We start from the raw sequence: 1,153,433 nt of genomic DNA, 5'->3' as shown, positions 1-1,153,433 counted from the left end.
TAGTAGAGAGTAGTAGAGAGTGAGTAGTAGAGAGTAGTAGAGTGATTAGCAGAGAGAGAGTATTAGAGAGTAGTAGAGAGTGAGTTGCAGAGTGAGTAGTAGAGAGAGAGTAGTAGAGAGTGAGTAGTAGAGAGTAGTAGAGAGTGAGTAGTAGAGAGTGAGTAGTAGAGAGTAGTAGAGAGTGGGTAGTAGAGAGTAGTAGAGTAGTAGAGAGTGAGTAGTAGAGAGTAATTGAGTAGAAGAGAGTGAGTAGTAGAGAGTGAGTAGTAGAGTGAGTAGTAGAGAGTAGTAGAGAGCGAGTAGCAGAGAGCAAGTAGTGGAGAGTGAGTAGTGGAGAGTGAGTAGTAGTGGAGAGTGAGTAGTAGTGGAGAGTGAGTAGTGGAGAGTGAGTAGTAGAGAGTAGTAGAGAGAGAGCAGTAGAGAGTGAGTAGTAGAGTAGTAGAGAGTAGGAGAGAGTAGTAGAGTGAGTAGCAGAGAATAATAGAGAGTGAGTAGTAGAGTAGTAGAGAGTGAATCGTAGAGAGTGAGTAGCAGATAGAGTAGTAGAGAGTAGTAGAGAGCGAGTAGTAGAGAGTAGTGGAGAGCGAGTAGTGGAGAGCGAGTAGTGGAGAGTGAGTAGTGGAGAGTGAGTAGTAGAGAGTAGTAAAGAGTAAGTAGTAGAGAGAGAGCAGTAGAGAGTGAGTAGTAGAGTAGTAGAGAGTAGGAGAGAGTAGTAGAGTGAGTAGTAGAGAATAGTAGAGAGTGAGTAGTATAGCGAGTAGTAGAATAGTGGAGAGTGAGTAGTGGAGAGTGAGTAGTGGAGAGTGAGTAATGGAGAGTGAGTAGTAGAGAGTGAGTAGTAGAGTAGTAGAGAGTGAGTGGTAGAGAGCAGCAGAGAGTAGTAGAGAGAGAGTAGTAGAGAGTGAGTAGTAGAAAGTAGTAGTGAGTGATTAGCAGAGAGAGAGTAGTAGAGAGTGAGTAGCAGAGTGAGTAGCAGAGTGAGTAGCAGAGTGAGTAGCAGAGTGAGTAGTAGAGAGTGAGTAGTAGAGAGTAGTAGAGAGAGAGTAGTAGAGAGAGAGTAGTAGAGAGTGAGTAGTAGAGAGTAGTAGAGAGTAGTAGAGTAGTAGAGAGTGAGTAGTAAAGAGTAGTGGAGTAGTAGAGAGTGAGTAGTAGAGAGTGAGTAGTAGAGTGAGTAGTAGAGAGGAGAGTAGTAGAGAGCGAGTAGCAGAGAGCAAGTGGTAGAGAGTGTGTAGTAGAGAGTGATTAGTAGAGAGTAGTAGAGAGTGATTAGTAGAGAGTAGTAGAGAGTGAGTAGTAGAGCGAGTAGTAGAGTAGTAGAGAGTGAGTAGTAGAGAGTGAGTAGCAGAGAGAGTAGTAGAGAGTAGTAGAGAGTGAGTAGTAGAGAGTAGTGGAGAGCGAGTAGTGGAGAGCGAGTAGTGGAGAGTGAGTAGTGGAGAGCGAGTAGTGGAGAGTGAGTAGTGGAGAGCGAGTAGTGGAGAGTGAGTAGTGGAGAGTAGTAGAGAGTGATTAGTAGAGACAGAGTAGTAGAGTAGTAGAGAGTAGGAGAGAGTAGTTGAGTGAGTAGTAGAGAGTGAGTAGCAGAGAGAGTAGTAGAGAGTAGTAGAGAGTGAGCAGTAGAGAGTGAGTAGTAGAGAGTAGTGGAGAGTGAGTAGTGGAGAGTGAGTAGTGGAGAGTGAGTAGTGGAGAGTAGTAGAGAGTGAGTAGTAGAGAGTGTAGTAGAGAGTGAGTAGTAGAGAGTGTAGTAGAGAGTGAGTAGTAGAGAGTGTAGTAGAGAGTGAGTAGTAGAGTAGTAGAGAGTGAGTGGTAGAGAGCAGCAGAGAGTAGTAGAGTGAGTAGTAGAGAGTAGTAGAGAGAGAGAGTAGTAGAGAGTGTAGTCGAGAGTGAGTAGTAGAGTAGTAGCGAGTGAGTAGTAGAGAGTGAGTGGGAGAGAGTAGTAGAAAGTAGTAGAGTGAGTAGTTGAGAGTGAGTAGTAGAGAGAGTAGTAGTAGAGCGTGAGTAGTGGAGCGTGAGTAGTGGAGCGTGAGTAGTGGAGCATGAGTAGTAGAGCGTGAGTAGTAGAGAGTAGAAGCGAGTGAGTTGTAGAGAGTGAGTAGTAGAGAGTGAGTAGTAGAGAGTGAGTAGTAGAGAGTGAGTAGTTGAGAGTGAGTAGTAGAGAGTAGTAGAGAATGAGTAGTGGAGAGTGAGTAGTAGAGAGTGAGTAGTAGAGAGTGAGTAGTAGAGAGTAGTAGAGTGAGTAGTAGAGAGAGAGTAGTAGAGAGTGAGTAGTAGAGTAGTAGAGAGTGAGTGGTAGAGTGAGTAGTAGAGAGTAGTTGAGAGTGAGTAGTAGAGAATGAGTAGTGGAGAGTGAGCAGTAGAGAGTGAGTAGTAGAGAGTGAGTAGTACAGAGTGAGTAGTAGAGAGTGAGTAGTAGAGAGTAGTAGAGTGAGTAGTAGAGAGTGAGCAGTAGAGAGTGAGTAGTAGAGAGTGAGTAGTAGAGTGAGTAGTAGAGTGAGTAGTAGAGAGTGAGTAGTAGAGAGTAGTAGAGTGAGTAGTAGAGAGTGAGTAGTAGAGAGTGAGTAGTAGAGAGTAGTAGAGAGTAGTGGAGAGTGAGTAGTGGAGAGTGAGTAGTGGAGAGTGAATAGTAGAGAGAGAGTAGTAGAGAGTGAGTAGTAGAGAGTGAGTAGTACAGAGTGAGTAGTAGAGAGTAGTAGAGAGTGAGTAGTAGACAGTAGTAGAGTGAGTAGTGGAGAGCGAGTAGTGGAGAGCGAGTAGTAGAGAGTGAGTAGTAGAGTGAATAGTAGAGAGTGAATAGTAGAGAGTGAATAGTAGAGAGTGAATATTAGAGAGTGAGTAGTAGAGAGTAGTAGAGAGTGAGTAGTAGAGAGTGAGTAGTAGAGAGTAGTAGAGAGAGAGTAGTAGAGAGTGAGTAGTAGAGAGAGAGTAGTAGAGTAGTAGAGAGTGAGTGGTACAGAGCAGCAGAGAGTAGTAGAGTGAGTATTAGAGAGTAGTAGAGAGTGAGTAGTAGAGAGTGAATAGTAGAGAGTAGTAGTAGAGAGTAGTAGAGAGAGAGTGTAGTAGAGAGTGTAGTAGAGAGTGAGTAGTAGCTAGTGAGTAGTAGAGAGTGAGTGGTAGAGAGTAGTAGAAAATAGTAGAGAGTGAGTAGTAGAGAGTGAGTAGTAGAGAGTGAATAGTAGAGAGTAGTAGAGTGGATAGTAGAGAGAGTAGTAGACAGTGAGTAGTAGAGAGTAGTAGGGAGTGAGTAGTTGAGAGTGAGTAGTAAAGAGTGAGTAGTAGAGTAGTAGAGAGTGAGTAGTAGAGAGTAGTAGAGAGTGAGTAGTAGAAAGTGAGTAGTAGAGAGAGTATTAGAGAGTCAGTAGTAGAGAGTAGTCAGTCAGTGTCAGTCAGTCAGTCAATCAGTGTCAGTCAGTGTCAGTCAATCAGTGTCAGTCAGTGTCAGTCAGTCAGTGTCAGTCAATCAGTGTCAGTCAGTGTCAGTCAATCTGTGTCAGTCAGTGTCAGTCAGTCAGTGTCAGTCAGTCATTGTCAGTCAGTCAGTGTCAGCTAGAGCAGCTCTGCTGACCTAGTTCTCAGGCTCTAAAGCAGCTCTGCTGACCTGGTTCTCTCTCTCTAAAGCAGCTCTGCTGACCTGGTTTCTCTGGCTCTACAGCAGGTCTGCTGACCTAGTTCTTATGCTACAGAGCAGCTCTGCTGATCTAGTTCACTGGCTCTAAAGCAGCTCCGCTGACCCAGTTCTATGGCTCTGAAGCAGTTCTGCTGACATGGTTCTCTGGCTCTACAGCAGCTCTGCTGACCTGGTTTACTGCACTCACGATGCACGCACCCGACTACGCGTAAATATATTTAAAAATATTATAAGTTTATTATAAGTACAAATATATTATTTTGATGAATATCTTACATAATCTATTGCCTTAATATGTATATTAAAGACACATACATATCATTTTGGAACATAATTTTTTTTTGCGGGAGTCGCGCACCCAGCGCGCCCCAGCACGTATATGATGTCACGCGGGACCCGCAGCCGCGCAAACATCTTATACTGTAATGCGCATGTGTCGCAAATGCGCGGGATCAGGAGTTGCAGACTGGTCGCATACCAATCGCGCATATCACGTGACATTAAAGTATGATGTAACTGAAAAACACGCAGCCGTCTCACACCATACGCGGATCCTTCATGACTTTTCTAAAATGGCGGCTAGAATGCGCGCACCCACCGTGATGTGTTCACTTTGAGTGCGCGACTCCGAAAAAAATTGGAATTTTTTTTTAAAGATAAGAATATAAATATATTAAAATAAAAAACGAAAACAAGAAAATTAATCAATATTTCAGTTTTAATAAAAACATATTTTTTTGTTGCAATTTTCAGAAAAATATATAATGTTATTTAATGAATAAAATATTTATAAATAAAATCAGTACAAAAAAATAGATATAACTACTATCACACTTAAAAGTTAGCATTTAAAAAACCTTTGAAATTCACTGAAAAAAACATAGGTTTCAGAGACGTTATTGTAGAAATTAGCATTTAAAAAACCTTAGAAATTCACAGAAAAAAACATAGGTTTCAGGGGTGTTATAGTTAGCTGCCCATTTCACTCCTACAAAACCATAGAAATTCCTCCGTTATAGTTAGTTCTGCTAACTATAACTCACGCGCCCGCAATGTACTGCTGATGATGTCACATATTGCATCATGCATGACATGGTCAGTGACATCACTGATGACATCACTGATGACATATCAAATGACATCACTGATGACATCATCCACTTGACAATCTTATACACCTCAACATACACTAGTATAACCTTTCATCACTCACTATAAAATACAGAGTACCATATTTGAAACCATTGACACACCAATACCAGTTACTACATACCCACTCACTGATTCCTAAGTCTACACACACAACTACCCATTCAACAACAGAATCATCTATACATGCAGTCATTAATTAATCGAACACTATCAAATGCACTTATACACATATATAGACATTAACACATCAGCAGTCATCTTAGTCGGTTATGCAGTCTTCCTACTCACTCATGAAAAAAATGTATTGCACTTAAATTTACTCACTCCAACAACACCTCATTTATTCAAACACATAGTAACTCATCGTTAATATGTTAAAAAAGCACCATTACAATTATACACTCATTCATATAGTTACTCTCACAATCACTTACTCTTACACATACTTATTTATATACACCAACTCTCACATACAATGCCTTTTATTTTTTTACTTTGTTGAGGATGTACAACTAAAACATATATTCGCTCACCAACACACAAATAAATACACTCAGTCACCCGAACAACTGTTTCCACATGCACTCTTAAACCCATACACCTAGTCAATCAACCATTCACACATCTATGCATAGAGTTACACACACCCCATCCAACCACACACAAACTCAGTGTCCCATACTCACCCAACTAATCAATAACTAATATACACACTCATATAGTTAGTGACCAACTGATGCAGCATGTTATACAACAACAGAGACAGTGCTGCACACATTCACATAGTTTAGTTACTAATCCATGTATTAAGTGAGACACTTTTAATTACTCACTTAAAAACACAGTCAGACAGCTACTAAATCCTCCATCCACTCAATCTTCAATACAGATTGGTATATATATAATACATATTTAAATTAAACTAAACCACATTCAGTGGATGATGTCATCAGTGATGTCATTTGAGATGTCATCAGTGATGTCATCAGTGATGTCACTGACCATGTCATGAAGTATGCAATATGTGACATCATCAGCAGTGCATTGCGGGCGCGTGAGTTATAGTTAGCAGAACTAACTATAATGGAGGAATTTAAATGGTTTTGTATGAGTGAAAAGGGCAGCTAACTATAACACCTCTGAAACCTATGGTCTTTTTCTGTGAATATATATATATATATATATATATATATATATATATATATATATATATATATATATATATATATATATATATATATATAACCTCCTTGCGGTTGCCAGTAGATAGTTATAGTTAGGACCTTGTTTCTATTCAATAAGTGTTTTTTCTTTTGCCAATATCTTTGGTGCAGTGTGAAGAATCTTCGTGAAATTTTCAAAACTAATGGCCCTCTCACTTCAGCTCCTGTCTCGAAAGTTTTGGGGTGATTGGTCATGTGGCGGCAGAGAAAAAAAGGGGGTCCCAAAACACATTTTCTCCATGTTAATTTCAATAGGAAACTTTAGACAAGGCTACAGCCTGAACTGCTGAAAAGCAGTACACCAAATTTGGCAAAAAGGTAGCTCTAGGATCAGAAATCAACCTTTTTTTTTTAAAATGGTGTAAATCCATTCAGTAGTTCCTGAGGAATTCATATATTTAGAAATATTAGTATCTGGTGACCACAAGGGATCCGCAAACCCTCTCGAACACGACCACGATCACGAGCTTGACTCTGATTGGCTGCCAACACTTCATACAATAAAAAAGGTAAAACAAGAAAAGGGGGCAGGGTGGAAACACCCTAAACCCCTAGATCTACTCACCTGAGGGCCACATCCCCAATTTTAAATAAAATGCACAGGGGGCTCCTGCCTGCCCCCCCCCGCAGCCCCGGGGCCCGCCACCTCCCAGGAGCTTTTTTTAATTAATAAATTGGGGGCTTCTGCCCCCTGCCACCCATGCTGCGCTGGGGACCACTACCTCCCCAGGCATTGATTAGTTAACATACGGGGGTCCATAGCGACTCCTGGCCCAGGATCTACCACCTCCCATTGCTTTAAACCTGTTGGGAGGGGGGCCTCGCGGCCCCCCTCCAGGAGCCTTCCATGGCCCTTGGGACCAGCACCTCCCAGGCCTGGCACCAGCAATGTCCTAGAGTGCCCACCCCCGGGACATTGCAGTTTGCTATGGCAGGGTGGGAGCACCGCTCCCGCCCTGCCATAGCAAACATCTGCTTCATGAAAGTGAGTGACGGAAAACTGCTCTTGCATCCATGAAGCAAAGCAGAATTGTTTTTGGGCAAAGGGAGCTGCATGTTTGCAGATCCTTTTGCCCAAAAGCAATACCAGCTCCTCAGGAGGTGGGGAGCTGGCAGGGACCATGGGGGCATTGGGACTCCCCCCACAGTACCCAACGTGAGGCCATTATTATAAAAAAAAGGAAAGATAAGGGCTGGTCCTGGGGGATGGGGTCCCCAGAGCCAAAATTGGCCTAAGGAGGGGGGCCCCCCTCCAAAATATTTTTCAAACGCAAGACAGGCCCCAAAGTTTGGGGATCCCGGGGCCAACAGTGGCCCCCCTTCCATAAAAAAGTTTTTGCCAGGCCCCGGGGCAGGAATTGGCCTGGGGAGGGGGGCACCCCCACTCCTTTTTCACTAATTATTATATTTTTAAATGTCTTAGGTCTCGGGAATGGGTTCCCCAGGGCCCAAAAGGTTCAAGGAAAGGGGTCACACAGCCCCCCTTACTAAAAGAAAAAGGAAAATAGAAACCGGCAACTCCCCGGAGGCCCTGCCCCCTCCCTGCACCACTCGGCAAATGCTTCTCCTGGCGCGTTCTGGGTTGGGGGATGAAGCTCCATTCGCTGGTGAGAGTCCTTAGAGGCCAACTAGCCCACTAGGTACCTCCAGTAAGCCCCACACAGTGGGATTGTTGAGAGGTGGTAGGAGGCCATGTCCCTTTTTACACCACTCTGCAAACGTGCCTCTTGGTGCACAGCTGGTGAGGTGATGAGGTCCCCTTGTGTCCTGAGGACCTCAGGACTGAAGTGGACTTCATCCACCAAGCAGCACTGCACCAGGAGGAGTGTTTACACAATGGTATGAAGTGAGGGCGTGGTCTCTGACTACTCTCAGCAATCCAGCTATGTAGGGCTTACTAGAGGTACCAGGAGGGCTAGTTAGCCCTCAGGAGGCAAGGGGACTCATCCCCCAACTAAGAGTGTGCCAGGAGGTGAGTTTGCAGAGTGGTGGAGAAAGGGGGCATGGCTTGTGTCCACCTCTCAGCTATCCCACTGTGTGGGGCTTACTGGAGGTAACAGGTAGGCTTGTTAGTGGGGCAAAGGGGGCGTGGCCTGCTATGAGAACTTAGCAATCCCACTGTGTGGGACTTACTGGAGATAGTAGGAGGGGTAGTGGCCCCCAAAGATGTCCTTGGAGACCAACTACCCCTCCATTTACCTCCAGTAAGTCCCATACAGTGGAATTGCTAAGAGGTCTTCAGAGGCCATTCCCCCCTTTCTCCACCACTCTGCAAACGTGCCTCCTGGCACACTACTGGTTGGGGGATGAAGTCCACTTTAGTCCTAAGGGACTTTGGTGGCCAAGAAACCCTCCTGGTACCTCCTGTCAGTCCTACGCAGCAGAATCCCTGAGTGCTGGTTGGAGGTCCAGTGTCCTTTTTCTACCACTTTACAAATGCGACTACTGGTTAAAGAAGCATTTGCAATGTAATAGGTTTCACTTTTGCAAGAGTTAGAGCTATTGGCGTCGGAAATGTAAAAGTTTTTTACAATTTTTTTTGGAGTGGAGTGGATGTATATTGTGTGTAGTGGAATTATGTGGCTTTTGTGCAGTGAAATTATGTGGATAGAAAGTATGTGGTATTTAGTGTTTATTAATTATGTAGAGTGGGATTATGTGTTATGGAGAGTAATTATATGGTATAGTAGTCTGTGTTATAGAGTGGTAAACTAGGCTTTAGTCTTCCTCGTTTCCATAGAAGCTAAACTATGAACTTAATGAAACAAAAAAAGAAGGAATCACTGAGGAGCACTTCTGGACCTAGTCAGAAGTATGAACAGGGCCATTGGATTTATGCGACTGTTCGGCTCCACCGATTTTCATATAATTATACATTTGCCACAAAGTCCATAATCTGCTGCATAATCTGGAGATTTGAACAAAAAATCCTTGTTTCTAGCTCAAATGGCTCAAACGTTACTAAAAATGCAGCGACAAGTGTTACAGCGTGATGGAAGGCCCTTTGCAAAGCTAGAATGGTCACCTGTTACTTATTGCTAAATGTGGGTGTTAAATTGTTACTAATCAGACCCCCCAGGATATTACCGCATGGATTAGCAAATTTAGCGGCACAAATATGGAAATTTAGCTGCACAAATATGGAAATTTAGCGGCATTTTTGTAGCACTTTATTTTACTCATAATCATCCATTTTCAGCTTTAAAACAATGGAAACTCTTTTAGCAGAGTATTCCACTTTGAAATAGGCAACCTGGGATATGGAACAGAGGAAGCAGCCCACAGGTGAAGGCTGCTATCCCTTGGAAATGCAATCCTCCATTTGCTTAGCCCATTCCTGTAATCGGCACACCAAGGGAGACATTTGAAAGACTGCATCCCGCTTCTTGAACCTGTGACTGGGCCTGAAGCTTCAAATGAGTCCTCATTGGGACCACCAGGGCAGCTTGTAATTCTGAACACTGAGTGAAGCAAATGTGTTTTGTTTCTGAATTGCAAGTACCAAACGTCACCAGTGGCTTGGCATGGCACATTTTGCACTACCCAAACCATCATGCGCCGTGAAGGGAGTGCACTACCACTCCTCTCAGTGCCTGTCAGCCTCCAGGCCCGTCCCCTAGACTCAGCAGGAAAGGAAAAATAAAATGAGTTTTTATTATTGTTTTATTTTCCTTTCCTGCCATTTTTTGGGGTGGAAGGCGAAGCTCCTCCGCCATAGCGGAAGAGCCGCCGCTGATCTTATCGCTGCCTGGATGTTTTGTAGTCAACCCTGATGCGTAGTCTATACCTCTATTATTTGGTAATTCCAATGGCCCTGAGTTTATCCAACATACTATCTCCTTCACTGTAACACAGTCTGTGCACATAATAGCGAAGCACTGACAGTGATTTAGTCAGTAAATGTAACACATTATCTGTCACACTATCACCGTGTTGGTGAATCTGGTGCAGCCACTATTTCACAGTAGCTAATGGCAAATATATAAGAGTTTTATATAGTGCTAGCTAGACCCAAAGGTATCCGAGCGCTTCACAACAGTAAATGTTCACATCAAAGATAACAAATATAAAATCAGTGTTGAGCAGGAGGGAGGAAGAATAATGAAGACGGTCAACTTGACGGCCTGAATGAAGGACGACCCGCTAGTTGAGATGTCGGTTTAGGAGGACGTCCTTCAGTTGAGTAGGATGGTTAACTTCAATTATATTAAACGTAAAGCCTCCAATCTCTCCTCTTCAATCCTGCAGCAACTGCCAACTCTCTCTGCCTCATGCCAACATTCTAAGTGAGCGTCGGTGTTCCCCCAACCTTCTAGAGGACAATAACGGGTGGATGGGGGAAAACACAGGAAACACGTTTCCAATTTGTGTACATTCCATCACCTCTGCTCTCTACTGTATGTGAGGTTTCATTCATGTGTTTTTTCCAGATCATTTTTACATCACTTCCTTCGTGTATGCTTAATAGTGTGAGACTCTGTCCCAGGTTTTCCTCGGTACGGTCTCTGGACCCAGCCAGTGCAATGTTTAACATGATTCTCTGTCGCTCTCTCAGCCTCTCACTGTGTCTGCCACCAGGAATTCTCGCATCCTATTGCGGAAAGCACCAGCCTTTTCGGTGCAGCCGCATGTGAAGCAAAAGTGCGTGCTGGTTCTGCCCTGTGCACAATCTCCACACACATCCACAACGCATCCCCATGGGCTGACAGTGACCGCTCGCAACCTCAGACGGAGCCAGCTTGCCACGGCAGTCAGTGCCTGTGAACCAAGGCTCGCAGCGCATCACAGAGCGTGGATCAGCATATTTCACAATTCATTGCACCAATAGCACTTATGTAAAAATCGTGGCATTTTTACAAATTGCGGACTTCGCGGGCATTTTTGTAAAAATCGCGGCATTTTTACAAAAATGCTGATTTCGCAGGCACTTTTGTAAAAATCGCAGCATTTTTACATAAGTGACGATTTCGCGGCAAACTGCGAAATCGGGAAATCCTGGAGGGTCTAACTAATGGTGCGCAAAATACTCTTGCTTCTTTCTGTGCCTTTCTTGCCTCTTTCCGCAGTTCTCTTGCTTCTTTCTGCAGCTTTCTTCCTTTGTCTGCACTTCTCTTGCCTCTTTCTACACATCTCTTCAGCTTTCTGCACCTCCCTGCTTTCTGCACCTCTCTTGCTTCTTTCTGCACCTCTCTTGCCTCTTTCTGCACCTCGCTTGATTCTTTCTGAACCTCTCTTGACTCTTTCTGCACATCTCTTGACTCTTTCTGCACATCTCTTGCCTCTTTCTGCACATCTCTTGCCTCTTTCTGCAACTCTCTTGCCACTTTCTGCACTTCTCTTGCTATTTTCTACACCTCTCTTGTTTCTTTCTGTAACTCTCTTGTCTCTTTTATCCCTTCTCTTGCTTCCTTCTGCACCCCTGTTACCTCTTCTGCACCTCTCTTGCCTCTTGCTGCACCTCTCTTGCCTCTTTCTGCACCCCTCTTGTCTATTTCTGCATCCCTCTTGCCTCGTTCTGTACCCTTCTTTCCTCTTTCTACACCTCTCTTGCCTCTTTCTGCACCCCTGTTACATCTTTCTGCACCTCTCTTGCCTGTTTCTGCACGTCTCTAGCATCTTTCTGCACTTCTCTTAGCTGTTTCTGCACCTCTGTTGCTTCTTTCTGCACTTCTCTAGCCTCTTTCTGCAACCCTTTTGCCTCTTTCTGTACCTCTGTTGCTTCTTTCTGTACATCTCTTGCTTCTTTGTGCACCTCTCCTGTTTCTTTCTGCACCTCTCTTGCTTCCTTCTGCACTCCTGTTGCCTCTTTCTGCACCTCTATTGCTTCTTTCTGCACTCGTCTTCCCTCTTTCTGCACCTCTTGTGTGTCTTTGTGTACCTCTTGTGTCTCTTTCTGTACCTCTCTTGCCTCTTTCTGTACTTATGTTGCCTCTTTCTGCACCTCTGTTACTTCTTTCTGCACTTCTGTTGCCTCCTTCTATATTTCTGTTGCTTCTTTCTGCACGTCTGTTGCCTCTTTCTTCCTTTCTGTTGCTTTTTTCTGCACCTCCCTTGCCTCTTTCTGCACCTCTCTTGCTTCTTTCTGCACCCCTGTTGCCTCTTTCTGCACTCATCTTCCCTCTTTCTTTACCTTTCTTGTCTTTGTGCACCTCTCTTTCCTCTTTCTGCACCCCTGTTCCCTCATTCTGCACCCTGTTCCCTCATTCCGCACCTCTCTTGCCTGTTTCTGCAACTCTCTTGCCTCTTTCTGCAGTTCTCGTGCCTCGTTCTGCACCTCTGTTGCTTCTTTCTGCACCCCTTGTGCATGTTTCTGCACCTCCCTTGCCTCTTTCTGCACATCTCTTGCCACTTTCTGCACCTCTCTTGCCTCTTCATGTACCTGTCTTGCCTCTTTCTGCACCTCCCTTGCTTCTTTCTCCACTCCTCTTCCCTCTTTCTGCACCTCTTTCATTTTTCTGCAGTTATTTTGCCTCTTTCTGCACATCTGTTGCTTCTGTCTACACTTTACTTGCTTTTTTCTGCACCGCTCTTGCTTCTTTCTGCAACCCTCTTCACTCTTTCCTCAACCCCTTCCCTCTTTTTGCACTTCTCTAACCTCTTTCTGCTCCTCTCTTGCCTCTTTCTGCACTTCTCTTGCCTCTTTCTGCACATTTGTTACTCTTTATACACCTCTCTTGTTTTTTCTGCACTTCTCTTGCTTCTTTCTGAACTTCTCATGCCTCTTTCTGTACCCAGATGGGTATTGCAAGCTGTCAAGTTTAAAGGTCTGCATTCTCTCATGACTGAAGTATATGTCTACTTGTACATGTATTCTTACATGTGTTATGCATCATAAGATGGTAGCTTAAAAAGCGGGTAACTTCTCCTATAAGTGGTCAAATCTTCTCAGTTCTGCTTGTCATTCGGTTGCACAGATAGACATGTCTTATGTATATAGGTGTTATAGAGCCCCTCAAATATACTATTGAATACCCATGTTACCTGTATTATGAGCAGAAAGAAATGCATACACTTTTTTGTACACAAATTTACAGAGTATGCTGTTTGAAACAGGTATTCAAGTATCATGTTTATTTTTATGTAACATGTCACTAGGTAAAAGCAGAGACACACACATGCATACCTTCACAAACTTGGTGAGACTTACAACAGTGAAATGGTTAGGATTGCTGTTTTGCATTTGGTAGGCCTAACATTCTGAGCAGTCGGTGAATAGTGAACCTTCAAGAGAAAAGTGAGGTTTAAAACATCTTGGGAGAAGGATTAGTGATTAGTCTACTTTGTATGAGTCTGTGGAAAGGTACAATCAAAGTAGGCCTCTTTCTGCACATCTGTTGCTTCTTTCTGCATTGCTCTTGCTTCTTTATGCACCTTACTTCCTCTTTCTGAACTTCTGTTACCTTTTTCTGCATTTTTCTTGCTTCTTTATGCACCTTTCTTCATCTTTCTGTACATGTCCTACCTATATAGGCATAGCTAGAAATTAGCATTTAAAAAACCTTAGAAATTCACTGAAAAAAACACAGGTTTTAGGGACGTTATATTTATTTATTTATTTATTTTAGTGTTTTATAGAGCGCGAACATGACCCATGAGGGTATCAGAGCGCTTTACATGGTTAACAGGAAAGAAAAAAACATCATAGAGAAACAGTGCAAACAGTAAAGTATCAAAAGCAAAGAAATATAGCATAAAGGGGGGGGATGAGGTAGCATGGGGGCAAAGGGAGCACACATGAGAACTAAAATTCAAGCTAGGGTTGGCAGAGACCATGGCCCCCTTGGGTCTCGATGGAGTCCGGTTATAGGGTTGCGGAAGGCGCAATAGTCATGGTATCAGGCAGCAAGTCATATCTGCTTAGAGGAGGACTTAGTACAGGAATTTACCCATGAGGAAGGTTTTGGCTTCCTTCTTGAAGCGAGCAAGAGTGGGGATTCTTCTGATAGCGGGCGGGAAGGAGTTCCAAATTCTTGGTGCTGCCCCGGTGAATGCCCTATTGTAGGTTCTTTTTTTGCGAAAGTGGGCGGGTCGGAGCAGGAGACTGTTAGTGGATCGAGATTTCCTGTTTCCTCCCGATAGCACCAGCTTCTGTGAAAGGTATGCAGGGGAGTTTGCGTATAAGGCCTTGTGTGTAATGCACTCCAGTTTCAGCTGTATTCTGGCCTCTAGAGGGAGCCAGTTTAGGGCTTTCAGATGTGGAGAGATGTGGTCGAATTTCCTGGTGCCGGTGAGTAGTCTGGCAGCCGCGTTGAGACAGGCTTTTAGCGGTGCCAAGGAGCGCTTGGGTAGGCCTGTGAGGGTGGAGCATCCAAATTCCAGTCTGGATATGACTAGAGCTTGGACTGCCATTTTCAAATCTGGAGCATCGATGAAGGGTTTTAATTTCCAGAGGTAGCTCAGGTGGAATCTGGCTGCCTTGGCCATTGAATTAATGTGGTCACGCATGTTCAGGTTGCAGTCAAGAAATATGCCCAGTGATTTGGCGGAGTCCACGATGGTCGGGGGACAATTTAGGGCTGTGATGGCCTTGAACCACACCTGTAGCTCCGGGTTGGCTTTGGATGGGGAGATCAGGAGAAATTCAGTTTTCTTGGCGTTGAGTTTTAGTTGGTTAGTAGCAAGCCACTGAACGGTTAGTTTCAGGGTTTCGTTCAGGGCGAGGACCTCCTTGAGTGAGGAGATATTGATGTAAATTTGGGTGTCATCCGCGTACATGTGGTAGGAGATATTGGCGGAGCGTAGAATTTCAGTGAGAGGCTCCAAGTAAAGATTAAAGAGGGTAGGAGACAGGGTTGAGCCTTGAGGGACTCCAACCGTGACCGGGGTGGGAGCGGATAGTTTGCCGTCAATGAGGAATCTTTGAGATCGGTTATGGAGGAAGGACCTGAACCATTCAAGGACAACGCCATCCAGACCCATCCTGTGTTTAAGGCGTTCAAGTAGTTTTTCATGATTGACCGTGTCGAAGGCGGAAGATAGATCTAAAAGGATTAGGAGGCATGTTTTGCCTTGGTCCAGGGCTTGGAGGGCGTCGTCCACAATGTGGAACATGGTTGTTTCAGTGCTGTGCCCTGGTCTGAATCCCGATTGGAAGTCGTCCAGCAGGTGGAAGTTGTCGATGTGTTGACTAAGCTGGTATTGTACGCATTTCTCTAACACTTTGGCTAGTAGGGGTATATTAGAGATGGGTCTGAAATTGTCTGGTGCGGCGGGGTCAAGCGTTGGTTTTTTTAGAATAGGAAGGACTTGGCCGGCTTTCAGGGGGTCCGGAATCGATCCCTGCTGGAGGGAGGCGTTGATCATCGCGGTCCAGCAAGGAACAATGGCACGGGAGGCCGCAGCGAGGCAGTTGGATGGTAGCGGGTCATTGAAGTGGTTGTTAGGTTTTAATGTAGAGAGGATTTTAGCAATGGAGTCTTCGTCGTAGATTTTGAAGTCAGTCCAGCAAGCTTCGTTTTTGGGTAAGGTCGAGGATGAGGGTGCATGGGGAGGCAGTTGGTCATGAGGGGGTTGAGCGCAAGAGGCGGTACTAAGTTCGATTCCTAGGGAGGCAGTTTTTTCGGCGAAGAAGGAGGAGAATTCATCCGACGATATAAGAGATTTCGGTGATTCTTTAGGGGTTTTGGCCAGCTTGTTTGATTGAAGTTTAACCAGTTCGAAGAGCTTGCGGGGCCTATTCGTGGCATTCCCCAGTTCGGATCTGAAATAATCTTTTTTTGAGTTGAGGATGTGTCTGTTGTAGGAGTTTCTTGCCTGCCGGAGAAGTTTGAGGTGCTCGGTAGATGGGTGCTGCCTCCATATTCTTTCGGCTTGACGTAGGGATCTTCTCTCTGAGTTGAGGGAGGCGGAGAACCAGGGGTTTCTGTCTTTGATTTGTGTTCTCTTTAGTTTCAGGGGGGCAAGGTCGTCTAGAATGTTCGACATAGACGCCGAATAATGGTCATAGAGGACATTGATTGTGGTAGTGTTCGAGGTCGGGTAGAGCTCAAGTTTGCAGCGAGCCTCCAGCTTCGTAAGGTCCAGATTTTTGGTGTCCCTGATCCAGCGTTTGGGAATCATCGGTTGTGGGGGCTTAGTCTTGATTGATCCGGGTAGGATGAAGGAGATGGTGTGGTGGTCGGACCAGTCACAAGGGTCGATAGAGATGAGTTTGACTACGGAGTCCTTGGATATGATCCAGTCCAGGGTGGCTCCTTTTGAGTGAGTTGGTAGGGAGCAGGATTGAGTCAGGGCTTGGTCATTTAGGAGGTCTTTGATGGTATTGACGTGAGGGTCATTGGGGTCATTCCAGTGGAGATTGAAATCACCGAGGAAGATCTCTTTGGAATTAGAGGAAATTTTTGAGGTGATGACTTCCAGTAGATGATCGGTGAAAGAGTCATTAGAGCCAGGGGGGTGGTAAAAAATGTGCAAGTTACAAAGGTGAAGGGCGTTGTTGGTGAGGGAGAGTGAGAGATACTCGCAGGAGTCGGTAGTGAGCGTTCCGAGTTCCTTGACCAGGAGGGAGGATCTGTAGATGCAGGCTAGGCCTCCGCCCTTTCTGTTCGACTGCCTGTCTAGCCTAGCAATGTTGTAATTAGGAGGGACTAATAAGTCCAGACAAGGGGAGGAGTATTCATTTAGCCAGGTTTCCGTAAGAATAGCTAAGTCCAGGTTTTTGTGCAGGATGAGGTCAGCGATATCGGCTGCATGTTTAACTGCTGAACGACAGTTGATTAGGAGACCTGATAGTGGGGGGTCTGGGGAAGTGTCAAGTGTCTGGGAGGATGGAAGAATTGGCGCAAGATTGCTTTTAACCACATTTCTGTTACGTCGTGTGGTTGGCCTGTTGGGGTTGATGGTGACCGTGCTGATGGGGTGTGCATGACCTGTGACTGGGGGGCAGGGGTTGGCAAGGGCAGTATTGTAATCTTGGAGGATAGCAAGGATTTCGTCTTCAGTGAGGTCAGCTGGGGTAGGGGAGGTGGGTGGGGAATTGTAGGAGAGTGCCAGAGCTCGGGATTCCGCTTCAGAGATGCGGCAGGGGTGCTTGCGCGGGCGAAGGTGTCTTAAGGGAAGCGGGAGAGGGAGCATGGGGGGCGCATTTGACTGAGGGGGGGGGTGGATGAGGTTTGAGGTTCGCGAGGGAGAGTTCAGCGAGGTGCAAGAGGTTCGTAAGGTCCAGAATGGAGCAGTGGATGCTCTGAGTTAGGGTGGATGCTCTAGAGTGCAAAGCTTCTAGGTCGATGAGGGCTGGGGGTGTTGGCAGGGAGGGGGGCGAGGGTTCAGGAGCCGATATTAGGGTAGGGGGGGTCCATGGTAAGGATCGCAGAGTATGCTGGGAGGGGAAGGAGGAACTATGGTGAGGGCTGTAGTGGGGGTATGCAGGTTGCTAGGCATAGTGGGCGGGTAGGACGGAGGGCTGCTGGTGATGGAGTCAGTTCTCCTGTCCGTATCGTGAACGTGGTTTCTGAGGAGGGTGAACCGGTCAGCGAATTTGTTAAGGTTATTAGGTGTGGCTTGGACCAGGACTATGCCGCTTTTGTAGAGGGTGATAGTAAGGTCTGCTCTGAGGGTAGGAGAGGGAGTAATAGTAAGTTTGGTGCCATAGGGAATGTTTTTAGATGAGTGAACATTCAGAAGGTGTGTTAGGGTTTTTCGCCAGGCAGCGGGTTTTTTCGAGTAGAAGATAAGGTCGTTTATGCAGGTGCCACTGCCCGAGTTGACGCGGAGGTCTGATATCAATGTCTCTGGGTGGTTTTTTAGGGTGGTGTGTTTGAAAGATTTAGCAATTTTAAAAGAACTTAGAAATTCACTGAAAAAATCACAGGTTTCAGGGACGTTATAGTTAGGAATTAGCATTTAAAATACCTTAGATATTCACTGAAAAAACACAGGTTTCAGGGACGTTATAGTTAGGCTGGCATTTCACTCGTACATAACCAGAGAAATTCAGTGGTTATAGTTAGCTTAGCTAAATATAACTCGTGTCCCCGCAATGCACTGCTGATGACGTCACATATTACATCACTCATTACATGGTCAATGACATCACTGTCCTGAATTTTCCTATGGAACAAAAGACAATAGTAATTTGACTGGCCATTGTAATTTTGAAGGTCCACTAATGGTAATAAAAATTAATGTGAATTTTGTTTTTACACAGATCCTACTTAAGGACTCAATTTGAGGCAAAGGTACTACATTCTCCAGCATACAACACAAGTTGGTTATGCAAGGAGCATTACTTTTTCTTCAGTACAGTGTACTAACAAGTATGCCTGTGATCAAGGAGCTGGAGCTCTGAAACGCATAAGGCAAAGGAATGACTCCAAAATGCAAGAATGCCAGTTTTGTCTGAAATAAAGAATTCTTGTAATTAGTCTTTTGTGGAGTGCATTTTCAACCAGGGACAATTTGATGAGATATATATATAATCTTCATTTTAATACTCAAAAACGTGTGCGTGTGTGTGTGTGTGTGTGTGTGTGTGTGTGTGTTAGTTATTATCCCTATTGGGACTAGGTTGTGATAACACACACACGCTATGGAGACTTCATTACACTGTGGAGACCTGAAACCACGTCCCCACAAGGTAATATCCTTCAAACGACAGAAAATGACTTCAGATACACACTTGCTAATCTTTACAACTTTTTAAAATATTACCTTGTGGGGATCTGTGTTTACCCTTGTGTGTTTATTTTTTTATGCTCAGCTCTGCCCCTGTGGACAAGAGCCAGTACTGCAGTGTTAAACCTACCAAGGTATCTAAACACACTTCAGTAATCTGATCCCTATATTAACTGAAGTGAAGAGAATCATGTTAAAAGGAGGATAGTGAAGCCATCTGAAAATATTTTACCCAACAATCTTTTCAACTCATAACATAGTGGCTCTTTTTAATAAATCCAAATATCAATCAAATCCTGTTAAAATTGGCTTTCATGTTCTAATTACTTTATTAGTGCTGCCTGATAAAGTGGTATAACTGGTGGAATGTGTAACACATAACATGTATTTGTATAGCGCTCATTCACCCGTAGGTATGTTGGCACTGAATAACTCGTCTGTAAGGTGACTTAACATTTAGGCTAAATATGAAAATCCCCAACCAAGTCTGCTGACCCACTAGGACAATGAGTAGCATCCACCCTTCCCAATTTAGATGCATCTACATGAAGTCTTACGATACGGTGCATGTCTTGAGGGTACTAGAAAATGACAAAATCCAAAAAGCTAGTTGGGCACATCTAAGGGAAAACACAGTTTGTTAAATTTGATTCCCTGATTTTTGACAGTACAATATATTGACTATTGAATCAGACAATGTTTTCCATTGCGAATAGGAAAATATTATATACACTTAAAATTAAATCTATTACAAAGTCATAATGTAGTAAATTAGCTAAGTTTGGCAAAGTCTTTATATCTATTTCTAATTCTTGAGAATTTCTTCAACATCCCTGCTCACTTTGCATGCATTTTTCACTTGCATATACCATCTATTTCACCAACATTTGAAAATCTGGTGGTTTGTTTGACTTCCAGTAAATAGTGTGTGTTGACCTGGATATTAATAGTTCAATAAATCACCACTGCCATGCACCAATTGGTGCAACCCCAAGATGTTGAAAACAGGCTAATAATATTGATATCTCATCAGGTAATATTTCCATTTGTAAGCAGTTCTTTATACAAGCAATTACATTTCCCCGAACATCTTGCAGTTGAGCAGTTCCACATAATATGCTGCAAATTCCCAATTGCTTACATCTGGATAGTGACTTGGTATATTTTTGTTATTACTATGTAGACCTACTGGTGCATAGTAGACCAGGCATTGGACATAAATTTGCATTCTTCTGTTATTAGTTCCATGTACCACAGTCATATTGAGGCTTGATACTTCTTCTCACCTCTTATTATTCCTGTTTCTTTTTGCCACTTTGTCCATATTAACTGAAACTTTGTATTGAATCCTTTTTTGATTTTAGGCAGATGTTCTGTCCAGCGGCTGATCCCCCACCTCTTGTTGTCACATGGCTTGAAAATAATTCATTGACTATGCATCTTGGATACTCTATCCAAGGCATCTCCGAGGAGTAGCTGGTAGCTCTCCAGATACCTTAAAGTATACCTGGGCGTAGTTCGCTCTGTTCTGCTATGCTGAACTCCGTGATGTGCAAAAAATCTCTGCGAAGAGCAGAATGCGCTAGACCAAGTCCAGTTCGCAGTTATTTTCAGTGCCAGGTGCTTGTCCGCGCTGCGCAATCATCACGAACGGCACCATGCACAGCGCAAGTGGGCGCTGTCTCCTTTCTGCCACTCAAGTGGATTTTTCCTCGAGCAGCAGCTTTCTCAATGCGAACGGACGGTTTCTCAACGTGAGCGGTCGGGAGCATACGCGACCACTCGCAATGAGAAGTTTGACCACCTGGGTTGAGAAATCTCGCCGAAGGTTGATTTTCCACGCTCGCCAACTTGATGTTGATGATCGCGGATGAGGAAAAATCTCAGCAGGTGGGGTATTTTCCTCGCTCGTGCTCGCCAACTTGACGTTGACGAGTGTGAGTAAGGAAAAAAACTCTTCTCCGCAATGCGAAGCAGAGTTTTTCAGAACTCGGAAGCTCCGTGTAACGTGGAGTGCGGAAAACTCTGCAAACTCTGCAAGCAGAGTGGAGTTCACCGCTCAGACTTACCTTTAAGTAGATCTCGTGTATGCAGCCAAGCCCACTAAATTAGAAGATTTTGCTTGGTTGAATTAACATGCACAGGCCAAAATTGAACATTGTGCATACGAGACAAAAATGTGTGCATTTTCAGAGCGAGAGAGAGAATGATTGAATTCCCACAGTATATCTAATGCTGATATTTGAGTGGTAAATCACTCAGTGTTGGGGAAACATATTACTAAAATTATTTCCTTCATGCCAAGGGCGTCATTGCTATGGCTATTATGTGTCAACCATGGTACACTAATGTGACCAACGCTGGTAATCTTTTGCTCTGGTCACCAATGATGTAATCTTATTTGGTGTGTTTACAATTACAATACTAATATTATGGGTAGCTCGAGATGATTTTCAAAGAATATTATTAACTCTTAGTAAACAAAATGTTGCTGCCCCATGCTCTATCTCATTTTTTTTTTTTTTGATAACTTTTATTAACCATAGTTGCATCAATTGGCAATGTACAATTCTGCGACAGAGCATCAGGTCAGCAATGTTCGAGTACATACTGTCAAATGCTTAAACACAGCCGTTTAGCCGACAACCCGGAGGTCCGGCGGCGGAGCTCAGTTGTACCTAGATAGAGGATTCAGGTGTGTACATTGCGTGTAAGCGAATCGGTGGTGCTTTTCTGATATGTGTCGCGTTGTTTCTCAGCTAAAGCGCATTGTCCGCGTGTGAGAGGGGCGCTTCGCATCCGCCCGTTGCGTAGCGTTGTCAGCTAGCTCCTGGGCTCACATAAGGATGTGTGCTGGGTGCTTGGTTGCCCGCCAAGTGCCCTGCTTTGTAGGCATCGGAGTCCCAGTGGCCCGCGTGCAGCGTGGGGTGGAGCGCATCAAGGAGGTTGCAGCGTAGTTCGCAAGGGTGCGCGTGGCGACCGTTGCTATGATGGAACACATTCTCTGCTAGGGAGTGTAGTCAGTCGCCGAATTGTGCCCCGGGTGTGCAACGTAAACTTTAGGGATCAAGGTCAGGGTTGAGAACTCGGGTAGGGGCCAGAAGAAGAAGGGTGAGGGGGGGGGGGGGAAAGTGGAGATCCGCGTGCAGCAATGTATGAGGAGATAGGGGCTGTCCAGCAGGGCGTAGCCGGCCGCCCGGGGAGCGCGTCGAGTGGCCGGCCGTGAGGGGGGGGGGGGGAGAAGAGGAGGGGGGGGTTCGTCAGTGTGCGCGCCTTCTCGGGTAGCAGCGGCGGTAAGTCCCGCGCGTGCGCCAGAGCACAGCGCAAGAAGTATCCGACAGTAGTAGCCTGTCGCGTGGCATGGGAGATGTGTCAGGGGAATATGCAGGTCGAGGGGGCCAGGAGCTAACCGCACCAGGGTCTCAGACATGTCGCCAGCGATCTAGTAGTGTATCAGTGTCCGCCTGATGTTTAGGTTATCCCACGGGTTCGGCAGGCCGTCTGAAAGGTGGCGAGGAGGCCATCCCAAAGGTGAGCGATGGGGTACTGCCTGAGTCCCGCAGTTTCCTCACGGAGGAGCACTGCACTTTCCGCCTGCGCCCAGTTGACGAAGGACGCCCTCCAGTGCCTGATGTGCGGAGGGGCCGTCGCCTTCCAGTGCTTGGTGAGCAAGCGTTTGGCTGTAACAAGTCCCATGTCCCAAAAGCGCGCCTGTACTCTATTCGCCCCATGCTCTATCTCATGTAGTGAAAATTTGGCCATCAACCTTGAAATCTGATTATAGGAGACTTCACATACCATCTTATTGATGACCTATGTTCACTCTTTACAAATTCCCAAGGCATGATTTTATTATTCATATTAAACCAGTAACTGGTTTTACCCAGCGTAACCTTTTCCCATCTCTGAATCTTCAGCTGTGAGAATTGGTTAGGGATTGTCTTTAATATCATTTCTGCATAATGTATTGGAATTTTAATGAACTACCAAAGCTGTTATTGCTTGCTTTTGAAAGAGATCATTGTAAAATGGTGTTCCAACATGGTATTTAGTGTCTTTTGAACTAGGGGACTTAGACACAGGACTTGTTTTCATCTTGTACATTCCACATAATAATCATGAAATATTTCAGCTTCCAAAGGTTGAGCTCCGGTTTAAATTATTAGGACCTAACTGGAACTAATACAGAATTGTGACATTGATACTTGGCGAGGACTCCCATCCCCTCCAACTAATAATCCACATTCTCAAAATGCCTCTGAATTGCAAAGAGATGAAACAGTAAATATTTTATACATAATGAAACTGTTTGATCATATATTAGGTACATGTGGAATGTCAATGCATACCTTCTTTGAATCTATTGTTCAGCTCTAAAGGGTACTCTTCTGAGGTTTTCACCCTTGCACATGCAACTACAGGGTGCTGGCCATGTTGAATTACACAGCCTTACATTTTTTGTACTCTTACTCTCCTTACTACTCTAACAGGAATGGGACACTTACAATTAGACAGTCTGCAGTATTTTTATTTATCACAAAGGCAATGTTCCTCTGATGAATCTTCCTCTCCTGATAGGAGGGGTGACCAAAATAACATGTTAGCTGTCGAATGAGGACCATAAATTGACAGTCTAAAGCACAAATTTGCAATCAAGTTTAAGTTCACCACTTCCAAGTCCATGCTGTAGAAGTGAAGAATTACAATAGGAAGACACAACCTAATAAATAAGTTAATTTGGACTAGAATTATGCAAACCAAAGGGTCTGATGCAGCTACACAGAATAAAAGAACAGAACTTGATGTTCTGTAAAAGCTTGCTGATTCTCCCTACAAAACATTTTATCATTGAAGAACTAGCACAGATTCAATGAAAGAATCAACAAGACTAAATATTAGATTCAAAGAGACATTAAATTAATTTGGGTTTTGTAATAAAGATGAAAAATTCTTAGCAATAAGTACTCTTTTAAGTAATCCAGGTAGAAATATCACAGCTTGCAATATGATGCCAAACATTTAGGCCAAGTTTCAAAGGATAATTATGGCATTAATCAATTTACAGGGTCCTACTACCATAAAAGGCAGAAGGATAGCTCATACATCTAACAGCTCGCATTCCTAAAGAAGAAGGGAGATGGATTCAAATTTAAAGTCCACTAAGGACGAATGCATTAGCATGGGACAAAAAAGAAATAAAGAAAATAAAAATGGTTTGACAAAGATGGGGTTCCGTTCATCTGCTACTGACTGTAACATCTGCAAAGGCAGTCCACAAGTAAAAGCCAAAGAGGATAGGTTACAAAATCATAAAAAATCAATCCGCATAGCGTTCTGCTCTAAAGGTAGGAAAAATATGAATGGTGTTCATTAAGAGGCAAACATCAAGTGGTGTTGCCCCTCCTTTGGTGTTTATTCTTATGATGTCTCTGTGGTGAGGCTATTGATGTGCCATCACACAGTTCTGGTTCGATTTGTCATGTGGTTAAGTTCACATAATATCACCTTATTTCATTTGCAAATATGGGATGATTTCCCATGCTTGTCCTGAGAAACAAATGACTTGCAGTCCTCATAGGCCCAACAAAAGTGAGGAAGAATACATTGTTCCGGGCCTAAGATAGCAACTGAAATGCTGATGCCCACAGGAAAATTTCAGTGCGAATGTTAAAGAAACATTTAAGAATATCAAATGTTTGACATCTATTTGAACAAATAAAGTATCATTTACTATGCTGCAATGGACCATTGTATTAGACTTAGGAATAAGGCAGCTTTAAAGAAAGAATACATTCAGAAAAGGCCTTGCGTTTACATCTACATGTTAAATAAAATAAACTCTAAATCTATATCAAATATAATGCACTATAATCATTTCATATAGGAAATAAAGTAGAACTTTCACCAAGTATTATCACATGAAAATAACTAATGTTAAAAATAGCCCACTACCAAAATTTATCTCACCTTTCACATGAGTATATAATTTTCTAAGTTCATGTAACAAAAATCATTTATAACTTTTAATAAAGTATAGAATCTCTAGTATTATCAGTTTAAATTTCAAGTTCTTATCTATTTCTTTCACAATTTTATACTAACTTTTCTACATGGTATATTCTAATGGAAAAAAATAGAAACACTAGGCCATTTTATGAACAGCACATTGTTTCATCGGTAAATGTCAATAAAAACATTTTCATTAATGCAACTCATTTGTAAGAATTAGCCTTGTTTTGTATATATGTTTCTTCATCTTTCATGTCAAAGCTCACTTTTACGGCGCTTCTACTACACCTCTCTCAGTTTTATGCGTTACTGTGTCTAACATGTGCAAGGTGCACTTTCAGCTTTTTGTGTCTTAAATCAGTATATGTGCTGTGTATTAAGATTTTTGAAATCTGCATCATTGCATCACTCTAGCAAACACTGTGCGAGTGTACATTTATGCCATCAATACATATCTAAGAGCTTGTTCTTTCCTTTCTGTGTGTGGTTGCGGTTGTTCCAAAGGCTTAATCGAGCCAAGATATTTGAGAATGGTGTACCATGCTTCGTGTGATTAAAGTTCACTTGTACTATACTCTCGGAGCTGCTCTAAGGGCATGCTCAGGGTTGTAATGGGGACAAAATGCATCAGATCTCTGGCTCTGTTCAAATTACATGCTCCTTTGTGCACTCGGTCTTCTTTTACCAATGACATATTATGATGATTCAAATGGACGTTGAGTTGTCACTTATGAAAGATAGAAGAAAATCACCTTAAAAGCAGATATGAATAACCATACAACATCATACTAGAATTTCCTCTAAAGCAAGGAGGCAAATTAATATTTCCAGAACGTACTCTTTCCCAAGTCATCCTATTCCCACACAGGAATTTCAAATGCATAACAGCCAGCTCACACAATGCCACCGTATGACACACAATATCAGCTCCCATCACACAGTCACCTGGTAAGGAGTCGATATCACACAGCATCCGAGAATATGAGCTGAAAACAACTTTCAGTAGTGATTTTTCAGCTCTCTTTCTGAGGCTTTGAACTGCTGATGTCCATCAAGGGCATTAAAACACCCCAGGACATCAGCCTCAGCAATCTTCTGTTTTTTGGGAGGATCAGGTTTGGGGGCTGGGTGGAGTTCAAAAGTGCCTCGTGTGTACTTTTCAGCACAAGGCCCTGCCCCCTCACCACATGGTGAGATTGCTCTTCAAGTTGGCAGGTATGCAAATGTCATCAATGGACAGGGGAAACATCTATTCAACCTAGGTTAAAACAGAGGGCTGCATAATTTTTAATAGGAAAGTGAAAGTGCCGGTCAGGAAGTAAACAAGAGAAATTATGTACCAGAGGGGCAGAATCAGGCGCAACTGGGAAGGGTTCACACAAAGTAGGGACTGCAATGATTTAAGGAATGACACAGAAACCATGTAAACAGAAAAGGGACAAGAACAAGAAACTATAAAAAAACAATAAACTACACTTGAAAAAGAAACCAGAATGAAATACTACACAAAGAGAAACCAGATTAGAAGGCGCAAAAGGATAAAGTAAAGACAGACTCTCATTCACCTAAGGAAGAGAGAGGACGCCTGTGATCCGCCATCAGAGGACCCTGAAAAGTCAAGGGGTAGTTAGCAGGCAGAAGCATTAGTGGGGCAGGGAAGCAACATCAAGGACTGTCAGGAGGACCTAAGGAGATTCAGTGAGTTCCTGAATAGGCCAGGAGACACAAACTTCAAGGACAAGGCGCAGTCAACTATAGAGCTCGAAAATGATGCTTAAGAGAATGGAAAGGAGGAGGACTGGTGGCACCCATACCTTCACTGAGAAAAGATTCCCAACCCTGTACCACAACTTGAGAATGAGTTGTGTTCCAGGCAAAGGCAGAGGATAAACAATGGAGGGCAAAGGGCTCCAAGTAATATAAGGACAGAGTTAAAAGGTTCTAATATACTATGTAAGGAGACTGTAGGCTCCTTACCCTGTAATTTGAAGCAAATTATAGAATGGTTTAATCAGCAACCCAGGGAATGTTTGAACAAGGGGACAATGATCAATTAAACCTGCCAAGAACAAGTAAAAAAAGCAGGACAATAAACACAGGATAGAAAGTAAATCAGTTTCCCGGTACTGATAAAGAAGAAGCAAACATACCTAAGTTTCTTCCCAAAGACCGCGTCCTGCTGGAGGGGTAGACAGTGCGTGAGAGTCATTTGCAGAATATGTTTTCCATTCGAAAGAGTTTCATAATCTTGATATATTTTCAGAGCACTATGTTATCATGACCTCTCCTCCAGCAGTCAGCACTGAATCTGAAATATATAGGTACTGACAGTTCCGAAGTTAGGAATCACTAGTTTCCTTGGAGTTAATTTTCTATTCCGAGGCTGATCCGTGCAAATGCTTTGAACACGGTAATGAGACTCGGCCTTTTTTACGTTCAAGGACACATTACAACCTTTTAAAATTTGGTCACATTACAATCACATATTTCTCTGCTTGAACTACACTAGCATATATAAAATATTTCATTTTGCTTCTTAAACGGAATCCATTGGTTTTGCTTTTTCATCTGACAGAAGTATGTGTGTGAGTTATATTTTGTGACTGTGGAATAATTAACTTTAATTTAGCCATGTTTTCTAACCTGCCTTTTCCTTTGCTAAAAAAAAGATACTGTCCCTGGGATATGTAGGTAGCCCGTGCAGGAAAATGAATCGTTTTGCTTGAGCCTCTTCTCACACTTACTTCTATTTGTCTCCTTCAGTGGTAATGCAATTAAAGTTCATTGGCCAGTGCTCCAGTTCATGGGAACCTTTAAGATATTAAGTTGTGTGAGTGGTTATATAAAAATTGAAAGGAACTAACCTTCTTAAACCAAAATACAATCCCTCACATTTCTATTTCAATTCATAAAATGATTAAATGAAGATTTCAAATCCTTCAAAAAATAACAGGCCTAGAGCAAAGGAGATCTGGGAATGTACAGGTATTCCCATACCTCCCCCTACCCATCATTGAATGTCTTTCAATACGAGCTACGTAGGTGCAATCGCGGATGAAGGATTCATTTACCTGGACCCCGTCACAAGAGTAATGGTGAGGAAAAGTAGCATGGGAATTTTCAGATTCCAGATGTTGGAAGTAAAACATTGGTCATTGTTTGACTGGGGTGTGAGTCTTGGTCAAGCAGCAACCACAATCCTTGTCAGGTTAAGGCACAAGCAAACCACAAATGAACCTGTGCTCACTACCTGGTAAGGTGGTACAGAGCAGTCAAGTTTAACTTAGAGGCAATGTGTAAAGTATTTGTGCAGCACTTCAAACAGTAAAACAGTGAAAACACACCACAAAATGAACCCACAATAAGATTTGAATAATAGAGTGATTTTTAATAAATATACCACAACCTAAATAGCAGAACTCCAATTATAAGAAAAAAAAATATTGAATTTTAAAGTTTTTAGAAAAAGTAGTGTCAAAAGGCATAAAGCGCTAACTGTAGATTTCTGGTAATGCCGGACCAGAACAAAGTCACAAGTTCAGGCTGAATGTGATGGAGCACATGATGCGATGGAGCACAATGAACTGCTATAGATCAGGGACCCAGTTAGGCCCAATGAACGCTGAACCCTTCTGCCAACTAGGCATGTAAGTGCCACCAATTCAAGTACTGGGCTGAGTCACTCACCAAATGTAGAAGTGCTTTTGTGTTCAGCTGGTATGCTATAATCTGACCTCGGCATGTGATTTTCCCCAAGTGGTCTTGTCAAGTGCCAGAAAAAGCACATTCTTTTCAAAACTCTTTAGAGCCAAAAGTTGTAAAGGAATCTTAAAAGATTAGAAGAACACTGAAACTATTTGAGTGAGAGGTATCAACTGTTCAATTGAGAAAAAACTATTACAGTTTAACAATCCTAAATCACAGAAGACACATGTCGACGACACAGAGATTGAAGTTGTAAGCTAGGAATTATCATTCTGCCTTCACAGAATATTGACTCAACAAAACCTAAGTCAGACGTATAAGATAATAACAAGGTATTTTGTATAAACCTTTTCCTCAAAACACCTCTGAACATTAGGAACTTTTAGCAATCACTTGGGGTTCGTCTAGGATATTAGTTGAATGATGATATGAGAGAAATGTCATAGGTAGAGAAAACCTTGAGGCATGATCTCTAATTGGAAAGAGACAGCAAGCAGATAATGGATAATTTTAACATTGTTAGAATATTCCTTCAGTTTGGTAATCAAGGTAGCACGGTGCAAAAAATAATGAATAAACACTGGCCTATTTTGTTGTGTGATCTACATCTCTTCTCACACAAAGTCTACAATAACCTTCAAAAGAGAATTGAACCTCCATGGTAAAATAACTTCTAGTGTTTTTTTTTAAGAAAGGAAGAATGTTCAAAGACTTGGTGAGAAATATTGGAAAGGGCTGTTAATACAGTTTGGGCCAATCCAATTCCTGGCATTCATAGCATTATTTTGGCAAGCAAAGAAACAGAAGTTTGACATTTAGATTGTACACTGGATTCTACTGTCCCATTGCACTGTAATAGGTTCTACGTTCCGAGTGACTCATGGAACTCCCATGGAACTGACCTTGAGAGTGAACATGTCAGAACAAACCTGGATCAGATCTTGACAATAGAAATCTAATAACATAAAATGAATTTAGCAAACTAATACTTAGTTTGGAGTGCCCTTGATCATATATCATCCATCATTTGCATTTTTCAAGATGGTATCTTATTTCTACTTGTAGATGGACCCAATCCATTATTTTGGGTAGCCCGACCCTGGTATTTCCTTGTGTTCTTTGGGACAAGATACCTCAAGAGATGTAAATTGAGAGTTTTCACCATATGTAATATCTGCTAATTTGGGTAAGGAAATATGAAATATATATGTATGGGAATTGGAGAGAGTCTTTATTCTGTTTATCTGGAAATACTTAATACATTGAAACGTTAAGGGATGCAATAAAATCCGAACTTAGTGTGGACTGCCAGAGCACTGTTTTGTGAAGGAGTTGTAACATCTGAATTAATGAAAAGGGATGTGATAATTATTAAGTACATTATACATTTGAGGAGTTCTTTAATGTAAACTCTTTATATCATAATGTATTCACTAAAGAGACTAGTGGGGTTTTCTCCAAAGCATGGAAGGATGATTATTTGTGATTGCTTTCATGTCCTTTCCTCTTCCAAGCCAATCCCTACTTAAGATGAAGTTGTATCCGCTTTTTGGAGATATTCCTTGAAAAGTACGATACCCCTCACTTGCACTTGCAGGAAATCACATTCAAATTTTCTTAAATGATGAGGGTACAAGCTGCAGGGCTTATTTACATCAGACATTAATGCAGATGTATAAAGACAAATGTGCATGCATGTCTGGTGGTCTTGGAAGGGAATCACTATTAAATGAAACCTATTCCACAATGGCTGTCATGAATACTTGCCTATACACCTTAATGTGTACATGATGCATATGCCTCTGTGCATCATGACGCATGTATGCAAATACATCAGGATACATGCATGCACATTTCAATAAGCAACTAGTATGTGCTTGTTTTTCTTTTTACTTTACCATTCCAAGATTGCAAACACCTATCTTGGACTGGGAAATTTCAACAGAGAAAAAAATGAAATGTGTGTAAAGTGTATTTTGAGAAAGAAACAGTCTAGCTGCTAATTGCAGATGCTGGGCCCTTGGAAAAAATGTACTACCCACCCTTACAGCCCTACAAACCTAGAAACCCACATTTGAAATATAAGTAAAATAAATGAGTATTCCATGAATTACATAATCACAATCAATCAAATAATTGACAATTAATAATTATTTGGAAATTAATCATTATTTAACTTCCTACTGAGTAACCCTATAAACCTAACAGCTCATAAATAACATACAGTGAAATTAATCAATGTTACATAATTTACATAATAAATAGCAATCATATATTCAAATAGAACTTACTAGATAAATCATAATTATTTTTAACTAATTACGTCCCACCCAATACCCCTATAAAACCAACAGCCCACTATGACAATTTACATAAGCTATATTTAAAGAAAATGACCTTTATATAAACAAGTCAAATATAGAATTAATATATTAACTAAAGCACATTCAAATTAAAAAACAATATTTTAACCACTGTATTATTCAAAACGATATAAAAACATCAATATTATTTAAAACAATATTACTCACCTCAAAAAATGATATTCTTGTCAACGATATTTGTGCATCACGATATTTGTGTAACAATATTTATTTTTCAATATTTGTGTCTGTTGATATATTCACATCAATTTTTTGTCCAAATATCAGTCTACTGGAGATGTCCTGTTTCCAGAATGAACAGCAAATCGGCACACAGGACTACACTGTGCACTCGGTTCCCTTGAGTACTTGTTTAGTATTAAAAAGTGAATGCAAATAATCTAGTTAATTTGGATGCGGGGTAACCTGAGGTACAACACTGTAAATAAAGTCTACTTAACGTGAGGTGAAAGATTACTTATCAAGAGTCATTGTGTATTTACCTCACTAGTAAAAAAAATCCAAGAGAAAATGCAATAACCTCCTCTGGCCATGTAAACTGATTTATATAAAACAATTTAAATCAACTACATCTAATTTTTTAGATAATCAGCTTGTAAAACAGAATATTATTATGAGCTTGCAACCTATAACAAAAATGAAACAGGCAAATAAATACAAATGATTACAGTTTACTATATTTCAAAATAACATTAGTGAGAAAGCTTAGTGTGAACATTAGGCAAAGGCTCCAACAACATTTTGTTTTCTGAAATTACATTCCAAATCGTTTTCTCACTTTCCATTGCTCCCTTTATGAGCATCTTTGCTAGCACGTTGCAAATGCATCAAACATCATGAGATTTTAATCTATTTAGAGTGCTACAATCCATTTCGGAGAAGTACGTACCATAGAGAGACAGGAGGTGCCTGAAAGTTATTCGATATATGCCATTTTTACAGTGCAAGCTATGTGTATGAGTTTTATCGGGCTTGAATAAATAACATATAATAGCAGATTAATAAGAGCTCAAATATTAGAGGGTTAAAGATTATGGGCCATATGTGGGTAACATAACATTTACCGATTCATAAATACCGAATTTTACCGATTCGGTATTTATGAATCGGTAAGTAGTATGTAGGTAATTAATCGGTAATCATTACCGATTCGGTAAATATCGGTATTTATGAATCGGTATTTACCGAATCGGTAATAATGCATCCCTTTCCATTGATTCCTATGGGCCTGGAGGCCCATAGGAATGAATGGGAAGCCAGTTACTATTACCGATTCAGTAAATACCGAATCGGTAATAGGGGACGCATTATCATGGGTGGCAGGGTGTCACATTGACACCCTGTTGCACCCCTGATTCGTGCATGTGTGCACATGTGGCGCACATACATGCCCTAAGGGCATGTATGTCTGCCACATAGCACTTCACATATTGCACAAAAATGATTTTTTAAAGGTATTCGTCATTTACCATCAACTTGTAGTTGGTGGTAAATAACGAATACAGACACCAATAATGCACTCACTTGAGTGCCCCCTACATAGCATTTCTGGATTCGGTACTTACCGAATCGGTATTTTACCGATTTCTTAAAATTCCGATTCGGTAAATACCGAATCCAGAAATCAGCCACCTACATCTCAAGGGCCTCAATACCGGTCGGTAACGGGATACTTACCGAATTTCGGCCGTTACCGACCGGTATTTGGCTTCCTACATATGACCCTATGTGAGGGTTACACCACCTGTAAGAATGACAATAACGGTGCCATATCCCACCAAACATTTCTAGCTCTCTTGTGTCTCTCATTGTCTGACCCACCAGATAGCAGCCTGAGAGTATCCTACTGCAGCTTGTCACTGCACGCATTAAAACAGATTGTTCTGTTGACCATACCTAACATTTTCCGTGGTGCTAAAAAAAAAAATTGTTTCGATGCCATAGTAATATTCATTGTGTTTTGCCTGGTTGATGTCTTTACAATTGCAAATAGTTTTCTTCAGTCGATGTTTAATCTTTTTCCATTTCTGTTTTGATAAAAAAAATTACATCACAAAGGTGGGTGCTCACGCCATACTACATAATTCGACATGGCCTTTGCTTCAAAGCTTAAATACTTTTTGTTTAGTGATTCTCCTCTGTAAATGCTGCCTATATTGTTCTGTGTACTGGAGGTTTTTTCTTTCAGTAATAAATTATTTCGCACACCATAACACTGAGACTGATGTTTTTTTACCTTCCCAGGATTTTATGGGACAGTGTATCTCCAATACTTTTCAGAGTCTTTGTCTAATATCTGGTGGGATCATTGACATTTTGAAGGTGTGGCGCTGTCTTGAAGGTTGCTTTCAATTTCTGTGGCGAGGTGGTCTCTTTCTAGGTTTCTCAGGTCCTTCTTCCTACGTTCATGTCTTTCAGGTTGGCCGTTGTGAATTGTTTTAATATATTTCATTGTGAATAACATGATTAGATTACCCAGGCAGTCAACTGGGAGAATGGCATCCATTGACAGTTTCTACAATGGCTTCTTTTGAAATGTGTCAACAATATCCAAAACCCACAAAATTATGTTCAGGATATGTGGATACGAGACACATAGAGAGGTCTTTTTGATATCCTCAGTGAAGGTTATCGTCACAGGAAAATGTGTTCCTGCCTGGCTTAAATACTGTGCTGTTCGCTTTGGGGTTGGTACATGGGGAGTAGATCATTCAGGTTTGCCTCATATGATTTTAGCTCTATTAATAGACATTTGAATGATAGAAATTAGTCTTTTGGGTGGTTTCTGCAATGAATGGAATACTTGTAGATGACTGCCGCTCCAATCCCTAATTTGTCACTTCTGTTATGGTGGATGTGGAATGACCCTAAACTTGTAGGTCGATGGCTTGTCGAGCAGCTTCAGTTAGCCAGGTTACAATTAGGGAAGTTAAAGTTAGGTCGTGGGCTGTTATTACATATGCTATCTCCATATTTTGTTTCACTGCTGACTCACAGTTGTGAAGGAGGCATTTTGGTGATGTGTATTTTGACAGGGGTTTAAGCTCACACAAAATCTGAATTACTATCCGATTATTATGGTTCATGCATTTTGCAAGGGAAATCTGCGATCCCCTGTATATTCTCTTCATAGTTACAATAGTGAATCCCTCTTACTTCTCTCAATCCCGCTTCTCTTTGTTGTAATTATTAAGCAAGTTTGCAATGACTCCTTTCAAGAAGGGAGAGGGTTCTCACCTCATTTGATTCTTAATTACAGAGTAGTGGTGATTTAGAGGTTCAGTCAGTAAGAAGTCTTGGGTTTTTATGAGTACCTTTCAAGTTATTCAGGGTTGTTGTGGCATTGGCTTTGGTGAGGACACATATGAGTTCCACTTCAAGGTTTTTCATTAGTGTGGAGATTTTTACAACTTCAGATTTGTTGCTAGTGGCTATTGTAGCTAGTTCCTTTTTGTGGTTAGGTGGAGTGAAGTGTTTGGTGGTGGGTCTCTTGGGGGTCATTTGAGGAGACTTGTTCTCAGACGAGTGACTGCATGTGGCTCTGGTGTCGCGTCTTCTCAATGAGTGAGTGTTTTTTATCTCTGCAGTTTAGTGGCGTGGGGACAGAGTGCTATTATCAGAATATTTTGGAATACATGTATTCAGAGAGTTCACCAACATGTGATTTCTCTTTATGTTTAGGAGCATTTAGAAGTATGAGTCGAATAGTGTCAAGTAGTCATCTGAGGCTTGTATCGCTTCCATCAACCCACAGAAGAATGGTGAGATCAGTTGGCATCATATTTCCAAAACAAGATCACAATCATTCAAGCTAGACTTTCATCGGACACAGAGAGATCCATTAGGGTGGCGGACGGAAAAGCACCCCGACCGCCATGGAAGCGGAAAACAACCGCCCGCCGGCACTGTGGGAAAACTGGCGGCCAAATTAGGATTAACCTCCCAAAAAAATCAGACCGCGGCGGTACGAGGCCAAGAAAAAACGCCCGTAGCGGGCGGAGATGGCCAAAATCCGTCCGCGGCGGTCGGAATCGTGGCGGAAAAACAACAACCCACCACAAGTATAGCGGAGACACCGCACCGGAAATTAGTATATCGCCGACGGTTCCGCGGTACGTACAATGGGATGAATGGGAGAGCCAGCGGAAGAGCTGAACCACAGCCACCGTGGCGGATGAACCGTCAAAAAGATGGCGGACGAAGCCAAAACCCCACAAGAAGGCCAAAAAGTGCACACAGAAAGCTAGCCATGTCTCCCAAATACACACAATACACCCCAATGACACAACCACATGGCAAAATGAAAAATACAAATCCCAGGACAACACACCTTTCAGCAACACCCCAATTGGACACACCCACATAGCTGAGGATAAAACCAGCCCCTTCCCTGACCACAATCCCTTGCAAAACTCTAGGAGAGAAGGGACACATCCCCCAGCTGACAGGAGAGGCAAAGGACACAACATCACTAGCCACACCACACACAGCACCACCTCCACACCAGCAAAACTAACCCCCTGCACAACACACACCATAAACAAAACAACCACAACCACCACTCACACTCCTGCACCCACAATCCCTTTGCACACCACACACCATGGCCACACAGAAAATGCCCAAATTCACTGAGAGTGAGTTGAAGGTCATGGTAGATGAGATAGTCAGAGTGGAACCACAGCTTTTTGGTACACTGGTCCAACAGACACCATAAGCCACAAGGACACAAATGTTGGCTAGGATAGTCCAAAGGATCAATGCAGTAGGGACCACCCCGAGATCAAAAAAGGAGATCATGAAGCGTTGGCATGATCTGAAGAGGGTGGTCAAGGAGAGGAGGAGCAAGAACCGTGAGCTGGCTCAGAGGACTGGCGGTGGCCCTCCCATTCCACAAAAACCATTCACACAATGGGAGGAGAATGTGCTTGCCATACTGCATCCAGAGAGTCTCACAGGAGTAGCCAGGGAGTGGAGGCTGGTAAGTACAAACAAATGACTGCCGCCTCTCTGAAATGTACTGCCTTGCACAACTACAAAACTACACCACCTAGGACAAATACCATCCATCTGCACCACACACTCACAAAAACATGGCTCACAGATCCAACATTCACCCACTCCCATTCACCCCAAACATAGCTAACAACCTAACCATGGGGCATGTGTACAGGCAGACAGCACTACAACTCACACCAGGCCCCCTGGCCCACACCTGAGCAGGATGGAGCCCTCCCCCACCCCACCCAGGAGCAGCTGAAAGCCATTGCAGTGCACCAAACAAACTTACAGGTAGGTAACCATCTTCACAATGAGGGTGTCTGGGGGTGGGGGGCCTGCACCACTACTCCCACCATGCCCCCTGTCCCACAGCCTAGCAAGATGGATCCCTCCCACCACCCCACCCAGAAGCATGTGTCAGCCATTACACAACCCTCATCAAACTTACAAGTAGGTAGCCATCTTCCCTGGGAGGGTGTTTGGGGTTGGGAGGCATGTACCACCACTCCCAACATTCCCTCTGTCCCACACCTGAGCAGGATGTAGTCCTCCCTCACCCCACCCAGGAGCAGTCAGAAGCCACTGCAGTACACCAAACAAACTTATAGGTAGGTAGCCATCTGCACAATGAGGGTGTCTGGGGGTGGGAGGCCTGCACCACTACTCCCACCATGCTCCCTGTCCCACAGCCTAGCAAGATGGATCCCTCCCACCACCCCACCCAGAAGCATGTGTCAGCCATTACACAACCCTCATCAAACTTACAGGGAGGTAGCCATCTTCCCTGGGAGGATGTTTGGGGGTGGGAGGCCTGTACCACCACTCCCAACATTCCCTCTGTCCCACACCTGAGCAGGATGGAGCCCTCCCCACCCCACCCAGGAGTAGTCAGAAGCCATTGCAGTACACCAAACAAACTTACAGGTAGGTAGCCATCTTCACAATGAGGGTGTCTGGGGATGGGAGGCCTGCACCACTACTCCCACTATGCTCCCTGTCCCACAGCCTAGCAAGATGGATCCCTCCCACCACCCCACCAAAAGCATGTGTCAGCCATTACGCAACCCTCCTCAAACGTACAGGTAGCTAGCCATCTCCACAATGAGGGTGTCTGGGGGTGGGGGGGCCTGCACCACTACTTCCACCATGCCCCTTGTCCCACAGCCTAGCAAGATGGATCCCTCCCACCACCCCACCCAGAAGCATGTGTCAGCCATTACACAACCCTCATCAAACTTACAGGTAGGTAGCCATCTTCCCTGGGAGGGTGTTTGTGGCTGGGAGGCCTGTACCACCACTCCCAACATTCCCTCTGTCCCACACCTGAGCAGGATGGAGCTCTCCCCCACCCCACCCAGGAGAAGTTGGAAGCCAATTCAGTACACCAAACAAACGTACAGGTAGGTAGCCAATACGTGCACCCACCCATTTTTCACAAATGGTGCCATATGACAACACCAGCCCTCTCATTGCACAACGAGGCATACCTATCCCGTTGCCAAGCACAGTGTGCACACAGGTAAGCTAAGGAAACTGTCACAACCACCAAAGTGTGACACAACACTGCACAAGTAGAAAAAGTCAGGGCACAATCATGCACAGCAACTAGTTACATGTGCATCACCATGGGGCAAGTGCAACAAGGACCATTCAAAAAATATGAAAGCATGTGTGGTGGCACAAATCAAGATATGCACATGACAGGACAAAGGGATGCAGGAGATGACAATGGCCAGTCCATGGCTAGATGTGACATCTGCTAGGTCTGACAAATAAACTATGATTCCTCAATTAAACACATGTTGTGCCAGGCCCTAGATGGCAACAAGTCCCTGTAAACCTCAATTGTGCACGGTTCGCATGGTATGCCTTGACACCTCACACCATGGACAAGTAATGCTTGTACCACTGCATCATGTCAGGAAGCACAGTACTGCACATAGTCAACAATGTGATGATATGTCAATTGTGCAGTGTTCAAAAAGTGAATGACACACAGCTAACACAAAGCTTGCCGGGTGCACTGCAATGACCATTTCACATCTGACCCACAGGTGACCAAGAACTCACTGCCGAGGACAACACCAGCAACCTGCAGAACCAGTCTCCACCCCCGGTACAAGGACTCTCGGATGTTGACTCCCAGAATTCCATGGACGATGAGCTCGAGGCCAGCCCATCTGGTGTGTAAGGGAGCAACAGGTCCCAGGACCCAATCGTCCCCCCCACCAGATCTGCGCCAACAACAACTCCACAGCAGACCCCTGCTGTCACAGCCTGTGCGGCCACCGCCACCACCACCAGTGCTGCCTGCAACACCCTCTCTGTCCCAGAGGATGCCCAGCACACACCACCGACGGAGGAGGGCAGGGAGAGGATGCGGGTGCCCACAGTGGTGAGGCAACAGGTCCACGACAGGAGGGCAGGTGGGAGGGGCAGGGTCACCCGTGGCCACCAGGAGGCTGAGACCCACTCCCTAGAACACATCACCAGAGTCCTGGGTGCATACGAACAGGCCCAGGGACGAACGGGCGGGTCGGACGATCTGTTGCACAAGCTCATCCTGCTGATGCGGTCCATCGACACCCGCATGGGACAAATCATGGACCTCTTGGGCCAGCAGGTGGCGGTACTGAGGGACAGGCATGTGCCACTGACAACACCTCCACCTCCCTCTGGTGGGAAGCACAATGACAGTTCACCATGCTCCCCTGCACCCACATAGAGGGGTGAGTCCTCAGACCCCACTGGCCCTGCAGCAGGGCCCCCCCTGCCAAACGACGAAGGGGCCATCCCAAGAAAACCCTGGGAGTATCTGGAGGCCAAGCACCTGCCAGACGACAGTCACGGAGCAGGCCATGATGGCAACCCTCTCCACCACTGCAGTGTCTCTTTGGACTGTCCTTCCCCACACTGCCTTGTGAATGGCATCTGTCTGTTAGACTGGGTTGCCACAGCAATGTGGTGACTACTCGACTATCTCATCTACCACGACTGTCAACTCACTGCTCCACCCCACCCCCAATGGAAATGTACACCCCCCTCGCATCTGGCCATAGTAAATAAAATATCATCACACACATGTTGTTGTGTCTGCTCCGTCTTTATTGCAGGGTGTACAGTCTTCAACATGATCACAATGTACCGGGAGCATGGGCTGTATGTAGGCAAGGAGAAGTCGAAGGCACCTAGGGAAACACAACTGTCACTGGTCTGGGTGTGGCATCACAGACATCACACAAGCCCTAACACCAGGATAACCCAACATGCACATGTCACAATGGCCACCAAGTGTCAACATACACGTCCTCTTGATGTTCCCAAATGACGTGTCCTAGAAACATTTCCAACCACCACTGAGTCTACAACTGGCTGATGCTACAATTCTCACATGCCCCTTCACGACAACAGCACTATCATCAGACAATGGGTATGTTGCACATTGACACCCACCGTCAAGTGAAGTAGCTGGTGATGAGCTGTTCACGCAGGTCAACACCTTTCTCCTCTACACTGTCCTCATCACTGGTCAAGGCTTGGTTTGCAGGCTGGGGCCTTGGGTCCTCACCATCATCCAGGAGCAGGGGAATCTCCTTGTGAATGGCTAGGTTGTGGAGCATGCAGCATGCCTCAACAATCTGACACACCTTCCTGGGCGAGTATGCCAGTGCACCTCCGGTCCTGTCTAGGCACCGGAAACGTGACTTAAGCAGGCCAAAAGTACGCTCCACCACACGACGTGTCCTCCCATGGGCCTCATTGTAGCGGACTTCAGCCAGGGACCTGGGATTCCGCAGTGGGCTCAGCAACCAGGGATGGTTGGGATATGCAGAGTCACCTAGGTATGAAAAACACAAATAGACATTGCAACATCACAGAGGTTCAGGGCAGCAGGTCACACACACAGCACGCCACACGAGTTGGCATACTCACCCACAATCCATGCACGCTCGGCAAGAAGATTAGCCATCAGCTGGGGCACTATGCTGTTCCGCAGGATGTAGGAGTCGTGGCCTGAGTCTGGGATATTGGCACACACCTGTGAGATGGTCATATCTGCCAGGAACACCACCTGCACATTGATGGAGTGGTAATGCTTGCGATCGCGGTAAATGTGCTCACTTGCCTGTGGTGGCACATGACCAACATGGGTGCAATCAATGGCCCCAACAACATTGGGGATGTGTCCAAGGGAATATAAGTCTCCCTTCACAGCTGGTAATTCAGCACCCTTGGGGAAATGGATGTATCTGTCCTTGTATAGCGTCATGGTGGACAGTACATCACGCAGCACCATGCTGAACATCAGTTGTGACATCCCACCAGAGCTGGCCACAGTCTCCTGGAACGATCCAGTGGCAAAAAAAGCAGGGCTGCCATCACCTTATAAGTAGGGGTGAAAGCTGTTGGATATGTCCTGCGTGGCTGCAGGTGGGGCTCCAACAGATCACAAAGGGTTTTCAGGGTGGCTCTGTCCAGGTGGCATTTCCGTATGATCGCAACATCCTCCATGTCCTCCAGCACCGTCAAGTGACGAGTCAAATTTGGCCTCCTCCTATTGTAGATGATAGTGGACACATGTCAATGCAATACATCATGAGATGTGCACAGCATATCACGTTCTGGATAACACAACAACAACAATGACTGACATCTATAGTGACTAGCAGACCAGCTTACTTGGAGGGACACCTTCAGCTACACAAAGGGCACACGTGTCAACTTACACAAGACAAGTACCTCAAACACCACCTTGGGCAATGTGAATGCACATAGGGATATGGCCACAGTACACATGTGCACGCCTGGGAGTCTAGCATCCAGCATATGTGTAACTAATCAAAACCACTGTCTCATACCTAGCTGCTGTACCGGTCACACCTTAATGCGTCATTACAACCTGGCACCCATCCACCACACAATGACCACAGTCGGCGCTGGAATGACGAATGTGTTCATGAGCAGACATGAGAGGCAATGCTAAATAGATCATCATTCATCGAGACGAGCATTGCTGTGATTGTCACTGGACCACAACACATTGACATGTGTACACATTGTACAGTCCAGGACTACACTGTCCTGCCTAAACCAACATCAAAACCTTAAGTGACATGTGAGTGGGTAGGGGCAAATCTATGTTACACACACACAAACATGGCATGTGTAGCCATCAGTGGAGTAAATTGAACATTGGTTTGTGTGCACAATGATTGTGCCATTGAACATGTTGGCACTGTGCACTGGTGATGTTTGAGAAAAGGCCATCGCCATTGTATGGCACCCAAATCGCGGTGCCTCGTGTCAATGCATGGCACCCATATCGCGGTAGCTACCACCTGGCCCCGGTGGTGTCACCAGCACCCCCATTCACACAAGTGCAGTAGTCATAGGCATGAAGACATGCCCATTTGGCGGTTGGCATGCTCCGCCACCCAAATTGCGGTACCTCGTTGTCAATGAATGGCACCCATATCACGGTTGCTACCGCCTGGCACCGGCGGTGTGTCACCAGCACCCCATTCACACAAGTGTGGTAGTCATAGGCATGGAAACATGTGGAAATGGCGGTTGGCATGCTCCGCCACTAAAATCGCGGTAGCACACACCGGACCCATGGAGCTCGCCCTAGAGCCAATGCGAAGCTCGATAGCGGTGGCATGATGCATTTTTGAATATCTTGGTAGACCTGCTCCGCCCCCGCTTAGGCAGATATTGGCTGGATTTGAAAGATGCACCATCGCGGTAGCGCACCCCGGGCCCCACCGTTGTTTTACCGCCATGGAGCATGCGCTTACAGCCAATGGGAGCCATGATTGTGGTGACATGATGCCATTTTGAAGATGGCGGTAGGCGTGCTCCACCACCGCGGAGGTGGAAATTGGCTGGATTTGAAGATGCACCATCGTGGTAGCGTACCCCGGGCCCCAGCGTTGTATCACCGCCATGGAGCATGCCCTTACAGCAAATGGGAGCCATGATTGTGGTGTCATGATGCAATTTTGAAGATCGCGGTAGGCGTGCTCCGCTACCGCGGAGGCGGTCATTGGATGCATTTGAAAGAGGCAGACCTGTACCACCAATTGCTGCATCTTGGCACCTTTGAAACGACCTCAGAGGGCTATATATGTGGGAGTGAGCCCCACATTGCCACTGCTCACAGAGCCTGCTGCCTGAGACCCCTTACCTGCTGCTGCCTCCAGGGACTGCTGCCTGAGACCCCTCACCTGCTGCTGCCTCCAGGGACTGTTGCCTGGGATCCCTCGCCTGCTGCTGCCTCCAGCGACTGCTGCCTGAGACCACTCACCTGCTGCTGCCTCTAGGGACTGCTGCCTGAGACCCCTCACCTGCTGCTGCCTCCAGGGACTGCTGTCTGTGATCCCTCGCCTGCTGCTGCCTCCAGGGACTGCTGCCTGAGACCCCTCACCTGCTGATGCCTCCAGGGACTGCTGCCTGAGACCCCTCACCTGCTGCTGCCTCCAGAGACTGCTGCCTGGGATCCCTCACCTGCTGCTGCCTCCAGGGACTGCTGCCTGAGACCCCTCTGCACCAAAATCCCATGCTGTTGTCTCATGTCCACAGTGATGGCACGGACAGAGAAGATCCGTGGCATTCCCTTCATGATCAAGGAGCTGGAGGTCCTGGTGGACGAGGTGCTCACACCGTACCCAAGGCTCTAGGGTGCCCCAAATGTCGTGGTAAGTCTTCAACAGTGGCGGGGTAGGGCAGGGGGGCCACACATGTAGTTGGACTGATGCAGTATGTGCCTGAGAGTATGGGGTAGTGTCATGCACTGCCTGACATGCTGTCTCCAGTGGGAGGGTGTGTGTACCCAATGCCACAGCTTTCCCTCCCTGCACATGTATGTATGAGAGACCTGTGTTGTGTTGTCAGCCATACAGTGACACAGAAGGTTGTTCATGCTGTAGTCAGGACAGTGATTGCTTGGCTGGATGGCTGTGTGTGCCCCTGTAGTCCATCTCAGTGTGAGCCTAGCTGGCCTGCACAGTCCCCGCCTACAAAGACCAGGACAACTCACTGGACTTACAGAGTATGACATCAGTCTTGTCACATTGCACTCCAGCTATGGTCCATCTCAGCACTGTTGTTTGCACACAACTGCCCCTGTGATTGGCATTTTGTATTTGTGATATCATGTCCATCCATGTGACCACCATGACACATTCAAATATTCACAGGACAGGGACATTGATGGCTGTGCAATCTTGGACACAGTGAGTCCACCCCCAAACACAGGTTGACATGTGATGTATGTGTTGCCCAAGCCAACAATGGACTGGAGATGTGGGCAGGCTATATGGGTGTTTCAGTGCTGGCATCCTGCATGTGTGTGAGATGTGCAGGGACTGTGTTCCCCCTCACACCTGCATGCTTTAACATCAGCTTTTCCCATGCAGGGGTCCTATGTGGGCTGTACTATAGTCTCTGATTGACCTATCGTTGGATATGTGAGGATTTTGTATCTTGCTGATATACTGATAGATGTCAGTACATGACACTGTGTCCCTGATCATTTCTCCCTCTTGTCTCCAAGGCCTGCAGCTCAAGGTACACCAGTGTAAGGCCGTGTGGAGGGCCATTGCAGCGAAGGTGCGAGCCCTGGGGGTCTCAAACCAACAGCGCATCCACTGCCACAAGAGATCGGATGACATCAGCCGGCTGGCAAAGAATGTGGTGGAGATGACCCTGGGGCTGCTTCCTCGCACTGGGCATCTGGCACGGCGCAGTATGACACCACTAATGGGGCGCATCTTGGCGGTGACACAGCCTGAGCTGGATGCACGTTTGAAGGAGCATCAGCAGCAAGGCAGGGATGAGCATTTGGGGAGTCTGACTTTGGCTGGGAGTGGCTGCATGTGTACAGAGCCTGTGCCAGCACTGGCCTCTGTGATGTTGGTAGTGTGATGCTATGGCATGTAAGTGGCTGCTGGCCTGGGTGCCTGTGGCATGCATTTGCACTACCTGTACTTAAAAAGGGGATTCAGATGCTGTGCCTTCACATTAAATTTTGAGTTGTGCTCTTCAGGTTTCTTCTGCATTGGTGTAGTCTTGGGAATCCCATGGGAGGGAACGGCAGTGTGCCCAATCTGACTGTGCGTACATCAATGCGTCCATTGCATGCACCCATATTGGGGAGGGCTAGACATCTTACAGCAATGTGCAGCATTCTATTGTCCCCAAGGTACGACATGGTGGGTGGCATGGGCTAATGTCCATTGTGGACTGTCATGTTGTAGTCTGGGTCTGTGTTGTCCCCTCCTGTTCCATCCAGTTCTGTCATTGGCAACAAGTTGTGTGCCCCCATCATGTCCCTAGGTGTGCTCAGACTAGTTGTGTGTCTGTTTAAACAGAGCCACAAGCAGGGTGTTGTGCTGTGTGGTCATCACATGGCTCACTCATGCCTGAGTTTCCACGCACTGCTTGAGTCTAAGTAGTGAGTTGGCATGATGTGATTGCACAGGGTGGTGTGCAACATGTAGATTTGCTCAACTTTTGTCATGCATTGCTTGCATATGTTTGTTCTGTTTTTGCCACTGACCTGGCCCTACATCTCTCTCTCCCATGCAGAATCACCTGTGGTTACGGAGGGACAGGAGACGGACACTAGTGTGGGTGAAACTAGCACCACAGCTGCCCAGGAGCCCAGTGACACAGATGTCACTAGCGCCTCAGAGGGGGACAGGAGTCTGCTGGAGGAGTCCCAGCTTGAGATGCAAAGCACCACATCATCCGATGCCAGCGGGGATGCATCCATGTTGGAGGGAACAGGGAACGGGGACTCTGCATCAACTTCCACCACACAGCGGCCATTGCCCACCCTCCCAGCCACTTCCTCTGGTGCTACCCGTGTCCACCTCAGTAAGAGGGGAAGAGTGTCCTTCACCCCTGGCACCGCTGCCCCTGTCCCCCCTGCTGCCATCAGTGCTGAGTCTGTGAAGCTTTTGCGCCAGCTGTGTGTAGGCCAGACAGCTTTCCTCAATGCCTTCATTGACCATGACAAGAAATTGGCCCAGATGGTTGCTTTCATGGAGGGCATACATTCCGACGTGGGTGGACAGTCCGGGCTTTGTAATCAACAGTGACGTCTGCCCTGCAACAGGCACATTCTCACAGTCCAGCTCCAGTCCCTTCATCCACCCCCTGGGCAGTGGCCACGTCTGACGATAGTGACCACGGTCCACATCCATCAAAGTCACGATACGACACACGGATCACACAGCAGCAGCAACCCAAGCGGTCCCGGGCGCAGACACCATCCCCACAGAAGACCAAAGGCACCCCAGAGCGCAGGGAGAAAAGCCCATCAGGCGACACCAGTGGACATTTAGCAAAGCAGCAGACCTCAGGTACACATGCCTCCGTGGCATCCCTAACCAAGGACTCTCCTGCCCTTGAAGCATCGTGCAAAGATAATCGTACAGTGTCTGTGCCCACCAAGGAGGTAGTGCATGCCAAGGGTACACCTAGGAAGGGCTCCAAGGCAGTATTACCAACCACCTCCAGTCCCATTCCAAGCCCAGTGAAGCAGGGGCCGGAGGGCACTGTAGGGGTAACACCTAGTAAACAGGGAAAGGGGGGGCAGAGGCAAAGCAAGGCAAAGCGTTCCGCTGGGTCCAGCACATCTCCAGAGGGGCTGCCAGTGCCTGCACCTGCTGCTGCAGTGGTGGTGAGTGTGCCTGTTGTGCCCACACCACTTGCCATTGATGCACAGTCAGTCAAGCCATTTAGGATCCCCAAGAAGTGGAAGGGCACCCCTCCACAATCTCCCAGCCACACCGTGACTCTCATCTGAATGACTCCACCTCCATGTGCCACTACACCACCTGGTCCACACAGCCCTCCAGCTTGCCAAGCCACTGATAGCTCTACCTCAGCTGTTCCGCTCTCTCCCCCATCAAGTGCCCCAACAGTCCCCGAGACACAGCCAGCTCCCAGTCTGCCTACAGCCAAGTCTGAGTGGTAGTCACCCACACACACCTGTGTCTCACACAGGTGGGCCTGTACTGCACATTGTTGCTGTTGGAGCCGGCCTCGTGGCGTGGTCCTGTTCCCCCTCGCTAAGCCGCACGAGGTCCCATGCACCTCGGGGCTCCTCCATTTTGGATTGTATGTGACTCTACGTAACCACCTACGTGACCCCGCTCCACCCGGCCTCGGTCCCAGCGAGGCCCGACATCGGGGCGCCAACCCCTGGCCAGGGGGATACCACGTGAACAACTCCCCACTCCCGGCGGAGGGCAGTATCGATGGGACCCCCAACCGTCTTTCCACACCTAGGTGCGATCGCCCCACAGCTCTCTTGGGCCTGGCGCCTCTCCTGCTGGGCGTCTGGCCGCTCCCGACCCGGCCTCTCCGCCCCCCCGGGCGCAAGGGTCCGGACATCAAAGGGCTCCAGACCTATATCTGGGGCTACCCGGCAACAAGACGGCAGTTGTATCCCGGAGTCAAGAGCCCTGCTGATCGGATCGCGGCTGACCCTACGGAGAAAGACTCATCCTGAAACCACACTCTGAGCCCTGCTGACGACGTCGCGGCTCCATCGTGCTTAAAAGACCTTCACGAACCTTTGGGGCCCTGCTGACGCTGTCGCGGCCCGACCTTGTTGAATTCACCATCAGAGCCCAGCTGACCTCGTTGCGGCTCGACCAAAGCGGACCTACCACCGGAGCCCTGCTGACTGTGTCGCGGCTCGACCTAAGCGGAACTACCACCCAAGCCCTGCAGACACCGTCGCGGCTCCCCACGTCCGAGCTGCTTTGAGACCAGCACGCAAGGTCTGGCGCAGAGCCTCCCCGTACCAGGCTGGTACTAAGACTGTCCCGCTACCCTACCCCCACAAAGACATTGAGACTCTTGCTGGATCACTCCATCCCCCTGTAAATATATTGAATGTGCTACCATTGATAAAGAACCAAGATAAGCAACTGATACGGAGTCCTGTGTAGTGGTTTAACTGGGCCTAGTACGATCACAGGAGAAGGACCTCTCCTCGGAGGCTTCTCGGCGGCGCTCGGCTATAACTTTGCGGTAGGAAGGTGCCCCGGAGTAGTCCCCCCGACTCCCCGGTGGTCCTCCCTCCAACAGTTGCCCCCTGACTGTGTTGCTGACCATGGAAAGGTACAGTCACACACATTCCCTGTGTAGCTTCTCATGGACTCAGTCTGCACTTTGTCATGCCCACTGGCCTTGTCGTTCACTGCTGTTATGCCCTTGCCTGTGCATCTTCTCATGGACATACTCTGCACTCTGACCTGGCCACTGGCCTTGTTGTTCACTGCTGTTTTGCCCTTGCCTGTGCAGCTTCTCATGGACATACTCTGCACTCTGCCCTGGCCACTGGCCTTGTTGTTCACTGTTGTTTTGCCCTTGCCTGTGCAGCTTCTCATGGACATACTCTGCACTTTGCCCTGGCCACTGGCCTTGTTGTTTTGCCCTTGCCTGTGCAGCTTCTCATGGACATACTCTGCACTCTGCCCTGGCCACTGGCCTTACTGTTTTGCCCTTGCCTGTGCAGCTTCTCATGGACATACTCTGCACTCTGCCCTGGCCACTGGCCTTGTTGTTCACTGCTGTTTTGCCCTTGCCTGTGCAGCTTCTCATGGATATGCTCTTCATTTTGTGCCTTACTCTTCTCTTCTCATGGTGCCTATCTGTGCAATGTGTGAATGAAGACAGTTGCTCCAGTTGTCTATTTTGTCAGTGTCCTTACTGAATAAAGTTATTCTGCTGTGTGTATATGGTTTACTGTACCGCATTGGTCTGTGTGCCACTTCAACATGGTCAATGTTTGGGTTCACTTGCTCTCTTTTTTTCAGGGGTGACAGGGTCTTCAGTTCTTCTTGGCCCAGATACTTGTGGTGGCAATGATGTCAATTTCGAATGGTTAGCAGTAGTCATTTACTTGATTAGTTCATTTTGGCTCTATTTTACACATGTCAGGTTGGGGGCACTGCCCTCACAGGGTGGGTTTCTGCACACAGTATTGCAGGCAGGCTGGCCAGGGTCATCATGTGTGTGTTCTTCCTATATGTGTGCTCAGTGGTGTATGTGGGTGGTCATCTTGTGATGGCCAGTCATCCTAGTCCCATGGCCTACTTTCCATTTGTGCTCTTGGATGGCCAGGTAGTGTGCAGTGTGAAGGGGGTGAGTTTGTGGGGAGTGTTGATGTGTGCATGCCTATGCAATGTCAACTACACACATGTGTCATCCAGGAGTTGTGTGCCTGTTGTTTTGATTGTTCATCCCTGTGGATGTGGTTGTATGCCCATGTGTGAGCTGTATGTTGTGCACTGTGCAGTGTGTTGGTGTGTCCTTGCAGTTCTGTCTGACTCCTACTTGTTGTTTTTGTCACTTGTGAGTATGCAGAGGGTGTTGCAGGCAAATTCAATGTTGTGTTTTGTTGCACATCCATGTGTCTGGTGGCTGTTTGTGGGGTCTGTGCAGACCTTCTGCTCCACGCTACCATTGTGGTTGTGTTTTCTCATGCCTTGCTGTCCCATGGTGCCTTCTTGCCTCCAGTGTGGCATGCTGTGTGTGTTGTCATGCCATCCCCTATCTGTGCTTCAGCTGCCTACCCATTGTGAGTCTGCACTCCCTCTCTTTGTGTATGTTACACTCCTGCCATGTCCCCTACTGACATGTAGTACACTTCACTTTGGTGTGAGCTGTCCCCTTGGTTTGTATGTGTGTGTGCCTCCCCATGACTTCATTTGTGCCACTGTGCTTTGTGGTGCAGTTATTTGCCCAGGGTCAATGTGTCACTCAGTGCATTTCCCCAATGGGTCATGTGTGATGTTCTGGTGCTGTTTGTCAGTCATGGTTGCTGATATGCAGTTCAACTGTGTGTGCTGCCCAGTCCTGTGGTCAAGTTGTTTCCACCTGTGTGTCCCAGACGTGTGCATCTAATGGGTGTTGTGTTGGATGTATGTGTGTTGTTTGTGTGATTGCTTCACTTCCTGGGTGTGCTGTTGTCTTTATGCTGTGCTGTATGGTTTTGTGTGGGTTGCTGTTCTGTCACTGATGTCTGTGTGCACTTCTTGTGTGTGTCTTGGTATGTTGTCTGTGCATTGTTCCTGAGTGATGAGCTGGAGCACTCCTGTTGTGTCTGTGCTCCCATTGCCTTTCCCCAGTTTAGCTGCACAGGGCATGTCTGTTGTTGTTGTTGTTGTTATTGTTGTGGCTCTGTGTGTGTTTCTGTTGGGTTATGTGTTTGTCTGTTTTATTTGTTTTCACATTTGTGGTGGCATCCCTGTGTGTGTGTGTGTGTGTGTGTGTGTGTGTGTGATGTTTGTGGCTGAGCCCAGGGTGTGTGGTTGTTTGTGTATGTATTGCCTGTCAAGTATTGCCAGCCTTTAGTGTGTTTGGCGCTGGTGTTGTGTGCTGCTGGTGTGAGGGGGGTATGTGTGTAGATTCTTACTGGTGTTTGTCATTCCTGAGGTGTGTAGATGGTCCCTGTGTGTAGTGCTGCTGGTGTACTCCTGTGAAGTAGTTGTATGGATGTGTGGCTGTTCCCAGTTTGACTTCAGGGCCTTCCTTTCATCCTTTCATTTTTGTGCCTATACATGGTGTGCCTTGCTGTCTCCCTGTGTTGTTGCACTGAGCTGTCTGTGGTTTGATTTCATGGACTGTGCCAGCCATGTGTGCTTTGATGGTGTGAGGGTGTTGTGCTCTGTTCCTTGTGTAAATGTGATGTACACATGCTTGTTGTGTGTCTCCATGGCCTTCCATTTGTGTGCAGCCCACTTTGGTTTCCCTATTTGTTGTGCTCCATTGCTGTTGGCATGTGGGGTGTGTATGTGTATGTGTGTGTGTGTGTGTCAGTCTGTGATATGTATGTGTGACTGTGCATGCTCTGTGTCCATTTGGATGTTGATTCCTTGTGTGGGTTCATTTGTTTCTTGTCCTCATTGCTTTTTCCCTGAGTGTGGTGTTGTGTGTGTTTCCCTGGCCCTGTGCTAATGTGCTGTGTGTTCCTGTGCAGCCACTCCTGCATTGTGTTTCTCCCTTGATTGTTTGTTGTGTGGTGCAGGGTATGTATTGCCCTGGCTTGTTGTTATGCATGGGGTGCACGGGGGGGCACAAGGCATGTGCCTTCATGGGGTGTGCTAGTGTGTGGTAGGAGTGGGTGTGGCCCTGTGGTCTTTGTGCCCCGCCCATGCCTGGCATTGGCCCTGCCTTCTGCATTGTGCCCATGTATTTGCTTGTGTTCGCTGCTGCGGTGACGTGACCGGGACATTGCTTCATGGTGGCGGTAGCTGTGTGTCCAGGATAAAGCGGGGTGACTTTGTGGCAGGTGGGTGATGTGTGGGTGCATTTGTGGATGTGTACCTGTCCCCCCTAGGGTGTCTGATGTGGATTTGGACCCTGTGTCAGGCCATGTCTTGTGTGTTGTGTGTTGTGTTATTGCGTACCTGCGGCGTTGTCCATGGCGGTCCGTGAGTTCCTAGTGATGTAGCAGGTACAGAACCGGAAAAACGTGTAGAGCTGGGTCCATGGCGGTCGTGACCGGGACTCTGGTTTCGTACTCCGCTGTCGAGCTTCCGACGTCTCTGGTAGGGCGGTGTCTCTGCTGCGGTGCGTCTCCTTGCTTGAGTCATCCTAATTTGTGGAGCGGGGCGGACGTCATTCCGCACGGCGGAGGGTCTCCATTGGCTCCCACCGCCGCGGTGGCGGGCGCACTTTGATGGCTGTGTGCGTCGCACCGCGGCGGTCAGAAATTGGCCTATGTTTGACCATACTAATATGGTGGGCGTGATGTCCGCTGCTGGTGGGCAGAAAGATGCATTTTTCCGCACCGCCAGCGCCGTGGTGGTCCCACCGCTCTACATCCTAATGGACCCCTAAGTTGGAGGAGTGTCTGAGGGATATAGTACACTCCAGCACAGCTACTACCTCCTTGGCTACTCTTTCAAACTTCCAGCTATCCCCTTGGAGCTATCACTGGTAGCTATATGAGGCCTCAAATCAGGATGTCCATCAGAACCTTGTCCTCTGAACATTCTAGCACTGGGGGTAACCACCATTAACCCATTGGTAAACAGGGTGCATAATGCTTCGTTGTCTACATCAATAGTCCCTGTGTCATTGAAGCAGGCAAAAATTCTGCCCCTGTTAAAAATACATTTGAACAATCAAATAACAGCCTAATATCCCTACTGCTGGCCCTGTCTAAGGCCCTATCCAAGGTACTGGAAAAATTTGTGAATCAGAAGCTCTCTCAGTGTCTAGAAATTAATGATCTGCTCCATTCTAGCCAAACTTCAGTATGGAGACAGTGCTGGTGGAAGTCATTTATCAGAGGTACCTTGGATGCAGGCGGAAAGGCAGTTCTGATTATGTTAGATCTGTCAGCGGCCTTTGGTACGGTCCCTCACTCAAGGCTTCTAGCACACCTCCAATCTATCAGGATAGGTGGACTGGCCATGGACAGGATAGCCTCCTTTTTGGGTCAATAGTCCCAATGCAAGGCCTACATCCAGCAAGCACTTCAGTCATAATGTTGTGAGCCCACCACTAGAGACGGTTTACCAGGACTTTCACCAAAAAGTTTCCTGCACCATCCAGAAGGGAGATCGGACAATAATTGAATGGGCTGGTTCAATCACCTTTCTTATAGAATGACACAATAATAGCTGAGCACCATGAATGAGCACTGAGCATTGCCAGCAACTACCTATTTAGACACGCCAGTAAGAATGCTGGCCCACATATACGGCTCATCATAATATATGTCAGTAGCACCATGTCGGGGCTCGGAGCTTTATGTTTCTTTGCATCAGTCGGGGCTCTCACCACATCTGGTACTAAAATATCAATTACACAGGGTTCAGAGCAGATGTTCTCTCGGGCAAACAGGGGAAGTGTGGGGTTGGTACTGTATAAATCACTAAAGTGGCTAATCCAAACAGGTGGCCCAATATGAGTTTCGATAATATTTACTGACCCCCCCCCTCTCCAGCCGTGATATCAATTCCCAGAATATTTGGTAATGTTTTCCACTGCCGCCTTCTTCAATTCCTCTCAAGAGTCAATTGGTGCAGCAATTTCTTGGTCCTCAAAAGCCGTACACTCTCTGAATAACCATTTGCTTTGTGGGTTAATGTGTCGTTGTACTAGGGCAGATGAAACAACTAATTTCATTCTATGGCATTCCTCATCATACCAAAGAACCCATGTGCTCCTTTTCCCACATTCCAACAAGGCGGTTGCGGGTCCAATGGGCTTAGACCACAATCCTTCAGCTTCTTTGCCATCCCATTGTAGGCTGCTAGGATTGCACCTTTGTCACCGCAAGAGAAGTTCAGAATTGCAGAACCATGCCTAATCAATATACTCTCTGGCAATAAGAGTACATATTTCTCTCCGCTCCATCTTATCTTCTTTCTATTATTAGAGGCCACAATCATATGTCTATGTTTTTCTACGTTTACATGACCTGGTAGTGAAAAACTACCACTACTATGAGGCCTACCTTTCCCTTCGGATAACATTTTGGTACCTTATTACATTTACTAAATGATATCTGTTGATTGGGGGTAGGCCTGGGTGGAGTTCACGAAGTTCTGTGTGACCAGAAAACTCTGCTGCGCTTAGCAGAGTTCCGCAAGCGGCAGAGTGTGCTATATTGTGCCATTTGTGGTGATTTTTAGTGCCTGGTGTTTATCCCACGCTGTAAAATCACCGCAAACTGCACCACGTGCAGCACAAGAGGGCGCTGCTTCTTTCTGCCACTTGAGTAGATGTTCCACTCGAACAGCAGCTTCCTCAACAGGAATGGAAGGTTTCTCAACGCGAGCGGTAGCGACCGTCCACGACCACCCGTGTCGAGAAACCTCGCCGTGAAGTAGTCTGGAGTAAGATTTTCCTCGCTCACCAGCTTAATGTTGATGAGCATCAGAACTTTGTGCTCTACATGGAGTGGGGATTGAGAAAACCCTGTAAACTAAACAAGCGGAGTGGAATTTCACGCCCAGGCCTAGTTGAGATCTGGTAGGAATAGTATGTTTGGTATCAAATGAATTGTAATTTTAAAAACGTCTTTAATAGTGAAGTTGTATTTTAAGTCACAACTCTGAAAATGTCACTTTAAGAAAGTTGGCATTTTCTTGTCCTAACCATTTGGCGCCTGCAGCCAGTTCATGGGTCTCATGCCTAAGTGTAGTTGGCAGTTGGTCTTTGTGTATTCCTCCCAGACAGCCACACAGCAGAGGGCCTGGGTGTTGGCAAGTTGGGCCATACAAGGCAGGATGGGGGGGTGAAGCTGTCACCTACCACACTTGCACTTCAAAGGCACTGCCCCGGCACAATCACAAAGAACTTCACACTATTGTATTGTGCTCCCACACAGGCTGGTAACAGGGCAGGGAGTCAGGAAATTCCAGCCAGTTCTCTGGGGGTGGGGGGGGAAAGGGGGGGGTTACACGTTCCAGAAGTTTCTCCAACTACAAAGGGTGCACCAGGCATAAAAATAGGAGCCTCATATTAATTCTACAGAAGACATCTGGATCTGTGGAAGACTCAGGAGAAGAACTGCTCTGCTACCCTGCTGCTGGAAGGACTGCTCTGCTGCAGCACTGTAAGATGGACTGTCCTGCTACACTGCTACCTGAGAAAGTAAGACTGGACCTGCTCCTTGAACCCAAAACCAGCAGAGTTACTCCAAGGGCTAGCTGACTGGACTTTTGTACCAAACAACAGGGACATAACAAGCTCCAGAGACCTGACCTGCATCTGCCCAGCTACCCAAACTCAACTGGACCTTCCTGCTGCTGGCCTCTGCTAGAGTGAGTCCTAATTCCCAAGAGGTTTCACCTGGTCCTGGAACCATGGCTGGCATCAGACTGTACTCATCCTGGCCCAACTGTGGGCTCCCCAGAGCCTACACAGTACGACACAGCTTGCTTGACACAGGACTTTGCTTCGCAGCCCTGACAGCTCTTTATCGGAACTGACACAGCATGACACAACTCCACACAGGACCTCACCCCACAGCCCTCTCAGCATCTCATCTGAACCAATGCATCGCAACCAAATTCAATGCAGGACCTTGCATCGCAACCTTCGTAGCTCATCATCATAACAGATGTAGTGCAAACCAATCTGATGCAGGATCTCACATCGTAGCCCTTCTAGCTCCTCATTCGAACCACCACAGTGCTCCGCAAAGCTCTGCATCATGGATATAAGGTACAATTTTAAGTGGGACTAACCTGGTCCATGTGTCCGGCCAGCACTTCATCACTTTCGAACTAAGCTTGTGACTTTGCCCCAGTACAGCGCAACCAGATAACCACAAAATTTGGCACATTGTGCTTTTAGGTGCCATTTTTATGTGGAAAACCTTTTATGTCAAATAACTTATTCAATTTTTTTATTCTAGTGTTGTGTTTTCAATGTATTGCTGTTTGGGTGCTGCAAAAACGTAATTACACATTGCCTTTAAGTTAAGACTGACTGCATTTGTGTCAAGCTACCAAAGGTTTCGGCACAAGTTTATTTAGTGACTCTTTCTGGTTTGCCCTCACAAGGATTGTGACTGTTGCTTACGTAGGATTTTACCCCCCTCAACCAACAACTTAATTTCTCACATTATGGAAATAGCCAAGGGACAGGAACTTGATGAATCATAAGCGTTTAATACCCTGGTGATATAGATTCCTGAACCAGACTAAATTTTTTGGGTTATTTTGCATTAGCTTGATTTTAGGTATTCCCCTTTGGTCAGTTTTAAATGAGTTATTTTACATATTTTCATTGCACAAAAGTACATTCAGCTTGAACAACATGTTCTTATTAATTTATCAGCAGCATAACAGACATGGGTCTGGCCCAGTAGCCCTGTAATTTCTATTTCTCAGGGTTGTCTGGTACAGTTACAAGATAGAATGATGATATGTGCACATGCATGTCTAAACAATACAGATTTTGGTGTATTTTTCCACAACGTTTATGTCCTGCTTGTCAGTCAATCAAAAAAAGCTTTATTCGATTGTAAAATTGTGCAATCATAAAAGCAGTACATAAATCGTTATAATCAGAGTGACAATATAAAATAGTATAGCTCCATAGGTATCGATCATATATGAAAGTTAAAAAGGAACACACAATTGACATCCACAGTTAATTAAAACACTTAGCTCTTCCTGTAGGCGACGGTCTATTTAAAAAACATCGCTGCTTTCCAAATCATATCCGCATTTTCCATGGTTTGCAGTGCAATATACGCAGGTCGACAAGTCCTAAATCCCATCATTTTTAACATTGGTCGAATCCACACTTTCCTAATTTCAGAATAAAAACCACAAAAAAAGATAACGTGGATGGTGGATTGGCATGAGCTATCATCACAAGGACAGACTATCAAAGTGCGACTCCAATTGTTCATATTAGGAAAGCTGGTGAGTCTGTGAAATATGCCAAGTCGGAATCTTGTTAAAAAGCCTATCAAACCCTGCTGGAACTATGACTAGATAATGCTGTATTTTAAAGACACTTAAAATAATTTGGTTATCTAATACCGAGGGTTTAGAAATTTCTGTCGTCAGCCTTGTCATTTCCAGCAATGCAATGCCTTCTTTTTTTAATTTCTTCCTGCTTACTGAGTGCAAGGATTCAGGGTCAGTAAAATATTCAGGATGACCCAGATTATGCATGAAAAATCCAGGGAATCCTTAAAACTTTTTCCAATTTTAAAATATCCTTTAAAACATCCCTATTTAATGTGGATTCTTCTTTAGTCCATACACGGTGTCACAATAAGACTGCCTCAAGTTTAATCATGTCAGTCAGATATGTTAATCCCAATTCTGCATGACAGATGTAAGCAGGTGTTGTTCTTGGTACAGACAATAAATATCTTTAAAAATTTATTTTCCACTACTTGTAAGGAGTTAGTCTATGTAATACCCCAGATTCAAGACCCATAGGTTGCGGTGGAAATAAATTTTGCCTGGTAAATTTGTAGTAGTTTCAGTGGTGGTCGTAACCCTAATCTTTTCGAAAACTGGTGAGTGTGGATATAGTGTTAATAAAACTAAGTGTTTTAAATCTTATTGCCTATGTCCACATGTCCTCTTGGTGGAGCATAACACCCAGATATGAAAAAGTTTTTGTTATGTCAATCTTTTGATCTGCAATAAACACTTCCCGCCCGACATTTTTTCCTCCCCGCCCCACAGCTCATAACGTAGGTCTTAGACGTGTTCACGGTTAGACCTAAGTCCTGCATAAAATCATTAAAACCGTTCAAAACTCTCTGTAAACCGACTTGGGTTCTAGACATTAAAACCGCGTCATTGGCGTATAAAAGGGCAGGAATTGGGTGACCATTAACCTTAGGGAAGTCAAACTTTTGCTCAAGTAATGCGCCCTCCAGATCATTTATGTATAAGTTAAAAAGAAATGGTGCGAGGACACATCCTTGTCGGACTCCCCATCGGATTGGGATTGAAGATGTGGTCCCACCCTTGACATCAAAGCGGACTCTGGTTTGGGCATTAGAGTAAAACCACCTTAAAAAGTAAATCGTTTAAAGATCCACACCTATCCTTTCTAGAATCTGACACAATTTAATATGTTGTACGGAGTCAAAAGCTGCTGTCAAATCTACAAAGGCTAAAAACAAGTTACCCTTTTTCACACGAACATATTTTCCCACCAGTAAAGCAAGATTAAGAGACTGCTCAATAGTGCCCACTCCTTCGCGAAAGCCATACTGCTAATCAGATAGAATCTTATTATCAGATGCCCAGGCTTTTAGTCTTACTAAAATTACTCGACCTAAGATTTTTGTCATTGAGTCGAGAAAAGAAATGGGCCTGCAGCATCTAGGGTCTTGACGGTTTCCTTTTTTAAAAGTAGGAACTATCATTGACTCTGCCCAGGTTGCTGGAAATGGAGCGTGGCAGCTAGCATTCGCTACTTGTGTAACAATCGGGCACCAAAGAGATAAATTTGACTTGAAGAGATCACTGGGGACACCATCTGGTCCAGGCGCCTTTCCTCCACGGGTGTTGGAGATTGCCGTCACCACCTCATCTAGGGTGAATTTGAGGTCAGTATTAGGTATTGTATTCCTTAATAAGTTGGCATTGTCAGGCCGATCTATCCCCCTGAAGACCTCTGTGAAATACCCAATCCACTGTTCCTTTGAGATAGCAATCTCGATGGAAGGACCCCCGTCTGGTTTCAGAAAAGGTGCTATTACCGCCTTCCAGGAGGCACTGCTATCCCTACTTAAGGCAGCCGAATGGAGGGACTCTCAGGCTTCTCTTTTCAGGCTATCTCTTCTCGCCTTAATTGCTAGTTTATACGTTCTCCTTTCCACCCTAATTGTCTCACGATCTCTTGGAATAGTGTGAAGAATCTTTTTTAAGTTTGTGTGTGCTTTCGTGCATTGTGAGTCAAACCAACCCATTAGTTTTGCCATCCTGGCCTTGTGAACAGAAAGGACTTTCCTCACAGTACTTGAGATTGACTCAAAAACCTCTAAAATGCTACTAGGGCCAGCTAAATTGCTAGTACAAATATCGAATTCATCTTTGCAATTAGTCACCACAATTTTTTTAACACGATCAGGATCAATCGTAGCCCATTTCAATGCATAACCATTCGTTCTATCCAGTGCAAGTGACTCCAAGGGCAATGGAGCAATATTATCCCTATTTTAACTTTTTAAACATCCTTTAAATGTTGCACATGGTGGGTAATGGTCACTCAATGATATATCTCCAATGTGAAATGAGCTAACTTGAGCGGCATAGAAGTTTGACTGCAATAAAAAATCAATTGTAGAGTATAAACCCCGCACATTAAAAGTATACCCCATAGATACTGATTCCAGGCACATTTCATTTAAAAAGCCTAACTCCACGGTGCTTAACAACTCATTTAGCTGCTCCTCGACTTTTGAGTGTGTAAAATGCGTACCACTGAGCCTTTCCTCCAAATTGAATCCACACACATTTGAATCATAAGTGGGACATAAACCACAGTTAAAATCTGCTGCGAATAGAATCTTGGTGTCCGAGACACTTTTATGCCTGAGGGATTGAACATCAGTTATTAACTCATTAAAAACAGCTTCTACATCAAGCGTGGGAATATTGTTATATACATTAATCAAAATTATTGATCGCTTGCTGTCTGTATTAATATTAAAGATTTGAAAAAAGGCATTGTCTAGCCTAGATTCTATTTTACTCAAATGCAGCGTATTTGCAATATAAGTACAAAGGCCTCCCTTTAGTCTGCCTCCTTTACTATCTCGTGCCTCGGTGTGTAAGGTTCTATTCCCGTTAATATGTGGTGGATCTCTAGCCCATGTCTCTTGTAGGCAGAGAATATCCTGACTTTGAATGAATTCGCACCAAATTGGATTTAACAATTTTTGGTGTAATCCTGCTATATTCCATGAGACAAGTTTACAGAGGGTTTCCCTCCTATATTGTCCTGGATATACATTGGCAATGTTGTTATCAAGGTGCATTACAGGTTGCATAACTTTTGCGGTTGTAACTCCTTCTAATATAGTTAACTGGGTGGCACAGGGCAGTGATAAATGATTGTTGTCTCTATCTAACGGCCCTTGCAGGGGAGCTCCGTGGCTGGAAGTGATATCACAGTTAAGACAGCTTTTTACAATAAAGGAATTAACAGCGTCGTCTAAGATAGATGGCTCATGTATGCTGTATTCAGAGCCTTGGGCTAGGGTAGGCATGTATTCTTTATATGATACACTAGGAGCTTGATCAAATGGTCAATCAATTGCGTTTGGGGATTCAAATACTTCAAAACAATTGCTGGTTGGCACGATGTAACGAGAAGAACTATTATTGGAAAAAAGAGGCTGTTAGAGATAAGACTGTTTATCAGTCAAGGGGTTATAAAAAAAAACAGAGGGAGAATATTAATGCCATTTACGTTAATCTCCCCAGTTCCTGCTCTATTAAGAATGTGCCGTACTAGATTTAGCGATCTAAATGATAAAACAATACAATCTCCTTGCAATCGTTTGTTTAACTATCCAACCCATGAGACTCGTTTTGCCATTTTGAATTCACTGAAAAGAGCGTTATTTAGCCCTGTTCTGGTATTAAGAAAATTACAAGCTTTATTGCGTAGAGTTGACCAGTGTTCAAAATCATTACCAAGCACAGGAGGGATGTTTGCTAAGACCACTGTGTATGGAGTCGCTTCAGAGGGGAGATTTAGGACCATATTGGGCGAGGCTTCTTATGTCCGACACTGCTTTGGTGCAACAGAACCTAGATCTACATTTGTGTTCCCCTGAGCTCTCCCCCCCCCCACCCCATATTGTGCGTAACCGGGTTTTGTAATGTTACAGGCCGAATCAATGGGAAGTTATAGCCCCGGTCAGTCTGAATAGACTGAGTGTGTGCACTAGTCGAAGGATCAGTGCTTGAGTTAGAGGGCAATTGGGTCGTCGTTGCTTGGCTGCAAGTCTGACTTTTGGGATTTGGGCAATAAGTTGTAGTGACTATACCCTTATCCCTAACGCCATTCCCTCTAAGGAGCATAGGCCCAGCACTTTTGACATTATTATCACCAACAACAGAGCTAGCTAATTGGGGTGGAGCTGCAATAATCTTTCTTCAATGCTGCCCAACTTCTGTATCACGGGGGCAAGGAGGTCAGTAATCAGTAACCCCAAATGTTTACAAAGATCGTCCTCACTTGACCGAGAAATATTAGAAGTCCCATCATTATTCGCCGTGGCATTACCGGGGAATGATGACATATAAGAGCAGGCTTTGTTATTCGTTACCGGAGAGGTTATTCTGGGAACAGTTTTTATGTGTTGCTCGTTGACTTTGTTTCTGTGGCACAGATCTTTTCTTTCTTGTTCCCTGATCTAGTCCCTTCTTGCCTCCCTGGTTTTACGTTGCTTTCTGGCCTCTAGTACTAACACCAGTACTCTGTGTCTCCGGCTCTTACTCGATAAATAGACTCATCTCCTGGGCCGACAGATTAGGGTTCTTATTGCTGCTAGATCCAGGTGAGTCAGCAGTGGCATCAGTCAGTCGAGGGACGATGGGAGTGTCCGGGCCATTACTCAAGGCATTGACTACAATTATCAGGCTGACGTGCAAAAAGAGATTGCGGGTCCAGGGATAGCCTCCGTTCAGTTAATGCAATTTCATGCATCAGGGCAGACTCAGCGCGCACAAGAAACGCGTTTAGGGTCCCTGCCACCCCTGAGCTCGCCCCCACTTTGCGACAATTCAATAGGGCTAGTACAGTCACAATTTACTTACTACTTACTCCGCTCGATACATTTACAGTCCGTGGTTTCAAGGAATGCGGATGTTAGAGGGCTAGCCCAGCCCAGACTCTTTCAGGCTCTGACAGGCGCAGACGGGCTCGCCCTTGGTCCGGGCTTCGTCCGGGCTGCGTCCCACACCACGGTGGGAGAGGCTGCACAATAAGCGCGTTGGCCATGCCTCCCCCTCACTCGCGGCAGCTGCGGGATGAAGCAGTGCACTCTGGGGGTTGAAGTTCTCCCCAGAGTGTGTGGAGCAGTGCGGGTGACGCTGGAACGGCGGCGCAGCCCCTGGGATCCTCGTCCCACCAGGAGCCCTCCAAAAGGCAATCACGGCAAGACGGGCAGCAGGTATGGGCAGCAAACAGGCAGCAAAGTTCCCCCTTGTCATCCACAATCAGTTAGATTACACAGTGGTCAGTTTATTATTTAAGTACTAGATTTGACCATTCATATTAATGAATACTTCATCCTGAGTGATGCAGAGAGAAGTCAGATTCTAGCACACTGGCTGCTGTCCTTCCTGGACCTTGGTTGGGCTTTTGGAGCCGAAAATTAGTTGGCTGAACTCTAATAACAGAAGGCGCACCCCTGTTTCCCTTGCTGGTTGAAGCCTTCTGTGACTGTAGCACTCCCTTGTAGGCAAGGTTTGTCTATTTTCATGATCTCAAAGTAGTGAGTGATAAGAGTGGATGTAGGATTTAGGTATTTGGGTGATGAGAACCATGACCAAAACATTTGTCATGTTCACTCTCATAGTAACCCTAATCATATCAATATACGTATATGTTCAGTGGTCGTAGCCCATATACTAATTTGTAGAATACTGCAATAAATGTTATTCAACAAACCTTACGTCATAATTGGTACAGATGCTTGAGTGTCACATTCTAATTCTGAAAGATGTGTTTGCTTAATACTACTACATTCCTGGGAGAGGGAGTGTTCTATTGGCCAGAGTGCACATCTTCCCCTGTGAAACAGGCCAAAGTACATGTCTGCAGTAATCGAGACCCACCTTCCTCATACATATCTCATTGTGTAACTGGGTTAGGGGGTCTAAACCTGTAGACATTTGGTAGATCCATAAGATACATATCACTGGAATACATTTTAACACCTCAATAGGAGTTGAAGGGGAAATATGACAACAACATACTTCCTTTTAAAATATTGACTACAGTCAGTTTTCTCTAACTACTGAGCCTTGTTTTTCAAGGCAATCGGCAAGGTCTCAGGCCAAAAGAATATCTTCTCAAGGGTATGACTTGAAAGGAGCTATTAGAAAGGGAATTCCTTTGCTTTAGAAGATACTGGCATGGTCTTAAAGATGTGATTATTCCTAAAAAGGGGAACTTATTTGTTTCTTTGTTTGTTTTGGGAAAAATTACGAGGAAGGTTGTATGCTCTGTGAAAACCAAGAAGCAAGGCTGTGATGGATATTAAAAGGTCTGCTAGTCGTTGAATCTGGCTCGATGAAACTGTAGCAAAGGTCCTATGGGCAATCAATGTATTTAATAATGTTCAGAGATATTTATTCAAATTCTAAACCACATCAGCTATAAAATCTACATCAAAATACAAAAAACACTAACTGTAAATGCTGGCATTTGCTATTGACAATTAACATCTCCAAGATGCTATTCAGGGTATATTGAAGCAATATCCCAATATATAATGATGGGCTTTTTGCTGTAATATTGTTAATAGACTTTCCTGATATATCACTTTACTTTTGCTTTACAGTGTCTTTCAACCATTGTTTGCATTGAGGCTACCTAAATAGAGGAACTAGAATTTATTTTAACGTTACTGCTGTTTATCAAATGGGACAAGCCTCGAGGCACTGGCGTAGCTAGAGCTTGTGGCGCCCGGGGCTATCCCTCAGATTGCCGCCCCTGGGGAGGGGGGGTTGCTGGTGGAAAAGGACAGCGAGCACTTGAAAGAGGTCCGAGAGACACGTAGTATTGCCGCTAATAGTTACCTCGATCATGCAAGTTACATGCACATACATGACACGGTCCAAGGCTACACAGTTGAATACACCGGTGACTGGCAGTGACCGGCAGTATAAAAGAGAACACACAGACTGCACTGATCTATCTGGGGACTCAGAAAAACTGCATGTGACATCCATCAGAGAGCTGCGTGAATAATTACCTGGTAATCCCCTCAGCACAATGCAAACATGCACATACATGACACTGTTCAGGGATCCATCATCTACAGCTGACATTAAATGACCATTCATCATGGTCCCCCCATTAAAGCAGTGCACTTTGTGATCTGCATGGTACATGTTCTTTGCAGCAGGCACATTAACCCTCTGTGCTACCTTTCCAGGAGTCAATCCTTCCACTAGACAAAACTCAGATCTCTCTCTAGGAAGAACATTAATCACCGAAGTTATCATGACATTTTTATTGATTCTGAAAATTGCTGGAGACCAGGAAGAAGGCAGCAAGTTATTTTAAAACATAATATACTTGCAAACACTACGCACCCACCCGAAATAGGTACCCAGTGGGGTCACACCGTTCGCATCGCCCTAACCTGCTCAAGGTTCATGTGACCTCAGTGACAGAGTCACAGAGACTGGATCACTGTTGCTCTAGGGTGTGCTGCTTCGTAGGCCTGCCCACAAGACTGGAGATGAACTTCAGTATGGATTGTGGTGGACAGGCCTTCATGGTTAACCCACAATTGACACCACTAGGGTAGACCTGCTTGTGCTAAGACATCAAGCCTTCTAAGGTCTAGTGGGGCCTTCTAAGGTCTAGCATGGGAATGTGCTCCCTCAGTAGAGGGGTCTGGTTAACTGGTCATGAAGGCTGAACCCGGTTCCCCAGTTCCAAATTCGACAGCTCTGGCCATAGTGCCACATCCTCTCCCCCACTGAACACCATACTTCCCCACTGAGAGAAACTCGCACTGCCTTCAGCTATAACCTAATTGTGCCCGTTATAAACACTTGGATGTGGCTCAATTCAAATTATGCACTTGATAAGAGTAATATGCTGCCTAAAAATAAAAGTAAAAGCAAACACTCATAGGGAATGCAAGATTAAGTAAAGCATGTAAAATGTAAGCAGAAACAACATGGTTACCTTAACGATCTCTCACTCACTATTCAGAAATCAGCAAGTGGTTTTACCTGAAAAGTTAAGGACATGACTAGAGGGCCCTGAAGGGAACCGTTTCAATGTCCATTGCTTATATCCTTAATAAACGTAAGCAGTATGGTTTAAAAAGACCACATCCATAAACAGAGCCATGGTACACATTTTGTTTTCCAATCCACCCATCAACCAGGTATTGCAGTACCTCCAGGAATTGTACACTTTCCCACCTGGGAACAACAATGCAGTTCAAAGAAAGACTAGAAAATAAAAGTAGCACTTCACTGGCAAACTCTGTAAAGTGATGCTGATGTATTTGGATGTAAATAAAACCAATCTGGCTCCTTTGCAACCACTCTGTCTTGCTTTATTTAGTTATGTATTTATTTTTCATGTTTAAAACCTTCTATTTCTCTCCATCCCGCTGCACTTCGGAATAGAAAAATGTCAGAAAAAGGGCATTTCTCGCAAGAGTGTTTTTCTTTTTTTGAAACTAAATGAAAGAAGGAAAGAGAGGTTGTGAACCATTTCTTCAAGTCACGCTTTTCAGTAAGCGAGGAGCAAGACAGAAAGAGAGGGAATAATAGGAAGAAAGGGGGGGACAGCTGCCAGCACAAAAAAGAAGAGGACATTGCCCGAGTCCTATTCCTTCTCTGCCCGTCCCCGAACGTCCACGAAAGCAAGCCGAGCCTTATCTGAATGCCTTTGTCCGCCCCCAAAATAGTGTCACCTGAGGCGGACCGCCCTCGCCGCCCCACCCTAGCTACGCCACTGTTGTAATAATAGTGCGCCTTAGACATTGTGGGGCATATTTACAAGCCCCTATCGCCACAAAAGTGACGTTGTGGTGGCGATAGGGGCTTCGCCTTATTTACAAGGCAGCGTTAAGCCACTTAATGTGACTTAATGCTGCCTTGTAAATAAGGCACCCTTTCACTCTGTTCTTAGCGTGAAAGGGGAGGGCAATGGGTGTTGTGGTGGGTGTTCTACCGCAACACCCATTGATTTTGACACTGCCCCCTATTTACAAGGGTGGCGTAAATAGGAGGCAGCGCCAAAATTAAGACCAGGGAAAACCTATTCTTAAACAGGTGAAACGGGGAGAAATGCTTTATTTCTCCTCGTTTTTGCTGTTTCCATGTTTGCGGCACACATAGAGACAGCAGATTTCCATTGATTTTTTTATGTGCAGGAAGGTGACCCTTCCTGCACATAAACATTCCTAACAAAATGACGTTTTGCAACTTGTATGTGTGCTGCATTTAGCAGCACAAATATTTGTTACAAAATGCCATTTAAAGATTTTTTATGTGCAGGAAGGTCTCCCTTCCTGCACATAAACAAACATAGTGCAAGGGTGCCTGCATTGGCTCTAGGCTGCTAAGTTTAGCGCAAGCGCAGGGGGAAACGCAGGACTGCACCATATTTTTGTAAATATGGTGCAGCCTTAAGATTCCGAAGTGGCGGAGTACGGCGTTTAGCCAAGGAGGCTAACGCTGCGCTCTGCCACTACATTGTAATTATGCCCCAGAATGTCTTGACAACCATAGAAGTAGATCAATGCACGTGGAAACTGATAACACAGTCCAAGTACTGTAGAACATTTGTGGAGTGTGGGATTGCATTGCAAGGTGTATTCATTTAAACATCAACAGTTCGTACGGGCATAACAGTTTATATACAGAGGCAGGTACATGCTGCAGTTGGTGGTAATACTGCGTGATTGTCGAGCATCACAGAAGCATACAACACTTAGGGTATGGTTGATGTATTAAACATGCTCTGATTACAGCTGAAAGAAGCCTATACCACTTAAAATGTGACACACAGATGCAGATTGATATTGTTTGGTTCTCAAAGAAGCGTTGATGGATAACCTCATGTGCTGACAGGGAGATGCACTTCTGTCCCGCTTCAACGTCTCAGACACGTTTAAGGATCGACCCATTAAAGAACCAGCTCCACTGCCAATACAGACTGTGGCGTTCAGACAACCACACGCTACTCAATGTCCTACTCTTCCCCAGCCAGGACAAATTACACTGGCTGCACAGCTCCCCCTCCCATAAATCACACAAAATGGGGGGTTGGAGCAAATAAGCGGGCACCTCCACGCAAGGTAGAAGGTGTGTATTGCTCCCATTGTTTTTTTAATGCTTTTAGGGATCTTTACATCTCACCGGTTGACACTTGAAGGCCTTGCATGAACAATTTTCACCGCCAGCTTGGGCCACTGAGGGTGTTGACAGTTTTTGGAACGTAGGATTGAGGGCCCATGCTTCTGATTTTTATGGTCCCCACCCGGGAGGTCTACGTGGTGAAAAGGAGGATCAGATCCTGATAGGGACTTTTAGTGATGGTTGCCTAAGGTCAACCGTAGTGTGAGACTATTTAAGGATAGTGTCGGCACTCGAGCATGATTGCAATGTCATCCTAGTTTGTCATTTTTAAGGGCCATGCAAATAGTTTAGAACCGTCAACTATCTAACGTTGGTCATAAAATAACTGTGAGATGGGTTCTGGGCTGCAGCAGTGCTGACATTAAATTTTGCTGGCAGATATAAATTAATTTCTAATAAAAATAATGTAAGTCGCTTTTTTAAAGTTTTGTCAGTCTTAGATTCCCCTGTCAGGATAATGGTTTTATAGGTAAAATGGGATAGTGAAAGGTAACCAATGTTTTTAGATAAAATACGACCCATACTTTATAAAAAAAATAATTAATAAAAACATTATTTGGGTTGTTTGAACTATTCTGCGGAGAGCGGGGTCCATGTCTTGCTTGTCCACAGACTAATACCTTATGATAGCGCTGCCGCCTGTCCTTCCAGGTCCCGCACTTACCACAAAGTAGACAATATAGCTCAACCTAGAATCCCCAACTCAAGAATTTGAGAATTGGAGTAACAAGGTGATGGTCAGATACAACTGAACGCACCTGACCTGACTCCTCTCTAAGCAAACACAAGGAGATGATGGACGGAGCGCTGAAACTTTTAAGACATTTACCTCTTCTCTAGCGAATAAGAAATAAACATTTCTTGTGACAGCGTTGCTGCCTCTCCTTTGGCCTCAGCCCATATACTTGTCTAGATATACCCGATGTAATGATTTAATCAGTGGAGCATTACCAACTCAAGTAGTTCAGCAGGCCCCCTATTAGACCAGGTGCAATGTGAAAATTACACAGGGGCGTGGGCATGGAAGTCTCGGCTCACCTGAAACAACTTGACTATTCTGAATCACCCGACGCGAACCACCGTGAGCAGAAAAACATCCCGATGCCTTCAGCAAAATCCTTGTGCTGCCTGTGCCGGAAAAGAGGCGAGCGCGTGGTGGTGGAGCGTGTGACGTCACTGCCGCGCTACTTTTCAGCACAACGCAAGGGCTGACCAAACATTATGCCCAGGGCCGTCATTGGTAGCGCTTTTGCGCGCTACAAGATTGACAGCCCTGGGACGGGGCCCACAACTCCCACAAACAGGGTACGTCGCTCAGCAGCATGATTTTAAAATCATGTGCGGAGCGCGCTTGCTCTTCACACAGTGGCTGCGCGCGTGCCCCAGTGGCGGCGGCCTTTATAATTTATTTGGGGACAGACACTGACACTACAGCGTCAGTGAGTGTCCCCAAATAAATTATAAAGGCTGTTGCTACGGGCTGCCACCCCCAAAATTGTGCCGCCTGGGGCAGACCGCCCCCCCTAGCTATGCCACTGTCCTTGGGTCAGCTCGCATGTACCTTTCTCTCCACCACCCTCGCCACTCACCCCCATCCACTTACCGCCGTGCACCAACATCCTGCAAAGTGTGGCCCCTGCTCAGAGCAGGTGGTAAATGTGTGGTAAGTTTTTAGCAATTCAGAATCTTGTTTTGACTTCCACTTGGTAAATTCAATTTAGCACTGTAATTTCCCCATTTCTTGCAGTTTAACTTGTGATTGGATGGTACTGCCAGGGTGATACCGCTTTAACATGTATTTATTTATTTAATGCAAGTTTATATAGCGCGTACTTTAACCAAAGGTGTCAGAGCGCTTTACAGTAAAATCAGTGGCGGTGCGTCCATTGAGAGCGCTGGGGCGTTGCCCTACTAATGCCACGGCCCCAATTCAAATTCTTCGTTCTACTTCTCCAACGCTAATTCCAATCAGGACTCCTGAATGGAATTAGCGTCGGAGAAGTAGAACGAGGGTCGCTGAAGGGGGTGGGAGGGGCTGGGGGCAGGGCTGGGCTGCGGCAGCACTCAGGGAGTTGAGTGACAGCAGCGCACTAGGCAGTCACAGCAATAGTGCGCATGTTCGTTTTTGGGCTGGTAAATTCTACGATCAGCCCGAACATGCGCACCAGCCTTCCCCTTAAGAGACCGAGGATTGCTTCATGCCGCAACCCTCGGTATCCTAATGGGCAGGGAGTATCCCTGCCCTCAGCCAATCCTGGCGCTGCTGGTGCAGCATCAGTAGAGGGGTTGGCAGTGATGGCGAAGCTGTTCCTGTTTGTTGAAGAGCGCGGGACCCCGGCCCAGGAGCAGTCGAGCAGAGGCGGTGCGGACCGGTAAGTTTTCTTTTATTATATTTTAATTTTAAACTTCCCCGGCCCGCCACCCCCCACCCCCGCAAGTATTGCGAGCCGCAACTTTCATCACCTATTAATCATGACTGCTGACCGGTGGAAATGTTCACCGCTAATGTACCGGGTTAAATGAAAGCACACCAGAGAGTCCTGAAGACGGAGCAGGAGCCTTAGCGTCTAGATTGTTCCTTTGTATCGACACCTGCTGGGGAAATTCATATGTAACTCACAATCACATAGTGCTTTAAATTAAATAAGTACACTTCCAGAACATGTAAGGGGCTACCAAGATGTACATAGATATTATCACGGCAACTCACCAAAGTATTTTTTCTGCATATATATTGTTGCTTTGGTGTATAATATTACACTAGTCATTACCACGTCGGGCTTGTGGCACCCCAGTGACTTGGAAGCATTTCCCTAACGGGTGAGTTTGTGCCTTCATTGAAGTTAGTTACATAATTAACATGCATGTCCCTGTCAAAGTTTGTGAATGGAAGACCGTTCCGTGAGCCAGCTCGTGGCCTGTTATGAAAGGCTGATGCTGGAACCGACTCAACGGGACCATTAAAAAACTTCTACGCACGGTGGAAAGGAGGGGGGGGGTGCAAAGTGAATGGTGGTGCTTTCTCTGTAGTCAAAGTGGCTAGCATTGAGTCACTTATGCTATAACAATAGAAAAATAAACTAGATATTGCCTATTTACCTGGTGTGAGTCATATATATTTTCCTTATGTACATAAATAATTGAGCTTATAGATGATTTAAATTGACTACATTTCAAAACTAAGTGGAGGTGAGCTCGGTTGGTAGATTTCAAGAACAGTTTTTGATGAGTAACCAAAGTTTCTGTAAGAATTGTTTACAGTGATAATGCATTGTTGGTAGTGCTGATATAGGAGTGAGAGGTCACCAGCGTTATTCGGGCATCTTTTATTGTCGTCCTGCATCGGCCATGATAATGATAAAAACTGTTTAAATGAAGCGCACACGAAGTACGTGTCCTGCTGGGCCTGCAGTGCGCATATTTTTAAAAAGAAAAGAAAATAGTCACACATTCTCTTACCTACTACTGCACTGCAGAGAAAACGAATTATCCACGCAGCAGAGCCAGACTGCCCCAGGCCACAAATTGGGTCCTCACGAGAGTGCGTAGTGGTGAAGCGCGTGACACGTCACCGCTACGTTCTCATCGCGAGGGCCGGGCAAAAATGTATCCCGGGGCCGTCATTGGTAGCGCTGGTGCGCGCTCTTCAAGACTGACGGCCCTGGAGCAGGCTGGGAATGGGATGGGACCAGTCAACAACCTATACGCGCCGGGCGGCGTCGCGGGCAGATTAAAGACGGTCATTATCATGGTGGAAGGCAATTGCAGCAGCAGGCGTTGACGCACTGGCGCACTCAGCGCTACAACTAAGTAGGTCAGTGCGCCAGTGCGCAGCGCGCTGCTTGCACTTAAACTGACCCGCCCGGCCGCGGCGGACTTTTATAATTTTTTCAGTGATGGTGACACCGGCCGCCCTAAATATAGTGCCGCCTGGGGCGGTCCACCCCCACCACCCCCCCCCCCCCTAGCTACGCGCCTGCCTCGAGGTTGTTCCCCTTTCTTAGTATCTTTCAAATATATTTTTAAGACTTGCACAACAAATTTTATGAAAACGTGTAATTATCTAGTCTAAATGTTAAACCCAAAAGGATCATTTAAAAAAACTGCAGGTCTGAACAATGATCCCCTCATGACCTTAAATTCCTAGGACAAATCAATTACTCGAGGCACAGGTAAAATAACATCCGACACACAGCCGGCACACAATTGGCAGTTCAGAGGACTAGGCACAAGGGCAGCCGGCATGTATCGGGGGTGACTTGGCAGGGGTGTGAGGAGGAAGAAGGGAAATGTTAAACAAAAACACTTACCTCATCGCCGCCTCCTGCATCTCTGCTCTGCCTGTCCTCTGTGTTGGAACAGGAACCAGGAAGCACACCCAGGCTCCCCTGACCAATCACAATGCTGCAATACAGCGTTGCGATTCGTCTAAGTGCCATTGTTCACCGCTCAGATGGGCACTGGGGCCTAGGCTTGTTATCCACCCAGGCTCTAATGCAGTCGGTGCACAATGTGCAAAGTGCGCATGACTGTTTGGCTGGCACCAGAGGGCTGGCCAAGCATTCATGCACACCTGGAGTGGGTAAACCACTCCTTCCCTGCCCTGCTCTCAGAGCAGCCCCACCCACCCGCCCACAAAGCAATTGGAACAAATAAAATGAAAAAAAACTTGCGTTATTATCATTTTATTTTTCCTTTGTTACAGTGCTTAAAAGCAGCGGGGTTATGCTTCTCTGCAATTCGCGGAGGAGCCGCCACTGACTGGGCAGACAATGTGGCCCCAAAAAGCTAAAAAAGTGAGGTAAGTGACAGCATAAGTAGAGGAGCCCCATTTCACAGAAGTATGAGCTAAACTCAAAGCGAAACGAACAAGCCACTGGTCGTCTTTTTATTTAGTTTGAAGGATCGTTTTGTAACAAAGCGACTAAAGACGGCCACAGTTGTTTTGGGTCGTGCTAACCATAGTAAGCACAGCTGGCAACAGGAAAAATAGACATGAAAGAGCCATTGCGTAAACTACCTGGGGACTTGCATTGCGGTGACATTTTACATTATTTATCTTCATCAAACTATACTCTTTGATTTATGGTCTGAGAATGTTGCTGAGAAAGTTGTACTCAACCATGTATTTTTTCTGTGAAGTTGATGACAGTCTTTCCTGGAAGAATTTGTTGATGGATTGAAACCGTGCAACATTGTGCATTTCATGCTATATTCCGTTTACAGCAGTCCTGTGCTCAATTACAATTCAAATGTGACTCTAATTCAATATGACAAAGCTTACAGATTATGTTTCTTAACAGCATGCCTGTGTCTGCATAATGCAGCACAAGGTGCATTGAAAGCTTTTTTTAGGTTGTATGCAAATTGCGAGATGACTAACAGCAACGCATGGTTCAACTTTCTATTTATATCTCTGTCGGAACTACAATGCAAAGAACTCTGGGGAAACTATACCGAACCCACACATATTCAAAGCAATAGATAATGTCGTCCTTTCTTGATTAGTGGAGCAGGAGGGTTATTTTAGCAGATAAGGTTCTAAAGATCTGCAGATTCTATGATAACATTCACTCTGTGACCCTCCTACCTCCACACATGCCTCAGTGTCACTATATTCTCATCTTGTTCCCTTACGTGTCCTTTCATCTTTTTCTGGGCTCAGTGTCCTTCAAAGAAGTCATTTTCAATCCTAGTACAGTGGTACGAAGGTACAGTCGGCGCTCTCAGTTGTGACACCAGCTATGCAGCCGGAGGATTAATTTATGTATTCTTTGATGGCATAATATAAGCACTAACCTCTTGCTTTAACTTCATAAGGTGATGTGCAACTTGAATAAATGGTTTTAAAATGCTTGTTTGATAGTCACTGAAAGCCCATTGCTGTCTTCTTTTTTCCAGTTTCATTTCTTTGCTGACAGGTTGTGAATACAAGTGACTGAGTCAATAGCAGTTGGATACAGTTGCCTTTTTGAGGACTCTGCTGATACCAATCTTTAAGCTATTTCTCAAATAACACAGCTAGTTCGCCTACCTCTCGCAAGTTCGTAGGTCTCTTTCAGGAACCTCTGACTAGTTCCCAAGTTTAAACTATCTGCACCAGGAGTTAGAGCATCACAGGTTCAAGCAGCAGGTCGATGAACTCTCCTAATGCACCATCAAGCCTGGCAAGGCCATTTGACCTCCTGGTCAGAGACCCTGCCCTCCACCCCAGCAGCTCCGCAATTTTGCCGCTGCCCCCTACACCTCCCTGAGCTGGTAGGTTTTCTAGGCCCTCCTCCAGACGCAGGCTCCTGCCTGTGCCTCATCCCCGGTGGTCAAGTGGGCGAGCCTTGCTCTTCTGCTGGCCCGCTGCTGTCTGTCTCTGTGTTTGTGCCCGTTTTCTGTCTTTTGTCTGACTTTTTGGTTGTGCCTTGTAATTGTTACTTCTGTATTTCTGTTTTGCCTGTTTGTATCTCCTCCACTGTACCTGTGCTGTTGTTGTTGTCCTCCATATCCGTTTCGCTGCACTTTCCTGCCGCATCTGCCCCTGTGGCCCATCCCCCCTGCTGGTTCCCGCTCCCGCCTCCCAGTTTAGCTTCCCTCCCCCCTGCTCTATTTAATGGCGGCCTCTGCTCGGGTGTCTGAGCAAGACCTCTGACCTCCTAGTCAGAGACCCTGCCCTACACCCCAGCAACTCCGCTGTTGTGCCGCTGCTGCTGACCCCTACACCTCCCTGAGTTGGTAGGGGTTCGAGGCCCTCCTCCACCCACAGGCTCCTGCCTGCGCCTTATCCCTGGTGGCCCAGTGGGAGAGCCTTTCTCTTCTGCTGGTCCGCTGCAGTCTGTCTCTGTGTTTGTGCCTGTTTCGCTGCCCTTTCCTGCTGATACTGCACCCGCGGCCCCTCCCCCTGCTAATTCCCGCTCTCACCTCCCAGCTGCACTTCCCTCCCCCGTCCCAGTTAATGGCGACCGCTGCTCGGGTGTCCGAGCAAGACATCTGACCTCCTGGTCGCCGACCTGCTCTCTCCCCCTGCAGCTCCGCTGTTGTGCCACTGCAGCTGACCCTGTTTCACTTCTGCTGGTAGGTGTTTGAGGCGTCGCTGTCTGTCTCTATTTTTGTGCCTGTCTTGTTCTGTCCTTGTTAGTGTTCTGTTATTGTGCCTCTGGTGTCATTTTAGCGTGCTTTTTTTCCCTCCTTGTGCCATTTTGTCTGTTTTTCTGTCTTTCCTGTTTGTTTCCTCTGTACCCGTTCTTCCCGCTGCTGCTGTCCCGTGGCCCCTCCCAACAGCCGGTTCCCACTACTGCCTCCCAGCTGCGCTTCCCTCCCCCTCCTTATTTAATGGCAGCCGCTGTGCGGCCGCACCCTGGCACGCCAATAGCGCGCCAAAGGCAAGCCCGTCAGCGCCCATCCGTGATCCGACTGCAACCAGCGCCAGGGACCCTGGTTCTCTGACCACCCGCCACTACGACTCAGTTGCCCTCCATGCACTCAACCCCGGAAGGATCAACAACTGCCAGCTGTCTACACCAGTTTTCCTGCCGACAATCCTTCACCACCCTCCGCATCCCCAAGGCCGCCGAACTCATGCCGGAAACCAGCAGCCCAAAGCCCTGAGGTGCATTCTCCTCAACGTGTGCTCCCTGCACAGACATGCTATAGAGATCTGGGACCTTCTCGACACCCTCTCACCAGACATCGCCTTCTTCACAGAAACCTGAACCAGCACCTCCCCATCCCCCAACATCGCAACCGCCATCCCCGATGGATACAAGATGCAAGGAAGAACCACCTCAACCACCCAGGAGGAGGACTCGCAATCACACACAAGAGCTCTCTCCGACTCTCCATCTTCCTCACGAGCAGCTCGTCTTCCACCACCAAACTCCTCCATTTTCAGATCCACACCAGCCCCAGAACGACCCTACGTGGCACCCTCACTTACAGACCCCCTGACCTCCAACTTCGTTCACCACTACCATCACCGATCTCATAGTGTCCCACACCATCGCCTCCATGGACTACATACTCATTGGAGACCTCAACTTCCACCTCGACAACCTCAGCGACACCAACTCCGCCACCCTCCTGGACAACCTCAGACTGAAACAGCTTGTTACCATCAAAAGCCAGGACACACCCTCGACCCCATCGTCTCAGGAGGGAACAACATCCACTTTAGCCACACGACTCAACCTCCCTGTATGGACCACCACTGCGTATACTCCTCCTTCAACAACCCCACCACTCACAAACCCACACCTGCCCACTGCGAAGGAACTGGAGCAAGGTTACAGAGGAGCACCTCAACTCCATCCTAGACCACAATCCCCCCTCCTGCCTTGTCTGGCGCCAACTCTGCAGCCAAAGAACTACACCAATGTATCACCAACTGTACAGACAAGCTCTCCTCCCTCCACATCCCCGACAGACAGCGCCCCATGAAGGCCACCTGGTTCACCACCAACCTCCAAAAAACCAGACGCAGCTGCAGATGTCTCAAGAAGCAATGGAAGAACAGCAAAACCACTGAAGACCAAACCACCTACAAAAATGCCATGACAGAATACCAACAACTCATTAGATCCACCAAAAGGACCTTCATCCAGAACAAAATCCTCGCCAACTCCCGCAACTCAAAAGAACTCTTCAGCATCATCCAGGAATTCACCAAACCCCTAGCGAAGCCACGGACATCACACCCTCCAAGGACGTCTGCAACAAGCTCGGCTCCTACTTTCATCTGAAAATCAAGGCCCTCTATGACAACTTCAGCAAACAGACTCCAGAAACCACCCGCTCCCCCAGCGACGACCGCCAGTCTACAATCACCGCTTGGACCCCCGTCACCACCAAAGATACCACCACGACTATGAAGAGCCCTCACTCAGGAGCCCCCACGGACCCCTGCCCACCTCTCATCTTCCACAGAGCTGCTGCCGCCATAGCACCCGAGCTACGACGCACCATCAACGCTACCCTCGAATCAGCACATTCCCCGATGACTGGAAACACGCAGAAGTCAAGCCACTCCTCAAGAAACCCTCTGCAGACCCTATGGACGTGAAAAACTACCGACCCATCTCCCTCCTTCCCTTCGCAGCCCAAGTCACCGAGAAGATCATCATCGCCCAGCTGACTAACTTCATTGAGAAAAATGCCTCCTTGACCCTTCCCAATCCGGATTCCGCAGCAACCAAAGCCCCGAGACCGCCCTCCTTGCCGCCACAGACGACATCCGCATGTTCCTCAACCAAGGCCAAACCGCGGCCCTTATTCTGCAAGACCTCTCCGCTGCCTTTGACACCGTCTCCCACCGCACTCCTACAGCCAGACTCCATGACGCTGGCATACAAGGAACTGCCCTCGACTGGCTCTGCTCCTTCCTCATCGGCAGAATCCAAAGGATCAGACTCCCACCCTTCCTCTCCGAACCCACAGAGATCAACTGTGGAGTACCCCATGGATTGTCGCTCAGTCCCATGCTCTTCAACATCTACATGGCCCCCCTCGCTGCCATCGTCAGAGAGCATGGACTCAGCATATTATCCTACACTAACGACACCCAGCTCATCCTCTCTCTCACAAAGGAACCCGATGCCACCAGACTCAGCTTCCAGGAAGGATGAAAGACGTCACATTCTGGATGAACAGCAGCCGTCTGAAGCTCAACTCGGAGAAGACAGAAGTCCTTGTCTTTGGACCCACCCCCTCAGCCAAGGACAACACCTGGTAGCCCACCACCCTGGACAACCCACCCACCCCATGGACCACACCCGGAACCTCAGCATCATACTCAACACCTCCCTCACCATGACCCGCCCAATCAATGCCGTCGCCTCCACCTGCTTCAGCACCCTCCACATCCTTCGCAAAACCTTCAAATGTAATGTAAAAACGTTTTTATATAGCGCAACCGTCACTCCAAGAAGCATCTTGGCGGTAATACGGAAAACCCAGCGCTGGAGATGAAGCTGGTATGCTGCTACTGACAGAAAAATGGGTGTTCAGATCAGAATTTTGCAAAGTATGTCTGGTGCACTGAAAATCCAGGTTTTAAGTGCCTTCCTAAACACAGACTCGAATGCAATCTGGCGAAGTTGAGGTGGAAGTTTATTCCATGCCTTTGAGCCTATGACTGCGAGTGATTTTCCTCCCTTCTACACCAATCTGAAGGTTGGAATGGTCAACAGATTGGCATTAGATGATCTTAAGCTATGGGAGGGGACGTAGCGCTTAAAGCCAGTTCGAAGGTATTGGGGGCCTAGTGAGTGAAAAGCCCTGAAAGTAATGATAAGGATCTTAAACAGAACACGTTTGTGAATTGACAGCCACTGCAAGATATTTAGTGCCGCAGAGGCAGATGATCTCCTGGGCCACTTCAGTACCAGCCATGCAGCCGCATGCTGGACCATCTGGAGCTTGTGCATAACTGCTTTGTTGATTCCTGCATATAAGCTGTTACAATAGTCCAGCCTCGATGTAATAAGGGCGACAGCAACAGTTTGCCTGGCTGAGTAGGGAAGCAAGTCGAAGAATTTCCTTAGACTTTTTATAATGTGGAAGCATGTACCAGCAACTGCCAGAGATTGCTGTTTGAAAGATAATGTAGTGTCAAATTTTATTCCTAAATTCCTAGCTGCGTTTATTGTATTAGGGGGCGGAGTGGCATTTTCTGGCCACCAAAGTTTAGGCGCGAAAAGGTTTTGTTGGCCAAATGGCAGGATTTCAGTTTTTCCCGAATTGCACCTCAGGTGGTTGTTATTCATCCATTTGAAGGTTGCTGTGAGGCATTTTCGGAGATTTTCTTCCACCTCGATCGTATCATTGTCCAGGACCAAGATAAGCTGCGTATCGTCCGCATAAGAGATGGTGTTAATATTAAAGGACGATATTAGCTTGATCAAAGGGGACATATATGCATTGAAAAGGGTCAGGCTAAGGCTCGATCCCTGAGGTACCTCTGATATAAGTGCTTTTTCTTGTGAGTTGTATTGTCCTAGCATGATCACTTGGCGGCGATCTTGCAGAAAGTTCTTAATCCACTATAGGACACTGCCAGATATACCAGATGATGCGAGACCGTCTAAAAGAATGACATGTGAGACCGTGTCAAAGGCCGCCGACAGGTCTAATAGCATCAAGACTGCTTTCTTTCCCTGATCCAGGGCTGCTCTTAAGGTTTCTGTAGTATACAGTAGGGCAGATTCTGTCGAATGTTGGGCTCTAAATCCTGATTGATTGGAGTGCCATACATTTGTTTCCTCTAGGAAAGTAGTGAGTTGACTATTAACAAATTTTTCAGTCAGCTTACATAGACTAGGTAAGAGCAAAATAGGACATAGGTGAGGGAGAGTTGTAGGATTGGCCAGTTGTTTTTTTTAAGAGGTTTTACTGCAGCGAGTTTCCATTTCATTGGGATCTTAGCTGTGAGAAGTGAGGAGTTTATTATATTATTAATAATGGGATTTACAGTATCAATGAGGGCGTGTAGTAGAGTAGGGGGGCAAGGATCGAAAGGAGAGCCTGATTTAAGGGACAGGATCTCCAGACGTGATTCCAGCCTGTCACGATGGAGGGAAGTTATCATACAAGCTGTGTCTGTGCCTACAGAAATTCCCTTATTTATGGCAGAGGGAGTAGGAGAGGGGAAGTATTTTAAGAGTGTCAAAACGTTTTCTTCAAAGTAATCTGCTATATTATTACAGAGGCTCTGAGAGGGAGGAATCTCTTGAAGTAAACGATTTGGATTTGTAAACAGATTGACTATTTTAAAGATCTCTTTCTGTTTGTTATTGGTAGCTTTAATAGCCTCAGTGTAATATGTTTTTTTGAGGTTTTGATCAAGGCATGATATTTTCTACGTGCAGTTTTGTAGATGTTAAGCTCATTATTATCGTAATTCCAGCGCCATCTGAGTTCTAACGTCCTAACGTGGCCTTGCAGTTCTTTTACTGATTGTGAAAACCATGGCGCAGAGGGTTTCTTTTTAGATGGCTTGTAAGGTGGAATTACGGGTGCCAGCTGGTCTCTTAGTTCGTGCATCCATTGCCCAAAAAGCAGGTTGTCAATTATAGGGTCTCCAACCATATTGGGTCTACCCATAAGGGCTTTTGGAAGGAGGTCTGGAAGCCCTATTAGTGCCTTCCAACTGGCTTTATCCTGTTGTAGGCTTTTTATGTTCTCGTTAACAGGGGGCCTATCCTTATCAGGATCTTAAAGTGAATTAGTTTATGGTTGGTCCATATTTGAACAACAGGGGACTTCACTCTGAGAGTATCCAGGTTGGAACAGATACAGTCCAAAGTATGGCCTGCACTGTGTATAGAAAATAAGGAGTGCTGTTGTACATCCATTATTTCCTTGAAGCAAGTTGCTCCAGGGTCCTTGTAGGAGTCAAGATGTAGATTGATGTCGCCTAACAAGGTGAAATTAGAGAACCTAAGAGCGAGGGGGCTAACCACCTTCCGATGCTTTCTAAAAAATCATTATGCTGTCCCGGAGGACGATATACTAGTGCTCCTGCAAAAGTGAAGGAGTCATGTAACTGAATGCGGAAACTGATGCTTTCTGCTCCTTTCAGGTCTGGTAGATGATCTATTGTGCACCTGAGAGTGTCGCGATAGATGATTGCGAGACCACTCCCCCGTTGCTCTGGTCTGTCTGCCCTTTGAATAAGATAACCATGGGGGAGGGTGTTCACAATGTCTGGATTGCACCAGGCCTTCAGCCATGTCTCAGTCACAAAAAGGCAATCCAGGCCATCATCAACTATTAGGTCATATATATGAAGTGCGTGTTTGCACATTGATCTTGCATTTATAAGGCCCCCACGAATCCACCCATAACAAGCAGAGTGGACTACAGAAACGCCCTCTACGCGGGAATCAACAAATTCCTGTTACGCAGACTCCAGACCATCCAGAACACTGTGGCCAGACTCGCCCTCTGCATCACACGACATGAACACATACCCCAACACCGGCGAGACATCCACTGTTTCCCCGTCGAGAAGAGAGTAACTTTCAAGCTCCTCACCCATGTCTACAAATCCCACCACAACACCGGACCCAAATACCTCAATGAAAGAGTCTCCTTCCACGTACCTAGGAGAAACCTCCACTCCGCCGACCTCGCCGTCGCAGAAACCCTACACATCTGCAAAACCAGAGTGGGTGGAAGAGCCTTCTCTGAAATCGTGGCAAAGGACTGGAACGACATGCCGATCAACATCAGACGCTCACCCACTCTGCACACCTTCAGGAAGAGCCTCAAGACCTGGCTCTTCAGCTGAACCGGAGCTGCACCACACCCCTAAGCACCTTGAGACCCTCACGGGTGAGTAGTGCGCTTCACATTTCCCTGATTGATTGATTGATTGATTGATTGATTGATTGATTGATTTAGTAAAGGCTCAATAGCAAAGCTCTTCAGTCAGTTAAAGCTTGGTACTTCCTACAGTCTAGCATCAAAAGACCATAATTGTGATAACTTGCTCTGGATAGAACCTGTCTGAACTGTCACATCAACAAGCTTTTTTTAAATGTGAAATGGTCATGGGTAGCCAGCACTGAAGGCAATAGTGTGAAGCATTATAAACGCAAGCTTGCATGCGCTGTACCAGCTGTGCAAAAGAAGGGGAAAAAGCTATCAGCCCTCTCTGATACTTGCAAAGACAATAGTCATAAAGCCCCCAAAGTGTCTCCAAAACATTTTGTCAGCTGCAGTCTTGGAGTCGAAAACAAACTGCCTTAGTATAAAACTACTTTGAAAGGACCACCAATTACGCATGTCAGTGTGCTGCATCAGTTTAAATGAAAACAATACACTTCAGAAAAGCAGGGCATAGTCACTGCTCCAGTGCAAACAAATATACAGCTATAAATTACGGAAACTTAATGGGATCAGTGCCTGCGTTTGCTCCCCACTAAGGAATCTGAATAAGCCTTCCCTTTGTTTCCTGCTTACTAAAGCCCTCACATTAACAAACTCCTGTTCCTGGGTATAGAGACGCTAGGTCGGGCCAGTATCTCCACACCAAAGTTGGCCATTATGAGTTTTTCGCCAAAAAGACTAATAACTGCTCACACTCAGAGTTAGCACATGTTTTATTTGCATTTTTCCTACTTTTGGTGAAAGAAACATTAAGAATTTGCAGAAAGTGTTGGTGGGAGCACTGGTGGGGAGGTGGTGTGGAGAGGGCAGAGGTGCAGGACACTAGTGCCTGCATGGGGGTAGTATTATCTGCTCCCCTCAACTGCTGCAGGGGCTGGGCATAGATCAGAAAATGCGGCTGCCAACAGCCCCTGTACTACAGTAACTTTGACAGACCTGGTGTGTATGGACCCGAATTTCTGGGCCAGGGTTTTCAGACCCAATAATTCTGTGCCTGTATACACTTAGAATTGCAACTTGGGGTAGCTCCAAGTGAAATAAGGCAACTCATAATGAGGGCTGAGACTGCACTGGAACTTCATAGACTGTTTGGACAAACTAGAGAGAGTGGGTACCACTTGCTGTTAATAGTGATGAGCTAAATCACTTTCCTGGCACCTTATGTTCATCTGCTTCAATTGGGAGGTTGTGGGTCAAAAAGCAGATTTTGTCATAGTTCAGTTCACTGATGATCCACAGAGGACTAATATTTGGGAGAATAATAACAGCATTACTGATGCAAAAGTGAACCAAAAATGCTTTGCCTAGACTGCTGACTGCCTTCTGGTTGGTTTCTTAGAGCCACTGTTTGAAATACAAACATTTGGAATTTATGGGTAACCGAAAGCAGCTACCTGGATGGCAATGAGCTGTTTACTCACAGTAATTTTCAAAGTAAATTTCAAATTTCTTATGTTATCCATCAACCATCTTCCTATTGCAACTTTTGAATCAATTTGAAACCCAAAAATCTGGACTGAATGAGGTACTCGTGCATTGAAACCTGGGAAGCTTGATCCATCATACTCGACTCCACACTCACCATAAACCGCCAGATCAACGCATTGTCCTTCACATGCTTCAACACCCTCCGAAAACTCTGCAAGACCTTCAAATGGATCCCCCTGCTCCAGGAAGACCGTCACACATGCACTCATCACCAGCAGACTGGACTATGGAAACGCAGTCTACGCCGGAATCAACAAAACACTCCTACACAAACTCCAGACTTTCCAGAACGCCACAGCCAGACTCGTCCTCAGCATCCTATGACATGACCACATCGCCCATCACCTCCGTGACCTCAACTGGCTCCCGGTCGGAAAAAAATAACCTTCAAACTGCTCACACACGCATACAAAGCCCTCCATAACACCGGACCCCAATACCTCAAAGAAAGAAGCTCCCTCCATGCCCACATGAGAAACCTCCTCTCCGCCGACCTAGCCCTAGCCACAGTCCCCTGCATCCACAGAGCCAAAACGGGTGGCAGATCCTTCTCCTACATCACGGCCACAAACTCCCCCTCCACATTAGACGAAGTCCGACACTGCACCTATTCAGAAAAGATCTCAAGACCTGGCTTTACACACAAACGTTACACTATAACCTTGGAAAAATTTCATAGCATCTGCACAAAGCACTAGGATAGTAAAATCCGTAAGTTAGCCCTTCAGTGCTTCTTCTTTGATCATTGCTGGAAAGGAGGGGAATCCTACTAAATCCCATTCCCAACAGCTATTTCTGGTCCTGATCTGGGATCCAGCTGTCGCAGGGAATCATGCTGAATGTGTCCTGGTCTCATTTTCCAACACAAAGACATAATTCAAAAGTGCCCACACATTGTATGCATTTCATTCAGACCAGTAGTCGGGCAACCTGCCTTTTTTCCTTTAACTTCCAATGGGGCCAAAACAAAGGCCTGATTTAATGGGCAATTAGCCCTTCTTTTGTCATAGTATTCTCCTGGAGCCTAATACCTAGAAACCAGTGGAATGGAGGGAAACAAAGGCACACTGTTAATCATTTCAGAAGTACTTTAGAAAAACTATGACTTGGAGGCCGCCTTTTCACTTTGTTCAACCCCCTGTGTAAGAGCTGTGCATGCACTTTAAGAATGCAAGCTGTATCTGTGAATATGAGCAATTACACAATAATGATTTAAATGGCGCCTGCCATTTTTTTATTTACAGCGCCACTCATCCCATCGTAGTGTGTTAGAGTGCTTTACAACACACACACAGGCACAATAAATCATAAAAGTGTGCCAATCAGTGGATAGAAAATGAGGATTATAAGGGGCAGGAATCACATATCGATAACAAGAGACGACAACGGATAATTTTGTAAACGCTGCACTAGAGTTATCTTACCACTGTTATAAACCCCTCACAAATATCTCTGCAGCAGTTGTCTTAACCCTGTAAGATATTTCAAAATGAAGCCTCCTTGTGGTAAGTAAGCTAGAGCATATTAACTGTCACATATGTTCACGTTGCCAATTACTTTGCTGCAGACTGTTTAAAAAAAAATAATTATAAAGCTGGCTGTCAGACTCTGATTTTCAAGCTTCGCCCTACATGACTCTACACCCTTTCCTGTGCCACACCTGGACTCCTAATTTATGGGTTGCCTGCCTGAGGTCATTTTTTCTTCTTCCAGCACTGGCTACGATAGCCAAAAGTTAAATGCATTTTTTTCGCTCCAGTAAGCTCTGCAGATTTGCAAATTGGTGTAATTCGATACACCCGTGATCTGTGTGGCATGTGCTCTCAGGACCTGCAACGATGTCATGTGTATGTGCGCCGACCGCAGCCGTCCAAGTAGGTACAATGGGCTGCAGCACCAGAATGGGCACATTGGCCACATCCTCAGTTGGCATCTCTCGAGGAATGTAACAAACATTTAGAGGAAGAGGCAGCCACAACAGGAGCCAACTATCATAGTAAAGTGCAGCTCTCTTTTTCTTTTTATCCTTTGCATAAAATGGTCTCTACTGACAGGCAAACTGCGGGCCCACTCTGCCCACTGGGGCATTGGGTGAGGGAGCCAGAGTCTGAACGTAGGGGGAATGACTAGGATTGTCACTTTTCCAAGAGACAAATACTGCCCATTTGTTGTTGTTTTAAATGTCTGCAAAGGTCCGGACGTGATACCGAATAGGACTTCAGACAAAATCATACGTATTTATTTATAACATGACTTTTCGGTCTTTGTTTTCCTTAATTATTAGTCATGGATCATTAACACAGCTCAAGAACACATTTAAAAGTGTTTTCTATTTATATTTGCTCTTTAAAGTATATGCAGATAAGGGAAAAAAGCAACTTTATGTGATTCTGCTTTTTTTTGTACCACCCAGGACATTAAATAGCAGTGGTTCCGGAAGAGAACCTCCATATGGCAACCCTAGGCATGACCGAGCCAACAGTGAAGGGTTTGCTACCAGGACCCATTCATCGTCACCGGAGGTTTCTATGAAAGTCGATGCTGAGAAGGGGGGGGGGGGTAGCCTTTGGAACTTTGGTGCTTGGCTGATGAAGACAAGCTGCAGGGACAGCGAGGCACAGTTTAGCATTCCTTGAGTTTTAAGGGTCTCACCTGCCTGAGTGCATGTGTGCTTGTGCATGTGTTCTCGCTTGTGAAAGATGTGGTCTTGTTAGGGGCTTGGAGCATGGCCATTGCTTACTATTATTTCATTGTCACTCTCATTTACTGCCTTCTAACTGGCAGTGCAAGCCTTTTTCTCTACCTCTTCTTTTTGCACAAGCATAGACCAAATACTGATTGCTACAGATGTATTAAGGTCCTTCTGCTGTTGGCGCTGATTGAGGTATTATTTTCTTTTTAAGATTCTTGCTTCTCCACCTCCCACCTCCTCTGTCCATGTTGCTTCTTCCCCTCTATACCCTCTGTCTATGTTGCATATTTTCCTGTCCATGTTGCTTCTTATCCTGCCCCTTGACCTCCGTTCCTGTTTCTTCTTTTATTCCCATCTGTGTTGCTTCTTACCCTCACACTCCTGTACATGTTGCTTCTTATCCTCCCACCTCCATTCATGCTGCTCGTTATACATCCCACATTCCATCTGTGTTGCTTCTTATCTGGCTCCCCCTCCCATCCCTGTTCCTTCGCCTCCCACCTGCCGACGTCCCTGTTTCTTCTTCACTTCCCTAGTTCTTATCCCCCTCCCACCAACCGTGCCCCTGTGTTTCTCCCCCTCCCCATTCCTGTTTCTTCTCCCTCCCCCACCCACCCCATCCCTGTTTCTTCTCTCCCTCCCAACAGATAGAAATTAAAAAACACTGTGACGCAGTCAGCGCTGGCTGCTTCATAGAGACTTTTTTTATTACTGTCCTATTCTCCATCCCCACACACCCTCCTGTTATACACAGCCACCTGCCAACCCGTTCTCCACCCCAACCACCCTCCCATTTTCAACCCCACTCTCTGTCCCGTTCTCTACCACCACCCATAGGCGAGGACTATTGGCTTTGCCAGTGTTTGTTATGAAAGTTGCTGCGGAGAAGAAGGGTCAGCTTTTAGAATTTGATGCTCTGCTGGTGAAGTTAAGCTGTGGAGACAGCGAAGCAAGGAGCAAGGCAACGTTTCCTTTTGGTATCTTCTTTTGCACGATTCATTCATCCCACCTCTGTGCCTGTCCATAATGCAGTGAGATGGCAGATGGTAAGGAGAGGCAGCTGTAAAGGAGGTTACCGGACAGCTCACTGATCATTAAGGAGGGAAAGTAGCAAGAGGAGAAGGAGTGAGGAAAGAAGGGGTTGCATATAAAAAAGTGTAACAAAAAAAAGAGATAGAGAGAGTGAGAAGATAGTCCCTATCTAACATCAGCAGTGGAAAAATACAATTACCCAAAGGAAATAAAGTGAGACCGAAATGCTTGTGGGCAGGATAAATATAAGAATTGGCTGGCAAGACACTGAATTAGGAACAGGGAACTTAGGCAAGAAACCCACCGAATCATGAGCAATGGATGGAAACTAATATATGGGAAAGGATAGGTATATACGGAGGCTAGGTAATATAGGTGATGAACATGGCCCTCTATGCTGGGTCACCCCCAAACACTTTACCTTCACCCCTTCTTCATTTCTGAATTCATTGTTATTGGCATTAGGACTCTGTGCACTTTACCACTACTAACAACTGCTAAAGTACCTCTGCTTTCTCCCTAAAACATGGTGAAATTGGCCTACACCTGATTTGCACATTCATTTTTTTATAAGTTTTTAGTATAATGTCCTATATGTGCCCAGGGCCTGTAAATAAAATGTTGCTAGTGGGCCTGCTATTACAATAATAGGTCCATGGAACTGGGTGACCAATATATTCCGACTAACTGTAAAAAACATCTCTCGGGCTGTCGATAGGGCAGAAAGGGGGACCAGATTCCTCCGTCAGTAAAGGTGGTAAAAACTTGGTGCCGAGGGAGTTGAATACTTGCAAGGCCAAAACGTGTCAACTAGTTCTCATCTGGAGAAGCAAATTCCAAGAAAAATATTGCAAATGTATTGTTGCTTTGGAAACACATCACCTGAAAGTTGTGCTTTGTGACTTCCCCTTTTGGTGGCTTGTAGATCTTTCTGAAGGAATATCAGTTTCTGTATTAGATTCTAATAAAGAACTGATCTGACAAATATAAAAATGCAATAAATGGTGCCTATGATTGGGCTTTGAAAATGTATGGTTGTTTTTGGAGTAGTAATGCCATAATTGATTTAGCTGGCTTTCCAAACAAATTTATACTGTTTGGTTTGATTAGCTAGTGGTCCTGCAGCACTCAGTGTGCCACATACTACAATAGCCTGTTAAAACTTGTGCCATATTTATCAAAGGGCAGCTTCACTTTTGCACCACGTAACAGGGTGCAAAATAGGCACAACCATTAAGATGCGACTTAAAAAGCAATGCAAGGGCCCCTTGCTTGGCCCTGAGTGGCTTGATAAATCCAGAGTAACGCAGCACAGCTCAAATATCTGCATTGGGTTACTCTGCCCCAAGGAGGCATTCCATGAGTGGTGCATGGGTGTTACCATGCAAAATCTATGGATTTTGACGCATTTCAGGATTTACCGGAAGTGGTTGAACTGGTAATGTTGCACTACTGCTGCACTCTCCCAGGGGAGGTGTACCAAGGAGATTTTCCTAATTTTTCATCTTTCTAGGAAGAGGACAATGCCTAAGGGGATTGTTTTTGTAAAGGAAGTTGCCAGTACCTGCACAAAAACAATCCTGCTAACAAAACAAGTACCCTTGCACCATGGTGCAGGAGTGCCTGTGTTGGATCTAAGCAGCACATTGAACACCAGCGCTAGGCAAATGCAGTAATGTGCTGTATTATTTTAAATACGTTGTATTCCTGCCCTTTCCCTGTCACGCAACACAGCAAGGTGACTTGCGCACTGCATTACTTCTTCATAAATGTGTGCCCAGGTCTCAGGTCTGCCATTGCAGCCTGTAGTGCAGTTTTTACTGCCATTTCAACCTGGCAAATAAACCTTTTACCAGGCCGAAACCTATTTCTTAATACATATAAGTGACCCCTAGGGTAGGTCCTAAAATATACATAGGGCAGGGTGCATGTATTTAAAAAGGAGTATAAGTGTTTTTAAATTTTACATGCCCCAGAAGTGAAAAACTCCTACATGTGTTTTTCACTACTGTAAAGCCTATCTCTCCAATTGGATAGCATTGGGTTACCTTATTGATAATGCTGTCAGCTTATGACTCAAATGATTTGTCATTTAAAACCCCCCTTAAAGATAAAGTTGGATTTTAAGTCATAATACTAAAAAATGCCACTTTTAAAAAGTTAAAAATGAAAAATAGGACTGGAGCAAATTGCTCCAGACAGGAACTGCACTACCTTAAAACACTCAAAAATGAGTAATAAACATTATATACATCAATTCAACATTAGAAAAATATATATGCACTGTAACAGTGTTAACAACTTTGTTATAGATGGTGTAATCCAAATAGAAAACAGACTCCTTCTTGCTGAAGTAATGTTTTAATCACAGTACTTCTGTGGATTCCGGAAATTCAAAACAATGCAAGGTCATCCAGTTCATATTTCAAAACAATGTGTTGAACCTTGAGATACATTCCCAATGCATTTCGGGTGAATCTATCACCCTTCTTCAGGGGAAATCTATAAACAAAGTAAAATCGATTTATTAACTATACATATCATTTTGATGAGAACAAAGAGATGATTAGAAATCGAGGAGGGGCTAAGTGCCACAGAGGAATAGAGAAACCTGCAATGCCAGTTTAAAAGAGAGGACTCATAACCAGTGATTTAGATAACAGCAGGTGTGAGAGTGACCGTACAGAGAAGCGTGGGAAGCTGAAAAACTTCAACACACCGAAATGTAAAACATCCCAAACACCATCAGTGCTGTATTTACCAAAGCTGCTCTACCTCAAAGAAAACGAAAAAGACGAAAACACGATGTCAATCTGGCTGTTCAACCAAATAAAGTGTGCAAGTATCTATGAATAAAACAGAAAGTGAGTCTCCATGTCTTAAAAGTAACTAATATTCTGACGAAATAATCTAACAAGTGTGTGTCAACTCACCGGGCGTGAAATCACGCTATGTCATTCAACAAACAGTATGAACTGCATGCGTTAAAAAACGCTTAACATATCTGGCGAGATGCACAACAGAACGACGGGTAGTCAATGATAACCTATAACCGAAAATAAACACGAGATGAATTGTTTGTCTGCGTGCTTTTAGGTCATGTAGTAATACGGGTAAAACAAACGCCTGAAAACGCGCTGATTAATGAAGTAAATACCTGTGCACTCGAACTGCCAGTAAACGCGGTTCTGCCGGAAATGAATTAACAAGCGTGAAAGGCTTGCCGCTAATTTAAATGTTCAGCCAACGCTGCTGGCGAGCCCAGGGTGGTGGCATAAACAATGAAAAGGGGACTAGTAGTGAAATGTAGGCGGCCATATTACAATGGTGAAGTGTGTGGGTGAAGTGGTGCTGCGAAGATTTAATAGTAGTGAAAAAAAATGAAAGGAATAATCACCAAAAGTGTGAATGGAGTAGATAGAAGAACAAAGGTCCGGAAGCACTTAAAAGAGTCCGTTTCGCGAAACATGGCAACCATAAACAAAACACTGTATGCAGTGTACTGTAAACAACATCATCGATCCAAATATACATGATGAGTAGCGAACGGGTCAAGCAAGCTCAAATGGTGTTTCATGCCAAGTTTTAGAAAATGCTTTTGTTAAGAAAAAAAACTAGTACTTGCACAAATCAATAAGAATTACAACGTTGCCAAGAGTGATTATGAATGAGTAAAACGTGACCTCTATCGCATACAAAATAAGTACCGCAATTTAGAGCTTGGCGAGAATTACACAGACACAAACAAGAGTTCAGAAATTACAAAGTTTGCATATTACGGTCATGAAATGCGTGACATATCCGCATAAGTTGTGCTTTGTATCCAAATTCAATGCAATAAGAGGGCTATTCGTATGTTTATCTAGGTAAAGAAGCAGAAAGGCAATCAAAAAAAGCTGTCATCAATAAAAACCTGATTTGCGGTGACATACAATCACAATTGGTGCAGGAGTGATAATCACAGTCTCTTGCTTACTTGAATAATGTTGATTTCGACATGTAGCACTTGACATAATCACAATTGGTACAGGAGTGATAATCAGAATCTCTTGCTTGCTTGGGTGTAATTGACCTCAACAAAGAATTGTAAAACATGATAACTATTATACATCGCTTGGATCCTAACTCAAAATGACATAAAGCCATAACTATTCCAACATGATGATTAAAATGCCATTATACTGAGATGTACACAAACGAACACCTGCTATTTATATGAAACCCCTTGATTAAAGTGTATGAGAATAAAAGTGATAATCAAAAAAACTAAAGTGGTGGTGAAATTTACCCTACGCCTGGCTGTCGGTCCTAACTCCCATGGGTCATAGAATCTATAAAAAGCATGCGAATTCAATTTTTTCGTTCAACCCTTTGGGACTCAAAGTATTCAGATGACGAATCCAGAAAGATTCCCTTTGGGTGATGAACTTGATCATGTCGCGGTCATTATGAGTCTGTACCACTTCTAACACGCTAAATTTCAGTTGCGCAATGGAGTGATTTGTGTCGCACCAGTGGCTTGCTAGTTGTGAGCTCAATGTTCTCGTACGGATTCTGCTCTTGTGCTCCGTAATTCGAGTACGTAGGGACCTCTCAGTTTTTCCTACATAATACAAGCCACACGGGCATCGTATAACATAGATGACGTTAGATGTGTTACAGTTTGCTGTAAAATGAAACTTAATCTGTTTGCCCGACCAAGGATGCGACATGGACGTGCCTGTAATGACATTATTACAGTGAGAACAGTTATAGCATTTTAACATGCCCTTAGGTGCCTGACTGTCTTGGGGTGCACGATGCTTTAAAAGTTCCTTGAGGTTGTTAGAACGTTTATAAGCAAAGATCGGGGGATCCTTGAAAAGGTCCCCAAAGTCTGGTTCTGATTGAAGTAAGTCCCATCTGTTCAAAATAATCCTTTGATAGCAGGCGAGTGGGTTGAGAATTTAGACACAAAAACCTCCCTGGTTTGCGATCTTTTGGGACGTTTATCCAATAAAGAGGATCTAGACACCTGTTCCAATCGTATCACTGAAGCCTCAACTATTGCACTTGGATACCCCCGTGACAGAAGCTGTTGTTTTGTTTCTTCTAGAGTTGTATGTAATTGAACAGTGTCTAAGGTGATGCTCTTAATTCTGAAGAATTGTGAATAGGGAAGATGTCTTTTCAGTGATTCAGGATGGAAGCTACTGAAGTGAAGTGTGTTGTTACGGTCTGTCATTTTTTTGAACAGTTTAGTAATGATCTTGTTGGACTGTAGTTGAATGTGTACATCCAAATATGCAATTGAGTGCCTGTCTAGTGTGTGAGTGAACTGAATCATAGGATTATGTTCATTCAACAAATTTAGTTTAGCCTCTAAGGTCTGTCTGTTTCCATGCCACATGATGAATATATCGTCTATGTAGCGACGATACATAATTAAATGGTCAGTCTACTCAGTGTCACTCAGAATGTGTTCTTGTTCGAATTTCATCATGAAGATGTTCGTGTAGCTGGGAGCTCCCGCAAATCCCATGGATGTACCATGTGTTTGTAAGAAATATTTGTCATGCCATTTGAAGTAGCTATAGAACAAGCAAAAGTGTAGTAGTTCAAGAAGAAAAACTTTATTAGATGAAATATGTCCAATTTGCAATAGAGCCCATTCGATTGCTTCAATCCCTTCAGTGTGCGGGATCGAGGTGTACAAAGACACCACAGTCAACAGCCATATTTCATCATCAAGAGGCAGTTGAAGATTATTCAACAATGTAAGAAAATGGGTGGTATCTTGAACATATGTGGATCCTGCTTGTACAAATGGTTGTAAAAATGTATCTAGATATTGCCCTAGTGGGTCATGAATGGAATTACACCCGGACACAATGAGACGGAATGGAGGGTTAGTCAACCACTTATGAATCTTAGGAAGAGCGTATATGAGTGGACTGCGTGGATACTTAGTGTACAAGAAATCCAATGTTTTAGAGTTAATCCATCCCATCTCTTTGGCATGTGTGAGTATGGCACCGAGGGTTTTTTGGAATTCTGCCGTGGGATCCTGATGCAAAGGTAAATATGTGGATTCATCTGACAACATCTCATTGATTGAGGAGTCATAGAACCTCGTGTCCATTATTACCAAAGCTCCCCCCTTGTCTGCTGGCAAGAATGTTAATGACTTGTCTGCTCTCAAACTTTTGAGTGCAATTTTATCCTTGGGAGACAGATTATGATGTTTTTTAGAAGGAATTTGGGAATTCATTAAATCTTGTTTCACCAATATCTCAAAAGTGTCAAAAACCTTGTGAGAAATGGGGGAAATAAAAGTACTTTTGGGTCTAAATTCCGTGTATTCACTGTCTGTCGACATTGAATCTACTTGACTCCGTGTAGAGAAAAAGTAGCGCAATCTCAATTTCCGCATGAATTTGTAAAATTCTATTTCCGTTAAAAACGGAGTAGTGTGGTGTGTGGGGACAAAAGATGTTCCTTTGTTCAAAACTGCGATTTGTGATTCAGATAGTTTGGTGGACGAGATGTTTACCACTAGTGTTTTTTCTGTCTCCTGCCGGAGGTCGACTGTTTTGAACTTTCCCCTGCCTCTACGGGTTTTGGAGTGGCTGTCTCTACTGTAAATTGCTCTGTTGGTGGATTGCTGGCCGCTGGACTGGTCTCTAAAAAAGAGACCTTGGTGCTAGAGGTAGATGGTGCTGATGAAGATGCTGAGTCGACTAAAGAAGATACCGGGGGTCTGGTGAGGCGTGTGTCACTGACGGAAGCTACACTCTCCTCGGATGAAGCATTTCCAGGTTTTGAGTATGAGCGTTTTTGGGGTACACCTCCGCCCAAGAGTAAACTTCATCCAGCTTGTAGTCAATTGTATCCCGCCTGAATTTACGCACCTTGCGCTCGTGTATTTCTTTAGCATAACCATCTAATTTGTTGTTAATTGCCTCTAAGGAGCTAGACCAATCTTCTCCTGTCATGCGTGCTTTTAAAGAGTTTTGCAGCTCACTAATTTCTTGCTCCAAATCAGCTAAGACAGTAGAGAGTTCCTCAACAATCAACAAGTTGAGGTCTAAAGAGCATTTATTCAATATGGAGTACCACTTGTCCATAAATTTTTTGTTCATTTTAAACATCATGGGTTTGAGCGGCAATCTCAATCCCCTCGGAATCCTGCTTGCTTTGTGATATTGGCCCATGGGAGTCAGGACCAACAGCCAGGCGTAGGGTAAATTTCACCACCACTTTAGTTTTTTTGATTATCACTTTTATTCTCATACACTTTAATCAAGGGGTTTCATCTAAATAGCAGGTGTTCGTTTGTGTACATCTCAGTATAATGGCATTTTAATCATCATGTTGGAATAGTTATGGCTTTATGTCATTTTGAGTTAGGATCCAAGCGATGTATAATAGTTATCATGTTTTACAATTCTTTGTTGAGGTCAATAACACCCAAGCAAGCAAGAGATTCTGATTATCACTCCTGTACCAATTGTGATTATGTCAAGTGCTACATGTCGAAATCAACATTATTCAAGTAAGCAAGAGACTGTGATTATCACTCCTGCACCAATTGTGATTGTATGTCACCGTAAATCAGGTTTTTATTGATGACAGCTTTTTTTGATTGCCTTTCTGCTTCTTTACCTAGATTATGATAAACATACGAATAGCCCTCTTATTGCATTGAATTTGGATATAAAGCACAACTTATGCGGATATGTCACGCATTTCACAACCGTAATATGCAAACTTTGTAATTTCTGAACTCTTGTTTGTGGCTGTGCAATTCTCGCCAAGCTCTAAATTGCGGTACTTATTTTGTATGCGATAGAGGTCACGTTTTACTCATTCATAATCACTCTTGGCAACGTTGTAATTCTTATTGATTTGTGCATGTACTCGTTTATTTTCTTAACAAAAGCATTTTCTAAAACTTGGCATAAAACACCATTTGAGCTTGCTTGACCCGTTCGCTACTCATCATGTATATTTGGATCAATGATGTTGTTTACAGTACACTGCATACAGTGTTTTGTGTATGGTTGCCGTTTTTCGTGAAACTGACTCTTTTAAGTGCTTCCGGACCTTTGTTCTTCTATCTACTCCATTCACACTTTTGGTGATTATTCCTTTCATTTTTTTCACTACTATTAAATCTTCGCAGCACCACTTCACCCACACACTTCACCATTGTAATATGGCCGCCTACATTTCACTACTAGTCCCCTTTTCATTGTTTATGCCACCACCCTGGGCTCGCCAGCAGCGTTGGCTGAACATTTAAATTAGCGGCAAGCCTTTCACGCTTGTTAATTCATTTCCGGCAGAACCGCGTTTACTGGCAGTTCGAGTGCACAGGTATTTACTTCATTAATCAGCGCGTTTTCAGGCGTTTGTTTTACCCGTATTACTACATGACCTAAAAGCACGCAGACAAACAATTCATCTCATGTTTATTTTCGGTTATAGGTTATCATTGACTACCCGTCGTTCTGTTGTGCATCTCGCCAGATATGTTAAGCGTTTTTTAACGCATGCAGTTCATACTGTTTGTTGAATGACATAGCGTGATTTCACGCCCGGTGAGTTAACACACACTTGTTAGATTATTTTGTCAGAATATTAGTTACTTTTAAGACATGGAGACTCACTTTCTGTTTTATTCACAGATACTTGCACACTTTATTTGGTTGAACAGCCAGATTGACATCGTTTTTTCGTCTCTTTCTTTTTCTTTGAGGTAGAGCAGCTTTGGTAAATACAGCACTGATGGTGTTTGGGATGTTTCACATTTCGGTGTGTTGAAGTTTCTCAGCTTCCCACGCTTCTCTGTACGGTCACTCTCCCACCCGCTGTTATCTAAATCACTGGTTATGAGTCCTCTCTTTTAAACTGGCATTGCAGGTTTCTCTATTCCTCTGTGGCACTTAGCCCCTCCTCGATTTCTAATCAACTCTTTGTTCTCATCAAAATGATATGTATAGTTAATAAATCGATTTTACTTTGTTTATAGATTTCCCCTGAAGAAGGGTGATAGATTCACCCGAAATGCATTGGGAATGTATCTCAAGGTTCAACACATTGTTTTGAAATATGAACTGGATGACCTTGCATTGTTTTGAATTTCCGGAATCCACAGAAGTACTGTGATTAAAACATTACTTCAGCAAGAAGGAGTCTGTTTTCTATTTGGATTACACCATCTATCACAAAGTTGTTAACACTGTTCCAGTGCATATATATTTTTCTAACGTTGAAGTGATGTATATAATGTTTATTACTCATTTTTGAGTGTTTTAAGGTAGTGCAGTTCCTGTCTGGAGCAATTTGCTCCAGTCTTATTTTTCACTTTGAACCCGGTGGGAGGGTGGCACCACCTCAGGCACAGCACACCAAGTCTTTAGAAGTTTGAGTAACAGCATCCACACGACAAATTTGGCAAATTCGAGTGCACCTCAGCTGTTTTTCTTTACCACTTTTAAAAAGTTACCATTTTGTTGCCCTAACCAATTGGTTCCTGCTGTCAGGGTCCTGGGTCACATGGCTGTGAATAGCTTAGATGTTGGGCTTTTTGTATTTCCCCGCCAGACTGTGAGACTACATTTTGGACTAGGTTTTGGAAGGATGGGCCGTCCCGCTAGGATGGCTGGGGGTGGACCTGTTCCCTGCCCCACTTACACTTCAAGGGGCTGCCTCCAGAACACACAAAGGAACTTGGCACAAGCCTTTTGTCACCAAAGACTTCTTGGAGTCTTGGCAGCAGAAAGAACAAACTTTCCAGGACTTGCTGTGGTGCTAGCACAGGAAATGTCCCCACTTCATATGCTGGTACCAGTATAAATATTGGACCCACAGAACACCTCTTCACTACACTCCTGGACTTGTGGACTACAGACGAAGGACAGCTTTGTTCTCCAGAGGACTTCCTTGGTGTTTTAGTCCAGCCTTGTTCTTCACAGGACTGCCATGCTGCTACCAGAGGACTGCCTTGCTGTGTGAGACCTGCCTTGACCCCTGAAGACTGCCCTGCTGCTTCTGTAACGGTCCGCTGCGACTCCTTAGGATCCGGGAGAAGCACAAAGGGGTCCCCCTCCAGACGTCCCCAACTCTGTTTTAAACCCACACAGAGAAATAGGGCAATCAGGCGAGGGAAAGGAATTAGGAAGGGAGCAGCGGGGATGAGGATACCTGTAACAAAAGAATACACGGTTACCACACGGATATCACGACTGCTACTCTCATATGGTCTCACTACACACGCCTATTACCTTCAGCCCTCTCCTTTGTGTGTTCTGGGTTCTTGCGTGTCAACAAGAGATACTTCTCTCCATTGGTGCCACTGCGCACCTAATACAATAAAACATCAAACAAACACATCAGACCTTCCCTGCATTCCCCCATCAGACCAACATCAATCACACGTACCCATCCATACGTACCCTGCTCCTCCCTTCAGTCACAGAACAAACGCACAGAAGTTTAAAAGGCCAGATATCCTCAAGTGTCTTGCTTTTCAGTGTTATCAGGAAGTGCTAAGTGAAGACTGCCCAAACCGCAAGTCATTTCTCTCCTCTAAATCATGAAAACAGAGAACCAAAGCAAAAGTCCCAGGAAACACTGTTCCTCTTGAGTTTCTGAGTCCTGAATCAACAAAGTAGTAGCACAGTACCTGTTCTGCAGTCTCGTCTGCACTATTTCTGCTGTCGCTCAACCACCACCCGAACCTGAGTAGCGCTGGAGACCAGGTTCCCTTGACAGGCAGGTTTCTGCTCCTAGCCCTCCTCTCCCTCTTTCACTGATACCAACTGCACAGGCAGGTAGCGCTTACATCAGCGCCACCTGAATTCGCGAAGCCGTTTCCATAGGAGTGTCCCCCTACTCCAGTCGGCAAACAGTCATCCTCTGCGATCCCGCAGAGGCGTGAAGTGGAACAGGACACAGTATGGAAGCGCTTACATCAGCGCCCCGTGAGAAACGAAGGGTCCGTCGTACACTCCCAACACGGCAAGACGCCAAGCAAGAATCGGCGGCGCTTACGCTAGCGCCCCGTGGAATCCGGTAATCACCTCCCTAGAATCACCTCCCTTAACGCGGTAGGCGCGAGGCAAGTGGTCCGTTAGCCTAGAACCCATCCGGCTCTACTCAACACAAACAGTATTATGCGCACTGGCTCGGTCGCGTTACTGTGATTATAAGGCCGCGGATCCTCCCCTACCAGCCGCCGGGCTTCTGGGGAATGTAGTCCTTCCCCTACGGGTTCCTGGTAGGCGCCCAGGCTCAGCGCCTGACAGTACTCCCCCCTCCCGTGCGCCTCCTAGATCCAGGCTTGTTCGGACATCGCGCGTGGAATGAGCGCACTACCGCAGGAGCATGGACGTTTGATGACGGCTCCCATGAGTCCTCCTCAGCGGCGTATCCGTTCCACGCAATGAGATACCACAGACGTCTCTGCCGGTATTTGGTATCCAACACCTTTCGGACCTCGTATTCCAGCTGACCATCACGGCACACAGGCGGAACCGCCTCCCTCCGGGCCCCGACCGCCGGCTTCAATAAACTGCAGTGAAACACAGGATGGATGCGCAGAGTTGCAGGTAGCTTCAGTTTATATGCGAGTGGACCGATCCTGCGCACAACGATATAAGGACTGATGAACCTGGGATGAAACATGCTGCGCAGTTTAAAGCGGATATACTTAGTGGACAACCATACCCATTCTCCTGGATGATATACGGGCCCTTCCTGTCGGTGACAGTCAGCCCAGGATTTGTAGAGCTGCTTAGCCCTATCCAGATTCTTCCGTACCTTGTCATGCATCGCCTGAAGGACTTTCATCTGCAAGGAAACGGTAGGTTGGTTCCCCGTCTCGCAGGGAATGGAAAACGGAAGGACTTTGGCATGGAACCCATGATTGGCCCGAAAGGGTGTTTCCTTTATGGAGCTGTGCCAAGCATTATTATAGCTAGGCCAGTCCCGCCAACCATAACAGAGACACCCATGAGGTACTTGCCTCTTTCAAGTAACTCCTCAGATAGGTTTTGAGAGTTTGATTCAGCTGCTCTGTTTGGCCATCCGTCTGCGGGTGGAAGCTAATGGACGTGGCAACCTCTACCTTTAAGGCCTTGCACCATGTCTTCCAGAATCGTGCAATAAATTGCGGTCCTCTGTCAGTCACGATCACCTCCGGGAGTCCATGTAACCTCACGACATGAGCGCAACAACTGAGCGGTTTGACTTGCTGTGGGTAGATTTTTGCATGGAATGAAATGTCCAATTTTAGTGAGACTGTCTACTACCACCATGATGGCATTACAACACTGGTCTAGTGGTAGTCCTACTACAAAATCCATGCTTATGTTTTGCCATGGCCTAGAGGGAGTAGGCATGATAACCAGTTTGCCTTTTGCTTTGGAATGGTCTCCTTTGGCACGGGCACATGTGTCACAGTTTTTTACCCATTGACGGACGTCCTTGTCCATGTGCTCCCACCAGAACTGTCTTTGCAGGAGTTGTAGGGTCTTCGTACACACCGGATGACCAGCCAACATAGAGTCATGACACCACAAGAACGCCTTGCGCCTGGAACCAAAGAAGGCAAGAACAGTCTATTCCTAAAGAATGGCAAACCCTGTTTGAACAGCCAATGCGGCTCTTGTTCCGCCCACCTATGCCATTGAACTAGCGTGTGATGGGTTTTTATGTCATCTAGGAAGGTGTTCAACGTGATCGAACACACCACTTTCTCCGGAGGAATGATGGCTTCGACAACGCATTGTCTGGACCCGTGTTCTTCTTCTTGTCGGGATAGCGAATCGGCCTTTCTGTTTTCCGAACCTGGGCGAAAGGTAACTACGAAGTCAAAGTCTGCGAAAAACAGCATCCAACGCATTCGCCGCTGTGTGAGTTGCCTGGCCGTTTTCATGTACTGCAGGTTCCGGTGGTCAGTGTACACCGTGACTGGATGTTGAGCCCCCCACAGATAATGTCTCCACTCCTGGAACGCCTTTTTGATAGCCAACAACTCTTTTTCTGCTATCGTGTAATTCAGTTCAGCTGGCGTCCGTTTCCTTGACAGGAAGGCTATAGGATGCAATTGTCCCGAGAGCCGCTCCTGTAGCGACAACACGGCTTCCATTGCCATGTCCGAGGCATCTGCTTCCACGATGTATGGTACTTCCGGTTGAGGATGCTGCAGAATGGGGGCTGTAGTGAATGCTCTCTTTAAGTAGGCAAAGGCTTCCATGGCCTCCGTGGTCCAACAAAAGGGGCTTCCCTTTTGTAACAAATGAGTGAGAGGAGAGACAAGCTGTGAGAAGTGCGAAATGAATCTCCGGTAATAGTTGGAGAAACCCAGGAAACACTGCACATCTCTCATGTTCTTGGGAACAGGCCGTTCCTGCACTGCCATCACCTTTCTCTCTGCCATGCACAAGCCCGAGGGACTAAGTACCACCCCCAAGAATTCAACCTTCTCCACGTGAAATTCCCATTTGCTCAACTTGAAAAACAAACTATGTTCCCTTAACCTGTGCAATATCTGTGACACGTGTTTGATGTGTGCTTCATGATTGTTGGAATAAATCAAAATATCATCAATGTAGACGACCGCAAACTTATCTACGAAATCCTTCAGGACATCATTTAAGAAGAATTGGAATGCCGCCGGGGCATTGCAAAGCCCGAACGGCATAACCAAGTACTCAAACAAACCATAGCGTGTTTTTAACGCCGTCTTCCACTCATCTCCCTCCCTTATCTGGACCAGGTGATAGGCTCCCCTTAAGTCCAGCCTGGTATAGATGGCAGCCTCCCTCACCTGATCCAGCAAGACAGGGATGAGGGGAAGAGGATATCGGTTTCGGACCGTGTTTTTGTTCAATACGCGATAATCTATGCACGTCCTCAATTCACCGTTGGCTTTCTTGATAAAAAAAAGAGGCGAAGCCGTAGGTGAATGAGAGGGCCTGATAAATCCGATTTCTACATAATGGTTCAAGTATTCACGCAGATGAGCAGTCTCGGGCTCCGATAAGGCATATACTCTACATGAAGGCATGTGTGCCCCAGGAATGAGATCTATCTGGCAATCGTAGTCGTGGTGTGGTGGCAACTTCTCTGCCTTGAGTTGACTGAATACATCCCTGAATCTTTCAGACATGGAGGGAAGGACCGTCTCCTTCTCTGCTGCGGTGGCTATGTGGTACCCCTGCGTGAGAGCCAGTATGTGTGGGTGGTGGGCTTGTACGCACGTCGCTCTACACTCCTCTGATCCAAACACCACTATCTTTTGTTTCCAATCGACCGTGGGATTATGGCTCCATAACCAGGGCATACCCAGTATGATTTCATACTGAGGTGCCTCGATTATGTTTAGCACAATCTTCTCCACATGATCCTGATTGTTCCCTGTTTTGATCAGGGTTAACTTCTCAGTGACTTCGGTAATGGGCCCGGATTTCAACGGCTTCCCGTCTACCGCCAGCACCCTTTCCGGGATCGCCCTGGGGACGCGCAGAAGACCCAGACGCTGCACTAACCCACTATCGATAAAGTTTCCTGTGGCTCCTGAGTCTATCATTACCTCAACCTGATGAATATTTGAGCCCACAGAAAGAAACATAGACAACACGATGTGTGATTCAGAGGCCACTAGCTCGGTCGCTGCCAACGAGGGCAATTGTAATACCAGTGATCTGGGTTGGTCTAACCCCTCTCCGGAGGTTGGTTTATCAGGTAGGAGTGAGGGTACAGTGGTGACAGCCACCTTCTTGTTGGGATAATACCCACCCGGTTTCTTGGGTTTAGTGGGACAGTCCCTCACGTAATGGCCCTTCTTCCCACAATACATGCATAAGCCCGATACCCTGCGATTCTCTCTTTCTGCTCTGGACAAAGGAGCTCTAATAGCCCCCACTTCCATGGGTTCTGCATGCGGATCAGGGGAGGTTACCGTTGCTTTGGTCCCCCTCTCCGTTTTCTCGACCTGAGCGTACACCCTCTCTCCCTTCCTTTCAGCCAGCCTATGATCCAAACGTAATGTGAGGTTCATTAAATCAGTGTACGTGGTAGGCTGAGGATCGATTTGTGCAAGCACGTCCTTCATGTCGTCTCTTAGTCCCTGATAATATAGAGACATCCTCTTCTCTTCCGGCCACGCCGTCTCTGCTATCAGGCGATAGAACTGAGTGAGGTATGTCACCAGATCCTGCCACCCCTGTCTGAGCTCTAACAGTTCTCGGTCTGCCGAGAAGGTGGTGGCCCTGCGATCAAACACCCTTTCTTACTCCCTGCGAAACAAATCCCAATCTGAAAGCAGGGGGTAGTCATATTTCACTAGAGGTACAGCCCAATTGGCTGCGGCTACCGTCATGTAAGAAATGGCAAAAGCCACCCGGGAATGGTTATTGGGAGAGGATGCTGGTTTACACGAAAAGTGTAACATGATCTGTGTTATAAATGTTTGGATTTTGAGGGGTCCCCCAAAAACCTCTCAGGACAAGCCAAGGGGATGGGAGGAGGTACGTTCACCTGTATTTGAGACAGTGATTGGGTTGCGTCAAACGAATTCCTACTCTGTCGGTCCACCCTCTCTCTGAGGGCCACTGTCTCTGCCTTAGAGGCAGCCAATTCCTGCTGCACTAACAATAGGGCCTGCAATACATCGTCTAAGGACGCCATAATTGTGCCTTGCCCGGGCCGCAAGGAGCGTTATTTCGTAGGCGCGTAATTCTGTAACGGTCCGCTGCGACTCCTTAGGATCCGGGCGAAGCACAAAGGGGTCCCCCTCCAGACGTTCCCAACTCTGTTTTAAACCCACACAGAGAAATAGGGCAATCAGGCGAGGGAAAGGAATTAGGAAGGGAGCAGCAGGGATGAGAATACCTGTAACAAAAGAATACATGGTTACCACACGGATATCACGACTGCTACTCTCATATGGTCTCACTACACGCGCCTATTACCTTCAGCCCTCTCTTTTGTGCATTCTGGGTTCTTGCGTGTCAACAAGAGATACTTCTCTCCATTGGTGCCACTGCGCACCTAATACAATAAAACATAAAACAAACACATCAGACCCTCCCTGCATTCCCCCATCAGACCAAAATCAATCACACGTACCCATCCATACATACCCTGCTCCTCCCTTCAGTCACAGAAGAAACGCACAGAAGTTTAAAAGGCCAGATATCCTCAAGTGTCTTGCTCTTCAGTTTTATCAGGAAGTGCTAAGGGAAGGCTGCCCAAAACGCAAGTCATTCCTCTCCTCTAAATCATGAAAACAGAGAACCAAACCAAAAGTCCCAGGAAGCACTGTTCCTCTTGAGTTTCTGAGTCCTAAATCAACAAAGTAGTAGCACAGTACCTGTTCTGCAGTCTCGTCTGCACTATTTCTGCTGTCGCTCAACCACCACCCGAACCTGAGTAGCGCTGGAGACCAGGTTCCCTTGACAGGCAGGTTTCTGCTCCTAGCCCTCCTCTCCTTATTTCGCTGATACCAACTGCCCAGGCAGGTAGCGCTTACGTCAGCGCCACCTGAATTTGCGAAGCCGTTTCCATAGGAGTGTCCCCCTACTCCGGTCGGCAAACAGTCATCCTTTGCGATCCCGCAGAGGCGTGAAGTGGAAAAGGACACAGTACGGAAGCGCTTACATCAGCGCCCCGTAAGAAACGAAAGGTCCGTCGTACACTCCCAACACGGCAAGACGGCAAGCAAGAATCGACGGCGCTTACGCCAGCGCCCCGTGGAATCCGGTAATCACCTCCCTAGAATCACCTCCCTTAACGCGGTAGGCGCGAGGCAAGTGGTCCGTTAGCCTAGAACCCATCCGGCTCTACTCAACACAAACAGTATTACGCGCACTGGCTCGGTCGCGTTACTGTGATTATAAGGCCGTGGCTCCTCCCCTTCCAGCCGCCGGGCTTCTGGGGAATGTAGTCCTTCCCCTACGGGTTCCTGGTAGGTGCCCAGGCTCAGCGCCTGACAGCTTCAGCCATGCCCTTCTCTCTGAGATGGAAGACTGGACCTGTTTGCTTCATCTTAGTCTGCCTGAGTCACTCCAAGGGTCAGTTGGTGACCTCCTGTTCTGAAGAATTTGAAGATTTATTTATTTGAAGAATTATTTATAAAGCACAGCTATCACTCCGTGAGGAGTAACAGGGACACCACACGCTCCAGAGGCCCTGCCTGGAACTGCAGCAAATCTGCCTGAGCCCTGCTGGCTTTCTGCAGGAGTGAATTCCCGATCTCCAAGTTCTGCCTCCCCAATGCCTGGACCCTTGACAGGCATCAGTTGAGCTACTCTTGTGAAGAAGGGAGAAATCCTGAAGGTTGGGACTCTTTGCAGCCGCAAACATGCCTGTTCACACCAAGACTCTACCTCCCATGACGGCAGCCAATGCGAAGCTCTGGTGAACCTATCTCTTTGGTGTGTAGCGAGCACCAACGATGAGGTTAATTTAGTGACTTTTTCGGTTCACCCTACCAGGGATTGTGGTTGTGGCTTGAATGAGGTTTTCACCCACTCAATTAATAACCTAATTTCTTGCAATTCGAAATAATCTAATTAATATGTGTGTTCTTCCTTATTTATATGCTAATTTGTATGGCTGCCTGCATATCACAGCATTTCCAAGCTCTTCAATAGGAATCGATTATTTACAACAGTTTGGGACCAGTTTATAAAGGGAATCGTAAATGTGCACATCTGTAAAAAGTGTACAGATTAAAAACCTTTTTCTTAAAAACATCTCAGCAATAAACCTGTGTCAGTCACATCTTTCCAATCATAAAACTGTTATTGTCAGGTGATATTTCTTGCTCTTCGGTTTTCCCAAATCAGACTTCAGTGAAAAGGGAAACACAGCCTTGATTGCTGACTTTCTTCTTGACAAGGAAACTTTATTACTTTATCCCTCATTGACAAACCCCTTCCTGTAAATTTCCAATAGGTTTGAGGTTGTTCTGTTCCACCTCCATTCCTGGAAGCAGACTTGCTTGAAGACTGAACATTTCCAGTGGAGGAAAGGGTCCGAGAAGAGTTTGTGAAAGCCTTAAAAATAACAATTAGTAGGGCTTTCACAAACTTTTGATTTTAGTGTTACCTTCTATGTTTGTACACTTATTGCAACCTGCTGTAGTGGCCATCCAGTAGTTCTGAGGTTAAAATGTGCAACCCCTCCCCGCCCCCCCCCCCCCCCCCCCCCCAGTGCTATAGCTGGGGTGAGGCCCATTCCTGGCATGTTTTGGCAATTTAGCAACAGTTCTCTCTTTTTTTCCACACTTTAAAGTATGTGCACAGTGAATGTAGCACAGTGGCTCCTTTTTCCTGAGATTCCTAAGTTTCGATCTTGCAAGAAGACACTAGTTTGTTCAAGAAAATCTAGAAAAAGAAAGTGCATTCACATCCACGTTTGTTCCATAGTGGACCTAGAACCTCGGCAGAAGGCTTTAGTCCTGCAGAAGAAATTATGTCAGTAGCACAAGCAGACTTTCAGACTTGTTCCAACTGGCAACTCAGAGACAAGAGCTTCATCCAGATGATGACTATGATAATGACACTAGTCCCAGAGGAAGGTACGTTCAGGGAGTACAGCTACAGGAGACGTTAAACCATGTCTGACAACTGCTGGGTTTTGAAGGATAGCAGCCACAGGAGAATGGACTTCTGTCTCAAAAACCCACCCATTCATGATATTGTGGAAACATGTATTTGAAAGAGTGGAAGGACAATGACAAAGCTAATTTCACATGATTTTTAGTAAAAAGATATCCCTTGGAGGCCTTGGAGAATAGATTTCCACAGGTGCCAAAAGTCAATTCAGTATTGGTGAGTATGACATCTCCTACTCTGGCTTCAGAACAGGCATTCTTGTAGGATACTCTAGATAAAAAGTTTGAAACATCTTTAAAGAGGTCTTATGCAGCATCCAATTTCTCCCTAAGGGCAGCTACATATTCAGCCTATACCTTACAAACTTTACTGGAAGACTTTAAACTCCTATTCGATGCAATGCATGAGCAGAGAGATGCCGCAGAGATTTTTGATGAATATGGACCTTTTGCTCATTTTCTCTCAGATGACTGTTTTCATTTTGTGTGGCCATCAGCCATGGCGGCAAGGACTTCCATGGCAGCTAATCATCAGTTATATAGAGAAAAGTGTGGAAATCACTGATTTTCCATCTTCCCTTCACAAAGGATACACTATTCTCACCAGAAGGCAGCAGAGATAAAAAGGTGTTGGAACCTTTTAGGCCATCTATTGTGGAAAAAAACAATTAGCAAAATACATATTCGTAAGCCATAAAAAATAAACAACCCTTTTGAGGCCGGGCCCGTGGTCTAGGAGTTGCAGCAGGAGAAATATCCTGACTACAGTTGCAGTCCTAGCAACATCAACAACCTAACAAATGGCAATCAAGCATCCATGGTGGGAGGAAGGAGAAGCTTATTTCCTTATGTGTGGGATTCACTGATTTCAGATTAGTAGTCCTGTATACTGTTGATCAAGGATATCAAATTCTCTTCAAGGCTCCCCATCAAGAACCTTATTTTGTTCAGGGGCGTGGCTTGACGCCAACGGAGTATGGCGCAACCTTCGTGAGGCTCCCGGGGACACCGCGGACAGACCAGGCTCCAGGTCATTTTGACGGTCCTGGGTGAGGAATTCAAGAAGACGAAGGATGCGCTGACACTTCAAGCTCTTTTTCGGAGCACTGTTCAAGACGCACGTCTGTGTTTCCTCACATGGCACATTTCCCCGAACAGCTGTGCTGACTGCGGCCACCATCTTGGGTGCACCTGCTTCTCCTCAGATGCCTACATGGTGAGAAGAGTTGGATTTCACACAATACAAGGGCATTTTTTTGGACCGTTTTGCCTGCATATCTACCCTGATTTTTAACTGGGGATGCACTGCACAACTAAGGAGCTTCATTTATTTTATGACTATACAGCAATGTGCTGCCAATCATTTTGCCCTCATGTTCTTCCCTTTGCCGCATATATATATATATATATGTTGCTTCTTCATTTCTTATCCTAATCTCCTCTAAGAAGCTAATTTTGGCACAATATAAATTATTTTGCGTCTCTGGGAGCAATATGTTGTCCTCTCCCAATTTGTGAAGGGCAGCTATAACTTTTATGTCTTTCCTGACATATTGCTGATATTGTTTTCACTGCAATATTACATGTATGATGATATTTGTAAATTCTTCATTCTTTTTGAGTCGCCTTGACACACCATTTTGAACCTTATATGGGACGCTTGAAAAAACTGGTCTCTCCTGCGTCAAGCTCTTCACAGTCGTTCATTAAGAACTCAAAGTTATTTACTTGGTTCTCAAAAATGGAGGACTCATTGGTTTCAGTGGCCAAAACTTCATCTTCACAATGTAACAGTAATTTCCTAGGCAATGATTATATATAAAGCAGTTCTTTGCCATATGTGTCAAGACAATGTAACAACAAGGTAGTTAAAAAATACAAAATTATGTTTATTATTCACATCTCAAATATCACAGAGTGTTAAAAAAGCCACATTTGTTCAATGTAGACATGCAATGTATTGTCATTTGTTACAATAATCTCATAAAAAAACACAATTTTTATACAGATAAAAGAAGGAAAAAACAATCCTGTTGCACAGTCTTTAATCTTCGACGCGGCGTTCTATTCTTGGATTGACACTTGGGAAATATTCATGTCATAAATCAGATCCTTACCAATACACGAGTGTCACCATGTATATTTCAGCATACCCGGCTGAACTCTAGAAGTGACTAACGTCACCACACATTGATTGGATCTTCTATAAAACAAAAAGTACCCACTCCTCAAATCCAACAAGCCTTCTACTCATTTCGGACATAAGAATAATGAATTTAATGGTAAATGATAACCCGTTATATATTTGCAGGTTTTGAACCTCATCGGAATATTTTAATAATATAATCTTCTGGCGCCCCTCATCTTTGGCCATAGGACATAAAGTTTTGTGGCTTTTCCTGACGAAGGCGTACTTTACGCCGAAACGCGCGTCGAAGATTAAAAATTGTGCCACAGGATTGTTTTTTCCTTCTTTTATCTGTATAAAAATTGTGTTTTTTAATGAGATTATTGTAACAAATGACAATGCATTGCATGTCTACATTGAACAAATGTGGCTTGTTTAACGCTGTGATATTTGAGATGTGAATAATAAACATAATTTTGTATTTTTTAACTACTTTGTTGTTACATTGTCTTGACACATATGACAAAGAAATGCTTTATATATAATCATTGCCTAGGAAGTTACTATTACATTCTGTTCCAGTGAGGAAGCATTCCCGTCATCACGTTGTTGTTTTTTTATAAATCTTTGTATTGTAAAGATTGAAAACAACACTGCGATGACAGAAAGTTTCATAGTACATAGCATTGAGACACGGTACAACACTTACCAATTTCCAAATGATTTTAGACTCTCATTATATCCTATCCTCCTCAACAATTTAGTGTTTTTCAGCCACATGATGTATGTTTTTTAATACAGCTCAATGAGAATATGTTGGTCAACTAGGTGCACATAGTAGTCCCGTATATTAATTCCATTTCCCCCAAATTCGGGTCTATTTATTTAGACAGCCTCTGTTTTCGTATACACTTTTTCTGCCTGCATACACCAATCCATGTCTATTTTTTACTTCTTCAGGGATGCAGTGGACCCAGCCATCCACCTCCTGGCTATGTTACATTTGACCACCATAAAGCCCTGCGTCACCCAGAGTCGATCCTTACTGTTCAGGTCTGTTTTGTCTCAAATATTAAACAGGCACTACTTAGCCAACATTGACATTTCACCCATGCACACATTCATAAGACAGGCTGTAACCGCCCCCAATAACTCTGGAGCGCCGGGCGACCCATATCATAGGGATAAATATGCCCTCTCAGCCACAATCCCTGGGGCACTGCGCCAACTCAGCCCTTCCCATTTTAACCATTGTCGTGCAGGCATAGTAGGACCCGTGCAAAATCTTTAGTTGTATGAGTTGAAATCCTGAGCATGAAGCCACCTGACATTTATTATCTTCCAAACTCCTCATATCACCCACCCAGTTTTCTCAGAGTCGAGTCAAGAGTTCCAGGGAGTTATATAACAATTTGTGGTAGGTCAGTGAGATCACTTTTCTCGCCATATAATCGTCCAGCAGCCTGTCTCAGAAGCTCCTCTCGCTTTTGCAGTGCCTTGCATAGGGCGTGACTAATCTGTTAGATAGTGATATGCCTCTGTGTGTGCTAACTGGTAGTCCCTTCATAGGTCTGCAAAGGATGTCATCTCCCAATGTGCCCACAGGTCCCCTACTCTTGGCAGGCCTATTCGGCCCTTGCTGTTTGGCTTATATGCCCAGTTTTGCCTTGTCTCACAGCGCTGTAGAACAGGTGATCTTACCTCGCCAACCCAGTGCCTTTAGTGCTGTGTGCCATACTTGAAGCGTAACTGAAGTCAGGGTTGGGAATGTTTTGGGGCCCCTCGCTTCATATAACGCTCTGCGGTAGCCCCGAGATTTCATATTTCACATGTCAATTCTATAAGCAGGTTCATCCTCAGGAAGATGTACCCAATGATTTGGACCACCCAATAGTATTTCTGGGGGGCTAGAAGCACTATTCCATCATTGTACAAGCCTGTGTCAGTTTCAGAAGGGATATTCTAGGGGAACACGCATCTCATTGGAGCATTTGGGTCACAGTGTCCACAGCTCAAAAGTATAATGGCGGGACTAGGTATGGGGTATTGTAAAGCACATAGAGAAAGTGGGCAGGGCCATGATTTTAAAGAGGGATGCCTTTACCGATAGTGACAGCGTTGGGGCTCTACAGGGTTGGACGCCGCTCGGTAGATGCTCGAGTGGGGGCTCGAAATTGCGTTTATAATAGACGTTGGGATCCCTGGTAATACAAATCCCCAAATAGCAAAAACCCTTCATAATCACCCATGCTGTGTACTCTCTGGTGATTTGCGGTGCAACCCCATGCAGGACATAAATCAGCAATTTGTTCCAGTTTATAGTGTATCCTGAATATCTGCGATACAGCATGAATAAGTGTAGTATTCTGTCCAGAGTAGTATTTGTCTTAGCTACATAGAGCAGAATGTCATCTGCATATAGGGAAATTCTGTCCTCCCAGTATGCAGAACATCTAATGCCCCTGATTAAAGGACCCCCTCTTATCCAGACCACCAGCGGCTCCAATACCAGGGCTAATATTAAGGGGGAAAGCAGGCAGCCCTGTCTTGTGCCACGGCCAACGGGAAAGTCATTGACGTGCCTCCATTCACCGTCACTTGGATCAAAATATAAAAGCCAAATCCAGGCAATGCATCGTGTCCCTAATCCCTGTTTTTCTGGAACTTCATACATAAAGGGCCATTTCATTGTATTGAAGGCCATCCACGCATTCCAGTTACACCACTAAGGCATCTTTCCTGATTTTATTAGCTGCAGTGTCTGGCCCTTTTTTTTTTGGTACCGACATCTCTATATTCTTTCCGCTTGAAGGTTAGGCAGTGTCGTACCATGGCATATTCTTCTGCCACTAAGCAAGCTTCTAGCTTCGAAATTTCCTGTTCTAGGGTTTCTAGCATTTCCCCTTTTTCCTTCTTGTGTCTAGCGATCAAGAAAACCCCCTGACATCTTCTAACAGTTTTGTATGCCTCCCATATTAACTGTGCCGAGTCTGACATCCCCTCATTCTCTGCAAAGTAGTGCTCAGTGACCTCTTGAACTCCTGCATGGATTTAAGAAACCTTGACATACCAGGGATTAAGCACCATTTTGTGCCGTTGGCATGCCTGGCCACATGTTGCGCACACAGGGGAGTGATCAGAAATACCCTAGCGTGATGATGAACATCACTAAAGTGAGGGAGCTGATAAGCTAAAGCAAATATGTAGTCCGTTATGGACAGACATCTGTGGACTTCTGAGTGAAAGGTGTTCTGACGTACGGTAGAGTTTAGGGGTTACCACGTCTCAGTCAGGCCTATTGAGGACAGAAAATCAGCCAGAGGCCTGCGGGAGATTCCCGTTGACATGGGGGCCAGCGATCACTACTCTTGAAAAGGGGGGCAATGCAATCGCCTCCCAGTAACAGTCTTCCCTCAGGGAGTAAAAGAAGGAGCACTCTCAGATCCAGAACCGCTGGAGTATGCAATAATGAGGGTATATATAGCAAGATATGTTAAATAGTTGACCTTCTGAGTTTCCATTGACTGCTATATCTCCCATAAATGTCATGCGCGGTGCCTTGTATGATAAAAGGGAACAATTTGCAAAGAGGGGTACCCATCCCTCTAAAACCCTTTGTGTATCTCGCATGGGCCACCATTTTGTACCACCATCTATCCATTGCACTGCACAGTAGATTGTCCACTGAAGATGCATTTCTTGCAGAAGCACTATATTGGGAGAGTGTTGTTTCATATACTGCAGGACCACCCCATCTTAATTTTATCTCCTAGTCCAATCACATTCGAGGAGAGGATCTTCAAGCTTGGAGTCTTTAGTGTATCATCCATCTGCTCTGTTTGACGAGCGAACCCTGTTGGGGCCATGCCACCACACCACCCACATGGTCTTGTAGTGCAATGGGAGCTGTAAAAGTAGTGTCTGGACTTAACCTGGGGGCCCCCATCACCCAGTGCTTGGGACTAATTAGGGAGATACGCAAACCTGTGGCTACCATTAGGTGGAGTTACGGTAGAATTTGCCCAGATTAATACTGCGTCTTCAAGAAAATGTCACCACTATAACAAAAAATACAATAAAAACATTCAAGTAACTGAAACCCCTTTTCCACCCCCCCACCCTGCCTCCCTGCATGATAGACTTAAAACTGCCCGCCACCCCAACTTTGCGGAGCACTTTTCGCCCCAACACATATAACTTACTGAAGGGGACTGTGGACCCACCTTAATATCACCCAACTGCCCCACCTGAGATTGCAAGAAATATCTGTTACAGTCTAGTCTCTGTTCATTCTTTCAGTTGAGTTCATACTATTCATGGAGGATTGTTTCTGCACAGGAAGAGGGGATAGGCACCCCACCAGCTCCATGTCCCAATGTGACTATAAAACAATGAAGAAAAACACTGCCTCCATCTCAGTGGGATGTCAGACAATGTCACCTCTTTGGGATGTGGGCCAATAAATAACACAGTCCTTTTGTCTGTTATAGGTACTCTCCCTTTTTATTGTGTTATACGTTTTTAATATGAACTTGTATGCAATCGATGTTTTTATTATGGAAATTATGTTATGATAAAAAAAGAAGTATTGGTTATAAATACATTACGAAGCTTATACCCTTCTTTTTTGTTTAAATGATACACCTGGATAAAATAGATTAATAAAATGATTAAAAAAATGTATTAAACAGTTTTTGTTGACTTTCAGGTGATGGTTTTGGGTGTGTAATTATACTTTTCCCTCCATGAGTGATGTTAGTTGGAATGTGTGTGAGCTTGGTGTCTAGCAGGACATATAGTGAGCAGTATTAGCCATACAATTTTCTCCTAAGGAAACACTTTTCTTATTGTGACTATATAGCACCCTATTCCTTTGGTATAAGGGGTCTTTCTTAGTTTTTCACAACACATCTGCGGGACCCCCAGGGTGTCCCATTTGCTGGCTCACCACCAATTTATTCCTCTTCAGCTGGGCCCTGTTGCTCTTTCTGGGTACCGGGGCTGCCATCTGTTTGTTCTGTTGTGGGTGAGATCTTGTGTCTTTCACCACTCGCCATTCAAGCCAATTCCAGACTCCTTCAGGAGGGTCAAAACACCAGGTTTTTCCTTCTGCCACCACTCACCGTTTTGTTATGTTATGTTATGTTATGTTATTTATTCTTTTATATAGCGCAACGGTTACTCAAAAAGAGTGTCCCGGCGCTTTAGGTAAGGGAAACAGATTTCAGAATAACACAACACAACTAAAAACAAAATAAAAGATAAACAAAAACAAGCAACTGAGAGACCTATTGAGAAAACAGCCAGGTTTTGAGACCTCTTCTAAAATCAAGGAGAGTGAACGCCCCCCTCAAAGGGAGCGGTAGTGCGTTCCACATCTGTGGGGCCAACAGACTGAAAGAGCGGCCCCCCAGGCGAGCCCTCTTCACACGCGGAACAGCCGCCAAGAGTAGAGATTCTGACCTCAACGCGCGAGTCGGATGGTAAAAGGTCAGTCTCTTTTGAAGATGTTTAGCTCCCACCGCATGGAGCGCCTTGTAGGCCAGGGTCAAAGCCTTAAAGGCAATCCGTTTGCGGATGGGTAGCCAGTGTAACGCCAACAACAACCCAGAGGCGCTGGGCCGTCTACTTAGGCCAAAAATGGCCCTGGCCGCCGTGTTCTGTACAACTTGAAGCCTTTGTAGCAGGTACTCTGGCAGGCCCAGGTAAAGAATGTTGGCATAATCCAACCTGGAGCCTATCAGAGCCTGCACCGTCAGCCTCCTGTGCTCCTCTGATAAGAGAGGCAAGAACCTCCCAGCATCTTTAAGAGGCCGAAGCAAGTGCCGGTTACCCCCATGATCTGGGCTTTCATCGTCAGCCCCTTGTCCATCTTAACCCCCAAGTTTTTAGCCATGGGAGAAGAACCGGACGGAGGGAACATGTCGATGGGCCACCAGGCCTGCCAGCTAGGCTCCGTCTCGCACCCAAAGAAGAGTACCTCCGATTTGTCAGAATTGCACTTGAGGCTGTTCCGTTGGAACCATGCGAACACCGCCCCAAGGCAATTCCGGATACTCTCCCCGTCAAAGTCAGCCCCTCTCTCGCAGGAGAAGAGGAGCTGGGTGTCGTCGGCATACGACACGATCCGGGCACCAAATGACTCCGCCACCGCCGCCAAAGGGGTCATAAAGATGTTAAAAAGGGTCGGGCTCAATATAGAGCCCTGAGGGACCCCGACTCCCAGAGGCAGGGTAGAGCATTACATACTTCAGTTCACATTCCTGCAAGGCTTTCTTGACTTCTAGAAAGGAGCGTCACAGTTTTTGCACTCAGATTGTAAAATCAGTGAAGGTAATAGTACCATTGTCCCACTTGAGCGGAGGTGCACTTCATGCTGTCTGCAGGATGATACTGCGGTACTCGAAAATACCTGCCACAATGTGGTGCGGGGTACACCCTGCCTTGACTGTACACCAGGAATACTGTGCGCCCACTCCACTGAGAATTAGTTTGAGAGTCCGCAGGGCTGCAAATGTTTGAGTATGAGGACATCCTCAAACAAGTCCAACGCTGGGCCCTCTGACCTTTCAGGGACTCCAAATATGCGTTCATTATTCCTGCATGACTGCCCCTCAAAGTCCTCTAACCTGGCTTCAAGTGCACCTGTGTTGGCAGTAGATCCCTGACCTGGGCCTTTAGTGTCTTAGTCTCCACCTTCAATGTGCTTATTGAGTCTTCGGCCTCTTTGACACATGAGCCCAAGTTCCATAGGTCTGCGTGTATCAGTATGACTTCGGTGGAGACAGAGTCTATTTTGCCCTCAAGAGCTGTCCTACTGCCCTGCCTCACCGCCATTACATCTTGTAGAGTATGAGTCTCCTCGGCTGTAGAGGCCACCTTGAACAGAAGTTGCTAACCCTCCATAGTCGCAGAGGTTTTGAGCTGTGCGTACTTGTCCATTCTGGTCTGATGAACCATGTGGGTCCTTCTGTCACTGGTCATTACCGTCTTTGCAGCCTGGAGTGCCACCTGCCTAGCCTGGCTGGGTTAGAGGCAAAGGGGAGTAAGAGGGGTTGTTAGTAGTTGCCGCCACCTGCCAGAGCATCTGTGGCCTGTCGGGGTTCTTTTCACCTCCCCATGCACCTCTACTTAGTTGCTCCTATTTCTTCATGTGTTCAACCTCCTCAGGTATCATTGACTCTTGTGGGGCATACATTAATCTCTCCTCACTTCGCCAGCTGCACTTTAAGGAAAATCGGGGCAAACAGCACACATGCACTGTCGATGAAGAGGCAGCCTCATTCCATTGCCAGAATGTCACAGCCAGGTCTCCTCACCTGATCACCAGGTTGGTAGCAGGTAGTGTCAGTGCCCAGGCAAAGGGGTCCAGAGCAGCTATGCCCTTCAAAGACGTTCCTCATAGGTGTCCCACAGCTATTCAGATGCGCCTTTCAATGGGGGAGGCACTGAGTAAACTTCAGGGGCACCCGCAGGTGCTTGACTTTCTGGTAGCTGAGCATCCAGAGTCAATCACAGTCCTAGCCTCCTCCCAGTGGTCGGCCCGATCCTGGCCCACGGCCGTTCGCTCAAATTTGTACAGTATTCAGGCACCGCTCCACAGGTCTTGTATCTGCAAGCCACCTCTGCCATGGCCCTTGCCCGCAGTCGGGGCAGCACTGTTCATGCCGCTTTGCCCCACACAGCTGCACTCTCCCCATTCTGTCTCCCCGTGACTCAGGGCTACGTCAAACTAGGGCCCCACCTTGCCCTGCAGGCCTCATCGGCAACTGCCATCTCAGAATGTTGAAGGGCTGATTTGGAGATACCGTTGGCTTTCCCACAGTCTCAGGAAAACTCTCCCACTTCATTTGTTGATGGTTAGCAAATCTTTTAGTGGATGCCAGGGGATTTTTACGGTGGGCGATGGGAGCCACTTTAGGAAGCTGCCATCTTGTCCGGCAGCTGGCCACGCCCCCCCATCCACCTTGATGTCTTTGCCCAGTAGAATCTGACATTCATGAAGGAGCATGTGGCATCAATGATTTTCCCTGAGATGGCCCTGAAGAACTGATGACACAGACAATGCTGATCTGGAAGATACCAATACATCACAAGGTGGGTTAACGAAATATGTAAGAAATGGCTCATGTCTCCAGACATAGGAGTTTGATGAATAGCATGCTACATTTGTGGAGTGTGTATTAACTTACTTAGCCTTAGGAGTCAAGTTCAACATAATTATTTTTAGGGCCTGGGTCACATGATAAGATATGTAATTAAATTTGAACGAAAATCCGGTGGGATGGGAATGTGTTGGACATATGCACTTGTGAAAATCTGTAGTGTCTCTTTTCAAGATCTTTACAAACAGTGATTTTCATTTAAAAATAAACGTGTACATTTTTAATAATGCTAATGAACCACACTCTCTTCTCCTTACCCCTTCTGCTCATGCAACTATCACCTTGGTTCTCTGTGCCCTTACTGCTCATACATTGGCCACTTGGCTTGCCTCTCTGCTTTTTGTTCCTCAAACTCACACAAAGCAGCTTCAGATGAATATCCCCAGAGCTGAAATATTGGGGTGGCTTGAGCACCAGGATAACAAAGATGTTATCATCTGTCTGCTAACATGCGTAGTGAAACTTTGCTCTTTGTTGCAATGCTCATCTAGTAATCATATGTTTAGTAGTAATCTAGCAATCATACACTTAGCTGTCTGATTGAGGAAGGATGAGTGAGAGTTATGTGTAATGACTGGACGGAGTCAGAAGTGTAGAACAGCAAGACTTTATTCACGAACTCCCACGGGCACGAATCGTTGCCTGTGGCTAACCACAACACCGTTATCTCCAACTGTCATTAACCACTACGTCATCGCAGGCAGCGCGAGACGCTGAATGTACGCCTCGCGCTCAGGCAGCACGAGGCAGGTCAAGCCACTACATATCTCCTTTTCTTAGAGAACAGAGAAATAGAGAAAGCAGCGAAGGGGAGAGCAAGAGACAAGGAAGGAAGAAAGAAAGAACAAACGAGAGAGAGAAAGAGAGAGAGAAAGAGAGAGAGAGAGAGAGAGAGAGAGAGAGAGAGAGAGAGAGAGAGAGAGAGAGCGAAAAAGAAAGCAAGTGCAGGAGAAACACAACAGTGGCATAAAGAAACACAGAAAATCATTGGCGGTACCTAACAGGAATATTAACTGTTCTGGTACTCCTCCTGACAGCGGCGTGGCTGGGAGAAGAACTCTGGACATCAAGTTTACCTTGAGAGATCCTATGAGAGACCTCACTTTTCAACATGGGACACTTGACGTCATTGAGCACATTTTTAACTTTCACCACCTTGTTACTATTCCACCAGTCTTTTCCATTGACTCGAACCGCATTTCCACACACTTTATCCACCACCACAATTTCCCCATACTTAGCTTCTCCTTTTCTTACAAAACCTGGTTTCTTAATTCTGATCCTGTCTCCCACCGCAAATTCTCTGATCTTAACACGCTTCCTTTCATCAAAGTACTCTTTTTGTTTGACCTGGACCTCAGCAGACTTGGACCTCACTTTCTCATCCATTTCTTGGGGAGTAGAATTGGATTTATTCCATTTAGACATCCAAGCCGGTCTAAACTCGGTACATGGTTTCCTACCTCTCAGTAGTTCAAAGGGGGACACACCAGTGGAAGAATGAGGAGTGGTTCTATAAAACCACAACATTGTCCTGACACTTTGGGGAACTGCTTTGTGGTGGGCAAGAGCCCACTTGACACAATCACCTATGACTCTATTAAGTCTCTCTACCAAGCCGTTAGTTTGAGGATGATAGAGAGAACTTCGGTGATGAGTAATGGCAGATTCTCTAAGAAACTCTTGTACTTCAGATGATACAAATTGTACTCCGTTGTCTGATATTAAAGTTTGGGGGAACCCTTCTCTCATAAATGTTTCCCTTAAGAAGTCGATGATTTCTTGGGAATCGACCTTAGAGACAAACTTGGCCTCGGGCCACTTTGTGTAATAGTCCACCATGACAATAGCAAATCTGCATTGTTGGGGTAAACTGTGAAAGGGTCCTAGAACATCTATGCCAAGTTTTTCCCACGGTCCACCCGGGAGGGGAATTGGCGTAAGAGGGGGACTACTAGTGTGAAGACTTTTGTCACTAGACGAACAAACAGTGCACTCTTGCACCATTTCCTCAATATCTCTATCCATTTTAGGCCACCAAAAGTACTCTCTTACTCTACGCTTGGTTAATGTGGCACCTAGGTGCCCATCATGTGCTTTGGTCAGAAGAGTGGATCTGATGTCCACCGGTGGAACAAGTTTTTCTAACCTGAAAACTAGACCATCCTCAATCGAAAGTTCATCACACACCTTAACATAGGGTTGCAAATTAACATCCACATTCCTTTCCCTGGGCCACCCTTGGGAAATATATTTCATCAGTTTTTTTGAAACTTCATCACCAGCCAACGCCTCCCTCCATTTTTGCTGATCAATAGTACAAACGTTATTAAGTTCAACACTTGCTATAATATAATCCTCCTTATCATCAGAACAACATTCATCAATCCCTTGTATGTCCTGACTGGTGTTAGCAGGTAAACGTGACAGTGCATCCGCTCTTACATTTTTTCCCCCAGCAATATGTACAATATCAAAGTTGAATTGTAAGAGTTTGGAAGCTAGGCGTGCGATGCGGGGAGTGGCCCCGCGGCTGTTGGTACACCCTAAAATCGCAACCAATGGTTTGTGGTCCGTTTGAAGAATACATTTTTGTCCCCACAAATAATTTTTAAATTTTTCAATGCCCCACCAACACGCTAGAAGCTCCTTTTCAATGACAGAATAGTGAGTCTCTGCTTCTCTTAGTACTCTGGATGCAAACCCTACAGTGTGTTCCTTTTTGTCAACAATCTGTGTCAAAACAGCGCCCAGTCCATAACTGCTAGCATCAACAGTCAAGGTACACTGGACCCCTTGTACAAATGGCTTCAAGGCCTTGACAGTGCTAAGTTGCTCCTTGATCCAATCGAAGGCGGTTTTGCATTCATCATCCCACACAAATTCACTTCTGTCTTGGAGCAGCATGGAAATGGGACGAATCTTTGTAGCATAGTCTTGAATAAAGCGGGCATAAAATTCTGTGAGACCTAACAGTGATTTGACTCCTGCTTTGTCTTTGGGAGCGGAGGCATCAACAATGGCTTGAACCAAACTCGGTTTGGGCGTGACTCCTTCACTTGATATCGTGTGACCCAGATAATCCATCTTGTCTTTAGAGAATTCACACTTGTCCCTTTTTAGGACCACCACATGTTCCTGGAATATAGACAAGATCTTGTTCAGCACTATGTCGTGTTCTTGTTGGTCTTTTGCGAACAGCAGAATGTCATCTTGGAATATGGCCACGTTTTTTATCCCCTTCAGTAAATTGACCATAACTCTCTGAAAGACAGAGGCTGCTGAGGCCAACCCAAAAGGCATTCGACAAAATTGGAACAAACCTGCAGGAGAGTTGAATGCAGTGAAATGGCGTGAATCCTTGTCCAGTTCAATTTGGTGATATGCCGAGGCCAGATCTAATTTGGTGAAGACCTTGGCACCTTCGACTACACCCAGCATTTCTGATATATTCGGTAGAGGATGCGAATCCACCCAGATGACTTTGTTTAGATTGCGCAAATCAATGCAGATTCTGAGATCATTATTTTTCTTCCTTGCCACGACCAATGCTGAAGACCAATCAGACGATTCTATGGGTTCAATAACCCCTCTTTTTTGCATGGACAAAAGTTATTTTTCCAAGTCTTCTCTGATGCTGAAAGGGATACTCCTTATTTTGTGTTTTACCGGTTCCGCATCACTCTTTATCTTGATCTTGTGTTTGAATCCTTTGATTTTCCCCAATTCGCCTGAAAACACTCTAGGATATTTATTGAGTAGTTCCTCAACATGTGTTTGGTCCCGAACAACCAGAATCTGTTCCTTTGCTCCAGGGCACAGCATCATACTGAACAAACCTTGGTGGAACCATCCCAATATGTCTAATCCTTTGACAGCGACGTATACTTTTCCATAAATGTGTCTGTTCTTGAAAATCAAGATGTCCTCAAAGTACCCCATCAGTTCTATACTTCTCCCTTCGTAGGATACAGGTTCACGGTCAGGCGGTTGCAGAGGTCTGTTACCCCATTTTTTCCTGAACAAAGATTCACTGATCATTGTGATCCTTGCACCAGAGTCTACAAGCAGTCTCAAACTTTCTTCACCTACTCCAATGATGGCATAGGGATCTATACAGTCATCAGGGTTACCACTTCTTATGTTCCCTTCGCTGACAACTACAACCATGTCCTTGAGTTCACAAAGAGTGTCGTCGCTGTCACTACCACTTGCATCCATGGCACATGCTACCTGTTCTTTCTTATATTTTTGGCTTTGGCATACTTTGTCAAAATGTTCCAATTTCCCACATTTGCGACAGGTTGCATTTCTCGCAGGACACGGTCTACCACTTTTCACATGGGAGGGATATCCACATCTGTAACAGATATCAGTCCTTTTGAAAAAATTACTTGGCTGATAATCTTTTTTCCTCTCATACTTTTTAAAACGGACAGGGGTAACAACTTCAACACTTTTACTTTCCAGTTCCTTTATTGAAGATTGTGACGTTTCAATACTTTTCGCTATGCGAATAGATTCATCCAGGGAGGGATTTTCCAAAGATAAGAGCTTTTGTCTTATGGTTTTGTCCAGACATTTTCCTATGAACTGGTCACGAATCAATTGTTCACTGAAATTTTCAAAATCACATTCTGCCACCAACTTCCTCAAAGCAGTAATGTATGTGTCTACATCTTCCTCGGTTTTCTGCACTCTTTTAAAGAATTTATGCCTAGACACCACCACACTGGGTTGCTTATCAAATCTGACTTTTAATTTCTTCACTGTGTCTTTGTATTCATCCGTATCTTATTCTTCTTCACCCACTACATCAGGTAAATGTTTAAGGGTTTCTCTCCCTTCAAACCCCAGAGAATGAAGTAGTAAAAACTTTTTCCTTTCTGCCCTGAACCTATGTGCTCCTATTGCACCCAGGTAATTTTCAAACGCATCGAACCACTTTCTCCAAGGCACAGGAGGTTCGCCAGGTGTGTCCAGGAAAGGAGGTGGAGGAAGAATAGACTGCATCATGTAAAGTTTTCTTCAAAAGTGCGAATGAGGAAATATATATATATTTATTGTTTCTACTTATAAGTGGTTAACGGTGGCAATCCCAAGAGTGTACGAAATTACATCAAAGCCAGTATTCTTGATGAGCCACAACGTTTGAAACAGCTTCTATTACTCCAACAAGAGAGACTGCGAGAAGAATTATGTGTTTTATCCTTTTTTTTTTTCTCAAGATCGTGCCCACGTCATGTCCTATTTGCCAAGTGCAGAGTGAGTAACCCTTTTTGTCTTAATGCGTTTTTCTTCACACTTGTAGATACTGCCAAGAACACACCAGTCCAATTTTCCCAAGCCCCAGCAATATTCGATGATAAGCCTTGCGCAGCAGACCATATGCACTGAAAGTGACATAAACGAGGCTGCCTCTTTAAGAGCTGGGCGGGGAAGATCGTGTGTCAGAAGGCAGAAAGGGAGGGACAAACAGCGGAGTCTGCGCGCCTAACGCCTGTCGTCACAAGTTTCCTCACCTCAGGCTTATCCGAATCGATCACCAGGAGACATCAGGAAACCGACGCTCGCTTTTCCGTGTAAGGCTGTGGCAGTGGATCGATACCGACCATCACGTGAGGAATGCGCAGGGCGTCCGATTCCTCAGGTACCTTTGACCGTAGTCTTCTGTGGGTTCTGTGGGAGTCGTACTCGTCGCCACTTTCTCATGTAATGACTGGACGGAGTCAGAAGTGTAGAACAGCAAGACTTTATTCACGAACTCCCACGGGCACGAATCGTTGCCTGTGGCTAACCACAACACCGTTATCTCCAACTGTCATTAACCACTACGTCATCGCAGGCAGCGCGAGACGCTGAATGTACGCCTCGCGCTCAGGCAGCGCGAGGCAGGTCAAGCCACTACATTATGCTTCCTAAAACATCTGCTATTTGTTAATCTTCGGGTTTCTTGTGGGGGTAGACAGAATTTGCAGACCTTTACTTCATGGATTTCTGCAGAGTTATTGAAAAACTCTGTGAGATTCCACAGAGTTCTGCAAGCGGTGGAATTACGGTCCATCGTGCTGCTCACACTGATTGTTAGCACTGGGAGCTTGTCCCACACTGTAAAATCAGCTCACACAGCATCTACTTGAGCTGCAGTTTTCACAACGCGAGCAGCTACTTTCTCAATGCAAGCAGTAGCTACCTGCCGCAACTGCCAACATTGAGAAATGTTGCTGCGAGGTGGTCTAGCACTAATTTTTTCTTGCTCGTGCTCACCAACTTAAGGTTAGTGATCCACGTGCGAGAGAAACTCAGCTATACAATGGATTATTGAGTTTTTGCCAAACTCGGTGCTCCAAGCGGAGTGGGCTAAACTCTGTGAAATGTGCCTGCAGAGCAGAATTGACTGCCCACCCCTAATCACCTGTTTATTCAATGCAGATTACTACAACACCCAAGTCCGCCAATGCTTGAGTGGGCAATGGCTGCCATTCTCTGATTCACCGAGGTAACTACCCAGAAGCAGGTCCCCACGTCGACCCTGGGTATTGGAAGCCTCACCTACAGAGTGAAGCGGGTCACCTGAGACCCTTGAAGGATATGGACCGCCCTGAGATTGCAGCGGAACCCCAGGACACAACACGTCAGAAGCCCTAGATGCCTGACCTAGGAATGGCCACCATTCCCAGAACCAACACAGAAAACGACCAAAGATAAGGCCATAACAAGACCCCCGTCAGCCTCAATATCTCTGACATCTGCAACAAGGACTCAAGGTCAGTGTAGTCAGAGTCAGTGGTCCTTAACGGGCTACTTGGGTCCAACAAAGGACCGGCCACAAGAAAGGCTTGACCCAATGCCCCTCCAATGTAGCCTTGGCCCCATAGGGCAACGTACGCGCCCTCGCTATCCCTACCCGGGAGTTAAGTCTCTGATCTATGATCACAGCCAGACAGAGATATCCCTGTCACCTATTGAGAATACCTCTATCGACACAGGCCCCCTTTTCAGGAGATCAGGCCAACTCCAACTCCCAAACCCAGGCCCAGAGAAGCCCTTCTCAGCACGCCCCCTCCCCCACTTCCCACCCTACCGAGAGGCAATCCCCCTGTCTCCTTAACCCCCCTCCCCCTCCTGACTAGACTTCACTCTCTCCTCTGCATGACATTCCATCCTATTACACATTGAAGAGAACCCGCCTCCCTCAAAACACAGAAAAATGCCACCGGACACGCAATTGGCTGCCACCCCGCAAACACCAAACTATCTGAGTCCCCATGGGACGAACTCCTTCACTATCACTTTCCCCCCTAACCTCTCTAGTAAAGCGAAGAAACTCTTCAAACATAGACTGCTCAGACAACATCCCGAGGCACTATTTGTAGACACTTACCACTGCTCCTCTAGAGGACAGATAAAAATGGTCTTCATTTTCCACACTGAAAGACCTGACAACTGGTCTATCATTTTCAACACACATCTCATCATCTCCAAAACCACCATTACATCCCACAGCCGCAAATTGACGACCTCTCCATCGAATCATCAGTCGATAAGCGGCAATATCTCCATAACCATCTTCGCTAACGGCACAGTCCTGATACAGGCTAAGAGCGTTCACCTTGAGGTCTTTGACTCCCTCTTCCTCTCATTAAAAGAGGCCCCCATGATCACCTCTCGATCAGGACCGACCCCATCCCTTCCCCCAGTGAGCCTTTCACGACAGGGGAGGCACCGGACCCCTCTCTCAGCTGCTTCGAGATCCCCTCGCCACCATCCTGTGACTCCCACTGTAACTCTGTACCCCCGAATAATGATCTCTCCCCCTCTGGCTGACGACCCGCCCACCCCTGCTCCCCCTCCCTTCCCCTACCAACTTCCAGGATCAAGCATTACCCTCTAGCTCAACCTCCTCACAACCCCCGTCCTCACGTCACACGAGAACTGACGCCTGTCACGAGGCAGCACTCCCTCTGCCCTTGAGCCCCCCCTCAATCAAACTAGGCAGCTCCTCCCCCAATAACCATCAGGACCGGGTCACACACCCCTCCTTTAACAATCATCTCTACAGGGGCCACCCCCCTTCCCAAGGGCAGTGCTGCCCCAGACACCCTCCCTCCCACCTCGGACCCTCCCCCCTCACCCAAGGGCATCACTGCCCCAGATACCCTCCCTCCCTCCTTGGATAACATGATGCAACGCCTAATCCTCCTAGAAACTCAGCTTGAAATATTGATCCGAGGCCTGAACGAAACTCTATCCAACCTGACCTTGTCCTGAAATTCCACACAGCCACCCACCGAGCTATCTAGTCTCACTCAACCCAGTCACGGCAAGGTTCCACCTCCTAGCAAGCCTCATGGTCCCCCAGACCCCGACTCTGTTACAACAGAAAAGGGAACGATAATTGCTACGAAAGACCAAGAAAAGCAACATCCTCACTTTCCCCTCAGGAAGTAGCTCACCTAGTCTCATCCTATGACCCCCCGGCGAATTCCTCCCCCAAATCCTTGATCCAAGTAATTACGGGATTTAGAAGTGAACACCCCCCTTCGAGAGTCCCCAGACCCCCAGCCCACCTAACCTTCCTACCTAGAGCCCAATCCACTGAGAACAGGAGGAAAGAAGGACCCCCAGTCAACTGCATGCTCCTTAACTGCAGATCAGGCTCTAAACATGCAACCTAACTAGCAGAAGCCATCCTCTACCGTGATATAGACATAGCATTCATAATGAAGACCTGGCTCAATAATCTCTCCTACCCCAGCATGGACATGCTGGTGCCTCCCGTATTCACAATGATCAACAAAGACAGGCAAGAGAAAAGAGGTGGGGGCATAGCAATCATCCACAAGAACAACATCTCCATCACAGAAACTTCTTCCTGTCTGTATAGCTCCTTTGAATGTCTCTCAGTCATCATCAAAACACACGACACCAGGCCCACACTTTGCCATCTTCTATACCACCCCCCCCCCCCCCCCCCAGGCAACTCCTCAGAATTCGGGGTTCACCTTTCCGACCTGATTGCCCATTGCGCACTCGGCAACTCTAACAACATAATTCTGGGCGACTTCAATCTAAGATGGAACGAAACAAAAAACCCGCTCATTCAAACCCTAAACAACCTACTACTAGAAAACAATCTGACCCAACACTGCTCAGAAGAAACTCATCATAGAGGAGCAATCCTCGACGCAATTATAGCCGAAAGCAATGCAATCTCCATCAACCACATCCTTCCTGTTGACTGGTCCGATCACCACATAGTTCTTTTTCACATCAACCATGCGATCTTGTCCAATCAAATCCCCAAGCAAGACCCTCCCAAATGGGTTACGAACACAGCCCAGCTCCCTCGAGCTGACCTAGAAGAAAGAATTAGCTCGCTCCTCCCCAACACCACTGACCACCCCTCAACTACCGAACTCACCTCTCTCTACAACTCCAATATGACGCGCACCCTGGATCACCTTGCCCCCTTGAAACTAAAAAAAATCCAGGAACATTCCCTCCAGATCATGGTTCTCCTCTGACATCAATGATGAAAGAAGACAGCTAAGAGCCGCAGAAAGAATCTGGAGGAACAATCCCTCCGCCCTCCATCGTGATCAACTCCAAGTAGCACGCAGGATGTACAAAAAGCACATTAAGAACAAAAAGACAGCTTTCTTCTACTCTACGCTATATACCGCAAAAAAACATCCCAAAGAGCTTTTCAATATCATCAGGAATAAAACCTCGAAACCTATACCCTCCTCAACACTGGCATCCAAAGAACGATGCAACAACTTTGCCATCTTTTTCAATGACAAAATCGCCAAGATAGATCTCTAACTTGGCGCAAATCTCATCCCCTCCACCGAGATCAAATCGATCGAAACTCTTGCTGGCACCTCCTTGAACCCCCCAAAATATTGATCCTCCTTCATTCCCATCCATGAAGCAGAGATAATCAAACTAATCTCCAATGCTAAACCCTCATCCCACGCCCTGGATTAACTACCCCCTCACCTGGCCAAAGACCTGAAGCTCGTACTAGCCCCGCTATGGTGCAGGATCATTAACAGCTCACTGAGCTCTGGAATCATACCTGACTGCCTCAAAGTAGGCCAAGTCATGCCACTGCTGAAAAAACCAGGGCTAGACACTGAGGATCTGAATAACTTTGCATACAAAGAATAAAAATTAAAAACTTCGAGTCCGACCTCGACCCCGTCATCAGGGTTAGTGCTCTCCTCTCAGCTTTTCAACATTTACATTGAACCCCTCACCACTCTACTCAGGAAATCCAACATCCCCTTTAACTTTTATGCAGATGACACGCAGCTCTATCTGGAAACCACTTCAATTGACGACATCCAGAGACTTAACACCACGCTCAAGGAGGTTCAACACTGGCTCACAAGTAATCACCTGAAACTCAACCAAGAGAAAATGGAAATACTCCTCATCTCCAACAAAGATGAAAACCCCCAAATCGAAGAATGGCTCAAAGCCATTGACGCCCTCAATGGTAACCTCACTTTAGCGGATTCGGTAAAATCTCTAGGGATCACCCTTGACTAGAAACTGGACATGAAGAAACACATTTCAAGATCCGCTAAAAGTGCCTTTCTCAACCTGAAAATCCTATACAAAATAAAACCCTCCCTCCCACCCAAGGACCTTCAACAAGCCACACAAGCACTGGTGATCTCCAGAATAGACTATGGGATTGCTGCCATGACAGGGACAGCAAAATCTCACCTCGCCCTCCTGAAGACAACCTTCAATTCAGCTGCCAGAATGGTTATGGGAACTAAGAAATTCAAACACATCTCTCCCGCTCTCAGAGAACTTAAATGGCTCCCAGTTGAGTTGCGAGCCAGCTTTAGAACAGCCTGCCTCACGCACAAAGCTCTACATACAGGCAAACTGGAATACCTGGCCGCCAAACTCAAATGGGCCGGCCAGTCCAGAAACCTCAGGAGCTCCAATTCTCTACTACTCATCCTGCTAAAAACTCGCAAGCAGAAAAACAGAGCCAAATCATTTGCTGGAAACGCACCAAAAATCTGAAACTCCATCCCCCCCACATCAGAACAACCCCCTCATTTCCAAAATTCAAGAAACTACTCTAAGCCCTCTTCCTCGACCGCTCTCGAACAAACCGATAGAGCCAAGGAAGTTCCTCTGCCGATGCTCCACTTTACCTTAATTTGGGACCGATGACACTGTCTCGGATCAAGAAAACTTTCTGTGTACGAACTAATTGAACAATGAATACGCTCGGATGATCGTCTGGTTTGTCTTGCACCCTCCTCCCCTTTGCCCCTTCGCTTATGTACCTGTTCCCTACCCGGCGCGATCCCTCATGCTCTACTTACCTGTACCGTCTATTTGCACATAATTGTATTTGCTGTAAAGCGCCCTGATACCCCTGGGTGCAGCCAGCGCTGTATAAAACTCCTAAAATAAATAAAAAATAAAAATAAATAAATACCCAAGTCAACACTTGTGTCTAGTTCAGAAATGAGTACTTCTACTTTGTAGAGTATTATTGTCAAGGGAGGATGTAGAAGAGTGTGGTCCTTCAGGATGGGTTGCATATCAGCCATGCCTCATGAGATTTTCCAATTTCATACTGAATACAGATGTACAAGGGTTTTTGCCATCCTGACCCTCCGATTCAGTAAAATGAAATGTTTGTGACAGCAAAATCCCTTTCTCTAAGTATTACCCCAATTTTCTATTCAGAAAAGTATTCTGCATTGCAAAATGGTGTTTCCGATGCCTACCGAGTCATCATTTTAAAAGGGTGTCAAACTGTGAGTTTTTTAAGGTATGTATCAATGATTTGTGATTGCAGTTCCAGTCACAATCAAATGGTCAGTTACCGTTTTCCAAGTTGGGATCACTGATCCGCAAAAGGGAAGGGGTTCTCTAACATTGTGACAACCAGGGTATTAAAAGTATGCTTAGGGGTGTGTTGGGATAAAAAATATGTTCCAAAAGATTTCAAGAACTCATCCAGAGGAGTAAGGTGATGTGTGTATAACCATGCCAGTTTAACCCAGCAAAGTAATTTTGCAGTGGTGTGTCTCTATGAATATGTGACTGGAGGTCACAACATCAATATACAAAGTTATAAACTTTTCTGTGTCACAAATGCTCTCTTTGGACACATGGCTACAGCACAGCTTTCACATGTCAACCATCAACAGTCACTCCTATTTTCAATACTGTACCAATTGAACATGGAAGGAAAGGTGAGGAAATGATGCATGCATCATTGAGCATTGAAAGTGTACAATTTCCAAAATGCCAACACGCCAAACTATAATAAAAAAAACTAGCCTGGCCAAAAGCAATCAGATGTGACTGGAGACACATGGTAGAAATGTACTTCTGTCTGTTTGACAATGGCTAACCATCACGGATATGAGAAGTGCATGTGCTATGATATAGCCTTCGTGTTGATCTAGCAATGTTTAAAGGTGTTTCCAATTCAATCATGTACAGTCTTTGTATTCCAAAGAAAGTTTTGCAACCATTGAACTACTGTGTGGAAAAAGATATCACTTGAAGGCTGACGTCTTTTCTTCCAAAACCATACCTAAATGGTTCACAATGATTGGTCAACAAAAAAGTGTCCATAGTACGTTGACATGGAAGTAACATATGGGCAATATACTGTACCCTAGCATAGAGACACAACACTATGCTTAGAGGGTAATGGGCAAGAATAAACTTCCCACACACTGTTAGACTTTTCACTTAGCTGTAGCCCCTCAATCCTGGTGCAGATCCAAATCAAATAGATGTCAAATTTACTCACACTGATCATTACACCAAGAGGTACAATCCATATGTCCTGAATAAAACATGCCACATACGTTTTATAAACGTCTGTCTTTGGAAAATATTGTGACTCAGTAAAAAATAGCTTGTGATTCAATGCAAATTGAATGTAAACATCACTATCCAAGTCTGCATTGTGGAAGACCTTACAAAGGGCACCATGTATGAAAGTCGCAAGGAAGTCTGGAGATCCTTTAGATCAAACATGCTCCTCCACGATTTAATCAAAGAATTGCATTGTGTGGATGGATCCCTGACAGACATAGGGAGACACATGGACATTCTTGCCATGGGTTAAAAGACTAGTACAAAGTCTATAAAATACATTAGTAATATTCTGCCAGGCCTGGTGCAGGACACGCTTACCCCTTGTCATAGAATCCAGCCACTAATCTTGAAAATGAAATCTGAAACTTGCTGTTTAAAAGATTGGAATTCTCAAAACCTGTTATTCTGAGAATTCAACAAAAGAAATCTTTGGAATCAGAAATGTGATGTTTCACCACATTTCGCTAAAGATATCAACATGTACTTGTTATTTTTTAAGGAGTCAACGATTAGGATTATAAACTCTATTTTTTACTTTGTTAATTCCATCAAGAAGTCCTCGATTAGGATAAAAACTCAATATTCTCTGTATTATTTCTACAAGACAAATCAGTGGATTCACATTTATTCAAACCTATTATTGACATTAGAACACGCATGGTATTTGAGTATTCCATTCTGGGTTTTAGGGACATTATAGAAAACGTGAGCTTTTAACTTGTCTATTTGATGTCATTGAGAACCACTTGGTAAAATATCTCCCAGTAATTCACTGTCAGCCATCTATAATTCTATATCTCATTATGTACTTTGAAATATGAGACACTGTAGTTGTCTCATATAATCAATGTAGCTATTTAGGTTGGCCAGTGTCATATTAACATTTCAATTTAAGGTAGTTGACTTGGCTATTGTGACTAGGAGGCTGAAGAGCATATATTGTTGCATGTCCAATTCCAAACGTTTCTTAAAATCATGCAATATAAGTGGTTCTGCACAGTTTCATCAGGAAAAGGAAGCATAATCCGCATCACAAGGGGAACGGTTCACTTTTATAAATGTACTCTTTTGAATCAGAATGATTCAACTTTATGTGGCCTATCCAAGCCTCAAGTATAGTGGACATTGTTAGGCCTAATATATACTAAATGAGAAATCAAGAAATAGAAGCTATAACAAAATTGATTTCCTCTTATTGACCAGGCAATCACTGATGATATGATAAGTTTTATTCACAACAAACAAAAAATATGTTACACATCTAACTGTTGCACATTGAGTGAATATGCTCTGTATACATTGTGTTGCATTTGTTTTTAAAACATATTCTTTTTCAGTATACGTTAAAGTCATGTTCACATGCTTGAAGCACAAAATGGCAATGTGCATCCCTAATGTAGGTAGAGGAAGTGACGAATAAAAAATATGCCTTGGTCACGATGGGTTGCTTTGTCAACAAGGCCATGCTATTCAATATTATACTTTTTATTCTACATGTGAATACATGCCACTTGTTACAGAACTCTGAACAATGTAAAGTCAGGGACATTTTTTCTAATTCGTAATATAGTATAAATAAAAAATGAATGTGGCATTATTTATATAAGAATGAATATCCGTTTCTGGTCAAACAGAACTGAAAGTTGACTGACGCCCATCTTTTAGTATTCTTGCACATATTAGATGCGTGTTCACATGGAAGTTAGAACATATTTTTGTTGGTACAGTTCAGATAAAACATAGAAAACACTGTTTTTTTGCACTTAGACAACGCACATTAATGCCCTAAGCACGTCCAAACATAGGCAAATGTGTCATCCTGTTATCATATGTTGAAACATGTCCTAGGTTACTAAACCAAACATGATGTGATACGTCGAACCAAATCATGACCTATGACTATGGTAATTAGTGGTTGATTACTTAAAATAATGGTTAATAATGTCCTGATTAGTTTGTTAGTGACATAATTTAGCAGATGGGTGCAGTAAATTTGAACAGATGTGTTCCAACTTCAATCCCTTTTAACATTGTGCTTAAAATGTGTCTACCAATTTGAAATTCAAAGATTTGTAGAAATAAGTGACAGAGAGATGCAAGTGCACAACATCCATTCTAATTAAATCAACTGTGCAGTGACATTCTGACAAAGAAACTCGTAATTGCCAATAGATATTATAGTATTTATTTATTTTATTTGCATGTAAAACTATAGTTTCAATGTGCCATTCTAGTGCTCATACAACAAAGTAGAATTATGCTGAAATAAAATTGTTCATAATATCATCTCTCCTCTTTTGACCCTCCTGTATGTTAGAGTCCACATGGGAGGCCCACTGGGAAGATTCTTCCTCAGTGTCTGTTGCAAATCTTAGTTAAGGGGTATTGGCCATGCCACTGGCTGTATTGCACAGTCAAATATCATCTTACAGACTACTTTAGGCCAGTTCAGACTTCTTCAGCTAGGCGGTGGTGGCAATCAAATTGTTACTTCATGATGCCAAATGTTCTTTCTGTGATAGATCTGGTTTTGTGATGTGCAGCATTCTATGACCCCTCTGCTAAAGTGTTGGGGCTTCAAAGTGTACCATAAGACATGGTTGGAGAGCATAGATCTGACTACCTATTGTGAAAGGTAGGATGCAGATTATTACATTATTTTTTTGTGACAACATTAATTTTAAACATTTATCCTGTATACCTATAACTTGCAAGATGCCGATTGCTGTACATGAATCATGGGCAGATTATCCGTATAGCAGGTGCTTCATGTAATGTTCTCACAAGATCCCTCAACATATACTTTGTGCTTCACAGCATTGACATATGCTTAAATGGTTAGCAATGAAAAAAATAAAAATATGTGAAAAAAACTAAGCACAGTCACACAGCTGCAATTTCCAACCACCCTAGTTGCTATAGTAAGAAAATGGTAGTTTTCTGCTTCACAGCATGTCATCATGATACAATGAGATTGTGCTGTTGTGTATATTATAAATGTACAGGATTGTCTTTTCATGACACCCATGTAATGTTTTTTTTCCACAGAGATTGTATCATGCAATTCCCTATTCATGATGAGCTTTGTAGGTCTTTTAACACAACAGAAAACAAATTAACTTTTATGTGAGAGATTTACATTCATGCCCACTTACCAAGCAATAGTCAATTTCCATAAATTCTGCTCTCAAACCGGTGATTGATAGTAGAATGTCTGAAGATGTAGGAGTTATGTGCGTAAATGAGCCAATGATGTGAATCCATTTCCAGGGTGGGAAGGCGAGTGGATCACCCCTAGAATTGCTGTGAGGGAAAAGTGTTGAGAACGCCATACAAAGAGAACAGGACGTTGCATGGAAAGTCACAAGGCCTTCTGAAGAAACCAAATATTGGTGCAGCTTTTCAGGCATACTCCTTGGAATGTTTTTAATTATCATAAAGTCAGAAAAGTATGTGCAGTCGGAGGCAGAGAACACTGCTCGAACTTTTGCAACTTATTAGTGAGTAGGCCCTTTCATTTTTACCTTGTTTAGAGAAGACAGTATTAAAGTGATGATATCACAACTAAGGGCCTGATTTAGCTGTTGTCGGATGGGTTACTCCCTCACAACTCTGACAGATTTCCCATCCTCCAAAATATAAATCCTGTTATATCCTATGGAATTTATATTTTGGCGGTCGGGATATCCCTTGTGATGGAGTAACCCCTACGCCAAGATCTAAATCAGGCTCTGATAGAGGTCTGCTGATAGCAGTGGGCTGAAACTAATTTTTAATCATTAAGCTTTGACCCAGAGACAGAGACACAACAGAAGAAAAGTGAGAAAGAATTAGAAATAAAAAGATGGGAATAAAGAGTGACAAAGTGAAAAATCTGGGATAAATAAATCTGAAAGAGTGACATACGGGAGGCAGGAACTGTAAAGAGGGGGCAAGTGGTATCAGAACAAGGCACAGTCACAGTAATCAACCGCAGACTACTGCGAAAACTATGGCTCATGAAACCTTTTTTTTTTTTTTACAAAGCAAGCACTTAGCACTTAGGTGTGCTTAACCCCTATGAGTGTTCTAGCCAGCTAGAAAATTGCCAGTCACCATTCCCTTTTCCCAAATTCACTGGGGTTACTCGGGTAAGATATGGTTCTTAATAAGACATAATTTTTGTTCCTTGCTAGAATTCTTATAGCAGTGATAGCCCATTCGCACATAATCTGATTACTTTCATAGAACATTGACATAGTACGTGGGAGTCAAATTATGCAAAATTCATGCTACTTGAACAGCTAATGTGTTAGTCTTTCTCACACTTTGATTCATCACTTGTACTATATTTATAGTGATGTGTTAGCTTCTATTAAGAAATGGGCTTGGTAGGTATCTGTCATTTCTTACTCTGGGTGGTTTGCCTAAAACATAAATGGAGAGCTTTTTCATTTGTGACAAAGGAAGTGCGGGAGACATTCCAGGGGCGTAGCTTTAGGGGGTGCTACACCCCGCTTCTAAATGTATTATGTAGTTACATAACAAACATATTTGTAAAGAACACTTTCACCCGGAGGCAACTTGGTGCTGACTAACAGACGTTTATTGTCACCCAAGTCAATGGTACTCATTTTATCGACCTGAGATGGATGAAGAGCTGAGTGGACCGCTGGGATCTGAACCTGTGGCCATGAGGTCGAACACAGCTCCCTGAAGTGCATTAGTCCAATGAGCCACCAGACCTGGCCTATTAAATAGTTGGGTATTGAAACTTTCTGTTGGGTACGGTGAGGTGTTTGTTGGATTTCACCTAGGATATGTACATGCACACACATACTATTACACAGACACGCACTCTCCTCTCTGTTTTGAATTTCTTAAAAAATGTTCGTTATTTTAGAAAATATTTTGGGCATGATTTAGATTTCGGCGGATGGATTACTCTCTCACAACAGTGAGGTTAGCCCGTCTGTTGAAATATAAATCCCATAGGGTATTATGGGATTTATATTTCAGCAGACGGGATATCCGTCACCCTTGTGATGGAGTAACCCGTCCGCTGAAATATAAATCAGGCTCTTTGTTTTAGGTACTGCCAACAATACGCACTGCTCTCCCTTTCCACTGCCCCTTAAGACCCCTTCATGTCCTGCTTCTCACTTAGTGTATTTTACCATAATATACCAGTGAAATTGTTGGGAAATATGAAGCTCACACACACCCAATTTTACTGACAAGGCTATGCCCCTGAGGCATTCTTGGAAGAGGGGCTACCACAGAAGGGCAAATTAGGTTAACAATTAAAATAAAACAATAATATAACAGCTTTAATTCAAACCCTGGGTTTATCACTCCTATGTGTATCACGAAACGACATTTCACTTTAAACAGAACCTTTTGTGGTGTTTGAAGTGCCTGTCTCCAGGATAGCCGGTGCTTTCATGCAATTAGTAATTTAATAATTTTTCCAACTGAGAAAATAACACTGCTTCAAATTACAGTTGTTCCTCTTTAATTGTTGTTGCAATTCTCATTACAGCGGAATGACACAGGCAATTGTAGTTGCTAAATTAAATAGAAACATACCTGTGTTTTCCATGTGGGAGATGTAATTGCTTGCTGAAATACCTAATGACTTCAACTTGGTGAATGCTGCATACCAGGAATGAGAACTATATTCTTAGAAGCAAACAGTAAAATATATTATTAGCACAAAATCAGACAACAGAATAAAAATAAGTGAAGAACAGTGCTTGCGTTGGTTGTCAGTTATTGATTTCATGTACATTACTCATTATGCTTCATTTAGCAGTGTTATTCTTCACTAGAAAGTGTGGTTTCTGATGTTGCCGAATCTAGTAATTAAAAAGTAGGCTCGTCATCCATGTGACGCTCAATCTTTTCATTGTTGTCTTACCACAGGAATGGGTCACTGGGCTGGCACATATGGTTGATAGGTTGTACATAGAATAATAGATGGGCAACTGAGAGCTACAGGGATGTTCTTTCCCCAAGAGGTTCTGAGTGACATCAAAAATACAAAAAGAGCAAAGCTCAGCTGTCAATTACGTTACTCAGACCCCTGAGGGGAAAAACATTCCTGTAACTCACGGTTACTCATCTGTAATTGTGTGTCATGTATGGCCCCTTAAATACTCTGCCCATTCTTATAACTGCTCATTTGAGGTAAAATACTGCTGGGAAGCCATACATAATATAGCGTTTCCTCCCTGTCATAAGTGAAATAAAAACTTCACCTTAAGTACAGGATTGTGCACTCCCATGCACCAAATTTCTTCTAATCGTACTCAATTGATAGCATGCAAAAAGGGTTTCACTCTCAGATCCTTGAGTGTGAAAATACATGTTTGAAGTGGATTTCCTCTCTTGGAGTTCATCCCCTTATGCACTTGTGTCCCTATACAAATGAATTATATATAATTCATCACTGTAATTCCTCGTAGACCAGGTTTCAATCATTGTGTTTATTGTTCAAAAGCAAATTTTAGGTACTCTTCATACGACCAAACAAAAATCATAAATCTGTTAGGCACAGTTTTAAAAAATAAAGGCAAGGATTTCTGATCCCATCCCAATGCATTTCGGGCATGCGTAGCCCTTCGTCAGGGGCTCAAAAATGGGACTTCCCCGAATGTTAAAGACGTGTTAAGACGCATTACATCATCGCTGTAAACCACCTGTCATAATGTGAAATAAAAGCTTAACATGTCATCCTCAACCAATCCCCACCACCTTCTCTGCCTTCATTCCCCCTCCTGCAGCTGTGTTTTCTGCTTTCAGTCAAAGCAAACAAGCAGCGCTGCACTGACAGGCTCTCATAGAGTACTGTCAGCCTAGCTTGGAAAGCCTTTGTGAGGTAGCAGCAGTAGGTAATGAGATTTGTTACAAACTGTTGCCCTGCCATAGCAGTAAATTACCTGATTTAGAATCTGGTGTAAACTATAGAGGGTTCCTATGGAAGCCATTCATAACATATAGAATTATCGATGGGTAGCAGGGAATTAAAGGGATGTTTTTCCCACTCTAACAAGGGTTATAGATATTGCGGAAGGGATTGAAATATCTAATGCCTCTGTCATAAACTTTTGGCTGCAGAGGAAACCAAAATGTCTGACTTGGTTGGACATTTTTGTTCTTAGAATAATAGTGCAATAAAAATAAAGGGTAAGATTATGATGTTTAGAGCTAGGAAAATGTTTTGCTACAGATGTGAATCAAAGAGTCATCTTGGGGGGGCATGGCTTCGACTCCACAGCGTTATGGCGGACATCGTTTGAGCTCCGCTAGGACTCGGAGCCTCTTTCATCTTCTTCGCAGCATATTACGGAGTATACGGGCGTGAATGGCAGCCCCGTACTCCTGAAACCCCTTTGCGTGTGGCGGCCGCGATTTTTTTCACTGGCAGATGGAGCACGAAGCCTGAGGCTGCGACGGTGATTTCTACTTCAAGGTAACGCGGGAGTCCTCCATTTTAAGACGCAGCGCCCGTGTTTTAGTTTCCCTCAGACAACGAATACCGCCTTAATATAATGGCCTTCACCAGCATGCTGCCGGTATGTTGCTTTCACTGCAATTGTCCTAAATTACTTCTCAATTAATGCTGCCCCCTTTTTCTGCTTGTTTTTACTACGAATGTCATGAAGTGGGATCAACAAAAGGAAAATAGAAATAAACTTTTTCCAGTTTTTTTTATGAATTCTTCATGTACCTAATATGGAGGCAGCCTTTCTATAACAGCTTACTTTTACCAATTTGCGGCAAATTTGTAGGTCTTGTTTGAGGAAGAACTCTTTGCTTTTACTATTTTGCACTGAATGCGTATTTTCCATTTTTTTTAACTCTAAAGAGTGCACCCTATGTTTTCACACAATACTTATCGTATTTTTTGTGGTGACGGCATTTCTTCGTACTGAGGTAATATTGGTTATTACTCCTTTTTTCTCCAGTGGCTATAGTATTATACTATTGTGCCTCTACTCAATCCATCACTTTTACTCATTTTTGGATGGTCACTATTTCTACCTTCTTCTCCTGTGGTGTATGGGTCGTATTCGTCGACTATTACTTACTACTCATCGATCTATCCCACAAATCAAGATGGTGAATGACCTTCACACATCATCTAGATCCTCCTCCTTAGGAGCTAAACCTGAGAGACATAAGAATGACCCACCCTCCCCTATTCATACATCACAAAATCCTGTTCTGGACTCTATTTTAGAGGACATACGTAGTCTTCAGCCCTTTATGGTTGCTACTAACTAAAAGTTGAAACAAATTGAAGACCGATGGATAATCATGGAGGGCAAGGTCATGGAATTTGAACAACGTGTTGGGGATCTCCAAGATGTCTCTACTAAAATTCACTTGTTAGAGCAAGAAATTCATAAACTTAAACTTCACACCGAAGATTTGGAAAATCGCAATGGAAGGAACAATCTTTGCCTTTATGACCTGCCGGAAAATATTGAGGGTCCAGATATGCTATCCTTTCTGAAAAAGTTTCTGCCAGAACTCTTAGATCTTCAATCTTCATCACCTCTTAACATACAATGGGTGCATCGTTTGGGTCGTCTTCAACCTAACTCTAACAAACCTCATGGTATCATCATGCTTTTCTTGGAATTTACTGAATTGATGCATGTCTTGAAAGCAGTCAAATCCAAACAACGCCTCATATGGTCAGGTCATAACATTTTTATCTCACAAGATGTTTCAAATGCAACAAACGCACGACTCAAGGAATTTTTGGCTCTCCGTCCCCAGATGAGACTCTTGAACATCTAATATGGTATTCTCCACCCTTGTGTCTGCAAAATTACTCATGAAGAAAGGTCACGTACCTTTGATGACCCTACTAAATTGAAACTCTTTCTCAATAATATCTTTCCTCGTAATATGGAAAACTAATGTTTTAATCGTTTCTTAGGTTTCCTAGTTAATTGGCTGTTGTCACTACTATAAATATATCTTTCTCCTCTTTCTCTTACTTGTTCTTCCTTTCAACTATTTTTTTTATTTTCTCAAATCTTTTTTCTTCACTCTTTATTTCCTATTATTATTGCTCATTTTACTTATTTTTGAGGCTTTACATTATTTATTCATTGTGTACCGCTGTCCTTGCCTCTGTCGTCACCTTGCCCCTTATGTCTTGTGCTTGTTTATCTTCAGATCTGGATTCTTTTCCTTGATCTGCTTACTTCCCTTATGTTTCTGTTTTTCTCTCTTTAATCTCTTTCTTTCTTCTCCTATCATCCTATTGTCTTTCTACTCTTTTTCTACGGTGCATTTTCATTGTCAATTTTTTATTTGTATAAATGTTCTTCATTATCTTTTTTTCAAGTGCTTATCTTTCTTTAATATGTTGTTTGTTGCCTGTGTCTATTAGTGTGACTTGTTGTTGTACATTTTGTTTTTTGCATTTACCTAATAAGTGGTGCTTTTTTGCTTCTAGTTGTTCTCCTGAAGTGGGTGATCTCCATTCATGTTGTACCCTCCCTTCGGCTCCATCATGTGTAATGTTGTCACGTGGAACGTTCGTGGTCTTGGACACCCCGTCAAAAGACAAAAGGTACTTTCTCATTTATCTAAATTGAATTCTCATGTCTCTTTTATTCAAGAAACACATTGCAGTGATGTAGAATCACTTAAATTGAAAAGACAATGGGTGGGTCAAGTTGTTTATTCTACAGCCTCTAACCGGAAAGGCGGTGTAGCTATACTTTTTCATAAATCGATTCATGCACACATTTAATCTACACAATGTGATAGTGATGGATGATGGGTAATGGATAAGGTTGTTATACAAAACAAAATAAAGAACTTATTTTATGGAATATTTATGGCCCTGTTAAACCAGACCCGGACTTTTGGAATAGTATTAGGATCGTACTATCCTCTATTGATGGCCCAAATATTATTGTTGCTGGAGACTTTAATCATTTTCAGACAGACAATCCAAATGTAAATTTAATCCTGACAAAATTCATAAATCATTTCACTTTGCCATTGCCTCTCGTTCATTATACGATGTTTGGAGGACCTGTAACCCTGATACCCTTGAGTTAACTTTTTTTTCTAATGTTCACCATACTCGCTCTAGAATTGATTATATTTTGGTTAGTAAACCCTTACTCTCATCTATCCAATCCTCTGAGATTGGATCTATTTTTATTTCTGATCATGCCCCCGTTATTTCTACTTTTGATCTTTCCCTGAGTTCTCCAAAATTTGGTCGTTGGAAACGTAATAATTTTTTATTGTTTTTGTAACTGAAGCTACTACATTTATTAATGAGTTTTTTAATATTAACAACCCTTTAGACACCGCCTTTTCTAATAATTGGGATGCCTTTAAGGCTTCTTTTCGTGCTTTTGCTATTGCATACTCAGCAAAAAAGAAGAAAACAGCTAAAGCCAAGTATACAGCTTTATTACAACAACTGAAACTATTGGAACATAACTATTTTACTTCTAAATCCTCCTCTGTTCTTCATGAATTGATTAAAGCCAAATCTGCTCTTAACAAGCTCGCCACAATTGATGCATGTAATGTTCTTCTTAAAATTAAATCTAAATATCACGGGGGCCAAAATAAAGCTGGCAAAATGTTGGCCACTTATTTAAAAATTAGATCTGAACATAAAAATATAGTTCCTATTTTAAATGAGTCTTCTAAGAATTTGGTGGCCTCTGATGATGATATTGCAACTACAGTCCATGATTATTATCAATCATTATATTACGATGATACAAATCCCTCTGCTCAAAATGTACACACCTTTTTTTCGGGCCTGCCTAATCCACCTTTGCTTCCTGATACATTTGAATTACTAGAAGCAGAGGTTACTCTTAAGGAGATAATAGAAGCCATTAAATCCTTAAAAAAATCAAAAGCACCAGGTCTCGATGGTCTCTCTGTTGATTTTGTTTCCACTTTTTCCTCTATTTTTGCTCCCAAAGTTCTGGCCCTTTTAAACTCATTTATTAGTGACTCCAAAGCATGTGGCTCTTTTATGGAAGCTTTAATTGTCCTTATTCCCAAACCCGATAAGGATCATTTCCTGTGTAAAAAGTATCGCCCTTTTTCATTAATCAACTATGACTGTGAGATATTTGCTAAAATGCTTGACACTTGCCTTGAGAGTATTATCCCACTATTGGTTAAGTCAGATCAAACTGGTTTTGTTAAGGGCAGATTGGCTTCAGACAATGCTCGCATGTTTGCTAATGTTTTCTCCTTCGGAAGAAAGTACAATCCCCACTTGCATCTTTGTCATTAGATGCCAAAAAGGCTTTCGAGCGCATAAACTGGCAATTCATGTTCACTACACTCAAATGGTTTGGTTTTGGTACAAATTATATTTCTTATGTTTAACTGTTATATTCTTCTCCTCATGCCAGTATTTTTGTTAATAATCATTTTTCTAAATCTTTTCCACTACATAGTGGCACACATCAAGGCTGTCCCCTTTCACCCCTGTTATTTGTTTTATGTCTTGAACCTTTCCTTGAATGTATTTGATTCAATTCATGTATCTCTGGCTTCTCACATCATTCTATAGAAACCCAATTGTCAGCATAAGCTGATGATAGCCTGGTTTATATGTCTGATTCTAATACCTCCCTCCCTACCTTTCTGGATGAAGTTCGGTTATATTCTAGTATCTATGGATATAAGTTCAACTTTTCTAATACTGAGGTCCTACCCTTGAACTCTCTCTGTTATCAATATATGTTTGATAGTACTAATTTTACCTGGTGTCCCTCAAAAATTAAATATCTTGGTGTTTGGTTTTCCTCCACTTTATCTACTACAATTAGTTATACGTTCAAAGTCCTAATTACCAAAATACCATCACTACTTCTTTCTTGGTCTCCCCTTCATTTGTCATGGTGGGGCAGACTAGATACTATTAAAATGATGATTGTACCCCATGTCCTCTATACATTATCCATGTTACCTTTCCGGATTCCTGCTTCGTATTTTTAACAAATTAACTCTATTTGTATAAAGTTTTTATGGAATAACAAACACCCCCGCATTGCTCTTATGAAACGTAAACATCCCAAAACAGAAGGAGGTGTACGTTTTCCTGATTTTAAATCTCATCACTCTGCATTTTTAATTCGTCAATTTTTTGCTTTAACTTCTGATTTTGCTGATATCCCTATCCCTCATTGGATTGTTTTTGAACGCTCCCTATTAAAAGATTTTTCCTTTCGAGATATAATTTATATGTCTAACTGCACTTTCATATCAGATAGTCCTATTTTAAAACACTCCCGACAATTATTATATAATATTTTTTCCGTCGGTTTAGATTCAAATCAATGTTTTTTGTCCTCCACTATTTGGTATAACAAATTTATCGATTATAAACGTAAATAATTTTATTACAAACATTGGAAGGAGAAGGGAATTATTTTTAAATCATCAACTAATTAAACATAATTCGGTTATTCCCTTCCATGTGTTAGAATCACAATATAGTTTACCTGACTCATTATTCAATGAGTATCTTTTAATATCAACAGCATTGCAGTCTTATTTAGCTTCCAATAATTTCCCTTTAACTTCTTCCTTACTTCACCCCCACCGTTATATAGTGTTTCTCAAGAGTTTAGGCCTAAGACTGCTTTTATTTATAAGATCTTGTTATCCCTGTTCCTGAACATCCTAAATCCCATGTTGAATTACTCTGGGAAGCAGATTTATCCTTATTGCTCCCTTTCTCTACTTGGGATAAAATATGGCTCAAGTAATTTAAAACTTCTATTGCCACACGTATTACTCAATCCCTTTACTTTATTTATATTAGAGCTGTTATTACACCTGTTTATATTTCCAGGTTCTCCCCTTCTTCCTCATCCCTATGTTGGTCTTGTTCTGAATCTACTGGGACTTTAGTTCATCAACTTTATGAATGTTCGAATGTATTAAAGTGTTGGCAATCTATTTGGTCTAAATGTATGATAATATTTCAATGCAACATTCCATTAACGCTACAAAATATATTTTTAGGTTCCTCCTCACCTGATTTTGATGTTTCTAATCATATTACGTTGTTGTTCGATTTATTTATTGCTATAGCATTTAAAGTGATTTTGTCCTGTTGGAAAGATAACTCTAAATTAAATTATCATTATTAACTTGGTGGAACTTTATTTGTGATGAACACAGGATTGCTACTGTTTCTTCTCTCTCTCTTTCTCAGAAAATTAAATCTGACCTACTCCGGCTTCCTTTTACCCCTTATCTTTCTTCACATGCACCTACATTTTAACTTCTTATTTTCTCCTAATTTCTAAATCCTTTCTTCTTTCTTTTCTTCTTCTCCCCTATATCTCTTTCTTTCCTCTTCTTTTTTTCTTTCCTTTTTTTTTCTCTTTTCACCCCTTCTTATCTTTTCATCTACTGAATTATTTACTCATTTTTAATTTTTTCCTCTACTAAGTTGCTTACTTATATTTTCTCCTTATGCTAATTGTTATATTTTGTACATAATGTGTTCATTTGATTACTATATCTTCTCTTTTTCTGAAAACGTAATAAAACATTATTTTTTTAAAAAAAGAGTCATCTTGGAAATAATAGAAATTGCCCTGGCGTAGGAAACAATATAATAAATGCAACATGATTGGGCACTTTTTCTAGTGTATATAAGAATGTATTTGGTGAAATGATACGGGAAATGATGTCACCAGCAGGATGAATAATTTAGTGCTAACTTTGGAACGTGGTTCTTCCCAAAGCAAATGTGTTGAACAAAGGGCATTTATATGAAATTCACATAGTTGACATATGTGTAGTTGTAGAGGCGGACTCAGGTTCCCAAATCACCATTTTGTCACATGTGACTTTTGCTTGCAAATGGGTTTCTCAAAAACATTGTTGATCACAGATGTCAGCCCAAAGGCATTTGGGGACTTTGACATTTTGGAACTATGGGTAGAATTATTAATACAAAAATGTATGTTGCTTTATGGGTCAAGGATATTATTGGTTGGATAGATCTGGGCATGCTTGATGTGATCCTTAAGCCTGGAACGAATTACCTTTTTATGTTACCTGATCTGCCCATTTTTAATGTTGAAAGTTGAAGATCTAGATTTGGAGTCTGTTCTGGTAAAATTTGAAAGTGTGTTTGAAGCTAAGGTGGGGTGTGTATTAGGTGTAGAGCATCACATAAAATGTTTAAAAGATGTTGAACCGATTGCACAAAAATTAAGACCAATCCATCTTATTGTGAGAATGGATCTTGAGACGTTGTTGAAGAAAATGTGTACAACATACCAATGTAGCTCTGAGAAAGGTATCTGGGTGGGTTTCTGCAGTGGTTGTAGCAAAAGCAAATATGCAGTGAAATTAATTTGAGTGCAGATATGAGATTTTTAAATCATAATATTGTGGTTGATAATCATCCTCTATCACTTAGTCAGTAGGCGTTTGCCACCAATGGACAGGCCACATTTGTATTTATACTTGACCTTAGGTCTCTATATTATCAGGTGAGGCTCTCTGATGAATTACAAAATCCTCACCACGTTTAAAACACCTTTTGGTTTGTTTAAATAGTTGCATCTACCTTTTAGGCTTGCAAAGGTTGTAAGTATGTTCTAGGTTGAAATGCTTGGGGATATGATTGGGGGGGGGCAGCATTCCAAAGTGAAATTCTTGTGTTTGCATCCATGGTTGAGGAACACAATGTGAGACTGACTAGAACCCTACAGGTACTGAAAGGGAGAGGAATGATGGCCATGAATACATAAAGCAGGTTTTTGACTGTGAAAGTGGAATATGTCGAACATACCATTTCTTCTTATATGCTAAGCTGCAGCCAGATTTGGTTAATGCTTTCTGAAGGGCTTCTGTTCCTGAAGATAAAGATGCACTCAGATCAAATCTGGGGAACGAGTGAACACAATGAGAGATTTATTTGTAAATATGCTACTATTGTTGAATAACTTAAGATGTTGCTAAAGAAGGGTGAAAAGTGCATGTGGGGTGAAGAACATGAAGCATCTTTTAGACGAGTAAAAAGATGCCAAATGGTGAATGACAGGAAGAATACTGATGCATTACCTTAGAGCACAATTTGAGAGACAAACATTTACGTGTTCATGGGCGGTGAAAAATAATCGAAATTTATCTATGCTTCTAATGTTTTGACTTTATAACTGATCACAAACCTTTGATTTTGTTTATGAGTGGTAACGGGGTGGGAAGAACTTCTGCATGTTTGATTTGTCTTATTTCTAGGCTACAGTAATGTGATTATTGTATCACATACACTTCAGGTTGAAATAATGTTAGAGCTGATTACCTTGTCGATGTTGTTCATTGAGCATGACAAGCATACAGTGAGTGATAGAGAATAGCAAGAATGCTTTGAGTGATAATGAATGGAAAGAATGTGTTGTTGCCACTGTTAATGATATTGCTGGCTGTGGTGGTGCCATATCTAGTGAGGAGTGGATTACAGCAACAACATGAATCTCCAAGAGGTTAAAACAGTTTTGGCTGAGGTTTGGCTATGTGACAGGAACTTTAACAGTTGTTTACATTGTTTTGCACAAGTTGCATCTTAACTAGTAGTAAAGACTGATTTTGTAATTTTCCCTCAGAATTCTTGCCAGGTAAAGGCATAGAATTAATTAGCCTGTTCAGGGCATCATGGCATCTCTTCCAAGCAGAAGATTGTTGGACTTGGCCCTTTTTACAGGGTCATCCCTATACTTTTTGACTTCCTCCTAGCCTTTTTCCTAACACTGTGTTGGTGGTTTTAGGGCTCTGGGCACTTTAGCACTGGTTAGCAGTGCAGAGTGCATGCGCTCTCTGCCCTCCATAGGCTAACATTGGGAACTCCCCCCCCCTTATGGGATGATTCCTAAATAAAACAAAATAAGTATGGCATGTTTGGTATGTGTGGAATGGAAATGATAAATGCGGCGCAATGGTGTGCGCAGATTTACTTTTACTATTCTAGGAATGCCAATTGTAAAAGTTGGCATTTTTGTGTGCTGTGTGCCTGCCTGCATGTATGTTTCTAGAAGTGACCGGGGCTGGTGAGGATTAGGTGGCTCCAGGGAGGCAGGGTCAGGCTGAGTGGGAGGTCTGCAACTGGAGTAGTGGGAGGAGAAATCCCCTATCCCTGACTAGGTCAGTGCCTGCCCTGTACAAGGCTAGCTCCGCCCCCTACTAACACCCCTACCATTGCCAGTAGGGACTGGAACTTCCAAGACCCTTCCAGAAACCCCTACCCCTAGACCCTTCCAGAAGCTTCTACCCCTTCCAGACGCAGGGCAGGGAGGAGTATATTTACAGGGGCTGTGAGCCCATGTGGAGTGCGCTTGTGCTGACGTGGAGGGGATACACTGCCAGGAGGAGCCGCAACGGGAGCCAGCTGCTGCTCCTGAGGGTCCCTGTATACTGGCCTGCCTGGCAGAGCCAAGGACTCTTTGCTTCTACTGGGCTTGAAAGAGACTATGCTGGAGGAAAGGCTGTTGCGCCAGGAGGATTGCCACCTTGCTGAGTTGAATTGTTCTCAGGCACTGCTACTCTGTATGGCTGGGCTGCCCTACTGCCTGTAGATCTTGCCCCGCATTGCCCCTGCTTTCCTGCCTTCTGGCGCCTCGTGAGCGCTATACCTTAATTTGCCCAGGCGAAGAGAGAAGCTGGTATCCTGCAGCGCTGTGCTGCCAGAGTCCTACGAGGGAATCCCAGCATGTGGGATTTCACCTGCATGCTTGCCTAAGCGCGGGAGTCTACCCCGCACTTTTATGCCTTTTTAAGACAGCAGGAGCCCACCCAGCGTGCTGCCAGGAAGAGCTGCTTATTTAAAATACAGCGGGAGCCTACCCCACGTTTTGCCGATTCCGGCGGGTGTCCACCCCGCATTTTTTATCACCTGCCAGCAGGAGCCCACCCCGCTTTATACTTTAAATTAAGTGGGTGCTCACCCCGCATTTTGCTCCCCATCAGCGGGAGCCCACCCTGCATTGCCTCCACACTTAGTTATCACACAAAATCACCGCCGCGCCCCAGAAAGTTAGGAAAGGTCGTGCTTGGCTGTGGGCGGGGCTCCCAGACGGAAGGGGAAGCCCCGCAAGCCGCTGAAGAACAGAGAAGCCGGGCTGCGTGGAGAAGAGAGCCCTCGAGGGAGCCCCGCGTGCCGCAACGGTACGGCCACAGAAGGACAGGTAAGAGGCCCAGCGAGGTGCAGCCGGCTGTACAACTGGGGGCTCTTGTGACCGGTGAGGAGAGCCCCGAGTGCCTGCCAACCTGGCAGAGGAGATGGAGTAGACTGCGCTGGGCGGACTCGCTGGAGACTTCGCTCCGGGTCCTGCCGCAGCGGCCCCTCGCTGACTGAGAAGGAAACGGAGCCCTCGAGGGATCCCCAGTGAGTGGGGGCTCCAATGCAGGCACTGTTGGTGGAAGGGCTTGTGGTCTGCACAGCTGCTCCGCACAAGAGCGGGCAGCTCCAACATTGGGGGCAGTACTTGGATGAAGGAGCCCAGAGTGGGGGCTGCCCTGAGAGCACAGAGAGTGCTCTGACCTAGTGGACTATTCAGTGGCACCGCAGTTGCAGGCCGCTGCAACGTTTCCTCTTCTGGAGGGCGCCATCTTCGTATCAGAGTCCCAGAATGGGTCTCCAACTACACCCCGTTAGCGCCACATGCTTTTTGAGTCCCAGAGGGGAGGACTCACCTGGGTCACAGCTGTACCGCAGGAGCGGGCAGCTGCAACGTTGGGCATTCTTTCACTTCAGAGCCCCGGAGTGGGGCTCCAGTGCAGACAGTGGCGCCAGAGATGCTTTTTAACGTTGTGAGCACCATTTACTTTTCAGAGTCCCAGAGGAGCCGGCAGCTGCAACGCAGTGAGCAATAATTTTAGGTGTGACTGTGTGCACTACTGATTATGTTTTATGCTCATGTCATGATGTTTTGGGGTTATGCCCACCGCTGATGGGATTTATGCCTATATGATTATGCCTCATGTCTTTATGCTCATGATGATGCCTAATGAGATGCCTCATATGTTTATGCCTATTGGGGGAATGCTTAATGCTAACATGACTTATGCCTAATGTGGTTTACGCTCATTGCCAGAATGCTAAGTTCATTATTCTACCAGTAGGTACTGGTTGTTTTTCACATCCTAATTGTGCTTTGTGATGGTTCTGGCAGCGACCCGATTGGCGCTGCCTTGTAAATTGCTACCTGGTGCCGGGTTGGCACAGTGTATACATAACTGTGATTGTATTCTAAGGTGTTTTTATAATACAAAGGCTATTTTTATATAACCTAGTGTGGAGCCCTTTTGTAGTGTGCCTAGTGTGTCGCCGCTGTGTGTGTGTGTTGCGCAAACACTTTACACATTGCCTCTGGGATAGGCCTAACTGCTCGGGCCAAGCTACCAAGGGGGTGAGCAGGGGTTATCCCAAGGGTGTACCTCCCTCGCCCTGACTAGACCGGGGGTTTCTGCCTGGCTCTGGCGCCTGCCCTAGCCTATTGGGAATCCCCATTTCTAACATTGGTGATCAGCGGTGAGGATAGGACTTGCGTTTGCGCAATGCCACAGCGACAACTGGTTGCACTACGAATTCTGCATTTAGAATAATCACAGGTTTGGGGATTATTTTTCTTGATTTTTGGTTTTGCCCTGAAAGTAATTTTGAATTGTGTTCCCCTGGTGCGCTGTGGGGTTCGTGTCCCGTGTGTATCTCGCTAAAATGGGGTTAATCTATGATGAGAATGACCTTATGGAGTACACTGAGGAGGAAGTAGTGAGTTTCTGTAGAAAAAGGGGGATACCTACAGTAGGCAACACCCTCAGGAAGCTCTTCCTCTATGAAGCCCTCAAAAGGGGAGTAGCCTTAAACCATGGGGGACCCTTCAGATTACCCCTCTGCATACCTATGCTCCTCCGCATACCTAAGTGCTGGGTTTGAGGGAGGCCATGAGGAGGCCCCAAGAGTAGGGAGGACCCTGAGAGCGAGGGTTCCCAGTCCATACCCCTGGGGGGCGGTGGCCCTGATGAAGAGGAAGAAAATGACTGGGCGGGGACACCAGTAGGTAGTGAGGACCCCATAGATAGGGAGTCCCTTGCTGGGTCCAGTGTCGGGGGCAGTGCCTCATCCCTTTCCCTGTCCCCAGAGGAGTGGGTAGATAGGAGGGAATAAAGGAAGCATCAGCTGGCTTTGGAGAGGCTCAGGTTAGAGCACGCCAAGCAGATAGCGCAGCTGAGTTTGGAAGAGAAAAAGCTAGAGGACGAAAGGGTTCTAGCGCAGGAAGGAATGGCAGAGGCAGAGAGGGCCTTTGCCAGGGAGAAACTAGCTCTAGAGGGTAGGTTGTCCCCTGAGAGTGGTTTCAGTAGAATGGATTCACCAGTAAGGGTGGGGTCCAGTGGTGGCAGCGATATGGAGTCCAGTGTAGGAAGTCCCACTCCCAGATCTCAGAGTATGGTGTCTGATTCCCGGCAAGAGGGTACAGGTTGAAATTCATGGGCAGCAAGAAACTGTCTCACCAGTCCTGGGGGGAGTTTGTGGATGTGTTTTGTAATGCACTGGAGGATTGGGTGGTGTGTAGCATGGTAAGCGATTGTGACGGGTTGTTCCATCTGATTATCAGAGAGCACATGCTCAGTAATTGCTTTCCAGGGTTGCGCCAACACCTGTTGGAGTGTGGGCACTCTGATCCCAGGGAGCTTGCACGGGAGGCAGACCTCTGGGTGAGCACCAGAGTGTCTGAGGAGGCATTGGGGAGTGATACTGAAGGGAGTGGTTCAAGGATCTTCCAACCCAGAGAGGTAGGAGAGGTTCAGAGTAGCCCAGCTATGTCCCGGTGTAGTGGGAGGGTTGTAGGGCCTCACGTCCTGTCTCCATGGAGAAGGAGTGAGACGGGAAGGTGTCCTGAGGTGCCCCAACTGCAGTCTCAGGGCCTGGAGAGTTCCATAAGGGAACCCCAGGTTGGGAGTCTAGGCTGTCATTGAGGGGGATCCCCTAGGGTCAGGAGAACCAGGGGTGTCTGTAAACAGAGCTCCAGTGGTTCTGGTATCTGCTCAGCCAAAGGATTTAGATCCTGGGCTGGGAGGCCAGGTTCAGGTACTGCCTGACCTGGAGGGAGGGACATCTGTAATCAGTGTACCCCCTGGTTTGTCTTCCTGGGGTACTTCTCCAAGTGGGAGGGTGCAGAACTCTGGAAGGGGGTGCAGAGGGGTGGAGTCCCCACCCCTGGCACCAGGTTTGTCTTCCAGGGGTACTTCTACAGGTGGGAGGGTGTGGAACTCTAGAAGGGGGTGCAGAGGGGTGGAGTCCCCACCCCTGGCACCAGGTTTGTCTTCCAGGGGTACTTCTCCAGGTGGGAGGGTGAGGAACTCTGGAAGGGGGTGCAGAGGGAGGGATGACTCGCCACTGGCACTGGCTCAGCCACAGGGTTTAGATCCTGGGTTTGGGGGGCCAGGTTCAAGTACTGCCTGACCTGGAGGGAGGGGCATCTGTAATCCGTGTCCCCCTGGTTTGTCTTCCAGGGGTACCACTTCAGGTGGGAGGGTGCAGAACTCTAGGAGGAGGTGCAGAGGGAGGGAGGACTCACCTCTGGCACCGGTTCAACCTAAGGGTTTAGACCCTAGGTTGGTGGATCAGTTACAGGATCAAGGTCCTGAACTGGTGAGAGTGTTGTGTTCTGAGGGTGCCTCTCATAGAAGGAGAGTGCGGAACCCCAGAAGGAGAGGTAGGGGGAGGAAAGCCTTACCCTTGACTTCTGGTCAGCCTGAGGGTGCGGACCCTAGGCTGGTGGATCAGTGGCTGTTTAGAACTGCCCTGATGAGAGGTAGAGTTGTAAATGGACACTATGTGCCTGGGGTTACTGCCCCCCACTCTGTGAGACAGCAAGGACCAGAGGCAGATGGATGGCCTAGGGCCTGGTCCTGGCCACAGACAGCTGGGGAGTACCAGTGGGGTGGCTTAGTTGGTCCAGGGAGCTCTGACAGAGGGAACCACCTGGGTTCGGAGTGGCATAGAACTGGCCGGCGCCCCTGCAGTTGCGGGCCTCCGTCCGTGTTCTATCGCCCCAAGCAGGGAAGTCCATCAAGGTATTGATTGGTCTCCCCTGTCTTTTGGCTGGAAGGGAGTTGTGTTGGACTTGACCCTTTTTGCAAGGTCATCCCTAAACTTTTTGCCTTCCTCCTAGCCTTTTTCCTAACACGGTGTTGGTGGTTTTAGGACTCTGGGCACCTTAGGACTGGTTAGCAGTGCAGAGTGTGTGCGCTCTCTGCCCTCCATAGGCTAACATTGGGAACCCCCCCTTATGGGATGATTCCTAAATAAAACAAAATAAGTATGGCATGTTTGGTATGTGTGTTATGGAAATGATAAATGCGGCGCAATGGTGTGTGCAGATTTACTTTTACTATTTTAGGAATGCCACTTTTAGAAGTTGGCATTTCTGTGTGCTGTGTGCCTGCCTGCATGTCTGTTTCTAGAAGTGACCGGGGCTGGTGAGGAGTGGGTGGCTCCAGGGAGGCAGGGTCAGGCTGAGTGGTAGGTCTGCAACTGGAGTAGAGGGCGGAGAAATCCCCTATCCCTGACTAGGTCAGTGCCTGCCCTGTACAAGGCTAGCTCCGCCCCCTACTAACACCCCTCCCATTGCCAGTTGGGACTGGAACTTCCAAGACCCTTCCAGAAACCCCTACACCTAGACACTTCCAGAAGCTTCTACCCCCTTCCAGACGCAGGGCAGGAAGGTGTATAAATACAGGGGCTGTGAGCCCGTGTGCAGTGTGCTTGTGCTGACGTGGAGGGGATACACTGCCAGGAGGAACCGCCACGGGACCCAGCTGCTGCTCCTGAGGGTCCCTGTGTGCTGGCCTGCCTGGCTGCGCCAAGGTCTCTTTGCTTCTACTAGGCTTGAAAGAGACTATGCTGGAGGAAAGGCTGTTGTGCCAGGAGGATTGCAACCTTGCTGAGTTGGATTGTTCTCAGGAACTGCTACTCTGTAGGGCTGGGCTGCCCTGCTGCCTGTAGATCTTGCCCCACATTGCCCCTGCTTTCCTGCCTTAAGGCACCTTGTGAGCACTATACCGTAATTTGCCCAGGCGAAGAGAGAAGCTGGTATCCTGCAGCGCTGTTCTGCCAGAGTCGTACGAGGGAATCCCGGCGTGTGATATTCCCCCTGCATCCTTGCCTAAGCGCGGGAGTCTACCCTGAACTTTTATGCCTTTTTAAGACAGCAGGAGCCCACCCCACGTGTTGCCAGGGAGAGCTGCTTATTTAAAATACAGCGGGAGCCTACCCCGCGTTTTGCCGATTCCGACGGGTGCCCACCCTGCATTTTTTATCACCTGCCAGCGGGAGCCCACCCCGCTTTATACTTTAAATTAAGCGGGTGCCCACCCCGCATTTTGCTCCCCATCAGCTGGAGCCCACCCCGCATTGCCGCCGCACTTGTGTATCACACAAAATCACTGCCGCATCCCAGGAAGTTAGAAAAGGTCGTGCCTGGCTGTGAGTGGGTCTCCCAGTTGGAAGGTGAAGCCCCGCAAGCCGCCGAAGAACAGAGAAGCCGGGCTGCGTGGAGGAGAGAGCCCTCGAGGGAGCCACAGAAGGACCGGTAAGAGGCCCAGCGAGGTGCAGCCGGCTGTACAACTGGGGCCTCTCGTGACCGGCGAGGAGAGCCCCGAGTGCCTGCCAACCCAGCAGAGGAGATGGAAGAGACTGTGCTGGGTGGACTCGCCAGAGACTTCGCTCCGGGTCCTGCCGCAGCGGCCCCTCACTGACTGAGAAGGGAACGGAGCCTCGAGGGATCCCCGGTGAGTGGGGGCTCACCTGGGTCACAGCTGTACCGCAGGAGCGGGCAGGTGCAATGTTGGGCATTCTTTTACTTCAGAGCCCCGGAGTGGGGCTCCAGTGCAGACAGTGGCACCAGAGATGCTTTTTACCATTGTGGGCACCATTTACTTTTAGAGTCCCAGAGGAACGGGCAGCTGCAATGCAGTGAGCAATTATTTTAGGTGTGACTGTGTGCACTACTGATTATGTTTTATGCTCATGTCATGATGTTTTGGGGTTAAAGCCACCGCTGATGGGATTTATGCCTGTATGATTATGGCTCATGTCTTTATGCGCATGATGCTGCCTAATGAGATGCCTCATATATTTATGCCTATTGGGGGTATGCTTAATGCTAACATGACTTATGCCTAATATGGTTTACGCTCATTGCCAGGATGCAAAGTTCATTATTCTACCAGTAGGTACTGGTTGTTTTACATGTCCTAATTGTGCTTTGTGATGGTTCTGGCAGAAACCCGATTGGCGCTACCTTGTATATACTCCCCTGTAAATTGCTACCTGGTGCCGGTTGGCACAGTGTATGCATAACTGTGATTGTATTCTAAGGTGTTTTTATAATACAAAGGCTATTTTTATATAACCTGGTGTGGAGTCTCTTTTGTAGTGTGCCTAGTGTGTCACAGCTGTGTGTGTGTGTTGCGCAAACGCTTTACACATTGCCTCTGGGATAGGCCTGACTGCTCGTGCCAAGCTACCGAGGGGGTGAGCAGGGGTAATCCTCAGGGTGTACTCCTCGCCATGAATAGACCGGGGGTTTCTGCCTGGCTCTGGCCCCTGCCCTAGCCTACCCGGAATCCCTGTTTCTAACAAAGATCATGTGGCAAATGTGCTGCTTGGACAGTTTGAGTGTTATTTTCAAATGTGCAAGGGTATCTGACAAACAATGGAAGTGTTGCGAAAATCCTTTGACTGGTGTGAAACTTCCTGGGGACCCCTGAGAGAAAATTGGTGTGGATTTTATAGGTCCTTTGACGTTTTTTCCTGCTGATATGAAATATTTACCATTATTGTCTGATTACTTTGTCAGGTTGATTTATTATGATTTTGTATCTGCTACTACCCCAGATTGTGTTGTGGAGCCACTAAGCAACATTTTTCCTTAGAAGGAGTTCCAAAATAACTAATTTTTGATGATGGGACACACTTGGTATCCAACAAAATGCAGAGGTTTGAGATATCATGATGTTATTTCTTTGAAAAATACTTTCCACAGTCCTTTCTGAAATTCTTTGTTTGAAAGGGCAAACAAATTGTTAAATAAAGGGGTGTGTACAATGGGTTTGATGTCAGGTGTTAACTGAGGGAAAAGATCATGGCTACAACTGTAGCACTGAACCTCATTCCACTACTGGCATTGCACCATTTGTGTTGTTGATGGATGGCAATGCTATAATAATGATGACAACTTCTAATATAATTTTGCCATTCCTTTTACTGAGAAGATCCCTGAAGCCCAACTACTATTGTCCTTTGAGCATTATAACCTCAATGGCCCTCTGCAAAATCATCCATACTACTTATATTCCATTCAACAAAATCCCTGCACAAAAGCAATTTAATCGGGCAGGGACTGTCATTAAATGTACTACTTGGGGCTGAAAGTGCACTCCCCAAAATTGCAGGGTATAAAAAGGCAAGCACAGGGCATAATGTATTTTTTTTTTTTATGTAGAGAAGACTAGGGAGCTCCAAAGTTGTGATTTTTGTTGCTTTTTTTAAATATGATGTTAAATTTAAAGGGTTTCTGACGGACCGGGAGCAGGGTTAATCTGCTAAGGATTTTGATGCTCATCAACTGCACCTGTCCTACATTCTTCAATGCAATCTACAATGTAAATAGTTGTTAGATCGCATTATCCCCACAAACACTGACCGGCTGTGTAGCTGGAGTCGGGCGAGAAGTGCATCATTCCGGTGTATTGGGAACTCTTCTTCCCAGCGTAACCCGCGCTCCTGAAGTAGCACACTGCGTTCTGCGTGCTGTCGGGGAACCCGGATATAGCCAGAAAGATATTGTGCCAGACTGCCAATTATTCACGTCACAACCGGCATTTGGGATTTCACGCCATGGGTCATGGTCTGGTAAGCAAGCCTGCCAAGTATCACGCAACAGGTGTGGTGCTCCGCATCACCACACTGAAATGCATTGTCACGCATTTTAATGCCACCATGACGGTCTCACTCTGCTGTACCAGTGGTGAAACTATTAACGCCAGGCTGCTAGCGTGCGCGCTGGCATGCCTGTGACACCTGTGAGCCAGCTATGCTGCTCCCCGCAGGCTTACCGGCCCGGGCGCTGCCAGAACAGGCTCAGAGAGTAAACAGACAGTTAATGATATTGACTTGTGGACTGCTGCCTGCTACAATGTATCCAGACCGAGGCAGTTCTTTGCCTGATACCGAGACACCCGGGCAGGTCTGCTGTGCCCTCAGGAGTGGTTAATTGCAGCATACTGACTGTGGCCCCACTGGTGGGATGTGACCTGACCTCACGTCTTGGCAGTGGTCAAAGTGGGTAGGATTGGAAGGGCACGACATGCCCCTACTTCATTAATTTTATGCAATCCGTTCCCCTACTTTTCTATTTTTAGAAATGTGTCCCAGGTCGGCAGGAATATCGAAAGCCTATAGATAAGCTTCTGCCCTTTCTGGCCATTTGGGGACTGGCGGGTGGGCAGAGAAGGAAAAGGACTCTGTCTCTCTCCTTTCTTGCTCAGAGAAGACAAGGACAGCGAGCGCTTCCGCTCCGCCATCTCTCTTTCTTCCTCTCCTTCCCTCTCTTTCTATCTCTCTCCTTCTCAGTTGCTGAAAACCATGACTTCAAGAAACTGCTCTTCCCTCTCTTTCCTTTATTTGTTTCCTTGTGAAATGGATCCACAAAAGAAAGAAACCGTTTTGCCGGAAATTTCTTTTATTGAATTTTTCTACTCCAAAGTGTAGCCTAGGGGTGGAGAAAAAACAGGTTCAAAATAAGAAAAAATAACTAAATAAAGCAAGACAGAGTGGTTGCAAAGTGGCCAGATTGGTTTAATTCACACCCAAACACATTAGGGCAACTTTAGAATGTTTGCCAGTGAAGCACCACTTTTGTTTTCTCATCTTCCTTTAACCCCTTCGCTGCGGCACGAATTCCGCCGCGGCGCTGGGGGAGTTTGGGGTCAGCGCGGCGCCGCCATGCTCATGACGGAACCACGCCGTCATGAGTCACGGGCGAACTGTGCTCATGACGGCGTGGTTCCGTCATGACTCCGCCCACTTGCATTGATCGCCAGCACAGGCGGGGAATCAGTGCCGCGTGGGCGGAGCGGCCGCCAACGGCCGCAGCATGACGGAACCACTCCGTCATGAGCACACGGCGCCCATGGCTCATGACGGAGTGGTTCCGTCATGAGCAGGGAACGGGTTAAACAGCGGGGCATATTTACAAAGAAGTGATGGAGCGCAGCGTTAGCCTTCTTAGCTTAACGTCGCGCTCTGCCACTTCTGAAACTCAGGGCTGCACTGTATTTACAACAATGTGGTGCAGCCCTGCTTTTGCCCTGCACAGGTGCTAATTTCAGCTGCCTAGCACCAACACAGTCACCCTTGCACCATAGTACAAGGGTGCCTGCGTTGTGGGGAATGATTCTTTATATGCAGGAAGGCAGAGGCGCAACTAGAGACAAATTTCGGGGTGGGCTAAAAAAAAATTCGGGTGAAGATGCTGGGACTCTAAGAAGGCGTGAAAACACAACAAAGCCTCGTTAACAAATAAATGGTATTTTAAAGACCTGTGAGGTACTCGGATGCAACTGCAATAAGACGGTAGGCAGCCCGGGAAGCTGTTTCAGCCCTGGTTGACACACACGACAGGGAGGGGGGGCTGAAGCCCCTTGAACCCCATGGGCGTTGTGTTCCTGCAGGCACTGCGCGCTTGCAGGAAGGTGTCCCTTCCTGCACATAACAATCTTAAATTGTGATTTGGAACTTCTATGTGTGCTGCTTTTTGCAGCACATATAGAAGTTGCAACTCAGTTTTTTAAAAATGATTGATTGTGTGCAGGAAGGGAAACAATCATGCATGGGTTTTTGCTGTTTTTAAGTGTACTGCATAATGCAGCACACATAAAAACAGCAAAGACGAGGAGAAAGAAATCATTTCCCCTCATTATGCCCTGTTGAGGACAGGTTTTCCCTGGTCGTAATTTTGGCGCTGCCCCATATTTACGTCACTCTTGTAAATATGGGGCAGCATCAAAATCAATGGGTGTCGCGGAGGAACACCCACAGGAACACCCATTGCCCACCCCTTTCAAGCTAAGTATAGCGTGAAAGGATGCCTTATTTACACGTTAAGTGGCTTTACACTGCCTTGTAAGTAGGGTTAAACCCGTATCGCCACCACAATGTCTAAAAGTGACGTTCTGGTGGCGATATAGGCTTGTAAACATGCCTCAACCAATTTTTCGCTGGTTTGGGTAGTGTACCATTCCTGGAGGTACTGCAATACCTGCTTGATGGGTTGATTGGAAAACGTTCAATGTGGTCCTTATCACCTGATTTCCTTATTTTAGTTTATAAAATGTGTTCAGGGATGTGGTCTTTTTAGACCTTACTGCTAAAATTGTGTAAGGATATAAGCAATGAACATTAAAAGAGGTCCCTTCCGGGCCCTGTAGTTATGTCCTTAACTTTACAGGCAAAAACACTCATTGATTTCTGAATAATGAGTGTAAAACGTTACGGTAACAATGTTGCTCCTGCTTACATTTCACATGCATTGCTTAATCTAGCATACCCTATGAGTAATTGATTTTTCCAAGATGTTATAACTTTTTTTTCAGGCAGCATATTAATCTTGTTTATAGAGCAGCCCAATTGGGTTATAACTGAAGGCAGTGCTAGTTTCTCTCAGTGGGGCAGTATGATGTTCATTGGGGGAGAGGATGTGGCACTATGGCTAGAGCTGCCGAATTTGGAACCCGGGGAACCAGGTTCAGCCTTCATCACCAGTCTACCATACCACTCTCCTGAGGGAGCACATTCCCATGCTATACCTTGGAAGGCCCCAATAGACCTTAGAAGCCCTGGTGTCTTAACATTAGCAGGTGGACCCTAGCAGTGGCAAGTGAGGGTTAATCTTGAAGGCCTGTCCACCACAATCCATACTGAAATTCACCTCAATCTTGCGGGCAGGCCTACGAAGCAGTGCCCCTAGAGCAACAGTGACTCTGTCACTAAGGTCACAGGACCCTTGAGGCCAGCCCCCCTCACCCATTGGTATCTTCATTGGCCTTGTTTAAGCAGTAGTAGCTTCCACTCACCAGGGATCGGCAATGCAGCATTTGCACACACACCAAACTAAGTTCGCAAACTTTACAGACTTTCTGCTTCATGCACAAACACTTTTAACATGTGCTGCCTGCTTTGGGGGCATTAGAATTATGCAGCAGTAAAGAACAACATTTTTCTGCAGTGTTGACTATATTAATCAGCAAAAAAAGGCTGCAGCATAATGCGGTATATTTTCTGATACTTTATTTTGACATTTTTCTACATAATAACAGTCTCTACAAATATTTTGCCTCATAAGTACCAGTGTAACATACACATGCAGCAGTGAGAAAGGTTACCAGTCAACCTTTGCAAAGGGCTCGCCACTTTGCAGCAACACAAGTCAAATTTTTTACTAACTTTTGATCCGTTTGAGCTCCAAAAAATGTATTGGTTAAAATCGACAGATTATGCAGCAGACGATGTATTATGTGGCAAATATGGCAGAGGCAAAATTATGTGGAAAACATTGGCAAACTAGGATATTTTGCCATTCTTGTTTGAACCGCTCTTGTGGAAAAAGGGAGGAAAAGTGCTGATGATAGAAACTGCATGGCTAAGAGACAAATGGCTTGTGCTTCCACTTTTAAGCGTATTCAGGACATCCTGTGATTGGAAACGTATCCCACTTTGTGAATATATTTTAATGTCAATAACTCATTTTAAACATTTAATAAACATGAGCATCCCGTGGTTGAATTAAATAATGTAATAAGTTGTAACTGGTCAGTGAAATGCCAAACAAATACTAAAAATTGGGATGGTTTGCTCTTTTTGGCCACACCTCTGACCCCGCCCACTCACCCAGTGCACGGGTCAGTGCCATCTGATTCTCCGCCGACAGTTCCCCTACTTTTTTCCCTCACTTCAACCACTGCATCTTGGAAGGAAGTGAGGTCAGATTCAGGAAGCGGGGACTAGTGGAAGTGTGCCGCGTGCCAGCGGGCTGCCATGAACCCGGCTGCTACCGCCAGACCCAACACGAAAGGACCGAGCGCATGTGAAGCCACACTGTACAGCAGTGGGCCTGCTGCTGAGTCTCAGTTAGTCTAATGCCGGAGTGGCACAAGGTCCGTGCCCGTTTGCCAAGGGAGAGACTAATCTGTTTCAGTCAAGTCTGAGGACACAGGCGGGCGGCTGGCCCATAAACTGAACTGTGCAGCGGCAAGCCTCTCAAGTACATGACCGTGTCACTGTGAGACTAGGAGCCAGGCGAGTGCAAATCCACAAATGTAATTGTTTTTTAGTGACAGCGCAATCAGTTGCCTGCAGGTCCGTGTCTAGGTTGGGGTCTCTTTTCACTTTTTATATGCTTCGTGTAAAACAGCAGGAAGTATGCACCAGGCCCAGCGTAAGTGGAGTCGGCTGCACTGGCTGTTATTTTGGATATTTTTTATTATTCCAGGCATACCGTGCACTCCACAGCTAAATGTTCTAAATGGCTGCTCCACCTTGCATTCAACGTTTTCTCGGCCTAACAAGTGGCGCTTCTCGCACCCTTGATGGTCAGAGTGGGCATAATTTGCCAGTGCAGTCTCTAAAAATCACTTTGCTACTCTGTCGGCCCACAAGCTGCTGCACCAGCCCCTGGATATCACGTTTTCAGCAGACTGTTCCTGTCCCAGCCCGCCTGTTCTGTCTGCCACAGATGAAGCTGAGCCCAACTCACCACAGACAGTTCACACAGGACTTCACCACTGGGGGCTTGGGGGGCAGCCGAGCACAGCGAGGTCTGCCCCCCGGGCAGATTGGGAGGGGGGGGTAAATTGGGCGGCGAGTGGCCATTTTGTATGTTTTGGGCTACATTGGGACGAGCCCAATTGTAGCCCAATATTTTGGATGCAGCCCAAGGGGTATTTAGCCGAGTTTCACGCTTTCCCAGCCACCATTTTAGGTTTGGTGACCTGGTGGCTGGGAGCTCTGTGATAGACAGGTTTTTGTAAGGCCTAGTGGAGCATTTTTTGTGGTTGCAGGACGTTTATTGGCAGTGTAGTAATTATGGCTGGTGGTGATTATCGGGTGCTTGAAACACTGAGGCCTCTCAGCGAGGCAGGGGGGATCGATCTGGTGATCCCTGAAGTGTCGATGGCCCCGCGCCCGGTAAGGCACGCGTCGGCTGGGGTGGCGGCCGCCATCGCGGCTTGCTCGCCCCCCTAGAATGCTGGTGTTTCAAAGGTGAGTGCTCGGGCCGCGCGTATGTCAGGAGAGCGGCCCCTGGTGTCAGGGAGGTGGCGGTCGTTGTCGTGGGAAGCGCAGGGGTGGGGGCGTCTGGTAGTGGCGGAGAGTGAGGCAGTGTGGCTCGGCGGGGGAGCGCATCTCACGTCTCCCCGTCGGGTAGGCGATCAGTTGGGGGCCGCTCGTATGCCAGAGGAGCGGCCGCGGTGATGTCTGCAGTGGTAATGCTTTCCAGTGGAAGCCGTGCAGATACTAGCGGAGCGGCCCCTGCCGGTTCGCAGGCTAAGTCGCAGCGGGGCAGCGAGGTGATAAAGAGCGCTGCCCGGAATGCTGCGGGGAGGCGGGGGGTAAGGGGAAGTGCAAAACAGAGGCTGGAATGAGAGCTCGGAGGGGGAGTGCGTTGCGTGGCTCCGCTCCGAGGTCTCAAGCAGAGAGGGGCCGCTCGTATGCTAGGAGAGCGGCCCCCAGTATAAGGACAGGGCAGGTGGCACAGTTGGAGGCACTGGGGGGGCTGGGGAGCCAAGTGGGAGAGGAGTATACTCAGGAGATAGGTGTTGGGGGTGATCAGGCCTCTCTGGCTGCTGGAAGGAGGGGTGGGGGGTCTGGTTTGGCGCAGGCTCATGTTGCAGGTGTGGGGGGCTCCAAGGGTCAAGTGGGCATGGGAGTTGGGTCCGGGCAGGAGGGGAGTGGGGCGGATGGGGGAGAGTCCCCTTTGCTGATAGAGTCTGAAGGGAGTAAGCGTGACTGGGCGGGCCTGGACATTTTCTCGTCGTGGTCAGAAGGGGTGTCTGGGGCACAGGGGACTGGGGAGCAGGAGGGGTTTGGTCTGGGTGTGGGGCCTGGGGTTTTGAGGTGGGTCGAAGTCCTTTTGGCACGTTTAGCTAGTGTGGGGGTGCGGAGGGAATCGGGGTGTGACGAAGAAGAGGAGGAGGTGGGGGCGAGTTTTTGGGGGGTCTGGGGCAGGGTTTTTGGAGTGGAGTGATGGGGAAGGGGAGGTGGGAGAAGTTGAGGAGGTGGTAGACCTGAGTGCAGTGGGGCGGGCATGGGTAGCTAGCACTTTGGGCAAAAGTAAGAGGGGATGGGATGGGAGGCAAAAGAGAGGTAGGCCCAGCACACCAGACCATCCTTTTTAGTTGCAGGCGGTGGAACGACGACCTAAGCATTGCGGGGTGCCAGACTTGGTAGGGCTGGGAGAGGCCCAGTGGCACCAAGGAGAAGGGAGGTTGGAGCCTCGGGTGGTGTACCCAGTACCGGTGGGGGATCCTGGCATGGCTAGCATAAGTAGGCCCGGGACGGGCTCGCCGGCCCCAACACCCACGCGGTCACAACGTCCCGGGGGACAACGTGGACGACGGAGCAACACTGAAGAAGAGTTTTGTTTTTCTCGTAGGGTTCATTCTGCGCCACCAACAGGGAGCGCTGGGGGCGTGAGGCAGGAGGAGCTTGATTATGAGGATGATAGTATGGAAGAGGGAGATGTGCGAGATGTTGAAGAGGAGGGAGTGGGGGGGCCGAGTAATGTTGTGTCTAGTATTTTCCAGGTGTCACGACGCCAGGCACTGCCCACGGGTCGGACATCGAGATGGGAGGCCAGCTCGGCCCCTCGGCCAGGACGCAGGGTGGAACGGCAGACCGAGTCCTTGGCGCCAGGTAAACGGCCTTTGCTCGGGCATCCTGTGATGGTGTCAGTGGGTGTGGGTGGGGCTGACAGGGAGGAGGGGGTAGGGGGTAGGTTGAGCAAGGGTGCTTATGTGGTGGATGTTGGGGTAGGAACTGAGGATTCAGGTAAGAGTGCGGTCGAAGGGTCAGGTAAGGCAGCCAGAGACATGGAGAGCATGAGGGACAAGAAGGTGACGGCGGAAAGTCAGACGGGGGAAGGGGAGACAAAATTGGAGAGTAAGGAGGTGAAAATAAAACGTTTGCCATCCATAGGGGTTACCAAACCTTTGGGCGCTCATTTAATGTTGTCCACCAAGGAACGGATTTGGAAAGGGGAATATGTTGAGATGCTTAAACTCCTCCATAGGGAGGTGAGGGCAAAAGAGGGTTCGAAAGAAGAGGAATTCGAGTTGGCTAAAAGGCCTAAGGTGCAGTTGACGATTGAGAATTGGACAGCAGCGTTTCTCATTTACGCTAGCGTGCATTGCGAAAAATTCCCGGCTAGGTCGGTGGCCATGTTTAAATACATGGATGTGATCCGGAAGGCGCAGATTACGGGGGCGGCTACACCTGGGCGCAGTACGATGAAGAGTTCTGAGCACGCATGGAGGGTGACCCGGAGGTGAAATGGGGAGAGCTAGATACGGATTTGTGGCAGCATACGATGGGGCTAGCTGGGTCTGGCAAAACCATCTTTACGGCCAGCGGGCTCCCGCTTGTGTATCGGCCCTTTCGAGGAGGCCCCACCCGCGTGGGGTGGGGGGAGCAGGCAGGGGGCAGTCGGGGGCAAAAGGGGCTTGTTGGGATTAAATAAAGGATTGTGCACCCGGGAGTACTGCCGTTTCCAGCACGATTGCTCCGGGTGTGGAGGACGATACGGGTTGGTCAATTGTTGGGGCAGCCAGGGGCAGTTGCAGGGCTCACAGGGGGTCAGCAGCAGCAGCCGGGAGGGGGGCGAGGGGCTAAGGGGCCTGGGCCAATGGGCTTGTGCTCCGGTTAATGTTGATAATTTGTTGGCAGCCTTGCAAGGGTATCCAGAGAGGGAGGCTGCAGAGCAGTTACGACTGGGGTTCTGGAGGGTTTCAGACTGGGGTACGAGGGACCAAGGGTGAGGAGGTGGGCGGACAATCTAAAATCGGTAAGAGAGCACTCGCAGGTAGTGCAAGAAAAGCTTGATAAGGAAGTGTGTGAGGGCCGCATGGCGGGTCCATTTCAGGAATGGCCGTTGCCAAATTTAATTGTGTCAGTTTCACCTCATTCAACATTTGTCGTGGCCAGAAGGGGGTTCAGTGAATGATTTCATCGATGAAAAGGAGGCCACAGTATCCTATTCATCTGTTGACGTAGCCATGTCACTGGTGGTGACCGCGGGCGCATCAGCAAAAATGGCAAAATGCGACATAGTCGGCTTTCCGGCTGCTTCCAGTTCACCCTGATGACTGGAATCTTTTGGGCATCCAATTTGGCGGTCACTGGTACGTGGACAAAGCTTTGCCGATGGGCTGCTCTATGTCATGCATGCTTTTTGAGTGTTTCAGCACGTTCCTACAATGGTTGTTTACAGAACGGATGGGTAAGCAAGGAGTTACGCACTACCTGGATAACTTCTTTTTTGTGGGCACCTCAGGCTCCACGGACTGCCAGAGGTCTCTGGACAGTTTCAATGAGATCATAAGGGAGCTGGGCGTGCCGTTGGCACCTGAGAAGACTATGGGACCCAGCACGGCCCTTTCCTTTCTAGGAATTGAATTGGATTCACGGTTGATGGAGGCACGCCTTCCTGCAGACAAAAAGCAGCAAATGTTGGGGCTGCTGGAAATCATGTTGGCAAAACCAAAGGTCATGGTTAAAGACATCCAAGTACTGCTGGGTCACCTCAATTTCGCCTGTCAGGTGGTCAGAGTAGGGAGGATTTTTTGTAGGCGACTGTGTAGGGCACTGGCGGGGCAGAGGCCTCCACATCATCATGTACGTCTGTCTGCTGGGGTGCAGGAGGACTTGAGGATGTGGCAGTTTTTCTTGCAACATTTCAACGGCATACCTTTGATGAGGGAGGCGGACATGGTGTGGGACGTCCAAATTTGTTCGGACGCGGCAGAGAGTACTGGTTTTGGTCTTTACTGGCAAGGGAGGTGGTATCCCAAACATTGGCCGGAGGAGTGGTTGGAAGGGGGCAGGAGCATAGCCTTTTTGGAGTTTTTTCCCCTGGTGGTGGCAATCACACTTTGGGGGGAACTTTTGGCGCACAAGAAGGTCACTTTCCGAATTGATAATATGACGGTGGTGCACATTGTCAATCGCCAGTCTATCTGAGATGAACAGGTCCTGAAGTTGTTGAGGGTCTTCGTGTTGGGGTGCTTGAAGCATGATATTGCTTTTCACGCGGTGCATGTGCCAGGTGTGGACAATGACATTGCGGATGCTTTGTCTCGTTCACAGTGGGGGAGATTCCGTGGGCTCGCCAAGGACGCAGACAGGACCCCGACCAGCTGTGGTACGTAGCCAACACAGGATGTTGCAACTGGTTCTAGGTTCCCTAGCCCACTCCACGAAGGCAGCATATCGGGCAGCATGGGAGGAATTTTTACGCTCCGGTGCACAGCAGCAGGCCTCTTTGGCGGCTGGACAGGAGGATGTTATTCAGTTTATCTTGGACTTGGTGGAGAGGGGTCTTACGAAAGTCATGATTGCGGGCAAGCTAGCGTGAATTGCTTTCGTCGGGAAATTGTGGTGGGGCTATGCCCCCTCCGCGGGGGAACTTGGGGCATGTATTTTGGAGGGTTGGGCGCGGGAATGCGGGCGCGCAACCCAGGTGCGGAATCCTGTGTCATGGGAGCTGTTGGAGGGGGTGATTGGGGTGTTGCCTGGGTTGTGTTTTGATGTTGGGAAAGTGACACTTTTCTCCACACTAATGTCCTGGATGTTTTTCGGGGCCTTTCAGGTCTCGGAGTTGTTGGGGACCAAAGGGGAGCAGGGGTTGTCTTGGAGGGGGGTTTCTTTTAGTGCCGATAGGGTTCACATATGGCTGAGGAAGGCGAAGACGGATCAGAGGGGCAGGGGAAAATGGGTATCTTTGCAAAAGGGACTAGCTTCACAGGTTTATCCTTTTCAGTGGGGTCTTAGGTGGAGGTCTTTTTCGGGGGCTTTGGGGGGTTTGGTCTTTGGGCATGGGGACGGTCGGTGTGTCAAGGCTTCCCAGCTTTTAACGGTCCTGCGGAAAGCGCTGGGTAGGCTGGGGATTGACGGGAAGGAATTTGGGACGCATTCTTTTCGGATTGGTGCAGCTTCAGAAGCTCACTCTAGAAGCTGGGAGCGAAGGGACATTATGAGGTTGGGCAGGTAGTCTTCGGACTGCTATCAACGTTATGTGCGCAGCGTACCTGGGGGGTTATAGCGCGTTTGTTCCTTTTTTCCTGTTGTTCATTCCTGTTTCTCGTTGCAGGTTCGGTGATGGGTCCCCTCGCCAGGGAGATGTAAATTTGGATTGTCGGCTATTCTTTTGTGAAACGGGCGCAATTCCAGGCCCGCTCAAGCTATTTTGGAGAAAGTTTGGGGTTTAATAAAGATCTATTTTCTGTTGGTTGGGGGGGTAGGGGTGGTATGCGGTGGAACAAACTATTACAGGTTCTCAACAGGATTTTGGTGGCTGGTAGGTGCCCGGATGTGCTGGTACTACACTTAGGGGAGAACGACATGGTCAGGGAGACGGGCTTGGCACTTATGCGTTGCATGAAAAGGGACTTGGCTTTGATTAAAGCTCAGTGGGCTGGGTGTTCCATTGTATCGACTGAGTTTGTTCCTTGCAGGGTTTGGAGAGGGGCGGTCAACCCGGGTGCGGTGGACCAGGCCAGGCGTAAGTTGAACACCGAAATGGTGAGATTTTGTCGGCAGTCGGGGATTTGCAGGATTGCGCATAAAGATATTAGGTATGACACGCCGGATTTTTTCAGAGATGACAGGGTCCACTTGTCCGGCTAGGTATGGACTTGTACCCTTTGGAAATGAGGGAGGTGTTGGCCAGGTTGCTGGGTGTTTACCGGCGTTGAGAAGGGAGTGGAGCTGTTGGGGTGGGGGACAGAAAAAGGGGGGAGGCGGCGTCTCAGCCTACACTCCCGCCTTTTTCTGAGTGGCGGGGTGGTTGACAGTTGGCCGGGATTGGCTGTAGTTTTTTGTTATATGTTGGTAGTTTGTGAGCAGGAGCAGGGAAAGGGTAACCAGGCAGGATAAGTTTAGATTAGAGGTTGGTTAGTTACAGTAGCACAAAGGCAGGTAGGGATTAGGGTCAGGGGAGGTTAGGATTTGGAAATGCTAGATTGTGTAGGATCGGGTAATATTATGGTTATGGAATGTTATGTTGTATTTTGTGGGGTGGAGGATCTGATGTGGGAATCGTAGGGGTGGGGGGATGAACAAGGGGTCAGGAAATTCTTGTATACTGAGGTTTTAGTTTTGGAAGGCAGTTGCCAAGGGATGTAATTGTGATATGCACCTGTTTCAATAAAGCGGCCTTTTTCACACACAGTAAGTTGGTCTCGTGTCGGCTTGCCCCCCCTTTATCTCCCAATGAGGGCTTGAGGGGCAGCCGAGCACGGCGAGGTCTGCCCCCCGCGCAGATTGGGAGGGGGGGGATTGGCCGGCAAGCGGCCATTTTGTATGTTTTGGGCTACATTGGGACTAGCCCAATTGTAGCCCAATATTTTGGATGTAGCCCGAGGGGTATTTTGCCAGCCACCATTTTAGGTTTGGTGACCTGGTGGCTGGGAGCGCAGTGATAGACAGGTTTTTGTCCCCGCCCTCCCTCCCCAGTTTTTAGGTTTTTTTGGGGGGCGTTTTTTGATGGCTCTCTAATTTCTTGTTTTGGGGTTTTTTGTTGGCGGCATTTGTTGGAACAGGTACATAGGGGTTGCATGTGTTGTATGTGTCGCTTGGAACAGGTGCAGGAGGGGTTGTTGACAGTTGGCCCGGATTGGCTGTAGTTTGTTATATGTTGGTAGTTTGTGAGAAGGAGCAGGGAAAGGGTAACCAGGTAGGATAAGTTTAGATTAGATGTTGATTAGTTACAGTAGCACAAAGGCAGGTAGGGATTAGGGTTAGGAGAGGTTAGGATTTGGAAATGCTAGATTGTGTAGGATCGGGTAATATTATGGTTATGGAATGTTACGTTGTATTTTGTGGGGCGGGGAATCTGATGTGGCGATCGTAGGGGTGGGGGGATGAACAAGGGGTCAGGAAATTCTTGTATAGTGAGGTTTTAGTTTTGGAAAGCAGTTGCCAAGGGATGTAATTGTGATATGCACCTGTTTCAATAAAGCGGCCTTTTTCACTCACAGTAAGTAGGTCTCGTGTCGTCTTGCCCCCCCCCCTTTATCTCCCAATCCTGACATGACGGAGAAGGACCCTCCTGTCCTGCCAGCCCTGCCAGTCTCAAGGCAGGTCAGCTGCGTGGCACCCAGAAAAGAAGCACCGCTCCTCTGAACACAATGCCAGGTAAGTTTGGGGCTCACTTTGAATCTTCACTGTATTACTTTTATTTAGGGCCCACTGTAAAGCAACATTAATATACATATAAACTTCAAAAAATTATTTGATTCCTTAATATGATTGCGGTTATGATAACACCAAGGTTTGTTCCAGGGCATATTTCGGGAGTGATGAAGAAGGAAGGCAGCCAGACACGGTAATCGAGAGCCCTGCTGCTTCTGTCACTCTTAGCTTATTTCATACTTGAGGGACTAATTTAGAAAAGTAATGATGGCCATGTCAGGTAGTTTGTTTTCTTATTTGCAAGTTGGTGAAAGACACATATAGAATGCTCACCTGGGCACAGAGTGTGTATTGCTGCTTATTAAGAGTCAGGAGGCATGATTGTATTTTATTTAGTTTTGGACCTGCTCACTGCTACCATTTACAAACGGGAAACAACCTTTACAATGCAGTCATTACATCGCACTACCTTTAAATAGCAGTCATTACATCGCAACATCCTTTACATTGCATGTCATTACAACGCAGCCATTACATTGCATGTCACTACAACGCATGTCATTACAACGCATGTCACTACAATGCAGGCATTACATTGCAAGTCATTACAATGCATACCATTACAACGCATAGTACCCTTACACTATCCAACACTTACCCTACTGTTGCACTCACTGGAATTAGAATAGTAATTTTTACCCTTACACTACCCAACACTTACCTTAAATGCGATGTAATGGTATGCATTGTAATGGTATGCATTGTAAAGGTATAATGTGATGTAATGGAATGTGTTGAAAAGGTAGTTTCTGAAAATGCGATGTAATGGCATGCTATGTAAAAGAATGCGTTGTAAAGGATGTTGTACGTCATACATTCATTTACAACATTATATAGCTGTGGTCCCATTTTAGTTTCACTGCTATTGTAATTGCTAATTTTGTTGTTGTTGCTTGAGAGGCCTTTTTGTATTTGTGTTTCTTTGGTAATGTTTTAATTCTGTCTGGTGTACTGTTGAAACAGTACAACCCCCAGTACAATAACACACCAAACAAGATGGTAATGGAAACATACAAAAAATATCTTATAGTAGTCAGGGCTGGTAAAGCCTTTTATTGCACTGGGTATTTCTCCGCAGCACTACTATCTGAGGGGCGGTGCTGGCGCGGAATAGAACAAGCTGCCTTTGAGGCAGTCTGTGGTGACTGCACAGGAGAGACAGCAGGTAATAGTGGGGGGGGTGAGTATCACAGAGACATTTTATCTAACTTCCTGAGTCACTAGCCTGCCCTATAAGTAAAGTTACAGCGCCTGAGCTGAGCTCAGCATTGCACTCACTGTCTGCAATCTGCACAATGTTGAGTTCATCGCCAGTGAGGCTGGCTCAGGCTCTACACTGAGGCCTCTCTCACATTCTAGTGCACTTCCATTTCTGGTGCTTTGCAGCAGTTTTAAGATGTTCTTAGAGTTTCTTATTGCAGCCATGGGTATAATTTCCGATATTTATATGATTCCCTCATCTTCATTGCTTGGTTTTGCTTGCAAGAAAGTGTCACTCATAGTCGTTGTAAGTCACTCATAATTACAATGAAATTATGAAAATGTCACACATAAGCAATCTGAAACCTTGGCAGCTATGGGTAAGGGGGCTGTTAGCACCAACTTTTGAATTTCCAAAGTTCCTTCGTCTGCTGTGATTTCGTGTCTTGCACAGCTTTCCTTCCCCGTTGGCAAGGTTGACAGTGTTAGTAGTCTCATGTGGGGGAGGAAGAAGTTAAAAGGCGCATGTCTGGGAAAGTGTTTACTTCTACACATTTCTCTCGCTCTCCTTGAAGAGAGCAGAGTTCTTCCCTCTCATCTCCTCCGTTGGCGAGTCATGGAATGCTATCATGACGAGGGTGTGAAGGAACTCCCATCTCATCGCTATATAAAGAGGTGACACTTTGTGAGGCTCTAACCAATTTGGATATCTGGTTAATTTGTGGTGGTGTGAGAAGTCATTGCCTCAATACTCTTACAGCCTAATTTATTCTTAATTCTTTGCTGCCTTGTTGCTCATGGATTTACTTCAAGAACTGATTTTATAAGCAGTGGCAATAATTGTTTCTTTTGTGTTCTGTAACGGGGGGGGGGGTCAGTAGTGGGCGATTAGAAGTTTGGTGCTCCAGTCCTCTGTGATTCACTTCACAGGAAAAAGATCAACTTCATTTTGAATTGGGAACTTCATGCAGAAATTACTGGACCAACTTGGAAACAGCAAATGCTAAGGCCTGAACACCACTCTCTCCTCTAACACATGGAATTTACTAAGCATGTGAAGAAGAAGCCCACATTTGGCATCTTCATTTGATGCAGAACTTCGTAATTCCACTGCCTCCCTCGGCATCTGATGAACCTCACAGGTAATGGAGCATCCATCCAGCTTACCAAGGAAACATTGCAACAGGCTAACCCAAAAGCATGCCCACTCATGTGCTGAGCAAGACTTCTTCCAGAATGCTGCCTGACTGTCATGATTGCCACTCATGCCCCTTGGCTGAATGTGATGTACTGGTCCTAACCTGCTCTGTGAAGACATTTATTCATATGAGCACGGGTGGGGGTTGTGTGGTCCAGGGAACAACACAAGAAATTAGGAACTAGACTTGATCATCAGTCTGACATTTACCTTTCATCCCAGGCTGAACTTCCAGGTAATGCAATGAGTATGTACGATACCTGGAGATAGTTCTGACATTCTCTGCTACAGGATGCCTACATCAGCCTTGCATCAGGCACCTTTGTCGTGATATTTTCAAGAGGTGGACTACTAGTCACTCACTACTGGCTCATTAAAGGTTCAATCCTTAGGTAAATGCCTCTACATAATCATTTCCTAACTCTTTCGCGGATTCATTTCCTTTAGAATACCCATTACTGTTGATTACATTTTCTGGGTCCCATGTTGGTGCAGGATCTTTCCTGAATCCTTAGAGACAGTACAGATTACCATCTCAATTGTCGGTTGTGTTGTTCTTGTATTTCAGGTGGATTATGGAAAAGCGATATTTGGTAAGAACTGTCTACTAAACTAAAATACTCAGGGCCTCATTTCTGAGGTTTTGCCGTAGGGCAGTGCTGCCCTACGTCAAAACAAAAGGGCAGGAATGCACCGTATCTATGTGATACAGTGCTTTCCTGTCCTTTTCCCCAGCACTGGCACACAATGGGCTGCCATGCACCAACGCAGGCACCCTTGCCCCATGGAGCAAGGGTGCCTGCATTGCGGGGCTGATTGATTTTATGCTGGAAGTGACACCTTCCTGCACAAAATCAATCAATTCTGGCGATTTCCTCTTTCTATGTGTTCTGCAAAATGCAGTACACATAGAAAAAGGAAAAAATTAGAAGAAATATAAACATTTCTCCTTGTTGTGCCTCCCTAACGCCATCCCTGGGGTGGCGGTAGATTCTGACGCATTCCCAGGTTTACGATTTCTCGTAAATCTGGGAATGCTTCAGATTCCATGGGTGTTGCATGGGAACACCCAAAGCAGCACCCATGGAACGCCTCTTTCAAGTAGTGGTGTAAGTGAAAGGGGCACATATTTACAAGGCCATGAAAAGCCAGGTAAAGTGGCTGTACGTGGCCTTGTAAATATGCTGGGGAACATTGCGCCACCAGGACATCAAAAAAGTGAAGGTCCTGGCCGCAAGGGGCTCATAAATGAGGCCCTCACTGGGACTCCCTACCTATGAGCACATCTTCCTTCTATATAACAGTGCCTGCTTCCTGTCTTAGTCAAGAGGTGGATGCTAGTGTTCTATCTTCTCCTTCTGCTATTACGACCTCCTTTCGCATTACATATTGCTATGTGAATTCTTATATAAATGCATTTGTTGTACATCAAGTTCCAGGTTAATGCCTGACACTGACTGTACGACGAGTGCACCTTCTTCCTGTGTAGGAATGCTGCCTGTTAAACTTTCTCCATGGATCTAAAAGTATGTCCCTCCACCAGAAGCTCCTGGTTCATCAGGATGCAGTTTGAAAAAAATAAACGAGCAAAGATTCAAGAACAGATATAAACAGGAAGATATCTTTGAGAGAGCACTCCCAAGATGGATGATCTTTTCAGTGAATCAAGAAATGAAGATGACATGAAACATAAATGCCTTAGGCGCGGAAGGAAGCCGATGATAAGGATGAGGAACGTATGATTTCAGTCAGGAAGAGTGAAAGACAGAATGAGCTTTCGAAGTGTGAAGCAACTTCAACTTCATAAGTGATAAAAGAAGGCCCACATTTTTGTGGTTTGATTTTGACAGGATGTGTACGAACAGGAAGAAGAGAGGGCAGTCAACTTTATTTCCAGGAAGGAATGCAGAATAATTTCATCTTGACTTCTCAGCATGTTTCTTTCAGAAATTTCAGAAAACAATTGTCTATGCTTCTGTAACTGACTCAAAAAATCAGTAGTGGCTGAATTCAAGGACTCAATACAAAGCAAAGAGGGAAAGACTTTTGGATGAAAACCGAGCGTACAGAACATAGGTAAAGCCTTGATGGCACTGTGAATTGCAACGTTTAAGAAAGTGCTACAATAGGTAAATAGGAAGTCCAATTACCAGTCCAGTTATCTTGAGTTGCATTACAGACGCATTGTGAATATTGTTGCAAGCATTTTTGGGTTTGCCCTATTTACCAAACAGCCTGGGGATCAAAGAAAAGAGTTCGCTCAATTCCCATGGTCTTCCATGGAACTTTCCAAAACTCTCAAAAATATTGAGCACCTCTGTCAGAAAAAATAAATGAAGCAATTAATGAAGATAAAAAATGATTGTCAAAACATAATGAGCCATTTCTCCTAATGTAGTTAATTTAGAGGAGAAAAAATGGTACATCTTTGGAAAGGCGTCTACTGTAAACAGTGTAACTTGAGCATCTTCAGAAAGTAGACACTAGGACAGGTAAGAACATATTCCTGAACATCATGATGAACAGTTGGCAAGCACAAAGATTGAAAAACTATATTCAATGTAATCTTTATTCCTCTACCACCATAAATGGCAGTATCAGGACACACTTTCAGAACTTTAAAATGTATTTCTTGAGTCAGGATAAAAATAGCTTGTTGACTAAAATACAACTCATTTGTTGAGCCATTGGAGTCTTAAGATAACGACCTTCAAATTCATTTGGTTCCATTTGCTCTTGAGCCAACTTAAGTCTATCTAAGAAAGACTGCACACTATCACCAACACAATGAGAAGGAGAAGGAATCCAAGTTTCATCATAAATGAGTGATGGCTCAGTGAACATTCACAGCACACTTACTCTCCAGCACTGTTATCTTCATGTATTGTGCTAATGGAGTCACATGCATTCAGCACACACAGTCAGTCTGTGCACACTGCTCAGTACTGTGGCTTTTCTGTCCTGTGTCAGCAGAAACACTCACCATTTGGACCCTGCACAACTTTTCACTCTTCATGTAAAATCCCAGCACTTGCTTTCATTGCGCATGCACTGCACTACATCTCTCGTGTATTGTATCACCAACAGGCCTACGTACATTCTGTACATGCACTAATGACACATACACTGCACAGTATTGCTTTATGCCTCTATTGTACCTTTCCCAAGCATGCATACAACCAGCAAGGAGTCACTACACCTGTACTGCGCAGCACTTTACGTCTACCTGGCGTGGGCCAAGTGTGACTTAAGCACACAGCAGGGGAACTTTAATGTAGGTGAGTAAGCTGGCATGCCTCACTCCAGTGGCACAGGGTAAACAGTACCTGTTCACTACTATGGATCACTACACAGTATGCTGTCATCACCACGCTTGAGCTGCTTAACTCCTGGTGAGCCTTCTACCACTATGAGAGTAGTACGTTGAGCCTCAATCCCGGTCCTACAAGACTGCAATCCTTGAGACAGGCCAATGTCATGGTGCACACTCCTGATTTGTGTTTGCTATGATACAAAAGCAGCATTAGTGAGCCAGAAACAGTACAGTTGGGCAATGAGTGAAGGGGCACATGTCTTTTATCATACAGAGGACTTTTCTGTCCCAACACCCGACATGAAATTCATGACATCGGGTCAGATCAGTATCCTAAATAGGCTTACACAAACCAGCCATGTTCCAAAGGGCATTAAACTGATAAATTAACAGCAGGCAGAAAAGAGCTAAGTAACCTTGATGCCTGCTAGGTAAAACCCTTGCTGTATGAGGAAAAGGTTAAAGTAATCCATGGCCAGTCCCCTATTCCCTTGAGTTGATGGTATATCTGTAATCTTAGTTACATAATTCAATAGTTTTCCTTTTTTTACTACAATAAAACAGTATAGTCCAGTGTTTTACTTACTGTTTTCAGTAAACCTTTCTTTTTTTGAAAAACGTATTATCATACTAATTACACAAAAATAAACAAGAAATAGAGAAATAAGTATACACAAATACAGAACAGATAACTTTTGTAATGCATTCTTAAATTGCCATGTTCGCATTCTGGTGACATTTATAAACCTATTTGCCTTTGACCTCATGGTTTGCAATCTCACTAGGACCCAATTTACCCGTATACTTCACAAAGACTTTGCTGTGCAGGGTTCCTATCAACTCAGTTTGCTTTAGTTCTTCTGTTGAATTTTAGCAATGTTGAATTTGTGAGATTTAGTCTACATTTATTGGTCCTACTTGATATAGCTAAAAGAATTGAGCAATCCAGAATTTTCTATGCCAATATGGAGATTTGTCAAATGAGAGCTCTGTGGTTCATACATGTGGGCTTATTCACAAAAAAGTAGTAAAACTACGATGGGATTTTGAAATCTATATCCAAGTGTAGTTTTACTACTTTGTGGAATTCATAAATTCTGATTGGAATATGCAAAGAAAATGCTGCCTGGAGCTGGTTTCCATGTGGATTCCTTGTAAAATAAAATTTTTCTAGTTGGAAATCCATTCCCACTGTACAGAGTTCTCCACGGTGAAATAAATATGTTTACCCGTGGAGAAGCTCCTTCCCCTACATCCGCTCAAATTTTTGGGTGATCCAGTCCACTTCCCACCCTGGAATGGGAGTTACATAACCTCTTGGCTGGAGTGACAGTCTGACGCTTTCCAACACGGAAATGGTAATGTGAGCAGTTTTTGAAGGCCCGCAGATCTTCTTGTTTGGAGGGTACCAAAGCTAAGGATGCCTTGGGATACCCAGGAACGTCCCCAATATCACTCCTTGTGATGGAGGCTTTTGCATCCATAAAAGGACATTACGCCTGTCAGGAATCCCTTTTTTAAATTCCTAGCAGGCGTAAGTAAAATAAATTTGATCCTGAATTTATGTGTACAACCAAATTTACCTTTCTGGGTTTGGTTGCTCATATTCTAAAACCAGCCTGGACTCTACGACATTGCGGTAAAAAGCAGGGACTGCTTCAAGACCCTCAGCACACAGCCATTCTTAGGAGTTAATGTTCATCTAACAGTGGAAGGCAGATATGATCTCATTTGAACATTTTATTAGCAAAGAGGCTTCATACTATGTCAGAATGACCCAGAGCTGATTACAGGAACCTGAACACGGTGCTAATGGGAGACTGATGTTATTGAATAGTTTTCTTAAATTATTCATTTGTAGCACTGAAGTCGAGGCAATGGGGAAATGTTCAAACTTCTCTCTCCTGTTGCCGTGGTAGCTGACGCTCTATAGTTTGCTGTTGTTTAAATGTTCACAAGCGCCATACAAATGAATACATTGCATTATTAGCCTGCTGTTTATGGAAGCCATCGAAATATTAATTAAGTCTTAATAGCCACAGGCTACAGTTCTCTGATTGCTCCAGATGATATGCTGCTAACTGCACACTGCGAAAGCATAATTATATAAATTATGCATTGCGAGATTGATCCCTCTATGCTGCAACAAACATTCGCTTTAATTACCAAAATAACTTTCAGCATTTGTGGGCTAAAGATGCAGTTTAGGGCTAGAGTCTGAAAAAAACTTTTTTAATTTGTTATGTTGTTAAGACTATATATACTGTTCCAAATGAGTTCCTGCTACAGTTTTTAATTAAGTAAAAATATTGGGGAGGTGTTCAACACAGACTACTATTATTTAGATATGTTCACACATCACAATCAAACTTTATTATTTTGTATAGCTTTTGAAATAAATCTGTAATGTGTCAACGTAAACATTAAGATGTATATACATTTTAGCTCTAAAATACATAAAGTGAAAGATGACTAATGCTTAAACATCTTAAATATATATCTATTATTTTGTACATGGTTGTGCATGTGGTTTGTTGTTGATAAGTGACATTAAGTGAACATAAAAAAGAAACATAGGACTGTAGATCAATGCTGCATAAAACAATGTTGAATCAATGAAATGACATACATGATCATGCTAAGATGTCAATAACCTTGAGTGAAATGAACAAAGGGCACATTGACGGGCCATCGCAGTGGGCTGCCCACAGTGGGCTGACCTTGATGGCTTTTGGCATCAAACGTCGGCACACCTGCAACAGTGCATTGGCCGTGGCACTGCACAAGTGTACAAATTGTCAGGATTCACTTTCCTTGCTCTTGAAATCAAGCCGGAGCAATGCCCTCTTTCATCTCATCACGCCTACCAGTTACCACATACATAGGAATATGGGGGCCAGTGGTAGAAACCGAAAAGTGGAACGCAATAAGAGAGTCAACAGAGCCACTGGACTCCACCATTCTGAATCATGTATGCTGCTCCGGATTGTTGGTGGGATGTAGTGTGTATTTAACGGAAAAGAGATATTTTTATTAACTTGACATAAAGAGTTCGGCACTTTACATGTTATAGTGACTGGATATCCTTGGCAATACCTCGGTGTAACCAACTTTCTGTACTTTGATGTGGAAAGTGTAATTCCTGAAATCTAAACAAACAAAGAACGAGTATATGTTCACTCACACTTCTTACCATGACTTGAACAACTACTTCAAGATTCCTCACTGGGAACTCTCTGTAGAAGATGAGCTACGTTAATACTTGAATCTTGTAGCACTGCAAGGTAATCAACAATGTTAATACTGGCAGCATAGCCCCCCCCCCGACTTTCTCCTATACCATTACACACAATCAATGATTGGACATTTACATCACAACAAGAGCCGTCGGTGATGGCAGACAGAAGATCAGTGGACCCGGAAGGGTATTTTCGGAGGCTGTATAATAGCAAGGGACTACCTTCACGGCCAGTGCCGACAGAGGTGGTGGTGGAGACGTGGAACAAGCAAACAATGCCCTGGGCTGGAGGGGCGAGCTGACGCTGGAGACCCCCCCCCCCACCATGGGATCCCGATAGGTTGAAAGGTCTATGGGCAATGAATGAGTACACCAAATGGGACATGATAGGGAATTAATTCCAAGGTGGAAGACATCGGGAGGGGACAGGGGATGTTTACATTCCAGGAGTTCCAAGATCAATACAAACACTCCTGGGGGCACCATCTCCGGGCCTGCATGTGGAGGCTCTGAGGGAAGCCCAGGTGAATCCTCCATCCAGTGCAGGGTGCTGGGGCCCCTACTCAACAGCTATGCTGTGTCCCATCTCTACTTCACCCTATTACACAACAGCATTTCTGAACAAGACTGTCTCGGGTATGTTATGTTATGTTATGTTATGTTATGTTATAAAGGGTTTTATAGCGCGCTCAAATACTCAAGAGTGTCCTGGCGCATGCAGTTATCAAAAAGCCTAGGGATTGGAATGCATGGATAAGCTAATTAAAAAGAAAAGTTTTAAGCCGTTTCTTGAAGGGTCCAAAATCCTTGAATACTTCATATTTCTAGTGGATGAGAATTCCAAGCCAGAGCGGCTTTGACAGAGATGGACTGACCTCCCAACCGGGACCTGCGAAATCGAGGAATGGTCATCCGATGTTGGGAGGCTGAGCACAGAGCTCTGCTGGGGACATAGAAGCAGAACCGCTTCGGGTAGAATTGGGAGAGGGACCTAGGAAGACTGGAGGATGACGACTTGGAGGCAGCATGCAGATTCCACCGTGAAATAGCCATTTGGGACAGCTTTCAGTTAATACAGTTGAAACTGCTCCACAGGGCCTATTACACCAGGTCAAGACTGTTCTGAATGGCAAAGGCAGACTCAGACAACTGCCTGAGAGTGTGTCAACAGAGAGACACTGTACTTCATACTTAACGGAAATGTCTGTTTCTCCGGAGCTCCTGTGGGGGGGAGGAGGGGAGGGACAGTGGCAGCTCTCAGAGGTTCAAGATAGACTTTATAGTTGATCTGACCACTCAGTTGACAACCTTGGCCATATGGAGCGACCAGTCCCCAGACAAATATGCCCTACTCTTATGTTCTGCTCTAATGGTAGATAAATGGGACATCACTAAATTGTGGGGGATCAGAGAGGAAAAAGAAACAGAGAAATTGGAAGGCCAATGTAGATTGGTGCATGTGCTATGAAAAAATGGAGTATACGGCACGCAACTGTCCCACAAAATTCAATAGGGTGTGGGGGCCTTGTGGAGAAGACATGTACGACATGGCTTGATGGGGAAGGATGACCAGGGACATAGAGGGTGCCCAGGAGAAAATAGGGTGTCACTGGTACTACTGGGTTTCGTGTCTTTTGGGGGTGGCTATGGTCACTAAGGTGGGGCCACATGGGGGAGGAACAGTATGCAGTGATGTAATAATGCCTCAATTTAAACACTGTATTGTTGCTTCCAAACTCAGTTGATTGAAAAGCATTAAAAATATGTTTTAATGAAAAACACTGTTAGTAATCTGCAGCCCCCTTCCTTCGCAATTCATTTAAACATGCTAGAACTCGAGTACCTAATTATTTAACGTTCATACATAAGCAAGACAGTCCAGGCAAAAAATTGGTACTGTTCCATTAAGGATAAATCTCAATAAAATATGCCAACCTCAAGTCTTTTAAGATTTTATATAAAATTATAAAATAATTCATAGTTTTTTTTCCATCAGCAATGTAACTTTCTGAAATATGTCTTTGTATTCCCAATGTCCTGCAATGCAAATCCACTGGAAATCAAGTTTTTGTTGGCAAAAGAAATCCGTGATCCACAATGTAGGGTCCTGGCAGCACCAATATTTTATCATGGTTGCCTAGCAAAGATCTGCGGCCCACAGGGAAGTTTACCCAGAAATCTAAGATGGGCAGTCATTGCAGCCATGAGAGTTAACAGCCTGCTGCGAAATGCAGTTTATTGTTGGGACACTTTTGCGTAGTGTAATTTCAATGTGTGCAAAGCCTCACTCCACGCACTACCAACACTCTGAAGGGGACACCAAGAAACTCATCATTGGAGGCTTTGCAGTGGCGTAGCATGGGGAGCTTTCCGCCCCTGGCGGCACGCGCTTTGGGGGCGGCGGCTTCCTCCTGCTCTTACCTGCTGTCTCAGGGGGTGGCAGCGCTCCCCCTCCCCACTCTTCAATGGGCCCACTGATGGCGGTAAAAGCAGGGGCCGCCATGGGTGGCCAAAGCGGTAGCTACGCCACTGAGGCTTTGAAGTATCGCTCCTCTGCACTTGCTAATTTCCCTGCAGTAGGCAATGCGGCAAGTCCTGACAAAAAGGAAATTACAAGGCAAATATTGTTCAGAGGAGATGAGTGAGTTATCTGGCAAGCATGTTGCAAGGGCACCGAGTGTCTCTGACTGGGAGAGCTGATGCTTTACAATTTTTACAAATTTAGCACATCTCGCCAGCACCAAGGGGGGCGTACTATTAAAGCAAATAAAGGAAGCCTGTGTGCAGTAGTGGGCCCTCACAGCTTAAAAAAAGTTTAAGCAAGAGTCCCCTTTTATGGTATAAAACAGGGCAGGCTCAAAGCAGGTGAGCCCATGACACTGGTTTGTTGTGGCATAGCCTGCAGTCACTATTGTTTCCCAAACCTACCAAGCCTGGATTAAAATCTATTATAGGGAGAGCTAGTAATCACAGACCGGTATTCACCCACACCCATGTCTCCGTGTGGAAGGTGGTAATGGCTCTTAGGAGATATGGGTGTATGCCTCATGCATCCAGCTTCCTCCAGAGGGTAGCCAGATCCACCCAGTCAAAGGCCACACTGTAGTTTATGAATCAGCAAAGGAGAGGTAAGCTATTCTTTTGAAAGGCACGATATCTAAAGATTGATAGTGCCCGCATGTTGTCTATAGTAGATGCCCCAGCCCTGAAGCCTGATTGGAAGAAGGACAGAATGTCCTCCTCTGCTATCCAGGCTTTTAGTTGTTCTTGTAGTACTCGGGCCTCCAATCTGGGTCACACTTACACTTTGACACACCATACAAATTGTAATAGCGCCAAACTTATTTATGCAATAAGATGCCCTTGCAACAAGCTTTATATAGGCCAGACGACACAGAAAGTCAAAACACGGATCCTGCAGCTCTGTAGCACGATACACTGCAGACTACAGGCGGCCCCACTGGTTGACCACTTCTCCAGTAAGGGCCACCAACCAGAGGATCTAAGATGGTGGGTGGTGAAGAAGATCTGCCCACAACCCAGAGGTGGTGATACCGCATCATCTCTGAACTGCAAATAGTGTAGATGGATACACACCTTGGATACTGTAACCCAGGGGATGATTGAACCAGAGGAGACCTGTAGACAATTAGGTCTTCTTAAAATGAAATGACTCTTCCCTTCTTAAACCCCCCCTTCCCCCAGTTATGATCATACACTAGGTAGGATTTACCCCAATTTGTCAGATCCTTCCTGTCAGACTATCTTCTCACCTATACATAGGATTAGATGTTCACTATGTCTTGAGAAAAGGGACCCAGTGACTGTTGATTGTGATTTATATTACACGTGACAATTGAGTTCCTGCCATGTAAACTGTATTAATGTCCTCAATGTAATATGTTTATAACTATTATGATGGCCTATATGACACACTGTGTGAAGTGTTTATATTATCTATTAGAATACATGATAGCTTTGACGTCTTCGTCTATATGTTTCTTAAGTCAAATAGGGCGGATATTTCACGCTCTTATGCACCACGAAACAAAGTGTTCGCATTTTCTATATAAATAATTTGTTTTAATTTCTTTCGTGATCATCTTAATGTTACAATGTACATGTGTAGTACTGATATCCTTTACATTGGACCGCACAACTGAATATGTTTGGTTCTCACATGAACTTATAAGACTATGATTCGTGGACAAGGAAAATAATCGCATGATCCAGTTCTGTAATCCACTTCATCCATCAATATGCACTCCGCCTTTTACCTCTCCCGGTGCCTGTGCCAAATTACTGCATGAGCACATCAACCGCTGGTTACCATTCCAGTAGATCGACGTGCCTACAAGAACGCCATGCCGTCATCTGAAGTGCACGATTCCTGTGCTGCCAATCTCGATTTGGCGTGTGTCTCATTTTTCCAATGCTCCCTGTCAAACCTGACACACTCCCTTTGTGTTATTCACTGACTAGAACTGCATTAGGTTATAAGCGCGAATTTGTGCATTTTTCTCTCGCTTCCTATAGCTTTCCGCATTATCTTAAATCGCCACATTTTTTATCTACCCCATTACCCAGATATACACGGACTGGTTTTGCGCACTATAACCAACAATTGGCAGGTCGAAGATCAAGGTAAGACGTTTGCGGCATCCAACGTGCCAATCACTTCCCAACCCTCCATTGGGTCTCTGACTGCCTGACACATTTCAGTTTGTTCTTGCATTTAGATGACCTGAGACCGGTTTATTCCCTGGTTCGCGATACGTACAAATATATCTAAATTGAGATTCCAATATTGGACAATGCTATTTGTCTAACAGAAAAGCCTATTCACACCAGAGCTGTTTTGAAAATGTTTTCTACATGTCTCAGCCAATTCAGCTGTGCAAATAATGACCCAACCTCTAATCACACTCTCACATTGCTACTTTCAGACTTCTTCCTACTCAAGCACCTGGTGCTAACAGAAGATTCCAGTGCGCAACACCTTGTTGAACCAGATTGACAACGTGCATATCACAGTATCTGGTAGGGCTTGTGTGACCCATTTCTACTAGTATACGATTTCCTGAAACATACCCTATCCTTATTCTAATTCATGTTGCTCTTTTTAGGCTGTCCCCTTGCATCCTACTGTCCTGAAGAAGACCCGTTGAGACCTTATTCCTGATCAACGCTCCTCCCAGGGTCGAAACGTCGATGCTCCACACCCGCTCATGTCCTATGGTTTCATCCCCCCCAAAGCTTAAATAAGTTTTGCGCTAGGGTTCTGTGAAAACACGTAAAACAAATTATAGAAGGACAGATGTTAATTGAATCACTCATGTTTCTGTTATACAGTCCCTCTTATTGTATATAATCCTTTTATGCTCACTATCACATTGCCACCTTACTCTCTCGATTCACATATCCACATAATGTCACCTATTTGTCAGAACAATTTGTTTAACCTTTTTGTGACAGTCATATTTTGAAACTGAAATAAGAATCCAACTGTTCAAATCACTTGATTAACGTTATTTCGTGTGTTTCTTTCAATCATATTAAATTTTACATATTAAGAAATTGTTCTATCCGACAGAACCAACTGTATTTTGGTTGCCCAGGTTCTGAGGGATACAGGGCTACCCCATTCTTATTAACGTTTGATGACTAGGATGGCATTCAATCGATAATTTGTGGCTAAAGTCCAATCTCAGTTTTTAAATATGGGGTATAGGATGAATCGTCTCCAGGCCCCAGGGAAGGTGGCATTTTGAAAGGCATAATTATAAAGGGGGCAACAACCTGGCCCAACTTGTATGAGCACCTTTGAATAAACCAGCTGGAAGGCTGTTAGGGCCCAGGGCCCCATCTGATTTCAGCTGGTTAAGTATTTTTGCAACCTTATGGGAGCTAATTGGGCTTCCTGAGTAAAACTGGTTCTCCTCCGAAATGGGTTACTGGTTGTAAAGAGCTTTATCATGGTGGTGCAGCATAGACTCACTGGCTCCCAGGATTGCTGCAGGATTTGTTGTTTGAACTGTAGGTTCTTCAGACCAGTATTTGGTGGAATGCCTGACCGATCCACGTACAACTCAGGCAGTGCCGTGGCGATATGCTTGACTCCTGCTGCTTCAGAGACTCAGTTTTCCCATAGAAGACTACTAGTAAGGAGTCTTCAAGGGCACCCTGACCCTTCTTCAATAAGCGTTATAGCTCCCCCAGAACAAAGCTTATATCCTGATGTGTTGTCTCTTATCTTGTTGTGTTAACCTTGGCAGCCTCCATCAGTGCGCCCAAGACCTCTGGTAGGGAGCTTAGCTTGTTAATAATGGGAGAACATGGGCAAGGTTTGTCCTTTTCTTGAGCGCTTAATTTAATGTCCCGTCTGGTTAATGTATTCCCTAGATCTAGCAGATGTCTTGATAATGATTGCAGGAAGTTGATCTGTAGTTCCATCATACTGGATTGCCAGAGAAGAGCCCTGGCTACTGTCTCCTCAAAGGCACATATGTCCGCCAGTGTGGGGTTCATTGGAGAGTCTGGGACAGGGTCTGAAATGTTGTTGAATGGCCTGCGTCCCGGGGGCAGAGAAGAAGCACTCACAAAAAGTCCCGCCTCATCTCCTACGATGGATTTGGGAAAAAGGGGGTGGTGATGGACAGAGTTTCTGAATGATGCAGAATACTCTTACCAAGTCAAGAGATCATGGTTTTAATCCATCACCGTTTTTTAGCTCACTGCACCATCCCAGCTCAGAACCAGGCTACATGCAAATTAGTCTGTACCTGTCCCAGTGCATGATGGGAACAGGGCAAACCAAACTACCAAGCAAATTCTTATACTGGGAAGGAAACAAGCTTCCGGGGACCGGTTTCTGGCATCACAGCCTTCGTCGGCCCAGCTTGCTTGAATCCTGATGGTGCAATGAGCAAGGGACTCACGTCTGAGCATACCCTCCCACACTGAGTGTGGATAAAATCGATTTGGGAAAAAGGGGGTGGTGATGGACAGAGTTTCTGAATGATGCAGAATACTCTTACCAAGTCAAGAGATCATGGTTTTAATCCATCACCATGATCTCTTGACTTGGTAAGAGTATTCTGCATCATTCAGAAACTCTGTCCATCACCACCCCCTTTTCCCAAATCGATTTTATCCACACTCAGTGTGGGAGGGTATGCTCAGACGTGAGTCCCTTGCTCATTGCACCATCAGGATTCAGGCAAGCCAGGCCGACGAAGGCTGTGATGCCAGAAACCGGTCCCCGGAAGCTTGTTTCCTTCCCAGTATAAGAATTGACTTGGTAGTTTGGTTTGCCCTGTTCCCATCATGCACTGGGACAGGTACAGACTAATTTGCATGTAGCCTGGTTCTGAGCTGGGATGGTGCAGTGAGCTAAAAAACGGTGATGGATTAAAACCATGATCTCTTGACTTGGTAAGAGTATTCTGCATCATTCAGAAACTCTGTCCATCACCACCCCCTTTTCCCAAATCGATTTTATCCACACTCAGTGTGGGAGGGTATGCTCAGGCGTGAGTCCCTTGCTCATTGCACCATCAGGATTCAGGCAAGCCGGGCCGACGAAGGCTGTGATGCCAGAAACCGGTCCCCGGAAGCTTGTTTCCTTCCCAGTATAAGAATTGGCTTGGTAGTTTGGTTTGCCCTGTTCCCATCATGCACTGGGACAGGTACAGACTAATTTGCATGTAGCCTGGTTTTGAGCTGGGATGGTGCAGTGAGCTAAAAAACGGTGATGGATTAAAACCATGATATCTTGACTTGGTAAGAGTATTCTGCATCATTCAGAAACTCTGTCCATCACCACCCCCTTTTCCCAAATCGATTTTATCCACCCTCAGTGTGGGAGGGTATGCTCAGACGTGAGTCCCTTGCTCATTGCACCATCAGGATTCAGGCAAGCCGGGCCGACGAAGGCTGTGATGCCAGAAACCGGTCCCCGGAAGCTTGTTTCCTTCCCAGTATAAGAATTGGCTTGGTAGTTTTGTTTGCCCTGTTCCCATCATGCACTGGGACAGGTACAGACTAATTTGCATGTAGCCTGGTTCTGAGCTGGTATGGTGCAGTGAGCTAAAAAACAGTGATGGATTAAAACCATGATCTCTTGACTTGGTAAGAGTATTCTGCATCATTCAGAAACTCTGTCCATCACCACCCCCCTTTTCCCAAATCGATTTTATCCACACTCAGTGTGGGAGGGTATGCTCAGACGTGAGTCCCTTGCTCATTGCACCATCAGGATTCAGGCAAGCCGGGCCGACGAAGGCTGTGATGCCAGAAACCGGTCCCCGGAAGCTTGTTTCCTTCCCAGTATAAGAATTGGCTTGGTAGTTTGGTTTACCCTGTTCCCATCATGCACTGGGACAGGTACAGACTAATTCGCATGTAGCCTGGTTCTGAGCTGGGATGGTGCAGTGAGCTAAAAAACGGTGATGGATTAAAACCATGATCTCTTGACTTGGTAAGAGTATTCTGCATCATTCAGAAACTCTGTCCATCACCACCCCCTTTTCCCAAATCATCTCCTACGATGAACAAGGTACTTGGACACGTCCACAAACAGGAGGGGCAAACCCCAGGAACTGTGTTGGGACTATTGTGAGTTGACTTATTTTCCACACAATTGCAGAATCCTTGGTCTCTCTTCCTGGGGTTGACCCTAAATTTATACAGATTTTAAAGCTACAATGTCATCTGCTCATAGTTTAAAGTTGAACTCTGCACAATGGTATAAATGATGGGCCTCATTACGAGTTAGCAGTGCAAGAGCGAGACCGCCCCGTTCCGCCAAACCCGTTCTTGAACTGCCCACCAGATTAGAAATGTTCTACTGTCTGGCGGTTGGTTCTTTTATGTTCCCACGGCGGTGCCTATAAAATAGGCACTGCAAAGGTAATGTCAAAATTAGTACCTGCACAGAATGGACTGCTGCAGTCCATGTCATGCAGGTACTGGGGTGCATGCACACAGGGGGGCACACTATGAGCTCCCCTGCATGCACCCCATCACGCAGAGACACAAGGGGACCCTGTAGGGCCCCCTTTGTTTCCTCACCCTCAAACTTTTCATGGCGGTCGCACCGCCATGAAAAGTGTGACATGAGGAAACTCATAATATGATTGGTGGGGCCACAGCATATTGTGGCCTTAAGACCGCCGCACTACCGCCAGGGATCTCTGGCGGTTGTGGTGGCACCAGAGCAGCCTGACCGCCCTGGCATAATAGGGAAGTCAGAATACCGCGATCACTGCACCCCCACGAGTCTGGTGGCCGGTAGACTGCCAGACTCGTAATGAGGCCCATATTCTTCCGAAGCAGATGTCATTCTTTTCATGCAATTGAAATTCTAGAATTCATGGCAGACACACAATCGGGTGCACCACAGAAGCATGTTTGCTAGCCACTTTCCACTCAACTAACGTGTACATTTTAATGAATACTTTTTAATGTATTTCCTTCCTCATTGTTTCAAGCTTACTTGAATTTCTGGGAGATGGCTGTTTTTGTAAAGACTTCTGTAGCATAGACTTCATTCTAGAGAAAGGGGCTGACACCCAGAAACACATTTTGCATTCTGAATAGAATTCTTATCAACATTCTATTCTTCTTGCTGCACACTTTATTTGTATCGCAAACTTTGTCCCACACATCATCAAAGGTAAACAATGCATGGTCATTGGACAAGACTTCAAATAAGAGTGTATTTAGGAAATGTATCTAAAACGCCTACCTTTTCTGAGGTGTAGAGTAATTTAATTTTAAAAGATAAAACATATTTTGTGATTTGACGCACCACTGTGGCTGTGAAAGGCTTGGCACGCCTTGTGAACTGCTGGCATTGTGGTTGGGCCCTGCCTTGTGTAGTGGCATGCTCCTTGGAAGTCCATGATATGAAGTTGTTAGAAAATTGTGTGTTCTGCTAAAAGAAAGAAATCACCCACCATCATCTCTGCAGCCCCAGGGTCTCAGCCGCTAACGATATTATCAATGTCTCCAAAGCTGGGAATCTTGATTTTATTGTAAATGCAGCGCTTAACAATGCTGTTAGCAGCAGAAACCCTGAGATCTTCATCCAGTTTACAGGGAAGCAGGTCTGTGCACTTTATATTTGAAGGGAAAACAAGCTTTGAGGCAAGGCAGGCATACAATAATAGGTTGATAGGCTGTCAGGCCCTGACAGGCTGCTTTAGTTAGAGCCCCTCTGGGCTTACTTCCTAGCAGAATAAGTGGCCTTAAGGGTTATCCTTTTGAAGTGAATAGCTTAAGTGATTAAATATTCACTCTGGTAAATAATATTGTCTTCGCAAATTGCTAAGGCATTTTGTGAGCTTTTAAGACTTGTTGCGAGATTTCAGGAGCTAGTGGCATTGCATAATTGAACCAGGCTCATTAACATTGATGCATGCTCTCACTTTTGGTGCCCACAACGGTGCTTTTCATACACATACAAATATTAAATTGAAAACAGCACTAACAGTAAAAGCCCACCTGAAAGATTAAATACTTCATTGTTGCAGAAACATCAGTTTCTTTAATAACTTACTCTGCTTCTATTGAAAGCTTTCCCCGCTTCCACTTGGGAAGAATGCACACTTTTATAATGACAAGAAATTAGGAATTGGCCCTGCGAGGTTAAGGTTATGGAATATGCGGGAGAACTAATAACGTGAATGAGGTGAGTGCGATATGGTCAGTGTCACGTAAATAACTTAAGTGTTACGAAGCGCGGTGTAATGAACACCAACACACTTTCGTACGCTTATGGAATTAAATTCATGAGTGAAATTACTTTGGGGAATAATATAGCTACGTAACTTTCGGCTCGATATGCAGACACATAGCACATAATAGGTGCGGCAAACCGTTGTTCGTGAATAACTAACATGAAGTTATGATCATTACCAGACCGCAATAAGTATTTACGGTCCTTTAATTGCTTACGCAGACAGGATTTAAGTGGTCATCACAGAATGATGATCCTTACAGCACACCAGAGTGAATATTTGTTTCCATTATACTTTTAATTTAGAGGGGACGGATCCTGGTCCTTGGCTATACTTGACTGACTACAGAAACGAAGAAACACTGATAGCGCCATACTTGGGGCACTTCGAATGAATCACGTGACCATTTGGTGGGAACTAGGTAAGCAATACAGAATGTTGCAACAGACGAGGTGACAAATACCATTTGAGTAATATTGCCAGTGGTCACAGGACATTACAATTCTTTCTTTTAGGTGTAACTTCGGGAATTTCTTTTACACCAAATACGAACAAAGTAGTGAAACTTACAAGGTGAGATGTCATCACCTTGTACAGCGTGACTTGGAGCACTTTATGACAATGGATTTTTCGTGTATTGGCTTTTAACACGGGCACATCCATTAACACTCACTGTACCTATCGGTGTAAGATAAATGACGAATTCTGGTAATTTATGGAAATAGTATTCAGTGATTCAGCTGTTTTTTGGACTCTGACGTTCTATCCACTTGGGGAACCTATCGGGATCTATCTCGCTACTAATCACCCAATGAAGGGGACTACTTTCTATCCCTTGGGGAACTCTCTCCCTTTGAACTTTGTGTTTAATTATGGATTTGTCTTGTACTAGAATGTACGGCATAACACAGCTGAGAATATTGTGTATGTCTCTGTTGATACAGAAAATTAGATACCCTGTTTTTTTCTTTTTCTTGTATATATGCAGCCTTGAGAAAGCCCGTTGGGCGAAACGCGCGTCGGCTGCGCTGTGAAAATTGGATACTTATATGATTATGAAAGAATAAACATAACATATCCTGTTACATCAAGATCGGATATCGATGGTGTTTTTTGCATGAACATTTACTACTTTTGGACTACACCCAGGAATAAGATTGTCTTAAGGGGTGCAGGTTACTTTTGGGGTGTGCAGCATTGCCTTTTTTGTAAGGTTATGTAATTTAATAGACAATTATCTTCTTGAGATAGTTTTTTCCTTCTTCAGGTCATTAGCTCTAGAAAGTAGTTTGTGTGCTTGCTGTATTGAATTAGCGTTTAACAGGAAATCACAGTCCAGTGCAATGTGCGAGTTACATATTCTGAGAAATAGATTCACTGCGTCAATGATGAACCTCTGTTGAGATCCGTGCATTCCCGAGATATTGGCTTGCTATTAAAAGCTTAACTATGCATCATTTGTATAAACCATGCTCTCCAGATGTAGAGACTTTGGCATCTATGTTGACTCCTAATAGTACATCTAAAATTTTATTCAGAAAGAAGTACAGTGGCGGCCTTATTATTTTGAACAGGTGCAGCACCAAGTAGTTGGATTGCACAGCGTCCGGTGCCCTCACATTCTGAACCTTTTCGAAAAGGTTGGTACCGATGTGTCTGTCTCTTACATAGTTATTTAGGCTGTGGCTCGGCTGCGTCTAATAACAAGCATTTGCAATGCAATAGGTCTCGCATCACTAAAGGTTTGACTATTGGCGTTTGCTAGTAATAATGTAACACCCATAGCTTTTTTTCTCTCGCAGTTTTATATAGTGCAAACTCGACCTAAATGTATACGAGCGCACTACAGAGCGAGCTGGCAGTAAATGACAGCCACCAGTTAAACCTACAAAAATGTAAAACAACTTCCTTTAAAAAAATAATTAAATAAAATCCCGCAAACGGTGGCAGACAGAATGGGGAGTGGGCACAGGAGTAACAGAGGAGAAGGACATTCTAATAAAACAAAAAGAAGTATATAGTTGCAGTTTGGTTTAATAGTTTAAAAAGAAGAACCTTCGGAAACCAAGCACAGATAAATTCAACACTGGAAAAAAGAAGCACGCACACATTCTCTAATATTATTCTCAGGTAAAGAATTACAAAAATGAGTTGATGTGCTCCAACGTGCTCCTCCTCTAAGCAGACCATTACTAACTTGGAATGCTTTATGGCGCTGGTCCACTCCCAACCAAAGCTTGGTCCGGTTCCCTAAAAAAATATTAGTAATGTAGATAAATTCCACACTGAAAGAAGAGAGGCAGTGGCATTTTATGTCAAGATTTCAGCCACTGCATTCGCCTGATTAAACCAGAACATGCTTTGCTACAGCACTTCACACCACTCTTCTGTCGTTTCTAGGCACAGCAAATAACCGGTGTTACCATAAGCAAAATTAACGGGACGTATACATAATGGTAGTCACAACGATCACCGCACAGAGAAATGAATGGGCATAGAGAACCGGACATGGTCATGGGAGGCTGATCTTGCACTAAGACAGCAAACGTGATTATACATTGAAAGTCATCTATAGACCTAACATATACCCCTCACTATTTGCCAAGTCACCAATAATAAATGTTGAAAGGGACAAAGGCTTGGTAGCCTACCCCCATCATCCCCTGTGGCAGCAGCAATAGCTGCAACGCTTGAGAATACATGGTGCTTAACCCCTTCGCTGCTAGGCCTTTTCCCCCCTGTGCTAAGCCTTTTTTTGGCTATTTGGGGTAGTTCGCGCTTAGGCACCTGTAACCTTTTGACCACATAAGGTATCCACGCCAATTTTTCGTCCTTTTCTTCCAACATCATGGGGATTCTAAAGGTACCCAGGGTTTGTGGATTCCCCTGGAGGGGTCCCAGAAATGAGCCAAAATACAGCAAAAGTTTTTTGTTTTTTTGAAAAATGGGAAAAAAGTGTTGCAAATGAAAACATCTGGGTTTTTGCCTGCAAATGGTATCAAAAAAGGGTTTGTGGAGCTGAAATCATAACTTTCCCAGCTTTTAGGGAATGACAGACTTTTGTCAGAAAACTAAAATCTTTTACACAGTTTTGGCATTTTTCTGGGACATAGCCTATTTTTGCAATTTTTTGTGCTTTCAACCTCCTTCCAGTTAATGGTAGAAATGGGTATGAAAGCAATAATGAATCCTGCAAAGCTATATATTTTTGAAAAGTAGACTAAATTCTGAATTCAGCAAAGGGTCACTTGTGTAGATCCTTCAAGGTTCCTTTATAGAAACTAACAGTAAAATATAGGAAAAATTGACAATTAGTTGAAAAAAACAGCTTTTTGTGTCAACGTTTTCACCTGTAACTTCTTCTAATTATGACAGCTCTTTGAAAGCAATATACCGTTACATCCACAGGACCTTACTGGTTGTGGGGATATATAGGACTTGTAGGTTCACCAAGAACCCGACAAACTCAGAGCCAAAAACTGAGCAGCGACTTGCAATGGTTTTTTATTATGTAGCGGGTATATAGCAATTATTCTGGGAAAATGTATACATGGAAAAATTGGTATGAAAGACACCTATGTATTTCTGAAATGGGAACAAAATATAGAGTTTAGAAACAGTAGATATTTGCACATTTCCGAAATTGGGAACACTCATACTAGCATGAGAATTATGTCATTTTTCAAAATGACTTCTTTTTTTACACATTGTCTTTCATTTAGAAGGCAGAAATGCATTGAAAGTCAATAGGTAATAACAGTTGCTTTACAAATCTGAATTACCCTAAGTCTTCCGATAAAATGGTACCTCACTTGTGTGGGTAGGCATAGTGCCCACGACAGGAAATGGCTTAAAACACAACGTGAACACACCACATTTTCACAATGATAAATTACCCTTTTTTTTGCAAGGTGCCTAGCTGTAGTTTTTGAACCCTAGCTCTGCTGGCACCTAGGGAAACCTAGCAAACCTATACATTTTGGAAACTAGACACCCAGGGGAACACAGGATGGGGTGACTTGACTGGCACTCACCAGGTGCTGTTACCCAGAATCCCTTGCAAACCTAAACAAATGTAAAAAAAAACACATTTTCCTCACATTTCTGTTGTGGAAAGTTCTGGAATCTGTGTGGATCTGCAAATTTCCACCCACCCCGCGTTCCCCAAAGTTTTCCAAGAAAAATAGTACCTCACTTGCGTGGGTAGGCATAGTTCCCGCGACATGAAATGGCAAAAAACGCAACGTGGACGCACCACAATTTCATAGTGAAAAATGTCCCTTTTTTGGCAAAGTGCCTAGCTGTAGTTTTTGAACCCTAGCTCTGCTGGCACCTATGGAAACCTAGCAAACCTATACATTTTTGAAAACTAGATATCCAGGGGAATCCAGGATGGGGTGACTCGGCTGCCTCCCTCCAGGTTCTGTTACCCAGAATCCCTTGCAAACCTAAAAAATTGTCCACATTTCTGTGGTGGAAAGTTCTGGAATCTGCGTGGATCCACAAATTTCCACTCGCCCCGCGTTCCCCAAAGTCTACAGAGAAAAATGGTACCTCACTTGTGTGGGTAGGACTAGTGCCCGCAACAGGCAAGGGCCCAAAACCTATTGAGGCGACATCAAAATTACCTATCACAAAACAACCTGGTTTTGCAAAGGGGGTCCCATGAGTTTTTGGCCCCGGGCTTGGCGGCCATCTAAGGAAACCTACCAAACCTACACATTTCTGAAAACTAGACACCCCTGCAAACCTCAATTTTAACTGAAAAAATCACTATGGGGTGGGGGCTTCCCAAAATGGGCATGCCAATGCCCCCACCCTAATTAAAATTTGCCCAAAAAATCCCTAGCGTCTACTGGGCTTTTTGCTCCCCAGGGGGGCAGGAAGGCTGTAATTTTTGCAGGGGATGGGGTCATGGGCATGCCTATTTTGGGCAGCCCGACCCTAATTCAAATTTGCCCCAAAAAAATCCCTGGCGACTAGTGGGCTGTTTCCCCCCAGGGGGGCAGAAAGCCTACTAGATGCCAGGGATTTTTTTAAGCAAATTTAAATTAGGGTGGGGGGTTGCCAAAAACGGGCATGCTATTGCCCCCACCCTAATAAAAATGTGTCCAAAAAATCCCTGGCGTCTAGTGGGCTTTTTGCCCCCCCGGGGGGGGGCAGGAAGGCTGTAATTGTTGTGGGGTAGGGGGTGGGGGCATGGGCATGACCGTTTTGGGCAGCCCCACTCAAATTCAAATTTGCCCCCCAAAAAAACCTGGCGTCTAGTAGGCTTTTTGTCCCCGGGTGGGGCTGAAAGTCCACTAGATGCCAGGGAGTTATTTTGGCAAATTTTAATTAGGGTGTGGGCTGCCCAAAACGGGCATGCCAATGCCCCCACCCTAATTAAAATTTGCCCAGAAAATCCCTGGCGTCTACTGGGCTTTTCCCCCCCGGGGGGCAGATTGGGGGCTAATGCCCCATCTGCCCCCCAGGGGGGTGGAGGAAGGCTGTAGTTTTTGTGGGGGAGTGGGTGGGGGCATGGGCATGCCTGTTTTTGGCAGCCCCACTCCAATTCAAATTTGCCTAAAAAAAATCCCTGGTGACTAGTGGGTTTTTTGCCCCCACAGGGGTGCAGATTGGGGGCTAATGCCGCCATGGGCAGAAAGCCTACTAGACACCAGGGATTTTTTTGGAGCAAACTTTAATTAGGGTTGGGGTTGCCAAAAACGGACATGCCAATGCCCCCACCCTAATAACAGCTTTCCCCCAAAAATCCCTGGTATCTAGTGGGCTTTTTGACCCCCCCGGGGGGCAGATTGGGGGCTACTGCCCCACCTGCCCCCCAAGGGTGGCAGGAAGGCTGTAATTTTTGTGGGGGAGGGGGTGGGGGCATGGGCATGCCCGTTTTTGGCAGCCCCGCCTTAATTCAAATTTGCCCCCAAAAAAACCCTGGCGTCTAGTGGGCTTTTTGCCCCCCTCGGAGGGGCAGATGGGGGGCTAATGCTCCCATCTGCCCCCGGGGGGGCTGAAAGTCCACAAGACGCCAGGGAGTTTTTTGTGTAAACTTTAATTAGGGTGAGGGCTGCCCAAAACGGGCATGCCAATGCCCCCACCCTAATTAAAATTTGCCCAGAAAATCCCTGGCGTCTACTGGGCTTTTCCCCCCCGGGGGGCAGATTGGGGGCTAATGCCCCATCTGCCCCCCAGGGGGGTGGAGGAAGGCTGTAGTTTTTGTGGGGGAGTGGGTGGGGGCATGGGCATGCCTGTTTTTGGCAGCCCCACTCCAATTCAAATTTGCCTAAAAAAAATCCCTGGCGACTAGTGGGTTTTTTGCCCCCACAGGGGTGCAGATTGGGGGCTAAAATGCCGCCATGGGCAGAAAGCCTACTAGACACCAGGGATTTCTTTGGAGCAAATTTTAATTAGGGTTGGGGTTGCCAAAAACAGACATGCCAATGCCCCCACCCTAATAACAGTTTTCCCCAAAAAATCCCTGGTATCTAGTGGGCTTTTTGACCCCCCCCGGGAGGCAGATTGGGGGCTACTGCCCCACCTGCCCCCCAAGGGTGGCAGGAAGGCTGTAATTTTTGTGGGGGAGGGGGTGGGGGCATGGGCATGCCCGTTTTGGGCAGCCCCACCCTAATTCAAATTTGCCCCAAAAAAACCTGGCGTCTAGTAGGCTTTTTGTCCCCCGGTGGGGCTGAAAGTCCACTAGATGCCAGGGAGTTATTTTGGCAAATTGTAATTAGGGTGTGGGCTGCCCAAAACGGGCATGCCAATGCCCCCACCCTAATTAAAATTTGCCCAGAAAATCCCTGGCGTCTACTGGGCTTTCCCCCCCCCGGGGGGCAGATTGGGGGATAATGCCCCATCTGCCCCCCAGGGGGGTGGAGGAAGGCTGTAGTTTTTGTGGGGGAGTGGGTGGGGGCATGGGCATGCCTGTTTTTGGCAGCCCCACTCCAATTCAAATTTGCCTCAAAAAAATCCCGGGCGACTAGTGGGTTTTTTGCCCCCACAGGGGTGCAGATTGGGGGCTAATGCCGCCATGGGCAGAAAGCCTACTAGACACCAGGGATTTTTTTGGAGCAAATTTTAATTAGGGTTGGGGTTGCCAAAAACGGACATGCCAATGCCCCCACCCTAATAACAGTTTTCCCCCAAAAATCCCTGGTATCTAGTGGGCTTTTTGACCCCCCTCCCCGGGGGGCAGATTGGGGGCTACTGCCCCACCTGCCCCCCAAGGGTGGCAGGAAGGCTGTAATTTTTGTGGGGGAGGGGGTGGGGGCATGGGCATGCCCGTTTGGGGCAGCCCCACCCTAATTCAAATTTGCCCCCAAAAAAACCCTGGCGTCTAGTGGGCTTTTTGCCCCCCTCGGAGGGGCAGATGGGGGCTAATGCTCCCATCTGCCCCCGGAGGGGCTGAAAGTCCACAAGACGCCAGGGAGTTTTTCGTGGAAACTTTAATTAGGGTGAGGGCTGCCCAAAACGGGCATGCCAATGCCCCCACCCTAATTAAAATTTGCCCAGAAAATCCCTGGCATCTACTGGGCTTTTCCCCCCCCGGGGGGCAGATTGGGGGCTAATGCCCCATCTGCCCCCCAGGGGGGTGGAGGAAGGCTGTAGTTTTTGTGGGGTAGTGGGTGGGGGCATGGGCATGCCTGTTTTTGGCAGCCCCACTCCAATTCAAATTTGCCTAAAAAAATCCCTGGCGACTAGTGGGCTTTTTGCCCCCCCAGGGGGCAGGAAGGCTGTAATTGTTGTGGGGTAGGGGGTGGGGGCATGGGCATGACCGTTTTGGGCAGCACCACTCTAATTCAAATTTGCCCCCCAAAAAAACCTGGCGTCTTGTAGGCTTTTTGTCCCCCGGTGGGGCTGAAAGTCCACTAGATGCCAGGGAGTTATTTTGGCAAATTTTAATTAGGGTGTGGGCTGCCCAAAACGGGCATGCCAATGCCCCCACCCTAATTAAAATTTGCCCAGAAAATCCCTGACGTCTACTTGGCTTTTCCCCCCCGTGGGCAGATTGGGGGCTAATGCCCCATCTGCCCCCCAGGGGGGTGGAGGAAGGCTGTAGTTTTTGTGGGGGAGTGGGTGGGGGCATGGGCATGCCTGTTTTTGGCAGCCCCACTCCAATTCAAATTTGCCTAAAAAAAATCCCTGTCGACTAGTGGGTTTTTTGCCCCCACAGGGGTGCAGATTGGGGGCTAATGCCGCCATGGACAGAAAGCCTACTAGACACCAGGGATTTTTTTGGAGCAAATTTTAATTAGGGTTGGTTTTGCCAAAAATGGACATGCCAATGCCCCCACCCTAATAACAATTTCCCCCCAAAAATCCCTGGTATCTAGTGGGCTTTTTGACCCCCCCGGGGGTCAGATTGGGGGCTACTGCCCCACCTGCCCCCCAAGGGTGGCAGGAAGGCTGTAATTTTTGTGGGGAAGGGGGTGGGGGCATGGGCATGCCCATTTTGGGCAGCCCCACCCTAATTCAAATTTGCCCCAAAAAAAACCCTGGCGTCTAGTGGGCTTTTTGCCCCCCTCGGAGGGGCAGATGGGGGGCTAATGCTCCCATCTGCCCCCGGGGGGGCTGAAAGTCCACAAGACGCCAGGGAGTTTTTTGTGGAAACTTTAATTAGGGTGAGGGCTGCCCAAAACGGCCATGCCAATGCCCCCACCCTAATTAAAATTTGCCAAAAAAATCCCTGGCGTCTACTGGGATTTTTGCCCCCCCCTGGAGGGCAGAAAGGCTGTAATTTGTTGTGGGGAAGGGGTGGGGGCATTGGCATGTCCATTTTGGGCAGCCCCCACCCTAATTCAGATTTGCCCCAAAATATCCCTGGCGTCTAGTGGGCTTTTTGCCCCCCCAGGGGGGCAGATGGGGGCTAATGCCCCCATTTGCCCCCATGGAGGGCAGAAAGGCTGTAATTTTGGCAGGGGGTGGGGGCATTGGCAAGCCTGTTTTGGGCAGCCCACCCTAAAAAACATTGCGCAAAAATAAATCCCTGGTGTTTAGTGGGCTTTCTGTCCCCGGTGGGGTAGATTGGGTGCTACAGCCCCCATCTGCCCCCGAGGGGTGGGCATAAAAGCTGTAATGGTGGCGGGGGAGTGGAAGCATTGCGTGCCCATTTCGGGCAGCCCCCACCCTAAAACAAATGAACAAAAAAAATCCCTGGCATTTAGTGGGCTTTCTGCCCCCCGGGGGGGCAGATTTGGGGCTACTGCCCCATCTGCCCCCGGGGGGGCAGAAAGACTGAATTTAGCCCATTATTTTATGGGGGGAGCAAAGGCCCTTGCCCAAGGGGCTGCTCCCCCCACCCTGGTGTCTAGTGGGTGGATCCCTGCTTGGGGATCGCCCTCCTGGGGCTATCCCCAAGCAGGGATCCACTGGGGGAGGGGTACTGTTGGAAAGGGGAGATTCTCCCCTTTCCAATGATACCTCTCCCGTCTTTCTACGTGCCTGGAGGGCTGAGATAGCCCCCTGAGCACATAGAAAGTGAAACTGAAATGAGCCTAAAGGCTCATTTCAGTTTCGGTTTCTGTGCAATGAAGACAGCGCAACGTGCGTGCTGATCTTCATGGCACAGAAACTAAGGAGGGGGCCTCGGGAGCTGGGGAAGCTCTTCACCAGCTCCCAAGGTCACAGGGGTAAATGAGAAATCCCTCTGCTGTCTGCAGCAGAGGGATTTCGTGCCCCTGGCCTTGTGACGGAATGGTTCCGTCATGAGCACAGGGGCACCGATGCTCATGACTGAACCATTCCGTCGTGAGCATCGAAGGGGTTAAGGACAGCAGTTGCCTTGTGTTGTTTTTTTTTTTTTAATGAAGCATCACCAAAATGTTTTCCAGACTTTCTGCACGCGTTGCTCCTCCATATACTGCCCGTAGACAAAATGGGGGCATCAGCATGATCTAGATCTGGCTGTGCATGCAGAAAACCCATTATCGTCTCCCCAGGGAATAATTGCCTGGCGCTGCTTACAGATATCCAGTACCCGCGCAGGCAATGAGATATGCTGTGCAGAAGCAGGTAGCAAGTATTGCTGTCGTACACGTAGGCTTTCGAACAAAGGATCCAGAAGCAACATCGCCGGTCTGGTTGGCTGCACACACTGTGCACATGACTACTGGGGAGGTGGGCGCTACCACTGTATGCAGTGCGGGGGAGGCCGTTCTGTCTTGCCCCATTTCACCCTGCACACAGGGGTGGATTCTTGAATTGAGTAACAGTGACATGCAATTGCGGCTAATCACGGGTGCATGCCAGGGAGCGGCAGGTGATGGCATTGTAATGCCCAATGAACCATGGCTATCTAATGGGCAGATGAGCTGGTCCAGAAACACCCCTTCCCAAGCTGGACTAACATGGCCCTATGAATACGTGCTGTGCAGTGCTGTCTGAAAGCGATGCTTCGGCCCCAATTGCATCTGAGCAGTAAAAAAACAGTGAAACAAAAAAAAATTAAAGAAACTCTGTTGTTAAATTCAATATGGAATCACAAACGGGAGCCTTCCTTAAACTAGGGAAATTGTGTGGTGGCCACCACCGCAATTGTGAAACTGGAAGCACGCATGGCGCGTTAAAAATAAAATGAAAAGATACTATTGCATAGGCAACAGCCTATCGCCAACAAATACGTGAACCCTGTGTTAACGCGATAATGGTTTGAAAACGCTGAGTTATATGCCTGCGAGTGGAACGGACACCATACTACATAATAACAAGTAGTCCCTAAACATGACATACCTACAGTTGCAGCGCACTGAAACTGTAGTTGAGCGGTGCTGCTTCCGATAAAAACAGAAGGGCCATATTGGAGCAGCAACCAATAGGGAGGCCGGAAGTGCCGACTGATGCATTAATAACCCAATTGCAAGAAGTAGGCAAGCAGCAGGCGGGATTAGTCTCGCTATACGGATTACTAGATGTCTCGGAGAGACAGCGCAAGCGCGCTGCCTAGGCGAGACCTAAAAAGGACTTCAGGTTTGCAAGTGACAGCAGCAGGATCATTGGATTTTGACACTAAATATCCCCTAAGTGAAAATGGTGCCAGATCTCCCAAGTTCACCAACTCATCAACCAGAAGACTCGTCACAGTGGTAAACACCCTCTCCAGAGATTATCTCTGTGACTTACATGTGCCTCATATCTTAAAAGTACATATTTTGCTAGGGGTATGGAGTAGGACACACCTCTGCACTCCTGGCCTGCAATCCACTTCTCTGGAGCAGCCCAGCAGACTTTAAGGCGTGAGGCGACAGAGGAAGCTGTGGATTGGCTGGTGGTGGTGGTCTTGTGGTAGATTCTGAGCCGGTCAGATTGAGCTGCCCACCCTAGATGGTGGTTGCATAAGGGGGATGTAACTATGGCTGAGTGTGGCCCTGATGGACCCATAAAGCAGTTATGAATGTGAGGGCATATTAGCAGCACCCTCCTGATTCAGGACTGGGGGTGAGACAACAGCAGCGCTATCTCTCCTGCGGTAGTGGAGATCAACCAACTGTGGCCACTTCTATTCCCGAAAGGCACAATGAACAGTCCAGTGTGGTGGGGGAGATGGAAAGGATCTTCTGAAACCTGTGCCCCCCCAGAAGGACACCATGGAACCCGCTTAGCTGGCACAACTCACCTGCTACACAAGTGAGTTAGGGGAAGCAGGCACTTGAGGGAGCTGGGGACCCTGCCACACGCTGCCTTCAGTGGGGATGAATAGTAGCCACCAATTCCTAACACTGAAGTGAAATGAGCATCTTAAGAGGTGGGAGAGGTCAGGAGGCTAAAAATGCAGCTGAAATGATGAGTGGGCAGCACTGCACCAAACATGGTCTTTGGGCTGCCATGGTGTGATGGGGGTGTGATAACCTTCCTACGTGCCACACTAGGTGACCAAACTGCGGTCACCTCGATGTGGTGTGGCAGCCTTCCTGACCTTTCAGATTTTCCCTCTCCTGGGTCAAGCTCCTTTGCTATCCTACACCACAATGGGCTGGCAAACTAAGACCTTAGTCTTGGTCCTCCTAAACTTCTCTGAAAGTGGTGGTCATTCTGCAAGAGGTTGAGCTCAATCACAACAGTGTTTATTCTTGAATCTAGTGTATCCCTGGATTCTGTTGCAGGTCCAAGAATTGAGTCCACTTAATCAGCCCTGAAGCACCAGTAGATTTAGATATGCATAAGCGGTTCACCCGAGGTGTCCACGGTAGTGTTTGTAGTGTTCCTGGACTTGGTCTCAGTGTGCTGCACTCTGGTAGTGTTGGACAGCAAAGGAGCAGGAGCCTGACCCAGGAGAGGCAAAATCCCACAGTCCCAGCTGCCAAGTGAGGGACAGGAAAGCCACTCCTGCAGCTTTCCGGGATTACGGATCAGTCAATATTGACCTGCTTTGAATGTAGAACCATATTTTGTATTGCCTTTTGGGGTTCACTGTATGGCTGTGCTTATGCTGGATTGCATTCTGACACCTCATCAAGAGGTGGGGTGGTATCCCTGGCCAGAGGGACCGTCTTCCCTAAGCTGTAGTTGTGCATAGACCCTGTAGATGTGCGCAATTATTTCCTGGTTGTGGCCACTGATTATTATTCTTCCTTTACTGGCACTCAGTTTAGATGGAGAACCATTGTTCAGCTGTCCGGTGTACTGGGAGTTGAGTTTGGTACAGTTTGTAATTGTTTGCAAGTGTTTCTCATGACGGTGGTTTTGAGGGTGCTAGTCGCACACTTAGCTGGTTGGCAAGGAGAGTGATGCAGTGGAAGCATTGGGGGATTTTATCATTTCATGTCCTCACCAACCACTATAAAATGATTGGAAACTTAACTCTAATGTCGGGCCCATAATTCATTATTACTCAGATAGCAGTATCAAAGGTCCTCCGATGGATTTTTGGTAGAGCTAAAAGGGAATAAATAATGAAAAACGGAATGCTGTTCCCTCATGAGGACCTACAATGAAGTAATAGGCTAAATATCTGTAATCATCAAACCATGTCAACATAATTCAATAACTCAAGAATAAAGACAAACACTAATTCTAATCTTATTATTTATTTTGTTATATCATAACATAAAGGGTGAAACACAAGTACACAAATTAGAATGCCATCTCTTAGTTAACAATGTTACATTGGAAAATCACAGTAAACACAATATAACTCATTTAATTTCAAAATACATCAAACAACAGGTATAGAGGAGAGAGAGAGAGAGAGAGAGAAATAGTGCGAAGACAAATATGTAAGATTATCAGTTCTCATACGAACCTTGAAATTCAAAAATACTAATGCACAGTTTGCAATTAGTCTGAAAATCTAACCCCTTGGCCGAAAGGGTAAAGCAAAAGCAGCATCACCAGCCGATGATGTGCAAAGTCATTTAGGTAAGAGTCTATACAGGATTGCAGGAAAAAAGGCAGCCAGAGTTTCAGGATCAGCGTGACACGTCACGCACGCTCTCAGAGAATGGACTCAGGAACTGACTCTCCCGCAGTTTTTCTCACAATCTTCTTTTATATGAGTCAGAATTGTTCTATCTCTAATAATTGTATCATTCAGGTTTTCTTCTTACATTTCATTGGTCAAATGCACATGAGGTGACAGTCTTTCAAGCTTACTTCATGAAGTCTCTTAGTAAGACTACTGTAAAAACTACATAACACCAGCTTCCGAGGAGGGGGCAGAAATCTTCAGGTGATGTGGTCGGAGAGGATAAAAGGGCATGAAGCGAGTGAGAAACGAATATATTGTTGTGATGGGGATGTATGATTATTGAGGGTTGGGGTGAGGCGGTGTGAGGGTTGAGGTGAGGGGGTGTGAGGGAGATGGGAGTTAATTGGGTGTTGAGGTGTGGGGGGGGGGTTGGGTAGGTAGAGCCTGAGTGGGTGGGTAGAGAGGAAGGGGAGGAGCAGACAGTGTATGGGATTGGTAGGAGTAGGGGGTGAGGAGTTGAGATAGGTGTTTGCGCGGAAAAGACGGTGGAGTAAGTGAGTGGTTGGGTCAGGGGGAGGGAGGTTTGGGGGACAGGGGGAGGGCGGGTAATGGGAGGGGTCCGAGGAGTAAGGGTTAAGGGGGTTAGGGGGAGAGAGGGAGATAAGTGGGGGATGAGAAGTAGGTAATTGGGGATGGGGGTAGTCGTTATCAATAGGGGGGTCCAGGGAGGGAGATGGAGAGGTCAATTTTTGGAGGTTGAGAGTGGAGGTAGAGTGGGGGGGAGGGGGGGAGAGGTTTGAGGGGTTCTGTTCGTTTGGGGAGGAGCAGTGTTAGGCGCTGGGTGGTTAAGGAGGAGAGACACAGTGCTAAAGTAGTGTTCAAAGAAAGAGAGGTGGGATCCCTGGTTTGGACGGCTTGTTGTTAGAATACTATGACTGTTTCTCCACTCTTATCGACCCCAAACTGGTTGAAATTCATAATGAAGCCCTAAGCACAGGCTTGCTCTCAGCTTCCCTTCTGGTATCTCTTTTAGTTCCGCTGCTTAAGCCTTACAGGAACTCCAAACAACTCTCTTTGTATAGACCTATAGCTATATTAGGCACAGATCATAAAATCCTTGGAAAGGTGGTAGCTAAGGGATATTTACAGTTACTACCTAAGCTGACCACACAGATCAGAACAGATTTGTCCCAGGTCGTGGTACACCTAATAACATCAGTCGACTTTTCCACATGATGGATCACGCCTCATTGCACTACCCCCTAGCTGCATACCTCAGATTAGACCTAGAAAAGCCCTTTAATTCCTTATCCTATGACTACCTGCTTGCTGTTCTGAGGGCCATGGGACTACGGCAGTATCGTTTAGCATACTCTAAGCTGTTTTATACGAACCCTACTTCTCAAGTTTGCATAGGCTCGCTAATCTTAGCCTCATTCTCAATAAATTGGGTCACGAGGCAGAGATGTCTCCTCTCACCCATCCGATTTACCGTTACCATGGAACCCTTGGCTCAGTAACTCCGATTGGAGGGGCGATATTTGGGTAATCCACTGGATAGTGCGATGCATTTAGTGTCACTATATGAAGACGACGTACTGCTATACTTTCGGTATGCATAGAGCTGACGTGGTGACGATTTTGGTGGCATTACAAGACTTTTTGAACAGGTAGCGGGAATATGGCCGCACTGGGGGAAATCATGCATATTTCCACTTAGCCACGAAGCAATACCACAGGTAATCTGACTGGACGGTGAGTCATTGACCTGGACTACAGCAGAGGTCTGGTATATCGGGATCCACCTTTATCACTCGCAATACGATTTACTTGCCAGTAATTTGCAGCAGGTATTTAAGGTTAAGGTTCAACTACCGCTGAGGGCTGGAGGGTTGGGAGCACCCTCTTTAGAGACTTACTACCTTGCAGCACAGCTTCAATGGGTTGCCAGATGGCTATCCTGACACCATAGAAGAGACAATGCATCCATTTCCCCCCCCTCCTCCCACGGGCTTGCAGGCATACCTACTTTGTACAAAATATTGGAAGAAGAGCATTCAATGGGGATGCAAAAAGATTTATCACTGAATTTCCAAACTGAGTCTTCACCACCTGAAAAGCCTGAAGAATCTGATGAAAATGAATTGACAAGGGAATTTTTCGATTTATGCTATCTGCTGGAAGATTGGATGACCTTGGAACGTGAATTTGAAGGATCAATATGAGTTTATCTGCTATAACCTGAGACTTTGTGCCTCCTTGTCTGTTGATATATGTTTTTACAACCTTTTGATTAAGATACATTAACAGAAAGACTGCAAAAGGTAGCAGCTTTCCCTTTTGCTGCCAAGTCCCTCCAGTTCAACGAGATGAGCAGTTCTGTTTCCAACCAGCTGCACTGGGCTTCCTGTACCCTCAAACTTGCACCAACCCCACTGACTGGCGTTTGTTGTTACTACCAGCAGAAGGGGGCCCACCATCTGACACCCTGTTGTGTATTCTGGTGGGACAGCCACCATTGCAACTGTGTAACTATTGTTGAAGTTACTGGAATTTTGAGCTAGCAGTTCAGAGAATCTGGAGACCAATGATGGAATGTATGAGATTACGACGCAAACATTTACAACGCATGCTTTTACAACGCGGTTTTTACCTCGCAGCATCCATTACAATGCATGCTTTTACAACGCATGCCATCACAACGCATTTTTAGAAACTACATTAACATCGCATTCCATTACAACACATACCATTACAACGCATACCATTACAACGCATAATACTTTTAGGGCAACAGTAGGGAAAGTGTTGAATAGTGAGTAAAAATTACTATTCCCACTCCACTGAGTGCAACAGTAGGGAAAGTGTTGGATAGTGTAGGGGTAAAAATAACTATTCCCATGTACCCCAAAACCCATACCCACCCTAAAACATTAAAGAACCCATATTACTTACCTTAAAATGCGCTGTAATGGCATGCGTTGCAGTGACATGTGTTGTAATGGCATGTGTTGTAGTGACATGCATTGTAATGACCACGTTGTAATGGCATGTGATATAAAGGCAGTTGCGTTGTAACAGCCGCGTTGTAAAGGTAGTGCGTTGTAATGACTGCATTGTAATGGATGATTCCCCCAATGATGCATAACATGCTGAAGAAGTGGTTTCAGATGGAGGCGAGAGCACACAGCCACTGCCTCTGTACTGTCAACCATTGTCTGGCTGAAGCTGAAGACTACAGAAGTAGTTGCCTGAGGTGAACTTAATCTGGTGAGATGCGACAAGATGGGATTTACCTTTGTTTAATACTAATTCCAAAGATCAAAGCACATGCATGGCTTTTTGCACCTGGGTCACTACCATGAAAAGAGAAACTGTAACACTTAACCAGCTGTCTTGCTATGGAAAAATGTGCGCCCCTAGCAATTGTAAATGAGCCATATAAAACTTTAAAACCTGTGGCAAATGCGGACAAGAAAAATATGTCCTGCAATTCCAACATGACCATCCAGTACCCTTGTGATATTGTTAGGATTATCTGTTGGAGAATTACCATTTTGAAGGGTATGTGTTTCACACATTTGTTGAGGCTCTTTAAATCCAAAAATGGACAGAACCTCTCGTCTGGTTTAGGAACCAAAAAAGTATTGAATAGAAACCCTGCCAATGTTGGTGTTTTGGCATTCGAGTTATGACCCTTTTTTTAAAAGAGTTGTTCACCCCTTGTGGAATTGTTTGCAATTTCCTTGGGTCTTACGCTAACGGAGTTTGAACAAAATAAGGTTCTTTTTGCTTTCCTCAGAATAATTTTATTAAAGAATAAAAGGACAAAATATGATAACAGAAAGAATACACAAAGGATAAACTGAGTGAAAACAAAAAAATAAAAATCACAGAAATTCAGTCAAAACAGTATAATATGCAAACATGGCGATAATGAATTAAGTAGACAATCAAATAACAATATAATTTATAAGATACTATGTCGGATGTACAATGTAAAAGAACCCAAGCAATAAAGCATATTGATAAGGTATAACTTAATATTAAAGATAAAAGGAATGTCATGGAGGTCGAGTAACGGGGTGTGGCTACGCAGGCAATGAAGACAGCTGTGCTCGTGTAGAACTTCATTGGCAGCTACCCTCTCCAGCTGCATATCTCCATTTGCATGCATCCGCTGGGAACGGGTGCTTTCCTGATCACACCTGGGACAAACTTGATGCCAGGGTGAAAACTGTAGCGGCGGCGGTCTATGACTTCCAGCTCCGTGCTCCTCAGGCTCCGGAGATGCCCAACAGGGTGCCGCCATCTCAGGAGAAGTTGCCACGCTAGTCTGGGGACAGGCCCCGCCCACTGGCCCTCGCACGGTGGCATAGATAGTTGAAGAGACACTGCGATCTTCCTGCCCCTGCCAAACCTGGCCCCAACCAATCCGCTAACGACCGGAGGGCTCCCCACGGTGTGATACTGCTGTGGCGCAGATCCCCGATTTGGAACAAGTACGTGCTTGCACGGACGCACGCCCGTCAGTGTGTTGCAATTCAGAGCTCCTTCTCTGCGCAACGCTTGGACCGCGAGGGCCAGGTAAATCGCCCTCCCCCATAACCAAGCACTCTCCTGACTGTCTGGGGACATGGGGTGAGAGGAGAGGTGTCACTCACAACTGGACACGAGGCATGGCGACGCTTACAAAGAAGGGACGGGACGTACAGTGGAGGGAGGCATAGGCAGTGGTGGAAACAAAGGGAAAGCACTAAAACACCATGCAGAAAGGCCTAGCCAAAGACTGGCAGAAATAAACCCCTGAGCTGCTACCCCGAGACCGGAGGGGCCCCCTTTGCACGTGGTAGGCCACAGCGGTAGTGAGGCCTAAGAGTAGCTGGAACGGTGGCCTCTACCTACATGCACTACACTCTACCTGATTGGTGCGGACGTGCAAATGACCAATTGCCTGCAACATACACGGTGTTGCCCCGCCCGCCTCCCGCGCGGACACCCCAAGACGCATGTCACACGGGGGCCACAAAAGAACAGGTACTGGGGGCACACCAGCCCCACCCCCAGAGACCCGAGCCCAAATGGACAAGATGGCGGAGGTGGAATCTTCTGACCCGATGTTCAGTAAACTAGATGCAGTGCTAGCGGCGGTGGAGAAACTGGGTGAAACACTGAATCAACCCACACTTCTCTGGAAAGCAAGATAGACAAGGTCGCCATTGACCTTACCTTTCTCCATGCGGATCAATAGAAAGCTTGTGGACCGAACCCCCACCATTGAAACTGCCATTGCTGACATTTCCCCACGGGTAGACATGGCGGATAAGCACATTCAAGGCCTCCTGAACCGTGTGGAGCTTTTGGAGTATAGGGCTGAAGACACCGAAGGCTGAGCTCGGCGAAACAACATCTGAGTGGTGGGACTGCCAGAGGGAACGGAATGCAGAGATCCAGTGGCCCATATCGAATCCTGGCTCCGCACACTATTGCCTGAGGAAACACTGTCTCCCTACTTCGTCATCAAAAGGGCGCACAGAGTACTGGCCAGAACCCCCCTCCAGGCTCCAACCCAAGACCGCTCCTAATCCGTTTACTGAACTATAGAGACAGAGACACTATACTTCAGGAAACTAGGAAACTGGAGGACATACAGGTCGACAATCACAAAATCATGTTTTTACCAGATTACACGTGACAAGTGCAGAAAGAACGATATTCATACATGGCAGTGAAGAGGCGGCTTCGACAATATAATCTCAAGTACTCCTTGATGTTCCCAGCAAAACTGAGAGTAGTTGCGAGCGGAAAGGCTCACGTCTTTAGCACTTCTGAGGAGGCGGAGGACTGGCTCGACACGTATGACCCCATGGGTGCCAGAGCCCAGACCACTGGCATGAAAGAAACTGCCATCGGCGCCTCTTCAGGCCATTGTTGCAGAGTGAAGAAACGGAAACATTCCAAGCCTCTCAAACCCTCGGACCAGATCCGGAGCAGATACTAAGTGACCAACGCAGGGCCCTCCAGGCAGCTTCGGTTATCAACAGGACACAAGAAGATGAAACCTGCCTCGACGTCTAGTCAACAAGGACAGGCCAGTGACGATGAACTCTCAGTTGGTTTCCCGGCATCACAGGACTCATGCGAACTGCCTCAGGTCACCCCACAGACCTATGATGACATTGTTTAGAGCCTTTGTCTTTATTTTTCTTCTGGAATCCCCTGTCTGGCAAGACGGGAGCTGAGTCGTCAGACACGCAAGTATCATATATTTACAGCTAGGCCACCTTGTGCAATTACCTGTCCACAAATATAGACATTTTGAACTGCAGCCAGAGATTCGGATATGAGTGGGAAGCGGGAGTCATGGCTAAAATGAATCTAAGTATTAACATACGGGGGTTTGCCCCTTTTTTATCCCCCCAAAGGGAACATCATATCTGATATTCGTATAAGGCCCAGGTCCACACATACCTGGCTGGAGGGCGGGACACTGCCAAGGCACAATCCCTATTGCTCGACACCTGCAGCTTGCTGCATACAGTAACCCCCCTAGACATTGGTTAAATATTACTTCCACTAATTTTTTGGACGATTGCCTGTTGCACACTCGCCCTTTTGGTATTTTTGTATACAGGTTATGTTTGTTATGCCATATTTTGCAAGCTGGGATATGATAATTGGGGACTTAGCTTGCTGGGGACAAGACAATTGCAATCGGTCTTAACCACAACGCTCTAATCCTACATGGCTGCTGGCTTGTTACAGCCTTATACAACAACATTAACCGTATACCATGGCACCAATTAGAATTGGTACTTGGAATGTGAGAGGTATACACAGTTCCTCGCACAGGTATCTCATTTACTTGTACCTCAAAATACATCACATAGAAATATCCCTCCTCCAGGAAACACACTTGCCTAAGTCAGAGGTGATGCAGCTGCATAAGAGGTGGAGAGGGAAGCTACATGCCACAGGCAACTCAGCGTTTGCTAGAGGAGTCTTGGTATGGGTGCGGCCAGGGACTCCCTTTCGAATCATGGATTCCTTAATAGATGCAGAGGGCCGTTGCGTGGTAGTGAAAGGCATATTAGATGGCAGACTGGTGGTCATTGCATCATTATATATGCCAAACTCCGACCAGGCCGCCTTTTTTGATACACTGTCACACAAGCTAGCCGACTGACATGAGACCCCGATGGTGTTGGGAGGCGACTACAACAGCGTCCTCAATGTCTCACTAGACCGTGCCTTCCGCCCCAACTGGCACAACCACATATGTCATAATGAAAGCGTTAAATAACTGGGCAACGCAATGGCACCTGACAGATGCATGGAGGCATAAAAATCCACAAAACAGAATGTACTCCTACTATTCAGGAGTGCATGGACTCGATGTACACTTAGACCGCTTCATAATCTCCGACGACCTGTTACCGGATGTCTCCGTGTCGCACTACCTGGGGCGGACACATTCGGACTATAACCGGCACGTGCTGGAACTGGAGTGGGTTGGAGGCACACCGCCGATCCCTATCTGGTGCCTACAACCAGACACCCTGCTTGACTTGCCATTCCGTGACCTATTGGCAAATACTATAGCGCAGTACTTTGATGAAAAAGCAGGCACGGTCTTGAAACCACTACTAGAGTGGGACACTTTCAAGGTGGTCACAAGGGGACACTACCTGGGTACACAGGCAGGACTGCGCGTACAGCTGGAGAAAGATCTAACCACCGTAGAGAAGAAACTGGCATCTAGTGAGAGGAAGGCGGCTGAGGGCTCCACTAGATTGCTAACACAGAATAGAGAGGAACATACCCGACTATTAGAACAGCTCCGATGCCTCAACTACGCTGCTCATTCAGCACGGACGCATCAAATGGGGGACTAAGCAGGCAAATTACTGTCATGGCTGATATGCCAAGATGAGGCGACATCGCCGGTGGCATCGCTATGCACTACACAGGTTGTCACAGTATATGCACAGCAGGACATACACTGTGAATTCACAATGCACTACACAGCATTATACAAGTCTCACATGCAAGTCACCCCAACTGACATACAGACCTACCTCACGGAGATTGCCCTACCGCACCCTACTTGTGAAAAGAGAGCGAAACTGAATGACCCTAATCTCATAGACAAAGTTAGGGAAAGCATATTTTCGTTGTCAAACGGTAAGACACCGGAGCCAGACGGCCGACCGACAGAGTTCTACAAGGCCTTTGCGCATATACTAGCACGGCAGCTGCTGAAAGTATATAAGGCTGTGATTATAGCATACTGCGTACCACCAGGCATGAAATGATAATTTAGTCAAATCCTTTCAATTTTTAGTAATTTGCTGAAAAGCGACAGCCAACAGTAAATCAACAATCTTTATGTTAGAAATATAACCATCCCAAATGGGTGATAAACATCCTAAAAATAGGTGAGTAAGAGAGAAAGGAAAATTGGATTTGAAAATAGAGTTAATTTGAGACCAAATTTTGTTTCAGAAAGTGTGTACCAGTGGGCAACTAAAGAGTAAGTGTGTCAAATCAGCAGACAGGGAGGAGCAAGTCCAAAAGGTATCAGGTGTATCAGTACAACTTTTATGTAAAATTACTGGGTGTAGCAAAAGCTATTATAAATAAAAAATAGCGTTTGTGTGATGTTGGTCGCCCGAGAGGATTTCCAAATTTTGGACCAAACCTTATTCCATAAAGAAGTTGACCAATTAACACCAAGATCCTCTACCCAAAAGAGGTCAACTTTAGTCTTTTCCCTTTCAGGTGGTGAAGAGTGTATATGGGCATAGATATCAGAAGCCTTAGGGACCAAAAGTAAAAGGGTGTGTAAGACATTGATAGGGGGAGGATCAGGGTGAGGATAAGATAGAACTTGATCTTGGGGACTGGAAAGAGCCTGTTTTATAAGGTTACACTTAAAGTGGAGTGAGAGGGGTAGGTCAAAATGCTGTCTAGCTTCCGAAAACGATAATATCTTATTTTGAGAAAAGAGTTGATGAATGAAGATTAAGCCTTTACTTCTCCAAGATTTCCAATAAAAGGGTTTGCCATGAATCAATAAAACCTTATTATGCCAAAGAGAGAAGTTGAGAAAAGAGATTAGATCATTAGGGGGAGTAATAGGAGTAAGGTCAAGAAGTTTACAGGTGTGTCTAAGAATAGGAGTAAAAATATAATGTGGTTTGCAGGAGAAAGAGAGAAACTCTTTGAAGGTGAAGGGAGATAAATATGTTTGTTCAAGATCTACCCATAGAGGACATTATAGTGGGGAATCCGGGAGCCACCTCGAAGCTTGACAGAGTAGGAAAATCTGGAAAATGAACTCCTCCCTCTACTTCTGGTCTTGCTAATCTCACTAAAGACATGGAGGGTTTTTTATTGTTCCATAATAAAGATAATAATATGGAATTAATTTTCTTTAGAAATTTTGAAGGAACAGGGATAGGGATGTTGGAATGAGTGTACAAAATTGTTGGAGTGAGCATCATTTTAATGTTGTCCAGGTGACCCAGCATGAGAGATATAAGTGGTGCCATTTAGTTGTTAATGTGGAGATTTTATTTATTCACTTTTCCAAGCATAATAAAAGTGTTGTTGAAATTGAAGGGGTGAAATAAAACCCTAAATATTTAATATGATGAGAATTCGAGGTGAAACCTGAGGAATTGAAATTGTCTTTAAAAGTATGCTTGGTTAAGGGCAGGATCTCAAACTTATCTATATTTAGTTTATAACCTGAAACAGAAGCAAAGAGCTGGACTTCATGAAGAAAAGCAAGGACGGATGATAACGGGTTAGAAATAAATAGCAATATTTAATCGGCATAAGCCGCCAATTTAATTTGTTTGTTATTGGCTATAAAACCCTGTATTTCATCATTCTGCCGAATTCTGGACAGAAAAGGTTCCAAAGCTAGATTAAAAAAGAACGGAGACAAAGGACATCCTTGACGAACACCTCTTCTTGGATCAAAAGAGGAGGATGATTGACCGATCACAAAGTGCACATAATGTAAATAGGTCAGTGGGTTACTGCTTTTGTCAGAGAGACCCTATTTTTACTTGCAGTTAATAAGTTAAAATCCCAACATAGAACAGTGAGTTCTTAATTGTTGTGTAAGAGCTGCATGCAAACTGCAAGGTATAAATTAGAGCATTATGGTTTTTTCCCCAGTCTTTGATTATCCTAATGTTGCAGAAAAAGGGTTGATTTGGGTAGAAATCAATTCTGATTATTAAACAGAACCACCAACCATGGCATTAGGTTTTAAATTGTGAGTTTTGTTTTCTCCAGACCAATCACTATTAAACTATGCTGCCTACTAGTATGGTTGTCATGTGACTCCTCCTTCTTGTAGTCCTTTGTCTTATGTAACATTTCCTATACAGTGATTTACACACATAAGATTGATTGTCTCTGTGTAATATGTGTGATGTAAAATGCTCTGACACCCTACATTGGTATTAGTGGTGCTGTACATTTTCTGATACTTTATTATTTTGTGATTTTTACACATGCTAACACTCTTGCAAAGATTTTTTCTTATTAGTACCTTTGCAAAGGGCTTTTCACTTCACAGCAGCACAAGTCACATTTTTAGGAACTTTTGATCCATTTGAGCTATAAACAATTTACTAGTTAAAAATCATCACATTATGCAGATGATGTATTATGTGGCAAATGTGGCAGAGCCATAATTATGTGGAAAACAATTGCAAACTAGGATATTTTGCCATTCATGTTTTAACTGTGCTTGTGGAAAAAGGGAGAAGTGCTGATGACAAAAGCTCAATGGCTGGGAGACAAATGGCTTGAGATTCCACTTTTAAGGATATTTGGGACATTCTGTGATTGGAAACGTATCCCACCTTGTGAATGTATTTTAATGTCAATTACTCATATTAAACCTTAAGTTAACATGTGTATCCATTGGTTAAAATAAATAATGTAATAAGCTGCAACTGGACAGTGAAGTGGGAAACAAATACAAAAAAGTGGAATATTTTGCTATTCCTCCCACACCTCTGACTTCGCCCACTGATCCAATCTACGGGTTATTCCTGCCCTCTGATTCTCTGCCCACTGTTCCCCTACTTTTTTTCCCATACTTCAACCACTGGATATCACATAGTGTTGGTGTGTGCCCTGAAATAAAATGCCGGCCTCACATGTTTACCTTGTGGGTTATATGAATAAATTCATGGGTTAAAAAAAAGCATAAGAAAATCTGCCACTGAAGTTTCAGTATAATGGCTCTGAAGATGATATAATAAGCAGAAATCTGTTACAGCCTTCTTGCAATTTCTTTGTTGTTAGAGAGCAAAACTGGCAGCATCTGCAAACGCCACTTCCATACTCTAAGTATGTACACCACACCCACAATTTTGCCTGGTAGTGGTACTTATATGTGCACTAATTCCATGCAGTGTTACTGAGTGCAGTAACACTGTACAGAATTAGCACATATGTAAATACACCATATGTGTGTCTACCAGAAGTCACGCTAGTTGGCATCTTGATCTGTACAACAACAGTTCAGGGGCACAGGGGAGGGGGGGCTCTGTCTACATTTAGTCTATGCCACCCCAATTAGTGTCATGGAGGCAGAAGACTTCTCAATTATGGCGCCATTTTGTGTGTTGTTTTTTTTTTACACTGAATTGCTTTCAGTGGAGGAAAGGCTGGTGGTTATCATGGCATGCTGGTGCTGTCTGGATTCATGCTGTGCATGGAGGATGCTCTGTGCAGTAGTGTGCTGGCATGCATGGTTGACGCATTGTGCTGGCATGCATGGAGGATGCAATGTGCAGCAGTGGGCTGGCGTGCATGGAGGATGCGCTGTAGGTGCAACCTACATCAACGTGTGCCGGACAGAGTGCTTTATTTCCAGGGAGGTACAGAATTTGCAACTCTTTGTTGTGTGACCTGAAGTGTCTGGTGCATCTCATCGTATCACACACCAGACCTTGTGCCTGGATTGCCTGGGCATGACCCTGATCAACGTGTACCAGAAGGGGTGCTCCTCAGACCCCGTGGTTTCCCTGTGTTATTTCCCATTCATCCCTTGTACCATCCTTGCACCATCACAGGCCTCATCACAGTGGGCCAATTGCCCTCTTCCCACCTGGCCCTCCCAGAGATGTCTTGGTGCCTGGTAGGTGGGAGAGTAAGTGACTAGGTTAAAGGAACACTTCTGAGAAGGTTCGGAAGCAGGTCAAGACACTGAGTGACCCCCTTGTGCTTCTCAGAACTGGGCTGGTGTCAGAAGGCCTGTTTCTAACCAGTTATTGCCCCAAACCTGCTTCTGCTTTACAACCTATTGGTGAACTTCCCGAGTGTCACCAAGACCCCTTTGTTTGCGTCTACCTCTTGTTTATTTAGACTAATTATCCCCACCTACTTTCCAGGGACCCAGACTAAGTGTGACCTTGACCGCGTGTGGCCTAGTATATGGAGGGAGGGGCTAGTGATCTTCCATCCAGGGTGTCGGGGACAGTGGGTTTAAATAGGAGGATGGTGGGAGACTTGGAGCCATGGGGTCTTCAGTGTGTTATCCATTGACATGCCGGGTATTAGTGGCACCACATTAGGGTGTCGGTGTGTATGTGTACAAGATTGTCCGGTACAGACTGGGTTGGTACCTGTTGCATCGTGTAACGGTGGAGAGTGAGTGAGAGTGTGGGAGTGATAGTCTGTGGACCACCTGTGATTAACGATACTAAACGGCGGTGATGGATTAAATGTTGATTTCCTGCCAAAAGCACATACAGTTTACACTGGTTTTACCCGGGTGGCCCCGGCCTGCGGTGCTGCTAAAAAGTGTTATCATTCCTTGTATGTACATATTACTGATGCTGTTGTAGCCTAAGGTGCACCCTTAAACTGTGTGATATTGCAGTAATAGGATTGTGGGGGTGGGCTTGAGACTGACAACGTGTTGCACCAGATACGGGTGCTGTGTGGGGTTTAGAATACAACTTTGTCTCATGTGTGCATATATTGAAATCCTTTGCAATCAAAAAATGGGGGGGAGCTAGAAGAAGCAGTCATCCATTCTACTTCCTGTCATGTACTCAAAATCAAAGGGAATGGATCACTTGTAACTGAAAAAAGGGGGGTTCTTAAACCGTTTCTATCCGTCAATACCGAATGAAGGTATTATGAGAACCCTCAATCACGTATCATTGATGGTGTGGCGGTTTATCTTGATTCTCCGCCTTATTTATACGTGTCAGCATTTTCATTGGGTCTCTTTTGTACTATGCTTCCTCCACCTGGAGGGAACCACTAATTTTTCAGTAGTGATCAGGAATGGTTGTGCAAAAAAGTGAAATTGTGACGTTAAAAATGTCTTTCTCACACTGCCCCAAAGTTCAAATTTATTCTGTCCGGTGTGTGAGGAGACTTGTTTTTAAAAATATAAAAAATGTGTGTGCAATAGGTCAGATAATGTGGCCAATGCACTTGTTAGTGTCCAAATCAAAAGAAGGTCGACATGTTTCTGCCCATCCAGTGCCCCAGGAGGGGGTCGTGGGGCGTTCTTCAGGACCTAGTGGTTGTGAGAACTGGTGATGCCCAGTTCTAAGGAGAGTTTATCGATTAGCTTCGTAAACAAGAGGTCTAAAAGCCATTGTGGCGGGCGCATCCTAATTTCACCTATGGGACCCCCGCACCAATGGCGGGCTTTCCCATTCCACGACAGGATGGTGGGCAGAAAAAGTCCGCCCGCCATCCTAATGACTCTCTTAGTGTGCATTTTTCCTTTTCCTAGATACATAACCAATTATAAAGTCCCTAGCGGGTTGCTTGAAGGCATCCCAAATTACATGAAAAGGTAAGGTATCAGTTTGGTTGAGGGAGAAAGAATCATTTAAAAAAAAGACAAAAGAGGAATTAAAATTGGAGTCTGAAAGGAGTGAATTGTCGAAACGACATCTCCTAGGTAAATTGGATTTTGGTGCTATGTCTAATTGGATGGAGATGGGAACGGGATCAGAAATTAGAATAGATCCAATATCAGCACTTCTTAGAGATTGAAAAATGTTGTGTGAGTCAAAAAAAAAATCAATACGCGATTGAGTTTGATGAGCCGGAGAATAAAATGTATATTCCCTTGTAGTTGGATTACAAATTCTCCATGTGTCTATAAGTTTATATCATTGAACAATTTGAATGAAAAATGTATGCGCTTTGTGAGGTTTAAAAGAAACCGATGAATTACGGTCAATAAAAGGGTCAAATATTTGGTTACAATCACCTGCAAAGATGAAATTATCATCAATACATTATGAAAGTTGTTGGGATAAATCAGTCCAAAACGTAAGGTCGCCATTCGAGGGGGCATAAACATTGAATAAAGAGATCAGAGCATTAACAATTTGTAATTTGGTGCATAACCATCTACCTCCCTCGTCAGAAATTTGAGAAAGCAGCTTAGCATCAATCGCCTTATGACAAAGAGTTATCACACCATTTCGTTTACCATCACCCGGTGAAAAAAAGACTTCTGCAGCCCAACCCCTCCTCATTTTTGAAGATTCCTTTGCAGAGAAATGGGATTCTTTTGATAGAACAATATCAGCCCCTAATTTAGATAAATGTGATAAAACACGTTGGAATTTGATGGGAGAATTCACGCCTCTGACATTCCATGTTATGATCTTTAAAGAAATAAAGACAACATTGGAAGAACACGAAGATAAAGGTCAAAGCAGACCAAACAAGTAAAATGAAAAATATAACAAAAAAGACAGATATAACAAACCAACCATGTGAGCATAAGTAAAGACAATCTGAAAAGATTAAGAAAGTGAATATAGATAAGATCGTGAAACAGGGAACAAAAAAGGTATGAAAAAGAAAGAAATGGAATAGAAGGTGGATTAAAACACGGATATAAGAAGAAAAGGAAAAAGAGGAAATAACAACAAAAAGAAAACAACATACCTACACCAAAGGACATCCAAAGAAGAGGAGGGGGTGAAACCACATAGATTCGATGGCATGCCCTGACTTGATGGAACAAAAAAAGCGGAAGGACCATAATACTTCAAGAAAGGGTAAGAGAGTGCTGTATAGACAAAACATTAATAAACCTGGGAGGAGGAGACAAGAAAAAGAGAGCAGTTATCATAAAAAATCGAGGAGAGAAAAAATAGATAAATAAATTAATCAATAATTGTAATATCAATACATGCTAATTTGAGAAAAGGTTGAAAAGAACAAATATTAAACCTCATAAAACTTGTAACCATGTGTTGAAACCTAGAACATTAGGAGCAGGAAGAGAAATTGCTGCTTATGATGATGATAACATTACATATTACTAGTCAGATCTACAAGAATTGATAAAGCTCTGTAATTTGATAGGATCCTCATAAGTCATGGTTTTATTCTTTTTTTTTTTTTATCCTCATATGACCTCCTTAGAAGCAACGACCTCTCAATCTGTACCGCTCTTATCACTTTTCTATGGAGTGAGTACTCAGCTGATGGTATTTCTGTGGAACCCAGCCACACCACTCATCTAGAGCTGACCAAGAGGTCTAATCATCGGATAGTACAATATAGATTAAACACCAGTAATGCGATCTAACAAATTCCAGAACAACCCCCGTCCGTTCTGTCCCTCTTCTGATTGGCCTTTTGGTCCAAATCCCTAAAGTATTGTACCGCATTCCACCAGGCTCTCCATGTAGGGGGGTTAGCTTGGCACCAAAGCTTACAGATCTCCCTACGTGCCAAAAGAACCAGATAGAATTACAGTTTGCTCTCCAGCCCCGAGGGCTCCAACGACCCATCAGGCTTCAATATAATACCAAAAATAATGAAAGATGGGCTTACCTCAACCTCCATACCCAGCACCTCAGAGAGAGCCTTACCCACTCTGCCCCAGAAATCTTGCAACAAGGGGCAGGCCACAAAGATCTGAATATCGTCCGCTTCCGGGGCTCCACATCTCGTGCACCTAGCCTCTCCACTACCTTTTATTTTGGCAAGCTTCGCTGGCGACCAGTATATCCTGTGCAATGTAAAAAAATGGTTCTTCCTAAGTGCAGCAGATTTAATCAAAGGATATAAAATTTCCAAAGATACTTGCCATAAATTTTCCAGACCTTCATTCGGCAAGAATCTCTCGCAGGCCAAATATGGTCTCTCCATTTTTTTATCTGCTGCCGCAAGAAGGTATCGATACCACCAGCCTACTTCCTTTTTTTTTGCCGTCACTTCTTGCAACTCATCTTCCATGGAGGTATCCTCGGGAATTGACCTACGTTGGCTCTTGCACCATGAGGAGATTTGGTAAAATTTGAATCTAGAAAGAGCACCACTAGTAAGGTTCCTCCAAACTTCCCAAGGATAGCAAGTATTCCCCTCCATTATATCCTTCCAGTAAAGAACTCCAGCTTCCTTTATTGGCTGAGAAAGAGTATCCAAAAGGCATTCCGGTGTTCCTGGAGAGTCCCACACTGGGGCCCAGTCACTATAATACGTCAATCCCAAGCTTACCCGCCACTCCGCCCATAGCTTAGCCGCTATATATAGCATCTTAAGCCTAATCTTTTTAAAGTATTTGGGGGCTCCGAATTTGTACATAAAACCCACCTCATCAAAATCCGAGAGCATGACTTTAAACATACTGCCAATCAGGGAGCTGTCTGGTTTCAACAATAACATCCTGCAATTTTTTAATTGATAAGCCCAACAGTATAACTGGAGGTCCGGTAGAGCCAAACCTCCCTTAGCCAGTTTTCGCCTTAGCTTCTTCCAGGATAGCCTAATACCTTTGCCTGCCCAAATAAACGAAGAAATCTTACCCTGTATTATCAAAAGAGCAGTTTTATCAAATTCCAGAGGGATATTATTAAAAAGGTAGGCATCTTTAGGAAGAACACACATTTTAATCAAAGTAACTCTCCCATAATGGGTTAACGGTAGAATCTGCCATTTCTTCAACAGAGACTCCACCTCCCTCGTAACCTTATCTAGGTTTGTTTTGGGGATCTTTCCTATATCCTGAGTTATAGTCACTCCCAAATACCTTAGCTCTTTAGAAAGCCTTACCCCCTGTGCAGGGGTATTCCAAGCCATAATCTCGGTCTTATCCTCATTGACTTGATAGCCTGACACTTTCCCGAATGACTGTACTTCAGCCAATAATTCAGAAAGCGTGGGATTAACGTTTGAGGAGTAAAGGATAAGATCATCTGCATATAATGCTACCTTCCTGGCAAACCCATTAATCTTAAAAGGGGAAATATTATCGTTCTGCCTTAGACTCTGAGCGAAAGGCTCAATATACAAGTCGAAGAGAATAGGTGACAGTGGGCACCCTTGCCTGGTTCCACGCCGTATTGTGACCTCAGCAGTAAGATTACCATTAACCAGAATCCGGTCCAGTGGAGAGTTATATATTTTTTTAAGGATTTCTCTAAAATCAATTCCAAACCCAAAAGCCTTTAAAGTGTTATTCAAAAAGCGCCAGTTAACTTGGTCAAAGGCTTTTGCCGCGTCAACCGTAATAATAGAGAGGGGTGCCCCTAATGTTGTTGCTATATCAACTGACCCTATTAAAGAATAAACCAAGTCCAACATTTGCCTACCCGGTAAAAACCCCTTTTTATCTTGATGGATAATAGACCCCACTACCTTGCTAAGCCAAGCATTTAATATACCTGCAAAGATCTTATAATCACAGTTTAGTAACGATATGGGGCGGTAAGAATGACACTGAGTTGGATCCTTACCCGGCTACAAAATAAGGGAGATGACTGCTTCATTCCAAGAATCTGGCAAGGGTGAACTCCCTCTAAGAATCTTATTAAACAAACCCAGCCAGATCGGGATAATTTCATCAACTATTAATGAGTAAATCTCCAGTGGGATTGCATCAGGACCCGCTGCTTTCCCTTTCTTGTTTTTATTTAAGATTACACAAATGTCATCCTCCACTATATCTTGAGTCAAACTTACTAGGCAGGCTGAATCCAATTTTAGTAGTTCTTTTCCAGCCAACCACTGATCAATAAACTCATCCTCAACCATTAGCTCTTCACTATACAGACCTTGAAAAAACTCTGCAAATGCTTTCTCAATATCCCTTTTTTCCTCCATCACTTTCGCTCCTACCTTGATCTTATTGATAAAATTACGGGACCTGTCAGATCTACTCTTCATAGCAAGTAACTTGCCACAGTTCTCTCCTCGATCGAAATCAGCCAACTTACTTGCCTCATACTTTTGAAGCATTATTGCTTCACTTTTAAACCTAATCTGTAGATCCTCTACCCTAGCTACGAGAGTTTTTTTTCTCTTTATCTGACATCTGCCCTCCTTTTAATGCTGTCTCAGCAGACACAAGTTGCTTCTCTAAATCTTCAATCTCACTTTTTTCTGATCTAATCTAGCCGACTACTGCCCCCTTTAACATTCCCCTAAGCCAGGCCTTAAAGGTGTCCCATACTATGTGTAAAGGAGCCGAATCCAGGTTATTTTTAAAACTGTTTCTCTTTAGTAAATCAGGACTTGAAGGCTGTAAAAGGAATCTCCTATTCAGGGTCCACCTCCTCCGAATAGGCTCAGAAGGAAGATCCAGTTTTATAACCATCACACCATGATCTGAAATGCGAATCGGTTGATATCTTATTAAACTTACTGACTCTAACTCTGAAAAATCGATAAATATATAATCAATTCTTGAAAAGTGATGATTTTTTTGCTATAGAAAGAGTATTCTCTTACCTCTCCCATTTTTTCCTCCAGACATCGCAAAGGTTAAAATTGTTTAGAATCGTCCCTAAGTAGGCTTTTACACGGGGTACCGCAATTTGTGTCCTGGGAGAGGATCTATCCAAATTATTATTAAGCAGGACATTAAAATCACCTCCTAGAATTAAAGGGGCATCAAAATCCACAAGAGCTAAACACAAATTATTCAGGGGGTCAATGTCATCCTCATTAGGACCATAATAATTGGCTAAGCTATATTTAATACCATGGCACCTTACCTCTGCTATTGCCCACCTTCCTCTATTATCTGTCTGTGCCCTAATAAGCTCCACTTCTACATTGGATTTAATAATTATAGCGACTCCTTTTGAACAACATTGTTGGTCGGAAGCTATTACCTTCCCCACCCACCTTAACTTCTCAAACAGGGCCTTACATTCTGAGTCTAGCAGATGTGTCTCTTGAAGCATGAAAATCTTAGCTGGGTTATCCTTGAGATGTTGTAAAACTAAACGCTGCCTTCTCTAAACCCTTAAACCATTCACATTCCAGCTTAGAATCTCAAGAGGCTCTGCCCCTAGTCTGTCACCTTTCGTTATCTAGGTTCTTCCACCAACTAAATCTACAGATAGACATTAATTCATATGAGGTCATATTTAGGATATTTTTTTTTATTTTTTCCGGCAATGCTCCCCACCCACACACGTGAAGCACTCCACGATGCTCCTTCCCCACCCTTGGGAACCCTCCCTGACCTGTCCTTGGCAAGTACATTTGCCAATTTGGGTCCAAGCCCACCAACCTCAAAAAAAAAATAATAATAAATTATAGAAAAATGACTGCTGATCACCCTTCACTAACCCCCTGCTTCACTTTCATTTAGCTGCTGGTTTTTTATGTGCCAAAAAGTTATCAACCTCTTCCGGTGTTCTAAAATTAAACATCTTGTTGTCTAATATGACTTTCAGAAATGCCGGGAATCTTAATTGAACTCTTAGAGAGTCTATCCGTTTACCAAGCTCCCATCTTCTGTCTTCTGTAATACGGCTAATATCTGATCTAATTCTACAGGTTGAGCTTTGTAACTGGATAGATTTAAGCTTCAGCGCAGCCCCTAATAGTTGTTCCTTAAGGGAGTATGATTGGATAAACACCAGGATTTTCCTGGGTTTCTTACGTCCTGGGTTTAACTTGAATGGGTCTCTATGGACCCGCTGAATTTCTGCTTCCCAGACAGACGCAGAGGCAACCTGGGGGAATGCTTTAGTCAGGATATCAATAACAAAGGACTTAATATTCCCCCCCTCCAATCCTTCTGCTAAATCCAGAATCCTAATGTTATTCCTTCTGGAATTATTTTTAAGTCTCTCCAGTCTTTCTGAAAGGTCTCTCTCCCTTTCCTTTAACCTACTCACTTCTAGCGTGTTCCCCTTTACATCTAACGTAAGCTCTCCCATTTTGTTCTCTAACTCCTCCATACGGTACGTTAGTGCAGAAATACTCTCCTCTAAATTGGTACATGTGTCTTGAATCTTTTTCTGGTTAACCTCAGAAGTGGAAAAACATTCCTTTATCTCCGTGGATAACTGTGCCAACATCTCCTGTACTGAGCCTGAGCCCTGAGTTGTTAACGCCTGACCGCTAACAGGAGTTCCATTCCTCCTGTCGGAGTTCCTCTGATGAGTTTCTCTCCCAGCTAGAGAATCGGCCTTAGAAAGAACTGCAAACCTGTTCGACGCCAAATTGACCACTTCTTGTGACGATACTCCTTCCTGAGCTGCCCCCTGCTTCTCATTTTCCTTTCTGCCCTTCATGTTTAATTTGAAATAAGACCTTAAAGAAGGAGTCATTCTTACTGGGGGTAAAGTAGATTCCCTCTTCTTCCCCTTAATAGGAATTAGTTTACCAACCTTACCGACATTATCCGGTCGGTTCTTAAGTCTTAATTTATTTAGGGCTTGAACGGGGAGTACAACTTGACCCTGAGAGACCTCGTTCCCTAAAAAGGTACTTGACCTTATTTTATATATTTAACCTTGCAGAGCCTCAGCGACTGGCTGATTCTTCCCCTCGTTCTGATGTGGAACTAACTCCAAGGACCTAGATCTGTTCCTGTAAACTGGATCACCCCTACACTCATACCTAGACTCATCCTCCTTAACCACTATGGGGTGGTGGCATATATACAAGCAGCGTGGTTTCCAAATAACTAGGGGGCCAGCACACTCCCCTCCAGGAAACCGGCTTGCTCTACTTACGCTAGCTGATAGACAACACTCAAAGTGTGAACAGGCCTTCCCTATAGAAATCTGATAACAAGTATTCCACTTGGTCGACTCAAAACAACGGGATCGAGCTCGGCGTGACTTGCTGAGTACTCTAGCGGCCCTAAGACAGGCAAGAGCTGGTTCCCCAAACATCAGTTATACTTTCAGGTATAGATAAAGAAATGGGAGAGATACAGGGAGAGGGTGCCAAAGCTACCTACACACGAATCGGAGGCTACCCCCCAGAGAGAGAAAAAAAACCTCTCCCAAATACTATTTTACTAATCACAAACAAACCTAGAGTGCCTGAAAATCTGTCCGTTTTCCTATATAGTAACCTAAACAATAATAGCAAAGTCAGTGTCAAATCTAACTCACACTTAAATGTACTTCGATATACTAAGGGATTTAAAGGAGCCAAGCATGAGAAAAAAAAAGGTTGAAACACCACTACGCTACCAAATCCCACCAAGTCTCAATGTCCCAAAGACCCAAAGTTCAACCCACAAGTGCATTAAAAAAATCTCCCCAAAAATTACCTTTAGACCTTACAAGTGGTAGAACAACAGCCTCAGGCTTTCTCCAGCAGAGCACAACTCCGATCCGTTTCAGTTACTGCTAGACTAGGAGGTGATGCAAGACTCCTTTCAAATCATCGTTATGCCTCCCGTCTTCGGTCTCCCATCCCCAGTTCTCCAAAGGCCAGCAGCATTTGGCTCAGAGAGAAGGAACTTTTGCTCAAATATACCAGCTTAAATATACCGGCAGAGCCCTGACTTCAGCAGTGGAGTATACCTGCGCCCTGCGCCCGCTGTTCCTCGTACAAGTCATGGTTTTATTCTTATAAGCAATCTTGAAGAGGCACAGATGGAACAGGCCATGGCAAGCACCCATGCCACGTAGGTCGGGTCTCATGTTCAGAAACTCTTTGCATCTGTTCGCAGTAGCTTTTGAGTAATCCTGAGCAAAGAATGAAGAGGAGCCTAACCACGAGATACATTGAATTGATTTGACTGCTGAGAGGACTTTAAGTAAGTCAGTGTACTCGAGAAAGTACATGATGACACCTCTTGTTCTCTGAGAAGAGTTTATCCCTGCGTGTTGGTGCTCAAGTCTATGGGCACGTTAAATGTTAGGCAAAGTTCCGTCTGATAGATAAAGCAGTTTAGAAAGAAATGATTTGAAGAAGGAGAGAGGATCAGTGCTCTCTGAGCCTTCTGGAAGGCCATACATTTGAAGATTATTTCTTCTATTTCTATTTTCGAGGTCCTCAACCTGATTTTGGAGTGAGGGAACTTGAAGTTGAAGACTATTAACCTTCTTGTTGGTGTGAGCATAGGAGAATACACTTTGTTCCACAGAGGTAAGACGATCATTCATCTGAGTCCAATTTTCTGTTAGAAATTGCAGCTTGTTAGTAGTCTCTTCCCTGAAGGGATGAAGAGCACGTATTTCTTCCAATATCATGTCAAGAGAAACAGGAGAAGAAGGCTTCACTGGAGAAGGTGGGTCATTCTTCAGACGTTTGGTGGTGTTTTTCCCTGCTGTGGGAGCATTGATGCCTGGAGAAGATGAAGTTTTGTTAGTAACTAGGACCCCCTGATGTGGTAGAAATAAAATTCCTAGAACAGGGCAATACACAATGTAACAGTAACTTCCTAGGCAATGATTTGTCATCTAACCTCCACGCCAGTCGCTCGTAAAACTGAGGAAGCCTACCCATGGAATCACGCCATTAAGGGAAAATAATTGCTTCTGCCCAGGTCCGCCATCAATGCGCGTTCTATTCTTGGATTGACACTTGGGAAATATTCATATCATAAATCAGATCCTTACCAATACACGAGTGTCACTGTATATATTTCAGCATATCCGGTTGAACTCTAGAAGTGACTAACGTCACCACACATTGATTGGATGTTCTATAAAACAAAAGGTACCCACTCCTCAAATCCAACAAGCCTTCTACTCATTTCAGACATAAGAACAATGAATTTAATGGTAAATGATAACCCATTATATATTTACAGGTTTTGAACCTCATCGGAATATTTCAATAATATAATCTTCTGGCGTCCCTCATCTTTGGCCATAGGACATAAAGATTTGTGGCTTTTCCTGACGAAGGCGTACTTTACGCTGAAACGCGCATCGAAGATTAAAGATTATGCCACAGGATTGTTTTTTCCTTCTTTTATCTGTATAAAAATTGAGTTTTTTAATGAGATTATTGTAACAAATAACGATACATTGCATGTCTACATTGAACAAATGTGGCTTTTTTAACACTCTGTGATATTTGAGATGTGAGATGTGAATAATAAGCATAATTTTGTATTTTTTAACTACCTTGTTGTTACATTGTCTTGACACATATGACAAAGAAATGCTTTATATATAATCATTGCCTAGGAAGTTACTGTTACATTGTGTATTGCCCTGTCCTAGGAATTCTATTTCTACCACATCAGGGGGTCCTAGTTAATAATTAAATCCTCACTGGAACAGTCCATCCCAAACTGCCAGACAGGGCCCCTTCTAGAAGGGGCCACAATCTGGCGATTGCTCTGGGCTGCATCCCAGGCCATTGTTTTTCACTCACCATTCCACTCAAGGCAGAGGCCTGCCTTATGCAAATCAGTACCGACCATGCTTCTCATGGGGACAGTCCATCCCGAACTGTCAGGCGACATCCCCTCCAAAAGGGAATACAAGCAAACTCAGACTGGTTTCGACCTGCTTAGGTCTCATCAGTGAGGTATAGCTTAAGTCCTAAAGCACAGTGAGCATAGGACCCACATTTGGGCATACCCGTCGCACTAAGTTCATAAACTGCAACAACAATAAGGTGATGGATGGAATTCTTGCACTAATCTCAGCGACTGGCAATCCCATGGGGCTCCAGTCCATTCAATTGTTTTTTCGAATACAATACCACTCTAGATATAGATCCCTCTTATGCAAATCAGTACTGACTCTCCTCCTCATGGGAACAGCCCATCCCGAAATGCCAAGCAAGGCCCCTCCATAAGGACCCACCAAGGCCGTTTTTGACCTATTTATGCATCATCAATGAGGTATAACAGGAGTCCAATGGCACAGTCAGAATGGGACCCACATCTAGGCATAACTGTCGCATGTTTGGGTGGCTCCTGCAAAAACAACAAGGTGATGGAAGTCATGTTTGGAATAATCTCCGCCACTTCATAAGGTTGACCTTTGTCTAGAATGGCATGGTGGAGATAAACAATGAACTGGAATGCAGCCCAAGCGATTGGTAGTTCCTGAGAATAACTGAAGCATTCCATTTATTCTGCAACTGCACTGCAAACAGACATCCCATATTTTCAATCGATCAATCAATTCTTTTTATTTCAGATACAAAATCCATGAAACAATAATAAAAAATACAGTACAGTTTAGCCAGCTGTCAGCTGGAATATCATGTAAAGAATGAAACAGAAGACATAAAAAACATTGAAAGGATACCTATGCTAATACGTATATAACGTTCTTTTGTGCATTTACTCTTCGAAAATATGGAAAAATCTCGCTCAATTCAAAAAGTGCATGTGCGGAATTGGAAATATAAAGCATCCAATAGCAAAGTAATGGACATCATGCAATATCTAAGCAATCAGCTCCCTCAGCTAAACAGGAGTCGACTAAATATCACTGAAGTATTTAAATATCATTACCAATAAAGATTGTTAATACTTTTTTTTTGTTTTTCAATATATTTATTTGCATCAATTGTTTCAGAGTAATTTCTAAGAAAGTCTATATTGTAAAACCTTTCGTAAATAGGTGTTATACCGCTTGACACTGCCTGACTGCTTGTTTAATGCGATTCCGCAATGAGAAGACCTTACAAGATGTAACATCATATCAACTGGCCCCTCTCCAGCATACAGATGACTTTGGAGAGCCCATCCAGGAGTACCCTATGAACCCCAATGGCTCACCTTTGGGCATTGCAGGGCTTTGCTCATCTGATGGCCGCCATCTGGCTATGATGCCACATCCAGAGTGCTCCGTCCACACCTGGCAATGGCCTTGGATGCCTGAGGACTGACGCAACGCCCTCACAGTCTCACCGTGGATGCGCATCTTTCAGAATACCTGTGAATGGTGCCTTAAGAACCCGAGTGGCAGCCTTTAATAGGAATTAGGCAGAGCACATTATGCCTTTTCATTACAGACTTTTATTCTGTGTCAACCAAGTATCCCAGACTCTGCATGAAGAATAGTTCTGCATGTGCACTGAATGACCTGACTTGTCATAGAGGAGCCATATGTCAGACATCAGTTCCTGTTTCCTCACAGGAGTGCAGTTGAAGTCACTCTTCAGTGAAGGTTGTCCACATTTCAGGTAGAGTGTAAGGAATGCATTAGTGGAGCACCAGCATTCCATAAAGGGCTACTACGTGTGCTATTTTCTTTTTTAGATGCTTTGTGCACTCCTCCTTTCTGAAGTTTCAGCCATCAAACCCACAAAAAGTGAAAAGTTCCTTCCACGGACTTCACATTTCTATTTTTTATGGTGTCATTCTCTTGCATAACTCATTCGTATTGTGCCAAGTTAGTTTAGAGAAACTTTGGGGACCTATTGATTCATTGAAAGTGAAAGTAAAAAATGTTGACTGGTGAGTGGTTATTATTATTATGTGTCTGTATGTGACTCTTCAGATACATAAGTGCATCCCAAAGGTGATTTCTGGGAGTCAAACATTATCAAGGATTTCACAGGACATTATAACAGCCACTTCTAGCTTTTCTGAACCTGAGTAGTCCTGTCTAGTGCCACACAGTATCTTTCTCCCTGTTGTTCCACATTTATCCATTTTAATAAGACACCACTGAGCCATTAAGCTCCAGCTTGGAGAAGGTCCAGAGTAGCTCCTGATCTTCATGACTTCTTTCTTCAGCACTTTGAACTTAGGTTGACTACTAAACTTATATTCCTAGAGCCCAACCTTCACCAGGAATGGTAGCCTCAGGATTCCTCATCATTAGCCAAATATGCCTGCAGCACTGGAAAACCACTAAACATGCATTTGCTAAAGATTGTTAATACTGATTAAAACCAAAACATGATCAAGATACAGTTGCCAAACCCCCTCTTGTCAGTAAGCAGATGTCTGTTCCGAATAAAACAAGCTACATGGAGAAACTTAGCAACAGCAATAGCAACCACTTCACTTGTGTCAGAGTGCAAATCTCTTAATGCAGTTAAATGTTGTCTAAAGCCCAGGAGCAGATACATTGGTTTGAACAATTTCCTACGGGGGTGTTTATAGGCTTTACAAAAGAATACAAAGTGATGCAGTGTTTCACCCTCTAATTTGCATGACGGGCGCTTGCTGTTGCTACATCTCTTCTCACCTCATTTTACACAGAAACTATGTAAGTGTAAAATGCCTTACCTGAATTTGAGATAAAGCTGGTTGGCTGAATTAACAGGGATCATGTCAAGAAACAGTCTGTATATGGGAGTTATTTCATGATCTAAAAAGGTGTCAATCAAGCTGCCTGAGTTAACTCTCTTTAATTTCCTCTCTCATAAGAATGACTTAAGTTGTTCTTTAAATATTGTTAGTAAAATTAGGCTTGCTTCGTCAGGAGATTCCCATTGGGAAGGCAAGCCAATTTTATAGAGCATGGTTTTGATATAGGCTAGCCAGGGGATCTTCACATGACCGTTAGTCCTTAGAGATTCCCCCAAAGATAGCCTACGCCTCCAACTTCTCTGTAGACCAAAGACTGTGCCAGTATAGTAATGGTCTCAACATCAAAGTGTGATTGATCAGGTAGATTCCTACATCCAGAATTTGAGGGAGCTGTGGCACGCTCCGTGGGCAATTAAGTAAGGTATTGATGAACCTGTTTTCAGCCCTAACAAGTTTCATCTACTTTCCTATATCCCCACAGCTGTGACCCATACAAGGCTGAGCCTTTTACTTTAACCTTATAGATCACTACCACTGGGACTAATTTTCACATCTGAGTTTTCTTCAACAGCTTAGTCACAGCTCCTGAATCCTGCTGACGTTTTCAAACTCTGAGACTGTTTAAGGGGTATCACCTGCCCCATGAAACGCAACCTCACAGCTTTATAGGGATTGAAAGCCATGAACTTGGTTTTACAGATATTTAATTCTGGCAACCAATCACTACAAAAAGTTCAAAAGTGATCTACTATGGCATGCAGACTGTGCTGTGTTTTAGATATTAGGAACATATAATCTGCCAACAAGAGGCTAGGAATTTTATGAGTTCCCAATTACTGGGCATCGTTCCCTGGAAAGACTAAGAACTTTTGTAAGTCATCAAAATACAGCATAAGTAAGGTTGGAGCCAAAACACAACCCTGGTGGACTCCCATATCAGTACCAAAGGGGTTAAATAGCTAGCCTTTATTCCGATATCTAACTCTCAGCCATAGATCGACACATGCAGTCTTAATAAAACCAACAAAAGATTATCTTGAACCCCCGTTTCCCTCAACAAGTTTTGCCTTGGAAATCTAATGTATAACTGATTACAGATTGACAAAAAGCACAAACAGGTGATCCTTATCCAATACTACAGTTTTCCAATAGATAGTATAAAAACAAAATATTTGGTCAACTATACTAGTCTTTTTTCAGAAACCCATCTGAAAATCTGATAGAATAAGTTTCTCACATGCCCACTTCGACAGATTTTCCAATACTAGGTGGCAGAATCATTTCTGCGAACTGTCGATCAAACTGATGGGTCTGTAATTTCGAGGATTGTCCTAACAGCCCTTCTTAAAACCAGGACAATCTCAGCATCCTGCCAAAAATGGGACCACCTTCCAGAATGGAATGAAATACCAAATATAAATATGGGCCCAAAACTGGAGGTTCTGCTGCATGCAGATCCCCAGGGATACAATCAGGACCCGGTGCCTTCCCTGGGACTATCACCTCCAATACCTTAGGAATATCTTTAAGCGAGTGATCCACAGGATTAACTATTGTGCTGGCCGGTGAAGGTCCTGAAGTTAAGGCTTTAACATGGGGAACACTCTTATCTGCCTACAGGCTCTTAAAGTGCTCTACCCACACCTCCAGTTTCACAAGGTAGTTGACGTGGGATACAGCTTGTCCGTTTCCATGAGCAACTATTCCCCAGAATGATGTATTATCTCCTACCCAGGCAGCTCAACCAAATCATTCCATAACTCATTTTCTCAATAAGTTTTAGCCCTAGTCTGGGTAGCTTTGTAATTTTTTAAGGCCAATGAAATTTATACTCGATTTCTAGCTTTAATTAGTCTAATTAGATCTGTCTTGGCAAGTCTGCATGGGTTGTTGTACCAGGGATGTTGTGCGGAAGGTTTGCTGGGATTTCTGTAATCCCCTAATAGCATATGCCTGCAGTCTGTTAAGCAGCCCATCATGTAGATTGAGTTTTTGCATAGGTTCTAAGCCATTGTCCCCAGTGGATTTCATTTCTTCCAGTGTGTCTGCGACTATGTTGTACATTGTTGCCAATAAGTTCAGATTGCTAGAAACAAATACCCGTTTCGGAGCCTGCTTATTATTGAATGATATAGGTCACCCTGAAGCTTTGATCTGACATGCAAGGCATGCTGGTCCACAGGACTTCTTAAGTTAGTTTAAGTGCATTGTAGTTACTGTCGTGGCGCTCAGTAATCACCATGTCCATCAGGGAAGGCCACAATTGAAGAGATACAAATATATAATCAATACAACTCGATTGATGAAGCCTCTTAAAAGTATGGACACCAGCATGGTCGGACACTGACCTCCAATTGCATGCTCTTACACACACACTCCGAGATAGACTCAATAATTGATTGGCTACCACTGACCACCTTTTAACAGGGTTAATATCTAGCTATGGAACACTCCAAGACCTATCTTCCTCCTTCGTCAGGTTAAACGCTGTAGTGTATAGTGGTTCAAAGGATATGTTAAAATAACCCGCAACTATCAGTGCGCATCCAAGTGGTAAAAGATCAGTTGCCTGTTCGAGACTAGTAAGAGTACTGGATGGTTTGTTCAGCCAACTTATTTTATTGTACATATTATAAATATAAAAAGAGGTCCCTCCCTTATCAAGCGACAGACCCAAAATGCCCAGAGTGTTTAACTTTAGCCTCCTGGTTCTACAGTCCAAAGAGTTCTTCATCGCGACAATTAACCCACCTGCAGGACAACCTCTTCCCTATGATGCAGCTGGACAATAGAAAGTCGTGAAACCTGATCTATGTACAGGCTCTATGCACCAGGTTACATGAAACCAACAAATGTCGATAGAGTCAATAAAAGCCCCCTACTCAGAACCTGCTACTTTCAATTTTAAACCAGTTATGTTCCAAGGGAGAATGTTCCATTCTTTTGTAGAAAGTAGAGGAGCAGATGGTTAATTGGAAGAAGATGAAGCCAATCAGTCCTCTGTTTGCCCTGAGCCCCCAAGTTGTAAAGAGCTCTGATCTTTTTTTGTTGAGCAAACACCAGATTCAGTCTGCGGCACGTGGTACTTTACGCAATTTATTTGGCTTAGGACAATGGAAACAAACCTCCAGTGCAACAATGAGATCTGCCAAATCATGAGATGGAAGCCTAATTTCAACATAATCGGACTCTGCTCCTTGTGTTGGCATCTCGCCCCAACAATGTCCTGACGTATTACTAACTGGCATCTACTAACATTGCTTACCCAGTGAATAACCTTGTTTAACATAGACTTGTGATCTTCTCGCACCTCTTGCAGCAACCTGGGTGCATTATAAATATAGATGATGCTACCTCTTCCAGATATACATTCTAAAGGGGGTATTGGCACTAAACTATCAAAAGGAACACAGGAGCTCTCAGGTTGTCGCGAAAATGCCTCCTTCATAGTCTTGGGCCTGTTGTACAAGCCAGATTTTGGGTTTCCAATCCCTAAATGGTCTGGCGCGAGTCCCGGTGAAGAAAAAAGTGAAGGGTGGAGACTATAGCGAAGCACATTGGTCTCAAGAGAACCTTGTTAGTTTCTGATCCGCTAAAAGTTTCATCTGCAATCTTAAGTCCTTAAGTTCCTCCTTAAGATCATCAAGTATCTTCCTCAGATCCTGCATCATAGCAGATGGGGAGCTGGGTTTAATATGGGTATCGACGGGGCAACTAAAAGAAACAGACCCACAGAGAACAAAGGGCACACGGTCTTTCAAATGAAAGTATAGATTTTGACAAGGAACTCTAATCTTGCAAGGGAGGCACTTAGATGTTGACTCCAAAATGGGCTCGATTTGTAAGGGTTCATAACGCAGCCCTTACTAATTACAGGGTACTTGCAAGGATAGGGTCCAATAGCTTTGTCTGTTTTTCCTGGTTGCTTAGTAAAATAATTTGAAAGTGACTTCCCATTCCCTTTATGGCAGATGAGGAAAGAGGCGGGAGGGGGTTTAGCTTTTAATATTGGCTCAACCTCTTCAATCAGTGTATATATCTCAGTCAATGTGTTGCTGCTGTTTATTTGGCTAGTCATTTTCTTTTATGAGGAAGCCCTCATAGAGTCTCCAACACCTTTCTTTTCCCCATGCTAGTACAACAAAATACAGTCAGTGATGGAAAGTAGGCTTCTGTATTAGTGCTTACCATAACAGGTTCGTAAAGAGCGGGAAGCTAAGACAGTTGATGTTTGTACCTTCTGAGCCTGCAGATGTCAGAGGGATGACCCGGTCCAGCCTCTTGTGGGTGAGAACGAGCCACTTGGCCCGGTCTTGACCCAGGCACAGCCTGGGCGTGTCCCATGCTGCAGGAGCTGCAATGCGCTAAATAGTACTCTGTTGAAGCGCCTCCCAGGGACACTGGTGTATGGGGCCTGGAGTCCCTATGAAAACATTCTCTAGGTGCTGGAGCTGGCGATGCGCTAAATAGCACTTTGCTGAAGCGCCTCCCTGGCGCACTGGTGTATGGGACCTGTAGTCGGTTGTGGCCCATACAGCAAGTTTCTCCTTCCCCACCTTTTCTCACTGTGCATAGTGTTGCCATCTTTAACGTAACAAGGCATATTCCACTTCTGAATTGTAGTAGGTTATTTAGCCAAATTTAATTTGTCTAACTTTTGGAAGAGCTGTGGTATAAGGATATTGTCTAGTCGAGGCTTGAATATCCAAATTGAGTCGTTTTTATCATACTGTGATTTCTTCTTCCATCAGCCAGAGTCTATCATCAATAGACCCTGTAGAGTAGCCTTACCAGCTGCCGATAAAATACGAAATCACAAGACTGACTCTTTATTCTCAGCTAAATAATTGCACAAATGTTCTGCCAGAACCTTTTTCTCAGCAGTCAACTTTTACCTAGCCATATTCATCCGCCTTCTTTTAGTGGCGGTGGCAATATTCCTGAGGTCAACCTCTATTACTGTCAGGGCATGGTCTGATATCCCCACTCAAGTGTTTTACTGTCTTGCAACATGGAAAGGTTTGGGTGAGTAAACAGAAAGTAATCTGTCCGAGAACGCGTCCCATACGCTCATGAACCAAAGGCACATTCTATCTCTCGGGTTGAGCAGCCACCATTGGTCCAGCAGCCTGGTATCCTCTCGTCGATATGCCAGTATTCCTCCATACCTGGTGTTTGATGTGTCCATCTGACCCGTTCTGTCGATTTAAGAATCTAGGGTAAGATTGCAGTCACCCCAATGACCACGTTTGTGGAACTAAACTCCGCAAGAACCCTGGATTGAGACGATAAAAAATTGCCTCGTCCGGAGATGGGTGCATAAATCGGGACCATCACCAGTACAGTTGCCTTTGTTTTGATCTTGGTAAACACATATCTATCCACAGGCGTCTGTCCATATTTTCTGTATTGTGTAGTGTAATGATTTGTGGAATAGAATGACCACCTCAGAATTTTAGAAGCAGTCGATTGTGTCTTGATTATGGGAGATCTGTCTCATCTGTCGCTTTGAGTGCTTTTACCTCTTTACCCACCAATTCCTGTTTTACATTTTCCAGTTTTAGTTGGGATATTTGTGTCTCTTATAAGAGAGATATGGCAAGAGATTTTGTGGCAGTGTATGAAATGACCATTTTTCTCTTAATGTAGTAGGAAATCCCATTGACGTTCAATGAGAGCAGTCGTGGAGTCATGGGCTGTGTTTTTCAAGACATGGTCATGTCGGCCTTGTTTTCACCTAATCCTGGGGGGGTGGGGGATAAGAGATCTGGTCTATATCAGATATGCCTGATGCTGAAGGGGTGACCTAGTAGAAAATGGAGACCCTCAGGACCTAAAGTCCTCCCTGTCGAAGACCCAAAGTTCATAAGCAACAGTCCATGAGACCGATTGCTTCAAATTCATGAGCACTGAGTGCTAGTAGGAAAGAAAAGTGAAGAAAAGAGAGAGAAAAAGAAAAGAGAGCAAATAAAGAAAACAAGAACCAATGTGGGTACTGGGTGTAAGTAGATATATACCACCTGTCTGTCACTGGATATATGAACACAACTTCGAGTTACAGAACACTCAGAGATCATTGACAAAATTTTAACAATAAACTAGTTTGATCTGGTGAGCTGTTCCCTCTTCAGTCGGCATTTCAGGCATCTGTGCACCTGATAAACAATCATCCCCACCCTTCGAACACTTATTATGACTTCAGGCTAGTCCGCCTAAGCCTCGGCTAACTTGTATAATATTTTTTTACCAAGTTCTGAAATACTATTGAGCTATTATCCTTCCTCCTGGCAGGCCCCCACTTGCTTTTTCTTTACTTCTGTGTTTATAGGTGATTGTTTTGAAAAAAGCTCACCTCTGGCCTTTTTTAAAAAAAAACTATTCTAAGGAATACCCCCTATTGATCATTTTCTGAGTGAGGGTTGTCACTTATGTCCAATTCAAAGCAAATCATCTATATTTGGAGGTATTGACCGAAAGGGAAATTGCATTTGAAGGACTTGGGATAGAAGCTGTCACTATTAAGAGTTTGCTTCTGTCAGTGGGCATGGAAAACCCCAGTACCAAGTCCAGTGTCATCTCTCTAAATCATGATATCTAAAAAAAAGTTAATTAAAAAAGGTCAGACGTTAAGGTGAGCATAAAGTTGGGGTTTCCAACAATGACCCACCTCACAAGGTCATCTATCTTTTTTGTTCATTTTCAGGGGGCTAAATATGTAATCTGTATTTTTTAGCCCTACATTTTTGTATGGCGCATTTGAGTTTGTCCAAATCGTGGTGTCTTCAAATTAATAGGTGTAGACATCTGCAAGACTTCTGGTGGGTATGGAGTCCATGAATAATGCAAGACACTCATGTTTGCTTTATCGGTGCACTACTACAAATACATCATTATATACTGAGAAGTGCAAAAAAAGCCCCTTCAGAGTTCACTGTATCCTGAGGTGTTCCATGTTCTGAGAAGCCCGTTTTGACCAGTGAGAAGGCTCTGGTTCAGCAAGACATCAAGCAAATCTGCCCACCAGCACTTGTTTTAGGGCACCAGCACTTATTTTTTCTCATCAGACTTTCACCCAGAGCAAGTGAAAAAAACACACACAAGGTGGAAAGAAGAAGGGGGAGAAAGACAGAAACGGTGATAATGGGAGAAAACAGGGGTGATAAGGACCCTAAAAGAGTAAAATAAAGAGCTAGGGAGTGCCTGGTTGTGATTAAAATGTCATGATGTGGAATTCTGTATTAAACGCCTGATACAAAGTAAAGATGGAAGTTTTCAGTTTTTCGCTTAAACTAAGATAACCTGGAATTGGGTGAATCTCGGTTTAAAATATCAAGGAATAGGATTCAGTGCCAGTGCGAATTTCCACTGATTTGCATGTTATTGACCCGTTTAAGGAAAGTTAAAGTAGGCACAGGTTAGTCAAAAATGACAATCTGGATTGGGCGACAGTTGAAGTCAGTTATCTTTGGCTCAAACACATGAGTAATTCCAGACTCATACCTTCCCTTCCAAGCCATTGACCACTCCCTATCATTCAAGTGTCATTCACTGTTTACATAATCGAAATTTACTGAAATAGAGGGTGCAATGTTTTTCTTTCGAATCTCCGGAGTTTTGAAGGTTGGGAACAGCACAACTACAAAAAATTCTGGTCATCATCATACCAGAAGACGAAGAGATACATTATAGCCAAAGATGGCATTTTGAAGAAGGGACCAGCCATCAAAGGAATGAAATTTAACAGCAAAATGAGTGAGTTATCCTATGACGTGATGGTAGCTCACACCAATCTCAACCAAATCTTCATGTAGAATTGGTTTCTCTGGGTTTAATTCATAGATGCATAAAAAATTGTTTTACGCGATTATAAGATAATTAAAAAGTGCTTTAAACAACTACATAAAGTATGTAATCAGTGGCCCTAAAGTGCAGTAGTGGCCAGTGATATTTTTCTTGACCAAGTCCTCAATCCCTTGCAGGCATGGAGAAACCTGTAGCAGATAAAAAAAGGTAGGCCATTGCTAGCCATTGACTTTGTGGCTCTGTGGCAGAAAGGGTACCACATGACACGTTTCTGACAACAGCTCCAGCCGAGGAGGCGCCCTGGTGAACCTGGCAGTTCTTCCATCTTTAAAGAGGCACAGGACCCCTGTGTTCAGCAGAGCAGGGAGCTCTGCCATTTACTGGAGGGTTTCTCTCCACCAAACTTTAAATGACTGCAACAGTGTCTCCCGTAAACCAATGCAAACTTAAATCAGGAACAAATGTGATGTAAATATCCTTTTTCCCAGACAGTATATGCTTGTACATGCTTCAACCACATTTCTAGCGCGTTGCTTTCATTAGAAGGAGCAGGGAAAACGAATGAGAGTATATGTAGGCCATGTATCTTGTTATCAACACTTGCTTAATGAAAATCTCTCCGCAAAATGCTTTATCTTGATTCTGAAATCAAACCAATCATTTTTTTAATGGTAAAGTGTCTATTCCATTGCATCATAAATGCCAGCCATCCAAGTGTTTATCATGCATCCTTGGCATGTTAGATTAAGATTAGACATTTTTAATTTCCTGTTTCTATTTTTATTTGTATTTAATGATAAAGCAGTGGAGGGTAAAATATCTTGAATACATTAATGAATAATATATAACTTGACAAATTAAACATTGCTGAAAGTTTGGTGTTTCAGAAAGTTAGGTTTAATGATTGCATGGAATGAACAAGATATGAGCAACCAAGGGAAAGAATGTGAACTGATTAAAGTGATCATTTTTCTTCCTGCTTCACTTTGCTTTAACCAGAATGCATCAAAGCAGCACTTAATTACACAGGTCATAACAGCTTTCAAGATAAAATCGAAGGTTGGCCCAGTCTCCTGACAAAAAGGAAGCTAAAATGCAAGAAGTGACGCTTTGACTTTGTGAGTTGGCATGGAGATTTTTATTCAAAGGTAAATTAAGTTAGTTCTTTGTCATTGCGGAGGAGTGGGCGAGAAGTGGGTCTCGGAAGCTTAGTTGTTATACTTATAGTTACGGTTATCTAAGTGTAGTATAGCAGCAATGGAAAACTGAAGGTCATTTCGGGCTATGGCATAAATGTCAAGAATATCATATCTTCTCTTCATCAGGATTGAAGTAGCCTTGCTTGTTCCCCTTCTTTCTTCCAGGCCTTAAAGGTGAATGATCCAGCCTGTGGTCCACGCGGAAATGTTCCAAGGCAATAAATATCAAGTACGAATCAGGCAAAAATATAACGAATTTAAAAAAAACAATAAAAACTCTGTTTATGTCAATAATCAAAGTCCAATATCGATCTCCGAGTATTCTTCGTGTCTGTTTTTAAATCTAAAGTTCAGCCTTTCCTCCATCCCCCTTTCTTTACTTTGAAGTAAGTTTAAGTTTTGGGTGGTTTGCTTCTCTGATTCAATTGTGTGAGACATATATACGGGTCTCTATTTTCCCCAAACAGTGCGTTTGTGAAGAATGCTTCTTTCTGGTCTCCTCTCCTGGGTTATAGTCCCTCTCATGGATGTGAGAGCGTTTTCGGTTTATAAATCTTTTGAAGCTCCTGTAAAATGTCAGCTCTTTCAATGAATGATTTCCCCCTATGACCGCAGAGCACCCAAAATCTCAAACTATATAAATACACATTAATAATTTCCTACAATGCTTGTTTCTTTATACCCTTTTCTCACTAGCCCCCACCTTCCTCTCTACCTTTGAGAGTCGCCCTGTTATCCAGAACCCTCCGGGGTTGTGACCTGATAATTAGCAATGACCAATGAAGTCCACCACTCCTCCATCCAGGCGTCTTCGCCTGAGCCTTCCTCCTCTTTGTTGTTGGCATCATCCTTGGAGTGAGGCTGGTACACAAAGTGAGGTTCTCCACCGTCCCTAGGTTGCTGGCATTGTCCGCAGCCTCTCCTTTGCTAAAGTGTATTGGGGACAGCTAATTTTCCTGCCTCGTCATGAGCCTGTCCTCATGTTTCACTCCCTGTGAGTAACTGAGTTACTGGTTGACTGAGATGTGAGCTCTCATCAAGCAGCAACCACAATCCTTGTCAGGGTAAGGCACAAGCAAATCCCAAATTAACCTAAGCTCAATCCCCTGGTAGCTTGGCACAGAGCAGTCAAACTTACATTAAAGGCAATGCATAAAGTATTTGTGCAACACTTCAATCTGTAAAACAGTGAAAACACCAGACAAAAAGGATCCCACACCAAGTTAGAATATTAGAGCTGAAGACAATAAATGAAACATGATCAAAACGACAAAAACCCAATCAGTAGAACCCGAGTTATGAATTGTTATAGAATAAACATTAAAATAGTGGCTAAAAGCATAAAGCGGCAACTGCGGCTGCTGCACCGAGTCCAAACAAAACGATCAGGCCAACCGTGATGGAGCATGGGTTGGTAATAGTCCCAGATTAGTTCAGCTGAAATTTTACCATCTTAAGTTTTGTGCCAATTGTCCTGTTTGCATTGGAGAGGGACATGGGGAGGAAGGAGAGTGTTGCAGGTGACAGTCGGAGTGGTGAAAAGAGCAGAATGGGTGCCGTGGATGAGCTGGCTGGTACTTCGCATTAGCGATTCTCCATGGACGATTGATGCATGCTGTGCACAGGCTCTAGGTCACGCTGAAGTTTTGTGCAAGCAGTGTGGTTTCTGTGCAAATGGGCCCATTTACAGTCACGAAGAGCCCAAAAGCTTGATTGTAAGAACTCTTGAGCCCCACCAAGGCTCCAGCACCTGATAGTCACCATTTGCTGCAGCTTGGTCCAGGAGCTGGTTGGGCAGCCCTTTGTGTCCCTGGGGCTCAGAACAGAAGGCCAGCAGACTAGCTCTTTGAGTCACTCTGGGGTCCTGGTTTCAAGATTAAGTTGCAGATCCAGTTCTACTACCCAGGCAACAGGGCAGCAAGTCAGCACAGGTTCCTTTAGAGCAGCAGCCCAGCAGAGTGGCAGTCTATGTGGCAGCAAAGCAGTCCTTCTTCCTAGCAGAGCATCCACAGGTCCAAATATTTACTAAAGAGTTGGTGTCTGAGATCCTTCTTTATACACAGTTGTGCCTTTGGGGAGAAGCTTGTAGAGGCATGCCTTTGAAGTGCACAGCTGCCCTGCCTTCCGGCCCCTGGCGTAATACGAACTGCAGGGGGTATGCAGCCCTTTGTCTGGAGGCAGGACTCATCCTATTCAAGTGTAAGTAGGGCTGTGCCCAGCTTCTCCCTCCCATCCTGCCAGTGATGGCCCACCCAGTCACACCTAAGCTCCCCATTCAGTGTCGCTGTCTAGTAGAAATACACAAAGCCCAACTGTTACACACAGTAATGTGACCCAGAGACAGGCAACAGGCACCAAATGGCTAAGGCACTTTCATAGGTACCATTTTCAGAATTGCAATTTAAAATCCGACTTTACCATACATTAGGATTTTGAATTGTGATTAAGAGACACCAAACCTGAACTTGTGATCTCTTCCCATTTTGAAATTACACTTATGAAATGTAATAAGGCAACTCCAAAGTTATCCTATGGGAGAGATAGGTTTTGCAGTAGTGAAAAACAAATTGAAGAGTTTGTCACTACCAGGAAATGTAAAACTTGGAAGTACATCCCCTACTTTTTAAATACATTGCACTTTGCCCTCTGGGCTGTCCAGAACCTACCCTAGGGGTGACATAGGTATTAACCCCTTCACTGCTATGCCTCCCCCCCTTGCTATGCCTTATTTAGGCAATTTGTTGTAGTTTTCACTTAGGCCCCTGTAACTTTTTGACCACATAAGGTATCCACGTAAAATTTGCGTCCTTTTCTTCCAACACTATGGAGATTTCAAAGATACCTAGGGTTTGTTGATTCCCTTGGAAGGGACCCAGAAATTAGCCAAAATACAGGCAAATTGTGCTTTGTTTATGAAAAATTGGAAAAAAGTGCTGCAGATGAAAGCGTCTGTTTTTTTCCCTGCAAATGGTATCAACAAAGGATTTGTTGTGCTGAAGTCAATATCTTCTCAGCTTTCAGTGACAGACATACTTTTGTCAGAAAACCAATTCTGTTTTACACAGTTTTGGCATTTTACTGGGACATAGCCTATTTTTGCTATTTTTTGTGCTTTCAACCTCCTTCCATTTAATGGTAGAAATGGGTATGAAAGTAATAATGGATTCTTGAAAGATATACATTTATAAAAAGTGATCGAAATTCTAAATTCAGCAAGAGGAAATTTGTGTGGATCCTTCAAGTTTTTTTAATAGAAACTAACAGTTAAAATGAGAGAAAATTGAAAATGAGCTGAAAAAAATAGCCATTTGTGCCAACATTTTCACCTGTAACTTCTTTTAAGTATGACAGATGTTTGAAAGTAATATACCGTTACATCCACTGGACCCTTCTGGCTGTGGGGATATATAGGACTTGTTGGTTCATCAAGAACCCGATGAACCCGGAGCAAATAACTGAGCAGCGTCTTGCAATAATTTTTTATCGTGTATAAGGTATAGCGCAATTCATTTGGGAAAATATAAACAGTGAACAATCGGTATCAAAGACACCTATGTATTTCTGAAATGGGAACAAAATATAGAGTTCAGAAACAGTAGCTATTTGCACATCTCTGAAATTGGGGGTACCCATACTAGCATGTGAATTATAGGACATTTTTCAAAAAGAGTTCTTATTTACACATTGCCTAACATTTGGAAGGCACAAAATGCTCACATTTCTGTGAAGGAAAGTTCTGAAATCTGCATGGATCCTCAAAATTCCGCCCACCCTGCATCTCCCAAAGTCTTCCGAGAAAAAAGTTACCTCACTGGTATGGGTAGGCCTAGTGCCTGCGACAGGAAACTGTGCAAAACGTAACGTGGACACACCACATTTTTACAGTAAAAACTGACTCTTTTTGTGCAAAGTGTCTGACTAGATTTTAAACACTAGCACTGCCGGCACCTAAGGAAACCTAGCAAATGTGTACATTCTTTTAAACTAGCCATGCAGGGGAATTCAGGAACTCTGATTGAAGAGAATCCATCTTGAATTGGTGCCATTCATCTGCCTTAGTTGGTCATCCTGGCATAACAAAAACCTTGGACATATGCCTTTGATGGTTTTGGTGGGAAAATATAGGGAATTATATAATGGAACTAGTGAACTCTTGTCCTGTATGTGCTTCCAACAAGGCTTCACACACTTCTCCCACTGGCCTCTTACACCCACTAGGTATACCTCCTTCTCCCTGGCATACTAAAGTATAGATTTTGTCACGGATCTCCAAAAGATGCTGGTTGTACCAAAGTTCATGTTGTGGTAGAATTCTTCTCTAAGATGGCCTATTTTATACCCTTACCCAAGATTGCCACGTCTAAAGAATTGGTACATACTGTCGTGCCACCCGGCCACCAGCTTCACTAATCGCCCCACCTGCAACCTCGAGTGCACGCCCCGCTGGCCGAGACAAGTCAGCTGGTGAAGGAGGTGCATGAGACATGCAAAAAGGGGTGGTCTAAGGATGGAAACGCGATTCGCGTTCCGTCTCGGACCCCTGCCTAGCGATTAAAGCCTGCACTTACTTGAATTCCTGTGACCGCGTCTGAGAGTTGAAACGTCCTTGGCATTCTTCTCCCGATGTCTTCTGTCATTTTGCCTTCCGGGTCACCGCTCCTTTTCCGGGGCTTGCTGCAGTGTCAGCATTCCCTCGCTGATCAGCTTTGTTACTTCTGTGTACAAAGAGCCTTCCTTAACGCAGTTTTTTATGTACCTGAAAAGAAAATACAGACAAAGAGAAGTATTTAAAGAACCATTCTTTTCATCCCTTGGTAGGAAAGTAATTATACAGCTTATTGTGAAAAAGAGTTACTTATCTGATTCTGCCTCTCTTTAGCGGTATGGAGTTAAATCTCTGCCTTGAATTATTCCTGCTTCCTCTCTTATGTTGCAAAATAAGCAAAAGTTATTAGTTACTTAATTTTGAATAGCTTGGTTAAACCTATTCTGACCCAGCACCAATTTGTACACCATTTTGGTTCCTTTTTTGTCCTGTCAGGGGAATAATTTTTTTTCCCCCCTAGTGCTTCAGGATAAAATACGTTTTTTATGGGTCTAATGAATTCAGATTGTGGTCGCCGTTAAGGTTGGTATGTTTCACACTTATCATTGTTTAATGCTTAAATTCTGCAGTCCTAATGGGTTATTTGCATATTTCTACCTTTTAGATACCACTGTATCAGTTTCAAGTTTTAGTTGTTCATGTCTTCCTAATCCTACCATCAGAACATTCAACAGATATATTCTTACATTTAGTCTCACTTTCTATTTAGAGCTCTCATCGTTCTAGGGTCATACTTTCATCGTTTCACTTTTGCCTATTAGGAGGGAAGTTGGGATTCAGCATCTGTTCCTTCCACTGCACCTCTGCGGAAACCCCAGGTGAGCCCCACACATACATTCATACAAGAAGTGATAAGGTTACATGGCATTCCTGAGGCTTTAGGGCCTTATTTACAGAAGTAAACTTAGACCAAAGTCTACGTTTAGACCTATAGTCTAACTTTACTACTAGTAAATTAGACTTTTGGTCTGAGTTTAGACCAAAAGTCTAACTTAGACCAAAAGTCTAACTTTAATACTACTACTAAAGTTAGACTTTTGGTCTAAGTTAGACTATTTGTCTAAATGTAGACCAAAATTCTAACTTTAATAGCAGTAAAGTTAGACTTTAGGTCTAAACTTGGACTTTTGGTCTAAGTTTACTTTTTGTGAATCAGGCCCATTGTGTCTGATTGAGGGGCATAGTTAATGTCTAGATTGAGGAAGGAAATAAGGAGGGAACTACACATGGAACTATGGTTATCATCAGTCTACCACCCACAATCCAATGGGCAAACAGAAACTACCAATCAGTCAATGGAACAGTACCTCCATTGACTCGTATCCACTCTGACCAGTAGTTGGGTTAAAGCTCTGCCTCTGGCTGAATTTGCCTATAACAAAAGCTTTTACCCAGTTATAGACATTTCCCCTTTCTACTGCTCTATGGGTTTCCATCCTAATGTGCTGCCCATACAACCCACTGATAAAGTACCAGCAGTCAATACACTGTTTTCTATCCTGAAAGAAATCTGGAGAACAGCTCAGGTGTATTTGAAAGCAGCTAAAGACAGCATAAGGAAACAGGTAGATATACACCGGTGCCCAGCACCATCATGTGTCCCGGGTGATTTGGTATGGTTGTTGTCTAAGTATTTATGGTTAGACGAGTCCAAGAAACTTCAGCCTCAGTACAGTGGGCCATTCAAAATAATATAGGATATAAACCCCGTAGTTATGAAATTGGAGTTACCTGCTTAATATCAAATACATTCAGTGTTTCACACTGCTTTACTCAAACCATTTAACCCTACTACGTTGGCTACTCCACCATCCCCTTCCCTGGTACTTGTGGGCCAGGAAGAGTATGAAGTTAGTAGTACACTCAATTCCAAGAGATGCCAGGGTAGGCTTTTTTATTTGGTGGACTGGAGAGGGTATCCCCCGACAAGAGTACTTGGGAACCTGCTCTTCCTGTGCATGCTCCCATATGATACGAATGTTGCGTTCTCACAATCCATTCAAACCACACCCGGTGGGATGGTCTTTGCAGGGGACTATTGTTACATCCAGTACTAAGGGACAGGGGACAGAAGCACTCCCGATGTTGGGTATTCAACAGGCTTGGGGTAGGAGTGTTTCTGGCATGTATTGTTTTAGGAGATGAACTGGTAATGGTGTCCTCTTTAGTACCTCCCAATATTTGGGACTCACCGTTGATGTTTAGGTTGCCCTTGTTCTTCCACACTCCTTCTCCGACTTGTTAGTCCATAGCAGCGGGAGTATCATGGATGCATTGGAGGTTACGGAGAGTGAACACATGATTAGAAAACGTCATCACACACGGAAGCGAGGACTACTTGTGTAACGTCCTCGGTCATCCTAACGCTTGGTTTTGTTTTTCCGGTTCCTGGATTGGGGGGGACTTTCGAGCTTGCCAGAGCTTTGGATGTTTCCCTGCCTTGCTTTGCTGTGTCAGATTTCCTGTGCCGGTTTTGGTATGGCACACTGATGTTCTTGTGCCTTTTTCCATGGATGCCAGTTGTCACTGGATTATTCATAGGCTTCATCTCTACCTGCAAAATGGAGCCTCTTTGTGGTGTCTGCCTCAAACTGCTGCTTTTTTGGTCCTGCTGTTTGATTCCTACAATTCCTGGACTAGTAAGCCTGTTCCATATTTTTCAGTGGTTATCTCCTTTCTACAAGTTCTTTGGTCAGTGCACTGTACCCTCTCAATGCCTGAGCCTTGAAATTCCTTCTTCCCTAGAGGTTATCTACTCCATGACATTGACAATTGGACTTCCTGCGGATTCCTTACATGTTTTGTGTTCTGGGGTATCCTTATTATCAGAGCATAACTATATACTAACCCCCTCCTTATAATAAGAAAAGACTACGTTTTTTTCCCCTGCAATTCTTTTCAAGGGCGATCCAGTTTACTACTCTTTTCTGATGTAACAGATACCTGTTTCAAGCCTCTACCCTGAGAAGGCAACTATTCTCCGCCATAAGAAATCCTTCCTTATTTTCCTATTTTTCGCCCCCTTTCTCCTGCTGTCTTACCGCTCACAGCTGTTCTTCAGTCAGTATGGAGGGTTAGCCACAAGTTGAAAGGACGGACTATCTCCCTTCCGGTAGTATCTGGTTTTCAGGTGAGTGGGGACTCACAAGAGTGCTCTACAAGAAGTACACTCTTCTATGATGACACACATCAACAGCTTCCTCCAGTTTCCACAGCAGCAGGATTTAGCCAATGTGATGGGGGACTTTTACACTTTGGCTCACCTACCACATGTTGTTGGAGCAATTAATGGCACACATATTACCTTAGTGCCACCACACGACAAATAACAGGTCTACCAGAATCAGAAGCATTTCCATTCAATCAACATAAAAGTTGTCTGCCTTGTGGATTTGTACCTCATAAGCGCCTGTGCGCATTTCCCCGGCTCTGGCTATGACTCCTTCTTACAATGGAACAGCACCATATCCAAGCAAATGTCACAACTTGAGTCTGAGATGGCCTTGCTTGTTGGTCAGTATAAATTTTCATAGTATTGTTTGGGCAATCTCTACTTGAAACATCCGTAAATGTGCTACATGTTTTGCACTTTATTTGTCTTCCAATTAGAAAACTCAGCTAATCCCAGCGACCATGGTGTTGACACCGCTTAGCAATCCAGCAACACAAGAGTAAGCATGTTTCACTGAGGCCCATGGAAGAACACGGCAGCAGTGGAGTGGGCCTTTGGGCTCCTAAAGGCCAGATTTCATTGTCTGGACAAAACTGGTGGAACCCTCCTCTACTCACCTATCAAATTACTGTGGCCTAATGCAGGCTCCACAACATCATCCTGCGATGAAACGTCCCTTACATTGCAGAGGATGGAAACCATGGACAGCCACCGAGTGTGGATCCTGTAATGCCAAATGTTGATGATAGTAGTAAAGAGGAAGGAGTTGACTTATCTCAAGATGTAATTGACAACTTCTTCTCGTGAGTGTAATATATCTTTAAATGTGATCACTTTCATTGTTACATCGCCTATTGATGTAATGATGAGTATAGAAGCTTGTGCTGGTTATTTGTTAGGAAGGGCAGGTTCAGGAAATTTGTGAGCAATGATGTTTGTTCAGCAAAGTTTTGACACATTGACTATTGTGTTTAGTTACCTTGTTTATCTCTGATTGTTTTGTGAAACTGTGTCCACCAAACATTGTCTTTGTGATGTGTCTATTATGCTACGTTTGATCATCTTCATTTGAATATTTCAGAGTTATGACATTTGCGGGTATATGGTGCTGTTTTGAAGTACAAAGGGAACATGGATTGATCCTGGGAAAGACCAACACAGGCTTTGGATGTTCAAATATTGTACCAAGGCAATTTGATTTTATGGAATATTTGAAGATTACTGTGGACTTGTTCTCTGCCATGTGTTGGCACTGAGGCAATATGTGTGCCATAATTGGCTCATACAACATGTGTTTGTGGAGCCAGGTCATCATGATCTCCTGTCGCATGGCCTAAGTCCTTATTGTGTGTAATGGGGATAAAGCTGTTGATGTGCGTCATCATTGTGGATAGGACTTATTGCAGCACACTACTGGAAGTTGTTTGTGAGAGTCCACAAGATATTGCTACAATGTATTTGAATGATCCCCATGCCAATATACTGGAGTACTGCCATGATCATGATGAATGGTGTTATTGATGTGGGATTCCTTTTGAGAGCCAGAAGATCAGGCTCCAGCTGATGACACATATGAAGGATAGATTGCCAATGAAATGTTTTCCTTTTTTATGATTACCCCTTCTTCCATGGTGGCAAGGTCTGGAAATGGCCTGCAACATTGAGACTGTTGTCCTCTCACTTTCCCTGGGTGCATATTTTGTAATGTTTTTTGGACAGTGTGACAGACATATCTTTAATGCCATTTAATAAAGTCAATAGTTGTTAATGTGTGGTTTGTTTCTGTGTTTATGGAAAATGTTAGTAACACTACCAATATGGAATGTTCTGGGGAATTGACAAACAGTTTAATGGTTTAAATTTTAAAATGTATGATGGATGGAAAAGTGAGGGAAACCATGAGGAAAGAAATAAAACAGGAGTGTTTAGGTTTGTGATTGTTTCTGTTTATTTAACTTGACCAAATTAACTGAAAGAGGGTGAGCACAACTTAACCAAAAATAAATTTGATTTGTCAGTCATGGCAGATGACACTATCAATGTATTGCCGCATTTGTTTGAAGTCCAATGTCCAATACACAACTGGCATCAGAAAGGTAAATGTATTCAGATATAGTCCACAGAATGAATGGTATGCACAACCTGGAGGAAATTTGGTTTGGTATCTCTAGGGGGTCTTGGGATTCTGTCCTGCTGACTGTCTAGATGGACGTCTCCCCCCGCAGTTGGGTGGGACAGTAGGATACACATTAGCAGAGACCAGGGGTAGGTGTTCGCAGCTCGTTCCACCTGTGGCATGGCCTCCCTTTATGTGTGCAATGCAGAAGTACTTGGGGTATGGCTAGATGGTGTAGGGCCACAGAAAAGGGAAGATGCGTGCTGGAAAAGCCCTGCACACATGGGTAAAGATGTCGTGCAGCACCCCAGTCAGGGAGGTCACATTTAAGTTCAGGTTCTCCAGCTGAACAGTGTGGTGCTCACTTTGCTTCTGCAAGAGATCAGTAACGACCTGGCACATCATGTCTTAGGAAACTTGACCTGCTCCCAAAAGTCGGTCGATGGCACTTATCCCAGTTGGCTCACTCAGCTGGCCCACAGATCACCTCCCACCAACCCTACCCAGTGCCCTTGACCCTGTGAGCCCCATCCCACTGGTTCCTCCTTAGACTGGAGGTGGTGTCTGCTCATCAGCATGCAGGACGGGGGCACAAGATTTAAATGATGGTGCTTGGGCCACAGGAAGTGGGGACATCCATGAGCTGTGGTGTTGTCACAGCTGGGGTAGGAGGCGGAGGTGTGCGCTGAGTTAACGTCACTGGAGCCATCTGCCCAGGCAGACTAGATGGGCCAGCCAGCTCTTCTTCATCCAGATTTTCTTACAGGCAGTCTTCCCTATAGGCTTGATTCTGGGGTGGAGTGGGTGAAATCCTCAGCTGTGGCTGGGGGAACATGGGGTCTGACTGTTGGACCTATGATGAATACAAAACACAATATTTTACAAGTCTGGATTATACATCAAATGAAATAGTAGCTAAAGAAGAAGCAACCTGAAAGGAAGAGGACAAGAACGCAAAGAATATACCCTTCAGTGCTATTGTAATACATGACAAAAACTGTTTCAATTACATACAAAATGAAAGTTATAAAGGCGTGTAAGAAGATGTCTTGTAATGGAAGCATAGATATTAGTGAGTCTACATCAAATATATCAAACATTGAACACAGCACATCAGAGAGGAGAAATGTGAAATCACCCATTCAAAGGACAAGCACTGGCAATTACACAACTTTGAAGGATGATTAGCATTGGTCATCATATTAACAGTGCAGATTCAAAATGTAGGGAATGCCACTTGATTTGAAAATACACATTTACAAACCTTAACATTTTTAGCTCCACACACTATGATTTGTGAAACATAACATCACTTTAATTCTATAACAATAAAAGGATAACATACAAAATGTTGGCCAAATACATTGGTAAAGAGACCATCAAATATCAATTGATGAATATGTGACACTTTAACATATGTGGATATATGACAGTAAAGAGACACTGGCCAAAATCACTTTGGTACATTCTTTTCACAAACCTGAAAAAGGTATCATTGTAGTTGCAGTCATTTCAAATATACATTAGCAACACTTGCTAAATTGTTAGTTTACCATACCTAGTGAAAATATGCAATAAAAGAAGTAGAGACATTCAGAAGAAAATTGACATATATGACATTTGTGATTTGGTGTACATTCACTTACATGCGCTATTGCATCATATGAAATATGATGTAGATTGAGACCTCTATTCTTATATACAGAAAAAAAACATTGTAACAAACGAGACAAATTTATGCAGACACATCTAGGTTTCTATGTATGAAAAAGGTGGGCAACACATTGGCAACAGTTACATTAAAAGCATCAAGAACATTTAGATTTTAGAGTTTAACTTACCAGTCTTCACTACACCAGGGCTTCATGTCAAGCCTTCAGTTCTTGGAGGCCAGGTAGTGCACCCTCCCCAACACTTTGTTCGTTTATAAACTTTATTCAGATGTATAAAACATACAACCATAAAAGTGCATAGCTAAAATCACACATTTTATACTAACATACATTGATGAATCCATAATATATATAAAATAATAAATGAGACAAGTATTTAAAACATGTTTAAAATAATATGGACACATAATATGATAGGTGGGTACTGCAATCAATATTATGAGCATGTAAAAATTCACTCTTCTAGGATCTTTTGGTACATCACCTTTAGCTATAACAGTGTGATTTCCTAATTTTAATAGCATTCATTATAAATAGTGCAACATTATAACACACATGCGGGCTACCTAGTGAGACCAAAAAGTACAACAGTTAATTACACCTTTTCCTGATTTCCTCCTGTGTGTTCTGACTGATTGATACATCATTAATTCTGTTGACTATCCAGGACCACATTAGCCTTTTCTGAGATAGGGGAGTATTTTGGACTTGGGCTACAAAAAATTGTGGCTCTACTCTTAGGATTTCATACACCATGCCTGTCAATTGTCTCTCAGTGAAACAAGGATTTTTGGTACCAGGCACTGTGCAAAGAAATATGAGGAAATTAACTAAGAAACCATAAGAATTAATGTGAAAAAGTAGAAGGAACAAGAAATAGGGAAAAAAAAAACAAATTAACTTCACTTCATGGTCTGAAATGGAGTGTGTTTTAAAGTGTTGAATGCAGGTGTTTTTCATTTGGCCAATGTAGATCACTTATATTCTCCTAGCATCCATCATATGGCCACAGCGATGGTGCATTGTTGGGTGCTTACTGTGACAGACTCACTCCATCAGGGAGCCACCAGCTAAACTGTATTGGCAGGAAAATATGCCTACAAGGGATTTTCTTACTTTTATACAATTTATAATATCGAATAAGCAAACAATGGTCTCAAGCTCTATCTAGTAGCTCACAATAAGTTATTTAAAAAATGTAATTAGCTTATTTCAATTAGTGCAAATTTGCCACAGATAATGTCAGACAGGTGTAAATTTTCAAAACATAAATTTATAATGAAAAACTATTAAAAGGGTATCAAAAACTAATACATATATCAATATAAATCAAGCCATAGTGACTGAGATTTACAAATGATTAGTTGTTACAAGCATCTCATTACCACTAATGTGGACACCTATTCCAAACAATATATACAACAGGAAATTGTAATTGATCAAACAGAAAACAAATCCTCAGAAATAGAGCAAGGAAAGATGAGGGGACCATCCTTCTCCCTGGATTTTATCAATAAGCAACAACGTGGACAGACCCAGTGGGGAGTCCAAATATAAGGATGACACACTGTCATTCACAGGAATGAAAAAACAATAAATCTTTTAGAAGAACCCTCGCCCACCTAGTTGGTGGCATGCTTCATCATTGGGTTCCCATCTGGGTATCCGAGTGCAACCAAGCTGTGCTGCGACACCTGAACTACAGTGGAGCGGGTTCGTTTTTTTAGAAGATTGCGTGAGAAAAATGGGGGTGCTGGAAGTGCGATTTAAAAGTACCTCTAGAATATACAATCACTGGTTTATTCTTGAGTTTCTAGGGCACAGTTAAAAAAAGAGCGGGGATACTATGAAGATAAATTGGTCTTCCTTATCCCACTTTAAGTGGTCAACATGTTTCAGCCTCGTCAAGGGTGCAGAGGCTTTCTTCAGGACCGAATCAAGTGAAAAAAGTGAAAAACAGCACACACGCTAAGGTGTGCTGTGGTGCAGTGAAGTTACCGTACGTACGGTTCCCACCGTCAGTGAAATTATAAGGGCTACAAAGGTTATGTAGTTCAAAATGATCCCGGAGGGGGCGGACACCTGTGGTCACTGTAACTTTTATGGTATGTAGGATTCCTGATTTGGGCGACCTCAATGCTCTCTTTACACTTATGAGTCTCCTTGCTAGGCATGTTGTCACTGTTACTATTGAACGATGTACCTTTCATTTTTTAGAATTGTGTATCTTTTTCTTCTATGCCTTATCTGCCGGCATTTGCTTTATTGTATAGTGATTTGTTTTTTTCACTTAAAAATGCTAATAATTTCTTTTTTTTTAAAGGGTAGATAGATCCAACTCGCTTACTTCAGGATGTATTTTTGTCTTTATTCCAAAGCTTGTGTGGTGTGTCTAGTTCACAGGCCAGAACCTGAAAGGATCTTAAATTCTTTTGTATCTGTAGTCAACTTCTGAGAAGACCTTATCATATGTGCTAGGTCCCAACTTGGCCAGAAAAATCCTAGATTGTTGACAGGGCATGTTCATTAGCCCAAAAGAACCTAAAGACACCTTTAAAAAATAAACCATGGGTGAGCAATGAAAACCACCAGGGGCGTAGGAGATCACATAAGGAGGTCCTGAACTGTAAAAAGAGTGAGATTAGGGAATAAGCTTCAGGTGACTTAACAACTGCAAGCAAAAACAGGGCTAGCCAGGTTTTCTGGAAGATTGTTAACTCCTCTTTTTTTTAATGAATCACAGATACATAATGTAGAACATTTGATTCTGGCTACCAAATGAGTAGAACATTTATTCTGTGTCCAAGGGGAATACGTTTAAGGGGGTCTTGGACAATAAAGTTGACTGACCTAGGGCATGCATTCTAAATCCTTCCATTGCGGTCTCTGAGTGTCACTATTGCTTTAAAACACCACCCCAGCAGAATAGCTCCTGGCTCCAAAGACACGCCAATGGTTGCATATAAACACAATATCCCATTGTGGGCACAGTCCCCTACAAATGTAAGAGATGCCTTGGTAAAGGATACTCCTTCCTCCTGGTCCGAGGCCACAATCGTTCCAATTTTTTTAAAGGGGGGAAGCCAACCCACTTGTTATTGAACAATCTCCTGCTTGACTCAACAATCAAGATTATAGAGAGAGTATTGTTAACAAGACTGAGTACATGAGCTATAGAGAACTCAATCAGAGTCTCAGTATGGTTTCCGCCAGGGGATTGGGACTATGAAACAATGGCTCAATTTATACCTACTGATTGGCAAATAGACAAAAGCAAAAGGGGGTGTAGTACACTAGTCATGTATGGACACAGTCGACAGATCAAAGCTCTGGTTCATTATAGCATCTTCGGGGTGAAGGCAGGGGCGTCCGGCACTGTTTGCTGTTGGGGGTCGGGCGCGGGGGGCTTGTGGGATGCTCTTTAAACTTTTTTTTTTAAACTTACCTTGCCGCCGCTAGGCCTTGTGTGTTCTCTCCTGCTACCTGTGTCCGACTCCAGGACGGAACAGGAAGCAGGCAGCCAGGCTCCCACCCGTAAGCCAATCACAATGCTCCAATGGAGCATTGTGATTGGTCTGAGCGCCGTGACACGATGCTCAGCCAGGGGCTGTATGGGTGGGCAAGTTCTCCATGCAGACTGCAATGCAGAACAAGGGAGTGCGCATGACTGGTTTGGGCAGCCCGAGAGGGCCGTTCAAACAGTCATTGCACACAGGAGTGTCTACCACTCCTCTCCTGCAGCTCCTCCCTGCCCCCTCATGCACTGCCACAGCAGGAGGTAAAAAGAAAATGCTAATAACATTCCATTATTATCAGTTTATTTTTTCCTTTCTGTGCTTGAGTGGAAGAGCCGCCACTGGGAGAAGGAGTCCCTGATATTCCTGTTGAGAGCGATGAACACTGATGTCACAACAAGGGCACTTTGTGAGCATCAGAGAAAAATGTGCCCCCATTAGGCAAGCACCCAGTTCCCATCCTATTGAATGTAGAGGATGCTGGCCACGATGCCCAATTGCGTCCAGGGTCTCCTGGATAGCTTTACTGGTTTTATGAAGTATCTTGGTCTAACCACTAATTTAACCAAGTCATTCACAATGTTATGTGGGCCCAAAAATAAAAGAAGGTGTGCCCACTATGTTGACACCACTGCAGGGGGGAGGATGAACACCTTCACATACTTACTTAGGTGTCCTATTTCACTCCTTACTTGGATGGGGTCACACCTACACAATATACAGCAACAACAGTACTATAGATCATTGAGGCTCTTTTTTTAGGTTTGCTTCCAAAGTAGGGACTAGGCTTATAACAATGTTTTTGACCATCTATAACAGTAAGTATATATCTGTGGTCTCCTATGGGACAGGGCTCTAGGGGGACTCAGGTTGGACCCCTGCAGATGGGAGAACACTTTTTTGAGAAGGTTACATTTAATTTCCCGCAGATGTTCCACCTTTGTCTGCCATATTGAGTTGGGGCTCCCTTATTTTAGTGATTAAGATGTTTAAGTTTACTGCTGATCTCCGTATGGGTTAAACAGGATAAGTGATAGAGTGGTGAGTTATAGTTAGGCTTGTCTGGTTAGTGAGCACAAAAGAGTTTGTTTGAAGGTGTACTGCTTATAATAATAACTATAACTTTAGAATTTCTAAAGTTCGTGTAGTTTGTTTCATTTGTATAGGGAAAAATGTTTTCCTAACTAACTATAACTAAGCTTTAATCTTTGTTTTTCTTCATTGAATTTCAATGTTTTTTAAAAATGTAATAAAAATCTGTTTCAAATTGTAGAGTCCAGTGCCATAGAGTGGAGTGTAAATATGTGGAGTGTTGTACAGTACAGTGGAGGACAGTTTTGTAAAGTCTTACGTTGTAGAGTGGAGTACTGTAAAGTGGAATAGAGTAGCGTGGAGAAGAGTGGAGTGGTGTATCATAGAGTGTAGTAAAGTGTTATATATTGTAGTGGCATGGTGTCTCATATAGTGGAGTCAAGTATCGTAGAGTGAAGCAGCAAGTTGTCCAGTGGACTGACATGTTGTATAGAAGAGGAGAATGTTGAATGCTGTCCGAGTGGAGTAGTGTTTTAGAGCGGAGTGGCATGGAGTAGGGTCTCTATTTCACCCTACTCCATGCCACTCCACTCTAAAACACTACTCCACTCGGACAGCATACAACACTCTTCACGTGGAGGAGAGTGGTGTAAAGTGAAGCATTGTGTCATATAAACGAGCAGTTTGTCATGGAGGGGGGCGGAGTGGTGTGTCATCAAGTGTCATACAGAGTGGTATAATGGTGTAGAGTGGATGGGCATAGCATGGAGTAGTGTTATCAAGTGACAGAGTGTTGTACAGTGTATTAGAGTGGAGTTGCATACAGTGAAGTAGAGTGTTGGACAGTGGAATGGTGTAGAGCAAAGTATGGTAAAATAGCAAAGAGTGGAATTAAGTGTAGTAGAGTATAGTATACTGGATTGGAGTACACTGGAGTGGTGTAGTGTAGAGTAGACTATAGTGGCGCAGCTTGCAGTAGCGTGGAGTGGCACCGCATGCAGTTGAGTATAGTGCTATAAATTGAAGTACTGTATTGTACAGTAGAGTGTAATGGTGTCTTGTACAGTATTGGAGAGTTTTGTAAAGTGGAGTGTCACACAGTCTAGTAAAAGTTTGTAGATTAGTGTACAGTACAGTGTTGTAAAGTGGATCGGCATACATTGTAGTGGCATACACTCGAGTAGCATACAGATGTATGTGAAGTTTAGCAATATTGTATATTATGGTGTGCAGAGTAATGCAAAACACCAAATTGCACTGTCTTGAGTTTCTTCAGATTTACCAATCAATGCATGGTGACCTGACATTGCTTTGAAAATGTTACAAAATTATTGCGTTGCCCACGCGGCACCATACATGACTTGTGTACCACAATATAATAATACAGCTAGACCTTAGTTATATTTTGGGCCCTGGTATACCACATTAACTTTACCGCATACCATGGTGCATGCCAATGTCAAGCTCGTACATAATTGAGTAATTGCTTTGTTCAGAAAATGAAAAGAGAGCCATATTATTTTGAATGTTGTTTGGCTGTGTTCTTTGTTAGTGCCTTAGATGTTATTAAGCAATATGTTTTACTGTAGTTAACTACCTATTATCACTTAAATAAATTGGTTATAGGTAGGGAAATGTATGTATACATATATATATATATGGGCTTCGGAACGGAGACTGTTGTTTTGAAGTTGAATTGAGGGGCCTGACCCACTCGTGCACCCTACCTACGAAGGTAATAAGCTAATGGAGCGAAAAGAGGGATGGCGCGAGGAAAGGATTCAGGCAGGATGATTTCCTGCCATGATCGTGCTGCTTGATGGAGTTTTAATTTCAAGTTATCACTGTAATGAGAACATTGGGTAACTTTAACAATTCATTTGACTGCCTTTATATAAGATTCCACACTGGCATCAGTGCGTGTGCTTTATGAAATTACCAACAGACCTAATAACATTCGAGGACTTCTGGCTATGTTACGAACTGGCACACTGCACTGTGGGATTTGAAGTAAAATGAATCCAGTCACGTGATTTAATCTGTTTAAGAGCACGCCCGAGCGCACCTGAGTGTTTGTCACTTCCATCTGTGAACAAGGCTAGTAAGCCGAAACGTCGGAATATGGAAGCAGGCGCTGCTTAACTTGGATATTAAACCTCTGCTGCAGTAATGGGCCTCACGTCTTTTGTTTTTACAGAGATATATATATATATATATATATATATATATATATATATATATAACTATAACGTGTGTGAAACCTATGGTTTTTTCAGTGAATTTGTACGTTTTTTTAAATGCTAAGTTCTGTATTTATTTTTTATTTTTTTCTCTGGTTTTTCACCGTGCGCCCACATTGCGCAGTCCATACAGTGCGCGCCTCGCCTTTTTTTACACAGTAACAATTTTTTTTTTTCCCTTGCGGGTCCTTCAACTTATTTAATAAATGTGATTGTTATTTCTTTTTTTTTATTATTATTTTTTTTTTGCCGTGCGCGTACGGTAAGCTTACCGTACGCGCACTCGGCGATTTGTTTTTTAAAATTAATAAATGTATTTTTCGTACTTTTGTGTCCTTCTTTGACCCCCTTTCAAATGTTATGGGGTCTATAACTCTCTTCCTTGCCCCCTTTTCACGTTATCTCCCTTTTTTTTTCTGTGTGAAACACACAAAATGGCGGCCGACACTTCCTGATTTCGTCCGATTCGAATGTTTACAGTCATGTGACAACCAATCAGATTTGAGCTCGCGCACGACACCGTACGCGTACGGTAAGCTTACCATAAGCGCACGGAGCGCGCTTACTGATATATATATTCACTTAAAAAACCATAGGTTTCACACATGTTATAGTTAGCTGTACATTTCACTCGTAAAAAACCAATGAAATTCCACGTTATAGTTAGATCAGGTAACTATAACTTGCGCGCCCACAATAAACTGCTGATGACGTCACATATTACATCACTCATGACATGGTCAGTGACATCACTCTTCACATCAATGATGACATCTGAAATGACACATTGTGAATTGCGGTCGCGCAAGTTATAGTTACCTGATTTAACTATAACGTGGAATTTCATTGTTTTTTTACGAGTGAAATGTACAGCTAACTATAACATGTGTGAAACCTATGGTTTTTTAAGTGAATTTTCAAGGTTTTTTAAATGCTAATTCCTAACTATAACGTGTGTGAAACCTATGGTTTTTTCAGTGAATTTGTACGTTTTTTTAAATGCTAAGTTCTGTATTTATTTTTTATTTTTTTCTCTGGTTTTTCACCGTGCGCCCACATTGCGCAGTCCATACAGTGCGCGCCTCGCCTTTTTTTACACAGTAACAATTTTTTTTTTTCCCTTGCGGGTCCTTCAACTTATTTAATAAATGTGATTGTTATTTCTTTTTTTTTATTATTATTTTTTTTTTGCCGTGCGCGTACGGTAAGCTTACCGTACGCGCACTCGGCGATTTGTTTTTTAAAATTAATAAATGTATTTTTCGTACTTTTGTGTCCTTCTTTGACCCCCTTTCAAATGTTATGGGGTCTATAACTCTCTTCCTTGCCCCCTTTTCACGTTATCTCCCTTTTTTTTTCTGTGTGAAACACACAAAATGGCAGCCGACACTTCCTGATTTCGTCCGATTCGAATGTTTACAGTCATGTGACAACCAATCAGATTTGAGCTCGCGCACGACACCGTACGCGTACGGTAAGCTTACCGTAAGCGCACGGAGCGCGCTTACTGATATATATATTGCTTTAAATGCTTTTTTCTCAGGAACTACTGAACAAATTTACACCAGACCTACAAAAGGCACTTCCTTGACCTTATGGCTACCTCTCTGCCAAATTTCAAGTAATTCTGTTCAGCCGTTCGGGCTGTAGCTGTGTCTAAAGGTCCTAGGGAAAAATGCATGGGGAAAACGCGTTTTGGGACCCCCCTTTTTTCTCGGCCCCCGCTTGACGAATCACCCCGAGACTTTCAGGGTAGGAGCTGAACGGAGCGCCCCATTAGTTTTGAAAATTTCGCGAGGATTCGTCAACCGGCGCCAAAGTTATTCAAAATAGAATTTTGAGATTTCCTATGGAAACACAGTCCTAACTATAACTATCTACTGGCGACCGCCAGTAGATAATATATATATATATATTCACTGAAAACAACATAGGTTTCAGGCCTGATATAGTTAGGAATTAGCATTTAAAAAACCTTAAAAATTCACTGAAAAACAATAGGTTTTAGGGGTGTTACAGTTAGCTGGACATTTCACTCGAACAAAACCATTGAAATTCCTCCGATATAGTTAGTTGTACTAACTACATCTCGCACGCCTGCAATCCACTGGTGATGATGTCACATATTACATCATTCATGACATGGTCAGTGACATCACTGATGACATCTCAAATGACATCACTGATGACATCATTCACGTGACAATCAGGTACACCTCATCATACACTAGTATAACCTTTCATCACTCACTGTAAAATACAGAGTGCCAGATTTAAAACCATTGACACACCAATACAAGTTTCTAAACTCCCACTCAGTGATTCCTAGATCTATACACACATCTTATCACTTACCTATAGATTCACTCATACATGCTGTCAATGATCAATAGAACAGTATCAAATAAACTTATACACCTATATCGACATTACACACCAGCACACGTCCTAATCACTTATGAAGTCATCCTACTCACTTATGCAAACAACGGATCATACTTACTTTTACTTAGCTATACACTTATAAAAACACAACTTCATCTATTCATATAGATAATAACTCATACTTAGTGTGTTATAAAAACACTATTACAAGAATACAGTTATCCATACAGTCACTCATACAATTACTGAGTCTTATGTATACTTATTTATATACAACAACTGACACATACACTGGCTTTTATTTTTCTAGTTTGTTGGACATGTACCATTGAGACATATATTTGCTCATCACCACACCCATAAAGATATTCACTCACCCAAACAACTGTTTTAACATGTAGTTTTAACTTCAGATACCTACTGAATCAACTATTCACACATCTTTGGGCAGTCACACACCCCCCACCGAACCACACCCACATTCACTCTCCCATACAAATACTCAGTTAACTAATCAATAAATAATATAGACTTTCACATAGCTAGTAACCAACTGGTGCAGCAGTTTACACAACAACTGACAAAGTGATACAGATATTCACACAGTTTAGTCACTATCCAATATATTTAGTGAGACACTATAAATTAGTCAAGTAAACAGTCAATCACACTGCTACTAAATCCTCCATCCAGATATTTATATTTATATATCCACTCATTCTTCAAGGCAAATTGCTATATATATATAATACATATTTAAATAACGAACCAAACCACGTTCACTGGATGATGTCATCAGTGATGTCATCAGTGATGTCATTTGAGATGTCATCAGTGATGTCACTGACCATGTCATGAATGATGTAATATGTGACATCATCACTTGTGGATTAGTACAACTAACAATATCGGAGGAATTTCAATGGTTTTGTTCAAGTGAAATGTCCAGCTAACTGTACCACCCCTAAAACCTATTGTTAATTCAATGAATTTCTAAGGTTTTTTAAATGATAATTCCTAACTATATCAGGCCTGAAACCTATGGTTTTTTCAGTGAATTTCAAAGGTTTTTTAAATGCTAATTCCTAACTATATCAGGCCTGAAACCTATGGTTTTTTTCAGTGAATTTCAAAGGTTTTGTACATGACAATTTTTAAAGTATTAATTGTTATACTGATTTTTTTTATACTGATTTACTACATTTTTTAAACTGTTTATTTTTAGATATTTTTTTTTTATGACATAATACATTACAATACAAAATATACTTTCTCAGAATGAATTACTTTAGTTTAAATACTTTGCAAATAGGCAATGGACCTTTAAGTACAGTACTTACAGTTGTTGCAATGGGCAGCACAATTTCAAACACAATGCAACATTGAGCTCAATGTGAATTTCTAGTCAAATGCAATTAGTTACTTTATGGATTACTTTTCTAACCACAGGACTGGATCCTAGATTCAGTTCTTGGACATCTCCTGTAAACATTTGAGTAAAAGCGCTTTGGTTACAGTAGTTATTTTTAAGGAATAATATTGTATTTTAAAAGTTGACACTTAGAAATGTTTTCACATAGAATCACCAATGTTATCCTATGGCAGAAAATTCACTTAGCAGGTAAGTAGTGTTATCTTTACTTTTGCTTAGGAAGTGGAGGATCCTGGATCCAGCACTGGCGAATCTCCTGTAAACAGTTGAAAGAACGTGTTTAAGTCATACAGACGATTTTTTACGAATATTTTTAGTTTGTGAAAATAGACACTTAGAAACTTTTCTGCTGAAAACCACGCAATGGATTCCTATAGAAGGAAATACAAGTTACTGGTAAGTACGCTTAGAATTACTTTCCAGGGTCAGTGCTGGGCTAAAAGATGCAGCCCTGGGTTCTCTTTTGATAACAGGTGAGTAAATCGGAATTCATAGTTCGGCTGATTTTAGAGGAATATTTGTTTGTTTCAAAAATGCCCACTTCAAAACTTTTCTGCTGAAAACCACACAATATATTCCTATGGAAGGAAATACAAGTTACTCGTAAGTACGCTTAGAATTAATTTCCAGGGTCAGTGCTGGTCTAAAAGATGCAGCACTGGGTTATCTTCTGATAACAGGTGAGTAAATCGGAATTCGTAGTTCGGCTGATTTTAGAGGAATATTTGAATATTTGTACAAAGGTGAAGGAAGGGGGCGGGGCCTGAGGTGATGTGTGCAAACATGCCCTGTGGCGCATTTTAAGTTGGGAATTAATTCCTCTTCAATCCTGCGGTCCCCTGGGGGCCAACTAGTCCACCAGGTACCTGCAGTATGCGCCAGGGAGCTGCGTTGCAGAGAGGTGTTCAGAGGCCACGCCCCTTCTTACAACACTCTGCAACGCAGCTCCGTGGCACTTACTGAAGGTACCTGGTGGGCTAGTTGGCCCTTAGGGGACCTCTGGATTGAAGAGGAATGAATTCCCCAACTTAAAATCCTCCACAGGGTGTGTTTGCACACATTTCACCTCAGGCCCCGCCCCCTACCTTCACCACTGTGCAAATGCGCCCTGTGGCGTGTTGTAAGTTGGGGGATAATTCCCCTTGAATCCTGAGGTCCCCTGGCGGCCAACTAGCCCACCAGGTACCTCCATTATGCGCCAGGGAGCTGCATTGCAGAGAGGTGTTTAGAGGCCACGCCCCTTTTTACAGCACTCTGCAAAACAGCTCCGTGGCACTTACTGGAGGTACCTGGTGGGCTAGATGGCCCCTAGGGGACCTCTGGATTGAAGAGGAATGAATTCCCCTACGCCACAGAGCGTGTTTGCACAGTATCACCTCAGGCCCGCCCCCTACCTTCACCACTGTGCAAAAGCGCCCCGTGGCACATTTTAACATTTTAAGTTGGGGGATTAAGTCACCTTGAATCCTGAGGTCCCCTGTGGCCAACTAGGCCACCAGGTACCTGCAGTAAGCGCCACGGAGCTGCGTTGCAGAGAGCTGTAAAAAGGGGTGTGGCATCATTACACCTCTCTGCAATGCGGCCCCCTGGCGCATACTGGAGGTTCCTGGTGGGCTAGTTGGCCCCCAGGGACCCCCAGTTTTCAAGGGGAATTAGTTCCCCCTCTGCAAACGCACCACGGGGCGCGTTTGCAGAGTGGTGTAAGCAGGGGGTGTGGCCTTCCGGCCGATCCCGTCTGTTTTTTTTCTTCCTTTTTTTTAGAAGGGGGCTATGTAGCCCCCCTTCTTTTTCTATTTTTTTGGCCCTGGGGACCCCATCCCCCAGGGCCTACTGTCTTCATTATGACAAAAGTATGGCACACCTGAAGCCATCTTGATTGGAATAAACTGGTAACACTTAAAACATTTAATTTAAAAAGGAACACAATGAGGGGGTTCATTTTGCCATAGAAATTATGATTAATGCTGAAGAAAAAAATGAGGGCACATTTTGAGTGACTTCTCAAATCCTCTTCTATTTCATTAAAAAATTCTGACATGCAGACTGAAACATGCACTTTTAATACCAGGAGCAGACTTCCATGGTGAACAGTAATTTTACTTCAGTGATCTAATGAGCAACTAGAGTGCTAACATTCAGAATTTATGGCAAATGTGTGACATATCTGAATACCTTCATGATGGAATCAAAGTAAAAAACTGAAAGCATTTCCTACTGAGGAGACTGCAGTACATGAGGAAATTAGGAAACTTCATAACAAATAAATCTCCCAAGATGGCCACCGGAGACAAAAGAGCCCAAATGTAGCCCAAAATCACCCAGATGTAGCCCAAATATAGCCCAATGACAGAAGTGTGCAAAACACTTATTATTTTGTGTTTTTGCAGTGTTATATAGTGCACACTTGTCAGGTATTGGAGTGCTTTACATGAGCATTGGTTACATCACACAAGAACAAATTAATTTTGGTTGTAGACATGGGGAGACTAAGTGATTTGACCAGAATCACAGAATGTCGAGCTGAAGCAGAAACTCCAACCTGGTTCCCCAGTTGCAAAGTCTGCAGTTCTGGAAGTACCACCACATCCTCTCCCCTAAGTGCAACATTTAATCAAGTGGTCAACTGGATATAAAAACAAAGATAACAAATAATTTAAAAGTGCTTTGTCGCTATTTGAAAACTCAGAAAATATGTCCTTATTTTAGTCTTTTAGAGCACTAACCATAATTTTGATGCCAATAAGACCCTCTCATATATGTAATTTCTAAAGGAAATGCTCCAGGTATTACAGTTTTGATTACATCAACGTGACGTCAGGCGTTCCACACTTTTGTAATAAATATAGAATGTTAGCAATCTAGTTGTTCATTAGGATACTGTTGAGAGGCAGAGGCCAGGGGTACGGACTCTGAAAATTGAAGGCAGGTAGGAGGGTGCAAAGGCAACAATTTAACCACACTGAGCAGGCAGGAAGGGCCGTGGCAGCACAACAGACTATGGAGGGCAGTGGAAAGGGGGGCAGGGGCAACAAACCAACAATACAGGACTTGCAAGAGAGGCTGTGGCAATGTAATAGACCATTGTGGGCAGAAGGAAGAGGCAATGGTAGTACAACCATACATGCCAACAGACCCGATTCAGCCAGGAAACGTCCAATGTTTTTAAGCTCAAATGGGCTTTATTTGATCTGTCTCCTGTCTACAATCTCCTCTTTTTCAATGTAACTCAAAGGGGAAAATCAATACCCCAGTTTTTTTTCAAAATCTCCCTCTTACCAAGTTCAAAATGTTCACAAGTATGGTACATTGGATCATGGAAGGAAATGGGGTAGGGACATGGACTTGGATAACAGAGGACAGGAGGGACATGGAGAGGTGCACCAAACTGACCCTGCAGGGCAGGCATCAGGGTTTGCAGCAGCACAATACACCACACAGGGCATGCGGGACGGGAGTGCAGCACAACAATCCATAGAAAGCAAGAGGGAGGGGACAGGACCATGCACATGGACAACAGAGAACAGAGGGGCAAGAGGCAATGGTAGCTAGCTGACCATAATGGACAGACAGGAGTGAAAGCTGCAGCATAACAGACCATAAAGGGCAGGAGGGACGGATCAGGGGCATTACAATGGAACAGACAAGCCAGGAGGGAGGGAGTAGGGGTCTGCACATGTAAACAGAGGGCTGGGGGCAAGGGGGCAGGGCAGGAGCAGCAAGATAGCCATGGAGGTCAGGCAGGATGGGCACTAGAAGCAAGACACACCATGAAGAGCAACAGTGAGACTGTGATGGCATACACACAGACCATGGAGGGAAGGTGGGAGGGGGTCAGGGGCAGCTAACTGACCACACAGGGAAGGTGGGAGGGGCCATGGCAGCACAGAAGACCATGCATGGCAAGTGGGAGGGTTAGTGGCAGCACAATGGCTATGATGGGCAAGAAGGAGGGTGCAGGGGCATGCACAAAGGACGATGGAGGATAGAAGGGAGGGTCAGGACCTGTGCACAGACAAGAAAGTTCAGGGGAAAGGGCCTCACAACAGACCGCACGGGGCAGACAGGAGGAGCAGTTGCAGCACAACAGACCAGGGAGGGCAGAAGGGTGTGGCAGTACAATGGACCATGTAGGACAGGAGGAAGAGGATAGGGGCATGGCATGTGGACAGGCAGGGTGGAGGTGGCAGGGACAGGTTACATTCATCTGACAATGCTAGGCAGGTGGGAGGGGAGTGGCAGCTCAACAGAACACTCAGAGTAGATAGGAGTGGCAGGTCCATGGGACATGGTGGGCAAAAAGGATGGAGCAGGGGCATGCACAAAGACATCGGAGGGCAGGGGGAAGGAGAATAGGGTCAGCAAGCTGAGCACAGAGTTTAAGCAGGAGGTCAATGATGGGGCATAGAATTGGGCAATGGAGGGCAGGAGGAGTGGACTGGTACATCATACTAAATTGAGGGCAGTGGCAGCACATCAGACCATGCATGGCAGGAGGGAGGAGGCTAGTCCATGGATTCACACAACAGAGGATAGGGAGGAGGGGGGGTGGGGCAGCAAGCTAACTGTTCAGAGAAGGCGGGTATTAGGAACTTTATTGTTTTTAAAACGTGTGTCTGTGCAAACTACTTAAAATATGAACAAGTATGCAGCATAATCTCACTTTTATTCAGGAAGAAGAGGACGTTTGTGACTGTGACTCTGGGCTCACTTGGCAGAAACACCCCCTGACCCTCCACCCCCTATCGCAAAATGTAATGCCCGTGAAAAGGGTAGGTGAACACAGTGTTATATAGAACATAGTCCTGAGAGCACGATTGAAAATGAAAACTAGATATAGTGTATGGTATAAACTATGCACCAAAAAGTGTGATATAAGATGAACCGGGCGTGAAATATAATATGCAATACATTGTGCGCAGTGACAGATTCATTGGAGAGCGCGAGATAGCACAGGCACTAGCGCGTGCTTTGCGATATGCGCCTTGGAGTGTAATATGCACAGGGCAGTGTTGTGTAACCTAACTAGTCTCTAAAGTTGTAATATAAAATAAGTGCTGGGGATTGTAACGTTGCATATCCACTGTGACAAAGATATGGATCCCAGATTGTAATATGTATGGCATAGCACTGTGCGTTATAACATAGGCATCGAGGAAGGCACGTTAGATGGGGCAATATAACCGGTGCGAAGACAAGTGTGGCATGACATATTCACGGGGTGGTGTTACAGTGCACATGGGCTAGAGAGTGTCATAGCATATGCACTAGCTAGTGGAATACAACACAGAGGTGTGTGGCACTCAGCAGGCAATGGTGGGTGTAACACAGCATTGGGCTCTGCCAGGAGCGCGCTGTGACTCTCAAGTAATGTTCGTCCCCTTTCCAGAGAGTAAAATAAAAAGTATTACACATCCGGCAGTGGATGTGTGTTTTATTAACCGTGAGGGGGGTTTCTTGCATAGTTTTGGTCGAATTTTTGTCGAATCCCCTTTGAATGGCTTGGTGTGCATGTGTATTAAATGTGCCCGTCAATAGCTACCCATGTTTGTATAAATAAACGACAAGGGTGTCTACCGGGAATAGGCACAGTAGGGCATCAGACATGTCAGAGCTTCACTAGTGGTGTAAATACATTCCACGTGGATTCATTGTATGCATAGTCGCCTTTTAATGAATATCACGCAAATCGTCATGGTGATAGGTACGTACGGTTTGTCCAGCATGTCCTAGGTGTGTCTATAAATATATTTTTTTTTAAAAATAATAAAAAACAGTGGCTGGCCCTGGGGATTGGGGTCAAAAAAATATAATTAGGAGACAGGCCCTGGGGGATGGGGTCATCAGGGCCAATAAATTAGAATAAGAAGGGGAACCACACAGCCCCCCTTCTTAAAAAATTAAAATAAAGAAAAGACTGGCATCGCGCCGGATGTCACGCCCCCTCCTTGCAGCACTCTGTAAACGCGCCCCCTGGCGAGTTGTAAGTTGGGGAATTAATTCCTCTTCAATACTGAGGGTCCCTGAGGGCCAACTAGCCCAACAGGCATCTTCAGTATGCGCCAGGGAGCTGCGCTGCAGACAGGTGTTCTGAGGCCAAGCCCCTTTTTACACCTCTCTGCAATGCAGCTCTGTGGCGCTTACTGGAGGTACCTAGTGGTCTCGTTTGACCCTAGGGACCCTTAGGATTTAAGGGGACTTAATCTCTCAACTTAGAACAGCCACAGGGCGCGTTTACACAGTGGTGAAGGGAGGGGATGGGGCCTGAGGTGACGTGTGCAAACACGCACTATGGCACGTTTTAAATTGGGGATATAATTTCCCTTCAATACTGAGGGCCCCTGGGGGCTAACTAGCCCACCAAGTGCTTCCAGTAAGCGCCACTGAGCTGCATTGCAGAGAGGTGGTCCAGGCCGTGCCACTTTTTACACCTCTCTGCAACGCAGCTCTGTGGCACTTACTGGAGGTACCTAGTGGGCTAGTTGGACCCTGGGGACCCTCAGGATTCAAATGAACTTAATCTCCCAACTAAAAACTGACACAGGGCGTGTTTACACAGTGGTGAAGGGAGGGGACGGGGCCTGGGTTAACGTGTGCAAAAATGCCCTGTGGCCTGTTTTAAGAGGTAGTTTTAATCCCCCTGCCCTATTATATACTAGGGGCTTACAGAGGAGGTCATGCTAATCACAGGGGGACCCCAACGCATAATGTTCCCTAGTGTATGTAGGTGTTTTCATTGTATTCTAAGTGTCTTTTAACATAGCACTGGCTCTAGGACTGGTTAGTCAGACTCAGTTACCACCAGTATCCGTCTGAAAATGTTGAGGGTACAGGATGATTTTGCAACAAGGCTTCTTTCTGCTCTTCTTTTTGTTCTTTCTGCACGTTATCCTTCTTCCTGCACTTTTCGTCGTCTTTGAGGACTTCTGTTGCTTCTTTCTGCATTTCTTTTTTTTCTTTCTGTGTGTTTTTTCTTCTTTCTTCACATGTCCTATCTCTGTAGGCATAGCTAGAAATTAGCATTTAAAAAACCTTTGAAATTCACAGAAAAAACCATAGGTTTCAGGCACGTTATAGTTAGGAATTAGCATTTAAAAAACCTCAGAAATTCACTGAAAAAACCATAGGTTTCAGGGGTGTTATAGTTAGCTGGACTTTTCACTTGTACAAAACCATTGAAATTCCCCCGTTATAGTTAGTTCAGCTAACTATAACTCGCGCGCCCACAATGCACTGCTGATGATGTCACATATTACATCACTCATGACATGGCCAGTGACATCACTCATGACATCACTGATGACATCTCAAATGACATCACTGATGACATCACTGATGACATCATCCTTGTGATAGAGTGGCAGACCTCCTCTCACCCTAATATAACTTTTGATACACACATTCAAAAATAGAGACTAAAATTTGCAAAACAATGGACATACCAATACCAGTTACAACAACCTCTTCAGTAATTCTAAGATCCACATACACATCCACTCATTCACCAACAGTCCTATACAGTCACTCATACATGTACTCACTCATCATATGTACTCATACACCTATACATCCTGTTACACAATGCCACTCATCCATAGAGTTACTCACACACATAGTCACTCATGCTAATAAAGAATCAAACATACATTTACTTGCATATACAGTTATACACACACCACTACACTTACTTCTACGGAAACTTACACATACTTAGTCTTTTAAACAATCACTTATAGAAACACATACTTATTCATACAGGAACTCTTTCAATCTCTCACTCTCACATATACTCACTTATATACACCAATAGTCACATATACTAGTTTAAAACATATGTAGTTACTCATAAAGACACTATTGAGACAGTCATTCACTCACTAACACACCCTTACACACACTCATCCACCCATACAGTCCTGCACACATGCTGTCTTCAACACATACAAAGAGTGAGTCACTCATTCATGCACCTATGCACTACGTAATACCCCCCACCGAACCATGCAGACACTCAGACTGATACTCAAAAAACCAACTAATAACCTATATAGACACCCATGTAGCTACTCACCAACCCATGCAGCGACTTATACACAAAGTGAGAGACTGATACAGATATTTACATATTTAAACATTACTCACTAAGCCATGTATTCACTATGATACACTTAATCAGTCAGTTACACAATCAATTTTTCAAAAACAAATCATCCATTTAGACACTTATATACCCATTTATTCTTCCATCGACCTTAAGATATACATATATAAAACATATGTAATTTTCAGAAAAACACACATTCACTGGATGATGTCATCAGTGATGTCATTTGAGATGTCATCAGTGATGTCATGAGTGATGTCACTGACCATGTCATGAGTGATGTAATATGTGACTTCATCAGCAGTGCATTGCGGGCGCTAGTTATAGTTAGCTGAACTAACTATAACGGGGGAATTTCAATGGTTTTGTACAAATGAAAAGTCCAGCTAACTATAACACCCCTGAAACCTATGGTTTTTTCAGTGAATTGCTGAGGTTTTTTAAATGCTAATTCCTAACTATAACGTGCCTGAAACCTATGGTTTTTTCTGTGAATATATATATATATATATATATATATATAAGCTGCAAGGTTTGCCCACCGAGCAAAGACGCACTCCACATCCGTAAGCTGCAAGCCTGTATTGCGGTGAAAACAGGACCAGCATGCCGATCGGCAATTACAGCGTGATCGTCATTTTACGCCTGATGCGTTTCTGTGCTTCTTGCACTTCTTCAGAGGCGTGAAGGTCCAGTGTGTGATGCTGACATACCTCCCCACTTAAATATTAACGCCCTCCAATGGACTGCTCAGATGCACAGTACTCTGTATATATATATCTATCTATATATATATATATATATAGATATATATATATATATATACAGAGTACTGTGCTAGGACCTAATCAGTACCACATTTTGAGGAAATGTTTATTTTTTTTTTAAACTTTTTTATAATTTGCACGGTATTTTTAGGTATTTCGTCTGTACTCTGCAGACTTTTTTTTTAAAGAATTAAATGTTAAAATTGTTAATACATTGAAATAGGCTATATTTCACAGATATAGTGTAGTACAGTGTTCTTTAAATGTTTTAAGATATTTATTTTTAAATGTTTTTAACAACTGTGGTACTTCCTAGGTCGTATTGCGGTGCTCTGTAACATTTTTTTAAATAAATAGAAACTTGTAATTATTTCTCCCTACTTATTACCACTTTGCTGAAGTGGTAATAGGTAGGAAAACATGTAAAGTGTAATACTTACCTATATCTAAGGCACAAAACCAGGATACTGGCAAAGTGGCCTTAAAACAACATGTTACATAAGGAATTGTCGTCACAATGTACTGCAGTCGTTTTTTGAAATTATTTGAAATTCTGTGAAAGTACTGTGGTCACACTAAGTTTAAATGCATTTTAACTCAAAATATATGCACCCTACTTAGCTGCAGTACCTTACCTGATTCCTCAAATACAATAGTCTATAGAAATGCATTGGTGGAAAAATGCGTTTTGGGACCACCCTTTTCTCTTTGCACCCCCTTAAAAATTCACCACAGAAATTTCCATCATGAAAAATGTGGAAAATGCTTTAGGTTAGGAAAGTTTTGTGGTGATTCTTCAAATGGATGGAAAGTTATTAGGGACCATAAATCTAAGGAGTTTCTATCTTCGGGAATCCTAACTATAACTACAGAGTGGCAATCAGGTTTATTAGGACTTCTTTCTTTTTATCGATTGCATTTCTTCTTTGGTTTATATAATCATGTGAACATAAATGTCTTTTAGTTTTTTATATAGTAATTCTGCAGCTTTACATATGCAGTATATACTTCATTTTTTGGGCTTCCATGCTACTTTTAGTAGTATTGGGCTACATATGAAGCCCAAAGTGAATGAAAGCCAATGGCTGTTATGAAAGTTGAGATTATTCTTTTTTATTTTCTGGTGGCCAATTATGATGTCCTCCATATAGTAGTTTGTGTAACTCACTGGCAGGTTACTTTTCCATTTTGTTGCACACGAGTGCATACTGAAGGTGTTTTATATTTGGCTTGTTGGGCACAGATTTATTTTCTGAGCATTAGAGCATGCAAAGAAAACGTTTGTAGATTAGGATGTATTCTATTTGTTATGTATTTGTTTATTGGTTTCCATTAGCATGTGACCATAAATGGATTTTGCAATTGTTCATGTAGTATATCTGAAACTTTACATGTACAGTCTAGTTTATTGTTTCACAATATTACTAAAAGTAGCAAGGAAGCCCAAAAAATAGATTTCACTATGTTTTGATCCTTATATTTATACAACATCACCTGCAATAGCACACTGGATCATCTACACACTATATTCATGTAAATGTAATCAAAATCCATCCAGCTGTTTCTGCACTACGTTGAATATAAAAGTCTATGGAAAATATGTTTGGGGAACAAAATCTCTTTTGTGAGACCCTTTTTATTTTTGCATCCCATTACGAATTGAACACAAGCATTAACATTGTCACAAATTGTAAAAAATGCTATAGGTCTGGAAAGTTTTGATTTGTCAAACAGTTATAAAGTTATTATGGAGCAACAATCCAAGGAATTCCTATCTCTAGGAATCCTAACTATAACTACATAGTGGCTACTGCCACTCTGATAGATACATATCCATACCCATATCTATAACTTACTAGGGTCTTATGTGGCTGCCTTATTTTGTTTTTCCTTTGAACCCTCTCTCAATTTTTCCTTGACATTCAATCTTTTATTCCAGTCATATTACTGCAGCCCTCATTTGCAAAAAGTTGTGTTATTTTATTTTTATATTTAGTAAAGTTATACTACTGTATTATAACTGTGGTAATTCTAATTCACAACATATGAAATCAGCCTCCACGAGAAATGCCAGAAAGCTGGTGTTACGATAGCAGCTTTAAATGTGGAAAGGCATGCGAAAACCTGTTATTCCTCTTTCTGAGGTACTTTCAAGATTATCATGTGCAACAATTGCCTGATTTATTTTTGACATTTTACTGAAAATTATGACAACTTCTAAATGAGACTACATGTGTGCTCCTTTATTGATATCATTGACATACATTTATAATGCTCTTTGCTAGCTGATTGAGAACATCGTTTCAGAAAGTGGAAATACCAATGTAATGATGTAATCAACAGCAAAAAAAATATATATATACACAGCCCAGGAATGAGGAGATTGTTTATCAATTCCTTGAGGAGGACTGACAAAGCTGTGTTACATCTCTTTGAGTTTATGTTATCATATGTGGTTGACCAGAGGAAATAAATACGAAACCAAAATTGAGTTGAAGACGTATCTTGTGTGGCTACATTAACAATGCTTTCGTTGAAGCAGAAATCAAACCCATATGGAACACACTTAATCTCACAGTTATTAAAAAAACTTGAATTAAATAAATTCTCATTAAATGAAAACCAATTTCATTCTTAGAAAACAAATAATACAATCTAATTTAGTAGTTCGTTATAGCGGTGCATGCATTTGCAGTCCATATACACGAGCAATTTAAACCCAATGGTTAGAGCTAATTTTCCCTGATGTGCTATTATATCAGGCCCATGTTTTCTATTTTGTGACTGCAGATTTGCATTGTCCATATAAATGAAATCATTCCTTTGTGTTTCAATAGAAAGAGGTTCTTTTAGTCCTGTTTGAATCAATGATGCTTGGCAGTATAGTTACAAGAGAAAAGAGGATGTGTGCTGTTGAAATAAAATCAAAACATCTGGGGACATCTAATGAAAGTGTCCTGGGAGTGCTGCCTCAATTTGCGACCACTTTTTGCGATCCGAGGAGCACATATGTTTAGTTTGCACCTTCTACAATACTTGTCGTGCAATTGAACGTGTAGTGTACTGTTAATATGGAGTAGGCATTCTCTCCGGTCCGTGCAAATGAATTAAAGACGTTTGGAGGCAGTCAAGCAAACTTTATTGTATCAGCAAGTATACTATAACAATCTAAAACCTTCTTTCCTAAAATTCACGTTGTGAAGTCGAGAAGCACCTCGCATTTTGAAACATCGTATGATCACAACAAATAGTCATGCTATCTGGATAACCACTGATTCGTCTCCAGTCAACTAATTATTTAATACTTATCTGGCGTGGAAAGCACTTAGGGATTAATGCACCAAAAAAAGTGCTTAACCGTGCAAATTGAGGGGGGTGATGTAAAAAGCGAGAAGATCCAGCCATTGCAGTTCCTGTACCAACGGGCTATTCGCATTAACAAAGTACATAAACAAGTTTCAAATCATCAAATAATAAGGTTCAACGTAAAAAGGTTAGCACAACTTTACAACATGGGTCCAAAATAAAGTGCCTGTGCAGAATGGTGATAATTCAATTTAGAGAATTTGGTAGAAGGTATGCTTACAAATTAAAAAGGTCCAACCAGATAGGATTCGTTATCCCATCGTCTGGTTGCATTGATTACATGCTTATGCCAGTTGGAAGTAGCGTGGATTCCTTTTACGTGATTCTGCCCTCATTCCAACTGACTGGCCTACGCACTGCTAGTATGACACTAACCTTGACCAGGCTGCCCGGCAGAGTAAAACATGTCCATTTGCGTCCTGAGTTGTTATGGTCATTGTTCCTGCCCTTTAACTCTGGCTTCATCGGATGTTGTAAAACACAGCAGAATGTTAAAGCACCCCTGCAGTCTCTCTTGTTATAGTTTAAAAATAGAGAGCGGTGATAAAACCTTTTGAAGTTTCAATGATGCGCGGAAAAGGAGCATAAAGTGCATGATTGTCTCTGAGCTGCCTAAGGAACAGTGCGCATGTTAACTCTGGGTCCAGAGGCCTTAGGCCAAGATTTGTTGGAGGACCACATCTGTAAGAAGACTGATCTGAACATAAGATAAGAGGCCCTTTCCAGGGGGGTGAGAAAGGGGGAAATAGTAGGTCAAGAAATGTTTCCCAGCATGATTCAGGTTTTAGTGCCAAGTAATTTATCAGGAGGACACGTTTCATGGCCAAATTCGTTTGCCATGTGTGGCCCCAGAATTACTTTTTTAGCATTTGTAACATGGCTTTATTCATCTTTGCAGGGTTTTTCCATTAATCTGAGCCATCTGTTGATGTGAGTATATGCTCAACATGTCTGAACCAGTGTAGGCTGTTAGATTTCTGACTTCTCAGAAGATTCAGCAGGGTCTTCCGAAACACCGTAAGGGCAGTGTAGACCAGAGTCAAACCAAGTAGCTTACAGGAAAAAAGGCGATAAAGTCATCTAGGGTAGTCATTCCCAGCTCTGCCCTAAATATTGCTACTGGGATTCCCGGGCCTATGTGTAATATATGTCTCAAAAAGGCATTTTCCAGTTTTTGTAACACATGCACGTTTAAATTCCCTCAGATTTCTTCACTGTAGTAGCTTGCCATCACAGCTTTTATTGTACATACATTTAATGGTGGCTTGATTAAGTGGTTTTCATAGCTCTTTGGATATCTACATATTGCTCTAGCGGCTAGCCTGTAAGGACAATATTCTTTTAGACATGGCTACTTGGACTCCCTAGTGGAGCTGCTCCTCAATAGGGATACCCAGGTAGTCATAGGTTTTGGCAAGCTCAATTGGTTTCCATAGATCCTGAAAGGCGACATTAGCTTGGATTTGAGTTTTATCACAAATTTAGTTTTTTCTGTGTTGGTGGTAAGTTTAATTTTTCCTCAAAATGATAGGAAGCCTTCCAGGAGCCAATACATTGTCAGTTCTGTGCATGCTAGGATTACAGCATCATCTGCAAATAGCAGGATTGGAATATGCTGTTTCTAAAGTTTAGGTACATCAAGGCCAAGATTGCTAAGGAATGTCCCTTTACTGTTAATATAGATGTTGAATAAAGCTGGGGCTATGATGCAGCCCTGCATGACTCCTGGATGTAGCTTTCACAAGTCTGTGCATTCGCCCTTGCTCCTGTATATTACTGGTGTTGCATTGCCATTATGAAAATCCATTAGGGGCCTCAAGAGAGTAGGGACATCTTGTTCTGCCAAGGTGCTCCAGAAAGTAGTTCAATAAATGCTATTAAAGGCTGTCTTTAGGTCTATAGAGACCATAAAGAAGGGGGAGTGTCACCGGGTCACATACTTCAAGCAGACCATATATAATCATATAATCTCAGGACCTGGTTGATTGTGATTATCTTCCATCTGGGACTTAAGGCAAGTCAGCAGCAACTTGTCACAGCTTTTTCCTACACCGTCTAAGAGAGATTGGTTGAAATTGGTAGTGTCATCAGTCCTCCCTTTCCTGTGGATTGGGACAAGTATGCTGGAACTCTGAGAGGATGGGACCATGTCTTCCGTCATTAGGGCATTTAATGCAGATGTTTCAGGTTCCATCCATGTTCCTCGATTATATTTGAACACATCAACTGGAACTTGTTCTGGACTTGGGGCTTTACTAGAGTTTGGATGTTGGATGGCTTTGGCTTCTTCCATCTTTTAAAAGCATCTTTTGCTGGATGACCCTGGTGCAGAAGTGCTCTATGTACATCGTGTCTCTTTAGTTCTCCCCATGTTCCCTTTTCCATATTACCAGCTTCAATGGGCTTTTAGTATACCAAAGCAAAGTGCTCAATACATCTTGCAGGGCTTATGTTGGCCTTCATGATCTCAGCAGGGCCTTCACATCCACACTGTATAATTTTCCAGAACTAGTTTTGATCCTTCAGATCAATTTCTGCTTGAAGGCTTGCTCTGCCTTTTTGTGCTGGTTTTGCTTCTCATATCTGATTAGATGTTTGTCATTCTGTTCCAGAAGCTGTGCCTCAGCCCGTGATAGTCCTTTTATTTCTGAGGGCTGCTGTGACTGCTTTCTTTAGCTTAAGGCTTCCTCTTCATACCATTCAAAGTAAGAAGCTTGTGATGATGTTTACCTGCTTCCTTTGTGTGCCGTTAGTGCCTGATTTGTGCCTTGAAGCAGCTGCTTGAAGGATTTGACCATTGCAGACCCTGTAGCCTGGACCTCCTTGTTCTGTGCTAACTATAACACATTTCATTGTGGATTTGAGGAGAAATCAACTGTTTCCCATGTCAGGGCGGCTCTGGGTATGTTTTACCTATTCACATTCAGGGCAATTTGATGTAGGATCTGTCTCTGTTGCCGTACCTTGGCTAGGTCATTTGAGAAGTCAATCATGCGATTGAGAGGGTTTTGGTCACTTTCTATTCTCTTTTCCACCCTCATATCAATGATCAGGTACCAAGCTTCTAGGTTTATCATTATGTAATCAATTGCACTAGCTAGTTTTCCTTCTCAAAGTGGGTTTTGGGGGATATCGGAGATTGCCAATCAGAGGTTTCAGATCTGTATCCAAGATAATTGAGCACATTTGCTCCGCGTTTTTCATTGGTCTGTAACCTTCCGATGGGGGAGGTGGGAGGCCACATACGTGGTTCTACTCAGTTACTGCTTGTTCCTGTGATATGGGCTGTAGTCTTGTATTTAGGTTCCTGCATAATATTCTGATTCTAGGTCAAATTCATTGTTCTCTTGTGATTCTTGTTGAGCTGCAAAGGGTTGGTGCCACTTTCCTGCTTCATAGTAAGGAGTCAAGAGTTTAAAAAAACGTTTGTTTCTTTCTTCCCACATGATGGTATAAATACATTGAGGAGATCTATTGCTCATTTGTCTTTTCCCACCTGTAAATGTTGAATGTTGTTAATAATGATAGTGAAGGTTATTTTAGCCTTAGCAGTGAAGCTGGCTTTTACCCGGGACTTATGGCCGTATTATGGCAGGTGTGTTGAAGGAGATGTATCCCTCTAGGTCAAACTTTTCTGATACTCAAGATTCCTGCAGGCCACAGATGTCTTGCAACTTCATGTTGGCTACTCAGTCATTGTCTGCCATCTTTTTACCCAGCCCAGCTATATTCTAGCTTACTAACTGGAAACGTTTAGCCTCAGGATCGGGGAATTTTCCCTGGAGGTGTCGGCTTGGCTACCCAGCAGTATAAGTAGCATCCCACCTGGGCTGATTTTTTGTTTTGGAAACCCAAAGGTTGTTGCTGGCTATATGCCTGACAATGAATGTGGTTCTGCCACATTACCTTGATTTACTATTACATTAAACCCCAGTTTCTTTTAGATCAGCTTGTGGAAAGAGTACAAATGAACCAGAAGCTCTTTTCAGAGCTAGGTGAAAACCAGGCCATTATTTGAGGTTAGAACTTTGAAGCTTTTTTGGTCCCACCTGCAACCTAGGTAGATACAGTTCTAATGTTACCACTCAGGTTGCCAGGTCTTTGGCATGCTTTAAGTTTTAGTCTGCTACATAGTTATTATGACAAATAGTTATGGTCTGCTCCCTTCCCTGGGAGACGGAAGGTGGAAGAAAGCGTACACTAATCAGGTCATTCAATGTTATCCGGAGCAAACCTGGCAATTAATTGACCAGTTTAAGGATGTTGCCCTGATATAAAATGTAATTGTTCCCCCTTGTTTGATATAATAGGGTGAATGAAAGGGCTACCTCTTCGCTAGGTGCTGTGCAATATACCTGGCCTCCTTGAGACAAGTCGTTGGAGGCGGACCATCTATTTTGGAAACTACGTCATCAGTGTCATTTGAGGATGCAGCATCCCTGGAGTTACTTATTAGACTAATAGCTTCTGGGTCTGGTTTTGGAGCTTGATGCAGGTGCAAGATGTGATAAAATCATTAAAGGGAAGGTGGGTGTAGGAAGTCATTACAGGTTTATGCTGGCTTCGGAATTGCAGGTGAAATGCATTAGGATTTGGTGGCATGGAAAGGGCTGTGCCATTATCGTGAACCTTTGTGACCCTGTACTGTCTTACATTGTGGCATAACAATAATTCACATCTTCCTTTGCTAAGGAACTTTCTGGGATGCTGCTTCCCATTGGTTCTTGTGCCGTCATCATCTGTGACCAGTCTGGCATCTGCCCGGGGACTCTTGATGGTATGTCTCTGGACCACTTGTGTTAATACCTCTTTAGACTGTCACTCCTGGGGGAAAAACTGAATTTAATTCTGATGGGGACTTGGTTCCCTCGTTGGTCATGGCTGCGTTAGTGGTACTGCTAACAGCAGTTATAGCCTCTTTTCCATTTGCCTCCAACCTGTTAATCTGAAGCAGTCTCTGGCCTGTGTAAATCTGTTGATGTGTGTTTGGATCTTGCACTGTTTATCACGTTGGAGGCATGGTAGGTAGAGGTATGTGGCAGAGATAATGGATTGATTAACAGAAATATTGATTAGGAAGGCACCTGTGGTGGCTCTTGCCTCCACAGAATCCACTGCTGTGTGTAGTTTGCAGCTGCAAATGAAATAATACATTTTCCCTCATCGTCGTCTGTCGAAATCCTCGCCCCTGGCCCCACTGCTTTTCCCTGCATGGGCCGCGGCTGGTAGTTAGGAATGGCCTGCATGCGCTTGGGTCCTTATGGTGCGTGCGGCTGTGTTATCCTCTCCAGGGTCCCACTGGGTGCCTTTCCCATGTTTTTCTTTTACATTTGGTTAATTACAGCCTAGATATGAGCCTAGATTTCCTACCTGGTCTTACTTTTATTTTAGTTGCCTTGGAGATACTGCTGAGGTCAGTTCCCAACCTACAAGTTTTGTTGGTATTTACACTGCCTAAATCACAAGCTTTGTTTTTTAGGGAGGGCAGTTTCATTAGCAAGTTGTTAGCCACCTGTCTGGCTACCCTTGGTGGTTCCTTCTTACAGTCCTCACGGATAGAACTTATGATGTGTGGTACCTCAACCAGTTGGTTTAAAATGTGTAGATAAGTAGTTAGGTAGGAAAACAAGGTCCATAAAACATTCTAAAAACTCAATTGACAATTAAAATCATTAAAAAAACTATGCGACACCCCCTACCCACTACATTTCATCATCAGATTTCTGTTTAACAAATCGTAAAAACTGAGCAATTCCAACTGCCACATCTAAATAGCGCATTCCTGACAATAGCTCCACAGCTTTCCACCTATCGAGAGCATCATATTTAAAAAACAAAGGTCTTGAAAACTTAATTTGATTTGCAAGACAAAAGACGCAGTCCATAACAATATGCATAAGGGAGCATTTAACTTTCAAGGGTCAGGGGCATAGACCACTATTATTCTGCACCCTTTCCTGTGTGGGCAGGATGAATAGATTGGACTGCATCCCACTCTAACCATTAATATTTCATTTCTCAATCCTGCGTCTGGTAACTGCAATAAATAAGAAAAAACATTATCCTGGCCCAGTGTGGAGATTGAGAAGCTGATAGATGATTTCTTCCTTAGATACAATAGGTCAATTGATTCAGACACCATAGCGACAGATTCTCTCAATGCATGCTTGCCTGGAAAAGGGAACCAAGATGTAATTGTACCACTAACTGAATGGAGGTTCCTAAGTACAATAAGTCTGGTACTTACGGCGTTTGCCCAAATCCTTTCACTACTTCGGATCTCTTCCCAACACAATTTGGAGACTTTAACCACCTCATCATCCTCCAAAAATGTGTTAAAGTATCTTAGAGCCCGAGTAGAAGCCGCCATGTTCCAAGAGACCAGGTTGCACTCTCTCCTGATGGCCTGAATCAAGGTACCTTGGGGGAGTGATAGAAGTCTTTTCAGCACTGCCCCTTCTAGTCTGTCACATTCATAAGTAGGATCAAGGGAAAAGTCCTCTCCTCCATACAAACCAAGCGGAGGTATCTTCCCTTCATAAGCCCATAATATTGGAATATGGGATAGCCCCGTGAATCTGCTATTTAATCTTGACAGACAACTGGCCCGTAATAGGGCCTTCTGCTTGATGCCATCCCAGTGTGTACCCCAATTCAAATTCCTCCTAAAGGTTACGCCCAAGTATTTATATTGATCAAATTGCTCCACCTCCTGTGTATCTAAATGCCAGGTAAAACTCATTGCTTTTTTTCCAAAGATCAAGATCTTGGTCTTTTCCAAATTAGTAACGAGCTGGTTCCACTTGCTGTAAGTTGCCAGGGCATTTAGTTTCTTCTGCAGACCAATAGGGGTATAATACAGTAATACCAGTTCTTCTGCATGAAGCAGACAGACGATATCCTGGTTCCCAATTTTTGGGAAAAAAGACTTAGATTGGGAGATAAAGGTGGGAAGGGCGGCCAAAAATAGGCTAAAAAGCAGGGGTGCTAAAACGCCCCCCTGACGCAGGCCGTTGTCAATAGGGATTCTTTGCACTTATCGACCTGACTTATCTAACCCCACATGTGCCCAATTACGGGAGTGCAAGCATTGAAGTGCACCAAGGAGGTTTGATGGGAGGTTCAAAGCGGCAAGTTTCCCCCACAGGATATCCCTATCCACAGAATCAAAGGCTATCTGGAAGTCTATGAAACAACAGCACAGCCTTTGATTTTCCTCTAGGGCCTTTCGAATAATGGCCCATAGATCAAAACAGTGGTCTATAGTGGAGTGACCCTCACGGAAGCCCCCCTATTCTAATGGAATTATCTTTGTTTTAATAGCCCAATCTTCAAGTTTAGCTAAGATAATCATGGAAAATGTTTTGGGAAATGTAATTCCATTGGGATAGCTCAGTTCCTCAATATCAGAGCCTCCTCTATGACTAATTTTTGCCCCCAATGATCACTTCCCATTAATCGTAACACCTTACATTCTATACAGAGATCAGGTAACCATGCTTGTATAAACATATAGTCAATAGGGCACTTCTGTTTCCCATAAATAAATGTTTGAGCTGATAGATCATCCTCTTTAAAGCGGCCATTTAGGCATACAAACTGTAACTCAGCAAGAAACCTCGCAATTTTCTTTTCAGACTTGGACTGTTCACATTTTGGAAAATTTCCATTGGGAAATCCATAACATTCTACCATATCTAAAACCACAAAATCAACCTTCCTTGAATCTAGGCATAGGTTAAAGTCCTCTTGTAGGAGAATTGTGTAGTCCCCCGGAAGCTCTGTTAGTTCTACCAGATCCGCCTGAACCACTTCCCATGACTCCTTCCGAGAGTCATCTCGATTTACACAAACCTTCACAACTATCAACTTCTTTTGCCACAGACAGCCCTCATAAAGATCCAGTGAACAAGCTAATATCAAGTCGCTACTTATTTCAGTAAGTTTGCTCCCCTAGTTCTTTTGGTAGATAACAGTGTCAGTAATCCTACTTTTGCCCGCCCAGGACGCAATTTGGTTCCATCTTTTAAAAAATGCATAAAACCATTCTGATGGAACTCCTCACTTGCCAACCATGTCTCCTGGAAGCAAATTATCTCATTTCCATCCCATAAATGTGAATGCTCTGTTGTTTTCTTTAACCTTTGTACATTCCAGGAGACAACCCCCAAGCCAGCAGGTGCGTCGCTTCCCTAACTATCTGTCCCCCCCATGAAAGAATACTCTCCCTATCAACGCTTTGACAAGCAAACCTATTGCATAAAGGGATCAGATCTGTCAAATTCTCCCTTTCCTGGGAAGGGATAGCTACCTTTAGGGTTCTGCAATTTAGCCCTTGTTTCCCACATGGTGATACTTGATACGGGCCACTTGGTGCAAGGAAAGGGAACTATGAAACTTAACTGTAGAAATAAGTTCTGGAAGGTCACATTTTGGCTATAAGGGACAAGGATTCAATTACTCCAATATCCTTCTCACAGCACTGAGCCGTCCTCGTAGTCATCATAGGTCACTACTACTTATGGCTGATATGGCAAGTGCAGGTGGAGGGTAAGAGTTGAGGTGCTGCGCAACATGCTGGATAGTGAAGTCAATCAGCCAATACAGGAAGTCCAAATCCTAGCCCTTGATGTTTCCTTGTTAGGAATCCTCCCTTCTTCCTTTGCCATTAATTGAATTAATTAAGGATGAATAAATTAGGGTTAAGTTAGTTAGGGCTAACTTATTTACTTGGGATTGCATCTAAAGGGGCGAAGGATAAGCTGTGAGCACTGCCTCTCCTTTTTTTTTTATAGCATTGTGCAATCTAATTGTACCACTGGGTAGGGACACAAGCATGCTAGTAGTTCCCACTTGTGGGTCGACTTCTCACTGTGTATGCAGCAGGCAGTACTGGTGTCTCTCGGAAAGTTCTTTACTGGGAGAGCAGTAGAGTGCGGGGTAATTAACCACAAAGTAAGGAGGAAAGAAGTTCGAGAAAGTTTGAGGATTTGGTTTGTGAGGGACATGCTGGAGCAAGTGCAAGCTCCCTGTTATTCAGCAATGGCCGTAGCAGTTGCTATGAACCACGGACGGTGGCCTCAGTTATCCCCTGTGTTTGGTGAAATATGCTGCAGCGGTGCAGTGATGGGGCAGGGCAGAGCCACAGCAAGGCACAAAGGCGACAGGCCAATGGAAGTCAAATCGAGGTGCCAAGCAGGTGGGGAAAAAGCTGGAAAACAGGCAGGCTCCTTTGTGTAAGCAAGCTGCACTGAACTAGCACAGGCTGCCTCTACTGACCAAGGTTTGCTTCCTAATGCCTATGCAATTATCTTTTGCTCACCTGCCGCCCCCGTGGCACTTAGCCAGTACACTGCGCTACAGCTCTCTGTTGCTTTGCAGTTCCACTATCAGGGTTGGACAGGCTGTAGCAGGCACCTGACGTTTTACCTGTAGCCCAGAAGGGGAGAGGCTAGTTTTTGTCTGGTGGGGTCCGTTTTTGTCTCTGGGTGTCGGTTTTGCTGCAGTACTGTAATTAGTGTAATATCAGCTCCCTGTAACAAAAACAGCAGTGGGGTTTCCAACCAGCAACCCCCTACACTCCCAGGGCCAGTCCGACTTAATTGCCAGGGCTGGTTTGTGTTCTATGTCCGGCCCTGTCTACTATGCGCTGGAGTCCGATAATCTATTCAGGCTGTGACTTGCTCCTTGCAGCTCCACTTGCTCTCAGTAGCTCCAACCCTTACGCTTCTCACATGAACCTCGCCTAGCAGTCCATACATAGACGTTGAAGAGGAGTGGTGGTATGGGAGAGCTAGGGGAACACAGAGAAATAACTTCTTCAAGTCAGACTACTTGGGTGCAGACATTTATCGAATGTCATTCCAAACATTTAAAAAGGTAATTTCTGTTACTTGTTGGGGACGAATGTAAGAACTCCTTTCAAAATTATATTCCATACACTAGCACACTCATCTAAAATGTAATTTTGAAAGGAGTTTGTACTATTTCCCTGAATGGCGGATTGAAATGCAGCACATGCCATGTGAAATGTAGATTGTCTTTTAGTTCTTATTTTTGGTGAAATACCAAATGTCGATATCTCTGCAGTTAGATAGGATGGAGAACGACTCCAAAACTTCCACCCCCAAAATTGGCCAACACTTCCTCACCACTATCTCCCTTGGCTTGTAAATATTAGTTAAATAAGCTACCCTATCAGTTTCTGACACCAGCATCTTGCCTGTGGGGCAGCAATTCAGCTTCCCCTCTAGACGAACTTCCTGAACTTCAACATGTCCTTTCCTTGTAATATCCTAATCATCAGGTCCCAATTAAACTGAAATAAAGTCTGCTTCTTCCTCACCACCGAAGCTTTATACTCCCTTTTCTTACAGCAGTAGATATCATTGGTCTTTACATGGCCGTCTGATCTCCTTGCCCTTCCTATTTTTCTTAACTCCTTCCTATCAAGTTCACACTCCTTATCAAACCACTGTTGCTTTGAATATTGGCATGGCAGATCCTTTTTTCTTTTCCGATTACAGAACCTTGCTATTGGTATCAATCGATTTACAACCTCTGCAATGGTCTTTGCATACCATACAGCATTTGACTCTCCTATGGCCCTATCCTAGTCCATATCATGAAGTAAATTCTATACAGAGATCCAAGAAGTATAAACATATAGTCAATATAGCACTGTTTCCCATAAACAAATGTTTGGGCGGCTGGATCATCCTCTTTAAAGCAGTCATTTAGGCATACAAACCATAACTCTGTAAGAAAACTCACCATTTTCCTTTCAGACTTGGACTGTTCATATTTCGGAAAATTTGCGTTGGGAATACCATAACATTCTAGCATATCTAAAACCACAGACTCAACCTTCCTTGGATCTAGGCATAGGTTAAAGTCTCCTTGTAGGAGAATCGTGTATTCCCCCGGAAGCTCTGTTAGTTCTACCAGATCCGTCTGAAACACTTCCAATGACTGCTTCTGAGAGTAATGCTATGTGAAATGTAGATTGTCTTTTAGTTCATATTTTCGGTGAAATACCAAGTGTCGATATCTCCGAAGTTTGGTCACCTTTTTGTTTTATGGCACCTTCTAAACAAATTGATGGAACTTTTTTGGTGGTGTTTAAGCCACAAACTGCAATCTTGCAATTAGTTGTTAGAATTATACTGAATACAGCAGACTTCCCAATTTTTCACATGAATTTAGACATTTTAGTTGATAATTTATCTCCACTCGAAAACATTTGTGTAGTGGGAAATTGCCCATCCTTTACATGATACATGATATCAACATGCACTTAGCAGGTTTCTTATGTGGTTTAACAATTAATATAAGAGTTTCAGTCAACATCATTATTAAAGAGTGCCTTCATTGTGAAACTAGAGAAGAGATTCCTAGAAGACTTGTGTGTTTATAATTTAGTGTTCACACCGTTGGAGTTCAGAACTCTTCAGAACCATTTTAGATTTAGATGCTTTCCAGAACTCTTAAGATGCCCTTTAGAAACTATCCCTTTGACATCCCTTCAGAGAATTATCCCTCAAAGCTTATAACACTCTGAGACGTTTAGACCTCTGTGCTCTTATTCTTTCCCAAGTATGACTTAGGCTCACATTTTCTCTCTGACCCATAGAAGACTCTTGACCGATCTTCTGAGATGCTGACACCTACCCTACTTATTTTTCCCTTGCTGTGTTTTAATTTCCTTCAAGGAGATTTCTGATTTAAGACTCAAAACATATTTTAGTTGGTACTTTATCCTGGGTAGATTAGATTAATTCATGCATAGACAACAGAACTTGTGGCTCTTCTCCGAGCTTCATGTGCTGTTTTGAATAGTTTGTATTGCTGTGACTGAATTTGCTTGTTTGCTTTCTACTGGTTTGCCTTAATTTTTTCCACAGCTAGGACTGCCTGTGGTTAGTCTATATTTCTATGGCATGGTTTTAAGAGTTGTGTATCTGAACTTAATTTTGAATTTGTAATAAGACTTCTTAACCCATAGCTACCAATTTCTGATCCTCATAGTGTATCCAAATGGGTTGCACTGTTAATTGAATTTGATCGATCTTAATGCTAACTTCCAAAACCTCTGTCGGAGAGAAGGGCCTATCTAAGGACCAATAGTAAGTAAGTCAGCCCATAAAACACTGGATCAACATAGATTTCTCAACATGGGAGCATCTGATGGCCTAATATTGAATCCCCTACTTCATATATTTAAAAAAATCAGTCAATCTGCAAACATATTAAAAACAGAAGCATGACCAAAACCCTTTTTCATACTGCTACTTGCACTTATTGTATTTTTGCAAATTTCTGACATCTTCATTTTATTTTGTTGTTCATCAAATTAGGCATATTATTTTAGACTTATGCCTTATTTTTAGAAGAAGATTAAATACTCCTCTGCTCTGATGGGCAGTAGAGAATGTTGTTGTGTTGCATTCAAGGTGGCTTTGATGGTGAGGGGGGCCCCCTTTTTCAGTATTTCTGAATTCCAAGGAAGGCCAGCAATGGGTCGATAATTGTGAGACTCGGCAGGGTTGAGAGAGCAATTTTTTCGGAAGAGATGATCAACAAGACTTTCAGCAGGTAAGGGACGTCTCCATAACAGAGACTGTTGTTGGTGAAAGTTGTCAAATAAGGGGTCAAAGTGGATGAGTGGTAGGTGTTGGTTTCAACTGGTGAAGGAAGTGACCCGATTAGGGCCACCGGGTCACTCGTGACCACCTCTCAGCCTTCCATACAACTGAAGTGTCGGTCAGACAGTAGAGAATATAAACCAAGTATATTTATTCAGGTACACCCAATCGGAATGACCGCTGGGCGAGGCACCGTCTGGCGGGACAGAAGGGGCCGCTGAGAGTTTAGGAACTCTCAGTGTCAGGGATCCCTGATCCGTCCATCCAACCCGATGGCATCCTCAACCTCCCCACCCGTCCTCAGGTGGGGATGGGCCACTCAACTGATGCGGTCCCTGTTCAGGCGCAAACTGAAGGAAGTGACACAATGAGGGCCACCCAGTTCACTCGCGACCACCTCTGAGTCTTTAATACAAATGAAGAGTCGGTCAGACAGTAGAGAATACAAACCAAGTATATTTATTCAGGTACACTCAGGCAGAGCCCAGTCTGCCCAGTCTCTGTGGATTGCTGCAGAAGGACTGACATTAGCAAGCATGGTGATACATTATGTACAGTTCAGAACCAATGAAGGCACACTCAGACTGGAAATTTCCTGATGGAGGCGCTACACAAGGGAGGTACAGAAGGATAAGTTCCGATCATGGGACCGGGCAAACACTCTCTCTATGCCAAGGTCGTCTGCCTGCGCCCATCACTGGATTAGTGAGAGCAGGCCTATATCTAGTGGGAAAGGTATGCGCTAATAAGAACAGTACATTCATTAGTACAGCAAGGCCCAACCTAGAAGGAAACAAATATTACCAAGGCTGCTTCTCGCAGAGACAGAGAGAAGCAAGTTTCAATCATGGCTCAAAATGGCGGCCAAACATAGAATGGTGCAGCAAATGCTAACTTATGCAAACAATATATGTAAACAACACAGCTAAGGCATTTTTATTCTAACACTGGGCCACAGTTAATGGGAATTTAGCTAGATTTAATGCTTTATTAGTGAGGGAATTGTCATTATTAATTTCAGTGAAGAGGCTGCATTGTATCCAAAGTAGTCACTGGCTCTGTGTTAGCTATGTTGTTGCAGATGTTTTGGACATCTTAGATAAAGAAGGAAAGGAAGGAGCTGCAGAGTTCCTGAGTGTGTGGTAAGGAGAGAAGCTAGTTTCGATCATGGCTAAACATGGCGGCTAAACATAAAATGGTGCAATGAATGCTAACTTATGCAAATAATATATGTAAACAACACAGCTAAGGCATTTTTATTCTAACAGACCCTCCTTTTAGCAGAAGCCAACAATTTTATGTTACTATCAAGAAACGTATAAAATATTGCAAGGATAGGAAACATCACTATGAGCTGGTGCTCACATAATCTGTATTCAAAGACACCCTCATCGATCTGCATCATGTCCTCAATGTCCAGCTGCAACATGATCGTAGCACTAGTTTTTTTGTTTAGGGGTGAGAACATTTACACAATAGGTGCAACAAGGCGGGAGAGAGTGTATACAGAGGCAACATGTAAAAATAACACCAGCAACCACAACCAAAAAGGTGAGGATCTTCCAACCCAATTTTATTAACATATTCAAAAACCACACTGACAGAGTCCAAGTACCTGTGTCTTGGTGTATCTCATTTGATTGCCTATGTAATATCTGTATGGCTGAATAAACATTGGGAGCATTATCAGGTATGTAAAAGCAACAGCTGCTGCCAATGACTCGACAGGCCCCTCCCTGATCTGCACAGATAACGTCTAGCACCATCCTGTTCTGCAAGGTGACTAATCTTGTAGCCTGGAGCTCAGCAGTAATGTTTGTCATTATCCCAGCAGTTGTATTAATAACCCCCTCCACAACCCTTGTTAACCGATGGAGTTGCAGACTATTAGCTATGGGGCCCCACAAAAGTAATAAACCCTTTATGGCATCCCCAAATTGTTGTGCAGTGGTATCTGTCTGAACTATATCCTTTGTGTCAACAACCCTTCTGACTCGGGACAAGTAGGTACTCGTACGCCGCAGCTGATGATCTTTATGATAATTGAACAGGGCAACATACACAGGGGGAAGGGGGAAAGAGAGATTACATGTGCCTGACCATCCCCTTGGAAGCCAGACATGAGCTTTGGATCCATCGACAAAATAGTAATTATGGGGTAGGATCAAAGGCAGACTCCTAGTCGTATTCAATTTGTATGTGAAATTACACTTACTCTCACCCACCTTTATCTTCCTTGTCCCCTGGACACAAAAACTAGCTGTTGCATTACCCATTGACACAGGTATTGCTTATCTTCAGTAAGATTTAGACTATGGAAGGATTGGAAGTACTCAGAAGTGTTGAATCATTGGAAATCAGCCAATTCCATTTGAAACCATGCAGTGTTCTTTACTTTTGGGTACGTTGTCAAACAAGACTTTGAGGACAATGTACCGGGGTCCCTGCTCCTGCTAGTCCTGTGGGAGTAAACCCTAGAAAGAAGCGCATATATTCAACCGCAGCGTGAGAATCAATAGGCTTCATATCTAAAGCAGAAAGTTGAACTTGGAAATATACCAGTTGAAACAACTGAAACCAACCCTCGCAGCTGACGATATATGACAATGGTAGGGACAACAAATTGTCACTCTTATGAGTGACTGAAGGGAGTAACCCACAAACCCAACAAATAGTTGTATTAGAGATGTTATGAGCTTGATGCAACATTTGTATAAAAACATTATCAGTGTAGGACAACCTATGCGCTGCTTTGTGTGGAGCCAAAATGACAAAAACGTGCTCAGGGGGAGTGGGCGTTGTACCAACCAAGGAATGTACAGGATATTTCTCCTCTAGAAACCAGGATATTCCAAGTATTGTTATTGGAGTAATCACAACAATTATAATGCAAATATTTAACTCTTTGTTAAACAACCCCGCACTAAACGCGGTGTTGCAAATGGCTATTCCTCCTCCTCAATAGGTCGACCAAACAGATGCATTATGCAACACGAAGAGGAATGAAATAAAACTGATAGCAAAGGTAAGTGTTCCCAGTGTCCGTCAGAGCCTCACTGGTACAGGCTCCTATTGTTCATCACCGTTGGCGCTCTTGAGCGCCGGCGGTGGAGCTTGCTCAGTCCTAAGCTCTCGATGCATCCCACATCACGCAGGATAATGTACCCCCTTCCTATGGAGCACGTTCGATTTATCCTGTCCAATGTCAGAACGGTGCACCAATCTCACGACCCCCAGAACTAACACCGCTGGTACTATAGCAAAGTACATCCTAACTTACACAGTCCATCCCTAGCTAATCTGACTTCTCCTTTGGTGCACCATTCCTCAACCGAGGGCGCAAATTGTACCTGGTAACTCCAGGCACAGTGGGGTCAACAAACAGAGGTTCCTTAAAGGCTCAAATTTCTGGAGGGACCGCTGCATTTAGCATTTCATCATTCTCTACATCCGTTTGGGTCCACGTTAACTTTGCATCGCTGCAGGGGACACACTGAGGCACCTTCTCATACTCAGTGTCCCCAATGCCGTCTCTCAACGACTGATCATTGGGCAAGGGTAAGGGGATCCTGTTGCAATGGCTGGCGTGAATCTAGATCTTTCGGCCGACAACTTTCACAGCAGTTCGAGTGGCCAGGAGGACCTATTCAGGTCCCTTCCAACTGGGCTTCAAACTTTTCTTCCGCTGGAAATTCTTCACTGGACGAAGTCCCCAGGCCGAATATAATGTTCGGGCCCCTCTGGTGTGGGTGGAAGGGATTCACAGACCTGTTGGTGAATAGAACGCACATTTTCAGTTAACTGGCAAAGATAGTCTGTCAACAATGGATACTCAATTTCAGAAAACCTATCAGGGTGCTGGACGCCCAAGACATTTGCTAGGCATCCAAAACGACCTCGTGGGGTGACAATCCTTTTCTAGAATGTACTGTTGTTCTTGTCGACAAAAGAGCTAATGGTGAAGCATCTGGCCACTGTAACTCTGTTGTCTCCTGAATATTTGCCAATTTCAGTTTGAGAGTACCATTGTACTTCTCAACCAAACATGCTGACTGCGGGTGGTTTGCAGCATGGAACTTCTGTTTTATGTGCAAACCGTCACAAATTAACTGTATGACCTTGGCACTAAAGTGACATCCGTTATCACTCCATATCAAGCGGGGCAAGCCAAAACGAGGGAAGAACTCCTTCAGGAGTACCTTCCCAGTCACAATGGATGTATTGTCTTTAGTGGGATAAGCCTCAGCCCATTTACTGAATGCACAGACAACCACCAACACATACTTTAAGTTATTAACCCTGTCCAATTCAATATAATTTAGTTGAAGGACCTGAAAAAAGGGAAAGTAGGTGGTGCAAAATTACCAGGTGGTGCAGGGGTACCTTTCCCAGGGTTTTGCATCATGCACACCATGCAGTACTTCACTAAATATGCAGCAGTTTTTGAGATGTTGTCATTCTGCCATACAGGGTCTAACAACTTGCACATACCCTTAGCCCCGATATGGGCTGGTCCATGGGCCATCGTGGCTATAGTAACAACATATGCATCTGGTAACATCCATCTATGCTTCCCTAACTTGTCAATCCAACATCCCCCATCGTTCAATTGTGCTGCACTTTCCTGCCACACTGCCAATTCCTCCACTGTGGTCTCACTCTGTATTTCCTTCACATTCTCAAGTGTATCCTCAAACATGGAGTCCTCAGGCACCCACCTAGAGGGACCTGCTATGAACATTCTTTTCCTCCTAGTCCAGGCTGTTTCCATAGTGTGGAAATGTGGATTTTCCTGGTCAGTTATGTCCCCTATCTTGGACCCCAACGGTTCTATATGCATGTTACAAGTACATGTATGTTCCCTCCAGTTCCAGTTTCTAAGACGCAAACATATGTGTGTCTACCGTCGACATGTTCTCTGTCAGATCCGCCATCGATGGGCTGGATATTCGATTCCTAGGTATGAAAGGTCACCGACTTTATATGGCTAAGTTACTCCATTTTTACAGTTCAGGCAAGTAGGCCCGATTCTGTCCTCAAAGCCTTTCCCTGCTCTCAGCCTCTGACAGCTTCAGCTTGAGCTCGCATCTGTATCCATGAACTTTGTCCTACTCCCTGTGCAGCTAACGGTGCCTGCCTCGGCCAGTTTACGCCTGCCTGCCAAGAAGCTGTATTTCACCTTCGAATTATCTATTTTGCTCTTCAGCCGATGCATTCCTGCCTAGTGATTTAGGTAAACATTTCCTTTAGCTCACAAGCAAAGGACTCAGCCTTTCCGTCCTCCTGCAAGTGATTCATAGCCCTGCTGCCATGGAAAGTTTTCTGCCCCTCGCATCTCATATAGACACTTAGACGCTTGTACACGCACACACAGTTTGTATAGAATAGATTCTGTCCGAGAGTCCTTCCTTGTGGATAACATAGTTCTCCAAACATAGGATGGTAGATATGATTTGGGATTAGGTTGACTTGACCCCCCAGACTTCTCGTCTCCACATGTAGAGCTAAATGTCAAGTCCCCTTCACCCCCTAGTTGCACGTCAATTACACGTCATACTGCTGCGCGCGCATCTATGCCAAGTATTATCTTATAGATCCACCTATGTCTGATAATGCAAACCAATCATGTTTCTTTTATTCCTTATTACGCCTAGTTTCGATTACGTACCTGTTTTGTCACTTTTCTTATCAAATGTTACGCCTTCTACATTCGTTTCATTGTAATGTACTTATTATAAAAATACATGTCTGTCAATAAATTATTGTACTTCACTTCCTGAACCCTCGTGGTGACGGAACCTGAAGGCCGCGACTCGAGTCGGCCATTTTGAATGGAATAAAGCCCATTTAGAAAACCTCTTATACCACGGATTCTGCCTCTTGTTATTTTGAGCTATTTACTTTATTTTAAGATTCCGTATGAAATTCAGTCCGGTATTTTATTTACCACATAATGGCGCCCGAACAGGGACACTTTCTCATCTCACGCGCCGGCGGTGCGTTGCAGGCCCGGTCTCCTGCCACAGCTGGACGGACCATAAACGCGTACCAGCAGGATTTCCTGTAAGCTCCCTCCGGTCAAGCGGGGGCGACTGAGGCTGCGATCAACCCAGACGAGGCGGTGAGAAGTGCGAAGTATCCCGACCAGAGCCTAGCTGAGAGAGCAAGATCCGAGGTATACAGAGGCCCACCAGGTTTTCCGAAATCCCGATGTCCAGAGGGTCCGCTGTCCGCAGTCATCGAGTCCTGTCCATTCTCTGAGGCCTTCCGTTTCAAGGAGCTACTCGGTGAGTACCATCGCCGGGGAGGCGTGTTGACGCGCACATAGGTTGTGCCGGTCAAAACGGATTTGGGTACACAAATCCGGTCTGCACTGTTTAGCAGTGTATATGTACTGTTTAGCAGTATATCAAGTATTCCGAAGTATTCAGTTATTGTCAAGAATTCAGCGTGGTGATTAGTTAGGCAGACTGTCATCATTGTCGATCATTGTTAAAATGTTTAATGTTTAATGTTTAAAGTAGTCAGAAATGTCTTGCATATTGTGGTATGAATGATTGTTCATTGTTCACCGTTCATTATTGTGTTTTTTTCGTATTAAGAAAATTCAAGAGTAAGTATCAGATCAGTTGTCAATATGCCGCTCTTCTCGAAGTTAAGACAGATTACTACCAGAAAAGGGGTGCTTGAAGAAGCAGTTCCTATTCCTCCTAGGGACACTCCAGGGCATTTTATGTACCATAAACATGGCTTAGATGCCATATTGTTTCTTGATCTATGGGTAGATTATACCAAGGGATTACCGGAAAGTCAAAGGTGGCCCATAGCGGGAACCTGGGATGCAGAGTGCATCATGAAAGTGGAGGAAGAGTTATGGAAAAGAAAGGTCAGACAGTCACAGAAAGACGCTGTTGAGTTATGGCGTAAAGAATCTCATAGACGAACAGAAAAAGCACGTAGACAAGAAGAGAGGAGTAAAGAAAGTTCAAATAAAGTTCAAGAAAATCTATTAATTGAGGAAGGTATCCGAGTGAGATCAGAACAAGTAAATAGACAAAGAAATGCTCTTATGAATGGTATGTATCCCCTACTAGCTGAAGGATTACCTAAGGCTGCTCCAGAGATACCAAAAGACTTGCCACCCCCATTATTTCCAATTAAGGTACATCCAAAGGGGCTTCCCAGAACCGCAGAAGATGTTTTTCTTTCCTCATATCTAGATGACGCAGCTCCCGAGTATGCTAAAGCCGCACCACATAGACCGTCTGGCGGAGGGGTTCAACGTCAGGATCAGGTATCTGTCCCCGTGCAACAGCGAGTTCCGACACAAGCGTCGGCAAGCACATCTGTTTCCGCATCTGTCTCCGCAGTCGACTCTACAGAGGTATCGACACCCATAGTTGCTGTGTCACGTTCGACGAACCCATTCACACCCGACGCCCCAGATGGGGCCACGGGAGGTGCTAGCAGTACTTTTACACCACCTAGAATAAATAAACTTGTCTTTCAAGAGTCAGCACATTCACGTACACCAAAATTCGTAAATGAACGTACGCTTAAGGAACTCCTTGTTAATTGTAGATATGACCCCGTGGTCGGTAAAGAGGACGAAATGGTCCTGGCATCATTACGTATCAGACGAGCCGCAGAGTATTTAGCAAGGTTACCAGGAATGATTACGCATCTAGATAACATATATCATTTTGTTCAAACAGGACGAGATCCAGGCTGTATTAACAGAGCTATGGAATTCCAGAAAGTAGAGATACAGGGGGAACTGTTACGTTTCCTCATAAACTGTGTGATCAGAAATCAAGACCGCCCGGGGGTAGACCCAAATGCAATACTTATTCTTACAAGATGGAGTCAGAATATATCAGAAGGGAGACACGATAAGCAAAATTGTATAATAGCCATGTGCCGAAAAATCCGTAAAGAAATAGAGCGTATTCATGAAGAAAGATTGGGAACAGACGAGTTTGAGCAAGATGAAGTGTCCGAATCAGGGAACTCTGCAAGACAGTCAGAGACCATAGCCTATGTAGGCAGAGGAAGATCCTGTGATAATGCTAGATGTTTTTCTGATCCCATACACTCAGTATGCCCAAATAATAGCAGAACGTATCCAACGCCTGTAATAAATCTGAAGTCTCCTGAACATTCGTTTCAAGCCACAGATAAAATACTACGAGAACGAAGGGGTTACCACCTCCTCGATTCCATGGATGAGCAAGAATTAGCCAGATCTGCCGTACACTGGATTGTTAGTCCTGAAAAATACGGTGATGAGACCGTAGCACACACGTTTCTCAACCTCAGTACAGATGAACAACGTTTAGCTGGAATCTATATGATTCAGCAACTCCTCATATTATATAAGAGCCAACATGCTGACCCTGGTCCTTTACCTGATATATTAACGGAACTACTCACGTACAGATGGAGAGGTTCTAGTAACAAGCTAATTAAAGAGATATTAGTGTCACGTAAGCAGTATGTCCTTTTTGAAAATCCAGATTCTCTCTCCCTGCCCCGCAGAGAAAGAGCACCGTACTATATGGATAGACAAAATCCTTTACGAGAAGTGCACCCAATAAAAGGCGAAGACAATGAGTTTCACCGTGTATTTGTTTACACACCCATATCAAAAATGGAATTATTAGAAATGAAGAAAGTAGTACCTAGTCATGACAAAGACCCAGCGGGTTTCCACCGAGAAATTAAAGACATGTTACTGATGGGAGAGTACACCTTTCCTGATATTATGACGATATTAAAGGTGCTTTTGCCTGCTGGCATTTATGAAAAACTGAAAGAAAAAGAGTGGGAAGTGGGAGACCAAAAGATAGACTGGACAGCATTAGCAGAGGAAGAAAGGAGCCGAACTGCAGGTTCGGGGCTCGGGGATAAAGTTAAACTGTTACCAGGTCTACTAGTACAGGTACTGCCACGTTTATTAACTACAAAAAAGGAAGATTGGGGTGCAATCACAGCCTGTAAACAAAAGCAAGATGAAGACACAAGCGATTATTATGCTCGATTTGAAAAATGTTTTGGTATAAATAGTGGTATAAAAGCAAGTAGTGACTCATATCCACATCTATTTGTGACAAAATTAGTGGAAAATGCATTGCCCCCAGTGAAGAATAGAATATTGAAATTCGAGAGTACCTGGCAAAGTAACACTCCGTCGCAAATGCTACAAATGTTACAGTATCATCACAATAGAATTAGGGATGAACAAGAACACGAGCATAGACGCATGAAGGATACAAAAATGAAAATGCTAGTTTCTCAGACAGTACCAGCAGATGGTCACAAAAAGGGTGTGACACATTCTGGTGATTCTGCAGTTCCTGTAAAAGGAACCTGCAATTACTGTAAACAACTAGGCCATTATGTACATGATTGTCCAGTCCTGAAACGTAATATAGCTACAGGTATTGCAAAAGAGAGACCACGATTAGTTAGACAAGATCAGAATGAACAAGGAGCTATGCAGCATGGACAGTCCATGCCAGTTCAGCAACAGTCCATGCCAGCCTCACAGCAACCCATACAGTTTGTGCCAGCTGCACCACCGTTGCCTGCTACTGCCACACAAACAACAACACGACAAATGTATCAGACTGCACAGTATGAATACCCTGAATATCAGCATTACGCATGAACCAGCCTAGAGAGGGAAGTTGACTTACCGCTCATCGAGATTCCTGTAGATCAAGAAGGACCTTATGTACATAGTGAATTATTAGGTCAAAATAGAAAATTCTTACTCGATACAGGGGCAAGTCGAACAACCATAAAACGTAGTGAAGTTCCAGGGGCACCCCTCTCAGGCTCTCAAAATGTTTCCCTTGGTTTTTCGGGAAAACCTATTGTTAATGAAGTATCACAGCCTCTACCACTTACGATAGGACCTTTGACACGAACTACAGATTTATTGCTTACTAAATCATGCCCAGAAAATCTGTTAGGAATTAAAACTCTGAAAGCACTAGGAGCCATAATATGTTGTTCTCCGGAAGGAGTAAGGTTGTTTTTGCGTGATTTTAAAGGTCACTATGTGTCTAGAGACATGGATCCCCGACTACAGACTTTACCAGTACATCTATGGGCACAAGGCCCTACGGATGTTGGCTGCATGAACATTACACCCTATCGAGTTACATTGAAAGCAGGAGTGGTACTACCACGAATGCGACAATACAAGTTACCGCATGATGTTGTAGTGGCTTTGCTGAAAATCATTGATGAGCTAATTGCCCAGGGAGTAGTTATAGAAACAGACTCCAATGTATGTAATTCACCGATAATTCCGATTCTTAAACGAACTGATCCTACTGCCCCACCAGTGTACCGATTGGTTATTGATTTGCGTGAACTAAACAAGTGTATTGTACCACAATTTCCTGTGGTCCCTGATATATCATCATTATTGACAGCAATTGATTCCGAAGCAACATTCTTTACTGTAATCGATCTCAAGAATGCCTTTTTCAGCGTCCCAATAGATCCGGAAAGCCAATACTTGTTCGGATTCAGTTTAAATGGGCGCAGCTTTAAATTCTCACGCGCTCCCCAAGGATTTACAGAAAGCCCCAGCATCTACAGCCAAGCACTAAAACGAGAACTTGACAGTATCCACATGCCAGTCAATACAGCACTGCTTCAATATGTCGATGATCTGCTGATCACCGCGAGAAGCGAGCCAGAATGTGAAAAAGCTTCTCTGACAGTTTTACATTTTCTAGCCGACAAGGGGCACAAGGTGTCTCCTTCTAAGCTGCAATTCTGTGTTCAGCGAGTTATTTATCTTGGTCACTCGCTGTCCAAGGAGGGAAGGCAGCTTACACCAGATCGCATCCAGTTAATTGCCAACATGCCAATACCCAAGACACAAAAGGAGGTGCGGGCTTTCATAGGCCTCACTTCATATTGTAGGCAGTGGATCCCTCAGTACGCATTTCTAGCAAAACCACTCATTCAGTTAACCACACAGGAGGCAGCCACATCGACTGTTCTCCCTTGGACTCAGGAACATACACAAGCTTTTGAAAGCCTAAAGAAAGCTTTATGTCAAGCACCTGTTTTAGCAACACCATGTTATAGCAAACATTTTACACTCTTTGTTACAGAACGCGAAGGTACTGCCTTGTCAGTACTCACTCAGGATCAAGCAGGATCACGCAAGCCATGTGCTTATTTTTCCAGTACATTAGATCCCGTAGCTCAGGCTTTGCCTGCATGCCTGAAATCAGTGGCAGCGACAGCTTTAGCAATCAGACAAAGCGATGCCATAGTATTAGGACACCCATTGACAGTACAAGTACCACATGCAGTAGAGATTCTTGTGAACCGAACACAAACACAACACTTGACCATAGCAAGACTTACCGGTTATGAACTGACATTGTTTCAACCACACATAGAGATCCGACGGTGTAATACATTGAATCCTGCTACACTATTACCTATAATTGGAACAGACCCACTAGCTCATGATTGTGTTGAAATCATTGAAATAAAGACGAAACCTAGACAAGACTTGACAGACGTTCCATTGTTAGATCCGGACCTGACGTTGTATGTAGACGGATCATGCATGAGAACAAGTACAGGAGATTTAGTGGCCGCGTATGCAGTCACAACAGACACTGAAGTTATTGAGACACATTGTATAGATACTCTGTCAGCCCAAGCAGCAGAACTTGTTGCTCTAACGCAAGCCTGTATTCAAGCCACAAATAAGAAAGTTAATGTATACACTGACTCACGTTATGCATTCGGAGTTGTACACGACTTCGGCGTGCTATGGCGAGAGAGAGGTTATTTAACGTCCCATGGTGCCCACATTCAGCACGGACCCCTCATTCATGCTTTGTTAGACGCAATACATCTACCCACTGCTATATCGATTATGAAATGTAAAGCACACACGAAGGTTACTGATACCATTTCTCAAGGCAATGATTTAGCTGACAGAACAGCTAAACAGACTGCTCAGAATCGCACATTAGACATGACAAAGCCAATAGTTCAGACACCAACACAGTGTATGACAATTAAGGATCCCGCACTTGACGTAATTGACATACAGACACATGCCACAGCAGAAGAAATAAAGAAGTGGACTGAACTAGGAGGGATCCAGACAGATCAAGGATGGATGACGAAGGAGAAATCTGTATGGTTTCTCCCTGATTCCATGGTTCAAGCCATTATAGCTACAGTTCACAGTCCAGCACATTTAGGAGAGAAGGCTATGCTAGACAGCATTCAGCACATTTGGTTCAACAAACATTTACGAGCAGCAGCTAAACAAAAAGTTCGTACCTGTATGATATGTTGTCAGTTTAATCCAGGAAAGAGTGTTCCCGTAGAGCAGGGTGGATTTCAGCCTCCTGACCATCCTTTTGAAGTTCTCCAGATGGATTATATTCAGATGGAACGTTGTCGAGGATTCAAATATGTTCTCGTAGTTGTCTGCGCTCTCTCCCGTTGGACAGAGGCGTATCCCGTATCAGATTACACTGCCCCGACTACTGCCAAGCAGCTAGTTCGAGAATTCTTCCCACGGTACGGTTTACCACGTGTTGTATATTCAGATAACGGCCAGCCTTTCTCATCCGAATTAATGAAACATGTCTCACTTTTGTTGGGATATCAGTGGAAATTCCACTGTGTCCGACACCCCGAGGCAGCAGGTCTCGTGGAACGACATAATCAACTTTTAAAAATCAGATTGTCTAAAATATGTCAGAAAAAAGGTGTGGACTGGATAGTAGCCTTACCAGTTGCGCTATTCTACATGAGAATGGTAGCACACTCTCGAACAGGGCTATCCCCTTATGAAGTGATCTTTGGTAGACCACCGAATATGTGGGGGACGCCTATACCCCGTAAAATAACTGATGTTGACTGTAATATGCTGACAGATTACCTGGCTTCCTTGATGTCTGCACTACAATCTTGTCGTTCACAGGTAGTCGCAGCATTTCCCGACAACACCGAGGTGAAACCTCATGACGTAATTCCCGGTGATTATGTCCTCGTCAGGAATTTTGATCGGAAAACCCAACTGGAGCCAAGGTGGAGGCTTCCTAAGTTGGTCCTGCTGACGACCAGAACAGCTGTGAAGATCGAAGGAAGAAAAGGATGGGTGCATTCCAGCCATATAAAGAAATTTCATGGACTTCCTCCTGACACAAACAGTACCTCCCGTGTGTCTTCCCCCATTGACTCAAAGCTACCTTTGGCTGAGGCCAGTAGCACCGAACTCTATAAACAGAAACTCAGGTCCAGATCTAAACTGTCGGACGATTTGATTGTTTAAGTCCTCTCCAAGGTGAAGCGGTTGAATCTGTCCCGACATGTATCCCTTAGGTCTGAATGATGTAGAGTCCAGAATCATAGTGAAACGACATGCTTATTGTAAATTACTGCGTAACCACTGTATTGTGACTTTATTAATTTTGTTTTCCTTGAGTTTTTTAATAGTTACTGCAAGTATATTGTTGCATATGTATTATCCTGTTTCTAAACGTGCTTTCAATATAACTGATGAACATTCTTTTAGTGACTTACCCCCACATGAGTTGTCCTATAGACTTGCGCTGCGTAATAACACATTCATTAGTATGTTACATCATTCCCATCAGACTAGTAATGCCACCAATTGTTGGGTGTGTGGCCGACTTCCTCCCTATCAGAATAACAAAGGAGTTCTGCCTTTCTTTCCACATCCGTTCACACACAATGGCTCCTGTGGAGCATGGTTTAGTTTATTAAATTCCATAGACCCAGACACAGCCGTTTATCAACAACATTGGATATGGGGAAATCTGAATATAGTTCTATTCAAAGTCTGTCACCCTAATAAGGAGGGTCACCCCAGTAGAACAGGAACTGATTTAGAAAATGAAGTGTATAAATTAGGTAATTTTACGCCTAATCTTATGATTTTGAATGTCAAATCCGAAGTTGAACTAATTCTGCCCACTATGTCAGTATTTCCAGTTAAGGGTGAATTATGTGTGAGAAAAGTTGGTTCCATACATATGGGCCATAGCCAATGCGTTACTATAGTAGAATATAGTGATCAAGGTAAATCTTCATTTAGAGCTTCTCGCCATTCTTACTTTATATGTGGTCAGACGGCATATATGCGTCTGCCTCTAGATTGGGACGGTACCTGTTACATAGCATTCCTTTTGCCACCTGTTTTCCTAGCTCCTCCTGATTATTATCGACATGTTCATTTAGTACACAAAAGAGAGCGGAGAGATCTCCCAGTTGTCGATTATACTGAGACGGCATGGGACAAGTATGTAGATTTCAATAAAGGTATCTTTCCCTATATAGGTACTATATCAAATAGTAAGCTGATACGCAGACTCACCAAGACTCTTGAAGCTGTAGTAAACGAGACTATAGCCGCCCTAGGCAATCTGACAGAGGAACAATCAGTGATGAGAATTGTTGTTCTCCAGAATCGTCTTGTCCTTGACGTCATCCTGGCCGATAGGGGCGGAGCTTGCAGGGTCATCGGATCCAGCTGCTGCATATTCATACCAGAAAATTCGCCATCTGTATATAAAGCTATAACACGCCTTCATAAGATTGTAAGCCAGATACACGAAAATCCAGGCACTTGGACGTGGTCCGGGTGGTTTTGGAGTGTGATATCAGCCTGGGGATGGAGAGTTCTATCCTTCCTAGGTATTGGCCTTCTTATGCTCTTCAGTTGTTGTTTATGCCTGCAATGTGGACCAGCGATTTGTGGTCTGTGTGCCACATCATGCATTCCATATCACAGTTCTCGTTCAAAATGCCGGAAGAAGAAGGAAGAAGAAATGATGCTCCATGAGCAAATCGATGGAATGATGAAGATTGATATCTCTTGAAGGGCAAGTAGGGGACAAGGAGGGAATGTGGAAATGTGGATTTTCCTGGTCAGTTATGTCCCCTATCTTGGACCCCAACGGTTCTATATGCATGTTACAAGTACATGTATGTTCCCTCCAGTTCCAGTTTCTAAGACGCAAACATATGTGTGTCTACCGTCGACATGTTCTCTGTCAGATCCGCCATCGATGGGCTGGATATTCGATTCCTAGGTATGAAAGGTCACCGACTTTATATGGCTAAGTTACTCCATTTTTACAGTTCAGGCAAGTAGGCCCGATTCTGTCCTCAAAGCCTTTCCCTGCTCTCAGCCTCTGACAGCTTCAGCTTGAGCTCGTATCTGTATCCATGAACTTTGTCCTACTCCCTGTGCAGCTAACGGTGCCTGCCTCGGCCAGTTTACGCCTGCCTGCCAAGAAGCTGTATTTCACCTTCGAATTATCTATTTTGCTCTTCAGCCGATGCATTCCTGCCTAGTGATTTAGGTAAACATTTCCTTTAGCTCACAAGCAAAGGACTCAGCCTTTCCGTCCTCCTGCAAGTGATTCATAGCCCTGCTGCCATGGAAAGTTTTCTGCCCCTCGCATCTCATATAGACACTTAGACGCTTGTACACGCACACACAGTTTGTATAGAATAGATTCTGTCCGAGAGTCCTTCCTTGTGGATAACATAGTTCTCCAAACATAGGATGGTAGATATGATTTGGGATTAGGTTGACTTGACCCCCCAGACTTCTCGTCTCCACATGTAGAGCTAAATGTCAAGTCCCCTTCACCCCCTAGTTGCACGTCAATTACACGTCATACTGCTGCGCGCGCATCTATGCCAAGTATTATCTTATAGATCCACCTATGTCTGATAATGCAAACCAATCATGTTTCTTTTATTCCTTATTACGCCTAGTTTCGATTACGTACCTGTTTTGTCACTTTTCTTATCAAATGTTACGCCTTCTACATTCGTTTCATTGTAATGTACTTATTATAAAAATACATGTCTGTCAATAAATTATTGTACTTCACTTCCTGAACCCTCGTGGTGACGGAACCTGAAGGCCGCGACTCGAGTCGGCCATTTTGAATGGAATAAAGCCCATTTAGAAAACCTCTTATACCACGGATTCTGCCTCTTGTTATTTTGAGCTATTTACTTTATTTTAAGATTCCGTATGAAATTCAGTCCGGTATTTTATTTACCACAATAGTTGTCAGGTCTGCAAAAGCATTCCCTTTACCTACATCGTCAGTAACTCTCTTATGGGTGCTACACTTTACTATTGCCAATTTCTTAGAGAGTGTCAAAGCAGACTGAAGCCTATATATAAGATGACTGTGATGAATCTTTGTAACATGGGAAGTAAGGAACCCTCTCACTGCCCAAAGTCGCCTGAAATTATGGGCGACTCCAAAGGCGTTCTGGCTGTGAGTATAAATATTAACAACCAGTCCCTCACTCAACTCGCAGGCTCGTATTAGGGCAACGAGCTCTGCAGCTTGGGCCGACTGATAGGGAACTTGTGATGTCTCAACTACCGTATGCAGCATGATAATAGCATATGCAGCAGTTGTAGTGCCATCTGATAATTTAAAACAAGAGCCATCAACATATAGTTCCCCTTAAGAGTCACATAAGGAAACATCAGTCAAGTCTACCTGTACTTCCGTGTCTTCTTTCGTCCGGAAGATACAATCATGTATAGCAATCTCCTTATTCTCAGAAGGGAGTGCTAGCAACGTGGCTGGATTCAGAGTCACTCATCGTTTGATCGTAATATGTTTGGCGAATAGCGTTAACTCATAACCTGTCAGACGTGCACTGGTGAGGTGCTGTGTCTTTGTCTTATTCAAAAGTGTATACACAGCATGGGGTACCTTGACTGTGAGATCAGTATCAAGTACGGGTCCAGCCGATTGCCTTATCGAGACAGCCGCGACCACTCTTCGACAGCTCGGGAGGGCTTGTGCAACAGGGTCAAGCACAGCAGAGAAATAAGCACACAGCTGTTGCTTATCTCCAAATGTTTGTGTTAAAACAGTAAGCGTGCAACCGGCCATCTTATGGATATACAACACAATCTGCTTAGTATAGTCAGGGGTGCCGAGTACTGGAGCCGAACAAAGAGCAGTTTCTATTGCTCAAAAGACTACTGACATTCAGGCATCCAGGGCAGCAGTTCATGCACGTCTTTTAGTGTTAGAGCAATCAGGGGCTTTATTAACAGTAAATAGCTAGGTATCCACTGCCTGCAATAGGAAGTGATACCTACGAAAGCGTGCACATCTTTCTGAGTTTGAGGAACGGGCATTTTAACAATGGTACTGATGCACTCAGGGGTCAATCTCCGACCCTCCTTCGAAAGTAGGTGACCTGAGTAGGTGACCTCCTGTCGACAATCCACAAATCTGGGAAGGGATACTTTATGCGTGAAACGATAAATAGGAAACTTATACAAAATCAGCAAACTCTTATTGACCAATTATGACCCCAACGAAACTAGATTGTTTCTATTCATTTATTTTTTATTTTTTATTTATACCTCTATACATTTGTTTGTAAACATTTGTACCATTAATCATTCCATTTTTTCAATATTGTTTTTTGATGTACACAATTATTGTTATAGGTACTATGTCATTGCATATTTGGTCAACTGATTACAAATTAATACATATATACACAAAGAAGAGAAAATTATTGTTAAACATGGCTATTAAATCTACGCGCGTTTCGGCGTTCCGCCTTCTTCAGGTAGCCATGGTTTCTTAAATCCTATGACATAAAAAAATAACAGTAAGCTTAACATATTTGTCTACAATAGGTCACTCAAGTGCATACTATATCCCAACAAAGGGAATACTTAACTAATCCATATATACATTATATACACAATATTTACACATTAAAAACAATCTATCTCCAATAGTATAATTCAACACATGACACTTCTGAAATCATCAACAGTTAAGTCCAATAAACAGTTCATCGGTCCTGTGTGTGTTACAGAGGTCCTGGGGATATCTATTAGATGTGTTCGAAAACTTAGTGCCTCTCAAATCTTGGGGTTCAATGGAATTAGAAACCTTTCATCATAGTCACATTTTTAATAGCTAGATTAACAGGAAATGTAACTTAAAAAACGTGTATCTGTTAATAGGCATGTCCTAACGGTGACTTGGAAGGTGAAAGAATCTGAGACATGTCCTAAAGGATTAGTGGATAACCTTTATATAGTGTAAACGGTGAAAAATTTAAGGAATAAGACCATATCTCGACATAATCTGTTCTTAATTCAATATTCTTTGTAAACTGGGCATGTAATGTTGCACCGTAAGTCCATTTGGCATCCTACCTTTTGATAAGGGATCCTGTAGTGCTAGTATGGACTTTTCTCATTGGGTTGTGGCTGCTAAACGTAGTTTAATGGCTTCATATGGAAGGGCTATAGAATCACGCAATGCATCTATAAATAAGAAACAGGTAAACCACACTTAGTGTTTACAACATTTTCTATGTGTGTGCGTTTCATCTTGGATTAGTTAAGGTTACTATGTCTTAGTTTAATGCATTTACTGCTGCGAAGATACAATGTTACAAGTGTTACCTTTAATTCTGTAAGACTAAGCAGCTTAGAGATCCCGTTTGCAGTCGTGACGGGTTCCTGTGTTTTTAATAATTCATAGGGACGTTCTAGGCCTCCGTCTCAATACTGGGTGTGGCTATAGTTACATGAAATCCGAAGCAACTGGCGGGCTATGGCCAATACGATGTAAAAGACACAGAAGTCTTTAAAGTGCTGGAAATAACAAGAGGAAAACGGAAGTTTTAATAACGTACGGTCTGTGCATAAAGATAACACTAATTTTAATTTTGAAGCACTTACTAGTATTTGCTTCTAACAACTGGGTCTTAGCCGTCTTACTGCTTCCGTGCATTTCGGAGCGTAGGTACTACGTTCATTTTCAAAATGGTGCTCGCGCAATCTGCAAAGAAACGCGTATTTACTAGAGACTACTTTTTAGCAGTACGGGCTAAAGAGATTTACGGCATACGAGTGTCAGCCGCAATTTGAGAGTCCCATTACTCGGTCTCGTTATCCTAAGATAACCTTTACAGAGATATGGTGTTAGAGGACCCGCCCGGATCTCGTTGTCGAGTGCTTACCTGTCCCGTGAGCCTTTCTTCGTATCGTATCCGCTTGTTTCAATCCGGAAAGACGGGCCCGAAAACCAGGGCTAAAGCACCTGAGCTTAAATATTCCCTAAGGTCATCAGCAATTGGTCAATGACCGTAGATGCTAGTCTTAAGTATCCAATAACATTCACCCTAAGAGATGAGCCATTTGCTTTCTTAAAGTGGTATGCGCACATAGGAAATCCTTCTCCATAGGTATGATAGTATATAAAACATAATGTCGATATAAAGATTAAGACCCTATAGATATGCTCATAGGTTTGTGAGTAATTCAATTAAAGCTCATGAACTAAGTCCTGGTCTTTATCTTACTTGTGGGGGTGTAGCTACTAAATGTATCGGAAATCGATTAGCTATTAAACCGAATGGCTTGACTCCATGGAATTTCGTTGTTGAGCCCTCTTTTGTATGTATCTAGAGAAAATATACAATAGACTTCTCTTCTTTTGTGAATTTCAGTCCCTTGAGGTCCACTGGTGTTAATCGCCCATCAACCATCTAATGTCTTCCGTAGTATGGTTGCAATCAGTAAAATGTTGCACCAATGGTGCTTGCAATTTTTTCGTCCTGATTGCTGACCTATGCTCGGTGAGACGTGTTGTCATTGATCTCGATGTCTCACCTACATAGGTTTTATTGCAGGGGCACAAGACTGCATAAATTATGTTCGTTGTTTTACAGTTCGTTAGACTTTGTAGGTCTATTTTGACTCCATTGATGAAGTATTGTTTTACTTCCAATGCAAATTTGCATGCAACACATGACATGCATTTGAAATTCCCTTTGGGGGCAGGGAGACCTCCAATGGTGGTCTGCTTCAGGGTTGATACAGCTTGTCGCATTCGGGACCTAGTTATTAGGTCCTTCAGGTTTTTATTCTTCAGATAACCAAACATGCGTTTTGTTATTTGGTTAGAGTCATCTCTCGTTACGTTCAAAATGTGCCAGTTAGAGTTGATGATCTGGCGTATCGTTTCATTCATCATTGAGTGTCTTGTAATGAACACTAGCCGATCCTGTTTTTTGGGATTTTTTGTACCCAGTAGATGTTGACGATCATAGTATCGTGCCCTCTTATATGAGACACGTATCAGTCTTTTAGGGTAGCCTCTAGCTAAAAATTTAGCTTTCATGATCATGGACTGCTTATCATAATCTGTCAAATTGGTACAGTTCCTACGGAGACGTAGGAACTGTCCGAACGGAATCGTAGTTTTTTGGGCTTTGGGATGATAACTTGAGAAGTGCAACAACGTGTTGCGAGCAGTGGGCTTCGTAAATAAGTCCACTGCAAGCTGTTGTTCACTAACTTTGATGACAACATCAAGGAATTCAACGTTGTGCCTGTCACTTTTTGCTACAAAACGAATGTTAGTATCACAGAGGTTCAGCCACGAAACAAATTGCGCAAGATCTTCCTCATTTCCATTCCAAATGTAAAATACATCGTCTATGAATCTAGACCAGCTAAGGATTGATTCACTGAATGGGGCGACATCGTTATAGATATACTTATGCTCGTAATGCGCCATGAAGATGTTTGCCACTGTTGGGGCACAAGAAGCCCCCATACTGACTCCCTTGGTCTGTTGGAATAACGATCCATTGAATTCAAAAGTATTTTCATGGAGTATAATGTGTAAACACTCCATAATGAATTGGGCCGGACAGTCTATATCAAAATATTCAATAAACCATCTCACGGCTTCTAATGAGGCTGCCTGAGGGATATTACTATACAAGGCCTCTATATCCATAGTGACCAAGAGTTGTGTGGCCTGTTGGATATGTGTCTGCTCAACTTTATTAATGATGTCTGTTGTGTCCCTTATATATGATTTTATCCTAGGGACATACGGGCGGAGCATAGCATCAACATATTTTGACAATGTTTCTGTGGCTGACCCAATAGTAGTAACAATAGGCCTGTATGGCAGATTAATGGTGCTTTTATGGATTTTAGGGATCCCATATATGGATGCCATTTTCGGTTTTATGACATTGAGATATTGCCATTCTTTTTCACATATGATCCCATCATCCAGGGCTGTGTTAGTCAAGTCCATTATCATTTTGGATACCCTTTTGGTAGGATCAGTACATACAGGGGTGTAGTGATCTTTGTTCGATAACATAGTGATCATGTTTGTTACATACTGATCCGTTTCCATTAAAACTATGCCTCCGCCCTTATCACATCCCTTAATGGTGATATCTTTATTATTCTTAAGGGCCGAAAGGGCTTGATGTTCTTCTCGAGAGAGATTAAATTTAGGCGCCGGAATGAATTTGGCAGCAGTGGTGATTTTATTGAACACAACATGTTCAAAGATAGCAATCTCTGGTCCTACTTCTTCGAGTGTGGGGACAAAAGTGGATGGGGGTGCCAAGCCTGATCTATTTAGTGGAGGCAATTCTTGATCTATTCTTCCTTCGTAGAAAGCCCGTAGTCTGATCTTTCTGAAGAAAGCAATTAAATCTTGGAAAAGTTCAAACCTATTGGTCTTGGTATGAGGAATAAAAGAAAGACCTTTTGTTAACATAGATTCGGTCTGACTATCAATTGTGTGTGTACTAAGATTAAAAATGGGTATTTGTTTTATTCGCGCCAATATTGTGCATGTCTCATTACCAAGACCTGAGGGTCGTCCTGGTAAAAGTTCTGTCCCTGCTTGTAGTTGTATGTCTGTTGGTAGTTGCCCCGTGGACGTCGTTGGTATCTGGGTCGCCATCTGGTTCTTTGCGTCCCACGCCTGGCTAAAAAACCAGGGCGATCGCATCTGCTAGAACCAGGAGTTTGCCGTCCTGGCGTATTGGTTTGGAATGAAGTGTAGTTATGGGATACTTTATGGCCATGCTGAGCTAAATGTAATAACAATTTAACCGTACTGTATCTGAGGCGATAAGCAAGTCATCGACATACTGAAGCAATACATTACCTGTAGGGAGTGACAAGGAATCCAGCTGACCTTTCAATGCCTGACTATAGATACTCCTACTCTGTGTATAGCCATGTGGAGCGTGACGGAATCTAAAGCTTCTACCAGCTAGGGTGAACCCAAACTGATACCTGCTGTCAGGATGAATGTGAATACTGAAGAACGTGTTTTTCAAGTAAATGACAGAAGAGAATGTAGCTGTCAGAACCAGCTCTTCTCTTGCTGGCTGTTGACACAGGAGCAGAATGACGCAAGCTCCCAATTCCTCCTCTGAACTCCCCGGCCTCCACAATATCTAAATGCGTAGCCAGAAGAGCCCCAAGGGGGGAAAGGGGAATTGGACAGAGAAGAGAATGCACACACTGGTGGTCTTCCTTTCTGCTTCTTCTTATGTAGTCTATCTTTTCTCTTGCTCTTGCTGTAGTTCATGAGCTGTAAATAAACAATTACATGTAAAACACTTTCTACTTCCCTTTTCTTCCTACCTTAATCTTTCCTTATTCTCTATTGTACCCACCCTGGTGCTGTGTGCCTTTGCTTCTCTTCTATGCTACTCGTTCTTCTGTTCTTAATGTTTTTTCACTGTAAGATAAATAACTTGTGTTATTATATTTCCTTCTCCCTTCCTGACCTCTCTTAGTCTTTTCCTCTAAACTCACTTACTGGACAGAGAACGGAAGCCTTGGTTTATTTTCTTATTCTTCTTCACCTTTTATTGGTAGTTCTAACTACTGTTGCTTCACTGTAGTTTTGTTCTTACTTTTCTGTGTCATTTGTATTCTGCCCTCAAGAGTTTTCCACTCCCTAAGGTTTCTTATTGACAGGAATCGGAACTCATTCGGAACTACTTTAGTGTACCTTATACCTTTTATATTCTAGACTTGAGCTGACTCTAACTCGCACTAAAAACTAGCGCTACTCCTGTACTTGTGCTGACTTTTTTGAACGCTGTACTCTCATTCACTAGAACCGGTGCTTCTGTCAAACTTCCGCTGTTGCGAAGTTCGGAACATTTTCTCTGGTAGAAAAATGGAACAGTCTTACTTGGGGTTGCTGGCTGCTTCCAAACTCTAAAATTCTCCTCAGAATTCTCGCGACGCGTAGCTTCTTTTCCCTGACTTACGCGACGCGTTGAGGTAACCTCCTACTCCTCTCACAGTTCAGGTGAAGTGCGCAGCTCTCCGCGCGCCTCACCGGTATCACGCAAATCTGCCAAATCAACTAGAGCGCTAACCCGTTTCGGATTAAGGAACGCTCTGCCGCCATGTTGCATTCGACCTAGCACCAAATGCTGTTTACACAGTTTTGACAACACGGCCACCATCATTCCTTTCTTCTTATACTGGATACCTTTCTTGACATGTGACCTCTTTGTTGGGGACCTGACAGTACCCTCCCTCAAAGATCTTCCTTCCTTCCGGACCTTGTTTGGAAATCTTCTGTGGAATTCTGCTACTAGTCGTGGAGCATTTACTTCAGACTCTGGCTCCCAGGATCTTTCCTCCGGACCATAACCCTTCCAATCTAGTAAGTAGTACAACTTTCCATTTTGCAGTTTAGAGTCTAAAATCTGTTGAACTTCAAACTCATTTCCTTTCTCAGTCTGAATTGGCTTTGGGGTCTTACTCTATCTAACTTCTGGTTCTGCCTTCTTTAATAAAGAAACATGAAAGATTGGGTGTATCCGCAACCTCTTAGGTAATTTTAGCTGATAATTTAAGGTGCTGAGTTTTTTCGCAATTGGACAAGGTCCAATATATCGTGGTTGGAACTTCCTAACCCCTTTTAATCTGATATTTTTTGTACTTAACCAAACCTTGTCTCCCACCAACAATTCTGGTTCTTTTCTTCTCTTTTTGTCTGCGTAGTGTTTGTATTTTGCCTTCGCTACTGTTAGATTCTTGATAGCTCTACTATGGGCTTGTGTCAGTTGTTCTACCCAATTGGATACTGCTGGAACACCCACTTCTTGGAAGTTTAAGGAATGTTGTGGATGTCTACCTGTATTCAGAAAGAATGGAGTGTATCCAGTTGATGCATTTGTAGTGTTATTATGTGCAAATTCTGCTGCCCATAAATAATCGGGCCAATCTCCCTCCTGTTCTAAAAGACACAATCTCAGATATTGCTCCAGTTCCTGATTTGTGCGTTCTGTTTGCCCATCTGACTCTGGGTGGAAGCTAGTGGAGTATCGATTCTCTATGTTTAAACGCTTGGTGAATGCCTTCCAGAAATGAGACAGAAACTGAGAGCCCTTATCTGACACCAAAACCTTAGGTATGCCATGTGCACGAACTACATGCTGGCTGAAAGCATCCGCTAACACCTGGGCAGATGGAACCCCCTTCAAGGGCACAAAATGCGCCATTTTTGTAAAGGCGTCCACACACACTAGAATGGAATCATAACCATGACTAGAGGGTAAATCTACTATGAGATCTAAGGTCACAGTGTGCCAGGGAAAAGGAGGGGTGGGCAAGGGCTGTAACAGGCCTTGTGGACGTTTCCTTTCTGATTTTCCTCTTGCACAAGTCTCACAAGTCGCCACATACTGATGTATATCCTTGATCATGTTTGGCCACCAGAATCGTCTGCGCACCAATTCCTTAGTCTTGTTAATTCCCTTGTGTCCTGATAAGATGCTTTCATGACATTCTTTTAAAGCCTTTAATTGCATCTCTGGAGTGGGCAAGTATAATGCTTCATGGTGATAGGGTAGTCCTTCTCGAATTTCTCTTTTGGAATCTTCTTTTAACCAACTCCTCATCTCTTCGCAACTCAAAGGATCTTCTTTCTCTTGATTTTCTACGGTTTCTTGCAAGACGGCATTGATCACTTTTTCCGCTGGAATTATTGCCTGATCCAAAACCTTTTCCGTGACTCCTTCCGTCTCTAATCTAGATAGGGCATCCGCCTTTCCATTCTGGGCTCCAGGTCGAAAGGTGATTACAAAATCATATTCAGAGAAATACAAGGACCAGCGTAGCTGTCTGGGAGTTAAAGTTCGGGCTGATTTTAAAAACTTCAAATTTCGGTGATCAGTATACACTGTTACTACATGCCGAGCTCCCATCAAATAATGCCTCCACTCCTTGAAAGCATCCTTAATGGCCAGTAATTCTTTTTCAGTGATTGTATAATTAATTTCTGGAGGTGTTAATTTTCGAGAGCGGAAGGCCACTGGATGGAGCTGGCCTGTAGTTTTGTGTCTCTGCGATAACACTCCTCCCAAGGCCAGATTCGACGCATCCGTTTCAACAAAGAATGGTTCTGCAGGATCTGGATGCAACAAAATAGGCGCTGTGGTGAAATCCTTCTTTAATTGCACATATGCTGCCTCTGCTTCAGCATCCCACTGGAAAGGAACTCCCTTCTTCAATAAACGTGTGATTGGGATTAACTTTTTTGAGAAAGCCTGAATAAATCTTCTATAGAAGTTGGCAAATCCTATGAAACTTTGGATTTCTTTAACTGAGGTAGGGGATTTCCACTCAGTCACTGCCTTTATCTTATGTTCATCCATGGTGATTCCTCCTGGAGCAAGTACAAATCCCAAGAACTCGACTGTGGTTACATCAAATGCACATTTGTCCAATTTGACAAATAACCCATTCTCACGAAGTCTTTGTAGTACCTTCTTGACATGTTCTTCATGTGTCTCTACTTCTGTCGAGTAAATCAATATGTCGTCAATATGTCGTCAATATACACAATTGCTATTTGGTCTATGCAATCCTTCAATACATAATTTATAAAATGTTGAAATGCAGCTGGCGCGTTGCATAGCCCATATGGCATCTGGTATTCGAATAAACCTTGCTTCCTTCTAAACGCCGTCTTCCACTCATCGCCTTCTCTGATTCGGACCAGGTGATAAGCTCCTCGCAGATCAAGCTTGGTATAGATTTTAGCTTCTTTCACCTGGTCCAGAAGAGTGGAAATCAGAGGTAAAGGGTAACGATTCTTGATTGTTATTCGATTTATTGCCCTGTAGTCTATGCACGTGCGTAATTCTCCATTTTTCTTTGGAATGAAAAACAAAGGGGAAGATACTGGAGACTGCGAAGGTCGAATGAATCCATTCTCTAAGTATTCCGCCAGATACTTCTTTAAATGTTTATCTTCTTGTTCGGTCAAAGCATAGATTCTACTGCAGGGTAAGTTCACTCCAGGTTCCAGGTCTATTTTACAATCATACTCCCTGTGAGGAGGTAATTTCTTTGCTTCAACTTCATTAAAGACATCCTGATATTCTCCATATTTTTTTGGTAAGGTTACCGTGTCTATCAAACAAACTGAATTTTCGTTTTCACTTAAATGATAAGCAGGAGATTCTTTTATTCCAATTTTGCAGTCTTTGAAACAATTTTCCTTGCAGTAATCCGAGTTCAAGGTTATTGTTCTTGCGGCCCAATCTATGGTGGGGTTATGCTCCGTGAGCCATGGTAACCCTAAGATCAATTGAAACTGTGGGGCGTCTATTAGATTGAATTGTAATATGTCATGATGACCTTCTGTGGTTTCTAGATGCACTGGCTCTGTGTGACTCACAATGGGGCCTGATGACAGATTGGTACCGTCTACTGCTCTGACGGGCTCACTCTTCTCCTTTTGGATTGCTAGTAATCCAATTCTCCTTGCGAATTATAAATCGCAGAAATTACCTGTCGCTCCCGAGTCTATCATCACAGCTATCTGATTTCTCTTTTGTTCTCGATAGCTCAGAGTGACAGATATCACCAAATGAGGAGCGTCTGCTTGTAAAGTATTTGCCAAAGCATGATTCTTTGGAGCTGACTTTGTTTCTGCAACCACCAGTCCAACTCCAGCTACTGGTGGCGTGTGGCGTTTTCCGCCGACAGCGTCTTGGGCTTCTTGGGGCAATCTCGAACAAAATGCCCACTTCCTCCACAATAGAGACACAATTTATTATTCCGCCTTTTCTCCTTCTCCTCCTTTGTAAGAGGTCCACGGATAGTTCCTATTTGCATGGGCTCGGTTCCGCGATTTGTATCTTGCTCCTTGTGAGGCTCATATCTGGCTCTATCAAAACGCGGTACACTGAGTCGATAATCTCGTTTCTTCTCGCCTCTTCTCTCGCTCTGGCGAAAATCGATCTCCAACACTAGATCCACCAAAGCAGAGATGTCTGTGGGACGATTGGGAACTTGCGCTAAGGCATCTTTTAACTCATCCTTTAGCCCCCGATAAAATACTGCGGCTCGTTTGTTCTCTGGCCATTCCGTCTCTAACACCAACTTGTTGAATTGTGCCAAGTATGCAACTAACTCTCTGTTTCCTTGTCGGATCTCTAAAAGTTCATTGTCGGTAGATTAAGACACCTTCCGACGGTCAAAAATTCGCATGAACTCTTTCTTGAAGTCTTCTAAATTGAATAGCACAGGGTCGTTTCTGGTGACCAAAGGCATTGACCAAGCTGCGGCATCCCCACTGTCAAGTTCCTCTAGCTGAGTTCTTTTTCCACAGGAGCAGACGCTGGATCTCCACTCCCCCACTCCGCTACCGCGAACTCTAAGGCTCACGAGCAGCAGTGAGGGGGAAAGGGGAATTGGACAGACAAGAGAGACAGCACTGTACGTTCTTCCTGGACTGGCCTCGATATCTCTTCGTCAAGGTTCCTGTAAAGAAATCAAATTAAACAACTGCTCTACTTCTACTACTCACAAGGTTCTAATTACAAACTTACTACACTATACCTGTCCAGATACAGTGGGTAGCTGCTCTCTATACAACTTCAGCGAGATGCTCATAAGTGGAAGTTGGTGTGGGTGGATGGCATGCAACTATTCCTGTAATAGAAATTCACATGTGAAAACCTAGACTACCCAAGACCTTCTCCACCCTTTACTTTTTCTTGTGGCTATCTTTACCTGTCTACCATCTGAGAGAGTAGCATCTATCGCTGAACTTGAAGATGGAGCTGAAGTAATGATGAATTTTCTTTCAGAGTTCTGTACTCCAAAAAAGGTTGCTGAACTAATGTATACCCTATATATATATATATATATATATCAATATACAATAAGGAAGCACTTGTGGTCTGTAGATAAGTCTCTCCTTGATGAAAGTTCTCCTCACATAGTCTCTTTATTTTCTGGTACTCTGGAGGCAGCGTTGAAGATGACTGAAAATGCCTCTCTACTAGAAAACGAACAACTGCAGGACTAGGCTGGACACGTAGTAGATTCTGACTGCCTGAATTCTATTATACTACTGTCTCTGGATAAAGGCTCTGGAAAGATGCAGCAACAGCAAATTGAATGAGAGGCTTCACTTACTTCTCAAAGAGTCATTGCCTCCCTCTTGCTACCAAGCCTCCTTACTTTCAGAAGAACGAAGTCGCAAAATGCAGACTGCAATATCTCCGCTTCTCGCTGACAAAACTTCTCAGGAAACGCTGTGGAGATTTCACTCGAAATTACGCTCCGCTCATGGAGCCAAATGGAAGTCACGAACAGGGATACCCTTACTGAACTTCCCAAGAATCCGACTGGAAATATCCTGAGGGGAAAAGTCGGATCACCAGACGAAAACCGCCACTTCACAGAGTTTGACGGTTGAAGTGCGCCGCGTATTGGCCACGCGCGCACTAAATCAAAAGTGAAACACTGCAACGCAGCCAAAGCGGAAAACTAGGAAGTGATGAACCAACCAGCGGCCATCTTAGGGAGGGGAAAAAGGAATGGAAACTAAACGAATTGCCTAAACTAATAGTAAACGAAGGAAAGCGGAAAGTGATCTAGCAGACACACATCTCCGCTTCCTTCTTCCCAATCTGGTCTGACTACAGTGTAGTAGCTGCACTCGGGGGAATCTGACTCTCTCAACTCCAAACCTGACAGTACCTCCCACCAAAACCCCCCTCCTCCCCTCCTTGGGTTTAGCGGGATAAGTGTGATGGAACTCTTGAAGCAAACGTGGTGCATGAATATTGGATGATGGCTCCCATGATCTCTCTTCAGGACCATAACCCTTCCAATCCACCAAGTAGAAAATCTTCCCTCTTTGAAGCCTAGAATCTAAGATTCTCTTCACCTCAAATTCCTCACTACCCTGCACTTGAATTGACGAAGGAGACTTCCTTAGCCTACAACCCTCTGGACTACGCTGGAGCAGTGAGGCATGAAAGACCGGATGAATCTTTAACCTTGGTGGGAATCTAACCTTTACACTGACGGGATTCACCATTCGGTCTACACGAAAGGGACCCACGAACCTTGGTTGAAACTTCCGGTTCCCCTTCATGCGTAGGTTTCGAGTAGAAACCCAAACCAGATCTCCCTTTTTATATACTGGATTTGGACGCCTCTTCTTATCTGCCTGCTTCTTAAAAGAACTCTTTGCCTTAGATAGATTTCTGGAAGCTGACTGATAGGCCAAGTGTAACTCCTGTACTACCGTTTCTACTGCTGGAACATTACTGATTTCTTTCCCAACCAGGGTGTTTGGATGCCTCCCTAGATTCAAATAAAATGGGGAGTAACCGGTAGAAGCATGCTGAGCATTATTGTAGGCAAACTCAGCTGCCCACACCAAGTCTGGCCATTCTCCCTCCTGATCCATCAAGAACAGGCGCAGGTATTGTTCCAATTCCTGATTTACTCTTTCAGTCTGTCCATCAGTCTCTGGATGGAAACTGGTGGACAGACGAGAATCCACACCCAACCTTTTCAAAAAGGATCTCCAAAAACGAGAGACAAACTGCGGGCCCCTGTCGGAAATGACTGTCTTAGGAATCCCATGTGCCCTTACAATGTGTTGTGTGAACAGTTTGGACAGTTGTGTGGCATTGGGGAGAGCTTTCAAAGGGACGAAATGGCTCATCTTAGAAAAATGATCCACCACCACCCAAATGACAGAAAGACCTCCACTGGACGGGAGATCAACTATGAAATCCATAGAAATGGTATGCCAAGGGTATGGGGCTATTGGCAAAGGCTGTACAAGACCTTGTGGAGCCCTTCTAGGTGTCTTTCCCTTGATACATAACAGACAAGTGGCTACATACTGCCGCACCTGAGCTTCCATTGCCGGCCACCAAAATTCTCTCCGAATCAGCTCCAACGTCTTCTTCACTCCTTTATGTCCTGCCAGTGGATCGTCATGGAAATGTTCAATGATCTGCTTTCGCAAATCCAAATTTAACACCAGCACCTTGTCAAGATAATGGAGTCTTCCTTCTTTGACTTGGAATTCTTTTCCTTTGGCTGTCCAAGTCCTCACCTCTTCTGGGGACTGCGAATCACATAATTTCTTTTCTATGTCAGCATAGGAGAGTGTTCCAATGATTCGTTCTACAGGGATAATTACCCCTTTTTCACTGGTGTTGACTTCTTCACCCACATTCAAACGAGAAAGAGCGTCCGCCTTTCCATTTGCTGTTCCAGGTTTGTAAGTTAAAACAAAATCATAATCTGCAAAAAATAAAGACCATCTCAATTGACGTGGAGTTAGGGTGCGAGCGGATTTTAAGAACTGCAGATTTCGATGATCCGTAAAGACAGTTACAACATGCTTGGCACCCAACAAATAATGTCTCCACTCTAAAAACGCATCCTTGACTGCCAACAGCTCCTTATCAGCAATGGGATAGTTGATTTCCGCAGCTGATAATTTCCTTGAACGATAGGCTACTGGATGCAGCTGACCTGTCTGTTTATGGCGCTGAGACAAAATTCCCCCAATGGCCAGATTGGAGGCATCTGCTTCCACAAAAAATGGTTCTTCAGGATTTGGATGGAGCAGCACTGGGGAAGATACAAAAATTCTCTTAAGTTCATTGAACGCTGATTCAGTTTCTGCATTCCACTCAAACTTGGTCTTCTTCTTGAGTAATCTCGTGAGAGGACATACTCGCTCAGAGAAGTTGACGATGAAACGCCTGTAGAAATTGGCGAAGCCGAGGAAACTTTGAACTTCCTTCACTGAGCTCGGAGAGGGCCACTCCTTGATGGCTCTAACCTTGGATTCATCCATGGACACACCATCAGGTGACAGCACAAATCCTAAAAACTCAACTTGGGTGGAATGAAAAACACACTTCTCCAATTTGACAAAAAGTTGGTTCTCAAGCAACTTCTTCAAGATGGATCGAACATGCTGGACATGTTCCTTTAAACTGGCTGAAAAAATTAGGATGTCGTCAATATACACCACTGCGCATCGATCCAAAAATTCACGTAGCACATCGTTCACGAAGTGCTGAAACGCAGCTGGGGCGTTACATAATCCAAAAGGCATGACTTGGTATTCGTACAACCCAAACCGAGTACGAAAGGCCGTCTTCCACTCCTCTCCTTCAGCCATGCGTACCAGATGATAGGCACCTCTCAGATCCAATTTAGTATATAACTTCGCTCCCTTAACCTGGTCCAAGAGCTCAGAAATCAAAGGTAGTGGATAACGATTCTTCTTGGTCACCAAGTTGAGGGCACGATAGTCAATGCAAGTGCGCAGTTGGCCATCCTTCTTCGGAATGAAGAAGAGTGGAGACGAAACCGGAGACTGAGAAGGGCGTATGAAGCCATTGGCCAAATATCTACTCAGATATTCCTTCAGATGGACATTTTCTGCTTCAGTCAGTGCATATATTCGGCTACAGGGCAGTGAGGCACCAGGCTCCAGCTCAATTCGACAGTCGTACTCTCGATGGGGGGGCAAACGTTCTGCTTCTCTTTCATCGAACACTGGGGCGAGATCTTGATAGTCTTGGGGAATTTCTTGTGTATCAACAGCACAAATGGTCTGAGTTATACTGGCTAAACATTGGGACTGTGAAACTAGAGTTGCAACTGATGTATCTGGATTTGAATGGAAACAATGTTGCAAACAGTAGTTTGAATTCATGCGAATGGATCGTTGAGCCCAGTCTATTTGAGGGTTATGCTCCGTGAGCCAAGGCAGACCCAAGATAAATTGGAATTGCGGAGCATCAATCAAATTGAATTGTACAGAGCTTAAATGTTTTCCTGGACCATACAACAAAATTTCCTCAGAATCATAGACTATGGGTCCAGAGGACAAACTCGTTCCATCTACTGCTCGTACCGGCTCAGGCCGTTCTTTTCTCACGAATGCGATTCCAAGAGCCTTAGCAAAACCAATGTCACAAAAATTTCCTGTGGCCCCTGAATCGATCATGACAGAAATCCCCTCCTTGACTCGCCCACCAAATCTTATCTGTACCAATAAAATCAGATGTGGGGCCGAAGATTGCAAGGTGTTTGCCGCTAATTTCAAATCTGGAGTTGTCTGTTCCTTCGCTTCCACCAGGGCAACCCCTTCTACTGGTGGAGCCGATCTTTTACCCAAGAATTGTTCTTTGGTTTCTTTGGGCATTCCTTCACAAAATGACCAGGATTCCCACAATACATACACAGCTTGCCCAGACGTCTCTTCTCTCTTTCTTCCTTTGACAAGGGTCCGCGCACAGAACCAATCTGCATAGGCTCATCTTCAGAAGTCGTTTCCTTTGACTTGGCACCTTCTGCCTTCATTCTGTCGAAACGAGGAGGGATAAACCTAGTTTCCCTTCTCCTCTCATTCTTCCTCTCATTCTGACGCTGATCAATCTGAAGGACAAGGTCAATCAATTCGGAAACCTCTGTGGGACGTCTTGGAATCTGTGATAGACCATCCTTGATCTCATCCTTGAGACCTCGATAAAAGATTGCAGCACGTTTTGCTTCTGGCCAGTTAGTTTCAACAATTAATTTATTAAATTGCGCCAAATATGCAACTAATTCTCGATTCCCCTGCTTAAGATCTAATAATTCATTATCTGTGGATTGAGAGATGGACCGTCTGTCGAAAATCCGTAGAAACTCTTTCTTGAATTCTTCAAAACCATATAAAATGGGATCATTGTTATTTACCAAAGGCATGGACCAAGCGGCGGCATCTCCACTCAGGTACGACAGCATGAACGCCACCTTAGACTGATCTTCCTTAAAAATTATGGGCCGACAGAGATAGTGTAAAGAGCATTGTGTGAGGAAAATTTGGGCCTTATTCGGGTCCCCACTATATCTCTCAGGGGCTGCCAAAGGGATAGTTGGCGAGATGGCGTGGATCACCTGTGTAGTGAGTTCCGCCGCAGATGGGGCGGGAGCGAAAGAGGGGGACTTATCTTCCTTGACAGGTAAACGAATACCCCCAGAAAATTCCTCAAACTGTTGGCGCAAATGACTAGCATCTGAGACTGATTTCCTAACTTCTTCTCTCAGGGACCTATTCTCTTCCATAGTATCTGTTAACTGTTTTTGGATACTATCTAATACTGTGGCAAGGGCCTTGACGTCAATTCCCTCAGCCATCGTGCTCAGGTGGAAAATTCAGTTTTTTTGGCACTTCAATCTGTCAAGTTCCTCTAGCTGAGTTCTTTTTCCACAGGAGCAGACGCTGGATCTCCACTCCCCCACTCCGCTACCGCGAACTCTAAGGCTCACGAGCAGCAGTGAGGGGGAAAGGGGAATTGGACAGACAAGAGAGACAGCACTGTACGTTCTTCCTGGACTGGCCTCGATATCTCTTCGTCAAGGTTCCTGTAAAGAAATCAAATTAAACAACTGCTCTACTTCTACTACTCACAAGGTTCTAATTACAAACTTACTACACTATACCTGTCCAGATACAGTGGGTAGCTGCTCTCTATACAACTTCAGCGAGATGCTCATAAGTGGAAGTTGGTGTGGGTGGATGGCATGCAACTATTCCTGTAATAGAAATTCACATGTGAAAACCTAGACTACCCAAGACCTTCTCCACCCTTTACTTTTTCTTGTGGCTATCTTTACCTGTCTACCATCTGAGAGAGTAGCATCTATCGCTGAACTTGAAGATGGAGCTGAAGTAATGATGAATTTTCTTTCAGAGTTCTGTACTCCAAAAAAGGTTGCTGAACTAATGTATACCCTATATATATATATATATATATCAATATACAATAAGGAAGCACTTGTGGTCTGTAGATAAGTCTCTCCTTGATGAAAGTTCTCCTCACATAGTCTCTTTATTTTCTGGTACTCTGGAGGCAGCGTTGAAGATGACTGAAAATGCCTCTCTACTAGAAAACGAACAACTGCAGGACTAGGCTGGACACGTAGTAGATTCTGACTGCCTGAATTCTATTATACTACTGTCTCTGGATAAAGGCTCTGGAAAGATGCAGCAACAGCAAATTGAATGAGAGGCTTCACTTACTTCTCAAAGAGTCATTGCCTCCCTCTTGCTACCAAGCCTCCTTACTTTCAGAAGAACGAAGTCGCAAAATGCAGACTGCAATATCTCCGCTTCTCGCTGACAAAACTTCTCAGGAAACGCTGTGGAGATTTCACTCGAAATTACGCTCCGCTCATGGAGCCAAATGGAAGTCACGAACAGGGATACCCTTACTGAACTTCCCAAGAATCCGACTGGAAATATCCTGAGGGGAAAAGTCGGATCACCAGACGAAAACCGCCACTTCACAGAGTTTGACGGTTGAAGTGCGCCGCGTATTGGCCACGCGCGCACTAAATCAAAAGTGAAACACTGCAACGCAGCCAAAGCGGAAAACTAGGAAGTGATGAACCAACCAGCGGCCATCTTAGGGAGGGGAAAAAGGAATGGAAACTAAACGAATTGCCTAAACTAATAGTAAACGAAGGAAAGCGGAAAGTGATCTAGCAGACACACATCTCCGCTTCCTTCTTCCCAATCTGGTCTGACTACAGTGTAGTAGCTGCACTCGGGGGAATCTGACTCTCTCAACTCCAAACCTGACAGTACCTCCCACCAAAACCCCCCTCCTCCCCTCCTTGGGTTTAGCGGGATAAGTGTGATGGAACTCTTGAAGCAAACGTGGTGCATGAATATTGGATGATGGCTCCCATGATCTCTCTTCAGGACCATAACCCTTCCAATCCACCAAGTAGAAAATCTTCCCTCTTTGAAGCCTAGAATCTAAGATTCTCTTCACCTCAAATTCCTCACTACCCTGCACTTGAATTGACGAAGGAGACTTCCTTAGCCTACAACCCTCTGGACTACGCTGGAGCAGTGAGGCATGAAAGACCGGATGAATCTTTAACCTTGGTGGGAGTCTAACCTTTACACTGACGGGATTCACCATTCGGTCTACACGAAAGGGACCCACGAACCTTGGTTGAAACTTCCGGTTCCCCTTCATGCGTAGGTTTCGAGTAGAAACCCAAACCAGATCTCCCTTTTTATATACTGGATTTGGACGCCTCTTCTTATCTGCCTGCTTCTTAAAAGAACTCTTTGCCTTAGATAGATTTCTGGAAGCTGACTGATAGGCCAAGTGTAACTCCTGTACTACCGTTTCTACTGCTGGAACATTACTGATTTCTTTCCCAACCAGGGTGTTTGGATGCCTCCCTAGATTCAAATAAAATGGGGAGTAACCGGTAGAAGCATGCTGAGCATTATTGTAGGCAAACTCAGCTGCCCACACCAAGTCTGGCCATTCTCCCTCCTGATCCATCAAGAACAGGCGCAGGTATTGTTCCAATTCCTGATTTACTCTTTCAGTCTGTCCATCAGTCTCTGGATGGAAACTGGTGGACAGACGAGAATCCACACCCAACCTTTTCAAAAAGGATCTCCAAAAACGAGAGACAAACTGCGGGCCCCTGTCGGAAATGACTGTCTTAGGAATCCCATGTGCCCTTACAATGTGTTGTGTGAACAGTTTGGACAGTTGTGTGGCATTGGGGAGAGCTTTCAAAGGGACGAAATGGCTCATCTTAGAAAAATGATCCACCACCACCCAAATGACAGAAAGACCTCCACTGGACGGGAGATCAACTATGAAATCCATAGAAATGGTATGCCAAGGGTATGGGGCTATTGGCAAAGGCTGTACAAGACCTTGTGGAGCCCTTCTAGGTGTCTTTCCCTTGATACATAACAGACAAGTGGCTACATACTGCCGCACCTGAGCTTCCATTGCCGGCCACCAAAATTCTCTCCGAATCAGCTCCAACGTCTTCTTCACTCCTTTATGTCCTGCCAGTGGATCGTCATGGAAATGTTCAATGATCTGCTTTCGCAAATCCAAATTTAACACCAGCACCTTGTCAAGATAATGGAGTCTTCCTTCTTTGACTTGGAATTCTTTTCCTTTGGCTGTCCAAGTCCTCACCTCTTCTGGGGACTGCGAATCACATAATTTCTTTTCTATGTCAGCATAGGAGAGTGTTCCAATGATTCGTTCTACAGGGATAATTACCCCTTTTTCACTGGTGTTGACTTCTTCACCCACATTCAAACGAGAAAGAGCGTCCGCCTTTCCATTTGCTGTTCCAGGTTTGTAAGTTAAAACAAAATCATAATCTGCAAAAAATAAAGACCATCTCAATTGACGTGGAGTTAGGGTGCGAGCGGATTTTAAGAACTGCAGATTTCGATGATCCGTAAAGACAGTTACAACATGCTTGGCACCCAACAAATAATGTCTCCACTCTAAAAACGCATCCTTGACTGCCAACAGCTCCTTATCAGCAATGGGATAGTTGATTTCCGCAGCTGATAATTTCCTTGAACGATAGGCTACTGGATGCAGCTGACCTGTCTGTTTATGGCGCTGAGACAAAATTCCCCCAATGGCCAGATTGGAGGCATCTGCTTCCACAAAAAATGGTTCTTCAGGATTTGGATGGAGCAGCACTGGGGAAGATACAAAAATTCTCTTAAGTTCATTGAACGCTGATTCAGTTTCTGCATTCCACTCAAACTTGGTCTTCTTCTTGAGTAATCTCGTGAGAGGACATACTCGCTCAGAGAAGTTGACGATGAAACGCCTGTAGAAATTGGCGAAGCCGAGGAAACTTTGAACTTCCTTCACTGAGCTCGGAGAGGGCCACTCCTTGATGGCTCTAACCTTGGATTCATCCATGGACACACCATCAGGTGACAGCACAAATCCTAAAAACTCAACTTGGGTGGAATGAAAAACACACTTCTCCAATTTGACAAAAAGTTGGTTCTCAAGCAACTTCTTCAAGATGGATCGAACATGCTGGACATGTTCCTTTAAACTGGCTGAAAAAATTAGGATGTCGTCAATATACACCACTGCGCATCGATCCAAAAATTCACGTAGCACATCGTTCACGAAGTGCTGAAACGCAGCTGGGGCGTTACATAATCCAAAAGGCATGACTTGGTATTCGTACAACCCAAACCGAGTACGAAAGGCCGTCTTCCACTCCTCTCCTTCAGCCATGCGTACCAGATGATAGGCACCTCTCAGATCCAATTTAGTATATAACTTCGCTCCCTTAACCTGGTCCAAGAGCTCAGAAATCAAAGGTAGTGGATAACGATTCTTCTTGGTCACCAAGTTGAGGGCACGATAGTCAATGCAAGTGCGCAGTTGGCCATCCTTCTTCGGAATGAAGAAGAGTGGAGACGAAACCGGAGACTGAGAAGGGCGTATGAAGCCATTGGCCAAATATCTACTCAGATATTCCTTCAGATGGACATTTTCTGCTTCAGTCAGTGCATATATTCGGCTACAGGGCAGTGAGGCACCAGGCTCCAGCTCAATTCGACAGTCGTACTCTCGATGGGGGGGGCAAACGTTCTGCTTCTCTTTCATCGAACACTGGGGCGAGATCTTGATAGTCTTGGGGAATTTCTTGTGTATCAACAGCACAAATGGTCTGAGTTATACTGGCTAAACATTGGGACTGTGAAACTAGAGTTGCAACTGATGTATCTGGATTTGAATGGAAACAATGTTGCAAACAGTAGTTTGAATTCATGCGAATGGATCGTTGAGCCCAGTCTATTTGAGGGTTATGCTCCGTGAGCCAAGGCAGACCCAAGATAAATTGGAATTGCGGAGCATCAATCAAATTGAATTGTACAGAGCTTAAATGTTTTCCTGGACCATACAACAAAATTTCCTCAGAATCATAGACTATGGGTCCAGAGGACAAACTCGTTCCATCTACTGCTCTTACCGGCTCAGGCCGTTCTTTTCTCACGAATGCGATTCCAAGAGCCTTAGCAAAACCAATGTCACAAAAATTTCCTGTGGCCCCTGAATCGATCATGACAGAAATCCCCTCCTTGACCCGCCCACCAAATCTTATCTGTACCAATAAAATCAGATGTGGGGCCGAAGATTGCAAGGTGTTTGCCGCTAATTTCAAATCTGGAGTTGTCTGTTCCTTCGCTTCCACCAGGGCAACCCCTTCTACTGGTGGAGCCGATCTTTTACCCAAGAATTGTTCTTTGGTTTCTTTGGGCATTCCTTCACAAAATGACCAGGATTCCCACAATACATACACAGCTTGCCCAGACGTCTCTTCTCTCTTTCTTCCTTTGACAAGGGTCCGCGCACAGAACCAATCTGCATAGGCTCATCTTCAGAAGTCGTTTCCTTTGACTTGGCACCTTCTGCCTTCATTCTGTCGAAACGAGGAGGGATAAACCTAGTTTCCCTTCTCCTCTCATTCTTCCTCTCATTCTGACGCTGATCAATCTGAAGGACAAGGTCAATCAATTCGGAAACCTCTGTGGGACGTCTTGGAATCTGTGATAGACCATCCTTGATCTCATCCTTGAGACCTCGATAAAAGATTGCAGCACGTTTTGCTTCTGGCCAGTTAGTTTCAACAATTAATTTATTAAATTGCGCCAAATATGCAACTAATTCTCGATTCCCCTGCTTAAGATCTAATAATTCATTATCTGTGGATTGAGAGATGGACCGTCTGTCGAAAATCCGTAGAAACTCTTTCTTGAATTCTTCAAAACCATATAAAATGGGATCATTGTTATTTACCAAAGGCATGGACCAAGCGGCGGCATCTCCACTCAGGTACGACAGCATGAACGCCACCTTAGACTGATCTTCCTTAAAAATTATGGGCCGACAGAGATAGTGTAAAGAGCATTGTGTGAGGAAAATTTGGGCCTTATTCGGGTCCCCACTATATCTCTCAGGGGCTGCCAAAGGGATAGTTGGCGAGATGGCGTGGATCACCTGTGTAGTGAGTTCCGCCGCAGATGGGGCGGGAGCGAAAGAGGGGGACTTATCTTCCTTGACAGGTAAACGAATACCCCCAGAAAATTCCTCAAACTGTTGGCGCAAATGACTAGCATCTGAGACTGATTTCCTAACTTCTTCTCTCAGGGACCTATTCTCTTCCATAGTATCTGTTAACTGTTTTTGGATACTATCTAATACTGTGGCAAGGGCCTTGACGTCAATTCCCTCAGCCATCGTGCTCAGGTGGAAAATTCAGTTTTTTTGGCACTTCAATCTGTCAAGTTCCTCTAGCTGAGTTCTTTTTCCACAGGAGCAGACGCTGGATCTCCACTCCCCCACTCCGCTACCGCGAACTCTAAGGCTCACGAGCAGCAGTGAGGGGGAAAGGGGAATTGGACAGACAAGAGAGACAGCACTGTACGTTCTTCCTGGACTGGCCTCGATATCTCTTCGTCAAGGTTCCTGTAAAGAAATCAAATTAAACAACTGCTCTACTTCTACTACTCACAAGGTTCTAATTACAAACTTACTACACTATACCTGTCCAGATACAGTGGGTAGCTGCTCTCTATACAACTTCAGCGAGATGCTCATAAGTGGAAGTTGGTGTGGGTGGATGGCATGCAACTATTCCTGTAATAGAAATTCACATGTGAAAACCTAGACTACCCAAGACCTTCTCCACCCTTTACTTTTTCTTGTGGCTATCTTTACCTGTCTACCATCTGAGAGAGTAGCATCTATCGCTGAACTTGAAGATGGAGCTGAAGTAATGATGAATTTTCTTTCAGAGTTCTGTACTCCAAAAAAGGTTGCTGAACTAATGTATACCCTATATATATATATATCAATATACAATAAGGAAGCACTTGTGGTCTGTAGATAAGTCTCTCCTTGATGAAAGTTCTCCTCACATAGTCTCTTTATTTTCTGGTACTCTGGAGGCAGCGTTGAAGATGACTGAAAATGCCTCTCTACTAGAAAACGAACAACTGCAGGACTAGGCTGGACACGTAGTAGATTCTGACTGCCTGAATTCTATTATACTACTGTCTCTGGATAAAGGCTCTGGAAAGATGCAGCAACAGCAAATTGAATGAGAGGCTTCACTTACTTCTCAAAGAGTCATTGCCTCCCTCTTGCTACCAAGCCTCCTTACTTTCAGAAGAACGAAGTCGCAAAATGCAGACTGCAATATCTCCGCTTCTCGCTGACAAAACTTCTCAGGAAACGCTGTGGAGATTTCACTCGAAATTACGCTCCGCTCATGGAGCCAAATGGAAGTCACGAACAGGGATACCCTTACTGAACTTCCCAAGAATCCGACTGGAAATATCCTGAGGGGAAAAGTCGGATCACCAGACGAAAACCGCCACTTCACAGAGTTTGACGGTTGAAGTGCGCCGCGTATTGGCCACGCGCGCACTAAATCAAAAGTGAAACACTGCAACGCAGCCAAAGCGGAAAACTAGGAAGTGATGAACCAACCAGCGGCCATCTTAGGGAGGGGAAAAAGGAATGGAAACTAAACGAATTGCCTAAACTAATAGTAAACGAAGGAAAGCGGAAAGTGATCTAGCAGACACACATCTCCGCTTCCTTCTTCCCAATCTGGTCTGACTACAGTGTAGTAGCTGCACTCGGGGGAATCTGACTCTCTCAACTCCAAACCTGACACCCACTTAAGTAGGAAAGGATAAATGCCACTCGAGACTGCGCATCTGGAAACAAGGCTGGTCTGCACATAAAGTGCAAGGAACATTGGGTTAAAAAGACTTGGGCCTTCTGGGGGTCTCCACTAAAGCGTTCTGGGGGTGCTAAGGGAATCACCGGGGATAAAGAATGTATTACTTGTGTGTTAACCCTTGACTGGGACGGAGCTGCTTCCTCAAAGGAACCCAAAACTGGGGAAGATATCTTATACTCATCTCCCGCAACCAAACTCCCTATTCTTTGCGCCAATTCTGTGGTGTCCTTTTTGAGTTCCCTGTTTTCTTCTCTAACGGTAATTAGTTCTCTTTGTATCTCATCCAAAATGTTTCCCAGCTTCTTTAAATCCAAACCTTCCGCCATTCTGCTCAGGTGCCTATACCTCGTGGGCACTTCACTCTGTCAGAACCAGCTCTTCTCTTGCTGGCTGTTGACACAGGAGCAGAATGACGCAAGCTCCCAATTCCTCCTCTGAACTCCCCGGCCTCCACAATATCTAAATGCGTAGCCAGAAGAGCCCCAAGGGGGGAAAGGGGAATTGGACAGAGAAGAGAATGCACACACTGGTGGTCTTCCTTTCTGCTTCTTCTTATGTAGTCTATCTTTTCTCTGGCTCTTGCTGTAGTTCGTGAGCTGTAAATAAACAATTACATGTAAAACACTTTCTACTTCCCTTTTCTTCCTACCTTAATCTTTCCTTATTCTCTATTGTACCCACCCTGGTGCTGTGTGCCTTTGCTTCTCTTCTATGCTACTCGTTCTTCTGTTCTTAATGTTTTTTCACTGTAAGATAAATAACTTGTGTTATTATATTTCCTTCTCCCTTCCTGACCTCTCTTAGTCTTTTCCTCTAAACTCACTTACTGGACAGAGAACGGAAGCCTTGGTTTATTTTCTTATTCTTCTTCACCTTTTATTGGTAGTTCTAACTACTGTTGCTTCACTGTAGTTTTGTTCTTACTTTTCTGTGTCATTTGTATTCTGCCCTCAAGAGTTTTCCACTCCCTAAGGTTTCTTATTGACAGGAATCGGAACTCACTCGGAACTACTTTAGTGTACCTTATACCTTTTATATTCTAGACTTGAGCTGACTCTAACTCGCACTAAAAACTAGCGCTACTCCTGTACTTGTGCTGACTTTTTTGAACGCTGTACTCTCATTCACTAGAACCTGTGCTTCTGTCAAACTTCCGCTGTTGCGAAGTTCGGAACGTTTTCTCTGGTAGAAAAATGGAACAGTCTTACTTGGGGTTGCTGGCTGCTTCCAAACTCTAAAATTCTCCTCAGAATTCTCGCGACGCGTAGCTTCTTTTCCCTGACTAACGCGACGCGTTGAGGTAACCTCCTACTCCTCTCACAGTTCAGGTGAAGTGCGCAGCTCTCCGCGCGCCTCACCGGTATCACGCAAATCTGCCAAATCAACTAGAGCGCTAACCCGTTTCGGATTAAGGAACGCTCTGCCGCCATGTTGCATTCGACCTAGCACCAAATGCTGTTTACACAGTTTTGACAACACGGCCACCATCATTCCTTTCTTCTTATACTGGATACCTTTCTTGACATGTGACCTCTTTGTTGGGGACCTGACAGTAGCAGAAGAAGGAATCATTGTCAAAAGAGTTGTAATGTCAGGGACCACCAGAAACTAGGGAATCACTATTTTATTAACTTCCCGCAAGTAAATCACAAAGCGATAAACATCTGCATGATCATCAGAGGAACCTGAAGGTGTCCTTTTGAGAATGGGAAGAATAGGGCTATTACAAACATTAGCAGTTGTCTCCTCAACCCCTCTTTTCTCAATCAAGTCCTGTACAATGTGCAATAAAGGTCGCTCACCGGCCTGCGGTACTTTATACTGAGGGATGTGAGGTAAAATAGCATTGTCCTTAACTCGGATTGAAACTGACGGTATCTGTAACAGTCCCACATATGTGTCACCTGTTGCCCAAAGAGTGTGCGGCACATCTCTGAACTCCGCAGGAAGAGGCGAATCTTTGGACAGACACTGCATCCGGACCCATTGTCATGTAAACACCAGCCAGGGAGCAGTAAATCGTGGCATGCAATTTCTTCAACAGGTCTAAACCCATTACATTTTCTCTACAATTAGACATCAGCAGGAATTGTGAGTCCACAGTGAAATGACCAATAGTCAACACAAGGGGTTTTCAAATGGGGATCACAACTGGTACACCAGAAAAACCTGCTGAAACATTATTATGGCCAGACAAAGCCGCCCCAGGGACCAAGGAATGAGAATTAAAACTGTTTGTTGCACCTTTATCCACCAAAAACTTGTTAGCCAAACCATGCATATCTGCACTAACATATGGACCGCGCTGATCTACAGGTTTCAGAACATGTCCCTCACTCTGTCCCTGGCTATCATAGCTGTAAGTCATCCTGGTCACCTCATCCGTGTCATAATCATCATGACACTACTGTCCTCCTCAAGGGTCATCAAAGTAATTTTGATCAGAACGACCCTGATTGGCCACAGCATTCTGAGCCCTGTTCTGACCACCAGCTCTATGACCCCGCCCATGAGAACCTCGTCCTCTTGGGACCGCCACCTTCTGCAAAAGCACAGGGCACTCGCTACACCAGTGTCCCTCCTCTTTACAATATGCACAGTGATTCAGCCCTAAAGGCATGGTATTTGTTGGCCTGTTATTGCATGGAAGCTGTCGGGCTGAACCACCACCACCACGTCCTCTACCATTCCCCCTAGTAGCCTGCTGCTGCAACAGTACCTTCTTCTTTAAATCCTTGTGCTTCTTCTCTGTCCTCTCCTTATCCTCATTTTCCCTGTGTTCATAATACTGCACCATAATCAAAATGACAGAAGGGGAAGATGTGAACCAGGTGCTCTCAGAAGCCTGTTATCTCAGGAAGCAAATTGGAGACAAATCTATTGACAATCAATCGAACACCACCTTCGATCAACAAATCCTGTACACTATAATCAAGAAACACACCCTCAAACCAATTGAAAAAGTCAGACACACTCTCATCTTTCTTCTGGCGACAAGCCAATAACTTGTCCCAGTCAACTTTTCTCAAAGGGATAAGAGAATGCATATACGTAATGATACGGCCGGGCAAAGCAAGTTTCTCTGGTCTAGGCGTATCATCTGGCTTCCGTTCCTGGTCCTATACTTTAATTTGATCCCAGGTACCACCCAACTCCACAGCATGATCCTGTGTGTGTACCTGCCTCCAAATATCAACCGGAACTAATAAGCCAAAGTACATTTCAATGTCAGCAAGTGTCATCACTGTAGAAGAGGCAGCTTCAGTCAATTCTTTATAATAAGCAGTTGGATTCTTTCTAGGATCAGGTAATTGAGTCTTAAGAGACAAGACTGCACTCCACAGAGTATAAACCCATTGTTCTTAGAAACAGGCCGCTGCCCCTGGTCTAGTGACAACATTGTGCTGATCTCTTAACTGTGGCATTTCTGGTTGTTAGATAGGATGAACCTCCCGCATCGGAAACTGAGATACTGGGGTGGGACTCTTCTCAAGTAGTCTACCCCGATAGGCAACCAATGCCGTAACATTACCAAAAACTGGACCAGGCGCCATTCCAGTAACATACACATGATCCTTAATGTCATATTGAATCTGCGGTGCTGCATCATTGAAACACTGCTCCCCAAGACCGATCAACGTAGCACACATATGCTTAAAGGCATGCTGTTGTACAAAAGGCTCATCGTCTTTCATCACACTCCACACATCTTCCACGCCATAAATGGGGTTTTGGGCCCACTGCGCTGCCTGATTAGCCACTACCTTCTGCTCTGAATCTCCCATCTCCGATCGCACATACGGACCCATTTGCTCCTTGAACTTCGTCCAGTCTCTATCATCAAATCCACTTACTGGTGTCCCGCTACTCTGTAATGCCAGGGAATGGAAGAACACAGTGGGAGTGATAACAGAGGTCGTAGGCACTAAAGTCGCTGCTTGCTGGGTCGCAGGAGTAAGAGCTGGCGAAAGAGACGCTGAAGCAATAAGTGTTGCAGAAGTACTATCAGTCATAGTTGCCACAGACGGCAAAGACAAAGAAAGGACAGGGGGTGCCGTGGCCAAGGCAGTCCGATCAACAGTAATATAAGCAGAAACAGCAGATACAGAAGAACCAGATAGCTGAGCCTGTGATGGAAGAGCAGGACATATCCTCTGCGGGGCATATGGGGGTGGTGGTCGAGTATCTAGCAATTGTTCCACAAACGTATCATTTTCTTCTTGGGTCATATAAGATTTGTCAATATTCAAATGAAACCTCCTATCTTCACGTTCAATCCCTATCTCCTGTTTCTCTCTATCATGTACTACAGCCTTTTGAGTCAATGTTTGCATTCTCCCCTTCCGGGCCTCTTTCTTTGCTTTCATTCACCTCTGTTTAGTCTCTTTTTGACATGTTCGAAGAAAATCAAACATAGACTGTCTACTTCTTTTCGCAAACAACTTCTCCTGTAAAAAAACAATTTTTTGTTCATCAAAAGTGCCCATCAATGGCCACTGCAACTCTGCATTGTCCCTTGTATATTTGTGCCCTAGCGAACTAAACATAATAAGGCCAAGGCCTTGCTTCACTTACATATCAAAGTTCGGAATGCCTTCTGGATGTGCTAGCTGACTTTCTTACAATCGAGCATCTGCAGAGCAAAAACGACAACAAGAAACCAAGACCCGGCTAATTCCGGACATTTTCAAAAGTCAGCCAATTTCTGTTGCCCAGCAAAGTGTTTGCAAACTCTTTGTACCAAAATCAGTCCTCAGACCAAGCCAAATACAAACCAAAATGGTACCATATCCACAAAGAATCAAAACAAACTCACCTGATGCACACAGGTCAAACGAATTTATTCTCCACTGCTGACTCTTCAGACCAAACAGTCAGATCCAAGGGTTTTGCCGTTCAGGACCCCAGTCAGGATGACCGCTGGGTGAGGCACCGTCTGGTGGGACAGAAGGGGCCACTGCGAGTGTAGGAACACTCTCATACAGGGATCCCTGATCCGTCCGTCCAACCCGACGGCAGCCTCGACCTCCCCACCAGTCCTCAGGAGAGGATGGGCCACTCGCCTGATGGGGTCCCTGTTCGGGCGCCAATGTAAGGAAGTGACCACCCGGGTCACTCACGACCACCTCTCAGCATGCCATACAAACAAAGAGTCGGTCAAACAGTAGAGAATACAAACCAAGTATATTTATTCAGGTACACTTGACCGGAGCCCAGTCTGCCCAGTCTCTGTGGATTGCTGCAGAGGGACTGACATCAGCAAGCATGGTGAATAATTAGGTATGATTCAGAACCAATGAAGGCACACCCAGACTGGAAATTTCCAGATGGAGGCAGCTGCACAAAGGAGGTACAGAAGGATAAGGATCCTGGGACCGGGCACACACAAGCTCCATCCCAAGGTCGTTCTGCCTGGGCCGATCACTGGATTAGTGAGAGCAGGCCTCTATCTAGTGGAATGGTATAGGCTAATAGGGAACAGTGTAATCATTAGTACAGCAAGGCCCAACCTTGAAGGAAACAAAAATGACCAAGGCTGCTTCTCGAATAGACAGAGAGAAGCTAGTTTTGATCATGGCTCAAAATGGCGGCCAAACATAAATTGGACCGCGATTGCTAACTTATGCAAACCATATATGTAAACAGCACAGCTAAGGCATTTTTATTCTAACACTGGGCCACGGTTACTGGGAATTTTGCTAGATTTAAGGCTTTATTAGTGAAGGAATTGTCATTATTAGTTTCAGTGAAGAGAAAATGTGAAGCGGACTGCATTTTATTCAAAGTGGTCACTGGCTCTGTGTGGTGGGCTACTGTGCGAGCTATGTTGTTGCAGATGTTTTGGACATTTTAGATGAAGAAGGAAAGGAAGGAGCTGCATAGTTCCTGTGTGTGTGGTAAGGTGACTGAGGTGTGCTGGGGTTGGGTCAATTGTTTTTACCACATTGAAGAGTTCCTGGTGGCAGCTGCTGACATTTTGGAATTGCATTGAGGAGAACCCTTACTTAGCTTTGGGAATGGGTTTGTGATAAGTGGCAGTGGCATGGCAGAGGTCAGAAATGGGAAGCTGAGGCAAGTGAATCCAAGACAGCAATGTTAGAGCTTCTGTTAAGTAAAAAGCTGTGTTTAGATCTTTTAGGGTCTTTTTGTATGGGTGCTTGGATGTCAACATTGAGTGAGATCGTAGAGTGTAAGGATTAAAGAATGTTTTCAGCAGACTTCTCGATGTTAGTTACAAAGAGATTTTTCTCAAGTGTAGTTATGAATAATTCTCAGTTCAGTTTTTCCAATCACAGTGTCCTGGCATCAAAAAGGCAACACATCTTTCTCCTACCATTTAGCAATGTTCCCGGATTTGAGTGATCATGCTGTCATCCCTAGTGTGTAGCCACTGAAGATGTTTCCATTACTGCTTTATCGTAGCAACTAAACTTACTTTTAATCACCATGAGCTCCAGAATGGCAATTAAGACTCTGATTTATTAATGAATCATTCACTCAAGAACAAGGACTACTGTGCTCCCAAAGAGACTCTAATGTGCTCCCTCACAGATACACCTTTCAAAACCCAAACCATGTGTCACCAGGGGCTGTATTACAAACTGTACCTGGGGGCGCGATGGGCAGGTGTGCCCATTTTCTGCACCGCTTGAGAACTCTAGAATTACAGAAGAAGTTGTTGGCTCTTTTGTACCTTATTCTGTAATACAGAGAGTGTATGTGCATCTATGGCACTGGGGCTATTTTTAGGGGGCTATCCCTCATTAGCATGGGGAGTGGCCAGAAGCTAAAACAGTTTGTCTCTGTGCTTGTGCCCTATTATGGGCATGGGCTAGGCGTGAAAGCAAAAAGGCTGTTAGGAGGTGTACTAACAGTGCACAACCTGAGGGCGAACCGTCAAAGGGAGCCCTTGGACCCCTCCAGACATAACCCTGCAAGTAGGTGCAATCACTAACTGCACCTACCAGTAGGGGGATTTGTGTCTCCTCTTTGAACTGCAGGGGGGTGCCACCTGCACAGAGGAAGATAAATTGGATACTTTAGTCAGCTGGTCCATCTTTCACTAGTGATGCGGCATGGTGCCAACAGGGACAGTGCACCCATTAGGTTCTTTGGGACCTGGTATTCTTGAGAGCTAAAAGACGGCAATAGTGTCCTGAGGCCAGAATTGCCATATTAGACTGGTAATGTGTGGAAAATCCCGAAGATAAACTGTTACGTACACTTGGATGATCCCCACCAAACCAGTGGCAAATGGACGTTTGTTTGTGGACAAGACTGAAAGTTGTGAGAACTGTTTACATAACTTCAGCACATGGACTGGTGTGCAATATGAATTTAAAGTTTGGTAATGATTGTAGAATCAGAAATAAGAAACAGACCACTCTGGATACTTTTTCATCAGCTACTTATTAAACAAGAACATTTTCTGCTACATGTGAGAATATGTTTCTAAAGAACATCTTCCAAAAACTATTTTTTCAAAAAAGTCCCCTGAGAACACTGGTTATTGTTCCAGTGTCAAAAATGAAAGCATGACTGCCCCACTGCAGTTAATATGTGCATCCAGAACATTCTTTTGTTTAGAGTCCAGATTTCAAATTTCCAATACGCTCTATCAGATTTACTTTTAGGAGTCGATTACAAGTTTGATGGTGCAGCAGCAGGACCACCCCACCACCGCACCGCCAAACCTGCGTGAGAATCGCCCTCCATGTAATGTCATTGGTGGGTGATTCCTTTGGCGTTTCCACAGTGGTGCCTATAAAATAGGCACTGCGATGGGAATGTCAAAAACAGTTTCGGCACGGTATGGACTTGAAAGTCAATTCCGGGCTGGAACTTCTCTGCATGCACACAGGGAGGGGGGAGCACATGTTGTGCCTCCCTGTGTGCATCCACAGCGCATGATGCAAAGGGGGCCCTGTGGGCCTCCTTTGTTTCCTCTCTGTTTTCATGGAGGAAGAACCGCCATGAAAACCCTGTGGTGAGGAAACTCATAATATGCTTGGAGGGACCATGGCGGTCCCACCAAGCATATGGATGCCTCTGGACCGCTGCTCCACCACCAGGGAATGGCGGTTCCCTGGTGGTGTCAGCGATCCCAGGGTGGCAAGACCACTAGGGTTATATTGTGGCTGTCGTACGCCCGCCCCCCCCCCCACCATGAGTCCGGTGCTCTGAGGACCGCCATTCCCTATCAATAAACACTGTACCTTTTCGATACATTGGTTTAGAAACATGATCATAATTGTTTCCTCACAAAAATGTTGTTTTTGTGTTGGTGATGCTATTCGTGTACCACATACAATTTTCTGTAAAGGCCCGGTTGCTTGTGACACTTTCTAAAGATTAATTTAGAGTTTCCTCAGAGAGAACCTATTTTGCTTAAGAGGACTTTAATTAATTTTTACTTTGTGGGATCTAAGGCACAGTTCATATCAATTCTGAAGCCTCTGTCTCTCCCCCATAGTTTATCAATCCATTTCCTTTCACCAAAGACCACTATTCTTGGAAGATCCCAAAACTATGAGCGCACAGCAGCAAATTCACATGACACATCACTGAAAAATTCATCCTTCCATTCCATCACCTTCAACACAGGTGCTAACAAAAGCAAAGCTATTTTAAAGGCCATTAGGCACTTTGTCAACCCCACAACCAACTCCAGCTTTTAAATCCTTCAAAGACGTAAAATATGGCCAGTTTGTCAAGGAAATAAATTACAAGCCGTCCATCTTGTACATGCAAGCGTGGCCTAGAATTCAACACATGTGCTAACAACTTAGACATGAAAGTTCTTTCAAGACCTCTCAGTCCTCCAAACTGTCATATAAAGAAAATACAGTTTTTTTCCTTTTTAAAGTAAAGCTAAATATTTGTCAAGCAACGATTCATGGCAATTTCATCAAACCTCCCTCCCCACAAAATAAAGTTATTTTTCTCCACTCATCAAAAAAGTACAGCTCCTCTTGCTTTTAATGACTGTTGTTGAAAATGGCCCTTTCTAGGGTGCTTTCCTTCAACTATTTGCTTTTCTCCTTCCCAGTTTTCTTCTGATCTGGATCCTTGCCTTAGAACTTGAGTGCGTTTGGCACTGCCGTGCAGTGCCAAAGTGCTGTGCTCATCATATGCATACTGTGGATCCATATATATGTGATTGGCTGATTCGAGTTAGCTGTAAGTCCCTTGTCATGGGATAAGACATTTACTCATGGCATGTAACTCAAATTCACCTGCCACACTGGTTGTGCCATCTAATGAGGTAGCTTATCGATTGTGCCACAGGTATTCCTTGGTGGGGCCTGTGTGCCTGGGTTACTGTTAGTCAATTTGGCATTTAAAAAGCTATGTGCCAAAGTTTTGCATGTCTCATGCTATATAAGAGTTCTCCCTAGTGACATGGTGCAGTGTTGGGAAGAGGTTGGTTAGGTGTTTGTATATGTTACTTGCAAGAGTCGTGAATGGCACTAGATGGTGTGTTCAATACGATGAGGCCTACTTCTCGCATTGGATTAGCATGTTGGGGACTAGGGGAAGGCTATCGAGAATTATTTTCTACAGGCAGAATAGTAATAATATAGTGATTGGTACCCATGAGTTTGTGATGGTGAATTCACTCTGGTAGCAGTAGTTGGTTCAACACTATGGTGATGGAAATGCCACTCTGTGTGCCTGGTGGCCTCTATCCTAATTCACAAATGGGTACCAGGGGGACAACCACATCTGTTCATTCCTGATTGAAAGCCATAAATTAGGGGTTCACTGGAAACTGTGGACCTCTGTCTCTGAGGGGCCTTTCTGTGATGGTTATGTGGGGGTGAAATTGTCACCTCCATTCCTAGGGACAGGGCCTTGACCCCACCAGAGATTGTGATGAAATGTCCCGGGGTAGGATGGTAGACAGGACAAAATTTACAGAGGGCTTGTGCATTTCAAAGGTGGCCATTTGAACTGATCACACCTTCAAGGGCCATGGTGAGTATAACTACTGAGGCTTCAGCCTCCGAAAGTAGAGACACTGTTGAATTTGGACTCATACTATACTGGTTAGATACTGAGACATTGACACAAGGAATCATCAAGGCAGGCGGGCCTGTAACTATCTGCAGACTTGTGGTGGCTTGGAGCTTGTCGTGCTCCAGGAAGGGGACTTTCACTTGGTGGATTTTGCCCGGACTTTGCTGGCCTGCAGCTAAGTGCCAACTGTCATTGTCTGGGTCTCAAAGTACTTTCCAAGGGTGGTTGAGCTTGCCTCCTGTCCATGAGATCCCTGGGACAGAAAGGATCTTACTGTGGCCACGAGATCATAAGGACCGCACGGGGTCTGACAGAGACAGGTGGAATTGATCGTGGAATGGACAAAAAATATTCCGACATACATCATCATCTTGCTGCACAAGAGAAGTGTGCACACTAAGATCTGCAGCCATTTGTGGTGTCTGGACATGAGGATTTCGAAGGGTGCGGCAGGAGCTTGCAGAGTCTGAGTGACCATTGCTTGCAACTGGCAGACCTGCGCAAGCTTGCACTCCAGAGCGTTTGGTGTCCAAATGGTGTCTGGGGAACCTGAACCAGGAGCTGAAACTGTCTTCAGCCTCCAGATTGGGAGGACGACAATGCGGCCTCTGTCTGAGGTCATGGGCTCCCTCTCCCTGGACCCATGCCACATGACTTTTCGTTGTGGAAAACACTGTGACGAGACAAAAGGGGTTTTGTATGTCTTGTTAGTATCTACAGCTGACTGTCGGGATCTACGTCAGATTACACCTCCGGTTGAGAGGAAAACATTTTCCAGACAAGGAAGCACACCAGCTTCCTGGGTCACAACCTTTTTTCTACAGGGGGGGAGGGTTGAATTCAGGTGAACAAAACTAAGTAACTGTTTTCTTTCCATTTTAGGTTGTTCCGACTGCCTAGTAAACAGGGTGCCAGCAATAGCAATATGTATCGTTGGCTGGTGAAGTTGAAGGACTGAGGGGCTGGGTGACGAGGCGCAGTCAGACTGCTGGCTGACCTTTCTGCAATAGGAAAGTCCGACAGTTGCATTTAACTGTAGAGTGTGTATATAATGTGTATCTCATTTTGGTTTCAGTGTGTGTGTAATACAAAGACAAGTGTGCTTATACATGTGGTGTGGACTCTTTTTGTAGAGTAAACAGTGTGTTGCAAGGGGGGATGTTGTGCCAATATTTACTCTCAAGCCCTGAGGATAAGCTTGACTTCTGGGTACCAAGCTACCTAAGGGTGAGCACAGGTTATTTGACAAGTGAATCATACACATTTCATGTGGAACAGTAGATTCTAACTGGTTTTGGTACCTCTCAGCCAGCCCAAAACTGCTGAGTCTAACAAATGTCAATCACAAACATGATGATTTTACTTACATCTGTTCACTCCTCTCCCTTCCTTTGACAAGATCATCTTGAAGGTAAAACCTGCGTATGTGAGAAAATCTAAATTAGTCTACTTCTTTATGACTTACCAGTCAGGCTTTAGACCAATATGCAAGGCACATGCAGACAACATCCAAGCGGTTGATGGCTTCGAGCAGCACACTAGTACATTTGTAACGTGTCGCCTCATATTTTTAGATGAGCCAAAAGCAATTAACAACAGAGGCTCTCAAGACATGCTGGCCTGTAGTGGTTTTATTCCTACCTCATTAACAGATTCTGAATCATCCAGATGAACTCTTAGCGGCTCTAGTTAGACCTGAGGTGTCCCCCATTATCTAGAAACTTTCCTAGCAAAAAAGGGGAAAAAAGATTACCTACAGCAGACTCAGACTATATCATCAAAGTGTATTTGTATTTCATTTCTTGAGACCTTCAGATGCTTGGACTTCTTTGTATATGTCTGGGTCATTCCCTGAGATAACTTCCTAACCTGGAATATTTGACAAATCTGCCTAGAAATAAATCCTTCTTGTTCCCTGCTGTTACCAAGTAAGTGACACAGGGCCAGATGTACGACGCCCAAAATCGCGCCTTGCAAATTTTGAGTTTTTTGCGACTCGCATGTTGGCGATTCCCAATTGAGAGGCTCATGAATATTAATGACCCTCTCGCAATTTGCGAACCATTAGGAATGGCAGGCCCTCCCAGGTATAGTGGCCTGCTGAGCCCAGCAGACCACCATTCTAGGACTGTTTTTAAATAAAGCAGTTTTTTTTAAAAAATGCAGCCTGTTTTCCTTAAAGGAAAACAGGATACATTTAAAAAAAATTTAAAAATGAAACGTTTTCGTTTTATTTTTTAAGGGCAGGTAGTGGTCCCTGGGTACACTGCCTGCCCCTAAAAAATATTTAGGTTGAGCATTCGAGACCTCTTGTATATACTTTAGTATATACTTATTATGTATTTATATGTGTATGTACTTTGCGAGCTCTGGAGATCAGCCCTAGGACTTGTCTGCTTCCACTTAGCGACTTTTTTTATGTTCAACTGCCTCTATTTAACTGTCTTGATAGAAAACGACCACCAGAAGTCAGTAAAATACCAGAATTGCTTTCTGCTTTCTCTAGATTCCAGTGCATAGAAATTGTCTTCCACAAGCACCCGTAGACAATAATATTTTTTCACATCTTGTATTTTCAGTGATATGACCACCGAAGGCCCAGATTTTATATTAAAGACAGGGCTTTGGACTATACCATTTCCTGCTGAAAGGTAATATTTCCCTCCATGTGTTTCCATACCTGGTGTGTCACGTAGTTTGGTGCTTACTTTCCCTCCATGTTAAAGAACAGCAGATGTTTCAGCACCCACGCTAATGTGCTGCATAGCTAAATACATATAGGGTCCCAAAGGCGAGACCGATTTCATTTCAAATGCTTGTTTCCCATGCATTTGACCCGTGGGGACCCCTTCCCTTTTGCAAGTGCATTACCACCCTCTTGAAGAGGCTGGTACTTTGCGAGTGTTTTGTGCCCGCAATTGCAGACGCAATACATTCTTATATAGGCTTGCGCACACTATTAGGAAAGGAATGCCCCTTCCTAATAGCGAGTCGCAAAACCTATTTAGCGAGTCGCAAATAAATTGTGACTCGCTAAATAGGCTTTGTACATGGCCCATGCTGTTTTTGCATGCGCAAACGGGTTTGCAAACCCATTTGCGCATTCAAAAACGGTCGTAAATCTGGCCCACTGTGACTGGATTGCAGAGTATTTGGTTAGCACTTTGAATATATACATCATGTTTACTACCAAAATGTTTTTAGTTTTCCGATTTGACCGGTTTAATAAAACCCTGTGGCATTAATAAACAAGGAGTTGTAAACAAATTGATGACTTCCATGCATAAATGTTAATCTAGCCAGGGAGGATAATCTGCTGGTTAAATGTTTACAGTTCTAATACACCTTAAGACTTTTTTTCTTTGTACTCTTTGGTCAAAACTTTTCTCCTATGAAATATGGTAGTGTCTGGAGCCAATTGACACACTAGCATCAGTATTAGCTGGCATTATCTTCTAAAACATTGAGGAAGTTGTGAATCCCTGCTGTGTTACAACTTTGTTTATGGGGACAATCGTAGTACCTCCTACTGCAGAATGTACATTCCACTCGTGAAATTGTTAGTCATACTACACTCCATCTTTGGTTGTAAATGTAAGAAGATTCTGATTCTAAGGATCGAAATCTCAAACTTAATTTAAATTGTTTTCTTTTTTTGTATCCATATTTTTTTAAACTTTTTTCTTATTTCTTTTCTCTCCAGCTATCCTCTGGTCCTTTAGGTGTTGTGAGTATGGTTTCGGCTTAAGATGCGCTTTTGAGATATATGGAACACAAACACTGCTAATGATTAAGTTACCCTTTCTCTCGCCCACGATGTTCATCCGTCACTGAAGTTTTCAATATAAATATAATGCAATATTTTGGATGCTAATCACATTTGTGTTACTGTGCATAATATCTTATCTCATAAAACTGTCTTTCGAGAAATGGCCTTAAAGTGGTATGATGGCCTGTCGCATTTTAAAAGCATCTTTCATAACTGCGGACATTATGATAAAGCTTGAAATGATCGTTGTTGCATTCTTCCCTGTGAGTGTTAAAAGCATAGGAAAAGTGTTTGGCTTTGAACATGGAAGTAGTAAATAATTTCAACATTTGTGTGATAGGAAAGACTATTTACCCAATTTTACAGTAATAATCTTAGAAAAAAATAATTCCGTCGCCAAATAGCATTTTCTACAGCGTTCAGAGTAGACCCGCCATTCAGGAAATGCAGCACGGTACAATTCTTGATACGCGGATCGATCATATAAACTGACTGGAGTAGTGCTTTATTTTATATTAGTCTGTTCTAATTCTCATGAGGCGCTTAGTACCAGCATATTACTCATTTGTATCTCGGTTGCTATTTGCTTTCTTTTTGCCTCAGTCAGTTCCTTTACGCTGCAGCATAAAACAATGATTTCTTCAGAAACACACATCCAGAAAAATAGCACACTAATTACAACTATTTTATATGATTTTAATTAGTGCCCCTCTGCAAATTAGCACAGACCAGAATTCACCAGCTGTGCTATGGGCCATTGGTGTAACTGGGCTACCGTTCTGTGGTGATGACCAAGTTCAAATGAAAAAAATGCAAGCAACAGTTGATAGGCTTCAGGATCACGCAGTTTTGAGACATTTCGTTTGAACACATTTAATTGCAACACTATGCACACAAAGAAAACTTCTTGCTTGCTATGATGTGTTAAAGGATCATCCTTTATAGAAAAAACAACTTCTCTCATAACCAAGTCCTACATCACCAACAATCACAATACTGAGGCATGCTAGACCGTGACACTCACAATACTTAGGCATGCTAGACCGTGACATTGTTTGATGATGTCTGCTTGGGCACCGAGACCTGTGATGACATCACTGACAACAGGGGCGCCACTAGACCCGAACTTTTGAATGGACTAACACTCCCAGCCAGTCAGCTGCAGGTAACAGTGGTGGGCGATGGGGCCGAGTAAGGGCGGTTTTCGATGGAGGATGCTGGGGGAAAATTAAATAAATAATTAATGTTCCCTCTGCATCGTCCCTCGAAATCCCCCCTTACCCGGCTCCACCACCCCACCGCTGTTACCTGCACGTGCCACGGGTGCAGCCAGGGCTGGCCCTAGCACTGGTCACACACAGTGCAACATCTTTTTTGGCTCCCCTCCCCATTCCTTCCTTCTCCATGAGTTCCCTCATTATCACTCACCAACAATACACCTCATCTCTCTATATCTCCTTTCTGAAAAACGTTTAATTTTTTATGGCGTTACTCACAGTATACTCACACTCAGTTCTGTGTTCTACATGGTACACGTTCTTTGTAGCAGGTACACTAAACCTCTGTGCTGTGTGGGTGGCAGCAGTGCCAATGTGAGTGCACTGTGAGCGATGTGACAATATGAGAGTAGGGTAAGAGGAGTGACTGCAGGGTGAATAAGGTGACCATATGATTTTGGGTGCTGATGTAAGTGCAGAGTGGTGCAAATTAATGCATGGTTAGTGATTGGCTTGTTTGAGTGAGATTGCAGATTCAGCAATGAGGGGGACAGGAGAGTGAAGTGTTACATGAGTGCAGGGTGAGGTACAGGGTGAACAGCACAAGTGCATTGCGAGTGCAGAGTGATCACTGTGAGTGCAGGGTGGGTGGGTGAATGGTGTGAGTGGATAGTGATCAGTGTGAGTGGATTGTGATCGCTGTGAGTGCAGGGTGGACGTGAATGTGAAGGGCTAGAATGAGGAGTGAGTTGTCTGAATGCAGGGTGCATTCCCAGACCCTGGGAGTAACTCAGCATGTTATTGACGGTGGCGTAGGGTTTCAGATATAAATTAAACTATTGCTATTATGACATTAATCAGGAATCAAGGGTGGACAAAATAAATAATGTGCTGATCCTGCAACAAACTTTCAGTCTTATGATTAGGGTTAACAGAGCAAACACAGGGAGATGATGGACAGAGCGCTGAAATTTTTCAGATACTCACCCCAGTCACAGATCTGGGTTGGATCCTTAATTGTTCTTTGGCTCATTTCGCCATTCCAGTTTAGACCCAGCTATATGCAAATCAGTTTTGACCCCAAATTGCCATGCCAAGTCTTCCCTGTACTGGAAACAAGCATCCTGGAACTGGTTTCAGGGTAACACCCCTCATCAGCCAGGCTAGTGAAAAGTTTCAGCACTCCGTCCATCATCTCCTTGTGTTTTCTTATGATTAGGGTTGCCAGCTCATTATTTTGATGTCCCAGACAGTACAATAATAAACCGTCACCTAAGCCGTATTTTCAGCACTTATCTGTGCATACTTCGAACATTTAATATAAATAGAAAGCTCTTTTAATTGTGTTCTAGGGCTGCCTCAATGATCTATGACTGATAATTAAAGGGAACAAAGACAAAAAAGTCACTTTACAAATGAATGCATACTTTTTTTATTTATAACCCTATTTAGTGTTAAGACAAGGTCTTTGCAGGTTCTTCAAACAACACATGGCTGCTATTTTTCTTTTTCCAACCTTACTTTATATTCTTTTTCATGAAATGCATTCTCACACTAGGGCAGTAAATGTAAATTACAAATGTAAGAAATAGGCAGTGTGGAGGCCCAGGGGGTATTGGAACCAGAAAAAAACTAAGCCTTGGTAACCAGTTTACAAAGGTATGTAAAAATGCAAATGGTCTTTAAAGACCTGTGAAAAACTCGTGTGTGTCAGGGATAGGACTCCAGACACTGCCCAGCCAAGCCCACAGCAGCACGAGCTGCAGCAGCCCGAGCTGCAGCAGCCCGGGCTGAGACACGCGACCGGGGGGATGGTTGCTGAAGCCCTTTTAGCCCTATGGGAGTTGCACGCCTGACTGACACAGCTCCTTTAACGCAAAGAACCATAGAAGATGCAGCAGCCAGGCAAGCTCCACGACTCCTCTCTAAAAGGTGAAAATAAGAATGTTTAGAATCCAAGCTTTATAATTGATAATGGGTTGTAGTGTCTGGATGCCAGTTTACAAAAATGCCAGCTGCATGAAAATTATTTTTCACACTCCCTTTGACAGTGACATCACAGGTTGACCACTTTTTCTGTCCTTACAACATAGCAGTATGCGCACTACACACTGCATCAGATCCACTAAACAGGGAGTTCCTACATCGTAGGCACTACATTACAGATAACTACATTGAGGGTGGCTACATCGTGTGCAGGTATTTCATATACCTATTGCTGAATGTAGTGGGGCACCATGATTCATGAGAGGAAAATCCTCATGCATTTATCCAGGGTATTTTTCAGGTGTATCAAGACGCCATCAAAGGAATTTTTTCTCTGGAACTTGGGGTTATTGTTTTCCCAGTCTGGGATTGCTGTGCATGGCATGGATGGCCAAGGCATGGAAATCAAGTAGCTATTTGCCTGCCTTAATAGGGCTAGGAGATCATCAAAATAAACTGATGGCCCTGTCGAAGATGGGCTGTTAGATCCAAGCATTCCAATGGCAGGGCCAGCCAATTTTCCATGTTTGCACATCCCTAATCTCTAAATGAGGCTGGTAAGACAAGAGTTTTTTAAGAAGCACCTCCAATATCCAGCGGTGCCCCCCCCAAACTCTGAATGATCCCCTTAGACTTGTTTAGCCTCGCTGACACACTCACCTGGGACCTCAACAACTACTATGCCCAGCCTATAGAAGAGGACTGAAGAAGAAGAAATCCTGTTCAACCCCTCGTTCCCAGCACACAATGTGAATGCCTTTCACCTGTAAGACTGTCTGAACAGAGCAAACACTTTCCAGTTACAATATCCTACTACTCTCCAATTGTCATTCTCCAGCACCATCTGAGGTAAATCACTTCAAGAAATGTCAATTCCAAAAGCGATACAAAAATAAATATGAAATGTTCAAAGAAAGCCCGTTTTTAATATGAAGGATTCATTTGTAATTGCAGCAATGAGGTCATACCAATGTGTCATGAAAGGTAATTGTGTTTTTGTTTTCAGAATATAAATTTTCAATAAGAAAAATATTTTCTAAGCTTCTGATGTTTCTGTTTCTGCCTTGCTACCAGTTGCATTATTGGTTAGGAGAGGTGTGTTGCCAAGTGCCCACATTCAGTTCCCACTTCAATCAACACCACCTTGCAGCCCATCCCGGCACCTGCCACAGTTTTTAAACAGTTTGTCCCAAAGTTTATTTTTGTTTTATGAAATCCCTTATAGTGGTCCGTCTTCTACCTTTTATTAATCATCAGACGTCATCATGTAACTTCACTTGTCTCCAAATGTGAAACTATCCCTAGACCTTCTGTTTAAATAATCAGACCTTATCTAACACCCACTAGCAAGTAACCACCTAGCCAAATTGTTGTTGTGCTATAATGTTTTTGGGAGTAGGGTGTAGTGTGAGGTTTGTGCAATTCAGGGCCGGACTCTGGAGTATAGAAAGAGTAGAGGCATGGATATTAACTCATGAAATGCCAGGGGGAGCAGAATCAATACCACACACCCTTTGACTGTAATGACATAACTGGAAGTGACACCATATGACCTTTGATTATAAATGTTCTCAGAGAGTTATATCAATCTCCAGAATACAATCCATGCATTTAATTGTAGTTTAAGTTAGTAATTCTTTAAGTGCACATCACAACAATCAATGAGAACTGTTATAAACCAGACTGTTAATACAGTGACCCTCACCTATTTAACTCTGCAATTATTTCAACAGAAGCAAAACACATAGGTAGAAGGCACCACTAGAATGTCAGGCACCAAGTGACCTCGGCTCAGCAAGCATGACCTGGCATCACTGGCACTGCAGCTCTACTTTCATTGTCCAGAATAGATTCATATCATAATAAAGATAATACGGAAAGGCCTTACCTTCAACATGCCTCTGTAATGCTCTCTGATCTAGCAAGTGAAGGTAAGAGGAATGAAATCAAAAGTAACTGTTAAAGCTGTGGATACTGGAAAGCCCCTGTAAAGGAGGCCTTAAAGATTGGTGGCTAGGTACCAGCTGGTGCTGGCTGATGGCTACATTGAAACATTTTGTAAACGTTTAGTGTTCCAGTGTGCTTGGACAAAAGTTGTCAGGATTCCTTCCACAGCTCACTTCTCTTGACTATCACAATATACTGCCGTGAGTCATATTATTTCTCCCAACACTTATGAATGAACAAACATCTTGTACCCTGACTTTTCACCATATTACATGTGGTTGGTAATAGCTAGCTGCAGCTGGTGTTCCCCGGTTTGTTTGAAAAGGCTTAATAGCTTTTACGAATGTTTTACCATGCATATGCAAGGTCAGATTTCAGGAATCACAGAAACTTCCAGAAAATCTACCAGAATAAGCATCAAGCAACCAGCATGGATGACCTCAACGTTACCCTTTCGGAAGACAGCCCTCATCAAATTAATCACCTTCACATGTTCCTTGCTATAAGTAATTAGAATGCCTCCTTTGTGAACATTCTAAAACACCTTCTAGAAGACATCCTCATCAAATAATTCATCTGCACCTGTTCCTTGCTATAAGCAATTAGAACGTAACCTTTGTGAACATTCTATAGCACCTTCTAGAAGGCAACCTCCTCAAGTTAATTATCTGTGCCTATTCCTTGTTACAAACAATTAGAATGTGACCTTTATGAATGTTCTAAGGCAGTCTTATTTATAACCGTCCACACTCCTCCCCTTCCCTTGGCCTCTTTGCCTGCCGCTTACCTGTTTGCCAGCTTCCACGACTCTGCTTTGCCAGCTCCCTTGATCCTCGCTCTTCGACCTCACCACAAAGATAGTCCTGCATTAGTGACACAGCTGGTTGGAAAAAATAACAAGAAGAGAAGGAGAAACGCATTAACAGACTTGATTTTAATATGCGCCGAGCAACATTGTGCTGCAAAAAAAGGTAATCAGTGTTTTTGTTCAACTTGTACATACTGTTGGCAGGGCTCTATCAGAGAGGACCTGGGTGAAGCTAACCCAGTCCAAATTTGCTTGTTGGTTTGATGCTGAAATCATACCCACTACAGTTTCAAAAATCTTGTTAAAGTAGCCTCATTAAACAATCTAAATGAAAACAAAACAACAACAAATCTAAAGGTTGGTTGAGATTTGAAAAGCTTCTTTGAGGTGGTACCTTAAAGAGATAGAGTTATTACTAGACTAAAGCCTTATTATTTGTTTGTTTATAGGTACCATATCTTCCGGTATCATTCATCAGACTGATGTGAATGCCTGCTGCAGTGTTGCTGTTGACTAGATGAGCCACAGCATCTTTGACTCTACACTCTCTCTCTATCCCAACCCCTTTGCCCCTGGGATTTGCCACCAAAGTAATGTCTCCTCCTGGTAACTCTCTGGAGGATTCGGGAACTAGCCTTGCCGCCCCATTGGAATCACCTGGTATACAGGTAGGTGGTTTATGGCAGAAGGCTAAGCGGCACCATGACCAATCAAGACCACATATTCACAGACGATCTATCACGTGCCTTATCAGGGGACCTCAATGACGCTAACTGTCTGTGTGAGTTAATTCAGCAGTTGTAACTAGATCTGAATAGGTTACAAGCAAAAAATCAACACTTAAGGAAGAGCTGCAACAAGAGAGGACACATTTCACACAATGGAGAGATACTAAACCCGAGTATAGTTGCTCAGTTTTGACCCAGCCTGTGTTTGTAGATTCATTTCAGAGATGGGCGTTTACAACTACTGACCAGAATCTACACATATCTGTGTCTACACCCAGTCCTTTGCACTTAGCATCTCCAGAAAGATTTCATGGCGACAGTACTAAATTTGCAGCAGTTATAAGGCAATGCCAATTACATTTCCTATGCAAACCTCAGGTGTTCCCCAATGACACTGCAAAAGTAACGTTTGTAGGGGTATATTCTCAAGAACGTGTGATAACCATCGCAAAAGTTACTTAACGCAACCTTAAACATTGCCGTTTATCGTGGGAAACTTAATCCGTGTTAACCAAGTTTTCACAACACGGCGGTACCATGCGATAGTCCCAAGACAACGTGTCAAATGGCTGCGATAAAATCAACGCCACGCCGCCAAAATGCGAAACACAAACGCAAAAAAAGCTGCGATGAGGCCAATTGCAATACAAAAAGCAGTGAAAACCAGCGGCAGGCTTGCAATTTCCACGCATATGGTGGGAAAATGCACTATAAAAGCAAAAGAAACAACACCAGAAAGTGCGTAGCAACATGGATGCACCCTGACCGAGCGCAGAGGCCAACGCGAACCCCACAAGCCCCACAGACCACCAGCAAGGAACAACAGGGTCAGGGAAGGCCAAGGAGAAGACGGAGAGGAAGACGGGGTGCAGTCCACAGGAAAACAAGACCAGCCTCACGAAGGTGACAGAACACAACCAGCAACTGACCCACAATCAGACTACCTTGAATGCAGCCGAGTGTTGAGGAGGCCAATGGAGGAGGCCAAGAGGCGCTGGCATGACGTGAAAACCTAAACCAGGCCCAAAGCCGCTGCCAACAGGAAGGCAGCAACGGTGACAGGAGGTGGAAGTCCTGCGCCACAGGAGGAGCTGGAGGAAATGGAGGCCAGTCATCAGTGTAGAGACGGAGCAAGGAGGTGGGAGTACGGACACAGCACGAGAGGACCTGACACAACACAACATCAACAGGGTGAGGAACGAACAGGGACTGGGAGGAAGGGGGAGATGGGCACAATGGCACACGTGCGATATGTAGCACACTGCACACCCACAATTACCCAGGGTCATGTCCCCCATCCCCATGGCACACTGCAGCACACACACATAGCAATCACAGCACATCCCATGAGAATGTGGCACAAAGTGCAACACCGACACTGCAGAACAGGGGACACAACTGTGTCCGCCCATGCGCAGAAACAGGCCAATCACATGTGACAGAGCAGGGAACTGTGAGATGCATATGTATGGGTATAACCTCACATCAGTCATGCAGTCCAAATGTCCACTGTCCCCCCTCAAATTGCCAGCACCGCCCAAACAGTCACAATGTACATTGTCACACAGTCTGCATGTCTACAAGAACAATGCACCAACAGAAATGTCAACACAATGTCAACATGCATCTCCCCTTCACATTGCAGAGGGACAAACAACACCTCCAGCAGGTCAGACCAGACAACCCATCACTGATGCCGGAGACGACCACCACACCTTCGACACCGATGCCCTACAACAGCCCATGGACATCCCACGCAACCCACCACCAGACCCAGGTCAGATAAGCTATTTAGAGGAGAACCCAGCCCCTGCAACAGACCACACAGCATGAAGCACCCTCAAGCATGGCTGGCTCACAATACACCATCGACCCACACATGACACCCCAATGCCATGTGACAGAAAGCCAAAAGGAGGTGGCCGAACAGGTGCAGGTGTGGTCTGAACCCATGGAAGGCGAACTAGAACACATACGTGGGTGTCCATTACCCCTCAGGGACCACCTTCACCCCACAAAGGAGACCCACACTTCCATATAGACACATGCAGATGCACATTCCATATAGAACCACGCCCAGGTGCATGCACATTTCAGTCACACACCCACATTGGCTCTCCGTTTGACGGCCCAGTCCACTACCCTAACAAATTGAGTGGGTGACGACCAAGCTACATGTCCAAGCCCTAACCTGCTGCCTGCGGTGACATGTCCACGTCCGCCGTGCACAGCACAATGTAATGTCATAGGGCCCAGGGCCCTCATGCATACAACAAGACCACAGGGACACACGCAGATATCATGTTGAACTGGCTACGGGCACGTGCGCCCGGCCCCTTTAATGGCAGGGCTACATGTACAGTGACGCCTGTGCTGGATGTATGTGGGGTGAGTGTTTGCAAATATATATATAGGAAACTTATTCCAACAAAGTAAAATAATTTAAAAACAGTTGTTGACACATATATGTAACTGTGCACTGTGCTGTTGTGATAACCAAATATGACCCTGAGAACAACTCAGTTATTTGTCTATTTTTATTTTCCTGTTTATCAATATAGTTTGGTACAGTACAAAAATGTAAATCTTTTTCAGTGTTTTTTGTATTATATACAAGTTGTTAACAAAAATTTAAAGGACCTTATAACAAGATCACGGATGCGACAAATTCCACCTAGCCTGTCACAGACTACCCTACATGGATTACCAGCTGTCAAAGGTAATTTTAAATGCATGTCATGCATTGCTTGTAAATTTGCCTTGGAAGTCAAACAATATCTCATCAATGGAATCACGGTAGACCTACAAAGCTTGACGAATTGCAAAACAGCAAACATCATCTATGCAATTTTGTGCCCCTGCAACCAAGCATATGTAGGCGAGACTTCCAGATCTATGACCACAAGACTGATAGAACATAGATCGGCAATCAGGACTAAAAAGGTAAAAGCACCCCTTGTGCAACACTTTATAGACCTCAACCACACGACAGAAGACATACGGTGGTTGATCTTAGAAAAGATCAGCATCAATGGATCCCAAGGGACAGAAATCCGCAAAAAGAGAGAGGTCTTTTGGATATTTTCTCTTGATACATACAAAAGAGGACTCAATAATGAGATCCCATGGAGTCAAGCAATTCGCTTTAACAATTAATGGGTGCGTAATGTAGGTAGTGCCGTAGGACCACACGACATACAGTTTCCACTGCACCTAGTCACACAGGGTCTAGTCACCTATCTCCACCTTGAGTGATAGGGGTGATTACACCGATCCATTGCCCGACATGCCTACCTATCTGTGCCATACGCCAACTTATCTCCACCTTGAGTGACAGGGGTGACTACATCGATCTATTGCCCGCCATGTCAACCTATCTGTGCCATACGCCAACCACCTGGCTCTCTAACCTTTTTTGATGGGAGGTTCGCTACAGATATTGTCATTGTTTGTTGTGGCCATTTCACTCCTATTTTAGGCCGTTGGACAGGGCAGCGCGTCTTTAGCACATTTAGTTTCCAGCTATGCCTTTAATCAGGCTCACACTACTTACTATCTCTTGCCTTGTATTTGAACTGCGCCAGTGCCCTAATTCCCCCCACCTTGGATGCGTATTTAACTTTTTTTCACCTTGGGAAAATTACCTGCGAACCATTCGGGTCTCACTCTTCAATCTTTCATAGAATCTTAGGGCTTTAATATCGGCCTGCATGGGCGCCCGTTCGTCCACGTGGGAACTACCTGTTCTGGCTATCTTCCTTAGGCAACTGCCATTGGACGCTACATGTGTTGGATAACCAATCACAGACGAGCATAGCGGATTTAAACATGCCCGGGTGATTTCACCTCGTCTCTACTGCTAACACGGAAACGGATGCAGTGGCCTCCTTTCGGACCGACGAGTTCGCAGAACCGGGTAAGTGCATCTAGAACGACAATGCACTGGATACCGAGCTTAGTACGTCTTTTTAATAAGCACACCAGGTCACTTGAGGGTTTAGATTAACAATCTATTCACCCATTTATATATACCAGGGTAGTTACTTGACTGCTCGCATATATACGGAGACGGGTGCACCACCTGAATAGCATGCGAGAGACAAGCTACTCTAATCGCATGCTTCTCTTTGTAGATCGTGGAGCTGAGCTGCGCCTAAGAAAAGGTAATTCTAACCCCTTGACCTACACGAGAAGCCGGCTGCCGTGATGTGGGGACCTGTCAATTATCATTAGTAAGTATATAGGCATCTATTGTAATTACACTCACAAATAGGTTCCACATCAGCTTCGGACATTGGTTCTATGCTCCCGTTACATGAGTTTCCATTTTCCCCTTCAATGCACTGGATCAGTGCACTAGGTCATTGGAGGGTGTTGATCACTAATCTACTCACCCATTTAGTTACTCGACTGTTCATAAATATACGGATATGGGTGTATCACCATAATAGCATGCGAGAGACATATGACTCTAACCGCATGCTTTTCCTTGTAGATCGCGGAGCCGAGTTGCACTTGTGAAGTGGCAATTCTAACCCCCTAACCTACACGAACAGTTGGCTGTCGTATTGTGGGGACCCGTTAATAATCATTAGTAAGTATCCAGGCATTTATTGTAATTACACCTACAAATAGGTTTCCACATCAGTCTAGGGCATTGGTGTTACATTGCCATTATATTAGTCTCCATTTTCTCCTTTTTTCTCTTCCGATACCCTTTAGAAGTGTTTTGCCTTCTAACAACACACGTGCTTAGGGGATTGAAGCACTTGTTAGAATCCCTGAGACCCCTTGCACATCCTCAATACCTTTGAATATACGAGACGCTTTCAGGATAAGCTGGGGATCCTGCCTAAACGACCATCGGATGTTGTACATGTCGTCACCTTAAGAACGCTAGGTAATTAAGGCCTGTTCTTGAAACTTCGTTCTGGGTTCTTGATACATCATTGTACATCGGTTTTCAGAAGTACAAGGGGTTATGATTAGCCGCACACACAGTCCCTATGGTTCGACTTGGGATAGGCAATACGCACCTGATTAGTTCCTCTCTGTTTTGTCGACAGATTCACAGGTGCATTTTGGCCAGCTTAAGCCTCGATATAAGTGACGGAGCACGCCTCGTGCTTTTCTACACAGTTCATGATTGCCAGCAACAGATCCATTGCCACAAAGTATGCATACCTACAAATAGATGTAACGAGTATTTGGGCCATATTATCAATTAAGACGTGTGATTTTGGACCCCTCCTTCTTTTTGCTAGTAACCATAGCACAAGGGCCTACATTGCCATGGGCATTTTGACACACCCTTTCCTTTCTGTTCAATCCTTTAATATTCACATCTAATATGTCGTTTATATATAATTTTTCCTGTTGGACTGAGACATCATGAATTTTATGACAGAACTGGTAGCTGTTGTAAATATTGTATGACAAATAGTATCGCCCTTTTCTATTGATTATGCACTTGAGTTAATTGTTGTATATAAAGAATCACAGTTTGTTGTCTCTTGTTATGTTTTAGGAATTTAAGAATCATGGCTGCCTGAAGAAGGCTGAACGCCGGAACGCGCGTAGATCTAAATTGAGCCATGTTTTAACAGAAACACCTTTTTGTTGATATTTGGAATATAGCAGTTTAATCAAATTGAACAGAGCCAAGTCTAAGGAATTTTCATGGCCGAAATTGAACGAAATGCTATTGATTATTTTGTATATACAATGATTTAGTATTCATAATGGGAACAACTTGTATATAATACAAAAAACAATGAAAAAGATTTACATTTTTGTACTGTACCAAATTATATTGATAAACAGGAAAATAAAAATAGACAAATAACTGAGTTGTTCTCAGGGTCATATTTGGTTATTACAACAGCACAGTGCACAGTTACATATATGTGTCAACAACTGTTTTTAAATTATTTTACTTTGTTGGAATAAGTTTCCTATATATATATTTGCAAACATTTACTTTAGACCCTGATATAGGAAACTAAATTAGGGGTACCCCTGTTATCTTACATTATGTATGTGGGGTGAGTGCAAGTCAGCCCTCAGGGAGTTATTGGTGCTGGCAAAAACAACAGTGAACACTATGAATACAGAAACAGCATTACAGGGACAACTGCAGAGCATCATGGAGGTAGCCGGAGCAAGTCGAGAGGCCATACAATAAGCAAACAGAAGCGTCCGTGAGTTGCAGTGCGCTGTGTTTGGGGCACTAGAGCTGAGCATGCTCATGTGAAGAAAATGTCTAGGATTGTGTCCCTTTCGGACATTTCTGAAGCAGCTGCAGTGGGGGGAGTGGGGTGTCACACCTGCATCATCTTCCTCATCATTGTCCCAGGTCTCCCACACTGCCTGAGGTGACATTGCTGTGTGAACTCTCCACAGCACATACCAAAAACAGTAATGGAAGAGGATTTGTTGTGCACTGAGTTAGTGGCACCTGGAGTCCTGAGCAGGGGACCAGGCAGAAGATGGCATCCACGACAGGTGTGAGCGACTCCGTCAGTCTGCCAGTATGACCGATTCGGCACTGGCAGATAGAGTTGGCCCTGGCGATGGTGGCGTGTGCCTCCTACTGTGAAGCGACTTCTGGGCCACTCAGCACTTGATTTGATGTGTGAGCCCTGGTGGTCCGCAGTTGAGCCCGGAGGCAGCAGACAGTGCAGGGCCACATGCACATGGCGTCGATGACCCCAAGACGACCGTCACAGAGGTCATCCAATATTCATGCAGACAGGGTCCCTGACTTGAGCTGCACAGAGTTTGTGGCCCCGGATGCACAGCAGCCGGCACAGGCACACCACCACGGGATGGTGACTTGTGGTGCACTGAGGTAGGGCCACTCGGACTGGGCGGGTCCTTAACGATGTCCGAGGTGAATGTGGCAGAGGGATGCGTGGGACAGTGGAGGGCGTCCTCCAGGGCAGGATGCGGAGGTCTGATGTTATCCGGAACCAGCAAATGGAGGAGTGGAAAGCGACAGCCTGGTTGCCACCACCAATTTGGTATCAGCTGCTTGAGGATTAAAACTACCCCCTAGTCCATAGACTCAGACGCCACCAATGTATGACCAGAGAGTGTCCATGAATGTAGGGGAACAGACTTAGTAGCACCGGGGCTGAGAGGGGATGCAGTCTGCGATGATGCCGGTACACTGACATGAACTCCGCCATTGCTAAATCAAGACTCTGTGACCTACTGGACTGCAGTGTAGGACAGAGGCAGCGGTCAGCAGCAGCCCACACCCACGTGTCGTTGGCTCACAATGCACAGAGTTAGTGACACTAGGGCAGTTGTCAGTAGTGTTCAAGCACCTCCGTAACGATGATCCTTATTTCCGCCTAAATGCAACGCGTCATCCTCTTACGCCTCTCCTTTCGTGCAATGACATGTACTCTGTCTTTGAATAATCGATGTCCAGTTCCAATTCTGTGGCCTACTGGAGCGCAGCATAGTCCAACAGCAGTAGTCCGCGTGGGCCCACAGAATCTTGCGGTTGTGATGTATGACTAAGACCTGGTGCACCACGTAGAAGGATGTATAGTGACATACACTCAGCCATAATTAATGTGCTCTGCCATGGTGTAATCAAGACTCAGTTCCAAATGTGAGACCTACTTGTCCAGTGTGCATGCCGGTGGAGTACGTCAATGAGAAAGGAGTACTGCGGGCCAGTGTTGCGGAGGCCGTGATGGTCTGAGGTGGCTGCCAAGGTCGCAGGCCTCAGGTTTGGAGATTGCACCGGCACGTGGTGGGCCCTCTTCGACACACGCCGGTGTCAGCAGATAGGCATTTAGACCTGGGTGCGCAGGGGTGGGCAGGAATGGTTCGTGGACAAGTGGGCCAGGGTGCAGCAGGCGCACAGCATCGCTGGCAACACCACTCATGGCGTTGGACTTGCGGCGGGGTGAGAGGTGCTGCCCTGGCAGAGACGTTGGGCATTTCGGAAGAGGACCACACCCAGAGTTACGTGTCTTTTATTCACACCCCTACGCTGGCCTGGTGTACGCCGCGCCAGCCTACTCTGCTCACCCTTACGGGGGGGACGTAACAAGCTACATTTCTGCAATCTTCCCCACTGCCTGGGGTGACATGGTTGCGTCCACTGTCCATTACACTCCAGACACCAGTGATGTGTGTCGACATGGATATGTGTGTGGTCTGCATACTGCAGTCTGGCCAGCACATCCACGCCATACTTGGCATTGTGTATGGTCTCATTCATCGGTCACTTGCCTCCTTCACACATGCCTGGTCCCCACCTCTTCCGACATTCTGCTATTGTGTGGCCAAGGTGCCATGCCATTGATGGCTAATGTACATGGCTGGCCCAGGTTCCCACAGTGAGTTGTGCTGTTGTGTCTGGTGGGTGTACATGTTGTATGTGAGCGTGTGATGTGTGCATTTCCTGTGTTGTGTGTTGAGTGATTGTGGAGTTGAGGTGTGTGGTGTGTGCATTTGGTATTGGCCAATGGGCATGGCATTTCCGTGGGTGCCATCCTGGTGGTGCAGGTTGATGATGGACTGTAGGAAGGTGTAGGAATCATGCACACTGCCTGGTTGGCTTGCAGCGGCATTGGCGGAGATTCCCTGGTGGTCCACTATTGCCTGGACATTGGTGGGATACGTGTTCTTTCTGTTGCGCTTATTGTGTGCAGTGTTGCCAGGGGCCACTAGTAGGACATGTGTGCAGTCAATTGCCCCCTGACACATGTGGGAAGCCAGCTGTGGCGTACACGCCTTGCTTGGTCTCTGGCTGTTCCTGCGCAGTGTGTGGGAAGTATATATAGTGGGGTACCAAGCTGATGGTGTCATCCATGACCGTTGTGAGGGACTTGTATTGGCCTGGCTGTGTGCCTCCTCCGTCTCAGGCAGATGTTGGTTGGAGGGTATCAGAGGCCAACATGTGCAGCACGGCCAGCAGCTTTGTTTGAGGTGAGATGTTGGTTGTCCGCTGTGTTGGTACCGTCAGCCTGTGGGCAATGGTGGTCAGGATGTGGAGGAGGGTTGACCCTTTGAGCATGTAGTGGGCAATGATATTCTCTGGTGTTTGGTCTGTGAGATTGGTGCATTTTTGGAGGGTTGCTGTCTTTGTTTGCGCTGCCTTAGTGTTGGTCTGGGTGGGCCGTGGATATCTGGGGTACGGGGGTGGTCCTAGGGGTGGTGGCAGTGGGTGTTGTGGCCCTGTTGGGGCTCCGAGCTGCATGTTCAGTGGCTCCATTGCATCTGTTGTTCTTCAGGTGTGGATGTGGACTGGGCTCCCTTTTCTGTTGGGGGCTGTGGTCCGACTTTGCACCAGGTCAGAGCAGGTGTTAATTTCCTGCTGCTAACGCAACTTATTGCCTGTTTTGTGATCTTATCGCTGATCTGTATGGTCGTTGAGAATGTTGTGGAGTGGTGTTGTCACGGGTTTTTGCTCGGGAACGCCTACTCTGCATCTCATTAACGATAGTTGCAGGGGTCATCTGTGGCGATGTTTTTTGGCGCTGATATCGCAGGTAAACTGGTGTTATGGGCTGTTAACACCAGCTTGTGAATGGGGCAATAAATTTATCATGACTTTGGCTGCGCTAAAGTGCCGTTAACGTGGCGATAGCTCCTTGAAAATATACCCCATAATCTCTTATTTGGGAGGTGGATCTGCTAACTGGTCAATTTCTTTAATAGAAACAAACAAGCTTAGATAAATTGTACGACTATTCTGCTTTTAAGACTGCCATGACTACGTTATTTGCAAAACATGTTTTTATCCAAGCAAGTGACGATGAGCTATTAAACCTACAACAAGGTTCAAAGGACCTGCTGACTTATATCACTACTTTCAATCAACTGGTGGTGGAAATGCACTGACCGGAAGAGAAAAGAATATCCTTATTCTATCGAGAATAAGAGATGACCTTAAAGATTCCCTCTTGCACATCGTTGATCTGTGTAATGATTGTGCAGAATTTATTGATCTTGTGGTTAAGCTAGATCACTGATTGGGCGAGTAAAAGGGTGACCGATCTTGCAGTGACACCAGAGTAATTGTTCTCAAAACTGAGAAGAAGGAGTCAGACAGTAAGACTCTTGATATTGGACCTATGCTGATAGGCGGTATAAGGGGTCCACTATCTAATGAGGCAAAGGAACATCACTGCAAATTAAGCCTATGTCTTTATTATTGCAAAGCTTGTCATTGTGCTAGGGAATGTTCTGCAAAACCAAAAAAGATTAAGGTTGTGGCTAGTGTAGAGGTCGATCAAGAACAAGGAGAACTAAGGCTCTCCACCAGAAGGGAGATCATCTTGTCAAGAGAAGCCATACAGATCTCTATTTGACCAATGTAGGAACAGAAATTCTGCGGCATCTGACTATCCGAGTCACAGTAATCCTATCCCCACAGAGTAGGCACATAATATCCATGCTTATTGACTCAGGGGCCATAGGCAATTTCTTTCATCTGATCCTGGATGCCAAGCTCGGGCAAACAAAAGTTTCCAAAGAAAAACCTGAGCCGGTGCGAGCAGTATATGGTTCAGAGTTGTCTTCTGGACTAATTTGTTTTCAGACAGAGGCTCAATGTGTGCGACAATGGTCATACTGAATGAACGACTTATCTTTGATCTAATAAACACTTCCCCCTCTGGGGTAATTTTGGGAGTACCATGGCAAGAACACCATAATCCAAAAATCGATTGGGTACACCGCACTGTAACCTTGGACTCACCATTCTGCACTACTACCTTCTGCCAAGAGGTTCCAGAGATGGGAATACCTCTGCATTGCGCTTTGGTCCAAGGAGCAGAAAACCTTAAACTACCCACAGAACACCAGGACTTACAAGATGTTTTTGTCCCTGTGAAAGTCACCCAGATGCTCCCACACAGATCCTTTGATTGCCATATAGATCTCCTCCCAGGAGCAACACTGACCCGCAATAGAGTTTATATGTTGATAGAAACTGAAACTCAATATCCACGCAGGTATCTCGACTAGAGATACATTTTATATGCCACCCCATGTCGCCTGTGTCTTCCCTACTCTTCTTTGTACCCAAGAAGATTGTGAAGTTGAGGGGTTGTGCGGATTATAGAGCGGTGAATAAGGTGACTATTAAAAACCTCTATGCTAAGCCTGGGCAAAGCACTACGCTACGCTCGCGTAGTTTGCGAAGTTTGCACTACTTCGCACTACGCAAATTGCACGTAGCACAGTGCAAACACGCGTAGCATAGTGTTGCATAGTACAGCGGTCCTTTTTTGCTTGCTCGCGGTCCTCAACGTCAAGTTGGCGACCGCGAGCAAGCAAAATGACATCCCGGCGAGACTTTTTCCTCATTCGCGATCAACAACATCAAGTTGGCGATCGCGAGCGTGAAAAATAAACCTCCCGGCGAGATTCTCAACGCGGGGAGGTCAGGTTTCTCATTGCGAGTGGTCGCGTATGCTCGCGACCACTCGAAATGAGAAACTACCACTCTGCGTTGAGAAAGCTGCCACTCGAGTAAAAATCTACTCGAGCGGCAGCAAACTACAGCTCACACTGTGGAAGATGCCGTTTTCAATGATTGCACAGTGCCGGTTGCTTGTCCGCACTGTGAAATCATTGAAAACGACATCTTGCACAGTGTGAACAGGGTACTACGCAGTTCCCGAAGTGCTACGCGTAGCTCGCGTAGTGCGAAGTGCACTTTGCTTAGCTACGCGTAGCGCTACTTCGTGAACTACGCCCAGGGTTACTCTATTCTGAGACTTTTTAATCAGATCAGAAATCCCACCATTTACACAAAACTAAATTTATGGGAAGCGTACCACTTAATCTGTGTATAAGAAGGCGATGAATGGAAAACCACCTATAGGACTAACCATGCTGTTTGAGTATAGTGTTATGCCCTTCGGCTATGTGATGCTCCTGCAGCATTTCAATATTTCATTAACAAAGTCTTGAGGGAGATTTGGGATATTTGTTCAATCGTCTACATAGACAACATTCTGATTTACTCAAACTCAGTACAAGAGCATGCACAGCATGTTCACGCCATCTTTCAGCACCTGAGGAAAATGCTCTCTTTACAAAATTAGACAAATGTTCCTTCCATGTACAGTCAGTAGTCTCTGGGGTATCACTTATCTCTGACAGGCATCACTATGGACCACAAAAAGGTAGAAGCCATTACCAATTGGCCAACTCCAACAAATGCCTAAGAAATTCAACAGATACTTGGCTTCGCCAACTTATATCTTCGTTTCATCCCACATTATTCAGAGATAGTGGTGCCCAAAACACAGCTGCTAAAAAAGTGCAATTATTTACGGTGTTTCCAGAAGCCAATCAGCTGTTGCAACTATTAAAATCTAAATTCAACCCTGCACCCATTCTTCAGGATTCCAATCCAGACCAGCCATATTACATAGAAGCTGATGCTTCACAGGTAGCCGTAGTAGGAATTTCATCTCAAAAGAACCGAAGAACTGGCCACATGTATCCCATAGCCTTTTATTCCCAAAAACTTCTACCAGCAGATCAAAACTATACAGTGGCTGAAAGAGAACTTCTCGCCATCAAACTGGAGTTCACTGAATGGAGTTATTACCTACAGGGGGCTAAACATGAACTCACAATATTCTCAGTTCATAAAAATGTACAATTCTTTAGCTCCGTTAGGGCTCTCACATCCTGTCAAATGCAATGGCTGCATTTCTTCACTGGGTTTGATTTCATCATCACTGATCGCCCAGGGACCAAGCAGTTACAGTCTGATATTCTTTCTGGACTAGGGTACACTCACTCTTCCCATTCCACATCAAACTCAACTACTATCATTCTAACTGAAAAGAGAGTCGCAGTCAGTGAGGGTGACACATTTATGGCAGTCTTGCATAAAGAATATAAAAAACTAAAAGCTGAAGAATGGATCAAAACACCTAACCACACTATCACAGACAAACTGTTCCTTCACACTCAGAAACTGTACATCTCTACTATAGAATTAAGATGTCAGGTAATTCAATGGAATCATGGAACAACATTAACAGGGTACCCAGGTATTACAAAAACCCGAAAGAATTGTCAAAAAACCTTCTGATGGAACAACATGCTGAACCATATACAAGAATGCATATCTGGTTGCCCAACTTGGGCATGAAACAAGGACACTCATGCTGCACCTGTGGGCCTACTTCAGACTCTGCTTATACCCCAGTTTGTTGCCACACCATTATTATGGACTTGAATATGAACCTTCCAGCAAGCAATGCATTTGCTACCATTTTAGTAGTTGTTGACATGTTATCAAAAATGGCACTTTTGATCATCCTCAAAAAGATACCCACTACCGCAGAATTTAGTAATATCTTCATTTATCATATTGTAAGACTGCATGGTCTAACCACTAAAATCATCTAAGATCACAGTTTCCAGTTCACATCTAAATTTTAGTTAACACTGTAGGAAAGTAGGATCTGCTTCTATGGTTACCCCCAGTTTTTGCTTAGTGTAATAATGTTTATGACTAGTCTGACTGGGATCCTGCTAATCAGGACCCCAGTCTCTCTGCTTTCGCCCCTAAATTGTGATGGTAAGTACTTCGGTACATCCCAGATTGGATACTGGGGTATCCAATCAGTACCTTAAATATGGTACTAAGGTATTCAGGGCATAGGTACCTCATAGGCTGAGGCGTGTATTATGCCACCTATCCACCTATGGGAGACAATTCAAATATCTCTACAGGCCTGCCATCGCTGTCTGTGTAAGCTGGTGCTAGCACCATTTAAGAATGACATAGGTTTCCCTATATCTAAGGTCACTGCAATTAAAACCTATACGTCACCCCTACAGCAGGCCTTTTCAATCCTGAAGGCAGGGTGCTAGGTTCTAAGTATGAGAGTGCCCCTGCATGAGCAGGACACCCCTACAGCCTTCAGAGTCCATTCTACCAGGTTGTAAGTGAGACAGACATATAAAATATAGAGGGGCACCATGTCATTACGCAATGACAATCTCAAAACTGGCTGTAATGAACCCTGTTGTGTTTGGTTTCAAACATGTTGGAATCATACCCCCACACTGTAAACAGTGTGGGCGGTATGATTCCAAGCACTGTAAAGGCCCTCTGTTAGGCCCTCAGTGCTCCCTGTACCAGTCTTCTAGACCTGGACAGCACAACATGGCTGCTGCCGACCAGAGACATGATTCTACCCTCCTGCTGCTAGGCCAAGCTCGAGCAGGGGAAGGCAGAACAATAGGCATCCTGTCACAGGGAGGTGTTACCACCTCCCAGACAGGGTTTAGTGTATTGGGACAGGGTAGGAGCTTTTGCCAGCACCAAATAGTCTGCGTCAGGGCACATTTGGTACCCTCCATGTATAGTCCTTGGGTTTCCCCTCGGGTGCAAAACTAGGCAAAGAACAGGGGAGTATCCTCCCCCTTGTCCAGCCCATCCTTAGGGAAGGACTCCTGTATCGTCCCAACCCTTTCCTTAGGGTATTTAAGGGCTTACCTGTGGGTGGGTCCCTAGCTTCATCGTGGGACACCATACAATTCAGACACCACTTCAACTTCAACCTTCTGGGCACTCTGAACTTTGCGGAACTTTGCTCTGGGCATTGAGGCTACAACCGGGAAGACTCCCGCTGCTCCTGATCTCTTTGCCCTGCTCTTCTGCTGTAATATCCATGCCTGTACGCCATACAGGAACCCATCCAGGGCCTGTTGATATCCAAGACACCTGAAGGAATCTCCCTTGAAGAGAAGGAGTCACTTCCCTGCATCTGCAGGCACCGCAGCTAAGCTGAATGGTCTACTGATCCTGGGCTCCTACGGACTCCAAAAGGCTCAGAAACACAGGTGGTGGTTCCTCACATTCCTTGAGGCCTGTCCTCTCACCAAGTTTGAGGCCATTATCAATCGTCGGAGACGCAGGAACCGAGCCCCTGTTCACCGTGTCGACATGCAGTTGCAAAGGCTTGTTGGCTTTCTTCCCCCGAGATCTTCAGGATCCGAGTAGCGCTACCCTCAGGCATCTCCAGTGACCAAGATCTTTGTCCTCACCACATCACTTGCAACGTGGGCCTGGTTTTTTGGTGTGCTGCTCAAGGTCCTCTGTGACTCCAGTGCCTCCAGCCTGTGGGTCCTCTTGAGGGTCACCTTTGAAAACTTTTGGGCTTTCCTGTTTGCTCAGGGACTGCCCTGACTCCCCTCTTTGTGGTGAGTCTCCTGGACCTTGCTGCTCCCAACATTGCACCTTTTTTGACTCCCATGTTGGTTGCAGTTGCCAAGGCTTGTTGTTGCTCCCGACGGACACCGAGCCCCCAACTCTGCATATCCAACATGGGACAGCTCGTGTATGGCTCCTGGTCTTCCACAGCATTGCATGGTCCACACAGCTGCAGTTTCAAGATAATTGTCAGCTCTCCTGCAACACCCGACATCGGTGAGAATTCATCTTCCGTGCCTCCTGGTCACTCTTGAGTGGCATAGACTCTGTCCCCTCTACTTGCAGGTTCTTCACATCTAGAATTCACCCTTGGGTTCCACCGGACACTTTCACCAGCAGCATCTTTCTGAAGTCTCCCATTAGTTTGATGACGGTTTCCAATGCCTCTTCACACCTATGCACCTGGCTTCCCTGGTGCAGGTATCCTGGTTCCTAAGGTATCCACGGATGGGGTGGCTCTCCAATCTCTTGTCTTCCACGGGGTTTCTTCAGGGTCCACTGGGAAGGGTCCTCTTTCTTTAGAATTGCAACTGCGACTTACACATTGATTTGTAAGGAGAACACAGTTGTGTTCTTACACTGCACACGACCTCGTGGGGCTCCTAGATATTCATCTTGGGTGGTTCCTTGGGTCCCCGGCACTTCTGCATCTTCTGACTATTGTCTTGACTCGAGTCGTGGTTCGCATACTACTATTTTAGTATATGGTTTGGTCTCCCAATTGGGACCACCGTGTATTCTGTGCTACTTACCTGTTTCTATTGCAAAGTATTGTGTCTATTGTGTATATCTCTGCATAGAAGATATCTGTTTGTGTTAGTGAGTGTCTATAATAAATATATATTTTTATAATTACACTGTGTGGTTCTTTTTCACTTTAACTAAACCTAGAAGATTATTTTCTGGTAAAACAAGCTGCTTTACACTCCTTCTGGACTAAGCCAGCCTGAAGACTGCTCTCCCCAGCTACCACTTAGAGAGCTTTCCAAGGTTGTCTAAGACCACTAAAATCATGATGAGGGTTGTCTGGATCAGTGCAAGGTGTCCACTTACATAAGTGTGCATCATATACTGAGCCAGCCTCTCACAAACACTCTGTGATAAGTTAGAAATAGAGGTTGCCTTGTCATCTGCCTTCCACCCACACACCGATGAGCAAACTTAACGGGTCAACCAATCCCTAGAAACCACACTAAGGAGCTCATGCATCAAACATACATTTTGCGATTCTAAAATAGCGAATTTTACTGAATTGCTATTTTAGAATCACAAAGTGCAATGCACGTAGGAATCGCAAAATATTTTGTAATTCCTCAACATAACCTAATAGCGATTCGGTAAATAGCGAATCGCTATTAGGTAATACGACTCCATTCATTCCTATGCGCCCATAGAAATGAATGGTTTTGCATTTGTTAATTTGTGATAACCAAATTGGTAATCGTAATTACAAAATGTAAAGCCATAGGTGCCTGGGGGCCTGAGGCCGCCCCTGAATCACCTCCAAAAAAGAATTAGTGCACATGTAAAACACACACATGCATTTTTGTGCATTTTTTAAAGTATGCACATGGTTACCATCAACTTGAAGTTGATGGTAATTAGCGTTCCTAAATGCGCAGTTTGCATTTAGCAAAGGCTTCCTGCATGTGCATTAGGGAATCACAAATTGCGATTTCCTATAAGCATTCACAATTTAGGTAATTGCAAAAAATTGTGATTATCTAAATTGAGAATGTCAAGCCTTTGATACATTAGAAATGGCCTCTTTCCTTCAGCAAACGGGCGGATTCTGCGAATCGGCCTGTTTGCGAACAGAAAATGGCTTGATACATCTGGCCCTTAAATGCTTACTATACACGTACACAGGAGAATGGGATCAGGCCTTACCCCTAGCTGAATTCACTTATAATAACAACAACCACTGAGCAAAAAACTACACACCCTTGTTCTTCATGTCAGGACAATGTTCTAAAGCAGTCTTATTTAAAGACCGTCAACACTCCTCCCCTTCGCTTAGCCTCTTCGCCTGCGACTTACCTGTTTCCTGGCTTCCAGGACTCTGTCTTGCCAGCTTCCTTGATCCTCCTACTTCGACCTCACCGCAAAGAACGTCCTGCATTTCTCTCGCACCTGAATGGAAAAATGAACAAGAAGAAAAGAAGAGATGCATAACAGACGTGATTTGACTATGCACTGAGCTCAGTTGCAACATTGTGCTGCAAACAAAGGTAACCAATGTTTTTGCTCAACTTGTACATCAGGGGCGGTTTCTCCCAAAGGATGGAGGAGCATCGCCTCCATTCTGCAAACCAGCAGCTAGATGTAATTGAAATAAAATGGCAATTACCATTCTACCGCAACTCAAGTGGAGGGCAGGGCCAGGGATAGGAGGAGGCTGATGGCAGCAGCAGAATGACTTTGGAAGCTTCCAGTACGCATGTCAGATTGGCTGGCCATCTTGCAATGGCCAGGTCCGCATGAGCACTTAAGCCTGTACAATTCCAGTAGTGTTAAACTACCCAGGAATTGTAGGTACAGGTCACTTGGAGCTCTGGGTTGGCCTGCTCAAACCAATATTGGGACTTCTCTAATGACAGCTTCAAGATTGGTTATGTTCACGCTGTTGGAGCTTAACGTTAGTGAGGTCACCCAAGGGCTGCTCCAGGAAAGGTGAAGATTGGAGCTGCAGCCTCTGCAGTCGTCGCGCTCTCTAAGGCTTTGTGGTGGTGCCTGTTGGAGAAGCTTTTTAGACACAACATTCACAATGCTGTTGGAGCTGCTCCATGTTTCTCAAAGGTATAGTGAGCATGGCTGCAGATAAGTTTTAGTTCTCTAACTTTTACATGTGCATGGCACTGATAGAGAATATTCAGCTAATAGTTTAGCTCACCGTTACTACTGCCTAGAGTTTTGCACAAGTTATAGGCCAAGTTTTGACTAGCTTAGAAGCAAGATAAACTGCTGCAGAGTGCAGGCACACAAGGCACCTCCTCCTTTGTACCCTTTGTGCTCCTTAGCTCCCACACCATCTTTGACATTTTAGTTGCCTCTTTTGCAATCTATTCTGACCCAATGTGTCCTTGTGTCTTCTGCGTCACTCTTCCTGTTAATGAAATTCGTACAAAATTCTATCAAGGTGCCAATTAGCTTAATGGAATGGCTGCCGACCATGCTTACTCAAAGCAGGATGCATAAAGAGCAGAAGACTGAGGGGAATTGGTGTTAAAGGGAAGTCATTGGGATTTGGGCAGTCAGTTGAACATGTTGCACGGCAAGTGTGCAGTTCTGGTCTGCTTTCCTTCATGTGCAATTTGGATGTGTGTGTTTTGGGAAAACAATAAAAGCTGCTTATTTTTCTACAGCGTGCACTTGGTCGCATTAGCATGGAGGACACAGACCTTTCATGTCACTGCATTAGCCATGTATCTTGTGTTTTCTTTACTTTAAACAAAAAGCATGGGAATGCAAAATTTGCACAACAGTAATAAATAGGATTGCCCATAAGAGGTACACAGTAAGCAAAGGACAGATTTTCTGTGCTTGCATCCCATGAAACACATAATTACAAGCAAGCATGGACAAAGCCAATAGTTCTAGCTATGTTAAGCATGCCAATTGTACATAAGCAATTGCCTCCATTATGCCACATTAGACCATTGTCTGCAGTTTAGTAGCCCTGTGTTAGAACTCCCTCAACTCAAGCACACCTCCTTACTTTCAATGAGTCCTGAGAGGTTCCTTAAGTCTAGTGTGCAAGTGCTTCTGGTAGGGTATGGCAGACTGCTGTTACACACTACCTAATGTGAGGGTTGTGAAAGTTCTGCCACAAGCGTTTACACTGCTAGCCTGTGATGGTTGTGACTCACAAAAGAGTAAAGCAGTTATCCGCATGCTACAATGGCATGTTTTGTAATTTCAGGGCTTCAGAATCTAATGGCAACTACCACTGATACACACAGTGAAGGCCGCAATCTTGAAAGACCTATTTAGTATTTTCTGGGCTGCAGAATCTAATGGCTGCTACCATCAATACACACAGTGAAGGCCGCATGCTGGCATGTTTTGTATGTTCAGGGCTGCACAATCTGATAGCCACTATCACCAATACATAAAATGAAGGCCGCTTGCTAGCATGACATGTTTTCTATTTTCTGGGCTGCGGAATCTAATGCCCGCTACCCCCAAGACACACAGTGAAAGCCGCACGCTGTCATGGCATGTTTTGTATTTTCTGGTCTCATCACCACACTTGTTCTGCAGAGTCTCAGTGAGGAGTCAAACTTCTGTGAATGCTGGGGGTTTTACAATATTGCTATAAGCTCAAATGAGTCACCAGTGGCTTGAGAATGCTTCAGATCATTTTGAAATAATCTGGGCAAAGGATTCACTTTTAGAAAACACAATATCCAAATAGAAAAAAATAGAGATGTAGGGTTTCCTTTTTCTCCGTCCAGGCCTTCAATTTGCTCTTGTTGGGTATCAGCAGGACCATCACCTCTTTCCACTTCCTGCTGAAAACTTCCTGGTGGTGATGCCTCCTCACCACTGTGCCCTTTCTGACCAGGGCGAGTTTGGGAACCCCATTGAGGAGGAGCTTCTCCATATCAGCATCCCCAGAATCCTGATGACCCAGGACATCTCATATGAGAAATGGTGCAGAGATTATTTGCAATAATATTAGCGAGCTGCTGCTGTTTACAATATTGAAAACACGTCACTATCCATGAATAGTTGATGTAAATGAATTTAAAATGTACACAAGCACACCTGTGCACTGTCAGTGACCTGGCCAAAGAGGGCATCAAAGAGTTGAAATTGAATCATAAATTCAAAACTGTTCTGAATAGGGGGCCCCAAAAATCCTTATGATGTCCCTGCTTTATATATGGCCTAGTTTCTTATGATACATGAAGCAACATTAACATAAAGCTACATTAATTTAGATGAAATCAGACTGAACATGTATTTCTATAGAGCATATACACGTGAACTTGTGTATTTTAAGGAGCACTTGTATGTGATGTCCAAGAAAAGGGAGGCTTGGTGAGATAAAATATTTGCGTGGGATCACACATTTTGATTAAGTGGGGAAGCCGGAACTGGTCCCAGGATTTCTGCTTTCAAATTTTGCAGTTCAGACCCTGGGACCGTGTGGCTGCCTCGCTCATGCTGTGAAAGTTGGAAAGAACTTTTTATGCCTCACCACTTTCAAAAGTCACCAGCCACCACTGTTGTACATACTGTATGCAGGGATCTGCCAGAGAGGACTTGGGTGAAGCTAACCCCGTCCAAATTTGCTTGCGGGTTTGATGCTGAAATCATACTCACTATAATTCAAAAATGTTGATAAAGGAGCCTCTATGGACAATCTAAATGAAAATAAAACAACACAACTAAAGGTTTGTTGGGATTAGAAAGGCTTTTTGTGAGGTGATACTTTAAGAGGTAGAGTTAATACTAGACTAAAGCCTTATTATTTCATTATAGGTAACATATCTGCCGGTACCATTCATCAGGCCGGTGTGAATACCTGCTGCAGTGTTGCTGTAGAGTAGACGAGCCACAGGATCTTTGACTCTACAAGCTCTCTCCATCCCAACCCCCTTCCCTCTGAGATTTGCCGCTGGAGCAGTGTCTCCTCCTGTAAACTGAGGGAAAGTCTCTGGAGTATTCGGGCACTAGCGTCACCACCCCATTGGAATCATCTGGGATCCAGGTAGGTGGCTTATGACAAAAGTGGAAACTTCCTATTTGTTTTTGCACACCAAATATATATGAGTGCCCTTGTTTCTGGTGCTGCTTTTTCAACCTCAGATGCTAGGAGTAGCAAGGGCAGTGTCAAGGTTTACAAAGAGGAAGCCAGGGTTTGCACAGTAACCTGTGGTTGCCCCTAAATGACAACCATGAGAAGGGGCACTGAAATGATTTTTGTTATAATTCTGTCAATAGATGTCCAGAAAATATACCTCCACATCAGGTTAGTTTAGTTAATGTTGCAGTATAGATCTAGTAAAATATATTGTGCTCCAAAATTTAAATTCCCATATATTCCGTTGGCAATATATGCAAATTTGCAATTTACTCATTTCCTACACCACCCATTAGTAAGTATGTGGTGAAAGTATCCCCCATGAATTTAATGATGTTATTAATTTTGTTTACACTTTTCATCCATTTAGCATTTTTTTAATTATGCAAGTGGTCCTCCTTGATTAATTAGAACCAGATATGGAAAATGGTAGGGAACTATGCAGAAATTGTGCAGAAGTTTTGTCCCTGTAACACAGAACTACATTAAAACATTAGACAGCAACATTATGTGACTGTCTGACTATACATTCCATTGTCTTGAATTGGAAATTTCAGAATGTTTTCTTCTTTCCTCAGGCCTCAAGCTGGCCCTGGACAAGTGTCCTATGGTGTGGCTTGTGCACACCATGACCAGCGGGAGACAGCGGTGCAGCTACACCAAAAGAAAATGTTGACCATTGTGGTGGCCTACCATCGGCTTATTGTGTTAGAAGAGGAGGATGCAATGGCAGCCATCACCTCCAGAGCAGTTGAGCACTTGGAATATCCAAGGTCACCACGGCTGGGGCTGAGCCTCCCATCACCATCAACAGAACCAGCCCAACCCACATCCCCTCAAGCACTGAGGCCTTCTTAAAGACGGTGGTACAAGTTCCCTAACAAATCACAGAAACCCAGCAGAATATCCTGGGCAGATTTAAGATTTTAGAGATGACTTTTAAAACATGTAATCAGGGAAAGGGTGATCCAGTTGCAGGTTGTATGGGTGGGTGAGGGGTAGTGTGTTAGGGGCATTTCCAGGTATAGGGAGGGGTGGGTCATTTGCGGGTGTTAGTGAGGATGTTTTTTGTATAATTAATATATTCATGAGATTAATATAAATGAGTTTCTAAAAAAACTTTGTACCCATCTATGAACATTAAGGATTAACCTCCCCTTTCATTTAAAAAAGAAGCTCCTTCTACATAGTACCAACCTACCTACCCAGACTGAGCCCCCACATCTGGTCCCATAACAAAAAGTGTCTAGCTGTGTCCATCTGCATCGTCTTGTCCGTCTTTGCCTGAGCTTCCATAACAAGCTACCATTACCACCTCCAGTCCACTGGTCCAGTCCATTCTCCTATTAGTGTTGGAAAACTAAACATTCTGAACCCTCACCTTCTCTTAAATGGCTTCATGTAACTTGAGCAGCACCCACCCATAAGAAATAGTTTTTTGTACTGCCCCACTCTCTGCACATACCACTAAATAAAAAGTACTTATTTTAGAAATACAGAGAGCTGTCATATTACACACACTGTCAATGCCAAACCATATTCATATAAGAACCTCTATACTTACCTGAGTAGAAAAAGTGTTATCTACAGAAGCCACAAAAAAATAAGGTGGTCCTTATGGTGAAGAAAGCTGGTGAAACAGCCAAAGGATTCTCATTCTTCAACAAGCAAACTGAAAGAAAACCCAGATGACTGTAAAATCAAAGATCGAGACCATTGCAAATCAACATAGTGTATTCAGATATTTTTCTTAACATGTATTTACCTAAATATGTATAAACCCTGAAGTCTCAGGAATCATGAGAAAGTTACTTCAGTACAATGCATGGAGCATATATTTGTGGAGACAATGTGGACACTACATATCCTTGCCCAGCTACTGGTGTAATCAATTATTTGCCCTATCGTACGAGTGGTGGTGTGTGCAAATTTAAAATTATTTGTTTCCTCATGTAACAGTTGGTGTAACTTTAACCACAAATGCCCCACAAAGTGTAGGGTCTCTATGTGGTGGAAACCAATAATCTGCATAATAGATAACTCTTTTTGGGGGAAGATGATGAGGTATTTCATGAATGAATAGATGAGTGGGGAAATTGGGGAATTTGTGAGATATACTAACACAGTATTCAATAAGTCCATGAGCACTTCACATTTGCCATGGAAGGAAAATGTGTGTTTGGTTAACAAATTCAAACAGTATTTCAGCCCCCAGACTCAATGTTGGCTATTTGTTATCTAGGCCTGAAAAATGCAAAAGGGGAAGATCCACACAGTTCCAAAAATAGTTTAAAAAGAGAATAATGATACTGTATACAAAATGCTTGGGGCCACACTATTCTTCTGTCATTGCCCGTCTTGGGTGCAGGAATTAACCACAGGGTAAGATCCCATGGAGGTTTCTTGCAGAAAAGGAGGCCTGTGGACTGTAAAAATAAAATAGCATCATTGGAGAGTCATGGTAATCATGGCACATGACGAGGCAGAGGTCAGATCACATATGTTCCAGTTCTATGCTATTAGAACCAATTTTGTGCCAATCCCAGTGACAGCCAAACAACTATATGCATGTACCCTGAAGGTCACACAAACAATAACAGCATTCAGCTGTGTCCATGATGTAAAACGTCCACTAGACCACCACAACCACTTAATTCGAGTTTGCCACTTGAGTCACTAGTCAGCATTTTCCTAATCAACAGACCTCTGTCAAATCTATGGGAGTAGGTCTTTTTGAGTTCGCCTGTTTTCCATTGAAGTAGATTGGAAATGGTCATTCTTTTGGCTGTTGTAAACGTTACTTTAATATTTCATTTCCCCCACAAAGAAATAGACCTGTTAAACAAGAAAATTAAATGGAATAGAGTATTAGTTTAGGCTAGTTAAACTTATTGGGCCCGATTCACAGAACTAACTTAAGACAAAATCCTAAACTTACTACAATTTTGGTATTCACAGTAGGCACTTACTCATTTTGGTATTCACAGAAGGCACTTACTCATTAATGAGTAAGTGCCTTCTGCGAATACCAAAATGAGTAACTTACTCATTTTGAGTAACTTACTCATTTTGAGTAACTTACTCATTTTGGTATTCACAGAGGTACTTACTCATTGATGAGTAAGTGCCTTCTGTGAATACCAAAATGAGTAAGTGCCTTCTGTGAATACCAAAATGGTAGCAAGTTTGGGATTTTGTCTTAAGTTAGTTCTGTGAATCGGGCCCAATAAGTTTAACTAGCCTAAACTAATACTCTATTCCATTTAATTTTCTTGTTTAACAGAATTAACTAGGATAACAAAAGAACATAGTGATAATGGATTCCGTTTTAAAAAAGACAATCAAGTAAAATTAAGCAGACATTTCAGTGACATGTGGTGAAGATCAACCAACATTATATATCAAGTCTGGCGTACCAGACTCTCCCAGCCAACACGTTAATCATCTTTATTTGGCATTCATTGGTGAAAGTTACCTGTTCCAAGCTTAGTGTTTGTTTATCTAGGTCTCTCTTTGCCGTGGAAGTGATACACAACACAGTGCAGTCTCTCCCCTGGCAGCCCAGCATGGGAATGAAACAAAGATTTGAGGTGGTAGGCATCTTCATGTTCTTTTATCAAATGACTACTTCTATTGCAGACTGACCCCATTGTTAATTTCGAAGTCCAGTTAAATGAAAGGTTGAATTAGTCTTTCTCAACTCTCACTGCTGAGTCAGCCCATGGCAAACAATTACTGTGTCCTCCTTCATTGACTATCTGTGCCATGCACAATGGTCCTCACCATTGACGTTTATTTCAAAAGCTGAAATAAGCTTAAAAACAAATATAAATTATATATATTTTTTATAGAGCAGTTCTATCTGTTCTGTTGTTGAGTTATGTATTAACCATGAAAATAGAGTTCATCCTCATGCACTGGGGGGATATCCAGAGGATGATCATTTGCCTCAATTGTGATGGCAGACCAGTTGCCCTCATCATCCCTGGTTGTGTCTTGAGGAGAGCTATAGTTTTTTGGTATGAAGTGTTTGTTCATTTTAACCATTTTTAATCTTTCCACGTTTTGAGGTGCAAGATCGGTCCCTTTGACAGTGATAACTACTCCAGCTGCACCGAACACATGCTCCAAAGACACCAAGTCTACTAAACACGATAGATACCTTATTGCCAACCTGCTGAGTTCTAGCCACTGTTTGTTCTTCCCCAGTGGCGGATGTTCCATTAGGGCGTTGAAGCGCCACACCACTCCTTTCTCGCAGTGCGAGAAGCAGAAAATAAAATGGTATTTGAAATACCATTTTATTTTCCGCCTCTCGCGCTGAGAGAAAGCAGAAGGCAGGGGTATGCCTGGTTTTATGCCTGTTTGGGGGCGGGCGGGTGATGGGTCGGGGAGGAGTGGCTTGCACCACTCTGAGTGCCCTGACTGTTTGGTAGGCCCTGGGGCCGACCAAAGCAGTCATGCGCACTCTACATTTTCTCTATGTAGGCTGCATGCAGACTACATAGAGAAAATGACGTCCCTACTGATGCCCTGCTGGGCGTCGTCTGGGACTCCCGACCAATCACAGCGCTGCCATTGCAGCATTGTGATTGGCTTACAAGAGGGGTGGGAATATGCCTGTTCCTGTTAGCAGAAGCGGCGCGGGACCCGGCCCAGGAGCGGAGGGCAGAGGCGGTGAGGACCCGGTCAGGTAGATTTTCATTTTATTATTATTTTATTTTTAACGTCCCCCCCAGTAACCCAGTAAACCCGTGCGAAACCCCGCGTGACCCCCCCCCCCCCCTCCCCTGAGTCTTGGGAGCCGCGATGGCGGATTGACTCACGATTTAACTCCTTCCTCACTAAGAACTGTGCACCCCAATGCACATTACAGACAATGATGTGCATTCGATTTACTTTGCATCACACACGGCACTTCCAGTTTTCCACCCCACTTCACCCGCTCTCATTTACCTGAGGAATTCCAGGCAGCCTCCTCCTAAGGCGCACTTCTAAAAAGTGCTTTAACAGAGGTAGCACAGCAAAGAAAAATCAACTCAAAATACCTCAGCATCTTTCCCAGCCCATTTCATCTTCTCTCCGTTGTATATCATTGCCATTGAACCCGCCTGGACATGAAGAGGTCAGTTAAACGGAAATCGATGCACCTGCTGAAACATTTTATGGACCGGTTTTGTTAAATAACCCGGTATTTGTAAAGTCAAACTAATTACCCCTTGGGGTCTCAAGGTGCTGAGAGCCCTCGGGAAGATTCAGCGAGCTATTGCCAGAGTCACATGGTACTGGGCTGAGTTGCCGCCGGGGCCAGGGATCGAACCCTGAGCCCGTGATCAGCCGTTCTGGCCCAATAAGGCCCAAAGCTGGAAGCATAGCTCATTCATGGGACTTGGATCTAGTCTTTCAATGACACACTCAAATTAATTCTGAAACATCTCCCTGTATCACCCGGAGGCAACTGAACGCAGGAAACATTGGAAATTAAATTAACGTGACATACATAACCTCACTAAGTTAAAACATTATGCAGTCTACACATGGTATCAAAACAGACCATTAAAAGGGAACTTTTTTGCATAAATAAAAATGTCAGAGGTTCTCTGTCTGACATCCAATTAACCTTTGAGATCAATACAATACGTTCCACCCAGCACCTTTTAATCTTTTGAATAATTCACTTTGAAAAATCTACACACCTATGGTTATAAAACCCCGTTGGCTGTTTCTGGGCGTGAGCCATAATTCCTGCTAGCTGCCAATATACAAATGCTTCTTTACCGCTTTAAGGCCCCTGGGAAAATGCCGAGCCACATATGAAAATCTAATCAAATAAAATTAAAATCAAATCAAATTTGCATATCTGATAATGCCAGTCTCTGATATTAATGAAGGCGCCTAAAATGGATGTTAGGAACACACCCATCACGAGCTCAGGCAGACTCAAATACAAGAATGCATTTGCTTTTGCAGTTCTCTTCCTCATCCCCATGCACAATGTAAGCATTTTTTGAAACGCATTCTACTTCACTATCACATTTATATGGCATAAACCGCCAACACTAATTTGTCACAATTTGATCTTAAAGGTGCCCGTTTTTTGCAAAGAGCTCTGTCTTTGTGCGGTCTTCGAGAATAGAAGTGCACTCAGAGAAAGTGAGCTGTCTCTACTTCCGTCAATGACAGTATTTTGATCGCCTCACCCTGTGTTAAGAAAGAAACTTGGGTTATTGAAACTCTGAAGGCTTGTCAAAGATTTGTAGTCAATAGCGCGCGCCAATTTATACATGTTGTCATGAAAACGCAAAATGTGACTTCTGTCCTCGAGCTCGTGTAGGCGGTGGCCCCGCTAGGCTAAAGTTTCAAGGAAAAACTTACAGAATGGTGCCGTGTTTTCTGAATGTGCTAGCCTTGGAGAAGGTTTCTAAAACAGGGATCTGTGGAATCGATGAAAGAGCAGAAGGGTCAGGCCGAAAATAGTATCTTACATTTCCTTCCTCTAAAAACTTGTTAGGCAGCGATCCATCAAAAGCAGCAAGAAAATTACAGAGCAATAAACCGGAGCCCGGCTAAACACATCCTGTTACTTTGGTCCAGCAGTAGAGTCGCTATCAGATTACCTGAACTGTCAAACCCCCGACTTTCCTAAATGGGAGAATAACATCAGCTTGTTCCGCGTCAGCATTGGGATTGCTGGGTTCTTACGTCACAAGTGCAGTAGATTCGCCAGTCCTGTTTGTCGATAACTGGCAGTAGGCAAATGCCCAAAGGACTTCTATATCCTTTGCATATACATTAAATTGGGCGACGTCCAGTAAGAAGTGTCAGTTGTGGCAAGGGTGGAGCGATCCAGTTCAGTGGAGCACGTTATGCTAGCGGTGCAGCCACTGTGGCTGGTGGATGAAGATCGCATGCAGTGAATTAAATCCTGTAGCGAATGCGACCTAATGCTTTAGTTTAGTTAGGTGTAGCATGCAGCAGGTGTGTGTGCTTGGTGTCAATGCATATGCAATGGATAGGAGATTAAATATGGCAAAGATACCACAAAGAAACTCCATCTGTTTTCGCCGGACACTCCTTAACACAGTTCATGGGCATCTTCTCTCTGGCTATCTAGCAATACACTATACCTTGGCATGTAAGGTACACTATGCACATTCCGCATCCACCTAACGACATACTGCCCATAAGCACCAGTATCAGCGAATTAGTTGGTTTCAGGTGCACAGAAAGAGAATTATAAGAGAATTGAAAACTATTTACTGAAGTTTTGTGACATAGCACACCACACTCATACTGCAACACTTGTTCCTTCAATTTACCGCTGTAACAGCCAGCCCTTAAAAGGCACTAGGGACTGCATAAACAGTTTAAACAGTGTGCTCACTGATAAAGTGGAGTGGGAGAAAAGGAAATATACATGGCAGCACTTGCAGTGGTATGAGACTTGCAGTGGTACAATACAGATATGTTTGGATTTACCTAGGACATCAACCTTGCCCTCAAGAAACACATTACAAAGAAAACAAAACATCCTGCTATCTACTATATTGAACTAAATATAGTGAAACCGTTCCTCACTGTAAGCAGCTGCAGGACTGCAGGGCCCTTAATACTTTTGCATCTGAAGATTGAAAACACCCTGCTCTATGGCCTCCCAGACTCCAAAATGGCACCCTTTAAGGGCTCCAAACATGATTCTGCATGTCTCATCTAGGGCCTGATGATATATGATCACATCACGGCCATCCTGAAGGCACTTCACTGGCTAGATTTGCTGGCCAGCACCATCTTTAAAACCAGCAGCATCATTTACAAAGCCATCATGACAAGCACACTCATCTATCTGCTTGACATGCACACTATCTGTGCTCGCTCTTGCCATACCACAACATCTGTTTCCAAAAATTGAACATTAAAGGTGCTCCATATGTGATAGGTGAAAGAAAGTGATTTTATTTTTCACCTATCACATATGGAGCACCTTTATTGCTATATTCTTGGAAACAGATGTTGCTGTATTAAACAAATGTTTATCATTTTTGTAATTTTGTTGACTGGACTTCCGTGATTCTCTTCTATGTTAACTCTCTATACCAGTAACTATAGGGTTTTCCGACAGAACTAATTGCTTGTTGGTATACTACATGAAACCCAGGTTCTGGGGAACACAGGGTCACCTCATTGATGTTCAATGGCTCTTGCCCGACCAGCAGTCACAACTCCATTGGACTGGAGAAAAAGAAGTGCAAAAAAAAAAAAAGGTAGCTGTTCATTTCCATCTGTGTACTCAGGATCTGGAACAACATCCCTGTATACCTCAGGATGACCCCAACCTTTCTCTAATATAGGAACATTTTTGAAGATGCACCTCTGTAAAGAGCACTACATTACAATGCACTAACAGTACACTTCTGTCCCCATAACCCACCTGTCCCTTCAGTCACTTGACTTTATTCCTTTACAGCTCTCTACTGCCTTTTGGCTAGGATTGCGCTATACAAATACCACATACATACATACATACATATATAAATATATATTATTGGAGTGTGATCAGCATGTTGCCAGTTGATTTCAAAGTATACAAAAAGTGATGGATGTAATGCATGAATTAATCCCAGTCATAGGTTATTACTTGGAGCTGAATCGCTGTTCATCACTATTTTGCACACCACGTCACGTCAGTTTGGACCACCCATATATAAATCAGTCTTGATCCTGTTCCAATGGGAACAGTCCAATGCAAACTGCCAGGCAAGGTCCCGCCTGAACCAGATCACTGGATCAAGACTGATTTGCATAATGATGGGTTTAATATAAGGTGGCAGGGTGGGCAAAAGAACAATGGGTTGGGATGCTACCTTGAGCGATTTCCAGTAGTTAGACTGATTGCCAGCATCGTCCCATCACCTTTTGTGTGTTTGATGTAACACCCTAAATGATCATGGGTATGGCCAGATATGGGTCACTTGCTCACTGTGCCACTGAAATCAAGCTGTCTCTAACTGAAGAACCCCAATCGTGGCAAAAACAGCCTTGGGTTGCATGTATTTCAGTTCAGAGAGGATCTGGCATGGCAGTTCGGGCTGGACTGTTGTTATTGAAGACTGATTTACATATCACCGGGTATAATCTGCGGTGGCATGGTGGGTAAAAGGACGATGTGTTGAAATGCTACCCTGAGTGATTGCCAGTGACTAGACTTATTGCAAGTATTGTGCCATTATCTATTGTGTGTTTGGTGCGTGTCATCTCAACCATATTCTGGTAACTGTGACAACTTTATGGTGCTTGGAGTTCGTTGGTCATTGAAAGAATTGCTGCTCGAAGATGAATGGAAATGGTTTCTAAAAAATAATGAAATAGGACCAACTTTCTCCGGCTGCTCAATTGGATATAAAGAAACATCTGATTAAAAAAAAACTTAGCATCACAAATGATCTTTGATGAACAAATATGAGGCACTAGTCACAAAGATAAATCTACACGTGTAAGTTTACTACAAGTAAAATTACTCTTATACTTTTGAGTAACTGTACTACGTTTGACTATTCACCATTTATAAGTGTAAATAACTCAAAATTGTAGACTTGCATGTCCAATTTCTTGAATTCAGGAGGTGGAACCAAATTTAATTACAAGTGGTAGAGTTATAACTTGTGACTTTTCAGACATAGGCAGAGGTTTCTGCTACCGGGGAGAAGAGCTTCCAATAAAAAAGTATAGGGTAAAGCTTACAAGTTTGTTAAGCATAAAAAATAATCAAAATATGTTTAATTTAAAGAACAATGTAAATTAATTTAAAATATTTAATTTAAATGTAGAACTAAATAAAAATGCTATATTATCAACATAATTTAAAACATCATTATTAGTATATTACATTAAATTAAAGCTATTTTTCTTCAGATTTAAAGTAAAATACCCACTTAAACTATAACATTTATATTTATTTATTAGGTACTAAAATTATTAAGTTATAAGTGGAATTAACTTTAAATAAGGTACTTTATTTAAAAAATATTAACTCCAATAACCTTTAAATGTAAAGAAGGTTAACAAATTTTATACTAAATTAATAATTATGTTTTATTTATATATCATTTTGTTAACAATACATTAAATGTATTTATATTTTTAAAACATCAAAATGAGTTAATTCAATTTAGCATTATTTCCTGCTGCTTTTTATTTTAATTACCTAGCTACTTTATTTTCTAAGGGAGGGTGTTGCAGTGCCAGTGGTTGACCTTGTGTGGTTCTGGACTTTCTCCAGCTCTGATCTGGACTACATTTACTACTGTGTTGGGTACGTTTTGTGCATAGTAATTATAGAAATGCAGTTTGTGAATAGCAATGGGCTTGCTCTTTTGTGGTTGTATGCATATCCCTCCTAAACCCCTCCTTACTCCTCCCTTAACCCATCACATTTAGTAGTAGAGTTTGCAGAGTTTTCCGCACTCTGCGTTTCGCAGAGTTCACGGAGTTCCAAAAAACTCCGTTCCACATAGCACATAGCGGAGCAGAGTTTTTTTTCCTTGCTTGCTCTCTTCAACATTAAGTTGGTGAGCGAGAGCGAGGAAAAACCATCTCCCAGTGAGATTTTTTCCTCGTTCTCAATCATCAACATCTAGTTGGTGTGCACGAGCATGGAAAACCAACCTCCCAGCTGGATTTCTCAACGCGGACAGTCGCATTTCTCATTGTGAGTGGGCACATATGCTCGTGACTGCTCGCCTTGAGAAACCGTCGGATCGCACTGAGAAAGCTGCCGCTTGAGTAAAAAATCTACTTGTGCGGAAAAAAGGAAGCAGTGCCCGCTTGGCTGTGCATAGTGCCGTTCGCGATGATTGCACAGTGCAAGCAAACACCCGGCGCTGAAAATCACTACAAACTGCATTTATTTAACGCACTCCGCCGCTTACAAAGCTCCACGTAGCTTGACAGAGTTTTTTTTGCACTTCGCGAACTCTGCCCAGGCTTAGCGGAGACCTCTGGAGCTGGAATGGAGATCTCAGCAAATAAAAGATAGTAGAAGCAGAGACATAGGCCTTCACTTGTGTGTTAGTGTTGGGCATGGCCCTTTCTGCAGGGTCACCCCTTAACTTTTTCTGCCTTCACTCTTCTCTTTATGTTGGATGCTAGTTTGTTGGTATTAGGACTCTGTGCACTTTACTACTGCTAACCAGTGCTAAAGTGCTTGTGTTCTCTCCTCTAAACATGGTAACATTGGCTTACACCCAATTGACATATTTAATTTAATTGTAAATCCCTCATATAGTGGCACTACCAGTGTCCAGGGCTTGTAAATTAAATGCTAATAGTAGGCCTGCAGCACTGATTGTGCCACCCACTTTAGAAGCAATTTAAACATGTCTCAGGTCTGCCACTGCAGCATGTGTGTGTTCATGTGTGTTTCTGTGTGTGTGTTCACTTCACTACTGGTAACGAGTGCTAAAATGCTTATGCTCTCTCCTTTAAACATGGTAACATTGGCTTACACCCAATTGACATTATTAATTTAATTGTAAGTCCGTCTTATAGTGGCACTACCTCTGCCCAGGGCTTGTAAATTAAATGCTACTAGTAGGCCAGCAGCACTGATTGTGCCACCCACTTTAGAAGCACTTTAAACATGTCTAAGGTCTGCCACTACAGCATGTATGTGTGTGTTTCTGTGTGTGTATGTGCGTGTAAGTGTGTTTGTGTGCATTTTTAAGTTGCCATTTTGTCCTCGCTAAATAAACCTTTTGCGGGGCCTAAACCTTCCTTTTTAATACATATAAGTTACGACATTGTAGGCCTTGCACAGATAGAGGGGAGGGTGTAATGAAGCTAAAAGGTAGTACATGCGCTTTTAAGTTTTACATGTCCTGGTAGTGAAAAAACTCTTAATTCATTTTCCACTACTACAAGGCCTACCTCTCCCATAGGGTAATATTAGCGTTACCTTATTACTTTTAATAAGTATAATTTCCAAATGGGAATAGGTAGCCAGTTCATACTTGGTGTCTCTGGAATTTGAATTTAAAATTCTAACTTACGCTGAAGTCAGATTTTAAATTACAATTTTGAAAATGCTACTTTTAGAAAGTTGGCTTTTTCTTGTCTTAGCCATTTCATGCCTGTAGCCTGTCTCTGGGTCACATGACTGGGTATAGGTGGCAGTTCGGCTTTGTGTATTCCTCCTAGAAGGCCACAAAAAATTGGGAGCTTGGGTATGACTGGATGGGTTATCGCTGGCAGAACAGGAGGGAGGAGCTGGGCCCAGACCCAATTACACTTGATTAGGCTGTGTCCTCTCTCCACACAAAGGACTACATTCTCCCTGTAGTTAGTCTGGAGCCAGGGCGAGGAAGGCAGGGCACCAGTACACTTCAAAGGCATACCTCTAGAAGCGTCTCTCAAATTCAAAGGCACAACTGGGTATATATACTGGACCTCAGACACCTACTCTGCAGTACACCTGAGGAACTGTGGATACTCTGCCAGGAAGGACTGGAGTGCTTCTGACACTGCTGAAGTGCTGCTCTGAAACAACTGCTGCCCTGCTGTGCTGACCTGCTAAGATTTTACCTGGGTGATAAGAGAACTGGAACTACAACTTCGCCCTTAAACCCAGGCTGACTCCAGGGGATTGTCTGCTGCCTTCCAGATCTCAGCCTCAGGGACATAAAAGGCTTCCCAACATCCTGCACCAGTACCTACACCCAGCTGCAGTGAGTTCCTAATACTCCAAGTGGTGCCCTCATCTCTTGGACCCTTGATTTTGCTCAGAGAGCTGTCTTTGCGCATTTAGGCTCTTTGTGACCGTGAATGGGATAGTTTGCATCATGAACTCACTGCTCACATCGCGATTCAAGACGAAGATCCGGCAGCTGCCTCCTCGCGTTACAGCATTGACTTCTAGTGGGGGACTATCAACACAAAGCTCAAGCACACCCACCTGTCCTCCACAACTGGCCTGCTCTTCATACTATGTTGACAGCCTTCCGAGACATTCTCCCTGCTCTTACTGGTGCACTCCATTGCAGACAGGACTCTTGGCACGGGTTGGAGAAGGTAAACTTCAGCGGACTCAGCTTGGTTACTTTAACCAATCTGTGATCCACTTTGGTCTGCCTGAAAGAGTGACTTTGGCCAGGTCCAGTGCTACCAGATATCCCTAGTTGGTGCTTTGTGCTTTTGGCACTATTTTCACTAAAATCTTTAAAAGTTCATAACTCCAGTTGTTCTTATTGGATTTTTGTCATTTGGTCTCGTTTTATTTATTAAATTCTGCTTTGTTTTTCTAACCTGGTGTGGGGTCTTTTTTGTGTGGTGTTTTTACTCTATTAGTGTTTGAAGTTTTGCACAAATTCATTACACATTGCCTCTAAGTTGAGCCTAACTGCTCTGTGCCAAGCCACCAGACGGTTGAGCACAGGTTAATTTAGGGTTAGCTTGTGCTCACCCTGACAAGGACTGTGGTTGCTGCTTGACCAGGGCTCACACCCCAGTCCACCAACAGCCAGTTTCTCACAGTTAGTGAATAGCATTTTGTAGTAGTTTAGTAGAACTATTCTAGTACCACTAAAGTGCTGCAAAATGCAGTTTGTGGATAGTTACCTTTGTGACTATTGTTTCAAACGTCATAGGGCTCCCATGAAGCCCCATGGTGGAAAGAAGCTCCATATTTACAATATTCCCATCCTGTGTGTCTCATTAGGTTAGAAGCTGCAATGTAGAAATGTTACAGTTATGCATTCATGGAGACACTATTTTTCCTTGAGCTCTTTAGTATATTTGTAAGATAGTTAGCCTACCAGTGACTATACATGATAACATTATGTGATGGATGCTGAGGTTAATGGGCCTCAAACCAAATATCTCCGAAAATGTGACATTTTCACTCATTTTATAACCAAGATATTTGTTAAAATATTTTTTTTTAAATAGGGAAAGGAAGGTCTATCTGTATTGGGAGAATACCGAGACCCTTTCCTATGCTCTCCCGTTACTAAACCTCCTTCCTTGATAGTATACATGATGTGTCTCTGAGATGCGAAGCGAGAGAGAGTTTTGGTGCTGGTGAAGGGGGAGAAAAACCACAGTCAACTGCAGGGTAGAGAAAATCCTGCTCTGATACCTGAAACTAGATGGGTCTCCTAATAGACTTAGCTCAACCAACAAGGACATTGGATGTTCTTGTACCCCCTGAACACAGGAGCCAGTGGAAGCAGCTTGACATGCTGGTGCTCTATGGCTTTTGTGGCTGCCAGACTCTGCTCTCTATTTCATTCCTTACCCAGGGAGCTGAGAGGGAGGGGGAGTTCGACAGACATGAAGGAAAGTTGCAACACTGATTTGGAGGAGTCAGCGCTGGATGCAGCTTGTTGGATTGTTTGTTAACAAGAAGGTTGAAGGCATATTCTTCCTAGTACACAGGGCTGTGGCAATCAGCCTACTTGTTTGGAGAACAAGTCAGAGTAACACTTTCTGGATGAATGTAGCACTACAATCTCTGCCCCTTACCATCTACCGTTAAAACCTCTATTTGACCGCAGTATGATATGAAAACACAGTGCATAAGAAGATATGGGAAAATAAAAAGTCAAGGGCATTATCGAATCTCACGCTCAGAAAATAGTCATCTATTCAGTTCCACGAGTGAGGCTCCGTCATCCTCACATCCCAGATGCAGGGTCCAAAAGGACAGGAAGAGTGGATGAGGCACCCGTAAACTGGATTCATTATCAGGACCACAGCATTACTTAAAACATTGCCCATCCTCAATCTGTTTCTGTAGGGTAAACTGTAGGGGACACCTCAGCAGAGATGTGACTAACACTGGTGATGGGTGTGATAGGGCCGGATTCTTGTCTACCTACTTATCTTCAAGAACCCTTTCAGGTCGCCAGGATCTTTTTACTTGCCAGATAGCGTAGGGGGAATGAACACAATTATCAAATCATATTTACCCCTATTAGACATCGTAAATAAGTAGAAGACTCAGATTCTAAGGTTTTGACCTTTTATTACCAACAAAAACATCTGAATATATAGGCACCTCAATACAAGGCACAAAAGATAGATGGGCACTAACAAGAAAGCTAGCCTACGTAGAATCCACATTCGACTAAAGATAAAAAGAATTACAACTTCTAAAAGCATCAAATAAAGAATCGCTATTGTGACGTCGAACTTTGAATTCATTAATCAAAGCATTTCTGTCCCTACTCTATGCTAAAGTGGCATCCCAACTTAACGTTCCCTTCCAACCGAGAAAATCAGATAAAGGTGTCAGCAGTGAAACTTCCTAAGAAGTCTTCACTCAGTGAGAGCTCGATCTATGATGCTCCTTCTAGCTTCCCGCCTAAGCCTCGTCTGCTCCACCCTCGGGGCACTGTCCCGAATACAAACCCCCAAAATTGTCGAACATGCCCTTAGGCACACCTCTTCAGCCAAGTCTTCCTTCTGTAAATTTCCATCCAAAGCTTTCCATCTTCCATCGTCCGTTAGCTTGACCTTGGATCCCAGACACAATCCGTACTAGGAATTGCAATTTCACATTCCAATTCACTCCCCTCCAGTCTGCTCCTCATATCTCAACTCCTAGAACAAAGACTTATTCTAACTAACGAGCTAAATGTCCTTGCACCTGCAACAGAAACATGGGAACGGAAAAACCTGCTTCACATCATGAGGTTTTACACTTCTCTACAATTTAAGCCTTATTTAAAAATCCCTGTCAGCCTAAAATATAGCTAATATAAGAAATGAACGGCCTTCTCTCCTACATATGCACTTTAGGCCTTGCAAAATAACACTCATTACAATTACATTCTATGCATTAAATCAACCTAACCATCTTATTGCTAAACATAAGTAACTTACATTTCTAACTCTTAACATTGCATACGATTTACCTAATACCATAACATTATACGAAACTACTCATTGAACTTATTACGGATTCATTTTATAATAACTAATGGCGTAAATTTCTCTCAAGGCATTAGTGCATTTCTAACACTTCTACGTTATATGATTTCAACAAATACATTTCTTATAACATTCCTAAACATACATTGATTATATGCGGGTGCTGTCTAACGGTGAATATGGTGCATCCCTACAAATCTCTGGACATGTGACGGTCTATCAGGTGCATTAAAGAATGGCCGTAGTTTGGAGCAAAGTCTGAAAAGAGTATTACTGCAGAAAATACGATCCGACTTGCACAAAACAAGAAAGCAATTGCAAGATTTCCAGACAACTGGAGCCATTTACTCGGTTTAAAATGCATTGAATAGTCTCCCCTTCGGCGCTCAACATAAATAGTTCTGTAGGCATCCCTTAACAAAGAAAGAAGAGATTCCTTAACTGGCTACAACTGAGCAACGAATTTAAGAATGCATCTTGCCCTGCTACAAAGACGTTTTGACTACATGCCAAACTCGGAGAGTGCCCTTTCCCCACTAAGAGCTAGCAGAGCCGGCTTTAGGGCGGTGCGACCGGTGCCACCGCACCGGGTGCTGGCTTCCTTGGGGCTCCGTGCTTTCAAGTTTATTATGTTTTTAAAGCACCTGCTGCCGCGTTCCTTTCCTCCGGCAATTACCAGGCCTCACAAAAATGTAAAGTTAACACTTGTAATTAATGTTCTTCGTGGAGATAGATTGGCGTTTTGTATAGTTGATGTTTTGATTGTTGTGTAGGTAGTGCAGAGGGTTAATATGCCTGCTGCAAAAAACATGTTCCATGGAGATTAAAGAGTGCATATAATGTAAATAGATCAGCAGGTTACTGTTTTTAAAAGAGACATCATTTTGTTCCTTGGAATTGATAACTTAAAGTCCTAATATAGCCCAATTAGTTATTAACTTTCATCATAGAGCTGCATACACACTGCAAAGTATACATTAAAGCATAGATTAATGTTGCAAAAAGGGTTACTTTTGGTAGAAATCGATTCTTTTTATTAAAGAAAACTCCCAACTATACTGTTTCTTTTTCGACTCTCAGTTTGTGCTTCTCCTCACTAAGCACTCCTAAACTATATGGCATACCAGTATGGATGACATGTGACTCCTACACTTTTAGTCCTTTGGCTCATGTAACATTTCCTATAAGCTGATTTACAAACCTTTGTTTAATTGTTTCTGTGTAATGTGTGTGTGATGCAAAGAGCTCTGACACCCTTTACTGGTATGAGTGGCGCTATATAACTAATTCAATGAATCTGAGTGGTTATAGAGACTTGGTCACTGTTAAAGGGTGCTAGTGAGAGATATCCGTGGTGGAGGTGGTCATTGGGGGGGCGCCAACTAACATTGTCGCACTGGGCGCCACCAGCGCTAAAGCTGGCCCTGAGAGCTAGTACGCGTCCTCAGACGTTTTTGGCAAATTTCTCATATTTGTGAGCCAAAGAGATATCAGACTGGGCGCTGTGACAGTTGTGAAGGTCCCACACTTCAGGAAAGCGTGAGTGGGTATCGAGACATTAGCCTCCATGGTCCGTAGCTATGGAATACCGCTTTTTCCAATTGAACAGAGTGTGAAAATACAGAACATTCCACACATTGCTGAAAATGTACACGCTTAGTTATTTTGTGGTATGCCTGCTTCTTTTAATATTTGATGATGGTGGTGATGATGGTGGTAAAACTGTGTTTGAGATTTAACATGGCACCACAATGAAATCCAGCCAACCTAAACTTTTAGTGTCATTAACCAACTTCCTTTTCTTGTAGGCTCTAGCAGAAAAAAGATATTTTGAGGCTACCAAAGTGAAATGAAGATGTTGTAATGAGACTATTTCTGATTTGTTACACCAAGACACAGAGAGGCATATTTACAAGGGAAGTGGTGGAGTTAGGCATTAGCCTTCCTGGCTTAATGCCTCAATCCGCAACTTCAGAAACGCAGGTCTGCACCATATTTACAAGAATATGGTGCAGCCCTGCGTTTCCCCCTGCAGTGGCGCTACACTTAGCAGCCTAGCTCCAACACAGGCACAATTGCACCATAGTGCAATGGTGTCTGCATGCAGGAGAAGATTGTTTATGTACAGGAAGGTCCCGCTTCCTGCACATAAACAATCTTTAAATGTTGTTTTGTAACTTGGATGTGTGCTGCTTAGTGCAGCACACATAGAAGTTGCAAAACTACATTTAAAAAAAATGATTGTTTATGTGCAGGAGGGGGTACCTTTCTGTACCTTTTGCTGTTTTCTTGTGCACTGCACAACGCAGCACACATGAAAACAGCAAAAATGAGGACAAAATGAAACATTTCTCCTCGTTGCACCAGGGTGAGACCAGGTTTTCCCTGGTCTTAATTCTGTCGCTGCCTCCTATTTACACCTCCCTTGAAAATAGGGGGCAGCGTCAGAATCAATGGGTGTTGCGGTGGAAAGCCCACAGCAATACCCATTGCCCTCCCCTTTCCTGCTAAGCATAGTGTAAAACGGGGCCGTATTTACAAGGCAGCGTTGAGCCACGTTAAGTGGCTTGACGGTGCCTTGTAAATAAGGCGAAGCCCCTATCGCCACAGAAAATTAGTAAAAAGTGACGTTGCCGTGGCGATAGAGGCTTGTAAGTATGCACCAGAGTTTGGCATGCTACATTAAATAACACAATCCACTCTTCGCCTTGAGGAATTTTAGTAGTGAATATATAAATGGTCACTTCTTCGGGAACGAAATAACATTTACTATGTCACGTATGGCAGCTCTCTAAATTAATCACACTTCTACTCATGATCAACTGTGTTGGACTTGGCCCTTTCCCAAAACTTTTTGATTCTTCCTCCTATTTTTTCCTGACCTGTTGTTGTTGGTTTTAGGACTCTCGGCACTTTACCACTGCTAATCAGTGCTCAGGGCATATGCTCTCTGTGTAAATTGTGAACATGATTGGTTATCCATGATTGGTATATTTGACTTCCTGTGAGTTTGAAAATACCACTTTTAGAAAGTAGACATTTTCTTGTTTAACCATTCTGTGTGCCTACGCGTGTTTGTGTATTGACTGTCTAGTTTTGTAGTGACAAGGGCTGGGGAGGTGCATTCTCCCAGACAGCCACGGGGCGGGGGTTTGATGTGTGTCCTGCCTTTCCTGAATGAGTCAGGGATAGGCTGAATATACCTGGGCTGCATTCAGAGTAGGGGGAGGAGTTCTCACTAGCACCTGAATAGGCTCGGTCTGCATTTAGATTGGTAGGAGGAGATTTCCCTTGCACCTGAATAGGGCCTGTCTGCATTACACAATGCTGTCTCCACCTCCTGCCTGGCAGCTCCCTCAGAGAGGACAGAACTGGTTTGGACTGTGCTCAGAGACCCTTGCACGAAAAGAACAAAGACATTTTGGGGTATAAATATTAGACCTAGAACCTTCGCCAAGGAGAAGGGCTAGAGAAACTGAGGAGAAGTACTGCCCTTGCCGTGTGTCTGGGGTTGGCCTGCAGTTGCTGTTTCTGCCAAGGAAAAGGAGAAGGACTTTGCTGTGTGCTGTGTGCCCTGCTTGAGAAAAGGGCTTGAGTAGAGCTTGCCTCCTGTTTTGAAGTCTCAGGAACACAAAGACTTTACCCCCAGCTCCCCTGAACTTCCTTGCTGGGAGATCTGACCTGCCAGGAGTGCCTGTGACTGTGTGTGGCCTCAGCAGGTTATCTTTGCTGCTGTGAGCTAGAAAGCAATGCAACAACAAGAAAATCGATGAATTGCTCTTCTTGCGACAGTTTTTCTGACGCATCGCCGTGGTGCGAGAAGAATCTACCCGCACCTCCGTGCCGCTGCTGAAATTGTCACAGTGCCTGTTGTCGCTGCAAGAATTGGCGCGTCAAGGGATCACGGCAGAAGAAATCAATGCAGCGGCGCTTGATGCCGCCGCATCGTTTACCGATGGATCCCTGATTTCCACGCATCGTCAATGTGCGTAAAGTTTTACCCGATGCATCACCCGTGGATTGGAGTCTTCTCAGAATCGACGCATTGCTTCCCCTACAGACCAGAACCGATGCACCACCCCCCTGTGTCCAGCGGAACTATCGCATCCACGAAGGTCTCAGGAATTGATGCATCTCTTTGTTTTGTACCTACCTATGCCAACTAGAGACCCCCATTTCTAACAAACGGTATAAGTGAATGTTCAGAAACTATTAAGGAATTTCAGAATGAGCCCACAGTGGCATGTGTTTTAAATTAAATAAGTCCTAGAAGTTTGCCCCTATAGCTCTGCGATCATGCTGTTGTTTTTACCTACTCAGCGCTGTTAGGGGTTCGAGCCTGGTGTCGGCATCATTTTCTGTATTCAGTGATTTTTCTCATTCTTCGTGTTTTTTGTGCCGATGCCCTTCGTTGGTGTCACTCCTGTGACTGACCAGTATTTCATCTAGTTCCTGTGCCTTTCGTTGGTGTCATTCCTGTGATTACTTGTGCCCCATTTTTTTGTTTTGTATGTGCCCATTTGTTCTGGTCCTCTGTGCCCGTGTTACTCTGCCTTTCCTGCACCTGTTGCCCCTGTGGCCCCTCCTCCCTGCCGTTCCCGCTTCCCACCTCCCAGCTCCGGTTTCCCTCCAACTCCCCTATTTAATGGCGTCTGCACCGAATACGGGCCAAAGGTAAGCCCATTTGTGCCCGTCCGCTACCCAACCTCGACCAGCGCTGGGCACCCTGGAGCAGCGACCCTCCACTGCTACAACTTCACTGCCCTACTCGCACTCAACCCTGGGAGGACCAACAACTGCTAGCAGGTGACACCGAACACCACCCGTGGCCATTTCTCCTGCCACCACTGCAACCAAACCTTTACCTCTAACCCCACCACCAAGGCCACCGCCAGCACTGAACTCAAACACCTCCGAAGCCTTGAGGTACATCCTCCTCACAAACATGCCGTAGAAATTTTGGACCTCCTCAACACCCTCTCACCAGATGTCACCTTCTTTACAGAATGTGAAGTTCCTAAGGCTACTTCATAAGCAATCTAAGCAAATTTATATAAATAAATAAAAGTAGTGACACTAGGGATAGAAAAACACAAAGTTATTTATTGCGATATATATTTTTAAAGACATTTTTTTAGATCACAGAACAGAAGCTATACATCATTCTAACTACAATCATTCATCCATACACTCATACTTCGTACTAAGGTTATTATTTGTATATATATGATACATTGTCAGCATCCTAAAATGATTAAATGTCTGATGCACATAAAATGGATGATTATAACAGTAGCATCTCATGGATTTCTATAATTGAAGGGTGGTTTCCAAGATGTCTCAACACGTATTTCGGCAGAGAACTGCCTTCCTCAGGAGAGCCACCTCCAATACACTTCTTCTGTGAAAACAAAATACATCTTATCTAGGTGTCACTACTCTAGAATGCATACCAAAAATACAATATTGTCACAATTGCACTAAATATGCTCTCCTTGTTGGTGACCAAGATAACTTTGAACATCAGTCGAACTCTGTGATCACCAGCGCTAATAATGAAGAAATTAATACATTATTCAAACTTAAAAAGAAAATCAAAAGAATTTAAATGCATGGGAATTTTATGTTGGAATATCTTAATGCTGGGGTCATACCCCAAGGCGTGAGAGTTTGTAACATCCTGGGGCTCTTTGTCCAAGTCAAGCAATTTTTAGAGAAATGGTCTCATATTGCTGATAGATGTTCACAGGACCTTATGATTTTAATAGTATAGACTGCTAAAGAAATAATCCAAATCTTAGCAGTAGAAATGTCTACTTTGGAGGAAAAAAATAAAAAATGCAATGCTTTGGATAAGAAAAAGCTAGAAGAAACTAATCAGGAAGTCTCCTCATATAGTATATATATTACCTATTCAAAAGAAAATCAGAAAAGCTTAAGAAAGATGTAAGGTTTTACTCCAAAGAAAACATTTACCCATATCTTAATGAGCATTTCTACACAGAATCTCAATATCAAGAACCAGAAGTACATGGACAGGCACCGCCAAGGCGTAAAGTGACCACTTTTTCGGACACCTCTGATTCAGATAATGAATCTAGCCCTCACAATGCTAAATATGAACAGCAAAGAGGCCAGTCTTTTTTAGGGAGAAGAGGCCCCCGCAGGGGCCAGTGGAAACCGAGGTATCAGCCCAGGTCCTGAGCCAATTACAACCACAACAACTATCCACAGACCAACTCCCAATTCTTAGTGACATGCAACGCCTAATACTGGCGGACATAGAAACGATACCAATTTTCAACCTATCCACAAAATCTCTTACAGCCTTTGAAATTGCCCTTTTATGTAAAGGCTTATCATTTGTACGTCACCCGCAAGCTGACAAATTCGAGATTTTTCAAGACATTACCTCATTTTTTCGTAAGGTACGTCTACATTTTTTTATTGAAAACAGACCGAATAACATGACTACTGAAGATAATAAATAAGGCCTATGCCCTGTATCCATCTTCACCCCCATCTTGGAACAAGTTGGTCTGGAAGTGGGTGTATTTGAAACTGTAGTCCTGTCCAAACTCAAAGAGGCCACTAAGTTCAATCGTAGACCGACTCCCAAATGCCAAAAAGAAGAAATTGAGGCCTTACAGACACTTAAGAACCCTAAAAACATTACTGTTAAAAATTGAGATATGGGGGGGGTATTGTTGTTATAGATACTGATGCATATATTCAAAATATGTATAATCTTTTGGACAACCCCACCCATTATCGTAAAGTGACATCCGACCCCACCACCAGAGTCCAATGGAAAATACAATTTCTTACCAAGATAGCGTTAGAGCAGGATTTCATTTGCCAACAGCAATGTGACTTCATGAATAAATCTTCCCCCCTGTATGGCCAGTGTTTACAGGGTTCCGAAGATACACAAGGACAGCGTCAATCCGCTGTACCGACCTATCGTCACCATGATTGGTTCGGTCACAGAACCCATTTCAAAATATGTTGATAAAATCTTGCGTCCTCACATACCGAAAACCCAGTCTCATGTTAAGGACACCAAAGACATGATAAACAGGATAGAAGGTCTGCCATTTACCACCAATAGAGACACTCTTGTCTCCTTAGACATTGAGTCACTCTACAGCAACATTCCGCAGTTTCAAGCACTCACAGCTGTGGAGGGGTTCATCCATACATATTCGATTGATTGTGTTGTGCCATTTATCATTGATCTATTACAGATAGTTCTGGATGAAAACACCTTTGAATTCAATGGTGATCCATTGAAACAGATCAAAGGTGTCAGCATGGGGGCATCTTGTGCCCCCACAGTAGCTAACATCTACATGGCACACTTTGAGTCCCTTTTTATTTCCAATGAGGTGGCCCCTTTCTTTGAGTCGATACAGCATTGGTCGCGCTATATCGACGACATTCTTTTCATTTGGAATAATGATCGAGACAAACTTCAGGATTTCCTCGCTTGGATCAACTTATGCGACCCCAATCTGCGATTCACTGTTAATATCGGAGAATGCAACATAGAGTTTTTGGATCTGGAAATTAAAGGAGTAGATTCGAAATTAGAAGTCGATCTATACACTAAACCGACAGCCAGGAATACACTGCTGCATTTCACCAGCTATCACTACAAATGTCAGAAAGAAAGTATTCCCATGGGACAGTTCCTGCGTCTGAGATGCAATTGTACTAATTTACATGACTATGATTTGAGAGCAATAGTCATGAAACAGAAATTTATCAACAGAGGCTACCCCAGGACACTGGTCAGGGAAACCTACAAAAGAGCGCGCTTCTTTGATTGTGACCAATTACTAGAGACATACTAAGAATGACACTCCACAACTAGTCTGTGTCACCAGACATTCTATTTTCAATGAGAAAATAAGACAGATTATAAATGCCCAATGGCATATTCTTAACACCAACGCGGAATCGCAAAACACACTACCAAGACCCATGTATTCACACAGATGAAATAAGATCCTTGTTAGGTCTAGAATAAACTCTAAACCAGTATTTATACAGAAAACTATTGGAGGAAATCACCCTATCAATGGAAACCGTAAGTGTGCACACTGTAAAGCATGCAATGGAGCCACTGTTGCAGAGAGACGTGTACCAACAGAAAGAGATTCACCTTAAAGCATTCACTAATTGCAAAACTGACAATGTGGTATATCTGTTGCTGTGCCCATGCGGTTTAGGTTATGTAGGAGACACGCCTTACCGAACATCGTTCTGCTATCAAAACCAACAGAATTACCGCACCCTTAGTAAAACACTACAAGAACAACAACCATACAGAGGATGAGATTAAATGGCTTATCCTAGAAAATATCAATAACAAAAACATCCAAGAATCAGAGGCAATCAGAAAACGTAGGGAGGCATACTGGATCTTTACACTAGACACACATGTCCATGGGTTAAATCTAGAAACTCCCTGGGAACAAGCAATACGCTACAATCCCAACTAATCTTGTTCTTCCAATGCTTGTATAGCTTTTTCAGTATGACATCATCTGTTATTTCCTGGGCTCTGTCAAGGCTGCCCAGGGGGCAACGTAGAGGACCCTCAACAGGGCGGCCGCCTTAGTGCCACAGGAAGGCACTGGAGTCGGCCTTCTAGGCTCCCTGGGCGTGGGACCAGAGGGACTTCTGGCAGGCCACTTCCGGTAGTGGGAGGGGGGACAGGGGTACATATACTGTCCCCCCGCCCACTGGGCAGTCTCTTGACCGCCTGGCCGTCTCGCCTTTTGCTGGTCGTGAGCTGTCAAATAACTTGAAGGTTAGGCTCTGCCCCTGTTTCCTCTTCCCACCACCCCCTCCCGGAAATGGGGTCTCACCCTGCGTGGGTTCTGCCATGGATGGACCCTGTCCTATTTTATACCTGCTTGCCTCGCGGGGCCTCTCGGCCTGCGTGGTGGGGCTTGGTGCTGCGGGGCGGGGGGTGCAGGGCGAGAGGGGTAGTAGACCCCAAAGCAGCTTCCTTGAGGCTGAGGCCTCTAGTGCAGGGTGTACCCGCTTGCGGGGTTTATCTGTTCCCCGAGCACGACACCTCCAGCAGCTGACGGGGCCGGTCCGACTCTTGCATTCTGTATTGGGGGCGGGCGGGCCTTGCTTGCATGGAGGCGTGTCTTGGGCCTGGGTTAGCAGCGACGTTCCCGTCGCGATCGCCCCGCCTTCCTGGGTAGTATAATATAGCTGGGCCCGTTCGTTCCTTGGGGGGCGCATGGCTCGGTGTGGCAGTGATCCTCGGAGGCTCACCTGGGGGGAGGGGTAGCTGTGATGTTCTTCTGCACATTCGCGCATCCCCCCGTAGTGTAATCGCCCCCCGGACAAGGCATGATGGCGATGTCATCCCGGGTCCATCCACGTCTATCCCTCATGCTTCCTCAGAGGGGAGTTGGCCTGGCCACCAAGGTGCTACCTCTGGGCACTGCCAGTCGCGCAATAATCAGTCCACGCAAGGTACTTTGCGTAAAAGGCCATTTTATTAGGACAGGGTTGGACAACCATAACCAGAAACATAACACAAATCCCCAACAATCCCCAACAACAACATTCCTCACTACCCATACTCTCCAAGACTCCAACTACTCCATACCCACTTCACACCGCAACCTTCTCACTTCCTTTCGCTTCCTCACTTCTCTTCCAAAACTCCACCACCATCTCCATTCGTCGTCCACTGCTCTGACGCACCCCCACGTTCTCCCCAGTATCCCCCTCCCCGGGAGGGTGAGTATGCCCGTCATGGACTCCTCCCCCCTCCCCAATCCGCCCCACACACACACACACAACCCGTCCTAAACTGGCACGCTGAAAAACATGACCTCCTCAACTAGTCATGTAATTGCCGGGTGGGTGGGTGGCCAACGGTCCACTAACTACCCTCCCTGAGGCGCTGGGGAATGGAAGAGGAAGGACTTCCTCTTCCTGCCCCTTTTAACCCTACCTGCGACCCCACCCCTTATCCCACCCCTTCCTCCCCTGTCCTTCCTTTTGCACGAACTCCCCGGGGGAAGACTAGACCGCTGGTCTTACTTCCCCCGGGGGCCTCCTCGCGCAATAATCAGTCCACGCAAGGTACTTTGCGTAAAAGGCCATTTTATTAGGACAGGGTTGGACAACCATAACCAGAAACATAACACAAATCCCCAACAATCCCCAACAACAACATTCCTCACTACCCATACTCTCCAAGACTCCAACTACTCCATACCCACTTCACACCGCAACCTTCTCACTTCCTTTCGCTTCCTCACTTCTCTTCCAAAACTCCACCACCATCTCCATTCGTCGTCCACTGCTCTGACGCACCCCCACGTTCTCCCCAGTATCCCCCTCCCCGGGAGGGTGAGTATGCCCGTCATGGACTCCTCCCCCCTCCCCAATCCGCCAACCAGGGAACCCCCGGAGGGCGGTTACCTGCCCCACCCCACACAAGTGCACCTTTCGCCCTCACCTCCTCCTACACCAGATCGACTCATTCCACAGCCCACTGATAAAATCCCTCATCTCCATCATATAGTAGGCGTTTCCCATGTGCGAAAGGTGCACGCCATCAGCCCTAAAAAGCAAGGGCTCTTCAAGCCGGAGACCAGGATGCGCCAGCACCTTGATCCCACAGTCCTCACAAAAAACTCTCATTGCCCTATTTAATTTTCTGCGGGCGCGTTCCACCGCAGCGGGCTTCAGCGCCCCCCTCCAAAACTTTCTGGGAATGAACTCTGTCCACACAATACAAGCGCCAGCCAGATTGCGTTTGATCGCTGCCAAGTCCCGCTGCATTAAGTAGATCAAGGACACCGCCGACTGCCGCACCAGATCGTTCTCTCCCAGGTGAATGACAAGCAGATCCGGACAGCCCTGCTGCGAGACCTTCTTCGTGAGCCAAGGCAAAAGTTCTCCCCATCGCATCCCACTCCTACCCCACCAGAAAACCTCATGACTGCAGCTTCTCAGGCCCAGGCTACGCCCGTACACCTGCCTGTCAGCAAACTTGGCAGCCCAATGCACAAATGAATGTCCCACGATCCAGGTAACCGTCTTGGCTCCAGGACCCCCAACACAACCTACGAAGAAAAAAGGAGCATTAGAAACAAGAAAGGGCACACAAAACGCTCACACAGCCGCCGCGCACCCGTCCGTCCTACTTCCTCACGTACCGCTCGCAGCAGCGCGAACGCCATCTACCAATCCTCCTGATCTTATCCCAGGACCAACCCAGCCGTGCCGCCGCCGTCGCCGCGCCGATCCGGAAGGAGTGAGTCCCAAACCCCGCCGGGTCTCTCCCTAAGCGCCGCAACGCCATGCGCAGTACCGCCAAGAGCTGGTAAGCCGTGACCCGTTTCCCAGAAGCATGACAGAAAATTTCCCCCGCCAAACGGCCACACTGCCTGCAAAAACTGCTCCACTCCCGCACCGGGCACGCTGCCAACTCCCCCGACTCATTCAGCCACACCCACGTGCCTCTGCCAACCTGATCCGTCTTGGAACGCCCCAGCCATATCCCCAGGCGCCCCCCATCCACACGTACATCCTCGAACCTCAACCCCATCCCCCCCCTACCCCCCAGCAACTCCGAAACCCGAAAGGCCCCAAAGAACATCCACGTCATACACAGGCGGAACAACGCCAACTCATACCGATCGTAACACAAAACCCCCAACTCTCCCAAAACATCCACCAACAGGCCAAAAGTGATCGCCTGGCGCAACGGCGCTCCCTCCCGCCCCCCCGCTCCCTTGTCCAGCCCTTCAGCATCCTGCTCAGCAACTCACCCGTGGCCGGATCAAAACCCAGATAGATCTTCCCATAGAAAGAAATCCCTGCCAATTTCCCTGCAATTGTCACTGACGACAAACCCCTGTCCATACAGTGCAAAACATAGCGCACGACACCCGCTTCACACTCACCTTGAGACATCCGCCAGTCCTCCCGCGACCAACCCAAGAACGCCCCCAACTCCACCCATGCCATACGATAAGTCCGCCGCGTGGACTCGGCAACAGACTGCTCCACCAGATTCACCACTCTCACTCCCCCCAGCTCCAGATACCCTCCGGCACCTTGGTCTTGGCAACGTCCGCTCCAGGCGCCAACCTTCGGAAACGCTGCCACTGCGAACGAGACAATGCATCCGCGATGTCATTGCTAACGCCCGGCACATGTTTCGCGCGAAACAGCACATTCAAGCGCAAGCACAGCAGCATAAAACTTCGCAGCAAGCGCAGCACCCGCAGGTCCCTCGCCCTCTGATGGTTCACCAGATCCACCACCGTCATGTTGTCCACATGAAAAAGCACCGATCGGTTCCGGAATTCCTGCCCCCACACCTGCAGCGCCACCAACAGCGGAAAGAACTCCAGAAACGCAATGCTCCTGCCCTGTGCCAACCAGTGCGCCGGCCACTGCTCCGCACACCACCGACCATCCCAGAACACACCAAAGCCGCGCGCCCCAGCCGCATCCGAAAAAATCTGCACCTGCCACACCATGTTGTCATCTGCAAAGTCCAAGGAGACCCCATTGAAGTCACTCAGGAACCCCTGCCACACTCGCAGATCCGCCCGGACACCCACCGAAATCCGCACCCTGTGATGGGGCAACACTGCCCCTGACATGGCCAACCCGAGCAGCCTGCAAAACGTCCTGCCCGCCCGCACCACTCGGCACGCAAAGTTCAGCAAGCCCAACAAACGCTGGACGGACCTCAGATCAATCTTCCGTTGCACCATCACTTGGCTCAGACACTCCTGTATCTCCAAAACCTTCTGCTGGGGGAGGCGCGCCATCCACTCCAACGAATCCAATTCAATCCCCAGAAACGCCAGACAACAACTGGGCCCGGCCGTTTTTTCCGGCGCCAACGGCACACCAAACTCCCCCGCCATCCTCTAAAACTGGCCCAACGCCGCCCCACATTCCCCCGTCTGACCACGGCCTACAAACAAGAAATCATCCAAATAGTGGGACACCAGCCGGTGCCCCGCCCTGTCAGTGAAGGTCCATTGCAAAAAGGAACTGAAAGTCTCGAACAGAGCACAGGAGATCGCGCACCCCATGGGCAACACCTTGTCCACAAAAATGGCCCCACCGAACTGCATGCCCAGCAACGAGAAATCCTCCGGGTGAATCGGCAGAAGGCGAAACGCCGACTTGATGTCACACTTGGCCAATTCCGCCCCCCGCCCACACAGCCGCACCAATCCAATCGCATCATCCACCGACGCATACAACACCCGGGAATCCTCCTCCGCGATGAAATCATTCACTGACCGCCCCTCAGGCCAAGACAAATGGTGGATCAAGCGAAACTCGCCAGGTTCCTTTTTTGGAACCACCCCCAACGGGGATATGATGAGTTCGGGCAGCGGCCACGTGTCAAACGGGCCGGCCACGCGACCTTCCAACACCTCTTTGCGCAACTTAGCCTCCACGACTTCCGGCAACTCTTTTGCTGACCGCAAATTCTCTGCCCACCTGCACTCCCGTGGCCCCTGGTACCCTACTCGAAAACCTTCCGTGAACCCCCAAAACAGCCGCAGCGCCGCCACCTGATCAGGGTAGCGGGAGAGCCACGGACCCATGGCCTCCACACTAACCGGTGTAGGAGCCCTTTGGCCCAGCCTGCCCCCTTCCTTTCGTGACCCGCCATTGCTCGGACGGGGTGGCCAATGTGAAACACTGCGTGACCGGGTGCTTGCCACCACACTTAGAACACTCATGTTTAAATTTGCAGGGGTGGCGGGTGCAGAATCCCTTGTTGAAATTCCAACACGCCCCAGTGGTGGCTCCCCCACTCTTCGCAGGCTGCCCGGTTGCGCCGGCAGCGGCAGCCTGTCCTCCCGCACCCCCAGCTCCACTTGCGCCCCCTCCCGCCCCCCCCCGAGGCGGGACGGGACTGAAAAGACCGATAAGCCACCGGAAGGCCACTCGCAGTGTGTGTAGCCGCAGAGGACTGCGTGGAGGCCATCCACTGCACCCACAGCTCCTGATCTACCTCTCCCCAGGGCTTGTCCGGGTTGACGCTGACCCTCGCCCGAAATTCCTCATCATAACTGAGCCAGGCAAAACCCCCAAAGTGCATCTGCGCTTTTCTGATGATATCCATGTATTTGAACAACGCAATCGCCCTATCCGGATGCTTCTCGCAATAAATACTGGCATAAATCAGGAAGGCCGACGTCCAATTCTCCATAGTTATCGGCACCCGTGGCCGCCGTGTCAATTCCCACTCCTCCTCTTTCGACCCCTCTTTCGCCTGAATCTCCCGATGCAACAATTTAAAGACATCCACATATTCGTGTTTCCAAATCCTGCCCCTTGTCTTTTCAGACAGATGGGACCCCAGGGGCATCGCCAACCCCATATAAGGCAGCTTCTTCTTATGTTTCTCACCCCCTTCCTCCTTCCCATCCGTCACCTTCTCCGTCTGAACACCAGCTCCCACCATTCGCTTCACATCCCCCTCTGGGGCCGCCGCCTTAGCCGGCACCTGCGGCTGCGCCGCCTCTCCCACCTCCCTCACCGACCCATCCCCCACCCCCACAGACCTACAAGACTTCTTACGCCCCCGCCCAAGCCCCTCATCCCACGCCCCCCACCATGTGCTCTCACCTGTCAAAGTGTGTGGCACCTCCTGCGCCCGTCCGCCTGGACCCGGGGCCGACACCCTCGCCGCTGGCGCCTTGCTGCAGCTGGCTTTGCTGTCCTGGAAAACACCAAACTTTCTCGTTGCCACCGGCCCCGTCACCTCACGCACCTCGCCGTCTTCCAAATCTTCACTTTCCGACTCATAATCCAGCTCTTCGACCACCACAGGCTCACTAGGCTCCATGCGCACCTCACGCACTACACGCTTCATTCCTTTTCCTTTCTCTCCAAGGACAAACTCATACTCCGGCGCCGATGATGCGCGCTCCCTCGATGGAGGGCAGGCCGCCGCGGACCCCCCTACTGCTTCGTCCCGGCGTCTGGGGGCCGTAGTGCGCCCCGCCGGCCCACCCCGGCCTCTACCAGCAATCAGCGCTGGCGTGGATCCCACCCCCCCCTCGTGACCGGCATAGTCCGAGGGGGCCCCAGCGCCACCAGGTCTCTGAGACGTCAAGTCCGTCCCTGCCTCATCCAGCCACACCCAGCGCCCGCGCCCCCGAGCCGGCCCTGCCCCTCCCCCGTGCGCCACCACCCCTCCCCCGCGCGCCACCACCCGGTCCGCCGTGCGCTCCCCCTCCCTCTCCCTAGCCGCGCACATCTCCTCCCAGCGCCGCTCCGTATCTTCAATCAGCCGCCGCTGCTCCCGGATACGCTCTTCTAAAGACATCTCGGCCCAACAGTCGTCCCACCGGCCCTCCCCCGCGGCCCGCGCCCCACGACCGCGGCCTGCGCCCCCAGAGGGGCCAGGCGTCACCAGCCCCGTCCCCCGGCCCCCCACAGCCTTCGCCGGGCCCCTGCCTTTGCCTCCCCGCCCCCCACCCTTCCCCTTGCCCCCACGCCCCGCGACCGGCCCCTGGTCCCCCCACCCACCGCCCTCGCCCCCCGCGGACTCACTCCCCGAAAGATACAGGGAGAAATCATCCCCAACCCGCTCCTCCGCGTCCTCCGCCAAGTCGCTGTCCTCACTATAGTCAACCAGGAACGAGGCCCCCCCGCTGCCCCCGGCCCCCGCCCCCACCCGGACCAACCGCGCCTCCGCAGCCCCACCCTTGCCCTCAACAGCCCCCCCGCCCCCCCCCCACAGGCACCTCAGCGGACGAACCCAGCTCCGGGAGGCTCAGACGCCTATCCCCTGGCTTCCCCCCAGGCCCTGCCTTCTTGCCCCCCCCTCGCGCGCCCACCGCGTGTTTCTTGGGAGGCGGTTCCTCCATACAGGCAACAACGGCCGCTGCAACCCCCGCGGACGCCGAACGCGGAGTCCTGGACATCCCCACCCACGCCTGCTCCAAAACGCCCGGCCGCAGAAGGTCCGCCCTCCCCGCACGCCCCAACAGCTGTAGCGCCGCCCGCACCGCCACCTCATCCGGCGTCTGGCCCCCTCCCGACTCCATGACAAACGCGCTCCGCGCCAACCACCGCTCCGCCCCCGCCGACTCCACCCGACACCCGCAGGCCGCCACACGTTGCCAAACGAGGCAGCCCTGATATCGCTCGCTACCCCCACAGACACACTACGCTCACCGCCGCAAAACACGCCCCCGCCGATCCACCGAAGCTCCGCAGGCCCCGCACCGCGCACCAACGGTCCACTAACTACCCTCCCTGAGGCGCTGGGGAATGGAAGAGGAAGGACTTCCTCTTCCTGCCCCTTTTAACCCTACCTGCGACCCCACCCCTTATCCCACCCCTTCCTCCCCTGTCCTTCCTTTTGCGCGAACTCCCCGGGGGAAGACTAGACCGCTGGTCTTACTTCCCCCGGGGGCCTCCTTGAACACTGGGACATGAGGAAGGTTGGGAGGATGGTCGTGGTTTGGGGAGGGGGGGCTCTGGAGGCGGGGCATGGTTTGCCACCTTTGGAGAGGTTGCCACGAGTTGAGCAGGGGCATTACCTGCCCCCTTCTCCCCCATGATCTCTCTCACTCTCCCCCCCCCCCCTCGTGGGTTGGAGCCCGGCCTGGCCAGAAAGGATGTTGTCCATCAGCCAGATTGCCGACTCTGGTGCTGGAACAAGATTACGAACTCGGGCTCGCATTCACATCCGTATTCTGGGCAAAACTACTATCTTCACGTGCCTGAAATGTGTAACGCATAACTGTGGTCAAGAAAGGGATCCTTACTTTAGGGCCGATTTTGCGCAGCCAACTGTGTTCAAGCATCGGGGTTGCGGTCCCGTTCACATTCTCAGCGTTGGCAGGAGTAGCGTTTCGCGTCACGGGGCACCCCCGCCACCCCCCGCGTAGTGGCCGTCGCTCCGGTGTGGCCCAGGCAGCTTTCCTTGGTAGGGATCGGTGCAGCTGGCCGCGGTCCTCCCAGGGGTCGTGGGGGGCTGCAAGATCGGGTAGGGTGTTCCCCCCCCCTTATTTGCCAGATGCTTACTCCGCCTGGCCGGAGAGAAGGTGGTCCGTCGGCTAGTGCCGACTTTGGCGGTATACCAAGGTTCGAGCTTCCCGGGCCTCGTCAGCATCATGTGCTGCGGGGCAATTCACGGGGCTCCAGTGCCCGCATGTGTAGCAATACGGTGCTGCGGCATGGTCGGAGAGTAGGTGGTGCAGGCCATTGCCGAGTTTGGTGTTGTAATCTAGGGTTCCAGCCTCGGTGACGCATCAATATCCTGGGTGCGGGGCAAATCCTTTATCTACCGTGCCTAAAGGTGTATGCGTTACGGTGCTCAGGCGAAGCGCTCCTTTACCTTCGGGTCGTATGTTAGCTGCTGAGCAGAGGGATAGGCTGCATGCTATGAGGGAGGGTAGGCACAGCATTGTTACTCGGAGCGATGAGTGTGATCCCTGGCGAGTGAGGACTGTACAATGTGGGTACGCTGTGGCCCCTATTTAGGGACATAGAGCGTTGAAACCCCGGTGCAAGATTTTGCATGTGGGGTGTGGGGTTTGGACTGGGCAAATTACGTATCCCCGTGCAGGAAGGTGCACTTATAGCGGCACGCATGCAGCGCTACATTACCATCCTGTGTTCTGGGCAAATCACATAGTTCCCATGCTTGAATGTGCAGTGTCAAGTGCTGCGCATGCTTGCGCTCCCATACCATCCTGTGTTCCTGGGCAAATCACTTATCTCCCGTGCCGTTTGGGCAATGTAAGCGGTGTGTAGGCTAGCGCGCCAATACCATCAGGCAAGTCGTGCCATAAAATAAAAAATATTTTAAAAAATTTACAGTGGGGGTGCCGGGTAGGCTAGAGGACCTGCGCAGCCACGACATGTGCCTCGTGCTGCGCCGTGGACTCCGGACGTGTAGGGATCGACACAGGGCGCACGAGGATATTCATGAGGCGATTGCTCCTGATGACAGGTTGTGTTATGAGACGTTGTGTTCCCATCTGCTATGTATCATAGGTTAGGTTACGTACAGCTTTGCTCTCGTGCAGCTCCCCTGCCTTGAAGGAATGTGGGCATGTGATATGCACTTATCTCATCAGCATTACTACCATTGGCATGGTTCAGGGCTCCCCTGTTCCCCAGGTACCAGTAGCATTACGACTACGGGGTCCGCATATGTCTCATCATTGCTTTGTTTTACAGGGTCGCTACGAAGAGTTTACGCCCGCCGACAAGTCTTCAGGCGCTACGTGGTCCACATTCGCAACAGGGTTGGCATAGTAAGCAAGGCCACAAGGGCTGATTTGCACCAGGCAACAGAAGGTCGCATAAGGTTTTCGCAGCTGATGGGACACAGGGACAGGGGATTTAAACACACGGGCATTGACCAGTCTGTGGCCCGTTCATCATGCTTGTTTTTCTCCCTAAGCAAGTCAGGACCGGACTTGCGACTCGGCTTGCCAATTTACCACCCCCCCCACAGACAGTAAACAAACAGGTACAGGCTGCAGCGTAAGCAGGGCCTATACGGGCAGGGATGGTGAATAGTTTACTCGCCCAGTGTATGTGAGATCATGCGGCTGTCTTAGCGTTCGTGGGTCAGGGGGCCGCCCGCCCTCCACGCCTCCTGGGATGGGGGCAAAGTCACCGGGTGCAAGACCAGGGTGTGGGGGAAGAGCTAACTTAACCTCTGATTCATCTCCGCCACAGATTTTGTCGAGGTACCCACCGAGCTGCTTTCATTAAGCACGATGGCCCACATGCAGGAGAGTAAGTACAGACACGGGGTTGAGCGTGCATAAGGGACAACATGAGGAACTTGGGCGCGTGATGGAATGGGGTGCAAGACCATAGTGTAGGGGGTAAGCTAACCTAACCTGCTTCATCTCCGCCACAGAATTCACTGAAGCACCCATCGACCGTCATCCATCCTAGCACATCAGCCCACATTTAGTATAGCAAGTACAGGTGCAGGTTTGAGCGTCGCAGAAGGGACAACAGGAATATCTTGGGAGTGCCTGTTCTCACTGGTCAGGGTTGTTGGTCACAGCTGTTTTTTTCTTCCAGGTTGAGTCGGCCAGCTCAGGATAACTATGGATAGTCAGGGATCCCCTTCGCTGTTCCTATATAACGCCAGCTTAGAATGCTCCAGTGGGCAGCTAACATTAAATAATTCTTTAAAATGTTTTCATCAAATATGTCGATTGGCGATAGATTGTTGGTCAACTTGTGGGGTCGTCAATATCCGGAGCTTAGCACTGATGTGGATGTCCGTACTGTGGGGTGGAGCGAAGATAAACTCGAACGAGAGACCCAAAAATTCATAGTAATATAAAGGTATAAAGTGCACCTAGGTTGGCTGCTGCCAAAATGAATTTACATTGTGAGGTACTCTGATGACTATTTCTTTCATTTACGCACAAAACAGTATACGTCATATACAATTGGTTTTGTATACTGCAGGGGGAAGGACTTTAAACACTCTCATCCCTGCCAATATAAGCACAGGGATACCCCTTTACAGATCTCAACCTTGAAACCTTTAAGGCGGCCGAACCTCGCACTACATGTGCCAACAACAGTGGTAAGGCAGTTCCTCACAGCCAGGTCACTGGTACTATGCAATGCCACGCCTTATGGCCTATATTCCATGGACTTGCTGCTAAATCCGTCATCTCCAGCACAAGTTGCAGTGAAATGAAATAAAGCCAGAGATGTTGCAGCTTAAACAGGCACCAGCCTATAAAATAACGACCGGATCTCACTTGCAGTTGAAGGCCCATGGCTAGGTGCACTGGTAATATTTTGTCCCCTTATACTGTCTTTATTTAGTGGTTAAAATAGGTACTAGGTGGGGATACCTTGGGCAGTATTTCTATGCCTGAACGTACGTAGGGATGAAGTAATAGTGTCCCAAGTTGTGCAGCATGATTTACTTTTGTATAGGAAGTTTTTCATAAGCCTCATTTGGTCTAACAGTGCCAGTGTAACGGGGACGACCTGTACAAGAAGCAAACATGAGTGGTTACTAAACACTGTTGGTTAGAAGGGATGTTGTCAAGAGCAGAACTCAAACTAAGTAGCCTTAAACACTTGATGGAGAAGATTTAAGTGTCATGCATAAAGCTGTAAATGTGGTGCTAAAAGGATGCATGCCAAGGGAGATATCTTCCATATTTCACTGGATCACCTCAATCCAACACGCCTAAAGTAAGCGGAGGATGCCTGATGGATTTGTTAGACCTATTAGTTTCATTAAACACACCAGCTACTAGCAAGTAGTGACATTTTACTGAAATCATAGGTACTTCTAGGACAAATGTTCAATACACACACCTCTAGACAGGACTGCGCCCCCCCCACCATTGAGCGAAGGGAAGTAAAACACTATATGGGTTGGCATGCTTTTACAGACATTGGTTACACATGAGGTGGCGCTGTATGCGGTTACACAAGAGGTGGAGCTGTGTGCGGTTACACATGAGGTGGCGCTGTGTGCGGTTACACATGAGGTGGTGCTGTGTGCGGTTATACATGAGGTGACGCGCAAGGTGCAGTCACACAGGAGGTGACTGTGCTATTACATGGAGGTGACGCTATGTGCAAGTTACACATGAGATGATGATGTCTGCAGTTACACAGGAGTTGACGCTGGGTGCAGCTACCATGAGGAGACACTGCAGTTTCACTTGATGTGACACTGTGTGCAGCTGCACATGAGCGGACACTGTGCAGCTACACATGAGCTGACACTGTGCAGTTACACATGAGCTGACACTGTGTAGTTACCCATGAGTTTACATGGGGCAGTTACACATGAGGTGACACGGTGCAGTTACACACGAGGTGCGAGTACTCAGGAAGTGACAACGTTTGCAAGCACACAAGAGGATACGGTGTGCGAGTGCACATGTGGTAACACGGTGTGGAATGTAAGAATGAAATGGGAGGTGGCACCCAGTGGCCGGGAGTATTACAAGCATTTCAACAACCTTGACATGCTTGAAGGCTATATGCAGCCACGCTAATGGGAAGAGCCTGACTCTGTGAGTTTTTTAGAAGTATAGTTGGCAAACCTGGAGTGAACTGCAAAACAGCTTGGGGCCTCTCATGTTAGATGGCGCAGGTGTTACAACTCTGTATTGGACTTGCCATGTTATTGCGCTTCTAAGACAGAGGTGAATGTCTCCTGAGAAGTTCGGCTGCATTATAGTTGTTTCAACAGTAGAACTGGGGCCTACAATCTCCTGGCATTTTGCAGTTATAGAAAGATATGCAGCCGCTCTAATGAGAAGAGCACATCAGGCAGAGGTGCCCAGTGGAAGCATGAGGGGGATTGCACAGAACTAGACACTGCACAGGTCAGATGCCGTCAAATTGTGGCTACGCTACTGCACATGACAAAATAAACCGGGACTGATTCACAGGCGGGTGTGGTGTTGGTGGTCCCTACCTCATTTCACAGGATCCTTCAGTTGGGTCTATTGAACGATCATCTCTTTGGGCTTTAAATTTACAGCCTCTCTTGTCTCAGCCATACTGTGAGTAGGTTAGCCATGGAATTTAAGAAGTGCTGCAATGGCCCTCTAATGCTATAGTACAGCATCTAGTTTACCGGTGCTACTTGTACCTCATTAGCACCAGCAGCGGCTCACATGGGTAGCAGTAAAGCGTCCTTTTATTTCATCTGGGATTGGGGCTTGCAAAGTCCTCAAACTTTGCAGCCATAAACTGAAGAGACAAAGACATACCTGTGATGGTAAAACGTGCACTCAGCAGTAGAGCCAGCTAAGTTTCAACATAAGCCTGGTATACCGTCAGTGATAAACGTAAGGTCATGGGCTACACACGAATAGGCACTTTCTGTCAGCTGGGGCGTGAGTGTGCCATTTCCAAGAGGGCGCGCATTGCCTTGTTAGTGCTGATATGGAGGGGATGGAGCACTAATACGGACAAACTACCAGAGCACTTTTTGCAGTAATAGTTAAGATTGAATTGTTGGCATGTTACCAGTGGCTTCAGTTAAGCGAATTTGCCTTGGGAGTGGTCAGCGAACATTCGGACTGCAATGTTGGTGGTTAGCCGGTTGGCAGGCCTTTTAGATGGGTGTTTCTAGCTCAGGCATGTCCAAGTATGGGTTATGGTGCCTGAAGTCTGCCCTGGGATACAAGTTCACAGGCAGGTGGAGCACCAGAACTGAAAGGGGCTTGGGTTCGACCTCTGGTCAGAGGATCAGATCCTGGCAGGTCCACTTAGCAGTTCATCCTTCTGAGGTCGATGAAACAAGTACCATTGAGTTGAGTAACAATAACATGGGCAAGTTCTCCAGCCCTATAGCCTTGGCTGGCAGCCATGCAGGTGCGCGCTCTGGGGACGCCATTGAGATATCACGTAGGAAAGTAAACAGCACCATGCGTAAATTCACGGAGCAAAGGGGATGTGGCTTTCTCAGACATTGTTTACTCCATGCCTTGTCCACGGGATGCTGGGAGGTGGATGCGGTGCACCTCTCAGGGTTGGGCATGGACTTATTCTTACTAGACCTAGGGGAGGCCTTGGAAGCATCAGGATGGAAATAGGAATATATGTCTTGGTGGGGGGGCCCTGGTTGTGACGGTGGCCACTCCCAGAGCTGTGGAGGAGTTACAGGGCGATCCAGAGTCTGCAAGATACCGATTGGTACTTTATGCAGCAGCACAACAAGGGTGCTAAGCCAAGGATACCCAGGGATGTCTTAGCTTTGTCCCCTGGAAGAACTACGGCGCCCCGTTAGTCCTACGGGCGGTTGTGGGTATGAGCAACCGGGGGCTACCTGGAACGCTCCGCCACCTTAAGGGAGTGGACTGGTGGTCCACTGATGGGAGGGGTGGCCCCTCCCAAGAATTGGTAAACACTGATTGGCGATGGCCACGGTGAAATTTGGCTCATCAGGCGGCATAAGGGTTGGCCTGCCCTGGGATCGCCCGTAAGATAACCCACCATGTTGGCATGTTTGTTATGCAAATAAACCTGCAGCAATTTTCTCCACTAACAAGGTGTTGTGTGGTTTATTGATGTATTTTGCTGCATGATAACTGACTACTGTTGCCGATATTGGCACTATGTATCTCCCTACTGCCTAGATGCCCGCAGCTCTCCTTGTTCTGCTACTGCATTCTTGTCTTTTAATGTCATACCCTATGACCATTGCACCTCATGTGTTCTACATTTCTATTTTACGTATTCATTCTGTTTTTACCTTTCCTGTATACCTTGTTGTAGAGAGCCATCTGGGCTCTCTGTGACAATGTTGCATTTTCACTCACGCATTCATACACCCCTCGGGGCGGGCTCGTCCCGAGGGTATAAATAAATGGGTCGAAGGCCGCTCGGGGTCTTCCGGGCACGAGGTGTGAATGGTGGCCCTGTGTCCTTTATTGTGCGCTGCTGCCGAACTGCGACACAGGTCCCGCCGCACTACATTGGCGACGAGGCCGGTCGCACTTCATGCGTGCCTTCTGGTCCTGGGAGTGCGCGGAGCCTACCCGCATTGCCTGTTCTCCCGCTACTTGCCTGCTTTCTCTCCCGCGTCCAGAGCTTGCGGAGCCCACCCGCACCGCTCCACCTGGCCGCCTGGACTGAGCGCCGAGCCGTCTGCCACCTCCAGTGTTGCTGGCCTGATCGCGTGGCGCCCGCCCACGCGTCTCCCCTGCCTTACGGGAGCGCGTTCAGCTGGCGGCGCCTCTGCGCGCGCTGATGGAGGTGAGTGGAGAGACATATCGGGCGCTGCAGCGGCCCTGCGAGGGAAGTCCCCGCTCCTGCTCTGCCTGACGCTCGCCCCCACCTGCATCAACCAGTGTGCTGGGGGGCCTCATACCCAACGGCTGCTCCCTCTGCTGCCTGAGTGGAGTTAAAAAAAAAAAGAAACAAAAGGGGTAAGACTATCCCAAGGAAAACAAGCATTGGCAGCAGCAAAGAGACACTGCATTAAGCATTGGCAGCATCAAACTTACACTGCATGCCAACAAGCATTGGTAGCCCCAATCCAAAGGGCTGTGGCATTGTGGCTCTGCTGGCGCACACTCCCCCCCCACGCGCAGGACAGCGCTGCAACATCAGCCACACCCCCGCCTGCAGTCACACGGTTCCCGGCAACGCCAGCACAACTAGGATACGAGCGAGAGTACACACCCCAGAACTGCACGTGGACGCGCAAGCCGCGCCCCTACACCGGAGCGCCACTGCCTGGCCGCGATGAACACCGCACCTGCCGCAGGCGCGGCTGCCCAGCAAGGCAGAGGGTAAATTCCAGCCGCTGGGGCCCCACCACCACCACCGGTGGTCACCCACACTGCAGTCGCACCGCTACCCCCATTCAGCGAGGCTTCGGATCCCGCCACTGCTGCACCAAGATGGAAGGCCTGGGTAGGATGGCTAAATCATTATTTCAATGGGACGCGTGAAACCGATGGAACCGTAAAACAATCACTCCTTATCTACTATGGAGGAGCAGAGATTTACGACCTGTTTGAAACGCTCCCCAACACTGGGAATGATGACGACTACGATGCGGCAGTCTCCGTGCTCAATAGACACTTCGATCCACAGCTCAACCCCGACTTAGAAAAATTCTATTTCCGGAGGGCGTGGCAGACTGAGACCGAATCGTTCGACATGTTCTATGCGCGGCTACGCCGGCTAGCTAGCACGTGCCCCTTCACAGACCAGAGGGAGGAAATCCGGGACCAGATCATCCTAGGCTGCCGCTCAAAGCTCCTGCGAAAGCTGATCCTCCGACAGCCAGGGATCTCGCTGGAGGAGATCCTGGTCCTGGCTCGTTCTCATGAACTATCCGATGCCCGGGCAGAAGAGAAGGAAGCGGCCTTACACACTCCGGTTGCCACGGGGTCGGTGCCGAGGACCCCGCACATCAAAGAAGAAAAGGTGGAGGCCATCCAGAGGTGTCCTGCTGTGACTAGACAGGCATCCGAACCACCACCAGGTGGGTCGTGAGGGTACTGTGGTAAAGATCACCCGGCAACGGCCGCCTGTGGGGTGAAAGGAAAAACGTGCTCCCGCTGTGGAAGGCTAAATCATTACATCAGAGTGTGCCGTGAGACCCAGGTTCGGGCCACAGCAGGTTCGCCAGGTCTCGCTTGCTGACACGCCGCCAAGCTCGGAAGACCAGCCACAGGCACGACACCCGATATATGAAGACGAAGACGACGATGTGTTCGTGGTGTCATATGTCAGCCGGACAGGCTCCCGGCAAAGACTGCCTCCCATGTGCTCAGTCTCAGTAGAGGGCACGGAAGTACATGCCCTCATTGACACCCAGGCCCGGACTGGCAATGTCGGGCACCGGGCAATCCCCCGGTAGGCTGCCAGGGGTGGGGGCAGGTTTTATGGCAGGGGGCCGGTTTCGTTGCTGGGGGGCCGGTTTTTTGGTCCGACTACCGCGTTAGTAAGAAAATAAATCAGGTAAGAACTCACTACTCTCTCTGTCTCTCTCCTCGCTCCGTGCGGGGACAAAAAAAAATCACAATTTTATAAATAAATATCATCATGTATATGTATGTATGAATGATAATTAATCATAATAGGGGGTGGGTCATTGGGTTACGTCGTCGCGCTCGCGCGCAGCGCGCAGTCGCAGATGTGTCTCCCGGCTCCAGTTCACCTACTTAACCTTAGGGTGGGGCGGCCGTGTGGTACTGGTGACATGCGCATTGGGGTTCCAACAATGAATAGTGCGTGTGAGTTGTGATCCCGTCCACGGCCGAGGAGCATTCCAGAATAAAGCCAGCCACTGCCCCCTAAGAAGACAGTCAGAGATCGAGGCATGGGCACCCCATAATGTATTTCTAATTTTAGCCTCTGCCTGCTGCCTGTCCCTCCCTCACTAGTACCTTACCGACTGTCCGTCGTCGCCCACCACACGCAGAGGTGAGTCTTTGAAATTATCATCAGGATGGAAATATGATAAATTCGACAACATGGGTGGCATTGGGCAATGGCATTTGTTTGGCACTAGCCTGGCCGGGATTAAACAAAGGGTATAGGCCTTCCCCCGGCCCAGGGCCTGGGCCTAAGCTAAGTAATGGCCTACGTAATGCCCATCGCCGAGGCCTACACCTTTTTGTTTGATCCCGGCCCGGGCCAGTTCTGTGCAGGCAGCGCACTACTAGCGTGCCCCTGAGTCACTCTGGATTTGTCAGGCATTTAGAGCACTGAGGAGGCCAGGGTTGCCGCAGTGAGGTGGTGGCTGCATGTGAGCAAGATTCCGGCTATGCTAGCAGTACCACTACCTACCAGGCCCGGTTCTAGAGGGAAGGCCAGGTGGGCCAAGCCCACCCAAACATTAGCCTTGGCACTCACAGTGAGTCATTCTGCCACCGATGTACAACAATAATAAAAACTGTTCAGATAACTTGTGATTTACGATCCTGCTGCAGAGCAACCATTTGTCTATTGGTAGTTCTTAAATGCATGCAGATAAACTGAATTTTATGGGAATAGCTCAGTGGGTTACTACCCCACCTGTCACAGATATCCTTGTGTTAATTGCAGTTCAGAATTTACTAACAAACTGCGCTTTTTTGTGTTGTGATATAATTAGAACTTATCCATTCTTTCATTAATCTAATGTTACTAAAACGAGTTTGGGCAGTTATACATTTTTATCAGTAAAGCCAACCCTCAACCACTGCAGTACTCTTTAAATCCATAGTTTGTGCTTTTCCCAACCAAATATATTGCCCACCAGTATGGATGAAGTGATTTCTACACCTTGTAATCCTCATTGGCTTATGTGACATTCCGCGTAAACTGATTTATCGTCTCTGTATAATGTGTGCTGTTATCATGTAAAGTACTGTGACACCCTACACTCATATGAGTAGCGCAATACAACAAATGGAATGGATATGAGAGACGGGCAACGGAGAGATGAGGGGCACTAGTGGAGGGTGGCAGTGAGGGAATCCCAGGAAGAGGTCATGGGGTGGGGGGTAGCTACGGAGAGATGAAGGGTGCTGGTGCGGGTGGCAGTGAGGGAGTCAGAGGAGGAGGTCACGGGGTGTGGGGAATACAGAGAGCTGAGGGGCACTAGTGGAGAGTAGCAGTGAGGGAAGCTGAGGATTAGGTCATGAGGTGGGGGAACTACAGAGAGATGAGGGGCACTAGTGGAGGGTGGCAGTGAGGGAAGCCGAGAAGGAGGTCACGGGGTGGAGGGGAACTACAGAGAGATGAGGGGCACTGGTGGAGGGTGGCAGTGAGGGAATCCGAGGAGGAGGTCACAGGATGGGGGAAACTACAGAGAGATGAGAGGCGCTGGTGGAGGGAGCAGTGAGGGAATCCAAGGAGGTGGTCACGGGGTGGGGGGAAACTACAGAGAGATGAGGGGCACTGGTGGAGGGTGGCAGTGAGGAAATCCAAGGAGGAGGTCATGGGGTGGGGGAACTACAGACAGATGAGGGGCACTGGTGGAGGGAGCAGTGAGGGAATCTGAGGAGGCGGTCATGGGGTGGGGGGGCTACAGAGAAATGAGGGGCACTAGTGGAGGATGGCAGTGAGGGAAGCCGAGGAGGAGGTCATGGGGTGGGGGGAACTACAGAGAGATGAGGGGCGCTGGTGGAGGGTGGCAGTGAGGGAGTCTGAGGAGGAGGTCATAGGGTGTGGGGGAGCTACGGAGAGATGAGGGGCACTGGTGGAGGGTGGTAGTTAGGGAGTCTGAGGAGGAGGCCATGGGGGAGTGGCTATGGAGAGATGAAGAGCACTGTTGGAGGGTGGTTGTTAAGTTATCTACAGAGAAAGAGGTTAAAAAAGAGGTCAAAAAGACTTTTGCACCAGCACTACAGCCGGCCCTGTCATGGCCTTTCTGATTTTGTTTATTTAATTAACAGTCAGGTGATTAGGACAACTGTGGAGCATACTTTAACATTCATGCTGATCATATTTACTGCTATATTCAGTATTTCAAGTTTGAAGGTGATTTTACTATTGTTTTTTACTGGGAATAATGAAAGTGGAACTGAATGGTGGCTGATATGGGGCTGGGTCCCTAGGTCAGCTGTGAGATAAGGTGTAATGGAGAGGGGTGGTAGAAAAGTGGATAATCAAGTCTGCAAGGGAGAGCACTGCAGATTCAGGGGTCAGGTGGAGGTAGTAATGAAGAGGATTTCTCCCTGAAGGCTCGCACAGAGGGAGCCAGAGTAGAGTCACTTGCTAGATACTCCCACCTTTGAAACCTCCTCTTCCCTGCCTGTGCCTGCGAGAGTCTGGCTATGCTAGTGCAGCACTGTGGATACGTGTGACTGTGCTCCCTTTGGTGGCGCTGTTGTGCTGCTTGACTCTTGGGGGGCTGTAACTGGGGCGAAGGTTGGGGTCAGCAGGTCTGCTTAAAATATATTTTTCAGCACAATCCCCAACTTGGGGCTTGTGCTGCAAAATATATTTGAAGCAGACAACAGGGTGTGTGTGTGTGCGTGTGTGCGTGTGTGTGTGTGTGTGTGTGGGTGTGTGTGTATGTGTTTTCTTTTTTTTACGCAACCGAGTCCTCTTGTTTTGTTTTTCACTGGCCACTGCCTGGTGTTGCCACTGGGCTCTGGCACTTGCGCTGCTTAGGCTAACGTGGGGGGCCTTTTTTAGCTCATGTTCAGGACAAAGGCTTTGTCCTGAACATGAAAGTGAAGTCTGTTTTTTGGGACGGAGTCCGAGCCATGTGGTTTACCGAGTTTAACAGAACATACTGCCAACAATACATGGCAGTCAGCCTGGTCGACGCCGCGTTCAGTCCTTACATCAAGGTGGTTGTTGTTGTTGTAGTGTAGTCCGCATTGTTTCCTGAATTAGGTTAGATGTTTCAATTCGGTGTCAAATTATTGTGTGCTGCACATGGATTTTTCTTGTATCTAGATGTCATTGTGATTGTGCAGTCAGTATTCACGTTAAATAACCGATGTAGTGTGCTGAGAGACAGTGCCCTTAACCGGCTGCTAACATGGTGCCTTATTTTGTATTCGCTGTAGGAAGTGTCCTTCGTATTCAAGGCTCACAGCGCACAATATTTACATGCCTTTACTTATCTCAGTAATTTCAGCATCGCATCGACAATATCGGCGAGTGACCTCAACATAGAAGAGGGCGTCACAGAGGGCATTGCATTGAAACGCAGACATAGGCAAGTCGAAGGTGGCAGCTGCTTTTCTTTTAAGATGGGGTTTATTTTAGGGCCACACCCTTGCAGCAACATTCTCCTCTCGCTAACATTATGGGGATATATTAAATAAAAATAGTACTAGACAAATCACATCTCTCGGGAGAGCAGCATTTTATTAAAGCACTCCAAAATGTGCCCCTCGTGACAACTAATGCGAACAGAATTTGAAGCTAGCCTACAAAAAGTGCCTTATGGGCTCCAGGATCATTCATGATTCTGATATAGGATTGTAATTTAACATCTTATGGTGCAGGTTATAGAGTAAAGGGCTTAGCGCTGCTACCATCTTCTTCAGTGTAACCTTTAACCTCTAATGGGCCTGTGTACCTTTGTACCTTTGTATCAGTTCCATCTGTTGAAGGTCGCCCCATGGTGCATTCCCCATGCGCTGGTTCAGTTGGTTTATGAATCATGACCTATATATTTTTTTATTTTCCAGATTTCAGGCCGGATTTCACAAGAAAGGAGTTTGTGCTAGCAAAATGCACACTAGTGTGTTCAGTGCTAGTGTCTCTTTTGAAAGTCGCCTCCTGCTGCTAGGGCCTGCTCTTTTGCTGTGTGAGGAAACAGAAACGGCCCCAATCAGTTCCGCTTGGCTAGCGAGTTGGCAATTGGCAGCCATGTGCCAAACAACGCTCTCCCTCCTGACCATGGCGCACATAAACAGACACACTCAGGAGGCGGCGACAATCATCATCTACTATTTACTGTGGTTTGAAAGTTGATACAATTGAATATGTAATAAATAATGTGCTGTTAAATTCACCATTTTGGTCGGTTGTTTTCCAAAATTTTCTTCGGGGGAGAAGCCCCCCAAACCCCCCTAGTAGCAGTAAGGCGTGCTCGCTCGCTACATGCCGGACGGGGGCTGGTCTGCCAAATTCTGCCAGGGCTGCTTTCAGCTCCCAGTCAGGCCCTGTTGACACCGGGGCATCTGTCAATGTGATGGACTCCGATCAGTATGACCGCCTGTCACCGTGACCCCCCCTGACGCCGTCCAAGGCGCGAATATACACGTAGGGAGGCATGGATCCTCTTCCCCTCCGTGGCATCATTCATGCCACCATCGCGAGCGGAAGCTACTCGACGGAGACACAGTTCCATGTCACTGAAGGTAAGAAATGGACTCTACTCATCTGCCACACAGCAGAGGACCTAGGACTTGTGTTCTTCACGAACCAGGTTCATGATTCACATGCGGAGGCAATACTGAAGGAGTTCCCAGCACTCTTCACTGGCCTGGGGAAACTCAAGGGCAAGAAGTTCAAGCTCCACATAGATCCGTCAGTACGACCGGTAGCCCTCAGACATCGGAGGGTGCCTTTCAACCTACGCCCACAGGTAGAGGAGGAGCTGCGAAAGCTCTAAGAGCTTGACGTCATCGAGAAGGTCTCAGGCCCCACTCCCTGGGTGTCCCCGCTGGTCGTGGCGCCCAAGCCCAAACAACCGGGGGCCATTAGACTCTGTGTCAACATGCGATTGCCCAATACAGCAGTGAAGAGGGAACAGCACATCACCCCCACGATGGACGACATCGTGGCAGACCTCAACGGGGTGAAATGGTTCTCGAAGCTGGACCTGAACGCCGGCTACCACCAGCTGGAACTGGACCCGGAGAGCCGGTACATCACCACCTTTTCAACCCATGTTGGCCTCCGGAGGTACAAAAGGCTCAGCTTCAGTGTATCTTCAGCCGCAGAGGTCTTCCAGAATGCAATTCGCGAAACACTGTCAGGGCTGCAAGGGGTGATTAACCTCAGTGATGACATTCTGGTATTCTCCACCACGCTCGATGAACATCACTCCCACCTCCGGGCCACGCTCAAGAGGCTGGCGGAATGTGGACTGACGCTACACAAAGCCAAGTGCTCCTTCTATCAAGACAGCGTAGACTTCTTTGGATACACGTTCACCTGCGAAGGGCTCCTGGTGGACCCGAAGAAGGCTGAAGCCATCAGGGTGGCCAGCACACTCCAAAGTCCCACCGAAGTAAGGAGTTTCCTTGGGATGGCCACCTACTGTGGACGGTTTATCCCCAATCTTGCAGCCATGTCCGAGCCGCTACGCGCCCTCACGCGTGGTCAAGATGGTCATGGCGTACTTCCACCCCCGACGGCGAACAGAACTGGTCGTATATGCCAGCCCGGTGGGCCTAGGTGTGGTCCTCCTGCAGGAATATGGCCCGAAGTGTGGAAGCCTGTCGCATATGCCAGCAAAGCTCTCACAGACACTGAGACGAGGTACGCCAAGATCGAAAGGGAAGCACTGGCCATCAAATGGGCGTGCCAACATTTCCATTAGTACCTGTGTGGGCAAGAATTTAATGTTGTGACGGACCACAAACCGCTGCTCCCGCTGTTTGCTGGATTGTCAAGGCTGGCGCCACCGAGGATCGAACGATGGGCAGTGCAGTTGCAAGCATACAATTTCAAAGTGATCTACCATCCCGGGGCTCACAACCAGGCAGACTATCTGTCCCGTCACTAGGCCTGGGCGGTAAAATCTGTTCCGCTCGCGGAATTTGTGGAATTTGGGTCATTTCGCGTTCCGCGGAGAACGCGAAATTGACCAAAAATCTGCGTTCCGCGACTTTGCGACATTTTTGGCTTGTTCGCATTCTCAATATGCGTGTTCGCGAGATATTTCACCACAAGCACGCAAACAGCTATCACGAACAGGAAAAAGGATCGCGAACAAGCAATTCCGCGTGTTCGCGGAATTTCTGCGTGTTCGCGGAGATTTTTTACAGTTTCGCGGAGATTTGCGTAACGCGATTACGCAAATTCTGCCCACCCCTACCCGTCACCCGGAGTCAGCGGGGCTACCCGCTTTATCAGAAGACACCTGCAGCACCGAAGCGTTTGTCAGAATGGTGTCGCAAGGGGCGTGTCCCAAGGCCATGACGCTGGAGGAAATTGGTCAAGCCACTCGAGAGGACCCCACACTCTCGCGTTCGTAAAGCACTGGACAGTAATGGGTGGGCCCACTTCATGGATGGAGCCCGTGCTTTACGACAAGAAGTCAGCCATGCTCGCCAAAAATTGTGGCACGTCCGGAGCGAACTCAGTGTGGGGGAAGAAGCAGTCATTCTGAGGGGACGCCTCATAGTGGTCCCAGAAAGCCTACAGAGAAGAATCCTGGCGCTGGCGCATATGGGCCACCAAAGGATGGCCAAAACCAAAGCCGGGCTGCGCGACAAGGTCTGGTTCCCAGCGATGGACTCCAAAGTGGAGGAGATGGTCCGACAATGCCACGCCTGCACCATCACCGGAGGGGACCCTACGCCAGCCCTGGTAATCACCGAAGAAGCGAGTAAGACACAGTGGACGCATCTCAGTATGGATTTTGGGAGTTTTGCAGACGGTCGTCACATGCTGGTCGTGGTCGACTCGTTCTCGAAATTCCCCATCGTTGAAGTGATAGCGTCAACAGCTTTCCCCAATGTAAAGAAGGTCCTGGACTGATTGTTTGCAACGATGGGACTGCCTGAAGAGGTCAAGTCGGACAACGGATCCCCCCTTCCAGGGGCGAGAATTCCAGGACTACCTTGCAAGTCTATCAGTACGCCACCGGAAGATTACCCCCTATGGCCCCAAGCAAACGTTGAAGTGGAACGACTCATGAGAACGATCAACCGAGCCCTGCGCATCGCTGTGGAGAACGGAGAAGACCCGGAAGCAGTGCTGGACCAGTTCCTAGGCGCGTACCGCCAGACACCTCACAGCACCACCAAGTGTGCTCCGGCTCACCTTCTATTCAAGAGAGCTCCACGGGATAGCATTCCGTCAAACCCGATGTGCGAGGCCCGCAGAGCCCAAGAGCTGCAGCTAAGAGTGGGAGACCGTGTGGTGATCAAAGACCGACACCCAGGGTGGAAGTTCCGGACTCCCTATGAGCCTGAAGTGTGGGGAGTGGTCAGTGTTCAAGGAACCATGGTCACGGCAAAATGGGGACAGCAATCCATCACGAGGAACGTATTGAGCTTCAAGAAGATCTCGGAGGCGGATATGAATCGAGATGTGTCTGGTTATCAAGATTCATCGTTAAACCTCCCTGCCCCTGCGTCGCCCAGAGAGAGGAGCACCTCACCGCTCACCCCTTCGCCAGTCCGTCAGGACCATGCGGACAATGTCCGGCCAACCAGCCCGAACATCGCTACCGAGGTGGACGGGAGTGTCCCGGTGGGCACCTCCCCGGAGCCCTGTGTACGGAGCCAGAAGTATGGTCTCCGGCCGAATCCAGTCCCGAGTCAGAGGCTGAAGGACTTTGTATATACGTCTCCATGACCGGGGAGAACTTGATTGTCCTGAACTGAAAGAAAGGAGGGATGTAGAGAGCCATCTGGGCTCTCTCTGACAATGTTGCATTTTCACTCACGCATTCATACACCCCTCGAGGCGGGCTCGTCCCGAGGGTATAAATAAATGGGTCGAAGACCGCTCGAGGTCTTCTGGCCACGAGGTGTGAATGGTGGCCCTGTGTCCTTTATTGTGCGCTGCTGCCGAACTGCGACACAGACCCCGCCACACTACACTTGCGCCAATCATGGTGTGCCGTCGTGAATCATTTTACCTTGCACCCATAATTATTTTGGTGCGCTGCATATTCGGTATTGTGTTTCACTCAATTGCATTTTTATCCCTTTTCTTGTTTATTTATCATTGTTTTTTGTCACTGGTCTGTCACATTCAGTACATTGTGTATCGGGTTCATTATTCCATATCGCTCGTAGCCTGGTTCGCATTATGTTCCCAATACAAGATCTTGTCTTTCTAGCCGAGTCCATCTTTCCATTACCACGTACACGACCCGTACTTGACTGCTGCTCACCGTTTTAAAAACAAAAAGGCACCACACCAGAGTAGCGTTCGGCACGGGCAGATCCGCTTTGATAGGCAACGGGATCAGCGAGACGCTTGGGTGTCCGCACTGGGATTCTTCAGTTTTTTGTAGCACACGGTAAGAGTCGTGGCAAGTTTGTGCAACGCCAGCATTGTGCCTCCCTACTTTAATAGCTCTTGAGTATACCCGTGTAGCTCACTTGCCTTTGTGGTATCGGTTAAGGATGGCTGCTCGTGTAAACGTAAGCATTGCGCTACCTTATTTGAAACACCTCTCGAGTACACTCATGTTGGTCATTTGCTATTGTGGTATTTGTTAAAGATAATAGCTTTATCTTTAACTCTAAGTGAACCTCTTTCTCCATCCCTCGAAATGTGTACACATCCTGTAATTTCCAGTCATTTATTCGGTGTGTGCCTTTGCTTTCTCCACAAATTTCATCATTGTTTTTAAATTACCCCCTATCCAGTGAACCCTTGACACTTATCACAAGGTAATAATTCATTGGTACTTTTGCCTTCCAGTGCCAGTTAATTAGTCTCAACCTAGTAATCCACAGCTTCTTACTTGGCATATTTCTCTTAGACTACAGATTTATCATGTTTCTGAATTATTATATATCCTTGCATTCGGAGGGATTATCGGCTCAACTATAATTTTTCCCTGCATCTGTTCTAGAGTTAATAATAATCCATGGGTATTATGCCTTTTATGTTACTCTGTTTACATACTTTCTCTGACTCCTGCTGGTTTACCATTTGTTCATAGATATGAGAAGTACCCACATCCCTGAAAGTTATATATACCCTTGGGACCTGCTACGAGTATTTTACATCACATTCAAGAGGCAATAATCCATGGGTCTCTTGCTGTTCATGTTGATCTGTTTCATGCACTTTCTCTGACTCCCGCTGGTTTAGCATCTCTTAATGGATACGCACAGTATCCACATCCCTGAAAGTTATACATACCTTTGGAACCTGTCTCTAGTATTTTACATCGCATTGTGCCTCATTGGCATATTAGGCATGTCAAGCTTTCATTATTTTGGATTTAATGCCGTGTTCTGCCAGCAATTATTTTACATTTGTGCATTATAATTTTCTATCTGCATAGCATTTATGGCACTGTCTACCTTTTATAGGTCTTTATATTCAAGACATGCCAACCAGTGCATCTCGTGCCTAACCTGGTTAGATTTTTCGGTCATCTTTGATTTCGGTAAGATAGTCCATCCTTCATTCTCTTTCATTATTGTGGCTATCTTCTGTAGCCCACCACTGGCTTGGGGACTTTCTTGTATTTCCTTTCATTGGTGTCCAGCATGAAGCGAAGCCACATGTGGATTCTGCTACATTTATCTGTATATACACCATTTTCTCTCTACAGCTTCTTTCTCACTTACTTTTGATGCACCTTTTACTTATGGGCAGTGTAAGTTTATCTCTGCACAATCATTTTCAACTTTCATCTCTTGTCTTTGATTCCTATTTCTTCTTTTCCAACATCTTTTTATGGTGGCCGGCTCTTAAATGTGGATGCTGTAATTTTTAGTGCAATTGTGACAATATTGTATTTTCGGTATGCATTCTAGAGTAGTGACACCTAGATAAGATGTATTTTGTTTTCACAGAAGAAGTATATTGGAGGTGGCTTTCCTGAGGAAGGCAGTTCTCTGCCGAAACGCGTGTTGAGACATCTTGGAAATCACCCTTCAATTATAGAAATCCATGAGATTCTACAGTTATAATCATCCATTTTATGTGCATCAGATATTTAATCATTTTAGGATGATGACAATGTATCATATATATATACAAATAATAACCTTAGTATGAAGTATGAGTGTATGGATGAATGATTGTGGTTTGAATGATGTATAGCTTCTGTTCTGTGATCTAAAAAAATATCTTTAAAAATATATATCGCAATAAATAACTTTGTATTTTTCTATCCCTAGTGTCACTACTTTTATTTATTTATTTATATACATTTGCTTAGATTGTTTATGAAGTAGCATTAGGAACTTCACAGCATGTATTTCCCTGCCTAGGTGTACTTCTCACCAGTTTCAGGGGACCCCTCGTGTTTACCGTTACCTTCTTTACAGAAACCTGGACCAACGCCTCCTACACACCTGACATTGCCGCAACCATCCCCGACAGTTACAAGATCCGGAGGAAGGACTGCCCCAACCGCCCAGAGGGAGGACTTACCATCGTATGCAAGAGCTTCCTCTGACTCTCCACCTCCACCACAAGCGACCCCTCTGCCACCACCAAACACCTCCACTTCCAGATCCAACCCAGCCCCAGAACCACACTCTGTGGCACCCTCGCCTACAGACTCCCTGGACCCCGCACTTTGTAAGCCACTACCATCACTGACTTCATTGCACCCCATGCCATCGCCTCCATGTACTACATACTCATCGAAGGTCTGAACTTCCCCCTCGACAACCCTAGCGACCCTAACTCCGCCACCCTCCTGGACAACCTCGCCAACATCGGACTGAAACAGCTAATCATTAGGCCCACCCAAAAGGCAGCAGTGGAGAAGTACTTTCTATATAGGTTTGGAGGGAGTTTAGTAATTTTTTTGTTTTTTTCTTTGTTTGGCAATTGTCCGATTTTAGTAACTATGAGTGCTAATCAGAAAAGGGATCCTGCAAGTAAGCTTATAAGTGGCGAGAGCATTTGGGGAGAAGAAATGATTCTCCCGAGAAAAATTTATTGTAATTTAAATGACCAAATTCACAGTCTGCTCTCTCAACATATGTGGCTTAAATGACGCTAATAAGAGAAGGGTTTTGGCTAGGATAGTACAGGCCCTGTCTTGGGATGTTGTGTGTTTACAAGAGACGCACATTGCATGGGCGAATAGAGGCTGGCTAAAGGGCTTGGGTATGGATCTGGTAGTTTGTTCTCGTCAGTCAGTTAATGTAAGGGGGGTCGCTATTCTATCTAAGAAAGGGGCATTAACGGTTAGGAATCATAGGGAGGATAAATGGGGGCGGTGGGCAATCGTCGAAGTTATTGTTAATAGTAAAAAGCTAACAATATGTACAGTGTATGGTCCAAACCTAGATGAATCTGAATTTTTTGATAAAATCAATTTAGAAATGTCTACCTGGGCGCAACCGTTCATCATTTGTGGGGACTTGAATATACATTTAAATGCGGGGTTTGATGTCAAAGGTAATCAGTTCTACTATGGAAGGAAGCCTAGAACATTTAGAAGTTTGCGTAGCTTGGTTTTAGATCAAGGTTTAGCAGATGTTTGGACGGAATTTAATGCTAATCAGCCAGGTTTTACGTTTTTCTCAGCCCCCCATAAAAAATTGGTACGTTTGGACTACTTTTTTATTTCCTATTCCCTGCTTGAAAATGCAAGGGTTTCTATTCTGCCTAGGTTTATTTCGGACCATAATCCTATAGTTTTAACCATTGAGCTTGATACAACCATCCCACGAAACTCTGAGTGGACTTTTGACAGGAAAATTTTGTTAGACTTGGAGTATTGTAGACATATTAAGGATTGGATTTCAAGTTTCTTTGAGATAAATAGGAACTCTGCCTCTGTAGAAATTGTATGGGATTCATTTAAGGCGGGACTTAGGGGCGAGACTCTTAGTTATGCTGCCCACAAGCGAAAAAATATTAAGGAAGTGTTAGACAATCGTATTAGGGTTTTAAGTAATTCCGAGCGTGAGCTGGATAAGAATATTAAAGAAGGAGTAGACCTGACTGAGACATTGAGAAAGTTAGCTATTAATAGATCAGCTATATACCAACAGTTTGCTGAAGAGGTGGCTGCTAAGTTCCAGCTGTATAAAAGAGAATGCTATGAGTATGGTGAGCAGTCCGGTAAGATTTTAGCCAATCGACTCAGACAAAGAGAGGTACAGAATACAATTCTTAAGGTTAGAGATATGCAGGGTATAATCCAGGTGACTTCGCTTGGCGTGAGGAAAGCTTTTCATACATTTTATGAGAATTTGTACCAGTATGAGGCATCTGAAAAGGCGGAGAGTTTTTTAGCTGGGATTGAATCCTCCTCTCTGACAGAAGAATTGAGAGATACTTTGGCCGAGCCGATTACGCTAGAAGAAGTTGAGGCCACAATATTTTCGCTTTCGTGTGGTAAGGCTATGGGCCCGGATAGAATACCTTTGGAATTTTATAGGAGGTTCTTGGCGGAGCTGGGGTTAGAATTCCTGACTCTGCTGCAAAATGCCTTTAATGGTTTCCCGCCGGACTCTTGGTCCAAAACGATCATTATGGTATTCAAAAAAAAGGGGAAGGATGGGATGCAATTAGGATCATATCGACCTATATCTTTAATAAATGCAGATTCCAAAATTTACTCAAACTTCTTGCTAGGAGAATGTCGAAAGTCATAATCTCAATTGTCTCACCGCGCCAGCATGGTTTTATTGCTGGACGGGGCACTATAGATCATATTAGTCGGGTTATATCTCTTCTAGATTGGGCCCAGGCGACTGGGTCGCGGGCTGGGGTGGCCCTGTTGGATGCCGAAAAGGCGTTCGACAGGGTCTCCTGGGCCTACTTATGGTCTGTGCTTGAATGGAAGGGATTTCCCCTCGATTTTGTCAAAGCTATAAAGACTATGTATAAAAATCCGACTGGTGCTGTAAGGGTTTCGGGAGCACAATCAGACGAGTTTAAAGTGTTTAGGGGCACACGACAAGGATGTCCTTGTTCGCCCATGCTTTTTGCTCTCTATATAGAACCTCTGATTTATAAACTGGAACATGATACACTAATTGCTCCCGTTAAACCTCAGCTGCATGAGGTGAAAGTTTTAGCCTATGCTGACGATATAGCAGTTTTGACTATTGACGTTGCCCGAGCGCTGGATAGAATTGAGATTTTGACGAATGACTTTGCAAGGTATTCAGGCTATAAGTTAAACTTAGCCAAGACCCAAATCTTGCACTCTGAAAAGGGACGCCCAGTAGATCCTAAAATAGTTGATGAGGCTGTTTACTTGGGCATCAGAATCTCGGCGAAAGTTGAGGCTATTCCAGCTCTGAATGCTGACCCCATTATATCAGACTCCGATAAGATCTTGGAGAGACTGGACCATCTGCATTTATCACTTTACGGAAGAAGCAATGTTATCAAAATGGTGATTTTCCCAAAGTTTCTTTATATATTTCGGGCGATCCCGTTACTTTTTCCTAACTCTTTGTTTCTGAGGATAGAAAGACTTTGTTCTCGGTTTTTATGGAGCTATAAAAGGGCGAGAAAGGCCTTGAAGTGGCTTTATATGCCCGTTAGTCGAGGGGGGTGGGCTATCCCTAATTTTCGTTTATATTATTATATAGCAATGTTACAACATTGCCGAATTTTGATCTTTGGAGAAAGGGCAAGTCTGGATTTGGCTGTTTTTCCTTCTATATTTGAATTGGTTTTGGGCCCTGAAGCAAGGCATTTATTAGTAAGGGTTATTGAGCCCAGTTATTATAAAAAAACTAGATTCAAAGTTGTCGCAGCAGCTTTTTTTGTATGGAAAAAGATGTGTCTATTGTGTAAGATAAATAAAGTTAATGTTTATACGCCGATTGGTCTGCCCGGGGCTATGTCTTCTGTTCTTATGGACTCCGTCGCTCGGAAGTGGCGGGCGGCAGGTATCTGGACTTTGGGGGACATAAGTGAATATGGCCAAATAATGCCATATGCTCTAGTGAGAGAGAAATTTGATTTGGAAAAGGGGGATTTTTTTAAATATCTACAGTTGCGTAGCTATGTAGATAAAGCTATCACAGAGGGTATATGCTCACTTGAGGGAATTTATATACTTAAGGTTCTAATACGTAAGGTGAAACTGTCTCAAATATATAAAGAAGTTATGCATGGCCAGCTTGATGATCTCCAAAGTCATGAATTAAAATGGGAAGGAAAGCTTGGGATTCAGAACATAGACCTGCAGGAGGCATTAGAACTGGCAAGTACTATTCTGTTTTCGGGGAGTTTAAAGAGTCAGTGTTTTATGTCAGTTTTTGATCTCTATTACACTCCAGCCAAGCTTGCAAAATGGAAGGCTGGAAAGGGTGATAAATGTGCGCGCTGTGGTGAGAGCGCAGCGGATGCTGCACATATGTTTTTTTTGTGCTCATCATTGGCTCATTTTCTTGGCGAAGTGAAATTTTTTCTGAATTCCTCTTTAAAAATGTGCGTAGTTCTTAACCCGGGTCTAGTGCTGTTTGGCATCGAGTCTGAATCACTAATTAGTCGGTCGTTACCTCAAAGGGGTTTTCTATTTTTGTGTATGGCTGTGATTCGACTCTGTATTACTACGAAGTGGCTAAGCCCGGACCCACCTTCCTTTTCTGAATGGAGATCCAGGATTCTTGCTTTATATTATATGGAAACTGCTCTTTATAAATTGAAGGGTCATAGAAGAAAGTTATTTGGAGAGCAATTATGGGCACCGATAACTGATTGGCTGTGAATAGCGACAATCTGTGTAAATTTATGAAACTATTTTAGTTGTATGCTTCAGATTTGTATTTATTTTGGCTCATATGCTAATTTGTGTTGTTTTTGTATTTCTGACACTGCTGAATAAAATTAATAAAAAAAAAATAAAAAAAAAAAACAAAAGGCAGGCCATACCCTCGACCCCAACTTCGCAGGAGAGAACAACATCCATTTCTGCCACACCACCCAACCCCCTTGGATGGAACACCACTGCGTACACTTCCACAAACCCATGCCGTCCAAACCTGCACTGCACCCTCCATGAGGGAACTGGAGCAAAGTCACTGAGGAGCAGCTCAACTCCACCCTCAACCACGACGCCCCCACCACTTAAACTAACACCAGCCTTGCAGCCAAAGAACTCCACAGATGGATCTCCAACTGCGCAGACGAGCTTGCATCCCTACTTAACACCAACAGACAGTGCACTAGGAAGGCCACCTAGTTCACCGCCGACCTCCAGGAATCCAGACACACCTGCAGATGTCTCAAGAAGAACTGGAGAAACAGCAAAACGTCAGAAGATCACACCACCTACAAGAATGCCATGACGGAATACCACCAACGCATCAGATCCACAAAAAAGACCTTCATCCAAAACCAGATCCTTGCCAACTCTAGCAACTCCAAACAACTCTTCAGCATCATCCAGGAATTCACCAAGCCCCCCAGTGAGACCAAAGTAATCACCCCTTTTCAGGACCTCTGCAACAGACTTGGATCCTTCTTCCATCTGAAAATCAAGGGCCTCTACGACAACTTCAATGGCCAGACACCATACTCCGAAAGCCACTTCCTTCTCCAACAACGCCAGCCAGCCCACCATCTCCTCCTGGACCCCAGTCACCACCAAAGACACCACGTCAACCATGAAAGGCATCTACTCAGGAAACCCCCATGGACCCATGCCCTCCGTACATCTTCCACAGAGCCGCCCCTGCAATCGCTCCTGAAGTACAACGCACCATTAGTGCGACCTTCAAGACCGGCATCTTTTCTGATGACTGGAAATGGCCAGAAATCAAACGCCTGCTCAAAAAGCCCTCAGCAGATACCACAGACCTCAGGAACTACTGACCCATCTCCCTCCTCCCCTTCGCGGCCAAAGTCACCGAGAAGACCGTCAATACACAACTAACCAAATTAATCAAAGAAAACTCCATCCTCGACCCCTCCCAATCTGGATTCCGCAGCAACCACAGCATTGAGACTGCTCTAGTTGCCACCACAGACGACATCCGCACCCTCCTCGACCAAGGACAAACCACGGCCCTCATCCTACTCGACCTCTCGGCAGCTTTTGACATTGTCTCCCTCCGCACACTCACAGCCAGACTCCACGATGCCAGCATACAAGGTCCAGCCCACGACTGGATCTGCTTGTTTTTCGCCGGCAGAACCAAAAGAGTAAGACTACCACCCTTCCTCTCCGAACCCACGGAAATCAACCCTGGAGTACCCCAAGGATCACCGCTCAGCCCCATGCTTTTCAACATCTACATGGCCCCCCTTGCCGCCATTGTCAGACAGCACAGACTCAGCATAGTATCCTACGACAACGACACCCAGCCCATCCTCTCGCTCACCAAGGACCCTATCACCACCAGACTCAATGTCCAGGAAGGAATGAAGGAAGTAGCATCCAGGATGAGCAGCAGCTGCCTGAAGCTCAAGAGAGGTCCTCATCCTCAGACCCTCCCCCCTCTGCATTTGACAACACCTGGTGGCCCTCTTCCCTCGGCAGCCCCCCCACCCAAATAGACCACGCCCGAAACCTCAGTATTGTACTCCACTCCTCCCTCTCCATAACGCCATCGCCTTCAGCTGCTTCAACACTCTCTGCATCCTCTGATAGACCTTCAAATGGATCCCCCTGAATCCAGGAAAGCAGTTAACCACGCACTCATAACCAGCAGACTAGACTACAGAAACACCCTCTACGCCGGGATCAACAGGTCTCTGCTCCGCAAGCTCCAAGCCATACAGAACACCACAGCCAGACTCGTCCTCGGCATCCCTTGACACAAACATATTGCCCAACATCTGCGGAAACTACACTGGATCCCTGTTGATAAAAGAGTTACTTTCAAGATAATCACCCATGCCTACATATGCCTCCACAACACCAGCCCACAATACCCCAACGAGAGAATCTCATTTCACGTACCCAAGAGAAACCTCCGGTCTGCCGACTTCGCTGAAACCCCTCGAGTTCGCAGAGCCAGGACTGGCTGAGGAAACGTCTCCTTCATCGCGGCCAAGACCTGGAAGGAGCTCCCGATTGACATCAGGCGCTCCCCCTCCCCGAACACCTTCAGGAGGACGCCTAAGATCTGGCTCTTCGACTGAACGGAGCTGCACAACACCCCGGCGCCTTGAGACCTCCACGGGTGAGTACAGCGCTTATAATTTCCCTGATTGATTGAAGCTTCATCTTGCAGGGGTCGCTTTGTGCCCCTCATACATTTATGCATTCATTTGTCCAGGATAAAACGGCAATCATTTTATTGCTACCCCTGTCTGCAAAGTAGTGATTTAGAAGAGAGCAGGCGATAAGTGCTCAACACCTCCTAAACGTTTTTTTTTTACTTCAATATTCATAAGCGCTATAAAGTCAAATTTGACACTTTCAGATCTTCGTCCTTTCAAGAGAACTGCACTATGCAATCTAGAAATTGTTGAACTGGTTTTTGCCATACTTAACAGCATTCGACGTGCTACCAGCTAAAATGCCTGGACTGACTTAATGTGCCAGGATGTTCAGAATATAAACCACACAAATGCTCTCCTTCTCTTACACTTACAATATCTCTTACCAGCAGCACGTATATTCTGTTTTATCACCTCTTTCTGAACTAGATTTATAATGTGCTCTCTCATTTAAGAAGGAAAGTTGAAAGTTGATAGATGTTCCTCTTGTTGTTAATAGTGGGTTAATGAGATCTTCCATCAAGAGGAACGCTTAATGTGCTGATCGTAATTTTAAGAACACCGTACGAAAAGATAATAACTCGAAATCTTCACACATTTGTGCCTATGTACCCATGCCCCAGAATCTTACAGACTCACTGTATTTGCAAACCTCATCCAAAGGCACAAATACCATTATTCATTATACGGAAAGGACCAATGCACTCTGATAAAGAGGATACGACCCCCAGTGCCACCCTACATCATTTTTTAAGACATAATCTGTTCAGCAGATACAAATGCACTGCTCCTTACAGGGTCAAAACAGTAGTTGAGGGTATGTGTCTTTGCCTTACATAGTCTTTACTGTGGTCATTTAAAAAGACAAATGTGGCTCCACCAATACTGCCTGATAAGGTTGTTACTGACTGATTTGATATTATGCAATATTCTTTAAGGGGGAATTCTCCAAAGTAAAAATAAACTAAAGTAAACTTTCTCTTCAGCTTAATTGTGCCATTCGTAGGTAGCCTGTCTGGGCATGTCCTAAGCTTCCAGAAAGAAGGATCTCTACCATGACATTAACCATGTTCTGATGCTGTGCTTTGGTCATTGTAAAAACAATTCTTAGGATTTCTCTAAGGAAGCATTGGCTATGTGGAAGTAGTGTTTTATTAACTGCTGTTTCATTTTTGTGTTCAGTGGTTAGAATCCAAACAGCTCTACAGCTTGGGTTGAGAGCAATAGTTTGTTCAGGTTTTGGCTGATCCAGGATCGGGTGAATGCCTGATTTGCCCATCTGGATCTATCTCAGATTCATTCTGTTAGCACTTTCTCCACTTAGAGGACTTTTACTTCTGCACTGGGCACAAAGAGGTCTGAACAGAGCACTTACATGGACATCCGCATTTATAAGGAGCATCTGCAACCCTTGCTTAGCAACTGTGCTTCCTATGCAGCTAGCACTCACTGTACTTGCATATCTGCGCCGAAAGCCTGTTTTCCTAGTTTGAACACTTGCATGACATGTGCACTCGCACTGCTTATTTGCAGAGCTTAAGGTTCACACTTTTCGCTCCGGGTTGATGATGGGCCCTTCACAGGTTGTCTGCCTGTACTCTTAGCACAAGTGAGAGGGGTTTTGGGCCACCACTGGGTTCCCAGTTTGAAAGCTGCCTCTCCACCCAAGAAGGCACTGCCTTTCTCTCATTGTGATTCAGCAACTAGCTAATTTTTAATGGGGGAGGTGGGGTTCATACTTGTCATATCTGCCTGTGTATCTGCCTCTCTTGCAAGGAGTTTCCTGTACTAAGTATATACTCCTGTACTAAGTATGTACAAGCAATTCTTCTTTTATCCTTCCACATCTCAAATCCTCCTGTCTGCACCTCCGAGGTGCCCAATTATTGTCTGCAGTGTTTTTCATCAAGTTTCACTCCTTAATTTAAAATGTTTGATCTTTGGTCCTCAAGTAACAAGGTCCATAACACCTGACCTATTTAAAAAAACAATTTTATTGAAGAGTTAAAGCAGGAGACGTATAAACAATAGAAATTTAACAATATTACAGCAAGTTGAACAGCAAAGTAATACAGTATAAAGATATAACAAATACATGTTTTTATATAAATAGAAGAGAAAGAAAAAAAGTAAAGAGAAAGAAAAGGAGAAAAACAGAGAAACGAAAGAGAAAAAGGAAGGAAAAAGGATATACAGCTTTAATAGAAATGAAAATAGATTCAGAGCTAAGGTATAGGTGAGTGAGAAGAAAGATAGGTAGCAAAAGGTAACCAGAATTATTCAGATTTAATTTTCTGAGATCACAATAATGAAGAAACAGTAGCTATCCTATGTTCATCTCAAATAAAGTTCCACCATGTTAATATTGACAATTTAGAAGTACCTTTCCAATAAGAAAGCATCACCTTAAAAGCAATAGCAATAAATAGATCCAATAACATGGGTTTAGGAGACAGTTGGTCAAAATCTGGTGAGGCAGTTCCAAGAAAAATATTTTGAATTGATAATTGAATGTTACATGGAAATATTATTAAACATTTTGACCAATTTGTTTCCCAAAATCTAACCACAATAAAACAATAATAAAGTAAATGAATTAATGTGCCTGTGGAGGAGGAACAAGACCTGCATAATGGAGTAGAGCTTGAAGAAAATGTAGAAATACATTAAGAGGTAAGAAAGCTTTGTTATAAGGAAAAAATAAATATTGCATAATTTGTGCAGCTTTAGATGTTTTAAATAGTTTAAGCCATAATTTATCCCAAATATGAGAAAGAAATTAAATGGATAAATCAGCGTCCCATAGTAATTCAGTAGAAGTGGAGAGCCTGTACTTGCCAGCTGCCACAAAACTTGCTGCAATTCTTCACAGTGGGGGCCGCGGGGAGCACACCACTGCCACTACTGCTGCCGGGGAGGCTGGGACCACAGCCCCCAGATTGCTTTGCTGCGAGGCGCCGCCATGGACACACTCTGCCAGCGCCAGGAGGTGCTTAAAAAACAGACAGGACAAAGCCCGGGCCAAGGGCGAGCCCTTCTGCGCCCGTCAGAGCCCAGAGGAGACTGGGCTGGGCATATTCTCTTAGCCCTGCTGTTCCTGCTTCGGGTCCGGTGGGAACTCCCTGACGATGTGAGTTGCTCTTAAAAAGATGTATATGAGGATCGCTTGAGTTTCTCTTATGTATTGCCTCGCACTACTTGTGGTGGTGATCTTTGTCCCGTAAAGCAAATTCCTGGCTACAAAATGATCTAAGGGAGGCAACAGGGGACCAGAGAGGGGACACCTAAGACCCCCATGTCCCCCAAGTTTCTCCAAAACTCTACACTTGAGTGCTTCCTAACAAAGGCTGCCTCTGCTATTGACAAAGAAAAGTTGGCAGTTGAACGACAGTTATCCTTAAGGGGAAGTTTCCTAGCCACCTTGAACCAAGATTTAGTGAACACCGGGGTGCCTAAGGCTAATGAGCATGGAGTCCTGGAAAGCTCACAAATTCCATCTATATTCCAAATCAGATCAGATCAGATCAGAAACACTTTATTCGATTGTAAGCAAAAATCATAAATGTATACATAGAAAAAACATGAAAACATTAAATCATAAAAACTTCAATGAAAAATTACACAGTACCCAAGGGTTGCAGGAAAATACATTATAAAATCATCCTTTTCCTGATGAGTATCACTTTTTTCAGATACAGGGTAAGTGTTGCAACACAAAGATGATTATCCAGGCGTTGAATATCATACATGGCACGGCGACATTGCCGATGCCCAATCACCCTTAAAAACGACAATAAAATGGTTCGCCTAACTTGATGATAAAATTTACAAAACAATACAACATGCATGGTACTTTGGGGGGAGATTTCATCACAAGGGCAGGGAGACAATTCATGAGACCAATCATTGATTGTTGGGAAACTGACCAATCTATGAAAAAGTCCAAATCTAAAACGGGATAATAAAAATCTATCATAATTACCCGGGACATGGATCAAGTAGGGTTGAATATTAAAAGATGTTAAAATTAATTGATGTTGTAAAACAGTGGGTTTTAAGACCTCCACAGCACTTCTTGTTGATTCTAAAAAAAAAAAAACAAGCCCTCTTTTTTAAGCTCTTTCCGTGAAATTGCTGAGATAGTGAGAGGATTTAGAAAATAATCCAACTTGCCCATATCTGTCAAAAACTTTCGTACATAACTCAGCCATGGTATCCTCATATGTCCTTCTAACTTTTAAGACATCTGACAATATATCTCTATTATATTCCTAATTAAACCACCACTACCTCCTGAGAAATCACCCCCCCCATTCAGTTTCCATGATACCTGGTCCTCCCGCCAAAAGGAAGAGGAAGCTGAAACATTTGGAACCCTAAGTTGGAGCTAAGACCAGGTCCAAGAAAAAACTGCAGAAGAAAAAATAATTCTGTAGAAGTTATGGATCTTACAGTAATAGGGGATAACAACATGTTATACAAATAAAGCGCCTTAGGTGTAGAGTCATGAGAAATGTTGTGAATGTGTGTGTGAAGTATCCGAAGGAAAATCATTGGCTGCTGAATAAGATTGAAGAGTAGACAAAGCTAAATTATATTTGTGTAAAAATGAACTTGGTAGATTATGTTGTATTTGCAATTTTGTGAAAAGGAGCAACAGCATTATGTTGTACAGACTGCTGGATACACATGACACCTTTCTCTTTCCAGTGTTTAAAATAGAATGACTTACATTGAACTTTGATACATTTGTTTTACCAGATAGAGGATGGGAGGAAACATTGATGTAAATTAAAACCTGTTGAAAATACTGTCTGTAATTATTGTTGGGGATATTTTAGTATTGGTTTATGTGATATAAAGGTGCAATAAGACATATAAAGGACATCATTTTATGAGAAATCCTTCTATAAAGAACGTTTAAAATCAAGCTATTGTGGTCTGGAATGATCATGAAAATCATGCGTTAAGGCAAACTGTTGTCGAATTAAAAATGCAGAGTGATAAAACTTAAAATCAGTAAAGCGGACACCGCCTTCATCCTTAGAACGTTTGAGTTTAGACAAAGCAATACGAGAATGCTTATTATTCCAAAGAAATTTGGTACAGATGGAATTACTTTGAGAATAATAGGAAATGGAAATCTTAAAGGGTAGAATAGATAATGTATAAAGGTCATGTGGTACAATCATCATCTTAATGGTATCCAATCTACCCCACCATGATAGGTGGGGGGAGACCAAGTTGAAAATAATTTCTAAAGTGTGAGTTTTAAAATACTAAGGGCCCGATTCACAAAAGTAATCTGAGACAAAATCCTAACTTTACGACTTTTGGTATTCACAAAAGGCATTTAGTAGTAGTAAAGTTAGGATTCCTAACTTTACTACTACTAAATGCCTTTTGTGAATACCGAAAGTCATAAAGTTAGGATTTTGTTTCAGTTTAGTAGTTGTAAAGTTAGGAATCCTAACTTTGCTACTATTAAATGCCTTTTGTGAATACTGAAAGTCATAAAGTTAGGATTTTGTCTTAGATTACTTTTGTGAATCGGGTGCTAAAAGTGTAAATGATTGCGTTCAAAATGGTAGAAGAAAACAAAATACCAAGATATTTCATTTTGGTAGGGCACCAGGTCAAGTTGGTATAAGCAAACATATACTGATAACATAAAGAATTTAATGGCAATATTTCAGTTTTAGAAAATTTAACTTGTATCCATAAATACTGAAATACAATTGAATTTTGTTAAAAAAAGAAGTTAAAGAGGAGATGGGATAACATATATAAATTAAAATATCCTCAGCATAAGCCGATAACTAGATTTCAGTGTAATCATGTTAAAAACCTGATATAAATATATTGCAGCAAATACACTTGAGAAGAGATTCTAAACCCAAAATAAAAAGCTAAGGAAACAGAGAACACCTTGTTATGTACCTCTATGTAACTCAAAATACTGGGAACCATTACCATTTGCAAAAACACTGGCACAAGGAACTGAATGCAATAATTTTACAAGTGAAATAAAATGAGTGCCAAAACCATACCAATGGAGAGTAGTAAACATAAATTGCCAGTTAATACAGTCAAAAGCCTTTTCAGCATTAAGAGACAAGGAGAGAATGGTATTTTTTTACCAACTGCAAGAACATTTGAAAACAATCTAGCATTTTCTGCAGCAAGTCTGTCCATAACAAAACCATATTGACCAGATTTTACAAGTAAAGGAACGATGTTCTCAAGGTGGGATGCCGAAATTTCGGAAAATATTTTGCAATCATATTTCATTAATGATATAGGACGGTAATTTTTACTACGAGTATGGTCTTTATCGGTTTTGGGAATAAGGATACTCAAAGCTCTAGCAAAGATCCAGTGGCTTTAGAATCTAAAAGAAAATAATTAACATGTTCAAGTAATTTGGGGGCAAAAATGGAAGACAAAGAAGAGCTTTAGCCGAGGACCACAGAGTTTTCCACTCCTGGTCATTTAGCGGGAGGTGTAGCTGTTTGTCCCAATAGTCGGTTGTTTTAGCATTGAGATTGGTGTTTTTTGGGCGTAGTAGCTTGTAACTTTGTGAGACTTGGTGTCCTAGTTTGTTGATGTTAGTCACCAAGCGGAAGGTCGAGGGTTGGGTGCTGCTTAGTTTTGTCTTCGACAAGGCTGCTTTTATCTTTAGGAATCTGTAAAGGTCTAGGTCTTCTAGTTGATGGTCTGTTTTCAGGTCAGAGAAAGTAATAGGGGCTGTCCCCTTCTCTAATTGGTGTGAAAAGCATATACCTTTCTCAATCCATGACTCAAAGTTAAGACTGTTCCCCTTATATTTGATTTTTCTGTTTGACCACAATGACTCTGACTTTGATCCCCTGATGCTAACCTCCACTCTCCTGTCTACGTTTAGGAGAGCTATTTTTGTGTTTTTAAATATCAGCTTAGATGTGTGTGGGTATGTGTTCGTTGTGAGTAGGGCAAGAGGGTGCAGGTTGTTTAGAACGTCCTTCTCTACCTGTAACCACGCTGGTGTGTAGTCGGGCCCCTGGGTCACTCTCTGAGTGCCCTGTTTTGCTAGGAAGGCTAGTTGGTATACTTTGAAATCTGCTAGGTTGAGCCCCCCCTGTGATTTAACCAGCCTCAGTTTCCTAATACTGATCCTTGCCTTCTTGTCCTGCCAGAGGAATTTGGTGAGCATGTTGTCGATTTTTCGATGAAAGGAGAGGAAGCATGCTTTATCGGCGTGATCATAATTTTTATCGTTTCTATGCGTCCCAACCATGTGATAACTTTCGTGGACCAGGCCTCTAGCAGGTTCTTAACCTTTTCTATAAGGGACTTTTGATTGTGGCGCTGTGTGTTGTACAGGTCGGAACCAAAGTGTATGCCTAGGTACTTGATATGTCCCGTCTGCCAAGTCAAACCCGAATTCCCCAGCGAATCTCTCGTGCAGTAGATGTTTAGTGGCTTGCATTCTGATTTTTCGTTGTTTAATTTGTACCCTGACAGTTTGGAGTATTGTGCTATTGTGGCCATCAGGGCATTAATGGATGGTTTTTGTTGTTCTGTTAAGATCAGGAAATCAACCGCGTATGCGGCTAATTTTACTACGGTGCCTTTGATTTTGATCCTTTTTATGTTCTTGTTTAGTTTTATGTCTTGAATGAGGGGTTCTAGGGACAGAAGAAAGAGTGACGGCGAGAGCGAGCATCTCTGTCTGGTTGCCTGCTTCAGTTTGAAAGGGTCCGAGAGTGAGCCATCAATTGTAATACAGGCTGAGGGGGTCTGGAAGAGGGCCATGGCCATCCTTATGTATGTCTCTCCCAGGTTGAAGGTCCGCATGCAGTGCTCTAGGAAGGCCCACAAGACCTTATCGAAGGCCTTTTCTGCGTCTAGTGCAATCGCCACAGCTGGCTCCGGTTTCGTGGAGATTTGTTCTAGAATATGGCTGAAAAGGTGCGTGTTGTCGCTAGACATACGGTTACGCATAAAGCCGACTTGGGCGTTACTGATTAATTTGGGCAGAACCGTGTTTAGTCTGACAGCCAGGATTTTGGCGTAGATTTTGCAGTCCACATTGATGAGGGATATGGGCCTGTAGTTTTTTGGTAGGGCATGGTCTTTGCCCTCCTTAGGGATGACTATTATCTTAGCCTCTGTCATGGATTGGGGGGCTACCCCTGTCTTTACGGTCTGGTTGAAGACTCTTTTCATGGTAGGTATTAATTGAGTTAGGATGTTCTTATAGGAGTCAGCAGAGTATCCGTCTGGTCCCGGGGCCTTATTTTTTTAAGGGATTTGACTGCCCTTGAAGAACCAGAACCTTTTGAACCTGGCGGCGCAGGGTACGCCTTAATCTCCTGGGTTCTCCTGCTTAGCTTACACAGAGACACGGGGACACTCTGTCGGCGTAAAAGATTAGATTTATTAGCTGCAGCTAGTACAGTTGTCCTAGAAGTACACATGGTATGTTCTCAGGAGACTGCCACTTCACTCAGTGGCGCACAATCTTATATAGTATATATGTGACATATACATTAACTAAGAACACACCTAAAACATATAAAAGGAGCCAATAAGGAAAGTTGAAAAACAGAACGGAACCAATAGGAAAGGTTTGAAAACAGAGTATCGAGTAACTCGAAGAAGCCTATCCTCTAAATGTGTTTGTTACCCCACCCCACAAGCTAATTCATTAACTGACTTGTAGCTGTCTTGCAGGTGACGAGATACGTTTGTGTGTTTTTGGAGGCTAGTTGTGAAACAAGAGAATACGAGCAGAGGACAGCGAAGGCCAGACGATAAGATAAAATCAGAGGAGAATAGTGTGAACCAACAGATAGTTGAGACAGGGATTAGGAAAACCAGACAGGGATTAGTGTACTCGGCCAGTCTCAAACACCAGCTTTTGTAAACAGAGGCACAAGGTTATTTTAATACACTATTGCAGGAAAAGCAGAAAAAGACTTCGATCGTCGTGCTGCCTGAGTGAGGGCAACACAAAATGGCGGCGGAGCACAAAATGGCGGGTCGATACGATCACAATCGAAAATCGAAGTTCCTCACCCTTTCAATTTCCACGTCGCTGATTTCCTGACCTAGCTTTGTTGTGTCTGCGGGGTCTAGCTTGGGGAGCCCTAATCTGTCTAGGTATCTAGTGCATTCCTCTTGGTTAAGTGTCTGCTCTGAGTTGTGTAGCTCTACGTAGAATTCTTGGAATGTGTTGAGAATATCCTTGTGTCTCGTGTGTGTTTTGTTGTTTGTGTCTGTAATTGACGACATCGCTACCTGGTTGCGTCTGTGCTTCAGATACATTGCTAATAGATTCCCTGCTCTGGAGTGGAAAACTCTGCGGTCCTCGGCCACACAAAACAAGATTACCCCAGTCCTTGCACAAACAAAATTCTGGTTACTACACAAAACCTACTGGACCCCCGACCGACTATACACACTAGGCCTCAGGGAGGACTCCCTATGCTGGAACTGCAATACACAGAAGGGAGACCTAGCACACCTTATCTTCCATTGCCCAACACTCAAGGTATTCTGGGGAAGGTTGTTTGACTTCATTGACAACGTGTTTAAACGCTAAACAATGAGGGACTTCGCTTCCCTTACCACTGCATTTATGAGGTCTGATCTCTCCTCTGAGAAGGATAAGGAGCTAATGGACTTACTTCTGACTGCGGCTGTTAAACTGGTTCTAAACAACTGCAAAGACACCAGCAAAGCTAGCTACCAAGGATGGCTAAACTGGATTACTAACTTCAAAGGAGCGGACAGTTTGGCGCTGCAGTACTCCCCATGGAAGGTGTCGTCCAGGGGACTGTGGGAAGCTCTGGACAGGTCCCTTGACCCATGCAAGCCCCCATAAATGAGAGAACCTAAGTTTTCTGCACCGGGGGAGCTTAGGAAACGACCTCAAGAACCCTGAGCCATGGACAATTGATATGCAGTTTGACCTATCGATCGCTAAGGATCTTGCCTTGATTGTATACCTCTCTAATGAGCTATCCTATCCCTTTCTCCTCTCCTTTCCTACTTTGCTGTCCTTTTCCGCCTTTCATCGCCCTCTTCTATCAAACCATACCACTAAGTGGGTAAGCACGGCCATAGCAATGTACTAACGTTTAAGGGCTGACCTTGGTGCTGCCTGCAACAGACTATGTTGATTGTATACACTATATAAAAATGTTAATAAAAACTATTTAAAAAAAAAAAGAAGAGCTTTAGTTTCTTTTAAGGATTTATTGGTATCTTGCCGGACTTGACCGTTTTTGCAGGGTTATCTCGAAAACTTTTGTTTCTTCCTCCTATTTTTTTCTGACCTGTTGTTGTTTGCTGTAAGACTCTGGGCACTTTACCACTGCTAATCAGTGCTAAAGTGCATATGCTCCATGTGTAAATTGTGTTTATGGATTGGTTATCCAGGATTGGCATATTTGAATTACTGGTAAAACCCTAGAAATTGCAATGAGTGTGCCAGGGCCTGTAAAGCAAATGCTACTAGTGGGCCTGCAGCACTGATTTTGCCACCCACATGAGCAGCCCTGAAAAAGTATCTCAGACCTGCCACTGCAGTGTCTGTACGCTGTTTTTTTAAACTGACATCTCAACCTGGCAAGTTGACCCACTTAACAGGCCCTAACCTTCCTATTTCGTACATATAACACACCCCTAGGATAGGCCCAAGCTACCACCCCCATGGGCAGGGTGCAGTGTATATGAAAGGTAGGGCATGTACCGGTGTGTGTGACAGGTCCTGATAGTAAAATACTGCCAAATACGTTTTTTACTCTTGAAAGACTATCTGTCCCATAGGATGGAATGGGAGGTACTTTGTAAACATCTTACAAGTGTAACTTCATATTGGGACAAGATGGAGAAATCATGTTTAGGCTCTCTAAAGTCAGAATTTAATAACACATCTTTTAGTAAAGATGGTTTTTAAATTGTGTGTTTGAAAATTTCACTTTTAGATAGTAGGCATTTTCTTGTGTAACCATTCTATGTGCCTCTGCCAGTTTGTCGATTGACTGTCTGGTTTAGAGTAACAGGGTCTGGGGATGTGCATTCACTGTGGACAGCCACTGGGGAGGGGGTGTGCCTGGCCCTTCCTGGATGCCTCAGAACTGAGCTGAATGGACTTGGCTGCATTTAGAGTATTGGGAGGAGATTTCATTACACCAGAATAGGGCCTGTCTCCCTTGATCAATGCTGTCTCCACCCTCTGTGGTCATACTGCACCAGTGAGAACAGAACTGGTTTAGACTGGGCTCAGAGACCCTTGCACAAAGAAAACAAAGACAACATGGGGTATAAGTAGTAGACCTCAAACCCCAGAACTTTAGATTAATTCTGTACTCAAGAGGAAACTTTGCCAAGGAGAAGAGCTGTGAGGAGAAATACTGCCCCTTTGCTATGTACTGTGTGGGGTTGGCCTGTGGTTGCTGTTTCTGCCAAGGACAGGACAATAACTGGAACTTTGCTGTGAACCTGCTTGAAGAAGATCTCCAAGGGCCTGTGTGGGCTTGCCTCCTGTTCTGAAGTCTCAGGGACAGAAAGACTTCACCCCCAGCTCCCTTGAACTCTCTTACTGGGAGTTCATACCTGCCAGGAGGTTTCTATTCCAGTTATGGGCCTCTGGAGGTTGTCCCTGCTGCTGGGAGCTGGAAGGATAGAACAACTGAAGAAATCGACGCATCGCTCTCCTTGCTGCTGTTTTTCCGCTGCAGCACCACTTTGCGACAAGAATCTGCACGCATCGCCACGCTGCTGCAGAACTGACGCAGCGCCTGTTGTGGCTGTAGGAACCACTGCATCAAAGGATCGTGGCTGAAGAAACTGAAGCAGCACCGCTTGACGTAGCCGCATTGATCGCCGACGCATCCCTGATTTCCAAGCATAGTAACTTTTTGGCAAGTTTTTCCAATGCATCACCTGTGGACCAGAATTGTCTTGGAGTTGACCCATCACTTTCCCCTACAGACCTGATTCGAGATATCGCTTCTCCTGCGGGCAGCAGAAATGTCAGATCGCCTCCCCAAGGTATCAGGATCTGATGCATCTCTTTGTTTCTCAACGCTTCCCATCTCTGCGGCTGTTTGGTCTTGTGAATTTTGACGCATCTACAGGTACTTTGTGAGAAATCACACATCCATAGTTTTCTATGGACCCAGTTTCTTGAAACCTTTGAAAAGTCATATTCTTATTACATGTATGCAGGAGTTTTGTCGCTTTTTGTCTTGTTGAGTTTAGATGAAGATACTTTATCTTTGTTTTTCTAAACTGGTGTGGTGTCCATTTCTGGTGTACTCACTGTAAAACTGTGTGTTTTGAGTACAAATACTTTACACATTGCCGTTGGAATAAGTCTGTCTGCTCTTGCCAAGCTACCCATGGGGTGAGCAGGGGTTATATAAAGTGTGTATCCTAGGGTGACCAACTGGCATGCATGCAAATTCTGAACGGTCAGTGTCAAAATTCAGGACAGAAGGTCAAAATTCAGGACAAAAATTTGGGACAAAACATATGTTTTACAGACATATCAGAGGAGGTCGGCACAAGAATATATAAGTAAATAGACAACCAAAATAATTACAAGTCAACAGAAGTTAATATAGGTTTGAGACAATCGTACACGTCACAGTTTTTCAGTATGCGCGCAGCTTTGCAAAGCGACATCAGACCCTTTCGTGCAATCAAGATTTGTGCAGGAGAAGGCACACCACATGCTGTCACAATAGCTATGCCCATTGTCATTCTATCTGTGATAATCGTTTGCAGTCAGAATGAAAATGGGCCAGTCCACAGTTTGTGCGAGGTGTGGGAGGGGCTACTGCAGGCAGCCTCAGTCTACAGATTAAAAGATAAGTGCAAGAGGCCCCAAGTGGAAACTTTTAAACTCATTGGGCCTCTCTCAGGGGAACAGCATACCTTCCTGAAATTCCCCAATTTGATTTTAGTATGATGTCTGTAAGGTGTCTGTAATTTGGGGACCCCAAATTATGGACGCCTTACAGACATCATACTGAAATAACTGAGGGTCCATGAAATGTATGGACGGTTGGTCACCCTAGTGTATCCCCTTACCCTGACTAGAACAAGGGTCCTTTATTAGGACAAAGGTGCCTACCTCTGCCAACTAGACACCCCCATTCCTAACACATCTTTAATCTCCTAAAGAGTTTTTTTTGTCTTATAATAAGTCATGTTGACCAGGAATAGGAGGAGGCTTAAGGAGGTCATTGAAAAAAGTATGCATATTATGTTCTACGTGTATTGGTGTCATCTGAATACAATATTTGATAATATTTCTGGAAAGTGTTTGAAATGTCAGTATCTGAGGATGCAATTTTATTGGTGAGTTCATCTTAAATAGGTACAATGTTTTTATGATCAGATTTAATTTTTAAATAATTGGCCAACATCTTGCCCACCCTGATTTGACCTCCATGGTATTTAGATATTACTTTAAGTAGGTTAAGTAGGATATTGCAAGTATCAATGGTGGCAAGTTTATTAAGGGCAGGCTTGGCTTTAATCAACTTGAGTAGAACAGACGAAGATTATGAGGAAAATACGTATGTTCTAATGTTTTAATGTTTTATAGTAATTAGGGGTGGGCAGAGCTCGTGGAGTTGCACTACGTGGACTTTCATGGAGTTGCAAAAAACTCCATGGAATTCCGCAGAGTTCCGTGATCGGGCAGAGCATGCTTGCCCACCTCTAATATTTTTAGGTAATACATTCAGAGATAGTTTTAATCGTACACTGTTCGCAAAGTAAGCCATAAAATTATCACTCAGAGAAAAAGCTGATATGAAACAAAAAATGCTAAGGACATGTGAAATTAGATATTTATTTATTTTTGACAACATAGAGCATGTGAGATTCAGAAGGACATGAATTCAATCATTGTTTACAAACCGTTCCCAAATAAACAACTGCACTAAACTGAGGCATTTCTGTATATATTATAATATTTGATCTGGAAGTCTCTTAACAGCATTTAAAGTACATTTTTCTTACACGGTTCTCTGCTTCTAAGCACCCATGCATCTGGCATCTACACACGCTCGAATGTTAATTTACAGAAAGGTCGTTCTGCTGCCATGGACCACCGAACATTTTAAAACAATGACCTTCTCTCACCCGACTGACAAAGGTCAGTTCACAGTGGTGGCTTTTATTGATCTGGAAAACAACTGACAAATTACGCATAAACTATGGGCACAAGATTTAAGCGGCAGAGTTGTGATCTGGTTTGGTAGCTAGATAGGGGCTCATGCATGAAGACCAGAGGGAGTGGTTGCATTTCACTGGTATATTAAGTCCAATTGTGAGTGCCAGGGGAATTTTAGCATTTACCTCTGCTTTTTTCCATCTGATAGAGACCCCCGCTTCGAGTTGTCATGCCAAGGAGCTGTAAACAGCAGATAAAGCAGTTATTATTTCAACAGAGGAAGTACTTTGTACAGCGTCTTCCTGAGTTTTTGATCAGCGACTGTAATAAACACAAGCGGCCTCACAAGCCACCAATACAGTGAAGTAAAAACAGCAACTGGCAACACACAATTTCCTTTCACAGTGTAATGTGCTGTGAGGTTTGAGAGCCGTTTGTTTGCCATTCACCATTATACGGGGTCTGGTACTGCACACATCTCAGTACGCAAGCATTCCTCATTGCCTCGGGCTACGTTCAGAGATAGACAAAGTAACGGCACTTGTATGTATGTATGAATGTATGTATGTATGTGTGTTCTTATATAGCGCTCGACTTACTCTTGGGCATCTCGGCGCTTGCATTGGGAACCCGTCCTGGCTTTTCCCTGTGAGATAACCCGTACTGGGCATCCCCAAGGTGAAAGCCAGGCATCCCGCCACGGGGGGGGGGGCCTTAGTGGAGATTAAGCAAGCTATTGCCCAGAGTTGCAGAGTGTGAACCCATGATTCGAGTAGGCACCGAAGTGAGAATTATCGAGTCCGTGGACACTTGGGCTCAGACCCTGCCGCGTCTGGAATTGAACCCTGGTCCCAGGTCTGACCTCTGCTTCAGGGTATGCCTCCTCTAACCAGTGAGCCACACTTCTCCACATGTATTCCACTCTTACCCCCTTGTGCCGGTGGGGAGCTCTGAGGTCACTGGGGAGTCGTGGCATTAATGCACAATGGGTAATGTTGGAGACTAGTTGTGTGCGCCTGACGGGGGATTGGATGGTTTCATCATTCGTATCACCTCCCACTGCCCCAAACCGAGGGGCTGCAAACAAGCAGAGGGTGTCCGCAGAGCACTGCCCAGTGGCTGAAACAGGGACTGGGAGAGGGTCACCTTGCAGCAATGTTCCATTGCTAAAGTAGCCATTGGCAAGCCAAGCGAGAGAGCAGCAGTTTGCATTGGGGCGGAGCTTTGGGTATGACATCACCACCGCACAGCCGTTGGAGAAAACTGGTAGGTTTTGTGGCCAATTAAACTGGTCAGCTTGCATTTCCAAAGAAGGACGTCACTGGTGAGTGCTAAAGTAAACAGTGCGTGCCAATGAACTCCACTCCGCTGGCTGTTTCAGAGTTTTTGTTGCTGAATAACGTGTTCAAAGTGAAGCACGGAGAGTAGTAGTAATGTAGTATATTTGGCATAAGATAGTTTATTTCTATTTGCCAAGCAGGGTGAAAGCATGAAAAAAGGCCTTAAAAGCATCCCAAGTATTAGGAATAGATGTGTCTAGAGGTTGGTGACATTTACAAAACTCATTAATAAAGATAGTGGCTTCTGAAAGGAAAGTATTATCTTATAAAAGGATAAAAGGAAACCATTACATTTCCAACAACCGGTTTAATAATTATTATAGATAAAACAAGGAAGAGAAAACAGGTGCATGGTCTGAGATAAAAACGGAGCAAATTTCTGAGGATTGTATGGAAGGAAGTAAAGGTTTAGTAACCAGAATATAGTCAATTCCTTAACTGGTGGGTAAAAATAAGTAACTTCACAAGTATCAGGGTTACATGTTTTGCAAACATCAAATAATGGACAAATAGCAGTGGCAGATTGAAATGCTTTATGGGATTTGGCAGGATTAAATTTATATTTGGACTTCCTATCAGTAAAAGGATCAAACCATTAATTGAAGTCTCTTGCAACAATAATCTTAGGATTATCAGTGGAAGCCAATGCTATTTTGTTGTTGTTCCAAAACTCTAGATCAGGTTTAACAGGACCAAAAATATTAAATAAAGAAATCTGTTTATTGTGAATTACAACCATAGCCAATACCCATCTTTCATCATTATCACATTGAGTCAATATAATTTGTGCATGCAGCGACTTATGAACAAGAATGCATATGGCTGGGTCCAAACTGGAATGGCATGGTGAGCAAAAGAAAGATGGGCCCGATTCACAGAATTAACTTAAGACAAAATCCTAAACTTAGTACCATTTTGGTATTCACAGAATGCACTTACTACTTCTGGTATTCACAGAATAAACTTACTACTTTTGCGATTCACAGAATAAACTTACTACTTTTGCTATTCACAGAATGTATTTACGACTACTAACTTTACGTCCGCACTCGGGCCGGAATTTCCGGCCCGGAGGCGGAGCTTCCGGCCCGGAGGCGGGGCTTCTGGGCCGGAGACGGAGCTTCCGGCCCGGAGGTGGGGATTCCGGCCAGTGGCGGAGATTTAACCATGGCCAAAATCTCCACCTCTGGGCCGGAATCTCCGCCTCCGGGCCGGAAGCTCCGCCTCCGGGCCAGAAGCTCCGCCTCTGGGCCGGAAGCCCTGCCTCCGGGCCGGAAGCTCCGCCTCCGGGCCGGAATTTCCGGCCCGAGTGCGGACTTAAAGTTAGTAGTCGTAAATCCATTCTGTGAATAGCAAAAGTAGTAAGTTTATTCTGTGAATCACAAAAGTAGTAAGTTCATTCTGTGAATACCAGAAGTAGTAAGTGCATTCTGTGAATACCAAAATGGTACTAAGTTTAGGATTTTGTCTTAAGTTTGTTCTGTGAATCGGGCCCGATGTCTTTAGGTCCAGATCTCTGTACTGGGGTGAGTGCATTACATTGTTCTGCATTCTGCCCATCAATTGTTCTTTTTGCATTTGTCACCCCGAGTGGGACGGGTATGCCCAGACGTGGGCCCCGTGCTCTCCATTCCACTGGAGTCAAGCTATCCTGGCTGATGAGGGCTGAAAGCCCGAAACCGGTCCTATGATGCTTGTTTCCAGGCCAGGGAGGACCTGGCCTGGCAGTTCGGGCTGGACTGTTTTCATTGGGCACAGGGTCAAGACTGATTTGCATATGGCTGGGTCCAAACTGGAAGGGCATGATGAGCAACAAAACAATGGATTTAGGCCCAGATCTCTGTACAGGGGTGAGTGCATGACATTGTTCTGCATTCTGTCCATCAATTGTTCTTTTTGTAATTATGAAAAAGAATGGCAACACCACCTTTACGATTAACAGCCGGAGAATAAATGACTTGGCCTACCCACTGCTGTTTTAACATATGTGATTCAACATCATTACAGTAAGTTTCATTCCAAAAGGTAACATGTGAAGAGAATCTGGACAAATGAGAGAGAGACCTTTTGTCTTTTAACAGGATGTCCCAGACCACGAACATTCCACAAGACAAGGTTAAACATATTGGGAATTGGGATGAGGGAGACAGGAACATGGGTGGGAAGCTGCAGAGACACTGAAAGAAATACAAATACACCACTTATTAACAAATAAATAATGTACGCAATGAAAAAATGAACCCAATACAAGATGTTAAAGTGCTCACCAAAAATTAATAAAAAGAAGTAATGAGAAAAGGATATTAAGATGAAGAAACAGATCAAGGAAAGAGATCCAGATCTGAAATGAAGAGCATAAGAAAAGAGCATGAGACATGACAGCACCAAGAACAAAGTGAGCAGCAGGGAGATAGAGAGTAGAATATATAAGAAAAAAGAGCTGTACATAAGAATGATAGTAAAAGAAAAATAAGGGTGAATGATATGTATAAGTAGAGCGATTTATTTAAGAGTGCTGTGCAGAATATTGTAGAAGAAAAATAAGACTAGAAGATATATCTGTGTAAAAAACAGATTCATTTAAGAACGCTGAACAGTTGTGTCCATATAGTGAGGTGAAATACTTTGGAGAAAAGATTATAGTTTGACAGGATCCTCAAAAGATCATCTAGTGACCTCATAAGAAATTTTACATAAACACAGTTGAGGTCGAAGAGCAAAAAATTATTTCCTGGCATTAGTGGCATTGGAGAGGTCCTGAGATATGTAAATGTTGGGACCAGACCACATAAGAGAATATTTTTCTTTTGCGGGCCTCAAAATACAGATCAAGTCCATAAATTCCAGAAATCCTTTCAGTCTAGTAGATTGAGGTTGAAGACGGCTAAGGCAATGTGCACTTTGAATATTCAAAGGTTGGTCAATGCTGAAGGTCCAACAGTTCGTGCTGGAAGTTATTCAAAAAAGCAAGGAGGTCAAGACCCTCCAAATTTTCTGGCAGGCTAATCTGGCGAAGTTTATTATGTATGTTTCTATTTTCAAGGTCCTCAGCATGTAATTCGAGCTTTTGAATTTCTTGTTCAAGAAGAGGAATCCTAGTAGAGGCATCCTGTAAATCACTTATGCATTGATTCATTGCCATCAGCTTTGCTTTCTTAGTGATCTGTCTATCTTCAATTAGCTGGAGCTTTTCATTCGTGGTTTTAAACCCCTCACCTCATCAAGTATCTTGTCAAGAACAGGATTGTAAGATGACATAATGGGTGAAGGTGGGTAGTTTTTCGCCTGCCTTGGTTTAGTGCTAGAAGAAGAAGAAGGCTTAAAAGTACCAAGAATTTTACTGGCCATTTTAGTGTAGAAAAGTGGGTAGTGTCTTATCATCTAAAGTGGTCTAAGCTTGCCTATACACTATGTTGGCAGCATGCAGAAGTATGCAAAAGGTCTGAAGTATAAAGGAATAATCTCGAAAGTAAATGTAAATGATAAAAGTATCTAGTTTAAGCAAATATATAATCTCAGGAGAAAAGAGTTCTCTCAAACAGGCGAAGTTTAGCATGAAAAAATAATGAAAAGAATGCTTTGAGAATGTAGCAGCATGTGAACATAATAAGTGGCATTTGGTGAAGAGAGTTCAGTCCAAAAACACCACAATATATATATGAGAACAAACAGCCCACATGAGTTATAGTAACAAAAATCTTCATAGTATAAAATATCACTGCCGAGCATATATGGGGAGAAACGCCTGTGTGGAACAGCAGGAAGCAATAGAACGCGAGTGCCACGTTAGCAAAATGATGACCACTCGCATCTGTGGTGAAAAATCAACTCGCAGCTCTAAGTCGAGAGCAACACCAGCAGAGATAAAATTAGCTCAACGAGATGTCAGGACTTTAAGAATCATTCCACTGACAAGACCGCTGACGACGGTGCAGAGAAAGCGACTGTAAAGTAGTAAAGGACTCCGCACTTGAATGGAGCTCAATGAGTTGCCGTCATCTTGATTGGCACGCAGACCACCCCCCACAACTGACTATTTCTATCCTGCAGCATGAGTCCATCGCCTATCAAAAAAGTACATTGCATTAATTAATTTTTTTCTCCATGTGGACTGCTGATAAACACCCACAAACCTGTTCAAATTCAGGTTTTAACCACTGTTATTTGCTAATGAACTCACCTGGAATTATTTCTAAACTGTTCCTAGTCAGAAATGGGCACATGTGCATGTCCCACTATGCTGACAGAACTCCTGTGTAAGCAAATTCCTTTTCTGAATGGAAAATGGAAAAAGTATGGCGGTCGAGCCGGCCCCCTCTGTTACAGCTGGGGGCGTGCCTCGATCACAAGGCGACGCCGAAGGCGCGCCCCCGCTCCCCCATTGGCTCAGGCGCGACCTGGGAGTGCTTTGAATCACATCCGGGTCGCGACGATGGCCAAACGTCCGGCCAGTAGGACTGGCCGAACCATCACCGGGTATAAAGGGCCGGAGAGCCAGGGAACCGGCCTCTTGTTTCCTGACTCCCCAGCTTGCCCCCCACACCTCACTAGGAGGCGGTAACTTGTATTTTTGTTTGTTATTTCAGGTCGGTGCTGCAATTTAGATCGGGACTACAAGCTGGGATCGTCATCGTGGCATCGCGAACGTCGCGTTCCTCGTTCCTTGGTTTGCGGTCAAGATATGCCCCCGGAGGTCGCGAACGGCGTGCGACTGCTTGGTGCAAGCAAGCTTGGATGAGCCACGGGATCTCTTGAGGCGGAGCACTTGAGGGCGAGACGGTCGAGGAACAGCAGCAGGTATCGGGAGGCAGTGGCGCGAGAGGCTCGTGTGAGCGCCCACCCCTCCGGCGGCTGCTTGTCGTATTGTGTGCGCGCTGGTATTACGAAATCGTGTGGGCGGTCGGCAGCGTTAGAGTGCCGGGGCCGACTGGAAGATAAGCTAAAGTAAACAGCGCGCGGTTCGTAATGCGCGCTGTGGGGCACAGGTCCTGCTCGGTTTTGGAAAGTCATCAGCTCATGCTTCATGGTGGTTTGTATTTGGCTAAAATCATCCTTTTAGACACGCGAGCATTGGGGGCAAAGTAATAACTGTATAAATCCCCACGAGATTAGGAGTGAAGGGCTAAAGGCTCCAATTGTACTGCTGTACCTGCCGGTTGGGGGAATGTGATTGCTTGAGCATCTAAAGATTTCTGTTCAGGTAGATTGCTTTAAGATTAGTGTGTAAAACCTCATCCAAACGCTGTTTGTTTTTTGGTAGGTTTGTATTATTATGAGAGTAGCCTAACGGTTAAGGTCTGAGACTCTTACTCCAAAGGTGATAGGTGCAATTCCATTTGAAGGCTGTTCAGGTTGATCTCTGTTACACTGTGCCATATAAATGTGGATCATTGTATTATTGTGAGGGTAGCCTAATGGGTATGGTCTGAGATGCTTACTCGCAGGGTGACACGTGATTGAATGTGTGTGATTAGCTGAACTCGTAACATATCAAGTCAAACGTTAGGTTGTATTATTGGCTGTAGGCGACTACATTCAAGGTTGCTGGTTCAAGTCACATGACCCTGTGCAATTAGCATTCTCCACTTACTTAGCCTTTGTGAAATCAATTTTCACCTTAACACCTTCACGGTTAAGGGGTGCAGTTGACTGAGAGTGAGTACATTATGGCAGGGAAGGCTAAAAGGGGGGGAGCAGGGCTCTCGTATGGAGAGGCTGTTAGAGGATATGATGAAGAAAGTGACTGAGATGGGGCAGGATCTGGCTAACCTCAGGGAGAAAGTGGAGGGCCGAGAAGGAGATAACGTGCCTCCCAAGGGTGTCCTGCCCCTAATCCCCAAAAAGGTTAGGACAAAAAAGCATGTGCCTAAGGGAATGCCTCCACTTGCTCCCCAGACCCCGGGAGGTAACAACCCAGTGCCACCTACCCCATTGCCTGCACCTCTACCAGAGTCGGTGTGCCCATTGTCACCGCTCCTCGCAACAGCCCCGCCAGTACCTACACCACCAGGGGCACCACTGATCCCACCCCTGCACCCAGAGCCACCAGCAATCCCCGTGGTTCCAGTGCCCCAACCCGCCCCCCTGGGGGCGCCAGTCCCCGCCGTCCCGGTCGCCGTTCCTCTACCGACACCCGTGGGAGGGCCTCCACCGGGGGAGGAGGGGTCCCTCAGGATGTAGTGTCACATTTAGCATCAACTTTGCCATGGTTGGGGAAGGCAGGCATTCTCGCCCCAGCGGTGGGAGTAAAAGGGTTGGGTACCAATGCTTTAACTGAAGCAATGCGAATTGTGAATGAATTCAATGCAGGGCCCAAGGAACCAATCAATGCTGGGCCAGTTGCACCGTTATCTTTCATTTCAGGGGGGGGTTCCGGCTCTCTCGAGAACAAAGGGGTGTCAGTCCCCAGTGCGGCGGCAGGGATTCAGCCAGAGGCACCAGGGACAACGGTAACAGGTAAATTGCCAGCATTACCAATGTTGGGCGTGGGCGAGGCCAGCTCCGAACGAGAGTTTTTAGGCAGGCACGTGTCTCTTGAGTTGAAGAACAGAATTTGGGCTGGTGAGTATATTAACATGTTTTCGTTACTGATCTGCGAAAGGGAGAGGGAGGAGTCAAGGAAGAACAAAGATTATATGCTCCCCAGAGAATGAGATGCTGAAATATAGGGTGGAAGAGAACTTACTCAACTGGGTTAGAGCCTTTTCCATATTTATGGCAGTTACAGCGGAGCGTTTCCCAAACTTTCAGGCACAGATGGCCTGTTACCAGAACAGGATAGTGCTGGCCAACGATAAATTTGCAGGCGGAGGGTGGTTAGTTTATGACAAAAATTTCAGGGTGGCCAAGGCATCCGACCCAACACTGTCATGGGACTGAATTTACACTATATCTTGGTTGGATCTTTTCGGGGGCGAGGGACAGGGGAACACAAAGAGTCAACCCCTGCAGTCAGCTCAGCCTTTTCAGCCCTTTCGGTCACAGGGTAACGCAAGCTACACCACTAGTTCAAGCAGTAATAGTGGAAGGAAGGGGACATGCTGGGACTTCAACAGGCGGACTTGCACCAGACCACAGGGGCAGTGCAGGTTCAAGCACGCATGTTCAATTTGCGCCAACCCATCCCACCCCGAATCAAAATGCCTCAAAAGAGCAAAGGATAAGGGTAGAAAGAAGCAGGAGTGAGATTGTGTCCCCGCTCAAAGCACGGTCCCCCAATGATGTGACGGCTCTGACTCCATGGCTCAACAAATACCTATGACATCTTACGGTGAGAACTCTGTTGGAGGGTTTCAGGGATGGTTTTAGGATACCAGCCCCTAACTATATGGGGTCATCTGAGTGCCAGAACCAACTCTCTGCCCAGACCAATCCAGGTATAGTCTCCTCAAAGATTGCCAAGGAGTTGCACCTGGGTAGGGTGGCGGACCCTTTCGAGTCTGTGCCAGTTCAGAACTTTGTTTGCTCCCCGTTGGGGGTAGTCCCCAAAAAGGTAGAAGGGGAATTCAGACTAATACACAATTTGTCAGCACCCAGGGGTAATTCACTGAATGATGCACTTGATAATGAGTTGTGCAGTGTTAAATACGCATCCTTTGACCAAGCGGTGGAGATCCTCAGGGGCTTGGGCCCTGGTGCTTTGATGGCAAAATCTGACATAGAATCGGCCTTTCGGTTACTCCCGGTACATCCGGATGATTACCACCTGCTGGGTTTTAAATTTCAAGGGAGTTTTTATATGGATATGTGTATGCCAATGGGCTGCTCTGTTTCATGCGCATATTTTGAAAAATTCAGTTCATTCCTGGAATGGGTTTTCAGACAGAAGACAGGGCACCAGTGGGTCATGCATTACCTGGATGACTTTCTTATCCTGGGGACACGGGGCCCCCGGAATGTGGGTGGGCGCTGCAGGAATTTTGCGCGCTCATGCATGATATGGGGGTTCCTTTGGCTCCGGGAAAGACAGTGGGGCCGGCTTCTACGATAGAGTTCCTGGGCATTGAACTGGATTCTGTTCAGAGATTTTTTAGGTCACCCATGGACAAAGTCAACAAATTCAGGGCTGCTTTACAACTATGCTTGGGCAAACAGAAGGTCAAACTACACAAGCTGCAGCAGACAGTAGGGCAGCTGAACTTTGCTTTAAGGTTCATTCCAATGGCTAGACCTTTCTCCAGATCCATCTCCCAAGACATGGCGGGCCTCAAGGAGAAACATCACCACACAAGGCTGTCCGCTGAGGTTCGGCAGGACATGCGGATTTGGATGGCATTCCTGCAGGACTTCAACGGCAGAGTAGTGTGGCCCGGTCTGCCCACGGCATCCGCGGAGTTGGGTTTAATGACTGACGCCGCGGGCAGTGAGGAATTTGGTGCCATACTTGGTACCAAGTGGGTGGCACAACGTTGGCCGCCTTGGTGCGTAGAGAATGGTCTAACAGGTAACATTGGGTTCCTGGAGCTCTTCCCCATATGGGTGGTATTGACGGTATGGCCTGAACAATTGCGTAACCAGTCAGCAGTTTTCTGGTCAGACAACATGACCGTGGTTAAATGCATCAATCAGCAGGCGGCCCGGTGTAAGATGATTCTTCGCCATTGAAGGAGATTGTTCTCACATGCATGAAATTGAATGTGCAATTTAGGGCTAAACACGTGCCTGGGGTCCTTAATCATGCTGCTGATGCACTTTCTCGCTTTAAGATGCAGGTTTTCAGGGCCCACCTCCCGGCAGCGGCAGAGTGTGCCACCCTCTTCCCAGAACGACTCTGGCAGATTGGTGCCCCCACCTACCGGACCTCGTGGCAGCCAGCCTAGCACCCAGGACCAGGAAAGCATACGAAGGGGCGTTTTGGCAATATTGTTCTTTCTTGGGTGCAGGGTGGGCTGAGCGGTGGAACAACACTGGGGCACTCATTGCATACTTGGGTTGTTTAAGGACCAACGGGCGTTCGGCAGCAGCGAGGAGGTAGGTGGCGGCGATCTCCTTCTTCGCTCAGATCAGCGACAGGGGTGATCCCACCAACAGTTTCACAGTGAGGAAGGCTCTGAAAGGGTGGCAACGCCTCCAGGGGGCGGCCCCAGACGCAAGGCAGCCAATTGGGGTGGACCTTCTGACGTCAATACTAGCAGCCCTTCCGGCAATTTGCAGCACATCAGGGGAAGTGAGGTTATTCATGGTAGCCTTTTCATTGGCCTTTTACGGCGCATTTCGAATTAGGGAGCTAGTGGCACAAAACAAGCTAGACATACACAGCGGCCTGCAGTTTGAATACATTAACATCAGGGCCGACACCCTACTAATATCTATCAAGAAGTCCAAGACTGATCAGGAGGCCCGGGGTGATGGAGTAGTTCTCCACCGGGCACAGGGTAACCCATGCTGCCCTGTATCACACGTTGAGAGCTACTTACAGGTTAGGCCACTTAACGTATGGGGGCCTTTCCTGATCCATGTGGATGGGGTCCCGCTGACACGCTTTCAATTCAAAAGGGTGCTGGACATGACAATTCTGAAATCGGGTCAGAATCCAGAAAGGTTTGGCACCCACTCCTTTAGGATAGGGGCTGCCACTGAAGCAACGGCCAGGGGTCTATCAAACAGCGACGTACAGAAGATAGGGAGATGGGTGTCCAATTGTTACAAACGTTATGTGTGCCTACACGTGCTGTGAGTGTGAGAGCCACACAGTGCTGATGCATTGTTTTCTGCTTCCATTACAGTTTCTCAAGCCTGTCACGCAGGGGAGAAACTCAAGACACTGCACCAGCATCATTCAACAACTCGGATGTCAACACCGCGGAAGGAAAGGTTACAGACTGTGTGGATCATAGGCCATTCATATGTAAGGCGTCTGTCTAACCTTTTTTCTACAGGTGATTATAGGGAAAGAGCACAGCAGGCAGGTTTTGAAATAGCATGCCATGGAAAAGGGGGGCTATATTTTGATCGGTTTAGGAGTATCGTACTGGACCTGTTAAAGAAAAGGGGTCCGCCCCCTAACATAATCATACTTCACTTGGGGGGGAATGACTTAACAAGACTGGGAAGAAGAGGGTTGGTGGAAACTATAGTCACTGATATAGGCTGGTTAGCTAAGACTTGTCAGGGCTGCACCATCGGGTGGTCTCAGATGATACCCCGATTCCAATGGAGGGGGGGAAATCTGTAAAGGCTTTGAATCACTATGCAAGGAGAATAAATAACAAGATTGAGAGACTTTTCAGGGCTCCTCACTTACAGACCATCGCCCATGGATGCATTAGGGGTGATCCGTGCTTCTTAAAAGACGGCGTTCACTTATCCCAAGTAGGTAATGAGGTGTTCCTGGAGAATATGTTGGCATGTTTGAGCGGCCTTAGTCGTAAGGGATGACCTTTCTAGTGAGCACAGGGGGGGGTTAGATAGTCGGTCAACTATGCTAGCCTGTGGCGGTAAGGTCATGATTGGTGAGCAGTAACTTTAAGGTCCTTAGAGGGCAGCGCCATTCCCGAATGGTGTCGCCCAAGTGGGAGGGACAACTGGTCTCTCCTAGAACTCCAGGAGCAGTTGGGTGCGGGGGAGGAGGGAGTCACGCTTTCTCTAGGCTGATTGGCCATCCCGCACGTGCACAACGGCTGCAAGGGCCCCTTTATGGAGATCAGGTATAGAGCATATGGGGGTAACCGGGGGGGAAGTACCCTCACGGTGAACGGGCCCTCTGCGCATGCGCACTCTGACTGGATGGCGTGGTTAGAAATTGATAAGGATCTGACGCCAGTTAGTGACCTTGCCGTAGGCTCTATTAGGTACACAGAAAATCCAGTTTGTAAAGATTAATAAAAATATGTCTAGATATGGATAGGAAACCTTTGTATTAGAGTTATGTTAAGGTTAGCCATCGGACATCTGTACTTATCAATTGTAATCAGTGTAAAGTATATTTTCTGCTACATTTTGTAAATATTGTAATTATGATTATTGTGTATTAATTGTATATAATAAATACGGCCGGGGGGTTTCACGCCCCCCGCATCCAAAAACTTCTCTCCTGTCACGGGTCTTGAATGGGGAGGAGGGGGTGTAGGTAGTACCTGGCCACATAGAACAGTGGGGCCGGCATCGGCCATGCCAAAAGTATGGCGGTCGAGCCGGCCCCCTCCGTTACAGCCGGGGGCGTGCCTCTTGCGCACAAGGTGATGCGACAGGCGCGCCCCCGTTCCCCCATTGGCTCAGGCGTGACCCGGAAGTGCTTTGAATCACTTCCGGGTCGCGACGATGGCCAAACGTCCGGCCAGTAGGACTGGCCGGACCATCACCGGGTATAAAGGGCTGGGGAGCCAGGGAACCGGCCTCTTGTTTCCTGACTCCCCAGCTTGCCCCCCATGCCTCGCTAGAAGGGAAAATATAACCATTCCTGTTCCTGTGAAAGAGGAATTGGATTATGCTGTCACTAAAAAGTTTTCCAGATCTCACTACATTCCCGGCAGTGCCAAACCAACATGTAAAAGCCTAAAAATTCCCTTATAGGAATTTGTCTGCCAATGCAGAATTGCACCCAGAATGATTCAGACACCTTTGTGGCTTTAAATAATATTGATAACTTTGTTCATCATAAATCTGTGTGAAGCTATGGATAGAGGATAACATTCCTGTAAAGTTTATCTTTGCATCAAAAAGTATAAGAGTCATCCAGCCTTTGACAATAATACATAGCTTATTTAAAACAGCAAAATGTGTTTCTCCTAGTTTGGTTTGGAAATATACAGAGTGGGAAACAACACTTAAGTTCGCATACTTATTGTCTTTACATGATTAGTGAATCTCCAACAACAGAATTTGCATGAGTTACATTGATACTTTACATGTTCAACCTTTGAAATAAAGAAATTCCATCCACATATACGTGGAATAAACTATAATAAAACCTAAGGCAGTATTTTAATCTGAGCAGATCTTGACAGATCACAAGCCAAAAATGAATCTCAAATCAGGCCTCAATGCCAGTGAAACTGTACTATTTCAAAGATTATGTTAGAAGTATCCTAAAAAACATAATAATTGATTGTATGACACTATATCGTGAAAAACAATATTGACTTACAAAAATATCGACAAACATGTACAAAAACAAAATATTATAACTCTGTTCTTAACCAAGAAACATGCATATACCGACAACAAAAATAGAATTTACAAAAATCTAAAATACAACAATATTAAAAACAAGTGCAAAGAAATGCAATATAGCATCACTGCATTAACACTAATGAAATATAAATAACCACAAAAACAAACATATGAAACACCAGAAAATCGTAAAAATGAAAATACGAACATTCAAAATATCATTTACTATAAATAAAATACCCAAAAAATACAATACATTCTAAACGAAAACACTAATTAACGTTTATCACAATGGGTAAGAATAACAAATCAAGCTAGTCTCCGACCTACCTAGCACATAAAACTTAAAAAGACTTAGCAAATAGAAATGCTTTCTCAATTAAAACCAGTATAAAAAAGCAGACACACACATATAATGAATGCATCCTAAAATGCAAGGACAGCAGGACATGGTCACTCTGCCAGACAAACTCAAAAAGAAAACTAAACTATAAAATGCAACAAACACAACCAACAAAGTATGTTTAAAAAATATATTGTAATAGAACTTTATTTCGACATAAAGACATATCATAAAAGTAATACATAACATCAATAAAAAAAAAGAAGAAAAACGAACAATTTGGTGAACACAGTATAAAAACCTACAGAATCAGCAAAATAAAATAATAACCAAGTTTTAAAAGCCAATACAGGCAGAAACACATTACTGTAACAACTGTTTCCTTGCAGATCTTATCCTCCAAGCCCAGCCCAGAAATGTAGCCATACAGCAGGCAAAGAAGGGACGGGCATCTGAGCGCAATATGCGTAAAGCTTCCAAATATGACCTTGTGCCCAGACTCCTACATAGAGGCTTCAACCATCTCAACCTAGGCACAACATAAGCATGGCACTCAAACAACAAATGAGCTATGGACTCAACCCTTGAGTCACAAAAGGGGCAATACGGTGTAGTTTGGAGAGGAGGTTTCCAAGTAGAAGTTAGGAGTCCTAAGGGAAGAACACCCACCCTAAATTTGAAGTATAATGCTCTGTCACCCGGGTTATGGATTGAGTCCAGGTAAGGTTCTCTGAAAGGGATCTCCTTAACTAGCAGAAACTGGGCAACAGATTTACAATGATTAGGGTTACACAGCCTCTCGTTATCCACCCAAAGTCAATAAGCCTTCTTTAGCATTTGTTTTGAAGGTGCTGTTCTATTGACCCAGGCATCTCCTAAACCCAACTCATGAAGAAGTCGCTTAACCTCCCTGGCCAGTTTACCTTATACCAGCCAGATAAGGATAAGATTTCGCTTAGGGCATCTGCATAGCTACTCAATTCAGGGACATTCCATATCCTGGCCCATAATAAAAGGGGACGTAGCCTAGCTTGCTCGCAGATTGGGCGTGTGCCTGCATCTAGCAAGAGGGGAATTGTAGGGGTACTATGGGGTAACTTCATAAGATCTTTATAGAAATTGTTTTCGAGGTGGGTCAAGATGTCTACTCTCTGTGTGCCCCACAATTCCGCACCATACAATGCTGCACTCACCACCCTTGCCCTATAAATGTCTAGTAGTGCCCCAATAGGTTTTAAAAATGAGGCACGTTGTTCTTTGAGCAGGACCCTGTGACCCTCTTATGGGTCAGAAACACCTTTTGGTGGTGCGCCTTCCAACTCATATTGACACACAGTCGAATGCCTAGGTAGTCAAATTCATTGACTCTGTCAAGAGGAACAGAGTCCGAGGTGGCAGGAACAACAGTTTTCCTGGGGGGGTTAAGAACAAGGAATTTGGTCTTGCTTATGTTTATGGACAGGCCCTTGATGTCACAAAAGGCCTTAAAGCTGGAAAGCAACTTTTGGAAACCTACTGGTGACTTTGAGATTAGGAGGGTATCATCCGCAAATAGGAGCGTAGGAACTTTCTTACCATCCAAGGATGGTGCATCTGACGGATGTTGAAGCAGATGCTCCACCACTCCGTTAACATAAAGAGAAAACAGAGTGGGGGCAAGCACGCACCCCTGGCGGACACCCCTATCTACGGGAATACGAGATGTTTTTTCCCCCTGGGTACCCCATCTAATCTGAGCAAAGTTGCTTTCATGAAACTTTATGAGCAAGGCCAACAAATAAGGAGGTATGCCCAACCTATCGAGGACATTCCACAATTGGACTCGTGGGACCAGGTCGAAGGCAGTTCGCAAGTCTATAAAGACTAAATACAAGCTGCCCCCACCCAGCACAACCACTTTCCAGTAAATCATTAAAAGGCGAAACGTCTGCTCGATGGTACCCATCCCTGATCTAAAACCTGCCTGAAAATCTGACAAAACCTGGTTTTCTTCGACCCACTGCAAGATCCTGCCTAGTACCACTTTGCCCGCGACCTTTTGTGTTGAGTCGAGCAGGCTAATAGGGCGATAGTTAGCTGGGTCGTCCCGACAGCCTTTTTTAAAAATAGGGACGACCTCAGCGCCCCTCCATGAGTCAGGGAGAGAACCTCCCAACACAGCCTCATTCAGAAGTGAGGCAATTAATCTACTCCACAGTGATGGATATTTCTTCAGCAGGTCGCCCGGAATTCCATCAGGACCAGCAGCCTTATTAGATACAATACAGCTGATTGCCCTTTCAACTTCCTCGGTGCTGAAGGGGCAGTCATTAATGGAAATCTCGGTTGGTAAGCTGGCGAGAAGACCCGTATTAAGATGGGATACCCCACATTGGACAGAGTACAGTTTGAAAAAGTGGGCAAACCAGACTTCACCAGGAATATTACAAGTAAACTGAAAATCAAGAGGTTTGTCCCTAGCTCTCAGCAGATCCCAGAACCCCTTGGAGTCTTTCCTGGTGCTTGCCTCCACTAGATCCCACCAAAAACTGTATTCATGGGCCTCCTTCGCCTCTGCCACAACTTTTTTATAGAGTTTCCTCGCCAATCTAATATTGCCTGGATCCTTGCTTTTCACTGCGGAAATAAGTTCCCCCTTAGCAACCCGACATTTGGAGGAATACCACTTATTTCTTGCCCTAGGAGCACCTCTCGCAGAAACCCTCACGCTAGTTTGGGGTATAATAAACAAATCGCTTAGTACCGCGATGGTTTCTGTGAATATTGGTAAAACATTTTGGCTGGTAGCACCCAGGGCATCAAGGCACAGCCCCACCGCTAACATAGTGGTCCCTGCCTGAGCCAACCTTCCCTCGTCCGCTGCTACTTTAGCCCACTTTAGGCGCCTGCCACAGCACGAAGGTACAAGCTCATGAGAGGATTTCCACTTGTGGGGAATCTTAATTAGGTTCCCAACCTGCCAGGGCGGAATCAATGTTAAGGAGAGAGGATTGTGGTCACTATCACAAGACGCTATAACCTCCATATCATAATGGAATGACCACAAATTATAATTCAACATAACATAATCTAATCTGGAGGTATGTCCCAACCTGTTGTAGGTATGCGCACCCATAGGATCCGATTTAGATCGTCCGTTAGTTGGTCTTAGGTCATGTTCCATACAGAGTGCATTGATGTCTACCGCACTCTGGGACCATTTAGAGATCGGGTCTAGGGTCAGGGTGTCCTCATCCCAAGTGTCCAAGATATCCTCCCAGTGGTTCAAAACAGCAATTGAAGTCGCCTGCGAGAAGAACATAAGAATCAATACTGCAGGCGGCTAAATCGCTGTTTAATCCTGTAGAGGATAGAGTTGATGACCCGCCCCTGGCCCCCCTTAAATAGAGGTTAAAAACTTCTAGCTTCCTTCCCCCTGGGCATAGTATGGTTATCCTCTGGAGATCAGGAGAATGCGTGGACTTTTGACTTACACTTAAACCTAGTGCGATATTGACCCATATAAGAAGGCCACCCGACGGGCGACCTTTACATCCATGTTGTTGGGAAGCTGGGACGAAGTAGGTCGTAAAGCCCACTCTATGCCTAGGTTCGAGGCACCAGGTTTCCTGCAAAAGACAGATGTTATAAGAGGCCAAAAAGGCATTCCATTCCGGAATTTTAAAATTGCGGGCGAGCCCTGCCACATTCCAGCTTATAATCTTTAGCAAGGGGTCGTCTGGAGTAAACTGCCTTGGAGGGTTATCTAGTGTAGCCAAATTGGACACAGGTCCTGCCACCCCCACAGCAGTTCTATTTAACCTAAGCAGTGGCTCAGTCTGGTGGTAGTAGGGAGCCATTGCTGCATCAGTCAACTTCCTAATTGGTGAAACATTCTGAGTTGGAGGCAAGGGAATCATACGAGGTGGGTCCAGTCGTTCCATTACGACTTGGGAGTCGAAAATACATGACGTATTCAAACCCACCTCTGTAGGTAAAACACAATGCATTCCCTCTAGGCTTAGAGAACTAACAACAGGAGGTTCAATCAACACAGGAAAAGATTCTGTGAGCCCTAAAACCTGTGGTAAAGGAACTTGGAGAGCAGGTTGGCATGCGAGTCAATCTACCTCCTCAAGACCAGCAAACCTATTCGAGGTTGGGAAGCCATTCCAGTTTAAGGGGGAATCATGGAATTTTTTGGGATGACTCCTCCAATTGTGGTGGTGTACTAGAGACCAGTCCTCTTCCCGTGTATATCTAGGACGCGGTGGATAAAAAAAGGACAATGGCCTAGGTATAACAAGAGAACCTTCACCAATGGGCCAGGAACAGATGTGGTGTGCCGTATGAGGGTCCTCAAAGGTCACCACTATACAATCCCCGGGACTAGATTTCCTTGTAGGACCCACCCAGGGGATTCTGCGTACCATCAAGACTCTACTTCTCCGGCCATTGGGAATTGGTCTATTCACATTGAGCCAATGCATTATCTTATTCTTCAGAGACCAGTGGTTCTCATGTTGGCCGTTTCCCAACTAGGGGACACCCGTCAGCACAACCACATAGTCATTGGCCTCTGGAGGGAGATCAATGTAGCCCCCTCTAATGTTATTCTTAACAGGAGGGCTCTGGGTTGGATGGTACGCCACTTCACTGGGAGGGGGTCTATGCGGTGCACCTGCATTGGGTTTGACTAATGGTTGAGGGGTGGGGCACTTGGGAGCCTTAAGTTTAGGGGCGGTGGTACTATAATCCACACCCACAGTCCCCGATGTAGGAACCGATCGTGCAAAAGCTGATGCTGGAGGGGAGGATTGCAGGACTTGAGGAATTAAAACATGAGGTGATGTCTCAACTACAGGAAAGCCCTGATTTTCTAGACTTCTCAGGCCGAGAGTGGCCAGAGCAATAATGCTCTTTTCCATCTCAAGCAAATTATTCTCAATGCGTGAGAGTCTAAGATCAAGGGGGGAAAGAAGTTTCTTAAGAGTTTCCCAAACTAAGCCTATAAATTCCCCTTCATTCCTTTCTACACTCTCTGCATGTAGGCCCTCATCCTCTGCCATAGTGGCGGAAAAGGCAGTGGAGAAAGCAGAAACTGTCCCCTCTTTAACTCCCTCACAATGTGGTTGTTCCCTGGAAACACACCCTCCTATGAGGTTAGAAACCGGAACGCTAGTCAATTTCGGCTGTTGTGCAACTGCAATTTTAGCCTTCTTATGACGGTAAGCAGACCGAGAGGTGCATTTTCTTTTAGTTTGATTATCTTTGCTAATGGTGCACCTAGGTGAAAACAATGCAGGGATGGGAAAATTAGAACTAGCATCCTGCTTGAAAGAAATGGTAGGTAGATTCACTGTACTAACCTGAGTCGATGGCTCTAAAGTAGAGGGGAGTGAAGGAAAGGTCGGGGTATGGTGGACATCAACCTGTGTGACTGCACAATGGGGGATAGCTGGACGCGCCGGGGTAACCGCGGTGGCTATATGGCCCAAGGAGGATCTTTTAGACAGGTCGATTACCTGGGATAGTCTCCTAGCGGATGCCAATTCCAGGGAGACACGAGTCTGAAGTTTGGAAATTTCATGGTCTATAGCTGTGTTGGTACGGGTGATAAAATCGTCCATAGGACCATTGATTGGGAGACCGCCATTTGCGGCCTTACTCCGTGTTAACCTGGTGCACATAGCTTAACAACAACAACAAAGGCAACCCCCTGACTTAACAGCGGGGATAAAGTGATAAAATGGTTTAACAGTTAGGCTCAAACACAGAAATGATGGAAAAAGAACAAAAGAGGGTGGCCCCGACCAGACCTCGCAGACCTCGAACGGCCTCAAACGGCCCGCTCTTAGCCCGGTCTTCGCTCCGGGCACGTTCCGCTGGCGCGGATAGGCGGGACTCTTAAATTACAAAGACGTTGGAAATAGGGGGAGGGGCCGGGAAGAGGACACAGGTGTGCTGGATCGAACAACAGCGAGCACCCTGGTCCTCGCAGTCCCGGATCAGTGATGTTGTGCAGGAACCTCCCAGATGCAGAGTCGGTAAGTTCAGCAGACCCAGGCAGGGAAAAACAGCAGCCACGAAGTATCCAACAAGTTAGTCCGGTGAGCGGCTCCCGCGAAGCGGGGGCCGCGAGAGGTAATGTACTGGCTGGGGGAGGGGCCGGGAAGAGGACACAGGTGTGCTGGATCGAACAACAGCGAGCACCCTGGTCCTCGCAGTCCCGGATCAGCGATGTTGTGCAGGAACCTCCCAGATGCAGAGTCGGTAAGTTCAGCAGACCCAGGCAGGGAAAAACAGCAGCCACGAAGTATCCAACAAGTTAGTCCGGCGAGCGGCTCCCGCGAAGCGGGGGCCGCGAGAGGTAATGTACTGGCTGGGGGAGGGGCCGGGAAGAGGACACAGGTGTGCTGGATCGAACAACAGCGAGCACCCTGGTCCTCGCAGTCCCGGATCAGCGATGTTGTGCAGGAACCTCCCAGATGCAGAGTCGGTAAGTTCAGCAGACCCAGGCAGGGAAAAACAGCAGCCACGAAGTATCCAACAAATTAGTCCGGCGAGCGGCAAAATATATTAATAGCTACAGAAAATAATTTAATAATTACAACAAATAGCTAAACATACATTATATATTTATAACTTCAAGATGCAGGCACCTTAACTGTAAGAAGACAAAAGCAAAAAAAGAAAGATAATAACAAGCGAACAACATCAGAAAATCACAAGTCCAAGAAAGACAGTCTAAATGAAGGATTATTACTCATTTACAAAAAATAAAACTATATACAGTTCTTGTTTAAATTTAATATTTAAAGTAAACTTAATATAGAGCCATAGTCTAAAACTAAAGTAAGGCTAAGACAATCAAGCAAAATATTAATTGTACATAATAAATTGACAAACCAAATCTATCTATTCCTCTCAACAGATTGCAGTTAATTCCAAAATCAGAAACAAACAGCCCTGCAATAAAAAAAATCTGCAGAAGAATTGAAGTAGATCGAGCATTCAAAATTTAAGAACAAATGAATACATACATTATGAACATGTAAAAGCAAACATTGATATACAACATATTTTACAAAAAGGAATATATCATTTTTATATTCTAAAACCAACAGATAAATTGTCAACAACATGCATCAGATCCTAAAAAAGGAAGCTGCTGTTAAGTCATAGAGGATACACTTCTAGTAAGGAGAGCACCACCAGTGAAAAACACTCCGGAAATGCATTGGTTACTATTCAAATTCATGCTATGGCAGGGGTACCACAACACTTAGATTGTAGAATGTTTTAAGAAACCTAAACTTCCCCCTAATTTTACAGAAATACACATGATAAATGCCCTCCAGGAGCTGAAAAAGGCTGGTGCAAGCCCGCTAGAGCCAACAGGGTCAATAAAATAAATTGTATTACAAACATTAGTGGAAAGGCAACAGCCTAACTCCATGGCATACTAACTCTAAAAAGATTAATTGACATCAAGGGAAACACCAACAGCACCTTTAAGAAATTAAGAAATATACATACCACAACACTTACTAACTACACATAAAAACACAACTTTCTTACTGTACAACAATAATTATAAAATATTTATAATTTATGCTACCAACAACTTACTGAACTTAATATAATGTGACTCAAGGATAATGGATGGCTCATTTGAATTGTGCCTCCTCCATGCAATCAAATATATCATAAAACTTTATCAATACAAAAAAGCACATCGCATTGGTGTCAAACAAAGGGCATCGTTAGGATGCCAATTGGACTGCCACCGACAGGCCCTTGGTGGCAGTCCCACGACAGACAGTCCTTTGGGGCAACCGCCACATTATGACCATTGAACTTTGGATGCCTTGACAATAAAGTTTTGGATCTGCTTCATTTACAGACCATGAAGGAATGACTTTGTAGTGCTCTTGATTTATCATTGTGTTATTAATATATGACAGAGTTTCTTTTTTCATGCATATTCCTACACTAGTTGGGTGGCTTAGTGTTCCTTTATCAATTTAAGCACACGTTACATTTTTTGTATACTTACCCTACATTTTGAATGTGCAAGCTGTTCTGTTGTTGCCACTGCCACCTATTTGTTTGTTCATAATCCAAAAGCATGTGAATCCTTTAACTACTGGGGCTCTTGACCCCCGTACCCACCCCAGTGCTGAGACCGTTTTTGGCTATTTGGGGAAGTTTGTGCTTAGGGCTCCATGTTATTTTTCCGCATAAGGGATCCATGACAAATTTGTGTCCTTTTTTTTAACAAATATCTTGGAAATTTTTTAAGTACCCATGGTTTGTAGATTCCCCTGAAGGGCACCGAGAAAATTGGTAAAATATAGCTAAATCTTTAGTTGTTTGGGAAAAATACAAAAAAAGTGCTATTGATAAAAGTGCCTGTTTAACGTATCAACAAACTGTTTGTTGTGCTAAAGTCACCATCTTCCCAGCTTTAAGGAACATGCAGAGCTGAATATAAAAAACTATGGGGCTTATTTACAATAAACGGATGCATTACTGCATTAAAGCAGCAATGGGTTATTTTCCTTGAGCCTGCAAGAGAAACTCGTGCACCACCATGAATGCCTTGTATTTACAATACGGTGCACCATGATGCAAGGATTGACAGATGCATAAGAAATTCTGATGTATCTGTCAGCGCAAAACCCAAACATTGCTGGAGTTGTGTCGTAAGCCTGACGCAACTCCAGCAATGCATGAGAGAGGCCTATTCTTATTGCACTGCGTCAATCCTTATGCCTGCTCCAAGCAGGCGTAAGGTTTTGACGCATTGGTGGCCTAGAAGTGACGCAGTGATATCTAGTAAATTTCACGGCATCATTTCTACAAGATTTTCTGAAGTGGGAACACCCACCCTGCATACATTATACCTGACGCAGGTATAATGTTACGCAGGGGTTTAAAAGGTGGCGCATCTGTTGTTTATGCCACCGCTGCATAACAAAAAGTGATGCAACAGTGACGTAAAAGTGTTGCAAGGGGCTTGTAAATACGCCCATATTTGTTTATCACGGTTTGGGCATTTTTCAAAGAGGTAGCCAATTTTGAGACGAAATTCCAAATTCAGCAATGGGTCAGACATGTAGATCCCTCAAGGTTTTCTCAAGGAAACAATGTTGAAATAAAGAAATATTAAACTGAGGAAGAAAAATTTGCCATTTTTGACAACATTTTCATCTGTAATTTTTTGTCACAATGGCTGATTTACAAAAACAATATACCATTACATCCCCTAGTCTATTCTGGTTCCAGGGATATATAGGGTTTGAAGGTTCTACAAGAACCAAAGGTACCCAGAGCCAACAATTGAGCTGCACCATACAATGGATTTACATTGTGTGCGTAATATAGACCCGTGGCACTCATAGTACGGCCCACGGGCCGCCAGCAGCCCGGCAGGCCTATATTGGCGGCCCATGGTCCTTGCCTTGCAGTTTCCACGGCCGGCAGAAAACAGAAGATGACCGCAGGAGCATACGTATTAAATAGGTATTAACTACGTATGCTCCTGTGGCCATCTTCTGTGTTTACTGCCGGCCTCTGTGAGGGCACCTTAGGAAAGCTTCCCAAAAGGCTTTTTAAAAGTCAGCTGTAAGCACTTTCACAGCTGACTTTTACAATGGCAAGCTTCCTGTTTGGACCGAGACAGGTAGAGGCAGAGACAGATAGAGGTGACATATAGAGGCAGAGAGACAGCTAGAGGCAGAGAGACAGATAGAGACACAGAGACAGATAGAGAGAGATAGGGACAGAGACAGATAGAGACAGGGACAGACAGAGACAGAAAGAGGCAGAGACAGAGAGATAGAGACAGACAGACAGAGACAGATAGAGACAGAGACAGATAGAGGCAGAGACAGATAGAGACAGGGACAGATTGAGACCGGGACAGACAGAGACTGATAGAGGCAGAGACAGATAGAGGCAGAGACAGATAGAGGCAGAGACAGATAGAGACAGACAGAGAGAGAAATAGAGACAGAGACAGGCAGAGACAGATAAAGGCAGAGGCAGATAGAGACAGAAACAGATAGAGGCAGAGACCGACACAGACAGGCACAGACAGATAGAGGCAGAGACAGACAAAGACAGACAGAGGCAGAGACTGACAGAGGCAGAGACTGACAGAGGCAGAGAGAGACAGGGACAGACAGACGGATAGAGGCAGAGACAGATAGAGGCAGAAACAGACAGAGACAGACCGACAGAGAGACAGACAGAGATAGAGATAGAAACAGAGCTGGAGACAGAGATATAGACAGAGATAGAGACAGGGAAAGATAGAGACAGAGGCAGAGACAAACAGAGACAGACAGAGCTAGAAACTGAGATAGAGACAGACAGAGATAGAGACAGAGACAGGGATAGACAGAGACAGATAGAGGCAGAGACAGGGACAGGGACAGACAGATAAAGACAGAGACAGCCAGCGAGACAGACAGAGAGACAGCCAGAGAGGCATACAGAGAGGCAGTGAGACAGATGGAGAGACAGAGAGACAGGTAGACGGAGGGAGACATAGAGGGAGATGAAGGCAGACGGAGGGAGACAGAGGGAGGAGACAGAAGAAGGGAGACAGAGGGAGAGAGACAGAGGGAGAGAGACAGAGGGAGACAGAGGGAGGGAGACAGAGAGAGGGAGACAGAGGGAGGGAGGGAGACAGAGGATGGGAGACAGAGGGAGAGGGAGAGAGGGGGCGAGAGACAGAGGGCGGGAGAGAGAGAAGGAGGGAGACAGAGACATGGAGGGGGAGATAGAGGGAGACAGAGAGAGAGAGAGGGGGAGTGGGAGACAGAGGGAGGGAGAGAAAGATGGATGGACAGAGCGAGAGAGAGGGAGACAGAGAGAGGGAGAGGGAGACAGAGAAGACAGAGGGTGGGAGACAGAGGGAGACAGACAGAGGGAGAGAGGGGGAGGGAGACAGAGGGTGGGAGAGAGAGATGGAGGGAGACAGAGAGAGAGAGAGAGAGGGAGACAGAGAGAGGGAGAGGAGACAGAGGGAGGGAGAGAGAGACAGAGGGAGACAGAGAGAGGGAGACTGAGAGACAGAGAAAGGGAGACATAGAGAAAGACAGAGGGAGACAGACAGAGGGAGACAGAGTAAGACAGAGGGAGGGAGACAGAGGGAGAGAGAGGGAGGGAGCCAGAGAGAGAGAGAGAGGGAGACAGAGAGAGAGAGGGAGGGAGAGAGAGAGAGAGAGAGAGAGAGAGAGAGAGAGAGGGAGACAGACAGTGGGAGACAGAGGGAGACAAAGAGAGAGGGAGAGAGATAGAGAGAGGGAGGGAGAGAGCAGGAGAGAGAGATAGAGGGAGGGAAGGGAGGGAGGGAGGCGTGGATGACGGGTCTGGTGGCTCAGTGGACAAATGTGTCCACTGCAGGGGCCTGTGTTCAACCACATTGTCACAGTTTGTTTTTGCTCTAGCCCCACCTCCCTCTCCCACTGACCCCGCCCCCACCAGTGCGGCCTTCGACCACAAACCGCACTGTAAATTTGGCCCCCAAGAGAAAGTTTGTGAGTACCCATGTATCTTGCTTGCGCCTATCAGATAATACAGAATCTTCCAAACGGTAGCCCAAACCAACAAGGGGAAGCAGTGCACATAAACACAGCACCTTTAGAAAAGGGTTTTATTTTACAAAATGCAAGGACTCTCTTTTAGAATAAGGCTTGGGGTTTTATTTTACACAATGCTCTCTAATAGAAAGGCTTTCCCAGATGCCAAACGTACAAGATTCAAATACACAAAGATATATATATATGTTTATATGCAAGCAATAATCTAAATGCATGAATAATACTGATTTATAAACAAACAGCAAATAATATGAGCTAAGACTCAAGCAAATATACTGGACTTCCTGCAAGAGATCCGAAAGATATATATATACATCAGATGATCACTTTGGATGTGCACCTCAACTCACTCCCACATCACAAAGAAAACACCTCAAATGATCAAAGCCACTGGCGAAACATCACAATGGCAATAACCAAAACTCAATATTCCACCTGGTGCAAACACTGCATCTCAGCCCACTCCTGACTGGGGAAGTTAAACAGCCGTGGTTGAGAGCCACAGCGACCAGGGTCCACGCTCTGAGGTAGACACATCCATCCCCACTCAGATTCCAAACTCCCGGTTTCTGAGTCAACAACCCTCAGTTTTATGATCTGAAAGCACACTAGAAGGTTTGGGAAAGACCTCCCCCCGGGCCAGAGGAATTTTACCAGAACTGGCCAGGTTCCAAGCAAGCATTCCCATGGCAGGAAGGAGTTCTCACGTCCCCTTCTCCAAATCTCGCATGTTCCAGCCTTTCTCTTGACGAAGCTCACAAAGCCTTCCGGGTACATAAACAATCTCTCACAAAAACAAAAAGACCTTGACCGTGAATAACCCAAACAACTTGCAAGCACTGCTGTGCACAGAGAAAAGCTGAAGCAAGGCAAAGTCAGGAAAAAGGATGACATGAGGCCATCTCAAAGCCAATAGTAAGAACTTCATAAATATCATCAAAGTACAACACAATGCACAGTTGTGCACAACTGCTTATAGATTCACATACTTCATCTCTCAATGTCCTATAGCATCACATACTTCATCTCTCAATGTACAACACCGAGCACATGTGTGCATCACTGCCGACAACACTGCACTTCGAAACCAAAGGGTACGTTCTACACATCTCGCTCCCTCTCATGCTTTCAAATGCACATCCCACACATTCTGTTCTTTGCAAGGCTGTCCTACTCGGTGACAGCTCCCACTGAAAGACAGCAAGATTACAAGAAAGAAACTTGTGAGAGAAGCAAGGCATATGCAGGACCGTCATACATCCAGGCTAGGATAAAATAACACACTAAAGTCAGTTAAAATAATGGTAGTCAAAGGTCATCACAGGGTGTCAGACCACAAGAGTGCCTCTAGCACTACATTATGGTATAGACCAATTCATATGGTCAAATATGTGGAGTGAAAAATGGATGCAAAGAAATCTCACGTATTTCTGAATTGGACACAAAATATGGAGTTTAAGAGAAGTAGCTATATGTGCATCTCTGAATTTGTGGGTACCTGTATAAGCATATGATTTGGAGGGTAGTCTTCAAAATGTCTTCTTTCTTACACACCGGCACAAATGCAGCAAAATCCAATTAGTAGTATCAAATACTCTACTATTCTATGCTTCCACATGTCTTCCAATAAAAATGGTGCCTCACTTTTTTAGGTAGGCCTATTACCCACAGCAGGAAATAGGCCAAAACAGAACATGGACTGACCTTATTTTGTAAGGTGGGTAGCTGTGGATTTTGGGCCCTAGCTCAGCTGGCACCTCGGGACACATAGCAAACCTGCTAATTTTTCAAAACTACACACCTTGGGAAATCCAGGGTGTTATGTTGTGTGACAAAAAATGTATTTATCGTGTGTATACTCGTGGGTGTCTTGGCGTTTGCTGAACTTGTGCACCTTGACATTGGACCCATTAGTTGCTGAAGAGACACGTTTTAAGTTCCTTCCTAAATGAGAGCAGGGGTCAAAAAGCTCTAAGATGTGGACGGAGAGTGTTCCACATCCTGGCTGTGCTGGTGACAAAGCTCCTTCCTCCCCAGTTCACTTTCTTGAATCTGGTGGTGGCGACAGTTCCAGCTGTAGCCGAACACAGGTGTCAGATAGGGGTGTACCACCTAAGGTGGTCCCATAAGAATTCAGGTCCTGCATAATGCAGGGCCTTGTGAGCCACACAAAGAGCCTTGAATGTATTCCACTTATGAACTGGGACCAATTGGAGCCTTCTAATCAAATTTCCTTGTAGGTTCATATACAGTCCATTTCAGTAATCTAGTTTTGAGAGGACTAATGCTTTAATCACGTTTTTCCTGGTCTTTCAGGGAATGAAAGGGAGAATTTTATGAAAGGAGGACAAAACTACCTTAGATACTTGTGCTCCAAACTTGAGCTGATCATCAATAATGAAGCCCAGGTTTTTGGCTTTTGTCACAGGTGAAGGTGGCAGACCTAGACTGTCAGGCCACCAAGCCTGAGACCAGGAAGGGAGGAGGTTTCTGAACAAGATTACTTTGGTTTTACCTGAGTTACGTTTTAAACAATGCTTACACATCCATGAACCGATGGCACACATGCAGTCATGCAGTCGTGATGGATCTGAGGAATCTTTTTTTATTTTTTTTTAAAAAGTTGTTATTTTGTCCCAGAAGGTACAGCACAATGGCAAATATACATTTGTTACTCGAGGATCAAATTATCAATCAAAATCCATTACAAATTCATGAAATCCAATACATTTTTACAATTGGTAGAGCAGCAATTCATCCTTATAAATAGAAAATCAGACCTGAGGAATCTTTATCAACTGCTGTTACTACTAATTGTGTTTCATCAGCATAGGAGGGGGGGTTCAGGTTGAAGCTTTGGATTAGGTATGCTAACTCTGAGACATATATGTTAAACAGGGTTGGGATAAGTGAAGAGCCGTCTGGAACCCCACAAGTCAGTATAAAAGAAAGGGATTCGTATTGGCCCAGGGCCAGAGTTTGTGTCTATTCTGAGAGGAAGGATGAGAGGAGGGAGGGATTACCTTTAACTCCTATGGCATTCAAGCGGTGGACCAGAGGCTTATGGTCCACTGTATCGAATGCAGCAGATAGGTCCAGCAAACTAAGGCCGCTGAGCACCCATCATTTAACGAGGTTCTTATTTATTCTGTAGTTTTGATGAGGGCTGTTTCTGTGTGGTGATGATCTGCTCTACAACCTAACTGGTTGGCGTCCAACTCATGGCTGTCAAGGATACATTTTGCCAGTTCTGAGTTAATAATCCTTTCTGCAATTTTCTCTGGAAGACGAAGCCTAGAAATGGGGCGATCTTGTTGGGATCATTAATATCAAGATTGGGCTTCCTTATTAGAGGGAGAATGGAGGCTTGTTTCCACCTGGTGGAAAACGCCCCTTGTGAAAACATTAGATTAAAAATGGATGATACGTAGGTGGAAATGGGTTCTGGAGCAAGTTTTAGAATCCTGAGAGGGCATGGGTCATGAGGCGACCCTGATTTACCTCCTAGGAGGAGGAAGGCTACTTGAATAGGAGAGGTCGATGTGAGTTCTGAGAGCGGGGGTAGCCAAGATCTTTCTGATGTCTCAGATCAATTGTATCCTTGGATTTTGAGTTGTCAGATGACTTGCATGTCTCTCAAAGGCAAATAGGTGTATGAGTGCATATGATAGTCCTGTACTGAGTGACCATAAGTATGAGTGACTGTACAGGTGAGTGAGTGGATGTGTGTGTAAACCTAAGAATCAGTGAGTGTGTATGTAGTTATTGCTGTTGGAGTGTCTATGGTTTTGTGAATGGCAGTCTGTAATTTAGAGTGGTTGTTTCAAAGGTTATATTAGGGTGTGAGAAGATGCACCAATTTATCACATGGATGATGTCATCAGTGATGTCATTTGAGATGTCATCAGTGATGTCACTGACCATGTCATGAGTGATGTAATATGTGAAGTCATCAGCAGTACATTGCAGGGGGCGCGAGTTATAGTTAGAAGAACTAACTATAACGGAGGAATTTCTAAGGTTTTGTACGAGTGAAATGTCCAACTAACTATAACACCCATGAAACCTATGGTTTTTTCAGTGAATTTCTAAGGTTTTTTAAATGCTAATTTCTAACTATAACGTGCCTGAAACCTATGTTTTTTTTCAGTGAATTTTAAAGGTTTTTTAAATGCAAATTTCTAACTATAACGTGCCTGAAACCTATGGGTTTTTTTCAGTGAATTTCAAAGGTTTTTCAAATGCTAGTTTCTAACTATGCCTACAGAGGTAGGACATGTGAAGAAAGGAGAAAAAACGCACAGAAAGAAGCAAAAGAAATACAGAAAGAAGCAACAGAAGTCCAGAAAGACGAAGAAAAGTGTAGGAAGAAGCAAGACATGTGCAGAAAGAACCAACAGAGGAGCAGAAAGAGGCTTTATTTCAAAGTCATCCTGTGCCCCCAACTTTTTGCTGACTGGTACTGGTGGTAACTGACTCTGACTAACCAGGCCCGGAGCCAGTGCTATGTTGAAAGACACTTAGAATACAGTGAAAACACCTAGATACATTAGGGTACACTATGGGTTGGGGTTTCCCTGGGATTGGCATGACCTCCCCTGTAAGGCCCTAGTACTTAATAGGGCAGGGGATTAAAAGTACCTCTAATGCAGAGGTGCAAAAAGAGGCAAGAGGGGTGCACAGGCAGGCAGGAAAGGTGCAGAAACAGTGAATAGAGAGAATTGCTGAAAGAAGCAACAGAGGTGTAGAAAGATGCAAGAGAAGTGCAGAAAAAGGAGAGTGAGGTATTGAAGGAAGCAAGAGCAGTGCAGAAAGAACCAACAGAGGTGCAAAAAGAAGCAAGAGGGGTACAGAAGGAGGTAGGAGAGGTGCACAAAGAGGCAAGAGAGGGACATAAAGAGGCAGGGGGTGCAAAATGAAGGAAGAGAAGTACAGAAAGAGGTAAGAGAATTGCTGAAAGAAGCAACAGAGGTGTAGAAAGAAGCAAGAGAAGTGCATAAATAAGCCAACAGAGGTGCAAAAGGAGGCAGGAGGGGTGCAGAAAAGAAGAAACAGAGATGCTAAAAGAGGCACGAAGGGTGCAGAAAGAGGCAAGAGAAGTGCAGAAAGAAGAAACAGCGGTACAGAAAGAGGCAAGAGTGGTGTAGAAAGAGGGAAGAGAGGCGTAGAAAGAGACAGGAGAGTTCCACATAGGGAAGAGGGGTGCAGAAAGAGGCTGAAGGGGTGCAGAAAGAGGCATCAGAGGTGCAGAAAGACACAAGAGAGGTTCAGAAACAAGAAAGAGAAGTGCAGAAAGAGGCAATAGAATTGCTGAAAGAAGCAACGGAGGTTTAGAAAGAAACATGAGAAAGAAGTGCATAAAGAAGCAAGAGAGGTGCATAAAGAAGCAAGAACAGTGCAGAAAGAACCAACAGAGGTTCAAAAAGAAGCAAGAGGGGCGCAGAAAGAGGTAGGAGAGGTACACAAAGAGGCAAGACAGGTACAGAAAGAGTCAGGAAGTGTGCAAAAAGAAGGAAGCGAAGTGCAGAAAGAGGCAAGAGAATTGCTGAAAGAAGCAACAGAAGTGTAGAAAGAAGCAAGAGAAGTACAGAAATAGGCAAGTGAAGTGCAGAAAGAAACAAGAGTAGTGCAGAAAGAACCAACAAAGTGCAAAAAGAGGCAAGAGGGGTGCAGAAAAAGGTAGGAGGGGTGCACAAAGAGGCAAGAGAGATACAGAAATAGGCATGAGGAGTGCAGAAAAAAGGAAGAAAAGTGCAGAAAGAGGCAAGAGTATTGCTGAAAGAAGCAACAGAGGTGTAGAAAGAGGCAGGAGAAGTGCAAAAAGAGGCAAGTAAGGTGCAGAAAGAAGCAAGATCAGTGCAGAAAGAACCAACAGAAATGCTGAAAGAGGCAAGTGAGGTGCAGAAAGAAGCAAGAGATCTGCAGAAAAAAGCAACACGGGTGCTGAAAGAGGCAAGTGAGGTGCAGAAAGAAGCAAGAGAGGTGCAGAAAGAAGGGAGAGAAGTGCAGAAAGAAGTAACAGAGATGCAGAAAGAGGCAAAAAGGGTACAGAAAGACATAAGAGGGATACAGAAAAAGGCAAACGAAGTGCAGAAAGAGGGAAGAAGGGTGCAGAAAGAGGCAAGGGGGTACAAAAAGAAGTAAATGTGGTGCAGAAAGAGGTAACAGACGTGCAGAAAGAGGGAAGTGAGGTGCAGAAAGTAGAAGAGATTTGCCGAAGAGGCAAGAGAAGTGCAGAAAAAGAAAGAAATGTAGAAAGAAGCAACAAAATTCAGAAAGAGGCAAGAGAGGCACAGGAAGAAGCAAGAATGGCTTGCACACCATTATTACCAATTTAACACCCACATTTATCAATAAGTAACAGGTGACCATTCTAGGTTTACAAGGGACCTTCCACCATGCTGTAACACTTGTCGCTGCATTTTTGTAATGTTTGATCCGTTTGAGCTAGAAACAAGGCTTTTTTTGTTCAAATCTGCAGATAAGGCAGCAGATGATGAATTATGTGGCTAATGTAAAAAAAAAAATAATTGTGCGAACGTCGGTGCAGCCATACAGTCGCATAATTCCAGTGGCCTGCTCATACTTCTGACTAGGCTCAGAAGTGCTCCTCAGTGATTCCTTCTTTTTTTCTCTCATTGACTTCATAGTTTACCTTCTATGGAAACGGGGAAGACTAAACCTGAGGTTACCACTCCACAACACAGACTACCATACCACATAATTACTCTCCATAACACATAATCCCACTATACATAATTCCTATAAAATAAATACCACATAATTTCTATCCACATAATTTCACTGCACAACTTACCACATAATTCCACTACACACAACATACATCCACTCCAGTCCGAAAAACATTATTAAAAAACTTTTACATTTACATCGCCAATAGCTCTAATTCTCACAAATGCGAAACCTATTACATTGCAAACACTTCTTTGACTACTAGTCATGTTTGCAGCGTGATGGAGAAAGGGTGCTGGGCCTCTGAAGAGCGCTCAGGAATTCCGCTGCTTAGGACTTAGAGGAGGTACCAGGAGTGCTTCTTGGCCCCCAAACTCCCTCAGGAGTAAATTGAACTTCATCCACATCCCGTACTCTGCCAGGAGGCGTGTTTGCAGAGTTGTGGAGAAAGGGGGCATGCCCTCTGAAGATGTTTTAGCAATCCCACTGTGTCGGACTTACTGGAGGTAACAAGAGGGGTAGTTGGCCCCCAAGGACATCCTTAGGGGCCAACTACTCCTCCTATTACCTCCAGTAAGTCCCACATGGCAGGATTGCTAAATTGTCATTGCAGGCCAAACCCCCTTTCCCCACCCCTCTGCAAACGCACCTCCTGGTGTGCTCTTGGATGGGGATTAAAGTCCCCTTCGCTGCCAGGGGTTCATAGGGGCCAACTCGCCTAACTGATACCTCCAGTTTGTCCCAGATAGTGGGATGGCTGAAAGCTGGACACAGGCCACACCCCCTTTCTCCACCACTCTGCAAATGCCCCTCCTGGTGCATTCTAAGTTGGGGGTTTTAGTCCCCTTGAATACTGAGGGCCCCTGAAGGCCAACTAGCCCACCAGGTACCTCTAGTAAGTCCCACACAGCTGGATTGCTGAGAGTGGTCCAAGGCCACACCCCCTTTTTACACCACTCTGCAAATGCAGCTCTTGGCACACTGCTGCTCAAGGTATGAAGTCCACTTGTATCCTGAGGTCCTCAGGACACCAGTGGACTTCATCGCCTCACCAGCAGTGCCCCTAACCGGCACGTTTGCAGAGTGGAGTAAAAAGGGGTGTGACCTTGGACCACTCTCGGCAATCCAGCTGTGTGCTGCTTACTGGAGGTACCTGGTTGGCTAGTTGGCCCCCAGGGACCCTCTGTATTCAAGGGGACATAATTCCCTAACTTAAAACGCGCCAGGGGGCGTGTTTGCATAGTCATGTAGGGAGGGGGCGGGGCCTCCAGCGAGTTGCTGGTTTCTTTTTTCTTTTTCATTTTTTCTTATGTTATGGGAGGGAGGCTGCAGGGCCCCTCTTCCCTGGGCCACTTTTGGCCCCAGGAGACTCCATCACCTGGGGCCTGTCTTATTTTTAAAAAATACATTTTTAATAAAAATCAAAAAAGGGGGAGGGGTGCCGAGTGGCCTCCCTTCCGGGCCACTTCTGACCCGAGGGACCCCATCCCCCGGGGCCTGGCCTCACCGTGGGGGAGCCCCAATGCCCCCAGTCCCGCCAGCTACCTGCCTCCTCCGGGACCCAGCATTGCTTTTGCATAAGAGGAGCTGCTGATATGCAGCTCCCCTTGTGCAAAAGCAATCTGCTTTGGTTTTTGGAAGCGAGAGCAGGTTTCCTGCTCTCGCGCCAAAAAACCAAAGCAGTGTCAGGGCAAATTCGGCCGAAATTATAAAAACAAATGCTTTTTTTGGCCCTGGGGGCCTAGGGGGTCAGGGTGTTTCTTGTTTATCACCTTTATTTTACTGTTTAATTGTGACTCGGTTCTACCGAGTCACAAAATGCTGCCAACACTTCCTGGTCTGGAGTGTTGGCAGCCAATCAGAAGTCAGCTCGTGCTCGGGAGGAGTCGCGACTCCACCTCGGTACGCAGATATCAATATTTTTCTTTTTTGAATTTCTCAGGAACTACTGAACGGATTTACACCATTTAAAAAAAAAGTTGCTTTCTGAACCAAGAGCTACCTTTTTGCCAAATTAGGTGTAATTCCCATGAGCAGTTCGGGCTGTAGCCTGTTGCAATTTTTCACATGCATGTTAACATAGGGTTTTGGGACCCCCCTTTTTTCTCAGCTCCCACTTGACGAATCACCCCGAAACATTCAAGACAGGAGCTGACTGGATCGGGCCATAAGTTTTAAAATTTTGGTGAAGATTCATCAAACGGCGCCAAAGATTGGCAAATCAAAAAATGCTTTTCCTATGGAAAATAGGTCCTAACTATAACTACCTACTGGCGACCGCCAGTAGGTAATATATATATATATATATATATATATATATATATATATATATATATATATTTATATATATATATATATATATTTATATATATATTCCATAGGAAATCCGCAACATTCTATTTGGAATAACTTTGGCGCTGGTCGACGAATCCTCGCGAAATTTTCAAAATAGGTGGGGCGCTCCGCTCCGCTCCTACCCTGAAAGTCTCGGGGGGATTCATCAAGCGGGGGCTGAGAAAAAAGGGGGGTCCCAAAACGCGTTTTTCCCATGCATTTTTCCATAGGACCTTTAGACACAGCTACAGCCCGAACCGCTGAACAGAGTTACTTGAAATTTGGCAGAGAGGTAGTCCTCAGGTCAAGTAAGTGCCTTTTGTAGGTTTGGTGTAAATCTGTTCAGTAGATCCTGAGAAAATAGCATTTAAATCAATATATATATCTGTGGCAGCTTACCGTGCGCTTACCGTGCGCTTACGGTAAGCTTACCGTACGCGTACGGTGCCGTGCGCGAGCGCGATTCTGATTGGCTGTTAGATCTAAGTAAACATTCGAATCGGTCGAAACCAGGAAGCGGCGGCCGCCATTTTCTCTCTCGCACTCTGAGTGGGGCAGCAAAAACAAAGGCAAAAAACTTCTAAAGGGGCAGTGTATTCAGTTCCTAACCACCTAGCATTGATGAAGGTGTTCCCAAAGAACCCCCAAGGCCAATAATTCAATTTTATTTTTTTTCGAAAAATCGCCGATTACGCTTACCGTACGCGTACGGTAAAAATTAATTATAAAAAAAAAACTATCCACACTATCCCCACCCCGTGTGCAAATGGTGGCGGAAGGCCACCATATGTGCATGGGCTATGCGTTTCCCGAAAATATAAAAGATTACCTTTCACAACGAAGCGCATAATATGTCCTCCATGTGCGCACAGTGCGCGAAGCGCATCGTGCGTACATGGCCCATCCCGCGTAACGTGGGCACGCGGTGCGCGCAGCGCACCGCGTGACCACCGTGCGTGCACGGCACTAACTGCGTAAAGTGGGCGCGCGGTGCGCGAAGCGCACCGCGTGCTCACTGTGTGCGCACGGTGCGCGAAGCTCACCGTGCGCGCACGGAACGAACTGCGTTAACTGGGCGCGCACGCCACGAATGGCGTAAAGTAACTTAGCATTTAAAAAAACGTACAAATTCACTGAAAAAACCATAGGTTTCACACACGTTATAGTTAGGAATTAGCATTTAAAAAACCTTGCAAATTCACTGAAAAAACCATAGGTTTCACACATGTTATAGTTAGCTGGACATTTTACTGATAAAAAACCAATGAAATTCCCCTGTTATAGTTAGTGCAGGCAACTATAACTCACGCGACCGCAATCCTCTGCTGATGACATATGTGTCTTTATGAAAAAAAAATATTTGTAATATATGTATAGCTAAAATTTAATGGAAGAAGACATGGGCAAATAAGTGTCTAAATACAGTATTAGCATCAGCAGAGGATTGCGGTCGCGTGAGTTATAGTTGCCTGCACTAACTATAACGGGGGAATTTCATTGGTTTTTTATCAGTAAAATGTCCAGCTAACTATAACATGTGTGAAACCTATGGTTTTTTCAGTGAATATATATATGGTTAAAATATAGATCAATGAAAATACTTTAAAGTATAATATTGTAAATATGCAGACTACACAATTATACATATTAACAAATGTTACTATAATATTTTGGGTCAGGTTTGCTCTGCTCTCTCCAAGGTTAGCCATAGTGGGGAAATTATTAGACTTTTTGAACATTATATTTACTATTTCCACTCCAAGCCCCTATATTATCCCCATATTAAGGTGCAAATCTCATACTTTTACTTTGTTTCAGCATGCAAATTATGTAATTATTACCTGATTAAATTTGTGTGTAGCAAAAAATTATATATTTTTTTTATACCAGTGCAATCCTGGTTTGATTATAGACTCTTATTTCTGCAGAAATCAGGAACCGTCTCAGAGGCCTTTTAGCAATACCTTTAACAATTTGATTAGTAAAATACCATTCAAAATGAGCCTTAATACGCCATGAGCTGCAGTATGTCCATATGAAGTACTGCAACAAAGTAAGTAATAAAACATCTCTGACCACCTGCAATAATATTAAAGTATCTTATGATTACAGTGCAGACGTGTAAAGCTTAATAATTGAAAGGAGCAAATACCATCTCTATGAAAAATCAAATGCCTCAAAAGTGCTGCATATATTATGATACAAAAAAGAAGTTCTTATATAGATTTAAGTCCAGAGTAGGAAAATATAATCTATCCATATACCCCCATGCACCCTGTGTGCCTGAATACCAAGCAATGTATTTCAGCAGTGATCAGTAATAGATCATGTACAAAACTGGAAAATGATATCAATAATCCTAATGCAAGTGAAAGCGATATAGCATTTGGATTAATACAATTCCACCTGAAGAAAGTGAACAGTTCATAACATTTTGTGTACATTCATTCACCAGGGGGTTGTATTTCTACTTCTAGATTGCCTCCTATGTTTCGATTAGGTTTCCAGTTTTTATGAGTTGCACAAAACCTCTGTGGAATGCCATTATTTTCTCAATATTCTTAGAGGTTCTTTCTTACACTTGCAGATTGTTCAGTAAGTTGAAATGTGCATTTGAATACGCAATTTCCCTTTTCTCTTCAGGGAGGCAGTTTTGCCTTTATTGCTGACAGTTTAAACACAGGAATGCTCCATTTCCTTTCCTTCCCTGGAAGTATATATACATCGCCCACTTGCAGGAGCAGTTTTCTTTGTTTTTCGAGCAGGGTTTCTACAACATGTTAAAATAAGCCTAAATTATGCTTTATTATCAGCCACTTTTTGTGCAGAGTAAATACTTTCAGCCCTTACCAGGAAGATTTGAAGGGGAGGGGATGTTCTTAACAAATGTGGATAAACAACAATAGTCTAAAAGTCATAGGTTTTACAGGCATTTTAAGGTCTGGTGTTAGCCAAGAGCTTTTGATTTTACTAAATATACTAAAATGTAATTTACAATATACTTACTTATATGGGCTTTCACCCACCTCTCTTTATCCACTGGGCTATTGTCTCATTCACATTTTGCTTCCGCCCACTACAGCCTACGGCATGGTGGAATGGGTCTATCTACTTCAGCCACTGGTTAACTTAACTTTGAGTGACTGCATTTTGCTCTCTCTCAATAAGCACACCCGCACACAACGTAGGGCATCATTATGATGGCAGACGGACTTCAATCCGTCCGCCATCGTCCCGAGGACGTCCCGGGGATAGGAACCTCCCGCCTATATGGCAAACTACAATGCGGCCGCCACCATAGCGGCTGCAAAAGGCAGTTTTAACATTGCGCGGGTGCTGCTCGCTGCAGCACCTTCCCCAATGTTAAAAATGCACGTTTTGTTGTCCCCTGCACCTCGAGGAAGGCACCACCCTGTGCCTGCCACCTGGTGCAGGGAAATGTAGGGGGGCACCTATCTTCCAAGTACAAAATGAAAGTGCCCCTGCACAAGGGGGGCTCGCAATGGGCCCCCAAAGTCAATCCCCACCAGCCTTTGAATGGCGGAGGAACTGCCATTGTAAGGCTGGCTTGATGCAGCATCCTAACATGGCGGACGGTGCCTGCTAGCCACTGCCACCATTCTAGGTATGCTGGCCAGGTCCGACAGGCAATCGAAACGATTGCCTGTGTCAGACCCATGGCGGATGGGCTTTCCGTCCACCATTACACCGCCAGCCATCTTAATCTGGTGGGCGGAGAAGGCTGCCGGTGGTGGGTTCACCACCATCGTAATAACCCCCATAGTTCTCTTCAGTGCAAGTGTTTTTGTTTTCATTTTATACTTACTTCAGTTTTGCCTTTGTGTCCAGAGTCTGAGGTGAGAGCAGGATGTTTTCTACCACACCAGAGCAAAAACCACATTGCAGGGTTTATCATTACCTGTCTCCTGCCAATGCTGTTGTAAATTCCTTTTCTAGTGTCTTATGTTTATTTGACTGCTGTTATTTCACAGTACTACGGATTACGTCCATGTAAAACTGTTCTGTATTAAGTTATTCTCTTTTTACTATTAAGCAGTACACAAAGGAAAAGCTTCAATATTATACCTTTGAATTCATAAGTCGACAATTCTTCAGAATACATTTATTCTGAACTCAATTCCACCAATGGTTCTATAATAAACTTTGCTCAGGAAGACAATCAAGCATTATAATGTTTAATTTGAAGCACTTGTAACACTTTTTAAAATTAATTTCTTCTCTCATTTTCTTTCTTTCCTTCTCCCTTTTTCTTTTTCCTTCCCTCTCTCTTGCTTTCTTTCTCGCTTGCCTTTTTTACTTCCTTCTTTTCATTTTCTTTCTCTCTTTCTCACTCTCCTTCCTTCCTCCTTGCTTTCCTTCCAGCTTTATTTCCTGCTTTCTTGCTTTCTTTCCTTCTTTTTTCCTGTCTTCCTTTTTCTATTTCTTTACCCTTCTTTCCTTCTTTCTTTCCATTTTTCCTTCTTTTTCCTTTCCTTTGTTTTTGTTCCTGTTGCCTCCAACATTTTTATCTTCTTTTCTTTCATATTTCCTTCCTTTCTTCTTACTTTCCATCTTTTTTGCCTGTTTTCCATCTTTCTTTCTTTCCTTTTTCTTTTCTTTCCTTATTTCTTTCCTTCTTTCTCTCCTTCTGCCTTTTCCTTTTCTTTAGTTTTATTTCTTTCTTTCTTTCTTGCCTGCTTTCTTTTCATCTTTCCTTCTTTCTTCCCATTTTTCCTTCCTTATTTGCTTATTTCTTTCCATCTTTCTTTCCTTCTTTTCTTCTTTCTATCCTTCTCTCTTCCTTTCTCTCTTTCCTTCTATTTCTTTTCTTCCTTATGTCTTCCTTTCATTTCCCTGCTCTCTTTTCATCTGTGCACGCCCGCTCATGTGCAGTTTTCTCAAGGATTACCGATATGGCGAGGAAGAGGAGGAGGGTAGACACGGGACACCGCAGTACAGAGGTAAGTGGTTTTAAAACTTTTCAATTTATTTTTAATTAATGTTTACTTAGTTGTTAATAGAGGGGGTAATTTAGACCTGGCACCATTGGCGTGGGTCACCCTTCTGTTTTTGTCTGTGCCTCAATGTATTTTTGTGCTGGTGTTAGCTGCTCAGGGCACTGTGCCACTGCCACCCAGTGCCACAGTGCAAGTGCTCCCTATGGGAAAATGTATTATGTGAATTGACTTCCATGTTTGGCTTATTTGGTTTACTATCAGTCCCTAGTAGAGTGCACCAGGGGTGCCAAGGGCTTGTATATCCAAATGCTGCTAGTGGGCTTGCAGCACTGGTTGTGCCACCCACAGAAGCAGCGGGGTAACATGTGTCTAAGGTCTGCCATTGCAGAACCTGCAGGCAGTCTGGTACTGTCGTGCTGACTGGGCAAGTGTCCCCACTTGCCAGTCCCTAAAGCTTCCCTTACCTTCATATTAGTCACCCCTATGGTAGGCCCTAGGGCAGGGTGCATTGTAAGGATAAGGTAGGATATGCCCTGAAGTGTGTGGCATGTTCTAATAGTGAATTACAGCCATTTTCGTTTTTCACTATTGTAAGGCTACCTGCTCTCCATAGGCCAGAATGGGCTGCTAGATTATAACACTCTATAATCATAGCAGGCTCAGGAAGCATGGTAGAAGTTCATGTTTAGTATGCCTGAACTCAGAATAATAAAATACATCTTTTAGTAAAGGTTATTTTAATATCCTGGGTTTGCAAATGCTACTTTTAGAAAGTTAGCCTTTGCGTGCCTAACCATTTCAGTCCGCCTCTGCTGGGAGGGGCTATCTTCTTTCTGTGTAGCTTGAGTGACAGGGCCGCGAAGTTCCAGGAGACATGCTGGGGCTACCAGGTGGTGAATAGAAAGATTACACCAGGATGGGTGGGAGGAGTGCACTTTGACTCTGAATAGGACAGTGCTCTGCCACCACAATGCTGGCTCCACCCCCTGGGGAGCGTCTGATGTCTCTGCCCTACCTGCTGAAAGAAGAAGCCAGAGTCCCAACAACAAAGTGCTCCTCACTGAAAAGAACTGGACTGGGATTATGCAAAGGCCCCCCTGGCCTGTAAAGACAAAAGAAACTTGGTATAAATGTAGGAGCCCTGCTCCTAAGAATGCAGATCCCGATTGACCCACGAAGAAACTCTGCCTGACTAGAAGGACCTGGAAGAAGCTGAAGGAGGAGTAACTTTCCCTGACCTGGGGGATTGGCCTGCAGTTGGTGCCTTGCTGAGAAAGGAGAGGAAAAGACTAAGAGAGACTTTGCACTTTGTTTCAACGGCTTGGAAGAAGAGCTTGCCCCCTGAACTGAGTCCCAGGACCATTGGACTCATCTGCCTTCCAAAACTGAGTTGCCTGGACAATTCTTGCTTGTGTCCCGCTGGATTTGGCCCCAGTACGACTCGTACTCCATCCGCCGCGAAGCCGAGTCTTTGCCACCCGGCACCGTGCGCCTACGCTGATCCAAAAGCGTTAGTACGCGCCGTATCCCGCCCGGCCGCATCGCACCTAACCTTCCCCGCCGATTCGAGTCGTACAGCCCTGGCTGCCGAACCCTGTACGCTGAACACAAGCTTCGCTGTCCCGCAGGTACGGTCCGTACGCTGCTAACGTACTGCACTGTGCCATGCTCAGAGCCGAGACGCCGCATCGCACCGATCCTCCCCATATGCTGTATGGCGCCGAGAAGTGTCGCCGCCTATCCGCACCGAAGGTACGGCTCGATCGCTGAACACCACGGACTCTGCAAGCCGATCCGGGCCATCCGCACGTATCCCTGAAGGTCCCGTACCAACGCCGCGTCCCGACGCCGCGACCCGACCAGCATCTGAATACGCTGCCGAGCTACGACCCGGACCCATCGACTTGTCCCGCACTGTCCGTCGCGGACCCCACGAACTTAAGGTACTTTGTTCTGTTCGCACCACAGCGTGCACGCTATGGACCCCGGAGTCCGCAACGATTGTTTGACTCGTACTTTCCTTGTTTTTAATGCCAACGAGTCGCACATCCCGATACGAACCGTACAGAGCCTGAACAGAAGCGTAATTGACTAAAAGAAGCCTATTTTTGTATTTTAAGCCTTTCTACAAGAACATTGAACTTTGAAAAAATACTGTCGTCATTTCTAAATCGTTATTCTGGTCTTGTGCTAAGCCTTATATAAAGAGAACTATTTTTGATACAACCTTGACTGGTGTCCATTTGTGGTGTGTCATTGTATTACTGCATGTGTTCACAAATGCTTAACCTATGACGCCCTGAGAATAGACTTGACTGCTTGCGCCACACTACCTGAAGGGTGAGCAGGGGTTATTTGAAAGGGTGATCCCCTTATCCTGACTTAGAAGTAAGAGTCCCTGCTTGTCACAAGTGCATACCTGTGCCAACCAGAGATTCCCAATCCTAACATTGGTGGTCAGCGGTGAGGATTTGAATTTGCATTTGTGATTCATGTACAGTGATTGAGTGAACACCACGTAGTGAGTTCAGACCGATAACGCAGCCACACAGTATTGATTTTTGTTTTGCTGAAGAATCTCCACGTTAAGAAACCATGCCTAGCTCAGTCGATGGAGGCAGACCGGCCTCTATATTCTCTGGGGTTGATGACATAGATTGGGAGGAGAGGGCACTGCTGAAGTGCACAAGTGAAGTCTTGAAAGGATACCTCTCCAAGTACAGAATTAACCAAACTGGATTGAAAAACAAGGAGCAGTACACAAAGGCGCTGAGGGCCTGGTACGAATCCAAGTTCCCAGAGAATGTGCTGGAGGTGATACCCCCAGAAGGTGTTTCTGAGCCTAGCAGAGGCCTGTCGCCAGAGGAGATGGCCGACAGGAGTGCTGCAAGAGCACATGAAGTGGAGATGGCAAAACTTCAAATGGAAATGGAAAGACAAAGGCTGGCCATGGAGCATGAGGTAAAAATGAGGGAGTTGGATCTCAAGGCCAAGAGTTTAGACCGCTCTCCCTCTGGTGGCAGCAATTTAACAGAGTCAAGGGTGCACATTCCTAAAGATGTAGTGAAAGAGTATTACAAGCAGGATGATATTGGGCAGTGGTTCAGGGCCTACGAAGTAGCCATGTCCTCCCACCGGGTCCCTGAGAGAGATTGGGGAGCGGGGTTGTGGGGAAGGTTCCTGAGTGAGGGGCGGGACACACTGCTGGATCTCCCCTCTGATGTCACCACATCCTATCCACACATGAAGGAAGCTCTGATGACAAGGTATGGGTTAACTCCTGAATTGTACAGGCAGAGGTTTAGGGATTGCACCAAGAAACCTGGTACCACTTATGTAGAATATGTGACTTTTTTTTCCAGAGCGCTAGATGGTTGGGTGAAGGGTAGCAAAGTGAATGATTACCAAGGGCTGTTTGATCTAATTGCATGGGAGTTTTTGTCTCATAATTGTTTTCCTGAGCTACGCCAGCACCTGATCGATAGCAAGCTGACTAACCCTAGGAAGCTTGCTGAGGAGGCGGACCGCTGGATCAGCACCAGGGTCCACAAGGGTCCCGTGGGAGGCCCCGCCAAAGGTGGTCAGGGTCCCCAGCAGAAGAGTGGGGGGGACAAGGGTAAACAGAGGGAGTTCTACAGAGGGCCCCAAAGTAATTCCCAGGGGAGCCAAGGGAAAGGTTCTCAGCCACCCCCACCCCCGAAGCAGACCGGGGCCCCGACGGGTAACCCTGTTCAAAGAGGGCCCCCCAGATGTTACAAGTGTAACAACCTGGGGCACTATTCCATGGATCCCAAGTGCCCCATGTTTGGTAAACCAGCACCCCCTGGTGCTCCACCCCCCAAGCAGGTGGCTAGTGTAGCCTTTGGGAGGGAGGTAGATGTCCAAGGGGAGGGGGTTCCCGTACAGATGACCCTAGTCTCATTAGGAGACAGTGAGATGGTCGCTGAGGCCCAACTGCCCCCCAATACTCAAAAGTATGGGCAGTGGGTGACCATAAATGGCCGAAGGGTGGGGGCTCTTAGAGATACAGGAGCCAGTGTGACTGCCGTCAAGCAACACCTGTTGTCTTAAGAGCAGGTTGTCCCACACGCATTCTGCCGTGTTGTCAACGCCGACAACACAGAAAGTCAGTGTCCAATGGCTCAGGTTCCCTTTGAGTGGGGGGGGGGTCTCTGGTACTCTGCAAGTGGCTGGGAGAGAGGCCATGCCTGTTGATTGTCTCCTAGGCAATGATTTGGAGAGCTCCCCTTGGGAAAAGGTGGAGAAGACAACTCACCTGAGAATGGTGGGTTTACCTGATTGGGCGTGCGTGACCACCTGGTCGATGGCAGCCAGTAGGGGTGTTGAAGGGACCCTGGAGCCTGAAGGAGAGGCCCAGGAACCGGCCTTAGGGAGAGGGCGCAGGAGGCACGGGAAACCGGCTCCTAACGTTCCCACGGCCCAGGAGGAAGCAGACCTTGAGGGGGATGCCCTGGAGCCTACCGGGAACAGATAACCGAACTGGGGGACCTGCCTGAGCTGACCCATTGGCAGCAAGAAGGAGGCCCCACCAGGGAGGAATTCTGCAGGGAGCAGAAGGAGTACCCCTCTCTAGTGGGTATGCAGCACCAGGCTACAGCCCAGGCCAATGGTGATCAGTCCGGTACTCACTTAATCTACTGGGAGAACGACCTCCTGTACTCAGAGCCTAAGGTTGCTGAACCTGGGTCAGCCCGTGCGCTGGTGGTACCCCAGAAGTTCAGAGCCTTCCTACTGGGGCTGGCTCACGACGTTCCGTTAGCAGGGCATTTGGGGCAGGACAAGACCTTCGAAAGGCTTGTCACCCACTTTTATTGGCCTCAGATGCGCAGGAGTTCTGACACTCACTGCAGGACATGCCAGACTTGCCAGGCAAGTGGTAAGAGTGGAAGGAAGCTGAGGGCTCCACTCCAACCTTTCCCTGTGGTCAGTACCCCATTCCAGTGAGTGGGGTTTGACATTGTGGGGCCACTGGACCCCAAGACAGCCATGGGCAACAGGTTCATCCTGGTCTTGGTGGACCATGCCACCCGGTACCCTGAAGCCATCCCTCTGAGGACAGTGACGGCCCCCATGGTGGGACGGGCACTGATGGGAATTTTCTCACGAGTAGGATTCCCTCTAGAGGTGGTGTCTGACAGGGGGACCAATTTCATATCGAAATATATGAAATCCCTGTGGCAAGAGTGTGGTGTGACGTACAAGTTCACCACCCCTTACCATCCCCAAGGAAACGGGTTGGTTGAGCGCTTCAACCGAACCATAAAGGGCATGATTATGGGTCTTGAGGAACCCATGAGGCGTAAGTGAGACGTCCTCTTACCATGCCTTCTCTTTGCGTACCGTGAGGTGCCAATGAAGTCTCTGGGGTACAGTCCCTTTGAGCTTTTGTATGGCCACCCAGTACGAGGACCTCTTAGTCTGGTCAAGGAAGGCTGGGAGCAATCTCCCAGGAAACCTCCTCAGAATGTATACAGTTACATGCTGGCTTTCCGGAACCAGACTAGGCGTTTCAGGCAACTTGCTGAGGCAAACCTGGAAGCCAGCCAGGAGGAAATGAAGCGGTGATACGACCAGAATGCCACTCTGGTTGAGCTTCAACCTGGTCAAAAGGTATGGGTCCTGGCCCCTGTGGAGCCTTGTGCACTCCAGGACAAGTGGACAGGACCCTTTGAGATTGTGGAGCGCAAGAGTTCTGTCACCTACTTGGTGGACTTGCAGTCTCCTAGGAACCCCTTAAGGGTCCTACATGTCAATTGACTAAAGCCCCACTTGGAGAGGTCCGAAGTGGGCATGCTCTTGGCCACAGATGATGGGACGGAGGAGGAGTCTGAGCCTCTTCCTGACCTCCTGGTAGCCTCAGAGCGAGACGGGTCAGTGGATGGAGGTAACCTCTCACCCACCCTGACCCCTGAGCAACAGGATGACTGCCGCCAGCTGCTGGGGTAGTTTCCTGACCTGTTCTCCCTGGTTCCTGGTATCACAGATTGGTGCATCCATGATGTGGATACAGGAGACAGCTTACCTGTGAAGCGCAAGGCTTACAGGGTAACTGACAGGGTCAGATCCTGCATCAAAGAGGAGGTCTAAAAGATGCTTGCTCTAGGGGTGGTTGAGTCCTCCAGCAGTCCTTGGGCCAGCCCAGTGGTCTTGGTCCCAAAGGCTGCCTCGCCGGGTGCCACACCCGAACTCCGGTTCTGTGTGTACTACAGAGGACTCAATTCAGTCACGAAGACTGACGTGCACCCCATCCCAAGAGCTGATGAGCTCATCGATCGGTTAGGGGCTGCCCGGTACCTCAGCACGTTCGATTTAACGTCTGGGTACTGGCAGATTGCCTTGACTGATGGGGCCAAGGAGAGGTCTGCATTCTCCACACCAGATGGGCATTTCCAGTTCCGGGTTATGCCATTTGGGATGAAGAATGCCCCTGCCACCTTCCAGAGGTTGGTCAACCAGGTGTTGGCTGGGCTGACCGAGTTCAGCGCCGCATACCTGGATGACATCGCAGTGTTCAGTGGCACATGGGAAGAACACCTGCGACATCTCTGGGAAGTGTTGATGGCACTGCGCAAGGCAGGCCTCGCGATCAAGGCAAGCAAGTGTCAGATCGGGCAGGGTTCCGTGGTGTACTTGGGACACCAAGTAGGGAGCGGCCAGGTGGCGCCCCTACAACCCAAGATCGAAACCATCCTGGCTTGGGAGCCCCCAAAGACCCAGACGGAGGTGAGGGCCTTTTTAGGACTCACAGGGTACTACAGGAGGTTTGTCAAGGGGTATGGCAGCATCGTTGTCCCCTGGACAGAGCTGACTTTGCGGAAGCAGCCCAGAATAGTGATATGGACTGACACCTGTCAGAAGGCCTTTGACACCCTGAAAACTGCCATGTGCACGGCGCCCGTGCTCTTGGCTCCTGACTTCTCCAAAGAATTCCTTGTGCAGACAGATGCATCAGAGCATGGTGTAGGGGCTGTTCTCTCACAGATCACTGAGGAGGGCTTTGACCAACCCGTAGCCTTTATTAGTAGGAGGTTACTTCCCCAGGAACAAAAGTGGAGTGCGATTCAGCGAGAAGCATTTGCTGTGGTCTGGGCATTGAAGAAGCTAAGACCCTACTTGTTTGGCTCTCACTTCCGGGTTCAAACAGACCACAGGCCACTCAGATGGTTGATGCAGATGAGGGGTGAGAATCCTAAGTTGTTGAGGTGGTCCATTTCCCTACAGGGGATGGATTTCACGGTGGAACATCGCCCTGGTACAGACCACGCCAACGCTGATGGTCTTTCCAGATTTTTCCGCCTTAGTGATGAGAACTCCCTGGGGTAGGGTAGTTCTCCCCACATTTCAGCTGGAGGGGACACGTGTTAGACCTGGCACCATTGGCGTGGGTCACCCTTCCGTTTTTGTCTGTGCCTCAATGTATTTTTGTGCTGGTGTTAGCTGCTCAGGGTACTGTGCCACTGCCATCCAGTGCCACAGTGCAAGTGCTCCCTATGGGAAAATGTATTATGTGAATTGACTTGCATGTCTGGCTTATTTGGTTTACTATCAGTCCCTAGTAGAGTGCACCAGGGGTGCCAAGGGCTTGTATATCCAAATGCTGCTAGTGGGCTTGCAGCACTGGTTGTGACACCCACAGAAGCAGCGGGGTAAAATGTGTCTAAGGTCTGCCATTGCAGAACCTGCAGGGAGTCTGGTACTGTCGTGCTGACTGGACAAGTGTCCCCACTTGCCAGTCCCTAAACCTTCCCTTACCTTCATATTAGTCACCCCTATGGTAGGCCCAAGGGCAGGGTGCATTGTAAGGATAAGGTAGGACATGCCCTGAAGTGTGTGGCATGTCCTAATAGTGAATTACAGCCATTTTCGTTTTTCACTATTGTAAGGCTACCTGCTCTCCATAGGCCAGAACGGGCTGCTAGATTATAACACTCTATAATCCTAGCAGGCACAGAAAGCATGGTAGAAGTTCATGTTTAGTATGCCTGAACTCAGAATAATAAAATACATCTTTTAGTAAAGGTTATTTTAATATCCTGGGTTTGCAAATGCTACTTTTAGAAAGTTAGCCTTTGCGTGCCTAACCATTTCAGTCCGCCTCTGCTGGGAGGGGCTATCTTCTTTGTGTGTAGCTTGAGTGACAGGGCCGGGAAGTTCCAGGAGACAGGCTGGGGCTACCAGGTGGTGAATAGAAAGATTACACCAGGATGGGTGGGAGGAGTGCACTTTGACTCTGAATAGGACAGTGCTCTGCCACCACAATGCTGGCTCCACCCCCTGGGGAGCGTCTGATGTCTCTGCCCTACCTGCTGAAAGAAGAAGCCAGAGTCCCAACAGCAAAGTGCTCCTCACTGAAAAGAACTGGACTGGGATTATGCAAAGGCCCCCCTGGCCTGTAAAGACAAAAGAAACTTGGTATAAATGTAGGAGCCCTGCTCCTAAGAAAGCAGATCCTGATTGACCCACGAAGAAACTCTGCCTGACTAGAAGGACCTGGAAGAAGCTGAAGGAGGAGTAACTTTCCCTGACCTGGGGGATTGGCCTGCAGTTGGTGCCTTGCTGAGAAAGGAGAGGAAAAGACTAAGAGAGACTTTGCACTTTGTTTCAACGATCTCCAAGGGCTTGGAAGAAGAGCTTGCCCCCTGAACTGAGTCCCAGGACCATTGGACTCATCTGCCTTCCAAAACTGAGTTGCCTGGACAATTCTTGCTTGTGTCCCGCTGGATTTGGCCCCAGTACGACTCGTACTCCATCCGCCGTGAAGCCGTGTCTTTGCCGTGTCTTTGCTGTTAGTACGCGCCGTATCCCTCCCGGCCGCATCGCACCTAACCTTTCCTGGCGATTCGAGTCGTACAGACCTGGCTGCCGAACCCTGTACGCTGAACACAAGCTTCGCTGTCCCGCAGGTACGGTCCGTACGCTGCTAACGTACTGCACTGTGCCGTACTCAGAGCCGAGACGCCGCATCGCACCGATCCTCCCCGTACGCTGTACGGCGCCGAGAAGTGTCGCCGCCTATCCGCACCGAAGGTACGGCTCGAACGCCGAACGCCACGGACTCTGCAAGCCGATCCGGGCCATCCGCACGTATCCCTGAAGGTCCCGTACCAACGCCGCGTCCCGACGCCGCGACCCCACCAGCATCTGAATACGCTGCCGAGCTACGACCCGGACCCATCGACTTGTCCCGCACTGTCCGTCGCGGACCCCACGAACTTAAGGTACTTTGTTCTGTTCGCACCGCAGCGTGCACGCTACGGACCCCGGAGTCCGCAACGAATGTTTGACTCATACTTTCCTTGTTTTTAATGCCAACGAGTCGCACATCCCGGTACGAACCGTACAGAGCTTGAACAGAAGCGTAATTGACTAAAAGAAGCCTATTTTTGTATTTTAAGCCTTTCTACAAGAACATTGAACTTTGAAATAATACTGTGGTCATTTCTAAATCGTTATTCTGGTCTTGTGCTAAGCCTTATATAAAGAGAACTATTTTTGATACAACCTTGACTGGTGTCCATTTGTGGTGTGTCATTGTATTACTGTATGTGTTCACAAATGCTTAACCTATGACGCCCTGAGAATAGTCTTGACTGCTTGCGCCACACTACCTGAAGGGTGAGCAGGGGTTATTTGAAAGGGTGATCCCCTTATCCTGACTTAGAATAGAAGTAAGAGTCCCTGCTTGTCACAAGTGCATACCTGTCCCAACCAGAGATTCCCAATTCTAACAGGGTGGAAGCGGGTGGTGTAGCGGAGCTCCACGGAGTTCACTCCGTGGACCTCTGCGTAGCCCCACTACTCCCACTACGCCCAGGGTTACCCATATGTGGGGAGTCCTGGCAAAGGGTATATGGGACAGAAAAGACTCACCTATATATCGTCGCACACAGGGTCATAATCCTCAAGGTGAAGATCCTTCTGTAAAGCGGGACCTGGAGACAGGGATCCAGTTTGGACTCTGCCTGGAAGAAGAAGAAAGGGGAGAGTATGCACCCTCATGCCTTTGTCACAGCCTCCTCGAAGTAGGCAGTTGGACCGCCACAGTCTGCACGTAGATCAGGCAACTCATAATACGCACAGCAGTACAGCTCCCCGTACCACCCTGTGGCAGGTGCATTTGCCCGATCTCAAACCCAGTGGTCAGTAGTCTGCTAGAGGCCTGGTGGTCAAGTAGTGGTCTTGCCAATCCAACTAACTCGGAATGCGGCAGTTGGACCGCTGAGCTCTCCACGTTTGAACCACCACTGCTTATATGGCTGTCAATGGGACACCTAAACTTGTAATAAGGCCCTAAGTGTATATTGTTTGTGTTAATTCAACAATATTTAATGTAGGTTTTTTGTATGTAGTGTTATGTACATTATTTTTTGATGTAAGTTTTGTGTGAGTTGTTCTGACTACACTATTTTGTGTTTTGTTTCGTAACTGTGATTGTCCTTGGTAGGTATTAAGTTTCTGCCTAATAGTCAGGTTGCATGCAGATTGTGGTGGTAAATGTCGTGCAGGGGTTGACTATTTTAATGATAATTTAAAATGAAAATGTTCCTGCCATAGTACTGACTAAGCACTGTGTATCCCTATTATGTACCAGAAAGAGTGTATGTTGTATTGGAAGTATTACCAATATTAAAATTCTGGATATGTGTCATCTGGCAGTAGTTTAGAAACACCCCAATAGTGGATTGGTTGTGTATCCATGGACGGTCACATACAGGGAAGTAAAATTGTGAATTTTGAAATTATTTAAATGTAGCTTTTGTATTGTATTATGTTGTTACCAATTGCTAAGACTATTGACAAATGCAATAAGTGCATTCTATTTCTTTATCTCCATTATATTTCATTATGTCTGTTTGATTGTAAATACATTTAGGTAGCTTCAAAAACGCATTCACTTCATGGGTTCCTTTTTTAAGTGACTTTTAAAATTGTTAAAACTGCTATAAAAAGTAATTTATCTGGACGGTAAGGAAAACTAAGGCTAAATTGCAACACATTAATATACGGGAAAAGAGAAGAGAACTTACACATCAGAGAAGAGAGCGCCAGGTGCACGAAAATGCAATTTTGCATTTCCTATACAGCGACTCCATAGTATTTGCTTTTTAGGACATGCAAAATGATATGTATGTATGAAATTACCGATTTCCTTATATTGATTTGTACAGAGTAGGAATCGATATCGAAATCGCAATTAGGAAATCCCCTGCCATTCATACCAATGGGACGGTTTTGCATTTACAAAATAGACATTTTCTATTAGGAAGTTGCTCTTTTGGAAAGGCTAAACTAAGGATGGATATGGACATAAGGGCCCAGTAACGCACCCCAGAAATAGTGGTGCACATGTAGAGCACACATATTCCCTAGGGGAATGTGTGCGCTCTAATGCATTTAAAAAAAAAAATCTTGGGTGTTTTTTTTAAATTGCACATGGTTACCATAAAGTTTGAGTCAATGGTAATTGGATTTCCAAAATGCTCATTTTGCATCTAGGAAATGCTTTGTACACGTGCCAGGAAATCACAAATAGGAAATCCCTCTTAGCGATTTCCTACCTAGGAAATCGCAAAATGTGATTTCTGCTTGGTAAAAATTACGTTTTGCAATTGCCTAAAAGCCTTTGTACATAGGAAAAGGCTATTTTGCATTTCTTAATAGGCCGAGATTGCAATTCAGCCCATTAAGAAATGCAAAAGGTCTATGTACATCTGGCCCTAAGTACCTTATATAATTTTTTAACACTGCAGGGGAGGCTCAATTCATACATACAAACATTTTCTAATACTATTTCACCTTTGATTTTGTATTAACAAGAATATCGCCAAATGTCATGGGTTTCAGATGAAAGTGCTCTATTACAAATCAAACACCCTCCAACTGATAAATGAAGAGTTAAAGAGGGTGGGAAATTATATTGGAATTATATGTTGATGCACGCCAGAGAATGTTTGCGAATTGTAAGCTTGACTTTTTGTCCACACATTTTTTTATTGTTTTTGCATAAATGATCCAAAAACATATTCAGAATACACATACACAAAAGTGAATACCGGGATAATGGGCTGCGAGAATTTAACTCAGACAGCCTGAATTGCCTCATGGAGAAGCCACTTAAAAGGAGAAACAAAATGGCCAGCTGTGCCAACTACAATCCTAAAACACGTGCTGAGGCACAGGAAAACCAAATAACCATGTTTTAGTAAGAAAAGCAAAACACAAGCCCAGGGAAACCGAAACCAGATAAGCACATTTAAGTGGAAAAGACAATAAAACAAGAGCTGCGACTAAACAAAATATTCCAAAGTGTGTTTGTCTAATAAAGTAGCCTTCCCTAGAATGCCGAAGACATTTGCAAAATCGCTGTTTCTCTTTCAAAAACAACTACTCCCAGTTAAAGATTTTTACTTCTAATGGAAGAAAATGACAACCAACGAAGGTATATTCCTCGCTTGAAATAAAGACAACTCATAGCCTCGTAGTGCCAAAAGTGGAGTGCGTCAAACATAAAAGACATTACTTTGTTTCTTTCACTGACTTTCAGATGCCAAAAAACAGACTAATTGCAAAAAACGAATCCTCGCCTTAAAGGATTCACATCTTTGAGTAGGGAGACCCTGGTAACCCTGTTCATTGTCAGCTGGATTCAGGACAATTTGCATTACCAATTATTAGGAACATTCCCTGTGCGTATAGGTTCTGACAAGCGCAACTTATTCGAATGCTCCAAGGTCAGTGGCACTCTCTCAGACTTGCACAGAAATGCCTCCATTTTGTGTCTTCCCCTGCAGTAAAAAAAATGGAGCCTAATTAAGCCTGCTGAGATGGACATAACAAAATGGGAAACAACAACCAATATACATATAATGAAGTAGATATTGTTTATTAAACAGAAGACATGGGCTTTGCTTCAGTTAGGTGAATGGCCATAATACACCCATTTTCTACACTTTCAAAACCTAAAAACAATTCTGAAATGATAGCTCTTAAACACTGATTTCCAGTAAGAATTTTCATCCTCCTTTGTTCTGTACCACGTCTGTTTGTGCAGTGGCCCCGGAGACAAGCAACAGAGCAGGAGGTACGGGAAGGATGGCACCAACAACGGGGGAAGGAGGGAAGATGCAATAAAGTATGAGCATCGAAGCTGAATGCACACCCACAGTGTAACACAAGCAGGAAATAAATAAAAAAATAGTCCCCAAAAGAATAGATAAACAACCAAAGCATAAAGATACAGTACTTGGTCCCTGCTCAATGGGAAGAAACAAAAAACAGAAAGGAAAGACAAAGAGGACGCATTAGCCACTAGCAAGTAAGGATTGTTAAGGGACACTGAAACAAACATATGAAAAGCAGTGGATGGTACTTTTAGCCCACATAGAAGTAAATACTAAAGTTTATACAATAGCTCGACATACAAATGAAATAGCTGTTTACATCTGCTTAGCAAAAGGCCTATGTCAAGAGCATTCTCTCCAGTTGACATTTCTGAACTCAATATTTTTCAAGGACACTTTCAGCAAAATACACTAGAAGATAGAATGATAATTTTGCATTTTCCATTTATTCTGCTTTCCTGTGACTCGGTAGACTTTGCTGCTGCTGCATCAGAAGGTAGCTTAAAATTAAGGCATTTTTTTCTTATCAATTTTATTGTCTGTTGAAATTCGCACTTTCTTGATTGATGCTGGATTAGTTAGTCTCGATCATATTCTTTAAAGACCAACTCTTTTTGTCATTTACTTTGTCAGATAAATGCAGTGACTACTGGTGAAATTTGAAAGTTGTGGGTCTGAACACCTCCCCAAATTTAGACTCAGCAAGCAAAACAGAGCATTCTAAACATAAATTAAGGAGAGTACAAACTTAGGGAACTGCTCACAAAGGAAAATCTCCATGTGTAAATTTACTCTTACACTTTTGAGTAACTTTACTACTTTTTTCTATTCACCATTTACAAATGTAAAGTTACTCAAAAGCATAGACTTGCATGTCCCTACTCCCTGAAATAGGGGGCGGACTCACTGAAAACGTCTAATACAACCATAAAGGTACTACTAGTAATGACTTGGTGGAGACCTTGGCAATTGGGACCAAGATTTTTGCATTGTAAAGTATCAGAAAACATTTCTCAAAGTTTTAAAAACTTTATACAACATATGTTTATCTTAAATATTAATATGTATTATTTTATATACTTACCTTAAATATAGGACAATATTAAAAATGTTATAGCATTATTAACTTAATTTGAAACAGAAAGTCTTTATTTAGAATATGTTAAATTAAAATACAATTATTTTCCTGCTGTTTGAATAAAAAAAACAAATTCCCACATAAAGTAAAAAAAGTTTTATGTATAAAAAATGTGATTGATGCATACAAATAATTAAAAGTTGTTTAATTATTTTTTATATTCATCAATGTTAGATTTACTTTTACAATTAAAAAAGGTTATTGAAATTCATAAAATAAAAAAAAAATCTTTTCTTTTAAGATACTCTTTTAGCCTCTAATGTATTTATATGTTTAAAATGCTTAAAAAAAAATAATCTAACATTATATCCTATGAGGTTGTATTGTAAGACCTTACCTCAATTGATGTTGCAATACCATTGGTTGGCCATGTGTGGTGCTGGACTTGCTCCAGCTGTACTACATAATAGCTTTTTGGGTCCTATATGGCTGATGTAACTATAGACGAGAAACAATTGATGAAGGGAATGCTGGACAATGCAAACATTCACCCCCAGTCACAAGGATCTGGGTTAAATCCATCATTCTATTGCTCACCACACCACCCCAGTTTGTACCCAGTCATATGCAAATCAGTCTTGACCCTGTTCCTTGTGGGAACAGTCCAGCCTGAACTACCAAGGCAGGTCCTCCCTGGACCAGAAACAAGCATCCTGTGACCAGTGTCTGACTCCACTACCGCCCACCCTGACCCTCCCCTCCCCCATCACCCTGCAGCACTCCTTCTGCGAGCCGCCACTGACCCACTGTTAAAATGCCAATAGAATCCCATCTCACAAAGCCCTGTAGTTTAGCCAATTGAGGTAGAAGACCATTGCGCCAAAAAAGAGTCTCTTTTGTAAGTTTGCCCCACCATCCCATCCTATGCAGCACCTGATGCCATACCACAAAGACCGTCTGAGTTGCGGGTGGTAGTGGCTTGAGCATTGCACTAGAATATAGAACTGTGTGTAGAGATTTAGAATACATCAACCAATGCTCGACAGCACTGGCAGGGTCACGGTGATCTCCGTACCAACAATCATTTAAAATGAGAAGATGAGATGCTGCATGATATGCCTGAATGTCCGGAGTCGTGATACCCCCGCAGTATGTAGACTGGAAGCACGTTCGTAGTGCAATGCGCACAGAACCCTCCCCCCCCCCTCCCCCCCCCCCCCGAAGAAGAAGAAAGTGACTAAGAACAGTGTTTAATTGCCAAAACCATGTATGCAGTATTGGGTAGGGATGGTTTGGAAGTTGATAAAGAAGACGGGGCAACAAGATCATTTTAAAAATAGCCGACCTACCAAATAGTGATAAGGATAGATACGACCAAACGTGTTCCTGCTCTTTAATCTGATTCAACAGAGGGGCCAGATTTTTGTTCCAGGAGGTAGGTTGTGACGCAGACAGAAACACCCCAAGATATTTGAAGCCATCCGGGAATACCTTAACCTTATGTGTCCAAGTCCCGAGCAAATCGCCCTCACGCAAATGCCAAAGTAACGATTTATGGGTGTTCATGTAGAGACTAGAGTTCTCGCCAAAGATTTGCATGATTCGGAGCAAGCGTTGTCCGGATCTATTGGGGAATGTGAGAAAGAATAAGGCATCATCAGCGTACAATGCTATACGATCGGAGTCTTCTCGCGACCACTCGAAATCCTGTACCTGGGTGTCCATTCTCACCCACGCCGCGAGTGGCCCCATGGCGAGTGCAAACAGATAGGGAGATAGAGGGCATCCCTGCCCTGAGCCCCTTCTGGTGCAAAATGGGCAGAGGTTGAGTCAGTAATCCATACCGAAGCTGTGATGTCGGTGTATAGGAGGCGAATATATATGAGAAATTGGGGGCCAATATTAAGATGGTGCAGGAAAGCAAAGAGATAGGTCCAACTAAGGGCATCAAAGGCCTTGTCAATATCGGCAAGAAGGAGCACTGCTGGCTCATTCAGTCAGTCAACAGAGTCAATAGTGTTGTGTGCATGACGAATATTTATGTCTGGTGGCGTGGCTGGACATAAAGCCCGCTTGGCCTGGGTGAACTAATGCTGATATGTGCGGGACAATATGGTTTGCAATGATTTTAGCCAGCAATTTCGTCTTGACATTGAGTAGGGTAATCGGTCTATATGAGGTATGTAGCTCCAGGAGCCGGCCTGGTTTTAAGGAAATTACTATTTCGGCATGCCGCCAGTCAGTCGGAAGCCGGCCGTCTTCCACCCCCGCATAGAGTGCCACCAAATAATGTGCAGATATTTGAGATGAGTATTTCTTAAAGAACTCACAGGGGAATCCGTTCGGGCCCGGTTCTTTATCCGAGCTCATGTCGGTGACGGCACTGTACCTCCTCAGTCGAGATCAGGGTATCTAAGTCATCCTGCATAGATTCCGGCAGTGACTGTGGGGCAGGTCAGCCAGCGATCGGTCAATAAGGGCCTCGGGGAGAATCTCCCACAGGGCGTATAGGTCTGTGATATAATCTGCATAGCTGGTAGCAATTTGAGCGGGATCTGTCAGCACCTCGCCCGTCGGGCCACGTATTTTAGGAAGAATCATAGGTCAGAGCGTCTGTTGGCATAGACGATGTAGAAGGGCACTAGATTTGTCCCCCACTCATAAATGCGGCTACGCCTAGCGAGCCAATATGTCTTAGCTTTGTCCAGCAGATTGCTGGCAAACATTTGTTGTGTTATGGAAAGCTGATGGCAAATCACTGCACCATCCGCAGCCCTACTTCTACATTCTAAGTCAATGATTTTGGCCATTGTCTAGGCGAATTTTTTCCGACGCTGCTGACGCCATGCGGTACAAAAGGCAATCTCCACCCACCTTAATGTTGGCTTCATGGCCTCCCAGATAGTCCCAGCGGAGTAGACGGTGCCAATATTATGAGAAAAATATTCAGTAATAGCAGTATACATCTGGTGATGATAGTGATCATCCTGTAGTAGCCATGACGAGAGGCGCCACTGGGGTGGGGCGCGCCCAAGGCCCAGGCACAAAAGTAATGTAACCGGAGAATGATCGGACAATCCCCGGGACAAGATCCCGGCTGTCTCAATTTTGTGAGTGTGAGGAGCAGAGATAAAGAGATAATGAAGACGAGAGAAAGAGTCATTAATGCTAGAGAAGTATGTGTATTCGTGCGTTTCTGGATGTAGTTCCCACCAGGTATGAACCCATCGCAGTCCCAGGGTCAATGTTTGGAGTTTCGACTCACGTGTATCTGCCCGCAGCCCCGTGCCACGCCATCTGTCGGTTGAGGGGCACATAACATCGTTCCACTCACCCCCTCCTATTGTCGCGCCCTGCGTAATCTCCACCCAAAGGGAAGTCAATCGTTCCACTAAGTTCCACGACAGGGGTGTGAGGGCATAAACACAGACAAGAGTGAGACGTTCACCATATACTGTGCCTGTCGCCACTATATACCTGCCCTGGAGATCAGACCAAGTCTGACCATGCACAAATGGTACCCTGCGATGAATTAATATCACTACACCCCTAGATCCCCTAGTGAATCCAGAGTGTAACCCTGGACAAATCGAAAGCGCGCAGGACAAGGTGTCATGATGCCCAATGAGTGGGTCTCTTGCACCATGAGGATGTCATTATTATAGCGCTTGGCCTGTCGTAGTATGGCCCCTCTTTTAATCTTGTCATGCAGGCCACAGACATTTCAACTAACAATGTTTAGTCGCCGCGGCTGGGTCATATCGGGTATCTGACATGCGAAACAACCACTATGTGAGTAGTATGATACGACTGGATTCTAAACATGCAATATAATATTGTGACATCAGAAAACAATGTAAACATCCCAACAACCCCCCAGCCTACCCCCCATACCTCAAGAGTGTTGAAGCATCTGTTGTGGTATGGCAGGTGTCCCACCCCTAACGGGGGCTAGGATCTGCTACCAACCATTGGATCCCCTATACACGTGGTGTACATTAAAGTGTCTACAAACCACCAAAGATTACAGATTGTGTAGCCCGGGTTTTATCAGCCAATAAGATTAATGTGTCTACACGTATAATTCTGCCAGCGTTGGTCATGATGGTGTAGGAGATTGTTGACCTTCCGTTACCCATCTGCAAGAGTTGCTGTGATTTTGATATCTCCTCCTGTGATCGGCGCTGCTGTTTGCCGCTGGTCCTGGGCAGGTCCCCCGGACGAGGTGTCCGAGTCTGCTCCAGAGGGAACATGGGGGTTCAATTTAATCGATTCATCCATCCAACTAATCACTTCCTCGGGTGACTCAAAGAAAAAGGTCAGAGATTTGTAGGAGATACGCAGATGGACTGGAAAGAGTAGGGAGTATTGAATTTTCAAGCTGCGCAGATGGGCTTTGGCCTCAGCTAATGATTGTCTGCACTTTTGGACCACTTTAGTATAGTCTGGGAAAATCATGATAGTTTGGGAGGCATAAGTAAGGACCTGTGAGTGTATACTTTTACTAAGATTTTGTATTTGCAAATAAATATCACCTACTTTGGCTGAAAAGAGTGAAAAAAATATAAAAAATATTTTTTGCCTACGCTCTCCAGTTATATGCTTAAGGATACACTGAGCAGTATTAATTAATTTAAACAGATTGATTTCATTATCCCCAATGCAAGCCTCTGATCAGGTCATTGCAAAAATGAGTTATTTGTTAGAATGAATACATTTTGTTGAAATGAGCTCCTTGTGAACGCTTGTACTGAAGCTGATTACGTTTAGTAACAGCAGATTGAGTATCTGCCAGGGCGATTTCAGCTTCGAGTGCCTCTCTTGCCTTAGCATCGAGGGTAGGCCTTTTTATCAACTGCACATATTGTCCATATGGGGGTGGAGCGATCTAGACCCATAAAAGTTCTCATAGTATTGCGCAAAGGTTTCTGTGATCGCTTCATCAGATTCAACAGAGGCACCCCCAAGTAATCAAATTTGGTGCACCCATCTAGCTTCTGCTTCCCATTTACCCAGGCAAGCAAGAAGTTTACCTACTTTATCTCCGATGTCGTAGAAGCGGTGCAGGAAGGCCATCATCTGAGTCTTGGCTCCCTCCTGTACTAAGGACTTGTATTCCTCCTTCAGGCGTACTAATTTTCTAAGGGTGGAGGGACTAGGTTCTTGGCCAAGGCTTATTCTCGGCGTCCAACAACCTCTATTTCACGTCTTCCAAGGATCCCACTTGTTTCTTACTCTTGCGTGCTATGAGGTTTGGGGCGCTATTAAAAGAGGACTATTTTATTACCTCCCAAAGCGTTGTTTTGGACATGACTGAGTGGTCATTTTCTTGAAGCATAGTTCAGAGTCCACCCTCAACCCGACTGTCACCTCCAGATCCCTCAAATCCCATGCATCCCATAGAACGGGTCTGACTTCATTCTTGCCTTTTTTATTCACCAGAAAGTATCTGGAGTAGATGTCTATACCCTATTCCTTGTGGGGGACCACCTCAAGTTTCTGTAGCAAGATATTGACATCTTACCGAAGCATGTGCAGATGATGGCTTGATGTTTTAGGTGGTATGGTCAGAGGATGATTGGTGAGCCTGAGACAATACCCATTTTGAACAATATTCAGAACCCAGACATCTTTTGTGATTTTTTCCCACTCTGCCTGAAAGTGTGAGATGCTCCCCCCTAATCGAGTGGGTAACAGAAGAGGACAAAGGGAAGATTCATGGCCTGGTGCCTGTCATAGGTTTACCCCTTGACCAGGCTGTAGAGAAGATCGCACTCTAGCTTTCCCTCACTGCTTCTGCTGGTAAGGCCGTTGCTGCTGTGGCTGCTGGCAACTCTGATAAATGCCAATGAGGGGTTTGAACCCTCTGAGGGTAAAACCGACACTGGTAGGGCCTGAAGAAATGCCTTTGTTCTTTTTACCTTTCTAGGCCAACCGCCTTAACAGTCTCCATTTCAGACTTCATGCGAGCCATTTCATTGTCTGTGTGGCTGCCGAAGAGGGTAGAACCTGAAAAAGGAAGATGTAGTATCATTTGGTTAGACTCTGATTTAAGAGATGTCAGGCAGAGTTAAGAATGCCTTCTCAGGGCAATTCCGTGACAATATTCATGTGTCGCTAACAAAGAGGAGTCCGCTGTGGCACTGATGACCTGGTTGGACACCACAAGGCATTCATTATCAATCTCCAGGAAGTCCTCCCTTCTGACCCTGGGAAGACGTCTGCAAATTGTCAGATAGAGTCCCAGAGACCCCTTATCATATCTACTCAGGAGGGCAATAGCACTGGCCACTTTCATTTTGGGTCCAGCTGTGTGTTGCAAACCTTGACACCCACTGAGTCTGTTTTTTTACTCTCCTTATCAGGAGGGATTGAAAAAGCAGGAGTGGTAGTGTGATGCTTCTTGGCTGCTATAATTGGCAGATCCAATCGGAGGAATAAAGGATCATGCTCTGCAGACATACATTTTTCTGTAGCCTCGAGGCTGTGGTCAGAAAGATTTTCATTACTGGCTCTGAAAGTCCTGGCACCAATGTAAGCAGAAGTTTTGATGTGGAACGCTGGTGGAGCGTCTCAAATTTAACAGATGTGGAAGGTGTGGGCACTGACATCTGGATATTAAGCTTTGCTGCACCTCTCACTAGAACCTCCTGGAAGGTTGGGATGTCATTTGATGGAGGGATGCAAGGAGGTGGAGAATCTGACAGTGTTGGCAAATATTATCTTGTTGATGAAGATGAGGATTTTGTGTGTCTTGATTGATGTCTGGAGGTTGTATGTGTTTGTGATCGGTGGCTTCGGTGGCGGGATCGCCTAGAAGATGATGAACTCCTGATAGTGTGACCGAAGCGTTTTGGAGATCGATCTCGGTCTTGGCTGTTCTACAGGCAGAGGAATTTGTGCTGGAATAATAGGCGCAGGTGGTGGGGTGGAGGAGGCAATGGTGGTGGTGGTGGACGAGGTGGAAAGGAGGCAGAGGAACTATATTTAGACATGGAAAACCCAGAAATGAGAAGAGCCCTATGCATAAGATTTAGAATAGAAACTTTGCCAGTGAAACTATTTACAAGCACATGGAAAAATGGCTATAATAGTCCACCCACTTGTAGCTGCTTTGTTCCTTTACTGTGAAAGCCAAAAGAGTTTACCTCTGCCTTGACCCTATGTATGCCACAGAATTTGAGCCCATTTTTAACCAGGTTTCTTCACATATATATTGTTGGACTTGGCCCTTTCTGCAGGGTCATCCCCAAACATTTTGCCTTCACCTTCCTGTTTTCTGACCTCATTTTTGCGGGCTTTAGGACTCTGCACACTTTACTACTGCTAACCAGTACTAAAGTGCGTGTGATCTCTCCTGTAAACATGGTGTAAATGGCTAACACTCAATTAGCAAATTTAATTTACTCATAAGTCCCTAGAAACGTTGTACTGCATGTACCCAATGCCTGTAAATTAAATGCTACAAGTGGACCTGCAGTACTGATTGTGCCATTCACTTAAGTAGCCTTTACAACATGTCTCAGGTCTGCTACTGTTGCCTGTGTGTGCAGTTTTACATAGCCATTTTGAGCTGCTGGCAAAACAAACCTTTTGCCAGGCCTAAACCTTCCTTTTTAATACATATAAGTCATCCCTAGAGTAGGACCTAAACAGCCCATAGGGCAGGGTGCAATGTATTTAAAAAGTTGGACATGTAATTTCTACCTTTACATGTCCTGGTAGTGAAAACTCTTAGATTTGTTTTTCACTGCTGCAAGGCCTACCTCTCGCATAGGATAACATAGAGTTAAATTATGACATTTACTAAGTGCTAATTTTGGATTGAGAACAGGTAAACCTTTCATTTTTGGTGTCTGAAAAATTGTAATAAAAAATTCCTCTTTAATTGTAAATTCTGATTTGAAGTAACAATTTTGAAAATGTCCCTTTTAGAAAGTTGGCATGTTCCTGCACTAACCATTTGGTGCCTGCAGGCTATTCCTGGGTCACATGACTGGATGTTGTTGGCAGGTGGATATTGGACTTTGTTTATTCCTCCCAGACAGCCACACAATAGAGGGATTAGATGTGCTCGGATGGGCCATCAACTGGCAGGATGGGTGGCGAAGCTAGACACAGAATCACTTGTAACTGAATAGGCTGTGCCCTCACTTCACATAAACGACTTGTCACCACTACATTGCTACAGCATTGACCGCTTGCGGTGACTGCCAATACGAAGCTCTAGCAACAACTATCCACGACGACCAACAGGATCTTTGCGATACAGCGAGAAGACAACTATCCGTACGCCTGGCCTGCTCTTCGTGCTACATTGATGACCATACACGGTGCTCCTCCTGCTGCTCGCAGCCCCTTCCACCACGAAAGGAACTGCTCGCACTGGACTTTGAAGGTAAATCTTTTAGCGGGACTAACCTTGTCCCTGCATCCAGTCCTATCTCCATCGTGGTCGGCCTGAACTTGTGACTTATACCCGGTCTCTCATGACTAGATATCCACGATTGATGCTTTACTTACGTTAAATCTTTTGAATTGCATATCTCTGGTTCTACAGATTAGATTTTTGTGGTTGTATCTCAAATAATGTATTACAGTTTACTTTATTGTTATTGGTATGGGTTTTTTCCTGTGTTGGGTTTACACTTTGTTACTGTTTTAAGTGCTACATAAATACTTTACACATTGCCTCTAAGTTAAGCCTGACTGCTTTTGTGCCAGCTATCATATAGTTAGCACAGGTTAATTTCGGGTTTGCCTGTGACTTCTCCCTGACAGAAAGCTTGGCTGATGCTTGAGTAGGGTTTCATCACTGCTGGAGCACAGGGTTCGGCTCATCACTTACTCATCATCAAGAACACTGCACACAGGTCAATGTATATTTGTTGTCAGCTGAGACGTAAATGTTAAATATCAACATAAATTGTTATCAATTATTATTACTTTTGTTCAGTCAATAAAGAGAGCTAAGTTGAGTTAAACGGTTTCATTTTAAATCTTTTTGTTATTCATTCTTTTATTGAAGTTTTATTCACCAAGTTTCATTATTAAAGGTTAACAAAACAATCCATCAATCAATATTTAGTAATAAGGTAAGTCAATTCAGTAAATCAAAATAAAGCATCAATACAATAAATGTAATAAGCACGTTCCGTATAAAAAGTCCATATTCTAAATTAAGTTAATGTAAATGCGAAAAAGATTAAGGTGTCGGTTCAGATACCCGTGAAGAATTCTGATGAGAGAATCGATCATAACCATAAAGCTTTAGCAATTTAAGCTGGAAAGTATTCTCAGCTCAAATAATAGCAGATCAAGGAATGATCTAAGACTTCTCACAAAGAGATTTCCAAGAAACTAAGTTCAGAGTCTCATCTAATGTGCTCAGCGACAAGAAGTTGTGACCCTAAGCTATGAACATACACTAATACATACACAGATGTTTTCTATGCTGCAACATTAGTATTCTTTCTTCTTCATATTCATCAATAAGATTTCAGCACGCTCCTAGGAACAGGTCTTTTAGCCATGTGTCCTTGAATGCTTCGGCTCGAGCAGTGAGGTCAGCCTGGGGAGACAACTCTCACCTTTGCAGCCAGGCAGGGGGGCAATTGGCGGTCCACTTCAGTGTGTGCTGGGTGACTTCACCTCCACAAGACCTGAGCAGCTCACAACTGGAATTAGGTGGATCAAAGCAGGGTTGTGGTAGCTGCACCGCCGAGTGGGCAGCTGTCGGAGCAGGCGTTGCTGTGCTTGATGATTGTGAAGGCAGTGAGGCTTTCTATAGTGGGGAGGGTCTGGGGCCCACCCCCATCGCCAGTGTACTGGGGCTTCACCCTGGGCCTTAAGCCTGGCGTTATCATGCTGCAGCAGCAATGAGACACATGCACGCAGTATCATGCTGTGAGCTAAAGACCACTTTGCCTGTTTATTTTATAGCCTCAGGCCACGCCTGGCCAGAGGATGTATAGGGTGCAGTTTGTGGGCATATCAGCACCGCAGAGTCAGTGGTTGGTGATTGTTACAGGTTTCACGTCATCTCCATAGCACCCTAAGTGATTGAGTTTACAGCCTCAACAGCAGAAGGATGAGAGATAAGATGTCTGAATCCCTATGTGGATATTCCTATTAAGAACAGTACAGTCATGGAGCAGGAGGGGCGACTGTATTATGGAGTTGGAGCATGGGTCTCTGGATAGTAGCAATCAAGAGTCATATCCTTTTTCTGTGTGTCATGATCAGCGCAGCCAGGTCAGTCAACTCTTAAAGCAAAAATGCATTTTTTATTATATATTGTATTTTCTTAGTGTGGTGTGCGGCATTTGTTGAAGCGATTCCTCCTCCCAGGCAGTAGAATGGTAAAGAGAGCTACTTTTTAGAAAAGCAACTTTTTCTCCACTCAGCATAACATCTAAGAAAACTGAAGCAGCTTGGAAAATAGTTGGCACTATGAAGATCATTAGTACGTCATAGGTTGATATCAAAGATTCTGAATGCTTCGAAAGAGGTAAAATATAATGTAGTACACCAGCTGCAGCCACCCCTAGTAGCAAAGTCAAAAGTGATAGCCACTCTATTTCCTCCAGTGGAGGGAAACGTCTTTTTCTTGCTGGCATTGCAGTGGCCGGGGCATTCACACTGTCATTGATCATGAAGACATAATAGAGGAAGTACAAAAAGATGGTGCAACTGCAGCATTTAATTTTCATCATGTTCTGCCTGAAGGTGGGAGTGGTATTGTCGGTGGGAATTAAAAGGGAACCATTCGTCTTTTGCATTTCTTGGTTCTCTTCAGATAATGGTGGCAATGACTCAATGAAGACTTTTCTGGTGCATAGACAAAAATAGTAAATCCTGCACATATCCCCTCAAGTGGGATTGTTACGCAAGAAACATCATTGTATATAGCACCTGAAAAGAGTAGCAGTGAGTTCAAAATTTCGTTCAAAGAAAACTGAAGCTGAGGATCATCAACAAATCCTGAACATTCAGTACTTAATTTGCGTTGGGAGTAGGTAGGCAGCACTGACACAAATTTAGGGGGACCAGAACTCTCTGCCACCTCCACGTCTGATGACCAGCAAGAGGTAGCAGATCACTCCCTATTATATTTCTGCATAGGTCTGTAAAAATAAACAGGAAAACCATTACAGTGATCATACACAATGAGGTGTTTTAGCAGTTCCTCTATTTCTACAAACGTCAGTGTTAATAAAAAAGGCCTATTTTTCACACTCTCTGAAGGTATGCATAATGCTTCCCTGCTAGGTTGTTTGTAGAGCCAATGGGCTGGTGGGTATCTGAGATGGTTGGGGCTCCAACCAGGTAGCGATGTTGCAACTGTTGATCAGAAAGTGAGGAAACCAAGGCTTGCCACCCTAATTTTGAGGACTTGCGCATACTTTTTTTTTAAACAGATTATGCACTGGGAATGTTACCATGTTTAGTGAGAGGTTCCATAAACATAGTCTCCAAAGGTCAACAAACAGACAACAGTCTGACAACCCAGTGCCCAGTAGTACTGTGGACACCAGTTCTGCTGTGATATCTCTCCTTTGCCAAAAAGCCACAAATGACCTACACCATTCTTTCCTCAATCAGAGGAAGGAGAACATAGTAGTCGGTACAATTTGCAAGTAATTACGTATAATAAGAAGCTAAGCACTCAGTTTCACAGTTTCACACAAAAGGCCAAATTATTCCTAAGAAGAAAAGTTATTTAGTGCAAAGGCATACTCATCAAGAACAAAGAGAAAAAGTGTCATCTGTATGGTCTTCTGTACACACGGAGCTAGTGAAGGAGAAAGGGGAGAACAATCTAGCACAACAGATTGTATGATGACACCAAAGCCAAGTATATATGTGTAAGAAAGTGGGTTGTTAATTGGGGTGTATGTGAGTTTGTGGAATAGTTTTTCGGGTTTCTATTTTGTATGTTAATGCCTTTTCACATTTGTTTTCCATATGCATACTGAATTACCATGATTGCAATTGAAACCAAATTCCTGCGATGTGTAAAAGTGTGTTTATTAATGTGTTTTAGACATGCCAAATTTTCCTGATAGACAGCATTTTAGATAAAGTAGATGCCATCTCTGTCACTCACTTCTGTTCCCTCCCACCCCCATGGAAGCATCCTTTCCCCACATTCTCCGCAAGACAAAGTTAAACTGAGGTCATACTAGTATATATTAGAAATGGTTCTTTAAAGATTTAGGGGCCCAATATCATTGCGGGCGAATCGACACCACCCGACCAGCGGTGGCAATACACCCGCCAACACACCCCACCGGACGGTCTTTTACCCCCTGCCACATTAGCATGGCGGGGGGTACCACCGTGGACGGAAAGACTGTCCGCCGCTTCTCCGCCGGTAGGCAATTGTCCCGATTGCCTACTGGGCAGAAAAGGCCCATAATATGGTGGCGGTGCCTTGCAGGCACTGCCATCCATATTAGTATGTGGCATTTTCAATGCCTTTCTATGGCGGAGACTCTGCCATAAGAAGGCATGCGGTTTTCGCTTTGGATGCCCGTTGCGGGCCCACAGCGGGGTGGGGGGCAGCACTTGGGAGGTACCTATGGTACCCCCCAACATTGGCATTCACAAGATGGCAGGCACCGCAAGGTGCCTGTCACATTGTGCATGCCAATGCACAACATGCATATGTTGCATTGGGGCGGGTGCTGCTTACAGCACCGCCCACCGCAATGCAATATATGCGGGATGCCTCCACCACTGTGGCGGTGGCATCCTAATTGCCGCCGCACCTCTGGCAGTCGGTGTCCGCCCGCCATCGTAATGGACCACTTAATGTATAAAGCACCAAGATAAAGTTCAGTGTCAGTTAGTAGTCAATGTTGGTGGTTGACCAGGACCTGTGCACGATTTCAGGCTGACCACAATGGACTGCAGGATGAATACTCCAAGCAGGTCATCCTGGTCAAACATTTTACCTTCAGACTTATGCTCTTAATCTCTGAAATTGAAGCCAAAATCCTCTAAAGAGGCAAGATTCCAGGCTGTGTCTGATGAAGTTCTCTCGAAGCTGAATAGCTGTTGGATGAGGTCTGTTTAAAGCCCTTGGTTTTCGCAGGAAAAGCTCTGAGCAGGAGAAATTTAAATTTGGCAGCTGCCAAAAGTCCATTCGTTGGGTGGATACTTTTGACACCTTCCCCTAGTCAAGTTTTCTACATCTAGACTTAGGTCCTGATTTATATGTTAGTGGTATGTTGGTGGTATGTATACTCCGTCATGATGGAGTATGCTTACCACCAACATGAAGGTCCACCCGCCTGATTTAAGGGGCCGATTCACAGAACTAATCCGAGACAAAACCCTAACTTTACGACTTTCGGTATTCACAAAAGACATTTAGTAGTAGTAAAGTTAGGAGTCCTAACTTTACTACTACTAAATGCCTTCTGTGAATAACAAAAGTAGTAAGTTTAGGATTTTACCTCAGATTAGTTCTGTGCAACGGCCCCAACATGAGGGAGGAAGTTCAGTTTGGTTTGACTGCCATTGACAAACCTCTCCAATGGCATGATGGAATAAGGTCATGGAAGACATGGCTATATGTCCACTCACTCGACCCATACAGGTGGACTTGTAGCCATTTTCTTTACTGTCCATCACCATCAGGCAAACCATGGCGGTGAGGGACAGTAATAACCAAAGAATGTTCCCCCTACCATGGGAGATGACTCTTATGGCGAGGGGGGCAATCCTTTTTCTATTTTCAAAAAGAGTTTGATGCAGGGTTGTGTCATGCTAATGCTGCACGCCAAACAGAAAAATGTATTGACAGGAACCACCGTGACAGTGGTCCCTGCCAATGCTTTATCAATGATGCCTGCAAAGCTGCAGGTCATCTGTTTATATATATATATCCATCTGGACATTAGTCTTTTTAATGAAGGTCAAACCTCCAACGGGTCAAGCCTGAAGCTGTATCTGACAAAGTCCCTTCTTAAATTGGACACCTTTGCCACAAGGTCCTCTGATGCTCTGCAGGCCTTGGAGGTCCTGAAACAATTTTCTAAGTGTCTGGAGTAGCTCCTCTTTGATACTTAGGACTTCACAACCAGCACTTAGGAGCCATGATTCACTCCATCAAAAGCCACCAGCAGGATCCAGTCCAGGTCCAGTTGCCACTGGTGAGCTGGGCACTTCAAGATAAAAGGCCTCTTGATGCTTGCTATTTCCCTGGGGGCCACACAGGAGGCCAGCAAACTGGTCTTTGGAGTCTACTTCCTAGTCCTGGGTACAAGTGGGAGCAGCTCCAGCACTTCAGATCTCCACACAGGTGTCAAACAGCAATTCCAGTCTTCTTCTGCTCTTTCATAGGTTCAGAGTGTTCTGATGGGAGTGATTGAGATGCCATCATTGCAGAGTTCATTAGTACCTGGGTGTGACAACTGGGAAATCACTATGAAATGAGAAAAGAGTTCCCAAGAGGGACATGTCCCACTTTTGCAGCATATCCTGTTTTCTTCACTCAAACAAAATAGTTTATTTCAGGACGAAACCCATAAAAACATACAAATAAAACAGTGTAACACATGCTATACATAAGCAAGTATAACAACTATGACTATAACATTAAAATAACATTAAAATATAGTGATATAGTGATATTTGAAAATTTAAATTTGAAGGATAACTTATTATCCTTTAAAACAGAAACATAAATACATTCAATTTGTCAATTAGTCTTTATTCGATCATGAACAATCATAAAAGACACATATAAGCAAACATTATAAAAAAAACAAGGAATACTTTTTAAGAGACATTAAAAATATCATGATAAAATTCATAATAGAATTCCATTAAAACATGTCGAACTAAAAATAAAAAGTAATATTAATATATAAATCCTTTTCTTCTTAAAACCCAATAAAAATTCCTTAAAAAAGGAGAATTATATCCATAAATGCACAAGTTTTGGTTAGACACTTTATCTTATAAGCAAATTAGATTAGAAGAAACTAAAAACACCATGACACACAATAAAATCAGTTACGTAGTACCATGCAGCCTATTCCGTCTGAGGGCCCACGTCCAGCTCCAAAATGTAGTCATGGCAATGACCATGACTTCACTAGTATCAGTTTTTAAGATACGCAGAGCCGTTTGGCAAGATCTTGTTCCTATTTTAACACAAACCGTCTTGAGCCATTTATGACGAGGGCCCTTGTATGCAGGGCACACAAACAGAACATGCGGTAAGGTCTCTTCCTCACATGGGCAAAAATGACATTTTGTATCTTCATCATTCCCCCACTTTTTTGTAAAAGATTTTAAGGGGAGACTGCCCACTCTGAATTGGTGATAGAGCTTCCTATCACCAGGGCTCATAATAGTATCCCAATAGGCCTCCAACCTGTACTCAATTTTATGATCCAAGAAAAGACCTGTTAAGGAAGCGCCATTCACCTGAGAAAGGGACTTCTGACACATCATTTCCCTATATAAGGCTTTAAAATCTGTTTTTGAGGGGAAAGAGTTCCCTTCTGGGTCCACCCACAAATGGTTGAGGCCCATATCCGATAAAGTAGCCTTGATCTTTAGTAACCATGTGATTTTATTGGATTTGTCAACTTCTCTAATATACTTAACAGCTTGCGCATAGGGAGCCAACTCCGGGGTAGTCCAAAGCCTTCGCCTGTAGGCGAGGGGTCTAAAGCCCGCAGCCTCCTCAAAAGAAATACACCCCAGATCTAAGAGTAAGGGTCTAAGTGGTGTTGATCGAGGAAGGCCGGTCAATGTCCTCAGCAACTTGTTCTGAGGTTGGACTAATGGAACTAAATTTTCAAAGCCCCAAAGTTCAGCTCCATAGATTATTGAGGCTCTAACCTTCCCTTGGTATATAGTTAGAACCGGAGCAACTGGTTTAGTTTGGGATAGGCGATGTTCTTTTAAAAGGGCCCCTGTTAATTGGTTATGCCTAAAGACTAACAAATCCATCTGTGGTTTCCAGTTCATCCTTTTGCCCATTGTAACGCCTAGATATGTAAATGAGTCAGTTTGTTCAAGGGACGCAGTATTCATTTCTACTCTGGCTCTCACTATTTTATATTTATGTAATACCATGAACTTTGTCTTGTCAACATTGACTACAAGATCATGGTCATTACAAAAAAGACTAAATCTATCGAGGGCTCTTTGCAGACCAACTTGTGTTTTAGACAAGATTAAAGTATCGTCTGCAAACATTAAAAGAGAAACCCTCGAACCAGCCAGAGTGGGAGTGTCCGTATGATATTCAGTGTAGTATGAGATAACATTATTAATGAACAAAGAGAAAAGGGTAGGGGCTAAAACACACCCCTGCCGAACTCCCTTGTTCACAGGGAAACGTTCTGTTACCTCACCCTGTTGACCCCACCGGACTTGGGCATAAGTAGATTCATGTAGTTTTATGATGAATGATAAGATCTCAGAGGGCATCCCTACTTCCTTAAGACTGTCCCATAGTTTGTTGCGGGGCACTAGATCAAATGCAGATTTAAGATCTATGAATACTGCATAAAGGGTACCCCGCAGCTAAGACCACTGTATTCCAATATTTCATCATAAATCTAAAAACTTGGTCGATCGTGCTAACATGGGAACGAAATCCTGCTTGATAGGTGAATAGAATTTCATTATCATCAATCCACCTATTTACCATGCTTAGCACTAATCTAGCCACCAACTTTTGCATAGTGTCTATAAAGCTTATAGGCTGATAATAAGTTGGACTAGCACGATCCCTTTATTATATATGGGGATAATTTCAGCCCCATGCCAGGATTCCGGGATAGGGGCTCCTCTAGCGAAACCACTGGCAAAGATAAGAATATATTTCAGCCAGTTCTCCCGGTCAGATTTAAATATATCAGCCTGGATACAATCCGGGCCCGGGGCTCTACCTGCAGGTACCCCATCAAGAGTGCGTTCTATTTCCACCAAGGTAAATGTTAGGACTGACTCCGGGACTACACATTGATACTACCCAGGATTATTTGCGTGCGATGAAAATTGGGTCTGAAAATGTGCAACCCAGATTATTTGCGTGCGATGAAAATTGGGTCTGATAATGTGCAACCCAGAACATTCAAAACAGACAGCTCTTACTCCAAACTCAATAAAGGCGAAGTGGGACCTAAGTTTCCAAGCATCATGCAAAAATCAAGTTAATGTTGACACTACTGACTGCTTGCCTTACCACAAACTATCCCACAGAGCACTATTCCATGTAAAATCCAATATGGCACTGCATTTCTACTATTTGAGGTGGCTTGTGTTCTCGTCAGAGGAATGTATAGGGAAATGAGCAGTCCCCTCCTCCTTAGCTACCCCAAACTGGTTGTGGGACTAGCTCTCACTCCCACTAGGTTGGTGCCATGCTGGCTACAAAAGCCCAGGAAACAAAAGGCTTCTCTTTTCCTGTTCTCCCTTTATACTTAGCTATGAATGTGAATGTGTCACACTGGTCCCTTTCAAGCTATTTAAGTTCCTGAATGTTAGAAATGGGGGTCTCTAGTTGGCAAGTCTTTGCACCCTTGTCCAAGTAGGGACCCTTCCTTCTAGTCAGGATAAGGGAGTTACACTCCTAAAATAACCCCCTCACCCCCTTGGTAGCTTGGCCTGACCAGTCAGACTTATCTTAGAGGCAGTGTGTAAAGCATTTGCACATAACCAACAGTAGCACAGTGAAAGCACTACAAAAAGGCACCACACCAGTTTAGAAAACTATCCAATATTTGTATATACTTAAAACAAGACCAACAACAATTAACCCCTTCCATGCCCATGACGGAACGGTTCCGTCATGAGCATCGGTTGCGCTGTGCTCATGACGGAACTGTTCCGTCATGGCCCCGTCCGCGCTCGAACCCTTCAGCACCGCGGGGGAATTCCCGCCGCGCTGAAGGGGTTAAAAGAAATCCACAATACAGTACTTAGAAATCCTCTGTTATCAAAATAAACTTGAAATAAAGTTCCTGGAAGTCGATAGCTCCATCTGGGGCTATCACGGCATTGTGAACAACAAATCCAAACAGTTTTGTCTGACCGCGGTGTTGCAGGCCAGCTACGGTGTTGGGAAGTCCCGTAGAACAGTACCTTTAGAAATGCAGGGCGTTGACAACCTATTGTTGAGCTCCAATAGCACGGCGTCCACAGGGGTCGATTCCAGAGATTGGTGCATGAGTCGTCGGGCCCTTAAAGTCACACGCGCTGCTGATCAAACTCCTCGCGGTTAAAGTTAGGAGCACCGGTGTCGTGAGGCGTCCGGTGCTGCGGTGCGAAGTGCAGCGGTGCGGCATGCGGTGCCCTCAGGTCGCGGTGCAGGCAGCGGCTCGGTGACAGTCGTCCTGCAGCATCGGTGAGACCATGGCTGCAGTACAAAGTGATGCAGTGTTTGTCGTGGTGCTGGCAGGTCACGGTGCAAGCAGCGTTGTTGTCATTGCGAAAGCGCTGTCGTTGGCTGACGAATTGGAGTCGATGGTGCCAGCATCAGCAGGCCAAGGCTGTGGTGCAGAATGAACCACGGTGCAAGCAGTGGCATCAATGTTGGCGTGGAGCACCATCGTCGGGGATACCACTGCGATGGTGTGATGCGAGGCGGTGCAGAGAGCAGTGCATACAGGTCACGGTGCAAGCAGTGACTTGGTGACGGCATCAGCTGGTGGCATCGGTGAAACTATGGTTGCGGGGCGGCATTGCGGCAGTGTCCTCTGCAGTGACTTCGGGACACGGAGTCAGCAGCGGCATCGTACACAGCGTCGGGTTGCGTTTTCTTTTGTTGCAGCACAAAACACACAGTCCCCAGTGCTGATGGCAGAAGAACTTGAAGTCTTTGTTGTTCCTGAGACTTCTTGAACAGGGGGCAAGCTCTACCTCAAGCCCTTGGAGAAACTCAAAAATAAAATTGAAGAAAGTTCAGTCCCTTCTTTTCACTGCCCAAGACAGAAGCAGCCACTGCAGGCGAACACAGCAAAGCACACAGCAAAGTGGTAGTCCCTCCTCACACCTTCTCCAGCTCTTCTCCTTGGCAGTCTTCTTGGTTCCAAAAGAGTTCTAAAGTTTAGGGGTTTTGGCCTCACTTTCTTTTTCTTTAGCCCAAAATACTTTGTCCTCTCAGGCAGAGAGTGTCTGTGCCCAGCCAGAACCAGTTCTGTCCTCTCTGGTGCAGCTTCCTGGCAGGAGCTGGGAACAGCATTGTTAGAGGCAGACCAGGCCCTTTCAGGTAAAAGGAAACATCTTCCCCCTACTCTAACTACAGCCCAGGTCTATTTAGCCCATCCCTAACCCATCTAGACTCTCTGGAACCACTGCTCCTCACCAGCCCCTGTCCTCCCCAAACCAGACAGTGAATCCACAAGCCCAGCAGAGGCACACTAGATGGCTGAGCAAGACAATACCTACTTTGTAATGTGGTATTCTCAAACACAGACTGTAAAAATCACTTCCACTAAAAGATGCATCTTTAGATTCTGAGTTCAGGCATACTAAACTATATTTCTCTACCTTTGCTCCCAGGCCCAGTTATGTTTATAAGATGTTATAAACAAACTCCCCAATATGTCCTATGGGAACAGGTAGCTTTGCAATTGTGACAAACGAAATTGGCAGTAATTTACTATCAGGACATGCCACACACGAATCACTGACAAAATATCCACTTCAAAAATATCGATGTACAAAAATATTGTGACAAAAATATCGAAGTCAAGAATATCGACTAGCTCTGGGCATAGGAGCACGCTACGCTCGCGGAGCGTGGGTAGTTTGCGCTACTACGCACTACGCGAATTGCACGGAGCACAGTTCAAGAACGCGTAGCTGGCATTTTTTGCTTGCTTGCGGTCCTCAACGTCAAGTTGGCGACCGCGAGCGTGGCGCTAGTACGCAAACTATGCCCAGGGTTAATATCAACATTCTATCCACATCATGGTAAGGACAAAAATATCGAGAAAAAAATATCAATGTCAAAAACATTGTTGTAAAAAATATCGGTTAATGTAAAATAAAATAAATAATACATATAATTAAAAGAAACATAGTTAAAAATATTTAAAACATGTTTAAAATTAAAACTGATTCATATAATGTTAAAATAAGTTACACATATACATATAAAATATAATATATATGCTTACTTAATATTCACAAATAATTATTTTAATAAAGTACAAATTATTAAAAACATTTTATGAATTATAAATATATATATAGACATACAAAAATAATATTATTAAAAAAAAATATATATATTTAACACATTTAAAAATGACAATATTAAAAAAAAAATTATACACAACATTAGGTGCCATATGTATAAAGCAAAATTGCGATCGCAAATGCCGAAATTTGCCGAATTTCGGCGTTTGCGATCGCAATTTTGCTAAGTGATATGGAGGAAGGCAAATCTGCGTGCAAAATAAGTAATCGCTAAATTTGCGATTCCTTATTTTGCAATTGCATTTAAGGAATCGCAAATTTTGCGATTCCTTAAATGCAATGTAAGAAGCACCAAAAAAGTGCAATTTGGCCTTAAGGAATCGCAAATTACCACCAACTACTGATTGGTGGTAATTTGCAATTTCTTTCAAAAATGCATATTTTTGCATTTTTCAAAGTGGCATGTGATGCACACACATGTCCTTAGGGCATGTATGTGTGCCACATGTGCACCCATGCTCATTTCAGGGGTGCAACAGGGTGTCCTTTTGACACCCTGGCACACTTGAAATTGCATTCTCAATTTGCGATTCTCTAATTGAGAATCGCAAATTGAGAATGTCTTCGCCATTCATTCCTATGAGCCTCTAGGCCCATAGGAATGAATGGGGAGGTATTCCTTAATTGCGAATTGCAATTTGCAATTCGCAATTACGGAATATGAAGGATTCGCAAAATTATTTGCTAATCCTACCTACATTCCGTTTTGCAATTCTCTAATTGTGATTTCCTAAAAATTGCAATTAGAGAATCGCAAAACACGTTCTACCTACATATGGCCCTAAGTAGACCAATACAGAAAAATATTGGATAGTGGAGGGAAACAAATTACTATTCCCACTCCAAAGAGTGCAACAGTAGGGAAAGTGTTGGATAGCGTAGGGGTAACAATTACTATTCCCACTCTAGAGAGTGCAACAGTAGGGAAAGTGTTGGATAGCGTAGGGGTAAAAATTACTATTCCCACTCCAGAGAGTGCAACAGTAGGGAAAGTGTTGGATAGCGTAGGGGTAAAAATTACTTTTCTTACTCCAGTGAGTGCAACAGTAGGGAAAGTGTTGGATAGCGTAGGGGTAAAAATTAATGGGCCCGCTAACTTAAGACCAAATCCTAACCTTACTACTTTTGGCATTCACAAAATGAACTTACTACTCCTGGTGTTCACAGAATGCACCTACTACTTTTGGCATTCACAGAATGAACTTACTACTTTTGGTATTCACAGAATGGATTTATGACTACTAACTTTACGTCCGCACTCAGGCCAGAATTTCCGCACTCGGAGCGGCATTTCCGCTTCCGGGCTGGAATCTTCGCTTTTGGGCCGGAATCTCTGCTTCCGGGCCAGAATCTCCGCTTCCGGGACGGAACTCCTACTTTTCTGCCGGAATACCTCCATTTTGGCCGGATGAACGTTTCAAGTGCCTACCATCCTCCACCACGCTCCAGCTGAAGTCAATTAAACAATAACAGCAAGACCAGCACCACCAAACATATAAAAGCAGCACACATTGAAGGAACAGGTTTGGCCACAGAGAGTTCGTGTTTACAATCACTGTACATCGCCAGAGGAAAATGGAACAAATGAGGAGGAAGAAGAACTTTACCACTGAGGAGACCACCATGCTTGTGGAGTACATAGTGAGGCACCACAAACGCCTATATGGTCTCCCACCTTAGTGCACCATTGGCACACAGAAGGCAGCTCTATGGCAGCAATTAGCCACTGCTGTCACAGCATTAGGGGAGGAGAGGCGCACAGTCCAGGACATCAAGAAGAAGTGGCTGGATGAAAAGCAAAGGGTGAAGGAGAAGTACTCCAGGATCGAATTGAGCCGGATCCTCCCTGCCCCACACTTCGGACCCCGCCTCCGTCACACCCCACTGGAGGAGGATATCCTCACCACAATCCACCCCCACTTGGTCCATGGGCTGCCTGTCAGTGATGTCCGCTACGTGGTACCAGGTAAATGGGATGACAAGAAAAAGTGGATGAAAGATTGTCTGTGGCATTGTGAGTAAGGAAGTTGTCCAAAGTGTATATAAAAATATAGTCAGTCAGAAACTCATGTGTTACCCTCTGTATGTTGCACCACAAGTCCCAGAATCATTTGCAATAGAACTGGCAAATCTCTCTCCCACTATTAAAAACATGGGCACAGTACTGCTGCTGTACATACCTAACCCTGCTAAGTAGCAATTGACAAAGTGCCCTTTCTACTCATCCAGATGTGTCTGAGTCAGTCAAAAATGTAAGGGGTTGCGGAGCATATGAAACTGACAAATGAATTGGGACACTACAAGGGGGCAGATTTACAAGGACTGGTGCTTCCCTGCAAATTAGCAGGGATGCACCAGCATCGATGCGACACGCAATTCTACCCTTGCACCACCACGGATGCGTCGCATTTACAATGCTGCGCACCGTGGCGCAGGGATAGACAGATGTGTGTCGCTTCTGATGGCGTAAGGGCGGGGCTTTGCTGGAGTTGTGTCGCAAGTGCAACGCAATTTCAACAATATTCATGTACCGCCCATACGTAACGTGCTGTGCCACTCCTTACATCTACTTCAAGCAGACGTAAGGTTTCGACGCAGCGGCCTCTTAAAGGTGACTATGTGAAATCTTGTAGATTTCACTGCATCACTTTTATGAGGCATTTTACAGAGGAATGCCCACCCTGCTTACATCAAACCTGACTGTCAGGGTTGTCAAACCCCAATTCAGAAAAACATTGTTGATAAACACCGTAAGATTAAAATCAAGAGGAAGAATAGGGAAGACTAAGGACCAATGTAAAAGATGGCCCAAGACTAATGCTAAGATGGCCGCCAAGGATTTCCTTTTAGGACAGCGAGTTGGCGCTCTAGTGTTTACCCGCAATCAGGCAGATCCAGGTGAAGCGCCCGCTCTGTGGCGCACTTCACCTGAGCATTGAGGGAGAGTAGGTCGCTTAAGGTCGTCGCGGAGTTTCTCAGGAAAAAACTTCGTCACGCCTAAGCACGCTTTTTCCCCGTTCCAGAGTTTCCAGAGAAGAACGTTTGTGGAGAGTTTCGAGCCAGTCCGTGAGGATTCATGTTCATAGAAGAGTGCGGTAAGACTGTTCCGTGAGGAGCAGTGGAATGCGCACTAGTTTTTAGATAAGGCGGTTGTTTAGACCTCGGCGCAGCAGTAGAGAAAACGCTAAGAGGTTTTAGCCAACATCATTTTCTGAGTAAGATATCAGCGAAGAATTTAGTCTTAGCTGGTAAACGAGAGGCAAGCAAGTAATTCCATCTGCAATCTTACAAGGAACGCTTATGGAGAAATTTGTAAGAAGTAAATTCGCATAGACATTTCCTGAACGAATTTCATTCTCAACCCAAGGAGTAAACTGTTAAAAATTCAACTGCAGAGCACAACTAAATATTAGAAGGAGTAGCAAGCAAAAGGACACTTACCTTAACAGAATCCCAAGTACCGCCCAGCTGTAAACTCAATAGGTGAGGAACCTGTAGAGTAGAAATAGAATTAGAAAGAGAAAATTCCAATAGGAAAATTAACACACACTATCACTTCAGTTACAGCACATTGAAGCAAGAAAAGAAAAGTGAAAAGAAAAAAGATACACAACAGAAGAGAGGCAAGGGTCACACACAGACAGGGTAGGTAATCAAATGAAGGTTCAAAAATAGCGAGAGAGAAAGAAGCTAACAGACTTAGAACTAATTGTGTTACTTATATTTACAGTCTCTAAGCTGTCGCGCTAGCCAGAAGAAGACAGAAAAAGAACTCAGAAGAAAGAAAAAGACGCAGCAGTGTGGCCGTCTCTTCTCTGTCCAATTCCCCTTCCCCCCCCTGGGTTTGTTTGGCACTTGTGCAAATACAGTGCAGTGCTGAAGAATCTGGGAGGGGCATTGGGAGCTTGCGACGTTCTGTTCCTGTGCATTGACTCGAGTCAGGGGTCTGACAGAGTGAAGTGCCCACGTTGTAATAGCACCTGAGCAGAATGGCGGAAGGTTTGGATTTGAAGAAACTAGGGGAAATTTTGGAAGGTATACAAAGGGAGTTAATCACAGTTCGGGAAGCGAACAGAGAGCTTAAAAAAGAAACTACAGATTTGGCCCACAAAGTGAGTAGTTTCATGTCCGGTCCTAGTGTAAGTTTTCCAGCTCCACAAGAAGGGAATCTTAGTGACACCGCAGCTCCCCACCCCAAGATAACAACTCAAGTTATTCATTCTTTGTCTCCGGTAGTTCCGTTGGCACCTCCTGAGCGTTTTGGAGGAGATCCCCAGAAGGCTCAAGTGTTCATAACACAGTGCACTCTACACTTCATGTGCTGTCCAGCAGTTTTCCCTGATGCGCGGTCTCGAGTGGCATTTATTTTGTCGTATTTAAGCGGGGATGCGGCGTCCTGGTCAATGCCCTTGGTGACCCGAAATGACCCAATATTATACGATCTGGAGGAGTTCAAGAAAGAATTTCTTCGAATATTCGACCAACGAAGGGTTTCCCAAGCTACCGACAACGAACTATTGGAAATAAGACAAGGCAATCGAGCCTTGGTGGCTTACTTGGCCCAGTTCAATAAGCTAGTAGTAGAGACTGAATGGCCAGAGAATAAACGAGCTGCAGTATTCTATCGAGGCTTAAAAGATGAACTGAAGGATGCCTTAGCTCAAGTGCCCAACAGACCCCCAGAGATTTCGGCGCTAATAGATTTGGTGTTAGAAATTGACTTCCGTCAAAGTGAAAGGAGAGGAGAGAGAAAGAAGGAGTATCGTCCTAGTGTACCGAGATTTGATAGAATCAGAACCGAAGGGAACAAGGATGGTGATTTAGCCAAGGGAGGGGAGCCAATGCAAATTGGAACCATTCGAGGTCCTCTCTCTAAGGAAGAGAAGGAGAGGCGAAGAGTAAACAAACAATGTCTATATTGTGGAAATGGGGGACATTTCGTTCGTAATTGCCCCAAGAAGCCCAAACAATCACCGGCGGAAAACGCCACGCACCACCAGTAAATGGAGTTGGACTGGTGGTCGCAGAATCAAAGACAACTCCAGAAGCACATACCTTGGCTAATACCCTGCAATCCGCATCTCCACATATGGTGTTAATGATGACTTTGCGGTTCCGAGAAAAGGTGTTAACACAAGTCACTCTCATGATCGATTCAGGGGCCACGGGCAACTTTTGTGATCTTAAGTTCGCTGAAAAGATCGGATTGAAGGCCATCAAGAAAGAGAAGAGTGAAGCAGTGCGAGCTGTAGATGGGACGAATCTCTCATCGGGACCCATAGTGAGTCACACGGAGCCTGTAGAGTTAGAAACTGAAGAAGGACATTTAGAAATATTGGAATTCAATTTAATTGATGCTCCACAGTTTCAGTTGATTCTAGGTCTCCAATGGCTAACTGAGCACAATCCCACCATTGATTGGGGGGCACGAACAATAGCCTTCAATTCAAGTTATTGCCAGTCAAATTGCCACCGGGGATGTAAAAGAAATCGAGAGAAGTCATCGGCATATCATTTGAGTGAAAAGGAGACGACCATTTGTGTGATAAGCACCATTAAACTACCCGAAGAATACAATGAATTTCAGGATGTTTTTAACGAAATGGAGGCAGAAAGACTCCCTCCGCATAGAGACTGCGATTGTAAAATAGATCTAGAACCCGGGTCCAACCTTCCCTGCAGTAGAATCTATGCTTTGACTGAGCGAGAAGATGAGCATTTGAAGAAGTATATACAAAGATATCTAGAGAATGGATTCATTAGACCATCCCAATCGCCGGTCTCATCTCCATTATTTTTTATTCCAAAGAAGAACGGAGAATTGAGAACGTGCATAGATTACAGGGCGATCAATCGTATTACCATCAAGAATCGCTATCCATTGCCTCTCATATCTGTGCTATTGGATCAAGTGAAAGAAGCAAGATTTTACACAAAATTAGATTTGAGAGGGGCTTACCATCTTGTCAGAATTTGTGAAGGAGACGAATGGAAGACAGCATTCCGGACCAAACATGGGCTGTATGAGTATCAAGTTATGCCTTATGGATTGTGCAACGCTCCAGCTGCCTTTCAACATTTCATAAATGATGTTTTGAAGGAGTTCATAGATCAGAGTGCTATAGTATATATAGATGATATACTGATTTATTCTGACACCGAAGAAGAACATAAGGTGCATGTTAAGAAAATCTTACAGAAATTACGAGAAAACAGCCTGTTTGTCAAGTTGGAGAAGTGCGCTTTCAATGTAACTACAGTGGAATTTTTGGGGTTTGTGCTGGCACCAAGCGGAAGAACCATGGATGGGAATAAGATCAAGGCCGTCATAGATTGGGAAACCCCTAAGTCAGTGAAAGAAATTCAAAGTTTCATTGGGTTCGCGAACTTCTATAGGAGGTTCATTCAAGACTTCTCCAAGAAGTTAATCCCCATTACAAGACTGTTAAAAAAGAGGGTTCAATTTGAATGGTCAAAGGAAGCAGAAGAGGCATTCCTACAATTAAAGAAAGACTTTACCACAGCACCAATCTTACTCCATCCTGATCCTTCTGAGCCCTTCTTCGTAGAAACTGATGCGTCGAATTTGGCCTTGGGAGGAGTATTGTCTCAAAGACACAAGACAACAGGGCAATTGCATCCAGTAGCCTTCCGTTCCAGAAAATTGACACCAGCTGAGATAAATTATACAATCACCGAAAAGGAGTTGTTAGCCATCAAGGATGCTTTTAAGGATTGGAGGCATTATTTGATGGGAGCCAGGCATGTGGTCACTGTGTATACAGATCACCGGAATTTGAAATTTTTAAAGTCAGCCAGAACGTTAACCCCCAGGCAATTGCGATGGTCATTGTATTTTGCAGATTTTGACTTCGTAATAACCTTTCGACCAGGATTGCAGAATGGTAAGGCTGATGCCCTATCCAGATTGGGTACCGAAGGAATCTTGGAAGAGGTCAAGGATCAGGCTATTATCCCAGCAGAGAGGCTGGTAGGAGCGATCTTACAGGAGACCAAGAAGAAGGAGAATCTGAATGCAATGACATTGGTGGAAATGAAAGACTGGTTGGAAGGAGATTCAAGGCGAGAAATTCGTGAAGGTTTACCATATCACGATGGGGCCCTATACTTGCCCACACCAGAAATGCAGCAGAAGGCCTTGAGGGAATGCCATGATAGCATTTTGGCAGGTCATAAGGGCATGACGAAGACTGAAGAATTGGTGAGAAGACGATTTTGGTGGCCGGACGTGAGAAAATATATACAACAGTATGTAGCCACATGTGAGATCTGCGCTAGGGTAAAATCGGAGCGGCAAGCACCTCAAGGGTTATTGCAACCCTTACCCACACCACCTTACCCCTGGCATACTGTTACCTTAGATTTAATTGTAGATTTGCCATCGAGTCAGGGGTTTGACACAATATTAGTTTGTTTTGATGCCTTTACCAAGATGGCACATTTTGTGCCTTTAAAGGGTGTACCAACAGCTAAAACCTTAGCACATACCTTTAGTCAGAATATTGTTCGAGCACATGGGATTCCTAAGGTTTTAATATCAGACCGGGATTCTCAGTTTTTGTCCCATTTCTGGAAGGCCTTCACCCAAAAATTGAACATAGAAACTCGATATTCCACTATTTATCATCCTGAATCTGATGGGCAGACTGAGCGTGCCAATCAAGAATTAGAGCAGTATCTAAGACTATGTTTGTTAGATCAAGAGGGAGACTGGCCAGATTACCTGTGGGCAGCAGAGTTTGCACATAATAACGCTAAGAACATGTCCACTGGTTATTCCCCTTTTTATTTGAACTCGGGTAGGCACCCCCATCATGCATTAAGTTTTCAGGAAGTGGACGTTCCAGCAGTTACAGATTTAGTTGAACACCTGACACGAGTGCATAGCCTAGCCACAAAAAATCTAACCAAAGCAAAAGAAAACTACAAACACTATGCTGATAAAAAGAGAAGGAGGGAACCTGAGTTACAGGAAGGTGATAGGGTGTGGCTGAATACAAGAAATTTGAAACTAAAAGGGGTCAGGAAGTTTCAACCAAGATTCATAGGTCCCTATCAAATAGACAAAAAATTGAGTACCCTGAACTATCAGTTAAGGTTGCCCAAGGGATTGCGCATACATCCAGTATTTCATGTTTCTCTATTAAAAAAGACTTTGAGTGGGTCCCGGATCAACAAACCTCCAAAACCAATTCAAACTGAGATAGGTGAGGAGTTTGAAGTACAGCAGATAGTGGATTCTAAGTTGCGGAAGAGTAAACTGTACTACCTGCTAGATTGGAAAGGTTATGGCCCCGAGGAAAGGTCTTGGGTGTTGTCCTCAGACATTCATGCCCCTCGATTGATTAAGGAGTTCCACAGTAGATTCCCCAAAAAACCCAAGCAGAAGGGAAGCACTTTGAGGGAGGGTACTGTCAGGGTTGTCAAACCCCAATTCAGAAAAACATTGTTGATAAACACCGTAAGATTAAAATCAAGAGGAAGAATAGGGAAGACTAAGGACCAATATAAAAGATGGCCCATGACTAATGCTAAGATGGCCGCCAAGGATTTCCTTTTAGGACAGCGAGTTGGCGCTCTAGTGTTTACCCGCAATCAGGCAGATCCAGGTGAAGCGCCCGCTCTGTGGCGCACTTCACCTGAGCATTGAGGGAGAGTAGGTCGCTGAAGGTCGTCGCGGAGTTTCTCAGGAAAAAACTTCATCACGCCTAAGCACGCTTTTTCCCCGTTCCAGAGTTTCCAGAGAAGAACGTTTGTGGAGAGTTTCGAGCCAGTCCGTGAGGATTCATGTTCATAGAAGAGTGCGGTAAGACTGTTCCGTGAGGAGCAGTGGAATGCGCACTAGTTTTTAGATAAGGCGGTTGTTTAGACGTCGGCGCAGCAGTAGAGAAAACGCTAAGAGGTTTTAGCCAACATAATTTTCTGAGTAAGATATCAGCGAAGAATTTAGTCTTAGCTGGTAAACGAGAGGCAAGCAAGTAATTCCATCTGCAATCTTACAAGGAACGCTTATGGAGAAATTTGTAAGAAGTAAATTCGCATAGACATTTCCTGAACGAATTTCATTCTCAACCCAAGGAGTAAACTGTTAAAAATTCAACTGCAGAGTACAACTAAATATTAGAAGGAGTAGCAAGCAAAAGGACACTTACCTTAACAGAATCCCAAGTACCGCCCAGCTGTAAACTCAATAGGTGAGGAACCTGTAGAGTAGAAATAGAATTAGAAAGAGAAAATTCCAATAGGAAAATTAACACACACTATCACTTCAGTTACAGCACATTGAAGCAAGAAAAGAAAAGTGAAAAGAAAAAAGATACACAACAGAAGAGAGGCAAGGGTCACACACAGACAGGGTAGGTAATCAAATGAAGGTTCAAAAATAGCGAGAGAGAGAGAAGCTAACAGACTTAGAACTAATTGTGTTACTTATATTTACAGTCTCTAAGCTGTCGCGCTAGCCAGAAGAAGACAGAAAAAGAACTCAGAAGAAAGAAAAAGACGCAGCAGTGTGGCCGTCTCTTCTCTGTCCAATTCCCCTTTCCCCCCCTGGGTTTGTTTGGCACTCGTGCAAATACAGTGCAGTGCTGAAGAATCTGGGAGGGGCATTGGGAGCTTGCGACGTTCTGCTCCTGTGCATTGACTCGAGTCAGGGGTCTGACACTGACGCAGGTTTAACGTTGCGCAGGGCTCTACAACGCGATTCATCTACCGAGATGCGTCGCATTGTAACAAAGTCGCAACGTGGCGCATAGTTTCCACCGCCGCTGTGTCTCAGAAGTAACACAATGGCAGCTTAAATGTCTTTCAAGGGGCCTGTAAATCTGCAACAAATTATCCAAGAAGTAACTCACCCTGTGCCAGCAATTTTCACAAAGCAGGAGGGGAGAGAATCCTCAGATCAAAGTATGTCATTCACATATTCCGTTGTACATTTCCCACCCTTCCACACCATTACATCCCCAATGCCCCACTGCAACTACCTGCCCCGTCTGCCACAGTACTTCACAGCACTGTTAGCATGCAGAAGATATGGGGAAATGCCTGAAAAGTTCCACATGTACATTTCCCATTTAGTTACTTTTCTCTCTTCTCACCTATTGACATATTCATCCAGAGCACAGACAACTGCAGTAGCAGAGGTCGCTGTATCTTCTGGGAGGAAACAACATCGTCCAGAGCAAGGCATACCGCCCTCACAAACTGGTAAGTCAAACTGGTCAGGAGACAACAGAGGGACATATAGTGCCCGTATATGAAAGGTAACCAGAGATGAAAAACTAGCTTAATAACTATTGGATTTGTCAATGGACATTCACCTTTAGCAAATGACATATGTGAATAGCGAAAGATAAAATATAATATGTCATGGCTCTTCATACCTTTGTAATTGGTGAACATAACATGTATTCCACCAACAGTCCCAGACATGGGAATTCAATCCTGCAATCGAGTGCCACAACAAGTAAAAAGGGTGTCCCCACTATATTGTCATAGTGTCTGTAGACATAAACAACAATTCCAATGTTAACAAATATGACAATGATGAACAAGAAGTGAGATACCAGTGTCAGTAGTATTGACAATGCATCCACTGTCCAACTTATAATGTTTTCACTATACATGAAATCGCCCAGGCCAGCCACCTGGTCATGTACTTCTTACATTGGATGGCTTATTTGTTGGCCATCAACAAAACAAGAGAGTGGACCTTACTTCAGGATTCGGAGTCATGTCATTTTGATATACGTCGCTTCTAGGTAGTGGGCCCATTATAAGTTATATGTGGGATCACTCAAGATATTAAGTGACACACATTTCTGCAACGGTGGTGCCCACAACTGCTTGTGCTTATCCTTTGGGCCTAAAATTGTGTGCATCACATGTGGCAGCAGAAATGTAAAGTTGCAAACACAATTATCATTGTAGGTACAATGAGGTCCTCCCAGAATCAAAGACACACACTGACTTCTGCTACAAGGTTAGCTGTGACATCTGGCCTGGGACCACTCACTGGGCCATTGCTTGGCCATGGTGAGTAAACCCAACAATAATGAACCTGAATGCTCATTGAATGTGCCCTTGATCTCCACCGTATGTTGTATGTGTTGTACAACACTGTTGTCCTGCATCACAAATGGCATTTAATCACATAACAGATAAGACTTTGGTGGCTAATGGAAGGATGACACAAAATGTATGCCAAGTGAGTGCAGAAAGGACATAAAATAGTACAATGTGTCATATGAAGTGTCCAAAACACAACTGGCTTGCAATTCAATGATATCAAAACTCTCTAGCAAAATATCTATGGTAAAATCATAATGAAATTGGTATGGATGAGGCTCACAATTATGCCAGTTGTGTACCTTTGAGATGGGTGTATGGGCTGCTAAGCTGAATCTCCATGCAGTTACATTTTCAAATCACTTGGCTGAAAAGCAACACGCTAATCCAGTGCAGGCGGAAAGCATCAAAGCTTCTCAACTTAGCCGCAATGTGGTATCATTGCCAAATGTTGCATTCTACTTGCCTCCTCTTCTAGCGTATTCACATATATAGGTGAGGGGTTGACATATGAGGTTAGGCTGTCTGCTGTACAAGACACCATCCGTTGTCAGCTAAATACTACCATGATGTTGGAGACAGGGTATGCAAACAGAGGACATTCAAAGAATGGGCATAAGAAATGTGTGTTCTCTCAGTCAGAAATGAGCTTTGTGACTTCTTGGGTAGGGAAGCACAAATGACCAACATTATGTACTTGACTATTGCACATCTCACACATGAACACCTTTTGACTTGTCAACAGACAACATTACACTCATGAAACCGGTTGGTCTTAATGGGGAAGGTGAAATCAGTGTAATGCGGAGGAGTCCGGGACATTTATCCCCTTCCTTGAAATATCAGTAACCTTCTCATACAAGTTTGTCTGTTGATGTGTCATCTTATTGATGTCAGTACTGCATAGAGCTAACAGCTGGCAACTGCTGCATGTGAGCAGGGGCCCACATGTAAAGTCCATGAGGGAAACATGCTGCACATTGTCCTGGATTATCCGGTTAATTGTTATTGAGAATCACATGTTAGCTCATAGCTACCATCCGTTGTACTGAAATATGGACATGTATGTCTCATCACAGCTGCTGACAGGATGACACCAGCGCAGCGTACCCTTTCCCGGGGAATGCATGACATCATGGCTGCAGCAATGAAACCCTATCACACCTGTCCATCAGGTAATTCTGGAATAAAGTGTGTCACTAGCTTAGATTACTAAGCCATGACAGAGATCAATATCCCATTCTATATGGAATCAGCAGTTGTTATTTACAAAGTGACATATATATTATGAGTGCCACATGTGCCTGTTTGTCAATTAGTAATGCAGATCATTGAGAATGTTGTCACTTCCCTCTACAGCTGCAGGATCGGGGACAACTATGTCAACGACATCAAGGAGCAGACAGGTTCAGCAGTTGACATCAGGGGGGATCAAAAAGGGACAGAGAGTTCTGGCTGGAACTGGTGAGTTTGCTTGTATGATGGTCATCTCCGTGTAACACCTCAGTGCTATGGTGTGAGCTGTCATTCACGGTGGTACCCTAAACCACATGTAATACCAGGTCAATCACTTACACGTTTGAAACCTCTGTGTTCCAGGGGATGAAGAGGATGAGGATGACGGACCTACAACCAGTGTGGGCTGACAGGCAATCAGAATCCACTGAACCTCCAGGCAGTAATGTCGGCAGCAAGTACTGCGCAAGAGGAGGAGGCAGTTACTGAGGACGAAGACTTGGAAGATGATGGCGACTATATGTCCATCCACTCCGGGGATGACGATTCGGATGCCATTGAAAACAGTCGTACCACATTGCCAAAATCATTCACGGCATCACATCCTCTGCCCAGCAACGTTTGTCAGCCTCCTCCAAAACAAACAATTGCCTGTCCCCAGCATAGAGCTAACCGGCCACAGCCCTAACACCGCCCAACACAGACATCACTCCCTCACAGTCCTAACGTCCAGGACCGACATGGTGGTTCCCCTACGCCCTCTTCCCTATATAGTGTATCCCTGGCATCCTCTCCACCATCTGGGGGAAGTAATAAACCCTGTTGTGGTGCAGGTGTCCCCTGAACACCATTCTCCTGTCCACAGGCTTCCACCTGCTACCCCAACCGCTGTTGGACCTGCTGGTCCCATCCATGACAGACACCTGCAGAGAGGGCCTGCACCTGGCTATGGTGGCCAGTGGGAGCAGGACTTCTTCCAACAGCAGACAGATGTGAGGCAGGACATTCGTGCCATAGGGGCTACCATGTCAGACATGCCTGAGTCCCTCCAGGATGTGGTCCAATTCCCCCAGGTGGTGGACAGACTGAGCCATGTTTTGGATAGGATGGATAGAACTGGGCAGGGCATGTCATGGAATATGAGAGACATGATATCCATCCAAAGGGAAGAGAGTGCAAGACACCATGCCTTGGCCATGAAGATGATGGAGGGCACGCTGAAAGTGATCCAAAGTCTCCCTTCACAGTCAACACAGGGAAGGGATCCATCATATCTGCCTGCAGGTCAGAACATCCACACACCTGTACCACCAAATGCCCAGGACCACAGCAAAGGTAGACATCCACACTGGTACCCTGAACAGGCACTCCCACCACCTGCACAACCACCAGCAACCCCCGTACAGGCACCCCCACCACCTGCACAACCACCAGCAACCCCTGTACAGGCACCCCCACCACCTCCGCAACCACCAGCAACCCCTGTACAGGCACTCCCACCACCTGAACAACCACCAGCAAACCCTTTATAGGCACATGGACAACACCCACATACACGTAGGCGATAAGCCAGACCTGATCCCTCACAGCGATCATCACCTCCGAAATTGCGATGTCTCAAGCACGATCGCCATTGACAACATCCCAAAAACAAATTGACCACTATGAATATGTGTACAGAAAAAGTAAACATCTTCCCAAGTAAGAAACTGTTGTGTATCATGTCCTGTATAACGATGTAGGTGGCCTGGAGATGTGAGGATGCATGTGTGTGACACAGTTACAAGTGTAACCCATCATTGCAACAAGCCATAATGTGCATAGCTGATGACTCACCAGATACGTGTCCATTTTATGTACCAGACATTCGCAATGAAATCAAACAAGTTAAAGTAATTAGGATTCTTCAAAAATATTTATGTATGATTATAAGAACAACTGTCTATTTGGAAGGGAGAAAGGAAAACAAATGATCATCTTAATGCAGATGGAGAGGGGAGGTTGGATTGGGGTAGGGCAACAAAAATATAACACGTCAGGGAGCGTCAGGGAAACCAGTCTATTTACAGGGGGTAAAGAATTTTTTGTCCACAAAGATGTATCAGTCAAAAAGTCAGGTGTCCTTCTGGTCATCCTCTACTACAACAATGTCCAGATCCTCCGAGTCTGATGCAGGCACATGGCTGGTCGGTGCAGGAACAGGCACCACATGGGTTCGGGACACACGAGGGATACGAGGGGAAACAGTGTGGGCCAAGGGACAGGGGGAAACATTGACGGTGGTATGGGAAGGGAGTTGGGAAACAACAGACGAAATGGCTGTGGCCAGGGAATTGACGCTGGTGGTGAGGGTGGCTAGAGCTCTGACGATCTCCGCTCGCATCATGCGTATCTCCAGACACACCTGCAGCATGATGCGAGCGGACATATCTGGCAGACCCTCACACATCCACCTCAAATCCTCTGGGACAGCCACAGGAGGAACAACACAGGGAGGGGCCTGGGTGGAAAAGGAGGGATGTGGTGCCTCAGGTCTGGAGCCGATGTTGTGGTCGAGCAGGCAGCTATGATGAGGGGGGCTGGTTGCAGGGGATGCAGCTGGAGTCCCCAATGGAATGGGGGCCACTGGAGGTAGGGAGGGGCTGATGGCAGACCCAGGTTGTGTATTGGCCTGCCCCGGGGACACCTCGACTGAACCCACAGGTGAATAGTCTGGGTAAGAGTAGCTCTCCACCACCCCATGGCCAGCAGTGTCAGGTTCTCCCCCCCACTTCAATGTCCATAGCCTCCACCCGGGCTGTAGCGCCAGTTTTGTGTTCCTTGTCAGTCCAGGTGGGCGCAATCCCCTTGCCTCCAGATGTTGAGGGTCCCTCCTCATCCTCTTCTTCCTCACTGGTCGAAAGAGGTCGTAGCCACCGGTGCACTGATGGCCTTCTGCTCCGGACTTGGGTCTGCTGTTTGGCCATTTGGCCAGCTGTGCCCGCTGAAATGGAAGCAAAATCATGATTTAGTGGTTGTTTTATTCTTGACGAGACACATACATAGATGAGCCAAGGTCAGACTTTGTTTTCCTCTGATCACACTACACAGTTCTCAGGGTTTATGAGCTTACATTACGTGTATGTTCACTGTAATCTCCTGAATTGAGTCTGACATGGACATCTCACATGAATATTTGTGGCTTACACAACTGTATTGGCCAACCATCAACTTCGGCATTCCAAAACCAGTCCACCAAAGGAGAACAGAGAGAGTCCAGATTTAATCGAAATTGGCCAGTGATATGTAGTCGTAGCTCTTCGACGTCTGGACAAATGTCATCTGCTGTGTAGCATTGTATTGGACAAGACAAATGCCGAATGTGGGTCACACATCCACATAGGGTCTGGGCTATTTGTTTTGCTACATTGTGAGTCTAGCCTTTTGATGTCCCCTCACAAAGTCTGACAAAGCAGGGCCAGATATTGGCTTTGGTGACTGATGAGGTAGTGCAGTACACCAGTGACCAGTGGTGGGTCATTGTGACATCTACCTGTACATGTGAAATGTCATACAAGCCACTGAGGGTAAGACGTGTGTCAGTGAACACCCTTTGCAAATGTAATAAACACTTAAGAGTGAGTCAGGGATCTCAAAGTCTGTCTTGCCTCCATGGCACATGATGATCTGTCTCAATTAAAACCCAAACTCAACAAATGAAATGCAAGTCACAGCATCCAATAGCCTTTGGCCTGCCATGCACACACTGGACAGTGTCTGTACAATTGCTCATCCAATGCACACATCAGTCATGATACCCTTGGTTCACTGGTAGTGGTGCTGGCAGAGCAAATAAAAAAAAAATGCACAAGTGTGGCTTATTTACCCAGTTGTCATGAAGAAACTACAACTCCCAAAATGCACTCTGCCCTGTACAGTCCATATGCCACAGTGTGCCTTTTTATTCTTGATGACTGCTGCATGGACTTGGAATAGGTGAATGGGGGCATGGGACACACAATGGTACAGCACTGTCTTCACTCACATCATACTCCCAGACACATATTGCATATGATGCACTTACCAGGTCTCTGCTGCTCATGCTCCTCCAGCTGAGCATGGAGGGTCGGCCAAGCTGCTCGCAGGACCCTCCTGTACAGTGGGGAGAGGCGAGGATGATGCACATGATGCTGAGAAGACTGGCCCACCAGCTCCTCAGCCTTGTGCCAGGACCTGCGTTTTAGGTCCTCCCAGCGATTGCGGCATGCCCTAGCACTCCTGTAAATAATTTCCTGTATGGAATTATGTTTCCGGGTCATTTTCAGAGATTACGGCCCGAAAACGTAGTTCCGGGGCGGCGGGTCCGCATCCGCGCATTACGGTCTGAAATCGGAAATTACGTTTTTGGCCCGTAACCTCCGAAAATGAACCGGAACACATTATTTCATATAGGAAATGTTATACAGGAAGTGGGAGACAGGAAATATATCACAGGGAATAGTTGGCAGCCATTTTGTATTCATCCTGATCCATCCACAATCACTAATCAAATCCACTGCCATCCTGCTGTTCTGTTGTGGAAAAAGCTGTAATGACAGTGCAGGTGAGAATCATAAACATGTAACAAAAGGGGGAACAGACCATTTAATGACATGTCTGCATGGACTGGGGGGCTGACACAACATCAAACCCCAGTTTTGTTTTCTCCTACTTTGCATTATGGTACATGTAGTCCATATTGAGTGCTCATTACAAGAGTTGTGTGATGTGTTACGTAACATTGGGGTGGAGCAGTGTAGATATATCACAGACACATGGTGCCTGATTCACCCATGACATCATCACTCACGTTGTGGGACCATCATTTGCGGGGGAGTCAAATCTGTCGAGGGCACAGGCCTAAGAATGCAATGGTTATGGTCTTTTGTGATTAAGTGGCCCATCCTCATAAGGTCCAGGTAGGTCTCTCAGAACATGTATCGTTTTTCATCTGCGTGAATAGATTTTTTAGGGACATCCACTACACTGATCACTGACATGGGCACATGACTTGAGGCACGCTCAGCCTTTGACTACTGTCAGCAGCTGTGATTTACATGCAGTTAGTGTGGCTTTCAAAGTAGTCTCAGGATGGAATTTAATGACACAGTCGTGTATATCCAAGTTTCATCATTGACAACAGACAGCAAACCACATTTTGTCCATGACACTACAGGTTGCTCATGTGAAAAACGTGGCAATGAGCTGATCACGGACTTGCATACTCTGACCTTGGTTATGTGCAATGGCCTGGTTTCCCAGGTTCAGAGCAAGCCGAGGTTCCAGAGGTATGTGTAAGCCATGCGTTAAAGCAATGTTATGCAAAACACAACAGGCTAAAATGATCTTGCACACAACTTCTGGGGAGTACAGCAGCACACCCCCTGTACGGTCGAGACATCTGAATCGTGACTTCAACAGACCATAAGTGCGCTCTATGATGGCTCTAGTCCGTATGTGTGCCCTATTGCACCTATGCTGAGGTACAGTGTTTGCACGCCTGTAAGGGGTAAGGAGATGTGGGGAGAGTGAATACCCAGCGTTGCCTGAGGAGGGAAGAAAAGGCAGTTGGTTACATTTTCCTCTTTGATTTGCACAGGACATGATCTATACTTTAGTACACGCAGTGTCTGTTGGGCCATGTATGTAGTTTTATGATTCTTATTGTACAATGGTTAATGTTGGGTGGCATTCAGACATTTCAATAACACATATCCCTCATTTTTAGTGCTTGGTACTTACCCAGTAGCCACATGTTGCCAAATTCTCCCGCAGCCATCCGCCGGGCAAGAGGTGACATGCGGAATACGAAGCTGTCATGGGTACTGCCTGGGAACACTGCATGCACATCAATGAACCTTCCACTGGCATCACAGACAGCACATTGCACATTGATGGAATACCATTGGTGTCTGTTGCAGCAGATGTGTGCAATGCGGCGGGGTGATTAAAGGGTCACATGGGTACAATCAATTGCACCCAGCACATGTGGGAATTGTGCAATGAGATAGAAATCTTGTGCTGCCCTTTGTCTAATGGCCAGTGTATGGGGCATGTGTATGTGGTTGTGGGCTCTAGCAGTGATGCATCTCAGTACCTGATGCAGGCACCGCGACTGGCTCGCCTGGGAAATGCCCATATGGTCACTGGATACCCTTTGGAAAGACCCACTGGCAAAGAAATGGAGAGCAGAAAGGATCTTGAGATATGCTGGTATTGCATGTGAGCAGCAGGTCACAGAGTCAAGTTCCTGCTCCCACTCACATACCATATCCAAGATGACTTCTGGAGGGAAACGGTACCTGGCCCTTACATCTTGGCTGGACATTCCAAATAGGTTGATCCTCTGTCTGAAGATCCTCTCTGCTCTCCTCCTCCTCCTCAAGTAGTTTTGCTGCATGGCAAGGGGCAGAGCAACAAACACATTCAGCGATATGTTGAAAGGGTTTGCGTGTGTCTGTTCTTCATTCATACATGCTGCATGGCTGGGATTGGCTGCAGTGTGTCAGCTGATGCATGGCGGGGGTGGTAGGCACTTGGACAGGTGTTTACCCTTGAAGAAAATGATCAATAGCCACAGTGCGTGTATTACGGTCCGGAATCGTAGATTCCAGCCCGTAAGCGGGGATTCCGGCCCGGGAGCGGGGATTCCTGCCCGGGAGCTGAGATTCCGGCCCGGGAGCAGAAATCCCGCTCCAAGTGCGGAAATTCCGGCCCTAGTGCGGACATAAAGTTAGTAGTTGTAAATCCATTCTGTGAATACCAAAATTGGTAAGTTAATTCTGTGAATGCCAAAAGTAGTCTTAAGCTAGTTCTGTGAATCGGGCCCACTATTCCCACTCCAGAGAGTGCAACAGTAGGGAAAGTGTTGCATAGCGAAAGGGTTAAAATTACTATTTCCACTCTAGTAAGTGCAACAGTAGGGAAAGTGTTGGATAGCGTAGGGGTAAAATTACTATTCCCACTCCAGTGAGTGCAACAGTAGTGAAAGTGTTGGATAGCGTAGAGGTAAAAATTACTATTCCCATTCCAGAGAGTGCAACAGTAGGGAAAGTGTCGGATTGCGCTGGGGTTTTAATTGCTATTCTAACTCCAGAGAGTGCAACAGTAGGGAAAGTGTTGGATAGCGTAGGGGTAAAAATTACTATTCCCACTCCAGAGAGTGCAACAGTAGGGAAAGTGTAGGATAGCGTAGGGCTAAAAATTACTATTCCAACTTTAGAGAGTGCAACAGTAGGGAAAGTGTTGGATAATGTAGGGGTAAAAATTACTATTCCCACTCCAGAGAGTGTAACAGTAGGGAAAGTGTTGGATAGCATAAGGGTTATAAATAACATACTTATCAATTTTCTTTTTTATTTAAATAATGATTTATTCATAAATTAACAATAAATTAATTATAAATACCAATAAATGCAAATTAATAATTACTTTAATAACATTAAATTACTTCCCACCCTATTCCCCAATAAACACAAAACCCAGTTTGCATACAATGTAACACAATATAATTATCAATTAATCAAGTAATAAAAATTAATTAGCAATTAATAATTAATGAACAATAAAATAATTATCGTTACCAATAAACAATAATTAATAACAATTACTCACCAATTAATAATTAATTGAAAATAAATTAATTATCAATACCAATAAATATTAATAAATAATTACTTAATTATAATAAATTACTTCCCACCCTATTCCCCTATATACACACAACCCGCTCCTAAATTAACACAATTAATATATTTATCAATTATTAAAAATTAATTGCCAATTAATAATTTTTAAACAAATTATTTATCAATACCAAAAAATAAAACTTAATAATTACTTTATTATAAACAATTTACTTCCCACCCTATTCCCCTATAAACCCACTACCCGCTCCAATCAATCAATAATTTATACAATTAATATCATTATCAATTAATACCAATTAATTACCAATTAATTACCAATTAATAATTAATTAATAGTGAATTAATTATCAATACCAATAAATAAACATTAATAATTACTTAATTACAATAAAATTACCTCCCACACTATTCCCCTATAAACCTACAACCTGCTACGGTACTAAAACGCAAAATTTAATTAATTTTTTTTTTACTAACTTCTAAACAATTAATACATATATTTAAAAAAAGAATGCAAAACATAACAAAACATGTGGAGCACATACATATAAAATACATACTAAAATACATAACACTAACATAAACATTGATATTATTAACATCAATATTTTTATTATCGATATTAATAGCTTCGATATTAACAAAAACGTTGTTTCTTACCTTCAGGTCGAGATTCTGGTCACTGATATTCTTGATGTCGATATTCTGTCCCTATGATATTTAAAACTCAATATTAATGTAGGTCAAAAATAAAAACTCGATATTTTGTCTGTGCACCACCACACACACCAGGGCATGTCCTACCTTTCACATACACTGCACCCTGCCAACAGGGGTACCTTCGGCCTACCTAAGGGGTGACTGACATGTAAGAAAAGGGAAGGTTAGGGCCTGGCAAGTGGGTGCACTTTCCAAGTCGACATGGCAGTACCAGACTGCGCACAGGCTCTTCACTGGCAGGACAGAGTCACATTCACGGGCGGTTTGGGTGGGTGGCACAATCTAGTGCTGCAGCCTACTAGCAATATTTGATTTACAGGCCCTGGGCACACATGGTGCATTGTACTAGGGACTGACTAGTAAATCAAAGAAGCCATTCATGAAAACACCAATCCATAATACAATTTACACAGAGAGCATATGCACTTTATAACTGAATAGCTGCGGTAAAGTGCTCAGAGTCCTAAAACCAACAACAGCAGGTCACATACAAATAGGAGGAAAAAACAAAAAGTTTGGGGATAACCCTGCAAAAAGGGCCATCTCCAACACTGAACCCTTTCTCAGCTGCCCTTCCTGATCGGATATGTGTCACCACCCTCACATCTATGTCTTGCTGCCAAAAGGCCCATAAGCATTTATTCTGACCTGGGACCTGTTTTCACATCGGAAACGGCCACTACAAGGCGGTCGTTTCCACGCATTACCATAACCACGCATGCATTACAACGCATGCATGGTTACAACGAAAAGCCTTTACCACGCATACCTTTACTACGAAATACGTAGAAAAGGCATGTGTGCTAAAGTTTAAAAAGCGTGGGATAAAAAAAGTGGGCTTGGGGGGGCACCACACTAAAAAAAACGCACCTGTTTCCGAAGTATAAAGAAAAAGACGTGGAGGCAATCGGCATCGTAAGAGGAAACGGAAAAACACTCACGCTTCCTCTTAACGACGTACAACGTCACCACGGAAGATCAAGGAGAGAAAGGTAAGGAGGAATGAGGGGGCGGTGTCGCGGAGGGGTACATTTAAGAGGTACATTTTTAGGGTGAAAATCCTTTAACATGAAAATGCCATTTACATGCATAATTTAACAATGAAAATCATTGTAAAAGTATGCGTGTAAAAGGAATTTTTGTGGTAAAGGATATGCGTGGTGATGGCATTCGCATTGCAACGCATGCGTGGTAAAGGCATGCGTTACAACGGAATGCGTTGTAAAGTCATACAACCTTTTCACACCTCATTAAGGGAAGGTATGGACAGGCCAGCTGCTGACAGGCTAATGCAAATTAATCTAGCCCAGGTTCAAGCCGACAGTCTAACTTTTTAAAGTATCTTTTTCAAAATATTTAATACAAATCTGACATCCACAGTGAATTGGATTTAGAATACACATTAAAAATGGTGTTTGAATTATTTAGATAACTTTCCAGTAACCGGAATTAGCAAAGTGATGATTTTATTTTTTCTCTAATGACTGCTACGTCCCTTGACAGTGAAAATAGCTTTTGTGGTCTAGTCACTATGGATAAATGCTAACACGAAATTCTTGTATGTACCATGTTTAAATAAAAGGTACTCTAGCTTTTCGTCTACACGATCTTCTTAGGGGTCACTTATTTATTATTTAAATGTAGGGCTAATGTAGAGTACACCTATACTGGTAGGCCTGAGGCCATGTTTCTGTTGTTAGCCCTGTGGATGGCAGAACATGTACTGGAGTTCAGATGACATTTATCTTTTATATGCCACTGGTATATTTTCCTATACAATATTCTATTGCCTTACTGGAAAATTAAGTGTGCCAATTAGGAGTTGGCCAACTTTAATGCTGAGGCCTGGACAGCAGTGCTGCAGTGTGCTGAGAACAGGCAGTTTCTCCCAATCTGCAACTTCAGATTTGCAAATAAATATTGTTGTTTCTTTCCTGCAGCCATTGTTGTGTAGTTCATTAGCCACCACCTTAAACAATATCCACATTCACAGCAATCAACTAAAAATAAGCTATTATGAATTCACTTTTCACCAAAGAAGCCAAATACCCCAAATCATCTACAGTCTGTTTATACACTGGCAAGCTGGCAAAAATGTTAACATCTAGCCTTCATCTTATTCTTTATTGGCAAGAGGATTATTCTTTTAAATTGTGAAGGCAACACCACCAAAATATCAAGTTCCATGCAACAAATATGCATTTTTTATTTGCCCGAGATTGAAATAAAATTGTGATTGTGTTTTACAGATGAAATAAAAGTGTCAGTAGGGCACAACATACCCCTGACCCTGGACATGTGGAACCGTGAGCAGGAAGTTGAATTTGTGAAATCATTGCACATGATCAATGATGCACAGGTTCGGACAAAACTTATGGCCAACAGACCCCTTCACTGCCTTGCAGCATATTTATCAGCATGCTTTACATGAGTGAGACCCGAGTTTTTTATGTCTATGGTCTACAACCAGGAAGGCTTACCTGATTTTGACATTCAGGAAAAGGTAAGTTGCAAATGTCAAAGACTACTCCAATGATGACATCACCAGTCCTCTCCACAGGGACACATTCTTGGTTTCATGTCTTTTTTTTAAACATAATTAGAATGTAAATGTCAATAGGTTGTTACTTGTCATAGACAGAATTATAGTAAGTAATGGTGAAGAAGTAATTAGTGTGGTGCGATCTTTTGCTAAAGAAACTATAAATCGCAAATGTTTTGCGAAATTTTTTCTCCACCAGTCGAAGTGTGTAAAAAGCATAGACACAACAGAATAGATGTTACTATGGTATAGCTACTGGATATCACTGTATGTGGCATCGATAAGCGGTAAGAATTTTCTTTATTAACTTAGGTCCTGGTAGGATGCTTTTGTTGTGTGAAGGGTTTTACATTCGTTCTTATTAATTGACCCCTAAAATATTCTGTGCTGAAGTTAGTGCTGGTTTACATGCGAGAGAGGAAGGCCCACAAGACTGATGTCCCCTGTCAGCTTCAGAGCGGGCAGCAGCATCTCTGTCCGCAACCTGTACCCTGAAGAACTGGAGTACTGTAGACCTGAGAGCGAGTTAGAGCTGCAGCTGGCCAAGCTAAAAATGGAAGCAGCCAAGGAGGAGGCTGCTGTCTAGAGGGCTGTAGAGGAGGCTGCTGCAAACAGAGCCTTGGAGGAAAAGAAACTACTACTGGCTCAGGAAGTGAGTCTGAAAGAGCTAGACCTGAACACCAAGCAACACAGATAGTCTAGCAGTATTAGTGGCAGCAATAATCAAGTCTGCAGTGGATTTAGCAGAGTCCATGTTTCTAAGGATCTGGTGCCTAACATTGCTGTGGGGGACGAAATCAACATGTAGTTTGAGGCTTATGAGGTTGCCCTAGAGATGCACAGGGTCAATAAGGAGCACTGGGGGGCCAGTATCTGGAGGCACATTCCCAATGAAGGGAGAGATTCACTACTGGCCCTAGGGAAGTGGCGCTGGATAAGTTATCCCCTCATGAAGGAAGCACTTGTCAGAAATGATGGCCTACCCCCTAAGGGGAATAAACTGGAGTTCAGGGACAGTCAGAAGCTGCCCCACCAGTCCTGGGTAGATTATGTGGATTTACTCTGCAAGTCACTGGATGGATGGGTGAAGGGCAGTGATGTGAGTGATTGGAATGGGCTGGAGAATTTGGTTGCCAGAGAAAACATGTTCAGTAGTTCTTTTCCATAGTTATTCCAACACCTAAGAGATAGCAAGCTCACTGACCCTAGGGAGCTTGCCAAGCAAGCAGACCTCTGGCTCCTGTGAGGAGGGTGGTGCATGTCCCCCCACAGAGTGGGGGCGAGGTCCACAGTGACCCAGACAGGTCCCAGAAAAGATTGAGGGGGAAGTTCTGGTGGGTGGTTGCCCAGGGAGCCCCATTTCAACCCTGGTTCATTGATTGTTCTCAGGACACAAGGAGGGGGCCTCCGTCTGTCCTAACAAACCACCCTTTGGTGGGAACTTTACGAGAGTTGTCAATGTGGCCTTAGGGGTGAGGTTGTCCCTAGGAGCAGAGGATAGAACATGCCCTGGTCTCCATTAGTTGGGAGAAAGACTAAGAGAACAGGTTTGTGATCCTTGAGAATGGGAGTAATCACTTTCTTCAGGACGCAATTAATGGGATGCCTCTCACTGTCCTAAGGGATACCTGTGCCAGTCAAATCATGTTGTAGGAAAGGCTGGTTTCTCCAGAGCAAAACACTGGACAGGTGCGTATGGTAACTCAGGCGCATGTGCAGGCTTCTTTTGCTCTTTGGCTCTGGGGTACCTAGCATGGGATGGGAAGTGACCCAGAGAAAGGTCATAGTTAGTCCCCAGATGCTCATCGACTGAATGCTGAGAAATTAATTGCCACCAGTGCTAGAAGAGCTGGCAAGGGCGCCCACCCTTGCCCACCCAGTGCACCCTGAAAGCTATAGCTTTTGGGGGTACTATTCCCAACAGGAGAGCACGGAGGCCCAGATGGAGGGCAGGCGGTGGAAACAGGCCACAGTAAGAGTACACATGTTTCACAGGTTGCCTTTGAGAACAGGGCACGCTAACACTGATCCTGGTGAGGCCACTTCTGATATGGAGGTACTTGCTGCACCATCACAGAAACAGAGGGCCAGATACCTGCACCAGGCAGACCCTACTATCACACAGACAGTGTGCCACCTTAGAGGACGGTGGTGGTTCCTCAAGGAAGTCCTGGTGGGCCAGGCACCTATTCAACCTCTGGGTACAAACCCTTAGATGAGAGGCCAGTCTAAGGATACCACCCTTGGACTGGTAGGAGGGAGAGTGGAAATATGGTGCCTAACACCCAGGGTTGTTGCTCCCCAGTTGGAGAAACCTACACAAGTACTGAACTCCTAACCAGCCCAAAGGCTGGAAGTAAGGCCTGCCCAAAGCCCCTGTTTGGAGCCTTTACCTGGCAGTGGATGTCCCGGGCCAGCCCTTGACACAGACAGCAGAGAGTGGACTTTGTTAGTTGGTGTCCTTATAGGCAGAGTTTTCCTTGGGTTGGGGGAAGAAGTCTGCTCCAAGGGGCGGAATAGGCCACATCACTTTGTTGGCCCTGGTGTTACTGTCTGCCTACTAGGATGCATCTGTGAGCAAGTTAAATGAAGGAGCTATACAGATGGGGTCCAAAGTTCAGAAGAAGGGTTTCCCATGGGTCAGTCCAGTGGCTCAGGAAAGTGTTGACAGAGGGATCCAACTAGTTTCGAAGGGCATAGAACTGACCACTGCAGAAGAGGCCTGTTTTCCATTTTCTTTTGCCTAAGCAGCAAAGCCCATCAAGGAGTTGCCTAGTCTTCCCTAGCTTTTGCCTGGAGTTGGGTCATGTTGAATCAGGCCCTCTCTGCAGGGTCACCCTAAACGAATACCTTCACTCCCATACTTTGCTGAACCTGTTTTATGGGCTTTTAGGACTCTGTGCACTTTACCACTGCTAACCAGTGCTGACGTGCGTGTGTTCTCTCCCTAAAACAGTGCATAATTGGCTTACACCTTAATGGCACATTTAATTTACTTATAAGTCCCTACTAAATAGTACTACGTTGACTCAGGGCCTATAAATTAAATGCTTTTAGTGGGCCTGCAGAACTCATTGTACCACCCAGTAAAGTGGCCTTTTAAAACATGTCTCAGGGCTGCCACTGCAGCCTGTAGCACAGTATATACCTCCATTTTGACCTAGCAAAATAAACCTTTTGCAAGGCCTAAACCTTTCTTTCTGATGCATATAGGTCACCTGTAAGGTAGGCTCTAAAGGCTCTGCTGCTGGAGTTTCTGTATGCCTTTCAGACAGCCCCACTTGCATTTCAAAGGGCTTAGTCTCCTGCACAAACACAGGAATCTGGCATCAGGCCTGCCCTGTCATTTGGCACCAATGACTTCTTTGAGTCTTCAATGTGGAAGGGAAGAACTTCCTAGAACAGGTCGTGGGGGTAGGACAGGGTGGGTCCCCACACACAAAGGCTGGCACTAGCTATAAATACCTCCAGAGCCACTCATCAGAACACCCCTGAACCTGTGAGCATTACAGAAGGACTACACTTATGCCAGAGGAGTGGCCTGCTGCGTGAGGACTGCCTTGCTGTCTGAGAAGGAAGACTGGACTTGCTTACCAGGCTAACCTTAGTGGCTCCAAGGGTCAGTTATCTGGCCTCCTGTTTGAGCTAAAGGGACATAACAATCTCCAGAGGCCTCCCTGCAATTGTTTTGATCTGCTGCAACCAACCCTGTCAGAGCCCTGCTGACCTCTGCTGGAGTGAGCTCCTGATCCCCCAGATATGTCCCCCAGGTTACTGGACCCTTGGCTGGTATAAGTTTGAGGTCCTCCCAAGAAGAAAAGGTGAAATCCTGGAGTCTAGGCTCTTAATGACCACGAATGGTCCCCTTCACGTCGAGGGGTCTATTAGGATGATGGAAGGATGGCCGCCACCGGGCCGGCGGTGGCAACCGCCGGCCCGGCGGCAGACATCCACCTGCGATCGCAACCCTGAAAACCGCCGGTTCCATTAGCATGGCGGTGACAACCGCTGCGGTGAGAATCTCCACCCGCTACTTTTCCGCCGGTAGCAGTCCGCACGCATGCCTAGCGAGCGGAACTGGACCGCTACAATGATGCCGGCGGTAGCCAGCCTTTCCGCGGCGGTGGAACCGCCATAGAAAGGCATGCGGAGAATGTCTCTGGGGCCCATTGTGGACCCCCAATGTGTTGGGGGTGTGTGTGGGTGCACTGGGGGGTACCCATGATACCCCCCTACATGTCCCTGTACCAGGTGGCAGGCACTGTGCAGTGCCTGCCATGCAGTGCAGTGACATGCATGACATGCTCCTTTCACACCGCGGCGGTGCTGCTGGCAGCAGCAACCGCCGTATTGTTAATCACCAGAATCCGACCGCCGCGGTCGGATTTAGATTCCGGAGCATCCTAAATGGACCAGCGGTTATGCCGCAGTCCTTGCGGGCGGTCTTTTCCCGCTACCGTGGCAGTCGGGGAGAATTTCCAACCGCCATCCTAATAGGCCCCCAAGACTCTGCTGCCCACGATGGCCGCCAATGCGAAGCTCCAGTGAAGATCATCTCTTCGCTCTACAGTGACCCCCAGCGACAACCAGCAATGCAAGATTTGCAGTTCATGCGACAGCACTGAGAGCTCATGGTGTCAGCAAATGCAAAGTTCCAGCAGTGATAATCTGCGATGCCTGACCGCCTCTTCATTCTACAGCAGTGACAGCCTGTGCAGCACAGCCCACTCCTTGCGTACAAGGATGACCATCTGAGAAGCTCGTCCTGCTCCTTGCGGCCTCCTTCACACTGAACAGAACTTTTCTCACCCGACAATGCAAAAGTAACTTTTCAGCGGGGAGTATCCCGATTCTTGTATCCAACCCACTCTCCAGCCGGGTCACCTTAACTTGTGACTTTCCCCAGGTCTGGCATGACGAGATGGCCGTGAATGGCACTTCATGCTTTTAGGTGCTATATTATTAACATACAACTTCAGAACTGAGGTACTGATAGAATTTTTGAGGTTCTGGTATCGTTTTATTTATTTACTCAATTTTTCTCAATTGGTTATGGATTTTTCTTGTGTGGTGTTTCACTTCATTACTGTTTGTATGCTCCATAAATACTTTATGAATTGCCCCTAAGTTAAGCCTGTCTGCTTTTGTACCAAGTTGCCAAAGGGTTAAGCACAGGTTAATTTAGTGACTTTTGAGGTGCACTCTAACAAAGATTGTGATTGCTGTCTGAGTGGGGTTTTGACCACCTCAACCAAACCCCAATTTCCTACAGGTGTGCAGTAATTTCTGAGCGTGTTCTTACCACACTATTACAAGTTTCTAGGAAGAAATGGAGAATGCACTCAGAAATGTGTAATGTTAGCATGTTTTTCCAACAATCGAGAATTAATCAGAGGAAAGGTTTTGCTTTCTTTTATCAGGTAAAACCTGTCGTGGAAAACCTAATGGTGCCATTTTCATACACCTCTTGCAAACCTGAATCAGCCAGTAACTTCTGTTAATGATAAAATTGGTATTTAAATATTTCTCTTAATGATGCCCTGAAAGGAAATGATTCTCATTGACTTGGATTTGACCTGGCCAGTGAAGCAATATGCTATTATCATAGATGTTCTGTCTCTGGCTCAGCGTTCCATCTATTTTCTTCATCCAAGAGATTATCCCCTTTGACACCTGGAATGTGATCCCTTTTATATTAAAATATTTTATGTACATCAGTGCAAGGTATTAATTCAAATCCTTCTCGATCAGCACACATACAAGATAAAGGAAGGTCTAATAAGGCATTGAAAATAATCCTATGATAGCTAATTCCTATATTACCTGAATTACCTGACACTACAGGTGCATCAATCAGAGGGTTTCATGATTTCCGGGAGAGGTCACAGTTACATAGCCTAGTAACTCTTGCCTGCAAGGCAAAGACCACCAGCTCAGCTTGCTAACCTATAACACAGAAACATGGGGATCTGTCTAAACAGTGCCAACCTACACTTCTTCCGATGTGCTGTGTCCTAGCTGCAAAAGTAAGTTGGTCGTGGATACCTGCTAAAGCAGAAAGAGTACCTTACTGAGATAATCTGCCGAGGCTATACAGGTGAAGCTCTACATTATTCCTCCTGAGTCACAGTAGAGAGGCATGAAAACTCTCAACACTTTGGTGCCGATTCCGATCCTGTAAAACCCGGGTACAAATGGTCGTACGGAGCGTTTTCTCCGTACGACTTGTACCCGGGAATTCCACCGTACAAACCAGCAAGTACGATTCGTACAGAAATACCATTTCTGTACGAATCGTAATAAACACCGTACGGCTAATAAATACATACAATTCTGATTCTGGACAGTGCGTACGTGACGCCCGCACGGAGTCAGGCAGCGTTTTACGGACCAGCAAGTATGATTCGTACCTATAGCACTCCGCACGGCAATATTTTTACGGGAGCCAAAAAGTGCCGGAAAAGCTCAGTACGCTGCGATGCACAGGGAAAAGGGGGCCCGCTACGCGACGTACATGCCATCACCCACATCGTACATGTCATCATGTACGGTGCGTACCCCAACATTGCATATGTACGGCCCATACCCCCCACCCCCCGTGTGTACAGTGCATATCCCCCACCCCATATGTATGGCGCGTACACCCCACCCCAGTATGTACGGTGCGTACCCCCCACCCCCGTATGTATGGCCCGTACCCCCCACCCCCCATATGTACGGCCCGTACCCCCCCGCCCCATATGTACGGCACGTACCCCCCACCCCTGTATGTACATCGTGTACCCCCCACCTGTGTATGTTCGCACCGTACCCCAGGCGTACCCCAATCCTCATGTATGTACGGACCGTACATACGTGAGGATTGGGGTATGCCTGGGGTACGGTGCAAACATACGCGGGTGGGGGTACACACCATACATACGGGGGTGGGGGTAAGCGCTGTACATATGCGGGTGGGGGGTATGCGCCGTACATACGGGGGTGGGGGGTACGCGCTGTACATACGGGGGTGGGGGGTACGGTGCGGACGTACGCAGGAGGGGTGGGAGGCTGGGGGGGCCGTACAACTCGTACCCCGGGCACAAGTGTACTCGGGGTAGGGCTTGTACAAAGTTCGCTCCGTACGGAGCCTTTTCCATGCGCTTGTGTTTTCGGACGGGCGGTACGGATCGTACTTGAGCGCTCGGACTTCAGTTTTACGATTTGTATGTAAAACTGTCCAGGGACGTCTCGTAGACTTTTCCCGAGGCGATTCATATGTATTCTTCACGTACGAATTGTACTTCGCCATTTGTACGGGACTTGTACGATTCGTACGTAAAAAAATACGGATACGAGTCGTACGGGAAAAAAAAATCCAGGATCGGAATCAACCCCAAAAAAGGGAATTTATTACAAACTCACAGTTCAAATGGACGTTTATCAGTCTGATTCACACATTCTATTGGAAAAATGTCACCAGCTCAGTCCTGTAACTTACACCTCCATTTTGAATGTGCCATAATGTTTTTAGGAACTCTCAAATTAAACTTGAAAAAGATTCTTGGAATCGGCAATGGTCACATATGTTCAGCAACATTCAAACGTACAGACATTTACGCATAACACAGGCTACACTTAGAAACTTGATTTCCCTTTTCTCTATGGGTTCAATATTTTTCTTCCGGAGAGACCCTTTCCCATATACGTCACTCAATTTTTGGAATTCTAGCTAAACATTCCTACTCTGAAAACACATTTTCTCCACTTTTTTTTTTGTAACAAATTTCATTTGTTTCGCCCTCAGTTAGTAATAATACCTAAATCACTCGGGAGCCTCTCTGCTGTGGGACTTGGTGTCCCAGACTGCCTGTTGTGTCGTGTCCGTGACTTAACGGGCACGCTCCGTTGGTTCATGTGACCTATGTGTTAATAAAGCGTGGTGCGCATACGTAAGTTAGTTAGGCGTACAACCGTGCAAGCCACATAACGTAATCACTGTCTCCTGTAATTATTTAAATCTCAGGGCCCTCAATAATTAGCCCACTTTACCTGACGTGGTCACGAGTCACCTGCGACCCGTCCAACACAACAACTGCCCTGCTTTGCCCTAAGAGAGGAGGGATGACTTTTCTGCTCTCCCTGCCTGTGCCACATACTTTTATGAGCTCCCACCACTTCCTGCCGTGCAGGTCACTCAGGATACATTCTTCTGCAGGAATCGGTGTTCCAGACTGCCCTGCTGCACCCCAGGAGAGGAGGTGAGGGATAAAAAAGTAGATTTCCCGTATATAAGGAGTATCGGACCTATATTATGTTAGCATGATGCATCTATACGTACGCTCCCTGTTTGATATATATGCTTTTGCTTGGCGGAAACTCGTTTATTTCCTCCCTGTATATCTATTGCTGAAAGAGTAGGCCGAGAACCATACAGATGCCATCTTCCGAACATATGCTCGAGCACGGGCCGTGATCACGTGTTGATCACGTGCAGTTGTCAGGCCCCAGTTTATCTGAGTTACTGGTAGCAGCTGAAGGTAGGCTGTTTACTTGACTGTTCTAAGACTCAAGGTCGAATCTGGCTTTGGGGGTGATAACCGCATTCCTGGAGGCGCCGTGTCTACACTCCCAGGCACCAAGATGAAAGGGAGTCACCCCTCCTGACCTCATCAGCAATAGATAGTCAAGCCTTTGTACTGGTCTGATGTGTGCCATATATGGTCCTTTCCTGGAGCTCGAGGGCCAACTGGTGTTTTACCTTTTACAGTGATTGTATGTGTTTAACCGAAAAGTATATAACCTCATGTTTGAATACGAGCCAACAGTCTTCTCGGCGCACCTGATGGGTGAGGTTCGGAAAGGCTCCTCTATAGAGTATTTTTTTTAAATAAACGAATGAATCTTCTTCACTGCCAACTGACTTATTATTTGGTAATGGTATTGGGACTATTGGTAGGTATAGTCCTTTAGGTTATTTTTATGGTACATCAGTTGGCGACTCCGCCGGGACTCCGTGACTGGGTCGTCCTCCCCGTAAACGGGTAGTAAGGGCAAGGGGTAATTCTGGTCGAGCGGGTGGATGGAAAAAGGATCCTTTTGAACTTTAGCCATCTTTGGTATGAACTTACTCCGCTCTCACGATCAGAGTATCCCCAGCTGCTAGTGACCCTTCACCGGAGTCCTACGGGCGTAACCCTGGAGCGGACCGTGTTGGTCTTCAGGAGTTGGCAGTGGAGAACATGCAATTGTACCTGTGTGCACCAGGTGAGTGGAATTGTTTTAATGTTCTTGGCATGCACTGTTGAGCAGTGCTTTTGAAGCAGTTGACTGTGTAAGTATTTGGTGGTCAGTGTACCACAGAGAATCTTGGGGGTCTGACGGGGCAGCATTGTGGTGGCTGCACGTATAGATGCTCCACGGACCTTTTGTGAATAATAGAGACGCCGATCGGTCGCCCGGTGTGGCACGTGTGGTGCGCACCCGGCCGGACTGCTCTCTGAAAAGCCTGTGGCTGTACCTGGGTAGCCTTGGGAACACATCTGAAGCGGTGCTAATGAAGCAGGCTTAGTCAGAATAGTCCCAAGAGTGAACCAGGAAGGCTGCGGGATGGTCTGTAGGTCGGTCTGTAGTTATACCTGTCTGACGGTCTCTTGGTAGTCTTTGGACTGCTTGATTTTGGTATCTGTCGGTCTTGGAATCTGAATTTGATTGATTCTCCTGAACGGGAGTCGACGGGCTCTGTTCTTTGTTTGAAAAGACATCAATTTGAATATCTTTGTATATATATATATAATATTGTCTTGTGTATGTTTGAATGAATGTGAAGTTGTATGTTTTGCGAATGTTTGAACATGGCCATGTTTGGAAGTTTATATTCATGATCGAATGAGGAACGCGTGACGATAATAACCATGCCGAATTTTAGCAAATTGAGTTGTTTTGGATGTTGTTGCGCCCTAATGATACGCGTTTGGCTGAAAGTCAACCTGCCCCGCCTGAGGGCAGCCCAAGTTATGATATGTATGTAAAGCATGGTATTACACCTCTCTTGTTTATTACACTATGGCATAAATATACTAAAGATAATGTGGAATTACAATGGCCCTTAACCGGGTCCTTTGATGAGAAAAAGATACATTTTCTGCAGGATCAATTATTTCGAAACGAAGTCGACAGTCAATGTTTGACTCCCTAAGCCTGTGGCAGAAGGAAGCAAAGCATAGAGGTATGCGGGATGAGAAAGTATGTAGGATGAAAGGAAATCAGACGATTACACAGAAAGCTATAGCTTATGATAAAGCACAAACTGAACAAAGGATTGATTGTGAAGTGGATAAGACCTATGTGGCTAGGACTGAAGCGGAGGATGAGATGGAGGATTTATTGGATACTCGTCCACCTCCACCTTATGCTCCGCAGCGTATATATCCCGTTGTTCCCCCGACTCTAGTACAGTCCCCTTCAGCTTACGCCCCTGTCATTTCCTCTTCCCTTGCCTCTCTGGGAACGTCCTCTGTTTGTCTCCCTCAGTGTCTGAGACGGCTTCTTTATGGCCTGTTACTCTGCCGTCTTCTGTTACAGCTGTTTTGTCTCCCCCCACCCCTGTGTGGGCTTCCCTTTCTGCGAGCACGACCCCATCTCCAGCTGTTTCGACTCCATTTCGTGCTCCGGGGGATTTCGACGCACGGAAGTTGTTTACCCGTTTGGCTGTAGGACAGAATGAGAAACAGATGACTGAGAATCAGTCATCCCAGTGGATGCCACAGCCTATTTACACTATAACTGATATACGGAACGCGCTTCGAGACTATGAGCCTGTCATGCAGCAACATGCCTTGAAACACATGGCTGCATGAATTATTACTCTCTGGGAACAGTGTTTTCCAGGAGGGATGGCCCCCCCAAGTGATATATGACATCCGGGACCGGGCTCATAAGTCTGAACTTAGCCCAGATGAAGTGTATAGAAATGTGGAGGTTTTATTAAATTATCGAGAACGGATGCATCAAAACTGTCCCTCGTGAGACACCCAGCATCCTATGTGAGAAGTTCATCCTATCTTTCATCCTGAGATCCCGGAACTAAAGGATGGCCATGGCGTGGTGACTAGACCTCGTGTAGACGCCCGAGTGCAGGAGCAATGGGTTTACACCCCCTGGAAGAGGAGTGAAGTCCTCTCGCTAAAATCACAATTACCCGACCCCCATAAGAATCCCACGGCTTATTATAAAGAACTCACAGAAGCGGCCTCTTCGGCCGTCATGACTTTAGCTGACATAGAGCTATTTTTTGCATTGTTAGTTCCCGTTGACGTATGGCGTCAGGTGCATGATCAGGACATGGGAGCAGAGAAAAGATTGGGACAAGGATCGTAAGCATGGAGATAAGCCAAAACCTGAATTATTGACATTACCTGGCCGTATTATCACGTACATGCATTCCTTAATCCCGCCTCGTAAGGTGGATTGGGACAAACTGACCGCATGTAAACAGAAGAAAGATGAAAGTGTTTCTGATTTTTTCACTAGATTTGAGGGCATATTCATTGATTTTAGTTGACAGGATTTAACGTTGGAAGGCGGTGTACAATTATTTGTTAATCGTTTTGTGACCAATTTGTTACCAGATGTCTCTGCAAGGCTAGAAGCCGCCGAATGTACCTGGACCACTTCCACGCCCTCGGTAATATTGAGTATGGCCCAATATTACAAACATAGAGAAAATGAGAGTAAAGATAAGATGGAAAAGAGAACGAAGGATCTTAAAACACGGGTGTTGTTTCAACAAGTTGTTCAAGGACGAGGCAGATAGAGAGGCGGTAGAGGGTTTGTCCCGAGGGGGGCGGGAACTGGACGAGGCAGAGGGCCGGCTGTCGTTTTGGGAATAAATCAGTTTGCTTATTGTAAGGAGGAAGGGCATTGGCGATTTCAGTGTTCATTGTTGCCGGCCCAGAACGGGGCTGTGAGAAGTAGAGGAAGAGGTCGGGGAAGTGTGGATCGCAGTGATATGCGACGAGAAGAGGCGACGCAAGTTGGACAAGAAAATAATGATTTGATAATCCAAGAGGTAGGCAGTATTATGATGAGGACTGTGCAATGGACGTGACCGAAGGGTATGCTTATACATAGGATAGCCATGGACAGAGTGAGGGCTAGGTGTCAGTACCCGTTGATCAGCAAGGACCTTATGTAGAGGTGCATTTGATGGGGACATCTGAAAAGTTTTTAGTTGTTACAGGTGCAATGAATAGCTCTATTTCTCATTCCCTGGTCCCAGGGGCTGCACTGTCCAGGCACAATAATGTTTCGGTAGGATTCTAGGGAATTACGGTGGAGAGCCCCATCTCCAAACCTATTCCTTTTACAATTGGTCCTGTTACGATAGACTCCCCGTTTCTTTTGACTTCCCATTGTGGCGAAATTTTTTTAGGCTTGGATTTGCTGAAGAAATTACATGGTAAGATTCATTGTTCACCTGATGGTATTTACTTAACTATTAAGTCCCTTGGGAAGCATACTTTGCAGTGTTTTACTAAAAATTAACCCCTCCCTCCTGAGTTTGCTGTTATTCCAGCAACATTGTGGGCCACTGGTGACACAGATGTAGGATTATTAAAGATTCCGCCCGTTTCTATTACTTTGAAGCAAAATGCTCGGCTTCCTCGTATACCTCAGTTCAAAATTTCTCCGGCAGGTGAGAAGGCTTTGCTCTCCATCATACAAGATTTGGTAAAAAAGGGGTGTGGTGGAAGAGACAGCTGCTAATGTGTGCAACAGACCCGTTTGGCCTATCTTAAAGAGAGCCCCATATGGAAGCGATCCTGACTATGCTGATACCTATCGTTTTGTGATTGATTTGCGTGAAATTAATAAAATCATGGTGCCTCAATACCCTGTGGTTTCAGACAGCACTACTATTCTCACTATGATTCCTCCTACTGCTAAATATTTCTCTGTGATTGATTTAAAAAATGCTTTCTTTAGCATTCCGATTCTTCCTGATAGCTGCCATATTTTTGGCTTCTCATTATCTGGTCGCAGTTTCCGGTTCTGCCGCGCTCCCCAGGGGTACACAGAGAGTCCTAGTATTTATAGTCAAGCTTTGAAAACATTGTTGGATGATTTGGTCTTGCCCCCTGGTAATGTGCTTTTGCAATACGTAGATGATTTGTTAGTGGCCGAGGACGGTTGTAAGAAGGCCACTGTACAATTATTGTCTCATTTGGCTGCTAATGGCAATAAAGTATCCCTTTCTAAATTTCAATATTGTCGACAGGAAGTGACCTATCTCGGTCATCTACTGTCGAAGGAGGGGAGGAGACTAACCCCTGAGCGTGTGACAACCATTTTTAATATGTCTGTACGTCGTACTCAGTGTGATTGGCATAACTTCTTACTGTCGCCAATGGATCCCTAATTTTTCCCTTCTTACTAAACCTCTTCTGTATTTAACCACTAAAGATGTCCATGAACCTTTACCCTGGACTGCTGCTTGTCAAGATGCTTTTGACTCTTTGAAATCTGCGCTTTGTTCTGCACCTGTTCTTGGTACTCCTGACTACCGGAAACCTTTTGTACTTTACGTACACGAGGTGGACGGTTGCTCGCTTTCTGTGTTAACACAAGGATTTGGTGGTAAGCAGAGACCTTGTGCCTATTTCTTGGCGGTGTTGGATAAAATCGCCAGAGCACTCCCTAGCTGTTTAAGAGCTACTGCTGCGGTTGCGGTGGCTATTCGACAGTCGGAAGGGCTTGGTCTGAACACTGACCTCACAGTGATGGTACCGCACGCTGTGGATACATTATTGAACAAAACAAGGACCCAGCACCTTACGAGTGCGCGTCTTACCGGATACGAATTGACTTTGCTCCACACATTATGATTAAACAACGTGCCACTCTGAACCCTGCTACGTTACTACCCCTCCCTTCGAATGAAAAGAACAATGATGTTCATGATTGTATATTTTGGACTGAGGAAGAAACGAAGGGATGGGTAGATCTGACTGACACTCCTCTATCTGACCCTCAAGGGGAGTTGTACGTCGATGGCTCTTGTTTCAAGTTACCAGATGGCACGACAACTGCTGCATATGCGATAACTACTCTTCACACTATAGCTGAGGCTTCTCGAGTACCCTATCAGTCAGCACAGGCGGCTGAATTAGTGGCATTGTTTCGGGCCTGTGAGTTAAGTGAAGGACTGAGAGTAAATATTTACACCGACAGCCAGTACGCCTTTGGCGTGGCTCATAGTTTTGGCCGACCCTGGGCAGAAAGAGGTTTTCTTACTTCTCATGGTCAGCGAATACAGCATGGCCCCTTGATTTTGTGATTACTGACAGCATTGACGTTACCAGAAATAGTGGCTGTAGTCAAATGTAGTGCGCACAAGGCAGTGGTTGATGCAGTTGGGGAGGGTAATGCCTTTGCCGATCAAGTAGCTAAGGAAACTGCAAAATCCAAATTGACCTCAATGTTTGTGACTAGCTCTGCTAGGTGGGTGGCTGAAACAGAGATGTTTGATAATTCCATGGAGAGTGTCCGGGAAATACAGAAAGAAGCTACCCCTATTGAACTGGCTCACTGAAAAGAGCGAATTGGGAGATTAGATGCAGAGGGTTGTTGGATTGATCTGACAGAAAAGCAGGGGTGGCTGTTGGATAATGCATTAGTGAATGCAGTGGTGACAATGGCACATGGTTCAGCTCATATTGGGGTGAAAGGCATTTGTGCATTATTAGATCCTGTATGGTTCAATCCCAATATTTCTAGGACCGCTGCTCATTTGGTACAATATTGCATGGTTTGCTTACGACATAATCCAGGGAGCCTGTTCTGAGTGGAAACTTTGCACCACCATCTTTGCCTTTTGAGGTGCTTCAAAGGGTTTTTATCCAGCTGGAGCACATTAACAATTTGAAGTATGTCCTGGTCGTGGTATGCGCTTTCAGTAAATGGGTGGAAGCCTACCCGACAAAAGAAAACACTGCTTTAGCAACGGCAAAAGCGTTGGTAAAGGAGTATTTCCCTCGCTACGGATTGCCTCGTGTGATCTGGAGTGACAACGGAAGACATTTTAATGCAGAACTTATCACACATATATGTAATGGATTACAGATTAAACAGAAATTCCATGCGGCTCAACACACCCAGTCCGCTGGGTCGGTCGAGAAGTATAATGAGGATATTAAAGCTAAAATTAGCTAAAATTCAAGAAAGTACTGGATTGAGGTGGCCAGATGCTCTGCCGCTGGCATTAATGTCAATACGAGTTACCCCACATTCTCGTTCTGGTTTGTCTCCGTATGAGGTCATTTTTGGGCGCCCTGCTAATGTTTGGGGCATCCCGAGACCCAGAATGTTTCGAGATACAGAGTATCCTATGCTGACAGACTATTTGTATGCTTTGACTAAAGATCTTTGTTCCATTCATCAACAGGTCTCAGCAGTTTTGCAGCCCCTGCCGGAGGGTCCTGGACATCGCCTGGAACCAGGACAGTGGGTCCTGGTCCGTAGCTATCAGCGAAAATCCAGCTTGGATCCTCGTTGGTCTGAACCGTTTCAAGTCTTGTTGGCCACGCGGACGGCGGTTAAAGTGAATGGCAAGCAACACTGGATTCATGTGTCACATCTGAAAAAACTACCCCTCCCGCTTCCATATGATCAGCGAATCCAGAACAGGGTTCTGACTCAGGAAAGTGAGCGAGTTCCTCGATTCATCCCTTTTTCTGACGCCCAGGTAATTAGAGACGGGCAAGGAGAAGGTGCACCGGGCTCGGTAGGGGCTCTGTCATCAGCACAATTGATCGCCCCAGATTCTGTTATTCCTACAGCTAACCCAGAGGCTCGCAGTACCCCTGTTTCACTGGATTCGTCATACTCTGTTTTGTTCTCTGATCAAGAAGTGCCTTGCCATACTCGATACAACCTGCAGCCCAGAAAACAACACGGTACACCATGTGAACATGGTAGGAGATAGGGAGAGACTTGAGTGATAGGGTACAGACCTGTGCTATGAATGTCTGTTAGATACGCTTCTGGTGTACTGAGCGAGACACTGGACTGAACGTGCTGAGAGCCTTGAACATTTGTTTGCTCTGTTCAGAAAGAAAGACTGAATTTCATGTTCAAAAGGGGCCCAGGTTGTGTTTTCTTCCAGGGTTGTGTGAGAACATAACTCCAACGTGAGAAGTTTGTTTTTGTATTATCTGTGATGAACGATAGGAGCCTGCCTGTGAGGCTCTAAACGGACACAGGAAAGAAGCACCCTCTGGCAGGTTGGACTGCATTGCCCTAGTTTATTGTTGGACTTTTAGTTAGCATGTATCCCTTTGCTCGTTTTGTTCCTGAAGAGGAACGTCCTTTTGTACCACACTATTTTCCTACATATATGCTTGTTTTTTCTAGTTGGACCAATCGTGTTAAAATTGCATTTATAGGTACTATAGCAATATTGCTAATTATATTACTGGGAGTATTCATATATTTAGAATTTCGCCACCCTATACATACTGTTTTAGGAACAACTACCCCACCTCCGGATCATGTGTTTCATACTTTGGCCCCTCATAAGGAAAGGCATCGTCAGACCTATGTGAGAAACGCATTCTTTGAAATGCTTCATCAAGCACACAGTTTCACCAATACTACAAATTGTTGGGTTTGTGGTCTTTTACCATCTGTTATGCACAAGCACAACTTATTTATATCCCTACCTTTGTCTCATCAGGGAAGTTGCGAGGCTTGGTTCAAATTGCTTTCTATGATGTATATGCATTACACTGTGGACGCTCGAAGGTTTTCAGAGAGAGATTATGAAATGATTTTAGCATATATTGAGGTTCATCAAGGATTCAACCCCGATGGGAATAATGGAGAAGGAACCTTAGATCCGAATGCCTGTATGAATATGTATATAACGCATGAAAATACCACTTGGTTGAAAAATGAAATTTTGGACTTTGTTGAATTCAATTTCACTCAATATTATCAACACTTTCAGGACCGTAATGTTACTGAAGATAGGGCTATTCCAGTGCCTGTATTAAACAGTACCTCTACGTTTTGTGTTCAAGGAGCAGGGTACATCCCAGTAGTAGAAAGCCGATGTAATTACACTTATCAGTTGTGTACCTTTAGCAACCCCCATTGTTAACCCCTCCTAATGTATATTTTGTCTGTGGAGAAAGTGCCTGTACTTGGCTTCCCCGAGGTTGGACTGGACGTTGCTACCTGTCCTTCCTGTGCCCTCCAGTCTATATTGCCCCTTCTAATTATCACAAGGATCACCGACTAGATAAACGTAGCGTGCTTATTAGGAGAAATAAAAGGGTGATAGATACCACCGATATAGATCAGACCGATACTCCACTGCAGCATTTCACCGACATTATTAAGGGAGTGTTGCGACGTTTGTCTAGAGTAGTTGAAGGGGTAATTAACAATACAGCAGGAATACTGACCAATATAACAGTAGAGCTACAGGCGACAAGACTTGTTTCGCTTCAAAACCGTATGGTTTTGGATGTTATCTTGGCAGATCGAGGAGGAGCATGCCGTGTGATCGGCAGCTCTTGCTGTGTTTATATTCCTGACTACGCCCCCTCCGTTCATTAGGCTATACAGAAGCTACATCGTTTAGCTTCCGAGATACATGTAGAAACAGGTACGTGGTCTCTCTCTGGCTGGTTCTGGGGTTTGCTGTCTACTTGGGGATGGAAAGTTTTGATGGTGCTGGCATGTATAGCCAGTATCATATTCACGTGTTGTGTTTGTGTACAATGTGGACCTGCATGTTGCTCTTATTGCACAACAAAACTCATTTCCTCTGTGTCTGGTCCATCCCCAACAGCGGTAAAAGCTCAGCTAGTTCAGCAGGAGCTCAAAGACCTAATGCAGATTGATGAGGGAATATTTGAAGATTGAACTGTTTTAGTTAGCTACATCATGCTAAAAGGGCCGTTCTGAGGGATAAAAAAGTAGATTTCCCGTATATAAGGAGTATCGGACCTATATTCTGTTAGCATGATGCATCTATACGTACGCTCCCTGTTTGATATATATGCTTTTGCTTGGAGGAAACTCGTTTATTTCCTCCCTGTGTATCTATTGCTGAAAGAGTAGGCAGAGAACCATACAGACGCCATCTTCCGAACATATGCCCGAGCACGGGCCGTGATCACGTGTTGATCACGTGCAGTTGTCAGGCCCCAGTTCATCTGAGTTACTGGTAGCAGCTGAAGGTAGGCTGTTTACTTGACTGTTCTAAGACTCAAGGTCGCATCTGGCTTTGAGGGTGATAAGCGCATTCCTGGAGGCGCCGTGTCTTCACTCCCAGGCACCAAGATGAAAGGGAGTCACCCCTCCTGACCTCATCAGCAATAGATAGTCAAGCCTTTGTACTGGTCTGATGTGTGCCATATATGGTCCTTTCCTGGAGCTCGAGGGCCAACTGGTGTTTTTCATTTTACAGTGATTGTATGTATTTAACCAAAAAGTATATAACCTTATGTTTGAATACGAACCAACAGTCTTCTCGGTGCGCTTGATGGGTGAGGTTCGGAGAGGCTCCTCTATAGAGTATTTTGTTTAAATAAACGATTGAATCTTCTTCACTGCCAACTGACTGATTATTTGGTAATGGTATTGGGACTAACGGTAGGTATAGTCCTTTAGTTTATTTTTATGGTACATCAGAGGGGCTGACATTGCTGCTCTCTCCGACTGTGACACGCACTTTATGAGCGCCTACCACCTCCTGCAGCATGTTACGTGCATGGGCAATGCCAGGTGAAGCCCTAGCAAAGGTCGGGCCCGTCCTGCACCTGTCAGTGCCAGTGCCATTCTTCTTGATCCTGCAACCAGGTGTTGTATGCTGACTCCCCTCTTTGTTTTTTACCTCACATTAACCAAGGTACTGGTCGCTCTTTATTCAGCCATTCTCCTCCTAGTGTGTACTGCCCCTTTTAGACGCAGTTGAATGCAGCGAGTTCGTGAATGATCTTTGTTGCACTTGGCTTATGGTTTTCTGCAATATTTCAGTTTTTTGCTGCTTGAGGATCGAATTTGGCAGCCCGACAACACTTCTTTCCTGTAGTGTGGTGTCACAACCTCTCTCGTGCACCCTCTGTGTAGTGGGCCTAGTGCACAGGGCTCATATTACATTACCCCTGTGGTGCTGATGTTTGTTCAGGACCTGGCGCAGACCCCGTCCAGAGACACTTCAAGTGTTTTAGATCTAGCTTGGTTTTTAGAGGCAGTATACCATGAAGTTAATTTCTGGTGAATTAAAAATCAGTTGATTAAGGACTAACTGGTTCGATGTCACCCTCGCTAGTTATCTGGGAGAAGGGCTGGGGTGGTTTTCAAGGATTTACCGTATTCCAGCACAAACACCTTGGCTATGATGAAAATCTAGCAAACGCTTTCACAAACGGGAGCACAAACCCTTTTCATGTCTCAGTTACCTATTCAGTCCTTATGCCCTTGGCCCCACCTGTAATGTTTTTTGGTAATAATCACAAAACTGAAGCACTCTGGAATCAGTGCTCGCTGCTGTTTCTTTGCAACCTATGAGCTTTTCCCTCTGATTCTGCTAGAATGGCTTCTATCGTATTCTCTCTTTGGGTGCCACAGTTAATGGATTTATTCCACTCCTAGAAAAGAATAGCATGAATTTGCATGATTTTGAAAATTCTAAAGAAGGGATGTCTTGTCTCTTGGCTATGTGCACCTTTGAATATCAAAACACAAGAGGGAGAGTAGAGGTAGGAATAGTAGGGACTCATCCTCCAAAAGACTATGCAAATAACCAAAAGGTGTCCCTTCGGTATCAGAAAAAGGAAGAAAGCACCCTTGCAGGAACTTGAGAGAAAGAAAAAATAGTTTCTTTCAAATAACCCTCACCCACCCGGGTTTCCCCTTTGTGGCATGCTTCATCATAGGGTCCATCCCTGCCCTCTACACAAAAAAAGGTTAAAAATAACAAATTAGTGGGTAGGCCTACCAGGAAAACAGTAGGTATTCACGCCTAGAGTTTTTACCGCGTATCCCCAGATTTTAGTATACTACTCTAGGGGTAAGAAATAAAGTTGTTTTTGTCACACTAATTTGGTATTTTTAACCTTTCTTCGCATTTCAAATAAAACCCACCCCATCTTCATTTTCAGACCACATAGGTATATAGGTGTATAGGGACACCGTTATTTTTCAATCGAGTGCTCCTGCGTATTCATTGGTAGCAGTACTCCCCTGTCCGCGGAGGGCAGGGATGGACCCTTTGATGAAGCATGCCACCAAGGGGAAACCCAGGTGTGTGAGGGTTATTTGAAATAATTTTGTTTTTCCCTCAAGTTCCTGCAAGGGGTGCTTTCTTCCATTTCAGATACGGAAGGAACCCTTTTTGGTTATTTTTATGTGTACCTTTGCCCAGACCTGTGATTCTGAGTTAGTAAATTTCCATCAGTACAGTAAGATCCTCCTATCCTATGTGACAGCATTTGGCAAGCTAGTTGTGGGACTCCTGTGGCCAGAGAGAACTGAACCCTATGGAGGGCTGAGAGGTGACTTAAAGGTTTCCCAGACGCACTTTGTAAAGCTGCCCTTAGACTGTTTGGGTTCCTTGACTCAGTTGTTAGACCTGACCTTGGAACAATGGAATGAAGAAAGAAATTAAAACTATGTCTATATTGCGGTGAAGTGGAGTATTTTATTTAAGAATGTCCTGCCAAACCGCAGGGACTTTGGAAGGTTAGCACCTCGACTTCTGACACTGCTAAACTAGCTTGAGTGTCCAGTTGATATAGAGATCAATCACTTGCATACCAGTTGATATAGAGATCAATCACTCGGATATGACTTTTTAACCAAAACCCCCTTACCAAGCTAATACTTCACATATGATTCTGCAACATTTAATGATATCAGTCACCCTGGTCATTTCACCCCAACAGAGGGAGTAGTAAACCATGCTCGTAGATACTGGACCCACAGGAAACTTTTTAGATTTAACCCTGGGCAGGACGTTTCAAGTCCCCCGAGTAAAACATATCGAGCCAGAACAAGTTAGAACTGTAGATGGCTCTGAGCTTTCTTCTGAAATTATTGTTTACCAAACTATTCCATTATCCTTAGTGTGTGAGAAAGGGAATACTGAGACCTTGACCTTCAACCTCATTGACACACCTACCTTTGATGCTATCTTAGATATCCCTTGACTTCAACTGCACAACCCCCCCATAGACTGGTCACACCATGTTGTTGCTTTAGAATCAAATTACTGTCATACTCATTGCTATGCTAACATGCAGAGGGGTTTATCTCTCTTGGCGTGTGCAGTCCTCCCAACTGACTCATTAACCCAGTCACACGTGGTTTACCCGCACCTTGAAGATACTCTCGATGAACACAGTATTACACCACTACCTCCTAATAAGGGAATTTTATTGTCGCTTATACTTCATTACGGGTGCAGCTCTTCCCTGTTGTCATTCTCTTTCAGGACAAGACAGATTGTTCCCCTTTTTCTGAATTGGGTGGAGACATGTTTCATGCCCTCTCTGTTGGTTTCTCGGTGCCCAACTTCTTCCCCGAGGGTGTCACTATGAATAGGAAAATGACCCCAGTGCTTCGATGTCCAGACCCCTTGCAGTCTATTCTAGTGGAGGCTAGTGCCACCCAGGCAGCTGTGGGGGAGGTTCCACTACGACTCTACTGTATGACATGACCCATGCACTTAGTTGCTCACTTTTTACTAGGGAGAGTGCCGGCGGGACATAGTTGCACTAGTCAGGACACTCAGGAGCCTACTCCTCAGAGCGTTGTATACGCAGAACACATTGAAAATCTCTGTGGACAAGAAGCCTTAACTGGATGCCCTACCACTCAATTGCCAGATATTCTGAAAATTGAAGAGACGCTAGTAAATGGTCAACCATGGTTTGAGGGGCTCACATTGTCAAAGGATGTACATGACTGATTTCAGATTTGCCCAACTTGCTTTAGATAAGACACCCCATTCCATCACAGTAGACTATTCACAAGCCTTGCCCATACCTCCCTATCCATGGCATGCCATCGGCATGGACTTTATTACTGATCTTCCCAGTTCGGACGGCTATACTGCTGTTTTGGAAGTAACCGATCTCTTTTCACAGATGACACATTTATTTTTTTTGCCCTAAAAGAGATACCCATTACCAAAGCCCTAGCCATGCTGTTTGTTCAATAAATGATGCCGTTGCACAGGCTCTCTTCAGTTATTCATTCTCATAGGGGCTCGCAATTTGTTTCATGATTTTGACACAGTTTTTGCGCATCATTGGGCACAGATACTTGACTCTCATCTGTCTATCCATCTCTATTGGATGGACAGACGGAGCAGGTAAATCACGTGTTGAAACAGACATTGCTATGTTTTCTAAGCACTACCCCTGAAGGCTGGCAATCCTTATTACCTTTCCCTGAGTTTGCTTACAATAAAACACCCCATTCAATCACTGGGGTAGCCCACTTCTGTTGCCTAACTGGAATACATCCATGTGAGTACCCCTGAAAACATTGTAATGAGTTTTGAAAATTAACCTGTCATAGAAGACTTTGTAAAACTTCTGATAGATTCCCAACAGCAGTGTTTATCACTCTTGCATCTAGCTAAGTTGAGTGTTGAAAGTAATGCTTATAAACATCGACAACCACAGATTGACTACAAGCTAGGAGACCAAAGGCCTGATTTAACTCAGCAGATGGGTGACTCCATCACAACCGTGACTGATATTCAATCCACTGAAATACAAATCCATAACATCCTATAGGATTTATATTTTGGCAGACGGTATATCAGTCACCATTGTGACGGAGTAACCTGTCCACTGAGATCTTAATCAGACCCTAAGTTTTGCTGTCCACTGAAAACTTTCAATTACAGGGACCACATAAGCTCCTGCCCTATTATGTGGGTCCAATTTCTATTGAACAAATCATTAACACCATGGCTGTTAGGCTACAGTTGCCAAAAGACTTACCAGTTCATCCAGTGTTTCATATGTCCTTGTTGAAATCCAATTGTGTTCTGACCTGTCCTTTTTTCCCTCCCGCACCCATAACACTGGATGGTCATTTGGAATTTGAGGTACAGAGAATCCTAGATTCTAAACGTAAAAATGGGAGCTTGTTTTATTTGCTTGATTGGAAAAACTATGGTCCTGAAGATCAGTTACAGGGACCAGCCAGCAACGTTCATGCCCTCCGGCCGGTTCATTCCTTTCATGCTCACACCCCAGACAGATCACAACCTATAGGTTGTTTGTTGCATGGGGGAACTGTCACAAACCCCTCATGAACCCTCTGTGTCGTGGACCTAGTGTGCAGGGCTCATGCTGAGTTACCCCGTGGCACTTTATGACGCGCTATGACGACTTACCTGAGTTTCCCCAGACCATTGATTTCCTCACCCTTGATTCAGTGTAATGTTATCTCCCAAACTACAAGTGTCTTTTACCCTTGACTCTGTATTGTGTTATCCTTACGGCACCTTATGGAACACCATGATGTCATACCTGAATTTTCCCAGTCCCCCTGATTCCATTACGCCTGGGCTTGTAAGCATTCCCGGAACATGCAAACCATTGGCTTGCCTTGCTCCTGCTGTTACTAGTGTTTTGGTGTGTTTTCCCTTGAGCAAGTGTATACAAAACAAATCATTTGTTTTCTGTCAGTGAATCCATCCATTAGTCTGCACCTGCACTTCCTGTAGGTTTAAAGCCAGTGCTGGGTACTAACATGTGTTTCCTTCAGGTGTCCTGGAGAACCTTCCAGATTGCCACGTGCAGCAAATGCCACACATGATCCTGCTGTATCCATTGGACCCTGAGCATGTATATAAACCACACCAAAACCAGAGCCTCTTGCTTGGCCTACGCTCCCAGTGCAACAAGCTTCCTGTCTACCCACTCAAATGAATAATCAATCTGACCTGGGAAGCGTTGTTCTCAGCTGCAGTTCTAAGCTCCTCCGGTGATTCCCTTGGCTCCAGCTCCCTCAACACATCTGTTGTCTCCACCAGCAATGTACAGAGTCAAGACCTCAAGACCTTCTTTGAACTCAGATCAAGTTGAAGTACTAGGCTAGGTACTTGATATCAGGTTAGTGAACACTATCCTTGAATAGCAGTAAGCAGGCTGGAGTATCGGTGGCTACAAGACTAGACTTGTCTTCAAGTTTCCTCTCAGTGACTTCCTCCAATTCATTTGTTGTTCTTGATTCAGACCCTTCCTGCAACCTTCGCCTTTGAACTATGTTTATACAAGAACTAGAGACGTTGCTCTGTGTTTCTCTGGGGAACAATAGTGCCTAGAGAGCTATCCTCAGAGCACTTGATTCATGTATGAACCATGTCCATAGATTTATGTTTTGAGTTTATCCTTGGGAGTGTCAAACTACAACCTGTGTTTGTGTATACCTTGGAAGTGTCATAACTCCACCTGTGTGCCTAGTTTTACCCTGGGAGTCTCATAGTCCAATCTGCTTTCATTGTGAAACCCTGGGAGTAACAGAAACTCCAAACCACGTTTCAAGTGTAGCCTTGGGAGTACCAGAAACTCCAAACTGTTTTTTAAGTGTAACCTAGGGAGTACCAGTAACTCCAACCCATGTTTTGAGTGTTACCTTGGGAATACCAGAAATTCCAAAACGTGTTTCGATTGTAACCTAGGGAGTGCCACTAAGTAAGGCTGCGTGGTGTCGGGATGTCTGAGTGCTGGGGCCGTGGGAAATTTTTCTTTAAGTACGTTTAAGGCAAAATTGGCCTCTTGGGACCACTCAAAAGATACTTTCTTTCATTTGAGTCTACTGATGGGACTTACAATGTCAGAGAAATGGTTGATAAATCATTAGTGAAAGTGTGAAAAACCTAAGAACCTCTGTACCTCATTTGCCATGGTCGGTGCTGGCCATTCTAAGATCCCCTGGAACTTTCTTTTATCCATGGTCACACCCTCTAGGTGAAAGATATATCCCAGGAACTCAACAGACTGAGTATGGAACATGCATTTATCCAATTTAGCAAAAGGGACATGGTCTCAGCGTCGTTGCAAGACTGTCTTAACATGGGCTATATGTTCACTCATGTTTTGTGAATAGATCCAAATGTCGTCGATGTATACTACAATGCAAATGTCCAGCAAATCTCGCAGAACTTCATTGATAAACTACTGGAAAGCCATTGGGGCATTACACAACCCAAATGGCATAACTGTGTATTCAAAAACTACAAACTTAGTCCAAAAGGTAGTCTTCCATTCGTCAGCTTCTTTTACGCGAGCAGCGTGGCATGCACCATGCAAGTCCAGTTTGGTATACACAGTGGATTTCTGAACCTGATCTAACAAGTCTGGAATTAATGGCAACGGATGTGTGTTATTTACAGTAATGTAGTTTAATGCTCTGTAGTCTATACAAAACCGCAAATCGGAGTCCCTCTTCGAAACGAAGAAGAGTGCGGATGACATGGGAGAGGTGAAATGATGTATAAACTAACCCTAGCTAGCTAGCATGTCATCTAGGTATTTCTTTAAATGTTCCATCTCAGGGTTTGAGAGAGCGTAAACACAACTGTAGGGTAGAGCAATGCCCGGAATTCTATGCAACAATCAAATTCCCTATGAGGAGGTGGTTGTGTCACCCTCTGTTATTCGAAAATGTCTTGAAAGTCCTGATACTCTTCAAGGAGCTGGTTCATAGGGGCAGGCTTCAGGGTGGCACAAGTCAAGGGAGACGGAGCTCGCTGTGTGTGATTATAACAATGAGTTCGACAGTAAGGGTATCCCAAGGTGACAAATTGGAGGAAAAAGTCAATGACATGGTTGTGCAGTTGAATCCAAAGGAAGGTGTGTCTATTAGATCAAAGGTCAAGGTCTTAGTATGCCCATTGTCACATACTACAGATAATGGAGTCATTTGATATACAATCCTCCCAGAGGAGAGTTCATAGCCATCCATGACTCTAACATGTTCTGGCTCATTTTTCCTAACCTGTGGGATATGTAATGAACTGGGCAAGGCTAGATCTAAGAAGTTTACAGTAGCTTTGGAATCTACAAGCAAAGGTAGAACCTGCCGCTGTTGGGGGGAAATGATAAGGATGACTGGTATTGTTAAATGCAGTGGAACCTTATGTAAAGTATTAGCCAATTTAGGGGCTGATTGAAACCAATGCCACCAAGGCTCTCTAGTTTTCCTGCACCGGGTCAGATGTCAAGGTGTTAGCCTTCCAAATTCCTTTCGGTTTGGCTGAGCATTCTTGTGCAAAATGCCATGCCTTACGGCAAAACAAACACAGGTTTAATTTATTACCAAGTTCTTTTTCCTCGGCGGTCAGAGGACCACCAAGCCCCCAATCTGCATGGGTTCTCTAGTATTCTGATTCTTAGACTCTTTCTCTTTCCACTCAGCCTGCACAGTTAGCTGTCTGGGATCCCCTAAGGGGGGGTTCTCCCTTTTGTTTGTTTAACCTATGGTCAAGCATGGCAACTAAGTCAATAAACTCAGAACAATCTCATGGTAAATTTACAGTGTGTGCCAGGAAATCCTTTAAGCAATCCCGTAACCCTCTATAAAAGAGGGAAGTCCTTCTACCTTCTGGCCACTGAGTTTCCGTAACTACTTTACTGAAGGCAGTGATGTAGGTAAGAAGATCTTTTTGCCCTGACGTAGGTTCAGCAACTCAATAGTGCATGCTTGGATAATAGTGTGCTTAGCAAAGATACAGCACATCTTATATTTAAACCTTTCAAAATCATAAAAAACAGGGTTGTTATTTTCAATGAGTGGAATGACACAATTAGCAGTGGTCAACCCAAGATAGCATATATTAAAGGCAATCCTAAAGAAATTGCACTGGCACCGACTCCAGAATGCATCAAATTTGTGACTATCCTAAAGAAATTGTTCAGGAGGGGCTGAAAGCACTAGAGCTGGAGTGGTAACTGGGACATGAACAGGATTAGTATTTCCAATAGTGGAAGGGCTTGTTTGATTACCCAATTTAGCAAAGTGTTGTGGTTACAGAACAGAACATGTACCCATGGGAACAGCCCCCGGCTCCACCTCTAAGGCAGTGAGGGCGATATTGCATCTGCTCGTCCCCTAGTGACAGACTTTTATGTCCTAAGGTCCTAAGGTCCTTATCAGATCTAAGACACTCTGGGCATCCTCAGACAGGGTCTGAAGCAGGTCCTACACATGTGACTGGTCATCTATCTCATTTGAGTGGTAGAAGCAGGCAAGTCTCTGCATTCTGTCATCCACTCACCTGGTTCCAACCATGGAGACAACACTGAAGCCGATGCTGGAGCTTCTATCTCCCTCAGGGCTGATCTTGTTCAAGGAACAGAGACTCCTTAAACCAAGCACGGCCCCTGGTGGGAAGGCTGGGTTGGGAAATAATAAGAAAAGAGAAACTTGTGGTACAGGATCTTCTCAGTGGCTGCCCAACACTGTGTATCATAAGGTTGTCGCTCCAGAGACCTTCTGTGTCTGCGAAGTAGATACGCGCTTGACCAGAACCTCTGGTGTTGCGATGATGCAATATACTGGAAGTAACAAGAGGAGGAAATTACTATCAGTACATTAACAGGCCTGACTATACAATAACTATGTATTGACTCCAGTTACATACACTTACAAGTTTTTGCCGCAGCCCGGCATGTGAGCAAAATAACCAAAATCACAGTTTGAGTGAGGCTCTCCTGAGGACAGCACTCAGGACATAGGTTGGAGTTAAAGGCACTCCAAAGATAAACTCAGTGCAAAGATTTAGGCACGAGGTTCATACAAATATCAAATACTCAGAAATGCTTTCTTTTGGAAATACTTTTCATTCAGAGAAACATGGAATTAAGTATTTAGTCGTTGACCGATCAGATGAAGTGCCAAGGTTGAACGGAGGGTTCAGGAGTATGAATACACAAGAAGCGCTGGAGGAAATCACAGAAAGGTCTTTTAGGATGCTGGTGCTTGGTCCGTCTAACTACTATATGAGGATTAGTGCACACTAACCTGATATCAAGTACTTAGCCTAGTTTTTCCACTTGACTGATGTTCGACAAAAATCTCGGAGCCTTGACCCATGGTGTTGCAAGGGGACTGGAGTAGCTGTGCAGGAGGGACACGTGGAGGGTGCTGGAGCCACAGAACCCTCGGTTCACTATGGACTTGAAGGAGCCTGGAGTACTTCTTCGTTCCGGCAGGATTCTTTGGGTGACTGGGAAGGGAGAAGCTTGTTCTGCAGGGAGTGTAGGCCAACTAAAGACTCAGGGTTGGGCGTGGGTTTATATACCCTCTCAAAGGCTCAAAGGAAGCAGTTAGGTCACATGTGGCAAATGGGGCACGTGGGGCACATCTCACACATTGCCTTCTGAAAGGTTTTTGAACCGTGGAGAAAAATAGGTCTTAGTACACTCAGTCTGACCTTACAGGAAGGGCAGGTGCAACGTGAACATCGGAACCAACAACAGGAAACAAATGTATCGTTCTTGCTCGAATATGACCATGGAAAACGACATCAGGCCCTAGTAACAGCGAGTGCAAGGCAATCTATTGGCTCACAGATTACTGTGGAAAGCTTGCAAAGACTTAAAGGCAAAATACACTAAGGCCCCACTGAATAACAGGTGCAAGGAGCTCTATAGGTTCACAGGTCTTGGGGTGGGGATCAAGTGCACGGGAATCACAGGGCTATTGAGGTACACTTGCAGGGGTGTAAATGCAATTGAATCACGGGCAATGAGAGACATTGGTAGAAACATCATAGAGTGTTATTCAATGCCACAGGGGTAATACACCATGAGCCCTGATTGCTGCTAGGCCCAATACAAAGAGGGTGCATGAGGTGGTTGTGACAGTGGAGGTTGTGACAGAGATGGAGCAGGAGTGGGTGATGACACTAGGCACCAGGTAGGGCAACAAAGGCCAGTTATTATTGATGTATTAACTCTGTGAGATGTGATTTCCCCACCCCTTATCCCCCTATCCTAATGTTCTCCCCCCTACAAGCTAACATGATATTACAAGCAATGTTGAGCACATTTAAGCCGAATGTTTGTAGCAGAAATATTATGTTGTTACAGCAAGTGCTGTACCCTATTTTCTTCGGTACCAGATACGTACCTTGCAGTACAGGGGTACAACATTTGTACAACATTTGTGACAAGTAGTGACCGTAAAAGATGCAAATATGCAATTGTAGTTGTCTGTAATCGCTGTAATACATGGAAATTTGTAAAACTACTAAAGAAATGTAAACAAAAAAATTGAGCGGTCCATAGATGAGATTACATATTTTTTTACCTCCATTCACAATCTATCATAACCTTTGGTCCCAGACCCCCTGGTAGGATTCATGTGGGTGAGGAATGGGCTGGGCTTACGGCTAGCGACTCCTGGCGTTCTATGCATAGTGGCAGGCAATCTCGGTTCAGACACAGTGAGGGTTTTTTCAGCTTTCAGCTTCGAGATAATTAATGCACCCAAACTAGAGAAGGAGTGTTTTGAGGGCAGGGAATCTTTGCGTAACAAGGTTCGACAAGAGATAAGGGGCAATTATCGTGTGGGTCACTTATTATGCAGGATATCTTGAGTGTATGTAGACATTCTTCAGAGCTTGAGACTCGCTACTCCATAGGGGTATCAGTGGCCTCCAGGGAAATTCTAGATGGCCTACTGGCAATTGAAGCTCATAAAATCTGCACAACAGAAGCAGGGATCAAGATTGCATTTCACAGCTATGGAGGGTGTGGTGGCCATTCATGGTTTGCGGAAGGTGTTCCTCGGAAGGAGCGAACCATGAGTGGTGTTGACCGACTGTTATCCATAGCTGCCCATAGTAACACTGTCCCTGCACCTATCATAGTTGCCCCTGAAGTCATAGATAGAAGAGGCTGATGCCGATCCAGGGAGTAAGGACTGTCTTTTGGCCACCATACCGGAGCAACCTAACCTCTGGGTCTGCTGTAGATCCCTTCTTGGAATCTGGCTGGGCTTTGCAGCAAGCGGGTCGATCCCCTTTGTGGTGACTACATTGGTTCTTTCCATCTTTGCCTCTTTTAGAAGACTTGGGCCTTAGAGACATTGCATAAGTCTAGCTTTGCCACTTTTTAAGTAGATTCACTCCCTTTCTTGTCAGGCCACCCCTCTGGGGGGCCTCCTGATATGGGTCAAAATCTCCCTCAACCGGGTCACTAAGCAACTAAATATACAGTTGCCACATGTGCTAGGGTTAACTGTAAGGGTTAATAAAGCGCTCTCAATAAACATCTGCAACCAGCCTGATTGTGGGCGATTGTATAACATTGATTTGCTGAGTCTTAATCGATCGGTCTGTGGAGGGCGGACTCCATATGGGATGCTCTGGCTTTAGACAGTTCCTTTGAGCACCCAAGGGTCAAAAAGTCTTGGAGCAATTTCCTCATTGTTGTATTATTTGGTCCTGTATTTCTTCTTGTTCATTATGAAAACCGCAGGTGCTCGCCATATCACTCAGTCGACCATGAAATGTGTCAAGTGATTCTTCAGGTTCTTCAGGCTTGACGAAACACAAATCTTTTGTAATGCCTGTTCACCATAGGCTAAAATTGCACATTGAGGGCCCTGAGTAATGTAGCATATGACTTGGGCGTCCCTTCAACCAAAGTTTTATATATTTTGTGGATGCCTTTCCCACCTAGGTGTAATAAGAGTGCTCCATGCCTTTCCACTGTGATTTTGGCACCTTCAAAATAAAATTGGAGCTGCTCCAACCAGTCCTTCTATTTTGGGGCTAGTGCTGATGGCACCCCATCAACAATGAGTGCCTCTATTGCCATAATCAAGGCCATAGTGTTGTGGGGTCACATTGTGGTAAGGCAGGCTGTAACTGATGCATTGGCTAGGCTTTGTGATCAACTTGCGGCACAAGCACTGTTATCACATCGAAGGTGTGGTACACCCACCAGCCTGGAGGAGGTAGTTTATCCCCCTTCTATAGTGTGACAAACAGGGGGATGACAGTGCCCTAGAGATGGTGGAGTAATGAAAGTCTGATAACGTGGTGGGCCACTGGTCTGGTTGTGTGGTTAGCAAGGTAAAACTGGGCCTCTCACTGCTTTGCTCCACATGGTCCAAGAGCCGGTGAGCCAGTATTTTAGTTTTAATGTCTTTGTATTTTTCTCTATTCTGACTGTGTACAGTTCTGCATAGTGCTGCAGTGCCACTGACTGGTTGCTGTGCAGCTCACAAACAAAATACAGAGCATGTGAGGATCGTGACAAACTCCCTGTGCCATCAGACAGCAGCTTAACACACCTGAAATGATTTTTTGACAGTAGAGCCCCACCTGTTGGCTTACATGAGATTAATCCGAATGTCATTTGAATACTTATAATTAAATCAATCAGAACTTATTTAACACACGGGTATCAATTTTCTCAGAGTATAAACACATTTAATATAAACAAAAAGGGGTACAGTAATTTATATCAAAACACCAAGATAGAGGCCGAATAATATACACAAGTGACTGTGCCTTCTAATCATAGATGTGGTCATCTATTCCAAAATTATAACAAATGCAAATAAAAAGTCAAGACAAAGCAATAAACAATTCTTTGGGGCAAACAAAATCTGTGGAAATAGATGGATTTGTTGAAGTTTCGGTCTTTTGTGGCATACAATGTCCGTTAGACCATCTTCAGGACGAAGAGCTGAAGATGGCTGCAGCACCGTCCGCAATGTTGAAAGTTCTTCCATGCATTTCCCTGCACCGCGTGGGAGGCACCATGTGGTGCCTGCCACTTGGTGCATGGAAATGCAGGGGTTACCATGGGTACCCCCAGTGCAGCGACCCCCCCAACACGGGGAGGCCTGCAATGGGCCCCCAGTCCCCGCCAGCCTTTCCATGGTGGCACCGCCGCCATGAAAAGGCGTCTGGCCACACACATCCTAATATGATGGACAGTGCCTGCTAGGCAAGGCCACCATATTAGTGGCCCTGCTCTGCCCACCAGGCAATTGGTGCGATTGCCACAGGTGAAAAAGCGGCGGACAGACTTTGCATCCGCCGCGATACCCACCGCCATCCTAATATGGTGGTGGGTAAATCTCAATGTGATGGCGGAACGATCACCACCGCCGGCCCGGTGGTGGCGATCGTTCCGCCATCGTAATGAGCCCCTAAATACCAGAACCAACCACCTGCATCCACCAACTCACATTAATTATGGGTAAGACGCACACTCAGTTGCGGCTTGTGTAGTTTGAAACTGGTGTGTACCTTGAAAAACATCAGCACCTTGAAAAACATAAGCACAGAATGTGTGCTATACAAAAAAGGTTTCCTTTTGTACTTATTTCAAGGCGCTCTCATGTGTGCGAATGATGTCATTAGCACATATGAGATCGTCTTGAAATACGCGAGCTCAGGATGTGCTCTATACAAAAAGGTTTATTTTTGTACAACATCCAACTTGCGCTCACGTATTTCAAGGCATTCTCATATGTGCTAATGACTTCATTAGCATATATGAGACTGTCTTGAAATACATGAGCCTAAGATGTGCTCACTACAAAAAGGTTTCCTTTTGCGCCGGATGCACAGGCTCCCAGACTCCCCTGCACCAATCCGGATGCTGTTCTCATGCTGGTAATACCCAGCATGAGAGAAGCAACAGGATTGGGTGGAGCAGGCTGGTTTTATGCTCCAAAAGGGACTGGGAGCCTGTGCCTGCTGTTCTCCATGCATCAGCCTGGAGATATCTAAGTGCACATGATGGTTTGGCTGTTCTAAGACAGCCGGCCAAACCGCCTTTGCCACTTGCAGTGCCCACCACTCCTCCTCCTCTAGCTCACTGCTGTCAGAAAATGGCCCCACCCTAAGAATTGAGCTCACACCATCATAAAAAATCTAATGATAATTAAATTACTTTATTATCATTTTATTTTAAATTTTTTATATGCCGCCATAACGGAGGAGCCGCCGCCTCACTGTGCTCTTCACAAATGTGTAACAACACATATCTGAACACTCTTTAGTTATTAAAGTCATCATAACTAAGACGGCAAGGCTTATTAGATGAGGTAGTTTGCAAAGTGGTCAAAAATAGGGCAGATTTTCCTCACAATTGCATATTTTTTCTAACTGCATCTATTACATACTTTCATTACAAATGCATACTTTCAAATATTGTTAATGAATTTATATTCATGGATTTTCAAATTGTGTTCCCATGGCACACTGATTACACACTAACCTCTACATTGTGCAGACCACTTTACTCTATTCTTGATGTATTTTCGTGCACAGAAATGACAGGTGTCCTTTTCGAGATCATTGCTACACTGACGCCTTTAACACACGTTTCTTCTGGTGTGAATTAAGCAGACTCTCATGAAATTACATGAACTGAACCTACGTTTTAGTTCTGTCACAATGATTTTCCAGAAGGAAACATAAATCCTCTATCTAAACCCAGCTCATGTGTTTGCCTTTTATTTAAAAAAATATATATATGTCGAAATGCTTTTTTAATATCTGGTTTAACAAGAACACGTAAATTCAACATTGCTCTTCCCAAGGTGCCATAATAGTAGCATCATTTTATCATTTACCCGAAAGATAAATGCCTTAACTAACTGTGTAATGTGAAAAGCCTTATATTTCCTCATTATGAATCATTGATTTCCCAAGAGTCATTAGGTAAGATTTGATTTCCATCATGAAACAAATGACCTCTGCTTCGATTTGACCATGAAACTAAACTGGTTTTCTGGAGCGAGAGCATACTATTTGATTGCATAGCCATCATACAAACATGCCAGGCAAGCTAATAAGAACACAATTTACCTTCCACTCTTACATTTCTTTATCAAGTTATATTATACTTCCAAAAAAAAGTCAGTCATAAAGCCTTCGAGATGAAACTACATTTTCACAATCTCTTTTTGTTACATTTCTCATTTTGCATCCGGAGTATCTATTTTAAACCAAATGTCTCATGCAACCCAACAATGACTCTTCTTGCATTGCATTCTAAGAGCCCGATTTACGAAAAGATTTTGCTATAGCAAATCCTGAGATTCGTAAAATCACTGGATTTGTGGCAGCAAACTGCCTTTTTCTAAAGTAAAAAAACAATGTCTTATGAATTGTAATAGCTTTTTGAAATGCAAAATTGATTTTGCGACCCATACCAAATTGCAATTTAGAAGGGGTTCGGGACCTTTGGGACCCCGTCTCCTCTGGGTATTGTGTTGGCAGCCTTGGAGGGAGTAATGTGTGGTCCTCGGGATCACTGCGTGCTCCCCGCAATATTTTCCCAACTGGAAAGTTTTTGTTTTTAAAAGCTGCACCAGTTCGTTTAAGGAACATGGGATACTTTAAATAAAAAACACCTTTGGAAATGTAAGCACAGTGATGGTGGTCTGCTGTCCCTTATAGGCCACCATCCTATTTAATATTCTTTAGGCAGGTCGTTATGAAATCCACTGTGACACATCCTACTGATACATAGGTCACTTTGCACAATCAGAGACCATTTGCAAAAACTCGGTGGACAATTTGCAACACCTTGCTAATGAACTGTTATCATATCTATACGTTCCCGTGTGGACATCTACACAACCTGCGATTTTAGATCTTGCAACTGTGTAAATCTCTAAATGATTTCTACACAAAAAAAAACCAATGTATTTAAAATTATGTGCACAGAGGTCAATGCCTACTTAAATCAGTCATGCGTGGACTGTTGTATGCATAGGTTTGTAACTGTAGTATTATGAAGTAAAAGCCTATGCAAGTGTAAAATTGCAAATGTGAAATATGATGGAGCAGGTAACACAAACTTAAGTCCCCAGTGCTGAAACAAGGTGGGATCTTGCTGGATTCTGGACCTGGATTGTTGCACCTGACATACTTGGCATGGCTTTCCCTCAACCTTTTGCCTTTCATCTTCCTGTTTTTGCTGATATCAGTTTTGCTGGCTTTAAGACTCTGCATACTTTACCACAGCTAACCAGTGCTACAGTGCTTGTATTTTCTCCTTTAACCCCTTGTATGCGCATGACGGCTCCCGGTCGTCATGCATCACGGTGGGCGTGTGCGCATGACGGCCGGGAGCCGTCGTAATCCCGCCCACTGTTTATTTCTCCCGCACAGCGCGGGAAATAAACCCGCACCCAAGGGGTTAAACATAGTAGAATTTACTTAAATCCAATTGGCACATTTAATTTACTTGTAAGTCCCTAGTAAAGAGGTACTATATGTAAACAGGGCCTCCACTACCCTTTGTGCCACCCACTTAAGTAGCCCTTTTGAACATGTCTCAGGCCTGCCATTGTAGCCAGTGTGCAGTTTAAACTGCCATTCCACCTCGCAAAGTAAACCTTTTGCCAGTCCTAACCCTGCGTTTTAATGCATAAAGTCACCCTTAAGGTAGTCTGCAGACAACCCAAAGGGCAGGGTGTAATGTATTTGAAATGCTGGGCATGTACTTTTGAGATTTAGCTGTCCTGGTAGTGAAAGCTCTTAAATTATTTTTTCACTACAGCAAGGAGTGCCTGTTACATAGGATAATATTGAGTTAACTTATTACATTTTATAAGTTATACCTTTCAATTGGGGGCAGGTAGGAATGTCAAGTTTGGTGTCTAAAGAATTGTAATTTGAAACCCTCTTTAATGATAAAGTCTGTTTTATATCACAGTTCTGAAAATGCCACTTTTGGACAGTTTAACAATAAAACAACACTAGGTGGCTGCTTGATTTGAACACATTTTTACTTTTGTGTAAAGATAATCTTATTCAATAAACATGACCTCTGATTCTTTTTAACACATGATTATATCATTTTCAAAGATTCAATCTAATTTCAAAGAAGGGAGTGATACCATCTATTGATTCTGAGATATGTAATTATTCAGGGACTTTGTGCTCAATTAAAAAACAAACACAAATTATAATATATATGACTGACAAGTTAAAGCATGTGGTAATCGGTGTTCAACCAGTCTTTCAATTAAGAGCCAGAGAGTTACATCAACAACAGACGCTCTTGGTACACAGTATTGGGGTCCAGATGTATCCCTTGTATAATTTGCATAGATCAGAATCGATTACTACTACACAATGGGACCTTTTCCATACAGATAACAAAAACATATCAACTAAATCATCTTAAATAAAATGCAAATATAAGAGTTAAATGTTACAAGCTCTGAAGCAGGTACATTAATTACTCTCTGTGCGATTTTGTGACTCTTCAAACTTGTGATCAGAGATAGGATATATGTCTCTTTAGGAAGTGCATTAAGCACCTGAGATAACTTATGCTGGTACAGCCTGAAACTGCTGGGTACACATAGATCTCTGCACATTAACCCCAGTTTTTTAGCGTATGGGTTCAGCCAGTGTCACTGCTGGTGAAACAAAAAAGGGGTGTTGGGAGGGATACGATTAGAACCTGGGGGAAGTCTTAAAACAGAAGCACCAGGACCAAAAAGACCAGGAGGACCAGAACCCAATTAGACTAGGCGAACCCCAACCTGGAGGCTCAGGGCCAGAAATAACAGCAGGACCAGGACTAGGAGGACAGTTGCGAGCCATATCCAGTAGGATGGCCAAGAGGCTAAGGAGCAGAACCAAAGCATGAGGTTAAAATACCAGGATGAGAATAGAAGGAGGACAGCCAGGAGGCAGACCATTAGGATGAGGAAGAAGACCTTCGCTACTAGCACATGGTTTTGAGCCTATGGAACATGACTAGGGCTTAGGGGAGAATTTCAAGCACAGAACGCAGACGTGATGTTCGTAACAGAAACCTGTGCAGATGCCAGTTTCGGCCCAGATATCATTGCAGCCCCCCCCCCCCCGGATTTGCAGCATATCGGTTGGATAGACAGCAAAAAAAAAAGGAGGGGGATTGGCGGTATTCTACCGCAACAACTCTAAAACCATATTTGAGCCACTAACTACTTCTGCTTTTGAGGTTATAGCCTTCTCGGTCCAGCCACCAGATTCACTAGCAATTAAGGGGATGTTAGTATATCGTCCTCCAGGAGCAGGTAGTGGCTTTATTAATAAACTCAGTATGATGATGGAATTTTCAAACATTAATGAGAACTTTACTGTTTTGGGATATTTAAACTTTCCCCTGGAAAAAGGAACTGACTCTGACTCTCAAAAACGTATTGATGCAATGGACACATTAATCACCAAAGGTCCAACACACCGGACTGGTCACATGCTGGATGGTATCTTCTCCAATAATGAATCCATCAACTTGCAGCCATCTTTTCCACTGACTTGGTCTGACCACAGGGTGGTCAAATGGCTGATAAAGACCGAGAAAACTACACTGCATAGGCACCCCATCCAGCAATCCCAGGGCAGAGCTTGGCATAAAATATGTTCAGCTGAAGTAGACAATGCTATGACCTCCAACCCATGTCAACTAGGATAACCTGGAGCAAAGTGTTGAGAATTTTACGCACTGGCTCAACTCTGCATTAAACACTGTAGCACCAATTACCCATAAAATCACAATTAAAAAATATCCCAGCCCTGGTACAATGAAAACCTCAGGCTATCAAGGCAGGATTGGCTTAGACAAGAACAAAAATGGAGAAAAAACTATGAAGTGGAGGAGAAGAACATCTATAAAGGTAAATAAGCAAAGCATAAAGAGGTTATCCTAGCATCAAAGACCACATATTACTCAGAGCATATAAAAGCAGCCTGTGATGCTAACAAAACTCTTTTTTCCGTAATAAAAAAGCTGGTAACACCAACTAGCCCAAGTCATGCAGGCATAAATCAAGGCTTTTGTGGCACGCTAGCAGGCTTTTTCCAAGAGAAATTTGTTATTATTTACAACAATTTTGCCGCAAAACAAGCAGCCAACCACCAGGATGAGCAAGCTCCAATTGACCCACAGGGGACAATCAGCTTCTCTACCTTTAAGACCTCCTCGGAGGAACAATTGATAGACCTAATTCCACGAAGTAAATCCGGGACACCGCAAGATCCGTGCCCGCCTAGCATAATGCACATGATACCTGCTCAAGTTGCTCAATACTTGGGACAAATCCTCAACATTATGTTTAGTGGAGGGATTTTCTGCTCACAGTGGAAACTTGCCTCAGTCCTCCAACTTAAAAAAAATGACAATCTGAACGCTATGGACCCTAGCAATTATCGCCCTATTTAAAGACTCTCTTTTGCTGCTAAGCTAGCAGAGAAAATTATGAATGAACAGATTTCAGAATATATAGAGGTTAACTCTCTGCTGAACGACACACAACATGGTTTGAGAAAAAATCATGGCATAGAGTCTGCCCTAATCACAGCAACTGAAGATATACGAGAAGCTCTTGACAGAGGAGGGATGGCGGCTCTGATCTTGCTGGATCTCTACATGGCCTTTGATACGGTCAGGCATGAGATCTTAGAAGACCCCATGCAAGGCCTGGGGATAAAGGGAACAGTGATGGATCTCCTGAAATCTTTTATGACAAATCTACAACAAAATGTGGCAATGGGCAATTTCATCTCCAGGCAGTTTTCCCTGCCCTGTGGAGTTCCACAGGGATTGGCATTGAGCCCAACTCTTTTTAACCTTTATGTTACCCCACTTGCGTCAATCATCAAAGACGCCAGTTTTACCCTAGTGTCTTATGTGGATGACACCCAAATTGCGGTGTCACTAGCAAACTGTGAAAACAACCCAGGTGAGGCATTCAGCTTATGTATGAGTAAGGTGAGCAACTGGATGGATTGCAATTGCCTGAAGCTGAATGCCTCAAAGACTGAAGTCATCATCTTTGGCAATAAACCTTCTCTTTGCACACTGGATTGGTGGCCGTCAGGGCAGGACTCACTGCCTACACCCTCAACCAAAGTAAAGAACCTAGGATTCTTGGTAGACAGTGAACTAAAATTCAAGGAGCAAGTCAACAAAATTACATCTGCATCTTTTTGCTCTATAAGGCTGATAAAAAAAATCGAAAAATTCCTGCCCGCTAAACATGTAAAAACAGTAACTATAGCTATGGTCCTCGAAAGGAATGACTACTGTAATAGTCTCTACCTTACTCTTGTATCAGGTCTTTTGAAAAGACTCCAGATTTTGCCAAATGCTGCTGCTCATTTCATCTTCAAAATTCCCAAATATGAATCAGCCAGAGAAGCCATCAGAAAACTGCATTGGTTGCCAGTCAGACAACAATGCAAGTTCAAAGCCCTGTGTCAGGCATTTAAATCCCTGCACGGACTCGGACCTGACCTTTTTAAGAGAAAACTTAAATGGTACACACCAGCAAGAGCCCTACGCTCAGGCTCTGCCAGGAACATGGTGGTTCTCCCGTTTAGAAAGGCCGCCTGGGAGTGGGAAGAGTTTTATCAGGACCACCGCAATGCTCTGGAATAGTCTGCCACTGATTCTAAAAAATAGCCCCCTTCCTACTCAGTTTCAGAAAAGCCCTAAAATCCTGGTTTTTCACACAGGATTGAAATAGCATCCTACGCACCTGCTTAACCCGTAGTGGGCACTGTTGCTGCCTTAGCTTGGACTTCTATAGCGCCAAGACGCCTTCTGGCATGAGCTGTGCTTTATACATCATATTTACAATACATGACATTACTATACCAAAGTAAGGTATAGTGTGCACGGAATCAAGGGAGTCCCCAGAGGTATAGCAGAGGCTAAATTAGGTAAGTAATAACAGCTCTCTTTGTGGTAGTGTGGGCAAGCAGTTAGGCTTATCCAGAGGGTGTGTTAGGCATTTATTGTATTCACTCACTCAAGGACTGATTACACACACTCAGAGGCACAATCCAGACCAATTGGTTAAGTATGAAAAAAAAGGTATACTTGTATTTTATTTCTAGAAACCAGCACGACTTGGTACAGGTTGGTAAAATGTACTTCCAATTGTAAACCTTTACACAGACATTCGACTAGGAATGGATTTGCCATTGATACATGTTGGTATGATTTTAAAAAGCAGGTTATATTACACAGCAATTCATTTTTTGAATACTTTTCGATTACTTTCAGATTACATTGATTACTGGGGGTGGTATGCCTATATACCACACCTAAGGACCGCACAATACAAGTCAGTAAGACTTTTCTTGGCTTGGGTTTTTGTTACTGCTTGCCCATAAAAACACATTTCAACACATATAACTCTTTAGGCCCAAAATCTCATACAATGGGTTCCTATGGGAAAAAATGGTTATAGGTTTCACAGGTAAGTAACAGCCTTACAAATGGCAGTTTTGGGGATTAGGAACAAGGTTACCTAAGGTCTAGGTCAGCACTCGAGTTGCACCACCAGCAGCAATGGGGCAGCAGAGTGCAGAGTGCAGGGGCCCAACGTTAGTCAACGTGGCTAATGGGGCATTCAGTTAAGGAATGATGACAAGCAGGCCACTCAGGTTTCGGAGGAAAGCTCTTGGGGTTAAGGTCCGCACTTCAGGGGCCACCAAATAGCACAGGACCTGCACCACCAGCAGCACTGGGGTGGCTGGGTGCAGTGTGCTAAGAAGACGTCGCGGACCCTGAGGTTTCCTATGGAGACCTTCAGTTCGGAAAAGTTGCTGCAGGCTCAGACGGGGAGACTTCCTGAAGGCGACCACTGGCTGGAGAGGTAAGCTGGGATCTTGGGGGATGTCTGGACACCATTGTTTGGGCCACCTAAGGCTGTGGGGCATCAGGTGCAGGGTTATCTTTTGTCTGTATGCTGCCAGGTTCTTCAGACCGCTTCAGGCGTGGTTAGGTTCTTCTTACCGCCTTCAGTCATGGTCTGGGGGACCCTTCAGGTTGAGGCTGAAGGTGTCATCTTGAAGCTTGAGGGAGGTCGAGGACACCAGTTCCTTGGTCAAGATCGTCAAAGGGACTTCCTCAGGGAGTTGGGCCACTTAGACTTGGATTGTGGCGGCCGAGTAAAGAGTGGTGCAGGACTACAGACCACTTGGGTCCGAGATCTGGTCTTAGATTCTTTGGTTGAGCAAATCTTGTGCTCAGTGGAGACAGAGTTTACAAGGCGAGTGCAGGGCAGGTCCTCCATGCTCTGGGGGCAGTTGACTGATGGGCATGCTGGTTCCTTTGATGCAGGCAAATGGACGTCGCGCCAGGCCGGTAGGGCTGGTGCCAAAGCAGTAGGTGTCTGATTTTTCCTGGGTCAGCATGGCTCTTCGGTCCTTCGTCTTTCTTTCACAAATCCGAGTAGGAAAGGTTCATGGTTCCCCTAAATACTACATTTAGGGGCGTTAAAGGGGTGTATAGGTTGGGACCAATGTGTCCCTTCCTTGGGGTGGGTACACACCCTAGTATGCCACCGTCCAATGGGAGGGGGCATGAGCCTCTGCCGGACTGTCTAGGTCCCCTCATCTTCAAGATGGAGGGGACCGAGATGTATGCCTCACCTCGCCTCTCCTTCCTGAGGGGTGGGGTTGGCAAAGGTGGGCACACCTCTTATCCTTACTTACTTTTCCCGCCGATTCTCCAACCTAAAGTAGGGAGCAGAACCAGTGGGAGCCAGTTGCTGGGGGGTGCAAATGGCAGGCACAGCATCCAAAGGCAGTAGGCCTTTGAAGCTTCACCTTTGTGGATCCAGCCCATCATGAGGGAGGAGGCATAACACCTCTGCCCAGGATGTGGTTTTTTTTGGACCTAGAAGCCTCTCTACGCAGGAGTCCAGAAACCTGTCTAGTGGTGGGAAATAGTGAGCAGTCATTCATGAACCACACCAGGGCTGGTCGTTTTTCAGGAGGCATCTCTAAGATGCCCTCTGAGTGCATTTTACATTAAATGCTACACTAGCATCAGTGTGGGTTTAATGTGCTGAGAAGTATGCTATCAAACTTCCCAGGTTTTAGTAAACCCATTAGGGAGCTGTGGAGTTCATGATGACCAACTCCCAGACCATATACTCTTTATGGCTTTACTACACTTGCAATGTCTGAGAATGGACCTAGAACCTGTAGGGGTACATGGCGCATTCTAGCTAGAGGGGTGGCTTACTTAGGCCTCCGGTATTGAGTGTCAATCATGGCACACAGGGATGTGTGCTATGTTGACTCTTCACTTTTCTCTGCACCAAAACCCGCAGTCTGCAATTGCAGTGTGAGGGTGTTTAGGTATGTGGCCTCTAAGAGTGGCACAATAGGTGCTGCAGCCCCTTGAGGCCTTCTCTGGTCTCAGTGCCCTTGGTAACCATGGTACCTTTTACAAGGGGCCTACCTGTACCCAGAGATGTGCCAAGTGTGGGTACAAACTAAAGACAGTTTTGGGAAAGAACACGGGCAGGGCACATCAAGTCAAGTTGCATAAGATGTCAGGCAAAAAGTGGGGGGATAGCCATGCACAAAGGAGCATGTTCCTACAGGGGGTTACTGTGATTTTGGAGGTCAAGACCCATTTGGGGTCAAATGTGATTTCAGAGTGTCATCAAAGGTATTTCTATCTGCCTGATGTATACATTTTTAAATTATTGCAAAGTATTTTAATGGTGTATGAGTAATATTTGTACTTTTTCTTTTTCAAAGGAAATGCACTAACTGGCCAATCATTTGTTGGGTGTTATTACTGCTTGTCAGCGAATGGTAATTACTGGCCCACACCACCTCCCCTTAGTAGACATTAGCCTGCTCTGCTTCACTACTCTGGCAGAGTCAAGTGATGCAATGAGGTGCTTAGTTCCTAGAATGAGGACTTTGTGGACATATATTTGCACAGGTCCCACATCCTGTACAAATAATTTCCCAAATTTATAACAGAAGGCGTCTTCTTTTCATCTGCAGGGCTCTCCTAGACAGGTAAGATGAACACCAGCCGCAGTCAGAGGGGGAACCAGTTTTGACCCTGTATGCAAGGGATGCAGCCTCAAATCTGAAAGCAGGCCTGCCTTGTGACAGCTGGGTCCTTCCATCTTGAAATGGGGGTTCACGGGTATTTGTACAGTAAAGCAAAGAGACAGTGCTGCAAAAGGAGGCAGGACTAAAACAAATTGCTTTGATTGGGCAGTAGAATTTCCCCAATCACTAATCTGGCACCTCCCCCACTCCCTCCATTTCCTGAACCTGGGAAGTCTCCTTCTAAAGAAGATAGCTTCATTGGAAAAATAATCTTTATTTCTGACTCCTGACACCTGGCTCCTGCTGGAAGAAAAAGACTGACACAAGCATTCAAGGACTCCTAAATCCTGCCGACACCCAGAAACATGAACTGCTCTCCAATGGTCAAGTGGTTGGCCTCCTATGAACATGGTTCAGGGTCACCAAAAGTAGAAGGACTCCTGACTCGACAAATGGCCAGCTGATAGAAGAGGACTAGACCCTATAGGAAACATGGCTGGAGAGAGACCTGAAGCCCAGAAGCCTGCCCTGAGGATCTAGGGGCTGCAGGACTGACAAGACGAAGCTTTCAAAGCAGCTGGAGACTAAGGCTGAAGGTAAATTCTTTGACCAGGACATTACACTTGGTGTATCCAACCTCCTCTCTATCACGGTTAGCCTAAAAATTGGCACCATTGAATTTTCCACAGTGCTTCACTTGTCTAAGAGCTTTTTGCCTAAAAGCTGTGAAAAGCCATGTGTCTGGTTCCCATTAACCTTTTCTGGTTGGGAATTGTATTGTGTTGTGTTCTTTACTTCACAATTGTTGACATTGCTTGAACCTAGCACACACATCTGTTAATATTGTTTGCTACTTGTGATATAGCTATCAGAGGATGAGCATAGATTCTTTCAGAACTGTGTTTTGACCTACCCAGGATGGATTTATTGAGTTGGTAGTGGTACTCCTCATCCAAATTAATACCCTCATTTCTGAGGTGGTTCCCATTCACCTACTGCTACATTTTCTTTTGGATTATCTTAACATTGTCTGACATGCCTTTTTGGTTGGGATATTGAACACAAATTGGCATTATTTATTTATACCTAATTTTTTATTGTTTGTTAAAAAAAATAACAGACTTCATAGTGTAATTGTTAATAGGACATCAGCTCCATCAACAACCTTTAACCTATTTTGGAATCTTCAGTTGCTTAAACCTTTTATTCCATTTCCGTACTTAGTTTTTGAGTCATCTTTTTTTGTTTTATTCACTAAATATGACTAATTAACCCTGTCTTCATCCTCTGTCAGATATATTGCTTGCATTTCAGTTGATCATCTGTCATTCTCCTCCATGTTGCAGATGTTACATGTATTTGTAAAGATTACTATCACCTACTAGTGTATCCTGGCATTATTGTTACTGAGTTGTTTTCCAAGCTAAATTTACTTCTGACTTCATTTGCTGTGCTTTTTTATCTTCATGATGCATTTCCCTGTTGAAAATGACTATCTTTTGCATGGTGTACCCCCCCGGATTTTTGCCTTGACTATTTTTGCTCATCAACTCTGTGCACTTTATCCTTGCTAAATGGCGGTGAAGAGTCTGTTCTTCCTCTTTCAATGTGATGAAACTGACATAACACTAATTGGTATATTTAACTTATCTATACGTCCCTAGTATATGGTGCCAAGAATATACTCAGAGCCCGTAAATTAAAGTTCCCCAGTGGACTGTCGCACTCATTGTGCCAACAACTGAAGTGACAATGTAAACATGACTGCATGCTAGCCCTGTGTAGCGTTGCCATGCAGGTGATAACTACAAATTTAGCCTGTCACTTTAACACCTTTTGACACACCTAAACCTTCAATTTAAATACTATGTTATGTTATGTTATGTTATGTTACATAGAATTTATAAAGCGCACGTTCACCAACGGTTTCTTGGCGCTAAGAAAAACATGAGGCAGCAAAAAAAAAAAAAAAAAAAAAAAAAACAGGAGCTAGTTGTCATAAGCCTGAGAAAAGAGCCAAATCTTCAAAAGTTTCCTAAATAAAGCATAGGTGGGGGCAGTTCTTATCTCCAGCGGGAGTGAATTCCAGAACTGTGGTGCCAGTACTCCAAGACGAGCGCCTCCCGTTTTTTTACGTTTGAAGGTAGGGATGACTTGCAGGTTGTGATGGAGGGACCGGAGAAGCCGGTTGGGAACATAGCGTATGATTTTAGATGAGATGAAAGCTGGTGAGCCTCCGTACAGAGATTTGAAAATGGTGCACCCTAGTTTAAAAAGACCTTGTTTGGCCACGGGTAGCCAGTGAAGTTCCTTCAGAAGAGGCTGGATGTGATGCCATCTCGGCTGATGGAAGATTAACCTGGCCGCCTGATTCTGGACAAGTTGGAGGCGTCTAAGCTGATAAGCTGGAATGCCTACGTAAAGGCAGTTGGAGAAGTCCAGTCGGGAGATGAACAAGGCTAGGATTACCAAGGTCAAGGCTTCTTGAGACAGGAATCTACTAATCTTTTTGATTCGGCGCAACTGGAAGAAGCCGGCTGAGACCACGGAGCTAATCTGGGCCTTCATCGAAAGGTCGTTGCTGATTAGTATTCCAAGGCTCTTAGTGTAGCTAACTGGGGAGGGGGGATTGACTAAGTGGGGAGGCCAAAAGTTTGAGTTCCATGGGTTAGCAAGGCCACCCGTGAGAATTAACTCCGTTTTATCAGGGTTAAGTTTCAGCTGGTTTCTATTCATCCATTCGCCGATAAATGTCATAGTATCCTGAAAGTGGTTTAACGAAGAGGGAAGGATGCTGATATTGAAAATCAGCTGAAGGTCATCCGCATAGTTGTAGGTTACAACTTCCCTGTCCCGAAGAGAGGAGATTAATGGAAGAAGATAAAGATTAAACAAAAGCAGGGAAAGGGAGGAGCCCTGAGGGACTCCACAGGAGAGTTTCCTCTTTTTAGACGAGAAGTTGGCAAGACGAACTGATTGAGATCTATTGCTAAGAAAAGAGGAAATCCAATCCAAGGCCCGCCCCTGGATCCCGGCGTTATTGACACGGTCCAAAAGGATGTTATGATCTACCGTGTCAAAAGCCGCAGACAGATCCAGGAGGACCAGAGCCTGAGTAAGCCCTTTGTCAGCACTCCCTCTAAGCTCGTCCATCACTGTTACAATGACAGATTCGGTGGAGTGAAAGGGTCGGAAGCCGGCTTGGTGAGGGTCCAAAATATGATGCAGCTCCACAAAAGAGCTTAACTGTAAGGAGATGTGGGCCTCAAGGACTTTGCTAAGGTATGGTAGGAGCGATATGGGACGGTAGTTGCCGGGGATAGATGGGTCGGCCCCTGGCTTCTTCAGTATAGGGATAATTTCCGCATGCTTAAAAAGGTTGGGGACTATGCCCTCTTGGAGTGATTTATTTAAGAGGGAGAGAGAATGGTCAGGACACCTGGAGAGGGTCTGCTGAAAGATGTGAGGGGGACAGCAGTCTGTTGGGGACCCTGAGCTGACTCTTTTTAGTAACCCCAAAAAGGTTTCCAAGGAAATGGGAGGAAGCTGGATCATCGGAGGTGGCAGGTCCTTGGTTTTGGGGGGAGTGAAGGGGGTGCAAGAGGGCGGGATACTGGCTTTAATGTCAGTGATTTTATCCATAAAGTAGGAATTAAGTGAGTCACAAAGAGATTGAGAGGGAGAAAGTTTAGGCACTATTCTGTCAGGTTTAGACAGCTCACTGACGATAGAAAAAATGTCTTTAGCTTTATTGGCTGAGTCTAACACCTTTTTTGAAAAGTAATCTGTTTTGGCTTGAAGGATGGCACTTTTATATTCCTTTAATAGGGTAATATAAAGATTGTTGTCTACTAAGTGATAGTGGAGTCTCCACTTACGCTCAGCTTGTCTGAGAGTAAGTTTCTTAATTTTTAGGTCCGCAGAAAACCACCGCTGAGCGTCATGTGGTCTACCGGTTTTAATGTACTTGAGCGGAGCGACGTGCTCACTTGCGGATTCAAGCCATGATTTGAGGTTTGTGGCCTGAACGTGGATTTACTCCGAGTCAATAGGGGCCCTAAGAGTAAGATGGGAACAGAGAAGGTCAATGTTAACATTTTTCCAGCTCCTTGACTTAAGGTTTTTGGTCGGTTTAGGTCTAGGGAGTTGAACTTCAGGTAAGGTGAAGGACACAAAATGATGATCCGACCAGGTGCATGGATAGATCGAAAGGGACGGGGGGGTAATGTTAGTTGTCCAAACCTGGTCTAATATATGTCCCTTGGTGTGGGTAGGTGCCTGCACATGTTGGGTGCAGTTCATACCCAACAAAAGATCTGTAAGTTCAATAGAGCTGGCGCTCTCCCTGGTATCTGAGGGCCAGTAATTGAAGTCCCCTATAATAAGGAGTCTAGCGTGAATAATCGCCAGGTGAGAGATCATTTCTCCTAGGGCCTGGGGAAAAGTGGGCATACAGCAGGGGGGTCTATAAAACAGGGCACAAGTAAAAGACGATTTTGGGGATTCTAGTTTAATGACTAGACTATCCACAGAAGATATGCCCTTAATCTCCATAGTTTTGAATTGATGGTCCTTGAGGATAATGGCGGCAACCCCGCCACCCGCTTTCCCTGAGGGGCGCTTAGTTTGCAGAATACAATAATTATCTGGCAGAGCTGCCAGAATGTCCGGTGTAGATTCGTCCGTAAGCCACGTTTCCGTAAGGAGAAGTAAATCAGGCCTCTCCAACTGTAGGAGTTGGAGGATCTCAAGTTGGTGTTTCACCATAGAGCGAGTGTTTAAATATATAACAGAGAGGCCCGCTGGGTATTGAGTGCTAAAAGTGAGGGGCGAGATGCCGTTTGTAGGCATGTCAGAATCGTGGGTGGGGAGGACTTCAGGAAAAGAAGATCTGTTGCATAAAATACCTGCTTCAGCCAAACAAAGGCGGGTGGGAGTAGCGATCTTCCGTTTTCCATGCAGCTCTCTGAGCATGGTCGAGGCATATTTTCGGGGAGAGGCAGGGGAACTGGCCCCTGGGCCCGACCGGCCGCGGACAGGCGCAGACGGGCTTCCCTTTGGCGCGCCTTCGGCGCGCCGGCGGCGCGCCCGCTGCGCGCGTCCGCTGCGCGCGTCCGCTGCGCACGTCCGCTGCGCGGCCTTGGTCCCATCTGGTTTTATGCGGGTCAGGGCAGGCGGCAGGAAGTGAGGGGAGGTGCAGGGGGAGGAGCCACGTCCCCTCTGTTCAATCGGCACAACAGCCGTGACGGACCGGGGGACAATGGACTCTCTAGATGCCTCGAGTTTACTGATGGCAGTGCGAGGGTGAGTACAACATTCACAAGTGCAAATAAAAGGGATTTGTTAAAAACAAGCGGTGACTGAACTCACAGCAGAACACAATTAGTAGTCAATTGTCATTCGCGCAATGCGATAGATCAGTACATTTGGCAAGTTAGTAATTAAGTTTTTAGTTTTCGCGGCGCTCACGGTTTCTCTGCTGCGCGGCCGTGACCTCCTCAGCTTTATGCGGGTCAGGGCAGGCGGCAGGAAGTGAGGGGAGGTGCAGGGGGAGGAGCCACGTCCCCTCCGTTCAATTGGCACAACAGCCGTGACGGACCGGGGGACAATGGACTCCCTAGATGCCTCGAGTTTACTGATGGCAGTGCGAGGGTGAGTACAACAATCACAAGTGCAAATAAAAGGGATTTGTTAAAAACAAGCGGTGACTGAACTCACAGCAGAACACAATTAGTAGTCAATTGTCATTCGCCCAATGCGATAGATCAGTACATTTGGCAAGTTAGTAAATAAGTTTTAGTTTTCGTGGCGCTCACGGTTTCTAGTATACTAGTAACCAATCAATCAGTCAGGATTTAGAAGTGCGGCTAATCACCTGATATGGTATCCAGGCGTTTGCAGGTCCCGGAGGCTTATTCCAACAGCCAGGTCTTGAGGGCCATTTGGAATTGCGGAAGTGAGTTGATGGTACAGAGGTGTGTTGGAAGGCAGTTTCAGTTCTTTGCTGCGATGTGGTAGAAGGAGGGCCCTCCACTTCTTCTTCGGTAGATGCTGGAAGTATGGGCAGTTGAAAGGGAGGAGAAGCATTGTCTACTCAACGGGTGTTGGAAGTTCAGGTTGTGGTTAATGTAAGCAGGTCCTTGGTTGTGTAGAACTTTGTGAGCGTGGGTCAATCTGGTCAAACTGTCAGAACCCGCTTAATTATGCCATCTGGAAAGCTCAGGAGAATGATCCTCGATCAGCCTATAACAAGTACCTGCAGCTATCAATAAACTCAACGAAGGAGACAGATCTTTGGCAACTGAACTTACCGTACACAACATTTAGACAAACACTGAATAAAGTAGAAAAAAGGCACTCGCTAATGCAAGATAAAACTCTATTCAGTAAGTGCTCTCATGCGTGGATGGTACTGCAATCATAATTGGTTTTACAACCTGCAGCACACCTGAGTATAACATACTCCATACACTTAAAAAATAAACTGCTAGTAATACGCCTTATGTCACTACCGACTAATGCTGGGCTACCAACCTGGAAATATAATGGCCCGACGTCTTGCACCCTATGTGGTGCACCAAAGCAGGACTTTGTTCATTTAATCTGCATATGTCGGGGCGTGGCCAGGCGTCAGCCATAATGGCTGGGTAGATCGTGAGCTCCGTCGAGGCCAGGACGGCAGCTCGAAATATCCTGAAATAATCCGGGAGTTGCGGCGGTATAAATACCTGCAACTCTCAGGGAAGCTTTCTGCTCTCGGATGCGAGCCTCCCTGTGGAGAACAATGACGTCCAAGCCTAGGGCACGGACGAGCGCGAAGGCCGGCGGAGCGTAGGTGCAGCCATCGGGCACCATGTAGCAACGGAAGCTGAAGGGCAGTGGTGCGCATATCCTGTGGATTCCAGCACCGGAGGACAATCCCCTGATCTGCCGGCGGTGACGGGTGGTGGCGGCCGGGTTGAGGCGGCAGCCCGAGAGCGGTCGATGGTCTGGGGAAGAGCAAACACCTGCCGGGTGATGGGTGGTGGTGAGTGTGGGGTGGCCCCGGTACTGTAGGGCATGAAGGGGGCCCCCCTTGGTGTCTTGAGATCCTCCTGGTGTGCCCGGGGAGCAATGTACAAACTCCGATAGCTGGGGGTCTGGGACTTAGGCACAGTGCCAATCATGCAGAGCGGTTGATTGCCCTCCCCAGCTGCTGATGAATGCAGGGGGAGTGAGAGTAACTTCCCTGGTGTGCCCTACAACATGGGACATTAAGGTGCTGGAGGGAGTGGTGCAGCGAGCCCCTGGAGGCCGATAGCAGTGTCCCCCGAATCACGGGTCCCTTGCAAGAGACGGGGGACGACCTAGGAGTGGTGGGGTGTTCCCCCGAGTGTGCCTCTGGGAGTTGCTGCAGCCACTGGAATCCTTTGTGGAGGGTGTAGGGCCTGACGGTGTGGATGAGGTCTAAAACAGCTGCGAAGCAGGTCGGAAACCTCCTCCCTTCTACTTGACTAAGGGGACCCACTGAGCATTGTTGTGTTGGACCCAGCTGAAGGAGGGCGCATTGGTGGGAGATAAGTGGCCCATATACCCCGTGGACTTGATTGGACTGCCAGGGGATTGACAGGGGTGGTGTGACTGGTTGGGTATGACATGGGCATCGGCCCACGGAGCAAGCCCGGACCCCTGCCTTGATGCTGACTTCATACCCGCTGGTCCTGATATTCTTAGGGGGCGAATGTGGATTGTCTTCTACTGGGCCCGGGGCTGCTTTAAAATGAAGCCGAAGGTGGCACCACCGGTCCAAACGAATAAACTAGACAAGTATGCTGTCACAAGACAACCACCCTCAGAGGAGGGGGCAACAGGGGGTCCAGCGGACACCTCGGAACCCTCCCTTAATTCCATCATGACCGCCAATCAGGTGCTGGGCACGACACTCGAGACTAAGATTGACAAAGTTTCAATAGAAATTAACCTGCTCAGAGCCGATATGAATAAAACTTCGGAACGGGTCACGGTAGCGGAGACGAACGTTGCAGAGCTCCAGTCCTCCGTGCGTAAACTTGAAGAGAGAGTCCAACAGCTGGCTCATCAACACCGCCGAGTGGCCCTGAAGCTTGGGAATCAGGAAGGGCGGGCCCACCGCAATAATATCCGGGTGGTGGGAGTCCCGGAGGGGGCAGAAGTCCCTAGCGTGCACCTGTTCCTTGAAGATTTAATACTGAATCATTTCAAGCCCAAATGACTTTCCACATTCTTCACAGTAGAGAGTGCCCACAGGGCCATGATCCCTCCACCGAGGCCTGGGTCTCCCCCCAGAACGATCATTGCCAGGATCCCTAACTATAGGGATTGGGATGCCATCCTACAGATGGCTCGACAATGTATGAGTACACAATAGTGCGTTTTTTTCCGGACTTTACTCTAAAGGTGCAACAGGATCGATGTACCTTCGACGCATGATGATCTTCCCGGCTAAGCTTAAGGTCATCATTAATGGAAGGTCACTGTTCTTCACGACTTCATCCAAGGTGCAGGCATGGTTGGATGAGGCGTGACCGCACAAATGGGACAAGGTCAAAGAAAGACAATCTTCAGGTGACGGGGAACTGGAGGGACACTTGTGAACGCTCCCCGGGTTCCTCCGGTGGGCGAGAAGGAATGGAGTTACGTGATCTTCGCTCCTGGAGAACCCGATCTCTGAGTCCAGGACACCCGACCTGCAGAGAGAGTGACCTCCCCGATGCAGAGATTTGATTTAAAGACTGCCTGCTGTGCCACGTAATGTATATTACTGGGGGTGATAAGGGGCCATTGCAGCGCGAATACCCTCACCGTTGCAGACATTTAATGTGGGGACTGACCGCTATGCCATGGTTATTATTACGTGAAGAATCCCTCCGCTGCAGCTATTGGAGTTGGGATTTGACTGCTGTGTTACGTGACCTAGGTCATGGGGGGGTAAGGTGGTAGTCCTACTTCTCCAGACGTATAATTTTATTGGTTTGTTAGTACATTGCAACTGCCTTTTTCTTCTGGGCTCGGGCTGGAATAGGACCTCGCGGAGCCGTAAGTAGGCAGCACTTGGTGACCCCCATATTAGTTAACAGGTTCTTGGGCGACAGGCGCTCTGGTAGTTGGGGGTGTGGGTAGTTTCAAGCCTACGCAGCAGGGTAGCAGGGAGGGGAGCTGGGTGTTTAGGCGGGGGGTTTATTCTTTTTAAGTTGTGTTATTTTTGCTTACAATTGTTATGCGTTATTATTGTTACATCGACTATAAATGTGGACATTTACACAGAGGAACTTGGAACTTACTTTGTGTCCAATTAGTACGCTATGGGACAAAAGTGCTAAAATATTGAGCTGGAACGTCAATGGGCTTAGAGATCAAATCAAATGTAGTGTCGTACTGCAATACATTAAGCAACACGCCCTTGATGTTATTATGCTTCAAGAAACGCACCTCGTAGGGAACGACTGTAAGACACTCAACAGATGGGGCTACAAGTTGCTAGCAAATGCAGGGTTCACAACTAGTTCACGGGGAGTGGGCATTATGGTGAAAATTTCCTTTCCTTTAGCCGTGAGTTCAACCTGGGCAGACGACAGAGGCAGATATATAGTAGTCACAGGTGCCTGGCAAGGGGAAAACGCTCACACCTCTTTCAGTTTACATACCGCCTGGTCTCCAGAGCACTACATTTAAAGATCTAGGCACTCTTCTACTCTCTTTGCTGGAGGGTCTTCTGGTGGTCGGGGGAACCTTCAACTCAGTGGCCTCAGGCACATTAGATAGACACCCACCGCGTGAACTTGGGTCCTCTCACAGGTGGCTGCCTGACTTTCTGGAAGCCCTGGGGCTAGTTGATGGGTGGAGGTCATACCACCCAGAGAAAATCCAACATACTTTCCACTCCGGGGCCCACCATAGTCTCTCCCGTATTGATTATGTCCTGATCCCGGCTTCACAAGCTGCTTACATCCATGAAGTCAAACACCTAGGGGCCTATTAGGATGTCCGCCCGCCACCTAGCGGTGCTAGGACCGTTTGCCAGTGGTGCGGTGGTCCCTCACCAGTGATTAGGATACCACCGTCACCGTGGCGGTGGTATCCTCTATTCCCAGCATTGTGGCGGGCGGTGCTCACAGCACCCACCGCCACAATGCTGGGAATGCACTGTGTGCCTGCCACCTTGTCCATGACAATGTAGGGGCGTACCATAGGTACCCCCAATGTGCACCCCCCACCACCCAATACCCTGGGGGCCCACAACGGGCCCCCGAAAGCAGACTCCGCATGGCTTTCCATGGCAGACACCGCCACCATATCTAGCCCCTTTTCTGCCCAGTCGACTGGTCGACCGGCGGAAAACCAGCAGACAGTCTTTCTGTTCGCCGGGGTCCCCCCGCCATACTAATATGGCAGAGGGAAATGGGTGGTGGGCGGGGTAGGATGTAGGGCGGATCGCCACCGCCATGCAGGCAGTGGCTATCCGCTATACATCCTAATAGACCCATTAGCAAGGGGAATCTCTGATCACTCCCCGGTATGGGTTCATATAGTCCTCGGCCAGGCAAGGGTGGGGAGAGTCTCCCCCATCATCCCCGTGGTATCTCCAAGACCCTGGAATCTGGAAAGCATTATTAACAGCGATTGACGCCTATTTCTAAGAAAATGAGGGTTCAGTAGATTCTTCCCAGATCCTGTGGGAGGCGTTCAAATCCGTAATTGGGGGACAAGCACTGTCACTAATTGCTGGCATGAAGAAAGATAAACAGAAAGAGATTGTGGAAGTGGAGGTAGAAATCACCAGACTGGAGGGCGAATTAGAAGCTGAGGTCACACTAGAGAAAATCCATATACTACACCTCAAACAAAATGAATATAAAGCTCTAGTAACTGACAGGGCCAAAATCCTTGTGAGGGAAAAGTTTGGTAGAATATATGACCTGGGGGACAAAGCAGTGAAACTAATCGCATGGCTCGACAAGAAGGAATGGGCGAGTCGATTGGTACCGGAACTAATAGGTGCAGACAAAGAAACTACTACCAACCCTCAAGATATTGCAAATCACTTTGCCACCCACTACAAGACAGTGTATACAACTAGTGCACCATACACGGAAGAGGACTTACATGATTTACTGCGCGACAATGCGCTTCCAGCCCTGTCGGAGGAAGACCAGCAATTCTTAGACAGTGCTTTTACAAATGATGAAATAGCGCAGGCTTTTAGATCACTGTGCTCCGGGAAGGCCCTAGGCCCAAATGGCCTACCCATTGAGCTATAAAAACGTAAACCCGACAAATTAGCCCCATACCTAAAAGTCATATTCGAAGAAAGCAAGAAGTTGGGGTCACTGCCACAGGATCAAAGAATGGCCACGTTGGTCACTATCCACAAAGAGGGTAAACCCAAAACCGACTATGCCTCGTACAGACCGATCTCCCTTCTAAACGCCGAGCCCAAAATCCTGGCCAAACTCCTCGCGAACCGTCAAAGTAATTGGAGGTCTAGTCCATCCTGATCAGTCAGTTTTTATGCCACACCGCAATACTGCGCTGAACCTGCGCAGGCTTCATGGAGTGCTGGGGAGAGTAGCTACAAACCAAGAAGACGTCATGGTTGTATTGCTGGATGCAACCATGGCGTTTGAAACTTTGAATGGCCTTATGTATTTTCAGTTCTTGCGAAGTTGGGATTTTGCCCGGAATTCATCCAGTGGGTGCAGATTTTATATTTGGAGCCCCAAGCACAGGTCATAGTCAATAACAAGAAGTCAGACAAATTCACTCTGAGTCGGGGTACCCGACAGGGATGCCCCCTCTCCCCTCTCCTGTTCGCCCTCACCCTTGAACCACTCGCGGCATGGATTCGTCACCCAGAAATACGAGGTCTGCGTTGGTCCCCCAAATGGGAAGACCGTATCTCTCTCTACGCCGACGACATCCTTTTATTCCTAGCCTCGCTGAGGAAGTCATTGGTGTGTGTCTTGGACATCATGGCAATCTTTGGTAGATATTCGGGTTTCTCCATCAACTGGAATAAAACCCTGTTGTATGTCCTCAATGAAGTCCCACCCGCCCCGCCAATTGGCTGCCCAATCCAAATTAATACGGTGGGCTTCAAGTATCTGGGTATTTATATTACATTGGACCCCAAACTCCGCTTTACTCAAAACCTTTTCCCACTCCTGCAGAGGCTTAAACATGACATAGCCAGCTGGAAAACCCTTCCGCTCTGACTACTGGGCAAAGCGGCCCTCTTCAAGATGATGACGCTGCCCCGTTTTCTGTACGCTTTGCAGAACACCCTGGACCCTGTTCCAGCACACTACTTCAAAGAGGTTGAAGGACCGGACGATCCCGGGTATGCCATGGACAGGTGGATTCTACCGGGAGGGAATTACAATAGGGCACTTTATTCCAAACCCAAACGATACCTCTTGACTGGACCAACTGACCACTCGGTCCAAATTTGGCACGCTGTTAACAAAACCCTGGACTGGGAGCAAAAACTTACTCTGGCAACCCCTTTGTGGGACTCCAAGCAACTGGGCGGACTATGGAAATTGAAGGGATTCGATAAGTGGGACCTCATCGGGATCTCGCAGGTCAGAGACATGTGGGAGAAGGGCGAAATGAAATCATTTTCTTCTTTGCAGCAAGAACACAACTTGGCTGACTCAGAATGCTTTAGATACACTCAAATCCATCACGCACTAAAATTCCGCTTCCCGAAAGGCTCCTCCCCTCCAGAACCCTCGTCACTGGAAGATAGATTGTTAGACGGACACCTACCCGAGAAAACCATCTCATTGACCCCCTTGGACCACTACGTGAGAAATGCGTGTGGGATGGCATCGAGTTAGATGACGAAGACTGGCAGGAAGCAGTGTCCTCACCAAGAGTAGTAGCAATCTCAGCCAGACTCCATCTAGGCCAATTCAAAATTCTCCACAGAGTATATATCACAGGTCCCAGTCTGGTACGCATGAGTAAAGCCGACAGAGGGGATTGTAGGAGACAATGTGGTCAGGAAGGAACATTTTTACACATAATATGGGAGTGCGATTACATACAATCATACTGGCGCAGTATCCACGACGTATTGAGCGATCAGGGCGATTTTGGTGCTGTGATTGCTCCAGAAGCCGATTGTGAGGCGTCAAATAGCAGGTTCTGCTCCAGGTGTGTCATGAGTTGATTGTTGATGATCTTTTCCAGTACCTTCGCTGGGAATGGGAGCAAGGAGATTGAATTGTAGTTTTTGAGTTTGCTGGGGTCGACAGAGGGTGTTTTGAGTACTGATCTGACTTCTGAGTGTTTATAGGTGTTGGGAAATGTTGCTGTGGTGACTGAGTTGTTGAGTAGGGTGTTGAGTTCCTGGCTGATGCTTTGGATCCAAAGTTGAAGATCTGGTTCGGGCATGGGTCTGTGGGAGCTCTCAAGTGAATGGTTTACATGGTGGAGGTGGTGTTCTGGGTAGAGAGGTTGTTCCAGGTAGTCAGTGTGTGGTTTATGTCGGTTACGTTGTGGCGTATCTTTCAAGGAAGTCCCTGGGTGTGGGTTGGGGTTCGAAATTTCTGTATAGGGCTGCGATCTTGTTGTGGAAGAAGTGGGCAAGGTTGTTGCACCACCTCTGTGAGGGTATGATTTGTTTTTGCTGGCAGCTGGGTTGGAGAATTCCTTAATAGTGTTGAAATGATCCTTGATATTGTTGGTGCCGGTTTTGTTGCATGCAGCAAGGGCAGCTCTCTTTGTTGGTCTTAGCAGGTGGTGGTAGAGGTTGAGGGAGGTCATAAAGACTGCACTGTTGGATGTATCCTTGCTGGAGAGCCATTTCCTGTCCAACTGTCTGCTGTCCCATTTCAATATTCCGAGTTCTTAGGTGTACCAGCTGGCCATTTTGGAGGATTTTCTCTGAATGTTGCTCTTGATGGGGACAATGCTGACTGCGTATTTGGTGATCCATGAGTTGAAGTTTTTCACTCCCTGTTCGAGATTGGTGGCAGTAGCAGGGTTGGAGGTGTTGAGGGCATTCACTCAGCTTGTCTCTGAGTGCTTTGTTCTAACTTCAGTTGGTGGCATTTGCCATCTTGGAGGTGGCGTTGCAGGGCCTGGAGATGCTGAAATAGATGATGGAGTGATTGGGGTATGTAAACTTATGCTGTTAAACATGGCCTTACATTGAAAAAGATTTCAAAGCTATTTTCACATTTGCAGGTTTGGCTGTTGCATAGAAAAGCCGTGGGATACTATATTACAATAAATCAATGTTATCTCCACTTAGTAAATAGCTACAAAGTTCCTTATTAGACTGTTCAAAATATTTATTAAAAGCCCAATTCATTGGTAACGTCCGATGTGTATTAAGTATTTCAGAACAAGTACTTTTATGAAGTTGCCTGTCACCTGCCTAAAGCCTCTAGAAGCCCTTTGAAGGAGGTTCCAACTGTCACCCAGGAACTGAATAGCCCCTTCGATGAGGTGTGAACTTGCTCCAAGAGCTGAGACAAAGACCTAGGAGAGGAGGAGGTGTTCTGTTCATTTGGTAGGCTAGCTATCTGGGCTGTTCCCAGGAACTTAATCAACTTCAAAGATGGTTACCCTGTCACAGATAGATGTAGTTAACACCTTGGCCTGTCTCTTATTTTTTTCCCTAGCCAGTCAGGCGCTAGGCTCAGTTGGTGAAAAGATGCCTCCAGAATTCGTTTAGAGTGATCACCGTGGAGGGATTGCTCTTTCTATGGCCATGCCACTGGGATGGGCACAGGATCTCTGAACAAGGGAAGAAAGATTCTGCCATATTGGTTTTTGACATAGAGGGACACAGTGGGATTCTTGGGCGTGTGGCACACAGGAAGTGCTGCAAATGTGGGTAGGGTTAGCCCTAGGAACATTTGCCCATTGGTAAGAGAGTGGTGAGGAGTTTCCTCCACTCACAAGCTAGTGTCAGGTACAGAGTGTCACTCGTGGAAACCCTCTTCAGAATGTTCTGGACCTGTAGAAGGCAGAAGAAGGGTTGTATCTGTTGTTGAGACATGTGAGGAGCCTGAAAGGCTGGACCTGCTCCCACTTGTACCCATGAGAAAGACGTGGACTCAGAAGGGTCAATGACTGGATATAAATGGTGCAGTACCATCCTGAGAACAGTTTCTTGACTTTTGTAAGTTCAGAATAGGACTGTATCCTCTGTTTGTGATCTGGCAAGACCATTGAAGACTGGACCTGCTCTCTCCCTCCTCTAACCAGGACAAGAAGTGGAAACTGACCTGTTAGGGGTACAGGGACACAACAAGCTTCCAATTGCCTTTTTCCTGCCTTTCCAGCTGACCAGTTTCAACTGGACATGCTGTGATCCCTGCTGTTGGTATTTGCGGGAGTGAGGTTTGACCCCTTAATGCTGTCCCCAAGGTCCTGGACTCTTGGCGGGTGTCAATGTGAACTCCTCTTAACAAATCTTGCAACCTGGGACTTCGAAACCTTTTGCCAACGTTTTGCTTTGAGAACCAGCAGGGAACTGGGACCAACTTGCCAAGCTGATCTGACGAAAGTGCATTGCCGCTGGGCCAAACATTCAGCTTACTCACGCTGTGTTGTTCTCTGTAGCAGCAAAATCCAATTTAGTGTGACCTTGCATAGAAGGTAAACAGTCTTTTGGAGCATTCTTTCGCTACAGCCTGCAGACTTGCCCTTCTGGAAGAATCCAGAGCTTCAACAGATCGAAAACTATCTGGCCAGTGAAGGTCCTTCTCTTGGCACAAAATTTTAAATTTCTGCCACTTTGAGATTTCCCGCTGAAAGACAACAGCTCCACAAAGATCTTGTCCAGCAGCTGTTCGACTATCTTTGGTCCCACACTGCTGCCTTTACCCACTGAGGATTTTTGACTTTCATTTTACAGACTAAGTTTGAAGGAAAAACTACTGACCAGGTTGAACGTAGTTTTTGTAGCCAACCCACTCTCCATCGTGATCAGCCTTACCTTGTGTCCGGGTACTGATCAAACTCAGCCATATGATGTGACTGGAGCTTAATGCTTTTCGGCACTATTTTGAACTTTAGACTTAAACAATTCATACCAGTTTCCTTGATTGGATGATTGTCGTTTTGGGGCAATTTTGTTTAATGAAATATTTTGAACTGGTTTGGGATTTTTTTTGTGCTGTGTTTTAACTTTATTACTGTTTGAGCACACCATAAATACTTTACTCCTTGCCTCTGTCTGCTCTGTGCTATAGCTACCTGGGGGTTGAGCTCAGGTTTCTTTACTGACTTTAGGGGTTCACCCTAGCCATATTGTGGTTAATATTTGAGGTAGGTGCTTAACTTACCACCTCAACTAGTACCCTCAATTTCATATAGTTTTGTTTTGGTATTTTAATTCTTTCCATTATATTTGCCTGATATTTCGTAGTGAATGGCTTTTACTCTTCCTTGAGCATACCCTTTTCTGCTTCATTACAAATTAAATTGTAAAACAGCTCTCCCATTTGGTCGGTGGTTTGCTAAACAATTTTTCTTCATTGCCCTAGATTTTGTGATGCTTTTGGGGGCACCTGCACATGAAATATATAGTCTCTTCATGTTTTGTACGCCAGTCCTTTGCTGAATACCATTGCCCCAAGGTGGGGAGTGACCAGTTTCAAGTGCTTTGCAATGTCCCTTTTGGCGATCACGGTTCGTATTCCCACCAAGATGAGGTCCTGCTGGGAACTGACTAGATCCTCCAGGATACCTAGCAGAGCCACCCTGGGCAAGGTTTGCAGGTATGTTTCCAAGATTTTCAAATAGCTAGTGAAAACCTTCACCCAGTATGTAGCAATATGTGGATGAGCCCACACCATATGTTAAAAACCTTTCTTCCCCTATCGAACAGCAAGAGCACATTAGGGACCGATTTATGAGCACACCACAGCCAGTGGAGCATAAAGAAAGTAGTGTGTAAGTATTTAAGTTGCATGAGCCTCAATCGCAGCAATACCCAGCAGCCATGAAGCCATACATGCATACCTCCAGCCATTACCTTCAAGGGGTTCCGCCCACGCTTCCCATTTAGCTTCCAGGTCCTTTAATAGATCTGCCAAGTTGACCACCAGTTATATATACATCTGGGATAGCACCCTTCTGCCCAGGGGGCCCGAACAGAACTTTGCTTTCAGCAGGCTGTATTCGGAGAATTCAGAGATAGAAGCTTGGTGTTGTGGAAGGGCATGACGTAATTGCAGGTAATTATGGAACTGGGGTTGGTGTAGTTGTAATTCAGTTTCAGGTCATGAAAGTACGTTATTTGGTTGTCCCACAAAACATATCCCAACTTGGAGATCCCAATTAGGTCTCACTTACCAATTCCCATAAGTTGAGTACAGTGCTTGTGCGGTGGCACCGCCACAGAGGTGCCTACAATATGCTCTTTAGGTTCCTTCCAATTATCCTCAGGACTGATTCCCAGGCCAGCAGTACTAATTTGGTTACCTCAGGAAGTGACACAGAGTCAGAGGTCCCATACAGCATTCCCATGATGTTATCATGTCCTAGTTAGGTCACCTTGAGTTGGAAAGTCTGGGTCTTGCCATGTCCCATACAGCCAGTCATTCAGGACCAGTAGCTGTGATGCTCAATAGTAGAAGTGAAGGCCTGCCATAACTATCCCACTGCCAAAGGTTTATTGCATGCATTTACCAAATGCAATGCTGAGAGGTTGGTTGGCCCATATAAAGGAGTGGATATTGGCGAGCAGTATGCAAAACCATGATTGGTGATGATAAGCGAATAAATATAAGAACTGTTATAGAAACATAATTTTGAAAAGGGCCACTCTACTCAGAGCGTTGAGTGGGACTTTAGACCGACATAGCAAATTCATTGTCTTTTGATGAATTGGGGGCTTCAGATTTGGATTCCAGTCAAGCTGTAATCTCTAGAGCAGCATGTATGCTAGCTATTGGAAACTGAGGTTACAGATTGGTAAGTGAGATGGCCAGCTCATATTGCTGTTGTTTCCTTTCAGCTGGACCAGTAGGGACTTGGACCAGTTGACTTGGAAACTGGAGGCCCTTCAGTATAGGCACAGCATTTTGAGATAGACTGGGGCCTATGACCAACAGTCTCAGGAGGAACAAGAGGACATTGTTCGCATACAGAGCGAAACTGTCTTCCATCCCAGCGCCCAAGTAAAACCCCCACACTTGGGCATCGCACCTGTTCCAAACCGCAAATGGTTCCATTGCACGGGTGAATAGGAAGGGGGAATAGTGGGAAGAACTGCTTTTTACCCCTATGGATTGGAAACAGGGCAGAGAGTGTACAATTTATGCGGACTTTGGCCTGCCAGTATGCATATAAGACTCAGACCTATGTTATAAACTTCTGCACAAAATCCATGCTTTGCAACACACTCTCCAATAAACCGCAATACAGGGAGTCAAATGCTTTCACAAAATATATAATCATGAGCACACAGGGATCTCTCAGGCAGTGCAACAGTGCCTGGGCTGTGTTTACTTTACGTATGCAGTGCCTCATGCTTTAATGGGAAATAAAACTGCACTGGTCCAGTGGGATCAGATCATGTGGTGCCTATTAGCAAGGAAATTAGCATAAAGTTTGTTCCCTGAGCTTATAAGAGAGATCGGGGGATAAGAGTCACAGGACACTCATGCTTGAGCAGGTCCACAGTGGTTGCGGTATCAAGGGGAAAGTGGCCCAATTTAATCGCCTCCAGATACATGGCCAGGAGGGGAGGCAAGAGAAGCGGTGGAAATTTCTGGTAATATTCAATGGGATAGACATCGGGCCTCGTGTTTTGCTAGGGTTCATCTCTTTCAGTATGTTTTGTATCTCAGCCAACATGAGGGGTTGGTCCAGGTTCAGCCTATCCTCCGTAGTCAATTCAGGAAGGACAGTTCATCAGAGAGTGAAAAGGAGTACTCTTTGGATGGTTGTTCTCATGCAGCATAAAGTGTACGCTAGTACTCTGCAACGGTAGATGCTATTCTCGTGGCAGTGGACACCCATATCCCCTCACCAATGATGAGGTGGGGAACCAGTCTAGATGCCAACTCCTTGGTGGCCAGCCAGTACAACAGTTTACTATGTTACCAGATCTATCTCCCCATTTGTGTAGCTACAAAACAGAACGACTGATGAGAAGGCTGTCAATCTCAAGACATCGCTGCACATGCTTACTGTAGTTCCCCTTGCACCTCCGTCTCGAGCTTCAGTATGGTGGTCTCTAGTGCTAGTATCTGCTGTTGTGTTTTGCACTTCCTGACTTTTAGTTATTCCCTTTCAATACCGTGCTAGACCGTCTTCCTCGTCATCTATAGCATGCCTGGTGAGTTCACTGTTGCTTTGTTCAGATCTAGAAATGCCTTCAGTTCCTGACCTAGGAAATGTGTACATGGTTTGTCCACCAGGTACCCTGCTTTTAGGCGCCACATTGGGTGGTTACTGCCACTAGGCAGTAAAATTGGAGTGTTGCACGGTAGTAGTCTGAGATACCATCGGCTAATATTTGGGACGCTGTATTTTACAGGATGTTTGCTGCTGGTAGCAACAAAAGGTTGATGCAATGTTTTATTAACTGCTGACATGTGCGTATATTAATGACCAGGGGGTTTCTAAGTACGCCAGAAATCAGAGAGCCTCAGTCCATTGACCCAGTCCACCTGTTTGGTGGTTTCTCTATGTCTCGTCCCTCATGGACCCTGTGGAGTCCATGTCAGGCATCCTGATATCATTTAAATCTTCCCCTATGACTGTGACACCTTCTGAGACACCAAGTATGAGTGCTTGAGGGTCAACTTGGCCAGCAGTGGCGGGATATAGGTACTTTAGAGATTGTTATGGTGACCCTAAAGGAAGCCTTTAATGACAGCATATTTACCCAGTGAATCTGAGCTAGATATAGAAACAACCACATGAAAGTTTTTATGGAGAAGGATTGCAACCCCTCCACAGTCTATAGCGTTCCCAGCATTATACACCCTATTGTATCTGAATAAGGCAAGGAAGGAGAATTTAGTGCCCAGAAGGAGGGTCTCTTGTAGCGTGAGAGCAGCTGGGACTTGGTATTTTGCAAATCTAAGGAGTGTCCCACGTTTGATATCTCTCGGACCATAGATCATAGATTCTTTTGTCAGTGGAGTACTGCAAAAGTGTTCTCCACATATGCTCACTTGATGAGCTATAGTTTTTTAAGGAATCTTAAAGAAAGAAATGATTAATGTTTTCCCTTTCTAACAATAATGTGTCAAGCTCATGAAATCAATTTACTCAAAACAACAGGTAAGTTGTCTATGTCGTTCATTTATCTTATCTTATCTTATATGACAATAGCATCTGAAATAATTCTTTGCGGACAAACCTTACATACCTGAAAGAAATTACTCGTGATGAGAGACTTGGACTCTCTAGAGAGAAAACGTAATTACACCAAGTGGAATATGACTAAAAGCGAAATGACCGCTCTCAAAAAGCTGATGAAAAGTCAAAAATTATAATAAAACTGGCAGATAAAGGCGGCGCTGTTGTCATTATGGAAAGAGAAAAGTACGAATCGGAAATCCATCAACAACTCTCCAACCAAGAACATTGTAGAAAAACGGACACCGACTGGAACAAAATGGTACAAAGCAAATTGTCCAGCCTGATAAAGGCAGGAGAAGATAATGGCTAGGTATCCAAAAAAGAAGCCAAATACTTGTTCAATGACCATCCCAGGATGCCTCTAATGTAGGTCCTCCCGAAGATTCATAAGGATGCTATTAATTCACCAGGATGACCATTAATCTCAGGGGTAACTCCATTTTAGAGCGACCTGCAAAATACATTGACACGTTCCTCAAAGCATTGGTTGTGGATACCACAAGCTTCCGTCGCGACACAATGCAAGCAATTACAATCATCGAAGGACGCCCTTCAATCCGAAGAAGAACTTCTGGTGACACTCGATATAGTTAGTTTGTACACTAACTTTCCCCAAGAAGCAGGCTTGGCAACCCTCCATCACTTCCTTGTTAACATACCAAGACCGCACAATCTACCAAATGAATTCCTAGTAGAGATGGTGGAAATATGCCTAAAATACAAATTATTCAAATTCAATGAGGAACAACTTTTACAAACAAAGGGGACCGCAATGGGATGCCGCTTTGCGCCTGAAATGGCAGTGATGTTTATGGCCCTGTATGAAGAAAGGTGGGTGTATAACAACAACCCATTTGATGGCCATATAAAAATCTGGAGTCACTACATCAACAACGTGTTTATGCTCTGGAGGGGAACACCTGAAATACTGCAAGAATTCCAAAATTGGCCAAATCAAAAGAACCCTGACTTCCAGTTTTCGCTAAATTCCAAAAAGGAAGAAATCAACTTTTTAGACCTTTTGGTTAAGTATGAAGATGGAGCTGTTTATACTACTTTATATACAAAACAAACTGACTGAAATGAATGTCTGCACTTTTTGAGTTTCCATCAAAGAGATCTGCTACAGAATTTACCCTACAGCCAATTCTTGGGAATTAGAAGAAACTGCATGAAAAAGGAAGACTATCTCACTAATGCTAAGATTCTATTGGAGAAATTGGTCGAAAGAACATATCCTCGTGCACTAGTGAAGCGATCTATGAAATGCGCATGGTATACACCCAGGGTAAAACTGCTGACACCGAAAGTAACAACTAAGGACATGCCACTGGTATGTGTCACGACTTTCTCAGGCATCACTAACCAAGTCAAAAAAATTGTCAGACAGAATTGGCATACAGTAAAAGGTCTAGAAGAGTTCAAAGAAATACCAGTATTTGCTTTGAAAAGAAATAAAAATATCAAAGATAAACTGGTACATGCCAACACAAAAGCTAAGAGCCCAAGGATCACGTTACAAACGATGTTAGCCTTACCCCCCCTATAAGGGCCACTGAAAGTGCGGCAATTGTACGTCTTGCGCAAGTACCATTGAGGGAGCCAAACTTGATTATGGAAATAAGACCATCATCCACGAGGAATTTACTAATTGTAATACAATCAATGTTATATATTGCGTAGTCTGCCCTTGCCAGATGGCATACGTCGGAAAAACTACACAAGCCGTCAAAAAGAGAATCACCCAACATCGATCCAAGGATTAACTACAAAATACCAAATGCAACCATGGTATTACACTGTGTCGAAAAGGAAAAGGGACATGACCCACAAGATATTAAATGGACAGTCCTAAAACATGTCACTGGAAGGAACATTGACACCCTACTTTCCAGATTTGAAGCTAAAACAATACTGTGCCACAGAACTACTGTCCATGGATTTAACGAAATGAGTGAGATCTTGCACTGCCTTTGAAACAATTCCATGATTGTTCACCATCATGGCAACCAACACCAATCGTAGATCTCCAGAGACCCAAAACCTCAGATTAGAATCTCTATCTTAAAAGTTGTGAAGTTTTCTCTTCTGCTAGGCATTCAAACAGCTCCACCAGCTACAGTGACAAGTATAACGAATAATGGCAATGAGCAAGAACCACAAAACGAGAATTTGCCTAAAGAAATAGCATTAGAGCCTGTGTTGTAGACAGCAATACGATGTAACTGCTTCGGTGCATTGAGAGTTCTGAATCCCCATGGCAACCCTCACAGGAAGTCAGTCAATAGCAAGACGATTTCCGCTGAAGCCAGGCGCTCACCCCAGAGCACAGAGTGTGACGATGACACTGGCCTCACGTCACCACACACGGACTCTATGTCAGGAAGTACGGAAATTCCGAGTCACTTCATCCGTGAGAACCGCTGACTCACTAACAGGAATTTCTGGTCCCTCCTGAATTGAAGACGGAACAAGAAGCAGTAAAAGAAACCCTGGAAAATAACGTCCAAGGTATTTGCAAGACTGTGATTGTATATGTCCCCTTGCATCCACACGAAGGCAGCACCTCTGTTCTTCATGGACCCTTAAGAACTTTACGCTTAACACACAACGTTAAATCCATACTTTGAATCTCCTAACTGTATAGAGCCAGAGCATGCGTCTTCACAATGGTATAGGTCTCACTAAAAGGGGTGAACCATAAAACGGACACTCTTTTCAGATGGAATGAGCACAGACCCCCGTTAAAAGCTTTCCATCAAACACCCACCCCAAGCGTTGCACATAAATCTATGTCTGTATACAATTGAATTCAAGTTAAGTTTGTTCTAACAGCCTCCTTCTTGAATTTTAAACTTTCAGATGCATGCTCCTCTCCTTTGTTCTCAATAAAAAGGACAAAATATACCTTGAGTCCTCATAAGGGAAGTCTCCTGATTCCTTCCATGGATTCAGCTCCGCCTAAGATGTGGTTCCAAGACACATGATCAGAAACCCCAAGCCCCCAGCCCTGAGGAAGACCTTCATTTGAAACACTGTCACTGGTCCAACAACGAAGGTCGAAATGTGTTGGCACACATCTCGCGAGGCCAAGAGTCACCATGTTGAAAGTTACTGTGCAAAAGCACTGAACATACAAGCTCAATTCACATGGGTGAGTAAAGAATATGTACAACTGTCCTCTGACCTCACCCAGGACCCCTTAGTAGTACAAAATCGAGAACACCAATAATAGGTTCTGACCACAAGTAAAATGTGGCCATTTATGATTCAATATACCAATTAAGCGGCACAGCAGGCCAAAGGGGACATCTACTGTATAGTACGTCCCTCTTTCTGTGATGTTTCTATAGATGTATATATAGATAAGAATGTACCTTTTTCTTTTTTGTAGTATGTATTTATGATTTGTATTGTTATTACTTTATTGGTGTTTTGCCTTGACTAATGTATTGTCTTTGGTGTAAAGATAACTGTGTATGTTTTTGTTCCATGCAAATGTCTTTTTCATAAGATAAATGAACGACATAGACAACTTACCTGTTGTTTTGAGTAAATTGATTTAATGAGCTTGACACATTAATGTTAGAAAGGGAAAACATTAATCATTTCTTTCTTTAAGATTCCTTAAATAACTATAGCTCATCAAGTGAGCATATGTGGAGAAAATTTTGCAGTACTCCACAGATAAAAGAATCTATGATCTATGGTCTGAGAGGTATCCCTACGCTGCCATGTATTTATGATTCCAACCTCTTGTGTCCTAAACTGAATCACTCCCCCATAAGACACCATGTTTGATACGGTCATTTAGAGCATTGAGGTTCCAGGACATAATTATAAACTTAGACATGGAGACAGTAGATCTGAATTCACCATTGTCAAAGGGTCCATAGGGCCCAGCTCCTATCTGAGATTAGGAAAGCTGGAAAGAGTTTGTATAGTGCACATAAAGTAATCATGTCAATTGTTGAGGAACACTATCAATAAATATATCGAGGACAGCGTGAGAGTAACTATCTACAAATCTGTCAAAGAAACAATTGGTAACTTCACTTTCCCTCCAACTGCCCCGTACCCTATGCTTCTGCCCTAGAAACATTTGTTGTCCCTCACACAACCAATAAACCAGAAACTGGATATGAAACTTGGAAAGCTGTCTTGTCAGCCTGGGGATATTAGTAAACAAGGATATACTTTTGCTGGCATACAAAGTAATAAAGGTCTTAGCCTAATGTAATCTTAAGGTAGTCATCCCAGTGAGCTTTTCTTCTGTTCGAGATGCCCGGAGTGACAACGATCTCCAGCTGGAATCCGCAGTAGGGATACAAGCCGGACTTAGTGCGTTCTCTTTCTGTCTCCAAGCAATGCGGTGAATCTTGAACAGAGCCATACCTTTTCTGCTACCTTTTGCGTCATCAGGATCTGTTGTGGGGTTGCCAGTTTCAGCTCTCCCCAACTGTCCAAACTGACCCCAGCGAGGGTTCGGATATCATCACATGGTTTTCTGTACTGTGTCCCAGGCCCAGGCATCCTCTCGAGTCTCAAAGAACATTACCTTGGAGTCGTACATAACTTTTAATTTGGTGGGATAAAGGAAGATGTACTGAATCTCGAGGGCACGCATCTTCTGCTTGATATTTTCGTATGGTTTGAGTTGTCTCTGGTCCTGACACATGTAGTCTGGATAGATCATAATGCTTGTGGACTGGAAGAGAAAAGTTTTGCTGATGCGTGCCCTTGATCATTGCTTCTCTGTCCCTATAGTTCAGTACCTTACTGATCATGGGCACAAAGGAATGCCCAGAGGCGACTTCCGCATCACACACTTGTGGGCTTTTTCTATCATGAAGCAGGTGGAGCGTTTCTCTGAGGGCATTCATGCTACCATTCGAGTCTATAGTGCTTTTCCAGGGCCAACCCTTCTGCATTCTATGGAATGCCCACAAAGGGAAGATTGCATCTCCTCATCCAATTCCCTGCACTTTCTGCATGATTCTCTGCACTCTCTTGTATCCTTCGTTGGGGTATCTGAGTGTTCAGTGCACACCTTCACTCCTAGAGAGCAGGCAGGCCCATCAGAATTAGTCCCAATATGGTGAGCTTTGACCTGGGAAATCTTCTCGACAGATTACAGGGTGGGGTCTACTGGCACCGCACTCTCAGGAAAAAAGTTGGCAGTATGAGCAGCTGCGGCCAGTCGGACAGCAGGGAGCAGCACCAGGCTGCAGTTCTCGGATGACCTTGCCCGACCTGTAGCGAATGGGAGCCTTAGCTCCAACCAGAACCAGTTAAACGTCTGGCCAGTGGTCCCCTTCACTGACATCGTCAATGTGTATCTCTGGGGGCAGCCCAGGATTGACACCTCTACAGTTCCTACTCCAGGGTGGGCAGTCCCTAAATGGCTCTACTTTCTAGAGTCTCGGGACGTGGGAGGCCTTCCCGCCATACCAGTCTCTATCCTAAATTTCTTTCGCTTTTTGCCTTTTTGCATCTGCACCGCCTCCTTTGATTTCATGTAAGTTTGCTCTAGTCCCAGCAGGGGCAATGGGGGAAGGGTGGACCCCTGCACATGGTCCTGAACCAGCTCTCTCCCGGGCATCAGCCTAATAGTCTATAGTGAGTTAGTCTTCCCATTATTTACTGTAGGCCCATATCTAGGATTTTAATTTCTTTCTTCATGTCTAATATTTAGATGTCTTTCATATATTAAGTTGTCAATTGGTTCATGTACATGTACAAGTGCTTGTTCTTAGTTTCGACTGCATTGTTTCAATTTTACATTTTTCATTTATTCTAAAAGAGTGATCTGCTGAGCCAACATTAAATAGTTAATTGTCTCAAAAAGTTAGCTTATTTCTCATTAGGCTGGAAGAATTCACAACAGTATGTTCTTCTGACTCATTTTGGTATTATTTATGTTAAATTTTGCAATGCAAGTGATATCTAACACAACTATGGGCAATGTTTTGTTCACACATCTGCCTGTTCTTCGGTTGTGATGCAATACTAGTATAATTGTGTATGCTTACTTGCATTCATGATATTTTTATTTTATCGAAATGTTCATTAGTTAGCAACAAAAATCTTATTTAACTGTCCAGAACAAATGTATTTTGATGTCTATGATATAAACACTTTTACCCAAATGTAGTTTGTGCATAACATATGTCCAGTAGAACTGTGTGAGTACTCTTCTCTGGGTCAAGGACAGGCAGTGGTCGCATGGTAGCATCCGGATAGGTACTGCAATCTCGCACAGTTTCCATGTAACACTGCGGAATTCCATGGAGTGAAACTCCGCGAGTTCAGCAGACATACATTTACCCAAACCACAGAACGTGTCACTAGGAGACTACAGCCAATGAGCAATAGTACTCTCAGTAGCTTTCCAGGTGCTATGTGTAGAACACACTGATGAAGCATACCACACTAGGAAGGTGAGGGTTCATCATCATAAGTGAGTACATAAATGTTTGGTAATTCGATAAAAGGTCCGGTTGTTTCTTTCTGTAGTTTTATACTTGTATGTTTATGTTTTTACAGAGAACATACTACTTTCCTTTATCTTCTTTCAATCCCTTTGTGTGTGTGTCTGTCACCTGTGATGTCTATGTGAAAGAGTTGTGTGACATTCCTCCTGCTGCAGCCACCTGCAGTTCCTTATTCCTTGTCTTAGTGAGGGTTGCAATATTGTTGCTTATGTTGTACCTTAGTTGTGTAGCTTGGTCTAAAACTTTCTACTACATTGAAGATACAAAGATTCACATTGCCAATTATTGTGTTAATTCATGATTTGAATTTAAGAGTGAACACAGAATACGTGATCAGTTAACATTTGCTTTTACATGTGAAACAAGCAGTGTTTTAAATGGATTCAGCAAATTTCAAATATTTTAGAACATAGCTGGCAAGTGGATTCATGTTCTGAATAACAACTTTGGCCAGTTCTGGCAATTTTGCCAGCATCACTTTGTATTCCTGAGTTTTGAACGCATAATTAAAGTGCTAGACAATACAATATGCATTTGTCTGAAATGGCAGAGATGGCTGATGGCATCATGGGCCCATAAGTACAAACAAATTTAGCATTTCTAAATGGTTCGAATCGCTATTTAGAAATGCTAAATCGCCTTCCGGAATGTATGAAAGACCAACGCGGCGTTGCAAAATGCAATTTCTACACAGTAAAAATTGCATTTTGTGATTTGCAAAATAGTAAATCGCAAATAGGGATTTCCTATTTGTGATTTCCTTACCTCATGTACATGACATTTCCTAATTGCGAAATGGGCATTTAGGAAATGCTATTGCCATCGATTCTGAACTGGTGGTAACCAGGTGCAAACTTAAACAAGCATTGGCATAGCCAATAGGTCTCGCCTTTTGGACCTTGTAAGTGTTTAGGCATGCAGTATATTATCCTGGATCTTATGCTTCCCTCAACTAACTCATGCTGATGACACAGGTGAATAGACAGACGTAATGTCAAATGATGCTAAAAGTGTGGGAACTTACCTATGAAAGGTTGCTTCTTTCAATAATTACTGCTCTTGATGTCACAGGCCAGGTGGAAGGACCGGCATGTCCAAACTACACGGTTAACTGACCTCCTAATGAGACAGTCATGTAAATCTGTCAGTGAATGGAAACAAGTATTGAATAGTGCATATGGGCACAAAGAATAAAATAAGAGTATCCTGGAAGAAGAAGCACAGACTAAGGGCAGGAGGAACATTTCCTTGTACTACTGGCAGTAATGGAATCCAGCTGGTGGGTGTCCAAGCCGATTGTGGCGGCTGCATTGCATGAATCGCTGAGCAGTGAAAGCTGGGGTGTTTAGGCACACACATGTTTGTTCCAGCCACGTGCGCACAGCTTGTGTGGCGGAGTGCTGTAGACATGATGCTGCAATTTTATGTCAGCAGACAGGGGTAAACAAAGACAATCTGTAATGAGGAGGTCAATTGCAATGTTATTCTAGTGAAGAGTTAAATCCAGATACAGTGACAAAGTAGCTCACTGGTTTAAACGCTCGCCACTGGCATCAGCTGTCACTTGTAGATCACTCTTTAGAATCCTGTCAGTCCGCTTAGCCTTCCCTCCGTTTGTTTGCTAAACTGAGAGAGAGCTGTTAAATTGAGCTAAAAGAAAAAACTTGCTTACAGTGCTTCGAAACGTCAAAAATATGGTAAGAAGCACTCTATTAAAGAGGGTACTCAAACCTCGCTTCAATAAAAGTGAAACGAAACAAAGCAGTCCAGAATCATGGCAAAGCAGTGTTTCGGTTAGAGGGATGTTTGATAAATAATGATTTTTTTACTTTGCAATACACAGTTGATTTTTCAGTCAGATAGCAGCACAATCCACACATTTTGCTGATGAGCGCCAGAACAAACCCGGGAGTGTCATCTACATAATATGGTAGCTACTCACACAATGACATATTTACTTAGTGGAAAAGCCAATGGACACATACTGACCTTAAGATAAAAATACGCCTCTTCGGAAAAGAACGATCCATCGAACAAGCACCTAAGGGAAATTTTGGCATATAGTTGCTATTAAAACAAGTGGTGGATTAAACTCATAGCAACCTCGCTTTAAAAAAAAACAGCTTGGCTCGGCGACCTGCTGGTCTGGTCTGTTTATTCCACTGGAAGATTAAGACACTGCTATCAGTGAGGGGAGGGGCTTGGTAGGAGTTTTGCGGGCACGGTAGCACTGAGGTTGGTGTTCCCGATAGTGATGAAAGAAGCCTAAAAAGAAGCAGAAGGACAGACGTTTCACGAACCTGATGGGATACTAAATATTACACAGCGCCTCCACTTTATTGCAACCACATCATGAACTGTGGTTCCGTTAGAGAAATGCAATGTGCTTAGAGACCTTCCGGTATTAAGCGCTCAACAAATCCAAATTAACATAACATAACATAACATGTGTTTCAAACACAATGCACATTCAGTGGTCCTTGAAATTACTGCAGTACACCGCGCCGTTTGTGGAGCACTGCGACGGTGGGAAGATCGTAAGGTTGTTTTAAAACAAGCTTTTGCAATGCAGTAGGACTCGCATTTACGCGAGTCCTATTGCATTTCAAACGGGAGTGCGGGTGGGAAGGCGGTAGGGAGTGAGAAGGCATGAACAACAGGAGTGGGGGGGAGATAAGGCACGGACAGTGGGGGGGCATGGGAAGAAAATAGTGCTCATGCAACAGGAAGTAAAGGGGCCAGTAACCAGTGAAGGATACAAATGACCACATGGCCGTCAGAAGGAGCAACTAACAGCCTATAAACCAATCGGAAGGCAGCATTTAGAAAGGACAAGCCAATGAAAAAGTGGGCGGGGTAGTGGGCATTGCTTCTCCCCTACTCTACTACCAAAGATCAACCCCAGAGCAGCGCTTGGGCGCTGGCTCAGGGCTCGACCTAAAAAGGCACCCAAAAGGCTCCAAATAAAGTCACCCTCTGTCAAAACATTAGCATCGAACTGTGTAATAGATCATTGATCTCTGACTCAAAGATGATATGGTAGGAAATTCTGAAGTGATATTTTAAATGAACACAAGAATAAGATTTAAAAACCCTTCTGCATAAAACTTAATATTTGGACAGTCTCTAGGTGCAATCAAGCGAAAACTGCTAAACACAGAATAGCAGTGAACAACCATTGACTGAATAACACAGTCAAATACCCACGTACAGGAGCTAAGTTAGTAGTGGTAACACCTGCCATTCGTGACACCTTGAGATGGCAAACCTTTGCTATGGAGCATTACATTAAAAAAAGTAGAATATTTTATTGTAATTGGAAGATATTGAATTTCGTATTTACTACAAATGACAGTATGAGAATAGGATGTGGTCAGGATGTAGGTTGTAGTACTAGACAGCCCCCACTACAGTTAGGAGAGTGACTAATTTGTGTAGAATTGCCCTGCATTTTGGTCAAGTAGAAAATCAGTTTCAGAACCGTGACATGAACAACTTACCAGTATGTTTTGCAAACCACAGGTTCACAGATGGAGCTTTCCTTTGACACTGCTGTCAGATGTATATTGTTACTCACTATTTAATGCCCATAGAAGGATGAAAGGTTAAGTGGGTCCTACAAGATTGAAACTTGTGACCAACGCCCTCCTTCTGAGCTATGTGGAGTGCTAATTAGATATGTTTCCCTCTTTAGTTATTACCTCACAATAGTACCAGTTCCAAAGGGTGATCATTTGCACCTAGTTAAACCAAATGCTTTTCTGTTCCTATCTCCCATCTGCTAGAAGCAAGAAAAGGGCTATAAAATCAGGAACAACCTGTAGTGAAAGGTCGTGTAATGATGGGAGCACCTTGGAGTAGTGAAATCGTCCGGAATCAGTAACTTATACAATCACTCCGCCAATCCCCATGCACTTATAAATTCACTATACACTCTCCTTGCAGTACTCTAATCATCCAGTCTCTACGTACGTATTTGTACAATGACGAGACAAAGTTACATAACCAAAGTTTTCTCCCACTGTCAAAGGTAAGTTGGTTCCATACGCTGTTCAGAGCACAATGTAATGTGGTAGGGCCCAGGGGCAGCATGTTGCATACATAATGAACACACAGAAACAGATAGATAGTGGAACTGGGTACAGGCACGTGCGCTCGACTCCTTTTTATTACCAGAGTCACATGTCCAGTGACGTCTGTGCTGGATGCGTGTGGGGTGAGTGTAAGCCAGCCCTCCTGGAGTGGTTGGTGCTGGCAACAAGTACAACAGTAATCATTGGATCAGAAACAGAGATTCAATCATAAAGGGTCAATGAGTTGTGCTGCGCTAAGGTAGTGGCACCAGATGTGTAATAATACACAAAAGATTCTATCGTAAAGTGTCCATGACTTGTGGTACACTGAGGTAGGGGCACCAGATGTGAAATTATACACAAAATATTGTATCATAAAGGGTCCATGAGTTGTACTGCATTGAGATAGGGGCATTAGAAGCATTCAGAGTGTGCGCAGCCAGTGATGATGCGTGGTCCGGGCGGGCCACACTGGGATCAATGTCTCTTGCCTACTGGACTGCATCATCTGCAATTGCGACTCGATCTGGATTGTGAGCCCTGCAGTCCATAATGTAGATGGAAGGCAGTAGTCAGCACAGAGATCGAAGGAATGCTTTTTGTCACTTCCTCTTGACAAAATCAGAGGACATAGAGTACAATTCTGTCTGCAATTAATAAATCATGTCTCAATGTAAACTGTGAGCTCTGCTGACCACAGTGTAGGTAACAAAAGATGAAATATGTATGGAATACATTGTCGAAATGTGTAGGTTTAGGGGACATTATAGTTAGTTGCCTACTGGACTCTGAAATTAATGAATCAAGACTGAATTCGAACTGTGAGCTCTGCTGGCCGCAGTGTAGACTGCCATTCAGTGTTCCTTTGGACTTGCAAGATGAATTTGGTCATCGTACTAAAGCTATAATTGATATAAAAAAAGTTCTTGAAGCAAGAATACTAAAAGGATATTGTGTAGGTTTCAGGGATGTTGTAGTTAGTTGCCTACTGGACACTGTAATTAATGAATCAAGACTCAATTTTAATTGTGAGCCGTGCTGACCGCAGTGTAGGTCAGAGGCAGCCGTCAGCAAGGGCCCACAGCTACGTGGTGTTGAGTTGAGCTGCACAGTTACTGGCATCAGAAGCATTCAGCTTGTGCGGAGCCTGCAATGATGCGTGGTCCGGGCGGGCCGCACTGGTAGCAATGTCTTTTGTCTAATGAATTCTGCCTTAATAAGGCTATGTGGCGATGACTTGTGGTGCAGTGAGTTAGTGGCACCTGAAGCAACCAGCGTGTGCGCACCCTGCGATGATGCGTGGTCCGGGTGGGCCGCACTGGTAGCACTGTCTTTTGTATAATTAATTTTGCCTCTGTAGGCCACGTGGCGTTGACTTGTGGTGTACTGAGTTAGTGGCACCTGAAGCACTCACCGTGTGTGCACCCTGCGATGATGTGTGGTCCAGGCGGGCCGCACTGGTAGCAATGTCTTGTGTCTAATGATTTCTGCCTTAATAAGACCACGTGGATTTGACTTGTGGTGCACTGAGTTAGTAGTACCTCTGGCGCTCAGCGTGTATGCAGCCTGCGATGATGCGTGGTCCGGATGGGCTGCACTGGGAGCAATCTGTCTTGCCTACTGGACGGCGTCATCTGCAATCGCGACACCATCTAAATTGTGAGCCCTGCTGTCCACAGTGTAGATCGAAGGCAGTAGTGTGTACAGACGTAACTCTGAGGTGCTGTGCCGCTGTGTTCGCAGGGGGCCTGTGTCGAGGAGGCCCGTGGTCATGGCAGCAGCCACGTGGCAGGGTGAGGGCCGCCTCTCTGGCAGACACGTTGGCCTTCACACAAGTGAACCACGCCCAGAGCACTGGCCTAATTATTCACACTGCTATGCTGGAGTGGCGTACGTTGGACCAGCCCACTGCCCTTCTGCTTACAGGGGACGACGACACAGGTACATGACTGAGATCTTCCCCACTGCCTGAGGTAACATGGTTGCGTCCACTGTCCACAACACTACAAGTACCAGCAGTATATGTACACATGGAGAGGGTTGTGCTCTGCATAGTGAGGTCTGTCCAGCACGTGACCCCTACACTTGGTATTGTGTGCAGTATTACACACCGCCACTCATCCAGAGTTGCTCACACATCTAGTCAATCCTGCAAAGAATCAATCACACTTCTATTTACTCAGCTATACAGTTATACACATACAACCTCCCATATTCATAGTGATACTAACATATACTTACTCTCTTATACTGATACAAGTACACACTCATCCATACAGCACTCTCACAATCACTAACTCACGTATAGTCATTTATATACTCCAACTCTCTCATGCACTGCGTTTTACATCTGTAGTTACTTGGACACGTAGCACTGAGATATCCATTCACTCACCAACACACCCATACACATACTCACCCACCCATACAGCTGTTTCCACATGCAGTCTTGAACCCATACACCCAGTGAATAAAGAACTCACACATCTATGCAAAAAGTCACACACCTCCCACCCACCCACACACACACTCAGGCACCCATACAAATACTCAGACAACCAATCAATAACCCATATAGACACTCATTTAGCTACCCATCAACCAATGCAGCAGCTTACACAGCAATAGACAGACTGATACAGACATTCACACAGTTTAGTCACTAACCCATGAATTCAGTAAGACACATTTAATCACTCACTGATACAGTCAGTCACGCACCTACTAAATCCTCCATCCACACACTTATACACCCACTCATTCTTCAATATACCTTGGCCAATATATTTATAAAACATATTTAAACTTTACAGAAACACACAGTCACTGGATGATGTCATCAGTGATGTCATTAGTGATGTCACTGACCATGTCATGAATGATGTAAAATGTGATGTCTTCAGCAGTGCATTGCGGGGGCGTGAGTTATAGTTAGCTCAACTAACTATAACGGCCGAATTTCTATGGTTTTGTACGAGTGAAATGTGCAACTAACTATAACATCCCTGAAACCTATGTTTTTTTCAATGATGTGTGTGTATGTGTGTGCATATGCATAGTCCCTCCAATAAGAAGCAGGCGTTAAACATTTGAATTGTGTAAATGCATAAATGACCCCACCCCAAGTCTTACCTGTCTTGATGAAGGCGTAAATGCTGAAACGCTTTTGCATGGTAATTCAATAAATCGTGGAACCAAAAGAAATCTGAAATTCTGTGTGGTGTTGATTACTTGATGGAAGGTGAACCCGAGTGGTGTCAGAGCTTGCACCAGATATACAAACACATTAAATACATACACACTAAAACCATAAACATTTATGCTATTCAATAAAATAAAATATGAATGTAAAAAATAAAAATTTCAAACACCAAAAAACACATTTACTAAATATAAACCTTAAAATAATACCTAAAAATAAAAACTAACGAAATTAAGTATTGAAAAAAACAATAAATGGTATACGATCTATTTAACTCATATTATGAAAACTATTAAAGTCCAAGAATATAAAATGTACTATTCCCACTCTAGTTTATGCAACATTAGGGAAAGTATTGAACTGGACCTGCATCTTGGGGTTAGACTTACTTTTCCTGCTCCAGTCACAGGAATGGTAGGGAAAGTTCATGAGGGCAAAAATTACTATTCGCACTCCAGTCTGTGCAACAGTAGGGTAAAGCATTAGATTTCAGATGTGTAAATGTACTATTCCTACTCCAGTCACTGGAATAGTAAAGAAAGTGATGGACTTCGGAGGAGTTAGATTTACTATTCCTACTCCAGTCAGTGCAACAGTATGGAATGCGTCGGACTTCAAGGGGTGAAACTTGTCCCATCCCATTCTATACAGCAGTAGGGAAACAATTGGACTTCGAAGGGGTTACATTTTCTATACCCACTTCAGACAGCGCAACAGTAGGAAATGTTTTGAACTTAGGAGGAGTAAAATTCACTATTCCTACTCCAGTCTGTGCAACAGCAGGGGAAGTGCTGGACTTCTGATGGGTTAAAACTACTATATCCACTCCAAACTGCACAATGATAAGGAAAGTGTTGGACTTAGGAGGGGTAAAACGTACTGTTTCCACTCCAGTCTGCGCAACAATAGGTAAAGCATTGAACTTTGGATTGGTTAAATGTACTAATACCACTCCCAACAGCACAACATTAGGGAAAGTATTGGGCTTAAGAGGGGTAAAATGTACTACTCCCACCCCACTCTGTGCAACAGTATGGAAAGCGTTGGACATCAGATGTGTATATTTACTATTCCTACTCCAGACAGTGCAATAGTAGGGAAAGTGTTGGACTTCAGAGGGGGTAATTTTAGTATTACTACTGCAGTCTAAGTAAGAGTAGGGAAATTGTTTCACTTCAAACAGATTAAATATGCAAATAACCTCATGAATGTAGAAAAAAACGTACTTTTACTATAGAAAATATCAATCAACATGATATATATGTAGTAAAAAACTAAAAACAATTAAGCAATTTACATAATTACTATTCAATAGTTAGCAATTAATAAACAATTTTTATCCAATTACTAGTTAAGTTCTTACTCGATATCCCTACAAAGCTAGCAAAACACACCTAAAATATAACTAACATGATAAGTCTTCCATAATTTACATATTTAAAATCAATTACATATTAATTAACACATACTAATGAATAGTTATTTGATTAATACTTTATTGACTTTCCACCATATACCCCTACAAACCTAGCATTCCACGACTAAAATATAAGTAAAATAAATCAGTGTTCTATATTTTACATATTTAATTAAATCATTTATTAACAATTAATTTTAAATTGTTAATTGATTATAGCTTAGTATCCATCCTAGATCTCTTCATACCTAGCAGCCAACAACTAAACTTTAAGTAAAATAATAAAGTATTTAATAAATTACATAATTACATTCATTAAATAATTGAATTAACAATGAATAATTATTTGCTTATTAGGTATTACTTAATTACAGTCCCACCCGATTTCCCTACAATCCTAGCAGCCCACAAATAACATATAACAAAAATAAATCAGTATTACATCATTTGCATATAAAATATCAACCATAAAATTCAATAATGTGCATTAAATAATTAGTAATTAATTATTACATAATTAAGTACCACCCTATCCCCCTACAAACTTAACAACCTGCTATGACACTATAAATTAGTGTAAAAAATGAAGGAAAAATCTGAATGACTTAAAATTACATTCTACATTTAATAACTGTAACAATTGTAACTTATACAATTATTACATCAACTAACATTAAAATAATTAAAAGTACAATATTTTTAAAACAATATTAAAAAAATACTATTTAAAATGATATTCTTGTCAATGATATTCCTACCTCACAATATTTATGTATCGCAATATTTTATTTCCAATATTTCTGTCTCAATATTTTGTCCTTACACCTTTGTATCAAGGTAGTTTTCTTCAGTGTCAGCATTTGTGTTTGTACTTTGTTATTACTTTTGTATTGGCTCTCTATGTTGAACCTGTTGTGATAGCAGGACTCCTTCTGTCAGCTCTTCATGCTGCTTTTGACATGCGCACAGGTCACATCCCTGCTTTTAATTCCTGTTTCTAGCTAATGTGACTGTAAATTCCTTAAGGAGTATGTCTTTGTTTACACAACTGCTATAATTTCACAGGATGCCAAATTGTGGTCATTTGAAACTTTTCTTCATAAAAGAATCCTCTTTTTAATTGCATGCCATGAAGTGCAATTATATAACTGCTCTCCTGTGTGTTAGGCTGGTAGTATTCTATTTGAGGACTACAGTTATGCTTGTAAACCTTTTTAGTCTGTAGGCTCTGTTTGTATTGCTTTCTAGTTTGCTTTTGTTACTCTTGTATGTCCTGCCTTTTGTAGGTCGTGTTCACATTTAATACACATGACTGATTGAAACTGTGACGTTTATTTAAATTTTGTGCCCGGTCTGTCTACATATCTACCTATATGACTATTTACCAATCGCTCTAATCTATCTATGTGTCTTTTTAACTGTCTATCTATCTCTATATCTCTCTATCTCTCTATCTCTCTCTCTCTCTATCTCTCTATCTATCTATCTCTCTATCTATCTATCTATCTATCTATCTATCTATCTATCTATCTATCTATCTATCTATCTATCTATCTATCTATCTATCTATCTATCTATCTATCTATCTATCTATCTATCTATCTATCTATCTATCTATCTATCTATCTATCTATCTATCTATCTATCTATCTATCTATCTATCTATCTATCTATCTATCTATCTATCTATCTATCTATCTATCTATCTATCTATCTGTCTGTCTGTCTGTCTGTCTATCTATCTATCTATCTATCTATCTATCTATCTATCTATCTATCTATCTATCTATCTATCTATCTATCTATCTATCTATCTATCTATCTATCTAACTATGGGCCCGATACACAAAAGTAATCTGAGACAAAATCCTAACTTTATGACTTTCGGTATTCACAAAGGGAATTTAGGAGTAGTAAAGTTAGAAAGCTTAACTTTACTACTCCTACATGTCCTTTGTAAATACTGAAAGTCGTAAGTTAGGATTTTGTTTCAGATTACTTTTGTGAATCGGGCCCTATCTATCTATCTATGCAAGCCTCTCTATGTATGCAACCCTCTCTATCTAGCTATCTATACAACCATCTCTTCATATGCAACTCTATCTATCTATCCAACACTACAATACAATTCTATCTAGCCATACAGCTATCTATCTATAGAACTGTCTCTATTTACAAAGTAGCTCTTTCAGTACATCTAGATCTGTCTTTGGAAAGCGTTTTATTTATTTTTTCAACTCTATCTGTCTTGGAAAGCCTTTTTATTTATCTTTTCAACTGTTTCTATTCATGTTTTCAACCCTTTCTATACACCTGTCTTTGAAAGTATTTCTATTTATGTTTTCAACACTTTCTATTTGTAATCAAATGTACACAAAAATGGATTTTACTAAAATTGTGAGTATAACATAGAGGTTCAAGGGGTTTCAAGCAAAAATCATCCATTAGCCTGTTGTGTTATTCACATATTTCTTCCACCCACTTAAGCATGCATCAAGGAGCAATGGGTCAGCCCACTTCAGCCATTGGCTAACTTTCCTGTGAATTACGGCAGACTGCCTTTTCAAAAGGAGGAAATCCATACATAAAGTACTTCTTTTCAGGGACTACTATGGTAATGTGTGCTTATTTGAAAGCCAAAAAATATTTTTTCCTCGGTGAGGACCTGGCAGCTTCACCAAGAATATAGTTTTGCAAAAACCATGAAAGTACAAAGCAAGAACTGCCAAAGCCAAAAGACTGGCAACCAACGCCAGACCTATTGGCTTTACCAGTGCTTGTTTCTGATGCTGGTGTGATGAAGGGCAGGAATACTTACCTGATGCTGTACTAGTATTTCTGAAGTGGGTAGCTTGGTACGCTATGCAACCAACAAGGAGAGAAAATATAAGTAAAGAGAAAGTCAAGGAGATAGTGATGGAGCAGGGTTTTTACTTTAAAACCGAATACCTGTTTCATTTTTCGCATGTTATAACTAAAAGTACTACTGATTAATTATTAAGTATTAAAAGTTTGTCAAATGTTGTCTAATCAACCTTATTAACAAGAGAATTACACGTGGGAATGCTATTGCATGGCTACAATAATAAGTGAATTAAGTTGGTGAGCAAACTGACAGAAATCAATGTTGCTTATGTGATGTTATTGTGTTTGCGCTTTTAATTAATATGCATTAATGGCTAGATAAATACACACACATAAGGGTATTAGCAGGGGAATAACACTGTATAATCATTTCCGTGCAGTAATTCTGTTTTATGTTTATTTTTGCTTAAGTTGACTGATGTGGCCTACTACAAAATGGCTACCACCCGCAGCCTGCATTCGAGTAGATGGAAATTTTACAAAAAGGCTTTGCGCTGCCTGTGACCTTGCACCTCCGATGAACTGAAAAGTCATGAGCATGATGACAAGTCCAGGAAATCTGCCAAGTGCCCCTGGAAGATGGAGATGTTGCAAATTTGAAATATTAAACTACATGAACTTATTATGATCCCACCATTTGAAACAAATTTTACCCAGTAGAGACATCCGTAAATGTATCGAAATTAGTCATGAACATTCAATTTTCCTATTCATTATTTGGGACAATCTATGTGTGAGAAAATTTCGCACAATATCGAAAATGTACCAAGATGACATTATTTCCGCCATTCATCCGTTCTGAACAAAGAATTGTTACTTTATAGAATGTAAATTTAGTATAAATATTAGCAGACTAGAGAGGTCTAGCGCCACGTCTTCCCGAGCTGATGATCCGAGGTCCATATGCTGACGAAGAGGACGGTGACTCTACATGACTGCAGAAAAGTCTGTTTCTTCTACTGAGGACCGGTTCTGACTTAGGATCCGACATTTAGACAGAATAGGTAAATATGAGAGAAATGAATTTTGCATTTAATTGGCTTTTCCTACAATTTTTAGATAAATGAACAATCTGTTTGAATTTCTGTCTCGGGTGGTTATTTCTTGTCATGTTTGTTGAATTTATTTGTGTAATCTATGAAATGTTCTCGCTAGATTTACAAGCAACTAGCTGGTCGCATTGACCTCAAGGTACATGCAGATTGGTTAGGAATATTGAAAGGTGTTTCCCCTATGCCAGGCACGGATAAGGTGGTTTAGGTTTGAATGTTGGTGTAATGGGCCCCACCAGCGTGTGATGTGTGTGTGCGTGTGTGACTGTGAAATCACTCCGTCCGTGGAAGTAGAGGGGATTCAGACGCTCTGATCTGCACCAATAGAAGAAGGACAAAGAGGAAAATAGAGGGGAGGATAAAAAGAGACACAGCAAACACCCATTCATGACCTCGGAGAATGCAAGGACCAAGAAGAGCAAGGAGGGGAGCAGAAGACAGAAGAGGGTAATTCACACCATCCAAGACTTGGGAGAGACCTGACCTTGGAGGACATACCAGACGAGATTCAAAGCTGGCAGGTCGATTCAAGAGGCAAGCTACAACAGTTCCCCATCATAGAAGTTGCAGGGAAGTGTGCTCGCGAGCAGAGTGCCTCGCAGTCAAGACTGGACCAGCACTAGGCTCCTCCCACATTCCTGGATGGAATGTGGCTCACACAGGTGGGAGAGCATCTGCAAGAGTGGAGTCGCCAGCTTACAAAGGGGAGGGGAGTGAGACCTATGGAGGAAGGAGAGTGAGAAAAAAACTAGCTAGCCCAGGGGCAATTTAAGATAAGTAGTAGCAATCTAGTGACTGTAGGAACGAATTACCCACCATGGGGGAGCACCAAAACTATTCAGAGTAGATAAAGTATTACGTGCCCAAAAAATATAACATGCACAAAAGTTGAAAGGTTTAATAAAAGGGGGGGGGGGAGAAAAAGGATAAGAACTACGCATTTATGAAAACCCAGAGTAAAGCACATGGAACATCCACCAGAGCACAAAAGAGCACAGGGAATAATCCAGACTGGGATACAAAGGGGCTCATTACGATGGCGGAAGGCCATCGTACTGCTGTTTTCCCCCCTCCATATTATGATGGTGGGGGGAATCGTTGGGTATGTGTGGCGGTCGTAAAGACCGTCCGCCATGGTTCTGACAGGCTGTCTTTTTCTGACCGCCTGTCAGAACAGAAACATAGCCCAACATTGCGCACTAGGGATTATGATATCCCTTTCCTCCATTCGTTTTGGGGCGGACAAACTGCAGCAAAACGAATGGTGGAAATGGATTTGGGGGCCCGTAGCGGGCCCCCCTTAATCCCTGGGGCTGGGTCAAGGGCACGGGGGGCACCTATGGTGCCCCCTACATATCCCTTCATCATGTGGCAGGCACCGCCTACCGCGTAGTGCAGGGATATGCAAGTGCCTTTATTATTGCATTGCGGCAGGGGCTGTTGAACGCATCCCTGCAACAATGCGAAATATTCGGATTGTGGGGAGGCCGCCTCATGGGCGGCCGATCCCAAATCTGAAACGATGGCGGACGGACGGAAGTCTGTCCGCCATCGTAAAGAGCCCCATGGTCTCTTGTTGCCTCCAAGGGCGAGAGCACACTGAGTCCACTCCCCAAAGTGGATTGCTCCTAGCAAGAAGAAAAGAGGAAACATTGAAGGACCATGGAAGGGAAAAAATCCCTGATGGAGTAAACTAAGAAACATTAATATATGAACCTTTTTGATTCACACATATGGAAATAATAATTTCACCAGTAACTATACAATCATCCTGACCCTAACAAGTAGTTTCTAGTGCAATTGGGTGAAATCTTAATAGACCTTTACAGATTTTTCGAAGTATTATTTTGGTAGAAAAAGGTTTATTTGCAAACCAGATATTAACGACCTTAGAGAGTTTCTCAAAGTTAGAGAAATTCAGACTCAAAACTCAGACTAGCTTTATTTTTAATATAAATGTAAATGTTACTTGGTGAAAGTCTAATAAACTGCACACAAATCCATGCTAAAAACATTTTTTCATAAAATGCAATTATTTCTTGGAGTGACAACAGTGGCATTTTCCTGACTCTTTAGTCTTGCTGCATTTGATGAACTCCTCCTCTTTGTAGCACAATATATGAAAAACAAGAGCAACGCAAGTGGATTTTGTAACTCAGAAACCATGCAACGTATATGAACAAAGTAGATTTCAATGCTGTTTAATTCAGCTGTCAATCTCGGCTGTTCAACCAGCACCTAGAAAGCGGAGAGTAAATCGAATCACTATGCTTTGAGAATCCGTAATTTTACTTATGGGAAATTATTACATATTTGCAATTTTCTCAACTTCCGTTATGTATTAATGCCAAAATGATAAGCAACATTTTCCCAGAGACACAGAATGGTTAAAACCCTTTGATACATCTGGCCTCTAAAGTATACATTGATTTCTGGATTATAGTGATTAGGCCACATAATACATTGCTGCTATCTGCTCACAATCGATGTTAATATTTTTAGTGAACAAGTTACAGAACAAAAAACAGAACTAAAGTCTGTGATAAAACTAGTAAAGACTTGTTGAATTATGGTAGAAATCAAAGACGCGGACCTGATATCCTTTTAACCTTTGGAGGTGCACACCTGATTTCCACCTTTATTAGAAGGAATAGAAAACTTGCCACGAATGAAGTGAGGAAGCTTTATTTCACACTTTGATAAAATGCATTCAAGTCTGCCCTTCCAATGTAGACCATGTTCCTGTGATGAGTCTAAAAGAAAGCAGAAAATGGGGCATGGCCTGGGCAGCCAAGAGTGGAGGCTCGATGGTGCTCTCATCACCCCAGAGAGATCCGTCGGCATCCTGCCTGACAACAACATCTCTCTCGAATCTTGGGGCACCGGGGCTCTTTGCGGGGCTTTGGTGCACCGAATAGGCCCTTTGTGACTTAGTTTGGTGCCATCGGACTGCTGTGGTGCAGAGGATACATGCCGCGCTGCACCGACGCGGCCTAGGCTCGGAGCTGCTTGGGCTGGTGGAGTTGCCTGGATCGCTTCCTGCAGTACCTGGTGGATGAGACCCTGAAAGCTGAAGTGGCCAGCGGGGTAGAGCTCAGACCTGGTGGCAGCCCTTGACTGGTGTGTGGGCGAGACTCGAGGCTCGGTGGTGGCTGGACAACAGGAGGCTGGCCGAGGCACAGATCAAGAGTTGAGGAGCAGCGCTCGGAGCTGGAGACTGAGGAGCGGTGAGGCCTCCTGGAGCGGTGGAGCCAATCACTGCGGCGTCCTGTGTGGCCGTGTTGGAAGGAGACGGTGACGAAGTGGAGGGCATCATGGACCGCAGGTGGGGGCCACCTGTTCATGTTTTCTGCCTCGGCATAGGGCCTTGCACTTCATTCTCCTTTCCCCCCTCCCAGTTCCAGTTTGAGTCATCCACGTGGTTGCGGGGCAGACAATCATGAGACACTGGGGAGGAGCAGTGCTGTCGACCGGCTAATTTGGCCGGTGGGTCTGAATTTATCTTGGGCAAATGGAGGTCAACCCTCGAGTCAGCAGGCGGTGGCACCGGTGAATGGTGGGACGCTTTGCTGACAGTCTTGAGGCAGCAGCGGGGGATTGATCCTGGCTTGTCTGGACCTTGTACAGCCGGGGGCCCCCATCCCGGGTCCTGGGAGATCCTGTCTGGGCCCTGTAATGGTGAAATGCATGGTTGGCCTCAGGTGCCTGCAGTGACTGTGAGTGTTGGCTGCCCCTTGCTGGCAGTTTGTGTTGGGACCCCAGGTATGCAGCTTGGGGTGGAAGTGGACTGCCACTGGACAGATGCCTCTGAGGCATTGGGTGGGCTCTGAGGTTCTCTGGGCATTAGGGCCCGGACTGATGACCTAAGATGGGTCCCGTTTGTATAACAGCACCATCTGCGGACTGTGCACAGACATTTTTTGCCCCTCCCTGACATTAGCTTTCTGGGGACCCACTGTCTAAGGGCCCGAGTGGTTGCTGGTTCTTACCTCATCCCTTGGCCACCCTGGACCCTTCACCTGGATGTGTTCTTGTTTCTTGCTTACCTGCATTGCGGGCTGTCAAATGTGGAGAATGCGACAGGACAAGGTACCGACGGAAACCCCATCCTAAATGAAGATGGATCAGTATACAGTCCCGCCAACTGCGAGCATGGAGAAGGTTCAACTGATCAGATGCCTGACTTGGGACAACAGACTTGGATGTGAATCTCAAGGCCATACAGGCCTCCTGGGATGCCATAGAATCTAAAGTAGATGGTGTAAGAATGGACCTCTCTCTGCTGCACCAAGATTTGCCCAATGTGGTGGACAGGACCATGGAGGTCAAAAACCATCATCTCCTCTACCGAGGATGACATTTCAGCCCTCAAGAGCCAGATGTCCAAGCTGTCCACCTCGGTGTCTTCCCTGACAAAGAGAGAAGGGGATGCCAAAAATAGATCTCAGCATAATAATCTCAGACTTATTGGCCTACCGGAATCTGTGGTGCAGAGGGGCCTAGCCAGAGTGCTGGAGGACTGGTTTAAAACATGGGTGCCTGAAAATAAACCGTCCCCCTTTATTGTCATCAAAAGTGCGCACCGCTCCTTGGTCCTGCGGCCCAAACCTGAGGCCTCCACGGGACCTGTGATTCTGAGACTACTTAACTGTAAAGGCCGGGATGCTATATTACAAGAGGCACGCACCCAGCCTGATCAGTGGTTTGACAATGCACAGATTCTCTTACTTTTGAACTACACAAAGGCAGTGAAGCAGCAGCGGCGCTCCTTTGCTTAAGTGAAGCAGAAGCTATGAGCCTTAGACTTGCGCTACATTCTGCTGCTTCTGCCCACCTCATGGTCGTCTTCCAGCCTCACAATTTTTTCTTTGATACATCGGATCAGGCCTGGGATGCCCCTGTGAGTGACACCGATCGGTGGGTACAGAGGAGCAAACTTGGTCACTTTCTGGTCATCGGTGGAGGAGGGGCATTCCCACTCTCGGAAGTGGTGGGCTTAGGCTTGGCTCGAGAGGACCTTACTCTGGACCTGGCTTTACTGAGGGAGGTCGAGAACCTCTTGGATACTTCACTGGTTTTCTGCAATGCGGAGGTGGACGTAGGCTCCTCATCGCAGCTCTCTGCTCTGCCTTGACCTGGATGCTTCCTCTCTAGCTACAATGTCGATCATACTGCGGGGTGGGCTAGGAGTGTCTGCCGGGGAAGATGGGTGTGATTACTTACCTTCCCCTCCTGTTTGAGTCTTGGCCTATGTGGCTTTCCTTTGTTCTGGTGTTACTGCTGCTGGGTAATGAGGGGAAAATTCATTCTAATGTGGTATCTTTAATTGTCAGGCATTGAATCCTGTTGTATGGGCGCCTATGGATCACAGAGGTTTATCTCCCCCCCTAGTTAGAGGTTTTGGGATAATTAGTTACGATGACAGATGCCTCCTGGGGAGGAGTGTGAGGAGGGGAATGTTGGGTGAAGTGTTGTTTAGTTGGGTTCTTGAGCCTAGTTTATTTCTCTGACTGTTTTGTTTTACCAGTGTTTTTCGCCTCCAGGTTAATAGTGGCAACTAGGCAGATAACAATGCCTTGCTCCAAACGTCATGGCAAAATAGGTCATCGGTGTCTCCTGTCCGTTCCAGTCTGGTAGAGACTCACATTGGTTTCTTTGGCTGTGTCATGGTCCCTACTAAGATAACAGTACTCTCCTGGAATGAGAATGGCCTCTTGGACCCCATTAAGCATTCTGTTGTGTTAAGATATATCAAAAGCCACAGGCCAGTGGTCTTTCTCTTACAGGAGACCCATCTACTGGGTAGAAACTGCCTCTTTTTGGGATGGTTCAGCAACAACTGAGTTTATTACTCAGGTTTTATATGTGGCTCTAGAGGAGTCACTATATTGCTGCACTAATCTCATCCCTTGGCTGTTACTATGCACCACACGGACACTCCGGGCTGCTGTGTGGGTAGTAAGGTTGGTTGGAAGCGAGGCACTATAATTTTATTTCCTGTTATGTCCCTACACCGCTGCTTCAGCCTTTCCTACAGGCATTGAAATCCTTCATTCTGACTCTCCCTCAGGGCATTACAGTGATTGGGGGAGGCTTTAATGCACTTCCAAACCCGGTCCCAGATGCCTGTTCCGCCCCATACCCTACCAGGCATTCTTGAGCGGTCTTCTTATCCTCGTGGATAGATATGCTGGACCTCTCCGAGGTCTGGCGCTCCTGGCATCCTACTCAGCAGGCCTACACCCATCAATCTGCTGCGCATGCAGTGGGATCCTACATAGACTTGATGTAGTTGCAGGCTGCATTTTTTGCGTCGTATTTCCAATCACACTCCATTGTTGTTATTGCGGGGATCTCGACCCGCTGTCTTGTGGCCAGGCTGTAGATTCAATGAATGTTACTTGCAAAGCTCTGAATGTGAGACCTTTGTTGAGGAGGAATTATGTCCGTTTTTCTAGCTCAACCTAGGCTCAGTGGTATCGGCGATGACGTTATGGGCGGCTAGTAAGCCGCCCTTGAGAGGCTGCATTAAAGGTTACATTTGTCAGGCTGAGGCACTCTGTCTGGCATGCATGACCAACTTGGAGTCCCAGATATTAAGAGTGGAAGCGACTCTTCTCCACCCGGACACTGAGCATTCCCCTCGTCTCCTGTCCTTAGTCCGAACTGAACTGCGGAAAGTTTTATTGGAAGAAGCAAGACAGTGTTTGAGGGCTTCCACACATAGGCTGTACACCTCGGGTGACAAATCTGGAAAATTATTGTACTGGCTGGGCATCCACGGTGTCTCTGATGAAGTGGTTCTGGTGATTCTGGACTCATGCAAAAACAACAGTTGATGGACAGAATGCAGAACAATGTCACACATTCACCCCAGTACAGAGATCTGGGCCTTAATCCATCGTTTTTTGCTTACCATGCCATTCCAGTTTGAACCCAGCCATATACAAATCAGTCTTGACACTGTGCCTCATGGAAACAGTCCAGCCTGAAATGCCAAGCCAGGTCCTACCTGGACTGGAAACATGCATCCTAGGACTGGTTTCGGGGTTTCACCCCTCTTCACCCAGGATAGCTTGGGGGTGAGTGCTTGCAATGTTCAGCACTCCGTCCATCATCCCCTTTGGTTTTGCTTTGTTCGCCCTAAGTTGGCAGGCTATGCCCAGACGTGGGTCCCTTGCTCACTTTGCCACTGGATTCAAGATAGCCCGGCTGATGAGGGTTATGAACCCGAAACCGGCCCCAGGATGCTTGTTTCCGGTCCGTCCATCATCCCCTTTGGTTTTGATTCTGGACTCATTCGGTGTTCCCCAAGAGTAGCTTCCAGTAGCTGCCCAGAACTTTGCTGATTTTTACCGGGGGCTGTACTTGCGGTGTTGTCTGCCTCCAGTAGAGGCTATCAACCCCCTTTTGGACACCATACTACTGCTGACTATACCCAGTATCTTGTCCCAGGCGCTGAACCAAGCCCCAACGCTTGAGAAAGTGAGTGCTGCAGTGTCTGGGTTGGAAGCCCGGAAAACAGATGGCCCAAATGGGTATCCTATTGAGTATTAGAAACGCTTCAGTGAGATTATTTGTCCCCTCTGTCTGAATCTCTTTACAGCCGCCTTGCAGCAGGGATCCTTTCCACCAGAGTTAGATTGCGCCACCATAGTCATCCTGCCAAGCAAGGTCTCCGCAGGGACCAATGTTCCTACTATCACCCAATTACATTGATCAACACTGACATCAAGATCTATGTAAAAGTGTTAGCTGAATGACTAGGTCGGGCCTTACCCCACCTTGTCCACCCGGATCAATGTGGATTTATGTTAGGCTGTAGCATGTGTCACTGTCTTAGGAGGATCCATGTAGCGCTGTCTTGGGCGCCGGAGCTTGATGGCACTCTGGCCCTCTGGCCCTCTTGCTAGTTGATTTCAAGAAAGCATTTGATACAGTGTCTTGGGCCTGTTTAGATGGAGTTCTTCGTCGGGCGGGCATATGGGAGGGGTTCTGTCATATGGTTTGGCTACTCTACCACTCTGGCTGCTCTAGTCTTTGTGATTGGGGTCATGTCTCCTGCATTTCCCATCTAGCGGGGCACGCGCCAGGGGTGCCAACTGTCTCCTTAGCTCTTTGCTTTGGTGATAGAACCTCTGGTGTGACTGATACGGTGTGATGCTCAGATTTCAGACTGGCAATGGGGGACTGACCTTGAAGACTGCGTGGCACTGTACATGGACGACAGACTCCTGTTCTTTAGAGATCCACAACATACGAGGCCCCGCTGGATGAAAATCCTTTGGCTGTATGGTGAGGCATCCGGGCTCCAGGTTAATGAAGGTAAGCCCTGTTTAGTGGAGGTAAAGGGTGACGCTCTAGAGCAGGTCTGGTGCCCCACATTCTTAATCCACATAACTCCTTTAAATATTTAGGGGTGCACTTGTTCCCCATTCCGGATGTGGCCTGGGCCCTCTATTTCCAGGGACTGGACTGATGGTTTGATCAGGATCTCGACCGCTGGGCCACACTGCCAGTGAATCCTATGGGTGCACAGCCCTTTTCAAACTAGAGTGCCTCCCACACTATCTGTATGAGTTGGGCAATTTTCCTTATTGCATTCCCTGAAAATGGTTTCACTCTGTGGCCACTAAAATTACTAACTTTGTGTGGGCTGAGGGTCAGCACAAGTGAGCATTTCACTCACTGCGTAAATCTCATTTTAATGGGGGCCTGGGTTTGTCTGATCTATACCGATAGTGTCTTACAGCACACATGGTGCCGATTAATGACTGATTCACTAGGGGTGGAATGATCCGGCATATCGGTTGGAAATATAATCACTGGGTATATATGGCTTGCTCGATCTCCTATATGGGGCGCATTTGCAGGGTTCATTACCTTCCTGTAGGTGGGTATCCTTCATCTGCTGGAGGGCGGCCCTTCGCCTCACTGGTTGGAACCGTCGCCTAACCGGGATGACCCCTCTATCGTATGGAATATGGCTTGGTCAGCTTTCAACACTGAAGGGTTTTCTGCCATGGGATCACATTGGGATCTCGTACCTGGGAGATGTCTACAAGGGGGAGAACATTTTGTCATTTCCGGAATTAAAAGCTAAATATTCACTGTTTAGTTTGTAGTTCTTTCGATACCTCCTACTGTGCATGGATTGCTAGCTCACGAACTCCAGAGTGAGTCACTGCCAGAATGCAATCTGCTAAATGAGAAGATCTTCTTGGGGCGGATAGGTAAAGGGGCCACTTCTGTGATTTATCGCTCCTTAGTAATCCATGCCCCAGACGGTCTTGAGAAGGTCTGGCAGTGGTGGGCATCCTGTGTGAGAGACCTGGATGAGGAAAATTGGAGGGAAGCTTGCATGGTGCCTATGGAGCTGGTGATCTCGGTGCAGTTGCATATGGTGCAGTTCAACTAATTCCAAGCAATGTACCACACCCCAAGACACTTACAACATGTTCGCTCCAATGCGTGAGCGATGTACACACGCTGCACACAACCTGATGTAGATTTTTTCCATGTTGCTTCGGAGTGCCCATTGCTGAGACCCTTTTTGCAGGAGGTGGGTCAAATACTATCCGCTGTCTTAGGCTGCCACCTAGAGTTAATGTCCTGTGTTGTGTTACTAGAGCTCATGGAGGAGGTAGGGAGTCCTAGGGCTGAGTGAACCTTTCTGGGACACCTTGTTTGGTTGCCAAACGGGATGTAACCCAAGTCCAGAAACAAGAAAAATGCCAATGACTGTTAGAAGTAGCCGTGCTGGGTTCGACTGATGCACCCATCACGAGAAGCTGATTTTTGAGTCCAGTGGCTGTCCGAAGAAACATGAAGGTGTATGGGAAAATGGTGTGACTATTATGGTTTATCAATATGACAAAGCACTGTTACATACTATTGATATCTGAGCTTGCTGTCATGTCATGTCGTGCTTGTACATTGATCAACTCTTGTACTGTGTTATGCTGTGGTTTGCCGCAAAACCTTCAATAAAGTTGGTTATAAAAAAAAAGCTGAAACTTTTTTAAGAGAGTGCTACAAAGGAAATTAATTTTTCAAATAACATTAAGATGCATATTTAATGTCCATATAATCCATATACAAGTTTGAGAAATAAACATAAGAGGCAATGGCGATTATTTATTTCATTAAGGGTGAATCCAGCACACTTTCAGCCTGATAGGCTGGTGGAGATTTTCCACCATTGTCAGTAGGGCTGCTGAGCCTATTCTCTTGAAACAATGAGTGTGTTCATGGTAAAGCTTTGTTTTGTGAAGAACAAAGCACTATCTTGTTGCACCTGCTGGAGCAGGAATCAATTTAAATAAAACTCTGGTTTAGCATCACAAGCGCACAGTGACTGATACCTGCTGCAGTCCAACAGGTCGATTGACTTTGGCCATTGTAGTTGAGAAGATCAGGAGCAAATCATCACATAAATATTAATAACAATCTTCAATAACTAAAAATAATTTTTAAAGATTTAAAGGATTTTATTCCTCTAACTTTTGTAAATCATCTTTATTCAGAACCATATGTTTTTAATCATTAGTTTTAAAATAATTAATCTTTTACAGGATTGATAAAAGAAATTGGTCAATACAAATTTATAACAAAATGCATTAAGTTTGATCCATAAAGGAAGAAATCCCTATTCTAAGAATGGGGTGAAAAGGTGTCAGTCAGAACCCATAAAGAGTTCAAGTTCGAAAGAAAGTGAGATTCAGCATAAAGCTCGAAATATCCAAAAATCATTAATCGATCAAAACAGAACTTCCCATAAAGAGAGGTTCATGAAAACTCGGTAGTGTCTCAGAGTAAATAAAGCAAGGGAAAATATGTAGTGGCAGCAGCAACTGCAATCAATAGTGAGGGTAATAAGATGCCATGAGAGTCGGGGAATGGCATGGCGTGGAAAAAGGTGTGGGAAAAGCATAACCTACTTTAGGAACACGTATTATTATAAACAGCTAAAATTTAATGTTGCATATTCTGCACCTCTAGTCCAATCATCTTTTAGGGTTCTTCCTGGGAACAGGTTCACTCCTTTCCTTCTCGTGACAACACAATAGTGTACAGACTTTAACCTTTGAGTGTGCAACTTTATAGTTTTAGTCTGGTCCAGCTACATATGGAGCTTTTTCATTCTAAACACTCGTTCCTAAGATTGGGACTGCATGTCTAACCATCTAACAAAGCAAATGATATGTTAGCTAACAATGGACTATATAGAAAACAAAACATCTGAAGTAACAAAAGAACATTATTTTTTTCAATTCTTCATCCCTTGGGAATAAACAAAGTATGTTAAAAGTGCTCAAGTTCAGTTAATGCATGGGACTTCTATGTGTGAATAGTCTTCATAATTCTGCTAATATAAATAAATTCGAAACAAATATTCAAACTCACATTGTTATACATTTAATAATCATTTTACAGATTTATGTGGAACCTTTTTTTATTAAAAATGATCATGGATGCATTTGATGGATGTGTCAGCACATTTTAGTCAAGCTACTCACTAAGCAATGTTGCATAAAGCAGTTTTGAGGCCTTGCACATGTAAGTGTGACAATCTACCACATTCTTTGCATATTTTTAAACATGTTTTATTTATTTTAAGTCTGCATGTTAATATTGCACATATATATTTACTATATTATTTTTAGTAAAATCAGTATTTTACATTAGTTGTGTGTGTAGGTGGACCAATCAGTTGCATTCACAGTAGAAATACCCATGTACTCACTCACACAGCTAGCAAGCAATACATGTAGCTCCTTACATAAAGATTGAGATTCCAATTGAGTAGCTAATAGATCCAGACATGCATCAACATACTTACTTACATATCCAATGATACACCCACATAGGCACTGAGACACCCATTTAGGCATGTACTGAAGAACTGACACTAACAAGTCATCAATCCAGACAAGTAGACCTTTAAACATGTATCAGGCCTGCTAGAGTGGAGCTTGTATATACAGTTTTTCTGTTAGGCTGAGTTGACAATGAAAACATGTTTCTAAGCCTTAGACTCCTCTTTCACTACATATAAGTCACTCCTGAGATAGGCAGTAGGTAGCCATAGGGCAGGGGGCTATGAGCATAAAAAATAAGACATTGTGTTTCAGTGTCTGATTGAGTTACATGTGCACTTGCGGACCCATATGTTCAGTTATAGATCCAGTCTCCTACCCATACTGGAACTCACATAACTATGTGAAAAAGGATAGAGCCAATAATACATCTAGTCACACAGTGACAGAGGCACTTCAACATTCACTCACATAGCAATACAGCTCTTATGAATCCAGCAGTAATGGAGGCAGTTGCACAGACAGTTAAATCCCCCAAAACTTACTAACATAGCCAGCAAGCAATGCATGGAGCTTTTTAGATATAGATTGAGAGACCCATAGAGTCAGTTGATCAATCAATCAGGGGCTTGTAAAGCACAACTACTCACCCGTAAGGGTCTCAAGGTGCTGGTGGATGGGGAAATAAACAGCAGGTCCGCTGAAGTTGCTGAGGTTCAGTCGAAGAGCCAGGTCTTGATGTCCTTCCTAAATTGAGGTAGTGACTATGATTGTCTGAGGTGGAGAGGAAGGGTGTTCCAGGTCTTTGCTGTGAGGTAGGAGAATGATCTTCCTCCGCCCATGGTCTTGCAGATTCATGGTACGGTAGCCAGGGCCAGTTGGGTGGAGCTAAGGTCTCTGATGAATGAATGAATGAATGAATAATGAATGAACAAAGGCATTTATATAGCGCACAGCTACTCAAAAGAGTGTCCCGGCACATCAAAGGCCCCTGGATTAGACCTCCCCCCCTATCGGCTACAATTGCAAAAAAAAAAAAGGGAAAAGGGGAAAACAGAGAGCGAGGGCAGATTACTCACAATTATTGGTTAATACGCAGAGTTTTGAGACACTTCCTGAAAGTAGCTAAATCTGTCACCGCTCTCAGTGAAGCGGGAAGCGCATTCCAGGCCTGAGAACCAAGAAACCCAAACGAGGATCCCCCAGCCCGGACGCGAGAAATTCCAGGGACCGTTGCCAGATTCATCGAGGAGGATCTCAGAGTTGATCTCAGAGTGGTGGGTGAGTGGAGTGTGAGGCAGTGGTCGAGTGTGAGAAAGCTGGTTTCTGTTGCAGTAAAACCCCCCTTTCTTTTTTGTGTTGCCAGACTGCTGATGCTCTTTGACTTGATGTGCTCTGGGGCCCTGCCATTCAGGAACCCAGGGCCTGTGTTCCTTCACTAAATCTGCATTGAAGCCTAAACCCAATTGGCATCTCTGGCCACATGTCAGCCCCTGGTAAATGGTACCATAGATACCCAGGGCACTGTGACCAGAGAAGGCCTCTAAGGGCTGCAGCACTTATTGTGCCACCCTTAGAGGCCCTGTACCATGACACACACACACTGCCTTTGCAGGCTGAGAGTCTTGGTGCAGAACAAAACAGAGAGTCGACATGGCACACATCCCTGTGTGCCATGCCCACAAACACACTACCCTGGCATACCTCAATCACCCCTCTAGCTGGGTGCACTATGCCAGTGGTGTGTGTACAGGTGTACAGGTGCATGAGCCCTGTACCCCTACAGTACCCAGGTCCATTCCTGGGCATTGCAAGTACAGTGCTGCCATTAAGAGTATTTGGTGCTGGGAGGTCGTCATCACGAACTCCACAGCACCATGATGGCTACACTGAAGACTGAGAAGTTTGGTATCAAACTTCTCAGCACATTAAACCCACACTGATGCCAGTGTGGGATTTAATGTAAGATGCACTACAGAGGGCAACTTAGAGTTGCCCCCTGAACCTAACCCACAATCCACGTCCTGTCTGAGAGGCCGCCTAAGCTGCCATCCAGCAGACATGTTGCTGGACCCCTGGGTAGAGAGCCATCTGCTCTTCTGGGCCTGCAACAATGCACGTCCTGGGCGAGGTGCTAGTTCTCCTCCCCCAGGATGGGCATGGGGAAGCTTCAAAGGCATGCCGCTTTTGTGAGCCTCCCAGACCACTTGCTGTACTCAGAAACTGGTCCCCATCGGTTCTAGCCCCCACTCCGGCAGGAAGACTGGCGGGAAACTCCAAGTGAGGAAAGGGGGTGTGCCAGTCTCTGCCAACCCCACCCCTCAGGTGAGGGAGGCAAGGTGAAGCACATCTCTGGTCTCTCGCCATCTTGAAGATGGGGAGCCCTGCCCAATCAGGACTAGGCTCCTGCCCCCCTCCCACTGGAGAGTGGCAGGATAGGGGGTGTACCCACCCCAGGGAAGGGACCCATTGGTCCCTGCCCTTTCCCTACCTGTAATGCCCCTAAATTTAGTATTTAGGGGCACCCTGAACCTTCCTTCCTCAGATCACGAATCTGAAACAAGCAAGAAGAACAAGAAGAAAGAAGACCTGCTGTACAGCTGCTAACAAGAGGGCGACACCAACTGACTTGGCCCCAGCCCTACAGGCCTGTCGACCCTCGAACCTGCTCTGGCTAAAACCCGGCATCTCCAGTGGTTAGCAACCTCGAAAACCCCGGAGGACCTGGCTGCCTTGTGTCTCTAAAAGACTGGGACTCCCACGAGCAGTGGTTCTGCTCAAAGCAAGTAACAAACTCCTGGTTCCAGCCAGGAACCGCGACTCCTACACACTCTGCACCCGCCAAGCCCGGCCTGTGCCTGAGTGAACAAAGACCCCGAGGACATCCCCCCGGCGACTGTTACCAAGAATCCAGCACCCAAGGACCCTCCTTGATGCTCCAGACGACGCCTGCAGCCTCAGAACCAGGGACCCCTCCAACCACAACCAGCAGAGGGTAAGATTTCCTGATGCCAAAATGCACCCCTGCACCCAGCGCCCTGCGGTCCCCTGTGCCCAACTCCTGGGTGCCTATCTAACCTACAGCTTCCCAACTTACCTCTCGAAGTGGTGGTCGCACCTGAAGAATATCCGTCCCCGAGCTTGCAGCCTTTGTTCATCTGGGAACTTCTCAATTGCAATACATTGAGTGCCCGGCGGCTCAAAAGCACCCTGCACCCAGCCGCCCGAGTGCCCCTGGGAGTGCAACCTCTATCCTATTTTTCTTCCCCACTTGCCCTGATTGAGTGACCAGGACCCCAGCTCCCACAGCCGCATGGCCTGCCTGCTAGCAGCCACCAACCAAAGGCACCCTGCCCGCCATAGGCTAACATTGAGCCGAACTCTCTCTGCACCCGGCTGCCCCTGTGCCGCTGAGGGTGTAACGACTGTACCTACCTGACCCTGGGAGACCCCTGAGTCTATGCCCAGAACCTTAACTCTGCCAGTCGAGTACTTACCTGTAAGCCGATAACCTACATTTTCTCCATAGGGTAACATTGACTGGTTTAACTTGGAAATTCTTTTAAGTGTCGAGTTTTGAAACTTTAAAATATTCACCAAAAATCAGCTGAATAACGAAAGCGAAATTACTCACCTGTTATCAGGAGAGATCCCAGTGCTGGATCTTGGTGCCCAGCACTGACCTTGAAAGGTAATCACAACTGTACTTACCGATAACTTGATTTTCCTCCATAGGATAACATTGCCTGGTTTTTACCAGAAATTCTTCTAAGTGCCGATTTTTGAAACATACAAATATTCCTTAAAAATCGCATGTGTAACAAAAAAGATTTCTTTCAACTGTTTACAGGAAATGCACCAGGGTTGAATCCAGGATCCAACCCTGAGTAAGAAAATCATACGCAAAGTAATTTAAATTGCATTTACTTAAACACTCCCATTGAGCTCAATGTTATAATTGTGTTTGAACTGTGTTGCCTATTGCAACAACTGTAACTATTGCATTTAAAAGTGTACTGCTTATTAAAAGTATACAACTACAGCATTTTATTCTGAGAAAGCATTTTGATACCTATTGTTGGTTCTAAAATAAAACAACTATATATTTTATATACAAAACAATTGGCCTAGAGTTCAGTTCTTGAGTGTTTGAGACCATTTGCTGACTGAGTGTGTACAACAAATGCTATACACTGTCCTCTGACACTGCCTTACTGCTCGACCAAGCTACCACTTAGGAGAGTAAGGTTATATCTAACTTAAGCCTCTGCCAAACCTCTGGGGACTGTGGACTCTGTGCACATTGAACCTTACTTTGGTTCAGTATCTACAGAGCCACTTTCTTACATTGAGGTGGACAGATGAAGGTGATTCTTTTGTTGACTGGGAGCCAGTGGAGGTTCCACATCTTGTAGAGCTTTATTGGGGTGTGTGAGGAGCTTGAAAGTGATTCTTTTGTTGACTGGGAGCCAGTGGAGGTCTCGCTGAAAGGGATGTTGAGGATAGGTCTGGCAGAGGTGTTCTGAATGTTTTGCAGTTTCTTGAGGAGTATCTTGGTGATGCTGGCACAGAGTGTTTTGCCATAGTCAATTCTGCTGTTGATAACTTTGTGGGTGACTGTCTTTCTGGACTTGGTGTGGATCCACTTAAAGATCTTTGGATGCAGGCGTAGCTTGTGGAAGCAGGATGAAGCGATGGCATTGATCTGGCGGTTCATGGTGAGCGAGGAGTCCAGGATGATGCTGAGGTTTTGTGTGTGATCTGTGGGTGTGGGGGGATTTCCAAGTGCAGTGGGCCACCAGGAGTTTTTCCAGGTGGAGGGGATGGAGCCCATGATGACAACTTCAGTCTTCTCTGAGTTTAGCTTGAGATGGCTGTTCTTCATCCAGATGGTGACAGCCTTCATCCTGTTGTGGAAGTTGGTCTTGGCGACTGAGGGTTCTTTGGTGAGGGAGAGAATCATCTGGCTGTGGTTGGTGTAGGAGACAATGTTGAGTCTGTGGTTCCTGACGATGTCTGTGAGTGGGGCCAAGCAGATGTTGAAGAGAGTGGGGCCCAGGGAGGAGCCCTGGGGCACACTGCAGCTCTTCTCTGATGGTTCGGAGTGGAACGATCGTAGTCGGACTTTGTGTTTGGCCGGTGAGGAAGGAGCAGACTCATTCCAGGGCTTTGTTGCAGATGCCAGCATCATGGAGTCATTTGAATAGGGTACAATAGGAGGTGGTGTCGAAGGTGGCCGTGAGGTCCAGGAGGATGAGGGCTGCAGTTTCACCTTGGTCGAGAAAGGAGCGGATATTGTCTGTGGCAGAGCAGAGGGAGGTCTCGGTGCTGTGGTTGCTTCCGAAACTGGATTAGGAGAGGTCCAGGATGTGGTCCACTTTGATGAACTCTGAAAGTTTGGCGTTGATGGCCTTCTTGATGACGTTCGCTGGTAAGGGGTGAAGAGAGATGGGTATGAAGTTCTTGAGGTCTATTGGGTTGCAGAGGGTTTCTTCAGCAAGAGGTTGATCTCTGCGTGTATCCAGTCTTCCGGGAAGGTGGTGCTGTTAAAGGAGCAGTTGATGGTGCAGCAGAGTTTGGGGGCCATGGTGGTACCTGCTCTGTTGAAGATGTGGTGCAGACAGGGGTCTGAGGGAGCTCTGGAGTAAATGCGCTTCATAATCTGGAGGGTGTTGTCAGAGGTGTGGGGAGTCTAGGTGCGGAGGGTCTGCTGGAGTCCAGTGTTGTTGCATGCAGTGGTTGTGAGTGGGGTGGGAAGGTCCTGGGTTTTAAGGCTGTTTTTCCTTATTTGTGCAGTGGAAGAAGGTGCTGAGGTTGATGCTGAGGTCTTAGGAGGGTGGGATTATTGGGGTGTTACTTGCCTGAGGCTTTCTTCCGTGGATGACAGTGGGGGGTTGCAGAGGCAGGTGATGAGCTGTTCTTCTGTGACCTTTTTCTAACTTCTGCAAGGGTAGCAGTGGGCACGGTGGTGTGCGGTGGGTTTGGTGAAGGAGAAGTGGACACAGTGGTGGTCAGTCCTCGGGAGCTTGGTGGTGTGGCTGAAGGTGATATTGTCGCTGGCGGAGAAGATGGGATTGAGCCAGTGGTTAGTTTGTAAAATAATAAGTGCCAGGGCCCTGACCAGGAGGCCAATGCAGTTTGCACCAACCATTACCCCATCATTGATCCCAATGATGGTACTAAAACAATTACTAACCATCTCTCTCGCCTGCAAAAGCGACAGTTCAGATTATTCCCTGTCCCCAAAGTTAGGAATGGTGAGGGGGCAATTATTAGTAATTTTTGATGTGTATCTCAAAAGTAGATGAGCAGCGCCACCATGTGGCAGACTGTCATACATATGGTGACAATTAAGTGCCAGTACTGAGCACCAGAAACCAATAAAGTGTGGGGGCCGAGCACCGGAAACCACCAGGTCAAATTAAGAGCTGAGTCGAGCATGTGTCCAGCTCAGTGGGTTGAAGAGGTGACCGATGGTGGTGAGGTTCTCCAGGAGAGACAAGGTGTTTTTGTTGTTGGAGTTAATGAGGCACGCTCGTCTACAGGCGCCAAATCACCCTTCACCAATGCCATTGTAGACCTAATCGCACTCCAAGCTCTTGCATCCACCGACTATATCCTACGCAGAGACCTCAACTTCCACATAGCCAACCCCAGCGACCAGAACACAGCCTCCATACTGGAGAACCTCACCAACATTGGATTTAAGCAGCTAGTCACCGCACTGACCCACACAGCCGGACACGCACTCAACCCCATTTTCTCTGCCAGTGGGAAAATTAGCTACAGCCACACCATCAAACTCTCCTGGACCAACCACAACTGCATGCATCTCGCCTTTGCCATGCCCACTGTATACCTCTGCCCTCATCGTCCCCCCTGTTGCAGCCCGGGCAAGGCCACCAAAGAACTTCTCATCAACTCCCTCAACACAACTACTCTGCCAACGCCAACTGATGAAAGCAACGCAGCACGCAACATCCACCGATGGCTCTCTGACTGTGTCAACACTCTGGAACCCCTCAAGAAGAGACCAGGCAAGCAACACTCCAAGAAAGCCAGCTGGTTCACTCCTGCTCTCCATGAGTCTAGATGTATCTGCTAACTCGAGAAGAGATGGAAGGACAACAGAACCACAGAAACCCACGCAACCTTTAAATCCGCCATCAACGCTAAGGGTGGGCGCAGTGCTCCGCTCCGCCCGCGGAGTGTGCGTGATACTGTCCACTTCGCGCTTCGCAAAGTAGGCGTAGCAGGGACAGACTACGCACACCCCGTTGCGGAGCAGAGTTGCCCGCCGCCCGCCTCCCTCCCGCCCTCATTTTACAATTACTTAGAAACATTACATAAAGAAAATTACTTACCTGAGCTGCCGCGTCCCGGGGCTCCATCTTGCTGCTTCCTGGATAGCTTCTTCCTCACAAATGCACATGCGCGCCGGCGAATGATCTTGTAGCCATCCGGAATGGCGGTGATGAGGTCCGGGTTCGGAGGTGGGGTTCATCCAGGTTTCCGTGAGAAAGGCGATGACGGTGTCGAAGGATTCGAGAGGCCTGGGCGTAGTTCGCAAACTTTTGCTATACGGAACTCCGCAAAGTTAAAAAAAAACTCTGTAAAGTTACGTGAGTGGCGGAGTGCAGTGCAAACTGCACCTTGTGCTGGTATTTATGCCGCTCTGGTTGAAATTCTACCCGAGCGGCAGCTCGCGCTTGTGAACTTACCGCTCGTGAACTTACTGCTTGCGTTTGCGAACTTACCGTTCCCGATCGCGAGCGGGGAAATACTCCACTGCACATCGCGAAGCGGAGTTTTCTGCACTCTGCGAGCTACGTGGAGTGCGGAGTGCAGAAAACTCCGCAAACTCTGCGAACGGGGCGAATTTCAACAACCAGACCTAGTCGAGAAGGTCCCAGATCTCCACGGTATGTTTGTGGAGGAAGCATGTGTTGAGCATGATTCAGGTGAGGTGGTTGGGTTCATTTTCTGGCGGTCTTGTGCTGGGAGGAGCTGGTGTGATGTGGCAGGCGAAGGTGCAGCTGCAGTTCCGGTAGGAAAAAGGGACTTGGGTGTCATTCGATGCGAGGTGGCAGGTGGTGTGATGTCCTGTGTTGTGGGTGAGGAGGGTGCTGGTGTCGTAGCGGCTGATGGTCAGAGAACCCGGGCCTGTGGTGCTTGGCACGGTCCAGGCCTGACAGGCCCCAACAGAGTTGACCTTGTTGCGCCAGTGGCACGGCCACGTAGTTGCAGCCATTACGTGGCTTGAGGGGTAGGGCTGGACAGCTGGGAGGTGGGGGCAGAGGAAGTGGGAAAGAACCACTGGAGGGGGCAGGGCTGCAGGAAAATGGTGAGAAAAGGTGCAAAACAGCTAAGTGCAGAACGAGAAAGAAAGTGACAGAAAGGCAGAAAATGTGAAAATGAAACTCAGAAAAGATGAGCAATAAAGAGAAAATAATAAAATAAATGTAAGAAAAAAACAGCAAGAGAATTAAAGGCAGAATTATAGATACAGAGGGCAGAGCAGCAGCCAATTACAGAAGCTCTCCACTAGATCACCAGGGAGGGCCTCAAACTCTTGAACCTGCAAGGGTCAGAAGCAGCAGGTGAAGCTATGCATGGAAGGGAGAAGTTCACTGACAAGGTCAGTGATATTGCTCCCTCTGACCACGCAGCAGCGCCATTAAGTAGCAGGAGGGGGAGGGCTGGACAGCTAAGAGGCAGGAATGCAGGATGCGGGAAAGTGGCACTGGAGGGGGCGTGCTGCAGGGGGCGAGCAGCGGCAGGGAAACAGTGAGAAAAGGTATGAAAGAGCAAAGTGCAGAAAGAAAGAACGCGACAGATAGGCAGAAGAGATCCAAATTAAAAGCAGGAAAGATGAACAATAAGGATAAAAAAGGAAAGAAATAAAAGAAAAAAATGGCAAGAGAATTAAAGGCTGAAGCAGAGAGACAGAGGGTAGAGCAGCAGCAGAGCATAGAAGCTCCCCACTAGATCACCAGGGAGGGCCTCAAACTGATGGACTAGGGAGGATAAGGGGCAGCAGCTACCAGGCCAAGCTGGGTGTGCAAGGTAGCAGTTCACATAGTAACTAAGAGAGTCAGACATATAGCAACATACTTACTTAGATATCCCATGACACATCCACATAGACACTCATTCATATATGTACTGAAGAACTGACACTAGCAAGTCATCCATCCAGCCAAGTAGGCCTTTCAACATGTCTCGGGCCTGCTGCTGTGTGTCCAGGTTTACTGTTAGGCTGACTTGACATTCTACTACATATAAGTCACCCCTAAGATAGGCTGTAGGTTCACCATAGGTTGTAAGACATATGTTTAAAAAGTAAGACATATGCTTTCAAGTTTCAGTGGCTGACGTGCACTTACAGACCCATATGTCCAGTTATACAGCCAGTCTAATAGTCACAGTGGAACTCACATATCTATCTACAAAACTGTAGAGCCACTCACACACCCAGTCAGACAGTCACATAGGCACCTCAACATTCACTCACACACACATACACAGCTCTTATGTAACTCAACCTAATGGAGGCAGTTGCACACAGAGTTACTTACCCCAATACTCAGTAAAACAGCCACTAACCAATCCATGCAGGCCCTTACATGCGCATTTTGAGAACCATAGTGTCACTCAGATAGCCAGTCATAGGCCAACATACTCCCTTAAATATCAAAGGACACATCCAAATAGGGACTGAGGATTGTACTCATTCAGATATGTAGTGAGGAACTGACATTAACTACTAAATCATGCAGACAAGAAGGCCTTAAAACATGTCTCAGGTCTCCTGCTGTAGAGCCTGTATATGCAGTTTTCCTGCTAGGCAGAATTGACATTCAAAACACATTCCCAAGCCTTAAACTACTCATCTACTACTTACAAGTCACCCCTAAACTTAGGGAGTAAGCTATGTGCTTAAAGGATAACTCATGTACTTTCAAATTTGAGGGAGTTACATAACACTTAGAGACCAATATGACCAGTCATACATCCACTTCCCCACTCATAATGTGACTGAATTACCTATTTGCAAAAGCATAGAGCCACTCGCACACAAAGTCAGACTGTGATAAAGGTACTTACACATTCACTCACACAGCCACAGAGCACTTAGGCATTCAGCAGTAACAGAACGAGCTGCACACACAGTTACATACCCCTGTACTCATTAACACAGCCAGTAAGCAATCCATAGAGCCACTCACATACACATTTAGAGACCTATGGAGTTAATGAGAGAGCCAGCCATATAGAAGCATAGTTACTTCTACATCCAGTGACACATTCACAGAGAGAGTGTTCCACTCACTTAGATTTGTATTCAAGTACTTATGCTCTGAGTCACCTATCCAGAGAAGTTGCCTTTTCGACGTGTGCCGGGCCTGCAGCTGCAGAGTCTGTGTGTTTTTACTGCCAGGTTGACTTGGTATTTCAAAATGTGTTACCAAGCCTTAAACTATGGGTCTACTGTATATAAGTGACCCCTAAGATAGGTTGTAGTTAGACATACACTGATGCATACACTGACATACCAAGACACACACAAATGCATATAGTAGAATACCCAGGCAGACAATGATGCATACACTAACATAGTAAAGCTGACACTCATACATCAACTAAGACAGACACCCAGGCACACACTGATGCAAACACTGACATACCTAGAAAAAAAAACTCATGCATACATGAATACACCCAAGAACACAGCTATGCATGCACTCACATACCCTGACACATGCTGATGCATACACTGACACACCCAGGTATACACTTATGCATATACTAAAACACCTGTGCACCCTCTGATGCATATTGAAACACAGCTAGACATACACTAGTGCATACGCTCACACACCCATACACACACGAATACACACACTAACAGCCTCAGTCACACACTGACCCATAGAATAAAACACCCAGGCACACAGTGATACATACACTGATATGGCCAGGCACACATTCAAATATACACTAATACACCTAGGTAGACACTTATGCACACAGGAACACAGCCGAAAGCCAAGCACACAGTGATGTATATACTGATACATCCAGGCACACACTTAAGCATACACTAAGATACCCAGCTACATTCTGAAGCATATATTGACACAGCTTCAGATACACTAATGCATACACTGAAATGCTTTACGACACAGTGATGCACAGACTAACAGAGCCAGTCACACACTTACCCATTTACATACAGACCCAGGAGAATACTGATACATACACTGACACTCCCAGGCAGAAACTGAAACATATCCTGAGACACCCATGTACATTCAGATGGATAGAGTAGTACACACAGGCAAACACTGATATATACACATGCACAACGAAGGAGACAGTGAAGAAGGTACTGACATATGCTGGTACACACTTCTCTGTACAGTATCAAACCCTGACAGTAATTTATGCAAACGGTGAGACTCTCTAACATACACTGACACATATGCTTAGACACTCAGGAATACAGCGAAGCATACAGTAGTATACCCACACACATACTGATGGATATGCTAACGCAGCAAGAGGTATAAAGATGTTATTATGAAAAAATAGAGATATTTGGCCAGACTATTGTAATATAACCATTTACATTGTTAGTTAAATTCTTCAAAAATGTAATTTAAAAGTATGTAACGAAACATAAATGTGCTCATTTCTTTTTCTCTTAGCAGACATTTACTTCCACTTAAAACAACATAATTACAATGCCACAAAAAACTGAAAGAAGAAAGAAACATGGGAAAGGATACTAACTTCTCACAACTGAGAAACCAAATTGGCAAAATAGAAAGAATGTAGTGAAAGAGAAAGAGCTGCAGATAGGAAAACAAAAATCTTTATTAAAATTGTATATGGTAAACTACAAAGTGATTAAACGCAAGTAAATATAAAGTAAACTTGCAAATCAGCTAAGAAAGGATAAAAAGTGCATGACATTAAGAGTAAAACATCCTATAAGAAAGCAGATTGTTTAACAGGGAGACAGAGGGAGTTTGAAGAAATTAGAGTCAGAATGTTTTGTAGTAAGGTAAGTCACAATCTCATAAGAATTATGACGCAGTATTAAAGGAGAAGAGCAGCAGCCAAACAAAAGGAACATGTTGAGACTAGTTGATTAGGTCTTTGCTCTTAAGAGGAAGCTATTTATTTTGATTCTGAGCAGAATGAGAACACTGGATAAAATAGTGTTGTCTATGGGGAAAAGACGCCAAAAGAAAAGACTTGTGAATAGAAGTAACATTTGCAAACTTTTCAGTGGTAAATGTAAACATACTTCCAGTACCAAGCTTTTCTTTACCGAAGAAAGCTACTTGCATGAGAACACATTAGTGCATGCAGGCGAAACAACTAGACGATTTTATGATGGATGGGACCACCACAGCAAAGAGGAGAATGTACCTAGGAATGTTGAAGAAGTGATAGCTAAAGAGGTACAGGGAAGGCGTAGACAGGCCCCTGTATGCAAATGAAACTGTATCAGTATTTGCGGTGTTCGTCAAGAATCAATTGACATATAGAGAACTTTTCTTTGTGTGTTTACAAGTAAAAGTCTGAAAAATTAAATAAGTATGTTGCAAAGATTAGACCCATGCAAAGTAAGAAAGCATACACATTTACAGGGATATTCACTTGCATGTCTCTATATAGAAAGTCTGCCAAAGCACCTTTCATCAGTTCAGAATGTTAGCTGTTCACCACTTTATAATGCAAAAGTTAGTTAAGAGGCTTTACTGTGTCATAACTCCTGCTCTATGTTTAAAAGAAATTAATAAAGCTATTTTGCATGGTACAGTAGCATAGGTAGAAAACGTTTGAGAAGATGGTTAGTTTAATTTCCTTGGTCCTGAAGAGGAGTGTAAGAAAAATGAGGAGTTGGTTTGTGGAGGTATAGAGGAACATGACGTGAGAATTAGTGTTGACACTTTACCGAAGGGATTAGGAAGTTTAACACAATTTCTTGTTAGAAACCAAACTGTGTTGGTATTTGTTGTTGACGCAGTCACTACAAAAGCCGAACTCGCAATTTAGTTCTATTCTCAAAAACTAAATAGGAAAATAAAGATAAGTGGCAAGAATTTGCTGTTATTTATTTGTAAAGGAACGGTTTGACTGTCCACACGGCAAGTTATATGTAAGTCCTGCAATGATAAGTTCGAGAATAACAAAATGCCATCTAGAGCAGTACATAACAAGACAGAATTTGTATCTATTCCAAAAGAACTACAAGATTTAAATGTTTATGAATCCATTCTCATACAATGTGTACACCCATTTCAGGCTATAGTTCGTATGGAGCCTAAGACAGGGAAGCTGCCACCAACTGACCTTCAGAAAGGCCTTAAAGAAAGAGTTGTCTACTTACCTTTATATTTTAAACAGAATTTTGAAACTGTTGATGTACACAGAGAGAATCATGAACCAGTTGTTATTTTAGTAAATGGTGTGCATATGAACAATTACAAAATCTGGCAATAAGTTAGTGAAAATAAGTATAGTGAAAAAACAACATTTTACCTGGTACAAAATAATATTTATTGCAAAAATGTTGATGTTATTCGAGATGTAACATATTCAGAGAAGGAAACATTACCATCAAGTGGACAGATTGAAAAAGTGGATCAATCCAGGTCACAAGAGATTTACGAACACTACAGCATCCATCCTTTGCATTCTAAAGACATCATTGGTGATGCTATTGATCTCTTTCAACTGAAGCAAGGGAAATGAGCTCCCATGAGTGTGAAGGAGAAAAGTTTAAAAGCTCACTGTTTTCCACAACTGTCTCCGACTGGAGAAGGTGGCCTCTTTGATGACCGTCATGTACAGATACCAGCAGCTAAACACCGGTCAGCCAGATTATACTCAAAGTATCCAAGATTTAGGTAGTGTATTCCCTACATATTTCATCTGCTGTCTGAGAGTGACTTGTCTGGACTTTCATGTGCTGTTAACCACATCCTGAAGACAGGACTTAATCTTCAAAATCTCTTTGCAAAGGAATTCATTGACAAAATCCATGGAAAGAATGAAAACTTAGAATACAGCATAATTTGATGGCATTCCAACGTGGGACCAATGAGTATTGGTATCACCGTCATGAAGGACTGAAATGTATGTTGAGAAATCTAGGTGCACCTTCTTGATTCCTGACAGCTGTGCTGAGTCCATCTGGGATGACCGATTTGAATTTCTGATACAATTAAACTCTAACATTAAAGATATCAAAGTGAAGACTGCTAGAGAACTTTGCTCCTTGGATCCTGCCAATGTTTGCAGATATTTTAACTGTGGGTTTCAAGCTATGATGTCTTTCATCTGTAACAAAAATAAATCCTGCTCTTGGTGAAGTAGCTGATTTCTTTTAGCAAAAAAAAGTGCCAAGAAAGAGGTGCTCCTTATATTCATATGCTGTTATGGATAAAGGATGCTCCAAAGTTTGGAAGACAGTGATGAGTCTGTCTTGTTTTTCATCTTGTCTTTCATCGAACAGTATGTAACATGTGCCATCCCAAAAGATGGTGGTGGTGAAAAGAGCTTGATACAAGAAGTTCTGCGCTATCAAAGTCATAGATGTGGGAAATACTGTTGTCAAAAATACAGATGCAAAGGTAAATTTTATACAAGTTGTCGTTTTGGATTCCCACGACCCTTAATTTCACAAGGAAGAGTAAACAGCTTTTTGTCGACTGTAAGGCATACACTAACATGAAAATCACCGAAAAACACATACAGCCTAAGAACATAGGCCTTGAAGAATATTATTGACTATAATCCAGTCATTCTGAAAATGTGTAGTGCAAACATGGACATTCAATTTGTTGCAGACAACTCCATTGCTGTTGCTCATTACGTCGCTTCATATAGTTGAAAAGTAAGAGATGAAGGAGATGCTGGAAGAGAGTTTTGCAGAAAAGAGTCTTACGAATAAATTGTACAGCTTCTGCTTGAAAATTCTTTCCCGTACTGAGATAGGGTCCTATTAGTGCTTGGATGGGTTGACCTCAGCCAGTTTGTTCTCAAACTCAAGGTGACTTGTTTGGGTAAGTCAAGTCCTTTCAAGCACACAAAATAGTGTTGAAGTCTTTCCCAGAAATTCAGTATGTAGCAGAGTTTGATCCGGAAAGCAGAGACATTGTGAAGTCAAATATGTTGGTTACGTACTATCCCAGAAGGAGTTGACACCTAAAGAACGTGTGCCCATATGAAGTAGTTCAACACTACAGATACAAAAGTGATGCAACGGAAAACATGGAAGAAGAGAAATATGCGTAGTTGGATGTGACGGTTGTTTGCTGAGATATAGCAAAGGAAATCAAATTATCCTCAGAAATCTGAATATACCAGTAACCGAATCTGCTACACAACGAGCAGCCCATGCCCAATCCAGGCCTTTTTACCTGTGATAGACCTTCCCCCAGCATCTACCCCATACGTTGTTGCCCTGACCAACCTGCCCAGGCTTACAGAAGTCAATATGGAAACCACCAGGGGCCTAATGAACAAATCCATCCATTGGCTGAATAACAACGTCACTGGCAACTGGGACATATCCAAAGAGATCTTGATGGCAAGATGGGTGGGAGGCATTGGGATCAGGGTTTATAGAAACAGTGGAGATGCCATTGTGGTCAATTTCCGTATGCCGACGGTAGTCCAGGGAACACTGCATAAAGCAAGTATGGGAATGGTTAAAACTAGTCCCAACAAGATAGTCACACTTGGCTTTTTTTATCAGCGTTTTGCGAATCAATCCTGTACTTCTGAACTTTTGTTCCCTGTGACTCTGTGTTGCCTAGACCCCCCCGCAGCCCAGGATCACTCAATTTGACCATTAGATTTGCCCCACTGGTTGGGCTGGAAGCTATTAATTGACCACTTAGGGAGGAGTTTGTCTGCTCTGGTTTCCAGGAGGTGGACAGGTCATTTGATAATTTAGTTTCTGTTGCCCAAATGCCACTCTCTCCCCAACAGAATCCTCTGGGACCCGCTCCCAGGATCAATATAGAAGGTTGGGGCCCTTTGCAATTCCAGTCCCGCTGTGCAAACAAATAATACCTTCTCAAATGATCATTTGTGTTTAGGACCTTGTATTGTGAATATTGAGGAGGCTCTTGTTAGTTTGACCTCCGTTCTCCAATTACCCATTGTTTCTTCACAGAAACCCTTCCCCTTTAGGGGCCAGTGTGAGCACATGTTACGATGAAGGTCCAATTGATAAAGTATGCTTGAAATTTTTAAGCGGGAATATAGCACGTCTAACTTCTAAGATTTTACTAGAGGGATGGTGATCTTTCATCTTGACTTATGATATCGCTTTTATGGAAGAAACATAGGAGAGCAAGGACATAGTATTTGATGAGTTTACATGTTCTAGCTTGCCCGCTACTCCATCTCTATGGGGCAGAGCTAAAGGGGGTCTGTCGGCCTGGTTTAAAGTGGAAATTGCTGTTTCAATTGTACAGTTATTCCAGGAACAGGGGCAGGCCTTTTTTCTTACTTGGAGAGACACTCATAAGTTATATTTGGTAAATTTTTATAATAATAACTTTTCGTCCAAAGGTGACTTTCAAGGCCTATTTATGCTCATTGACATGCTCGTGGAGAGAGAGGCTTGAGTGGATTGCCCCTTAAGCTGCTGGTGGCGGGGAACTTTAACGCAAAATTGGGGCATCCTCCGTCCCTTTCCCCAACTACCTTTGATCCAATTTCCCATGAGCTGGACCATAACGTGATGAATGCTAGGGGGCGGGTCTTATTCTCTTATTTGATAGAATGGGGAATGATTAATAAGGTTCCCAAATTTACTGACCAACATATTCCTACCTTTATAGGATGAGGTGCAGGAAGCGCCATTGACTATATATTTGTCACCTGGAGCATGTTTCCCTTCATTAAGGACTGTGAGGTCCTCATTCAGACCTACAGCGATCATAATCCTATCTCTGCAAAGAAAGTGCTATCATATACGGGACAAAAGCCCAAGCCTTCACCTACCCAGGAATTAACCACTAAGGACCCAGGGCATAGGGTGGTATGGCGTACAGCGAACATGAACAGCATAATGTCCCGAGTGATACCTAATAGTTCTGCCCTGTGCATAGCTGCACTTACATATCATGTGTTACAGCCTGCATCTTATCTAGTTTGCAACTCTTTTAGATAAGATCAAAATTCTACTTTCTAGACCCATTACTCAGTCACGTCAACAAGTACATTCATGGTTTGACTATGCCTGCAGAGAAGGTAATAATACCTTACGCAGGGCCTTAAATCAAAATCATAGAGACCAGACTGCGATTAAGGCAAGCAGAAAACTGTATAAGCATGCCATCAAAATAAGAAAGTCAGCCCTGAAGGAGGAGAAGTGGGAATCAATAGTGGGTGCTTGTCATTCTAAAGACCCCCAAGCTTTCTGGAAAGCAGTGCGGTCTGTCTTATCCCCCACCCTACCAGCCAATAAAGTAACAATCCATATATCAGCTGAGACTTGGGTGATGCATTATCCAGGACTCTATTCTACTCATTTTAGAGTCTGATTCTCCGGTACAGTTGAATTTAGTATGCCCAAATCCTGTTTTTAATGAAGCTGAGGTCCAAAAAGCAATTGTCAATAGTAAAGGTAAGAAGGCTCTGGGGCCAGATGGAATTCCATTGGATCTATTCAAGGAAGGCCCAGAATTCTGGACCCCGGTGCTCACTGCAGTTTTTAATTCAGTTTGCAGTGAGGGAGTGCCAAAGTCGTGCTGTTTATCTGTTATAGTGCCTGTTTTAAAAAAAGGAAACGTGCACGATCCTAAATGCTATCCCCCAATATCCCTTTTGGATTCCTCTGTCAAAGTAATTCAGAGAGTTGTGCTGGCCCACCTATTGGACTGGATTAATGCCAATCACATCCTGGCCTCCAGTCAGTATAGGTTTAGGAAAGTGCTAGGCACAATCGAACAGTGCCTCAATCTCCATCTTCTTTTGGCCAAATACGCGAAGGGCGCTTCCACTCATCCGGCATTTATGGACCTGACCAGTGCGTTCGACTATGTTTCACGCTCTAAGTTGTGGGACATCTTAGTAAACATGGGAGTTGACGCGGGTCTGATCTCCTTTTTGAGGCTTCTCCATCATGATCTTTCCACTTCAGTGAGGTATGGTAATGCTGGAGAATGTTTTGTTAACAACATATTTAAAAACCCACAGGTTTCTAATTCCTTAATATCCACTTTGAAGTAACAACACAAAAACCTAGGGTCTATCCGAAATCAGCACTGTAAAGAATAATAAAGCAAGTTATAGACGTTAGAGAAAATCTCAAAAAAATTAAAGACAAATCCCATCAGTCACCGAAGTAGCATATATCATCATTTGGGATTCATTAACAGTTGCAACGCCCTCCAGCAAGTCAGGGCTGCATACTTAGTGAGCGAAAAACTCACCAGTCTAGCAAAGATGTAGTCTATGCTAGAGTATTTCTTTCATAACATGAATCCTTGTGATATAAAAATGCAAGTGTAATTGGTGGTGATGGATGCAGTGCAGGTGAAAAAATGTGCAATTGTTAAAATTATCTACCGGGACAGAAACACCATTTTAATAAACACTGTCCGGGTGACTAGATTAAAAGCCAGTGCAAATGCAGTTTGAAAAAATAACTGCTCAAGTCCAAAAGAATAAGGTCTACATGGTTCAGCCTTGTAGATCAACCTTGATCAGGCTTTCATGAGGACCTAGAAAAACTTATGCTACTGCAATCTGTGTATCAGTGAAATGTAAAAAGTGAATACCACAAGTGGTTCAAAATTAAACGACCTCCATTACTCTGGGGTTTTCAGAGACTCTCAGAAAAATTTCGGGAGTATCGACCGAAGTCCTATAAAAAGAAAAAAATATATATAATAACTTTGTTTAACCTGCTTAACTATTCAAACAAGTGCTCAATGTATAGTAAAACAACTGTTATAGTATAAGATGCTCTTACATCATCTAAACTACAAAACGTACCAATACATTAAGTATAAGCTTACCCGTCTCTGTACGGGAGCTCTCCTCACCTCACCTGGCATCCGCTCAGGAAAATGAGGCCCCGCTGTGTATAAAGGCAAATGGGTATAACACAATTCTTACATTAAAACCAAATGTCTTTATCTCTAATAATAACATACACTTCAGTATCAACATGCTGCAATATGATATGGCTGTCCCTGAATGAATTGTGCATATGTAAAGCATCATCTTTTTATGTACATAAGCACTGGTTCTCAGTGTGCCTTTTTAACAGAAAATCCATACTACATGCACAACTTGACTATGTGTATTCGTACTGAATATCAGTCTAATATGGGAAAGATGTCACTATATACTTAAATCTCTGGCAGAAATGGCCGTGTTTCTATTAAAAAGTAGAAGTAGAACAAACAATGCTAGTGGCAATGTACTGGTTGAACCTGCCAAAGATCCTAGTTTCATAAGCAATCCTTAAGTTGCGTGTGAATAATAACTTATTAATACCCCGCGCCGGCTAGGCAAGATCTATAGTTTAGCGAATCTTAAGCACACCTCAATAAAAATGGCAAATAGTGTCTCTAAGGATAGCCATATTTCTATAAATCGAGCCAGCAATACTCTGATCAAATTGTGCATCTTTCAGATACATTCATTTGGTATATAACTCTTTTCGTAGCGAATGGGTATATACTTAAAAACATGACGGTTCATGCAACCGTTTGGAATGTCTTGTCACTAATGTTGTCGTGGAGAATGTTCAGAGCCATTCAGCAATAAGTGCGGGGTGCGCCAAGGTTGCGTCCTTGCCACAATCCTATTTCTCCTATATACCAACGATTTGGAGAACACCTTAGTTGCGGTTGGGGCTGACGTCCCGCAAGTGGAGAAAAATGCTGTGCCAGTTGTACTTTATGCAGACGACGCAGTCCTTTAGGCAAGGACTGCGAATGGTCTAAAAAAACTCATTGCCAGCTGTGTTAGTTTTATGAAGGACCTGGGTTTGGAGCCAAACTACAGGAAAATGTAACTATGATATGTGGCCCCCAAAATAGTAAATCCCGCAGTCTGAACGTAGAGGGCAAAACCTTGGAGAGGGTTAGGTCCTTTCCTTATCTAGGTTTGGAATTTGATGAAGATATCCTGAAGGACATTAGAGAAGGCGGTCTGACAAAAGAGGGGAAACGTGCTTAGAAGAGCTGACTCACCAAGATTTATTTTCATCTGACAACACAGCAGCACAACTATTGTAAAATTTCGTTGAAAAAGACAAATCCATAATCTGTTTTAATGCCTACACTTCATGAGTGTTCCAACTTCAACGAACAATTGCTGAAGCTGGTGAAAAAAGATATTTTGCAAATTATATCTATCAATAAAATGGAACACCAGGGAGTAACAATACCACTAACTAAGAAACTACAAGCTTTATCGAGAACTGCAGGATTGGAAAAGTGTTTACACATGTGCAAAAAGTGTCGGATAATATTGCAGAAACATTTAAATGTGGAGGAAGGGTTAATAAATGGTGCCATGGGTAATGTTATTGATTTCATTAATTTTCAAAAATAGGTATGAGATTGAGTACTAAGCCATAACATTTGATTAGATTGATGGTGTAATGCAGGTTGGCCGATGAATTATTAATGTTTTGCTTGTAAAGGATTTAAATGTGTGGCGGCAACAATTTCCAGTTGTTAGAAATGGGGGTCTCTAGTTGACCATGGCTGGCGCCAATGTCAAAATAGGGACCCTTCTTCCTAAGTCAGGGCAAGTGGGCTACCCCCTTTGACAACCCCTGCTCAACCCTGTGGTAACGTAGCACGAGCAGTTAGGCCTGTCTCAGAGGCAGTGTGTGAAGCATTTATTACCATGCAACAACACCACAAAAGGACACAACTCAAGTAGGTATAGAAAAATAATATCTTTATCTAAGGTTTAACTCAAGACTCTCAAAGAGTTTTAACAAGCTACAATGCACGTAAGCCAGAAGGGACTCAATAAAGGCAATAATGTATTCACCAGACGTGACACTGACTGAGTTCAAGTTCCAGGGCCAACGCGACCCGTTGCGCACCAGATACCTGCCGTTGAAAGGGGACACAGCACGCAGCTTCTCGAAGAAGCGGAGACGGTGACAAGCGACCACAAGACTTGGCTGCAGGGGTCCACAGCGTGCACCCATAATGATTCGGGCACTTGGGGACAGGCGGGCACTCAGCGGCAGCAGCTCGCGGCTTCGGCGACCCGGGCTCCGTGGTGGGCTCACAGCGGCAGCAGCTCTCTCTTAGCTGCAGCGGCCCACAAGACGATAGCGACAATCCTCGACAATGGTGAACAACATGCGGGCACACAGCGATGGCAGCTCTCCCTTAGCTGCGACGGCCCATGGGACAAATCAGGATGAGTAATAGCCACTGTTGCACTACCCAGTATTGGTAGTGTCCCTCCTAAGCACAGCCAATGGTTTACGAATAAATCGCAGGTTCAAATATAAAGATAATATATAGTTAAACGTTACAGCATCTTGTGACTCCAAGAATTTGCGGAATTTCGGTAATTTCGCGTTCCGCGGAGAACGCAAAATTGGCCAAAATTCTGCTTTCCGCGACTTCGCGAAATTTTTTCTGGTTCGCAAACAGCAACTGTTAACAGGAAAAAAGCATCGTGAACAAGCAATTCCGCGTGTTCGTGCAATTTCTGCATTTTCGCGGAGATTTTTTACCGTTTCGCGGAGATTTGCGTAACGCGATTACGCAAATTCCACCCACCCCTAGTCTCGACCAGGCTGGCACAACGGTGGGCATTCGGCGGCTACAGCTCTCTCATAGCTGCAGCGGCACACACAATTTCAGCGAAGGTTCCGAAGGTTCAAATTCAGGTGGGCTCTCAGCGGCAGCAGCTCTAGAGGCTCCAGATTGCTCGACGGAGGCCTCACCTGCAAGCAGAATTCCTCGCACAAGAATTCTGACGGCCGACGGGTGAAGTTTAATGTCCCTGAGACTTCGGCAGGAGGCGCTCTCGATTCAGGCCCTCGGGTAGTTTCTTCAGCAAGCTTGGTGAAAAGTTTTAAAAATCCTTTCCTCTGTTCCCTCGGACACAGTTTCATCTTGACATCCAGAAGGAACACACCTGGACAAGGTTCCAGCGCAGTGTTTTATACCTAAATAGTCTTTGTTCTCTAAAGCCACAAATCACTAAATCCAGTCAGAACCAGTTTGTGGGGTCGGGGAGCACTTGGTTTATGAGGCGACATCATGCCCTTCCAGAATGTGGGGGTCTGCTATCAGACGCCCATTGGGGGGGTGGAGCCATCATTCACCTTGCCAGGCACGGCCTTGCTCAGATCAAAGAGTAACCCCTCCCCATGCTCTGAATACCGATCTCTCTCTCCAGCCAGATCTGACCCAGCTGGCCCTGCTGCTCCAAAACCAGACGGCCAATACACATACTAGCAAAGCCTATAGGCAAGAAAATACTGCATTTCCAGAAGAGCCCTTTTCGAACATGGGATATGTAAATGGTTTTTACTAAACGGTGTATCTCAATGTCCTGAGCATAAACATATCCAAATCAAAGTTCCCATCAGGTTCTGGGGGTCAGATAGGATTATAGAAGGTAATTGTCAACCTGCCCATTCTGGCCTATGAGAACAGATAGCTTCATGATAGTAACAGTGAAATGGAGGGTACCTCGCTATTAGAACATGCTACACAGACCTAGGCATTATTGTTATCCTAATTCATACAGTCATCTTTACACGGGGAGCATTCGCGCTGTGGAACTGATTAGCAGTGGCACAGCGCCCAGAGCATCTAAATCCAGCCAACATAAACGATAGGAAGCGAAGAGAGGAAGGGAGACCCACACCAATGATGCCAGGTCTAACACTCGTCCCCTCCAGCTGAAATGTGAGGAGAACTAATCATCCCCTTATGAGTTCTCATCACTAAGGCGGAAAAATCTGGACAGACCGTCAGCATTGGCGTGTTATGTAGCAGGGCGGTGTTCCACCGTTAAATCCATACCCTTTAGGGAAATGGACCACCTCAACAACTTGGGATTCTCACCCCTCATCTGCATTAACCATTTAGGGGGCCTGTGGTCTGTCTGAACCTGGAAGTGAGTCCCAAACAGGTATGGTCTCAGCTTCTTCAGCGCCCAGACCACAGCAAATGCCTTGCGCTCAATTGCACTCCACCTCTGTTCCCGGGGAAGTAACCTCCTGCTTAGGAAGGCTATCGCTTGGTCTAGTCCCTCCTCATTGATCTGTGACAGAACAGCCCCTATACCATGCTCTGAGGCATCTGTCTGGACAACAAATTCCTTTGAAAAGTTGGGCGCCTGAAGCGCAGGTGAGGTGCACATGGCAGTCTTCAGGGCGTCAAAAGCTTTCTGACAGGTGTCAGTCCAGTTAACCTACTTTGGCTGTTTCTTAGAAGTCAGCTCAGTCAAGGGTGCAACAATGTTGCCATATTCCTTGACAAACCTCCTGTAGTATCCCGTGAATCCTAAGAAGGCCCTTACCTACGTCTGGGTCTTGGGGGGTTCCCACGCCAGGATAGTTTCAATTTTGGGCTGAAGGGGTGCCACCTGGCCGCTCCCCACCTTGTGCCCCAAATATACTACAGAACCCTGCCTAATCTGGCACTTACTGGCTTTGATTGTGAGGCCTGCTTTCCGCAGTGCCATCAATGCCTCCCAGAAGTGGCGCAGGTGGTCCTCCCAAGAGGAGCCAAACACCGCAATGTCATCCAGGTAGGTGGCACTGAAGTCTTACAGCCCAACCAACACCCTGTTGACCAACCTTGAAAGGTGGCAGGGGCATTCTTCATTCCAAAGGGCATCACTCGGAACTGGTAGTGCCCATTGGGGGTGTAGAATGCTGACCTCTCCTTTTCTCCCTCGGTCAAGGCGATCTGCCAATACCCAGACTTCAAATCAAATGTGCTGAGGTATTTGGCAGCCCCCAACCGATCTACAAGCTCATCAGCTCTGGGGATGGGGTGTGCGTCAGTCTTCGTGACTGAATTGAGGCCCAAATAGTCCACGCAGAACCGAACTTCTGGGGTGGCACCAGGCGCAGCAGCTTTCGGGACCAGGACCACTGGGCTGGACCACGGGCTTCTAGAGGACTCAATCACCCCAAGGGAAAATATTTTGGTAACCTCATCCTTAATGTAGGCCCTTACCCGGTCAGTCACTCGGTAAGCCTTGTGCTTAATGGGAGGACTGTCCCCAGTGTCTACGTCATGGACACACCAATCAGTGACACTAGGCACTAGGGAGAACAGATCACTGAATTGTCCCAACAGTTGGCGACAATCACCCTGCTGCTCAGGAGTCAGTGTGGTGGAGAGGACCACACCCTCTACTGACCCATCTCGCTCCCATGCACACAGAAGGTTTGGAAGGGGCTCGCTCTCCTCCTCCATCCCAGCATCTGTGGCCAAAAGCATGCCCACTTCAGACCTCTCAAAGTGGGGCTTCAGGAGGTTAACATTCAGAACCCACCAGGGGTTCCTTGGACACTGCAAGTCCACCATGTAGGTACCAGGACTCTTGCGCTCCATCACCTCAAAGGGGCCGGTCCACCTATCCAGGAGCGCACAGGGCTCCACTGGGGCCATGACCCAAACCTTTTGTCCAGGCTAAAACTCGATCAGAGTGGCATTCTGATCGTGCCAGCATTTAATCTCTTCCTGGCTGGCTTCCAGGTTTATCTCAGCAAGTTTCCTGAAACGCCGAGTCTGGTTTCTGAAGGCCAGCATGTAACTAAACACATCCGGGGGAGGTTTCCTGGGAGATTGCTCCCAGCCTTCCTTGACCAGACTCAGAGGCCCTCTTACCAGGTGACCATAGAGCAGCTCAAAGAGACTGAACACTAAGGACTTCTGTGGCACCTCACGGTAAGCAAACATCAGGCATGGCAGGAGGACATCCCACTTATGCCTCATGGGCTCACCTAGGCCCATAATCATGCCCTTAAGGGTCCGGTTGAATCTCTCAACCAGCCCATTACCCTGAGGGTGGTAAGGAGTGGTGAACTTATACGTTACCCCACTCTCCTCCCACAGAGACTTCATGTACTTGGAGATGAAATTAGTTACCTATTGGACACCACCTCTCTGGGGAATCCCACGCGGGAGAAAATCCCCATCAGTGCCCGTCCAACCACGAGGGCCGTCACTGTCCTGAGCAGGATGGCCTCAGGGTACCTGGTGGCATGGTCCACCAAGATCAAGATGAACCTACTGTCCAAGGGTGTCTTGGGATCCAGAGGCCCCACAATATCAATGCCCTCTATCTAGAATGGGGTACTCACAATGGGAAAGGGCTGTAGTGAGGCCTTAATCTTCCCCCCACTCTTCCCACTTGCCTGGCAAGTCTCACACATCCTGCAGTGAGCATTCTGAGCTCCTGCACTTCTGGGCCTCTCAAAGGTCTTGGTCTGCCCCAGATGTCCGGCCAATGGCACATCATGAGCCAACCCCATTAGGAAGGTCCGGAAGCGCTGTGGAACCAGCAGCACACAGGCTGACCCAGGCTGAGCAACCTTAGGCTTGCTGTAAAGGAGGTCATTTTCCCAATAGATCCAATGTGACCCTGTCTGATCACCGGCTGCCTGGGCGGCAGCCTGGCGCAGAAGCCCCTCAAGAGAGGGTCCTTTGGTGATCACAAAATTCTTCCCAGGAGGGCCCCCCTTCCTGCTGCCAAGGGGTCAGCTCTGGTAGGTCCCCCAGTTCAGCCACTTGTTCCCCTGTAGATTCCAGGGCATCCCCCTCAGGGTCTGCTTCCTCCGGGACCGTGGGAACCGTGGGGGCCGGTTTCCCACGGACCCTACCCCTTCGCTATAAGGCAGGGGCCTGGGCCATAATTTCATACTCCAGGCCTTCTGGAACACCCTTCGGAGATTGCCCGATTGTTTGCACACGCCCAGTCAGGCAGGTCCAACATTTCCAAATGAGACTTTCTATCCACCGTAACCCACGGGGAGTTTTCTAGATCATTGCCCAACAGACAGTCTACAGGCATGGCGGGCCTCACAGCCACTTGAAGAGTTCCTGAGACCCCCCCCCACTCGAAGGGAACCTGAGCCACCTCACACTGGCTCTCTGAGCTGTCTGCTGACACTACAGGGCAGAATGCATGGGGGACAACCTGCTCTTTGGACACCAACCTGGAGCTGACGGCAGTCACACTAGCTCCGGTGTCCCTCAGAACCTCCACCCTATGGCCATTACTGGTCACCCACTGCCGGTACTTCTTAGTGTTATTAGGCAGTGTGGGGTTTGGGACCTTCTCAAAGTCTCCTGGCGAGACAAGGTTTAACTCTACGGGATCCCACCCACCTTGGACCTCCATCTCCTCCACCCAGGGATAGTGCATGGGGTGGTGCATGAGGGGATGCATGGGGTCCCTCTGGGGACACTGTGGTTCATAATAGCGGTGGCCCACTTGACCACACTTGAAACAAGTGAGTGGCCCCCTCTGAACAGGCCTACCTGTCGGGGACACTGGCTTCTTCTCCGGGGGAGGATGGGACACCACTGCTTGGTTCCCTTGGGAATTACTCCAGGGCCCTCTCTGGAACTCCCTCGGCTTACCCTTGTCCCCCCACTTCTCTGCTGGGGACCCTGCCCACCTCTGGCGAAGTCTCTCACAAAACCTTTGCGGACTCAGGTGCTCACCCAGCGGTCCGCCTCCTCAGCAAGCTTCCTAGGGTTAGTCAGCTTGCTATCAGTCAGGAGCTGGCATAGCTCTGGAAAACAGTTACTAGAAAAATTCTCCCACGTAAAACAAATCATACAACTGCTCAAAAGTTTCCACTTTGCTACCCTTTACCCTGCGATCCATTGCTCTGCAGAAATAAGACACATATTCAACCCATGTGGTACCCTCTAACTTCTTACAGGTTCTAAAGCTCTGCCTGTACATTTCTGGGGTCAAACCATAACAGCTCATCAAAGCTTCCTTCATTTGGGCATACACCATCCTGCTCTCCTCAGGCAGGTCCAACAGGGTATCCCTACCATCACTCACAAAGCGTCCCCACAACCCCGCTCCCCAATCCTTCTCAATGACCCGGTGGGACACCATTGCTATCTCATATGGGGCAAACCATTAACCAATATCCTCACTCTTGTGTAAATCCTTAATGACATCTTTAGGAATATAAACTCTACTCTCAGGAGTTACTAAAGGTATGCTGCCACCAGAGAGGAAGACCGGGACACTCCTCGCCCTAAACTCTATCTCCCTCAACATTCTCTCATGCTCCATTTTCATTTTCTCAAGTTCAATTGACAATCGATTCTTCTCAATGTCTCACTTCTTACTCTCAAGGTCCTTCTGACCTTCCAATTAAACCATCTCCAAACTATGCCTCCTATCTCTCTCCCTATCCTCCAGCTCTCCTGGGGTCAGGCTCCTTTGAGATACACTAGTACCTAGATTGGAGGGTGTTCTATCTCGCCCACCCCTCTACTGCATCATCCGGCTGCCCTCCAGCATTCTCTTCCTCATCCCTAGCGGACTCTCTCGTTTCCCACCAGACCTTCAGCGCCTTCTGGTACTCCTCCACCCTAGATAGACCTATCACGGGGACTGTGAATTGCTTACAAAATGACTTCAGCTGTCTGGCAGTATAGTATCTATTCTTTCCTCCTCAAAGGCAAGATCTTCCGAAGCATTGGAGGTTGGCCTTCCCATATTAGCAGGCTGCGATCAACAATTCAATCCTAGAACAACCAACCAAACAATAAAAAAAAAATTGTGGCTGCGCTTTGGTCTGCACTCACTAGTGGTGTCTACCAGTTATTGTACATGGATCACAAATGCAAGTCCTGATCCTCACCGCTGACCGCCAATGTTAGAAATGGGGGTCTCTAGTTGACCATGGCTGGCGCCAATGTCAAAATAGGGACCCTTCTTCCTAAGTCAGGGCAAGTGGGCTACCCCCTTTGACAAACCCTGCTCAACCCTGTGGTAAAGTAGCACGAGCAGTTAGGCCTATCTCAGTGTGTGTGAAGCATTTATGACCATGCACTATAAGGCAGTAATGACACCACAAAAGGACACAACTCAAGTAGGTATAGAAAAATAATATCTTTAGCTAAGGTTTAACTCAAGACTCTCAAAGCATTTTAACAAGCTACAATGTACATAGACCAGAAGGGACTCAAAAAGGCAATAACGTATTCACCAGACGTGACACTGACTGAGTTGAAGGCCGGGGCCTACGTGACCCGTTGCGCACCAGACACCTGCCGTTGAAAGGGGACACAGCACGCAGCTTCTCGAATAGGCAGAGACGGTGACAGGCGGAATTCCAGCGACCACAAGACTTGGCTGCAGGGGTCCACAGCGTGCACCCACAATGATTCAGGCACTCTGGGACAGGCGGGCTCTCAGCAGCCGCAGCATGCGGCTGCGGCGGCCCAGGCTGGTGTTGGCGATGACTCTTGTCTTGCAGCTCTGTGGAGGGCTCCCAGCGGCAGCAGCTCTCTCTTAGCTGCGGCGGCCCACGAGACGATAGTGACAATCCTCGACAATGGTGAACAATATGAGGGCACATAGTGGCGGCAGCTCTCCCTTAGCAGCGACGACCCACGGGACAAATCACGATGAGGCAACATTGGCAACGGTGCGGGCACTCAGTGGCAGCAGCTCTCTCCTAGCTGCGGCGGCCCACATGACGAATCACGATGATGCAAAGTTGGCAAAGGTGCGGGCACTCAGCGGCAGCATCTCTCTCTTAGCTGCGGCGGCCCACAGGACAGACCACAATGATGCAAAGTTGGCAAAGGTGCGGGCACTCAGCAGTGGCAGCTCTCTCTTAGCTGCGGCAGCCCACAGGACGAAGGATGGTCTCGACCAGACTGGCACGAACGGTGGGCACTCGGCAGCTACAGCTCTTTCTTAGCTGCAGTGGCCCACACAGATTCAGTGAAGGTTCCGAAGGTTCAAATTCAGGCGGGCTCTCAGCGGCAGAAGCTCTCTCTTATCTGAAGTGGCCCACACAGATTCAGCGAAGGTTCCAAAGGCTCAAATTCAGGCGGGCTCTCAGCGGCGGCAGCACTCTCTTAGCTGCAGCAGCCCACACAGATTCAGCGCAGGTTCCAAAGGTTCAAATTCAGGCGGGCTCTCAGCGGCGGCAGCTCTCTCTTAGCTGCAGAGGCCCACACAGATTCAGCGAAGGTTCCCAGTCTGCACTCCTCACAGTAGAACTAGAGGCTCTGGAATGCTTGACGGAGGCCTCACCCATGAGCAGAATTCCTCGCACAGGAATTCCGACGGCCGACGGGGTGAAGTCTAATGTCCCTGAGACTTCGGAAGGAGGCGCTCTCTATTCAGGCCCTCGGGTAGTTTCTTAAGCAAGCTTGGTGAAAAGTTTCAAAAGTTCTATCCTCTGTTCACTCGGACAGAGTTTTGTCTTGATATCCAGAAGGAACACACCTGGACAAGGATCCAGCGCAGCATTTTATACCTAAAAAGTCTTTGTTCTCTAAAGCCACAAATCACTGAATCCAGTCCGAACCAGTTCGGTGGGGTCAGGGAGCACTTGGTTTACGAGGCGACATCCTGCCCTTTCAGAATGCGAGGTTCTGCTATCAGATGCCCAGTGGGGGGGGTGGAGCCATTATTCACCTTGCCAGGCACGGCCTTGCTCAGATCAAAGAGTCACCCCTCCCCATGCTCTGAATACTGATCTCTCTCTCCAGCCAGGTCTGACCCAGCTGGCCCTGCTGCTGCAAAACCAGACGGCCAATACACATAATAGCAAAGCCTACAGGACAGCTCAGGCAAGAAAATACTGCATTTCCAGAAGAGCCCTTTTCGAATATGGGATATATAAATGTTTTTTACTAAAAGGTGTATCTCAATCTCCTGAGCATAAACATATCAAACTCGAAATTCTTATCAGGTTCTTGGGGTCAGATAGGATTATAGAAGGTAATCGTCAACTTGCCAATTCTGGCCTATGAGAACAGATAGCTGCATGATAGTAACAGTGAAACGGAGTGTAACTCGCTATTAGACCATGCTACACAGACCTAGGTATTATGGTTATCCTAATTCATACAGTCATCTTTACACGGGGAGCATTCGTGCGGTGGCACTGATTAGCAGTGGCACGGCGCCCAGAGCATCTAAATCCAGCCAACATAAAAGATAGGAAGCGAAGAGAGGAAGGGAGACCCACACCAATGATGCCAGGTCTAACACTAGTGTATCTAGCTTATGCTGTAACTATCCATAAATCTCAAGGTTGAAGTGTAGACACAGCTTTTATTAATATTAGAAGAATAGTATTTAAAGAAGATATGTTGTTTGTAGCATTATCCAGAGTTAGAACATTATCCGGTTCATTTTTCATTGAATTAATGATAGGAAAGGAAAGTTAGTGCTAACGCAAGCTGTGTAAGAGATTACAATCGGTTAAGAAGTCTATACGCGTCTCAATCAGGTCAGTACTCCATTTCTGAGAAATGGGTACTCTGTCTAAAACTAAAGTTTTCAAAAGTGTTGACTGATGTTCAAAAAAAGAAAGGAAACCAGGGCAAGCTAGAAGTATTTAAGAAGAAAAACACTGAAAAATGAGGAAGATATTGTAGGATACCAGTTGGAAAACAGTTCAGGTGTCAACTGCTATGCAAATGTTGTTCTCAATGTACTGTGTATTGTTTTATTTACCACATCTTGTTAATCAAATTAAACAAAAACTAGATAAGAGATTGTGTTCTGACCTGTATCATTTGTTCAACATTTACTCAGTGACAGAACAGTAATACATTCTGCTTCAGGCATTCAAGACATTTTACATAAATGTAGTGGATGACTAATATTTACTCTCAACACTCAACAGGACACACAAGAATTTAAAATGGCCATATTTGGAGTTCTAGAAGAAGAGGAATACATATTGATGACTTATTTTGACTCACTTACACATGGAACCATGACTGTGAAGATTGCTCATTCACATCCACTACTCACTACTACTGGGCGCAAGTTATCAAGGATACAGCCGGGGCCCTGACACCGAAAATAATGATCAAGAATGGTCTAAGGCAGGGCTGTGTACTAGCCCCCTTACTTTTTGCTATATACCTGGCTGATCTCCTATCTGCTCTGAAGGTGAATAGAAGCGCCAGCCCTAAAATGAATGGGAAACAACTTTCCTGCCTATTGTATGCTGATGACTTGGTAATCTTTGACCAGACTGAGATGGGATTGCAAAGGAAGTTAACTGCTTTAATGAATACTGCGTGGCTAAATGTCTGACTGTAAATTTGGACAAAACTAAAATCCTATGCTTTGGGAAAAAAATGGTATCTGGGCCCAACCAAATTGGCAAAGGTTAACGAGTATAGATATCTCAGCATCTGGTTTGAAAAGTCGCTAAAATGGGACACACACTTGGCGGCCCAGAATGCCAAAGCCCAAACATCAGGGTGTGGGTTAAGAAAATGTAACCGTATTTATGGGGATATGTCCCACAGACCACTTCTGAAAGCTTTAAGGCAATGATACCTCCACAAGTGCCGTACGGAGCTGAAGTATTGTGCCTAAGTGGGAAGACTAGTTGGGACATTGTGGAAGGGAAATGTCTAAACCATTGATGTCATTACGGGGCTCCTCTATGATCTAGGCAATCAGATTGGAACTAGGTATGACATCATGGTATGTACAGGTGCAAGTGGCCCTTCTAAGATTATGGAAAAGATTGGGATCTGAGGAAGTCACGAAAGTATCACAATGGTGCAAGGACGAAGCCTTGCATAGTGACTTTAAATGGGCCAAAGAGGTCAGAATAAAATTGCTCGCAGTTTGTAAAAACCTAAAAGTGAAATTTGACCAGCCGTCCCTCTTGGTAGAAGCTACGAATGGTGAACTTAGAACAGTAGGGAAGGAAGTATCCAGACTAGAAGATCTGAGGTACCTGAGAAAAAAATCTGTTCATTTTATGATAAATAGCTGGGGAAATGAAATTTGGTACCCCTACCTGGATACACTACCCAACCTAGGCCTTAGAGCCGAAGTACTTAGATGGAGAATAGGCATCAATCATTAGATATCACATGTAAGTAGAAAATCAGTAATGGTACGATCTGATGGCAAATGCTTTTGTGGATTGGGTACAAGCTATGACAATTTACATATTATAATGGACTGTCAAAAATTCTTACCTAAGCGGAAATTGATTTTACAACCCATCTTTCTAAAATACGGTGTAACCGAGCGCCTTTTAGCGATTAAACTCCTTACTGCAATGCCAAATCTTGACATAGCAATTGCTATTGCAAAATATATGGAGGTGATGAAAAGGTCCATGCTGGAAATAGAAATGGCTGGATAAGAATTAGCCTGGAAGTAAAGACGGTTATTGCTCCAAATACATTTCTTAGGTGGTAGCATTAGTTTTAAGATATATTTTTAGACAGATTTTTTTATCATTGAGAATATTATGGGTGCTTTTATACATGGAAAATTTGTAATCTGTTGGAGTGAAGCAGGAATTGCCCCTTCAAGGTGTCATTGAAAATTTGTATTGTATGTTTTAAAATATTTATTGTAATATATTTTTATGTTGTTTAAAGACCTACGGTCTAAATAAATGTATTTCCAAACTGAAAACATCCACTACTCAAATAAATTCTGAGTGATTTCTGTACTTAGGACTCCCAGACTGCACAACTATGTCTTTTGACACATTGATTAATAACGCAAACCAAAATATGTGCTGCCCAAACTGTAGATCAGATGTTATGTCTATGTTGCATCTACAAAGAACTGGGAAATACCTCATATTAATTTAATGCAGAGCAGATGGGTCTATTCTGGAAGACAATATTATCAATTTCTGAAAGAACTTACAATGCTATAGCTATTATCTTTCACGATTATTGTTTTTCATGAATGTGATGTCTTGACACTACACTGTCTATTTAAACAGGGTAACTGGATGGACAGAATGCACTGACTGCATCTTTAAATTCAAACCAAAACTGCCTTTCAAACTAAAAAATTCTTACCTACTGTTTCTTCAACCAAAGCTTTAAGGAGTAATTCTGGAAAAAAGTAATATACTGTGTTTCTTCTACACGGATCATCAGTGTTTTATACATCATTCGGCTTATCAGAGGTGCTGTCTTAAAAAAGTTCTCCAAAATGTAAGAGTCCTTTTATCCACAAAGAAGTTAAAATAGCATCTGGATACCGGCCTGTCTAATTAAAGCGAGAAACTGGATGGACCTAATGCAATCAGAGCAACCATAAATTGAAACCAAAACTCTTTTTCAAACTACAAAATTGCCACCTTTTGTTACTTCTACCAAAGTTGTACATACTATTTCTGGAAAAATGAAAGTGTGTTGGATTTCATCGACTTGGATCATCAGTGTTTTAGACATCATACAGCCTACTAGCGGTGATGTTTTGAAAAGGATCTTCAAAATTTAAGTGTGGTTCAAATTTTTTTCACAGTAGTGTACCAGGTATAATAACAATAGATATTGTCTTAAAATATCTTTGTTTACATTAGTGTAGTAAGTTCTGGTAAATCAACTGAATAGTGAATTGTAGTGAGTGCAATGCAACGTGTGACTTATTTCTAGTGATATACTGTGTAGTTTTCTTTCTTTCTACAATCTCTATGATTGTTTTCCCACACACTTCAAGGATGAAGCTTCATACAGCACATAATTCATGGTGAACAAGTATGAAAGCTAAGAACCATAAAAAAGGAAAAATTAAATGTTTGACTGTATTGTGATATACTGTTACAACATAAACGTTTATGACATTTTATCAAACAAACACTAACATATTCCTATTTGTTTTATTTTACAACAGTGTTTGTACTGATAAGTCTTTAGATGTGTCAACATACTTGTAGTGTCACAGAAATACTTCTTTGACATACTCATGGAGAGAGTCCTCATGCATAAAGAGCTCTTGATATACTTTGCCTCCACTTTCTTTTGCCAGGAGGGGATGCTGTAAAAACTCCCATGCAACTGATTGCTGTTTTGCTGTGCTGTGAAAACCAATCCTTACTTATCCATACAGCTACACACATGGTAGTAGGTGAAATAATAGAAAAACAAAAATGTAGAAACCACATTAGATCAAACCAAATAATGGGTAATCAATTTTAAGGAAATGAAAGTTTAAGAAAATACAAACAAATTGAAAATTAAAGGAAACATTTTGCTTTTTAAAGGAAAGATAATGATAAAGAAAATCCAAAAGGACATTAAACTTGGGTAGAGTCTAGGACCACTGTGAGGTTTTTTGGGGTCAGGGATGAATCATTTTTAGGGTGATGAGGGGGTTCTTAGAGGTCAGGAATAATTGGAGTTAGCACTTAGAATGGAGATTTTAGGGTTCCGAGATGGGTGGAGTGCAGGAGAGGTGAGGGCTTTTTAGGGTTCACAAATGAGTGGTGTTTGGGTGCGTGAGGTGCTTTTAGGGTTCTGTGACGAGTGGAGTGAATGGGTGCCGCAAGGTGTTAGGGTCCATGGATGGGCGAAGTTTAGGGGGGTGAGGGGTTTTAAGCAATCAGGAATGGATGGAGTTTGGATGCAGAAAGGGGTTTTTAGGGTTCACGGATGAGTACATTAAGGTGAGGAGTTCTTATGGGTCATGAATGGTCGGTGTTTAAGGGCAGTGAGGGTTTTTTAGAGTTCAAGGAAGACCGGAGTTTAGGGTGGTGAGGGGTTTTAAGTAATCAGGGATGGGTGGAGTTTAGATGTAGAAAGGGTTTTTTAGGGTTCAGGGATGAGTACCTTAGGGTGATGAGTTCTTATGGGTCATGGATGGCTGGTGTTTAAAGGTGGTGAGTTAAAGGAAGGGTGGGGTTTGGGTGTATTAAGGGGTTTTAGTCTTCAGAAATGGGTGGGCTTAGGGCTAGTAAGCAATTTTAGGATTCAGGTATTATGGATCTTATGGTAGAAAGGGATTTAGGCCTTCAGGTATGTGTATTTTTAAGGTCTGGTGAAGGGCTTTTTGGGGCAGGGATTGATGATATTTAGGGGTTGTGAGAGATCACAGATGGATGTTGCTCACGGGCTGTGATGGGTCAGAGAATTAAAAGCATCAGAAGTAATTGCCTGAAAATGTAGACAATATAAATATGAAATAATGTCCCCTGAAGTGAAGCACTAAAATAAATATCTACAACAGAAATGTTTCTGAAATTAAGACCATTGCATTTACACATAATAAATAAGCATTTAAAAGCCAATTTCGACCAAAAAGACTTTCTATGAATTTGTTTCAATGAAAAATTAAATGCCATTTATTCTGAAAATTTCCATTAAACAGTTTATTTGAAATGGTTTCTTAGTAAAGGTATTCCATAAAATCATTTTTCTATGAAATCACATATAACCACTCATTCATCTACTCACTTATTGATACAGCCACTCACATACCCACTCACTCACCCATACAGACACTCATGCACCCATTCACTCGCACATATAAGAACTCATACCTGCAGTCACTCATCCATACAGCCACTCACACATGCACTTAGCCACACATACAGGCTCACACACTCACTCACACACCCACTCATTAACCCAAACAATTACTCACTCACCTGCTCGTTCACCCATACAGGTACTTACACACCTACTCACTCACACATACAGCCACTCAAACATACCACTTACCCATATAGTCACTCACATACCCACTGACCCATTGACACAGCTACTCACAAACCCACACACTCACCTATATACACAGTCACACAGCTACTCTCCCATGCAAGCACTCACACACCCACTCACTCACCTATACAGCCACTGACACACACTCACACAACTGCTCACTCACCTATTCACCAATTATGTACCTCTCAGTCACCTATTCACCACTCATATATCTACTCACTTACCCATACACCTAGTGGCATACCCACTCACTGACCCATACAGTCACACATGTACCCTCTCATTCAAATATACAGCTTCAAACACATGTACTCATTGAGCCATGCAGTCACTCACACAGTCACTTACTCAGCCATGCCACAACACACACATCCAGTCACACATCCATAGAGGCACATACATAGTAACTCACTCATCCATACAAGCACTGAGATATCAAATAATTTACTTATATAGGCAGTCATGCACCTATTCAATAACCCTTACATGTACCCATTCAATCACTCATACACTTACCCATATAGCTATCCACACATCCTCTCACCTGTCCATACAGCCAATCACACACCTACTCACTCACACATACACCACTCAGGTACCCATTCGCTCATCCATACAGTCACTCATCCACCCACTCACTCACCCATACAACACTTGTGCTCCCACTTACCAATACAAGCAGGCATGCACCCATTCACTTGTGTATTCAGCAACTCATACATGCATTCACTCACCCATACAGCTACTCACACATGCACTCAGAAATGCATACAGGCTCACACATATCCACTCATCCACTCACATACCAACTCACTCACCCATACAACAACTCACTCACCCACCCATTCACCCATAGAGGCACTTACACACCCACTCACTCACATATACAGCCACTCACATACACACACACACACACACATATAACCATATATTTAATCACACACCCACTGACCCATCCATACAGCTACTCACAAACCAACATACTCACCTATATATACACTCACACAGCCACTTACCCATGCACACACTCACATACCTACTCACCAATGCAAACACTCACACACCCACTCACTAACCCATACAGCCACTGGCATACCCACTCACTCACTCACTCATATAGACACTCACATAACTACTAATTCATCTATTCAACACTTATTCACCCTCTCTGTCACCCATTCACCACTCATGCATCTAATCACTTACGAATACACCTAGTCGCATACCCCCTCACTCACTCATACAGCCACTCATGTACCCTCTCACTTACGCATACAGCTTCTAACACTTATGCTCATTTAGCCATGCAGCCACTCACACAGGTATTTCCTCAGCCATGCAACAATTCACACATCCAGTCACATACCCACAGAGGCACATACATAGGCATTCACTTATCCATAAAAGCACTGAGATATCAAATCAGTAATTTATACAGGCAGTCATGCACCAGTTCAATAACCCTTACACACACTCATGCACCAATTCAATCACACACAGGTCACTCACACAGATACTCACTCATATAGATTCTCACACATCCACTCACTTAGCAAAATAGCTATTCACACATGCACTCACACATACACCACTCATGCACCAATTCACTCACACATACAGACACCCATGCACCCACTAATGCATTATTGGGCATTTCATATTCTGGTTAGCTGTTTTAATCAATCTGTCAAAAAGCACAGTTTTGTAATCCAGTAGTGTTAAGTACAGATATCTCTTAGAATTTATTAGAGTGGTAGATGTAAAAGATCAATCTTCAAAGTCATGTTTTCATTTGTAACTCAGTCCAAATATTTCATCCAGGTTTAATTCTTCTTCTAAAACTAAAATCAGGACCATTATAAATTCCTGTTGAGTGTTATGAGTAAATAGGACTGATCCACTGGGTATATCCACTCGATCTCAGATGCATGAAGCAGAATGTATTATAGACCTATCACTAAGTAAACGTTGTTGCAAAGTACACCATGCAGAACATTTATCTTCTGTGTTTCTGTTCTGTTGCATTTATAAGATGCATTAAATGAAACAGTACATTGAGAGCAACATTTGTATAACATTGAAACCAGAAGTGCTTGACAACTAGTAACCTATGATCTCACCCTCATTCTCCAGTTTTATATTCTTAGCATCTATTTTGGAATCAGTAAATATGACGTCAATAACTACTATGATGTGTGCAGACCTGAGAATGACAATACAGATAAATGCAATGCCAACGTATGCCATACCCTGTACCCATATGAAAATGTCAATGCTCATAAATACAATGTCAAAATATGTCATTATCTACGCCTACACAACTGCAATGATACCGGAAGTAGCAATGTCAATGTATGCCATAATCCATGTACAAACAACAATGGTGTCAACAGTAAAAGCAATATCAATTTATGCGTGATCAAGGGTGCCTAACCATGTCAAAATCAGTAAAAACAATACCAATGTATGCTATGACAACTATACACAAGCTATTGAGAATGTCGAAAAAAGTGACACCAGTGACTGCCATATTATTTTTGGGAGTTCCAGTGAACTCATACCATTGCTTTTGGATTTCCCCAAGGTGATCTTCCCATCAACCCCAAGTCAGAGATACATGGTGAGGCAGGCCCTGTGACCCACACCCATGACTATCAAATAACAGTTCACATGTGAGTCCTCTCTTAACCCAAAGATAAATGCGTACCTTGATTGATCCCACAGATAGATAGTTGTACCACCAACAGGTCCACGACTTACATTCCCCAAAAATACCACAAAGATAGATGCCACTTGTAGAAAGAAACAACATAGAAACACTCAGCCATTAAGGACACAACATGCACACCACACATAGTGATCATGCATTCTTCATGCCGGACATCTGGAGTCATACACACTGGCCCACACAAGCTCTCTCCGAGGTTGAGAGCCATCTTTACCCTTATCAAGATGCCTAACCCTGTTAATTTATGACAGTAATAATTTTGAGGAATGCAGAAAATGGTTTATGATACTTCCAAGATGTGTATAAAATCAGCCAAAACGTTGTACACTGAGAAACATTTGTTAGACGCATTCTGTCGAGACTCTTCTGGCTCCTGCGTTTAATTAAGCCAACTTGTTACTGCTTTGTCAAACGCCTCTTGTATTTTTATTTCTTTATGGTAAATTCATATCCGAGCAACATCATCTTTGTTCTCCTTCTTTTCTTTCTTTTCAGCAACATCTGTGAATTCTTTTGTGAGCTTCCGCTTTGGAATGAGATACTGTCCTAAATGAGGAGCATACTCACTTCTTAACCGATTGTACTCTCTGACACAACGTGCATCAGCAGTAACTTTTCTGTCATCAAAATAAAACAAAAACAAACCAGACAATGTTCTTACTCAACACAGTACAGCATATGCCAAACCTTCTTTAAACACAGTACAACCAATAATAATAAAAGCTGTGTCTACACTTGAACCTTGAGATTTATGGAACTTACAGAGTGGGCTGGGGACACTGGGAACTGCTGTCTCCAGACATATAAGTCTTTTACGAGCAAAAAACATAATACACATCAGCCAATCTGCTTCATGGCATCAATCTGTTCAAATTTTATGGCTAAGTATTCAACGTCATTCCAATTTGGAAAATTAATTAAATCAATAACTTTAGCCATAGCACCATTTACTAATCCTTCCTCAAAACTTAAGTTTCCATGCAAAACAGTTTTTGCACACACGTTAACACTTTTCTAATCCTGCAGTCTTGGATACAGATTTTTCCAATGAATCGAATTTTGCTTGTAACTTTCCACTCAGCAGTAGTGCTACTTCCTGGTGTTCCTTTTTGTGAATAGCTGTAATTTCCAAAAGTTCTTCTTACAGTTTTAGTAATTGTTGTATAGGCAATAAACAGACCATAGATTTGCCTTCTTCAATTAAACTGAACATTAGCTGTGCTGCTGTGTTCTTAGAGCAGAAATGTTTGCTGATAACTTGACTTTCTAAGGTACATTTCCTCTCCTTTGTCAGAACTCCTACTCTAATGTTCTTCAGAAAATTTCTTTATTCCATGTCGGATGCTTGACGCATGTTCCTCAGAAGTTCCTTGTAATCAAAGTTTAGCCAAATGGTCACATTCCCAGTACTACCCAAAGAATTCCAAGTTTCATCATGTAGAAGTGTCTTGAAATCAGGCTGTCCTTTGACTGGGGAAGTTGCAGTAGATCACAGAAGACAATTAAATGCTTTCCTCCAAACAGCACATCATACTCCATTTTTTAAATCGGTTGGAATCTCAAGCTTACAAAAGCAAGCATTAAGTTTGAGACCATGCTGACCTCATCGATGATCAAAAGCTTCAGTTTCTTCAACAATCTTGACACCTCATGACAAGCTTCATCAGATAATGTTTGGTATTGTAATTTATTGTCATGTTCAATAGGTAGCATTAGTAGATGATGTAGAATCATTTATTTAATGCTGTGTGCAGTCAACCCAGTGGGAGCTGTTACTGCATACAATACATTTGATTCTGTAGTCCTCTACAGGTAAGCAATGAGAACTTTAATTAAAATGTGTTTCCCAGAGCCAACTTGACCACTGATGTATAATAATGTTGGCTTAAATGATGAACATATACAGTCTTTCTTCTAGTGGAGGAATCCAGGCTCTATTTTCTCTTTTACCTCCATATACATTTCTTTCTGCTGGTCATTCAATTGTCCAACTAACTGTACAAGATGAACACTTTCCTGTCTCTCTTGTTCCCTTGCAGTTCCACCTTGTTCATGGCTATTGCAGATTTGTTTTCAATAATGGGTTGTCCAAGAGTGTCATGACTTATTGGTTCAGAAGTTTGACTGCTTTGTGAGCTCTCCTTAGCAAGCTCAGCAACAATCATTTCCTCCTGTTGAATCTCATCATTTAACATTTGCAATTAATTTACGAAGACCGAACACTGAATGCTGACTTTCACAGTTTTGAAATAATCTTCGTAGCAGTTATAGCCTCCAAGTAATTCTGATTCAGCAAGCTAAAGCTTGATGAGTTGTAGAAGTGCCCAATAGAAAACCTATTTTCTCTCTGGAGTTTCACAACTACGTTTTCTGTGGGTAATTTGATTTCCTTTTGCATGTTTCACCAAACAACCGTCACATCCAACTACGGCATATTTCACTAATTATATGTTTTCTATTACATTCCATTTGCATCTGCACAGTTCAAGTACTTCATAAAGGCACATATCTTCTAGATGTAGAGTCCTTCTTGCATAGCACGTCTAACATATTTGATTTCTTAATCTCAGTACTTTCCAGGACAAACTCTGCTAGGTACTGAATTTCTGGGAAATACTTTATCACTCTATTTCATTTAGTTGCTAGCCCTAGACTTCCCCAAATAATTCTCCTTGACTTTGTTAGCAAACTGGCCAAGTTCAACTGGTCACAGCACTCATAGGATCCCATCTCCCTTTGGGAAAGCATTTTCAAGATAAAGGAGTACATTTTCTTAGATAGAGTCTTTTCTGCAGAAGTCTCCCCCACATCTTCATCTCTGTCTTTTCTGATTTTGTAATGTATGAAGTGACGTACCGAGCAACAGCGATGGGGTGTCTGTAACAAATTGTAGATAGATATATGCATTCCACATTGTGAGAATCACAGGGTTGTAGCCATTAATATACTTGGAAGCCTCTGTTCTTCTCAGGTTGTATGTTTTTTTCAGTGAATTCCATGTCAGTGTATGATTGACTGCAGACAAAAAGCTGTTCACTCTTCCTTGAAAATGAAAGGTTGTGGGAGTCCAAATAGACATCTCATGTAAACCTTTCCTTTGCATCTGTTTTCTTATTACAGTACTTTCCACATCTATGGGTTTGAAAGCGTAGAACTTGTTGTCTCAAGCCCTTTTCACCACAGCCTTTAGGCATGGTGCATGTCACATACTGTTCTGTGAAAGACAAGAAAGACAAGACAGACTCCTCACTGTCTGTTCCAAATTTCGGTGCATCTTTTATCAATAACAGCATATGAATATGAGGAGCACTTCCTGATTGGTACTCTTTTGGCCAAAAGAAATCAGTTACTTTACCAAGAGGAGGATTTCTTTTGTTGCAGATGAAAAACATCATAGCTTGAAACATGTACTTAAAATATCTATGAACATTAGTGGGATCCAAGGATCAAAGTTCTCCGTCTGTCTTCACATTGATATCTTTAATGTTAGAGTTTACTTCTCTCCCAAAAATTGAAACAGGTCATGCCAGGCGTACTCAGCACAACTGGGTGTAAGAAACCAAGTAGATGTAACTAGATTCCTCAACAAACATTTCAGTTCGCCATGACAGCGGCACCAATACTCGCCATCAAGTTAAGCAAGTTGTGCTTTAAGTTTTCATCCTCACCATGAACTTTGTCAATAAATTCCTTGCAGAGAGATTTCAAAGATTAACTACCACCTTCAGTATATGTTTAACAGCGCATGAAAGTCCAGACAAGTCACTCTCAAACAGAATATAAAATGTGGATGGAAGACACTGTCGAAATCTGGTTGATCGGTACACAGCCGCTGGTATTTCTCTAGGGCAGTCACTGTACTGGCCACCTCTTCCAGTGGGAAATAGTTGTGGAAAACAGCAAACTTCTAAAGTTTTCTCCCACACACTCATGGGAGCTCCTTTTGCTTGCTTCATTAAAAGAGATCAATAGCATCAACAATGACTTCTTTAGAATGCAGAGGATGGAAGCTGTAGTGTTCCTAAATCACTTCTACACTGGATTGATCTAATTTTTAAATTTGTCTACTTGATGTTAATGTTTCATGTTTTATTTATGGTTCATCTTGAACAAGATCAGCATTTGTATGATAAATATTATTTTGTACCAAGTATAATGCTTTTTTTACTTTACTAACATCAACTAACTCTTGCCAGATCTTTTTTTTCTTGGTAGGCACACAATGTACTAGAATGATAAGGGGTCGCGCTAGAGGACTTTTTCCTGCATTTGGTGTTTTCGCCAGCCTCTACCATTAACCGTTGGGCTCCGGGCTGACCTGCACGCCCCTGTTGCTTTTTGGGTGAACTTTGGGCCGCTGTATTTTGCTGCTAATCCCTGCTAATCCCTGGTGGGACTCCCAGTCCCAGGGTACACCGCAGCGCCCTCACTGACAACAGCAGCCGCTGGGGAAGGCATGGTCATCACGCTATAAAGTGCTGCCTCGACCCCCGGGGCGTGGGTCACTCTAGAGGACTTTTTCCTGCATTTGGTGTTTTCGCCAGCATCTACCCTTAACCGTTGGGCTCCGGGCTCACCTGCACACCCCTGTTGCCTTTGGGGTAAACTTTGGGCCGCTGGTTGTTGCTGCTACTCCCTGCTAATCCCTGGTGGGACTCCCAGTCCCAGGGTACACCGCAGCACCCGCACTGACAACAGCAGCCGCTGGGGTAGGCGTGGTCATCGCGCTATAAAGCGCTGCCTCGACCCCGACCGAGACTGGTCTGGGCCACCCCCTTAAGAACGGACTCAAATTTTATTATAGCGGTAAGCACTCGTTGTAGCTGTGGCTCAACAAGAAACTATACTGTTAACTGTTGTTAATGATTGTAATTGTATCCTTGTTTGTTCTTGTGATTATACAAATTGAGTTAAGTGAAAGGAAGCACGGAAAAATGAGTAAGCGAAACGGAGCTGCCGGCACCCTTGATGCTTTCATCATTAGAGCAGAATCACTTTTAACACATGAAATCGAGTTGGCAGAGAGACGGTTGTCACTCGATCCGGCTAGGCTACCTACTTATAGACAAGTTTGTTCACCAAATCTCATTGATAGGTTGCAACTAAACCTAACTAGTCCAACACCAACTGCTCCTAGCAAGTCAATGGTCCCTGTTGCATCACCTACTTTGGGCTCTCCTACGACATCTAATTTAGCTGATTCAAGTAAGCTAGGAATAACTTTGAGACTACGCACTTCAAAGCAAGTAGGAGTTATAAAAGTGAAAGCTAAACAGCCTCAAAAGAATAGTAAAAGCGGCTCTAAGAAATCTTCCTCCAAAGAAAAAAAAACAGGTGGGTTAGTTATCTTGCCCAATGGAACTTCTTATTCACATGAACAAGAGGGAACCACACGCAATACAGTTGGTACCCAAACTGAGTCTGACTCTATTTCATTTTCTGCTTTATCTGGTGGGGGCATTGACCAGGTGGAGCGCATAGCTTTATCAGTCTTTGAGGCTACATTTGGCCGAATGTTATCCCAGATTGACGAACATATGGACACAAAACTTAGTGTTATGGACATAAAATTAGAGCAGTTAAACTCGGCCATAGAACAATCAAATACACTGTGAGGATCTCAAAATCACACTTAAGGAAGGGGTACAGCAAATAACAAAGGCTAAAGATTCACCTACACATACTCAACATAGAACAAAGGGTGCATGTAGTGGGCAAACTGTAGAAACACCTTTGACTGAAGAGTTGAACAGGGGTGGAATCATAAAGGGCAGGACAGAGGCAGTGCATGCTAGCGATGAAGGTCCCAATGTTAGATTGTGCGTTCAAGTGGCCACAAACCCCCTGGAAATGATTAGAGGTCCAGAGATAATGCACAACCCTAAAGGAACTGATATTACTCCCAACACAGATATTCTATGCCTACCCCCAGCTGCATGCCCGTATGTTTTGGTCTTAGCTGAGGTCCCTACCCTTAAGAGAGAACAGAAAGAGTCATGGCTTAACCTTAAAAACAAAACTGTTGATTGGTTAGCCAAGTTAAAAAAATGTAAGCCACAAAATATGAATGACATTTTGATGGTTCGCAGGGTAGGGTGGGTAGGCAACTCCTCAAAGAATATAAAAGGGGATTGTATAGTCATAAATTTTAGACGCCCGCATATGGTCCGCAGCTTGTTGAGAGTCCAGGAGGAGATGCCCCTTGAGAATTCTTGTATCCATGCTTTACCTCTGGGATACTTTTACAGACCACAATTTGGGAGGCCTGGAAGTGATACTGACGGCCTTCCTCCAACCTGGAATAGATATCAGGAATTATCATCCTTAGAAGCCGTAGATTGACAACAAATGATAGAACTTTATGGGAGGAAACCATATGATGTAAGGAAGGAAAAGGTAATTCTGAACCAGGACACTACTGGTAGGAAAAAGGGACCAGGGGTTTATCAAAATCGGATACATGAGGAAGGTTTACAAGAAGGAGGTTCACAAGAGTACAACGAGCAGGAAGGTGGGGGAATTTCATCTATCCCCCTGTCAATTACATTGGACCGCTTAGATGAGGCTATAAGTATCAGTGATGCTAGTACCATCAATAATAATATGATAGACGAGTCCCAATTGACTGGTATAATAGATAAGTCATCAAAGCTATGTTTTATTTCATGGAACGTAGCAGGGCTCAACCGGAACCTTGGAGATATAGATTGGCATGAGTATATCGAACAGAGCGACATCTGTCTCTTACAAGAGACTAAGGCCCTAGTAACCCCCCACAGAGATGGTTACAAGACATTTAGTGTGGATGCAATTCCATCGGCAAGAGGGAGGCCATCTGGGGGCCTTGTGATATGGATAAGGGTAACCTTAGCAATTGAAATAACCCAGCTGAGTATTACATCCCAAGATATTGTTGGTGTGAGATTTACTACCAAGGATGGAAGAGTATTATACCTATTCAACCTCTATAACAGACCCAGCCTAGCCTCCAAGGAATCATTGACCATAGATCACTTGGATTCCATTTTAAACTCTTTAGAGACAAAGGCAAGTGTACTAATAGGCGGGGATCTAAATTGCAACTTTGAGCCTGTGATAGGGCTCGGTAACATTTTTGAGGATGAAGATATGGCCAATAATATTCCTGTGCTAGAAAGTTCTAGCGCAGTTCCATGCACCGTGACAGTCGTGCAAATTATGAAATTAGTTGTGGGACACGGACTAAGAGCCTGCAATGGGCATCTACCTTCGGACAAGCCAAAAGCGCACACATTCTGCAGAGGTAACTCACGGAGTATTATTGATTACATACTGGTATCACTGGAACTTTGGTCTCATGCAATTGATTTAAAAATTGACCCAAGAATAGAGAGTGATCATCGCCCTCTTCAACTGTCATTATCTAACCAGCTTCTTCCCTTTTTTCCTCGAAGTATCGAGGATTGTAATACCATCTCTGATGACCTTCTAGTAAGTAACAACCATCGCTCTTTGAAATGGCCACATATCTTGGGGAATACCAAGGCCCTGACAAATATTTATAATATATTTGCAGATACTTTTGAATCCCACATAGATTCAATAATAGAGAAGGATCATTTTCTGGAATTGCACAAAGATCTTCTGGTAGCACTGATACCGATTTTGGCTAATATTCCAAGGAAAAAAAAGGAGGAAATAAAAGCCATAACAAAGAGGCGAATTTATGGTATGATAAGGGTTGACGCGATGTAAAGACTGAATTGATAACTGCAATAAAAAATGGAAATGCAATTAGTATTAAGGAGATCAGGACTAAATATAAGAAAACACTTGACAACGCAAAAAAAACCTGGGACGATGATATTTGGTCTGATCTACTCAGCAAAGACTAAGGACCAATTGGGCTTTTGTAGGCTTGTAACCAAAGAGAACAAGACGGGGAAGGATATTAAAGATATATATCTTGATGCAGATACATGGGTCGACCATTTTACAAGTCTGTATGCAGTATCAGGAAATTGTATTCCGCAACCTAATGATGGACTGGTAGCCAATAAAAATGTTTTAAAATAGTTTTTACTTTAGATGAAACAATACAGGCAAGTAGTGCAGTTAAACCAGGGAAAGCCCCCGGACCTGATAAAATTCCAGGTGATTTATTGAAGCATGACATTAGTGTCTGGGGACCATACATTAACTATTTATGCAATGCCATAGCTTCAGGTGCTTCAATCCCGGAAACCTGGAAAGGGGTTGAAATTATTACAATCTTTAAAAAAGGGAATCGTTACGACCCAGCAAATTATCGCCCAATCAGTTTAATAGATATTTTACAGAAAACTTTTGCTAGGCATATTTTAAATCGATTAAATATTTGGATTGAGGAAAACGACGTCCTTACTAAATTCCAGGCAGGTTTTAGATCAAAACTCAGCACAACGGACCAGGTTTTTAGGTTCATGTGCTTGTGTTGGAAATATGTAAAACTAAGAAAAGGACATCTTTACGTTGCCTTTGTAGACTTAAAGGCAGCGTTTTACCTTATTCCACGTGCTTTATTATGGGATACACCGAGACAACAAGGGGTGCCTGGTGACTTACTTGAGCAGATAATAAGGCTACATGAAGACAATTACGCAAAAGTAAGGTGAGGTCCTAGGGGCGAACTTACAGAAGCAATCCCTATAAGAAGAGGTGTACGCCAAGGATGCGTACTGGCACCAACATTATTCTCATTGTACGTAAACGATATGCCCAATTTTTTGAATGGTTGTATGAATGATGCACCAAAATTGGGGGGGGAGTTGATGCCAGCGCTCTTATTAGCTGACGACACCATATTAATATCACAGCCAACGAAAGGATTGCAAAGTCTAATAGACTCCTTTTACACATATTGCAACACGAAAGGTTTACAAATTAACACCAGTAAAACCAAATACATGGCCATAAATCCTCATAAAACCTTTAGGAAAAATATAGCTCTGAATGGCCAAAAGTTGGAGTATGTGCAGAGTTTTAGCTATTTGGGTATATCCCTGGATACAAAGCTGTCATGGAAATTACAAATGGAAAAAAGTAAGTTAGCTTTGCTCCAAAATTCTCTACCCATAATGAAAAAGCATAGGAATAGTTTTTCTAAGGCAGTTTCTCCAGCCCTGGAGGTGTTTAAATACAAAGCACAATCAGCAGCATTGTACGGGGCTGAAATATGGGGGCCCCACTGTAAAAAGATTTTTGAGGTGGGAGAAAATACATTTCACAGAATGCTCCTAAGTCTCCCTGTACAAACACCATTAACTCCAATTATTCTGGACTTGAATGTAAAGCGAACTGACCACTATGCACTTTTAAGACCCCTTACATTTTGGGTACCGCTATGGTCAACCCCAGAATTAATACATGACAAGTCTGGTTTAGAGGAGATTATGGAATTGGATCAGAATTGATGTATTTTGTGGTTTAGACATGTTTTTTTATGGCTTAGAAAGTTGGGCCTGTCCCAGTTTTGGGACGACCCAACAGTACTGTCCTCAGGTTCTAAGAAATTGCTAAAATCTACCTTCTGGGCATATATTCAAAGCAGTGTGTTACATGGCTCATCTAACGGACCGCTAACGACTAGATTTCTTTTGTTTAAGGACACAGCAAATTTTGAGCCTTTTCTTGATGAAGTGCGTCCTCAACTTGCAAAAACTTTATATATGAAATTTAGATACGGTGTCTTGAACATAAACGTAATTACATCACGATGGGCCATTAATCATGATGGAACTGACAATGATTTGTGCACTCTATGTCCAGATAAAGTTAAAGAAAATGGTTTGCACGTTTTATTCTTTTGTCCTGCATATGTGAAGCCTAGGAAAAAATGGATTATACCCATTTGTAAAAACCTAGGAACACGATCTAGCAAAGAAGCAGAAAGAATATTAAAGACTAATACAGCTCAAGTAATTGTTTTTAGTATAAGTAAATTCTTACTAGCTGTAAGCTTCGTAGGGGCCAAAGCAGGACTAAAGTTATAGTGAACCTGATCAAGCACTTTGGAGAAATCATTGACGAATCTACTTTGTGTATGTTGAAGAGGATAACGGAGTTGCATTATTGTAATAAGGTATTAATCTGGAATAACCATTGAATTGTGTTTTGTTCTCTTTTATCTAACACATGGAAGAACAATTAAATGGACGATGTAATAGGGCTTGCCAACACATGATATCCTCATTTTTATTTTTTGATGCCTTTTTAACATATTTAAAATTATATTTATATTCTTAATTATAGGGTGATAGGCCATCATAAGCCTCTTCTTTTACATTTTTATTCATAATTAGTTGAAATGGTATTGATGCACTATTTGTCTTAAGTGTTGTATTTACTGTTGCATCTTTTATGGTTTAAAGGAAATGAAATAAAGATTTTTCTGATTCTGATTCTGATAAGTGGTTCACAAACATCTCTGTGTACACCAACAGTTTCAATGTTCTGTTTAAAATCTAAAGGAAAGTAGACAACTCTTTCTTTAAGGTCTTTGCGAAGGTCAGTTGGTGGCAGCTTCCCTGTATTTTGCTCCATATGATCTATAGCCTAAATTGGGTGTTAACAATGTATGGGAATTGATTCATCAACATTTAAATCTCATAGTTCTTTTGGAATAGATACTAATTCTAACTTGATATGTACTATGCTAGCTAGCATTTCGTTTTCCTCTAACTTATGATAGCAGTACTTAGATATATCCTGCTGTGTAGACAACTCAAACCATTCCTCTACAAATAAATGAACAGCAAATTCTTGCCACTAATCTCTGTTCTCCTGTTTAGTTTTTGAGAATATAACTACATTGTGAGTTTGGCTTTTGTATTGAGTATACTAACATCAGATACAAACACAGTTTGGATTCTAGGAAGAAACTGTGTTAAACTTCCTAATCACTTCTGTAAAGTTATCAGCACTAATACCTGTGTCCTGTTCCTCTACACCTCCACATACCAACTCCTCATTTTCCATAGACTCCTGTTGAGGACCAAAGAACCAAAACTGAACATTTTAACAAATGTGTTCTACTTCTACTTCTGTACCATGCAAAAGAGCTATATTAATTTCTCCTAAACACATGCATGGCACGCAAAATACACTCGCCCACGCGCATTGTCGAACAAGATTTAATCAGGACGAGCTATATTTAGGGACTGCTCCCACTTTCTGGGGAGTTGAACAGCCTGTAACTTGAGTCACAAAACAAAAAGTAAATGTAGGATGACAAACTGACTTTTGACTGTTGTCTTTGAAAGCAGGGCAAATGTGAGCAGATAACAAGATGTAAAGGCATCTTTATTGCTCACAAAGTGAAAGAGCAATAAAGATGCCTTTAAATCTTGTTATCTGGTCACATTTGCTGACTTTCAGAGACAGAGGTCAAAAGTCAGTTTGCCTTCCTATATTTATTTTTCTTTCTGTGACTGAAGTTGAAGAATTTTGTAAAGTGAACTGTGTGACAGTTAAACTGTGCAAAGCACATGAAATGAAATGGTGTAAGATGCAAGACTTTTTTCTAACAGAACACTAAAATAGCTAGTTGAACTGCTCAAACATTTGAAATATATTTCACTAGTTATAAAGACACATTTTTAGGTTGAGCCTAGGCAGCTTGCATGCACTGTCTCTCGACATGGAGTATCTCATCTTGGGGCTTTTGGCACACACACCTAAATCCATTTGTTATTTTCTGTGCCATTGTGAAATGCGGGCATTTTATTGGTGCATTGATTGCATTTGTCCCGCCTTTGTGTGCTTGGTTTCCTCAAAGTGCAACTGGCCCCATCACATGCACTGTAACTTCCTGTCCATTTATGCTCACTACAGCACTACTTTTGTTTTTAGGAATGTGGTATTTTGGCAGCAACACGGGGACTAGGTGAGCAGGGACAAGTGTCAACATTTAAATGCTGTTGTAGCCCATGCGGCTTTTCCTGCACCAGCACCCACAGTTCAAGATTATTTGTTATAATCTGCATTTTTTTACGGGAGAGCCGACGCCGAGACTCGAACTTGGCTCCCCAGTAACAAAGTCGGCAACTCTGTATATTACCCCACATTACTGAAACTTGTAAATGCTGCTCCCACTCTGTCCAAAAATACTAGGTATAATCATCATCATCATACAAATAATTAAACTAAACCAACTCTACTGCAGATGGAAGAAACATAGACATCTGTCAACATTTCCTTTAGTCTGCAAGTTTTTATTTTTGGTTAGGGGAGAGACATCGCTGAGACTCGAACCCGGTACCCCAGTACCAAAGTCTGCAGCTCTGTATATTACGCCCCATTGCTAAAGCTTGCTTGTTTTGCTGTCCATGTCTCAGTGCCTTTAGTGTCGCAATAACGTGTTTAGGGGAAGAGCTTATTGCGGGCTTGTTTTTACAAACTCTTGTGCTTGTTCTGACTTCACTGCCATCCCTCTGTTTCTGATCTTTCTGGCAGTCCCTACCGCTAATCTTTGATTGACTGCTGCTGCTTGCTAGATCATCATTTAGCAGGCCCACTCTTCACAGTCAGATGCAACATAACCCAAGCGCTCGCATTGATGGTGAAAGACTACACTTTGAGTTCCGAGCTTATCAGGACTAGAAGCTTTAATACTCAGTGGCAACTATCCTGTGGCAACATTTGAGATCAGCTATCATGTTGACGGTGGGTCATTTAAAGTCAAGTATAGTTCTGATTGCAGTTCAAGTTGTTAATTTTATGGTGATGTACGAAGGTGACAAACTTTTCTAAGTTAATTGATTTAAGTTATTGCTCCTGTGGTTGATGTATGCAGTCTCTAGTTGGGAGCGCTATGTTTCCTGCTGGTGTCTCTAAAATGACCTGTTCTAAAAGTTTGGAGCTCACCACTAGACAAACATAGATGTTCTTTTAACCGTATTTAAAGTAATATTATTTGCTCCTTTCATGTACCCTCCGACCAACTGGTGCCAGTGTATGATGGCATTGCGACATGCTTTGTTTAGTGAAAACGCTTCTGCATATGCTAAGCCATTTGTTTGGTAGATGCATCTTCAAAACACAGAAATAAATAACTTGGTTTGCATTAAACCTTTTTCAACTTCCAGTCCAAATTCACTCAGGATATGTGGTGGAAAACATTATTATAAAACCTGTCTCATATTATTGCCCGGCCCATCATTAAACATCTGCACGTTTGCAGTCTGTTATTACGATGTGGCTGTTTACATTCTGCTCTTTGTGCAGTTCCTAGATATTACAGGTTCACAACTATAGCGATCTATGTGACTCCTGAAGATATCAATTACAGCAGCGTTTCTGAAGTTTGTTGTTTTAGGATTTAAAGAATAGAAATGTGACTTCTGTCTCAGTGAGTAAACCACATTACATTAGGACACAGAAGCTTTGTGGGACTTTGTTTCATGTCTTTGGCTCGCTTCTTATCATTTGGTAACCCAGTTATTGCCCTGCTGTGGTTTCATGTTTTTCATTGCATTGGGTCTTAATTATCCCCATCAGTCTGAAAATAGTGTTGCCGTTCAGGGAGCTAACCTTGTTTTGGGACCAATAAATCAGAGTTTGTGTAATACATCCTCTGTAGCATCAAAGTTTTTAATTCGAGTAGGCAGTAGTGAATTCTGTGCTTAGTGTAGAGGTGCAAGGTTTGTTGTTCAATTTCGGAGTAGTCCCTTAAGCAGTGGTTTTGTTTGCTAGACCTTCACTTTGAACCCCCAGTGTTCCAGATTGGATGCAGTCCTGTCTAATTTAGCCCAAAGGTGAAAGAGTATTTCGCCATACTTTGGGAAGGGGTTATACGACCTAGAGTGATGGTTATGCGACCTAGAGTGATAATTTAGTGTTAAAAAGCCCTTTCTGTAGTTCATAGACAACAGCTCACTTTACTGCAGAGATGTGTCCTGGAATCGCTAGCTCGTATAAATGAAGGCCAACCAGTTTGGAAAACATGAATATTGTTTTTGTTGCAAAGCAGATCTCTAACTGTAAATCAGTCCAGAGCCCACTCAATGAATTCTGAAACCTTTTTGTGTAATAATTTTTTTCTTCTGGCGAAATGAAAGGAGAGTGCCAGTAAAATATGTTTTGGTTACAAATTTCTTTCCTTCTCAAATGACAACAGTGCTCTACCGGGTGTCCAGGTGTTTTTTCGTCCACATTCCTTGCCACGTTACATTAGCAACTATTGCCCAGTTTTAGCCACTTCTTCCACTTCAATACAAACATACTATTAAGTCTTGATGGAATGGAACAGAGATTTGACATCACCTACAAAACTCTATAAACATGCTTATCTTCTTGAAAGGAAAAAAACAAGTTCTTCTTTAAAACAGATGAGAAAATAATATCTAATTGGTCTTATTTAGTCAAAATGTGTGATAGTTTCGGATTTCTTGGTCCAGAGTGGGATAACTATGACAGAAATGCAGAGTGATATGAAATCACCCTGGTCTGTATCAGTCAAGCTAGCACCTTACTGAGATATGTCCCAGAGCAGCATCTGCTCCCTTACATTCCTCCTGGAAATGCCTTTTTTTCACAAACAGAAATTGCTGCTTAAAATTTCTCCCGCATGGTTTCACTCGCAACCACAAACAAATATTATTTTTAAAATTTGAAGAGAATTGTTAAGGCTTTATGGATATAATGTCAAGAGCCTCGCTCAGGTTTGTCGAGGCTGTCGGCTCCTGTAGCTGAAGCTGCAAACTCTGAAATGCCCAACAAAGTGCTTTTATGCAACTGAAACACTGTCACTGGTACGAAAAATCAATTTCCACTTTTGAAGTCTTGCGAAATAACAGGTTAATCATGGCCTTCCAGTTCCTTTTTGCAAAGACATTCTATTGGCTTAATTTGTTAGGGTTTCATACAGCAGAGGGAACAGTGTACAATTTAAGAACACCCGCAGATTTTAGGTGTAAATTTAGATTTTGTTTGGTGCTGATGCTCACAACATCCCAAACTGCAAAATAAGGTGGTAAATAAATCAGTGGGCTGAGTTCTTGCTGTAGGATGAGGCTACCTGCGACTTTGGAAAGAAACACATTAACCAATAAAGCACCAAGAGGCAGCTCAGTTCATGATGGCATGTTAATGTTAAATTTTATCTATAATCCAACAGTGTGTCTTCATAAAAACTGCCTCTATCCTCCTCGTTGGTATCTCTTTCCGCATTTCACCATTGTTGATTAGGAGTCTCTGAGCAACCTCCAGTAAATGAAATCCAGTCTATAAGGATTAGGCGAACATCAGTTCATCTTTTGTTTCTCAGTTAGTTTTCACTTTCACCTCTTCACTTTTTTGCTTTTCTGCCTAGTTTCCATGTATTTTGCTCTCATTTCCCCTTTCCTGTATATTCATTTCTCTCCCTTTCGTGCTTCCTCTATCGCCCTTTCTCCTCTTCCTTTTTGACTCCTTTCTCTCTTTCCACTCTTCCTCTCACCATTTTCCCTCTCTTTTTTGCTGCTCTTTTTTCTCTCATTCTCTCTCTGACCATCACCCAGGCAATACTCCACTAGTTTTTAAAATCTCTCCTGTGGTCACTTTCATTCTGACAAGAACTTTCTGTTCCCCCTCTCTCAGTTTCACTCTTTCTGTCTCTCTCTACTGCACACACATGAACATGCACATACACACACACACACACACGCACACACACACACACGCACACACATACACAATTTCTTGCTTTTTCCCTCGCTCTTCTTTCTCTTTCTCTGTCACCCTTTGTCCTGCCTGTGGGTATCATTCTTTCTGTTCTATTACTCTTGTCTCATACTGACTCTTTTTTCCCCCTACACACACCCTCTTACATCCGTGTTTCATTCTCTATCTCTGGCCTCAAAGCTTTTATATATATTATATTATACTAATTTCAGACTCTGCACACACAGTTTCTAATATGTCCCATTGCCATAAGTGCATTCTGCCCACAGAATCTGGCCTCTTTTTATTCTCCCCTAGTGTCCATGTGCTGGTCATGTTGTAATTCAGGGACTATTTCCCAAACTCCATCTTCCCGTTGTGTACCCCCTAAAGACAAAAAAATCTATAACAAACAAGCATTAGAACAGGCAGGAAGAAGTTGGCAGCATTGGAAGGACAATAAAAGCAGACAACATTTTTGATGTTAAATTATTTTTTTATTAGGGTTGATCAGTTGTACATAATGTCTTGTTGGTTAACTATAAGGTAAAAAGATGCTTTTAACACTTTTTTTATTATAGCATTTCAACATACTGGGCATCAGCCACACTGCTCTACATTTAGCTTAAAGACACTGGCAAAGCCAATTGCTCTGGCTAAACACTTATAAGGTCCAAAAAAAGAGACCCATTGGCTATGCCAATGCTTGTTGTAATTCTGTTGTGAAAAATATATTTTTATAGAATCAAAACAAATTAGAACACTCTACTTGGTGATGTGCAAATTTTAAATATTTTTTTTCTGAAACCCAATTTCCAAACGTTGTTTATGTGCGATTATCAGTAAATCAGTAATCAGTTAAACATGAACCGGGAATTACTACTGTTCCTGCCCAGATGACAATGCTATAAGTGAACTAAGAGGCAAGCCAGGGATCATGTGAACCCCATATATGGGCTCAATTTTTGTTAGACATGGAGCAAAAAGTTAGTCTAGTAAATAAAAAGAGTTTTTTTGAACAGCAGAAATAGTGAACTTGCATATTTGAAGCTGCTCTCTTATGTGATAATAAAGAAAAAGTCAGCTCCATAAGACAAAATATCACACAATTTGAGACCAGTTCACAGGTCAAGTACATTACAGTTAGGTTGAGTAGATTATTAAAGTTACAAGACCTGCAGTTCTAGTAAAAATGTTATGGTTTATGGAGCTCTGACAGGCCAAGAGTTTTGACATAGTAAAGCCTCTTAACTAAATTTCGCATTTTAGAGTAGCGAACAGCTAACTAAAAGTGGGCGGAATTTGCCTTTCGCAAAATATCACGAAATGGCAAAAAATCTCCGCGATCACGCAAAATTTCGTGTGATGTGCTGATTAATGCATTACTGAATTTGACCTTTAACTCGGGCACCTGCTTTATTTGTATCTGTAAGACTTACAGATAAAAATAAAGCAGGTGCCCGAGTTGAAGGTCAAATACTATAAGTGCTTCCTGTTGGGGTTTAATTTTTGTGACAGGAGCATTGTGCCAGAATGAATCCTGCCCTGAAGATGCCCCCGTTTTGTGCAATACCTCTACTCAAGAGATGAGATGAGATCTAACAAAAGGTTTAAGAGGACAAGTGGTGAATGAGAATGGTGTGAAAGGAGATGATGTAAGAAAGTGAAGGAGGTTGAATGATAGAAAACAGTTCAAGAGAGGTTGTGTGAGAAAGATAGTATGGTGCATGGGACAGACGACAGGTGAGGGGCACATTTTAGTGAAAGTTTAAGTAATACTAGCTGGATGCCTATGTTTCTTCTAACAGGGAATGCAATTTTGCCAATACAAGCATGGCATGCGTCACCATTGCTACAAATAACTGATGGTAAGAAATGTATGTTCATCTAGGGTGACAACAATCCTGGCAATGGCTATTTGTGGTGTTAGGTGGAGAAGTAGGCAGTAGGTAAGGTTTATGTGAAGGTACAGAATGGGCTCCAGCCTTTCACTGAAAAAGTGGCTTTGTGCGCATCTCGATTCAAAGTAGCTGTTCCTTCTGCATTTAAAGTTGTATTGATCATTGATTTGTTAGAGTGGTATTCGTGTCACAGTACTGTTGACTCAAGGTGTGATGGGTCATGTTTAAGATACTTTAACAAAGCTGTGTGGGAAATGGAGCACTGCAACCCCAGACCACAGGCATTCTCTAATCAATGTACCTCTTTTTCCAATCTGCATTGTGAACTGTTATCCTAGTAATGACTTATTCACTTGCTTGAACTGCACAGTGAGCTGACACATATATGTGTAGGGCTCTCATGTTACACCTGTAAGTTGTCTACAACACTCACCATTATAAGAATCCAGCTGCCTATTTCAAAAAGTGTATAACACGGATACGTTTTTTTTTTTTTTAAATAGAAGGTCACTCTATTTTCCTATCATTCTTTCCTCTTTTCTCTCCTCTTGTCACTGTTTGTCTTTGGCACTACGATGATATCATTTTATTCCCTATTTCTGGCATGAATTCTTATCACTTTATCTCTATGGCCCGCTTTTTTTTTTCCTCCCTTTCTCTCGTTTTTGTCCTGCCAATATTGCTCCATCACTACCAGGAGCGTGCCTTAAGAGTGACAGCATGACAGCAATCTCCTATGCACCCCTTTTAACTGTGGCTAGGCGACACACACAAATGTAAACACTAGTCCTGCGTGTGTTAATAATTTCTTAATGGAGCCAAACAATTTATTAAATTTTGCATCACTGCAATCTAGCACTACTAGGAAAATACTTGGGGATGGTACAGTATTAGACTATATGGCAAGAAGTAGCTGTATCCAAGATACAACAGGCCTCAAAGAATCTGAAAAATGTTACCAGATCTGCAGTAAGGGTGGGCGACAATTTCCGTTCCCTCGCGGATTGCGGAAGTTTCGACATTTTCGCGTTCTGCGCAGAATGCAAAAATGTCGAATTTTCGCAATTTCCGCGAGCGGAACGGAAATTGTCGCCCACCCTTACAGCTAACATTCTGATTGATGAAAGCTGCTTTGGCACACGTTCTTTGATAGACATGCTAGCGAATGTCCCTGTACATGTGCATATTTCCTTACTTTGCATGAATCTAATCCTTGTAAAATACCAATTTTCTGTTTCAGACTTTTGCATGGAAAGATATGTAGAACATTTCTCAATATATCAGTTGATTCCTGATGAACACTGCAAATACTGCTACGGTTCCATTTGTATATAGGGGTCTGTCTACGACTTCCCTATACCTCTTCAGCTATCACTTCCTCTACATTCCTATGAACAATCTCCTCTTTTGGAATAGGAGTACCATTCTTCATCTCATTAAATTGACCAGTTGTTTAAACTGCATGCACTAGGGTGTTCTCTTGAAAGTAGTATTCTACATTAAAGAAAGGCTCAGTACTGGAAGTATACTTCCATTCACTTACGAAAGTTTAAAAGAAATGACTCCTATTCACAAGTCTTTTTAAGGCTTCTTCTCTCCATACACAACACTGTTTTATCGAGTGTTCTCATCCTGTTCAGTATCAAAATAAATAGCTTTCTCTTTAGGGCAAATCCCTTATCAACTACAGAGTCAACATGTTGTTTTTGTTTCAAAGATTCTCTTCCACTTTTACGGTGTGTCATAGTTTGTGCCAAATTCTTAATTACTCTACTACAAAACATTCTAACTCTGATTTCCATACATTGCTTTTCTCTTCTTGTTAAAGTGTCTGCTTTCTTATAACATGTATTACTCTTAATATTACTTAGTTTCACTCCTTTATGAGATGTAATAAAATTGTACTTTTTATTTCCAAGGTTTTTTTCATTTTTCCACATACGATTTTAAGACATTTCTTAGTTTTCTTACCAGCATCTCTTTTCACTTTAACTATGTTCTCCATATTTTGTCCCTTTTATTTCTATATTGTAAGGAGATAGAATCTATTCCTCTGTGAATTTTTCTTTGTGTTTTCTTGTGTTGACATTTTAAATATCAGTTTTTAAGTAGAAGTAGAACGCTGCAAACAAAAAATATGTTTTGCTTTTTATTATTTATTATAAAATTATATATTTTAACTATTTATCTTTCTATATAAATACTTATAACACTATATAATAGCCACTGGAAGTCTATTCTTTATACTCGTGTCTATTCTTTATACTCATGTCTAAATAAATGTGTGTCTGACTTGTGGAAATATGGATTTTTATGGTCAGTTATGTCCCCTATCTTGGACCCCAACGGTTTCATGTATAAACCATAAGTACATGTATGTTTCCTCCAGTTCCAGTTATGAAGACGCAAACACATGTGCGTCCACCGTCAACATGTCCTCTTTCAGATCCGCCATGAATGGGCCGGATATTCTATTCCTAAGTATGAAAGGCCACCGGCTTTATATGGTTCACTTATCCCATTTTACAGTTCAGACGAGTAGGCCCTGACTCTGCCATCAAGTCTTTTCTGCCTTCTGCCTCTGAAAGCTCCAGTCTGAGCTCGCATCTGTACCCATGAACTTTGTCCTACTCCCTGCGCGGCTAACGGTGCCTGACTCCAGCCTGTTGCCTGCCAAAACTGTATTTCACCTTCAAGATTATCTGCTTTGCTCCGTTCCCTATCCAATACATTCCTGTCTAGTAGTTTAAGTAAACATTCTCCCAGCTACCGAGCAAAGGGCCCGGCTTCTCTGTCTTCATGCAAGTAATTAATAGCCCTATTACTATGGAAGATTTCTGCCCTCGCATCCAGTGTAGACACTTAGACGCTTGTACACGCACTAACGGACAGTATAGTCAGTATAGAATAAGATTCTATCCTTAGAGACCTTTCTTTCTGGATAACACAGTTCTTTAAACATAGGATATTAGATATGATTTGGGATTAGGTTGACATAACCCCAGACTTCTGTCTCCACATGTAGAGCTAAATGTCAAGTCCCCTTCATCCCCTAGTTACACGTCAATCACACGTCATGCTGCTGCGTGCGCATCTCTGCCAAGTATTTCTGCTGACATTACGAAATTCTTTCATGGAACCACCCATTTATGACATCATAAATCCAATGACGTTCTTTAAGTTACGCCCAGTTACACCTACTTTAGTTACGCATGTATGTTCTTATCTTTTATTATCAACTGTTACGCCTCCGGCATCCGTTTCACTGTAATACCTATTGTATATAAATGATTACTTGTCAATAAAGTCGGGTCCTTCACTTCCTGAACCTTCGTGGTGATGGAATATGGAGTCCTCAATTCGAATTGATTTTGGAATAAAGCCCGTTCCGAACCTCTAATACCACGGATTCTGCCTCTTATTTTACTGAGCTATTATTATAGATTTTCCGCATCAAATTAAGTCCCGGTAATTAAATTATTTACCACATGAATGGCGCCCGAATAGGGACACTTTCTCATCTCACGCGCCGGAGGTGCGTTGCAGGCCCGGTCTCCTGTCACAGCTGGACGGACAACAACGCGTACCCACAGGATTTCCTGTATCTCCCTCCTGCCGAGCGGGGGTAACTGAGGCTGCGATCAACACCCAGACGAGGCGGTGAGAAGTGCGAAGTATCCCGACCAGAGCCTAGCTGAGAGAGCAAGATCCGAGGTATACAGAGGCCCACCAGTTCCGAAGTTCCGAAGTATCGAGTCGAGTCCAGTCCGGTCCGAGTCCAGTTCAGTTCAGTTCCGAGGCCTTCCGTTCCGAGCTACCCGGTGAGTACCATTGTCGGGGAGGCGTTCTGACGTGCACATAGGTTGTGCCGGTCAAGACGGGTTTGGGTACACAAATCCGGTCTGCACTGTTTCAGCAGTGTATCTGTACTGTTTAGCAGTATATCAAGTATGTCTAGTATATGAAGTCAGAATTATCTAGTTAGTATCGAGTATTATGCTTAGTGAACGGCCATCATTGTTGTTCATTAAATGTTAAATGTTTTAAATACGTTCTGCATATTGTGGTGTGAATGACTGTTCATTATTGTGTTTTCGTTGTATTAAACGTGTTCAAAATTTAGGTATCAGATCAGATCAGTTCTCAAAATGCCGCTCTTTTCGAAATTAAGACAGATCAAAACTAGAAAAGGGTTACTCGAAGAAGCTGTTCCCATTCCTCCTAGGGACACTCCAGGGTACTTTATGTATCATAAACATGGCCTAGACGCCATATTATTTCTTGATTTATGGGTAGACTACACCAAGGAATTACCAGAAAGTCAGAGATGGCCCGCAGCTGGGACCTGGGATGCAGATTGCATCGTGAAAGTAGAGGAAGAATTATGGAAAAAGAAAGCTAGACAATCACAGAAAGACGCCATTGAATTATGGCGTAAAGAATCGTATAGACGTACAGAAAAAGCACGTAGACAGGAAGAGAAGAGTAAGGAGAATTTAAATAAAGTTCGAGAAAATATATTAATTGAAGAAGGTACTCGAGTAAAATCAGAACAAGTAGACAGACAACGAAATGCCCTTATGAATGGTATGTATCCTCTCCTGGCCGAAGGATTACCTAAGGCTACTCCGGAGATACCAAAAGACTTGCCACCCCCATTGTTTCCGATAAAAGTACATCCCAAAGGGCATCCCAGAACCGCAGAAGATGTTTTTCTTTCCTCTTATTTAGACGACGCAGCTCCCGAGTATGCTAATGCTGCGCCACATAGACCGCCTGCAGAGGGGGTTCAACGCCAAGACCCTCTTCCGTCTGTACCTCCGCAACAGCAAACTCCGACACAAGTTCAGACAAGCACATCTGCTTCGACATCTGTATCCACACCTATAGTTGCTATATCACGTTCGACGAATCCTTTCACATCCAGCACCCCAGGTGGGGCTACCGGAGGTACATCAAACATTTTTTCCACGCCACCCAGAGTAAATAAACTTTCCTTTCAAGAATTAGCCCACCAACGTACGCCCAAACTAGTAACTCCCAACACGCTCAAGGAACTTCTAATAGATTGTAGATATGACCCTGTGCCCGGAAAAGGGGACGAAATGATGCTAGCATCATTACGTATCCGACGAGCTGCTATATATTTAGGGAAGCTACCAGGAATGACTACGCTCTTAGAAAATATATATCACTTTGTCCAGTCAGGGCGAGATTCTGAGAGTATTAACAGAGCCATGGAGTACCAAAAAGTGGAAATACAGGGGGAACTGTTACGTTTCCTCATAAATTGTGTGATCAGAAATCAAGACCAACCAGGGGTAAATCCGAAAGAAATGCAAATTCTTACCACATGGAGTCAGAATATATCAGAGGGGAGACATGATAAACGATCATGTATAGTAGCCATGTGCCGAAAGATCCGCGAAGAAATAGAACGAATACACGAAGAAAGATTAGCAGTAGACGAACCTGAACAAACCGAAGATGAGGAAGAAGTAGAACTGCCCACAGGACAGTTAGAAACCATGGCCTATGTAGGTAGAGGAAGATCTTGCAATAATACTAGATGCTTCACTGATCCGATACTTCCGGTACGTCCAGATAATAGCAGAAATTTCCAAACTCCTATAATAAATATAAGGTCCCCCGAACATTCGTTCCAAGCCGCTGACAACCTACTCCGAGAACGAAGGGGTTATCATATACTCGATTCTATGGACGAACAAGAATTAGCCAGGTCAGCCGTTCATTGGGTTGATAGTCCCGGAAAATATAGTGATGATACATTAGCACACACGTTTTTGAACCTCGCCCCAGATGAACAGCGTTTAGCTGGTATCTATATGATTCAACAACTCCTTATATTATATAAAAGCCAACACTCGGACCCTGGTCCCTTACCTGATATATTGACTAAATTACTCACGAATAAATGGAGAGGTTCAGGTACTGAGCTAATTAGAGAAATACTAGACTCCCGAAAGCAGTACATTCTTTTTGTATGTCCCGAACATGTTTCACTGCCCATCAAGGAAAGAACGACGTACTATATGGATAGACAGAATCCCTTACGCGAAGTGCACCCGATAAAAGGTGAGGACAATCAGTTTAAACGTGTGTTTGTATACACACCCCTATCTAAAATAGAACTATTGGAAATGAAGAAGGTGGTACCCAGTCATGACAAAGACCCAGCGGGTTTCCACCGAGAAATTAAAGACATGTTGCTCATGGGAGAGTATACCTACCCCGACATTATGACAATATTGAAGGTATTAATGCCTGCGGGCATTTATGAAAAACTGAAGGAAAAAGATTGGGAGGTGGGAGACCAAAAGATAGATTGGACAGCATTAGAAAACGAAGAAAAAGCTCGAGGTCCAGGTGCAGGGCTTGGGGAGAAGACCAAAACACTACCAGGTTTACTAGTACAGGTACTGCCACGTTTATTAACTACGAAAAAGGAAGACTGGGGTGCAATCTCAGCCTGTAAACAAAAACCAGACGAGGACACTAGTGATTTCTATGCCCGATTCGAAAAATGTTTTGGTATAAATAGTGGAATAAAAGCAAGTAGCGAGTCGTATCCACATCTGTTTGTGACAAAGTTAGTTGAAAATTCTTTGCCCCAAGTTAAGAATAGAGTATTGAAATTCGAGAGTACCTGGCAAGGTAACACTCCGTCACAAATGTTACAAATGCTACAGTACCATCACAATAGAATTAGAGAGGAACAAGAACATGAACAAAGACGCATGAAAGACACGAAAATGAAAATGCTAGTTTCCCAGACAGTTCCAGCTGACGGTCATAAAAAGGGTATGACACAGTCCAGTGTTTCAACAGGCCCTGTAAAAGGGACATGCAACTATTGTAAACAGCCAGGTCATTATGTACACGATTGTCCAGTTTTAAAACATAATATCGCCATAGGTAATACAAAAGAAAGACCACGGCCACTTAGACAGGATCAGAACCAACAAGGAGCTCCGCAGCATGCACAGGCCATGCCAGCTCCGCAACAGTCTCTGCCGGCTCCATCATCGCAGCCTATTGCTGCCACACAAACAACGACACGACAGATGTACCAGACCGCACAGTATGACTATCCTGATTATCAACGATACTCATGAAACAGCCTAGAGAGGGAAGTTGGCTTACCCCTTATTGAGGTCCCTGTAGATCAAGAAGGACCTTATGTACACAGTGAACTATTAGGCCAAGATAGAAAATTTTTACTTGATACAGGGGCAAGCCGAACAACAATAAAACGTAGTGAAGTTCCAGGGCACCCCTCTCAGGCTCACAGAATATTTCCCTTGGTTTTTCAGGAAAACCTATCGTTAACGAAGTATCACAGCCTCTTCCCCTTACGATTGGTCCTTTGACACGAACTACAGATTTATTGCTTACTAAATCATGCCCAGAAAACTTGTTAGGTATAAAAACTTTGAAAGCTCTAGGAGCTATAATATGTTGTTCTCCGGAAGGAGTAAGATTGTTTTTACGTGATTTCAAAGGGCACTATGTGTCCCGAGACATGGATCACCGACTGCAGACTTTACCCACACATTTATGGGCACAAGGCCCTACAGATGTTGGTTGTATGAACATTACACCATATCGAGTCACACTAAAGGCAGGAGTGGTACTACCACGAATGCGACAATACAAGTTACCACCAGATGCTGTAGTGGCTTTACTGCAAATAATTGACGAACTTATTACCCAAGGAGTGGTTGTGGAAACAGACTCCAATGTATGTAATTCACCGATAATTCCGATTCTTAAACGAACTGATCCAAAGGCCCCGCCAGTATATCGATTGGTCATTGATCTGCGCGAATTAAATAAATGTATTGTACCACAATACCCCGTAGTTCCAGACATTTCTTCATTATTGACAGCTATTGATTCCGAAGCAACATTCTTTACTGTAATTGATCTCAAGAATGCCTTTTTCAGCGTCCCAATAGATCCGGAAAGCCAATACTTGTTCGGATTTAGTTTAAATGGACGAAGCTTTAAATTCACACGCGCACCCCAAGGATTCACAGAAAGCCCCAGCATCTATAGCCAAGCACTGAAACGAGAACTTGACAGTATACACATGCCAGTCAACACTGCCCTGCTTCAATATGTCGATGATCTGCTGATCACCGCTAGAAGCGAACCTGAATGTGAAAAAGCCTCACTGACGGTTTTACATTTTTTGGCCGAAAAGGGGCACAAGGTGTCCCCTTCTAAGCTGCAATTCTGTGTCCAGCGAGTTGTTTACCTTGGTTACTCGCTGTCCAAGGAGGGAAGGCAGCTTACACCAGATCGCATCCAGTTAATTGCCAACATGCCAATACCCAAGACACAAAAGGAGGTGCGGGCTTTTATAGGCCTCACTTCATATTGTAGGCAGTGGATCCCTCAGTATGCATTTCTAGCAAAACCACTCATTCAGTTGACAACACAGGAGGCAGCCACATCGACTGTCCTCCCTTGGACACAGGAACATACACAAGCTTTTGAAAGCCTAAAGAAAGCTTTATGTCAAGCACCCGTTTTAGCAACACCATGTTACTATAAACATTTTACACTCTTTGTTACAGAACGCGAAGGTACTGCTTTGTCAGTACTCACTCAGGAACAAGCAGGATCACACAAACCGTGTGCTTATTTTTCTAGTACATTAGATCCCGTAGCTCAGGCTCTGCCTGCGTGCCTGAAATCAGTGGCAGCAACAGCTTTAGCAATTAGACAAAGCGATGCCATAGTGTTAGGACACCAATTGACAGTACAAGTACCACATGCAGTAGAGGTTCTCTTGAACCGCACACAGACACAACACTTGACTATAGCACGACTCACTGGTTACGAATTAACATTGTTTCAGCCACATATAGAAATCAGACGTTGTAGTACATTGAATCCTGCCACACTGTTACCAGTAAACGGAACAGACCCACTTGCACATGATTGTATTGAAGTTATCACTATCACGACGAAACCTAGACAAGACTTGACAGACGTCCCATTGTCAGATCCAGACCTGACGTTGTATGTAGATGGGTCATGTATGAGAACAAGTACAGGAGAGTTAGTGGCCGCGTATGCAGTCACAACAGATACTGAAGTTATTGAAACAAATCGCATAAATACCTTGTCCGCTCAAGTAGCAGAGCTCGTCGCTCTGACACAAGCCTGTATTCAAGCTACGAATAAAAAAGTCAACATATATACTGATTCACGTTATGCATTCGGAGTTGTACATGACTTCGGCGTGCTGTGGCGAGAGAGAGGTTATTTAACTTCTCACGGTACCCACATTCAGCACGGACCCCTTATTCATGCCTTACTAGATGCAATACATCTACCCACTGCAATATCAATTATGAAATGTAAAGCTCATACGAAGGTTACTGATATCATTTCCCAAGGCAATGATTTAGCTGACAGAACAGCTAAACAGACTGCTCAAACCCACACGTCTGACATGACAAAGACAATAGTTCCGACACCAACACATTGCATGACGGTTAAGGATCCCGCTCTTGACGTAATTGACATACAGACACATGCTACACCAGATGAAATAAAGAAATGGACTGAATTAGGAGGGACCCAAACGGATCAAGGATGGATGACGAAGGAAAAATCTGTGTGGTTCCTTCCTGATTCAATGGTCCAAGTTATCATTAACACTGTACATAGTCCAGCGCACCTAGGAGAAAAAGCTATGCTAGACAGCATTCAACACATTTGGTTTAACAAACATTTACGAGCAGCAGCTAAACAAAAAGTCCGTACCTGTATGATCTGTTGTCAGTTTAACCCAGGTAAAAGCATTCCCGTAGAACAGGGTGGATTTCAGCCTCCTGATCACTCTTTTGAAGTCCTCCAGATGGATTATATCCAGATGGAACGATGTCGAGGATTCAAATATGTTCTCGTAGTTGTCTGTGCTCTTTCCCGTTGGACAGAGGCATACCCGGTTTCAGATTACACTGCCCCGACTACTGCCAAACAGTTGGTTCGAGAATTCTTCCCACGGTACGGTTTACCACGTGCTGTCTACTCAGATAACGGCCAGCCGTTCTCCTCCGAACTAATGAAACACGTTTCACTTTTGTTAGGCTATCAGTGGAGATTTCACTGTGTCCGACACCCCGAGGCAGCAGGTCTCGTGGAACGACATAATCAAACTCTGAAAATTAGATTGTCCAAAATATGTAGAGAGAAAGGTGTCGACTGGGTAGTAGCCTTACCAGTTGCACTCTTTTACATGAGAATGGTAGCGCACTCTCGAACAGGGCTATCCCCTTATGAGGTGGTCTTTGGTAGACCACCAAATATGTGGGGGACGCCTATACCACGAAAAATAACTGATGTTGACTGTAACATGCTGACAGATTACTTGGCTTCCTTGATGTCTGCACTACAATCTTGTCGTTCACAGGTAGCTGCAGCCTTCCCCGACAACACCGAGGTGAAACCCCATGACGTAATTCCAGGGGATCTGGTGTTAGTGAGGAACTTTGACCGAAAGTCTCAGCTGGATCCTAGGTGGAGATCGCCTCAACTCGTATTGTTAACAACGAGGACAGCCGTGAAGATCGAAGGTCGAAAAGGCTGGATACATTCAAGTCATATCAAGAAATTTCATGGACTACCGTCCGATGTAAATGACACACCTTGCGTGTCTTCACCGATTGACTCAAAGCTTCCTTTGGTTGAACTGAATGACAAAGAACAATACAGACTAAAATTAAGGTCTACCAAGTCAGACAATTTGATTGTTTAAGTCCTCTCCAAGGTGAATCGGTCGAATTTGTCCCTGACATGAATCCCCTAGACCTGAATAGAGAAAGACACCGAAGGAAGCGAATGAAACAACATGCGTACTATAAATCACTGCGTAGTCATTGCACAGTGACGTTATTAATTTTGTTTTTCTTATGTCTTTTAATAATAGCTGCAAGTATATTGTTGCACATATATTATCCTATTTCTAAACATGTTCATAATGTTACTGCTGAACATTCTTTTAGTGAACTTCCCCCGCATGAGTTGTCATATAGATTTGCGCTGCGCAACAACACTTTTATTAGTATGTTACATCATTCCCATCAGGTTAGCAATGCTACAAATTGTTGGATATGTGGCCGACTCCCTCCCTATCAGAACTATAAAGGAATTCTGCCTCTCTTCCCATACCCGTTCACACACAATGGCTCCTGTGGAGCATGGTTTAGTCTAATTAATTCCCAAGATTCGAATTCCGCAGTTTATCAAGACAACGGGGTATGGGGAAACCTGCACTTAGTTTTACTTAAAGTCTGCTACCCTGACAAGAAGGGACTTCCCAAAAGAACAGGAACTGATCTAGAAAATGAAGTATATGGATTAGGTAATTTCACGCTTAATCTTATGATCCTGAACGTTGAATCTGAAGCTGCACCAATTTTGCCCGCTATGTCAGTATTTCCAGTTAAAGGTGAATTATGTATAAGAAAGAATGGCTCTATACACATGGGCCACAGTAAATGCACCACTGTAATAGAATTCAGTGATCAAGGCAAGTCTACATTTAGAGCTTCTCGCCATTCCTATTTTGTATGTGGTCAGACTGCATATATACGTTTGCCTCTAGATTGGGATGGTACCTGCTACATTGGATTCCTTTTGCCACCTGTTTTCCTAGCTCCTCCTGATTATCATAGAAATGCTCATTTAGTACACAATAGAGAACGGAGAGATCTCCCAATAGTCGATTACACTGAGACAGCATGGGAAAAATACACAGATTTCAATAAAGGTCTCTTTCCCTATATAGGTACAGTTACCAATAGTAAGCTGATACGTAGATTAACCAGAACCCTTGAAGCAGTAGTGAACGAAACTATTTCCGCCTTAGGCAATTTAACAGAAGAGCAGTCTGCTATGCGGATTGTTGTGCTTCAAAATCGTCTTGTCCTTGACGTCATCCTGGCCGATAGGGGCGGAGCTTGTAGGGTCATCGGATCAAGCTGTTGCATTTTCATACCAGAAAATTCGCCATCTGTATATAAAGCCATAACTCGCCTTCATAAGATTGTAAGACAGATACACCAGAATCCAGGCACCTGGACTTGGTCCAGTTGGTTTTGGAGTGTATTATCTACCTTTGGATGGAGGGTCCTATCCTTCCTAGGTATTGGCTTTCTCATACTATTCAGTTGCTGTTTATGCCTACAATGTGGACCAGCGATTTGTGGTCTGTGTGCCACCTCGTGTATCCCACATCCAAGTTTTCATTCAAGATTCCGGAAGAAGAAAGAAGAACAAATGATGCTATATGAACAGATCAACGGATTGATGAAGATTGATATCTCTTGAGGACAAGTAGGGGACAAGGAGGGAATGTGGAAATATGGATTTTTATGGTCAGTTATGTCCCCTATCTTGGACCCCAACGGTTTCATGTATAAACCATAAGTACATGTATGTTTCCTCCAGTTCCAGTTATGAAGACGCAAACACATGTGCGTCCACCGTCAACATGTCCTCTTTCAGATCCGCCATGAATGGGCCGGATATTCTATTCCTAAGTATGAAAGGCCACCGGCTTTATATGGTTCACTTATCCCATTTTACAGTTCAGACGAGTAGGCCCTGACTCTGCCATCAAGTCTTTTCTGCCTTCTGCCTCTGAAAGCTCCAGTCTGAGCTCGCATCTGTACCCATGAACTTTGTCCTACTCCCTGCGCGGCTAACGGTGCCTGACTCCAGCCTGTTGCCTGCCAAAACTGTATTTCACCTTCAAGATTATCTGCTTTGCTCCGTTCCCTATCCAATACATTCCTGTCTAGTAGTTTAAGTAAACATTCTCCCAGCTACCGAGCAAAGGGCCCGGCTTCTCTGTCTTCATGCAAGTAATTAATAGCCCTATTACTATGGAAGATTTCTGCCCTCGCATCCAGTGTAGACACTTAGACGCTTGTACACGCACTAACGGACAGTATAGTCAGTATAGAATAAGATTCTATCCTTAGAGACCTTTCTTTCTGGATAACACAGTTCTTTAAACATAGGATATTAGATATGATTTGGGATTAGGTTGACATAACCCCAGACTTCTGTCTCCACATGTAGAGCTAAATGTCAAGTCCCCTTCATCCCCTAGTTACACGTCAATCACACGTCATGCTGCTGCGTGCGCATCTCTGCCAAGTATTTCTGCTGACATTACGAAATTCTTTCATGGAACCACCCATTTATGACATCATAAATCCAATAACGTTCTTTAAGTTACGCCCAGTTACACCTACTTTAGTTACGCATGTATGTTCTTATCTTTTATTATCAACTGTTACGCCTCCGGCATCCGTTTCACTGTAATACCTATTGTATATAAATTATTACTTGTCAATAAAGTGGGGTCCTTCACTTCCTGAACCTTCGTGGTGATGGAATATGGAGTCCTCAATTCGAATTGATTTTGGAATAAAGCCCGTTCCGAACCTCTAATACCACGGATTCTGCCTCTTATTTTACTGAGCTATTATTATAGATTTTCCGCATCAAATTAAGTCCCGGTAATTAAATTATTTACCACAGACTGTATCACTGTATTCATAAGTGTGTATCTGTGTGTGTTACTATATGCATCAGTGTGTATCTGGGAAAGTGTGTAACTCACAGCGTGGGTGGGAAAATGGATCTATAACTGGGAATATGGGACTTAAGTGCACATGTAACTCAGTGTAACTTTAAACCACATGCCTTAACTGTTAAGCACATATCACCCTGCCCTATGGCCTACCTGCACTCTAGCTTGAGGGCGACTTATATGGAGTAGAAGAGGAGCTTAAGGTCTGACAATGGGCTTTAAATCCCAGTCGACATGGTTCTAAAACTGCAAACACAGGTTGTGCAGTAGCAGGCCTGAAACACATGTAAATGGCTGCTTGTCTAGATGAGTGACTTGGTTGTGTCAGCACCTCAATACATATCTGAGTGACCGTTTCAGTCTCTATGGGTGTGTGAGTGTTTGTGTGAGTAAGTATATCAGTATAAGAGTAGCTATCTTAGTAACTCTATGGATATGAAAATCTATATGCAAGTAGCTGTAAGGATAGGCTACTGGCTGTGTTAGTTTCTGTTGGAGTATGTAACTGTGTGCGCAACTAGCTCTGATACTGCTGTATACATAACTGTTGTGTGAGTGTCATTTAATGTTTAGGTGCCTCTGTAATTTTCTGACTGGATGTGTGAGTGTCTCTATGATTTTGTAAATACATATGTAATTTGCAGTATGAGTGAGAGACTGGATGTATAACTGAGCATATGTCTGTAAGTGTGCGTATAACTCAATGAAAGTTTCAACTATATGTCTTGTCGTGTAGTTCCTATATACCCTATACAGGATCTGCATGTTTCGGATCACATAAACTGTTGGTTTGGCGGCAGACTGGTTCTGTGCACCCCCACCGGATACGTTAGCCTGTTTGCATTAGCCAGCTCACAGTGCCACTAGAATCTCCTCTTATCAGGGAGAGAATAGTTCCTGGCAACCTCAGAACATGACAACCCTGATCCCTCAGCATTGTGGAAACAATGTACTACTTTTTGCTCAGTCACTCATGCTCACTTAGTTGGTCTCAGAGATACACAGAATAAACAGTCTGGGCATTTCAATAATTATTTATTGAACAGTTGTTATTCTAGTGTGGAATAGATGAGCTGAAACTACCACCAGACAGTTGCAGAGATATATGGTTAGCAGTACTACAAAAGTAAAGGGATGGTACAGTTCAACCATTTTGCAGCAATCATGAATATATGCAAGTACATAAAATACATGATAGATAAGTGTGTACTCCTATGATGCCTCCCTAACTAGATGTACCTACATGTACCTAGCATCGGTGTAGGTGTTATGCCAAGAATCCCTCTAGGATCTATCCACCCCATTACCTGAGAATTAGAGAATGTGGGACCCCGTCCTGGTCTCGAGTAGGACACCCCGCGAGGGATGTTAGAACACTGCTAGCTGGAGCGTCTGCATGCAGGAACCTCAGCGTCTCTGGTCAGTGTGTCAGCCGGGTCTCCTCTGTCTGTCTAAGCAAGACATGATGTATATATACCCACAGGTCTCCCCAGGGGTCCTACCTTGCTGTGTTACTGTTTCGGCGTAAAGGTTAAAGTCGGGCTTTAACTTTAACATAGATATTATACAGGAGATGTTTGTCCTGCTGTGAGTCCTGCTGTGCTTCCAAGAAGCCTCATGCATAATGTATGAGTATCGAACCAGAGAAAAACCAGCGTTCTGATGGAGTGTCGTATCTTGGTAAAAGGTAAGTCCCTATGAACTGTTATGTATGTAATGTAGGGAAGGAAATAGGTGAAAGGTTGCAGTGTTATCTGCGCCTATATAGGGTACCTATATGGAATATAACAGTCTTACCTTTTTAGCACATAGCACACTATCATACGCCTACCTATGGCCTACCTTAAGGTTTACTTATATATACTACAAGAGTACTTTAAGACCTGACAAAGCCTTTTAAATGCCAAGTCAACATGGCAGTAAAGCTGCACACATGAGCTCTGTAATAGCAGGCCTGAAAGACGTGTAAACAACTACTTGTCAGGATGGGTGAGTTGGTTGTCTAAGTCTTTGAGGCCAAATCTGAGTGAGTGTATCAGTCCCTGTATGGATATGTGAGTGTTTGTGTAAGTAACTATATCAGTATAAGAGTGGCTTTCTAAATAACTCAATCAGTATATAAATCTATATGCTACTGGGTGTATGAATACCTTACTTGCTGTATTAGTGAGTATTGGGGTATGTAACTATGTGTTCAACTGACACTCTTACTGCTGCACACATACGTGTTCCATATGACTGCATGTGTAGGAGCCTCTGTCACTGTGTGTTAGAAATGGGATTTCTGGTTGGCTAAGGCTTGCGCCAAAGCCAGGCAGAAACCACCACTCTAGTCAGTGCAAGGGAGTTACACACTGATGATAACTCCTGCTCACCCCCTTGGTAGCTTGGCACGAGCAGTCAGGCTTATCCCAGAGGCAATGTGTAAAGCGTTTGCGCAGCACACACACACACAGCAGCAACAAACTAGGCACACTACAAAAGAAACTCCACACAAGGTTATATCAAAAATAGCACTTGTATTATCATAAACACATTAGAAACATAATCACACATTTACACTGTGCCAACTGGCACTAGGCAATATTCACAGGGGATTATATGTATGGCAGGGCCAATCGGGCCACTGTCAGAACCTTTAGAAATCACAAGTAGCAATTGTAAAACACAACCAGTGACTACTGGTAAAATAATGACCTCAGCATTATTACACCAGGCATAAAACACTTTAGGCCCACACCTCCTAAGCATAAACACATTACGCAATAGGCCTCATAACCATAAACCCATTATGCAATCACCCCATAAGCAAAAATCACATTAGGCATAAATCAGGGTGTATAACTCACATTAGGGGATAGGCATCACCAGCATAAACCCAGTATACCTCAATATCACCCTAACATGACACCCAGGCCAACCGGCCTTTTCTAGGGCTCCAATGCCCTATGTCCAGCAAAGTCAGGGCTCCCACAGGACCGTCTACTGGCCCTCTGGCTGCCAATGCAGCAAACAAAAAGTGTGCAATGCACTGGGGCATGGGGTGCAACTCACCCCTTCCTCACTCCCAAAGAACTGGCCCACAATGTTGCAGTTGCCCGCTACGGCGGCGCAACTGAAGAACACAATGGGCCCTGGCACTCCTGGTCTTGAGTGCCCCCACTGGGACTCTTCAAACCAATATGCGCAACGTTGCAGCTGCCCACTGTCAGGCGGGGCAGCTGTGGCAGAAATGTAGGCGAGACCGGCACCACTGTGCCTCAGGAGCGACCACCGGGGAGGTTACCGACAATGTGCCCCGTCACTCACCCCCACCGGGCTCCCAACTCGGCCCCTCAGGAGTCTCAACCTCATCCACAATGCAGGGTAATTGCCTACAGTGTGCGCCTCTTAGGAAACTGCTAGTAACCACAGATACCTAAGGGATCTTAGACTCTGGTTTCCAGTACCACGAGTAAGGGGCGTGGGTACAGTTCACCAAAACCACGGTAAAGGGGGATAAAATACATCCCAGGTAATGCCCCCGTTACTCCCTTCACTTGCCTGGGGCGCTTCCTCTGAACGCGGTCACCCAAGCGATCTTCTTGTGGTGAGGCCGGACTGGACGTCTCTCCTCCCGACGCGGTCCCTTGGTCACGTCTCCCTCTCTGGTGGGGACAGTCTCCTGGCAGCCGATTCCTGCCTCAGTCTGGTCCCATCGCCACCTCTGGGAACCAGGAAATGCAGGGGGCTCTCCCTTCCCTCACGGGAGCCCCTCGCAGGCAGGCACAGGTAGGCGCTGGTTGACCTGGCTTCCGGTCACACACAGCCTCTTCACCAGCCGCGCTGTGATTGGCGGCCTCGGTCGCCTCCTTCTATTGGCCCCAACCCGAGTCAGGCAGCAGGCGCCTGGCTTCCGGGTCACTGCTCCTCTCGGTGGCGGCTCCTTCTCAACGGTGCAGTTTGCAGGGTGGGCACCCGCTTAAAAATAAAGGCAATTGCAGGTTGGGCACCCGCTCTGAAGGCACCGATGTGTGGTGGGCTCCCGCTCGGTTTTCCAGCATTAATCAGAGGGTTGGACACCCGCCAAACTTCCTCTCAATGCGGGGTGGGCACCCAGTTCTAAAGTAGCATCACGGGGGAATCCCTCATGCCGGGATTCCCTCTAAAGGGACGGTCCAGCAGAGCACAGCGCAGCCCGCGCTCTCCTCCTTCTTTGGGGATAATTAAAATAAAAGCGCTCACAGGGCGCTGGCAAGCAGGCAGCCTAAAGAGTCCTTGGTGCTGGGGAGACCACAGCACAGCGCAGCCAGGCAGGACAGCATGCAGGGACCCCCAGGAGACAGCAGCTGGGTCCCGCTGCGGTTCCTCCTGGCAGAGGGCCCCCTCCAAGTAAGCACAAGCACAGAACCATCTCATGGGGCCACAGCCCCTACATTTATGCCACATTTTCCTTTGTCTGTAGTACAGGGCACGGGGGAACCAGATGCAACTGGTACAGGGGGGAATTGGAGCACTTTGCTTTCCAAGCTCCTCTTCACCTTTGTCAGGTGGGGGCTAGGTGATCAGACACACCACAGGGGGTGGAGCCAGCATTCACTAGGGCAGGCACCATTCTATTCAGGGACTAGGGACTTCTCCTCCACCACCCCAAATGCAGAGGTCCTATTCAGCCTAGTGCTGACTCACCCTGCCCTCCTGGAGCCACACACACCTCACCAGCCCCTGTCACTCAAAAGCCAGACATGCAATTCACATCAGGCAGGCAGACACATAGCACACAGAAATGCTAACTTCTAAAAATGGCATTTCTAAAATAGTTATAATAAATCTGCGCACACCATCGCGTAGCATTTATTATCACTATTCCAAGCATAGCAAGCTTGAGCATGCTGCTCCTCTCATATCAGGGATTACCACTGAAACATTTATCAGGGAATCTCCAATGCATTCCTATAGGAGGGCAGCCCCACAGTAGTGAGAAACCAAAATGGCTGTTTGTCACTACCAGGACATGTCACACACTTAAGGTACATGTCCTATCTTTTACCTACAATGCACCCTGCCCATACGGCTAGGTAGGGCCTACCTTAGGGGTGACTGATATGCAGTAAAAGGGGGGTCACAGACATGGCACTCACTTTAGGTGCCACATCATGGCGGCAGTAACACTGCGCGCACAGGCCCTACAATGGCAGAGGCCTGAGATAGGTTTGAAAGGCTACTTTGGTGGGTGGCGCAATCAGCGCTGCAAGTCCACCAGCAGCATTTAATATACCAGCCCTGGGTATATGAGACACCACTTTACAAGGGACTGACAGGCAAATTAAATAGTCCAAAACAGGTGTAGACCAATCCTTATCATTTTTAACATAGAGAGCACACGCACTTTACACTGGACAGCAGTGCTAAAGTGCCCAGAGTTCTAAAACCACCAACACCATGTCAGAAAAAAGGCTAGGAGAAAGGCAAAAAGTTTAGGGGTGACCCTGCAAAAAGGGTCGAGTCCAACACTGTGTGATTTGGTGTTTGAGCAACTGTATGGTTTTTTAAATAGGTATATCAGTCAGTACATACATAGATTACTGATTGTATAATTGAATATTCTACGTATCTAAGTATGTTTCTAATTAATTCAAACTTCATATCTCTATGTTTTCCCTTTTAAACACATACCTTCCTGCCCTATTTCCTACATACAACTTACCTAAGGGGTTATTTATATGTAATACTTGTGATACATATTAGAAGATCTGCTTCTCTAGATTACACAATCAGACATTCAATTAGTCTACTACTATTTACAGCAGAGATCCTGGGCACAGCTAGAGTACTGAACTACAACCTTACAAATACATTGAATATACCTGTTGTGGATAATATAATGCAAGAATATCTAGAGAGCAAAAACATTTACTTCACCACTATGTACCACTAATAAAGTTTTCACTCACATAACTCCAACTGAATAAAACAGTATGGATCTATATTTGATCGTAAATGTTTCAGAATCCAAATTCCTGTATGACATCCTGTACACAAGCATATATCAGTTACTGTTGGAATGAGTGACTATTTTCGGCGGCACTTCACTTATTTCACTGAGTATATTTGTACCTATTCAGGTATGTAACTGGATATGCAACTAATATTGATACAACTTTTCATGTCAGGAAGTGGTGGTTGGGCTGCCAAAGGTATCGGAAGTCCGGAGTTCCTGACACAAGATTGAGCTGCTGCTTGAGGCTCGTGTCTGCGCTTGAGTGCCTCTCACTGTGTTGGAAACAAGCCCGAGCTGGATCTATAGGCGGTTGCCAAGCCGCCAAGAGTAGCACCACCCCGGGAACCTGGGGGCCACAGAGGAGTACATTCAGCAGCCTCGTGATGTGGGGCGTGAGACACTGAATTGAGGGAACCCCCGACTTCTGAGGCTCATTGGGGGCTTTTATATTCCGGCAGAATATTCAAACGCACTTTAGAGGGGATATCTGCATCCCTCTGGAACTACAGGTACCAGCAGACAATGCGCAGTCTTTTTTAAGCAGCCTATAGGGGGCGCGCAATTAAAGAAATCTCTCACCTGCAGTTCCGGACTGTGCGTGTTCCTTTCCACAAACAGCCTCTGAGGAAGATGTATGAAACGCGTCAGGCAGTGGTGGTTGGGCTGCCAAAGGTATCGGAAGTCCGGAGTTCCTGACACAAGATTGAGCTGCTGCTTGAGGCTCGTGTCTGCGCTCGAGTGCCTCTCACTGTGTTGGAAACAAGCCCGAGCTGGATCTATAGGCGGTTGCCAAGCCGCCGAGAGTAGCACCACCCCGGGAACCTGGGGGCCACAGAGGAGTACATTCAGCAGCCTCGTGATGTGGGGCGTGAGACACTGAATTGAGGGAACCCCCGACTTCTGAGGCTCATTGGGGGCTTTTATATTCCGGCAGAATATTCAAACGCACTTTAGAGGGGATATCTGCATCCCTCTGGAACTACAGGTACCAGCAGACAATGCGCAGTCTTATTTAAGCAGCCAATAGGGGGCGCGCAATTAAAGAAATCTCTCACCTGCAGTTCCGGACTGTGCGTGTTCCTTTCCACAAACAGCCTCTGAGGAAGATGTATGAAACGCGTCAGGCAGTGGTGGTTGGGCTGCCAAAGGTATCGGAAGTCCGGAGTTCCTGACACAAGATTGAGCTGCTGCTTGAGGCTCGTGTCTGCGCTCGAGTGCCTCTCACTGTGTTGGAAACAAGCCCGAGCTGGATCTATAGGCGGTTGCCAAGCCGCCGAGAGTAGCACCACCCCGGGAACCTGGGGGCCACAGAGGAGTACATTCAGCAGCCTCGTGATGTGGGGCGTGAGACACTGAATTGAGGGAACCCCCGACTTCTGAGGCTCATTGGGGGCTTTTATATTCCGGCAGAATATTCAAACGCACTTTAGAGGGGATATCTGCATCCCTCTGGAACTACAGGTACCAGCAGACAATGCGCAGTCTTATTTAAGCAGCCAATAGGGGGCGCGCAATTAAAGAAATCTCTCACCTGCAGTTCCGGACTGTGCGTGTTCCTTTCCACAAACAGCCTCTGAGGAAGATGTATGAAACGCGTCAGGCAGTGGTGGTTGGGCTGCCAAAGGTATCGGAAGTCCGGAGTTCCTGACACAAGATTGAGCTGCTGCTTGAGGCTCGTGTCTGCGCTCGAGTGCCTCTCACTGTGTTGGAAACAAGCCCGAGCTGGATCTATAGGCGGTTGCCAAGCCGCCGAGAGTAGCACCACCCCGGGAACCTGGGGGCCACAGAGGAGTACATTCAGCAGCCTCGTGATGTGGGGCATGAGGCACTGAATTGAGGGAACCCCCGACTTCTGAGGCTCATTGGGGGCTTTTATATTCCGGCAGAATATTCAAACGCACTTTAGAGGGGATATATGCATCCCTCTGGAACTACAGGTACCAGCAGACAATGCGCAGTCTTATTTAAGCAGCCTATAGGGGGCCCGAAATTAAAGAAATCTCTCACCTGCAGTTCCGGACTGTGCGTGTTCCTTTCCACAAACAGCCTCTGAGGAAGATGTATGAAACGCGTCAGGCAGTGGTGGTTGGGCTGCCAAAGGTATCGGAAGTCCGGAGTTCCTGACACAAGATTGAGCTGCTGCTTGAGGCTCGTGTCTGCACTCGAGTGCTTCTCACTGTGTTGGAAACAAGCCCGAGCTGGATATATATGAAACACTGTGTGAGGGGTTGCTTTTACTCATTTCAGGTCGGCTTGATTGGTATTTTACCACTTCAAAGCTGTAATACTGTGCCTGGAGTGGTAATTGGCTTTTGTCATTTTACAGCTCGGCAAGGACAGCACTGTGCCAGTCCTATGCTTAAAGACTTTGCTGTACAAAAGGCAAAAGACTTTGTCCTTTTCTATCTCGGCGTGGATGGCACTGTGCTAATCCTATGCTTAAAGATTTTGATAGAAAAACAGACATTTGAGGTGAGCAGATCTAGAGTGTCGCTGGTGTTGAGAGTGTTCCATACAGGAGCTGCTTTCCACCTAAACTTGAGAACTACCCAGAGTTCTCTGCTTCTTTTTTGCATATTTTATTCGTCACTCTATGCCTGAAAGGGTATTTCTTTGACTTATACTGGGTGCTCCCTTGTGTCTGGACAAAGCTATACCTCTCTGAAGAGCTCTAATTAGAGCGAAACACTGTGTCAGGGGTTGCTTTTACTCATTTCAGGTTGGCTTGATTGGTATTTTACCACTTCAAAGCTGTAATACTGTGCCTGGAGTGGTAATTGGCTTTTGTCATTTTACAGCTCGGCAAGGACAGCACTGTGCCAGTGCTATGCTTAAAGACTTTGCTGTTCAAAAGGCAAAAGACTTTGTCCTTTTCTATCTCGGCGTGGATGGCACTGTGCTAATCCTATGCTTAAAGATTTTGATAGAAAAACAGACATTTGAGGTGAGCAGATCTAGAGTGTCGCTGGTGTTGAGAGTGTTCCATACAGGAGCTGCTTTCCACCTAAACTTGAGAACTACCCAGAGTTCTCTGCTTCTTTTTTGCATATATATATATATATATATATATATATATATATATATACTATCTACTGGCGGTCGCCAGTAGATAGTTATAGTTAGGACCGTGTTTCCATAGGAAATCCGCAACATTCTATTTGGAATAACTTTGGCGCCGATTGACGAATCCTCGCGAAATTCTCCAAATAGGTGGGGCGCTCCGCTCCTTCCCTGAAAGTCTCGGGGGGATTCGTCAAGCGGGGGTTGAGAAAAAGGGGGGGTCCCAAAACGCGTTTTCCCCATGCATTTTTCCATAGGACCTTTAGTCCGAGCTACAGCCCGAACGGCTGAACAGAATTACTTGAAATTTGGCAGAGAGGTAGCCCTCAGGTCAGGGATGTGCCTTTTGAAGGTCTCGTGTAAATCTGTTCAGTATTTCCTGAGAAAATAGCATTTAAATCAATATATATATCTATAGGCGCGCTCCGAGCGCGTACCGTAAGCTTACCGTACGCGCACGCCGCCGTGCGTGAGCGCGATTCTGATTGGTTGTTAGATCTTAGTAAACATTCGAATCGGTCGAAACCAGGAAGTGTCAGCCGCCATTTTGTCTCTCGCAGTCTGAGGGGGTGAAAAACAAAGGTGGAGAACGTGAAAAGGGGGCAGGGTGGACAGTTCCTGACCCCCTAGCCTTTGTCAGGGGGTCCCAGAAGGACCCCCAAGGGCAAAAATTAATTGTAATTTTTTTTCGAAAAATCGTGGAATGCGCGTAGTGTACGCGCACGGCGTAAACGGAAAAATTCCGCGAACTTCGCGTAACGATTCCGTGACTACGCGTACCGTGCGCGCACGGCAACATTTTTTTTCAAAAAGGAGAGATTAAAAAAAAATAAAAAAAATTGTGAGGTAAGGTTGGCTCTTAAAAGAGCCGTTGTGTTAATACAGGGATAGAGGAAAGAAAGAATGGGAATATTATGAACGTCTACAAACGTGCTGGTCTATCTCATTGTTAATAAGGGAAACACTGGTCTCCCCAAAAACAATAAGACCACAACACGTTGTACACCTCATTGAAACCCTCCGAAATCGAGGGTTAAAGTCCAGAGGAGCTGAAGAAGGTGATGCTCCCACCTCAGAGGAAGGGCTCAGCTGAGCTGCCGATGATGTACTCGGCTGAGCTTCTGAGGTCGGGCTCCGGTGACTTACTGAAGAGTTTTCTTCAGTATGTCGAGCAAAGGTCCTGGGATGTTTATCCCTAATGTGTCTCATCATAGAGTGATTTCCAAAGGAATACTTCTTCCTTGGATTTCCTCTAGATAAAACACGGTCACAATGTGTGCAAGTGACCAATGGAGCATTGACCTTTTTCTGCCCCTCTGGAAAAGTAAAATACTCCCACACAAAAGAATCCTTTTGTTTCCTCCTTCTCTGTCTGATGATGGTGCTGCTAGGCTCACTCTCAGAAGAGGACTGCTGCTCTGCCATTGTATCTCAATGTCAATTCAGCTCCTTCTCCTAGGGGATCTCAAGCAGTAATGAGGGGAATGGGTGTGGTGTTGGAAGTTTCTGGAACTGAAAGTAGTTTCAACCAATGAAAAGTGTTCTTTGTGGATCACATGACCTACTGTGCGCGCTCCGTAAGCTTACGCTACGCGCTCGTAAACAAGTATGCATGCGCAAATGTGACGTAAACATGTGCTTACGGAGCGCTTCCGTAGGACGCACTCGCGCATGCGCATTACACGCACCCGCGTAACCGCGACGTTGGTTCCGCGCAACGCGCATGCGTGTACGCGTACGTCACGTACGTATCACGTAAGCGCACCGTACTTATGACGTACGGAGCGCGTAGCGTCAGCTTACAGTACGCAAACGGCAAAAAATCCATAAAAAAAAAAAATAAACGTTTCAAGGGTTGTAGAAGATAATAACTGTGATGTACAACTGTATGTACACATTAATTTTTAAAAAATTAACAATTCCGTAATGCAGGATATAGTACATATATTATTTTATACATAGGTTGGATATTATTTTTTAACAAAAATCTCAAAAAAAAAATTGCATTTAAAAAACCTTTGAAATTCACTGAAAAAACCATAGGTTTCACACACGTTATAGTTAGGAATTAGTATTTAAAAAACCTTGCAAATTCACTGAAAAAACCATAGGTTTCACACATGTTATAGTTAGCAGGACATTTCACTTGTGAAAAACCAATGAAATTGCCCCGTTATAGTTAGTGCAGGCAACTATAACTCACGCGACCGCAATCCTCTGCTGATGACGTCAGATATTACATCACTGATGACATATGTGTTTTTCTGAAAAAAAAATATTTGTAATATATGTGTAGCTAAAAATTAATGGAAGAAGACTGATAAAACTGTATTTTATTCAGGATGTGACATGTTTACTATTTTGGTTCGAGTTTGTAAAACATTTAGTATTTATTACATGCTTTTAACATGCTTTTTACAGTTTTTATACTTTGTGATTATTGGTCGTGTAATTACTTATTTACGTATTTATCCTTGTAAGCACAGAATTATTTAATTTTACATCTGCATTATTTATTGAGGATTGTCCTTGTCGATATCAAGTCTTTCTACCATGGTTATTGCTAAGGGGTGTGGTCAATCATGGTTCTGTACACTATATTTACGATACCATTGGTCCAGTGTGTCATGTGATCAAGACCTCGGAAATGTGGTCGAAACGCATCAGGCTGGACACTTGTCTTTGCACTTTTGGATGCTGAGATGAATTTTCTGAAATAAAGCACTGCAATTTACTTCAACGAACAAGCTGTGGTCCGTACCTGTTTTTCACGCCGTACATGAGATGAATCAGGAGTGTGATTTTTTCATATTTATATATGTATTATATATGTATGTATATAAATTGAATTAACAGACACGCGGGTTTTTGTAATTTTAGGTGGTCAACATATATATTTTTAAGCAACAATTGGGCACTTGCCCTTTATTTCTTATATGCATTTAGCATTGCAGAATCTATTGTTGATAAAATATATCTACATTTGTCCAGTGTTTATTTGTTCAAACGATTACCCTGATGGGAAAAGTTTTTTTTGAATACTGTAATTGTATGTAGAGATTGTGTTTACCACTAACTTAAACCCTTAAGTCTGTTGTCTAGCCCTATGAATCAATTGGGCAGAACTTACTCTTGTGTAAATAGTATTTATTGCACCATTGGTCTCGACATGTCATGTGATCAAGACTGGGGAAACCCGGTCGAAACGCGTCATGTTGCTGAGGGAAGAATAAAAACAACACTGAAGAAACTTTACTGTGTGGTTCGTTCCTGCTCGTTCGGTGAATCAATCGTGAAGTAGCCAGGATTGTCCTTTTGTTTTTTATATATAACTATAACTATATATATATATATATATATATATATATATATATATATACATATATATATATATATATATACATATGTGTGTGTGTATATATATATATATATATATATATGTATTTACCTACTGGCGGTCGCCAGTAGGTAGTTATAGTTAGGACCACGTTTCCATAGGAAATCCGCAACATTCTATTTTGAATAACTTTGGCGCCGGTCGACGAATCCTCGCGAATTTTTCAAAATAGGTGGGGCGCTACGCTCCGCTCCTACCCTGAAAGTCTCGGGGGGATTCGTCAAGCGGGGGCTGAGATAAAAGGGGGGTCCCAAAACGCGTTTTTCCCATGCATTTTTCCATAGGACCTTTAGACACAGCTACAGCCCGAACGGCTGAACAGAATTACTTGAAATTTGGCAGAGAGGTAGCCATAAGGTCAAGGAAGTGCCTTTTGCAGGTCTGGTGTAAATCTGTTCAGTATTTCCGGAGAAAATAGCATTTAAAAGCATATATATATCTATATGCGCGCAGGGTGCGCGCACCGTGCGAGCACCCTAACGTGCGCGAGCGTAATTCTGATTGGTGGTTACATGTTAGTCAACGTTCGAATCGGTCGAAATCAGGAAGTGTCGGCCGCCATTTTGTTTGTTTTCAGTGCGAGAGTGAAAAAGGAAGGTGGCGAACGTGAAAAGGGGGCAGGGTAGAGAGTTCCTGACCCCCTAGCCATTGTCAGGGGGTCCCTGAAGGACCCCGAAGGCAAAAAAAAAAATATTTTTTTTTTAATCGCGGGGGTGCGTGCACAGTGCGCGCACCCTGAAAACCAAAAAAAAAAAAATAATAATTTTTAATACGTAGTTTATTGTAAAATAAATATATAAAAAAAATAATACATAAATAAATTAGCATTTAAAAAACCGTACAAATTCACTGAAAAAACCATAGGTTTCACACACGTTATAGTTAGGAATTAGCATTTAAAAAACCTTGCAAATTCACTTAAAAAACCATAGGTTTCACACATGTTATAGTTAGCTGGACATTTCACTCATAAAAAACCAATGAAATTCCCCCGTTATAGTTACTGCAGGCAACTATAACTCACGCGACCGCAATCCTCTGCTGATGACGTCAGATATTACATCACTGATGACATATGTGTCTTTCTGAAAAATAAATATTTGTAATATATGTATAGCTAAAGATTAATGGAAGAAGACATGGGTAAATAAGTGTCTAAATACAGTATTAGCATCAGCAGAGGATTACGGTCGCGTGAGTTATAGTTGCCTGCAGTAACTATAACGGGGGAATTTCATTGGTTTTTTATGAGTGAAATGTCCAGCTAACTATAACATGTGTGAAACCTATGGTTTTTTAAGTGAATATATATATATATATATATATATATATATATATATATATATATATATATTGTACACACTTTATCAATGTGCCCCATTATTAAAATACCTGTCAAATTACTTTGATGCTCTCCAATTTTTAACACACTTTTACTTGAAATTTCTTATCTGGCGAAATGATAAGTACTACTCTCAGTACCAATGAACCAGTAATTGCAATGTTTCCTACTCTTTTTCCACACATACTGATGTACTCAGCAAATCATACCATTCCCTTAATTATTTTCTTTTGTTATTTCACTTCTGGATGATCAGTTTCTTTTAACCCGTTCCTATTCTCCTAATAAGAAGCCTAATCTTGTAGTGTCTGTGGGTGGATTTGCAGCGCCGTGGCGACACACAGCGCAACGGAGTCGCAAATCCATATGGGAGTCCGATAAAGCATTTACCACAATTCTGCCATCATTTTTAATCTATAGCTGACATTCTATGATGGTGCTAAATTAGAAAATTTGTTTTTCTGAATATGTACTATACTAAACAACTCTCCTTTTAAATTAGAAAGCACAGATTTCTATAGTACCTTTTCCCCTACACTGCTTTACCTCAGCTGCCCATGCACTTTTTTAAACCAGATCCTGTCTTCCATTTTAACTGCCTTTCATTTTCAAAACTTCATTATTTAGCTGCTGCCTTCTCCTGTGTGCAACTGCTCCTTGCCTTTCCAAATGGTTAGAGTGTGGATTGTGGGTCGCAGCAATGTGTTTTGGGCCAGAGTCTGTGCTAGAAAGTGTGGCATTGAGAGGGACTTTGGTTTGCCTAGTGTAGACATTTCTTGGATTGGCCAGAGATGGTTAAAGTGTCATCAGTTGCTGCTTTTAGTTGAAAGCATTGTAAATTGCTAACACCCAGACATCTTAATTCTGCACCGTGAAGCCAATTACCTAGGAACACTTACAGGGGTAGCAATGGAAATCCTCACACTGCTTTGGTGCACTCTAACATTTCCAAAGACAGTAATGTAAGTGGTCAAATGAGCTGTCCACAAATAGACAAAGCCAAGAAGCATGTTAAGAAAACTTTTCTGCATTCCTCAGGAAGCATGACACGGGCTCCATCTACAACAACAATATACGCTTTGATGTGGGGGGATATATAGATGTGACAGAGTACATTTCTCAAAGAAAGGCAGCAGGATAGTCCTTGACAACTTGAAAAGCTGCATTCTGTTTTACATACAGTTATAATCTATATACAATCAACACAAAGGTTCTTCTAACAGTCACCCTTAACCCAAAAACTAGTTCATTTCAAATAAAATCTGTGTTTTTAGTTGAGGATCGGTCACAGATTTGCAAACCAAAAGTGCACATTTAATGCACAACAGCAACGTTAGCATTTATATGTCTCTATTGCACACTGTGTATGTGGCAATGACTCTGTGAGCAGCCGTGTGAGTGTCTAATTTGGTATGTGAGTGGGCGCATGAGCATCTGAGAAGATCTGTGAGTGGGTGAATGAGTGTCTCAGTGGATCAGGGACTAGGTGTTCTTGTGTCTCAGTGGGTCTGTGAGTGGGTGCTTGAGACTGAGTGGATCTGTTAGTGGGTGCATGAGTGTCTGAGTGGGTCTGCACCTGGGTGTGCGACCCTCTAAGTCTGTGAGTGGGTGTGTTAGTGTATAAGTAGTTCTTGAGTGGGTGCATGAGTCTGTGAGTGGGTCTCTGAGTAGGTGTTTGTATCTGAGTGGGTCTGTGAGTGGGTGTGTGAGCATCTAAGTGGGTATGTGAGTGGATTCATGAGTCTATGAGTGGGTGAGTAGGTACATGGGTCTCTAAGTAGGTGTGTGCATGGGTGGGTGCATGAGTGTCTTATTGGATCTATGAGTGGATAAGTGAGTGTCTGAGTGGGACTGTGAATGGTGCTGGAGTGTCTGAGTAGGTCTGCATCTGGGTGTATAAGTGTATAGGTGGGTGTGTGAGTGGGTGCATGAGTGTCTGAATGTTCCTGTGGGTGGATGTGTGAGTCTCTGAATGGATTTATGAGTGGGTGCAAGAGTGTCTGACAGGGTCTGTGAGTGCATGGATGAGTCTCTGAGTGGGTGCCTGAGTGTCTAAATTAGTCTCTGAGTGGGTGCATGAGTCTCTGAGTAGGTCTGTGAGTGGGTGTGTGAGTATCTGAGTGGGTCTGTGTTTGGGTGTGTGAGACTTTGAGTGGGCCTGTGAGTGGGTGCGGGTGTCTGTGTTGGTCTATTAGTGGGTGCATGAGTGTCTGAGTGGGTCTGTGAGTGGGTGCATGAGTGTCTGAGTGGGTTTGTGAGTGGATATGTGTACCTCAAAGTGGGTCTGTGAGTGGGTGTGCAAGTCTCTGATTGTATCCATGATTGGGTGCATGAATATCTGAGTGGGTCAGTGTGTGGTTACGTGAGTTACTAAGTTGGTCTGTGAGGGGTTGTGTATCTGTCTGAGTGGGTCTATGAGTGGGTACATGATTCTGAGTGGGTCTGTGAATAGGTATGTGAGTATCTGAGTGGGTCTGTGAGTGGGTGTGTGAGCCTCTAGGTGAGTAAGTGGCTGCATCAGTATCTGCATGGGTCTGAGTGGTACGTGAGTGTCTTAGTGGGTTTGTGAATGGGTGCATGAGACTCATTGGGTCTGTGAGTGGGCATATTAGTGTCTGGGTAGGTCTATGTCTAGGTGTGTGAGTGTCTGAGTAGATGTGTGAGTGGGTGTGTAAATGTCTGAGTGGGTCTGTGTATTGGGTCTGTGAGTGTCTGAGTGGGTCTGAGAGTGTATATGTGAATGTCTGTGTGGGTCTGTGAGTTGGCGCTTGAGTCTCTGAGTGGGTCTCTGAGTGGCTATGTGAGCCTGTGATTGAGTGCATGACTGTCTGAGTGGTTATCTGAGTAGGTGTGTGAGTACATGAGGAGTCTGTGATTGGGTGTTTGAGTGTCTCTGTGAGTCTGTGACTCAGTGCATGTGTCTCTGAGTAGATCTGTGAGTAGGTGCATGACTCTCTGAGTAGGTCTGTGAGTAGGCACATAAGTATTTGAGTAGGTCAGCAAGTGGGTGCATGGGTCTCTGTGTGGCTTTATGAGTGGATACCTCAGTGTCTGAGTGGCTTCATGAGTGTGATTTCATCTTTGAGTGGGTGCATGAGTGAATAGGTCTCTGAGTGAGTGCACAAGTCTCTGAGTGGGTCTATGAGTCAATACATGACTGTCTGAAAGGGTCTGTGAGTGGATAGATGAGACTTCAGTAGGTGAGGAAATAGGTGTATGAGTGAGTGGGTCTCTTAGTGGGTATATAAGTCTGAGTGGATCTGTGAATGGGTGTATGAGTATTTGAGTGGGTCTGTGAGTAGGTGCATGAGTGTCTGAGTGGGTGAGTGAGTGACCGTGTGAGTGAGTGACAGTGGGAGTGGGTCTGTGAGTAGGTATGAGTCTCTAAGTGGGTATGTGAGTGTTGCATGATTATCTGAGTGGGTCTATGAGTGGGTGGGTGAGCCTCTGAGTAGGTGAGTGAGTGGATGTATCAGTGTCTGAATGAGTCTGTGAGCAGGTGCATATCTGAGTAGGTCTGTGAGTTGGTATGTGAGAATCTGAGTAGATCCATCAGTGGGTGCATTTGTATCTGAGTGGGTGAGTGAGTGGCTGCATAAATGGGTCTGCGAGTGGGTGTAAGAGTCTCTAAGTGGATATGTGAGTGGATGGTGAGTGTCTGAGTGGGTCTGTGAGTAGGTGTGTAAGGCTCTGAGTGGGTGGGTGAGTGAGTGGGTGGTACATCAGTATCTGAATGGGTCTATGTGTGGGTATTTGAGTGTCTAAGTGCTTTTTGAATGGGTGTATGAGTGCCTGAGTGGGTCTGTGAGTGAGTGCATAAGTATTTGAGTGGGCCTGTTAGCTGGTATGTGAGCCTCTGAGTGGGTCTGTGAGTGGGTGTATAAGTTGATACATGATTGGGTGCATGAATGTCTCTGTTGGTCTGTTTGTAGGTGCATGTGTGTCTGAGTGGATATGTGATTGGGTACAAGAGTGTCTTCATAGGTTCATTACTGCCTTACAGGGTTTATGAGTAGATAGATGACTCTGACTGGGTGAGAAAATAGGAACATGAGTGTCTGAGTTGGTCTGTGAATGGTTGTATGAGTCTCTGAGTGGGTCTCTGAGTGGGTGCATGAGTGTCTCAGTGGGTCTGTAAATGGGTGTATGAGCATTTGACTGGGTCTGTGAGTGGGTGCATGAGTCTCTGAGTGGGTCTGAGAGTGGGTGCATGACTGTCTGTCAGGGTCTGGGAGCAGATAGATGGGTGAGAGAGTGAGTGCATGAGTATCCAAGTAGGACTGTGATTGGGTACATGAGTCTCTGAGTGGGTCTGTGAGTGGGTCTGTGTGGGTCTGTGAGTTGGTGCTTGAGCCTCTGAGTAGGTATCTGAGTGACTGTGTGAGGCTGTGACTAGGTGCATGAATGTCTGAGCAGGACTCTGAGTGGATGTGTGAGTGTCTGAGACGTAAGTGAGTGGGTGTTTGAGAGTCTGAATGAGGCTTTTACTGGGTGCAAGGGTCTCCCAGTAGGTCTGTGAGTGGGTACATGAGTCTCCAAGTAGATCTGTGAGTAAGTGCATGACTCTCTGAGTAGGTCTGTGAGTGGGTGCATGAGTCTCTGTGTGGTTCTCTAAATGACTGTGTGAGTGTCTGATCAGATCTGTGAGTGGCTTCCTCAGTATCTGATGGGGTCTGTGAGCAGCTGCATGAATGTCTGAGTTCCTCTGTGAGTGGGTGCATGAGTGTTTGACTGGGTATGTGAGTGGGTACATGAGTCTGTGAGTAGATGTTCGAGGTTCTGACTAGGTCTCTGAGTGGGTATATGAGGTCCTGAGTGGGTGAGTGGGTGCCTGTGTGAGTGTCCGAATAGGTCTGTGAGTTGATACACGAGTCTCTCAATAGGTCTGTGAGTGGGTGCATGACTGTCTGAAAGGGTCTCTGAGTAGATAAATGAGTCTATCAATGGGTAAGGAAGTGGGCACATGAATGTCTGAGTGGGTCTGTGAGTGGGTGATTGAGTGAGCATCTGGGTGGGTCTTTGAGCGGGGGCAGGAGAGTCTGAGAAGGTCTGTGGGTGAGTGCATGAGTGTCTGAGTGGGTGGGTGAGTGACTAAGTGAATGGGTCTGTGAATGGGTGGTAAGAGTCTAAGTGGGTGTGAATTAAAGCATGAGTGTCTGAGTGGGTCTGTGAGTAGGAATGTGAGCCTTTGAATGGGTTAATGAATAAGTGCCTCAGTGTCTGAATGGGTCTGTAAGTGGATATGTAAGAGTCTGAGTGGGTCTGTGAGTGGGTACATAACTACCTGAGTAGGTCTGTGAGTGGGCACATGACTCTCTGAGTGGGTCTGTGAGTGGGTGCATGACTGAGTGGGTGAGTGAGTAGCAGTGCGAATGGGTCTGAGTCGCTAAGTGGATAAGTGCATGAGTGTCTGAGTGGGTCTATGAGTGGGAGCATGAACCTCTGAATAGGTGAGTGAGTGGATACATAAGTGTCTAAATTGGTCAAAGACTCAGTATGTGAGTGTCTGAGTAGGTCTGTAAGTGTGTTTCTGTCTCACTGGGTCTGTGACTGGTTACATGACTGTCTGACAGGCTCTGTGAGTGGATAGCTGTGTCTCTGAGTAGGTGAGAAAATGGCTACTTTGGTGTCTGAATAGGTCTTTGAGTAGATACATGAGAATCTGAATGGGTCTGTGAGTGGGAGCATAAGTCTCTGAATGGGTCTGTGAGTGGGTGCGTGAGTCTGTGAGTGAAGTTACTGAAGAAACTTTATAGTTTGATTAATTAAATCTTTACAATAGAAAACACATATTAAAAAAGAAGAAAAATTGATAATACAAAACATTTTTAATACGAAGTTTATTGTAAAATAAATTATTTAAAAAAAAATAATACATACATAACTTAGCATTTAAAAAACCGTACAAATTCAATGAAAAAACCATAGGTTTCACACACGTTATAGTTAGGAATTAGCATTTAAAAAACCTTGCAAATTCACTTAAAAAACCATAGGTTTCACACATGTTATAGTTAGGTGGATATTTCACTCGTAAAAAACCAATGAAATTCCCCCGTTATAGTTAGATCAGATAACTATAACTCGTGCGCCCACAATACTGCTCATGACGTCACATACTACATCACTCATGGCATGGTCAGTGGCATCACTCATGACATCACTGATGACATCATCCTTGTGATAGAGTGGCAGTCACGCGAGTTATAGTTATCTGAACTAACTATAACGGGGGAATTTCATTGGTTTTTTACGAGTGAAATATCCACCTAACTATAACATGTGTGAAACCTATGGTTTTTTAAGTGAATTTGCAAGGTTTTTTAAATGCTAATTCCTAACTATAACGTGTGTGAAACCTATGGTTTTTTCATTGAATTTGTACGGTTTTTTAAATGCTAAGTTATGTATGTATTTTTTTTTTTTAAATAATTTATTTTACAATAAACTTCGTATTAAAAATGTTTTTTTTTTAATGGTTTTTCACCGTGCGCGCACGGTGCGCGCACCCCCGCAATTAAAAAAAAAAAGTAAAATGTTTTTTTCTGCCTTCGGGGTCCTTCAGGGACCCCCTGACAAAGGCTAGGGGGTCAGGAACTCTCTACCCTGCCCCCTTTTCACGTTCACCACCTTCCTTTTTCACTCTCGCACTGAAAACAAACAAAATGGCGGCTGACACTTCCTGATTTCGACCGATTCGAATGTTGACTGACATGTAACCACCAATCAGAATTACGCTCGCGCACGTTAGGGTGCGCGCACGGTGCGCGCACGGTGCGCGGCTATAGATATGTATGTGCTTTTAACTGCAATTTTCTCAGGAACTACTGAACAGATTGACACCATATATCCAAAAGGCACATGCCTGACCTGAGGACTACCTCTCTGCCAAATTTCAAGTAATTCTGTTCAGCCGTTCGGGCTGTACCTTCGACTAAAGGTCCTATGGGAAAATGCATGGGGAAAACGCGTTTTGGGACCCCCCTTTTTTCTCGGCCCCCGCTTGACGAATCACGCCGAGACTTTCAGGGTAGGAGCTGAGCAGAGCGCCCCATTAGTTTTGAAAATTTCGCGAAGATTCGTCAACCGGCGCCAAAGTTATTCAAAATACAATTTTGAGATTTCCTATGGAAACACGGTCCTAACTATAACTATCTACTGGCGACCGCCAGTAGATAATATATATAGAGAGAGAGATATAGATATCTATATATATAAACGCACAATGTCCCATGCGAGGGGAGCGTCTTAACAGTTGGTGCCTGCGGCGAGACCAGGTCAATGTCTCGCTATCTATTGTCCGCAAATATGAGTACGCAGCACTCCTTTTGGCTTTAGAAGTTCTTTATTTAGATGCAACTCCCCTACAGGTTTCGAACTCTGTTCTTTATCACGGTAGTTGAAACAAGAAGTCCTTTCTCACTTTTCTGTTTTTATAAATAAGCATACTGCTATTCATTATAATGCATTCTGGGTATGGTAGTTTTTCAAGTATTTTTTTTCCTACAATGAGCATTATTGATCCTTTATGTTCTGCCTAGTTGGGGCGAAATTATGAGGATCATCGTATTTTAGGAACACTAAGGGGTATGTGAAACTAGTGCGCACACTGAATGTGTTGTATAACTCTTGAAAGATCAGATTCCGAGGTCGGATGAGCCGATCAAAATTAGTGCTCCTATGTTGATTCTTGGTTCAATTACAATTATGGCTGAGTGCCAAGATAGATCGTCGAAATATCACCCTCATTGGCAGGACAATATGATCTGCATCAAAATGTATAGCATTTTTGTTGTGACATAAAAAAAGGGGGGAGGAGAAAGGGGGAAGAGGGAGGTTCATAATAGACTGTTATTATTGTCCGTATTGCTTGATATGATTTTTGTGTCCATGCAGTTCTAAATTGTCCTTATATTCATCCATCTCATCTAGGAGTTGTTTGTTCACAGGTGTACATATAGCTCTTCATCCCTATTCGAACCCATGGGGGATTTGGTTTTAAATCTTATGATTAGCCTAGATTCCAGGCGTCTGAGTTGTTGTGTTCTATTGCCTCCACGCTCATGCAGGGGAATCATTGCTAGCCCGGAATAGCTCATGTCCGACCATAATTTGCCTACATGGGTACTGAGATGTTTAGCCATGGCATATGTATGATCTTGATTTTTTATGGCTCTTGTGTGTTCCAATATTCGTTTCTTAAGGGAGCAAGTAGTGCTTCCTATATATCTTTTACCGCAAAAGCATTCCAATACATATACTACATGAGTTGACTCACATGTAATTGCTTCTTTGATTTGGAACAGCTTTCCCCTCGGATCTTTTAAAATTTTCAGGTTTCTACCAATTTTGCAGGCCTTACATGTTGAACGTTTGGCAAATCCTTTTGACCTTTGTTGGAGCCAGGTTTCTGTTTTTTTGTCTTCAAAATGGCTTCTTACCAGCGAATCAGATAGGCTAGCGCTTTTCTATATGACACCATTGGTCGATCTCCGATAAGGTTGCCAATGTCTTGATCTTTTTTTTAGTACATTCCAGTATTTGGTTAGCATTTTTTGAATCTTGAAGCTTTCCTTGCTATATGTCAATATTAAGCGTGGTTGTTCGTTGTCCGTCATTCTTTTGTTCTTCTCTTTGTCTTACGAAATCTCGATTTTCTTCTTTTTATTTATCAAGAGTTCTGCTCTAGTTTTCTTCTTTACTTTCAATTCTCCACGTCTGATGTCTGCATTTCTATAGCCTCTTTCTAGAAAGCGGGTTTTAGGTTCATCAAACTTCTTTTCCATCTCTTGTTGTTCCGAGCAGTCTCTTTTCATCCGGAGGAATTCACCATAGGGTATGCTCTTCTTGCGCGATTGTGGATGGAAGCTTAATCCATGTAGCAGATTATTTGTTGCAGTCTTTTTTCTGTAGACAGTTGAATGCAGTTCATTGTTTTTAACGTAGATCTAGACTACCTGGCGTCCCTAAACACAAATGATGTGGGTTTAAAATTCACGCATAACTTAAACTCGAAGGAAATTGAATTTCTGGACACCAAGATCTACGTTAAAAACAATCAACTGCATACAACTGTCCACAGAAACCAAGAATCAACATAGGAGCACTAATTTTGATCGGCTCATCCGACCTCGGATTCCGATCTTTTAAGTGTTATACAACACATGCAGTGTGTGCACTAGTTTCACACACCCCTTAGTGCTCCTAAAATACGATGATCCTCGTAATCTCGCCCCAACTTGGCAGAACATAACGGATAAATAATGCTCATTGTAGGAAAAAAATGACTTGAAAAACTACCATACCCAGAATGCATTGTAATGAATAGCAGTATGCTTATGTATAAAAACATAAAAGTGAGAAAGGACTTCTTGTTTAAACTACGGTGATCAAGAACAGAGTTCGAAACCCATAGGAGAGTTGCATCTAAATAAAGAACTGCTAAAGCCAAAAGGAGTGCTGCGTACGCGTATTTGCGGACAAAATATATGTATATATATATGTACATATTATCTACTGGCGGTCGCCAGTAGATAGTTATAGTTAGGACCGAGTTCCCATAGGAAATCTGAAAATTCTATTTTGAATAACTTTGGCACCGGTTGACTTATCTTCGTGAAATTTTCGAAACTAATGGGGCGCTCTGCTCAGCTCCTACCCTGAAAGTCTCGGCGTGATTCGTCAAGCGGGGGCTGAGAAAAAAGGGGGGCCCCAAAACACGTTTTCCCCATGCATTTTCCCATAGGACCTTTAGTCGAAGGTACAGCCCGAACAGCTGAACAGAATTACTTGAAATTTGGCAAAGAGGTAGTCCTCAGGTCAGGGATGTACCTTTTGCATATATGGTGTCAATCTGTTCAGTAGTTCCTGAGAAAATTGCAGTTAAAATTACATAAATATCTATATGCGCGCACCGTGCGCACACGGTGCGAGCACCGTGCCGTGCGCGAGCGTAATTCTGATTGGTGGTTAGATGTCAGTCAACATTCGAATCGGTCGAAATCAGGAAGTGTCGGATGCCATTTTGTGTGTGGCAGTGTAAAAGAAAGATGGAGAAAGTGAAAAGGGGGCAGGGTAGAGAGTTCCTGACCCCCTAGCCTTTGTCAGGGGGTCCCTGAAGGACCCCAAAGGGTGAAAAAAACATTTTATTTTTTTTCAAAAAATCGCGGGGTGCGCGCACGGTGCGCGCACCCCCTGCCGCCATTTTGAGTTTTAGAGGCAGAAGAGAGCTAAAAACACAAGTGGAGAACGTGAAAAGGGGGCAGGGTAGAGAGTCCCTGACCCCCTAGGCCTTCTCAGGGGGACCATGAAAGACCTCTAACGTCCCCCCAAAAAAAAAAAATTATAAATATTGCGTGGTGCGCGCACGGTGGGCGCACGGCGGCAAAAAATTCATAAAAAAAATAGAATCAAAAATCAAGTTTAAGTGTTTAGCTGTTGGTTGGCTCTAAAAAGAGCCGTTGTGTTCATTGAGTGTTTTTTTGTACCTACAAGTACCGATGCAGAGTCTAAAGTTCAAGAGGAAGACTCTGTTCCCTTCATCTGTGAAATGAACACCGTCTCCTCTATAAATGCCTTGCATGTTGTAATGCAAGTTGTTGTGGTATATAGAACCCATACCATAGTCTCTGAGGAAAGCAGAAACAGACTTATTTACGTGCTTTTTTGTTTTCTCAAACTGCGGACAATATTGGTTGGACCAGTTCCACTTTTGCCTTTGGCAAATATTAGAATATACAAAAGTAGTTTGTGGAAAAAGTGACATCAATTGCACAAAGGTGTCCTTAACAAGCATTTCCAGACCTACCCCAGTTAAAGTGCCTAGGTCATTTCCACCACAGTGCACAATTATAAGGTCAGGCTGTGGGAGATGTAGAAAGGATTTCACCAAAGGCATTAATTGGTGCCACTTTAACCCTCTCTGGCCAATCCATTTAATGTCTACATTTGGCAAAGCAAGGTCTTTCACAATACCTCTTTTTTCTGCATACTTTTCACTCTAGTAGACATAGCTATGACCTACAATCCACACTGTGAACATCTTTCAAGGAGATCTGGATGCACTCAGAAGGTGTCTTTCAGTAGAATGGCAATATGAAAAGAAACACAGTTGTAAAATGGAGGCTTACATACTTTTTTTTAATAAAAAGAGCTCATTGGCTGTTTCAGACCATTCAACACTAAAAACTAGGCTGTATGTTTAAATTTTTAAAAGCATGTTTTGTATTGGTTCAGAAAAATGTATTCCCACAGAAGATTACTTTGGATATGCTGTTAGGTTTGAAAAGTCAAGCACTCTTGCTCTTTGGATTAGAAACATTGTGTGTTGAACTTCTGACCTCTCTGCTCACACCAGTGTTCCATGATCTGTTGCTATGGTAGCAGGCAGAAGTCATGTTGGAGGTAGGAATCATTTGGAAAGGGTTGAAATTTGCAACCAATAGAAATGTGTGTTTCCATTAAAAAAAATGTGGGAAGCAATGTGATTTGAAGTTAACATGTATATGTGTGAAAAAAGAGAGGGAAATGTTGCCATTTAGTGGTTTTGGTGAGAGGAGTACAGCTCAGAGATTCTGGCTCTGATAATCTGCTGTGTGAGTGGCACATTTCTTTCTCAACTAACTACTTTTAAAGGTGAGTTATGAATTTGAGAGAGGATGTATGTGGTGTATTTTGATATAAATAATAGAAATTTGTTTCTTCTTTTAAAGTTGTGTTTTACATGTTATGTTTTGGAAGATATTTAACTGCCTTGAACTTGTAAGATATTATGGAGTATGTCTTCACCATAAGTTAAGGTGTACTGGTATCACCCAGGAACACTGTTTTGTGCCTAGAATCACACCATGAGTCTGTGTGCACACAGGAATTGTTGTCAGAGATTTAATTTGTGTTGCTCTTGTTCTGTAAGACTTGCACTCGTAGGAAAGGGGCAGCTTGTTTTCTTGAACTGTGATGGTTAGCATTCAGCACAAATCACTATCTCACAGATGAGAGACAAATGCTAACACATTTGAAAACAACAGGGTCGATTTTCCTTCCACTCCTGCAATGGGTGAGGTAGTTCCTACATGTTCAAAACTCCAATTAACCCTTACCACAGGTGATCTTACATACATCTCTGGAGTCTTCATGCAGTTGTGCAAGCGTCCATGCAGATCTTTCTTGCACCTGACAATACACAGTCTCCAGAAACACACTCTTAGCACACAGGCAGCTGCTTCTCCTGCACTCCCATGCTTACTATTCAGCACTGTGTGGTATTTCAGATAGCAGTGTGTAACGCTAACACATTCAACGTCACCAAGGCTCATTTCCTTTGCTCTAGTCTAATCACTCACCCAGGTTCCACATGCTCATGGTCTCAAGTAGCTGTTGGGACATGTGCTCTTTTCTGCCTCTCTAAAGTATAAGGAAAATGTGTCAGGCTGTTACTGTAATTATCACTTGCTCTACCACAATAGTAAATGTGCTTTGAAATTGCCAATCAAATATCGTTTTCTGCCTAGAATCACACCATGAGTCTGTGTGCACACAGGAATTGTTGTCAGAGATTTAATTCGTGTTGCTCTTGTTCTGTAAGACTTGCACTTGTAGGAAAGGGGCAGCTTGTTTTCTTTAACTGTGATGGTTAGCATACAGCACACATCACCATCTCACAGATGAGAGGCAAATGCTAACACATTTGAAAACAACAGGGTAGATTTTCCTTCCACTCCTGCAATGGGTGAGGTAGTTCCTACATGTTCATAGGCACAATTAACCCTTACCACAGGTGATCTTTCATACATCTCCGCAGTCTTCATGCAGTTGTGCAAGCGTCCATGCAGATCTCTCTTGCACCTGACAATACACAGTCTCCAGAAACACACTCTTAGCACACAGCCAGCTGCTTCTCCTGCACTCCCATGCTTACTATTCAGCACTGTGTGGTATTTCAGATAGCAGTGTGTAACGCTAACACATTCAACAGCACCAAGGATCATTTCCTTTGCTCTAGTCTAATCACTCACCCAGGTTCCACATGCTCATGGTCTCAAGTAGCTGTTAGGACATCTGCTCTTTTCTGCCTCTCTAAACTATAAGGAAAATGTGTCAGGCTGTTACAGTAATTATGACTTGCTCTACCACAGTAGTAAATGTGCTTTGGAATTGCCAATCAAATATCGTTTTCTGCCTAGAATCACACTGTGAGTCTGTGTGCACACAGGAATTGTTGTCAGAGATTTAATTTGTGTTGCTCTTGTTCTGTAAGACTTGCACTCGTAGGAAAGGGGCAGCCTATATGATAGGATTTGAAAAGCTCAAAAGAAATATAGTAATATATTTAAATTACATAAAGGTATTTTTTTTTTAGTTTCCTTTAGGTATTGCTGAACAACACTGAAATAAAATAAACATGCATTTAAAATCAAGAAAGGGAAAAGAACAGCAAATACATCTATATTTGAAGACAACTGGACAACAGAAATTAGTTGAAGAACCTCATGTTGGAAAAAAGAAAAAGTCTTCTGGTAAGCAGACTAAGGATTTTTTTAAAAATATCCTGAAACATAGAAAAAATTTACAAACTATATCCACTGCAAATAGTGTTTCAAGAAGAAAACAACAAGACAATAGAAAGAAATTACTAAATGCTAATGTACAATCAGAAGCAAGAAAGAATGACTTAAAAAGAAAAACAGAATTTCTAAACATTCGTAAAAAAATGTTTCAAGAAGAGTGGTGTTCAATTTGTTAAAGGATGTGAAAAAATATAGGAAGAAAGCAATATTTTATAAGAAAAAGAAACATATTGAATCAATTGTTGCAAAGGCTTTGGAATTAAAAAGAAAACTATTCATTTTAATTTTGAACAGGATCCATACATTAGATAAAATAGTCAATGTAATGAAGTCAAAAAGGGAAAGGAAAAGAGTAGTGAAAAAAATAACTTTTGTAATGTGTTCTTAGGAGAATGGAAGCATAGTTCAAGTACTGAACGATTTTTTAATGAAGAGAGTTACCTTCAAAGTAATAGTTTGCTGCATGCAGTTGACACCAGTGGTCGAAGTTATGAAGTTAAAGATGGTTGTGTAATGTAAAAGGAGAAAATGGTTCCAAGAAATGAGGAAGAAGTGTTAGCTGATGAGGTTATGGGGAAACGTCCTAAAGCCCCAGTGTACACTTGGAATTGTGGTAGTATTTGTACTGTACGACAAGAATCTACTGATAAATTACGTGACTTTCTAAGAGAATATAGTAAAAAAAAGTGTTAAACAGATTGATGCAGATAGTTTGGAAACTGAACCATTAGTTATTCTGGTTAATGGTGTACCTACAAAGAATAAGAAAATTTGGCAGGAGCTAGTAGATGTACGAAAAGTACAAAGAGCAAATTTATATTTGAAAAGAAATAATAAGTACTATGAATCAATTTATGTGGATGAAGATGAAGAAGTTTTACTAGCAGACACAGGAATACCAACTGGGCAAATTGAAAAAGTGGATAAGTCAAAAGAAGAAGAAATTTATGAACATTTCAGCATACATCCTCTTCATTCTAAAGAAGTTATGGAAAACACTATTGATCTGTTTCAGATGAAAAAAGCAAAAGGAACTCCCGTGAGTGTATGGGAGGAGAGCTTGGAAGCTCGTTGTTTTCCCCAGCTGTTTCCTACAGGAAAAGGTGGACGATATGATGAACGTCCAGTACAGATTCCTGCTTCTGAGTATCGGACTACAAGATTATATGCAGAAGATCCAAGATTTCGTCAAAGTATTCCTTATTTGTTCCATCTTTTATTTGAAAGTGACTTGTCTGCACTATCTTATGCAGTAAATCACATTTTAAAACTGAGGTACATCTAAATAATGTGTCTGCAAAGGATTTTATGAACAAAGTGCAACAGCGAGATGATCATTTGGAATCTCAATTGATTAATCTGATGGCTTGTCAGCGTGGAACTAATGAATATTGGTACCGACGCCATGGAGAATTGAAATGTATGTTACGGAATTTAGGAACTCCTACATGGTTCCTTACCCTAAGCTGTGCTGAGTACGCTTGGGATGATTTACTGGATTTTCTTCGAGAGGCAAATTCAAATATTGAAAACATCCAATACAAGACAGCATGAGAATTGTGCTCATTGGATCCGGTTAATGTTTGCAGATATATCAATCATAGATTTGAGGCTATGATGTCCTTCATCTGCAATAAAAAAAATCCACCTCTTGGAGAAGTTGTGGATTTCTTTTGGAGAAAAGAGTACCAAGCAAGAGGTGCTCCTCATCTTCATATGCTGTTGTGGATCAAGGATGCCCCAAAATGTGGAACAGATTCTGATGATGCAGTTTTATCTTTCATTGAAGAATATGCAACATGTGCTATACATAAAAGCACAGAAGAAAAAAACTTAAAAGAGCAAGTTTTACGTTTCCAAAGTCATCGGTGTGGAAAATACTGTCGACGAAAGTACAAGAGTAAAGATAAATTCTACACAAAATGTCGATTTGGATTTCCACGACCTGTTCTTTCAAAAGGAAGAGTAAACAGTTTTATATCAGCTGTGCGACATACCATGTATGTCACATCTTACAATACTAAATCTGAGAAAACGGAATTGAAAGAAATGTGGGAAGAGATTTCTCACGAGAAGACTTTCAGTAAAAAGCTATACAGTTTCAGTTTAAAGATGTTATCGCATCGAGAAATTGGGTCATACGAATGCTCAGATAGGTTATCATCTGCAAGTCTGTACTCCAAATCCAGAAGAATAATTTGGGTAAGTTTAGGCCTTGCAGGAATGCGAAATCGGGTACTGAAATCTATTCGAGAAATTGAATATTTAGCAGAGAACGAACCAGAAAGTACAGACATTTTGAAAACAAATATGTTGGACACATATTAACCAAACAGAAGTCATCATCTTGAGAACATGTGTCTCTATGAAGTGCTGCAGAACTACATTTTTATACAGAATGCCACAGAAGACATCAACAATGGAAAATATAAAGTCATTGGTGAGGAAGGATGTTTGGTGAAACAAACAAAAGGAAGTTTGATTAATCACAGGAAGCTGAGTTGCGACACTACTGACAAAAAGGAATTTTACTACTTGTTTAAACCATGGCGTTCAGAGGATGAATTACTTGGAGATTTTCAGAGCTATGAAGATTATTTTAATGCATGTAAAGATAGCATAGAATGCAGTACTTTCACAAATTATGTACAAATGCTAAATGAAGAAATTGAACAAGAAGCTACAATTGCAGCTGAAGTAGCTAGAGACAGGTCTCAAGACAGTCAACGTTCTGGTACGCTCAGTCAAGATCCCCTAGGACAACCAATCGTAGAAAATGAAGCTGCAATAGCCATGACTGAAGTGGAAACAGCTATGAATCAAGCTCAGGAAGATTTAATAGACTTACCAAATTTGGAACAACAACTGAATGATAAACAACAACAAATGTATGAAGAAATCACAAAACAAATTGATCATGGATTACTACATAAAAATAAAGAGTGCTCATGCACATCATTTGAACCAATCAGAATGTATGTGAGTGGACAAGCTGGAACTGGAAAAAGTTTCTTAATTAAAGTAATTAGAAGCTACCTACAGAAAAAAACTGATTCAACTTTGTCTTGTGTTGTTACTGCTCCAACTGGGTTAGCAGCATATAACATAAAAGGAATTACCTTACATCGTTTGCTAATGTTACCAGTAGAGCATGATAACAAAATAGAATACCTCAAGCTAACAGGAGAAGCATGTTTTGAAGTTTCAAGAGTGTTGAAGAAAATGAAAGTTCTCATTATTGATGAGGTAAGCATGGTATCAAAGTTAATGCTTGCCTTTGTGCATTTAAGAATGCAGCAAATTCTAAAGACAGACTATGACGTGTTATTTGGAGGAAAACAAGTTATAGTTTTTGGGGATCTACTGCAGCCCACTCCAGTTAAAGGACAACCAGTATTTAATACTCTTGCACATGAAGACACGAAAAAGTCATTAGGAAGTATAGGTAATGTGAATATTTGGTCATACTTTGAGGACAAAGAACTCATTACCAATATGCGGCAAGCAAATGATGATGATTGTTGTATTTGTAGTGCTGAATGTTGTATTTTATCTTGAAAGTTTGCAAGAGCAGATAATACTAAATCATGAAAAAAGATGTTGTTCTCTGCTGAGTTTCCTTTATGAGAAGTTGAGTAATGATAAAACTAAAATAGAAAGTGCTTCTGATGTTAGAAATCTTTTAGATGTATGTTCTGGATGTACACAGTTTACTCAAAATGTCCAGCAAGATGCACAGGAATTCTTAATGTATATGCTTATGGTACTGGAAGATGAAGGGGTAGAAATAGAAAATATGTTTGGTCTCTCTTATAAATGGGAACATTGTTGTGAAAACTGTATGAACACATGCAGCACTGATGTTGATTCTGAAAGGTTCATACCTTTAACATTACCAGAGAGTAAAACAGTGACTTTTAGTAAATTAGTTAAAGATGCAAATCACAACATGGAATGTTCTCAATGTAAATTAGAAATGTTATCAACGTTATTTTTAAATAAATATGGACTGTATATAATTTTAATGATGCAACGTTGTAGAGCTGATGGAACAAAATTGGACACTTTAATAAAGAAGTTTGTAGTAAATCAATTATCAATATCAGGAAAGACTTTTGTTGCAGTTGCAATAATTTTCCATGATGGACCTTCTATAACTTCTGGTCATTACACAGTTTATCTAAAATGTGAAAAAGGCTGGACACTGTGTAATGATTCTCAATTGATTTTCAAGCAACGTTTGCCTGCAGAATTACCAAATTCCTACTTAATTTTTCTAAAACCAAAATTTTAGATACAAATTGCAGCATCTGAAGAAACCATTATTTCGATTTTATAGGATTACCATTGGATATTTCACCTAAAAAGGATTTAAAAATTACCATTTGGCCTCATGGAAAGGTAAATGTTTCTATTGTGGACTTCTTTGACAGATATTATTTTGGTGTATGTGCTTAAGCAACAAGATTTACAGACGTTATTTATTGCAAATAGTTATTGTTCTTAGAATATATTTTTAATATATATGTTACATTTCTATGAAGGTATGTTTTACTGAGGATAGATTCAGGGCTTTTTTAAACAATCTTTCAGATTGTTTATTTTTTTGCCCGCTGTTAAGTGATGAATGCAATTGATATCACTATTTTCAGTGAAATTCAATATATTCTGAAAACAGCAAAAAAAGGGCAAAACATAACTTTGTTAAATATGAAAATATGTGTACTGTATTCTAAAATGTATTGTTAAATATTACTACTTTTTTTTCAGATCGAGAAAGAAAATTTAGGAAATTGAATTCATTTTTCTTGTAATTAAAAAAAACCATTTATTTCTAATTAAGTTATTTTGTTGGTCAGGTAAGTTTAAAATATCTGTATTTCTCACCCCTTCACTTTCATGCTCCCTTTTCTTCACTTCTGCTCACTCTGCTTTTCTCATTCCCCTTCCCTCTCTCTTCTTCCTTTACTGCTCTTTTGTAACTCCCTCACTCCTTCTCTACTACTCCCCTAGGTTTACTGCCTCCATCACTATTTTTTCAACCATGTTTCTCTCCCTGTCTCCATATGTCTCAGTCATTCTAACTGCCTTACTCCTTCTCAGTTCCTTGCTCTCTGTCTCTGTTTCTGTCTCTCTCCCTTTGTCTGTCTTACCCTTTATTTCCTTAACATCTCTGTTTCTACCACTCCTCCTCTCTCCATCACTCATTTTCCATCTATGTTAATTTTTTAACCTTCTCCGTCATTCTCCTTCCCTCACCTTCCCTAACTGTCACTATCCTTTACTCATAGTCACTCCTATTCTCCTACTTCACTTCCTCCTGACTGTATCTCACACCCCTTCATCTTTTCGCATTCTTTCCTTCACTCTCCCTCACTCTCCTTTGCTCATTGAAATCCTGACTCCCTTTCTCTCACTCCAGTTTCCTAAATCCCTCCATCCCCTCACTCCCCATCTCTCACTTTCCCTTACCCCCTTTTCTAATCCTCATACCCCTTATCTCACCATCACTCCACTTCTCTTACTTTCAATCCCTTTACCCTGCTGTACTTCATCCGCTTCATCTGTTACTCCCTTTTCCTATCTCCGTCCCTTACTCCCCTTTTCTCACTCCCCCTCCATCACTCTCCATTACTCACTGCCATTCCCTTACTCATTCACTCTTCTTACCTGTATCCTCTACCCTTAGTCCTTTTGTTGCAGTCAGTCTTTCACTTCCCTTTCATGACTGATCATACTTTCCTTTTCTCACTCATTCTGTCTGTCCTTTCCTCCTCTTCACTCAGTCATTTCAATCATTTCAGTCATTCATGTATATACTACACATTCATTCAATAAAATTACAACACAGTATATTAGGAATACAGCTCTTCTTGGAGAAGTGAAGTGAGTTCTGAAAAGAACTGTTTTTTTGCCTTTTTTGTTTTGTATTTTTTTCTGGTTTGTTAACAATTTTGTATTTTTTTTGATTTTTTTAGAGCACCAAAAAAAACTGGTAATGAAAAACTGTTCAACAGGAACAAAAAAAAAAATGAAAAAAATTATGGGCTGGAGCATGTGTGCTGCTGTATTCTGTTTTCAATCAAGTTTATACTGCTCTCACCGTAGCAAATAACAGCATTGCACACATTGCAATGTATGTGCACCTTCAGTGGCCTGGTACATGGTGAATCTGCGGCCGCAGATGATGTGCTCGGCTCAGCAGGTGGAGGGTTGTCCCTTAGGGCTCTAGTTGTTTCACGAGCATAACGTACAGGATGCACTGTTTTGAAGTGTCTCAGCATAGAATAAATACTAAAGGAGTATTTTTTGCTGGGATCTCCTCTAGATAAGACACTTCCACAAATAGTGCATGTCACCTTCGGCACATTCACCTTCTTTTGGCCCTCTGGAAAGGTGAAATAATTCCAGATGAAAGAGTGTTTTTGTTTGCTCTTCCTTGATGGTTCCACAAAGGTCTCCTCCTCACTCCCTGAAGTTGACTGCTGTTCTGCCATTTTCAAGTAAGATTTCACTCAAGTAGCTGTTCAGCTCCTTCTCCCAGGAAATAAGAAGAAATAGTGAGGGGAGTGGGTGTGGTGTTTGAAGATTCTGGAACAGAAACTACTATGAGCCAATGAAAAGTGTTGTTTCGTAATCACATGACTTGCCGTGCGCGCACGGTGCTCGCACGCATGCGCGCACGGTGCACGCACGGATCGGAAATGAATTACTTTTAACCCGATTTCTAAAACATTAAAAGGAGGCAGGGAAGACACTCCCTAACCCCCTACACCTTCTCAGGGGGTCCCTAAAGGACCTCGTAAATAAAAAAAAACATTTCGTTTAATAAAAGAAATTGCAGGTGCGCGCACGGTGCTCGCACGCATGCGCGCACGGTGCACGCACGCATCAGAAATGAATTACTTTTAACCCGATTTCTAAAACATGAAAAGGAGGCAGGGAAGACACTCCCTGACCCCCTAGACCTTCTCAGGAGGTCCCTAAAGGACCTCGTAAATATAAAAAAACATTTCCTTTAATAAAAAAAATTGCGCGCACCGTGAAAAACCCTTAAAAAAAAAACATTTTAAACTGTTTATAAGTTTATAGGAGATATTAACTATGCTGTTCAACTTTATCCAAATAAAAAAAAAAAAGAGCTGAGCCATTCCATATTACAGGATACAGTCAATCTATAACTATATACATAGGTAGTTTATTGTAAAATAAATATATAAAAAATATAATAATACATAGATAAATTAGTATTTAAAAAACCTTACAAATTCACTAAAAAAACCATAGGTTTCACACACGTTATAGCTAGAAATTAGCATTTAAAAAACCTTGCAAATTCACTGAAAAAACCATAGGTTTCACACACGTTATAGTTAGGAATTAGCATTTAAAAAACCTTGCAAATTCACTGAAAAAACCATAGGTTTCACACACGTTATAGTTAGGAATTAGCATTTAAAAAACCTTGCAAATTCACTGAAAAAACCATAGGTTTCACACATGTTATAGTTAGCTGGACATTTCACTCGTAAAAAACCATTGAAATTCCCCCGTTATAGTTAGTTCAGCTAACTATAACTCGCGCGACCGCAATCCACTGCTGATGACGTCACATATTACATCACTCATGACATGGTCAGTGACATCACTCATGACATCACTGATGACATCTCAAATGACATCACTGATGACATCATCCTTGTGTAAGATTGGCAGACCTCCTCTTATCCGAATATAAACTTTGATACACACATTGAAAAATACAAACTAAAGTTGTGAAAACTATAGAGATACCAATACCAGTTAGAACAGCCTATTCAGTAATTCCAAAATCTACATACGCATCCACTCATTCATCAACACTTCTATATAGTCACTCATACATGTACTCAGTCATCATATGTACTCATACACCTATACATCCTGTTACACACCTACACTCATACATAGAGTTACTCACACACATACTCACACATGCAAATAAACATCCATTCACTTGCATATACAGCTATACACACACCAGTACACTTACTTCTACAGAAACGTACACATACTTACTCTCTTAAACAATCACTTATAGAAACACATACTTATTTATACAGGAACTCTTCCAATCTCTCACTCTCATATATCCTCACTTATATACATCAATACTCACATATACTAGTTCAAAACATATGGACTTACTCATAAAGACACTATTGAGACAGTCATTCACTCTCTTACTCACCCATACACACACTCATCCACCCATACTGTCCTGCTCACATACTGTCTTCAAAATACATACAAACAGTGAGTCACTCATTCATGCATCCATACGCTAAGTAACATCCCCCACTGAACCATACAGACACTCATACTGATACTCTAAAAACGAACTAATAACCCATATACACACTCATGTAGCTACTCACCAACCCATGCAGCCACTTATACACAAAGTGAGACACTGATACAGATATTTAAATATTTAAACATTACTCACTAATACTTGTATTCACTAAGATACTGTTAATAAGTCAGTTATACAATTAATTTTACAAAAAAAAAATCCATTTAGACACTTATTTACCCATTTATTCTTCCATTAACCTTTAGATATACATATATAAAAAATATTTATTTTTCAGAAAGACACATATTCACTGGAGGATGTCATCAGTGATGTCATCAGTGATGTCGTTTGAGATGTCATCAGTGATGTCATGAGTGATGTCACTAACCATGTCATGAGTGATGTAATATGTGACGTCATCAGCAGTGGATTGCGGTCACGCGAGTTATAGTTAGCTGAACTAACTATAACGGGGGAATTTCAATGGTTTTTTACAAGTGAAATGTCCAGCTAACTATAACATGTGTGAAACCTATGGTTTTTTTTAGTGAATATATATATACACACACACATGCATACATACACACACACACACACACTCATATATATATACATACATACATATATATAGTCACTGAAAAAAACATAGGTTTCAGGGATGTTATAGTTACAAATTACCATTTAAAAAACCTTTGAAATTCTCTGAAAAAACAATAGGTTTCAGGGACGTTATAGTTAGTTGGACATTTCTATCATACAAAACCATAGAAATTCCACCGTTATAGTTAGTTCAGCTAACATCACAAATGAAATCACTAATGACATTATCCAGTGAATGTGTTTTTCAAATTTAAATATGTATTATATAAATACCAAACTGCATTGAAGAATGAGTGGCTGTATGGAGGATTTAGTAGGTGTGTGACTCACTGTTTAAGTGAGTGATTAAATTTGTCTTACTGAATACATTGGTTAGTGACTAAACTGTGTGAATTTATGTATCAGTCTGTCTGTTGTTGTATAACCTGCTGCATCAGTTTGTCAGTAGCTCCACGGTTGTCTATATGGGTTATTGATTAGTTACCTGAGTTATTGTATGGGAGACTGAGTGTGTGTGTGTGGTTGGGTGGGGGTGTGTGACTGTGCATAGAAGTGTGAGTGGTTGATTGACTGGGAGTATGACTTTAATAGTGCATGTGGAAACAGTTCTATGAGTGAGTGAGTGTGTGTGTGTGTGGATGTGTTGGTGAGTGACTGCACTTCTCAGTGGTAGATGTCCAAGTAAGTACAAAAGTAAAAGGCAGTATATGTGAGAGTTGGAGTATATAAATGACTATATGTGAGAGTCAGTGATTGTGGGAGTGGCTGTATGAATGAGTGTATACTTGTATTAGTGATTATATAAGAGAGCAAGTATGTGTTAGTATCTGTATGAATAAATGAGGTGGTGTGTATAACTGTGTAGGTGAGCAAATGGAACTGTGATGGATTCTTTGCATGACTGACTAGGATGAGTGGTGGTGTGTGAGTGTCTGTATAGGTGAATGAGTGCATGTGATAGTGTTGTATTGATCAGTGACTATATGTATGAATGGTTGTATGGATGAATGAGTGAATGCGTCTGTAGACCTAGGAATTAGTTAATCGTTTGTAGTACCTCGTATTGGTGTATCGATGGTTTTGAAAATGGTAGACTGTATTTTACAGGGGGTGTATCTAACGTAATATTAGGGTGTGAGGAGGTGCATCAGATTGTCACATGGATGATGTCATCAGTGATGTCCTTTGAGATGTCATCAGGGATGTCCATGACCATGTCATGAATGATGTAATATGTGACATCATCAGCAGTGCATTGCAGGAGCGTGAGTTATAGTTAGCTGAACTAACTAGAACGGTGGAATTTCTATGGTTTTGTATGAGTGAAATGTCCAACTAACTATAACGGCCCTGAAACTTATGTTTTTTTCAGTGAATTTGCAAAAATTAATACAAAAGCACCAGTTCCCGATATTTTCAACGAGCAGCCTAATCTGCGGTGCAATCCAAAAGGGAATAAGCCACATTTGCAGTAAGTATCTAACTATAACGTCCCTGAAACCTATGGTTTTTTCAGTGAATATATATATATACATATATGGATATCATGAATGGGAAATAATTAAAAAATACTGTTGGTATCATAAGAGGTCTGCGCCCGTGATTCCCTAAAGGGAAAGAGTTACGAGTTGCTTCGATATATATATATATATATATATATATATATATATATATATATATATATATATATATATATATATATATATATATATATATATATATATGAACGAATCCGCAGCGTCTCAGCTTTCTCAGCAACACACGGACACGGACCACAAACTTGGTGCCAAATTTTCTGTGTTTTATTTCATCGATGCCGCCATAACGCGTTTCAACTTCTTCGAGTCTTGATCACATGGTAACGTTTTTTACAGCTGATGCATTTTTAAAGTGACATTGTGCTTTAGTGATAGGTCAAATAATTTGCACGTGATTGTAGACATAGAGAAGGTATCCCCCGTAAAAATGTTAAAACATATGTTTTACGAACAGTTCTCTGCATAATAATAATTCCTTGCATAAATGCGTAAATGCAGAAAAAACAGTACCATTGTTTGTTATATTTCAATATATAAAAATACATACATATGATGACTAGGTTTGGCCCAGATGAATGCATGCATAAATGCAATTTGTAGGATCTTTTTCATCATACATAATTGTATGTGTTAATAATCATGATATAATCTGGTGCTGGAATTTTGGGAGTAAAAACCTATTTTCATCGGTGTGCAAATTATGCTCAATCTGTGCAAAATACAAGTGCTAAAATTAACTGTGTAATTAAATAAATATTTGCACTGGACATTTTTCCTTTTCATGTGATGCAAATGTTAATAAACATTGTCATTTATTTTTGTGTTCATTTTGAGTTGATGTTAAGTACATATATCCTTGTCTATCTAAATAATTTCAAGTATATACAGCTGTTAGAAATGTATGACCACTAGTATATATTGGTTAGTATATATTGGTTAGCATGGGAGGTTTTAAGCATATGTGTTCCAATTGGATTTATAACTTAGGAGCATACATCTCAAGTATGTGGTGCAAACAAATGCTAAAATATATACATATATATAAATATATAAATAAACAAATATATAAATATATACACATAAAAGAGATATATCTGCTATTTCTTAAAATTCTTCATAAAAAATCATGTATATACAATTCCTAAAATATTGTTGAAATCTTTAGAGAACATGCAAGTCGTGTAAACAGTGTTTCATATGCAAGTGTATAGATCTTCTGTGATGTTAAGTCCCCCTGGAGTTTTCGTGTCAAGATTCAGAATATATTGTGTTTCCAATTTTCTCAGCTTTGCTTCCCTGTTTCCTCCTCGTCTACTTGGAGGTACCGAGTCTATTAGAAAGAATTTTAAATCTTGACTTCTTGAATTATGATGCTCACGGAAGTGTCTGGCTACGGGATATATATTATCATGATTGTTTATAGCTCTTATATGCTGTAAAATCCATTTGTGAGCTTGTAGCTTGGTGCTACCAATATATTGTAGCTCACAAGGACATATTAGAACATATATAACATATTCTGTCTCGCATGTGAGTAATTTTTTTATTTTAATTTCCTCCTTGCTAAATGGTGTTGTATATGATATCTTGTTTACACCCAATTGGCATGCCTTGCATGTTTTACATCTATAAAATCCATAATGGGATTTAAGCCAACTGCAAGTTTCGATTACTTCAGGAGTCGTTGATACAAGTTTATCTCTCATAGATGTTGCTCTCTTATATGTGATGGACACTTTTTTGGGCATGGACTGTCCCAGAATTGGGTCATTTAAAATTAAAGGCCAGTTACTCGTTATGATGTTACGTAACTCTTTATGCTGATTGTTATAATCTATGATAATTCGAAATTCACTTTTAATATTGTCATCAATATAGTTTACTAATGATGACTGTTGTCCCTTTGGTTTGGGTTTGATTAGGTCCAAACGATCCCTGTTCATGGATTTATCAATCGCCCCTTCTATAGTTTTATGAGAATAGCCCCTAGCGAGGAATCTAAGTTTTGCTTGCTCTTGTGCTTGCTTTAGAATCGCCTCATCGCTGTTTATTGTCCTTAATCTTAGCATTTCCCCGTAGGGGATGCTATTGATCAAATGTCGGGGATGGGCACTGGAACTATGTAATGTCGAATTGCCCGCTGTTTTTTTACGATTAAGTTTTGTTTGAATTTTGTTGTTGTCAATATATATACTGGTATCAAGGAAATTTACAGATGTATTGTCAATAATACCTGTGAATTGAAGATTTAAATTGTTGTTATTGATTAAATTTAGAAAGTTTTCTGCCTCCTGTTGGGTTCCCTTCCATATAATAAAAAGGTCATCAATAAATCTTAACCAAATGACAATATTGCTTTTCATGATTTCCTTGAATTCATTAGCCAGAACCAGCTCCTCCCACCAGCCCATGTGTAAACATGCATAGCTGGGGGAGAAGCTGGCTCCCATAGCTACTCCCGTTAATTGTTGATAATGCATGTTATTAAACATAAAGACATTGTTTGTCAAACAAAATTCGACCATATCTATTAACATCTTGCTATGATCTGTCAATTCAAATGTGTCTGATCTTAAATAATATCGAAGTGCTTTTAATCCATCCTTGTGTTTGATACTCGTGTAGAGCGATGTGACGTCTAATGCCATCATTAGATAGTCCTCTTGCCATTTCACATCTTTGAGCTTGTATAAGAAGTCACTTGTATCCCTTACATATGAGGCTAGACCTTGCACATGGCTTTGTAAGTAAAAATCCACATATTGTGAGGCATGTTCCAGCAAACTCCCACGAGCCGATATATTTGTTCTACCGGGTGGTTTGTTCCTGTCCTTATGAATTTTAGGGATAAAATACATTGATGGTGTGATCGGATAGTCATTTTATAAGAAATTGTAGTCTTCTTTGGTTATTAAATCTTCAGTCCTCCAGATTAGTAGTTTAGTATTGTATTGTTAGTATATTCTTTTTAAGTCTACTCCATTTATTCTTATATAACAATCAATGTTATTTAGTTGTGACAACGCCTCCTTTAAATACTCTGTCTTATTCCAGATGACAATATTGCCCCCCTTGTCCGCATTTCTTATGACTATGGAGGAGTCACTGTTGAGTTTTGACATAAGTTTGTTGTAGTCTGTTAGTTTTTTGTTGTACCTGATTTTTTCGTTTTGTACCTTATGATGTAGTTTCTTAATAGCACCCGTTAAGTGCTCATTGAAGACATCAATGGAGTCTCTTTGACTGATCGGTATAAATGTGGATTTGGGTTTAAATGGTGATGGGATTTCTGCTCTCACTGGTCTGATGTTGACATTGAGCTCCATCGCTGCTTCATTATCCATTTGTATGTTGCTTTCGGACCATAGATCATTCAAAGTATCCAATAGTAATGCTTCCTGATTGGTTGCATTCTGACTCGTTCTTTCTTCCCCCGCCGTAGCTAGATTCTCAGAGTTATCATTTTTTGTTGTTTTTTCTTTTTTTGTTGTTTTTTCTTTAGCTTGTAGCATGAGATGTTTTTTTAGTTTCAATTTTCTTATGCATCTGTAGATATCCATCCTGGTTCTTGAGTAATTAAAGTTACTTTCCGGCCAGAAAGATAGGCCTAGGCTTAAGATTTGTTCTTCCGCTTTAGATAGATCAATATTTGCCAAATTGATGATGGTTTGGCTTGTTTCATTTTCTGATCTTACTTTCGCATCCATCTTCCCCTGGCTTGCCTCCTGGGATTTGATGATCCGAATTCGCGCCTTACGCCTCTGCCTACATTTGTAGTTTCTAGATTTCTGGTTGGTTGAACTCTTGGATGCAATGTTTGCCGTCTGTCCATGCATAAAAAATTAATCTCCTCTCCTGGTTCAGGTACTGGTTCAGAGGCCCCCGCTGTTTTATTTCTTAACTCGGAATCAGAACCACTGTCAATGGCGGAGCTTAGATCTGAGTTAGATGTTGGAGCTACATATTTATCACCTGTTATTATGTCTTTTCTTTGGCCATCTTTTGCATTTGCCTTGGTACGTCGTATGGTGTCGTATTTCCTTGAAAAGGTGAAAATCTGTCCCAATTCGTAATCATTTTTGTCTCTTATGAATTTGTAGGCCTTTCTTTCTTTTATTTTGTCTTCCTCTTTTTTAAGACGTGTCATCATTTCTTTGCGTAACTTTTCAATTTGCATTTGATTTGTCTCTGTTTTTTCGTAATTTCCAATCTCTTCATTTAATTTATCAATTTGTTCCAACAGAGTAGCGCAGTCAATCTCGGCATATTTGATCAAAATCAAAACTAGATTTCTGGAAGACTCCAAATTGCACTGTGCCCATTCTTGCATCATTTTTGGGTTTGGGTTCTCGTAGCTTGGAGCTATAAAAATTCTCAGACCGCGTGGTATACGCCCTACATCAATGTAGCCTTGTAAAGACTTTGTTTCCCACCATTTACTTTATTCCTGGCGCATACATTTCTCCAATTGTTTAAACTTGTCTTTCAGAGTATTGTTACTTTTATTACTATCTTCGTTACATGACTGTGGCAATGTTTTAGTAACAGTTGCATCGGTGAACATATTCAAAGCTGCCGCTTCTCTGTCTCTTAATGTGTCTCCGGACATCATAATTACAATATTTCAGCCACGCGTTTTGAGGTTGTTAAGTTTACTTTGCTTATTTTACCTCGTATGCGTGTATGGCAAAACCGCTAACCCCTTATTCCTCTACACGTCGTCACTCGCCTACCTTGCGTCTCTCAGTTTCCGCCGTGTCCTCCGACCCAGCTTTTACCGATTTCCGCTCGGCTTCGGCCTGACTGTGTTTTGCGCGTTGAAGGGGGGTCCGACACTCCTAGTCCCTCCGGACTTCTCTAACGTTTCCTTCGCCAGAAGCTCCGGATGTGGTTTATTTTACGTTGTCGACCTTTGGTGTAGCGGGGGCCCGTGTAGAACCGGGTGAGACCTCCCGGTTCAAATATGAACGAATCCGCAGCGTCTCAGCTTTCTCAGCAACACACGGACACGGACCACAAACTTGGTGCCAAATTTTCTGTGTTTTATTTCATCGATGCCGCCATAACGCGTTTCAACTCCTTCGAGTCTTGATCACACACATATATATATATATATATATGTATGTTTATGAAGTTTGATTATAGTAATTAATTGTGTGTTAATTAAATAGTTCTTCTGTTTAATTGAAAAAGCTCGGAGGAGATACTGATTTATTGGGTTTTAGGGCCTTATTATGGGTTTGGCAGTCGAGTAGACTGCTGTATCAGCGGTGACGGTCTGACCACGATGAGCATGGCGGTTTAACCACTGTATTATGAGTTGAGTGGATCGGCTTTGCGAAAGCTGCTGCTGGATCACTGAGACCTCCAACAGACCACAGACTGCCTGGTTTGTGGTCAGGGAAAGGCAACCAACATAGGGCGGTACAGGGGGAGCTGCAGCACTGTGCCTATTACGAGTCGCCTGATCCACGAGCGGACCGCGGCAGTCTGACCACCTGCTGCAAGGTGGCGTGCCAGTGGATTTGGAGTGTGTACTTACCCCTTCCTTCTTCTTCTTCAAGGCAGATTCTGATGTGGATCCCTTTCTCCAGATTCCCACATCACAGCAGGATCTTCACCCGAAGCATTACAACCCTGTTTACGGCGATCTTCAGGTGAGTCCTTTTTGAACCGTATACCCTTTGCCAGGACCAGCCACATATGAGCTGAATCCCAGTAATTGGTATTTTTCCACATATATCATGCATTTATGTACATCCGACTCATATGCAGTCTAAATGCACACGCAGGTATCAATATATTTGTGACAAAATACTCACCACCCCTACAGGATCCCTGCCTCCACATTTCTGTCCCTGTAGTCACCTAATAATACAGTGGTTTTTGGACTGCCAGCGCCGTAGATGGCAGGCGGGGCCGGTCCCGGTCCTATGATGGTTGGACTCCCAAACACATAAGGCCCTTAATGTTGTAGGTTGCAGTTTTTCCTGAATTATATGGCCCAATACAACTCCCTGAATCAGCCTCAGATTGCTCTACCTAGTTACTATTAGAGACAAAAGGGACTTGATCAGTGGGTACTTGGTCTGTTGTTTGAGGGTCTGGGGTATGGAGGCTCCAGGACATGAAAGATGAGAAATTCCCATTGGCACTATTTGGGCTTGTTACTTCTAACTGGCCAAATTAATCAGATAACTTCATCTTGCTTTATCTTATTGAGATATTTGAGGAAAAAACATTCCTCTATTTGCTCACTCTATGCCAAAGACAACAATCCAAGCTCCTTTTTCATCCCTCCTAGACTATGGAAAATCACTCTACCTTGATATTCCAGAATACCTCATCTCTCGACTTCAGGTAGGCCAAAATTCTGCTCGACCTCTTTCTTAAACTCCCACCTCAACACTGTTTCATCACACCTACCTATTCTTCACTGGCTTCCAATAAAGAAGAGGATTATCATCAAAGACCTTTGTGGAGTTCATAAACCTTTATCTTACAGGGGCCCTTAGTGTATGAAAAAGAAAATTGTGCCTTTCCTCCCAGCGTACCCTCTTCATTTATCCAATCTCAATTTAGTACAACCCTTTGGGGAAGGGAGTTGGCCTAACGGCTAGGGCGGTCAAACTCAAATCTGGGGAACTGGGTTTGAGTCTCGGAAATGACGCTAAACATCCTGTGATTCTGGGCAAACCACTTAATCTCCCGGTGCCTATCAAAAATGAATGTGTGTCCTAATGTAACGTAACTGGTGCTATGTAAAGCTCTCTGATACCCGATTCAGGTCAAGTTTGTGCTATAAAAAACTCTGCAAAAATCAAAAAACCCTTTAAAATTCTTTATAACCACATTGATGGCCACTACTACTTCTTCTTTGCTGCTAAATATTAGCACTTCCTCAACCAAACCAACCCCGTCCCTCAAATCTTAGAATAACTGTATTGCACTTTATGTTTAGAAAACAATTAGAAACTTGGTTTTTCCAATTGAAGCTTTAATATATATACATTTCTTTATCTTGCTGACTGCTATCAGTCCTTGATTTTGTGACAGGAACCAGTTTTGAGCACGAGGTTGGGTTATGAAAGTAAACACAGTTAAACAAACCTAAACTAGGTGTGACCTCCTCAAGTTATTTTGTCAAATACTATTGAAAGAGGCTTTACATTCTGAGCCTTCTTACAAATTTTGTAAATATTTGTATTTTGGTACATAGCTTTTTAGTGTTAATTACAGTACATTTCCTTTTTAAAGAATCGCTGGCAATTGATTTAGGATCAGTTTTGTTTTTTGCAGAGTTTTGATTCTCTAGGCAAATTACTCCCTTGAATCAGTCTCAGACCGCTTGCCTCATCACCCTAAGATTCAAGTGCTAAAAGGGGTACTTGATCCTCGGTTTGAGGGACTAAGCTATACTTAGGCTCCACAATGCCAAATGAGAAAGAATACTGTTGTTCATAGGAGTCCCACAGGATCTGCGCGTTTTGTATGACGTAAACTAAGGGCTTGGTGTCCCGACCTCTTCTGGTTACCCCCACAGGATATGTCAGCTGTTAGACCAGCTAGCTCTACAGTGCCACAACCACCCCCCTGTATTCTACAGTGGAGTAGCTAGTCTCTGTCAACCACTGAACATGACAACCCTGATTCCTCAGGGAAAATGGAAAACAGTACAGTACGTTTTGCTCAGACACTCGTGCTTGTTTACTCTCAGAAAATACATATGACGTTTCAATAAGTATTTAATGGTCCAGCGACAGCCTTGTGTAAAACATATGTGCTGTGACAATCAGGAGACAAAAGCATACGAAAGAGATTGATAGTACCAATATAGTAAATAGTAGATACATTTCTACCACAGTGCTAATAAAATGAACATTAGCAGTTCAGATAAAAACAGTAACACTTGCATATTCCTAAAATATGCACCCTAAGTAATTTGCCTAAATGTATCTAGCCTAGATCTATTTATGTAGCATTAATATGTGTGTCTCTATGTGTATCTGTATCCAAGAAACTCCTAGGGAAGAACCAGCCCCCTCACCTGATGGTTGAGAATGAAGAACCCCATCTCTGTTTCGAGGATGACACCTGGCAAGGAATGTCAGACCGCTGCGTGTTGAAGATTCAGCATGCAGGACCCCATGTCAGCTTGGAAGGAATTCTCCTCTTATTTGTAGATGGGAGTGAGGGTCTTTTATACTAAAGTGGTCACTTCAGGGTTTTTTCTAGAATCTATATGTTTTGAAAACAACCGTAACTGTTTTGGAAACAATCATGAATGTTTTTCCAAACAAATGCGATCATGCACAGCTGGCTGTTGGCCAAGGATGAAAAAAGCATTGACCCTTATACAGAATTAATATAGCATGACAGAGGACATGTTTATGTATGTAAGGTACAGGGATTATGAAAGAGTATCGAGAGCCTGGTTTTGAAGAGACAGGAGCAAGCTATTAGGTAAAAGGTCACCTGTTTAGAATCGTTATTGTCGTGTGGATGGGACAATGTATGTAAAATGGGGTGTTCATGACAGGACTATCCTAAAGGACATGACAGCCACATTGGCACAGTTGGGCCCAGTGAATACCTCCAGTCTTGTCTTGAGGTATCCAGAGCTGGTTTTCTCATATACAACTGGAAGTGGTTTTGCAATGTGAACTTTGTGCAAATGCAATAGGAAGGGGTTTCACCTTGCATGCTTTGATAAAAGCAATAAGGAGAGAGTTGTTAGTTCTGACAAATACCATTGGAAGGAATTTTAAAATGTGAAATTTCTGAAAAATTCAGTAGAAAAGAATTTTACATTGTGAACTTCCTGACAAATACAACCAGAAGGGCTTTCATATTGTCAACTCTGTGGCAAACACAATAGCAAGGGTCTTTAAATTTTTAACTCTGTGTCAAATGCAAGAGGAATGGGTTTGACAGTGTGGACTCATACAATAATAATACAGAAACTGGTTTTACATGGTGAACTTTGGCAAATACAATAGAAATTGGTTTTATGTTGTGAACTCCAGGACAAACACAGTTTGAAGAGGATTTACATTATGGTCTCTCTGACAAATACAATAAAAAAGGGTTTAATGCATTAGTAAATGTACTCGGTATAGCATTGCTAATACTGGATATTGTCAGAGGGAGATTTAAGATTCATGTCACTATAGTCTTTGCCTCTTTTTAAAATATTTGACAGGCTTCTGTAGGCATGGTTCAAATGGTCATATTTATTTATATTCAGCCAAATCGAAGCTACTTGCTTTACTAATTATTAACAATGGCCCCGGCGGAGGCCAGAGCGACAGCACATGCCAGGCAAATGAAAAATGTGAAAGCAAGAACAGTGGAACAAGCCAATCTCTTAGCTGGGAACATCAGAAAATGAGACAAAACACCGCCACCCCGCAAGAAGAAACAAGTAGGAACCTGCTATTGCTGTGGACTTGAATTCCCACATGCTGGCGCCTACCGAGCAATGGGTCACAAATGCCAGAAATGCAAGAGGGAAAAACACTTTGCAAGCGCCTGCATAGGTGGACAATTCAAAAGTGAGCGAGGGAAACCAGCAAGACCATGGACAGCGATAAGCAGAAACGCACGGCACTTGGACACACAAAACTCCTGTGCCTCAGCTGAATCGGATGGAGCAAACCCGCCAGATGCAGCAGAACAGCTGTGTCTAATGTCAGATGTAACAACGGAAGGTCGCACTCCAGAGCACATCCATCTAGTAGACAAACAACAGATAAAGAAAACAGTGACGGTGCACATTGAGGTAAGGAATCACAGCACAAGCTATGCACTGGACAGTGGAGCTACATGCAACATCATGTGCATGTCAGAATATGAAAAGATGAGACAGAAACTGCCGCTATCACCATTGTTTTCACCTGGGGCTCAAGCAAACCAGTGGTCAACATGGGGAAGTTCATAGAGACACTAACATACAAAGAAAGGTCGATAAAAGAGGCAATACATGTGCTACGAGGAAACATCCCAGCACTGTGTCTACTAAGCAATGTCACCGAGCAAGTGATGGGTCTCGTAGCAATGACATATCACATATATTCTGAGGGAACACCCGGCCATACTACAAGGACTGGGCAAACAGAGAGACAAGCATATAACACTGCACATCAACAAAGCGGTCAAGCCTGTGGCACAGCATCACAGAAGAATGTCCATACATCTGCAATAACAAGTGGAAGAAGAAATACAAGGACTACTGGCGCAAGACATTATGGAGCCAGCTGATGGACAGACTCCATGGGTGTCCTTGATAGTAGCAGTACCAAAGAAGAACACATCAAAGATTTGCATCTGCGTTGACATGAGAATACCAAACATGGCAATTAAGAGGGAAAGACTCCCAGGGCCTCACTTAAATGACATGATAAGCTGTCTTAATGGCGCATGCAGATTTTCAAAGTTTGACCTGTGCAAAGGATGCCATCGACTGGAACTTGATCCACAATCGGAATACATCACACCATTCTCCACTTACATGGGTCTCTTTCGCTACAAGCGACTCAGCATTTGAATATCATCATCAGCAGAAATATTTCTAGAGTCAGTAAGACAAGTGATCAGGTCTGTAAAGAACAGCTTGAATTACAGAAATTACATCTTGGTATTCGGGCGCTCAGATGAGGAGCACAACAAGGCCCTACGAGAGGTCTGCAGCCAATTGGAACAAGCAGGCCTGACCTTAAATGAGGACAAGTGTGAGCTGGGGAAGGGAGAACTAGTATTCTTTGTACGCATAATTTTTAAAAAAGGAATGCAGCCAGATTACAGCAAAGTGGAAACAATGGAAAAAGCAAGACCATCAACAGAAGTAGCAGAAGTAAGGTAATTTCCCCGGTTAGCGAGCTACTGTGCTTGATACATAAAGGACTTCACCACAGTGAGCACAACACTTTGGGACCTAATGAAGCAAGGCCAGATGTTTCTCTGGACCAATGAATGTGACAGGGCGTTTGAGGCCATCAGACACGCAGTAACGGCAACGGATCAGCTTGCATACTTCAACCCATCGCTATGCACCGACCTCACCGTTGACGGCAGCCCGGTGGGGTTAGGAGCAATTCTAGCGCAACACACACCTGGAAGAGACTCGCCCAAGCAAATTTTTGCATATATGAGCAAAAACCTATTGGACATTGAAAGGGCATACTCGCAACTAGAGAAGGAAAGCCTAGCACTAGTATGGGCATGTGAACACTACCACATGTTCATCTACGGAAAACCATTCACCATTGTAACTGACCACCAAGCACTAAGGACAATATATGGAAACTCAAACGCAAAAATACCACCGCATATTGAAAGGTGGGGAATTAGACTGATGGACTATGACTTCAAGATATTGCACAAACCTGGAAAAGAACACAACCCACCTGACTACATGTCACAGCCTCCTCTACAGCAGGCACCAGAAAACACATCCATTGAAGAAGAGTACCTAAACTTTGTGTTAAGACAGAACACTCATGCTCCAATAACAATAGAAGAGCTGGAGCGAGAGAACACAAGGGATGCCACAATGCAAGCAGTCAAATTAACAACACAACAGCAAAGATAGAGGCATGTAAACAACAACAGTCCCATGGGAGAAGGAGTAAGAAGGGAAGAAATACTGGCATTCAAAAACATACAAGATGACCTATCGGAAACAGAAACAGGAATTATACTAAGAGGAACGAGGATAGTAATGCCAAAAGCACTATGGCGGCAGACTGTGAAATTAGCACATGAGTCCCACAGAGGCAACGTAGCCTCAAAAAAGATGCTACAGGAAAGAATATGGTTCCCAGGGTTGGATCGACTGGTGAAAGACACAATAATGAACTGTCACATATGCCAAATAACCAGAAGGCCTGCAAAGTCAGAACAGCTACAAATGTCGTTGCTTCCCGGGGCAGAGTGGACAACATTGGTAGCTGATTTCTATGTGCCACTGAATACCGGCAACTACCTGCTAGTAGTTATTGATGAGTACTCCAAGTTTCCCATAGTTTGACAGTTGTCATCAACATCAGCCACTGCAACGTTGCCAATATTAGAGGACACATTTGGAGCCTAGAGCTCCTCACAAATTATGAAGATAGACAATGGGCCACCCTTCTCGGGAGAGGAGTTTCGCAGATTCATGGCTTACCTGGGCATCCACCACCGGAAGCTAATGCCTCCGTGGCCACAAGCAAACGGATTGGTGGAAAGATTCATGGGAAACATCAAGAAAGCAGTCCAACGTACCAAACTTGTACAGATCTGTGTGTGCCAGTCAATCTGTCAAATATTAAGAGACTACCGAAACACCCCTCATAGTTCCACGGGATGATGCCTAGCAGAACTGGTGCTGGGAAGAACAAGCAGGACAAGCCTGCCCCAGCTGGAGGCAAAAGCACCACCAGAACACAACAGCACTGCCGCAACAGATTAAGTGGCAAAAAACAAAATGAAACTATATGCAGATGCCCGGAGACACCCACACCATCAAAGCTGAAGCAAGGGGCTCAGTTCTGGTGCATCAACGACAAGCAAGAAAATCAGACAGCATGTTCTCAGGTGAACCGCTAACAATAATACATGTCAAAGGGCCCATGATAACAACAGCATCAGGCCCCTACAGGTTCACCAGAAATAGCTCACATTTCAAGGGACTAAAGACATTAATTGAGGACAAAGGAGATGCAGCATCCAAGAGCAACGCAACACATGGCAAAGAGGAAGTCATGGACAACATGGAGAGGATGTCACATAACGGCGAGAGACATGATGACCTAGTGGCTGGGGTACCAAACAAAGAAACAGAAGGGTCGTGCCTAAAGACAGTGAGCAGAAGACCAAAACAACTTATTGAGGAAATATAGCAGTGGGGTCAGCAAACATCACCAACAGCAAAACAAATAAGGGAAACACCAGTGTGTTCTCTTATCTTTTGTCTCTCTCTCGCTCTTTCTCTCTCTCTCTCTCTCTTTCTTTTCTTTCTTTCCACAAAGGGGGAGATATCGTGACGTGGTGCAGTGGGACTAGGACCCTGCCCACAAGTCATAGGAAGGGGCAGCCACTGGACACCAATTGCAGTCAGGGAGTGGGGACGGGGCACTCATGGTACACTAAGGAAGGAAGAGGACATTCCTGCGAGCATGGGCGAGACATAAAGAAATAAACAAGGAAGAAACACTTACCGGTCTCTGTGTGTTCCTGGGGGATAAGGGCACATAGGGGACACGACAGAGGGCATTCAAAGATCAAGGTCAGATGTATATCATCAGTGAAGGAAAAAATTCTATACTGAACCCATCTTATGATGCCCCTTTCTGACTGCTTTGCAATAAACATGTCAACCCTGACAGCCATGCTTGGTCATTAGACAAGATTATACTTAATGACCTTTAAATTTCAACTTCCCATTCATCCATAACCATAGTTTTAGGCGATATGCAGAGCTACGTTTCACCACCATTGTTACATTTGCTGAATGGTTCAATAAACATATTGGACCCCTTTCTTAAAAAAATGTTTTTAATGGTTGCAAAACTTCAACTTTCGGACATATTTGATGTCGTTTTTGAGTTGCCCTTTGGAAGCTTTAAAAGCGTTGCTTTATAATTCCCAATGACTCTGGCTCCTAGTAAATCCCATCTTTATTCCACCCTAAAAATGTTCATGGTTAGCTCCGTGGATGTAAAAAGGTGCCTCAAAGCAGCATTATATAATGAACTCCATTGCTTTGTCCATGAAGAATGCATTTAGGAGACAATCTGAGCGATGTTCCATTCGGGGATTTTAGGCATGGAGTATAAAATAGCATTACCAGGGGGATGCAAAATATTTGGTTATAAATACAAATCTATATTGCACATAGGTTGGTATTTCCTAGTGGTATATTATAAAACATGAAAATCAACTAAACACATTGTTGTAACTTGGCTCATTTTGCTCTTGCCTATTTTCTGCCTTTCCTGTCCTCCTCCCCACTATTTTCCCATCCCATGGTTTGGTCCTTCTGGATAGAGTAGAATATTAGAGAATGTTCACAGTTAGTGGTGTGAATCCTTTCCTGTGGGGGACTTCTGAGCAATGTGTTCAAGAGGTACTTCAGCTGTAACTTAAAGATGATTGTTTTGCTTCATTCAAGATTCTGGTGTCTACTTTACGACACCCATGTGTTTAAAATGGGCATTATGTACCTTTCCACATACTTTATTGTCTATTCGGTCTGTATCCAAAAATAATAAGAACATTTGCAAAGTATGTGGATATAGCCTTAAATGCAAATTGGTTGTAATCGTCATACCACCTGTGATTAGCCTATTTCTCTTTTCTTTTCTGTAATACAGGAACAAGGTGGGTCGATCAAATATGTTTTGTCTTATTTTATTTTGTTTTTACTGTTCATGTCGAAATTTGTATTGTTTAATTAACTAACAAAAAGCGTGCTGTCTTCTTTTAGGGTACCTTTGTAAACGAGGGTTACTGTAACACACCGCACACAACTGAAATGGTGAGATCAATATACTGCTATTAGAGATGCATGGCTTGGAAACCCATAACAGATATTCTCATGCAGATTGCTGAAAAATGAGACTGCCAGAACGAAGAATTTGACAAGGCAAAATCAGCATGTGTACAGGAATCTATGGGCTTCTGGAATTACAGGGCAGCTAGAGATGGTCTTCTCTTTCGGCATACGGGAGGGGTGCTGTACTCCCTGCCAAATGCAAGGGAGAGGGTGCCTGATGAAATTCATATATCGAACCCTATGCAGTTAATTGTGAGTCTGTGCAAGGCCAGTGACACCACATACTGAGTAATTTTGCACTGAGAATGTTATTGCTTAGGGCGGGTTTCAGAATAAATATACACATTTTTTGATGCATTTTATATAACGCTTATGCTAGAGAGAAAATTAAACATTATGAAAAAATCCAATAACTAATCTGTTAAAAAAATCAAAGAGTCAGACAATGCAGAAAAAGTCCATTAGCTGTGCAAAACCACTGGTTTGTTCTGAAATTTGTTTTGACGTTTGGCAGTGTTCTGCACCATGATGTCTACACTAATTCTAGAGGTAGGCATAACTCAAGTGATATGCTGTAGTGTGATTACACAAAATTACGATGACATTTTGCGAGATTAGGTAGAATTACAATTAACGCAAAATGCACCTTTACGTTTAAAATAGATCCGATGATGCATTCTGTGCGAAACAAAAGCGCTAAATACAACAGAACACCAACAGCAGCAGCTGCTACCGCTTGCTAAACTCATTGTTCCCTTGCTCCAGTGGTAGGATTTTTGTGCCAAATTACTCATAATTACATGAACAGGTGTAATGTTCTAAAATTTTGCATCAAAAGAGTAATGCAAAATTACCGAACTTACTCCAATTACTCTGCCATAATCAAAAATGTGTCCAGGCCTCTATAATTCCTATGCACCACACAGCGGTAACACATAACAATGCCTTGCAACTGGTTTAATCTGCGTCTGCTACCCATTACCTTTAATACAATGCCCTGCAAATGCACATTCATTTAATTACTTTCTCCTTATTAGCACTGTGCTGTAAGCATTGACATATAGGTTTATTAAGGATTCATGTAGCACACTTTATTTTGTAACGAATAATGCTCATGTGAGGATTGACTGCTACAAACCATAATGCAAAATATTGTAGCTTTCAGCCAGGGCCAGACTAGCATACCTGACAATAAGGCAGTGCCTGATGGCCTGGTCTGACAAGTCAGTGTGTGGGCTGTTCTTTTGACTATTTGTAGGCCTGTTTATGGTCTGCTGGGCCGCTGTTTACTGTTGGTTTCCCCGAGATTAAAATAAACATTGCCTACAGCAAGCTCAAATCCTTGAAGTCTACATCCCTTGCAAAAAACTCATACAGCATTTCTTTACAAGTTCAATACTACCAATTTGCAAACCTGGGCCACTTTTCAGCCATCTAATTCACTAATGGGAGCACATTTTATTTTGGTACCCTGGCTTATTTTCTGTCCCTGAACGACCCTGCATTCAGCCACTGTTCTGTTTGAAATAAACATGAGGTAAGCTTTATGAATAGTTTGACCTGTGCTACATTGACAGCATATTGTCTCCATATTTCTTGTGACTTATTGCTAATTTGTCACATCAAATGTGTCCCACTGGAACTAAAAGAAATGAAAAATAGAAATTATAATTTTGAACTCTGCTTCTGACCCCTTCAGCTGCAATGAAAGACATCTGCTGTTGTGCTCAGGTATGTAAAGCAGCATAGAAATGTTAATATCACTACTTGTTTCACTCGTAGAATAAATAGACGAAGAGCCCATTAAATCAAATTACAACCTAAAAATTGCATAATTCTGCCCACAGATTGGGCTGCTTTACACTATAGGGATAGGGTGTCTGTAAAAATTCAAAAACAAGCATTTGAAATGTGAATAGGTTTGGCTTTATTATGTTGTACCCTTCACTCTCACAGGCACACCACTCATTCTTCACTCACATGATCAGCCAACAAAGAGTGTCTTCCTGCACTGTTGCAGTAGAACATGGGCACAACCAGGAATGCACGAGAAGAGGAACGAAGCATGTGAGAAGGCATGTAGGGTTGAAGGAGAGAGCTGAGATGCTCAGGAAAAATACCAGCAAGTACCCTGTGCACCATGCAAAGACTCTTAAAATAAGATATGTTTATTCACTAGTAGCCTGTGTTGGCAGACCAACGGAGATTTAATGGAAGGTTGCTGAGGTAAATCAAGTAACAGATGTGGCTGCTGTGTTTTTCATGATCAGAATGTGGCAGATACGATATTTAGGCAAGCCAAGCATGACAGCATCCATAATATCCATATAGGATGATATAACTGTCTGAATCACCAACCTTCTGCCTTCAACTAGGCGGCAAGGAAGAATTTCCCTTAAACTTTTCAAACAGGAGAAACATGTACTAGCGATCTTGTTGGCACATGGACAGAATTGTTGAGAATAACACCACATTTATCAGTCATAGTAAGAGGGGCTGGAAGTGGGTCAAGAGCCAGGGACTGCCAAATGGAGGGCGGTGTCAAAAGACAGTTCCCTATAACAAACATCTCCATTTCATCAGCATTCAAATTCAAAAGGTCCACATAAAAAGCCTTGGAGACAAGACATTCCCAAAGTTTAAGGAGAATGTTAGAGTTGCTACCACTTGGATCAAGTAGCATTGTTAAAAAAACATAGGGCCTGATTTAGAGTTTGGCGGATCATAGATCTCAGAGATAATCGGTCAGCCCTATTACAAGTACATTGTATCCTAATGTCCTTTTAACAAGACTGATGAAATATCCGTCATGTTTGTGATGGAGCACTTAACTACCAAACTGTAAATCAGGCCCATAAAGCAAAAAGAATAATTAAAGCAACTAAATGGGTTAAATACAATTTAAAAAACTCCAGATAGTGCACAATAATACTTAAAAAATCAGTGTCCAATGTTTTTACTTTTAAAAAGAAAAGGTTATTTAATTCTCTCACAACTAAATACCACACATGTATTTCAAAAGCACACAATGAATCTGAGACCTTGCTAGGACCACCTGAACAAGAGATCTGCACCAGAATAACTCTTAGCCTTACACAATGTGTAGACACACCCTATTGTGTTTGTACTATTGCAGTAGTCACAGAGTTCTCAATATGAAATCCTTTTCTCTTGAATTTCCTCAAAGACTTTACAATGTAACCCCCCCCCTTTCGATTACATTTGTCAAATTGTTTAAAATGTATACCTTAATTGTCATTCTATTGAACCAGAATATTTCATGGTTGACTTAGAGATGCTGGGGGCTGGAAACACAGAGCTAAGAAACATCCACAAATTAACCCAATAATTAAATGTCCAACCACTGTTATTTCTTAAAAAGGGGAAAGTACTTTCAAATACACAGCTTACTATAATAAAAATGATAACAATTTGCATAACTTCATGTGTAATTACAAATTGAACTTCCTCCTTTAGGGTATTGCAGATTAAACAGGGTGTAAATTACGCACCTTAATGAAATATCAGAGGAGGGGGGGAATTAACCCTGTTAAGGTAGTGGGCCTATTTGTAAAGATACATCTTTACACTTTTACAATGTTTTTGTCAATTCTTTCAAAATATAAAATGAGAATGCTCCTGCCTTTGTCACCACATTTAACCCAAGAAGTGTCACCTTAGAGGTAAGTTCCATGGGGCACTTCAGTACTTTGGCTAGTGTGTCCTTAGCTTCCAGCCAGTGTTTCTGAATTGTAGGGCACAACCAAATCATGTAGAAGAACCCTCCAATTTCTGAGTGACAGCTCTCACAAGTCGGAGAATGGCACCTGCCTATCTTCCACAGTCTCTCTGAGCAGCAGAGTTTTGTGCACTACTCCCAGAGGATCACTTTGGTCTTATCTTATCTTATCTTAGGTGCAATTTGTAAAGCGCACTGATGCCGAAGCTTCCTGGCGCTGATAGACAGAATGGGTGAGGAGTGAGCATAGGTGGCGGAAATTTAGCTAAGGGGAGGGAAAAGGTGAGTTTTTAACAATTTTCTGAAGTTCAGAAGGGAAGAGGAGGATTTGATTGAAAGAGGAAGGAGATTCCAAAGCACAGGAGCTAGGTAGGAGAAACGGCGACCGCCGAATTTCTTGGTTTTGTTTTTAGGAGTGACTAGTGGTCAGAGGTTTTACTTCTCTCTCCACATGCATTGTAGCCATGTTTACCTGGATGCAGGTCTTCCTCTGCCTGAACCATAAGTTTAGGAACTGTATGTCCAAAGTCCTTCAAATGTGTACTCAAAGAACCCGCTAGCCAATTAATTTGCAATGAGTTAATCAATTTAATCACTACTAACCCACCATTATTTCAGAAAAATATGTTTTATTTAATTGATTGTGAAATATATATACAAAATTCATTGTAATTTAATAAACACACTTCATTGCTGCATATATTCAACATGATTGCTTCTTATATTTCTACTTTACTTTGGAAGTATAATGTTCTATAGTGACAATGTTGTCAGTCTCTAAACAAAGGAATTAAAACAAAGCCACAAACCCTATCCATCCTTTCATACCAAGCACTCAATAACATGTGCTCTGCACACTATTCATCCCTCCCCAGAAGTTCTCATAAAGACACAGAGAGGAGACCCAGCTTCCATCTTCCACCAATGTGTGTTGGTCAAGGTAGTGAGCACAGGGAGAGTAATGCCCATGAGGGTTGGGTTAGGACCTGCTCAGTAAGATTTTGGTACTCAGCAGTCTCTCCCTCTTCTTTAGCCCCTTCAGGAGAAGTATAAGTCTGATATGAATCAATCAATCAAGAGATTTGTAAAGCGCACAGCTACTCAAAGAGTATCATGGCCTTAACAGACTAGTTGACTGTCCGAACCCAAAGCCAGCTTACTGATCCGCATACGTCCACTGAAGTACCTACATTACTGGCAATACTGTGTGCAGGGAGTGGCCTTATCATGGACAAATAAGGAAATTGGGAAGATTTGTCATTAGAAACTAATGAAGAGGAAAGACTTCCTGTCTTTGAGACCCAGACTTCGAAAATGAGACATTAAATATGGCCTCCTGGACTGCCAATAATGTGGGTGACAGATGGCAGAAAGTTCTGAGTCTACGAAGAATCTGTTGATCTGGAAAGATTTCTAGACAACTTAGAGGATCTGAACATGGACATGGCAATGCCCTCTGAAGGATAATGGTAACTCTTAATGTAGAGAGAAGCATCCTTGTTTTTAGACTTCAGGAACGTCTCTTCATAAAGCAGTCAGAGATTAAGAAAGTGATGAGGACTATGGAGGAGATCACACTTGATAAACCACATGACAAATCCAGATCACCTTTAAAAGCAATACATTAATTGGAAAATGAAATTGGCATTAGCCCCCTATTGACAGACAAGGGATACAGATGAGTATAGCACAGATGACACAATGTTTTGGGTTTCAGTGATGTTGTAACCTCAATTAGGGACTGTTCCATCCTGTTTGTATATGTTACTTTGCGTTGGTATTATTGGTATGATTCTTACTCTGATTTTCCCGAGTTAATGTACTGTGGTTTTACTTACTTGTGTAATGGTCATCCAGACTATTCTGACTCATTGAATTAAATCCACACATTGTTGAGCATAGAAGTTGGACATGGGCTGGTTCTTGTTCCTGTGCTCCTACTACCCCTTCATGTGCTACCCCTGGACATCAGTGCATGCAGTATTTGGTCCATGCTTGAGATGGACATTCCCTAATGACTTTTCACTTGGTAGTTCAATGCCCCACCCACTGTTGTCCTTTCTCCCCTCCAGTAGCCATCTCCATCCCACGTCCCTACCTTTTTCTTGAAATATGGTGCTATAAGCTGTTTTTCCCGATGGGCTGGTGGCTTCTCCCATTGTGCCTGGAGATGAACGGAGGGGAAGAAAAGACCTGCCATGAAGCAGTTCAAGTGCCCACGATATTAGACAGGTCAGTGCTCAGTTTAAGTAACCCAACTTTATATTTGTAGCCGTACACATTTCCTCATTTCATATTCTCTATACATTCTGATGGCAGCTTAGACTTTCCATATACACTATAAGTGGGAGAGCGGGGATTCGAGAGTTCGAAGAAACTCTGCTAATCCAGACAATCTGCTTTTATTCTTCCACTCAACAGAGTTACAGCTGCATTAAGTACAACACCTCTGATCCTAGGGGGAAATTGGATCTAAGCCCCTTGTTAAGGACAGCCCAGGACTGATCAATATGGGCAATAACTGCGACAGGGAAATGCAGAAAGATATTATGGATGACCATGGACTACAAGACATTTGTTGTGTCCTGCACGCCTCTCATATGGAGCATTCCTACCTCTGAAATGTGCATTGAACCCAAGCAAGATTAGTGGTAATGTGAGATCTTGGAGGTGTCCTTAATTGTGAGAAAACAGAGCTTTTTGAAGTATTTCCCTACTTTTGTCCCGATTTGTACCAATAAATTCTGGTTTTCGCACCCTGATTGTGCCCTGGGCTCTTATAACCAGGTCCAGGGCCAGTGCTCTATTTGAAATGTACATGGTAATTGGGTGTAATTACAATTAGTACTGACAACCTTACTGTAAGTCCCTAGTATATGGTAGGGCATGTAGGTTTAGAGGCCCAGCAGATTTAATGCCCTTAAGTGTGCACTGCTGTGGTGTCTGCTGTCATTTTAAAAGCAGCCCTGCCTTGCAGGCTGCTTTTAAAATAAAACTATGCCCTAATTCGAATATGAAATTTAAGGTACTTCCAAAGACATAAACAACTTTATTTATCCATATAAGTCACTCATAAGATCTGCCCTTGGTGTCCCAAGGATAGGGTGCCATGTTAAAATAATCAGGGACATCATAAAATATGTTTTATATGCTCCGGTGAGGGAAAAACTGCCAAGTGTATTATCCTCATTGCAGTACATATGCTCAATAGGCTAACATGGGAGGGCATTAATAAAGACAGGAGAAATGAATAGTTCCAATGAATCCAACAACTTGCCAAGGTAGGATTTATTATAATTATTGAAGGAAAGAAGTTATATAACTGCTTTCCTAAAGTTACCCAATTTAGCTCCATAGCAGCTTCGCCAGATTGTCTAGCCAAGCTTAAATGATTAGGTGTGAAACAAATGATTAGGTGTTGAAACAAAAGAGACATCTACTGGGAAGAGATCTGCTGCTGCAGATACCAGGACAGGAAGGGGGCTGGGTAGCCAAACTGGTCTTCAATGGGAGAAAGACAGTAAGGACAGGAACCAGGCCCACCTCCACTTCCTGCAACCCCAGCCAGATAGGAGCCCATGTAATTAGATAAGGAGAGGGGCAGTGAGTGAAGTGTAGGGAAAAATTAGCCACACCTGTGGGTTTGGTTAGTCAGACCTGAACCTCCAAGAGAGATTTTCTCCATTTTTGAATTTTGTTGAGAAGTGCTTTCTGGAACAACAATATGCCACACTTCTAAGGAAGTTATCAAAGATTGCGGCACCCTGCACCTCATTGGTCAGTGGTGCACTCCCTCTTGCCAGCCTAGGAACAGCAATAAATATAGGATAGCTACCCAGCAACTCAGATCCCTGCCAGGAAATATCAAGAGAAGGAGGACTGCCCTGCTGAACCCCTGGTCTGCACCACAAAAGTACTGCACTCATAAGGCCTGCACTTGCTGTGCACATTGGGCTTCACAAAAGAGGACTTTTCCTGGCTTCAAATGGATTAAAAAGTTGACTCCCTGAAAGCAACAGGTACAAAAGAAGTCACCTGCATAAACACGATCAAGACAAGCTCAGCTGACCAGCTTCACCTGGACTTTAAAGGATTTGATAGGGTGCCTTGTCAGAAATCCTAGTCCCAAACATCCGAGAGCCATTCAGAGCTTCTGGACCCTTGGCTAATGTTGTGGACCCTCAAAGACCCAAAAGAAACATCTGGAGAACATGGACATCCCTGCTGGACCCTTTAATTGCACAAGAGAGGACTGCACTCATAAGGACTGTAGCTGCTGCACTCTCAAGGCTTTGCAGCAAAAGGACTTTGCATATCTTAAAGGATAAGAAGTAGACTCCCTGATTAGCCACAGGTAGAAAGGTGCTGGAAGGGCTACCTGCAACAGCAACAACAAGGACAACTCCAGCTGACAAGCTTCACCTTGGTTTTACTTGGATTGACCAGGTGCATTGTGGGAGTTGTAGTCCAAACCCCCCAAGAGGCAAACAAGAGCTTCTGAACCCTTGGCTGGTGCTGTGGACTATTTTCCTGCATCAAGAAACACTTATGGAAGTAAGTGTTAAACTGTTACATCATGGGCGGGCTGCACTCTTGACTTTGTCCCGATCCAGCGCGACCGATCACCTGTCTCCTTAATTTAATTCTGTCTACTTGCAGCCAAACTACCAAAGGTTGAGCAAGGATTAATTTTTTTTAGAACTTGACTGGACCTCATTTGAGATTGGGGTGTTATTATTAAGAGTAGGTACCTATCTGCCCTTACTAATAAACCACCCTCCATGCACTTGTCTGCCTGCGCATTGACTATAATTGAGTAAACCAGTGAGAAAGCCCTGGTGCCTTAATGTCCCACGCCACAAAATACACTAAAAAAAAAGGCCAGCTGAAGTCCCATATAGTAACATTCCTAATGGACAACAAATCGTCAGTGGGCTCAATCCAAATTTTGTGAGCAGCAAATAAAGCTACATGTGAGACTCTGCGCAGATGAATAGAAGTGGGGCGAAACAGAAGATAGCACTAGAAAGGGACATTAAGAGACTATTGCAGAAATATAAAGCAGACCCTACATATTTGAACAGGTGGAACTTAGAATGGGCAATAATACAACTGAAAAATGTTTGACAATGCCAAGGTGGAGTATATGCTATATAAGCAGAAAGCCTGCCATTACGAGCAAGGTGAAAAGGTGGGCAGACTTCTGGCATTACAAATAAGACAACTAAGACAGCAGGAGGCGATGGTGAGCATTCCTGCAATTTGTGACAGCAAGGGTTGGCTGGTCAGTGGGTCGCAGAAGATTTCTACAGTAGTTGCAGATTATTATCAGGGGCTCTATAGTCCTGAATTGGTGGGAGGCCGAGAACTTGAGGACCAGTTTTACACCCCCCAAACACTTCAATGACTCAGGAAGGTAGGGCATAGGAAATAAGGTAGGAAGGGGAAATCACAAAGGGTGAAATAGTGCAGGGAAATTCTGACCCTCCTTCCCAAAAGGCTCTGGGAGACTGTGGCTTTCCAGGAGAAATTAACACTAGGTCAAAGAAGAGGCAGTGGAAATGGTATATGAAATCTATAAGAAAGCAGAACACACAGGCATAATAGCATCCCTTTCTAATAAGGCATTCATTGCAGTTCGCCTGAATCCTGGGAAGGGCTTTTTAAAGAGCCCAGGGGACTGAGTAAAGCCCAGTGTTGAGCGATGTTGAGAGGCAACACCATGATGGTAGTCCCAAGTGCAATTTGAAGCACTTAACGATTGGGAACATGCGGGTCAGGCAAGAGAAAAAGAGACATATCAGGGACAAGTAAAAAAGACTGTGCGTAATTATGCAGATGGGAGGTGGGATGCAGAACATAAAAGGTGGAGAACTGACAAGCTAGAGGGAGCTAAATTATACTCATTATTGCAAACCAGAGAAGTGGAAAGGGGGACCGAAAAGAGAAAGAAGGATAAAATAAGAGAATATGGAGAGAAAGATGAAAACAGTGATAGCGATGCTATTGATAGTCTTTTAGATGTATGAATGTCTGAGCGACCACCTCTGTATAATGAGATTTGAACAGAGAGAGGTGGAAGTGAGGCTGCAGGTGGGAATACTGGATTGCCTACTTCACAAGTCAGTACAACTCCTGTAATGACTAAGATTTCTCCTGTGCAAAAGAACCAGAGTGTGATGGGGGCTATTACAATGAATCAAAATATGATAGGGGGAAATTCAGGAACTTGCATCCCTGGGGCTTCCACTGGTTGTACTGTCCCAGGTGCACTTACAGTTCCTGTTACCATTGGACCAGTGGTTTCTATAAATAAACCTGGTTCCGGGGGAAAAGAGATTTAAAACTCAGCTGTTCCCGCTCAACAACAAGCATTAGAAATTACACCTATGCGACAGAGAACAAGGGAAGTTGTTCCTTTAAGTCCGATTGATGCAAGTTCTCCTTGCAGTGAACGTGCAGACCCATTGGTGCATCGAACTGGATTTGGACCCTTAAGGTCGTTCCCAGGATTACCTTATCTGGGTTCACTTACCTGGGAACAGCCTTTAAAAATGCATAGCAGTACACCTGAAGTATAGGCAGTATCTAAAGGTTCTAAGGTAAATCCTGGTATTAATGTCCAGGAATTGAAGGACTTTTTGAAAGCTTTTAATGCTACATTGAATAAGAGTGGGTGCACAGAAGTGAGTCAGGGAACTCTGCAGTCTATTTAAAATTAAATTTGGTGGATGTGGGAAAATTGAAGTTGGAATTGGATGAATTGATAAGTGGTTGTCTTGCGTTGGATTGAATGGAAACGTATCAGCAGGATGAACTTTTGGTCATGAGTATAGATCTTTCTTTTTTTTTGTCCTCATACATGCCATCAAAAGAACCACTCTAGAGGGATATTTCCACACCCTACCGACAAGCCCTTATTGGAAGCCGCCCTAGTATATGGCCTATAGGCGGGGGCGAAATCTTCCCAGAGGTGCGGCTGTGTCCTGGTCCCACTCCCGTTCACAGCACCTAAACACCGTTACTGGGGAGGGCCGGACCCACAAACCTCCAGCATAATCATAGGACAGATGTTACTTCCCTCTCCAGACCTCTAATGCAGCCCAGATTTTATTAGCACTAGAATTGTCACAGGCCATATCAGATTGACTAACCATAATGATGTTCTTTAGGCAGACAGCAAAGGAGGGGGGTACCTCCAGCTTCCAAGATTTGCAAATTTCCCTCCTAGCAATAATTGCTACATAAAATGCAAACTTTGACGAAAGGGCATTCAAACCATAGTCCGGCAAAAGACCAAAAAAGATAAACCCAACATTTGCTTCAATCTGCATATGCAACACATCCTCCAAGAAACCACATACCCCCGTCCAAAAAGGGTCAATTTTTTGGCAATCCATAAACAGATGAAGATCATCGGCAGCTGGGTACTTACATCTAGGGCAGTAATAGATTGTTGTAGACATCTTAGATAGTTTACCCGGAGTCCAGTAAACTCTGTGGGTGGTGTATAGATGGTTTCTCCTTAGATTAACTGGTTTAACTGCAGACTGTAACATAAAAAATGAGTCACACCAGAGCTTCTGTAAATCGTCCCCGTTTTCAGGGAGAACACCCCCCCACCGTCTCTCCACTTCTAGATCTAGACAATCTCCTGTGTCTATGAAAGCCCCGTACCAGAACAACACTTCCCGTTTCCATGGTCCTATTCTCGAGATAGAGCCGATAATTATGCCTGGATCTTCATTGCATCATTGCTGGGTTGCCCACCAAGCAGACAATTGATAGAATTTAAATCTCGTTAATGTTCCGCTAGATATATTAGACATAGAGTCCCAGCTGATCAGTTGTAAGTCTTTCTGAAGGTCACCCCATAGCCTGATACCTGCTAGTCTAAGTGGTTGTGACAGTTGGTCCTGGAGGCATACCGGGGTACTGGGAGAATCAAAAATTGGGGCCTGAATTGTGTAATACGGTATTCGCAATTTATTCCTAACAAACCCCCAATTTTTCAGTGCAGCTAGCAAAATCTTGAGTCGAACATTTTTGTAGAACTTAGGATCCCCAAATTTATAGAGAAAAAACTCCTGTCCCTGCGGAACATCACGCAACTGTGCCTGAAACAAACGGTCCATAGATGAAGAATCCGTCTTATTTGCTAACATTCTAAAAAATTTTAAATTAAAAGCATGGCAGTAAGAAAGTAGATCGGGAAGAGCCAGACCTACTCTCTTCAACCCTCTTCTGAGCTTTTTCCACGCTATTCTCAGGGTTTTTGTGGCCCAAATAAATGACCCAATTTTCCCTTGAAGGGTGGCGAGATCGCTAGAGTTAAAAGGGAGTGGAATTGAATTAAACAAGAAAGTTACCTTAGGCAAAATTACCATTTTTACGAGGTTCTCCCTCCCGTATATATTCAATGGTAAACTCGCCCAACGTGATAATAAACTGCCCACCTCCTTAGCGACCTTCTCCCAGCTGATCTTAGATGTATCTATCAGCTCCTGCGCTAGATGGATCCCCAAATATCTCATCCGACCCCTAACTCCTGGTATTGAGTTTACACAATTCCAGCTCATTATCTCAGTTTTTTCTATGTTGATTTTATAACCAGAGATCTTACCAAATTCCTCGGCTAATTCAAATAGCCCAGGTATTGCTTTCACATGATCAGAAGTATACATTAAGAGGTCATCTGCATATAGAGCCACTAGGCCTGGGCTAAATTTCCGTTCCGCTCGCGGAAATTGCGATAATTTGACATTTTCCCGTTCCGCGGAGAGCGCGAAAATGTCAAGATTTCCGCATTCCGCAGCTTAGCGATAATTCGTTTCTTGCTCGCGCTGTAAAATAATACATTCTTGCGCGCGTGCTATCGCCTTACCTGAATCCCCGCGTTCGCAGACAAGTTTTCCCGATCCGGTCGCGTTCTCCACGAGATGTTGGATTGTTGGTAGCCATTTGCGCTGTCTCGCGACAGTTCGCGCCCGCAGTAATGTCATTGGTCGCGCGATCACGTCTTTCTTCTCGCGATCATGCACCGCGAGAAGAGTGAAAACAAGATGGCCGCGCCCGCGAGCAACCGCATGGGTAAGTTGGTGAGCCGCGACCACGCAGAAAATACCGCGAACGGGCGGGAAAAAAACTTCTGCATCTTCGCGATATTTCCGCGTGTTTGCGGAGATTTTTAACATTTTCGCGATAATTTGCGAAAGTCACTTTCGCAAATTCCCCCCACCCCTAAGAGCCACCTTAAGTTCTAGGTCGGCAATCCTAAAAGGCAAAATAATAAGATCTTTTCTAAGGGAGCAAACAAAGGGTTCAATATATAAATTAAACAATAAGGGTGACAGGGGACAACCCTGTCTAGTGCCTCTTGAAATATTGAACCATTCCGATAAGATGCCATTAACTAGAACTTTTGCTCGTGGAGCTGAATAGAGAGATTTAACAGTTCCAATAAAATTCACGGGGAAGCCAAAACTACGCATGGTCTCCCAGAGATAAATCCATCTAACCTGATCTAACGCCTTAGCGGCATCGATTGCAACAAGAGTTAATGGCAACTTACTTTCCATTGCAAAGTCTATTGCCCCTATTGCTTGAAAGGTGAGCTCATTGAGCTGCCTACCAGGTATAAAAACCCTCTGATCCGAGTGTACAATAGTTTTAATAATTTTTGCCATCCTGGTGGCCAAAATCCCAGAAAAGATCTTAAGGTCTCAATTGAGTAATGAAATAGGCCTATATGCCTCAATTTTTTGAGGGTCCTTATCTTGCTTTAGGATCAGGGAGACTGTTGCTTCCAACCATGAGGAGGGGATTGCTTCTCCATGTAGGAATATTTTATTAAAAAGAGTTTTTAAAACCGGCACTACCCTATCTAGTAAGACCAAATATATCTCAGCCGGGAGCCCATCCGGCCCGCGGCTTTACCCCTACTCATTTTTTTAAGTTGATCTCTGATTTCTCCTTCTGAGATACAAGTTGATAAGTACAACTTATCTATTTCAGAGAGGCAGGGGAGATCGTTCTGGTCCAACCATATTTTAACATCCTCCGGTCTATGATCCATGTCTTCCTTATATAGATCCTGCATAAAGGATCGAGCCTCCTCCCTAATCTCTTCCTCTTCCTGTAACATGACTCCAGACCCTCTTTGGACCAAACTCTTAATATGATTCCTAACCCTATCTATTCTGGACTTCCAGGCCAGCAGAGAGCCACATTTTTCGCCATAGGCGAAATGCTGTAATTTACTGGCATCCCATTTATTCTTCACAGTTTTATCAGTCCTGGCTTGGAGATCAGCTTGCAGAGAGATCAATTCTCTCTCTAATTGTGGTATAAGACTTCGGGAGATCAGGGCTGCCTGTTGTAATTCCTTCTCCTTCTCCTTGATTTTAGTAAGGCTATCTATATCTGCTTCTTTAGCTGTTCTGCTTCTATTAATCATTAATGAACTCAAAAGTCCCCTCATATATGCCTTAAAAGTCTCCCACATTATATGATCACTAGTGGAGGCTATATTGAACCTAAAAACTCCTCTATTTTTTCATCAAGCTCAACCCTCACTCTCTCCTCTAGTAATAAGGTCCTTTTTAAAGTCCACCTCCCCTGGCGCTCCTTGAGCTTAAGATTGAGTTTCAGCTCGACTGCGGAATGATCGGATATTGACAAAGGAATATAGGCTATGGATTTAAGATCTGAGAGCAGAGACTGATCTACTAAAAAGTAGTCAATTCTTGAGTAGTGTCTATAATTCTTGCTGTAAAAAGAATATTCCCTAATATTCCCTTTGTCCGCTCTCCATATATCCAACAGCCTAAACTCTTTAACAAGAGTCTTAAGTGTGGAGAAAGTTCTGGGAGGCACATTGTATTTTACTTTAGATGTACGGTCCAATTGAATATCCCATACTAAATTAAAATCTCCTCCAAGTATGACTGGGGAGGATGTACTTAACAGGCAAGCCTGAAGACTTAAGAGAGGGCCCGGATTGTCCTCATTGGGCCCATAGTAACCGGCACATACTTCCGATACACCACAAATAGAAAGAGTTGCCACTATCCACCTCCCAGATTGGTCACTGGCCCATTTCTCCACCCTAATCCCCATATTACATCTTAGCTACCCCTCTTGTGCAGCCCCTCTGATTTGATGACATCACCTCCTGAACCCAATTAAGTTTATTAAAACCTTGTTTACATTCCTGAGCCTCCAGATGGGTTTCCTGCAATAGGTAGATATGAGCCTCACTCCTCTTCAGAGACTCGCACACCCGAGATAACTTCCTAGGGTTCCTAAGGCCATTTACATTCCAGGAGAGGAGCTCCCGTGTACTACCTATACCTAGGCTGAGAGAAAGCTACCTGTCTAGAGCCATTAAGCTTTTTTATTGTTTGTATGAAGACAATTTTCCAATCACCCCTACCCCCTTCCTCACCTCCCAACCCCCCACCCCCACCCCCACAAGGAACCCACCTTCCATCCCTTGGCGTCAACCGCCATGTGGGAACCTCCCAGGAGCAACCTAGCGTCCCACTACTCTTCAAAAAAAAAAAAAAAAAAAAGGAAAAGCCCAATAGGCGCGGTAGTTAAGCACGGCAAACTTCCCACCATTGTTAATTCCTCAATTATATTATATTTTTATATTATTTTTTTTCTCCTCCCCTCCCCCCTTTTTTTTTTTTTTTTACAATTTTTGTCTCTAGAAATCCTTTTTTTCAGTTTTTTTTTCTTCATCTTAAATTTTCCATTATATTTCTTTATATTTTGCACAGTGGACCAGGGCTCGGATAATTTCCCCTACGATGAATTATATTAGACTTGTAATAGAACCCTACGGACCTACCCCCTCATCTGCACCAGAAGGGCATCCACATTCTCTGGGGAACTAAGGTTATGCATTTTATTATTCCAAATTACCTTGAGCAATGCAGGAATCTTCATTTGAACCTGTGCTCCCAGGCTTCTGAGTTCTGGCATTCTAGAGCCTAGCTCCCACTGCCTTTGCGCTGTTCTACTAGCCATATCTGAGCGGATTTGGTAGACCCCTGCCTCGTGATGTAATGTGACCCCATGCAGGGATCTCCAAAGAATCAACTCCTTAACCGCAAAGGTCTGAAAATTAACTAAGATTTTCCTCTGGGCTTTCCTGTCTGGGTGGAGCTTAAATGGGTCCCTATGTACTCTCTGAATCTCTGATTCTAAGTCGATATCTCCCCGATCCTTCAGGACTCCCTCTCTCAGCAGTTTACAAATAAAGGTCTTAATATCCCCCTTTTACGCGCCCTCCGGGATCTTAAGAATCCTCAGGTTGTTTTTACGGACCTGCATTTCGAGTCTCTCCAAATCCAACTGTAGTGCTTGATTCTGCGATTTCAGAGCCACAATATCCTTCATGTTCCCCTGTACTGATTCTGAGAGGGTTTTGACTTCTAGTTCCAGAGACCCAGTGCGTACACAGATGTCATCCTGCTTAGAATCTAGCGCTTCACATTTCTCACAAATCCCCATCTGATTTGCCTCAGAAATTGCAAATTTAGACAGCAAATCACCTCTTAAAGCCTGAAGGAAAGATCCCAACTGTAGCTCATCTCCACCTGTTCCTCCTTTCCTAGGAGTAAATACTATAGGGTCTCCATATTCAGACTCTGAGCACAAACCGGCCAAGAGACCACCTTCCACAGGTTCTAAATTTTTATTCTGTAGATATACTTGAGTAGGTGGTAATATGGACACTTGGGAAACAGTAGCCAGTTCTCCATCTAGGTTGGGGGCATTCAACAAACTAGTGGGGCTCACTTTGACAGTTCCAGGTCCTTTCCCACTTTCCTGGATCCCAACCAACGGGGAAATATGATTCTCTGAATGAGCAGAGGAGGAGACGCCTTTCAGGACTGGAACAGGAGTAGAGACCGGGGACGGGACTGACTCCTTTGACACCACAGCTTGCTCCATTATTTTGAAGTAAGTCTTAAGAGAAGGGGTGGACTTCACAGAGGGGCAAGTAGCCTTAGGGCCTCTAGATCTCACTGTGTCCCTGGGCTTAGCGTTTTTCTTTTTACGGGGGGTCGTAGGTACAACACCTTTTAAGCCCTCTAAGGGATCCAGAGTGTCCCTGATCTTAGACCCAAACTGGGTCTGGGACCGCAACTGATATCTATTTTTTAGAAAAACGGTATCAGATAGTAACGCCGCTTTTTCTTTCCCTCTCTTACTCATAGGGTACCGTTCTCCAGAGGTATTAACCCCCCCGATCAAGCCTAAAACAGGTTCAACTCCCTGGCGCGACAGTGATGCAGAACCCGAGGCTGAATTCAAAAAAATAAAAGCCATACACTTCTGCCCCGCGTCCTCTGCAGACAAACTGCTTGCCAAACTCACAGCATAACCTGGCGAGCACCGTGAAGTCTGGCTGCCTGAAGTCGTGCACAAGGCTCTTCCACCATTCCACCCTCGATAATAGGTTAATGCCGCTGCTGCACGTATCCGCATCCACTGTCTTGATCGATGGCCGCCAAACCCGCAGTAGGTAACAGGCCCTCCCTTGGGCTCCACCTCCAGTACCTGAATCATCCGAGTCTCCCGGGTCCTAATGCCAGCCGCAGCCACCAGCTCCTCCGCGCCGCTCCTCCACCACCGCCATCGCCGCAGACATCACTGCCACCGCCCGCGATCCCGGAAGGGAAAAAAAAAAGAAGAAGACCGCATCAAACAGAGTGCGCCATACACTACCCGCGCTACCACCACATTCCTACAGTGTAAGTTTCATCAATCCGAGCGTGTAATGATCCGTAAGGACGCCGTGCTGCTCCCAGGGCTCCCGCGACTGATGCTAGCCCACCGCCATGTTCCTCACCCGAGAGCCCTTCCCAGAAATGCCCTTCTTCTCTTAGATCTTTCTTAGGGAGCAAGACAAGCACATGACAAATTATCTGAATTGGCTCAAAAATATGAGATACATTTAGAGTGGACAAATGCTTTACAGAAGAGCCACGACTCACTTCTAGTGATCAGGATATAGAACGTATGAGAATACCAGGAATGAAGATGCAAATTTGGGAATTAATCCACAGCATCCGAATTTGGACTGAATTAGAGAAGTGGGAGGTTAAATGGGCAAAAAGAACCACTCCCAAAGAAAGCAATGGGATATCCGCTTCATCCTAGAAGGGGTAGGGGGGAAGGGGACTACAAGCTTTCCTTTATGGGAGGTACCTATTGGAGGTTATATATATGTAACTTGGAATAGGAGTGATATTTTGTCATTTACAAAAGATTTAAGTTGTTGTTAACCCCTCCTCCTCTAAGGCTACTACAAATGTCTTATGACCAGAGTTGAATTGAAAGAAGCGCCCCAGAGCTTTCTTAACCTCTACCACTGCCTGAACGGGGTGGGTGATGCACCCATTAGAACCCAGGGATGGTGAAATAGACGTATGGCTATCTTTTTGCAGACTTTGCTCACACAATCTACAGTGTTGGTAGAAATCATTTTTTCTGTGAGATACCTTTTTTCCATTCACCTCCCCACAAAGGAGGTTATGCAGGTATAGCCTGCAACTGGCATATACGTTGATAAGGATTCTAGAGAAATAGCTCTGTTCTGGCTTGTGTTTGGAATAATTTACTGTATTGTTTGCTTTTCAAAATAAAAGATGTGATGAAAACAGAATGAAAGGGATCGGTAAAAGGTTTATATTTGAATAAAGAGTTTTATGAACCGCTCAATTAATGTTGTAAGCGTTTCACTTGAACAGCCCGGCTCTACGAATATTGTGATCCGTTCATACAATAACCACATTGTTTCTTTTGTCGAAGCATTGTAATTCCGCTGGAACTGTGGGAGCCTCGAGTGTTACAGAGGTGGCATAATGAGGTTTGTATAGTTTGCTCTGAGCCTTTGCAAAGATTAAATGAATGCCAAATGAAGCTCAACAGACTCTGTGGGCCTCTGTTATAATATTAAGTATTGAACACTGGTGCTGGTTGTCACCTTGCACAAAAAGGAGGTTTATAATGTTTCTCCAACTACCAATTAATACATTTTTAAACGAGCAGTTTTCAAATATCTGAACACAACAGTCAGTCATGGATGAATAGCCAAAGAAAATCTTTGATAAGTAGATTTCAAAATATTATTGCTGTGGGAGAAAAATCTGGCATTGAGTGGCTTTGACATAATACGATGCCTGTGTGGCGCGGTGGGAGGCAAAGAACACTTGTGCCCAGTCAGTCTCTGCCTGCTTGAGGGGTAGGTAGGATTCAAAACATGATAGACCTATTGAGGAATAAAGGTAAAGTCACATTAAAATCATAGCAGTACTGCCTGGGTCTTCAATTGTTGTTTGATCAGCCTACTAAGAAGAGGTCTTTCCTTCCTGTATCAGTAGTTATTGCCAACTGGTGGAAGTGACTGTAGTCTGCCCTTGGTTTTGGTGTGATATTCCAGTCACTCTAATATGGGAAAGGGAAGATGAATAGGATTACTTGTGCCATGTCTCTTCTTTGGCAGACAGTTCTCAGTCAGATCACTCAGGGTAAGTGTCTTGGGCGCCTCTGTCCGATTTCAAAGAATTCTCCATGCAGTTGCTGCAGGTGCAGAGATCCTGGGTTCATGTTGCTCCAGGTATTGAGAAACAGAGACTATGAGCCTGACTACTATGCACTAATCCTTAATATCTGATTCGTGGGTTCAGAGATTGGGAATGTGGGTGTTTTTATTCAACTAGGTCTCAGAGTTGTGACGTAGGTTTGCTGGCTTGTCATGTGTGGTAGATGCTAAGGGTGTGCAGGAGGCCACTGTGTTGTAGATGCACCAGTGCTTGAAGATATACGCTGAATGCACTCTACAAAGCCAGTTTGATTCCCTCCTGCATACAATGTCTGAGTTCACTACATATTTCTGTGCACCTATATCAAAACTTGAGGGAAGGTTGACCCACAACAGGCTCACAGGTTTATCCAATTTGGGCATTCCTAGTCGGCAATTGCCATATAAAAATAACCATTACCCAATATTTTTTGTAAGAATGTTTTTGGGGAGAGACACCCATACTACCTTTAGATATTTTTTTAAAGCTACAGACTTTTGAGCATTACGATGGGCGATTTCTACTTAAAATGTAACGTTTTCCAGTAATCCTTTTAAATATTTTTTGGCATAGCTCTTCAAAATATTCTTTTTTAGTTGTCTTTTAAACATTTGTTCTTTAGATCAATGCCGTGGGCAAGTGCTACTTCTAAATGAACCAGTTTTTTAAAACAATTATTAGAAGCCTTCCTCAGCCCTCAATTGTGGTTGACTTTCAAGGCTATGCTCTTTTTCATGCGGCGGCAGTGCGGCCCTTGGTTACACAACAGACCCAAATATTTAGCCCCTGAATAAATATTTGTGAGTAGCTATGATGTAGAGTATCCTAAAGGGCAGTGTGAACCCCAGTGGAAAGGGCATATGGCCAAAGTAGAGTGTGCACAGGAGGAGCAAAACACAGAGTAAGTGAAATTAATTAGGAGTAGGGCGGTGGTAGTTAAATGATATGGCATGGTCAGTGGTGCTTAGGTGATGTGAGGGCAGACAGATAATGACATTATGCTGGTTGGAAGAAAGGGAACACAAGCTCTTGCTCCTCGGTCTCCCGTCAACATGGAAGCACACTCTTCCACCCAGCCTCTTCCCTGCATTAACTCAACATGAAAACATGGCACAAGGTTGGGTTTCTTTAAATCAGCCGAACTCGGATATATATTTACTAGCATTTGCTTGGTTAGTTGTTTAGTTGGTGGAGAGGCAACCCATCCCGTCTGCACCACATTATTTGAACTACGTTTTCAGCAGAAAAGCATGCTAAATACTGACAGGATTAGGGTGTGTACACATATTAAACTTGATGAATAACCTCAAGTAAAAATGGTCTCTGGAATACACATCAATGCTTCTTGGCACAGCTGGACTGGACCAGCTTTTATGCTGGTGGAGGCCGATGCAACAGTGTTTGTTGGTGCCGACCCAATGACTTCCTTCTCCAGAGATCCCTCACTACCACCCTTTAACAGTGTCCCTCAAGTCTCCATAACCACACTCTCTCACATGCATTTCTTTTGTTTTATAGCGCCACTCATAACATTGTGGGGTGTCAAAGCACTTTAGATCACACACATATTACACAGAGACAGTGCATCATGCGTGTGTAAACCAGTGGATAGGAAATGTTGCATAAAACAGAGGACAACAAGGTGTAGAAGTCACATGTCATCCATACTGTTAGACAGTATGATGTAAGAGTTCCAGGTCAGGAGAAGCACAAACTCAGAATTTAAAATGTAATACCATGGTTGGGGGTTGTCTTTACTAATAAGAATTGATTTGTTCACTAATGAACCCTTTTTGCAACATTAGTATTTGGAAAGACGGTGGAGGAGGCTAGGAATCATAACACTCTAACCTATACCTTGCAGACTGCATGCAGCTCTTTGATGACAGTTAACAGCTCACTGTTCTATGTTAGGATTTTAAGTTATCAATTGCAAGTAACAAAAGGATCTCTCTCAGACAAAATCAGTAACCCACTGACCTTTTTACAAATGTACTTAGTGATCCGCATTGTACATGTGCTTTGCAGCATGCATATTAACCCACTGCGCTACTTTATGAGGAGTCAAAACTTCCTCTAAACAAAACTCTGCTCTCTCGCCAGCAAGTCCATTAATCACCAGAGTTATCTTGACATTTTTGTTGTTGCCTGAAAAGTGCTGGCGGCAAGGAACCCAGTAGCAGGTACTTTTAAAACAATAATATACTTGAAAACACAGCGCACCTCTACCCCCAAATTCAGCACCCAGTGTGATGGCACCGGTCTACAGACTACCAATAGTCAAACACCACAGTCACTCTAAAATGTAAAATTCTGGCCTACATTGGTCCCAGACTAATTGGTGCCATTAGAAAAACTCAGCTGGTACCACCTACGTTTCTTGTACTATTTAGTTGTACAAATTACCCTTCTTTTGCTACAGCTTGCTGTAGGCAATTTTGAGAGGTTTCTCTCTTTAATGTACACCACTGGACACTGAGAGGATTCTCCATGTGCTACGGTTGGGTTAAATACAGACAGAGACACCATGACATCACAACTGCATTGCACAATTAATATGATGGCACCGGGAGCTCATCCAGAGGGGGAGCTTCCCAGTACAGAAATCTCCTTGCCCCACCCACACAAAATCCCTCTGTACTAAATGCCTTTTGTTTAGGGGGTGCAGTGTAAGGGGTAGTGCAAAGGGGTCACACCCCTCCACTCCGCACCCAGTGCCTTCATCCAGTTGGAACAGATCAAAAGTCCATTTCAAAGAAAAGGCCTCTGGAAGCTTGTTATGTCTCTGTAGCGTAAACCCGAAGTCAGCCAACTGACCATTGCAGTCACTTCTGTGGTGCTGGCTTCAAGGCAATCAGGTCCAGTCTTCCTTCAGGATTCCGAAAGCAGGGCAGTCCTTCTTCTGATCTTCACATGTCCAGGAGTGTTCTGAGAGGGGTATTGGGGAATGCCACTTCTATGCCCAGTGCCAGCCTGTGAGTGGAAACGACTCTTAGCCCCTAGATAATCAATAGGGTAAAAGGTCGCAGCAGTGACCCTACCCACTTTTGCAGAACTTCCTATGTTTTACTGTAACTATCCCACAATGCACCTCTTCACTTAAGTCCAACATGACAGAACCCTTCTTCACCTAGGGGCATATTTATCAAAGGATTTTGTATTCGCAAACGCTGCGAATCGCAAAAACACAGCGTTTGCGAATACAAAATCGCAAAAGGAGATGTATGAGGCATTTCAGCCTCGCAATCTTAAGGAATCGCTAAATTTGCAATTTCTTAAGTTTGCGTAAGCATTTAAGAAATCGCAAATTGCGATTTCTTAAATGCAATGTAACACGCACCCAAGTTGTGCAATTTCTCCTTAAGAAATCGCAAATTACCACCAACTTCAAGTTGGTGGTAAGTTGCGATTTCTTTGAAATATGCACTTTTTTGCATATTTCAAAGTACCATGTGGTGCACATACATGCCCTTAGGGCATGTATGTGCGCCATATGTGCACACATGCTGATTTCAGGGGTGCATCAGGGTGTCATCATGACACCCTTGCACCTTTGAAAATATTGTCAATTTGCGATTAGCAAATAGCGATTCGCAAATTGAGAAGGACTTCCCATTCATTGCTATGGGCCTCCTGGCCCATAGGAATGAATGGGAAGGTATTCCTTAATTGCGATTTTGCAATTTGCTAATCGCAATTAAGGAATTTTAAGAAATCGCAAAATTTGTGCGATTTTTTAAATACATCCCGTTTTGCAATTCTCAAATAGCGATTCTCAAAAAATCGCTATTTGAGAATCGCAAATGGAGATGATGATACATATGCCCCCTAGTCAGAGCTTCCAGTGCTCACCCAGATGCATGGCTATGATAATGGGCAAACCCTTCATTGCAGTCACTCCAAACCAGTTCTGGGGTAACTCTTCCCTCCCTCTGGGTTTGGAGCCATGCTAACTAGGAAGACAAAGAGAGGCAGGCCTGGGTGTGAGTCACATCTGCCAGTGACAGGGTAGGTACCAGTTGAAACTCAGGAAGGGGCTGGGCACAAACCTAAGGCCATCCTGTGCAAGGAAGAAAAACAGATCTCCACACACAAGCCTTTTTTCCACTGTTTGGGAGCAATCCACAGTTGTCCACAGAAGACACATTCATCAGGCAGGTGGCACTGGATATGAGCAGAAAGTCACATTTGGCTTAGGCAGGAAAATGACAATTTTCTAAAAGTGTGATTTTCAAAATAGTAATATAAAATCTGGCTTTACCATTACGTTGTATTTTAAATTACTATTAAAAATAGTCCTTGAATCATATTTCTAGCTGCTCCTAAGCCGAAATTTAGCATTATGAATGGTCATAATGTTACCCACTGTTTCCCTATGAGATTGCTTGCCAGGATATGGTCAACTTTAAATATACATGACCAACTTTTTAAATATATTTCACCCTGCCCGATGGGCATTTAGGGCCAATTTTAGAGGTGACTTCTATTTATTAAAAAGGAAGGTTTCGGCCTGGCAAAAAGTGTGTCTTGCCAGAAGAAAATGCAGTTTAAAAATGCCCATCCAGGCTCTAATGGCAGACCTGAAGACATGTTTTACAGTGATAATTTAGTGGGTGGCACAATGAGTGCTGAAGTGCACTAATACCATTTTATTTTCAGGCCCGAGTACCTGTTGTATGATATACTAGGAATTTACAAGCAAATTAAATGTAAACCAATGAGGTATATGCCAAACGTATCGTGTTTAAGAGGGAGAGCCCAAACATTTTACCACTATTTAGCAGGAGTAAAGTGTGCACAGACCTATGTCCAACAAAAGCAAGATTGCTACAAAAGGCAAAAATCGGGGGGAATACCATGCAGACATTGACATTATCAACATAATCCATTTCCGTTGTATCTTATTATGCTTTACCACCTCCACGGTCAACATACATACTGCTCTTGGTCCTGCTAGTCATGCCACCTTGCCACGGAAAAACATTATTCATCCCAAAAGCATGTCGGAAAAAGATAGCAGAAAAGTTTCCAAGGGGCCCCTAGCAGTGACCACTTGATCCAAAGTGGCAATCCCTCAGAAACAGGTGCAAGTGCTGGAATTTCCTGTGGTAGCCTTATGGCTTTCTTTGCATTTAGTTTGTCCTGCTACTCAAGGTCATCCATGAATTAAACTTGCAAAACTTATAATATCCTACAGACTGGCTCTGACATCTTATGCAGATGATACACAAATTGTCCTGTCTGTATCAAAAAATACTTTACCACCAATGCAAAACTTTAAGGACTGCATGCTGGCGGTCAGCTCCTGGATGAGCTCTCATTGTCTGAGACTGAATTCAGACAAAAAGAAAGTAGTCATTTTCAGCAATCTTTTGCCAAACTGGTCACAAAGTTGGTGGCATGAGGAACTTCGGATGACACCTATTCCAGTTAACAAGGTTAAGGACCTTGGTGTGAATATTGATAATAAACTGAACTTCGAGGCACAGGTTAATGCTGTCACCTCATCGTGCTTTTTTCTGCTTAAAACAATCAAGAAAATACTACCTTTTCTTCTCACGGATAATAGGAAAATGGCAATTTCTTCTTTGATTATTGCAGAACTAGACTACTGTAATGGGCTCTATCTTGACATGCCTGAGAAGCAATTCAATAAGTCTCAAATGATTCAAAATGCGGCCGCCAGGCTTCTGTTGGGAATCCCTAGGCACCTTTCAGTTTAAAAACATTTGCATAAGCTGCATTGGCTCCCAGTTAAGAATTGTATCATCTTTAAGGCCCTCTGCATTACCTACAGAGCACTTCACGATCCCGGCCCCAAGTTCCTGAGACGCCTACTTTATTGGTATGTCTCAAAAAGGCATATACGCTCTGAAGGAGCTAAACTGCTAGCAATTCCGAGATTTTTTCAAATCTACCTGGGGTGGTAGAAGCTTTAGGGCAGCAACCCCCTAGCTCCGGAATTCTCTCCCTTTCTCCATTAGAACACTTCTAACCTTATTTGCCTTTAGGAAGGCCTTGAAAACTTGGCTGTTGAAGAAATAGAGACCCGTGTCTTACATGAACCTGCCTACTCCATCCCTCAGCGCCAAGACACCTTTGGGTATTTGTGCGCTTAATAAATATATTAACATACCATAACAATTGTGCGCTTCCTCCTTTGCCACTCTAGGCACACTCTGCGCCAATTCACTGGCACCGACCACCCACCACCCAATTCCACTTTCTGGTCACTGCAATCCCAATCCATACGCCTTTCCTTATTATCTGCTTAGCCACATTCATTTGCTTCAGTGACAAAGACCACCCATGATAAGCCTCCTGTAAATATCTGTAAAAATACCATACCATTAACAACATATATTCCCCACTACTTTTGGTGTGGCTAGCAGACATCAAGCCTAATTACCGAACCTGTGCTTCTATGTTCCTTATGTACTTGAGGAGTGAGCACACAACATAAAGGCATGATTGGAGAGGAGCACCAAAACCTACCCTGCATTAATGGTGTGGTGCATCTGGTATATGTTCTCCACTGATGTTAATTACTCTCTACAGGAGCACTTTGACTTTGCATCTACCTTACTGTGAGACATCCAAAATCCTATTTCTACCAAAGATGAGCCATCAGACCTGTCCAGTAACTATCTGTTACTGTTATTGTATAGTGGCCCCCAAGTAGCACCTGGGCAAAACATAAACAAATAGACTTTGCCCACTTTAACTTAAGACACAAAACACATCTCTTCATTTGTCTGCACCCCACCCCCCCGTCCCCACCTGAATGGTAGCTTACACTTCTCTTTAGAAGTGTGCTTATCATGGCTAAAGTTCATCCCAGACTCTGTGTTGAACCATGACTAAATATTTCTAGCACACTGGGACTGTTTCAGGCTGCACTATCAGCGGAGATGTTTTGGTTACATGTTATAGGCCGTCTTAGTTGAAGCAATACATTTTTTTTCATTTGTTTGTCTTCCTGCATTGCACAGTTCACAAACTTGTATATGCCTGCATATTTTGCCCTTTACATGTATTGCGCTATAATTGCATGTCGTAACGTCTGTCCAGGGCCGGACTGAGAACAGAAACCGGCCCTGCCAAACTGCTCGGCCAGTCCCCCTGAGAGGGGAGGTGGGGTGCAGCCGATCTGTTTGCTAGGGCCGGTTTCAGCCAATTTTGTTACAGGAGGTCGATATTGCGACCACTGGTATCAAAAACGGCTCCCCAGGAAAACATCCAGTGCCCGCTCCAACCAATCCAGCCCAGCGTCTGTCTTTATTCATTTTTATTCATTTCACATTGCTTCTACTGACCTGCTTTGCCTGCCCCAGTAATGACCTGCAGCTTACATAATAAACCCTAATGCACTGGTGCCTAGCCTTTGCGTCTGCTTCATGCTTGCTCTTTATTATATTGGCACAGAGTATTATATTAGCACTAAGTAAGGAAATGCCTCTTTTTGCATGATCACCCCCGAAGTTTCAAGTCGATGCTGCTGTCTTTTTGACTTGAAGAGTTCAACGAGGCCTGCTTACCAAGTAATCACTCTGGATGGATTGGTTAATGTATGGGGAGCTGACTTATTCTTGGGCTTCAGACAGAATAGGGAACATTTTATATAAATTCAGAACGCCCACTTCACAAATACAAAGAGTATGAAAGAAAGACTTGAGAGCACAAATAATGAGATCTCGTTTAATACATTCAGGATCTGTGTACAAATGGGTCAAGTGGATTTTAGTTTTGCAGACTATTCGCTAGTATTCTGCTCCAACTTATGATAGACAACCTTCAAGTGCAGCATAGTGGCAATGGTCTATGTTTTGGGTTAGCACCAGTAAAGTGTGTGTAACAGGTATTGCCAGGCAACCTGAACAGATGGGAGTGCGCTAAGAGTTCCTGAACCCTCTTTTAAATACATCCTCACAGTAAAATGACTAACCCAATCCTGAGATGTTACCCATCAGGAGATGATTCGGGGGAGCATCACGATGACGAAGACAGTTAACGGTGTCCCAAAAATCCTTTGTACATTTGCGCACAGCTGCAAGCTGGAGAGTTTCCCAGTCCATATTGAACAAGGCATGTTTCTTTTCCTTTAACCCCTTGGATGCTCATGACGGAGCGGTTCCGTCATGAGCATCGGTTGGGCTGTGCTCATGACGGAACCGCTCCGTCATGAGGACAGCCCCTGGGGGAAGCGCTGGCGCTCCCCCCCTGGGGCATCGATCGTGCCCCCACAGACGGGGATGGCAGCGGAAGAGTTTCCGCTGCCACCCCCGAGCCCCCCCACGCTTCCTGGTGACGTCAGCGCGCACAGCGCACGCCGGCGTCATCAGGAAGTGCTCGGACGCCTGGAAGCCATTTGCTTCCAGGCGTCCACAGAGGCAGGGTGAGTGTTGTTTGCTCCGGTGGGGCGGCGGGGGCCTTTTGGAGTGTATTGAGGCATCGGGGGAGAGGAAAGAGTATTTCCTCTCCCCTGATGTCTCAATACAGGGCATTCCTGCTCCACGATCGCGCACAGCGTCGCGATCGTGGAGCAGGGATGCCCCACTAGACACTAGGGATGTGTGTTTTATTTATTTTGGAAGCGACCCCTTGGGTAAGGGTCGCTTCCTGGGGCCATAAATTATTTGAAGACTTTTCTGCCCTCTCTGGGGGCAGATCGGTGTTTTTTTTCCGCCATTTCTGCTCCCAGGGGGGGGCAGAAAAGCCCACTAGACACCAGGGATATAAGTATTATTGTAGGAAGCGACCCCTTGGGCAAGGGTCGCTTCCTTGGGCCCCTAAACTTTTTGAAGACTTTTCTGCCCCCTCTGGGGGCAGATCGGTGTTATTTTTTTGCCGTTTCTGCTCCCAGGGGGGCAGAAAAGCCCACTAGACACCAGGGATCTAATTATTATTGTAGGAAGCGACCCCTTGGGCAAGGGTCGCTTCCTTTGGCCCACAAATTATTTGAAGACTTTTCTGCCCCCTCTGGGGGCAGATCGGTGTTATTTTTTTACCATTTCTGCTCCTGGGGGGGCAGAAAAGCCCACTAGACACCAGGGATATAAATATTATTGTAGGAAGCGACCCCTTGGGCAAGGGTCGCTTCCTTGGGCCCCTAAATTTTTTGAAGACTTTTCTGCCCCCTCTGGGGGCAGATCGGTGTTATTTTTTTGCCGTTTCTGCTCCCAGGGGGGGGGGCAGAAAAGCCCACTAGACACCAGGGATCTAATTATTATTGTAGGAAGCGACCCCTTGGGCAAGGGTCGCTTCCTTGGGCCCCTAATTTATTTGTAGACTTTTTTTTTTTTACTTTTTTGTTCTAGGTGAAGGCTTTTCCTCTTTTCACGTTGCCGTTTTGTGACTGGTGGTTCTGCTGTTTGTGTAGTTTGGTAAGAGACTTTTTTTTGTACAATGTAAATGTGTTTGATTTCTCTGCCTGTTTTTTTTTGCAAATGGTGTAATAATAGCAGTATCTTTGGTTTCTGAGTGTCAAAAACTTTTTGCATTGGTGCTCGATGTGTATTTTGTTGTCTTGTGAGTAATTTGTTTTTTTTTCTTCTTTCTAGTTTGATATCGTTGGTTTTTGCTGTGTCACTGCAGAGTTGGTTTCTGGTGAGTGCAGCTGTCTCTTGTAATTGGATTGTATAGTTTTTGAGTACATTGATCTTTGTGATAAAGGTACACATTTCTTTACTTACTTGGTTTGCACATTGTTGGTTGTTGTTGACTTGTTTGTGCAGTCTTCTATCTTAGTAAGTATAATGGCTAGCCGCAGGATTACTGCTCAGCAGGTTGTTGGTTTGCTGTTTGAGTCTTCCTCTGACCATGGTTCAGAGACTGACTCTGCATCTGAGGGAGAGGAGGCAGGGGACGATTCTGGCAGTGAGTTGTCTCTCCGTATGGAGTCATCGGATGATGAAGATACTCTTAGTGCGGATGAAGTGCCTGTGGTAGAGGAGGAGACTGATGTGCCGATAGTGCGGCAAGAGGCATCTGGGCTGCAGCCTGGGACTGCAAGGCTTCCCGTTGGTGTAGTGCGGCAAGAGGCTTCTGGGCTGCAGCCTGCGGCTGCAAAGCTTCCCGTTGGTGTAGTGCGGCAAGAGGCATCTGGGCTGCAGGCTGGGGCTGCAAGGCTTCCCGTTGAAAGTGATGACCTCTGGGTTGCCCCTGGCATGGTGCAGCCGGCATTGCCAGAGTTTACTGGTGTTCCAGGGTCTAGAGTGAATACTGAAAACTTTTTGCCGGTAAATTTTTTTCAGTTGTTTATGGACGATGTGTTTTTGGCAGAGATTGTTGAGCAGACTAATTTGTATGCCGAACAGTTTTTGAGGGACAACAGTGCCAGTCTTAAGCCACACTCTAGAGCTACCCGGTGGACTCCCACAAATGTTGAAGAGATGAAGAAGTTCTTGGGTTTAACTTTTTTGATGGGCTTGCTAAGGAAGCCATCAATGTCTTCATATTGGTCTAGCAGTCCCTTGATGGCAACGTCTATTTTTCCGGCAGGCATGAGTCGTGACAGGTATTTGCTTCTGCTTCGGATGATGCACTTTGTTGATAATGGTTTAGCGTTGCCACGAGATCACCCTGACTGTGACCGTCTTTTTAAGATTAGGCCTGTCCTTGATCACTTTGTTGATCGATTTTCTGAGATTTATGCCCCTATTGAGAAATTGCAGTGGATGAGTCTTTGGTGTTGTTCAAGGGCCGCTTGGTTTTTAGGCAATACATTCCTAGTAAGAGGGCACGCTATGGAATAAAGCTGTATATGCTGTGTGACAGTAGGACTGGATATGTCTCTAATTTCAGGGTGTACACCGGTAAGGAATCTAGGTTTAACCTCCCTGGTTGTCCGTCCACTTTTGGAGTGACTGAGAAAATTGTTTGGGAACTTGGTAGAGGATTTTTTAACAAAGGCCACCATTTATATGTAGATAACTTCTACACTGGTGTGCGGTTGTTCAGGGAATTGGCCAAAGTGGACACTGTTGCTTGTGGCACAATCCGCTCTAACCGTAAAGGTTTCCCGAAAGAACTTGTTTGTCAAAAGCTTGTGCGGGGACAGTGCAGTGCGTTGCGTTGCCAGGAGCTTCTTGCTGTGAAGTTTACAGACAGGAGAGATGTCTACATGCTGACTACCATCCATGATGAAAGCACTGCACCTGTGACTGTTTGGGGTCAGGTCGCTGAAGCGCGCAAACCTGTGTGCATTTTAGACTATAATAGGCACATGGGTGGTGTTGACAGAGTAGATCAGAGGTTGGAACCTTACACTGCTCTTCGTAAGGCTTACATTTGGTACAAGAAGTTGGCTATCCATCTTTTCCACTTGGCAATGTTTAATGCTTTTGTTGTGTTCCAGGATTCTTGCCCTGAGTCAAAGATGACTTTTGCTAAGTTTCAGGAGTCTGTAATAGGCAGCCTTGTTGTAGTGGAACAGGCAAGTGTTCCTAGAGTTGGAGTGGTGGAGGATGTTGCTAGATTGAAAGAACGCCACTTTCCAGATCACATTCCTCCCACACCCGCAAAAGATTTTCCCAGTAGGAGATGTAGAGTCTGTTGGCGAAGAGGTTCGCGGAAGGAGAGTCGTATGTACTGCCCCGACTGTCCCTCTCATCCTGCACTGTGTCTCCCTGCTTGTTTCAGAGCGTACCACACGCGAAAAAAAATTTGGGAGCATTCATGAGTGGTAAAGTGAACTGCCTGGTCTGTATTCTTTGGAAAATTTGATTCTGTTTCAAGGTTGGTGTTAGTGCAATGTATTTAGTTGCTGATTTTCTGTTAGAAGATTTGTATCTATTTGCAATTTGTTTGTGTTTTTATTTTTATCTAAAAAAATCCTAAATGTGATGGCGGTGTGTGTAGGCTTGCGCTTGGCTGTTGGTGTGTGTGGACTGGCACTTGGTTGGTGGTGTGCGTGGAATGGTGCTTGGCTGGCGGTGTGCGTGGACTGGCGGTGTGCATGGACTGGCGGTGTGCGTGGACTGGTGCGTGGCTGGTGGTGTGCGTGGACTGGAGCTTGGCTGGCGGTGTGCGTGGAATGGTGCTTGGATGGCGGTGTGCGTGGACTGGTACTTGGCTGGCGGTGTGCGTGGACTGGTGGTGTGTGCGGACTGGTGCTTGGCTGGTGGTGTCCGTGGACTGGAGCTTGGCTGGTGGTGTGCGTGGACTGGAGCTTGGCTGGCGGTGTGCGTGGAATGGTGCTTGGCTGGCGGTGTGCGTGGACTGGTACTTGGCTGGCGGTGTGCGTGGACAGGTGGTGTGTGCGGACTGGTGCTTGGCTGGTGGTGTCCGTGGACTGGAGCTTGGCTGGCGGTGTAGGTGGATTGGCGATTGGCTGCCGGTGGGCCTGGACTGGCGATTGGCTGGCGGTGTGCCTGGACTGGCGATTGGCTGGCCGTGTGCCTGGACTGGCGCTTGGCTAGCGGTGTCCGTGGACTGGCGTTTGGCTAGCGGTGTGTGTGGACTGGTGCTCGGCTGGCTGTGTGTGAGTAGTGACTTTCTGCTGGTCACTACACACACTGCTAGCTGAGTGCCACTCCACGCAATCCATCAGCCTGTGTAGTTGCTGTGTCTGGATTGTGGGCGTGTGAAAGTGATGGGCCCTTGAATGGCGCTGTGTGCTGGTGTGAGTTTTGTTATGTGATGGGCCCGCGGCTGGCGGTGTGAATGGTTTTGTATGTCTCACACGTATGAAAGGTGTATGAATGGCCTGTAAAGAGGTTGGTGCCTTGTCGTGGCTTTTCAGCTCACGAGCTGTGAGTCAATGGTTCAGTTTCTCGCCTTTTCAATTATTGCCAGTGCATTTCATTTCTGTGAAATCACTTGCTAATACAATTTTATCTACTGAACCATCACTCACCCTCGTGCCAAATCCAACCAGTATGTGTGTGTGCTTGCGGATTAGATGGCTGTGCAGTAATATTTGTCTTTCTGAAGCAGGGTGTACCTTGTCCCTTTTTGGTGAATTATGAAATGTGTTGCTTTTGTGCCTGGTGGTGCGAATGGTCTTGTTTGTATCACGTATGAAAGGTGTGTGAATGGCCTGTAAAGTGGTTGGTGCCTTGACGTGGCTTTACAGCTCACGAGCTGCGAGTCATTGGTTAGGTTTTTTGTGAATTTAATTATTGACAGTGCATTTCATTTTTGTGAAATCTCTTGTTAATAAAATTTAATACACTGAACCATGACTCGCCCTCGTGCCAAATCCAACCAGTATGTGTGTGTGTTTGAGGAATAGATGGTTGTGCAGGAATCTTTGTCTTTAGTTTCTCTGCCAAGGTACACTTTCCATGCAAGAATAACCCACCAACTGTAGATATTGTCGAAAACCCATGGGAGTTCATGGTGATGTCTCTCTTGTGAATTGAAAAATATTTTTTATCCCCATTGTCCTGTAAACCTCAAACTGTCTGCCACATTTTCTTTGCAATATTATTCCAAAATTCTCACGCTGTAGTAACAATAGTTAATCTGGTTTTGCAAGGGGGGTTACTTTGGTTTTTGGCCTGTTGCTCGGCGTCCATCTAGGGAAACCTACCAAACCCACACATTTCTGAAATCTAGACACCCGGCGGCTTCCAGGGAGGTATGGCTTGCGTGGATCCCCCAACGTTTCCTTACCCAGAATCCCCTTCAAACCTCAATTTTTGCTGAAAAAATCACTTTTTTCACACATTTTGGGGTGGGAAAGTTGTGGCATCACCGGGCTCACACAAATTTACCACCACCCAGCGTTCCTCCAGGTCTCCCGGTAAAAATGGTGCCTCACTTGTGTGGGAGGCCCAAGTACCCGCGGCAGGCAAGGGCCCAAAACTTAGTGAGGCGACATCAAAATGGCCTATCGCAAAACCACCTGGTTTTGCAAGGGGGGTCACTTTGGTTTTTGACCCGGTGCTCGGCGGCCATCTAGGGAAACCTACCAAACCCACGCATTTCTGAAAACTAGACACCCGGCCGCTTCCAGGGAGGTATGGCTTGTGTGGATCCCCCAACGTTTCCTTACCCAGAATCCCCTGCAAACCTCAATTTTTGCTGAAAAAAAACACTTTTTTCACACATTTTGGGGTGGGAAAGTTGTGGCATCACCGGGCTCACACAAATTTACCACCACCCAGCGTTCCCCCAGGTCTCCCGGTAAAAATGGTGCCTCACTTGTGTGGGAGGCCCAAGTACCCGCGGCAGGCAAGGGCCCAAAACGTAGTGAGGCGACATCAAAATGGCCTATCGCAAAACCACCTGGTTTTGCAAAGGGGGTCACTTTGGTTTTTGACCCGGTGCTCGGCGGCCATCTAGGGAAACCTACCAAACCCACGCATTTCTGAAAACTAGACACCCGGCCGCTTCCAGGGAGGTATGGCTTGCATGGATCCCCCAACGTTTCCTTACCCAGAATCCCCTGCAAGCCTCAATTTTTGCTGAAAAAATCACTTTTTTCACACATTTTGGGGTGGGAAAGTTGTGGCATCACCGGGCTCACACAAATTTACCACCACCCAGCGTTCCCCCAGGTCTCCCAGTAAAAATGGTGCCTCACTTGTGTGGGAGGCCCAAGTACCCGCGGCAGGCAAGGGCCCAAAACGTAGTGAGGCGACATCAAAATGGCCTATCGCAAAACCACCTGATTTTGCAAGGGGGGTTACTTTGGTTTTTGACCCGGTGCTCGGCGGCCATCTAGGGAAACCTACCAAACCCACGCATTTCTGAAAACTAGACACCCGGCCGCTTCCAGGAAGGTATGGCTTGCGTGGATCCCCCAACGTTTCCTTACCCAGAATCCCGTGCAAACCTCAATTTTTGCTGAAAAAATCACTTTTTTCACACATTTTGGGGTGGGAAAGTTGTGGAATCACCGGGCTCACACAAATTTACCACCACCCAGCGTTCCCCCAGGTCTCCCGGTAAAAATGGTGCCTCACTTGTGTGGGAGGCCCAAGTACCTGCGGCAGGCAAGGGCCCAAAACGTAGTGAGGCGACATCAAAATGGCCTATCGCAAAACCACCTAGTTTTGCAAGGGGGGTCACTTTGGTTTTTGACCCGGTGCTCGGCGGCCATCTAGGGGAACCTACCAAACCCACGCATTTCTGAAAACTAGACACCCGGCCGCTTCCAGGGAGGTATGGCTTGCGTGGATCCCCCAACGTTTCCTTACCCACAATCCCCTGCAAACCTCAATTTTTGCTGAAAAAATCACTTTTTTCACACATTTTGGGGTGGGAAAGTTGTGGCATCACCGGGCTCACACAAATTTACCACCACCCAGCGTTCCCCCAGGTCTCCCGGTAAAAACGGTGCCTCACTTGTGTGGGAGGCCCAAGTACCCGCGGCAGGCAAGGGCCCAAAACGTAGTGAGGCGACATCAACATTGCCTATCCCAAATGTCGCCTCACTAGGTTTTTGGCCCTTGCCTGCCGCGGGTACTTGGGCCTCCCACACAAGTGAGGCACCATTTTTACCGGGAGACCTGGGGGAACGCTGGGTGGTGGTAAATTAGTGTGAGCCCGGTGATGCCACAACTTTCTCACCCCAAAATGTGTGAAAAAAGTGATTTTTTCAGCAAAAAATGAGGTTTGCAGGGGATTCTGGGTAAGGAAACGTTGGGGGATCCACGCAAGCCATACCTCCCTGGAAGCCGCCGGGTTTCTAGTTTTCAGAAATGTGTGGGTTTGGTAGGTTTCCCTAGGTGCCGGCAGGGCTAGGGTTCAAAAACTACAGCTAGTCACTTTGCCAAAAAAGGGTCATTTTTCACTGCAACATTGAGGTGTGACCACGTTGCGTTTAGCGCCGTTTCCTGTTGCGGGCACTAGGCCGACCCACACAAGTGAGGTACCATTTTTCTCGTAGGACTTTGGGGAACGCGGGGTGGGTGGAAATTTGTGGATCCACGCAGATTCCAGAACTTTCCATCACAGAAATGTGGGGAAAATGTGCTTTTTTTGTCAATTTGTTTCGTTTGCAAGGGATTCTGGGTAACAGACCATGGTGGGAGGCAGTCAAGTCACCCCATCCTGAATTCCCCTGGGTGTCTAGTTTTCAAAAATGTATAGGTTTGCTAGGTTTCCTTAGGTGCCGGCAGGGCTAGGGTTCAAAATCTACAGCTAGTCACTTTGCCAAAAAAAGGGTAATTTTTCACTGCAAAACCACGTTGCGTTTTGCGCCGTTTCCTGTCGCGGGCACTAGGCCGACCCGCACAAGTGAGGTACCATTTTTCTCGTAGGACTTTGGGGAACGCGGGGTGGGTGGAAATTTGTGGATCCACGCAGATTCCAGAACTTTCCATCACAGAAATGTGGGGAAAATGTGTTTTTTTTGTCAATTTTTTACGTTTGCAAGGGATTCTGGGTAACAGACCATGGTGGGAGGCAGTCAAGTCACCCCATCCTGGATTCCCCTGGGTGTCTAGTTTTCAAATGTATAGGTTTGCTAGGTTTCCCTAGGTGCCGGCAGGGCTAGGGTTCAAAATCTACAGCTAGTCACTTTGCCAAAAAAAGGGTCATTTTTCACTGCAAAACCACGTTGCGTTTTGCGCCGTTTCCTGTCGCGGGCACTAGGCCGACCCGCACAAGTGAGGTACCATTTTTCTCGTAGGACTTTGGGGAACGCGGGGTGGGTGGAAATTTGTGGATCCACGCAGATTCCAGAACTTTCCATCACAGAAATGTGGGGAAAATGTGTTTTTTTTGTCAATTTTTTACGTTTGCAAGGGATTCTGGGTAACAGACCATGGTGGGAGGCAGTCAAGTCACCCCATCCTTGATTCCCCTGGGTGAATAGTTTTCAAAAATGTATAGGTTTGCTAGGTTTCGCCATGTGCCAGTAGGGCTAGGGTTCAAAATCTACAGCTAGTCACTTTGCCAAAAAAAGGGTCATTTTTCACTGCAAAACCACGTTGCGTTTTGCGCCGTTTCCTGTCGCAGGCACTAGGCCGACCCGCACAAGTGAGGTACCATTTTTCTCGTAGGACTTTGGGGAACGCGGGGTGGGTGGAAATTTGTGGATCCACGCAGATTCCAGAACTTTCCATCACAGAAATGTGGGGAAAATGTGTTTTTTTTGTCAATTTTTTACGTTTGCAAGGGATTCTGGGTAACAGACCATGGTGGGAGGCAGTCAAGTCACCCCATCCTGGATTCCCCGGGTGTCTAGTTTTCAAACATGTATAGGTTTGCTAGGTTTCCCTAGGTGCCGGCAGGGCTAGGGTTCAAAATCTACAGCTAGTCACTTTGCCAAAAAAAGGTCATTTTTCACTGCAAAACCACGTTGCGTTTTGCGCCGTTTCCTGTTGCGGGCACTAGGCCGACCCGCACAAGTGAGGTACCATTTTTCTCGTAGGACTTTGGGGAACGTGGGGTGGGTAGAAATTTGTGGATAAACGCAGATTCCAGAACTTTCCATCACAGAAATGTGGGGAAAATGTGTTTTTTTGGTCAATTTTTTACGTTTGCAAGCGATTCTGGGTAACAGACCATGGTGGGAGGCAGTCAAGTCACCCCATCCTGGATTCCCCTGGGTGTCTAATTTTCAAAAATGTATAGGTTTGCTAGGTTTCCCTAGGTGCCGGCAGGGCTAGGGTTCAAAAATCTACAGCTAGTCACTTTGCCAAAAAAAGGGTCTTTTTTCACTGCAAAACCACATTGCGTTTTGCGCCGTTTCCTGTCGCGGGCACTAGGCCGACCCGCACAAGTGAGGTACCATTTTTCTCGTAGGACTTTGGGGAACACGGGGTGGGTGGAAATTTGTGGATCCACGCAGATTCCAGAACTTTCCATCACAGAAATGTGGGGAAAATGTGATTTTTTTGTCAATTTTTTACGTTTGCAAGGGATTCTGGGTAACAGACCATGGTGGGAGGCAGTCAAGTCACCCCATCCTGGATTCCCCTGGGTGTCTAGTTTTCAAAAATGTATAGGTTTGCTAGGTTTCCCTAGGTGCCGGCAGGGCTAGAGTTCAAAATCTACAGCTAGTCACTTTGCCAAAAAAAGGGTCATTTTTCACTGCAAAACCACGTTGCGTTTTGCGCCGTTTCCTGTCGCAGGCACTAGGCCGACCCGCACAAGTGAGGTACCATTTTTCTCGTAGGACTTTGGGGAACGCGGGGTGGGTGGAAATTTGTGGATCCACGCAGATTCCAGAACTTTCCATCACAGAAATGTGGGGAAAATGTGTTTTTTTTGTCAATTTTTTACGTTTGCAAGGGATTCTGGGTAACAGACCATGGTGGGAGGCAGTCAAGTCACCCCATCCTGGATTCCCCGGGTGTCTAGTTTTCAAACATGTATAGGTTTGCTAGGTTTCCCTAGGTGCCGGCAGGGCTAGGGTTCAAAATCTACAGCTAGTCACTTTGCCAAAAAAAGGTCATTTTTCACTGCAAAACCACGTTGCGTTTTGCGCCGTTTCCTGTTGCGGGCACTAGGCCGACCCGCACAAGTGAGGTACCATTTTTCTCGTAGGACTTTGGGGAACGCGGGGTGGGTAGAAATTTGTGGATAAACGCAGATTCCAGAACTTTCCATCACAGAAATGTGGGGAAAATGTGTTTTTTTTGTCCATTTTTTACGTTTGCAAGCGATTCTGGGTAACAGACCATGGTGGGAGGCAGTCAAGTCACCCCATCCTGGATTCCCCTGGGTGTCTAGTTTTCAAAAATGTATAGGTTTGCTAGGTTTCCCTAGGTGCCGGCAGGGCTAGGGTTCAAAAATCTACAGCTAGTCACTTTGCCAAAAAAAGGGTCTTTTTTCACTGCAAAACCACATTGCGTTTTGCGCCGTTTCCTGTCGCGGGCACTAGGCCGACCCGCACAAGTGAGGTACCATTTTTCTCGTAGGACTTTGGGGAACACGGGGTGGGTGGAAATTTGTGGATCCACGCAGATTCCAGAACTTTCCATCACAGAAATGTGGGGAAAATGTGTTTTTTTTGTCAATTTTTTACGTTTGCAAGGGATTCTGGGTAACAGACCATGGTGGGAGGCAGTCAAGTCACCCCATCCTGGATTCCCCTGGGTGTCTAGTTTTCAAAAATGTATAGGTTTGCTAGGTTTCCCTAGGTGCCGGCAGGGCTAGGGTTCAAAATCTACAGCTAGTCACTTTGCCGAAAAAAGGGTCCTTTTTCACTGCAAAACCACGTTGCGTTTTGCGCCGTTTCCTGTCGCGGGCACTAGGCCGACCCGCACAAGTGAGGTACCATTTTTCTCGTAGGACTTTGGGGAACGCGGGGTGGGTGGAAATTTGTGGATCCACGCAGATTCCAGAACTTTCCATCACAGAAATGTGGGGAAAATGTGTTTTTTTTTGTCAATTTTTTACGTTTGCAAGGGATTCTGGGTAACAGACCATGGTGGGAGGCAGTCAAGTCACCCCATCCTGGATTCCCCTGGGTGTCTAGTTTTCAAAAATGTATAGGTTTGCTAGGTTTCCCTAGGTGCCGGCAGGGCTAGGGTTCAAAATCTACAGCTAGTCACTTTGCCAAAAAAAGGGTCATTTTTCACTGCAAAACCACGTTGCGTTTTGCGCCGTTCCCTGTCGCGGGCACTATGCCGACCCACACAAGTGGGGTACCATTTTTCTCGTAGGACTTTGGGGAACGCGGGGTGGGTGGAAATTTGTGGATCCACGCAGATTCCAGAACTTTCCATCACAGAAATGTGGGGAAAATGTGTTTTTTTGTCAATTTTTTACGTTTGCAAGGGATTCTGGGTAACAGACTATGGTGGGAGGCAGTCAAGTCACCCCATCCTGGATTCCCCTCGGTGTCTAGTTTTCAAAAATGTATAGGTTTGCTAGGTTTCCCTAGGTGCCGGCAGGGCTAGGGTTCAAAAACTACAGCTAGACTCTTCGCAAATAAAGTGTAAATTTTCAGTGTGAAAATGTGGTGCGTTCACCTTAGGTTTTGAGCCACTTCCTGTCGTGGGCACTATGCCTACCCACACAAGTGAGGTACCATTTTTATCGGGAGACTTAGGGTAGTTCAGATTTGTAAAGCAACTGTTATTACCTATTGATTTTTGATGTATTTCTCCCTTCCAAATGAAAGACATTGTGTAAAAAAAAAGTCATTTTGAAAAATGACCAATAATTGTCATGCAAATATGAGTATTCCCAATTTCGAAAATGTGCAAATATGCACTGTTTCTAAACTCTGTAATTTGTTCCCATTTCAGAAATACATAGGTGTCTTTCATACCGATTTTTCCATGTATACATTTTCCCACGATAATTGCTATATACCCGGAAAAAAAAAAAAAAACATTACAAAATGCTGCTCAGTTTTCTGCTCTGGGTTCGTTGGGCTCTTGGTGAACCTACAAGTCCTATATGTCCCCACAACCAGGAAGGTCCACCGGATGTAACGGTACATTGCTTTCAAAGAGATGTCATAATTCGAAGAAGTTACAGGTGAAAACGTTGACTCAAAAGGCTGCTTTTTTCAACAAACTTTTAATTTTTCCTATTTTTACCTGTAAGTTTCTATAAAGAAACCTTGATGGATCTACACAAATGACCCCTTGCTGAATTCAGAATTGTGTCTACTTTTCAAAAATGTATAGCTTTCCAGGATCCATTATTGTTTTTGTACCCATTTCTACCATTAACTGGAAGGAGGTTGAAAGCACAAAAAATAGCAAAAATAGGGTATGTCCCAGAAAAATGCCAAAACTGTGTAAATATGTTGGTTTTCTAACAAAATTCTGTCATTCCCTAAAAGCTGGAGAAATGGTGATTTCAGCCCCACAAACCCTTTTTTGATACCATTTGCAGAGAAAAACCCAGAAGCTATCATTTGCAGCCCGTTTTTCCCATTTTTCACAAAAAAAACAAAATGTTGCTGTATTTTGACTAATTTCTGGGAACCCTCTAGGAGAATCCACAAACCCTGGGTACCTTTAGAATCCCCAAGATGTTGGAAGAAAAGGACGCAAATTTGGCTTGGATACCTAATGTGGTCAAAAAGTTACAGGGGCCTAAGCGCGCACTACCCCAAATAGCCCAAAAAAGGCTTAGCACAGGAGGGGAAAAGGCCTAGCAGCGAAGGGGTTAAAGCAAGCCTGCGGGATTGCTCTTCTGCTCTGACTGCCCCAACATCTCTGAGTATCCCGGGCAAAGTCTGCCTCAAATGATGATTAGCCGCAGAGCAGCTAGCGTCAAACCAGCATGGGTGCTCAGTCTTGGGTGCAGCTGGTTTCAACAAATGACCCCTGATGGTGACACATAAGAACGTACAACAATCTGCGAGACCTTCCCTTGGAACATTACTGAAGCAGCACAAAAAAGTAGGCAAATAGTTTTTAAATAAGGTACCAAATGTGGCTTCAGTATCTTTAAGGTGCCATACCACCCACAATCCACCCGCGGGTTATTAATTAGGCCATGCTTTGGGGGAGTATCATCTCTCAGCAGAGGAAAGGCCCCAACAATCGACAGTGCATTATGATCACCCCACTGGGTTACAACTATCTCGATAGCAAAGCACACCTGCACCAATTGCCTAGAGACAAAGATGTAATCTATAACTGTACCCCGAACCCCCCCCCCCCCAACCCCTATATGTGGGTTTGCCAGGCCCGGTGCCCCGAATAGCTTACATCAACTAAGTCCAGCGTGAATGGGTCTCCTCCGCCCCTCCTCCCCCAAACACTGCCAGGTACACAAACTGCGACTGAGCTCACACAGCCTACCTCCAATATCCCATTAAAATCCCCACATAACAGAAGCCACGGCTGCTGTGCATGGCCTGCCTCTCGCATTTCAAGGCCCATACCAAAATATAATAAATCCTCAAACAAACAAGAATTAGAACTAGAAAAATCGTTCTAAAAATTGACCAAAGAAAGGTAGAAGGTGCTGTGCCTATCTCTTATGTACAAAGCTTGATAAGATTGACTGGCTGTGTCACGTCTATCCTCAGGCTCAGCCTAACACAAATGGCAAGGCCACCCAGCACCCCCTGGAGAGGAAGACGAAGCAGGGATTGAATAACAAAAAATGCCCTTGCATAGGATGAAGAGATGGCCCGGGTGTCCTGCATAGCTACCAGGCCATATTTTTTTTAATTAAAACTAACCTATCAGGAGTTGTAACTTTCTCTTTCAGACCTGCCACATTCCGACTATTAAAAGTAAAAAAGTCGCCTGGGAAAATCCCTCCGACATCCTGACCTATTTCCAAGACTGCACTCTCGGAGGGGACTGCAAAGCACCCATTGGCTGGCAAGAGAGGTGACTGCAGACAAATGGCGGGGGGTGCAAATATGGAGTAGTGCTTATCACGGTATCATACGGCGTGCTAACAGTTCTAAGGCTACTTATGGACTCACTCGGCCCAATCTGAGCGGGCGAACCCACCATTCAGTCAGACAAAATCAATCCAACTCATTTAAATCCATTAGAGGCGCAAACTGATTCTTGCATAAAATACGGCTATCCTCTGGGAAACTATTGCCAGCCACGCAAGCCGAATGGTGTTGGGGGGTTTTAGGGCGGATAAAGAGGTCAATAAAATAATCCCAACGGTAGAATGTTCATATTCCCAGCAACATGTCGGTCCTAGGGCCCAAAAGAAAAATACTTTTAACCAACGCAGGATACCTAAAGTTAATAATCACACAATCGTTTTGTTCTGTCTTATTGGTAGGCCCACTCCATACCACGCGGTGCATCATCAGAATGTTCCTATGATCTTTAGTATCGAAACTGGAATGATTGGCAAGCCAGTGGCACACCTTGTTGCGATGGTGTCCGGTACACTCCTGAGCAGCAGGAGGATGCCAGCCAGAACCACAGTGTATGGGCAGCAAGCAAGTAAAAGGTTAATAATCTCCAGCGAAGATACAGTACTTGGCGCATGTGTTGCCTGAGATGTGTATTTGCCAGATACCAATAAGCTGGGCTCAATGCCCACCATCGCTCAGTTGAGAGAAGGGGCAGATAGAGTGAGCCCTCAGAAGCTGATGGGGAACTGAATGTGCCACAGATGGTGGCTGATCGGCTACTGATATTGAAGGGATTTAACAGCATCCTTAGAAAAAAGTGAGGGTTCTATTGCAGCTGACTTTTGCTCGTTCCGACATAGAGCAAGAATCTGCTTGACTTCAGTCCCCAACTTGTCCAGCTTCTCCCAGAGTGGTGGGCGAAGGTCTTTAACAGTAACTGCAAATTTGTGGAAAAACTGGAGCCCATAAAGAGTCATCAATAGGAAGGGCTGAGGAGCTAACAGAGTCAGACCGGCTGGGAGAAACTTCAGTATCCATCCGACTCTTACGCTTACGTTTCACAACAGGTGAGCATACCAAGGATGGGGGAGCTGTGGAAGGGGGAGCAGCAATTGGCCGGGTAAAGCAAGGCCCAGGGGAAGGCTCATCCGAGACTAACATGCATGGAAGCAGGTCTTCCAAATCTTCCTGGTCCACGATCCATTCTGCCACCAAGTTAACAGCCGGATTTGCAGCACCCCCACAATTTGGCTCTGGAAGCCCAACTGGGCCCATGAGACGCTGAGAGAAATGACGTTCAACCAGGTTGATTTCTTTCGAGATGACTCCTACTGCTTTGGTGAGAAAAAAAGTTAATAGTTGTATGGTTCATACCCGTAACAGATTTTGCACCCACTGCCTTTCTTTTACACATTGGGCCTGGTGATGCCCACTCGATGGAAAAGCTGCAATACCTGCAGAATAGTTGAAGCAAAAACGTATAAATGAAAACGTCAAATGCAACACACGACGGCCAGGCTGGTGAATAAACAGCCACCAGGCACTCTGTCTGTCCCCATTCTTAGGTCCCTGCACTAGTTGCCAATAAAGAAAAGAAGAATCTTTAAATTACTCTGTCTGACCTTCAAAGCAAGGTCAGGCAGGGGACCCTGATATCGGCAGGATAAATTAGTCCCCTACTGCCCTCAAAGAAACCTTAGCTACAGCAATCAGCTTCTGCATCAACCACATCGTAATCGAACGTTAAAATACGGTGGTTGTTCCTTTTCATACCTTCCCCCACTCCATTAAAACCAGCTCCCCTGCTACCTTAGGGATTGCATTGAGTTTTCAAGTTTTAATAAACATCTGAAGACCTGGCTCTTTTAATGGCACAGAGCTTTTGTCCTGCTATCTAAGTGCCAAGATACCCTTCCGAGGACGAGTTGTGCGCTACACTAAATTCCAAACATAACATAAGGAAGACGAGGGAGGCAAATCCAAACACTGCGTTCCCAACAGAGGCAGACCACTTCTATGGGCGATATCCCTGGGTCAAGAGAGCAGGCCCAGCCTCATCCGGCCGCGGACAGGCATCGACGGGGCAGCTGGCCGGTCTTTGCCTACCAGTGCAGCGGTGCACATGAACGGGCTATATAGAGCTTCCTCTTACAAGCTGCAGCTGATTCGCAGGGGCCCCCTCCAGGGACCATGTGTAAGACTGGATAGTGTAGTCTGCCTCAAATACTTCCACACACCAGCACAGCAAGATTTAAAGTTGAATCATCTAACTCCATAATACAATACTACACTAAAAACCAGAACATTCTCAGTGCATGTTGGAAGGCTGTATTTAGTTCATGAAATCTAGCCTTGCCATCCAAAGCAGAAACTGTGCCACAAAAACAGAAGATCTATATCTAATTCAAGCATGTATATTCTCCTTTTATATGCAGAGGGGTGACATCCCTCTTCTGGCCATAGTATAAACGTGTTCGCCAGTGCCAAACACAGCTCTGCATCAGACAGCCCAGCTTCCTGCAAGACCTATTGCTTGCAATGATTATGAGTGGGGTGGACGAATAGGTGCATTGCATCGGACAACATCTGACTCACCAAGGTTTGTTATTTATCAGGTGTGATAAAAAGAACCTATTCTAAGTTTTTAGGGAATAACATTAAGACTTTGGTGCTCACTGAACTGAAATCCGAATTTATGGTAATTGCTGTATTGTTTTCTGCTGAGAAAGTTTGGAGGGTTAGACCTGCCGAAATGTAATGAACAGTGAGGTATTTAATAAAGCTGGTCATTACCAGGTGTGGTAAACACCACACAACTCGGAATTCCGACCTCTGTGCAAACAGGCATTTGCGCACGGGCTGGTAAATACTGACCAACTCCTAATAAGGGATGAGTGGTAAATTTCGATCGTCTGGAAGCGCAAGACCGCCTGCTGGCAAGATTTCTCAAGGGAGCGGTCCCGTTGCCAAAGGTGCTGCTCAAGTAGAAATTCTACTAGAGCGGCAGAAATAAGCAGCGCCCTCTGGTGCGCCTCGTAATGTGGTTCGCACTGGTTTTACAGCGTGGTACAAGTTCTTGACGTTAAAAATCAGCGCAAGCAATGCTAAGGACAGGAATTCCGCCACTCGTGGAACACTGTGTAATCTTGCTGAGTTTGTAGGTAACTCCATGGAATTCTGTGAAGTAACAATCCCTGAGTTCCGCCCACCCCTACTCATAATCGGGGCCATAGAGTGGGTATTCAAATAACCCCCTTCAAATAATAGCTTACTTCGTTCAGCCTCTTTCCGCCATTGGTTTAAGACCTTGTCAATCTCATGTTAGATCAAACCTGGGAAGTACTTCTACCTCATAGTCTGTTTGATATATCAGTCAGCCTCCTATTGAGTGCTTGCGTTGCATTGCATTATAGACTATTTCACTTCTAACATACTCACTCAACCATGATGCTTTTTTTCACATTCAATTCTATATCTCATGCATTGTATAACAAAATAATACCACCATCACAGTACAACCAACATCAATTCAGTACCATGACCACTAACATCCATACCACTATCCCAGTATCATACAACTGCTACTAATACCACCTCATTCCAAGTACAACTACCTCTATTACCACTAGCAAGACCACACCACCAACATTACTACTAATACTGCTACCACCACTAGCACCACACCACCATCATGTCCAAAACCAAGCTTTGGCAAAGCCAACAGGTATGGCTTTAATGTCCTATCATATGGAAACATTATTTCTACATGCCTGTGTTTGTGTATTTGCATATGTGTGATATTAAACACAGACCACGTGGCTTTGCCTGTGCCTATGATACTGCACTGTCTAAAAAGCATACTCTGCAGGCGACACAGCTTGGAAATTGGGGGAGGCATCAACTGCCCCCTGTTTCCGAGCAGTGCTCTCTACTTGTAAAGATAGAATTGGGTTAGTCGGAGTACCATAAAAAAAATGTATATTTATTCTTTTAGCTTTTTCCTTAAGTTGTCACTCCAATGTGGAATTTTTGGCACGAACTTCTAGAACGGAAAACTCTGCTTTTAATTTACAGTTGGAAAACTGGTGTAATCATGTTCTAAATAAGGCTAGTTCATAAATTCCTTGGTGGTAGTAGTGGAGTCACATACTCTACACGTACAACAGTTACGATAATCTAGAATCTCACAAATAATCAATATCTGTGTAAGAGCTGGGGTTTCCTTAGAGGGGGGCTGGGATATGCTCAAACTAATTTGCCTATAAGGGCATTTCTTCGAAGATTACACAGGTTTGGGTAGGATTGGTGGATTGACGATGTTCCAGTTCTGTATGATCAGCTTTTTGTCCTTATTCCTTTTAGGGACTAAATATTGTAATGCAGAATAACAGTGCTTTGATTGGCCTATGTCGTTTAAGCCCTTGTTAACCTTGCACCATCATCCATTTGTCTATAAAAATTCCAATAAGAATACCAATGTTAATACACAAGTTATATCTCTCTATTTATTTTTTTGTAACTTTTTCATTACTATTATGTGATTTCCTATTTTGGACTAAAACCGACGAGTCCAGTTGTTCTTAACGTTTTGACTTCTGTGGACCCCCCCCCCCCCCACTGAGTCATTACCGGAAGCTGAAGACCCCAAAGAAAGTATTTTCCATGATTTGAATGAACAAACAATACACAAAAGTACTGAAACAAGAATTCATCAAACAAGTACACAAACAGTAAAATATTGTATTTAATTAATGAACAAATATAAAAAAATCAAACTTTTCGTAGGAAGATTAGAGCTTTTCTAAATTCAATTGAGGCCACTCATCATATATGCTATATTCTGATTGATGCACTTGGACTGCCCCCACAATCAATATGACAATACTAACTTAATTTTTAACCTCTAATTTCAAATTCCAACACATTTGCAGAATGTTTTTTAAAAATTCAGTAGTGCATGTTGATTCTTCATTGATACGCAACTTTATTAATATGTTAATGATATTTAATTTTCTAAGCAGCTAACGCAAAATGTGAAAATGAAAGCAGTTGTACCATTAGATGCTGGCTGTTTTCATTTTCAATGGTGTCAGGGGTACATAACTGAGCCCCCCGACCACTGATCAGTGCAGGAATGAAAGGCTCAGTTATTCCCACCCAAGCACCAATCAAAGCATCTAATGGCGTGGCCGCTTCCATTTTCACACCGTGGCATTAAAAGGGACAGGGGAGGCCCGACCTGGCTTCGGGCCATGGCCCCACCCATTAACTGCCTCAAGAGTCTTTCCGCTCCCGTTGAGGGCAGATTGAAGGGCAATCCTTCCACCTGCCCACTCAAGGGTGTCAGAAAAGTCAGGTGCACCAGGGGTTTTGTGTGGGAATGAGTGCTCCCCTACAAGCATGGCCAAGCATTCTTCATCAACAAAACCAATCAGTCTTTCTACCTCCAAGGCCACACATTGGGGATCCCAGTCTGCCTCCCTAGTGCAGAAGAAATCCAACTGACTCCGTCAGTTTAAAAATGCAGGAATGCGCTGTCTTCACAAGAATATGGCGCACCCCTGTGTTTCCCCTGGTGCTATATCTAGCTTCCTAGCACCAACGCAGGCACTCTTGTACCTTGTACCTTAGTGCAAGGGTGTCTGATTTGGAGGAAATTATATTTCTTGTGCAGGAAGTGTGCCTTCCTGCACATAAACAATAATAATGGGAATTTGTAACTTCCATGTGTGCTGCTTTGTGAAGCACATATAAACATTGCAACCCGTCAATATTTAATGATTGTTTATGTGCAGGAAGGGACACCTTCTGCACATGAACACTTACTAGTGGCCATTTGCTGTATGTGTGTTGCATAGTGCAGTACACACAGAAACAGAAAAAACGAGGAGAAATGAATAATTTCTCCTTGTTTCACCAGGCTAAGACCAGGTTTTCCCTAGTCTTATTTTTTAGCGCTGCCCCCTTTTTACACCACCCTTGTAAATAGGAGGTAGCATCAAAAGCAATGGGTGTTTTGGCAGAACGCCTACTGCAACACCCATTGCCCGCCCTTTCACGCTAAGTGCTGCGTGAAAAGGGGTCTTATTTTCAAGGTGGGGTTAAGCCACGTTAAGTGGCTAGATGCAGCATTTTAAATAAGGCCCCCCAAATGCTAGAAAAATTGGCATTCTGATGGCGATAAGCCCTTGTAAATATGCCCCCCATTATTTAAAAAAAATAAGTGGTGGGGCAGCCTACCCTGGAATCAGGCTATGACTCCACCCGATACTGGCCACAACAGTTTTTACAGCCCTCTCACTGGGGCAGATCGTCCTCCAGCCAGAGCTGGGAGAGGGGCAGAAGACCTCTAGGCATCAGCCTGACCCATCCCTCCACCTAATAGTAAAACAGTCCTTCTGCTACCCCCAAGGGGGAAGATCACGTGTCAACAGAGTTGGTCGATTTCAAGGCAAACGTTTGATGTTTCAATGTTGAGATTTAGGTCCATTCCTGATGGGAGGCAAAAAGAAAACTCATACCAGTGTGGCACCATTTTTATCAGGAGAAGCAAATGGACACTGCACTGCAGGAATTTCCTGGCTCCTCACAGATTCCAGAGATTTCGCTCACAGAAATTGAAAGAAAATGCGTGATTTTTCCAAGGTGTGTTTTGGGGCCTTTCCTGTTGTAGCTGATCGACCCACCAATCATGTGAGGTATTGTTTTATTAGGAATATTGCGTCATCAAGAATAGTAAAACGTTAGGTATTATCAACTGAATTTCTCTCAAATTTTTGGCTTCCAAATATACACCAGTATAAAACAAAGAACATATATTAAACAATACCTTGTCATTCACATGACAGTATGAATAATCCCAAATTCAGAACTGTACAAATAACCACTCTTCCTAAACTGTGTATCCGGGAAACATTTAAAAATTGCATAGGTTTCAATTCATCACATTTTACCATGTGAATTGATGTATGGTTAATATACAATGAAATGTCACTATAATCAACAGATCAGCTGGATTGGGACATCACCTGTTTTCAGTCATCGAACAACCACTATATATAACCACCTCAAGTAGGGTGTAAAGGACATAATGGTACTTTACTTCTTTAAGTCGCTTACTGGAGCAAAAAAGAACAGATAAAAACATTTGCACCTATTTCTAATTTCCATTTTTCTATATTCTTTTTTACTTCAACGATTCGTTTGCTTGGGAAAACCATGATTGATCTACACGAAATACTTCTTGCTGAATTCCAAATTGTATCTACTTTTTGGCATGAAATGCTTTTCAGGTTCACCCAGGAGGTTCCACACAAACTGCAAGTAAGTAGAAATCACAAAAAAACGAAAAATGGACTATCACTTGGCAAAAATGTAAAAACGTGTTTAAAAAGGTGTTTTTTTTCTCAACTTTGCCTGTTCCTGAAACATGGGAAGCAGGCACAGCAAACCTTTTGTTAATGCCATTTTTAGAAAACAAAAATCGTACACCTTCTTGAACAGCACTTTTTTGCCATGTGTTGCAAAAAAACACATTTTGATATTTTAGCTATTTTCTAAGGTCCTTCCAAGAGAATCACCCTTCAGAATCACCACCACGTGGCCAAAAGGGATGCAGGTTTGGCCTGGATAACCTGTGTAAAAAGCACTTATGTAGGCCTAAGCATGTATTGCCCCCACCACAGAAAAAGTGCTCAACCTTGGTGATGGAAAAGCCTAAGCAATTAAGGGGTACAATGTGCAAACAGTGTTGCTAGAAAGTTAGGGGCATATCAACAACAACCGGCGATAATTATCTCTAAGCGCACTTAGCGCTAGGATAATTATCGCCGGCTAGCGTGAATTTTTATCGCTGAGATAGCGTGCTATTAGCAATGCTTATCTCAATAGCGATAAAAATCCTCACGCTAAGTGGCTAACGTGAGATTATCGCTGGAAACCCAGCGATCATCTCACGTTAGCTTATTGATAGGGACAGACAAACTTAGCCATGATATCCTCGTTCCATAGGATATCATGGCTAAGTCAGAAAAATACCAGACGTAAAAAAGCAGCGTTAACCGCAGTTAGCGCTGCTTTTTTTGTCTCTAACAGGGTTAGCGATATTCTTGATAATAGGAGAAATGTCGCTTAGTGACATTTCTCCTATTATTTTACACTGGAACGCCCCCTTTGCATCTCATTAGAGATGCAAAGGGAAGCGTAGAGTAAATGGGTGCTAACATGCAAATTTGCATGTTAGCACCCTGTTGTTAATAGGGTGCTAGTTTTATCTCTGCTTTTTTGGCTTTTAAAGCCAAAAAAGCAGAGATAAAGCCCTTGTTGATATGCCCCTTAGTTCTGCCCTGCTTAACCCCCTCTTTCATTCTGCACCACCTGGTTTGGGGATTTCACCCATGCGTGAGATGAAAAAAAGGAGTCTCACACACTGTAAACTTCTGCAAAAATGGATTTGAGTGGTAACCACCAGTGCCTACCTTTTAAAATAAGGCCTGTAGATCTACAGCTAGGGTAAGAAGCTCTGCACTGGTTACACAGGTTGAGCAAGAAAAACTACTTTCTGACTCAGCCTGGTGTTTGTACAAAAGTAGCCTGTTGCAGTTTACACTTTGCCAGAAAACTATTAAAACCATCATTTTAGATTGGCTTAACATAAAAATGATTTGTGTGGTCTAGATGACCCATTGACGTGTTATAATACTATAATCAGGGGAGAGGATGTGGTCCGTCGGCTAAACTGTCGACTTTGGTGCTGAAAACCAGAGTTCGAGCCTCGAGGTCGCGTCCACATCCTGTGATTCTGGGCAAATCACTTAATCTCCCCGTGCTTGAATGTGTAATGTAAATACGGTGCTCATATAAAGCGCTCCAATACCTTTGGGTCGAGTTCGCGCTATATAAATATGCCACAAAAAAATAAAATACTGCTCTGTTTATTTTAAAATCGATTAATACAAGGAAAACTATGGTGTTATAATTCAGAAATGAATGAACTTAACGATGGCATCTTTTAATATGCGCAAACACTTATTGCATTATATTGTGTGTGCTTTTATGCGTGTTTGTCTTAAATAGCCGAAAAAAGATTCATGATTTGATTTGATTTGTGTGATTTTTTTATATGTTTAATGGGTCCCAAGAGCAAATTCCATTGTTCAGGTTTTTTTACTTTTACAATATTTGGGTAAGAAAGACCTAATGAGATTCAACTTTTGAACTACCCTTCTGGGTCAATTTAATTACTCTGCTAGCCAGCTGACAGTTCAAAGGTACTCCAAGCACAATAGGTACATTTTCTCCTAACAAATGAAGAGAGTGTGAAAGAAGTCTTCATAAGGTGATTTACTGACACTAATTAAAAAGCCTGGGCATGCCCTTTTCACAGCAATATGGGTGGAACAGGCTGGGCTGTGCAGAAGTCACACCAGTGGAAGGTAAAGAAATTAATAACTTGACAATGCAATGCATTGCAAACGTCACATAGACAGAATAATATAACAAATCATGTAATACTTTCAAGTGTTTCAACCTGACGGAAAGTTTTGGAACGAAGTAATTTGTACGTAGCAAAAATAAAAATATATTTTGAAACAAATATGTGTTTATTGCACTTGTACAGCCACTAAAACACTTGGGTGGGAATAGCCGTGTTCAAATCGCAATGTTCCATTGATTCATAAGAGTTTATGTTTTTTTATGTTGATTTGTATAGCGCACTAATCACTCAAGAGGGTATCCAGGTGCTTGGGTAGCTGTGTGGTCCCCAATGTTCTTATACAAAGAGCAAGGTATTCAGCTTTTTACAGAACTCAAGAAGTGAGGAGGAGACTCTGATGTGTTGAGCAAAGTTGTTCCACGTCTTGGGTGCAATGTAGGAGAAGGAGCGACCTCCTGTTTTGCTTTTGCGGATGCTGGGAGTGTGTGTGAGTGAGAGTGAGGCAAAGCTAAAGTGTCTGGTCAGTAGGGGAAAGTGTATGCAGCTGTTCAGGGATTCTGGTCCTGTGTTGTGTAGGGCTTTGTATGTCTGCATGAGAAGTTTAAATTGGCTTCACTTGTGAATAGGGAGCCAGTGAAGCTCCCTGAGGTGCGGTGTGATGTAAGTGTGGCATGGAAGGTCCAATATAAGTCTTGCGGTGGTGTTCTGAATGGTCTGGGGTCTGCGTAGGAATGATTTGTAGATTTTGGCACAGAAATTGTTGCCGTGGTCCAGCCTGCTGGTGATTAGCGCTTGTGTGACAGTCCATCTGGTGTTCTGAGGTAAACATTCAAAGATCTTACGTATCATGCATAGGATGTGGTAGCAGGAGGTGCACACTACATTGACGTGAGCTGTCGTGTTGAGCTTGTCATCTAGGATGATCCCTAGATTTCTTGCGTGGTCTGTGGGTATGGGTATTGGTCCTTTCTCCGATAGCCACTGGGTGGAGTCCCATGTGGAGGTCTTGTTGCCGAAGACCAGTATTTTCATCTTGTCGGAGTTGAGCTTCGGGAAGTTGGCTCGCATCCTGTCTGAAACCAAGTTGATGCAGTTGATGAAGTTGGTTCTGGTGGTGGTTGTCTTGACCGTCAGGAAGAGGATGAGTTGGATGTCATCGGCGTAGTGATGTCTTGTGTTCGGATAAATTTGGTGAGCGGTGTCATGTATATGTTGAAAAAGGTGGGGCTGTTTAACGATAACTGTGGTACTCAGTTTCTTGGTCTCTGATGTGAAGGTTGACAGGCTGACCATTTGGGTGCATCCCGTGAGGAACGAAGAGATCCATTTGAAAGCGCATCCTTGTATGCCAACCTCGTTGAGACTTCTGATGATGATGATGTTCTGGGAGACAGTGTCAAAGGCCACGGAGAGGTCGAGTGGGCAGTGGCAGTCAGCACAGGTAAGAGTGGTGAGGCGTTGTGGGGGCAGGGCGGGACATGGGGGAAGTTAGCAGACAACAGGATAGGTAAAATTAAATAAAAAAATAAATAAAACCACTTACCTTTCATTACCATAGAACGTTTTACTGTGGGGACCTATGGCTACTGGAAGGAAAATGTTTGCGGAGCCCAAACTAACACATTTGGTGCACGAGAGCCAGCCACAATACTTGAAACATGGAAATAGTAGAATGAAATCTTAGTGTCTCAGTGTACTGCTTCCCACTGCAAGAGGTTGCAACTGCTACACTTCACAGGAAAAATGTATGTTTTGTCCTTTTAGTGTCATTGATTTAGTGTGATTAAGTGACAAGTCCTGGGAGATTAATGGGGTTTCAGTGCTCCTATACCTTCTGTATTAGTGACCAAACTTTTAATGCGTCTCCGGATTCACTTAGAGTAGACAGATCTGGTCAATGGTTCTAAACTTGGGGTGGCCACCTCTAGCTATCTTTCTGAAGCACCAGACCAGGGGTGATATCAAGGGAATCCTCATGCCTTGGGATAAAATTATACTGTGTACTTCTTCACGGTTGGCACAGGTGGCATGGGTCAGTGATGAAGCAGGCTCACCCTTTCGACCGTGGCAGATGACAATTCTTCACCGGGCCCCCATGTTGATAAGCAGCAGCAGATAAAGCCAGGTGATATCCTAAACAGCAGGCTGGAGTGACATTGAATACATAGGCTGGTATAGCCTCATATAGGCTCCCACATGTCTTCTCACTTGGCTCGGCTTTGGACGTCTCTGACATGTAGGGACTCTCCCTCAAAGATGCAATACAGCACCTATTCCAAAGGGAGGCAGGGCTCACTTTTCAAAGGTCAGTAAAAGATGTTCTTCTCTCAAGATCTTGTTTCAGGCTAGGACCTCATCTAGAATCGAAAGAGAGAAACCTGTTAATTATTATCCCAGACTTTCAGTTATTTCCAGATACACTGATGTGCAGCTCATTCAAAAGGGGATCAAATATGGAACAAAGTGCTGCTCAAGATGCCCACTACATATGGTCAATCCTGAAGAATGGATTTATCTGTATCTTTTAAATTTGGGGGTCCCCTATAATCCCAGGAGGACATCTGTACAGTGTGATCAATGCATGCTGATGTCTTGCCACATAGTTCCTTCTTTCAGGCTAGTTTTGTCTGGTCCAGGAGAATTGTATATTTGCCCTAGTCAGCAGGCAAATGCTTTTGGAATGTAGCCTATGGGCAGGAAAAGTAGGGGATACTGTCAACACTGTGGCAGACGCACGGTGGCTACTTCCAAGTCTAAGAGGAAAACCTCCCCAACTCACTGGAACAGAAGTAAAGGTTAAAAGAATATGTAGGCTGCCAGGACCAGCATGGTCCCTGACCAACTATGGCAAAACACCACCTCGTGTTTGAAGAGTGACCTAATGTGGAGTCCAGTGGACTTTACCATGCACAGAGCCATACATCCAGACTTCAAACCCACCTACAAACATACACACGCTTATAGAAGCTGCATGCTCCAGGCATGATAGAGTTAAAGTATCTCACTGAATGGACCATATCCATGAGGGACACCAGATGCCAATAACTCCCGAGGAGCACAGGTAAATGGCTTGTCTTTTCACTAGAGTTAAATTACTGGACCGGTCAGTCTCTCGTAGTTGATGTGGAGAGATGACTGCAGCCACTGTTACAGAGAGGGATACATTTGGTCACTTCCCACCCCTTAACTAGAATATCTTCAGTGTGCTTGCATGATTACAGCTCACTGTGGGTAAAACCGTGTCGCCCCGTAAAGAGTCCAGATTCCAGAGTCATTCACAGGTCAATCCCTCCCAACAGATGGCAAATCACTTGCCATGCTGTTATCTACTGAATGGGCATGACTGTAAAAGTAGTTATGTTTATTAAAATATATATTATTCAATCAATTAAAAAAAATTATTCGGTCTAAATATTAGACCATAAAGTACAATAAAATACATTACAATGCCAACATATAGTAGTTAACAAAAAACGCAGTTATAATTGATGCAAATAAAGACAATGTAATGTAGGACCACTCCTAAAATCAGCATATCACATGATTGAGAAATGCAATTACAAGTTTGCATGATCATAAGGTACAAATTCAAATTTACAACCCACTTGCACAGTAAAAACGCTATAGGCTAACGACCTGAGCTAGAAAAAGAAAGGTACAAAAACCTCTCTCAAAAAGTGTCCGCTATGTACCCCTATTAGAAGAAGGGTCAAAAAATACACCTCCACAACATACCTTCAGTCAACACATAGCTTGCTAAAAAGGGAAACCTGTATGTAAAATTCTGTGCTATAAATGATCACTAGACGTTAATAAAAGTGCATAACCAGGTTTTCGTTTTAGCAAGGACTAATGTCAACAAACATCAACTGGCACATGCATCAACAATGCCATTTGGGATTCCTTATTAGCGAAAAATAAGGATACGCTAATAAGGAATAGCAAAAGGCTATGCATGTAGAAATTGCTTAAAAAATAGAGATTTCGAAACATTCCTTAATTGCGACTCGCAAATTGCAAGTCGCAATTAAGGAATACCTCCCCATTCATTCCTATGGGCCTAGAGGCCCATAGGAATGAATGAGAAGACATTCCATCCATCAATTGTGTGCCTTTTGCTTCTTTCCCCTAAGCCTCTGCCCTGACGTGGGTCCCAGGCTCACTGTGCCACTGGATTCAAGATATCCTGGCTGATGAGGGTGACCCCCAAAACCAGTCTTAGAATGCTTATTTTTGGTCCAGGGAGGACCTGGCTTGGCAGTTCGGGCTGGACTGTTCCCGTGAGGCACATGGTCAAGACAGATTGGCACATGGCCAGGTCTAAATCGGTGTGGTTTGGTGAGCAAAAGAACAATGGATTTAACCCAGATCTCTTGACTGGGGGTGAATGATTTGATTTGTTCTGCATTCCGTCAATCAATTGTGTGTCTTTTGGTTCCTCAACCTAAGTGCACCGGGTAAGTCTAGGCATGGGTCTAGAGCTCCCTATGCCACTGGATTCAAGCTCTCCTTGCTGATGAGGGGTGCAACCCCAAAACTGGTCCTAGGATGCTTTCCTGTCCAGGGAGGACCTGGCTTGGCAGTTCGGGCTGGACTGTTCCCATGAGGCACAGGGTCAAGACTGATTTGCATATGGCCAGTTCTAAACTGGGGTGGCATGGTAAGCAAAATAATGATGGATTTACCTAGATCGCTTGACTGGGGGAAACCGATTTGATTTGTTCTGTATTCTGCCCATCAATTGTGTGTCTTTTGCTTCCTCGCCCTGGGTGCACCAGGAATGCCCAGACGTGGGTCCTGGGCTCACTCTGCCACTGGATTCAAGCTATCCTGGCTGATGAGGGGTGACACCCCAAAACCGGTCCTAGGATGCTTGTTTATGGTCCAGGGAGAACCTGGCTTGGCAGTTTGGGCTGGACTGTTCCCATGAGGCACAGGGGCAAGACTGATTTGCATATGGCCAGGTCTACACTGGGGTGGCATGGTAAGCAAAAGAATGATGGATTTAAACCAGATTTGTTGACTGGGGCTGAATGATTTGATTTGTTCTGCATTCTGTCCATCAATTGTATTTCTTTTGCTTCCTTGCCTTAAGTGCGCCAGTTGTGCCCAGACGTGAGTCCCGGTCTCACTGTGCCACTGGATTCAAGCTATCCTGGCTGATGAGGGGTGAAACCCCAAAACCGGTCCTAGGATACTTGTTTATGGTCCGGGGAGGACCTGGCTTGGCAGTTCAGGCTGGACTGTTCCCATGAGGCACAAGGTCAAGACTGATTTGCATATGGCCAGGTCTAAACCAGGGTGGCATGGTGAGCAAAAGAATGATGGATTTAACCCAGATCTCTTGACTGGGGGTGAATGATTTGATTTGTTCTGCATTCCATCTATCAATTGTGTGTCTTTTGCTTCTTTCCCCTAAGTGAGCCGGGTATGCCCTGACGTGGGTTTTTGCTTTGATGCATGTGCCTGCTAGAGCCTTAGACTGAGCCAAGGCCCCAGAACATAAACATTAAAACCACTCCTAATTGCAACATAACAAGGACAGGTATCTTTTAAGATGGATTGATTCGGGAGATGTAAATAGCTAAAGGGCTGATCGCGCTGTGCAATAAATAGCAAGGATTTGAGGGGATACAGTCAAGATTAGTGCTATTTTAAAAAGAAAAAAACAATAAAAACTTTATGAGCTCTAGGAATCTAATTTGGCAGGATAGAAAACAGTAATCTTCAAAAGTGCAAAGTCGGATTCGACATCCAATCGCTCTTTAATCAGAAGCAAGTTGACCTACCGACTATTTATGGGCTCCAGGAATCAAGGGGCATATCATCAACGAGGCGATAAAAAATTATCGCCGCTTTTGCGTCCGTTTTCGGGCGAAAAGCAGCGATAATTTTATCGCCAAATCAGCAAGGTCACGCTATCGCGTGAAACCTTGCATTAGTGCCTGAATTCTGAATGCCCAGCTTTGCATCTCTAATGAGATGCAAAGTGGCCGTTCCTGCCCTGCCCTGACATGACTGGAGAAACGTCGCTAAACGACATTTCTCCTATCATCAAGCCCCACGCTAAGAAGCATAGCGGCAAGAAAAGTAGCGATAACCCCTGTTATCGCTACTTTTCTTACGCCTGCTTCAAGACTGACTTAGCCATGATATCCTATGGAAGGTGGATATCATCGCTAAGTTTGTTTTACCCTATCATCAAGTTAACGCCAAACTTTGTGAGATTATCGCTGGATTTCCAGCGATAATCTCACGTTAGACAGTTAACGCTAGGATTTTTATCGCTTTTGAGATAAGCGTTGCTAATAGCACACTATCTCAGCGATAAAAATCCACGTTAGCCGGCGATAATTATCCTAGCGCTAAGTGCGCTTAGCGATAATTATCGCCGGTCCTTGATGATATGCCCCCAAGTATGTCAGGATAGTAAACAGTAAACTTCAATAGGGTAAATTTGAAATCGAAGTCGAAGTGCTCCCTAACCAGAGGTATGTTGACCTATCGGCTACTTCAAAATATGTGACCTCCGAGCCTCCTGTAAAAAGGGTCCACAATGGGATCCCATTCATTAATGTAATCAGGCGCAAGGGTCTTCCCAGTCTTCAGTACAAGCCTAAGGTAAGTATATACAGTAACTATCATTTTGTTGGTTGCTCGGCTTTGGGAACAATGAAGTGTTTGTTTGCAATGGCTGATAGAAAATTTGTTCAGAAGAGTTTTAATCGTGCAAGTCCCAGGTTTAGTATAAAATCTACAGAGAAACATTGGGGCATATTAGCAAGACCGGCGATACAATTATCGCCGTTTTAGCAGCAAGAAACTGCCGCTAAAACGGCGATAATGGACTTGCTAATATGCGTTATAGAATTCCAATAGAAGCCCAGGTTAGATGTGCAGGACATCTAACCTGGGCTTCTATTGGAATTCTATAACGCATATTAGCAAGCCCATTATCGCAGTTTTAGCGGCAGTTTCCTGCCGCTAAAACGGCAATAATTTTATCGCCGGTCTTGCTAATATGCCCCATTGTGTGCAAAGTGCTTTGGGGCATATTATCAAGAAACGGCGTTAAAATTATCGCCGCTTTAGCGGCAGAAAACTGCCGCTAAAGAGGCGATAAAGGGCTTGATAATATGCCCTTGAGAATTCCCATAGAAGCCCATGTTCTGGTGTCAACATGGGCTTCTATTGGAATTCTCTGCGGCATATTATCAAGCCCATTATCGCCGCTTCAGCGGCAGTTTCCTGCAGCTAAAGCGGCGATAATTTTAACGCCATGCTTGATAATATGCCCCCAAGTGCGGACACCTGGTCAGAGGAGCGTGGGGCCAGAACGTGCACCCAGTTTCTACAATGAGGAAAGGCAACTAGCTTATGAAACAGGATTAATCCATACCTCAATAGAACGACGTTCTGGTGTGAGTATTAAGTAACAGAAATGGTGGAGGGCCAACAGCAGGGATCAGAGAGATATAAGAATAATAAGAAACCACAGATGGTACTTCTTTTACTTTATCCCACCTTTCTATTCTGTACAGTGGGTAACACATGTCCCTCAATGACCTTTTGCTCCTGGAGGATGAAAGCGTGGGATTTTCAAACGGATCAAGTCTGAACAGGGCCAATGCCCTGTCCATAACTGCCCTCAGCCAAGGAATTACGAGGCCACGGTCCAGAGCACGGCGTTTGTCAATAACCACTCTGTTTAGGGCCGGTGCCTCATTTCTCCAGACAGGGTACCACAACATGGGTGGACGCGTCCGAATTCTAACTTCCAGAGGTAATATACCTAGCTTGTTAAGTGAGATAACAGAGGACATACATTGGAGAAGTGAGAGTATACAGTGAGCAAACATGTTTTCAATGCCCTTATGCAGTTACAGTGTTAATGCCACAAATCCCAGCCCGTAGGCCACAACACCTTGGCATTTCGCCTGGTAAATTGTTAGCATGTAGCAAACTCATCTTTTACCCAGTTTTCCCCGCAAAGGCGAAGAGGGAGTTAATACTCCTAGAAAGCTGACTATTTCGGATTGCCTGCCGCCGGAGCCAAGACCATTGGTTGTGAAAAGTCACACCAAGGTAGCTGAAAGTGGTTTATCTTGAATGGGGTGGGAATACAGATGCAATTTAGGTTTGCCAATGTGTTTGTAGCTACAGGACATAACAAAGATTTACTTATGCTAACTTTCAGGCCGGGCCCTTCCATGAATGGTGAGAACGGTCTAATAAGAACTGTAATGCCCTAGGGGTCTGACCTATAAGGACAGCATTGTCATGTCCCTACACATAGAAGCCAACTCCTTCTCCAGCTGGCTGATATATATAAGAGGACGAGGGCAGGTACGTAGCCTTGTCTCCCCTATTGACATCAAACGAATCTGACTATTTCCCCCAAGACCAAACCTTACTGAAGCGCTGGAATCACAACATATGTCTCTGATGGGACTAATAATGGCTTTGTTCACGCCGATGTCTTCCATAATCTACTAGAGTTTGCTATGGTAAACATGATCAAAGGCGCTAGACAGGTCCATGAACACCAGAAATAAGGAACATTTCTGGCAACAGTGTATTTGTCCAGTATAAGGGAGAGGTTGGTCTTCCGTACCGAGCCCTCTCCTGAACCCGTGCTGGATGTCAGAAAGTATTTTAGTCTTCTCGGCCCAGTCCTTTAGGTATGACAGTAGGGCACGACATTGGATCTTTACTGTTGAGTCCAGGAAGGAGATGGGGTAGCAACAGCTCACTTCCCCACCGTCCCACTTTTTAGGTCTCGCCTGACCCAGCGCATGCGCTGGTCTGGCGAGACTTATTGAGAGGGCTCCAAAAAGTGCTACCAGGCCAGCCTTGAGCTACAGTGCATGTGCGCGGGTGCGCGTGCCGCGCTTTAACGCGATCACTTTCACTTTCGCAGCCGCTTTGCATAGCCAATAGGTCTCGCTTTTGGGACCTTATAAGTATTTAGTTATGCAACTGTTGCATGGCTAAACACTTATCCCAAAGGCGAGACCTATTGGCTATGCCAATGCTTGTTAAATATGGGAATAATGATCGACTCTGACCTATGGGCAATTTGCAGGAGAGGCATGCTGCCCATTAATCCTTTATTACCAATGACGGCCATAATTCAGGCTGGCTTTTAATTATGCCCCATGAAGGAGCCCATAATTCAGTCTGGTTCTTAAATCATTTCAATGAGACTCCATCTGGAGCTTTACAACTGAGACTAGATCATATGGCCTTGGTCACTTCCTCAAGAGTAGGGAGATGTTTAGGCTGAAATTGCACCAAAAAAGGAAACCCACTACTGTCCTGGTATAACAATTTTGATTGAAGGCTCATCGTCTTCCTTAAAAAGGGCTGGTTCACAACTCCCCAGAATGCTTAATGGCCTCTCTCACATGTAGCTTCCTCGAGATACTCCCAAGCTTTCATTTTCAAAGAGTTTTTTCAGTCTTATTGCCAGACGATATGCTTTCCTACACTGCCCCACTTCTTCTAAGTCCCTGTGAGTTTTTTTGAAGGGCGTGCATGAGAGCTTTGTGAGTGCATGAGCACTCTTTACCGAACGCTCCGCTCTGCATCCCTGTGGATGATGTGGGGGTCTAACTGAGTGCTGACTTGAGGAGAGGTTGGAAAAGGCCTCTGATATCACAAGGGTCCACCTCATCATCTAAGCAAATATTAAGCAAAGTGCAGCTGTCCCTTACCAATTCATACACGAAGGCAGTAATATTCCCAGACTTCCATTTAAACCTAGAGCCATTCTTTCTACATACCGTGGTGTCAGCTGTATGCCTCTCTGAGTGATAAAATGCATGCCATTGGAAAATATTAATGGGAAAGCTTTGGGGCAAGTGATCACTAGCGTAGCACGGAGCATAGTGTAATCATCAGCAAAAGCCTATTAGTTGGCTGATGAAAGGATTATATCTACAAGAGAACCCTCTCCCTTGCCAACATAGGAGTTCTGAAAGGAGATATTATTTTTAGAGACTTCACTGGCAAACATTATATTGAACTTGGTCTTAATAAAGTTAAAGATGCTTCCATAGGTGTGTAAAAATGTGTTTGCAGACTTTTATCTGCATCTTTTAGCTCACAGGCATTGTTGTGCTTTTGGGCCTTAATGCATTGACCAGAGTGCTGGCTTGTCGGCAGAGCTTATTCTTTACGAGTTAGGATCATGTTACTGTTCCAGAGGGGAAGCAGGATGTGCTTAGCTGGCTTGACAGAAGAGCCCCTCAGGGAGCTAGTGTACTGCGAGTGGGGGGTGGTTGTCTCTGACACATGGCAAGCGAGTTTGTGGATAGCTCTTGATTATTTTGGTTGCTCTGGTTCGCCCAAACATGCAACTGCCCCACATTTGGGGCACTATTAGTTAGGAAAATTGGAAAGAGTGGATGATTCAGCTTTTCATTTGGAGATATGTTCACTTTCTTAGAGACTCCATTAGGCACAGATGTTTCTCCCGGAATGGGGGCATTTCATGTTCGCCGAGGGGGTATATTCATATCAGCATTGATATGGTCTAGTTGGATGTCATAATATTTCCTACTATTTCCTTACTTTTCTCAGTCGTTTTCTCTCCCCTTTTGAAAGTGACCTTCTCATTGCAGGTTGCTTGGAGGTAGGCCTGGGCTAAATTTCCGTTCCGCTCGCGGAAATTGCGATAATTTGACATTTTTACGTTCCGCGGAGAGCGCGAAAATGTCAAAACTTCCACATTCCGCAGCTTAGCGATAATTTGCTTCTTGCTCGCGCTGTAAAATAATACATTCTCGCGCGCGCGCGATCGCCTTACCTGAATCCCCGCGTTCGCCGACAAGTTTTCCCGATCCGGTCGCGTTCTCCACGAGATGTTGGATTGTTGGTAGCCATTTGCGCTGTCTCGCGACAGTTCGCGCCCGCAGTAATGTCATTGGTCGCGCGATCACGTCTTTCTTCTCACGATCATGCACCGCGAAAAGAGTGAAAACAAGATGGCTGCGCCCGCGAGCTACCGCATGGGTAAGTTGGCGAGCCGCGACCACGCAGAAAATACCGCGAACGGGCGGGAAAAAAACTTCCGCATCTTCGCGATATTTCCGCGTGTTTGCGGAGATTTTTAACATTTTCGCGATAATTTGCAAAAGTCACTTTCGCAAATTCCGCCCAGTCAGTGACTCCATCCCATAAAATTTATAAGCCCAATATCCAGTGTTGGTAAGATGAGGAGAAGTATTATTACTCATTATCTGTTTGTTGTTTTCATGCTCAATCAAAGCTGGGGAGGGAGGAGGTTGGGCCTCCAGGGCTGTCTTTTACTTTCTGATTAACTTCGAAGGGAAGGTATCAGATTGAAGTCTAGGGCCTTTGACTTCCTCCAGTATAGCAGCTATGACAGCCTTAAGCATGTCAAGAGTAGATGAGCATGTGCAGGTATGGTAGCTGTTACCAGGATCTGATTGGATTCTCTGGATCATACCATTTAGAGCATTTAGTTTGTTGTCTATTTCCATGACATGGACTGCTAATGCATTGAGCAAGTCCACTTGAAGCTATTGGTGTTATCAGGTAACTCAACATAAAGTGATTAAATGTTTCCTTAGTTTAGCAGGACATTTAATATAATTGTTTTAAATGGATATCGTGTATCAATGCAAGTGAAATATTCAAAAACATTCAGCGTACATTCTTTATGTACAGTTTGTAGACTTCATTATTTTTCCTTTAAAATATATCGAACAGTACTGCCAGTTTCACCAACATGTTTTTTTCTCTTTCAAACATCTTATAATCTTCATAAGTATTCAATGCTCATTTGTTTGCAAATTACCGGCTCACAAAATAATCTGCTGCAGTCTGCTATCATAATCACATTAGTAAAAAAAAGTTCAGAATTTCAGATTTACCTTTTTAAATAAGCTCCCTGTGTTTCATCTGTTTTGATGATTTATCCTGCTTATGAAACAATTCGATAAAATTCTTGCATTTGAGCAAGGTAATTACGTACAGAAGGGATCTACTTTAATAAAACTCAGTTCACGCTTAGATTACTTCCTGAAAATTTATTATCTCGTTGCAAGGGACAGTATCATCAGTGGGGAAGGGAATGAAAAGATGACACATATTTCACACTGCAGAATTAGTTTTGTCGAACGCATCATCCAAATACTGCTTTTTTAATTTATTCTAATACTTTCATTAGTTCATATATTGGTTTTGATGGCAAGGATGTAGGCGGTGATTCACCTGACGCTGTCAGAGAATTCCTTAGGAGACTGGTATACGGATTTTCAGCGTTTCATTCAGTATTTTGCCTTTTGAATAGGTTTTATACCCAGACAAATAGGGTCCATTTCTAACCTTTCATTATTCAGCATCGCCTAGAAGATGCTGCTTTATGAAAGCGCCAACATTGTGTCTGTCGCTGTCAGTAGTAGTAAACACTTTTTAGCAAGATTTTTGAAAGGTTGTTTTAACAAAGTGCACAAAGTATACATTACCACAAGCTATGGCATTTTATAAATTAAATGTGTTTATTTGGTTTTATCAGCTACAAATAAAGCCGCATACATCCCATTTGACCAGCGGAGGGGGATTCGACAAAAGAATGCACCAACCAGTTTTGATAAAAGTTGATTTTCTTAGTTGAACAATGATGAGAATAATGCTGACTGAATCTTATTCTCTCTTCTTAAATGCATAAAAATAATCGACAAAGAATCTGCTTTTATTCTTCCTGAAAGTAGTGTAGGCTTTTAGAAATAATTCTCTGTTTTGTTAAAATACAGTAGGCCCCAAGAATTGCGAGGGGGTGTGCTTTTCCGTGCTCCTGACCTGCAATTGATATGCATGCGTCCTCAAAAGAATAGATATTTAGCCCGCTTCTAAAAGTCTTTTAGAGTTCTTTCCTGTCTAGGTGAGGGTTGTCGGTGACATGAATGTAACTATTGCTAGATTTAGTATACAAATGTATCTAGGTTCATTCCTCTTTTTCCCTTGGAAGTTGTACAATTTTTAGACAAAGAGTGTTTAGAAAATAATAGTAAAATCACTGTCAGAAGATGATCAGACCATTGTCAATAACCAATAGATAGGCCTGCTGATGAGACAGAAAGCAACATTTTAGCTGAAGAAAAGACGTAGAGTACTATAAAGATTCCTGTGGGAAAATGCTCCTGGCTGGCTCATTCATAAGAATGGTGACCTGTCCTGCGTTCTTGGTATGGTGCATGCCGTGCTGATTCCTGATTCTCTGGCTGGCAGATCCTGCTGTTCCTAAGAGACTTTCCTAGAGACTTTGCACATCATCGGCTGGCGGTGCTGCCTTTGCTATACCCTAACGGCCGTGGCGTTAGCCTTTCAGACTAATTGCACACTGTGCATTAGTATTTCATCTTGTAAGTGAGCTGTTGTTTCGCTGATGTTTTTCTCTCTCTCACTCCTCTATACCTGATATTCTGATGTTTTTGAAAGATCTGTGATGATTATTGTGAATCTATGTTATATTCCATGAACCAATTTATGACATTCTAGTTGTATTGTGTTTGTGTTTGACCATTCAAATTATGAAATACCAAGAAAAACCAATAGAAAAGAATAGTGTTTGTCTCTATTACGGAGTTATTGAGTTATTTTGCTTTGTTTACAATGACAAATGTTTCGCATATTTCATCATTGTAGGGCCTCATACAGAAATAGCAGTCTGTCTTTCATTATTTAGTCCCATTTAGCTCTACCAAAGATTCATCGGAGGACCTTTGATATTGCTAAATGTGTGGCAATGACTTATGGGCCCGTCGTTAGTGTTACGCTTCTTATTATTGTATAGTGGTTGGTGTGGATAGATTAACTGACAGAAATACCCCCACGCTTCCGCTGCATCATATTCATTGCCATTAGATATGGCATTTTATAAATTAATTGTGTTTATTTGGTTTAAACAGCTACAAATAAAGCCGCATACATTCCATTGGACCAGCGGAGGGGGTTTCGCCACAAAGACAAAGAATGCAACAACTAGCTTCCAGTTAACCAATCCTCATTCTGCCCAGATCACTTCGTAAACCTCTAAATTTCTACTGCCGAACTGGAGGATGGGAAAGGAGATAGACAGAAGAACTGTGCCAACATAAAGTAATACATAACTAGCCCCTACCCCCAGTGGAGCATCCTCTAGGTGCACATTGCTCTAGAGAACATATGAATATGCACAACGCCAATCACCTTCGATTTTCTCTATCAAGACAGCCCACATCAGGACTCACAGAATACAAAAAGGTGATTGTGGACCCCAACTGCTCTAAAATATACTTCTTCCCCTTTGATGGAAGGCGGGAAGTTTTCCTCACCACCTCTTCTAAAAGGTTAGGCTGTAAACCAAATAAGTCAGCCCAGGCTGGACCACCCGGTGCCAGTCACTGAGTGCCCCTTCTCATCCATCTGCATCCTGATGTCCGTCAAAGTTACTGCAAATGCTGTTGTTCCTTCACCTCATTTTTCATCTCGTTTTACGCAGCCATCAGGTGGTTCTAGCTGGCATTCAGTTGCTTGTGTCTCCAACCTTTCCTCCATTCCATTCTCAGGTAATGTCACCATGGTAATTGTGAACTGAAACTGCAAGTAGAGCATTGATAGACTTTAAAAGAGCCTCTTTTCCTCTAGCCAATTGTATGTCATCTGAAAGCTCCTAAGTAGCAGAGATTTCTGCCTCGAGGTACCAATGAGTGACATAAAGAAATAAACTTCATTTTTCTTTTTCCCACCCACAGCAGATGATGCCTCACTCATTGGCACACAACAGAAACTCACTGCAGGTCAACTTTGTCACACAAGATTCCTATACTAAGTTTGAAGTTGGTGGCTCAGAGACTGTGCCCATAAGGAATTCACACCTAGGGCAACTCTTTAGGTGAGTGATGGCAGGAGCTCTTTAGGTGAGACTCAGCCTCAGATGATAATGAGTCCACAGTTGTTAGTTCTCACAGACATGCACTTCTACCCTGCCTTTTCTAGTGCTCATGAGGTTCCCCGTCTGTTCTGCCAAGGCAGGCTTTGACTCCAGTTTTTTAGAGGAAGTCTTAAAACGCCTATATCTGCTGGCCCTCCCTGCCACTGCTTTGCCTATCCAGTTAGTACACCCATCTCCCATCCAGCAAAGAGGTCAGGCCTATGCAGATATGCTTCTCTGTTCAATTGTTGGTGCACAACTCAAAATTCCACTTCTTAGCCACACCGGGAACAGCAGACATTCTACCTCATAGGTCGCATCTGCATGGCATGTCACCATTCTCAATAGCAGCCTTACAAAGTAAGAGGTCATCTCATGAAGAGTAGGATGCTAGCTTAATCATGAGCTTCAGAAACACATCACAAACTTTGGTCCCAGTTGTCCCATCCCTCTACAAAGACATTTTAAAACAACAATTCACAATGGGCAGTGTTGTGGTATAAACAGTGTCAGAAATTCAGTTATTACCATGGGAGTGGGTACCTCTACCATCTTAATGAACATTATCTGGTTAGGTTACAAACCAAGTCTAGGAGAATTTCTGTTTGACCTCTAGTAGCAATGGCACAAGCAGAAGGCAATTCTCCAGAGGAATGTGTGTTAAGTTTATTAGTACTAAATAACACCATAGATAGGAATATAGTACAGTACAATTCCCAAACTGTTAGACCTGTCAGGCATAAGGTGGTCTTCCCTCAAACCTTTAGCCTTCCTCCTCCATTTCTGCTGATCTCATTTTTGTTGACATTAGGACTTTGCACACTCTACCACTACTAACCAGTACTAAAGTGAATGTGTTCACTTTTTAAAACATGGTACCATTGGCTTATTCCCCAATTGGCATACTTAATCTGCTCATATGTACATAGTAAAGTGGTACTACATGGGCACATGGCCTGTAAATTAAATGCTACAAGTAGGCCTGCAGAACTTATTGTGCTACCAACTTAATTAGCCCTTTAAACATGCCTCAGGGCTGCCATTGAGGCCTCCGTATGCAGTTTTTAACTGCCACTTCGATCTGGCAAAAGAAACTTTTTGCCAGGCCCAAATCTTCCTTCTTAATACTGTCACCCCTAGGGTAGGCCTTGAACAGCCCATAGGGCAGGGTGTAATATATTTAAAAAGTGGGACATGTAACTTTATGTTTAATATGTCCTGGTAGTGAAAAGCTCCTAATTTCATTTTTCACTACTGCAAGGCCTACCTCTACCATAGGATAACAAAGGAGATTCCTTATTACATCTAATAAGCTGTAATTCCCACATGGGGCAGTTAATCAGTTAATGTTTGGTGTCTTTAACCTTGTAATGAAAAATCCTAACTTATGGTCAAGTTGTAATTTAATTAACAATTTTGAAAATGGCACTTTGAAATTTCCCTGGCTTGGCCATTTAGTGCCTGTAGCCTATCTCTGGGTCACATCACTGGGTGTATTCATCCTAGACAGCCACATGCAATAGAGAGCTCAGGTGTTCCTGGTTCAATCATGACTGGCAGGATGGGAGGACGGAGCCGATCACAACCATACTTACACTTGAATAGGCGGTGCCCTGCCTCCACATGAAGGGCTTAATAACCCCTATAGTAAGTCTGGAGCCACGACAGAGAAGGCAGGATGCCTGGAGACTTCAAAGGGAAAACTCTTGATGCTTCACCCCCACTTCAAAGGCACAACTGGTAATAAACACCGGACCTTAGACTCCAACTCTTGAGTGTACTTATGGACCTGTGGATGGTCTGCCACGAAGAAGGACTGCTGTGCTGCTGAAGGACTGCCATCCTGCTGAACTGCTTCCTCGTTGGACTACTGTCTTGCTGGGCTGCAGCTTTGCTGTGCTGACGTGCTGTCTGCTGCCCTCATACCTGGGTGAGAAGGACTGGACCTGCATCTCCTAAACCCAGAATCAAGAGCTAGTTGGCTGCCCTTCTGATATGAGGCCTCAGGAACACAAAAGGCTTCAAACAACCTTGCACTGGCACCTGGACTCTGCCTTCTGTGAGTCTATCCTGCCAAGTAGTGCCACCCCCGTCCTGGACCCTTGGAAGTGGGCCTAAGGTGCTCTGACAGCCTCTGTGGATCCAGTGGAACCGACAAATCTCCTCTGCTGCGCGACCAACCCCCGTGCAGAATGCAGTGATTGCTGCTACTACATGGATCGAAACTGCTGCGAAAACTCGCAGTGCATCACAGCCTGTCATCGCAACAGACCCACTACTCTGTGATGCATCTGTGGTGAAGGCCCTTGAATACCTTGTCAATGACAGCTTCGATGATGCCTTACAGCTCCTTGGAACTGATGCATTGCCCCTACTGTGTGATGTTACACCACAGCCTCTCCTCATCTCAGAACTAATTCAATGCTTTGGCTGCATGACACATCTTAGGCACTGATCCTTGCAAAGCTCCGCAAACCAAGATTTAAGGTACTTTGTTCAGTGGGCCTAACTCGGTCCGTGTAGCTAGCCGGCACTTCTACACAGTCAGCCTAAACTTGTAACTTTGTCCCTCTTTGGGGTGACCAGATATCTACAGTATGGCATGGTGAGCCAAAAAACAATGGATTTAGGTCCAGATCTCTGTAATGGGGTGGATGATGGACAATGTTCAGCATTCAGTCCATCATATGTTTGTGTTGCTATATGCGCCCTTCGTGGGAAGGGTATGCCCAGACATGGGTCACGTGCTCACTATTCCTTTGGATTCAAATTAGCCTAGCTGATGATCAGTAATACCCTGGAACCAGTCCCAGGATGCTTGTTACTGATCTAGGGAGGAATGGGCCTGGCAGTTTGGGCTGGACTATTCCCATGGGGAGGAGGGTCACAACTGGTTTGCATATGGCTGGGTCCAAACTGGAATGGCATGGCGAGCCCAAAAAACAATGGATATAGGCGTTAATCTCTGTACTGAGGGTGAATGTTTGACAATGTTCAGCATTACCTCCATGATCATTTTGTGTTGCTATAGTCCCCCTAAGTGGGAAGGGTCTACCCAGATGTGGGTCCAGTCCTCACTAGGCCATTAGATTCAAGCTAGCATGGCTGGTTAGGAGTCATACCCCCAAACTCCCCCCAGGATGCTTGATTTCTGGCCCAGGGAGGACCTGGCCTGGCAGTTTGGGCTCGACGGTTTCCATGGGAGCAGTGTCAAGGCTGATTTGCAGATGGCTGGGCCCAAACTGGAATGGCGAGCAAAAAAACAATAGATTTATGCCCAGGTCTCTGAACTGGTGGTGAAAGTTTGATAATGTTCATCATTCTGTCCATGATCTTTTGTATTGATATAGTTGCTCTAAGTGGGAAGGGTATGCCTAGATATGGGTTCCATGCTCACTATGACATTGGGTTTAAGCTAGCCTGGCTGATGAGGGGTGATACCCCAAAACTAGTCCCATAATGCTTGTTTCTGGTTCGGGGAGGACCTGGCCTGGCAGTTGCAGGCTGAACTGTTCCTATGGGGAGCAGGGTCAATACTGATTTGCATATCCACACTGGAATGGCATGGAAAAAAACAATAGATTTAGGCTCAGATCTCTATCCTGGGGTGAATGTTTGACAATGTTCAGCATTCCATCTATCATCCTTTTGTTTTGCAGGTATCCACAGTTGGCGCTTTAGGCCTTTTAGCGCTATTTCTATTAAAACCTTTAAAATTGAATATGTCCAGTTTTACTGATTGGATCTTTGTTGTTTTAGTCTTGTTTTATTTGATAATAATTACTTCATTTGTTTAAACTGCTGTGGGATCCTTTTTGCGGTATATTTTCACTGTGCTACTGTTTAAGGTGTTGAACCTATACTTTATACATTGCCTTTGAGCTAAGCCTGACTGCTATGTGCCAAGCTACCCGAAGGTTGAGCACAGGCTAATGTAGGGTTTGCTTGTGACTTCCCCCTGAGAATAATTGTGGTTGCTGGTTGAGAAGGGTTTCACCACCCTCAACCATTAACCCAGTTTCCTACACAAATCAACACAGAAAGATTAAGGAAAAAATGAGCAAGCAAAATGTATTAAAATGATTTAGAAAAGGGCAATTAGAGATATGAAATCTTAAAGTCTTAGGTCAAAAAGCACCTAGAAAACTCAAAGAGCAAATTAAAAGTCGTAATTCATGATTGACCAGGACTCAGCCACAATTTCAGGCCTGACTATGATGAAGAAGGGCTTGGGTCAACCAACAGGATCACATTGCCCAAGGTGTCTGCTTCCTTTTCAAAGGCCTCCAGCAGGGAGAGGCAGGATGCTAATGGCAGTGAGGGTCCCTTCAGGTTGGAAGTATAATCGTCAAGCTCCCACTGCATCCTTCCATTACAATACCAACTGCTCTGAGTAGGACAAAACAGGTTGCTTCACTGCAGTGATGGATTTGCTGCCTCATCCTGGTCCAAGGCTTTACCTTGGACCGAGTAACTGCTGTGATTCTCAAAATCTTCCTTTGTAGCAAGGCTGGAAGATGTAGCTAGGCAGGGGTTCAAGAGTGTGGATACCTTCAACACAAGATTCCACTGAAGCATTATGCTTTGCAGCAAAAATCTCCAAGCCAGACAAACCTGGCTATCTTGCCCACTGAGAGTGCACATTTCCTGGAGAAGCCTCAGACCTTGATCCTGGATCTCCTGAAAATATGAAAAATGACTAAGTCCCACATAGTTTCTGTTGCTGAGAAGGTTTTCTTTCATATTAGGCTTTACTGTAGTTGTGGCGTTATAAATGCAGACTTCTCAACACCAAGTCTTTCAACTCTATAGCAAGTAGTCCTCTAACACTGTCAGGAAGCCAATCAATTCACACTAGGATAGTTGTTCCAGTCTGTAAAGAAGTTTCAGGAAGCCAATAAGGTAGGAGCTTTACTAATGAAAGACCTCAGCCACTGACAGATAGGACAAACTGCTGCCACTAGAACCTTCAGGACCCCAGGTTCTACTGAACCCAGTGTTCCACACCCAACATTCTTAGTCATCACAGTTCTTCCTCTTTGGTAAAACACCTCATAACAGAATACAAAAGCAAAATTGCTATAGAACAAGGGGTTACACCGAATGCAGAAGGGATACAAAAAAATGTTTCCTGGAGAGAAGCCTAAAAGAAATATGGAAGAACACAGCACTGTCCATTTCAGAATATTACTGTACAAACAGTTTACACCGACACAACATCTGATGATGACATTTCAAATGACAAGTATAGTACATCATGCAGAACTAAGATCAAACAAAATTCTTTAGATAATTCAGCCTCCATGACATCCTTGTACTACTTATGAAAACCCCACTCCCAAGCAACTGCATAGGTCTGTTAACACAATGATGCCCAGGATATCCCATTTCCTCAGTGTTCAGCTTCCTTAACCTATATCTCTTCATCACTGCTGGACATTTTGATACATAACTCAAATTACAAATTCTGTTATCCTCAATTTAGATGGCATTCTTAAAAATATTGAAAGCCATCATAGGTTAAGATATTTGGACCATAATGCACACACCACAGGCACAACAATTCCACTCAGTCACCTACAGCAAAATCTGATGTTTTTGTAGCCTGCCTCATGTCATAATCCCATTTCCTCTTCTCTTAACATCCCTTCCCAATTTCTCAATTCAGTATCACTGGACCCATTCATATTCACTTTGAATCATGACATCCAACCATGTGAAACCAGCGTGCTTATATTCCTTTCCCCAAACAAATCAAAACAGGCACGTCCAGTAATTGAAAGAAGACACAACCATTAGCCCTGGCAATCTGAGTTCTTTCTTTGTTGGTTTTGTTAAAAAGCCCTAACATTGCATTCGTTTCAGGAGGATAAAGTGCAAATTTCTTATGGACTACACCACATCGGAACAAAAGCCTGCAAGATACAGTGAGTTCCTCTCTTATACGATAGAATGGTTTCAAATCACAGTTTACCCTGTGCCGTAGGAGTCAGGATCTCGCGATCTTCTTTCCTCCAGTAGTCAAACAGAGTCTTCTTTCTTTGACATGTTCCTTTCCAGGTCTGGGATTGTCTTAGGGAGGTGGTGATGAGATGTCAGTCCTGTCATGTGCACTAGGCAGATATTCAAGAATTTCCTACCTCAATCCTGGCAACTTTACTGTTGACACCCAACTTCACTGTTTTACATTTAGTGGACACCTGCAAAGTCCATCATACAAGATGGCACTAGCTGTCCTCCAAAGGCAGAAAGAAGCCTTGTTTTTTCTTCTTGCTGCTCTATATGGAAATGACATTTCCTCCCTTGTGTCAGTGCTAGGGCTGTTTTCACTCATCTGAGGAAGCAGAGTGCAAGCTTGCAGTGGCTTCCTCTGAGGAAGCAAAGTGAACGGCTGTGGTGGCTCAGAGAAAGAATGATTTCAGTTCCTGAGATCCAATTGGGATATCCATTTCAGATGAAAAAGCTGTTGTCAGATATCATCAGAGTGTCCAAGGTTTCTCAATGGCTTTTAGAACACTGGTGTGCTGTATCACTTTAAGGTTCTGGTGTACTGACCTATGGCACCTGGGGCGCCATGTGCAACTACTTAGCTGGTTCAAGGACAGGGGCAACAGTATTTAAACATCATGAAGACATTAGGAAGCTGCCTGGCAACTTCCTGAAGTATTGGCTCTTTGCTGATCCTAGTTTGCTCACCACTCCCATCGCTTTCCTGTGTTAAGTTTTTCCCGTCTGGTTCCTTGGTCAGCTTCGGTTTGGCTGTGATTTACTACTGTGGATTTTACTTTACAACTCTTTGACCTTCTTGCCTGTTATGGTGACCTTGCTCTCCGGACTCTGTTTTGACTTTGGTGTATTGCTGTGTTAACCTTTTTCCTTCCCATGCTCAGAGGATTCCTGATTCTTTTCCTGAGTTTGGAGCTTGCCAGCTTCTCCTCCGTTTGACTTACGTTCACTGTAGCCCGTCTTTTCGATGCCAGTAAGTATGAATGCCTATGCGTGCCAGGCCATTGCCAGGAGTATTTGTTTTGGGGGCATGGGTCTTAGTAATGACAAAAAGAGGAAGGTTTGGGGAAGAGCATTTCTATCGCCTTAGCATTTCTGAAATAATGTTGCATTACTAGCAAGATTTTAAAGCAAGCAGTACATTTTCTTTTGTAGTCTTGAACTACAGCACTGTCCACCACCAGGCTTGTTTGGGAGAAATGTGTGAGAAACAGTGCATTTGAAAGCTTGTCACATCAAAACTTAATATAGTTTGTCAACAATTTTACAGAAGGTCGTTCCAAGTTATTGGTAGGAAAAGATGTGTCCTTTGTTTCGCTTAAATCATATTGAATATCTTACTGACAAATGGAAACCATTGTATGGACAACTTTATGTATGTATGGCTAATGCGTTCTCCATCGAGGGAGTCTTGTCACATATTGTTGAAAATCATGCATAAAAAAGCACATTGGACAGATAACATCAGTCAACATTGAATTTGAGCTCAATACCAGTTTATAAGAGACTTGAAGATTATCCCTATGGAATATTTGAGAGAATAAGTGGGAACTGGTCCGAAGCAATCATCCACCATTTAGGTACACATTTAGTCAATAGCATAAAAGATTAAGCTGTGCTTTAGAGAGTGAGTCAGTGCACTTAGTGCGTGCTCTAAAGACTTGGCCAATAGGATGAACATTGAAAGATGAACGGTTTAGACGTCCTCTTGATATATAGCCATAGTGTCATAGGTTTAGGAACTGCACTTGAGAATTAGAATACAGCATATAGGATTTAACTCTTTGCTAAAGACATGAGCAAAGAAAATATCTAGCATAAATGCATACTCTGAGACTTGGGCATAGGTCTTGTAGTTAGAAATGACCTGAGAATTTGGCTAATACTGGCAAACATTTAAGTGTACATTTTCTTCAAAGATGCCGGAGTTCACTGGAACCTCAGCTAATGTAGTTGTGGGTTTAGACCTGTGTTAAGGCGTGGCCAAAAGGTAGGAGGGGATTTTGTATGCAATATAGACTTGTTCAATATCTACAAAAATGTAGGTGTGTTCTGAAGTTTCAATTTGAGTTTTGCACTTTGAAATCCTATAGAGGTACTCAGAAAGGAAAAACTGCTCATATCTGATATTTTATTTGCTCTCCATACACCTTTCTCTTCTACACCCATCACTAATGACTTCTTATTACTAGTTCCTGGATGAACTTGTTTGATTTTGCTAGCTCTGTTTCATGGATTTTGAGGTATTCGCTGCATTTGGCACTGTCCTGCCAGCAGCCAGGAGTCCAATGGCAGCAAAACAATGGTGCATCTTTCTAGGCCACTGCTGTTCCATCACAGTAGTAAAGAAAAATATAGATCTGTTGCAAGGCACCACTAGAACCAGGCACCAGTGATAAAGGGGGTTGTTATTTTGACTGCACAGCACCACAATGGACAGGTATCACTGATAGAAGGATCCACTGCCTACTACTCTCCATGCTGGCCACCACCATAAACAAATGCTGCACAATGCTACACAAACTCACTTCCACCACTGTAAGACAGTTCCGGTGCATGGCACAACTAGGGAATTTTCAGATGATGCTCTCTCTGCTCTGTTAATGTTCTTAGCGCAAGGACAACCTATGGCATAGCAGTCGTGCTCTAGAACGCTTGTCACATAACATACTAAAGTTGGATTATTTTTACTACCCTACTGCAAACAAACCGTGATGAAAGGGCCTTCTGCATCACAGAACTATTGTAAAGGTAAAGACTTGGTAGGACAGTTGCAAGCTACTAACACAAAACAGGTTCACTAAATTCACCTTACAGTAGTTGCTTCAAGCTACCTGTGCTGGCCAGATTTACTGCACTGCACACCATTGAACACACTGCTGATCAACTCCAAATGCATGCACAGCTTGGTCAAATTCACGGATAGCAGCAATGCAACTACTGCACCTACAGCCTACAGGTGATTATATAAATCATTATCTGCCTTTGGAAAAGCTGTGAATGGAACCTAGTAAAATATCTAAGCTAGCATCCTGAGCATGAAGAAAATTAACAAAATTCCTCTCAAGTTACACAATGATCTGAAATGCATGCTTCATCTGCTGATGGTTACTAACCAACCATACTGCACTCCAGAGGTATGTGCAATGATGGCAAAAATATATATTTGTAATCTTCTAACTCCAAGTCCAACATTCTTTTTGCAGTTCTTACTCTTTTAGGGTGACTACACCCTAAAGACAGGCATCTACTTTGCAATCTCCCCAAAAATATATAATTTAGATGTGCGTCCACTGATCCAGGCTGGTTAACGACACAACACCCCTTCCTCATTATGTACATTATCAAGCCAGACATTACATAAAAAGAGGGCACCCAGGAGTTATGGGGAGGTGTGCAGGACTGGGCTGATAACAACCTGTTCTTGGAGTAGTAAAGACTGCCAGTAGCTAAATGGGCCTTCATTTATTCACCCATCGTCCTTGATCAATTACTTACACTATCAGACTATGACAGCCTCACCCTTCGTTATGCCACCGAACAACGAAAGATTCACCAAAACAATTGAAGCAGCCCCAGAAGTAGCAGAAAGGTTTCAATATACAACACAAAGGAGCTGAAAGAGGCAATAGGATGCCCCTGAACCACATAGACCAGGGAGGTCTGAGATGGAGGCCCCACAAATAACAGGCACCAAACGATTGAGGACCAAAGGACCAGAAACCAGCCAACTGGAGAAGAAAATAGTGGAAATTGTGGGGGAAAAAACGACACAGCTAAAGGCAGGCACTGTAGCCCAATACCAACATGTAGGGAAATCAGACCAGAGCCATCACTATGAAAAATTAATGAGAAGAGTAACAGGCCAAATTAGGACCCTACTAATCCAAACAAGCAGCACACCTCTGGACTCTACTCTCCACAAAGAAGACACAAGCAACAGTTGGACGCAAGTCCTAAAGGGTAAGCCCACAAAGATATCAAGCTTATCAATCAGCCCACATAAAGCAAGCAAGAACAAGAACAGAAAATAAAGGCCTCAAAGAAAATAAGTGCCAGATGGTCACAGTCAGAACCCTAGAAACTAAGGACCTAATTATGACTACGGCAGTCCAATGAACCTCCTAGCCATGGTGGCAGTGTGGGCACCACCAAACCAGCTGTCCGACTGCACTATTTACAAGTTTGGTGGTCAGACCACCATGGGACCATCGCATCCATCAGGGATCAGAGATCCTTCGAAGCGTTGCTGTGGTTTTGAGGCCACAATATGCTTGGCGGTGCAACAAGCATATTTCATGACAACCGTGGCATAGATTAAACAAACGGGGACCTACAGGGCCACCTGTTGTCTCAGGGCCCTGGGGGGGCATGCAGGGTCCCATTGTGTACATGCAGCCCAGTCCCTGCAGGTCACAGACTTTACCAGTCAACCTGTCAACCAGATGATTGCAAAGAGATACAGGCATAGCTAAGGACATGAGCTGCCCAACAGCTAACAACAACTCACAGCTTTAGAGAAGAAAGACACCCAATTAAACAAGCAGGGGCAAGAAACCCCTTAGCCAGAAAGAACAGGTTATGACAAAACATAGCTGACCCAAATGATCCAACAGCCAAACAGGTCTATGACAGCAATGTGAGTGAGGAAAAAAGAGGCCAAGGACAACTCAAAGTGTTAATTTGAAATTCATAGTTCATGATTGACCAGGACCCAGCTGCAATTTCAGGCTTGACTATGATGAAGCAGGAGTTGGGTCAATTAACTGGATCATATTGTCCACATTTTCTACTTTATTACTTAGAAGAGTGTTCAAAAGCAGTTGCTGACTCTGTGGAAGAAAGTCACATTGCACATGACAGACCGTCACCAGCGATTAATCAGAAGCAAACTGCCAGAAGAAAGGGAAAACTACTTATAGATCATGATAGTGACCACCGATAAAGGACAGGAGGCCCGGAAAGCTCATCCCAGTGACCTAAGAATTACAAAAAGCCTGGGCAAGTCATTTAAATTAGTAGCCTTGACACAGCTACCGAATAGAATGAATCCCAAGCAAGAAGAATGAATGGCCTGCTAAAGCATGGGAAAACCCACAAATGCCAAGAGCCAAACATAAATGAACAGATGGAGCTGAGTACAGAACAGCAAACCTGCATGCTTTTCAAATGTCAACAGAAACCAATGCATTCACAATCCATAAGGAGAGCAGGGTCCGAGCCACCAAATCAAACAGAGAAACAGCACCCACTGGAGAAATGCAAACACCAGTGTACACAATGAACCTTCACAGCAAGACCAAATCCCTGCAATAGTAGGACCAAATAAAAGAGTGACAGACAGTCTGAGGATGCTCAGAATCCAAAGAAAGACCCACTAATTATTGTGGGAATGCTAAAGTCACTGTGGTAGACATGATGGGAGAACCCCTCCACAAACCCGGGCACAAATAATATGGCCAAGGGTTGGGAGTTCACTGAGGAGATCTGTCAGGACAAACACCTGCATCAGTCCAACCAGAGCAGTCAAACAAGCCTGTGGCCCGTGCAGGTAAGAGTGGTGGGCTGGGTTGGGGGGGGGATTCGACCGACGGCCATGAGAGAAAATTAAATAAATACTTAATTTCTCCTCTTTCTCTGTCGAAATTGCCCCACCCGGCCCCACCGCCCCACTGCTCTTACCAGCTTGAGTCGCGGCTGATGGTACAACAAATTAGCTTTGCACCAGTTAAAGCAAAGTCACTAGGCCAAGCTGTGGCTGAAGTAGAGTAACAATGGAAAACACTTATTTGATAAACACATGGCTAACAGGCAGCCTGGGAAAGAAGCAATTCGACTCTGAGTGGTGACATAAAGAATAGGATGTGAAGGGGTGGAGTGTCCTTAAGTAACCATTAAAGCAAAGCTAAGAGATATCATTATGGTCTGGCTTGACCATAGTGCGGTTGTCCCTAGACAAATGTATGAGAAAGAATCACTAAGAGAGAGGCTTTGGCTCCTCCCAGCGGATGGGAGCTAGGAGTACATGTTTTGTGATTGGGCAGAAGTTGTGTGCTTCCAAAAAACCGTGCTTACACTCTAAAAAGCTGTGATCTTTTTGTTTACTTTTCCAGCTGCTTGAAGCTGACCATTCATCTGCAGACAAGAGAAACTTCAATGGTACTATATATCTTAGATAACTAGATAATTTACGGGGTTTATATCTGGCAGCAGCACAGCTGGGAGGAGGGCAGTCATTAATCTACATGCATTTTTAGGTCGGCATCTGACCTTTTAGCCTACAACAATGTTATTCTGTAGTTCTTTGCTTCCACACAAATACCTATCTATTTCCATGCTATCTATTGGTATTGCTTCACATTGCAGTACAACAACATTCTTTTAAAAGCCAGTCCTATTGGCATTGGCAATGCGTGTTTTTACTCCAGGGTTAGCAAAGTGGTTATCTGGCTCCAGGGTAACATTTAATCTCATAGAGTAAGGACTGGGATAAGGAATATAAATATGAGTTAATGAAGAGATGCATTCGTGAGTATAAACTGGAGACAATCGGTGTAAAAAAGTCAGTTGTTTATGCCGTTTAGCATTCTTCATGAAGTCATCTTAGTCAAAAGCCACAAGGTAAATTCCTCAGATTTAGCTATATGCTGTAATTTTCTGTTATGTTCACGTGCCCTGCCTTTTACTCGAAGAAAAAAACAGAACAGGAGTAGACCTGTTATCCCAGTTGAGTCCGGGCAAGTATAGTAACAACAAAACAACAATGTCTCAACTGGTTAATCATGTGGAGGGACCGCTAATCATAGCGAACAGGAAAAACAAGGAGACCAAGAAAGGGGTAAAGGTTATTATTTACAGATAGAAGTACATAGCACAACTAAATTATAGTAACCATGACAACCATGTGAGCACTGGGGGTGTAGTATTTACAGACAGTGGAGCATTACAATCATTATTCTCATGATTAGAACATGACCCTTTTCAATGCCGCAATTGGCGTTGTAGAGTCAACGGCGTTTCGACTTCGTTAACTTGAAGTCATCATCAGGACTAAGGTTACGCATGAATCAATAGGTACTTCTATAGAAATAAGAAAAGGAGTGAAAATAAATAGAAGGACCCGGATAATTGGACTAAAATAGGAAAAGAAAGAGGGGAGAGGAGGGTGGTCAAGGGGTTGGTTACCTGGTGTCACGGTGGTAAAGAAGTTGTAGACTCAATCGAAGGTATAATGGAGGCGTCTGTGCATCAAGGCAGAATTACTATGGAATGGCTCTAAAGGAAAGGGCACGGGTTACTATGTGAGCCAGTACAACGGGGGAAAAACGTGGAGCAAAGGGCGGCAAATAGCTTACCAAAGGGCAGCAGACGTGGGGAAACGATTATTGCTGACAGCGCTCTAAGAAACGACAAAGGACAAACGGGGGAGCGTTAATTACCCATAGGTAGATGTCAGGAGAAATGAGTACATCTAATGGGCAAGTAGGATAGAAAAAACGAAGGCAGATGCTTACCGGCGGGATTAGATCCAACGAAGGGAAGCCCGATCGGTAAATGATCGGCGGGGAAAAGGCTGCCGGGTTGGGTCCGGAATCAAGCGGGGCAGACGAGTAAAGCGTCTATGGCGATATCCGTGAAGAGGACGATTAAAGCTAAGAGCGAAAAATCACATGGGAGGTGGGCGGGATGCAACTAGATGGAAACAGAGACGCGAGTGGGTACCCCCGGGGGAAGGAGAAAGGTGTGAATTGCCTAAGAAAGATGGCCGATGATAGAAATTTAGAAGGACAATACAACTTATGATTACACAGAGCACAGACTGTACCACATTATGAAAAACAAGGAATAAAATATTGTAAATATGAAAACGTATAGGCATCATATGTACATGATTGGGCTGCATAGAGGAGTAAGGTACAGAGTCCAAATGGAAATCGACATGGGTATACAAATTATACAGGAAACAACAATGTATTAGTCATATATAGGTCATATATAACGGGCAGGGGAGAGAGATGGGGGTGGGGAAAGAGGAGGGGGAGGGGGGAAGGTGGGGGGAGAAAAGGGGGGGAAAGGGGGGTGTTTGGAAGAAAGGGGAGGGAGTACATAAGAAAGGAAATTACTGTCAAAAAGAATCACAGATTATTACGGTTTGAAAACAAAACGGTGCCAGATTACACTGTCACAATAGGTTAAGGAATAACCATGGTACATAAAGGGGAGGAATAAAAATTACCCAATGTTGTATACCAATGGAGGGCAAGGAAAAGGGGTGGAGGGTAGAGGGATCTCAAGGCGGAACAGAATCACATAGAAGGAAGCAGTTCCTATGTGTAGGTGATAACTGTATTCCACTCATCAAGGGAATTCAGGCCCTGTGACACAGAATTACAGCATGTAATCCATCTACATTCACATTTGTTGAGTAGAAGTTGAAGGTTACCACCTCGGATGGGTAATTGTGGGCGGTCTGTGACTTGCCATGTCATATCATTCTCCGAGTGGTTGCTTTCTCTGTTGTGTGTCACCAGAGGTGCAGTGGTGACATTACACCTGATACGGCTTTTATGTTGTGAGATACGCTGATTAATCATTTGTGTTGTCTGCCCTATGTATAGTAGGTTACAGGGGCAGCGAATCGCATAGATGACGTTGTTGGTTCTACAGTTGGAAAATTGTTTGAGTTGGTATGTGTGGTTTGATGTGACAAAGACTTTGGTGTTACACGTCAGGTCACAAACATTGCAGTTCTGACATTTGAAATGACCTATAACCGGAGGAAGTCCCCAAAGAGCGGTTACCGACTGGTCATGTCTTTCCTTGGATGGCCATGTAATGGCATGTACCAATTTATCGGAGAGGTTGTGGCCCCTTTGGTATGATAATAGAGGGGGATCTGAGCAGTGTGGAAAGGTACGGAGTAACGTCCAGTTACTCTTGATTATTTTGCCAACCTTGTTGCTAGATGGACTGTAGGTTGAGACAAACGATATGCGTGTGTTGTTGCGTTTGATAGTAGGTGCCAGAATAACTTCCCTGTGACAATACCAAGCTCGCTTAAGGGCTCTTTTAACCAAATGTTTGGGGTACCCTTTATTGATCAATTTATCGGAGAGGATAGCAGCCTCCCGAAAATAATCCTTGCGCCATTTTCAATTGCGTCGGATCCGTAGGAATTGTCCGTACGGTAATCCATCCCGTAGGCCATGTGGATGATAACTAGAGTAGAGAAGGAGGGTGTTCCGTTCTGTGGGTTTACGGTATAGGGTAGTTCCAATGGTCTCATCCTCTACGTGCAGGGTGAGATCCAGAAAGGGGAGATCGTTTTTACAGATGTCAGAAGTAAAGGTCAAATGTGGTTGGGCATTGTTGAGCCAAGTAACAAATGAGAGTAAGACATCTTGGGCACCTTGCCATAGTAAAATGATGTTGTCTATGTATCTACGCCATAGAAGGATGTTAGTAATGAAGGGGTTCTTTATCGATAGAATGAGTGTCTTTTCCAGGTGGTAAACATAAAGGACAGCAATATTAGGGGTGAAACACGAACCCATGGAGACTCCCTTGGTCTGGAGATAGTAGGTGTCTTTGTACAGAAAATAGTTATTGGTTAAAGCTATGTCTAGGAGTTCAATTATAAAGTTAGTAGGAATGCGTGTGGGCCTTGGTCTAGTATTGAGTAAATCTTCCATGACCTTGAGACCATCAGCCTGGGGAATGTTGGTATACAACGATTCAATATCAAGACTTGCCATGAGATCTGTATCAGGGTGAAATGGGCGATCCTCCACGATATTGATCAAGTGAGTGCTATCTTTGACAAAGGTATCGGTAAGTGGGACAAAAACCTTGAGGATGGAGTCAATGTATTTGCCCAAAGGTTCAAGGACAGAACCACAGCCAGATACTATTGGTCGACCAGGGGGTGTAGAGGCATTTTTATGGATTTTTGGTAAGGTGTATATCACCGGTGTTCTGGGATGTGGGTTATTGAGGAAAGAGTGTTCCTTCTTATTGATGATACCCTGGTGGAGTGACTGCGAGGTAATCGTAGTGATTTTATTTTGAATGGTAGTATGAGGGTCAGAATTAAACTTTCGATAATGTGTGCCATTACTCAACTGGCGATGGATCTCAATGTCATATTTGTCATGGTCCATTATCACTATACCGCCACCCTCATCCGCAGGTTTGATGATGATATTTTTATTATCACTCAGATGGCTGATGACCAATTTTTCAGTGAGAGGTAAATTGTAGGGTACGAATTCAGGTAGTTGTTGTAATTGTTTGACTTCATGTAATACAAGTTTCTCAAAGGTTAAAATTTCGTGTGGCATCATAGACGAGGGTGGCAAGAAGGTAGAGGCTGGTTTAAATTGTGTCCCTACAAAATTGTAAGTATCAGGTTTATCAGAAAAAAATTGTTTTAGACGACTACGTCTAAAGAACAGGAGTAAGTCTTCCTGTAGTTTGAAGAAATCATTGCGTGCAGTGGGGACAAAGGAGAGGCCTTTGCTAAGTAGAGAGATTTCTTCCCTAGATAAGGGATGGTTAGATAAATTGAAAATGGGTATGGTTGAGTCAGTCACTGATGTAATGGGGACTGGCGGGGGAACAAGGAGGAGTGTGGCAGGTTTAGAGGTATCAGGATCAGAAGGTATGGCGAGGCTGGAAGATGTAAGAGGCACTGTGTTTATTATTGTTGGGGCCCCCATTGGTAGAACTTGTGGCGAGTCTGTCTTTCGCCTGCAAATTTATACTGGTAGTTCTGTCTCCTGTGGCCGCGTCCGCGATCTGTGCCTAAAAAATTAGGAGGTAGGAGTGGGGGTGGTAAAGGGCATCTAGGTGGGCCTGAGCTAGTACCTTCCCCACTATCTGAGTCTCAACAGATGTATTGGATGAGTCTGAAAACGTGATCACCTGGTTATTACGATATCTGCCCCAGTTTTTGGTTCTAGCAGGCTGGTATGGTGTGTTGTAAAAAGTAAGTATGGATATGTTTGGTTTCTGTTATAGTTCTTAATATCTTTCTGAATTTTATTTATTTTCTTGGTTTGTTCAAACGTGTGGAAGGTAGTGATGGTAGCGTTTACTCTGTCCAAGAGGTTCTTCGCATCAACAATGGTGGTATCAGCTAGGATAAGTTTTTCAAGTTCAGCTATCTCCTCTAACTCTTTTTTGCTGTGTTCAATGGCCGTGTCGATGCCTAGCACCATCCAGTGCCTTGAACATGTAGTGGCCAGATGGCTAAAACCAGTGCAAAATTTTGGGTCCTGGGTGAAGATAGCAGGGACGTTGCGAATTTGTAACCCTAATGGTATGGTATCTGATTTGAGATATTCAGTGAGCATGCGAGCATGCAGATCGGTACAGATTTGTTTTTTCTTAAGATTCTCTAATTTCTCGAGCAACACCCTAGAGTTATTGGGTGCTAAAGGGAGGGGGGTGGAGGTGTGAGATAATAAGGAAGGTCCACTAAGGATATTACGGATGTAGTCATCCGAGTATGGAGGGGGGTGGAGGTGTGAGATAATAAGGAGGGTCCACTAAGGATATTACGGATGTAGTCATCCGAGTAAGAAGGGGTCTCCCTGGAGGACATAATCTACAGATTAGTTGCACATTATCTCAAATCAGATACCATACCATTAGGGTTACAAATTCGCAACGTCCCTGCTATCTTCACCCAGGACCCAAACTTTCGCACTGGTTTTAGCCATCTGGCCACTACATGTTCAAGGCACTGGATGGTGCTAGGCATCGACACGGCCATTGAACACAGCAAAAAAGAGTTCGAGGAGATAGCTGAACTTGAAAAACTTATCCTAGCTGAAACCACCATTGTTGATGCAAAGAACCTCTTGGACAGAGTAAACGCTACCATCACTACCTTCCACACGTTTGAACAAACCAAGAAAATAAATAAAATTCAGAAAGATATTAAGAACTATAACAGAAACCAAACATATCCATACTTACTGGATAGTTTTTACAACACACCATACCAGCCTGCTAGAACCAAAAACTGGGGCAGATATCGTAATAACCAGGTAATCACATTTTCAGACTCATCCAATACATCTGTTGAAGACTCAGATAGTGGGGAAGGTACTAGCTCAGGCCCACCTCAACGCCCTTTACCACCCCCACTCCTACCTCCTAATTTTTTAGGGACCTCTACCTAGTCCGCAGCGCCAAGACACCTCAGGGTATTTGCGTGCTCTATAAACTGCTAAACTAAACTAAACTAAACTATGTTAAAAAACAAATCTGTACTGTTAAGACTTTGAGCAGCGCAGTTTTTTTTGATGCTCCGACTTCATTATGTGACGAGTTCCCCTCTTTTTTATTTCAATTTTTAACTTTGTTGATGCATGGCCCTAGTGCTGATTGTTGAATGCTTTAAAAATGCAGTTTCCAGCAGCTCGCCTCCCCTCCTATTAAGAAACAATAAAACATGCTTACTGACTAAAATCTGTGAAGATTTTACTCAGCATGTTTTCTTGTTTCTTTTCTTAAACATTAGTCAGATGATCGAGGCACCACATTTTTAAGGAATGATTGCAGCGTTGTTGGTCTGGTTTCCATTTTGCACAGTATTTTATATTTACATCAGGCAGCCATGGACATTAATCTTTTAACATAGAAGCATGCCTTTTTCCTTAAAAAAATGCTTGTATGCAGTGAAACGCTGATATTGAGTAAATACTGCCAGATTTTGGGGGTTCATTGCCCGCAGCTAACACCCATTCTGATTAATTTCAGGAAATAAGTGTGCACATTAGTAGATTAACGGCCAAGTATACCCGATGCGGAACAATGCTACTCACATGCATCACGGCTAGCACACTCCGCTAACGGACACACCCACTGGAAGGAAGTGATACGGCGTACAGCAGGGAGGACAAGAGCTCTGTAGCTATGTCGGATTCCGCTCTGGAATGAATCCAAGATTCTTCCACGACATGTCAGGATCGGCACACACACTTGCTCTAGGGCAAAGCTCTGCAGCAAATGGACCAGCAGACCGGTGGTCAGATGCTGGAGATTGAGCCGCGGAGGTGAGACACCCGGTTTGGCTCAGCGTTTTTCTGCGTGTTGTTGGGACCGGATACCTGGTGCACTCGCCCCGGTCGTTTGTAGCATTGTGGTGCCTGTGCCGGCGACTGACCCCCAGGGGCTGAGCTTAGCACCATATTGCATGCTGCTGGGACACAGAGAGGCCTGAAACGCCTAGGAGCCTGGAGAAATTGGGCTGACTCGTCAACACCCGAAAGCCTACAACTACATAGGGTAGAGCTCCTTTCCACTCTCTCTCCAAAATCTTTCTCCCTGTGTTCCTCTTCTTCTTTCTTCACTTGACAGCTGGGGGGGGGGGTAAAGACACAGGATAGGAAAATACCTTGTGAGTCATTGGTTAAAATGGACAGTGGCTGCATTAATATCTGACTTGTGGTGGTATCATTATTGTTGGAGTACGAAAGGGCTCTTTTCCAGGAGAAGAGGGGAATGTGAGGCAAATATATGTGTACATGAATAATCCAGTACATAAGTAATCCAGAAGCCACCTAATCAACACAAACTGTAGTAAAAAGATACGATTACACAAACACAGCAGCTAAGTGCTACACCAGCTTTTTGTTTCTTAAGAAAATAGGAAAATAATTCCCTGTGCCTTGTGGGAATCTACATCTAACACCTGGCATTCAACTGCTCAACTAAAATATGCTTGCATAAAGAAAGAGGGCGGAAGGTGGTCCCGCAGATAAAGAAATTGAAGTTTGCGAACATTTAAGAAAAAGCCTTTAATTGCCAATCCTCTCTTGGATAGTCAATCTACCCCAGCTCGTAAGTCACGTCATAAAGGTGGTCTAAAAATGAGGCAGGAAAAATCTCGCACCTTATGTAACACACAGCAGAGAATGGATCTTAAAATGCAGCAACTAATTGAAGCAGATAGACTACAGGCTGCAGACTCATTGCTAGATGCCAGAAGTGATAATATTGACAAAAGTCTACAAGCTATGAGCCCTTTTGGAACTTTGAGAGGAGCTGGAGATGCAGAGAGTAATACAGAGCTGGAGGTTGTTCACAAGAGGGTTATGTCTGACATTGCCGAGACCTTTGCCACTCCTGTTTGTTGGAAACAGTATCCTTTGGTTACAAAATCTCATATGGCTCCAATACCTGTTAACACTATTGCAGACATCACTAATACTATAAACCAAGTAGATAATGCAACAAATGTATTGATACCATCAGATGCACCAATCTCAGGTCAAGAGGTAATAAGGCCAAAGGAAATAGCAACAAACATTCAATCTGTTCTTCAGCCTGTCTCTCAATCTATTCAGTCAGATACTATACAATAGCTGATGAGGAATTGTCCCAGCAGGTGGGAGATGGAGAGGATTCCAATCTTTTGGTCAAGTCCCAGAACAACTAGCCAAAGCTGAGCAATTAGTCTTAAATTTAGAGGATAAGGTGATCATTGATGAGCAGGAAAATTAGACAAAATATTGAGGCTCTAGAATCTATGTTGCAAGATATAGAAAATTACAATAAGCAGTCGAATATACGGCTAGTCGGGGTCCCGGAGCTATCAGGTGATCTTATGATCACTAGAGCTCACCGGGTACCTTCCCATCGCCCCAACAATGTAAAATATTCACACACTATTTTAGTGAATTTTGATGACTTTTGGATTAAGGAAAAACTTCTTTCCAAGGCTATCGCAAATAAAACTTTGTCCACACAGGAAATTTCACAGTTTAAGATTTTTTCAGACATGTCAGCAATAGCAGCTATAAGACGGAAATAATTTATCCGGATGATAGATGTGTTTACAGAAAAGGGGGCAAAGGCAACTCTTGTTCAGCAATCAAAACTGAACCTGCTCGAGAATGGTAAATTCCATGTACTGGACAATGTTGCAAAGCAGCAGGAACTGCTTCAGATAATATCAATTTAATTATTTTATTTTCCTTCCTTCCTTTTTCTTTTTTTATTTCATTTTCACTTCAAGGGGTGCAACACTATGTCACCCAGTACACTAGGAGAGGGTTGGAAGGAGATGTGGGCAATTCCCCCACATTATCCACAAGATCAAGGTCCCTTTGAGGATCACAGGATGGGGAGCACTGGGATTGGGATCATGTGGGGTGGTTTGCAGAGTAAAAAAAGGGGATAGTTCTACTAAACATTGGTATGTCCACAAGATATTGGGAACCAATTCAGTACAAGCTTGGTCAATGAATGGTAAGATCATATTAGATTTTCAGGTATTGCCGTTACAGAGCGGCATTATGCACTTTATATTGTTACAGAAAATAACTATGCACTTCATATGGATGCCGGGGATTATTATGCAATTTAGATGTTAATTGTATTGCATTGCCACTTTATCTGCTCTATGTGCACAAGCCACTTTAAATATGCAATGCTATGGATGGTCATGATTGTCATGATAAAGACAAAAAGGGCTTATAAGCTGAGAGATATCTCAAATCTATATCTACATCAATCCTACTGCAGCTCACATTATTGTTGAATTTAATTAAGCACTGTATATGTTTTATATGCTATCAATAATGCACTGCCACTTTGGCCATTTTTACTGTACAGATATTTTAATAGCTGAATTATGTACTGTTAGATGTAAATTAAATATTCATGGTCAGTATATTTATGTATGTATGCCTAAAATATTTATCAGTACCTCACCCTGTTTCAAAATGTGTTCTATAATCCAGATGAATAAGCAGACATAAGGTAGTTTGAACACAGTTTACATTTCCTAATGATGGCTTATCATCAGGCAGCTAAGGACTGTAATAATTCTCTTGTTCAATGCCAAAGGCTTGAATAATAAAATTCTAGCCAGGGCTGTAGAAGAACGGATGAAAGGCAATTCCCCAGATATAATATTGATACATGAGTCGCATTATGTAGATAAGAGGAGGCTTTCATTTACCATGCTTCAGCAATGGGCAGGCAGTAGCTATTTTTCATCTGCAAGTACGGCCCGAAGGGGGGTAGCAATTTTCTATAACACGTTTTTTCCTTTTCAAATTTTCCATTCTCAAATAGACAAAGAGGAAAGATGGGGGTTAGTTAATGGTCTAATTAATAATTTCAAACTTTATATAGCCACGAGATATGCCCCAATAGAGGACAACCCTACATCTCTTGTGGACCTATATCATGCACTATTGCTACTCCCTGGTATGGTCATTTTAGGTGGGGATTTTAATTATCTACAGACTCCTGTGTCAGATTCATCTTCTGGGGTACAAAAACAAAACAAGCCATGTACAGGTGAGGTTGTAACGGAATGTATGGAAAAATTAACCTCTTCCACGCGGGAGTAATTCTCCTGCGTCGCGGGGGGGGCGGCGGCGGTGGCGCTGTGCTCATGACGAGCCCAGCTCGTCATGAGGTACAGTAGAGCTGTACGACCCCGCCCACTGATTGATTCTCCTGCACAGGCTTTGAATCAACCGCGCGTGGGCTGGCCGCAACGGTTATGACGAGCCTAGCTTGTCATGAGCACAGCTCCACTGTGCATCATGACGAGCTGGGCTCGTCATGAGCGCTGAAGAGGTTAAATCTGATGGACCGTTGGCGGGGAGATTCCCTATAAAAAACAAATATTCCTTCTTCTCAGCCAAATATAAAACTGCCACTAGGTTAGATTATTTTCTAATCTATAAGAGGTTGTATGTGGTTAACTGTACCTATACACAAAATAGCTTCTCAGATCATGCTTTAGTAACTCTTGAACTGTCTAGGCTCGGGTGGGATAAGTAAAAACGTAAATGGACATTTAACAGGGTCCAGCTAGAAGATTAGGATTGGTGTAAGGGCATCCAAAAGGACATATCAAGCTTTTTTTTCAGATAAATAGAAACACAGCTACAGTAGAAAAAGTGTGGGAGGCTTTTAAAGTTACAATTCGTGGAATTATAACATCTAAACAGATAGCGACTAGACGCGCTCATGCTATAAAGAAAGTACAGTTTGAAATTGAAATTAAACGCTCTAATGAACAATATTTAACAGAAAAAACAGTAAAAATAAAAGTGCATTAGTATCAGACTATCAAACCATACAAGATTACTGTTATACTAAAGTATACATGGCCAATACCGCCTATCTACAGAGAGTTTACAAAGAGAGTGAATTCAATGGTAAATTTTTAGCCTGGCAGATAAAAGATAAACAGGTTCAGAATAGGGTGCACGTGTTGACCAATAAAATGAAGAGCAAATAAAAAGGAGTTTCTGGAACACTATTAAACTATTTATTCAGTTAGACAAGAGGTGAATAGTTCAAAACTAAAATCATTTTTTTGATAGATTGCAAATTCCAAGATTACAGTTAAATCAAAGTACAAGCATGATTGCAATTGTTAAATTACACAAAATTGAGTCTATGACTAACGGAAAAGCTTGTGGGAAGGATGAAATTCCGGCAGAATTTTTAAAACAATTTATTGTAATTTTGAGTCAGTAATTAGTTTTGTCAGTGAATCATATTTTACAAGGGGGAGAGATTCCATCTTTCTTCCGTACGGCTGTGGTAGTCAGCTTCTTGAAAAAAGAGAAAGATAAAGAGGATGTGAATTCCTAAAAATACAGATTATACAATTATAGCCAAACTTTTAGCAAACAGAATGAGCAGCTGCATAGTGTCAATAATACATAAAGATCATCGCAGGTTTATTGCAGGCTGACAATTATCTTTTAATACCACCTTTTTAGTTGAGGCCTTGGACTATTTTACTGAAAACAAAATCCTGACTCACATTATGCTACTAGACCTTGTGTGTTGGGAAAGTCTGTTTTGTATATTGGCTAAATTTGGATTCCCCTCTGAGCTGATTGCCGTAATCTCTAAATTTTATGAAGGGGCAACGGCTCAAATAATTGTAAATACCAATAAAGTTGGCAATTGCAAAATTGTTAGAGGGACGAGACAAGGATGTCCTCTGTCTCCTCTGCTTTTTGCTTGCTTTATAGAGTCCCTTGCTATAGCCATCCGCTCAATTAGCTGTTTAATATCTCCAATACCGGGGATGACAAATATCAAGCTCTATGCTGATGATATCACTCTCTTCTTTAAACTCAAACCCAAAATTAAAGGCAAAATCAAATATTCACTATTTTTCAGGAATTTGAATATATCGGGGATATAGAATAAATAAATCTAAGACAGAAATATTGCTCTGAAATTGTAAATCTGACTCTTTATTAGCAGAATTGAGCCCATTGGTGAATACGCAGCCAAAGAGATATTTGGGCATCTATGTCACTGGAATATTAATGATCTCTATGCCTTAAACTATATCCCTCTTTACAATAAGATAAACTGATAAAATGGAAAGACCTTCCGATATCAATATTAGGTCGAGTAGCTATAATCTGCATGATGATATTACCACTATGCAACTTTCTATTTTTATCTATTCCAAGTGCTGTTAAAATGAAATTTTTTAAGGTTGTGCCAGGCCAGTTTTCTACTTTTATTTGGGCAAATAAGGTTTCTAGACTTGCCATGAATGCACTTTATAGACCTTTTGCAGAGGGGGGACTAGCTTTTCCTGATCTGTGAGAATACTGTTTTGTGAATTTTGCACATACCATGTACAGAACAACAAAGGTATTAAATATTAACAGATATGATAATTTTTTATAGATATAATCCACAAGAATATGTAGTTAAGGATTTAATGCGTTCAACAAAAATTCCCCAAAACTTCAGATAGAAAACTCTGCAATGGAACATTAAGTGGAAAATATAGCTTTTTAGTCATTATGCGATCCCCAACATCAATGGAGAAACTCTTCTTTCTGACATATTTATTGGCCAAGATCCATTGTTTGATCCGGTAGTTACAAGATGGAAATAGAGCGGAACATTGTACAGAAAAAAAATTATTCTCCAACAATCCTTTATTAGGGACAGACATTTTCTCTAGGAGTTAAATATCATACATATTAATGAGGCTGATGTTAGACCCTAAACAAAGTAAATCGATTAGTGACTGGGTTTTCCCTTTTTGAGCACAAGCAGCAGGTAAATTGTTTCAAAAAGCGCAGAGAGAATGGGAAACTCAGGAAGGGCTGCAGATTTCCACTATGACATGGAATCAGATCAATAAATATAATGGTTCTCTATTAAAGGCTGCCAATTTAAGGTGAATGAAGTTCTATTCTAAGTGGCTTCTCTATCGTACACTAGACTTTTTGCATAAAATAAACCCTCAGATTCCTGCAAAATGTTTTCATTGCAATATGGAGGGTAGAGAGAAGTGGACACATATAATCTGGGAGTGTCCAAAGTTAAACATATTCTGGGGGATGGTTAATCAGTACTGCATTAATACATTGAAAACCCTGCAGGCACTAGACATCCAAACAGTAGTGTTGGGATATTCTCCCGACTTGTTAGCCACTCCAATGCAAAAAAAACCAAATATTTATTTTGGCTCTGATAGCCCGATCGTTGATTCTTCAAAGGGAGCGGTCTAGTGATATTCCGACTATTCAGCAGCTACTATGCAAACTAGATAGAATTAAGGAATATGAAAGAAAATATGCTTTATGATCAGGTTCATGTAAGAAGTTTGAGATTTTATGGGAAGATATGCGGTAAAAGTAAATAGGTGTTCGGTGTGTTGCTGGGTTGGATATACAACAATTATATTAATAGAATTTTGTTATATGACTTCAGTTCTTAAATTGTGCACTATTCAATTCCACCTCGCATACTGTATATGGTTTGTATGTTTTATATTTTTATCATATAGGAGCTTATGACGCTGTAATTTTTAATTATTGTATTAAATATTGATGAACTATCCCTAAATAAAATAAAAAATATATTTTAAAAAAAGCATGCCCTATGCATATATAACGTTCCAGAGAAAGTGGAAGCCAGATAAACAACACTGCAAGCATTCCTTTGGTGTGATTTACTATGGAATGCTTAGTTATAGTCTAAATGGCCTGGGACCCCCACTTCCATAGGCAATAGCTTGTCCATAGAAGCTACTGCTTGGGTTTGAAGTAATGTGGTCAGGGAGGTGAATTTGAAAGCCCGGGCAGGTGCATCTCACTTAGTCAACTCCCTGAGGAAAATTGTAGGCACAGTGGGAGTTCAAGATTGAAGAGAAAGAGGTCAGAGAGGGAGGACACAGGTTAGACAGAGAGAACGGATGGATGGATAGAGGTAGAGTGAGGAGAGAAAGAAAGCAGGATAGGTTTAAGCAATTTTGCAAGGGCTGCTTTTAGTGCCCCGTCGGGTCTTCTTGCAGTTGGTAGCTCTGTGTAACATTTTATTTTCCTATTCTATCCCATTCAAGTACATATATTCTTAGTTATCTTAAATGACTAAGGAATGCACTCAGAGACAGCAGAATAGCAGAAAATTAAACTAAATTGCATGGCACGTTCCTGCAGAAGCTTCTGCCCCCATGTAAACAAAGACTCACATATTTATCTGTACATGTAATTATATCATCAAACTTGGGGGCATATTATCAAGGACAGTTTCCTGCTGCTAAAGCGGTGATAATTTTAACACCGTCCTTGATAATATGCCCCTAGGTTTTAACCATCTGTATTTTTAAGAAAGTGTTTTCCTCACTGTTGTATATTCTCAGAACATGACGCACTTTCAGACTAGAGTGGAAACCTAGGGCCGGCTTCGCCTCCTTAAATATAAGCATTGGACATGCACACTAGAGCGTGAGTGGCTGCAGTGAAAGAGTGAGTATAGACTGTTTGCCTCTTGCAAACATCAGCTACATATGCAAATTAGCAGCACACACAACAAACAGTATTACCTTTGTTTTAAAATGCACCATTTCCAACTCTTGTTATAAAACAAATTCTCGGTGTGGGAGCCTCCTGATCTCTCTCCTTTCCCGTATGTCAGTCACGCTTGCTAGCGATGTAACATTTATTCCCAACTTTCATGCCTCACCACTTTGAAATTTCACCAGCAGCCACTGTACAGACAGGGACACCCTCTGGGAGTGAGGCTGATTGTCATCAGAACTTGTGGGCTAACGTTTGCAAATTCTGCCAGCTGTTAACATTGTGCTATGTGTTGTCAGTTGCTCTTGTCCCCCTCCTTGACAGCTAATCCTTGCTTAGTGGCCAAGGTTGCCAATCCTCTAGTCTTTCTAGTCCAGGGCAAGCCATTTGTTCTCTTGGAGGACTGGCTTTAACAGAGTTGTTCAAAATAGCCTGAAATGTGTATGTGGTCTTTGTAACATGGCTTCAGGGATCATTTCTAACACAGTTTGCTCTCAAGCAAACTACTTTTCCAATGTTAGTTCCTCTAAACATACCAAACATCTATTTTCACCATTGAATTAGTTTGTAATCACTATAAGTAATATATGCAAATATGTAGATATTGTGTAGATTCAGTTTAAGTTACAGAAAAGAGGCTTGTATTCAAGGCCTTCTTACAATGGGCCCCCAGGCAAAGCAGTGCACTGGGCGCTGCCTACACAGCCACTCACAGGAATAAAAACGTAAATTATCGTGAACCACCCCAGGTTAAATTCTGGTCTGTGCATAGATAAGTATGGGGCCCTTATGCTCATGGGGCCCCCAGGCAACTGCCCAGCATGCCCATGCATTAAGATGGCACTGCTTGTGTTACTAACTAATGCAGTCCATAGAGAATTTAGCTTAACCTAAATAGTGACAAAAAAGCTTTTTGCTACTATCAATAGGGGGCACATGCTTCCATCAATATCTGAAGGCAATAACCCCCATCGAAGCTGTGACATTTATATAAGTATTGATCAGTAATGATTACAAAGATCTATAACTTCTGACAGAATCTTGGGAGACACCAAACAGCCCTTCTGGAGGTAGAGCATTAAAGAGAGTCAATGAATTTCATGGAACAACATTCAGAACTCACTAGCACCCTGCTTGTCACAGTAGTATGTTTTTTGTTTCTTCTTAACACAAAATGCAAATGGAGCTAGGTCAACACAATACAGATGGAGAGCTCAGCAAATGGTGGCAATGGACCCTAAGAAAAAGGAAGGAGGAAATGCCTTATAAAGCAGAGCAGAAAGTAAGCCAATGTGTGAGCATCATCTCATTAGTTAGAAGGTTGCAAGAAGAAGCTGCATTTTGTTTGCACAGATTACACAGCAGGCAGGTGAAAGAAGTGAAAGAAGAAAGCCAGGTGGAAGCAAAAAGACAGTTTGTTAGAATTACACACCTAAACAGTTTAGGTTGCATAATGACTAGGGGCCATATGTAGGTGGGCTAATACCGGTCGGTAACAGCCGAAAATCGGTAAATTTTCCGTTACCGACCGGTATTCAGCCCTTTGAGATGTAGGAGGCTGGATTGAAGGATTCGGTAATTTACCGATTCAGTATTTTAAGAAATCGGTAAAATACCGAATCGATAAATTACCGAATCCTTAAATCCTATGTAGGGAGCACTCAAGTGAGTGCATTTTTGGTTTAAGGATTCGTTATTTACCACCAACTACAAGTTGATGGTAAATACGAATACCTTTTCAAAAGCAATTTTGTGCTTTTTTAAAAGTGCCATGTGGCAGGTATGTGCGCCACAGGTGCACACATGCACGATTCAGGGGTGCAACAGGGTGTCAATGTGACACCCTGCTAACCTTGAATATGCTCCCCCTATTATCGATTCGGTATTTACCGAATCGGTAATAGTGAATGGCTTCCCATTCATTCCTATGTGCCTCCAGGCCCATAGGAATGAATGGGAAGGTATGCCTTATTACTGATTCGGTAAATACCAATTCGTTAATAACGAATATTAACGAATCGGTAAAATTTACAGATTTTTTACCTACATTCTATTTACCGATTCTTAAATACCGAATCGGTAAAATTCGGTATTTAGGAATCGGTAAATAGAAATGACCTACATATGGCCCTAGGAGAGGGAAAACCTTTGAAGCTAAATAAAAAAGAAGGGGAAACTGGAAAACCATGGGCAAAGTGGATTTGAGCAGACAACCAGCAGGGCCATAACAGTTTGAATGTTTGGGATGAACGCTAGAGGAACAGTGTTTCAGCTTCAGAACATAGTATAGTCATGGTTTGAGGAAGGAAAGGAACCCATGGACTAAAATGCAGCAGTATAGTGTGAAATCCAGGAATGGAGAAACAAGTGATTCAATGTTTACAATGTGTCCGAGAGTGTTCTGTAGCGAACATGAATGAAGGCAGAGCTCTACATGACCCTCATAAACATCAGTGGGTGGCACGCTGGCATAATCCTCAAAAATAATACATTTGAGACTAAAAAATATGTCCAAAGTCAATGTTTAGATACATTTTGAGTCTACAAACTTACCTTCAAAGTTCTTAATAGACTTGCAACATTTAACATTTCTTGCATTTATCACACATAGGTAAGGGATTACTACATTTAATTTTCTGGTACTCTTAATAAGGGCCGTGCAATACAAAATAAACTGTACTCTTTTGTGTTGTGATGTAATGTTTTAACATGTGAGAGCTTGTAAAATGTCCAAGTAGTGACTCCATAGCCACTGGTTGCATTCCATGGCATGAGCACTCTATGTTGGGCTGCGGATTCTTGAGATCGGGAGGAGGGAGAAGAAGCTGAATCAAGCAGCTCCTCAATGAAGTGTAGGGTCCATAATTAATAAAGAAACTAACACAATTCAAATGTACTCATCGTTCTTTATTACAAAATTTGGCGATAACTGGTTGACCCGAGCACATGAACCTGTGCCAGCTGCCATTACTGGGTTTGTAATACGGCACTATGACTTTACATCTACTGCTTTGCGAGGAGCTACCACTGTGAAAGGCATTATTAAAACCTTGCTGGAATTAGCACTAGGGAAGGCACAGTGAAAGCGGTCATATTGCGGCTGAGCAGTGACTTTATGCATATTAAGTAACCCATTGTGGCCCGAGTGTTTTTTATCTAACCGCTGTGGTCGTATTTGTCTCACCACAACATTCCATCCTCCAGTGCTGTACCCCGAGACTCTTCTGTGCAATCTATGATTCATGCAGAATGTACGCGCACACGTTACACTTCCTACACGACACCTCCATATTGGGTGCTCACAGAGATAGGGATTATCAATGGAGACTGACACGCACTAGTCTCCCAACGTGCCGTGATGTCGGACAACTCTTCCAAAAAAAACAGGGCATCAGATTCACGGACGCTAACACACACTAGTCTCCCAACATGATACGATGCCACAAGTCTTCTCCACAAGCTTCGCACTCCAGAGTATGCAATTCACACGTTGCTGCATTTGTTGTTTAAAAGCAGCAATAATTGGCTCTACATGGTATTCTGGGTCAGGGCAGGACATTTTGCTTTGTTTCTCACTGTGCATTGTGTGGCACGGTCTTCACTACACTATATAAACTGTACGTTTTACATTGATATTTTCTACTCATTTTTCAGTTTGTCATGTATGTGTTTATTTTGTCATGACTTCAAGCAGCACACTGAATTTACCCCACCTATATATTTTACTCCAACCTCAGGAGAGAACACACTTAAATGGCAAGAGTGCAAAGAATACTTTCTTAATTACATTGTTACGCTAGATGAGAATAATGACTTTACTGCTGATAGGAAGAAAACAATTCTTTTACACTCTTTGAGTCCTTTGCGGTTGAGAATTTATAATCGCATCGAAAAACAAAACATGTGATGGTGATGTTTTTTCAGTGGCGGCTGGTGACATTTCAAAGTGGTGAGCCATGAAAGTTGGGAATAAGTGTTACATCGCTAGCAAGCCTGACGGACATAGGGAGGGGCAAGAGATCAGGAGGTTCCCCCACAGAGATTTTTTTTTTTTTAAAGAGCGGCAAATGGTGCATTTTGAGAAAAATGCACCATAGATATAAACACAATACCCATTACAAAATCTTTCTTACAGTGCCATGTTAATACTGTTTGTTGTGTGTGCTGCTTATTTGGCTATTTAGCTGACGTTTGGAAGAGGCGAACAGTCCATACTCGCTTTTGTACTGCAGCAGCTCTCGCCCCTTAGTTTGCCTGTCCAAGGCTTCTTTTTAAGGTTTCTATCTGGTCTGAAAGTTTCTCATGTTCAGAGAATAAACAGTAAGGAGAATACTTTCTTGAAGGCCGCAAATGGTGAAAACCAAGTGTGATAGTATAATTGCATGTAAAGTTAAATGTGTGAGTTTTTATTTACCTGGGGGCATAAGCTTCTGCAGGAACATGCCATGCAATTCAGCTGCCAGTTTAATTTTCTGCTATTCTGCTGTCTTTAAGTGCATTCATTAGTCGTTTAAGATAACTAAGAATATATGTACTTGAATGGGGTAGAATAGGAAAATAAAATGTTACACAGATCTAACAACTGCAAGAAGACCCAACTGGGGCACCAAAAGCAGTCCTTGTAAAATTGTTCAATCCTCTCCTGCTTCCTTACTCTCCTCACACTACCTCTTTCCATCCATCTGTTATTTCAGTCTATTCTGTGTCCTCCCTCTCTGACCTCTATCTCTACACCATCCTCCTTCAATCTTCAACTCCCACTGTACCTACAATTATCCTCGGGGAGCTGACAAAGTGAGATGCCCCAGCCTGGGCTTTCAAAGTCATCACCCTGGCCAGATTACTTCAAACCCAAGCAGTAACTTCCAGCAACAAGCTAATGCCTATGGAAGTAAGGGTCCCGGGGCATTCAGACTAGGCTTTCTGCAGCAAAGTCGCACCTCATCTGTTTTGTAGTTTTGTTTCTTTAAAACGAGACCAACGAGGTGCTGCTTTACTAAGGAATGCTTGCAGTGTTGTTTATCTGGCTTCCACTTTCTCTGGAACGCTATATATGCATTGGATATACTTGGCCATTAATCTACTAATGTGAACACTTATTTCCTGAAGTTAATAAGAATGGCCGTTGGTTGCACGGCAATGAAACCTATAAATCAGACAGTATTTATTCAATATCAGCGTTTCATTGTGTACAATCATTTATTTCAGAAAAAAGGAGTGTTACTGCATTAATAGATTAATGTCCATGGCTGCCTGACGTAAATATAAAATACCAGGGAAAGTGGAAACCAAACCAACAACGATGCAAGCATTCCTTAAAAAAGCGGTGCCTATCATCTGTCTAATGTTTAAGAAATGAAACAACAAAACACGCTGACTAAAATGTTCTCAGATTTTAGTCAGCAAGCATGTTTTGTTGTTTCTTAATGGGAGGCACGCTGCTGGAAACTGCATTTTTAAAGCATTCAACAATCAGCACTAGGGCCTTGAATTGTCACGGGTAATTATTTTCATTTTTTTAAAAATGTGAATTGCAGTGTCGAGCATTAAAAAAATAGAACCAGGCCGCTCAGAGTCATAACAGTCCGCTTTTATTTTTTTAAGTATTCAGGGCTTTTTTGTGAACCCCCAGAGTCTCCTGAAAATGTGTTTTTCTGGCAGCAGTTGGCCTGGTTTGAAAGCAGACCTGAAGGAAGACCTCCGCTCCAGGACCACACGTGCAGCAGGACATACTGGTCTCTTGTCTCTGTTTCCACTCCCCCATGCGCAATGCCCTGGCGCTGGGCATGATGGGAAGAGAGCAAAGTCAGATAGAAAATAGCCAATCACTGCATGGCTTCAAAATAAAGTCAGACAGTGATTGGCCATTTTATGAGAATATCCGGCCCGTGCTACCTCTTGTGCACGGAAACTAGAGCGGCCAACTTGCGTCTCCTCCTGCATCAATCCAAATGCGGCTACTTTGCTGTTTTTGTTGTAAACAGCATGTGTGCAGTATTAGGATTGCTTAGGGCAGGGCTTACGAGACCAGGGAAGTACAACTGTGGTCCCCTGGGCTCATAAAGTTCCTCGAGTAGGGAGAGTCCTCCTAAGTACATGCCTGGCTAAACAAAGAAATTCATCTTTCCATCCAGACATGTGCACTAAAATTCAAGCCTGCTTCCCTTCTCAGCCTGCTGTAAGCCTCTGCCCGCCCTCATAGAAAGGTACCAGTTCAGACTAAAAGCTGACAGTGTGGGGGAACCTGAAATGAAAACCCTAATTTTAACGAGATTCTCTTTACATTTAAAAAGGGGCAACAGATACCTGGAGGTTAATGCCCCAGGGCCCAAATAGAGGATCGCTCCTGTGTGTTTTTTAAAGGCGATGCAATACTTGGGATGTTTATTATGCCCACTGTGTACGTGGTATTGACAGATACAAATTCTACCATAGGAAGCAGTTGAATAAAGAAACAATTGAGGATTATGTTTCCACCTTAAAAGACCTGGCATTATCTTATCATTTTGGTTCCTTATATGAGGAATTAGAGACCAAATCGTCATGCATCTGGCACATTCTGCTAATTAAGACAACCTGTGGGCGAACAGAGAGGCACCGCTACCTGAGATCATGGAAATTGTCAAAGGGGCTGAACTCTTGGGAAGCAAACAAGTGTAAAGACTTGGTCCATAGAATAATGCCTGGCAAAAAGTTGAGTACCATGTGAGAAAAGAAACCAAGTCAACCAAAATCTACGTATTAGAAGAAACAATCCAACTATAGTAATGACTGGAAGTGCTAAAAGTGTGGATTAGCCAATGCTAAAAAAAATGCCCTCCTCGAAATCAGCAGTGTTCAGGATGTGGCATAATAGGCCTTTTTCAAAATGTGTGTAGTCAGGATGTTAGTAGGAATGTTGCAGTTCAGCTACTAGACGATGATTTAGGTTCAGAAATGCAATAGTGATATCACTAATATGTGTGTGTTTGAGTGTAGAATCTGAAACTGAAGTGCCGGATGTGCATAGTGACAGGAAAAAAACCTGAAGTGTGCCATAAACATGGGGAGCATGACTGTGACTGTTACCGCAAACTCTGGATATCCGTACAGCATTGTAAATTATATGGTATGGAATAAGAAACGTAAACGTCTCCAAAGCAGGTCCTTCGGTTTTGGGTTGGTGGGAGCAAGGTGATCCTAGTATTTTCCTGAATCCCAATAGTACTGATCCCGTCATGGAGGTCCAGGCTGAAGTTGATGGAGATGAAAAAAATCTGAAAGAGTATCTTGATGTGTTTTCTGATGGCATTGCGGAGCTCAAAGATTTCCAGAATAAAACAATCTTAAAGGATGATGCTGTACCTTGTATTCGCAAGTCAAGAAACATTCCAATGGCTATTAGAGATAAGGTGTGCAATGAATTAGAAACGTTACAGGAAGCAGGGATAATTGAGTCATCGGATTGGGGCTTTCCGTTGGTGGTGGTACGACGGGCCAATGGTAAACTCAGGCTTTGTACCGACCTGAGGAAATGAACGAAAACATATTGATTGACCAATTTCCCTTTCCCAGGACAAGTGAAATGTTGTCAGCCATTAAGAATGCTCTATCGTTCACTACCATCAATTTAACATCTGCCTATCACCAAGTACCCTTGCATCTGGAAAGTTGCTGGCTAACGGCATTATCAAAAATAAGGAATCCTTTCTGGCAACATCAATGCTCATCTAGGGGGTGGGTAATTTAATGGCTGCTTAACCTTTCTAATGGAGTGTTCTGAATTTACTTTATTTTTCCCTTTCTTTTCATCTGATCTTATCCTCTCGTTCAACTCATCTACAACAACTCTTTCTTCCTTGTTAATCCTACAGATTACATAGGGCATGCTTTTCATTAGTAACACTCATGTTAGCTATGGTAGTAAAGAATTTCATCATATACTTATGCTGGTCCCTTGTAAAGGTACCATTCGGATTAGTGTCTGCTGCAATGTTTCAGTGCTTGATGTTTAGGTATTTGACTATGTAAAAAGGGTGATGTTCTTCCAGGACAATATTCTGGTCATGGGTAAAACCAAGGCTGAACATGAAATCAAGCTCAGGGAAGTTCTGGGGATTCTAAGAAATAAATCTCTTACTGCACACTATACAAAATGCTGATTTGATAAGAATTCAGTGACATATTTGGGGCATGAAATAAGTGGAAAAGGTGTGGAGCCCAAGGCTTATTTGGTTGAGTCAATTAGGAATGCTCCAGCACCATCTAATAATGATGAAATTAGAGCGTTATTAGGGATGGCAGAATTCAAGCTAAATATGTGATGAACTTCTCTAGTAAAATGTTTCATCAAGAGAAGCACACATGCAATGCCAATAAGTATAATCTAATCAAGAGAGTAATTTTAACATTGTGCCGCCTATACTTCCCAAACATTCTCATATTTTAGTAAATCATCTCACAATTGATTCAAATTCTCAACCTATTCCTTCCTTCCCTGGCACCTGTCTCTTCCAATTTGGTTAATTAATGCTTGATGTTTGTAATCCTAGTGATATAACTATCAAGCTGGTTATCTATTTTTGGAATGTATGCTCATTGTCTCCTTGCATGAGTGACCTTGCAGATTCCACCTTCCTATACAAGCAGAAAATCTAATGCAAGATTGTTGCGGTGATCATAGCTGTCACAGCAAGCAATCCCTTACTTATTACTGTTAGTGTTCCTGCTGTATTAGTAGTAAGCCAATGTACAATGGTTGAGAGCTTTCTACTCTTAGCATAGTTTATTGCAACTCCAAAGATATTGCTCAGCATCTGTTTAGCGCTTTTCTTACTTTGTTTAATGTAGTGATCAAGGAGAGAGTGAATTCATTACTATGATATATTCTGAGGAAGACTAAAGCTTCATAACAACTGTAAATAGGCTGACTTGCCACATACATAATAAATGCCTTTTATACTTACCTATAATTTGGCAATTTTGGCCTTTAATCAAATAGCTAAGCTCGCATATCCCAATACCTCATCAGTTTCACTTAGCTCCTGTTTCCTTATCACACATAAGGATCCCTTTTTGGCAACATGAATGCTCATCCAGGGGGTGAGTCCTTTAACGCCTACTTATCACTTTCAATAGTGTGTCCTGAACTAACTTTCTTTTCCCCTTTCTTTTCATCTAATCTTATCCTCTCGTTCGACTCATCTACAAAAACTCTTTCTTCCTTGTTAATACTACAGGTTACACTGGGCATGCTTTAATTAGTAACACTCGTGTTAGCAATGGGAGTAAAGAATTTCATCATATACTCATACTGATCCCTTGATCTAATAGGCTTGGAAGAATGATAAACATGTTTAGTGGCCTACACATACATAGTTGCATCAGTCATAACTGGCACATCTTCATAAGGTTTGTCATAATCAGAATAGAACAACTTGATAGAATTCTGCTGATAATACACGTTTATAAACAGGCAAAGGCAAATGAAAACATGCCACTATTCAGCCACAGAGGCTGGAAAATAGGAGCAGACATGCCAGTCTCTTACCTGCATAACCTCCACATACTCAGCTAGCAATTGAAAATAAACATTATAAATATAAATACTCTCATGCTGTGGCAAGTGTGAAACTTAGTTTTCATGCACTGACTTCCTGACAATGAGTTCAATCATGAAGTTTACCCAAGTACAAGGAATCTCTCCACCCAGCAAATGATATCCATCCATAAAAACGAAATGGCAACTGCCAGAGGTACAAGTAAGAATTTGCCATGTTGCTGCGCCATGCTAGCTTAAATCAAGTAAAAGAAATAGTTTGAATTCTCAAAACGAAAGAACTAGTCCTCTAATCTCCACTCTATCACCACTACCATATCTTGAAAGAGACAGTGGTTTATATTCTGAATCACCAGGAGGTCTAAGGCTCTAACATTCTCTGATTCTTATCCTAGCTCTCTGGGCATTCTTTGAATGTTTTTCAGTGATATTGTGCAAGCTAATTCCCCTTTGCCATCATCCTAACCTCAAGGATGCTCACCAATATCAGTCAGACAATCATCGAATTCAATATTGATCTTTGTAAGATAGGTCCAAAAAGGACATGGATACTTTCGATTGACCTTTCTCTCTTTCTAAAGTCATTTGGAAGTTATCAAATCCCTGCTCTCGTCCATGATGTCAAGATGCTCGGCAGGGTCTAGTTCTTCTGGCTCACTAACTTTCCTTACTGTCTCCAGTCTTTTCCTATATGCCAATAGTCTCTTGTTTGGCCAGCCTTCCTCAGTTGAGCCACGATCCTGAGAGGTGCTTGTGATTTCTGACTCTGATGGGACTGACTCACTCTCAGAAGTGGAATCTTCTCTGAATGTTCCACTCTGATTCCCACAACTTCTACTCAGGCAGGTTTGATCCAGCTCTCCAGAAGTTCTCACTGTCTCAATGAATGTGTATTCTTAGCCCTGTGTACAATGCTACAGCTGTTGCTGTAATAGCGACAACATGACCTGCCTCTTGTCCTTGTTGGTGCATTGTGGTAGGAGACAGTTAGCCTTCAGGACTAGTCTTCCTCTTCTTTGGAGGCCTCAGAGAATTTGAACCTAGGGTGACTCTAGTATGTTGGTTCCACTTCTTACTCTTCTCATCCTACCCTCTTGGTATGAGAGGCATGTATCCAGTTAGGCAGATCAGCACATTTCAGGCAGTAGTGATACCCAAGGTCACCTCAGACCTCTCCTGCGCTCCTCCTGGCAAGACTTGCAGATGTTCCTATTTACGTGAACCCACTCGCCAGGGTTCATATCATGTCCTGGAGACTCTCATACAGCTGGAATAGCAGCATCAATCTGATGGGAGATAAAATGCATCAATTCAGTCAATCCCTTGCAGTACTCACAAGGGCAGCAGCTAGAATAGAAGGAATTTGGATGGCTCTTCCCATCAACACCTCTTGAGGAGATATTCCTGTTAATTTACAGGGGATACTTTGAATGCGCATCAACATGAAAAGAAGGGCGTCTGGCCATTTGAGAAAAGTAGAGGCACAGGCTTTGGCAAATTTAGCTTTGATCATCTCATTCAGTCTCTCTAAAACACCTGAAGCCTAAGGTCGATAACTGCATTGAAATCTCTGGTCAATCCTTAGCACTGTGCATGCCAATGACATCACCTGATTCTTCAAGTAGCTTCCTTGATCTGATTCATAAGAACTGGCTTCCCGAATCACAGTATTAATTCCCTAAACAACAGTTTGGCGATTGTCAGACTGTCGCACCTTCGGGTGGGATATGGCTCAATCTACCAGGAAAATAAACACACAATGACGAGGATATATCTCAATTAAGTACATCAGATCATCTCCACGAAATCAAGCTGGCGACGATTGAATGGACCACCAGACATCCCAATATGGCTCAAAATCACTACAACTATTTTTCCCATATTTTCTTTCTGTCAAATAGCACAATGCGGACACAGATTTTCTGCCATCGATGTAAAATTAGAAATATACCAGTGCAGTCAAAATGTCAACACCATCCCATTTCTGCCTGCATGTGTTGGACCATGCATGTGTCGTACCATGGCAGGTAGCATGGAATCAGGGAACATTAGCTGCTCATCATTAAACACCCAATATCACTGCCATCCTTTACACGTCCCAACTTTTCCCTTTTAGTTTTTTTCTGTTTCTAGGGGGAAATTGTTGCAGCTCCTTCGGCTTATGGAAGGTGTGTACAATGGTTAATAGCATATTTCTTACACCTTTTCCTTTCGCATTGCATGGATCATCCATTTGAAAGGTACTGAACTCAGGAGCACAATACCAATCGATTTCATTCCCATAGCGGTTACCACGGGTTACAAAGTCATTGCCACTCTTGTGTGCAGCACACTTCAATGCTGCAATTTGTTTTGGCAGTTGTAATGTTTCCAATACATTGGAGACTTATAGCCTGATTCTGATGGTGGACCCAGCAGAGGTCATGAAATCCTGCTGTGATAATAACTGCCCAAAATCATGGACAACCTGAGCCTAAACTGACTGTCAGTTTAAATGGTAACTCAAGAGCCCTCCTATGTACAGCAGGTTCTGGTGAGGACAGTTCAGCTGTTTGTGCAGAAATTACATGGCACAAGTAGGATGCTTCCACAACCCCGCTTAGGGAACACACAGCATAGATGGTTTTTAGAATACTATGTCAGTCTCTCGACAAAAAGGGTGTGATCAGGTTCAGGAAGGGGTACATCCAGTATGCTAGGTCAGGATTTTGTGTGCAACTCAGTAACGCTGCCAAAATCATGGTCTCTACTCATCTCCCTCTGGGGTTGGTGACAAAGAGAAAGGGTTTAGGGTATTACATCTGCTGATAGGGACATTTTCTGCAGCTATAATGATTCTCTCATAGTGGTTTAAGTGGCTGTTTGTTATGTCAATGCGTGAGTCATGAGCATTTCAATTCAACCAGAAACCATTATAACTAGTGGATCGCCCATTTGGATCCCTTCTGTTTGCCCAGTGGTAGGGCTCAACACTGCAACTGCTTAGATACAACCAGGTAATTCTGTAGCTATTGGATCATGAATGCTGAAAAGTACCCAATGGTATGCTTGGTCTCCGCATGGGTCTGTGTTAGCACAGATAAAGCACGCCCATTTTTCTATCGTTTGGCAAAAGAGCACAATGTCTTTAGTATAGTCTGGCATTCGAAGAGTAGGTGCTCTGCAAAGTAAATTTTGGAGCTCCTGAAATGCTTCCATGCTTTCATCATCCTTTTGTACCAGGTCATTGACATCAGTGTGCATCAGCCTCAGTAAAGGCTTTGCCACAAAGGAAACATTTGGAATCCATTGTCGGTAATAACCAACCATGCCTAAGAACATTCATACTTCTTTGTGTGGTTGAGAATTTCATCTTAAGGACTGCTTCAATGTATTCATGGGACACTCATCTTACTCCCGTCTCTATATGATGTTCCAAATACATGACTTCTTTTTGACAGTACTGTAATTTCTCTGGGGAGACTTTATGCTCATTCTCAGGCAAATGGTTGAGCAAAGCAATAGTCTACAAACTTCCCTGGTCATGAATGCAATCAGGAGATCATCGAAGTACTGGATCAAGGTCGAGCTACATCATAACTGCTGAGACTCCAGATTCTTTTTTTGTATCTTATTGAAATAGGATGGACTTTCACTGTACCCTTGGGGAGCGCAACACCACACAAGAGTCTTCATTGGAACCAAAACGTAACGAGCAACTGACTCTCTTCATGCAGGGGAACGGAGAAGAAAACTTGACAGCGATCAATGACAGTGATCCATTCAGTTTCTGGGGGAATGTGGAACAAAATCACAGCAAGGTCCGGCACCACAGTATAGCATGGAAGAACAATTTGGTACATTTTTCAGAGATCCTGGACTATCTTCTAATTGTTTTAGTATGCTTTTTTCAAAGCCATAATTGTAAATTTACATGCACTCCCAATGCCTTCCTTCAGAATGCCCAGTTCTATCATGCTCTCAATTACAGGAGTGATTCCCGCAATAGCTTCTGGGGTCAACTTGTAAGAGTGCGTTTAAGTAAAAACTGTATTGGGCCAAAGGGTTATCATTTGGGGTTTTGTATCTTCAATCAATACTATCGCTATCCCTGTAAAATCCTAAACATCTTCTCTGACCGTCTCTTCCAGGTCAATGGGTATATCCTGTTTACAACCTGACAACAGGTTCCAGTGTTTGTAGCTTGATTTGTACATCTATTGCTTGGGTCTGTATTCTGTTGCCATCCTGCATAGAGTAGATTATGCACTTGAGTTTGCAAAGCATATTTCTTCCTAACAACTTTATGGGACTCGAATTCCAGACCACAAACTGATCTTGCTCTTTGATTTCTCCTATCTTTACTGGGACAGGGGTTGTAATCAGATTGGTACACTGCTGATTTGTCATGCCTACAACTTAGATTTCTTTTCCCAAGAGGGGTAGGTTCTGGACCTCAATTGTTCTAGCAGTTAAACAAGTGGCTCCTGTGTCTATCAAGAAAGATACAGGATGTCCGTTAACCTCTCCATCTGCATATGGCCCACTCCTATGACTGTGCAAAGTAAGCATGCCTCCTCCCCCTAGGTACCGCCACTGGCCCTGATCAAAGATGTCGAACTCTTGAATATCATAGGAACTGTACCTGGGAACTCTGTGGCATGCCAGGTTTTGGAATCCTTGGCATCGGGGTTTGAACCCTGGAGAAAACTCTCCCTGCACTTCAAAATGTGCAGCATAGGCACTGATCCTTGCTCGATCAGGATTGTAGCGATACTCCCACTTCCAATGCCCAACCTTTTTTCAAATGTGGCAAGGGTACCCTTTTAGGGACACCTGTGCCAGTTGTTGGTGCATTACCTTGACCTCACCCTAGTCTCTGGGGCATTTCCTCCATACACAATGGAAACGCCCTTCATGCTTGTGGGGTTAATTTCAGGCCCTAGTAGGGGCATATTAAATCTCTTAATTCCTGGTTTTGTGATAATTGGGTCTGTGCTTCATGTACCTTTCCTTCAGCCCCTTTCTCTCAGCTTGAAACAGTTAACCGCAATAATTTTTGTACTGCAGGACTTTATCAAGGAGTTTTCGCTGCCAAAAAAAAACGAAATCTGGTTGCTGATTTTAGGTCGTAATCCTTGCACAAAGAAGGTGAGGAACCCTCCCTCCCATGTTGTTTCCCAGTGGGTCATTTAGTCAACTGTGCTTCCTGTATACCTGCATCAATCTCTCAAAGTATGCATGCACAGACTCCTTGGGTTCTTGAGAAGTTCAGAAAATCTTAGGCCAATTTATTTCCCTTTGAGAAACCTTAATTTTTAAATGTGTTTTTACTTCCTCGTATTTAGTCTCAACCAGGGGTAAAGGTGCATTTGTTTGTGCGAATCTAGGAGGCTCCCTAGTCGGCCAATCCACTGCACTCTTGCATTCTGCTCATAGATCCTTTGGGACTGCCACTTCCAAAAGCACATCCAAATTCTCCCACAGGATCTTTTAAATGGTCACAAGTTGTCCATTTGTGTATACCACTTATCAGAATTGTCCCTCAACTTCAAAAGAGAATTTGTAAAATAGAAAAGTTAAAGTTAAAGTTTATTAGAGTTTGGAGATTTATGTAGCACAGCTTATCACCCGTGAGGGTATCAACGCACTGTCCATGGGCATGGGGAGATTAAGTGACTTACCCAGAATCACAGGATGTTGCACTGACGCCGAAACTCAAACCCGGATCCCCAACTCCTGAGTCATCAGCTCTGGCCTCTGGCATACTCTCTGTGGAGTATGTCTCATATTTGGTGAGTCGACTGGTAGTGTCACGATGACCATTTGGCCTTTTGCCATAGAGCTTGTCAAAACATCTCCTTGTGGAGGACCTAAAACTATCATGCTGGGCAGTGGTGCGTGGTCCTGAGGAACTCTTGGGAGGGTCTGACTCAAGGGAAGACTAACAACTGCCTCAGCAGGGGAAATTTTTGAGGTACCCGACGGACGCGATGTGCTTTATCAAGGGCAGAGCAGGGGATGAAACAGTAATTTCTGTGTAACTTGGGACTCCGCACACTCATTTTTATAGGGCATGCTGTCATGGCTTTGGTGCTCGGTGTGGCTGCTGCATTATATGGGTGTGGTTTGGTTTTATGATTAGGAGCTCATCTCTGAAGGTGTCCTCCTCCTTCTCATTTTCTGCTTCTGATTTCCCTTTCTCCCCAGGATTCTCCTTTACTGTGTCCTCGTCCTCTATTAATGACTAAGCTCCAAAAATCTCAATTAGTTCTTCCTTCCACTTTTTCTGTCTCTCATCATCCTGTGCATTTATCCATGTGTAAGCCCTCATGCGGATTTTTAATGCAAACTTCTTTATTTTCTTTTTGTTTGCCACCTGCTTCCAAATATTTAAAGTCTCAAACTGTGTGGGTCTGGGCTGATGTTTGAAATCAGGTACAGTAGGGGGGTGGGCCCAATAGTGGAAAACACAACAATTGTGTCACAGTCAACATCACCTGATACATTAATTACAGACAATATTTTTAAGCATATTCAGAGTATTTTAATCATACTGAACATATAAAGCATCATGTTCAAAGCATAATACATTGGTCAAAACAGTTTAGTGTGTAGGTGCCCTAGAGAAAAAGGGGAAGAAGGCGGAAGGGGTTTAGTGCATCAAGGTGCAGAAGTGAAAGTGAGTCATGGAAGGAGGGCAGTGGGTAGTGCGTGCATCCAACAACATAAAAAGCCTGTCCAGCCTTAAACAAGGCTCAATTATTTACAAAAACCGAATGACAGACGAGGAGGACACGATGAAAACATCACTGTTGTCCACATTCAGTACAAAACCTAAAACATTTTTGACGTTTCGACCCAAGATATGTGTAGGAAAATTCTGCTCCTTACAGGCGGGTCTTCATCAGGACCAGGGGGGCACCCTAAATCCGTGTAATCAGGGAGGGGGGACACGAGAGCTGGATATTTAAAGAGGTCCTGTTCTAATGCTCCCAGGGGTCTACGTAGGAAAAGACAGATAAGAGCAGTTCCTCTAATTGGCCAATTTGGAAAAATAGTAGTAATTACTATGATCTGAGAAGGGAAAGTTCAAATTCAGATCTTGTTGCCCTCACACACCTGTTAGGGTGTCATGCTTCATCATTGGGCGTGCTCCTCGTCGGACCGGCGCTGCAATGTCCGACGGGCCTGGTGGCTTCTTTATCGGAGATCTTTTTGATCTGAGTACGCCGTTTTGTATGAAGACCATGTGAATGATTGTGGAGGGTAATAGCTCCTAAGAGTGTGGGGATTCAAGAAAAATTAAAATAGGCCCTGGCCCCTCGATAGTTTTAATAAGGTTAGGTAGGGCTGGGACTAAATAAAACCAGGGAGGCTACTTATGTGATGCAAGGTATCAGGGTAGCCTATAGTTGACAGGGGTCAACATGTTTCGTGTCACAGTGCTCAAGATCGAGCGACACTTCTTCAGGACCGTGGGACCAGTAATGAATTCGTATACCTCAGTTTTCTTATAACGGGGTATTGCAGGTCAACCACATACCAACTGGACCTAAGTATGGTACAGAATACCAGGTGAGGAGCAGACACGTCCTGTTTTGGCCTGCCCCCCCGCCAACGTTTGGTGGGACCGTTCCAGTGGTCCGGTTGCTACTCCTTTACCTATGAAGCTTTGAACCCCTCATTCTGAGGCGGAGCCTTTTATTATGTACCATACTTAGGTCCAGTTGGTATGTGGTTGACCTGCAATACCCCGTTATAAGAAAACTGAGGTATACGAATTCATTACTGGTCCCACGGTCCTGAAGAAGTGTCGCTCGATCTTGAGCACTGTGACACGAAACATGTTGACCCCTGTCAACTATAGGCTACCCTGATACCTTGCATCACATAAGTAGCCTCCCTGGTTTTATTTAGTCCCAGCCCTACCTAACCTTATTAAAACTATCGAGGGGCCAGGGCCTATTTTAATTTTTCTTGAATCCCCACACTCTTAGGAGCTATTACCCTCCACAATCATTCACATGGTCTTCATACAAAACGGCGTACTCAGATCAAAAAGATCTCCGATAAAGAAGCCACCAGGCCCGTCGGACATTGCAGCGCCGGTCCGACGAGGAGCACGCCCAATGATGAAGCATGACACCCTAACAGGTGTGTGAGGGCAACAAGATCTGAATTTGAACTTTCCCTTCTCAGATCATAGTAATTACTACTATTTTTCCAAATTGGCCAATTAGAGGAACTGCTCTTATCTGTCTTTTCCTACGTGGCACCCTAAATCCACCAAGCATTGTGGTGGAGAGGACAAGTTTGGAGGCTCCAGTCTCAGAGAGGGACAAATACTTGAAGGTGAAGGGTCAAAATGACTCGGCTAAATCCAAAGTTTGTTAAGTGGTGTGAATAAATCATAGAGTTCCATTTGTCTTGTTAATTACGCTTTGTCTATTCTGTGGCCGTCCGTCCTCTGGCAGACCAAGCATTCTCCCTCTCAAATTTTTTATTCTGGGAATATGGATATTTCAGCTCACTGAGAACCACAGTTCTCTGTCTTTGGACATGTAAACATGCCACTGGCTAAGCCACATGCACGTGTGTAACACTTTCTTTGCCGCCATTTTCCTTGTGGGTGTGCTTCAAGTGGGAATTTCTCTTCCTTATTAACATTTTCTCCTTTTCGAAAAGGAATTCCCCATGGTGACAAACTCTCAATTACTCTCCGTCCCAATATGACACACTCCCTGTGCTGTCACTTTCAAGACTAGCTCACCAATATCAGCATGTCTTTGTCAAAGGTCACCCTATCGCAGTGTGGCTATGGCGTTTGCCAGCCAATTCCTACATGACACCTAATGACGCAATGCTCATATGCTGGCAGGACTTCCTGAACCACTTTTCACTACAACTCTTCATTTGTCTTCTTCGTCTGAACAGAAATCTCTATAACAGCAAGAAAACGATCTACTCTCACACAATGGTAGACTCTCGATCTGCGGAAGTCGCTGTACCCAGTACGCTCACTCCCGTGCACTAAGGAATGAACTGTCACTAAGCTTGATTAATGCACTCACACTATATAGATGTTACATTCCTGCCTTGGTGTAACTGATAGCGCCTCACAGTACACCTCACCTCAACAGACAGGTTCAACAAATCAGTCCTTTAACTTGAGGTACCTTTCTCCACTCTAATGTACATGTAACAATTCACACATCTGTCAGATCCAAACGTCAAAGAATATCATCATGAACACAGTGACTATCATCTCCAAAAAATCGAAGAGCTAAAGCTGCTCAATAGATAGTCTTATAATCTGTCCACTGCATTTCATTACAATTCTCAACATACACTGCCTTGCTGCTCACTTCACATTCACCCTTCATATGGGTGCAAATCTCTATTGATACTCACGACATCCTTCTTCAGCCAACTTGTCGTCCGGAGCCAGGATTTGGTTGGGACTCGGCCAATTTGAATCGCGGGGACAACCCTCTGGACCAAGAAGGTAAAGTAACGAAATCTGCAGCCAAATGGATTTAACTAGTACTGATCAGATCCAATCGGAACTATTAGCTCTGCTACCAGATCTATGGGTGTGTAAACGAGTCTTACTCAACCTTACCACATGCGCTCCAACAGCTCAGACCAGGAGCGGTGTAGCCCCTGTATGGGCTTTGGTATTTTCTGATTGGACCTATCTCTAACTCGGATGATTTCAGTTCAGTAAAAGGGTTTATGACAGTCTCAGACACCTGTCAAAAATTTTAAGTTTATATAAAGAATTATTAAGCAAAATACACAAAGTATCTCATTAGCATGGTTTGCAATAAAGAATACAGATCAAGAGGCAAAGAAGACATTAAAGTTCAATACAAAATCCAGTATAGATTTGCCTTACATAGTGGGGAATGGGGTTCCAAGTTACAAAAGAAAATTACATCTTTTTATAGGACTTCAGACAAAGGGGTTTCAAACATTACTAAGCATGTATATGGTCCTCATGATATGCACAAATTAGGGACAAGCAAGAAGAAACATTATACTACAGAGTACATTTGAGGCTTTCTTTCATACTAATATATTGAATACAGTCACTCTCATAGTTTATTCAAGCATAATAATCAACACATTGTATAAATGATAGTCTAAGACAGTTGGGATGTCCTTGGTTAGGTGCAGCTTGGTGTGACTAACTAAATGGAATATAATGATCCTAAAGAAAACGTGAGAAAAGGATTAATTAATTCTTCCAGATTTTTATATTTTACCTATCACCTCATAACCGCACATCGTGAGTGACCAATGAAAGCCCCATGGACTGACGGAATCTATACTTTATGGGGTGTAAACTTGGATGTATTGGAGTATAATTGCCAAAATTAAGGAGGAGTCAAAAAGCTTTGAATGTTTACCATCTTCTAGTGACAAGATTGCAACTCGTAATTTAGAACCGAGAAATAACAATGATCACGTGGTGTGGTGCAGCATCACACTTCAAGATGGAAGACAGTACATGGTCGTTTAAGTTAGCAAATTTCGATTTCAAGCAGGCTAGAACCATAAAGATGAAACAACGTTCACAAAGCAAGTTCTCCAAACAGCATTGGCAGACACATCTCTCATTAATTTGACACAAAAATGAAAGCCTGAAAAGACTCCTTTAGCTCAAAATGACTATTCTTCACCATAAGACCTACAAAGAAGCACATATCCTTTGAAATATATAATTTGACACCAGTTGACATGCCAGTTGACACTCCATGATTAGACATTTGCATTTCGAACATGTGACACATGTTTGAATGTTTTTAACCCAGTTTCGTCTGATCGTTTTCTAAGACGAACAGAAAGTTTCAAGTTGTTATTGGGTCTTTTTACTCTAGAATAAATCTTATGGCAAATCATCAATACCGTTGTTTCTACATTCTTCTACTAGGAGTTGCATAAAGAAATAGCAATGACAGATTTTGAAAATAAATGTGCCCTCCCCAATCTCCTTCCTCCACCCCTTTAACTTCCGCCCCCTCCCATTGGTGATCCTAGTGGGGGTCCATTTGTGGTCGCAGGTCACGTCATGAATACCTCAGAGTAGAGACTGGCCTGTGAGCACATATTTGCACCTTGTCCCAATACTTGAATCGCCTATTCAGCTGCAAGACTGGGGGCGAGGGTCCATGAGAAGGGGCAAAGATAAGAGACAGAAAGAAGGTGGAGTGAGAGAAAGAAATCAGAGGGAGGCTGAGGAAAATAAAGAACATCCAGCCTGGAGGTAATTAACTGCGCTAGTGGCCAGAAATGAATGCATTTTTTGCAGGCAAATGGCAAGATCAGCTACATGTGCACCAATCTAAATCACCATCTATGACAAAAGCCAGCACTAAATAGGATGATCTGTGTTTAAAATGGCACCTAAGGACACATTGCGGAATAGGACATTCATTACAAAAGTTGAAACTTCCACGAGATGTTTAGCCCTAGTTACCATGCTCATTCATAATTTATAAGACTCATGTAAAGCAATCGTCAAGGGAGTTCTGGACCTACTAATTAATATGAAACGCTCCCGCAGTACGGCCTGTGTTACGCATTCCTCCTAGGGCCAGAAATATCAATGAAGGAAGTAAACACTGAAGAGCTGAGAGCTTGTTTTTATAAATGGAAATTATATGGAAAAATGAAATGTAGTGTAGCGGAAGCTTCAATTTACCAAGTCGATGAGTTACCCCTCGAGTACTTTTTACGGGCATGCTAATTCAGTGATCAGAGATGAAGGTAATTGTCCACAATCAAGTAAACAGCTGTATGATTATTCACAAAAAGATGCAAACAATTTTATTGCAAAAACTAGTAAATGGTGGAAAATAGAGATCCAGTGGGGCTTTAAGCAGTGTTTTTCAATGGTTAGCGAAGCCAGAGAGTTAGAAAAAAAGTGCAGGTAGAGCATGCCTTCCTCTGAAGAGCAAAGCTGTCCCTTCCCTTAGTAACATATGTGATGGATGAAAAAATATTACAAGAGCGAACCTTTAACCAATTTTAGATTTAGACACTTTCCTACCAGCTGAGCTTTTATTGAAGTACCATTTAAATATCTATCCATAACACCCAGGTTCAGTTATCTATCTACTCTTCATTTTTTATTTTTTACCACCAAGAGAGAAAAAGTTAACTCTACGAGTGGTAAGTGTTATTTTTAGGCACCACACACTAGCATTTTTAGTTCTGGCTTGACCGTTCAGCTGTCTGCACGATGTACTGTTAAATTCAAATTTATTATTTGCAGAGTTAATAAAAACTATTACATAATTACATGTTTAAGGTTGATCTTAATGACTGCAAAGTTAATAAAAGTCAGACACCAATTTAAATGACTAAATCCTTGTGCAGTGTTAAAACCAAATCATACAAATACAAATGTTGCATCCATGGTTAGCCTTTTTTTTTTTTTTTCCAAAACCTTTATTTTGCAAATCAGTGACACAGCTATTCAGCCGACAACCCGGAGGTACGGCAGATTTAGAAACACAACAGATATGAGTGCCCACATTTCACTGACAGGATATGCAAAGGTTCCATTTTAAATAAACACAAATCCAAACCAAAACACAAGCAAGGCGGTAATCACCATAAGCACCAAAAGGGTTCCCATCAGGGGGAGCGAGCCCCGTTTCGCCCAACAGACACAGATTTATAGTAAGGGAAAGGAGGGGAATTCAGGGACTCAAGAGGACAAACACATTCAGCAAAGAGATCTAAGCCGGAAAAAGGGGGCTAAGGGGAGAGCTGCTCCTCGGGCGGGTCCGGGTCTGGGGGCAGGTATATGCCCCCTCTGTACTGGTTCCATCGCCCCCATACAGAGTGCCATTTCCGAGGGCGCCCTCGAGCACAATACACTGTCTTCTCCCTAAACATGCTCCAATCCATGTTTTCCATCCACGCTGTCAATGTAGGTGGCCTATCAGAGCCCCACAGACGTGCGATGTCGCGCTTGGCTACCATATTCCCTAGGGTCACCCATTGGGTCTGTGCCGCGTCGTGGTCAGTAGGACCCCAAACATTCAGGAGACAGCACCGCGCCTCAGGCTGCATGACGATGCCCGTCACCTCCCCCATCACCTCGTGTACTCGCCTCCAAAACTCCATGATCACACCACATTCCCAAATAATATGTAGAAAGGTGCCCACCATACCACAGCCTCTCTTACATAAGCCCTCCTCAGAGAAACCCATATGAACCAGCCTAGGCCCCGTCACGTATACCCTATGGAGTATTTTAAGCTGCACCAGCCGCAGGCGCGCGGGGATCGCGACCTCTTTGGGAGAGGAAACTGCAGACTGCCAATCCTCGTCGTCCAGTTCAAGGCCATCCCTGATCCATTGTTCGCGCAACCCTAGAAGAAGATCTGCCCGAACATTAATAAGTTTCTTATAAATGAGCGAGATCGTACTCTCTGGCATATGGCCGTCCAGGATCCGGTCCTCCAACGGAGAGGACTCAGGCACCTTCTCACCTTCTACCAGGACTGACCGCAAGGCGTGGCACACTTGGGCGTAGCGGAAGAACTCCGAGTTCCCTAGCTCATATTCCTTCTGCAGCTCCTCGAATGATTTTATCCTACCCTTAACCAAAAGGTCTCCAACCCTGGATATACCGATCAGGTCCCACTTCGCAAACCCTTTTGTATGCCAAAGCTTTCCCAGAATATCGGAGTCAAACAGAGGGGTGGCAAGGGTAAGCTTACCCTTCCAGCCCAGTGAATCCGTCGCCACCTTCCATATACGCACGGCCACCCTGGTGGGCCCCGTAAGGGTTAAGTCGGACGACTTCGAGTACAAAGCTCTGTGGTAATTGCCCCCACGCAGCATCCAGCGGTCCATGGCGAAGCCAGGGCTCAGTGCCGGACCATACACACCATGGTTAATCGCGCTCAACTGGGTGGCCCAGTAATAACGTCGAATGTCTGGAAGCGCGATACCACCATCGTACCACGGAAGCGTCAACTTAGCAATCGCTATGCGCGGACGCCCTTCCCACAATAGGGGGCGCTGGTGGCTTTCGACCTCACGGAAATAACTGGCCGGGACCAAGTCAAGGGTATTCTGCAGGGCATAGAGGAAACGGGGAAGAGACATCATTTTAAACAGGGCGGCATGGCCAAGGGGGTAAAGCGGCAACCGCCGCCAGCCCGCCACGTCCCGTCGCAGACGTGCCAAGGGAGGGAGCAAGTTCTTCTCGTATCGTAAAATGGGGTCGGTGGAGATATAGATCCCCAAATATAAAAAGTCCTGCCGGGCTATCTGGATCGAGCAGTTGCGCGGGACAGGCGGGACATCCCCACACAGGACATACAAGTAGGACTTCCCCCAATTGATGACAAGACCAGAGTTCCTACCAAAAGAAGTCAAGACGTCACAAACCACTATCAGAGATTTCTTAGGCGAGGCGAGGTATAGCAGAATATCGTCGGCGTAGAGTGAAATACGGTCCTCGTGGTCAGGCGACCAGCGAAGCCCACGTATATCCGGGTGCCATCGTATCAACGCCGCCAACGGCTCAAGGGCAAGGGCGAACAACAACGGCGACAGGGGACAGCCCTGCCGGGTGCCTCTCCTGAGCTCGAACGGTGCCGACGCCCGCCCGTGCACCACGACGCTAGCAAGAGGCCCCTCATAGAGCAACCTCACCCAGCCTACAAATCCAGGCCCAAAGCCGAACTTAGCTAGCACAGCCCATAGGTATGCCCACTCCACCGTATCGAAGGCCATCGTGGCATCGAGGGACGCCACGATAGCCGGCTCTCGTATCGTGCCCGCCCTAGCAATCACTCCATGAAGGCGTCTAAGATTCAGTGCAGTGTTACGGTGCGGGATAAGGCCCGACTGATCCGGGTGGATCAAGTCGCCAAGCACCCGGACCAAGCGGTTAGCAAGGATCTTAGCAAGGATTTTCGGCTCGGCGTTGAGAAGTGATATCGGCCGATAGGAGCCACACTTGTCCCGGGGCTTACCGTCTTTGTGTATTACCACAATCGTCGCCAGCCGTTGATTGAGCGGAAGAAACCCATTCACCCGCGCCTCCACGTACATGGCGCACAGGTGAGGAGCCAACTTATCAGGATGGAGCTTGTACAGCTCAATCGGCAGACCATTTGGGCCCGAAGCCTTACCGGAGCGCAACGCTCAGATAGCACACGCCACTTCATCTACCGTTATATCCCCATCGAGGTCATCCCTATCAATGGCAGAAAGGCAGGGCAGAGTGATGTCTCACAGAAGGTCACACGAGTCCTCAGTGGGCCTGTCCGAGACCGAGGTGTATACCGTACGAAAATAGTCCGAGAAACACTGAACTATACCGTCGGGATCAGTGACAACCTCTCCCCCAGCCGTCGACAACTCCGGCACCACACGATTAACACGCTCTTTTTTATCCAACCACGCCAGCAATTTCCCGGCCTTATCACCAACATCGTACAAGCGACCCTGCTGCTCTCTATTGAGGGTCTTGGCAGCGTTAGTCACCAGGTCCCTATATTCCAATTGCTTCAAGCTCAAATTATGCAGTGTGGCCGGTGCAACATCCTCTCCCAAGGCCACTTCTAAAGCAGCTATCTCGCCCTCTACTTGAGTCACCTCAGCGTCTCTCCGCCGCTTGGCGTCCACTACCAAGGACAGGGCCTCCCCTCTCAATACCGTCTTAAAAGCTTCCCATAGGGACACAGCTGATTCAACCGAACCCTGATTTTCTTGAAAATAGTGGTCAACTGTCTTCAACAACGCACTGCGCATCTTGGGGTCACGAAAATACCAGGGGTTAATGGGAGCCACCCTGCCCCCCCCCCACCCGGCCACTATCAAGACGGGCCCACACCGGTGAGTGATCAGATATGCCCCGTGCCATGTGCCTAGCCTCAGACACCAAAGAGGCATGGGCAGCCAGAGTGAGCAAGTAATCAATCCGAGAGAGACTCCCGTGGGCCCCGGAATGGAAGGAATATTGTCTCTGAGTGGGGTGTCGTAGCCTCCAACAATCTACCAGACCAAAAGTATCTATAAAGTCGGGAAGCCACTTCTGAGCACCCCCGATGTCTCTGGGCGGGTGCCTATCGAGCGTTCCAGAGCCAACCGCATTGAAGTCACCTCCCACCACTAGCAGCCCTTCGGGGAGTTCCAACAAGGCCCTGCCCAGATCTGCAAACGTGGAGGCCTGCAGGGCTGGAGGGACATAAACAGAAACCAATACCAACGTTCTACCCTCCCACCTCCCCGCCACAGCCACAAAGCGCCCCCTGTCGTCAGCAATGGTGGAGTCAACCTCAAATGGTAGGGAAGCTCTGACGAGTATGCCCGCACCCCTGGAGCCCGTGGAGAACCCCGAGTGAGCAATGAATTTGTAACCCTTTCTGTTAAGTGCATAACACATATTCCCTATAAGGTGGGTCTCCTGCAGGAGGACCACATCTGGCGAGGTCCGTTTCAAGAATTGCAGGACGATCCCCCGTTTAATACGATCCCCTAAGCCATTAACATTCCAGCTAATTATGTTTAAGCCCCTATCCCCCATCCCTGAACACAAAGAGACCCCCACCCCCCCAGAGAACCACGATCGGACAATACTGACAACCATTGCTACGCCTTGCAAGAAAAGAAAACAACCCCCAACAACAACCCCCACATCCCGAATCCCCCCCCTCCCTGCACCCCTGCGTCAGCTTACTAAGCCCCCCCAACTTGCAGTGTGCCTGTCGCCCCATCAAAAACAAATCTACGAAAAGTACCCCAAGGGAGGAAAGGGCTCCTATCTTCCCCCCGCCGCCCTCCCATTACTGCAGTAAGGTGCGAGTCACTGTCCGGAGCTGAGTCAAAAACCAGCCGACACCGGAGATATCACTTCTGGCCATCTCGATCTCCTTCCGCTCCATCCACGCTGTCCCGGCCAGGCTGTCGCCGCGGGAGCGCATCCAACCAGTCCCCTGCCATGTCCGGTGATTCGAAGAAGAAAGTCCGATCGTCATAAACCACACGTAGCCTGGCGGGAAAAAGCATGGCATACTTCAGGTCCATCTCCCGAAGCCGCCGCTTTACCCCCAAAAAACTGTGCCTCTGTTTCTGCACCATCTGGGTGAAGTCAGGATAGAAGCTCACGGAGGCATTCTGAAAAGGCACCGGGCCTGTCACCCTCGATGCTTGTAGGATAGCGTCTCGATCTCGGAAATTAAAGATCCGGGCTACAATCGGCCGCGGGGGGGCTCCCACCTTAGGCCGTCCGCCAGGCACTCGGTGAGCCCGCTCCACCGCAAAAAACCTGCCGAGGCCCTTAGGCGCAAGATGATTCACCACCAAGTCCTCGACAAGTAAATCCACGGAGTGCTCCTCTGAGGTTTCCGGGACCCCAATAAGGCGCACATTGTTGCGCCGGGCCCGACCTTCAAAGTCTTCAAGCCGGCGGGCGGAGAGGTCATTCGCGGTTCGTAACTTACGAACCTCAGCCTGGAGTTCCGAGACATCGTCCGCAAGGCCAGTAGTCTTGAGGTCCAGGGACTTGACCCTCTCATTGGTTTTGCCCAGGTCCGCGCAAATCAAGTTGACATCCACCAAGATTGTGTCCACCTTGTGCGCCAGGGCCTCAAACTGTCGCCCGATCGATGTTTGCATCCCATCTATTGCCCCCTTGATATCCTGCAATGATAACTCCGAGGCTGGGGGCGAATCGGCCTTCTGTGCCTCCAGCGACTGTCCCGATCCACCAGGTGACCCTTTCTGCTGGGCATAACGATCCATATTATTGGATTGGGTATAGCCTCCCCGCCTGGTAGTCTTGGACTTCGACCTGTCTGCCTCCGATTTGGTCGACATCCCGAGCCGCAGGACGGGCAGTCGCAAATAGATGTCCCTCACTCAGCTAGAGGAAGCAGGGTCAACTTCGGACTTTAGCAGCCAGTCAGGATCGAGTGGAGGTCTTCCAGACAACAGCGGATCCGCATGAAGCGCTCCCAACCCAGCGCAAACAAAGAGGCGAGAAAGCGAAAGTGAAAGTGCAGCGGCATCAGTCCATCAGTTCACACCTCCCGAGGCCGCTGTTGTTCAATTAGTGGCCGGGCATCCTGCCAACGCAAGCCCCTGGCATCCTTCGGAGGTAGGCCGCAATCTTCCGCCATGCACAACTTCGGTCCCCGGTGGGCGATCTCGGCCCGGACAACGTCAATCGCCACAGCTGTGTCTCATCTGCAGGATTCCGTGCATGAAAACCAGGATTTAGGACAGGATGATTGCCGGAGGGCGCGAGGGTAGCGGGAGCTCAAGGCTCACGCGGCCATCTTGTTCAAGCGCTAGGCTCCTCCATGGTTAGCCTTCTTGATATAACGTTTTCTCTGTCTGAATAAAAATCCTTATGGTTTGTGCATCATTATAAATTGGGTTGTTGGTTGACTGAGGTGTGAGCCCTGGTCAAGCGGTAATTACAATTCTAGTCAGGATAAGGCACAAGGAAACCACAAATGTATCTGTGCTCACCCTCTGGTAGCTTGGAAAAGAGCATTCAGGCTTAACTTGAAGGGAATGTGTACAGTGTTTGTGCAACACATCAAACAGTAAAACTGTGAAAACACCACACAAAAAGATCCCACACCAGGTGCAGCTCAATAGAGTAGATTTTGATCAATAGAAACAAGACCACATTGAAAAAAATCCAATCAGGGAAACAGTAGATTTCGAATTTTAAAGTTTTAAGATAAAATATTGGCAAAAAGCACAAAGCACAAACATGGGATATCTGTTCATGCCGGACAGGGACAAAGTCAACAGTTCAGGCCAAGGATTATAGAACATGGGCTGAGTACAGGAACCAGGTTAGGCCCACTGAACAATGTACCTTGAATCCTAGTTGTGGAGCATTACGTGGATCCGAGGCGAGGAAGTGTAGCACAGTCAGAACTATATGTCGGTTACGAGATGCAGCGAGGCTGTGGTGTGAGGTCCTGTTGAGTCGACGTCGAGAAGTCCGGGTGTTGAGAATGAGGAGCACAACTGGCGGTGATGCATCAGTTCAGATGAGCTGCGAGGCTGCAATGCGTCAAGCTGCTGTAGATGAGGGATGCGTGGACCTGAGTAGTGCTGACGCAGTGCTGTCAGCAATGTATCTGTTCTGAAGATTCGAGGGTGACGCGGACGTTCTGCACCCATGGCCCAGTCTACGCAACAGCAGCAATGCGTTGGTTCTGTTCGAGCATGTGCCGCTCAGACAAGGAAATTCATCAGTTCAGCTAGAGGATGTGCCTCTCAGCAGAGAAGATGCATCAGTTCTACTGGTAAACACCTTATGCCCACTGCTAAGGGTATTGCATGTGGGTGGCACTACTTGGCAGGGTATACTCACAGCTGGCAGAGTCCAGGTGAAGATGTAAGGTTGCTGGAAGCCTGAGACCTCAGATCAGGAGGGCAAATACTAGCCCTTGGAGTCACTCAGGGTTCTGGGTCAAGAGATGCAGGTCCAGTCCTTCTCGGTGTTACCCTATGGAAGATATAGGCTTTGCAGTAGTGAAAAACACATTTAAGGGATTTTCACTACCAGGACATGTAAAACTTAAATGTACATGTCCTGCTTTTTAAATATATTACACCCTGCCCTCTGGCCTGTCCAGGGCCTACCCTAGGGGTGACTTATATGTATAAAAAAGTAAGGGTTGGGCCCGGCAAAAAGGTTTAGCTTGCCAGCTCGGCATGGCAGTTTAAAACTTTACATACATGCTCTGCAATGCTGGGCCTGAGATATGTTTAAAGGGATACTCAAGTGGGTGGCACAATCAGTGTTGCAGGTGCACTAGTAGATTTTCATTTACAGGCCCTGGGCACATGTGGAGCACTCTACTAGGGAGTTAATAGGTACATTAAATATGCCAGTTATGTATGAGCTAATGTTACCATGTTTTAGGGAGAGAGCACATTAGCACTGTTTAGCAGTGGTAAGGTGGACAGAGTACTAATACCACCTAAAACGAATTCAGCAAAAAGGGGAGGAAGGCAAAAAGTTTGTGGGAGACCCTGCACAGAGGGCCATTTCCAACATGCATTGAGCCATATATTTGTATGGGATAACAGCCTGCCAACATGTGCGCACCCCCACATTGCTGAAAGCTTGGCGTAGGTGTTATCGCACATTCAAAAGTGAAAGGCATGTGCAGATGAGGTGCATGATAGTTTCTTGGCCTTAATTGCACGAACTGCAGATTCATGTTGAAATATAAATTGTATTTTCATGTGAATGGAATAGCAGGTGACTGAAAACTTTTGTTGTACTAGGGCTTTATATGAAATGAGTAATGAACAATTGATTTGACCACATTGAAAAGGTAGTCTTGCAATCAAGAAACTACAGCTTCTGTATGTTCGTATTGGCCTATTTTTTAAAGACCTGAGGTTTGCTGTTCGCATAAGCCGGTTATTTGCATGTACATTATACTAGTCTTCACATAATCTCTGAAAAAGCACTTCCCAACATCGGTGGGCAGTTCTAACCTGAACCTGTGGTTACCAACTCTTTAAAATATACAACCTTCAGTTAAATGTGACTTAATAGAAAAAGGATTTAATTAAATACCACTACTGAAAAACCATTTCACCTACAGTTTCTAATGGGGAATTTGCAGGAGAATGGCTTTTTCATTTCATAGAAACTCATTTGTATAATGTTATTTGTTCCTACAGTGACATTTTTATGCTTTTTTAAGGAATAAATGCAAAGGTTGTAGTTTTTACTTTCAGAACCATTCTTGTCAGAGATATTTATTTCAGTGCTTTTCTTCAGGGGACTTGATCACAAATTTATAGCTTTTACATTGTCAAACAATTACTTCCAATGCTTTTCATTTACTAACACCTTAAACACACAGCCGCGGCCCGTGCAGATAAGAGCGGTGGGGCCGGGTGGGGAGATATTTCAACATATGACCGCAAGGGAAAATTAAATAAATAAAAGAAATTCCCTCGTGGTCGTATGTCTAATTCCCCTCCCACTGGGCCCCACCGCTCATACCTGCATGGACCTCGGCTGCAAACAAACCTAAACACCATCCATCCCTGCCACTAAAAGCCCTTCATCACAACTAACTTACCCCATCCCTTATCCCTAAACTCCACACACACCTAAGCCCTAAAAGCCCTTTTTATCCATAAGCTCCACCGTTCATGAACCCTAAAATCCCTTAATATCCCTAAACTCCACCCATTCCTGAACCCTTAAAACTCCTTTCCACACCTACACGCCACCCATCCCTGAACCCTCAAAACTCTACACCACTCTTAAAGTCCACCCATCCGTGAAATCTAAAAACCCATAATCCCTAAGCAGCATCCATTTCTGGCTCCTAAAAACCCCATACCATCCCTAATCTACATCCATCTCGGAACTCTAAAAATTCCTTTCTACATCTAAACTACTCCAGTCTCTGACCCCTAAAGACCGTCACCACCCCTAAACTCCACCCATTCATTAACCCACAAAAGCTCTTCAACACACCTAAACTCTACCCATCTGTGAACCTCGAAAACCACTCAACACTCCTACATTCCACCAATCCCTGAACCCTAAAAGACCCTCACCACGTCTAAAAGTCACCCATCCCAGGACCCAAAAATTCTTCGCTACCCCCTAAACTCCACTTAAGTTTAATATTATTTTAGATTTGCCCTTAAAAGTATCATTCCTTTAAAATGTTTCCTTTTGTCTTCAATGCATTTATATTTCCTCAAAATTGTCTTTCTTTAACATTGTTTTGCATGATTTGGTTCCATCCAGTGAGGTTTCTAAGTTTTGGTTTTTGAATTTATTCATATACATCAATGACTTCACCCATAAAAGTATGGATGAATGAATGAATGAATGAATGAATGAATGAAAAAGCATTTCTAAAGCGCATGGCTACCGGGGGGCATCCCAGCAATAACAGCGGTGCAGCTTCAGCTCCGGACAGTTTTACGGAAACAGAAAAGTTTTTAATTGTTTTCGAAAAGTCAGGTCATTTGGCTCAAGGCGGATGCGAAGGGGAAGGAGGTTCCACAATTTAGCGGGATTGTACGAGAAGCGACGCCCTCCACTTCGTGATTTCCTTTTTCTGGGACTAACGCTAATTGTTTATTATCTGACCTCAGGGGCCTATTAGAGCGATAGGGTTGAATGATGGAACTGATAATTGGCGGACCCTTGCCTGAGAGAGCTTTATGTGTAATCCACAGAGCCTTAAACTGGATTCTCTCCTGGATAGGATGCCAGTGGAGCAAGGCGAGCGCAGGCTTAGCTGAAAGTCGTTTGGGGGTATTCGTGAGCAGATGTGTTGCGCAGTTTTGCATGATCTGTAATTTTTGGTGGTGAGGTGTGGGGCTCCCAAATATAGGGTGTTGGCTTAATCAAGGCGTGACAAGATCAATTTTCGGACCAGCAGTCTTCTGGCAGAAAGAGGTAGCAGGGGGAGGATCTTTCTTAACATTCTTAAAATCACACATATAAATCACTCACCTCAATCTATGGCTCCTTTAGTGTGTCATTCCACTTATAAGGAAGTGCTTATACTTGAATGCACAGGGGCTATTTGACCTCTGAAAAATACACTTAATCACCGTGCTGTTTTTCACATTCATTTTCTTTGTGCAGTCTGTACAGAAAGCAATCCTATTGTGCTACTTTTTAGCAGCATTGACAAAGACAAGAACACCGACTTTAATGTGATAAACAACATTTGTGCATTAAATGCATATAAACTGGATCTGTGAATTTCTGTGTTCACATGTTTTGGCACACCATTATCAAACCTATTGGCATTGACAATGCAAGTTTAATTTAAAATTTAGCCTCTCTGCCATGTTGATGATAATTTTTTAATTTTTAATTGAACATCAGAAGCTCTCCAACCCTGCAGACATTCAGGAAGGACCTCAAGACCTTGCTCTTTAACTGATCCGAAGGCTGCCTCCCCCCCCACCCCAGCGCCTTGAGAACCTCACGGATGAGTAGTGCACTTTACAAACCTCTGATTGATTGATTGAACATTAAAAGGCAGAGCTAGTCTGATGTAGGCATTGGATAACTAAAGGTGTTTAAGTCGCTTTCAGTCAACTACAAAAAAGGGAATGATGAAAAAATGTTTGTTGTATATGAAGTAATTATTTGTGGGCTCTAGCAGCATAGAAATACCCTGGTCTTGATGCATAGAGTGTCTTGAGTCACAACTATTATAGTTACCGTAAATGCAGATTTGTTAAGGAACTCTTTGAATATTTGGAATCAGTAAATTGCAAAACACAGGTAATTTTTTATCTATTTTATTTATAACCAGGGAAGCTATGTGAAATGTAATTTATGAATTTAAATAATACAGGTACAGTTTCTCTGTTTATTTGGTCATTTCACTCATGGTATTTTATGGTTACTACACGTCCAAGCAATTAGGATATATGCTTGAACATATACATGTTTGCATCCAACACCTTAGTGAGTCATTTATTGATTTTATAATAATCTGCGTAAAGTATATCATATTTAATGTTTATCAGCCTTGATACACTTTGTCTCAATATTGTGTTTTTTTGTTACTCTTTATGTTACTTGACAGTCCTGTGTGTTCTTGTGATTTGTTATTATTTGCATCGCTCCACAATATATGATTAACAATATACTGTGTTAAATTGCATTTCTTTGTTGGTGTCAGTTTGTTTTTTATGTGTTAATGTATTGCTCTGCACAATTTAATTGCCAATTCCTAGTGAAACAGGAGACTAAGCATTTTTTTAAAGAAATAGTGTACACCCCTACAGAACCGAATGTTGTTACATACCAGTCGGGCAAGGCAGCACCTTCTAAATTCAGAGGAGTTTACGGAGGGACGAATTGACGGTCCTCTCACTCAAAACTAATGGTTTGAATAATATATGCAAAAGGCAAGCCCCGAAAATTGGATATTAAGATATGCTCATGGCGCAATTTTTATTCATGATACTGACATAAAGCATTTTAAATTATCTGATTTTCGCATATTTCAGAAGTGGGCAGGGTTTGAATGAATTTCTTCCTCCACCGCAGTCCATAGGAGTTTGGGCATATTTATTAATAAACATTTCAAGATGAAGATCCAATTATCCAAGCATCTCAGGTGGACAAAGAGGGGAGAGGGACTTTGTTTACTGGCTCAATAGGTGGCTCACTTCTGAGATTAAAGACGGTCTCAGCCCTCATGGTAAACCAACCTTAATCACTTGTTGAACTGTTTCAGTCAAATATGTTTTTTCTAAGGACAATCGATTTTAGGAGGGGACTTTAATTACCTTCAGCACCCAATCATAAATTCATCCACTATTAATCATAAACAAAATAAAGGCAAGCCTGCTAAAGTATTGGCACAATTTCGACATCAAACGCATCTCTCGGCTACACCATGCATCTTTGTCGATACAGCCAAGATTAAGGTACTTTCATTCTTTGGGCCACACTGGGTCCCTGCTTCCGTCCCGCGCTCCATTACAGTTGGCCGAAGCCTTTGACATGGTCCAGTGTGACCAGATGTCCGAAATTAGCACATATTGCTTCTGAGCACAGTGTTACAGCTTATTCTTTAAAATTATATGTCTCAAATTCTACTTACTTGATTTTTTTCATTTTCATATTGTTTTATTTAATAAATTAAACCCTATTTTTCTAACCAGGTGTGGCATCTTTTTGTATGGTGTTTTAACTGTTTTACTGTTTAAAGTGTTGCACAAAAACTTTACACATTCTCTCTTAAATTAAGCCTGCCTGCTCTCTGCCAAGCTACCAGGGGGTGAGCATAAGGTACTTTAGGGTGTGTTTACGACTTACACTGACTAGGATTGTGTTTCATGCTTGGACAGGGTGCATACCTCTGCCAACCAGAAACCCAATTTCTAACACTGGGAAAGAGGGAGAGTAGCAATAACTGGATGCTTGTTTCCCGTTCAAGTACGACCTGGCTTGGCAGTTTGGGCTGGACTGTTCCCATGAGGCACAGGGTCAAGACTGATTTGCTTATAGCTGGATCTGAACTGAGGTGGTGAAGTGAGCTAAGGAACGATGATGGATTCAACCCACTTCCCTGACTGGGGGTGAGTGTCTGAAAAGTTGTGGGTCCCTTGCTCACTTTGCCACTGGATACAAGCTAGCCTGGCTGATGAGGGATGTTACCCCGAAACCGGTCCCAGGATGCTTGTTTCCGGTTCAGAGAAGACCTGGCTTGGCAGTTTGGCTGGACTGTTCCCATGAGGCACAGGGTCAAGCCTGATTTGCATATCTGTGAATTCCTCCAAGGACTGGAGAGATAGTTTCTGACTGTCCCTAAGCTTGAACCTACACTTCTCTAGGGTGAGATCATACTTCCTGGAAAGGGTTTCTTTAATGAATAGGTACTTCATTCTGTCACCCTTCTCTAGAGAATGCCTCCTCTGAGTGATTATATGCCTCCAGAGGCTGGCTATCAAATTTCCCCTGGGACTCCATGCATTTATGGAGCTACCGCATATGCCACATACCACCTGTCTATATTATCTCACACCTCAAAGGTAGGAGCCACCGTTACTACTGGACTCTGTGACCTGCTTGATCCTGAGGTCCAGCTCCTTTAAGCTCACCACTTGAGCCCACAAAAGATTATTTTCCTCCAGGGCTAGCTTTTTCTTCTTCAGATCCCTTTCATGGGCTCTCTTTGCCGCAGCCCTTAATGCTTTTTCAGCCAGTTCTGTCTGGGCCAGCTGTAATTTAAGCTTGCTTTAAGCTTTCCTGAGGTGATGGGTGGGAAGACACACCAATTTTCGCTCTGCACCGAGTAGGGGACCTTACTCCTGTGTGTCTCCCTTTCTCATCTGGTTCTGGGGTCAAGGGCAGAAGCTTCTCCTCTCTTTTTAGCTCTATGGCTTTTGCAAAGTTATCCTCCTCACCCTCCATGTCATCCTCCTCCTCGTCATCCTCATCATCATAATCCTGCTCCTGTGTTGTAGCTTGCATCCAGTTAAACTCTTCCCCTGCTCGGAGGGCTATCTCACAGTCACGTTTTGGAGAGCCCTTTACCAGCATCAGCCACCTCTCCCTGCAAAGCATCTATGACTCTGTCATACTTCAGCTTTCAAGGTTGTCAAGATCCAACTCCATATTTACAGTCAAGAGTCACAGGTGCACCAAATGTGAGGTAGGCAATGGGAAAGATAGGCCTTTCAACAATGAAAAACGACTTTAGGGGGTTTTCAATGATTGGCCATGTAAAGATGAAACACACTTGTCCTACATGTTTGAAAGGAAAGAAGTTAGGATTGACAATAATATTGAGGGCTCCCATGGCAAGGGGCAAATTATATTTTTTATTTCCGTTTCAGGATTGTATCTTTGGAAAAAAAAGTTTGGTGCATGGCTACATCATGTTGTCGGAGCTATGCACTGAACTGTAAACAGCATTGACAGGAACCACTGTCAGAAATGACCGCCACAAAATTATTAAGGCCCTGAGTTTCTAAAATGGAAGTTGAAAATCCATAGACGGATAAGGCAGCAGGTTATGGCCCACATGGGTTCCACGAGGCCAGATAACCATTAGACAAAGTTCCGGTGAAGCTGTTAACTTTTAGTGGTAAAGCTGCAAGTGGGTGAAATTCATAATTCATGGCCAAAGCAGCTCCCTCAGGGGTCAGATACTTCTGGTGCCATTGCCTGGTGAAGAGTTCGAATGTTACACTTTTTTGGAGCTCAAATTCCTCCTGCGGGGCAAGGGTGCAAGCTGTAGCCAAACATGCTCCACGAGGCTGGAAAGCCCCTCTGCAACGTCCTGCTTGAGTAGGTATGCTGCTGTCGAAAAGCTCTGAGTGGCAACAACCTGAACCCTAGGCTCACCGTTTCGTCGGATGGACTTAACAGGTTTGTCCCAGCGTTTTGTCAGTTCTCCAGCAAAATTCCTTGAAAAAGTATTGAAGTCCCAGCCTTTAGGGATAGGCAAGAGGAGTATAATCTGACACTTATCCACAGGTTCCAGGATGTAAGGGACTGAACATACTCTGGTGGAAGCCACCAGCAGAGTCAAGGGCAGGTCCAGTTGGAACCGCTCAGCTGGGCTGTTCAGGAAAGTTGACTTCTTGCAGATTTTGTGCCGTTGTAGCATAAAAGGAGGTCAGCCAACTGACGTTTGGAGTCCATTTCTTTGTCCTGGGTACAAGTGAGAACAGGTCAAACCCTTAGGGTTTGCCTCACAGGTTTCAACAGCTGGCGCAGTCCTTCTTCGGTTGCCCACTGGTTCAGTAGTGGTCTGAAGAGGCCACCCAAGGATGACACTTTTATGCCCAGTGGAGACTATGGGTGAGGAAAACTCCTGCCATTTCCTAAATAATGGGGTAAAGGTTCCCAGAGGTGCACCTAACTACCTGTGTAGCACTTTCTCTGTGTTTTACTGTAAAACATCCCACACTGCCTTTCTCAACCTAATACCATTACGGTAGACCCTTTCTTACCTTGTGCAGAGCTCTGGCCACTCCCCTGAGGTGTATCCTAGGGAAATTAGAAACTCCCCCTTCAAACCAGTTTTGCAACAGATTTTTCCACCTGTTGGGATTAGTGCCACTCTGGCTACTTGGACAATGACTTAGGAAGGCCTAGGTGTGACAGGATGCTCTTTTAAAGCTTGTTTAGTTGGTGGGCACATCCCCTTAGGCTATCCTGTGAAAAGGAGATCACAACTTTTCCAAGCCAGGGCCCTTGTATTACCTTTCCTGGTGGCCATTCACATCTCCAAGCAAGTTGCCAGGTGAAAGTTTGAAATTAACTCTGAAAAGGCTACTAGAGGATTTAGGCAGGATAATACCAACTTCCTAAAAGTGGCATTTTCAAAATAGTAATTCAAAATCGAACCTGGCCATACGATACCATTTTAAAACCCTTTTAGTTTGAGTCAATGAATCATGGTTCTAGCTATTCCCAAGTGCTTTTCTGTGGTAGAGCTAGCCTTGTCACAGTGAAAAATTAATTTATAGATGTTTTGCTGCCAGGACATGTAAAACTTAAGTACACATGCCCTACTTTTTCAATACTTTGTATCCTGCCCTATATATATTTAGGGCCTACCTCAGAGGTGACTTATAGGTATTAAAAAGGAAGAATTGGGCCTGGCAAAGGTTTGCCAGGTCGAATTTGAAGTTTTAAAACTGCACATTGAAGCTCCAGGACCTGGCCTAAAGACATGCTCTGTCTGTTCACTTTAGTGGTGACACAGTGGGTGCTGCATTCCGTTAGTGTCATTTAACGGAAGGGCCCTGGGTATCATATACTAGGGACTTAACAGGTAAATTAAACTTGCCTATCAGGGATTAGCCAATTCTTCATAATTCAAGGGGTCAGAGCACATACACTGGGTTTGGACAGCAGCGTCCTAATGTTCAGAGTCCATACACCAGAAATAAAATCGAGCAAAATGTTGGTGGTGACCATGCAAATATGGTATTTCCTTACAAGAGTCATCATGAATTTGAGGTTGAAGTATCCGCGATTCTAGATATTGATGGAGATTACTGCAAGTATTTGGTTACCTGGAAGTGATATTGTATGTGTGAGGAATCAACAGGGGGTTAGGAGGTTTAAGACGGTTGTAAAACAAACCTCAGGTAGTTCCCTTTAAGACTACAGCAGGCCGGCATCTGGAAGCTCAGTGCCCCATGACTAGCTGGCCAGCTTAGGTGAAGGGGTGGGACTTCCAGGTCATGCATGCAGCAACACTCTTTAAACAATCTTAAGACAATTGGAAGCTACATGGCAACTTTGTGGTGCATCGGTGTTACATTTGTCCTTGATTTATGTCACCGTTCTTATCCCATACCTTCTTATGTTCTCCCTCTGTGGTGCCCTCGGTTTTCATATCCTTTCCTCTGTGACTGACCTTGCCTATTGGACTTCGCTTTGCTTTTGTTGTACTTCTGTGTTCTTTCACTGTTCCCTTTGCATTGCAGTGGATGCCTGAATTGTCGAGTCATTGTTAACTTACCGGCAGTCCTCCAGTTTCAAAGAACTGAAGAATACTCGATTGTAACATTGCTGTAATAGCAGACGTAACACTTGAGAGTACAGTTGCATACGACCTTGGGATGATGCTGGTTGTTTCTCTCTCTCTCTCTCTCTCTCTCTCTCTCTCTCAATATCACTCCCCCATCCTTTTAGTTTTTAGATCTGCTAGGAGCGTGCTCCATTGCTCAGGCAGTGTTGCATTCCGGGGTGGGTGGCAGATTGTCATCAGAACCTGTGGACAGTACTTGCAAATCCAGACAATGTAGCAGATGGGCTTTGGGTGCCAGACTCCTTTGCAAGTATTCATCGTCTAATAAAGCAGTTCTATTCACTATTCACTCACAAGCCTCCTTCCAAATTGGTGGAGAGGGGAAGGGGAGGATGGAGTGATGGGGAGGTATTTGCCAGGATCATGAAAGATCGAACGGTCATGGAGAGTTTGGAGGGCTGACCAGTGGCAGCTGGGTCACAGAGGGATTCAACAAGCCTTCCAGATAAGACTAACACATCAGCCTACCTGAGAAAGGCTCCAAGGAAAGGCTGGCCCTTCGAGTGAATTTAAGAAGATGCAGTGGAAGTGGCCTGTTGCCTAGTAACTGCTGAGTAGTATTGCTCCTCGATCATGGTACCACCATCCTTTTCTTCACCTTTGTTGTTTTTCCTCATGTCCTCCTATTTCTCTCCCTTCCTACAGTTCTTTGGTGTGATGTGCACAAGCGCTGCTGTGTTTACCAACTTGGTTGATTCCGCTCCAGTGCTGTATGAATTTGCCAGCGTCTTCAGTGACTGTTCTCCAGTCTTGGCTTCCTTCTAGTTCGATATCTTCCACACTCCTGAAAACGACCAACTCCAGCCGCCAGGTTCTGTGAGCTGTTGGAGTGATCCATTGTACTCTTCGTTAGCTACAAACCTACCTCTGGCAAGACCGGGTTACAAGAGACAAGAGTACTCTAACTGTAATATCATAAAGCCTGTCTTTCACTAATATCTCTTGTGTATCCTTCACTTAGGTTTTACATATCCTTATGGTGAAGTGTGCTAGTTGATGCCCTTTGATCTGACGACACGTATCTACCTGAGATACCTGCGTTTGATTTTTTTTGTGTGCTTTTTTTGTTGCATATTTATATAGCGCAAACTCGACCCGAAGGTATTGGAGCACTTTACATAGCACCGTATTTACATTACACATTCAGGCACGGGGAGATTAAGGGGCATATCAGCAACACTCGGTGATTATTATCGCTCAGCGCTCTTAGCGTGAGGATAGTTATCGACGGGTAATGTGGATTTTTATCGCTGAGATAGCGTGCTATTAGCAACGCTTATCTCCTCAGCAATACAAATCCTCACGCTAACTGCCTAACATGAGATTATCGCGGGAAACCCAGCGATAATCTCACGTAGTGTGGCGTTAGCTTGCTGGTAGGGACTCACAAACTTAGCGATGATATCCACCTTCCATTGGATATCATGGCTAAGTCAGTCCTGAAGCAGGCGTAAGGAAAGTAGCGATAACAGGGATTATCGCTACTTTTCCCGCCGCTATGCTTCAAAAGCTTGGGGCTTGATGATAGGAGAAATGTGGCTTAGCGACATTTCTCCAGTCATGTTAGGTCAGGAACGCCCACTTTGTATCTAATTAGAGATGCAAAGCTGGGCGTTAGGAATCCCCACGCTAAAGCAAGGTTTCACGCGTCAGCGTGGCCTTGCTAATTAGGCGATAAAATTATCGCCGCTTTTCAGCCGAAAACGGCGATAATTTTTTATCGCCAGCTTGTAAATATGCCCCTAAGTGATTTGCTCAGAATAACAGGATGTGGGCGCGACCTCGAGGCTCGAACTCTGGTTTCCAGCACCAAAGTCTGCAGTGTAGCGGACGCACCACATCCTCTCCCCAGCATTTCGTCAGCATGCACCTCATTTTACCTAAAGGAGAGCACAGGCTTCGAGTTCAATACACGCTCCTGGCCATGTGGATCTCTGACTGTGGAGGCTTGGGGCTTATTAGAGTTGGAATCAAGGATCTTGTTCCATTAAGACCAAATTCTCCCACAGCCGCAGCAAAACATTACAGCTAATGTGCCAGTAGAAAAATGTAATATGCGCTGAGCAACCTTTTCAGACCTTTCTTTCTTTCTCGTAATGGTCGGTAGGAGCAAATGTCATTTTTCCAAGGATTGATCAGTGGGAGTGTTGGTACAAAATCACACTGCACATATTCACAGTTATCTAATTTATCATAAAAGCTTTAAACTTAAGTGGGCTATGCTCTAAAATAAATTTGCACATCATAATGTTTGCGGAATTAAAGTGTTTTAGGTTGCCAAGACTAAACGTATTGCTCAGTATATGAAGGCAGGGCTTTAGGGCGGTACGACCGGTGCCAGCGCACCGGGTGCTGGCTTCCTGGGGGCGCGGTGCTTGAAAGTTTATTATGCTTTTGAAGCACCTGCTGCAGGGTTTCTTTCCCCCGGCAATTACCAGGCCTCAAAGAACGTGCACCAAGTAGATTACAGAGTGCGTATGATGTAAAGAGATCAGCAGGTTACTGCTTTCAAAAGAGACATCCTTTTGTTACTTGCAATGTATAACTTAAAGTCCTAATATAGAATAGTGAACTATTAACTTTCATCCTAGAACTGCATACACACTGCAAAGTATACATTATTAGGACATTGATTAATGTTGCAAAAAAGGATTAATTCGGCTAGAAATTGATTCTTATTCTTAAAGAGAACTCCCAACTATGCTGTTTCTTTTTAAACTCTGAGTTTGTACTTCTCCACACCAAGCACTCTTAAACTATACTGCCTACCAGTATGGATGACATGTGACTCCTACACTTTTAGTACTTTGGCTTATGTAACATTTCCTATACACTGATTTACACAGGTATGATTGATTGTCTCTGTGTAATGTGTGTGATGCAAAGTGCTCGGACACCCTATAATGGTATGAGTGGCGCTATATAACTAATCCAATGCATCTGAGAGAGTGTGGTTATGGAAACTTCGTCACTGTTAAAGGGTGCTAATGAGAGAATCCGTGGTGGTGGTGGTCTTTGGGGGTGCGCCAACAAACATTGCGCCACCAGCACTAAAGCCAGCCCTGTATGAAGGAAATTATTAAAGATTAGTAAACTTTTCAAACCTGTACTCACAAGTTCACCAGGACTGAGCAAGATAATACATAATTAAAGAGGTTATCTGGTTAATACGTAGTTCACCTGTCTGGACCGTCCTTTTATTCAGGATAATTAGATAAGAGTAATCTCAAATGAGTTCATTTTCTCTGGAAACAGGATTAATATCAATCAGATTGCATTTAACAGCTTATCGATTTCACTAAAACGTGGAACCTTATTTCATTTAAAAAGCCAGTGTAAAAAGAGATATTGCAATATACAGAAAATCTAGATTAAAATAATGAGCGCCTCCTTGGTACCCTTGCATCGATTTGACATCTCCTGTGTGGTACTGCATTAGGTGGTACACGATAATTGGCACATAAATATTGATAAAGCCCACACCCAGGCTCTGAATTTTATAAGTGTTCTCTTGGAAGACATTCAATGCAAACAAATCAGTTAGAAGAGGGATTTAATAGGCAGGGTAATGCAATGGAATGAATTAATAAGGACAGTAGTTTAGCAATAAATTAACATGAAGCCTAGTTTGATATCTGTATAAATAAGGCATACATTCCCACTTTATCTTTTCTCCGGTTATCATAATGCGGAATATTACAGGAACATAAACTAATAAACATAACTCACAGTTCTCTCCATAGCGTGTTAAAAGCAGTTAAAGGCTTTTCCATTAGATTTAACCACAGAAGTACTGGGTCTTTTATGCTTAAACCACTCCTGTAATTATGCTAAACTGTTAATTACTTCAAACATGTTTTAACAGATCATCCTCTTGGCTGGCAGTAGAACGCATAAAATACAGACCAGCAGTGGAAGGCTCAGCTCTTTCAGAGAGGGCAGCGTGTAAGCAGTGGAATTTGTTGGAGGCTGAGCGACTTTTATATTGCATCTGCAGAAGTAATAATGAATGCAGGGCCGGCTTTCGCGTTGGTGGCGCCCAGTGCCTCAATCTTTATTGTTGCCCCCACAAAGACCTTCTTCACGGATTCCCTCACCACCACGCGCCACCGTCCAACGGTGCCCGTAATTTCTCACTAGCCCCTCTCACTGTCACACTGCAAGGAGACCGAGGTAAAAACACAATAACATTTATTTTTCAACTTCCAGCACGGCCTCTCGATGTCGAATACTGTTATTATCCAAACCATCCACTCACTTCCCCTAAAGTTCCATGGAACGAACGATCTCTCCCCCACTACTGGGAAGGCAGAAGACTAGCAATAATGGATGAATATAAAGCATTAAACCAAATGAAACTATTAAATAATCGTCAATGAACTAGGCGGTCATAAATGTTAGATATATCCCCTTAAAGAAACAAGAAAATAAATTACAACAGATTAGTACTGGAGAATCCTCCACAAAGGAGGTATTGACCTTGTTGAGACTTTAACCCTACCAGCAATGGTTCGGGCAAAGTCATAGGTATGGCCGACAGCGATGGAGTGTGAGTCGAATACAGAAAATGGATTTGGCCGGGTCTGTGCTTATCTTCAGACTTAGAAGAAGAAATGTTGAAGAAAAATGTCTGAGAAGATAAAATTCAGCAAGGCAAGGCTGTGGGCGGTGTCCTAGGAGAAGGTGTGATCGTCAGGGAGCCACTGGACGGGGTAGTTGGGGAGATTTCTTTGTTCAGACTTAGTCCATTTTTTGGAAGTTGAAGATCTCCAGTGGGACAAAACTGCAGGCTGTAGCTGACGGGGGGCTCCATAAGGCTGGATACCCCTTTTGCAGGAGCCACTGAACATGATTCGATGCTGTGGAGAAGAATGTAGCGGGAAATACCTTGAAGTCAAGCTGACCGGTGATGCACCTTGGCCGGATCAGTGAGTAGGTAGGTCCTGGTCTCCACATGAATTGCAGAGCACTTTTTGGCAGACACTTTTCTAAGCCCCAAGTCTTATATTTGGGTTATCTGGACACCTTTAGCAACATGTTTAAAGGCCCAGGACTAAATAGACACCACATGGAGGGTGAGGAATCACTCAGGCTTGACACCAAGTGCAGGTTTAAAATGGTTGGAGCCTTTTCTGTCCATGAGGCCATGATCAGGAGGCCAGCCAACTTGTCCTTGGAATCACTGGAAGTTTTGGGTTCAAGCAGAAAAGCAGGTCTTAAGCAGATGGGCAGTCCTCTTGGTGAAGCAGGGCAGTCACCTGAAGTACATAGTGTACAATTATAATGTTCCACTAATACATTGCTTCTGGGATGATACAAAGAAGTATGGGTGTGGCATATACCATACTCAACCAAAAATTCCTACATTTCCTCCGAAACTAGTTGGGATCCATTATCAGTAACTAAGTCAGTTGGATACCCTACCCTACTGAAAACATTTTGCAAAAAGTCAATAAAAGTGTGGGTCTCAATGTTATTTATAAATGCATCCTCAGGTCACTTGTACACACAATCAATTGCTACCACAGCATATGTCAGACCTTCGCCAGGAACTTTAAAAGGAACATAAATAAACAGGCCCAAATTCGACCAAGGAGACATGTCCATCTCTAGAGGAACAACAGGGGATGGTTTGTCAGAATGGCTTTTGTCACTCATAACACAGCTCTCACAATCACACACATAATTCGCAAGAATTTTATTTATCCATGGCCGCCAAAATTCTTTTCTAACCTAACTTTTTCATTTCACGCATACCCAAATGCCATCTCAAGTACCCTTGTTCTCAAATTAGGTGGCACCAATAACTGTTTAATCATTCTTACCAACCCTTTGTTACTTGTCAACTCTGGTGCAACATGCATATAAGGAACAAATTCAGTTCTCACACCTTTAATGTTAGGCAAACCCTTCTCAATCCAGTTTCTGACCTGGGAACAGTATCTTGATCCAAGGCATCCCCCTACTCTCGTTTGGGAATCACATAATTGGATAATATCAGCACATTATCTGTAGTACACACTACAACCTCATCATTGGTAACATCATCTTTAACCACCAATTGCCGCCTGGACAAGTAGTATGAAACAAAAAGATTTTTTCCAGGAACATATGATATACGGTAATTATATTCCCGTAATCGATACTGCCATTTGGCAATTCTAGGAGTGGCCCTACCACCACCCCTAGCGCTCAATTAATTCACCAATGGTTTATGATCCGTATGTAAAACAATAGCATTACCCCACACTAAAGTGTTGTGTGACCCAAAACAACAAACACCTCTTTCTCTATGGTGAAATATGTCATTTCTAACCCTCCAAAGCCCTAGAAGGAAATACAATTGCTTCTTCCTCTCCCTCTAAATTTCTCTGAGGTAACACAGCCACTAAAACCTCATTACTTGCATTGGTTATAATGATGCTAGTATCATTAGGGTCAAAAGGTTTCAGAGCTAGGGTGTTCCCTTTATCTGATCTGATCCTTTCCACTGACTTCTGGCACTCCAAACTCCATATACATGTAGAACATTTCTACAATAACTCTCCTAGCATTGCAGTTTTTTTGTACAAAATACAGAACATATTTTGAATAGTACTTCACCAAACCTAGGTATGCTTTCAACTGCTCTCTGTTAGTAGGAAACAGTGCACATTGCACAACTTTGATAATCTTACCTTTAGGCTCTATGCAATTAGCACTAATTTGATGGTTTAAATAGTTAACACCACTGGCTTTAAATGTGCAGTTGTCTATATGCAGAGTTAAATGTTTTTCTTTCAATTCCAACAACACTCTACCCAACCTGTCATCATATTCCATCATGCTTTCAACAAATACCAGTAGGTCATCTTGAAAATATAAAACTCCTGCACAACGCTAATGCATCAACCGCATGAGTCTTTGAAAAACTGAAGAGTCTCACCTCAGGCAGTTATCTACCACCTCCAGACAACAGCAAATTTCTTCACATCGTTGGGGTTCACTATCAATGTGCTGAAGCAACACCGGACCTCCTCACGGATACCCTTTTTCATCTGAGCTATTCTGGATGGGGTGCGGTTTTGTGCCTTTTTCTCATAGTGGGGAGTTCGGGACATTCAGGCTATGATCCTGATGTTTCATTCTCTGTCCTGGATTTCAGTTTAGATGACTGAGGCTCTTGGGTTTCTGGCCTCCTGCATCCTGCTGGCCAAATGTTCCAGATGGCACATGTGGTCTCTGCAGTGGGAGCTCAAATCCCATTGAACATGACATCAGAAACACCTGTCAAATTGAATTCATATTTTGGAGAATACTGCAAAAGTTCTGCAGTGATGGCTACTGGACTGCAATTGGATCAGGGGTGGTTTCCTCTCCTTATCCTATCCAGAGCTGACCACATCAATTATTCCTCACTACTGGTTTGGGGAGGCCATCTGGGGAGAGGTGAAGAACAAAAGCCTGTCGTCTCCGGCATTGCCTGAACTTCACATCCATTTGTTGGAGTTGAGGGTGAAAAGCATGAGGTTGAACGATTTCCTGTTCCCCATCAAAGGAAGGCTGCTGCAAATTCTCACGGGTGGGGTCTTTGGCCCTGTGTGAGAAGGCTCCAGGCCACTGAAAGTGTCTGGAATGCCAAGGAATTTTGCTGGTTGTAACTCCCCTGTTGGATGCTTAAGTGTGAGGATGGACTAACTCAGCTTTTGATTCTTAGTGGATCACGAAGTGCAGTTGTACTTGGAGTTTGCATAAAGCATCTTACAGCAGTTAGGAGGACTCTGGTTCAATGTTTTCACCACAGCTGAGAATGCCCAGTGTCAGCACTTTTGCATATTTTTGAGTTTCCAAGGCATCTCTCTCTCTCTCTCTCTCTCTCTCTCTCTCTCTCTCTCTCTCTCTCTCTCTCTCTCTCTTTCTCTCTCTCTCAGAGATGTCTTCCATGTAGAGTAGAGTTTGGGACTCCTATATGCCTTTTCAACACTACATCCTCTGCCCTGACTTCTGAAAAAGATCAGGAACAGCCAGGTCAAATTCTTATTAGTGGCACCAGATTTGGCCAGAAGAGCGTGGTGCCTAGAACTCCTGGGAATAAGCATCTGTTCTCCTATCAAGCTGCTGCTTCAGGAACATTTTCTTTCACAGCAGCAAGGCAGGGCCCTGAAAAATTTGCATCTCCTTGCTTGGAGATTGAGACACACAATGTCAGCTACAGAGGCACAGGGGAACTTCTTTAAAGTTTCTGGATCCAGTATGACTCCTGGAGAATATTTACAAGGTGATGAATCTATTCATAGAATATCAGCCAGTAAGATTGTTCACAATGTAAGTACGTATGCAAAGTCTTACAAGTCTTGTGTTCAAATGGATTGCTCACAAAGATAGAAAAATGTGAGTTTCATGTAACAGTTTTATTGGATTTGCCAATTTCTATGGAAGGTTCATCCCTAATATTAAAAGTGAAAATCTTTCAGTGACCCTATGAAGAACATCAGACATTGTGTCTCCTAAAAAAACAATTTACCTTTGCACCAATCTTGTTGTACCCAGATACTACGCATCCATTTTTTGTTAAAGCTGAAACTTCGAACATATCTTTGGTAGCTATATTGTCCCAGCGCCATAAGGACACCCAGTCGCCTTCTTATCTCAGAAGTTAGCTAATGCTGAAAAGAATTACAGAATATTTGGTAAGCAATTGGTTGTGTTAAAGGCAACCTTTCAGGTATCTCAACATTACCTATAGGGGGTTAGGTATTCGATTCCAGTGAACACCTGCAATTCTTGAAATCTATTAAGGCCCTAATGCCTAGACAGTTACATTGGTCATTATTGTTTGCCATTCTCAAAAACCTTTCGACTAGGAAGAAAAATTGGAAAGTCAGATAACTTGTCTTGTCTTCTCAATTTGAAGAAGACTGAACCGCTGTTGCTTACAGAAAGTCCAAAAGCTATGTTGCTGCCCAACAGAAACGCTGGATGGCTCTGATTTGCCAAGATGTATCTGAACTGACCATCTCAACCTGGCTGGCAGGAGATGTGCCACAGGGAATAAATCTGTGGAATCCTATTACATAATAATACAAGCTTCCTCCCAACACAGGATTTACCATTGCAAACCTTCTCCTAGTGACTCATCTCATCATTGTCAGGGCATCTGGGTAAGACTAAGACGTTTGGTCTCCTGCAGCAAGAGTTTTGATCGGATTCTATGAGAAAAGATTGCCATCAGTATGTGAATACTTGTGATGTGTGTGCTAGAACAATAGGAAGTTACCAGTGACCCACTGGTTTTCTGGAACCACTACCTAATTAACCCCCTTGTGGTATCTGTTAGAATTTCGGTTTCTGATTGGCAGAAGTGTGCACCCTGTCCAAGCAGGAACCACAAACCTAGTCAGGGTAAGTCAGACACACACCGGAAATTAACTTGTGCTCATCCTCTGGTAGCTTGGAACAGAGCAGTCAGGCTTAACTCAAGTGGCAATGTGTAAAGTATTTGTGCAACACTTCAAATAGTATTATAATAGTGAAAACATCACACAAAAAGATATCACACCTGGTTACACAAATAGAACTTAATGTAATGAACAAAACAAGACCAAAATGATAAAATTCCAAAAAGTAAAACCTGACTTAGTTATTACATTGAAATGTAGTGCTTAGAAGCATAATGCACCAATTTGGTTGTGCTTGACTGGGACAAATCCAAAAGTTCAGGTCGACCGCGATGGAGTGTGGGTCAGATAAATGGCCCAAACTTGTCGCGCTGCAAAATAACTTGGCTGCACTGTTGATGGAGCCGAAGCAGGAGTCGATGTGTCAGAGTCAAAGTACAGGATTGGTAGGCATTGCGTTTTCATCAAGATGCAAATTCAGGGATGCAGTGCCATCGAACTCTTCTGTTGTAGGCCATGCGTCATCAAGCCACACAGCCGGCGATGCAGTGTCTCCTAAGCAGCGATACCTCGAGGTAGGGCACCTGTCATGGCCTCCCAGCTCTTCTGACAATATGGATTTCCCATCAGTGGATGGTCTCTCGATACAAACCAGGTACTCCTGCTTGTCTCCCCTCTGCTAACAATCCAAGCTCTGGGGCTGGAAATAGGGCACCCTGGGCCTCTTACCACCCTCACCTCTCCCCCTACTCTTAGAAGGGACATGGGACCCATCCACCCACCATATTTGGACCTGTCTGGCTCACTGTGTACCTCCCTATCACTCTGTTGAGGGTAACCTGAACCACCCTCTTTAAGATCACTCCTCAGTGCCTTTTTTAGACATTCTGGTACACACCCAGAGGTCTGCCTCCTTTGCAAGCTCCCTGGGGTGAGCGAACTTGCAATCAACCAGGTCTTGGTGTAGCTCTGGAAAACAGTGACTGAACATATGCTATTTTACAGCCCCTCAGAAGTGATTATCTTACTACCCTTCACCCAACCATTCAGTGCCTTGCAGAAGTACCCCACAAAATCCCCTCTGCACTGGAGAGACAGTTTCTGACTCCTTCTGAATCTCAACATGCACTCTACTGGGGTAAATCCATATCTCTGGACAAGGATCTCCTTCATAGTGGAATACCTCAGCCTGTCCCACTTCGTTAGGGCCAGTAGGGCATCCCTGCACATCACCAGGTATATACCTCCATAGGACAGCTCCCCAATCCTCCTCAGGGATCCTGTGCACTTAAAGAGTGACCTCATATGTCTCTCCAACCAGCTCTATATCATTCCCCTCTGTGAAGTCAGGCACTAAGTCTCAGGGTTTATGGAGTCTTCATTCAGCACTGGACATGGTACTTTCACTGCCATCATTTCTGTCAGACTCTACTAACTGTTTGGCTCCAGCTCCAGCTTCCTCAGACTCAATTCATGAACCAGCAAGATATTTTTCTCTGCCAAGACCCTCTCAACTGCCTACATGGCAAGCATTTCTTTGGCTAAGGCCCTCTCAGCCTCCGCCCTCCTCTCCTCCCCCAGGGCTTTGTCAAACTCAACTCTCCTCTCTTCTGCAGCTAGTTGGGTCAGCTGTAGCCTCAAGTCCTTCTCAGCCTGTCTGTACTTCAACAGTGCAAACACCACCCAAAAAGATGCCACACTGGTTAGAACAATGTAGCTTACTTGAATGAACACAATAAGACCAAAATGACAAAAATCCAATAAGTATAACCAGAGGCATGAATTTTTAAATATTACATTGAAATGTAGTGCTTAGAAGCATAAGGCACCAACTTGGGCTATCTGGTCATGCTTGACCGAGACAAATCCAAAAGTTCAGGCTGACCGCAAAGGAGCATGGATCAGATACCTTGGTTGCGCCGTCAACAGAGCCAAAATGCGTGGAGCAGGATGCAATTCATGGCCGCTAAAGTACCTAATTTGCAGATCATGTGCGCACCCCCATATTGTTGAAAGCTTGGCGTAGGTGTTATCGCACATTCAAAAGTGAAAGGCATGTGCAGATGAGGTGCATGATAGTTTCTTGGCCTTAATTGCACCGCCTGCAGATTCATGTTGAAATATAAATTTTATTTTCATGTGAATGGAATAGCAGGTGACTGAAAACTTTTGTTGCACTAGGGCTTTATATGAAATGAGTGATGAACAATTGATTTGACCACATTGCAAAGGTAGTCTTGCAATCAAGAAACTAAAGCTTCTGTGTGTTCGTATTGGCCTATTTTTTAAAGACCTGAAATGAGATTTGCTGTACGCATAAGCCGGTTATTTGCATGTACATTATACTAGCCTTCACATAATCTCTCAAAAAGCACTTCCCAGCATCGGTGGGCAGTTCTAACCTACACCTGTGGTTACCAACTCTTTAAAATATACAGCCTTCAGTTAAATGTGACTTAATAGAAAAAGGATTTAATTAAAAACCACTACTGAAAACCATTTCACCTACATTTTCTAATGGGGAATTTGCAGGATGAATGGCTTTTTCATTTCATAGAAACTCATTTGTATAATGTTATTTTTTCCTAAAGTGACATTTTTATGCTTTTTTAAGGAGTAAATGCAATGGTTGTAGTTTTTACTTTCAGAACCATTCTTGTCAGAGATATTTATTTCAGTGCTTTTCTTTAGTGGACTTTATCACAGATTTATAGCTTTTACATTGTCAAACAATTACTTCCAATGCTTTTCATTTACTAACAACTTAAACACACAGCCGCGGCCCGTGCAGATAAGAGCGGTGGGGCCGATTGGGGAGATATTTCAACATATGACCGCAAGGGAAAATTAAATAAATAAAAGAAATTCCCTCGTGGTCGTATGTCTAATTCCCCTCCCACTGGGCCCCACCGCTCATACCTGCATGGACCTCGGCTGCAAACACACCTAAACACCATCCATCCCTGCCACTAAATGCCCATCATCACAACTAACTTACCCCATCCCTTATCCCTAAACTCCACACACACCTAAGCCCTAAAAGCCCTTTCTATCCATAAGCTCCACCGTTCATGGACCCTAAAAACCCTTAATATCCCTAAACTCCACCCATTCCTGAACCCTTAAAACTCCTTTCCACACCTACACGCCACCGATCCCTGAACCCTCAAAACTCTACACCAGCCTTAAAGTCCACCCATCCGTGAAATCTAAAAAACCCATAATACCTAAACAGCATCCATTTCTGGCTCCTAAAAACCCCATACATTCCCTAAACTACATCCATCTCGGAACTCTAAAAATTCCTTTCTACATCTAAACTACTCCAGTCTCTGACCCCTAAAGACCGTCACCACCCCTAAACTCCACCCATTCATTAACCCACAAAAGCTCTTCAACACACCTAAACTCTACCCATCTGTGAACCTCGAAAACCAGTCAACAATCCTACATTCCACCAATCCCTGAACCCTAAAAAAACCCTCACCACGCCTAAACGTCACCCATCCCAGAACCCAAAAATTCTTCACTACCCCCTAAACTCCACTTAAGTTTTATATTATTTTAGATTTGCCCTTAAAAGTATCATTCCTTTAAAATGTTTCCTTTTGTCTTCAATGCATTTATATTTCCTCAAATTTCTCTTTCTTTAACATTGTTTTTCATGATTTGGTTCCATCCAGTGAGGTTTCTAAGTTTTGGTTTTTGAATTTATTCATATACATCAATGACTTCACCCATAAGAGTATGAATGAATGAATGAATGATTAAATGATAAAGCATTTCTAAAGCGCATGGCTACCCGGGGGCATCCCAGCACTAACAGCGGTGCAGCTTAAACTCCGGACAATTTTAGGGAAACAGATACGTTTTTAATTGGCTCAAGGCGGATACAAAGGGGAAGGAGGTTCCACAATTTAGCGGGATTGTACGAGAAGCGACGCCCTCCACTTCGTGATTTCCTTTTTTTGGGACTAAAGCCAATTGTTTATTATCTGACCTCAGGGGCCTATTAGAGCGATAGGGTTGAATGATGGAACTGATAATTGGCGGACCCTTGCCTGAGAGAGCTTTATGTGTAATCCACAGAGCCTTAAACTGGATTCTCTCCTGGATAGGAAGCCAGTGGAGCAAGGCGAGCGCAGGCTTAGCTGAAAGACATTTGGGGATATTCGTGAGCAGACGTGGTGCGCAGTTTTGCATGATCTGTAATTTTTTGGTGGTGAGGTGTGGGGCTCCCAAATATCGGGCGTTGGCATAATCAAGGCGTGCAAAGATCAATGCTCGGACCAGCAGTCTTCTGGCAGAAAGAGGTAGCATGGGGAGGATCTTTCTTAACATTCTTAAAATCACACCTATAAATCACTCACCTCAATCTATGGCTTCTTTAGTGTCTCATTCCACTTATAAGGAAGTGCTTATACTTGAATGCACAGGGGCTATTTGACCTCTGAAAAATACACTTAATCACCGTGCTGTTTTTCACATTCATTTCTCTATTTTATTTGTGCAGTCTGTACAGAAAGCAATCCTATTGTGCTACTTTTTAGCAGCATTGACAAAGACAAGAACACCGACTTTAATGTGATAAACAACATTTGTGCATTAAATGCATATAAACTGGATCTGTGAATTTCTGTGTTCACATGTTTTGGCACACCATTACCAAACCTATTGGCATTGACAATGCAAGTTTAATGTAATATTTAGCGTCTCTGCCATGTTCATGATAATTTTTAAATTTTTTATTGAACATCAGAAGCTCTCCAACCCTGCACACATTCAGGAAGGACCTCAAGACCTTGCTCTTTGACTGATCCGAAGGCTCCCTTCCACCCCACCCATCCCCCCCCAGACCCTTTGAGAACCTCACGGGTAAGTAGTGCGCTTTACAAACCCCTGATTGATTGATTGAACATTAAAAGGCAGAGCTAGTCTGATGTAGGCATTGGATAACTAAAAGTGTTTAAGTCGCTTGCAGTCAACTAAAAAAAAGGGAATGATGAAAAAATGTTTGTTGTGTATGAAGTAATTATTTGTTGTCTCTAGCAGCATAGAAATACCCTGGTCTTGATGCATAGAGTGTCTTGAGTCACAACTATTATAGTTACCGTAAATGCAGATTTGTTAAGGAACTCTTTGAAAATTTGGAAACAGTAAATTGCAAAACACAGGTAATTTTTAATCTAATTTACTTATAACCAGGAAAGCTATGTGAAATGTAATTTATGAATTAAAATAATACAGGTAGTAGTTTCTCTGTTTATTTGGTCATTTCACTCATGGTTTTTTATGGTTACTACACGTCCAAGCAATTAGCATATATGCTTGAACATATATATGTTTGCATCCAACACCTTAGTGAGTCATTTATTGATTTCATAATGATCTGTGTTAAGTATATCATATTTAATGATTATCAGCCTTGATACACTTTGTCTCACTATTGTGTTTTTTTGTTACTCTTTATGTTACTTGACAGTCCTGTGTGTTCTTGTGATTTGTTATTATTTGCATCGCTCCACAATATATGATTAACAATATACCGTGTTAAATTGCATTTCTTTGTTGGTGTCAGTTTGTTTTTTATCTGTTAATGTATTGCTCTGCCCAATTTATTTGCCAATTCCTAGTGAAACAGGAGACTAAACATTTTTTTAAAGAAATAGTGTACACCCCTACAGAACCGAATGTTGTTACATACCAGTCGGGTAAGGCAGCACCTTCTAAATTCAGAGGAGTTTACGGAGGGACGGATTGAAGGTCTTCTCACTCAACACTAATGGTTTGAATAATATATGGAAAAGGCAAGCCCGGAAAAGTGGATATTAAGATATGCGCATGGTGTCATTTTTATTCAAGATACTCACATAAAGCATCCTAAATTATCTGATTTTCGTGTATTTCAGAAGTGGGCAGGGTTTGAATGAATTTCCTCCTCCACCGCAGCCCATAGGAGTTTGGGCATATTTATTAATAAACATTTCAAGATGAAGATCCAATTATCCAAGCATCTCAGGTGGACAAAGAGGGTAGAGGGACTTTGTTTACTGGCTCAATAGGTGGCTCACTTCTGAGATTAGAGACGGTCTCAGCCCTCATGTAAAACCAACCTTAACCACTTGTTGAACTGTTTCCGTCAATTATGTTTTGCCAGGGACAATCGATTTTAGGAGGGGACTTTAATTACCTTCAGCACCCAATCATAAATTCCTCCTCTATCAACCATAAACAAAATAAAGGCAAGCCTCCTAAGGTATTGGCACAATATCAGAAAAGTTTCAATTTAGTCGACACCTGGAGAACTAACTTTCCTAGTCAAAGGGAATATACATGCCATTCTGTCAGATTTAAGTCTGCTGTGAGACTAGATTATTTCTGATATATGCTGAATTAAATCTCAAACACTACATGCCTCATCTGAATGGATTTTCTAATCACTCTATGCCAGCTATGCATATTACTGGCATCAAAATGTTTACTTTATAGATAGGTACTTAATAGACCATATCTGGAGAAGGAACTCTGGGTTACAGAAATGGAAATAAAAAATACTCAGTACTTTCTCCAGATTTAGCTTTCAGCAACCTAGAGATAGTGTGAGGTGCATTTAGGTCACCCAACATGGCTATTATACTATCCAAAGACATTGGAAGTCAGAGAAAGTCCCCAAGATGTTAGAAATCGGGTCTCTAGTTGGCAGAGGTAAGCACTCTCTCCGAGTCGGGACCACAATCCTACTCAGGGTAAGGCAGTTATACATCATAAATGAACCTCTGTTCACCATATGGTAGCTTGGGACAGAGCAGACAGGCTTAACTTAGGTGGCAATGTGTAAATTATTGTGCAACACTTATAACAGTGAAAGCATCACACAAAAAACTCCACACCTAGTTAGAACAATAGAGTTTAAATTATTCAACAAAACAAGACCAAAATCCAATAAGTAGAACCGGAGTTATCAATTTTTAAAAAACATCCTGTATATAGTGCTTAGAAACAAAAAACGCCATACCGGGGCTATCTGGTCACACTTGACTGGGTCAAATCTGAAAATTCAGGCCGACTGCAATGGAGGATGGGTCAGATACAAGGAGCATCCTTGTCACACTGAGAAAGTACCATGGATGGAGGATGCATCGACGTCAAAGACCTGATGCGTAGAGCAGAAGAGGCAATCGTCTGAGTTGATCCCTTCAGATATATGTGATGCGTTGGTTCCGATCCGTACAGACGGAGATGCGTCACCGGTGAACCCTTTCTGATGAAGGCCATGCATCATCATCTTGCTGTGCAGCCAGCGATGCACTGTCCTCCAGCAGCAACGTGTTGGCATTGAAGAAGATGCATTGATTCCGACCAGGGAGACGGTGACGATGCATGGATTTTGCTGGTTTAGCATAGAACACCCACCTCTAAGGGTTCTGGACTAGTTTGGCACCATTTGTCAGGGTAGGTTTCATATATGGCAGAGTCCAGGTGCTGTTGCAGGGTTGCTTGAAGTCGCTGATGTCCCATAGACTTCAGAACAGGAGACAAACAGATAAGTCCGCAGTCCTCTAGTTTCAAGTGATGTTGGTCCATTCCTTCTCACCCAGGCAAAGAGGGAGGCAGGCGGAAGGCAGGTCAGCACACCAGAAAAGTAGTCCTTCCAAAGCAGCAGTCCAGCAGAGTGGCAGACCTTCAGCAGCACACCAGTTCTTCTTCTTGGCAGAGTATCCACAGGTCCAGAATTAAACTGAGTTGGTAAGGTCAGCAGGCCAGTTCTTATACCCAGCGGTGCCTGTGAAGTGGGAGATACTTCAAAGAGGGGCTATGAAGTGCACAGACACTTATCCTTCTTCTGCTGGCGCCATACACCCTCCAGGGGGTTAAACAGTCCTTTGTGTGTGATCAGGACAAAGCCCATTCAGGTGTAAGGGTCAGCTCCTCCCTCCTATCCTGCCCAGGATTACCCATCAAAATGTGAATGGTCCATCAGGTACTCCTAAGTTCCCTTTGTGTGTGACTGTATAGAGGGATTGCACAAGGCCAGGTTGTCACTCACCCTAGGCCGTCTATAGGAGATAGGCTGCAGGCACACACAGCTTAAGAGCAGAACAATGCCAACTTTCTAAAAGTGGAATTTTTAAAGATGTATTATAAATACAACTTTACCATTAAAGAGGATTTATTATTACAATTCCATAGGTACCAAACATGACAGATGTAAAAAGGAATCCTCAATTCTAACCCATGAGAGGTGTAGATCTAGGGCCCGATTCCGATCTCGTTCGGAAAGCAAAGCGAACGACTCATATCCGTAATGCTTTCTGCACGACTCGTGTCAGGGGAGTCCGATCGAACAAGTACGATGTATTTGAATGCATCCGGATACGATTAGGCCGGACTCTCATTGACTTCAATGGGAGCCTGTGTACCAAACGCATACTCAAGCTCCCATTGACAAAAGGGGTGGTTAAAGATCATCGTGCACCCTGTGGCGGGCACCCCTCGATGCGTGCCACACTGTGCATGGTCTGAAAGCTGGGACCCATGGGTACCCCCACGGGCACGATTCGGAGAGCCCCGGGTGAAGGGGACCTGCTACGGGCCCCCAAAGACCAATTCCAGCAGTCTTTTCGATCTGGGCAAAACTAATCGTAAAGGCTGTCTGAATCGTTCATCGTACTTGCTTGATTGGAAAACCTACTCAATAGAGCAGTACGATTCGGCTCTGGAGAGCTCTATCTCTCAGTATGCCTTCTGGAACTGATTCAGTCAGTGCTAAGGGTTTCCAGGCATCGCACTTGCTTGTTCGGAACTTAGAATGAGTCGGTCGGAAACAAGGGCTCTGGATTGGTTTAGGTAAAACCAAATCCTAGTTGGTGCCTTTCCGACGAGGTCGGATTCGGGCCCCTAATAATAGTGAAAACACATTTGGAAGTTTTTCACTACCAGGACATATAAAACTAAAAAGTATATGTCCTGCCTTTTACCTAACCAGCACCCTCCACCATGGGCTACCTGGGGCCTACCTTTGGGACTCTGGAATTCAAAAACAATATTGAAAACTCAATGCTGGTTTTCTGCCTCAGTTCTTAGGAGAAGCATAATATTGTCTGCATAGATCTTTATCTGAGACCGTTTGTCAAGTGGAGCCTTAATTGTGTTATCTTCTCTAATGAAGAACACCAGGGGCTTTATAAAAAAAAGCAAATTATATTGAAGATAGTGAGCAACCCTGCCTAGTGTCACAATTGACTTTACACACACACCTGCAACGGTAGAAATAAGAATTAGTTGACTCCTTAATCCTTTATAAAGATGAGTTAATACTGTAATAATCTGAGATGGAAGCCAAAAAAAAGCTTTGAAAATCAGAAAAAGGCATCCCAAATTAACCAGATCAAAAGCCTTCCCGTCATCTAAAAACTATGGGTAGCGATCTGTTCACGATTGAAGAAATCAAGGGCTTTAACTAGAAAATATATATTTGTTGACAGTTGCCTTCCTGCTATAACACTGCTGTGGTCTTTATATATTAGTGAAATCCCTACTTCATTTAATCTTTTGGCTAATAATATAGATATTATTTGGCACTCTGAGTTCAACAGACTAATTGGCCTTCAGAGTCTTTAGTCTTTTTAACAATGACAGGATTAAAAGAAGAGGGGGCACTTCCTCCCTCTAAAATAGGATTAACTAGTTTAACAATCTATGCATTCAATATTTTTGTAAACCTTTTAAAAAAACTCGGTGGGAAAGCCATCTTCTCCACATGCTTTACCATTCAATAGAGATTTGATCATGTTATCCACTTCCTCTAGTGTGACCATTTTAACCAAGGCATCCCCTGCATGTCGACCTAACACTGAAAGCAGAAGGTTTTTAAAAAATGACTTGTAATTTGTTATGGCCTAGCTTTTGTTGATGATAATAAATATTTTTATAATGTTGGAATACTTTATCCTGAATATTCTTGGTATCAGTAACCTGCGTTTTGGTCTCCATTTCAAAAAGTGAGTCAATTATATTCTTAGATGCTCTTTCACACGCTTGCCAGGCTAAAGATTTGGCCTGAATACTGACTTTTTTCATAGACCTTCTGCATATACATAGGCTTTGTTCCTTTAATGGACAGCCTTCTAATACAAATTCTGCATTCCTCTTTTCAGCCACTCAAAATGCTGGCGATTGGCACTGTTCTTATACAGTGAGTAATTCTTATTGGCCTGAATGTATTTATCTCTCAGATTCTTCCTTTCCTCTTGTGTTAGACCTGTCGGCCTAGGGTGGTCTTCCCTTAAATGTTTTACCTGCTTTGCCTCACTTTTTTGCTGATCTGGTTCTTTTTGCCTTAGGACTCTGGTCACTTTACCAGTGCTAATCAGTACTATAGTACATGTGCTCACTCCCCATTGGTGTATACACAATTGGCATATTTAATTTACCTATAAGTCCCTAGTAAAGTGCAATGCATGTGCCCAGGGCATATACATTAAATGCTACTAGTGGGCCTGCAGCGCTTCAATGTGCCACCCACTTTAGTCGCCATTTAAACATGTCCCAGGCCAACCACTTCAGAGCCTGTGTGCAGTTTACATGGCCATACTGACTTGGCACTTAAAATCCCTTGCCAAGCTTTAAACGTTCCTTTTGTTACATATAAGTCACCCCTAAGGTAGGCCCTATGTAGCCCATAGGGCAGGGTGCTGTGTAATTAAAAGGTAGGACATGTACTTATAGGTTTTACATGTCCTGGTAGCGAAAACCTCCCAAATTCATTTTCACTACTGTGAGGTCTGCCCCTCCCATAGGTTAACATTGGGGATTTCTTTGTTACATCGAATGAGCTGTAATTCCCGATTGAAAGGAGGTAGATCTGTCATGTTTAGTACCATTGGAATTGTGATGATAAATTCTCTTTAATGGCAAATTGGCCTTTGAGTAACCCCCAGACAGCCATTCACAATGGGAGCTTAAGTGCGACTTGCTGGGTTGTTCTGGGAGGATGGGAGGCAGGAGCTGGTCACTACTTTGCACTTCGAAGTGAATAGGCTGTGTCCTGTCCCCACAGAAATAGCTGCATACCCTCCCTGTAGTTCAGTCTGGTGCTTGGGCAGGAAGCAAGGGCCTCTGTGCACTCCAAAGACCCTTCTTTGAAGTCTCCCCCACTTCAAAGGTACCAGTGGGTATAAGAACTGGACTTCCAAGCCTACCACTTCAGTACATATCTGGACCTGCGGATACCCTGCTAAGAAGGAATGCTCTGCAACTGAAGGACTGCCACTCTACTGGACTGCTGCCCTGGAAGAACTGCTTTCTTGTTGTTCTGACCTGCTACTGTCTTTGCCTGGGTGAGTAGGCCTGGACTTGCAACACTTGTCCTGATGAACCCAGAGTGACTCCAAGGGCTAGCTGGCTAGACTTCTGAGCTGAAGTTTCAGGGACATAAGACTTCCAATCATCTTGTTCCTACACATTGACCATTGAGAGTGCGCCTAAGGTGTTCATCCAACGCAGCTTGTCTGCGAGTGCAGAATTTACGCATCACCACTGTTGCGGGAGCAGACCTGGCGAATTGCCTTGGGAATGCATCATCCTCAGAACTGATGCATCCTCTGCTGCAGAAGCTGAGCTGATGCATCGCCTTCAGAACCAGCACATCGCCCTCGGAACTGACGCACCGGCACAACACTTTTGCATAGAGAAAACTCACGGATCTCTACTGTTGAAGGATCGACATCAAACGCATCTCTCGGCTACACCATGCATCTTTGTCGACACAACTAAGATTAAGGTACTTTCATTCTTTGGGCCTCACTTGGTCCCTGCTTCCGGCCCACGCTTCATCACAGTTGCCCGAAGCCTTTGACATGGTCCAGTGTGACCAGATGTCCAAAATTAGCACATATTGCTTCTGAGCACTGTGTTACAGCTTACTCTTTAAAAATGTATGTCTCAAATTCTACTTACTGGATTTTTTTCATTTTCCTATTGTTTTATTTAATAAATTAAACCCTATTTTTCTAACCAGGTGTGGTGTCTTTTTGAATGGTGTTTTCACTGTTTTACTGTTTAAAGTGTTGCACAAAAACTTTACACATTCTCTCTTAAAGTAAGCCTGCCTGCTTTCTGCCAAGCTACCAGGGGGTGAGCACAAGGTAATTTAGGGTGTGTTTATGACTTGGACTGACTAGGATTGTGTTTCATGCTTGGACAGGGTGCATACCTCTGCCAACCAGAAACCCAATTTCTAACACTGGGAAAGAGGGAGAGTAGCAATAACTGGATGCTTGTTTCCCATTCAGGTAAGACCTGGCTGGGCAGTTTGGGCTAAACTGTTCCCATGAGGCACAGGGTCAAGACTGATTTGCTTATAGCTGGGTCTGAACTGAGGTGGCGAAGTGAGCTAAAGAACAATGATGGATTCAACCCACATTTGTGACTGGGGTTGAGTGTCTGAAAAGTTTCAGCGCTCCGTCTATCATCTCCTTGTGTTTGCTTTGTTCGCCCTAAGTTGGCATAGTATGCCCTGACGTGGGTCCCTTGCTCACTTTGCCACTGGATACAAGCGAGCCTCGCTGATGAGGGATGTTACCCCAAAACCGGTCCCAAGATGCTTGTTTCCAGTTCAGGGAGACCTGGCTTGGCAGTTCGGGCTGGACTGTTCCCATAAGGCGCAGGGTCAAGAATGATTTGCATATATGTGGTAAATAATTTAATTACCGGGACTTAATTTGATACAGAAACTTAATAAAATAGCTCAGTAAATAAGAGGCAGAATCCGTGGTATTAGAGGTTCGGAATGGGCTTTATTCCAATGGTCGATTATAATCGGTTGCTCCAAGTTCCATCACCACGAAGGTTCAGGAAGTGAAGTACATACGTTATTGACAATCAATCACTTTTATACAATAGGCATTACAGTGAAGCAAATACAAGAGGCGTAACAATTGATAGTATGGATAATATATTCGTGCGTAGCAAAAATAGGCGTAACTGGGAGTGATGAAAGAACGTCATTAGATGTGATGTCATAATAGGGTGGTTCTATGAAAGAATTTCGCAATGTCAGCAGAAATACTTGGCAGAAATGCACGCGCAGCAGCATGATGTATAATTGACGTGCAACTAGGGGGTGAAGGGGACTTGACATTTAGCTCTACATGTGGCGACAGAAGTCTGGAGGGTCAAGTCAACCTAATCCCAAATCATATCTAACATCCCATGTTTAAAGAACTATGTTATCCAAAAGAGAGGTCTCTTAGAGTAGAATCTTATTCTATACTGACTATACTGACTGTTAGTGCGTGTACAAGCGTCTAAGTGTCTACACTAGATGCGAGGGCGGAAATCTTCCATAGCAATAGGGCCATGAATTACTTGCATAAAGACAGAGAAGCCGAGCCTTTGCTCGGTAGCTGGAAGAATGTTTACTTAAACTGCTAGACAGGAATGCATTGGGCAGGGAACGGAGCAGATAATTTCGAAGGTGAAATACAGTTTTTGGCAGAGAATAGGCTGATGTCAGGCTTCGTGAGCCGCGCAGAGAATGAGACAAAGTTCATGGTCACAGATGCAGGCTCAGACTGGAGCTTTCAGAGTCAGAAGGCAAGAAGAGTTTGATGACAGAATCAGGGCCTACTTGCCTGGACTGTAAAATGGCATAAGTGAACCATATAAAGCCGGTGGCCTTTCATACTTAGGAATGGAATATCCGGCCTATTCATGGCGGATCTGACAGAGGACATGTTGATGTTGACGGTGGACGCACATGTGTTTGCGTCTTCATAACTGGAACTGGAGGGAACATACATGTACTTGTGATTCATACATGAAACCGTTGGGGTCCAAGATAGGGGACATAACTGATCAGAAAAATCCATATTTCCACATATAGCTGGATCTGAACTGAGGTGGTGAAGTGAGCTAAAGAACGATGATGGATTCAACCCACATCTGTGACTGGGGGTGAGTGTCTGAAAAGTTTCAGCGCTCCGTCTATCATCTCCTCGTGTTTGCTTTGTTCGCCCTAAGTTGGCAGGGTATGCCCTGATGTGGGTCTCTTGCTCACTTTGCCACTGGATACAAGCTAGCCTGGCTGATGAGGGATGTTACCCCAAAACCGGTCCCAGGATGCTTGTTTCCGGTTCCGAGAAGACCTGGCTAGGCAGTTCAGCTGGACTGTTCCCATGAGGCACAGGGTCAAGACTGATTTGCATATCTGTGAATTCCTCCAAGGACTGGAGAGATAGTTTCTGACTGTCCCTATGCTTTAACCTACACTTCTCTAGGGTGAGACCATACTTCCTGGAAAGGGTTTCTTTAATGAATAGGTCCTTCATCCTGTCACCCTTCTCTAGAGCCAACAAAGAATGCCTCCTCTGAGTGTTTAAATGCCTCCAGAGGCTGGCTATCAAATTTCCCCTGGGACTCCATGCATTTATGGAGCTACCGCATATGCCACATACCACCTGTCTATATTATCTCACACCTCAAAGGTAGGAGCCAGGTTCTTGGGACAGTATGCGATCAATGCCACCATTACTACTGGACTCTGTGAACTGCTTGATCCTGAGGTCCAGCTCCTTTAAGCTCACCACTTGAGCCCACAAAAGATTATTTTCCTCCAGAGCTAGCGTTTTCTTCTTCAGATCCCTTTCATGGGCTCTCTTTGCCGCAGCCCTTAATGCTTTTGCAGCCAGTTCTGTCTGGGCATTTTCGCTCTGCACCGAGTAGGGGACCTTACTCCTGTGTGTCTCCCTTTCTCATCTGGTTCTGGGGCCAAGGGCAGAAGCTTCTCCTCTCTTTTTAGCTCTGGAGCTTTTGCAAAGTTATCCTCCTCACCCTCCATGTCATCCACCTCCTCGTCATCCTCATCATAATCCTGCTCCTGTGTTGTAGCTTGCATCCAGTTAAACTCTTCCCCTGCTCGGAGGGCTGTCTCACAGTCACGTTTTGGAGAGCCCTTGACCAGCATCAGCCACCTCTCCCTGCAAAGCATCTTTGACTCTGTCATACTTCAGATTTCAAGGTTGTCAAGATCCAACTCCATTGTTACAGTCAAGAGTCACAGGTGCACCAAATGTGAGGTAGACAATGGGAAAGATAGGCCTTTCAACAATGAAAAACGACTTTAGGGAGTTTTCAATGATTGGCCATGTAAAGATGAAACACACTTGTCCTACATGTCTGAAAGGAAAGAAGTTAGGATTGACAATTATATTGAGGGCTCCCATGGCAAGGGGCAAATTATCTTTTTTATTTCCGTTTCAGGATTTTATTTTATTTTTGGCGAAAAAACGTTTGGTGCATGGCTCCATCATGTTGTTGGAGCTATGCACTAAACTGTAAACAGCATTGACAGGAACCACTGTCAGAAATGACGGCCACAAAATTATTAAGGCTCTGAGTTTCTAAAATAGAAGTTGAAAATGCATAGACGGATAAGGCAGCAGGCTATGGCCCACATGGGTTCCACAAGGCCAGATAACCATTAGACAAAGTTCCGGTGAAGCTGTTAACTTTTAATGGTAAAGCTGCAAGTTTGTGAAATTCATAATTCATGGCCAAAGCAGCTCCCTCAGGGGCCAGATACTTCTGGTCCCATTGCCTGGTGAAGAGTTGGAATGTTACACTTTTTTGGAGCTCAAATTCCTCCTGCGGGGCAAGGGTGCAAGCTCTAGCCAAACATGCTCCACAAGGCTGAAACGCCCCTCTGCAATGTCCTGCTTAAGTAGTTATGCTGCTGTGGAAAAGCTCTGAGTGGCAATAACCTGAACCCTAGGCTCACCAACAGGTTTGTCCCAGGGTTTTGTCAGTTCTCCAGGCAAAAATCCTTGAAAAAGTATTGAAGTCCCAGCCTTTAGGGATAGGCAAGAGGAGTATAATCTGACACTTATCCACAGGTTCCAGGATGTAAGGGACTGAAAATACTCTGGTGGAAGCCACCAGCAGAGTCAAGACAGGTCCAGAAAGTTGACTTCTTGCAGATTTTGTGCCTTGTAGCAGAAAAGGAGGTCAGCCAACTGACGTTTGTAGTCCATTTCTTTGTCCTGGGTACAAGTGAGAACAGGTCAAACCCTTAGGGTTTGCCTCACAGGTTTCAACAGCTGGCGCAGTCCTTCGGTTGTCCACAGGTTCAGTAGTGTTCTGAAGAGGGAGCCCAAGGATGACACTTTTATGCCCAGTGCGGTCTATGAGTGAGGAAAACTCCTGCCATTTCCTAAATAATGGGGTAAAAGTTCCCAGAGGTGCACCTAACTACCTGTTCAGCACTTTCTATGTGTTTTACTGTAAAACACCCCACACTGCCTCTCTCAACCTAATACCATTATGATAGACCCTTTCTTACCATGTGCAGAGCTCTGGCCACTCCCCTGAGGTGTGTCCTAGGGAAATTAGAAACTCCCCCTTCAAACCAGTTTTGCAACAGGTTTTTCCACCTGCTGGGATTAGTGCCACTCTGCCTACTTGGACAATGACTGAGGAAGGCCTAGGTGTGACGGGATGCTCTTTTAAAGCATGTGTAGTTGGTGGGCACATCCCCTTAGGCCATCCTGTGAAAAGGAGATCACAACTTTTCCAAGCCAGGGCCCTTTTATTACCTTTCCTGGTGGCCATTCACATCTCCAAGCAGGTTGCCAGGGGAAAGTTGGAAATTTAACTCTGAAAAGGCTACTAGAGGATTTAGGCAGGATAATGCCAACTTCCTAAAAGTGGCATTTTCAAAATAGTAATTCAAAATCGAACCTGGCCATACGATACAATTTTAAAACCCTTTTAGTTTGAGTCAATGAATCATGGTTCTAGCTATTCCCAAGTGCTTTTCTGTGGTAGAGCTAGCCTTGTCACAGTGAAAAATTAATTTATAGATGTTTCGCAGCCAGGACATGTAAAACTTAAGTACACTTGCCCTACTTTTTAAATACTTTGTATCCTGCCCTATATATATTTAGGGCCTACCTCAGAGGTGACTTATAGGTATTAAAAAGGAAGAATTGGGCCTGGCAAAGGTTTTCCAGGTCGAATTTGCAGTTTTAAACTGCACATTCAAACTCCAGGACCTGGCCTAAAGACATGCTTTGTCTGTTCACTTTAGTGGTGACACAGTGGGTGCTGCATTCCGTTAGTGTCATTTAACCTAAGGGCCCTGGGTATCATATACTAGGGACTTAACAGGTAAATTAAACATGCCTATCAGGGATTAGCCAATTCTACATATTTTAGGGGTGAGAGCACATACACTGGGTTTGGACAGCAGCGTCCTAATGTTCAGAGCCCATACACCAGAAATAAAATCCAGCAAAAAGTAGGGGGTGACCATGCAAATATGGTATTTCCTTACAAGAGTCATCATGAATTTGAGGTTGAAGCATCCGCGATTCTAGATATTGATGGAGATTGCTGCAAGTATTTGGTTACCTGGAAGTCAGGAATCAACAGGGGGTTAGGAGGTTTAAGACGCTGTAAAACAAACCTCAAGTATTTCCCTTTAAGACTACAGCAGGCCGGCATCTGGAAGCTCAGTGCCCCATGACTAGCTGGCCAGCTTAGGTGAAGGGGTGGGACTTCCAGGTCATGCATGCAGCAACACTCTTTAAACAATCTTAAGACAATTGGAAGCTACATGGCAACTTTGTGGTGCATCGGTGTTACATTTGTCCTTGATTTATGTCACCGTTCTTATCCCATACCTTCTTATGTTCTCCCTCTGTGGTGCCCTCGGTTTTCATATCCTTTCCTCTGTGACTGACCTTGCCTATTGGACTTCGCTTTGCTTTTGTTGTACTTCTGTGTTCTTTCACTGTTCCCTTTGCATTGCAGTGGATGCCTGAATTGTCGAGTCATTGTTAACTTACCGGCAGTCCTCCAGTTTCAAAGAACTGAAGAATACTCGATTGTAACATTGCTGTAATAGCAGACGTAACACTTGAGAGTACAGTTGCATACGACCTTGGGATGATGCTGGTTGTTTCTCTCTCTCTCTCTCTCTCTCTCTCTCTCTCTCAATATCACTCCCCCATCCTTTTAGTTTTTAGATCTGCTAGGAGCGTGCTCCATTGCTCAGGCAGTGTTGCATTCCGGGGTGGGTGGCAGATTGTCATCAGAACCTGTGGACAGTACTTGCAAATCCAGACAATGTAGCAGATGGGCTTTGGGTGCCAGACTCCTTTGCAAGTATTCATCGTCTAATAAAGCAGTTCTATTCACTATTCACTCACAAGCCTCCTTCCAAATTGGTGGAGAGGGGAAGGGGAGGATGGAGTGATGGGGAGGTATTTGCCAGGATCATGAAAGATCGAACGGTCATGGAGAGTTTGGAGGGCTGACCAGTGGCAGCTGGGTCACAGAGGGATTCAACAAGCCTTCCAGATAAGACTAACACATCAGCCTACCTGAGAAAGGCTCCAAGGAAAGGCTGGCCCTTCGAGTGAATTTAAGAAGATGCAGTGGAAGTGGCCTGTTGCCTAGTAACTGCTGAGTAGTATTGCTCCTCGATCATGGTACCACCATCCTTTTCTTCACCTTTGTTGTTTTTCCTCATGTCCTCCTATTTCTCTCCCTTCCTACAGTTCTTTGGTGTGATGTGCACAAGCGCTGCTGTGTTTACCAACTTGGTTGATTCCGCTCCAGTGCTGTATGAATTTGCCAGCGTCATCAGTGACTGTTCTCCAGTCTTGGCTTCCTTCTAGTTCGATATCTTCCACACTCCTGAAAACGACCAACTCCAGCCTCCAGGTTCTGTGAGTTGTTGGAGTGATCCATTGTACTCTTCGTTAGCCACAAACCTACCTCTGGCAAGACCGGGTTACAAGAGACAAGAGTACTCTAACTGTAATATCATAAAGCCTGTCTTTCACTAATATCTCTTGTGTATCCTTCACTTAGGTTTTACATATCCTTATGGTGAAGTGTGCTAGTTGATGCCCTTTGATCTGACGACACGTATCTACCTGAGATACCTGCATTTCATTTTTTTTGTGTGTTTTTTTTGTTGCATATTTATATAGCGCGAACTCGACCCGAAGGTATTGGAGCACTTTACATAGCACCGTACTTACATTACACATTCAGGCACGGGGAGATTAAGGGGCATATCAGCAACACCCGGTGATAATTATCGCTCAGCGCTCCTAGCGTGAGGATAATTATCGACGGGTAATGTGGATTTTTATCGCTGAGATAGCGTGCTATTAGCAACGCTTATCTCCTCAGCAATACAAATCCTCACGCTAACTGCCTAACGTGAGATTATCGCTGGAAACCCAGCGATAATCTCACGTAGTGTGGCGTTAGCTTGCTGGTAGGGACTCACAAACTTAGCCATGATATCCACCTTCCATAGGATATCATGGCTAAGTCAGTCCTGAAGCAGGCGTAAGGAAAGTAGCGATAACAGGGATTATTGCTACTTTTCCTGCCGCTATGCTTCAAAAGCATGGGGCTTGATGATAGGATAAATGTCGCTTAGCGACATTTATCCAGTCATGTTAGGTCAGGAACGCCCACTTTGCATCTAATTAGAGATGCAAAGCTGGGCGTTAGGAATCCCCACGCTAAAGCAAGGTTTCACGAGTTAGCGTGGCATTGCTAATTAGGCGATAAAATTATCGTCGCTTTTCGGCCGAAAACGGCGATAATTTTTTATCGCCAGCTTGTAAATATACCCCTAAGTGATTTGCCCAGAATAACAGGATGTGGGCACGACCTCGAGGCTCGAACTCTGGTTTCCAGCACCAAAGTCTGCAGTGTAGCGGACGCACCACATCCTCTCCCCAGCATTTCATCAGCATGCACCTCATTTTACCTAAAGGAGAGCACAGGCTTCGAGTTCAATACACGCTCCTGGCCATGTGGATCTCTGACTGTGGAGGCTTGGGGCTTATTAGAGTTGGAATCAAGGATCTTGTTCCATTAAGACCAAATTCTCCCACAGCCGCAGCAAAACATTACAGCTAATGTGCCAGTAGAAAAATGTAATTTGCGCTGAGCAGCCTTTTCAGACCTTTCTTTCTTCCTCGCACTGGTCGGTAGGAGCAAATGTCACTTTTCCAAGGATTGATCAGTGGGAGTGTTGGTACAAAATCACACTGCACATATTCACAGTTATCTAATTTATCATAAAAGCTTTAAACTTAAGTGGGCTATGCTCTAAAATAAATTTGCACATCATAATGTTTGCGGAATTAACAAGTGTTTCAGGTTGCCAAGACTAAACGTATTGCTCAGTATATGAAGGCAGGGCCGGCTTTAGGGCGGTACGACCGGTGCCACCGCACCCGGTGCTGGCTTCCTGGGGGCGCGGTGCTTGAAAGTTTATTATGCTTTTGAAGCACCTGCTGCAGGGTTTCTTTCCCCCGGCAATTACCAGGCCTCACATAAATGTCACAATAACTCCTGTGATTAATTATCGTCCTCGAGAGAGATCAGCATTTTGCATAGTTGAGGTTTTGACTTAGGTGAAGTTAGTGCAGAGGGTTAATATGCCTGCTGCAAAGAACGTGTACCAAGTAGATTACAGAGTGCGTATGATGTAAACAGATCAGCAGGTTACTGCTTTCAAAAGAGACATCCTTTTGTTACTTGCAATGTATAACTTAAAGTCCTAATATAGAATAGTGAACTATTAACTTTCATCCTAGAACTGCATACACACTGCAAAGTATACATTATTAGAACATTGATTAATGTTGCAAAAAGGATTAATTTGGCTAGAAATTGATTCTTATTCTTAAAGAGAACTCCCAACTATGCTGTTTCTTTTTAAACTCTCAGTTTGTGCTTCTCCACACCAAGCACTCTTAAACTATACTGCCTACCAGTATGGATGACATGTGACTCCTACACTTTTAGGGGCAGATTTATGATAACTGGCGCATCCCTGCATATCAGCAGGGATGCGCCAGTTATTATGCGCCACAGCTGCGCCACCATGGATGTGCCGCATTTATAATGCGGCGCACCATGGGGCAAAAACGGCACAGATGCGTGACGCATCTGTGCCATAAAAGTGGCGCATTGCTGGAGTTGCGTCGCAAGCGCGACGCAGCTCCAGCAATGTTCTGGGGGGCCCTATCTGTACAATGCTGCGTCAATCCTTACACCTGCTTCAAGCAGGCGCAGGGTTTTGACGCAGCATGGGCCTAAAAGTGACTGAGTGAAATCTTGTAGATTTCACTCAGCCACTTTTAGGAGGCGTTCCTGCGCCGGAACGCCCCCACCTGCCCTGGAACGCCTACATGTGGCGCAGGGCTTTACAACGTGACGCATCTCCCAGATGCGTCACGATGTAAATACCCCGCACCATGGCGCAGGATTTGCGCCGCTGCTGCGTCACAAAAGTGACGCAACGGCGGCGCAAAAGTGGCGCAAGTGCAACATAAATCTGCCCCTTAGTACTTTGGCTTATGTAACATTTCCTATACACTGATTTACACAGGTATGATTGATTGTCTCTGTGTAATGTGTGTGATGCAAAGTGCCCGGACACCCTATAATGGTATGAGTGGCGCTATATAACTAATCCAATGCATCTGAGAGAGTGTGGTTATGGAAACTTCGTCACTGTTAAAGGGTGCTAATGAGAGAATCCGTGGTGGAGGTGGTCATTGGGGGGGCGCCAACAAACATTGTCGCACAGGGCGCCACCAGCACTAAAGCCAGCCCTGTATGAAGGAAATTATTAAAGATTAGTAAACTTTTCAAACCTGTACTCACAAGTTCACCAAGACTGATCAAGATAATACATAATTAAAGAGGTTATCTGGTTAATACGTAGTTCACCTGTCTGGACCGTCCTTTTATTCAGGATAATTAGATAAGAGTAATCTCAAATGAGTTCATTTTCTCTGGAAACAGGATTAATATCAATCAAATTGCATTTAACAGCTTATCGATTTCACTAAAACGTGGAACCTTATTTCATTTAAAAAGCCAGTGTAAAAAGAGATATTGCAATATACAGAAAATCTAGATTAAAATAATGAGCGCCTCCTTGGTACCCTTGCATCGATTTGACATCTCCTGTGTGGTACTGCATTAGGTGGTACACGATAATTGCCACTTAAATATTGATAAAGCCCACACCCAGGCTCCAAATTTTATAAGTGTTCTCTTGGATGACATTCAATGTAAACAAATCAGTTAGAAGAGGGATTTAATAGGCAGGGTAATGCAATGGAATGAATTAATAAGGACACTAGTTTAGCAATAAATTAACATGAAGCCTAGTTTGATATCTGTATAAATAAGGCATACATTCCCACTTTATCTTTGCTCCGTTTATCATAATGCGAAATATTACAGGAACATAAACTAATAAACATAACTCACAGTTCTCTCCATAGCGTGTTAAAAGCAGTTAAAGGCTTTTCCATTAGATTTAACCACAGTAGTACTGGGTCTTTTATGCTTAAACCACTCCTGTAATAATACTAAACTGTTAATTACTTCAAACATGTTTTACCAGATCATCCTCTTGGCTGACAGTAGAACGCATAAAATACAGACCAGCAGTGGAAGGCTCAGCTCTTTCAGAGAGGGCACCGTGTAAGCAGTGGAATTTGTTGGAGGCTGAGCGACTTTTATATTGCATCTGCAGAAGTAATAATGAATGCAGGGCCGGCTTTCGCATTGGTGGCGCCCAGTGCCTCCATCTTTATTGTTGCCCCCACAAAGACCTTCTTCACGGATTCCCTCACCACCACGCACCACCGTCCAACGGTGCCCGTAATTTCTCACTAGCCCCTCTCACTGTCACACTGCAAGGAGACTGAGGTAAAACACAATAACATTTATTTTTCAACTTCCAGCACGGCCTCTCGATGTCGAATACTGTTATTATCCAAACCGTCCACTCACTTCCCCTAAAGTTCCATGGAACGAACGATCCCTAAAGTTCCATGGGACGAACGATCTCTATCCCACTACTGGGAAGGCAGAAGACTAGAAATAATGGATGAATATAAAGCATTAAACCAAATGAAACTATTAAATAATCGTCAATGAACTAGGCGGTCATAATATTAAATGTAACATATATCCCCTTAAAGAAGCAAGAAAATAAATTATAACAGATTAGTACTGGAGAATCCTCCACAAAGGAGTTATTGACCTTGTTGAGACTTAAACCTTACCAGCAATGGTTCGGGCAAAGTCATAGGTATGGCCGGCAGCGATGTAGTGCGAGTCGAATACAGAAAATGGATTTGGCCGGGTCTCTGCTTATCTTCGGACTTAGAAGAAATTTTGAAGAAAAATGTCTGAGAAGATAAAATTCAGCAAGGCAAGGCTGTGGGCGGTGTCCTAGGAGAAGGTGTGATCGTCAGGGAGCCACTGGATGGGGTAGTTGGGAAGATTTCTTTGTTCAGACTTAGTCCCTTTTTTGGAAGTTGAAGATCTCCAGTGGGACAAAGCTGCAGGCTGTAGCTGACGAGGGCTCCATAAGGCTGGATACACCTTCTGCAGGAGCCACTGAACATGATTCGATGCTGTGGAGAAGAATGTAGCGGGAAATAGCTTGAAGTCAAGCTGACCGGTGATGCACCTTGGGCGGATCAGTGAGTAGGTAGGTCCTGGTCTCCACATGAATTGCAAGCACTTTTTGGCAGACACTTTTCTAAGCCCCAAGTCTTAGATTTGGGTTATCTGGACACCTTTAGCAACATGTTTAAAGGCCCAGGACTAAATAGACACCACATGGAGGGTGAGGAATCACTCAAGCTTGACACCAAGTGCAGGTTTAAAATGGTTGGAGCCTTTTCTGTCCATGAGGCCATGATCAGGAGGCCAGCCAACTTGTCCTTGGAATCACTGGAAGTTTTGGGTTCAAGCAGAAAAGCAGGTCTTAAGCAGCTGGGCAGTCCTCTTGGTGCAGCAGGGCAGTCACCTGAAGTACATAGTGTACAATTATAATGTTCCACTAATACGATGCTTCTGGGATGATACAAAGAAGTATGGGTGTGGCGTATACCATACTCACCCAAAAATTCCTACATTTCCTCCGAAACTAGTTGGGATCCATTATCAGTAACTAAGTCAGTTGGATACCCTACCCTACTGAAAACATTTTGTAAAAAGTCAATAAAAGTGTGGGTCTCAATGTTATTTAAAAATGCATCCTCAGGTCACTTGTACACACAATCAATTGCTACCACAGCATATGTCAGACCTTCGCCAGGAACTTTAAAAAGAACATAAATAAACAGGCCCAAATTCGACCAAGGAGACATGTCCATCTCTAGAGGAACAACAGGGGATGGTTTGTCAGAATGGCTTTTGTCACTCATATCACAGCTCTCACAATCACACACATAATTCGCAACAATTTTATTTATCCATGGCCGCCAAAATTCTTCACTAACCTAACTTTTTCATTTCACGCATACCCAAATGCCATCTCAAGTACCCTTGTTCTCAAATTAGGTGGCACCAATAACTGTTTAATCATTCTTACCAACCCTTTGTTACTTGTCCACTCCGGTGCAACATGCATATAAGGAACAAATTCAGTTCTCACACCTTTAATGTTAGGCAAACCCTTCTCAATCCAGTTTCTGACCTGGGAACAGTATCTTGATCCAAGGCATCCCCCTACTCTTGTTTGGGAATCACATAATTGGATAATATCAGCACATTATCTGTAGTACACACTACAACCTCATCATTGGTAACATCATCTTTAACCACCAATTGCCGCCTGGACAGGTAGTATGAAACAAAAAGATTTTTTCCAGGAACATATGATATACGGTAATTATATTCCCGTAACCGATACTGCCATTTGGCAATTCTAGGAGTGGCCCTACCACCACCCCGAGCGCTCAATAAGTTCACCAATGGTTTGTGATCCGTATGTAAAACAATAGCATTACCCCACACTAAAGTGTTGTGTGACCCAAAACAACAAACACCTCTTTCTCTATGGTGAAATATGTCATTTCTAACCCTCCAAAGCCCTAGAAGGAAATACAATTGCTTCTTCTTCTCCCTCTAAATTTCTCTGAGGTAACACAGCCACTAAAACCTCATTACTTGCATTGGTTATAATGATGCTAGTATCATTAGGGTCAAAAGGTTTCAGAGCTAGGGTGTTCCCTTTATCTGATCTGATCCTTTCCACTGACTTCTGGCGCTCCTCACTCCATATACATGTAGAACATTTCTACAATAACCGTCCTAGCATTTCAGTTTTTTTGTACAAAATACGGAACATATTTTGAATAGTACTTCACCAAACCTAGGTATGATTTCAACTGCTCTCTGTTAGATGGAAACAGTGCACATTGCACAACTTTGATAATCTTACCTTTGCAATTAGCACTAATCTGATGGTTTAAATAGTTAACACCACTGGCTTTAAATGTGCAGTTGTCTATATGCAGAGTTAAATGTTTTTCTTTCAATTCCAACAACACTCTACCCAACCTGTCATCATGTTCCATCATGCTTTCAACAAATACCAGTAGGTCATCTTGAAAATATAAAACTCCTGCACAACCCTAATGCATCAACCGCATGAGTCTTCGAAATACTGAAGAGTCTCACCTCAGGCAGTCATCTACCACCTCCAGACGACAGCAAATTTCTTTACATCGTTGGGGTTCACTATCAATGTGCTGAAGCAACACCGGACCTCCTCACGGATACCCTTTATCATCTGAGCTATTCTGGATGGGGTGCGGTTTTGTGCCTTTTTATCACAGTGGGGAGTTCGGGACATTCAGGCTAGTATCCTGATGTTTCATTCTCTGTCCTGGATTTCAGTTTAGATGACTGAGGCTCTTGGGTTTCTGGCCTCCTTCATCCTGCTGGCCAAATGTACCAGATGGCACATGTGGTCTCTGCAGTGGGAGCTCAAATCCCATTGAACATGACATCAGAAACACCTGTCAAATCGAATTCAGATTTTGAAGAAGACTGCAAAAGTTCTGCAGTGATGGCTACTGGACTGCAATTGGATCAGTGGTAGTTTCCTCTCCTTATCCTATCCAGAGCTGACCACATCAATGATTCCTCACTACTGGTTTGGGGAGGCCATCTGGGGAGAGGTGAAGAACAAAAGCCTGTCGTCTCCGGCATTGTCTGAACTTCACATCCATTTGTTGGAGTTGAGGGTGAAAAGCATGAGGTTGAACGATTTCCTGTTCCCTATCAAAGGAAGGCTGCTGCAAATTCTCACGGGTGGGGTCTTTGGCCCTGTGTGAGGAGGCTCTAAGCCTCTGAAAGTGTCTGGAATGCCAAGGAATTTTGCTGGTTGTAGCTCCCCTGTTGGATGCTTAAGTGTGAGGATGGACTAACTCAGCTGCTGATTCTTAGTGGATCATGAAGTGCAGTTGTACTTGGAGGTTGCATAAAGCATCTTACAGCAATTAGGAGGACTCTGGTTCAATGTTGTCACCACAGATGAGAATGCCCAGTGTCAGCACTTTTGCATATTTTCGAGTTTCCAAGGCATCTCTCTCTCTCTCTCTCTCTCTCTCTCTCTCTCTCTCTCTCTCTCTCTCTCTCTCTCTTTCTCTCTCTCTCAGAGATGTCTTCCATGTAGAGTAGAGTTTGGGACTCCTATATGCCTTTTCAACACTACATCCTCTGCCCTGACTTATGAAAAAGATCAGGAACAGCCAGGTCAAATTCTTATTAGTGGCACCAGATTTGGCCAGAAGAGCGTGGTGCCTAGAACTCCTGGGAATAAGCATCTGTTCTCCTATCAAGCTGCTGCTTCAGGAACATTTTCTTTCACAGCAGCAAGGCAGGGCCCTGAACAATTTGCATCTCCTTGCTTGGAGATTGAGACACACAATGACACCTACAGAGGCACAGGGGAACTTCTTTAAAGTTTCTGGATCCAGTATGACTCCTGGAGAATATTTACAAGGTGATGAATCTATTCATAGAATATCAGCCAGTAAGATTGTTCACAATGTACGTATGCAAAGTCTTACAAGTCTTGTGTTCAAATGGATTGTTCACAAAGATAGAAAAATGTGAGTTTCATGGAACAGTTTTAATGGATTTGCCAATTTCTATGGAAGGTTCATCCCTATTATTAAAAGTGAAAATCTTTCAGTGACCCTATGAAGAACATCAGACATTGTGTCTCCTAAAAAAACAATTTACCTTTGCACCAATCTTGTTGTACCCAGATACTACGCATCCATTTTTTGTTAAAGCTGAAACTTCGAACATAGCTTTGGTAGCTATATTGTCCCAGCGCCATAAGGACACCCTGTAGCCTTCTTATCTCAGAAGTTATCTAATGCTGAAAAGAATTACAGGATATTTGGTAAGCAATTGGTTGTGTTAAAGGCAACCTTTCAGGTATCTCAACATTACCTATTGGGGATTAGGTATTCGATTCCAGTGAACACCTGCAATTCTTGAAATCTATTAAGGCCCTAATGCCTAGACAGTTACATTGGTCATTATTGTTTGCCATTCTCAAAAACCTTTCGACTAGGAAGTACAATTGGAAAGTCAGATACCTTGTCTTGTCTTCTCAATTTGAAGACGACTGAACCGCTGTTGCTTACAGAAAGTTCAAAAGCTATGTTGCTGTCCAACACAAACACTGGATGGCTCTGATTTGCCAAGATGTATCTGAACTGACCATCTCAACCTGGCTGGCAGGAGATGTGCCACAGGGAATAAATCTGTGGAATCCTATTACATAATAATACAAGCTTCCTCCCAACACAGGATTTACCATTGCAAACCTTCTCCTAGTGACACAACTCATCATTGTCAGGGCATCTGGGTAAGACTAAGACGTTTGGTCTCCTGCAGCAAGAGTTTTGATGGGATTCTATGAGAAAAGATTGCCATCAGTATGTGAATACTTGTGATGTTTGTGCTAGAACAATAGGAAGTTACCAGTGACCCACTGGTTTTCTGGAACCACTACCTAATTAACCCCCTTGTGGTATCTGTTAGAATTTCGGTTTCTGATTGGCAGAAGTGTGCACCCTGTCCAAGCAGGAACCACAAACCTAGTCAGGGTAAGTCAGACACACACCGGAAATTAACTTGTGCTCATCCTCTGGTAGCTTGGAACAGAGCAGTCAGGCTTAACTCAAGTGGCAATGTGTAAAGTATTTGGGCAACACTTCAAATAGTATCATAATAGTGAAAACATCACACAAAAAGATATCACACCTGGTTACACAAATAGAACTTAATTTAATGAACAAAACAAGACCAAAATGATAAAATTCCAAAAAGTAAAACCTGACTTATGAATTTTTAATTATTACATTGAAATGTAGTGCTTAGAAGCATAATGCACCAATTTGGTTGTGCTTGACTGGGACAAATCCAAAAGTTCAGGTCGACCGTGATGGAGTGAGGGTCAGATAAATGGCCCAAACTTGTCGCGCTGCAAAATAACTTGGCTGCACTGTTGATGGAGCCGAAGCAGGAGTCGATGTGTCAGAGTCAAAGTACAGGATTGGTAGGCATTGCGTTTTCATCAAGTTGCGAAATCAGGGATGCAGTGCCATCGAACTCTTCTGTTGTAGGCCATGCGTCATCAAGCCACACAGCCGGCGATGCAGTGTCTCCTAAGCAGCGATACATCGAGGTAGGGCACCTGTCATGGCCTGCTCTCCCAGCTCTTTTGACAATATGGATTTCCCATCAGTGGATGGTCTCTCGATACAAACCAGGTACTCCTGCTTGTCTCCCCTCTGCTAACAATCCAAGCTCTGGGGCTGAAAATAGGGCACCCTGGGCCTCTTACCACCCTCACCTCTCCCCCTACTCTTAGAAGGGACATGGGACCCATCCACCCACCATATTTGGACCTGTCTGGCTCACTGTGTACCTCCCTATCACTCTGTTGAGGGTAACCTGAACCACCCTCTTTAAGATCACTCCTCAGTGCCTTTTCAGACATTCTGGTACACACCCAGAGGTCTGCCTCCTTTGCAAGCTCCCTGGGGTGAGCGAACTTGCAATCAACCAGGTCTGGGTGTAGCTCTGGAAAACAGTGACTGAACATATGCTATTTTACAGCCCCTCAGAAGTGATTATCTTACTCCCTTTCACCCAACCATTCAGTGCCTTGCAGAAGTACCCCACAAAATCCCCTCTGCACTGGAGAGACAGTTTCTGACTCCTTCTGAATCTCAACATGCACTCTACTGGGGTAAATCCATATCTCTGGACAAGGATCTCCTTCATAGTGGAATACCTCAGCCTGTCCCACTTTGTTAGGGCCAGTAGGGCATCCCTGCCATCACCAGGTATATACCTCCATAGGACAGCTCCCCAATCCTCCTCAGGGATCCTGTGCACTTAAAGAGTGACCTCATATGTCTCTCCAACCAGCTCTATGTCATCCCCCTCTGTGAAGTCAGGCACTAAGTCTCAGGGTTTATGGAGTCTTCATTCAGCACTGGACATGGTACTTTCACTGCCATCATTTCTGTCAGACTCTACTAACTGTTTGGCTCCAGCTCCAGCTTCCTCAGACTCAGTTTATGAACCAGCAAGATATTTTTCTCTGCCAAGACCTTCTCAACTGCCTACATGGCAAGCATTTCTTTGGCTAAGGCCCTCTCAGCCTCCGCCCTCCTCTCCTCCACCAGGGCTTTGTCAAACTCAACTCTCCTCTCTTCTGCAGCTAGTTGGGTCAGCTGTAGCCTCAAGTCCTTCTCAGCCTGTCTGTACTTCAACAGTGCAAACACCACCCAAAAAGATGCCACACTGGTTAGAACAATGTAGCTTACTTGAACGAACACAATAAGACCAAAATGACAAAAATCCAATAAGTATAACCAGAGTTATGAATTTTTAAAGATTACATTGAAATGTAGTGCTTAGAAGCATAAGGCACCAACTTGGGCTATCTGGTCATGCTTGACCGAGACAAATCCAAAGGTTCAGGCTGACCGCAAAGGAGCATGGATCAGATACCTTGGTTGCGCCGTCAACAGAGCCAAAATGCGTGGAGCAGGATGCAATTCATGGCCGCTAAAGTACCTAATTTGCAGATCATGTGTCATCGTCGAGCCAAGGAATCAGGCATGGATCATTGTCAAACCTTTCTGTTGTAGGCAATGCATCATCTTCGAGACGTGCAGCCGGTAATGCAATGTATCTGAAGTGGCAATGCATTGGCGTCGAGGGAGATGCACAGGTTGCGACTGGTGCAACAACTGCGATGCATGGATACTTACAGTTGCACTCATTTCCAAGAGACAAGGACTTGATTAGCACCCTTGGCAAGGCTGGACTCTCAGATGGCAGAGTTGAGGTGCTGTTGATTAGTGGGATGAGGTCTTTGATGTCCTTGAGTCTTCCAGCAGAAGGCAAGCAGAAAAGCCCCTTGAGTCACTTTAATTCTGGGTTAGGGAATGTAGGTCCAGTCCTTCTCACTCCCAGGAAAGAGGACAGTAGGCAGCGTGTGAGCACAGCAGAGAAGGAGTCCAACAGATTCCATCAGAGTGACAATCCTTTCAGCAGTGCAGCAGTCCTTCTTCCACAGGTTCAGAAGTGTTCTGGGTTGATAGTGTCAGAGGTCCAGTGCTTATACCCAGTTGTGCCTTTGAAATTGGGGAAAATTCAAAGAGAGGCCTTTTAAGCGTACAGAGTCTATTCCCTTACTGCCCTTGCTCCAGACTACAGGGCGGTATGAGACCCTTTGTGTGAGGACAGGCACAGCCAATTCAGGTGCAAGGCTTCCTCCCTCTTATCCTGCCCAGGATGCAGATGGGTCATCTGTCAGACCTAAGGCCTGAGAGATGTTTTAAGGGCTACTAAAGTGAGCGGTACAAACAGTGCTGCAGGCCTACTAGTAGCATTTAATTTACAGACCCTGAGCACATGTAGTGCACTTCACTAGGGGCTTATCACTAAATTAAATTATCCATTTGTGAATCAGGTAATGCTGCCATGTTTTAAGTACAGAGCACATGCACTTTAGCACTGGTTAACCCCCAGAGTCCTAAAACCAACAAAAACAAAGTCAGAAAAAGAGGAGTAGGAAGGCAAATAGTTTGGAGGTGACCCTACAGAAAGGACCAGGTCCAATGGATGTCATTGTAGAATTGCCCAGATATCAGTACTTAGCTACTTTGGTGGTGGTAGTTGACTTACTCACCAAGATGCACGATTGTATTCCAGTGAAAGGAATTCCGAGTGCTTCTCAGTTGGCTATTTTTTATGCAATATATTGTGAGGTTACTTGGTTTACCTTCCAATATAATTTCAGATAGAACAACTCATTTCACCTTTCAATTTTGTTAGGCTTTCTGCAAACAATTAGGGATCTAATTAGAACTAACTTGGGCCTACTATCTAAAGTCAGATGGGTAAACAGAAAGAATCAACCAGGAGCAATGATCCTTATGAAGCTATGTGACTAGCCTAAAACACAATGCACAGTTTGTAAATATTGATCATTCAGTGTTTAACCTTCTTGAGACCCACATAAACATGGAAACGGAGGACTACAGTTAAAGGTGGGGTTGTTCTGTTCAATGGTCATTCTTGTTGTTGTATTAGTGTCATGCACAGTCAGTGAACTCTTATGACTGTCACTTTTGGTGAAATACTGTGTAAATTCTTCCTGCACTCTTGAACCTACAGAGCGGACAGAAGTGAGCAATGGGTGTATTGAACAGAATGCCATTTAAAGTGCAAACTTTTATCCTATTCTTTTCATGTTAATATATTGTCACGTGGTTTTAGGCCACTCCCTATTTACAGTGCTAAGTTAGCTCAATCACGTTAGCTGTTGGAAAAACATCTTGTTGCTTTTGCTGCCTTTGTACCCGACACTGTTGTTACATGTTATTCATTTGAGAAATGCAGACTCGTCTCAAGTGAATGTTATTTATACATCCTTAACAGTTGCTAGTGCCCTTGGTCTGTACATCGAGTAAAGAACTGTTCTAGGACACTAGACGGTGCCGGCTGATTATGTTCAGGGTGATCGTACCACTGTTTAGTCACAACATGCACGCAGCCGCAAATACCAGAGTGTCGTGGGCTTTAATATCACAGCGCAGCATATTGTTAATTCATTCGATAGAAGAGCTGTTGCAGAGAACACTGAGCTGATCCTGTCATGTGATACACTTGAGCTGATCTATACGGTATGGGGTCCCCTATGCAAGCCTATGAGACCTTCTAATAGTCTAATAATATATTATTAGTTGCTAGAGAAAGGAGGGTGGTTGTTTTCCACTGTCATTATAATATGATCGCTCCTTTCATTTTCTATGGTATTGTAACAATGCTAATGGTAATGATCTTAATCATTTGTCTGCTTATGTTAGCCAAAGTACTGTATAACAGGACTCGAGGTTTATGAATAAATTCTTTAAACTTTACTGTGTCTTAGTTATTCTGTTGTGGACTAATATATATGTGCAAACGGGTATTTCGGGTTCCCACCATTCCTGAGAATAACTAAGTCGCATGTTCTGGGTTGTCTATACATTGGGACCGCCGAGCTAAATCTCGGATAACGAATGTGACACTAAGCTAGTCGGATAAGGGGTTCTTAGTTCTGAGGGGAGTTTCTGGTTCACCACAATTCTCTAAGGTTCTGGTTTCCTGCGCATAGTTCTGTGCATACGCAGAATCCCTACAACATGGCGCACCTAACGTTTGGTCTTAATATCTGAGATGCCTTAGTAGTGCTTTTTATTAGTCCATAACGCCCTCACTCTGGTTTCCGGATAACGGGAGTGACGGTTTAACCTACCTAGGTTTTAGGCTATAGGTTCTTTCAAGCTTGATAATAAAAAAGGTTACACTAATCTAAGCCCAAGTGCTACTAAAGATCCTCGTTGTATCTTCTTTTTCGTCCTAATGGCGGTAGAAATTCCCGCTCATAGTAGGCTGTCTCTACGTGCTCATTTGAGGACGTACGGGGTGCCTGATGACGGGATGGCAGTGGTGTTTGTCGTAAGTGCAAGTGCCACTTACCCTTATGAGTTGTTTTACTCTTGGGTTACCTTTGAGGCTGTGGAAGATGTCGATAAAACGTTCCACAAATACACTGCCACGCCGGTGCCTCTACATTATACCCCATATATGGCTTTAGAAATTCCTATTTCAACCTGGCAGCACACTATTTGGTTTAATGGCGCCCTCCCCCACACGGTCACCCCGGCGAGACTGGGTCCGTGGTCTATTAAAGGAGCTACTTGGCCGGTGCTGGCCGGACATACACCTCATCCACGCTACCTGACGGTAGGAGTGGATAGCTTACGTATACTACACACGACCCTGATTACGGTCCATAGGGCGTTAGTGCAGTATGTGTCGCGCACTGTACAGGTGGGGGCACCTGCAGTTGCGGGACACGGGGCTGATCACCATCATGCGGTTGTGATTAGTCCTGTAATGGTAAACGCGGTTGTTGGCAAGCGCCCCCAGAATAAGGATGAGTATCCTTATTGGCTTGCAGAAAAATTCGATCAACTAGAAGCCGTGTTTCCTAACACTAGTCCTGTGGATAAACACAGGATACTCACTATTACTTTGCCGAAAGAACTGGTCCCAGACATTGTCGATTGTGACAATTGGGGCAAGGTCTTTGCCGCGACCTATTCGAAGTGCTTCGGCACTACGTCTATGTCGGTATTACCTTCCGTTATCAAGAAAGTCCAGGAGGACCATGGGGCGGAAGCAGCTATTGAATTGGGAATGCGGCTTATCGACAGCTTCGATATAGTATGTTCCATGATTATGGGAAATCTCAAAGGAGATGCCATGCAGTTTCAAGTGGGAAACATGATGGCACTTATTGCGGATGACGATAAGCCGAGGGAGTTTGCAAAAGTTATTGCGAAAGCCTATAGGATGGTTGGACGTAGTGCCCTAGGCGTGAAACCCGTCATCAAAATTCCTGATGTAGTACAGCACACTAAAGTGAGTTTGTCTACAAAAGACGATAAGCCCAACTTTCCAAAACAAAATTGGCGAGCTAAAAAACAAGATAAACAGCAACAGAAACAGGAGACTCGTCCTGCGTCCCCAGTTCAGGCTTATGTTGAACGCACTTATGATTTGCGTGATCGTTCTCGTATTAAGTCACCTGATAGGTTTCAGGTACCTGACCAGCGCTCTCCTCGTTCTTCACAGGAAACAGCGGCTTCACACTTTGGTGGAGGAGACCGTGGGAGAGGCCGGGGTGCTCAAGGTCGAGACCAGCCCCGACAGGAGGACAGAAAAGGCAAGCAGGAGGATTCTGCACGTCCACGTCCCCCGTTTCAGAAAAAGAAGGTTGCTGCAATCTCAGCGAAGTATGCCTCAGATGGTACGGACACAGCTTCTGAACATGAAATGGGCGCTGACGCTGCTAGACAGCGCGGCGGAAGTTACAGTAGTGCGGGGAGCACTGCGTCCATTTCTGGAGGCGACAGCAACTAAAATCTATGTAACAGTAGAAACTGCTGATACTCGCGGAGCCCCCCCTGAGAGATTATTTGACATAGTCCTCAATATTGAGGGTGACATACAACGAAAAATTAACGCGGTATTTTGGGATAATCTAACGACCACCTATGATATACTATTGGCGGAGAAAGATTGGCCCCCGGCTTTCGTTCTAAACGCTCCAAGGGGGGAAGAAGTCATTCTTCCTTCTTTTGGACACGTAGTGCCCAAGGAGGAGTCTAAGAAGTTGGCCGAGGAGTGGGCGCGGGTGCTTGCACCTGCGTTGTATCGTAATCAGGTGGGGTGGGATAAAAGTTCTACCCTCCACGAATTTCCATTGCGGTCCGACCCCCAGCCTCAGCCCCAATACCCTATGTGTCGTGAGGCTAGGTCTCACGTCGCGGCTATCCTTGAACAATTGGAATATCAGGGTGTAATTGAAACGTGTGTGTCATCCATGAATAATCCTTTATTCACTGTAACGAAGCCTGACGGATCGTACCGCCTAGTTTTGGATTACCGGCATTTAAACTCGCACTGCCGGAATTGTGCGGTGCAAAATACCCATAGTTCAGCCCTCGTAGATAGTCTTGTGAGAAAAAGGTTCAAAACCACACTCGACTTGTCCAATGGTTTTTATTGCCATAACATATCCCCTCATAGTTATGAGTGGACCGCTTTTACTTCAGGTGGTAAACAAAAAGTGTTCAAAAGGCTCCCAATGGGCTATAAAAATAGTCCTGGGGTATTTGCTGCCCGTGTGGTCTCTCTCTTAGAGATGGTAGACCCGGAGGCGTACTCGTACGTTGATGACATCTACTTAACAGACGACGAGTTGCTTCCACACCTTGCTCGCGTGGACAACATAATTTGTATGTTTGCGGACTTTGGTTACAAGTTTAACTTTAAGAAGTCCCACATTGCCGAGTACACAGTTTTATTCTTGGGGTACGAACTCAACAATGAGGGCCGAGGCTTGGCTCCGCAGTTCCTTGAGAAATGCGCACGCCTTCGTATCCCTACGACACTGAAACAACTACAATCATTGCTGGGCTTTCTGAATTTCGGTCGTACCTACATTCCTGAATATGCCCAGCGTATCAAGACATTATATGCCTTGGTGCAACCAACTTTTACCAAATCTTGCTGGCTGCCAGAACATTCGGCTGCATTACACTCTTTGCAGTCTGACCTTCTTACTGCGAAATATTTACAAACTCGTGATAACCACACAAACCTGGTCATAAGAATTGTACCGGGTGTGGAGGGGTTCACGTACTTAACATACAATGAGGGCGACACTGTCCCCATTGCTTACAAATCTCATTTATATACTTCGGCTGAAATGCGTTTCTCCACTGTCGAAAAAGTTTTGACAGCAGTTCAGATGGCAATCCTGAAAGAGCGAGCGCTATCACAGGGGAAGCGCATGATGGTGGTAACACCATTTCCTGCCCTAGAGGCAGTCACTAAAGCAAGTGTGCCGAATTCAAAAGCTTTGCATCCAAGGTGGATACAATGGGCGACCTCCTTAGCCTCGCCTGATGTCGAATACATTTTTGACGCAGGACTTCAGACTCAGGAGAGTTTGGAGTATGAGTTAGTTCATCCGGCTCCACTTACATTGCGCCCGTTGGAGGAGTTCAATTGTGTCATATACACTGATGGGTCCGCGCAGCCCGCAACTGGATCAAGGCACGCTTATTCAGCGGCTTGCGCAATTGTTGTTGGTACTTTCGTGAATGGTGAATTCGTACAGGATGCGGTGCATACGCAGACTTTGGGTGATTGTACCGCACAATTGGCTGAGCTTAGAGCTCTAGTGCTTGCACTGGAGTTTGCTGATTACAGAGTCACAACTCTTATAGTGAGTGATTCTTACTATTGTGTTCAATCTTACAACGACAATCTGATGTTTTGGATTGCGAATGGATTTCGTGATTCAAAAGGTAGCACAGTGAAGCATAAAACGCTTTGGGCTAGGGTGGCTGAACTAAAATGCAGTCGACCCCTTGTGAATGTTATTCACACTCTTGGTCACCAACGAGTTGGCGTCCATGCTGTCGGTAACAGTTTGGCTGACGAGGCAGCTAAAACAGCAGTGGCAACATACTTAGTAGTAGCAGTTACAAGATCCAAAAGTAAGATCGATGATGACATCTTGGCAGCTATTGCTGCATCAGAGACTGGGACGGACTTCCCTAGAGGTTTCCCTTCTCGATACCATTATCACTTAAGTCCTGATAACGTCCCGTTAGTGAGGATTAATGATGTTGGGGATAGGGTTATTCCCAATTCGGACTGCAGGCCCGCATTGGTACAAGCTGCGCACGAGGGTGTTGCGTCTGCGCACGCCGGAGTGTCCGCAACTGTGTCACTGTTGCAACAGCGTTATTGGTGGTACGGTTTGTACAAACATACACAGACTTATGTCCTCAATTGTGGGATTTGCCAACAGATAAAGCCATCTACGGTGGCGCGTCCACCACAAACGCAGCTGCATATATCTAATCAACCACTAGCGTGTGTTTATTTAGATCACTGCGGTCCTTTTTCCTCGGACACTGCGTACAAGTATATCTTGGTTGCAGTAGATTCGTGCACACGTTTTCTTTGGGTGTGGCCACACAGGAGTGCTGACGCCCGGACTGTCATCAAAGCATTGCGTGTCTTTATAGGGAGTTTTGCATGTGGCACCCTTCACTCTGATCAGGGCCCTGCGTTCGCCTCTAAGGCTTACAAAGAAGCTATGAGAAGTTTGGGGGTCCAAGTCAAATTTTCGTCTCCATACCGGCCTGAGGGCAATAGTGTTGTGGAACGAATGAACCGTGACCTAAAGCAATCATTGACAGCCAGGGTGTTAGGTACTGGCAAAAACTGGCTAGCCCATTTGTATGACGTCCAACGTGCACTTAATAATCTCCCTAGAAGGTCTCTGGGTGGGAGGACCCCGTACATGATGCTCTTCGGAGTTCGAATGTTTGTTCCTGACCTTGAGGGTCTCGACATGGCGGCGGCAGCCGCGCCTTTTGACTTAGATGACCACTGTACTGTCTTACAGAATCTTCAAGAAACAAGAGACACTCTAGCAAAAGAACACGTATCCTCTGCGACCGAAGCTGGACTTCAGATTCCGGTAGTCGGCTGGCTACCCAGAGTTGGTGATCTGGTCCGTGAGAAGGTGGAGAAGAAGAAGGAGTTTGGCCCCTCTTATCGTGCACCAGTGCCGGTGCTTGGAGTTGAGGGTACCCGCACAATTGTTTTGCCTCCACTTCCTGGTCACAGAGACAACAGGTACATTTCAGTTGACAATGTCAAGCTACACAGGGTGGCCGATACTCCATAGTCTGACACCTTCAGTTTCTTGCCCTTCAATGATGCGCAGTTCTGTAGTGATTCCACCATCTGACATCGTGCCTGCGGTTGCCATTGAAATGCAAGTACTTTCTGATTCTGCTGTTTCACCTGCGGATGGTGCTTTGCCTGATGATGCTGAGTATTCTTATCCTGCTGATGTCCCTTTGTCCCTTTTGCAATCAACTGACATTGTCCAGTCTAATTCTTCCTTTGGAACTGATTGACTTCCACTGCCCCTTCCAAATTTTCAAAATTTTTTGCCTGGTTCAAGAGACAATTTTTGGTTCCCCCCTGGATTTACATTTGGCTGGTGCTCATTTGCATTTTTTTGTTCATGTCCATTGGTTTTGTGGTGGTGTTTTTTAGGCTGATAAATGGACACTACCTGGATGAACGTTCTACAATTAGTTTAATTAATGGAACTTTGGCCCCACATTCATCGTCGCACATCATGAAGAGGGACCTGACTTTTGTAAATATCACCGCCTGGCCTGTCCGTGATGGGATAGCATGGGATGCAGTTAAATTTCAAATTCATGGGCCGACGGAAGTGATTATTGTGCCATCTGTATATCGTGTTTCTATGGGAGATGTGGTGAAACAAGACATTCGGTCTGATGATTGGGATGTTAAAACTATAGAGACACTGTTTTCTGATTTGAAATACTATGCCGCATTTGATGCTGAGGATTTGTATTTGAATAATGAAAACTATGCTGAACAGTTTTGTTATCAACATTATGGCACACATTTTCTTCATAGGGCAAACACATTTCGTAGTTTCGTCAACTTTACACAGTGGGAACATTGCCCAGCCCCGAAGATTGGTAGTTCAAAAACATTGATCGAAAAATTTTCGTATTTTTCGGATTTTAGTACATCCAATAATGCATCTTTTTATTTTAAACTTAGAAACGAACCTATTTCAAAGGTGCGTTTGACCCACACTAAATTGTTGTTTTCTAAGTCCTTCATGGACGATTTGGCTGTTGGTGGGTATGACGTTTGGAAACATACTATTGATCTCAAATCGGTTTGGGGAACTAAATCTTGGCAAGTACAAGGTACAGAAGCTTTACATCGTGCCTGCCTCATCCCAAACCACATGTTATTTTTAAATTCTACAATTTTTCAGACAACCTGTTTAGGATTGGCTATTTCTAAAAAATTAAATTCCCCCTCGATCCCGGATCTGAGAGCTTACCCTGGTTGGGAGAATCACACAGATCTGTCCCTTACTATGTTGCAGTCTTTTATTTCCAATTCCACCTTCAATATTAGTGCATTGGACCCTAAAGGTTGGTTGGTATGGCAGAAAAGTTCGGATAACTGTCAACGTAGATTTTTGGGGTTAATTCCCGGGTATGTACAGGATAGAGTAGACCCACGTTTTCTGTCCTCACACACTGTCACTACCTACTCGGTAGGTAAATTGTGCCAGACATGGTTGCAACATTCCACATTAGATTCAGTTAAGATTCACTTGTCACGTTTGCATGACAAAATTGATTTGAATGATTTTGTTAAGGGTCCCGCATTGGGTAGATCCAAAAGATGGGTGTATGCTGTTTACAACGAGGTCTGGAAGTTGTCGCAGATTGAGGCTGCTTCCATACTCCGTGCTATTGACCAAGCCATTATGGAAAAAGTATTGGCAGTAATAGATAATAGTATTAATACCTTATCTTCGAGAATATATACATTGGATAACATTGTTTCATCTGTTGTAGATATTGTCCAGGACGATGTGTCTGTATTGTATCATGGTCAAAATCAATTGCGTTCGATAATGCAATTTGCTTGGACTTTGCAGACGTTAAAGGCGGGGAAAGTGCCGTGGGATTACATGAATATTTCTTCTTTATTCCGCCCATTTAATCTGACATCAAAGCAGCAATTCATGTCCATGAAAGATGCTACATATTCACTACTGCATATAGAAAAGTTAGAACCTTTGCCTTTTTCTGTTGCTGAGTCGGATTATGCTGTGTGGCTCGTCCATGGGATGGTCACTCTGCCAATTTCTATGTATAGGTTTAGTTCATGCATGAAACATTATGCCTTAGGCAGATACGAAAAACTTGGTTCTGCATTCTTGCATGAGGTATGGTCTCTCCCATTTACATATCGATGTGAGAGAGACGGCAAAGAAGTTTATTTGAACGGTGAGGAGTGTACGTCTGCTCCTGATCATTCTGTAGTATGTAGACATATCCAATTACATGGATCGTGTAATATGAAGGCCCCTAATTTAGCTTGCGTTTTGAAGGGCATTCCTGTGCCAGTTATAACACCGTCATTTACGCTGCTTGCTAATGGTAGTTATTTGCTTTTAAATAGTGAGGCTTGCTGTGGGATGTTAGCTGGAATTCCCTATATTGTTTCAGTTTCACGGAGAGTTATTTGCTGTAATAATGTGCTGTTCCCACCCCCGCAAGGCCGACTGGATATATCCATCTTGCCGACGATTCCGACCTTGAAAGCAGAGTTCAATAGGATGAGCAGAATAAGGGCTCTTTTGTCTCAAAAGGAGGTTGCGTTGACTTCGTCACGTGAAACATTTCTCCTTCAGGTGGCGAACGCTCGCACGGAAGTTCAAGCACTTTTGAATACTGATCTCCCCCTCCATTTTGGCACACTAATACACACTATCTTCAATGCTTCTTCTAGGACTGGTCTGGTCCATTTTTTTAAAATTGTAGGCTCTGGCCTTGTGACGTCTTTCCAGTCTATTTTTGGTGTAATACCAGCTATTTTTCATTCTATTTTTTCTGGTGTTTTCGGAGGGTTTCCTCTGATACTCGCATTAATTGCTGGCATACTACTGTTGGTCTGCGCACTACGCTATGGCTGCACAAATTGCGCTTCTCGACCACAGATTCAGCCTGTTCCATCTGCGTAGCCGGATGTGGGAAACTTATGGGACTTTACCACTGGCTACCTTGAGTATCGCTTATGGATTATCCTTCCGGTTCCCGTATTTTACTTGTGTACAGCCTGTTTTTCACTGCCTCGAATGTCCGTTCCAATGGGCTCTGGATGTGTGTTTGTCAAACTTGGTGTCACCTGACCTGGATTTTGATCGACTGATGTATCCCTTAGTGGTTCATGAGTTTGACTGTTCTGGAGTCGGGTTTATGGCCTTGGGTGCGGCGCATGGAGTCCTTGGATTATGGGATATCGAGAAAGCAGCAGTTGACTTCCTGGCACGAAGTTACATCGAGATGCCTGCTTCTTGTCCACGTGGAGTGCTTGATGCTCATTTCCCGGTGGAACACGTGTGTTCTTTTTCGTTGCTGAATTGGATGACAGCCAATTTTGCGGATGACTCCAATGATTTTCTACTGGAAGCTGCAGCTACATATGCTGCTTATACCTTCTTAAATTGACTACCGGATGGCGAGTTCAATGGAGTGAAATTTTTTCTATCTTCTCACAAACGATCGTTGGCCTCTATGGACGATGGATTGTGTTTTTACATTTTTTTCTGTCTCTCTCTCTCTTCTCTCCGAGATTTTTTCTTCCTCTGACTTTCTGAACTCACATTTCAAGTTCTTTTGGTCTGCATCGTTGATCTTGAACTCTGCGTTCTGCTAAAATTATTCGCCCCTGGTTGTACAGTGGTTCGATCAAAGGGGGATGTCACGTGGTTTTAGGCCACTCCCTATTTACAGTGCTAAGTTAGCTCAATCACGTTAGCTGTTGGAAAAACATCTTGTTGCTTTTGCTGCCTTTGCACCCGACACTGTTGTTACATGTTATTCATTTGAGAAATGCAGACTCGTCTCAAGTGAATGTTATTTATACATCCTTAACAGTTGCTAGTGCCCTTGGTCTGTACATCGAGTAAAGAACTGTTCTAGGACACTAGACGGTGCCGGCTGATTATGTTCAGGGTGATCGTACCACTGTTTAGTCACAACATGCACGCAGCCGCAAATACCAGAGTGTCGTGGGCTTTAATATCACAGCGCAGCATATTGTTAATTCATTCGATAGAAGAGCTGTTGCAGAGAACACTGAGCTGATCCTGTGATGTGATACACTTGAGCTGATCTATACGGTATGGGGTCCCCTATGCAAGCCTATGAGACCTTCTAATAGTCTAATAATATATTATTAGTTGCTAGAGAAAGGAGGGTGGTTGTTTTCCACTGTCATTATAATATGATCGCTCCTTTCATTTTCTATGGTATTGTAACAATGCTAATGGTAATGATCTTAACCATTTGTCTGCTTATGTTAGCCAAAGTACTGTATAACAGGACTCGAGGTTTATGAATAAATTCTTTAAACTTTACTGTGTCTTAGTTATTCTGTTGTGGACTAATATATATGTGCAAACGGGTATTTCGGGTTCCCACCATTCCTGAGAATAACTAAGTCGCATGTTCTGGGTTGTCTATACATTGGGACCGCCGAGCTAAATCTCGGATAACGAATGTGACACTAAGCTAGTCGGATAAGGGGTTCTTAGTTCTGAGGGGAGTTTCTGGTACACCACAATTCTCTAAGGTTCTGGTTTCCTGCGCATAGTTCTGTGCATACGCAGAATCCCTACAACAATATGTTTACGTTTATTGTGATGAGAGTGCATATTTGGCATACTAATATTTTCTTAGGGAAATTGGCTTTGAAGGGTGAATGTGATACAATGATCACCTCAGAGACTGCCATCTTGTGATATTAATTAGGTTTTCCTGATTTTGAATTCAAGAAACCACAGTATTCCCCACATTCAAGCATCCGCATTCAAGTGGTCAGGCAAGTCCCTGCTCCTCTAAGCTAAATGAAAATGTGCCTACTGTAGCCGGAACAAATGTGCATGAATGACATGGGTGTAGAGAGCCAGAGTGGAAGGTAGTGCAATCTGGGAAATTTCAGAACGATCCAAAGAAAAGATCAGTAACCTCAGCTGTTTTTCTCACTCCAGTCATGGATGTGCACTTTCTCCGCATGTTTTTTTGTCTTAGTTATATTAGATTGTTATTTTAGTTTGCTGTTTGGTCCAAACCCCTTCCCTTGAGGTCATCAATGGCACCCGATTTCTTGTACACAGTGACCATCAGATTTTTTCAACGGATTGCAGGGTTCATGTAAATGTTCCAGGGTTTGATTTTTTATTGGGATTCCAACAGGCAAGTTGGAAAAGACACACCAGGTTTTATTGAGCACTAGGGACAGTAATAGCTACCTCCCTCTTTCTTTGCCAAGCACAGACTGCATCAGTGATAATAGTGACTCTTTTACTCTCTTGCAGAAATGTGGTCTGCAAAGTACTGATCCTGAAGCCTTGCAATGTGTTCCACAATAGAAGAAGTAGAGGCTACTGCTTCTACAGCAGTAAGGCTTTCAATAAGTGCCAACCAAATGTTAAGGAAGAACATCTGCCAGCCAATAGACATCATGCACATTGTATGTTGCAACCTGAACCAGGTAGGTAGGCAATATGCAAGTTTTACGACTCACATTATATGGTTGAAGAAAAAGACAAAATGCCGTAATACTGGGGTGATTTCTCATCATATGGGCAAGAACATATAACTAAGGAGGAATTTTTTCCTGACTGGAAACAAAGCAACCAGGGTATTAAGCCTAATCTAAATCTGGTCCACATTGTATATTCATAAACATTCTGGACAAAAGATGAATAAGGTGCAATTCCTTCAGACATCTGCATTACACAATAGTCTCTCACAGTTGGTTTTTGCACCTCTATTACCTCCCTAGGGGCCTCATGTAGGTAGCCAAATACCGGTCGGTAACGGCCGATTTTCGGTAATTATACCGTTACCGACCGGTATTTAGGCTTTTGGTATGTAGGGGGACAATTTCTGTTTTCGGAATTTACCGAATCGGTAAAATTACCGATTCGGTAATTTTACCGATTCGGTAAATTCCGAATACAGAAATGAGATGTAGGGGGAGTGTGTGGGTGATGTTTGGAGTCGGTATTTACCACCAACTAATAGTTGGTGGTAAATGAAGAATGGATGTGGAAATGCATTTCAAAGCGCCTACAAGTGTGCAATGTGGCAGACATACATGCCCTTAGGGCATGTATGTGTGCCACATGTGCACACATGGCTGTTTCAGGGGTGCAACAGGGTGTCATTGTGACACCCTGCCACCCTTGCATGTGTTCCCCCCATTACCGAATCGGTATTTACCGATTCGGTAATGAGGCATACCTTCCCATCAATGGGAAGGTATGCCTCATTACCGAATCGGTAAATACCGATTCGGTAATTACCGAATTTTAACGAATCGGTAATAATTACCGACTCATTACCTACATAGCATTTACCACTTCATAAATACCGAATCGGTATGATTCGGTATTTATGAAGTGGTAAATGGAAGCCCACCTACATAAGGCCCTAGATGTCTGCCTATAATTTGAAAAACAATTATGAACTCAGGCTTTATCTATATTTGTTATGGCCTCAGGGTTCACAAATAAATGTGCATAACCCAGTGCCAGAAAAGAGTCTCTAATATACTTCAACCATGGTATTTGAAGACCATGGTCACAAGAAAGACAATCTCTTATAATAGCCTTATTGAGATCAGCTTCAATATTCGCCCATATAGCTCACAAAAGGGTGAAAGGGCAACATTAATATTGTTTTCAAGATAATCCAGCCCTAGTTCCGGGTGTGAGCACTAGTGTGAAGTTGAAGGGGGTACCACCAACAGGCATCGACAAAGCCTGTTCTCCTCTAACTGGATGGCTCCAACATCTCTGTAGCCCCAAATACCCATACTATATGCTATAGTTGGTATACACTTCCTTTTTTATACATTTCCAATATTGCTGCAACCAGTTTTCGTCCAATATAAGCAGGAAGGGAAAAGGTAATGCCAACTGCACGAGTAAAGTGTGCTAACCCGCTTCAAAAGCAAGAGGAGTAATGCCTATAAATAATTATGTATCAGGTGCATGATTTGTTTGACAGATCTAATATAAATACTGATCAGTAATTAGTTGACAATTTCTACTTGTTAACTGTTTTACTTTTGAATGTGACTGGATATATCGATTTCGTTTCATACTTTCTTTTAATAGTTAGACACTAATTAAAAAAAATATGTTTAAAGTTTGGAAGATTTTTTTCTAAACATTTTTGAGGGATTTTTATTAAATTATGTGTTCATTGTTTTCGATGAATGTAACTATATTTTGTTGAACCATGTGTTTGTCAATATTTTTTTTCTTCGAGTTTTCTCTATAGGTTTTGTATTATCTCTATTTTTGTAGTTAATATTTTTGTTTGAATTATATTTTGTTTGCCAATATTTTCATTGTTGATATTATTGTAATTTTCATGGAGTGTTTACAAAGTCAATGTCTTTGTAGTTCCTTTTTTACAACAATATTTGTGAATCACTATTTTTTTTTGTTAATACTGAGACATACAACCCCTTATAGTAAACCTCCAGGTGAGTGTAAATCACTACTCTATGGAGACAGCTCAACACAGCCTGCAGTAGGCATGAAATAGTACTGTTCAGTAATTGACCTATGGTCGAGGGAGCGTTTTCTGATAAGGAGTTACTAATCAGAAATACTTTAGGTAAATCATTAGGATATTCCACTGAACATTTTGCAGAAATAAATACACCCACTCTAGCCCTATAAAAAACAGTTCCTTGAGTTTCTGACTGATAATTCAGTGTGCAAAATTCTAATGTAGATTACAAAGATATAATCTGGGAAATGGTAACAGCCATGAGGCTTTTGGTAAAGAACGCAGCCTTCAAGACACAGCTTTCATTGGTGGATATACAGCACAGGCTGAGTGCCAAATTGAGGGAACCCACTTAAAAGGTATTTTGGGTACAGAAGGATATGCAGACTCTTCAGTTCAGATTTGCAAAATAGCAGCAACAACCAACTCACACATAAGTGAAAAAGACCGATACATTTTCTTTAGTGGTGTAAGCACATCATGGTAAGGCAGCCCCACCTTCAAGATTTTCAGAAAAGTATATTTATTTTCTTAGATCAGACAGGCTACCTAACATCTCACTTCCAAGCGTAGGTGACTATGACATACCAAATGAGTCTGCTGAACTTGTCTTAATCAAGGCAGCTCATAGGGGTACATGTTTGCTCTTTCCAGAATCTCATCACCTCTCACATGCTTCATTACTAGCATTACTAGTGTCCTTTAATGACAAAAACAAACTGGGGATATGGAGTGCAATAAAGAATATGGCAATTAAAAAACCTTTCACAGTTGTATGGCCCCCACCTATACCTCTCACAAGAGCATGGATCAAGATAGCATCCATTGACACTGGTGGTTGACTCCCACCTTATGGCCCCTGCAAATTCATGTTGTGGGTACATATGAGTGCAACCACAGTGACAAGCCACAGCCCATGCATTTGCAAAAGAGCTGTTGTGCTTAATAGCAGTCGGTAGAATTTGTATCAGACAGTTAGACTAAGGTTTTATTTTTGCCTCCAAACCATTGCCATAGACCATCACTGCAGCGACAGTGCTTCTCCAGTTCTCGAATCCATTTTAACCATAATTGAATAGAGACATATAGAGGTTGAATAGCATGCTCAAATAGGCTTTGACTACAAGGATGTTAAGGAATGGTGTGGTGTCATGGCCAAACAACCTAAATAGCACTAAGAGAGCATGAACTAACTTGTCAAGACTTGCATCACTAAAGTGTATGACTTGTGAAATCATATTTGGGATATAAATATCCCTGTACATTTCCTGGCTCTGGGCCTGTACTTTGCTCCGCTCTTGTCTCCTTTGTAACGTTGGTGCCCTGGCCATTTCATCAACTCAAGAATTACATTAATTGCAAAAATAGGTTTATCTTCCTTTGTTGAGTTTTCCTCCTACTTGTGATTCCCTAAAGGAGACACCTATCACCTTTCATGTGCAATATTCTCTGTATGTTGTCACAGTGGGTACAGGGATGAGTCACAATTTCCGCAGGCAAACTCGGAGGGCACTCAACAGAACTACTTTGTGTCCAGTCCTTGAGACAAATATGTGTGGCATCCGTTGCTTCATGTTTGGCTAGTTCTAACAACCATTCCATTTGTTACATGAAATACATTGCTAGGGTTTATCCATCATGTTGTAGGTACATTATTGCAAGATTTTTTAATTAGAGGGCCCATTTATGTACAGCTAGACCAGTGAATGGATGTTGCCTATCTCATTGTGCTTCAAGAGTGTGTCTGTTTTACAGCTCTTCCATGCCGAAGGTTTCTTTTGAGAAAAACCTGAATCTTAGGATAAACAGACATCATTCAGGTACTACGCCGTTTCTGGCAATACTTTGCTGACTTTAACTCAATAGGCTGCTTTACCAGCAAATGGGATACTGATACAATTTCATTCCAGATCTATGTGTTTATACCTTTTGACACTGTGTGGATCCATATCTGGGTATGGATAATTAAAAAGAATTGTACTACTTTAACAGGTACACAGACTGGTTCTTAGACCTTTCAGATACCAAACTTTACTCCAAGCTGAGATTGTTTACTTGAATTTATAGGTAAACTCCCATATATGAATGTGGTATTCGTTAGCATGACTAACCAACAAGGCAGCGGAGGGTTAAACAGAATCGAAAATAAGCGAGTGATCAGAGAGTAAGATGCCTATTGGATTATTACTTCATTGGGATGCAGTGTTATTTTAAGAGGTGTATCTCAACTCTTTCCGAAATTAAAGCAGTTTTGGAGCAGTTCTCATTCGAAAACAGCTGTATAATATAGATTTTGTCCATATTCATATTTCTATAACCAAAAGTTGAAAATGTTGATGTGTGTTCTTTTTTTGACCAAAAATTATATATGTGACTTCTCTCTTAAATGCATTCCTGGAAAGCGATTTTGAATTATGGAAGGCTACAATTTTTTTCCAGTAAGTTTGAGGTAAGAGACATGCCACATTCAAGGCTCTAGTGCTCTATTTCCATTGTGTGCTTGCCAAAGAGATTTTGTGTTTTTAAATAACAAAATATACAAATAAAATGTTAACATTGCTGTACCTGTCAACCTTAGGGTGGTCTTCCCTCAAACATTTTGCCTTACTCCACGGAATTTGTTGTTGTAGAACAGAGGACTCTGCACGCTTTACCATTGCTAACTAGCTCTAAATTGTTTGTGCTTGCCCCTTTAAACATAGTGAATTTGGCTAACGCCTAATTGGCTTACACCTAAGTGGCATCTGTTAAGTCCCTAGTAAAGTGGTACTACATGTACCCAAGCCTAATTCTTCCTTTTTAATACATATGTCACCTCTATGGTAGGCCCTAAACAACACATGGTGCAGCGTATTTAAAAAGTTGAACATGTACATTTAACTTTTACATGTCCTGGTAGCTAAAAATGTTTAATTTCTTCTATCAATAAGTGATAACTTACCATTGGGAGCAGGAAAGAATTACATTTTTTCTTTAAAACCCACTTTAATCTTAAAGCTGGATTGTAAATCACAATTTGCCACTTTTAGCAAGTTGGCATTTTCTTGTCTTAACCATTTGGTGCCTGCAGCCTGTATCCTGAGTCGCATGACTAGGTGTAGCAGGCAACTGGTGTTTGTGAATTACTCCTAGGCAGTGAGACAAAAGGGGAATAAGCATTGGCAGAATGGGTGTTAGACTTAGCCCTTTCCGCGGGGTAATACCTACACTTTTTGACTTCCTCCTTGATACTTTTGCATAATTTGTTTCTAGTGGTGTTAGGACTCTGTGCACTTTCGCACTGCTAACTAGTACTAAAGGGCTTGTGCTCTCTCCTCTAAACATGGTAAAATTGGATTATACACAATTGGCATATTTAATTTACTTATAAAACCCCAGTAAAATGGCAACACATGTACCCAGGGCCTGTAAATTAAATGGTACGAGTGGGCCTGCAGCATTGATCATCCCACACACTTAAGTAACTCTTTAAGCATATCTCAAGCATGCCATTGCAGAGGTTGTGTGTGCAGTTTTAACTGCCATGTCGACTCAGCAAGTTAAACCTCTTCCATGGCCTAAACTTTCCTTTTAAATACATTAAGTCACCCCTAGCGTAAGCCCTGGACAGCCCAGATGGCAGAGGGCATGGTGGAATGCATTTAAAAAGCAGGGTATGCACATTAAGTTTTGCAGGACCCGGTAGTGAAAAACTCTTACATTTGTTTTACACAACTGCAAGGCCTATATCTCCAATAGGATAGCATTGGGATTACCTTATTACATTTTAAAAGCATAATTTCCAAATGGGAGGATCAACTGGTTCATGTTGTCACATGGTTTCTGCTGGTAAACAGAACTGTGCCTGGGATGTCAGGAAAGCGGAATGTAGGAACTCTGCCTCATTACCATGTCAGTATCTGGCAACTCCAACCTAGTCCACAATGCCTCACCCGAAATCCTAACTATCCCAGAGTAGCAGGTGATTTTATCAACCCTAGAACATGAGCCTCCAGTTCCCAAGGGACCCGTGGAAACAGATCATCATCTTTCACACCTCACTCACGCATGCCCTTAGTAAACAAAGGAAAGACACTATTAAAGTTTACAATACATTTATTGAAACTATTGTTGTCTATTATGAAGCAGGTGTGCTGCGATGAGTAGAGAAATACAACTGAGCAAAGTAATCAACATTACGAGCAGACTATATACAATGAACAAGCTAACTATGGAAAATTATCTATCTGTCAAGGCATATTCTTATTATGTAAGCAAGTGGATATATTAGTGAACTCTGGAATTAGCAATTGACCCCATTTCTGATGTCTATTCATTCCAGGACAGGTCTCTTTGCCGGAATTCTCCTCTCTGCCCACAAAGGGCCAAATTCCAGCTTATATGATAAAACTATTGTGTTGCAATGCTGCAGATGGGCTATCGTATTATGTATAAAATGTCAGGAGTTGTTGCTAACTGGGCAGAAAACAGTACAACATGGTGTTATATATTCTAAACGTCCTTATATGAAATGTGTAGACAAAATTTCACTAAGAGTCACTGAATACCAAAACAATATGTACAGCATATTTCTAAAATAATGTAACAAAAAAAAAAGTGTTATGTGTAGCTCTGCTAGCAGAAGCTGCCTAAACTTATTTCTATTACGCTAAAGTAAGGGAGATCCACTGTGGGCCCAAAAGGGACCTCACTACAATGTTGAGTGTCTCTGGAATCCTAATTTAAAATTCTAACTTATGGTGAATTCAGATTTTTAATTACAATTCTGAAAATGCCACTTTTAGAATAGTCTATGTCCTGTCCTCACACAAAGGAGTGGGTGCCCCCTGTAGTTAGTCTCGAGCCAGGGCTGACAGGGCAGGACATCTGTACATTTCAAAGACGTGTATTTGAAGTTTGCCCCACTTCAAAGGAACTACTGGGTATCAGTACTGGAACTTAGGCACCACCACTTCGGTACACTGCTGGACCTGTGGATACTCTACCATGAGAAGGACTGCTGTACTGCTGAACGGCTGCCACTCTGATCCACACAACACTCTGCAGCCAGGATTAAAGGTACTTTATTCAGAGGGTCTAACTGGGTCCCTGAATTCAGCCTGCACTCCATCGTGGTCAGCCTGAACTTGTGACTATGTCTCGGTCTGATGCGACCAGACATCCTTTGTTGCTGTTTTATGCTTGTTGGTACTGTTGTATGCTAAAATATAAAAATTTGATATCTCCGGTTTCCCCTTTTGGATTTTTGTTGTTTTGGTCTTGTTTTATTTCTTAAAATTGACTCTTTCTTCTAACCTGGTGTTGGTTTTTTGTGTGGTGTTTTCACTGTGTTACTGTTTAAAGTGTTGCACAAATACTTTACACATTGCCTCTAAGTTAAGCATGACTATTCTGTGCCAAGCTACCTGGGGATTGAGCACAGGTTAATTGGGGTTTGCTTGTGCCTTACCCTGACGAGGATTGTGGATTCTGCTTGACCAGGGCTCATACCCCAGTCTTCCAGTAACACAATTTCTAACAGATAATCTAAATGAAAAATCCTTTGCTTTAAATGAGACCCTGGTTTAGAGCCTTGATATAATTTATTTCCACTTGTCTGATTGCATTGCTTACTCCTATATTGGCCATACGCATATAGCAATCATTCAACCCCAAACTACTAAACTGCCAGTGTGTGTACTAAATACTTTGTACTACAGAACAAAGAAGTCCAGGCCTTGAGGTGTTTGTAGGTTTTGAACATTCTAGTCCCCTGACCCAACACATGCTCTATTAAACTCCTCTAAAATAATTTGGACCAGTCAGGCATTAAATCATTCCTATTCATTCTTCAATTACAATGAGAACAGACTCACATAGTAACTATTTTACGATGTCGGTCAGAGTTGTCTCCGACTGACACTGTCTTGGATTCGGAAGGGACCGAGGTCAGGACAACGGTCCCGACTGCCTGATTACAGTGTGACCGAACACAGGGGCTGATTACGATGGCGGACAGACAGGAGTCCGTCCGCCATGGTGGTGGAGATCGGGACCATCCGTAATACCTGCTGCAGTTCCGCACACCAAATCACGATGCGACCGCCACCGTGGCGGTTGCATCCTGCACCTTTAACTTTGCGGTGGGTGCTGCTGGAAGCAGCTCTGCCGCAGTGTAAAAAAAAGGCATGTTGTGCATTTCACTGCACTACGTGGCAGGCACCATGTGGTGCCAGCCACTTGGTGCAGTGAAATGTCGGGGGTACCATGGGTACCCCCCAGTGCACCAACCCCTCCCCCCAACATTGGGGGCCCGCAGCAGGCCCCCGAAACCAATCTCCGCCACCCTTTTAGCGGTGGTTTACCCGCCGCGGAAAGGCTGGCGGAGGAGCGCATCTTAATTTGGAGTACGGTGCCTGATAGGCACCTCCTCCATTTTACAGACGCAGACTGCTCCGCCAGGCAATCGGAACAATTGCCTGTGGCAGTTCCCAGGTGGATGGTCTTTGCGTCTGCCACGGTCGCGGTCTGGATCCCACCGCCATCATAATCTGGCGGTGGTAAATTTGTGCAGGGCTTTATCAGGGGGTACCCTAGGGACCCCCTCAACCACCAACCACCAACTGTAGTCCATGGAGGCAAGGTGACCCTGCTAGGGGCCCTTAAAGTCACTTTCAGACAACTTTTCCCTGACAGAATGGCCGGCACAGAAAGGTTGTGGAAAACCGAGATCGTAATCCCGATGGGATTACGATGAGGTTCCGACCAGCTGGAAGACTCTGAGAGCCGGTCAGAATTGAGTTGGATTGACTAGCTGGTGTCCATTCTGACCACCGACATCATAATCGGGCAGTCGGACCGCAAACTGACCGTGTTGGTCGGAAAGCCTCTGACCGCGGTCGGAAAGCTTACCACTAGTGGTCGAAGGCTTTCCGAACATCATCATATTCGGCCCCTATGTATCAGCTGAGATTAAATCAGTACTGTGGCACATTTTGTCATATGTGATCGACTCATGGCTTCTTTATAAAATAGACAAAATATCCAGATTATACTCTATATTTCATTCAGATAAGGTGCTTAATTTAGGGTACTACAAAAGAATGTCTTCTTTCCTCAGATATACATGAGCAAGAAGCAGTGTCAACTCCATGTATGAGTGGAAGTGACATCATTCCCACAACTGTGGTTGAGAAAAAAAAAGCATCAGTGAAGCCACACTAGCAAAGACCACAAGGACACCAAGTTGTTGACTTTCTGTGTTAAGCTTACAAAGGACCATTAATAGCATACCTTCCATCAGGTGGAACAGCCAACTGCTAGTCCACCAACTTCTGTGACCTCCACGACTGGTTGTTCGGCAATATTTCTCAGGGAAAGCAAACTATATCACTCCCAGGTTTGAAAAGCTGGATAGGAACTTGGCAAGACATGTCTAAATGCAGAAGTCCAGCCAGAACGAGTATGTAAATGAGTGCATTTGGCCCACCAGAGGAACTCACTAAAAGTGAATTTCAAAATGGATAGGTATATATGAATTTTTAATGCGTTTTATCTGTGTGACACCCTCTTGCTGTGTTAAAGTAATATTTTACAGATTTTGTTTTACGTCTTTATTTAGGTGGCTTAACAAACAATATTGAAACACGAGTGTAATTTCCATTATAGCACTATGGTAAGGAAATACCACAGATGGAATCTTAATTGTAACTAACACTTCATCCATAAATCATAAGAGTTTCATTTACTACTTTCCATTAGATACCAACTTTTACAAAAGGCCATATGATTTACAAAACAATGAACTAGAATTAGAGCTCTCTGATTTTTTGTTGTATTTATTTTTAAACATTTCTCTCTATTTATCCATGTTTACATTTTAGCTGACTTATTGGTATTTATCCATATTTATTTTGTATGTTATGAATAAATAAGACATAATTAATTTATTTACAAATTTAGATATCCGATAAGTGTACGCTCATACTTTGATGTCTGTCAGGTTTTAGTAGATTAAGCAGCCAAATATAACAAAACAATACATGTGCAATAAAATAAATTATATTCATCGACAAATGTATGTTGAGATATACAGTTATTCAATCAAAAGAAGCCCAATGTTCTGTATTAATCTGCTGTTAAAAATAAATACAGGCAGGATATATATTGTTTTCTGTCTGTATTTCTCTGCAATATGGACAACTAGGAAACTTATTTTTAATCAAATTAATTTCAAAGTTTATGGTCTATGATTGTATGCATCAGAATACAAACGTGGTGGTATGTTTTAACATTAGAAATGAAACAGAATTGAGTGCAATAAAATCCTCTACTTAGACCGAAAGAGAGATAAGATTGAATAAAGTTACTTTGAAGAGAGTTATGGAAATGTTGGTTGCCATCCCCACAGCTAATCTATAAAGAGAATAGAAAGTAATACATTGGTAAATTATGTTCTTGATCATATTACACCTTCTTGCTACATTCTCATTAATTCAAATTTTCTATAATTTTTAGTTTTAAAATCCCAGTATTTAATTTTTTGGGGTTTCCATGTTGAGTTACAGTCTTTTATAGTTTATATGTAAAATATTTCAATATCTTCAGAATTTTGTAATCCTTGGTTAACATGTCAGAAATTTCTAAATTTTATTTTTTATTTTTCATGTTTTCATGTAAATGTATTAGTTTGGGCAAATTAATTAAAAGTGTAACCATTATGTGCATAACTACAAAAAACAAATGCGTTCTAATTTACAATGAAATATTAATACACCCTAAACCAAATATTCCAGAGTGAAAAAAGAGTCAGTCATTTCACTGTAATTCCAAAACATTAGTGAAGCAGGCAAATGTTATTATAAATGGAAAATAACAATAAAAGAGTACACAAAACACCTTTAAATAATATGAGTTCAATTTTTCTACAGTTTTTCAACGTCCTTCATGTAAATTGTGTTACTGTAAGCCCTGATCACAGTGTTAAGCTTAACGTGATTGACTACTTCTACTGTTTTAGTGTCACCAGCATTATACCAGGGTCACACAAATCATCAAATTGACATAAATCCTTTGTCACAGGGAATATTTTCTTTGCCCACTGTTGAATTCAATGACCTTAGTCACACATGCACAGTTCCTTTCATCTTGCAAGTTTTATATGCCCAAAGTCATTCAATAGTACAGCCGGCCATGAAGTGCACCACTGCGATGATGATAGCTGGTCCATGGCATGTCATACAAGGAACAACAGGTTTGGTACTACTATTGAATGACTTTGGGCAGATAACACTGGCAGGATGAAAAGAACTGTGCATATGTGACTATGGCAATCCACAGGGGTAATACTTGGACGTCCGATCCCATGACGCGTTGTACTCAAGGAGAGGTCCTCTTGAGGGCAACATGCTGATTAGGGAATAAATTGGAAGAAAATATGCTTTGTAACACATGCATCTTATGAGGAAGGACGGTAAGCCTGAAGCACATCAAGCATTGTACTGCCTTTAAGTGTTACTTACCAGAGGCATTTCTTTGCCTAATAAATTCAACTTGTTTGAGAGTGCAATTTGTCTGTGGGCAGCTTCTTGTAAATAATTATTTATATATATATATATATATATATATATATATATATATATATATATATATATATATATATATATATATATATTACCTACTGGCGGTCGCCAGTAGGTAGTTATAGTTAGGACCCCTTTTCCATAGGAAAACCTCAACATTCTATTTTGAATAACTTTGGCGCCGGTCGATGAATCCTCGCGAATTTCTCAAAATAGGTGGGGCGCTACGCTCCGCTCCTACCCTGAAAGTCTCGGGGGGATCCGTCAAGCGGGGGCTGAGATAAAAGAGGGGTCCCAAAACGCGTTTTCCCCATGCATTTTTCCATAGGACCTTTAGAACGAGCTACAGCCCGAACGGCTGAACAGAATTACTCGAAATTTGGCAGAGAGGTAGTCCCTAGGTCAAGGAAGTGCCTTTTGTAGGTTTGGTGTAAATCTGTTCAGTTGATTCTGAGAAAATAGCCTTTAAATCAATATATATATCTGAGCCCGCTTACGGTACGCTTACCGTACGCTTACCGTAAGCGTACGGTGGCGTGCGCGAGCGCGATTCTGATTGGCTCTTAGATCTTAGTAAACATTCGAATCGGCCGAAACCAGGAAGCGGCGGCCGCCATTTTGTGTATTTCACTCAGAAAAAAAAGAGTGAAAACAAGAAAAGGGGGCAATGAGGAGAGTTACAGACCCCCTTACATTTGTGAGGGGGTCAAAGAAGGACTGTAAAGTACAAAGAAAACATTTATTGATTTTAAAAAAAATCACGGGGTACGCGTACGGTAAGCTTACGGTAAGCGTACGGTAGAAAAAACAAAAAAAAAAAAAAAGAAAATCAGATTTAAGTGTTTAGATATTAGGGGGCTCTAAAAAGAGCCGTTGTGTTTATGAAATGATTTTTAGTGGTACCTACAAGTAAGTACCGATGCAGAGTCTAAGGTTCAAGAGGAAGACTCTGTTCCCTTCATCATTGAAGTGCACACCATCTCCTCTATAAATGTCTTGCATGTCATAACGCAAGTTGTTGTGGTAAATGGCACCCATACCATAGTCACGGAGGAAAGCAGAAACAGATTTGTTGACGTGCTTTCTTGCTTTGTCATCGCACCGCGTGCCCACCGTGCGTGCACGGCACTAACTGCGTAAAGTGGGCGCGCGGTGCGCGAAGCGCACCGCGTGCTCACTGTGCGCGCACGGTGCGCGAAGCGCACCGTGCGCGCACGGAACGAACTGCGTTAAGTGGGCGCGCACGCCACGAATGGCGTAAAGTAACTTAGCATTTAAAAAACCGTACAAATTCACTGAAAAAACCATAGGTTTCACACACGTTATAGTTAGGAATTAGCATTTAAAAAACCTTGCAAATTCACTGAAAAAACCATAGGTTTCACACATGTTATAGTTAGCGGAAATTTTACTGATAAAAAACCAATGAAATTCCCCCGTTATAGTTAGTGCAGGCAACTATAACTCACGCGACCGCAATCTTCTGCTGATGACATATGTGTCTTTATGAAAAAAAAATATTTGTAATATATGTATAGCTAAAAATGTATGGAAGAAGACATGGGCAAATAAGTGTCTAAATACAGTATTAGCATCAGCAGAGGATTGCGGTCGCGTGAGTTATAGTTGCCTGCACTAACTATAACGGGGGAATTTCATTGGTTTTTTATCAGTAAAATTTCCGCTAACTATAACATGTGTGAAACCTATGGTTTTTTCAGTGAATTTGCAAGGTTTTTTAAATGCTAATTCCTAACTATAACGTGTGTGAAACCTATGGTTTTTTCAGTGAATATATATATATATATATATATATATATATATATATATATATATATATATATATATATATATATTACCTACTGGCGGTCGCCAGTAGGTAGTTAAAGTTAGGACCTACTATCCATAGGAAATTCGTAACATTCTTTTCCAAATAACTTTGACGCCAGGTGACGAATCTTCGCGAACTTTTCAAAACTGGTGGGGCGCTCCGGTCAGCTCCTATCCTGAAAGCTTGGGGGTGATTCGTCAAGTGGGGGCCGAGAAAAAAGGGGGGTCCCAAAATGTTTTCTCCATGTTATTTCCTATAGGAAATTTTGGAACAGGCTACAGCCCGAACTGCTGAACAGAATTACACCAAATTTTGCAAAGAGGTAGCCCTTGGCTCAGAAAGAGACCTTTTTTTTCAAATGGTGTAAATCCGTTCAGTAGTTCCTGAGAAAATCAAAAAATAGTGGTCAAAAAATCAATTTCCCATAGGAAAGTTTAGACACAGTTATAGCAAAAACTGCTGAACGGAATTACACCAAATTTGGCAAAAAGGTACTGCTTGGCTCAGAAAGCGACCTTTTAAAAAATTGTGTAGTTTTCGAGAAATTAAGAAATAAAGATAGTGATATCTATGGCCGCGGTGGATCCACGCACCCTCCCGATCACGAGCTTCATGCTAATTCGCTGTCAACACTCCAAACCATGAAGTGTTGGCAGCCATCTTGTGCCTTGGTAGAACCGAGGTACAAGCAAACAGAAAAGCAAATGCGCAAAACAGGAAAAGGGGGCAGGGTAGAAACAACCTGACCCCCTAGGCCTGCTCAGGGGGTCCCACAAGGACCACCAGGGCCCAAAAAAACATTTTTTTTAAAAAAATCAGCAAGATTCTCACACCCAGCGTGAATTTCAGCCGAAAATAAAATAAAATCGAAGCGCAGGTTTAATTGAAGCCCCATGTTGTAAGATGGGGAACTAATTCCCCTTGAATACTGGGGGTCCCTGGGGGCCAACTAGCCTACCAAAAATCTCCAGTATCCGCCAGGGAGCTGCGTTGCAAATAGTTGTTCAGAGGCCACGCCCCTTTTTACACCTCTCTGCAACGTAGCTCTGTGGCGCTTACTGGAGGTACCTGGTGGGCTAGTTGGATCCCAGGGACCCTCAGAATTGAAGGGGACTTCATCCCCCAACTTAAAACGCATCACGAGGCGTGTTTGCACACGTCACCTCAGGCACGCCCCCTCCCTTCACCACTGTGCAAACGCGCCTCCTGGCGCATTGTAAGTTGGGAAATTAATTCCCCTTAAATACTGAGGGTCCCTGGGGGCCAACTAGGCCACCAGGTACCTCCAGTATGCGCCAGGGAGCTGCGTTGCAGAGAGGTGTTCAGAGGCCACGCTCCTTTTTACACCTCTCTGCAACGCAGCTCTGTGGCACTTACTGGAGGTACCTCGTGGGATAGTTGGAGTCCAGGGACCCTCAAGATTCAAGGAGACTTAATCTCCCAACTTAAAATGCGCCATGGGACGTGTTTGCACAGTGGTGAAGGGAGGGGGCGGAGCCTGAAGTGATGTGTGCAAATACGCCTTGTGGCGCATTTAAAGTTGGGGAATTAATTCCCTTCCAATCCTGAGGGCCCCTGGGGGCCAACTAGCCCACCAGATGCATCCGGTAAGTGCCACTGCACTACGATGCAGAGAGGTGGTCCAGGCCACGCCCCTTTTTACACCTTTCTGCAACGTAGCTCTGTGGCACTTACTGGAGGTACCTGGTAGGCTAGTTGGCCCCCAGGGGCCCTCAGGATTGAAGGGCCCCATCCCGAGGCCATATTCAGCCCCAGGGAACCCATCCCCCGGGACCCTCAGGACTCAAGGGGACTTAATCTACCAACTTAAACCGCACCACGGGGCGTGTTTGCACAGTGGTGAAGGGAGGGGGCGGAGCTTGAGGTGACATGTGCGCAAATACGCCTTGTGGCGCGTTTAAAGTTGGGGAATTAATTCCCTTTCAATCCTGAGGGCCCCTGGGGGCCAACTTCCCACCAGATGCATCCAGTAAGTGCCACTGCGCTGCATTGCAGAGAGGTGGTCAATTTAATGCCCTTTTGTACACCTCTCTGCAACGCAGCTCTGTGGCGCTTACTGGAGGTACCTGGTGGGCTAGTTGGATCCCAGGGACCCTCAGGATTGAAGGGGACTTTATCCCCCAACTTAAAACGTGCCACGGGGCGTGTTTGCACACATGTCACCTCAGTCCCCCCCTTCCTTCACCACTGTGCAAACGCGCCCCGTAGCGCGTTTTAAGAGGTAGTTTTAATCCCCTGCCCTATTATGTACTAGGGACTTACAAAGGAGTTCATATTAATCACAGGGGTACCCCAATGCATAGTGTTCCCTAGTGTATGCAGGTGTTTTCACTGTATTCTAAGTGTTTTTTAGCACAGCACTGGCTCTAGGCTTGGTTACTCAGAGCCAGTTACCACCAGTACCCGTCTGAAAAAGTTGTGGGCACAGGATGAGTTTGCAACAAGGCCTATTTCTGCTCCTCTGTTGGTTCTTTCTGCACATGTTTTGCTTCTTTCTCTGTGTTTTTTCTTCTTTCTTCAGATGTCCAACCTCTGTAGGCATAGTTAGAAACTAGCATTTCAAAAACCTTAGAAATTCACTTAAAAAACCACAGGTTTCAGGCACGTTATAGTTAGAAATTAGCATTTAAAAAACCATTGAAATTCACTAAAAAAAAACAAAGGTTTCAGGCACGTTATAGTTAGAAATTAGCATTTAAAAAACCTTAGAAATTCACTGAAAAAACCATAGGTTTTAGAGAAATTTATAGTTAGCAGGACATTTCACTCGTACAAAACCAGTGAAATTTCCCCGTTATAGTTAGTTCAGCTAACTATAACTCGTGCCCCCGCAATGCACTGCTGATGACATCACATATTACATCACTCATGACATGGTCAGTGACATCACTGATGACATCACTGATGACATCTCAAATGACATCACTGATGACATCACTGATGACATCATCCATTTGATAAATTGATGCATCTTCTCACACCCTAATATAACGTTTGATACACCCACTCTAAATTACAGACTGCCATTCTCAAAACCATAGAAACTCCAACACCAATAACTACATACCCACTCACTGATTCTGAGGTTTACACACACATCCACTCACTCACCCGTACAGTCACTCATACTTATGGTCACTCAGTACAGGACTATCATATGCACTCATATACCTATATAGACACTCACACACCGCCACTCATCCATAGAGGTACTCAGACACCTAGTCAGTCATGCAAATAATTAATCACACTGCCATTTACTCACCTACACAGTTATACACACAACAGCTCAATTACCCATACAAATACTAGCACATTCTTACGCTCTTATACAATCACTGATACAAGCACACACTCATCCATACAGCCATTCTCACAATCACACACTCTCACTTATAGCCATTTATATACTCAAACACACATATATACTGCCTTTCACATATGTAATTACTCACACATGTACCACTGATATATACATTCACTCACTAACACACCTATACATACACTCACCCACCCATACAGTCCATCACAGATGCACTCTTGAAACCATGCACCCAGTGAATCGCCCACTCACACATCTATGCACAGTCACACACACCCCACCCACACAAACACTCAGCAACTCATACAGATACTCAGAGAACCTATCAATATCTCATACAGACACTCATGTAGCTATTCACAAACCCATGCAGCCGCTTACACACCAACAGACAGACGGATATAGACATTCACACAGTTTAGTCACTAACCCATGCATTCAGTAAGATACATTTAATCACTCACTTATAGAGTCAGTCACGCACCTAGTAAATCATCCATTCAGACACTTAGACACCCACTCATTCTTCAATACGCCTTTCCCTATATATATTAAACATATTTAAACTTTACAGAAAGACACAGTCACTGGATGATGTCATCAGTGATGTCATCAGTGATATCACTGACCATGTCATGAGTGATGTAATACGTGACGTCATCAGCAGTGCATTGCGGGGCACGAGTTATAGTTATAGTTAGCTCTACTAACTATAACGGCCGAATATCTCTGGTTTTGTACGTGTGAAATGTCCAACTAACAATAATGTGCTTGAAACCTATTGTTTTTTTAGTGCATATATATATATATTCACTGAAAAAAACATAGGTTTCAGGCACGTTATAGTTAGGAATTTGCATTTAAAAAATCTTAGAAATTTACAGAAAAAACAATGGGTTTCAGGGGTGTTATAGTTAGCTGGACATTTCACTCGTACAAAACCATTGAAATTCCACCGTTTTAGTTAGCTAACTATAACTCGCGTGCCCGTAATGCACTGATGATGACATCACATATTACATCACTCATGACATGGTCAGTGACATCACTCATGACGTCACTGTTGACATCTCAAATTACATCACTGATGACATCATCCAGTGAATGTGTCTTTCTGAAAATTAAATATTTTTTATATATGTATATCTGAAGGTCGATGGAAGAATAAATGGGTAAATAAGTGTCTAAATGGATGGTTTTTTTTGTAAAATTGTTTGTATAACTGACTGATTAAGTGTATCTTAGTGAATACATGGGTTAGCGAGTAATGTTTAAATATGTAAATATCAGTATCAGCCTCTCACTTTGATTATAAGTGTCTGCATGGGTTGGTGAGTAGCTACATAAGTGTCTACATAGGTTATTAGTTGGTTTTTTGAGTATCAGTATGAATGTCTGAGTATCTGTATTGTTCGGCGGGGGGTATTACTTAGCGCATAGATGCATGAATGAGTGAGTCACTGTTTGTATGTGTTGAAGACAGCATGTGTGCAGGACTGTATGGGTGGATGAGTGTGTGTATGGGTGTGTTAGTGAGTGAATGACTGTCTCAATAGTGTCTTTATGAGGAACGACATATGTTTTAAACTAGTATATATGAGTATTGGTGTATATAAGTGAGTATATGTGAGAGTGAGAGATTGGAAGAGTTCCTGATTAAATAATTATGTGTTTCTATAATTGATTGTTTAAGAGAGTAAGTATGTGTACGTTTCTGTAGAAGTAAGTGTAGTGGTGTGTGTATAACTGTATATGCAAGTAAATGGATGTTTGATTCTTTATTAGCATGAGTGACAATGTGTGTGAGTAACTCTATGAATGAGTGGCGGTTTGTAACAGGATGTATAGGTGTATGAGTACATATGAAGAGTGAGTACATGTATGAGTGATTATATAGGACTGTTGGTGAATGAGTGGTTTTGTATGTAGATCTTGGAATTACTTAATAGGTTATTGTAACTGGTATTGGTATGTCCATTTTTTTGAAAATTTGAGTTTCTATTTTTGAATGTGTGTATTCACTAAGATACACTTAATCAGTCAGTTATACAAACAAGTTTACAAAAAAAACATCCATTTAGACACTTATTTACCCATTTATTCTTCCATCGACCTTCAGATATACATATATAAAAAATATTTAATTTTCAGAAAGACACATTCACTGGATGATGTCATCAGTGATGTCATCAGTGATGTCGTTTGAGATGTCATCAGTGATGTCATGAGTGATGTCACTGACCATGTCATGAGTGATGTAATATGTGTCGTCATCATCAGTGCATTGCGGGCGCGCGAGTTATAGTTAGCTGAACTAACTATCACGGGGTAATTTCAATGGTTTTGTATGAGTGAAATGTCCAGCTAACTATAACACCCCTGAAACCTATGTTTTTTCTGTGAATTTCTTAGGTTTTTTAAATGCTAATTCCTAACTATAACGTGCCTGAAACCTATGGTTTTTTCAGTGAATTTCAAAGGTTTTTTTAAATGCTAATTTCTAACTTTAACGTAACTGAAACCTATGGTTTTTTCAATGAATTTCAATGGTTTTGTAAATGAACATTTTTAAATGTATTAATTGTTATATTTTTTTATACTGATTTTCCCCATTTTTTTAAACTATTTATTTTTAGATATTTTATTTTTTAAATGACATTATAATTACATTATACATTACATTACAAAATATACTTTCTCAGAATGAATTACTTTAGTTAAATACTTTTCAAATAGGCAATAGACTTTTTGAATGCAATAGTTGCAATTTGTTGCAATAGGCAACACAATTTCAAACACAATGCAACATTGAGCTCAATGGGAATTTCTGGTTAAATGCAATTAGTTACTTTATGGATCTGTTTTCTAACCACAGGACTGGATCCTAGATTCAGTCCTGGGACATCTCCTGTAAACAGTTGAGTAGAAGCGTTTTGGTTACAGTAGTGATTTTTAAGGAATATTATCGTATTTTAAAAGTTGACACTTTTTCACATAGAATCACCAATGTTATCCTATGGGAGGAAATTCACTTAGCTGGTAAGTAGTGTTATCGTTACTTTTTCTTACTCAGTGGTGGATCCTGGGTCCAGCACTGGTGCATCTCCTGTAAACAGTTGAAAGAATGCGTTTAAGTCCTACAGGCAATTTTTAAGGAATATTTGTAGTTTGTGAAAATTGACACTTAGAAACTTTTCTGGTGAAAATCAGACAATGGAGTCCTATGGAAGGAAATACAAGTTACTGGTAAGTACGGTTAGAATTACTTTTCAGGGTCAGTCAGTCAGTCAGTCAAAAATCTTTATTCGGCTTAATGACAGCCATAAAAGAACAAATAAAACATTATTTTAACAATAATACGCATATTAAGATTTTAACCAATGTGAATGATACCCAAGAGTTCATTTTCTGACAACATTACGAAGTCGAACTGCAGCGGAGATATTCTTATAGACCATGAGACAGGGGAATTCATTATTTAAAAGAAGTAAATGACATAGTGCAGGTTGACAATTTCTAATATTTAAAAATCTTAATAATGGTTTTAAAAAAGTGCGTCGAGGGTTAAGATACAATTTACAAAAAAACATAAAGTGCAAGGTGCTTTGTGCAGAAATTGAATTACATGGACACAGTTCTAATTTGGCATCACAATATGCATCACGTGGGTACGATACCAGTAAATGAGCAATACCCATTCTGTGCCTAATCAAATAAAACATCTTTGCTTGATTAAAATAGAATGAGAGATAGGATTCAATTTGTGGGCAGCTAATTAGTAGTGAATGCTCAACGACCCTTTTTTTTTACCATCTCTTGGCTATCTCTTTCATGCTTCAGGAGTAAAAGAAAATCACTTTTGAGCTTGGCCTTAGGAATTGCAGATATATTTCCGGGGCTGTTAAAACAATCCTGCAATCCCAACTTCTCCAATTGTTCTTGCAAGTAAGAGAGCCATGATATTTTTTTTGCATAATCCAGTTTTAAACAATCTAAAATTATGTCACGGTTCAGGACTGGTTCCTCTTTTACCCAGATGCTACGCCAAAGCATCAATGGTGCTAATTGCATGCGAAAGGATAATGGTATAACACCTAATTTATTATGACACATAGTGGCAGGGGTGCTTTTAGGTAATGTCAGCACACGTTTTAACATTAAGTTCTCAGCTCTTTGGAGACCCGATATGTTTGAGCAACCCCAAACTCCAGCGCCGTATAATGTAGCGGCGCATGTTCTTGCTTTATAAATATCAGTAATTACTTTTATGGGTCGAGAACCTAATTTTTTTGTGAATCTAAAAATGGCCTCCATATTTTTATTGAAGCCCCCAATCCTGGCATTAACTAGGTGGGACCAGGAGTTTTTTTCATTAAAAAGAATGCCCAAATAGGAAAAAATTGGCACCTGACATAATATTTCATTCTTTATGTAGAAAGTTTTCGTCTTAGAAGGAGCTTTTCCTGCTACCAAGACGTGTGACTTGGCAACATTTGTTTTTAACCCAAGATCGCTCATAAATTCATTAAAACTGATTAAAAGCCTTTGTAAACCCACCCCGGTTCTTGACATTAGAACGCAGTCGTCCACGTATAGCAGGGCTGGTAAAGTCCTGCGGCCTATTGTTGGTGCATCTATGTTTCCAATTCTGATGTGGCTTTCTAAGTCATTTATATATAGGCAGAAAAGGAAAGGAGCAAGTACGCATCCCTGTCGGACCCCACAATCCATCTTTATGGGTCGGGTAAGCTCTCCAGATGTTCCATAGCGTACTCTACCTGTGACACCCTGATGCATTGCAGCTAAAAAATAGACGATGGAGGGATCAATGCCCATAAGGAGCCTTTTCTCCCACAATTTCCCCATCTGCACCCAATCAAAGGCAGATGTCAGGTCCATGAACCCCAGGTTTAAGGACCCTGACTTAGCCATGATGTATTTGCCAATGAAAAGGTGCAGGTTAAGGCACTGTTCTACAGTGCCCAGGCCCTTCCTGAAGCCATACTGGACAGCGGAGAACTTCCCTTTTTCTGTGACCCAAGTCTCTAATCTCTCCAGTATTACTCGTCCCATAATCTTGCAAGTGCTATCAATTAAAGAAATGGGTCGATAGCATTTGGGATCTGATCTATCACCCTTTTTAAATATGGGAACTATTGTAACTGATCTCCATGACTCCGGTGGGCCCTGAACTGCATAGCATCTTAATATGTTTGTTAATAACGGGTGCCACAAGGGGGTATTTGCTAGAAATAGGTCAGCGGGTATACTGTCTGGCCCGGGGGCCTTGTTCTTTACAGTCTGGGAAAGCGCCCTATTTACCTCAACTAAATTTGGGGGTTCCATAGGACAGGCCACATATTGGGAGCAAGCAGCACTTTGTTTCTCAGTTCTATTACTATAGAGGCCGGCAAATTATTTTACCCACGATTCGGGCATAATTTTTGCATCAATATGGCCATTTTTTGTATCACCAAAATATTCTTCATTAACAGTTTCCCAAAGAAGTTTGGAATCTTTACTTTGTGATGCCAAGTATAGTTTGCCCCATGCCTCTTGCCTAATTTCCTTCTTACGTTTCTCCAGTGCGCGTTTATAATCTATGCGCGCCTGTCTCACTCCCACCCTATCTCGTGGTATAGTTTTTAGAATCTTAATTAGTTTATTATGTAATTGGGAGCATTCCCTGTCAAACCACCTTTTATTTTTCTGTGAGCACTTCAACTGATTTTTAGATAAGAGTGCCTTTGTTGTCTCAATTATTACATTATACGATTTGATCACGGATGTAGCACTTAAATTTTCATCCAAACAATCCAGTATTTGCACAAAGTTGCTCTTTATAATCTCCTCCAGAACAATCTCAGGGTTGACAGAGGACCTCTTCTGAGTTAACCCCTTATTTTCAGTATACGATATGGGGACTACCTTAACTGGTCAGGGTCAGTGCTGGGCTAAAAGATGCAGCACTGGGTTCTCTCCTGATAACAGGTGAGTAAATAGGAATTTGTTGTTCGGATGATTTTAGGTGAATATTTTAAATTTCCAAAACTCCACACTTAGAAGAATTTCCAAGTGAAACCAGTCAATGTTAGCCTATGGAAGGAAATTCAAATGACTGGTAAGTACGGTTAGAATTACTTTTCAGCATCAGTACTGGGCTCAAAGAAGCAGCACTGAGGTATCTCTCGATAACAGGTGAGTAAATTGGAATTCGTAGTTCGACTGATTTTAGAGGAATATTTATAAGTTTAAAAAAATCGACACTTAGAAACTTTTTCAGCAAAAAGCAGGCAATGATATCCTATGGAAGGAAATTCAAGTTACTGGTAAGTACGGTTAGAATTACTTTTCAGGATCAGTACTGGGCTCAAAGATGCAGCACTGATGTCTCTCCTGATAACAGGTGAGTAAATTGGGAATTCGCAGTTCGGCTGATTTTAGAGGAATATTTTACAGTTCCAAAACTCCACACTTAGAAGAATTTCCAAGTGAAACAAATCAATGTTAGCCTATGGAAGGAAATTCAAGTTACTGGTAAGTACAGTTAGAATTACTTTTCAGGATCAGTACTAGGCTCAGAGATGCAGCACTGAGGTCTCTCCTGATAACAGGTGAGTAAATCGGAATTCGTAGTTCAGCTGATTTTACTTCGGTCCAGTATATATAGAGCCCCTTTCCTACACCATCCCCTCCCTTCACCACTGTGCAAACACACCCTGTGGTGCGTTTTAAGTTGGGGAAATTATTCCCCTTCAATCCTGAGGGTCCCTAGAGTCCCAATAGCCCAGTAGGTACATCCAGTAAGCGCCACAGAGCTGCGTAGCAGAGAGATGTAAAAAGGGGCACAGCCTGCACCACCGCTCTGCAATGCAGCGCAGTGTCGCTTCCTGGAAGCACCTAGTGGGCTACTTGGCCCCCATGGTCCCTCAGGATTGAAGGGGAATTTTTTCCCCAACTTAAAACACGTCACAGGGCGTGTTTGCACACATCACCACAGGCCCCGTTCCCTCTCTTCACCACTGTGTAAACGCGCCCTGTGGCCGTTCTAAGTTGAGAGATTAAGTCCCCTTGACTCCCAAGGGTCCCTAGGGTCAAACTAGGCCACTAGGTACCTCCAATAAGCGCCACAGAGCTGCGTTAAAGTGAGATGTAAAAAGGGGCATGGCCTCTGAACACCTGTCTGCAATGCAGCTCCCAGTCGCATACTGGAGATACCTGTTGGGCTATTTGGCCCTCATGGACCCTCAGTATTGAAAGAGAATTCCCCAACTTAAAACGCGCCACAGGGCATGTTTGTACAGTGGTGAAGGAAGGGGGCGTGGCCTGAGGTGACATGTCTGCAAACACACCCTGTGACGCGTTTTAAGTTAGAGAATTAATTCCTCCTCAATCCTGTGGGTCTCTGGGGGCCAACTAGCCCACCAGGTACCTCCAGTATGCGCCAGGGGGCTGCGTTGCAGAGAAGTGTTCAGAGGCCACGCCCCTTTTTACAACACTCTGCAACGCAGCTCCGTTGCGCTTACTGGAGGTACCTGGTGGGCTAGTTGTCCCCCAGGGACCCTCAGGATTGACAAGGAATGAATTCCCCAACTTAAACTGCGCCACAGGATGTGTTTGCACACATGTGAACTCAGGCCCCACCCCCTCCCTTCACCACTGTGCAAACGTGCCCCATGGTGTGTTTTAAGCTGGGAGATTAACTCCCCTTGAATACTGAGGTTCCCTGGGGTGCCACTAGCCCACCAGCTACCTCCAGGAAGTGCCACAGAGCTGCGTTGCAGAGTTGTGTAAAAAGGGGCGTAGCCTCAGACCACCTCTCTGCAACGCAGCCCCCGGGCGCATACTGGAGGTTTCTGGTGGGCTAGTTGGCCCCCAGGGACCCCCTAAATTCAAGGGGCATTTGGTCCCCCTCTGCAAACGTGCCAGGGGGCGCGTTTGCAGAGTGCTACAAGAAGGGGGCGTGGCCTCCGGCACAATGCCGGTCTTTTTCTTTTTTTTTGTTTAAGAAGGGGGGCTGTGTGGCCCCCCTTCTTTTCCTAATATTTTGGCCCTGAGGACCCCATTCCCCAGGGCCTGCCCCCAATTAATATATATATTTTTTTTAAATTCAGGAAGGGGGCCGCGTGGCCCCCCTCCCGAGGCCATAATCGGTCTTTTTTTAAAATATTTTTTTATATAGGAGGGGGGCTGCCTTGCCCGCCTCCTTAGGCCCTGGGGACCCCATCTCCCGTGGCCGGCACTTTTATTTTTTATTTTTTGAATTATATTTTTTTATATTTGTAGCCCCGGGACCCCATCCCCCGGGGATGGCCCTCTCCGTTGGGAACTGTGGGGGGTCCCTAATCCCCCCACGGTCCCGCCGGCTCCCCGCCTCCTGTGGGAGCCAGCATTGCTTTTCCACACAGGGAGCTGCTAAGATGCAGCTCCCCTTGTGGAAAAACAACTTGCTTTGCTATTTGGAAGAGAGAGCAGGTTTCCTGCTCTCTCTTCCAAAAAGCAGTTTGCTATGACAGGGTGGGAGCCACGAGGCTCCCGCCCTGCCATAGCAAATAGCAGTGTCCTGAGGTGGGCACCCTGGGACACTGCAGGAGCCAGCCCTGGGGGGTGGCGGTCTCCAGGGCCACAACAAGGCTTCAGGAGGGGGGCTGTGTGGCCCCCCTCCCATATTTTACAAAGCCCCAGGGGGGGTGGTTGTCCACGGGGCTGGTGAGGTCCGTCACGGACCCCCCAATTTTAATCTTTTGTGCCCCGGGGAGGTGGCGGTCCCCGGAGTATGTGGGGGGAGGGTATTTATATATTTTAAAAAAGCCCCGGGGGTGGAGGTCCCCGTGGCTGTGGGGGGGCTGTGTGCCACCCCCGCAATGTTCATAAAGTCGAGCCTCAGGGGGTGGCAGTCCCTAGGACTCGGGGGGTCTTAGAAGCCCCCCCACATTAAACTATTAAGCCCCGGGGCTGGTGGTCCCCGGGGCTGCGGGGGGGACCGTGTGCCACCTGCAATTATTCATACTTTGCCCCAGGGGGTGGCGGTCCCCAGGGCAGTGTGGGCGGATTGGGCCCCCCCACTCTTTATTATTAACATGCCCCTGGGATTTGGCCCCCCCAGGGGCTAATTAGCATTGAAGCGCGGGAGCCCGCCCTTCGTATTTTTTTTGATCGGCAGGATCCGCACTCCCAGCACGTATTTTGCCGATTTAAAAAATAAAATAAAAAATGTTGGGGCCTTGGGGGTCCTTGTAGGTCCCCCTGATCAGGGGGTCAGGGTGTTTCTACCCTGCCTCTTTTCGCGTTTTGCGCGTTTTTTAATTAGGTTTCTTGTGCCTCGGTTCTACCAAGATGGCTGCCAACACTTCCTGACTTGGAGTGTTGACAGTCAATTAGCATGCAGCTTGTTATCGGGAGGGTGCGCGCTGGGTGCGCATAGGATGCGCGGATCCTCCGAGGCCATAGATATCTCTATGATTTTGATTTTGATTTTCTCAGGAACTACTGAACGGATTTACACCATTTAAGCAAAAGGCACGACTCTGTAACAAGGTCTACCTTTCTGCCAAATTTGGTGTAATTCCATTCAGCAGTTCGGGCTGCAGCTGCGATTAACGGTTCCTATGGAAAATTGCATTGGGAAAGCCCGTTTTGGGACCCCTCCTTTTTTCTTGGCCCCCCTTTGACGAATCACTCCGAGACTTTCAGGATAGGAGCGGACCGGAGAACCCCACCAGTTTTAAAAATGTTACGAAGATTCGTCAACCGGTGCCAAAGTTATTCCAGATAGAATGTTGTGGATTTCCTATGGATAATAGGTCCTAACTATAACTACCTGATTTTGTTTCTCCACTGAGGGGGCACGGCATTAAAAAGACCACTGCTCTAACTGTTAATACATATTTTCTGATGCAAAGCAGTTTGGCTCTAGGATCAAGATCAATTGTACAACCTTACTTTCTGTGAGGAGACAACTCTCCTGCTTGCTGTTTACTAAACACATCTAACAACTGATGCTTTTCCTTCAGAATCTTACAAGTAAACCAGTCTCTTCATCAGGTTTGTCTACAGGCACCATGGCTGCTATCTGTAAATAAGTATCAACATTTTCTGACACAAAAGTAAGTATTGTACCCAAACCACAAATTTAAAATTAAACTAAAGAAAATGCTTTAACATTTCTAAAAAATAAAATAAAATAAACAAACATCTAACTAAAATTGACATTTTTGAAAGAAACAAACAAATTAGATTTCAACAAAAGAAAACTGTGGCAAACACAGCACCAAACAGACTTGCAAAGCAACATTCTACAACTACATGGAAGTAAAGACAGCATCCAGAACATAAGTTAATATAGGCAGCTGAAATGTATAAATAATAAAATTAATATAATACCACCTATTGTTTGTAAAGTTAATGTATATTAAACCAGAAATAAAATGTCAGAAACAGCAACAGGGTAGTTGCGGTAAAATTATAGAGGATATACCTATGGTAAGGAGAGCCCCACATGTGAGACCAAACACTGGAAATACAAAAAATATTATGCTACTGATAGTTACTAATCATAATTCAGTGTAAGACATAGATGATGGATGGCATTTTTAAGTCGTGCCCTCCACCATTAAGGCAGATATGCACAATACTGCACCACATGGTCGATATCAAAATACAAACATCCTATCACTGTACGTGCTGTTACCTAACATACAAAGTGCAACCTAAAAAGAAATGTTAACAACCAAGTAACAATTATAAACCACCTAAATATTTTGTTGATTTTGAATTGGCAAACATTTTGCCATGCTTAGGATCTACCACACACTGCAATTCAGGAGTTTTATTTATCACTTTAACCAGATCTTGTGGAGTACTTACATAAAGCCACCTTAAGCACAGAATATAGAACTAGCCTAGCATTTTCACACAAATTAAAAAAATTAATAGCTTTAGCCTATGCACCAGTAACAAAATTCACTAAACGCTCCACTAGTGGATTATTTTGAGGATCCTTGGGTTGGTTGCCTATACCGTTCAGACCTCAGACAAAAGCTAAAGTATGACATTTTATTGTAGAATATTCTATGACAGCACCATTTCCCAAGAAACAAAAACAAATAACGCAGTGGAAAGGTAGCCCAATTCCTTCCAAGGAACACTAGGAAGAATCTACTATACACTCTAGAAATACGTAGAAATACTGTAAAAAGAAAAAAGCTACTAAAAGCAAAGAATGGAACAATCCTTAACTTATCTCAGATCAAAACTGTCCAAGCAAACCAAACAAAATCATGAACGCCTAGCATTGAACTCTTTGCTAAGAACCCAGCCCTACCATATCTATACTCAATAACAAGAATTTTACTATTTACAAACACACTAAACAACAACATCATTTAACCCCAAAACATAAACACTCATATTTTATAAACATTTGCTTCTAAATATTAAAAAAGCAAATTTAAAAAACAAACTGAAGAAAATAATAATTCACAAAGACAAAAAGTCGGACTGATAACTAAAATGTACTATAATACATATTAAAAAATACAGAAAAACATAATATATATAGATACACAATAAATAAACAATTATAACTCCAACAGAATTAACACTGCCCACCCACTAACATAAATACAAAATTAAGAACAAATTTTTTGTGCTTAAGTGATAGTCAATAGAACGACAGTCCAAAAACATACAATTCTAAACAATATTGATTACAAGAGCCAGGAAATGCAAAAAAAATGGAGAAAAATAAAACATTCAGTACTAGTACAATAATCCAATAATTTGATCTGAAATTTTGAAAAACAAACAAATAAATCTTCCAGGAAAACCATGAAATCAAGGAAAAACTGAAAAATAATTTGATTATAAAATAACCAAAGCTTTTTTTCTCTTAAAAAACAATAGAATGCATCCAGGTGAAAAATAAACTTGATCAAAAATAAAAACATTTTCAAAAACATATAAACACACCGAAAAACAATTACAAACGTATTACAAACCAAAGCAGAGTAAACAAAACATAGATTTGAATGTTAAATCCATAGAACCCACATATAAAATATAATTAAACAAATATTTCACAATAAGACCTACAGCAATACCATAAATTAGCTAGCACATACTGTACTTGAGAAAAGTACATTAAAACAACATTCAGCCCATATCGAAACACCTCCTCCCTATCACTAAACCCTTAGGAAATACGTTTATATAGTCTTACCTGAAAGGAACACTAGCAACAGGACCCCATGATTGCAAGCTCAAGGAACAACCCAAAAATCCCCAAAAACTACAAATTTAAAGAAACCGGAAAATATATGGCAGAAAAATAAGAATAAAAACAGACTACCTGCCCATAGAAATCAAAATTATAATAATATATTTTATTATTTCATGTTTATAAAATAACAAACATCATATTAAACATTTTAAAAATGTCTTCTCTGTTTAAAATATGTACAAAAATGATTAAGATATGAATATTTATTGAAAGCAATTTTTTACAGTACTTAATATATATCATAACTACAAATAAATGTAATATAAAGAATGACACTTGTGAAAAATATTGGAACAATGTTTAAAATATTGTATACCAACAGATACAATGTTATTTACACTACAACTATAACATCTGTAATAACAATTATTGTTCATAAATAATGTATTTTTCCCGGAAAATGAAAATAATACTGAAACATATAATCATTTAGAAATGATGCACAATATAAAATAGTATATATTACAAAAGAAAAAATGTATATAACAATACAATATAAAAATAACACTTTATGAAAAATTACTTAAAAAAGCAAACAATGCATACCATAAATGTGTATACCTTTTCAATATACACAAAAATACAAACAAATATTAACAACTTATTAATAATACATTAATTATTGCCAGTAAACAGTTAGAGAAACTCAGATTGACTACTTTCACTTCAAACATGTCAACATTGCGGAACATGTTGCACTTTTGGACGGTAAAATGTAAATGTCAAGGTACTTATAGAGCGCACTGTCACCAGACAGACACCTTGCGGTGTCGCCTTTTGCGGTTTTGTGGCGCTGATACTCATACCGCTGTGGAACCCCTCCTGGCTTTCCCTGTGAAGTGTCCACTCCTGGGCACCCCCAGGGTGAAGCCAGGCATCCTTAGCGCTGTTGGGGCCGGTGTGGATGCTAAGCAAGCTATTGCCCAGAGTTGCAGCGTGGGGCCCATGATTAGAATAGGCACCGAGGCGAGAATAGACAGGTCCGAGGAAATTGAGCCCGAACCCCGCCGAGGCAGGAATCGAACCCTGGTCCCTGGCCAGAACTCTGCTTCAGGGTCTGCCGCTCTAACCATTGAGCCACACTCCTCCACACCGTGGGTGGGCTGGGGGCTTCAGATTTGCTATTCCCACCCCAAGCTTAATCACATTGGGGACATTTTTTGACTTTGAGTTATTTTGATTTACTCTTCCCCAGATCGCTCAAGATACTGTGGCATTGATAAGCAAATTTTGCAGAATAAAAATGGACATGTTGTGGCACACTATTGCATTTTTTGAAAAATTATATTTTGTGACATTTAATATGTATGTCCCAATAACAAGCAATCTGGAGGAAAACCCATGGTGTATGCTCTCCTAATCACAACAGCCTAGGGCTCCTTCTCACACTGACACTATTTTGGCGTACCAATGTGGGTTGCGACCCTGGTGGAGGAGTTCTCTTGAGGTATAAAATGTTTGGAAGAGGGTCCTCTATGAGGAACGGTGTGGGTATCAAAGCCTATTCAAATGGAATTGGCAGAAGGGAAAATAAGTTGTGTAAAACTGCTAACACTTGCTGGATTCCAAATTTTATTCTTGTCGACAGTGGGTGTCATGAGGAAGACTTGCCTTGAGTAGTCTTTGTAGTGCCATTTAATAGTTATGTAAACGCTTAGCTTGTGGTTGACGGTGGACTGTGGAAATGATCAATCTGTTGTTCACATTTTTTTTAAAGAGGACACAGGACTAAGAAGATGTGACAGATGGTGGTTACATTTTAAAAATGATGGTTGGCTGTGGACATGCTAGTGCTGCAACTGCCCCTCACCAACACTCACTTTCAATTATCAGCTTTCTTAAATAATAAAAATCTATAAGAAGAATGCCGATAAATAATCAGCCACAGTGTTGTGGATTACTACATAATATATTGCAACCTTTGGTGAGTTAAAATATTTAATGTTTCTTAGTACTCTGTAATAAGTGGTTTACTTCAGCCGGTATTTTATTCACACAAAAGGACCGAATACAATCTTGTTTGGATGAAAAATTGGTTTTAATTCTGACAGCCTTCTTAAAATGAAGGCTGTCAGTTTTGAAACCGGCCAGACATTCTAGCTTGCTTCCAACGGATTCAAGAAGCCCATCTGCCAGTTAGAACCAGCAAGTAATCCATATAGATGGTGCTTTATGCCATCCCAATTACGATGTTGGTTTGCGGCAGGGTATCCATGCCAGGCTTTCTGACATGTGAACCATGTCAGAAAGCGACTTTGGGGGCCCCTAGCAGGGTCCCCTTCAGCCAGCGGCCTCCGGTTAGGCAACCAGAGGCCCCTATAGTGTCCCCCGTTGATCACCGCATCAAGTGTCAGGCACCCTGAAGAGCCTGCAGTGTGGGGCAGGGATGAGCACAAACTTCCTTTTCTCTGTGGGATGCTTGTGCTGTGGCTTTCAGCTGTGTTGGTCCAATTGAAATTTTACTCTATTGTACTTGTATTTATATAGTGCTTACTACCCCTCACAAGGGATTGAAGAGATTTATGTAGAGGTGTGCACTACTCAGGATTTCAAAGTTAGTGGTTATTCCAGTGGTTGTTGTTGACTAGTAAAGTAAGTGTTATGCTTTCAAGAAAATCATTCTATGCACTTACACCAGTTTGATTCGCTACAGGTAACTGTGACTTCTGGAATCAATATCGCTCACAAACTATTTCATTGAATGTGGAAACAATTGACCACAGGTTCTGTGCATGCAGCAAGTACATTAGTTAGGTGGTTTATTTTAATGGGGTGGAATGTATGACCTACATGCAGGTTATATGCACCCCTCAGCAGCAGGGGCATTAAGCCAGAGCTGCCTCCTGCAACTCAAGATTCACATAGAAGAAGGGAGGTTCTATCAGGTGTTCAGGCTGCTCCCCATCAAGCAGCACAGAGGAAGTACAGAAAAGCTCTTCCCTTACCCCACCACTCTGTGCATGAACAGAGTACCCCAGCTTACATAGGTCCGTAGATCATGATCTTATCCCATGGAGTCAGGTTTTGTTCATCTGCCCTTCAAAGTGGACAGGAAGGCAAAGCTATGTACCTCTCTACACATAGATGACTGCTTCAAAGTTGGAGGAAACATTGAACCATCTCCTTGTCTGCTAAAGACAGCAAGGCCAATAATTGAGGATGAGGCAATAGCATTTTTACAAAACAGCTGTGAATTGCCCAGCAATGACAGGAAAGGATTAGATAAAGCCAACTAATTTGTATACAGGAAAAGAAAGCAATACTTTGTTGCAAATCATACTCACTGTGTGCTCCCACAGCAGCTGACTGGACACCTCTGTAGAAGTGGGCAAGCTACTGAAAAATTCAGCCAGATGCCTGACTCTGGCTTGGCTCTAGTTCCTCTTGTAACCGCAAACTAAAACAAGCTGATCTTTAACAGCAGGCGATGTAGCCAGTGGCTACAGCTGCCGAATATGTAACATGGATAGTCAGGTTTGAATCTCGGCCTTGGCTCAGCATCCTGTGAATCCAGCCAAGTGTAATTGTGCCTAAAAAATTGAAATCTGTGAAACAAGGATTCTGTATGTTGTGAAGCACTCTTATGTACTTGGGCAATGATTGTTGTATGTAAACTGCCAAAAATACAATGTGAATTTTGCAAGTCCCCACGCTGTGTCTACTCCTTCAAAACTTAAAGAGAAAGCATTTTGATGTCTGAAAGAGATACCCATCTGATGGCTGATTTGCACAGCGTGATACTGGAAAATTGGTGACCAATTCCGGCTTCCTTATTTGACCAAACTGTGTGATATTAGGCAAATGCTTTTTCACCGAGCCGCCTTTTTGTTCATTATTGCATATGAGAGCACTTCAAATATGCGAGTTTAGGACATGTGCTGTACACAAACCTGTCTTGTGTTTAATATTATATCATGTTGCTCCATCTTTACTAAGAATCGAGGCCACATAGGTACACATGAAAACTGACTTGCTTCTTAGCCATGGCCACAGGAAGTGTGCTATTCTGCAACTCGGTGTAGACGCCAAGGGAAGCACGTACTTAGTCGGACGCAGCGCGCCTTTCGGCTGGAAACGAGATGCACAAATGAATTCCGTTCCTATCCCTTAAGTAGAAGGCCCGAAACACTGCAGGATTGATTGATGCTACGATTGCAGCACGACAGCCTGTGTAAATATACTTGACAGGACTGTACACATGGCAAATGATTGACCGGGATACATCATCTATGGTTAATTATCGCCTGGATACACATTAGATACTGAGTCGAGTCAAGGACCACGCCAGGTTGCTCTTACCCCCCTTGTTGTCCTGAAGAAGACCCGCATGGTCAAGGTCTCAAAATACCTCTGTACCCCAAGACGGGTCGAAACGTCGACATTTCTCTTGTTGTTAAGCCTGGTACACGCAATCCCTCAAACGTGCTACTAATTGAATTAAATTCTGTGCATGAAATACGTAAACTCATTGATGATATTTCTTAACGTGACCAGGACATGTCAAACGGTGAATTATAACCGTGAACTTTGTAAAGGTTTTTAATAATTGTACTTCTGTCCTTCAAATCTACTTTCTACACACTCACTTCTTATCACTCTTGTTCTATGCACGTTCCTTTGGAGCAACCATGTGAAAAATCCTATATAATCTATGGTTTTGTAAATAAATATATGATGAATTAAGTTTTGGATGTTGCATCGCTTCATGTCTGAATGTTATGTTGAATATCTTGAGCTATCCTGAATTCATTTATCATTTGGCTCTAAATTTTGAAACAACGAAAATTGGATGTGATTATTGATTTTGGTAATAATTGAGTTAGGACCATTGTTTTTTGTATTGATTCTACTCCCAGGTCCCTGACTTTAAGGGTAACCCCATTTTTGTGATGGCCATTCTGCGACTGCAGCTTTTTTCTGCATGATTATGGAGTTGCCACATTTGACGCATAATCCATCATCTGCTTCATAATGTGCAGATTTAAGCAAACAACATTTTGTTTCTAGCTCAAACAGATCAAACAATGCTATAAGCATGGCTGCATTTGTTCACATTCAGTGAAGGGTCATTCACAAAGGTTAATTGGCCATCTTTCAGTATCAAATTTCTGTATATGTTGTTAGATTGGTCAAATGCTATGAACACTTTGTCCAACAGTACTACTACATGAATAAATTATAAAATAATGAATAATACTATCAGAAAATGTGCCGCATTATGTCACATACTTTGCCTTTTCTTGCCGCATTGTCATGTAGTTCCTATAAACCTATATAGGATCAGTGTTTTTAGACAACATAGACTGTGGGATTGGTGTCCAGACTGATTCCAGACACCCCCACCATGTATGTTTGCCTGTATACCAGCTAGCTCACAGTGCCAATAGAACCCCCTCTTACCAAGGAGAGAATAGTTCTTGGCAACTATCGAACATGACAGCTCTGTCCCATTAGGGATTGTGGAAACAGTACAGTACTTTTCGCTCAGTCACTCGTGCTCACTTTGTCTCAGAGAGATACACAGAATAAATGGTGGGAACGTTTTCAATAAGCATTTATTGATCCAGCCTCATTCTAGTGTAAAATAGGTGTGCTGAGACAACCATAAGAGAGAAACAGATGTAAATGATTATAAGCACCAACAGAGAAAAAGGATGGTAGATCTCTACCATAGTGCTAAAACAATGAATACAGGCAGGTATAAAAATACATGACAGTAATAATGTGTACTCCTATGAAGCAACCCTAACTAGATGTACCTAAATGTACCTACCATGTATGTAGGTGTAGAGCCAAGAATCCCTCTAGGATAAAGTGAACCCCATCACTTGAAGTGAGAGACTGTGGGACCCTGTCTTGGTTCGAGATGGACACCCCGCAAGGTATGTCAGACCACTGCTAGCTGGAGTGTCTGCTTGCCGGAACCTCATCATCTGGTGTCAGCGTGTCAGCATGGAACTCCTTATTCTCCTCTCTCTGCCTCAGCAAAGATATGGTGGTTATATACCCAAAGTGGTACCCTCAAGGGATCTACCTTGCTGTGTCATGTCAGACTTAGGATGACGGAAGGAATGACCCTTATACATAGTTATTATGCAGGAGATGGTAGTCCTGCTGGGATTCCAAGAATCCTCATGCATAATGAATGAGGCTAGTTTTCAGAGAAAACCCCATGTCCTGTAAGCAGTACCATAACTAGGCAAAAGGTCAGTCCCAAGAATCATTATGTAGTGTAATGGCAAGAGAAATATAGGTGAAAGGTCTGGTTACTACCTGAGCATATATCGGGGTACCTATATGAAACAAAACAGCATAATTGACTAAACCCTGCCACATAATTTGGTGCTTCCCTGCTGCATAATTCCTACGGCCCTGCTCTTCAACCACTAATAGCATTGTCATCAGGGCCAGGGCAGCAATGTAATGTTTCTCAGTTCACGCTGAAATACTCACATTTACTAAATACCTCACTATGAGGATATATAATTGGATGTATTATGGTGAAATGCTTCTGCATTTTGAAGACACCTAATCGTATTCTAACAATATCATTGTTTCATGACTTACATGCCAAATAGTTTCTGGGCGTGGCTTGTATATTGGCTCATTAAGCCAGAGCTGATCCTTGGCTCACTCTCCATTTATTTGTTAGCTCACCCACCTCTACACCTTACTTTCCCGATGGTGGTTCTCTTTCATTTGGTTTGGCAGGTCAACGAGCAGGTAGGGGGATGGATTAAAAAACACTGGATGAAAAAACTGACGCAGGCCTGGTTTCCTTGCTCTCTCCACTCCCTAAGAAACTCCAGTAATAGGAAGGAGGAGGCGGCACGGCAGAAGAAGGCCAGGAAACATTATTTGAATCACTTCTTGGGAGGGTGAAAAAACAGCAAAAAAACACATAATTCTACTGCCTTTCCATCACACAGAGGGTGCTGTATTTGAAGCACCAAGGCAGCCTGCATTAAAACAATGAATACATAAAGGAAGGAACACTTTTTTGTTTTATCCTGATACTCAGGCATAAAATTGCAGGTATAGCACATTGCCAATTTTTGCGGCAACTACACAATTTGCGAAATTGCGGAAAGCTGAGGGGTCTGATTCTCATTCCACACTTAACCACACTAGGGAACATTTTAGACTTTGGAGGTTTCATATTTACTATTTTCACTTCAAAAATAACAATCTGAGACAAAGAACTTTGAGGGATTCAGATTTACTACTTCCACTCCAAATGTAACCACATTAGAGAAAGTGTTGGACTTTCGGAGGTTCAAATGTATTTTTCCCTCTCCAAACAAAACCTCATTGGGGAAAGTATTTGACTTTCAGAGAGTTACATTTACTATTCCCACTACAAACTTAACCACATTGGAGAAAGTGTTGGACTTTGAAGAGTTCAGATTTACTATTTCAACTCTAAACTAAACCACATTGGGGAAAGTGTTGGACTAAAGGGAGTTGACATTTACTATTCCCAATCCAGACCTACTTACTTTGGGGATAGTGTTAGACTTAGTGGTGAGGTCAAAGTTACAATTCCCTCATTGTGCTGGCACTTGGACCCCACAGGCAGACAAGACAGCACAGGTCATTCTTGATGTAAAGGCAAAAAATACCATAACGAGATATACGATATGGGCACACCTAATAACAAGGATGCATACCACAGGGATGCGAAGGGGTGTGCCCAAGATGACCAGAGAATGAATGGGGCCACAACCCCTGTGGTACCCAGATTGAGTGCTCAGGGGGACCCTCAGAATGGCTCAGATGCATTCACTATAATGAATAGCTCACACTTCAACATGGGGCAGGAGGCAGGGCAGGCCGATTCCATGCTGGCTGGGGAGTACAGACAACCTAAAAAAACACAGAAAGTCCCTATATCATAATGTATGGGAGGAAAAATACCTCTCTCTGGGCCTAATATTTTGTAATACACAAATGGGGCCGCTCCTATTAGAATGACCTAAAGGGTGCTCAGTAGTGTTATGTGTATGTGAGTGTGGACATCTCACAAAAAGTTTAGGACTGGCACCTGGTGTCATGCTTCATCATTGGCCAGTCCTCGCCCTCTAAAAACTAGGTTTGATAGAGAGCGGGCATACACCTGATGACAGGGATGCACTCCTAACTAAGTTGGGCACGAAGTGAGTGAGTGAAGTTAAAAGCCATTACAGTTACCTCATTTAATTTTAATGATCTAGGTGGCTGTATGGTGTATAAAAACAAGTGAACGGCGAAATGGGGAAAGTTATTGACCCCTCGCTGTGTAGAATTGGGTCGACATGTTTCTGCCTTGTGTCAACATTAGTACTCGGCATTCATCAGGACCTAGATACTTTAATACATACAGGGCTCCACTCTTACCAACACTGTGGTTAGAAAAAAACTGTGGTGGGGTGACCTTTGTCACTCTCTGCTGTCTAGGGGTCTTTAGTACCCTACAGACTTAACCCTATGTGCTTCATGGGAGGGGGAAGTAAAGGAGAACCCCTGTAGTCAAACCTTCATCAAGGTGCGCTCTCCGTGGTTTATTTTGTACACATGAGGCCCAGAGAGAGGTCTTTTTCCTCCCATACATTGTGATATTAGGACTTTCTGTGTTTTTTTAGTCTATTAATATACCCCGTCCCTGTGTAGAACATAGGGGTATCTCCTTCCCTTGTTTAATTTTGAAGAGTGCAGACAACCAACAGAAACCTATTGGGGCTATACAACAGGTACTGGATATATAGTCACAACATAAACAGACAAGAGTAGGGTGTTTGTTGATTATTACAAAACCCTGTATGTGTCCCAAGACCCATCAAGTCTACCCAAATTGCATGATTTGTGGATGTTACATGAGCCCCTGCCTGACACCTACACAAACATTGTGCCTACAGGAAAAAAAGGTGGCCATAGATCAATTAGAGGTCGGGAAAATGCCTGGCATAGAAGGGCACCTACCATGTTTCATACTGCTTATCGGTTCCGACTGACTGTCAACTAACATGCTATGTACACTGGGTGCTGTGCACAAAGCTGCTCACAGACTTAATCGGTGAGGCCACCATTGTAACTTGCCGAAGCAGGGCCAGGATCAACTGGCTGTCCAGTCCTACAGACCACAGTCCTTCTGAATATTAGGGCAAGATTATGGCCAATCACTTACTTCCTTACATTCCTAGGCTGGTACACTTGATCAGTGTGGATTTGTACCAGACTTCAATACACACATTTACCTCTGCCGACTGCTCCATATTATGGATCTAGTTGGCTGTCACATGGGGAGCCCATTTGAGGATTCCTTATTCACAATTAAGACCAACAACACATTATTTTGGTTTTAACTGTTATTGAAGTATGCCACGCCATGGGGATTGAGAAAGACTTCCGAAGTGGATACAGCTGCTATACTTAACACCACTGTCCGGGTGCACATCAGCAAGGTGTTCTCTAATAAGTGGAAACTACACAGGGGAACCAGAAAAGGATGCAATCTGTGCCCCATTTTGTTTGTGCTGGCTATTGAATTTTTGGAATGCCTATTAGGTGTCAGGGGCTCAGCCTGGGGGATCAATATTGGAAACATGTACCATGCAGCAGCATGGTACGCAGATGGTGTGTTATTGCTTCTAGGAAACCCAGATCATACCCATGGTGAGCCCGCCATGAAAAGTTTGGCGTTAGGGACACTCGTAATATGCTTGGCGTACCACAGCAGCCCAGCCTTGCATATTGAATAGACCAGCCCGCTCTGCCACCACCAGGGAATGGCAGTTCCCTGGTGTAGCTGGTGCAGTGGTGGATGGTCCAAAAAGTGACCTCATAATACAGCGGCCACAGGACCAACACCATTGTGACACATCTACCCAGTCGTCCTCATCAAGTGGACCCAGGTCGCCCTGCCAAACCTCCCTAGTCTTTTGAAGTATATCATGGCTGTGAATGACCAGAGTGCGGTATAAGGCTGTGATTTTGTGTGCGCCCGTCTCGCCCATGAACACCTTGGCCTTAATAGGACTAAAATCGGATATGGCACCTTGTTGTGGTAGATAGGGGGAAAAGGCATGTCAGAATTGAAGATATTTATAGAAATGGGAGCGGGGCATTTGGAAGTCAGCCTGCAATTGTTGGAATGCGTTGAGAGTTTGACCCCAAAGGACATCTCCGAGCATGGAGATTCCAATAGCATCCCAGCCCGCAAACCCCGGGAGCTCTTGCAGCTGCAGCAGGAGACCATTATGCCGGAGGGGAGTCTCCTTGGTAAGTTTGCCCCACCAGCTGATCTTACGCAGAGCCTGCCGCCAGATCGCAAAGACTGTCTGGGTCGCGGGCGGCAGCGCGCCAAGTGTTGCGCTGGAGTAAAGTATCATGTGTAATGATTTAGGGTCCATCAGCCATCGTTCAAGCGCATAGGCAGGGTCCCGCTGGTCGCCGAACCACCAGTCATTCAGGACAAGGAGGTGGGAGGCAGCTTGATAAAGTTGAACGTCCAGGGTCGCGAGGCCCCTGCCATCACTGGATTGGAAACATATGCGCAGGGCAAACCGCGTGGGGCCTCCCCCCCCAGAGGAAATAACTGAGAGCTGAATTCAACTGTGGGAACCATGTGTGGGGTATGGATAGTTTTGAGTTAGTAAAGTAGGAAGGGTAGCAAAACCGTTTTGAAAATGGCCCACCTGCCAAAAACCGTCAGGGGCATAGATGACCAAGTGCTCACCTGTTGTTTGATTCTAGGCAGTAGGGGAGCTAGATTTTTAGACCAAGAGTCTGGTTGGGACGACGATAAGAACACCCCAAGATATTTAAAGCCATCAGGGACAACCCTGACCCGCTGTGCCCAATCTCCCAGCCGATTGCTTCCCAGCAGAGGCCATAAACAAGACTTTTGTGCATTCATATAGAGGCCAGAGGTTTGGCCAAAGATTTCCATTATGCGGAGCAACCGGGGGCCAGACCTATTCAGCCGTCTAATGAAGAATAGGACGTCATCAGCGTAGAGCATTATACTATCAGACACCTTGCTCAATCACTCGGAGCCATACACCTGGGCATCCACACACACCCATGCCACAAGTGGCTCGATGGCTAGAGCAAACAAGTAGGGGGACAGCCCTGCCTGGTACCTCGTCCGATATGAAATGGCCGTGAGATGACATCGATGACACGCTCCGAGGCCGTGATGTGTATAGGAGTCGAATGTACTGCAGAAGTCTGGGTCCTGTATTTAAGCGGGTGAGGAGTGCGAATAGATAGGTCCAGCTGAGGGAATCAAAGGCCTTTTCCATGCCAGCTAGAAGGAGCAAGGCCGGTTCATTTACTTGGTCCATGGAGGCAATTGCATTTTGCGCCTGACAAATGTTATGCCGAGTCACCAGGTTGGGCATAAAGCCCGCCTGGTGGGGATGGACAAGCGTAGAGATATCCGGGAGAATGCGATTAGCAATGATTTTGCAGAGGAGTTTATCCTCAAAATTTAGAAGGAAGATTGGTCTGTAAGAGGCATGAAGCTCAGGGGGTCGGCCGGGCTTCAAGAGATGCACTATCTCGGCGTGGCGCCAGTCAGCCGGGAGGCAGCCCTCCTCAACTGCGGCCTGAAAAGCCTCTACGTAGTGCGGTGAAATGTGGGACAAGTATTTCTGAAAGAACTCGCACGGAAACCCATTCGGTCCCGGTGATTTACCTGAGCGCATATCCTTAAGGTCAGATTGGACCTCTTCCACGGTGATCGGGGCATCAAGGTCATCCCGCACGTCATCAGATAGAGATCGCGGGGGCAGGTCGACCACAAATTGGTCAATGGTGTCTGCAGGAAGAGTCTCCTGAGAGGCGTATACGTTAGCATAATAGTCAGCGAAACTAGTAGCGATACCCGCTGGATCAGTAAGGACCTGGCCCGTTGGTCCCAGAATCCCAGGAAGGGCCACAGGACAAAGCGTCTGCTGACACAGACGGTGCAGGAGGGCACTGGATTTGTCCCCCCATTGATAAATGCGACTACGCATGGCCGGCCTGTATAGCCTGGCCTCATCCATTAGGTCGTTGGGATATATCTGTCGGGCAATGAGAGGCTGACGATGGGCTATTGCACCATCGGCCTCCCGACTCCTGCGTTCCAGGTCTAATATTTGTGCTTCTGAGTGGACCAGCTTCTCGCGCCGTTGCCGACGTCGCGCAGTACAGGAGGCAATGCCCACCTCCTGCAAAGTTGGTTTCATGGCCTCCCACAGGGTCGCCGTGGATTCTTAAGTACCAGTATTGAGGGAGAAATATTCAGTAATGACCAGGAACATTTGATGGTGATAGGAGTCATATTGTAGCAACCAGGAAGAGAGGCACCAGCGGGGCGGAGAACGAGCCGGACCCAGTCGTACAGCCAGTGAGATGGGAGAGTGATCAGACAGACCCCTGGGCAAGATCTCAGCCTTCTCAATCTTGTTAAGGTGTGAGGGAGAGATGAATAAATTGTCGAGGTGTGAGAAGGAGTTGTGGATAGCAGAGAAATACGTGTATTTGTTTGCAGTCAGGTGTAGCTTCCGCCAGGTATCAAGCCACCCCAGACCCTGTACTAGCGTATGCAGTTTGGATTCTCACATGACCAGCCCCGCCCTGTGTCCTGCCGTCTATCTACCGAGGGATACATTACATCGTTCTAGATACCTCCAGCCACCAGCAGGCCCTGCGGGAATTCAGGGACGACGACAAGGGCGGGGGGCATAGACGCACATCAATGTGAGAGGTTCACAAAAGAGCGTGCCAGACACCCCTATATACCTGCCCTGGGGATTAGACCAGGAACGGTCATGGACAAACGGCAGTCTGTGATGAATCAAGATTGCAACAACCCCGGGATCCCGAGGTGAAGCCAGAATGATAAGACTGGACAAAGCCAAAATGCATCAGGCAGAGTGTCTTGTTGCCCAAAAGGTGTGTTTCTTGGAGCATAAGAATGTCCGCATTATAGCGTCTGGCCTGGCGAAGCACCACCCCCCGTTTAACCTTGTCCAGTATACCCCAAACGTTCCAGCTAACGATAGTTAAGCGTCTATCCTGGGTGAGAGCCATGTCGGGTGAGCAAAGCATAAATGGACAAGTGAGTGAGTATCAGAATGCATGCAAACTCTAAGCATGAAGGAGATCAGTGTGATAAGAACAAACAACAAATGATTCCCAAACACCCAACCCTCCCACCGCCCACCCCCCCATACCTCAAAACCGTTGTAGCATTCGCTGCGGCAAGGTGAGCGTCCTCCACCAACCGGGGTATGATCCACTTCCATCCAATGGATCCCAACAAACCATAAAGTGTACATATATGCAATTAGAGTCTTTGCCAGATTGTACAAAACCATGCAGCCCAAAGTATATTGCCATCAAGAGTAACACAGCTGTAACAGGAGATCAGAACCGTGTCATTATGTTGGGGACCGAGACTGCCGACCATCAGTTACACCTCTACAGGAGTTGCTACGGGGCCCGGATCCTCACCTAGAGCGTGACCGGTGCTGCTGTTTCCCAGTGGGTCTGTGTCCATCCCGCTCCGAGCCTGCTGAGGTAGCGTCGGAGTCCATTCCAGAGGGGGCATTGGCCTTCCATTTAATCGACTTGTCTGTTCATTGGAAAACCTCTTCCGGAGAGTCAAAGAAATATGTCCGTGATTTAAACGAGACGTGCAGGCGAGCCGGGAACAATAGTGAATACTGAATTTTCAGGCCACACAAACGGGCCTTGGCCTTAGTGAACGATTGTTGACACTGCTGACCAATTTTGGTATAATCAGGGAAGATCATGATGTGTCGTGAGGCATAGGTAAGTTCTCCTTTGATTCAGGCCTGTTGGACAATCACATCCCAGTCTTGGTAGTTGAGAAAGCGGGCGATCAATGGGCGGGGGCGAGCCCCCGGAGGTGGCTTCTATTGTAAGATGCAATGGGTCCGCTTAATGATAAAGCAGGGGGACAAGGATGTGGGAGTGAGCCAATCCGCAAGCCATTTGGTCGAAAAGGCAGCAGCTGCGTTGGACTCGCAGCCCTTGGGAAAACCCACGAAGGAGAGGTTGTTCCTCCCAGCGCGGCCCTCTGCGTCCTCCACCCTGGACGCCAGACAGCGCATCAGCGACTCCAAAGAAGAGACCTTTTTCTGGAGTGTGGTGACTGTTGTATCCTATGTTTATTAGTCCTGGTTGCTCAGCCTGCATGAGTATGATGTCATGGAATGTTGGGAGTGTGTGCATGCTTTGAATGAGTGATCAGTGAAATTGAAAGGGGCTGAGCAGCAGGATGCTGCTCCCGGTGGGGCACCCTGTACCAACTTACCTGAACCAATTAATCTACTTAACTACATCCCTGGCTCCTGGTTTACATACTACGACAGCACTTTTTTTCCTCAATTACAAAAATGGCAACGATTTTGAAAAGAACCACGCGTGAAGAACCAAGAAATTACACAAGGAACTAAAAGAAGATGGCCAGTGTCCGAAAAGAAGCCTGAAAATTAAGCCTGTACAACGCCTTGGATGCCCCACCGGTGTCTTTTCCAACAGACAGTCCACAGAGGTATGTGTTGGGCGTTAGATATTAGCGGCTGGAGTGGCTTGAAACCTGCCTACAGTACATTTTTGTGCACTGTTGATTTTAAACCAATCTACATCATTGGAAATGCAGCGAACCGGCTGTGATGGTTTTTGAAACCATGCATGGATGTTGGAACATTGACTGCAGCATTAGCTGGGTGAGTGCATTTAAAAGCATTCCGAAATCGGGGGCATGAGTCGGGTCCCGTGAAGTGTTTGGCAAAATTTCCAGAGTGGTGTCAGATGATCATCTGAACACTAAAAGAAAAACAGAGATGTTCGGAGTTGCATCTCTGCACCCTAAACAAAAAGAATTTAACGCTCACATTTAAGGTTGATGCGCTGTAAGAGTCGGAGTGCAGGACTGACTTGTAGCAGAGGAGACAATGGAGAGAAATTGTGCTTTCATGAGTTTATCTAATTCAGAAGTCGGGGGGCATCCCGAGGAAGTTTGGCAAATCTTCATATTCATAAGGAGGATTAGTGAGCATCGCGCATTTACTTAGAAGCTGGCTTGTATGAATTGTGACGGACTTATGAGCATTTAAAAAAAAAAAAAAGGACCAAGACGTGAGTTAAATGTTTTTTTCCAACTCGATGCATAAATTTTACCGTTTCATGAGCTATTATTTAAGAGCTTAAAACGAACTTTGGCAGAATGTGACTGAGCAAGCTTGTTATGATTTAAACTTACATGAACGCGTGGACTGGAACTTCGGAGCGAATTCTGCAAGCCAACATTCTCCAGAGGATTCTGCTTCCACCACACTGTGATCCGTAGCACGTTTGGCATGAATTGCCAATTATTGTCGTCATCACGTGGAGGTCGTCATGGTAACGTTCGGAATGTAAAGCTGTCCGGCCTACCTATCTACGGCATGGCGGGTGCGGCAAACTAACGGAGATAACGTCCGAATGCGGAAGATGCCTGTGTGTGGTCTGGGAAATTCCAAGGTGACTGCTATAAGGCAATGGCGCATAAGCAACAAACTCTTCCAAAGTGATCATTTTCCAACACTGGCACCGCGCTATAGTGACTCGTGATAGTCGATCTGTGGACCCATACTTGGAACTTGTGAATTGCTTCCCGCAAGCCTGATTTCTAGTTTTACCCTTCACCTTGCGGGCTGGGAGTGAATTTATTTTGGTGCTTTTGGAGCTGTGGGTCTGAGTGAGAGGTTTCTCACCTAATGTTTTATTTGATTTAACTTGTTGAGTACTTAGCCATTCAATTATGGTGCATACTATTTGTAAGTTTAGGACATGACACTCATGTGGTAGTGAGTTATACGTGTGAGCGGCAATAGTGAATGGTACGTGTGAGTGGTATGGAAGGTTATTTTGCTTTGTGTGTTGTTTTATGTCGTGTGAATTTTCCGGTATTTGGTTGTGTTAGGAATGTTTCACAAGTCATGGTTGTGTTGGGATTGTGTTTTGCCTCGCACATCAGGGTTGCGTTGGCAGTGTCCCTCGCATGTCATGGTTGCGTTGGGAGTGTCCTTCACACGTCATGGTTGTGTTGGGAATGTGTTTTGCCTCGCATGTCAAGGTTGCGTTGGCAGTGTCCCTCGCACGTCATGTTTGCGTTGGGAGTGTCCTTCACACGTCAGGGTTGTGTTGGGAATGTGTTTTGCCTCGCACGTCAGGGTTGCGTTGGCAGTATCCCTCGCACATCATGGTTGCGTTGGGAGTGTCCTTCACACGTCATGGTTGTGTTGGGAATGTGTTTTGCCTCGCACGTCAAGGTTGCGTTGGCAGTGTCCCTCGCACATCATGGTTGCGTTGGGAGTGTCCTTCACATGTCAGGGTTGTGTTAGGAATGCGTTTTGCCTCGCACGTCAGGGTTGCGTTGGCAGTGTCCCTCGCACGTCAAGGTTGCGTTGGGAATGTCCATCACACGTCAAGGTTGTGTTGGGAAGGTGCTTTGCTTCGCACGTCAGGGTTGCATTGGCAGAGTACTCAAGAATTAGTTTTGTAGTTGTCGAGTGCATTATTTTTATCTTTTGCCTCGCACGTCAGGGTTGCATAGTTAGTGCATTAGCTATTTAAACTGTAGTGTTCGGCGTGCATTACATTTTTGCTCTCCTTCGCACATCATTTAATGTGCGTTATTATATCCATACTGGAACATGTGCACGTTTTTCTTTCATGCTCTTTAGCAGAGGGAGATAGGTGTGTTGTGGTGTTCTTCAGGGTGTACTGGGTAAGTGTTGTGAGTGCATTTTCCCTGAAACACTTGCCATCTGTTTTGCTCGCACCCTGCCTGAAACATGTGCAATTTTTTGAATGTGACTTACATGTTTTATTACCATTCTATATGAAGAACACTATTATTTATGCTATATGTTCTTATGTGAACTAGAGAGAAATCATTTATCTCTTATCTTTTTATTGGATTTTGTCGATATCAAAATCCTAGAATGCTAATTGAGTGATATAGTGAACTAAGAATGCATTTACTTATCTAAATTGATGTTTGTGACCTATCTTGATTTAATTTCCAAGAAACGAAATGTGATGAATTTCTTCACTTGGTTTCTTGTTGTTCTATTGTTTCTAAAGGAAGGAGATATGTTGTATCCTATGTTTATTAGTCTTGGTTGCTCAGCCTGCATGAGTATGATGTCATGGAATGTTGGGAGTGTGTGCATGCTTTGATTGAGTGATCAGTTAAATTGAAAGGGGCTGAGCAGCAGGATGCTGCTCCCGGTGGGGCACCCTGTACCAACTTACCTGAACCAATAAATCTACTTAACTACATCTCTGGCTCCTGGTCTACCTATGATGGCAGTACTTTTCCTGAATTACAAAAGTGACCACGTCTTCTGTTGCAGAGATCCGCATCTCCGGCTTAGTGATCCGCTGTACCGCGTTACTAAGGTCTTGCTGGAGGAGCATAATGTTGGATCCCACAGCACCGATTTTTGCTTCAAGGGCATCTTGGGATTGCGTAATGGCTGCTAACAGTGCAGCATTATCAGGTGCGGCAGTTGCTGCGGCCTCCTGGCCGGGAGGTTGGGCGGTAGCCTGAGTGTATTTGTCTATGGTAGGTTGCTTAGACGTGGCTCCGGCAGGTTTATCCCTCACCATCTTGGACCATGCAGGGGAGGATATTCCAACTGGGAAGGTGACTAGAAGGAAGAGGGTACCCCGGCCCCAGCTTCAGGGACGTATCACTGGTTGGCCAAACGTGGTCACGGGGAAGGGCCAGACACCCACAAGCCACACAGGGACCTAGCACAGTTATCTCCGTAGGCAGATACCCTGCACGCCCCCCTAACGGGCAGATCCAGGGAATGGCGCCAGGCTGCAGTCTCAGTCTCCCTGACGTGGGACCGTAGAAAGAAAGTAGGGGCCAGCTCACTCACCAGAACGATGGTCAAAGAAGGTGGGTCCCACGGAGTCCCCAAAAGGATCAGGCCACACTGAAGAGCCAAAGAGGCCAGTCATCAAGCCATCATCACTGCCCAGGTCCACCCAAGATGCAGCCAGAGAGCAGACCGGGAGGCCAAACGCCGCGCCCTTTGGGCCCTTCCACCAGAAGGATAAGCGGGGGCAGGGGAGCCGCACCTCAGTACCCCACCAGCCACACAACCGCTCCCAATGATCACTGGAATCCAGGAGAGGACCTCCGATGTAGTGCAGGGAAGGGGGCACCATATGGCCAGTCCTCCAGCAGCATGAGTGACCACTGCAAGGCCAGCTCAGCACGAACGAGGCAGGGAGGCTGGCGTGCCTCCACATGATGGCCGTCCACAGCCCGCGGCAGCGCTCTCCCAAAGGCTCCAGCAAGGCAAAGGGAAGCGAGGGTGAGGAGCAGCTCCCTCCTCGCCCCAGACAGCAGCCGGAGGGGCCACAAGCGACCAAGCGACACGCTTGGCCCACCGTAGGCGGCGGCCGAAGATCCCCCTCGCCAGAGGTAGAACACGCCCAGGACGACCACCGGACCCGGCCACGCCAGCGAGGACATCGGGTCCACAGCAGCAGGAAAGTCCGGTCCATGCCCAAATCGTGCTCCGCTGGTTCACCACGACCCGCAGGGGTTCAAGGCGAAAGTATGTGCAGGGAGATGGCAGGATTATCGAAGGATTAATGTGAGGCTGCAGGAGTGACGTTAAAGTGCGCCCGCCATTTCGGACTGCTTGGCCATGCCCCAAATTTGAGTCGTTTTGATGTTATTTATTTTATTACATGTTTCTCTAGATTTAAAAAAATTGTTGTGGGATTTTTATTGTCTTAAGCTTTGACGTTTTAAGTTTTTGTAACTTCTAAATACTTTCCACTCTTTTCCTTCAGTTAAACCTGTTTGCTATGTGCCTCACGTGCCAGGGGTTGAGGATAGGTATGTTTATTGAACTTGTGTGTTGGTCCTAACAGAAGTTTGGACTAATTACTTAGAAAGAACTTCGATTCTCCCCAACTGGTAACTCATTTTTTTACGGAAACATTCGACGCTTAGTTTTCACAGTACATTATGGAAACTAGAAAGGCCTAAACATAAAGGCTTTGCATACATTTGCCTTTTAATTTATTTTGCCCTGGCCCTCATACATCTTTAAATTTGTTCATGTCATGCACTCTTTCGTTTGAAAGAATATTCCCCCGGTACATAGTGCTTTGGGGTTTTAAGATACAGGGCGTACATACCTGCACAATTGACAGAAAATATCAATCTACCAACTGATTTAGAAACATCTTCCTTTTTTTGTGACCTTTTCTACCTGACTAGAGTGCATTATGGTAAAGGAAATTGCTCATTTATTCTCCTTTCTCAAGAAGAATTTGGAGAATTTGCTTGTGTGATTGATTGAAATGAATATGATCTAGCTGACATTTCTAGAGAGGCTGTCCTTTATGTTGGTTTAGACGTGGTGCATATGAGCTCCGCGGTGAAAGGTATCTCAGCTGTTTCTTCCATTTATGAAGAGATTGAATTCTGCTACACAATACATTCCATGATTTCTTATTAATAACTCATAATTACACATTGATACCGCTAAAGTAAGAGTGAAACATCCTATTTTCAAAAGGAATGCTAAAGCCCGATTTAAACAGCTGTGATTCAAGGAATCATTTCTTTTTCTACATCTTCACTGTAAAAGCAAGTATGAAGCCTTGACTCGTGTCTTACATTATAGCTGCTGCTTTTTTAGAACTTTTTCGAACCAATTAAGGTTCTTCAAACTTTCCAGCAGCCATGAAATGGGTTTCTTCTTCCTAGCCTTGTAAAATAAAGCAGTATTGTCATAAAAAGATTTCCATTGGCTTGGGAGGTTTTGAAACCTATAAAACACTGTTGAGTTCTATCATGTTTTCACCTGTGACATGCCTTTGTGTTAATTTGATTTAATCATAGCAGTACACCCTCTTCCTCATTGAGAGGGTTCCTTTTTAGTTTTCGCCTGCACAGTTCTTGTGCTCTGTTTGTGAAATATATTGTTTTTTATATATCTTAAAAGGGACTTACATCCCGCCTTCACTTCTTATTGGTTTGTGTGCTTGCCAGTTTGCTTTCCTCTGTTTTTAATGGTTGTAGCCTGTTCTCCCTTCTGTGTCTCTCTTATCAGTTTCTCGAGGCCTAACTACTCATTCCCATCCCCATAGGTGGTTCGAAATTGTTGTCTTTTGGTTAACGCTGCATACCGTTTACTGTCTGTTTACATTTTGTTATCTTTCCAGGTACGTCTACATATTTAAGCACTTGCCACCTGATAAGTAAATGTTGCGCAGAAGGTGTTAATGTGTATAATTTTACTGAATTACTGACTGCAGGAACTCTTTTTCTATTATTTACATTTCTGCACGCGTAGTTTGTGCGTGTCCCTGTAGTCTCTTTCATCGACCTCCGCGCACTCCCTTCCTGCGCTCCGGTGCACAGCACTTGCGCTGTCCTTATTTTACTGATTTCACCACTGAGGCACCATTTTGGTTTGAGGCGCTATAGTGGTTGGAATCTGGCTCACTGTACCCAAACCGGGCATTGCCGTGGATGCCTGCGTCGTGCTTTTCATATTTAAGCAATCGCCGCCCAATAACTAAAGGCAGCGTTGGAGGCATTCATCTGTATGCTTTTATTGAATTACTGGCCGCAGGTACCCTTTATTTGTATTTTTATTTTAACCTTGCACTATTAGAGAGTGACTGTTCCTGCAGTCTCTTTAGTTGAACTCCGCAATTGTTTTCAACCCACCCCGCTCTCCTCGAAGCCCCTTCCTGCTCTCCGGTGTTTCTAATCACCCTCACCCCAACCTCCTCCCACCTCATTCACACTTTCTTTCATTTATGTTGGCTCACCAAGCTAAAAGTTAAAAAAAAACGTATTAATAAATATGTAGGTGATACCTAATACATTTGCCAATGCTTGTTATTAAGTACTACAGACATGAGAGTGACTGCACGTTACCTACATGAGAATTCAGACTTGAAGACGCTTCTGGCAGTCCACATAAACATTTGACCAAGACTTTTTAAAATTGCCGAGTCGTTCAGTGTTCCAAAGTACAGCACAATGTTTATTGTCAGGAAGGCACGGCAATGTCTTTTTATTTTTAAAAGCTAGCACCAAACGTGACGGTTTACAGTCAATACGGAGCCCACTGTAATAACTAAACAGGCAAAAACTTATTCTGGACATTGGGTTAATGACAAATGTGGTCTGGGCTGTGGGGTGTAATAGGTAGGGCTTTCCTAAATGCATTCTTAGTGCTTCTGTATGCTCAGGGTTTGAAGAACAGTCCCTTAATCCGGAAGAGGTGTCGTGAGTCCTAGGTTTTCTCCATGGAGGAAATAGATGTAAATATCTTCATTTGCGAGACAAAATAAAATCACATTTTGTCACATTGGCTATTATAATAAAATGTGCTTTGGCCTCATGGACCTCAAGGTGCTAAGAGGTATACAAGAACAACAAAAATATTGTGAAGATAGTTATAATGAAGCCTGGGTGATGAACTCCGCTCCGTTCGCGGAGTTTGCAGAGTTTTTTGTACTCCGCATTACGCAGAGCTTGCGAATTTCCGAAAAACTCCGCTCGCATTCGTCAACATCGAGTTGGCGAGCACGAGCATGGAAAATAAACCTCCTGGCGAGACTTCTCAACGCAGGGGGTCAGGGTTCTCATTGGGAGTGGTCGCGTATGCACGCGACTGCTTGCAATAAGAAACTGCCTGTTCGTGTTGAGAAAGCTGCCGCCCGAGTAAAAATCATCTTGAGTGGCAGAAAGGAAAGCAGCGCCTGCCGGCGCTGTGATTGGTGCCGTTCGCGATGATTGCACAGTGCCAACAAGCATCCAGCACTGAAAATGACCGCAAACTGCATTTTTGTATCGCACTCCGCCGCTTGCTGAGCTCTGCGTAGCGCGGCAACGTTTTTTTTCCACTTTGCGGAATTTCGTGAAGTGCAACTCTGGGATCTCCGCCCAGAGTTAGTGATAATCAGATAAGATTAACCTAAACACAGAATTATTAAACTTCACTCCATTTATATGTAGCTTGAGATGATATGGAGCTAGAAAATTGGTAAAGCCTTTTGCCATCTTTGCAGCAATGTCTTCAGGCATGGGATTAGCAAGTGACATCAAAACCGAGCTGAGCAGGAACAGTTTTACAGGTACTTCTGTTTTCACTTTCTAGCTCAGCCTTGATGGCACTGTGCTAATCTTATGGTTGAAAACTGCTAGAAAAATAGACATTTGAGGTGAGCAGAATCAGAGTGTTGGTGATGATATAGGGTGCTCCATATAAAGAAATAACTATAGATATATATTTTTTTCCTCCTTTGCTTGTGTTGCAGCCACCGCGCACCAGACCAGAGGGCGCGTCGTCGTTCCGGATCACCCAAGCTCGATCCGGTAATTATTCTATATCTAAAAAACTTTTCTAAAATTTAAAAATGTAAAAACATTTTTTTTACGTTTTTTAGAGCACTATTTAAGAGCACTTTATTTGGTTTATATGCTACACGACATATGAGCCTTTTAGGTATTGCCCACTTGGGCTGAACAACCAAATCAGCAAAGTGTTATAATATAAATTGTTCAAAATTGCGAGCCCACTTGGGCATTACTAAATGTGGATAATTTTGTATAATAGTGGAGCCATGTAATCTGAAGGTCAAATAAGCACCGATGATTGTACTCTTCCAATAGGGATACAGGGCAAGTGGAAATGATTAATTTCTGGCCGTTAATTATTTCCTCCTTACGATGTATATAATAATTATTTATGCATGGGTTGACAGTGATAACACTTTGAGGGACTAATTTCAAGTTTTCATGTGAGAACAGGCGTAAAACTACCAGTCTGTTTACCATGGCATTAGTTGTGTAGTTCAACACGTGACAGCAGTCACATGCACAGGATTTTAAAATGGTGGAAATTGTTAAAAAAACGTTATCGGTGAACAAGCCTGCTGGTTCAGGCGAAACGCGTACGAGCAACCGACTAATAAAGCTGATTTTGTCACTACATGGCGTAAACATTGGGGAAACTGAGGCGTTGACAGAAGGGGCGAAACTGCAGCATGATTGTTTTTAAAGATTGAACATCACCCCACTGTGGTTCTAATGTGACTTTATTGTTTGCACCACAGGACATACTCACTTGAGGTTATTGTGTGCAACTACGAAGACCAGAAGGCCTGAGAAGTGGCCACGCCCACTGGGGCGATCTGAGTGAATATAATGCAGCTGCACTTTACCGGTCCTGTGGTACAGAATTTGCAGTTGCCTTTGAAGAAGGGTCAAGAGACTTGAAACGCGTCTGGCAGTGAATGGCAGTAATGTTCTGATGATGTCTTTTCACACCTGTGTGCGGCCTTCGTGATTAAATAAATAAGGAATCGAACCTACCTGGTGTGGCTCTTCCATAAGGGGCAACTCTTGTTTGTTTGTATATATATATATATATATATATAAATATATATATATATATATATATATATATATTCACTTAAAAAACCATAAGATTCACACATGTTATAGTTAGCTGGACATTTCACTCGTGAAAAACCATTGAAATTCCCCCGTTATAGTTAGTGCAGGCAACTATAACTCACGCGACCGCAATCCTCTGCTGATGACGTCAGATATTACATCATTGTATTTAGACACTTATTTACCCATGTCTTCTTCCATTAATTTTTAGCTATACATATATTACAAATATTTTTTTTTCAGAAAGACACATATGTCATCGGTGATGTAATATCTGACGTCATCAGCAGAGGATTGCGGTCGCGTGAGTTATAGTTGCCTGCACTAACTATAACGGGGGAATTTCAATGGTTTTTCACAAGTGAAATGTCCAGCTAACTATAACATGTGTGAAACCTATGGTTTTTTAAGTGAATTTGCAAGGTTTTTTAAATGCTAATTCCTAACTATAACGTGTGTGAAACCTATGGTTTTTTCAGTGAATTTGTACGGTTTTTTAAATGCTAAGTTATGTATTTATTTATTTTTTAAGGTTTTTCACCGTGCGCGCACGGTGCACGCACGGTGCGCTTCGCGTACCGTGCGCGCGCTGTGGGCGCTTGGTGCGCTTCGTGCACCAAGCGCCCACGTTACGCAGTTCGCGGAATTTTTCCGTTTCAACCGTACGCGCGCGCTGCGCGCACCCCGCGATTTTTCGTAAAAAAAATAAAACAAATTTTGGCCCTTGGGGGTCCTTCTGGGACCCCCTGACAAAGGCTAGGGGGTCAGGAACTGTCCACCCTGCCCCCTTTTCACGTTCTCCACCTTTGTTTTTCACCCCCTCAGACTGCGAGAGACAAAATGGCGGCCGACACTTCCTGGTTTCGACCGATTCGAATGTTAACTAAGATCTAACAACCAATAAGAATCGCGCTCGCGCACGTCAGCGTGCACGTACGGTAAGGATTACCGTACGCGCACGGTGCGCGCCTATAGATATATAGATTGATTTAAATGCTATTTTCTCAGGAAATACTGAACAGATTTACACCAGACCTGCAAAAGGCACATCCCTGACCTGAGGACTACCTCTCTGCCAAATTTCAAGTAATTCTGTTCAGCCGTTCGGGCTGTAGCTTGGACTAAAGGTCCTATGGAAAAATGCATGGGGAAAATGCGTTTTGCGACCCCCCCTTTTTCTCAGCCCCCGCTTTGAAAATTTCGCGAGGATTCGTCAATCGGCGCCAAAGTTATTCCAAATAGAATGTTGCGGATTTCCTATGGAAACACGGTCCTAACTATAACTATCTACTGGTGACCGCCAGTAGGTAATATATATATATATATGTATATTACCTACTGGCGGTTGCCAGTAGGTAGTTATAGTTAGGACCCTCTTTCCATAGGAAATCCGCAACATTCTATTTGGAATAACTTTGGCGCCGGTCGACGAATCCTCGCGAAATTTTCAAAACTAATGGGGCGCTACGCTCCGCTCCTACCCTGAAAGTCTCGGGGGGATTCGTCAAGCGGGGGCTGAGAAAAAAGGGGGGTCCCAAAACGCGTTTTCCCCATGCATTTTTCCATAGGACCTTTAGACACAGCTACAGCCCGAACGGCTGAACAGAATTACTTGAAATTTGGCAGAGAGGTAGTCCTCAGGTCAAGGAAGTGCCTTTTGTAGGTCTGGTGTAAATCTGTTCAGTATTTCCTGAGAAAATAGCATTTAAATCAATATATATATATCTGTAAGCGCGCTCCGAGCGCGCACCGTAAGCTTACCGTAACCAGGAAGTGTCGGCCGCCATTTTCTCTCTCGCACTCTGAGGGTGGGGAGGAAAAACTAAGTTGGATAACAACGAAAAGGGGCTGACTAGACAGCTCCTGACCCCCTAGCCTTGGTCAGGGTGTCCCAGAAGGACCCCCCAGGCCAAAAATAATAATTATTTTTTTTAAAAACGCCGAATACGCTTACCGTACGCGTACGGTAAAAAATAAATTAAAAAAAACAAATTCCACATAAACCCCCCCCCCCCGTGTGCAAAATGTGCCTGGAGGGCACCTTTTGTGCATGGCACAAATAATTAGGAAGAACATGTAATAGCTAACCTTTCACATCGATGCGCATAATATGTCCTCCGTGTGCGGACGGTGCGCGAAGCGCATCGTGCGTACATGGCCCATCCAGCGTAACGTGGGCACGCGGTGCACGTAGCGCACCGCGTGTCCACCGTGCGTGCACGGCACTAACTGCGTAAAGTGACTTAGCATTTAAAAAAACGTACAAATTCACTGAAAAAACCATAGGTTTCACACACGTTATAGTTAGGAATTAGCATTTAAAAAACCTTGCAAATTCACTGAAAAAAACATAGGTTTCACACAAGTTATAGTTAGCTGTACATTTCACGCGTAAAAAAACAATGAAATTCCACGTTATAGTTAGTGCAGGCAACTATAACTCACGCGACCGCAATCCTCTGCTGATGACATATGTGTCTTTATGAAAAAAAAATATTTGTAATATATGTATAGCTAAAATTTAATGGAAGAAGACATGGGCAAATAAGTGTCTAAATACAGTATTAGCATCAGCAGAGGATTGCGGTCGCGTGAGTTATAGTTGCCTGCACTAACTATAACGTGGAATTTCATTGGTTTTTTTACGCGTGAAATGTACAGCTAACTATAACTTGTGTGAAACCTATGGTTTTTTCAGTGAATATATATATATCTATCTATCTATATATATATATATATATATATATATATAAATATAAATATATATCAGCCACTGGCAGTCGCCAGTAGGTGGTTTTAGTTAGAACCTAGCTTCCATAGGAAAAGCATTTTTTTATTTGCTAATAACTTTGGCGTTGTTTGACGAATCTTCGCGAAATTCTCCCAAAAAAGGTCTACCCAGGTCAGCTCTTATCCTAAAAGTTTGGGCGTGATTTGTCAAGCGGGGACAGAGAAAAAAGGGGGGTCCCAAAAAGTGTTTTCTCCATGTTAATTTCCATAAGAAAGTTTATTACAGGCTACAGCCTGAACTGCTGAATGGAATTACACCAAATTTGGCAAAAAGGTAGTGCTTGATTCAGAAAGCAACTTTTTTTTAAATGGTGTAAATCCGTTCAGTAGTTGCTGAGTAATTAAAAAATAAAGGTGTTGATATCTGGGGCAGCGGAGGGTGCTTCACTGTGATTGGCTGCCACAACCACGAGCTTCACTGTGATTGGCTGCCAACACTCCAAACCAGTAAGTGTTGGCAGCCATTTCGTGACTCAGTAGACCCGAGCCACAAGAAAACAGTCGAAAAAAGATTAAAAAAGAAGAAAAGGGGGCTGGGTAGAAACACCCTGACCCCCTAGGCCTGCTCAGGGGGTCCCACAAGAACCTGGGCCTAAATGCTGTTTTTTAAAAAAAAAGTCAGAATGTGCTGGGTGCGCGAATCGAGACAAAAAAAAAAGAAAAATGAAGCGCGGACTCCCCCACTTCATTTAAATGAGCCCCCGGGTGGGCCAGGTTCCGGGGACAATCCTATAATTATATTGTGGGGCCCTGTGGACCCTCCACAGCCCCAGGGACCGCCACCTCCCTGGGGCTCTGTAAATTAGGTGTGGGAGGGCACACAGCCCTTATGCAGCCCAGGGGACCGCCACTTGCCTGGGGCTTGTTTTTTGATTATTGGGGGGCCTCGGGGCTTTAATTAAATATGCAGGGGGGCCTCACGGGCCCCCCAAAGCCCTGGGGACCACCACCTCCCCGGGGCTTTAAAAATAGAGGGAGAGGGGCCCAGGGGACCGCCACCACCCAGGGCCAGCTCCTGCAATGTCCCGGGGAGCCCACCCTGGGACATTGTTGTTTGCTATGATAGGGTGGAAGCACGTCTCCCTTCCTGTCATAGCAAACCCTGCTTTGCTTCATTGAAGTGAGAGCAGGAAATCCTGATCTCACTTCAATGAAGCAAAGCAGGACTGCTTTTGTGCAAGGGGAGCTGCATGTTAGCAATGTCGGTTCCCGCAGGAGGCGGGGAGCCGGCGGGACCATGGGGGCTTTGGGGCTCCCCCCACGGTCCCCAAAAAAGAGGACAGGGCCCGGGGGATGGGGTATCCGGGGCCAGAAGTGGACAAGGGAAGGGGGACCATGTGGCCCCCCTTCCTAATGATTAATAAAAACATTCAAGAATTGGGCATGCCCCGGGGGATGGGGTATTCGGGGCAAATATAAATGAATGGAAGTGGACCGTTTTTTTTTAGAAAAGTTTGGAGTGGCGATCTTAACGTGGCCCACAGCATAGCCCTCTTGTGTGAACGCGCTGGGTGCGCGTCTCTCAGTGCAGCCCCCTAGATTGAACGCCCCGGGTGCGCGGCTCTCAACGCGGCACCTGAGTACTTCACAGGTCTTTAAAAGACCATTTACCTGTTAATGAGGCTTTGTTGTGTTGTCACCCCTTCTTAGAGCCCCTGCATCTCCACTCTGCCTATGACTGGAAGAATTAGATACCCTCTGAAATTTTTATCAGCCTCCCCCGAAATTAGGCTCTAGTTGCGCCCATAACTGGCGTACGCCGGCTCTGCCGACTCCGCTTAAGATTACAGAATTCCGTAGATTCTATCTGCCGTATGTCAATGATCCAGCTGTGGGGCTGGGAATATTTTGCAGACAGGATTCTGGGCCTTTTATTACCAGTGCTCTACGGACCCAGCAGCTCGCTTTAGGGGATCCAGTGGAAGGGACTCCGGGGATCCAACTGTCTGAATTCCTTGATCCAGAGATCAACGACCTGGGAGGGTATCCACTGAATGAGAAGGCAGTATACCACAATGAGAATTCCAAGCTACTGGACTCAGTTTTCCAGGCATCCGTGTGGTATTCCCGTGAGCCAGTGGCCCAGATTTTAGTGGGCGGGAACCTAGGGTACTAGAGCAAAGGCTGTGGGGATCCCGTAGCAAAGAAGGCGGGTGCCTCAGTAACCGGCGCGCTGCCTACTCACGCTCCGTGCGTAGCATCGGCTCTCTTGAGGCTTGGTTTGCAATCCTGATGCTCTGCCGGGGTTGTCACTGGTTGGCAGCCAATTAGAGCCAAGCTCATGCTCGGGGGTTATGCTCCGCCAACATATGTACTTATCCAATCACTCCGCCAATCCCCAAGCACTTATAAATTCACCATACACTCTCCTTGCAGTACTCTAATCACCCAGTCTCTACCCATGTACTCATAGAATGACCCAGACAAAGTTACATAACCAAGGTCTTCCCTACTGCCAGAGGTAACATGGTTGCGTGCGCAGACAACATCACAATGTAATGTGGTAGGGCCCAGGGCCATTTTGTATATATAATGAACACTCGGACACAGTTAGATAGATAGTGAAACTGCTATGGGCAAGTGCGCCTGGCTCCTTTATATTAACAGGGTCACATGTACAGTGACGCCTGTGCTGAATGCTTGTGCGATGAGTGTAAGCCAGCACTCAGGGAATGGTTGGTGCTGGCAACAACTACAACAGTGATCATCAGATCACACACAGAGATTAAATCATAAAGGGTCCATGACTTATGGTGCACTAAGGTAGGAGCACCAGATCTTAAATCACAAACAAACAATTGTATCGTAAAGGGTCCATGACTTGTGGTGCACTGAGGTAGGGGGACCAGAGATGAGCATGCTGATGTGAAGAAATTGTTAATGTCCCTTCGGGATATTCCTGCTGCTTGAAGTGACATTGTTGCGTCCGGTGTCTACAGCACGAAAGTCAATCATAAAGGGTCCATGAGTTGTGATACACTGAGTTAGTGGCACCTGAAGAGCTCAGTGTGTGCGCAGCCAGCAATGATGGCATGTCCTTGCAGGACAGGATTGGATTGGATATGTGTGAGAGCTGCTTACCGCAGGGTAGGCCAGAGGCAGAGGTCAGCAAGGGCCTACAACCATGTGGTGTTGGAGTTGTCGTGCACTGAGTTAGTGGCAACAATGGCGCTCAGCGTGTGTGCAGCCAGCAATGATACGTGGTTCGGATGGGCCGTAATGGGAGCAATGTCTTTTGCCTACTGAATTCTACGTCAATAAGGCCACGTGGAAGTGACTTGTGGTGCACTGAGTTAGTGGCATCAGAAGCATTCAGAGTGTGTACACAGCCAGCGATGATGCATGGTGCGGGTGGGCCGCACTGGGAGCAATGTCTGTTGCCTACTGGACTGCGTCATCTGCAATCACGACTCAATCTGAATTGTCAGCTCTGCTAACCACAGTGTAGGCTGGAGGCAGCGGTCAGCAAGGGCCAACAGACATGTGGCGTTCACTTGAGCTGCACAGAGTTAGTGGCACCTGAAGGACTCAGCATGTGCGCAGCCAGCGGTGATGCGTGGTCCGGGCCGGCCGCACTGGGAGCAATGTCTTTTGCCTAATGAATTCTGCGTCAATAAGGCCACATGGCGGTAACTTGTGGTGCACTGAGCTAGTAGCACATGAAGTATTCAGCGTGTGCACAGCCAGCGATGATGCGTGGTCCGGGAGGGCTGCACTGGGAGCCATGTCAGTTGCCCACTGGACTGCGTCATCTGTCATTGTGACTCGATGTGAATTGTGAGCCCTGCTGTCCGCAGTGTAGGCCGGAGGCAGTGGTCAGCAAGGGCCCACAGCCATGTGGCGTTGAGTTCAGATGCACAGTTAGTTATGTTATGTTATGTTATTTAAATTTATAAAAGCGCGCGATTACCCTGGGGTGTCCTGGCGCTGAGCTCTGCTTAGCAGATAGTCAGAGAGGTTCAATGAGAAAAGAGCCAGTTTTTCAAACCTTTTCTAAAAGAAAGAAGGTCTACGGAATTTCTCAGATAGAACGGAAGCTCGTTCCATGCCTTGGACGTACAGGTAATGAGGCTCTTGCCTCCCCAGCTGGTTTTTTTAAAGGTGTGGGTTTGGACATTTTTAGCTCCTTTGGACCGCAGGGTCCTGGCGGGGGCATACCATTTGCACCTTTGCCTCAAATGGTCAGTGCCGATGCCGTTTAGAGCCCTAAAGGCTATGCACAGGGCCTTAAAAGGAGCCCTTTGTTTAACCGGGAGCCAATGTAACTGAATTAGCTCTCTTTTTACCGAGACAAATTTCGATGTGCCTGTTAACATTCTGAGCTATCTGAAGCCTATTGACATATTGATTTTGAGCATTCAGATAAATGCTATTACAGTAGTCCAGGCGTGACATAACAAGGACTGTAACTACCGTCCTAAAGTCCATTTCTGAGAGGTAGGTTTTTAATTTCTTCAAAATTCGCAAAATCAGGAAGCAGGAAGAAACTACTGAACTTATGTGGTCATTGAAGGTCAATCTATTGTCCACTATGACCCCTATATTTTTCACTTTCAGATTTGGAATAGGATAGTTTCCCAACTCTGTGGGCCACCAGTCCGGGGTCCAGATATGAGGATTGTTTCCGAATACAATCACCTTGTTCTTACTTGAGTTCAATTTTAGACAATTCATTGACATCCATCCTGCTCTGGCTAGCATACAGTCATGAAAGCAAGCTCCGGTTTCTTTTTCCTGACCGTTTTTAAGGGAAAGAACAATTTGTGTATCGTCAGCATACGAAGTTAGCTGGAAAACTAAGGATCTAATCAGTACTGCCAATGACATTACATAAATATTTAAAAGGGTGGGCCTCAGCGAGAACCCCTGGGGAACCCCGCAAGGAAGGCTAAAAGACTTTGATTTATGGTTATCAAGGTCGACAGTTTGGGTTCTATCGGATAGAAAGGATTGAAGGAGTTTCCAAGCAACCCCACGAACCCCAACCCCAGACAACGATCCATCAACACCTTGTGATGGACCGTGTCGAAGCCTGCCGACAAATTCAGCATTATCAACACAGCCTTCCCACCACAGTCCAGAGCCTCCCATATCTCTTCGCAAGATTTGATTAGGGCCAGTTCCGTACTGTGATCAGCTCTAAAGCCATATTGAGTCTTATCAAGGACATTATTGTTATTGCAAAAGGTGCTAAGTTGACAGTTCATGGCTATTGCTATAAATTTTGCGGGCAGCGGAAGCCATGAAATTGGCCGATAGCTGCTGGGATGTAAAGAGTCTAGGGAAGGCTTTTTTAGAAGGGAAAGAATGGACGCCTTTTTCCAATCTATCGGAAAGATCCCGGTGGCAAAAATGTTGTTAATCAGTGGGTTTAAAACAGAGCATATGGTTTCCAGAATGGATTTAAGTATTGAGACTGGGCAGGGGTCAAAGGGGGAACCTGAGCGGGCAGAGCTAAGGAGTTTAACAGTTTCTTCTCGCCCAAGAGGTAAAAAATGATCAAGGACTTGTCCGGACTCGGTGTAATCTTGGATTGTGCTCCCTGGAAGTAGACCTACTTCATACGATTCTGGGGAAAAAGTGGAGAAAATACCTTCCACTTTTTGAAGAAAAAAGGTAGAGTTTCACACAATTCTGGACTGCTATCCTTATTAATGATAATAGGCGAGGCTAATTTTTTCAATGTTTTAAAAAGCTCTTTAGAATTTGATCTCGCAAGGAGGATTTTGCTGGAGAAAAAACTATTTTTTCTTTCCGTCAACATCTCTTTATAATGTTTAAGGCTATGCTTGTAGTTCACTTTGTCAGAGATGTTGTATCCGCTTCTCCGGATTCGTTCTAGCTTTTTGCAGGCCAGTTTCTGAAGTTTGAGCTTGTCGGAGTACCACGGGGCTGATGGATGAGCTTGCTTAGGAATCCATTTAATAATTGGAACCAATGTTTGCAAGCTATATCAATCCAATCAGTATAGGCCTTAGCAGCTTTATCAATCTCAAAAATGGGAGGACGTAAGGTACTCTTCAGCTCGTCCTCCAGTGGAGTTCCCTCTAAGTCTTTCCATGCTCTTTTTTCCAGCGTCATCAATGGAGCCCAGAAGCATTCAGCGTGTGCGCAGCCTGCGATGATGCGTGGTCCGGGCAGGCCGCACTGGTAGCAATGTATTTTGCCTACTGAATTCTGCCTTAATAAGGCTACTTGGCGATGAGTTATGGTGCACTGAGTTAGTGGCACCTGAAGCACTCAGCGTGTGCGCAGCCTGCGATGATGCGTGGTCCTGGCGGGCCGCACTGGGAGCAATGTCTGTTGCCTACTGGACTGCATCATCTGTAATCTGGACTCGATGGGAATAGTGAGCCCTGCTGTCCACAGTGTAGGCAGGAGGCAGTGGTCAGCAAGGGCCCACAGCCAAGTGGTGTTGACTTCAGCTGCACAGTTGATGGCACCAGAAGCATTCAGCGTGTGAGCAGCCTGCGATGATGCATGGTCCAGGCAGGCCACACTGGGAGCAATGTCTCTTGCCTACTGGACTGCGTCATCTGCAATCGCGACTCGATCTGAATTGTGAGCCCTGCTGTCCGCAGTGTACATCGAAGGCAGTACCCTGTACAAACATAACTCTGTGCTGCTGTGCCGCTGGATTTGCAGGGGGCCTGTGTCGAGGAGGCTGGCGGTCACGACGGCAGCCTCGTGGCAGGGTGAGGGCCGCCGCTCTGGCAGACGCGTTGGCCTTCACACAAGTGAACCACGCCCAGAGCCCCGGCCTATTTATTCACACTCCTATGCTGGGGTGGCATACGTTGGACCAGCCCACTCCACTTCCACTTACAGGAGGGGACGACACAACTACATGACCGAGATCTTCCCCATTGCCTGAGGTAACATGGTTGCCTCCACTGTTCACAACTGTACAAGCACCAGCAGTATATATACACATGGAGAGCTCTGTGCTCTGCATAGTGAGGTCTGTCCAGCACATCACCGCTACACTTGCCATTGTGTGCATTGTTATTGATGGGTGACTTGCCTCCTTCACACATACTTGGTTCCCACGTCTCTCAACATTCAGCTATTGTGTGGGTGAGGAGGCATGCCGTTTTGGGAAGTTCTGCTGTTCTGCTCTGCGCTTCCTCGGTGGCGTAGTGGGGAGTGGTCCGGGGGGGAGGTCCTGGGGGTGCTGGCGGTGGGTATTGTGGCCTCCTTGGGTGTCGGACCTGCATGATCAGTAGGTCTATGACATGTGTTGATCTTCAGATGTGGCTCCGGGCTGGGCTCCCTTTCATACTGTAGTTAGTCATCCTGCTTTACACCAGTAAAAGGCAGATGTTAAATTCTTACTGCTAACGTGGCTTATCGCCTGTTTTTGGATCGCATCGCTGATTTGGATGGTCATTGAAAATATCAGGAAGTGGTGTTTTTGTGGGTTTTTTTGTACAGGAACATCTATTCTGCATATTATTAGCATTAGTTGTCGCTCTCATTGGGGGCAAGGTTTTTTGTGAAAGCTATCGCTGGAAAACTGGCGATATCGCCAGTTTTCACCAGGTTGAGAAAGGGATGATAATTCTTTTGCTCCGCTAAAGTGCCGATAACTCAGCGATAAGTCCTTGAGAATATGCCCCATCGTTTTTTTGGGGTTTTTTCATCCGGATTCGTGAACCCAGCCGCTTTAAAAAAAAAAAATAGTAATAATTTTTTGGCCATGGGCCTTTTTGTGGTATCCCCTGAGCAGGCCTAGGGGGTCAGGGTGTTTGTACCCTGCCCACTTTTTCTTGTTTTTTCATTGTTTTTCTTGTGATTCGCATGTAGCTACAACAAAGTCATTATAAACACAAGGGCTCATTTTAGAGTCACCCTATAACCCAACAGTTGGGACTTAACGCCGAGTTATCGGCACTTTAGCGCAGCAAAAGTGGCAAAAGAATTATCGCCCCATTCTCAAGTTGGGGCACACTGCCACATTGCCCACAGGCTGACGGTACCAACACGGCGGACATTCAACATCCTTACGCAGACAAAGCAGCTAGCTGTGCTGCACCTGTTGGCCTCTGGTACCTTTCAACTAACTACTGCAAGAGTCGGAGGAGTGTCACAGCCAGCACTATTAAACTTCCTCACACGTCGTGGATGCATGTCTACAAAAGCAACGTAGGGCCCCTGTATCCACACCACCTGCTTATCCCAATTTGTAGTATTCTTGCACAACTAACCCCAGCCGTTGCTTGATGCCTCTGTGCTCCAGATCCAAGATTGTAGTCACTGAAATGGGGGTGCACCAGGTCATGAAGTCTAGTAGTCAACAGTAGTGGAAAAACAGTACTTTATTACAAAAACATAAATAAACAACACAAAAACATCAAACAACAAGTGACATTGCCAACTGGGAACATCAACTTGTGGATTGAAATAACTGTAGATCGTCCTGGAAATCCCAAAACTCCATATTCAGAAACCTGTTGGATAAATGAAGACAATGGTCAAGCGTTAGTATGGTCACAAACGTAATATGGTACAATGTATTCACTTGGACAAACCAGAATGATTACAGGTATGCTCAATCCTGCACAAAATGACCGTAATAGAAGTTTGTGTGGTCATAATCTTCGTAGGAAAGAAATGGAACGTTTCAACCACACAAACTTCTGTTACGGTCTAATTATGCAGGATTTATCACACCTGTAAGCATCACGGTTTGTTTCAGCTTGTTACACCTGCATGTTCACTTCACCCACACTGCACAGGACAGCTGGAGACCAAGCAAGGGAACCACACCATAGTAGGCTTCCTGCATGTGTTGGGGGCAGCTGACTGCACACATGTAGTACTTGTGCCCCCTGCCGACACTGCACACAATCACCGCAACAGAAACCACACGCATTACAACAATGTACAGGCAAAACTGGACCAACGGGGCCTGTACACTTATGTTGTCGCAAACTCCTCAGGCAGTGTGCATGATTCCTACATCTTTCGCAAGCATCCCAGCCCTGGTCCCCAGACCAGTCCGCCGCCCAGCGATGACTGCTCGACCCTGTGCACCAAGACCTCAATGCTCACCTGCTGCCACCGGCGTGTCTCCAAGAGGGCCCATCACGTGCCGGAGCAACCTCCTCAGCCGTTGCTGGTTTCCGCTGCACAGACCCCAGCGGATCCTGCTGCACCGTGCTGAGTAGTCATGTCTGTACAGCCAGCTGCCTTTGGCGTACACGCTGTCCAGCCGAGCTCACAATTCAAATCGGGTTTTGATTTGCAAGGAAGATGTATGAAGGCCTACGTATCATCGCAGGCAGCACACCAGCTCAGCTCTGGTGGCACTAACTCAGTGCAGCTCAAGTCATCACCACGTGGCGGGAGGCCCGTATCGGCCAAAATGCCTTGGCTGCCACCAACTCTGTGCACCTCAATTCATCACCACGTGGCAGGAGGCCAGTGTCCGGCAAAGTGCTTTGGCTGCCACCAACTCTGTGCACCTCAAATCATTGCCACATTGCGAGAGGCCCGTGTCGGCCAAAGTACCTCGGCTGGCACCAACATAATAAGCACACGGATACACCCAGATAAAGAGTGAAAATGGCATTGAGCATGTGCGCCCGTCCTTTTTTATTGGCAGGGTCACATGTCCTGTGACGGCTGTGTTGCATGGGTGTGGTGTGGGTGTAAACCAGCTGTGAGGGAGTGGCTGTGGCATGCTGACAACTAGACCTGTGATCAGCAGATCACTACAGGGAAGACCTGGGACATGTAGCATTGTAGTTCCCTCCCTGTAAGCGGAGTGGGCTGGCTGAAACGCAGATCCTTCACGACTTTACCAATATGGCGTTTTGAATCTGGACACCCACCGATGATAGGTACACGATCGGTGGGTGACTCCACTTTTTTCTCCCCCAAAAAATAAATATATATATATATATTAATATTTAAGGAAACAGAAGACATTATATTATTTGAATAACAAACAAAAAAAATTACAAAAACTTTTTTAGTATATTAAAGTTACAAAAAATCACAACAAAATTCAAAATGCCTGAAAAAAACCATAGGTTTTATGAACATTATAATTCGAACTTAGCATTTAAAAAACCATTGCAATTCACTGAAAAAAACATAGGTTTCAGACACGTTATAGTTAGAAATTAGCATTTAAAAAACCTTGGAAAGTCACTGAAAAAACCATAGGTTTCAGGGTCGATATAGTTAGTTGGACATTTCTTTCGTACAAAACCACAGAAATTCCCCCGTTATAGTTAGTTCACCTAACTATAACTCGCGCACCGCAATGCACTGCTGATGGCGTCACATATTACATCATTCATGACATGGTCAGGTGACGGGTCCCCATCCCTATGATGTGTTTTGTTTCCCGTTATCTAAGTCTCAAAGTCCGGTTGCCCCCTCTCCTATGTAGCACAACTTGCTCTATGGCATATTAGGAAAGGTTTATGCAGTCTGAGAAATGTTTTGTCTCAAAATGGCGTGCAATGGGGTACTGTCGATCTCTATTAGTGATAGCCATCCGGTGTTCGAGGACTCTTTTTTTCGCCACATGTGTGGTGCTCCCTACGTACTAAGGGGGGCGTAATTTGCGTAAGGGGTCTACGAGGAGAGGCACGGAGATGGAACCAATCTCCGCACTCTCTGCATAGCTACGTTCTGCGCTGCCCGCCTCCCGCCCGCAGTATTAAAAAACTTTAAAAACATTATAAATAACATTTTAAATAACCTTACATTCTCGGCGGCATCCCCGGGCTTCCCTCCGTCTCCATCACGTCTTCTTCTGGGAACTGCGCATGCAGGTAAGTTTATTTAAAATGTTATTTATAATGTTTTTTAAAGTGTTAATACTGCGGGCGGGAGGCGGGCGGAAGGCAAACTCCGTTCCGCCCAAGTGTGCTGAGATTTGCCTTGTTTCTCCACCTACATCGCGGAAGGCGGAAGGGGCAAATCTCTGCACATTCCGTGGGGAGAACGGAGTTGTCCGCCCACCTCTACTACGTACCTTAACTTGCACGGGCATTCTAGTACATAGACAACAAAGGTACTGCTGCATGTGAGGAATTGTCTAATGCTTATCATTTTGTTTGTGCTTCTATTCCAGAACTCCTTCCACATGCGGCTATTCCCGCAGGCCTTGCAGTGGCCGCACGGGAAAATACCTTGCAGGTCTATTCGTCTTTCGATTGTGTTGTCTGGAAGGTCACTATGTACTAGTAGATCTTTAAGATTTTGCCCCCTTCTGTAAGTGTTCATGGGCCTTGTTGGTAAAGTGTTCCCCATGATAGGGTCGCCCCTGAGTATGTTGCAGTTGTGTGTCATCGTCTTACGGATTTGATCCGAGTTGCCATTGTAGGTCAGAATCATGCATGTTTCTATATTGTCAATGTCGTCAGTACTGCTTATGTTAGGTGGATTTCCCAGGATGGTGTCCCTGTTGACTGCTTTGGCTCTCTCCACTGCTTTTCTCAGAATCCATGGTAGGGTATCCCCTTTCCTTGAACCTCTGTATCAGGGTAGTTTGTTCTTTTAATTAACCTGCCTCTGTGCAGCAATTTCTTTTAGCTCGAAGCAATTCCCCATAGGGGATGCTCCACTTCAGAGTATTCGGATGGCTACTCAGTGCATGCAGTAATGTACTCCCTGCTGTGCTTTTGCGGAAAAGAGTGGTGACCACCTTGTTGTTTGCTATCTCTACCTTTGTGTTGAGATACTCCACATTTTGTTTACTGATGGTGCTTGTACATGTAAGATTTTTGGAGTTGTGGTTCAGTTTGTCAAGAAAAGTCAATGCTTCCTGTTTGCTGCCTTTCCAGACAACAAACAGGTCGTCAATGTACCGTAGCTAGAATTTGACCCTCGCAAAATCGTTCTGAAGACTGGTATCCTCCCTAATGTCCTCTTCCCATGCTCCTATGAAGAGATTTGCGATACTTGGCGCAAAGCTAGTACCCATCGCGGTACCGAGGGACTGCTTATATATCTCGCCATCTGACATGAAAAAATTGTTTGTCAGACAGAACCCAATGATGTCTAGTATCATCTGTGTATCACCCCAATGTCTTATGTGTCTGCGTTTCAGAAATCTGGCACACGCCTCTACTCCTTGCTCGTGGTTAATCACTGTGTACAGCGAGTTCACGTCCATGGTTATTAGGAGAAGATCTGCTTCCCATTCCAAATTGTGGATTTTTCCCAAAAAATCCTTGGTATCTTTCACATATGAGGGCAAGGTAACCACAAATTCTCTTAGGAAATGGTCAGCCTTGCATGAAAGGTTCTCTAGGACACTGCCCCTTGATGAGATAATGGGTCTGCCCGGGGGATGGACTCTGTTCTTGTGTATTTTCGGGAGTAAATACATCACTGTGAGGATAGGATAATCCTTTTTTAGATAACAATATTCCTCCCATTCAATCAGCCCCATGTCTTTCCACTCACTCAACTTTTCCCAGACACTAGTTATACTGTTGTTATAATCTAATCTGTTCGATCTCATGTGTGTATTTGTGTCACTTAAATGGCATGTAACTTCTTTTACATACATTTCTCTAAATAAAATGACAATATTTCCCCCTTTATCGGCAGGTCTTATTACAATACTGTCATCTTTAGCCAGTTCTTGTATGGCTTTTTTCTCTGCAAAAGTGAAGTTGTGTTTGATTTTTTTCATTTTCTTAGGCCAATTATTTTGCCTGAATTCAAGTAGCTCACTACCCACCTGTTCCTGAAAGGTATCAATATTGTCATGATTCATGTTTGGTAAAAATGTGGATTTGGGTTTAAACCCAGAGCAGGCCACTATGTCGTCTGATTTCCATTTCTTCTAAGATGCGATGAGCATCTCTACTTGTGCTTGTTCCATCGGGGTCATTCTCCAGTTCATGTAGTGTCACCAAAGTGTCAATGTTGCCTATGGTAAGTTCGTCATTTGGCACTAGTCTTTCCCCTTGGTGAATTCCTCTATTCCTGGTTGGTTTCAATGTGTGCTATTCTCTTAATTTCAATTTTCTACAGAATTTAAAAACATCAATTTTGTTGTCTACAAAGCTCATGGGAATTACCGGGCAGAATGAAAGCCCTAGGCAGAGGGTTCTTTTGTCTTTGTTACTAATCTGTTTAGGGGATAAATTAACAATAGTTCGGTTTACCATGCTGTCATCCATTATTGTGTTTTCTTGGAGCGTGTCTGTTTTCTTCCCACCTGCTCCGAAACTTTCTCTTTTCTTTCTCCTCTGCCGGCACCTCTTTGCTCTTTCTCTTCCCCTTCGTCTTATCGTTGGGTGTCCTCCCTCTGACTCACATTGGATGTTGCTCTTGTCATATGCTGGCTCCGTCTCATGAGCCGGTATTCATCTAAAAAGGTTTTGGGGCAGGTTGTGCCATCTCCTTCAGACGTGGAGCTTTCAGATGTTGTTGTCAGTTCTGATCCTTCCGTGTTGGTGTCGCTTAAACTTGCAGCTTCCTCCTCCTAATTGATTTGTGCTGACACCGTCATTGTGGTGCTGGTTTTCTCATTGTCGTAGAGGTGGTCGTATTTTCTACTGCAGGTTAGGATCCTGCCTGTTTGGTAGTTGCCAAAGTCTCGGTGGAGCTTGCGCTGTTTTCTTGCTTTGATGTACTCCTCCACTAGTCTTAACCGCTTTATCATTTCCTCCAAGTCAACAGGGACGACATTGACAATATAGAAACACGCATGATTCTGACCTACAATGGCAACTCAGATCAAATCCGTAAGACAATCACACGCAACTGGAACATACTCAGGGGCGACCCGATCATAGGGAACACTTTACCAACAAGGCCCATGATCACTTCCAGAAGGGGGCGCAATCTTAAAGATCTACTAGTACACAGTGACCTTCCAGACAACACAATCGAAAGACGAATAGACCTTCAAGGCTTTTTCCCGTGCAGCCACTGCAAGGCCTGCGGGAATAGCCGCATGCAGAAGGAGTTCTGGAATAGAAGCACAAACAAAATGATCAGCATTAGACAATTCCTCACATGCAGCAGTACCTTCATTGTCTATGTACTAGAAAGCCCGTGCACGTTAAGGTACGTAAGGAGCACCACTCATATAGTGAAAAAAAGAGTCCTCGAACACATGAGGGCTATCACTAATGGAGATTTACAGTACCCCATTGCACGTCATTTTGAGACCAAACATTTCTCAGACTGCACAAAGCTTTCCTATTATGCAATAGAGCAAGTTGTGCTAAATAGACAACAGGAATCGAGACACATCATAGGGATGGGGACCTGTCATCCGAATGGTCATAATTTGGATGAGGAGATGGCCATACATTTACAGGACGAATAGATCACAACATAACACGTTTGCGCCTTTCTGATGTTAATGAGTTCAAAGATAAGAATGCTTATATCATATGTTTGTGCCTTATAACGTTCTGATAACTTTAGCTGGATGCAAAAATATGTTATAATCTTAGAAATCTTTTCATTTACTGTTTGTGCTTTGATCAAGCTGTACACATATCTAAGACTGCCCTTTTATTTCCACAGGAGGAAAGGAAGGGTCTATGTCTCGGGCTCATGACACAATGATCGCTACCCTTTTGTTTGGCTACATCCCAGCAGACAGATAAGATCTCACCCAATTTTAATATCGAATAAGTTTTCACTTGATGTTTTTTGGGTATAAGGGGGTGCATCACAAGGGCGAAGAACATACACAAACTGGTTTCAGAAGGTTAATGATGGGAGACCTCCCCACTAGACACTTTCAGTACACTACGGTCAGTTAGTCCCTCCCACTATATGGGGCCATAAGAATGATGTTTCAGAACCAATGCACCATGCTTATAGGTATCTGCCAGTCTCACACAAATGGGACAGGCACAATGCAGCCAGTACAATCCCACCATATGGGAACATGTACTTCGGACCTACAGAGAAGGGGGCACCTCAGGAGCCAATAATGCACTAGGCGCATGGAACTCCATTCAGTAGCAGATACAACAAGGTGTATTTACCTAGAAAGGACATTCTACAGCCAGATTAATCCCACTATTTGGGGTGATGAATAATAGCATAAAAATGCACATTGCAGGAAAAGAGGGGGCACACGCACCACAAGTTCCAGAATGCAACGCACGCATAGCACGGCTGATACCATGTCAACAAATGCGGTATGCACCATGGATAAACAAACAGCGCTTGACAACACAAGAGTGGGAACATTTAAACTTCATCACTTAACCACTAGACAAACACAGCTCATGGTCATCAATGCAGATGCTATATTTGTGTCATTGTACTGTGTTGTTTGCAAATACTTCAAAATGGCGCTCAAAATTCGAATCTGAAGTCTATTGCCAAGTCCTCTTTCTATGTACATGTTTAACCAGGAAGTGTATGTAAGTCTTTGCCGGTGGTGACACCGTTGTGTGAACAAGCCCCTTGAGGGTGAAACACATCACGGAGGGTGTATGAAGCTAATAAACCCCCTTTGATTGACACTTGGACTACAGGTGGTCTTTTGCAATTGATCCGAGAGCGCGATTGGAACTTTGTTTCTACAGTATAAATATATATATATATATATATATATATATATATATATATATATATATATATATATATATATATATATATATATATGTATATATATATGTATATATATGTATATATATATATATTATCTACTGGCGGTCGCCAGTAGATAGTTATAGTTAGGACCGTGTTTCCATAGGAAATCTCAAAATTCTATTTTGAAATACTTTGGCGCCGGTTGACGAATCCTCGCGAAATTTTCAAAACTAATGGGGCGCTCCGTTCAGCTCCTACCCTGAAAGTCTCGGGGTGATTCGTCAAGCGGGGGCCGAGAAAAAAGGGGGTCCCAAAACGCGTTTTCCCCATGCATTTTTCCATAGGACCTTTAGACGCAGCTACAGCCCGAACGGCTGAACAGAATTACTTGAAATTTGACAGAGAGGTAGCCATAAGGTCAAGGAAGTGCCTTTTGCAGGTCTGGTGTAAATCTGTTCAGTATTTCCTGAGAAAATAGCATTTAAAAGCATATCAATATCTATACGTGCGCAGGGTGAGCGCACCGTGCGCGCACCGTGCGAGCACCGTGCGAGCACCCTAACGTGCGCAAGCGTAATTCTGATTGGTGGTTACATGTTAGTCAACGTTCGAATCGGTCGAAATCAGGAAGTGTCGGCCGCCATTTTGTTTGTTTTCAGTGCGATAGTGAAAAAGGAAGGTGGCGAATGTGAAAAGGGGGCAGGGTAGAGAGTTCCTGACCCCCTAGCCTTTGTCAGGGGGTCCCTGAAGGACCCCGAAGGCAGAATTTTTTTTTTTAAATCGTGGGGGTGCGCGCACGGTGAAAAACCCCCCCAAAAATTATAATTTTTTTTTTTAAATCGGGGGTGCGCGCACCGTGCGCGCACGGTGAAAACCCAAAAAAAATAAAAGAAAATGTTTTAATACGTAGTTTATTGTAAAATAAATATATAAAAAAATAATAATACATAAATAAATTAGCATTTAAAAAAACGTACAAATTTACTGAAAAAACCATAGGTTTCACACACGTTATAGTTAGGAATTAGCATTTAAAAAACCTTGCAAATTCACTTAATAAACCATAGGTTTCACACATGTTATAGTTAGGTGGATATTTCACTCGTAAAAAACCAATGAAATTCCCCCGTTATAGTTAGTTCAGATAACTATAACTCGCGCGACCGCCACTCTATCACAAGGATGATGTCATCAGTGATGTCATGAGTGATGCCACTGACCATGTCATGAGTGATGTAATATGTGACGTCATGAGCAGTGGATTGCGGGCGCGTGAGTTATAGTTATCTGAACTAACTATAACGGGGGAATTTCATTGGTTTTTACGAGTGAAATATCCACCTAACTATAACATGTGTGAAACCTATGGTTTTTTAAGTGAATTTGCAAGGTTTTTTAAATGCTAATTCCTAACTATAACGTGTGTGAAACCTATGGTTTTTTCAGTGAATATATATATATATATATTCACTGAAAAAACCATGGGTTTCACACACGTTATAGTTAGGAATTAGCATTTAAAAAACCTTTGAAATTCAGTGAAAAAACCATAGGTTTCACACACGTTATAGTTAGGAATTAGCATTTAAAAAACCTTAGAAATTCAGTGAAAAAACCATAGGTTTCACACATGTTATAGTTAGCTGGACATTTTACTCGTAAAAAACCAATGAAATTGCCCCGTTATAGTTAGTTCAGCTAACTATAACTCGCGCGCCCGCAATGCACTGCTGATGACGTCACATATTACATCACTCATGACATGGTCAGTGACATCACTCATGACATCACTGATGACATCTCAAATGACATCACTGATGACATCACTGATGACATCATCCAGTGAATGTGGGTTTTTCTGAAAATTAAATATGTTTTATATATGTATATCTCAAGGTCAATGGAAGAATAAATGGGTATATAAGTGTCTAAATGGATGATTTGTTTTTGAAAAATTGATTGTTTAGCTGACTGATTAAGTGTATCATAGTGAATACATGTTTTAGTGAGTAATGTTTAAATATGTATATATCTGTATCAGTCTCTCACTTTGTGTATAAGTGGCTGCATGGGTTGGTGAGTAGATACATGGGTGTCTATATAGGTTATTAGTTGGTTTTTTGAGTATCAGTCTGAGTGTCTGCATGGTTCGGTGGGGGGTATTACGTAGTGCATAGGTGTATGAATGAGTGACTCACTGTTTGCATGTGTTGAACACAGCATGTGTGCAGGACTGTATGGGTGGATGAGTGTGTGCATGGATGTGTTATTGAGTGAATGACTGTCTCAATAGTGTCTTTATGAGTAACTACATATGTTTTAAACTAGTATATGTGACTATTGGTGTATATATGTGAGTATATGTGAGAGTGAGAGATTGAAAGAGTTCTTGTATGAATAAGTATGTGTTTCTATAAGTGATTGTTTAAAAGACTAAGTATGTGTAAGTTTCCGTAGAAGTAAGTGTGGTGGTGTGTGTATAACTGTATATGCAAGTAAATGTATGTTTGATTCTTTGTTAGCATGAGTGACTATGTGTGTGAGTAACTCTATGGATGAGTGGCATTGTGTAACAGGATGTATAGGTGTATGAGTACATATGATGAGTGAGTACATGTATGAGTGACTGAATTGGACTGTTGGTGAATGAGTGGATGTGTATGTGGATCTTAGAATTACTGAAAAGGTTGTTTTATCTGGTATTGGTATGTCCATTGTTTTGAACATTGTAGTTTCTATTTTTGAATGTGTGTGTCAAAGGTTATATTAGGGGAAGAGGAGGTCTGCCACTCTATCACAAGGATGATGTCATCAGTGATGTCATCAGTGATGTCATTTGAGATGTCATCAGTGATGTCATGAGTGATGTCACTGACCATGTCATGAGTGATGTAATATGTGACGTCATCAGCAGTGCATTGCGGGCGCGCGAGTTATAGTTAGCTGAACTAACTATAACGGGGCAATTTCATTGGTTTTTTACGAGTAAAATGTCCAGCTAACTATAACATGTGTGAAACCTATGGTTTTTTCACTGAATTTCTAAGGTTTTTTAAATGCTAATTCCTAACTATAACGTGTGTGAAACCTATGGTTTTTTCACTGAATTTCAAAGGTTTTTTAAATGCTAATTCCTAACTATAACGTGTGTGAAACCCATGGTTTTTTCAGTGAATTTGCAAGGTTTTTTAAATGCTAATTTTTTTTTTATTCTTCAATTTTTTCAAACATATTTTTAATTTAATTTACTTACCTTTTATAAAGACTATGCTTTAATTTTTAAAATCCTTAAATATTTTTTTTTAATATATTTTTTAAAATAAACATGTAAAATTTATTTCCAGGTCTTTTTTTTTTTTTTTTTATTTTTTTTTGGTACGCGTACCGTAAGCTCACGGTAAGCGTACGGTTTACGCAACGTCCGTAATCTATCTACGCTGCTTGCGTATAGTTACGCACTTTGCGTAGCCGCGCGTACTGCGCGTGGGACGCGTGCGCGCTTACGCCACACGCGCACGATACGCGGAAGTGCCGGGAAATGACTGTTATGCGCATGCGCGCAAGCGCGTGTCTTTTTTACGCGCACGCGTACTTTTTGCCGTAAGCGTACCGTAAGCGTACCGTAAGCGTACGGTAGGTCATGTGATCTTGAAACACAACTTTTGATTGGTTGAAACTACTTTCAGTTCTAGAACTCTCCTACACCACACCCATTCCCCTCATTTCTGCTTGTGATCCCTTGGGAGAAGGAGCTGGTTTGTCTTTGGGATACGATGGCAGAACAGCAGAGCTCTTCTGAGAGTGAGGCTAGCACTAGCAGCACTGTCTTGAGGCAGAGATCGAGGAAACAAAAGCCTTCTTATGTTTGGGATTATTTTACTTTTCCAGAAGGCCAGCAAAAGGTGAATGCACCCTTAGTTACTTGCAAGCTGTGTCAGCGTGTACTTTCTAGAGGTAATCCTAACAGGAAGTATTCCTTTGGGAATCACACCATGAAGAGACACCTCCAGGATGTACACAGAAGGACACATGGTCATCTTTTTGGAGGTAACTCTTCAGAAAGACGAGCCAGTACATCCACAGCAGCTCAGCCTGGACCATCACCTGCAGGGCTTACTCCTTCTTCTGCAGGTCAGGTGAGCCCTTCATCTGTGGGGGGAGAATCTCCTTTTGCTGGCCCTCTGGAAATGAACCCTCGATTTCGGAAGGTTGATATTCATTGCACATTTTGTAAAGATCTAATTTGCCATAGGGAGACCAGTGTTTCCCTAGTGAACAACAAAATAGATCAGCACATTTGTCGCTTTGAATAATTTTCCCATGCTTCCTTTCCTCTGTCCCTGCATGAACACAACGGTTCTTTTAAGAGCCAACCTTATCTTTCATCTTTTTTTTACATATGTTTTTAAAAACTTTTTTTTATTTTTTTTTACCGTACGCGTACGGTGCGCGTACTTTTTTTTTATTTTTTAAAAAAAACACTAAAAATCATTTATCACATTACATTGTCCTTGAGAGACTACAATTATTATTATTGACTTACCATACTCACTGAAAAAATATTTATTCATTTCTTTTTTTAAGAAATAGTTTTAAAAATGTTTGTAGTTTTCGAAAATTTTCTATATCTATCTGGAAAAAAAGAAAAAAGTATTAATATTTTTTAAACATTTTATAATACAGTACACATATTTATATTTTTTACCAAAAAATCTTTTTGCCTTATTTTTGCTGTTTTCAGAATATATTGCATTTCACTATAAATTGTGAAAGCAATTGCATTCATCATTTTACAGCGGGCAAAAAAAAATACCAATCACAAAGATTGTATTAAAAAAGCCCTGATTCTTTTTTTAATTAAACTTAACATTATAGAAATGCATAATATTGTAAAAAAATATCATCTAATACCAATACTTATTTCTTTAAAATACCGTCTGATATGTTTGTTTCAGAACTATAATCACAATATTATATCTCAAATAACTCCAAAATACATCTGATTTCATTTCCTTTAGGCCAAATAGTAATTTTATTTTTTTTTTTGGAATAAATTTCCAACGGAAATCCAATAAAATTCTAAAGTTTAATTTGTCCAGATCTCACCGATTCTCTGTAACATTTTGGTTCACGAAAATTTTTTGAATAATTTATTTAGTCCACAATAGAATTGGTTACTTTTCCACATGGCCAAATAGTAATTTTTTAAATCATTTTTGAAAAAATTTCCAATGGCAGTCCAATAACATTCCAAAATTTAAAATGTGCAGAAGTTACCGATAATCTCTAAATTATTGGTTTTTCAAAATTGCATTAAAAATTAAAAAAGTCCACATTACAATTGGTTATCTTTCCATTAGGCCAAATGATAATTTTAAAAATCTTTTTTTTACAAAATTGCAATGGTAATCCAGTAAAATGGTAAAATTATTTTGTCCAGATCTTGCCAAGTCTCTCTAAAATTTAGGTTTCAGGAAGATTAGATAGGAATTTGCTAAATCAAAAGGCAAACGTTGTTTGAAAATCAATTGGGAATCATTACACAGTGACCAGCCTTTTTCACATTTTAGATAAACTGTGTAATGTCCAGAAGTAACAGTAGGTCCATCATGGAAAATTATTGCAACAGTTACAAAAGTTTTTCCTGAAATTGATAATTGCTGTCCTGTAAACTTCTTTATTAAAGTATCCAATTTTGAACCATCAGCTCTACATCGTTGCATCATTAAAATTACATACTGTCCGTATTCCTTTAAAATTAATGTTGAAAACATGTCAGAATTACACTCACCACATTTCATGCTATGATTAGCATCTTTAACTAATTTTGCAAAAGTGACTGTTTTACTCTCTGGCAATGTCAAATAAATAAACCTTTCATTATCAACAATAGAGCCACATATATTATAACAATTATCACAACTATGTTCCCATTTATAAGAGAGACCAAAAAAAATGTCAATGGGAACTCCTTCTTCTTCCACTACCTGAAGAAAATACATCAAAAATTCATGTGCATCTTGCTGTTCATTTTGAGAAAACTGTGTTCGTCCTGAACATACATCTAAAAGTTTTCTAATGTCAGTAGCACTTTCTATTTGAGTTTTATCTTTACTCAACTTTTGAAAAAGGAGACTCAGCTCTGAACAGAATCTTTTTCCCTGATTTACTATTATCTGCTCTTGCAAACTTTCCAGATAAAATGCAACATTCAGCACTACATTTGCGTAGCAGTTGACACCAGAGCTATTTTCAAAATGACATCCTACAACCTGTTCTTCATTTTCCTTTTTCTTTTTGCTTGCAATTACATCACTCCTCTTTTTTTTCCTCTTCTCTACATCTTCACTACAGATATTCTCATTTTTTCTTTTACGAGAAACTACACGTTTCTCCAACACAGGATACTGACCTAAATGAGGAGCATAGCTTCTTCTTAATCTATTATACTCCTTTACACAATTTGTATCAGCACTAACTTTTGATTCTTCAAAGTCTATCATGAATAAACCTGATAATGTTTTGACTCGTGACAAAGCAACATATGCCATACCTTCTTTGAACACAGTTGAACCAATGTTCACAAATGCACAATCTACAGTCAATCCTTGAGACTTGTGAATAGTTACAGCATATGCTAGAGAAAACGGAAACTGCTTCCTACGTACATATAAGTCTTTCACAAGCATAAAACGAACTGTACAACGACAAATATCTTTAACTTCATCTATCTGATCAAATTTTATTTTTAAACATTCAATTCCTTCTTTTTTCTGATAATTAATAAAACCCACAACTCTTCCCATCGCTCCATTAACTAAACCTTTCTCAACATCCAAATTTCTCCTTAAAAACACTCTACAGTTCATGCAAACATATAGATTTTTTTCTAATCCAGCTGTTTTGGAGATGTTCTTCTCTAGTGAGTCCAATTTATTTTTCAGTTTGCCTGTTACTGTGACAGTAATTCTTCCATCCTCAATTTTGTCCACTGCTTCCAATTTCCTGATCTCTTCCTTTTCCAATTTCAAAAGCTCCTCATTGAATATTGAGCATTCACGTAGAGTAGGCATTAAGCAGATGACACTTTTGTTTTCTGCAATGTTCTTGTATATCTTCTCTGCAACTATTTCTTCCTTTGGAAATAAATTATGTAGCAGCCGAGTCTGTAATGCTTTTTTGCCAGCTTCTGTGAGTAGTCCAATCCTGATATCTTTCAGAATACTTCCATATTCTTCATCGTCTGCTTGCCTCATATTAGTTGTAAGTTCCTTGTACTCAAAGAAGGACCAAATATTTGTATTACCGATACTTCCCAATGACTTCTTCGTGTCTTCATGTGTCACAGTATTAAACACTGGTTGTCCTTTAACTGGAGTAAGTTGCAAAAGATCTCCAAAAACTATGACGTGTTTTCCACCAAATAACACGTCATAGTCTGTCTTCAAAATTTGCTGCATTCTTAAATGCACAAAGGCAAGCATTAAGTTTGATACCATGCTCACCTCATCAATAATGAGAACTTGCATCCTCTTCAATACTCGTGAAACTTCCAAGGATGCTTCTCCAGTTAGCTTGTTGAATTGTATTTTGTTCTCATGCTCCACTGGTAACATTAGCAAACGATGTAAGGTGATTCCTTTTATGTTATATGCTGCTAACCCAGTTGGAGCAGTAACCACACAAGACAAAGTAGAATCCGTTTTTTGCTTTAGGTAGCTTCTGATGACTTTAATTAGGAAACTTTTTCCAGTGCCAGCTTGTCCGCTTACATACATCCTGATTGGATGAAATGATGTGCATGAGCACTCTTTTTTTACATGTAGAAATCCGTGATCAATTTTGTTTTTGATCTCTTCATAAATTTGTTGCTGCTCTTGATTCAGTTGTCTTTCCAAATTTTCTAAGTCTATAAATTCTTCTTGAGCTTGATTCATAGCTGTTTCCACTTCATTCATGGCTATTGATGCTTCATTTTCAACGATTGGTTGTCCTAGGGGATCTTGACTGTGTGTTCCTGAACTTTGGCTGTCCTGAGAACTGTCTCTAGCTATTTCTGCTGCAATTGTAGTTTCCTGTTCAATTTCTTCATTTAACATTTGCAGATAAGTTGTGAATGTATTGCATTGTATGCTGTCTTTGCAAGCATTAAATGAATCCTCATAGCTTTGAAATTCTCCCAGTAGTTCATCCTCTGTACGCCATGGTTTAAACAACTGTAAAAGAGCCAAGTAGTAAAATTCTTTCTTGTCGGTAGTGTCGCAACTCAGCTTCCGGTGATTTATCAAACTTCCTTTGGTTTGCTTCACCAAACATCCTTCTTCACCAACAACTTTATATTTTCCATTATTAATGTCTTCTGCAGCTTTCCGTGAATAAATGTAGTTCTGCAACACTTCATAGAGACACATGTTCTCCAGATGATGACTTCTCTTGGGATAATATGTGTCCAACATGTTTGTTTTCAATATATCTGTACTTTCTGGGTCATTCTCGGCCAAATATTCTATTTCTCCAACAGATTTCAGTACCCGATTTCTCATTGCTGCAAGGCCTAAACTTGCCCAAATTATTCTTCTTGACTTCGAGTAGAGACTTGCAGAAGATAACCTATCTGAACATTCGTAGGATCCAATTTCTCGATGCGATAACATCTTCAAACTGAAACTGTACAGCTTCTTACTGACAGTCTTCTCGTGAGAAATCTCTTCCCACATTTCCTTCAATTCTGTTTTTTCTGATTTCGTAATGTAAGACGTTACATATCGTGCAACAGCAATGGAATTGTCAGCTACATACTGTATATCCATGTTAGCGTTCCACATGGATAAAATGACTGGGTTGTAGTCATTTATATTTTTTGATTCTTCTTTTCTTTTAAGGTTGTAGGTATTCTTAGGTGATTTTCTTGTGATAGTATGTCTCACAGCTGACATAAAACTGTTTACTCTTCCATTTGAAAGAACAGGTCTAGGAAATCCAAATCGACATTTAGTGTAGTATTTTTCTTTGCTCTTGTATTTCCGTCGACAGTATTTTCCACACCGATGACTTTGGAAACGTAAAACTTGCTCCTTTAACTTGTTCTCTTCTGTGCTTTTTGGTATACCACATGTTGCATATTCTTCAATGTAAGATAACACTGCTTCATCAGTATCTGTTCCAAACTTTGGGGCATCCTTGATCCACAACAGCATATGAATATGAGGAGCACCTCTTGCCTGGTACTCTTTTCTCCAAAAGAAATCCACTACTTCTCCAAGGGGTGGATTTTTTTTATTGCAGATGAAGGACATCATAGCCTCAAATCTATGATTGAAATATCTGCAAACATTAACCGGATCCAATGAGCACAGTTCTCCTGCTGTCTTGTATTCGATGTTTTTAATGTTTGAATTGGCCTCTCGTAGAAAATCCAGTAAATCATCCCAAGCGTACTCGGCACAGCTTAGGGTAAGGAACCATGTTGGTGTTCCTAAATTGCGTAACATGCATTTTAGTTCACCATGGCGTCGGTACCAATATTCATTTGTCCCACGCTGACAAGCCATCAGATTGATCAGTTGTGTTTCCAAATGATCATCTCGGTGCTGCACTTTCTCCATAAAATCCTTAGCAGACACATTTTGTAAATGTACTCCACTTTTTAAAATGTGATTTACTGCATAAGACAGTGCAGACAAGTCGCATTCAAATAAAAGATGAAACAAATAAGGAATACTTTGTCGAAATCTGGGATCTTCAGCATATAGTCTTGTAGTCCGATACTCTGAAGCTGGAATCTGTTCTGGACGTTCATCGTATCGTCCTCCTTTTCCCGTAGGAAACAGCTGGGGAAAACATCGAGCTTCCAAGCTCTCCTCCCATACACTCACGGGAGTTCCTTTTGCTTTCTTCATCTGAAAGAGATCAATATTGTCTCCCATAACTTCTTTCGAATGAAGAGGATGTATGCTAAAATGTTCATAAATTTCTTCTTCCTTTGTCTTGTCCACTTTTTCAATTTGTCCAGTTGGTGTTTCTGTGTCTTCTTGAAAATCTTCGTCTTCTTCTTCTTCTTCTATATAAATTGATTCATACCATTTGTTATTTTTTTTCAAATACAAATTTGCTCTTTGTACTTTCCGCACATCTACCAGCTCCTGCCAAATCTTCTTATTCTTTGTAGGTACACCATTAACCAGAATAATTAATGGTTCAGTTTCCAAAGTATCCGCATCAATAGTTTCCATATTTTTTTTCAAATCCAAGGGCAAATACACCACTCTACCTTTTAAACCTCTCAGTAAATCTGAAGGAGGTAATTTACCAGTTTTGGGCTCCATACGTACTATGGTCTGGAACGGATGAACACATTGAATGAGTATAGACTCATATGTATTTAATTCAGAAAGTTCAGCAGGAATAGCATCCAATTCTAAATTATTATGTACAGCTCTGGTCGGCATTCTATTTTCCTCTAACTTGTTGTAACAGTATTTACAAATACGCTGATCTTCACCCAATTCAAAACAATTTTCAAGAAATATATATGTGGCAAAATCCATCCACTTATAATTATCTTCATTTTCACTCTTTCTGTAGAGATCAACATTCCTAGTTTGTTTTCTATAATGAGTTCTGCGGCAACAAATACAAGTAACATTTGGTCTTTCATTAGAGACTATTGCAAATTTTGTTATGTGATCATTAAATGTCTTACTTACAGAAGGTTCTACATTCTCTTCCACTTCTTCCTCATTTACTGTGTCCTTCTCTGCACTGTTTTGTTCAGGACCAAAGTAACAAAACTGAATTTCATCAACAACCTTCTCTACATCTGATACCGTTCCTCGGAACAGAGCCCTATTCAATTCATTTAACTTTATTGCTGGACTTTTGGCAAAATACAACCGTCTCACAAACTTTCTCATTTCAGTATGATGAACAGCCAGCATCCTAAAATGATGGAAAACACTATTGCACACTTTTCTAGATAGACAAGCCAGAGAATGACCCTGCAAACCAGTATTCTCTCTCACTCTGCATGGATCCAGACTTTGAAGCACCTTAATCTTCTGTTTTACACTTTTTTTACTATATTCTCTTAGAAACTCTCGAAATCTGTCAATAGATTCCTGACGCACAGTGCAAATACTACTACAATTCCAAGTGTACACTGGGGCTTTAGGACGTCTCCCCATTGCCTCATCTGCCATCACTTGTACCTCATCTCTTGGAACCATTATCTCCTTCTCCATTATGCAACCATTTTTTACTTCGTATGAACGACCTCTGGTGTCAACTGCATGCAGCAAACTATTACTTTGAAAATAGCTCTCTTCATTAAAAAAAGGTTCACTACTTGAACTATGCATCCACTTTCCTAAAAACACTTTACAAAAGTTTGTTCTGTTCACTACTCTTTTGCTTTTGCTTTGTGATTTCAGTACATTAACCATTTTATCTAATGTACGCATCCTATTCAAAATTAATATGAATAGTTTCCTTTTTAATTCTAATGCTTTTGCTGCAATGGCTTCAATTTCTTTTTTTCTCTTGTAATATTTTGCCTTTTGCTTATATTTCTTCACATCCTTTATCAAATTGGACATAACTCTTCTCTGAAACATTTTTCTACGTATCTCTTTAAACGCTGTTTTTCTGTTTATGTAAAACTTTTCAGTTGCAGAAGGTATATTTGCATTAACTAAATTCTCAATTTTTTGCTGTTCTCTTCGTTTTGTTACATTCATCCCTGGACAGACATTTTGTACATTTTTCTTTGTTTTGAATATTTTTTTAAGAAATTCTTTTTTCTGCTTACCAGAAGATTTTTTCTTTTTCCCAACATGAGCATCTTCTACTAACTTTGGTCCTCCAGTTGTCTTCAAATATAGTTTTTTTTTTAGCGTTTTTTGAACTCGAGATTTTGTAGGCATCTTAAATTTTGTTCACTGTTCTTCAGCAATACCTGAAAAAAACTAAAAAAAAATCCTTTATTGTATTTAAATATATTACTACATTTCTTTTCACAATAGTCACAAAACAAAATTTCTTTGCCAATTTGAATGCACACAAACTGCTCTTTTTTTTGGGCAAGTGAAAATCTCTTTTACAAACTGTCACATTATGAAACCACTTTTCAGATTTTTTAAAAAGCCCATGTCCAGAGTGCTACACTCCAGCAAGGGCAACCAGCCTTAGTGAAGCTCAATGTATTTGCATTACAGACTGAAACCTGAAAACCCCACTCGCTTCTAAATACTGTGCATGACTATACACGGCAAGCACATGGGTGTGTGCTAAGACTCTGCTTCTTCCCCCAAAAATTCACTCCCCCTTTCCATCTAATGCAACTGTGAAATCACCAGAGCAAGACGCAATAAATCTCTGCCTATAATTCCTCTATGCACACAGAGTCATGTTTTCACATTAGTCCCAAAACGAAATTTCTTTGCCATTTTTAAAGCACACTTACTGCTCTTTTTTTTTTCGGGGCAAGTGAAAATCACTTTTACAGACTGACACATTATGAAACCTTTTTTTTTAATTTATTTAATTGCACTTGTCCAAGCTGTTTTTTTCAGACCACCACCATGTGTATTCGCGGTGACTGCCTACACTCCAGCAAGGGCAACCAGCCTTAGTGATGCTGAATGTATTTGCATTACAGACTTAAACCTAAAAACCCCACTCGCTTGTAAATACTGTGCATGACTATACATGGCAAGCACATGGGTGTGTGCTAAGACTCTGCTTCTTCCCCCAAAAATTCGCTCCCCCTTTCCATCTAATGCAACTGTGAAATCACCAGAGCAAGACGCAATAAATCTCTGCCTATAATTCCTCTATACACACAGAGTCATTTTTTCACATTAGTCCCAAAACGAAATTTCTTTGCCATTTTGAAAGCACACTTACTGCTCTTTTTTTTCGGGCCAAGTGAAAATCACTTTTTACAATTGGAAATCACTTTTACAGACTGACACATTATAAAACCACTTTTTTTGATTTATTTAAATGCACATGTCCAAGCTGTTTTTTCAGACCACCACCATGTGTATTCTCTGTGACTGCCTACACTCCAGCAAGGGCAACCAGCCTTAGTGATGCTGAATGTATTTGCATTACAGACTTAAACCTGAAAACCCCACTCGCTTCTAAATACTGTGCATGACTATACATGGCAAGCACATGGGTGTGTGCTAAGACTCTGCTTCTTCCCCCAAAAATTCGCTCCCCCTTTCCATCTAATGCAACTGTGAAATCACCAGAGCAAGACGCAATAAATCTCTGCCTATAATTCCTCTATGCACACAGAGTCATTTTTTCACATTAGTCCCAAAACGAAATTTCTTTGCCATTTTTAAAGCACACTTACTGCTCTTTTTTTTTTCGGGGCAAGTGAAAATCACTTTTTACAATTGGAAATCACTTTTACAGACTGACACATTATGAAACCACTTTTTTTGATTTATTTAAATGCACATGTCCAAGCTGTTTTTTCAGACCACCACCATGTGTATTCTCTGTGACTGCCTACACTCCAGCAAGGGCAACCAGCCTTAGTGATGCTGAATGTATTTGCATTACAGACTTAAACCTTAAAACCCCACTCGCTTCTAAATACTGTGCATGACTATACATGGCAAGCACATGGGTGTGTGCTAAGACTCTGCTTCTTCCCCCAAAAATTCGCTCCCCCTTTCCATCTAATGCAACTGTGAAATCACCAGAGCAAGACGCAATAAATCTCTGCCTATAATTCCTCTATGCACACAGAGTCATGTTTTCACATTAGTCCCAAAACGAAATTTCTTTGCCATTTTTAAAGCACACTTACTGCTCTTTTTTTTTTCGGGGCAAGTGAAAATCACTTTTACAGACTGACACATTATGAAACCTTTTTTTTTAATTTATTTAATTGCACATGTCCAAGCTGTTTTTTCAGACCACCACCATGTGTATTCTCTGTGACTGCCTACACTCCAGCAAGGGCAACCAGCCTTAGTGATGCTGAATGTATTTGCATTACAGACTTAAACCTGAAAACCCCACTCGCTTCTAAATACTGTGCGTGACTATACATGGCAAGCACATGAGTGTGTGCTAAGACTCTGCTTCTTCCCCCAAAAATTCGCTCCCCCTTTCCATCTAATGCAACTGTGAAATCACCAGAGCAAGACGCAATAAATCTCTGCCTATAATTCCTCTATGCACACAGAGTCATGTTTTCACATTAGTCCCAAAACGAAATTTCTTTGCCATTTTGAAAGCACACTTACTGCTCTTTTTTTTTCGGGCCAAGTGAAAATTACTTTTTACAATTGGAAATCACTTTTACAGACTGACACATTATAAAACCACTTTTTTTGATTTATTTAAATGCACATGTCCAAGCTGTTTTTTCAGACCACCACCATGTGTATTCTCTGTGACTGCCTACACTCCAGCAAGGGCAACCAGCCTTAGTGATGCTGAATGTATTTGCATTACAGACTTAAACCTGAAAACCCCACTCGCTTCTAAATACTGTGCATGACTATACATGGCAAGCACATGGGTGTGTGCTAAGACTCTGCTTCTTCCCCCAAAAATTCGCTCCCCCTTTCCATCTAATGCAACTGTGAAATCACCAGAGCAAGACGCAATAAATCTCTGCCTATAATTCTTCTATGCACACAGAGTCATGTTTTCACATTAGTCCCAAAACGAAATTTCTTTGCCAATTTGAAAGCACACTTACTGCTCTTTTTTTTTCGGGGCAAGTGTAAATCACTTTTACAGACTGACACATTATGAAACCACCATGTGTAACTACAACAAAAACAATTCCCATTTCTATTATTCATTTCTTAAGTTACCACATACATCCCCTCTCAAACTGTAAACTCACCTTTAAAATTAGTTAGTTGTGAAAGAAATGTGACACTCAAACAGCAGATTATCAGAGCCAGGATCTCTGTTGTGTTCACCTCTCTCCTCTCAGCAGAACCAGATAATGGCAAACTTTCCCTCTATTTTTCCACACATATACATGTAAGTTTCAAATCTCAGTCCTTCCCCCTTTTTTTCAAATGTAATCACACATTTCTATTGGTTGAAAACCAACCCTTTTCCAAAAGTACCCTTCCCCCAACTTGACTTCTGCCTAGTACCCTTCCCCCAACTTGACTTCTGCCTGCTACCATAGCAACAGCTCATGGAACACTGCTGTGTAGAGTTAGGTCAGAAGTTCGACACACAATGTTTCAATTCCACAGAGCAAGAGTGCTTGACTTTTCAAACCTTACAGCAAATCCATAGTACTGTTCTTTGGTGACACATTTTTCTGTACCAATACAAAACATGCTTCTATTAATTTACACATACAGCCTAGTTTTTATTCTAGAATGGTATGAAACAGCCAATCAGTTCTTTTTGTTTTGAAAAAAATATGTATGCCTCCATTTCCAAACTGTCTTTCTTTTCATATTGCCATTCTACTGAAAGACACCTCCTGAGTGCATCCAGTTCTCCTTTGAAGATGTTCACAGTGTGGATTGTAGGGCACAGCTATGTCTTCTGGAGTGAAAAGTTTGCAGAGAAAACAGGTATGGTGAGAGACCTTGCTTTGCCAAATGTAGACATTAAATGGATTGGTCAGAGAGGGTTAAAGTGGCACCAATTGATGCCATTGGTGAAATCCTTCATTCAAATCCAACACCCTGACCTCATAATAGTGCACTGTGGTGGCAATGACCTAGGCACTTTGACTGGGGTAGGTCTGGAAATGCTTATGAAGGACACCTTTGCACAACTGTTTACACTTTTCCCTAAAACTGCCTTTGTGTTTTCCAACATATGCCAAAGGCAAAAATGGAACTGGTCCAATCATTTCTGTCCGCAGATTGACAAAGCAAGAAAGCACGTCAACAAATCTGTTTCTGCTTTCCTCCGTGACTATGGTATGGGTGCCATTTACCACAACAACTTGCGTTATGACATGCAAGACATTTATAGAGGAGATGGTGTGCACTTCAATGATGAAGGGAACAGAGTCTTCCTCTTGAACCTTAGACTCTGCATCGGTACTTACTTGTAGGTACCACTAAAAAAATGACTTCATAAACACAACAGCTCTTTTTAGAGCTCCCTAATTTCTAAACTCTTAAATCTGCTTTTCATTTATTTATTTTTATTTTTTTTACCGTACGCTTACCGTAAGCTTACGGTACGCGTACCCCGTGATTTTTTTTAAAATCAATAAATGTTTTTTTTGTACTTTTCTGTCCTTCTTTGACCCCCTTACAAATGTTAGGGGGTCTGTAACTCTCCTCATTGCCCCCTTTCCTTGTTTTCTCTGTTTTTTTTCTGAGTGAAACACACAAAATGGCGGCCGCCGCTTCCTGGTTTCGGCCGATTCGAATGTTTACTAAGATCTATGGGCCAATCAGAATCTCCTTCGCGCACGCCATGTTTCTTCCGTACGCTTACCGTAAGCTTACCGTACGCGTACCCCGTGATTTTTTTAAAAAATCAATAAATGTTTGTTTTGTACTTTACAGTCCTTCTTTGACCCCCTCACAAATGTAAGGGGGTCTGTAACTCTCCTCATTGCCCCCTTTTCTTGTTTTCACTCTTTTTTTTTCAGAGTGAAACACAGAAAATGGCGGCCGCCGCTTCCTGGTTTCGGCCGATTCGAATGTTTACTAAGATCTAAGAGCCAATCAGAATCGCGCTCGCGCACGCCACCGTACGCTTACCGTAAGCGTACGGTAAGCGTACCGTAAGCGGGCTCAGATATATATATTGATTTAAAGGCTATTTTCTCAGAATCTACTGAACAGATTTACACCAAACCTACAAAAGGCACTTCCTTGACCTAGGGACTACCTCTCTGCCAAATTTTGAGTAATTCTGTTCAGCCGTTCGGGCTGTAGCTCGTTCTAAAGGTCCTATGGAAAAATGCATGGGAAAAACGCGTTTTGGGACCCCCCTTTTATCTCAGCCCCCGCTTGACGGATCCCCCCGAGACTTTCAGGGTAGGAGCGGAGCGTAGCGCCCCACCTATTTTGAGAAATTCGCGAGGATTCGTCGACCGGCGCCAAAGTTATTCAAAATAGAATGTTGAGGTTTTCCTATGGAAACGTGGTCCTAACTATAACTACCTACTGGCGACCGCCAGTAGGTAATATATATATATATATATATATATATATATATATATATATATATATATATATATATATATATATATATATATATATATATATATATAATATATAATATATATATATGAGTTTAAGACAGGATAAATTCTCATGTTGAGATCAGATATGCAGAGAAAGATGGCGACTATGACTGTTTGCTATGTCTACACTATGATGTCACTGGGAGGAGGTGGTATTTAACTAAGGCGGAAATGTATTGTACGCATGTGATCAAGGTAACGGCTGTTATCGAAACGCGTTATGGCTGCTTAAACGCTAAAATAAAGGTAAGTGGAGTTTGTGCCCTTTAATCGCGACTACTGCGAGTGAGAGCTGAAGGAGGGGCGCTGCTAATTACTTTGGATTTATATATATGTATATATATATGTATATGTATGTATATATACTCTGCGGTTTATTCTTGTATTGTATGGGGAGGGACACTTGCAACTTCAGCTTGTGCACTACAATTCAGATGCCTATCACTGCAGGATTTACCATGTACGGTATCATATTGGGGCTTGCATAGCCAGTCTTTTGAATGGGTTAAGTGCATGGTTGATGTTTTTTACCACCCTTATCACACGATAACCTTAAGGTACTTATCCTTAATGAGAAGGGGCTTAACAACCCAGTCAAGTGCTGGGCTCTTCTATAATTCCTCTAGAAGTCATTAGCATATCTATGTCTTTTACAGGAGATACACCTGGTTGTGGGGGACTGCCATAGACTCAAGTCCCAGGCATTTCCACAACACTTTTTCTCCTCAGCATCCAGTGGGGGTTGCTCTCCTAGTCTCTCACTCCTTTCAGGGGAAGGTGGGCTATAAGCTGGTTGAAATTAAAAGAAGTTTACTGGAGTACAGGGTGAGCGTGTGAGACAACACCTTTGTGGTGGTCTCCCTCTATGCCCCTAATGATGGCCAAGAGTGCTTCCTTAGAAGAGCGGTAGCTGCATTTGTGTTCTCTCAGGACAAGAAGGTGCTGATGGGGAAAACCTGAATCTGGTGTTTGACAGTGGCCTTTATAGATCTGCACCCTGATATGGCAACCCAGGAGTGCTGTCCCAGGAGGGGACACTTACTGGAGATGGGGCTGAGGGACCTTTTGAGGGAATGATACCCCCAGGCAATTGATTATATCTTTTATTATCATGCCCACAAGACCTATGCCCACCTAGACCTGAATATGCATTCTTCAACTCCGACATTCCTTTTATATAGGGGGAACAAATGTGGACATTTGCTTGCCAGCCACCTGAGGGTGCAGTCACAAGCTACTGGAATAGAGTCCCTTCTGTTGGATGATGGCACAGAGATCAAGGGAGGTGCTGCCTTAGCATCTGCCTTCTGCACATTTTATGCAGAATTCTACATGCAGCAATTGCTCCCATCCGAGGACCTAGACCTTTACCACATACTTCACAGCTGACAGTAGACCAAGCTAATTCTTTGGACTGCACGATTCGTATCGAGGAGGTGATCTCCTCCATTGCAAGACAGACGCCACTTAAATCTCCAGGCTCGGATGGATTTCCAGCACTGTTTTACAAAACTATCTGTACAAAAATGACTCTCATTCTGACCCGGTAGTTAATAACGAAATGAAGGTCCTGATACCTTTCTGCCTTCCATGATGGACACCTCTATAGTTGTCATTCCCAAACCCGGAAAGGACCCCAAACAGTGCAGATTTGTTTTTGTTTTTTTTGGGTTTTTTTATGTCCTCATTTGCCATTACCTCCAACCACAAAAGAGACACCATCCACCAAACAAGACTGCCTTAAGGTCTTTTAACGATCTGTCCTCCTTGATAACCTTTACCAAGCAGAATTCACTTAATAGATGGGATATTAACCTCTTGAGTAGAAAAAGAAGGAGTTCCAGTCAATGGTATTCCACCTGACAGACCCGGAAATGCATATGGGAGAGACCAGTTCCCAGGGTCTTCTGGAGGAAAAAAAAAAAAAAAAACCCCGGTCGTCCTATCTCCAATTTATTAACAAATCCCAAAAGGACAGATTTCTCTTGCTGCATGATCTGGACAAGTCAGTTTTGGAGGTTTCATACATTGATGTTAGCCAAGCTGCATGTGATGGGGCTTTAGCTTCCACCCAAAATGTGCATATTTGTCGTCTTGCCAAAATAATGGAGTAAAAGAGAAAAGATTTTGCCTGTCCGCTTACCTTTTCCTCCAATCCAAAAATTATTAAAGGGAGAGTAAGATTCAATGAAGTACTTAAAATTGAATCCAAAGTAACCTTTACTTCTTCCCAAAACAGCCTAATGGCAGGACAATCCCTAAACATGTGGGTGTCTGTGGCTGCAACCAGATTACACTTATTACATTTCTTCCCTGGCAAGAACTTGGAAAGCCTTTGGGGTGAAAGGTAAGCCCGATGCAAGGTAAACAAATGGTTACGTCTTAACCAAGCTGGTTTAACTGTTTTATAAAGAAAAGAAAAAGATCTCATCCATAAATCCTCACATTGGAGGCCCAACTCATTTCCCCATAGCTTATCTGGCAAGGCAGAATCTCCATCTGCCTCCTCCACCATGCACCAATACCAGATAGCCACTTCTTTACCCCCTTGTTGCTTTTCCACCAGTTGTTGTTCGAACTGGCTATATTTCCCCGGTTGAGATCCTTTCCTATTAACTGCTCGAGCCCAAGTATCCAACTGTATATATTTGAACCTAGAAAATGCCATACCCACCTTTTCCCTCAGCACCTCCCAGTCTTGTACCCTTCCATCCACCAAAAGCTCTCCCCATCTTAGGATCCCGGCGTCTTTTAACGGGATTGCTAAGCTATCTTGCATACAAGGTGGAAGCCCAGGAGAATCCCACACCGGGGCAAAGCTAGAGTAGTAGTGTAACCTGACATTTTTTTTTATCTGCGTTACAACAAACAAATGATGGACGGAATGCTGACAATGCAGACATTCTCCCCCTAAACTGGGGTGGTGTAGTGGGCAAAAGAACGATGGATTTAACCCAGATCTCTTGACTGGGGGAGAATGTTTGCATTGTCAGCATTCCGTCCATCATTTGTTTGTTGTAACGCTTTTCGCCCTAAGTGGGATGGGTATTCCCAGACGTGGGACCCGTGCTCACTACGCCACTGGAGTCAAGCTATCCTGGCTGATGATGGCTGATAGCCAGAAACCGGTCCTAGGATGCTTGATTCTGGTCCAGGGAAGACATGGCTTGGCAGTTCGGGCTGGACTGTTCCCATGAGGCGCAGGGTCAAGACTGATTTGCATATGGCCATGTCTAAACTGGGGTGGTGTAGTGGGCAAAAGAACGATGGATTTAACCCAGATCTCTTGACTGGGGGAGAATGTTTGCATTGTCAGCATTCCGTCCATCATTTGTTTGTTGTAACGCTTTTCGCCCTAAGTGGGATGGGTATTCCCAGATGTGGGACCCGTGCTCACTACGCCACTGGAGTCAAGCTATCCTGGCTGATGACGGCTGATAGCCAGAAACCGGTCCTAGGATGCTTGATTCTGGTCCAGGGAAGACATGGCTTGGCAGTTCGGGCTGGACTGTTCCCATGAGGCGCAGGGTCAAGACTGATTTGCATATGGCCATGTCTAAACTGGGGTGGTGTAGTGGGCAAAAGAACGATGGATTTAACCCAGATCTCTTGACTGGGGGAGAATGTTTGCATTGTCAGCATTCCGTCCATCATTTGTTTGTTGTAACGCTTTTCGCCCTAAGTGGGATGGGTATTCCCAGACGTGGGACCCGTGCTCACTACGCCACTGGAGTCAAGCTATCCTGGCTGATGACGGCTGATAGCCAGAAACCGGTCCTAGGATGCTTGATTCTGGTCCAGGGAAGACATGGCTTTGCAGTTCGGGCTGGACTGTTCCCATGAGGCGCAGGGTCAAGACTGATTTGCATATGGCCATGTCTAAACTGGGGTGGTGTAGTGGGCAAAAGAACGATGGATTTAACCCAGATCTCTTGACTGGGGGAGAATGTTTGCATTGTCAGCATTCCGTCCATCATTTGTTTGTTGTAACATTTTTTTTTTATCTGAACCCAATTTAATATGGCTGACTGCAAGGTCTTTAATCTGACTTTTTAAAAGTATTTCATGTCTCCAAACTTGAAAAGAAATCCATCCGGAGGGATATCTACTCCCCCTAACATAGCCCTAAACATAACCCCCAAAGATGATACTGCTGGAGTTTTGAGAAGCATCCTGGAATAGGTCAGCTGAAATGCAAAAGCATAGTATAACAAGTCTGGGAGAGCCAGCCCTCCCTTTTCCCTCCTTCTTTTCAACTTCTTCCAAGTCAGCCTAGCTGTTTTGCAGTTCCAAATAAACAAATTTATTTCTTGCTGGCTTTTTTCCAGTTTTTTTCGTTCAAAAGACAAGGGAATAGAATTAAAAATAAAAGTAAACTTTGGAAGGATGGACATTTTAACTAAATTAGTTCTCCCAAAGATCGAAAGTGGCAGGAACGACCAAGAGTTCAAAAGTTTCCTACATTCCAAGGCGACCCGGTCTAAATTGGTCTGTGCTAGACTTCCTATTTCTTGAGTAATACGTATTCCCAAGTATCTCATAGATGTTACAACATTAAACTGTACGTTTGGGACATTCCAACACATGATCTCTGTTTTGCTGACATTGATATCATAGCCAGAAATTTGCCCAAATTCTCCAGCCTTTTTAATTACCATCGGAAAGGCTCTCTGCGGGTCTGACGTATAAACCAGAATATCATCTGCATAATGCGCTGTCCGCTTCTCCCATTCACCAAATACAAAGGGAGGAATGTCCACTTTCTCTCTTAGAACTTGAGCGAACGGCTCTATATAGAGGTTGAATAAGAGCGGGGACAGCGGGCAGCCCTGTCTGGTACCTCTGGTTATATTTATCGAATCTGTTAACGTACCATTGACTAATAATCTAGCTGTGGGAGCCCTATACAGTTTCTCAATTACCCGACAAAAAACTTCCCCCAACCCAAAACTTCTCATCACCTCCACCAAGTATGGCCAGTTGACCCTGTCAAAGGCTTTTGAGGCATCTAAGGTCAAAATAGCCAGTGGAAGAGAAAATGTTGTAGCAATATCAATCGCCCCTATCAGATCTCGAGTGTGATCGGCCAGCTGACATCCCCTTATAAAGCCCCTTTGGTCTTGGTGTATTATCGATCCGATTACCTCCCCTAGTCTTAATGCCAAAATAGATGTAAACATTTTGTAGTCAAACAGTGCAGATTGTACTGCCTCACATCCTTCCTTAATGTGGAATATCAAATTTTTTACCAGTATTTTAGCGGCACGCCTAAACCCGCTTATGGATAGGGTGGTATTGGGAAGTTCGCTATCAATGGTTCCCTTCTTGCCTCATCTGCAACGTGTGTGGGGGCCCCTCCCTAAACACTAAATCCATCCATCATGTGTGGGGCTGAGTCACCACCCGGAAGGGTCTGACATAATTTCCCTTCCCTTCCCACTCACACCAGTGATGGGTAATGGCGACTTCACGCCTGGCCTTGACCAGGCTGCTTTTCAGGTCTGGCAGGGTGCCAGTTGCCATTGCTGACTTATATAGCCTTATATAGCAGGCCACGCTTGCAACTAAGTCCTATGAGCAGAAGCCCTGGGAGAGGGAACTGGGACGGCAGCTAATGAAAAAGGAATGGGATGGATATTCTACACGGCACACAGCATGTATCACAGACAGCATCATAACAACTATAAAAATAGTTACGTATTGGTATCTCATGCCGGTGAGACTGCACAGGGGCAAGCCACCCCACAGCGTTGACTGCTGGAGACACTGTGGGTTCCTGCTATTGAAATGCCCCAAATCCGGGAAGGCAGACTGGCGGGACAAGATGGCGGGTTGAACACGCCACTGAGCGGCAGCAATGTGAGACGCTCCTTCTCTCCCACTCTGTCTGAGAACAGTGCCGCATGAGAAATATTTAAGAATTGGAATACACTCGAGAAAAATCAATTCTTACCTGTTTACTTTCTCCATCTGCTGATTTTTTCTATCGAACCAAGATACCGAACTAAGTCACCGGATGCTGCGCTTCTTGCTGGGTCGCTGTGGACGAAGGTCTTTTCTTACTCGACCGACGATTACCCTGGGTGTTCTTGGAGCCTTTTGGAACTCTTCACTTGACTGCTTTGGGCTTGAATCGCAACGACCTTCGGCTGTGTGCTCCGTTCACGGTTTCTGCTCCGGCTCAGGAAAGCAGTCGCGGTTCATTTTGGATACCCGCACCATGGCCCTGAAAAATGCTCATAGATCGGTTCGGACCGGGAAGGGTCTCACTGCCGAGAGCTCGGTTTGTAGTGGAAACACTGTTGCAGCTACAACTCCGGCTTCTGTGGCGGCTTCTCTGGCGGCTTCGAAGGTTACAGCAGAACTCGCTGGGAATATCGAGAAAACAACTGCGATCCCCGGTAAGCAATTTATTCGAGCTCCCTCATTCTCTGCAGATACACAGTTACAAAGGGTCCATAGGTTACCTTTGGCTCAGAGAAACAAAGAGAGCAAATTTCCACGGCCTTTTCTGATATATTTTGGCAATTATCTATTAAGACAAGCGGTCTCCTCCAAGGCCAAGCCTCACTCCCCTATTCGATAATGTCATGTTCTTTGTTAGATATGATCTGAGCAAAGCCACTATGGACAAACGATGGAAGTTACGACAACTTATTGACCCTTTCAAATCCCTTGGTGGGCAGGTATTCCTGCAGGAACCTGCCCGTTTAAAAGTAATAAAGGGGGGCCATATATACATTTTTACGGATGTTAAAGAAGCTGAGACTGCACTTTCGAAATTTGATAAGAACCACTTATAAATCTTCCACGTACACATTTATGCGCTTTACGCTCTAGCAGATTGACCATTACATTTAGGAGTTCTGCTTGGGCAAAGTGTTTATGAGAGCTGCGCTATTAATATTGAACTTATTACGCGATGTGATGTGTTGTTTATATGTGGTCTTTCTCAGGCTCTTTAAACCTTTCTTTTTTTTTCTCATATTAGTAGCCGAGTTCATATTTGCACATGCACTGTTTCGGATTCTTTTTTTATTTTTTTTTTATTTCTTTCCTAAGGCAGAGTGGGGGAGCTAGAGAGGGAGTTATCCGAGGCTGCCTCTCAACTAGGCTGCCCATACAATGGCAGCATGGAACCAAGGGTGCTCTCCCCCGGGAGCTCTGGGGGGAGGTCCCGGCTGGGGCGGGTTTGGAGTAGGGGTTCACAGGGTTCACTGGTGGTTGGTAATAATGTTAAAAAAGACAACACAGTAGTAACACTTATTGAAAATAATAATAAAAAAGAAAAGCTGATATGTATGATAGTTATTATTAGAATAGCTGACTCTCTGACTCTCTAACACTTTTGAAATGCTTAGACTCAGCTGCTTAGTATGGAATGTCGCCGGCCTTAATTGCAAGAATAAGAGACGATTAGTTCAGGAAGAGCTTAAACTGTATAATCCCCATCTAGCTTTATTCACTGAGACACACATCTGCTACAAAGATAGGAATTTGTTAAGGCTATTAGGATATGAGGTTGTCGCATGTACAACTCTAAATGCTACTATCAGAGGGGTGGCTGTCTTAAAACAGAGACAATTGAAATTAAATGTTATTAAAACAGCTGCAGACAAAAGGGGTAGATGGATAATCATTCAAGTTGAATTGGAAAACTGTAAATATGTTATATGTTCTATATACGGACCTAATATTGACGACCCTTATATTTTTGATTGGTTAAACCTTGAACTATTGGAATGGGAGGGAGAACTCTTAATCGGCGGTGATTATAATTGTATAATCGATTACGACATAGACACTACTAAACATAGGGGGTTCCAACGTATGCGGAAGACACGGGCGGCCGTATTGGAACTTGGCCGCCTACATAATCTAAAAGATGCTTGGAGAATTCTTCATCCTAAAATACCAGGGTATACGTATTACTCCGCACCTCATAAACTATGTTCTCGGATAGACATGATTTGGACCTCCGATAAAATTTTAGAATCTAGTACAATCGATATATGCCCAAGACTTTCCTCAGATCACAATCCCATTCTTTTTACTTTCACCACAGTTTCAAGAAGGCAAGATATAAGATTATTCTCTTTCCCTAGATATCTTTTTTCAGATTCAGAATTTATACTACAACTTAAAGAACATATTTCTGAATTTATTGATATAAACCTCCACTCTACCTCTCCAATCCATGAATGGGACGCCTGTAAGGCTAGCATAAGAGGATTTACTTTATTTTTATACAAAACTCTAAACTCCGCAAAGAGGATAAGACCATTACTACCAAAATTTTGTCGCTAGAAAATCAACTAGCAGACGCTCTTATACAAGGCTCATCGGAAGTTGATAAACTAAGACTAGAGTTAATTAGTCTTCGATCTGCTACTAAAAATGTTCTTAGAGAACGAGCCAGTGTAAAATTACATAAATTCAAAATCTCTCAATATGAAAGCGGCGATAAAATTGGTAAGATTTTGGCTTATAAAATTGCGGATGACAAAGCTAATACAACAATCAAATTCATTAAAGGCCCCAACAATATTATTTATGATCAAACTACAGATATAATAGAACAATTTGTTAAGTATTATAGTCATCTATATACTCCGGAAAATAATCCTACATTACATAATATTCAGGCATACATCGGCAACTGTGTCACTAATAATATAGAAATCGAACACAATAGGCAACTTGGGGAGAATGTTACCATTGCTGAAATTAGAACGGCTATTACTTCTCTTCCGTCTGGTAAAGCTGCAGGGGAAGATACACTCCCTATAGAATTTTATAAAATTTGTATCGATGTAATACTTCCCCTTTTCTGTTCAGTAATTAATTCAATTGGTCAAACAGGGAAGGCTCCAAATTCTTGGAACTCTGCTAAAATTGTTTTCTTTCTTAAAAAAATAAACCTGCTGAGGAATGTGGCTCTTACAGGCCTATTTCATTAATCAACATAGATGCTAAAATATTTTCTAAGATTCTTGCACTCCGATTAGCTCCTTATATGCCTGAGCTAGTTAATCCACAACAACATGGATTTATCACTGGCCGGGACACTACAGCCCATGTCAATACGGCAATTACTGCTTTTGATTTAGCAGCGGTTAATTCCACCCGACTCGGCATGATACTCTTAGATGCTGAAAAGGCATTTGACCGAGTCGGGTGGGATTACCTCTGGGCTGTAATGAGGGCGTACGGTTTTGAAGGTCGATACTTAAGATGGATACAGGCCCTTTATGATTCCCCAACTGCTAAAATTAGCTACGCAGGTATGATCTCCTCAGGGTTCAAAATATTTAGGGGTACACAGCAGGGGTGCCCGCTTTCACCCCTGCTGTTTGCGTCTTCTATGGAACCGTTTATAAATTCATTACTAACTCAACCCTATATTATCCCACTGGAATCCGGCTCTAACTCTCTGAAAATCACTGCATATGCCGATGATATTGCCATATATTCCACTGATGTAGAAAAAGCTCTCACAACGATAAATGAAGAATTTAATATCTTTGGATCAATCTCAGGATACAAATTAAATCTAAGTAAAACACAGGTTATACTAAACTACAAACCTTTGACTGCTGTACAAGGTACTTGCCGGGTGGCGACATATTTAGGTGTCAAAATATCAGCTAAAGTAAGCGATATAAATAGCCTCAATTATGATGCCTTATTGAAAGAAACCGCTGGCCTACTCAAAAAATGGCATAAAATACCTTTAAGCCTTATAGGCCGGATTAATTTAATTAAAATGAAGATCTTGCCCAAATTTCTGTATTTATTTAGGTCTATACCCTTACGCGTTAACAATTCTTTTTTTAAGAAACTGGATGGGATTCTAAGTAGCTATATTTGGGGTTATAAGAAAGCGAGAAGATCGCTTTCCTTGCTTAAATTACTGATCAACAAAGGGGGTTTAAATTTCCCCGATTTCAAATTATATTTTTTGGCAACCTTTTTTGGCCGTCTTCGTAGTCTATTTATTCCAAATAGTCCATACTATTACCACCAATTTATGTTGGGCATGGACTCTAATCAATTTCTCGCAAGAACAAACGACCCTAACTATTTCAAAAGGGTCAAGTTTAAGACTGCGCGAGAGACAGCTGCGGTATGGAAATCTCTATTAACTATATGTAAGACTTCTTTTTTTCATTCAAAGCTTTCTTTGTGGGGCAATCCTGGGCTACCAGGAATATTCAACGACGGACTGGGGACTGTTTGGGCCAATTTGGGAATTAATTTTCTGGGAGATCTTTACGGTAATCAGGGATTTTTGAATTTCACAACGCTTAAACTTCTCTTTAATTTAACCAAAGCTATGCGATTTAAAGACATGCAAATTAGAGATTATTTGGTTTGCAAAATGAAAATAATCTAATCTCGGACTCAGAGCTATGGACGTGTTTTTACTCGGAAAATCAGAAGTCACTAATTAGCAGGGGTTACAAATGTTTAAACAATTTTAAAGAGGATAACTGTTCTAAAATTGCTTTGAAATGGACATCTAGACTAGGGACGGTATCACTCTGTAATATTAATAAAGTGGTTCAATCTTCAAGCCTTAGGATTCAATTATATAAAACCATCTGTTCTTTATATTATACTCCGCTTAGAATTTCTAACTGGTCTCAAAACCCTTTATCAAGCTCACGCTCTAAATGCCCCAAATGTGATCTTGTTGTGGCTGATATTACTCATATATTTCTTACTTGTCCAGCTTTATCTGAGTTCTGGTCCGGATTTGAAAACATTTTACTGCAAAAACAAATCGTCTTTGGCTCTCTCTCGCCATTAACTGTATTATTAGACATACAATCTGAGAATTGCCCACACAAAGACCTATTAACAGTATTATTTTCTTGTGCTCGATTGAAAATTGCTAGGGTATGGATTTCCCAGAAACCCCCACATATTTTGGAATGGTGGTTTTTGATTAATGAAATTTACACTATGGAGCGTGCTATTGCTAAAACGAGAGGATTGAAATCATTGAAAAAATGTGATAAAATTTGGGGAATTTTTCTTTAATCTATTCTATGTCTCTATTGTTTATTTATTGTTACGGCTTACTGGATTTCAAATGTATATGTTACCATTATCAGCTAATTTTTGGTTTTTGTTTTACTTGTGTCAATAAAAATATGAAAAAACAAAACAAAAAATTAAATGCCCCAAATCCAACAATATTGGGAGGAGATCCTGAATGATATTGATACCCAGCTCAACACTCAATTACCTCGCTTTACTGCTTACTTTGTCTTAGACCTCTCTAATGTGTTTACATTTCCACTCAAATTACGTAAGGCGTGGCAGATAGGTCTGGCACTGGGAGCAGCTCTCCAGAATATCCTCAGTCATTGGGGTACAGATAGAATCTTGACGCACCTTGGGTGGCTCCATAGATTATGGCATGTGTCGGTAATGGAAAACCTTACTCTGGTTCTCACTTCTCAGGGAGACTCCCTCAGAGACCAATCGGCACACATACATAGCACTCCTCTTGACGGTATTTCGTGGATTGAATTTCCCCAAATACCTGCACTGTCTATGCCTGACAGACGTCGGTGATACTCCATAGATTGTTACAATCATCTCAGCGAATTCTTGCTGATTAATTAGTGCCTTCCACCATCGACCATGGTTAAATGTCCTTCCTGGTTTGGGGGGTGGGGAGAGGGTGTTCTTTTTATTGTAACTCTTTTGTTGATTTTGTTTAGGCCACTGTAATGCCCTTGTTCAATGTTTTGTCTCTCTGATTTCTGGCAAAATCCCAATTAAAAGATCTGAACCATAAATATAGGTGGACTGAGAATTATGTTGTCTAAGATCAGGTAAAGCATTGCAATGGGGTTGCAATTTTATGGAGGAAAGGAGCAGGGGTGGAGGTACTGTCCTCTAAAAACAATAACTCTGGACTTTTGGTCTTCGCGGGTATGGGATGTTCCAATTATGAATTCATTTGTGCGGGTTTAAAGGTCTGAATGCTGATGACCCTTCCCATTTTTCGATCCTGGAATGGAACCTGGTGGAGTCATCACTACCGGGATTTCTGGAGGCGAATTTCAAAACTTTGTTAGAGATCAGTCTCGCTACAAGGATAGATTGTTTTTTTAATTATTATTATTTTTACCTTACAAAAGCAGCAAGTGTACATAAATAAGTTACATGCAAGTCCGTTAAAATGACCAAAAAATAGAAAGGTAGAATGCGGCAGGAGAGCAGGACAAATTCATAATGCATTCCTACCCGTAGATCAACACATCATATAACGCGATCACGGCAGTTACGCTTATTGAAACGAAGACAGCCAGGTCGAGAGTGTCCCCCATATCCTCCTCCATTTGGTTTTCGCCCTCCTACCTTTGCTTGCATAAAGTGCATTTTCAAAGATATAAACATGCAGGAAGCGAACTTTCCATTGCAGAAGGTCGGAGGTAGAGGATCAAGTCATGACGAGGAGATACAAAGCCTAAAAACAGTCATTGCTATGAAAATCGATTCCGATCCAGACCCAGCTAGAGACTCATCCACCCCCAAAAACATAAGCTGAGGTGATGGGGAGATATTCACGTTCAAAAAGTCCCCTAAGAAGCCTACAATTTCCAAACCAAGTGATTTTAAGCTTGGGCAGGACAAGAACATATGGACCTAATCTGCATCAGTGGCCTGACATCTGGGACTGCGAGTCCCGCATCACCGCCCCAGTTAGCGATTTTTGCTGGTGTTATATATAAGTCAAACTGCGTTTTATAATGCTGTGATTGTAGGTGGTACCAATCAAAAGCTCATACATTGAGGGTACATAGCATAGTAACCCCCCATCCGTTACCCTGCTGGTAAATAATGAGCTATAACATTGCAGAGCTGCAGCTAAATAATATATTATGAAGTTAGGGAGCCCCCAGCACCACCTGTCTCTCAGTAAAAACATAAAGATGTTGGCCCTCCTGGTCTTTCCATAGGCCCAGATGAATCTTGCTACCAATCTATCAATTGCTTTAAATAATTAATTAATAACCTCCAATGGAACAGTGCGAAAAACATATAGCAGTTATGGAAGAAACATCATCTTGACCAGGTTACACCTCCGCATTATAGAACGTTTCAAATTATCCCACCAGCTCAAATCCTTCTTAGTTTTTTCCAGAATAGATGTTCGATTGAAATCGATTATACGTTCCACTTTAGAGGTAATACAGATTCCCAGATATGTATCTTTGTCTGCACTCCTCCTATGGGTGGCTGGGGTATGTATTGATCAGTACTTGGCCCTATTTAGCAGAAACCCTGATTGACTCCCAAAATCTTCTTTAATCTTCTCAACAGAGCAAAGAGCCCTGTCTGGATCACTGGAGATTATAGCCACCTCAACAGCATAGGCCAAAATATTAGTATCCCAGTCCTGCAAGCTGACGGGCAGAATATCCGGAGAGGTTTACAGCCTCCATTTAAAGGAATAGAATGAAAATAATAGAATGTAAATAGCAGTGGGGAGATGGGACAACCCTGCCATGTGCCTCTTTCTATCAAGAAGGGATCCGATTTGTGCCCCATTATTTGTAAGTGGGATGTGGAGTTGAGATACATTGCTCATATTGCGCTAATGAAGTCCCCCCCAAGCCATTTGCCTCCAAAACCTGTATGTCCCATGACACCCTGACGCCTTCCTCAGGGAACCATCACACAGAAGACAGATCCCCGCGTAGAGAAACGCGTCAGCCATCAGCAGCGGTAAGATTGCGGACATTTCAGCAACCGTTCTTAAGGGGGCACCATGGATCTTTATTTAAGCACGCAATTAATGTTAACACCCACCAGTATATTATTACCGCGTTAGCGATCATAAACACGCCGTTAACATTCCCCCCTCATAGCCACACCGCGTAGAGCACTTATGCACTTTGAATAACGATATATTGTGTTATCATCCCAGCCACAGCAACTGATAAACCACTGTATTTGCTAACAGATAACAACATCACGACATAACATTCAGAGGGATTTTTTGTAATCATACCACCATGCGATTAGAAGAGTGGATTGCCAAAAAATGTTCTTGTATTATACACAAAATATTTTTATTTTTAGATGTTCCCTGAGGAAGGCGTCATGCCGAAATGCATTGGAACACTGAATAAGATGATGCTTTGATATTGCATTTTGGGAAATGTAGTTTGTTGAATAACTATCAAGACGATTGTGAAAATAAAGAACAATCTCGAACATAAAATGAATGGGTGAGAAATACACTTCATTTACAACCAAGTGAAGAAGCTAATTAAGCTACAAACCAGTGCCCAGGGAGACACCCCACAGTGGTGGGGCTGCTACATTCTTGTGATATTTCAACACTCCAAGCATGGAGTGATACCCAGGAGCACGATACAAACTAGGATCCAGCAAACAGCGACGCAGTGCACAATTGACTTCCATATGATTCTATTCAACCTTCCTGCTTTTACAATTGTAGCACGCATACAAAACACAAGATGTCATTCGAAGAAATTACAAATTTGACAGAATCCAGGGCAGAGACATTTGCCTTCGCAAATGAAGAAATTTCTAGAATATACGCACTAATACAAGAAGAAACCTCTGAACACACCACTAATCGCAGCAGAGAACAAAACATAAGGCAACTATTATACCTATCAAAAAAGGAAATCAATCAACGACTTCATGCCAGCACGATGATAAAATACCACAAGGCGCAAAGAATCCCGAGGGGTCTGAGGATATCCCTAAAACCCTCACTATGCAAAAACGCGCAAAAATTCACAGAGAGGTGGTACGCCATCTTAAATAAGTGTTCTTTGGACTTAATCTTATTGATTATAGAAGAGCTTTCGAACATACTGGAAGAATTAAACCAAGAAATAACGTCGATAAAAACTGAGTTAAACAAATCGATGACAGCGGAAGAACTTACAAACACACTAGAAGATATCAATAACCAACTTCGCAAACACACGCAAGAAATCAATGACAGAAAGATCCGGAAATATCGAAGAGACACAATAGACTACAAGATGGGGGAAGTCTACACATGGGCTGAAATCTATGCGAGAAGGCGACAAAACAGACCGTACACCACGCAGACTGACACGTCATCTTCAGAAAGTGAAACCACAGCAACACAAAGACAAAAACAGACATCTTCAACTGTACCAGAAGTGCCAGCCTCCACCTCCCAAGAAATGCCTTTTTTAGAATTAGGCCGCGAAGAACAGGACGACCCAGGCGGGAAAAAAGAAAAAAACAAAACAAAGGGGAAGGATTTACCCCAAACAAGAACTGCCACAGCCAAGAGGGACAAGCACAAGAAGGGGACTCAATAGAGAATTTAGTGATAAACATATCTGATTATGACTTTAATGATGTTGAACTTAAAACCCTACAAAAAGGCACGTCTTTTGTACCAACAACACAGTCAAACCTCTTGGAAAACCACATCAGCCTTTACAAATTCATGAGGAAAATACGCTTACGACACTTCTTTGAGAACATAGTCACGGAACAGGTCATAACAACAGAAGACCTGTTAAAAGGATTGAGACCATCTAGTACATATGTAGCCCCCATGAGTCATAAAACCATAGATCTATTTGAACAATTGGTCAAGCAAGATCTAGGCAAAATTAACTTTCAGAAAAAAGTACAACATCGAAACCTCAGCACCAAAGAATTTGCCATCTTAAAGTCAATATCTCACAACACTTCGATTACATGTCAAAAGGCGGACAAAGGAGGAGCCCTTGTGATCCTCAATACCACCTACTACCTGCAACAGGTAGAATTGCATTTAAAGTATGAGGACACTTACATGGAATTGCTTACAAATCCCACAGAAGAATTCAAAGCGATACTAGAACACATTGTACAAAGAGCAGTAGATGGAGGCATCATCAACGAAAAAGTGAAAAAATACTTACTTCAAAAGCATCCGAGGAGTCCAAAATTTTAAATGGTACCAAAAATTCACAAAGACCCGATTTATCCACCTTGTCGACCCATAGTTTCGACACGAGGAAGCATACACGAACCGGTGGGTAAATTTTTGGACACCTACCTACAACCCTGCGTATTGAAAATGAGATCATTCCTCAAGGACACCACCGATTTTCTTAACAAACTTAATCAAATAAACATCACAGAAGAAGAAACCACATTACTTTGTACCATAGATGTAAAAGCCCTATATACATCAATTCCACATCAAGCAGGAATAGAGGCGGTCGAAAAAGCCCTATTACACACCGAATATGAAGAAGGCATGAAGGTGTTTCTTATGGAACTCCTAGAATTTACCCTCTTACACTCCTACTTCAAATGGCAAAACACATGGTATCTACAGAAGACCGGCACTTCGATGGGCAATTGTGCCGCGCCCACATATGCTAATATTTTCATGAATACCTTCGAGGAAGAACACATCTTAAACATCCACTCCTGGAGTGATCAAACTATGCTATATTTGAGATTCATTGACGACATTTTTCTAATTTGGAAAGGCACACAGAAACAACTAGAGGACCAAATCAATTCTCTCAACCTCATTGATGACAGATTGCAATTTACACATGAGATCAATGAATACACCATCAACTTCTTGGACGTAAATATCACCAAAACCCTGAGAGGCTTTGAAACAAACCTTCACAGAAAAACCACGGACAGGAACAACACCTTGACTTATAACAGCTTCCATCCTCAACCGCTCAAACTTCACTTACCATACTCTCAACTACTGAGGGTTAAAAGAATCGTCTCAGACCCCATCAAGCACACAGAACAACAAGAGGAAATGCTTCAAAGATTCAGAACAAGAGGATACCCAGAACACATACTTATACAAGCTAAAGACCGAGCCAATAAGACAACTAGACTACAACTACTTTCGTCACAGCCTAAAACTAAAACAGAAAGAATAACATACGTCAGTAAATACTCTACCATGAGCCAACAACTTAAAAGATCCATAAGAAAACATTGGACGCTATTACAACTAGAACAAGATTTCAAGAACATCTTCATCCAGGAACCAATATTCGCCTACACCCGGGGCAAGAACATAGGTGAATTCATTAAACACCCCACAGTAAAAATTCAAACCAAACACAAAGGCACTATCCCGTGCCTGAACTGCAGTAACTGCAACAATATCATCAAGGGCACGTACATCACGCATCCGATGAAAGGCCATAAAATCAAACTCCAAGTAACGGCTACATGTGACACATCCAATATAATCTATCTACTGAAATGCCCGTGTGGGAAAGCCTATGTTGGCCAAACTGAGAGAAAACTGAAAGTGCGGATGAACGAACATAAAAGCAATATTAGAACTAAACAAACGAAATCAACGATAGCTCACCACTTCATAGAGGCTCAACATCACAACAGTCAACTAAAAGCTTGCATCCTAGAGGTAGTGGAAAAACGAGAAGGAAAAGACAACCACAATGCACTATTACAAAGAGAAAACTTTTGGATATACCATTTAAGTACACTACAGCCTCATGGGATGAACGATAGGGTGGAATTTTCTTGTTACCTTTAAATCATGTACAGCATTTAGCCACCATGTAACCAAAGATCACATTGATATATATCCACAGTGATTGTGGATACCATATCGGACTGCCAGCAGAAAGTCGTTGTATCACCTCTATTAATGTACATGTTATATATTTGTGTTACACCTGTACTACCAACATTTGGTTACCACACACACCACCGTACACTTAATGTTCCCTTTTTTTAGTTAAACTGTTTCAAAGCAACTTTATTTAGCAACACAACGGGTTTCGAAACATTTCAGCCCATTTCTATGTTCAGCTCACTTACGCAACCACGTTATCCACGTGATTGCCCACATAATGGGGAGCTTGTAATCACCATCACACAGAAGACAGATCCCCGCGTAGAGAAACGCGTCAGCCATCAGCAGCGGTAAGATTGCGGACATTTCAGCAACCATTCTTAAGGGGGCACCATGGATCTTTATTTAAGCACGCAATTAATGTTAACACCCACCAGTATATTATTACCGCGTTAGCGATCATAAACACGCCGTTCACATTCCCCCCTCATAGCCACACCGCGTAGAGCACTTATGCACTTTGAATAACGATATATTGTGTTATCATCCCAGCCACAGCAACTGATAAACCACCGTATTTGCTAACAGATAACAACATCACGACATAACATTCAGAGGGATTTTTTGTAATCATACCACCATGCGATTAGAAGAGTGGATTGCCAAAAAACGTTCTTGTATTATACACAAAATATTTTTATTTTTAGATGTTCCCTGAGGAAGGCGTCATGCCGAAATGCATTGGAACACTGAATAAGATGATGCTTTGATATTGCATTTTGGGAAATGTAGTTTGTTGAATAACTATCAAGACGATTGTGAAAATAAAGAGCAATCTCGAACATAAAATGAATGGGTGAGAAATACACTTCATTTACAACCAAGTGAAAAAGCTAATTTAGCTACAAACCAGTGCCCAGGGAGACACCCCACAGTGGTGGGGCTGCTACATTCTTGTCATCATTCTAATTACACAGCACCCTGCCCTATGTGCTACCTAGGGCCTAACTTAGTAGTAAATTATATGTAAAAAAAGGGGAGTTTAGGGTGTGGAAAGGGAGTTTAAATGCCAAATCATTAAGGTAGTTTAAAACTGTGTTCAGGCTTCAGTGGCAGATCTAGGACAAGTTTTAAGGGGCTACTTAAGTGGGCGGCACATTAATTGCTGAAGGCCACTTGTAGCATTAATTTTACAGGGCCTCAGTATATGGTATACCACTTTACGTGGGACTTATACGTAAATTAATTATGTTAATTAGGTATAAGCAAATTTAACCATGTTTTTAGGGAGAGAGCACAAGCACTTTAACATGGTTACCAGTGGTAAAGTGCACAGAATTCTAGAGTCCTCAGAACAAAAATAAGTAATTCAGCAAAAAGTGGAGGGTAAAAAGTCAAAAGGTTTGGGGGTAACCCTGCAGAGAGGACCGGGTCTAACAACACACACATACATACACACACAGACATGCAGACACACACAAACACACCCACACACATGCACACACACACACACACAAATACATCTTTTTCAGCGTACGTAGCTGTAGTGATATTCTTACCATTATATGCCTACCATTGCTTTTTTTTATATTCTTACTACAGTATTTTTGTAGTTCTACATTTTTATGGCTGACATACTAACATACCACCATGCTAAGTATCAGCCAAAGTAACTGGCTATCCTGGCTGCCACTATATCAGCAAAAGGCAGGACATTTCAGACAAATAATACTCACATCTACTCTCAATCTTGGTTTTCGTAAACCTCCAATCTGGCAGTGTTTACACAATTTAATAGTTCTTGGTGAGACACATTTATTCAATTTGTTCCTTCAAAATTGATACTTGGTAGATTCAAGGCTTTACTTGTTATGCATTGTATCTGGAACTGCATACGGTTTTTCACCAGAAGCCACTGGAGTTACATCAAGCATGGTATAATATGTCCTCAATGCCTCATGACAATCAGCATAATCTCAATCATAGCCATCCAGTCTGGAAAAGGCACAATCCAGGATTCCTTGGACTTTGTAAAAATAACTAAGCACCGAGGAAATGTTCTTTATTCATCTCACATGATAGGTCTTGTTTTCATAACAATGTATTAAATAATAAGGGTAGAAGGAAATTACAGTAGGAGAAGAATAAGAGGAGAAATAATACCACTTCCTTGATGGAAAGGGGATAAAATCACCCCCACTTGCCTGGTGTCTTGGGAAAGTAATTTTTGCATGGAGAAAATGATTTCCTCATGGGGAAAAACAAACTAAATATAACTGTATTTGTGTTTAGTTGTCTGCTATGGAGAACTCTGCCCAGGAAAAGTCACATTGTATTGCAGAAGTACACCAAGAAGCATACTCCTGTTGCACCAGTCCAGGTGTCCCTCTGGAAACATGTATGAATTCCAAAGAAAACTCTTAAAAGTATACCCATTTTTCTTTGTGGATAGGGCCCACAGTCTTTGTTTAACATCTTTCTTGACCCCAGTGTCGAACGTAAACTGCTTATCAGCACTTAATTACATTTGTTGTTGGGAGTGTTGTTCAGCACCAAAGGGATGTCTAAATGGATGTTCCTGTTCCAAATATTTTATTGAATTTTTGATAAAGGGAAGAAGAGACCATACTGAAAAGAGCACCGAAAAAAAGTACAAGTGAAGTCACATCTTAATAACAGCTGATTTATCTAAATAGTTATACATCAGCGTAATAGCAGATAAGAGACAATTAAGTACTAATACAATACTATTGGAATCCTGTAACAAAAAAAGGGAAGAAAAAATGAAAAGAAACATAATGGAAAGAAAATTAATCAATATTATCATTACCAAAATAAATCTTAGTTAGAACTACTCAACTTTAACTAATGTATTTTATGCAAGCACCTTTTAATCAACAGTATTAAGTTTAATAATAGGTGTAAAGCTGCATAATCAGCAATTGGTTTCCAGGATAAGTGAAAATTAGAAGCATTATTGGGAACACCTCTAAGAGACAAATTGGCTCCTCTTCTAGTACAATTTACCCATGTCCACCACGTTTGAATTGACAGTAATGAAGCATTTTTCCAATTGGCAGTAATGGATTTCAAAGCTGCAGAAATTAATAAATTCAGAAGTTTGCCATTAGGATCAGACAATTATGTTGAACGTGAGATTGACTTACAAATAAATATAGCATAGGAAACATTATCTATGATATTCCAAACATCTTTCCAAAACTGATCAACATCAGAACATTCTTAAAGCATGTGCCGCAATGATCCAAAATGCAGAGAACAATTCCAACAATTAGACAAATTCAAAAGTTTTGCCTTAAATAACTTTAAAGGAGTCCACAGGCAACTGAATAGTATAAATGATTTAGTTTGATAAAGGGAAACGGGCAGCCATCCAGAGATATTATTCAGCCAAATTTTCCTCCAAATATCCAGGGAAAACGATAAATCTAACTCTTTATTCCAAAAAGAGGTTAAAAAGCTGATATTATCCCCTGCACAACTATTTAATTTTTTTTTAAAGAGCAACACAGTGTGAGACGAGGAAACAATAGTTTGAATATACAATGCCAAATCAGATGTGTCATTACTAGGAAAATAATTTGGAAAGGAGTTATGGATTGAATTAGAGAAACGTTCAAATGTACAGCTATCTGAAGACTTTAAATGAAATACTTATTGCAATTCATCAAAGATTAAAAATGCATTGTTATGATAAATGTATTTTAAATAGAAAATACCATCTTTAATCCATGATTTCCAAAATTTTGGATTGTAATTTAGTTTAAGCCTAGGATTATACCATAATGAGGAATGTTGTGTAAGTGACATAGGAGATAAAAAAAATTGAATCAAAATCCTGTAATAGTAATTTTGTAGACTTCAATAGTCCTGATCTCGGAAGTCAATTGGTAGAGTTGTCTATAGTGAGTAATACAGGCAGAGGAAGTGATGCTATCAAATTTTGTTCAAAGCGAAGCCATGCAGTGGATTACTAAGTACCGAAGACTGAAACCATACCATACTTAGTTTTAAAATGAAAGCTTTATGATAATTAGAAAAATCTGGTAAACCAAAACCACCCTTGCTCTTGGCCAGTTTCTATTTCTTTTAACTTAAAAGAGGAGATTTGCTATTCCTAATAAATTTAGCAATAAATGTATCCATATTCTTATAGAACTTAAGACGAAACTGTGTGGGTATCATAGAAAGAAGATTTAAAAAAATTGGAGCGATGACCATTTTAACAGCATCAATTTTTCTCCACCAAGTTAAATGTAGTACAGGCCAGTTCTGAAATTTGTCTTTAAAATCCTTAAAAATGCAATCACAATTTAAGGGAATCCATTGTTTTATGATATTTGAAAATAATACACCAAGCTCTTTGATTTTGACTGTCGTCCAAATCTTTTCTTTGTTTGGAAGCATATCAGGTAAACAATGAACATTTAAAGGAAAAAGTTCAGGTTTATTAGTATTTAGCGCATATCCTGAAAACTGAGAATACGTGTTAATTATAGTTAATAATGGAGCAATGGTAGATGCTGGATCACCAATATATAGAAGTACATTATCTGCATAAGCTGATGTTTTAATAGGAACATTATCTATAATGTGGCCTTTGACTCCCATAGAATTTCCATTGGCAATTAGTAAATGTACAATAGCAAGAATTAAAGTAAAAGGGGTTAACGGGCACCCTTGTCTAATACCCCTGAAAAGTAAAAATGTATTAGATATCTGACCATTAATAAAAAGCTGGGTAGACGGACCAGTATATAGAGCCAAGATCATATGATTAAATAAGGTGCCAAATTAAATGCATACAAGGTGCAGAAAAGATATTGCAAATGTACTTTGTCAAAAGCTTTTCTGCATCAAATGCCAGGACACCAGCGGGTTGAGGCAATGATGATCCAACTTCAATAACATGAAATAATCACCTCACATTGTTCATTGAATGTCTGCTTTTCAATCTTTACAATCTTTTACAATCTTGATTAATCAAAGAAATAAGGTGATAATTTGAAACAATAGTGGGATCTTTATCAGGTTTTAGAAGGACTATAATCAAAGCTTCAGTTAAGTTTCATGAGGTTGCTCCTGTAATGCTAAAATTAGTAAATAGTTTGAATAAATGCGATGATAGGTAAGGAGCAAATTCAGCCAGGATATCTTCTGGACCTGGAGATTTAAATGGCTTAGGTGATTTAATCGCTGAATGTACTTCATCTAAGGAGATTGGTATATCTAATTCGCTTCTAACCAACAATTACATTGCAGGTAAGCCACACTTCTCTAAAAAAACTATCAATATTTAATAAATCATTAGAAGGAGGTTTATTATATAACGTTGAAAAAGTAATTCATAAATTCATTTACTATTTCTTTATGAGTTCAAACTGTTTGACCATTAAAATTGCAGATAGCATACATTTCATTTTTATCTTTTCTAATATGAAGATAATTGGCTAGAAATCTTCTAGATCTATTAGTATTAAAACAAAATTTAGCTTTACAATTAGAAATTTGTATCCTGCTCTAGTACTTAATATGGAATTTAATTCATAAAGACGTTTTTGTAGTTGTGCTTTGTATTTAATGTGATTGGATGTGATGAAGAGACGTTTATGCTTAGCTATTTGCTTATCTCATTCTTGAATTTTAGCATTACATTTTTTATTATTATGTGCCATAATAGAAATTATCTTCCCTCTGATATATGTATTAAAAGCATCCCATTGATTAACAATTGATGTAGAACCTTCAGAATTAAAAGAAAAATACTCATGAATTGCTGATAACATTTCTGGTTTGTTGTTATTCATTAAGAACAACATTGGTATTCATGCGCCATCTTCCTCGAGACTGTTGAGAAACATTTTGGTATAAAATGCATGAAACAGACACATGGTCTGAAATATATTTTACATAGCAGGATAAGAAATAGAGGGTATTAAATGACAGGATATTAATAAAAAATCTATTAAATAATATGAATTGTAAGGATTAGAAAAAAAGAAAATTGTTTATCTGTTGGATGATGCAAATGCCAAATATCCACTAGTAGTAGTTCTTAAAAATGATTTAAGAGTAATTTCAGTCTTTGGAGGATGATATTTAATTTGGGAACTTCTATCCAATAAAGGATCACATATAAGACTAAAGTTACCTCCAATAATGAGTGGAACATTTCCCAATTTTAGAATTTCCAATATAAAAAGAGACCAAACATCTGGGTCATTCTTCGTAGGACCATATACTAACTCTGGGCGTAAAACTCCGCTCTGCTCATGGAGTTTTCAGATTTTTGGCAAAGCCGCATTCCGCGTACAATGTAGAGTTGCCGAAAACTCTGCACTCCGCACCGGATAACTTACTGGGTGCCTGCGATCGCTGAAAAGATTTCCTATCCATTTGCGAGCCCCACAAGATTTGGTAGCCAGATGCACAGTCCCACAAGAGTGTGCGATCATGAACACGTCATTTGTGTGTTCCATCGGACTTCTGGCAGAAGTTTTGTAAAGATTGTGAGCCTGAACACACAGAATTTCCAATCTGGATAAGAATCTCTCTTGAGCAGCATCATAACCTTCTTGAAATGATGATTTGGATTTAAAAAACTCCTCATATTGACATTTGTCTGTACTTTTTTGTGCAAGGAGTCCCTTTTCTTTTTTTACTTTTTTTGAAGAGGACAGAAGGGCCCCAGATTCTCCAATGTCCTGTTTCTGTCCAGCAGGCTCCTCCCAGTGCTTTGTCCATCTCCTGTTCACTTTTCATTTGGATTTGGGGCTGGAAGGATCACTCATTGTGGCTGTTGCATCATATATCATTAGATTTGAGGACTTTTGAATTTGAGATTTCACAAGTAAGTGGAAAATTGGTGTTGTTTGTTTGATTTGGGCATTGCACCTACATTTGTTTTTACTTTTCAATGTTTTTTTACTATGTATTGTGGTGGGTGGCCTGTAGTTTCAGAAGGGGCCTAGTTGTTTCTTTTTAAGTAATTTTCATCTTTTATAAAGGAAACATGTTGCACAGTTCACTACATTTTCTCCAACTTTTGAAATTAATTAGCAATATTTATTTAATTCACTAGCCCAGTAGGCTGCCAATCGGCCTTTAAGCCAGTAGGCCCAGAGCTACCCATGGGTGCATGAAACAACTGTTTCTGTGTTGTCTGTTGAATTTAAACATCATTTAGGGCATAGATGGCATTGGATTGAATTGGAAAATGTGTTCTTTTTAGTTTGGTATTACACTTTTTTTGTGTGTGTTAAATAAATATCTTTGTTGGATGTGTGTGGTTGTTGTGTAACTTGCAAACCTTTTTTAGCCCTGTGGCTTTTCGTTTTTGGCATTGTTGGATTAAAGCTGTGTTGTTTAGAATGCCTCCTTTGTCTGGCCAGTGATTGAGTGTGTTTGTAATAGTGGACCAGCATTTGCCTTGGCTGAGCCTCCCCACGTAGCCAGAGGCCATTTTGTAAAGTCTGTGTCCATATAGGCCTGCTTGATTTCATTGTTTTATAGGCCCCTGCTTGTTGTGAGTGACCATGTGGCTGGTGGCCATTTTGCGGTGGTAGTAAGTGTGCTTTTGCCATAGACCTGCATGTCTTTTCTTTATTCTTCTTGGCTTACTGCTTCTTGTTGTTGTGGCCTGGCCGTGTGGCTGGCGGCCATTTTGTGAAGGCAGCCAGTGTGTTTTTGTCATAGGCCTGCATTGTCTGTCTTTCCTTTTTTGTTATTGTGGCCTAGCCATGTGGATGGTGGCCATTTTGTGAAGGAAGCCACTGTGCTTTTGCCATAGGCCTGAATTGTCTGCTTCCCTTTCTTGTTGTTGTTGTGGCCTGGCCATGTGTCTGGCAGCCATTTTGTGAAGGCAGCCAGTGTGCTTTTGCCATAGGCCTGCATTGTCTGTCTTTCCTTTTTTGTTATTGTGGCCTAGCCATGTGGATGGCGGACATTTTATAAAGGCAGCCAGTGTGCTTTTGCCATAGGCATGCATTGTCTGTCTTCCCTTTCTTGTTGTGGCCTGGCCATGTGGCTGGCGGCCATTTTGTGAAGGCAGCCAATGTGCTTTTGCCATAGGCCTGCATTGTCTGCTTCCCTTTCTTGTTGTTGTCATGGCCTGGCTATGTGTCTGGCGGCCATTTTGTGAAGGCAGCCAGTGTGCTTTTGCCATAGGCCTGCATTGTCTGTCTTCCCTTTCTTGTTGTTGTTGTGGCCTGGCCATGTGTCTGGTGGCCATTTTGTGAAAGCAGCCAGTGTGCTTCTGCATTAGGCCTGCAAGCCTTCTTTGTGATGGCCATGCCTTGTTGTTGTTTTGCATGCAATTTTATTCTTCTTTTACCCAGCAAAAAATGCAGCACAGTTCACTACATTTTCTAATACATTTGCAATAATATTGATTTGAATTGATTCACTATGTGTCCTAGTCTGCCAATGGGTTTTCCAATAGGCCCAGAGCTACTCATGGGTGCATGAAGCAACTGTTTCTGTGGTGTCTGTTGAATTTAAACATCATTTAAGGCATGGATGGCATTAGATTGAATTGCAAAATGTTTTTTTTGGGGTATTTCAAATTTTTTTGTTTGTGTTAAATAAATGCCTTTGTTCGATGTTTGTGGTTGTTGTGTAACTTGCAAACCTTTTTTAGCCCTGTGGATTTTCAGTTTGAGCACTGTTACATTAAAGCTGTGTTTAGCATGCCTCCTTTGTCTGGCCAGTGTTTGAGTGTATTTGTAATAGTGGGCCAGCATTTGCCTTGGCTGAGCCTCCTCGTGTGGCCAGGGGTCATTTTCTATAGTCTGTGTCCATGTAGGCCTGCTTGAGTTCATTGTTTTCCAGACCTCCTGCTTGTTGTGAGTGACCATGTGGCTGCTGGCAATTTTGTGGTGGTAGTTAGTGTGCTTTATGCTTTTGCCATAGGCCTGCATGTCTTTCCTTTGTTCCTCCTAACATATTGCTTCCATTTATTGTCAGCTTCAGCTCCCTGAATGCTACATTCCACGTGATGCACAATGTCAAACCGGTTCCATTACATTTGTATTTTTGTTGTTCTTCTTTCCTATCCTTCTTGATAGGAAAGAACACCATGAAAGCCCTTGTTGTCAAAGCAACACAAATGGGTACACTGTTTTTATGTTTTTTTAATAACTGAGGTTACAAAATGTAATAATAACACTAACAAGTGTGACCACAAACACTAAGTTATAAATTATATTTGTTTGTTTGTGCTAGTAGTAATTGAACCACAACAATGAATGCTACATTTCACTGATGTTCTTCTTGCTTCTTTGCTTTTAGATACACAAAAGAGGAGGAGACAACATCACCCATTGTACTGCCAGACAGAAGTCCTGCTGCGCACAAAGTCATGTGATGTGTGACCACAGACATCTCTTCAACTTGTGCCACTGCATGCTGCTGAGATCTTGCAGATGGCCCGAAAAAAAGGTACCAGGTCCAGTGACAAGTAAGTAGCCAGTGAGAAGAAGGCACTCCCACTTATCACCAAGAAGACTGGTCTGTTGCCCAAGACATTTTTTGGGAATACAAAAATTGCACCTGCAGCAGCAGCATCCAGGAAGAATGCTTGGAACAGCACCCCCACATCAACATACCCACCCCACCAACCTAGGCCCAAGCCCATGTCTGTCGCAGAGGAAGCCGGTCTAATCACAAGTCCAACGTCGACGTGCTGTGATGTTGAAATTGACGTATCGCAAAGTAGTAGCCAATCAACGCAGGAGACTCAGATAAGTGGGCAACAACAGCTGCAACCATCGTCACCAATAGTAGTTGTTCCTCCCGAAGTAGGGGAGGGCCAGGAAATCAAGCTTCCTGCAGAGGAAGAAGTGCAAGCCACTCTTTCAGAAGATCTGTTGTCTTCCAGATCCCCAGCAAGGAAAAGGCAGATTGGTTCATCAACTTCTTCCGCAAACACCCCTTCTGATGAACTAGACACCACTTGGAAGCCACCAGCTCAGTCTAAGAGTGAGACACACCACGAGACAAGCTAGGGAAAAAGAAGGTTCCAGAAAGCCTTAGAGTTATGGAGGTAGATGTGGAAGAGGAGGATGATGACAAGCCAGTCATCATGGACATTAGTCCTGCCCAGTGGAGACTGACATTACCCCATCCCAAATTGCTGTGAGGGATATGGCTAGGATACCACCAACACAGAAGATACCACTTACACCACCTACAGCTTCCATATTTCTCCGGCAGTGACCTACATCCACCACAACCACCTCAGAAGAAGTAGGTACTGCAGAGAATCAAACTTCACACCCACCTACGAGTTCATCCGGCATTGATAGTGGCACCAGTAGCACCAGAAAGTTGACTTCCCCAGTTTGGGACTACTTTTCAGTTAGCAGGAAGGAGGTGAACATTGCTATATACTCCATTTCTGGACATGGTGTTAATCGGGGTAAGCTTGGTAAAAACTATGGTACCGGAGGCCAAACAACCCATCCAAAAAAACACCACTTGATCCAGTGAGAGGCACACCTTAGTGGCCAAAAAACTGCACCCATTGTTGTTGGTGGGGTTGAAGAAGTAGAAGATCTGATCACAGTGGAAGGTGAACAAGAGGGAGACATTTTCTTTGGTACACAAAGTAGCCTTGTCCCCAGCAGTGCAATGGTACCGCCCACATCCTTATCAGCAAAATCACAGTGGCACAAGAGTCAGGCTGAGACACCAAGGGGTCTCAGGCAAGAGTGTACCACAACAAAAAAACGTGCATTGAGCCTAACAATATCTAGCGCCATGAAGTCACCTGCATCAGTGGCACCGGAAAAGAAAAAAATCCAGGCTACCATTCTCAGCATTTTTAGGTCGGAGGGACAGTACGAACGCAACCGCCCAATGGCACGTTTGTTCAACATGAAGCTGGCTAAAATGTTAGTGCTGGTCCTCCTCCCTTTTTCTTTTGTGGAAGGGGTGGGTTTTCTTGAATTTCTGACCAAAATGGAACGTTCCCAGCCGGCCCTATTTCACCTGAGTGTCTGGTCCAGCACTACATCACGACGTGCTGGAATTGCTTGGACAAGCTTTTCAGCAAAGTGTTGTTCACGCTAACCACCTGACAACAGACATGTGGCCCAGTTGCCAAGCCACCGATTACATGTGCCTGACTGCACTCTGGATCTCTTTTGTGGGGGTTAGAGAAAATATATCTGCAGCAGGTGTTGTTGACACTACTGAGATTTTTAATGCCATATGGAAATATGCAACTTTAGCCATGTTCACCATGGAGAAATCTTCTACTGCTGCAAACATTTTGGAAGACTTTGAGAGCACGGTCTTTGAATGGCTGCGACCAAGAGGGCTTAACATTGGTTTTGTTGCCACAAACAATGGCAGTAATATAGTTAAGGCAATGGCAGATGGTGGGTTTCTCAGGGTCCTGTATTTGACACACTGCATTAACATCATTGTTCAAGACTTTCTAAAAAAAGAAGACAGAGTCAGCAACTTACTGACCACCTGCAGAAGAATCTGCACACATTTCAGCTATTCCTTTAAAGCCCGGAAGCAGCTGAGGATCATTCAATGTGAGCATAGAATGCCAGTTAAAGCACTCATCCAGGAGGTTCCAACACGTTGGAGCTCAACTTATTACATGCTTGAATGTCTGTTTGAGCAGTACGGACCAAACAATCAATATGTCATACAAAGAGGGGATGCTACTGTGAAAGGCATGTTCAATAAGATGGACCAATGGGGCCTAGTAAAATGCCTGACAGAGATGCTGTTTCCTTTCTAGCTCTTCACACGTGAAGTCAGCAAGGAGGACTGTACTATGGGCCAAGCTGTCCCATTGTTGCACATGCTACAGGAACAGCTGAAGGGGGTGTCTGCAATGTACACAGGTGTAGAGGAAAAAAAAGAAGCATATGAGTTGGTGGAGAGCTTATCCCTTCGCTTACCTGAAAATACAAGGGTGCAAAGCAGCATTGTGTCATGCAACCATTACATTTGTGCCACAATTCTGGAGCCACGGTACAAAGCATTACTGAACACATGAATTCTTTTTTCAGAAAGGGATGTTGCCAACTACAAAACTTGGATAGCTGTGGAAGCCAGTCACTTAGAATGGCTGGGAATTAGAGGCCACAACAAGTACTGCAGGGCAGCCAGCGTCAAGTTCAACTTCAGAGCCTGAGGTTGGCTCATAGCAGCCAAAACCAACAACAACACCAAGAACAACATCAACAACCACAAGAACAGGAGCATTAGCCCTACCAAAATAAGCACAGGAATGGTTTCTATAGCAAGGGCTTTTTAGGTCCAGTGCTCAGGCTAAGGCAAAAGAGGCCAAGCAAAGCGGAGCACCCCTGAGCATTGATCGGATGGTCCAGGTCCATCTGGATGACCCATCAGAGGTCTACATTGATCAAAACCCATTGCTGTATTGGTATGGGAAAAGGCGCCAATGACTTGCCCTGTCGCAAGTGCCTCTTCTGAGCCTGTTTTTAGTGCTGTTGGTGCCGTTCTGACAGTGAGAAGGACCAGTCTCTTGCCACAAAACATGGACAGGTTAAACCATGATCAAAATAGATCAGAACTTTATATCACCAGATTACACCATACCTGAAGTATCACAGCAGGAAGCTGATGATGATGGCGACTTAGCTCATGGATGTAGTGTGTTAGATGACCTACTTCTGGGTTAGCCACCAGAGTTTGATGACGAGCTCTACTTTCGTGACAACAACTAGGCTTTTGACTTGTTACTTTCTTTCTTGTTTGACAACCCCAAAAAAGCCCACCAAAAAGATACAGCTAAGGAATATTATTTACTTTTATTATTTGTGTGTTTTACTGTCTTTCTGGTATGAATCACAACAAATCCATCACCACTGTCTCACTCTTTTATTGCCGGATTGGAGTTGTAACTGTGTGCAGTCAGTGAAGAGTTAAGTCCACTCCTCCGAGTCCTGCTCCAGTCCTGACTCGCCCAAATCCATTTCCCTCAAGCCAGACATTGGAGGGAGAATAATCCAAGAAATGTGAAATGTGTGCCTGCCTCGTCGAGTCCCTCCAAAGAACCAGACTATAGCTATCCTCCATTCCGAGCCTAGAGAGACTGCCCCGTTAAGCTAAGTGGAGATTGGGTGGGCGGAGCGGGCCTTCTCCTGTGTGTTGTTGTAGGTTAATGCTGTAAACAGAGCAGACATGATTTAGCCATGCTACCTCTGAAAGTTTTCTTGTTGCATTCCTCCTTAATTTATTCAGTTTAACTTTACTTTTCTCCCTGATTTTTCAATATCCCTTTTGTTTTTCCGTCTACACTTACAGGCCGGCCTTTACTCTGTGCTATACTGGGAAAAACAACTCACACTTACCTTACCAATCTGCATCCGCCAGGAAGGCACCCAAGATTGACAAATGGATCATCCATGAAAAGAAGAACCCAGAGGAATGCCGAGATGCAACTCTCAATTTGACCATAACATAGTTATAGTGTCATCAATTCATTTGATTCATTTTTTCTGTTCAATCATTACGACTATGTGTGACTCCTACAGATATTTTTCCATTTTCTTTGCTAGCTTTAAAAGGAAGCCCAGTACAACAGCAGAACATAAAATGTATGTAACGTGGGTCACTCTGGGGGCAGACAGGAAAGGCAATTGCTTAATAATAATAATTAATAATATACTGCTGCACTGTACTACTAGTCTAGTACTACTAATCAAGTCATCATCATGCACATATTTTCTTTTTCTCCTTTAACAGATTTATGATGGTTGTCTGCCAAGATGAAGTGGTGTCCATGTGTAATGTTTGTCTTTGTCAAAGCTTTCCCTCAAACCTTCCCAACCATTCATCAAACACTATCCCTCTTCCCCAGGCTGCATGATTTATATTGAGGTGAGACTAAATTAAATTTACACAGATAATTGATCACACACTTGCTGGGGAGGATGTGGTGAAAGCAATACTAACTCAAGGCATGGCAAGGATCTTCTTCTGCTTGCCCACCCATGCTCAGTATTCACAAGGAATTTTTTTTTCTAGAGGAACACAATCCATCATAATTAATTGCCAGCATCGATTCATCATCCTTCCAGCACTAAAGGTTATGCTTGTCCACTTTATAGGTCGAATCAACTTCTGTTTGTAACTTGTACTAGGCTATGCCCGCCACCATTATGTTTTATTTTACTTTAGCACTGCTTATCATCATCATGGTTTCTTGTTTTGCCAATGCTTGTGTACTGTACATCTACTACTCGTTCCAGAGTCTCCCCCTTTTGCAAATGCTACTGTCAGTGTTTACTGCTACTACCACCACCACCATGTCATCTTGGGAAACCAAACCATCATCACTATGCAGCCATCGCTTGCCTAAGTATAAATATATATCAATAACAGGTAAGAGAAGAAGTTTGGGGGAGGCATAATTAATAATATGGAAATTAATTCATTAATTCACACACCCACACCCTTCCGAGTCCAGTTGCAGACTACATAGACTATTGAGCAGAGACTGACAGTACTAGTAGGACAAGTCACAAGTAAGGATACCGCATCTATCTGTTGGTGTGTTACACTATCAGCAGATTATTATTTCAATCAAAAATTGGCTGCGGCTCTGCAGCAGCAAAGGAAACCGTGTGAAGTAAAAGAGAACCCCCCCACAAAACCATTTACAATGCATGCAAACTAAGTATAAATAATTGAATCCCCTAACAAAATAGACTAATGGAAAAACCCACAATACCTGACCCACCCCTCTCCCTAACCCCAACCAATGTCCAAAGATAAGAGTCCAATCCAATTTCCACTCCAAAAGACCATTGTCCATAAATTTAAACTCCAAATTTCCCCAACGCCCAATTCCCACCAACCCCAAAACATTTTTTAGAAGGGGCAAGGTGATGGAGTTTTAGCGGCGGGCTCGCCGGTTACTCTCCAGGACCTTTATCCGCTCCTCTAGGCGCGCCATCAGATGATCATGTGATTCTCGAATACTCTACAGTTGCATCCACCGGAGGGGGGGCAGCAGTGTTCAATGAAGTGCGGTGGGCGGCTGCCAGACCGTAGCGCCGTACCACTGGGGGGGCCTGGCTGGGCCCCAGGGCTTTGGAGGAGGCTGCTGCCGCCTCCTCCTCCTCTGCCAGAGCCACCAGCCACCGATATTCTGTGCAGATGGCCTCCAACTTTCGGCACTAGGCCATGGCTGCTAACTCCTTCTTGTTTGGTTGGGAAGGAGTAGCTATATCAAGAAAGAAAAATGCTATTGTAACCAATACTCTTAGCAAAACAGTAACACAAAATTAATTATGCACACAGTGGCACAGTAGCTCTAGCAAGCACAGTACATAACATATGTGTTATCCTCCCACTTCCTCTGCCTCTAACATTTGTGGGTGTTTCAGGCATTACTACTACTAGGCACTACGGAGTAGACAAGTCTTTCTCTTCTCTCTCTCTTATTTAACTAAATTAACCTTGTAGGCATGCCAGCTTAGTCAGCTTGGGCCCAAGTCTGCGACACACTTGTGTCGCAGACTTATGTTATTTTTATTTACTACTGTCTGCAGGTGGGGCAGCTGTAGTCTACAACTACACAATTATCTTATTTTTCTATTATGGCAATACTCTGTTACATAAATGGCAACTGCTCAGTTTCACTTTCACCCTGACTACTACAACAAGGCAGATGATATCTGATCCAAATGATCATTGATTATATATGGGACGACATGAATTGTGTAATCATGCAGCCGATAGGCCACCCATGGCAGGCTGACACAATCAAAAATGACATAGGTAGGGAGTGGGCCTCAGAGTTAGAGGGAGGCGCTTGATAATGGGTGGGTATGGGTACATATATACTAACCCTGGGCGTAGTGGGCATAGTGGGGCTACGTGGAGCATCGCGTAGTGTGGCAAAATCTATGCACACTCCGCGTAGCCCCGCTACGCACCACCCGCCTCCCGCCCGCCCTCATTTTAAAATAACTTAAAGTATTTAAAAGTAAGAAAATATCTTACCTGAGGTGCGGCGTCCCGGGGCTCCCTCTTCCTCCTTCAGCTGCAACTTCTTCCTCACAAATGCGCATGCGGAGAGCACAAGAGGACAATGGATGAGGTCAAGAGGCGATGGAATGACATCAAGCGGAAGACCAAGGAGAAATTCTCTGCCAACCAGAAAGCAGCAACGCAGACCGGAGGTGGGGGCCCAGCACCACAGCTGGAGCTGGGTGACATGGAGGAGCTGGTGTCCACAGTCATCATTGTGGAGACTGTGGCCAGAGTTGGGGGACCGGACACTGCTCGACAGGACACAACACAACCGCAACAGGGTGAGTGACCAACAGGTACTGGGGGACGGGTGGAGATGGCCACAATGGCACACATGCACAATCAAGCAGAGCACAGTGCACACCCACAATGACCCTGGGTCATCGCCCAGATCTACAGACTGTCACATTTTACAATGCCATGCTGTCTGAATGTCAACATGTACCATGCAGCTACATACATGTGGACACATTATAATACACCATCTCCAATTCACATCGCAAGGACACCGTTAACACCCCCTGCAGAGCAGTCCCAGCCACCCTTCACTGATGATGAGGAGGACAACACCAGCATCAACACCCAAACCATCCAAGACATTATTGGTCTCATCTGCCAATCACCACCAGGATCAAGTCAGCCCAGCTACATTGATGCGACCCCACCCACCACCCAAACCCTCCAGCAGGAGTCACCCACTGCCCCGGCAGCCTCCCAAGACCCCCAGGAACAGCACATGGCCTTCCAACGCCGTGTGCTGGAGGGCCAGAGGGAGTCGGCTGAGCAGGTACAGGTGGGCTTCGACCTCATGGCTACCAAACTGGACACCATCCTTGGGTGTCGAGGCCTGACCCATGGTCTCCAATGAGCCATGACTGACATCAGTAGAGTCATGACGTGGAGGGAAGAACACGTGTCTGCTCAGAGTGTCTCCAGCGATGTCAGCTGTGAGCTGGCACACATACGGAGTCTCATGGAGGACATGGTGCGGATGGAGGCGGAAAGGATGGCAGCCACTGCTGCACATCAGCGAAATATAGCTGGGATCTATAATGCCCTGCAGGTCTACATCATGGCATCGCCGCCACAAGGCGTGGCTCTGATAAATGCTGCTGCCCCCAAACCATCCACATCTCAGCCCCCTGGTGTGTCAGTGCCTCCCAGTGCGACATGCCTATCCACCCAGGCACCTGATGTGTCAGTGGCACACAGTGCCGCAGTCAGAACAGCAACACCCACAGGTGGGGCATGCAACACATCCGGGGACAAGGACATGGATGGGTTTGTGATCAGAAGGAGGCAATAGCATTCATTCTCGCAAACGGGCTTGTTGCTGCTTGGTCCCGCACATCGCCTCATGACCTTCAACTGTCCCCCGATACACTCAGATGCACTCACCTTGGACAGCGACATGGACTGACACATCCTGTCCAACGAACAATGACACAGCGAACAGACTGTGGACTGTACCATTCCTCTACTGCAGTACATGTCATCCCCGGATGGACTCTGGCTGTCCCTCCACGGGCCCATATTGTGTGGTGTGCTCAGCATTGCCCCGTATCGCTCCAGCTGCAGAACTGCACTGGATGTGCCAATAAACATCTGGTGACGTACTGCTTTGTCATGTCTTACATCATTCATGTATGGATGTGTGGATGGATGTGTGGACAGTGCCTTCCCTTGCGTCACTGATGTTCAACCTGTGGGATGCGAGTCAGAGGGTGCAACATTGCGTTTTGTGTACATGGTCCCGTGGACATTACAACAGAGACACATGCATCAGTCACTTCCTTGTCCGGACATGAACTTAACCACACCCAGAGCCCACGAGTCATTGTTGCAAGCCCTGCGCTGGTACGGTGTACGGCAGGCCAGACCACTCCGCTTATGCTCCAAGGGGGGGCCACATTGCTACCCCTCGCAGGCGTACTCGCTGGTGGTGTGCAAGTCACTGATCTAGTTGTCAGCATGTCACAGCCACACCTGAGGGCTGGTTTTCACACACACCACACCCATCCGGCACAGGCGTCACTGGCCATATGACTGCGCCAACATAAGGGGCCGACAGCGTCACATCCCCCTCTTCCGGTGCTGACTGGATGACGGACGCTCCACCCTTCTCATCCATAAAGGGCACATTAGTTGCTGCGCACAGGGTTGGTGGCATCCAAGGCATGGCGGACGGCACGGGCCTAACGCCATGTGGCGCTGACTTTGGTTGCACAGGGTGAGTGGCATTAGAGGCCCTGCGGATGGCACAGGCATCCTGCCACGGGACGGTGTATTCGGGTGCACTGAGTCAGGGGCACCTTAAGCTGCTGAGCGGGTGTGCAGCCTGCGATAATGCCCCATCACGGCAGTAGCACAGCTCAGGTAATGTGTGCCCTGCCGGACCGCAGTGTGGGCCAGAGCCAGCAGCCGGCGTGGGCCTCCCGCCACGTGGCGTCACCTCCTGAATCACAGAGTTAGTGGCACCCATAGGGCTAAGCGGGTGTGCAGCCTGCGATGGTGCCGGGTGCACTGGTATGTCACATGTCATGGAGTAATCAGGACCCAGCACCACACATGAGTCTGGTGGCCTGCGGCGCGTGCCTGCATGGTGTGGAGGGTGCCATGTCTGTGGGCCCCGGGCTTGTGGCTTGCAGCGGCACGTGGTGGGACCTCCCATCTAAGCGCCGGTGATGGAAGGTGAGAATTGAGGCCTGGGTATGCATGAGCGGCCAAGCTCCGATGGGCGGCGGGAGGGGCTGGTGTGCTTCTGCTTGGGTGTGCATGGGTGGGCAGGCGATGTTGTCTTGTGCAATTGTGTGTACTGTGCCAATCGTGTATCTGGACTCTGTTTCAGATAACGGCTCTGTGTCAGGTGTGTGACCTGGGTACTGCTATGCATGCCGGCAAGTGGTTGGAGACACATCTGTGGCAGCAGGTGAGCAGTGTGCCCTGGATGTGCAGGGGCAGCTCTACCTCTACATCTCTTCTTCTCCCTCGCTCCTTCTCTCTCTCTCCCTCTCCCTCTCTTCTTCTCCCTCGCTCCTTCTCTCTCTCTCTTCCTCTCTTCCTCTCTCTCTCCTTCGCTCTGTCTGTCCTTTGATGTGCGCAGGACACACCTTCTCATCAAGTTTATTGTCTTGCAGGCTGGGACCTGTGGATTGTCCAGAGGAGAGCAGCCATTTGTCATCATTTCTATGTTATTTTTAATAAAGTTAGATTTGTTGCTTCGGAAGTGGATGTGTGCTGCTCATTTCTGCTTCAACACATGCAAGTCACTAGTTGTGATTGTGCGACGGCAGGCTGATTATTTTGGACATGTTTGGGTGTAGCTGATGTGGCATGTATTTGGTCGGGGGTGCCAGGGAGGGGTAGTCCAGGGTGTATTGTCGGTGGGTGTTGTGGCCCTCTTGGGTCTCCGGGCCACGTGATATGCGACTCCATGGCTTTTGTTGCCCTTCTGATATGGCCCTGGGATGCTCTCCCTTTTGTGGTGCTGGCTGCCGTCCGGCTTAACACCAGGTCAAAGCAGGTGTAGATTTCCTGGTGCTAACGCGCCTTATCGCCTGTTTTGTGTTCTTATCGCCAATGTGGCTGTTCGTTGTGAATGTTGAGGAGTGGTGTTGGCGGGGATTTTGGCAGGGGAACACCCACTCTGCATCTCATTAGCGATATTTGCTGGGGTCCTCTGTGGCGATGTTTTTTGTGGCTGCTAACGCAGGGAAACTGGTGCTGTGGGCTGTTAGCACCAGCTTGTGAATGGGGTGGTAAATTTATCACAACTTTGGCTGCGATAAAGTGCCGTTAATTCGGCGATATCTCCTTGTGAATATGGCCCTCAGTCTCTCTTGACAGTACAGTGTACACTCTTGCAGCGACTGTGTAACTATTGTCAATAAGTAAGGACTATAAGTAAAACTTGCCACCGCCCATCACTGCTGCTGGCTCATCCACCCCTGCAGCATCTGCCGCATAAGCTGGCTGGCGTCGCCTGCCCCGCGGCTGGTCCTGGCACCGGTGGTCGGTACACCTAGAAAAAACATTACACATTTTTTAGATGCCATATACACCTCCACCTATTTATTTATTTTCACTAGCAAGATTGAAAATACAATACATACATGCACCACATACATCACTAGTACAAATCAGGTTCTAGAGTAGAGTAGACAGTAGTATGTCCTATCGTATCAAAAATAGTAGGATATCTGGTTGGGCATTTTGTTGGTGGCAATTGTCGAAAAGCCTCTCAAGATTAAGAAGAGGACAACCCAAAGTACTGGACTCAGTGGCTTGAGCTATTGGTGAATCTGAGTTTTAAAACTTTTTAAAAATAAAGAGTGGCCAACTGGGCATGCTGCAGACAGACTAATGGTAGTACAGAGTCAGAGGCAGTTAGATTGATGTAAAAAAAAAAGTAGGTAGGTAATGCAGGGATAACAAGAATTTAGAAACAGATAGATCGAAGAAGATTTGGTAAAAAAAAGCATTAGGAAACAGAAATAATAGTTCGGAAAAAATAAGGTGCAATAAAAGTTAGGGAAATATAATTATTAATATTAACAACAAGAGGACTTACTGGGACCTACTGGGGCCAGCAGCAGAGCCCTCTGTAGAGACAACCCGGTCGTCTTCTTGCCCCTGGCTGCTGATCATGTAAGATATAATAAAGAAACAAACAGTGATTGGTGTGAAACAAATAAAATATTTTAAAAAATGCTCTAAAAACATTTTTGGACAGAAAACAACAATTGCAGGAAAATTGACCTATCTAATCTGATCGACTAGTAGTAGTACTGCAAACCGTCTAGTTATTATTTATTAATCCAGTGTTCCATTCTGATTCCAGAATTCTAAACCTGTAAGTACCACCTAGCCTAGCCTGCCTATTTCAGAGACATTGGAAATGAATTGCCCAAAAAATATATTTGCTTCTTCTAAGTTTCAATCTCATTCGAAATCATCAATGAATGAACCCCCATTGACGGGCCAATTGTTCACTCAGTCTGCATTTTCATTAATTTTAGTCCTCAAAAATGCATAGATGGACACATGCATATTGCACACACCAAATTGTTGGTTGGTTGCTGCTGATGTGCTGATGATTTGCTATGTTACTCACTCACTAACAAATTACAAAAGGTTCTACTAAGGACGGGAGTCAGCAGCACGTGACTGTGGATGCATCACGCCACGAACCGCTAAAAAATGACCAACTAATACTAAGGGGTCCATTAGTATGTCGGGCGGATCGCCACCGCCCGCATGGTGGTGGCGATCCACCCGACATAATCCCCCGCCTGCCTCCCATTTGCCTCCCGCCATATCAGTATGGGGGGGGTACCGTGGCCGATGGGAAGACCGTCTGCTGCTTTTCCGCCCAGCAGAAAAGGGTTTAATATGGTGGCGGTGTCTGCTAGACACTGCCATCCATATTTGCATGAGTGCTGGGAGCAGCCTTTCCGTAGCGGTGTTGCCGCCATGGAAAGGCATGCAAGAATCACATTTGGGGGACCATTGCGGCCCCCATGAAGTTCAGGGGGTGGAGGGTGCACATGGGGGTACCTATGGTACCCCCCTGCATTTGCATCCACAATGTGGCAGGCAACCCACGGTGCCTACCACGTTGTGCATGCAAATGCACAACATGCATTTTTGGCATTGCGGCGGGTGATGTTGAAAGCACCACCCGCCGCAATGTTAAAAATGCAGGATGCACCCGCCAGTGTCATCCCCACGGGTCCGCCACACTTATGGCGGGCGGTCCCTTTTTACGTCAGGATGGCGGGCGGACAAAGTCCCCCCGCCATCCTAATGATGCCCTAAGTAACTAAACTGCGTACCTACCACCAATATCTTAGTGACAGGACAAACGAAAGGAGTCTGTCTAGCATTACCTAAGTTAAGTTCTCTAAACTCTCTTCCATAATCAGCCCACACGAGCACAAATTTGCAAACAAGTAAGATTAGTAGCGCCGAGCACCTGTCAAGCATTCTTGCTCTTTTGGAAAAAAATTATATTCCCAATAACACAGAACGGAACACACAATAGTACTATAATTAGCTACGCACCAAGCTCCATGACCACAACACCTAGCAGGTCCTGCTCCCGGTCCAAGATGTTGAACCACCAGTGAGTCATCTGGTTGTGGGTGCGCCGACCTCAGAGCAGCGAAACACTGCTCGACGCATCCTCGCCCACCGGCGGTGACACTCCTGGGTAGCGTAGCCAGGCCTCCCGCCTGCTGCCAAGGTTAAGGGGAGGTGGCATTGTACAGAAAAAACAAGGGTGGCCAATTCCACCTCTGAGAACAGGGCACGGGCTGAAACCCTTCTGGGCGCTGTATTCCGCAAGGAAGGTGCTCTTGGTCGCACTGGTCTTGGCCTTCCCCTTCTTACTAGCCTTAGCCATGGTTCTGGGAGGGCTGGGGTGGAAAAGAAAATGTAGAAGTAAAAAATAAAGTCAGGAGAAAAATTAGGAAAGTTAAAAAATACTTAAAAGCAAGTAATAGTAAAACAGTATCAAAATGCAGGAGAAGTAGAAATAAAATGCAAAATGTACACTTAAATTAATCAAGTGTAAAAGCATATCATCAATTTTCATTTCAGTTATAAGAAAACGACCATTAGAATCAGTAAATGTGTATAATAATTTAAAATGCTGTTTTTTTGCAAACAAAATATCAACTCTATTTTTCCTCTTAAGAGCATGTGAAGAGATAATAATGCCAATCCATTTTTTGTTCATATACGATAAAACAGTATTATCTATATGAGTCTCCAGATGTAAACAAATATCAGCCTTATGTCTAGCTACATAATCTAAAAACTTAGTACATTTAACAGGGTTCCGTAAACCTTTTACGTTAAAAGAATCAATTTTAATACCGTTAATATCAGACATCATCATGAAAAAGAAAAGAATCAAAAGAACTGACAGGATTAGTGTAGCTTTTATACAAACAAAGTGGATAAAAGGAAAGAGATGTACCAACACATAACAAAGACAACATGGAAACATAAATAGAATTCTCGAATCGCAAATATACATGACAAGAATAACCGATCCAGAAATGCCCTTTTAAGAATTTCAGCTGCTTAGGTTAGTTCGAAGAGAATTTAAAGCATAGTTCTCAAGTGACCTTCTCATTGGTTTTCATGGAGAGCTGTGAGCCTTGATCTAAGTAGAAACGAAGATCGCCAGGACACTGGAAGGGCTTTGAGAAGCCGTCTTTACATATTCTCATGGAAGGATCGAATAAGCCATATTTGAAACTATTACTTCTCAGACTTGGACGAAGATCAGCGAAATATTTGCTGATTTTTGCAGTCTTCTTGGCAAAGTCTTGATGAATAAAAATTTGTTCCTGTTGACCATTAAAGATGGAATTTCCCTTGCTGCTTTCCATATCAGCACTAGATGATGATGATGACGCAACACTTTAAATATCGTTTGGCGAGGTTTAGTTTGGTTTGGACTTCTATGGGAAGGAATTCTATGCGCCTTGTCAATCTTAAAGTTTTCAGGAAACTTTACGGCAAAAGACGGGGCAATAGAGTTTCTAAATATATTCTGCAATCATTACCTTCCACATCCTCCAGCAAATTAAAAATTCTCAAGTTGTACTGTCTATTACGATTTTCTAAATCAAGTAATAATTTGTTCATTGGCCCTATCTTTGCTGCAATAGGTATGACTATCTAGTTTGACTGTATTTTCTTTAATTTTTATTGCGTTGTCTGAGACTTTCATCAAAAGACTAGCCATATTTTTTGCATATATTTTTTCTTCCTCATGCACTAGTGTCTGTGTTGGAAATAATAGCTTGTATTTCATCAAATAATACAGCCAAAGAAGGTTCACTGACTTCTACCAATTTAGATTTGACTGGCTGAGGCGAAGTATTTTTTTATGCTTGCTATGTATCATAGGAATATTTTTACCTTCCATCATAATGAATAATTTATTTTAAAGCTATGAGCAATAATTATTAAGAATGTAAACAATCTAAAAGAAAGGCTGTACAATATAATGCTGTGCAGCAGCTAAAACCAGCTGTGGGAGTGACCATGTCCCAGCTGGGCCCTTTCCTGTGAGTGACTCCAACCTCCTGACTGAGAAACTCGGCAATACCTGGAAGGAAGCACCGCTGAAGAGTTTAATTGAAAATACTCCTCCAAAACCTCACTCAAAGGCCGAAGGAAGCACCATTTCTGAAAGCGCTGTCCTTGGCAAGCCCCCGGAAGCAAATAAGATGGTAAGACCAGCCTAGTTTTTGTTAGAATCACCGTCAATAAAGGGTTGGCGTTGCGGTGATTAACGCGAAGCGGCCATCTTGATTCACGCGCTCACGCGGCTCCCCTAACTGGATGTTCCAAACAAAGAATGTCACATTGCAAAATATTTTCAATTCATTATTAAATCCAAAATGAAATTTTTGGGATGTAAAGCACCAGTTTTGACGGATGATTCTAGCAGAGCAGACATATTTACTAAACCTGATTTAATCTTCATTTATGTTTCCACTGAAACCCTCTGAAACGTGGGATTGATGCGTCTGCTTTGTAACAGTATTATTATGGTACTTGACTACAGTCAATTAGGCCCAGTGATTAGTATGTCCAGAGAGAAAATGCTGCATGTCCAGGACTATTATCTCAGCACCATGATGTGGTACAAAATAATGGAGCCCCCATTTGAAATTCGTGTAGAGAATGATTATTTTCATTTCCTTCCTGACCTCTTTTAACAACCTGATGATAAAAGAAATTATAACAGGTTCAGTGGGATTTGCTTTAATGCTGCCATGCAAGTCTGTGTTCTCACTATCCTTTCTGCAACATTTCACATAGATCATTCATAAATCAGTTGTACTGTGAAACCCCAAGTAAAGATAATGGACCTGATTCACATAGGTAAAGTTAGAAGAATGTCTAACTTTACGACTTTCGGTATTCACAAAGGGCATTTACTACTCGTAAATGCCCTTTGTGAATACTGAAAGCCGTAAAGTTTGACTTTTGGTATCCACAAAGGGCATTTACGAGTAGTACATGCCCATTGTGAATACTGAAAGTCATAAAAGTTAGACTTTCATCTAACTTTACCTTTGTGAATCGTGCCCAATAGGGCATGCGACCACTAATAAAAAATAGAACAAACTAGCTTGCATTATGGGTTCACAATCCAGATGAAAACCCCTTTTTTAATGTTTGTTCCAGATTAAACCCATAGGTTTGTGACCCACTAGTTCCTTGCCTGTCGAAAAGATGCTCTGAATTTTCAAGCACAGTTTCTATGCCAAGAATTGGAAGATCTTTACTGCTCTGAATTAGTAATCTGCCACTAACAAAGTATTTGATAATGAAAACTAAAATAAAAAAGGGGGTTGAAGTGTCCCAGAAAGAATGTCTCGACTTCCAATAAAAAGATAAAAGAAACAATTAGATTCTTATCCATTTATGATTCCCCCTCGAACTAGACGGAAAGTCCTTTTATTTTTGGAAGGAATTTCATCCACCATATATTCTGATGGCATGCTTCATCATTCAGTCTTCGTTCGAAGTCCAGTTCTACCTTGAAAATCAAGGGAGCTCTTTTGTTAGGGACAGGATCCGAAGGTTAAACTTGCTTAGTGAGTACATCTATAGGGTCCCTTTATTAGGAGGTCCCCAGGCACAATAAAAAACAGACGTGATGCATATACAGACAATTAGTAACTCCAACAACAAAAGGGGCCTACATGTTTCAGCCACTTCTTTCTGCCCATTCGAGTCCTGTGCTTCATCATGACCAAAGAAGATGTATTAGCCGCCTTGCTTTCACTGCTATTTATTTGGTTTCTCATGCATTTTGTCCACCCACACGTATGCCATACATACAAGGCAGCCTTGGAGAATGTCTCTTTTATTTGTTGGCAGAAATCGAAGTGTATCATTATTGTAATTTCACATCATTATACATATTGTTTCCCTACCGTGAGTCACGCAGAGTCAAGAAAAAACAAAGCCTTGTTCACTGTATAACAGACAAGAATAACTAGTAAGGCTCAAATGGTGCCACTCATTGACCACTCCAAAGCTGCTCACAATTGATGGCGATTAATCTAAGACAGGAGTCCATGTGGAACTGTTGCTCGTAGGTAGGCATGCAAAAGTGGTATGAAAAATAACCTACATGACTGGTATAAACAAGGTTTATTCGATTTAGAATAAATCATAAAAGCACATGGTACGAATTTACATCATAAGAACATTTTTAAAGGCATAAAGATAAAGAAGTAGCAAGATTAATCACTGTAGTTATTAAAGAAGTAGCAGCACCCCCAATAGATCAATGCAACTCAAAGCATCAGTAGTGAGAAATAAAATTAAGCAGACCAGCACAGAGTATACCAAACCTCCCATGTCCATATTTTTTCCTGATTGCAGTTGCTGCTCTGAAAAATGTTAAAACTGCACAACAAGTGATCATAGGATCCAAGAGACGAGGGACCTGAAACCATCTGTATACTGTTCTAACAAAGATTATTTGTTTAAACATAAGATCATTACAGAGTGTATAAAAAACTATTTTTAACTGATTGCGCAGTATGATCATATTTTTATGTATTCTATGGGTAAAAGTCCCTTCAAGGCTGGTCTGAGGTACAGGCGGAGGCAGGGCCAGGTGCTAGGACACTGAAGTGGGTCACTTGTGAAGCTAAAAACCTGAGTAGACCGGCTGATCATTAGTCCAGTGCTAAGATTGTTTAAATAGAAGAGTCTGAAAATGCAGGAAGGATCAGTGGTTCGCTCTAACAATGTAATCTAAGAAATTGAGATGGCACTGGAACAATGGAGAAGAAGGAATGGCCAAGCCTCCAGTTCGAACGATCGACTAGCACTCATGACGTCTGCTTTTGTGAGCCTTTGGTTGAGACCGGCGGTGGCAAGTGCCTCAGTTTGCCTTAATTGAATTGGAGGCTTGGGGGATGGCAAACTGACAAGAAGCTGAATGGATGAAAACCGGAAAGCAGATGTTTAAAGCCTTGTTTTCTGGGTTCAAGGCAGCTATGATGCCCTGCCTACAGGTCCGGACTCCCAATTTGTTCCACTCAGACCTCAACTTTGTTCTGCACAGGGCCAGAAGCTGGGGAAATGCATACAACGTGCTCCAGAGATTTTTCTGATTTGCCACATCCCGTACACACAAGGTCGTCTGAGGAGTGCCACCATGAAGGTAGATGTTTCAAGAAGAGCCACTCACCCAGCCTGAGCACCAGGAATCATTGCTTTAGAAGTTGGGAGTATGGCCAAATGATAGGAATTAATTACTGCCCAGGCATGATTACTTTTGGCTAGAGACTCTCTATCAGACAGTCTGGAGCATAGTTGAGTGCACATCTTACTGCTTAGTTTAAATGCTTTTTTGCCATAATTGAGAGCCCACAGGTCATTTACTGCTCGTTGTAACCTGCATTTGTTGAAGTACCGGCTATGTGAACCACCAGGGTAACTGACACTGATATCAGTCCATAACAGAGACTCAAGTGAGCCGGCTCTGACCTGTCTCAACTTGTGGCAAAGATAAATAAAGGCCCCATGCTTTGCAGAGCATAGATTACAAGGCCTAGCTCCAGTTGGATATGAGCAGCAGATGAGGTTTTTGAGAGCAGGAGCACCCTTTTGTAGATTTGATCACATGCTCAGTAAGTGTGGTACTAAGCTTACCAAGAGAGATCTCAAAACCGCATGACAGAGTAGGGCCTATCTTGGCTCGTATTACTTCCAGCATTGCAGCTAAGTTGGGATCGGTAAGCTTTTTGGAGAGCTTAGAAAGGCTAACTTGAAGAGCCAGAGTTTTTTAATGGTTACTTCATGGTTATGGTTATGGTTACTTCATGACGGTGTTTACTTAGTGTGCACCTTCAGTCGATATGGATCCCCAAGTACCTGTAGGTTTTGCCAACTGGAATTTGGACGTTATCATATGACCAGCCGCCACCTGGATAAGGGTAGGAGGTTGGTCAACATGCCAGAGTTTGCCACGAACCATGTTTGATTTTTAGGTGACAGTCCTTTTCAGTCAGCCCAGCTCTTCAGGTCTTTCAACAACAGGCAGGCAAAGAACTTTTCCTCATTGTCCAATAGTGCTATCAGCCTGTAGTTACTTGGGGTTGATCTTGAGACAGACTTATGAACAGGTTGAATTGTCGTGCAACACCAAGAATCAGGTATGGTTGAGCTTAGAAGGGAGTAGTCAAACAGACTGGCTAGCTGCATGGACCAGAAGGGTATGTTCTTTTTGAACAGAGCCTGTGGCAGGCCATTTGGGCCTGAAGCTCCATCCAATCTAGCTTTAGTTAGATTTTGGCCAGCATTGTGGGGGAGGTGGACGTTTCTTTTGTTAGATTTTGCTGTGCAAATAAAAAGGGGGGGCACTGTTCCAGGATTTGTGTATACAAATAGTAGACACTGTAGTCCTCGCAATTAGGGGGACTAAAAAGAAAAGGATAGAGAGAAAGCAGAGAGGAGAGGGAGGGATAGGGGTGCCAGGTCATAGGTATGAGAAAGACATAACTTGTCTCTTAGAACCCTCACACATCCCAAGGGATGTCATGCTTCATCATCGGGTTTTTGCTCCTCGTCGGGCCGGCGGTACAATGTCCTACGGGTCCCCCGAAGGGCCTCTTTAACGGAGATCTTTTAGAGAGCTGCTGATGGGTGCATGTGGGTGTGTGGGTAACAGGTAGGGTGTGAAGGGCAGTGCGTGCGTGCCGTGTGAGTAAAAATGCCTAAGGGTATCCAAAAAGAAAGGTTTTTAATGCGGAGGTACCCTTGGCAGTGTAAAATAACCCGTAGGTTAGGGGTTACCAACGTGGGCACAATGTGCCTTTGGTAACTGCATAAAAGGTCGACATGTTTCATGCCTGAGAACGGTCAAACGATCCTTGGCGTTTCTTCAGGACCAAGAGTGTATGTGAGGTGTAGTGAGTGCATGAAAAACTTTGTACATGGTGGGGAGATAGTAGCCCACACGAGGTCTAATAAGAAGGAGAAAAGAAGAGAGGGGGAGGGAGAAGCCTACAGTTACTAGTCAGTGGCTCACATGCATCCTAATAGGATTAACGCCCCCTTCAAAAATGACCTGTGGAAACATAAAGAACAAGAGTAAACACACATGGGTCAGAGTGCAAGGTATTCTGTCCTCTGGTGTGCAAACCCTGCAGATGAGGGTGCAAGGGAAACACTCGATAGAGCAGGAGTAAGACAGTGGACACAAGATATCTAAACAAGATCTGAAAAGGTTATAAAGATCACCCGAAGGGTGGTAGTGTCATAAACCGTGATGGGGCGCAGAGAAGGGGGAAGCAATTCAAATCCCGAGTCAGCAGGAAGGGGATGAATTCCCGGGCTCAAAGGATGAGAAGGACCTCCTCCCAACAAGCGATGTGCCCCAAAAACAGGTCGCGACAGCAAATCAATCGCCCTTCTGGTTAACGGAGGAGTGGAGACACACCCCGCTGTACACAGCGCCTCGTTGCCGCACCTGAGACAGCCCCGAGATCGTAGTGCGGTGTCAGAAGCACGGGGTACACATGGTCTAGTCTCTAGACTCGATTGTCATAGAAAAGACATAAGAACAGCACGAAGGTTAAGCGCGAAGGGGCTCTCCTTACCTAAGTGTAAAGAAGAAGTGTCTTCATGAGCTAGTGGCGTGGGATGCCCGCACCTTCTGGGGCTGAGGTAATCGGAAAAAAAACGAGAGGAACACGGGGAGAAGAGACAGGGCAGAGAAAGTGTGATAAATCGATATCAGATCAAAGTGGCTATTCCGTGCAAGCATGTGCTGTAAAGGCGCTCAAAGCAGTGCATTGGCAAATTACTCACGGTTAAACTCGGGTGTCGGCACGATTCGCCTACCCCGTCCGGATGCCTGCTCGTAGGTAGGGAGCTGGGGGCGTCTCTCGTTTCTTAAAGCAACACTTCGTGGAATAGGTGGCCGCCCATTTCCGGGTTTGTCACGTGGTGTTCGGAATGCAAAAGATGTCGACTGCGCCTGTGCGTGTAATGGGCCAAAGAGGTGCAGAGGTGCGCATGCACCTAAGCTACATTCGAAAAGTTCGGATGTCATCGGGAAACTGAAAGCGCTGCCTACGGGCGAAGTAGAAAGGGAGTGGTATGAGAACGAGGCAAAGAACATTGTCGGTGTAAAACCAGTGTCGTCTCACGGCAGAAACAGGAGCTCAATATTAGAAGTACCAAAAATGACAAAATCATGACATTCAACACCTGTATGGATGAGAAGTATCTCGATCCATGGTGGCAAAGAACGAAGTCAAGCCATGGGTAGGTGTGATCATAAAAAGTGATGTATGTCAGCGTGCACAAGGTGTGAACTCACATAGACGCATGCCTAGAGGAGACAAGGATGAGATCCCGGTTTGGGGTCAAGTAATAAAAGCCCGTGTATGCATACAGGAAGGCAAGTTATTTTAGAAGGGCACTGATCTGGTGGTCACACCATGGTTAAATCATAGTTCTGTCCAGGGGATATCGTCATTTAGGCCCTGGGTATTGGTCTGGAGGCGGTGGACCCAACCTTGTTCTCGTCTGAATAAGAATTCGCTGTTCCAGCCAGGATTCGTCTCTAGAATTGTCCACTGGATTGCCTCACAGGGGTGGTTCTTTTCCAAGAAATGATTAGTCAGTTTGGTGGCTGAGCGTGCTCGTCGTACTGTACTTTTGTGCCCACTTATTCTGGTTTTAACTGCTCTGGTGGTCATGCCGATGTAGTGTAGAGAACAGGGGCATGTGATAAGGTACACGCAATTTGCAGTGTTGCAGTTTGTATGTCTGCGCTGTTCCCATCGGAAGTTCCCCAGTTGGAGTGACTTGGTTTGTCGTGTGGAAGAGCATGCGCCACAATTCCCACACGGGTAATGTCCTGTTACAGCCGGGATGTTCCACAAGGTTGTCTCCCTGGTTACAGGTGGTGTCAGGGGACGTGTGTGAACCAATTGGTCTCGGAGGTTGCTTGTTCTTTTGAAAGCAAACCGGGGTGGTTCGATGGCCAGGGTGTCGCTGTTGAGAATTTTCGAATTCCGATTGACAATTTTCTTGATCTGGTTAGAGAGCGGAGTAAAGGTTGTGACACAGGTGATGAGGTTATTGGTCTTCGGCATCCTTGTTTCCAGGAGGCTTTCTCTGGTGTTGTTTCTGGCACGTTTTTTGGCTTTTCGGCATTCCAAACACCGCGTGACAAACCCAGAAATGGGCGGCCACCTATTGCACGAAGCGTTGCTTTAAGAAACGACAGACCATCTCCCTACCTACGAGCAGGCGTCCGGACGGGGTAGGCGAATCGTGCCGACACCCGAGTTTAACCGTGAGTAATTTGCCAATGCACTGCCTTGAGCGCCTTTACAGCACATGCTTGCACGGAATAGCCACTTTGATCTGATATCGATTTATCACACTTTCTCTGCCCTGTCTCTCCTCCCCGTGTTCCTGGCATTTTTTTCCGATTACCTCAGCCCCAGAAGGTGCGGGCATCCCACGCCACTAGCTCATGAAGACACTTCTTCTTTACACTTAGGTAAGCAGAGCCCCTTCGCGCTTAACCTTCGTGCTGTTCTTATGTCTTTTCTATGACAATCGAGTCTAGAGACTAGACCATGTGTACCCCGTGCTTCTGACACCGCACTACGATCTCGGGGTTGTCTCAGGTGCGGCGACGAGGTGCTGTGTACAGCGGGGTGTGTCTCCACTCATCTGTTAACCAGAAGGGCGATTGATTTGCTGTCGCGACCTGTTTTTGGGGCACATCGCTTGTTGGGAGGAGGTCCTTCTCACCCTTTGAGTCTGGGAATTCATCCTCTTCCTCCTGACTCAGGATTTGAATTGCTTCCCCCTTCTCTGCACCCCATCACGGTTTATGACACTACCACCCTTCGGGTGCTCTTTATAACCTTTTCAGATCTTGTTTAGATCTCTTGTGTCCACTGTCTTACTCCTGCTCTATCGAGTGTTTCCCCTGCACCGTCTTCTGCAGGGTTTGCACACCAGAGGACAGAATACCTTGCACTCTGACCCATGTGTGTTATCTCTTGTTCTTTATGTTTCCACAGGTCATTTTTGAAGGGGGCGTTAATCCTATTAGGATGCATGTGAGCCACTGACTAGTAACTGTAGGCTTCTCCCTCCCCCTCTCTTCTTTTCTCCTTCTTATTAGACCTCGTGTGGGCTACTATCTCCCCACCATGTACACAGTTTTTCGTGCACTCACTACACCTCACCTACACTCTTGGTCCTGAAGAAACGCCAAGGATCGTTTGACTGTTTTCAGGCGTGAAACATGTCGACCTTTTATGCAGTTACCAAAGGCACATTGTGCCCACGTTGGTAACCCCTAACCTACGGGTTATTTTACTCTGCCAAGGGTACCTCCGCATTAAAAACCTTTCTTTTTGGATACCCTTAGGCATTTTTACTCACACGGCACGCACGCACTGCCCTTCACACCCTACCTGTTACCCACACACCCACATGCACCCATCGGCAGCTCTCTAAAAATCTCCCTTAAAGAGACCCTTCGGGGGACCCTTAGAGCATTGTACCGCTGGCCCGACGAGGAGCAAAAATCCGATGATGAAGCATGACATCCCTTGGGATGTGTGAGGGTTCTAAGAGACAAGTTATGTCTTTCTCATACCTATGACCTGACACCCCTTTCCCTCCCTCTCCTCTCTGCTTTCTCTGTCTCCTTTTCTTTTTAGTCCCCCTAATTGCGAGGACTACAGTGTCTACTATTTGTATACACAAATCCTGGAACAGTGCCCCCCCTTTTTATTTACATGGTACCCTTGTGGAGCACGGGCATTGGACCGATAACAGGCTCCCGGTCCCCCCTCTCTTTTGATTGTTTGAATTGAGATTTTGCTGTGCACCTTGAGGGATGACCTGCCGTTCCCAGGGAGGAATTTTCGCAGGGGGTGCCTTCTGCTCTTCCGCCTGGAAGTGGCTGGGAAGAAAGGTTGCACAGTCCTGCTCTGTGAAACTTCCACTGCCAAGGCTACGATTTCCATTAGATTGGTTGTCTACTAGCACCCAGAATTTTCTGGGGTTCAGGCACTAACTTGGGTAGAGGAGTGAGCACCAGACTTGCTGAAGGTAATGTTGTTTATCGGTTTGGCATGCCGATCTATAATTGTTTTGTGCAAATTTTATAGCTCTTCAATAAAGAGTCTGATTCTGGGTATCTCCTGATGCCCTGAGGGAGGCATTTCTGATGTTCTTTAGTGCTCTTGTCTGTAGAGAGAGTGGAGCCTGCTTATAGCTAGATCCAATGGAATGATGCGGTGGCAGGTTGAAGTGCTTATTGCCCAGTCAATTACTGGGGAGGCAGACCACTGGATGAGCTGTGTTATTAGTTGCTCACATACTCCCATAATCGTTGTACTGATAGCATCACTCCATCTTAGACGTTTTAGGTTGTCAGAGTAAACTCCTATATGAGTGGGTTTATCAAGATCATAATGCTCTAAATTCAAGGCAATGGTAGTGACCTGAGGTCGATGGTCGCTTTCCGAGCTTGTTATGATGCTGTAATTTTTTATGTATGGAAACAGGTTCAAGTTGCAGATAGAACAGTCAAGGTAGGTGCACTTGCGGCCGTTTGTTCATGTCCATTTTAGAGGAATGTCCTATGGAAATCTCTCATTCAGGACGATGAAGCCCACACTGTAGAGTTGTAAGACCAAGTGTTCTAGGCTACAGCAATTTTGATTTGTAGATTTTACCTGTGCCTTAAGTGCTGGTGAGGTGAATGGAAGCAGGCTGTCTAAGTCTTCTGTGGTGCCTTGGAAGAGGTTGGTGGTGAAGTCCCCTGTGAGGAAGCAGTCTGCGTGTGGGTCATGAATGAATGAATGAATGAGGATTTCTAGAGCGGAGAGCTCACATGAGGGTTGAGTGGACCCTGTCAAGTCACACAGAACTGTGGATAGATGATCAAGCTGTGGCCTTTTTGTTCGAGAGTTCAGGTTAATGTAGGCCTTGAGAAGTAGCAAGGGTGTACATCTGTCTCCATGAGTTGATTTTAATTCCTAGGAGCCAGTTCACTCGGAAGTCTATTATTTCAATGGGGCCTTTCAAGCTGATTGAAGTATATATTGACAGACCCTCCTTGGGCTGGCTGAATATCTGGTTTCTTAAGGCCGGCTTCCAGTGTTCCAGGTAGCCGTTTAAGGGATGATTATGTATGGCCCAGGTTTCCTGGAATACAAGAAAGTCATGACCAGAAATTAAATTATAAATCTCAGGGGAGTTTATTTCATGGTGGAGGCCGCTAATGTTCCAGGAGCATATAGTTGATGGAATTTGCTGGAGCGCGATGATAGGAGATAACAGTTGTAGGTAACACCCACTCATGTCCATGGCTTTATTGGGAGTTCCCTGATGTGAGGACTGTGCATCGTGTCAAGCCTGTCTTTTAGTTGACAAGGCAGTTGGTAGCCAACCCCAGTCTTGTTCTGGGTTTGTTATGAGAGGCATGGCCCAAGGAGTTGATTTGTGGACCATCTGACCCTGGCCGTTTTTTTTAATTGAGTATGGCTTGAGGCTTTCTTCAGCCAGAGACCAGCAAGCACTTTGCAGTGTAGACAATGGAGGTGCCAGCTCGAGTGGATACCTCGGGTAACAATGAGGGTAGCTTTTAATGCCCCATTGATGGAAAATTTCAGAGCTGTCAAAAAGGACATGGGCCCAAATATTAGATTTAAATGCTACCAGGGTGGCGTCAGACTGGCTACTAGTGCTTTGAATCCTGTAGTTGCTTTAAGTACTTTAATGATGTTGCACCTGTTGAGAATGTCGTGCTGGTTTTTTGACTGGTATTCGGGAATGAGTAGAATTTTGGTGCAATCACTGACTGTATCCTGTTTCTGGTTATGTAGATTGTCTGAGTCAGGTTTTTCAGGTAGAGATCTGTGTAAGATTCCATTGCTGGGCATGTCAATTGCTGAGGACACGGACTGTTCGGCCAAGCATTCTCCCAATGGCCAGTGCAGGTTTTTAAAGGTGTTTTTTAGTTGGGTTGTTCCAACACTGACCGCGGGGCCCTGGGCTTGAAAATGTGTAGGTTGGGATGGAGCAGGTGGTGTTTCAGTTTCTGTTGTTAATTCAGCTTGGTAAAGACCAGTTGCTTTTTCTATTCCTTTTAGCAGTTTTTGCTTTTGATAGTCATTTTTATTTTTAACTTATGTTTATTAAAACAACAATGCAATCCATCATTAAAGACAATAAATAATAGGTTAGACCAATGTGAACAATTACAGGAATAGAGAATGTAATCTTACAGTACATTGAATCAGTTCCAGAGTAGAAAACCAAGTCCCTCCCGACAGCCCTCCACCCCAGCTCGGACCACCCCCTCACCCATCCTTGCATCATATCCGACGTGACACCCACGGGCTCCAAATTATTTCCCATTTCTTGGGGCACCCCCTGCTTTCATATACTGCTTTCTCAGCTAGACAGCACCAATCCAGGTCCATTCCCAGCCGGTCACCTTCGGCACGGTTGCCACCCCCCAGAGTCTTGCAATATTTTGTTTGGCTATCGCAGCAGCCAGTAGGAGCCAAGTCCTAGTGTGTGTGAGCCATCTGTCTTCTCCCACAACCCCCTGTAAATGCCACCTGGCGTCAAGTTGTACTGGCCCACCGGCTATCTCAGCCTGCTTTGATAGTCTTGCCTTATCATTGAATTTTGGTATGAGTCTCGTAGGACTTGAAGGGCAGGAATGTTAGGTTGAAGAGGTATTTCAGCGGGCTGTGTGCCAGATGGCAAGGAGTGCACACAGGAGGGTCATTGAGCACAATGTGTGTGGCTGACCTCATGCCTTCATTCGCTTGTGTTGGCAGTAGTTGGTGTTTGCGTGTGCTGAATGCAGGGTTGCTCCATCATAGTATTTTGCGCCTCCTTAAAATATTTAAACATTTTAAGTGTGTGCTTGGCAGATGCTGCTGCCCTGCCCTGTCTGTGCTAAGGTTTAAAAAACGTAAACGGCGTTTGATGATTTGAACAAAGGGAACAGTTTAAGAGAGTCAGCTCTGGTTTTTGATAGTGACTTGTTTTTTAGCTTGCACTGTCTTTTCTTTTCTCTCTTACTGAGTAAGCGAGGTTGTTGTTTGTTGGTTTTATCGGTATGTAATGTCGACAATAGGGGCATTGAGTCCGTCTTGGAGTCAGCTGAAAAAGAATAGTTGCTTCTAACTGACAGACTTTGCTGCTGGAATATGAGGCCCTTGACTGAGGATGTCGAGGCATGAGCTTTGAGAGAAAAATGTAATACTTTGTGGTCAGTGGCCATGTGGATCTCTGCCAACTGGAGCTTTTGTGCATACTGGACATCGTGCCGGTTCAGAATGCTCTAGAGGATTCTGGTCCAGGGTGTCAGTGTTCTCCTTTTCAGGCCTGTGACTTTTGAGAGGAATTTTACTTTGTCTAGGACAGTATTTAGAAATATCGGGAGAGTTGACAAGCTATCTATAATCGGGGATCAGCAGCAAACAGACTGTACTAAGTTGGAGGCTGATTGGGCACATGTTATTAGTTTGTTCAAGTCTTCGAGCTTGCTATCGATGCCGGCCGTGAACAAGGCTAAAGTAGCTCCACTTGGATGTCTAGTTTATCTGAGTGGTATTTTAACACCGTTACTGCTGTTTGTAGGGTTTGCAGCAACTCAGGCCAAGTGGAAGACATGAAAGTAAATTTTGAGTCTTTTGTGCTTATATCTGATCTCCGGTTGGAGACATGGGCTGAGTCCGTAAGAAGGAAAGATAGCCCCAGAAGCGATTGATCATTTACATCTGCATCTGCTTACTACTGTAGGGAACTGTCACAGTGCCCAAGTTGGCTTGGGATTAAGGCAAAAGTGATTTAATGTCTCCCCTTGATGATCTTGCCCACTGAGCGGCAGGGGGCTAGGAGACTGAACGAAGGTGATGTCAAATTACCTGAAGAATTCATTATCATGGATTGTTGTGAGTTCATATGAGGTTGTTTAGATGATTCAGTAAAGTGATGGGGAAAGGCCCAGCAGCTTTGTTTGGTATTTGATTGGTCGAGGAGTGTAATTGGTGGAAGTTCGGAAGCAAGAGTGTCAGTGATTGGCATCCTATCAATAAGCCAGTGGGCGATCTTAGGTATTCCACAGCTGGGTCACCCTTTTCTGATTTGGAGGTGGGTGAACTGAGGCCTTGATTTTTGCTTGCTGTGGGTTTCCTTTTAGTACATCTGGGCTGGGGTTGGGGGATGGTCCATTCGCTTCTCCTGCATTATTTTTAAAGTAGGCAAACAAAGAAGCAGCTAGCGAAGAAGGGGAGCCATGTTCCCAGGAGCTCATACTTACCAGTGGGTTTTGGAGCATGTGTAGGAGAGAGTAGTGGACATGGAATGGACGTGGAATGGACGTGGAATTGACGTGGAATGGACGTGTCATGGGGAGGTTTGGGGTGGTTAATTGTATTGCCAACATGGCCTGAAGATCTTGACCACAGCTTTTTTGCATTTGGGTAGGTAGAGACGTCCTTACTCTTCCGGATCTCATCCCTTTAGATTATTGAAGACCCTTTGAGAACTCTTTGTGGGTGCCGCCCCTCCCCACTTCACTACTGAGTTGCCTGTCCAATAGCCTTCCCAGGAATCCAGGGGGTGCCCGCTTCCGGTGTCCTGCTCTTCCAAGACTGCACAAGTAAGTGTTCTAAGTAAGGATGGAGGGGACTTAGCCTTACTCTATCTGGTCTGGTCAGGGCCCCCAGGCCAGACTACTGCCAGTCCCAATGAACCTGCGCCATGAGAGGAGAAGGTCAGGTCCTGAAAGCACCAATGAATCACACCGTCCACCTACAAGAGAGTTCCAGAGGTAGAACTGCGGAGACAGGGACTGTAATTTCTGCTGCAGCACAGAGGAATAAAGGCACCGGGCCCAAGGGGAGGGTAAGGGCCAACCCACGGATGAGCGGTCAACATCTGGAATACACCCGCAAGCCGCACCTGGCCGCCTCTTCAGTTCTTCCCAGGAGTTCACTCTTGGCAGCAGCTGTCAAAAGCTTCCGCGCTCGCCTTGCTATTTGGACCCTCCCTCACTGCCCCTCATGTGTCTCCCAGTGTTCTGGCTGTAGGCTGTGAGTGGGGGAAGGGCTGCACAGCGCTTATGCTTACCACTCACTGTGGCTTGCTGTTGCATACTCGGCTCACGTCTGCCTGCAGCGCTTGCTGGGTGTACTGGCAAACCAGCGTGCTGGGTCAGGGGTCGTGGCTTGTGGCTTGCAGCTATAGGGGTTGTGGAATACTGTTTCTAGCTGTTACAATGGGGTTCGAGGCCCAATTCTCACACTGCCGCATTGCTGCTCCGCCGCCGCCTCGTGCTCAGCTCCGACCGCATCACTTCCACATCCGTACTGGAATCAAGGCCTGTATGACTGGTATTTCTTATATGCCCCCATAGGGTACTAAAGTTAGTTTGACCTTATTGACAAACATTTTCCAAGGCCAGCACCTGCATTCGTACCTATTAGTGGACTCCAACTTGTTCGATGCCCAAAGGCCAAGGCCATTGTCAGTCCATGCTGTTATGTTGCCTGGCATGATGGCATACACCTCATAACAAGTTTGACAATGTAGATACTCATAGTTCTACCTAGGCCACACCAAATTTGACCATGCCAGCAACAAGAACACAAGAACAACAGGATTATGTATAAATGTAGTGCTCTCCATGCCACTGGAATCAAGCTATCCTGGCTGAAGAGGGGTGAAACCCCGAAACTGGTCCTAGGATGCTTGTTTCCAGTCCAGGGAGGACCTGGTTGGGCAGTTCGGCCTGGACTGTACCCATGAGGCACAGGGTCAAGACTGATTTGCATATTGCTGGGTTCAAACTGGAACGGCATGGTGAGCAAAAGAACTATGGATTTAGGCCCAGATCTCTGTACTGGGGTGAATGTATAACATTGTTCTGCATTCTGTCCATCAACTGTTGTTTTTGTAAATGTAGTTGGGCCACAGGCAAACAATTTTGTTTTCCAAACTCTTCTCCAATTGGTATTCCAACTTTCACACAAACTAAACTTAGACATTGTGTGAAAGTATACTATGTGCCTGTATCTAATTTTGTTAATACAGTGTCGCTGTGACATCATTGTCACTTATAAGATGAAAATTACAAAGTTGCTATATTGGAATAACATAATGCAGATGAGTTGTGATTTCACAATCTCTACACCACAGCCAGCAGAATGTAAAAAGCAGATTGTTGAGCAGAATTAGAACATTGGAATGTAGGGAGTTCCATTGAAGACAACTGGGTGCTCTGGGCTTCTAATGACTGCTAAAAGCACAGTGCTCCAACATTCAAATGTTTATCGTAAACAGTTGTTGCTGTGAACAGAGGCCTAGTGGATATAAACTTCCTTGGGCTCACTGAGGCTTCGGTTTTATTTATTAGAACATTCTTCCCTCTAGTGGTGGAATGTTCTAATAGCCCTATAGCCCACCGTAGTTGGGCTTCGCCTTCTACCTTTAACGCTGGAGCGGGCCTTAAATGCTGGTATAGCCCACCACAGTGGGCTATAAGGCTATATTACAACTGCTGCTCAAACAATGAAAACGAGAACAAAAATAAGAACTAGCTTTTGAGCTCTTCAGACCTGTTCTCCTGAAACTAGCGGCCATGAGCAGAAAGAATCAATTTATAGCAGTATGTTTATTTTTTACCCAACTATATATAATTCATAACATGGAAGCAAGAATCTGTCTCCATGTTACCAGACATTATGCACTACCTTAAAAGTTATTTAAATTAACTGCATGTACTATGTCAACCAATTACTAGAGGTAAACAAATCACAAAGGTTCAGCACTACACAATACAAATATAAAGTAATATTCAAAGCAGTGAGCACATGAAGAAAGAGTTTTTTAGGAATTCATTCCTTGTTGAGGAGTATATAGGGAAGTGCTCCTTGGTTCTTTGCACTAGTACGCTTCACTTAAAAATACTACATTTGTCAGGTGGGGCTCTCGATAGCCCCTACCCTCAGTCTGTTTAAATTCAATTACTAGAGGTAAATTGGTATGTATAGTTTCACACTACAGATTCGGTGTTTATTTTACATAGGCAAAGTATATACGTTTTTGACTGCAGGATAATGGTGCAACCATGTATCAGAAAGAATAAAATGCCCTCAATCATACGTTACAAGAATATTGCAGGTCCCCTGGGAGTTCCATTACTTCATTAATGAACTTGTTCCTCTAAATGCTAATAGAACACCTCAGTGACTAACAGCGTACTGCAAATGATCCCTTATCTCATCAATAAATATTTGATGTTAGCTCTTTGCGCTATGCAAACACTTTGCTTCTTTCTCTGATTCCATAAGTACTATAACACCCTTTTCAGACTACCTCTTGAACCCATGGACACCTCACCAGCTGAACATGTTAAATAAGTTGACTCTTTGGAAGAAAATTGTAGGAAAATGCTTATATTTGCATGATCACCTACATATATTTTACACTAATGCGGCTAGTTTTTTGACTCTACAGTGGGGCTCTTCTAACCAGGACCCAGTGCATGAGCTCTGACCCCTAAAACTTATTGGAATTGGTTATAGTCCTAAATAGCTTATTTAGCCTACCTTTTGTCCATAGTATATTGTATATAGTGTAGCCAGGGCCTGCAAGTTAAATATCACTATTGGACTGCAGCAACCATTGTGCCACCCACTTCTGAGAGAATGCAATAATTACCTGCAGGGAATTTAAAAGTAGGTCAGGTAAAACGTAAACGTTAAACATGCCCTTATAGTGAAAAGGCTCCAATAGCTTTTTTCCACTGCAGCAGGGTTAGCTTTTCCATAGGAAAGCATTGGTATACAATATTATATTGAATAATATTATCATCTCTGACTAGAAAACAGCTACTAAATATATTTTGGACTTTTTACAATTCTCATTACACATCAAATCACTAGCAAAGCTCGGTTTTTCATAAATATTTTGGATAAGGTTCTTTTACAAAGTTTCCTTTTCCCTGTTGAAATCTTCGAACAGCCTGTTTGCTTGAGCTCCCAACCGTCACCAGGCAGCCGAAAAGCTCCCTTAATGAGGTGTGAATTTGCTCCCACTTGGACAAAGACCTTGGAAGTGGTAAGATCTTCTGTTCCTCTAGCAGGATGACCATCAGTAACTTCACATAGTCCTATCCTGTCACAAGCAAATGTTAGCTGACACCTGGGTAGGGCCCTCTTTTGTCCATCTAGTCAGGCAGGCACCAATCCCAAAGGGAGAGGAGCTACCCCAAAGAGTGGTTTAGAGTGACCACATTGGAGAGGTTGCTTATTTCCATGCACACAAGTCTGTGGTGGGCGCAGGAGCTATGCCCTGTGTTAGAAGGGTTTTGCCATCTTGTTTGTAGTTAGAGAGCAGAACTGTGGATTTGCTTGCATTAGTGCACAGAGGAACTGCAGCAAAAGTGGGTAGGGTTACCGCTGGGAACTTTCTCTTGATTGGGAGAGGCTAGGAGTCACCCTGACCCACAGGGTAGTGCTAAGCACAAATGTGGCATCCCTGGGCACTTTCTTCAGCACACTTCTGGACCTGTGAAAGATAGAAGAAGGTCTATGCCTGCTGTTGAGACCTGTGAATAGACCTGGAAGACCGAGTCTGCACCCACTTGTAATCAGGACAAAGAAGTAGATTCCAAGGATCAGTTGACTGTCCTCTGACTAAGCGACAAGAACATAGCAAGCTGCTAGAATCCCTTTTCCTCAAGAACCCAGCTGACCAGTTCCAGCTGGACCTGCCCTGGACCCTGCTTGAAGCTCCTGCTTGAACGAAGTCCTGAAGTCCTACGACCCTTGACTGTGTCAATGTGTCTTCCTCCTAACAGGCTGAGAAACCTCATACTTAGTAACCTTTTGGCTCCAAAGACCTCCGGATGAACCCTTCTTAGCCACAGGCTGTTGCCTTGTACCGCTGAGGAATTTTTAAATTTCTTTTCGGATAATAAAGGCCTTATTATGAGTAGGGCCATACCGCCGTGGGGGTTCTAGCACCACCTCCTTGTCAGTCTGACTGCCCGATTACAAGAAGGGCAGTCGGCCTGCCACAAGTCTGCCACAACTGCCAGGATCCTGGATCCCACAGCGGCGTCAGTCGGGAAAGTGGCAGGCTATGGAGGTGGTGCTAATGCTGGCACCGCCATTGTGATCACGACCTGTATTTCTGCCAACCTATTCATGGCCAGGACCCGCCATGAAAATGTTGGCGGAAAGGCAGGGAAGGGGCCCCTAACATGGCCCCAGGGCATTGTAGCCTATGGAGGTGTGCATAGGGCACATGTTGTGCCCCCCTCTTCTTGCACTGTCATGTGTGCACTGTCTGCCATGCACAACACGGTGCATGGTACACAGTGCACCGACGTGCAAGAGGCAGTGCCCTGGTGGTGGCATGTGCTACAGGCTCTCTATGAGACAAAGCATTGCGCTGGCAGTGATGCAGTTTACTCGTAATGCGGTGGTCGTGATGCCGCTGGCTCGAAGACATATTCTCAGCCACTGCAATGGTGGTTGGGTAGTCACACCTCCAAACCCGGAATCAGGCCATAAGTCAGAAGGTAAAACTTATGACCAGGTCAAACCTTTTTTCTATATCCAACTTGAACTGCATCGCAGTTGGCCTTAAAATGGCACCTACATACCGAGCAAGCTCAACCATGATGAGTATGATTGACATTTAATGTTTTTTGGTGCTATTTTCATTGAAAACTTTAAAAATTCTGCTTTCTGGTTCCCCTGATTGGATTTTTGTCATTTTGGTGGCATTTGGTTCATTAGATTATTCTCTATTATTTATAAATTGGAGTAGGATATTTGTTGTGTTGTGTTTCTGACTTTTTACCAGTTTTGGTAATTCTAAATGCTTACCCCATTTTCTTAAATTGAACCTGTCTGCAATGTCATTAGCCACCGGGATGGAGCTCAGGTTTAAAATACTTGCACCTTTACTGGAACTAACAAGAATAGTGGCATTATTATTTGTGGTGAACTAACATCCAACCCAACCAATAATCCACTTTCTCACAAGAATATTTTCAATTTTGCTCATAACTACCTTAGAATTAGTCTTTGTATTTCAGATTACCAAACTCAAAAACATCGACCTGCAAGAATATTAATTGCAGATCATAGACTACGACTTTATTGTTAAGGTAAGTACATAAAGATTTACTATTCTTAAAGTCACATCTTACACTTTAATTTACCTTTCTTTTAGAGAAGGTTCTTAAATGTCTTCCCTGACATCTACACATAACAAACGCCACCTCAAAAATGGTACCGAAGTCCACAAAAAAAGAAAATGCCCCCTAACCATGGTTTTCTTTTAGCGAGACTTCCATATGCTTCGTCTGAAATAAACAAACTCATAGGCAGTGGACCCCATGTACTCATCTCATTAATGTGTTATATAAATGTTTACTTTTGGACCTAATGGAATGTGTCTTGTGCCCATGAGCCAGATCAACATCAGGCATACCCTTTACCAATCACACAGTCAGCTTGCATCTGTTAAATAGTAGACTTCAGCAGATTGAATTAGATATATAGTAAAAAGATCATATAAGGCATGCTTTAATTATGATAATGACTTGCTTTGTCTGGGTGTGGTAAATAACAGGCGGTTCTATTACATATTTTAATGGTACTCCATTTGCCTACCTCAGATAGAAAGCCAGAATTGATATTATCTGGATTTGGTCATGTAACATGAAGATGCAAGGAAATGGCAAGAGTGAGTGCTTGACTCTTTGAACCCTTTAGTCATCTTTTGCCACAGGCAATTTCATTTTGCTAGGAAATGTTCATCATAATGGTTAAAGTAGTACCCATTAATTAACTATGTTTGTGTGCTGTACAGAACATGTACCAACCTGCCAATATTAATATGTAGTACCCATCTTCGGCTCCTGGAGGTCGCCAGCAGCGAAAGAGGACCACATAGAATTGGTCATGAGCTAGTCTAGTTGGGCTGTGGGAACATTAGTCATGCTGATGAAAATTTAGCTCTGTCTATTAATTCACTGAATTGGTCATGGGAAAATAAAGTATACTGTCACTATCATCCTGGTCACCTTGGGCATTACTGGGTTTTCCAACTGAAAGTTGCATACAAGATGCAGTGTGGGACCGTCCTTCCGGCTGTTCACTATTTTTATCATTAATGCTCCTTTTTTCACCTTTGAACAGAAATGTGAGCATAAACTGAGGCCATTACACATTCTTCACACAGACAGCAGTCAATATTATATCCAACCAGTTGCATTCAAGGTAGTGCTTGAGTCCATCATATGTGCTAGAGGCCTAGGAAAAATAGGCATTCTCAATCTCCCAGCAAAGATCTCAACAGAAAGCTTATCCTTCATTTGCTTCTTGCTCAGACTTCAGTAACATACACATGCATTGAACTAGCTAATATTCAGCTTTGCCACTCTTTTCTCCTGACTCATCATCATACTTTCAATCTCAGAAAGTTAAATATATTTTACTGGTTGTTTATTGATGAGATAGATATATAGCTGAATACATTGTGTTGGTTTTATGTGAATTTTGTGTATGGGCAGTACAAATCTTAACCATAAGACAGTGATCTACCTTGTAATAAGCTTTGCTTATTGTGAAACTTTGAATTCTGATTTTATTAAGCTCCATATTAGGAGACCTTCACCCAAAAATATGAAAATACATATCCGACTGGAAAAAAGCAGCATTGCCATAAAGTGAAATAAAATCAACTAACAACATGAATTAAAAGTGAGTGTGAGGAATTTCTGTCACGACCTCAGGGGACTTAGAAGTTTTTGCTCTGTGGAAGTACAATGAATACACTTAGGCTTGCTCCAACTCTCACAGAAGGCATGCCATGACCCTCACAAAATGATTGTGAATCTTGAATACCTAAGAGGAAAGGGAAATGGTATAAGAGAAAAAATTGCTAATGCGAGGCTTTCTTCACATCAGACAAATTAAAGAAAGTACAATTTCCGTTTTCTTTCCTGCATTAGAAAATGCAGATTATTAGTTTTCTTTTGACTACTATCCCAAGCTAGATTCTAATATCACTTTGTTTAAAGCAAACGAATAACTGGCTGACACACACGTCTTTCTCAGCTAAATTTTTCATAACATGTAAGTGTATCTATAAACAGAAAATATCACAGTGATTTCTTTTATGCTGACATCCTCTATATAGAGAGACTAATAAAAATATATGGTACAGAACTCACCCTACTTCTAACACTCTCTAAAAACACACAAATGAAATGTCAAAGGTATCATTGGAGGTGAATTAACACCACTCACAACCCAGTAATGTTCACAAAAATGAAAAAAGACAGTCTTTGACTTCATATAAAGCGCTTTCCAGTCCTGCAAAGTTCTTTCCATCAGGTGAATAGAGTCACAAGCAAATCCTTGCATGAGATTATTAAGGTTTAGGAAAAGACAGTCATGGGTAAAAGCACACATTCCTATCACACTCCCATGACCAGTAATAGTGGCAAGAGAAACAGACATTGTTAGAAGCCTCTCTCTTCGGCTTCTCGGCATATTATCAAGCCCATTATCGCGCTTTAGCGGCAGTTTCCTGCCGCTAAAGTGGCAATACTTTTAACGCCGTCCTCGATAATATGCCCCCAAATGCGCTCTTACTACATCATAGAATTTGGCCCTAGAGTCTCTTCTTTGCCTCCTGCTTGCTTCAAAATCCACAAGAGCACTGACTGCCAAGGAGAGAAGCACCTCTCCAAATGAAGGTCTCTGGAACGAGGGCACATATCCTCATAATGCAAATTACAATAGCAAGTTGAAGTAGATGAGTGTGGTTTCCTTTTAATTAATGAAGCCACCCAAAGATGGCCTCCACTAGGTAGCATAAGAAAAGTAGGTGGTAACAGGAAAACAATGGCCTTTCCTTCACTTATAGAAAGTGAGTCTGCGCAGAGTAAGCATGGAACAGCCATACACAGGTCCACATCACAACAGAAATCATAGGCAACATAAAGAAGAAAGCGTGGCTCCATAAACTCCAATGTTTCCACAATTCCAGTGACAAGTTTGGGAATCAATTACATTCACTTTGCTTTCTCCTTTTATTATGAAGAGTCAATAAGTTGCTACTACTAAATCTCATGAGAAGAAATTTCCAAATCGCCTGATAGTTTCTTTTAGTTTCACTTTCTGTTTGTGTTACCCTTATCCACAGTGAATGCCATCTTTGATAAGGAAATACCAAAGGGGATGATGGATGGAGCGTTTGAACAAATCAAACACTCACCCCCAGTCTACTATCTGGGTTTAATCCATTATCATTCTTTAGCTCACTCCACCACCCCAGTTCAGACATGGCCATATGCAAATCAGTCTGACCCTGTGCCTCATGGGAACAGTCCAGCCCGAACTGCCAATCCATGTCTTCCCTGGACCGTAAACAAGCATCCTGGGACCGGTTTCGGGTTCATAACCCTCATCAGCCAGGCTATCTTGAATCCAGTGGAAAAGTGAGCAACGGACCCACGTCTGGGCATACCCTGCCAACTTAGGGCGAACAAAGTGATACCAAAGGGGATGATGGATGGAGCGTTTGAGCAAATCAAACACTCGCCCCCAGTCAACTGAACTGTTTGCATTTTTCTTTTTGCATCTTTGATAAGGCATCACTGCAAACCAATTACTGCAAAGGGAAGAGGTTAAGGAATTTTGCAATACGTTTCCATATCCTTTTATTACAGCCTGTAACCCCATTTCTGTATTCCTCTTTAATCTTATCTGCGATCATAACAGTACCCCCATGTTGGTGGGCATTCTTTGGTCTTGGTTTTCAGGGTGCATTGTCTGAAATCCATTTATTAGCTGAGGTGTATGAATATTTTCAATTGGTTCCCACAATCTTTCCTCAACCTCAGAACCTTTCCAATGAATTAAATACTGCAGATTACTTTTTGTGTAATGAGAATCCAAAATAGACTGCACCTCATATTCTACTTTGGAGTCTTGAATGATAAGTGAAGGAGGTTAACCAACGAGAGTGCCCTTCTTTACAGGTTTCATTTAGGATACATGAAATACTTGATAGACGTTCATGGTACCTAGAAATGGTAACTCCATAGCAACTGGATTGATGATTTTGCATATTGAAAATGCACTGATAAATCTAGGTTCAAATTTCCTGTTTCTATGAAGTCTGATATACTCAGTGTCTACCCAGACTCCAACCACCCACATGAGATTTCAGAGCCTCTCTTCTTTGTCTGTCTGATTGTTTCTTACAAACTATCTGGGCTCTAGTTAGCTTTTCTGTTGGTGTGTATTTTGTCTAGTGTTTGTTTATTTTCTTCAATAAGTGGGTTTATGGAATATTGTTTTCTAATGTCTTTGATGGATTATGGATGGAGATCTTGAAGACTAAAGAATGGAGTGAAGCCAGTAGATAAATAAACAATTGTATTATAGCAGAAATCTGCAAGCCATAAATGATTTCCCCAAGATGAATAATCTTGAATGTAACACCTTGAATACATTCTTATTTCTTGATTTTTTCTGTCTGACCATCTATCTGAGGATGATAGGCAAGTCATGTTCACCCCTCGACCTGCCCCCCATCACATTTTGGAGCAAGAGTCACAGTACACTCTCACAGTCCTGCAGGAACTACTGAATTTGTCATTAACTAACCATCTAGTTTCCTCTTCTTGGAAACACGCAGTAGTGAAGCCTCTGTTAAAAAAGCCCAGTCGTCACCCTTTATGTTTAGGAAACTATAGGCCCATCTCTCTATTGCCAGGAGTGTCCCAGCTTCTGGAGAAGTATGTGAACAAACAACTCTTCCTCTTCCTGGAATACAACAAAATTCTCCATCCCATTGGCATTCAGTCCACAGCACAGTACAAAACCGGCACTACTAGCAGTAGTAGAATACCTCAGGTGGCTCCTAGAGCAGAGAAACTCTACAGCAGTCATCCTTCTGTATCTCAGTGCCACATTTGACACTGTAGACCAAATAGTGCTCATGCAGAGAATCGCAAACATGGCCATTAAAAAGGCTAAGGTCTTCCCTTAAGGGTAGGACCTTTCAAATGCTGGATCAAACTTGCTACTCAAATACATTCCCCTTGAAATGCCGAGCACCTTAGGGTCCTACCCTCTTGAAACTCTATATGGGTCCTCATGCTGAAATTCTATGAGCCATTGGGCTGTCAAAAGTCTTCTATGCGGTCCACACCCAAATAGCACCGTTCCTCTCTCCAGAACACTGTTCTGATTCCCATCAGCGTGCGCCCTGATTATAAGGTGGCCAATTGGATGGGCAGTTGTTGCCTTAAACGTTACGGGGACAAGACCAACATCATGGTTTGGGCAACAACCTTAACAATCAGTCGCAGGTCACACTGTCTGGGAAACACACCCAGCCCCAAAAACCCATAAAAGAGCTTGGGTGTTTGGCTAGACAGAAATCTGGTCATGGAATTCCAAAAAAAGGGGGTTAGTATGGCATACTCGGAGTGCTCAGGAAACTGTTAAACCTCCTTCCTTTCCTTTCCAGAAGAGTTATTATACAGACAGTTCACAGTGATCTTTGTACAATCATGCTGATCCCCCAACAAAGGGATAGACCCGAACTCCTCAGACTAATAAACCACACTAAGGTCACCTGCATCCTTTGTGCCCCTGACCACAAGACCAGGAGAGGAAAGGCCGGTCGGGTGTCAAGAAATAAGGAGGTCAGGATGACTCCGGGTGAGCTCTAGCACCCCAGCTGCCTCCACAGCCACAAGTGTTCACTGATACAAGGAGGGATGAATTTGGTAGAATTTGGTTAGAAGCCATATGAGGCTGGGTTCAATTTGCAGTGTGACTCAACCAGACCTGTTGCATGCCAGTGGCTACCTAGCCCACCACGCTGCCGTACTTACTGCAGTCTCTCTTTCATATTTCATCTGTCGATTGATGGGTGGCAAGACGGGGTAGGTAAGGAAGATGGAAGGCAAGTGAGTGGCTATGTACAGTGCTAAAAGGAGAAAATGGCACCTGGGCTGGGCAATGCAGGCAGTGCCACTTGAAATGAACCACTGAAGTTGGATCCTCTGAGAAGAAGCAAAGTCTATATCTGAGCCCAAGCCTGAGCTGAATTCATGGAACCTCTTGCCAACACTTCCAACCTGCTTCTTTGCACCGGCCGCTCAGCTTGGCTATGCTCCAGGCCACACTGCAATTAGCAGCTAGGAGTGGGTATTCAGGATGACAGAGCAGGTGGTTGCGTGCAGAGACCCTGGGGGAACAAGTCATATTAGCTGGTAGACCTACTGCTTTGGCACTCCAGTATTGGTGTCATGTCCTGTTGCATCATATTCTAATGCTCCCCTGGTGACTTCTGTTCTCCTTTTTCCCCTCTCTACTTACTGCTTTAAGACTGCGCAGAGATTTCCAGAGACCTGTGTTCCAATATGGCATTAGTATCATAGGCATGACCATTTTTTGGGAGCTCATCACCTTTAGAAAATGAGTCATTTCCAAACAAAACTTGATTCTAGTAAGGGGCAGCGTTTAGTGTATACAGGTTTTATATTCCAGGATCTGATAGTGCATCCCACACAATCTGCATTTCCTTTTATTCTCATGAATCCATTGCCAAACATTCATGACTGAAAGCACATCTACCTGGTTTAACTTGAATTTCAGATGCTTAGTCACTCATTCAGACTAATTTGCTTAGGAACTTAGGGGCATATGTATCAAAAACCGTATTTGCGATTCTCAAATAGCGATTTTTTGAGAATCGCTATTTGAGAATTGCAAAACGGGATGTATTTAAAAATTCGCACATATTTTGCGAATTCTTAATATTCCTTAATTGCGATTAGCAAATTGCGAAATCGCAATTAAGGAATACCTTCCCATTCATTCCTATGGGCCAGGAGGCCCATAGGAATGAATGGGAAGTAATTCTCAAATTGCGAATTGCAATTTGCTAATCGCAAATTGAGAATAATTTCAAAGGTGCACGGGTGTCATGATGACACCCTGATGCACCTCTGAAATGAACATGTGTGCGCATATGGCGCACATACCTGCCCTAAGGGCATGTATGTGCGCCACATGGCACTTTGAAAAATGCCAAAACATTGCATTTTTCAAAGAAATCGCAAATTACCACCAACTTGAAGTTGGTGGTAATTTGCGATTTCTTAAGGAGAATTCGCACAACTTGGGTGCGTGTTACATAGCATTTAAGGAATCGCAATTTGCGATTCCTTAAATGCTTACGCAAAATTAAGGAATCGCTAAATTAGCGATTCCTTAATAATGCGATGCGAAAATGGCTCATACATTGCATTTTGCGTTTTTGTATTTTGCGAATCGCAGCGTTTGCGAATACAAAATCGCTTGATACATATGCCCCTTATTGCTGTATATTGGCTAACCTTCAAAGGTGGCCTTTTATTCATATGAGTTAAACTGTCAACATGTTCTTCCAAAACCTTTTGTCCACTCTATGACATTTCAGCGTGTTTATTCTGGCCCTTTTCAACACCTCACCTATGTGTTTTTTCAGCCCTAACTGGCACCTGAACTATTCTTATCCAAAACATCTGAACTTATGTTCTCAGCACAGCTCCCTGGTATCTCAGCTGCAATAATACTCAAGCTTGGCCATGGACTGCATCCTCTTTCTATGCCATCATAGCACAGGGTGCCTTCTCTTTGGCTGAGAACAAGTGTAATTCGTGCATCATGAGGAGTTGCTGGACGAAAAGGGTTTAATTCCTTTAAGCTGGCTTTCAGAGGGGGCATATGTGGTTGGTAATGTTGTAGCATTACATCGCCTCGCATCTGTTGCTAGATCCCCAAATTGTAGGTTACACTGTTGTTTTGTAGACGACAGTGCAGCCCCTGAAAGGTCTGACAGATAAGTCATATAGGAAAAACCCACAGACACTGGGAATGATCAAGACTTGCTTCCCTGATTAAATTAGTACACCCGGATAAGGGTTCAGACACAAACACAAAAGGCAGTCTCACTAACAAGATCAATACATCAAATGGATTGAAGCAGGGGGGCTACTTGCCCCTTGCCTTTTCAATCTATATGTGTCTGGCCTAGTGGAGCACCTTGCTAAATCTAAATGCTTTCCTTCACGCCTCGGACCCATCTATGTCTCATGTTGGCATATGCAGATAACTTGATCTTAATTGATCAGACAGGTGTAGACCTCCAGCGTTTGTTGGAGTCATTCACAGCAAATCAAGCAAGTAAGCTGTCTATGAACATCAAAAACAACATTATCTCATTTGATAAAGCAAATCAAAGTGGAAAATGTATCGTCTTGCAAGTATTTGGTAAACAATTTTCATTCATCCCTAACTTGGGGTCCTCATACCAGGAGTGCAAAACACATGCGAGAAAAGTTTCACGGGCCTCTACAGAAATAACAAGAGATGTGGCGGAGGTTCTATCGATCATTTGCTGAAATTGTATCGATGATACTCTGCTGTTTGTCGAGTATTTGTAAATAGCTGTAGAAGTGCTTACTTGATCGAAAGTACCTGTTTTTCCCAAAAAATATGAGTGTTCTCCAATGTCACGATTTTTACTCCCGTTACAGCTGGATATTATCATGTAAAAAAAGATGAAAACGCTACAATCATACTGTGAAAGATTTTTGGGCAACTCGAGGCATGGGTTGTTAGACAGGATATTGTCTGCTCTGTGGACGGTAGAAATGTAGACCTATACAGACATAAACTATTATAATCGTTCATCTGAAGAGAAGCTGCATACCTTAAATAGTTGGTTTAAGGCTGGAGTAGCTAAATTATATAGGAGACTGACTTTGAAGATGATATACGTGTCCTGGGATGGTTAAAATATGGATTGATTTTAAAATATCATTACAGTGTTATGATGGGATAATTGCCCTAAAGGCCATTGCACTGTTTTACACTTCTACAGCATATTTACTTGTTAGAAGCATGTTGTACGTTTTAAAATGACCAACCACGAGCTGTTATGCTTTAGAGGAGATTAACTGTTTGTTGTAGTTTACATTCAGGAAGATATATGCGCTGCACCAACTTTTAACAGTTGGTATAAAGTAGAGGTGCATCTTTCAATTACCTCGACAGAGGGGAGTACATAGCGGTCCCTTTTTCGAAGTTTCTGTTTCCTTTTTGCTGGCCCCGACTGGATATGATATGAGTGTTTTGGCACCTCTAATTCCTGAATATGAAATGCATCGTCGTCCAACGTTTTGAACCTGTCATCAATTGTATCATGGAGTTTTCAATAGCATTTTTCTTTTAAACCATTTTAATCGACTGCTTAATAGTTTTAACTCTTAAGTGCTGTGATTAATTGAATTTGTATTCTATTTTTAATGCACTTTTATGGCCTCATCAGTCCGAATAAAGATTTTAAAATTGAATTAAAATTATCATTACAGTGTTTTAACAGCTCTGGGGTAACTTACATCAGGACCTTTCAACTGGATCACTTTCTTTCAGCTATTCCTACTTCAATTGGGAATACTAGACTGCCTGATTTCCTGATATTTCATTCAAGGGGAGTCACTTGTGCAACTTAGATAATGAGACTTTAATGCCTTTATTACATGTATTACTAGTTGCACTATGCTCTATACGCTCTATATATATTGAGAGTATGATAACAGTCTTTATAAATTAATATGCGTACTTACAAAGTAACACATGTACCAGGCCGTCCTGGAACCGGAACACAAGCAACCCAGTGCCGGTTTTACCATTGTTATTGGCTCATCAGATGGGTATAGCTTGGCTCCAGTGGCAGAATGAGTTCAGGACCCCCATCTGTGCACACCTGTCACACTGAGGGGTGGGAGGAGCTGGTGGAATATCACTCCGCGGAATTCCGCAGAGTTAAATAAAAACTCTGTGAGATTGTACAGAGTTCCACAAGCAAGCGGAATTTAGCGCATCGTGCTGATTTTTAGCTTGTTCCGTGCTATAAAATGGTGTAATTGGCACCATGCGTCACACCAGAGGGCGCTATTTCCTTCTGCCGCTAGAGTAGGTTTTCCACTTGAGCATAGGTTTTCTCAGCATAAAGGGTCACGACCTGCCATGACCATCCACGTTAAGAACATCTCGTCGGTCGGTTGTTCTAGCACCTGAAAATCACGCTAGGGGTCGAACAATTTTATGTAGAAGAGTTGTGTGTAAGGACAAATTCTACCAAGTGGTGCTTGGCAGAGTTTTGCCAAAACTTTGCAATACTCGCATATCGCGGAGTGGGCAAAACTCTGCGAACTCCGCCAGAGGAGCGGAATTTATCACCCACCCCTAACTTGATACATAAAGTTCCTGAAATTATGCCATTGCACTCCTTGCATAATTACATGTCGTTTGCAGTAAAAATGTACCCCAAATGCATAGGAATATCAGACCACAGGCTATTGTTCACAATGGATTAGCTTTTAAATATTTTTAAGGCAAAATGCATCCGGGTATCTAAAATTGATGCAAGGATGCATGTCATGCTAAAATTTAGAGCTAAACGACAGATTTGCATTTCACAGGTAAAGTGTCATTTCTGTACATTTTTCACATTTCACATAATTACACAAATTTTGCACACCCCTACTTTCCTTCCAGAGGCCAACTTCAGAACAATAGAGCAAGCTCTGGTCCTTTTTCTCCTGTATGGAGGAAACACAGTTTGTCAGAAGCTTGAATATATTCAATCACACTACTTAAACATTGAAGATACCACACAGATTCCTCCTCCTTCTCCTCCAAGACAGTTTAATCGCATCCAAGACCATCAGTATTAACAAGCTTACATACCTGACCTTAGGTGGACAGCGTCACACCAAGAGCTAGGGTGTTTCTAGGTTGGCAAAGAAGAAAGGCAGACCTTCTTCAGTTGCACACCCAGGATCTGGAACAACAGCCCTAAAGTCAACAGAACTGTTCTGATCCACATGTAATTCCAAACCAAAGTCAACAAACATCTATTCAAAGAGCATTATCAACCCACACACTAGGAACTGACTTGTTATCTGCTTCATTGTAACCAATACTGAGTTATACTGCTGGGCTCTCAACCACTGCTCAGTCCTGCATTGCATCCCAGCTAGATTTGTGTTATCCCAGTACCCCTACCTATGGATATACTGTTATGTAGTTTTGATCTTAGAATCCCTATCAGCCCCGTTTGCCAATTGCTATAGGGTATCCATAATGCCTCTGGGAAATAGTTTTCTCATTGGCCACAGTCTTGCCAAAAGTATATAAGCGGAGCTCATTGTTGGACACTTTTGTATGGAACCAGAAACACTATCACACATTACTATGTCACTTACCTCATCTTTGAGATCACCACTAAAGCCTCTCAAAATGAGTTGCCCACAACAAATGGTCTGAAATCCTGCACCTGGGAATTACCTATGCTCTGTGCATGGAAAATTCTCATGTCAAATATTATTTCCCTATTTCGAATTTTAGTCATTAAAATGAGGAATTGCCTTGAACATGGTCTGACCTCATCAATTCATTCTGTTTACCCAAGTATCTGGCACATTCCCCATGTCACATTTTGCCGGGTTCTACCTGGAGAAATGTGACTTGGAAAATTATCAATGTGGGGGCTTTCATGCAAACTTTGCAATCTCAAATCAGCCAGTAACCTCTGTTCCCATATTGGGATCTCAGGCCATATCATGTTGAGGGCCGAAGAATGTACGCTTTATTGAAAATTCAAATACCCTTTCAGCCCCACTACATAAATCTACATTTAAGCTAACTAGGTTGGGTGGGAAATATCCATTTATTATGCACAAACTCATGTCTTTATTAGGGTTCTCAGACTACATATGGGTCACTTTATGATATTTAAACTTAGGGCCGTCGGGGGGAATAACATATAACAGAACTCTGCCTTTGTTATTTTGTTTATCATGAGATTGTCTCTCTGCAGCTTATTGATATAGACATTGACCTTTTGTATCAAATACAGTTCTGAGTTATCTTAATAGTTTTTTTATGTGTAGCACTTTAAAATACAGGTAAGGTAAAAGATCCCACCCATTTGCAAGGCTCTCTATTTGAAGAGTAATACATGCTAGTCATTTCTAATGTTACAGGAGTCTGCCATGATCAAGAAGGTACTTTTGATTCAGAAGTTATGTCCAGTCTTAGCATTCGCTCCAGGCCAGAAGCACAGACCTTCCTTCAGCTCTTGTAACACACATCTTAAAGAAATTATACATTTGTAGATAGCAGAGATTTACGGCATTCATTTCAACTCACAAAAATTTGAGGCGTACGTGAATCCAATGTCAGTCCATCATCACTAAAACTATGTTTAAGGATTCTTTGTATTGAAGACAATTTGCATATGTAAGTTTAGGAAACTTGTCAAATTTCATAGATGCCGTGTTATGTTTTTTCTTCACACTAAAAGCATTGTTCCATGTGAAAAATAAATGTGTTTTAGGCACTTCCCCTAAAGCGGTACATCTCTTTTGTTTAGGGATAAGTTTACAAGTACATGCAGAATAGGCAGTGCAAATGTTTGTAGACGTTGTCCACCTCATTACATTGCATTTGCCCTTCTCCTAATGCTCTCCTAGGAATATGAACTCAGGGTGTCATTTACAAATGTGGTAATATTGTATAAATTATAGAACATTCATACTCATAAGTATGATCTCTACATTTAAAACTTTCAGATTCTGGCTTTAAGACCCAATAAAAAAGTAAATATCTAGAATGTAAAACTTCCCTCTTTTTTTTTATTGAGCAGAAACTGTAGACTAATTCATTACATCATACGCAATGAAAACTAATATTAATAATATTTTGATACTACAGAAATAGTCTTCACAATAAAATAATAAAATAATTCCATAGACATCAGGGATCAGTTATAACAAAAATAGAGCTTCCTTAAAAAAATAATAAATTGCCTTGTGGCAACAGTACATTGAGTGACATTTTAAAACATTACAGAAAAGCAAGATGACATTGAACAGCTGTAACCCTCCCTACCCTTGATAATAATAAAATATAGGGAAATCTTTAAAAAGGGAAAATGTCATATCTTTTATAGATACAGCCATCCAAGATCAATAAAGTGATTCTCTTTATTACCTAAACCATCCATGATCGACAGTCAAACAGAAACTTTATTGTAGCAGCTCTATTTGACACAAATCATTCTCAAGTTGTTCCATATATCTCTAAACCCTCGCAAATCTTTTGATTGCGCCTACCCTTTTTACATAGGCCTCTTCAAATATCCTTGTACAGATCATTTTCCTAAGCCATTCTAAATATGTGGGAACTCATCTTGTCTTTCAATTCTGCAGAATCAAGGATCATGCCACTAAAGAGGTAATTGAAAGAAAAGCTTCCTTGCCTTTTAAATTTGGAAAGATTTGGCTCTGTTTTGACAGGTCAAAAAGTGCCACTGCAGCCCCCAGGTCGACTTGGCTCTGCAAGCTTTTAATAAGAGCACCAAATATTTTTTCTCAAAATTGTGCCAGTAATGGACAGGTGAAGAAAGTATGGAGCAAATCTCCTCCACCTAATTGCTAGCATTGAAAACATCTATCTTCCAATGCCGGGTGGATCCTATGGAGGGATTTAGGAGTGTAATATGCCATCCATCATGAAAAAAAGACATACGCTTAAAATTATCTTCCCTTAAGGCTTTACTGCCAAGTTGTGAGGTAGTCTGCCGCTCAACCTCTGAAAAAGAGCATTGCGTTGTCGCAGTAATTTTGACCCAAAAATTCTTTATTATGTGGTTTTCCCCTTGACTCAGCAGAAATCTATAACATTTACCCACCCCACTCGGCCTTGCTTAAAAAAGAGCAGCCGCTATTGATGAAGGGCCGGTGTGGGATATAAGACAATATTTTTTCACTAGGTAGACAATTTGTATGAATCCCCAAAAAACTAGCTCACTTTGATCCCTGCACCTAGGTATTTTTTCTTGCCAGGTGATACATTTCCCTCACAGCAAAAAATGGCCCAGCTCATTTGAAGCCATTACCTTCCAAAACCTTAAATGACTAGACTGGATATGTAGACCTAAAACTTTGCATTCTTTCAACTGCAATTATTCATAACCAGCCGCCAAAGCGTTAATGGACTAAAATGACTGGAGTCTTGTACGGAGATCTTGCAACATCTCATACCTAGTTTTTTAGGGAGTTTGGCTGTCTTTGTGAAGAATTGGAGCTATGATCCCACCTCCATTACCATTTTTTCAAGAATGAAATTATCTAAAGATCGCTTAGAATCAGATATTTGGACTAAAAAGTCTAAAAGAGAGGCTTCATAATATATACGTAACTGGGGCAATGCCAATCCCCCCTACTTTTATCCAATTGTAGTACTGGATATTTTACTCTGGGAACCATTTTATTCCAGACAAACTGTCGAAACAGTACATCAAGCTCTTTAAAATATGCCGTTTTGATTTTTATCGGCACATTCATAAATAAAAAAATGAATAAAGGCAAGATTGACATTTTAATAAGGGCGACCGGCCTATAAGACTAAGAGGGAGAATGACCATCTATCCAGTAAATCTCTATTTTTTTTTAACATTACCTCATAGTTCAGTTTGTAGAATTCAATGTTTGAATTAGTTACAAAAACCCCTAGATATCCAATCGGTATACACAAAACTGCAGGATGTTGAAAACTACCAGGGAGATTATTCCCTCATGTATTAAACATCAGTATTTCTGTCTTATTATGGTTAATTTTATATCCTCCAATAGATTGAAACAGTTCAAACTCAGCCAATAATATTCTTATCTTTTGTTCTTCAGGCCTGAGATACAAAATGACACTGTCTGCAAACAATTTGAGCGTGGGCATGCCTTTTTTTTTGGTGCTTCAATTCCCCGATTTGCCCTTATCTTGACTGCCAATAATTTGATAAAAAGAGTAAAAAGTATGGGTCATAGAGGACAACCCTGACAAGTTTCCCGATTTATATCTATAGTTCCGGCTATGCTGGAGTTCAAATAAATCTGCGCCTGTGTGCCCTGATATATATTATATAGCATATAGATGATTAAGCTAGAAAATCCCACCCTCTGAAGAACAAAGAAAAGGGTCTCCTAATTGACAAGGTTGAATGCTTTTTCAGCATCTACCATCATAATAAATATGGAAATGTGATTGGTGTTAAAAAATCAATCACATCACATGTATTAAAAAGGTTGTATTGGAAGACATTTGCCTTCCTGGCAAGAAGCCAGTCTGATCTTTATGAATAACCTTTTGAGCGACAGGCGTAATTCAGTTAGCCCAGACTTTCATAAAAATGTTATAATCAAGATTGAATAGACTGAAAAGTCCATATGAGTTAACGTCACACGGATTCTTCCCCTTTTTTAACAAAGCTAACAATAATTGATTCCTTAAATGTTGGGGGGCCTCACAACCATTTTCACTGCAAGACTTTATAAAATTCTACTGGAAGACTGTCATTGCCGCAGGCCTTTCCCGATGGCATTGAGGCTATAAGTTGACGAATTTCTAGTGCTGTGATATCAGCCACTAGTTCATCTGCGAATATTTGATAATTGGGGTAGATTAATGTCTAAGAAATACTGATGTATAGATATTTGCGAAAAAATATATTTGATCACATATAGCTGCTTATAATGGGCAAGGAAGATTTCCGCAATCTCTTCCTTTTCAGAGGCCAAAACCCCTGATCCGGGTTCCAGCAATTCGGTAATTAAAGCGGCTTCCTGCTTCACCCTAGATGACCAAGCCAAAAATCTGTCCACCATATGGCTTTCTTCATAGACTTGTTGTTGTTATGTATGAGAGCTATTTATCTCTTCAAGAGCAAAGAATTCCCTTAGCGCTAGTTTAGCGGTAGACAGCCGCAGATCCACTGACGTTCACTCGGTCGATGAATTTGCCCTCATCTGAGCTGTGGTATCAACCGCAAGTTGAAGTTCAGAAATATGAACCTTACGGACTTTAGATTGAGCGGCCACAAAGGCAATCATTTGCCCGCAGATAGATGTCTTAAAGGTGCCCTAAACAGAAAAAAGCATTGCGGTACCCTTATTAACGTGAAAAAACTCCTTGATCCATGTTTTAATGTTTATCAGCCATTCACCGTTGGAGAGAAGACAACAATCCATCTGCCACCAGGATCTCTGCCCTCGCCTTGCAACTAATTCTATCTTGACACTAGTGGCGAAAGGGCAGAAAAAGAGTTCGTCCGTATTTGAGAATCAGGACACCTAAGGGAAGGAGAAGTGAGGAAATAATCTATACGCGAAGCAGAATGAAATTGTCGGGAATAATAAGTATATTGTAACATTTCAGAATGGGCTCGGCGCCATGGAGCTATCAGTCGATAATCTTGAATCATGACATCTAATACCTTTTCAGTAATTTGCTTCAGCTGTTTTTTTGTTTTATTCGTGGTATCCCTAGCTAAATCCTGAATAAAATTAAACACCCCCCTACTATTATTGGACCTGCCCCTCCTCTAATCAAATCATTGATTTTAATTATAGGTTTTGGATCATCTGATATTTGGGCATAGTAATTCACAAGATTACATATATGGCCACTTATCCTGACAGTGATCCAAATTCAACTGCCATGGGGGTCCCTCGGGACCTGTATAATGTTCCGATGTAATCCTCGTTCAAAATAAATTGCAACACCCATTATTGCCAACCATGCAGAAGGAAAATATGCCTTTGCGTAGTATTTAGGAATAAACAACTTTGGGTAATTTGACTTAAAATGGGTTTCTTGAAAAAACGAAATTTGAGGTGATAAGGCAGTAAGCCATCAAAGTAAGGCCCCATACTTTTTTGGGGAAAGCCTATTAATATTGACCAAAATAATTTGTACTTCAACCCCCATTTCCAAAAAACCTTTTCATACGTAGAAGCCTGATAAACAAAAACGTATGCAACATTACTTTCCTATCTAAGATTCTGCTCTTTTCTAATACCCACCACCAATACCGTCCCTCAACATGCCACCCACCGCTGAAAGGAGGGGAATAGCCCACAATACCCCCCTCAGTCCTCCCAGGTAGAGCACCAGAATTGATGCCCCAACTGAGTGCCATGTTTGAACACACTGAGTGAACAACCCACCCCCAACTCCCATCATTAAACATGATAAGACATATCTTTGGGTTTTTTTCCCTTCACCCTTTCCTCTAAGTTGGTAGAAATTGATTGCAGCATTTTTTGTGCTTCGTCTAAGTTTGTAAACATGTGAAATGTGCCTTTTACTAAGACCCGGAGTTTGGAATGTTGTGCTATTGCTGCCTGCACAACCTGGGCCTTAAATAAGTAAAGTAGCTTCACAAACTCCTTTTGACGCAGTGCTGCTGCTGCGGACATAGAGAAGATTCGACAGCAGGGTACCTGATTAGTGGAACATTGTTTTCTTTGTAAAGCTCTAGAAAGTATCTGTTTTTAATACGGTAATCTGCAATGTTGACCAGGATTGTAGATGGCAAATTTGAGTTGGGAAATCAATGAGTCGCTACCCAGACGAGATGTTCTTCCCAGATCTGAACACTGAAATTTAGTATTCACTCAGCTATTTACAGCTTTCAGCATGATATCTTACTACAGAGTTAAATGATCATTCTTATTTTGGTAATTTCGCTCCAGCCTGAAGCCTTCTTCTAAACCCCCTCCAGGCGTCAAGTCGTCCCGCTTCCTTCACTGTTACCACCACTGCGCGCTTTTACCTTACAATCACCACTGACAACTTTCTTTGGTGTCTGAAAAGGTCGCAATTTATTTATCACGTCAATATTTAATTTCTTACATAATTTTTTATTTATTTTTTCCGTTTCAAACTTTCATGGTCATTGCGTCATTTAATGTCCATGTTGTACATGTTGTATCTTTTCATCTATTGTCCTTTGAAATTCTTTCTCTTGCATTATGGACCCAGCCTCCTCTATTTCCTGGGAGGGGAGGGGCCCCTTTTTTCTGGGCTTCCGATTCGCGGGTCTAGGCTTAAGCTTGCTACCGATTTGGAGGGTGTCCGTCTGGACCTGCCCGGGCTGCAAGTGCCGTCCCGCTCGCCCTGTAACCCTTTTGTGGGTCTTCCCTTTTCCCAGGGGTCCCTGCCGTCCAAGGCATCCCAAGGACCTTACTTGGGCATCTACTCTACCTTTCCTGAGGCTGAGTCCTTGCCATCTTCTCCCTCTGTACCCCTGCCGTGAGGCATCCCAAGGACACTGTGAGAGCCCTCTATCTATCTTCTAGTACTTTTCTCTTTCTACTGGCTTCCTTGTGCTTGTTCCGCCACGCTACCTACAGTTTTTCGATCGGAGGGAGCTCCCCCCACTCTCCCTTCGCCTTCTTCCTTGAGAGAAACCCCCTGCTCTAGGCCTCCCACGTACTGCAGTAGCCCATGGTTCCTACCCCAGCTCCTCCGTTTGCGGCGTTGGTCTAAGGACAGATTAGGGAATTCCTTTTGTTCTAGCCACGCGCCTGCTCCAATTCGCGCCCTTGCGCCCCGCTGCGGGCCTTGTCTGTCTAAGCTCAATTTGCTTATCCCAAGGGTGTGAAATTCCTACCGCCCGGTGCCCCGCATTCCTTTTTCGTGGTCAGAGCCAAAGCTTTTGTGTGTATTTTATCCTTGGGATGTGTAGTCCTCCCTCCCCTGCTGCACCATCCTTTTGGCTGTCGGTTGCAGTGCCCTATTAAGGCTTAGGGGATGAGCACTGTCTGTAGTTAAGGTCAATCGTTTGTCCAAGTTTCTAAGTCTCCATCCCACTTCCTCATCCCTATTATTTTTAGGAGAGGTAATGAAACTTTCACCTTTACTCCTTCTGTTCCTTAATGAACAGCAAATGTGCAGTATATTGGTGTTGTCAAAATTACCCTCAGCACCCGTTAAAATATAAGATGTCCTTTCACTGGTCCTCCCAAATAAGGGGTTTCTGTCAGTCATTTCCGGTCAGTCATGTGGAAAACATACGTGCTTTAACACAAGCGTTTTAAAAGAGTTGTTTCGCATTTCCGTGTGAAATTATTTTCAGTTTCTTTGAAATGGCCCCGTTTTATTATCAATTGTGACATCGCTCCCTGTGCTGTACTTATGAATTACATATACTACTTAGTCCCCCACTCTGAAGGGCTTGTGTACTTTATGCCTGTACCTGACGTTTATGCCTTTGCTGAACATGCTGCTGCTTTGTTTGTCCCTGAAATTTGACTGCGCCAGAAGCTCACTTTAAAATATTGGCCCTGGCCCTTGAACCCATACCTCCTGTCAAAAGACAAATGATAAACACGAAACGTGCTAAATTAGAGGCCTGAAACTAGCTTTCGGACGCAGCTCCACAGTGTCTCCGAAATGGAACAGGAAGCATCACACCATATGTGAGTGCATTATTGTGCGCTCTTTCCCTATTTCGACCACATATTTCTGCGCCCTTAGGCATCTTGAAGCTATGACTGGGACTGCAACATTGTGATTTTAATCGGTGTGTTGTTTACCGCCATTCCCTCAGAGATAGGCTGCGAGATTTGCTCACTTAGGTTACCGGCTGCAGCATGAATTTAAACGCCTGGCTGTAAAACCAACTTTGATGGGTGCCTTTCGCACAAACCAACCACCTACAAAAATGCAGCATACCATTGCCTCGTAACTGGGCATTCCGACTTTTAACCTTCTGTAGCCTTTAACTATTAATAGTAGGTGTGTAACTCGGTGTATAAGGAATGTTACCTGAGACAGGGGACAGGTGGTGGACTCGCGTGTCATCCTTACCGGTAAGCCGTAGGGTTGAAGGGTACTTGGCCTGTACCTGCACAACTCTGACTTTAAATGTAACCCAATGGATTGAAGCTCTCTTTAATAACAAGAACTGATTTGCACACCATTGATCCACTTTGCCACCTTGGAATAATGAAAGTCTGGGGGGAAAATTCCTATGCTCTAATTTATCCCTTAAACTCTTATTGGTTCTTGGACATTTAATAGCTCCTGTAAACTCCAAACAAAGGAATCTCTGACACAAACGGTACCCCCTGACCTGTTGACCTTACGTTCACTTTGTGATCTGAATGGTACATGTTCTTTGTTGCGGGCATATTAACCCTCGGCGCTGCCTACCATAACTACAAAACTTCCCTGGATCAAGACTCCTACTAGACAAAACTCCAATCTAGGCAGCAAGGAAGCTAATCCCCGGAGTGTTCCTGATAATTTAATTGTCTCCTGAAATTTGCAGGAGGATGGGGAGCTTTTATTCACAACATAAACTAGGAAACCTGCACACCCATGCCCGGTCAGCGCTCGGTGCGGGTGCACTGCCCTAGCACCGGCCCTGAGCTGAAGATCATGCAGCCAGTATATTTGCTCTTCATCTCGGTAAATCTTATGTATTTCTCGTTCCAGGATGCAGCGTGAGTGCGTGTAGATGTTAACGGCAGCTAAAGCTCCGGACCCCCTTTCCAATGAAATTAAATCCATGAATATTACAACTGTATTGCTCGTTCCAGGATGCAGCGTGAGTGCGTGTAGATGTTAACGGCAGCTGAAGCCCCGGACCCCCTTTCCAATTAAATTAAATCCCTGAAAATTACATCTTTGCTACACAATTTAGGGGCATATTATCAAGAATCAGCGTTAAAATTATCGCCGCTTTAGCGGCAGAAAACTGCCGCTATAGCGGCGATAATGGGCTTGATAATATGCCCTGGAGAATTCCCATAGAAGCCCATGTTCTGGTGTCAACATGGGCTTCTGTTGGAATTCTCTGCGGCATATTATCAAGCCCATTATCGCTGCTTTAGAGGCAGTTTTCTACCGCTAAAGCGGCGATAATTTTAACGCCGTGTCTTGATAATATGCCCCGTTGTTATTTGAGTATTGAAACGTGTCTTTGTCCCTGAAAGTTGGACCTGCCCCTTTACCTATCCCTTCGAGGAACGCTGTATTTCTTTTGTTTGTTCTATTCTGCGTGAACTCGACTCAAGGGTATCTGAGCGCTTTGCAGAGGGACACAATATATATATTTATTTATACACACATACATATATATATATATGTATGTTTTTTTTTACAGCAAATGACACTCGCACTCAGGAACCTTGCAGATATTTTATTCTTTAACAGAGTACCCTTCTGTTACACCAACGCGTTTCAGCCCTGTCGGCCTTGTTCACGGTAGGTGACACCATATCCTGTTGCAATTTAAAGCATTTCCTGTGCAACAAAAAAACCCCATGGACTTCTGGGAGCTGTAGTTTTTACATTTTGTGAGTTTTTTTAACATAAATAAAGTTTCATGGTGAACACCAGGTAACAGAGAAAATCAATTAATTCAATTTCCCGAAGCACCAAAAAAGCATTTGGACAGTTGTCAATCATTACAACAATTGATTGAATAAGAGTAGATTCCCCAACGTAAACTAAGTAGTACTACTCAAGGATTGGTATTTTCAATATGTATAGCCTAGTGTTCCGGTTCTATAGTATCCTGAGTCTAGAACATACACAGTGGCGACATTTTAACATTTTAACCACAAATTTCTCAATTAACCGGCATTAGTGGCCAGTTACGATTCCCCGAGTATACTTTAAATTTTTTAAAGTTATGCAGAAATCTACTAAATCAATAAATGTTTGCACAAAAATAGGGAAAGGAATTTGCAAAGATGGGTACGTAAGCTACACACCCTGGTGGTGCAGTCCTACTAGAGGTGTACATAAAGTTCCTCGTCCAAGTTCATCCCTCTCGGGTGTTTAGTTCGAAGTCGAATGATATATTTTGATTCAAGTTGTCTCAATTTTTTCTGACGGTCGCCCAATCTCTCATTGGTTTCGATAGAATCAATTGCAAAGAATGACATATTCATCCAATTACCCTGCTGGCACGCTAGCATGTGTTTTGCGGTAGCATAGGAAAGATCTTTGTTTTTGACCGCTCTGACATGTTCCAAAATGCGTTTTTTTAGCATACAGATAGTGCTACCTATGTAGAGGATCCCACAGTCGCATTGAATTGCATAGATGACAAATTTGGTGGTGCAAGTTATTTTATGTTTGATGTGAATAGTTTTGCCTTCTGGGTCAGTGAGTGTCTTCATGTTTTTCCCAATTTTGCAGGCTTTGCAACTGTTGCATTTTCTAAACCCTACTTGTTGCTGCGTGAGCCAGTTGGATTGTGTGGGTTTGATGCCTTGGAAGTGACTCTTGGTAGTAAGGTCTCGAATGGATTGGACCTTTTTATATGCAATTGATGGTTGATTTCCGATAATCGGTAGCAAGTCTTGATCCTGTTGTAAAATCGACCAATACTTTTGGATGATTTGTCGAATTTTATATGATTCCTTGCTGTATGTGAGTATCAACCGAGGGGCAGGTTGATGTTCGATGATTGATTGATCCGATTCTAAGTGTTTCTTGACCAGAATGTCTGTTCTACTCTTGGTTTGAACTCGTTTCATACATTGATCTAAGTCTCTTTTCCTGTAGCCACGCTTTTGAAGTCTCTTGGTACATTCAGAAATTTTATCCCTCGCATCAGCTTCTTTGGAACAGTTTCTTTTCATGCGGATAAACTCACCATACGGAATGCTTCTGAGTAGAGCTTTAGGATGAAAGCTATCCGCATGTAGGATACTATTAGTGGCTGTTTGCTTCCTGAATAAAGTTGTCTCAATTTGATCATTTTCAATGTAAACAGATATATCAAGGAAGTCTATTCTATGGCGGCTGGTATTGCACGTAAAGGAGAGACCAATGTTGTTATTGTTGAGACTATTAAAATATGACATGAAATCTTTTTTATCTCCGTTCCAAATTAAAAACAGATCGTCAATGTATCTTGTCCATAAAATGATTTTCTCAAGTGCTGTATTGTTCTGTGGTCCCCATGCTATTTCCTTCTCCCACCATCCCATTGTGAGGTTAGCGTAATTGGGCGAGAAGGAAATACCCATGGCACAGCCACATAATTGGTGATACAGTTGATGATTGAACAGGAATATATTGTTTTTTAGACATATTTCAATCATGGTCAATAGCATGGCTGAATGTTCTAGTTCATGTATGCTTTTTTGGCGTAAAAAATAGGCACAGGCATTCAGGCCAATCGAATGTTCTATGGAAGTATACAATGATACTACATCTATCGTCACCATTAGATAGTTGGGGTTCCATGAAGTGTTGGCCAAAATCCGTAGGAAGTCACTAGTGTCTTGGATGTATGAAGACAGATTTCTTACCAGGGGTGCCAGATATCGATCGATATACATGGAAATGTTCTCATATATTGAGTCGCAAGAGGATACGATTGGTCTACCTGGTGGTTTGATCAATGTTTTGTGTATCTTTGGCAGAAAATATATCGTTGGTATCGTTGGGTTTTCTTTGAATAAGAATTTCTTTTCCTCAAGGTTGAGTAAATTCTGTTCATGCCATTCATTTAAGTTCTTCTCGATCTCCTGGAGCATTTTAAACATGGGGTTATTAGTTAGCTTGGCATATTTCTCAGTGTCATTTAATTGGCGATAAGCCTCTTCTACGTAATCCACAGTGTTAAGTATTACGATGTTGCCGCCTTTATCAGCCGGTTTTATGATTATGTTAGAGTTGTTTGCCAAATTTTGAATAGCTTGACTTTCGTTTTTTGATACATTTTCCCTGATTTTATTGTTCCTGGTTTTCTTAAGTTTGTCAATTTCACTCGTAATTATTTCGGAGAAAGAGTCAATTTTGTTGCCTGGTGACAACTGTGGGCTAAATTTCGATTTTTGTTTCAAACCACTAGGTTCATGTTGTTGAGTATCAATCTCAAGTAGTTTCAGTGTTTCTAGGTCTGTAGTTTGTTGATTTTCCGTATCATTTGCTAAATCATATAGACTCAACAGGTGTGGTATTTCCTCAATTGTGAGACGGTGTTCTTCGATCGATTCCGTACTCTCAGCCCCTACATGTGGAGTGCTCGATTTTCTTGATGCGTGTATTTTTGCAAGTTTCAGTTTGCGTACATATTTGTATATGTCGATTTTGGTGGTAGTGTAATCGAAGTGTTTTTCAGGACAGAAAGACAGGCCTTTATTGAGGATTTTGTGTTCGGTTTCCGTTAGTCTATGGTCTGATAAGTTCACTATTAAATTGTCGATAGCTAGTTCTTCTTGGTGCGATTTCTGAGACCATACCTTTTTCCGTTTGGATCTCCGGGTTTTCCTGAGGCTTCGGAAGACTTTGAATTGCCTCTTCCATACCCTCTGCCTCATCCTCTGCCCCTGCCTCTTCCCCGCGTCCGGAACAGGTTCTGGTCCAGGTTGACGAGGCGCATTTCTTCTAAAAAAGTGGTGTTGGTAAGTTGAGTAGTACTGGAGGCTCTTTCACTTTCACTACCACTAATGTCTGATTCTGTATCAACATTGCTTGGAGCTTCTGAAAGAAGTGTAGTACGATTCAGTTTCATTGTATCAAATCTCTTTGCAAATGTTAGAATCCTGCCACATTTATAATCGGCCTCATCGCGAGCAAACTTTCTCTTTTTTCTTTGTTCTATTTCATCTTCATACTTCTCTAGACGTTCTTCCATTTCTTTTCTTAATTTGTTAGTGTCCTCTTTGTTAGTCACACCGATTTTGGCTTCCAGTTCTTGGATTTGGGTATGTATTTCCTCCAGGTCTTTTTCAGCATATTTTATGAGGATGCGCATCATATTTTGACTACATGCAGTGTTATTCGCCCCCCATTCTTCAAGCATATCAGTTCTTGTGTCCGGGTGAGTGGGCATTGTGAAAATCCTTAGTCCGCGTGGGATCCGATTGATTTCGAGATACTTTTGGAGCGCAAGTGCCTCCCAGCTTTTGCTGATTTCACGCTTATACTGTTTTTCGACTGATGCAAACAGTTGTTTCAGTGTTGGATTGGCATCATTACGTGTGGTGTGGTCCCCATCAGTTGGGGCATCGTCGTTCCCGGCGGGTTGAAGAAAGGTGGCTACTTTGATAGCGCGTTTGGCTTTACGCTCCTCCATCTTGTGCAAGTTTTTGCAATTATAATCCACAATGGTTCAATCCCTATGACCGTCGTCCACCTGGCCAAATTGGATTTTTTGTAAAAAATATGTAAATTTCGGTATGATGCGGGTTGTCTCGAAGGTGATAACTCTCTCAAGGTTCCTACTTAGTGAAGGTTGATTCCGACTCGGCGCTCTGATTCCACGCGCAGTTGTCGGATATGCACATTAACACTTTCAAGTCGCATTGCAGTACATATATATGTATGTATGTACATATGCACATCCATTAAATCACGGGGTGACAAGTGCTCTGCCCAGAGTCACCAGAAGTTGATCGTCCCTGCCGGGACCCGATCCGGTTCCCCAGATTAAGGGGTCCAACGCTTTATCCGTTAGGCCACATATTCTCCCCCTCGATCAATCTCAGAGCATGGGAGCAGACCAAACCTCTTGGCACTGACCTTGTTCCCTGGGTAATTAACCTCCCTTAAGCCCGGGGCCTGCGATCTTCAGTGTGCTGGAATGTACCAAATGTATCTATAGTTGAAGATCCCTGTTCTTGACAATTAACTACAGCTACTCAGAAGTTTTCGGAAATCAGTGCTCACTCGACCTGAAACGCCCTGGAGCGCTTCCCCTGAGCGCTAGTTCCCTCATACCGAGACGCGTGCTTAGTTTCTATCCCTAAGGGGATTAACTGATTAACCTCCCTGAAGCCCGGGGCCTGCGATCTTCAGTGTGCTGGAATGTACCAAATGTATCTATAGTTGAAGATCCTGGTCCATGACAATTTACTACAGCTACCCAGAAGTTTTCGGAAATCAAGCGCTTACTCGACTTGAAATGCCCTGGAGCGCTTCCCATGAGCGCTAGTACCCTTACACCGAGACGCGTGCTTCGTTTCTATCACAACGGGGATTAATTGAAGTGCCCCGGGTCACCGGCTTGCTAAACAGCGCCTGGACTCGAACCTGCTTCCCCCGGTCCTACATTTGGCGTCCCTCCCCGTAACGGTGGTCAACCCAAAAAGTGCATAATTGATAAGTAAAGAGTAAAGGAAAACAATACACCACAAGAAGTTAAACCTCCAACAAATCCTGCCATGATCCACCCGCCAAGAGAAGCAAATCAACAAAAAGATACAGTGCTCAGAGCCATAGTTTTTTCCTAATATTTGCAAGTTGCACTAACCGCAGTAAAATTCGGTTTAGGTCGCTTTCTTCGCCGACTTCTTTTGAAGGCTCTAGCAGAAATCTCAGGTTTCACCTAACTCACTCACTCCAGTGTATTCTGTCAAGCCCCCTCTAAACATTTGGAAGTGGGAGACAGGAGGAGGGGAGTTGAACACAGTAACGGGTGTGGCTTCAATGGTGCAACAGAATGAACTGCCTCCTTGATACTAGGCATAGGGCGACCCTTAAATTAAACTTCCAAAATGAGTGAGATTAGCTTTTTGCCAAATTTGCACCAGGCGATCACTTCGTTTTCTCCCACTGTGTCATCGAGAGACATTTTTTGTGCTCGGACCAGCCTCCTGCCGGTATCCCATGTGATGTTTCTACCGGAAGTCTGCCCTAGCATGTAAAAGACACACTGGTTACCTTACATAGTTCTTGTCTCCGAAATTGCAGACAGCAGGCAATTTTGTACACCTCTACCTAAATCTCACCGCAATGGGGTGACGTCGTAATTCCCCCTTGTCTATGCCGGTTCTAACCCGCTCACCTTTTGCACGAGGCTTTCCCGCGCTCGCTCCTACTATGCCCGCAAAGGGCCAATTATGCCCACTTCCTTAGCCCTCGATCTTACAAAAGGGGGCATTCTGCAACGGGGTGACTTTGTAAAACCCCTTTGTCTATGCCGGTTCTAACCCACTCACATTTTGCGCAAGGCTTTCCCACACCCGTCCCTATTCTGCCCACAAAGGGCCAATTATTTCTTTGCTCACCTATTGTATGCCGCTTCTCGGGGGCACAGCCGCCCGCTCCGACCACTCTGAATTTCGCACCTAGGCCCTTGCCCCTGAACGTGGTGTGGCGACGTCCATTCTGCTTCCAGGGCAATGACCCCAACTAATCCCTGCAGACGTGGGGATCATGAGCCGTTCTGGCTGCCGGCAGGGGGGGGCTGGTGTAACCGTCTCTCTTTAGATAATGGTACCGGTTCCCGTCGGATAGGGCCCTTTCCTTCTTCTCTTGCCATCGGGGGGGATTCTTTTGCATCCATTTCCCTGCGGCAGACCTTCCCGATTCTGCGGCCCTGGACCGCTGCTGCCGGCCTCGATAGTCCCTCCTACCACCACCGGCGCACCCAGCCACAGGATGCCCACCTTTGGTTTTTCTGCACTGGTTTCTCGAGGAGGCTTCGCTACTGTGGTTCCAACGTCGGTGGCAGCATCTGTCGCCAGTTCCAGCCAGGTCCTTTCTTTTCCTGCCGTCGAACATTCTTTTCCTTCCCTCTCGCAATAGGAGGGTGCATTTTCTAGGTGGGGAATGGACCCGTCCGTCTGTGGGTCCTCCATCTTTGGTGATCCCCACCCGCACCGTCGATCTTAGCATAGGTGGGGTTTACTGCTCTGGTCCCGCATTCTGCCTTTCGAAAAAAGGCACGAAATGCCACATCTCGCACTTGCCACTGCCGTTCTCTTCATCTGCTTCCCCGGCATTCTTCTCTGCGAGGAGGTGGCATTCCTTTCTTTCTTCCTGTGAGGGGGGGAAATGTGTCTCCTTTGGGCCATTGCCCCTTCTTATCCTCCCCCTCGCGTTTCCTCCCTCGCCCCCTCATTGGGGAGAGGGAGCTTGCTTTGTTTAAATGGGGCCAATCTAATCCTGGCCCCGCCGTGCTAGCCGGCATGTTAGTGTGGGCCAGGGGCGGGCTCCCGCCTCCGGAGGGCGTTCTACCCAGGCCCTCATTGGTCCAGCTTCGCCTTCCCGGCCTGGGTCCATTTCACGCAGTCCAGGGATCTATTCTGCAGCCTTTCTGGCATAAAAGTAATGCTTTTTAGTACAGCTATCCCTCCTGAAACATAAACCTCCCATGGAAAACCATTTCTCACGAAGGAGATTCCCAGAAGATTTGATCAAAAAGTAAACATCACAGACTCACAAATGAATCGTAATCTCTTATCTGATACCCACTTGTCACTTTTCATAAAGTTCAATGTTTTACTGACTCAGTTTTGTCTGCCCCTATAATTGCACTGTCTCAAGTTTATAAAGCACTGTTATGTGGAGTGAAGGTATTGCTTTTTTATTATACATCAATTTTCACAAAATGAAACCATTCATATCAAATAAATGCAGGTAACATTGAATAAGGACATTCATACACCGATACATTCAATGGGCCCTCCTTTACAGAATTGCAGATGCTTAAATTAGTCTACCTAATATATGCTCGGAGTATCACACTTTCCTTTCAAAAAAGCTGAAGTTTTACAAATGTTGGTCAATGGGATTTGCCATGTACAGCTCTTTGAAAAAATTTCAACCCTAAAGGCTTTACCATGTATATTTCTTCTTTTAAAAATTTGCAACCTCTAATGCAAATGTTGTACTCTTTTCTCTGCAAGCAAAATTGTGTAGCTTATTTTCATACATATATGCCTTATTCGACAATAAATTGTGGCAAAAACATCAGTTTTTCATATTTAGGAGCACGGACACATCATTAGTTACATAGCCAATATATTCAGTCCTGAGCACCTGCCTCTGTCCAATAGTCCTTGATGTCCATTTAATTCAAATTGATTAAGCTGAAACTTCATAAGTGTGTCTAATATTGGCATGTAAAACCATACTCAAGTGTCCTTGACCGACAATAATGGGAGAGGGCATTTAGCTTACTTAAGTCAATCTTGTCTTCCTGCAAACAAAAATCTTGAATAACCCTATGAATATTAATCTTATTTGCAATTTTGACAGACATTGATTCAGCCAAGGCACAGCAGCCGTGTATCTCAGTATCAGCTTCATAGGAAAGCATATTGGATACATTTCTTTATGCAGCAACCCATTGAAGTGACACTTTTATGAATTAGCACTGTACTACACGCAGAAGAAGGGCAAGTCCTTTAGAAAAAGAAAATCAGTGGACAGCAGAATAAAGCAGTTCCACCTTTTTGAAAGGCTTCAATATGGCACTGACTCAATCCCTTCATAAATTTGCCCACTTGAAATTAAGATCCAAAATAAAGGAGCTCCAAGAATCTGTTGCCCTAAATGCACTTCTACAATGAGTATATATTTGGACCATGTCAAATATGCCTTTTTGTGCATACCTCATACATCCCTCATAAACACCATTCCCTCCTCCTACGTTTTCTCCCCTAATTAATTCAATATTGAGGACACCGCGCTTCACAGGCACACCCAGTTACTTTCCAAAAAGTAGAAAGCCGCTCGTGACCTCCTGTTTTAGTTGTATCTTGCAGACACCCAGGAGGTTGCAACTCAGTTGTGGCTGCAGCGTTGTTATTTGGCTAACCTTTATGTCGAGAGCCAGTGGAATACTGTGCACACTTTTGGTACAGCTCACCGAGTTTGTTTGAGGAGAGGCTTGCTGCAAATACAGGCAGTAGGAGAGGTCGGGCTCCCCGGCTGCGGCTTGCTTGAGGGGAGGGGCTGGAGGCTTGGTTCCAGGTAGTGAAGCCTCCGTAGGGATTTCCGGCATGCTTCTGTTTTTGTTTGGACCCGGGGACATTTTGAAGTGCACACAGCCGTTTCAGAGGTGGCTGAGCACCTCAAATGACATGGTGCCTGTATGTTAAAGATGCTGAATTTTGAAGTTGTGAAGGTAAGAGAATGCGTTTCCTGAGCTGCTTACTGCTGGGAGACGCTTGCTAATTACTTTAGTAACATAAGGGTTATCTGACACAGCTTTTACTACGGTGGTGGCTGGCCTGCTGCAGTTCTTAGCATGATGGAAAGCAGATGACGATGCAGACTTCTGTACTTATAGTGTTATATCATGATTTGGAGGGCATGGTTTTCTTTACTGAATTATGTTGTGCAGAACAGGTGAAGTTAAGGATCCTCAGTTTCTGCCATTTGTGGTTTTTCTTCCATGGTGGAGTGTGTGTTTTCACTACTATGGAGAGCAGGAGGTGTGCACAAAAGATAAGGATGATTTCCTCTTCCTTCTACTCGGAGGGTAGTCTGCCTGGTGCTCAGGGACATAAACAGCCCGGAGAACAAACTCCTGCCAGTCCTGCGTATTTGACCGAGGCTCAGGTCCAGTCCATGATTGAGGTGGCAGTCGCTGAAGCATTGGCTGCTAAGCCTAAGAGAAAAGAAAAAATTGGCATCCTCCAGTGTAAAGGGAGATAGGCAGCATACTTCAAATTCAGAGTCGTAGGATCCTAATATCTCAACTTATAGGAGGTATATTTCCAGGCAGGATCTGGTCCAGATTTTGGATCATGTTAGAAGTAACCTGGGATTCATGGAAGCAGCGGCTCAGCCACATAGGAGGGTCTCTTCCCTCAGTATGCCAAGCCTTCGCTTTTGTCTCTTCAGCCACTGGAAGGAGGCGGATCAATCCAGTATTTCAAGATTCCTACAAAAGGTATAAGCTCTCATGGAGGTGGAGGAGGTATTTTTGCCCGACACTAGAGTGGATTCCATCCTGGCATCTTTGATTGCAGGACGGTGATTAACCCAGAGGATTGCTCCAATGCCAATGCTGTGGATCAGAAAATTGATAGTGCTACTAAGAAATTCTTTTGCTGCCAGTTCTATGTCCATGATGAATGGCCACTTATGCGGCGTACATGGCACAGTCTTTGGTAAAGGACTTTGAGTCTCTCTTTACTGCCATCCAGGAAAATGTTAACAGATATGATTTGCTACTGCAAAAGGCAGCAAGGTGAAACTGTTAGCCGATATTTCTTCATAAATTGTTAGATCCTCAGCAGTGGCTACGGGTGCTACCTTTCTGGCATGCCTACATTTGTGGATGCAGGACTGGAAAATGATTATGCAGAGAAAGCGTCCCACCTGAAAATTCCCTTTGAGGGGAATAGGTTGTTTGGAGAATAGTTGAATGCTAATATTACAAAGTCTTTCAAAGACAGGAATCACACTTTTCCCTATAAGGAGGAGGCAGCCTCCAAATCCTATAGGTCCTGGAACAGGGATTATAAAGATTTTCTAGGAAGAATTCGAAGGGTTATTCTTCCAGAAGAAGGCAGTTTCAGCCAAGGAGACACTGCAACACTCTGGGAAACAGACAGGAGCAAGCAAGAATCGTTCCTGACTAGTCTCACCTTCTGGAGGTGGATCGCACAGTTGGAGGGAAGTTGTTGGCCTTTGGCAGCATTTGGAAGGAGTCCATCAGAGATCAATGGGTGCACAGTCTGTTCAGGAGAGACTATGTGATTGAGTTTGTTCAAAAACATCCAGATTCAAGCACCCTCTCAACCTTGATTCACAGGGATCGAGTAAAGAGAGAGGCTTTGTGGTTTGGCGTTCTAAACCTCTAAAAGAAAAGAGCAATTGTGGAAGTTACAGCACTGGAAAGGGGAAAGGGAGTTTACTCTATCATGTTCCTGGTGCAGAAGGCAAATGGAGAGTACAGGACAGTTCTAGACCTATGAGGAGTGAATTAGTGGGTAAAGACAATCCATTTCAATATGCTCTCCTTGCAGCAAGTTATCTCTTTAGAGTCAATAGGAGATTTCCTGGCCACTATCAATCTTCAGGATGCCTATCATCATGTGTCCATTTGTAGGTGTCAACCATGGTACGGCCATTGCACTTCCAATTTCAGGAGCTGCCCTTCAGTCTAAAACTAGCACCAAGGGATTTTACCAAAGTCCTGGCTTCAATAGTGGAGTTACCGCATCAGAAGGGCATCGCACTCCTTCCATACCTAGACGACTGACTGGTATGCTCATCCTCCCTAGTAACAACAGTGGCTCATGTCACAAGAGTGCTTTCGGGGATGGAACATCATGGGTTTCTTGTAAATCAGAAGATATAAATCAGAACCTGTTCAGGTCAGACTTTCATTGCTGCAATGTTCCTAACAAGCATGTTGGTTTCAATTACAGAGAAAAGGATCAAATGGATTCACTCACATTTGTCGAAATTGATGGTGCAAGACAATCCACCAGAGGCAGCCTGGATGCAGGTGCAAGGCAATTTTGAAGCAACCATATTTCTGGTGCCATGGGCCAGATTCAATCTGAACGCTCTGGTGAGATACAGTCTGAATCATTGGTCCCTGGTATATAAGGATTTAACTGTAAGGATTCTGATGACAACTGTAATGAGAGAGGAGATTCTTGTTGGATGGAGTCCTCACACATCAGGAAAGGGATACGGTTATTGCCCCAGATGCTGATCATCTTGACAACCAATGACAGCTTGGCGGGATGGGGAGCTTGGATTAGTGCAGGGCAGGTGCAGGGCCTCTGTTCAAGGGTGCAGCAATTGAGATCCTCTAACTGGAGGGACGTAGAAGCAAGTCATCAGGCACTGCCCGCATCTGCTCCCATGTGGATGGACAAAAATACAATCAAGTCATACCTCAACAAAGATGGAGGCACAAGATCTCCAGCATTGTCGAGGATACCCAATCAGCTCTTACTACCTGTACAGGACAACATGATGGAGCTGAGAGCGATTTGCAGTCAAGGGAAGCTGAATGTCGCACTAGACAAATTGAGCAGGGAAATTCCGTCCTTTCAGAACTGTTGGCTAATCAGGGAGGCATTTCACAGGATTTGCCAGGAGTGAGGGACTCAGGTAGTGGATTTGTTAGCATCTGCTCAGAATGCCCTTCTTCCCCTTTTCTGTTTGAGGGTGAGGGTGGAGAGGGCCTTGGCAGAGGGTGTCCTTTCTTCGCCTTAGCCAAAGGGGATCCTTTATGTCTTTCAGCATTTCCCTTAGATTCTGAGGTTCTTGATCAGGTTGAAGTAAGATAATTCTGTGGCGTTACCGGTAGCTCCAGCATGGCCTCACTCTGCTTTTTACCATCTGATCTTGTGAATAAAGTCCCTTTTCACGCTTCACTTAGCAAAAAAGGGGTGGACAATGGGTGTTGAAGTGGGCGTTCTGCTGTAATACCCATTGATTTTGATGCTGCCCCGTATTTACAAGGGTAACGTAAATATGGGGCAGCACCAGAATTAAGATGAGGGAAAACCTGACCTTGACAAGGCAAAACGAGAAGAAATACTTTATTTCTCCTTGTTTTTGCTGTTTCTATGCGTGCTGCATTGTGCAGCACATATAGAAACAGCAAACACCATTGATTTTTTATTATTGCAGGAAAGTGTCCCTCTCTGCACATAAACAATCATTAAAAAATGATGTGTTGCAACTTCTATGTGTGCTGCATTCTGCAGCACACATAGAAGTTACAAAACACCATCACTGATTGTTTCTGTGCAGGAAAGGACACCTTCCTGCACACAAACTATCTTTCCCCGCAAAGCAGCCACCCTTGCACAATGGTGTAAGAGTGCCTGCATTGGCCCTAGGCAGCTACATTTAGTGCCAGCCCTAACAGAAAGGCAGGGGTACACCATATTCTTGGGAATATGGCACATCCCTGTGTTTGGAAACTGTTGGGGTGCGGCGTCGGCCTTCTTGGCTTAACACAACGCTCCAACAGTTTCCCAGTAAATTTCCCCTTTAGTCCTACAAACAGTGAAGATGCTGGATTTCTTGCAGGATGTTTTTGCTCTGGTATTAAAGGTTTCCACACTTAAAATCTGGTGGACACTCATTAGTCTAATGCCTTGGTATAATTTATGAGACGCAGATGTGTTAGTCCGAAGGTTTTTTAAGGGGTTTCTGAATCTCAGGCCTCCGGCTAGACCAATGAATCTGTCTTGGGACCTTTCTTTAGTCCCGTAGGTGTTGCAGAGGTCTCCTTTTGAACCTCTCGAGAGGGTGGATTTGACATCACTTACATGAAAACTTTCTTCCTGTTTGCAATTACATCAGGGAGGAGGTTGGGGGAATTGGGCTCCTTTTCAGTGAGGCATCCCTTCTTTAAGGTATTGGAGGACAGGCTCATTTTAACATTCTGGCCCTTTGTTCATCCCCAAGGTAAATTCAGTGTTTCACAGAGAACAGGAAGTTATTTTACCAGTGTTTCATCCCAATCTTTTTTCTGCTGAGGAGGTGGTGTTATATTCTTACATCTTAAGCAGGCTATTCTGATTTATTTGGATAGGGTTTCAGATTTCAGGATTGCGTCTTCATTATTTGTTAATTTTGGTCCTGCTAGGAAAGGATCTAAACCTTCAAATCAGACTCAGAGTAGGTGAATCAGATCTCTGATAGTATTGTCATATATAGGGAGGTAGGAACGTTGTTCCCGGCAGGGATGGACGGTAGATCCCCTAGAGCCATTTCTACTTTCATTGTGGAGAATCAGAGAGCATCCTTGGTTGACATTTGTGGGGCTGCAAAATGGGCTACTCCCTCTACTTTTTACAGAGTGATGCAGGAAATTGACTCGGGGGAGGTTTTGGAGTCAAAAGTGCTGGCTTCTATGAAGTAAGAGAGGGTTTGATTCCATGATAAAAAAAAACTGAGTGGTGCATGAACAGTCAGTTGTCCTGGTCAATGATATTGCTTGCTACATCTCACTATGCAATTAATTAGGGGATAACGTAGGAGGAGGTAAAGCTTAAATTACTTATCAGTGATACTCTAAGTACATTTTCACCCTAATTAATTAACCCCTCCATCCCTGTTCTGACCAGGCCAACTTTATAAGGTGCGGCCTTGTGTCAACTAAATCCGAGGTTGTGGAGGGGGCTTTCTCCTTTTTTGGAAAGGAACTGCATGTGTCTGTGAGGTGGGGTGGTCTCACTATGTAATTAATTAGGAAGAAAAGGTACGCTGAGCAATACAATTACCATTAAGTAATTGAAGCGTAATCTTTATTTTGCTCTGTTATTGTTAGATGATTATATGTAGGTAAGACATTTAATAATTCATGTTGCCTTATTACAAGATCCCTATCGGAAACATAACAAGGATTAATTGTGTTTATAATTTGGGATTATCAAATACACTTGCAAACAAGCATTTGTGATGTAATCATGCGTCTTTGGGACCTTATAAGTGTTTGGCTATGCAGCAGATTATCCTGGGTGTTGTGCCACCAGGGATTGAATAGCTATACAATTACTACACACTGGGTGATGCAGTGTGATTTACGACTGCAATTAATGTTTAAGATAAAAAGGTCTTATTCTTCATATTCATTATTAACAGGGTTCTGTGTCCACAGAAGGGGGGGGGGTTGTTTAGCAACAGCTCCCAGTGAAAGAGTGGGGGCCGATTTAATTTTAGCTTTATTACCATTTGGTGTAGCTGCTTTTTGGTTTGGGCAGACGGTCTCATTTGTGCATTCCTGTGTTTGTCTTAATTTATAGCACTTTTCTCAAAATTGAGCTCGTTTCATTTTAGCCTGCGTGTTAGTATGTCTGTTTGTGTGACGCTCTTGGGCGGGGGGGGGGGGGGGGGGGGATCCCAAGTGCTGCTGCCTAACAATTAGCATCGGCTTTGCCATACCCCTCTACATTATGGTCACTGACCCTCGCCACTGACCTGCCAATTTGTGCGGCTCGTCAGCTTCTTTGCCTCAGCCCTGAGATAGCCGAGACATTGTTAGAATCACTGACTGGATATGAAATGACAAATGCGAACCAGCTAAAGCTGAAGCACTTTGAAACCTCTGCCTGTTTTGCTGGGCTCAATACTCTGATTCATGCACAACCCTACACCACAGTGCTACTGAGGCAGGAGGGCCCCACTCTGTAACCCAACCCGACCTGGAGACCACTTCTCAATGTCAAGGTTGGGAGAGGAAATTGACTGTAAGGAGAGAGATATCAGCCATAATGCAGCAGAAGCTCAACTTGTCCCTCGCGAAAATACGGTGTTTATTCTGGTGCTCCTGAGCCATAATTAGCCCAGTCTTTCCCTGGGACAGGCACCCACAGAGCTGCAGCCCGGGCTAAGACACACGACGGAGGAGGGGATGTGTGTGTGTGTGTGTGTGTGTGTGTGCGTGCTTGCGTGTGTGTGTGTGTGTGTGTGGGGGGGGGGGGGGGGGTCCTAAAACCCTTTCAGCTCAATAAAACCAAATACTGCGCAACATATTTTTCTTATTTGCTTTGCAGAATGTCTGCATGCATGGCGTGCTAAACATAATGAGATTAACTTGGGCATTTCTTATGTAGCATTTCATAACGTATGTTTGCAGTTTTTGAGCGCTGTAAATAACTGATGTTACTGATACCATATGTAAATGTCCTCGATTTACCAATCTAGAGGTGAACTCAGACAGAGCTGGCCTCGCTGGTATTAGACCTTGTGAAGTGCAAATTAAATTGACATCAGCAGTGAGCGTTGAATTTATTTGTCAATCTTACTCACCGTGCAATTAAAATGTTTTTTGGGTAACTATCCCCTTCATTGGGTTATTGTTTGCACATATTATCAAAAACAATATTTATGGGGAGGGGAATAGAGAGAAAATCAGTAGAGTATTTACCCTGTAGATGTGGGCCTTTTCATGACATGGTCAGAATCGAACTAAGTCCCGCTTGAAGCCGCACGGATCTGGTTTCGGAAGTGGCTCCTACACAATGTGCATCTGAGGTGGGACTACCATGGAAATAAAAGGAGAGGGGCGGTAGGCAGCATGGTAGGAGCTCTGATCTTTCACGTTGCTCTGAATGCATGAGAGGATTGATACATATGGAAGGGTCTGTGACGTGTTCTGCAATAAGGAACAGGCTGTCGTTGCACATAATGGGGCATTTTATGTTTCTTCACTTGCTGTATCAGCAGAGTTATTAGAACTCAAACTAGACAACATTTCTCGAGTTATATAACCACGAAATGCAGTTTTATAACAATTTAAAGCACAATACCAATCCGGCTGCCTGAATGCTAATAGTTGGAGACTCCAAACCTGCACATAAAGAAGCAAACACTAGTCTGGTGTCCTGGGTGAGATTTAGAAGTGAGATGCAACAGAAGCTGAATTCTTTTTTTGGGGGGGGCGGGTTTACCCTATAACCCTGCCAAATTCCTTTGAACAAGTGGACAAGAAAAAAGTGAAGTCTGCCTTTATTTTGTTAAATTTTTTTGGGTGCTTCGCGAGATTAGCAGGCCAATATAATCGAGAAGCACTTCATGTTTCACTGCGTGATATCGCCAGCCTTTATTTTTATCTATGGTGTAATATCTTGAGGATTCGCACCAAGAACCACTTGGTCTTACAGAGGAACAAAACAAAAATCCTCCAGTTCGTTATGTGTTCAAATTTGTCACTTATCGCAAAACAAATCTGAGATGAAAACACAGGTGAAACCCTGACCAGCTGGGATGGCCTATGAAGCTCATGGCTGGGCGCTTCTGTAAAGGATGTGCAAAGTAAACACCAAAGCAAAAGCCCATCAGCGAGAATGCAGATCCCATCAACTATGTGCAAAGGACATGGACTTTTGGTGACACAGTCGACTATTAGCAGTGGCCTGGCAAAGGCGTCATGGGTCCTGGAGCGAGCATGGGGAACAGGCGCCGTTTTCCCAGGATTGGTTGTTTAAAAAGAGCGGTGTCCATGAATCGGGTGCCGCACTGAGCCAGGGAAATGCTGCAAATGAAAAGGGAAAATTAAAAGACATCATTAGTAAAATCGCCATGGGAGAAAGGAGCCACACAAAGGAGGGACAATTGCAGTAATAGACCAATCAGAAGCCAGCATATCTGAATGCCGCAGCTAACAGCCAATGGCAGTGGATGGGTTTGCCAAAGTGTGGTGGTGGCACGCAAGCATAACAATGAATTGAGACTGTGTGTTGATCTAAGATGTTTGAATAAAGAAATATGGGTGGATTCACACCAATTTCCCAATATCTCTGAGCTCTTAGCAGGGTTGTCAGAGGCCAAAGTCTTCTCCAAGCTTGACCTAGCCTCTGCGTATCACCAAATAGAACTGGATGATGAATTCAAGCACCTCACAGCTTTTGTTTCCCCATTTGGAACTTATCAATATTGTAGGATGCCTTTTGGTTTGGCGTCCGCTGCATCTGTATTCCAGAGGGTCATGGTTAACATGCTCAAGGGTATCAAAAGAGTATCAATTTTTTGAGACAACATATTGATCCATGCTCCTGACAGACGTGCTCATGATCTCATTCTCGATGAGGTTGTGAGCAGATTTCAGTGTAGAGGTGTAGTACTTAGGCGTGATAAATGTGTTTATCTCACAAAGCAGGTAGAATATCTGGAACATCTTATCAGTGAACGAGGTGAAGAGCCTTAGCCGAGTTTGGTGAAGAGTACTGTTGATGCAAAAGCGCCTTGAGACAAACCTGGTCTTAAATCCTTTCTGGGCATACGTGAGTTTTACTCTTGGTTCATCAAGGATTATGCTGCAAAGTTGCGACCTCTGTCCAGCATGTTGAGAAGGGGTGTTGTATTTGAATGGAACAAAGAGTGTCAGGATGTGTTTGCATGGATGAAAGAGCAACTGTCTTCACCGAAGGTTCTAAAGAACTATGATCTTGTACTACAATGTGTGTTAACTGTAGACTCAAGTAATGTGGGGTTGGGGGCTGTTCTCAGCCAGGAGAAAAACTGAAATGTATACAATTGGTTATGCATCCTGTGTGTGGTCTGACGCAGAGAAACAATATTCTGTAATAGAGAAAGAATTGTTGGTCTGTTGGTGTTGTGTCATGAAATTTAGAAACTATATTTGTGGAACACATTTTGTTATCCAAACTGACTATAAACCTCTAATTTATATTCTGAGTGGGAAGACCTCGAATGGGTTCACACCCCACATTGCACGTCTCTCAACTAAATTGTTGCAATTTGATTTTGCTACTGAATATCTTCCTGGCCATGAAAATGGGTATGCAAATGTCTTGTCACGTTCTTCAGATTGGAGTGAAGATGACAAGACTTTGTGTTGTGATGAGGATAAGGAAAATTGCATTGTTGCTTCCATTGATTTGCCCTTCATCTGTGCCTTTTCTGAAAAAGATTGGAGGGATGCTTTAGAGCAGTATTCCACGCTTAAGTCTGTCATAAAGTACATCGAGGCTGGTTCGCCCAAAGAGAGGAATGTCGATATTGATCTTAAAACTTTTGTTAAGGTTGCAGATGAGATGTCTGTTGAGGATGGGTTTGTGTTGAAAGCGGACACGTGTGTTCCTCCCATCACATTGAGGAAGAAAATTATCGTAGGAGCATATGATGGACATTTAGGGGCTACCATGATGAAAAAAAGAGTACCCTTATGTTTCTGGTGGCCTAGTATAGATCAAGAGATTGGTTTGTTAATGAAGAATTGTGTCATATGCTCAAGTTGTGAAAAATCTTATCAGACAAGAACTCCCCCTCTTTGCCCTATTGAATTGCCTTCAGGTCCTTGGGAAAAAGTTGGGATTGACATTGTTGGATCCTTCAATGCTCCTAACAGTGCATCTAGGTTTGCAATTGTTATGATGGACTATTAAAGTTTGTCAATGAAGTAACTTCCAAGGCACTTGTTGAATTCATGAAAGAAGTTTTCCTCAAGGAAGGATTTCCTGGGACATTAGTTTCTGATAATGATTTACAGTTCATCTCCGATGAGTTCAGAACATTTCTGGCTACCAGTGGCATTAAAAATCTTAGAAGTTTCTCTTATCATCCACAAACTAATGGGTTGTTAGAGAGAATGAACAAAGTGTTAGGAGAGTGTATTCAATGGGTAATTGCAAACAAATGTGTAATTGCTAATGCTGTCAAGAGCAGGCTGTGGTTTTATTGTACCACTCCCCATTCGGCATGCGTTTTATCTCCTTTTGAATTGCTGTGGGGTAGAAGAGCAACATTATATTTTCATCCTGCCTGGATGAACAAATGGGTACGGCCCAAGAAGGATCTGGTTTCTGATGATATTGTTAGGAAAAGGGTCTCTTCCTATCAGGAGAAACAAAGACGCAATTTTGATGTGAGAAACAGAGTCTAGGATGTGGAAGTAAAGGTGGGTGATTTAGTTCGCATTTGTAAACCTGTTCATCTAAACAAAGGCAAAACCAAGTTTGAACCTCCAGTCAGGGTCATCAAGGTGAATAGAAATAGTGTCCAAGTTGAGAATGGGCAATGGTGGAATGGTAAGAGAGTGATTCGAGTTGGAAATGACCCTTGACCCTGCACCCAGGCAGGTTGCTCCCCACACCTATACTGGACTTCAGCCCAGATCTATTTTTACTCCCACCTTGGACCAGGTTGGTGCCGAAGTTGGCATTTTTGAAAAAGTGGTTGATTCCAAAATACAGAAACTTCTTACTTTTGTTCCCAAACCTGAGTATAATCTTGACTACTCAGAATACTATGCGCTTAAACAACTAGCCAACAATTCTGATTTGACCATGAAACCTTCTGATAAAGGAGGGGGCATTGTGGTACTAGACAGCTCTACATACAAGCAACAAATCCACGCCATGCTTATGGTCCCTGAACACTACACCAAATTCAGGTCTTATCCTGAACAAAGGATTAAAACTGATATTTTGGAAATCGCTCAGAGAGCTCTGGATAGAGGCTCTCTATGCGAACAAGAGTTTAACTATCTTAATGCTGAATTCCATCGAATACCTATATTGTATGGGGTCCCTAAGATCCATAAGAACTCTATTTCACCTCCTTTTAGACGCATTGTATCCACCATTGGGTCTTTCACTGAGCCTCTATCAAAATACATAGATGTATTCCTACAACCCCTGGCATCCAACCTTCGGGGTTACATCAAAGACACGGGACACCTCATTAGCAAAATCGAGGGCACACCTTTTAACTACCATACTGACATTTTGGTCTCTATGGACATTGAAGCTCTCTATACCAACATTCCCCAAAAAGGAGCTTTAGAAGCAGTCAAGAGTACCCTGGAAAATAGTAACAGTCCTTGTGATCGCTTGTTTTTGTTGGAATATTTAGCCATTGTCCTTAAGGAAAATTATTTCGAATTCGATGGAGAAATCTTTAAGCAAATACAAGGAGTTAGCATGGGCGCTGCCTGTGCGCCCAATGTTGCTAATATTCTTATGGGAGAATTTGAAGCCAAGTTTATATTCAATGAAATTTCTCCCTTCAGTGAGAATCTTCTCCTTTGGCATCGATTTGTCGACGATATTTTCTTTATTTGGAGAGGCCCAGAGGAACAACTTGAGGAATTCATCCTTTGGATTAATCTCTGTGATTCCCATCTCAAATTCAGTCCCAATACCAGTAAAACTCAAATTGAATTCCTTGACATTTGGGTTCAAATTGTTGAACAAGAAATAGAGGTCCCACTCTATACCAAACCCACTGCCAAAAATACACTTCTTCAATATTCCAGCTACCACCCATGTAGCCAAAAGGACAGCATCCAGTTCAGTCAATTCATACGGCTTCGTAGGAACTGTACCACTATACAGAACTTTGATTTCCATGCTGAACAACTTAAACAAACATTTTTAGATAGAGGCTATCCTTTCAAACTTGTCAAGGACTCTTACAAAAGAGCAAAGTATTATGACAGAACAGCACTACTGCAGAACAAAGAAACCAAAATTGATGACAAATTGGTTTGTGTTACTACCCATTCCAACATTGACCATAAGGTTAGACATATAATTAATAGTGAATGGCACATCCTTAACTCTGATAATTGTAAAAGTTCTCTCCCCAAGCCCACCTTTGCATTTCGACGCAATAACAATTTGAGAAACTCCTTGGTCAGAGCCAAAGAACGCCCTACAGACACCTTTGTTCAGAAATCCATCACTGGTGCCAAACACACATAAATGCGGCCACTGTCATGCTTGCGAATTTGCCATTGTTTCCAACAAACTTATATTGGTGCAGAAGTGTGGCTCAATGATTAGAGCGGCAGAGTGGAGAAGTGTGGCCACGTCCTGGGACCCCTCTGGTTACCCACTGGGTGGAAAATAAACATTCTGTTAAAGACTTTCGCTGAATCATTTTGGAACACATTTTTTCACCCAAGGATAGTAACATCGATGCCCAAAGACGCAAAAGGGAAGTGTTTTGGATTTACACTCTTCAAACCTATGAAAGGGGCCTTAATGAATGCCTACCCTGGGAAAATGCTATTATCTGAAGTTGACCTGAATGGTCTGTTCTGAATCATTACTTATTGTTTTTATCACCTAAACACTTCCTTTTTTTTTTTTTTTATGTCCTCATTCTCAACCCACTTAGGCTTGCCCGAACTGGTGATACAGAGAAAAATTCCACCGTCTCAGTACACTGGATCCGCAGGCTTGTACCTTGTAGGGCACAGTCTGCAGGTGTTTACTCAATCAAACAGTTCTGAAGGCAGTGTCCATGTGGGAAGCCCATTAGCTCAGCTTTAAATGGCAAGACATCTCTATTATTCCCTTGAAGGAAGTTAAGGGTATACTAGAGAGGGAGGGCTGTTTAATCCTTGGGCTAGGGAAAATAAACAACAAAAAAAAAACCCTAGCTCCATTTCAACATTTTCCAAAAGTCACGCTTCTCCTTATTTCCTGCCCTCGAGATGTCCAGTCTGGAAACCCTCAAAAGAGATGTCTGCCAGTCTTGATAATTAGGTGGTAGAGGGTCTTTCCATTTAATGCATATTTCTCTTCTAGCAAGAAGAATAGCATAGAAAAAAAGTTTCTTGGATGGGCCTACCAAATCATTTGTTAGCCAGAGATGAGCATAGGTAAATTGATAACAATTTGTATCCCTAGTGACCTCGAAAGTGTATTGCTCACCTTTTCCCAAAAATCTGCGAGGGCAGGACAATTAAAAAAAATATGTATATCTGAGGCTGCAACTTCTCCACACCTCTCGCAGCCAACTGGTGGACCGTTGGAAAATGTTGTTAGTCTCTGGGGTGTGTAATTGGCTCTATGAATTGTAAAAAGGTGATTCCTGCGAAGCCAGGCTGGTTTTACGGTGTCCCACAACATTTAACAAGTGTTTAACCATAGTGACTGTACATCTTGTTGCGGGATACAGCTCTCCCAGAGTAAAGTCGGTAGTTGGAATTCACCATCCTCCTCTTCCATGATGCGTTGATACCAAAAGGCAACTTCTTTCTTCATTAGGGGTTTTTGTAGCATCAAATGCTCGAAATGGATTTTACTGCCCAGAGGATTTTTATTGCGGGATTCTTTAACTGAGGTAGCCCAGCTGGATAATTGCAGATATTTAAACCTAGAAAGAGATGGACCAACTTTCTCCCTTAAAACTTCCCAGGGAACGAGTGTGCCATCCACAAATAGGTCACCCCATCTCTCGATTCCGACAATCTTAAGTGGCAAAGATAAACTGTCTAACAGACATTCTGGAGTCCCAGGATAGTTCCAAATTGGGGCACTACTGGAAAAATAACCCAACTTCAGCGAAACCCTCAGCTTAACCCACATTCTTAGCAGCCCCTGTAATACCTTCAACCTGACTTTTTTGAAAAATTTAGGATCACCATATTTATAAAAGAAACCGTCTTCCGGAATACCAGAGCCTCTCAACATTGCTAATAACATAGTACCAACTCCCTCTCCAGTAGGCTGCTTTAGGAGCATTCGCGAGTGGGAAAATTGAAATGCCCAGGCATACAACTGAAGGTTAGGAGCTGTTAAACCTCCCTTTTCCCTACGTCTTCTAATTTTCTTCCAGGCAATCCTAGAGTGCCGAGAAGCCCAGACAAATGTGTTAAATTCACTTTGTAATTTATTCAAAGCGACAGTATCAAAGAATAAAGGAATAGAGTTAAAAAGAAAAGTAAATCTAGGTAAAATGGACATTTAAATCAAATTTACTCACCCCAATATAGGCAAGGGTAAAGAAGCCCAAGATTTCATTAACTTCCGGGTCTCTCTAGTAACCAATGTTGAATTATAGGTTGGAATCATATCTACATCTTGAAGAATATGAATACCCAAGTATCTCATGTTAGTTTTCAGAGGGGGGGGGTTGGTGGTGAGCCTGCATGTTCCATGCCATTATTTTGGTTTTGGAAGTGTTTACTTTATAGCCTGATACTGTGCCAAATTCTTGGGCCAACTCAATAACTGCAGGGTAAGCCCTGTTCAGGTCTGAAGTGAAAATCAAAATGTCATTGGCGTATAAGGCCACTTTTTTCTCCCATTCCCCATACTTAAAAGAAGAAACTCTATGTTCATCCCGCAGCCTTTGGGCAAAAGATTCAATATATAAATCAAACAATAATGGGGAAAGGGGACAACCCTGACGCGTTCCCCTAGAGATCTCAAAGGGTTCAGCAAGGGAGCCATTAATAAAGAGGTTGGCCGAAGGTTTATTATAAAGGAGTGCGACAGACCGCCTAAACTTATTGCCGATCTTAAATTTTGTCAAGGCCTCCGACAGGAACATCCAGTTGACTCTGTCGAAGGCCTTCGCGGCGTCCAGAGTCAACACTGCAAGAGGCAGAGACCACGTTGAGGCCAGGTCTATAGCCCCAATCAGATCATAGGTCAGTTCTGACAAATACCGCCCCCTTACAAAACCCTTTTGGTCTTGATGTAAAAGAGACCCGGCAACACTTGCAAGCCTAGTAGCCAATACGGACGCGTAGATCTTATAGTCCGCATTTAGTATCGAAATTGGCCTATATGATTCGCAGCAGGTAGGTGGTTTTCCCGGCTTTAATATTAAACACTTCCTTGTTTAGATTATTTGGGAATACATCCGGTTTCTATATGTATTCCAGGACTGTCCTTTTTCAATTCCATTTGAATATATCCTGCAACCTTCTTCTATCCAGTCTGGGGATTTTTGGTTTTGTATATTCCATGCCCATTGAATCATCTAAACTATTTCATTCATCCCTTTGCCTACCGTTTAGTGATTATTTATTCTTTTTTCTTTACTTTTGGAGCGTTTCGAATTGGTTTTCTTTATTTTTATTTTCCTTTCTGTAGTTATTTTTATCCTTTCCATAGTGGCCGCCTTCATACAACATGGCGACCGAAATTCCTTTCCTCTTTTTATACATCACAGTTTTGTTCAGTAGTTCTCTTTAGTCCTCCTTCTATTTCAGTTATTCTATTTTCGTATCGCTTATTGGATGCACCATAAAAGGAGAACGCTAAGCCTGCACTCGTACACCTGCGGGAGTCATGCCGTTGGTGGCGTCACGGTTTGAAGTGTAAATTAATCGGTAAGTGCTCGCTTCTGCTAAAACTCGTACTTTCGCTGTCACTCTACGGTTCAACTTAGCTCCCCTGCTAAGTTCGCTGGCCTGTTTCTTTTCCTTTAGATTTTAAGCAGCAACATTTTTTCCTCGCCCATGAGCAAACTCCTTGAAGTGCTCCTTTAAGTTTACGAGTGGATTCAACTTCTTAAACTCCACCTCTTACAAAATATGGTGAAGACCATAGAGCTTCAGTTACTCGTAAGTGAGAGCACACATATTCAATGTATTATTTTTTATTCTTTTGAAGGGGTTTATTACATTTTCTGTTTTGTTTTTTATCCTTAGGCGGATATTACACCACGCTAATCTACCTCCTTGAAAGCTTTTTGATAGATGCCTTTTGGCATTTATACTTAAATATATGAACACCTGGCATCTTAAAAACTATCCTCCGTTAACAATCTGTTTCCTTCGTTATTACTTAAATTATTGGTAAGCATTCGTCCTCTCAGCTTGATACTCTTTTTGTTAATTCTCAAAATCACCCTAGTCTTTTAATCAATGGGCTTTTGATTTATTTTCTTTTTAGAGCTTTACTGGTATTTTCTAGCACACAGCAGACCATATGAAGTGCTCCCATTAGCGTTCGAGCTGACTCAAGCTTTCTACCACTTACCTTCATACATAGTGGGTATTGTGGAGTCCCAGTTCCCACTAGTGAGTACCTAGCTTTCGTATCAACTCATCTAGATCATTCTTTGCTAAGTTGTGCTCCATATTTTCTTTTTTGTTTTTACCCTTAGACTGTTGTCTTCCTACGCTAACTTGTCCACATCATTGTTGTATAAAAACGATTGGTGTTGGTACTATCTTTAAACTTCATTAACACCTTGGTTTTCATTTTCTAACTAAATAGTCCGTTTAGCCTGTCGTTTGGAATTATGTTGGTACCTTGCCATGAAATATTTGGGTACATACTTGGGTATAGAATTCTAATCTCCCTGTATTTTGAGTTATGGATTTTGTTAATTATCTGACTCTTTCTCTATTTAATTGTCAGGTTTCCAAACCATTGAGTAGTTTAGCCTTGTGGATATGGCTAGTTCGATTGCCTGACTTTGTTCTCATTTCTCATCTTTTTATCTTTTCAAGTTGTTAAAAATTCTCACAGAAGTCCCTTAGTGGTCTGGCTTTATCCACAACATAGGATTACACTCCAAGTAGGTTTATCATTGTATATCTGTGAAATCTAGGTGATTGGTATTTCCTTTTCACTAACTGGTTCTCCACATTTCTATTATCACTTTTTTACTTATAGTTTGTCTATTTAAACCTTCCTGGTGTAGGTTTCTACTTTGCTGATCTCTGTCAGGACTCCTTGACCCAGCCCCAGCCTCATGTTATTAACTAGATATTTATTTTAATTTTTCTCTTTCGCCCACAGACCAACAGTTGTTAATATTGAACAAATTCCAGCACCTTAATCATATGACGTCGGAAGTGAAACACTTTAACTTGTTCTTAATTAAAAGACCCACACTGCAAGCCCTGAAGAAGGAGCCTGTTTAGTTTTTATAGGATCTCCGAAACGCGCGTCGGCGCTTGTCTTGTGTCTTCTTTATAGTCATTGTCTTTTGTAATTTTATGTTTATTGTTCTGCAATACGGTCATTATTGTTCTTTATTGTGAAACAATTCTCTTGTTTCTTGTATGTTATTGTTATTGATTACAGTCATTATGTTGTGTGCTGTATATGTTATGTCTTACCTTATCATTGTTATTTATTGTACACTGTATTTAGTTCAAATAAAATGAAAAATGGATATCTATATATCCTGAAAAAAGAAAAATGATTCAATAAATGAATTGATATATTTTTTGTACACTTTTGGTCTTTGGGCTTGATCTATTGTATGGACATATTGCCTATTATTGAAGTACATAGGTGTAGGGAGTCCAGTATGTTTTGTTGATATGATACCCACACCGCAACAGCACCACCTGTTGTGCCCGTGACTCAGCTCGCTGCTGCTGCCTCTAACGCGTATTTGAGACTAGGCTTGCTCCCTTGGTTCTGCTCAGTACTCTGACTGCTTGTCTCATTTTGCGTTAATTTCCTGTTTTGCCTTAATTTCCTGTTTTGCCTGTCTTCCCTTCTGTAATTGCCTGTGCTGTCATTGCTTTGCCTCATTTACTGTTTTCCCCCTTTTGCCTTCTGTTCCCTCTGCCGTCCCTCGCCTGTTTTCCCGCCGCTGCTTCCCTGTGACCCCGTGCGTGCCCATTCGCCGCCCCGCTACCGCCTCCCAGCTGCTCCTCCCTCCCACCTCCCCTTATGTGGTGGCCACTGCACGGTGAAAGGAGCGACCCTTGACCCTGCTCCCAGGCAGGTCACTCCCCACGCTGCAACAGCACCACCTGTTGTGCCCATGACTCAGCTCGCTGCTGCTGCCTCTAACGCGTGAACCCCTGGCCTCCGCGAATGCCACAACACCTGACACTGCTACGACTCCAGCACCCTCCACGCACTCAATGTCAGACGATCACGCACCTGCTGCCTGCTTGCCCCGAAGCGCACCCAAGGACCCTTCTCCTGCCAGAACTGCAGCTTCACCAGCATCCGACCCGCCAACCCACCGACCAGGAAAGAACCAAACTACTTCAGATGCATTCTTCTCAACATCCCGCTCTGCCCGCAAATACGCCTTTGAACTCTGGGACATACTCGACTCAACCACCCCAGACGCCGCCTTCCTGACGGAGACCTGGCTGAACCCCTCCTCGGCACCCGACATTGCCATAGCCATCCTGGAACGCTAAGAGATCACCCACAGGGGGCGCACCAACGGAGTAGGAGGAGGAATCACCATCGTCCACAGGAAAACTCTCATAGTCTTGACCAACATCGACGACACCCTCAGCACCGCCAAACACCTGCACTTCCAGATCCACACTGACCCCAACACCACCCTCAGCGGAACCCTCGTCTACAGACCCCCTGTACCACGACCACAGTTCAGCGACTCCATCGCAGACTTCGTCAGCACACTCGCCCTCGCCTCCACAGACTATATCCTCCTTGGGGACCTGAACTTCCACCTCGAGAACAACATCGACACCAACTCCACCATAGAACTAGAAGAGCATCATGGACCCGTCCCAGTCCGGGTTCCGCAGCAACCACAGCACCGAAACTGCCCTCATCGCCGCCACCGATGATATCAGGATCCTGCTAGACAACGGAGAAACCGCGGCCCTCATCCTCCTGGACCTGTCAGCCGCCTTCGACGCGGTCTGCCACCGCACACTACGCGCATGCCTCCACAACGCCAGGATCCAAGAGAAGGCCATGGACTGGACCACCTCCTTCCTCTCCGGCAGAACACAGAGCGTCCGCCTCCCCCCCTTCCACTCTGAAGCCACCGAGATCATCTGTGGCGTACCCCAGGGCAAATCCCTCAGCCCAACGTTGTTTAACATCTACATGACACCGGTCGCCCACATCGCCCGACTACACAACCTCAACATCATCTCCTACGCCGATGACACTCAACGGATCCTCTCCCTCACCAAGGACCCCCACATCGCCAAAACCAACCTCCACGAAGGAATGAAGGCTGTCCCCAAATGGATAAGGAACAGCCGACTAAAGCTGAACTCAGACAAGATGGAGGTCCTCATCCTCGGATCCACCCCTTTGGCCTGGGACGACTCCTGGTGGCCGACCGCACTGGGAACAGCTCCAACACCCACCGACCACGCACGCAACCTAGGGATCATACTCGACTTCAACCTCTCCATGACTAAGCAGGTCAACGCCGTCTCTTCCTCCTGCTTCAACACACTCCGCATGCTCCGCAAGATCTACAAGTGGATCCCCACCGTAACAAGAAGAACGGTCACCCAGGCCCTCGTCAGCAGCAGGTTGGACTACGGAAACGCCCTCTATGCAGGAGCCTCAGCCAAACTCCTGAAACGGCTTCAACGCATCCAGAACGCCTCTGCACGCCTGATGCTCGACATCCCCCGTCGCAGCCACATCACACCCCACCTGAGAGACCTGCACTGGCTCCCCATCAACAAAAGGATAACCTTCAAGCTCCTCACCCACGCACACAAGGCACTCCACAACACCAGACAAGCATAACTCAACAGACGACTCAGCTTCTACACCTCCACCCACCAGCTCCGCTCCGTCGACCTCGCCCTCGCAACAGTCCCCCGCATCCAAAGAGCAACCTCCGGTGGCAGATCGTTCTCCCACCTCGCCGCCAAGACCTGGAACACCCTCCCCATCCACCTACGGCAGACCCACGACCTGCTGACCTTCAGAAGACTCCTCAAGACCTGGCTTTTCGAGCAGAAGCAGCACTCCCCACCCTCCAGAGCCTTGAAACCCTCACTGGTAAGTAGAGCGCTTTACAAATGCAGTTATTGATTGATTGATTGATTGATTGATTGAAATGAGCATGCAAATTTACAGAAGGATGAGGCAGAGAAAAGAGAGTGTTGTCACACTGTTGTGTGTCGTGAGGATTCTTCTATCTTGGATGAAGTACCTTCTACTTCTGGTGACTCAGCTAAGGATGCTAAATTGAGACATAGTGCAAGGAGAGTTACTTTTACCAGCAAGTACCGTGATTTAATCCAATTTTCTCTCCTTAGTGTTTTAATCTTGGAGTATTGTTCTACTCTGAGATGACGTCAAATACAACCATATTACTTTCTCGTTTGTTTTAGTGGTGGGTGTCAACTTTGCGCCCATTTTATTAAGTGCTTTATGTTTCATTTTCTATTTGCCATTATATTCCGTTTGGTTAATTTATTACTGTCATCTCCTTGCATTTGGTAAAAGTTTTGTAATACTGTTTATACTTTTTCTAGAGGGAACAGCCATGTGGTAGTCTGCTAATGCTGTCTCGTGTAGAGCATGGAATTCAAACACTGCTTGAGTTCCATTTTCAGGACGTTAGGCAACTGTTGAGGAGGTTTCCTGCCTGCCGTTTTTTTTCTTACCGGGATACGTATGCCGTTCTTCACCACAACACAAAACCCCACAGAGAGAGGCAACAGGTCAGCGCTGATACTCGACCTAAAAAGAACTACAGTTACCTAAGAAGGGTAAACCCAAAACTAGTCTCTGGGACCTGGGTAAATGACAGTAAATAGGAACAATGGTCCCAGAAAACAGTACTACAATGCAAAAAATCACATGAATCAAAACATAAATTCAAATACAAAACTCGGACAAAGAGTATTTGTTGCTCACAGTGTTTTATTCACACTGGGCATCGATCTGTTATTGTCAATATTCACATATCATTGCATATGGGGGAAGTGATCTAGGGAAGAGCATGAAAACACCTTAGAAAATATAGTCATGCAGACCGGAGTTTAGATCTACATGTTTGTATTAGCTAAATCCAAAGAGCGGTAAATTACCATAGGTAGCCTCTGGAAAGAGACTGCAGATGCGAAAGGGCACGTGGGCTCCATGAGAGTGAGAGCGAGAACCAGCACCTGAAAGGTTAAGGTGCAGCGTTAGTATTGCAAATTCTAGGTTAAAAGCGATTAAAAAGGGGACCGGAAAATAGTCACTTACTCTATTGGAAGTTATCGCTGTGTCATTACGGATTAATCGGCTGTCACTGATATAATAAATAATCTGGAAGAGTAACAACATGTAGATCTAAACTCCGGTCTGCATGACTATATTTTCTAAGGTGTTTTCATGCTCTTCCCTAGATCACTTACCCCCCCACCGCTAAACTTCTGTCCTGATGAAGACCCCGGCGTAAGGGATACAACAGCCTACTGATCTTTTGGGGTCGAAACGTCGACTTTTAACCATTGAGCCAGCGTGAACAACAGCCATTTTGTACTGTGTTACTGTTTAAAACCATGGCTACTTAATGTTTTGATAAAATTGTGACTAATAGGCTCGAGGAATGAGCCACTTATTTTCCAAGTGACGTAGTGTTTTGATGCACACTTTACCCTGCAGTCATTTTCCGATCCTCACTTGAATCACAATCACCCCAGCCCCTTTTTCCCTTTTCATTCCCATCTAGGGGCATTTTCGTATGCAATGATATGTGAATATTGACAATAACAGATCGATGCCCAGTGTGAATAAAACACTGTGAGCAACAAATACTCTTTGTCCGAGTTTTGCATTTGAATTTATGTTTTGATTCATGTGATTTTTTGCATTGTAGTACTGTTTTCTGGGACCATTGTTCCTATGTACTAAAAAGTAGAACAGCAGGTTTTTACGGAATTTAAAGTTAGCAAACACATCCAACAATGTATGTTTCCTCTACTAAATGTACACTCACTTTTGATAAAACAATCACTGTGTAGGTCCCTCATAAATCAATAAGCAATCTATGTTTTGTTCTCTTTACCCATTGGGGAAATAATAACAAGTGAACCTAATGAAGGACAAAAATGTTGACAGAAAGCAATTGCTTTTCTTGCCCTGTGGTAAATACTAGTTGGGTCTGCTCTTAGTTATATCAACCATATGTAATGAGCGCCTTCAGTTCACTTCGGAATCAATATTTTTGTTACTAGAAAATAGAGGTCCAACTATGCTGGAAAGTAATGCAGACGCTTTGTGTTAAAGAGGACATATATTCTTGGAAATATGTTTTCTAGAAATTCTCCAGATAAAATAAAGTTCTGCAGACCTTCACGGAAAGAGTGAAATTGTTTCACATCTTTGTGTTTGCACATTATCGCCAGTAACAAAATTGAACTGCTATTCTGTGCATGCCAGCAATTGATGAACAAACTAGCTTGTCCAGTTTTATATTATGGACCATATTTAAGGCCGGCGTAGCAAAGTAACCTAAATTCATAAATCAAAGATACTCGACTATAGATTTCATCGATTTATTTTCGTAACTCAGTAATGCAATCTAAGTTACTGTGGAATTTGCTGCAATAATTTTGCGGTACCATGCATGAATATTGAATACCAGAGCATACTCCGTTTCCAAAAGTCACGCAAGATATGGACAAGTGGGCTGGCTTGAGACGAAAATGCCTCCGGCCAGACATTTTCTACTCAAACCAGTCTTTTCTGAGGCATTTTACTATTGAGCAAATTGAACAAATACTACAGAATAGTGCAGCATTTTGCATTCATGAAATTCACAGAATTTCGCATATTTTGTGCTAGGCAAAAGGTTATGAATTTTACAAGTGAAGTGAAATTAAAATTTAGCAGACCCTCATTTTAGTAGTCATCAAAATCTACACAGATCATAGATGTTCAGGTGTACGCCTTGACCACCAGTGATAATTCATTGGATTGTCCGCATGACAGGGGTGTGCCTACAGTGAGAGTAGGCCACTGTTTTAAAGCATTTTTTCTCTCCTTTGAAAACTATTTTTAATGAGGAGAAACCTGTTCCCGCACAATATATTCCCATTAAAGATGGAGGAATTCTCTTTCCATTTTCACCCTATACTTTCCATAGCAGTTTACGTGAGTCTTCTGGGTAAGAAACAAACGACCTCCAAAACGTGAACGTTCCTGTGTGTGTTCACCGCATTTTGAACGTCCACCATTCTGGCAATGACCGCGATCGCTCACATCTGCCGGAGTTTCAAAATGGCACTGGAAGGCTCCATGGTGACTGGAAATTGCACCAGGGGTCGGCAAATTGCACTCACGCATTGTGGAGCCTTACATAGTTCCTGCAAGGCGCAAATGACAGCATCATTGCGCCACTCACGATTGGCAGAATTTGTCAGGAACTGAATTACCCAAATTCCGTCAAATCTGCAAGCGGAATTATAATTCTGCCTATGCCCAATCCTGCGTTGGTACTAGACTCACTTTGATCTTCTTCTTTCTCTAGAACCCAAGTAGAACCCAAGTAGTGGCACTATGGCATGGAGCAAACAAGTGTGTGCTCCAATGTTTGGATAACATTAAGAAGATTGCACAATGCTTCAAAACTGTGGTATATGGTGTCAAAGGGCAGGTATACCCGTTTCCAACACCAAGGCTGGCATATGGATGCAAACAAACTGGCCTCCAATATGGAGGCGTAGCTGGTTGTGGGTTTTTCCCATGAATGTTATTTGTTCACTTGCTTGCATTAGGGTCAAACCCTAACAAGGTATTCACAGTAGAAGGCTTAGAGTACTTCTACACGGCTTCATACTCGTCTGTGAAGCTATGCTATGTTGACTATCCAATCTCCACAATTCAAAAAGTGTTCAAAAAAAATGTGTATAATAGCAGAAAGAAATACATTTGTTAGTCGTATGGGTATCAGATACCACCAAGCTCCTCTTTGAAAGGTGGGGGCCAGGTAGGGAAAAATAATAATTTTATTGTCACTTATCATTAATGCATAATGACCCTTTAAGAACCAATGTTTTTATTACATTTCTGAATAACAAATATTAAAAAGACATTATAATGCAGCAGCGCATTGTTGTTAGGTAGAAGAGGCAATAATTATCAGTTCGTATTGTACTTTTTATTTGGCCGTAAAACCATACTTTGTCTGAAGGTAGAAGGCGGGTACAATCAGGGCAGGACTGGGAATCGAAAGCAGCCATGGCAAAAATTCACAAACTAGCTCTGCTCCCTTAGTCTCCTCACGGAATCTCTTCCCATCCATCCCTTCTCTCCTCCCTCTCTCTTCCTCCATTGAAAGTTTTCTCTCTACTTTCCCCTCCCAGCCTTTCTTCCTCTTTCTTCAAACCTCCCCATGCCTGCTTCAGTTAAACTAGGGGAGTTGAGGAAAGTGATAGAGGCACCAGGAGTGGCTGTGGGGAGTCAACACCGCCTTTCAAGGGCTCCAACCCATTGGGGAAATGCCCAGTGGAATAAAAGGCCTTCCCTGTCCTACCTGCAATCGAATTGCATGTTTGTCAAAAATTCATATTGAAATCCATAAACCCTTGAATAATTATTGATCGCATTTGAAGGCTAATGTCTCGACGTTTCGGGACTTTTAATAATTATCAGTCTCCTCCATGACAAATGAAAACTCATTTTTCGTGGCACCAGAGGAAGTAATTATGCGCCCGCATTCATGTCTGCTTTTGAATAAAGGTGTCCAAGCACACGTTGATGTAGCGTGAAACAATAATGCTGCCTGGCGCTAAATTTCGAAAACAACACATGCTGATTTCAATCCAGCTGATGAATCTATCTGATACAACAAACAATGGTCCTGACTCAATACTTAGCGAATCAGCAATATGTCATCCAGTTAATTCTTTGTTAAGTTTAGAGCTAAATAACATTTCGCAAAGCTCAAAAAACTCAATTTTGACACTTCACCATGAAGTGATACAACATCCACTATTTTACAATATTTATTTATTTATAACAATTTTTTGATTATATAAAGTTCGGCGCATGGTTGCTCCAGAGGGAACGTGCATAAGATAAGGGTGCTAAGAAGTGAATGTGTGGGAAGAGAAATTCCAGAGAGCAATGAAGAATAAGGTAAGTAACAAAATACACGGTTTACAATTCACCGTACAAAGTGTCCTGGTCACGTATCAATGAATACAATCACAATTTTATGTACAGAATTAAATTCATATTTTTGCACGTTGGGCGGGGGGACGTGTACCAGGCTCAATTATGAGGGGGTGTCGACGTTTTGACCCGTCTTAGGGTTCAAAGATAATTTGATGCCTTGACCATGCGGGTCTTCTTCAGGACAACAAGGGAGGTGGGCAACCTGACGAGTTCCTCAGCTGGCTTAAGGATCTAGCTGGAATCCAGGGGTCGTTCAACCATGGATCGCTAGTGGCAATAGTACACTGACCATGTGTGTGGTCTGGTCGGATTATGTTTCACAAACACCGGAACTGCGACGCGGATTCAATCCGTTCTGCAGTGTTATCACCGGGAAAAGGACTTCAACTTAAGTTTCTCATTTCCAGGGAGCTGGCCATTCTGTCTCTGTGACAACCTCCGGTTGAGACGCCGGTTGAGACGCCACGAGAAGCACACTCTGTACTAGAGACAGAATGGCCAGCTCCCTGGAAATGAGAAACTTAAGTTGAAGTCCTTTTCCCGGTGATAACACTGTAGAACGGATTGAATCCGCGTCGCAGTTCCGGTGTTTGTGAAACATAATCCGACCAGACCACACACATGGTCAGTGTACTATTGCCACTAGCGATCCATGGTTGAACGACCCCTGGATTCCAGCTAGATCCTTAAGCCAGCTGAGGAACTCGTCAGGTTGCCCACCTCCCTTGTTGTCCTGAAGAAGACCCGCATGGTCAAGGCATCAAATTATCTTTGAACCCTAAGACGGGTCGAAACGTCGACACCCCCTCATAATTGAGCCTGGTACACGTCCCCCCGCCCAACGTGCAAAAATATTAATTTAATTCTGTACATAAAATTGTGATTGTATTCATTGATACGTGACCAGGACACTTTGTACGGTGAATTGTAAACCGTGTATTTTGTTACTTACCTTATTCTTCATTGCTCTCTGGAATTTCTCTTCCCACACATTCACTTCTTAGCACCCTTATCTTATGCACGTTCCCTCTGGAGCAACCATGCGCCGAACTTTATATAATCAAAAAATTGTTATAAATAAATAAATATTGTTTAATCAAATAGTGGATGTTGTATCACTTCATGGTGAAGTGTCAAAATTGAGTTTTTTGAGCTTTGCGAAATGTTATTTAGCTCTAAACTTAACAAAGAATTAACTGGATGACATATTGCTGATTCGCTAAGTATTGAGTCAGGACCATTGTTTGTTGTATCAATTCGATTCCCAGGTCTCTGATTTTCTTGGGAAAACCCCATTTTTTGTAATGGGATGAATCTATCTAGCCCTCTAGCAACCGCAAATGGTTGTCTAAAGGTAAACTAATGTTATCAAGGGCTGCCTCGGCATCCTCATAATGGTATGCAAGAGGTCATCACTCTCAACCCACAATTGGTTATTGATGGAAAACTAATAACAATGGGAACAACCGTTGTGTCCTTGTAGCCACTGTGCAGACTCCACTGCAATTTTGATACCTCATTTGGGAGTTCGTTGCAGAGTTTTCTTCTCCCAGTGCAAAAGCTGAACTATTGCATTCTCTTATCATGATTTCACAGAACAATATGTTTTGAATTAATACTTGGCGGTTTCCTCTTCTTTGCCATTCATGTAAAAAATGATGAAATGTGCAATAGTTGAACTCTACTCAGAAAAAAATTCGCACCTCACTCCATGCTGGTGTTTGTCTTGTTTAAAAGCTAACAATCTACTACATACAGTTTGAAAATGCCCTCCTGATAATCCTTCCTCTTTACACATTGACTCTTCGAAAAGCTAATTTCAACGTAACGGGGCATCTTACAGTCGGTGCCATATCAAATGGTCAATTAACACCAGTGATTAGGACTTCATTGGCGAGGGGCATGACCTGGATGTGGACAAAGATTGCTGCTCTGAGAGAGTGCCTGTCTGACCTCCAGCTTTTCACTCTAAATCTACTCATTAAAGACCACATGAACGATTATACAAACAGTTGTGAGCAATGTCAAGACACACCTGACTAGTTGACAAGCCAGAATGACCCTAGAATGTTGCTGAAAATTTGACAGTGATGCTGTGGCTTCTATCGTCCCCTTCGCACTTTACTGCTTGGGGAGCACAGTTGGTGCACATTTTATGGAGCCCAGGTGAAAGTGGGCAAGCAACTCTGGAAAAAAAACCTTAAAGGCCATCAATGGTGAGCACTGATCCAAACAACTGTGGTGGTTGAAACTGGGGTGAGAGTGGCTGGCAGGACCCTGGTGTAGTGCATGCTGGTGTGAGATGAGGTGGACAGAACGATCACCATTCTGCAACGGTTTCTCTCTACTGAGGTTGTGACCTTTTAGGGTAACAAAGAGGGAAACTGGTGGGCTCTCCATTAGCCACCCTGGGACCACTTTATGGAGTAGGGCAAAAGGGTAATGTGGCCTGAAGATCTCTTGCCCTTGTGGTAGAGGTGGAGTGAGGACGGGGCTGTAGGATCTCCATTTTATTATGTGCACTCATGACTGGGTTCCCACAGCATTGTAGCTGGAGAACTGCTGACACAATGCAGCAGTGAGTGTTGGAAATGGCCCTTTTTGCAGGGTTATCCCCAAACTTGTTGCTTCTGCCTCCTATTTTTTCCTGACCTACTGTTGTTGGGTTCAGGACTCTGGGTCCTTTACCACTGCTGATCAGTGCTAAAGTGCATACGCTCTCTTTGTAAATTGTGTTATGGATTGCTGTTTCCATAATTGGCATATTTGATTTTCTGGTAAGTCCCTAGTAAAGTTCACTGAGAGTGCCAGGGCCTGTCATTAAAATGCTACTAGTGGGCTTGCTTCACTGGTTTTGCCAGCCACAGAAGTTGCCCAGTAAAGGTAACTCAGACCTGCCACTGTGGAGTCTGGGTGAAGTTTGTAACTGCTATGTTGACTTGGCAAGTGCACCCACTTGCCAGGCCCTCATCTTTCGTTTTCCTGCATATAAGTCACCCCTAAGGTAGGCCCAAAGTACCCCTGTGGGCAGGGTGCTATGTATGTTAAAGGACATGTACTGGTGTGTGTGACATGTCCTGGTAGTAAATTACAGTGCATTTTGTTTTTCACTATGGAAAGGCTAACTGTCCCATAGGGTAGAATGGGAGTTTATTTATAACATTTTATAAATATAATTTGCCATTGGGACAAGATAAGGAAGTAAAGTTTAGTATGCCTGAACTCAGGATATGAAAATGCAACTTTTAGTAAGGATGATTTTTATATTGTGTGTTTGAAAATACCACTTTTAGAAAGTAGGTATGTTCTTGCCTAGCCATTCTATGTGCCTCTGCTGGTTTGTGTATTGACTGTCTGGCTTTTGGGTGACAGGGGCTGGGTAGGTGCATTCTCTCAGCCAGCCACGAGGGTGATGTTTGTCCTGCCTTTCTCGAATGAGTCAGGGCTGGGCTGAATAGACCTGGGTTGCATTCAGAGTAGTGGGAGGAGTTTTCACTAGCACCTGAATAGGCCCGGTCTGCATTTAGAGTGGTGGGAGGAGATTTCCCTTCCACCTGAATAGGCTCTGTCTGGACAATGCTGTCTCCACCTCCTGCCGGGAAGCTGAACCAGAGAAAGCAAAGGAATTTTGAGTCTAAATATTGGGGTCCAGACCCCAGAACTTTAGATCTCTTTTGGAACTAAGAGTACTGCCAAGAAGAATTGCTGAAGAAGCTGTGGGGAGGGGCTACCACTTTGCTCCGTGCTTTGCTGTGTTGGCCTGCAGTGGCTGCGTCTGACTTGGGCAGTGAAAGGACTGGACTGAACTTTCTGCAACTTCTTTTTGTGAGTTTCTCCAAGGGCTTGAGGTAGAGCTTGCCCCATGTTCAAGAAGTCTTAGGAACAGCAAAGACTTCAAGTTCATCTGTTACCAGCACTGGAGACTGTGTGTGTTGTGCTATAACAGAAGAAAAAGCAACCCAACGCCATCAATGACTCTGCTGCCGACTCCGTGTCCTGAAGAAACAGCAGAGGGCACTGCTGCACTTTGCACTGCAACTCTGGTCTCACCGACGCCGCAACCTGATGCCGCCACCGAGCCGCTGCTTGCACTGTGACCTGTGGGCACTGCACTCTGCACTGCCTTGCTTCACGTCGCGCCCTGGTGTCATCGATGACGTCGCTCCACGCCGACATCGATGCTGCTGCTTGCACCGTGGTGCAAGGGCGCCGCTCATAAGTTACACGTCACACTGTCCTCATCTCCCACCGTAGCCTTGGCCTACTGGCTGCGGCGCCATCGAGTCCAGTTTGTCAGCCGACGACAGTGCTTCAGCAACAATGCCGCCGCTGCTTGCACCGTGACCTGCCAGCACCGGGATGAGAATGGGCACCACTGCCCTGGTCTCACCGATGCCACTGGACAACCATCATCAAGCTGCTTCCTGTACCACAAACTGAGGGCACAACAGGCCGTACCACTGCACTTCGCACCACAGCCCCGATGCCGGTCGACGCCAGCGCTCCAGACTTCAACCACGTGGAGTTCGATCTGCAACGTGTGCGACTTCAAGGGCCCGACGACTCCTGCACCAACCTCCGGAACCGATGCTTGCGGATGCTGGCCCTTCGGGGCTCATCGATAGGTCGCCAGCGTTCTACATTTCTGAAGGTACTGTTTTGCAAGACTTTCCAACACCGTAGTTGGCCCGCGACACCGCGATCAGCCAGAACGGTTTAGATTTTTTGTTCACGAGGCCGTGATAGCCCCAGACGGAGCTATCGACTTCAAAGAAATGTATTTCACGTCTATTTTTGATTATTGAAGATTACTCACAACTGTATGGTGGATTTTTTATCATTTTTGGTCTTATTTTGGATATATAAAAATTTTGGATATTTTTCTAAACTGGTGTGGTGTCCTTTTATAGTGCTTTCACTGTATTACTGTTGGTTATGTGCAAATGCTTTACACACCGCCTCTAACATAAGCCTGACTGCTCGTGCCAAGCTACCAAGGGGGTGAGCAGGGGTTATTTTAGGAGTCTAACTCCCTTATCCTGCCTCGAAGGTAGGGTCCCTACTTGGACAAAGGTGCAAACCCTGGCCAACTAAAGACCCCCGTTTCTAATAGTGAGAGATTCGAGGGTAGGCTGGGTAGAAACAATTGAGGGGCTTACACGCCGTTGAGGATTGACAAGAAGTTATTCACCCAACTAGCATGAACAGAGTTCTGGCAAGGTGGGGTATTAACTTTTTAATTTGCATGCAGATATCAGTTCTACCATGGGTCCGTCATCTTCCACTTATTCTTGCCATTCCAAAAATGTGACCAGGTTTGCATTGTGACTTGTGACGATGTGGTCCCTTGGCCATCTGACATACCCATGTTGGTGCTTTTGGTTGAGAAGGTGCTGGTAAAGACTGTTCCTGGCACCTGAAATATAATTCCTGATTTTCTCAGCGGTGGTCTGAAACTCAGAGGTAAGTCTAGGGACTGGACATATGTCCTTGGCTAGAATATCTGTAGGACGCACAGCTTGTGGAGTGATTGCTGAAACAAACTTCTGTTGGTACCTAGCTGCATCAAATAGTTAGGTGCAGTAAAGGAGTGCAGAAGGGGAAATTGGTTTTCATATCAGGTGGAACAGTTGACAAATAGAGAAATGTGCACTGCTAGTGCAAGTCTTCTTGTGTACTACGGGCCCCAAAGGACCTCAGTTGCAGGTGGAGATGAGAAGGGATTAGAACATGTTCTGAACAGCAACAAAATTGAAAATATGCTTGTATAAATGGCCATCTTTTGCGGGGTCACACTAATTTTTTGTGTACTGATACTGCTGGTTTTGTGACGCTGTGCACTGGTACTCTGCAAATCAGGCCCCAGTGCATTTGTGCCAACCCTAAAACATGTTGAATTTGGGCATATTCCTAATTGACATGTTTAACTGACCTAGAAGTCCTTACTATATTGTTCAAAGAGTACCCAGGGCCCGTCATTTAAATGTCACGATTGGAAAAAGTACCTATTGCGCCTTCCACTGCAACAGCAGTGTAAACATGGCATCAGGCCTACCACTGTAGCCTGACTGTGGTAAAGAGGTCTCCCCTATCACAAATGTTAGCTGATTCCTGAGCAGTCCCCTTTCTTTGTTCCCCCAGTCAGCCACTCTCCAATCCCAGTGGGGACGGAGCTGCCCCAAAACTGGTTTGAAGTGCCCAAAGAGGAGGGGTTGCTGATTTCTCTGGCCACTCTTCAGGAGTGAACACACAGACTCTATAGAAGTGGAGAAGATTCTCACCATCTTGGATATAGGAAGAGAGAAGCACTGTGGCATTATTTGCAGTAAGGAACAAAGGAACTGCTGCAAATGTAGGCAAGGCTACCCCTGTGAACATTTTTCTAATGGTTAAAGAGGGGCCAGGAGTTATCCCCAACACCACAATCTAGTACCAGACATAAATGTGGCACCCATGGGCACCTTCTTCAGAGCACTACTGAGCCGGTGGAAGAACAGAAGAAGGCCTAAACCTGCAATTTGAGACTTGCGAGGAGGCATGAAGGCCAGGACCTGCTCCCATTTCCACCGAGGACATAGAAATAGACTCCAAGTGTCAGTTTTACTGGCCTTCAAGCTACAAGAAGACTTTTCCTGAAGATCCAAGCTGACCAGTTCCAATTGAACCTGCCTAGAGCTTTTTGGTAGCCTCGGCTGGAGTGAGTATTGTATCCAAAGTGCTGTTCCTGGTATCCCGGGGCCCTTGGCTGGGTCAAAGTGTACTCCTAACATCCTGAAAAACCTGGGACTTAAAATTTTTGTGCTCCAAAGGCATCTGGAGCATCACGAGAAGCCTGCCAAGTCCGTCACACCAAAGTGAATTTCTATTGGGCTGAAGATTCATGCTTCTTTCACTCAGAACTTTTCCATAAAAGTACATTTGGTTTTAGCAGGGCCTTGTGGAGAAGGTATCCGACCTCATAAAGCCATCATGAGCTACAGCCCCCAGCTTTGCCCCACTAGAGGTATCAAGCACAAGAAAAGTGACAGTCTGAATGTTGAAAACCTTACCAGGTGAAGGCATCAAAAGTATCTGGTCAGTGAGGGGACTTCCCTGGGCGCGGATTTCAAATTTTTTTCCGCTTGAAGCTTTTCCCGCCCAAACCAACAACTTCACCAGCACACCGTCAAGTGTCTTTCCAACATCTTGAGCCCTTCTCAGATGCAGCCAGCTGACTTGCCCCACTGAAGGTCTTTGACTTCCATCTTCAAGACTATGTCAGGAGGTAAAATCTCTGACCAGGTCAAACCTGGTTGGCTTATCTGAAATGCTCTCCATTACAGTCAGCCCCAAATTCCACTTAAGTCTTAATATAAAGTGACTTGTTGACCTGCATTAGTGCTTAATGCGTTTTGGTGCGATTTGTAGTTAAAAGTAAAATAATCATATATCCAGTTTCCATTATTGGGTTTTTGTCATCTTGATGTCAATTTGTTCATTACATTAGTCTCTATTTGTATAGATTGGAGTAAGATTTATATTGTGCTCTGATTTTGACTGTTTAATTGTTTTGGTACTTCTAAATGCTTTACACATTTTATCCTAAGTTTCTGTTTTTACCCACAGCTACCAGGAGTTCAGCTCAGGTTTAAATTACTGAAATATTTTACTGAACCCAGCAAGATAGTAGTGACCTTATTATATTTAAATGACTCCCATCACCGAAATTATTAATTCACTTTATCACAAGGCTTTATCAAGGCAGTTGAATGCAGTGGCTCCAAAGTGTCTAGAGTCAATGATTAGGGCTGGATAGTCCTTTTGTTCCATGGGGCATTTCCCTGGTGCAGTGCAGGCTGGTTTTCAAAGAACAGGCCGTTTGTTACTGAAGCCTCTGTCTCTTTCCCTAGTGGCCTAATGTTAGATACATTAGGCAGGGGGAAGGCTTCAAGTAAGTCATAAAGAAAGGAAGGGAGGGGATAGGCAGAAAAAAAGCGATCAGAGAGGAAGAAGAGAGAGAAGGCAGACAGGGTGAGAGAAAATCGATTGTTGGAAAGAGAGAGATTGCATGAGGAGATGAAGGGTTCCGTGCTGGTTTCAGCATTTTTTCCATTGCTGCTTTTGGATCCCTAGTCCAGCTCTGTCACTGAGTGATCTACTATCAGTTTTCCCTACTGTTGCACAGACTGCAGTGGGGATAATACATTTTACCCTTTCAAAGTCCAACACTTTCACTACTTTTGTGCTGTTTGGATTGGAAATAGCAAATCTCATCATTGCAAAATACAATGCTTTCTCTATTGTTGCCCTGTTTGGAGTGGTCCCGCTTCGCTGAGAGTCCTACCTGGCGCAGAGGTGCTGCTTCCTTCCATCGTTGCCTTAGGAGGGGCTGCCTGTCATCGTTGCTGTGTCTGGAGGCGCCGCAGAGGGGTAAAGGCACGACTCGGGACTCCGTATCCCAGGAGCCCGTGGTCAGTTGCACCTGTGCTCTTTCCCCGCCCACACGCCTCGGATCACTGAAAAGACCTCGCGGAACCCGCTGACGCGGGTCCCGCTTCGCTGAGAGTCCTACCTGGCGCAGAGGTGCTGCTTCCTTCCATCGTTGCCCTAGGAGGGGCTGCCTGTCATCGTTGCTGTGTCTGGAGGTGCCGCAGAGGGGTAAAGGCACGACTCGGGACTCCGTATCCCAGGAGCCCGTGGTCAGTTGCACCTGTGCTCTTTCCCCACCCACACGCCTCGGATCACTGAAAAGACCTCGCGGAACCCGCTGACGCGGGTCCCGCTTCGCTGAGAGTCCTACCTGGCGCAGAGGTGCTGCTTCCTTCCATCGTTGCCCTAGGAGGGGCTGCCTGTCATCGTTGCTGTGTCTGGAGGCGCCGCAGAGGGGTAAAGGCACGACTCGGGACTCCGTATCCCAGGAGCCCGTGGTCAGTTGCACCTGTGCTCTTTCCCCACCCACACGCCTCGGATCACTGAAAAGACCTCGCGGAACCCGCTGACGCGGGTCCCGCTTCGCTGAGAGTCCTACCTGGCGCAGAGGTGCTGCTTCCTTCCATCGTTGCCCTAGGAGGGGCTGCCTGTCATCGTTGCTGTGTCTGGAGGCGCCGCAGAGGGGTAAAGGCACGACTCGGGACTCCGTATCCCAGGAGCCCGTGGTTAGTTGCACCTGTGCTCTTTCCCCGCCCACACGCCTTAGTCTTGCAACGCCCTATATAAGTGGAGACGATAACCACTACGCGGCACGCGAGCGGGACGCGCCGGACGAAGCCCGGACAAAGGGCGGGCCGTCTGTGGCCGTCCGGGGCTGGCCAAAGCTGGGCTGGGCCATCCCTCTTCCAGGGAGTGTTAGAAGTAAGGTGACGGTGAACTGCTAACTGTACTGCGACGCCCGTGTGGCTCACTGAACAATAATACACGTTAGGAATCTATTATATCTGTAATACATGGCTGGAAAGGGGAAGCGTGCCACAGCCCCTTCAACAGTGACTGGTACCATGGACCAATTTATAACCAGAGCAGTCTCGGTAATAGAGCATGAAATCGCCATTACTGAGAGGCGCCTTTCTACTGATCCCATGCTCGCAAGACGCTCCTCATTAGGAATATTGGCTCAGTCTAAATCACCAATCAAATCAAGGGCGAAGCCTCGGAGGGATGCACCCCCGTCGGCCGACTCTGAAACGCATTCTAATGTATCAACATCTTCGGATAGGTCGCTTGTAACTATTGCTTTGACTGATGGAGCATCTGCAGCATCAGCAACGGCCTCACCCAACGCTAATCCTACTCCCCCTCAGACAAGAGCTGCGACCAAATTTTCTAGACCTGTCAATTCCAAAAGGAAAAGGGGTGGAACCTTGGAACGCACCAGGCAGCCGAAAATGCCAAAAATATGCAAGAATTCCGCTATCCCCGACACCTCACGTACCCAAGACCGCTTACATGGGGAGGACTCTAGTACAAGTACCCCTTTTTTGCTAGATAGTAGAGACATGATTTCCCAGCTAGAACAGGCTGTTCGATCCTTAATTTTGACAATTCTAGAAAGGGTCAAATCAGTCATTGAAAAAGTTGATAGGCTGGAACAAACTATTTTGGACAATTTTTGTTCACTAAAGAATGTTGTCAAAATGTCTACCAGAGACAGCGTCAAAGTTAGCTGCCCCCATATTGCAAACTCTGTGAATAGTGTATCGCTCCCACCTGAAAAGCACACCTCATCAACCAATACTGACCTAGGCACTAGCTCTTTTAATTCTGTGACCAACACCCATCAGTTGCCAGGGCGGGAGGGAGGGACACGTAAGGAACCTATGAGTAATAATTCAAAGCATATTGTGGAAGGGAGAGAATTTGTTAACCTTGCTACCCCCGCAAAGCCTCCAAGTCCACCCCTAGCCCAAATTCATTTACCACCAGAGTCTCTCCCATATGTAGTAGTTTTAACTGGCGTCCCAGAATTATCCGCAGACAAAACTGGATCTTTCCAGGAGCTAAGAAACAAAGTAAGTCATTGGCTGAACATAAATAGGCCAATTCCAAACAACCTGAATGGGAGAATATTATTTGTAAGAAGAGTGAATTGGATAGGCTCAAGTGTAAAAAATGTAGCGGGTGATTGCATTATTGTTAACTTTGAAGATACTCGAATCCCGAGGTTCATTATGGACCATACACCACATAGACTTAGTTCAGGGATAGAGACACACACCCTACACCATTTTTATGGTACAGGTCCTCGACATTGACACTCACACCGCAAGACGAACTTTATGTTTTCCAAAGTCCAAAGGGCAAATGAATGTGACGCTATTGGCGGCCATGACGTTGTCATCCCTGGTTCACCAGGGGTGCCTACTTCATCCAAGGTTTGTTCAACAGGCCCCCGCAGCGTGAGTGGGAAGTTGAGTGAATCAAGTCTGGCCGTCGCATACCAGGGTCCTTTGTCGGGGAAAAGACCAGGCACTTTGTTATCGTGGAATCTAGCAGGTATGAAGACCAAACTAGATTCCCCTGATTGGGTGGGATTTGTCAATAATTATGATGTCTGCATTCTGCAGGAAACATGGACCTGCGAGCCCCAGTTTCTGCTGGGCTATCTGAACTTTTTTGTTCCAGCGATTAAGGGCCCAAAAGGCCGACCCATGGGTGGACTAACCATCTGGGCTCGACAAGTTTTATTCTCCAGGGCAGTCACGATCGACACGGGCTCCCCAGATATCCAACTAGTGAGATTAACCCTCGGCTCAATGCACACTATAGACATTTATAATTTATGTCTCCGCGGGACGAATGGGAAAAGGTCACGGGTATTGGACACTCTGACTAGCCTTATTGGAATCAACTCGAGCAATAGGGATATGATTGTCGCGGGTGATTTTAATGTTACATTTGAACCCCTTCTAGATCCGGACTCCGAATGGGGCCTTGACCCCGAAGAAGATCGGCTATGGGGAATACCAGCCCTGCCGCTTTGCCCAATTAAAAGGTGGTCTACGATAGCAGTGCAGGTAAATGCACTATGCTACGAGAAAGGCTTAAGGGCCTTAAACGGAAGGACCCCAGGAGACAAGAATGGTGCATTCACCTTTGACAATGGACGTTCAGCTAGTAGGATCGATTACGTCCTTTGTTGCATGAGGTTGTGGAAGCACATTATTGACATGGTGGTTGTATTAAGAGCCGAGAGCGACCACAACCCTATTTGCGCTACCCATAGATGGTGGGGGGATTGTAAGATGGTGAGAGAGGAACATCACTCGGGTCACCCTGACCGTGTTCCTACTAATGATATGAGAAGACTCAAGTGGCCCCAGGTTAAGATTAATCCCGAGACCATTGCTAACATCGATGACGAGCTTGCCCAGACTATTGTAAAACTGGAAGAAGTCCTGGTGACCAATCAAGCTAGTGACCAAGTCACCAGACTACATGAGTCCTTCTTCGAGGGACTACGTAGTTTCTTCTATAAGCCAATGAGGAAGGGTACCAAACCACTCTTCAAACGTTTAAGATGGTATGATGTGGAGTGCAGACGAGCCAGAGGCAATCTGGCGCAAGCTCTTTCTAGCAGGAGTAAGACTACTATTCAAATAGCTAGACACCATTACAAGAAGTGTCTCGCCCAAGCCAAGAAAAGATGGGACGAATCGTATTGGTCTGACCTGAAGGAGGCTTGCTACGCCAGAGACTCCAGACTGTTCTGGAATGTGATTAAATGGAATAGAGGCGGCACACCTGATAGCCCATCTAACCATGTCACCCAAGTGGACTGGATAGGTTATTTTAAACCGCAATACGCATGTAACCCCCTATACAAATCTCCAGGGATGACACCGTATGAATTTTATTCGCATGGTCCGTTTAGCCAAAACGATGTTCTAGAAGCCCTGGCCTGTGTAGCTGCAGGGAGGGCACCGGGTTTGGACGGGGTCCCATCTGATCTCTTCCTTAACAATAAGCCCAGATGGAGCAAATACATCTCACTAGTGGCCAACGCTGTGGCTGAAGGGGCTCCCGTGCCTAAATCATGGGGGGGCGCAATTATAATTCCCATTTTCAAAAAGGGAGACAAATCCCTCCCAGGGAACTATAGACCTATTAGTCTAATAGACACAATCCAGAAGGTCATCGGGAGGATGGCCCTGAATGTGCTATTGGATTGGATCAAAGACAATAGGATACTCTCCTCCTTTCAAGCGGGTTTCCGCAAATTTACCAGTACGGTGGACCAGGTGTTTCGCTTTGTCCAACTGCACTGGAAAGTAGTAACATTAGGCAAAGGCAGTCTCTACGTCACTTTTGTGGACTTAAGAGCTGCCTTTGACCTTGTCCCCCGAGAGCAGTTGTGGAGGACTCTCGAAAAGCTAGGACTTTCCTTGGAACTTTTGACCCTAATTAGGCGACTACATGAGCCGAATTTTGCAAGAATCCAGTGGGGAGGCCCGGGGGACATTACCCCGGAGTTTCCGGTGGAGCGAGGGGTGCGCCAAGGGTGTGCCATGGCACCAACGCTCTTCTCCCTGTACATCAATGGAGTAGTCGACTATATGGCTCGAGTTAACACTGACGTCCCCAAGTTGGCTGGAGTGAGCACTCCAATATTGATGTTCGCCGACGATACTCTTATTGTATCTAAAACACCGAGTGGTATGCAAAGGGCATTGTCAGTTTTTGAAGATTTTTGCAGAAATCATGGCCTAGAGGTCAATGTGACCAAAACCAAACTTATGGCCTTCAATCCTCATCCAAGTTACAGAGCAGGAAAGTTTGTCATGAGTGGCCAGAAACTTGAAGAAGTAAAAAACTTCGTCTACTTGAGCATGCATGTGACACATGATAACAAATGGAATAGACACTTGGAAATGGCCACACTGAAATTCAGGCAGATTACTGGAACCCTGATTGCTGAACACAAAAAATCTTACACTAGGCCTATTAAACCATTGCTCCAAGTATATGAGGCAAAGGCTCTAAGCTCAGTGTTGTACGGGGCCGAGTTATGGGGTTTCGACACATCGTCATCTCTAATAGTCGTTGAAAATAAATTTTACCGTAACATAGTCGGCCTCTCGCAGAGCACGCCCTTGGTCCCATTACGGTACGATCTAGGTAGGAAGGCAATCAAGGACATAGCCAAACTTCGCCCGGTCCTCTACTGGAGGAGACTCTGGACTACTCCAGAGCTTCACTCATACGCTATGGGCCTAATGGATGTAATACAGGCCGACACGTTCCATAAGATTGGGTGGTTAAGGAACCTTCGGGAAACTATGATAGATTTGGGCATGGAGGGACTATGGAGCGATCCGGTGGCCACCGGGTTCCCTTCAAAGAGATCCCTGAAAATGCTATACTGGGAACGGGTAAACCATCGGGCCTGGAGTGATTCTGCCTCGCCTACAATGACCAGCCGTTTTTTGGAGGCGAAGGTTTCCCCAGCTCTCGAACCTTACTGGGATTTGATCACTCAACCCAGAGACCGGAAACTTTATTTCCAATTAAGAGCAGGCTCGCTTCCACTCAGGGCTCTAACTAATCGGTGGGCTGGAGCAAGTGCAGGGACCTGTCCCGTTTGTGGCCTTCATGAGGAATCAATTGCCCATTTTCTGTTTGTTTGCCCCGCATACGCCAACCCTAGAAGGACATGGCTGTCCCCTTTGTGTAAAATCCTAGCCACAAGGAGCTCTGTTGTTGCCTTAAGACTTCTGTGCACAAATACTCTTCCAGTACTATCAATCGCCTTAGCCAAATACCTGGGATGGGCCTGGTCCTTAAGGCACAGGGCTCTTAGGGAAACCGCGGGAGCATCCGCTGTAGGGACTCATGGGCAGTTAGCAGTAAATCCCCCTCCATGAATAGAAGCATCACTTTGAATTGCATTTTTAAATTTGTTCCCATCTTTAGTCTTTTGCTATGTTTAATTCTCGTCTTAAACTGTAATTTCTCTTTTGATATGTTTGATTTTTTGTCTTAACTGGATTTTTTAGATATTTAAAGGATGATTTTATCTATTTTATAAGGATCAGATTATTGATAATTGTGTTTCTTGTATATGTTTGTGTCTTCTATGAATTTTTTTAAAATTCGAATAAAGACTATGATGATGATGAAATGTAAATGTCCCCCTTCCGAAATCAAACGCTTTCTCTACTGATGCACAGACTGGAGCGGGAATAGGACATTTCACCCCTCAGAAGTAAAACGCTTTCCCTACTTTTGCACAGATTGGAGTTGGGATTTTACATTTAACCCCTCTGAAATCCAACGCTTTCCCTACTATTGCTCTGTTTGGAGTGGGAATAGTAAATGTAACCCCTCCGAAGCCCAACTCTTTCCCTACAGATGCTTAGACTGGAGTAGGAATAGTGAATCTAACTCCGAAAAAGTCCAACACTTGCCCTCTTATTGTAGTGACTGGAGTAATAAATCTAACCCCTCTGAGTCCAACACTTTCCCTACTGTTACATAAACTAGAGTGGAAATACTTCTTTAATATCCTTAGACTCCAATAGTTTTCATATTATTGGTAAACAGATTTTATAACATTAATTGTTTTTTAAAAATATTTTACATTATTTTGACATTCATTTTATTGTTTATAATGTTTTAAGTAAATGTTTTTTTTGATTTTTCAAATACCCTCCTGTTACCTCCAGTAAATCTCACACAGTGGGGTTGCTGAGAGTTCTTCAGAGGCCACGCCCTCTTTTCTCACCCATCTGAAAATGCACCTCCTTGCACACTACTGGTTGGGGGATGAAATCCACTTTACTCCTGAGGGTCCTTGGGGTCAACTACCCCTTCTGTTACATCCAATAACTCCCACACAGCTGGATTGTTAAGAGGTTGTTGGAAGCCATGTCCCCTTTCTCCCCCACTCTGCAAATGCGCTTCCCGGTGCACTACTGGTTGGGGGAAGAAGTCGACTTTAGTCCTAAGGCCCTAAGGAGGCAAGAAGACTTCATCCACCAACCAATAGTGCCACAAAAAGCGCGTTTGCAGAATAATGGAGAAAGGGGACGTGGTCTCCCAAGGCCTCCCAGCAATCCCACTATGTGGACTTACTAGAGGTAACAGGGGGGCTTGTTGGTCCCCAGGTGGCACATTTGTAGAGTGGTTGAGAAAAGGGGCAGGGTTTTAGCAACTTGAAGCCTTCTTTAAAAAAATAAAATGATGTATTAAGGGAGGGAGGCTGCGTGCCCCCCCCCCTTCCCTGGGCCGATTCCAGCCCTGGGGACCCATCCCCCAGGGCCCAGCCTTTATTTCTTTATTTTTTTTTAAATAAAAGGGAAGGGCGGTGCCTGGCTCCCCTCCCTGGGCTGAGTTTGGCCTCGGGGTCCCATCTCTCAGGGTCTTGCCTTTATTTATATATTGTTAGAAAAGGGTGCCCCACAGCCTCCTGGGCCAATTTCAACCCCAGGGACCCTATCTCCCAAGGCCAGGCCTTCAATTATATATTTATTATAAAAGAGGGTGGGCAGCCCCCCTCCCCAAGGCCCATTTCAGCCCCAGGGACCCCGTCCCCTGGGGCCTGTCCCCTCTGTTGGGGACCGCGGAGGAACCTGAAGGCCCCTGTAGAACCTGCCAGCTTCTCACTTCCTGTGGGAGCCTGCATTGCTTTGAGACCCAGGGAGCTCCTAAACATGGAGCTCCCTGGATCTCAAAGCAATGTATCTGTTTCCTTGCTCGCTTGACAACGGGCAGGGAAATAGACACATGCTCCGCTTTCAGCAAGTGAGAGAATTTTTTCTGCTCTTGCTTGCTGAAAGCGGGGCGTTTGCTGTGGTTTGGTGGGATGCTCCCACCAAGCCACAGCAAACTGCAATGTCCCAGGGGTGGGCATCCTGGAACATTGCTGGAGCCGGCCCTGTAGGGTGGCGGTCACCAGGGCCATCTAGTGTTCCAGTAGGGGAGGAGCATGGCTCACCTCCTTTCTTTCATGTAGCCGGGGAGTTGGTTGTCCCTGGGGCCGGGTGTCTCGACGGACCCCCTTAATTATTGTATTTAAGCCCTAGGGAGGTGGTGGTCACTGAGGCTGTGGGGGAAGCAGTAGGGGCTTCCCTGCATTTAAAAAAAATAATAATGTATGTGCCCTGGGGAGGTGGTGGTCCCTGGGGAAGCAGGGCAGCTGAGCGGGCCCCTCGTATGTCTCCTGTTCATTTCCCCGGGAAGGTGGTGGTCCCTGGGACTACGAGGGGGACCGAGTGCCGCCTGCATTTCTACTATATACTGCCTGGGGAAAAGGCAGTCCCCAGGGCTTAGAATAAACCTAGGAGGGAGGTCCCATGAGCCCCCCTCCTTCCTTACCCTCATGCCCCTGAGACCTTGCCCACCAGGGGGCTGATACTAAACAAAGCACTATGTTTTTGTTTTACATTTTCATCCGAATCAGGAGAGCCCTTTGAAATATGTTTAAAAAAATACTTTTTGGGCCCTAGGTGGTAGCAGTGGGACCCCCCCCCCCGTCCCAAGAGGCCTAGGAGGTCAGGGTGTTTCTACCCTGAACCCTTTTATTTTATTTTTATTTTTTGTAGGACTCGGTCCAACCGAGTCCCAAGTAAGGGTGGGCGTAGTTCGCGAAGTAGCACTTCGCGAAGCTACGCAAAGTGAAGTTCGCACTACGCGAGCTACGCGTAGCACTTCGCGAACTGCGAAGTAACATGTTCGCACTGTGCAAGATGTTGTTTTCAATGATTGCACAGTGCGGACAAGCAACCGGCACTGTGCAATCATTGAAAATGGCATCTTGCACAGTGCGAGCTGTAGTTTTCTGCTGCTCGAGTAGATTTTTACTCGAGCTGCAGCTTTCTCAACGCGAACTGGTAGTTTCTCATCGCGAGCGGTCGCGAGCATACGCGACCCCTCGCAATGAGAAACCTGACCTTCTCGCGTTGGGAATCTCGCCGGGAGGTTTATTTTCCATGCTCGCGATCGCGAACAAGGAAAAAGTCTCGCCAGGATGTCATTTTGCTTGCTCGCGGTCGCCAACTTGACGTTGAGGACCGCGAGCAAGCAAAAAATGACCGCAGCACTACGCAACACTATGCTACGCGTGTTCGCACTGTGCTACGTGCAGTTCGCGTAGCGCGAAGTAGCGCGAACTTCGCAAACTACGCGAGCGTAGCGTAGTGCTTCGCCCAGGCCTAGTCCCAAGATGGCTGGCAACAATTTCTGGTAAAGTGTTGGCAGCCAATCAAATTTCAATAGGGTCTCAGTAGGCTGTTGGGCTCCCAGATATCTTTATTTGTAAACTTTATATGACTGCTTTCTAGACCAAAAATCTATCTTTCTGCCAAATTTGGTGCAATTCCGTTCAGCGGTTCAGGCTGTAGTCGTGTTAAAAAAATAAAAAATCACCATAAACATGGAATGTGGAAAACACGTTTTGGGACCCCCCCTTTTTTCTTGGCCCCTTCTTGATGGATCAGCCCTCAACTTTCAACAGAGCAGCAGAATCAAAAAGGGGAAGTGTTTTTGAAAATTTCCCGAAGATTCGTCGAGCCGCGCAAAGTTATTGGAAGAACGAAAAACGCTTTTCCTATGGAAACTTTGGTCTTAACTATAACTACCTACTGGCAATCGCCAGTAGGTAATAATATTCCATCTGGTGAAATGAAAATGAATTGCTTTCAGTTTGACATTTCCTGCTGAACATTAATGACTTTAGTGCATATAATAAAATCTGGCACAATTACTTTAAATGGGTTTAAATGACAATTAAAGATACGGAAGATGTGAGCTTTTTTAGTATCAGGAATTTCATGTTTATAACAATATCTTAATAAATCAGAGAGCGTCATTGGACCTTGAAATTAATTGATGACGAAATTAACAGTGGTATTTGTTAAATATAAAATAGTATTAGTATTTTACTAAAAAAAGACATAGCCTAATTTTTTCACCTGTACTTTACATTTATTGCATGTTGCCCTTTAGAAAAACTTGAAGTACTGCTTGTAGTTTTTGCACAATGGCAAGGAACATGTCTGATAAGGCTTGCATCTTGCATTTGCTTTTCAAGAAAAC

Source organism: Triturus cristatus, chromosome 5_2 (genome assembly GCF_964204655.1).
Source record: "Triturus cristatus chromosome 5_2, aTriCri1.1, whole genome shotgun sequence".
In the NCBI taxonomy this organism is placed as follows: Eukaryota; Metazoa; Chordata; class Amphibia; order Caudata; family Salamandridae; genus Triturus; species Triturus cristatus.
Note: the sequence above shows the minus strand (reverse complement) of the source record.